The 1,122,338-nt window shown below is 43.7% G+C and overlaps 4 protein-coding genes across 7 annotated transcripts; all 4 read right to left on the bottom strand.

Annotated features, from left to right (window-relative positions):
* Positions 1-222,989: 222,989 nt before the first annotated feature.
* PTPRB (protein tyrosine phosphatase receptor type B) lies at positions 222,990-441,852 on the bottom strand. The gene is made up of 34 exons (XM_069764610.1): positions 441,780-441,852; positions 401,686-402,081; positions 384,332-384,561; positions 317,510-317,780; positions 307,345-307,623; positions 306,476-306,733; positions 306,119-306,382; positions 301,477-301,743; positions 300,923-301,183; positions 299,052-299,318; positions 293,882-294,145; positions 290,716-290,979; positions 290,366-290,629; positions 289,354-289,626; positions 288,998-289,267; positions 287,447-287,710; positions 286,609-286,872; positions 285,997-286,278; positions 285,473-285,751; positions 282,031-282,180; positions 279,466-279,709; positions 273,826-273,932; positions 269,258-269,363; positions 268,421-268,498; positions 268,323-268,340; positions 268,147-268,228; positions 264,191-264,281; positions 261,980-262,056; positions 259,857-259,991; positions 253,764-253,886; positions 251,302-251,465; positions 250,585-250,720; positions 229,532-229,652; positions 222,990-228,937 (listed from the first exon to the last, which is right to left on the bottom strand). The coding sequence occupies exons 1-34, from the start codon at positions 441,832-441,834 to the stop codon at positions 228,915-228,917; spliced, it is 6,627 nt and encodes a 2,208-aa protein (XP_069620711.1). The 5' UTR covers positions 441,835-441,852; the 3' UTR covers positions 222,990-228,914.
* Positions 441,853-445,482: 3,630 nt separating this feature from the next.
* PTPRR (protein tyrosine phosphatase receptor type R) lies at positions 445,483-865,354 on the bottom strand. Of its 4 annotated transcripts, XM_069764605.1 has the most exons (15): positions 865,211-865,354; positions 864,804-865,074; positions 735,310-735,614; positions 613,269-613,382; positions 611,782-611,937; positions 603,746-603,856; positions 572,719-572,978; positions 516,937-517,123; positions 516,377-516,461; positions 510,082-510,161; positions 506,631-506,768; positions 487,061-487,171; positions 485,348-485,505; positions 460,755-460,868; positions 445,483-446,380 (listed from the first exon to the last, which is right to left on the bottom strand). In XM_069764605.1, the coding sequence occupies exons 2-15, from the start codon at positions 864,859-864,861 to the stop codon at positions 446,287-446,289; spliced, it is 1,971 nt and encodes a 656-aa protein (XP_069620706.1). In that variant the 5' UTR covers positions 864,862-865,074; positions 865,211-865,354; the 3' UTR covers positions 445,483-446,286. The 4 variants fall into 4 exon arrangements, with proteins under 4 accessions (XP_069620706.1, XP_069620707.1, XP_069620708.1 ...); XM_069764606.1 differs by lacking the exons at positions 735,310-735,614; positions 864,804-865,074; positions 865,211-865,354 and adding an exon at positions 623,346-623,455; XM_069764607.1 differs by lacking the exons at positions 613,269-613,382; positions 735,310-735,614; positions 864,804-865,074; positions 865,211-865,354 and adding an exon at positions 612,032-612,190.
* LOC138675931 (uncharacterized) lies at positions 826,913-828,550 on the bottom strand. The gene is made up of 2 exons (XM_069764609.1): positions 828,206-828,550; positions 826,913-828,045 (listed from the first exon to the last, which is right to left on the bottom strand). Exons 1-2 carry the CDS (start codon positions 828,502-828,504, stop codon positions 827,166-827,168), a joined length of 1,179 nt encoding a protein of 392 aa, XP_069620710.1. The 5' UTR covers positions 828,505-828,550; the 3' UTR covers positions 826,913-827,165.
* Positions 865,355-969,871: 104,517 nt separating the features above from the next.
* TSPAN8 (tetraspanin 8) lies at positions 969,872-1,012,095 on the bottom strand. Its single transcript, XM_069764604.1, has 8 exons — positions 1,011,949-1,012,095; positions 999,941-1,000,003; positions 999,497-999,628; positions 977,841-977,915; positions 977,650-977,745; positions 975,551-975,667; positions 973,500-973,583; positions 969,872-970,405 (listed from the first exon to the last, which is right to left on the bottom strand). The coding sequence occupies exons 1-8, from the start codon at positions 1,012,006-1,012,008 to the stop codon at positions 970,352-970,354; spliced, it is 681 nt and encodes a 226-aa protein (XP_069620705.1). The 5' UTR covers positions 1,012,009-1,012,095; the 3' UTR covers positions 969,872-970,351.
* Positions 1,012,096-1,122,338: the final 110,243 nt, after the last annotated feature.

The raw sequence follows: 1,122,338 nt of genomic DNA, 5'->3' as shown, positions 1-1,122,338 counted from the left end.
AGTCTGTGTACTGATGTCCAGTCTGTTTCCTGATGTCCAGCCTGTGTCCAATATCTTGATGTCCAGCCTGTGTCTGATGTCCTGCCTGTGACCCGATGTTCCTCCGGTTCCCTGGGGTCCACCCTGTGATGACGTCTGTCCTGAGTCGGTGTCTGATGTTCTCCTGCTGAGCCTGTGCTATGCCTGAGGCCTGAGAGAGGCCGTCCTAGTAAGCCCGTGCCAGATGACCCTGGACTGCATCAACCCGTGATGACCCCTGCCATCGTCTGACGTCTGTCCAAGGTCGGGGTCTGATGTTCTCCTGCTGAGCCTATGCTGCACCTGAGGCCTGAGAGACCGTCCTAGTAAGCCCATGCCAGATGACCGTGGACTGCATCAAACCGTGATGACCCTTGCCATCGTCAGAAGTTCATCCGAGGTCGGTGTCTGATGTTCTCCTGCTGAGCCTGTGCTGCGCTTGAGGCCTGAGATAGAGGCCGTCCTAGCATGCCCGTGCCAGATAACACTGGACTTCATCAACCCGTGATGTCCTCCTGCCTTTGTCTGTTATCCTGGGACATGTACCCTACTCTGATGTGTGGAATCAGGATCCTGACATCATTATATTTTGTTATGTACTGTTTTCATTTAAGTAAACTTTGTTTCTTCATACCTGAAGTTGTGCAGTGTAATCTAGTTCTGCATATTGCCATCTTGTTCACATGCTCAGCTGCCACAGACTCTGCTCGCTGCCCTTCCCTAGTCTGGGTAGGTCCAGGTTACTCTATGTGGTCCAGTGGGTCCACATCGCGATTCCATTTGGGACACTCATCCACGTCGTCATGGTTTGGTGACGTGGGGGCATCGGCTTGGCCGCGTTTACGGCCGCAGCTGTAACACTCTCTACACTGACCATTTACTTTCCATCTAAATCTGAGTGACATGATTCTGATGAAACCCCTGAGGGATCCATTCACTGTAATGAGGCAGCAGATTTACCCTGGACTCCGTCTGGCCTCTGTTCAGCGGTGTCCTTCTTTTCAGAAGTGACCAAAACTGTGGCTGACAGCACTCTTATGCAATTCTTAAAAGATGGACACCACCGGATCACAGGTCAGACTGTGTCCACAGTGCCTCTATCTGCCTCGTATAGGGAATCTTCCACCGGGGTTTCTGTCTAAATGACGTATTTCAGAGATTTACATGGAAACCTCTGTGTAAGCGCTCAGCTCAGAGCACAGGATAAATGTGCTCTGAGCCTTACTGCAATCTTTGGGAGGCAGAATGAAAAAAATCAACCGCATGTGAAGAATTGGTTTTATTTATTTTTTTTACTCTGTTCCTTGTGCGATAGAAGTAATTAGGCGACTTTATTCTTCAGGTCGGTGCGATTACAGCCATACCAGATTTATATCTGGTTTTTATGTTTGGCTGCTGTCACACACTAAAAGACACTTTTTATTGCGAAAACTAATATTTGCATCACCATATTTTGAGAGCTATAATTTTTTCATAATCCAGCCGACAGTCATGTGAGGGCTTGTTTTTTGCAGGACGTATTGAAGTTTTTATTAGTACCATTTTCGGGGACATGACATTTTTTGATTGCTTTGTATTCTGAGTTTTGTGAGTTAGAATGAACAAAAAAACAGCAATTCAGAAATTGCTTTTTGTTTCTTTGTTTTTATACCATTCCGCATGTTGTAAAATTGGTAAGGCAGCTTTATTCTTCGGGTCAGTACGATTTTTTATGTTTTGGCGCTTTTACACAATAAAAACTATTTTATACAAAAAATAATTATTTTTGCATCGCTTTATTCTGAGAGCTATAACTTTTTTATTTTTTTTGCTGATGGAGCTGATTGGCAGCTTTGTTTTTTGCGTGACAAGATGACATTTTCAGTTGTACCATTTTTACTTACATCCGTCTTTTTGATCGCGTTTTATTCCACTTTTTGTTGATAAAGCATTATTTTTTGCCTCGTTTTTTTTTACGGTGTTCACTGAAGTGGTTAACTAGTGGTACAGTATTATTGAGTGCTATGGACACGGTGATACCAAATATGTGTACTGTTTTTTAATTTTTATTTACAACAATGTATTTATTGGAAAAATATTTATTTATTTATTTTTTCTATATTTAGGGATTTAAAAACATATATATTTTTACACTTAGTAATATATCTTTTTTCTAACTTTTTTAGTTAAACGCCCGCAATGGGTGCTATCACCAATCGTCTGCATTGCTATGGGATGTCAGCTGTCACATACAGCTGACACCCGCACCCGATCGCCACGGTGCTCAGTGTGAAGACGCACGATCAGTGCACTGTACTAGTACTGCTATTTGGGGGAACATATCTCCTGCAGAGCAGTGCTAGTACATTGCATGTCGGAAAAGGGTTAATTGAAAGAAGGACACAGACTCCTTTAATAAACCATACTTACGATCTTGCCCATTCCACCGACACCATTGTCATCTGCAAAAGAGATATTCCTCCCCTTTCCGCAAAGATGATGATGATATTCCATTTGTCCCATGACAGGTCTAGCTCTGCTACAGCTAGATGGCAGGCTGCATGGTTGCATGATGCGACCATATAGCCTGCCATCCAGCAGAGACACTGAGCAGCGTGTGCTCAGTGTCTGCCTATGAACTCCTATTCCCTGTTTGATGGCATCATGAGCGCAAGAAAGTTCTCCTGCTTGTGGTGCTGTCAGACAGGTCCTGCAAGTTCACAGCCAATGTTCTCACATCACCTTTCTGAAGCCAGTGAGAGCGCTGTTGGAAAATTTCCCACCATGCTTACTCTGACATCAGAAAGGTAAAGGTGTAGATGTAGCATAGCTAGATGTAGTAGAGCTAGGCCCATTGTGAGACAAATGGATTATGTCTGCGGAAAAGTGAGCAATATTATTGTTTTTTTTTTAACTCTTTTGCAGACGACAATGGTGTTGGTGGAATCGGTGAGGTAATAAGTATGGTTTAATTAAGATTTATTAAATGAGTCTGTGTCATTTTTTTTTTCAATTAAAGGACTTTTTTCTAGGTGTGTATATTTTTATATGATATGACTATGGGGTTAGTAATGGGGGTGTCTTATTGACGCCTCTCCATTATTATCCTCGGGGCTTAATGTCACCTGATAATACAAAGGTGACATCAACCCCTCACCCATCACCCCACTTGCCACCACTACAGGGCAAGTGGAAAGATCAAGGCTAAGTGCAAGAATTGGCACATCTTAGAGATGTGCCTTTACTTGGGTGGCTGAGAGATTATATTTTTAGCGTGGGTGGGGGGGGTCCAGTATCCATGGCCCCTTTCTAGGCTATTAATATTAACCCACAGCTTTCTGCATAGCCTTTGCTGGTTGTTATTAATAATATTAATAATAATAATATTTATTTATATAGCACCATTTATACCATGGTGCTGTACAGGAGAAGGGGTTACATACAAATTACAGATACCACTTACAGTAAGCCAACTAACAATTACAGACTGATACAGAGGGGCGAGGACCCTGCCCTTGCGAGCTTACATTCTACAGGATGGTGGGGAAGAAGACAATAGGTTAAGGGTTACAGCAGCTCCCGTGTTGTTGAGGCAGTAGCTCCAGTAGTGGTGAGGAGGCATCAGGGTAAGTGCATGCTGTAAGCTTTCCTGAAGAGGTGGGTTTTCAGGTTCCGTCTGAAGGATCGGAATGTGATTTATAGTCAAACGTGTTGGGGCAAAGAATTCCAGAGGATGGGGGATATTCGGGAAAAGTCTTGGTGGCGATTGGGTGAGGATCAAATAACTGTGGAGGAGAGAAGGAGGTTTTGGGAGGATCGGAGATTACGTGAGGAAAGATATCGGGAGATTAGTTCAGAGATATATGGAGTCCCCAAGTGGAGAATATGGGTATGGGCAGGTGCTGGTGCATTTAAATATTTTTCTGTTCCCTTAAAGTGATGTACACCTTTTTACTAAGTGTCTATGACTCTCGGTTGTTGACTTTATCACCCATTTGGGATTCTTTGCTCAACATTGCTACATATTTTACTACTCGTTGATACAAACTTTATACTAGTTGCGCATTAGAACAGGTGGGTGTTTTAGTCTGAATTCAGACTTATATCTAGTTAGGCATACCCATGGTTGGGTTGCACGTGCACTTTACTTTATCTGCTCCTATATTCTGCCATCCCTTCCACTACAATACAGGTGGACCCTGTGATTTATACCTGTGAGAATCACTATCTGGCTTTGTCTCCAATTTGATTGCTGCTATTTTTGATATGCTACATATGTGTTGTTTTGAATAAATTTGATACTATTTTATTTTGGGACTTTTGTGCTCTCCTTTTTCTCCTTCTGTGTGGTTTAGGCTCTATGAGAGCATCCTGGGTTATTATGGCCCCTTTATCACTTGTTATCGGGCATTATGGATTGTAATTATGGTTTCTGATCTGAGGATTGTAGGTAAAGTTAAGGATGAACTGGAGAGGTGCAAGGGTGTTAGCGGGGAGACCACAGAAAAGGATGTTGCAGTAGTCGAGGCGGGAGATGATGAGGGCATGCACAAGCATTTTAGTATATTGAAGGTTGAGGAAAGGATAGATTCTGGAGATATTTTTGAGCTGGAGGCGACAGGAGGTTGAAAGAGCTTGTATGTGTGGTTTGCAGGACAGAGCAGAGTCAAGGGTTACTCCGAGGCAGCAGACTTCCGGTATGGGGGAAAGCGTGATGTCGTTAATTGAGATAGATAGGTCAAGTAAGGAAGATCTATGAGATGGAGGAAAAATGATGAGTTCAGATTTGTCAACTGTGAGTTTGAGGAAGCGAGAGGAGAAGGAGGATATGGCTGATAGACACTCCGGGATTCTGGACAGCAGAGAGGTGACTGTTGTGAATTCTGTGGTCAAGCTCCCTCCTGTGGTCATGAGCGGTGCTTCGGCTGGTTCTGTCTATGAGCTTCCTCTGGTGGATGTGAGTGGGGCTGCGGCTTCTGAGTTTCCTTCCTCAGGTGACGAGGTTAAGTCGTTAGGTGCTGCTCTATTTAACTCCACCTAGTTCTTTGTTCCTGGCCTCCAGTCAATGTTCCAGTATTGGTTTTGCTCTCTCCTGGATCGTTCTTGTGGCCTGTCTGCCCTGCATAAGCTAAGTTCTGCTTGTGTTACTTTTGTTTGCTATTTTTTCTGTCCAGCTTGCTATTTTGGTTTGTCTTGCTTGCTGGAAGCTCTGGGACGCAGAGGAAGCACCTCCGTACCGTTAGTCGGTGCGGAGGGTCTTTTTGCGCCCTCTGCGTGGTTGTTTGTAGGTTTTTGTGCTGACCGCAAAGCTATCTTTCCTATCCTCGGTCTATTTAGTAAGTCGGGCCTCACTTTGCTAAAATCTATTTCATCTCTGTGTTTGTGTTTTCATCTTTGCTCACAGTCATTATATGTGGGGGGCTGCCTTTTCCTTTGGGGAATTTCTCTGAGGCAAGGTAGGCTTATTTTTCTATCTTCAGGGCTAGCTAGTTTCTCAGGCTGTGCCGAGTTGCATAGGGAGCGTTAGGAGCAATCCACGGCTACCTCTAGTGTGGTGTGATAGGATTAGGGATTGCGGTCAGCAGAGTTCCCACGTCTCAGAGCTCGTCCTATGTGATTAGCAACTATCAGGTCATTTTCTGTGCTCGTAACCACCAGGTCCATTGGGGTTCTGAATCACCTGTTCATAACAGTACTGGAGGCCCAAAGTACTAATGCTTCTCAATAGAGGGAAAAGAGAAGTTCTGAGACCATTTTTTTTTCTTTGCACTGTGTTTTGTCTTTCTTTTACCCTTTAAATCAGGGTGGTTCAGAACACAGGTGTAGACATGGACATTCAAGGTCTGTCCTCTTTGATGGATAATCTCGCTATAAGTGTACAGAACATTCAAGATTTAGTGGTTCAGAATCCTATGTTAGAACCTAAAATTCCTATTCCTGAGTTATTTTCTGGAGATAGAGCTAAGTTTCTGAATTTCAAAAATAATTGTAAACTATTTCTGGCTTTGAAACCCCGCTCCTCTGGTGACCCAGTTCAACAAGTAAAGATCATTATTTCTTTATTACGTGGCGACCCTCAAGACTGGGCATTTTCCCTTGCGCCAGGAGATCCTGCATTATGTGATATTGATGCGTTTTTTCTGGCGCTCGGGTTGCTTTATGATGAACCTAATTCAGTGGATCAGGCAGAGAAAATCTTGCTGGCTCTGTGTCAGGGTCAGGATGAGGTAGAGATATATTGTCAGAAATTTAGGAAGTGGTCTGTGCTCACTCAATGGAATGAATGTGCTCTGGCAGCAATTTTCAGAAAGAGTCTCTCTGAAGCCCTTAAGGATGTCATGGTGGGATTTCCTATGCCTGCTGGTCTGAATGAGTCTATGTCTTTGGCCATTCAGATCGATCGACGCTTGGGTGAGCGTAAAGCTGTGCACCATTAGGCGGTATTACCTGAGCATAAACCTGAGCCTATGCAATGTGATAGGACTTTGACCAGAGCTGAACGGCAAGAACACAGACGACGGAATGGGCTGTGTTTTTACTGTGGTGATTCCAATCATGCTATCTCTGATTGTCCTAAGCGCATTAAGCGTTTCGCTAGGTCTACCACCATTGGTACGGTACAGTCGAAATTTCTTTTGTCCGTTACTTTGATCTGCTCTTTGTCATCCTTTTCTGTAATGGCATTTGTGGATTCAGGCGCTGCCCTGAATTTGATGGACTTGGAGTTTGCTGGGCGCTGTGGGTTTTTCTTGGAGCCCTTGCAGCATCCTATTCCATTGAGAGGAATTGATGCTACGCCTTTGGCCAAGAATAAGCCTCAGTACTGGACCCAATTGACCATGTGCATGGCTCCTGCGCATCAGGAGGATATTCGCTTTTTGGTGTTGCAGAATCTGCATGATGTGGTCGTGTTGGGGTTGCCATGGCTACAAGTCCATAACCCAGTATTAGATTGGAAATCAATGTCTGTGTCCAGTTGGGGTTGTCAGGGAGTACATGGTAATGTTCCATTTCTGTCTATTTCATCATCCACCCCTTCTGAGGTCCCAGAGTTCTTGTCAGATTACCGGGATGTATTTGATGAGCCCAAGTCCAGTGCCCTACCTCCGCATAGGGATTGCGATTGTGCTATAGATTTGATTCCTGGTAGTAAGTTTCCTAAAGGTCGACTGTTTAATTTGTCTGTACCTGAGCACGCCGCTATGCGGAGTTACGTAAAGGAATCCTTGGAGAAGGGTCATATTCGCCCCTCGTCGTCGCCATTGGGGGCAGGGTTCTTTTTTGTGGCCAAGAAGGATGGTTCATTGAGACCTTGTATTGATTACCACCTTCTAAATAAAATCACAGTCAAATTTCAGTACCCCTTGCCGCTGCTGTCTGATTTGTTTGCTCGGATTAAGGGGGCTAGTTGGTTCACCAAGATAGATCTTCGTGGTGCGTATAATCTTGTGCGTATTAAACAGGGCGATGAATGGAAAACCGCATTTAATACGCCCGAGGGCCATTTTGAATACCTGGTTATGCCATTCGGGCTTTCTAATGCTCCATCAGTGTTTCAGTCCTTTATGCATGACATCTTCCGAGAGTACCTGGATAAATTCCTGATTATATACTTGGATGATATTTTGGTCTTCTCGGATGATTGGGAGTCTCACGTGAAGCAGGTCAGAATGGTGTTCCAGGTCCTGCGTGCGAATTCTTTGTTTGTGAAGGGGTCAAAGTGTCTCTTTGGTGTTCAGAAGGTTTCATTTTTGGGTTTCATTTTTTCCCCTTCTACTATCGAGATGGACCCTGTTAAAGTTCAGGCCATTTATGATTGGACTCAGCCGACATCTCTGAAGAGCCTGCAAAAGTTCCTGGGCTTTGCTAATTTTTATCGTCGCTTCATCAATAATTTTTCTAGTATTGCTAAACCGTTGACTGATTTAACCAAGAAGGGTGCTGATGTGGTCAATTGGTCTTCTGCTGCTGTGGAAGCTTTTCAAGAGTTGAAGCGTCGTTTTTCTTCTGCCCCTGTGTTGTGCCAACCAGATGTTTCGCTCCCGTTCCAGGTCGAGGTTGATGCTTCTGAGATTGGAGCAGGGGCTGTTTTGTCACAAAGAAGTTCTGATGGCTCGGTGATGAAACCATGCGCCTTCTTTTCCAGGAAGTTTTCGCCTGCTGAGTGTAATTATGATGTTGGCAATCGAGAGTTGCTGGCCATGAAGTGGGCATTCGAAGAGTGGCGTCATTGGCTTGAAGGAGCTAAGCATCGCGTGGTGGTCTTGACTGATCACAAGAACTTGACTTATCTCGAGTCTGCCAAACGGTTGAATCCTAGGCAGGCTCGTTGGTCGCTGTTTTTCTCCCGTTTTGACTTTGTGGTTTCGTACCTTCCGGGCTCTAAAAATGTGAAGGCGGATGCCCTGTCAAGGAGTTTTGTGCCCGACTCTCCGGGTTTGCCTGAGCCGGCGGGTATTCTCAAGGAGGGGGTAATTTTGTCTGCCATCTCCCCTGATTTGCGGCGGGTGCTGCAAAAATTTCAGGCTAATAGACCTGACCGTTGCCCAGCGGAGAAACTGTTTGTTCCTGATAAATGGACGAGTAGAGTTATCTCTGAGGTTCATTGTTCGGTGTTGGCTGGTCATCCTGGAATCTTTGGTACCAGAGATTTGGTGGCTAGATCCTTTTGGTGGCCGTCTCTGTCACGGGATGTGTGTTCGTTTGTGCAGTCCTGTGGGATTTGTGCTCGGGCTAAGCCCTGCTGTTCTCGTGCCAGTGGGTTGCTTTTGCCCTTGCCAGTCCCGAAGAGGCCCTGGACACATATCTCTATGGATTTTATTTCGGATTTCCCCGTCTCTCAAAAAATGTCGGTCATTTGGGTGGTTTGTGATCCCTTTTCTAAGATGGTCCATTTGGTACCCTTGTCTAAATTGCCTTCCTCCTCTGATTTGGTGCCATTGTTCTTCCAGCATGTGGTTCGTTTACATGGCATTCCGGAGAACATCGTTTCCGACAGAGGTTCCCAGTTTGTTTCGAGGTTTTGGCGAGCCTTTTGTGCTAGGATGGGCATTGATTTGTCTTTTTCCTCGGCTTTCCATCCTCAGACAAATGGCCAGACTGAACGAACCAATCAGACCTTGGAGACATATCTGAGATGTTTTGTTTCTGCTGATCAGGATGATTGGGTGTCCTTTTTGCCTTTGGCTGAGTTCGCCCTTAATAATCGGGCCAGCTCGGCTACTTTGGTTTCGCCGTTTTTCTGCAATTCTGGTTTCCATCCTCGTTTCTCTTCAGGGCAGGTTGAGTCTTCTTACTGTCCTGGTGTGGATACTGTGGTGGATAGGTTGCAGCAGATTTGGACTCATGTAGTGGACAATTTGACATTGTCTCAGGAGAAGGCTCAACGTTTCGCTAACCGCAGGGGCTGTGTGAGTCCCCGACTTCGTGTTGGGGATTTGGTTTGGTTGTCATCTCGTTATATTCCTATGAAAGTTTCCTCTCCTAAGTTTAAGCCTCGTTTCATTGGTCCGTATAGGATTTCTGAGGTTCTTAATCCTGTGTCTTTTCGTTTGACCCTTCCAGCTTCTTTTTCTATCCATAACGTATTCCATAGGTCATTGTTGCGGAGATACGTGGCACCTGTGGTTCCATCCGTTGATCCTCCTGCCCCGGTTTTGGTTGAGGGGGAGTTGGAGTATATAGTGGAGAAGATTTTGGATTCTCGTATTTCGAGACGGAAACTCCAGTACCTGGTTAAGTGGAAGGGTTATGGTCAGGAAGATAATTCCTGGGTTTTTGCCTCTGATGTTCATGCTGCCGATCTGGTTCGTGCCTTTCATTTGGCTCATCCTGGTCGGCCTGGGGGCTCTGGTGAGGGTTCGGTGACCCCTCCTCAAGGGGGGTACTGTTGTGAATTCTGTGGTCAAGCTCCCTCCTGTGGTCATGAGCGGTACTTCGGCTGGTTCTGTCTATGAGCTTCCTCTGGTGGATGTGAGTGGGGCTGCGGCTTCTGAGTTTCCTTCCTCAGGTGACAAGGTTAAGTCGTTAGGTGCTGCTCTATTTAACTCCACCTAGTTCTTTGTTCCTGGCCTCCAGTCAATGTTCCAGTATTGGTTTTGCTCTCTCCTGGATCGTTCTTGTGGCCTGTCTGCCCTGCATAAGCTAAGTTCTGCTTGTGTTACTTTTGTTTGCTATTTTTTCTGTCCAGCTTGCTATTTTGGTTTGTCCTGCTTGCTGGAAGCTCTGGGACGCAGAGGAAGCACCTCCGTACCGTTAGTCGGTGCGGAGGGTCTTTTTGCGCCCTCTGCGTGGTTGTTTGTAGGTTTTTGTGCTGACCGCAAAGCTATCTTTCCTATCCTCGGTCTATTTAGTAAGTCGGGCCTCACTTTGCTAAAATCTATTTCATCTCTGTGTTTGTGTTTTCATCTTTGCTCACAGTCATTATATGTGGGGGGCTGCCTTTTCCTTTGGGGAATTTCTCTGAGGCAAGGTAGGCTTATTTTTCTATCTTCAGGGCTAGCTAGTTTCTCAGGCTGTGCCGAGTTGCATAGGGAGCGTTAGGAGCAATCCACGGCTACCTCTAGTGTGGTGTGATAGGATTAGGGATTGCGGTCAGCAGAGTTCCCACGTCTCAGAGCTCGTCCTATGTGATTAGCAACTATCAGGTCATTTTCTGTGCTCGTAACCACCAGGTCCATTGGGGTTCTGAATCACCTGTTCATAACAGGTGACGTCTGGGCTAGAGAGGTAGATCTGAGTGTCATCAGCATAAAGGTGGTACTGGAATCCATGGGACATTATGAGTTGTGCCAGGCCAAGTGTATAGATTGAGAAGAGTAAGGGTCCAAGAGCAGAGCCTTGGGGGACTCCAACAGAGAGAGGGTGGGACGAGGACGTAGTGTGGGAGTGGGAAACGCTGAATGTGCAGTTGGAAAGGTATGAGGAGATCCAGGACAGGGCAAGGTCTTTGATGCCAAATGAGGTTAAGATCTGTAGTAGGAGGCGGTGGTCAACTGTGTCGAAAGCAGAGGACAGGTCTAGGAGGAGGAGTATAGAGTATTGTCCGTTAGCTTTGGCTGTAAGTAGGTCATTAGAAATTTTGGTCAGGGCTGTCTCATTTGAGTTATTAATTATAAGGGGACCCTACATCATTTTTTTAGGTTCCTCCATTTTAGTAGCCACTAGCCAGTAAAGGCTAAGTATACAGTTGTGAGCTGAAATTAATAGTCACATAGTATATTGTCAAGTCACATAGTATATTGCTCAGCCACGTAGTATATTGCCCAGCCACATAGTATATTGGCCAGCCATGTAGTATATTGTACAGCGACGTAGTATACAGCACAGAGCCATGTAGTATACAGCACAGACACACAGTATACTGCCCAGTCACGTAGTATATTGGCCAGTCATGTGGTATATTGCCCAGCCACGTAGTATATTGCCCAGCCACATATGTAACAGGTTAAAAAAGACTTAAAATAAAAAATAAACATATACTCACCTTCCGAGGGCCCCTTGTAGTCCTGGCGCCTGTGTGCGGTGCACGCGGCAGCTTCCGGTCCCAGGGTTGGTATGAGCGCAGGACCTGTGATGATGTCACGGTCACATGACCGTGACGTCATGACAGGTCCTTCTCGCATAGCATCCTTGGCACCAGAACCTGCCGCTTGCAGTGCCGAGCACAGGGCGCCACGTCGGAGGGTGAGAATAATATTTTTTTTATTATTATTATTATTATTTGTAACAATAGATATTTTTACTATTAGTTGGTCACACAGGGTTAATAGCTCAATTAATGGAGTGCGTTACACCGCGGTCCGATAACACTGGCATTATCCCTGTGTGAGGGCTGACTGGAGGGGAGTATGGAACGGGCACTGACTGTGGGGAGGAAGGAGCGGCCATTTTGCCACCGGACTGTGCCCGTCGCTGATTGGTCGTGGCAATGGTCATGGGCGTTTTTACCAATCAACGACTTGGATTTCCATGACAGACAGAGGCCGCAACCAATGAATATCCGTGACAGACAGACAGAAGGACAGACAGTAAGACAGAAGTGACCCTTAGACAATTATATAGAAGATATACATATATATATATACTGTACATACGTATATATACAGTTAGGTCCATATATATTTGGACAGAGACAACATTTTTCTAATTTTGGTTATAGACATTACCACAATGAATTTTAAACAAAACAATTCTGGTGCAGTTGAAGTTCAGACTTTCAGCTTTCATTTGAGGGTATCCACATTAAAATTGGATGAAGGGTTTAGGAGTTTCAGCTCCTTAACATGTGCCACCCTGTTTTAAAAGGGACCAAAAGTAATTGGACAGATTCAATAATTTTAAATAAAATATTCATTTTTAGTACTTAGTTGAATACCCTTTGTTGGCAATGACTGCCTGAAGTCTTGAACTCATGGACATCACCAGACGCTGTGTTTCCTCCTTTTTGATGCTCTGCCAGGCCTTCACTACGGTGGTTTTCAGTTGCTGTTTGTTTGTGGGCCTTTCTGTCTGAAGTTTAGTCTTTAACAAATGAAATGCATGCTCAATTGGGTTGAGATCAGATGACTGACTTGGCCATTCAAAAATATTCCACTTCTTTGCTTTAATAATCTCCTGGATTGCTTTGGCTTTATGTTTTGGGTCATTGTCCATCTGTAGTATGAAACGGCGACCAATCAGTTTGGCTGCATTTGGCTGGATCTGAGCACACAGTATGTCTCTGAAGACCTCAAAATTCATTTGGCTGCTTCTGTCCTGTGTCACATCATCAATAAACACTAGTGACCCAGTGCCACTTGCAGCCATGCATGCCCAAGCCATCACACTGATTCCGTCGTGTTTTACAGATGATGTGGTATGCTTTGGATTATGAGCTGTACCACGCCTTCGCCATACTTTTCTCTTTCCATCATTCTGGTAGAGGTTGATCTTGGCTTCATCTGTCCAAAGAATGTTCTTCCAGAACTGGGCTGGCTTTTTTAGATGCTTTTTAGCAAAGTCCAGTCTAGTCTTTTTATTCTTGATGCTTATGAGTGGCTTGCACCGTGCAGTGAACCCTTTGTATTTACTTTCATGCAGTCTTCTCTTTATGGTAGATTTGGATATTGATACGCCGACCTCCTGGAGAGTGTTGTTCACTTGGTTAGTTGTTGTGAAGGGGTTTCTCTTCACCATGGATATTATTCTGCGATCATCCACCACTGTTGTCTTCTGTGGGCGCCCAGGTCTTTTGCATTGATGAGTTCACCAGTGCTTTCTTTCTTTCTCAGGATGTACCAAACTGTAGATTTTGCCACTCCTAATATTGTAGCAATTTCTCGGAAGGGTTTTTTATGTTTTCGAAGCGTAAGGATGGCTTGTTTCACCTGCATGGAGAGCTCCTTTGACTGCATGTTTACTTCACAGTAAAACCTTCCAAATGCAAGCACCACACCTCAAATCAACTCCAGGCCTTTTATCTGCTTAATTGAGAATGACATAGCGAAGGGATTGCCCACACCTGTCCATGAAATAGCCTTGGAGTCAATTGTCCAATAACTTTTGGCCCTTTTAAAAACAGGGTGGCACATGTTAAGGAGCTGAAACTCCTAAACCCTTCATCCAATTTTAATGTGGATACCCTCAAATGAAAGCTGAAAGTCTGATCTTCAACTGCATCTGAATTGTTTTGTTTAAAATTCATTGTGGTAATGTCTATAACCAAAATTAGAAAAATGTTGTCTCTGTCCAAATATATATGGACCTAACTGTATATATATATATGTGTATATATATATATATATATATATATACAGAAAAAGAGGAACAGCACCAGAAAAAATACCTTAAAGCGTGCACACTTCCCTGACCAGCATTCCAATAGCCTTCCAGACACAAACAAAAAGGGAAACACCACAAAAAGATGTTAAAAAAAGGACTTTAACCCCTTCATGACCGGGGGATTTTTCGTTTTTCCGTGTTCGTTTTTCGCTCCCCTCCTTCCCAGAGCCATAACTTTTTTATTTTTCCGTCAATTTGGCCATGTGAGGGCTTATTTTTTGCGGGACGAGTTGTACTTTTGAACGACATCATTGGTTTTAGCATGTTCGTGTACTAGAAAACGGGAAAAAAATTCCAAGTGCGGTGAAATTGCAAAAAAAGTGCAATCCCACACTTGTTTTTTGTTTGGCTTTTTTGCTAGGTTCACTAAATGCTAAAACTGACCTGCCATTATGATTCTCCAGGTCATTACGAGTTCATAGACACCAAACATGACTAGGTTATTTTTTATCTAAGTGGTGAAAAAAAATTCCAAACTTTGCTAAAAAAAATTGCGCCATTTTCCGATACTCGTAGCGTCTCCATTTTTCGTGATCTGGGGTCGGTTGAGGGCTTATTTTTTGCGTGCCGAGATGACGTTTTTAATGATAGCATTTCGGTGCAGATACGTTCTTTTGATCGCCCGTTATTGCATTTTAATGCAATGTCGCGGCGACCAAAAAAACGTAATTCTGGCGTTTCTAATTTTTTTCCCGCTACGCTGTTTAGCGATCAGGTTAATACTTTTTTTTAATTGATAGATCGGGCGATTCTGAGCGCGGCGATACCAAATATGCGTAAATTTGATATTTTTTTTATTGATTTATTTTGATTGGGGCGAAAGGGGGGTGATTTAAACTTTTATGTTTTTTTTATTTTTTTTCACATTTTTTTAAACTTTTTTTTTTAACTTTTGCCATGCTTCAATAGCCTCCATGAGAGGCTAGAAGCAGGCATAGCACGATCAGCTCTGCTACATAGCAGCGATCTGCTGATCGCTGCTATGTAGCAGAATTGCACGTGTGCTGTGAGCGCCGACCACAGGGTGGCGCTCACAGCGACGGGCAATCAGTAACCATAGAGGTCTCAAGGACCTCTATGGTTACCATTCACAAGCATCGCCGACCCCCGATCATGTGACGGGGGTCGGCGATGACGTCATTTCCGGCCGCCCGGCCGGAAGCGGTAGTTAAATGCCGCTGTCTGCGTTTGACAGCGGCATTTAACTAGTTAATAGGTGCGGGCAGATCGCGATTCTGCCCGCGCCTATTACGGGCACATGTCAGCTGTTCAAAACAGCTGACATGTCCCGGCTTTGGTGCGGGCTCACCGCGGAGCCCTGCATCAAAGCAGGGGAGCCGGCATCGGACGGTATAGTACGTCCGATGCCGGTAAGGGGTTAATGCCCTGTGGCGTGGCAACGTTTCAGATAAAACAAGGCTTGAGAAAGGATTTGTTTTATCCGAAACATTGCCACGCCACAGGGCATTAAAGTCCTTTTTTTAACATCTTTTTGTGCTGTTTCCCTTTTTGCTTACTATACATATATACAGTAGGCATGTCCAAACTTTTGGTCTGTACAAAATATATATATATATATATATATATATATATATTGTAACTGACATCTATATAACTATGCATTATATATATATATATATATATACATATATTCTACACTAACCTGTAACCTGTCAGTGTGTGTGTTGAGAACAATGAAACCTAAAAATGATCAACGTAAATCACAACTAATATCCCATGGAGGTCTGGAGTTGGAATGATGCTCAAAATCATAGTGTAAAATGAAGTTACAGGCTGATCCAACTTCGATGGAAATGCCTCAAGACAAGGAAATGATGCTCAGTAGTGTGCGTGGCCTCCACGTGCCTGTATGACCTCCCTACAACTCCTGGGCATGCTCCTGATGAGGCACAGATGGTTTCCTGAGCGATCTCCTCCCAGACCTGGACTAGAGCATCTGCCAACTCTTGGACAGTCTGTGGTGCAACGTAATTTTGGTGGATGGTGCGAGACATGATGTCCCAGATGTGTTCAATCGGATTCAGGTCTGGGGAACGGGCGGGCCAGTCCATACCTTCAATGCCTTCATCTTGCAGGAACTGCTGACAAACTCCAGCTACATGAGGTCTGGCATTTTCCTGCATTAGGAGGAACCCAGGGTCAATCGCACCAGCATATGGTCTCACAAGGGGTCTGAGGATTTCATCTCGGTACCTAATGGCAGTCAGGCTACCTCTGGCGAGCACATGGAGGGCTGTGTGGCCCTCCAAATAAATGTCACCCCACACCACTACTGACCCACTGCTAAACCAGTCATGCTGAAGGATGTTGCAGGCAGCAGATCGCTCTCCATGGCGTCTCCAGACTCTGTCATGTCTGTCATATGTGCTCAGTGTGAACCTGCTTTCATCTGTGAAGAGCACAGGGCGCCAGTGGTGAATTTGTCAATCCTGGTGTTTATCCTTTAAACATGATTTTTAAAGTGGCAGTGCAAAATTAAAAAGTAGTTCCATATAAAATTCATCATATAACAGTGCTATTTATAATTAACCAGAGCCATATTTTTATATTAGCCAATATATACAATGTGTGTGTTTTGCTTCTTATACTTTATGTACAAAAGGAAGAACATACTGTAGGTCCATATACTGACAGGATGGCAAATACACCCATTATTACCTGGGTTGTCCATGGTCAGGGGTTCCGACCTGTGAGGGTTGGAATCCTTATCTGGGACACCACTGGTCCCTGAGGGATCTCCCTCACAAGGCATCTGCGTGGGGTACTGAGGTAAGAGTGATCCACCCTCATATAGATGTTCCCCAATTGAATTACCAAAATGCCCTGGTTTTCATGTGAGGCACTTAATAACTATACAGAGCAATTTTGCAAGGTCCGTAATCTGTTTTAGCCCAAAAAGAAACGTTTTCAGTTGATTAGAAACGAAGGGCAAATGTATACCACATCCAAGTTGGTGGCTGTGATACTGCATGTGCACTGAGCACGTGCGAGGGCACTTTGACCTCAGAGCCCTCTGATTGGCTAATAGATGATGACACTTACAGACATGTGCAGTAAGCATGTGAGGACGCCGAGAATGGCAAGGAAGGAGAGTTTTTTCTTTTTCTCCTATCCTACAGCAGTTTGCGTTTGGGTGAGCCCCTTATCTAAATACAGTCATGGTGCACTTTTGACCAGTCACTGGAAAGCAACAAAAAACGATAGAAATGTGAAATCTGCTCCAAATAAAAGAAAAACTCTCCCAGTTTCATAAATATTCAGTGTAGTTCGATGTGGGCTCCATTTGTTGCCCTACACACATCCAAACGATAGTGACGTTCTTGATACACACAGGTAAGGACGTCTGGTGTAACAGAGTGAATAACGTCTGTGATTCTCTGTTTTAAGTGATTAATGTTGTTGATACATTCAATGTACACATGTTGCTTCACATAACCCCAAAAGTAAAAAGTCTAAGGGCGTCAGAGCCGGGGATCGTGGTGGCCATGGCTTGACAGAACCCCTGCCAATCCACCGCCAGGTGATTGTTGTATCCAGAAACTCATGAACAATGGCGACGTAGTGTGGAGGAGCGCCGTCCTGTTGAAAGATGACACCTTCTGGAAATTGTGGCACTGCATACAGTTCCAACATGTCAAGATACATGTTTGCCGTCACAGACCGCTCCGCCAAAAAAAATGGGCCTATCACCTTATCATGCATCTGGCCACACCACACATTCACTTTCGGGGTGTTACATTCCTACTCAACGTAGGCATGAGGATGTTCAGCAGCCCATATTCGGACATTATGGCGATGAACATGTCCACAGATATGGAAGTTCGCCTCATCGCTAAACACATTCTTCTGCAAAAATCTTGCATCATTATCGATCTCATGAAGCATATCTGTAGCAAACACGCATCGTATGGGTCTATCTGCCGGATTGATTGTGTGCAACAGCAGCAATTTGAACCCCGTAAAACAGAGACATTTCTTTTACACCTTGTGAACTGTAGTCTTGCTTAGGTGTAATTGTCGAGCACATCGATAGATTTTTTTAGGGCTCCTTAGGTAGCTATCCCGTATAGCCTCTACAGACTTGTCACTGACTGTTGGTCTACCAGAATGGGGTTTCTCAAACTGCCGGTTTCCTGCAATTGCTTATCCCACTGTGTAATGTTATTCCTATGTGGTGGCGCTTCGTTATAAATGCGCAGATATTCATGTAGCACTTTGGTCACGGATTTGAATTTAGACAGCCATAGAACACACTGAACTTTCCTCTGTACCGTCCACATCTCGACTGGCATGGAAAACCACACAGTTGGCATAAGTTTGTTGTTGCATGATGTCACAGACCTGGCAGTGTATTAATCAGAGTTCAGTTTATCAGGGGTTAATCTGACTGGGGGCTCAGCAACAGCTTAAATGAGTTTGTGTTGTTTGATAGGTTCTTGTTATCTCTCCCCATGAACAGCTCTGATATGATTGGGCCAGAGAAAGGGCGCCAAAATGTAAACTATAAATGGATCCTGTGACTGGTCAAAAGTGCACCATGACTTTATAGACACACTGTATATATGTTTTGAAGAATATTTCCTTTGAAAACGATGTGTAAATGGCTTAGAGAATTGCTCTATATAAAAGCTCATGTTAAAATTGCATTGCAGTTGGATAGCAATCGCACTGCATTTGGATGTAAATCAGATGATACAGTAGGTGTGAAAAATTGTACTCGCATGACACTTGGGCGCCTCTCGGCAGGGAGACTCCGACCGATTTTTAATATGTTTAGTGTGACTCCAGCCTAATAAGTGCTATTCCCTGCAGAGGAAACATGTTGCAGTCTGATCCTGCTGCATAAGATACTTGTGTCCCTCAGATACATTTCTTATTATCTAAGAAAGTGAAACGAGTGTGCACATACATAGTAACATAGTTAGTAAGGCCGAAAAAAGACATTTGTCCATCCAGTTCAGCCTATAGAGTGTGCACATAGCCAGACAGAGATCATGGCAGCCCTCCACGGTGCCAGCGATGACCAATACTGATCTTCTATACCACAAATTATTCACTACACAGATTAGTATCAGTATTAAATATTATACTGACATGAAGTAGAATAGAAATGAAAGCCCCCAGGAATTATTTGTTTCTGAAGATGTCGATACAGTATTTATTGGTTTTTATTTTGCTGTGAATTAAAGCTCCAGATTTAATTGGATTACCTTTTGTATTGTAATCATTAGATTTGCTCTTGGGGCTGAAGTCTTATTACTACTTGCAGCAAACATTAAGGGGATCCTGTCACCTGAATTTGGCGGGACCAGTTTTCGGTCATATGGGCGGAGTTTTCAAGGCGCAGGCGTGTACTACGGAGGACATGAAATGAACTTCAATCCAATATTGCAGCCAGCATGCAGCCAGCGGGTAAGGAAAGGGTGAATCAAACACCTGAAAACTCCGCCCATATGACCGAAAACTGGTCCCGCCAAATTCAGGTGACAGGTTCCCTTTAATCTTGATGTAAAATACTGGTGTTTAAGCAGCATAACTTGGTGAATATTGCCATGCCAAGGTACCACACAAGGGCCCAAGAGGTAAGGGCATCACTTCTACCTCCAAAGCAGGTGAAATTGTGTGTTATGATGAGCTATTGAACTGCAAAGGGCCACACAGTATATTGTTCTTGGACAAGGGCACTATTCTGCCTGTGCCATGCGCCTTTCCTATAAAGACACAACCATTTTCTATAAAGCTATGGTCCTTGATGGGCAACCATTGGAAAGTGTTTAAATTATCTAAAAAATGTAGTGCAAGGCATGTAAACAGATTTTCCCTATTCATACAAATTGTGGCAAAATGTTGGCACATTTTTCACAGTAAATAAGCACATTAGAAGTCCCCTGAACGACCGCCATGTATTGCAGTGTGAGGCCGGAGTCACACAAGCGTATAATACGGACGAGTGCTATGCAAGAAAAAAAATCACATAGCACTCGGACCAGTGTTAATCTATGGGGCAGCTCCCATCACCGTTTTCTTTCTCGGCCGTATTACACGTGTGAGTGAAATCTCAGCATGCTGCGATTTTCACTGTATATCGGCCGTGAATCGCCAATGCAAGTCTATGGGTGCGAGAAAAATTCACAGACCACACGGATCATCAGTGTGACTTGCGAGAAATACGCACCGGTGTCCTTTGAAAAGCCGGCAATTCAGTGCGGTGTACAGTAAAATCACACGGACAGATTAGAATAAAATAGAATAGATATATACACATAGAATAGGTGTGTGTGTATATACACTACAGACCAGAAGTTTGGACACACCTTCTCATTTAAAGATTTTTCTGTATTTTCATGACTATGAAAATTGCACATTCACACTGAAGGCATCAAAACTATGAATTAACACATGTGGAATTACATACTTAACAAAAAAGTGTGAAACAACTGAAAATATGTCTCATATTCTAGGTTCTTCAAAGTAGCCACCTTTCTCTTTGATGACTGCTTTGCACACTCTTGGCATTCTCTTGATGAGCTTCAGGAGGTAGTCACCGGAAATGGTTTTCACTTCAAAGGTGTGCCCTGTCAGGTTTAATAAGTGGGATTTCTTGCCTTATAAAGGGGGACCAATGGGACCATCAGTTCTGCAGAGCAGAAGTCTGGTGGATACACAGCTGATAGTCCTACTGAATAGACTGTTAGAATTTGTATTATGGCAAGAAAAAAGCAGCTAATAAAGAAAAACGAGTGACCATCATTACTTTAAGAAATGAAGGTCAGTCAGTCCGAAAAATTGGGAAAACTTTGAAAGTGTCCCCAAGTGCAGTTGCAAAAATCATCAAGCGCTACAAAGAAAATGGCTCACATGAGGACGCCCCAGGAAAGGAAGACCAAGAGTCACCTCTGCTTCTGAGGATAAGTTTATCCGAGTCACCAGCCTCGGAAATTTCAGGTTAACAGCAGCTCAGATTAGAGACCAGGTCAATGCCACACAGAGTTCTAGCAGCAGACACATCTCTACAACAACTATTAAGAGGAGACTTTGTGCAGCTGGCCTCCATGGTAAAATAGCTGCTTGGAAACCACTGCTAAGGACAGGCAACAAGCAGAAGAGACTTGTTTGGGCTAAAGAACACAAGGAATGGACATGAGACCAGTGGAAATCTGTGCTTTGGTCTGATGAGTCCAAATTTGAGATCTTTGGTTCCAACCACCGTGTCTTTGTGCGACGCAGAAAAGGTGAACGGATGAACTCTACATGCCTGGTTCCCACCGTGAAGCATGGAGGAGGAGGTGTCATGGTGTGGGGGTGCTTTGCTGGTGACACTGTTGGGGATTTATTCAAAATTGAAGGCATACTGAACCAGCATGGCTACCACAGCATCTTGCAGCGGCATGTTGTTCCATCCGGTTTGCGTTTAGTTGGACCATCATTTATTTTTCAACAGGACAATGACCCCAAACACACCTCCAGGCTATGTAAGGGCTATTTGACCAAGAAAGAGAGTGATGGGATGCTACGCCAGAGGACCTGGCCTCCACAGTCACCAGACCTGAACCCAATTGAGATGGTTTAGGGTGAGCTGGACCGCAGAGTGAAGGCAAAAGGGCCAACAAGTGCTAAGCATCTCTGGGAACTCCTTGAAGATTGTTGGAAGACCATTTCCTACCTCTTGAAGCTCATCATGAGAATGCCAAGAGTGTGCAAAGCAGTCATCAAAGCAAAAGTTGGCTACTTTGAAGAACCTAGAATATAAGACATATTTTCAGTTGTTTCACACTTTTTTGTTAAGTATATAATTCCACATGTGTTAATTCATAGTTTTGATGCCTTCAGTGTGAATTTACAATTTTCATAGTCATGAAAATACAGAAAAATCTTTAAATGAGAAGGTGTGTCCAAACTTTTGGTCTGTACTGTATATGTATGTCAGTGACACCCATATATTTATATCTTTTTATTGCATACAGATATAGATAGAAGATTAGCTGTTAATTCATTTGTCAGCTTCTGTCAAATCACTGCAGGAGCCCACAGGATAGAAGACATGGTTTACATACAGTAAATCAATGCAGAATGGTAAGATATATAGATGTGTGTGATCAAAACAATTAGTACAGTGTGTGTGCAAATTAGGGTAGTAGCCAAGCCAGAATCTCAATTTGCAGACACTGTGCTTTGGGGTACTGCCCCTCGTCAGTGCAAAGCGGAGATCTGGTTTGGCTGTGTGAGACGCGTCAGACCATTATCCAAGAAGTATCGTTTCTCGTTGCGGAGATTGACATGCTAAGCATGCCGAGATGAGGAGCCTTAAAGCCGCAATGCTCCTCTGGGTAATATGCTAATTATGCAAATGACAAAGCTCGTTAAAGGGTCAACATTGACTTGTAGGATTGCTACCTTCCAATAGGTGGCACTAGAGTTCTAGCTCTCTTCCTCTCTGAAGAGACAATTTGCATAATTAGCATATTACCCAGAGGAGTATTGCTGCTTTAAGTCTCCTCATCTCGGCATGCTTAGCATGTCGATCTCCGCAAGGAGAAATGATACTTCTTGGATAATGGTCTTATGCCTCTCACACAGCCAAACCAGATCTCCACTTTGCACTGACAAGGGGCAGTACCCCGAAACACAGTGTCTGCAAATTGAGATTCTGTTTTGGTTCTTATCCTAAGTCATATGACAAGGCTCGTTAAAGGGTCAACATTGACTTGTAGGATTGCTACCTTCCAATAGGTAGCACTAGAGTTATAGCTCTCTTCCTCTCTGAAGAGATAATTTGCAAATTAGGGGACATGTATGTAATAAAAGATTATTTTGGGGGGAAAAAATGGTGTGTGCTCCTGCGCAATTTTCTGTGCCAGAGTGGGAAAGCCAGTGACTAGGGGCCAATGTTTATAGCTTAGGAAGGGGTTAATACCCATGTATCTTCTCAGGCTATGAATATCAGCCAGCAGCTGTATATTTAGCCTTTACTGGCTAATAAAATAGGGGGACCCCTCTAATTAATAGCCAGAAAAGGCTATGCAGACAGCTGCGGGCTGATATTCATAGCCTAGGAAGGGGCCATGGTTGTTTCCCCCCCCCCGGCTACAAACACTAGCTCACAGCCACCTCAGAAATGGCTCATCTGTAAGATGCACCAATTCTGTCACGTAGCCTCTCTCTTCCAACTGCGCTTTAGCTGTGGCATATGGGGCAGTAGTTGAGGGGTTGATGTCACCTAGTGTAAGGTGACATCAAGCCGACTTAGTAATGGAGAGGTGTCAATAAGACACCTATCCATTACTAATCCTATAGTTAGTAAAGGGTTAGAGAGAGCCTCTGAGAGTAATCGCAGTGATAACCCCCTTGGTTTTTCCTTGTTAATACAAGTATATATATATATATATATATTGAAGAATGTTTGGTTTAAAAGCGATGTGTACAGTTGTGTATTACAATGCGATTTTAACATGAGCTTTTACATAGAGAGAACTGCTCTATGTAAAACCTCATGTTAAAGTCGCATTTCATACGGATGTCATACGGATACCAGATGCGAGGAAATCGAATCCTTGCATTGCAAACGGATTACACACGGATCACCATACGGAGAACATTTGCGCGATTCTCGAACGTCGAAATCGGACCAATTTTTTTCTACATTAATTTTGACTCCGGCCTTAAGGTGAAAATGACAGCAGTATTTTGCTATGTAATCTGAGAGCAGCACAAGGTAGGGGCAAAGACCCTGATATCAGCGATATGTCACATCCTGGGCCGCTTTTTGTAGTTTTAATAAAATCAGTGTTTTATCAGCAGGAGATCATCACTAGAGGACTTGTGTCATGCCATGCAGTCCTTCTGCTCTGTATAACCCCGTCCCCACCAAGGATTAGTATCTATTTGCCAATGTAAAAAGCTGCCAATCGGTGGGGGTGGGGTTATAGAGAACTGCTAGATTTCCAGTAGAGAAAACAGGAATTATTTTAAAATGACTACAGTAAGTGACACATCACTGGAATCAGGGTCTCTGCTGTCAGATTACATGGCAAAAACATCCTGACAGTTTCCCTTTAAAAGCTCACAGATTTTTAATTACACTTATTTAATTCATCAAAGTTTCTAAAAAACAATCCAAGATTTCTATTTTGCCTTCCAACAACACGTCTTTTAGGGTCAGTAAAAACCGCTGTATTCCTTTTTCACATTGCTCGAGCACTCGATTTTATCTTAGGTTTGGAAATAGTTGCTAAGTAACCAGAAAAAAACCACGGCACAATGCTTTGCTGTCACTTCATATCTAGCGGAAATTGTCACCTTTGGGCTCCATTGTCTGGATAGAGTGAAAACGATATTTCAGCGTCGTGGTCAATACGGTATTAGCGCATCAAGCAAAGCCGGCTTAGGAAACAACATTGGGAATCTTCTACTCGATCACAACTAATTCATTTTGATTTCACGGCAATGTTAATATGAATATAGAACGACTTCTTACTAAAACCCGATTAACAAAATCCTTCCTGGGCTGGCAGCTGCATTCACAGTGAAGGGAATTGGGTTAACTACTTCACCACCATATGGCCTTGCCGCAAACAACAAATCTGGACTTGTTGGGCATCGAGTAGATTAAATGTGCACTGAGAGCTATATAATGAAATCATCGCATGGGTTCCAAAGCAGCGTCTGGCAATTCTGATGGTATCTATATCCCCTATATATCACAATACAATACACATGGGTTTATGGTTATATCTCTGACTCTCACGTGGGCAGAAGCATTGAGGTCACAAAATGTTCGAGTTCTGTGAAATGAGTGCTCTGCAGTATAAAGATTAGATCAGAAAGATAATCTGCTCCTTGTCACCTAATCTGATGCAGCATAATGTAAGGGTAGAGACCCTGATGCCAATCATGTATCATGTTGCTGGGCTGCTTGCTGCAGTTTTGATAAAATCACTGTATCACTAGAAGACTAGTATACCTACTGCTATGACGTCCTCTGTATTCATGAGCTCTTTATAAGCCTGCCCCCAATACTGATTGGCTGCTTCCTGCCTATGCACAGTGTACACAGAAAGCTGCCAATCAGTGGTGAGGGCGGGATTACACAGAGCTTGGCATTTAGAGAACTGCTAGATCTGCAGCAGATAAGAAATTTTATCAAAATGTTAGTAAGTGATGCATTGTTAAGATCAGGGTCTCTGCCCCTACATTATGCTGGTCTCTAATGAGTCAGAAAAAAATCTGCTGACGGATTCTCTTTAAAAGCTGCCATATTCTGCCTTTACATTTAATAAGTAGTAAGAATTGATACATCTGTAGTTTTGCTTCCCTTTGATCCAAAGAACAAGGTAAGTGGACACTAACGTGCGCTTCTTAATGGTTCTCTTTACTGTAAATGCAATGTATCAATTTACAGACATTTGGTGTAACACTATACAATCAATACACAAGCTGCGTGATCACCGTTCCTGCTCAACCGATCACCTCTGATCAATGGCAAATTTTTATTTCGTAGATATGGTTTACGCAATGTGTTTTTTATGCCGTTTTCTTATTGAAATGTATTATAATTAATAATAGTAAATATATTTCTCTTATTTACCCAACCACCTAACTACAAATAGTGCAATATCAGTGGCATCACAATGGCATATGGTTACATTGATAAAAGGTATATAATCTGTAGAATCAGAGTTTAGTAAAAAATAATCCCAGGTGTTCAATTTGGACAAATATTGAATACAATTTTCCTGATTATGGTCTTTTTAGATATATAAATGTACAATATGCTTTTCACAGTATCGAAAACAAAAAGAGATTTATTATTCCCTAATTATACTTAAATGGATGCTAAAAATCACAGAAAAGAGATTATAACATCTCTATATGCCATAATATTTGGTTTTATTACTACAGCGCCATCACAAGAGAGTGGAGAAGGGATTTTACCAGGAAAACAATGGAGGACTATGCAGGTTTCTTTACTTTATGCACAGCGCAGACTGTACTTTACCCAAAACATTTAACATTTGTTTTAGTAATGGAGCCTGCCTTATTCACCTAATGTGGAGATATCATAAACTATACAGATATTGGGTGGTTATTGCATATACCGTATATACTCGAGTATAAGCCGACCCGAGTATAAGCCGACCCCCCTAATTTTGCCACAAAAAACTGGGAAAACTTATTGACTCGAGTATAAGCCTAGGGTAGAAAATGCAGCATTTACCGGTGAATTTCAAAAATAAAAATAGATGCTCCATACCGTTCATTATTGCCCCATAGATGCTCCATATACAACTGTGCTATATAGAATGCTCTGCACCGTTGATTATGGCCCCATAGATGCTCCTTATAATGCTGTGCCATATATGCTCTGCACCTTTATGGCCCCATAGATGCTCCTTATAATGCTGTGCCATATATGCTCTGCACCTTTATGGCCCCATAGATGCTCCTTATAATGCTGTGCCCCATATATGCTCTGCACCTTTATGGCCCCATAGGTGCTCCTTATAATGCTGTGCCCCATATATGCTCTGCACCTTTATGGCCCCATAGGTGCTCCTTATAATGCTGTGCCCCATATATGCTCTGCACCTTTATGGCCCCATAGGTGCTCCTTATAATGCTGTGCCCCATATATGCTCTGCACCTTTATGGCCCCATAGGTGCTCCTTATAATGCTGTGCCCCATATATGCTCTGCACCTTTATGGCCCCATAGGTGCTCCTTATAATGCTGTGCCCCATATATGCTCTGCACCTTTATGGCCCCATAGGTGCTCCTTATAATGCTGTGCCCCATATATGCTCTGCACCTTTATGGCCCCATAGGTGCTCCTTATAATGCTGTGCCCCATATATGCTCTGCACCTTTATGGCCCCATAGATGCTCCTTATAATGCTGTGCCCCATATATGCTCTGCACCTTTATGGCCCCATAGGTGCTCCTTATAATGCTGTGCCCCTTATATGCTCTGCACCTTTATGGCCCCATAGGTGCTCCTTATAATGCTGTGCCCCATATATGCTCTGCACCTTTATGGCCCCATAGGTGCTCCTTATAATGCTGTGCCCCTTATATGCTCTGCACCTTTGATTATGGCCCCATAGGTGCTCCTTATAATGCTGTGCCATATATATGCTCTGCACCTTTATGGCCCCATAGGTGCTCCTTATAATGCTGTGCCCCATTTATGCTCTGCACCTTTATGGCCCCATAGGTGCTCCTTATAATGCTGTGCCCCATATATGCTCTGCACCTTTATGGCCCCATAGGTGCTCCTTATAATGCTGTGCCCCATATATGCTCTGCACCTTTATGGCCCCATAGGTGCTCCTTATAATGCTGTGCCCCATATATGCTCTGCACCTTTATGGCCCCATAGGTGCTCCTTATAATGCTGTGCCCCTTATATGCTCTGCACCTTTATGGCCCCATAGGTGCTCCTTATAATGCTGTGCCCCATATATGCTCTGCACCTTTATGGCCCCATAGGTGCTCCTTATAATGCTGTGCCCCATATATGCTCTGCACCTTTATGGCCCCATAGGTGCTCCTTATAATGCTGTGCCCCATTTATGCTCTGCACCTTTATGGCCCCATAGGTGCTCCTTATAATGCTGTGCCCCATATATGCTCTGCACCTTTATGGCCCCATAGGTGCTCCTTATAATGCTGTGCCCCATTTATGCTCTGCACCTTTATGGCCCCATAGGTGCTCCTTATAATGCTGTGCCCCTTATATGCTCTGCACCTTTATGGCCCCATAGGTGCTCCTTATAATGCTGTGCCCCATATATGCTCTGCACCTTTATGGCCCCATAGGTGCTCCTTATAATGCTGTGCCCCATTTATGCTCTGCACCTTTATGGCCCCATAGGTGCTCCTTATAATGCTGTGCCCCTTATATGCTCTGCACCTTTATGGCCCCATAGGTGCTCCTTATAATGCTGTGCCCCATATATGCTCTGCACCTTTATGGCCCCATAGGTGCTCCTTATAATGCTGTGCCCCATATATGCTCTGCACCTTTGATTATGGCCCCATAGGTGCTCCTTATAATGCTGTGCCATATATATGCTCTGCACCTTTATGGCCCCATAGGTGCTCCTTATAATGCTGTGCCCCATTTATGCTCTGCACCTTTATGGCCCCATAGGTGCTCCTTATAATGCTGTGCCCCATATATGCTCTGCACCTTTATGGCCCCATAGGTGCTCCTTATAATGCTGTGCCCCATATATGCTCTGCACCTTTATGGCCCCATAGGTGCTCCTTATAATGCTGTGCCCCATATATGCTCTGCACCTTTATGGCCCCATAGGTGCTCCTTATAATGCTGTGCCCCATTTATGCTCTGCACCTTTATGGCCCCATAGGTGCTCCTTATAATGCTGTGCCCCATATATGCTCTGCACCTTTATGGCCCCATAGGTGCTCCTTATAATGCTGTGCCCCATTTATGCTCTGCACCTTTATGGCCCCATAGGTGCTCCTTATAATGCTGTGCCCCTTATATGCTCTGCACCTTTATGGCCCCATAGGTGCTCCTTATAATGCTGTGCCCCATATATGCTCTGCACCTTTATGGCCCCATAGGTGCTCCTTATAATGCTGTGCCCCATATATGCTCTGCACCTTTGATTATGGCCCCATAGGTGCTCCTTATAATGCTGTGCCATATATATGCTCTGCACCTTTATGGCCCCATAGGTGCTCCTTATAATGCTGTGCCCCATTTATGCTCTGCACCTTTATGGCCCCATAGGTGCTCCTTATAATGCTGTGCCCCATATATGCTCTGCACCTTTATGGCCCCATAGGTGCTCCTTATAATGCTGTGCCCCATATATGCTCTGCACCTTTATGGCCCCATAGGTGCTCCTTATAATGCTGTGCCCCATATATGCTCTGCACCTTTATGGCCCCATAGGTGCTCCTTATAATGCTGTGCCCCATATATGCTCTGCACCTTTATGGCCCCATAGATGCTCCTTATAATGCTGTGCCCCATATATGCTCTGCACCTTTATGGCCCCATAGATGCTCCTTATAATGCTGTGCCCCTTATATGCTCTGCACCTTTATGGCCCCATAGGTGCTCCTTATAATGCTGTGCCCCATATATGCTCTGCACCTTTATGGCCCCATAGGTGCTCCTTATAATGCTGTGCCCCATATATGCTCTGCACCTTTATGGCCCCATAGGTGCTCCTTATAATGCTGTGCCCCATATATGCTCTGCACCTTTATGGCCCCATAGGTGCTCCTTATAATGCTGTGCCCCATATATGCTCTGCACCTTTATGGCCCCATAGGTGCTCCTTATAATGCTGTGCCCCATATATGCTCTGCACCTTTATGGCCCCATAGGTGCTCCTTATAATGCTGTGCCCCATATATGCTCTGCACCTTTATGGCCCCATAGATGCTCCTTATAATGCTGTGCCCCTTATATGCTCTGCACCTTTATGGCCCCATAGGTGCTCCTTATAATGCTGTGCCCCATATATGCTCTGCACCTTTATGGCCCCATAGGTGCTCCTTATAATGCTGTGCCCCTTATATGCTCTGCACCTTTATGGCCCCATAGATGCTCCTTATAATGCTGTGCCCCTTATATGCTCTGCACCTTTATGGCCCCATAGGTGCTCCTTATAATGCTGTGCCCCTTATATGCTCTGCACCTTTATGGCCCCATAGGTGCTCCTTATAATGCTGTGCCCCATATATGCTCTGCACCTTTATGGCCCCATAGGTGCTCCTTATAATGCTGTGCCCCATATATGCTCTGCACCTTTATGGCCCCATAGGTGCTCCTTATAATGCTGTGCCCCATATATGCTCTGCACCTTTATGGCCCCATAGGTGCTCCTTATAATGCTGTGCCCCATATATGCTCTGCACCTTTATGGCCCCATAGGTGCTCCTTATAATGCTGTGCCCCATATATGCTCTGCACCTTTATGGCCCCATAGGTGCTCCTTATAATGCTGTGCCCCTTATATGCTCTGCACCTTTATGGCCCCATAGGTGCTCCTTATAATGCTGTGCCCCATATATGCTCTGCACCTTTATGGCCCCATAGGTGCTCCTTATAATGCTGTGCCCCATATATGCTCTGCACCTTTGATTATGGCCCCATAGGTGCTCCTTATAATGCTGTGCCATATATATGCTCTGCACCTTTATGGCCCCATAGGTGCTCCTTATAATGCTGTGCCCCATTTATGCTCTGCACCTTTATGGCCCCATAGGTGCTCCTTATAATGCTGTGCCCCATATATGCTCTGCACCTTTATGGCCCCATAGGTGCTCCTTATAATGCTGTGCCCCATATATGCTCTGCACCTTTATGGCCCCATAGGTGCTCCTTATAATGCTGTGCCCCATATATGCTCTGCACCTTTATGGCCCCATAGGTGCTCCTTATAATGCTGTGCCCCATATATGCTCTGCACCTTTATGGCCCCATAGATGCTCCTTATAATGCTGTGCCCCATATATGCTCTGCACCTTTATGGCCCCATAGATGCTCCTTATAATGCTGTGCCCCTTATATGCTCTGCACCTTTATGGCCCCATAGGTGCTCCTTATAATGCTGTGCCCCATATATGCTCTGCACCTTTATGGCCCCATAGGTGCTCCTTATAATGCTGTGCCCCATATATGCTCTGCACCTTTATGGCCCCATAGGTGCTCCTTATAATGCTGTGCCCCATATATGCTCTGCACCTTTATGGCCCCATAGGTGCTCCTTATAATGCTGTGCCCCATATATGCTCTGCACCTTTATGGCCCCATAGGTGCTCCTTATAATGCTGTGCCCCATATATGCTCTGCACCTTTATGGCCCCATAGGTGCTCCTTATAATGCTGTGCCCCATATATGCTCTGCACCTTTATGGCCCCATAGATGCTCCTTATAATGCTGTGCCCCTTATATGCTCTGCACCTTTATGGCCCCATAGGTGCTCCTTATAATGCTGTGCCCCATATATGCTCTGCACCTTTATGGCCCCATAGGTGCTCCTTATAATGCTGTGCCCCTTATATGCTCTGCACCTTTATGGCCCCATAGATGCTCCTTATAATGCTGTGCCCCTTATATGCTCTGCACCTTTATGGCCCCATAGGTGCTCCTTATAATGCTGTGCCCCTTATATGCTCTGCACCTTTATGGCCCCATAGGTGCTCCTTATAATGCTGTGCCCCATATATGCTCTGCACCTTTATGGCCCCATAGGTGCTCCTTATAATGCTGTGCCCCATATATGCTCTGCACCTTTATGGCCCCATAGGTGCTCCTTATAATGCTGTGCCCCATATATGCTCTGCACCTTTATGGCCCCATAGGTGCTCCTTATAATGCTGTGCCCCATATATGCTCTGCACCTTTATGGCCCCATAGGTGCTCCTTATAATGCTGTGCCCCATATATGCTCTGCACCTTTATGGCCCCATAGGTGCTCCTTATAATGCTGTGCCCCTTATATGCTCTGCACCTTTATGGCCCCATAGGTGCTCTGCACCTTTATGGCCCCATAGGTGCTCCTTATAATGCTGTGCCCCATATATGCTCTGCACCTTTATGGCCCCATAGGTGCTCCTTATAATGCTGTGCCCCTTATATGCTCTGCACCTTTATGGCCCCATAGGTGCTCCTTATAATGCTGTGCCCCTTATATGCTCTGCACCTTTATGGCCCCATAGGTGCTCCTTAGAATGCTGCTGGTGCTGCCATAAAAAAAAAAAAAATCACATACTCACCTCTCTTCTCAGGACGCCGGCGCTTTCAATAATTACCTGCTCCTCTGCGGCTCCGTCTCCAGCACTGACGCTCAGCAGAGGGCGCGCACTGACTACGTCACAGCGCCCTCTGACCTGAGCGTCATTGCTAGAGGACGCTGCAGACGGAGCCGGAGCGAGGAGCAGGTAATTATAGCGCTGCGCTCCCCTTACCTGCTGCGGCGCGGTCCCTGCAGTCCCTGACTTCTCCGGCGCTGCAGCTTCTTCCTGTAATTGAGCGGTCACAGTTACCGATCATTTACAGCAATGAATATGCGGCTCCTCCTCTATGGGGGTGGAGCTGCCTATTCATTTCTGTAATGAGCGGTGCCATGTGACCGCTCAGTACAGGAAGAATCTGCAGCGCCGGAGAAGCCAGGGACTGCAGGGACCGCGCTGGGAGCAAGTAAGTATGATTACACGGCCCCCGCTCCCCCTCCCCTGCCGACACCCGGGTATATGACTCGAGTATAAGCCGAGAGGGGGACTTTCAGCCCCAAAAAATGGGCTGAAAATCTCAGCTTATACTCGAGTATATACGGTACTTTTTTTTCAACAGCTTACTAGAGTAAATGGGACAGCGGACAATGTTCGGATGATGGTATAATTAATTCATGGCATTGGTGTTTGGCCATTCGTTGTATGGAATAACTCTTGAGTTATACCATTGATTAGAAAGTCTTAAATCTGTGCTGCAGAACTGGTAATCTACATTCTGACCATCCTCTGCCATTCCACTTCACCGGACAGCAGTCTCTCCGTGGACGTAACTCAAGGGGCCCTATATACGGTAAGTCCAGATCTCTGTGTATGGGTGAAGGCCAGGATTCCGTTGGGAATTACTAGACACAGTGAACTGGGCAAAGCCTCTACAGGTCCTTCTCAAAAAATTAGCATATAGTGTTAAATTTCATTATTTACCATAATGTAATGATTACAATTAAACTTTCATATATTATAGATTCATTATCCACCAACTGAAATTTGTCAGGTCTTTTATTGTTTTAATACTGATGATTTTGGCATACAACTCCTGATAACCCAAAAAACCTGTCTCAATAAATTAGCATATTTCACCCATCCAATCAAATAAAAGTGTTTTTTAATAACAAACAAAAAAAACATCAAATAATAATGTTCAGTTATGCACTCAATACTTGGTCGGGAATCCTTTGGCAGAAATGACTGCTTCAATGCGGCGTGGCATGGAGGCAATCAGCCTGTGACACTGCTGAGATGTTATGGAGGCCCAGGATGCTTCAATAGCGGCCTTAAGCTCATCCAGAGTGTTGGGTCTTGCGTCTCTCAACTTTCTCTTCACAATATCCCACAGATTCTCTATGGGGTTCAGGTCAGGAGAGTTGGCAGGCCAATTGAGCACAGTAATACCATGGTCAGTAAACCATTTACCAGTGGTTTTGGCACTGTGAGCAGGTGCCAGGTCGTGCTGAAAAATGAAATCTTCATCTCCATAAAGCATTTCAGCCGATGGAAGCATGAAGTGCTCCAAAATCTCCTGATAGCTAGCTGCATTGACCCTGCCCTTGATGAAACACAGTGGACCAACACCAGCAGCTGACATGGCACCCCACACCATCACTGACTGTGGGTACTTGACACTGGACTTCAGGCATTTTGGCATTTTCTTCTCCCCAGTCTTCCTCCAGACTCTGGCACCTTGATTTCTGAATGACATGCAAAATTTGCTTTCATCAGAAAAAAGTACTTGGGACCACTTAGCAACAGTCCAGTGCTGCTTCTCTGTAGCCCAGGTCAGGCGCCTCTGCCGCTGTTTATGGTTCAAAAGTGGCTTTACCTGGGGAATGCGGCACCTGTAGCCCATTTCCTGCACACGCCTGTGCACGGTGGCTCTGGATGTTTCCACACCAGACTCAGTCCACTGCTTCCTCAGGTTCCCCAAGGTCTGGAATCGGTCCTTCTCCACAATCTTCCTCAGGATCCGGTCTCCTCTTCTCGTTGTACAGCGTTTTCTGCCACATTGTTTCCTTCCAACAGACTTACCATTGAGGTGCCTTGATACAGCACTCTGGGAACAGCCTATTTGTTGAGAAATTTCTTTCTGGGTCTTACCCTCTTGATAAGGGTGTCAATGATGGCCTTCTTGACATCTGTCAGGTCGCTAGTCTTACCCATGATGGGGGTTTTGAGTAAAGGTACTGTCACACTAGACGATATCGCTAGCGATCCGTGACGTTGCAGCGTCCTCGCTAGCGATATCGTCCAGTGTGACAGGCAGCAGCGATCAGGCCCCTGCTGGGAGATCGCTGGTCGGGGAAGAAAGTCCAGAACTTTATTTCGTCGCTGGACTCCCCGCAGACATCGCTGAATCGGTGTGTGTGACACCGATTCAGCGATGTCTTCACTGGTAACCAGGGTAAACATCGGGTAACTAAGCGCAGGGCCGCGCTTAGTAACCCGCTGTTTACCCTGGTTACCAGCGTAAAAAAACAAACAGTACATACTTACATTCAGCTGTCTGTCCCTTGCCGTCTGGTCCCTGCACTGACTGCTGGCCGTAAAGTGAAAGTGAAAGCACAGCACAGCGGTGAGTCACACAGCGGTGACTCACCACTGTGGCTGTGCTCTGCTTTCACTTTACGGCCAGCAGTCAAGGCAGGAACCAGACGGCAAGGGACAGACAGCTGAATGTAAGTATGTACTGTTTGTTTTTTTACGCTGGTAACCAGGGTAAACATCGGGTTACTAAGCGCGGCCCTGCGCTTAGTTACCCGATGTTTACCCTGGTTACCGGGGACCTCGGGATCGTTGGTCGCTGGAGAGCTGTCTGTGTGACAGCTCTCCAGCGACCAAACAGCGACGCTGCAGCGATCCGGATCGTTGTCGGTATCGCTGCAGCGTCGCTTAGTGTGACGGTACCTTAATGAACCAGGCAGGGAGTTTATAAAAGCCTCAGGTATCTTTTGCATGTGTTTAGAGTTAATTAGTTGATTCAGAAGATTAGGGTAATAGGTCGTTTAGAGAACCTTTTCTTGATATGCTAATTTATTGAGACAGGTTTTTTGGGTTATCAGGAGTTGTATGCCAAAATCATCAGTATTAAAAAAATTAAAAGACCTGACAAATTTCAGTTGGTGGATAATGAATCTATAATATATGAAAGTTTAATTGTAATCATTACATTATGGTAAATAATGAAATTTAACACTATATGCTAATTTTTTGAGAAGGACCTGTATGTGGAAGCTTACACTGACAGTGCTCGATTATAAGCTGTTACTGATCGGTATCTGCTGTGTACATTATTCCGCAGCGCTGTTTTAGCTAAAAGTGAGAGATTTTACAATAACAAACTGAATCTCATGCTTTGCCAGTGAGGACGGTTGCAGAGAATTGTTAAATTTTACAACCAGAATGTTGGGACACAGGATTTCTTTGAAGGTTATGCCCTCTATTGTAGCATTAGAGGCACTTTTGGGCATTATCTGGATTGTTATTTAATAATATCAGCTGTGTGTGGCTGCAAACTGTTTTCTCAAATAAAAGTGTCAAACTTGGCCTGGTGATAGGTAGCCTAAAGAGAAAGTGATGGCATATACATCTTTCCGATCCAGGGGCAGCATGTATCAGGCGCTTGGTGCGTCATTTCAGCCAAGTATGTTTGACTCTGAAACTCTGTAGCATTTCAGATTAAAGTTGGGTCCCCCGATCTTCTCCCTGCCTGCTCTCCCCAACGGCTCTCCTCCTTGCTCTCTCTCCTCCTCACCGACTCCTCCCTGCCCGCTCTCCTCCCTTGCCCGCTGTCCTCCCCGCTCGCTCTCCTCCCTGCCCGCTCTCCTCCCCGCTCGCTCTCCTCCCTGCCCGCTCTCCTCCCTGCCCACTCTCCTCCCCGCCCACTCTGCTCCCCACTCGCTCTTCTCCCTGCCTGCTCTCCTCCCTGCCCGCTCTCCTCCCTGCCCGCTCTCCTCCCTGCCTGCTCTCCTCCCTGCCTGCTCTCCTCCCCGCCCACTCTCTTCCCCGCCCACTCTCCTCCCTGCCCGCTCTCCTCCCCGCCCACTCTGCTCCCCGCCTGCTCTTCTCCCTGCCCGCTCTCCTCCCTGCCCTCTCTTCTCCCCCTCTCGCTCCTCCCTGCCTGCTGCCCTCCCCGCCCACTATCCTCTCTGCCTGCTCTCCTCCCTGCCCACTCTCTTCCTTGTCTGCTCTCCTCCCTGCCCGCTCTCCTCCTTGCCTGCTCTCCTCCCTGCCTACTCCCCTCCCCGCCAACTCTCCTCCCTCCCTGCTCTCCTCCCTGCCCACTCTCCTCCCTGCCTGCTCTTCTCCCCACCCGCTCTCTTCCTTGCCTGCTCTTCTCCCCGCTCGCTCTCCTCCCTGCCTGCTCTCCTCCCTGCCCGCTCTTCTCCCCACCCACTCTCCTCCCTGCCCTCTCTTCTCCGCACCCCCTCTCCTCCTTGCCTGCTCTTCTCCCTGCTCGCTCTCCTCCCTGCCCGCTCTCCTCCCTGCCCGCTCTTCACCCCGCCTGCTCTCCTTGCTGCCCTCTTCTCCCCACCCGCTCTCCTCCTTGCCTGCTCTTCTCCCCGCTCGCTCTCCTCCCTGCCCACTCTCCTCCCTGCCCTCTCTTCTCCCCACCCGCTCTCTTCCTTGCCTGCTCTTCTCCCCGCTCGCTCTCCTCCCTGCCTGCTCTCCTCCCTGCCCGCTCTTCTCCCCGCCCACTCTCCTCCCTGCCCTCTCTTCTCCGCACCCCCTCTCCTCCTTGCCTGCTCTTCTCCCTGCTCGCTCTCCTCCCTGCCCGCTCTCCTCCCTGCCCGCTCTTCACCCCGCCTGCTCTCCTTGCTGCCCTCTCTTCTCCCCACCCGCTCTCCTCCTTGCCTGCTCTTCTCCCCGCTCGCTCTCCTCCCTGCCCACTCTCCTCCCTGCCCTCTCTTCTCCCCACCCGCTCTCTTCCTTGCCTGCTCTTCTCCCCGCTCGCTCTCCTCCCTGCCTGCTCTCCTCCCTGCCCGCTCTTCTCCCCGCCCACTCTCCTCCCTGCCCTCTCTTCTCCGCACCCCCTCTCCTCCTTGCCTGCTCTTCTCCCTGCTCGCTCTCCTCCCTGCCCGCTCTTCACCCCGCCTGCTCTCCTTGCTGCCCTCTCTTCTCCCCACCCGCTCTCCTCCTTGTCTGCTCTTCTCCCCGATCGCTCTCCTCCCTGCCCGCTCTCCTCCCCGCCCGTTCTCCCTGCCCTCTCTTCTCCCCACCCGCACTCCTCCTTGCGTGCTCCTCTCCCCGCTCGCTCTCCTCCCTGCCCGCTCTTCTCCCCGACGGCTCTTCTGCCTGCTCTTCTCCCCGCTCCCTCTCCTCCCTGCCCACTCTACTTCTTGCCCGCTCTTCTCCCTGCCCACTCTTCTCCCTGCCCGCTCTCCTCCCTGCCCGCTCTCCTCCCTGCCCGCTCTCCTCCTTGCCCGCTCTCCTCCCTGCCCGCTCTCCTCCCTGCCCGCTCGTCTCCCCACCTGCTCTTCTCCTTGCCTGCTCTTCTCCCCGCCCACTCTCCCCGCTGCCCGCTATTCTCCCCACCCGCTCTTCTCCTTGCCCGCTCTTCTCCCCACCCGCTCTTCTTTCCGCCTGCTCTTCTCCCTGCCCGCTCTCCTCCCCACCCGCTCTCCTCCCCGTCCACTCTCCTCCCTGCCCGCTCTTCTCCCCGCCCGCTCTCCTCCCTGCCTGCTCTCCTCCCTGCCTGCTCTTCTCCCCGCTCGATTTCCTTCCTGCCCGCTCTTCTCCCAACCGCTCTTCTCCCTGCCCGCTTCCGTGGAGTGACAGGTCTCTCCCTATGTACACACGCAGGGAGTCTCATACCTGGCAGCACCTGATAAAGCATGTCCACGGAGTTGGCAGCATTTATCCCCCGTCAGGTTCCCTTTACAGCTACAGCCATATTATCCATACTGACAGCGAAGGGCGGCAGCACATACCCATCCACATTATCATGTATCACCCCACAGTAATATGAGCATCTACTTATCAGACATGAAGCATACAGTGATGAACATTAGCATCGTGAATTTGGTTCCCAGAGATGACCCATTATTAATAGTGATTTCCTAAGTGAAACGTCAGACAAGCTGCTCCAAACGGCGCTCCCTCCTCGGATCATTCTCTGTCTTTACAAATATCAGCTGACCCTGGAGCAACTGTTATGTGATCACAGCGTCACATTTCTTGAAGCCAATATTAGGACGTTCCTGCATCATAACCGCCGGTATCCTAGCAACCGCATGAAAAGAGACACATTTGGCGTCTGTACACCAGTGCTTAAGAAAATCACAGGAAACAATGGAAAATTAGTAAAGCACATAGATGATTAATTTACTTCCATGAATAAGGGTCCAAAATCAGCAAAAAGTGGATTTTGAATATAAAATAGGTCAATGAGATAAAAAAAATCTAAAGGGGCCGTTATTCTTATGTAAGAAGTGAATATCGAGGGTGGGCACACAATAGGTCCATTATGCAGAATAATAGCAGAGAGCGATCAGGCTGCGGGCAATATTCTCCACAAATACTCGCATCTGTTGTAGATCAAATCAAATAAGCCAAGGAGGAATGGAAGGATTTAGGAGTCACATTTGTCTGGCTTGATTACCTATGCAAGTGCACAGCCCCATTATACACTGCTCAAAAAATAAAGGGAACACTTAAACAACAGATTATAAGTAAATCAAACGTCTGTGAAATCAATCTGTCCACTTAGGAAGCAACAGTGTTTGACAATCAATTTCACATGCTGTTGTGCAAATGGAATAGACAACAGATGGAAATTATTGGCAATTATCAAGACACACTCAATAAAGGAGTGGTTCTGCAGGTGGGGACCACAGACCACATCTCAGTACCAATGCTTTCTGGCTGATGTTTTGGTCACTTTTGAATGTTGGTTGTGCTTTCACACTCGTGGTAGCATGAGGTAGCATGAGACGCACTCTTCAACCCACACAAGTGGCTCAGGTACTGCAGCTCATCCAGGATGGCAAATCAATGCGAGCTGTGGCAAGAAGGTTTGCTGTGTCTTTCAGTGTAGTGTCCAGAGGCTCTACCGGGAGACAGGCCAGTACACCAGGAGACGTGGAAGGGGCCGTAGGAGGGCAACAACTCAGTAGCAGGACCGCTACCTCAGCCTTTTTGCAAGGAAGGCAAGAGGAACACTGCCAGAGCCCTGCAAAAGGACCTCCAGCAGGCCACAAATGTGCATGTGCCTGCACAAATGGCTAGAAAACGACTCCATGAGGATGGCCTGAGTGCCCGACGTCCACAGATGGGGGTTGTGCTCACAGCCCAACACCGTGCAGGATGCTTGGCATTTGCCACAGAACACCAGGATTGGCAAATTAGCGACTGGCGCCCTGTGCTCTTCACAGATGAAAGCAGGTTCACACTGAGCATATGTGACAGACGTGACAGAGTCTGGAGATGCCGTGGAGAGTGATCTGCTGCCTGCAACATCCTTCAGCATGACCGGTTTAGCAGTGGATAAGTAATGGTGTGGGGTGGCATTTCTTTGGAGGGCCGCACAGCCCTCCATGTGCTCGTCAGAGGTAGCCTGACTGCTATTAGGTACCGAGAGGAGATTCTCAGACCCCTTGTGAGACCATATGCTGGTGCGGTTGGCCCTGGGTTCCTCCTAATGCAGGACAATGCCAGACCTCATGTGGCTGGAGTGTGTCAGCAGTTTCTGCAAGATAAAGGCATTGAAGCTATGGACTGGCCCACCAGTTCCCCAGACCTGAATCCGATTGAACACATCTGGGACATCATGTTTCGCAACATCTACCAATGTCATGTTGCACCACAGAATGTCCAGGAGTTGGTGGATGATTTAGTCCAGGTCTGGGAGGAGATCCCACAGGAGACCATCAGCCGCCTCATCAGGAGCATGCCCAGGCATGGTAGGGAGGCCATACAGGCACATGGAGGCCACACACACTACTGAGCATCATTTCCTTATCTTGAGGCATTTCCACTGAAGTTGGATCAGCCTGTAACTTCATTTTCCACTTTGATTTTGAGCATCATTCCAACTCCAGTCCTCCGTGTTATATTAGTTGTGATTTACGTTGATCATTTTTAGGTTTTATTGTTCTCAACACATTCCACTATGTAATGAATAAAGATTTACAACTGGAATGTTTCATTCAGTGATACCTAGGATGTGGGATTTTAGTGTTCCCTTTATATTTGTGAGCAGTGTATATGGATTATAATATCGTTTTAGGATAGATGTTTTAGAATAAGCATCAATGTAAATGACCCAACCTGAAATACTGCTGGGATGCGAGTCTATTGCTTGATCTTAAAGGGAACCTGTTGCATTGTATATGTAGTCCAATCTGTGGACAGCACAGTACAGACATTTAGAGAAGGATAGGGATGGAATTTGTTGGAAAAGATTTAGTATAATATGTATTTATTCATTGAACTCCCCAGTGTTTGTATGGATGAATCCATCTCTGCATCAACAGTCATACAGGGCAGACGGTCGAACACTAGTAGAACTGCCCACTGGACTCATGCATACAATTCAGTGAATAAAATTCACGTTTTGCTGAAACTTTCCCACAAAGATCAATCTGATCCTCCTGCCCTATAACATCCTGCCTGCAAATCAGGTACTAGTTTCAACATGACAGGTTCACTTTAATTCAGGTTACATATTCAAGCAGGATGGTTGTACACCATGTTCCAAATTATTATGCAAATTACATTTTTCTCGGATTTTCCTAATTGGTCGGTGCAAATGACAGTCAGGGTATGTGCACACATCAGGATTTCTTGCAGAAATTTTCCTGACAAAAACCGGAGATTTCTGCCAGAAATCCGCATGCGTTTTTACCACGATTTTGACGCGTTTTTGATGCGTTTTTTCCCAAATGCATAGAATTGCGGGCAAAACGCAGAAAATCCGCAAAAATAATGAACATGCTCATTTTTTTACCGCGATACGTTTTTTTTCGCGGAAAAAAATGCATCCATGTGCACAAAACATGCAGAATGCATTCTAAATGATAGAATGCATAATGTATGCATTTTTAATTAGTTTTTATAGCGTTTTTAGTGCGAAAAAACGCAAAAAACCTGTACGTGTGCACATAGCCCAAGTCTAATAAAAGTCATCACCAGTTAGAGTATACATCGAATTTTATTGAAGAAACCTCCCAATGATAACAGTATAATCTCCAAAATTAATAAAAACTCGAAATGCAGTGTTCCAAATTATTAGGCACAGTAGAATTTCTAAACATTTGATATGTTTTAAAGAACTGAAAATGCTCATTTGTTGAAACTGCAGCATTAGGAAGTCACATTCACTGAACAAAAAAGCTATTTAATTCCAAAACATCCTACCAGGCCAAGTTACATGTTAACATAGGACCCTTTCTTTGATATCACCTTCACAATTCGTGCATCCATTGAACTTGTGAGTTTTTGGAGAATTTCTGCTTGTATTTCTTTGCATGAAGTCAGACTAGCCTCCCAGAGCAGCTGTTTTGATGTGAACTGCCTCCCAACCTCATAGATCTTTTGCTTGATGATACTCCAAAAGTTCTCTATAGGGTTGAGGTCAGGGGAAGATGGTGGCCACACCATGAGTTTATTTCCTTTTATGCCCATAGCAGCCAATGACTCAGAGGTATTATTTGTCATGCATGAAGATGATTTTGCTCCTGAAGGCACGTTTCTGCTTTTTATACCATGGAAGAAAGTTGTCAGTCAGAAACTCTATATACTTTGCAGAGGTCATTTTCATACCTTCAGGAACCTTAAAGGGCCCTACCAGCTGTTTCCCCATGATTCCGGCCCAAAGCATGACTCCTCCACCTCCTTGCTGACGTCGTAGCCTTGTTGGGACATGGTGGCCATCCACCAACCATTCACTACTCCAATCATCTGGACCATCCAGGGTTTCTCGACACTCATCAGTAAACAAGACTGTTTGAAAATTAGTCTTCATGTATGTCTGGGCCCACTGCAACCGTTTCTGCTTGTGAACACTGTTTAGCAGTGGCCGAATAGTAGGTTTATGCACCACAGCAAGCTTTTGAAGGATCCTACACCTTGTGGTTCGAGGAACTCCAGAGGCACCAGCAGCTTCAAATAATTGTTTGCTGGTTTGTAATGGCTTTTTAGCAGCTGCTCTCTTAATCTGATGAACTTGGCTGGCAGAACCTTTCCTCATTATGCCTTTATCAGCACAAACACGTCTGTGCTCAGATTCAGCCACAAATCTCTTAACAGTACGGTGATCACGCTTAAGTTTTTGGGAAATATCTAATGTTTTCATCTCTTGATCAAGGCATTGCACTATTTGATGCTTTTCAGCAGCAGAGAGATCCTTTTTCTTTCCCATGTTACTTGAAAACTGTGGCCTGCTTAATAATGTGGAACATCATTTTTAAGTAGTTTTCCTTTAATTAGAATCACCTGTAAAACTAATTATCACATGTGTTTAAGATTGATTTCAGTGATCCATTGAGCCTTGAGACACAATACCATCCATGAGTTTATTTGAAAAACAAAACAATTAAATCTTTATGACACTTAAATCCAATTTGCATAATAATTTGAAACACGACAACTTTCATCAATGCAAACAAGAGGGATGACTTAAAATTAATCTATTAGAAACTTTTAAACACCCCAAACCGTTATTATGATTGGGTAGAACTTTAACAGATAAGCTAGTCAATCGATTTATGACCCAAAAGTTCTGCTTCAGCAGCGAGAAACCATGTTTTGGAGTTTAATCTTGAAGTCCACGGGGATGTGACGATGCACTTCTAGCTTCTCAGTCTCAAGTTGTATTCCTTAACTATCGACATCCTCGCCTGACTGATTGACAGGCCATTTGCTTTGGTACACTGGACACGAACCTGTCAATAATCAAGGGGAAGGTGCTGCTAGTTCTGGAACACCACGAAGGCTAAGGACCTGTAAGGGCATCATCACACCTCAATGAAGACACAACTTATGAAGGAGATTTCTCCATCACTTTAGGGACATAATGGGATCGATGGCTTGTCTTTTAAAGGGCTACACACCCATATTAATGGTTTGTGGGGGTTAAAGTTTGACAGTTTATTTTTAAGGAATAAATGTCTGAACAGTAAAGACAAAGAACAATAGGATGAACAAAATTACATGAAAGCTGCATATTCTTTGCAAATAGAAGCAACTATATGAGCAAAAATGGTTTAGTTAATTTTAAATTATTATTTTACATTAATTACCTGGTATGCTTAGCACCCATTGAGTTATCTATGAGCAGTAACTTGATGTGTAAGACCGGGGTCAGACTTGCGAGTGTGATGTGAGAAACCCACGCGAGTCTCTCGCATCAGTACCTGGCAGTGGCACTGCATGTATTTCTGCGCAACTAAATGATCTGGTCCAAACCGCCGACGGCAGTGTAGGGTATTGATGCGAGAGACTTGCGCTAGTTTTTCCCATCACAGTCACAAGTCTGACTCTGACCCCAGCCTTAGGCCGGCTTCACACTCAGCGTATGAAAATACGGTCCGTATATTACGGCCGTAATACGCTGAAAAGTCCCGAAAATAGTGGTCCGTAGCTCCTCCGTAGGCACGGTGTTTCAGAGTTTTTTGCGCATGGCATCCTCCGTATGTAATCCGTATGTCATCCGTACTGCGTGTTTTTATCGCAGGCTTGCAAAACCGACATACGGCTATACAAGGGATCCATGTGTAAAAAAAAAAAAAAACATATATACTGTCTCTATATATATATATATATGTCAGTAGACACATATATGTATATATATTAATATTTCATCCAGCGCGATCTAGCAGAAAGCCGGTAATTCAATTACCTGCTTTTGCTTTCTCCTTCCTAAAACCCGACATGATATGAGACCTGGTTTACATACAGTAAACCATCTCATATCCCCATTTTTTTGCATATTCCACTTTACTAATGTCAGTAGTGTGTATATGCAAAATTTGGCCGTTCTAGCTAGTAAATTAAGGGGTTAAATGGCGGAAAAAATTGGCGTGGGCTCCCGCACAATTTTCTCTGCCAGAGTAGCAAAGCCAGTGACTGAGGGCAGATATTAATAGCCTGGAGAGGGTCCACGGTTATTGGCCCCCCCCTGGCTAAAAATATCTGCCCCCAGCCACCCCAGAACAGGCACATCTGGAAGATGCGCCTATTCTGGCACTTGGCCACTCTCTTCCCATTCCCGTGTAGCGGTGGGATATGGGGTAATGAAGGGTTAATGCCACCTTGCTATTGTAAGGTGACATTAAGCCAAATTAATAATGGAGAGGCGTCAATTATGACACCTATCCGTTATTAATCCAATACTAGTAAAGGGTTAAAAAAACACAAACACATTATTAAAAATTATTTTATATGAAATAAAAACAAAGGTTGTTGTAATATTTTATTTAACGCCCAATCCAATCACTGAAGACCCTCGTTCTGTAACAAAAAAAACATAATAAACCAACAATATCCTTACCTTCCGCAGATCTGTAAAGTCCAACGATGTAAATCCATCTGAAGGGGTTAAAATATTTTGCAGCCACGAGCTTTGCTAATGCAGCAGCTCATGTCTGCAAAACCCCGGAAAATGTAGGTAAAGTAGGTCATTGACCTATATTTACCTGCATTTGCGGTGAGGCGCCCTCTGCTGGCTGTTCCTAGATCGTGGGAACTTTCCTGGAAAGCTCCCTGGCTCGAGTTCATATGAGGACAACCAGCAGAGGGCGCCCTCTTATGATCACGATTTCCTCACCGCAAATGCAGGTAAATATAGGTCATTGACCTACTTTACCTACATTCTCCGGGGTTTTGCAGACATGAGCAACGTTGCATTAGCAAAGCTCGTGCCTGCAAAATATTTTAACCCCTTCAGATGGATTTACATCGTTGGACTTTACAGATCTGCGGAAGGTAAGGATATTGTTGGTTTATTATGTTTTTTTTGTTACAGAACGAGGGTCTTCAGTGATTGGATTGGGCGTTAAATAAAATATTACAACAACCTTTGTTTTTATTTCATTAAAATAATTTTTAATAATGTGTTTGTATTTTTTTAACCCTTTACTAGTATTGGATTAATAATGGATAGGTGTCATAATTGACGCCTCTCCATTATTAATTTGGCTTAATGTCACCTTACAATAGCAAGGTGGCATTAACCCTTCATTACCCCATATCCCACCGCTACACGGGAATGGGAAGAGAGTGGCCAAGTGCCAGAATAGGCGCATCTTCCAGATGTGCCTTTTCTGGGGTGGCTGGGGGCAGGTGTTTTTAGCCAGGGGGGGGGGGGCAATAGCCGTGGACCCTCTCCAGGCTATTAATATCTGCCCTCAGTCACTGGCTTTACTACTCTGGCGGAGAAAATTGTGCGGGAGCCCTCGCCAATTTTTTCCGCCATTTAACCCCTTAATTTACTAGCTAGAATGGCCAAATTTTGCATAGACACACTACTGACATTAGTAGTGTGGAATATGCAAAAAAAATGGGGATATGAGATGGTTTACTGTATGTAAACCAGGTCTCATATCATGTCGGGTTTTAGGAAGGAGAAAGCAAAAGCCGGTAATTCAATTACCGGCTTTAATGCTGTCTAGCGCTGGATGAAATATTTATATATATATATGTGTCTCACTAACATATATATATATATATATATACCTATTCTATGTGTACACATTTATTCTACCTATTCTACTGGAAGCTGTCAGTGTGATTTTACTGTACACCGCAATGAATTGCCGGCTTTTCTCGCTAACACCGCTGCGTATTTCTCGCAAGTCACACTGCTGGTCCGTGTGTAATCCGTATTTTTGGGGCTTCCATAGACTTTCATTGACGTTTTATTTGCACAATACGGTGACAAACGCAGCATGCTGCGATTTTCTACGGCCGTAGAAAGCCGTATAATACTGATCAGTTTAATACGGCAGATAGGAGCAGGGGCATAGAGAATAATTGTGCCATATGTTTTGCGAGTTTTATGGACGTAGTTTCTGCACTTTTACGTCCGTAAAACTCGCAAGTGTGAAGCCGGCCTTAAAGTGAGACTTTACTCTTTTCTATTCAGATGCTTAGATGTGTTTTCAGGCCAGTGATTAAACAATGGGTGGTCAAATCAGACTGAAACCTAAGGTTGCATTACACATTATAGGCCCAATTCATTAAGACTGTCATTTTGCATGCCAGTGAAGGCACCAATGGAGTAAGATGTGTCTAATTCATTACCAGGTGCATGTGATTTAGGCGCATATAACAACTGTCGTGCACCCCCTCCTGAAATGTTAATATTGTCCAGTACCATCCAGTCCAGACTCTACGCTGCACGTTTGGCAGCACTGGTACATGGTATACTATTTCTTTCTGAATGCCTATGTCATGAAGGAGGGCTATTTCCCATGCAATGTATGTGGGTGCTTTCCCAGCACATATGGCAAATGGACACTGAAAACCAGTGTAAAATGCAGCCATATAGGACAAAACAGTAGCAGAGGCTAGAGTTGATGAACGACCTTGACCTTTTTAGAGTCGAGCCGGGTTTCGCGAAACCCGACTATCTCAAAAGTCGAGTCGAGTGGAATCAGCCGATTATCGCGAAAAGTCGGGGATCGACCGAAACACGAAACCCAATGCAAGTCAATGGGGGAGCATAGTCGGCAGTGAGTAAAGGCCAGGAAAACATGTACAGAGCCCATTGTATTGGCAAAAACATCCATTCTTGCTACTGAAGCTTGTCAATCGTAATTTAGCTTATAATAATTGTAAGGCATTTGAAATTGGGGGTCATTTGGCTAAAGTTGTGGGGGGTACGGCTGGTTCAAGCAATTAGTGGGCCAAGGACATCTGGACCACGTCACGGCAGTGGAGCAGGGAGAGGTATTTCAACTTTGCAAGTGCTGTGATCCTGAGCAAGCAGGGGGGGCCCACTCGTTGGCATTGGCACTGGCACAGGGCCCCTCAAAGTACAGCGGTGTGTTTGCACGGCGGGGGCGCCTCCCAACGGCAGCAACACTTTTGCGTACTATGAGAGGCCCTGTGCCAGTGACGTCGCCAACGAGTATTCCTCCCCCCACCTGATGAAGGAACCTGCACCTTCATCTGCACCTTCCTCTTTGTCCCCGTGTAATGTGGTATGGAATGCGGGAAGGGGGACCTGACTTTCAGCAGGGTCACAATCTTGCAGTGTAGCGTGCACGGGGAATGTTGCGTTATGGGTCAATGTACCAGCAGACTCATCTATCACTGGCTGGGCAATGGGCAGGATGAGGGGGAAACAGATATGGGCCCAAAGAATAAAGTGGGCTAAATGCAGTTCAAAATTGGTAACAGGACTAACCAGGGGGAATTGCTTTGTTCAGTGGAGGACAACTGGAATGAGAGGCTGACACAGAGAGTAGGCCCAAATCAGTAAGTATTCTAAATGCAGTTCAAAATTGGCAACAGTAGTAAACCGGCGGCACAGCTTTGTTCACTGGAGGAGAACAGCAAGGAGCGGCAGACACAGATAGAAGGCGCCAACCCAACTAGTAGGCCTAATGCATTGTTGTTTTCAACAACTACTAAATGAGAGTCGGAAGACTGAAGCAATGGAGAGGAAACCTGGGGAACACCTTGGAGTGGAACACACCGTCTCTACACCCCATACCCAATTTGTAGGCCTAATGCAGTGTAGTTTTCAACAACTACCAAACGAGAGTCGGAAGACCGAAGCAATGGAGAGGAAACCTGGGGAACACCTTGGAGTGGAACACACCGTCTCTACACCCCATACCCAATTTGTAGGCCTAATGCAGTGTAGTTTTCAACAACTAAACGAGAGTCGGAAGACCGAAGCAATGGAGAGGAAACCTGGGGAACACCTTGGAGTGGAACACACCGTCTCTACACCCCATACCCAATTTGTAGGCCTAATGCAGTGTAGTTTTCAACAACTACTAAACAAGAGTCGGAGGACCGAAGCAATGTAGACGAAACCTGGGGAACACCTTGGAGTGGAACACACCGTGTCTACACCCCATACCCAATTTGTAGGCCTAATGCAGTGTAGTTTTCAACAACTACTAAACGAGAGTCGGAAGACTGAAGCAATGGAGAGGAAACCTGGGGAACACCTTGGAGTGGAACACACCGACTCTACACCCCATACCCAATTTGTAGGCCTAATGCAGTGTAGTTTTCAACAACTACTAAATGAGAGTCGGAAGACCGAAGCAATGGAGAGGAAACCTGGGGAACACCTTGGAGTGGAACACACCGTCTCTACACCCCATACCCAATTTGTAGGCCTAATGCAGTGTAGTTTTCAACAACTAAACGAGAGTCGGAAGACCGAAGCAATGGAGAGGAAACCTGGGGAACACCTTGGAGTGGAACACACCGTCTCTACACCCCATACCCAATTTGTAGGCCTAATGCAGTGTAGTTTTCAACAACTACTAAACGAGAGTCGGAAGACCTAAGCAATGGAGAGGAAACCTGGGGAACACCTTGGAGTGGAACACACCGTCTCTACACCCCATACCCAATTTGTAGGCCTAATGCAGTGTTGTTTTCAACAACTACTAAACGAGAGTCGGAAGACCGAAGCAATGGAGAGGAAACCTGGGGAACACCTTGGAGTGGAACACACCGTCTCTACACCCCATACCCAATTTGTAGGCCTAATGCAGTGTAGTTTTCAACAACTACTAAACGAGAGTCAGAAGATCAAAGCAATGGCGAGGTAACCTGGGGAACACCTTGGAGCGGCAGACACCATTAGTAGGCCCTACCGAAGTAGTAGCCCCAATGCAGTTTTCAAATTCCTAGAGGCTGAAAACAAGACTATTGACGCTCTGCTTTTTTCAAAGGAGGACAGCTGTATTGAGTGGCGCAGACAGACACAGGTAGTAGGCCTTAAACCAAAAATGTGGCTCAATGCAGTTTAAAAAAGGTTACAGGGGTACACAGGCAGCATTGCTCTGGTCAGTGGAGGACAATTTCAATAGTGGACCGCAGACAGACTTTCTACGCCTACTATTAAAAAAAGGATGCTCTATGCAATTAAAAATAGGTTACAGGGGTCCACGGGCAGCAGTGGTGTGGTCAGTGGAGGAGTATTGGAAGGAGGGACCGCAGACAGGCGTAGTAGGCCTAACATAGCAAAATTAGGCTGTAGGCACTTTAAAATTGGTTCCAGGGGTACACGGGCAGCAGTGGTGTGGTCAGCGGAAGACAATTTGAATTAGGGACTGCAGACAGACTTTGTAGGCTGTCCCCTGTGGACCATGCATCCAACACATTAACCCAGTGCGCCGTAATGGACACGTAACTTTTTGTGGACATGCCTACTGGTCCATGCGTCTCTTGTCAGGTGCACCTTTCTACTGTTTGATTGCCTGAGTGCTATGACAATGCAGACTTTTTCATGCCGGTGGAGGGCTGGGATGGCTTTTCTCGCAAAAGAAATGTCGACTGGGTAGCTTGAACCGTGGTACAGCGTAGTTCATCTGGGCTTTCTAAATATAAAACAAAGAAAAAAAGTAGGCTCCATGCACATTCACCTGGATTCCAGGGGTACACGGCCAGCATTGGTCTGGTCAGTGGAGAACTATTGGAAGGAGGGACCGCAGACAGGCTTAGAAGGCCTAACATAATAAAATTGGGCTGTAGGCACTTTATAATTGTTTCCAGGGGTACACGGGCAGCAGTAGACAGGTCAGTAGAGGCCTAGTGGAAGGAGGGACCGCAGACAGGCTTCGAAGGCCTAACATAATAAAATTGGGCTGTGGGCACTTTAAAATTGGTTCCAGGGGTACACGGGCAGCAGTAGACAGGTCACTGGAGGCCTAGTGGAAGGAGGAACCGCAGACAGGCGTAGTAGGCCTAACATGATAAAATTTGGCTGTAGACACTTTGAATTCTCTTGCAGGGGTACACAGGCAGCATTGGTGTTGTCAGCGGAGGCCGATTGTAATGAGTGTCTGCCAGTTAGTAGTCCCAAACAATAAATACATGTTAATGTCTCGCATTACAACAAAACAAAAACACAAAAGGGTGCAATCATTAGGTACAGGGGTGTGCTCCTCTGCGTAGTTTCAGAGCTAGTAATTTGGCGCAAAGTATTTACTTGGGTAAATATAGGACACTGCCCCTGACTATGTTAAGTACCATCATACATGTCAACACAATGGTATTGTCAGTGGCAGGAATTTACGGATGTCAGCGCATAGACTAAACATTGGTGGAACTGTGAGAGATAATTGTGCAAGTGGTAGAGCAATGTTTGAGCTGGGGGTGGGGGAACTCTCTTGCGGCCGGTGGTACAGGCCCAGGGCCCCTCATGTTACAACAGTGTGTCTGACGTTGGGTGCGCACCACCACCGCCAGAGACACTTTATTGTACTATGAGGGACCCAGTGGCAGTGCCGTCGACCAAAAGCGGGCACACCCACCTCTTCAGACAAACAGCACTCTCACGGGTGCTTGCGCCAAGTGGCGATACCACGGCCCCGTGTGGGGAGTTTGGCCATTTAGGGAAGTGTAAACATGTCGTATGCTGGACAATCAGCTGCTGCAAATTACGAGATTGGTAAAGTCATTCAGAGTAGTCCACAGGCAATACCTTTTCATAGGAAAGCTAGGTGTCGGCCGGGCAAGGTGGGGCAAAAGAATTCGAAATCCAGTTGTGGTTCATTTTAATGAAGGTTAGATCATCAACATTTTGGGTAGCCAGACGAGTCCTTTTTTCGGTTAATATTGAACCTGCAGCACTGAATACTCTTTCTGATAGGACACTAGCTGCGGGCAAGCAAGCTCCTGCAATGCATATTCTGCCAATTCTGGCCAGGTGTCTAATTTGGATGCCCAGTAATCAAATGGGAATGACGGTTGAGGTAGAACATCGATAAGGGATGAAAAATAGTTAGTAACCATACTGGACAAATGTTGTCTCCTGTCACTTTTAATTGATGCAGCAGTACCTGTCCTGTCTGCGGTCATAGCAAAATCACTCCACAACCTGGTCAGAAAACCACTCTGTCCAACGCCACTTCTGATTTCTGCACCTCTAACACTTCTGGTCTGCTGCCCCCTGCAGCTCGTGTGAGAACGATCACGGGCGCTGTGTGCTGGGAATGCCAGAAGCAAACGGTCAACAAGAGTTGATTGTTTGGTTGCTAATATTAGTTCCAAGTTCTCATGTGGCATAATATTTTGCAATTTGCCTTTATAGCGAGGATCAAGGAGGCAGGCCAACCAGTAATCGTCATCGTTCATCATTTTCGTAATGCGTGTGTCCCTTTTGAGGATACGTAAGGCATAATCCGCCATGTGTGCCAAAGTTCCAGTTGTCAAATCTGCGGTTGTGCTTGGTTGAGGGGCAGTTTCAGGCAAATCTACGTCACTTGTGTCCCTCAAAAAACTAGAACCCAGCCTTGCCACGCCACCAATTTCCAGTGGCCCCGGAGAAGCTTCCTCATTAAAAAAATACTCATCCCCATCATCCTCCTCGTCCTCCTCCTCCTGTTCGCCCGCTACCTCGTCCTGTAGAACAAAATAGAAGAGAAAATCCAGCTTCCAAAAATATCCAATTTATTAAAGTTAAAATCCAAGGTCCAAAAACATGGTTCACAGGAGAGGAGATAGCAGCATGCTACGCGTTTCGAACACTAGGTTCTTTTTCAAAGCTTTTTCAGCTTTGAAAAAGAACCTAGTGTTCGAAACGCGTAGCATGCTGCTATCTCCTCTCCTGTGAACCATGTTTTTGGACCTTGGATTTTAACTTTAATAAATTGGATATTTTTGGAAGCTGGATTTTCTCTTCTATTTTGTTCTACAGGACGAGGTAGAAAAAGAACCTAGTGTTCGAAACGCGTAGCATGCTGCTATCTCCTCTCCTGTGAACCATGTTTTTGGACCTTGGATTTTAACTTTAATAAATTGGATATTTTTGGAAGCTGGATTTTCTCTTCTATTTTGTTCTATTGTTTCACGTGAAGACTGCACGGCATCCGGGCTTCCCCCACAACAAATGCCTAGTAGGTGAGCTGGTTTCTCTCCATTTTTTCTTTTTACCTCGTCCTGTACACTGCCCTGACCAGACAATGGCTGACTGTCATTAAGGCTTTCCTCTTCCTCGGCTGCAGATGCCTGCTCCTTTATGTGCGTCAAACTTTGCATCAGCAGACGCATTAGGTGGATGCTCATGCTTATTATGGCGTTGTCTGCACTAACCAGCCGTGTGCATTCCTCAAAACACTGAAGGACTTGACACATGTCTTGTATCTTCGACCACTGCACACCTGACAACTCCATGTCTGCCATCCTACTGCCTGCCCGTGTATGTGTATCCTCCCACAAAAACATAACAGCCTGCCTCTGTTCGCACAGTCTGCCTCTGTTCGCACAGTCTCTGAAGCATGTGCAGTGTTGAGTTCCACCTTGTTGCAACGTCTATGATTAGGTGATGCTGGGGAAGGTTCAAAGAACGCTGATAGGTCTGCATACGGCTGGAGTGTACGGGCGAACGGCGGATATGTGAGCAAAGTCCGCGCACTTTGAGGAGCAGGTCGGATAACCCCGGATAACTTTTCAGGAAGCACTGCACCACCAGTTTTAAGGTGTGAGCCAGGCAAGGAATGTGTTTCAGCTGGGAAAGGGAGATGGCAGCCATGAAATTCCTTCCGTTATCACTCACTACCTTGCCTGCCTCAAGATCTACTGTGCCCAGCCACGACTGCGTTTCTCTCTGCAAGAACTCGGATAGAACTTCCGCGGTGTGTCTGTTGTCGCCCAAACACTTCATAGCCAATACAGCCTGCTGACGCTTGCCAGTAGCTGGCCCATAATGGGACAACTGGTGTGCAACAGTGGCAGCTGCGGATGGAGTGGTTGGGCGACTGCAGTCTGTGGACGAGCTCTCGCTTCTGCAGAAGGACGAGGAGGAGGAGGAGGGGGTGCGAACACCTACAGCCAACTGTTTCCTAGACCATGGGCTAGGCAGAACTGTCCCGAAATTGATGTCCCCTGTGGACCCTACATCCACCACATTCACCCAGTGTGCCGTGATGGACACGTAACGTCCCTGTCCATGCCTACTGGTCCATGCATCTGTTGTCAGGTGCACCTTTGTACTCACAGATTGCCTGAGTGCATGGACGATGCGCTCTTTAACATGCTGGTGGAGGGCTGGGATGGCTTTTCTCGAAAAGAAGTGTCGACTGGGTAGCTCGTAGCGTGGTTCAGGGTAGTCCATCAGGGCTTTGAAAGCTTCGCTTTCAACTAACCGGTAGGGCATCATCTCTGACGAGATTAGTCTAGCTATGTGAGCGTTCAAACCCTGTGTACGCGGATGCAAGGATAAGTACTTCCTTTTTCTAACCAGAGTCTCATGTAGGGTGAGCTTGACTGGAGAGCTGGAGATCGTGGAACTAGCGGGTGTGCCGGTGGACATGGCAGAATGAGAAATGGTTGGAGACGGTATTGTTTCCGCCGGTGCCCTAGATGCAGTGTTTCCTACTACGAAACTGGTGATTCCCTGACCCTGACTGCTTTGGCCTGGCAAAGAAACCTGCACAGATACTGCAGGTGGTGCGGAAAATGGTGGCCTTACAGTGACGGCAGGGATGTAGCGTTGCTGACTAGCTTCATTGGCCGAGGGTGCTACAACCTTAAGGGACGTTTGTTAGTTAGTCCAGGCTTGCAAATGCATGGTGGTTAAATGTCTATGCATGCAACTTGTATTGAGACTTTTCAGATTCTGACCTCTGCTTAAGGTAGTTGAACATTTTTGACAGATGACTTTGCGCTGATCAATTGGATGTTGTTTAAAAAAATGACAGACTGCACTCTTTCGAGCATCGGATCCCTTTTCAGGCATTGCAGACTGAGCTTTAACCGGATGGCCATGCTGTCCTCCAACAGGTTTTGGCTTTGCCACGCATTTTGTCCCATCTACGGGCCAGGCAGATGGAACCTGTTGCGATGTTGATGCCTGCTGCGGCCCCTCCTCCTCCGCTTCAGAACTGCTGCCGGATGCACCCTGTTCCCCCAATGGTTGCCAATCGGGGTCAACAACTGGGTCATCTATAACCTCCTCTTCTAGTTCGTGCGCAACTTCGTCTGTGTCACCATGTAAGTCGGTGGTAGAGCGTTCGTGACGGGGCAACATAGTCTCATCAGGGTCTGATTCTGGATCAGTACCCTGCGAGGGCAATGTTGTGGTCTGAGTCAAAGGACCAGGATAGTAGTCTGGCTGTGGCTGTGCATGAGTGCACTCCATGTCAGATTCAACTTGTAATGGGCATGGCATGTTAACTGTTTCACTTTCTAAGCCAGGGACGGTGTTATATTTGCTAATGACAGGTGTTATGAAGGCAATCCAGAAACACAGTGTGCTTAGCGATCAGAGCGCACACAGTGATCTGACAAATACCCAAAAATACAAGAACGAGCTCTGAGACGTGGAAACTCTGTAGACTGCACACCTGATCCTATCCTAAACACAACTAAAAGCGGCTGTGGATTGCGCCTAACAACTACCTAGGCAACTCGGCACAGCCTAAGAAACTAGCTAGCCTGAAGATAGAAAAATAGGCCTGACTTGCCCCAGAGAAATTCCCCAAAGGAAAAGGCAGCCCCCCACATATAATGACTGTGAGTAAGATGAAAAGACAAAACGTAGGGATGAAATAGATTCAGCAAAGTGGGGCCCGATGTTCTAGGACAGAGCGAGGACAGTAAAGCGAACTTTGCAGTCTACAAAAAACCCTAAAGCAAAACCACGCAAAGGGGGCAAAAAAAAACCACCGTGCCGAACTAACGGCACGGCGGTACACCCTTTGCGTCTCAGAGCTTCCAGCAAAACAAAAGACAAGCTGGACAGAAAAAAAGCAACAAAAAAGCAAAAGGCACTTAGCTATACAGAGCAGCAGGTCACAGGAACAATCAGGAGAAGCTCAGATCCAACACTGAAACATTGACAAGGAGCAAGGATAGCAGCATCAGGCGGAGTTAAGTAATGAAGCAGTTAACGAGCTCACCAGAACACCTGAGGGAGGAAGCTCAGAAGCTGCAGTACCACTTGTGACCACAGGAGTGAATTCAGCCACAGAATTCACAACAGTACCCCCCCCTTGAGGAGGGGTCACCGAACCCTCACCAGAGCCCCCAGGCCGACCAGGATGAGCCGCATGAAAGGCACGAACAAGATCGGAAGCATGAACATCAGAGGCAAAAACCCAGGAATTATCTTCCTGAGCATAACCCTTCCATTTAACCAGATACTGGAGTTTCCGTCTAGAAACACGAGAATCCAAAATCTTCTCCACAATATACTCCAATTCCCCCTCCACCAAAACCGGGGCAGGAGGCTCAACAGATGGAACCATAGGTGCCACGTATCTCCGCAACAACGACCTATGGAACACATTATGTATGGAAAAGGAGTCTGGGAGGGTCAAACGAAAAGACACAGGATTGAGAACCTCAGAAATCCTATACGGACCAATAAAACGAGGTTTAAATTTAGGAGAGGAAACCTTCATAGGAATATGACGAGAAGATAACCAAACCAGATCCCCAACACGAAGTCGGGGACCCACACGGCGTCTGCGATTAGTGAAAAGTTGAGCTTTCTCCTGGGACAAGATCAAATTGTCCACTACCTGAGTCCAGATCTGCTGCAACCTATCCACCACAGAATCCACACCAGGACAGTCCGAAGACTCAACCTGTCCTGAAGAGAAACGAGGATGGAACCCAGAATTGCAAAAAAATGGAGAAACCAAGGTAGCCGAGCTGGCCCGATTATTAAGGGCGAACTCAGCCAACGGCAAAAAGGACACCCAATCATCCTGGTCTGCAGAAACAAAACATCTCAGATATGTTTCCAAGGTCTGATTGGTTCGTTCGGTCTGGCCATTAGTCTGAGGATGGAAAGCCGAGGAAAAGGATAGGTCAATGCCCATCCTACCACAAAAGGCTCGCCAAAACCTTGAAACAAACTGGGAACCTCTGTCAGAAACAATATTCTCAGGAATGCCATGCAACCGAACCACATGCTGAAAGAACAAAGGTACCAAATCAGAGGAGGAAGGCAATTTAGCCAAGGGCACCAGATGGACCATTTTAGAAAAGCGATCACAGACCACCCAAATGACTGACATCTTTTGAGAAACGGGAAGGTCAGAAATGAAATCCATCGAAATATGTGTCCAAGGCCTCTTTGGGACCGGCAAGGGCAAAAGCAACCCACTGGCACGAGAACAGCAGGGCTTAGCCCTAGCACAAATCCCACAGGACTGCACAAAAGTACGTACATCCCGTGACAGAGATGGCCACCAGAAGGATCTAGCCACTAACTCTCTGGTACCAAAGATTCCAGGATGACCAGCCAACACCGAACAATGAAGTTCAGAGATAAGTTTATTAGTCCACCTATCAGGGACGAACAGTTTCTCTGCTGGACAACGATCAGGTTTATTCGCCTGAAATTTTTGCAGCACCCGCCGCAAATCAGGGGAGATGGCAGACACAATGACTCCTTCCTTGAGGATACCCGCTGGCTCAGATAAACCCGGAGAGTCGGGCACAAAACTCCTAGACAGAGCATCCGCCTTCACATTTTTAGAGCCCGGAAGGTACGAAATCACAAAGTCGAAGCGGGCAAAAAATAACGACCAACGGGCCTGTCTAGGATTCAAGCGCTTGGCAGACTCGAGATAAGTCAAGTTCTTATGATCAGTCAATACCACCACGCGATGCTTAGCTCCTTCAAGCCAATGACGCCACTCCTCGAATGCCCACTTCATGGCCAGCAACTCTCGATTGCCCACATCATAATTACGCTCAGCGGGCGAAAACTTCCTGGAAAAGAAAGCACATGGTTTCATCACTGAGCAATCAGAACCTCTCTGTGACAAAACCGCCCCTGCTCCAATCTCAGAAGCATCAACCTCGACCTGGAACGGAAGAGAAACATCTGGCTGACACAACACAGGGGCAGAACAAAAACGACGCTTCAACTCCTGAAAAGCTTCCACAGCAGCAGAAGACCAATTAACCAAATCAGCACCCTTCTTGGTCAAATCGGTCAATGGTTTGGCAATGCTAGAAAAATTACAGATGAAGCGACGATAAAAATTAGCAAAGCCCAGGAACTTTTGCAGACTTTTCAGAAATGTCGGCTGAATCCAATCCTGGATGGCTTGGACCTTAACTGGATCCATCTCGATAGTAGAAGGGGTAAAGATGAACCCCAAAAATGAAACTTTCTGCACACCGAAGAGACACTTTGATCCCTTCACAAACAAAGAGTTAGCACGCAGGACCTGAAAAACCATTCTGACCTGCTTCACATGAGACTCCCAATCATCTGAGAAGATCAAAATGTCATCCAAGTAAACAATCAGGAATTTATCCAGATACTCACGGAAGATGTCATGCATAAAAGACTGAAACACAGATGGAGCATTGGCAAGTCCGAACGGCATCACTAGATACTCAAAATGACCCTCGGGCGTATTGAATGCAGTTTTCCATTCATCTCCTTGCCTGATTCTCACCAGATTATACGCACCACGAAGATCTATCTTAGTGAACCAACTAGCCCCCTTAATCCGAGCAAACAAGTCAGATAACAATGGCAAGGGATACTGAAATTTAACAGTGATCTTATTAAGAAGGCGGTAATCAATACAAGGTCTCAGCGAACCATCCTTCTTGGCTACAAAGAAGAACCCTGCTCCCAGTGGTGATGACGATGGGCGAATATGTCCCTTCTCCAGGGATTCCTTCACATAACTGCGCATAGCGGCGTGTTCGGGCACGGATAAATTAAATAATCGACCTTTAGGGAATTTACTACCAGGAATCAAATTGATAGCACAATCACAATCCCTATGCGGAGGTAGAGCATCGGACTTGGGCTCTTCAAATACATCCTGATAATCAGACAAGAACTCTGGGACCTCAGAAGGGGTGGATGACGAAATCGACAAAAATGGAACATCACCATGTACCCCCTGACAACCCCAGCTGGATACCGACATGGAATTCCAATCCAATACTGGATTATGGGTTTGTAGCCATGGCAACCCCAACACGACCACATCATGCAGATTATGCAACACCAGAAAGCGAATAACTTCCTGATGTGCAGGAGCCATGCACATGGTCAGCTGGGCCCAGTATTGAGGTTTATTCTTGGCCAAAGGTGTAGCATCAATTCCTCTCAATGGAATAGGACACCGCAAAGGCTCCAAGAAAAACCCACAACGTTTAGCATAATCCAAATCCATCAGATTCAGGGCAGCGCCCGAATCCACAAACGCCATGACAGAAAACGACGACAAAGAGCATATCAAGGTAATGGACAGAAGGAATTTGGACTGTACAGTACCAATGACGGCAGACCTAGCGGACCGCTTAGTGCGCTTAGGACAATCAGAAATAGCATGAGTGGAATCACCACAGTAGAAACACAGACCATTCAGACGTCTGTATTCCTGCCGTTCAACTCTAGTCATAGTCCTATCGCACTGCATAGGCTCAGGTTTAACCTCAGGCAGTACCGCCAAATGGTGCACAGATTTACGCTCGCGCAAGCGTCGACCAATCTGAATGGCCAAAGACAAAGACTCATTCAAACCAGCAGGCATAGGAAATCCCACCATGACATCCTTAAGAGCCTCAGAGAGACCCTTTCTGAACAAAGCTGCCAGCGCAGATTCATTCCACTGAGTGAGTACTGACCATTTCCTAAATTTCTGACAATATACTTCTATATCATCCTGACCCTGGCACAAAGCCAGCAAATTTTTCTCAGCCTGATCCACTGAATTAGGCTCATCGTACAGCAATCCGAGCGCCAGGAAAAACGCATCGACGCTACTCAATGCAGGGTCTCCTGGCGCAAGAGAAAATGCCCAGTCTTGAGGGTCGCCGCGCAAAAAAGAAATAATAATCAAAACCTGTTGAATAGGATTACCAGAAGAATGAGGTTTCAAGGCCAGAAATAGCTTACAATTATTTTTGAAACTTAGAAACTTAGTTCTATCTCCAAAAAACAAATCAGGAATAGGAATTCTTGGTTCTAACATAGATTTCTGATCAATAGTATCTTGAATTTTTTGTACATTTATAACGAGATTATCCATTGAAGAGCACAGACCCTGAATATCCATGTCCACACCTGTGTCCAGAATCACCCAAATGTCTAGGGGAAAGAAAAAAAAAGTGAACACAGAGCAGAAAAAAAAAAAAAAAATGATGTCAGAACTTTTTCTGTCCCTCTATTGAGAATCATTAGTTTGGCTCCTTGTACTGTTATGTTTGCTAATGACAGGTGTTATGAAGGCAATCCAGAAACACAGTGTGCTTAGCGATCAGAGCGCACACAGTGATCTGACAAATACCCAAAAATACAAGAACGAGCTCTGAGACGTGGAAACTCTGTAGACTGCACACCTGATCCTATCCTAAACACAACTAAAAGCGGCTGTGGATTGCGCCTAACAACTACCTAGGCAACTCGGCACAGCCTAAGAAACTAGCTAGCCTGAAGATAGAAAAATAGGCCTGACTTGCCCCAGAGAAATTCCCCAAAGGAAAAGGCAGCCCCCCACATATAATGACTGTGATTAAGATGAAAAGACAAAACGTAGGGATGAAATAGATTCAGCAAAGTGGGGCCCGATATTCTAGAACAGAGCGAGGACAGTAAAGCGAACTTTGCAGTCTACAAAAAACCCTAAAGCAAAACCACGCAAAGGGGGCAAAAAAAACCCACCGTGCCGAACTAACGGCACGGCGGTACACCCTTTGCGTCTCAGAGCTTCCAGCAAAACAAAAGACAAGCTGGACAGAAAAAAAGCAACAAAAAAGCAAAAAGCACTTAGCTATAAAGAGCAGCAGGTCACAGGAACAATCAGGAGAAGCTCAGATCCAACACTGAAACATTGACAAGGAGCAAGGATAGCAGCATCAGGCGGAGTTAAGTAATGAAGCAGTTAACGAGCTCACCAGAACACCTGAGGGAGGAAGCTCAGAAGCTGCAGTACCACTTGTGACCACAGGAGTGAATTCAGCCACAGAATTCACAACAGGACGGTATGTGTAAAGAGCTCCATGGAGTAACCCGTTGTGTCACCTGCTGCATCCTTCTCTGTTGTTGTTTTTGCTGAAGATGACAAGGAAGTGACTTGTCCCTGACCGTGAACATCCACTAACGACACGCTGCTTTTACATTTACCAGTTTCAAAAGAGGAGGCAAAAGAGCTTGAGGCTGAGTCAGCAAGGTAAGCCAAAACTTGCTCTTGCTGCTCCGGCTTTAAAAGCGGTTTTCCTACTCCCAGAAAAGGGAGCGTTCGAGGCCTTCTGTAGCCAGACGACGAACCTGGCTCCACAGCTCCAGACTTAGGTGCAATATTGCTCCACTACCACTCCCATCATTTCCAGCTGACAATGAACGCCCACGGCCACGACCTCTTCCACCAGACTTCCTCATTGTTTTAAAAACGTAACCAAAGTAACGGTATTTGTTGCTGTCAAACAACTTACACGGTGAGCTATAACTTCAGTATGATTTAGATATCCCTTTACAGGTGGGTGACACCGCAAGGAAAATCAGGCACAATGTTACACACTCTGTTTTCGGTGGCACCAAATGAGAGAGATGCCACACACGCAGGACTGTCACTCAATCACAAATGTCAATATTGATCTCCCACTTTTTTTCTTTTTTTTTTTTTCAGGGAGAATTTAGAAACCAAATAAAAAAAATTGATTTTTTCAGGGAGAATTTAGAAACCAAATAAAAAAAAAGTAATAGGCTTTCTATGGCCCACTATTTCAGAGACAGAGATGGCACACCCAGGAGTCAGGACTGGCACACAAGCTGAAAGGCCAATATTAATCTCCCACTGATTTTTTTTTATTTTTTCAGGGAGAATTTAGAAACCAAATAAAAAGAAAAAATTGGCTTTCTATGGCCCACTATTTGAGAAAGAGAGATGGCACACCCAGGAGTCAGGAATGGCACACAAGCAGAAAGGCCAATATTAATCTCCCACTGATTTTTTTTTTATTTTTTCAGTGAGAATTTAGAAACAAACAAAAAAAAAATAGGCTTTCTATGGCCCACTATTTGAGAGAGAGAGATGGCACACCCAGGAGTCAAGACTGGCACACAAGCAGAAAGGCCAATATTAATCTCCCACTGATTTTTTTTTATTTTTTCAGTGAGAATTTAGAAAAAAAAAAAAATAGGCTTTCTATGGCCCACTATTTGAGAGACAGAGATGGCACACCCAGGAGTCAGGAATGGCACACAAGCAGAAAGGCCAATATTAATCTCCCACTGATTTTTTTTGGGGAGACTTTAGAAACCAAATTAAAAAAAATGATTTTTTTCAGGGAGAATTTAGAAACCAAATAAAAAAAAATATAGGCTTTCTATGGGCCACTATTTGAGAGAGAGAGATGGCACACCCAGGAGTCAAGACTGGCACACAAGCAGAAAGGCCAATATTAATCTCCCACTGATTTTTTTTTATTTTTTCAGGGAGAATTTAGAAATCAAATAAAAAAAAAAAATAGGCTTTCTATGGCCCACTATTTGAGAGACAGAGATGGCACACCCAGGAGTCAGGAATGGCACACAAGCAGAAAGGCCAATATTAATCTCCCACTGATTTTTTTTTATTTTCTCAGGGAGAATTTAGAAGCCAAATAAAAAAAAATAGGCTTTCTATGGCCCACTATTTGAGAGAGAGAGATGGCACACCCAGGAGTCAGGAGTGGCACACAAGCAGAAAGGCCAATATTAATCTCCCACTGATTTTTTTTTATTTTTTCAGGGAGAATTTAGAAACCAAATAAAAAAATAAATAAATAGGCTTTCTATGGCCCACTATTTGAGAGAGAGATGGCACACTCAGGACTGGCACACAAGCCCAAAGGCCAATATTAATCTCCCACTGTTTTTTTTTTTTCAGGGAGAATTTATAAACTCCCCCCCAAAAAAACAGAAAAATAAAAAGGCTTTCTATGGCCCACTATGTGAGAGAGATGGCACACACAGGGATGGCACTCTAGCAGAAATGCCAATCTTAATCTCCCACAACTTATTTTTTTAGGGAGAATTAAAAAAAAAAACAGGGACTGTCCTACAATTACTATCCCCCTGCAGTAATCTCAGCCAGGTATGGCAGGCAGCAATAAGGAGTGGACTGATGCACAAATTAAATAAAAAGTGTGGACAAACAAAAAAGATAGCTGTGCAGAAAGGAAGGAACAACAGGATTTGTGCTTTGAAAAAAGCAGTTGGTTTGCACAGCGGCGTACACACAGCAATGCAGCTATCAGGGAGCCTTCTAGGGCAGCCCAATGAGCTACAGCGCTGAGGGAAAAAAAAAGTAGTTTCCACTGTCCCTGCAAACAAAAGGTGGTGTTGGACAGTGGAAATTGCTACAGCACAAGCGGTTTGGTGGTTAATGGACCCTGCCTAACGCTATCCCTGCTTCTGACGAAGCGGCAGCAACCTCTCCCTAGGCTCAGATCAGCAGCAGTAAGATGGCGGTCGGCGGGAACGCCTCTTTATAGCCCCTGTGACACCGCAGACAGCAAGCCAATCACTGCAATGCCCTTCTCTAAGATGGTGGGGACCAGGACCTATGTCATCACGCTGCCCACACTCTGCGTCCACCTTCATTGGCTGAGAAATGGCGCTTTTCGCGTAATTGAAACGCGACTTTGGCGCGAAAGTCGCGTACCGCATGGCCGACCCCACACAGGGGTCGGGTCGGGTTTCATGAAACCCGACTTTGCCAAAAGTTGGCGACTTTTGAAAATGAACGATCCGTTTCGCTCAACCCTAGCAGAGGCAAAAAAAACTTCAACTTATTTAAGAGGAAACATACCCTTATACCCTTTAGGCTGCATTGACATGTCCATCTGTTATGACCATGTACAGACAGACTTTAATTCCCTGCTTGACCTACCTGGCCTCTCTCCTGACCTGAAAAGCCAAATCGGCAATATGCAAATTTGAGGCTGTGAGATTAGGTTATGAGACCCACGGTTGGTTTGGATATATACAGTGGGTACGTAAAGTATTCAGACTCCTTTTAATCTTTCACTCATTGTTTCATTGCAGTCATTTGGTAAATTCAAAAAAGTTCACTTTTTTCTCATTAATGTACACTCTGCGCCCCATCTTGATTGAAAAAAAACAGAAATGTAGAAATTTTTGCAAATTTATTAAAAAAGAAAAACTGAAATATCACATGGTCAGAAGTATTCAGACCCTTTGTTCAGTATAGAGTAGAAGCACCTTTTGAGCTAGTACAGCCATGAGTCTTCTTGGGAATGATACAACAAGTTTTTCACACCTGGATTTGGGGCATCCTCTGCCATTCTTCCTTGCGGATCCTCGCCAGTGCCATCAGGTTGGATGGTGAACATTGGTGGACAGCCATTTACAGGTCTCTCCAGAGATGCTCAATTGGGTTTAGGTCAGGGCCTAAAAATAATGTATCAGGAGACGTCTACAAAAGAGAAAGAATCTCTGATAGATGAATTTTGCTTTAACACCGTTGACCCAGTGAATGCTGACCACTGGATGCGCATGATTAGTTTTTGATCATCTGTTGCAGGTTTGTACAAAGTTGGTAAGTTATAAATTAATAGAGGATATGTGATAATTTACTGATCAATGGGCATTTGACAATTAGGATCCGCTATGTTCCAGGGCACAGGAGAGCCCTATCTGAGGGGATAGGAGGAAAACATGCACACCACCACCTTACCCATTGTCTTTGGTATGCCAGAGATACAGTATTCTGAAGTTCTAAAGGAAGTGAATAGAGCGTTGGTGCACATGCTAAACTGTTGCTCCATTTAGACAGGTTCCTGCAGAGCGTCTGAATGACTGGGGTCCCAGAGGTCAGGCCCACGGGAGGTTAGTAAGTTGGTATAAACTTTTTACAATAATAATGCCAATGGAAACATAGTTTTTTGTGCTCTGTGTTTTTAGAATGCAACTTGTCAAATGTGACCTTGATGGTTAACATTTTTTCCCACTTGCATGGATACTTGGAGTTATCTGGCTATTTTTCAGAGATAGGATTCTAATAATCCTGCATTGAATCACATTATGTACCAAGCAGTCTTCTAAAAATAATATCTTTAAATTATCATAATGACTGAGTCAGTGCCAAAAATAATGGCTTGAACTTGAGAACAAATTGTATTAATGCCAGTTTTCAACATTTGCATTGTAATTATTCCAGCTATGTCAGTGAGCAATAATGGCCTCAATTAACAGGTTAACCCTGTGTCAGGGGCCCAATTTAACGGCACATTTCAATTTTTGATCTCTGACTTTGCGTGACAGTTTTGTTCTACATAAAGTCAGTTTTTTAAAGTTCAAGTTTAGTATTAACCTTTCTGAATTACAGATTGCTAAATGTGACAGTGAGGCAAAGACAAATATACCATCCTTTATAAAGGTCAGTGGTAATCTAGGTGCCATATTCAGTGTCACAATTTAACAAAGGGTTTGTCAGATACTGATGTAACAACCTGTACAGGCAATCTACATGTAAAATGTGTGAACCATACATGATTAATATTGTACCTTCAATACCCATAGTTAAGTCACAATTTTGATGTGCGAGTTTAGATGTTTCCATCTATTCTGTAAACTGTCAACTTATTTGATCTATAGTTATGTGCAAAATAATGGCAGTCTAACTTCACTACTGACTAGGTGTAGGCGAGTAATGAGCAACCAACAGTATTGACAGTCATGACATGCACGCTACTAATTGGGTGTAACTAACTTAATGAAAGCGGGGTATTCAACTTAATAAGGGTATTTTTCCACGGTCAGTATTCGGCCAGATGTTACAGCATAGTGGCCTGTGGCGTTCCAGCGTATACGCACATGCGGCACGTCTTTCTAGACCGCAGCATGTCAATTTATCTTGTGGAGATGCTCCATCTCCGCAAGATAAATATCACAGTCCAATGTATAGGATGCGGTGATTACGCATGGTTCAATTAACACATATGGAATCACTGTGCATACAAAATACGGTCCGTGGAAACATACCCTTACCCTTACTGTGCAGAGTTCAATTAATGAGGTCATTTATTCTGTGAAGAAATAGGTGTCAATTATGGCCCTTATATAAAGAAGGAGTGCAGCAAATACTGTACCTGCTGGTTACCCCTTGCTCAGTGAGTAAAACGGGTCATTCCAGACATTGTACCGAAAGAGAAAGAACTTTGATCAAGAAGTTGATTGGAGAGGGGAAAACATTTAAAGAAGTGCAGAAAACAATTGGCTGCTCAGCCTCATAAGATTTCCAATGCTTTAACATGGCAAACAAAACCTGAAACACGTGGTAGGAAAATAAATACTACCATCTGCATAAGTACCATATTTTTCAGACTATTAGACACTTTTTTCCTCCAAAAATGTAGACGAAAATGGGAGGTGTGTCTTATAGTCTGGATGTACTGGCTCTGGCTGTGGTGGGGAAGTGGGGGAGTGCCAGCAGATCACAGAAGCAGGAGCTGGCAACTGCAGCTAACTCTTGTGCCCCCTGCTAAAGAGAAATTAATATTCACTGCATTCCATGCCCATGGGCATGAAGGGCAATGAATATTCATTTTTCTTTAATAGGATCCTGGTATGATTGGCCTCCATCCCTGTCTTGGTATTCATGGCCCCATCCTTATCCTGGAATCATTGGCCCCCTCCTCCATCGTGGTATGCATGGTTCCATCAGAAAACATTAAAAAAATAAACCATTACACTTACCTTCCCAGCGCTCCCTCGCAGCGTGGTAATATATGGTAATAGAATCACAGGAATGGCAAAGAAGAATCCAATGATCAGCTCCAGGGAGATCAAAGAAGATCTTCAGTCACCAGTGAGTCATTCAACTATCAGAAAAGGCCTACATGAAGCTAAACTATTTGACAGAAACCCTCTTAAAGTACCAATGCTGAAAAAAGACGTGTTCAAAAGATTTGCTAAAGAACACATTGACAGGCCTAAAAAGAAGTGGCACAGTATTCTATGGACAGAGGTGAGCAAGATTGTTCTTATTGGGCCTAAAGGCTGGAGACAATTTGTGAGACGACCCATAAACACTAAATTCAGTCCAAAGTACACTGTGAAGACTTTAAGGCTATGTGCACATGTATTCTGGTCCACTGCGGATTTTTCCGCAGTGGATTTGATAAATCTGCAGTGCAAAACCACTACGGATTTATCGCAGATTTATTGTGGATTTACTGCGGTTTTTCTGCGGTTTTCACTGCGGTTTTCCATAGGGGCAGCTGTAAAACCGCTGTGGAAAGAAGTGACATGCTACGGAATGTAAACCCCTGCGTTTCCGCGCTTTTTGTCCGCAGAATGTGCACAGTGTTTTTTGGTTCCCATAGGTTTACATTGAACTGTAAACTTATGTGAAACTTCTGCGGACCCACAGCTGCGGAAACGCTGCGGATTCGCAGCGTTTTCCGCATTGTGTGCACATACCCTCAGGGTCTGTGCCCATGATCAGTAATTGCTGCGGGTTTGACACTGTGCATTTTTGCAGTGCCAAACCCGCTGCCACCAGCTTTGATAGCCTAGTGAATACGATTTCTAGAGCTCCCAAGTCCACATCCATGGTCGCATACGGATCACCCGCGGAGACGAACATGCAGCGCTAATCTCTGCAAAAAAATTAAATCAGTAGAAACATATTGAACGTGGTAAATCCGCATGGTTCAGTGAACACATGCAGATTTACCTGCGTTCAATAGAAGGGAGCACTTTGGACACAACCAACATGCGTTGCTTCCAAAGCATTGCTAGTTCCGGATCATGAGCACCCGGCCTAAAACATGGATGTCCAAGCAGTAATGATTTGGGATGCTTCTCATACTATGTAGTTGGGCCTGTTTATAGCATACCAGTCACCATGGACCAGTTTGAATATATCAAAATACTTGGAAAAGGTCATGTTGCCTTATGCTGATGAAGAAATAATCTTGAAATGGGTGTTTCAGCATGACATCGACCCAAAACACACCAGCAAGTAGGCAACATCTTGGTTCCAGGTCAACAAGACTGATGTTATGATTGGCCAGCCCTATCCCCAGACCTCAATCTGATTGAGAATTTGTGAAGTGAAATGAAACAAAATGTAAGAATGCAAAACAACCGTGAAGTGTAGTCCAGTCAATGTAGTCCAGTCACCCCCTCTTCTATGGCCGGCTGTTACAGCGGGGAGCTTCACACTGCTGTGTGACTTCATGTCTCATATGGGAGGAAGAGCAGTGAAGAGCAGCTCCCGTCACACTGAATTACAAGTGTTATAAACATGATAGAAATGCACAAGGCATCTAATCTTTATAGTTTGAGGGCTGGGACACTACGAACATTTTTTTTGTCTCCCAGAAGTACCCCTTTTAATCAGCAATCTCCATGCAGTTGTTTACTCAGCAAATATGTTCTGAAATGTCATTGCATAATAATATGTGGCCCGCTTTGACATTTTAAGTTAAATTAACCCCTTCATGGCAGGTGCCGTACTAGTACTGCGCATGTCATGTCTCCCTCTTTAATGTGGGCTCCGGCGCTGAGCCCACATCAAAGTCGCGACATGTCATCTGTCGGGGGTCAGCGATGCATCGCCATAACAACCAGAGGTCTCCTTGAGACCTCTATGGTTGTTGATGCCGGATTGCTATGAGCGCCACCCTGTGGTCGGCGCTCAAAGCAATGCAGTAATTCTGCTACATAGAGGCGATCTGAGCTTCGTCTCTATGTAGCAGAGCCGATCAGGCTATGCCAGCTTCTAGCCTCCCATGGAGGCTATTGAAGTATGGCAAAAGTAAAAAAAAAATGTTTAAAAAAATAATAAAAACAAACAAACAAATGAACGTTTAAATCACCGCCCTTTCGCCCCATTCAAAATAAAACAAAAAAAAAAATCAAACCTACACATATTTGGTATCGCAGTGTTCAGAAGCGCCTGATCTATCAATGAAAAAAAGGATTAACCTGATCCCAAAACGGCATAGCGAGAAAATAATTCAAAACGCCAGAATTACGTTTTTTTGGTCGCCGCAACATTGCATTAAAATGCAATAACGGGTGATCAAAAGAACGTATCTGGACACAAGTTGCATCATTAAAAACATCAGCTCAGCACACAAAAAATAAGCCCTCTCCCAACCCGAGATAATGAAAAATGGAAACGCTACAGGTATCGGAAAATGGCGCATTTTTTTTTTAGCAAAGTTTGGAATTTTGTTTACCACTTAGATAAAAATAACCTAGACATGTTTGGTGTCTATGAACTCGTAATGACCTAGAGAATCATAATGGCAGGTCAGTTTTAGCATTTAGTGAACCTAGCAAAAAAGCCAAACAAAAAACAAGTGTTGGATTGCACTTTTTTTGAAATTTCTTTCCGCTTTCTGATGGATTTACATAGTTGGACTTGACTGTAACGCCGGAGAGGTATGGGATATTGTTGTTTTTTTATTTTAACTTTGTTTCAGGTGACAAGGGTCTTCAATTGGATTGAGCGTTTAATAAACTATTACAACACCTTGTGTCTTTATTTCATTAACCCCTTTCTGCCATTAGACGTACTATTCTGTCCATGTGGGGTGGGCTTTACTTCCCAAGGACGGAATAGTACGTCATAGGCGATCGGCCGCGCTCACGGGGGGAGCGCGGCCGATCGCGGCCGGGTGTCAGCTGCTTATCGCAGCTGACATCCGGCACTATGTGCCAGGAGCGGTCACGGACCGCCCCCGGCACATTAACCCCCGGCACACCACGATCAAACATGATCGCGATGTGCCGGCGGTGCAGGGAAGCATCGCGCAGGGAGGGGGCTCCCTGCGTGCTTCCCTGAGACCCCCGCAGCAACGCGATGTGATCGCGTTGCTCCGGGGGTCTCCTACCTTCCTCCCTGCAGAAAGTCCCGGATCCAAGATGGCCGCGGATCCGGGTCCTGCAGGGAGGGAGGTGGCTTACCAAGTGCCTGCTCAGAGCAGGCATTTGGTAACGCTGCACTGCTCTCAGACAGATCGGTGATCTGCCAGAGTGCTGTGCAAACGGGCAGATCACCGATCTGTATTGTCCCCCCCTGGGACAAAGTAAAAAAGTAAAAAAAAAAATTTGCAAGTGTGTAAAAAAAAAGGGTTAGGGCTAGGGCTAGGGTTAGGGTTAGGGCTAGGGCTAGGGTTAGGGCTAGGGTTAGGGCTAGGGCTAGGGCTAGGGCTAGGGTTAGGGCTAGGGTTAGGGTTAGGGTTAGGGCTAGGGCTAGGGTTAGGGCTAGGGTTATGGCTAGGGTTAGGGCTAGGGTTAAGGCTACAGTTAGGGTTAAGGCTACAGTTAGGGTTGGGGCTAAAGTTAGGGTTAGGGTTTGGATTACATTTGCGGTTGGGAATAGGGTTGGGATTAGGGTTAGGGGTGTGTCTGGGTTAGAGGTGTGGTTAGGGTTACCGTTGGAATTAGGGTTAGGGGTGTGTTTGGATTAGGGTTTCAGTTATAATTGGGGGGTTTCCACTGTTTAGACACATCAGGGGCTCTCCAAACGCGACATGGCGTCCGATCTCATCTCCAGCCAATTCTGCGTTGAAAAAGTAAAACAGTGCTCCTTCCCTTCCGAGCTCTCCCGTGTGTCCAAACAGGAGTTTACCCCAACATATGGGGTATCAGCATACTCAGGACAAATTGGACAACAACTTTTGGGGTCCAATTTCTCCTGTTACCCTTGGGAAAATACAAAACTGGGGGCTAAAAAATAAGTTTTGTGGGAAAAAAAAGATTTTTTAATTTTCACGGCTCTGCGTTATAAACTGTAGTGAAACACTTGGGGGCTCAAAGTTCTCACAACACATCTAGATAAGTTTGTGGGGGGGTCTAGTTTCCAATATGGGGTCACTTGTGGGGGGTTTCTACTGTTTAGGTACATTAGGGGCTCTGCAAACGCAATGTGACGCCTGCAGACCATTCCATCTAAGTCTGCATTCCAAATGGCGCTCCTTCCCTTCCGAGCCCTCCCATGCGCCCAAATGGTGGATCCCCCCCACATATGGGGCATCAGCGCACTCAGGACAAATTGGACAACACCTTTTGGGGTCCAATTTCTCCTGTTACCCTCAAGAAAATACAAAACTGGGGGCTAAAAAATAATTTTGGGGGGAATTTTTTTTTTTTTTTTCACGGCTCTGCGTTAGAAACTGTAGTGAAACACTTGGGGGCTCAAAGTTCTCACAACACATCTAGATAAGTTCCTTGGGGGGTCTAGTTTCCAATATGCGGTCACTTGTGGGGGGTTTCTACTGTTTAGGTACATTAGGGGCTCTGCAAACGCAATGTGACGCCTGCAGACCATTCCATCTAAGTCTGTATTCCAAATGGCGCTCCTTCCCTTCCGAGCCCTCCCATGCGCCCAAACGGTGGTTCCCCCCCACATATGGGGTATCAGAGTACTCAGGACAAATTGTGCAACAACTTTTTGGTTCCATTTTCTTCTCTTACCATTGGGAAAATAAAACATTGGGGGCGAAAGGATAATTTTTGTGAAAAAAAATGATTTTTTATTTTTACGGTTCTGCATTATAAACTTCTGTGAAGCACTTGGTGGGTCAAAGTGCTCACCACACCTCTAGATAAGTTCCTTAGGGGGTCTACTTTCCAAAATGGTGTCACTTGTGGGGGGTTTCAATGTTTAGGCACATCAGTGGCTCTTCAAACGCAACATGGCGTCCCATCTCAATTCCTGTCAATTTTGCATTGAAAGGTCAAACGGCGCTCCTTCCCTTCCGAGCTCTCCCATGCGCCCAAACAGTGGTTTACCCCCACATATGGGGTATCAGAGTACTCAGGACAAATTGTGCAACAACTTTCTGGTTCCAATTTCTTCTCTTACCATTGGGAAAATGAAAAATTGGGGGCGAAAAGATAATTTTTGTGAAAAAAAATGATTTTTTATTTTTACGGTTCTGCATTATAAACTTCTGTGAAGCACTTGGTGGGTCAAAGTGCTCACCACACCTCTAGATAAGTTCCTTAGTGGGTCTACTTTCCAAAATGGTGTCACTTGTGGGGGGTTTCAATGTTTAGGCACATCAGTGGCTCTCCAAACGCAACATGGCGTCCCATCTCAATTGCAGTCAATTTTGCATTAAAAAGTCAAATGGCGCTCCTTCGCTTCCAAGCTCTGTCATGCGCCCAAACAGTGGTTTACCTCCACTTATGGGGTATTGGCGTACTCAGGACAAATTGTACAACAAGGTTTGGGGTCCATTTTCTCCTGTAACCCTTGGTAAAATAAAACAAATTGGAGCTGAAGTAAATTTTTTGTGAAAAAAAGTTAAATGTTAATTTTTATTTAAACATTCCAAAAATTCCTGTGAAACACCTGAAGGGTTAATAAACTTCTTGAATGTGGTTTTGAGAACCTTGAGGGGTGCAGTTTTTAGAATGGTGTCACACTTGGGTATTTTCTATCATATAGACCCCTCAAAATGACTTCAAATTAGATGTGGTCCCTAAAATAAAATGTTGTTGTAAAAATGAGAAATTGCTGGTCAACTTTTAACCCTTATAACTCCCTAACAAAAAAAATTTTGGTTCCAAAATTGTGCTGATGTAAAGTAGACATGTGAGAAATGTTACTTATTAAGTATTTTGTGTGACATATCTCTGTGATTTAATTGCATAAAAATTCAAAGTTGGAAAATTGCGAAATTTTCAAAATTTTTGCCATATTTCCGTTTTTTCACAAGTAATCGCAGGTAATATCAAAGAAATTTTACCACTATCATGAAGTACAATATGTCATGAGAAAACAATGTCAGAATCACCGGGATCCGTTGAAGCATTCCAGAGTTATAACCTCATAAAGGGACAGTGGTCAGAATTGTAAAAATTGGCCCGGTCCATAACATGCAAACCACCCTTGGGGGTAAAGGGGTTAAAATACTTTTTTCCTAATGTGTGTGCGTATTTTTAACCCTTTATGAACATAGGATTAATAATTGATTGGTATCTTATTGACACCTCTCCATTATTAACCTGGCTTAATGTCACCTTACAATAGCAAGGTGACATTAACCCTTTATTACCCCATAGCCCACCGCTACTCGGGAGTGGTAAGAGAGTGGCTAAGTGCCAGAATAGGCGCATCTTACAGATGTGTCTTTTCTGGGGAGGCTGGGGGCAGATGTTTTTAGCCAGGGGGGGGCCTATAACCATGGTCCCTCTCTAGGCTATTAATATCTGCCCTCAGTCACTGGCTTTACCACTCTGGCGGAGAAAATAGCACGGAAGCCCACGCCAGTTTTTTCCGTTATTTACCCCTTTATTTTAACAGCTAGAGCCCCCAGGTTTTGCACACAGACACTTCTAACATTAGTAGTGAGGAATATGTAAAAAAATAAGGGATATGAAATGATTTACTGTATGTAAACCATGTCTCATATGCTGTCGGGTTTGGGAAGGAGATAGCAAAAGCCGGCAAATGAATTACTGGCTTTTCTGCTATCTAGCGCTGGATGAAATATAAATTTATATATATATATATATATATATATATATATATGTGTATCAATGACATATATATATATATCTATACATATATATATATATATATATATATATATATAGATAGACTGTATATATGTTTTTACGAATATTTGAGGCCATGGATCCATTCTATGTCCGTTTTGCAAGCCGCTCGCCGTACGGATGCCATACGGATGACACACGGATAATTTTTGGAGAAACAATCGCATCCTCGCATTGAATGCGGATCACTGTTCAGGAAATTTTCTGTGTATCTCGGCCATCAAAAACGGACCGTATTTTTATACGTTGTGTGTGACTCCGGCCTAAGTCTATGAAATGGAATTTGGAGAGTTGTAATTATAAACAGTACTACAACAAAATGTAGTTTAAGCACTAGGGCCTGATTTATCTTTGACAGATTTTTGGCATGAATAACTCTTAATTAATGACTTTTTGATTTGAGACAAATTCATTAAATAATTTGCGATTTTTTTTAAAGTTATCTTTTGTTATATAGTTAATTTTCTGATTTATATGACAATGTGGCTTTTCCAGATGGTTTAAACTGACTCATCAAATGCAATTTATTCAAAAGTTTTAATGCAAGTAAACTCCAGTCTCCCCCCCTCAAACGCTTTGCCCTGGAGTGATATTTTTTGCAAGCCTGAATATTTTGCACTAATTTTAAAATATTTTGTGGGGCGCTAAAATACGATTAAAGGCTAATGTAAAGAACATTTTTAATTTTGCGCAAAACTCATTGTTTAGAAGAATTTATTGCAAAAAAATGTCAATGAATGTAAGACCGAAAAGGAAAGTGTCTACGAAAAAATCTGCAAATGATGAATCAAAGTCAATGCATAAATACAAAAAAATTGTACTAACCAACTCCAAAATAATTGTGCTCCACAGCATGGGACAGGCGAGGGGTGAGGAGGAGGTTTACAATACAAGGTACATGTTTTTAGAGCTTAGGAACTAAAGAAAGCAGTGATGTGAATCAGGTAGTGAAACCTTCTGTTTATCAATAAATATCTACAAAGGGTATCAGACCAAGACATAAAATGTAATAGTTTTTAGTTTTCCCCTATACTTTTCTGATTAAAATGAGCATGCACATTGGCCAAATCAATTTTCTAATAGAAATTCCATTTCTCTTGCAAGCTGAGCTTTAAAATGACAAAGCTTTAAATGGTCAGAACAATAGCGCAATATGTAATGAAAGCATCTGAAGGTTATCAGGACATGGATTTTATAGAGAGAAATTACAAAGCGATTGCCCAGAATTGAAAGGAAACATTTTGAGTAAAGGATCACTCTCAAAAGACTTTCATGGCAACGCAGCAAATTGTGTTTTCTACAATGTCATATTTTAATTCCTAATAGTAGGCTCAGGTGGCCATTGTATTATACTTCTAATAGAATAATGTTCTGCTTGTTTTATTTGTCATTAGATTGCGATTTTCCAAGCAGAAAATTATATTTACCTAGAAACACATGGTCCTGTTTTAATTTTTGTTTCAAGAATAGAAAGTGAAATGTTTGCATGGATGGAACATGTTCGAAAAATACTCAGGGTGAAGTCACACACAATGGAGTGATCCAACTTCTAGCTCATTTCTTTAAGTTTTTGCTTCATATTTCTACATTTTGTGCAAATAAGGGCATTGCCTCCCTTTGTAATAGTATGCAGGCAGGGGTGGATTAAGGGTAGCCAGGGCCCCGGGCTGTTCAGACACTGTGGGCCCCCCCGGTCATGTGACGGGGGTCATGTGACGGGGGTCATGATATACCCGAACCAGATTATTCCAGAAAAATGGCCGGGCCCTACTCTACTGTAACCTATTAAATATTTGTTAAAATCTGCAATACAATTTAGGTGTATTTTGACCAATAATATCATATACAAGGAACAAATACCACCGCACCATGACCAGACCACAAATTACCACCACAGTGATCGAATAATATCACATACAAGGAACAAATACCACCGCACCATGTCAAGACCACATATTACCACCACTTGGTGACCAAATAGCACATACAAGGGACAAATACCACAACACCATTTCCAGACCACATATTACCACCACATAGTGACTGAATACTACAATACTGATCAGTAATAAAAAAAAACAAAAAACACAATACTATCACCATAAGTGCCAGTATTCACAGGAGATCTGTACTTAGTATGCAGTGTCTGTGTAGAGGTAATACAGAGATCACTGGTGGTATTATACACAGGAGCTCTGTATATAATGTATAGGTAATACAGTGATCACTGGTGACATTGTACACAGGACCTCTGTATATAGTATACAGTGTCTAGTGTCAGTGTATAGGTAACACTGACTCACCAGTGACGTCTCTAGGTGAAGTCCTTCATCTTTCATCCAGCACAGACCGCCATCATTTCTGCCAGCCAGGACTCGTTTCTGCAGGAAATAACACAGTTATCTCAAGCTTTGCTTGCAGAACATTACTAAATTTTTCACAAGTTCTACATTACACCACATGAAGAAAAGAAGGCGATATAGTGTCAATCTGCACAATAACAGGACCGCCCCCCCATTTAAAACAGTATACTCAAAAAATAAAATAAATATATCACTGCAGTAATAATATCCCTTAATTAGCCCCTATGGTAATAATATTCCCCACACTGGCCCCATGTATCTCATTCCTCGCTCCAGCCATATGTTCTCCCATCCTGCACTCATGAGTATCCATTCTACACCATATGATCTCCCCATCCTGCCCCATCTGTCTCCATCGTATCAATCCTGCCCCATGATCCAATCCTGCCCCATGTCTTTCATTCTGCCCCGTGTCTACATTCTGCCCATGCCTCCAGTCCTGCCCCCAGTGTGTCCAGCAATCTATCCCAGTGTATCCAGCATATTACCCCCAGTGTGTCCAGCAATCTGCCCCAGTATGTCCAGCATATTGCCCCAGTGTCCAGCAATCTTCCCCCAGACAGTGTCTCCAGCAATCTGCCCCAGTGTCTGACTCCAGCATATTGCCCCCAGTGTGTCCAGCAATCTGCCCCAGTGTGTCCAGCATTGCCCCTAGACAGTGTGTCCAGCAATCTGCCCCAGTGTGTCCAGCATTGCCCCTAGACAGTGTGTCCAGCAATCTGCCCCAGTGTCTCCAGCATTGCTCCAGTGTCTCCAGCATTGCCCCAGTGTCTCCAGCAATCTGCCCCAGTGTGTCCTCCAGCATTGCCCCAGTGTGTCCAGCAATCTGCCCCAGTGTCTCCAGCATTGCCCCAGTGTCTCCAGCATTGCCCCAGTGTCTCCAGCATTGCCCCAGTGTGTCCTCCAGCAATCTGCCCCAGTGTGTCCTCCAGCGAGACAGAGAGCGACTGACAGAGAGCGACTGACAGACTGACAGAGAGCGACTGACAGAGAGGGACTGACTGACAGACTGACAGAGAGGGACTGACAGACAGACTCACAGAGAGGGACTGACAGACTGACAGAGAGGGACTGACTGACAGACTGACAGAGAGGGACTGACTGACAGAGAGGGACTGACAGACTGACAGAGAGGGACTGACTGACAGACTGACAGAGAGGGACTGACAGAGAGGGACTGACAGACTGACAGAGAGGGACTGACAGACAGACTGACAGAGAGGGACTGACAGACTGACAGAGAGGGACTGAGTGACAGACTGACAGAGAGGGACTGACTGACAGACTGACAGAGAGGGACTGACAGACTGACAGAGAGGGACTGACTGACAGAGAGGGACTGACTGACAGACTGACAGAGAGGGACTGACTGACAGACTGACAGAGAGGGACTGACAGACTGACAGAGAGTGACTGACAGACTGACAGAGAGGGACTGACAGACTGACAGAGAGGGACTGACAGAGAGGGACTGACTGACAGACTGACAGAGAGGGACTGACTGACAGACTGACAGAGAGGGACTGACAGAGAGGGACTGACAGACTGACAGAGAGGGACTGACAGACTGACAGAGGGGGACTGACAGACAGACTGACAGAGAGGGACTGACATACTGACAGAGAGGGACTGACAGACTGACAGAGAGGGACAGACTGACAGAGAGGGACTGACAGACTGACAGAGAGGGACTGACAGACTGACAGAGAGGGACTGACTGACAGACTGACAGAGAGGGACTGACTGACAGACTGACAGAGAGGGACTGAAAGACTGACAGAGAGGGACTGACAGACTGACAGAGAGCGACTGACAGACTGACAGAGAGGGACTGACAGACTGACAGAGAGGGACTGACAGACTGACAGAGAGCGACTGACAGAGAGGGAGGGAGACTGAAAGAGACCTCAGGGACTTGTCAGGAGGGGAACAGTGTCCTGCCTCCTCCTCACTGCACAGTGCAGTCACCTCCAGCCCCCAGCAGCCTGAGCTCCTCGTCGTCCTATCTCCTGTCCTGCTCCTGTATGCAGGGCTCAAGGAGGGAAGAAGCAGCGTCCTGACTTTCTCCTGCTCCTCTCAGCAGGAAGAAGCCGGTGCCCTGTGCTGTGAGGTCTCCCCTGCAGACACAGCGTGGCGTGCAATGTGGGCGTGTCTGCAGTTTGACCCCTGCAGCAGAGGTACAGTTTCGGCATTCAGCGTCCCGGTCTATAGAACAGACAGCTGTAGTGCAAGGAGATCATGTCTCTCTGCACTACAGTGGAGCTTACCTATATCGGCGTGTTGTGCTATGCTACTGGCCGGCGGGCATTCACAGACGATTATCAGAGGGTCAATCTGTGTGGTAGCCCAGGGCCCCCCCACACCACTGGGCCCTGGGCTACCGCCCATATTGACCCTCTGATAATCCGCCCCTGTATGCAGGTACTGAGTGTGTCACCACAGAACAGACAGACCAACAGTTGAGGGGTTTAATAACAGGAATCAGGTTCTCCTCGCAGGAAGGAAGCAATGGAATATAACTAGCAATAACACCGTGCAAAAATATGGGAGTCAAACAGTGTAACAGAAGTAAGCAGGATTTCTTGAGAAAAGAACACTTATCAGTCTGATGAGGACTTGCTTGAAGTGTCGTCTTCTCCAACGTAGGCGCCAAGAAACAGCGGCATTTGTCGTCCCTCTGTTGTCCGTGGGCTGAGTAGTCTCTAGGAGCCCACTGCCTGGGGTTTTGGGAGTTAATGTGATATGCACAGGCTCTGAGTCTTTATCTTTTACAGCATAGCCTATCCCGGGAAAACGATGGTCAGTCTATTATTAACCCCTTTACCCCCAAGGGTGGTTTGCACGTTATGGACCGGGCCAATTTTTACAATTCTGACCACTGTCCCTTTATGAGGTTATAACTCTGGAACGCTTCAACGGATCCCGGTGATTCTGACATTGTTTTCTCATGACATATTGTACTTCATGATAGTGGTAAAATTTCTTTGATATTACCTGCGTTTATTTGTGAAAAAAACAGAAATATGGCGAAAATTTTGTAAAATTTCGCAATTTTCCAATTTTGAATTTTTATGCAATTAAATTACAGAGATATGTCACACAAAATACTTAATAAGTAACATTTCCCACATGTCTACTTTACATCAGCACAATTTTTGGAAACAAAATTTTTTTTTGTTAGGGAGTTATAAGGGTTAAAAGTTGACCAGCAATTTCTCATTTTTACAACACCATTTTATTTTAGGGACCACATCTCATTTGAAGTCATTTTGAGGGGTCTATATGATAGAAAATACCCAAGTGTGACAACATTCTAAAAACTGCACCCCTCAAGGTTCTCAAAACCACATTCAAGAAGTTTATTAACCCTTCAGGTGTTTCACAGGAATTTTTGGAATGTTTAAATAAAAATTAACATTTAACTTTTTTTCACAAAAAATTTACTTCAGCTCCAATTTGTTTTATTTTACCAAGGGTTACAGGAGAAAATGGACCCCAAACCTTAATGTACAATTTGTCCTGAGTACGCCAATACCCCATAAGTGGAGGTAAACCACTGTTTGGGCGCATGACAGAGCTTGGAAGCGAAGGAGCGCCATTTGACTTTTTAATGCAAAATTGACTGCAATTGAGATGGGACGCCATGTTGCGTTTGGAGAGCCACTGATGTGCCTAAACATTGAAACCCCCCACAAGTGACACCATTTTGGAAAGTAGACCCCCTAAGGAACTTATCTAGAGGTGTGGTGAGCACTTTGACCCACCAAGTGCTTCACAGAAGTTTATAATGCAGAACCGTAAAAATAAAAAATCTTTTTTTTTTCACAAAAATTATCTTTTCGCCCCCAATTTTTTTATTTTCCCAATGGTAAGAGAAGAAATTGGAACCAAAAAGTTGTTGTACAATTTGTCCTGAGTACGCTGAGACCCCATATGTGGGGGTAAACCACTGTTTGGGCACATGGGAGAGCTTGGAAGGGAAGGAGCGCCGTTTGACTTTTCAATGCAAAATTCACAGGAATTGAGATGAGACGCCATGTTGCGTTTGGAGAGCCACTGATGTGCCTAAACATTGAAACACCCCACAAGTGACACCATTTTGGAAAGTAGACCCCCTAAGGAACTTATCTAGATGTGTGGTGAGCACTTTGACCCACCAAGAGCTTCACAGAAGTTTATAATGCAGAGCCGTAAAAATAAAACAAAATTTTTTTCCCACAAAAATTATTTTTTAGCCCACAGTTTTGTATTTTCCCGAGGGTAACAGGAGAAATTGGACACCAAAAGTTGTTGTCCAATTTGTCCTGAGTACGCTGATACCCCATATGTTGGGGTAAACTCCTGTTTGGGCACACGGGAGAGCTCGGAAGGGAAGGAGCACTGTTTTACCTTTTCAACGCAGAATTGGCTGGAATTGAGATCGGACGCCATGTCGCGTTTGGAGAGCCCCTGATGTGTCTAAACAGTGGAAACTCCCCAATTATAACTGTGTAACAACTCTGCTGGCATCACGGCATGGCCTCACATCTCTCACACAATCTTACCCACTGCTCCAGGCCATGATGTGGTTTCTGTTTCATGCCAGCTCCATGTTCTGTGTCTCTGCTCTGTGCATGCTTCTTGGCTATGTGCATAGGGGGCCGGCGCCTGAACTCTCTGGTTCTTAAAGGAATCAGGTGCATCTGTCTAATCTGTTCCTGACCAATTACCTAGAGGCCTCCTGTATATAGTGCAGCTCCACCCTGTGCTCTGGGCCTGTGCAACTTACTCCCTCAGTCAGTTCTTGTTGCTGAGGTGCCAGGTCCTGTCTCGGTTACTCTCCCTTGTCTGCCACCTAGGGGGGCGTTGTACCCTGGTCTTAGTCCTGTGTAGCCACCCAGTGGGGCTTAGTACCCTGGTCTCTGTCTTGTGTAGCCACCCAGCAGGGCTTCGTACCCTGGCCTTTGTCTATGTCTCTGTGTCTTGTCTCGTTCCTGACTCTGTCGTACTCTAGTCCTATTCCACTGTCTGTTTATATCTGTCTTGGTTTGCCTTTTCTGCTCTGTTCACCACTGTCTGTGGCTCTGCTTCTCTTTGCTCAGTTCTACCACAACCTGTGCTTCTGTGTCTCTCAGCTTTTCCCTCAGCTCTGCTCTCTGTAACTTTGCTCTGCACTCTGACCTTGCTTTACACTCTGTGGCTTTGCTCTCTGCTCTGCACTCTGACCTTGCTTCGCACTCTGTGGCTTTGCTCTGTGGCTCCGCCTCCAGCGTCTCCGCTCTTGGCTCCGCCTCCAGCGTCTCTGCTCTTGGCTCCGCCTCCAGCATCTCCGCTCTTGGCTCCGCCTCCAGCGTATCCGCTCTTGGCTCCGCCTCCAGCGTCTCCGCTCTTGGCTCCGCCTCCAGCGTCTCCGCTCTTGACTCCGCCTTCAGCGGCTCCGCCTCCAGCGGCTCCGCTCTTGGCTCCGCCTCCAGCGGCTCTGCTCCTGGCTCCGCCTCTTGCGGCTCCGTCCTTGGCTTTGCCTTCTCCTTCTCCTTCTCTTCTCTTAGTTCCACCTTCTACTCGTACTCAGCCTCCTGCATTTCTGTTCTTGGTTCTAGCTCTTGTGCTTTCGCTCTGCATCCGCTCTTGCGGTCTTTCTCTACTTGTTACTTAGTCCTCCTGTCTGAACAGGTTCCTACTTGTTTCACATACCTGCCTGCAGACCGGTCCCTACCAGTTCTTCCTATGTTCCAGCCGTACCTGCCTGCCTACCAGAGAGCCAGTCGTGTCCACCTGCCCGCCAGTGTCTGTTGTACCCGTCTGCCTGCCTGTGTCCCAGCCGTGCCCGCCTGTCAGCCAGTGTGCCAGCCGTGCCCGCTCCGTTCCTTAGTGGGATCAGCAGCCACAGCCAGACATCACCCTGGAGTGGCACCTGGTAGCTTCCTATTGCACAAGTCTGACCTCACCATCAGAGGCTCCAGCGAACACCTAGGAAGCTACTTAGTTACGCCCCTTCCAGGGAAGTTTGGTCTGTGGTCCAGTGGGGCCACACCCCCGTATGCCCGCGCCAACCAGTCTGGGCGCGTGCGTGACTGTTTGCACAGGCCATGGTCCCCGCTGAGTCCCATGTGCCTTCGCTCTCGGAGCAAGATGAACTCTCTTCTTGCCAGTATTGGCCTCCGAGGAAAATGTTTACCCAGTCTGAAAGCCAGTCCTTCACTGCTCCATCCCCTATTGTCATCTCTAATGAGCTGTTTGATCGACTTCAAGCCTGCGCTCCTAATGACGAATCCAAGCCAGCAGATCCTCCATGCTACTATGGGGACCCAAAGCAATGTTGTGTGTTCCTGGAGCGGTGCTTGCGTTATTTCAAGTGGCATGCCACCCAATTCCCCACTGACTGGTTGAAAGTAGGTTTCTTAATGGCCTACCTTAGAGGAGATGCTTTGATGTGGTGCTACCCCCTTTGGGAAGCAGGGGACCCCATCATCTCGAATCTGCCGGCCTTCCTGGTGGCCTTCTGTAAAGCCTTCGATGAGCCAAGTACTGCATCTCCTGAAAAGTCTTCCCCTTCAAGCTCACAGAGACGGTCCAGACGAAAGAAACCTGTAGGTAAACCGTCACTTCCGTCCATGACCGTCCAAGACTCATCTGTTCCACAACCCGCCAAAACGGCCACCCGAGCAAGATCCAAGAGGTCTAATAAAAGGGGTCTGGCAAATCTGCAGCCTGAATCTGGTGCTGAGATTGAAATACGGTATCCCTGTGGTTGTAAAGAACATTCAGATGGTCTTTGCCCTGTGAAGCCTGTACTCCAAAACCCTGGGCCAGTAGGAGAGGCTGCCCCTGGCGAGAGTACTTCCTCTCCGTCAAAGTTAATGACTGTTTCTCTGCCTTCTGGGAGCTTTGGTGTGTTTGAGCCGCCTATCATTCGGAGTCAGTGTATGGTCTCCGTTCTACAGCTCCAGAACCCGATGTGGGCGTTGCCTGATAATGGCCGAGCCCTGCTAAAGAGCAGTCTAGTCCTGCAAGGACAACTACAGCTCCAAGTTGGAGCCTTATACACGAAGAAGTTTGTTTTCCGTATGCTGTCTGTTATGCCCATGGGTCATTCTGAGCCAAGGACTCTACCACCCGCTCTGGTCAAGAGTTCCAGTAAAGTGCTTCGTTTGAACTTACCCAGTCTTGAGAAGTGTCTGGTTCCCATGCATCAAAGACTCTCAGCAGTGTCATCTTCTTCAGCTGGTCTGCTAGTCGTCGAGTCAAGATGTGCTAACGTCACTGAAGATGGGGAAGCGGTGACTATCTCTCCACACATCTCCCACGACTATTCCTGTAATCCGTTCCTAGGAACATCCCCGCCGTTTGGACGATTTTTTCTGGATAACGGGCAGAAGATGGTTCCTATGTGGATACCTTCAGCGTCCTTGTGGCCGGCTGGTGAAGATTTCAAAACAGAAGTTTGTTCACCTCAATTTTTCTCTGACCCAGTGGAGCTGTTGTTCTCCACTCTCATCTCTAATGACTTTTCTTGTGTTCCGTACCTAAGAATATCTCTGCTACCTGTCGGGCAAAAGTTGAATCCTATGAGAAGGCTTCCAGTTTCCATGTGTCCGGCTGGTGAAGATGTTAAGACAGCAGCACTCAATTCCCTGTTACCTGTCTACCTGAAGGAGGTGGTCCAGCTCATCGTGGAAGCTAAGCCTGTTGAGCACCAAGAGACTTTGTTTTATGAGATTCCTGGTGACCCGCCTGCCTTATTTTACCCTGTAGATATCATGTTGGCCTGGACTATGTGTGCTCCTATCCTTCTTCTACAAGTTATTCTGGCAGGCTTGAAGAAGAGGGGCCGTAAAGGGGGGGGGGGGTACTGTAACAACTCTGCTGGCATCACGGCATGGCCTCACATCTCTCACACAATCTTACCCACTGCTCCAGGCCATGATGTGGTTTCTGTTTCATGCCAGCTCCATGTTCTGTGTCTCTGCTCTGTGCATGCTTCTTGGCTATGTGTATAGGGGGCCGGCGCCTGAACTCTCTGGTTCTTAAAGGAATCAGGTGCATCTGTCTAATCTGTTCCTGACCAATTACCTAGAGGCCTCCTGTATATAGTGCAGCTCCACCCTGTGCTCTGGGCCTGTGCAACTTACTCCCTCAGTCAGTTCTTGCTGCTGAGGTGCCAGGTCCTGTCTCGGTTACTCTCTCTTGTCTGCCACCCAGGGGGGCGTTGTACCCTGGTCTTAGTCCTGTGTAGCCACCCAGTGGGGCTTAGTACCCTGGTCTCTGTCTTGTGTAGCCACCCAGCAGGGCTTCGTACCCTGGCCTTTGTCTATGTCTCTGTGTCTTGTCTCGTTCCTGACTCTGTCGTACTCTAGTCCTATTCCACTGTCTGTTTATATCTGTCTTGGTTTGCCTTTTCTGCTCTGTTCACCACTGTCTGTGGCTCTGCTTCTCTTTGCTCAGTTCTACCACAACCTGTGCTTCTGTGTCTCTCAGCTTTTCCCTCAGCTCTGCTCTCTGTAACTTTGCTCTGCACTCTGACCTTGCTTTGCTCTCTGCTCTGCACTCTGACCTTGCTTCGCACTCTGTGGCTTTGCTCTGTGGCTCCGCCTCCAGCGTCTCCACTCTTGGCTCCGCCTCCAGTGTCTCTGCTCTTGGCTCCGCCTCCAGCATCTCCGCTCTTGGCTCCGCCTCCAGCATATCCGCTCTTGGCTCCGCCTCCAGCGTCTCTGCTCTTGGCTCCGCCTCCAGCGTCTCCGCTCTTGGCTCCGCCTCCAGCGGCTCCGCTCTTGGCTCCGCCTCCAGCGGCTCCGCTCTTGGCTCCGCCTCCAGCGGCTCTGCTCCTGGCTCCGCCTCTTGCGGCTCCGTCCTTGGCTTTGCCTTCTCCTTCTCCTTCTCTTCTCTTAGTTCCACCTTCTACTCGTACTCAGCCTCCTGCATTTCTGTTCTTGGTTCTAGCTCTTGTGCTTTCGCTCTGCATCCGCTCTTGCGGTCTTTCTCTACTTGTTACTTAGTCCTCCTGTCTGAACAGGTTCCTACTTGTTTCACATACCTGCCTGCAGACCGGTCCCTACCAGTTCTTCCTATGTTCCAGCCGTACCTGCCTGCCTACCAGAGAGCCAGTCGTGTCCACCTGCCCGCCAGTGTCTGTTGTACCCGTCTGCCTGCCTGTGTCCCAGCCGTGCCCGCCTGTCAGCCAGTGTGCCAGCCGTGCCCGCTCCGTTCCTTAGTGGGATCAGCAGCCACAGCCAGACATCACCCTGGAGTGGCACCTGGTAGCTTCCTATTGCACAAGTCTGACCTCACCATCAGAGGCTCCAGCGAACACCTAGGAAGCTACTTAGTTACGCCCCTTCCAGGGAAGTTTGGTCTGTGATCCAGTGGGGCCACACCCCCGTATGCCCGCGCCAACCAGTCTGGGCGCGTGCGTGACAAACTGAAACCCTAATCCAAACACACCCCTAAACCTAATCCCAACCCTATTCCCAACCGCAAATGTAATCCAAACCCTAACCCTAACTTTAGCCCCAACCCTAACTGTAGCCTTAACCCTAACTGTAGCCTTAACCCTAACCCTAGCCCTAACCATAACTCTAGCACTAACCTTAGCCCTAACCCTAACCCTAACCCTAGCCCTAACCCTACCCTAACCCTAGCCCTAACCCTAGCCCTAACCCTAGCCCTAACCCTAACCTAGCCCTAACCCTAACCCTAGCCCTAACCCTAGCCCTAACCCTAGCCCTAACCCTAATGGGAAAATGGAAATAAATACATTTTTTTAATTTTTTTATTTTTCCCTAACTAAGGGGGTAATGAAGGGGGGTTTGATTTACTTTTATAGCGGGGTTTTTAGCGGATTTTTATGATTGGCAGCCGTCACACACTGAAAGACGCTTTTTATTGCAAAAAATATTTTTTGCGTTACCACATTTTGAGAGCTATAATTTTTCCATATTTGAGTCCACAGAGTCATGTGAGGTCTTGTTTTTTGCGGAACGAGTTGACAATTTTATTGGTAACATTTTTGGGCATGTGACATGTTTTGATTGAATTTTATTCAGATTTTTGTGAGGCAGAATTACCAAAAACCAGCTATTCATGAATTTCTTTTGGGGGAGGCGTTTATACCGTTCCGCGTTTGGTAAAATTGATTAAGCAGTTTTATTCTTTGGGTCAGAATGATTACAGCGACACCTCATTTATATCATTTTTTTTATGTTTTGGCGCTTTTATACGATAAAAACTATTTTATAGAAAAAATAATTATTTTTGCATCGCTTTATTCTGAGGACTATAACTTTTTTATTTTTTGCTGATGTTGCTGTATTTGATCGCGTGCTATTCCACTTTTTGTTCGGCAGTATGATAATAAAGCGTTGTTTTTTGTCTCGTTTTTTTTTTTCTTACGGTGTTTACTGAAGGGGTTAACTAGTGGGACAGTTTTATAGGTCGGGTCGTTACGGACGCGGCGATACTAAATATGTGTACTTTTATTGTTTTCTTTTATTATTTAGATAAAAAATGTATTTATGGGAATAATATATATATTTTTTTTCATTATTTAGGATTTTTTTTATTTTTATTTTTTTTACACACTTGTAAAAATTTTTTTTTAACTTTTTTACTTTGTCCCAGGGGGGGACAATACAGATTGGTGATCTGCCAGTTTGCACAGCACTCTGACAGATCACCAATCTGTCTCAGAGTGCTGCAGCGTTACCAAGTGCCTGCTCTGAGCATCTTGGCCATCTTGGATCCAGGACTTGCTGCAGGGAGGAAGGTAGGAGACCCCCGGAGCAAAGCGATCACATCGCGTTGCTGCGGGGGTCTCAGGGAAACCCGCAGGGAGCCCCCTCCCTGCGCGATGCTTCCCTGCACCGCCGGCACATTGCGATCATGTTTGATCGCGGTGTGCCGGGGGTTAATGTGCCTGGGCGGTCCGTGACCGCTCCTGGCACATAGTGCCGGATGTCAGCTGCGATAAGCAGCTGACACCCCGCCGCGATCGCCTATGACGTACTATTCCGTCCTTGGGAAGTAGGGCCCACTGTTATGATCTGGTGGCCTAGGAGCAGCATGAGACGGACTCTGGAGAAGGTGGTCCCTGTACTGACCGCAAACCCTGAACCTAGCAGCGCAACTAGAAGTAGCCGTGGAGGGTACCTGACACTCCCTAGACCCCTCGGCACAGCCTAAGATCTAACTTTCCCTAAAGACAGAAACAGGAAACCTATCTTGCCTCAGAGAAAATCCCCAAAGGATAGATAGCCCCCCACAAATATTGACTGTGAGAGGAGAGGGAAATAACATACGCAGACATGAAATCAGATTTAAGCATAGGAGGCTATACTAGCTAAAAAGAAAGAATAGAACAGAGTACTATGTGGTCAGTATTAAAACACTAGAAAATATCCACCACAGAAAATACAAATCACCACATCTGACTAAAGACATGGAGGGTATATCTGCATCTCCAGAGACACAGCTTGGCTGCAAAAAATCCTTCACAGACAAAGCTGGACAAGACAAAACATGAATATGCACAGAACTATAAGATCCACAGCAGGTGGACAGCAAAAACAAAGCCAGGACTTATCTTTGAAGAAAAGCACAGCAAACAGGAGAGACCAGCAGGGAAGTGAATCCTCCAAAAACAATGGACAACTGGCAGGGACTAAAGAGTCCTGCAAAGCTATATACCCCAGTCAGTTTTGCAATTAGTAGATACACCTGTCCAATCCTGCAGTCCAGGCACAACTGCATTACCCTCTACAACCACAGGAGGGAACCCAAAAGCTGAATTCACAACAGTACCCCCCCTTGAGGAGGGGTTACCGAACCCTCACCAGGGCCCCCAGGCCGATCAGGATGAGCCCGATGAAAGGTACGAACCAAATCAGCATGGACATCAGAGGCAGAAACCCAAGAAACCCAAGAATTATCTTCCTGGCCATAACCTTTCCATTTGACAAGGTACTGAAGCTTCCGCCTCGAAAAACAAGAATCCAAAATCTTCTCAACAACATATTCCAACTCCCCATCGACCAACACAGGGGCCGGAGGATCAACCGAGGCTCCACATATTTCCGCAACAAAGATCTATGGAAGATATTATGAATAGCAAAAGAGGCCGGAAGCGCCAGGCAAAAGGACACCGGATTAATAATCTCAGAAATCCTATAAGGACCAATAAATCGAGGCTTAAACTTAGGGGAAGAAACCTTCATAGGAACATGACGGGAAGATAACCAAACCAGATCCCCAACCCGAAGCTGGGAACCAACACACCGACGACGGTTAGCAAAACGTTGAGCCTCCTCCTGAGACAGCACCAAATTGTCCACCACATAAGCCCAAATCTGCTGCAACCTGTCGACCACAGAATCCACACCAGGAAGGTCAGAAGGCTCAACCTTCTCAACCTGCCCAGAAGAAAAACAAGGATGAAAACCAAAATTACAAAAAAAAGGCGAAACCAAAGTAGCCGAACTAGCCCGATTATTAAGGGGAAACTCGGCCAATGGCAAAAAAGCCACCCAATCATCCGGATCAGCAGACACAAAGCATCTCAAATAGGTCTCCAAGGTCTGATTAGTTCGCTCAGTATGGCCATTTGTCTGAGGATGAAATGCAGAAGAAAAATACAAATCAATGCCCAGCTTGGCACAAAAGGCCCGCCAAAACATAGAAACAAACTGGGAACCTCTGTCGGACACAATATTCTCCGGAATACCATGCAAACATACCACATGCTGAAAAAACAACAGAACCAAATCAGAAGAAGAAGGCAATTTAGGCAAAGGCACCAAATGAACCATCTTAGAAAATCGGTCACAGACAACCAAGATAACCGACATCCTTTGGGAAACAGGAAGATCGGAAATAAAATCCATAGAAATATGTGTCCAGGGCCTCTCGGGGACCGGTAATGGCAAAAGCAACCCACTAGCGTGGGAACAGCAAGGCTTAGCCCGCGCACAAATCCCACAGGACTGCACAAAAGAATGCACATCCCGCGACAAAGAAGGCCACCAAAAGGACCTACCAACCAAATCTCAGGTACCAAAAATCCCAGGATGGCCAGCCAACACAGAACAATGAACCTCAGAAATCACTTTACTAGTCCATCTATCAGGAACAAACAGTTTCCCCACTGGACAGCGGTCAGGTTTATTAGCCTGAATTTCCTGAAGAACCCGTCGTAAATCAGGGAAAATGGCAGAAAGGACCACCCTTTCCTTCAGAATGCCGACCGGCTCAAGAACCCCAGGGGAATCAGGAAAAAAACTCCTAGAGAGGGCATCCGCCTTAACATTCTTAGTACCAGGAATGTACGAGACCACAAAATTAAAACAGGAAAAAAACAGGGACCATCGAGCCTGTCTAGGATTCAGCCGTTTGGCAGACTCGAGGTAAATCAGATTCTTATGATCGGTCAGGACCACAATACGGTGCTTGGCCCCCTCAAGCCAATGTCGCCACTCCTCAAATGCCCACTTCATAGCCAACAACTCCCGATTGCCGACATCATAATTGCGTTCCGCAGGTGAAAACTTCCGAGAAAAGAAGGCACACGGTTTCATCAAGGAACCATCAGAATTCCTCTGAGACAAAACGGCCCCTGCCCCAATCTCAGACGCGTCAACCTCAACCTGAAATGGAAGAGAAACATCTGGCTGACGCAACACAGGGGCAGAAGTAAATCAACGTTTAAGCTCCTGAAAGGCAGAAACAGCCGCAGAGGACCAATTCATCACATCAGTGCCTTTCTTTGTCAAATCGGTCAGAGGTTTAACCACACTGGAGAAGTTGGCAATGAAACGACGATAAAAATTAGCAAAGCCCAAGAATTTCTGAAGGCTCTTCACAGATGTGGGCTGAATCCAAACATGAATGGCCTGAACCTTAACCGGATCCATTTCTATAGATGAGGGAGAAAAAATTAAACCCAAAAAAGAAACCTTCTGCACTCCAAAGAGGCACTTTGACCCATTCACAAATAAAGCATTATTATGGAGGATCTGAAATACCATCCTGACCTGTCTCACATGAGACTCCCAATCATTGGAAAAAATCAAAATATCATTCAAATATACAACCATGAATTTATCAAGATAACTCCGAAAGATATCATGCATGAAGGATTGGAACACAGATGGGGCATTAGAGAGTCCGAATGGCATCACAAGGTATTCAAAATGGCCTTCGGGCGTATTAAATGCAGTTTTCTATTCGTCACCCTGCTTAATACGAATAAGATTATATGCCCCTCGAAGGTCAATCTTAGTAAACCAGCTAGCCCCCTTAATCCTAGCAAACAAATCAGTAAGCAAAGGCAAAGGGTATTGAAATTTGACCGTGATCTTATTCAAGAGGCGATAATCAATACAGGGTCTCAAGGAGCCATCCTTCTTGGCAACAAAAAAGAACCCCGCTCCCAACGGTGAAGAAGATGGCCGAACTTGCCCCTTCTCCAAAGACTCCTTAATATAGCTCCGCATGGCGGCATGTTCTGGCACAGACAGGTTGAAAAGTCGGCCCTTAGGGAACTTACAACCTGGAATCAAGACAATAGCACAATCACAGTCCCTATGCGGTGGAAGGGAACTGGATTTGGGCTCATCGAATACATCCTGGAAATCTGACATAAACTCAGGAATTTCAGAAGAGGGGGAAGAGGAAATTGACATCAAAGGAACATGATCATGAACCCCCTGACAACCCCAACTAGTCACAGACATGGAATTTCAATCTAACACCGGATTATGTAGCTGCAACCATGGAAAACCCAGCACAATATCATCATGCAAATTATGCAACACCAGAAAACGACAATCTTCCTGATGGGCTGGCGCCATGCGCATGGTCAGCTGTGTCCAAAACTGAGGTTTATTTTTAGCCAACGGTGTAGCATCAATGCCCCTTAAAGGAATAGGGTTCTGCAAAGGCTGCAAGGGGAAACCACAACGTCTGGCAAATTCTAAGTCCATTAATTTCAGAGCGGCGCCTGAATCCACAAATACCATGACAGAAAATGATGATAATGAGCAGATCAAGGTCACAGATAACAGAAATTTAGGTTATATACTACTGATGGTAACAGAACTAGCCATTCTCTTTGTACGCTTAGGGCAATCAGAAATAACATGAGCAGAATCGCCGCAGTAAAAACACAACCTATTCTGACGCCTGAATCTTTGATGTTCAGCTCTTGACAAAATCCTATCACACTGCATAGGCTCAGGGCTCCGCTCAGAGGACAAAGCCACAGTGTGCACAACTCTGCGCTCGCGCAAGCGCCGATCAATCTGAATGGCCAGAGACATAGAATCACTCAGACCAGCAGGTGTGGGGAACCCCACCATAACATCTTTAACGGATTCAGAAAGACCTTTTCTGAAAATTGCCGCCAAGGCATCCTCATTCCAGTTAGTCAGTACAGACCATTTTCTAAATTTCTGGCAATACGATTCTGCCGCTTCTTGACCTTGACACAGGGCCAACAAAATTTTCTCAGCCTGATCCACAGAATTAGGCTCATCATACAACAACCCTAATGCCTGAAAGAAAGAATCAACATTAAGCAAAGCAGGATTGCCAGTTTCCAGGAAAAATGCCCAATCCTGTGGGTCACCACGCAGCAGAGATATGATGATTTTAACCTGCTGAATTGGATCACCAGAAGACCGGGGTCTCAATGCAAAAAACAGTTTACAGTTATTTTTGAAACTCAAAAATTTGGATCTGTCACCAAAGAATAAATCAGGAGTGGGAATCTTAGGTTCTAAGGCAGGAGTCTGAACAATATAATCTGAAATACCCTGTACCCTAGCAGCAAGCTGATCCACCCAAGAAACTAACTCCTGAACATTCATGTTAATACTAGATTCCGTAGCCACCCAGAGATTAAGAGGGAGGAAAATACCAAACAGGCTAAGGAAAAAAAAAATGGCTCAAAAGCTTCCCTCCCTTCTTCTGAGATGCAATTAACTCATTGTTGGCCAGTTGTACTGTTATGATCTGGTGGCCTAGGAGCAGCATGAAACGGACTCTGGAGAAGGTGGTCCCTGTACTGACCGCAAACCCTGAACCTAGCAGCGCAACTAGAAGTAGCCATGGGGGTACCTGACACTCCCTAGACCCCTCGGCACAGCCTAAGATCTAACTTTCCCTAAAGACAGAAACAGGAAACCTATCTTGCCTCAGAGAAAATCCCCAAAGGATAGATAGCCCCCCACAAATATTGACTGTGAGAGGAGAGGGAAATAACATACGCAGACATGAAATCAGAATTTAGCATAGGAGGCCATACTAGCTAAAAAGAAAGAATAGAACAGAGTACTATGTGGTCAGTATTAAAACACTAGAAAATATCCACCACAGAAAATACAAATCACCACATCTGACTAAAGACATGGAGGGTATATCTGCATCTCCAGAGACACAGCTTGGCTGCAAAAAATCCTTCACAGACAAAGCTGGACAAGACAAAACATGAATATGCACAGAACTATAAGATCCACAGCAGGTGGACAGCAAAAACAAAGCCAGGACTTATCTTTGAAGAAAAGCACAGCAAACAGGAGAGACTAGCAGGGAAGTGAATCCTCCAAAAACAATGGACAACTGGCAGGGACTAAAGAGTCCTGCAAAGCTATAAACCCCAGTCAGTTTTGCAATTAGTAGATACACCTGTCCAATCCTGCACTCCAGGCACAACTGCATTACCCTCTACAACCACCGTAGGGAGCCCAAAAGCTGAATTCACAACAGCCCACCCCACATGGATGGAATAGTACGTCTAATGGCAGAAAGGGGTTAAGTCTCTCACCAGGAATCAGGGGCTCTGCACTGTTAAGTCTCTCACCAGGAATCAGGGGCTCTGCACTGATACCGTGGATACCAGGGGTCACAGTCTCTGTACTGATACCGCGGGTACCAGGGGGTCGCAGTCTCTACATGGGCCAATGTCTCTACACGGGTCTCAAAGCACCCCTCTCCAGTCACAGCAGAGTCCGCTTTCACTCACAGGATGCAGTCTTTCTGGGCAGTCTCCCTGTATTTGTCCTCTGACCGGGAGCCCTCTCTCCCGGAGCGCAGCTGCACCCTGCTCTGACCGCTGCTCACGCTGCTCTGTTCCTTGTGCGTGTGCCTTTCTGTTATGTTTGCTAATGACAGGTGTTATGAACGCAATCCAGAAACACAGTGTGCTTAGCGATCAGAGCGCACACAGTGATCTGACAAATACCCAAAAATACAAGAACGAGCTCTGAGACGTGGAAACTCTGTAGACTGCACACCTGATCCTATCCTAAACACAACTAAAAGCGGCTGTGGATTGCGCCTAACAACTACCTAGGCAACTCGGCACAGCCTAAGAAACTAGCTAGCCTGAAGATAGAAAAATAGGCCTGACTTGCCCCAGAGAAATTCCCCAAAGGAAAAGGCAGCCCCCCACATATAATGACTGTGAGTAAGATGAAAAGACAAAACGTAGGGATGAAAAAGATTCAGCAAAGTGGGGCCCGATATTCTAGGACAGAGCGAGGACAGTAAAGCGAACTTTGCAGTCTACAAAAAACCCTAAAGCAAAACCACGCAAAGGGGGCAAAAAAAACCCACCGTGCCGAACTAACGGCACGGCGGTACACCCTTTGCGTCTCAGAGCTTCCAGCAAAACAAAAGACAAGCTGGACAGAAAAAAAGCAACAAAAAAGCAAAAAGCACTTAGCTATACAGAGCAGCAGGTCACAGGAACAATCAGGAGAAGCTCAGATCCAACACTGAAACATTGACAAGGAGCAAGGATAGCAGCATCAGGCGGAGTTAAGTAATGAAGCAGTTAACGAGCTCACCAGAACACCTGAGGGAGGAAGCTCAGAAGCTGCAGTACCACTTGTGACCACAGGAGTGAATTCAGCCACAGAATTCACAACAGTACCCCCCCTTGAGGAGGGGTCACCGAACCCTCACCAGAGCCCCCAGGCCGACCAGGATGAGCCGCATGAAAGGCACGAACAAGATCGGAAGCATGAACATCAGAGGCAAAAACCCAGGAATTATCTTCCTGAGCATAACCCTTCCATTTAACCAGATACTGGAGTTTCCGTCTAGAAACACGAGAATCCAAAATCTTCTCCACAATATACTCCAATTCCCCCTCCACCAAAACCGGGGCAGGAGGCTCAACAGATGGAACCATAGGTGCCACGTATCTCCGCAACAACGACCTATGGAATACATTATGTATGGAAAAGGAGTCTGGGAGGGTCAAACGAAAAGACACAGGATTGAGAACCTCAGAAATCCTATACGGACCAATAAAACGAGGTTTAAATTTAGGAGAGGAAACCTTCATAGGAATATGACGAGAAGATAACCAAACCAGATCCCCAACACGAAGTCGGGGACCCACACGGCGTCTGCGATTAGCGAAAAGTTGAGCTTTCTCCTGGGACAAGATCAAATTGTCCACTACCTGAGTCCAGATCTGCTGCAACTTATCCACCACAGAATCCACACCAGGACAGTCCGAAGACTCAACCTGTCCTGAAGAGAAACGAGGATGGAACCCAGAATTGCAAAAAAATGGAGAAACCAAGGTAGCCGAGCTGGCCCGATTATTAAGGGCGAACTCAGCCAACGGCAAAAAGGACACCCAATCATCCTGGTCTGCAGAAACAAAACATCTCAGATATGTTTCCAAGGTCTGATTGGTTCGTTCGGTCTGGCCATTAGTCTGAGGATGGAAAGCCGAGGAAAAGGATAGGTCAATGCCCATCCTACCACAAAAGGCTCGCCAGAACCTTGAAACAAACTGGGAACCTCTGTCAGAAAAAATATTCTCAGGAATGCCATGCAACCGAACCACATGCTGAAAGAACAAAGGTACCAAATCAGAGGAGGAAGGCAATTTAGCCAAGGGCACCAGATGGGCCATTTTAGAAAAGCGATCACAGACCACCCAAATGACTGACATCTTTTGAGAAACGGGAAGGTCAGAAATGAAATCCATCGAAATATGTGTCCAAGGCCTCTTTGGGACCGGCAAGGGCAAAAGCAACCCACTGGCACGAGAACAGCAGGGCTTAGCCCTAGCACAAATCCCACAGTACTGCACAAAAGTACGTACATCCCGTGACAGAGATGGCCACCAGAAGGATCTAGCCACTAACTCTCTGGTACCAAAGATTCCAGGATGACCAGCCAACACCGAACAATGAAGTTCAGAGATAAGTTTATTAGTCCACCTATCAGGGACGAACAGTTTCTCTGCTGGACAACGATCAGGTTTATTCGCCTGAAATTTTTGCAGCACCCGCCGCAAATCAGGGGAGATGGCAGACACAATGACTTCTTCCTTGAGGATACCCGCTGGCTCAGATAAACCCGGAGAGTCGGGCACAAAACTCCTAGACAGAGCATCCGCCTTCACATTTTTAGAGCCCGGAAGGTACGAAATCACAAAGTCGAAGCGGGCAAAAAATAACGACCAACGGGCCTGTCTAGGATTCAAGCGCTTGGCAGACTCGAAATAAGTCAAGTTCTTATGATCAGTCAATACCACCACGCGATGCTTAGCTCCTTCAAGCCAATGACGCCACTCCTCGAATGCCCACTTCATGGCCAGCAACTCTCGATTGCCCACATCATAATTACGCTCAGCGGGCGAAAACGTCCTGGAAAAGAAAGCACATGGTTTCATCACTGAGCAATCAGAACCTCTCTGTGACAAAACCGCCCCTGCTCCAATCTCAGAAGCATCAACCTCGACCTGGAACGGAAGAGAAACATCTGGCTGACACAACACAGGGGCAGAACAAAAACGACGCTTCAACTCCTGAAAAGCTTCCACAGCAGCAGAAGACCAATTAACCAAATCAGCACCCTTCTTGGTCAAATCGGTCAATGGTTTGGCAATGCTAGAAAAATTACAGATGAAGCGACGATAAAAATTAGCAAAGCCCAGGAACTTTTGCAGACTTTTCAGAGATGTCGGCTGAATCCAATCCTGGCTGGCTTGGACCTTAACTGGATCCATCTCGATAGTAGAAGGGGTAAAGATGAACCCCAAAAATGAAACTTTCTGCACACCGAAGAGACACTTTGATCCCTTCACAAACAAAGAGTTAGCACGCAGGACCTGAAAAACCATTCTGACCTGCTTCACATGAGACTCCCAATCATCTGAGAAGATCAAAATGTCATCCAAGTAAACAATCAGGAATTTATCCAGATACTCACGGAAGATGTCATGCATAAAAGACTGAAACACAGATGGAGCATTGGCAAGTCCGAACGGCATCACTAGATACTCAAAATGACCCTCGGGCGTATTGAATGCAGTTTTCCATTCATCTCCTTGCCTGATTCTCACCAGATTATACGCACCACGAAGATCTATCTTAGTGAACCAACTAGCCCCTTAATCCGAGCAAACAAGTCAGATAACAATGGCAAGGGATACTGAAATTTAACAGTGATCTTATTAAGAAGGCGGTAATCAATACACGGTCTCAGCGAACCATCCTTCTTGGCTACAAAGAAGAACCCTGCTCCCAGTGGTGATGACGATGGGTGAATATGTCCCTTCTCCAGGGATTCCTTCACATAACTGCGCATAGCGGCGTGTTCGGGCACGGATAAATTAAATAATCGACCTTTAGGGAATTTACTACCAGGAATCAAATTGATAGCACAATCACAATCCCTATGCGGAGGTAGAGCATCGGACTTGGGCTCTTCAAATACATCCTGATAATCAGACAAGAACTCTGGGACCTCAGAAGGGGTGGATGACGAAATCGACAAAAATGGAACATCACCATGTACCCCCTGACAACCCCAGCTGGATACCGACATGGAATTCCAATCCAATACTGGATTATGGGTTTGTAGCCATGGCAACCCCAACACGACCACATCATGCAGATTATGCAACACCAGAAAGCGAATAACTTCCTGATGTGCAGGAGCCATGCACATGGTCAGCTGGGCCCAGTATTGAGGTTTATTCTTGGCCAAAGGTGTAGCATCAATTCCTCTCAATGGAATAGGACACCGCAAAGGCTCCAAGAAAAACCCACAACGTTTAGCATAATCCAAATCCATCAGATTCAGGGCAGCGCCCGAATCCACAAACGCTATGACAGAAAACGACGACAAAGAGCATATCAAGGTAATGGACAGAAGGAATTTGGACTGTACAGTACCAATGACGGCAGACCTAGCGGACCGCTTAGTGCGCTTAGGACAATCAGAAATAGCATGAGTGGAATCACCACAGTAGAAACACAGACCATTCAGACGTCTGTATTCCTGCCGTTCAACTCTAGTCATAGTCCTATCGCACTGCATAGGCTCAGGTTTAACCTCAGGCAGTACCGCCAAATGGTGCACAGATTTACGCTCGCGCAAGCGTCGACCGATCTGAATGGCCAAAGACAAAGACTCATTCAAACCAGCAGGCATAGGAAATCCCACCATGACATCCTTAAGAGCCTCAGAGAGACCCTTTCTGAACAAAGCTGCCAGCGCAGATTCATTCCACTGAGTGAGTACTGACCATTTCCTAAATTTCTGACAATATACTTCTATATCATCCTGACCCTGGCACAAAGCCAGCAAATTTTTCTCAGCCTGATCCACTGAATTAGGCTCATCGTACAGCAATCCGAGCGCCAGGAAAAACGCATCGACACTACTCAATGCAGGGTCTCCTGGCGCAAGAGAAAATGCCCAGTCTTGAGGGTCGCCGCGCAAAAAAGAAATAATAATCAAAACCTGTTGAATAGGATTACCAGAAGAATGAGGTTTCAAGGCCAGAAATAGCTTACAATTATTTTTGAAACTTAGAAACTTAGTTCTATCTCCAAAAAACAAATCAGGAATAGGAATTCTTGGTTCTAACATAGATTTCTGATCAATAGTATCTTGAATTTTTTGTACATTTATAACGAGATTATCCATTGAAGAGCACAGACCCTGAATATCCATGTCCACACCTGTGTCCAGAATCACCCAAATGTCTAGGGGGAAAAAAAAAAAAAATGAACACAGAGCAGTAAAAAAAAAAAAATGATGTCAGAACTTTTTCTTTCCCTCTATTGAGAATCATTAGTTTGGCTCCTTGTACTGTTATGTTTGCTAATGACAGGTGTTATGAAGGCAATCCAGAAACACAGTGTGCTTAGCGATCAGAGCGCACACAGTGATCTGACAAATACCCAAAAATACAAGAACGAGCTCTGAGACGTGGAAACTCTGTAGACTGCACACCTGATCCTATCCTAAACACAACTAAAAGCGGCTGTGGATTGAGCCTAACAACTACCTAGGCAACTCGGCACAGCCTAAGAAACTAGCTAGCCTGAAGATAGAAAAATAGGCCTGACTTGCCCCAGAGAAATTCCCCAAAGGAAAAGGCAGCCCCCCACATATAATGACTGTGAGTAAGATGAAAAGACAAAACGTAGGGATGAAAAAGATTCAGCAAAGTGGGGCCCGATATTCTAGGACAGAGCGAGGATATTAAAGCGAACTTTGCAGTCTACAAAAAACCCTAAAGCAAAACCACGCAAAGGGGGCAAAAAAAACCCACCGTGCCGAACTAACGGCATGGCGGTACACCCTTTGCGTCTCAGAGCTTCCAGCAAAACAAAAGACAAGCTGGACAGAAAAAAAGCAACAAAAAAGCAAAAAGCACTTAGCTATACAGAGCAGCAGGTCACAGGAACAATCAGGAGAAGCTCAGATCCAACACTGAAACATTGACAAGGAGCAAGGATAGCAGCATCAGGCGGAGTTAAGTAATGAAGCAGTTAATGAGCTCACCAGAACACCTGAGGGAGGAAGCTCAGAAGCTGCAGTACCACTTGTGACCACAGGAGTGAATTCAGCCACAGAATTCACAACACCTTTCCCGCTCTCTGCCTGGCTTCCTTCCTGTCCCAGTCTCTAAGTCTGCCCCCTGGGGAACCTGTAGCACAGCTCAGTGGTTTCAGGTACAGAGCCGAGAAGGCAACCGCCCCCGGACTCTTCTTGTGCTTCACCTCCTTACACCTTTTTCTTGAGCTGGTTGTTATGTTTATATAACTCCACATTGCTGGGTGTCCTTTAGTCAGGGTCTCGGTCCTGCTCGGCCCTTATTCACATTTACGTCATTTGACACATTTTAAGGTTTTAATACCAGAAGCTAGAATAGGATCACTGTGATGTGGGGGGATGGCTTTTTACTTTTTTAATCTAAATTATATTAACCAAGTACTTTATGTGTCATGCTGTGAAAAAAATGAGAAAATCCAGCAATCGCAAAAGTCATAAAAAAATCACATTTATTAGTAGATTAAAACATGAAAAGGAAAGATTTAAAACATGATAACGGTCTATGCATTTCAAGCTGCACTAGCTCTTAAAGTGAACCTGTCACCAGGTTTGGCCGATATGAGATGCGGCCACCACCTTTCAGGGTTGGTTTACAGCATTCTATCATCATACAGGGAGCAGGGAAAGGGATTAGTGGTGCCTCACCGGAATCCAAATGAATACAGGGGCCAGGAACAAGTGGCTGGATACCACTCAATAGCAACAGCAAAAAGGAAAGGAAAAAGTTCCAGCACCAGGTGTCTCTTCATAAAATCTTCAGTACTTTACTCTCATGTCAAGAAAAAAAGCATCATATGGGGACGCAGCCCCTAAACACCTGACTTGTTTTGAACAAAGTTCTTAGTCATAGGCTAAGGGCAGTGATCTGCCGTTTAAGTTTACTGGGTCTTAAGCCCTTCTCAAACCCTGTCTGTAGGAATTCTAAGATCCTGGGGTTGTCAGGCTTAGAAGGTACTGTTGTCGCCATGGCATATTGTGAACCAATTTTTTTCCATACTTTTGTATATATCGCCGAAGTCACCGGTTTTCTACTGTTTTGAATAGTTGTTATGACCGCATCTGAGAGACCTCTCGACCTCAAAATCTCCCGCGCAGGATCCAGGCAGATAACTGTAGGAGGTTTACTTTGGGATGGTGTAGTGGTCCCTGGAATGGTAGATCATGCCTTCTGGAAGTATGATAGGATCGTCTATGGCCATCCTCCTGAGAAGGGGAAACCAAATCCTTCTGGGCCAAAATGGTAGTATCATGATGACCGTGGCCTGATCTTCTCGTATGTTCCTCAGCACTGCTGGGATTAGTGGAAAGGGGGGAAAAGCATATGCCAGGTGGCATATATGGGGCATAATATTCTATGGAGCATCTTATGGGGCCATCATTAACCTTTGTGCAGCGTGATATGGGGCATAATATTCTATGGAGCATCTTATGGGGCCATCAACCTTTGTGCAGCATTATATGGGGCATATTATTCTATGGAGTATCCTTTGGGGCCATCATTAACCTTTGTGCAGCATTATATGGGGCATAATATTCTATGGAGTATCTTATGGGGCCATCATTAACCTTTGTGCAGCGTTATATGGGGCATAATATTCTATGGAGCATCTTATGGGGCCATCATCCTTTGTACAGCATTATATGGGACATAATCTATGGAGCATCTTATGGGGCCATCAACCTTTGTGCAGCATTATATGGGCCATAATATTCTATGGAGCATCTTATGGGTCCATCATTAATCTTTTATGCAGCATTATATGGGGCATATTTTAATATGGAGCATCTTATGGGCTCATCATGAACTTTATGGAGCATTATATGGGGTGTATTTTATATGGAGCATCTTATGGGGCCCATCATGAACTGTATGGAGCATTATATGGGGCTCCTGATTCAATATGGATATTTAAAAACACTTAACCTACTGATGTCTCAATTAATTTTACTTTTATTGGTATCTATTTTTATTTTTGAAATTTACCAGTAGCTGCTGCATTTTCCACCCTAGGCTTATACTCGAGTCATTAAGTTTTCCCAGTTTTTTTGTGGTAAAATTAGGGGTCTCAGCTTACACTCGGGACGGCTTATACTCGAGTATGTATGGTATTTATATTTGCAGGTCTACATCTGTCTCATTTCTTCACTTTCTTCTTGCTATTGTTATTTTTACCTTAATACTTTATTTCCTTTCTTCAAAAAAATAAAAACGTCTTACAAAAATAGGTTTATAGAAAATGGTATTTTAACTGCTAAACATTTGTGAACAAACTTAAATATCACCTATTTTGGCAAACTTTACAAGATTGTATGATGCTATCAGCCCCCACAACTTAAGAAATGGACAGCATGATGCATGTGAATACAGTGGGACAGCACAAAGATCATTCTAATGATCTTTTTACCTCTTGCTTGTAATGACAACAAGGACCATCCTCTACAGCTAGAGGAAAGAAGGTTTAATCAATATCACAGGCAGCAAATCTTTACTGTGAGAAGAGTTAGATTCTCTGCTGCGTGATGTGGTTGATTCACTAAAAAAGGAGGGCCTGGATGGGGCCTTGGAAAATTGAATATTACAGATTAAGTAATGTATTCTTTGAGATGTTGATCCATGGAACTAGTTTGATGTTCTGCATGTGGAGTTGGGAAGGAATTGTTCCTGACATATAGAGCAATAGGCATCTGCCTCATGAGATTTTTACCTTCTTTTGGATCAACAAGGCTAGGTTGAACTTAATGGATTTCTGTCTTCTTTCAACCTTAAACCTATGAAGCTATGAGAACCCTATGTTTATGCAGTGAAAAAATCAGCACACAAAAAACAGCACAGATTATGGGTTTTCACATCTCTAGCATTTTCATTGTGTTACCGGTACTTATTATTTTGCAGATTTGTAGTAGATTTCCAGTATTATGCTGCAATGGTTAAAATCCTAAGTAAATTTGCTTCAAACCTCTTGTAACACTTTCACAATTTTCCAGAAATATCAGCCCATTGCACTGTTTGTGTCTGGTCAGTTATTATATCAGACACCAGATTCTGGCAGTGTTCCTGATATTATCCCGTCCCTCAAGGGCTGTAGCCTCCAGTTAACTAATATTATAGAGTTTTTCAAGCTGTAGCCTTCTTCAGATGTCACCAAAATTATTTTATTGGATTAAAGTCATCAATTGGGACGGCCACTTTAGAATCTTCCAGGACTTCTTCTGAAACCAAGTCATTGTGGACTTAGGGGTATGCTTGAAATCATAGTCCTGTTGGATGGTCCACACAAAAGACATGTTTTCTCCTAGGATTTCCTGAGACTTGATTGTATTTTTTTGTTCTTAAAATGCTGAAGGTTTCCAGTGGCAGAAAAAGCAAAGCAGGCTTAGACCCTCACCAAGTCACCATCATGCTTCACTGTAGGCAAGGTGCTCTTTTCAGTTTATGGTTCATTCTTCCTGTACCAGTATACATGGCTGATCTATAGGTCAGAAAAGCTCCAGTTATTATTTCATCCTTTCACAGAACATAATCTTAAAACTTTCTTGGCCTAGTTTCATATTTTTCAGCATTATGAAGCACGTCTTGTGCTTTTGGCTCAGTAGCAGTGGCGGACATACCATTGGTGCAACATATACAGTCTCAAATGGGCACAATACGCAAGGCGGGCCATTTCCACTTCCAAAACAGGTGGAATTTTGCATAATAATAATAATGAACTATTGGACTGCAGAGGGCCTACATATTGATCTTGCACTTGAGGGTTTTTAGCCTCCTACCTCATCAGACATCTGGTGGCAGCAGGTGACAGTTTCCTCTTTCTGCTACATCCAGGTAGTGTAGCAAGTGTGTAACTTTATCTCTAAGCACATTCAGTTCCTTTGCTATCTTTTTTTTCCTACACTTTTCCTTGTTTGTGCAAAATAATATATCTTCTCTTCACATTTTTTACTACTCTCTTGACAACCTAAGAATATTAGCAAACTGGAGGCCATTGCACATGAGGAATGGGGAATGGGCTAAGATTCCTCAAGAATGCTGCCAGAAGCTGATGTTTGGCTATGTATTATGCTTGTAGCAGGTCATAGCAACTAAGGGCTGAAGAATCTGAATAATTGGGAAACTAGCAGTCATTAAAAGTGACATTTTGTGATATATTTGGAGAAAAAACTTGCTACGATAGTTTTGTTAAGATAGTTAAAACGTTCTTGTTTGATTTATTTATTGAAAGCAGCGTAAAAGTTGTAAATGTTCTTAATAAACCGAAGATGCAATGTGGTTTGAATAATTTTGATTGCAAGTGATGTGGAAAAGGCAAAATAGACCAAAAAACATGCAAGCAGATTTATCATTTCAGAAAGAAGACTTGGATATAAGACTACAACCATAAAAATTGTTTTGAATAAATAGACATTTACTGAACTGGATACATTGTTCCGTTACTGTTTTGAACAATCTCACCTATTGATATGGGCATACAGGTTATAGACTGCAGAAAAAAAGTCCTACCTGTGTGTCTTATATCAGATGCCTTGTTGATATAAATCATCTTTCAACACTTTATTGAAATGAGTTCTTCCAGGTTATGGAGTGTACGGTGCCTGGAAGAAAACACTGCCTCCTCACTTCAGTATCCTATCTTTCTCCCTCCACATAGTCACTGTGACGTCAGGGACGTGTCCAGAATTCCCGCACCTGCACATTCTAACTGTGGTAACGTCTGCTCTCAGTGTTCTCCAGCACTTAGAAAAAGGGCATTTTCGGCTTCCTTTTTCCCGCCCTGCATAGTAAGCCTGTCATTTACACCTTTTCTGGGAAACTGAGTGGAAGATACAGTGACTCTTTGGCGCCTGCGCAGAACAAAAGTGGAGCCAACGCCCATAGAAGGGAGGAACATTGAAGAGGACCAATGGGAGTTGGAATGTGCAGGTGCGGGATTTCCAGCCACGCCCTATTGTCACAGGGATATAATGACGATGTGGAATGAGAAAGATAGAATAATGAAGTGAGGAGGCAGCATTATCTTCAGGGCAGTATATACCCTATAAACTGAAAGAAATCATATCCATAAAGCAATAAAAGATGATTTTTCACAAGGCATTTGATATGAGGCATACAGGAGTGACTTTTTCAGCAGTCTATAACCTCTATGCCCATATTAATAGGTAAGATCGCTCAAATGTGGTGACACATTCCCTTTAATAACATTTCTTTTTTTCCTTCACAGACTGCAAACCCCTCTGGTCTAATTTTGCTAATAAGGAAAAATTCTGAAACCAAGGCTTGAGTGCTTCCTGGCTTATGAAATGGACAAGTCATTTTTTTTAGACATAAGAATAATCTCCACATTCCAGAAATTTAAACACAACTGTCTTTCTTACCAAGTGTACGTGTTATTAAAAAAGTGTGTTTTTTTTAAATATTTGCTTGTTCTAATAGTCCTATATTAGACTTGTTTATGCCACCTGAATACATACAATGGCCTGTTGCAGGTACTTGCTTTTGGAAACCTACCTTGTCTTTATCCATTCTTTTTGGTAAAAAAAAGGGAGGTGGGTGTTTAGTTTTTTAAATCTTTTAGTAAAAGAACATATTTTAATTTTTGAATACCTGTTTTAATAGCCCAATTTAGCAACTGTACACCCCATAACCATACTGTATTAAGGATTTGCAACTGTTATACTAGTCCAGTTTAACAACTGTACATTCCACAACAATACTACTGGCTATTGCTGCAACTTACGGTACTTTTCATGTATCTATGTGATGACATAGTTCATAGGATCACAGAATTTCTGCTAATGATGGGGAGCATTCAAACCCCAAAATATTTCAAAAAAATATACACAGTTGCAAAGTTGCTATTTTGTGCAATTTTACAATAGTATGTGGCACAAAAAAAAACTCTTTTTTTTTTTTTTCTACCGATCAACATTACATTCTTGATTGTTTTTTTGTTGGGAGGAGTAAGAGTGTTTAATATTTCTATTAAACGTTTCAATGTTCCAACCCTACACTTCATAACCATACTGTGAGCTGTTGAAGCATTTTCTTGCTGTGTTTCCACTTTTTGGCATTTGTTGTTAACTGGTTCTTTTTGGCAGATGGAATTAATTTGCTTAACCCCTTCACCACCTTGTGATTTTTCGTATTTGCGCTTTATTACAAATTATTTCACTAAATCGAGACATTTAAATGAGCAGGTCTGTTTTGGCACACCTATACAGTATCACTGGCAGGCTGATGTAGCATTTTCCTTTTTGATCATTATGCAGGGGCAGATATATCGCTGGTGCTACTGCGTCGGGGTCCAAAGGTGCCCACCGACACCAGTGATTACTTCAGTTGGATGTGCATCCTGCGACGCACATTCAGCTGAGGTGTAATGTGGTGAAGGGGACCCGCTGTCTACGCTGCAATACATGCCGCCTGCCATTCAGAGGCTAGCAGCTTATGTTGGCCTGTCCCTGAATGGTTTTGCATGTCAGTGACATTATGCACCATGCCGAGGATGCCAAAGTCAGCTACTGGTTCCTGTCCCTGCTATAGAGGACGACTCCGCACAGCATGGAGCAAGGTGAGTTGTATCTTTGCTTCTTTTAAAATGTATTATTAGGGTACTTTCACACTAGCGTTTTTTTAAATCCGTCACAATGCGTCGTTTTGCAGAAAAAACGCATCCTGCAAAAGTGCTTGCAGGATGTGTTTTTTCCCCATAGACTTCTATTGACGACGCATTTGCGACGGATTGCCACACTTCGCATCCGTCTTGTGACGGACGCGTCGTGCTTTGGCGGACCGTCGGGAGAAAAAAACGCTACATGTAACGTTTTTTTCTCCTGACGGACCGCTTTTTCCGACCACGCATGCGCGGCCGGAACTCCGCCCCCACCTCCTCGCACCTTACAATGGGGCAGCGGATGCGCCGGAAAAATGCATCCGCTGCACCCATTGTGCAATGCAGCAAACGCTAGCGTCGGAATCTCTCCCCGACGCATTGCGACGGGGAGATTCCGACGCTAGTGTGAAAGAAGACTTATATCTGAAAATAGACCTTGATGGGGCTCATTATGTCTGGAAATGGACCAGAATGAGGCACATTACATTTCTTACAGTTGATTTATTGGAAGAGAAGGACAGTCAGCCTTTGCACACAGGTGACATAGGGTCAGAGATGTAGCACACGATTCTAATGTCAAGATGTATTGCTGGCCCGGTGAGCCATGGTGGTAGGGGCACTGGCAGTGGTAGTAGTAGCACTCTGAGACTTGACAACAGATATATAGGTGGTAATTAGACAGAGGGGGCTGAGGAGCGTAGCAAGGAGCTCTTGGATAATGCTGATGATGATTTGGAACCAAATTGGAGTGCTGATGAGGTGATATAATTAGAGGGGTGGAAGGTGGACTTGGCATTAACCCTTTAAGGACCTGGAGTATTTCCGTTTTTGCATTTCCATTTATTGCTCCCCTTGCTTCCCATGGCCATAACTGTTTTTATTTTTCAGTCATTATGGCTGTGTAAGGGCTTGTTTTTTGTAGGACGAATTGTACTTTTGGAAAACACCTTTGGTTTTACCATGTCATGTACTTGTAAATGGGAAAAATATTCAAAGTGCGGTGAAATTGCAAAAAAAGTGCAATCCAACACTAGTTTTATGTTTGGCGTTTTAACTAGGTTCAATAAATGCTAAAACTGACTTGCCATTATGATTCTCCATGTCATTACAAGTTCATAGACACCAAACTTTTCTATGTTCTTTTATATCTAAGTGGTGGAGAAAAATCCAAACTTTGTTAAAAAAATGTCTTATTTTCTGATACCTGTAGCATCTCCATTTTTCGTGATCGGGGGTTGGGTGAGGGCTTATTTTTTGTGTGCTGAGCTGATGTTTTTAATGAAACCATTTTGGTGCAAACACAATCTTTTGATCGCCTGTAATTGCATTTTAATACAATGTCGCGATGATGAAAAAATGTAATTCTGGCATTTTGACTTTTTTCTCGCTACGCCGTTTAATGATCAGGTTAATCTTTTTTTTTTATTGATAGCTCGGGCGATTCTGAATGCGGCGAAACCAAATGTAGAGGTCTCCAGGAGACCTCTGGTTGTCATGCCAACCCATCGGCGACCAGTGGTCATGTGACACGGGCCCTGATGGGAGGAGGTAAAGATCCACTTTCTGCGCGTGCATGTTAAATGCCGCTGTCAGACTTTGACAGTAGCATTTAACAAGTTAACAAACATGGGTGGATCACGATTCTACCCACGACTGTTAGGGGCACATGTCAACTGATCAGATTAGCTGTCATCTGTCCAGAAAAGGTGCGGGATCATCACCGGAGCTCTCACCAAACGGGGGGGCCTCCAATGACGGACTCTGTCCATCTGTAAGGAGGTGGTGGGGACCCTCATGTTCCTTCTCTCTTCTTAGCGCTGTTCACATGTGGCACCCTGATGTTTTATTAATGTTTCACTATTGCGTGCACTGTAATGTAAATGTATTTGTCATGTGCTGCGCATAGGCTTAAGCATAGATTAGGAAGTAGTGCAAAGTTATAGGGGATTTGGGGTCTAAGACCGGGGCGGGAGCAGCTGAGATGTGTTCCTGGCACCTTTCCCTAATGGAACCAGATGAGGAGCTGACAGGGAGCTGGTAACATGGAAAGTACAGATGGGACACAGATTGTCCAAAGAGGCTGCCCGAATGGCAGATAAAAGGAAGGCACAGATGGGACACGGATTGTCCAATGACACTGCCATGATTGCCAGACAGTGGGAGCTTCTGAAAGGAACAGGATCTGACTGGATGATAGGGAAAGCGCAGAATGTGAGACTCTGTGAGAATTGTGCTGCCAACATGCTGTGTGCCCATCTTATTAGATAAGTTGAACTGTTGGAAAAGAACTGTGACTCTTGTGTTAATTCCTGGAGCCTGTAAGTCAGAAGCTGGAGTGACAGACACCGAGAGGACTCCATCAACTGAAGTGAGTACTTTGCTGCACACACCACACACAGGAGAAAAGACTCTGGATTTAATCTGCAGGGTGCCAGGGTGTGGGCACAGAACAGACCGCTGCCACAACTACCACCCAAGCCGACTTACAGAATTGGCGTGTCAGCTGGATCCCGATACTGTGTGTGCAGAAAGCAGAGGAATTTTGAAGGTGACGGCCGTGAAAGAGTTAAAGATGGCAGCTAATAGTGACTTTAAGATGGTGCCGAACACCAGGAGACAAGGAGACAGTAGCATGAAAACTGAGGGTGGTGCTGCCCTTCATGGGTGTCCTAGGCCGAAAATGGCGCGAAAATGGCAGAGGTAGTGGTATGAGATGTGGCCACAACCCATTGTGACAGGTGTCCGCCCAAAATGGGCATGGCAGAAGAGGCCCCGACCCCTACAGCAGAGTCTTGAGGAATGGGTGAGGCAGCTGTAAGAAACTCCACCCACGAACGGGTGGAGCCCAGAAGAGCAAGACGGCGTGACAGGAAGAGAGACACCATTGCCAAGTGAATTAGCTGTCCATGTGCAGCAGCCGGCGAGGAAGATTGTTGGGAGCTGGAGCGCCACAAATGTGAAGGACCCTGAGCCAGAAGGAGCAGTCGAGAAAGTGGAAGCGGTGGAAAGAGGGAACGCCGCGGCCGTCATCCTGAGTTTGCGTGGCCACAGTGGAGGACCATCGCAGCTGGATGCAGTCACAGTGAGTGCGATGCTTACCCTCACCCCAGTCCCCACACCTGTTTTTGCCCTGGGGACCATATGCTGTGGTGGTCACAGTGGTCTCCAATATCGAGGAGAGACAGGCAGAGGAGGCATAGTTTGTCCAGCGATCGATTGCAGTGACCGCAGCTCCTGCACTGAGACAGAGGGCAGAGGGGCCCTTAAAGGAAACGGTGACCACAGGTGGGTCACAGAAGTAAGAGGCTCCAAGTTTGCTGAGTCGGCCATTGCTGAAGTAAAGAAGTCAGGAACAGTGATGAGTCGTCCTCCAGTGGGTCTTTGGGCCATACTTTTATTGTTATGCAGGGTCAGAATGTGTCCCACTACACTGCGGCCCTGTATTGATTTAAGTGACCTTTAAGTGAGTTGTGCCGGTTGCACCAATGTGAAAAATGTGAAAAGACTATTCCGCGTCTCTGGAAGGGCAGGGAGCCCTATACGGCATCGGGACTGAGTGTTGTGGGTGACCCGAGTGAAAGACTGTTGTTTTTGTTTTACCCCTTCCTCATCCAAGTATCATTTGTGCACGTTTGTGCATTTCCTGCTGGATTAGGGTACTGGAACCCTGAAAGGGTTAATCACCATGGACTGTGTGTACCATCTTACTATATAGGAACAGTGAGTGTTCCCACTGAACATGAAAAAGGCATCTGCTGAAACACGTAGTTTTAGGGAGGATTACATTTTTGTCTATACATGTAATATTTTTGGATTCATTAAATATTGAGAAGTTCTTTGCGTAAACATCTGTCACTGTTCCTTCTACGCTCGCTGGATACACTCCCTTTTTTTGTTTGGATACAGCTGTGCTTAGTCTAGACTGAACTACTTCCATGCTGGAGTGTCTGAAACGTCCGTCATAGTGGTGAGCTGAAATTATTTATATTTTTGCCATCATACTATATGGGGGTGTTTGGAGACCATCATACTAAATATGGGGCTGTTGGAGGACCCATCATACTATATTGGGGGCTGTGGTGGGACCGTCATATAGTATTGTGCTATGGTAGATCTCAATAGTGTATGACGGATCTATCATACTGTGTGGGGTGGCTGTGGGGAGGTCCAGCTTACTGTGTAGGGTGGTTGTGGACATCATACTGTGTGGGGTGGCTGTGGTGGACATTATACCTTCTGGAGGACTATGGGATACATTATACTATGTTAGGGGCTGTGGTGACCTTCATACTGTATGGGATGGTTATGGGGGACATCATACTGTATATAGGCTGCAGGGTCCTCATACTGTCTGGGGGGCTTTGGTAAACATCAGACTTTATATAGGGGCCTGTGGTGGACATCATACTATATATTGGGGTCTGCGGAGGATATCATACTGTGTAGAAGGCTGTGGTGACAATCTTACTGTGTGGTGTGCTGCGGGGCATCATACTTTGTGTAAGGTTTGTGGGAAAATCATACTATGTTGGGTCATGACAATTTGTGGGGACATAATACTCTACGGGCGTCATGAATGGGATATCATAGTGAGTGAGACCACTCAGGGGCTTCAGTAGGAGCAAAATAACTGTCTAACTGCTGCAATACACTTCCTTCTACGTTTCTTAAAATGTTGGGAGATGTGCTCTTCTTTTACTGTGACGTGATAGGACTTTTTATAAGGGGCGCCTGTTATTTATGTACGCCCCTGCTCGGGAGTATTATTACAATATAGAGGCACAGAGGGTCATTATTACAAAGAGGCACAATGGGGGAATCGCTATCATTATGGGGAAGCAAGGAGTCATTGTTGTTAATATAAGAAAGCACAGGGGATATTTTTATTATTATAGGGAGGTACAGGGTCATTATTATAAGAGGTCAAGAGGGGCATTATTAAAGGAGGTACAGGGGAATTATTATAAGGTATCACAAGTTGTGGTTTGTGTAGAGTTGGTAGAAGGTGGAGGGTCCTAGAAAATCATTTAAGTCAAGATGTCTTTGTATTACATTTTGCAGGGACGAATTATAGATGAAATAAGAGGACATGGTGGTCTGGACCGAATTCAAAGCAAAAGGGAAAATGATTGACAACAAACAGTGAGAACCTGCACAATATACACATATATGCTCTGCAGAGCACTGGTGCAATTACCATTATATGGGCACCGTATGGTGGTAATTAGGGTTGAGCGAAATGGGTCGGTCATTTTCATAAGTCGCCGACTTTTGGCAAAGTCGGGTTTCATGAAACCCGACCCGATCCCTGTGTGGGGTCGGCTATGCGGTACGCGACTTTCGCGCCAAAGTCGTGTTTCAATGACGCGAAAAGCGCCATTTCTCAGCCAATGAAGGTGGACGCAGAGTGTGGGCAGCGTGATGACATAGGTCTCAGTCCCCACCATCTTAGAGAAGGGCATTGCAGTGATTGGCTTGCTTTCTGCGGCGTCACAGGGGCTATAAAGGGGCGTTCCCGCCGACCGTCATCTTACTGCTGCTGATCTGAGCATAGGGAGAGGTTGCTGCCGTTTCGTCAGAAGCAGGGATAGCGTTAGTCAGGGTACATTAACCCCCAAACCGCTTGTGCTGTAGCGATTTCCACTGTCCAACACCACCTTTTCTTTGCAGGGACAGTGGAGGCTACATTTTTTTTCCTCAGCGCTGTAGCTCAATGGGCTGCCCTAGAAGGCTCCCTGATAGCTGCATTGCTGTTTGTACACCGCTGTGCAAACCAACTGCTTTTTTCAAAGCACAAATCCTGTTGCTCCTTCCTTTCTGCACAGCTATCTTGTTTGTTTGTCCACACTTTTGCCTTTTTGTGCAGCAGTCCACTCCTTGTTACTGCTGCCTGCCATACTTTGCTGAAATTACTGCAGGGAGATAGTAATTGTAGGACAGTCCCTTTTTTTTTGTCTCGTTATATCTCTTCAAGCCACTTTCTGCCACAGAAAATATACTCTAATACAGTGGCCCAGATTTATTCACTAGTCTCCCTGAAGAAAAAAAAAAAAAAAGGGTGCAGATTAAAATTGCCAAATCTGTATCAGTGGCAGTCCTGTGTGTGGCATCTGTGTCTCATTTTCTGGCACAGAAAACATATAGTCTAACAGTGGGCCTGATTTCTTGCCAATTCTCCCATAAATAAAAAAAAAATAGTGGGAGATTAAGATTGGCAATTTTGCCTCAGTGCCAGTGCTGTGTGTGGCATCTGTCTCTAATTTTGTGCCACATTAAACCTAGTGTGTAATACTGGGCCAGATTTTTTTAAATTCTCCCTGAAAAAAAAAAACAGTGGGAGATTAAGATTGGCATTTCTGCTTCAGTGCCAGTCCTGTGTGTGCCACCTGTCTCAAATTTTGTGCCACATTAAACCTAGTGTGTAATACTGGGCCAGATTTCTTTTCAATTCTCCCTGAAAAAAAAATTGTGGGAGATTAAGATTGGCATTTCTGCTTCAGTGCCAGTCCTGTGTGTGCCACCTGTCTCAAATTTTGTGCCACATTAAACCTAGTATGTAATACTGGGTCAGATTTCTTTTCAATTCTCCCTGAAAAAAAAAATAATGGGAGATTAAGATTGGCATTTCTGCTTCAGTGCCACTCCTGTGTGTGCCACCTGTCTCAAATTTTGTGCCACATTAAACCTAGTGTGTAATACTGGGCCAGATTTCTTTTAAATTCTCCCTGAAAAAAAAAATTGTGGGAGATTAAGATTGGCATTTCTGCTTCAGTGCCAGTCCTGTGTGTGCCACCTGTCTCAAATTTTGTGCCACATTAAACCTAGTGTGTAATACTGGGCCAGATTTCTTTCAAATTCTCCCTGAAAAAAATAAATAAATAGTGGGAGATTAAGATTGGCAATTCTGCCTCATTGCCAGTGCTGTGTGTGGCATCTTGTCTCTAATTTTGTGCCACAGTACATATACTGTATAAGAGTGGGCCACATTTCTTAAATATTCTGCCAGAAAAAATAAAAAGGGGGAGATTTTTATTGGTAGTGTCTGCATCAGCGTCAGTCCTGTTAGTGGCATATCTGTCTGCCACTTAAGCTGTGTACTGTTATACATTGGGCCTGATTTTCCCTGCAGTCTCACCCACCTATAAAGGGATATATAAATCCAACAGAAGTTTGAGTTCACCTTGTAACTGTTTTTACAGTAACAAATACCGTTAGTTTGGTTACGTTTTTCAAACAATGAGGAAGTCTGGTGGAAGAGGTCGTGGCCGTGGGCGGTCATTGCCAGTTGGTAATGATAGTAGTGGTGGTGGAGCATCAGGTGGTCATGGGAAAAGCAATATAGCACCTAATTCTCGAGTTGTTGAGCCAGGTTCGTCGTCTGGCTACACAAGGCCTCGAACGCTCCCTTTTCTGGGAGTAGGAAAACCGCTTTTAAAGCCGGAGCAGCAAGAACAAGTTTTGGCTTTCCTTGCTGACTCAGTCTCTAGCTCTTTCGCCTCCTCTTCTGAAACTGCTAAATGTAAAAGCAGCGCGTCGTTAGTGGATGTTCACGGTCAGGGACAAGTTGCTTCCTTGTCTTCTTCACCAAGAACAACAGAGAAGGATGCGTCAGGCGAGATAACGGGTTACTCCATGGAGCTCTTTACACATACCGTTCCTGGGTTAGAAAGTGAAACAGTTAACAGGCCATGCCCATTACAAGTTGAATCAGACATGGAGTGCCCAGATGCACAGCCACAGCCAGATTACTATGCTGTTCCTTTGACTCAGACCAGAACATTGCCCTCGCAGTGTACTGATCCAGAATCAGACCCTGATGAGACTATGGTGCCCCGTCACGAACGCTATACCACCGGCTTACACGGTGACACAGACGAAGTTGCACATGAGATAGAAGAGGAGGTCATAGATGACCCAATTGTTGACCCCGATTGGCAGCCATTGGGGGAACAGGGTGAAGGCGGCAGTAGCTCTGAAGCAGAGGAGGAGCCGCAGAAGGCATCAACATCGCAACAGGTTCCATCTGCCAGGCCCGTATCTGGCCAAAAACGCGTGGCAAAACCAAATCCAGTTGTAGGACAGCGTGAACATCTGGTTAAAGAAGCTCAGTCTGCAATGTAGAAAGAGTGCAGTCTGGCATTTTTTTAAACAACATCCAAATGATCAGCACAAAGTCATCTGTCAAAAATGTTCAACTACCTTAAGCAGAGGTCAGAATCTTAAAAGTCTAAATACAAGTTGCATGCATAGACATTTAACCACCATGCATTTGCAAGCCTGGACTCACTACCAAACGTCCCTTAAGGTTGTAGCACCCTCAGCCAATGAAGCTAGTCAGCAACGCTACATCCCTTCCCTCACTGTAAGCCCACCATTTCCTGCACCACCTGCAGTAAATGTGCAGGTTTCGTCGCCAGGCCAAAGCAGTCAGGGAATCACCAGTTTCGTAGTAGGAAACACTGCATGTAGCAAGAATACCATCTCCAACCCTCTCAGTCTGCCATGTCCTCCGACACCCCCGCTAGTTCCACGATCTGCAGCTATCCAGTCCAGCTCACCCTACATGAGACTCTCGTTAGAAAAAGGAAGTACTCATCCTCGCATCCGCGTACACAGGGTTTGAACGCCCACATTGCTAGACTAATCTCATTAGAGATGATGCCCTACCGGGTAGTTGAAAGCAAAGCTTTCAAAGCCCTGATGGACTACGCTGAACCACGCTACGAGCTACCCAGTCGACACTTCTTTTCGAGAAAAGCCATCCCAGCCCTCCACCAGCATGTAAAAGACCGCATCGTCCATGCACTCAGGCAATCTGTGAGTACAAAGGTGCACCTGACAACAGATGCATGGACCAGTAGGCATGGCCAGGGACGTTACGTGTCCATCACGGCACACTGGGTGAATGTGGTGGATGCAGGGTCCACAGGGGACAGCAATATTGGGACAGTTCTGCCTGTTGTGAATTCTGTTGTCGAACTCCCTCCTGTGGTTGTGAATGGTACTTCGGCGAGTTCTGTCTATGGGCTCCCTCTGGTGGCTGTGAGTGAAGCTGCTGCTTCTGAGGTTCCTTACACAGGTGACGTGGTTTATCCTTTGGTTGACTGCTCTATTTAACTCCTCTCAGATCGTTACTCCATGCCAGCTGTCAATGTTTTTGCATTGGTTCAGTTCGCTCCTGGATCTCTCTGGTGACCTGCCTTCTCCTGCAGAAGCTAAGTTCCTGATAGTCATTATTTGTTCATTGTTTTCTTGTCCAGCTGGTTTTCATGATTTTGTCTTGCTAGCTGGAAGCTCTGGGATGCAGAGTGGCCCCTCCGCACCGTGAGTCGGTGCGGAGGTCTTTTTTGCACACTCTGCATGGTCTTTTGTAGGTTTTTGTGCTGATCGCAAAGTTACCTTTCCTATCCTCTGTCTATTTAGTAAGTCTGGCCTCCCTTTGCTGAAACCTGTTTCATTTCTGCGTTTGTGACTTTCATCTTTACTCACAGTCAATATATGTGGGGGGCTTCCTTTACCTTTGGGGAATTTCTCTGAGGCAAGGTAGGCTTTATTTTCTATCTCTAGGGCTAGATAGTTCTTAGGCTGTGACGAGGCGCCTAGGTCTGGTCAGGAGCGCTCCACGGCTATTTCTAGTGTGTGTGATAGGATTAGGGCTTGCGGTCAGCAGAGCTCCCACATCCCAGAGCTCGTCCTGTATGAGGTTTAACTATCAGGTCATTCCGGGTGCTCCTAACCACCAGGTCATAACAGTACAGCTGGCCCAAAGTATTAATGCATCTCAATAGAGGGATAAGAGAACTTCTGAGACCATTTTTTTTCTTTGCACTGTGTTTTGTCTTTCTTTTCCCCTAGACCATTGGGTGGTTCAGGACACAGGTGTAGATATGGACATTCAAAGTCTGTCCTCTTGTATGGATCATCTCTCTGCAAGGGTAGAAAACATTCAAGATTTTGTGGTTCAGAATCCTATGTTAGAGCCTAAAATTCCTATTCCTGACTTATTTTCTGGGGATAGATCTAGGTTCTTGAATTTCAAAAATAATTGTAAACTGTTTCTGGCTTTGAAACCCCGCTCCTCTGGTGACCCCGTTCAATAGGTAAAAATCATTATTTCTTTGTTGCGTGGTGACCCTCAAGACTGGGCATTTTCCCTTGCACCAGGAGATCCGGCATTGCGTGATGTTGATGCATTTTTTCTGGCGCTTGGATTGCTTTATGATGAACCAAATTCAGTGGATCAGGCAGAGAAAATCTTGCTGGCTTTGTGTCAGGGTCAGGATGAAGCGGAGGTGTACTGTCAGAAGTTTAGAAAGTGGTCGGTGCTTACTCAGTGGAATGAATGTGCCCTGGCGGCAATTTTCAGAAAGGGTCTTTCTGAAGCCCTTAAGGATGCCATGGTGGGATTTCCCACGCCTGCTGGTCTGAATGAGTCTATGTCTTTGGCCATTCAGATCGATCGGCGCATGCGTGAGCGCAAAGCTGTGCACCATCTGGCGGTATTCTCTGAGCATAGGCCTGAGCCTATGCAGTGTGATAGGACTTTGACCAGAGCTGAACGGCAAGAACACAGACGTCGGAATGGGCTGTGTTTTTACTGTGGTGAATCCACTCATGCTATCTCCGATTGTTCTAAGCGCACTAAGCGGTTCGCTAGGTCTGCCACCATTGGCACGGTACAGTCTAAATTTCTTTTGTCCATTACTCTGATTTGCTCTCTGTCGTCCTATTCTGTAATGGCATTTGTGGATTCAGGCGCTGCCCTGAATTTGATGGACTTGGAGTTTGCCAGGCGCTGTGGTTTTTTCTTGGAGCCCTTGCAGTATCCTATTCCATTGAGAGGAATTGATGCTACGCCTTTGGCCAAGAATAAGCCTCAGTACTGGACTCAATTGACCATGTGCATGACTCCTGCACATCAGGAGGATATTCGCTTTTTGGTGTTGCATAATCTGCATGATGTGGTCGTTTTGGGGTTGCTATGGCTACAGGTCCATAATCCAGTGTTGGATTGGAAATCTATGTCTGTGTCCAGCTGGGGTTGTCAGGGGGTACATGGTGATGTTCCATTGCTCTCAATTTCACCTTCCACTCCTTCTGAAGTCCCTGAGTTTTTATCAGATTACCGGGATGTATTTGAAGAACCCAAATCTGGTGCCCTACCTCCTCATAGGGATTGCGACTGTGCTATTGATTTGATTCCTGGTAGTAAGTTTCCTAAGGGCCGTCTGTTTAATTTATCTGTGCCAGAGCACGCCGCTATGCGGAGTTATATAAAGGAATCCTTGGAGAAGGGTCATATTCGTCCGTCGTCGTCACCATTGGGAGCAGGGTTCTTTTTTGTGGCCAAGAAGGATGGTTCTTTGAGACCTTGTATTGATTACCGCCTTCTTAATAAGATCACAGTCAAATTTCAGTATCCTTTGTGCGAATTAAACAGGGTGATGAATGGAAGACGGCATTTAATACGCCCGAGGGCCATTTTGAGTACCTGGTTATGCCATTCGGGCTTTCTAATGCTCCATCTGTGTTTCAGTCCTTTATGCATGACATCTTCCGAGAGTACCTGAATAGATTCATGATTGTATATTTGTCTGACATTTTGGTCTTTTCGGATGATTGGGAATCTCATGTGAAGCAGGTCAGAATGGTGTTCCAGGTCCTTCGTGCGAATTCCTTGTTTGTGAAGGGGTCAAAGTGTCTCTTTGGAGTTCAGAAGGTTTCATTTTTGGGTTTCATTTTTTCCCCTTCTACTATCGAGATGGACCCTGTTAAAGTTCAGGCCATTTACGATTGGACTCAGCCGACATCTGTGAAGAGCTTGCAGAAGTTCCTGGGCTTTGCTAATTTTTATCGTCGCTTCATCGCTAACTTTTCCAGTGTTGCTAAGCCGTTGACTGATTTGACCAAGAAAGGTGCTGATGTGGTCAATTGGTCCTCTGCGGCTGTAGAGGCTTTTCAGGAGTTGAAGCATCGTTTTGCTTCTGCCCCTGTGTTGTGCCAGCCAGATGTTTCGCTCCCTTTTCAGGTGGAGGTTGATGCTTCTGAAATTGGAGCAGGGGCTGTTTTGTCGCAAAGAAGTTCTGATGGCTCGGTGATGAAACCCTGTGCCTTCTTTTCTAGAAAATTCTCGCCTGCTGAGCGCAATTATGATGTGGGCAATCGGGAGTTGTTGGCCATGAAGTGGGCATTCGAGGAGTGGCGACATTGGCTTGAAGGAGCTAAACATCGCATGGTGGTCTTGACGGATCACAAGAATTTAACTTATCTCGAGTCTGCCAAACGGTTGAATCCTAGACAGTCTCGATGGTCGCTCTTTTTCTCCCGTTTTGATTTTGTGGTTTCATACCTTCCAGGATCTAAGAATGTGAAGGCTGACGCCCTGTCAAGGAGTTTTGTGCCTGACTCTCCGGGTTTTCCGGAGCCGGCGGGTATTCTTAAAGAAGGGGTAATTTTGTCTGCCATTTCCCCTGATTTGCGGCGTGTGCTGCAAAAGTTTCAGGCTGATAGACCTGACCGTTGTCCTACGGAGAAACTGTTTGTCCCTGATAGATGGACTAGTAGAGTTATCTCGGAGATTCATTGTTCAGTATTGGCTGGTCATCCTGGAATCTTTGGTACCAGAGATTTGGTGGCTAGATCCTTTTGGTGGCCTTCTTTGTCACGGGATGTGCGTTCTTTTGTGCAGTCCTGTGGGATTTGTGCTCGGGCTAAGCCCTGCTGTTCTCGTGCCAGTGGGTTGCTTTTGCCCTTGCCGATCCCGAAGAGGCCCTGGACGCATATTTCCATGGATTTTATTTCTGATCTCCGTTTCTCAAAAGATGTCGGTCATTTGGGTGGTTTGTGATCGCTTCTCTAAGATGGTCCATTTGGTACCCTTATCTAAACTACCTTCCTCCTCTGATTTGGTGCCATTGTTTTTCCAGCATGTGGTTCGTTTGTATGGCATTCCAGAGAACATCGTCTCGGACAGAGGTTCCCAGTTTGTTTCGAGGTTTTGGCGGTCCTTTTGCGCTGAGATGGGCATTGATTTGTCTTTTTCTTTGGCTTTCCATCCTCCGACTAATGGCCAAACCGAACGAACTAATCAGACTTTGGAGACATATCTGAGATGCTTTGTTTCTGCTGATCAGGATGATTGGGTGTCTTTCTTGCCTTTGGCTGAGTTCGCCCTTAATAATCGGCCAGCTCGGCTACTTTAGTTTCTCCTTTTTTCTGTAATTCTGGTTTCCATCCTCGTTTCTCTTCAGGGCAGGTTGAGCCTTCGGACTGTCCTGGTGTGGATGCGGTGGTGGACAGGTTGCAGCAGATTTGGACTCATGTGGTGGACAATTTGACATTGTCCCAGGAGAAGGCTCAACGTTTCGCTAACCGCCGGCGTTGTGTTGGTCCCCGACTTCGTGTTGGGGATTTGGTTTGCTTGTCATCTCGTCACGTTCCTATGAAGGTTTCCTCTCCTAAGTTTAAGCCTCGTTTCATTGGACCATATAAGATTTCTGAAGTTCTTAATCCTGTATCATTTCGTTTGGATTTTCCAGCTTCTTTTGCCATCCATAATGTGTTCCATAGGTTGTTGTTGCGGAGATACGTGGCGCCTATGGTTCCCTCCGTTGATCCTCCTGCCCCGGTGTTGGTCGAGGGGGAGTTGGAGTATGTGGTGGAGAAGATTTTGGATTCTCGTGTTTCGAGACGGAAACTCCAGTACCTGGTCAAGTGGAAGGGTTATGGTCAGGAAGATAATTCCTGGGTTTTTGCATCTGATGTTCATGCTGCCGATCTTGTTCGTGCCTTTCATTTGGCTCATCCTGATCGGCCTGGGGGCTCTGGTGAGGGTTCGGTGACCCCTCCTCAAGGGGGGTTACTGTTGTGAATTCTGTTGTCGAACTCCCTCCTGTGGTCGTGAATGGTACTTCGGCGAGTTCTGTCTATGGGCTCCCTCTGGTGGCTGTGAGTGAAGCTGCTGCTTCTGAGGTTCCTTACACAGGTGACGTGGTTTATCCTTTGGTTGACTGCTCTATTTAACTCCTCTCAGATCGTTACTCCATGCCAGCTGTCAATGTTTTTGCATTGGTTCAGTTCGCTCCTGGATCTCTCTGGTGACCTGCCTTCTCCTGCAGAAGCTAAGTTCCTGATAGTCATTATTTGTTCATTGTTTTCTTGTCCAGCTGGTTTTCATGATTTTGTCTTGCTAGCTGGAAGCTCTGGGATGCAGATTGGCCCCTCCGCACCGTGAGTCGGTGCAGAGGTCTTTTTTGCACACTCTGCGTGGTCTTTTGTAGGTTTTTGTGCTGATCGCAAAGTTACCTTTCCTATCCTCTGTCTATTTAGTAAGTCTGGCCTCCCTTTGCTGAAACCTGTTTCATTTCTGCGTTTGTGACTTTCATCTTTACTCACAGTCAATATATGTGGGGGGCTTCCTTTACCTTTGGGGAATTTCTCTGAGGCAAGGTAGGCTTTATTTTCTATCTCTAGGGCTAGATAGTTCTTAGGCTGTGACGAGGCGCCTAGGTCTGGTCAGGAGCGCTCCACGGCTATTTCTAGTGTGTGTGATACGATTAGGGCTTGCGGTCAGCAGAGCTCCCACATCCCAGAGCTCATCCTGTATGAGGTTTAACTATCAGGTCATTCCGGGTGCTCCTAACCACCAGGTCATAACATCTGCCTAGCCCACGGTCTAGGAAACAGTTGGCTGTAGGCGTTCGCCCCCCCCTCCTCCTCGTCCTCCAGCAGAAGCGAGAGCTCGTCCACAGACGGCAGTCGCACGAGCACTCCATCCGCAGCTGCCACTGTTGCACACGAGGTGTCCCATTATGGGACAGCTAGTGGCAAGCGTCAGCAGGCTGTATTGGCAATGAAGTGTTTGGGCAACAACAGACACACCGCGGAAGTTCTGTCCGAGTTCTTGCAGCAAGAAACTCAGTCATGGCTAGGCACTGTACATCTTGAGGCAGGCAAGGTAGTGAGTGATAACGGAAGGAATTTTATGGCTGCCATAGCCCTTTCCCAACTGAAACACATTCCTTGCCTGGCTCACACCTGGTGGTGCAGTGCGTCTTGAAAGTTATCCTCAAAGTGCGCAGTCTTTGCACGCATATCCGCCGTTCGCCCGTACACTCCAGCCGTATGCAGAATCATCAGCGGTCTTTGAACCTTCCCCAGCATCGCCTAATCATCGACGTTGCAACAAGGTGGAACTCCACACTGCACATGCTTCAGAGACTGTGCAAACAGAGGCATGCTGTTATGTATTTGTGGGAGGATACACATACACGGACAGGCAGTTGGATGGCAGACATGGAGTTGTCAGGTGTGCAGTGGTCGAAGGTACAAGACCTGTGTCAAGTCCTTCAGTGTTTTGAGGAATGCACACGGCTGGTTAGTGCAGACAATGCCATAATAAGCATGAGCATCCCCCTAATGCGTCTGCTGATGCAAAGTTTGACACACATAAAGGAGCAGGCATCTGCAGCCGAGGAAGAGGAAAGCCTTGATGACAGTCAGCCATTGTCTGGTCAGGGCAATCTACAGGACGAGGTAGCGGGCGAAGAGGAGGAGGACGAGGAGGATGATGGGGATGAGTATTTTTTGGATGAGGAAGCTTCTCCGGGGCCAATAGAATCTGGTGGCATTGCAAGGCTGGGTTCAGGTTTTTTGAGGGAGACAAGTGACATAGATTTGCCTGAAACTGCCCCTCAACCCAGCACAACCGCAGATTTGACAACTGGAAGTTTGGCCCACATGGCGGATTATGCCTTACGTATCCTCAAAAGGGACCCACGCATTATTAAAATGATGACCGATGACGATTACTGGTTGGCCTGCCTCCTTGATCCTCGCTATAAAGTCAAATTGCAAAATATCATGCCACATGAGAACCTCGAACAAATATTAGCAACCAAACAAGCAACTCTTGTAGACCGTTTGATTCAGGCATTCCCAGCACACAGCGCCGGTGATGGTTCTCACACAAGCTGCAGGGGGCAACAGGGCAGAGGTGTTAGAGTTGCACAAATCAGAGGGGTTTTCTGACCAGGTTGTGGAGTGATTTCACAATGACCGCAGACAGGACAGGTACTGCAGCATCAATTCAAAGTGACAGGAGACAACATTTGTCCAGTATGGTTACTATTTTTCATCCCTTATCGATGTTCTCCCTCAACCGTCATTCCCATTTGATAACTGGGCATCCAAAATAGACACCTGGCCTGAATTGGCAGAATATGCATTGCAGGAGCTTGCTTGCCCAGCAGCTAGTGTGCTATCAGAAAGAGTATTCAGTGCTGCTGGTTCAATATTGACCGAAAAAAGGACTCGTCTGGCTACCCAAAATGTTGATGATCTAACCTTCATTAAAATGAACCACTCATGGATTTCGAATTATTTTGCCCCACCTTTCCTGGCTGACACCTAGTTTTCCTATAAAAAGGTCTCGCTTGTGGACTGGTCTTACTGACTGTTCCAATCTCTTAATTTGCAGCACCTGTTTGTCCAGCATACGACATGTTTACACCTCCCTAAATAGGCTAACTCCCCCCACGGGGCCGTGGTCTCGCCACTTGGCGCAAGCACCCGTGAGAGTGCCGTTTGTCTGAAGAGGTGGGTGTGCCCGCTTTTGGTCGACGGCACTGCCACTGGGTCCCTCATAGTACAATAAAGTGTCTCTGGCGGTGGTGGCGCGCAACCAACGTCAGACACACCGTTGTAACATGAAGGGCCCTGGGCCTGTACCACAGGCCACAAGAGAGTTCCCCCTCCCAGCTCAAACACTGTTCTACAACTTGCAAAATTATCTCTCACAGCTCCACCAATGTTTAGTCTATGCGCTGACATCCTTCAATGCCTGGCACTGACAATACCAATTTGTTGACATGTATGATGCTAGTGAAAATAGTCAGGGTCAGTGTCCTATATTGACACCAGTAAATACTTAGCGCCAAATTACTATGTCTGAAACTCAGCAGAGGAGCCCACCCCTGTACCTAAGTATGCCACCCTTTTGTTTTTTGGTTTTGTTGTTTTGCGAGACATTAACATCTATTTATTTTTTGGGAGTACTAACTGTCTCAGACACTCCTTCCAATCGTCCTCCGCTGACCACACCAATGCTGCCTGTGTACCCCTGCAAGATAATTCAAACTGCTTTGAGCCTAATTTTTTTTATTGTAGGCCTACTAAGTCTGTCTGCGGTCCCTCCTTCCAATTGTCCTCCGCTGACCACACCAATACTGCCAGTGTACCCCTGCAAGATAACTCCTCTAAAAAAAACCCAAAAGGCTGATTTTCAGCTTGTCAGAATTATAAAACTGCATTGGGGCCTCAAGTTTCGTTGTGGTCTACAAACTGAGTCTTCCGCTCCAAGGTGTTCTCTCTGTTGCCTCTCCCCCGCTTCTATCTTGAAGCTCTTGTTAAGTAGTTGTTGAAACAATACTGTATTAGGACTACAAGTTGGGTCTGGGTTGTAGAGACGGTGTCTGCCGCTCCAAGGTGTTCTCCTAGTTTCCTTTCCTGAGCTTCAATCTTCAGGCTCTTGTTAAATAGTTTTTTAATCATACAACTGCAGTGGGGCTACTGGTTTGGTTGGGGCCTACTAACAGTGTCTGCCGCTCCAAGGTGTTCTCCTGGTTGCCTTTCCTGAGCTTCAATCTTCAGGCTCTTGTTAAATAGTTTTTTAATCAAACAACTGCAGTGGGGTTACTAGTTTAGTTGGGGCCTACTAACAGTGTCTGCCGCTCCAAGGTGTTCTCCTGGTTGCCTTTCCTGAGCTTCAATCTTCAGGCTCTTGTTAAATAGTTTTTTAATCGAACAACTGCAGTGGGGCTACTAGTTTGGTTGGGGCGTACTAACGGTGTATGCCGCTCCGTGCTGTTCTCCAGGTTTCCTGTCCTGAAATTCCATTTTCAGGCTCTCGTTAAGTAGTTGTTGAAACAACACTGCATTAGGCCTACAAGTTGGGTCTGGGTTGTAGAGACGGTGTCTGCCGCTCCAAGGTGTTCTCCAGGGTGCTTCTCCCTAGCTTCTATATTCAAGCTCTTGTTAAGTAGTTGTTGAAACAACACTGCATTTGGCCTACAAGTTGGGTCTGGGTTGTAGGGACGGTGTCTGCCGCTCCAAGTTGTTCTCCAGGTTGCCTCTCCCTAGCTTCTATCTTCAAGCTCTTGTTAAGTTGTTGTTGAAACAACACTGCATTTGGCTAACAAGTTGGGTCTGGGTTGTAGGGAAGGTGTTCTCCAGGTTGCCTCTCCCTAGCTTCTATCTTTGAAGCTCTCGTTAAGTAGTTGTTGAAACAACACTGCATTAGGCCTACAAGTTGGGTCTGGGTTCTACAAACGGTGTCTTCCGCTCCAAGGTGTTCTCCAGGTTGCCTTTCCCTAGCTTCTATCTTCAGGCTCTCATTAAATTGTTTTTAATATAACACTGCTTTTGGCCTACTTGTTTTGTTGGCCCTACTAACGGTGTATGCCGCTCCTTGATGTTCTCCTCCACTGAACAAACCAGTGCCGCCTGTTTACTTCTGTTACCAATTTTGAACTGCATTTAGCCTACTTACTGATTTGGGCCTACTCACTGTGTCAGCCTCTCATTACAGTTGTACTCCACTGAACAAAGCAATGCCCCCTGGTTAGTCCTGTTACCAATTTTGAACTGCATTTAGCCCACTTTATTCTTTGGGCCTATATCTGTGTTTCCTCCTCATCCTGCCCATTGCCCAGCCAGTGATATATGAGTCTGCTGGTACATTGACCCATAACGCAACATTCCCCGTGCACGCTACACAGCAAGATTGTGACCCTGCTGAAAGTCAGGTTCCCCTTCCCGCATACCATACCACCTTACACGGGGACAAAGAGGAAGGTGCAGATGAAAGTGCAGGTTCCTTCATCAGGTGGGGGAGGAATACTCGTTGGCGACGTCACTGGCACAGGGTTCCTCATAGTACGCAAAAGTGTCGCTGCCGGTGGGAGGCGCCCCCGCCGTGCAAACACACCGCCGTACTTTGAGGGGCCCTGTGCCAGTGCCAATGCCAACGAGTGGCCCCCCCCTGCTTGGTCAGGATCACAGCACTTGCAAAGTTTAAATACTTACCTCTCCCTGCTCCACTGCTGTGACGTGGTCCACATTTCCTAGGCCCACTAATTACTTGAACCAGCCCTACCCCCCACAACTTTAGCCAAATGACCCCCAATTTCCAATGCCTTACTATTATTATAAGGTAAATTAAGATTGACAAGCTTCAGTAACAAGAATGGATGTTTTTGCCATTAAAATGGGCACTGTAGGTGTTTTCCTGGCCTCCACTCACTGCCGACTATGCCCCCCCCCCGTTGACTTGCATTGGGTTTTCTGTTTCGGTCGATCCCCGACTTTTCGCGATAATCGGCCGATTCCACTCGACTCGACTTTTGAGATAGTCGGGTTTCGCGAAACCCGACTCGACCCTAAAAAACTAAAAGTCGCTCAACCCTAGTGGTAATATCTGTCTTAGTACAGTGTTTTTGGTTAGAGTTGTTGCCCAAGCTTGAAGCTAAAGTCTGCAGTGACTCTATGTGACTTCGGACTTCTGAATCTTCACAGAGCTCGTTCACTGTGAGGATTCTCCGCTGCTGTCACTGGGAGTCGGTAATCATGTACAGTGTTGTAACTTGAACAGCATGGGCACCAAAGCAAAAGCTCTAATGAGGCCCTAATTATTGCAAGTCTTTAATAGCATTGGTCTTCTTATATAGGCCAAATGGATTTTTGGGGTCCTCTATGCTCCAGGGCCTGGGTGCGATTGCAACCTTTGCATCTACTGTAATTATGAAATTTGCATACGTACGGTCACGTGCTGACTGGACGTGCACGGCCTCGCTCAATACAAGTGAAACACACAAAGCCTAGTACAATTAGTTGGAATGTGGCCGGAGGTGTGAAAATCGCATACTTGCAGTCACATGATGGCTTCTCCCAATGCCGGCACTGGAGAATCCTCACAGTGTGCGCTATGAGGATTCAGAAGTCTGAAGTTACATAGATTTTAACCTGAATCTCTTTAACGATCAGTGCGGTGGTATTATCAATACTGTATATGTTGGTAATATTTGGCTATGGTTTGTTGGTATTTGACTGTAATATTGCAATATTATTATTTTGATATTATAATTATTTAATAGTGATGAGCGAACGTGCTCGCCGCTACTCGGTACACTTTTCAGTATCACTATGCTCGGTGTACTCGCCGAGCACCGAGTATTTCCGGGATTATTTGGCGGGAGCTCAGGTCTCCGCCTTGCAAATCTGGCGCTTTTTAGAGCACCAGTGACAATGCAGGGATTGTCAGCCATGCACTGTAATGCCGCAGCCATCTTTGTTGTTGTATTAGGCCGGGATCACACATATGCGAGATATGGCCGAGTCTCGCAGGTGAAAACCCAGCTCTGGCGCCGGCACTCCGGAGCAGAGCGTGCAGCTCCATGTATTGCTGTGCGGCTGCACGCTCTGCTCCGGAGTGCCGGCGCCAGAGCTGGGTTTTCACCTGCGAGACTCGGCGGTATCTAGCGTATGTGTGATCCCGGCCTTACAGTGATTGGCTGGCCACACAGCGTCATCAGGTCTATAAGAGACCTGGCGCCGCCTTGCTTGCCGCATTCTGCTCTGGACCTAGCGAGTGTAGGGAGAGCTACTGCTGAGATAGGGTTAGAATCGTCCTTTTAAGGCTGCCATCACACTAGCAGTATTTTGTCAGTATTTTACATCAGTATTTGTAAGCCAAAACCAGGAGTGGATGGTAAATGCAGAAGTTGTGCATATGTTTCTATTATACTTTTCCTCTATTTGTTCCAATCCTGGTTTTGGCTTACAAATACTGATGTAAAATACTGACCAAATACTGCTAGTGTGATGGCAGCCTTAAATAGTTAGTGTAGCTCTGCAACTGTTCAGTCCACAACTCCTGAGAAACCAACAGTCCTTTTTAGGGTTAATTCGGGGGTCCAGAGGTTGCAGTGCTAGGTAGGCAGGGGAGTCTATGTGCACATATCCAAATCAGTGTAAGGCCTGCAGGCACTCTATGTGAGTACATAGCTCTCACTGCATACCTCCAAAAGCTCCATTCCTGTCTGCTGCTGCTGCTTATTTAATATATACCTAGCTGCAGGTATCTGTGGCAATTTTTTTTCTTCACCTTATACCTGCTCCTTTTATTCTAAAGCGATCCATAGCCTCCTTATTTCTACATTTATTTGCTTGGTCACTCTGCAGATTACAGCCAGGTCATTCTAATGGAAGAGCATGCAAATCTAATAATTTTTTTTGTCCCAGGTATCATATGTGAGCGCGCCCCCCCAAAATTTTTTTGTATCATAGCCAACTTGTTGAACCAATTTAGTTGTGCCCAAAAAAATCAAGGCCACATTTAGCTCAGTCTCTTATCTCAGGCTGAGGCCTTGTGTATCTGTGGTGGAAAAATTGTAGCTTCGCCGGCATACGTACCATAGTTCTGTGTGCTAACCTTGCTCTACTTTAAAAAAAAAAAAAAAGATTCACCAAACCCCCCCAAAAAAATATTTCATACAGTCTGTTATGTCAGGTTGAGGCCTATTGTATATGTGGTGGAAAAATCGTAGCTTCGCAGGCATAAGTTGCATAGTTCTGTCTGCTAGCCTTGTTCCACTCATTTTTTTTTTATAAAAAAAATCATCAAAAATAAAAAAAAATGTATACAGTCTGTTATGTCAGGCTGAGGCCTTGTGTATATGTGGTGGAAAAATCGTAGCTTCGCAGGCATACGTACCATAGTTCTGTGTGCTAGCCTTGTTCTACTTTTTTTTGTTTCAAAAATTCACCAAACCCCCCAAAAAAATATTATAGTCTGTTATGTCAGGCTGAGGCCTGTTGTATCTGTGGTTGAAAAATTGTAGCTTCGCAGGCATAAGTTGCATAGTTCTGTCTGCTAGCCTTGTTCCAATTTTTTTTTTTAATCAAAAAATCACCCCCCCCAAAAAAAAAAGTTATACAGTCTATGTCAGCCGGCTGAGGCCTTGTGTATCTGTGGTGGAAAAATCGTAGCTTTGCAGGCATACGTACCATACTTCTGTGTCCTAGCCTTGTTCTACTTTTTTTTTTTTGTTTCAAAAATTCACCAGAAACAAAAATTTTTTTTATACAGTCTGTTATGTGAGGCTGAGGCCTGGTGCACCGGTGGTGGAAAAATCGTAGTCTTGCAGGCATACATAGCATAGTTCTGTGTGCTAGCCTTGTTCTACTCTTTTTTTTTTTCAAAATTTCACATACAACAGAACAAATAATTATACAGTCTGTTATCTGTGGCTTTTAGTATCTGTGGTGGAAAAATCATAGCTTTAAAGGCATACAAGATTCCAGACTCTCGGCCGGTCAACTTGAAGTGGGGCCAGATGTAACGATGCCCAAAGCTTTGACCAGCTAAGATCACACGAAGGTGATGGTGAGAAAGTGTCACAAGAGGTGGACGATGATGAGACACCATTGCCAGAAAGTCAGGAAGAGGAGCAGGGTGCGGATGTGGAAGATTAGGTGGTGGATGACATAGTGACTGGCCCAACCCAGTAGGAAGAAATGCAGAGTGAGGACAGCAGCACACATGGGGAAGGAGGCATATCACCCCAACACGCAGTAAGAAGCAGTCTGGTGGCCACAGACAGAAGGCGTGCATCCGTTCCCCGTAACACCAACATGAGGGAAGTTGCCATTCCAACTTTTAGATCTTCCCAAGTCTGGTTATATTTTAAAGATTCTGCTGATAACCCCTAACAGGCCATTTGCAGCACCTGCCATGCCTGCATCAGCAGGGGTAGCAAAACTACCAGCCTGACCACCACCAGCATGATCAGGCACATGGCAGCAAAGCACCTGACTTTGTGAGCCGAACCCCAGGCTCCATGAACACTGTCTGCAGCTGACACCACAGCTTCTTCCACTGTTTTGCATAGGAGCCAATCCCCAGTCCACCGTGCATTTGAAGATGCCTCTAGCCCAGCACCTGTTGTTGCCCACAGTCAAGCAGCACCATCGTCAAGCCCGTCCACATCCTTGTCCCAGCACAGCCTTCAGTTGTCTATATCCCAGTCATTGGAACGCATGTGGAAATACCCAGCCATCGCCCCACAGGCCACAGTACTAAATTCTAACATTTATCTTCTGCTTGCGATCAAAATGTGGCCTTTTAGGCTCATTGAGACAGAAGCTTTCTGCAACCTGATGACAGCAGCTGTCTCAAGGTACTCAGTCCCCAGTCACCACTATTTCCCCCGGTGTGCCATTCCGGCATTACACCAACATGTGTCCTACAACATTGCCCTCAACAATGCTGTTACTGGGAAAGTCCACCTAACCACAGACACGTGGACAAGTGCTTGTGGGCAGGGATGGTACATCTCACTGATGGCACACTGGATTAACATAGTGGAAGCCGGGACCCAGTCGGACCTTGGGATGGAACACATCCTCTCCATGCCAAGGATTGTGGGCCCTATGTCAATCAGGGTTGCCCCCACTGTCTATAGCTCCTGCACCTCCTCCTTCTCCTATTCAGCCTCCATCTCTGAAACCAACACATCAGTCAGAAGCTGGAAGCACTGCAGCACTGCCTCAGCTAAGTGGCTGAAGCTAATCTGCATAGGTGACAAACTGCACAATGCAGAAGAGTTGTGGACAGCACTGAAGGAGCAGTCAGATATTTGGATGACACCGCTGAGCCTACAGCCAGTCATGGTCATGTGCGACAATGGCCGGAACCTGGTGGTGGCTCTGAGGCAAGCTGAGCTCACACACGAACCTTGCCTGGCCCATGTGCTTATCCTCATGGTTCAACATTTTCTCAAAAGCTACCCGGAGCTGCCAGATCTGCTAGTGAAAGTACGCCATATGTCTGCCCATTTTAGAAAGTCAGCTACAGCTTCAGCCGCCCTTGCCGTGCTTCGGCAGCGTATGGAGCTTCTGGTTCACCGACTGGTGCGTGATGTCCCCACGCATTGGAACTCTACACTGCATATGTTGGAAAGGGTTTGTGAGCAGAAGAGGGCAGTTGTTGACTACCAACATCAACAAGGCCATTGATATTCAGTTCAGACTCCACAAGATATAATCTCCATACTCCATTCTCCATATACTCCATAAGACCTCAGGAGTGGACATGGATGTCAGACATATGTACCATCTTCAAAAACTTTGAGGACTGCACCAAGATGGTGAGCGGCGATGACGCCATAATTAGTGTCACCATCCCGCTTCTCTGCATTCTGAAAACTTCTCTGCTCACAATTACAGAGGATGCATTGCAGGCAGAGCATGAGGACATGGAGCAAGGAACCATACAGGGGGATTATACTCAGCCCAGCCTCATGTCTTCCCAACGTGGATTGGTAGGCAATAAGGAGGAGCAGGAGGAGGAAGAACAGGAACTACTTTCATGCACTATAGACGGTACTACAAGCACAGCTGTCATACTGTCTGTTCAGAGGGGATGGCCTGAGGACAGAGAGAAGGAGGATGAGGAGGAGGAGGACAGCATGGTCAGTCATTCTGTTGTTGAGGACACGGAAGTCTTGCCTGTTAGCAGTCTGGCACGCAGGGCTGACTTTATGTTGCGCTGCGTTTCACGTGATCGTCGCATTGCAAAAATTTTTGGTGACACTCATTACTCGTTAATGACACTTCTAGACTCATGCTACAAGGAGAACTTTCAATCTCTTCTGCCAGAGGCAGAGAGATGTACTAAAATGTTGCAGTACCAGAGGGCCCTTGTAGCAGAATTACTTAGAAAATTCCCATGTGAGAACGCTGGCAGCAGACGTCAGAGTTTGTTGTACAACCAAGGAGTCCAAACGAGAGAGACAGAAGTGCAATCCAGTTCAGGCAGGGGATCAATGGCAAAGTTCTGGGATAGTTTTCTCAGACCCTCCCATCGTGGCGGCACAGAGGCAAGGGGTGCTGTCACAAGAAGTGCAATGTTTGGGAAGATGCTGAGGGAGTACCTTGCTGATCGTACAAACGCCCTTCATGATTCTTCTGTGCCTTTTAATTATTGGGTATCCAAGCTGGACACGTGGCATGAACTGGCTCTCTAAGACTTGATGGTCCTGGCCTGCCCTGCTGATAGCGTTCTGTCAGAGCGGGTTTTTAGTGATGCTGGTGGAATTATAACAGATAAGCACATCCACCTGTCAACTGAAAATGCTGACAGGCTGACTCTTATAAAATGAACAAGGCCTGGATTGGGCAAAATTTCTGTACATCATCAAGTGAAAACAGAGAAACATAACCTCTAATACATTGTGTTTTTTGTGGAGGTGTATTGTCATGCACCTCTCCCCAACCACACATGGGTATCTGCTTCCAGATTTTGTCTATTTGGTGTTATCCTCCTCCTTATCCTCATCCTCATCATCCACAACCGTACAACACCAGGGTGAATATATTCCGTGATGCAAAAGTCACAAATTTTTTGTGCAAGGGTATTTTTCTGATGCCCGTTACTAATTAGAAACCAAAATAAACTCCCCCAAGGGGAACTGTCATCAAAAAGAGATATACATATATTTTTCCCATTTATTCTGATATATTCCAGTTTTAATATCTCTGCACCGTCCTTTTATGACCCAGTGTATACCTCTACAATATGAAAATACTGAAACACTATTACATTTTTTTTTTTTATATCCCTGTCTCTGAGCTGTTGCTAGGGACAAACATATCTCATTGGACACAAGCTGGCATTATATTTATATATGAACCTATGTTCGCCCCTCCCTTCTGTTATTTACTTTCATCGGTTGATTCACATCCTTTATTTTTTTTAATTTCAGTATGAATTAGCTTTATGTCTCCTCATTCTCCACTGCTAGATTACCAGGCTTAACGTCTTCTGTGCCGCTACAGGCAGTCCAGTTTTTGGCTAGGGTGTCTATAATGCCCATAGTATATTTTAAAAAAATGTATCCCCCTTGGTGAAATGTTTGTCAGCTCATACACTGCCTGTATGGGCATTACAAGTCTAGGAGACACACTCTGTTACATTGGGCCTAGTTTTTAATGAGGCCTTCAGCAATGTCTCCTCATTCTCCACCACTAGATCACCACTCTTGACATGTTCTGTCCTGCTGTAGGCAGTCCAATTTTTGGCAAGGGTGTCTATGATGCCCATAGTATTTTTTTTTTAAATGTATCCCCCTTGGGGAAATGTTTGTCAGCACTGTGTGTATGGGCATTACAAGTCTAGGAGACACGCTCCTTTACATTGGGCCTAGTTTTTAATGAGGCCTTCCTCCACCTCTCATCATTTTCCACCACTAGATCACCATACTTAACGTGTTCTGTCCTGCTATTGGATCGCCCCCACGTAAGGACAATGGGGTACTTGGTACTGGGTCCTTCAGTTCCCTCAGCGAGGATGTCACGGTGGCCCGACCCGGACCGTGGCCCTATGAGGGGCGCCCAATAAAAAGGCAGAGATCGTAGATAACTGTAGTGTTTGTGACGCCACCTGTGGTATTCGGTCAGGGTGACCGACGCTGCCTAGGGGTCCGCTGGGGTGATGGAATGGCAGCTAGATGGTATACCTTCCCACAGGTGAAGTATATCCCCAGGGCTTCCCAGAAGTGTAGATGTTGATGGTGGATGGTGCAAGGTGCGGTAAATAACGAGGACACAATGAGTGCAGTCTCTTTACCTTTACTGAAGGCTTCAGCCTCCACAGTCCAGGGTGCTGGATGACAGGGTAGGCAGAGTCTGGCCGGTCTGATGGCAATTCCAGAGTCCCCTTATCCAGGTGGAAATCAGTAGCCTTCCCCTTGCGCACAGTAACGTAGTAGGTCCCTACGTGCATTAGCTACCATAAGGTCCTCACTCTTGTTACTTCTCTCTCTCTGTCCCCCAGATGGATAGGACATAACCCGTATGACGGTGGTGGCCTGAGGCTATTTTATAGGGACCCTAGCGTCGCCCCTCCTCCGCGTTGCCACCTTGTCTGCTTATGTGTTTAGGTCGGACAGCCAACTTGGAATCGACTGCCCTGCCAGTCTCTGAAGTAAAGCGTAGAGTCTATTAATCCCTCGGTGTTCCGGCCACCGGATCTGCGCTCAGAGTGAGGCAGCCTGCTTCTAGCTGGACCCCCACTGATGTTTCACTCCTGTTGCTATGACTTCTGTGCTCACTCGCTACGGCACACTTCCTTTCTTGTCCGTTCTTAGGAGGCTGCCTCATGGGTTGCAGGCACAGCTCCGTGTCCTTCTTTCCCTTTCCTGGGCTGAGCCCAGTCTGCTCCTATCCTCTCCTCCTCCTGGCTCCGACTGCCTATCTCCTTCTCCCTCCAGTCAGCTTCTGCCTCACTTCCTAACCAACCCCCAGTTTTACCCAAGTGTGTGGAGTGGCCTAATAGATAGAACCTTTTGTTCCCCCTGGTGGCCGGCATGTGAAGTGTGTGTGTGGCTGTGATACCTGGCAGGGTGAACTCCTTTGGTACCATCAGACGTAACATCGCTCCCCCTGGTGGAAGAACGACATTACTGCAACGACCAAGACTCTGGGGCGCTGCACTATAGGCAGTCCAATTTTTGGGAAGGGCATCTATGATGCCCATAGTATATTTTTTAAAAATGTATCCCCCTTGGGGAAATGTTTGTCAGCCCATGCACTGCGTGTATGGCCATTACAAGTCTAGGAAACACACTCTGTTACATTGGGCCTAGTTTTTAATGAAGCCTTCCTCTACCTCTCATCATTTTCCACCACTAGTTCACCAGGGTTCACGTGTTCCATGCTGCTACAGTCAATATTTTGGCAAGGGTGTCTATGATCCCCATTAAATATTTTTTAAAAATGTACCCCCCATGGGGAAGTGTTTGTCAGCCCATACACTTAGTGTATGGACATTATGAGTCTAGGAGACCTGCTCCTTTGTAATGGGACAGTTTTTTTTATGAGGCATTCCTCCCTGTTTCTTCCAAGAGGGTATTGGGATGTGTGCAAATTTGGGTCAAGGCACGCCAAGGGTCCTTACGTATTGCCAGTCCTACTCTTTGGGCTGAAAGGTGGCAGATGAGGTTTAACAATGATAAATGTAAGGTTATACACATGGGAAGAGGGAATCAATATCACCATTACACACTGAACGGGAAACCACTGGGTAAATCTGACAGGGAGAAGGACTTGGGGATCCTAGTTAATGATAAACTTACCTGGAGCAGCCAGTGCCAGGCAGCAGCTGCCAAGGCAAACAGGATCATGGGGTGCATTAAAAGAGGTCTGGATACACATGATGAGAGCATTATACTGCCTCTGTACAAATCCCTAGTTAGACCGCACATGGAGTACTGTGTCCAGTTTTGGGCACCGGTGCTCAGGAAGGATATAATGGAACTAGAGAGAGTACAAAGGAGGGCAACAAAATTAATAAAGGGGATGGGAGAACTACAATACCCAGATAGATTAGCGAAATTAGGATTATTTAGTCTAGAAAAAAGACGACTGAGGGGCGATCTAATAACCATGTATAAGTATATAAGGGGACAATACAAATATCTCGCTGAGGATCTGTTTATACCAAGGAAGGTGACGGGCACAAGGGGGCATTCTTTGCGTCTGGAGGAGAGAAGATTTTTCCACCAACATAGAAGAGGATTCTTTACTGTTAGGGCAGTGAGAATCTGGAATTGCTTGCCTGAGGAGGTGGTGATGGCGAACTCAGTCGAGGGGTTCAAGAGAAGCCTGGATGTCTTCCTGGAGCAGAACAATATTGTATCATACAATTATTAGGTTCTGTAGAAGGACGTAGATCTGGGTATTTATTATGATGGAATATAGGCTGAACTGGATGGACAAATGTCTTTTTTCGGCCTTACTAACTATGTTACTATGTTACTATGACCCTTGGTGTGGGTTGCCAGCTTCCATATTATGGCCCTAATATCAACTAATACCTTACATATTTTTATATGTTTTTTTTGCACGTATATTTTTTGCAGGGTGCAGCTGGGCCCAAATTGTTCTGTACACTGTGGCCTCTGTTCACACGGGATGCGTTTTAGCACTGGGCAGCCCGCCATAGGGCGTTATTAATAGGCTGTAGCCAGATGCTTTGTATTCCTTGTGTGAACACGCCACAAACAGAATATTTTATCTTAGTGCATTGGTGTACCACACGGCCAAACCCTTATTGAAGGCTGGCTGTTTCATTAGGTATTGCACCTGTGCATTTGCTATTTTGTTTGGGTCCGCTGCACCCTGCTTGTGCATTTGTATTGAGGCCTATTTAGACAGGTAAGCATCTTTGCCTGTTTTTGGTGTTTTTTCTTGAATGTGTCCTTTTTTGGTGTTTTTTTGTAAATTATTTTGCCTTATATACAAGTCATTAGCCTCGAAAGGATGTACCTTAACATATTTCCCAGCAAAATCCATTTTTGGTTACGTTATTGTATGTTTGTTGGTGCACCTGTAAAAATGGTGTGAAACTCTGACAATATTGCTTACAGCTGTGACCTAGGAGTCAGAAATGAGCGATCCTCATGATGTTCCTGTTTCATTTGAGCAGTGTTTCATCATTTTCTGACGTTTTTAGACCTTAAAAGGACCCCCAGGGGGGATCACGGTAAAAATACTCGGGTTTCCCATAGGCTTACATTGGGCTCGTTGCTCGGGTCGAGTACCCGAGTATTCCAATTTGCTTGACCCGAGCAACGAGCACCGGAGCATTTTAGTGCTCGCTCATCACTATTATTTAATCTTATATAGCGATATTATTAGTATTATTAGAAATATTGATCTTGTAGTAAATCTTGATTTCTCCAGGCAGGGTTATATTAGTAACATATCCCCATCTGGTGCATGGGGGTGGGAACTTCATGGGCCTGTGTGATTTCAAATGCCCGGGCTGAATTTCAGTCCCAGTCAGTCCCTGCTGGCAAGTGTGGGGTGCATCACTTTCACCTGTAGACCGCACACCTCTGCTTTCTCTAGATCTCACTCCTCAGGAGACACTGCACATAACCCAGGGAACACGCAGTTCATTGTAACAAGCAAACATTTATTGGGCAGTTCAAGTTCATCAGACTGTGACATGCAGTTTTGGGCACTTCTTATTCCTTGCTCCTTTAGTACAGTACGTCTCCAGCTTTCTGTTCCTACTGGACTATCCTCACGTTAACTGGTTTTCCAGGAATATCCTGTCCAGTCCCGCAGTGCAACCTTTCCTTAATGCGGTTTCACTTCCACTTCCCCTGTAGAATAAAGGATAAGGCACACTTTGTAGTATCTGTACTGAGCCCTAGGCTCCGGATGTTGCAGGAATGTCCGCAAGAGAATCCAGTAAGGCCTCCCACTGCCTTGAATGATGGCTGCGCGCTATACTGTAATTCCCTATATGACTATCAGGAAGTAGTCCTGTTTAACTAGGGCTTTCCCCTCCCACTATGTGCCAGTCCCAAGCTTTAACTATGTCTGTCCCTACAGTATGTAACTGGGCAGATCACCACTACAAACACAAAGTATTACATTTACATGAATTACACATATTATACCCAGGCTTTGACTGGCCCACAGGAGAACAGGAAAATCCTCTGGTTGGTCACTTTGCAATAGTGAGCCACCACCCTTTGATGTGAGCAGTATTTGGAAATATATACTTGAATCACTATGTACAGATAAAGGCGGCATCTTATTCATGTAACAATATTCCCAGTTTATTGTTATATAAATTTGTGATTCAGAATAATGTCACATTATCAGCTGAAAAGTGGGGCCCTGGGGTTGGTTACTGGTGGGCCCTTGGCACCCCAATCCTACACTACTTGTGTCTCTTGTATTCTGCAGCGCTGTGTCCCTGTCTTGAGTCTTCTATCAAGTTGTTTGTTGTGTAGGACATACTGTATTTTTCAGATTATAGGACTCACTTTTTTCTCAAAAAATTTGGGGGGAAAATGGGGGTGCATCTTATAATGCGGATATACCTTACCAGTACCATTGCTGCAGGCCGCAGGCTAAGATGAGGTGGTGCCCGGCGGCGCTGTGAGGGTCTCCGGTGCTGCTGCGGGGGCTCTGCCGACATTTTGTGAAAGGCCAGAGCCCCCGCAGTTTCATGGTTTCTTGTGCGGTGAACTCTGTGAAAATGGTTGCTGGGGGCGGCACATGCACAGATGGAGATCTTGTCACAAAGATCTCGAGAGATGAGATCTCAGGGTTAAAATCTCATCTCCTGGGATCTTGGTGCCGAGATCTCCATCTGCACATGCGCTGCCCCCCGGCGGCCATTTTCCTGGAGTCTACCACACAGGAAACCATGGAACTGCGGGGGCTCTGGCCTTTCACAAAATGTCAGCAGGGCCCCCGCAGCACCCGACACCCGAAGCAGCACCGGGACATCAGCAGCAGAGTGCCGCACATGGGAACACCCCCTCATCCCAGCCTGCGGCCTGCAGCATCATCCCACTCCTGCCTCCTCCAGCACCGACCCTGAGACCCCCGTCACTACAGCCACCACCCCTGGTAAGCAATAAGACGCATGGATTATAAGAAGCTCCTCCGTTTTATTCCCAAAATTTTTTTTCCTATTTTTCTCCTCAAAATTTGGAGTTTGTCTTATAATTCGGAGTGTCTTATAATCCATAAAATACAGTACACTACTTTAGGGAACTGCCTCCATAACGCTTTTAATGTAACTTGGGACAGCAACTGACATTATAATACCACAATGGGTGGAGACATCTTTGGTCTGCCTTCTGGAAATGGCGCCACCCTATAATTCCTGGTTCAACTTGTAGACTATTGATGGTAGTAATGATCATTCCCATCATTGTAACTGTGTAAAAAGAAAGTGAATACAAAAAACTTCCATGACACTTATTTTTTCTTTTAATTTTTTTTTTTATTGGAATAGCAATAAGCAACACTGTAATAAAAATATTACTGGCCCTTAAAGAAATTAAACCATGATCACAATGACTGTCAAGTCAGGCCCTATACAGACCACAGAACTAGCTGTGGGCATTGAGGACCGGTTGAGAGCCACTGGACCGAAAGATCCCCAGAGAGTTCTGCCTCAGGGGGAAAAAAATTCCTTCCTGACCCCAGTTGTGGCGATCGGATATTTCCCTGGATCACATCTATCCTGCTGCATATTGCTGTATATCTACATGTATTATAAGCTCTGGATAGTCGATTTGGAATGGAAAAGATAAATACACCTTTACACTACAAGCTTACAATCTAATATACAATATATACCCTGCTCCTACAACCTTACAATCTAATATACAGTATACACCCTGCTCCTAAGAGCTTACAATCTAAAATACCATATACACCATGCTCCTAAGAGCTTACAATCTAATATGCAATATACACCCTGCTCCTAGGAGCTTATCATCTAATATACGTTATACACCCTGCTCCTACAAGCTTACAATCTAATATACAGTATACAGCCAGCTCCTAGGAGCTTAAAATCTAATACAATATACACCCTGCTCCTAGGAGCTTACAATCTAGTATACAATATACACCCAGTTGAAAGCATACAGAATAATGTATAGGTAAATGACGTTGATGGCTTGTAATCTTCAGTTGAAGCTGGAGACATGCTGGTGGGTGCCGCACCCTCTGGTCATTACAGCGATACCGAAATGAGGAGAGGGCATATGTCGGCACATCCAACCAGGAAATAAACGTTTAAATATTTATTCATGTAACACTAAAAGAGCTTACAATCTAATATACAATATACAGGCTGCCCCTGAGAGTTTATAGACTAATCTACACCCTGCTCTTAGTTTACAATATAATATTCTATATACATGCTGATGAAAGCATACAGACTGATCTACACCCTGCTCCTAGTTTACAATATAATATACAATATACATGCTGATGAAAGCATACAGACTAATCTACACCCTGCTCCTATTTTACAATATAATATACAATATACATGCTGATGGAAGCATACAGACTAATCTTCACCCTGCTCCTAGTTTATACTATAATATACAGTATACATGCTGATGAAAGCATACAGACTGATCTACACCCTGCTTCTAGGTTACACTATAATATACAGTATACATGCTGATGAAAGCATACAGACTAATCTACACCCTGCTCCTGGAAGTCTACAATCTAATTATATGACTACTTTGCTGATCTAATTAGCAATAGATATTCTGCTGCCAAAGGTGCATTTATACTGCACGATTACTGCGAACAAGAGTTTCTTAGGGACGCTCGTTCACGATAATTGTGACGTCTAAATAGACTGCCGATCATACAATGAATGAGCAAAATGCTTGTCAGGTGAAATTATCTTTTATGCCTCGCAAAAAGATCATCGTTCTTGGTGGCACATCATCCTGTGTAAATAGGACATGTGCTGGTGAGAATATTGCACACTTAGGCCTGTCTTACACGTCCATATGATTCTGGTACCGGAAAAATCGGTACCGGAGTTATTCGTGTCCGTATGTCCATGTGCTCACGTGGCACATCAGTGTGGCACATGTGCGGCAGCCGTGTGCCGTCCATTTGCCAACTGGGTACCACACAGACCGTGCAGGAGACAGCGCTACAGTAAGCGCTGTCCCCTGCTTTGGGTGCTGAATCCAGAATTCATTCCTTCTTCCCAGCAGCGTTCGCTGGAGAGGAGGAATGAAAAATCAGGCTTTTTTTTTGTGTGTGTGTTTAAAATAAAGTTCCCGGTCAGCTCCCGCCTCCCTCCCCCTGTGCGCCCGTCCGCTGGCATTAAAATACTTACCCAGCTCCCTCGATGCTTCCTCTCAGCGTCGCTGCTTGTCCTGTATGAGCGGTCACGTGGTGCCGCACATTACAGTGATGAATATGCGGCTCCACCTCCCAGCGTTGCGGGCGCACAGGGGAGGGAGGCGGGAGCTGACCGGGAACTTCATTATAAACACACACAAAAAAAACCCCTAATTTTTCATTCCTTCTCTCCAGCGAACGCTGCTGGGGAGAAGGAATGAATTCTGGATTCAGCACCACACGCTGGGGACAGCGCTTAAAGGGAACCTGTCACCCCAAAAATCGCGGGTGAGGTAAGCTCACCGGCATCAGGGGCTTATCTGCAGCATTCTGGAATGCTGTAGATAAGCCCCCGATGTTACCTGAAAGAGGAGAAAAAGACGTTATATTATACTCACCCAGGGGCGGTCCCGCTGCTGGTCAGGTCGGATGGGTGTCTCCGGTCCGCTGCGGCGCCTCCCATCTTCATTACAAGACGTCCTCTTCTGATCTTCAGCCACGGCTCCAGTGCAGGCGTACTTTGCTCTGCCCTGTTGAGGGCAGACAAAGTACTGCAGTGCGCAGGCGCCGGGCCTCTGACCTTTCCGGTGCCTGCGCACTGCAGTACTTTGTCTGCCCTCAACAGGGCAGAGCAAAGTACGCCTGCGCCGGAGCCGTGGCTGAAGATCAGAAGAGGACGTCTTGTAATGAAGATGGGAGGCGCCGCAGTCGACCGGAGACACCCATCGGAGCGGGACCGCCCCTGGGTGAGTATAATATAACGTCTTTTTCTCCTTTTTCAGGTAACATAGGGGGCTTATCTACAGCATTTCAGAATGCTGTAGATAAGCCCCTGATGCCGGTGGGCTTACCTCACCCGCGATTTTCGGGGTGACAGGTTCCCTTTAACTCTAGCGCTGTCTCCTGCACGGTGCGTGTGGTACCCAGTCGGCACACGGACGGCACATGGTCAGCATCCGTGTGCGGTACGTGTTTACACGGACCCATTGACTTTAATGGGTCCGTGTGATACGTGCGCTCCCACGAACACTGACATGTCTCTGTGTTTTTCAAATGGACACACGGTCCGTGAAAACACGCTGACATGTGCAGAGACACATTGATTTTAATGTGTCTACGTGAGTCAGTGTCTCCGGTACGTGAGGAAACTGTCACCTCACGTACCGGAGCCACTGACGTGTGATACCGGCCTTAATGATTTATTCCAGATCATTCATTGAACATCTGAAGTTGAGTCTACCAGTGGGAATAAGCCACACATTGGGAAATGTAATGCACCACAAGGCTTCTAAACATCTATGCAAGGCTGACGTTAAGGGTGCAAACTTGACACTTGTCCATACACAGGCTACTCCCTGCTTCTGCAGGCATACTGTATTTTTAGAATTATAAAACACACTTTTTTTCCCTCCAAATTTTGGAGGAAAATGAGGGTGCGTTTTATAATCTGATGGTAGCTTACCGAAGTGGTGACTGCGGTGGAGCAGGGTCATTGCTTCGGGAGGCTGACGGGGAATGTTATGAAAGGTAATTCAGTACCACAATGGACATAGAGGTCAGCGCACATACAGTGACCTGGCAATAACCCAAAAAACAAGAACGAGCTCTGAGACGTGGGAACTCTGTTGACCGCAATCCCTAATCCTCTCCAACCACACTAAAGGCAGCCGTGGATTATGCCTAACGCTGCCTATGCAACTCGGCATGGCCTGAGAAACTAGCTAGCCTGAAGATAGAAAATAAGCCTACCTTGCCTCAGAGAAATACCCCAAAGGAAAAGGCAGCCCCCACATATAATGACTGTGAGTTAAGATGAAAAGACAAACGTAGAGATGAAATAGATTTAGCAAAGTGAGGCCCAACTTTCTGAACAGAGCGAGGATAGGAAAGGTAACTTTGCGGTCAACACAAAACCCTACAAAAACCACGCAAAGGGGGCAAAAAGACCCTCCGTACCGAACTAACGGCACGGAGGTACACCCTCTGCGTCCCAGAGCTTCCAGCAAGCAGAAAAAAACAAATTGACAAGCTGGACAGAAAAAAACAGCAAACAATAGCAAAGAGGAACTTAGCTATGCAGAGCAGCAGGCCACAGGAACGATCCAGGAGGAAACAGGCCCAACACTAGAACATTGACTGGAAGCCAGGATCAAAGCACTAGGTGGAGTTAAATAGAGAAGCACCTAACGACTTCACCACATCACCTGAGGAAGGAAACTCAGAAGCCGCAGTACCACTTTCCTCCACCAACGGAAGCTCACAGAGAGAACCAGCCGAAGTACCACTTGTGACCACAGAAGGGAGCTCTGCCACAGAATTCACAACAGTACCCCCCCCCTTGAGGAGGGGTCACCGAACCCTCCCCAGAGCTCCCAGGACGACCAGGATGAGCCATATGAAAGGCACGAACAAGATCGGGAGCATGGACATCAGAGGCAAAGACCCAGGAATTATCTTCCTGAGCATAACCCTTCCACTTAACCAGATACTGGAGTTTCCGCCTTGAAACACGAGAATCCAAAATCTTCTCCACAATATACTCCAACTCCCCCTCCACCAAAACCGGGGCAGGAGGATCAACAGATGGAACCATAGGTGCCATGTATCTCCGCAACAATGACCTATGGAATACGTTATGTATGGAAAATGAATCTGGAAGGGTCAGACGAAAAGACACAGGATTAAGAACCTCAGAAATCCTATACGGACCAATAAAACGAGGTTTAAACTTAGGAGAGGAAACCTTCATAGGAATATGACGAGAAGATAACCAAACCAAGTCCCCAACCCGAAGTCAGGGACCCACACAGCGTCTGCGATTAGCGAAACGTTGAGCCTTCTCCTGGGACAAAGTCAAATTGTCCACCACATGAGTCCAAATCTGCTGCAACCTGTCCACCACAGTATCCACACCAGGGCAGTCCGAAGACTCAACCTGCCCTGAAGAGAAACGAGGATGGAACCCAGAGTTGCAGAAAAACAGTGAAACCAAGGTAGCCGAGCTGGCCCGATTATTAAGGGCGAACTCAGCCAAAGGCAAAAAGGACACCCAGTCATCCTGATCAGCAGAAACAAAGCATCTCAGATATGTTTCCAAGGTCTGATTGGTTCGTTCGGTCTGGCCATTAGTCTGAGGATGGAAAGCCGAGGAAAAAGACAAGTCAATGCCCATCCTACCACAAAAGGCTCGCCAAAACCTCGAAACAAACTGGGAACCTCTGCCAGAAACGATATTCTCCGAATGCCATGCAAACGAACCACATGCTGGAAAAACAATGGCACCAAATCAGAGGAGGAAGGCAATTTAGACAAGGGTACCAAATGGACCATCTTAGAGAAGCGATCACAGACCACCCAAATGACTGACATCTTTTGAGAGACGGGAAGATCTGAAATAAAATCCATAGAGATATGTGTCCAAGGCCTCTTCGGGATCGGCAAGGGCAAAAGCAACCCACTGGCACGAGAACAGCAGGGCTTAGCCCGAGCACAAATCCCACAGGACTGCACAAAAGTACGCACATCCCGCGACAGAGATGGCCACCAAAAGGATCTAGCCACCAACTCTCTGGTACCAAAGATTCCAGGATGACCAGCCAACACCGAACAATGAACCTCAGAGATAACTTTATTCGTCCACCTATCAGGGACAAACAGTTTCTCCGCTGGGCAACGATCAGGTTTATTAGCCTGAAATTTTTGCAGCACCCGCCGCAAATCAGGGGAGATGGCAGACACAATTACTCCCTCTTTGAGGATACCCGCCGGCTCAGATACACCCGGAGAGTTGGGCACAAAACTCCTAGACAGAGCATCCGTCTTCACATTTTTAGAGCCCGGAAGGTATGAAATCACAAAGTCAAAACGGGCAAAAAACAACGACCAACGAGCCTGTCTAGGATTCAACCGCTTGGCGGACTCGAGATAAGTCAAGTTCTTATGATCAGTCAAGACCACCACGCGATGCTTAGCTCCTTCAAGCCAATGACGCCACTCCTCGAATGCCCACTTCATGGCCAGCAACTCTCGATTGCCCACATCATAATTACGCTCAGCAGGCGAAAACTTCCTGGAAAAGAAGGCGCATGGTTTCATCACCGAGCAATCAGAACTTCTCTGCGACAAAACAGCCCCTGCTCCAATCTCAGAAGCATCAACCTCGACCTGGAACGGAAGCGAAACATCTGGTTGACACAACACAGGGGCAGAAGAAAAACGACGCTTCAACTCTTGAAAAGCTTCCACCGCAGCAGAAGACCAATTGACCAAATCAGCACCTTTCTTGGTCAAATCGGTCAATGGTTTAGCAACACTAGAAAAATTGCAGATGAAGCGACGATAAAAATTAGCAAAGCCCAGGAACTTTTGCAGACTTTTCAGAGATGTCGGCTAAGTCCAATTATGGATGGCTTGGACCTTAACAGGATCCATCTCGATAGTAGAAGGGGAAAAGATGAACCCCAAAAATGAAACCTTCTGAACACCAAAGAGACACTTTGATCCCTTCACAAACAAAGAATTAGCACGCAGGACCTGAAACACCATTCTGACCTGCTTCACATGAGACTCCCAATCATCCGAGAAGATCAAAATGTCATCTAAGTACACAATCAGGAATTTATCCAGGTACTCTCGGAAGATGTCATGCATAAAGGACTGAAACACTGATGGAGCATTGGCAAGTCCGAATGGCATTACTAGATACTCAAAATGGCCCTCGGGCGTATTAAATGCAGTTTTCCACTCATCGCCTCGCTTAATACGCACAAGATTATACGCACCATGAAGATCTATCTTGGTGAACCAACTAGCCCCCTTAATCCGAGCAAACAAATCAGATAACAATGGCAAGGGGTACTGAAATTTAACCGTGATCTTATTTAGAAGGCGGTAATCTATACAAGGTCTCAGTGAACCATCCTTCTTGGCTACAAAAAAGAACCCTGCTCCAATGGCGACGATGACGGGCGAATATGCCCCTTCTCCAAAGACTCCTTCACATAACTCCGCATAGCGGCGTGCTCAGGCACAGATAAATTAAACAGTCGACCTTTTGGGAATTTACTACCAGGAATCAAATCGATAGCACAATCACAATCCCTATGCGGAGGTAGGGTATCGGACTTGGGCTCATCAAATAAATGCCGGTAATCAGACAAGAACTCAGGAACCTCAGAAGGGGTGGATGACGAAATAGTCAGAAATGGGACATCACCATGTACCCCGTGACAACCCCAGCTGGACACAGACATGGATTTCCAATCTAAAACTGGATTATGGACTTGTAGCCATGGCAACCCCAACACGACCACATCATGCAGATTATGCAACACCAGAAAGCGAATAACCTCCTGATGTGCAGGAGCCATGCACATGGTCAGCTGGGTCCAGTACTGAGGCTTATTCTTGGCCAAAGGCGTAGCATCAATTCCTCTCAATGGAATAGGACACTGCAAGGACTCCAAGAAAAACCCACAACGCCTAGCATACTCCAAGTCCATCAAATTCAGAGCAGCGCCTGAGTCCACAAATGCCATGACAGAATACGATGACAAAGAGCAGATCAAGGTAACGGACAGAAGAAATTTTGACTGTACCGTACCAATGGTGGCAGACCTAGCGAACCGCTTAGTGTGCTTAGGACAATCAGAGATAGCATGAGTGGAATCACCACAGTAGAAACACAGCCCATTCAGACGTCTGGGTTCTTGCCGTTCAACTCTGGTCAAAGTCCTATCGCACTGCATAGGCTCAGGCTTAAGCTCAGGTAATACCGCCAAATGGTGCACAGATTTACGCTCGCGCAAGCGTCGACCGATCTGAATGGCCAAAGACATAGACTCATTCAGACCAGCAGGCATAGGAAATCCCACCATGACATCTTTAAGGGCTTCAGAGAGACCTTTTCTGAAAATAGCTGCGAGCGCACCTTCATTCCACTGAGTGAGTACGGACCACTTTCTAAATTTCTGACAATATACCTCTATTTCATCCTGACCCTGACACAGAGCCAGCAAATTCTTCTCTGCCTGATCCACAGAATTAGGCTCATCGTACAGCAATCCGAGCGCCAGGAAAAATGCATCGATATTACTTAATGCAGGATCCCCTGGCGCAAGGGAAAATGCCCAGTCCTGAGGATAGCCACGCAAAAAAGAAACTTGTTGAACTGGGTCACCAGAGGAGCGAGGTTTCAAAGCCAGAAATAGTTTACAATTATTTTGAAACTCAGAAATTTAGTTCTATCTCCAAAAAACAAATCAGGAATAGGGATTCTCGGTTCTAACATAGAATTCTGAACCACAAAGTCTTGAATACTTTGCACTCTTGCCGTGAGCTGATCCACACATGAAGACAGACCTTTAATGTCCATCACTACACCTGTGTCCTGAACCACCCAAATGTTTAGGGGAAAAAAAAGGCAAAACACAGTGCAAAGAAAAAAAAATGGTCTCAGAACTTCTTTTTTCCGTCTATTGAGAATCATTAGTACTTTGGCTTCCAGTACTGTTATGAAAGGTAATTCAGTACCACAATGGACATAGAGGTCAGCGCACATACAGTGACCTGGCAATAACTCAAAAAACAAGAACGAGCTCTGAGACGTGGGAACTCTGTTGACCGCAATCCCTAATCCTCTCCAACCACACTAAAAGCAACCGTGGATTGCGCCTAACGCTGCCTATGCAACTCGGCACGGCCTGAGAAACTAGCTAGCCTGAAGATAGAAAATAAGCCTACCTTGCCTCAGAGAAATACCCCAAAGGAAAAGGCAGCCCCCACATATAATGACTGTGAGTTAAGATGAAAAGACAAACGTAGAGATGAAATAGATTTAGCAAAGTGAGGCCCAACTTTCTGAACAGAGCGAGGATAGGAAAGGTAACTTTGCGGTCAACACAAAACCCTACAAAAACCACGCAAAGGGGGCAAAAAGACCCTCCGTACCGAACTAACGGCACGGAGGTACACCCTCTGCGTCCCAGAGCTTCCAGCAAGCAGAAAAAAACAAATTGACAAGCTGGACAGAAAAAAACAGCAAACAATAGCAAAGAGGAACTTAGCTATGCAGAGCAGCAGGCCACAGGAACGATCCAGGAGGAAACAGGCCCAACACTAGAACATTGACTGGAAGCCAGGATCAAAGCACTAGGTGGAGTTAAATAGAGAAGCACCTAACGACTTCACCACATCACCTGAGGAAGGAAACTCAGAAGCCGCAGTACCACTTTCCTCCACCAACGGAAGCTCACAGAGAGAACCAGCCGAAGTACCACTTGTGACCACAGGAGGGAGCTCTGCCACAGAATTCACAACAGGGGAAGCAGCAGGAGTGGGATGATGCTGCTGGCCCTGGGCTCTCATAAGATATTGGAACTGGTGAGTGGAGTCTCCTTTTCAATTGATTTCCCTGTGATGAGCTTCAGAAAAATGGCTGCCAAAGGTGGCGCATGCACAGATTGAGATCTTGGGAGATTAGATCTCGTCTTCCAAGAACTCGTCTCCCAAGATCTCAATCTGAAAATGCGTGGCCTCCGGCAGCGATTTTCTCAAAGCCCACCACAGGAAAATCAATGGGAAAGGTGACTCCACTCACCGGCGCAAACATCTTATGAGAGCCCAAAGCCACCAGCATTGGCCCACTCCTGCCGCCTTCTCCAGTCTCCTGAAGCAGTGACCTTGCCAACTGTAATGCCGCCCCCGGCAAACTACCGTTAAACCAGACTAGAAGACGCATCCCCATGTTATTTAAAAACATTTTTTTCCTATTTTCCACCCCAAAAATTAGGGTGCATCTTATGGTCAGGTGCATATTATAGTCCACAAATTACACACACACACATACATATATATATATATATATAAGGCAAAAAAAAAGGCTTGAGAAAGGCTCAGTCTGAGCCGAAACGTCGCCCTGAACAGTGGGTTGATTAAATCCTGCAAGACTAAATACTAACTACATGGAGTGCTGCCTCTTTTTTGCCTTATATTGAACTGCTTGGATACATGGACTGCTATCCTGGGGCCGAGCACCCGAAGATAAGTTTGCATTGTGCTGTTCCTTTTCTTCTTGTATATATATATATATATATATATATATATATATATATATATTACAGTTGCAGACTCCAGCTTTGATCAGAGTGCAATCAAAGTGACATCCATTTCTCTCACAGATGGAGAGGGGGGGAGTTTCTCCATTTTGACAGTCTGAAGAGCATATATTAAATATGTGTATAAATATATTTATTTATATATATAGTATGTATATATAGCGCTGTAGAATTAATGGCGTTATGTATGAAAGCAACATAAATAAATATCTATGTGTGTGTATTTGTGCAGTTCTATAAGCCTGTGCCCAGAGTAGAATTCAGAAAAATAGACTTTCTATCGAGCCTGTACATAGATTTGAGCCGGCTCAGGCAGAGCTCTGTGCTTCTGTCTGTTGAGCAGCATGCTATAGAATAGCTGTTTGGAGCGATCAGTGGCTTTCTCAGGACCCAGTCGCCCACTGATCAACTCCACATAAGGGCTCGTGCACACGACCAATTTTGTCATCTGGATGCCATCCGTGGTTTTGACGGATAGCACTCATACCTATGATATTCTATGGGGCTGTGCAAATGTCAGACTTTTTCCTTGGACCCAGTGGTCCACAGAAAAAAATTGGAGACAAGTCCGATTTTTATCCCAGTTTCAGATCAAAATCGACAATGCAAGTCTATGGGCTTGTGAAAACATTGGGCCCCACTTGGATGACATCTGAGTGCGATCCGATTTTCACAGACTGACATAATAAAAAAGGTGGAGAAACCTTTTTTTTCCCTCTCCAAGTCCGAGAAAAACTGATGCCACTCTGATCAAACTCTGATCTGAGTCTGTAACTCTATTACGCCAGTTGCCGTTTAATCAGTTCTCCTCATTATATCCTGTGGTTCCTGTTCTCGTCCTGGTGTCATCAAGCTACTTTGTTGTCCATTGTTTCTGCTCAGCCTTCCTGCTGCACCACCGTCATCTGTCCGTACTTCATTACAGCTGCTCATCTGAACTAGATTAAACATAACACCTATCATTAAAAAAAGAGGATTAAATGTAGGTAATATTTACCGAATCATTCTGATACACAAGAGAACACGTTTCTCAGAGATGTTTGCTGACATTTTTAGGGGTAAGGCTGCCGTCACACTAGCAGTAAATGGTCATTATTTTACATCAGTATGTGTAGCCAAAACCAGGAGTGGAACAAATAGAGGTAAAGTATAATAGAAACATATTCACCACTTCAGAATTTATCACCCACTCCTGGTTTTGGCTTACAAATACTGATGTAAAATACTGACCAAATACTGCTAGTGTGACGGCATCCTCAATGGTGCAGTTCTAAACTTCACCTCGAACACCCCACACCCACACAATGTGTGAATGGGGACTTAGTATTAAGTGAACAACTACCTACCGGGACTTGTGTTCCTCAATCTGCTGCTTCTGGGGACACAAGGTGGTTCTGGATAATAACTTTATACATTCTGTACCAATTGTGAGGTCATGTGATATCTATGATGTCATGTGCCCTGTGATGTCATGTCTCCTGTCATAATAACGGCCACTGGTGTGTTATGTATCAAGTTTCCAACACCAAGAGTAGAATTAATAAAACAATCACAGGCGGCAAATAACCATTAGCCTCATTTTTAATTGAGTCATGACGCGTGTTAAAACCTGAACAATTCCACCATTTTATTCTAATCCGTATCACCTACTGTTCTATGAACTAAAGGAAACCACAGGACGCCATACTGCAATTCCTGATCACGATAAACTGTCAGCTACCGGTCACCCCTGATCCGACAGGACCAAGAGAGCTGACAATGGAGAACTGTAGCAGTCTGCAAATAAATTTATGTTACGATAACGCTTCACAACAATAATGGCAAAGCTACCCAAAAATGGAACCAAATGGAGTTGTCTCACCTGGCCCACCCCTCTCTATATGCTTTTATTAGAGTACATGGGTGTCACAGAGGGCAAAACCAGCTGATTACTGAGGGTCTTCAAGACAAGTGACACATGATCAGCTGATCGCCAACAAGTCCTCATTTAGGGAAGGGGTTGTCCAGATTGGTAATCCCTGTTAGCCCGGGCTCACACTGGCTTAATAAATAACCAAAATGTTCATATTGGAATCTGGTCAATAACATTCTATTAAAATCATAGAATCATTATAACAATCACATGATACAGCGGGTCTTGCTAAGATTTTCAGGTGCAGGATGTAGTGCTGAATCCCACTACTAACCCCCATCTATACAATTTGTGAGTGAGGTCGTAAGTGAAGAGTTCCCTACCTGGACTGGTTTCCTTCAGGCTGTCAGGCTCTAATGAAGCAAGATGGCTCAGGTGTTGCACTTTGCACATTCTATGCCAGTTGTGATGTCATATGATGTCTATGATGTTTATGTGCTTTGTGATGTCATCCAAACTTCTTGTTTAACCCCTTGCCACCCAATGACATACTTTGATTTTGTGAACTGGTTATTGGGAAGCAACGGCGCAATCAATGAAGGGACAATGGTAATCACCCAAAACTATTTATCTTTCTACCACAGAAAGGAAATCTAACTATAGAGACGCACATATATACGTATTGATAGAAGCAGGTTATCAATGTTAGGAGTAATAACAATAAGAGCAGCACAGTACTGTATGACACTTACTAAACTAAATGCGATATCTTATTCAACGTTCTATTTGTATATTCATTATCCTTATGGTTCAAAAGTCAAACGAATATTTATGCCTTTCTGTCTTAGCTTAATGGGCGCCACTCTCAACACTGGACCTGTCACTGTCATATGCTCGACAAGCGATTTTGATTGTTACACTGGCAGGAATTAATGGGGTTCACCTGTATTTGCCACTAAGTCGCAAGACCTTCATAAGTGAGTCACTTAGTACCTTGCATGTGCTCGCCACTCTATCCACCCTCGTTCCTTTCCGAAGTGTGGCCACAGCCCACACCCTGTACCGTATGTCTGCCTGGAAGTAACGGCCCAGAGGAATGGTCCTCCTCTACAGCCGTGAACACGGTGACTTTGGCAGCAACACCAGTTGTGTAGCACAATCACAGCACAAGTATCGCATTGCAACCACGAGGGTGCCGACACAAACCAGTTGCAAAAAATCAACTGGATATGATTTTTGTGTCTTGTTTGTCATGGTCGCATTACCATTAGGGTTGCAGCGCGACCTGGTTCACTTCAAATATGCTGCTATGCAGCAGTAGCACCTAGCAATGTTTGGTCACCCGAAGTGTCACGACCAAAGTCACCAGGTAGCTCCAGCCTTAGGCCGGGGTCACACCAAGCGTAGTAAAATACGGTCCGTTTTTTACGTGCACAATATGCAGAAATCTTCCCAAAACAGTGTTCCGTATGCAATCCGTTGCTAAGGTGGGGCTCCGTATTTTGCGCAAATAAACCTGCGTATGTAATCCGTATGACATCCGTAATGCGTTTTTTTACGCAAACTTACAAAATGGACATTTAACGGTTTTCTGGCCTGCAATTCCTTTAAATAATCATCAGCGACACTATTTAAGGCCTGTACAACAGGTGTAACCTCCTATCTGGCCATTTTGCTGCTGTGCTTCTATTGTAGTGTTGTTGGTACTTTGGCAACATGTGTGACCTCCTGCATTTCATACCACCTGAGCGGGTGTTATTTAACTGGGTGTTGTCACGTCGCTTTGGCCAGCCATACCCCATGATAGTAGATTCGCGAAGGAGGAGAAGATTGTGGGTGCATCCACTTTTACAGCAACGCCTCACTAAAGGCCATTTCCACAGGCTCTATACAGGGCCGCCATCAGGGCATTACAGCCATTACATGTGTAAGGGGCCCGGTGAGGAGAGGCAAGGAGGGGGGGGCCGGACTGACCAGACACGCAGTCAGCATGTCTCATACACTTTGGGCCCCACCTCTTTTCCTGTTGGTCTGGAGGCATTATGAGGTGATTGCATCGCTCCTGCCTGATGTGGCCGCACTCACTGCAGCAGACGCTGCACAAGGGACCTGGGCTTTTTGCTCTGTCTGTGCAGAGCTCGGTGCCGCCTCCAGCAGAGGCTCCGCCTCCAACTTCTCTCACCCTCACCTACTCCAGAACATAACAGCAGCAGTGACCGGAGCTCTGCAGGAAGAGATTGAAGCCAGTAAAGGTCAGTAATCCTGTGGTGCTGCCTCCTAGTGGCTCCAGAACTAGGGCTTCACTGGGCTGCGGGAGGGACCCCGGGGCCCCACTATTCCTGTGGGATCAAGCTGCCGGCACTAGTGCACTAGGCTACACTTCTCTGTCCCTCCATAACACCAGTGCTAGGAAACTGCTGTGCAGGAAGTCTCCCTGTACTCGCATCACTTGCAGTCGGGACCGGGGGAGGGGGTGACCAAGAGTCTGCACTGGAAGAGACAGCAGCCGCTCTTATTATAGTCTCCTGCTGACTGCTGCCCTGGCTGTCTGCTGGCCTGGGATAATGGTGCAGGTGGTGAAGGCCCTACAGGATAGGTAAGTACAGTATATGATCCTTGTATCTGTAGTATATATTGTACGTAATGTATAGTGTACAGTGTGTGTATATGTGTATGTATATATATTATAGTTCTATCAGTGTAGAGATGCCATGTCTACAGAGGAGTGCTGCACCCTGTACCCTAATGCCAGCACACAATGCATGTGGGTATTTTTATGAATTATCTTTAATAACACACCTCACCTATAATGCATGAGAAGACGTCATATACTGGTATACTGTATGTATATATGTGAGCATTTTACAGGGCTGCCATCAGGGCATGACGGCCGTGACTGGCGTATGGGGCCCGGTGGCCGAGTGGGCCCGCATCGGGCCCCGTCTCATCTGCTCACCGGGCCCCTACCGGCAGCCGCAGGCTAACCAGGCCCTTAGCGCCGATGCTGCAGCTGTTCAAAGCTATTGACGTGCGGGTGCGGGCCCGCACGTCAATAGTTAACAGCCGCCAGCCAATCTGAGGCTGGCAGCTGACGTCAGCCGCAGCATGCGTGCATGTCGCCGGCGTCTGACGTCATTGTCAGTCGCCGGCGAGTGCACGCTGCAGCTGCGTGGAGACAGAGAACTTCGCCCACCGCAGGAGCACGGCCAGGTAAGAAGACTTTTTTTTTTTTTTTTCCTTGAGAGCAGCGATCCGGGGGGCCCAGGGAAGAACGCTGGACAGAGATGGGGCAGAGTGCTGGACAGATATGGGGCAGAGTGCTGGACAGAGATGGGGCAGAGTGCTGGACAGAGATGGGGCAGAGTGCTGGACAGAGATGGGGCAGAGTGCTGGACAGAGATGGGGCAGAGTGCTGGACAGAGATGGGGCAAAGTGCTGGACAGAGATGGGACAGAGATGGGGCAGAGTGCTGGACAGAGATGGGGCAGAGTGCTGGACAGAGATGGGGCAGAGTGCTGGACACAGATGGGGCAGGATTAGAAACAGATGGGGCAGAGTGCTGGACACAGATGGGGCAGAGTGCTGGACACAGATGGGGCAGAGTGCTGGACACAGATGGGGCAGGATTGGAAACAGATGGGGCAGAGTGCTGGACACAGATGGGGCAGGATTGGACACAGATGGGGCAGAGTGCTGGACACAGATGGGGCAGAGTGCTGGACACAGATGGGGCAGGATTGGAAGCAGATGGGGCAGAGTGCGGGACACAGATGGGGCAGGATTGGAAACAGATGGGGCAGAGTGCTGGACACAGATGGGGCAGAGTGCTGGACACAGATGGGGCAGAGTGCTGGACACAGATGGGGCAGAGTGCTGGACACAGATGGGGCAGAGTGCTGGACACAGATGGGGCAGGATTGGAAACAGATGGGGCAGAATGGAGACAGATGGGGCAGGATTGGAGACAGATGGGGCAGGATGGATATGATGGAGACAGATGGGGCAGGATGGGGAGATCATATGGGGCAGGATGGGAGAACATATGGCTGACGCCAGGAATGAGACACACGGGGGCTAGGATGGCGAATATTACCATAGGGGCTAATTGAGGAATATTATTATTGCAGTGATGCATTTTTTTTTTTTTGAGTATACTGTTTTAAATGGGGGGGGGGGCAGTCCTGTTACTGTGTAGAGTGATACTATGTTGCCTTCATCATGTGGTGTAATGTAGAAGTTGGGAAAATTAAGTAATGTGTTCTACAAGCAGAACTCGAGATAACTGTGTTATTTCCTGCAGAGACGAGTCCTGGCTGGATGAAGTGATGGCGGTCTGTGCTGGATGAAAGATGAAGGACTTCACCTAGAGACGTCACTGGTGAGTCAGTGTTACCTATACACTGACACTATACACTGTATACTATATACAGAGGTCCTATGTATAATGTCACCAGTGATCACTGTATTACCTATACATTATATACAGAGCTCCTGTGTACAATGTCACCGGTGATCACTGTATTACCTCTACACAGACACTGCATACTAAGTACAGATCTCCTGTGTATAATGGCACTGATGGTGATAGTATTGTGGGGTTTTTTTTTATTACTGATCAGTATTGTAGTATTCAGTCATTGGTGGTAATATGCGGTCTGGTCATGGTGTAGCGGTATTTGTTCCTTGTATTTTATATTATTCGATCACTGTGGTGGTAATATGTGGTCTGGTCATAGTGCTGTGGTATTTGTTCCTTGTATGTAGTATTATAGGTCATTTTAAAAATTGAAAAATAAATAAAAATATACCTAAATTGTATTGCATATTTTAACAAATATTTAATAGGTTACAGCAGAGTAGGGCCCGGCCAAAAGTGTCTACCGTGTTATGGTGGCGGCTTAAAAAATCTTTTGGCCAAAACAAAAGCTGCCGACTATATGTGTGATCTGGTGATGGGAACTGTCAATGTGTGATAGGTGAGAAGTGGAGATTTTCCAAGAGAGAACGGTGGGACTGTGGACAGTTCAAGGGGTGGAGCCTGGAGGCGGGGCTGGGGTGGAGCCTGGGCGGAGTTTCAAGGGGGCCCTGAAAATTTTGCCAGTATGGGGCCCCAAAATTTCTAGTGGCAGCCCTGGCTCTATACATCACTGCGGACACATCCCTCCAAATTCTACCATTACTGTCGCATGACCATACCCACCTTTGACATCTTGTTGGAGACAGTACGACCAGGCATTACCTACCAGGATACAAGGATGCGTAAAGCTATATCCGCAGAGGAGCGTCTTCTACTTACTTTACGGTATGTATTCACCATCCTCACATACTGTATGTTGATGATGTGTTAAAGAACGCCATTTTTTTTCCATGTTTCATACAACTTTAGTTGTTGTTACACAAAATAGATTGCTAAAGTCTAGCAAAAGAGCAGTAAAACAATATTTGGAAAGCCAAATTTCTGTATTCAGTGTATATTTTTAAAGGTACACTGTTAAGCAACCTTAGAAAATACAAGCATTACTAATTGTTAACCATATGATTTCACACAATCATTAATACATTGCTAATTAGTGTTTTTTTCATTGTTCTTTCAGGTTCCTGTCAACTAGCTTGTCTTATGCCTGACTCCATCTGGAGTTTCTTATTGGGAGGTCCACTATTTCTGGCATAGTGCAGGCTACGTGTATGGTAATTTGGTCCAGACTACAGCAACTTGTGATGCCAAAGCCCAAAATGGAGGATTGGCTTAAAATATCATGTGGATTTAAGGACAATTGCGATTTTCCCCACTGTATTGGAGCCCTTGATGGAAAACATATCAGGGTGCGTAAGCCGCCGAACTCTGGGTCCCAATTCTACAATTATAAGCAGTTTTTCTCTGTAGTTCTGTTAGTTGTAGTTGACAGTCACTACAGGTTTATAATTGTAGATATTGGGGCCTATAGGTGAACTGGAGACTCTAGAGTCTTCAATTTGTCCATTATCGGTAGGCAGCTGCGTGAAAACCAGTTGGACCTACCACCACCACAACAACTCCCAGTCTCCAATGTTGAAGCAGTGCCATATGTCCTTGTGGCACATGAAGCCTTCCAGTTGACAAGGCATGTCCTGAGGTCTTATCCCAGGCGCAACCTGGACCACCAGTGCCGGGTGTTTAATTTGAGGCTTTCACAGGCGCGGCGTCTGGTGGAGTGCGCCTTTGGAATTCTGTGTGCCAAATGGCGGGTCCTACAAACTGCCATTCAGCTGAGTGAGGCTAATGTAAATGAAGCAATGAAAGCTTGTGTTGTTTTACACAACTTCACAAGAATTCATGAGTGCTCCTCAGCTGATAACGCTGAAGGCATGTTGAGCAATGTTCGTAGGCCTACACCACATGGCCCTCCTTTGTGGCGTCCCCTTTCTGGATTAAAAGTGCGTAATATTTTTACCAATTATTTTGTTTCTCCTGAGGGAGCTACTCCGTGCAAGATAATGCTGTTTCTATGTTGTAATGTGTTTCTTGATGTATATTTTTGGTAATGTTAAATTTTCTTAACAAACGTTACAGTGTGTGTTTTATTTTCTAATGTTATGTTGTTTATGAACATAGTAATTGACTCTGAAGTAATAACGATTGTCCAAACCATAAAATGTTGGTTTTGTAATATAAATTTTACTTATAGCCAAACCTTTTTTTTTAATAAAAAAAAACATTTTTTTCATATTTTTTTTGTGCCAATGAAACTTGGCTTATTATTTTTTTGAAAAAATAATAACAAAACATGTGCAAACACAGCACAAGAACATTATTATTAAGAAATACAAGCAAAAATGTTCAAACAAAAAAAAACCATCACAGATTTCGATACGTTGGTGGAGGTGAAGGCGGCAGCTGGGTGTCTTGGTCAGGTGGCCTTTGTTGGCCCAAATGTCCTTCGCCCTGTGTGGCTGATCTGTCTGGCTGCTAAAAATAGTGGCCTTGCTCAGATTGGTCATATAGGTATTGAGTTTGGGCCTCATGATGTTGATAATAGGGCTGTGACTCATACCCTCCCCCAATATGGCCATGTCGTCCAAACCCAGGTTGGGACCAGCCTCCAGCACTGGGTCTGGACAAGTGGCCATATTGGGAAGGTTGGTTGTAGGCTGCCATATGGTATGGTGCTGGCCTTGGTGGGTTTTGGGTGGGAAGGGGTTGAGGTGTAGGCACACGTGGAGGAGGTGCTTCAAATCCTGATTGACCATGCACCTGTTGAGTTCGTGGAAGGCGCATGAGGTTATGTGGTGACACATGTAGCCTCACCTCACGGGGAAGGGGACGGAGGTACCGGGCCAGACTGCGAGCAAAGGCCTCCTCACCATCATCATGGGCTGCCCTGGCCAAATAATTAAGGACCCCAGCGTCAACATTCCTCCTACTCTCTTGCAGCTTGCTCCTTCTGTGGCCTCTGCCTAAAAGCCCAGCAGCCTGTGGGGAGGACACCAGTGGGACAGTAGGGCTGCTGCTGTGTCCATGATCTTCCTGGCTTATAGGATCTGGTGCTGATGTGGGTGGTGGTTCTGCATCTTGGCCAGTTGCTGGATCTTGGGATGCTGAAGGAGATGGTCCAGGAAGGATGGAGCTAGAAGAGGCCAAAGATGGGCCTGCCACCTCTTCTTCTACACCAACCGAATCAATGACAACCTCCGTGTCTGACGCGATCTCCCTCTCAGTGAGGTTGGACTGTGTTCTGTTATGAAATTATGAAAATTAATACCCCTAATTAAGAGTTTAGACAATTTCTAACACGTGTATTGTGTTGTGATGTTTTTACTTACGGTCTTAGATCCATACTGGGATCCAAAAAGGAAAGACGATCATAGTAGATGTACTTTCTCTTTTTTGAAGGAGCTGCTGACCCACTCCTTGCCCGCTGCTGCCTTTCCCTCCGATATTGGTCCCTGATGCTGCGCCATCATCTCATAACATCATCCAATGCAACGACATAGAATCAAATATTCTATATTGCTTAAAACAGTTGGCATTGATTGATCATATTTTAACGATGATACTATAATGCCTTTTTAAATGAAGTTCCTAAATCATAAATAGCTTTAAAAAAAAAGAGGATGCACAATAAAATGTAACCCCACAAGGACAGGGTCCACTCCCCTCTGTACCAGTCTGGCATTCAAAAAAATATTACCGTAAGCAACATCTATATCTCTGTATGTAACCCCTTTCTCATGTCCACCATCATTTTTTGTAAAACACGGCGGAGGCAGTGTGATGGCTTGGGCATGCATGGCTGCCAGTGGCACTGGGTCACTATTGTTTATTGATGATGTGACACAGGACAGAAGCAGCCGAATGAATTCTGAGGTATTCAGACACATACTGTGTGCTCAGATCCAGCCAAATGCAGCCAAACTGATTGGTCGTCGTTTCATACTACAGATGGACAATGACCCAAAACATAAAGCCATAGCAACCCAGGAGTTTATTAAAGCAAAGAGGTGGAATATTCTCGAATGGCCAAGTCAGTCACCTGATCTCAACCCAATTGAGCATGCATTTCACTTGTTAAAGACTAAACTTCAGACAGAAAGGCCCACAAACAAACAGCAACTGAAAACCACCGCAGTGAAGGCCTGGCAGAGCATCAAAAAGGAGGAAACACAGCGTCTGGTGATGTCCATGAGTTCAAGACTTCAGGCAGTCATTGCCAACAAAGGGTTTTCAACCAAGTACTAGAAATTAACATTTTATTTAAAATTATTTAATCTGTCCAATTACTTTTGGTCCCTTTAAAAACAGAGTGGCACATGTTAAGGAGCTGAAACTCCTAAACCCTTCATCCAATTTTAATGTGGATACCCTCAAATGAAAGCTGAATGTCTGAACTTCAACTGCATCTGAATTGTTTTGTTTAAAATTCATTGTGGTAATGTCTATAACCAAAACTAGAAAAATGTTGTCTCTGTCCAAATATATATGGACTTAACTGTATATACTGTGTATATATATACACAGCTCCAAAAAATAAAGATAACACTAAAATACCTCATCCTAAATGTAACAACCCTGCCGGCATCACTGCATGGCCTTCCATACCCCACCTGCTTGTTACATCAACTCACCCAGTGCCATGCTGTGAGATCTGTCTGCTGCCGGCTCCATGCCATGTGCTTCATGGCCGCTTGCTCTGTGTACACTTTCTGCCTGTGTGCATAGGGGGGCGGCGCCAGCAATTCCTGTTTCTTATTCAGTCTGTGTGCACCTCCCTAGTAACATAGTAACATAGTTAGTAAGGCCGAAAAAAGACATTTGTCCATCCAGTTCAGCCTATATTCCATCATAATAAATACCCAGATCTACGTCCTTCTACAGAACCTAATAATTGTATGATACAATATTGTTCTGCTCCAGGAAGACATCCAGGCCTCTCTTGAACCCCTCGACTGAGTTCGCCATCACCACCTCCTCAGGCAAGCAATTCCAGATTCTCACTGCCCTAACAGTAAAGAATCCTCTTCTATGTTGGTGGAAAAACCTTCTCTCCTCCAGACGCAAAGAATGCCCCCTTGTGCCCGTCACCTTCCTTGGTATAAACAGATCCTCAGCGAGATATTTGTATTGTCCCCTTATATACTTATACATGGTTATTAGATCGCCCCTCAGTCGTCTTTTTTCTAGACTAAATAATCCTAATTTCGCTAATCTATCTGGGTATTGTAGTTCTCCCATCCCCTTTATTAATTTTGTTGCCCTCCTTTGTACTCTCTCTAGTTCCATTATATCCTTCCTGAGCACCGGTGCCCAAAACTGGACACAGTACTCCATGTGCGGTCTAACTAGGGATTTGTACAGAGGCAGTATAATGCTCTCATCATGTGTATCCAGACCTCTTTTAATGCACCCCATGATCCTGTTTGCCTTGCCAGCTGCTGCCTGGCACTGGCTGCTCCAGGTAAGTTTATCATTAACTAGGATCCCCAAGTCCTTCTCCCTGTCAGATTTACCCAGTGGTTTCCCGTTCAGTGTGTAATGGTGATATTGATTCCCTCTTCCCATGTGTATAACCTTACATTTATCATTGTTAAACCTCATCTGCCACCTTTCAGCCCAAGTTTCCAACTTATCCAGATCCATCTGTAGCAGAATACTATCTTCTCTTGTATTAACTGCTTTACATAGTTTTGTATCATCTGCAAATATCGATATTTTACTGTGTAAACCTTCTACCAGATCATTAATGAATATGTTGAAGAGAACAGGTCCCAATACTGACCCCTGCGGTACCCCACTGGTCACAGCGACCCAGTTAGAGACTATACCATTTATAACCACCCTCTGCTTTCTATCACTAAGCCAGTTACTAACCCATTTACACACATTTTCCCCCAGACCAAGCATTCTCATTTTGTGTACCAACCTCTTGTGCGGCACGGTATCAAACGCTTTGGAAAAATCGAGATATACCACGTCCAATGACTCACCGTGGTCCAGTCTATAGCTTACCTCTTCATAAAAACTGATTAGATTGGTTTGACAGGAGCGATTTCTCATAAACCCATGCTGATATGGAGTTAAACAGTTATTCTCATTGAGATAATCCAGAATAACATCCCTCAGAAACCCTTCAAATATTTTACCAACAATAGAGGTTAGACTTACTGGCCTATAATTTCCAGGTTCACTTTTAGAGCCCTTTTTGAATATTGGCACCACATTTGCTATGCGCCAGTCCTGCGGAACAGACCCTGTCGCTATAGAGTCACTAAAAATAAGAAATAATGGTTTATCTATTACATTACTTAGTTCTCTTAGTACTCGTGGGTGTATGCCATCCGGACCCGGAGATTTATCTATTTTAATCTTATTTAGCCGGTTTCGCACCTCTTCTTGGGTTAGATTGGTGACCCTTAATATCGGGTTTTCATTGTTTCTTGGGATTTCACCTAGCATTTCATTTTCCACCGTGAATACCGTGGAGAAGAAGGTGTTTAATATGTTAGCTTTTTCCTCGTCATCTACAACCATTCTTTCCTCACTATTTTTTAAGGGGCCTACATTTTCAGTTTTTATTCTTTTACTATTGATATAGTTGAAGAACAGTTTGGGATTAGTTTTACTCTCCTTAGCAATGTGCTTCTCTGTTTCCTTTTTGGCAGCTTTAATTAGTTTTTTAGATAAAGTATTTTTCTCCCTATAGTTTTTTAGAGCTTCAATGGTGCCATCCTGCTTTAGTAGTGCAAATGCTTTCTTTTTACTGTTAATTGCCTGTCTTACTTCTTTGTTTAGCCACATTGGGTTTTTCCTATTTCTAGTCCTTTTATTCCCACAAGGTATAAACCGCTTACACTGCCTATTTAGGATGTTCTTAAACATTTCCCATTTATTATCTGTATTCTTATTTCTGAGGATATTGTCCCAGTCTACCAGATTAAGAGCATCTCTAAGCTGGTCAAACTTTGCCTTTCTAAAGTTCAATGTTTTTGTGACTCCCTGACAAGTCCCCCTAGTGAAAGACAGGTGAAACTGCACAATATTGTGGTCGCTATTTCCTAAATGCCCAACCACCTGCAGATTTGTTATTCTGTCAGGTCTATTAGATAGTATTAGGTCTAAAAGTGCTGCTCCTCTGGTTGGATTCTGCACCAATTGTGAAAGATAATTTTTCTTGGTTATTAGCAGAAACCTGTTGCCTTTATGGGTTTCACAGGTTTCTGTTTCCCAGTTAATATCCGGGTAGTTAAAGTCCCCCATAACCAGGACCTCATTATGGGTTGCAGCTTCATCTATCTGCTTTAGAAGTAGACTTTCCATGCTTTCTGTTATATTTGGGGGTTTGTAACAGACCCCAATGAGAATTTTGTTACCATTTTTCCCTCCATGAATTTCAACCCATATGGACTCGACATCCTCATTCCCTTCGCTAATATCCTCCCTTAAAGTGGACTTTAGACAAGACTTTACATAGAGACAAACCCCTCCTCCTCTCCGATTTTTACGATCCTTTCTAAACAGACTGTAACCCTGTAAGTTAACTGCCCAGTCATAGCTTTCATCTAACCATGTCTCGGTTATTCCCACTATGTCAAAGTTACCTGTAGATATTTCTGCTTCTAGTTCTTCCATCTTGTTTGTCAGGCTTCTGGCGTTTGCGAGCATGCAGTTTAGAGGATTTTGTTTTGTTCCAATCTCCTCACTGTGGATTGTTTTAGAAATGTTCTTACCTCCCTTCTGAGTATGTTTTCCTGGGTCGTCTTTGTTCGAGTCTAATGTTTTTCTTCCCGTCCCCTCTTCTTCTAGTTTAACGCCCTCCTGATGAGTGTAGCGAGTCTTCTGGCGAATGTGTGTTTCCCAGGTTTGTTGAGGTGTAGTCCGTCTCTGGCGAGGAGTCCATCATACCAGTAATTCACACCGTGGTCCAGGAATCCAAATCCTTGTTGTCTGCACCATCGTCTTAGCCAGTTGTTTGCATCAAGGATCCTGTTCCATCTCCTGGTGCCATGCCCGTCTACTGGAAGGATAGAAGAAAAAACTACCTGTGCATCCAGTTCCTTTACTTTCTTCCCCAACTCTTCAAAGTCCTTGCAGATTGTCGGTAGGTCCTTCCTTGCCGTGTCATTGGTGCCAACATGTATCAGAAGAAATGGGTGGACGTCCTTGGAGCTGAAGAGCTTTGGTATCCTATCGGTCACATCCTTGATCATCGCACCTGGAAGGCAGCATACTTCTCTTGCAGTTATGTCCGGTCTGCAGATGGCTGCTTCGGTGCCTCTCAGTAGTGAGTCTCCCACCACCACCACTCTTCGTTGCTTCTTGGCTGTACTTTTTGCTGTCGCTTGTTGCTGTGTGCCCTTTTCTTTTTTGCTTGCTGGTATTGCTTCATTCTTAGGTGTGCCATCTTCATCCTCTACAAAGATTTGATATCGGTTCTTCAGTTGTGTGGTTGGTGATTTCTCCATGGTCTTCTTGCTTCTTTTGGTCACATGCTTCCACTCATCTGCTTTTGGAGGTTCTCTGACACTTTTTGCACCTTCTGTGACCAGTAGAGATGCTTCTGTTCTGTCTAGAAAGTCTTCATTCTCTTTGATGAGTTTCAAAGTTGCTATTCTTTCTTCCAGACCCCGCACCTTTTCTTCTAAAAGGGCCACTAGTCTACACTTCTGACAGGTGAAATTGGATTCTTCTTCTGGTCGATCTGTGAACATGTAGCACATGCTGCAGCTCACCATGTAGGTTGTCACATCTGCCATGTTGCTCCTAGATCCTGCTGACTTGCTGTGTGTTTTCCTTCTTGTGTAATCTACTCAGCCAAGCTCTCTTGCAATAATGTCCTACAGGCAAAAATTCGCGCGCCGTAAGGCGCGCGGTTTGGTGATGCTTTCGAAGCAGCTGGTCCCGGCTGTACCCAACGATCTTCTAGCTTAGGGAGACTTCGCTTCTCCCAGAAGGCACCTGGAATATGCAAATTAGCCTCCTGAAGCTTGAATCCCTGGTTTGGTGATGCTTTCGAAGCAGCTGGTCCCGGCTGTACCCAACGATCTTCTAGCTTAGGGAGACTTCGCTTCTCCCAGAAGGCACCTGGAATATGCAAATTAGCCTCCTGAAGCTTGAATCCCTGGTTTGGTGATGCTTTCGAAGCAGCTGGTCCCGGCTGTACCCAACGATCTTCTAGCTTAGGGAGACTTCGCTTCTCCCAGAAGGCACCTGGAATATGCAAATTAGCCTCCTGAAGCTTGAATCCCTGGTTTGGTGATGCTTTCGAAGCAGCTGGTCCCGGCTGTACCCAACGATCTTCTAGCTTAGGGAGACTTCGCTTCTCCCAGAAGGCACCTGGAATATGCAAATTAGCCTCCTGAAGCTTGAATCCCTGGTTTGGTGATGCTTTCGAAGCAGCTGGTCCCGGCTGTACCCAACGATCTTCTAGCTTAGGGAGACTTCGCTTCTCCCAGAAGGCACCTGGAATATGCAAATTAGCCTCCTGAAGCTTGAATCCCTGGTTTGGTGATGCTTTCGAAGCAGCTGGTCCCGGCTGTACCCAACGATCTTCTAGCTTAGGGAGACTTCGCTTCTCCCAGAAGGCACCTGGAATATGCAAATTAGCCTCCTGAAGCTTGAATCCCTGGTTTGGTGATGCTTTCGAAGCAGCTGGTCCCGGCTGTACCCAACGATCTTCTAGCTTAGGGAGACTTCGCTTCTCCCAGAAGGCACCTGGAATATGCAAATTAGCCTCCTGAAGCTTGAATCCCTGGTTTGGTGATGCTTTCGAAGCAGCTGGTCCCGGCTGTACCCAACGATCTTCTAGCTTAGGGAGACTTCGCTTCTCCCAGAAGGCACCTGGAATATGCAAATTAGCCTCCTGAAGCTTGAATCCCTGGTTTGGTGATGCTTTCGAAGCAGCTGGTCCCGGCTGTACCCAACGATCTTCTAGCTTAGGGAGACTTCGCTTCTCCCAGAAGGCACCTGGAATATGCAAATTAGCCTCCTGAAGCTTGAATCCCTGGTTTGGTGATGCTTTCGAAGCAGCTGGTCCCGGCTGTACCCAACGATCTTCTAGCTTAGGGAGACTTCGCTTCTCCCAGAAGGCACCTGGAATATGCAAATTAGCCTCCTGAAGCTTGAATCCCTGGTTTGGTGATGCTTTCGAAGCAGCTGGTCCCGGCTGTACCCAACGATCTTCTAGCTTAGGGAGACTTCGCTTCTCCCAGAAGGCACCTGGAATATGCAAATTAGCCTCCTGAAGCTTGAATCCCTGGTTTGGTGATGCTTTCGAAGCAGCTGGTCCCGGCTGTACCCAACGATCTTCTAGCTTAGGGAGACTTCGCTTCTCCCAGAAGGCACCTGGAATATGCAAATTAGCCTCCTGAAGCTTGAATCCCTGGTTTGGTGATGCTTTCGAAGCAGCTGGTCCCGGCTGTACCCAACGATCTTCTAGCTTAGGGAGACTTCGCTTCTCCCAGAAGGCACCTGGAATATGCAAATTAGCCTCCTGAAGCTTGAATCCCTGGTTTGGTGATGCTTTCGAAGCAGCTGGTCCCGGCTGTACCCAACGATCTTCTAGCTTAGGGAGACTTCGCTTCTCCCAGAAGGCACCTGGAATATGCAAATTAGCCTCCTGAAGCTTGAATCCCTGGTTTGGTGATGCTTTCGAAGCAGCTGGTCCCGGCTGTACCCAACGATCTTCTAGCTTAGGGAGACTTCGCTTCTCCCAGAAGGCACCTGGAATATGCAAATTAGCCTCCTGAAGCTTGAATCCCTGGTTTGGTGATGCTTTCGAAGCAGCTGGTCCCGGCTGTACCCAACGATCTTCTAGCTTAGGGAGACTTCGCTTCTCCCAGAAGGCACCTGGAATATGCAAATTAGCCTCCTGAAGCTTGAATCCCTGGTTTGGTGATGCTTTCGAAGCAGCTGGTCCCGGCTGTACCCAACGATCTTCTAGCTTAGGGAGACTTCGCTTCTCCCAGAAGGCACCTGGAATATGCAAATTAGCCTCCTGAAGCTTGAATCCCTGGTTTGGTGATGCTTTCGAAGCAGCTGGTCCCGGCTGTACCCAACGATCTTCTAGCTTAGGGAGACTTCGCTTCTCCCAGAAGGCACCTGGAATATGCAAATTAGCCTCCTGAAGCTTGAATCCCTGGTTTGGTGATGCTTTCGAAGCAGCTGGTCCCGGCTGTACCCAACGATCTTCTAGCTTAGGGAGACTTCGCTTCTCCCAGAAGGCACCTGGAATATGCAAATTAGCCTCCTGAAGCTTGAATCCCTGGTTTGGTGATGCTTTCGAAGCAGCTGGTCCCGGCTGTACCCAACGATCTTCTAGCTTAGGGAGACTTCGCTTCTCCCAGAAGGCACCTGGAATATGCAAATTAGCCTCCTGAAGCTTGAATCCCTGGTTTGGTGATGCTTTCGAAGCAGCTGGTCCCGGCTGTACCCAACGATCTTCTAGCTTAGGGAGACTTCGCTTCTCCCAGAAGGCACCTGGAATATGCAAATTAGCCACCTGAAGCTTGAATCCCTGGTTTGGTGATGCTTTCGAAGCAGCTGGTCCCGGCTGTACCCAACGATCTTCTAGCTTAGGGAGACTTTGCTTCTCCCAGAAGGCACCTGGAATATGCAAATTAGCCTCCTGAAGCTTGAATCCCTGGTTTGGTGATGCTTTCGAAGCAGCTGGTCCCGGCTATACCCAACGATCTTCTAGCTTAGGGAGACTTCGCTTCTCCCAGAAGGCACCTGGAATATGCAAATTAGCCTCCTGAAGCTTGAATCCCTGGTTTGGTGATGCTTTCGAAGCAGCTGGTCCCGGCTGTACCCAACGATCTTCTAGCTTAGGGAGACTTCGCTTCTCCCAGAAGGCACCTGGAATATGCAAATTAGCCTCCTGAAGCTTGAATCCCTGGTTTTAAGTCCCTAAGGTGTCATTTTTAAGTATTAAGTGATACCAAATATGTTTTTTTTAATTTATTTCATTTTAATTTGAGAAAGGGAGGATAGTAACATAGTAACATAGTTAGTAAGGCCGAAAAAAGACATTTGTCCATCCAGTTCAGCCTATATTCCATCATAATAAATACCCAGATCTACGTCCTTCTACAGAACCTAATAATTGTATGATACAATATTGTTCTGCTCCAGGAAGACATCCAGGCCTCTCTTGAACCCCTCGAGGATGATATATTTATATCTATATTTATTAACAGCTTAAAGTTCCCACATTGAATATTTGGTGCACATTGATGCTGGACCACAAAAAGCACAGTTCCATAGAAATCTCATGTCCAAAGTGTTAATTTTTTCCACATGTTAATTTCTCTGGAGAGTACACTGAGTTTTATGTGCAGGTTTTTTTCATAGAATTGCATCAAATGTGTAAAATCCATAGGTAAAAAATACACATGCATATCTTGTGTGCACTAAATCACATAAGACTATCAATAAAGTTTTGTCACAGCCAAATACCAAATACAAAAACCGCAGCATCAAAATGATGATAAAAGCACATGTAAAAATAAACTCAAGAACGCAATTAAAAAATACAAGTAACCTAATGTATATCCCGTAATAGGTACAGAAGGGTTTTACAGAAGATCTACAACATCAAAGACTCACCAAATACTCAGGGAATGTATCATCGGAAAATCACAAACAAAACTTGCTTAAATCATTTTTTTGCATCTTTACTTATTTTTACCTTTTCTTTTGCTCGTCTTTTGTTCAGTCTTTTTAAAACATTTTTCTTCCACGACAAGTTGTGGAAAACACTTGATGGGAGAGTGTGTGTCAGAGATTGCTAGGTATTACATCTCCTGGTGAAAAACGCTCCAACCTAGGCACAGTACAATCAAAAGACTACAAAAATAAACAACTATTCAGGAAACAAAAAATCAAAATGGTTTAAGGAAACTCCTTAAATTAATCCTTAATGGAGGAGCATTTCCTTAAAGGGGTTTGTCCATTCCAAACTGATAAGTCTGCAGTCATCTGTGTGACTGTAGACTTATGAATCCCCCCAGCGCACTCACTGTGAGATGTGGGTAATCGCAAGTTCCTGACCTGGGACTGGCGGGTGCGTATGAGTTATACATACTCCCGGCCAGTGGTGAATACAGATTTATTGGTTTGGACTGGACATCCCCTTTAAGTGGTTTACGCTAGAAAACTTGTCATTTTTGAGCCCACTCAAAATCTAAAACTGGGAATACACGCTAAGACTTCATATATAGTCTCTTTAACCCCTTCACTCCCAGCCAATTTTTCATTTTTTTTACCTTTTCAGTTTCCCCCCTTGTCTTCCAAAAGCCATAATTTTTTTTTTGTGTTAACATGGCTATACGAGGTCTTGTTTCTTTGTGAGACAAATTATCGTTTAAATAACACATTCATTTTTCCATACAATTTACACAATAATGTGGACAAAATTTAAGGGATGAAATGGTGGAAAATCTGCAATTCCAACTTTATTTTTATGGTGTAGATTGTATGGTATAAGTAGCCTGGAAGGCTGACTCTCCAGGTCAGCAGGGCCGTATTTAGAGTTTCTGCTGCCCTAGGCACTTTTAGTGCTGCCTCCCCCATTGGTGAGTATGACACTATCGGCAGTGACTTTGGCAAAAATCGCTGATGTGAAAGTAGCCTTTTGCAGCAAATCCGGCAGTTTTTTCGCATCTGCCGCATAATGGATCACTTACAGCAACATTGCGTTCGGCCTCATTCATTCCCTATGGGACTTTCGGACATGTGCGGCACTTGTGTTTTTGCCGCAATCCGGCAGTGTTTTTGTCTCACCGCAAGTGCAAAACCGCAAGTGCCGCACATGTCCGCAAGTATCCATCACTACCCAAGGCCGGACTGGCCATCGGACAGTTCTGGCAAATGCCAGAAGGGCCGGTGCCAGTAGTGGGCCGCTGCATGCTGACTCACCCTTCCCCTCCCAGTGCCGCCGCCACATTCACCTATACCGGTGTCTATGAGGCCGGTACAGTTGAATGCAATGATGGAGGAGAGAGCGTCACCTGACGCTCCCTCTCCCATCATTCCCCGCTCTGCCTCTGACACTGCGGGTGTGCGCAGGCAGTGCAGCGGCAGCCGCCGAGACAGGAGCGGGGAGCAACGCGGGCTCGAGGTGAGGTTAGGAGTGTGTGGTTTTTTTACTCGACTGTGGGGCCATTCTAGGGGGGAGGAGAGATGTGGGCTCTGCTGTATACTACTATGTGGGCTGTGCTCTTTACTACTATGTGGGCTCTGCTGTGTGCTATGTGGGCTGTGCTATATACTACTGTGTGGGGTCTGCTGTGTGCTATGTGGGCTGTGCTATATACTACTCTGTGGGCTGTGCTATATACTACTATGTGGGCTCTGCTATATACTACTGTATGGGCTGTGCTGTATACTACTGTGTGGGCTCTGCTATATACTACTGTGTGGGCTGTGCTATATACTACTATGTGGGTTCTGCTATAAACTACTGTGGGGCTGTGCTGTATACTACTGTGTGGGCTCTGCTATATACTACTGTGTGGGCTCTGCTGTATACTACTGTGTGGGCAGTGCTGTATACTGCTATGTGGGCTCTGCTATAGACTACTGTATGGGCTGTGCTGTATACTACTGTGTGGGCTGTGCTGTATACTACTGTGTGGGCAGTGCTGTATACTACTGTGTGGGCAGTGCTGTATACTACTGTGTGGGCTCTGCTGTATACTACTGTGTGGGCAGTGCTGTATACTACTATGTGGGCTGTGCTATATACTACTGTGTGGGCTGTGCTGTATACTACTGTGTGGGCTGTGCTGTATACTACTGTGTGGGCAGTGCTTTATACTACTGTGTGGGCAGTGCTGTATACTACTGTGTGGGCTGTGCTGTATACTGCTAAGTGGGCTGTGCTGTATACTATGTTGGCTGTGCTGTATACTGCGTGGGCTGTGCTGTATACTGCTACGTGGGCTGTGCTGTATACTGCTATGTGGGCTGTGTTATCTGCTATGCGGGTTGTGCTATATACTATTGGGATAAACCACTAGATGGCAGCAGATCCCTGACATCTATAAAGAAGCCGACCAAAAAATCACGATAAAATCAGATATTTATTACAGAAAAAATAATACAGACAATACACAAACAAAAAAGAAAAAGCTACAACAAATCATCCTGGAAATACCCCATGGGAAGGCGGGGAGGATCACAAAAAGCAAATACCATACATAATAGGTACAACAGACCACCTCAATAGCTATGTAAACTACAGGTGCCAGAAGCATCCTTATAATATCAAGTTCTCTAACCAAAAGGCAGTCCTATCCACACTCCAGATCCCCTGCCTAATTAAACCTGTTCAGAAATACATGTAGGTAACCAGTAAGCAAGGAGAAAGGATATAAATAATTACCGATGGTATGCTAGATGAAAAGCGTCCTCCCACGTCACTGTCCCAGCGCCCCGACGCGCGTTTCGCCCTGGCTTCTTCCAGGGGTGGTCTGTTGTACCTATTATATATGGTATTTCCAGGATGATTTGTTGTAGCTTTTTCTTTTTTGTTTGTGTATTGTCTGTATTATTTTTTCTGTAATAAATATCTGATTTTATCGTGATTTTTTGGTCGGCTTCTTTATAGATGTCAGGGATCTGCTGCCATCTAGTGGTTTATGCATATGTGGTTAGGAAGTACCATTTGTTATCTAATTGGACTTTTCTGATATTACTATATACTATTGGGGTATATTATATTCTATGTGGGAGGCCGTGTTATATATTATGTGGCTGTGTTACTATGTGTGTTATGCGGGTTGTGCTATATACTATTGGGGTATATTATATTCTGTGTGGGAGGCCGTGTTATATACTATGTGGCTGTGTTATATACTATTGTGGGTGTATTGTATTCTATGGGGGGGGGCTGTGTTATATACTATGCGGGGCTGCTGTTGTGAATTCTGTGGCCAAGCTCCCTCCTGTGGTCGTGAGTGGTACTTCGGCTGGTTCTGTCTATGAGCTTCCTTTGGTGGATGAGAGTGGTACTGCGGCTTCTGAGTTTCCTTCCTCAGGTGATGAGGTTAAGTCGTTAGGTGCTGCTCTATTTAACTCCACCTGGTGCTTTGATCCTGGCCTCCAGTCTATGTTCTAGTATTGGTCTTGCTTCCTCCTGGATCGTTCCTGTGGCCTTTCTATCCTGCATAAGCTAAGTTCTGCTTGTGTTATTTTTGTGTGCTATATTTTCTGTCCAGCTTGCTATATTGGTTTTTCTTGCTTGCTGGAAGCTCTGAGACACAGAGGGAGCACCTCCGTACCGTTAGTCGGTGCGGAGGGTCTTTTTGCCCCTCTGCGTGGTTGTTTGTAGGTTTTTGTGTTGACCGCAAAGCTATCTTTCCTATCCTCGGTCTATTCAGTAATTCGGGCCTCACTTTGCTAAATCTATTTCATCTCTGTGTTTGTATTTTCATCTTACTCACAGTCATTATATGTGGGGGGCTGCCTTTTCCTTTGGGGAATTTCTCTGAGGCAAGGTAGGCTTATTTTTCTATCTTCAGGACTAGTTAGTTTCTCAGGCTGTGCCGAGTTGCATAGGGAGCGTTAGGCGCAATCCACGGCTACCTCTAGTGTGGTGTGATAGGATTAGGGATTGCGGTCAGCAGAGTTTCCACGTCTCAGAGCTCGTCCTATGTTTTTGGTAAATGTCAGGTCACTTTGTGTGCTCTGAACTTCAAGGTCCATTGTGGTTCTGAATTACCTGTTCATAACAGGCTGCATTATATTCTATGGGGGCTACATTATATTTTATGGGGAGGTGAGCTGTATTATATTCTATGGGGTGGCTGCATTATACTCTGGGGTGGCTGCATTATATTCTGTAGGGTGGTGGCTGCATTATACAGGTCCTTCTCAAAAAATTAGCATATAGTGTTAAATTTCATTATTTACCGTAATGTAATGATTACAATTAAACTTTCATATATTATAGATTCATTATCCACCAACTGAAATTTGTCAGGTCTTTTATTGTTTTAATACTGATGATTTTGGCATACAACTCCTGATAACCCAAAAAACCTGTCTCAATAAATTAGCATATCAAGAAAAGGTTCTCTAAACGACCTATTACCCTAATCTTCTGAATCAACTAATTAACTCTAAACACATGCAAAATATACCTGAGGCTTTTATAAACTCCCTGCCTGGTTCATTACTCAAAACCCCCATCATGGGTAAGACTAGCGACCTGACAGATGTCAAGAAGGCCATCATTGACACCCTCAAGCAAGAGGGTAAGACCCAGAAAGAAATTTCTCAACAAATAGGCTGTTCCCAGAGTGCTGTATCAAGGCACCTCAATGGTAAGTCTGTTGGAAGGAAACAATGTGGCAGAAAACGCTGTACAACGAGAAGAGGAGACCGGACCCTGAGGAAGATTGTGGAGAAGGACCGATTCCAGACCTTGGGGAACCTGAGGAAGCAGTGGACTGAGTCTGGTGTGGAAACATCCAGAGCCACCGTGCACAGGCGTGTGCAGGAAATGGGCTACAGGTGCCGCATTACCCAGGTAAAGCCACTTTTGAGCTACAGAGAAGCAGCACTGGACTGTTGCTAAGTGGTCCCAAGTACTTTTTTCTGATGAAAGCAAATTTTGCATGTCATTCGGAAATCAAGGTGCCAGAGTCTGGAGGAAGACTGGGGAGAAGGAAATGCCAAAATGCCTGAAGTCCAGTGTCAAGTACCCACAGTCAGTGATGGTGTGGGGTGCCATGTCAGCTGCTGGTGTTGGTCCACTGTGTTTCATCAAGGGCAGGGTCAATGCAGCTAGCTATCAGGAGATTTTGGAGCACTTCATGCTTCCATAGGCTGAAATGCTTTATGGAGATGAAGATTTCATTTTTCAGCACGACCTGGCACCTGCTCACAGTGCCAAAACCACTGGTAAATGGTTTACTGACCATGGTATTACTGTGCTCAATTGGCCTGCCAACTCTCCTGACCTGAACCCCATAGAGAATCTGTGGGATATTGTCAAGAGAAAGTTGAGAGACGCAAGACCCAACACTCTGGATGAGCTTAAGGCCGCTATTGAAGCATCCTGGGCCTCCATAACATCTCAGCAGTGTCACAGGCTGATTGCCTCCATGCCACGCCGCATTGAAGCAGTCATTTCTGCCAAAGGATTCCCGACCAAGTATTGAGTGCATAACTGAACATTATTATTTGTTGGTTTTTTTGTTTGTTATTAAAAAAACACTTTTATTTGATTGGATGGGTGAAATATGCTAATTTATTGAGACAGGTTTTTTGGGTTATCAGGAGTTGTATGCCAAAATCATCAGTATTAAAACAATAAAAGACCTGACAAATTTCAGTTGGTGGATAATGAATCTATAATATATGAAAGTTTAATTGTAATCATTACATTATGGTAAATAATGAAATTTAACACTATATGCTAATTTTTTGAGAAGGACCTGTACTATATGTGGGCTGCATTATACTGTATTGAGGACTATGGGGAATACGTTATACTATATGAAGAACTATGGGGTGCATTATACCATGGGAAGTGAATTGTACTACATGGATGACTATGGCGGTGCATTATACTTTATGGAGCACTATGAGGAGTGTATTATGCTATATGGAGGACTGAGCAGTGTATTTTAATATATGGAGGACTATAGGGAGTGTATTATACTATATGGAGGACTGAGGAGTGTATTATACTATATGGAGGACTGTGGTGCACATTATAATATATGGAGGACTATGTGGTGTATTTTACTAAACAAGTAAAATGCTGCATATTCAGATTGTTTTTGCTGGAACAAAAATTATTGTTCTCAGCAGCACATCGCCGGTGTAAACTGTAGATGTGCTGCTAATAACATGATACTGTATAGTGATCTATTAGTGATCATTCTGTCCCATCATTATTCCTCAGCTGGTGGAAAGAGGCCGGGAAACAAGTGTTGAACAGCTTCAGTATTGTCGATCACACTCATTTAGCGGCCTGAACTCAGCTCATGTAAATACAACCGAAATGCTTTTGTGTGATGTGCAATATGTTAGCATTTGGGGCCCATTTTAAACTTTGCCTAGGCGTAGGGCCCCACTTTGCCTAAAACCGGCCCTGCCTACAAGTGTACAAAGATATTATACAGAAACCATGTGACAAGTGGGCCTGTGTAACTTCAAATGCCAGGGCTGAATTTTAGCCCCAGTCCAGCCCTGTCACTACCTGTCCCTGCACCTTGCTAGCTCATCCCTAACCATCCCTCCCTGACCTAAAAGTACACTATAAAGCTTTAGAAAAACAATTTATTAAAGGGAATCTGTCACCCCAAAAATCGTATATGAGATAAGGCCACTGGCATCAGGGGCTTATCTTCAGCATTCTGTAATGCTGTAGATAAGCCCTCGATGTATCCTGAAAGGTAAGAAAAATAGGTTAGATTATACTCACCCAGGGGAGGTCCTGCTGGGGTCCGGTTCTGGTCCGATGGGCGTCGCAGTCCGGTCCAACGCCTCCTATCTTCTTACGATGACGTCCTCTTCTTGTCTTCCTGCCGTGACTCCGGAGCAGGCATACTTTGTCTGCCCTGTTGAGGGCAAAGCAAAGTACTGCAGTGCGCAGAGAAAGGTCAGAGAGGCCCGGCGCCTGCACACTGCAGTACTTTGCTCTGCCCTCAACAGGGCAGACAAAGTACGCCTGCGCCGGAGCAGGGGCAGAGGAAGACAAGAAGAACACGTGATAGTATGAAGATAGGAGGTGCTGGACCCGCACCACGACGCCCATCGGACCGGACCACCCCTGGGTGAGTATAATATCACCTGTTTTTCTTACCTTTCAGGATTCATCGGGGGCTTATCTACAGCATTACAGAATGCTGTAGATAAGCCCATGATGCTGGTGGCCTTATCTCATATACGATTTTTGGGGTGACAGACTCCCTTTAACTGGCATATTCCCATGATAATGAGGGCTCCATGCTACGGCGTAGACTGGGGCAGTCTCAGGGTCTCCATTCTCTCTCTGTGCACACCTTCAGTCCCTGCCTCACTGCCTGTGCTGCACTGTGCACAGACATCCCTCCACCGGACCCGGTAATCACCGCTCGCAGTAGCAAACCGGCAGAGGTGTATCTAGGTTTTCTGGCACCATGGGCAAGATTTCATTTTGGTGTCCCCCCCCACCAAGGACATATGCGATTTGCACTTAAACATGTACCAACGACCTCGTCTCCCTAATGCTCTCAATGAAAATCACATATGAGTGAAGTGTCCATGTGATGACTGGTGGAACCTGCAGAGCTAAATCCTGGCATTGCAGGCTTCTGAATTCTCACAACTAATGCACTGCACACTTTTAGGTTTCTCCCTTGCCGGTGGACAGTCATGTCAGCATAAGCATGCATTTTGTATACTTATGACCACATTCTGACTAGACGTGCCCGGCCTCGCTCAGTTCATTTTCATTGAGTGAGGCCACACATATCTAGTCAGCACGTGACCGAATGTATGTAAATCGCCAGCACGAGAGAATCCTGATAGCGTGCAGTGCGCACTGTGAGAATTCAGAAGTCTGCAGTCACAAAGAATGACTGCAGACTTATCACAAACCTGGACATTCCCTTTAATGCTCCTAATATAAATAAAAACATGAGACTTAGTATCACAAATAACATTTACATCCAGGTACCTTATAGATGACGTCGTCTCTGGAGTCGTTCTCCTTCTTTTCTTCATCTTGTCCAGACCCCATGATGAGTTTTCTCATCCACAGCTGTCTCTGCAGACTTCCATCTTCTCCGCTCTTTTGCAGAAAATCTCCACATGATGCCCTTAAAGATACAAGTGTCATTATAATGTTCCTGTATAAAAAAGTGCCCCTCACTATATTGTCTGCACAAAATATGACCCCCACATTGTCCCTCTTATGGTACATGCTCTTCACACTGACCTCTCCTTTCCATACCAGCCCCCTCTTCACACCGTCCTCTCACACTGTGTCCCCCCTATAGGGCCCAGTATTTATACTGTACTCTCTCATCACACTCCCCCTCCTTGGTATACTGTCCCCTTTGGCTGTGCCCCCATTCCCCAGTACTGTTTCCTCATCTCCCCCATTGCTCTTCATTTTGTGCCCTTAAATATCACCCCACACATTAAGCACCCCCATCCCCACTCCAATTCTCCCCACACATAATAAATCCCCCCATCCCCACTCAAATTATCCCCCCTCCCGTGCACTTAATCTTCGGTGTCTTCTGCTCCACTGTAGCACTTACCACCTTTGTTTGCCTCTGCAGCGTGAGTGAGTGACGTCAGCAGCGTGCTCACATGACCTGATCACGCTGCTCACGTCGCTCTGACCCGGCAGTCAGAGCCTCAATTGTACTCACTTCTGTAAGATGCGAGTACAATTGTTACCTGGGCAGGGTTGGACACTGACAGCTTGGGGCCCCTGTGCAAGAACTGTGTCTTGGCCCCCCTCGTTTTATGGCGACAAAGCTATATAGATATAGCCACACACACATACATGTGTATATATTACATACCGTATATACTCGAGTATAAGCAGACCCAAGTATAATCCGAGACACCTAATTTTGCCACAAAAACTGGGTAAGCTTATCGACTCGAGTACAAGCCAGGTATGTATTGTCCCCTCATCACTGTCCATCATGTGTGGCTCCCCCCTCTTGTCCTGCTCTGTGTGGCTCCCCCTGTTATATGCATGGCTCCCCCTCCCATCTTGTATGCGTGGCTCTGCTTCCTCCTCCCATCTTGTATATGTGGCTCTGCTCCCCCCTCCAATCTTGTATGCGTGGCTCTGCTCCCCCCTCCCATCTTGTGTGCTTGGCTCTGCTCCCCCTCCCATTCTTATATGCATGGCTCTGCTCCCCTCTCCCATCCTTATATGCATGGCTCTGCTCCCCCCTCCCATCCTTATATGCGTGGCTCTGCTCCCCTCTCCCATCATTATATGCGTGGCTCTGCTCCCCCCTCCAATCTTGTATGCGTGGCTCTGCTCCCCCCTCCCATCTTGTGTGCGTTGCTCTGCTCCCCCTCCCATCCTTATATGCATGGCTCTGCTCCCCTCTCCCATCCTTATATGCGTGGCTCTGCTCCCCCTCTCATCCTTATATGCTTGGCTCTGCTCCCCCCTCCCATCCTTATATACGTGGCTCTGCTCCCCCCTCCCATCCTTATATGCTTGGCTCCGCTCCTCCCTCCCATTCTTATATGCTTGGCTCTGTTCCCCCCTCCCATCCTTATATGCTTGGCTCTTCTCCCCCCTCCCATCCTTATATGCGTGGCTTTGCTCCCCCCTGCCATTCTTATATGCGTGGCTCTGCTCCCCCCTCCCATCCTTATATGTGTGGCTCCCCCATCCTCCTTCATCCTCCCCATCCTCCTTCACACTCCCCCGTCCTCCTTCACCCTCCCCCGTCCTCCTGCATCCTCCCCTGTCCTCCTTCATACTCATTAGTTCTCCTGCATACTCCCCTGTCCTCCTGCATCCTCCCCATCCTTCTTCATCCTCCCCCGTCCTCCTGCATCCTCACCTTGACCCCAGACTTTAAAAAAATAATAAAAAAAAAAAACATTGCTCAGGTGCCGCCCCCCACATCCTGGCGCCCTAGGCACGTGCCCTCACGTGCCTAGTGGCAAATACGGCCCTGCAGGTCAGTATAACCATACCAGTTTTCCTTTCATTTTTTGTTATTTTCTAAGACCTGTAACATTTTTCCTTTTCCCATGAGTTAGTGCTGTTGCCCTGTGCTGAGTGCTGAAAACAGCTCACATCATGCTATAAATAAATAAATAAATAAATAAATAAATAAATAAAAAAACAGCATGGGTCCCCCTGTATTTTTGATAACCAGCCAGACAAAACTGAAAGCTGGGGGCTGCCTTTTTGACAACCAAATAAGCTAAAGATGACAGCTGGGGGCTCGTATTCTCAGTCTGGTAATGGGCCATGAATCCCAGCCTAAAAATAACTAAAAATAGGAAATATTCCTTACCGTGTGTGCTGTGAGGATTCAGAAATATAAAGTTATATACACTTTAACCTCAACCTCTTTAACGATCAGTATGGTATTATAACTGTATATGCTGGTAATATTTGGTTATGGTTTGATGGTATTTGTCTGTAATATTACATTATTATTATTTTCATATTATAATTATTTAGTCTTAGATATCAGCATTATTGGTATTATTAGAAATATTGGTCTTGTAATAAATCTTGATTTCCTCCAGGCAGGGTAATGTTATAATATACCCCACCTTGTGATCAGACGTGGGGACACCATGGGCCTCTGTGATTTCAAATGCCAGGGCTGAATTTCAGTCCCAGTCCATCCCTGCACAGACACTCAAAGTCCATGTTACATGCAGCAGGATGTAGAGGAGGATGTGCAGCAGAAGATGAATGTTGAGGTGGACATTGGTTTGGTACAGGCAGGGGTCAAGGCTGACAAAATGAAAATGATGATAATGCTGGAAATGACAACCAATTCTTGCAATGGCTTGTTGAAAGTGAACCAATGGGTTCATAACCCCCTTGATTGTGCTGGCCAGCTTGGTAATCTTTATGCTGGAATGCTTGTGAATAGGGTTGAGCGAAACGGGTCGGCCATTTTCAGAAGTCGACGACTTTTGGCAAAGTCGGGTTTCATGAAACCCGACCCGACCCCTGTGTGGGGTCGGCCATGAGGTCGGCGATCTTCTGAATCTGGTATCGGAATTCCGATACCGAGTTCCGATATGTTTGCAATATCGGAAATCGGTATCGGAATCCATATTTAAGTGTAAAATAAAGAATTAAAATAAAAAATATTGCTATACTTACCCTCTGACGCGCCCTGGTACTAACCGGCAGCCTTCCTTCCTTAGAATCAGCACGTGAATGACCTTAGATGACGTCGCGGCTTGTGATTGATCACGCGACCGCCCATGTGACCGCTCACGCGACCAATCACAAGCCGCGACGTCACCGAAGGTCCTTCAAGCGCTGATTCTTAGGAAGGAAGGCTGCCGGAAAGAAGCAGGGCGCGTCCGAGGGTGAGTATTGTTGTGAATTCTGTGGCTGAGTTCACTTCTGTGGTCACAAGTGGTATTGCAGTCTCTGGGCTTCCTCCCTCAGGTGTTTTGGTGAGCTTGTTGGCTGCCTTGCTATTTAGCTCCACCTGAGTCTGTCTTCCTTGCTCCTTGTCAATGTTCCAGTGTTGGATCTGAGCTACTGCATCTTTCCTTGGGCCTGCTGCTCTGCTAGATAAGTGCTTCTAGTTTGTTTTTTGTTTTTTCTGTCCAGCTTGCTATTAACTTTTGCTGGAAGCTCTGAGAAGCAAAGGGGTGCACCGCCGTGCTGTTAGTTCGGCACGGTGGGTCTTTTTGCCCCTAAGCGTGGTTTTCGTTTTAGGGTTTTTTGTAGACTGCATAGTTCTCTTTGCTATCCTCGCTCTGTCTAGAATATCGGGCCTCACTTTGCTGAATCTATTTCATTCCTACGTTTGTCTTTTCATCTTGCTAACAGTCATTATATGTGGGGGGCTGCCTATTCCTTTGGGGTATTTCTCTGAGGTAAGTCAGGCTTGTATTTCTATCTTCAGGCTAGTCAGCTCCTCAGGCAGTGCCGAGTTGCATAGGTAGTGATAGGCGCAATCCACTGCTGCTTATAGTTGTGTGAGGATAGATCAGGTACTGCAGTCTACAGAGATTCCACGTCTCAGAGCTCGTCCTATTGTTTTTGGTTATTGCCAGATCTCTGTATGTGCGCTGATTACTGCACGCTGTGTTGCCTGATTGCCAGCCATAACAGTACAAGGAGCCACACCAATGATTCCCAATAGAGGGAAAAAAGAAATCCTGACATCATTTTTTTTTCTTAGCTCTGTCTTCAGTCTTTTTTTTCCCCTAGACATTAGAGTGCTTCAGGACACAGCTGTGGACATGGATATTCAGGCTCTGTGCTCCTCAATGGATAATCTCGTTGTAAATGTACAAAAGATTCAAGATACTATTGATCAGAAATCGATGCTAGAACCAAGAATTCCGATTCCTGATTTGTTTTTTGGTGACAGAACTAAGTTCCTGAGCTTCAGAAATAATTGTAAGCTATTTTTGGCCTTGAAACCTCATTCTTCTGGTAATCCTATTGTTGAAGTCGAGATTTTCTCTCAATTGGAAACCAACCTCAGGTATTGTTGATAGGTACCTATAGTTAGGAGAAATAAATCAGAGAGACAGACAGCAGTCGTCTTTCCAATATAATCTGTTTTAATCCCGCCCCAGCCTTCTTTTATAACCCAAAAGTCACAAGGTTACAAGGAGTATAGGTTACACAAGATTTGGCAAAAACAAACTTATTTACTTGATGGCTTGTCACCCATTCCCAAGATAGAATGCGGGAATGCTTTTTACATATTTCTTGTCAACAAGGGATTTGACTAAACTATGTAGGTTATTCTGTAAAAAGGGCATAACAGATGTACATCCTGGAAAGGATATCAACTCCCAACCTATTGACGTTCCTCCGAGAATAACTGACCTTCTACTGAAATGGAATGTCCGGGAGACTGGACGCAAGGAGACTTAGATGATAATACTTGACTCCTTGCATAGAAATACATTTTATTTATTTCAGATTAACCATTTCTTTCACAATTCCCCTCTTTTTATCATCTAATTTACCTTGCCCTATCTGATCCCTTCCTACCACTAGGTCTGCAGGATAGCCCTACTTCACGAGATACACAGCTGGTCTATTGTATGTCATGGGATGCCAGTCCTGCTGCGCATCCATTCAGACTATACCTGGGAATCAGACCCACTTTCCCTTGGTTGCCCTGGTTATTACAGGAGGTACTAAATATGGGGAATTGCTATAGGATGCATATATATATTGGGTTATTACTATATTAACGCGTATATGAGTATATAGAAATTGGATAAATAAATGTATATAGTTTTCAAAGCATAAATGCAAAGTTCATATTTGAAGAGAGTTCATTTGATAAAGAATTCTTGTTGAAATCTTGTGAGCTTCTTTCTTCCCGTTAGACCAACGGCTTTCCACATTGCATACAGTCCGATAGGTCCACGGAAGTTTGCTTGTTGCAGAAGATGCATTCACGCTGGAGTGAAGTTATGAAGGTAGTCATCATTACTTGAGTGGACTTTACTTCTGAATCAGTATCGATTTTTACTTCACGTTTACCTGGAAAACAGTTGCATTTAGAACTGAGAATTTTCTTAACCAATAGTACAAACAACTTTACAGCTATTGCCAGGATCAAAATAACGAACACAACTTGAATAAGAAAATGCATTATTCCTGACAGCCATCCGCCTATTCCCTTGAACCAATTTAAAGGATTTAGCCAGGAGAGCCACTCAGGGAAGGGCAAATTTTCCAGTGAATTAGCTTTTCGTACTCCTTCCTTGATTAACCTTGCTTGCTCTATGTCATGGCTAATTCTCATAAGTCCAGTGGGATCTATATAGTGACAGCATGCAGGTCCCACCACCTGACAGAATCCTCCCTGTGAGGCAGTGAGATAGTCAAGGACCATAGAGTGCTGGTTGGTAATTACTATGAGCTGTTTAGTATATGCGGATTCAACATTAAGAGCGTCAAACAAATATTCAGTTACATTATCAAAGATATCTCCCAGTTCTTCTATCATTTGAGCATTTCTTACGGTTCCAAACATAAGTCCAAGGGGACCAGTCATTATCATCCCTGTTTTAAGGTACCAGGGGGTCTGCATTTGGAATTGGTGTCTCTTGCACATTGGCAAGCGGTTGTGTTTCTGCATCCATAAGCTCAAAGCAATTATGCTGAGCTTCAATTTCTTGGTCATCATCTGTTTCTGGCAGCAAAGTGGCTGGGTTCAAAACAGTACACCTTTTTATTGTCACATTTGGAGGTGTCAGCAAAGCCACTTCATATTTTGTCAGCCTGTTCATTGACAAATGTTTTGTTCTGGCTTGGAGCAATAACTCCTGTACAGAGTGTGGTACTAGAATCTCCAAAGGATTGTCCAGCACCAAATCTGCAACTTTTTCTTTTAGTACTGCGCATGCAGCAACTGCTCTGATACATGTGGGTGCTCCCTTGGCCACTATATCCAGTTGGGCGGAATAGTATCCCAAAGGGCGATGTTTTCCTCCATGTTCCTGTGTTAATACACCTTTAGCATGTCCTCCCGATTCATGACAGTACAAACGAAAAGGGAGGTCATAATTTGGTATTCCCAGTGCTGGGGCAGAGAGAATGGCTCCCTTCAGGTCCCTGAACCCCTCTTTGGCTTCAGGGGTCAGCTGGTAAGGCTGCCCCTTGTTGCATGTGGATAGTACATCAAAGAGGGGCTGCATCAATTGAGATGCAGCAGGAATCCATTCTCGACAATAGCCTATCAACCCCAGGAATGTTCTGAGTGCAGGGATTGATGCGGGCTCAACTGCTTGGCTAATAGCCTTTTTCCTTTCTGGTGTTATGTGCTTCAACTGTGATGAGATGCAGTGTCCCAAAAACGTAACCTTTTCCTTTGCTATTTGCAATTTTTCTTTGGACACTTTGCATCCCTCATGATACAAAAAGATCAGTAGAGACACTGTTTCATTTAAGCAAACTTTTCTGTTGGGGGTACATAGTAGTAGATCATCCACATATTGCAGTAGCTGCACCTCACCATTTTCAGGGTGCCAGGAGAGCAGAATTCCCGCCATGGCCTCAGAAAACAAAGAGGGAGATGTTGCTCCTCCTTGAGGCAGGCGTGTCCAACAGTACTGTTTACCTGCATGGGTGAATGCAAACAGCAGTTGGCTTTCCTCATCAATAGGCACCGAGAAAAAGGCATTGCTTAGATCTATTACGGTGAAACATTTTGCATTGCTTGGAATTTGATTCAACAGAGTGTGTGGGTTTGGCACTATGGGTAGGTCAACAATCATTAGTTTGTTAATTTCTCTTAAATCATGTACCATGCGGTAAACCGCTGGTTGTCCCTCTGTCTGTTTCTTTTTTACCGGAAAAAGAGGTGTATTATATACGGATTTTCTCTCGGTCAATATTCCTGCTTTCAGATACGTTGATACCTGAGTGGAGATGGCCTCTGTCTGTTCTCTACTTAAAGGATACTGTCGGATACGTACCGGTACTGTTCCTGGTCTTAATTTTATTGATACAGGTGATATTCTCAACAATCCCACATCAGTTTTGTCTTTTACCCATAGTGCTGGTGGTACTTGTTCAAGCATCTGCTGGACTTCCGTATCTTGCTCAATCGGGGGTTTTTCGGAATCATCCAGCACAGTCATTGACATCATAGTAGAAAGTATTTCTTCTGACAACGGGCCTGCAACAGTAATACCTTTCTTTCCAAATTTAATAATTGCATTTACTGCATTTAGAATGTCTGCACCTATTAAATTTAGTGGGCATTTGTCTGAAACTAGCAATTGGGCACACAAATCAGTGGTGTGTGCTATTCGCACCTTCATAGGCTCAGTTTCATACAAAGGATGAGTCGTTCCTCCAGCTCCTAGCCCTGGAATCGTTTTGCCTGTCATGAATCGTTGTGGCATATCCTTTTTTCGTATAATAGTACGGCTCGCCCCCGTATCAATCAGGCAATCTAATTGCTTCCCATTAGGAAGTTGTAATTGTGTGATGGCCATTGGACCATCCCGCGGGGGAACCACTATTACAGAAGTATGCCGGGGGCTGCCAAATTCCTAGTCTGAAGTATTTCCGTCCTCCTCTGTCATTATCATTGCAACATGGGTTGGGTCTGGTTTGGTTGCCGTTCGTCGGGGACAATTTCTCTTAATATGCCCCCTTTGGCCACAACCAAAACAGAGCCCCTTCTTTCTACATTCCTCCGAGTCAGGTACCCCATATCTTTTCCCCTGAGCGCCCTGCCATGTTCCTCTATTTTGCAACCCTGCTGCCTGTACTGCGGTTTTGACAGCATTATTGAAAGCATCTGGGGGTATGTTGACCATAACTGGGGTTGGCTTCTGTTGTTTCTTTGCCTTTTTACTGTTAATCTGATCCTCTATCCCTCTAAACATGGGAAGGGATTGGTCAAGGGTGGCATAGATGCATTCTGGTCGTACACGCATTACTTCTGTCCGTATCTCTTCCCTGAGTCCTGTCATGAACATATTTTTGAGAAATCTAGCTTCTCTTGGATTCTTTAGGTCATAGTCATGGTCTGTAAATACGGCTGTACATCTAGCATAAAATCTGTCAATCGGTTCATCTGCCCCCTGAAATACCTCTGGTAACCCTGATGCTAGTTCCTCTGCCTGTTTTTTGGCAACCACAAGTAATCTAGCCAGGAACTGCAGTCCTGAGTCCCTAGTTTTCTTGTCCTCTGGTACAGCGTGTATTGCAGTATCTATTTGGACTGCCTTTACCTTTTCAACCAGTGGCACTCCGGCAGAAATACGACATAGTGGTTCTAAGTCATTCCATGCAGCATCGTAATTATCAGCTGCACTTTCCATAGCTTTGTAAAACCCAAGAGGATTTTTGTATGGGTCTGGGAAACTATTGGCCATAGTAAGTTGCTCGGATCTACTCCATGGCTTATACCAAGTAGTGGTATCTACCTTTGCATCCTCTCCCACTTCTGGTGGTCTGCTGGTTGTTTGTGTAATGACTGGGAGGGCTGTGGCCATGTCACTTCTCTCTGTCCTAGTACAGAAGTCACATTGGGAGTTCCCCTTGTCATTTTGTCTATGACACTTGTCACAGATCCAAGTACTGGATCTCATTGCCCTCCTTTCTTCTAGACCACCCTGTAGACTGCTTGCTGGGTGTGAGGGTGCAATTTCTTTGGATTTTTCTTCCCTCCCACCGGATTGCCCATTTTTCAAACATGTCCATCCTTGGTCACCCTTGGTCAGGACAATCTTTTCTACGACCTTATTATCATCAGGAGAAGCAGTTTCTCCTGGAGAGGGCGTAGGGGTAGTTAGTAGGCGGAAATGGTTGTGTCCTTGTTCAGGAGAGACCCCTGGATGACTTGGACTATTTATTGGAGTGGAAAAACTATCAGGGGACCCTTTCGGTAGTCCTGGGTAGTGATCTGTGGATGAGTATTGGGGAGGGGACAAGACATGGGCAGGATAGCTCAACTGTACCTGCCCCGGTGCCTGCATCCACCCTCCTTCCGGAAGTGACATCCATGGGGCCGTGGGCTGCTGGCAGATCACTGGTGTCTGCATGTTGCAAGGTCCTGGCCTTGCTATTCCCAAAGGAGATGGAAATGATGGGGAAGAAATAAAGCTCTCGGGCAAGTAAGGTATTGTACTAGCCCCTGAAGAATTATTATCTGGGGATTTAGAAGAGCCAGAAAGCATTTCTTTATTACACTCAGTCACACTTTTTGCCTGACTGCTGGAATCCCCCTTTGTTACAGGAGCGGAGGGAGCTGTCTGCTCCAGCTGGCCATGAGAGGGAGGGGCTGCCTTTCCCAGCTCTGATGAGCCCTGTGAGGGAGGGAGCCCTAGTGCCTGCGGGGGAAGCGAGGATCTGTTTACATACATTCTGCCTCTCATGTGGGCTTCATCACTTTCATCCTCATCATTCTTTTCAGCATTATAATACGGATCATGACGTTCAGAAGTTCTGATCCATGCAGCCACTTGCTCCTCATACCCATGCTTGTCAATCCACGCAGCATGCTCTCTGCTGAACCGCTTCCATCTCTCAGCATCCAAACATCCATTACTCGGCATTCCTGCCTTTTCTAAAATCCTTGCTGCATTCCTTACAGCCTTTTTGCCATGCTCTAGACCCACCAGGTCCTTCATTTTATATCTTGGATCCATATTTTGTCCTGACCTAGTAAATCTAGCACCCATAACAGCCGTCAAAGGGAGCGACCCCTGTCTTCGGTCCTGCTATGTACTCTCCGGAATCCACTGATCTATTAGAATAGTCAGTGATTCCTGTTCCCACGGCAATTAGCTATACTGCAGCTCTCTGTTCTTCCCTGATGCTGGAGTAAATTCTTTCAAACAAATAAATACATACCCACATGAATATTGCAATTCCAAAAACTAGCGCTAAATATTCATCATGCAACATCTGAGATCCTACTGAAATATGAGTATGTCAAATCAATTAAAGAATCTTACTTTATGAAGTATCAAAATTATAGTCATGAGTGACCATATCCTGCCACTGAGGCATATACCATCTAGTCCTTATAATGTATGCCCAACTTTTATTCAGTGCCTGAGGGTGTGGGACTACGTGACAAGAGAACACTCTATATAACTTATTTCTTCGGCTATATTGATGTGGAAATACAGGTGACAAATGCACTCTTTCCAAATACCAATCTTCCTCACCCCCTACTTTCTTTTTTACTATAGTGACAGAACACAGACAATGTGTACAAGGCATATAGTATTGAAAAAACTTTCCTAGGTCCTGCAACAACCAGATAGACACTAAATGCTTTTTCTAAAAATGCTCTAGATGTAATTTATAAACAGACCTAATATTCTTGATTATCCAAGCAGACAAAACTGCAGTAATAAACCATAATAATGTGATCGATCATCATATACAAAGCAAGGATAGCACAGACAATGCGATAAATAGAGCATATATAACAAGGCATAATATGATTTATACTACCAATCAGAAACTAATTTTAGCAGTACTGCACAATAAACAACAATTAAACAACAAGATATAACAGTAAAATCCGGAACCAGTTTGGATGTAAGGTATTTTGTGAATGCACAATCTGGACCACAGCATACAATTCAGACAGGACACAATGTTTTGACAATTGACAAAATTGACAATAGTTAGCAACGTTTAACGGGACAGATGGGTTTGCAGGTGAATTTAATTACTGTACCACAATTTAAACACACAAGCAAAATCAACAGTGACGGATAACGGATTATGAAGACTATCATTATAAGAGAATATGACGATAAAAAAATAAAAAAACAAAAATACAGATATTACAACAGATAACACAGAACACAGATGTTTTCTACCTGAAGGGATTCCCGTTAGAAAAACCCTGCAGACTGACCTTCTACCGGCCTCCCCGTCCGGAGAGACAGGAAAAGAAGTGCGAGCAATAGCTCACTTACCCGGGTTCTAATTTTCCCCCCTCTCTCGGACCAGGCGGTAGGCAGCCGTGTTCAGTCTGGAACGGTAGTCGAAGGGGAATGGAGTGGAAATCTCGCTGGGAAGCCTCCAAGTTGTTGAAGTCGAGATTTTCTCTCAATTGGAAACCAACCTCAGGTATTGTTGATAGGTACCTATAGTTAGGAGAAATAAATCAGAGAGACAGACAGCAGTCGTCTTTCCAATATAATCTGTTTTAATCCCGCCCCAGCCTTCTTTTATAACCCAAAAGTCACAAGGTTACAAGGAGTATAGGTTACACAAGATTTGGCAAAAACAAACTTATTTACTTGATGGCTTGTCACCCATTCCCAAGATAGAATGCGGGAATGCTTTTTACATATTTCTTGTCAACAAGGGATTTGACTAAACTATGTAGGTTATTCTGTAAAAAGGGCATAACAGATGTACATCCTGGAAAGGATATCAACTCCCAACCTATTGACGTTCCTCCGAGAATAACTGACCTTCTACTGAAATGGAATGTCCGGGAGACTGGACGCAAGGAGACTTAGATGATAATACTTGACTCCTTGCATAGAAATACATTTTATTTATTTCAGATTAACCATTTCTTTCACACTATTCAACAGGTTTTGATTATTATTTCTTTTTTGCGCGGCGACCCACAGGACTGGGCGTTTTCTCTTGCACCAGGAGATTCTGCATTGAGTAATGTTGATGCATTTTTCCAGGCGCTGGGATTGCTTTATGATGAGCCTAATTCAGTGGATCAGGCTGAGAAAAATCTGCTGGCTTTATGCCAGGGTCAGGATGATGTAGAAGTATATTGTCAGAAATTTAGGAAGTGGTCAGTACTCACTCTGTGGAATGAATCTGCACTAGCGGCTTTGTTCAGAAAGGGTCTCTCTGAAGCTCTTAAGGATGTAATGGTGGGATTTCCTATGCCTGCTGGTTTGAATGAGTCTATGTCCTTGGCCATTCAGATCGGTCGTCGCTTGCGCGAGCGTAAATCTGTGCACCATCTGGCGGTATTGTCTGAGAGTAAACCTGAGCCTATGCAGTGCGACAGGACTATGACTAAAGTAGAACGGCAAGAACACAGACGTCTTAACAGACTGTGTTTCTATTGTGGTGATTCTACTCATGCTATTTCTAATTGTCCTAAACGCACTAGGCGGTTCGATAGCTCTGCCGTTATTGGTACTGTACAGTCCAAATTCCTTTTGTCCATTACCTTAATGTGCTCTTTGTCATCGTATTCTGTCATGGCGTTTGTGGATTCAGGCGCTGCCCTGAATCTGATGGATTTGGATTATGCTAAACGTTGTGGATTTTTCTTGGAGCCTTTGCGGTGTCCTAGTCCGTTGAGAGGAATTGATGCTACACCTTTGGCCAAGAATAAGCCTCAGTACTGGGCCCAGCTGACCATGTGCATGGCTCCTGCACATCAGGAAGTTATTCGCTTTCTGGTACTGCATAATTTGCATGATGTGGTCGTGTTGGGGTTGCCATGGCTACAAACCCATAATCCAGTATTAGATTGGAACTCTATGTCGGTAACCAGCTGGGGTTGTCAGGGAGTACATGGTGATGTTCCATTTTTGTCTATTTCGTCATCCATTCCTTCTGACATCCCAGAGTTCTTGTCGGACTTTCAGGATGTATTTGAAGAGTCCAAGTCTGATGCCCTACCTCCGCATAGGAATTGTGATTGTGCTATCGATTTGATTCCTGGTAGTAAATTCCCTAAGGGTCGTTTATTTAATTTGTCCGTACCTGAACACACCGCTATGCGCAGTTATGTGAAGGAGTCCCTGGAGAAGGGACATATTCGCCCATCGTCGTCACCATTGGGAGCAGGGTTCTTTTTTGTAGCCAAGAAGGATGGTTCGCTAAGACCGTGTATTGATTACCGCCTTCTTAATAAGATCACTGTTAAGTTTCAGTATCCCTTGCCATTGATTTCTGACTTGTTTGCTCAGATTAAGGGGGCTAGTTGGTTTACTAAGATTGATCTTCGTGGTGCGTATAATCTGGTGAGAATCAGGCAGGGAGATGAATGGAAAACGGCATTTAATACGCCCGAGGGTCATTTTGAGTATCTGGTGATGCCGTTCGGACTTGCCAATGCTCCATCTGTTTTTTCAGTCTTTTATGCATGACATTTTCCGTGAGTATCTGGATAAATTCTTGATTGTTTACTTGGATGACATTTTGATCTTCTCAGATGATTGGGAGTCTCATGTGAAGCAAGTCAGAATGGTTTTCCAGGTACTGCGTGCTAATTCCTTGTTCGTGAAGGGATCAAAGTGTCTCTTCGGTGTGCAGAAAGTTTCATTTTTGGGGTTCATCTTTTCCCCTTCTACTATCGAGATGGATCCGGTTAAGGTTCAGGCCATCCAGGATTGGACTCAGCCGACATCTCTAAAAAGTCTGCAGAAATTCCTGGGCTTTGCTAATTTTTATCGTCGCTTCATCTGTAATTTTTCTAGCATTGCCAGACCATTGACCGATTTGACCAAGAAGGGTGCTGATTTGGTTAATTGGTCTTCTGCTGCCGTGGAAGCTTTTCAGGAGTTGAAGCGTCGTTTTTGCTGTGCCCCTGTGTTGTGTCAACCTGATGTTTCTCTTCCGTTCCAGGTCGAGGTTGATGCTTCTGAGATTGGTGCAGGGGCGGTTTTGTCACAGAGAGGTTCTGGTTGCTCAGTGTTCAAACCATGTGCTTTCTTTTCCAGGAAATTTTCTGCTGCTGAGCGTAATTATGATGTGGGCAACCGAGAGTTGCTGGCCATGAAGTGGGCATTCGAGGAGTGGCGTCATTGGCTTGAGGGTGCTAAGCATCGCGTGGTGGTTTTGACTGATCATAAGAACCTTACTTATCTTGAGTCTGCCAAGCGCTTGAATCCTAGACAGGCCCGTTGGTCGTTATTTTTTGCTCGTTTTGATTTTGTGATTTCATACCTTCCGGGCTCTAAAAATGTGAAGGCGGATGCTCTGTCTAGGAGTTTTGTGCCCGACTCTCCGGGGTTATCTGAGCCGGCGAGTATCCTCAAGGAAGGAGTCATTGTGTCTGCCATCTCCCCTGATTTGCGGAGAGTGTTGCAGAAATTTCAGGCTAATAAACCTGATCGTTGTCCGGCCGAGAAACTGTTCGTCCCTGATAGGTGGACTAGTAAAGTTATCTCTGAACTTCATTGTTCGGTGCTGGCCGGTCATCCAGGAATCTTTGGTACCAGGGAGTTGGTTGCTAGATCCTTCTGGTGGCCATCTCTGTCACGGGATGTGCGTGCTTTTGTGCAGTCCTGTGGAATTTGTGCTAGGGCTAAGCCCTGCTGTTCACGTGCCAGTGGGTTGCTTTTGCCCTTGCCGGTCCCGAAGAGGCCTTGGACACATATTTCGATGGATTTCATTTCTGACCTTCCCGTTTCTCAAAAAATGTCGGTCATTTGGGTGGTCTGTGATCGCTTTTCTAAAATGGTCCATCTGGTGCCCTTGGTTAAATTGCCTTCCTCCTCTGATTTGGTGCCTTTGTTCTTCCAGCATGTGGTTCGTTTACATGGCATTCCTGAGAATATTGTTTCTGACAGAGGTTCCCAGTTTGTCTCGAGGTTCTGGCGAGCCTTTTGTGGTAGGATGGGCATTGACCTATCTTTCTCCTCGGCCTTCCATCCTCAGACTAATGGCCAGACCGAACGAACCAATCAGACCTTGGAAACATATCTGAGATGTTTTGTTTCCGCTGACCAGGATGATTGGGTGTCATTTTTGCCGTTGGCTGAGTTCGCCCTTAATAATCGGGCCAGCTCGGCTACCTTGGTCTCTCCATTTTTCTGCAATTCTGGGTTCCATCCTCGTTTCTCTTCAGGACAGGTTGAGTCTTCGGACTGTCCTGGTGTGGATTCTGTGGTGGACAGGTTGCAGCAGATCTGGACTCAGGTAGTGGACAATTTGACCTTGTCCCAGGAGAAGGCTCAGCTTTTCGCTAATCGCAGACGCCGTGTGGGACCCCGACTTCGTGTTGGGGATCTGGTTTGGTTATCTTCTCGTCATATTCCTATGAAGGTTTCCTCTCCTAAATTTAAACCTCGTTTTATTGGTCCGTATAGGATTTCTGAGATTCTCAATCCGGTGTCTTTTCGTCTGATCCTCCCAGACTCCTTTTCCATACATAATGTATTCCATAGGTCGTTGTTGAGGAGATACGTGGCACCTATGGTTCCATCTGTGGAGCCTCCTGCCCCTGTTTTGGTGGAGGGGGAATTGGAGTATATTGTGGAGAAGATTTTGGATTCTCGTGTCTCTAGACGGAAACTCCAGTATCTGGTCAAATGGAAGGGTTATGCTCAGGAAGATAATTCCTGGGTTTTTGCCTCTGATGTCCATGCCCCAGATCTTGTTCGTGCCTTTCATGTGGCTCATCCTGGTCGGCCTGGGGGTTCTGGTGAGGGTTCGGTGACCCCTCCTCAAGGGGGGGGTACTGTTGTGAATTCTGTGGCTGAGTTCACTTCTGTGGTCACAAGTGGTATTGCAGTCTCTGGGCTTCCTCCCTCAGGTGTTTTGGTGAGCTCGTTGGCTGCCTTGCTATTTAGCTCCACCTGAGTCTGTCTTCCTTGCTCCTTGTCAATGTTCCAGTGTTGGATCTGAGCTACTGCATCTTTCCTTGGGCCTGCTGCTCTGCTAGATAAGTGCTTCTAGTTTGTTTTCTGTTTTTTCTGTCCAACTTGCTATTAACTTTTGCTGGAAGCTCTGAGAAGCAAAGGGGTGCACCGCCGTGCTGTTAGTTCGGCACGGTGGGTCTTTTTGCCCCTTTGCGTGGTTTTCGTTTTAGGGTTTTTTGTAGACTGCATAGTTCTCTTTGCTATCCTCGCTCTGTCTAGAATATCGGGCCTCACTTTGCTGAATCTATTTCATTCCTACGTTTGTCTTTTCATCTTGCTAACAGTCATTATATGTGGGGGGCTGCCTATTCCTTTGGGGTATTTCTCTGAGGTAAGTCAGGCTTGTATTTCTATCTTCAGGCTAGTCAGCTCCTCAGGCAGTGCCGAGTTGCATAGGTAGTGATAGGCGCAATCCACTGCTGCTTATAGTTGTGTGAGGATAGATCAGGTACTGCAGTCTACAGAGATTCCACGTCTCAGAGCTCGTCCTATTGTTTTTGGTTATTGCCAGATCTCTGTATGTGCGCTGATTACTGCACGCTGTGTTGCCTGATTGCCAGCCATAACAGAGTATATACCTAATATATATATCCGATACCAGATTCAGAAGATCGCCGACCTCATGGCCGACCCCACACAGGGGTCGGGTCGGGTTTCATGAAACCTGACCTTGCCAAAAGTCGGCGACTTCTGAAAATGGCCGACCCGTTTCGCTCAACCCTACTTATGAGTCTTTCAACTGGACCAGTGGCAAGAACTTCCCAGTTGGCGACACTTTCCAGTGTACTGTCAGAAGGGGGTTTCAGCTCTGTCAGGGGCTTTGTCACACACAGTCAAGCATCAACTCCTGGTCCATCATTTTATCTATACTTTACAGCTTCAGTTACAGAGGCAGTCTATTGGCTCTACATTGCCAAACATCTCCTTGCCTGCCCCCATCCCGTTTTTCTACTGTCTGGCTTGTGCCACTGCACCACCACACAGACCACAAATATCCTGGCTGCACATTTGTTTTACAGTTCTATTGTTTGCCTGTGCTTTGGGGGTCTGCCTTTACAGGCCCTAAACTACCATACATTTCCTTGCTTAACCAACCATTTTTTCTACTGTGTTGCTTCTGCCACTGCCACTGCACAGCCATGCCAGCTGCACATCTCCTGGATGCACATGAAGCGATGGTCGGGGGACCACCACGGTGCAGGGAGACTATCGTACACAAGGTGAGGTGCAAACAACAAAGGGTAAATTTATTGGAAGGCAAGGAATGAAGTGGATGAGGAAGGTGCAAACAGGGGTATGCAATGGCAAAAGATATTTTACAAGAAATGTATTCTTTAGCTAGGCTTTCAAATAGCACGGTGCTCCAACTATTACAGAATCAACACACAAGCAAATGCAAACAATAAATAAAGACTGATGCTACTCTATGTATAGCCTCCCTGGCCTCTACTAAGCAGGCCACATGGCTGCCGTGTTCTGTCTATTGAAGCCTACACTAGGCCCTGACATGTGCACAAAACAGGATCAAACCCACGGTGATGTTGGGGACTCAGATCCAGTCCCAGGGGTCCCCAATAGTCTAGTACGGTGGTGCGCACGGCTCTCTGCCAGCTCCGTGAAACGTGGTCTTCTCCTTGCTTCTGGGTCTTGGAGTTGCTCCTGGAAACTGTAAATCCCTTTCTCGGTATCTTCATGGCTTCTCAAACTAGCACAGAACAGCCACCTTTGCTACACCTGAAGAATCTCTCCAATTTCACGAGTCCACTCAGTCCCAGGCTGTGGGACCTCTTTTACGGGTACAAGCTTAGCACTGACGTTCTCTGCAGCAGCTTCTGATCTGCTCACACACTCCTAAGTCTCAACTACTCCCCCTAGCACAAGGCAGTTCATTTTACACAGTCTATTGCAGGGGAAGCCGAACATTCCATCATGCCAGAGAAGGAGGTGCTGTTTCTTAAAGTGGCAGCATGTTCCTACTGTCCATAGCAGCACCTCCCCCCTACACACATTGTGTTTTATAGTTTTATTCTCTGCTTCTGCTTTGAGGGCAGACATTTCTGTTCCTACAGTGCCCGAGATCTCCTTGGCTGATTCATTATTTTTCTCTAACTGCTGGCTTCAGTCACTGCACAGCCACACATCTTCCTGTCCACTCTGTTTTATATCTATAATATACTACTGCTGAGAAGTATACTCTCGTTGGGTAGACAAACATAAAACAGCCTTGAAAATAGGGCTACATTTTTGAACGGCTTATTGACAAACCATTGCTTCACTTTGAAAACAACTAACCTGTTTCTGTCCCCTAAATAGAGAAATAATTTTTGGACAGATTGATAAAAAGTCATTGTAATTGTTTAAACTGTTTACCATTGTAGTTTTTTTTATCTTGAAAAAGGATCCAGTGTAGCTCTGAAACACAACAAGCAGTAAAAATGCATGTAACTAGACCACTTGTTCCATATCTCTTATTTACAACGGGCAGCGCAGCTTTTTACCATGCACACTTCCTATTATTTAACGTATTTGCTGAGGACCATCCTTCAGAGCAAGAGCTGATATTTACAGGCTTTCAAAGGTTTGTGCTTTTCACAACCCCTCTATTATTATTATTATTTATTGTTATAGCGCCATTTATTCCATGGCGCTTTACATGTGAGGAGGGGTATACATAATAAAAACAAGTACAATAATCTTAAACAATACAAGTCATAACTGGTACAGGAGGAATGAGGACCCTGCCCGCGAAGGCTCACAATCTACAAGGGATGGGTGAGAATACAGTACGTGAGGGTAGAGATGGTCATGCAGCGGTTTGGTCGATCGGTGGTTACTGCAGGTTGTAGGCTTGTCTGAAGAGGTGGGTCTTCAGGTTCTTTTTGAAGGTTTCGATGGTAGGCGAGAGTCTGATGTGTTGTGGTAGAGGGTTCCAGAGTAGGGGTGATACGCGAGAGAAATCTTGTATACGATTGTGGGAAGAGGAGATAAGAGGGGAGTAGAGTAGGAGATCTTGTGAGGATCGGAGGTTGCGGGTAGGTAAGTACCGGGAGACGAGGCCACAGATGTATGGAGGAGACAGGTTGTGGATGGCTTTGTACGTCATGGTTAGGGTTTTGTAGTGGAGTCTCTGGGCAATGGGGAGCCAGTGAAGGGATTGACAGAGGGGAGAGGCCGGGGAATAGCGGGGGGACAGGTGGATTAGTCGGGCAGCAGAGTTTAGAATAGATTGGAGGGGTGCGAGAGTGTTAGAGGGGAGGCCACAGAGTAGGAGGTTGCAGTAGTCAAGGCGAGAGATGATGAGGGCCTATGTGAGCACGTTTCTTCTCTTTCATATGTTTGTATGATACCATCCTATATCTGTCATTGCTTAGTCATTTTGAGAATAGAAAACCTGTCTCATCCAAAAAAGGGATAATTTTTTAAATTCTTGTTCAGAAGCCACTGCAGAGCAAAGCTCTTGATGCTACCAAAACAGGGATCATCATGTGTCAGAGCCACGGTTCCTCCCATTTACACAGTCTATACATAAAAGCCGACAAGACAGGCATCTTCCCCTAGAAAGGAATAATTTTTGGATCGTTTCAAAAATGTAAAGGATCACTTTGGTGTTTTTTTTGGTAATTTTCCCTTTTGAAATCAATGATGTGTGTATGTGTAATGAGTGCTTGCATTTGTAACCAGCCTGATCACACTATCTTCTGTGTGTAATGGTGATTACTTTCTCAATGCAAGTCTATGAGACTCAGAATGAGGGAAAATATAAAAAGTGACTTTTGCTTCACACAGCAGATACTATTTGAGTCGACAGGTCACAAGTGCAGTCACATGGTGCCAGAGAATACTGTAGCGCCAATGAAAATGGCAGAAGACTGTGATTGGTGGATATGTTACTGCACCTATTACACATACTCATATCATTGCTATCAAAAGAAAATTTTTTAAATATCACCGGAGTATTTCTTTAAGTAGTCTAAAAATTCTGTTACTGAATTGTGTTGTTAAATAGGTTGTTGGTCACCATTAGTGAGTCGCCCGCCAGGGTCGTGGGGTACCCGGTACTGGGTCCGGTGTTCACAGGGCGATGTCACGGTGACGACCCGGTCCGTGGCCCTGAGCACCCATGTAAAAGGGGAAATTTGAGTCGAGTTTATGTTCGTGACGCCACCTGTGGTTTTCAATGGGGACCGATGCTGCTTTAAGGGGTCCTTTGGGGTGATGTTATGGCAGCTAGATGGTATACTTCCCACAGGTGAAGTGTATCCCCAGGGCTCCTGGTGTGTAGATGGAAGATGGTGAGGAGTGCAGTAAATTACAAGGACACAGGGCTGCAGTCTATTTATCTGGTTTACTAAAGACCTCAAAAGAGGTTCAATACACTCCTAGGAGTCTCGTAAGTGTTATGCATGTCTTTTCTGAAAAAGTAGTGACTTTACAATATTAGGATTCAAAGTGAATTTATAAATTTTTGGGGACCATTTGGCAAATGTAGTAAATTTGAATTTCAAACAATCTTCTCATCTCTATTTACAACATTTATTTTTTAATTAAGATGCTTAATCTACTTACCGTAATTTCATTAATTTTTTTAACTGATGTTATACTTTGTACTTGTCTCTTTGAAATTTCTAATTTATCAGTAAATAAAACAGTGCCAAATTCACAAGCTTTCATTCTTGCACATATATAATTGTAAATGTCTCACCTCATTTACTTTTGTCCTTACTCAAAAGTTTTATATACTTGACGTTCCGACTTTGAAGATCACTTTCTCGTTCATTTTAGATGGTGATATATTTGTGCACAGCATTGGTCAAAATTTTGATTTGTAACTTGCTGTACTACTTAAAGCATTACATTTTATGGTTTGCAATTATTTTTACTTGCACATATATTTAAAACATATTGCCAAGGTCATAACTGGCTTAATTTAGCTTTGCTTTGGCAGTTCCTTATCATATATTCCAATATGTATACAATGTTACATAATTACATAACTTCAATGATGTCTGGCACCAAAGGTTAGCACAGGGATCAAAATATTTATCCTAAATGTAAATTACTTACAGGCACATAAATGTCTTTATTGAATAAATTTCTTATAAATTCATACAGTGCTATTTAAAGGGAACCTGTCACCCCCAAAATCGAGGGTGAGCTAAGCCCACCAGCATCAGGGGCTTATCTACAGCATTCTGTAATGCTGTAGATAAGCCCCTGATGTATCCTGAAAGATAAGAAAAATAGGTTATATTATACTCACCCAGGGGCGGTCCCCGCTGCGGTCCGGTCCGTTGGATGTCACTGTCCGGTCCGGCGCCTCCCATCTTCATCAGATGATGTCCTCTACTGGTCTTCATGCTGCTGCCCTGTTGAGGGCAGAGCAAAGTACTGCAGTGTGCTGGCACCTGGCCTCTCTGACCTTTCCTGGCACCTGCTCACTGCAGTACTTTGCTCTGCCCTCAACAGGAGCTGCAGCGTGAAGACAACAGGAGGACGTCATCCTATGAAGATGGGAGGCCCCAGGCCAGACCGCGACACCCACCGGATCGGACAGCCCGCCCAGGTGATTATATACATATACCAGAACTGATAATATGTAAGGACCATATTAGGGGAAAACTCTAAAGAGCAATGCAGTAACCATAAGAAAAAAAGAGTTACAATTCCCAACTGCAAATCAAATAAATGATAAAAAATATCAAAAGGATAAACTGATCTAGAAAAAAGTACAAAACTTTATTACCACATAATACACAAATATAGAAACACACAATAAAATCCAAAATGATTGGACAGGTAATCTAAGCAATGATGCATATAGGCAGTGACAGGCTATCCAAAGTACAGGGGTACTCTAACCGTAACATCATCTGATAACAGTGTCTAACAATACATATATAAGTAACCCCAACTGTAAGAGTACATAAATGGGTGAGAGAAATATATAACCACCAGCCTGCTCTCAGGACAATCTAAGTAAATAGGTATAGTAACCGCACAATATGTCCCCATTATCCATACAGATCAAAAGTAAGTCAGGAGCAGATGCTGGATAAGGAATGTCTCACCCATAGGACAGCACTGAACACCGCACACACCCCAACACGTGTTTCGCTTCCGCTTCTTCAGGGAGCAGTGTGTAGTAAGTGCCCGACCACAGATTTATATATGCCGCTCAGAACCAAAAAAAAAAAAAGAAGCCAATTACCTAGAATCCCCATGAGCACATCCAGCCGCAGCTGCAGAACGCATGTGGGCGGGGCCGCCCCAATCCCTAGCATCCCGTGCGGCGCCACGAGGCAATGCACCCTGGGGAAAACCCGAAACCCGCCCAGGTGAGTATAATCTAACCTCTTTTTCTCATCTTTTAGGATGCATCGGGGGCTTATCTACAGCATTACAGAATGCTGTAGTTAAACCCCTGATGCCGGTGGGCTTAGCTCACCCTCAATTTTGTGGGTGACAGGTTCCCTTTAATAATTACCTGAAATGCACACAACAGTTATCTTGGAAATGCCTGATGTAGTCAGTCTAATAGAAATTATTTAAAGGGGTTTTCCAGGCTGAAAACATACAGAACTGTGAAAGTATGCATCGTATACACTGTCATGATTTCCATGTATCACCCCCTTCATGAGTTGGTGGTCAAATGACCACATATTCACCGACTTAACACTATATCAACAATAATCTTGGTCATGCAGATTTATCTTTGCCTTCCAGATTTTTTTCTGCTGCAATGAAAACTAAATATGTTCTCCTGATGGTTCATTGAGGGGAAAGGTGTCGATACTATGCATACATGGGTATTACTCTAATATTTAGAGGTGTGCATTTATTGACTGACTTATATATAGTATATCACAAAAGTGAGACAACCCCTCAGATTTTTGTAAATATGTTCTTTTCATGGGACAACACTGAAGATATGACACTTTCATACAATGTAAAGTAGTCAGTGAACAGCTTGTATAAAAGTGTGCTCTGCTAAATAACACAACAGCTTGTTGTGGTCTCTAAATAACTCAACACACAGCCATTAGTATCTAAACTGCTGGCAACAAAAATGAGTACACCCCTAAGTGAAAATGGCTAAATTATCAATATTTTGTGTGGCCACCGTTATTTTTAAGCACTGTCTTAACTTTTTTGAGTATGGAATTCACTAGAGCTTCACAGGTTGCCACAGGAATCCTCTTCCATTCCTCCATGACCGACATCAAAGAGCTGTTGGATGTTAGAAACCTTGCGCTCCACCTTCCATTTGACGATGCCCCCCAGATGCTCTATAGGGCTTAGGTCTGGAGACATGCTTGGCCAGTCCAGCTCACTTACCCTCAGTTTCTTTAGCAAGGCGATGCTGATCTTATAGGTGTGCTTGTGGTCATTATCATGTTGGAGTACTGCCCTGCAGCCCAGTTTCCAAAGGAAGAGGATCATGCTCTGCTTCAGTATGTCACAGTACATGTTGGCATTCATGGTTCCCTCAATAAATTGTAGCTCCGCACAGCCGGTAGCATTCATGCAGCCCAAAACCATGACACTCCTACCACCCTGCTTGACTATAGTCAAGATACACTTGTCTTTGTGCTCTTCACTTGGTTGCCACCACCCACACTTGACACCATCTAAACCAAATAGGTTTATCTTGGTCTGATCAGACCACAGGACATGGTTCCAGTAATTCATGTACTGAGTCTGCATGTCTTCAGCAACGTGCTTGGGGGTTTTCTTGTGCACCATCTTTAGAAGAGGCTTCCTTCTGGGATGACAGCCACTAATTTGATGCAGTGTGCGGCATATGGTCTGAGTACTGACAGGCTGACATGCCCCACACCTTTATCCTCTGCAGCAATGCTGGCAGCACTCATGTCTATTTTGAAAAGACAACCTCTGGATATGATGCCGAGCACTTGCACGCAACTTCTTTGGTTGACCATGGCAAGATCAGTTCTAAGTGGAATCTGTCTTGTTAAACCGTTGTATGGCCCTGGCCACCGTGCTGCAGATCAGTTGCAGGGTGACGGCAATCTTCTTATAGTCTAGGCCAATGGTGGTGAACCTATGGTACACAAGTCAGAGGTGGCACGCAGAGCCCACCCTGTGGGTATGCACATCATTGCCATTCTGCATCAGTAGACTGGGGCTGGCGGGTGAGGGGCCTTGCGATGCCAACCCTTTAGCTGGATGTGTCCTCGGCTCCACATCCAGCTGAAGTGTATTACAGCTTGCGAACTTACTTGGTTCATGCAGACACTATCCTGAGTGGGTTGACCTGCAATATTGTATTGACATTTTACTTTGTGTTTTCACTTTGTGCCAAAAAAGGCTTTTTTTTTTTTGGTTCCTTGAGCGGTTTATGCAGTCTTAATAAACCTGCCTGGACATTTTTTCATGAAACCACTTCACATGCCTACCTCAAACCGCAGCACAGTGAGGACGAAACCCTACAAGACATACAGTATATCACTTATAATCAGACATATATCACTTACATTGGGTACGGAAAGTATTCAGACCCCTTTAAATTGTTCACTCTTTGTTTCATTACAGCCATTTGGTAAATTCAAAAAAGTTCTTTTTTTCACATTAATGTACACTCTACACCCCATCTTGACTGAAAAAAATAGAAATGTAGAAATTTTTGCTAATTGAATAAAAACGTAAAACTGAAATGTCACCTGGTCATAAGTATTCACACCCTTTGCTCATACACTCATATTTAAGTCACATGCTGTCCATTTCCTTGTGATCCTACTTGAGATGGTTCTACTCCTTCTTTGGAGTCCAGATGTGTTTAATTAAACTGATAGGACTTGATTTGGAAAGGCACCCACCTGTCTATATAAGACATTACAGCTCACAATGCATGTCAGACCAAATGAGAATCATGAGGTCAAAGGAACTGGCCAAGAAACTCAGAGACAGAATTGTGGCAAGGCACATATCTGGCCAAGGTTACAACAGAATTTCTGCAGTACTCAAGGTTCCTAACAGCACAATGGCCTCCATAATCCTTAAATGGAAGAAGTTTGGGACCACCAGTAGTCTTCGTAGACCTGGCTGTCCAGCCAAACTGAGCAATTGTGGGAGAAAAGCCTTGGTGAGAGAGGTAAAGAAGAATCCCAAGACCACTGTGGCTGAGTTCCAGAGATGCAGCAGAGTGATGGGAGAAAGTTCCACAAAGTCAACTGATCACTGCAGCCCTCCACCAGTCAGGCTTTTATGGCAGAGTGGCCCGACGGAAGCCTCTCCTCAGTGCAAGACATATGAAAGCCTGCATAGAGTTTGCTAAAAAACACATGAAGGACTCCCATACTATGAGAAAAAAGATTCTCTGGTCTGATGAGACAAATATAGACCTTTTTGATGATAATTTTAAGTGGTATATGTGGAGAAAACCAGGCATTGCTCATCACCTGCCCAATATAATCCCAACAGTGAAACATGGTGGTGGTAGCATCATGATATGGGCGTGTTTTTCAGCTGCAGGGACAGGACGACTGGTTGTCATTGAAGGAAACATGAATGCGGCCAAGTACAGAGATATCCTGGATGATAACCTCTTCCAGAGTGCTCTGGACCTCAGACTTGGCCGAAGGTTCACCTTCCAACAAGACAATGACCCTAAGCACACAGCTAAAATAACAAAGGATTGGCTTCAGAACAATTATGTGACCATTCTTGACTGCCCCAGCCAGATCCCTGACATAAACCCAATTGAGCATCTCTGGAGAGACCTGAAAATGACTGTCCACCAAGGTTCACCATCCAGCCTGACGGAACTGGAGAGGATCTGCAAGGAAGAATGGCAGAGGATCCCCAAATCCAGGTGTGAAAAACTTGCATCATTCCCAAGAAGACTCATGATTGTACTAGCTCAAAAGGGTGCTTCTACTAAATACTGAGCAAAGGGTCTGAATACTTATGATTATATGATATTTCAGTTTTTCTTTTTTAATAAATTTTCAAAAATTACTACATTTCTGTTTTTCTCAGTCAAGATGGGGTGCAGAGTGTACATCAATGAGAAAAAAATGAACTTTTTTGAATTTACCAAATGGTTGCAATGAAACAAAGAGTGAAAAATGTAAAGGGGTCTGAATACTTTCCGTACCTACTGTATAATCTTAATGATTTATTATGGTCATTTCACGTGTCTGTAAGAAAAGTTAGCTCATCGTAATTATTTGAGATTCTGTCCAGAAAAAAAAAATTGGCATCCCTGGCTTGGACCGGTTATTCGCTGCCATTATCTGGTGTATTCAGCAGTGCATTGTTGCTGACATCACTTATGACATGCTGCTGGAAACACCTGGCCACATCAGCCAACCATAGGTCCCAGAGGTCCTGCTGACACTTTGAACGGTGGCATATTCCTATCTGGGTACATGCAACAACCTGTGCTTGATCTTGATAAGGTGAGTATAGCTGTTTTTTTAATTTACCAAGCCATCTGTAAAGTTTTAATTTTGCCTGGACAACCACTTTAAGTCTATCTATTAATTTTTATCAGTTGGGGAACCATGTAGAGAAAGAACTGCGTGACATTTTTACTATTGCTGCAGTGTCAGATGAGGTGAGTTTCAATTCTACTTAAGAACGCCAAACGAAAGCCTTAGAAAAGATGACAGGTGAAGCTCAGTGGTATTTAAACATTGTTATGATTGCAACATGAACTATAATCCCTTTAGCTAAGTTGTCACTGGATCTTACTAAAACCAGTGTTGATGATTTTCCATTGATTTCTGGAAAAATCACTCAACATCTGATGTTCTGTTCTCATAGGGACTCATAATAGACGTAATGTTCACTAGTTTACCCTTTTTCAAAAAGGCAATACACATGTGCAGTCATAAGAAAAAGTCAAAGTCAATAACTGTCTCCATATCTCATTTATACTGTACTTAAATGGAAAAAGCTGTGCTGATGCAGGTCTGCTTCTCCACTTGCTCTGCTTCTGTTTGTGGATGTTGCCCAAACAGGAGGTTTGCGGAACATAACTTAGGACACCTCTGGTCTCTTGAAATCTGCATCTCACAGAAGACACTATCTACCCTTTACTCATTTGAGTTGTCCCATTAACACCATTTATCACCTATACAGCTGCAGACTGCTTCTCATCCCAAAAAGGAGGGTCTCAAAGTCCACTGTGTGAATGAAGCGTAGCCATTATTGGCAACAGCCACTGCTTTAGACTGTTTATTTCAAGTCCATTTACACAGAGAAATTCAGGATCTCAATTCTCTTGATCGTTGGAGGTACCAAAAATTGGACCCCCGTGGTCATGGATTTATCCTCTATCCCAGGGGTGGGGAATCTTTTTTCTGCCTAGGGCCATTTGGATATTTATACCATCCTTCTGTGCCATACAAACTCCGCCCACAAAGTACATCCTGACTCTGGCACTGGTGTCAGGACGTAATCTTTCATTGCATGCCCTTCAATGTTCAGTGGTGAACACTGCATGTGTGTGTGCTAACAGAGCAAGAAGAAATTAATGAGCTGGTGGTAATCAAATTACACCTCCCTGCCCAAGAATGCGGTCCCTGAGAATTTGCTTGGGGGCCTGATAAAAGGCGATTCAGGGCCGTAAATGGCCCTGGAGCCTGAGGTTCCCCACCCCTGCTCTATCCCATAGATAGGTGAGATATGTTATTTTTGAGATAACCTCAAACTTCTCAATGGCAACCCACAAGATATAGCGAGTGATTCATCAAATTACATTGGTAGGACTTTTCTCATCTGGACAAAAATGGCAGCTAAAATAGCACAGCATGTTCCAGTATTCGGTCTGGTAGTATGGCAGACCCCAAGATCAAAACTAAAGACCCTATTATAGTCAGTTGGGTCCATCAGGTACACAGGTGATGATCATCCTGCAAGGAGCCTGGCACTTCCATATTATTTGTATTTTTGTTCTGGACCAGAAATACAGAACTAATAAACATATATTTGAACAGAGCCTAATTTGTTCCAATATGATCATTTTATGCTGAAAACATATTTTCAGAATATATCAATGGAAAACTAATAATTAGCTTTGAATCTCTGAAATGCAAACCAAACATAAGAAAAAGCGAGGTGAACTAAAAACAACAAATATAAGGAGACTCTACCTGTATAATAGAAGTCAGAAAGATCTGCTGGAAGATGTAAATCGCCTTCTATGTAGCAGAAATGATCCAGTACAAAACAAACAGTGGCCCCAATTCATCAACACAATTATGCAAAAATGTTGGTGTAAATCATTTTAAAGAGTCGCAAAATGTCTAGATGAAGTATGGCACTCATTATGACAGAAATCTTACTCCATTTTCTGACTGAAGACAGATTTGTAGCGTGGTGCACGCTGCTAATCAGACAAGCCGAATTCAATAAAAAGCACTCTCCCCTTAATGAGTCAGCTGTGTGTATTTGATATACCTCCTCATCAAGACCCGCAAGAAAATCAACAGCAAAGGTTCATGAATCAAGGCTAGAGCACCAGAAAACTTCATGTTCGAAGAGCTGCCCATATTGGCACAGCTTGAGTCGTTAAGAACATGCAGCACTGCACTATACTGTAGCGAGACGCTACTAGACAACCAAGCAGTTCAAGCACTTCAGTAACGCCTATGCTGATTGGTTGACCCTTCCATACATTGGCAGGTTCTCTAGCTTCAATTCACAAGGGACCAGGAATAATTATTGTAAGATAAAAATATTGAGAAGCGTTGGAGAGGGACAGAAGTACACACAAAATAGGGCAATACCGTCTAATAAGGGATAAGTGAAAGCGATGATAGTGCTAACCTTAAGGCATAATACTTATAAAAGTGTAAAAAGTGTGGACAATGACTATTGCGTTCCTATCCCTGAAGACACCAATCGCATTATATGAATAAGTGTTATGCGTCTTTTACACATATTGTGTTATACAGTGGGGAAAATTAGTACTGTGAGAATGTAAAAAAACAACAGAAAATCGCATTGTATGATTTTAAATAATTTTATTGCATTAAATAGATATTTGATCACCTACCAACAGCAAAAATTCTGGCTCTCAGAGACTTGTTAGTTGTTCTTTAAGAAGCCCTCCTACTCTGCACTCATTACCTGTATTAATTGCACCTGTTTGAACTCGTTACCTGTATAAGAGCTACATGTCCAAGCAATAAATCACACTCCAACCTCTCCACCATGGCCAGGACCAAAGAGCTATGTAAGGACACCAGGGACAAAATTGTAGACCTGCAGAAAGTTGGGATGGGCTACAGGACAATAGGCAAGCAGCTTGGTGAGAGGTGTAAGATGGCCGCCGGAATTGTCCTTGAGGGGAGATATGTGTCATCGCGGCTATTAGCTGCGGTGATGTGAGCTCGGAAGTATGTTCCAGCACATATAGTGCTAAGAGCTATTTGGGCTATTCCAGGGCCGGGTTTTACGAGCTGTCATAAGACATGGGTGGGAATGATGGCTCTCATATCCCAACCCCAGGGACTTGGTTTGTCTAATAAAATAGAGGCCAAATGTCTCATTCGATGACTGTAGCTGTAGGTGTGGAGAACCTCCAGTGTGTGTTGCTAAAGACACTGACCTTAGCAGGTGGCCCTGCAGTACTATATGGACTGTTTTTCTGTTTGTTTTTTCACTTTGTGCCAGAAAAAGCTGCTCATTTGTTTTTTCTATCCAGAGCAGTTTATGCAGTTTTAATAAAGTTACTGGGACATTTCAACAATACTGCTTCACGTGCCTACCTCAACTGCAGCATAGTGAGTACAGACTCCTACAGAGGGCAATAACTGTTGGCACAATTATTAGAAAACGGAAGAAAGACAAAACCTTCCTTGGTCTGGGGCTCCATGCAAAATCTCGCCCCGTGGGGTAAGAATGATTCTGAGAAAGGTCAGTAATCGGCCCAGGACTACATGGGAGGACTTGGTCAATGATCTGAAGATAGCTGGGTCCACAGTCTCAAATATTACCATTAGTAACACACTACACCATCATGAATTAAAATCCTGAATGGCACGAAAGGTGCCTCTGCTCACGCCAGCACATGTCTAGGCCCGTTGGAAGTTTGCCAATGACCAACTCGATGATCCAAAGGAGGCATGGAAGAAGATCATGTGGTCAGATGTGATCAAATTAGAACATTTTTGTATTAACTCCACTAGCCATGTTTGGAGGAAGAAGAAGGATGAGTATAACCCCAAGAACACAGTCCCAACCATGAAGCATGGTGGGGAAACACCATACTTTGGGTGTGATTTTCTGCAAGGGTGATAGGACAACTGCACCATATTGAAAGGAGGATGGATGGGCTCGCGTATAGCGAGATTTTGGCAAATAACCCCCTTCCCTAGTTAGAGCATTGAAGATGGGTTGTTGTGTCTTCTAGCATTACAATGACCCAAAACACACAGCCAAGGCAACTAAGCAGTGGCTCCATAAGATGCATTTTAAGGTCCCGGAGTGGCCTAGCCAATCTTCAGACCTGAACACTAGTGTTGAGCGACTTTTACTTTTATAGGATCGGGTCGGGTTTCACGAAACCCGACTTTTTCAAAAGTCGGGTCGAGTGAAATCGGCCGATCCTATAAAAAAGTCAGGGTCGGGGTCGGCCGAAACTCGAAACCCAATGCATTGCATTGGGTTTCCAGGGTTCCCAGGGTCTGAAGGAGAGGAAACTCTCCTTCAGGCCCTGCGATCCATATTTAGGTGTAAAATAAAGAATAAAAATAAAAAATATCGCTATACTTACCCTCTGACGCGCCCTGGTACTAACCGGGAACCTTCCTCCTTCGAATCAGCGCTTCCAGGACCTTGCTGTGACGTCGCGGTGACGTCGCGGCTTGTGATTGGTTGCGCGACCGCCCATGTGACCGCTCGCGCGACCAATCAGAAGCCGTGACGTCACCGAAGGTCCTTCAAGCGCTGATTCTTAGGAAGGAAGGCTGTCGGAAAGAAGCAGGGCGCGTCCGAGGGTGAGTATATTCCAGAATGCTGTAGATAAGCCCCTGATGCGGTGGGCTTAGCTCACCTTCCATTTTGGGGGTGACAGGTTCCCTTTAATGCATATTGTGTAATGTAAGTGCATTATGCCCAGCGACAGATAGCAGGGTCAGAAGTAGTTAAGTGTTGGGACAAGCCCACAAAGGAAGGTCTTAGTTCTAAGGAAAGGACTATGTTTCTTGGTTAGAGTGAGACTGGAGTTAAGAGCCTAAAGAAGTAACAAGTGTGCAGTGCTGCCAAGGGGTGATCCACAGCATAAAGAGATGTATGTTCAAGGATAGTGTGAGCTTGAAGAGAATTACTGATGAGACACAGTAGCCTTCCACATTATAGGGGTCCTTGGATAGGGCAATGTGCCACAAGAAACCTGAGAGCTTGCTAAGGCTGAAGGTAAAGGACTGAGAGTGTAGGACTAATGGAGGTCCTGATCAGTAGGTCCAGGGTGTCCATAGTAATAGAACAAGGAACTACTGAGTGAGTAGAGAAAAACTTGCTGATCAGGACTGTGGCTTTGAGGCTGGGTTGTGGCAAAGTAGGATGAAATAGTGTGCTTCACCGGCCCTGGAATTGACTACAGTGGAAGGAAATGCTTTTCAATGTGAAGGAAATATGCTTAAGACTGTGTACCCGCTATCCCTTGTACATAACCCTTATCAAGTTCATGAAAGTCCCCATTTTTAAACGTAAGTCTCCTATATTAATCTGTGGGATTCATGGTCCTGGTCATTGGCTAAAGATGGCCTGCACAGGCGCAAGGCCCTCACTTTACCAACACACCACCAGGACCCACAATTTTCTGTAAAGTGCCAGTGCATTATGAAGCAGCAGCTCAGTCATGGCTATCACTCTCCAACACTTTGCAAAAGCATGGAAAGCTGCTGCCCCGTGGCAGAAGGAAAGGGTTCTTCCAGACGTATAATGGCAAAAACGGAAATTGGCATGTTTCTGCTATTTTATGCTTTCAGAAAGGTGTCAGTCCGGTGCAGAAACACATTCGTGTTAATAAAACTTATTTGGCATCCCAAGGCTCTTCATATCCACAGCGCAGACCAGCTAAACGTGCCACTAGCCATTTTTGCCAAGATATAAATATAGTTGTGCTCAAAAGTTTACATACCCTGGCAGAATTTTTGCTTTCTTGGCTTTTCTTCAGGGAATATGAATGATAACACTAAAACTTTTTCTCCACTCATGGTTAGTGATTGGGTGAAGTCATTTATTTATTTTTTTATTTTTTTATTTTTTTTAATTCTTTATTTTCAGATTTAAACATATTACTTGAACACAACATTGTGTCATAGATGCATCATAAAAGGCATTGTTCAGGGGATGGTTTAGGACAGAAAGGGAGGGTAGAGAGGGGGAAAATAATAACTAGCGGGGGGCGAGAAAGTAAGGAAAGGGAAAACAGAGGGGATACACAATAATAAACAATATCACAACGTCTTTAAACTGTGACAGATGGCTTGGGCACCAGTATGTAATGGGTGTATTTAGAAAATGACGTAGGCTGTTCAGGGCATAGCAAAAAGACCAGATATAATAGCGTAAATGCTTCTAAGTGGGAGAAGGCGTCCAGGAACCACTAAATTCCTCTCAAGAAGTATTATCTTCAAGGTATTTAACCCAATGGGTCCAAGTCGACACATAGGAACTGTGACTAAAGATCTCCCAACTAGACAGCTCCTCCAGGCGGGAGATATGAGCTACCTTAACGTGCCATTCCTCTATTGTGGGGGGATCTGTATCCTTCCAATGCAACGCTATTAAATGTTTTGCAGCGCTTATCATCAATGGAAGGAGACCATGTTTTTCTGGAATAAAATCTTTTGACGGGCATGAGAGAACATCCGTGACCTTAAGGTTTGTTTTTATCAGGTGTAATTTTTTGAGAACAGACTCCACTCCATCCCCAAAATTTCTTAATTTAGGGCAGTCCCAGAATATATGTAAATAGTGGCCTCCAGGGCCAAGACATCTCCAACAAGTATCGTCATCTACAAGACCCATATGATGGAGTCTCGCCGGAGTCAAATGCCACCTGGTTAATATTTTATAGGAATTTTCCTGTAGGAGTATACATCTGGAGAAACCCCTGGCATTAGCCAACATTCTATGTATTTGGTCTTCCGTGAATGTGACGTTAAGCTCTATTTCCCATGAATAGATAAACGCGGGCTTAAAACCAATGCTCGGAGAAATAAGATGTGAGTATATACGAGACAGAATTTTTTGTCGCGGGGGTGGGAGTTTGGTCATAATATCCAGCCAGGACCAATTACATCTAGCTGGGAATCTTTGTTTAAATTGTAGGAGTGTACGTCTAATCTGCTGGCTTTGGAGGAAATTTGTAGGACGAGCTGTTGCACCCGATGGCCAAGTCCCTCCCTGTAATATTTTATCATTGTAGAAGCTGCTTAACGTTTCTCTTGGTAGAGTAGACCACAACTTATACGGATCTTGAAAATCTAAATCTATCAAGTAAGGTATTGCGCCAATTGGTGTTAATGCAGAAGGAAAAGTGTCCTCCGGGAGTTCCCCGATCACCATTCTTTTAATATGCAAAGTAGTTAAAGTTATCTCATCTAACCTGAGAGTGCTTGGTGGTGTAGCCTTGGTCCATAGGTACGGCAACCCCCCCGATCCCAATGAAGCCAGATCCAAACAATCACCCTCCCCTCTCTCAGCACAAGATACTAATTTTAACCATCTACTGAGATGTATTGCCTTATAATAAAGAAGGGGATCTGGGACCCCCAATCCTCCGGAGGAAACCGGGTTTGAGAGAAGCCTATATGTCAACCTAGCAGGTTTCAATTTCTAGATAAATTTCCTTTTTAGTGATTTTAACGATCCAAAAAAGGTCAGGGTTATATGAATCGGAACCATGTTCATGGCGTACAATACAATACCTAAATATTTAATAGAGTTGCCAGCCCAGGAAAATAGAGTCTGTGAGCGAATGGAGAAGACTTGAGAGTGGGGTAGAGTAATGTTCAACACTTCAGATTTGGATAGATTAATTTTAAAGTTAGAAAGGAGACCGAACTCGTGGAAAATTTGAAGGATAACCGGGAAAGCCCGGGACGGGTTGGTAATAAAAAAAAGCAAATCGTCTGCAAAAGCTAACGTTTTAAGAGACCCCCTACCCACTAGCAGCCCCTTTATATGCTGTTCCTGTCTAATGCTTTGTATCAAAGTTTCAATAACTAAGATGAACAAGTATGGTGACAACGGGCATCCCTTTCTAGTCCCGTTGTTATTCCCGAAGCTATCTGACAGGGTGCCATTAATCCTGACTTTGGCCGTCGGTTGAGAGTGGAGAGAGAGAACAGATGATATATACTGAGGGGGAAGCCAAATTTAACCATTTCCTGTTCCATAAATCGCCAGCTCACTCTGTCGAAGGCCTTCTCGGCATCTGTCGACAGGAGAACTAAGGGAATTTTTCGAGTCTTGGCGAATATTATAGACTGTATGGTCTTAGTAGAGTTGTCCTTCCCCTCCCTTCCCCTCACAAAGCCCGCCTGGTTATCATGAATCAATTTGGGTAAGAAGCCGCTTATTCTACCTGCTAGAATCTTAGCCCACAATTTGGTGTCTGCATTAAGCAGTGCAATCGGTCTATAGCTAGCACACAGATTGGGGTCTTTACCCTCCTTCGGAAGAACTGTGATGAAGGTTTCTAAGGATTGCTTGGGAGGGAGTTGATCCTCCAAATAGGAATTAAATAAAGACACCAGGTGGGGTAATAATGGTTTTGTAAACTTTTTGTAATATATAATGGGGAGGCCATCTGGACCTGGGGCCTTTCCGTTAGGAATGGTAGAGAGGGTTTCCAAAATTTCTTTAGGAGTAACTGGAGTGGTCAGTAGAGACTGGCCTTCAAGGGTAATTTTAGGGAGGTTCAATGGGGATAGGAATTCTTTGATTTTTTCTATAGCTGCTAATGGGTCTTGCATACTGTCTGGTATGTTTAAATTATATAAACTATCATAAAAGGATCTAAACTCCTCTGCAATATCTGCAATCTTAAAAACTGAAGAACCGTCTAAAGCTTTAAGTTGTCTAATGTACGTTTTGTCCTGCTGCTTCTTGAGCAGTGATGACATAAGTTTACTGCTTTTCTTGCCATGGAGATAGAACCTCTGTTTACTCCTCATGTAAGTCTTAGCCGATTGAACATTTAAAAGATTTTTTAATGAGTTTCTTAATTCAGTTAGTTCGGTTTGTATCTTGGTTATTTGGGATCTCTTATGTAAGCGTTCAAGGGAATTGATTTAATGTAATATAGACATGACCTGTTTTGTTCTTTCTTTTTTGAGATAGGAACTCAAGGCTATAAATTCCCCCCTCATTACTGCTTTATGTGATTCCCACACCATAGGTATGGGTGGGCCTGAGTGTAAATTGGTCTGGAAAAAGAAGTCAAGGGTGTTTGATAGTTTCATGACATGAGAGTCAGAGTCTAGGAAAGTCTCATTAAGGGACCAGGACTTGGCTGGCTGCGGTAGAGTAACTATGGCTATTTCGAGAAAAATAGGGGCATGGTCTGAGAGAGAAATAATGCCTATAGTTGCAGATTTGACTAATGGCAAATTTACTGATTATGTTAGCAAATAGTCGATTCTATGATAGCTATTACCAGGGTTGGAATAAAAGGTGTAATCCCTGCCTGAAGGAAAAATTACTCTCCAGGGATCTATCAAATGTAATCTCTGCAATGATAGGTGTAATCTTCTCAGAGCCCTCTGAGAGAGGACCGATCTACCCGTCGAAGTATCAATAGAAGGGTTAAGTGGAATATTGAAATCTTCCCCCATTATCAAAAGACCCACAGAAAATAGCTTTAAGGTACCTTCACACTGAGCGACGCTGCAGTGATCCAGACAACGATCCGGATCGCTGCAGCGTCGCTGTTTGGTCGCTGGAGAGCTGTCACACAGACAGCTCTCCAGCGACCAACGATGCCGGTAACCAGGGTAAACATCGGGTTACTAAGCGCAGGGCCGCGCTTAGTAACCCGATGTTTACCCTGGTTACCATCGTAAAAGTAAAAAAAAACAAACAGTACATACTTACCTTCCGCTGTCTGTCCCCGGCGCTGTGCTTTCCTGCACTGACTGTGAGCACAGCGGCCGGAAAGCAGAGCGGTGACGTCACCGCTGTGCTTTCCGGCTGGCCGGCGCTCACAGCCAGTGCAGAGAAGCACAGCGCCGGGGGACAGACAGCGGAAGGTAAGTATGTAGTGTTTGTTTTTTTTTACTTTTACGCTGGTAACCAGGGTAAACATCGGGTTACTAAGCGCGGCCCTGCGCTTAGTAACCCGATGTTTACCCTGGTTACCAGCCAAGACATCGCTGAATCGGCGTCACACACGCCGATTCAGCGATGTCTACGGGAAATCCAGCGACGAAAGAAAGTTCTGGCCTTCTAGCTCCGACCAACGACAGCACAGCAGGATCCTGATCGCTGCTGCCTGTCAAACTGAACGATATTGCTAGCCAGGATGCTGCAACGTCATGGATCACTAGCGATATCGTTCAGTGTGAAGGTACCTTTAGAGTATTCATTGTTTCACACATCCATCTAATTTGGTTCCTGTTTGGGGCATATAGATTACACATGGTAACCTTAGTATTAGCTAAGAGGCCTTTAATTATAATATATCTGCCTTCAGAGTCAGAGAGGCAATCACTTAAAACAAAAGGAACATTTTTTTTTATAGCAATGCTCACTCCTCTAGATGCCGAACCACCCGTGCTATGATACCAGGTCGGATAACGAGATCTAGACATGTGTGGTACTCTCCCTTTTCCAAAGTGTGTTTCTTGTAAGAAAACTATGCTAGATTGTTGTGAGTGCATAAGATTCATTACCTGGCTTCTCTTACACAGAGAATATAAGCCCTTTACATTATATGAAGCCACTACCATAGTGGCGAAATTAACATCATCACCCATTGATTAATAAAGGGAATAAGAAAAGAACTGTATACGTGAACCAAGCCATCAGACCACAAAAAATGGAAGAAACCTTATCAATTACAAAAATATAATATATATAGGGGCATCAGGGAGTCCGTGGGACTTACTTCATACCATGGGTAAGCATTTATAATTACTCCAGTGCACTTCGTGGCTGGCTATACTCTGACCTATTGTTAGGGGTCGAGTTCCTGCCTCTGCACAGGGGGAATCTCGGGCCATCTCCGCTGCGGTCTCCCATTCTTCTTCTGCCGCAGTGGAGCCTGCTCAGCGGAGACGTCGATCCCAGCGTCTCGCTCAGTCTGTGCTAAGAGTTACTGCTGTGTTTCCTGCTTCTCCCATTGAAGTCAGTGCTGGGCAGCGGCGAGCGGACGCTTCTGGGGCTAAGTCCTGCTTTTCACATTCTGAGCATGCCCAGAGTAAGATCTCTCAGTGGAGATCGAGGGTCACATGATCAGATACTGCAACTAAGGTCCTTGTAGCTGCTAGGACTAAATCCTGCTTTGCACTCTGAGCATGCCCAGGGCGAGATCTCTCAGTGGAGATCCAGGGTCACATGCTCAGGTGCTGCAGCACTCCATTGGTCCTTCTTTGAAAGGTCCTAAACATGCTGCAACTATTTAAGGCTCGCATGGCTGCACGGCCATGCGCTAGTATCAAGTCATATATGTGCTTTGCGCCAGTGTGGTTATGTATGAGTGTGTTCAGGGACCCGGCTGAAATAAGCCCCTAGAATACTGGCTCCTCCGGTGAGGAGATTGCATGTGTGTGTTCAGGGACCCGGCTGAAATAAGCCCCTAGAATACCGGCTTCTCTGGTGAGGAGATTGTCTGTTACATAACCACTGACTGCCATCAGCTAGGCAGTAAGCTTGTGCTCCTGTGAAGCTAACAGGGCGCAGTGCTTCCCTTTCATGGCTACTCTGTGGAGTAACAGAGCTAGCCTATACCGCCTAACAGTGCCGCCATTCGCTAGCAGCAAGTTCCTCCTGCACGGTGGACCCCGGGTTGCGAACGCACCTTTCTTAATAAACATCTCTATTTTCTCGGTGCGTTCCGCTAGCCCTAACACCTATAAGTAGGGTTGAGCGAAACGGGTCGAAAATTTTCAGAAGTCGCCGACTTTTGGCAAGGTCGGGTTTCATGACCTGTGTGGGGTCGGCCATGAAGTCGGCGATCTTCTGAATCTGGAATCAGAATTCCGATACCGATTCCCGATATGTTTAAGATATCGGGAATTGGTATCGGAATTCAGATTTAAATGTAAAATAAAGAATTAAAATAAAAAATATCGCTATACTCACCCTCTGACGCGCCCTGGTACTAACCGGGAACCTTCCTCCTTCGAATCAGCGCTTCCAGGACCTTGCGGTGACGTCGCGGTGACTTCGCGGCTTGTGATTGGTCGCGCGGCCGCCCATGTGACCGCTCGCACGACCATAAATATACAAAAAAGGTTGCACTCTATCGTGCAAAAGCATGTCTAATATGAAATATATGAAATATGAATAGCAAAAATTGCTTTTGAACATTAGGAAAATATTTAAGAGACGCTTTGCACAGAATTTGATATAATCAAATAGTGTGAGCCCATCAACCAGTCGTCAAGGTGGTCTCAGAACTGATGGGTCCCTGACCCCCCTGTCCAAATGTGAACACTTACCAAAGGCCAATGTCTGTATGCCTGGGTGAATGTGGACACCTCTGTTCAGTAAAGCCTACATATGAGTTGGCCGGGACCAAGTGTGATGAGATGCAATTAAAAACCACATGGTGATGGGAGGAGTGCGCAGTCAGTAAGCTAATATAGAAATGACTTGCACGACCAATCAGAAGCCGTGACGTCACCGAAGGTCCTGCAAGCGCTGATTCTTAGGAAGGGAGGCTGTCGGAAAGAAGCAGGGCGCGTCCGAGGGTGAGTATATACCTAATAGGACTATACTCACCTGTTGTGAATTCTGTGGCAGAGCTCCCTCCTGTGGTCACAAGTGGTACTTCGGCTGGTTCTCTCTGTGAGCTTCCGTTGGTGGAGGAAAGTGGTACTGCGGCTTCTGAGTTTCCTTCCTCAGGTGATGTGGTGAAGTCGTTAGGTGCTGCTCTATTTAACTCCACCTAGTGCTTTGATCCTGGCCTCCAGTCAATGTTCTAGTATTGGACCTGTTTCCTCCTGGATCATTCCTGTGGCCTGCTTCTCTGCATAGCTAAGTTACTCTTTGCTATTTGTTTGCTGTTTTTTTCTGTCCAGCTTGTCAATTTGTTTTTTACTGCTTGCTGGAAGCTCTGGGACGCAGAGGGTGTACCTCCGTGCCGTTAGTTCAGTACGGAGGGTCTTTTTGCCCCCTTTGCGTGGTTTTTGTAGGGTTTTGTGTTGACCGCAAAGTTACCTTTCCTATCCTCGCTCTGTTCAGTAAGTTGGGCCTAACTTTGCTAAATCTATTTCATCTCTACGTTTGTCTTTTCATCTTAACTCACAGTCATTATATGTGGGGGCTGCCTTTTCCTTTGGGGTATTTCTCTGAGGCAAGGTAGGCTTATTTTCTATCTTCAGGCTAGCTAGTTTCTCAGGCTGTGCATAGGGAGCGTTAGGCGCAATCCACGGCTGCCTTTAGTGTGGTTGGAGAGGATTAGGGATTGCGGTCAACAGAGTCCCACGTCTCAGAGCTCGTTCTTGTTTTTTGGGTTATTGCCAGGTCACTGTATGTGCGCTGACCTCTATGTCCATTGTGGTACTGAATTACCTTTCATAACACTCACCCTCGGACGCGCCCTGCTTCTTTCCGGCAGCCTTCCTTCCTAAGAATCAGCGCTTGCAGGACCTTCGGTGACGTCATGGCTTCTGATTGGTCGCGCGAGCGGTCACATGGGCGGCCGCACGACCAATCACAAGCCGCGACGTCACCGCAAGGTCCTGGAAGCGCTGATTCGAAGGAGGAAAGTTCCCGGTTAGTACCAGGGCGCGTCAGAGGGTAAGCATAGCGATATTTTTTATTTTAATTCTTTATTTTACACTAAAATATGGATCGCAGGGCCTGAAGGAGAGTTTCCTCTCCTTCAGACCCTGGGAACCATGGAAACCCAATGCACTGCATTTGGTTTCGGGTTTCGGCCGACCCCGACCCCGACTTTTTTATAGGATCGGCCGATTTCACTCAACCCGACTTTTGAAAAAGTCGGGTTTCGTGAAACCCAACCCGATCCTATAAAAGTAAAGGTCGCTCAACCCTACCTATAAGATGTGGCTATAGAATTTATGACAAGCTGTGCCTCTTGTAGTGTGTACATCGGTATATGGATTGGGCTTCTACCATGGTACTTTATACTTTTTCTGTTCCCATGAACTCTCTGTTATACCACTAGTCTGTTACTTGGATGGTTCCTGTGTACTATGTATTACTGTGGATATTATTATTCTTTTATATGTATCTAATAAAATTGTGTGTTTTTATAATGATTTGTGAGATTTTTTGTTTACTCCATTTTTTTGGTTCCGCTGACTGCGGCAGAGGTAGGGGGTCAAACGGTCCTCCCATAGCAGACAAGGAAGTACATTGAATATGCACGAGTGGTGTGGTGAAGCTATTAGAAGAAATAGAATAAAACAACAAGCAACTAAGTGAACATCAAATGAGATTAACCAAATTAGTTTAGAATATTATCAGAGGTCAATGAAATTCCAGAAAACATGGAATGGAATGTGGTGAGATATGAACAGAGGGGGACCTGCACAGTCTCAGGTAGGCATCTTTTTCTTCACTCCAGATCTCCCTTGTTTGGGAGGTGAGTGTTTCTTTACCAAATCCCAGTCACCCTGTCCTCCAGCATAGGCAATGATAGGAGAAGGCGTGCGAAGATCCATGTCTAGGGGTAGCCATGAGGTAATATCTATCGGGGTGATTTCAAAGGTGTCCCATACTTTAGTCAAATCTTCGGGGTTCTTTACTGATACTTGTTTGCCGTCCCCATATATGGATACTCCGAACGGGAACAGCCACCTGTAAAGGATCTTATGCGAGCGCAACACTTCTAAGAGGGGTCTTAGGATTCTTCTTTTTGCAAGGGTCGATGGTGCAACATCTTGGAAGAGTTGAATAGGAGATCCCTCATAAGAGAGACTTTTAGCGTCTCTCGCAGCAGACAGAATGATGTTGGTGTCTAAATAGCTCAACAAGCCGCAAATCACATCCCTCGGAGGTTCAGAAGGCTTAGGTCTGGGTCTGAGTGACCTGTGAACTCGCTCAATCACAATTTGGTCGCACTTTTCTCGATTTTTCTAGGACCTCTGCAGATACACTCTCCGGCAAATCCTTTATTCTTATATTCTTTCGGCGACTCAGATTTTCTTGGTCCTCCAAGGCAAGAAAAGAGTTATTAAGTTGTGTTCTGTGATATTCCAAGTGTTCCTTCATGACATTGGAGTGACCGATAAGAGTGGTCTGGGATGCTTCCAAGGACTCCACCCTGTTGTCGATATGCAACAAGTCTGATCTCATGCCAGATATCTCGGCAACCAGTGGTTTTATGGCTTGAGCTAATAGTTTTTTGAAGAATGAACGGGATAATTTCCCTGAGTCCGACTGGGTAATATCACTGCCTGAAGCTTCGTCGCTTGAATCTGATTCCTCGACATGATCCTCTGCGATGACATGTGTGTGTAGTTTTTTAGGTGTGGATCTAGCTGGCACAGATTTATGCTTCAGGAATTTCTCCATTTCACTTTGTTTGCTGTGATATACACCAGTAGCCAGAGTTTTTGCACGCTCTTTATTAGTTTGAACCATTCTTTCCAATTTTAGCGTGCGTTTGAATCACCACTCGTGCATTTAGTAAGTGCCTGTTAATGCATAATCACATGAAAGACTAGCCCCATGCGGTTTTGAGGAAGGAGTGCTGACATTTATAAGTAACTATGGGAGGTAGGGCGGTATCAGCGTTCATATATGATGCGTTGAGCAGAGGCCCCCTCTTCTATGGCCCAGGAAGAGTTAATAGTTAATAGTTGCTGCTGTGTGCGGCAATAACGGCAACCGCAGGTTTCTCAGGCAGCGTGGGGTTTTCTCCCAGCCACCCGCTTATCCACCGGGACAATGGGCCCCTCCGTTATCACTGCTGGCCTCCGGTACCCCTTCGGTGCCCCCTCCAGCACACGTGCGCCTTGCTCACCTCACCTTCTTCCTGCGGGCGAGTCTGCTCCACAGTCGGTGGCCGCTCCTCTACTTGGGGTCGCGGACTTCTTACCGCTGCAGGGGACCACCCGCGGTCCGTTGTCCGGGCACCGCACCGAGCTTCCCTCCAGGCAGAGCCGCGTCCCCCTCAAGTATGCAGGCTCCCGCGTCTCCCAGTCCGCCGTCTCCCTCTGCTGGTCACGGGTCAGCTCTCGGCCAGCGCAGGGACCCGGGATCCCGTATGAGCTCTCCCTCCACCGGAGGTTTCGATGGTTCTCCGGCGGCCCGCTCGTCAGGCACTCCCGGCAGGCTAGGCCCTGGGCGCAGCATGGCAAGATGGCGCGCACCCTCCAATGGCGCCAATTCCTCTACTCCCAGTCCTCTCTGCTTCTCCGTAGCAGGCCGGGTCCACTCCGCTCCTTCCCGTCGCCTCTGCACGCCGTGCCCCTGATGTAGAGCCTATTTTAGGTGTTTAGTCACTCTCTCAGGGGTCCAAAAGGGTGCATTTGTGGTCTGGCAGTGGGAGCTGCAGCGAACCGCGTCTTCCCCGCTTGAGATCCAGGCCACGCCCCTGGGTGAAGCCATTTATTTTCAAACTACTGTGCTTTCTCTTTTTAAGTAAGTGACACATCATTAAAACCAGTGTCTCAGCCCCTACCTCATGCTGCCCTCAGATTACGTAAAAGAACTTGCTGACAAATTCTCTTTAACCGCCAGGGTAATAGATACATGATGCATGAGAGGAGGCAGGATTCTGACTCTCTTTGCTTTTGGGTTATATTTCAGCATGCATCACTGAACACAATTTCAGTTGATATTGGAACTGGAATCCAAGTGTATATTACTTAGAGGGTCTGGCCAGTGTGGATTCACAGCTTGTTATTGCCCAGAACTTGCTGATAAATAAATCATATTGTACAGTAAATATTCATAAAGAAGAAAATGAAGTTCAATTATTGCTAGAGTAAAGGCTGACAGTATTATAGCTCTAATGAGAAGTCAACCTTATAAAAAATAAATGGAGTTTTCTTAACATATTTTGACTGAAGATTTCAATTCGAGGAATGTGTTATCTTCCCTAGGCAGATCCGTGACCTGGCTAATAGGATTATTTGATTGTTACAGCTGTTAAATAGGTCCAGTTATTTTCCATAATTAAGTGGAAGTCAGTGATAAACTCTATAGTCATATAAAAGCACATTCCTGTCTGATATTGAAGGGGTTGTGCGGTCTTGTGCTAAAAGTCTACTGTCCCTCTATGTAAGTCACATACTCTATGTAAATCACATATTTGCGTTCATGTGACCACTTGCTCTTACTGCCAATACCGGTGAATCCTGACAGTGTGCGCACCACACACTGTGAAGATTCAGGAGTCTGCAGTTACATAGAGTAAAGGTTCCTTCACGCATAATGATTTCTTTAACGATATCGTTGCAACGTCACGCTTTTTGTGACGTAGCAACGATCCTGCTAACGATCTCGTTATGTGTGACAGTGACCAACGATCAGGCCCCTGCTGGGAGATCGTTGGTCGTTGGGGAATGATCAGGACCTTTTTTTGGTCGCTGATCACCCGCTGTCATCGCTGGATCGGCGTGTGTGACGCCGATCCAGCGATGTGTTCACTTGTAACCAGGGTAAATATCGGGTTACTAAGCGCAGGGCCGCGCTTAGTAACCCGATATTTACATAGTTACATAGTTATTAAGGTTGAAGGAAGACTATATGTCCATCTAGTTCAACCCATAGCCTAACCTAACATGTTGATCCAGAGGAAGGCAAAAAAAAAACATGTGCAAAGAGTAAGCTCCACATTGGGGAAAAAAATTCCTTCCCGACTCCACATACGGCAATCAGACTAGTTCCCTGGATCAACGCCCTATCAAGGAATCTAGTGTATATACCCTGTAACATTATACTTTTCCAGAAAGGTATCCAGTCCCCTCTTAAATTTAAGTAATGAATCACTCATTACAACATCATACGGCAGAGAGTTCCATAGTCTCACTGCTCTTACAGTAAAGAATCCGCGTCTGTTATTATGCTTAAACCTTTTTTCCTCCAACCGCAGAGGATGCCCCCTTGTCCCTGTTTCAGGTCTATGATTAAAAAGATCATCAGAAAGGTCTTTGTACTGTCCCCTCATATATTTATACATTAAAATAAGATCACCCCTTAGTCTTCGTTTTTCCAAACTAAATAGCCCCAAGTGTAATAACCTATCTTGGTATTGCAGACCCCCCAGTCCTCTAATAACCTTGGTCGCTCTTCTCTGCACCCGCTCCAGTTCAGCTATGTCTTTCTTAAACACCGGAGACCAGAACTGTGCACAGTATTCTAAGTGTGGTCGAACTAGTGACTTGTATAGAGGTAAAATTATGTCCTCCTCATGAGCATCTATGCCTCTTTTAATGCATCCCATTATTTTATTTGCCTTTGTAGCAGCTGCCTGACACTGGCCACTGAATTTAAGTTTGTCATCCACCCATACACCCAGGTCTTTTTCATTGACAGTTTTGCCCAGAGTTTTAGAATTAAGCACATAATTATACATCTTATTACTTCTACCCAAGTGCATGACCTTACATTTATCCCCATTAAAGCTCATTTGCCATTTATCAGCCCAAGCTTCTAGTTTACATAAATCATCCTGTAATATAAAATTGTCCTCCTCTGTATTGATTACCCTGCAGAGTTTAGTGTCATCTGCAAATATTGAAATTCTACTCTGAATGCCCCCTAAAAGGTCATTAATAAATATGTTAAAAAGAAGAGGGCCCAATACTGACCCCTGTGGTACCCCACTGCTAACCGCTACCCAGTCCGAGTGTGCTCCATTAATAACCACCCTTTGTTTCCTATCCCTGAGCCAGCTCTCAACCCACTTGCACATATTTTCCCCTATCCCCATTATTCTCATTTTATGTATCAACCTTTTGTGTGGCACCGTATCAAAAGCTTTTGAAAAGTCCATATACACTACATCCACTGGGTTCCCTTGGTCCAATCTGGAACTTACCTCTTCATAGAAACTGATCAAATTAGTCTAACATGAACGGTCCCTAGTAAACCCGTGCTGATACTGGGTCATGAGGTTATTCCTCTTCAGATACTCCAGTATAGCATCCCTTAGAATGCCCTCCAGTATTTTACCCACAGTAGAGGTTAAGCTTACTGGCCTATAATTTCCGAGTTCAGTTTTTGTCCCCTTTTTGAATATTGGCACCACATTTGCTATACGCCAGTCCTGTGGCACAGACCCTGTTATTATGGAGTCTTTAAAGATTAAAAATAATGGTCTATCAATGACTGTACTTAATTCCTGCAGTACTCGAGGGTGTATCCCATCCGGGCCCGGAGATTTGTCAATTTTAGTGATTTTTAGACGCCGCCGCACTTCCTGCTGGGTTAAGCAGGTGACATTTAATTGGGAATTTTTATCACTAGACATTTTGTCTGCCATGGGATTTTCTTGTGTAAATACTGATGAAAAAAAGTCATTTAGCATATTGGCTTTTTCCTCATCCTCATCCACCATCTCACCCAGACTATTTTTAAGGGGGCCAACACTATCATTTTTTAGTTTCTTACTATTTATGTAGTTAAAGAATATTTTAGGATTATTTTTACTCTCTCTGGCAATGAGTCTCTCTGTCTCAATCTTTGCTGCCTTGATTTGCTTTTTACAGAATTTATTTAATTTTCTGTATTTATTTAATGCCTCCTCACTACCTACTTCCTTTAATTCTCTAAATGCTTTCTTTTTGTCACTTATTGCGCCCCTGGTTACCATTGTAAAAGTTAAAAAAAAACAGTACTTACTCACATTGCGATGTCTGTCACGTCCCCCGCCGTCAGCTTCCCTGCACTGACTGTCAGCACCGGCCATAAAGCAGAGCACAGCTCTGTGCGGGAAGCTGACGGCGGGGGACGTGACAGACATCGGAATGTGAGTATGTAGTGTTTTTTTTTTACTTTTACAATGGTAACAGGATAAATATCGGGTTACTAAGTGCGGCCCTGCACTTAGTAACCCGATGTTTACCCTGGTTACCCGGGGACTTCGGCATTGGTGAAGACAGTTTCAACGATGCCGAAGTCGTTCCCCTGATCGTTGGTCGCTGGAGAGAGCTGTCTGTGTGACAGCTCCCCAGCGACCACACAACGACTTACCAATGATTACGGCCAGGTCGTATCATTGGTCGTGATCGTTGGTAAATCGTTTAGTGTAACGGTACCTTAAGACTGGACAACCTTATGTAGTTGCTTTTCACTCCATAAATTTATTTTGAAGTAATAGTAATATGTTTTACAAGATTTTGCCTTACCCTGTGGTTGTCTTAATGTCCTCTGCCATTCATTCCACAGTTGCTACTAAACCTTTGTAAAAACAGGCAGGCTAACTTTATGATGGTCAGCAAGGACTGCTACAGAAGAGGGCTATACAGGCAAGTACCTTATGACAGACGGACCACCCATTCATACTTGTAATGAAATGAGTTGCCTGTTCATTTTATCAGGTGCAATGTAATGCTATGCTGATTTTGCAGCAGTACTGAACATTTGATCAAGGGAACAGTCCTAGAATAGGTAGGCACCTCTGCTTCAAGGAAAAAAAAGATTCCCTGTAACATAAAAATTAATTGGTATTGCACATAGCATTTGGTAGATTGGGTTCTGAGTTTGCAAGTTTACTTTGAGGTCCAGAACCAGAACTATAAGTTCTTGAAAGCAACAGAAAAAGGCTAAGTCCACATGAGCAATTATTTTGAGTTTTTTTTTTTTTTTTTTTTTACACGGCATTAGAGATGAGTGGAGGTTTTGAAATTCACAACATCCTCTCCAAAAATGTTATTCACAGCAAAAAAAATTAGCACGAATCTCAGTACTGAAAAGGTGGTAGGACGGGAGAGACCACAAGAATAGTACATCCAACCCACTTTTCTGATGAGTCTGAAGATAAAATCCATCTCTGACCACCACTGTACAAAGTATGAAAATCCACTTGATAAACTGTGGTGTGATGTTGTAGTTGCTGGACATTAACCCCTTCATGACCGGGGGATTTTTCGTTTTTCCGTGTTCGTTTTTCGCTCCCCTCCTTCCCAGAGCCATAACTTTTTTATTTTTCCGTCAATTTGGCCATGTGAGGGCTTATTTTTTGCGGGACGAGTTGTACTTTTGAATGACATCATTGGTTTTAGCATGTCGTGTACTAGAAAACGGGAAAAAAATTCCAAGTGCGGTGAAATTGCAAAAAAAGTGCAATCCCACATTGGTTTTTTGTTTGGCTTTTTTGCTAGGTTCACTAAATGCTAAAAATGACCTGCCATTACGATTCTCCAGGTCAGTATGAGTTCATAGACACCTAACATGACTAGGTTATTTTTTATCTAAGTGGTGAAAAAAAATTCCAAACTTTGCTAAAAAAAAAAAAAAAAAGTTGCGCCATTTTCCGATACTCGTAGTGTCTCCATTTTTCATCATCTGGGGTCGGTTGAGGGCTTATTTTTTGCGTGCGGAGATGACGTTTTTAATGATAGCATTTCGGTGCAGATACGTTCTTTTGATCGCCCGTTATTGCATTTTAATGCAATGTCGCGGCGACCAAAAAAACGTAATTCTGGCGTTTCGAATTTTTTTCCCGCTACGCTGTTTAGCGATCAGGTTAATACATTTTTTAATTGATAGATCGGGCGATTCTGAGCGCGGCGATACCAAATATGCGTAGATTTGATATTTTTTTTATTGATTTATTTTGATTGGGGCGAAAGGGGGGTGATTTAAACTTTTATGTTTTTTTTATTTTTTTCACATTTTTTTAAACTTTTTTTTTTAACTTTTGCCATGCTTCAATAGCCTCCATGAGAGGCTAGAAGCAGGCATAGCACGATCGGCTCTGCTACATAGCAGCAATCTGCTGATCGCTGCTATGTAGCAGAATTGCAGGTGTGCTGTGAGCGCCGACCACAGGGTGGCGCTCACAGCGACGGGCAATCAGTAACCATAGAGGTCTCAAGGACCTCTATGGTTACCATTCACAAGCATCGCCGACCCCCGATCATGTGACGGGGGTCGGCGATGACGTCATTTCCGGCCGCCCGGCCGGAAGCGGTAGTTAAATGCCGCTGTCTGCGTTTGACAGTGGCATTTAACTAGTTAATAGGTGCGGGCAGATCGCGATTCTGCCCGCGCCTATTACGGGCACATGTCAGCTGTTCAAAACAGCCGACATGTCCCGGCTTTGGTGCGGGCTCACCGCGGAGCCCTGCTTCAAAGCAGGGGAGCCGGCATCGGACGGTATAGTACGTCCGATGCCGGTAAGGGGTTAATGATAAGCCTGCTTGGTTGTACCAAACATTATTAGCCCACTCTCTGGTTCTTTATCGGTGTGGGAAAAAGTACTGTGCAACTTTTTTTTCGCTATTCGAGTCATGGAAATGTGAATGTCAGGAAATTTTATTCAAATTTGATCCTTCAATTTGATCTGCTCATCTCTATATGGAATGTAAATTGATATACAGTGGCTTGCGAAAGTATTCACCATCCTTGGCTTTTTACCTATTTTGCTACATTACAACCTGTGGTCAAATATTTTTGTAATCCATTTTTTGCGCGAGTAATCAAGTTGGTGAAAGGAGAAAAATATAGGCATGAATTAAATTTAAAAATAACTAAAAATTGACATGTGTATATGTATTTACCCCTTTTGCTAAGATGCCCCTAACAATTTCTGGTGAAAGCAATTATTTTCATAAGTCACATGCTTAGTGACAGGAAGTCCACAAGGGTCACGTGGTCGGTCACTATATACTGTACACACCTTTTCTGAAAGGCTACAGAGGCTGCAACACCATTAAGCAAGAGGCACCACTAACCAAACAACACCATGAAGACCAAGGAGATCTCCAAACAAGTCAGGGACAAAGTTGTTGAGAAGTACAAGTCAGAGTTGGGTTATAAAAAAAATCCCAGTCTCTGATGATCTCTCAGAGCAGCATCCAATCCATTATCAGCAAATGGAAAGAACATGGTACCTCAACAAACCTGCCAAGAGAGGGCTGCCCACCAAAACTCTGAACCAGGGCCAGGAGGTCATTATCAGAGAGGCAGCACAGAGACCACAGGGTAAGAGCTGCAGAGTTTCCAAGCAGAGACTGGGAGTATCTGTCCATACGACCACAATAACCCATACACTCCATAGAGGTGGTCTTTATGGAAGAGTGAATAAATATAGTAATCTATTTAATGTGTATTGGCTGTTACCAAGAACTGCAGATCAGCTCCTAATCATTAAACAGGCCCTGATCTGCAGTACCCAGCAGTCGCAGCTACACATTAAACAGAAATGTGCAGCTCAGTTCAGTTTTTATATCCGGCCACTGCAGAAGCTAATAACACCAGATCCGGGGGAGTGTCGGGTGTAAATCCCTCACTGATCTAATATTGATAGCTCATCAATATTTCATGCTGGAACAAACCCTTTAAATAGATACCGAAGAGCATCTGTGCAGTGTGACTCTTTGTGTCTGAGTCTTGTGAAAACACTTGATCTAAAAAGCTGGTAACCAAACTGACGCGGACTGATTCATTGGATTGGATTACAATCGGTTTTGTGGATTAATTGTAAAATAAAATTACAATGAGGAAATTCTGAGGCGAAAAATTGCTATTACCAACTACTTAACACAATATTTTTTTTAGATCACCCATGAGAAACATGGGCAGGTAAAGGAGAGTCATTCATTCCCCATCAGTACTATCTGCTATCACAAGAAGTGGACAGACAAGAAGATGGAAGCGCTTTTGTTTTTTATTTGCACTGAATGTGAAATGCTGACAGACGTAACAGGTTTATTACAGGGGGTAATATAAAAACATATTACATTTCTTATTACATTGTAACTGAAATAGCAAAACTGTCCAATAACGCAGTACTGAACTCCAATGTTATATACAAACCACTGAAAGCTTACAAATGGCAGGAAGTTATTTTCACAGTGTTTCCCTCCTTGTAAAATAAAGCTATTGCTACATTTGAAAATGAGGAGAAAACAAGATTTTAGAATACATCTTCCATAATCCCAGAGACGTGCCGGGTCAAACTGGTACAAATATATGAAGCAACCAATCACTTTAACTCTTCAATTTGTCTTACAAAATGCAGTCGGAGGTGCACTGGATATTTCAGGTAACTGCATTAGTTTCCCTTACACTATTTTTTATCACCTCCAATATAGATGGGTTCCTTCAGAAGTCCAATTTTCATGTAAAAGTGCTATATGTATTTTTCATAAATAGTACTCAGAACCTGCGCTAGGCTACGGGGCTATTCACATGGACTGAGAGGCCGCGGAAAATCACGTAGACATGTCCAATTATGATCCGATGGTCAGATCGAACTCGGCCATGCAAGTCATTCGAATGCGGTCCAGTTTTCACAGACTGTCAAAATGGAGAAGATGGAGAAACTTTCTTTTCTTCCCCATGTCCGAGAAAATTGTATCACACTTTGATCAAACTCTGATCAAAGTCTGTTCGGAATAATCAGTCCATTTTTCTCGTATATGGAAAAATTGGACGTGTAAATGAGCACCAAGGCAATTATTCAGATAAGAAAAAATAATAATGCCCCATACTTGTGCACTTATAGCTTATGTATATTTCTGATTATCACCTACTCTCAGTTTAAATTAGTGACCAGTCAGGATATAAGAATTTTTTATACGCATAGCCTACTGGCTAAGCTGTTTTTAGAGGTAATTCAATTATTAATATTGTGTTATTAAAAAAGGGCATCAATATTAGGCTAAGTGCACACGTTGCAGAATTGCCGCAGAAATTTCCGTGGCAATTCTGCGCCTCCTGCCGCGGGTATATCGCATGCGGAATTGGCATGCATATTCTCGCAGAAAACTAGCGTTTTGCAAGCATAATTAGCTTGCAGAATGCTAACGTTTTCCAAGCGATCTGTAGCATTGCTTGGAAAACTGATTGACAGGTTGGTCACACTTGTGAAACAGTGTTTGACAAGTGTGACCAACTTTTTACTATTGATGCAGCCTATGCTGCATCAATAGTAAAAGATAGAATGTTAAAAATAATAATAAAAAAATAAAAAATGGTTATACTCACCTACCGCAAACAGCCGATCTCCTCAGCGCTGAACGCGGCCGCTTCCGTTCCTATAGATGGTGTGTGTGCAAGACCTACGATGACGTCGCGGTCACGTGACTACGACATCATCGCGGTCATGTAATCGCGACGTCATCGCAGGTCCTTCACACACCATCTACAGGAACGGAAGCGGCCGCGTGCAGCGCTGAGAGGCGGGAAGACTCCGGGGCCATCAGAGGGTGAGTATATCACAATTTTTTTATTTTAATTCTTTTTTTTTAACAATTATATGGTGCCCAGTCCGTGGAGGAGAGTCTCCTCTCCTCCACCCTGGGTACCAACCGCACATGATCTGCTTACTTCCCGCATGGTGGACATAGCCCCATGCAGGAAGTAAGCAGATCAATGCATTCCTAGGTGTGCGGAATCCCCGCGATTCCGCAAATTTAATGAACATGCTGCGTTTTTTTTTGGAATGCAAATCCGCTCAGAAAAAAATGCAGCATGTGCACAAAAAATGCGGATTGCATTCTATTAAATAGGATGCTTAATGTGAGCATTTTTTTCACAGTTTTATAGCGTTTTGTATAGCTACGTGTGCACACAGCCTTAGTTGTCTCAGCAGTATGTGGCTAATCATTTCAAACATACTCATAAATATCCTTTCATAAAGAGATTTTCAATAGTATTTGATAGAGTCGAATAAACAATGCTTTGATAAAATTGAAGGAAGGGAGTGTGTATAACTACAGAAGATTATAACATCTCCACATCACAGACTAAAGGCAGTGGGACGCTATTACTTGGAGCACAAAGGTCTGGAGAACACCTAGGTGAGAGAGAATTTGAGATGACAGCCTGATGCACCCCAGGCAAAAAGTAAAACTGTCACCTTTAATAACAATAAATGTAGAAAATATAAAGGTGATGTCCTACCTTTTTTTCCTGAAACAATATGGTCTGTAAATGGAAAAAATAAAAAGTATACTCATGTCACCTTTTTGGCCAGTGTATCACATGTAGTCACATGTCAGTGAGATGACATGTGAACCCTGCAGCCAATCACTGGTTACAGCAGTGAACAATGCACTACCTCTGCAACCAGATCAGGTGGCTATATTTTTTTAAACCATGCTTGGACAACATCTATAACGTTTCTTTCACACGTCCGTGTCTCCCTCCGGTATGTGTGGTGACTGTTTTCACATGTACCGCAGACTCCGACATGTAGACTTATTCAAGTGAATGGGTCTGTGCACAAGTCAGTGTGTCTCCACGGACTGTGTGTCCGTGGGCAAAACACACTGACATCTCCGTTTTTACAGTCAGCATTGGCACCAAAACAGCCCGCACACGTGCACATGGAGAGAACACATAGATGTCATCTGTGTGACATGCACCGATGCCTGAAAAGCTGCGTACGGTAGGTGCTGTTCCTGGTGCCGGGTGGTAAAGACCATTCTCATCATTCTCCCCTGCTCTGCCGACTATCAGCGTGTGAAAAGCCAGTGATGAGGTCACCGCAGTTCAAGCTCAATGAGTTCACAGCAGATCACTGTGAGAATTTTTCATCATTCTCCCCTGTTCGCACCGATCGCCGGCAGAGCAGGGGAGAATGATGAGAGCCATCTCCAGCACCGGGGAACAGCGCTTACTGTAGCGCTTCTTCTTTGGCACCTGTCTGTGTGGTACTGATGCGGCACACGGTTGCCACATGTGAGACACAAGTATTACACACACGGACACTCACATCTCCAGTACCGTTTTTTGTACCGGAAAAAAATGGACATGTGAAACCGGCCTAAGACCAATTATCAATGACAATGTCATCTCTATACTTTACACGTATTATTATATATTTAGATTCTTCTAATGCTTTAAAAATATTTTGTTTCTTACAAAATGCAAAAATACTTAAAAACAATATTTACTGGACCTTTAACATATTGTGCTATGGTGCTTGGCAGTGAAGTAGGACGTCTGTCCAGCATTGGCAATAAATGTATTTTTAATACATAACAACAATATAGATAACATTTAAATAAATATGATTAAACATAAGTTAAAAGCAAATAATTGCTAAAGTATTGTAGTATAAGCTACATATCAAACTTTTTGAGTAGCATGAAAGTCTGAGTGCTCTGGTTTCATATACTGAATGAGGAGATCTTCATGCCGCCATTATATGATTGCACTGCATTATCCAACTGCAGCATGTAGCTCCTCTGCGGTTTCATGTAACCAAACATAGATCGCCAGAGAACCTGAAATTCTAGACATTTGGTTTGTAGAGCCCAAGAAGCCAAAATGTTTCAGCCATACTACGAAGGGTGAAATATGGCTGTAGTATGGTTGTACAAACTGACTTTGGAATAATGCCATTTACCTTGTTCAAAAGGGAACAGGAGTGGAGGTTCTTGATGCCCGAACTATGAGCAGCATTAATCAGGCACCATGTATGCCTCAATCTTTGAAATGCTGCAGCAGAGTAGTACAGTAATACTAAAACATTTTGTGATGGTTTATAGGTTACCATGAATTCGTAATACAAATGTTTCACTGAAGGCAGGTGCGGATGTGTGAATTTTCAGTGTGATTGCAATCCAGCAAAACACCGGATCGTATCTGGACCCATGTTAGTCTGTGCACATGTCAGAGTTTGATCTCATAATCTAACCAGACTCGGCCATGCAAACCATCGGACAGAATTCAAATGACATCTAAGTGCAGTCCGATTTCCACGGACTGACCCAATGGAGAAGATGGAGAAAAAATGTCTCCATCTTCTCTTCATCCAAGAGAATCAGATCACACTCTCATCAGAGTCTGATCAAAGTATGATTTTCTTGGATGAAGACCCATAAATAATCGGTAAAAGGAACCCAACCAAACTGACCATCCTTGGTGTCTAGACTCTAAGCTCTAAATCTAATGATCTACTTGGACAAGTCATTATTGAGAGGAGTTGGTCTCCCATGTATCCTCTTTAGCTTATGCACTTATACACTTCAATGAGTAGTTTAGTGAGTACAATTGTATAGATACATTGTTCCATTGTTCTGTTGAAAAAAACGACACATATCCATCAAGTTCAACCAAGGAATGGAAAAGGATAAAGGGACAGTGTATATGTACAACCATAACGTTGGAACCAATCTGCTCCAAAGAGTTTTTCCTTTCTGGTTCTGACTGTCGATAGGAGCATCCTAGGTGTTAGTATCTTATGGACTGGCCTTAATATGTGGATATTACCTATATATCTGTATTTCCAAATAATATTATACAGTAAAGCCCTTCTCATATATCTACCTGCTTCCATAAAGTAAAGCCAGTGTGAAATTTCACTTTAAGAATCATTGAGTCAGAATTCTAACTTACTAACGAATAATGTTCTGGCCATTTCCCAATGAACATTTTAATTACCATGGTAACCTGCAATTCGGAAAACAAACCTTTTCAGTTAATGCTTGTCAATGTGACCCAGATGCTATGTCTGCATTTCATGTTCCAGGGTGAGTGTATACCGGGTCACGAGATTAGCCTACCATTCTGCATCACTTGATTTGACACACAATATGATAAACCAGCTAATAAATGCATTCTGGTTCAGTAAGAATGTAATAACTCATGGCTGGGCTGAAACATCCAAGTGCTAATGTTTGGATGGAGCATTATCACAGCCTGCGCATTTTATATATTGTATATTGTAGTAAGAACATGCCTTTAAGATCTCATAGAAACACAATGCTCTTCCATATCACACCTATATACGCCCATGCCAGAAATCACAGTGGCGATAGTTTACCATAGCTGAGGTTCGGCCACTAAAGCACCACTTTATAAGTGCCACGGTTCTAAATAGCTTATATTGTATCATTCATCCATTACACAAGTGCCTCGGTTCTGGCTGAGTGCAAATTGCTGGGTGAGAGTGATACATTCTGATACATTCAGCACTTGATATACCAATGGACTGAGAATATGCATATATGTAACATTATCCGAATATTTGGGATCTTTTACAAATGGAAACCCTAGACTTTCCAGCCTATGTAAGTGCATAAAAGCTATACTTTTTATAGAAATTGCTTAGTACGAGGGAGTAATGCTTGGATTAGAGAATAGGCACGCAGCGACAAAAGCCACCATTCCGAACTATAAAGTGGGATCAATCTTGTGCTATTATATACAGCGTATTTCCATTTCAAGCATAAAAGCACAAGCCCAACCTCTACATGGTATATGAAGTAAGCTCCTGCTTTTTTATTCTACATGAAAATAACCAGATGCGGTTTGACGGAAGATGAAGAGGTCCCTGACACCGATGAGATTGGATAATATGTCATTGAGATGTCAATGCACTAATGCAAATGTGCTGGATACATTGACACAATGCAGATCGTCAGCTATTGCAGAGTGGTCAGAGTTCATCCAGGGTCTTCAATTTTACAGCAAGGAGTTAAGTAAACAGTCTGTAAATGCGAATATATTTACATATATCATGAGGCTTGATGTGATGTACAGGTATATTACATATACATTACAAGATGCAGAAGAAATACTGAAGATACGCGCAGTGTCTCATGCGTAGTCTTGATTGGAGTTATTGTCTGGCATACACATTTTCTGAAAAAAAATAGATTTCATTGTTAATTTGGACTACAAAAACATAAGTTAAAGGGAGTCCGTCACCCCCAAAATGCATTTTAAATGGGCTATACAATGGTGTAGGGGACTTAGCCCCTAGAACAACCAAAAAAGTAGTGTACCTGCAACTGGTACAGTGCCTGAGAAAATAACTTTTCATTTATAGGCAAATGAGGAGATGTTGGTGCACCGATATGCCTCCTCATTTGCATATTGGGTCTCTTCCTATGCTTCTGATTGGCAGTGCTCACTTCCCAGAGTGAGCACTGTCTAAATGCCACCAGCGTCTGCTATTGGCCTCTCTGTCTCCTTTCTTCTCATGCCACTCACTGGATTTCTGGGTGTATTAGTGCAGTGAGAAATGAGACAGGGAAAAGAATGCATGCGACCACTATATGCATCCGCGTACATACCGGCCCCATTCAGTCCGTCAGTAAAGTTGCACCATACCATACCCCAAGCCTACTCATTGCTATTTGCTAAATCCCCTATAACACTCTATAATCTGTATTGTGCATTTTGGTGGGGACGGACTCCCTTTAAAGGTATTTACAGAATAGCTGATGTTCTCACCTCTATGATATTCTGGATTCACATTTTCGTAAATTGGAAATACTGGATTATCTTGCTCATTTCGCAGTTTTCTTGCTCTTAAGACATCTCTAACACACTGATGCAAGTAAACATATTGACACTATAATAAGTCAAAAAAATGAAAAAAAAATATTTAAATATGAAATGAATTACATTATATTTATATTATAACAGATATAAACAATGAATCTGTCAGCAGGTTTTTGCTATGTAATCTGACAGCTGTACGATGAAGGGACAGAAACTCTGATTCAGCCATATATCACTTAATTTACTGGGTGCAGCAGTTGTGATAGAATTACAGCTTTCTCTGCTGCAGATTTAGCAGAGCTCAGATGTTGCTGCGTACAAGGTATATTGACCGAAAGCTACTAATCAGTGCTGGGGACATGGGCAGATTATCCTGTTATAATAATCTACCCTATTGTGTTGAAACAACACACAGCCCAGTAAGTGACACACAGGCTCACAGCCCCCACATCATGGTGCTCTCGAATTACATAACAAAAACCTGCTGACAGATTTTCTTTAAAACTTTACACCGCTGTTATAAAGGACCTGAAAAGACACATCTGGCTGAAGTATACTTTTTTGAAAGAAGGGTATGCACATAAAATATTTTCCTTTTCTAGGTAACATAGTAACATAGTAACATAGTTAGTAAGGCCGAAAAAAGACATTTGTCCATCCAGTTCAGCCTATATTCCATCATAATAAGTACCCAGATCTACGTCCTTCTACAGAACCTAATAATTGTATGATACAATATTGTTCTGCTCCAGGAAGACATCCAGGCCTCTCTTGAACCCCTCGACTGAGTTCGCCATCACCACCTCCTCAGGCAAGCAATTCCAGATTCTCACTGCCCTAACAGTAAAGAATCCTCTTCTATGTTGGTGGAAAAACCTTCTCTCCTCCAGACGCAAAGAATGCCCCCTTGTGCCCGTCACCTTCCTTGGTATAAACAGATCCTCAGCGAGATATTTGTATTGTCCCCTTATATACTTATACATGGTTATTAGATCGCCCCTCAGTCGTCTTTTTTCTAGACTAAATAATCCTAATTTCGCTAATCTATCTGGGTATTGTAGTTCTCCCATCCCCTTTATTAATTTTGTTGCCCTCCTTTGTACTCTCTCTAGTTCCATTATATCCTTCCTGAGCACCGGTGCCCAAAACTGGACACAGTACTCCATGTGCGGTCTAACTAGGGATTTGTACAGAGGCAGTATAATGCTCTCATCATGTGTATCCAGACCTCTTTTAATGCACCCCATGATCCTGTTTGCCTTGGCAGCTGCTGCCTGGCACTGGCTGCTCCAGGTAAGTTTATCATTAACTAGGATCCCCAAGTCCTTCTCCCTGTCAGATTTACCCAGTGGTTTCCCGTTCAGTGTGTAATGGTGATATTGATTCCCTCTTCCCATGTGTATAACCTTACATTTATCATTGTTAAACCTCATCTGCCACCTTTCAGCCCAAGTTTCCAACTTATCCAGATCCATCTGTAGCAGAATACTATCTTCTCTTGTATTAACTGCTTTACATAGTTTTGTATCATCTGCAAATATCGATATTTTACTGTGTAAACCTTCTACCAGATCATTAATGAATATGTTGAAGAGAACAGGTCCCAATACTGACCCCTGCGGTACCCCACTGGTCACAGCGACCCAGTTAGAGACTATACCATTTATAACCACCCTCTGCTTTCTATCACTAAGCCAGTTACTAACCCATTTACACACATTTTCCCCCAGACCAAGGTACATCAGTAGGAATCTGTTTTCTGTTAATTACCTGAACAAGTAAGTCCTCACATATTTTATGTATTAAGAACCAAGTTCTTTATCACACACACAGACACCTTTCCAAAGAAATGGAGATGCACCTCCAATATTTAGGCAAGGACTACATCTGCAAGGAGTCTGTATGTTCTCCCCGTGTTTGCTTGGGTTTCCTCCGGGTTCTCCGGTTTATTCCTACACTTCAAATACATACTGATAGGGAATCTAGATTGTGAGCCCCAACGAGGACAGTAAATACAATGTCCGTAAAACGCTGTGGAATAAGATAGCGCTATATAAGCACAGCATAATAAATAAATAATTTGTGTAATCAGACAATGAAATGTAGCAGCCATCATAAAAGGAAAATGTAAAGGAAATACTTTCCTAAGAATAGTACTTCAAAATCAGAACAGCTTCTGGACTTAATACACATAGATGTTTGTGGTCCAATAAGTACTAGTACTTCTGGAAAGAAGAGATATTTTCTCACATTTATAGATGATGATTCAAGAAATATAGTTGTCTATCTGCTTGACAGCAAAAATGAAATTCCAGAAAAAATTGATATATATATTGCTGAAATATATAACAAATTTAGGAGAATGGCAAAAATTCTGGGTGCAAATAATGGAACTGAATAAACGAGTAATGAGACACAAAACGTTTTAAGGAAAAATGTAATCGTATTTCAGACCACTGTAAAAAGCGAAAGTGGAGGATGTACGCTATTTGATGCAGATGTGCCAACAACATAATGGGGTGAAGCAATCATGACAGTATTTGTATATGTTCCCTAATAAAAATGTACCAAGTGGGAATCTTATGCAAAAGAGGGCATCCTGGTGGGCTGCACTGAAACCCAGAAAGGATATAGAATCCTGCACCCAGAAATGAGCAAGGTCACAATAAGCAGAGATGTAATGCTTGATAAGAATGTTGTGTCACTCAAGTTTCATGACATTATACCAGTAGTCCAGCTGAAGCAACAGCAATCTCAGTCTCAATTTAAAAATAACAAGAAAAGGGATGTGGAAATTTGGTTAGTTTCTTCAACCACTGAAGAGCAGCAGAAAAATCAGGTGAACCTGAAGTCAGGAGATGATCCAGATCAAACAAGGGTATACCAGCTAAGCATCTATCCTACTTTGTCAAAACACTACCTGAGTTGGAGCTGCAGTCATGGGATGAGATGCAACAACTACCTGTCCTTGAAAAACTTAAGTGGATTAATGCTGCTAATGAGGAAATTGAAGTCCATTCATCAAGTTCACACTTGGAAACTCACCAAACTACCACAAAGCAAGAAAGCCATCAAATGTAAATGGATTTTTAAGACCAAAAATGACCCTGAAGGCAAGGTTCACAGATTTAAAGCAAGATTAGTCACAAAAAGATATTCTCAGAAATATGGTGAAGATTATGATGCCACATTTTCTCCAGTTGCTAAGCAGATCATATTCAGGACTCTAATGGCTATAGCTGCTGTACAAAATATGTTTATCAGACACCTGGACATCAAAATTGCTTTTTTAAATGGTGAAATTGAAGAGGACTTGTACATGACTCAACCTGAGGGTTATATCAAAGAGGGTGAAGAGAATCTTGTTTGCAAACTCCAAAAATCTCTCTATGGTCTTAAGCAATCGGCAAGAGCGTGGAACACGAAAATTAACAAAGTCTTATTAACATAGTATTTGAAAGAAGTAAAACAGATCCGTGTTTATATTCAAAATGTACAGATGGAAAGTGGATGTATATTCTCTTATATGACGTGATTATCGTTCATCAAAAGGAAACAGAAACTGCAAAGATGACTAAAATTCTGATTCAGCATTTTGAAATTAAGCACATTGGAAATGTGACATATTATCTAGGAATTTAGGTCCAAAGAGAAGAAGATGGAAGCTTTCTTCTAGACCAAAGTGCAAGAATCAACTCAATTCTGAATCAGTTTGGAATGTCAGAAACCAGGGGTTTATCAATCTCAGTGGAACAATCCTCCTTAAAGTTGGGAGGAGGAGATGATCTGTTACCTAACAATAAGAAATACAGAGAGGCAGTGAGGTCACTTCTATGCATTGCAAATATGAGTTGACCGCAGCAACAACTGGAATTCTCTATTCACTGTGTGTGTAACTGGAGCACATTTTACTTTCACTTTGCAAGCTGACAGGCAATATGCTAAGATCCTAAGCTATAAGAAATACCAGTTGTAAGCTGTATTATCTTTGTTTCTGAATAAATATATATTCACCGTTGAACATCTGGACAATACAGAGATTAATCTGCTGCCAACAGGACCACTTGTAGGCCAAATTCTGTGAACCTTTGGAGGTGACTTTGACTGTACCAGTAGTCAGGATAATGTAAGGTGTCCATACACATTAGATAAATGCTGGCTAAACTCATATATCACAGCAGAACCAGATCATTATATTATCTGTATGGTAGTGTCATGAGTCCACCAACATCTGCAGAGAAGCATTGAGCTGTTGGATTGCAATATTACCATTTATTTTTTCAGGAGGATTAAACCATAGATATTTGACTGTTGCCTACTCCACAATCTTTATCAGAACACACATGTATGGGGGGTTGAGATAAATAGCTTTATGGCATTGGGCATTAAAGTGACATCTATTGAATGTTTCTGGACTATTCTATAGTAGAATCATTACATATGTGCTTCAGCACTTTATTGAAAATGCCATGCAATTAATTGGGAAAAATGTGGTTTTCTGCTTTGAAGTATATGAATAATGTTTGTTTGCAAAAAGAGTGTGAACTCTCTAGTGTATGGTCAGCTTTATTCTTTTGCACTTCCACATTAGTGGTGCATAGACTTCACCACTCCCTTGGTGATAAAGTGGGAGGTTCATTAGTTATCCCTTCATTTTGAGAAAGCAAGTGATAGATTGGAAGCATGCTTACTGTTTAGATGGAATGGTGGCATCCATCCTGGTAAATAAAAAGCTTTAGCTTTCTATAATCTGATTCTATCTCTGTTAGGGGAACTGATGATTTATAAATAGAGACAGAGAAACTATACAGAAAACTGTACTATCATTAGAAAAACTACATTGTGAAATGTAGTGTACAATTATATAGACATATGCTCAATTTTAATTGCACATACATGTGGTTTCCTTCAAAACTTTCCAAAAACAAATGTTTATAGAGCTGTTCTTTTATTGGTAAAATATATTTTCACGGATCACAGATCAAGAGGGGATGAAAAAAAATCCCACACATATAAATCTACACTATCTGTTTCCAGCCAGCTAACGCTCGACGCGCTCATTGCTATCTAATTAACGCTGCTGGTGATTAACCCCTTTCTGCCATTAGACGTACTATTCCGTCCATGTGGGGTGGGCTTTACTTCCCAAGGACGGAATAGTACGTCATAGGCGATCGTGGCCAGGTGTCAGCTGCTTATCGCAGCTGACATCCGGCACTATGTGCCAGGAGCGGTCACGGACCGCCCCCGGCACATTAACCCCCGGCACACCGCGATCAAACATGATCGCGATGTGCCGGCGGTGCAGGGAAGCATCGCGCAGGGAGGGGGCTCCCTGCGTGCTTCCCTGAGACCCCCGCAGCAACGCGATGTGATCGCGTTGCTCCGGGGGTCTCTTACCTCCTCCCTGCAGCAAGTCCCGGATCCAAGATGGCCGCTGATCCGGGTCCTGCAGGGAGGGAGGTGGCTTACCAAGTGCCTGCTCAGAGCAGGCACTTGGTAACGCTGCAGCGTTGTTTGACAGATCGGTGATCTGTCAGAGTGCTGTGCAAACTGGCAGATCACCGATCTGTATTGTCCCCCCCTGGGACAAAGTAAAAAAGTAAAAAAAAATTTTTACAAGTGTGTAAAAAAAAAAAAAAATCCTAAATAATGAAAAAAAAAAAAAATATTATTCCCATAAATACATTTCTTTATCTAAATAAAAAAAACAAAACAATAAAAGTACACATATTTAGTATCGCCGTGTCCGTAACGACCCGACCTATAAAACTGGCCCACTAGTTAACCCCTTCAGTAAACACCGTAAGAAAAAAAAACGAAGCAAAAAACAACGCTTTATTATCATACCACCGAACAAAAAGTGGAATAACACGCGATCAAAAAGACAGATATAAATAACCATGGTACCGCTGAAAGCGTCATCTTGTCCCGCAAAAAACGAGCCACCATACAGCAACATCAGCAAAAAAATAAAAAAGTTATAGTCCTCAGAATAAAGCGATGCAAAAATAATTATTTTTTCTATAAAATAGTTTTTATCGTATAAAAGCGCCAAAACATAAAAAAAATGATATAAATGAGATGTCGCTGTAATCGTACTGACCCAAAGAATAAAACTGCTTTATTAATTTTACCAAACGCGGAACGGTATAAACGCCTCCCCCAAAAGAAATTCATGAATAGCTAGTTTTTGCTAATTCTGCCTCACAAAAATCGGAATAAAAAGCGATCAAAAAATGTCACGTGCCCGAAAGTGTTACCAATAAAAACGTCAACTCGTCCCGCAAAAAACAGGACCTCACATGACTCTGTGGACTCAAATATGGAAAAATTATAGCTCTCAAAATGTGGTAACGCAAAAAATATTTTTTGCAATAAAAAGCGTCTTTCAGTGAGTGACGGCTGCCAATCATAAAAATCCGCTAAAAAAACCCGCTATAAAAGTAAATCAAACCCCCCTTCATTACCCCCTTAGTTAGGAAAAAATTTAAAAAATGTATTTATTTCCATTTTCCCATTAGGGTTAGGGCTAGGGCTAGGGTTAGGGTTAGGGCTAGTGTTAGGGTTAGGGTTAGGGCTAGGGTTAGGGCTAGGGTTAGGGTTATGGTTAGGGCTAGGGTTAGGGCTAGGGTAAAGGCTACAGTTAGGGTTAAATAACCAAAGAAAAATGGACACAAGAGCTCAAAATAACAAATATAACAACTTTATTAGAGACCAATTATAAACAACAATAAATAAATAAACATTAAAAACCATACATATAAGATGCAAAAGCTAAAAGCAGAGACGAGCCTAGTGCCACGCACAAAAACACAAGTATAAGTACAAATATGATGCCAGACACATCAGATGGTAGCTGTAAACTCATAGGGCCATATATCGATTAAATATATTTTCTATTTTATTATATTATAAATAGTAAATTTAATATGGTCACAATATAGGCTATAGTTCTAGATTCAAAAAAACACAGTGGCAGCTACATACAAAATAAAGTTCCAAAGTACTGGGCAGGCGGCAGAAACGTAACATGAATGTATGGCCAGATATAAGGGTGTCACATTAAGGGCATAGTGTATACAGTTAGGGTTAAGGCTACAGTTAGGATTAAGGCTACAGTTAGGGTTGGGGTTTAGATTACATTTGCGGTTGGAAATAGGGTTGGGATTAGGGTTAGGGCTGTATCTGGGTTAGAGGTGTGGTTAGGGTTACCGTTGGAATTAGGGTTAGGAGTGTGTTTGGATTAGGGTTTCAGTTATAATTGGGGGGTTTCCACTGTTTAGACACATCAGGGGCTCTCCAAACGCGACATGGCGTCCGATCTCAATTCCAGCGAATTCTGCGTTGAAAAAGTAAAACAGTGCTCCTTCCCTTCCGAGCTCTCCCGTGTGCCCAAACAGGAGTTTACTCCAACATATGGGGTATCAGCGTACTCAGGACAAATTGGACAACAACTTTTGGGGTGCAATTTCTCCTGTTACCTTTGGGAAAATACAAAACTGGGGGCTAAAATATAAGTTTTGTGGGAAAAAAAGATTTTTTAATTTTCACGGCTCTGCGTTATAAACTGTAGTGAAACACTTGGGGGCTCAAAGTTCTCACAACACATCTAGATAAGTTCGTGGGGGGGTCTAGTTTCCAATATGGGGTCACTTGTGGGGGGTTTCTACTGTTTAGGTACATTAGGGGCTCTGCAAACGCAATGTGACGCCTGCAGACCATTCCATCTAAGTCTGTATTTCAAATGGCGCTCCTTCCCTTCCGAGCCTTCCCATGCGCCCAAACGGTGGTCCCCCCCCCCACATATGGGGTATCAGCGCACTCAGGACAAATTGCACAACAAATTTTGGGGTCCAATTTCTCCTGTTACCCTCGGGAAAATACAAAACTGGGGGCTAAAAAATAAGTTTTGTGGGAAAAAAAAGATTTTTTAATTTTCACGGCTCTGCGTTATAAACTGTAGTGAAACACTTGGGGGCTCAAAGTTCTTACAACACATTTAGATAAGTTCGTGGGGGGGTCTAGTTTTCAATATGGGGTCACTTGTGGGGGGTTTCTACTGTTTAGGTACATTACATTAGGGGCTCTGCAAACGCAATGTGACGCCTGCAGACCATTCCATCTAAGTCTGCATTCCAAATGGCGCTCCTTCCCTTCCGAGCTCTCCCATGCGCCCAAACGGTGGTTCCCCCCACATATGGGGCATCAGCGCACTCAGGACAAATTGGACAACAAATTTTGGGGTCCAATTTCTCCTGTTACCCTCGAGAAAATACAAAACTGGGGGCTAAAAAATAATTTTGGGGGGAATGTTTTTTTTTATTTTCATGGCTCTGCGTTAGAAACTGTAGTGAAACACTTGGGGGCTCAAAGTTCTCACAACACATCTAGATAAGTTCCTTGGGGGGTCTAGTTTCCAATATGGGGTCACTTGTGGGGGGTTTCTACTGTTTAGGTACATTAGGGGCTCTGCAAACGCAATGTGACGCCTGCAGACCATTCCATCTAAGTCTGTATTTCAAATGGCGCTCCTTCCCTTCCGAGCCTTCCCATGAGCCCAAACGGTGGTTCCCCCCCACATATTGGGTATCAGCGCACTCAGGACAAATTGCACAACAAATTTTGGGGTCCAATTTCTCCTGTTACCCTCGGGAAAATACAAAACTGGGGGCTAAAAAATAATATTTGTGGGAAAAAATTTTTGTTTTATTTTTACGGCTCTGCATTATAAACTTCTGTGAAGCTCTTGGTGGGTCAAAGTGCTCACCACACATCTAGATAAGTTCCTTAGGGGGTCTACTTTCCAAAATGGTGTCACTTGTGGGGGGTTTCAATATTTAGGCACATCAGTGGCTCTCCAAACGCAACATAGCGTCTCATCTCAATTTCTGTGAATTTTGCATTGAAAAGTCAAACGGCGCTCCTTCCCTTCCGAGCTCTCCCATGCGCCCAAACAGTGGTTTACCCCCACATATGGGGTATCAGCGTACTCAGGACAAATTGTACAACTTTTTGGTTCCAATTTCTTCTCTTACCATTGGGAAAATAAAAAATTGGGGGCGAAAAGATCATTTTTTTTTTCACAAAAATTATTTTTTATTTTTACGGTTCTGCATTATAAACTTCTGTGAAGCACTTGGTGGGTCAAAGTGCTCACCACACCTCTAGATAAGTTCCTTAGGGGATCTACTTTCCAAAATGGTGTCACTTGTGGGGGGTTTCAATGTTTAGGCACATCAGTGGCTCTTCAAACGCAACATGGAGTCCCATCTCAATTCCTATCAATTTTGCATTGAAAGGTCAAACGGCGCTCCTTCCCTTCCGAGGTCTCCCATGCGCCCAAACAGTGGTTTACCCCCACATATGGGGTATCAGAGTACTCAGGACAAATTGTGCAACAACTTTTTGGTTCCAATTTCTTCTCTTACCATTGGGAAAATAAAAAATTGGGGCAAAAAGATAATTTTTGTGAAAAAAAAATATTTTTTATTTTTACGGTTCTGCATTATAAACTTCTGTGAAGCATTTGGTGGGTCAAAGTGCTCACCACACCTCTAGATAAGTTCCTTAGGGGGTCTACTTTCCAAAATGGTGTCACTTGTGGGGGGTTTCAATGTTTAGGCACATCAGTGGCTCTCCAAACGCAACATGGCGTCCCATCTCAATTCCAGTCAATTTTGCATTAAAAAGTCAAATGGCGCTCCTTCCCTTCCGAGCTCTGCCATGCGCCCAAACTGTGGTTTACCTCCACTTATGGGGTATCGGCGTACTCAGGACAAATTGTACAACAAGGTTTGGGGTCCATTTTCTCCTGTAACTCTTGACAAAATAAGACAAATTGGAGGTGAAGTAAATTTTTTGTAAAAAAAAGTTAAATGTTAATTTTTATTTAAACATTCCAAAAATTCCTGTGAAACACCTGAAGGGCTAATAAACTTCTTGAATGTGGTGTTGAGAACCTTGAGGGGTGCAGCTTTTAGAATGGTGTCACACTTGGGTATTTTCTATCATATAGACCCCTCAAAATGACTTCAAATGAGATGTGGTCCCTAAAATAAAATGGTGTTGTAAAAATGAGAAATTGCTGGTCAACTTTTAACCCTTATAACTCCCTAACAAAAAAAATTTTGGTTCCAAAATTGTGCTGATGTAAAGTAGACATGTGGGAAATGTTACTTATTAAGTATTTTGTGTGACATATCTCTGTGATTTAATTGCATAAAAATTCAAAGTTGGAAAATTGCGAAATTTTCAAAATTTTCGCCATGTTTCCATTTTTTTCACAAATAAACGCAGGTAATATCAAAGAAATTTTACCACTATCATGAAGTACAATATGTCACGAGAAAACATTGTCAGAATCACCGGGATCCGTTGAAGCGTTCCAGAGTTATAACCTCATAAATGGACAGTGGTCAGAATTGTAAAAATTGGCCCGGTCCATAACGTGCAAACCACCCTTGGGGGTAAAGGGGTTAAACAAAAGTAAATAATGACAACATTCAATAGCGCTTACACAAGTGGTAAATAAACTTTAAATGAAGTTAATAATAATAATAATCATTAAAACTCTGAATAATACTAATAATACATTTTATTCACAGTGTAAAATCAAAAACAAACTGGATTCAGTAAGATGTGCGTTTTTAATTCATTCCAGCATCTAAACAAATTTCATAACGAAACGTAATTAAGTTAAAATTTCTCTGTAAACACAATCACATGTGTGAGGATGGAGCCTCGTGTGGTAATGTGTGTGGACGGAGCCTCGTGTGGTAATGTGTGGGGACTGAGCCTCGTGTGGTAATGTGTGTGGACGGAGCCTCGTGTAGTAATGTGTGTGGATGGAGCCTCGTGTGGTAATGTGTGTGGATGGAGCCTCGTGTGGTAATGTGTAATGACGGAGCCTCGTGAGGTAATGTGCAGGGATGGAGCCTCGTGTGGTAATGTGTGGGGAAGGAACCTCGTGTGGTAATGTGTGGGGACGGAGCCTCGTGTGGTAATGTGTGTGGATGGAGCCTCGTGTAGTAATGTGTGTGGACAGAGCCTCGTGTGGTAATGTGTGGGGACAGAGCCTCATGTGGTAATGTGTAATGACGGAGCCTCGTAAGGTAATGTGTGTGGACAGAGCCTCGTGTGGTAATGTGTGTGGACGGAGCCTCGTGTGGTAATGTGTGTGGACGGAGCCTCGCTTGGTAATGGGTGGGGATGGAGCCTCATGTGGTAATGTGTGGGGAGGGAGCCTCGTATGGTAATGTGTGGGGATGGAACCTCATGTGGTAATGTGTGGGGACGGAGCCTCGTGTGTTAATGTGGGTGGGATTATGTGTGGTAATGTGGTGGGGGCGAGATTATCTGTGGTAATGTGGTGGGGGGGCGGGATTATGTGTGATGATGTGGTGGGGGGCGGGATTATGTGTGGTAATGTGGTGGGGGGGCAGGATTATGTGTGGTGAGATGGTGGAGGGGCAGGATTATGCGTGGTGAGATGGTGGAGGGGCGGGATTATGTGTGGTGATGTGGTGGGGGACGGGATTGTGTGGTGATGTGGTGGGGCGGGATTATGTGTGATAATGTGGTGAGGGGGATTATGTGTGGTGATGTGGTGGGGGGCGGGATTATGTGTGGTAATGGGGTGGGGGAGGGATTATGTGTGGTGGGGGAGGGATTGTGTGTGGTAATGTGGTGAGGCGGGATTGTGTGTGGTGATGTGGTGGGGGGTGGAGCTACTGTGCAGGGGGCGGGATTAGCGAGTAATCACAATGCCTCTTATATATATAGATTTTGTACAATTTCTGGAGCTAGCGTAGAGCATAGAGGTCAAACCCAGACCCCAGTGCATTTATAGTTTGTGCATGATAAAATACCAAATGTCTACTAGAGCTCACTCGCCAGTAGACAGCACATGCTACTGCTACAAATCATGTATATCTAATCTGGCATGCTCACTGATTACTACAAGGCTGTCTACAACATGCCCCATAGTAACGAGCTCCCCAACCATGACGCACTTCCTGACCAGCATTCCCCTGAGCCGGACATTCCCTCCTGTCCTCCCTACATCAGCGTGCACTCCCCTTGTGCTCTCCCATCCATCTCATCTCCTCCACAAGCTGGGCACAGGTATGATATTGAGCCGTGATTTATTTTATTGCTCTATTTGGTCATGTGTTCTTCATTTTGCTTTTCTGTACATTGTTATCCTCCTATTTGAGAGTCACCACAACCTTTGTATTCCCTTGTATACTGCTGTCTCCCATTCCCACAACCTCAACTTCTCCTGCAGTATTGGAGTTCTCCCTACCTTTGGCAGATTCCCCCAACCTATATTTTCCCCATCCTCCTCCCCTTTTTTTCTGTCATGATTAGTGTTATAAATACTGAATTAAGGTTGTCCTGCAACTTTGTCCAAGTTTTTAATTTTGGCTCACTGTATATTTGAGTTTGACAACCCTGTCATAGAGTAAATATTCTGCGCTTTTATGGATGGGTGCAGTAAATTCACTAATTTCCGATTAGGGATGTAAACATGTCCAGGGTTATAAATAAATGTTACTGATTTGCATTAAAGGGGAGGCCTGAAACAATAATTAATTTTAATCCTAAATGCCTATCTATTCAATGTCATAGTCTAATCTACTTTCAAATATACATTACTTAAAAAGTCCCTACCATTCCCTCTGTACTCTAACGACATTATTTTTTTTTTACTACTTCCTCTTTGATGACGTTTTGTTTAAGAATCCACAGTGCATGCTGTCACCAGGGGGCAGAGGCTGCACTTTCTGAAATGAAGTGTCATCGGTGATGTTCATTTCAGGGGCTGGACTAGTCCATGCCTTACTGAGCGTGCATCAGTTGTCAATTCTGATGTATATTCAGTAGATTGTCACTGTGTAATATGCACAGTGACATTGCACTCGCTCACCAGCTCTGATCAGAAGTAATGAGCTGGTAAGAGAGTGCACTGTCAGTGCATGTTGTAAGAAGAATACCTGGCATGCAGGAAAAGCAGAGACCAGCACTGGTCTCTGTTCACTCATTCTGTCCTTATAATGCACACTTACAGCACTCTCTCGTCAGCTCATTACTTCTGATCAGAGCCGGTAAGCAAGCGCACTGTCACTGTCCATCATTTCAGTGGAAGGGGCAGAGACTGCAGCACTCGAAAGAAACCATCCAGGATAGCGGTAGAGACAGTAAAGAGGTTTCTCTGACCTCCTGAACTAACTCGCTGGACAATTGGCAGGTTTGTTGATTATTAACCCCGGAAAGGTAGCACTAGCTAGAGTTTATGAATTTACGTTTCCCTAAAGACTTTTCCTTACCCCACTGGGTACATTAGAGCCGCATGCAGCTCACAGACCACTATTCAGGCATCACTGACCTAATACATATCTATATAATAGAGCATAATGGCATTATTGTGATTTTAAATTCCTCTCTAAAATCAGATAATGTTATATATAAGTACAGTTTCTTAAATATAAAAAGGCAATATTTTCTAAAAGATTAGAGTGATCTTCAGTTTGGATTGATGTTTATTATTCCATCATAAACCATAGTTATTGCATTGCTGGATGCTCAGAAATAGTCTTATGATTTTCAGTTTACTGTTTTGACATTAAGGCTATATTCACACTTAGCGGTTTTTACCGCGGAACCGCCGCGATTTTGATGCTGCGGGTCCGCAGCAGTTTCCATAGCGTTTACAGTAACATGTAAACCCTATGGAAACCGCAAACCGCTGTGCACATGCTGCGGGAAAAACCGCGCGGGAACGCAGCGGTTTACAACCCGCAGCATGTCACTTCTTTGTGCAGAATCGCTGCGATTCTGCACCCATAGGAATACATTGAACCGCTTACTTCCCGCATGGGGCTGTGCCCACGTTGCGGGAAGTAAGCGGATAATGTGCGGGTGGTACCCGGGGTGGAGGAGAGGAGACTCTCCTCCAGGCCCTGGGAACCATATTTGGGGTTAAAAAATAAAAAATCTGGTTATACTCACCCTCTGATGTCCGGAGCTCCTGGGCGCTGCACGCGGCCGTCCGGTCAGAGTTGCTGTGCGACCAGGACCTGCGGTGACGTCGCGGTCACATGACCGTGACGTCACGAAGGGTCCTTCTCCCACAGCATCTTAGGAACCGGACCGCCGGGTGCAGCGCCCAGGAGATCCGGACATCAGAGGGTGAGTATAACCAATTTTTATTATTTTTAACATTACTATTGATGCTGCATATTGCTGCATATGCAGCATCAATAGTATAGGCGGAAACCCGCAGCGGAAAACGCGGAACAAACCGCGATAAATCTGCAGGGAGAACCGCAGTTGTTTTGCCCTGCAGATTTATCAAATCCGCTGCGGGAGAACCCGCAGGGACCCGACGCAAGGTGTGAACATATGTAAATAGCAAAGTACGGGGACCTAAAACATAACATTTATTATACTAATTAAAATGACATAACCCAACATACATAGACAAACATGTAAAATACCAACAGTTGGTCAGACAGTTATCCAAGAAAAAATCACACACATAAACCGGTACTTAAAGCAGGAAAAAGAACAAAGTCATAAAAAAACTACTTTTCCTGCTAGCATGTCCCTACCCAGGACTCCAGAAACACAGCTGAAGGCGGGTATATACAATAATGCTGTTTTTGTACCTATGCGCTTTTGCTCAGAAGTATGACCTCAGAACAATATCATAAACTGCATCTGCAAAAGTCACAAAACATGCACCACATAACATGGAACAATCTCACCCGTTTCTGAAGAAGCCATACACAGGGTGCACGCCACCACTCAGTCATTCAGGAGGTTTCAATATAACCCTCCATAGACCATCTCTTGCTCAGGACCACCTCCCTACGCGTTTCGTTCCGAAAAAAGGGAACTCATCAGGGGATCTGAAGGTCAGGTAGCGGTCTGTACGATGGAATACTCAGCCATCAATATTTTCTCTCCTGGGTGGAAACTACAGCGACATCTCCCAGATCTCAAACTATTATGTCCTCTCATTAATGACCTGCTGAGCTCTCACCAATCAGCGAACAGCATCCGGCGCTCAGCAGGTGTGGATCAATTAGTTACTATTAACGCATGAGGCCCGAGGCTTGCCGCCCACAAGTGACACGTACACACTCAATGTCCACATGTTTCTGGCACTTACCTCTAAGCTACACGTGTGCTCATTGATGGCGTTTCAGTGGGGGATACCGCATGGCATCCTGTGGAACGCACGCTCCAGGCTTGCCGGCGCCAGATCCGATGACTTCCGGTTACAAAACTTCCGGTTACATCGTCATTGCGCCACTCCCCACCTGAACACAAGGCTACACTTCACAGAGTCCACTGCGCATGCGCGAGCGGTACGACACCGAAGCCCATACATATCGCAGGCTCCCATGCCCTATCACTCACATACAACGCACGGGCCACTGCGCATGCACCAGCGGCGTGAAAAGAATACCGCACATATAATCCGAGCCCCTCCCATCTGGGGGGCCGATACATATGCTCATATGGTGTGACAGTAAAAACACACCATATGAATAGTGTTACCTCACCCCCTACAGTGCTGTACGAAAACAGGACCACAATATTTGTGTCCCTCCTCCTGTAGCCCTCTGTACGCTCGCCATCCCTATTAAATGGGAACAACTCATTCTGTTACAATAAAACAAATTTTTGGCATCCAACCTAACACATTTAAACAAAAAGAGCATTCCAATATAACACTTATATGTATGGGCTTCGGTGTCGTACCGCTCGCGCATGCGCAGTGGACTCTGTGAAGTGTAGCCTTGTGTTCAGGTGGGGAGTGGCGCAATGACGATGTAACCGGAAGTTTTGTAACCGGAAGTCATCGGATCTGGCGCCGGCAAGCCTGGAGCGTGCGTTCCACAGGATGCCATGCGGTTTTCCCCACTGAAACGCCATCAATGAGCACACGTGTAGCTTAGAGGTAAGTGCCAGAAACATGTGGACATTGAGTGTGTACGTGTCACATGTGGGCGGCAAGCCTCGGGCCTCATGCGTTAATAGTAACTAATTGATCCACACCTGCTGAGCGCCGGATGCTGTTCGCTGATTGGTGAGAGCTCAGCAGGTCATTAATGAGAGGACATAATAGTTTGAGATCTGGGAGATGTCGCTGTAGTTTCCACCCAGGAGAGAAAATATTGATGGCTGAGTATTCCATCGTACAGACCGCTACCTGACCTTCAGATCCCCTGATGAGTTCCCTTTTTTCGGAACGAAACGCGTAGGGAGGTGGTCCTGAGCAAGAGATGGTCTATGGAGGGTTATATTGAAACCTCCTGAATGACTGAGTGGTGGCGTGCACCCTGTGTATGGCTTCTTCAGAAACGGGTGAGATTGTTCCATGTTATGTGGTGCATGTTTTGTGACTTTTGCAGATGCAGTTTATGATATTGTTCTGAGGTCATACTTCTGAGCAAAAGCGCATAGGTACAAAAACAGCATTATTGTATATACCCGCCTTCAGCTGTGTTTCTGGAGTCCTGGGTAGGGACATGCTAGCAGGAAAAGTAGTTTTTTTATGACTTTGTTCTTTTTCCTGCTTTAAGTACCGGTTTATGTGTGTGATTTTTTCTTGGATAACTGTCTGACCAACTGTTGGTATTTTACATGTTTGTCTATGTATGTTGGGTTATGTCATTTTAATTAGTATAATAAATGTTATGTTTTAGGTCCCCGTACTTTGCTATTTACATATATATATTTTGGGTACCCCTGGCTTGTATAAATATTGTGGTTGGCCTCCACTATTTTTGCTTATTATTTTAAGGTGTGAACATAGCCTTAAAGAATCATGAATCAAACGTGGAAAAGATAAGTATCAGACTTATATATTCAAAAGACATCCAAAAGAAGCAAAACAAGCTGAAATACCAGCACGTAGACAGTCTTGATTACTCTTGCACTGGTATAAGAGCCTATGATGCATTTGCTTTTATATAGTCTAGGTGTAATTTGCACTTATATACTCTATGCTATCATTTACTGAGAGCATGTACCAGCATTTCTTCAGGAGCCCTTCTGCACAATTTATGCAACGTGATGTTGGCCTAAGAGAGTTAAACAACCTGGGGGCAGATGTTTCACTGTTGTTCAGCTCCTAAAATATATTGTGACACAAGGGACTCGCTCTTATAGCTTATACTGGTAAACAGAATGCAAATGGATGAGCAGTTTCGTTCTGTCATTTTAAGCATCTAATTTTGCCAAATGATAATCATTGCATATTATATGACATCATAGAAAATATTTTGTGTTGGCAGGAAAATTATATTCATTTGTTTCCAGCTTAAAATATGTACATTTATTTAGAATTAGTGAAACATCAGTTCTAGCGTTTAAAGTGAATGTTTATGTTTTATTCCAAAAATCAATGTACTGCAGATTCTTCTAAAATGACTTGTACTCAGTGAAAGTGACTTTGTCATTATTATATGATAATGGAGAAAAACAAATATATGAAATGACTGATGGAAAAACTTAGCATATATTTGATGTACACTTAGCAATTCCCTGCATGACATCACAAGCTAACAGTTTCAATGTGTAATTTAAAGAAAAACACAGAAAATATTCTTGGATGTAAGATAAGTGTTTAGGAGAGACAAGAAAGATATATATCTTGGTACCGTGTTAGCCAGTGGATAGAAAAATATTTAGAATTGAGAGTCCTCAGTGGTTGATACCTTTTAATGGCTAACTGAAAAGATGGTAACAAATTGCAAGCTTTCGAGACTACACAGGTCTCTTCATCAGGCAAAGTCTTTGCCTGATGAAGAGACCTATGTAGTCTCGAAAGCTTGCAATTTGTTACCATCTTTTCAGTTAGCCATTCAGGGCCGGCTCCAGGTTTTTGAGGGCCCCGGGCAAAAGAGTCTCAGTGGGCCCCCCCTTTAACACATACGCCGATTCATGATCGCATATAAACACAGCCATGTAGTATATAACACTGCCCACGTAGTATATAGCAGCCCATGTAGTATATAGCAGCCCACGTAGCATATAGCAGCCCACGTAGTATATAGCACAGCCCACGTAGTATATAGCAGCGCAGCCCACGTAGTATATAGCAGCCCACGTAGTATATAGCAGCGCAGCCCACGTAGTATATAGCAGTGCCACTCACTCAGGCACTGGTAGGACTAGGAGCTCCTCCTGAATCTGCCTCATAACTTCAGCAGCACGGCAGCCAGCCAGGGGCGGAGATCAGAGCAGAGAGCTCTCTCTGTCCACAAACAATGTCACACTGGCTGCCTTCTCTTAACCCCTATGTGTGCCTGCCTGGCTGCACTGACTGAGTGAGAAGATGCTTGTGTCAGAGCTGGCACATAGGGGTTAAGAGAACGCAGCCAGCAGTGACTTTGTGGGCGGAGAGAGCATGTTATCTCCTGCTCTGCTCTCCCAGCTGTATCTATGACAGCGTGAGTGGGCCCCCCTCTCTCCCCAGGGCCCCGGCATTTGCCCGGTGCGCCGGGTGCTGACGCCGGCCCTGTAGCCATTAAAAGGTATCAACCACTGAGGACTCTCAATTCTAAATATTTTTTTAGGAGAGACAACACATTTTACATTAAGAAAAGAAATCTAGAGTACCGTAATTGAATTTCTACTATCTCAATGTAGACACTTTAATGAATAGCCATGGTGGAGGTCTGAATGCTGACACTCAAAAAAATGCTCACTAAGGGACTGCAGATCTTTGTTTCTGATCACAACCTAAGTGGGATTTACATTCTCTTCATGTACTCAATAGCAAAAATTAAGCCAGAGCTTATGTTGGTATAAGTGCAATGTATAGGTGTGCAATCACACTGTGGCCATTTAATAAGCAGAACCAAAGACAAAAACAAAATTATCAAATATCCTGCAGTAAGTAAATAACTAGTAATAGTACATGAAAATAACACAGGGTACTTAGTTAACACTGTTTTGATCAAAAAATGTAAAAGCCATCACACGGCAACAATGCAACAAGGTGTACCCCAATCGGGAAGGTATCTAACTCTTCACTGGGTGCAAGGCATCATGAAATCTGAAGATTACCACAGGATTTTGGATTGTAATGTAGTGCCCAGTGTCAGAAAGCTGGGGTTGAGTCCTACATCATGGGTCTACCAGCAGGACAAACATACTTCAAAACCGCTGGAGAGTTCTGCAGTGACCAGCAATGAGTCCGGATCTAAATCCCACTGAAAACCTGTGGAGAGATCTTAAAATTGCTGTTGGGAGCAGGCACCATTCAAATATGAGAGACTTGGAGCAGTTTGCAAAAGAAGAGTGGTCCAAAATTCCAACTGAGAGGCGTAAGAATCTTTTTGATGGTTGCAGGTAGCGTTTGATTGCAGTTATTTATTCCAAAGGGTGTGCAACCAAATATTAAGTTCAGAGTGCCAACAATTGTGTCTGGCCAATCTTTTGGGTTTTGCGTGAAAATATGTCCAATTTGCCTTTTTTGGTTTTATACAGTAGAATAGTGATGCAAGCTGTGCTTTCCTACACAGTTTAAGGGCTCACATGGCCGTCGATTCACTCATGAGAGAGATTCGGGACGATTACGCCAATGTCACTCATATCAAACTCTGTCAGAGTTTGATCTGAGTGCCACCATAGTGTGATCTGATTCTCTCACATGAGAGAATTGGAGCTCAGGTGCGGAGAGGACGGAGAAATTCAATTATTCATTTTCTCCATTCTCTGTATCCGCATTTTTCACATGCACCCATAGAATTGTATGGGCGCTCGTGATCTGATTGTCAGATGCTGCAATTGTTCTCTAATGGCTAATCAGCATGAGAAAAAAAATTACAGATTTGCACTGCCCCATAGTATAACACTGGTCCAAGTGCTTGGCAATCAAACATCGCATAGCACTCGACCATGTTATACGCTTATGTGAGCGGGCCTTTGGAGGCCAAAAAAACCCTATAGTCTATGGATACATTTGACATACAGCTCTGGCAAAAGTAAAGAGACCACTGCAAAATGTTCAGTTTGTCTGATTTTTCTCTTTACAGGTATATTTTTGAGTAAAATGCAAATTGTTCTTTTATTCTATAAACTTCTGACAGCATGTCTCCGAATTTCCAAGCAATAAATTTTGTATTTTTTTCTAAAAATGAGAAATGGTCAAAATTAAAAAAAAAAAACAGTGTCTTCAGACCTGAAATCATGCAAAGAAATCAAGTTCATAATCATTTATTTAGAAACAACAATACTAATGTTTTAACTCAGGAAGAGTTAGAAATCAATATTTTATGGAATAACCATGATTTTTAATCACAGCTTTCATGTGTCTTGGCATGCTTTCCACCAGTCTTTCACACTGCTCCTGGCGCAAAAATGTAAGCAGATCTTCTTTGTTTGTGGCTCATTTGAATAGCGAGGCCTTGCACAATGTCATTCTTCTAACGTGAAGCACAGATGGCATTGCACCAGCTCGACTAATCCAAAGCCACGCCGGGGATCTTGGAAGGTAAAAGGTTCATGAGCCTCCTGTCTACTGGAACTCCTAACCTGGCTGATAGACTGGAGACTGCCCATCTTTAGCCAGGAACTTTCCTAGCACAAATGGCGAGCAGAAACTGCAAATTCCATATAGCTTTGCATACAATTATGGCCGTACAATTTTATAATGTGTGCTTATAGATGCAAGCAACTCACTTGTGTACTCCTTTTCCCCCTAGAGTAACAAGAAATGAATGGGGTGTAATTGCTTGGCAGTAACAATTACCGTAACTGCAATTCTCCAGTTAACCACTCACTCTTTGAGTTACATGTATTGGTTACTAGTGTATTTCTTAGAACGAGACAACTTGGAGACACTTGCACATCCAAGCCTTAAAATAATAGCAATAGCCCAGCATCAACCGCCATGAAGCAATACGTCATCTCAGATACAATGAAGAATTAGGGTCTAATCATTAGGCACAGCTCCGTTGTCAGAGAAGCCTTCTCACCTCAGTTTGAACCATGTGCACACGATGAAATCGTAGATCGTGCACAGCTCCATAAATATCCACTGAGTCTTTGGTGTCCACTTGTTGGAGGATTCGGTCCAGAGCAATGAATGTCCCTGTTCGGCCAACTCCAGCACTGAAGACACATGAATATATGTTTTTAAGCATTTAAGTATGTATTTAAGTAATGACGTCTACATTAAAGATTCTAAACATCCTGTATGAATTATGATAACCATAAACAGACTTGGCCACAGGGGAATAGGTAAATCCCTCATGGGCTCTATGCATTAGTGGCCCCCAGCATCCTCCGTCCCACATGACCAGTGCATGGCATGGTACACTTGATGCACTTTGTATAGACAGGGCACCTGCTGCGGTAAGGACACACATCCTCAATGCTGTCATAAATGGCACCATTGGGATCCTCCCTTATGAGGTGAGTGGGGGATCACCTATTTCACCCCACTGCATCCTCCATGTACTTTACTGGAGATGTGGCTGCACACGGCCTTCTTTCCATTCAAATGTACACAGAATGTATTGGTGGGAGATATACGAAGGGTCAGGTAATAAAAGCTGATTATAGCTGTAGAATGGATCACAGAATCAATGTTACTTGTGGGCCCATGACACCCCAATCCTACACTGACCATAAATGATGAAAGAATTAAGATTGAATACTGAACATGTATATGAGAGGTATTATAGTAGTACCTGCAGTGGACCACAGTAGGGCCAGCTCCTGGTGTCCTGTTAATATAATCTCTGACAGTTCTTACAAACTGAATCAGAGACTGAGTGGTCTCCGGAACTCCATGATCAGGCCACACAGTATAGTGGAAATGACGGACCAGCCTGGCAGCATCTAGTTGATCTTCCTATAGAGAAAGGTAAACAATCGTGTCAAGTACTTTGTCAAAATCCTAAATCTTATTAGAGTTTTTATAATCACCTTTACTCATCATATATATAGTTATTAGCTATAGTTATTGGGTAATCATGATGCAGTCACCTTCTGTTGCAGATGATTTTAGTTTCCGTGTACATAAACCGACTAGATGGAAATGTATAATTGATGGAAATGTATAATTTACAACATAAGTCAATAAGCTGCCTTTAGAGAACAATATAGGCTCCAGGGTCAACACACAACATCAGCAAAATGAAATATTTAACTATACAGACTAAAATAGACTTATGTTAAGTTATTGCCTCTTAGCAAACATGTACTCAGTGCACTTTTATTAAATTTCTATTTAAGATTTTTCTCAACTCAAATGAAACATTTTATGTTTTTCCCCTAACACAATAAGGCTCTGTTCACATATTGCTTTTTTTATGCAGCCAAACCCTGATCTCTTAAAAGCAGTAAAAAAAGCTGCAAACAAAAAGCAGTTTTTGCTGGCTTTTTGCTGCTTTTCTTGCTGCGTTTTTGTTTTGTTTTTTGCTTTACTTTTTTGCTTCATTTTTCAGCATCCCAAAGATTAGCTTTGCTTCCACCATACAAGCATGATTAATGCATGGTGTTAGGCTACCAATGCAACACATTTGTGAAACTAAACTTTTTTGGGGATAAAAGGGCACTTTGATCAAATTATTTAGTAAAAAAAGTTTTATATATCTGAAAAATTAGTAACTATTTTGAACAAAAACGTTCATATGAGTTAATTGGGGGACTAGATTTGGCTAGGCATAGTTTATCTAAGACATTAGCAGTGTATTTTGTAAATCAGGCACTGTATACTTTCACACATTGGTCGGGCCATTGAGTTGGTCAGGCATTGTTCAGTTTCACACATTGGTCAGGCATTTGTTTACTTTTACACATATCACTAATTTAATTAAACTGTACTATTCCTAAGGCTGGGGTCACATTTAATGTACATAACAAAGCAGCAAAAAAAATGCAATGTGTGAACACAGCCTTAGTGGCAACTGTTGGTGTATCATTGTAAAGTGCCTGGCACTATAATTCATTTTATAGCTAACAATCTAGGAGCACATAACCAGCTCTTGTCCAGACTTCTGCTCTGCTCCTTCCTCTGGAAATGAAATGCATAGTTAATGCAAGGGTCTCCAACCTGTAGGTCAGGAGCCTTATGTGACTCGTGGGCCATTGATGTGTGGCTCATTACTGTGTGCCAACTGGGTATATTATCACCAAATCTAGCAAACCGCTATGAAGAGCAGGTTTCCAGATGGTGACTTTTGAAAGTAGCCCCACACAGAAGAGCAGATCTGAATGAACATATACTGGCCTTGGGATAGGACAATACAGCTAGTCAGAGGGAGTGATTGAAGCTGGATGCGATAGTGTGGTGGGAGTGCCTGATTCATTAAAAACTAAGGTAAGTAAGATGGGAACCCCTGGATCTAGGTATACTGCCTAGGTTTGATTTCTATGAGGAAGCTTTGGCTGTCATTATGCTTACAATGGGGGCTCTGGGCATCACTATTGTGGGGGGAAGGGAGAGCAGGAAGTGGATGTCAATACTTGTGGGTGTCCTGGATGTGATTCAGGAAATTCTATCAGAGTGGAATGGGGCTATAAAGGTAATAAAGTTGAGGACCATGGGTCTAATGATTCCACAGTACATTTGCTTTGGCGATAGTTTTCTTCCTTCTTCAGGAGATTTCATTTGCATGCTCGTTTTCGCATGTAGTATTGCTTATAGAACTGTGAATCTCTTCAATGATAACGAGTACCCCAAGAGCAGAAAGGAAAAAAATAATCCCAAAGGAAATGTTTTTCCAACCTTCACCTAGTATAAATTCCAATTTTTTATTGAAAGGTAGTGAAAATGAAATTGCGGTGTGGTTTATTTATGTGGGGCACCAGTGGTTATTGATCTCGAGTCACAGATGGGTTGTCAAGGCTAAATGCCAACATGCAAATCTGATTGCCACAACATCAATCAGACTTTTTTAATATGTTTTAAAGGTTTGCAGGTTTCACAAAACAAGAGGTTTTCGTTTGACCTTTTAGTATATAGAAGCTTCTTGCAGGTTACAACAAAGGGCGCAAATCAGAGTGATGAATTGCTGAAAAAAGTTTTGCAAAATAAGAATTACATATTGTGTACTCTGACATCGAACTCATGGAGTTGATAAATGAGGCCGAGCAGAAGTGGAAACTTTTGCATTGTTCAATATCAATGTGAAGGAAAAAATCTTACGCTGCAGATTTTGAACTCTCTTATTGTCCATTCGGGAAGCACAGACTCTGACAGCATCTGAACTATGAGGTCCCCGTAATACAATGAGTCTTGATCAAAAGGCCAGTAATGATCACATTTTACCTGTAAGAAGAAAATATAATTAGATATAGTGTGACTGATAGAACTGTCTGTCGTAGGAAACGCTGAGGCACAGTCAATGGCTGTAAAAGGGTTTTATCGCTAGAAGCTAGAAGTTCTATACTAACGAAATTCACCGATAACTTCAATTGTAATTCTATAAAGATGGTAATTGCAGAATAATGGCTATAACAAGATAAATGTGAGACACTTCTTTTAATATAATATGTAGAAGTAGTTTATATGCTGCATTAAGCTCATCACAAAATAATGCCAGAAAGCAAATAAATAATGGATCAAACAAAAGCATATTTCCTGAACATAAAGGGCATTAAAAAAGTCATAAAAATGCTGCATTACTGTTTACACTGTTCTTTTTAGTTTCTTTACAGCCTATGGAGCATTTTTTTCTCTAGACAGAGCACCTAAAAGATGAAACCCAAGTGTACAGTCTAAATGCAGGTCATGAAAGTTGTATATCTATTTTGTACTGTCTGTATATTTCTTTTTTGCCTTCTCCTTGTCTTCTTTTAAAGTGACTGATTTATAAATTTGTCATTTTATTGTAATCACAGTGAAGAGAACAATTAGAATAGTCATTCCAAGGCTGTGGCATAAAGGTCTTTGGAAGAAATGAGAAAATATATTCACAGGACCCTAGACTGGCATTCATGCTCTCTGGCATAAGCATCAGGGTATTGCAAGCTTACTTGGCCATGTCTCGAATGCTGGTATCCTGTGTTTATTAGGCCCCTGCAATCGCATGATCTGATTGTGTCTTCCATAGAGTCATAGTGTCATGACAGCTGAGTAACAACAAGAGGTGTCCAGAATGGTGGTATTCTAGTGCTGGCCAAGGAATTTTGCATTTCCCTCATCTGGCTGCCACAGAATACCTACATAGACACAGGACCAGTTTTTTTGCTCAACTCTTGTCTTTGATAATTATTTTATTTTTCCCAGGTTTTTGCATTTCCTGATTTTTCAATTCTGCCAATAACCTTTCAGTTTTGTAGGTGCAGAGGTTATTTCCCTTGAAAGTATTGCTTCTAGGGAAGAATATCTTTGTACATTTGGAATCCAATATTGTTGTATACTAAGGAGCCATACATGCTCTTTACATGCTCCAAGTGCAACTGCACCATGTGTTTGAGCCCTGAGACCAAGTTTATGATGTATGTAAAGTGATTTATAAGCTAAAACTTGCAACAGATTTCCACCAGTTGTTAGGACAATATACATTTGGATGAGCTAGCACTGTTTTTTCACTGGAGTCCAAGCACTGAGTTTGGCCATGATCAACATGTGCATGAAATACATAAGCAAAGGTGAAGGCACAAGGATCAGGCATTAAAACTCCAACAACACAATCCCTGTCACATCTGACATCATCGATCAAGAGGAGAGTTGGGGTTCGCATACATGACAGATGGAAACCCAAGCCGATTCCATCTCAATAAGCGGATTCAATCAACTATCATTCAATGTGTATGGAAGTCTCAAGTTTTGGTGCACTTTACTGTCTTTATTAAAGAGGTTGTCTCCACTTTTTAAATAAGTAAAATTACAAAAACTTGAAAAAACAAGTAACTTTTTCATTTATCGTTAGTTAAATTAATTATAGTTTAAAAATCATTGCTTATGTTGCTGGGGTGCATCAAAGGTGGTCAGTTTCCTAAGCAAGAAGCATGTATAGGCAAGCTATAGTGCTTGGAAGTGCTTCTCTGAAACTGGTGAGATCAGTAGCTCCTGCCAGCCTCATTGCCTCCACGCTAGCAGGAGAGTCCACCGTTCAGGGTAGCGGTGTGATCATGCCACTGGTCATCAGTCTTAAGGAGTGCACCGCCACCTGTTAAAGTGCAACCCAGGATGCATAAGAGCGATGTCCTCCTGAAATGGTGGGATGACACCTTTAAATATTATATTATTATCTTTTAAATAGTAATATTAAGAGTATGGTATACCTGACACTAAGTCAAACAAAATCCAACAACTGCTAATGCCATTGAACAGGACAAGTACATAAATCATAGACTAAATACTAGACACAGAAAACGTCTTGCTATTTCCTATTGTTTACCTTCCAGAAACAGTAATATAAAATCATTACTTTTAGATTATGTGTGCCCCTCCGCTTAAAAAAATCTCTATCATTTTTAGAAAAAGTTCATTCTCAAAAATGATGAGAATATATAAAGTTCACCGCGTGTTTTTGCATTACTGTCTTTCAATGATTTTGTAAAGGTTACCTTGGCCTTTAGAATATATTTTATCATTTACTTCCATCCTTCACTCGAAGTGAAATTATTCCCCTGAAAAATGTTTCTGGCCATTAAAATAACATGTAATGCCGTGTTTCTATTGTGTGCTGGTTTTATCTAGCAATTTTATATCTCATTAAAATGGGAATTACGAGGAACGTTGCTTCTCAGCAGCTGATATAATGCCGAAATAACGAAGGTATTGGATGCCTCAGAGGGAGGTTTTCCTCTCTTTTTCTTTTAATGAAAGTGTCTTGTTTGTCAATGCTGAGTTACTCTTATATTTATTAAATGGGAATAAGTTTCTCCTGCTAGGCTTTATTCAATATTTCCTCCTAATTCTCACCATGCTGACAATACTAATATTTATCTTACTAATTCTTTACATGCACTTTTCTCTTGTGGATACGTTCCTCTCGCTAGCACTTAATGAAAGCTTTTCCAGCTTCGATTGGTGAATTATGCTTATAAACTGCTGTCTTATGAACACGTTAAATCAGCGTCTTTTCTCGTGGCAGGTCATGTGACCATCCATTCTCTATGCCGAGCTTACTACAGGAATCCAATGTGCACCAATACAGAACTACGGTGGAGCCAATCACATAGTCAACATCAACATTTAAGCTCTTCAATATTCTTTCCTTTTCTTTATATTGAGCATTATAAATGCTATTAACTTATTTGAGTATACAACAGAAAATGCCAGCAAATCTTTCCTACAAAGGGCACTATGCAGCAATATGCTTATCAAACCTTAATATAAAGCTACACACCTTATTTTAATTATGTAAATTACCAGATGTCTAATTGGACTAAGTTTCTAAGAGCAGGGTATATTACTTCCTTGGACACTGCTCACATTTGAGACCTAGAAGACCTAAGAAGGTCGAAATGCATAGTCTGCATGCATAAAGCAGCAGTGTGCCCTTTTTTGATCAACCTGTGTATATTAAGGACTTCCGCCATATGGATTATTTTAAAAATGAAAGAATAAAATGGTATTTAATTGCCAAGTAGGAAAGATTCACTGGAATTTTCTGTTGTATACTGTGGCTATTGCATCATGGGTGTGCCTCTCCCATTTCAATTCCGTATGGCTTCATGGCAGTGAGCAGATCTCCAAAGGACGACAGACTGGGTGAGCTGGCTACAACTTTTATTATTTGGATAACTTATTTGAGGTTTCACTTTTGCTATATTCTGCCATTAACGTTGGGTTCATATGAAAAGATTTTGCGTTGTTGAACAACCGCTGATCAGCTGTCACTTAATAGGATGCTTAAACCAGCAGACCGGTCTTCAGATGCACACTGACTGATCCGCAATAGATCACTTAATGTTTTTGGCAGCACAAGTCATTTTTACGCAGGATGATGTGCTGCTGAGAACAATGATCTTTTTATCAAACCTGAAGATCATTTAATACAATGATTATATCATTTTTGTTCGGTGATCGGCAGCCTGTTTAAACATCAAGGTTATCGTGAAACAAGTGTAATAGAGTGCAGGGTTGAGTATGTCACCACGGAACAGACAGACCAACTGTTGAGGGGAATTTATTAACAGGAGTAAGATTCTACTCACAGGGAGTAAACAGGGGGTTAATAGAGATAAAGCAAACACTAAACAGTTAAGCAGAATTGAAACGTCTAACAAATGTTCTTCTAACTTATCAGTCCAGGGCGGTCCTGACTGGAGGGTCCTTATTCCTCTGTCTCCTGGGAACTGGAGACTCCAGGGTTAAGTCTTTGCAGTCTTTTCTCCCAGTGAAGCTGGAAGCAGGAAGTCACACAGCCACTCTGCTGCGAGTCTCTGTATATCAGGCTGGCAGTCTCTCTCTCTGCAGCAGCAATACTACACACATACTGAGCAGTTTACTTTGTCACACTAAGGGGTCCTGGCTTGTCAGTGCGGTCACTGGGGCTGTGCGCTCAGGTCACTGTAAGGGGATACGTCTTCTCTGATTACAGAGGCTTCCAAGTCCACACTCTCACATCCAGCCTTCACTATGGCCAGTATCAGCCTCGGGGCCCTCACGGGGAGCACTCTCTTTCGGGGAGCGCGGCGCTGCAGCCTGCTCTCTCTCTGGTGCGCTGTCCCCTCTGTCCCACGCACTCTGCTCTCCCGCTCTTTTCTGGCCACACCCCTCTCTCTTCCTCTTGCCCCCAGAAGTCACATGGTCCCTTCTGTGCAGGGCAGAAAGTCTTTCCCCCAACAAACCAGCTGTCTGACTAAGTGGTTCCAGGTAAGGAGCAGGGAAAGCAACCTCCTTACACAAGCTTTCCTAGGAAGACTCATTCATGAAAATCTTGCAGTGTACGTGGACTTTAACAGATACTTGCTAGAAAGGGGATGGTGCAAGGTTTACCCTCAATATCTTCCTTTATGTGTCACCTAAAAAAATTATTCCTGTCACAGATATCTAAAGCATAAATGTCTGATCTCTGTTTTAGACATGTTCAACAAATGCCCTGTTGATAAATAAATGCCTGAGTTTGGAACACCCTTTATTACAATGGACTTTATATTTGATGTTTCATGTCTACTATCCTCACTGGATGAATTAGAGGATGACAATGACTGCTGCACTTAGGTTTCCTATAAGTAACTAGGCTTTTGTAGACAAGGGTGAGCTTCATATTTCAGTATATTTGCATGATAATATTTTAAATTAAAACTCATGGATAAATAATTATATTGTCACCAAACACTTAAAATTACTTATATTATTTTACCATAAAATTACTTGTACTGTTTTCAAGAAAGTTTACAGCATAAAGAGAGCTCAGGCTATGTGCACATGACAGGGTTTAGATGTAGGCGAGTTTTTTTAAGTGAAAATGCTACAGAAAATGGTGGCAATTTATTTTTCTGAAGTGGCATCTTTAGGCCACGTGCACATGTTCCGTATTTGGTCAGTTTTGTTACCTCAGTATTTGTAAGATGAAACCAGGAGTGGAATAATCAGAGGAAAAGTATAATAGAAACAAGTCACCAGTTCTGCATTTATCAACAACTTCCTGGTTTTGGCTACAAATAATGAGGTAAAAAAACTGACCAGATACTCAACCTATGCACATGGCTTTAGTGTTTTTTTGTCCTTTACTAAATGTTTTTTTTCACTTTTTTTAATTTTTTCATCGGTTTTGTGGCGTCTTTTTATTAGTATTTCCAGACTGTTTTTTATCTCCACTCAATAATGAGGAAGCCAACGATGATTTTTAAAGCAAAATCGCTGGGTAAATACTCAAAAAGATGTCTGGGCATCTTCTGGGTGTCTTTTATTATAATGTATAAAGCGTCTTCAAAGCAGAAAACACCTGAAGAATGGTCTGCTCACTACTGTTAACCACATTGCGTCATCTGACGTGGTTGAAAGACACTGAAAAGACTGAACGGGTGAACAGCAAGTCATTTTTACATAGAAATGTATATGCTCATTCTTGTTGGGAGTTTAATTAGCACTTTTTTTTCAGGTAGCTTTTGGAGTGGAAGTGCCTGAAGAAGACTTGTGCACATATCCTTAAAATGATGGTTTAAAATGAATCCATCAATAATAAACAGTATCCTATAATCAATAGGACATCATGTTATGGTCACTCGGTGGGGTAAGTCTCATTTTATCCCTTATCTATTTTATACAAACCAGCCTTTTAACAATTTACGGATTCTCTCAAAAATAATTTATCCAGGTGTCTTATCTTTCACTTACCCGTCCTTTTTCCACACACTGAGTCACCATCACAATGTTGTGAACGTTTTGCTCCCACACCATTTTCCAGAAGTCATCTTTGGTACCTGGAAGAGGCCCTTGGGTTGCAATATATTCTCTGCGGAAGTTGTTGCCCTACAACAAAAAAAGTTGCATAAGAAAAAAACAGTAAGAGACGAGAGTGACTTTTCATTTACACAAACCGTACAGCCACAAGAAAGCTGGGCACTGTCCAAGCACCAAAGAAATATGGATTCTAACCAGTTCTTGCAATACTTTGCAGATATGGCTATTAGTTTTCCTGAATTTATGACCACTCATAGTTACTTTAGACATCCCATCGGTTGCTCACCACATCAGTCCAATGTTCGAACAGTTGTGAGAAATAAGACTAGCCAGATCATTAGGATACAGATTTAGCTTGTTGATGAGCACATGTTGCATGGATTTGACTAATAACACCTCTATGGACTGTTCCTGTATTATATGCATCTCTATTAATCAGCACCCCCGACCTTCTGTCTCTTCCCCATTATCCCGTAGAATGTAAGTCCACAAGGACAGGGTCCTCTCCCCTCTGTACCAGTCTGTCATTGTAAATGTGTTTACTGTAAATGATATCTATAACCCTGTATGTAACCCCTTTTCTCATGTACAGCACCATGGAATTAATGGTGCATAAAAAATAACTAATAATAATAATATCACTTACATACACTCCCACTTCTCATAAAATACATTAGCCTCGTAAGTCGACATGTTTCATTTTATATTACCATGAATGATACTTTACTTTTTACCATTGGCATAACTCAACTTAAGTGTTTAAATGGTGATTAATATTATGCTGCCAGGAATGGAGTACTTTAGCAAATTGATTAGTGTATTAGCATTAGGTTATATGTGACTTGCAGAAAGTATTACAAACATATTAGAACAATCAATATGTCCATAAAGTATGATAAAGATAATGGCTAACATGTACTGTACAGTATGTATAATGTTTTATCAATAATTATTGCCAGCATATTATAATGGAGTGTACTCAATTATGGGATACTCGTGGATAGTAAAATTGGGTAATTATACAACATTTACATTGCAACGTGTCTTATAGTATTATCATTAACTGTCATTTATCACAATTGCCCAGATTAGATTATTCCTGTTTATTCCATAATTGCTGTGCTAGGATTGCACAATATTTCCTATTACTGGCAGTAATAATAAAAGATTGTAAACAAATATTTTTCTTATCCCCGGAAGAAGGCACTGCTGCCGAAACGTGCATTGGGGTGGGTGTCTCCGCAGCCATACAGGTAATCCTTGGCTCCACATTAAATGGTACATTTATGCTTCCAGGCCTAGTACATTGCTGCCTTGTGTGCTGCATTTAGTGCTTCACCACTAGCGGTATATATATATATATATATAGTTTTTGCACTATGCTACACTTTACAGCACTATACAACTGCACTTTATGATCTATCTCTCCTATTAGCTTGGCCTGGGTTTCTTGCAATTTGCTAACCTGTTTAACTACTGCGGTTTCATCCTTCGGCGTATCATTGACCTGTCCCTGTTTGTAAAAATATTTGTTTACAATCTGTTATGCAATAATAAAGTTTATATATCTTTTTAGTATATTTTGGTTCATTTGGTGCCTTTTTTTCTTGGTATGATTTTCATGTTTGTGCACTGAACCCTGCCTTATACATCCTTGCACCTCTTGATACTCTTTCACTCTCTGCATTAAGCACATTGGTGTTGGCCTGGTATATAGGTGTTTGAATTTGGTAGTAATAATAGTAGCAATACAATATTCAATACAATATTTTCATTGTTACTATATCTAACAGCTTGACAACATACTCTCAATGTACAATACATTCCTGTTCGCTCAACAATGACTACTTCTATTCTGTCCTGTGGCTGTATGCCCTGAAAATACACATTATAATCAGTATGGACAAAGAATACGTTTTGTCAAGGAAGAGAATAATGTGTAGATGGTGGACCAGAAGCTGATCAGTAATTCTATTATATAATTTTCACATCTGAGCCAACAGTACATGGTATAAACTTACCGCAGGTATTTAAAAAATGCTGAAACTAACACCTACCGGGGTGTAACTGGCATTTATGTAGTCTGAGCATGGATCATCATCCACATTGGAGAGTTTTACACGCGTAAAATCATCTATAGACAAAAAGATCAAGATTTTGTGACTAATGTTGGAAAATTTAGCAGAAAACAATACAGTAATAACACATTACTAAAAGCAAACTGATAGGTACCAAAGGAATAATGTTGTCAATACAACATTCATTTACTTTTACTTCCCCATGTGTATGAATGATTGATTCGCCTGTGAATGTGGCCACATTCACACTGAAAGTTTGTTTCTTAAGAATGCTCATTTCACGATTATCTTTCAGTGTTAACAAGCTACTGATCACCCGATGAACAAGCAAAATGCTTGTACTCTGAGTGAAATTATCTTTTGCGCAGCACAAAATATCACCTTTCTCGGCAGCTGGGTATACAGGACTCACACTGCCGAGAACTATGGCGGCCTATGGCACTGAGCAATCGATTACAGATCGCTCAGTCTGCATTGTTAACTGTGGTCTGCCTGTGTAAACCAGCTACTAAATGGTAAACCTTCACTGACAGGCAGTGGTTTAAACCTGTTACGCAGGTCGTTTAGTGCTGTTTTTTGGTCCATGTAAACGGATCCTAAGTGTTGTCAATGAAAGTTCAAAAATTCAGCTGCCAGATACCTCTGCCAGTGGTTTACCTGCCTTTGCAGTAAAGAATTGTCATCTGTGATTATGATTACAGTGCAGGTGGGGGGCCACGCCAGAACAAACTTCAACTGGATGTACATCCTTGGTCTCACATTTATTGTGTGTATAAGTGTATTGCGGCGCAGAGACCCACTAGGTCCTTTCACTACAATACATGCTGCCGGCTATTCAGAGACCAGCAGCTGACATCATCATGTGATCAGGAGTAGCATGGCAGTGCCGTCATGTGCCACATGGCCAGGGAGCGGATGGGAGGTAAGTATAATTATTAATTTTTTTCTATGTATTAAAGAGCAGAATGGAGGACATATACCAGAATGGGGAACATGCATACCAGGATGGGGGTTATATATACCAGGATGCGCCCAGGATAAGGATCATATATACCAGAAGGTGGGTTATATATACACCAAGATTGGGCCCAGCATAAGGGTAATATATACCAGGATGGGCGATAGATAAACCGAGATGGAGCCCAAGATAGGGGACAAATTTACCAGGATGGGGGAAATATGTACCAGGAATGAGCCCAGGATAAGGGACAAAAATACCAGGATGGTGGATATATATACCAGGATGGGACCCAGGATTAGGGACATATATGCCAGGATGGGGGATATATATACCAGGATGGGGCCCAGGATTAGAAACATACAGTATATGCCAGGATGGGGGATATATATACCATGATGGGGCCCAGGATAAGGGACAGATATACCAGGATGAGGGATATATATACCAAGATGGGGCCTAGGATAAGAGACATATATACCAGGATGAGCCCAGGATGGAGGACATATATACCAGGAAGGGGAACATATATAACTGGAAGGGGAACACATATACCAGGAAGGGGAACATATATAACGGAATGGGGAACATATTTACAAGGATAGAGGTTATATATACCAGGATGGAGGACATATATATACCAGGATGTGGGACATATATAATTGGAATAGTCCAGGACGGCGTACATATATACCAGGAAGGAGCCCAAGTTAGAGGACATTACTACATAATTAGGGAGGGGGTGTACATCTTTGTAGGATTTTGAATGCTACAAAGGCCCATCATTTGATCAACATGCGTGGGAGAGGCAAGGTCAAAATTTAGCACTGGGGCCCTTTGAACTCTAGTTACGCCACTGTCTGTAAGTCAAACATTGTGCACTACCTGTGTGTGACCAGAGCCCTATGCAAGCCTTTTTTGTGTTCAATTTTAATAATAAGCAATAACCCCCTACATAAATGAGTGGGTTGTGAATGGTTGTCTGATCAGTATTTTGCACTTGTGTTGCTTCCATCTCTACTAAGTGGGTTTGCTGCATCCTGATAGTGTATTAGTTTCTGGGACCTGTGAGCCTTTAGAACAGCTCTGGTTCATACAGAGAGCATTTTCCAGGGTAAGTAAATATTAAATTCTTACTTTATTTCATGAAGGGAGTGATTATGAATATATGAACAAGTGCTTAGCAACTTTTTCCTTTGTAATGTGGTGTGTTTCTACATAAGAATACTCACAAGGCAGGATATTGTTATAACGATTTTTCCCTCTGTTCTCTGGTAAAAGTGCTATGTCAAAAGATTGGTTTCGTCCAACATCTTTAAGATCCTTAAAAACAAAAGTAACAAAAAGGCTTTAACTTCTCTTGAAGACACTGCTGCATTGCACTGGGTTATAGGGTCATTGATTCAACAGGACATGTCCTTTAGCAAAAGAATCATCAATTGATTGTAACTGGAAGTTCTTGAAACTGTAACTTGACATATTACTCTATAAATACTTACAGTGGGGCAAAAAAGTATTTAGTCAGTCAGCAATAGTGCAAGTTCCACCACTTAAAAAGATGAGAGGCGTCTGTAATTTACATCATAGGTAGACCTCAACTATGGGAGACAAACTGAGAAAAAAAAAATCCAGAAAATCACATTGTCTGTTTTTTTAACATTTTATTTGCATATTATGGTGGAAAATAAGTATTTGGTCAGAAACAAAATTTCATCTCAATACTTTGTAATATATCCTTTGTTGGCAATGACAGAGGTCAAACGTTTTCTGTAAGTCTTCACAAGGTTGCCACACACTGTTGTTGGTATGTTGGCCCATTCCTCCATGCAGATCTCCTCTAGAGCAGTGATGTTTTTGGCTTTTCGCTTGGCAACACGGACTTTCAACTCCCTCCAAAGGTTTTCTATAGGGTTGAGATCTGGAGACTGGCTAGGCCACTCCAGGACCTTGAAATGCTTCTTACGAAGCCACTCCTTCATTGCCCTGGTGGTGTGCTTTGGATCATTGTCATGTTGAAAGACCCAGCCACGTTTCATCTTCAATGCCCTTGCTGATGGAAGGAGGTTTGCACTCAAAAGCTCATGATACATGGCCCCATTCATTCTTTCATGTACCTGGATCAGTCGTCCTGGCCCCTTTGTAGAGAAACAGCCCCAAAGCATGATGTTTCCACCACCATGCTTTACAGTAGGTATGGTGTTTGATGGATGCAACTCAGTATTCTTTTTCCTCCAAACACGACAAGTTGTGTTTCTACCAAACAGTTCCAGTTTGGTTTCATCAGACCATAGGACATTCTCCCAAAACTCCTCTGGATCATCCAAATGCTCTCTAGCAAACTTCAGACGGGCCCGGACATGTACTGGCTTAAGCAGTGGGACACGTCTGGCACTGCAGGATCTGAGTCCATGGTGGCGTAGTGTGTTACTTATGGTAGGCCTTGTTACATTGGTCCCAGCTCTCTGCAGTTCATTCACTAGGTCCCCCCGCGTGGTTCTGGGATTTTTGCTCACCGTTCTTGTGATCATTCTGACCCCACGGGGTGGGATTTTGCGTGGAGCTCCAGATCGAGGGAGATTATCAGTGATCTTGTATGTCTTCCATTTTCTAATTATTGCTCCCACTGTTGATTTCTTCACTCCAAGCTGGTTGGCTATTGCAGATTCAGTCTTCCCAGCCTGGTGCAGGGCTACAATTTTGTTTCTGGTGTCCTTTGACAGCTCTTTGGTCTTCACCATAGTGGAGTTTGGAGTCAGACTGTTTGAGGGTGTGCACAGGTGTCTTTTTATACTGATAACAAGTTTAAACAGGTGCCATTACTACAGGTAATGAATGGAGGAAAGAGGAGACTCTTAAAGAAGAAGTTACAGGTCTGTGAGAGCCAGAAATCTTGATTGTTTGTTTCTGACCAAATACTTATTTTCCACCATAATATGCAAAAAAAATTATAAAAAAACAGACAATGTGATTTTCTGAATTTTTTTTTCTCAGTTTGTCTCCCATAGTTGAGGTCTACCTATGATGTAAATTACAGACACCTCTCATCTTTTTAAGTGGTGGAACTTGCACTATTGCTGACTGACTAAATACTTTTTTGCCCCACTGTAACTGTGAAAAATAAGGTTAGAGAAAGTGCTCTTCTGTCACTAGAAATAATACATGATCCCACATGTTAACATCTGCGGCAGGAAAACTACACAGTGCTTGATTTAGTGTGAAATCCCAAGTGTGGGATATTCTTTTTTCATTTAGCAGCTACATTTTCAAAATATAGAATATTCTAATCCATGCCTCATTGATTAACTATTATTTTGCTTGACATTCATAATTGAGCCAGAGTCAGGAAGGATTTTTCCTCAGCGTTCCTGTAACTTTCACACTTCAATGAGAGATAACAGCAGAAATGTGTGGGCATTGCTCTAGTCAATCTTCACATGGCAGCTATCCCACCTAGCATACATGGAGTCAGGTATTTATGACATCTACATAAAGGGAAATTTATACCAGCCCATGAAAATGTTGGCACTTATTATACACCAGGTGAAATAAGTATTGAACAAGTCACCAATTTTCGAACTAAATATACTTCTAAAGGTAGTATTGACATGCAATTCTCACCAGATGTCGGTAACATCCCATCCAGTCCACACAGGCAAAATAATAAAACCTTAGATGTCCACAAATTAAGTTATGTATTATAATGAGAAATGACACACAGAAATACTTGGTGAAAATAGTCTGGTCCGATAAGACCAAAATTGAACTTTATGGATACCATAATACATACCATGTTTGAAATCCAAAAGGCTCTGTATATCACCCCAAAAACACCATACCAAACAGTGAAATGAGAAGATGGGAACATCATGGTGTGGGGCTGATTTTGAGAATACGGCACTGGAAACTTATGGAAACATTTAATTTAAGGAAGGATGAATGGACAAATGAAACAAGATATTCAAGATTTGCGTCCATCTACCAAGATGATGAAGATGAAACGAGGGTGGTCATTTCTGCAAGACAATGATCCCAACACACAGCCAAGGAAACTCTCAATTGACTTCAGAGAAAGAAAATAAAGCTGCTAGAAAGGCCCAGCCAGTCACTTGACTCCAATCTAATATAACATTTATGAAAGGAAACAAAGCTGAGAAGGAGCCCACAGAACTTTCATGTTTTGAAGAGTGTTTGTGTGGAAAAATGGGCCAAAATCACACCAAAGCAATGCATGCGACTAGTTTCTCTATACAGGAGGCTTCTTGAAGCTGTCTTTACCAACAAAGACTTTTGTACGAAGCATTAAATACATTTCAGTAAGCATGTTCAATACTTTTTCCCTGTGTAATTCCTCATTATTAGACATAATTTATGGACATCTATGGTTTGGTTTCTTTGCCTGTGTGGAATGGATAGGTTGTTACTGACATCTAGTGAGAACTACATGTCAAAAGCACTATTAGAAACTTATTTACTTAGAAAATTGGTGACATGTTCAGTACTTATTTCACCTCCAGTATATTATATTGTAAACATGGACCCTGATTCATCAAAGATTTTACGCAAGAAAACTGGTGTAAAACGCTTTGAAAAATCTTAAAATTTTTGAGCTTTACTTTTAGATTATGTGCACACGTTCAGGATTTCTTGCAGAAATTTCCTGAACAAAACAGGACATTTTCTGCAAGAAATCCGCATGCGTTTTTTGTGCATTTTTCTCGCGTTTTTACTGCATTTTTGGTGCGTTTTTTTGCGGATTTTACCAGAGGTTCCCAATGCAATAATATAGTGAGAAATCCGCAAAAAACCCGCAAAATTAATGAACATGCTGCGTTTTTTACCGCGATGCATTTTTTTCGTGGAAAAAAACGCATCATGTGCACAAAAATTGCGGAATGCATTCTAAATCATGAGATGCATAATGTATGCATTTTTTTTGCGCTTTTATAGTGTTTTTATAGCAAAAAAACGTGAACAAAATGTGAAAAATCTGCAACGTGTGCACACAGCCTAAATATATCAGGCAGTTCTGACTCCACCACACCCCTTCATCAAAACTGGAGATGAAGAAAATAAAAAATTAAGAAAACCAGTCTTGATGAATCGAGTCCATAAGGTCTACAGCTATATTATGCTGCCTGAAAAAAAAAATCATACAATTATAGAAAATGGATATTTTTGGGCTCCGAACCTCATATTCTTGGGAGAGCAGGTAGTTTGAATCTGCTTGAAGTTTGCTGAAATGAACCTCAAACTGGTTGGCTTTGATTGGACTAAAATGTAAGCAAATAACTAAAATTAGAGATACATGCCAATCACATAGTAAGGTATTGAAGAGAGGTACAATATTAGAGAATGTTTGCTTACCTGGAAGATCGCTTGTTCCTATAAAGAAACAACAATATGTATAAATACTTGTTAACTTGAATATTATGGGAAGAGGTAAGTGTGTATTGTTTTCTTACCCTTTATGAGCGATGTTAAGATGTAAAGATGATGGCATTTCTCTTTGCGATTGAGCTCTGATCTGACCCTGATCGTAGCTGGAATATAAAGAACGCTTGGTACTTAGCCCACTCATGACACTGATGAGATCGGTGAGTGGTTTACAAAAGAAAGATACCAGGAATCACCTTTCATGCTTTACATGTATAGAAGTTTTACAAGTTACAAAGGCTTCTGGTTACAATATTTACAACATACGGTGATCTTTCCTGAGCCCCGGTAACTTACACATTGAACACACGATTCCACGGACACTCGTGATCAGCGGCACATGTGACTGACTGGGCCATCCAGCCGCTCGGAAAAGGCATTTCTCTGTTTAAACACCTGTATTGCTGTAACGCATGCTCTGATTGGCTGTCTAGTGGCACCTCTCTACAGTATAATGTAGTACTACATGTTCCATTGTGCTCACTATCTGGACCAGGATGACCTACACTTATGGACACCATGTGAGTTCAGCTCCACATACTTTTCTCTAATACGATGAGAGTACAGGAATCGAATGAAGTTCCTGTCCTCGAAATAGAAAGTCATTTACCTCTTCAAGCAGCTATTTCTGATTTTTGTATTGGCTATTCTATTTCTTCTATACACATATTTTTTTTAATTTTAGGTTGACAGTTTTGGAGCTTCAGAAACAGTTACGGTACTAGTTTTCCATAAAGTTATTTTCTCAAGTTATTTTTTTACATCATCCACTGTAATATTCCTTTCTTCTAAATCACAGGTTGAACCACAGATAACCTGACTGTCAGTTTCCAAAGATTTTGGTTATGTGATGCATGAATACTTACACTCTCCTGCATTTCTGGCGGCAAATCAGCAAAGATGTGACTCCAATCAGGACAACGATGAGGAATAAGCCGGCACTGACACCTTCAATCACTCCTACTAATGGCTCTGCCAATTCATAAGAGCAGCACAATGGTTATTATTAGACACAAACTAGCTTTATATCATATATTATATAATATTGTGTTATGTGGGCAGCACGGTGGCTCAGTGGTTAGCACAGCAGCGTTGCAGCGCTGGAGTCCTGGGTTCAAACCCCACCAAGGACAACATCTGCAAAGAGTTTGTATGTTCTCCCTGTGTTTCCGTGGGTTTCCTCCGGGTTCTCCGGTTTCCTCCCACATTCCAAAGACATACTGATAGGGAATTTAGATTGTGAGCCCCAACGGGGACAGTGATGATAATGTCTGTAAAGCACTGCGTAATATGTTAGTGCTATATAAAAATAAAGATTATTATTATGTATTCTAATTTATCCCAAATTGCATGAGTGTTATTTCACTTTTTGAATGTACCTTTGTCTTCATGGTTATGAGCAGGACAAGTTGAATATAAATATAACATACCGATATTTTTATCTGTTACTTGCTTTTTCTTTTTTTCTTATTTATAATATCTACAATATCCTACTGTTCATATCACCCAGTATTTAAATAATATACTTGCTTAAAATAATATTTAGCTCTATTATTATACATGTCCACTGTATTTTACAGATACAGGCTCCATCATTTATTAGCACTGGACAAGCTCTACAGCAACAATACCTTTCTTTTGTAATGCACTTCCAGTCAGGACAGACAAATAACATGAGACAAAATATTAAACTTAAAAACCAGTCTTTGTTCATAAAAATGTATGGGAGTAAGAGGGTTAACAGGCCATCGTGGCCCTATAGTCTTAGGCCATGTTCACACGTTCCTGATTTCCCTGCTGTTTTTTCTGCACTAAAAACCGCAGCTCTTGGTGCTTTTTGGTGCGTTTTTTGATGCGTTTTTTGATGCGTTTTTTGATGTGTTTTTTGATGCGGTTTTTAGTGCAGTTTCTGTGTGTTTTCTAGGAAGTTTTTTTAGGGTTAAAATGGCTGAAAATACCCTAACCCTACCCCTAACCCTACCCCTAACCCTACCCCTAACCCTAACCCTACCCCTAACCCTACCCTAACCCTAACCCTACCCCTAACCCTACCCCTAACCCTAACTCTACCCCTAGCCCTACCCCTAACCCTACCCATACCCCTAACCCTACCCCTAACCCTAACCCTAGTTCTAACTGTAGTGGGGAAAAAAAAATATTTTTATTTTATTATTGTTACTACCTATGGGGGTGATAAAGGGGGGGGGGGGCATTTACCTTTTTTTTATTTTGATCACTGTGAGGTTATCACAGTGACCAAAATGTGCCTGGAACGAATCTGCCGGACGGCAGATTCGGCGGGCGCACTGCGCATTTTGGAAGATGGCGGCGCCCAGGGAGAAGACGGCCGGACGGACACCGGGAGGCCCGGTAAGTATAAGGGGGGGAGATTAGGGCATGGGGGGGTGTCGGAGCACGGGGGGGTGGCATCGGAGCATGGGGGGGTGGGATTGGAGCACGGGGGGGCAGCCACACTGCAGCGATTCTGCACCACAAACCGCAGAAAACCCGCAGATATTTTTTTCGTCTGCAGGTTTTACTGCAGGTTTGACCTCACAATGGAGGTCAATGGGTGCAGAACCGCTGCAGTTCCGCAAAAAGAAGTGACATGGTACTTCTTTTTTACCGCAGCTATTCAGCGCGGCTTTTTTTGGGATTTTCCGCAATGTGGGCACAGCAGTTCCTGTTTTCCATAGGGTACATTGTAATGTACCCTGCATGGAAGACAGCTGTGGACCCGCAGCGGGAAAATCGCGGCGGTTCCGCATTAAAAAAAGGATGGTGTGAACATGGCCTTAGAGTCTGTTAAGCTCAAATTCAAATGTTTTTAATATTTATAAATATTTTAAAGTTGCCAAGATGCTTAAATTGTAACTAATACTTATTTTTTTTTTTTAAATATGTTGTAGCCACTTAAATGTCTCAGGACATTGACCACCATCAATCTACATCCCATAAACGTGGCTACAAGATAGCAAAAAACATTTAAAAGTTTAGTAATACTTTATTCGTATGTCCCATGTAAGGTTCCCCATATATGGAGCCGGCTCAGGAGCTGAGCCCGCATTTTATACTTGGCAGATGCTTGAATCTGCCTGTAACAGCAGCAAGCAGAGCTAGTGCCGCTAACAGATGTTTAGCCATGTTGAAGGACTCATGGTTGCCATGTCATACTTCTAATGAAGCTCAGCTTATGCTTTCATAGAATAATGCAATTTTGACTTTAGGTGATAAAAGAAGATAGCAAAAAAGAAAATATTGCTAAAATATTTGTAACAGAAATTAGGCATAAGACATATTATATCCTTTGCATCAGTAATAATATGGATTGAGTGAAGGTATTAAGCCTAATTTCAACAGGTGGAAAGAGGATTTGCTATGGAAAAGAAGATTTTTATTCTACAAATACTTTAAGGATCCTTCCACAGCTTCATGTCATAAATGGATATGCCATAAATGTCTAATGTGACAATTGCCCCTGAAGCTTAGGGGTCCGCAGTGTAGCAGAAAGCAATGTGACATTTCTACAGCCTGTCATATTTATTATTGGACTGTTCAGGTTTATGAGGAAATATTCAGAATATAATATAATATCAGGTAACTACTGGTAGTGCGATGCAGCTATTACTGTGAAGGGGTTCACAAATAAATATGAATTTGCTCTGTTACCATGTGCAGTGTACTACATGTTTTCAGTTAAAATTTTCCATGTCCTGATATATCTGCTACATACTAGTTGATCCCCTTATATGCCTACAATGGTGGTCTCACATGGCCAGTAGTTACGATATGAAAATACATGTCTAGTACTCTCAGTATTCTTCAAGGGGCTTGCCTTAGGCCATGTGCACACGTATTTGGTCATTTTTTTTACCTCAGTATCCGTAAGCCAAAATCTTGAGTGGAACAGTCAGAGGAAAAGTATAATGAAAGAAACACGTCACCACTTCTGAACACATTTTTCACCCACTCCTGGTTTTGGCTTACATGTACTGAGGTAAAAAACTCACCATATACTCAAGGTGTGACTGTGACCTTAAAATCTTCAACTCGCTGTGGGGGGCTTTACATTTGTAAAATCGGAGGACTGTAGTGTCAACTGAAGGCACCACTCCAGCATTTTTATTTATTTCAGCGTTGTAGTGTTGCCATTAATCTAAGCTTTCTAACCCCAGTAGTATACTAACCAGCTGCTCTTCCCGATATCGCTCGGGTCCTGCGCCACCATCCAAAAAGTCTTTGCCTGATGAAGAGACGTATGTAGTCTCGAAAGCTTGCAATTTGTTACCATCTTTTCAGTTAGCCATTAAAAAGGTATCAACCACTGAGGACTCTCAATTCTAAATATTTTTTATATTATATACAAGTTTTAATGCATACAAATAAAGATTTCTTTTAATAGTGTATAATCGGTGAATTCATAGTGTGATTTGATTCTCTCGGATGAGGAGAAGATAGAAAAATAATGTCTCCATCTTCTCTATTCTGTCAGTTTGTGAAAATCGCACCGCACTAAAATGTCATCCAAGTACAGTCCAATTTTTTCCACAGACTCATTTCTGGCATGGCTGTGGATGCAACTCATGCATGGTGCAATTTGCTCGGCCCCAGAGAATAACATTGGTCTGAGTGTGATCCGATATTTTGTCGGTTTGCACTCAGACTGAAAATATGGCCGTCCGTACAAACCCCTATATTGAGTAGTGAATTCCAGCACGTCCATCTACCACTGGAGCAATCTGGCAGGTCACAAACAGCAGAAGACAACAGGAGTCGCCGATAAAAAATGATGGCTAGTAAGTATGATACTGGGTGCAGGGAACTTAGATTAATGGCACCACTTCAGCAGTAAACCAATAAAAATGCTGGGATGATGCTTGAAGCAGACCGCTTATTAGTTCTATTGGAAAGAGATACTAAGCTAAGCTGCACTCCTTGTTAGAAGACCGGCCACATCTGATAGGAACAACACCGTATGTACTACCCGAAGAGGTGCCCAAGTAGGGTCCAACACCATACATCAAGAGAAAATAAACTTAGGCACTCAACTTTGTGGAATTTTATAATTTAATGTAGTCATCAAATTAAACATTTCGGCCACAACAGACGGCCTTCTTCAGTAACGGTCATTCACGCATATCTCTAACCCTGCACATTGTTACTGAAGAAGGCCGTCTATTGTGGCCGAAACGTTTAATTTGACGGCCACCTCTGATAGACTGCTAAAGTGACTGGTAAATTAACAATGAAAAGTAAACAATCAAATTAAAAGAACTTCAAGTAGAAAAGATTTTTCATAACAGGTAAATTGCAAAGTTTCTCATTTTTAAAAGCACTTTCCAATTTTAACAATGTCTGATGATGGAAATACCCCTTTAATGATGTAAACAATGAGAATTCACTGAGAAGGACGCTAGACACAACATTTTCTCACCTGCTTCTGTTGTGATTGGCAAGGAGAAAAAAGTGTCAGCGAACAATGGATCTGAGAATTCTTTTAGCTCTTCAGAAAACAACTGTGTGAAAGCTCGAATGCTAATCCTAAAAGAAAAACATCAAAGCACCAAGTTACACAGTTACATAGGTTGAAAAAAGACCTAGATCCATCAAGTTCTGCCTTTCTCCACCAGATGTACATACGTTGTGACTAAATTATCTAGAATCAGGGGCGTAACTATAGCGGTCGCAGAGGTCGCAGTTGCGACGGGGCCCGGACTTCCTAAGGGCCCGCATGTCCGTCCATGGACAATAGCGAAGAAGGAGAATGAATGACTCACGTGACCCAACCAATTGTGAGTGACCCGCAGCAGGGAGCCGTCACCGCAGGTCCTACAGTTACAAGGGGGAAGATGGAGTTAATGCAGTCACATGATCCAACCATGTGACCTGGAGAGGCGTGTCCACACAGGTCCTTCACTTCAGTGAGTCGCACCAAAGGAAAGCACTGGTCTGGTGCCTGGCACTGCTTGAGTGAGTGACCGAGTGCCGCAGCTTGCACTTTTTAAACCTAAAAAGCTGCTGTTGCTGGCACTGCTGCGTCCTCTTCCTCCTGCTGCCGAAGGGTCCCTCAAGCCGATCTTTATTTGTCCTCCTGCTGGTTTTTGCAGCCGCACCGCAGACATTGTGAGTTTCAGTTTCAGACATTCCCTGCTTTGCTGCCCTTATGAACTGTATGCATCTGTCAAATCACCTTTTTCAGCACAAATTAGTTCTATATTGATTGACCCTTTATCTTATCTACTCTATAATTGTCTAAGGGTCACTTCCGTCTGTCCTTCTTTCTGTCACGGATATTCATTAGTCGCGGCCTCTGTCTGTCAAGGAAATCCAAGTCGCTGATTGGTCGCGGCAAAACAGCCACGACCAGTCAGCGACGGGCACAGTCCGCAAGAAAATGGCCGCTCACTTACTTACGAGGTGTACGGAGCAGAGCCGCGTGTGTACGAGGTGTACGGAGCAGAGCCGCGTGTGTACGAGGTGTACGGAGCAGAGCCGCGTGTGTGCGAGGTGTACGGAGCAGAGCCGCGTGTGTACGAGGTGTACGGAGCAGAGCCGCATGTGTACGAGGTGTACGGAGCAGAGCCGCGTGTGTACGAGGTGTACGGAGCAGAGCCGCGTGTGTTCGAGGTGTACGGAGCAGAGCCACGTGTGTACGAGGTGTACGGAGCAGAGCCGCGTGTGTACGAGGTGTACGGAGCAGAGCCGCGTGTGTACGAGGTGTACGGAGCAGAGCCGCGTGTGTACGAGGTGTACGGAGCAGAGCCGCGTGTGTACGAGGTGTACGGAGCAGAGCCGCGTGTGTACGAGGTGTACGGAGCAGAGCCGCGTGTGTACGAGGTGTACGGAGCAGAGCCGCGTGTGTACGAGGTGTACGGAGCAGAGCCGCGTGTGTACGAGGTGTACGGAACAGAGCCGCGTGTGTACGAGGTGTACGGAACAGAGCCGCGTGTGTTCGAGGTGTACGGAGCAGAGCCGCGTGTGTACGGGCTGTACACGGCTGTGGGCAGAGCCCAGAATGTGCACTGTGGGGGAGTATTGCGTGTACTCGCCAGCATCAGAATGTGCAGTGCGCATGCTCCGGAGCCAACCAGTACACCCAATACATCCCCACTGCACAGGTCCGGAAATGACGCACTGCAGTATCATACCAGGAAGAAACAGCACACAGATTTCAAACGCCGGGAGTGCGCTTGGAATTAGAGCGAGTGAGGACATATTACTATAGGGACATGTTAGTTATAAAATCATTTTTCTCAGCGATTACAGGGCAGTATTAGGTCAGACTACACAACATTGCAACACAACTATAGTGTGCGAAATGAATAGGGAAAATGTGAATTTCGGTGGGAAATATTTTGGCGCAGGGGGGCCCCATTTGAAAGTTCGCATCGGGGACCCTCACTTTGTAGTTACGCCACTGTCTAGAATAAATATGTGATGACATACAAATATTGTATGCGCAAAGAGTTGAAAATATTAATGTAAATTTCCCATGAAGGGACCAACTAAAATGTCAGACAAGATAAAATACAACATTGTAGAGGTCCCCCAGGAGCTGTTCATGATCATGATGCTTGGATTCAATGGTGCGTGATGCATAGGATTTCACAACTGATTAATAAGCTTTAATATCAAAACCAAAAGTACAATGTAGATCTGTAAGGTCTGACCGTCTGAATAATGGAATATTATCATCCTTTCTGGAAAAACAGTGGCATATGCTGGAGAGCAGACAGAGGATATCAGAAAAAAAAGTGTAAATCTGAAGTTTCTGAGCACATGCACAACAACTTCAGCAACTCCCACGTGCCTTAATATACAAATAAGTCAGATGCCAACTACTTTGCTAAGAAATTAAAATGTTCCTAGCACCAGATGAAAGTTGTCGAAAGTCTGTCAACTTTCACTGCTTCTTTCTGTGCACAATTCTCTGAAAAAAACCTGAGGTTTTTACCTGTTTTAGGCTATGTTCCCATGATTGGTGAGTTTTTGAAGCTGCAGATTTTTTGCACCCGTTATTTAAATTAGGTTGGTTGTGATTTTTCTGTCATGTTTTAAATTAAACTGCTTTGATTTTGATACTTTTTACATTCTCAGGTGTAGATCACATGCGTCCTTGATTCGTTTCCACAATGGAAACGTACTAAAAACACATATGCATTTTTTACCTGTGGATTTGATGCAAGTTTATGGGGGAAATTGACATGTTTGGAATTTGGAACATGTACCGCAGGTCCGTTTACTCTGAGTAAAAAAAAAGGTACAGTTGGCATAAGATTACTATAAATTCCATCCACTTTACTGGAACTAATGAAGCAAAAATACGCAGCATCAAAAACTCGTGAAGAACCCATTGTGGGAACATAGCCTTAAACTATAAGAAATATTAGGTTTATTTTTGGTGATGAGCAAACGTGCTCGGATACCGTCTTATCTGAGTATGCTCGGGTGTTATCCGAGTATCTTGGGTGTGCTCGGTTACTATGTTCGAGTCCCTGCGGCTGCATGTTTTGTGGCTGTTAGACAACCGCTACACATGCAGGAATTGCCTAACAAACAGGAAATCCCCACATGTGCCGCAGCTGTCTAACAGCCATGAATCATGCAACCGCAGGGACTCAAATATAATATACGAGCATTCCAGAGAAATTCAGAAAAAAACACGAGCATGCTCAGATAACACGCTATCCAAGCACGGTCGCTCATCACTATTTATTTGAAATCAAGGTATATGAAAGGTACATGCAGTACAACATGAAGCCCTTTCAACTTGTTCTTTGGAGAATAACCTTGTAAAATTAAATTTATCATTGGACCTTTCTAGCCATTAGGGCTTATACTCACTTGCACGAAACTCGGATGAATCTCGCACAGCAATACCCGGCACTGCTGCCGGCACTGAGATCGGAGAATGCGGGCGCATAGTAATACATGCAGCCACATGCTCTGCTCCTCTGTGCCGGGTGCAGTGCCAGGTATTGCCGTGCGAGACTCATCCGAGTCTCGGGGAAGTGAGTATGAGCCCTAAAAGAAAGTATTATTGACCATTACCAACCAGTCCCAGCGCAGTTTAAGAAGAGAAAACTGATCTTTCTTTGGTTACTATACACAACATGAACAGATTTTATAAATGAATCTCATTTTATATACCGTATATACTCGAGTAGAAGCCGACATTTTCAGCCCACTTTTTGGGGCTGAAAGTCCCCCTCTCAGCTTATACTCGAGTCACACCCATGAGTCGGCAGGGGAGCGGGGGCTGTCTAATTATACTCACCTGCTCCTGGCACGGTCCCTGCAGGTCCCTGGCTCCCCAGCTTGTTCCTTTAGTGAGTGGTCACATGGTACCGCTCATTACAGTAATGAATATGCGGCTTCACCTCCCATAGGGGTGGAGCTGCATATTCATTACTGTAATGAGCGGTAATGGTAACCTCTCACTACAGGAAGAAAATGCGGTGCCTGGGAACAGACGTGCAGTGACGGCGCCAGGAGCAGGAAAGTATGACGGGGGCAGTAAGCGATATTCACCTGCTCCTCGATCCGTCGGCCCTACTGTGTCTTCTGCAGTGACGCTCAGGTCAGAGGGCGCGGTGACGCGATTAGTGCGCGCCGCCCTCTTCCTGAACGTCGGTGCAGAGGATGGGAAGACACAGTGGCAGTCAGCGGTGGAACGGAAAAGGTGAGTATAGCAAGTGCCGGGGGCCGGAGAGGTGAGTAAGTAATTTTTTTTATTTTTTTAATCGCAGCAACAGCATATGGGGCAAATATCTGTATGGAGCATCTTATGTGGCCATGTGCAGCATGATATGGGGGCAAGTATCTGTATGGAGCATCTTATGTGGCCATGTGCAGCATTATATGGAGGCAAGTATCTGTATGGAGCATCTTATGTGGCCATGTGCAGCATTATATGGGGCAAGTATCTGTATGGAGCATCTTATGTGGCCATGTGCAGCATTATATGGGGCAATTATCTGTATGGAGCATCTTATGTGGCCATGTGCAGCATTATAAGGGGGCAAGTATCTGTATGGAGCATCTTATGTGGCCATGTGCAGCATTATATGGGGCAATTATCTGTATGGAGCATCTTATGGGGCCATGTGCAGCATTATATGGGGGCAAATATCTTTATGGAGCATCTTATGTGGCCATGTGCAGCATTATATGGGGCAATTATCTGTATGGAGCATCTTATGTGGCCATGTGCAGCATTATATGGGGGCAAGTATCTGTATGGAGCATCTTATGTGGCCATGTGCAGCATTATATGGAGGCAAGTATCTGTATGGAGCATCTTATGGGGACATGTGCAGCATTATATGGGGGCAAGTATCTGTATGGAGCATCTTATGTGGCCATGTGCAGCATTATATGGGGGCAAGTATCTGTATGGAGCATCTTATGTGGCCATGTGCAGCATTATATGGGGCAATTATCTGTATGGAGCATCTTATGTGGCCATGTGCAGCATTATATGGGGGCAAGTATCTGTATGGAGCATCTTATGTGGCCATGTGCAGCATTATATGGGGCAATTATCTGTATGGAGCATCTTATGGGGCCATAATCAACGTTTGTGCAGCATTATATTGGGCATACTTTAATATGGAGCATCTTATGGAGCCCATCATAAACTGTATGAAGCATTATATGGGGCATATTTTAATATGGAGCATCTTATGGAGCCCATCATAAACTGTATGGAGTATTATACGGGGCTCCTGATTCAATATGGATATTCAAAAACACTTAAACTACTGATGTCTCAATTAATTTTACTTTTATTGGTATCTATTTTTATTTTTGAAATTTACCAGTAGCTTCTGCATTTTCCCCCCTAGGCTTATACTTGAGTCATTACGTTTTCCCAGTTTTTTGTGGCAAAATTAGGGGGGTCGGCTTATACTCGGGTCAGCTTATGCTCGAGTATATACGGTATGTTCATTATTATTTGACTGAAGAAGTGATGAGATGTATGAACTATTCTTATAGCCTTATGCACAAGTATCTCTCAGCAGGTAAAACATACTTTTTTTTCGTGTACTCACTCAACCTCATTGTGTCTAACCTGTATGACGTTCGTGGTTTCAAGGGGCCATCGCAGAATTTATTATGATTTAGATCACATTTTCCTCCCAAGTTTTCCATTTCACCGCCCAGCCGGATTTTGAACGTTTGAATATTGTAGTCAGAGGCTTCAGTACATCGGCTTGGAAAGTAGTCCGTCTGGTAGATTGTAATAGAGTTGTTCCGCTTGTAATCGGTATACGTTGGTAGAGGATGCATTGGTTCAGGCTTCTGATTGTCATTGCCTATGACAGGTGGAACACTTGTGAAGCAAAGCCACCAAAACATTCACGTGTAATATTTTTCAATTAACAAATAATTTGTAATGATTATACTGATATAAAGATCATTCTAATTCAGTGACACCTCAGTTTAGCACATAATTCATGTTTTCAGTGTATAATCCCAGTTTATTGAAACTGTGTCTATCCTAAATAGATGCGTCTTCTAGTATAGTCTGGAAAATAGTAAATGTCCATACATTTTGTAGGGGCTGTGACTGGTGCTTCTACAGTACTAGTATTGCATTTTATCTCTGAACTTTTTATGTCTATTTGTGTTTTTTCTTTACTTATGGTTTTTTATCCTTGTACCCCTAGATTTGAGTCTCAACTTATGGTCTCTCCTTTCTTTTGTGGCATTATACAAACCCGGAGAATATATTGTTTTCGATCCTTGAAGACGGCGTTTTGCACAAATGTTGGAGGATATATTGCTTTTGATTTTCGAAAATGTCATCTTGTGTAAAAGGAGGAACATGGAATTAGTTTCTTACACATACTTTGTTTGTATGTGTTCGGGACTCTTATGCACTATAGCACTTTATCACTTTTGCAATTTGTACTAGATATAGATGTGGTACACTCAATTAGGAGGTGTGCCAACATTGCAATATTCTGTTTATGATATCTTAGTGAATTGTAAACGGTCTTGTTAATTGGTATTATAATGCATTAATATTCACATGTATTAATAATGTTTTAAGCTGTATCACTTTTTCACATATTGGTTATACATATCCATCAGGAATTATATGTTGTGTGTATTTTTGTATTTTTTTATTTGTGTTTCTGACTTGCCATTTATTGTGGCATAATTTTTTATATTCATGCACATTATGGTTCTTTATCAGCACCGGTACTATTTGTGTACTGCGAGGACACTGTATTTATTTCACTTTATTGTACATTTAGTGTTCTGTACGCGTTCCTCCTTCTCTTATTTATTTTTCTTGATCCCCACTTTTGTTTATGTGATCTGTATCCATTGGATCGTATTCTGATCAGTATTACGAGCAGGGTTGAGCCACAATCTGTGTTTCTTTCTTTCATAATACTTACATCTGGCTGGAGCGTATTTACATATGTTCCGTCTTCTTGCCAGCATCCAATATGGCGGATCCTGTCCTGCGCGTGCGCCCTGCACCCGTGGGAGGGTCCCGCGCCTTCGGCTTCATTATTTCAAGTACGCATGTCCTCTGACGTCACGAGGGGATTTCCCTTGACATGCGTCCTTGATGAATGCCGGCGACGCGGGTATGTTACCTCCTGTGGTGGCGGTGGTGCGTACGCGCACTCCGGACAGGCCGCATGCAAACGCCCTCCGACGTCGGTAAAGAGATCTTCTCTGACGTGTCTATTTCGTCAGGGCCAGCTGTGTGAGTACGCCGCTTCCTGTGGTGGCGGTGGGACGCATGTGCACATGAGATGGGCCTCATATGGATGCCACTACTTAAGGGGGGAACTGTTCGTTAGAGGCTCACTTCACTACCCTCTTTGTGAACAAGCCTACGCGAAACGCGCGTCAGGGGGCTTGACTCGGTACCTCGGCACCTTACGTTTTTCCACCATGAGTAAGAAAACTTTTTTAGATTAAGTTAGACTGCTCAGTTTTTCTGTGTGCTGGTCACTATGACAATTATTAGGGCACACGTCTATATGTAGGCACTCAGTGATTTTCTATCAAAGCACTGTTTTACTTACTGGGTGCATGTTTATATGCATACATTCAGTGATTTTTTTGATACATACGCTGTTTTATTTACTGAGTGCCATATGATGATTACTGAGTAGCACATACTGTGTACCTGGGTGTGAATATACATGCATATTTATTATTGTGCCGAGGCTTTACTTGTTTTCCAACTAGGTTTCTGTGTCCCTTCTTCATTTATATCGTTGTATGTTTTTCATTTGTTTCAATAAAGTTTACTTTTTATCATATCTGTGTATGGAACTCCATTTCTCTCTGTGTTTATATCTCCATGTGAATAGGAATGACCTGTAGTACCAAGCACGGCCACTAGAAAATGTACAGAGCTGTGCCTGGTAAGCAATTAATAGGACATGGCGCACATTATAGCATATACCAGCATCCAGTGATTAATGTGAATGATGATTATATTAACAATGAACTAGAGACAACTATAATAGTTATGTCCAGATGTCCCTGATCAGGTATCTACATCAAGGTATACTGGATTGAAACTTTAGCGATGGATTTGGGCTTCGGATGAATAGTTTGCAGAAGGTGTAGTACCAAACATCTGGATTTAATATAGGCTTACCATCTGCTTGTGTCACAATCACAGTGAAGTATTTGACAGCTCCGTTGGTGTCGCTGAACCAGCTGCAATTAAAACTGAAGTGGATTGATGATTTGCTAATGAAAGTATCTTTTCTATTCACTCTGACATGAAGAGGTGGCTGAGGAGGGCCTGGAGGAAATACAATAATAATCATATGGTGCACGACATTTAGGAAAGCTATATGCGGATGCTAGTAGTATGATACAGCATATAGTTACCAGATTGGTGATGAAAAAAGTCCTCAACACCATGGCATGAACCACGAAATGAGGATGCATGCTTTGGCAACTATTTGGAGTCTTAATATATGTGGATCATGGATATGTTTTATACCAATCATTATCCCTCTGACAAAGGATTAATGTTTTCTGCTACCAGATTATATGTTCCACAGGACATGTGTATAGCAACGTAAAATCCTCACCATTTGACTAAAATAAACCATATTATTCCTCATGGGCGAGGAAGGCAATAATATAAATATATCTCTAATATATAAAGCTGAATGTGTGTGTGTGTGTGTGTATGTCCGGGATTGGCATCTGCACCGTCGCAGCTACAGCCACAAAATTTTGCCCAGTCACACATCTAGACCCCGAGAGCGTCATAGGCTATGTTGTGAGGTGAAATTTTAACCCTGCGCTTTCCAATTCACCAAACAATTTTGCCCCTAACTACATAATGGGTAAAAAGTGAAAGGAAAAGTGTTGGAGGCAAATTGACAGCTGCCAGATGTGAACAAGGAGGACTTGAAGAATGAGAGCGATGGCGCCAAAGAGTATATACCGTACAGTTGCTAAGGTGGGGCCCCGACATGGGATACTCACCACACACGGGGATATGAACACACACACTCAAAATGCGCCACACACTACCACGTGCTTGAACACATATACCACCCTCAGCACACATTTCACCACACATACACCAACCTCGCCACATAAAAGTCGAAACACAAAAGTCGCCGCTCAAAACTCGCCACGCGCAAAAATCGCCAGTATCAGTGCGCGGCAGACACAGGCCACATCTAGCTCCGTCATGTCTAAAATGGAGTTGCTCCTGTGAGGCATGATGTCAAGGGAAAGGGAGGAGCCTCAGTGGAAAATGAGAGGAGTGAGGGGAAAATAGTGGAGTGGAAAATGACAGGTGTGAGGTCAAAATGGGAAATGTGAGGGCGGAAAATGAGAGATGTGAGAGGGAAAATTACAGATGTGAGGGGGAAAATGAGAGGCATGATGAGAAAATGAGAGAAGTGAGGTGCTGCTGCAGTATGAGGCTGTGTATAACTTGTTATAATCACAGTTAGTTACTATGCCCAGGCAATGCCGGGCTCTTCAGCTAGTATATATATATATATATGTATATATATATATATATTCAGCCAGCTTAAACAAAGCTTGATATTGTTGTGATGAATGAGGTTGATCAAAATCATATTTATCTGGCTGTTTTACTGTTGAGACCCCCACCAATCAAAGGAATGAGGGCCCATTTGAATGGAACGGAGGTTACACATGTGTACTACCATTTTATTCATTTTCAAATTGGACTGAGTAGTAGTAATACCAGGGATCATACATTAATCATCCATCCTGTGAATTGTAAAATGGTGTTTTATGAGCCAACCCATTTAAAAAGGTTTTCTATTACAAGAATACCGATGACATTTTTAGAGAAAACGGGTATATCAAATTTTATCAACTGAATTTAGGACATCATATGGCCTTGTAAGAATTAAATCTGTGTAAGTTACAGTCCTCTAAGTGTTACTTTATATTAGTGGTATTATACATGCCACGATGTATGGAGATGTGTAATGGGACATAGTCTACATACAGTGACAATCAAAAGTTTTGCTTTTTTTTTTAAGTGTGATTACGTCTCTCTGGTTGTTGTGATGCCATTTTCCTGGTGATTTTAGCAAACCAGAAGCAAATAGTTGTCAGCTATAAGGATGAAAATTGTGTTTGACATTGTTTTATCCTTTTATTTGTTAGTTTTCAACATTTGCTGGGCCAAATGTTTTGCATATTTTGCCTATAATTTTTTTTCTGTTTCTGTGTTTTTCAGTTAAAACACGGTAAAGATAAAGCCAAATTTGTCATCAGATATCAGTAAGCTTATTATTCTGAGAGTGAAGTTGGGCAAAAGCCAAAAAAGGTAGGTATGGAATTCAACTGTTCTCAGACAAGTGTCACATATAATAAAGAAAGTAAAAGAAGGTTATGCAACAGCTCACAAACCTAGAAGCGGACGACCATGGAAAGCTTCCTCGACAGTTGATCACATTATTAAGATAAAGTCAGTATCTGACATACATAAAAGTGCTGTAGAGGTTTTGCACAAAATAAAAGAGGAATATAGGGTCAACGTGAGTTGCCAAACTGTGGAGCGACAGCTAAGAGCAGTAGGGTTGAATGCATGAGTTCCAGTCAAGAAGCCTTTCATCTGTGCACAGAAATTGGAAGGTCCAACTTGAGTTTGCCAAAGAAAACAGCCAATGGAAAGAGTCAAATTGGTCTAAGGTGTTGTGGTTGGATGAATCCAAGTTCAATATGTTTGGTAGTGATGGCAAGCACTATATATACCGCCCAATTGGAAAACGTAATGATGTAAAGTATCAAACACCTACAGTGAATCATGGTGGTGGCAATGTCATGGTTTGGGGCTGCTTTTCTGCATCTGTCATTGACCCTCTGCATAGAATTGATGGAAATATGAATGCTACCATGTACAAGGATATACTTAAGAATGTAATGCTGCCAGATGGACAAAACCAAAGTAGGCAGGGGCTGGAAAATCTAGCAAGACAATGATAGTAAGCACACATCTAATTTAGTAACAAATTACATAGCAAAGGAAAATGTTCACCTGTTGCAATGGACAAGCCAATCACCTAAATTAAACCATATAGAGCACCTTTAGGATGAGTTAGGGTGACGAACCCTACCCATAGCAATAAAGATTAATTGTTTTCAGATCTGCACATGGAATGGAGCAAGATCCCTCAAGATGTCTTGAATATTCTAGTGGCTTCAAAGCCCCGTTTGTGTGGTGCAGTAATTAAAGCTAGAAGCTATGCTACAAAATACTAAGTTTTGGAATTGTAAACAATTACTCTCTATGATGTGACCAATAAATAGTGTATACAAAACTTTTGGCAGGTACTTGTCTTTAATTAAATGATCATATTCTAAAGTACTTTGGTTAAAATTAAGGTCTTATATGATGATATGATGAGAACTTCATGCACTTTCAATTCTTCACCAGGAAAATGGCATCACAACAACCAGACAGAAGTAATCACACTTAAAAAAAACTCTTGGTCTCCACACTGTATTACACTATTAGCGTCCTGAGATGGTTCCAGCAAATCTATAAATTCTATGTTGTTGTGATTTCTTCAACTATCAGTACTTACGATCTATCATGGTTATGGTGCTCTCCTCTACCACCTGGCTTATCATGTCAGCAGAATGCACTTTGATAGATACAACATATCTTTTATGCGGCTCAAGCTGCATGATGGTAAGTACTGATTTGTGTTTCTCGGTTCTTTTGGAGTACTCCACAACATCAGATCCGTTCTTTTTATATTCAATGGTATATCCATCAAAGTCAGAATCTGGAGGTGTCCATGAACAAGAAATGGCAGTAGAATTCTGAGGTCGACAATGAAGATGTTGTATCTTGTCAGGTTCTGTAAAGAAGGATTCAAGAGTTTTGATTGAGTTTTTTCTAATGGCCTAAATGCCTTGCACATTATCTCATTCAACTAATAATACTGTATATATAGACAGAGGCAATGACATATCAATGGAGCAGTCTCGATTTTGAGCTGTAGGTCTTAAGTTATTACCCAGAAAATTGAAAAATACAATAACACAAGTTCAGTTTGACATAAAGTATTCCAAGAAAATATCCCAATTTAATGAAACATCTTACTTGTTCTCACTGATCCTGTAATAGGAAAACTCAGAGTCTTCTTAACATTGCCACTGACACTCTTTACACTGAATTTATAGAGACGTCCAGGTCGAAGGCCAGTGATGATTCTTCCATTTGACTTGCCAATGCTGTAAGGGTTAAACACCACAAGTGGGTCTGTAGGTATCCACTGCAGCTCAAAATCATCATAGTCTGTCCAGTCCGGAGGGCCCAGCCACGTTATGGACACAGAGGTATTCTTCACATCAGTAAATGACACTGAATTTGGGGGCTGTGGAGCTACAAAGGGCAACAGTTTAGTACTAAAAAAAATTCCTTGATTTTAGAGAATTTGCTTTTAAGTCTAGAGCTGGAGACGATTTCAGAGGTAGAAAATACAATTGATCAGTAATGTGGCTTGTGCTATTGTTACTTGTGGGACTCCAATACAAGTGGCAGAGGTTGAGTATCCGTCACCTGACTCCATTGTCCTCTCCCAAATGTATTGCAGTTCAACTGTTCTGAATTGCGTGGGGAATGTTTTCTTATGTTAAGTGAGTCCAAAGTTATGATCTAGCCTTTATCCAAGCAAAGGTAAAAGGGAAAGCGATCTTAGAAAGAACATCATACCTGTTCTGGCCTCTGCCGTCACTTTATTGATCAGGTCACCACTCTGTGTCACTATCACCAGCTTGTACAGGCGTCCAGGGATCAAATTTTGGAAATGATATTCTCCGAGGACATTGGCTTGCAACCGTTCTTTCTGCGTTCCGTTAGGGTTATAGAGAGTCAGTTCATACATATTCACATCTCCCAGCGCTGGCGTCCATGTAAACCACAAACTGTCAGAAGTATTTCGGTTCGATGCTTGCAGATTACTCACTGGGGCTGGAACTGGAATTGAAAACCCCAACAGCAATAATGAAAATTCATAGCCAACAAAATTGCTAATGTTCTACTCCCATTCCGGAAAGAAAGGGATGGGATCATTAGCATTCCGCGTATGTCAAAACCCCATTAACTAAGTGTTTTAGAAACTTCACTACTAAGCGGCTTGTATTAGCAATATATAAGTTGGAAAAGAAGAAAATGGAAGAAAGTACAATTCAGATATCAGTGTGAAACTAAGAGACTCATAAAGCTGAATTCTCACAATAGAACATTACATAGTTTTCATAAGTTACAAACTCCCACTGACTTGTTGCTGGAAAACACAGCTTTTCCATTTTCTTTGTCTATTATAATTTACATAGATTACCGGTACTTGCTTTATGCTGCATGCGCTGAATGTATTCAGCCATGAGAATAAGGCTTTAAGTCAACTGACACAGCCTTCACCCTAAAACATGAGATGTGAAATACCGTTCTTAGAAGTGATGTATTTGCTGCAATAGTTTCCTAGAATCCCTATGATACAGGGCACAATAACGTGGCGATGCCTCAGCAGTGTGATAGATCTCATCATTACCTGTCCTCCCGTGGACTGAGGACTCGTTTGTCAGCGATCCACTGTGAGTTACGATGACTATTTTATAAAGGCGACCTGGCAGCAACCCTTGAAATGAGCTTTGAGTGAGACTCTGCACCCCGGGCTTCCGGTCATGCAGAGTGTTGTCTGGATTGTAGAGGAAGATGTCATAGGATTCCAGCTCTCCCTCCGCACTTGTCCAGGTGAATGACAGACTGTCCGTGCTGTTCCCCGTGATTTTGAGACCAGTCACTGCAGCTGGGACTAAAGCATAGAACATGTTAAATAGAATATCATTAATTTGCTATTTTCATTGTTTTAATTGAGCAGTTTGTTTGCTATTAAGTTTCCATTAGGGTAGGTGCACACGACCGTTTTATCTCCATCAAAACAAAAAGGTCCAACTTTTTCTTATCAGAGTTTAATCACAGTTTGATCCGATCACTTTTTCTCGGAGGTGGGTGGAGAAAAAAAAATGATTCTCCCCCCTCTCCATTCTGTCAGTCCGTGAAAATCACAACATACTCATATGTGTTCCCAGTCCGAGGCTTGGCACGGACCCAATATTGATCTGACACTTGGATCAAAATTGGACATGTCTCAGATTTTTTACTTCGATCAAGTGGTGAAAAAATCAGACATGCGCACAGCCCCATAGAATATTATGGGCATGAGTGCTATCCGTGAAAACCATGGAGATAACTCGTCCGATATAATCGGTCGTGTGCATGAGCCCCTAGTGTTATAAATTAATCTTTGTATACTCTGATTATTCCAATCTCTGTTATTACTTTTAAAGGCAATCTGCCACAAGGTTTTTATTACCCTATCTGAGATAAGCATGGTGTAGAGGCAGAGACTCTGATTCCAGCAATATATCACTTACTGGGCTGCTTAGGGCAGTTTTGATAAAGTCACAGACTTATCTGCTGCAGACCTACCAGTTCCCTGAATGCTGAGCTCTGTATAATCCCGCCCACACCACTTATTGGCAGCTTTTTGTGTACACTGTGCATAGGCAGAAAGCTGCCAGTCAATGGTGGGGCTGGGTTTTACAGAGCTCATACACAGATATGGTGGACTACATGGCAGCAGGTTTACTAGTCCTCTATGACAGTGATTTTATAAAAACTATAGCAAGTAGCCCAATAAGCGACACATTGCTGGAATCAGGGTCTCTGTCTCTCAGATTAGATAGCAAAAACCTAGTGACAGATTCCTTCAAGGGATTGTTCCTTACACATCATAGCATCTATCTATGGGATAAAAGATAAATGTTTCATGTCTTTGAGTCCAAGCTTTGAGATACCCACGAATCACAAGATAGTTTTTTGTTTTAATGGAGCCATAGTGAGCTTGTGCAACCACTGCTCCTTCCAATCTCTACAGAAATAGATGTTCCACATGCTCACTACCACCACCTCCAGTATTCTGGATCGATTGTGATCTTAACAGCTGGATCCTTAGCAATCACACATAGAAAGGTGATAAATGTCATTTATGGGGCAACCCCTTTAAGCGCTTGACTTGCTTTCTGGCCATTTCTGATACCTGTTTGTCCTTCAGTCTGTGCAGCTTTGCTGAATAGACCACTGCTGACTGTTAACATCTGGATCTTGTATTTTTTTCCCGGAATGAGGTCTTCAAACTTGTGGGACTTTGCGGTTGCTAGCACAGACTTATTAGTTATTAGAGCTCCTTGATTAGTAAGTAGAAGAAGGTCATATCTGTCGGCGATGCCTGCTGCACCTTGCCAGTTGACCACCAATAGATGACTGTTGTATTCGTTATCGGCCCACAACTTCTGAACCATTGAAGGCACTGGAAGACAATCAACCATATCAGTTTAAGGACTCGAATATTCCACACTACTATAACATTTAGGACTCTCTATAATAAAGTCATACTTGTTCGTCCATAGGATGTGATGTTTTTGCTTAAACTGCCACTGTTTGTTTGTACTTCTATCTTGTACTGTTCTCCTGGAATCAGGTTGTTGAAGGTATGTTCATAATGGTCATAGATGTTCTTGGATATAGTCTGGGTTTCTACCTTGTAGTTCTGGCGGAAGATGGTCACCATGTACGAATCCACATCTCCGCCACCAGATGTCCACTTCACAATGAGACTGTTAGTCATTCCGTTCGGAGAAATGAAGACATTCTTAGCAGCGCTGGGAACTAAAGAAAAGAGATGACAGCTCAGCTCAATGCTTATGTCTATTTACATGATGGACGGTCTGTGTTTTCGGTTTTCTTTTTAATTATTCATTGACATGAGGTCTCTGCTCTCTTTGATCTCCTTTTATACCTATTGCTCCTGGAGTGGTTGAAACTGTTTCCTGTTACTTACAATATATGTAGCAAGCTTTTATTATTGTTAAATGGACTACCCATGAAAGCGTTAAGACTGTAAATAATGGTGTTATGGAATATGGATGTTGAAGGCCTTGTTCCTATATATCTCTGGGTAACGGCAGAGGGAAACGGATGCCAATGTTTTCTATGATATTGCTTATGGCATCTGGCATATCAATTTTTACACCCAACTGGTTCAGGTGCCAGCTACAAAAATGTAAGGACTCAGGACTGACGTGCAAAATGCCCTACTTTGGTATCAGTTTGCCCAACTCAGGAAACAACTGGCCAAACATAATGAATATAACATATGCAAACACAGACTTTGAGTGAGGTTCCCTGCCTGGTTTCGCACCGTCTGTTAGCTAAAGAGCTACATGAAACTGCTGTTCTGGAGGACTCAATGGTGACCACAAAAGCATGTGTGCCCACAGTTTCACCCCACATTTTGACTGATAGTGGAAGACTTTCCAGTAGGATATCTCCTCCAACGTATGGCCCTCATCTTCACCACATACCATTTAATGCTATACATCTCAATATGTTTAGAGTGGTTTCCTACCTGTTAACCCCTCTACAAATGTTGATCGCTGTGCATCCCCGCTAAATGTCAGCACGACTATCTTGTACAGACGACCAGGAGTTAGAGAGGTGAAGTGGTATTCGGAAGCCGTATTGCTCAATGTAATCAGTGGGAGGACACTCATGTCATTGTATAGCAGCTGAATCTCATAGCGATCAACATCTCCATCGGCTCTTGACCATGTAACATGAAGCTCCTCGCTGCCTCTTCTTGCCAGTGTCAGCTTCTTTACAGCTTCTGGGACTAGTAAGAGATTAAGAGATGGACATGTTTAAATTACAGAACATTAAAACAGGTGGAGAACGTAGCAAAAATCTTACGATACTTACAGGTTCTACCGCTGGTCATAGCACTAGTCTCGTATTTTCCACTCTCGGTGCTTACAGTTATACTGTACAGACGACCTGGCACCAGATTGGAGAATACACATTCGTTTTGCAACTTGCTGACTGCTGTGGTGTTAATGAAGTTATTGTTGTTTTTTATGGTGACTTTATACTGGTCAAAATCTCCAATAGCGTGAAGCCAGGACACTTTAAGGTAGTCACTTCTTCCCGCATTGCTCACTGTTAGCCCCTGAACAGCAGAGGGAACTAAAAAAAAAGGATAATGTTTAACACTCACAATGTACCAATAATGCAAAATAAATAGAACATTAATAGTGATTTCACTGCCTCAGTGTTAGTTATATATACAGGAGCAATCTCACAAAATTAGAATAGCATCAAAAAGTTAATTTATTTCAGTTCTTCAACACAAAAAGTGAAACTCATATATTATATAGAGTCATTACAAACAGAGTGATCTATTTCAAGTGTTTATTTCTGTTTATGTTGATGATTATGGCTTACAGCCAAGGAAAACCCAAAAGTCATTATCTCAGTAAATTAGAATACTTTATAACACCAGCTTTAAAAAATGATTTTAACATCCAAAAGATTGGCCTACTGAAATGTAGAGGGTGGGCCATGTACAGCGGGGCAAAAAAGTATTTAGTCAGTCAGCAATAGTGCAAGTTCCACCACTTAAAAAGATGAGAGGCGTCTGTAATTTACATCATAGGTAGACCTCAACTATGGGAGACAAACTGAGAAAAAAAAATCCAGAAAATCACATTGTCTGTTTTTTTAACATTTTATTTGCATATTATGGTGGAAAATAAGTATTTGGTCAGAAACAAAATTTCATCTCAATACTTTGTAATATATCCTTTGTTGGCAATGACAGAGGTCAAACGTTTTCTGTAAGTCTTCACAAGGTTGCCACACACTGTTGTTTGTATGTTGGCCCATTCCTCCATGCAGATCTCCTCTAGAGCAGTGATGTTTTTGGCTTTTCGCTTGGCAACACGGACTTTCAACTCCCTCCAAAGGTTTTCTATAGGGTTGAGATCTGGAGACTGGCTAGGCCACTCCAGGACCTTGAAATGCTTCTTACGAAGCCACTCCTTCGTTGCCCTGGCGGTGTGCTTTGGATCATTGTCATGTTGAAAGACCCAGCCACGTTTCATCTTCAATGCCCTTGCTGATGGAAGGAGGTTTGCACTCAAAATCTCACGATACATGGCCCCATTCATTCTTTCATGTACCCAGATCAGTCGTCCTGGCACCTTTGCAGAGAAACAGCCCCAAAGCATGATGTTTCCACCACCATGCTTTACAGTAGGTATGGTGTTTGATGGATGCAACTCAGTATTCTTTTTCCTCCAAACACGACAAGTTGTGTTTCTACCAAACAGTTCCAGTTTGGTTTCATCAGACCATAGGACATTCTCCCAAAACTCCTCTGGATCATCCAAATGCTCTCTAGCAAACTTCAGACGGGCCCGGACATGTACTGGCTTAAGCAGTGGGACACGTCTGGCACTGCAGGATCTGAGTCCATGGTGGCATAGTGTGTTACTTATGGTAGGCCTTGTTACATTGGTCCCAGCTCTCTGCAGTTCATTCACTAGGTCCCCCCACGTGGTTCTGGGATTTTTGCTCACCGTTCTTGTGATCATTCTGACCCCACGGGGTGGGATTTTGCGTGGAGCCCCAGATCGAGGGAGATTATCAGTGGTCTTGTATGTCTTCCATTTTCTAATTATTGCTCCCACTGTTGATTTCTTCACTCCAAGCTGGTTGGCTATTGCAGATTCAGTCTTCCCAGCCTGGTGCAGGGCTACAATTTTGTTTCTGGTGTCCTTTGACAGCTCTTTGGTCTTCCCCATAGTGGAGTTTGGAGTCAGACTGTTTGAGGGTGTGCACCGGTGTCTTTTTATACTGATAACAAGTTTAAACAGGTGCCATTACTACAGGTAATGAGTGGAGGAAAGAGGAGACTCTTAAAGAAGAAGTTACAGGTCTGTGAGAGCCAGAAATCTTGATTGTTTGTTTCTGACCAAATACTTATTTTCCACCATAATATGCAAATAAATTGTTAAAAAAAACAGACAATGTGATTTTCTGGATTTTTTTTCTCAGTTTGTCTCCCATAGTTGAGGTCTACCTATGATGTAAATTACAGACGCCTCTCATCTTTTTAAGTGGTGGAACTTGCACTATTGCTGACTGACTAAATACTTTTTTGCCCCACTGTATATGGATACACCTATATGAAATGGGAATGGTAGGTGATATCAACTTCCGGTTTCTGGCACATTAGTATATGGGAGGGTGAAAACTTTTCAAGATGGATGGTGACCATGGCGGCCATTTTGAAGTCGGATCCAATTTTATTTTTTCCAATGGGAAGAGGGTCATGTGACACATCAAACTTATTGAGATTTTCACAAGAAAAACAATGGTGTGCTTGGTTTTAATGTAACTTTATTCTTTCATGAGTTATGATTGACATGTCGCAGAGGTTAACACATGAGGAGCAGATAGAAATTGTGTTGGTCTAGTGAATGCAGTACCCGGGTCATTGCAGCAGATTTCAATGCAAGACACCCTACCCAAGAAACCTGTCACCATTCCCATTTTATCTAGGTGTATTCATAAAAATGGCCCACCCAAAAAAGTTTGCCTCATCACTGAACATAATGTTCTGTGTAAACTGAGGGTCCTGTTCCAATTTTTGTTTTGCCCATTCTGCAAATTCAGCGCGCCGATGTGGGTTGAATAAATCCTGCACGTTTTTCACCAAGGATGAATTTGTGTGCATTTGGGGCAGTCATTGGACAGGTTGCCTGGGGGCCTTGCACTCAAAGATAAGTAATTGTGCTATCCTCTTTCTTACTTCTAGATAGATATATAGATATGGGATAGATAGATAGATAGATAGATAGATAGATAGATAGATAGATATGGGATAGATAGATAGATATGGGATAGATAGATAGATAGATAGATAGATAGATAGATAGATAGATAGATAGATAGATAGATATGGGATAGATAGATAGATAGATAGATAGATAGATATGGGATAGATAGATAGATAGATAGATAGATAGATAGATAGATAGATAGATAGATAGATAGATAGATGATAGATAAATAGTGCATTTACCTGTCCACTCTTGGCTAAAGGAATAGTTTTCAAACTTTCCGCTCCGCGTTGTTACAGTCACATTATATAGTCGCCCAGGCGTTAACGCACTGAAGGAGCATTCGTGGATCGATTTGGAGAGTGTGAGTGGTGGGAGGATGTTACCATTATGGGATAAGGTTACTACATATGTATCTACATCTCCAAAAGCCTGCAGCCAGGAGATACGCAGGTAGTCACTCTGTCCATTGTTACTGACTGTAATCCCACTGACACTGGAGGGCACTGCAATATAAATTGATGAAACACATTCACAGTTTTAGCTTTGACTAAACAATAACAATACAAAATAATGACAATGTTAGAAAATCAGATGTGGATTTATTCACATGACTGAACCCCATCCATCCATGTACATCCATAACTCGGTTATATACCGGCCCCCAGGCTCACCCACCCACTTCCTGGACCACTTCTCAGCTTGGCTGCCACACTTCATGTCCTCAGAACTACCAACCCTTATCCTGGGAGACGTCAACATCCCCATAAACAGCCCCACTTCCACATCTGCATCCCAGCTTCTATCAGTAACCACTTCCCTAGGCCTCTCACAGCTCTCAACCTCTGAAACACACAAAGACGGTAACACCCTGGACCTGGTCTTTGTCCGGCTCTGTTCAATCTCTTACCTAGATAACTCACCACTTCCCCTCTCTGACCACAACATTCTCTCCTTCACATTCACAATTCCTCGCCCACCCCAGCACTCTCCTACCTACCACACATTCAGAAATCTACAAGCCATTAACCCTCATACACTTTCAGACTTCTTACACTCATCACTGTCCCCAATCTCTTCTTTTTCGTGTCCTGATCTGGCTGTACATCACTTCAATGACACTCTTAGAAGCACCCTAGACCAAGTAGCTCCCCTCACCCTCAGAACCTCCAAACACGGAGTGAAACAGCCCTGGCTCACATCGCAAACCCAATTTCTCCATCGATGCTCTACTAGGAGTGCTGAACGCTTATGGAGGAAAACTCGCACCCCAGAAGACTTCATACACTTCAAATTTATGTTAAGGACCTATAACTCTGCCCTTCACCTCGCCAAACAGTCCTACTACACCACCCTGATCTCCTCACTATCCAACAACCCCAAATAACTTTTTAACACCTTTCACTCCCTCCTCAGGCCAAAAGCACAAGACCCTATCACAGACATTTGTGCTGATGACCTGGCCTCCCACTTTGTAGAGAAAATAGACAACATCCGTCAGGAAATCCGCTCCCAGACACCAAGTGCAATTACTCCCATTCCTCCCTGCATCTCCCCTGGCTCACTCTCCACATTCGATCCCATCACAGAAGAAGAAGTCTCCAAGCTCCTCTCCTTTTCTCGTCCGACTACATGCACCACCGACCCCATTCCCTCACACCTCCTCCAGTCTCTCTCTCCAGTCGTCACAACTCACCTAACTACAATTTTTAATCTCTCCCTTTCCTCTGGCATTTTTCCCTCCTCCTTCAAACACTCTATCATTACTCCATTACTAAAAAAAACCCACCCTTGATCCATCATGCACAAATAACTACAGACCGGTCTCCAATCTCCCCTTCATCTCAAAACTCCTGGAGCGCCTAGTCTACTCCCGCCTTACCCGTTACCTCTCCACTCATTCCCTCCTAGACCCTTCACAGTTCGGGTTCCGCCCCCTACATTCGACAGAAACTGCACTCATCAAGGTAACCAATGACCTTCTGACAGCAAAATGTAATGGTGACCACACTCTGCTTATTCTCCTTGATCTTTCTGCAGCTTTTGACATGGTTGACCACCCTCTCCTACTCTCTAGGCTCCAGTCACTAGGCATTAAGGACACTGCTCTCTCCTGGTTCTCTTCCTATCTTTCTGAACACTCCTTCAGTGTTCTGTTCTCTGGCTCCACTTCATCTCCTCTTCCTCTCACTGTTGGGGTACCTCAGGGCTCAGTCCTTGGCCCCCTTCTCTTCTCCCTCTACATGGCCCCAATTGGACAGACCATCAGCAGATTTGGCTTTCAGTACCATCTTTATGCTGATGACACACAACTATACACGTCATCCCCTGACCTTACCCCCGCTGTACTACAGAACGCCACTGACTGTCCGCAGTCTCCAACATCATGTCTGCTCTCTATCTGAAACTCAACCTCTCCAAAACTGAACTTCTTCTGCTTCCGCCTTCTACTAATCTCCCTAAATCTGACATTTCCCTCTCCGTGGGTGGCACCATAATAACACCCCGGCAGCAGGCACGCTGTCTGGGTGTTATGTTTGACTCCGATCTCTCCTTCACCTCCCACATACAATCTCTTGCCCGCTCGTGCCGCTTACACCTAAATAACATCTCTAGAATCCGCCCTTTTCTCACCATGGAGACAACAAAAACCCTCACTGTTGCCCTAATCCACTCCCGTCTGGACTACTGCAATGCTCTACTAATTGGCCTCCCCCTCACTCGACTTTCCCCTCGCCAGTGTATCCTTAATGCAGCAGCCAGGGTCGTCCATCTGGCTAATCGTTACTCGGACGCGTCCGCTCTTTGCCAGTCGTTACACTGGCTACCCATTCATTACAGGATACAATTCAAAGTACTTGTTCTCACCCACAAAGCTCTCAACAGTGCGGCACCCCCTTACATCTCCTCCCTCATTTCTGTCTATCGGCCTAACCGACCGCTGCGCTCTGCAAACGACTTTCGACTAACCTCTGCACTATCTGTACCTCCCACTCCCGACTCCAAGACTTCTCCCGTGCTGCAACAATCCTCTGGAATGCTCTACCCCAAGATATTAGGACCTTCCACAATTTGCATAATTTTAGGTGCTCCCTCAAAACACATTTGTTCAGAGCGGCCCTAATCAGTCATTTTATGTTTGTGTGTGTGTGTGTAGCCCATTCACTATCTCCATCTATCCCCCACCCCCTGAAGATGGCTCGACCATCATTGTAAATACATCATTGTAAATACACACCTGTACTTTGTATCTCCCCCACCTCATTGTAGATTGTAAGCTCTCACGAGCAGGGTCGTCTTATTTTGCTTTATTATTGTATTGTTAACATTGTTACCTATGACTGTTGTGTTTGAAACTGATAAACTGTAAAGCGCTGCAGAATATGTTGGCGCTATATAAATAAAGATTATTATTATTATTATTATAACTCTGCATGCACCTTTTTAACAATGACTTCATTAGCTGTCTTATATACTCCATCTGTATAGAATATGGATACTTAACAAAAAGCGGAAATATTTATGTAATGATACAGTAGTTATTATAAAGTGTTGACTATTCCTATACCCATTACTAAGATTAATACACCAGATACCTTGCTTCTGACACAGTAATACATAATTATCTGCATGATATAAAAGATTTTATAACCATTTAGTGCTATGTAGACCTTGCAGAACGGACTCTGCATTTGCTCACACTGATATCTTGTATATAATTAGTGGTTAGTGTTAGTATTTACACCTACACTATACTTATTTTGTTCCATAATACTATGGTAATTATCTAGACATTTAATTGTGGCCATTATTGCTGTATGATGTAGAAAGTCAATCTCTTGCGCCCTCTGCTGGCTGTATGTGGAACACTGCTTGTGTGTAGACTGCACCTTATCACTGCTGAGTATGATGCGTTCACTTGTACAAGGCATTGTTTGAAAGTATTTCACTCTGTTCCTTAAGTACAGGACATAATCGCTCAAGGAAGGAAACTGCTTGATTAAGTTCACATAAGCATCAACCTTTTAAATTTGCTGATCTTGGATAATTAAACATTCATTCCTGCCTTAACGCTAATTTCCTGTACATAGCCTTTTTACGTAATCTGTATCCTTTCTCTTCCCTAAAGATTTTCAGTACAGTTTGTCATTTTTCTACGATATGTTTTCTTAATCTATGTTCTCTTGTTCTCGCTAATTGGCATTTCCGCTTTGTGTGATTCCATTGCCTTTTGGCTCGCCAGTTTGCCACACTCTTGTTTCCACATTTTGGTGGAAATTTGAAAAAGCTTTAAAAATGCTTTAAAGGGGTTTCTGCTTCTTGACTGCACCTCGCTAGATGGTTAATTGCCCCAGTGTGCTGCATAAACAAAAAATAATTCATACTTAACCTCAGCACAGGTGCCATTCATCTCCTCTCAGTCCGGAATCCCCCAAAAGTCTCCTGACATAGACAATGGCACATGACCAGTGCAGCCAATCAGTGGCCACTTATCGGCTACAGCCTTCATAATTGCGTCCAAGCGGAAGATCGGCATTTCTTTCACTCAGGCACTGTGACATTGTGTATGTCATGAGAAGGAAGGGAGGCACAGGGTTAAGTGGAGAGGAGTGGCACGCATGCAGGATTTTTATGGGGCAATCAAAAAAGGGTTGTACAGTAGTGGACAACCCCTTTAAATAGTAAGTCCAAATAAATTGTAAATTAAAAAGTATAATAACAGTCAATACTGATAGTAGTCTGAAAATAACAATTCTAAGGTACAATCTTATTTTTTTTCAAATGGGCCTTTAAAATAGCGTATTAAATTCCAAGAGGTTGATGCAAATATCTAGGAGAATCTGTAAGGCTATGATGTCCATATTTCATCCATAGTGACATAATATCCTACCGTTACGTTTCGATATCACGGTAATATGGCACATTACAACAGAAGACATATGACCACACCAAGAGGTGACATCGGAAAAATGGCATCAGTGATGGTCAGGTTGATTCTCCTGTTCTTCTCTTTATTATTTATAATAATATATAATGAATTATAATACATTACGTTATTATGATACAAGGGGCATTATAAAGTGGCACAGGCCATAAGCATGTTATTAGGGTGGCTTGGGCCATTATTACTTTATAAGAGGATACTTAGGGTATTATTATTTCACAAGGGGTTATTTGCAGCATTATTATTTTACAAACAGCACACAGGGGACATAGGACATGTCCTCACATAGATGGTGGCCCATGACCATCTCTCAAAGCTGAATGTGGCTCTGAAGGTAAGGAAGGTCAGAGACACCTAAAAAACTTTTATTTGACATTACAGATATTCTTTTCCCAAAACTTCAGTTACGGTCTATGATAAAGCTGAAGCGTTGTGTACAGTGTATGGACAAGCAGGTTTCATCTTACCTGTCCTGCCTTCAGCCAGAGATTGTCTAGAAGCAATGCCTCCGCTGAGTGTTGTTACCACCACTGAGTAGAGTCCTCCTGGCTTTAAGGAGTGGAACTGATATTTATTGGTGTCACTAGATACACTCTCATTCTTTATAACAATGTTTTCATGTATTAATAGAACTTGGAAAGAGTCCACATCTCCCCGACCTGTGGTCCATTCTGCATAGAGACTGGTTGATTTTCCTTGATTGACTAAATTTAAATTAGTGACCTGGAAGGGAACTGTAATGGTGACATATGAGAGACATATTCGAATGGAAGGCTGTACTATCAGTACATTATATTATTACATGCCTAGAATACAAAATATATGACAACACACTGTTTAACGCAAATTCGAAATACAGACATTTCACTAGACTTTTCTCTAACTTCATGATCACATATTACATTCATGTTTCGAATAATTTCCATAATAAGCAGGAACAATCAAAGTACAGCACATCAACAAAATCCAACATCACTTTGCCAAACCATTCCATGATGTAGTAGAAAAAGTTGTCAGAAAATAGGCTGTGCCTTCTAAAAAGGGAACTTTCTGGTCCCTGGGCGTTACTATTGTCTACCAGCCCAGATAAACAAACCTTAGAACATTGTTCTGTCTGGCTTCAATATGTTTTTAACTTGGCAATGCCCTATGTTATCCTGCGATTTTTACATATTATGATCTTTTTTCTCTTCAGTACTGATTGGTAATAGATCCTTATGCACACATAGACTGTCATTGTTGTCGGCAGCACATATCCTGCTTACACCAGACGATGTGCTTCTGACAACAGTGATTCCTAAGCTAGCTTAAACACCATTTCACCCTCATTCACGGAGTGATTGGCAACTTTTTTGCACTAAGAACGAGTGTTCCTAGGAATGCTCATACACGAAAACCAGCCAATGTAAATTCACCCTTTACTACATTTACTCAGCTCAACCACTCCAACACCACTCATTCTTACACAATCCTACACCCATTCAGAATATTGACAGGTACAGAAGAACACATTTTTAGTAGCATTGGCCCTTCCAGTTGACAACTTGTATTCATGACCCAGCCCTCTTGTACTAATTTGGAAATAACCTAAATAAACCAAAAACTTTTTTACCAAACAACCATCCAACACTTCTTCTTAAAAGCGACAACCAAGTTTCCAAGGTCCTAATCATCTGTAGGCTGCAAGAAATTTGACCTAGCCTACTAACTCGCTATATCTCTGCTTGATCTCATCAGCCTAAATTGTGCAACCTTTATTAAACAGAAGTTGCTCTCATTAAAGCTAAAGGCTAAATGTGACAACTTACTGCTTGACAACCTTGATCTTTCTTGTACCTTTAAAACTTGAAGACCACTGACAACCATTACAGATACGGACCACTTTAATTTGAGGAGCATTGCATTGCTTTACATTGATTCTCCTGAAAACTAATTTTTCTGGGGTCTGTAAACACATCTCAGTGCTTTGCCTCACTTCAGTATTTGGTATAATGTACATTACCCTACAAAGTACCAGATAGAGCATTACTCAGCGTCTACTTTGGCTTTACAATAATACAAGAATGTAGAAGTACGTATTCATGTTATCACCCATTTCCTTCCTGCTACTCTTGAGCCAAGTCCCCTGAGTTTTCCTTCCCACCCTTCCTTTTTTGATAATTTTTAAGTAGATGTGTTGAAATTCACATTGCAGATTTAGACTTTATCCCTTCGTCACTTGTATCAGTCAATGATTTTAACGGTATGTTTCCCGATAAGTGAGGGTCCCATACATCCTAACAAGGACCATGGTCAACGCTAAAAGTAAAAGGGTGTATCATAGAGCTACTGACTTTACCTGTTCTTCCATCCGTAGCGGCCCAGTTGTTAAGTTCCCCACTGATACTTGTAACTTTGGCTGTATATTTTCTTCCAGGTACTAGGTCACTAAAGGTAAATTCTTTAGCTTCTTTAGCAAGAACTTTATTGATAAGTATAAAATCCCTGTCCGCAAGTGAAACCACATAACTGTCCCATTCAGCAAGAGGTGTCACCCATGTGATGACGAATGAAGATTCATTGATGTGTTTAACCCTCAGTTGCTGGACAGATTGAGGAGCTACGTCAAAAGACAAGACAGATTATCATTCACACATACAGATTTATTTAATATTCATAGCAGTTATTCTATTATGTTACTTTGCATGTATCACTTGCTGTTTGTGAATGTGCACAATGCTAATAATGATGTCCTCCAATGTGTAATGCAAGTTACATGTTCTGAAAATGGGATCTAGACTATGGGCCGATATAAATAAATCTGGGGTCTACAATGGCTAGGTTTCCACTAGATAAAAGCTATTGCGTGACGTTTGTTAGAGCCAAGAATTAGACAAATAAGTAAGAGCTAACCTGTTCTGCCTTTGCAGTACGCAGTGTTTTTCAATCCGCCACTCTCCACCACCACAGCAACGTCATATTGCCTTCCAGGTATAAGTCCAACATCTTGAATGATGAACTCTCTAAAGTGTTCTTCTACACTGCTGTTCAGCAAAACGATGGACTGGTTGTAGAGCACAATATGATATTGGTCCCAGTCACCAGCAGGTGGCACCCAGCTTACTTGGAGAGATTTTACTCCATTGTTATTCGCTTTCAGATCTGTAACTTTCTCTGGAACTAGAAAATAAAAAGTCAAAACATAATATGTATGCCATCTTCTTTCACTACCGGTGATTATAAAGTGCCTTAACAGAAGATATCACAAAAGCTTCTTGAATGAGGTATTAAAGTAGACCTCTAATTACATATAGTGCCAATAAACTACCACCATAGCTTTTTGCAAGATGGTAATAAGTTTCTAAAGATATCACTTTCAAAATATCTTTGACACCGTAAAAGAAAAAAAAAGTATTAAAGTAGCACATGCAATATGTGGAGAGTCATGTTGGGGTGGTCTTGTTCTCATCAGGAGTCATACAGCCTTGACTTGATTGTTGTTCCAAAGGTCAGTGGCAAAAACTGTTGCATGCCATGCACACAGCATAGGCTGGTACACCTTGCTTCACTGTGCATGCCACTGGAGCTGGTTTGTAAAGACAAATCTAGCTTGTGAGACATCAATCAGAATTTTTTCTAGATATGAAAAAGAAAAAATTACCAATTGTTGCTTCTTTTTCTGATAAACATCTGGAGCATTATGCTTTTGTGGATTGTGGGGCTGAGAATTTTTTTTGGATGTTGCTGTAGCTAAAAAAAAACTGGGGGTTCCCCTAATCTCCTTAGATGCTTCTACAAAGCTATCCTCCTTGGATAATTCTCTTAGCCAGATTGTTGGGTTCCGTACTGCAGAGCCTGTGTCCCTCACCACTGGTTGTCTTTACAGGAAGGAGATATCCTTTTTCATCCTACAGGTCCACCCTACTGCAGTGGTTTTGGGTCTTCCATGGCTTTGTGCTCACAATCCCTTTATTAAATGGGAGGGAGGGGATATTGTCAGGTGGTCCTCAAGGTGTAGGTCTCACTGTATGTCCATGCTGTCCCGGGCGGTGGGATCTGCCTCGCGGGTCCCTTGGTACTTGACGAAGTTTCCACATGTGTTTTCTGAAGAAGCCACGTGGAGGCTGCCACGACATAGAACTTGTGATTGCTCCATCCAACTTAATAAGGGGAGAGAAATTGCCTAAAGGTAGAATTTTTTAATTTGTCAGAATCTGAGAGACTCGCCAAAAAAGATTATATTACAGAGAATTTGGCTAATGGGGTTATTCACCTCTACAAATATCCTGTGGGAGCAGGATTTTTTGTCGTTTTCAAAAAGGATGGGGTTTGCACCCATTTATTGATTGGGAGCTAAATTCCACTCATTCCTAATCTCTTTAACCAACTTATTGGGGCTAATTGGTTCAATAAGCTGAATCGCAGAGGAGCCTATATCCTCGTCCGCATCAAAAGGGGAGATGAGTGGAAAACAATATTCAATACCCCAGAAGGCCACTATGAATATTGTGCCATGACCTTTGGGCCAAGCTGTATTTCAGGCACTGGTCAATGAAGCTTTTTAGGATCTCCTGGGTATCTGTGTCAATGTTTGCATTGATGATATCCCCATCTTCTCCAAGGACCTTGCGACATATAGGGCCCATGTGCACACCATTCTGAAGAGATTAAAAGATCATCACTTATATGCCAAACTAGATAAATGTGTATTTGAAGTGCAAAAGTTGGGATTCATGGGGTTATCTTGTCCCCTGGGGCAGTTCAGATGGGCCCCGCAAAGGTAAAGATAAAGTGTTATCGTGGTTCTTGGGTTTTCCTAGTTATTACAGGAGGTTTATAAGGGGGTTCTCCAAGGTGGTGAAACCCCTTACTCATTTTACTCATAAAGGGGTAGATGTTTCTAACTGGGATCCTGCTGCTATTAAGACATTTAATACTCTGAAGATAGCCTTTTTCTCCTCTCCAGTTTTGGCTCAGCCAGATGTTGATTGGTCTTTTGTAGTGCAGGAGGATGCCTCTGAGGTAGGGGTGGGGGTGGTGCTCTCCCAGGGATCTCCTACCCTAACTAATTTAAGTCCACAAGCCTTTTTGCACATATGCATGGCCTGTTTGTTATCCTCAGATTTGGGCTGGCTATTTAAAGCCTGCTTCTAACAGTTCAGTGCTGTTTATGCAGTTCCCCTGCATAGGTGTATGGTGGTGAGTGCCTCCTGGTTCAGCTCTGGTTGCTTCTCAGTACTTGCTAATGGTCGTTATTTATTCTTCTTTATTAGCTATTGTCCTGGAGTTTCCCTTTGGTTTTCATTGAAGTTTTTTGCTAGCTTTGAATTTACTCTTGTACCTGACTCCACATCATCCACGTCACCAGATGCCAACTATCCTGAGGCAATCTGGGAAGGGCTCTGTAAAGCCCCCCTCTCCTTCAGGAGTGGGTGAACAATATTACGGCCCTTAAGGACTTGCTTAGTAATGGTGGCTTGCGCAAAATAGCTATTCCTGTGCATAACATCTCCCAGTTATCTTGGCATCCACAATATATGTACGACTGAAGTGGAAAGGAGTTGTAAGAAGAGGGCTCATCTACTGTGCCCGCTCCAAATTCAGCAGATTCTGGCTATTTTACACAGCTGACACCTGTCAGTCATTTGTATGAATGGAGCAAGTATAACACTTTAGATGCTGTGGTGAACAGCGTTCATTAGATCTATCAAAGTGGTTCGAAGTGGAGGAACTCTGTCACCCAAATTGGGTCCCCATATTTAGATAATTGTAATCACTAAGTAGCTATATATCTAAGTCAACACCATCGCTCAGATCATCATCAGTCCCTACAATCAAATTTGCCTTAATGGAGTCTTCTAGCAGCAAATAACAAAAGATGAGAAATCACTAATAAGCTTTTGATCGATATACCAAAAGATGAGAAATCACTAATAAGCTTTTGATCGATATACTAAAAGATGAGAAATCACTAATAAGCTTTTGATCGATATACCAAAAGATGAGAAATCACTAATAAGCTTTTGATCGATATAACAAAAGATGAGAAATCACTAATAAGCTTTTGATCGATATACCAAAAGATGAGAAATCACTAATAAGCTTTTGATCGATATACCAAAAGATGAGAAATCACTAATAAGCTTTTGATCGATATACCAAAAGATGAGAAATCACTAATAAGCTTTTGACCGATATACCAAAAGATGAGAAATCACTAATAAGCTTTTGACCGATATACCAAAAGATGAGAAATCACTAATAAGCTTTTGACCGATATACCAAAAGATGAGAAATCACTAATAAGCTTTTGATCGATATACCAAAAGATGAGAAATCACTAATAAGCTTTTGACCGATATACCAAAAGATGAGAAATCACTAATAAGCTTTTGATCGATATACCAAAAGATGAGAAATCACTAATAAGCTTTTGATCGATATACTAAAAGATGAGAAATCACTAATAAGCTTTTAATCAATATAACAAAAGATGAGAAATCACTAATAAGCTTTTGATCGATATACTAAAAGATGAGAAATCACTAATAAGCTTTTGATCGATATACCAAAAGATGAGAAATCACTAATAAGCTTTTGATCGATATAACAAAAGATGAGAAATCACTAATAAGCTTTTAATCAATATAACAAAAGATGAGAAATCACTAATAAGCTTTTGATCGATATACTAAAAGATGAGAAATCACTAATAAGCTTTTGATCGATATACTAAAAGATGAGAAATCACTAATAAGCTTTTAATCAATATAACAAAAGATGAGAAATCACTAATAAGCTTTTGATCGATATACTAAAAGATGAGAAATCACTAATAAGCTTTTGATCGATATACTAAAAGATGAGAAATCACTAATAAGCTTTTAATCAATATAACAAAAGATGAGAAATCACTAATAAGCTTTTGACCGATATAACAAAAGATGAGAAATCACTAATAAGCTTTTGACCGATATAACAAAAGATGAGAAATCACTAATAAGCTTTTGACCGATATAACAAAAGATGAGAAATCACTAATAAGCTTTTGACCGATATAACAAAAGATGAGAAATCACTAATAAGCTTTTGACCGATATAACAAAAGATGAGAAATCACTAATAAGCTTTTGACCGATATACCAAAAGATGAGAAATCACTAATAAGCTTTTAATCAATATAACAAAAGATGAGAAATCACTAATAAGCTTTTGATCGATATAACAAAAGATGAGAAATCACTAATAAGCTTTTGACCGATATACTAAAAGATGAGAAATCACTAATAAGCTTTTGACCGATATAACAAAAGATGAGAAATCACTAATAAGCTTTTGACCGATATAGTGTGCCATTGGCATCTTTTAAAAATGGCCGTTCATGTCTCACAACAGCTTCCTTTTATATTAATTGCTGTATAACTTAGAAACTGGCTAGAAAAAATAATCTACTATCTAGTATATCAGTAATGATGGTAACTTTTTGGTAACTCAAGAATGACATATGCTGTCACATATAATCATTAGCCAAACAACCCCACTGGTAAATACGTACCAGTCCTGCCAGCCGCCATTTTGTCCGCACTTAGGTCCCCAGCGATAGAAGTGACAACAACCTGATATAGACGTCCTGGTGTTAGATCATTAAAGGTAATTTCAGTGGAAGCAGAATTAAGAGTTCGGCTCTGCTTGATAGATCCTTTCTCAGATAGGGTAATATTGTAGGAATCCAGCTTGCCTCGAGGTGTTTTCCAGCGAACCTTTAGTTTTGTAGAACTTCCTTCATTCAGCACAGATAGATCAGACACTTCAGCAGGAGCTAGTCAATGAAGAACAACAAATGGGTAAGCTGAAGTGATAAGATGACCCCTGATGTTGGTAATAAGGTCAAGTGAAATTTCTCAGTCCTTACCTGTCCTTGCTAAGTTAGAGTTCCAGTTTTGCAGGCCGGCAGCATCAGTTATCACCGTGATATTATAGGTGTATCCAGGTAGGAGATCATTAAATGTATGTGTAGTTATTTGTTTAGCAAGATTAACTTTACTAATGATCTTTTGCTGATATAATAAAATAACCTTGTAATATTCTATATTGCCAGAACCAGGAATCCATGATACATGAATACTGTCTGATTTACTACTAACATCAATACTCTTCACAGGCATTGGAACTATATAAAAAAAGAAAAGTATATATTAATTATAAAATACATGTTGTGGAAAATAATGTATAGTACAACACTATGGCCCTGATTGATTCATGCAATTTCATTAGAATTCTGATGTAAATTGATTTGAAAATGTTGCCACTTTGGTGTTTTCACGTCAGTTTCTCTCAGCTCCACCAAAATTGGCAGAATTGGGGAGTGGTAGGGACCTGACACCACAGCTCGGCTAATGCATGACAGGCTGTGGCATCCACTATGCCAGAAATTTTACTCCAGTCAGTGACTGGAGTAAAATTTCTGCCGTAAAGTACAGAGGCTCACACCACTTGTAAGATGCTCCTGATTCATGAATCAAGAGCGTCTGACTCCACTATGTCCCCTCATCAAGAAAATCATCGGTCTTTATAAATTGGATACTTTTTTTCTAACATGATGACATTAATAGTGGAAATATTATGGTTATTTTGACGAATTGGGAATCATGAAGAAGGCAAACAGGCTTTGAGATAAAACATGCCAATAATTGGTTCAACATTGAACTGTGGTTTATTGTGAAAATGATGCTGTGTGGGGTGATATAGTGTAATAATGCTCAGTGGTTTATTTTCTGTTACCTGTGGAACCATTGATAGCAATGGAGGAGCTGCTCTTGCTACCAGAGATGGCGGTTATGGTGATTTCATATTCTGTGCCTGGATTTAGGGATGTAAACACAGCTTCTTTTTGGGGGACATTCCCAGGGACGTTATATTTTTGTAGACTTTCCCCTTTGTTGCTTAGCAATTGCAATTCATAATGATCTACCCATCCTGGAGATGGGGTCCAGGAAACCTGCAAACTTGAGGATGTGACTGTATTCCTTTTTACTGCAAACTGAGAAGGTGTAAGAGGATCTGAAAAAAATAGCCAAAGTATACAACATAAGTATTCGAAATGTTTGGGTGAGCTTTGTATGTGTGGCTGGAGTTTAGATTCTCTCATTTTACTTTTTAGATTCTGTTCACATTGGGTTTTTTTTTCAATTATGTATAAATTGCAAATTAGCATAAGCAAGTCAGTGGGATCCATTGGAACTTGCTGCGATCGATTTGTAACTGGATCCATCATACTGGTCAAAACTCTATGAAATGTTGAAGCGATAAGTGAGCAGTACCTTGGTACTAATTGGAACCAATTTACCATATGAACAAATCTTTTTTTCAGTATCCCTTGTTTATGCCCTGGTTGAATAGCTTGTATTAACGAGTGGAGTGTTTAGATCAATCACAACATATTCATAGAAAATTAAGCTGCTTCAATTAAAATCAAAACCGTTTAGTGCTTATTCCCAACTAGAAAAGCACAATTTAATCGCAAGTGATTTAGGACCATGAATACGATTTTTCCATTCCCCGTCATATCTTTTGACCGCTGTCTAATAACAAACGACCATTTAATTAGTTGTGTTCTATTAAAAGATGGGAAGGAGTGGCAGGAAGTCCGGCAAATTTCCTGTTAAGGTTCTAAAACTTTGTTCTCTTTGTGTGGTACTAAACTAATATTTTTTGTATTTTATTGCTACATTGCCAGTTTAAAAAAAATATATTTTTCTTTAGCTTAGAAAGTGCATCCAATTCCTAATATTACCTGACGAGACCTAGAATATTTAGTATTTAGTCTAACTAGCATTTTATAACCTCTGATTTGGGCCCCAGAATAGTCACCTCTTTCTTTCTGCATAATTTTATAGCCACGGTTGAAGTTGAAAGCTATAATAATGCATTATGGTTTTATTATATGCATTAAAGGACATCTTAGAAAGTGAATGATCCTATCATTTACATTTACACATCCATTCTGCTTGTATTAACCACAGTTTAATCTGCATCTTTTATTGTGATATATCACAGAAGTGGTTTGTCTTTTATACTCATCTCCTTCAGACTGTAGAAGGAGTTAGTGGACAATATTCCGCGCTGCCGACAGAATGGACACTTATATCCCAGTAAGGTACAATACTCATCTCCGTCACACATCACACTTTCCTAAGCAGGAATGGTAGACACAGTGAAGTGTTACATATGAGAACTCTTGTTAGCTGCACCTTCTAATACGTACTCATGAGCCAGTAACGCTGAACGTCCTCCTTGTGTTGATTATGGACTAACTAAAGGAGTTAGATAGGATTAAAAAAATTTATTTCTTTCCTATAAACAATGGCATTGCATTCATTGCAATAACATATCCAGTTAATAGATACTATTAGTTACTACTCTTAAAACCATGGCTCTTCCAAGAACCCGTACTCGAGCGACCTTATGAAAAAGTCCTTTTTTGAGGAACAGCTTGCATCAAGAGAAATGTTCTGTTTCCTACAACATAAATTCCTAAAGTCTTCGTACTTTGAACATTGTGTCTTTGGACTTGAACCACAGAAGGCGTTGAACATGGTTTGCGTGCCTAGAAGGTGAAGTTTAAAAAATCAGACTTTATCTAATCTATCTGGCCCAGAAAACAAAACACTTAGTCCCTTTAACATCCGCTAGAACAAAGGAACAATGAGGTTGGGAAGTGCCTGGGCTGAGAGAGTCCTGTCTGGAAACAAACACTTAAGCCATTGACATTGTTACAAGAATTCTTTGTTGGCAACCTGCCACCAATGCAATATTATGCATCGCTCTATGGGAATCTCACTGCCACACTGGATTTGTTACCAGCCTATGACCATACGTTAAACCGCCCTTACACCAAATACAGATCTACATTGACATTTTAAAGATGTGTGATATTTCTCTTCTTGTTCAAACTTTTCATGCTACATTTATATATCTATCATTCATTGAAGCCCACCCTATCACACTTACACCAGGACTAAGGTCTCCTTCAGTGTTCACTTGTGAGATCACTAAGGTCAAGTACAATAGTCTATTGGCAGATACGGATAATAACTTCCTCCCTGCCATTCTTAAAGTGAACTTCCACCTTTGTTTTAATCCAATTGTGTTGATAAATCTTTGTTCATTTCTTCACACACGCGGGAGCGCACGCACACATAGACACCACTGAATACTACATACAGACATATAATAATATATTTATAGTATAAATTTATATGTTATATGTATGGTACTGTGCAAAAGTTTTAAGCAGATATGGAAATAATGTTTGCAAAGTATGAATGCTATAAAAGAAGTGTAAATAGTTTATTTTTATCAATTAAGAAAATATAAATTGAATGAAAAGATCTAAATCAAATCATTACTTGGTGAGACAACACTTAAAGAGATCGTTCCAAACATCCTGGAGAGCTAACCACTGATCTTCTGTGGACATAGGCCTGTGCAAATCCTTCTGTCTCTTCATCTAATTCCAGAAAGTTTCTTTCATGTTAAGATCAGGACTCTGTTTAGGATAACTAATTACTTCCAGAACCCATTGTTTTTCTTTATGCTGAAGACACTTTTTAATGACATTGGTTACATGTTTGGGGTCATGGCCCTGCTGCAGAATAAATTTAGAGTCAATAAGACTCTTTCCTGATAGTGTTGCATGATGGATAAAGTATTTGCCTATATTTCTCGGCAATGATCACAACAAGAAATAAGCAAGATGGAGAGGTCAGTCATTGAAACCTGTTGAAGCAGATGAAAGATACATCATACTTCCATTCAAAATTGAAAGATACACCATCTGCTCAGAACTGGAAGCAACCAGTGAGACCCATCTACTGTTCGGAGAAGTCTGGCCAAATGGAAGAATTGCAGCCAAAAACCATTCCTTTGACATAGAAACAAGGCCAAGTGACTCAACTATGCACGGACACATAGGAACTGGGGTGCAGAAAAATGGCAGCAGGTGCTCTGGACTGATGAGTCAAAATGAGAATATTTGGCTGTAACAAAAGGAAGTTTAGTCACCAAAGGGCTGGAGAGTGGTCCAACAATCAGTGTCTGCAAACAACCGTGGCACATACTTGAGGTTCTTCGCAAGTTTGCGACTGCGTTTCAGCTGATGGAATTGCATCAAAATTACTGGTGTTCTTATTGCTGAGAAATAGAGGCACATACTTATCCATCGTGCAATACCATCTAGGGGTATCTGACTTAAAATTTATTCTGCAGCAGGACAAAGACTCTAAATGTACAGCCAACGTCAATATCTTCAGCGTATAGATGCACAAGTAGTCGTGGAAGTGATGATACGGCCATAATAATGCCCTGATCTCAACCTTGAGCCTATGTGGAATTAGATGAACAGATAGAATGATTTGCTCATGCCTACATTCACAGAAGAGATCAGTGGTTAGTTTTTCAAGATGTTTAGGACAACCTACATAAGGGTGGTCACACCAAACATTTATATGATTTAGATTTCTCTTTTGTTCATTTACTTTGCATTTTGTTAATTGATAAAAATAAATTATTACCACTTTTATTTTCTAAAGTATTCTTACTATGTGATATTTGTCTGTGGTTAGTTCTCCAAGATGTTTGGAAAAATCTTCTGCTGATTTCCTTCAAAAATTGTGTACAAGTATATCTAGAAGAATTGATGTGGTTTTGAAGACAAAAGGTGGTTAAACCATATATTGAATTGATTTAGATTAGATTTAGATGTCCATTAATTTTGCACTTTGTTAATTGATAAAGATAAATTATTATGGTAACTACTCTATTTTTAACATCATTCTTATTTCGTAGCCCTTTTTCTACAACTGCCTATGACAAATGATCTGCAAATGTTATCTCTTACTGTTTCTCTTATTCATTCCTGTCTGGATTATTGTAACTCTCTGCTATTCAGTCTACCTCTAACCAAACTCTCCCCTCTAAAATCTGTCTTGAATGCTGCAGCCAGGATTATATTCCTTACCAACCGTTACACCGATGCCTCAACCTTGAGCCAGTCATTACACTGGTTACCCATCCACTCCAGAATTTAGTATAAACTTATTACACTCACCCACAAAGCAATCCATACCTCAGCCCCACCCTACATCTCCTCCCTGGTCTCAGCCTACCACCCTACCCGTGCTCTCCATTCTGCTAATGACCTGAGGTTAACATCCTCAATAATCAGAACCTCCCACTCCCGTTTCCAAGATTTTTCACGTGCTGCGGCAGTTTTTTGGAATGCACTACCCAGGTTAATTCGATAAAATCCCCAACACTTACAGTTTTAAGCGTGCCCTAAAAATGCATTTGTTCAGACTGGCCTACTGTCTCGATGCATTAACCTAACTATCCCTGGGTGGCTTATTCAACATTTTTACGATAACCAGGTTCCTCGCATCATGTTCTCATACGCTTTATGCATTTATTAGTCCTCTGTGTCTGTACTGCTACATACTTAGGCTGATAACCGGTTCATGCAGCTTTACATGAACACCCAATTTCTTACATTATGGCTGGTCAGAACAATACAAGCAATTGTTACCATCCACCTTTCGTCTCCCCTATTTCCTCATAGATTGTAAGCTTGCGAGCAGGGTCCTCATTCCTCTTGTTATAAGTGGATTTATGTGATTATTGTTATGCTGTAATGTCTATTTATTGTAATAAAATTAATTTTATTTTTACGTCCAAACTTTTGCTTGGACCCATTATCACAGATAAATCAATGTAAACGTTGACACAATAGGTTGACGATAAGGGGTCCTGGCAATTTTCTGATGATATTGGCAGAAGTTAGCAAGTCGGCATTTTCTTTGCCTATAACTTGAAACATTGACCTGTACAAATTGGAAACAATGAACCAACCATCTTTGAATGCATGGAACAGTTGGGTCCTTTAGAGGAAGAATTGCTTTTTGCATTGTGCTTTTTCTGGAACAAGGCCATTTATGCATGTCAAGATGCCATAATAAAACTGATAATTACTACATTCATGGCTGTGTGAAGGAAAACAAGGGATTTAAGGCTGTATTGTAAAAAAAAAAAAATGTGACCAAAAGCTTGCATTTTGTCCATGCATGCACATGTCATGAAGACACCAACAGATCATGGAGGCCTATGGCACTAAGTGTTTTAGGAGATTACAGGGCTGCACAATTTATCTTTGGTAATAATGAAAAACTGACTGGCACTTCCATATCCGAAAACTGGTGTGTACAGGTGCGAACTAGGAATAGCCTTCTCTATATATAACAAACAAATAAAGTTGCACTCTGTAGTACTGAGGCATGTAAATATGAAATCTGTGAAATATGAATAGCATTACTGCTCTAGGTAAGACAAATCGGAGATACTTAGCACATAATTTGGCCAATTCATGCTTGCCCAACAGCCAATGACAAAGCGATCTCTGGTTTGCTTGGAATCTACGTGTCTGGTGTGAACACCTATCTCAGACTAAAGCCTGAATTTATGGGCAGGTAGGATCCTGCTGCAATTCAGGCTTTAGCCTGAGATAGGTGTTCACACCAGACACGTAGATTCCAAGCAAACCAGAGATCGCTTTGTCATTGGCTGTTGGGCAAGCATGAATTGGCCAAATTATGTGCTAAGTATCTCCAATTTTTCTTATTATCTAGAGCAATGCTATTCATATTTCATATATCTCATATTTACATGCTTTAGCACTACAGAGTGCAACTTTATTTGTTAATTTATTTTTGGTGTCAGCTTCTGTAAATAAAGGGCAACAAATGTGTTATCCCGTGTAGGTTATACTTAGTCCTCATCCTAACGTCATAACTGATCGAGTGTATACATTTTCTGCAATTTATTAGTCTAATTTTTAAAGAGGTTTGCAATCAACACTGTACTCTAAAGACAACTGTATTGATTAAGTAAACACCTAAAAAATTACTTCAGCAGAAAAAAATCTCACAATTGTCACTTATTAAGTTATGTTTTTGGCCAGTAGTCCTCCAAAGCTTGTAGTCCTCTTCTTTATATTTCATATATTTCACTAAAAGTCCTAACATTAAGACTCACCAGTTATCAAATATTTATTACTCATCCTACCAATGGCTCATGAAACATAATATTTCTCTTGGAAAAAATTCCTAGAGAGGCAGCCATGACACAAAACAAAGAAAGGCTATAATTCCATTACCCTCACACCTTCAGTAGCTGTTGAGTGTTAGGAAAGAATCCTATGCTTATGAAATCGAACTTGAAAAAGTTGAAACCACATATAATCTTGTGACAACCCTCCTGCCTATGCAAAATGTTTATGGCTGGTTTCACATTTGCATTTTTTTTTTGTGTTTTTGCGCTAAAAAACGCATGTGTTTTTTTCCCCTATACTTAACATTGAAAACGCATGCTTTTTTGCATGCATTTTGACGCGTTTTTGCAATGCATGCTTTTTTCTCTGCATGCGTTGTATTGCAGAAATGCAACATGTAGTAATTTTAGCGGTGTTTTTTTGCGGCAAAAAAAGCATGTGTTTTTTTGCGGCAAAAAAACGTATTGATGTCTATGTAAACGCATGCATTTTTAAGCACATGCGTTTGCATGCGTTTTTATAGAAAAACACAAGAAGACACACTGATAAGCCACCCCCAAACCCTAACCCTAACCCTAGGGATCCTAACCCTAACCCTAAGGGTTAGGGTTAGGATCCCTAGGGTTAGGGTTAGAGTTTGGATTAGGGTTAGAGTTTGTGTTAGGGTTAGAGTTTGTGTTTTAGGGTTAGGGTTAGGGTTAGAGTTTGTGTTTTAGGGTTAGGGTTAGGGTTAGAGTTTGTGTTAGAGTTTGTTTGAGTTTGTGTTAGGGTTAGAGTTTGGGTTAGGGTTAGGGTTAGAGTATGGGTTAGGGTTAGAGTTTGTGTTTTAGGGTTAGGGTTAGAGTTTGTGTTTTAGGGTAAGGGCTAGGGTTAGAGTTTGTGTTAGAGTTTGTGTTAGAGTTTGTGTTAGGGTTAGGGTTAGAGTTTGGGTTAGGGTTAGGGTTAGAGTTTGTGTTTTAGGGTTAGGGTTAGGGTCAGAGTTTGTGTTTTACGGTTAGGGTTAGGATGCCTAGGGTTACTAGGGATCCTAACCCTAACCCTAGGTATTTCTGTTTATAGTGGGTTTTCTAGTTGATTTTGATGATTGGCAGCTGTCACACACTTCTCATCATGCGTTTCAAAAACGCAAACGCAGGAAAAAACGCTTGTAAACGCATCAAAACGCCGCGTTTGCGTTAAAACATGCAAAAACGCATGTGCCAAAAAACAGCGTTTAAACGCGTTTAAACGCGTTTTTGCACCAAATGCGTTTGCGTTTAAAACGCTGCAGATCAAAACGCAAGTGTGAAAGCAGCCTAAGATGGTCCCAAAAGGAAATAAAGTTGATGATGTTCCTGACATTCATGCCTGCATGGATGAAGAGTGAATGGTGCATTTTTATAGACTAAATATACAAATAAAAGACAATTAAACTTCACTAATGTCTAAAACACATGCCAAGTTCCAATCGCTAAGGTAAAACCCATCACAAATACAAAGTTCAAAAACTAGCAAGCAGATTTTGTCATTTCATGTGTTATTTCAAAGAAAGATATTATAGAGCCCAAAATAAACTGCTGAATAACAAATTCAGCGAAAAAGAGAGCAATGCTTGCCGGCACTGCAAGCTTCAGATAACAGCTACTTAGTAGGACTTAGAGAGAAATGCCCAACCACGGATCTTAAAACACTCCCCAAGGCAGGTAGTAAATGAAACACAGGTAGTGGTGCCCAGCTCACAGTGAGAAATATGTTGTAATTCAGGTAAGAAAAAATAGCGGCACTCAATACCAAATAAAGTTCTGACTTTTTATTGAAGCGTAAAATTGCTAACCTGGGCAGATGAAAACTCAGTTGGCCAATGCCATTTCACGTGAACACATACTTTCTCAAGGCCAGAACTTCAGTTGGTATTGAATGTTGCTATTTTTTCTTACCTAGAAAATGACAAATTCAGCTTTTCTCCGTTTGCAACTTTGTAATTCAAGATAGTGATTATTGAATACATGATGTGAGATTTTGTGACCTGGCAATGCACTTGGGTCCTACATAATACAATTACACTTATGAATACAACTACGTATTCCAAAGGCAACACATTGATCAACAAATGCCTGTTTGGATGCATTTTCTAATAATACATTGTACTAATATTACAAAAAACAATAGGCACATTTCAAATTGGCATGTTAAAGCCACTAGAGAACAGTTACAGACAACTAATAAAACATCTGAGTGTAGATAAGAGCCTGCACAGCATCCTGGTCAGCACCTCTGGGCAGAAGTACTGAGTCACATCCCATGATTCATTTACAGTAGCACATGAGCCTTGTAAAATCCAATCTTGGCTATGGTTAACTAAAGCCAATTTTAGTCATCTAATACTAACATTAGAGCCACATTTACTGCCCCAACACAATGGGTAGGTTTACAATACATGATGGCATCTCAATTAGTAAATCAACCTAGGCCAATCTGACACCTCTGCAAGTACTTCCATATTATATTTGTTTTACCATTAAGAAAGGAAAAATTAGCCATTTGTTCTCTGCTTTGGTCTGCTGATCATACTCTAATGCTATATTTGTTTTTCTCTGCATTCATGTGTCAACTAAAGAATTTATTTTCCATTAGATGCCTAATAATTGGCCAATTACTTACAAACTGTGGACTTTTTTTCTGAGATGAGCTCAACTCAATACCTCTGCCCATAAGATTAAACACATACGTAGTACAAAACTTCACATTCTGAACCACTTCCAGCTAACATAGATATTTAAATTTTAGGAACATATATTATGTAACCTACGGCTAATATGTTAATTTTCAGAAAAAAATTGATTTATTTCAATTTTATAAGCATATAAAGTGACATAAGTGATGGGTATGTTCAAAAATGGAAAAAAAGGCCATTGCTGCTGGGTTTGAACTATTGGAAAACCCATCACACTGACTTGATCAGGACCCAAGTGACTTTTATTTATACCCAAAAACTGAAGTCATTTTTTGGGTCAAAAAACTTGCATCTGATTGTGAAGTGATATCAGCAATTGCAGTTAAAGGCAGTACTGGAAAAAGTATTTTAACATTCACAGGGTCTACGTTGAAAACTGATAAGGGGCTGGTGTCTGTCTTTATTTAATACCTGAGAATACAAACATTTTGGACAACTGTATAATGTAATGAACCAGCACTTGATAGGTTAAAACGAAACTGAGTCCTCATAATTATTAACATTTTTTCCAATCTTACTTTTCAGAAATGGTCAGATTCATCAATCACGCACAGACCGCTATGATGAGCTGGGCTATGTTCACGAGACGTGACATGACCTTATTTCCCCAAATAAGATTTCTACATATAGCACGGCTTGCTTTTTCAATATCAGTTAGGAAAATTGTGTGAACTCTTATATAACATACGTAGTTCCATAGGCAAAAGATGACTTTTTATTCATACAACCTATAGTATAACTCATAGTCAATAAAAGCATCAGCCTTCCTAATTTTGCAAAAATTATAGATACGGTAAATACCCCACCTTGATCAATTCAGGTGTTTCAAATGAAATCAACTAGAAGAACAAGAACTTGATAAGGCTCTTAGTCACATCCAGATTCACAAAGTAAAAAATATTCAAGATTTGAGGGTTTTCAATTTCTAACCTATCCAGTATCACAGTTCTTCACACTATTAAACTTCATTTACTAGTAGACACATGACTGTAAACCTTGATAGAATATGCAATACCTCTACGGCTTTTACCTGGATCACTCCACATTTATTAAATTAAAACAAATGAAATGAGATCTTCACAAATATGATGACATTGCAGATTGAAGTATAGTAATGTATGTATCTCTCGTACCTGTTTGTAAGGTAAGGTTCTTTGCCTCTCCATCCTGTAAAGCCACAATGCTTATATCGTACAGAGTTCCTGCCTCAAGTCCACTCTGTCTGCATTCATAGGAGTCATTGGTCTTTTGAATTGGGTTACAAGTGTTCTCCCAAAAATTACTTGACCTACATATCATGCTAAAGTTACAGAGACTTCCGGAACTGCTCCACTTCACGTAGACAGACTGCGAGAAAACTTTACTCTCTGTGATGTTGATGGTGCATTTTACTGGCTCCACATCCTAAATAAATGAAACAGAACCCATTAGAACTCAGATTTAGAATTGTAGGTAGGTAAAAGTGAAAAGTGCAGGTGATTCTCCTATTGGTCACAATCTCAGTCCTCAGAATAGAAAGTCTATTGGCTAACATACTTACAATCATAAATGACACTATGTATATTCAATTATAAAACTCCTGTAAAATATTCTTAGCATTTAATTGCTCAAGTGGCGATCAAAATCTTTTCTGAATTGTGAATTGGTACAAAACAGACGTCATGGTTCATAATTCGCCTAAGAGAGACAAGTTGATATCGTTTAATCTTCGTCCGGCTGAGTAGGTACAATTGTAACTATTCCGTTTTAAAATTGCAATAACTTTTTTTTTCGAAAAGCCGTAGAGGGCTGAAATTTCGTGACATCTCTGCAGTTTTGGTCCAGAATATATTGGCCCAATTTCAATAAAATATATATGAAGGTACAATTGTACCTCTGCAGCCTGTTAACGTTGTAAAATTATGCAGCCTGACGAAGGTTAAAGCACAGAAGTGGTCAGATGTTGTAGTGTTGAATGTAGCATATATCTGTATGTCGTCATTTTCATTTTGGCATTTGTCACAATTCTTTACCTCTCGCTGTGAGATCTGTCATGTTACAAAGGACTGCATATTAGCCTCCAACACAATCCTAACTCAGGGAGACATTTCAATGCACTAACACTACAGATCCACAGATCTGATTGATGATTTCAACCCTGCTATACCTGTACCATGACAAATCAAGCGTACTCACCTGAATGCAGCTAAGCATAATCCACAATGAGAATCCAAACACATATCTCAGCATTGCGAGAAACCTGATTTACTATAATCCTTCAGTGATAATATTTACATTGCCAATCCCCCAAACATGCAATCCATGGAGCACCCAATTTAACAAAAAAGCTTTTTCAAGAAATTCCAGAATAGAAGACTCCAGATGGCTTCCCAAGTCAATTACTTTATACAATTATCTTTATCCAGAAGTTGAGAAAACTACCATTCAAATCCAAGCATTTTTTTCCTGAAAGGTGGTGCAGTAAGACATAAAGGTACCAAGAGGACTTGATTTGGGGTAAAATTTAAGAAAAGAGTGTAGAAGGCAACGTCTTGCAATTTCCACATTGCCATTCTGACCCAGTCTAAACTTGTTCAGTCCTTTCCATCCACTTCCTTAATCAAGAGTCAATTTCCTCGCTAGTTCTAAAGCAACAATAATGAGCCGAAACCAGAATCCAACCCAAGCAGAGCACTCAAGAGCGCCTCCCCTTCTTGTGAGTTTGCAGAATGATCTAGATTGTCTTCTTGGCAGTACCTCTAAGATACCAGACCAGCCAATTTCCTCTGACTGCTGACCCTTCATTAACCTTCTCTCCTGGTGCCTGGATTCATCTGAAGAAAAGTTCCTTCTGTCTTTGCCCTGGATTGCGCCTGTCCTTTGGACACCACTGTCCCATGCCAGCACTTTCACTATTCTGCTCTGATCATTTTTGCCTGAAATCTTGTTTCTTTCTCCCTCTAACTTTCCTCTCCCCCACCCCTGCCTTCCTTCCTCCTATCTTTGCGCTCTCTCTCAGGCTAGTTTCCCGAAGCTATTTTTGGACCTTTTTATTTTCTTTTAATAAAATGTTTGGCCATTATAATTTCGCACAACCAGCCTCACCCAAAAGGTCTTGTTACTCTTTCACCAGATCATTTTGATGTGTGGACAGTAGCAAATTAGATTTGCAATGTAACTTTTACAGATTTTAATATGCTGTGGTCATGGTGCTGCGTATATTATCAGATCAGCTGCATGTATGCGTGGAACTTGTTCTCTTTGAAGTCCATTATCTGTTTAGATTCCCAGTAGTAGCAATCAGCTCCAAAAATCTCAATATCATGTTAGAATGAATACATTTCTCACATAATATAAGACGCTTAGGCTATACAGTTACATAATGAAATCTGATTCTCAGTGGTCCAATCTATAGCTTTGCAGCGCTGGGGTCTTAGTTTAAATCCCACCAAGGACAACATCTGCAAGGAGTTTGTATGTTCTCCCCGTGTTTGCGTGGGTTTCCTCCGGGTTCTCCGGTTTCCTCCCAAATTCCAAAGACATACTGATAGGGATTCTAGATTGTGAGCCCCATCGGGGACAGTACCAATAATGTCTGTAAAGCGCTGTGGAATTAATGGCGCTATATAACTGAGTAAAATAAATAAATAAAGTGCTGTGGCATTACATCTACTTTTTTATTTTGCCATCTCAGCCTATTAAACCAGACATATGGGATAATCTATAATCAGAATATCAACTAAGGGCAATTTTAGTAAAACTAGATATTAGGGTTTGTATTATGGCTTTAACACCTGGTATGGTGGATTTAAGGTGTTCACACTACAGAATAAAAGTGGTCAAAATAAAACAATTGATTTTTATTAACCTTATAGTTAGCAAAAGTAAATTCTAACATCTTTGTAAGTGGTATTTTATCCTTTTTTGATGCCTATTTGTCCGGTACTCTATTCTCTACAAATTTGCTTTTTCGCATTATCAGTGGTATGACTAAATTAACCTCAAGAAGCAAAATGATCTGAATTGCAAATGAATTATCATGAAGTTTACGGTACTTTGATGGAACATGCTACATCTTGCAGCAGATTTTGTAGAAGGCAATAACACATGAGCAGAAAAGATTACACCTATGCATGCATAAATAGAAGCATTTGCTGCAGTAACAGATTCTTGCTTTCATTAATGTAACTGGACTTTTAAACTGTTCTTTTTCACATTTCACAGCTGTAATGATTTAAAGTAGAATGGTGGGGACCCGGATCCTGAAACCCCTCTTCCAATTGTTCAAATCTCCTCCCGAAGAGGTGCACTCCTATTGAGACAAGAAGACACCGCTCATGGCTCAGCGCACGCAGTGGCGGGTATGGATTTAATAGAAAGCATTGGCTCTGTGAACTTACACAGGAGCTTTGCACCTCTCGGTGAGGGAATTTGAGCAATTGGTTGGAACCCCAGGGCCAGGACTGTCACCAATCTGATTGTTATCATTATGGGAAACAAAAAAAAAGGTTTTGGTTCCATGTTAGCCAGTTGAAAAAAGATTGATTGTTCTCAGTGGGAGCAATAAAATAATAATCTTGTAGTTATGATACCTTTTAACATTAGGGGAAGGAAATGTGATTTTTTTAAAGACTTAGTTACTTTCAAAAATAACCTGTCAGCAAGATTTTGTAATGTAAAGTAAAGACATGTCTGTAATTAGGCTGTAATACTGATTACATGTATACCTTTAGTGAAGAAATCGGCTTTGTGGTGCTTCTTTAATCACCATTTGGAGTTTTCTGCTAATTAGATCTCGGTGCACAGGGGTTGGACTGTACATTGGGCCTTCTGCTCCCTCTTTGTGATTCCCGCCTCCTCTGATGCTTCTGGCCTGTGAATGACCTGGCTCCTCTGTATGAAATCTCAGCAGTGACCTGTCATTCTTTGGCTAGAGGCAGGCGGAGGGGCCGGGGAACCACAGATTGGAGGCAGCAGAGGGGCCGGGGAATCACAGACAGGAACGACAAGACATTACACAGTCCAGCCCCTGTGCACCGAAATCTAATTAGCAGATTAAAGAAGAAAAGATCTCTTCACCAAAGGTATCAATGTAATCAGTCTTCACTTTACATTACAAAATTGTGCTGAAAAGTCCTTTTTAAAAGTAACTAAATCTTTTAAAAAAAAAACAACTAATTTTCTTCCCCTAATGTTAGCTATTAAAAGGTATCATAAGTTTCAACTACAAGATTATTATTTTGTTTTTCCCACTGAGAAAGGTCAATCTTTTTTCAAGCTGGCTAGCATAGTACCAAAACCTTTTTTATCTTCCCCTAATGATAGCAAGCAGCTTGGTGAGGGTCCTGACCCTGAGGTACCAAACCACTGCTCACATCTCCTGCCTGAGGTGCACAGGTCCAGTGTCAGCACACACACTACTTACAGTACAGATACAATGGAAAGCATAAGATTGAGAGCCTATGCTTTCTACTTAATCCATAACCCACACTGAGAAGACTCAGTGCACAGTCCGGCCCCTGTGCACTGGAAACCTCAAATGATGATTCACCAAAGGTATGAATGCAATCAGTATCACAGCGCCATTACAGCTATGGTTTTACTTTAGAAAATTGTGCTGACAGGTTCTCTTTAAGACTGAAAGTACGCTGCACGTCAGACCGTGAACCTATTGGAAGGTTATCATTGAAGAAAGCATCTGTATCCTGTGTTGTTTCACACTGTGTGTATGGTTAAGGTTGTAGAAAGGTGTCACAAAAGTGGTGAAAAATCAGAGACCAAATAAGTGACAAATGCAATGATGCAGAATTGTATTGGCTCCTGTACACTCCACAAGAGTCCGACTTAAAATATCATGTTGTGTCACACAGGCTATCTGCTTACTACAACCTCCATTGATTTTTCACACGACTACTACACCGACAAATTGGGTCATTACTTACTCATTTTTCCACCAATCCCAGTTGGAAAATATCATGTCACTAAAATAACTGATTTTCTGCAGTATGCCACAAAAAGAAATTAGATCAGTTCAACCACTTTTCTGGCTTCCAGGCAACCAATTATATGCTTTAGCTGTTCCTCAATGACCAGACTGGTTTAGCTCACATCTCAAACCCAACTTGGTATAACAATACCAATGTTACTCCCTGCTTGTTCTCTTCAGGTTCACATACGCCCCAGGGTTATGGTAGACACCAGAACTAACCCCACCAAGGCCAGGGATGCTCTCAGTCTGCACTGCTTCAATGGTGGTCTGCACAACAGGTTCGCCGACCCCTCTCCTGTTTAGCCTACCTAACCAACATTCTCTATACTGTCACAGCTCCACTTCAGAGATTTGTCTCAGTAATCACAGAAAATAACTGCATTGTTCCATATATAACAATACACTTTACTTTTTTTTCCACTCCCCCATCTAACTGTTGGAAGCCTGTGATGCCTTTGAACCATCATGTGTTTCCATGACAATCACCCAAATGCTAGATGACAGCTTCCTACATCCTAAAGAAGAGAGAGCAGCATCCATACCAGGTGATGTCAATCCAAAAAGTTCTATATTCCGCCATGATAAAAATACAATGTTTCGGCCTGGTTGGCCTTTGTCAAGTATACACATTGTCCAAAATAGCCATCTTAAATAGTGTGAAACCCACAAGGGCTCCAATCACCATCAAGGGGCGGCCTTTATTAAATATACATTTAATGTGCTTAAATGTATATTTAATAAAGGCCGCCCCTTGATGGTGATTGGAGCCCTTGTGGGTTTCACACTATTTAAGATGGCTATTTTGGACAATGTGTATACTTGACAAAGGCCAACCAGGCCGAAACGTTGTATTTTTATCATGGCGGAATAAAGAACTTTTTGGACTGACATCACCTGGTATGGATGCTGCTCTCTCTTCTTTACATATGTTTTTGTCCGATTGGATCCTTGGATTTTGGAGCGTGCATCCCTTGTCTGAGTGCTGATGGTTGACCTCGTTATACAGCTTCCTACATCATGTCCCATTGCAAACCATAGTCGTACCTGAGTGCTGTCTTTAGCATTTTTGTGATTTGATCTTTTGTGACTTGAATTTGATCATTTTGGCTCTCTGTTGCTTTAGGAGAGTTGGGCCGATACAGGATCAGTCCGTTTTCTTTCATGGCACAGAGCTGTGTGTAACGCTTGTGCCCAGACTGGATGGTGCGAGCGAGGATTGTGGCCCCACTGTGCCACAAACCAGACTAATCATGGAGGGGAGTGACTAAGCAGCTACCTTGGTGTTCACTGAAGCCTCTAGTGGTGAAGTCAGGCTTGTGCGGTAGGTAGCTGCCAGGTACCACTCCAGGGCTATATCTGCCAATGACAGCTTATCCCACAGGGGAACAGGACACTAAGGACAGGTGCTGGCGAGTACTGAGGATAGCTGAAGTTCAGACTGGCAAGTACTAGTGGGCACGAATGATGTACTGGCAGGCACGAATGATGTACAGGCAGGCACGGCTGGCACTCTAGCAGGCAGGCGGGCATGGCTGGCACTCTGGAAGGCAGGCGGGCACAGCTGGCACTCTGGCAGGCAGGCGCAGATGAGACTGAAGGGATTGTTTTGGGTAGGACAGGAACACTGGAAGGTACGAGTGGGATAAAGTTACGGGTAGGAACCAGTTCAGACTGGTAGGACAAAAACCCGCAGGGTGCGGAATGGGAGTAGAGCAGAGCCACAGAGTGCGGAACGGAAGCAGAGCAGCAGAGTGTGGAACGGGTGCAGAGCAGAGCTGCAGGGCGCGGAATGGGAGTAGAGCAGAGCCGCAGAGTGCGGAATGGAAGCAGAGCAGCAGAGTGTGGAACGGGAGCAGAGCAGAGCTGCAAAGTGCGGAATGGGAGCGGAGCAGAGCTGCAGGGTGCGGAATGGGAGCAGAGCAGAGCCACAGGGTGCAGAACATTAGCAGAGCAGAGCCACAGGGTGCGGAACGGGAGCAGAGCTGCAGGGTGCGAAATGGGAGCAGAGCAGAGCCGCAGGGTGTGGAACGGGAGCAGAGCAGAGCTACAGGGTTTGGGACAGGAGTAGGGCAGAGCCACAGAGGCAAAGAGGGAGCAGACACATAACAGACACAGCAGGGTAGGGAAGGCTTCAGACAAGGATACAAACAGGTTAAGGCAAGGACTTAGTTGAGACAAGGTCAGACACTGGAACAAGTTCAGGATGAAGGATTCAGGCCTGGTATACAGCCCCATGGTGGCAGAAACAAGACAAACAGGAACAGACCCGGGTATACAGCCCCCAGGGTTGCAGAAACAAGAGCAGGGAAAGGACAGGACCTGGCAACTGAGTAGCAGAACATAGACTGAGAGAGAATGTTGCTCAGGCATCTTTCTATTGGTGGAGATGCCTTAAGTACCCGGTACCTCTTGGCAATAGGCTGGGGACACATTAGGAATGTGCACACTGTCTCTTTAAGACTCTGTAAGTACCGCCACCCTAAGCATACAGCCAGGAAGAATGCACACACCAAGCAGACGACACATGGTATACAGCAGTGTTCCCCAACCCTGGTCCTCAAGAGTCACCAATAGGTCATGTTTTGAGGATTTCTTAGTATTGCACAGGTTATTGAATGCTTGCCTGTTCAGGTGATGCAATTATCACCTGTGCAAAACTAAGGAAATCCTGAAAACATGACCTGTCGGTAGCTCTTGAGGACTAGAGTTGGGGAACACTGTTATACAGCATGGAGCAGGCGGAGGGCAGAACTCACAGCATGGCCTGGAGTGGTGAGTAAGTCAGTCTATCAGCCTGATAGGAGATGGGAAGCCATGCAGTGATGGTGACAGGGTTGTGACACTGTGCCACTAAAATACCATCAAAAGGTCTATGTTGCAATGACATCAGAGACATTTTTTTGCATATTCATGTGGCATGACAGTGGACTAAGTGCAGATCCCACCTGTTTAAGCAGCTCCCATAGAAATGGCGATAGCTACCTCTTTATCCATTCCCTACTGGACACAGCAGCTGATGGGATAGGAGTCAGGGGCATAACCCTTTTATGTAAGCATTGTGTACTGTAACATTATTTTTTGCTTATCTAACTACTGTACTACTTGAGTATGCAGATTTTTGTAATAATTTTTGAGAATTCAGGAGCTAAACATGTGTGACTTTTTATACTTATTAAATTGAATATAACAACATAACATTACTTGCCTCTAGAAGCCCCTGGTGGTCTTTGTTGACATGGCTGTGCCAGAGATGCCCCATCTCTTCTGCCACTCTGGCTGCAATTGTCCTGTGTTGTAGGCAGGTCATCTAATGCTCAACATAGAATGGCAAGGAGCAGTGGATAGGCAAAATAGGCCTCGACAGGTGAGAAATGCTTTTTTTGTTTTTGAAAAGCATTTTCTGCCAGTGTCCGATTCTCAACAACACCTATAGCTAGTACTTTTACTAATAGATGAATAACCTGCATAACTTGAACAATTAAACAGGTTATCTGGACTTTGGAGTTTTTTGGCTATGGCTCTAAAAACGTAGCGGCAGATAGTTGCAAACTACCTGCCTGTTCTGCTCTGCGGCAATTTTTTCCACCTCAAAAAGGTCACGTTTGGTGGCAATTCTACTGCTTCCAGTGACATAACTTTGACAGAGCATCTCCTGTTATTCTGCTCTGCTCTGTCGATGGGGCGTCACTGGCATTGTCATGCTCATTGGCTATAGGCTCAATCAGCATGATGTTGGCAGCGACACCTCGTCAACAGAGCACAATAGAAGTAAAAGAGTTAGGCTGCCGTCACGCTATCAGTATTTGGTCAGTATTTTACATCAGTAAAGGTATCGTCACACTGAACGATATCGCTAGCGATCCGTGACGTTGCAGCATCCTGGCTAGCGATATCATTCAGTTTGACAGGCAGTAGCGATCTGGATCCTGCTGTGACATCGTTGGTCGGAGCAGAAAGTCCAGCACTTTATTTCGTCGCTGGATCTCCCGCAGACATCGCTGAATCGGCGTGTGTGACGCCGATTCAGCGATGTCTTCACTGGTAACCAGGGTAAACATTGGGTTACTAAGCGCAGGGCAGCACTTAGTAACCCGATGTTTACCCTGGTGTTGTGAATTCTGTGGCAGAGCTCCCTCCTGTGGTCACAAGTGGTACTTCGGCTGATTCTCTCTGTGAGCTTCCGTTGGTGGAGGAAAGTGGTACTGCGGCTTCTGAGTTTCCTTCCTCAGGTGATGTGGTGAAGTCGTTAGGTGCTGCTCTATTTAACTCCACCTAGTGCTTTGATCCTGGCCTCCAGTCAATGTTCTAGTATTGGACCTGTTTCCTCCTGGATCGTTCCTGTGGCTTGCTGCTCTGCATAGCTAAGTTCCGCTTTGCTATTTTGTTTGCTGTTTTTTCTGTCCAGCTTGGCTATTTGTTTTTTCCTGCTTGCTGGAAGCTCTGGGATGCAAAGGGTGTACCTCCGTGCCGTTAGTTCGGTACAGAGGGTCTTTTTGCCCCCTTTGCGTGGTTTTTGTAGGGTTTTGTGTTGACCGCAAAGTTACCTTTCCTATCCTCGCTCTGTTCAGAAAGTCGGGCCTCACTTTGCTAAATCTATTTCATCTCTACGTTTGTCTTTTCATCTTAACTCACAGTCATTATATGTGGGGGCTGCCTTTTCCTTTGGGGTATTTCTCTGAGGCAAGGTAGGCTTATTTTCTATCTTCAGGCTAGCTAGTTTCTCAGGTTGTGCCGAGTTGCATAGGGAGCGTTAGGCGCAATCCACGGCTGCCTCTAGTGTGGTTGGAGAGGATTAGGGATTGCGGTCAACAGAGTACCCACGTCTCAGAGCTCGTTCTATGTTTTTGGGTTATTGTCAGGTCACTGTATGTGCTCTGACCTCTATGTCCATTGTGGTACTGAATTACCTTATCATAACACCCTGGTTACCAGCGTAAACGTAAAAAAACAAACACTACATACTTACCTTCCGCTGTCTGTCCTCCGGCGCTGTTCTTCTCTGCACTGTGAGCGCCGGCCAGCCGGAAAGCAGAGCACAGCGGTGACGTCACCGCTGTGCTTTCCGGCTGGCGCTCACAGTCAGTGCAGAGAAGCACAGCGCCGGGGGACAGACACCAGCAGGTAAGTATGTAGAATTTTTTTTTTTATGTTTACGCTGGTAACCAGGGTAAACATCGGGTTACTAAGCGTGGCCCTGCGCTTAGTAACCCGATGTTTACCCTAGTTACCAGGGGACCGGCATCGTTGGTCGCTGGAGAGCTGTCTGTGTGACAGCTCTCCAGCGACCAAACAGTGACGCTGCAGCGATCGGGATCGTTGTCTGGATCGCTGCAGCGTCGCTAAATGTGACGGTACCTTTAGTGTAAGCCAAAACCAGGAGTGTGAGATAAATACAGAAGTGGTGCATATGTTTCTATTATACTTTTCCTCTAATTGTTCCACTCCTGGTTTTGGCTTACAAATACTGATGTACAATACTGACCAAATACTGCTAGTGTGACGGCAGCCTTACTCTGTTGATGTGAGATCAAATTAAGCCGGAGAATCACCGCCTGAGCCAGAACACATTGTCACAGCCAGACAAATGCTAATTACTTGCCGGTAAGTTCTTAGCCCCATAGCCAAAAAAAAAAATCCCAAAGTCCTTCGCCTTTAAATGTTTGAGTTTTTTTTTTTAAAGATACCAATATGGATGGCATTTTTCGCATTAGTAAAAAAAAACAAACAGACAGATTTATGTCTTGTATGCTAAGGACACATTTTATACAGATTTATACATGTACTATTGAAATTAATATTTCATACTTATTTTATATTTTTTATTGTTTAGTTCCCTTACCGGACTTGAACCTTCGTTTATTTGATCACTTGTTCTGTACACTGCAATACAACTATATTGCAGTTTGAAGAAAAAATGCTCTTCTTCTATATGGCATATCTGGTCATCAGTAGAGGATGAAGATGGAAGCAGTGAGGGAATTTAGCAGGCCCCTGACTGTCATGCCAAACCAATGGTGCCCTGTGAACATGTCGTAAGAAACCGCTGAAATCAGTGATTGACAGCAGCATTTACATGGTTAACCAGCAGCAATCGGAGATAGCTAGGGTTGCTGCTGGCCTACTTACACCAGCACCCGACATGTGAGGTAGTATTAAGTCTTATGGTACCGTACTGTATATGTCAGTGAGGGGTCAATGTTTACATATGAGGTAACAGTATTGAAAAATTAAGAAAAATGTTAAACTTCGTTTCCACACAGTCCTTTTTTGTTTTCCCTTCTGAAATAATCTGAACATGGCTTCTGAGATGTACAGTCATGGACAAAAATTTTGAGAATGAGACAAATATTAATTTTTACGTCTACTGCTTCATTTTTTCTAATGGCAATTGCATATACTCCTGAATGTCAGAGTGATCAGCTTAACAGCAATTACTGTACTTGCAAAGTCAACATTTGCCCAGAAAATGAACTTTAACCCCCAAAACACATTTCAACATCATTGCAGTCCTGCCTTAAAAGGAGCAGCTAACATCGTTTTAGTGATTGATCCATTAAGTGTGGGTGTTGATGAGGACAGGGTTGGCGATCAATCAGTCATGATTAAGTAACTGGACACTGGACACTTTAAAAGGAGGCTGGTGCTTGGTATCATTGTTTCTCTTCAGTTAACCATGGTTGTTATGTTTGCTAATGACAGGTGTTATGAAGGCAATCCAGAAACACAGTGTGCTTAGCGATCAGAGCGCACACAGTGATCTGACAAATACCCAAAAATACAAGAACGAGCTCTGAGACGTGGAAACTCTGTAGACTGCACACCTGATCCTATCCTAAACACAACTAAAAGCGGCTGTGGATTGCGCCTAACAACTACCTAGGCAACTCGGCACAGCCTAAGAAACTAGCTAGCCTGAAGATAGAAAAATAGGCCTGACTTGCCCCAGAGAAATGCCCCAAAGGAAAAGGCAGCCCCCCACATATAATGACTGTGAGTAAGATGAAAAGACAAAACGTAGGGATGAAATAGATTCAGCAAAGTGGGGCCCGATATTCTAGGACAGAGCGAGGACAGTAAAGCGAACTTTGCAGTCTACAAAAAACCCTAAATCAAAACCACGCAAAGGGGGCAAAAATAACCCACCGTGCCGAACTAACGGCACGGCGGTACACCCTTTGCGTCTCAGAGCTTCCAGCAAAACAAAAGACAAGCTGGACAGAAAAAAAGCAACAAAAAAGCAAAAAGCACTTAGCTATACAGAGCAGCAGGTCACAGGAACAATCAGGAGAAGCTCAGATCCAACACTGAAACATTGACAAGGAGCAAGGATAGCAGCATCAGGCGGAGTTAAGTAATGAAGCAGTTAACGAGCTCACCAGAACACCTGAGGGAGGAAGCTCAGAAGCTGCAGTACCACTTGTGACCACAGGAGTGAATTCAGCCACAGAATTCACAACAGTACCCCCCCCTTGAGGAGGGGTCACCGAACCCTCACCAGAGCCCCCAGGCCGTCCAGGATGAGCCGCATGAAAGGCACGAACAAGATCGGAAGCATGAACATCAGAGGCAAAAACCCAGGAATTATCTTCCTGAGCATAACCCTTCCATTTAACCAGATACTGGAGCTTCCGTCTAGAAACACGAGAATCCAAAATCTTCTCCACAATATACTACAATTTCCCCTCCACCAAAACCGGGGCAGGAGGCTCAACAGATGGAACCATAGGTGCCACGTATCTCCGCAACAACGACCTATGGAATACATTATGTATGGAAAAGGAGTCTGGGAGGGTCAAACGAAAAGACACAGGATTGAGAACCTCAGAAATCCTATACGGACCAATAAAACGAGGTTTAAATTTAGGAGAGGAAACCTTCATAGGAATATGACGAGAAGATAACCAAACCAGATCCCCAACACGAAGTCGGGGACCCACACGGCGTCTGCGATTAGCGAAAAGTTGAGCTTTCTCCTGGGACAAGATCAAATTGTCCACTACCTGAGTCCAGATCTGCTGCAACCTATCCACAACAGAATCCACACCAGGACAGTCCGAAGACTCAACCTGTCCTGAAGAGAAACGAGGATGGAACCCAGAATTGCAAAAAAATGGAGAAACCAAGGTAGCCGAGCTGGCCCGATTATTAAGGGCGAACTCAGCCAACGGCAAAAAGGACACCCAATCATCCTGGTCTGCAGAAACAAAACATCTCAGATATGTTTCCAAGGTCTGATTGGTTCGTTCGGTCTGGCCATTAGTCTGAGGATGGAAAGCCGAGGAAAAGGATAGGTCAATGCCCATCCTACCACAAAAGGCTCGCCAAAACCTTGAAACAAACTGGGAACCTCTGTCAGAAACAATATTCTCAGGAATGCCATGCAACCGAACCACATGCTGAAAGAACAAAGGTACCAAATCAGAGGAGGAAGGCAATTTAGCCAAGGGCACCAGATGGACCATTTTAGAAAAGCAATCACAGACCACCCAAATGACTGACATCTTTTGAGAAACGGGAAGGTCAGAAATGAAATCCATCGAAATATGTGTCCAAGGCCTCTTTGGGACCGGCAAGGGCAAAAGCAACCCACTGGCACGAGAACAGCAGGGCTTAGCCCTAGCACAAATCCCACAGGACTGCACAAAAGTACGTACATCCCGTGACAGAGATGGCCACCAGAAGGATCTAGCCACTAACTCTCTGGTACCAAAGATTCCAGGATGACCAGCCAACACCGAACAATGAAGTTCAGAGATAAGTTTATTAGTCCACCTATCAGGGACGAACAGTTTCTCTGCTGGACAACGATCAGGTTTATTCGCCTGAAATTTTTGCAGCACCCGCCGCAAATCAGGGGAGATGGCAGACACAATGACTCCTTCCTTGAGGATACCCGCTGGCTCAGATAAACCCGGAGAGTCGGGCACAAAACTCCTAGACAGAGCATCCGCCTTCACATTTTTAGAGCCCGGAAGGTACGAAATCACAAAGTCGAAGCGGGCAAAAAATAACGACCAACGGGCCTGTCTAGGATTCAAGCGCTTGGCAGACTCGAGATAAGTCAAGTTCTTATGATCAGTCAATACCACCACGCGATGCTTAGCTCCTTCAAGCCAATGACGCCACTCCTCGAATGCCCACTTCATGGCCAGCAACTCTCGATTGCCCACATCATAATTACGCTCAGCGGGCGAAAACTTCCTGGAAAAGAAAGCACATGGTTTCATCACTGAGCAATCAGAACCTCTCTGTGACAAAACCGCCCCTGCTCCAATCTCAGAAGCATCAACCTCGACCTGGAACGGAAGAGAAACATCTGGCTGACACAACACAGGGGCAGAACAAAAACGACGCTTCAACTCCTGAAAAGCTTCCACAGCAGCAGAAGACCAATTAACCAAATCAGCACCCTTCTTGGTCAAATCGGTCAATGGTTTGGCAATGCTAGAAAAATTACAGATGAAGCGACGATAAAAATTAGCAAAGCCCAGGAACTTTTGCAGACTTTTCAGAGATGTCGGCTGAATCCAATCCTGGATGGCTTGGACCTTAACTGGATCCATCTCGATAGTAGAAGGGGTAAAGATGAACCCCAAAAATGAAACTTTCTGCACACCGAAGAGACACTTTGATCCCTTCACAAACAAAGAGTTAGCACGCAGGACCTGAAAAACCATTCTGACCTGCTTCACATGAGACTCCCAATCATCTGAGAAGATCAAAATGTCATCCAAGTAAACAATCAGGAATTTATCCAGATACTCACGGAAGATGTCATGCATAAAAGACTGAAACACAGATGGAGCATTGGCAAGTCCGAACGGCATCACTAGATACTCAAAATGACCCTCGGGCGTATTGAATGCAGTTTTCCATTCATCTCCTTGCCTGATTCTCACCAGATTATACGCACCACGAAGATCTATCTTAGTGAACCAACTAGCCCCCTTAATCCGAGCAAACAAGTCAGATAACAATGGCAAGGGATACTGAAATTTAACAGTGATCTTATTAAAAGGCGGTAATCAATACACGGTCTCAGCGAACCATCCTTCTTGGCTACAAAGAAGAACCCTGCTCCCAGTGGTGATGACGATGGGCGAATATGTCCCTTCTCCAGGGATTCCTTCACATAACTGCGCATAGCGGCGTGTTCGGGCACGGATAAATTAAATAATCGACCTTTAGGGAATTTACTACCAGGAATCAAATTGATAGCACAATCACAATCCCTATGCGGAGGTAGAGCATCGGACTTGGGCTCTTCAAATACATCCTGATAATCAGACAAGAACTCTGGGACCTCAGAAGGGGTGGATGACGAAATCGACAAAAATGGAACATCACCATGTACCCCCTGACAACCCCAGCTGGATACCGACATGGAATTCCAATCCAATACTGGATTATGGGTTTGTAGCCATGGCAACCCCAACACGACCACATCATGCAGATTATGCAACACCAGAAAGCGAATAACTTCCTGATGTGCAGGAGCCATGCACATGGTCAGCTGGGCCCAGTATTGAGGTCTATTCTTGGCCAAAGGTGTAGCATCAATTCCTCTCAATGGAATAGGACACCGCAAAGGCTCCAAGAAAAACCCACAACGTTTAGCATAATCCAAATCCATCAGATTCAGGGCAGCGCCCGAATCCACAAACGCCATGACAGAAAACGACGACAAAGAGCATATCAAGGTAATGGACAGAAGGAATTTGGACTGTACAGTACCAATGACGGCAGACCTAGCGGACCGCTTAGTGCGCTTAGGACAATCAGAAATAGCATGAGTGGAATCACCACAGTAGAAACACAGACCATTCAGACGTCTGTATTCCTGCCGTTCAACTCTAGTCATAGTCCTATCGCACTGCATAGGCTCAGGTTTAACCTCAGGCAGTACCGCCAAATGGTGCACAGATTTACGCTCGCGCAAGCGTCGACCGATCTGAATGGCCAAAGACAAAGACTCATTCAAACCAGCAGGCATAGGAAATCCCACCATGACATCCTTAAGAGCCTCAGAGAGACCCTTTCTGAACAAAGCTGCCAGCGCAGATTCATTCCACTGAGTGAGTACTGACCATTTCCTAAATTTCTGACAATATACTTCTATATCATCCTGACCCTGGCACAAAGCCAGCAAATTTTTCTCAGCCTGATCCACTGAATTAGGCTCATCGTACAGCAATCCGAGCGCCAGGAAAAACGCATCGACACTACTCAATGCAGGGTCTCCTGGCGCAAGAGAAAATGCCCAGTCTTGAGGGTCGCCGCGCAAAAAAGAAATAATAATCAAAACCTGTTGAATAGGATTACCAGAAGAATGAGGTCTCAAGGCCAGAAATAGCTTACAATTATTTTTGAAACTTAGAAACTTAGTTCTATCTCCAAAAAACAAATCAGGAATAGGAATTCTTGGTTCTAACATAGATTTCTGATCAATAGTATCTTGAATTTTTTGTACATTTATAACGAGATTATCCATTGAAGAGCACAGACCCCGAATATCCATGTCCACACCTGTGTCCAGAATCACCCAAATGTCTAGGGGAAAAAAAAAAAAGTGAACACAGAGCAGAAAAAAAAAAAAAAAATGATGTCAGAACTTTTTCTTTCCCTCTATTGAGAATCATTAGTTTGGCTCCTTGTACTGTTATGTTTGCTAATGACAGGTGTTATGAAGGCAATCCAGAAACACAGTGTGCTTAGCGATCAGAGCGCACACAGTGATCTGACAAATACCCAAAAATACAAGAACGAGCTCTGAGACGTGGAAACTCTGTAGACTGCACACCTGATCCTATCCTAAACACAACTAAAAGCGGCTGTGGATTGCGCCTAACAACTACCTAGGCAACTCGGCACAGCCTAAGAAACTAGCTAGCCTGAAGATAGAAAAATAGGCCTGACTTGCCCCAGAGAAATTCCCCAAAGGAAAAGGCAGCCCCCCACATATAATGACTGTGAGTAAGATGAAAAGACAAAACGTAGGGATGAAATAGATTCAGCAAAGTGGGGCCCGATATTCTAGGACAGAGCGAGGACAGTAAAGCGAACTTTGCAGTCTACAAAAAACCCTAAATCAAAACCACGCAAAGGGGGCAAAAATAACCCACCGTGCCGAACTAATGGCACGGCGGTACACCCTTTGCGTCTCAGAGCTTCCAGCAAAACAAAAGACAAGCTGGACAGAAAAAAAGCAACAAAAAAGCAAAAAGCACTTAGCTATACAGAGCAGCAGGTCACAGGAACAATCAGGAGAAGCTCAGATCCAACACTGAAACATTGACAAGGAGCAAGGATAGCAGCATCAGGCGGAGTTAAGTAATGAAGCAGTTAACGAGCTCACCAGAACACCTGAGGGAGGAAGCTCAGAAGCTGCAGTACCACTTGTGACCACAGGAGTGAATTCAGCCACAGAATTCACAACACATGGTTATCTCTAAAGAAACACGTGCAGCCATCATTGCACTGCACAAAAATGGCCTAACAGGGAAGAGTATCGCAGCTACAAAGATTGCACCTCAGTCAACAATCTATCGCATCATCAAGAACTTCAAGGAGAGAGCTTCCATTGTTGTCAAAAAGGCTCCAGGGCACCCAAGAAAGACCAGCAAGCGCCAGGACCGTATCTGAAAACTGTTTCAGCTGCGGGATCGGACTACCAGCAGTGCCGAGCTTCCTCAGGAATGGCAGCAGGCTGGTGTGAGTGCTTCTGCACGCACTGTGAGGTGGAGACTCTTTGAGCAAGGCCTGGTTTCAAGGAGGGCAGCTAAGAAGACACTTCTCTCCAGAAAAAAACATCAGGGACCAACTGATATTCTGCAAAAGGTACAGGGAGTGGACTGCTGAGGACTGGGGCAAAGTCATTTTCTCTGATGAATCCCCTTTTCGATTGTTTGGGACATCTGGAAAACAAATAATTCGGAGGAGAAGAGGTGAGCGCTACCACCAGTCTTGTCTCCTGCCAACTGTAAAGCATCCTGAAACCATTCATGTGTGGGGTTGCTTCTCAGCCAAGGGAAACGGCTCACTCACAGTCTTGCCTAAAAACACAGCCATGAATAAAGAATGGTACCAGAATGCCCTCCAAGAGCAACTTCTCCCAACCGTCCAAGAGCAGTTTGGCGCCCAACAATGCCTTTTCCAGCATGATGGAGCACCTTGCCATAAAGCAAAGGTGATAACTAAATGGCTCATGGAACAAAACATAGAGATTTTGGGTCCATGGCCTGGAAACTCCCCAGATCTTAATCCCATTGAGAACTTGTCGTCAATCATCAAGAGACGGGTGGACAAATAAAAACCAACAAATTCTGGCAAAATGCAAGCATTGATTATGCAAGAATGGACTGCTATCAGTCAGGATTTGGTCCAGAAGTTGATTGAGAGCATGCCAGGGAGAATTGCAGAGGTCTTGAAGAAGAAGAGTCAACAATGCAAATATTGACTTGCTGCATTAACTCATTCTAACTGTCAATATAACCTATTGGTACTCATATTATGATTGCAATTATATTTCTGTATGTGATATAAACATCAGACAAACCCTAATAAAAACCAGAGGGCAGCAGATCATGTGAAAATATAATTTTGGTGTCATTCTCAAAAATTTTGGCCATGACTGTACAGGCAGCAGAGAAGCTCAAGACAGAGGAATGTTGTTCTACACTAGCACCAGTTAGAGCAGCGTCAGAGATCGGAAGGTGAGAATGAGTGCAGCAATGTAAGTGTAAGGCTATGTGCACACGTTCAGGAATTCATGCAGAAAATTCCTGACAATTCCAGACATTTTCTGCATGAAATCCGCAAGAAAACCGCGTGCGTTTTTGCCGCGGTTTTGATGCGGTTTTGCCGCGGTTTTTTCCGGACACTTCCCAATGCATTTTGGAGTGGGAAATCCGCAAAAAAAACGCAAAAAGATAGAGCATGTCCGGATTTTGTGCCTGATGCATCATGTGCACAAAACATGCGGAATTCATTCTTAATGATGGGATGCTTATTGTATGCGTTTTTTTTGCGGTTTTATAGCGTTTTTATCGGGAAAAACCGCGAAAAAAACGCGAAAAAACCGGAACGTGTGAACACAGCCTAAAGCTATGTGCACACGTCAGGATTTTATGCAGAAATTTCCTGAACAAAACCGGACTTTTTCCACAGGAAATCTGCATGCGTTTTTCTCACGTTTTTTTCGTTGTTTTCTCGCAGTTTTTGTGCGGATTTTTCTCGTTTTTTTCCAGAGCTTCAAAATGCAATAAATAACATAACATAACATCACCCCAGCGGACCCCTTAAAGCAGTGTCGGTCACCCTGACCAAATACCACAGGTGGCGTCACGAACATTCCCTTTAAAGACCTTTCCCCTTTAATACAGACGTCCTGAGGGCCACGGACCGGGTCAGCCACCGTGACATCCCCCTGAGAACTGAAGGACCCGAAACCGAGTACCCGACTGCCCTTGGGGGCGCTCCAACTGAAATATACCATTTCAGGGAGTAGTTATGTATCCAGCCTTTTTTTGACTTTTTTTGACTTTTGTTTGACTTTTTGTTGCATACAAATTCTAAAGTTTCTAATCTCTAGTTTTTGCTGCTGACAACCAGAATTCACAGTCCAATATTCAATTTTCATAAACCCTTTTCTACTATCATGTTGCCTCCTTGTGCTGTTCATCTATTCTAGTAAGAGCAGGCAATGGACATAATTATTCTTCTTCAACTTCTTCAACGTGTGGCTGCCAGAACGGGAAGAAGGTTGCTTCCTCTACACTGATAGGTCCAGGCTTTACTATAGTGATGGACCCAAAGGGTCCAGCAGACGACAGATATATTTAGAACTAGAGATTGGAGACAATCAGCACTATCATTTACTTCATATAAATTGATTATTTAATATATAACCTGTGTGACAAAGTCACAGTACTGGAGGGGAGATATGTATCACTGAGGTTATTACCTTCAGTGGTATGAACTTAGAAAAATGCTCCAGCACACTAAGGATTATCGGCCATATTTAGGGTTAGGTTTACTGAACGGCTTAAGAGTGGGTGGGAGGCTGTTTTCCATATCTCCATTGGTGGAGTACAGAGGATAAATACACAGACTTCAATATATCAGTGGGAAATTTAAAGAGACAGTGTTCCTGTGTCTATCTCTATGAGCAGTCAAGTGAGCCGATCTACCACACCTGTTAGACCGTAATGATGATATGCCCTATGTGTGCAATAACAAAGTTTACAATGAAATGAACATGTTACACACATCACCTTTAGAATATTATCATATAGTTGGGCCAAGGAACCCAGTTGCAGATGTAATCATAGTTGAGTTGGGTGTCATCTAGCTGTCTGGTGTAGGTACACCTCTAATACATACTAATAAACCTGTTAAAATTTCACAGAAATGGTCAGTTTAAAGATACCCTATCATCTGTAGGAAAACTTTAAGAAGTTAAAGTTGACAAAGATAGAAAAATAGAACGACAAATAGGGGCGCTAGTATGAGGAAGGATTCAGCTGCAAATAGGACAACACCACAGGGATGTCAAAGTTATAGGAATAAGTAATGAAAGTACCAATAATTTGCTATGACTGCCTCCCATAGAGAGGAAATGAGAGATGTCCGGTATAAAATGGTGTGCAAAGTGGGTGCCTCAGTCGTGTGACTGTGTCATAAAAAGGCTCTTAAGGGGTCAGAAGACATAGTACAGTAGGAGTTAACCACTGGATATAATGATACAGTGTTATAGGTTGTCAATTGGACCTGCTGTGATCCGCAATTACCAATAAGCAATTGAGGTCTAGGATATAGTCATGAGCTGTTCGTATTTAGATTGATACGTAAAACCACTTTTGCGTGATTAGCTGTGTGAAGGTCACAGTAATCGAGGAATGACAGAAAATTCTAGGAGCTAATGGTCTTAGAGATGTATTACCTTTTCCCTGGTTGACTGGGTAGCGGTTTGGTAGTCTGCAAGTGCAACACCCGCTAGGGTGGTGGGGTACTCGGAACCAGGTCACACGACTCTTAAAGGGATGGTCAAGGCAGCGGAAACACCAGTTTGTGGCCTTGGGTGCGGAATTAAAGGGATGGAGAATAGAAAATGGATGATGGTGGAAATAAAGTTTGTATAGGGTAAGGGTGATTGTTCATGACACCACCTGTGGTGTTCGGCTATAATTGGCCGATGCTGCTTAAGGAGACCGCTGGGGCCGATGGCAGCTGGGATGGTTCTGCTCCCCAGAGGTGGAGTGGGGCCCCAGGGCTACCGTTGCAGTTCTGTAAAGGACTTGTGGACGTTGGGGTGCAGGACTGAGGGTCCAGGACTGAGGGTGCAGGAATAACTAGAGGACACAAGGGTTGCATTTTCTTTACCTTTAATCCCAGGTTGGAGGTGCAGTCTGGGGCAAAAGTCACAGCTGGTGATGGAGATCCGGGCAGCCTGGAAGCAATTCAGAGTTCCCCTGGCCAGTTGGGGTTGGAGGCCTTCCTACTGCGCTGTTCTCTGGGTGCTTGGTGTTTTTAGTTCTCAAGTTCCTCTCTCAGTCTGTCCACTAAGTGAAACACTACCCACACCCACATGGCAGGCAGGTTGAGCCTGTTCCAGGTGTTACTCCCTCGTGGTGACTCCGGGCTCTCATATCCTGCTGTGCCTTTGGGTGTCAGCTGGGGCCAGGAGACCTGCAATCTCCTATCCTCCGGATTTCATTGCAGGGCCTGAAGTTCCCACACAAACATGGACTCTGGTGTCCAGTGTTCGACGTTTAGTCCTCGGGTGAGCTCAGTCGCAGCTCTTATCCCCCAGATTCTCCTCACTTGTTGCCTTTTCCTCCTTCACTGTCTGCTCTCTCACTCACACCGAAACTAAACTGACTAACCCTACTCACTACTGAGAGGCACAGAAGCAGCCATCTGCAGACCGGACATAACTGCAAGAGAAGTATGCTGCCTTCCAGGTGCGATGATCAAGGATGTGACCGATAGGATACCAAAGCTCTTTAGCTTCAAGGACGTCCACCCATTTCTTCTGATACATGTTGGCACCAATGACACGGCAAGGAAGGACCTACCGACAATCTGCAAAGACTTTGAAGAGTTGGGGAAGAAAGTAAAGGAACTGGATGCACAGGTAGTTTTTTCTTCTATCCTTCCAGTAGACGGGCATGGCACCAGGAGATGGAACAGGATCCTTGATGCAAACAACTGGCTAAGACGATGGTGCAGACAACAAGGATTCGGATTCCTGGGCCACGGTGTGAATTACTGGTACGATGGACTCCTCGCCAGAGACGGACTACACCTCAACAAACCTGGGAAACACACATTCGCCAGAAGACTCGCTACACTCATCAGGAGGGCGTTAAACTAGAAGAAGAGGGGACGGGAAGAAAAACATTAGACTTGAACAAAGAAGACCCAGGAAAACATACTCAGATGGGAGGTAAGAACATTTCTAAAACAATCCACAGCGAGGAGATTGGAACAAAACAAAATCCTCTAAACTGCATGCTCGCAAACGCCAGAAGCCTGACAAACAAGATGGAAGAACTAGAAGCAGAAATATCTACAGGTAACTTTGACATAGTGGGAATAACCGAGACATGTAGTGGGAATAACCGAGACATGGTTAGATGAAAGCTATGACTGGGCAGTTAACTTACAGGGTTACAGTCTGTTTAGAAAGGATTGTAAAAATCGGAGAGGAGGAGGGGTTTGTCTCTATGTAAAGTCTTGTCTAAAGTCCACTTTAAGGGAGGATATTAGTGAAGGAAATGAGGATGTCGAGTCCATATGGGTCGAAATTCATGGAGGGAAAAATGGTAACAAAATTCTCATTGGGGTCTGTTACAAACCCCCAAATATAACAGAAACCATGGAAAGTCTACTTCTAAAGCAGATAGATGAAGCTGCAACCCATAATGAGGTCCTGGTTATGGGGGACTTTAACTACCCAGATATTAACTGGGAAACAGAAACCTGTGAAACCCATAAAGGCAACAGGTTTCTGCTAATAACCAAGAAAAATTATCTTTCACAATTGGTGCAGAATCCAACCAGAGGAGCAGCACTTTTAGACCTAATACTATCTAATAGACCTGACAGAATAACAAATCTGCAGGTGGTTGGGCATCTAGGAAATAGCGACCACAATATTGTGCAGTTTCACCTGTCTTTCACTAGGGGGACTTGTCAGGGAGTCACAAAAACACTGAACTTTAGGAAGGCAAAGTTTGACCAGCTTAGAGATGCCCTTAATCTGGTAGACTGGGACAATATCCTCAGAAATAAGAATACAGATAATAAATGGGAAATGTTTAAGAACATCCTAAATAGGCAGTGTAAGCGGTTTATACCTTGTGGGAATAAAAGGACTAGAAATAGGAAAAACCCAATATGGCTAAACAAAGAAGACAGGCAATTAACAGTAAAAAAAAAGCATTTGCACTACTAAAGCAGGATGGCACCATTGAAGCTCTAAAAAACTATAGGGAGAAAAATACTTTATCTAAAAAACTAATTAAAGCTGCCAAAAAGGAAACAGAGAAGCACATTGCTAAGGAGAGTAAAACTAATCCCAAACTGTTCTTCAACTATATCAATAGTAAAAGAATAAAAACTGAAAATGTAGGCCCCTTAAAAAATAGGGAGGAAAGAATGGTTGTAGATGACGAGGAAAAAGCTAACATATTAAACACCTTCTTCTCCACGGTATTCACGGTGGAAAATGAAATGCTAGGTGAAATCCCAAGAAACAATGAAAACCCTATATTAAGGGTCACAAATCTAACCCAAGAAGAGGTGCGAAATCGGCTAAATAAGATTAAAATAGATAAATCTCCGGGTCCGGATGGCATACACCCACGAGTACTAAGAGAACTAAGTAATGTAATAGATAAACCATTATTTCTTATTTTTAGGGACTCTATAGCGACAGGGTCTGTTCCGCAGGACTGGCGCATAGCAAATGTGGTGCCAATATTCAAAAAGGGTTCTAAAAGTGAACCTGGAAATTATAGGCCAGTAAGTCTAACCTCTATTGTTGGTAAAATATTTGAAGGGTTTCTGAGGGATGTTATTCTGGTTTATCTCAATGAGAATAACTGTTTAACTCCATATCAGCATGGGTTTATGAGAAATCGCTCCTGTCAAACCAATCTAATCAGTTTTTATGAAGAGGTAAGCTATAGGCTGGATCACGGTGAGTCATTGGACGTGGTATATCTCGATTTTTCCAAAGCGTTTGATACCGTGCCGCACAAGAGGTTGGTACACAAAATGAGAATGCTTGGTCTGGGGGAAAATGTGTGTAAATGGGTTAGTAACTGGCTTAGTGATAGAAAGCAGAGGGTGGTTATAAATGGTATAGTCTCTAACTGGGTCGCTGTGACCAGTGAGGTACCGCAGGGGTCAGTATTGGGACCTGTTCTCTTCAACATATTCATTAATGATCTGGTAGAAGGTTTACACAGTAAAATATCGATATTTGCAGATGATACAAAACTATGTAAAGCAGTTAATACAAGAGAAGATAGTATTCTGCTACAGATGGATCTGGATAAGTTGGAAACTTGGGCTGAAAGGTGGCAGATGAGGTTTAACAATGATAAATGTAAGGTTATACACATGGGAAGAAGGAATCAATATCACCATTACACACTGAATGGGAAACCACTGGGTAAATCTGACAGGGAGAAGGACTTGGGGATCCTAGTTAATGATAAACTTACCTGGAGCAGCCAGTGCCAGGCAGCAGCTGCCAAGGCAAACAGGATCATAGCTTGCATTAAAAGAGGTCTGGATACACATGATGAGAGCATTATACTGCCTCTGTACAAATCCCTAGTTAGACCGCACATGGAGTACTGTGTCCAGTTTTGGGCACTGGTGCTCAGGAAGGATATAATGGAACTAGAGAGAGTACAAAGGAGGGCAAGAAAATTAATAAAGGGGATGGGAGAACTACAATACCCAGATAGATTAGCGAAATTAGGATTATTTAGTCTAGAAAAAAGACGATTGAGGGGCGATCTAATAACCATGTATAAGTATATAAGGGGACAATACAAATATCTCGCTGAGGATCTGTTTATACCAAGGAAGGTGACGGGCACAAGGGGGCATTCTTTGCGTCTGGAGGAGAGAAGGTTTTTCCACCAACATAGAAGAGGATTCATTACTGTTAGGGCAGTGAGAATCTGGAATTGCTTGCCTGAGGAGGTGGTCATGGCGAACTCAGTCGAGGGGTTCAAGAGAGGCCTGGATGTCTTCCTGGAGCAGAACAATATTGTATCATACAATTATTAGGTTCTGTAGAAGGACGTAGATCTGGGGATTTATTATGATGGAATATAGGCTGAACTGGATGGACAAATGTCTTTTTTCGGCCTTACTAACTATGTTACTATGTAACCCCACCTCCAAGCCAGAATTTATAGGGAAGTTCCCCTGAAAACAGGGTTAGAGCTCCCTCTTCTGGTCTGGAGTCAGGAAAGGTGTTGTATGCTGAAATTACCTGGAAAGGGGACCCCTCTTGCTTCCAGGCATGGCATCACGCCCCCTGAGGAAGGCAATGCCACTGTGGCAACCGGACTCCTGGAGTGTCACACAGGCAGGGGAGATAAAGTCTTCTGTAAGTATCCTCGAAGTCTGTGAGGGTGGCTGGCAGCAGCTAGGTATTTAATGCAAGCCGGAGTGCTGTCCCAGCCGGTGACAAGCACTCTGTGTGGCTCTTTTCCTGTGATGCACGGGCATGTAAGCACCGCATTAGAGTCCTTTGTGGTTGCAGCGTCTGAGAGCAGACAGGACCTGCATGACATAGGTGGTCACGTGAGATGCACTTGACTTCCCGGAATAAGAGGCGCTACAAGGACCAATCCCTGTGATCTATGCGCCCTCGTCCCTCCACACATCATGCTGTGATTTGGCGTTTCTTATTTATCACATGTATTTACAGGTTTTACATAGCTTTTTGCTCTCCTAGGTTCTCTTTTTGTCTGCCTATAGCCTGTGTTATATCTTTTCTATGTCTTTTCTATATAGGAAACCACTTGATTTAACCACCTTTTTTGTTTGGGGGTTTACATTTGGCTTTTGGGCTTTTTGGTATTGGACTATTTCTTTTTACTATTCAATTATACCCTTGCATCTTTTATGTGTTAGATCTACTATTATATCTCTTGAACAGTTTACTATACTCAGATTGCTCATTGTTGTGTAATACATTTTGTTATACCAGGTGCACACAGTGGAGGAATATGGTTGGTCCTTATCTGGCTTCCCAGGTGTTTTTCACACTAGCCCTAATAGCTTTTTAATTATTTTTTAATGTGTGTTTATCTGTACTGTTTGTATAGTTGTATCTAAATAAAGTTGATTTATTTTATTAATAGTGGTGATCCTTGCCATTCTATACACACTTCTTTTTTCTCTTGCACTCCAGTTTGTTTATAAGTGTGTGGCTAAGGATCCCATATATTATTATTTTGTAGTGCCCTCAGTATTCTTTCACATCTACAGGGGAGATCTGTGCTGCTGTCTTTATGTTGGATTTTGCTATATAGGAAGAAATGTAATATGGACTGCTCTGCATTATAGAGCAGCGAGAGAGGGCTAGAAAAAGAAACTGAGGTAAATATTTTTGCAGCCTTCACCTAAGTGTGTTGTGATCTCTAACTCTGTTCATTATGTAATGAGACACTTGTAAGAGGGTGGTGCTGTTATGGACAGTAAGGAACACGCTGTCACTTTAAGAGACTGCACCCCCTTGTCTGGTGTGATGGAATGTTCTGCTTTTCCCCTGCAATAAGCTGTGAATTAGTTGGACTGTGCAGAGGGTGGGGGTGGAGCCTGAACAGCGTGTGTGTGTGTGTGTGTGTGTGTGTGTGTGTGAGCTGAAGCTGCTGCAGAGAGAACTTTGTGCTGTTTTCTGCAAGAGAAGACCCACAGCCTGTAACGGAGTGGACTTGTGAAATTTGACAGACTTTTCCAGGTGCAGCGAGAGTGGCTGTCCTGTGTGAGTTTGAGAAGCCACGAAGATATCGAGACAGGGATTTGCAGTTTCCAGGAGCACCTCCAGGACCAGGGCCATACTGGGACTAAAATTCAGCCCTGGCATTTGAAGTTACATAGGCCCACTTGTCACATGGTGACTGTATAATATCTTTGTACACTTGTAGCTCCCATAGCATTTTAATGCAGCACAGCCCCCATAGAATGTAATGCAGCACAGCCCCCATAGAATGTAATACAGTACAGCCCCCATAGAATGTAATACAGCACAGCCCCCATTGAATGTAAGGCAGCACAGCCCCCATAGAATGTAATACAGCACAGCCCCCATAGAATGTAATGCAGCACAGCCCCATAGAATGTAATGCAGCACAGCCCCCATATAATGTAATACAGCACAGCCCCCATTGAATGTAATGCAGTATAGCCCCATAGAATGTAATGCAGCACAGCCCCATAGAATGTAATCCAGCCAGCCCCCATAGAATGTAATGCAGCACAGTCCCCCATAGAATGTAATACAGCACAGCCCCATAGAATGAAATGCAGCACAGCCCCCATAGAATGTAATACAGCACAGCCCCCATTGAATGTAATGCAGTACAGCCCCATAGAATGTAATGCAGCACAGCCCCATAGAATGTAATCCAGCCAGCCCCCATAGAATGTAATGCAGCACAGCCCCCCATAGAATGTAATACAGCACAGCCTCCATAGAATGTAATACAGCACAGCCCCCATAGAATGTAATACAGCACAGCCCCATATAATGTAATACAGCACAGCCTCCATAGAATGTAATGCAGCACTTCCCCATAGAATGTAATACAGCACAGCCCCCATAGAATGTAATGCAGCACTGCCCCCATAGAATGTAATCTAGCCAGCCACCATAGAATGTAATACAGCACAGCCCCCATAGAATGTAATACAGCACAGCCCCCATAGAATGTAATGCAGCACAGCTCCCATAGAATGTAATGCAGCACATCCCCCCATAGAATGTTATGCAGCACAGCCCCCATAGAATGTAATGCAGCACAGCTCCCATAGAATGTAATGCAGCACAGCCCCCATAGAATGTAATGCAGCACAGCCCTCATAGAATGTAATGCAGCCAGCCCCCATAGAATGTAATGCAGCACAGACCCCATAGAATGTAATGCAGCACAGCCCTCATAGAATGTAATGCAGCCAGCCCCATAGAACATAATAAATCCCCCCCATAGAATGTAATACAGCCCCCCCAATAGCCCCACAATCCAGTTATCACTCATTGATATATTTAAAAAAAAGAAAAAAAAACTCTCTCCTCACCTCTCCTCATGCCTGCGCTGCTCCCGGCTCCGGTCTCAGCAGCTGCAGTCTGCCTGCTCGACACACAGCAGGTGCGTGATGAAATTATGTCATCGCGCACCCATAGTGTCAGAGACAGAGCGAGGAATGATGGGAGAGGGAGCGACAGCAGACGCTCTCTCCTCCAACATTGCCTTCAGCTGTACCGGTGTCTAATGCGGCGGCGCTAGCGGGGGGGGGGGTGTGTGAATCGGCAGCTGGGGGTGAGTCGGCAGCGGGGGGGTGAGTCGGCACTGGCGAGCAGCCCACGGCTGCCACCGGCCCTTCTGGCATTTGCCAGAAATGCCCAATGACCAGTCCGGCCCTGTCCAGGACCCAGAAGCAAGGAGAAGAGCACGTTTCTCGGAGCTGGCAGAAAGCCGTTCGCACCACCGTACTGGACTTTTGGGGGCCCCCCGGGACTGGATCTGAGTCCCCAACATCACAGTGAGTTTGTTCCTGTTTTGTGCACATGTTAGGGCCTAGTGTAGGCTTCAATAGTCAGTACACAGGAGCCTTGTGGCCTGCTTAGTAAAGGCCAGGGAGGTTATACGTAGAGTAGCATTATTCTTTGTTTATTGTTTGCATTTACTTGTGGGACATATATTGACTCTGTAACAGTTGGAGCACTGTGCTATTTACGGACAAGCTTGTAAATTATATTTTTCCATTGCATACCCCTGTTTGCATCTTCCTCATTCCCTTCATTCCTTGCCTTCCAATAAATCTACCCTTTGTTGTTTGCACCTCATCTTGTGTACAGTAGTCTTCCTGCACCGTGGTGGTCCCCCGGCCATCGCTTCAAGGTCTGGGCTGATGTTATAAATCTTCAGGGTGCTTTGCAGCTGGGACACCCAGCCAGACAGTGGCATATTATTGCTGTCAAACTTTGGTAGAACACTAAATAAAATAGCAATATTCAGTAAGAAGTAAAGTTCAAGTATCTGATTGGAGGTGAGGTAAATTTTCAATTGATCTACGTTTCACTGATTTATTAAACATTGGTATGCATTGGTGACTAATTTCACTATGTTTATGACTCTCTTTTGGGGAACATAAGAGAAAGAGAATAGGTGAATCAATTTTCCTATTTTATTCTATGGAAAAGGGACTCAACAAATGTGAGAAATTGGTCAACTCTTGCCAGATTTCAGCACTAGAGTTGAGCGACCTTGACCTTTTTAGAGTCGAGCCGGGTTTCGCGAAACCCGACTATCTCAAAAGTCGGGTCGAGTGAAATCGGCCGATTATGACGTAAAGTCGGGATCGACCGAAACACGAAACCCAATGCAAGTCAATGGGGCAACATAGTCGGCAGTGAGTGGGGGCCAGGAAAACACCTAGAGTGCCCATTTTAATGTCAAAACCATCCATTCTTCTTAATGAAGCTTGTCAAGCGTAATTTACCTTATAATAATTGGAAGGCATTTGAAATTGGGGGTCATTTGGCTAAAGTTGTGGTGGGTAGGGCTGGTTCAAGTAATTAGTGGGCCCAGGAAATCTGGACCACGTCACGGCAGTGGAGCAGGGAGAGGTAAGTATTTCAACTTTGCAAGTGCTGTGAACCTGAGCAAGCAGGGGGGGCCCACTCGTTGGCATTGGCACTGGCACAGGGCCCCTCAAAGTACAGCGGTGTGTTTGCACGGCGGGGGCGCCTCCCACCGGCAGCAACACTTTTGCGTACTATGAGAGGCCCTGTGCCAGTGACGTCGCCAACTAGTATTCCTCCCCCCCACCTGATGAAGGAACCTGCACTTTCATCTGCACCTTCCTCTTTGTCCCCGTGTAAGGTGGTATGGTATGCGGGAAGAGCAACCTGACTTTCAGCAGGGTCACAATGTTGTTGTGTAGCGTGCACGGGGAATGTTGCGTTATGGGTCAATGTACCAGCAGACTCATCTATCACTGGCTGGGCAATGGGCAGGATGAGGAGGAAACACAGATATAGGCCCAAAGAATAAAGTTGGCTAAATGCAGTTCAAAATTGGTAACACAGGAATAACCAGGGGGCATTGCAGTGTAGGACAACTGGAATGAGAGGCTGACACAGAGAGTAGGCCCAAATCAGTAAGTAGTCGAAATGCAGTTCAAAATTGGCAACCGTAGTAAACAGGCGGCACAGCTTTGTTCAGTGGAGGAGAACAGCAAGGAGTGGCAGACACCGATAGTAGGCCCCAACCCAACTAGTAGGCAAAATGCAGTCTAACATTAACAACTACTTAACGAGCGCCTGAAAACGGAATTTCAGGACAGGAAACCAGGAGAACAGCAAGGAGTGGCAGACACCGATAGTAGGCCCCAAACCAACTAGTACGCCAAATGCAGTTGTTCCGTTTAACCACAATTTAATGAGAGCCTGAAGATAGAAGTTCAGGAAAGGCAACCTGGAGAACACCTTGGAGTGGAACACACCATCTCTCTACACCCCATACCCAATTTGTAGGCCTAATGCAGTGTAGTTTCCAAGAACTACTAAACGAGAGCCGGAAGATCGAAGCTCAGGAAAGGCAACCTGGAGAACACCTTGGAGTGGAACACACCATCTCTCTACACCCCATACCCAATTTGTAGGCCTAATGCAGTGTAATTTCCAACAACTACTAAACGAGAGCATGAAGATCGAAGCATTGGCGAGGAAACCTGGGGAACACCTTGGAGTGGAACACACCATCTCTCTACACCCCATACCCAATTTGTAGGCCTAATGCAGTGTAGTTTCCAAGAACTACTAAACGAGAGCCGGAAGATCGAAGCTCAGGAAAGGCAACCTGGAAAACACCTTGGAGTGGAACACACCATCTCTCTACACCCCATACCCAATTTGTAGGCCTAATGCAGCGTAGTCTCCAACAACTACTAAACGAGAGCATGATGATCGAAGCATTGGCGAGGAAACCTGGGGAACACCTTGGAGTGGAACACACCATCTCTCTACAGTGGAACACACCATCTCTCTACACCCCATACCCAATTTGTAGGCCTAATGCAGCGTAGTTTCCAACAACTACTAAACGAGAGCCGGAAGATCGAAGCTCAGGAAAGGCAACCTGGGGAACACCTTGGAGTGGAACACACCATCTCTCTACACCCCATACCCAATTTGTAGGCCCAATGCAGCGTAGTTTCCAACAACTACTAAACGAGAGCCGGAAGATCGAAGCTCAGGAAAGGCAACCTGGGGAACACCTTGGAGTGTAACAAACCCTCTCTCTACACCACGGAAGGGCTGATTCTTAGGAAGGAAGGCTGTCGGAAAGAAGCAGGGCGCGTCCGAGGGTGATTATATTCTTATTAGGTATATACTCACCCTCGGACGCGCCCTGCTTCTTTATTTGTAATGAATGTTTATTTGCAATGTGGTTTTGACTTACTCTATTTTTTTGGTAAATAATGATTTTATTATTTTCATTGTTTTGCATCTTCTTGGCAATAATATAAAGAAGACGCGACAGGACAACACTCGGTGGATGCCATATCTGTGTTTAAAATTGAAAAAACCTTTCAGTTAACTACTTGCAGGAGAAAGTTATTGTAGCTGGTGGCCATTTTTAGTACTGTACCAGATTTTTGTTGTATGTGTTTGTTTTTAATGTTAAAATGTCTGCATTTGATATCTCTCCAGTATTTTCTTTTTTATAAGCAAAATACTTATTTTTATATTTTCTGATGTTGGTTCCAGGGGTACACGGGCAGCAGTGGTGTGGTCAGTGGAGGCCTAGTGGAAGGAGTGACCGCAGACAGGCATCGAAGGCCTAAAATAATAACACATGGCTGTAGGCAATTTTAAATTGGTTCCAGGGGTACACGGGCAGCAGTGGTGTGGTCAGTGGAGGCCTAGTGGAAGGAGTGACCACAGACAGGCATCGAAGGCCTAAAATAATAACACATGGCTGTAGGCAATTTTAAATTGGTTCCAGGGGTACACGGGCAGCAGTGCCCTGGTCAGTGTAGTAGTAGTTGAAAGAATGGACCGCAGACAGGCATCGAAGGCCTAAAATAAAAAAATTGGGCTGGCTGTAGGCAATTTTAAATTAGTTCCAGGGGTACACGGGCAGCAGTGGTGTGGTCAGTGGAGGCCCAGTGGAAGGAGTGACCGCAGACAGGCATCGAAGGCCTAAAATAATAACACATGGCTGTAGGCAATTTTAAATTGGTTCCAGGGGTACACGGGCAGCAGTGGTGTGGTCAGTGGAGGCCTAGTGGAAGGAGTGACCACAGACAGGCATCGAAGGCCTAAAATAATAACACATGGCTGTAGGCAATTTTAAATTGGTTCCAGGGGTACACGGGCAGCAGTGCCCTGGTCAGTGTAGTAGTAGTTGAAAGAATGGACCGCAGACAGGCATCGAAGGCCTAAAATAAAAAAAATTGGGCTGGCTGTAGGCAATTTTAAATTGGTTCCAGGGGTACACGGGCAGCAGTGGTGTGGTCAGTGGAGGCCTAGTGGAAGGAGTGACCACAGACAGGCATCGAAGGCCTAACATAACAAAAATGTCAATACAATGGTATTGTCAGTGGCAGGCATTGAAGGATGTCAGCGCATAGACTAAACATTGGTGGAGCTGTGAGATAATTTTGCAAGTGGTAGAGCACTGTTTGAGCTGGGGTGGGGGGAAACTGTCTTGTGGCCGGCGGTACAGGCCCAGGGCCCCTCATATTACAACGGTGTGTCTGACGTTGGATGCGCACCACCACCGCCAGAGACACTTTATTGTACTAGGAGGGACCCAGTGGCAGTGCCGTCGACCAAAAGCGGGCTCACCCACCTCTTCAGACAAACTGCACTCTCACGGGTGCTGTCGCCAAGTGTCGATACCACGGCCCCGTGTGGGGAGTTTGGCCATTTAGTGAGGTGTAAACATGTCGTATGCTGGACAATCAGGTGCAGAAAATTACGAGATTGGAAAAGGCATTCAGAATAGTCCACAGGCAAGACCTTTTCATAGGAAAGCTAGGTGTCAGCCGGTCAAGGTGGGGCAAAAGATTTCGAAATCCAGTTGTGGTTCATTTTAATGAAGGTTAGATCATCTACATTTTGGGTAGCCAGACGAGTCCTTTTTTCTGTTAGTATTGAACCTGCAGCACTGAATACTCTTTCTGATAGGACACTAGCTGCCGGGCAAGCAAGCTCCTGCAATGCATATTCTGCCAATTCTGGCCAGGTGTCTAATTTTGATGCCCAGTAATCAAATGGGAATGACGGTTGAGGGAGAACATCGATAAGGGATGAAAAATAGTTTGTAACCATACTGGACAAATGTTGCCTCCTGTCACTTTGAATTGATGCTGCAGTACCTGTCCTGTCTGCGGTCATAGCAAAATCACTCCACAACCTGGTCAGAAAACCCCTCTGGCCAACGCCACTTCTGATTTCTGCCCCTCTAACTCCTCTGGTCTGCTGGCCCCTGCAGCTCGTGTGAGAACGATCACGGGCGCTGTGTGCAGGGAATGCCAGAAGCAAACGGTCAACAAGAGTTGATTGTTTGGTTGCTAATATTAGTTCCAAGTTCTCATGTGGCATTATATTTTGCAATTTGCCTTTATAGTGAGGATCAAGGAGGCAGGCCAACCAGTAATCGTCATCATTCATCATTTTAGTTATGCGTGTGTCCCTTTTGAGGATACGTAAGGCATAATCCGCCATGTGGGCCAAAGTTCCAGTTCTCAAATCTGCGGTTGTGCTTGGTTGAGGGGCAGTTTCAGGCAAATCAACGTCACTTGTGTCCCTCAAAAAACCAGAACCCGGCCTTGCCGCGCCACCAATTTCCAGTGGCCCCGGAAAAGCTTCCTCATTAAAAATATAATCATCCCCATCATCCTCCTCGTCCTCCTCCTCCTCTTCGCCCGCTACCTCGTCCTGTACACTGCCCTGGCCAGACAATGGCTGACTGTCATCAAGGCTTTCCTCTTCCTCAGCTGCAGACGCCTGATCCTTTATGTGCGTCAAACTTTGCATCAGCAGACGCATTAGGGGGATGCTCATGCTTATTATGGCGTTGTCTGCACTAAGCAGCCGTGTGCATTCCTCAAAACACTGAAGGACTTGACACATGTCTTGAATCTTCGACCACTGCACACCTGACAACTCCATGTCTGCCATCCTACTGCCTGCCCGTGTATGTGTATCCTCCCACAAAAACATAACAGCCCGCCTCTGTTCACACAGTCTCTGAAGCATGTGCAGTGTTGAGTTCCACCTTGTTGCAACGTCTATGATTAGGCGATGCTGGGGAAGGTTCAAAGAACGCTGATAGGTCTGCATACGGCTGGAGTGTACGGGCGAACGGCGGATATGTGAGCAAAGTCCACGCACTTTGAGGAGCAGGTCGGATAACCCCGGATAACTTTTCAGGAAGCACTGCACCACCAGGTTTAAGGTGTGAGCCAGGCAAGGAATGTGTTTCAGTTGGGAAAGGGAGATGGCAGCCATGAAATTCCTTCCGTTATCACTCACTACCTTGCCTGCCTCAAGATCTACTGTGCCCAGCCACGACTGCGTTTCTTGCTGCAAGAACTCGGACAGAACTTCCGCGGTGTGTCTGTTGTCGCCCAAACACTTCATAGCCAATACAGCCTGCTGACGTTTGCCAGTAGCTGCCCCATAATGGGAGACCTGGTGTGCAACAGTGGCAGCTGCGGATGGAGTGGTTGTGCGACTGCGGTCTGTGGACGATCTCTCGCTTCTGCAGGAGGACGAAGAGGAGGAGGAGGGGGTGCGAACGGCTACAGCCAATTGTTTCCTAGACCGTGGGCTAGGCAGAACTGTCCCAAACTTGCTGTCCCCTGTGGACCCTGCATCCACCACATTTACCCAGTGTGCCGTGATGGACACGTAACGTCCCTGGCCATGCCTACTGGTCCATGCATCTGTTGTCAGGTGCACCTTTGTGCTCACAGATTGCCTGAGTGCATGGACGATGCGCTCTTTAACATGCTGGTGGAGGGCTGGGATGGCTTTTCTGGAAAAAAAGTGTCGACTGGGTAGCTCGTAGCGTGGTACAGCGTAGTCCATCAGGGCTTTGAAAGCTTCGCTTTCAACTAACCGGTAGGGCATCATCTCTAACGAGATTAGTCTAGCTATGTGTGCGTTCAAACCCTGTGTACGCGGATGCGAGGCTAAGTACTTCCTTTTTCTAACCATAGTCTCATGTAGGGTGAGCTGGACTGGAGAGCTGGAGATCGTGGAACTAGCGGGGGTGCCGGTGGACATGGCAGACTGAGAGACGGTGGGAGATGGTATTGTTGCCACCGGTGCCCTAGATGCAGTGTTTCCTACTACGAAACTGGTGATTCCCTGACCCTGACGGCTTTGGCCTGGCAAAGAAACCTGCACAGATACTGCAGGTGGTGCGGAAAATGGTGGCCCTACACTGCCGGAAGGGATGTTGCGTTGCTGACTAGCTTCATTGGCCGAGGGTGCTACAACCTTAAGGGACGTTTGGTAGTTAGTCCAGGCTTGCAAATGCATGGTGGTTAAATGTCTATGCATGCAACTTGTATTGAGACTTTTCAGATTCTGTCCTCTGCTTAAGGTAGTTGAACATTTTTGACAGATGACTTTGCGCTGATCAATTGGATGTTGTTTAAAAAAATGCCAGACTGCACTCTTTCTAGCATCGGATACCTTTTCAGGCATTGCAGACTGAGCTTTAACCGGATGGCCACGCTGTCCTCCAACAGGTTTTAGCTTTGCCACGCGTTTTGGGCAAGATACGGGCCCGGCAGATGGAACCTGTTGCGATGTTGATGCCTGCTGCGGCCCCTCCTCCTCCGCTTCAGAACTGCTGCCGCCTGCACCCTGTTCCCCCAATGGCTGCCAATCGGGGTCAAGAACTGCGTCATCTATTACCTCTTCTTGTAGCTCGTGTGCAACTTCGTCTGTGTCACCGTGTCGGTCGGTGGTATAGCGTTCGTGATGGGGCAACATAGTCTCATCAGGGTCTGATTCTTGATCAGCACCCTGCGAGGGCAATGTTGTGGTCTGAGTCAAAGGACCAGCATAGTAGTCTGGCTGTGGCTGTGCATCAGTGCACTCCATGTCAGATTCAACTTGTAATGGGCATGGACTGTTAACTGCTTCACTTTCTAAGCCAGGGACGGTATGTGTAAAGAGCTCCATGGAGTAACCCGTTGTGTCGCCTGCTGCATTCTTCTCTGTTGTTGTTTTTGCTGAAGAGGACAAGGAAGCGACTTGTCCCTGACCGTGAACATCCACTAACGACGCGCTGCTTTGACATTTACCAGTTTCACGAGAGGAGGCAAAAGAGCTAGAGGCTGAGTCAGCAAGATAAGCCAAAACTTGCTCTTGCTGCTCCGGCTTTAAAAGCGGTTTTCCTACTCCCAGAAAAGGGAGCGTTCGAGGCCTTGTGTAGCCAGACGACGAACCTGGCTCCACAGCTCCAGACTTAGGTGCAATATTTTTTTTCCCACGACCAGCTGATGCTCCACCACTACCACTACCCTCATTACGAGCTGACAATGAACGCCCCCGGCCACGACCTCTTCCACCAGACTTCCTCATTGTTTTAAAAACGTTACCAAACAAACGGTATTTGTTGCTGTCACACAACTTACACGGTGAGCTATAACTTCAGTATGATTTAGCTACCCCTTTACAGGTGAGTGAGACCACAACGAAAATCAGGCACAATGTTACACACTCTGTTGTTGGTGGCAACAAATGAGAGAGATGCCACACACGCAGGACTGTCACTGAAGCACAAATGTAAATATTAATCTCCCACTGATTTGATTTTTTTTTTTTTTTCACGGAGACTTTAGGAAAAAAAAAATAGAATAAAATGATTTTTTCAGGAAGAATTTAGAAACCAAAGAAAATAAAATGATTTTTTCAGGGAGAATTTAGAAAACAAATAAAACAAAAAAAGGCTTTCTATGGCCCACTGAGTGAGAGATGACGCACACAGGAGTCAGGAGTGGCACACAAGCCCAGAGGCCAATATTTATCTCCCACTGATTGATGTAGTGATTTTTTCAGGTAGATTTTGGAACCCAAATCAAGCTAAAAAAATAATAGGCTTTCTATGGCCCACAATTGGAGAGAGAGAGAGAGATGGCACACCCAGGAGTCAAGACTGGCACACAAGCAGAAAGGGCTATATTAATCTCCCACTGATTTGTTTTTTTTTTTTTTTTTTTCAGGGAGACTTTAGGAAAAAAAAAATAGAATAAAATGATTTTTTCAGGAAGAATTTAGAAACCAAATAAAATAAAATGATTTTTTCAGGGAGAATTTAGAAAACAAATAAAACAAAAAAAGGCTTTCTATGGCCCACTGAGTGAGAGATGACGCACACAGGAGTCAGGAGTGGCACACAAGCCCAGAGGCCAATATTTATCTCCCACTGATTGATGTAGTGATTTTTTCAGGTAGATTTTGGAACCCAAATCAAGCTAAAAAAATAATAGGCTTTCTATGGCCCACAATTGGAGAGAGACAGAGAGATGGCACACCCAGGAGTCAAGACTGGCACACAAGCAGAAAGGGCAATATTAATCTCCCACTGATTTGTTTTTTTTTTGTTTTTTTTTCAGGGAGACTTTAGGAAAAAAAAATAGAATAAAATGATTTTTTCAGGAAGAATTTAGAAACCAAATAAAATAAAATGATTTTTTCAGGGAGAATTTAGAAAACAAATAAAACAAAAAAAGGCTTTCTATGGCCCACTGAGTGAGAGATGACGCACACAGGAGTCAGGAGTGGCACACAAGCCCAGAGGCCAATATTTATCTCCCACTGATTGATGTAGTGATTTTTTCAGGTAGATTTTGGAACCCAAATCAAGCTAAAAAAATAATAGGCTTTCTATGGCCCACAATTGGAGAGAGAGAGAGAGATGGCACACCCAGGAGTCAAGACTGGCACATAAGCAGAAAGGGCTATATTAATCTCCCACTGATTTGTTTTTTTTTTGTTTTTTTTCAGGGAGACTTTAGGAAAAAAAAATAGAATAAAATGATTTTTTCAGGAAGAATTTAGAAACCAAATAAAATAAAATGATTTTTTCAGGGAGAATTTAGAAAACAAATAAAACAAAAAAAGGCTCTCTATGGCCCACTGAGTGAGAGATGACGCACACAGGAGTCAGGAGTGGCACACAAGCCCAGAGGCCAATATTTATCTCCCACTGATTGATGTAGTGATTTTTTCAGGTAGATTTTGGAACCCAAATCAAGCTAAAAAAATAATAGGCTTTCTATGGCCCACAATTGGAGAGAGAGAGAGAGATGGCACACCCAGGAGTCAAGACTGGCACACAAGCAGAAAGGGCAATATTAATCTCCCACTGATTTGTTTTTTTTTTTTTTTTTTTTCAGGGAGACTTTAGGAAAAAAAAAAATAGAATAAAATGATTTTTTCAGGAAGAATTTAGAAACCAAAGAAAATAAAATGATTTTTTCAGGGAGAATTTAGAAAACAAATAAAACAAAAAAAGGCTTTCTATGGCCCACTGAGTGAGAGATGACGCACACAGGAGTCAGGAGTGGCACACAAGCCCAGAGGCCAATATTTATCTCCCACTTTTTTTTTTTTGTTCCAGGGAAAATTTATAAACCCAATAAAAAAAATAATAAATAGGCTTTCTATGGTCCACTATCTGAGAGACAGAGAGAGATGGCACGCTTAGGACTGGCACACAAACCCAAAGGCCAATATTAATCTCCCTTTTTTTTGTAAGGGAGAATTTATAAAACCAAAAAAAAAAAAATAAATAGGCTTTCTATGGCCCACTATTTGTGAGAGAGATGGCACGCTCAGGACTGGCACACAAGCCCAGAGGCCAATATTAATCTCCCACTTTTTTTTTTTTTTCCAGGGAAAATTTATAAACCCAATAAAAAAAATAAAAAATAAATAGGCTTTCTATGGCCCACTATCTGAGAGAGAGAGATGGCACGCTTAGGACTGGCACACAAGCCCAAAGGCCAATATTAATCTCCCACTGATTGATTTATTGATTTTTTCAGGTAGAATTTAGAACCCAAATGAAGCAAAAAAAAAAAAAAATGGGCTTTCTATGGCCCACTGAGTGAGTGATGATGCACACAGGAGTCAGGAGTGGCACACAAGCCCTGAGGCCAATATTTTTCTCCCACTGATTGATGTAGTGATTTTTTCAGGTAGATTTTAGAACCAAAATCAAGCAAAAAAATAAATAGGCTTTCTATGGCCCACTGAGTGAGTGATGATGCACACAGGAGTCAAGAGTGGCACACAAGCCCTGAGGCCAATATTTTTCTCCCACTGATTGATGTAGTGATTTTTTCAGGTAGATTTTATAACCCAAATCAAGCAAAAAAATAAATAGGCTTTCTATGGCCCACTGAGTGAGAGTTGACACAGACAGGGATGGCACTCTAGCAGAAATGTCAATCTTAATCTCCCACAAAAAAAAAAAAAAACAGGGAGTGTCCTTCAATTACTATCTCCCTGCAGTAATCTCAGCCAGGTATGGCAGGCAGCAATAAGGAGTGGACTGATGCACAAATTAAATAAAAAGTGCGTACAAACCAAAAAGATAGCTGTGCAGAAAGGAAGGAACAAGAGGATTTGTGCTTTGAAAAAAGCAGTTGGTTTGCACAGCGGCGTACACACAGCAATGCAGCTATCAGGGAGCCTTCTAGGGCAGCCCAATGAGCTACAGCGCTGAGGGGGAAAAAAAAAAATGTAGCTTCCACTGTCCCTGCACACCGAAGGTGGTGTTGGGCAGTGGAAATCGCTACAGCACAAGCGGTTTGGTGGTTAATGGACCCTGCCTAACGCTATCCCTGCTTCTGACGAAGCGGCAGCAACCTCTCCCTAAGCTCAGATCAGCAGCAGTAACATGGCGGTCGGCGGGAACTCCCCTTTATAGCCCCTGTGACGCCGCAGACAGCAAGCCAATCACTGCAATGCCCTTCTCTAAGATGGTGGGGACCAGGACCTATGTCATCACGCTGCCCACACTCTGAGTTTACCTTCATTGGCTGAGAAATGGCGCTTTTCGCGTCATTGAAACGCGACTTTGGCGCGAAAGTCGCGTACCGCATGGCCGACCCCGCACAGGGGTCGGATCGGGTTTCATGAAACCCGACTTTGCCAAAAGTCGGCGACTTTTGAAAATGAACGACCCGTTTCGCTCAACCCTATTCAGCACCATTTTGCTGTTCAGATGCTGTGCAGAATCAGCTCCACCGTCACTGTTGGTACCTCCGAAATGTCACTACATTTTGAGCTCCCCCAGTAATACTGATTGAAATAATCACATTTGCTAATGGCATACGTTTCAGGAATGTCTTAAAATATCATTAACTGACACTATTTATGTTTTCTCATAACTAGTGATGAGCGAGTATACTCATTACTCGAGATTTCACAAGCATGCTCGTTTGGTCTCCAAGTATTTTGGCGTGCTGCGAGATTTAGTTTATGTTGACGCAGATGCACAATTTGCAGCTGCTAGCCAGCCTGAGTGCATGTGGGGGTTGCCTGTCTGTTAGGGAATCCCTACATGTATTCAGGCTGTCCAACAGCCGCAAATTGTCCAAAAAGTCCAAAGTATATATTATTTTATTAATTACATATGTTTAAAAGAATCAGAGCAATTAACATTGGGACATAAATACACAAGCACAATAACCAGGTATGGTTAAAATAGTCTAAAAAAGGTAGAAAAAATTAGTAGAAATCACATGAACACACATCCACATAAGGTGAATACCAAAGTCCTAAACCACCCCCTGACGAAGGCTACAAGCAGAAATGCGCGTCGGGCTGATGCGCTATCCACCGGTGTGAGGGACTATATTACAATTGTAAGTATATTATTGATCGTTTTTATACTACTCATATACCTTGGAATTATTTCCATTGAATTAGTCCCCCTTCTTGTTCTTACCATATTGCTTTTGCACTTAGGCACTTTTTTCACTTTTCTTACCTTTTATTGATATTTGGCACTGATTGCTGCATCAAGCATTTTTTCATTACTTGCACTATTAATAAAAATATGTATTGCAACTTGTACATTTTTAATTTTTAAACTTTTTAATTCTTGATGTTTTGGTTTCATTCACCTTGTTGCATATTGGTTTAGGACTTTGGTTTTCACCTTATGTGGATGTGCGTCCATGTGATTTCTACTGATTTTTTTCTACTTTTTTAGACTATTTTTACCATACCTGGTTATTGTGCTTGTGTATTTATGTCCCAATGTTAATTGCTCTGATCCTTTTAAACGTATGTAATTAATAAAATAATATATACTTTGGACTTTTTGGTAGGTTTTCTTTCTTTTTTATTTGGCAATTTCCGATTGTCCTCTTTTTTATGACTATCCGATACATATGGTAGCTTTTATTCATTGATTGTATTTATTTGCAAATTTGCTCTTACAATCCAGCTTCCATTTTGTATACCTTTGTTTTTATTAATAGCCGCAAATTGTGCAGCTGCGTCGACATAAACTAAATCTCCGAGCACGCCAAAATTCTTGGAGACCACCCGAGCATGCTATTGAAATCTCCAGTAATGAGTATACTCGCTCATCACTAGGGTTGAGCGACCTTGACCTTTTTAGAGTCGAGCCGTGTTTCGCGAAACCCGACTATCTTAGAAGTCGAGTCGAGTGGAATCGGCCGATTATCGCGAAAAGTCGGGTATCGCCCGAAACACGAAACCCAATGCAAGTCAATGGGGGAGCATAGTCGGCAGTGAGTGGAGGCCACGAAAACACCTACACTGCCCATTTTAATGGCAAAAACATCCATTCTTGTTACAGAAGCTTGTCAATCGTAATTTACCTTATAATAATTGGAAGGCATTTGAAATTGGGGGTCATTTGGCTAAAGTTGTGGGGGGTAGGGCTGGTTCAAGTAATTAGTGGGCCCAGGAAATCTGGAACACGTCACGGCAGTGGAGCAGGGAGAGGTAAGTATTTAAACTTTGCAAGTGCTGTGATCCTGAGCAAGCAGGGGGGGCCCACTCGTTGGCATTGGCACTGGCACAGGGCCCCTCAAAGTACAGCGATGTGTTTGCACGGCAGGGGCGCCTCCCACCAGCAGCAACACTTTTGCGTACTATGAGAGGCCCTGTGCCAGTGACGTCGCCAACTAGTATTCCTCACCCCACCTGATGAAGGAACCTGCACTTTCATCTGCACCTTCCTCTTTGTCCCCGTGTAAGGTGGTATGATATGCGGGAAGAGGAACCTGACTTTCAGCAGGGTCATAATCTTGCTGTGTAGCGTGCACGGGGAATGTTGCGTTATGGGTCAATGTACCAGCAGACTCATCTATCACTGGCTGGGCAATGGGCAGGATGAGGAGGAAACACAGATATAGGCCCAAAGAATAAAGTTGGCTAAATGCAGTTCAAAATTGGTAACACAGGACTAACCAGGGGGCATTGCAGTGGAAGACAACTGGAATGAGAGGCTGACACAGAGAGTAGGCCCAAATCAGTAAGTAGTCGAAATGCAGTTCAAAATTGGCAACCGTAGTAAACAGGCGGCACAGCTTTGTTCAGTGGAGGAGAACAGCAAGGAGTGGCAGACACCGATAGTAGGCCCCAACCCAACTAGTAGGCCAAATGCAGTCTAACATTAACAACTACTTAACGAGAGCCTGAAAATGGAATTTCAGGACAGGAAACCAGGAGAACAGCAAGGAGCGGCAGACACTGTTAGTAGGCCCCAAACCAACTAGTACGCCAAATGCAGTTGTTCCATTTAACCACTATTTAACAAGAGCCTGAAGATAGAAGCTCAGGAAAGGCAACCTGGAGAACACCTTGGAGAGGAAGACACCGTCTCTACACCCCATACCCAATTTGTAGGCCTAATGCAGTGTAGTTTCCAACAACTACTAAACGAGAGCATTAAGATCGAAGCAATGGCGAGGAAACCTGGGGAACACCTTGGAGTGGAACACACCGTCTCTACACCCCATACCCAATTTGTAGGCCTAATGCAGTGTAGTTTCCAACAACTAATAAAAGAGAGCATTAAGATTGAAGCAATGGCGAGGAAACCTGGGGAACACCTTGGAGTGGAACACACCGTCTCTACACCCCATACCCAATTTGTAGGCCTAATGCAGTGTAGTTTCCAACAACTACTAAACGAGAACATTAAGATCGAAGCAATGGCGAGGAAACCTGGGGAACACCTTGGAGTGGAACACATCGTCTCTACACCCCATACCCAATTTGTAGGCCTAATGCAGTGTAGTTTCCAACAACTACTAAACGAGAGCATTAAGATTGAAGCAATGGAGAGGAAACCTGGGGAACACCTTGGAATGGAACACACCGTCTCTACACCCCATACCCAATTTGTAGGCCTAATGCAGTGTAGTTTCCAACAACTACTAAACGAGAGCATTAAGATTGAAGCAATGGAGAGGAAACCTGGGGAACACCTTGAAGTGGAACACACCGTCTCTACACCCCATACCCAATTTGTAGGCCTAATGCAGTGTAGTTTCCAACAACTACTAAACGAGAGCATTAAGATTGAAGCAATGGCGAGGAAACCTGGGGAACACCTTGGAGTTGAACACACCGTCTCTACACCCCATACCCAATTTGTAGGCCTTATGCAGTGTAGTTTTCACCAACTACTAAACGAGAGTAGGAAGATCGAAGCAATGTGGACGAAACCTGGGGCACACCTTGTGGCGGCAGACACCGTTAGTAGGCCCTACCAAAGTTGTAGCCCCAATGCAGTTTTAAAATTCCTAGAGGCTGAAAACAAGACTATTGACGCTCAGCTTTTTTCAAAGGAACACAGCTGAATTGAGTGGCACAGACAGACACAGGTAGTAGGCCTTAAACCAAAAATGTGGCTCACTGCAGCTTAAAAAAGGTTACAGGGGTACACAGGCAGCATTGCTCTGGGCAGTGGAGGACAATTTCAATAGTGGACCGCAGACAGACTTTGTACGCCTACTATTAAAAAAAGGATGCTCTATGCAATAAAAAATAGGTTCCAGGGGTACACGGGCAGCAGTGGTCTGGTCAGTGTAGGAGTAGTCGAAAGAACGGGCCGCAGACAGGCTTCGAAGGCCTAACATAAAAAAATATTGGACTGTAGGCACTTTAACATTGGTTCCAGGGGTACACGGGCAGCAGTAGACTGGTCAGTGTAGTAGTAGTAGTAGAAAGAACGGGCCGCAGACAGGCTTCGAAGGCCTAACATAAAAAAATATTGGGCTGTAGGCACTTTTAAATAGGTTCCAGGGGTACACAGGCAGCAGTAGACTGGTCAGTGTAGTAGTAGTAGAAAGAACGGGCCGCAGACAGGCTTCGAAGGCCTAACATAATAAAATTGGGCTGGCTGTAGGCAATTTAAAATTGGTTCCAGGGGTACACGGGCAGCAGTAGACAGGTCAGTGGAGGCCTAGTGGAAGGAGGGACCGCAGACAGGCTTCGAAGGCCTAACATAATAAAATGGGCTGGCTGTAGGCAATTTATGATTGGTTCCAGGGGTACACGGGCAGCAGTGGTCTGGTCAGTGGAGGCCTAGTGGAAGGAGGGACCGCAGACAGGCTTAGAAGGCCTAACATAATAAAATTGGACATGCTGTAGGCACTTTATAATTGGTTCCAGGGGTACACGGGCAGCAGTAGACAGGTCAGTGTAGTAGTAGTTGAAAGAACGGGCCGCAGACAGGCTTCGAAGGCCTAACATAATAAAATGGGCTGGCTGTAGGCAATTTATGATTGGTTCCAGGGGTACACGGGCAGCAGTGGTCTGGTCAGTGGAGGCCTAGTGGAAGGAGGGACCGCAGACAGGCTTAGAAGGCCTAACATAATAAAATTGGACATGCTGTAGGCACTTTATAATTGGTTCCAGGGGTACACGGGCAGCAGTAGACAGGTCAGTGTAGTAGTAGTTGAAAGAACGGGCCGCAGACAGGCTTCGAAGGCCTAACATAATAAAATGGGCTGGCTGTAGGCAATTTATGATTGGTTCCAGGGGTACACGGGCAGCAGTGGTCTGGTCAGTGGAGGCCTAGTGGAAGGAGGGACCGCAGACAGGCTTCGAAGCCCTAACATAATAAAATGGGCTGGCTGTAGGCAATTTATGATTGGTTCCAGGGGTACACGGGCAGCAGTGGTCTGGTCAGTGGAGGCCTAGTGGAAGGAGGGACCGCAGACAGGCTTCGAAGGCCTAACATAATAAAATGGGCTGGCTGTAGTCAATTTATGATTGGTTCCAGGGATACACGGGCAGCAGTGGTCTGGTCAGTGGAGGCCTAGTGGAAGGAGGGACCGCAGACAGGCTTCGAAGGCCTAACATAATAAAATGGGCTGGCTGTAGGCAATTTATGATTGGTTCCAGGGGTACACGGGCAGCAGTGGTCTGGTCAGTGGAGGCCTAGTGGAAGGAGGGACCGCAGACAGGCTTAGAAGGCCTAACATAATAAAATTGGACATGCTGTAGGCACTTTATAATTGGTTCCAGGGGTACACGGGCAGCAGTAGACAGGTCAGTGTAGTAGTAGTTGAAAGAACGGGCCGCAGACAGGCTTCGAAGGCCTAACATAATAAAATGGGCTGGCTGTAGGCAATTTATGATTGGTTCCAGGGGTACACGGGCAGCAGTGGTCTGGTCAGTGGAGGCCTAGTGGAAGGAGGGACCGCAGACAGGCTTAGAAGGCCTAACATAATAAAATTGGACATGCTGTAGGCACTTTATAATTGGTTCCAGGGGTACACGGGCAGCAGTAGACAGGTCAGTGTAGTAGTAGTTGAAAGAACGGGCCGCAGACAGGCTTCGAAGGCCTAACATAATAAAATGGGCTGGCTGTAGGCAATTTATGATTGGTTCCAGGGGTACACGGGCAGCAGTGGTCTGGTCAGTGGAGGCCTAGTGGAAGGAGGGACCGCAGACAGGCTTCGAAGCCCTAACATAATAAAATGGGCTGGCTGTAGGCAATTTATGATTGGTTCCAGGGGTACACGGGCAGCAGTGGTCTGGTCAGTGGAGGCCTAGTGGAAGGAGGGACCGCAGACAGGCTTCGAAGGCCTAACATAATAAAATGGGCTGGCTGTAGTCAATTTATGATTGGTTCCAGGGATACACGGGCAGCAGTGGTCTGGTCAGTGGAGGCCTAGTGGAAGGAGGGACCGCAGACAGGCTTTGAAGGCCTAACATAATAAAATTGGACATGCTGTAGGCACTTTATAATTGGTTCCAGGGGTACACGGGCAACAGTAGACAGGTCAGTGTAGTAGTAGTTGAAAGAACGGGCCGCAGACAGGCTTCGAAGGCCTAACATAATAAAATGGGCTGGCTGTAGGCAATTTATGATTGGTTCCAGGGGTACACGGGCAGCAGTGGTCTGGTCAGTGGAGGCCTAGTGGAAGGAGGGACCGCAGACAGGCTTCGAAGGCCTAACATAATAAAATGGGCTGGCTGTAGGCAATTTAAAATTGGTTCCAGGGATACACGGGCAGCAGTGGTCTGGTCAGTGGAGGCCGATTGTAATGAGTGTCTGCCAGTTAGTAGTCCAAAACAATAAATAAATGTGAATGTCTCGCATTAAAACAAAACGAAAACACTAAAGGGTGCAATCATTAGGTACAGGGGTGGGATCCTCTGCGTAGTTTCAGACCTACTAATTTAGCGCAAAGTATTTACTGTGGTAAATAGAGGACACTGCCCCTGACTATGTTAAGTACCATCATACATGTCAACACAATGGTATTGTCAGTGGCAGGAATGGAAGGATGTCAGCGCATAGACTAAACATTGGTGGAAGTATGAGAGATAACTGTGGAAGTGGTAGAGCAATGTTTGACCTGGGGTTGGGTGAACTCTCTTGTGGCCGGCGGTACAGGCCCAGGGCCCCTCATGTTACAAAAGTGTGTCTGACGTTGGGTGCGCACCACCACCGCCAGAGACACTTTATTGTACTATGAGGGACCCAGTGGCAGTGCCGTCGACCAAAAGCGGGCACACCCACCTCTTCAGACAAACAGCACTCTCACGGGTGCTTGCGCCAAGTCGCGATACCACGGCCCCGTGTGGGGAGTTTGGCCATTTAGGGAGGTGTAAACATGTCGTATGCTGGACAATCAGCTGCAGCAAATTAGACATTAGAAAAGTAATTCACAGTAGTCCACAGGCAAGAGCTTTTCATAGGAAAGCTAGTTGTCGGCCGGGCAAGGTGGGGCAAAAGAATTCGAAATCCAGTTGTGGTTCATTTTAATGAATGTTAGATCATCAACATTTTGGGTAGCCAGACGAGTCCTTTTTTCGGTTAATATTGAACCTGCAGCACTGAATACTCTTTCTGATAGGACACTAGCTGCCGGGCAAGCAAGCTCCTGCAATGCATATTCTGCCAATTCTGGCCAGGTGTCTAATTTTGATGCCCAGTAATCAAATGGGAATGACGGTTGAGGGAGAACATCGATAAGGGATGAAAAATAGTTTGTAACCATACTGGACAAATGTTGTCTCTTGTCACTTTCAATTGATGCAGCAGTACCTGTCCTGTCATAGCAAAATCACTCCACAACCTGGTCAGAAAACCCCTTTGTCCAACGCCACTTCTGATGTGTGCACCCCTAACACTCCTGGTCTGCTGCTCCCTGGAGCTCGTGTGAGAACGATCACGTGCGCTGTGTGCTGGGAATGCCTGAAGCAAACGGTCAACAAGAGTTGATTGTTTGGTTGCTAATATTAGTTCCAAGTTCTCATGTGGCATAATATTTTGCAATTTGCCTTTATAGCGTGGATCAAGGAGGCAAGCCAACCAGTAATCGTCATCGTTCATCATTTTAGTAATGCGTGTGTCCCTTTTGAGGATACGTAAGGCATAATCCGCCATGTGGGCCAAAGTTCCAGTTGTCAAATCTGCGGTTGTGATTGGTTGAGGGGCAGTTTCAGGCAAATCTACGTCACTTGTGTCCCTCAAAAAACCAGAACCCGGCCTTGCCACGCAACCAATTTCCAGTGCCCCCGGGAAAGCTTCCTCATTAAAAATATACTCATCCCCATCATCCTCCTCATCCTCCACCTCCTCTTCGCCCGCTACCTCGTCCTGTACACTGCCCTGACCAGACAATGGCTGACTGTCATCAAGGCTTTCCTCTTCCTCTGGCGTGGACGCCTGATCCTTTATGTGCGTCAAACTTTGCATCAGCAGACACATTAGGGGGATGCTCATGCTTATTATGGCGTTGTCTGCACTAACCAGCCGTGTGCATTCCTCAAAACACTGAAGGACTTGACACATGTCTTGTATCTTCGACCACTGCACACCTGACAACTCCATGTCTGCCATCCTACTGCCTGCCCGTGTATGTGTATCCTCCCACAAAAACATAACAGCCCGCCTCTGTTGGCACAGTCTCTGAAGCATGTGCAGTGTTGAGTTCCACCTTGTTGCAACGTCTATGATTAGGCGATGCTGGGGAAGGTTCAAAGACCGCTGATAGGTCTGCATACGGCTGGAGTGTACAGGCGAACGTCGGATATGTGAGCAAAGTCCACGCACTTTGAGGAGCAGGTCGGAGAACCCAGGATAAGTTTTCAATAAGCACTGCACCACCAGGTTTAAGGTGTGAGCCAGGCAAGGAATGTGTTTCAGTTGGGAAAGGGAGATGGCAGCCATGAAATTCCTTCCGTTATCACTCACTACCTTGCCTGCCTCAAGATCTACTGTGCCCAGCCACGACTGCGTTTCTTGCTGCAAGAACTCGGACAGAACTTCCGCGGTGTGTCTGTTGTCGCCCAAACACTTCATAGCCAATACAGCCTGCTGATGCTTGCCAGTAGCTGGCCCATAATGGGACAACTGGTGTGCAACAGTGTCAGCTGCCGATGGAGTGGTTGGCCGACTGCGGTCTGTGGAAGAGCTGTCGCTTCTGCAGGAGGACGAGGAGGAGGAGGAGGGGGTGCGAACGCCTACAGCCAACTGTTTCCTAGACCATGGGCTAGGCACAACTGTCCCGAAATTGATGTTCCCTGTGGACCCTGCATCCACCACATTCACCCAGTGTGCCGTGATGGACACGTAACGTCCCTGGCCATGCCTACTGGTCCATGCATCTGTAGTCAGGTGCACCTTTGTACTCACAGATTGCCTGAGTGCATGGACGATGCGCTGTTTAACATGCTGGTGCAGGGCTGGGATGGCTTTTCTGGAAAAAAAGTGTCGACTGGGTAGCTCGTAGCGTGGTTCAGCGTACTCCATCAGGGCTTTGAAAGCTTCGCTTTCAACTAACCGGTAGGGCATCATCTCTAACGAGATTAGTCGAGCTATGTGGGCGTTAAAACTCTGTGTACGCGGATGCGAGGATAAGTACTTCCTTTTTCTAACCAGAGTCTCATGAAGGGTGAGCTGGACTGGAGAGCTGGAGATCGTGGAACTAGCGGGTGTGCCGGTGGACATGGCAGACTGTGAGACGGTTGGAGACGGTATTGTTTCCGCCGGTGCCCTAGATGCAATATTTCCTCCTACAAAACTGGTGATTCCCTGACCCTGACTGCTTTTGGCTGGCAAAGAAACCTGCACAGATACTGCCGGTGGTGCGGAAAATGGTGGCCTTACAGTGACGGAAGGGATGTTGCGTTGCTGACTAGCTTCATTGGCCGAGGGTGCTACAACCTTAAGGGACGTTTGGTAGTTAGTCCAGGCTTGAAAATGCATGGTGGTTAAATGTCTATGCATGCAACTTGTATTGAGACTTTTCAGATTCTGACCTCTGCTTAAAAAGTTGAACATTTTTGACAGATGACTTTGCGCTGATCAATTGTATGTTGTTTCAAAAAATGCCAGACTGCACTCTTCCTAGCATCGGATCCCTTTTCAGGGATTGCAGACTGAGCTTTAACCGGATGGCCACGCTGTCCTCCAACAGGTTTTGGCTTTGCCACGCGTTTTGGGCCAGATACGGGCCCGGCAGATGGAACCTGTTGCGATGTTGATGCCTGCTGCGGCCCCTCCTCCACCTCCGCTTCTGAACTACTGCTGCCTGCACCCTGTTCCCCCAATGGCTGCCAATCGGGGTCAACAACTGGGTCATCTATTACCTCCTCTTCTAGCTCGTGTGCAACTTCGTCTGTGTCACCGTGTCGGTCGGTGGTATAGCGTTCATGACGGGGCAACATAGTCTCATCAGGGTCTGATTGTGGATCAGTACCCTGAGAGGGCAATGTTGTGGTCTGAGTCAAAGGACCAGCATAGTAGTCTGGCTGTGGCTGTGCATCAGTGCACTCCATGTCAGAATCTACTTGTAATGGGCATGGCCGGTTAAGTGTTTCACTTTCTAAGCCAGGGACGGTATGTGTAAAGAGCTCCATGGAGTAACCCGTTGTGTCGCCTGCTGCATCCTTCTCTCTTGTTGTTGTTTTTGCTGAAGAGGACAAGGAAGCGACTTGTCCCTGACCGTGAACATCCACAAGCGACGCGCTGCTTTTACATTTACCAGTTTCAGAAGAGGAGGCAAAAGAGCTAGAGGCTGAGTCTGCAAGGTAAGCCAAAACTTGCTGTTGCTGCTCCGGCTTTAAAAGCGGTTTTCCTACTCCCAGAAAAGAGAGTGTTCGAGGCCTTGTGTAGCCAGACGACGAACCTGGCTCCACAGCTCCAGACTTAGTTGGAATATTTTTTTTCCCACGACCACCTGATGCTCCACTACCACTACCATCATTACCAGCTGACAATGAACGCCCACGGCCACGACCTCTTGCACCAGACTTCCTCATTGTTTTAAAAACTTAACCAAAGTAACTTTATTTGTTGCTGTCAAACAACTTACACGGTAAGCTATAACTTCAGTATGATTTCAATATCCCTTTACAGGTTGGTGAGACCACAAGGAAAATCAGGCACAATGTTACACACTCTGTTTTCTGTGGCACCAAATCACAGAGATGCCACACACGCAGGACTGTCACTCAAGCACAAATGTCAATATTAATCTCCCACTGATTTTTTTTTTTTTTTTTTCAGGGAGACTTTAGAAACAAAATAAAATAAAATGATTTTTTCAGGAAGAATTTAGAAACCAAATAAAATAAATTGATTTTTTCAGGGAGAATTTAGAAACCAAAAAAAAAAAAAATAGGCTTTCTATGGCCCACTGAGTGAGAGATGGCACACACAGGAGTCAGGAGTGGCACACAAGCCCAGAGGCCAATATTTATCTCCCACTGATTGATTTATTGATTTTTTCAGGTAGAATTTAGAACCCAAATCAAGCAAAAAAATAAATAGGCTTTCTATGGCCCACAATTTGAGAGAGAGAGAGATGGCACACCCAGGAGTCAAGACTGGCACACAAGCAGAAAGGGCAATATTAATCTCCCACTGTTTTATTTATTTATTTATTTTTTCAGGGAGACTTTAGAAATAAAATAAAATGATTTTTTCAGGGACAATTTAGAAACCAAATAAAAAAAAAAGGCTTTCTATGGCCCACTGAGTGAGAGATGGCACACACAGGAGTCAGGAGTGGCACACAAGCCCAGAGGCCAATATTTATCTCCCACTGATTGATTTATTGATTTTTTCAGGTAGAATTTAGAACCCAAATCAAGCAAAAAAATAAATAGGCTTTCTATGGCCCACAATTTGAGAGAGAGAGAGAGAGATGGCACACCCAGGAGTCAAGACTGGCACACAAGCAGAAAGGGCAATATTAATCTCCCACTGTTTTTTTTTTTTTTTTTTTTTTCAGGGAGACATTAGAAACAAAATAAAATAAAATGATTTTTTCAGGAATAATTTAGAAACCAAATAAAATAAAATGATTTTTTCAGGGAGAATTTAGAAACCAAATAAAAAAAAAAAAAAAGGCTTTCTATGGCCCACTGAGTGAGAGATGGCACACACAGGAGTCAGGAGTGGCACACAAGCCCAGAGGCCAATATTTTTCTCCCACTGATTGATTTATTGATTTTTTTCAGGTAGGATTTAGAACCCAAATCAAGCAAAAAAATAAATAGGCTTTCTATGGCCCACAATTTGAGAGAGAGAGAGAGAGATGGCACACCCAGGAGTCAAGACTGGCACACAAGCAGAAAGGGCAATATTAATCTCCCAGTTTTTTTTTTTTGTTTTTTTTTTTCAGGGAGACTTTAGAAACAAAATAAAATAAAATGATTTTTTCAGGAAGAATTTAGAAACCAAATAAAATAAAATGATTTTTTCAGGGAGAATTTAGAAACCAAATAAAAAAAAATAAATAGGCTTTCTATGGCCCACTGAGTGAGAGATGGCACACACAGGAGTCAGGAGTGGCACACAAGCCCAGAGGCCAATATTTTTCTCCCACTGATTGATGTAGTGATTTTTTCAGGTAGATTTTAGAACCCAAATCAAGCAAAAAAATATATAGGCTTTCTATGGCCCACTGAGTGAGAGATGGCACACACAGGGATGGCACTCTAGCAGAAATGCCAATCTTAATCTCCAACAAAAAAAACATAAAAACATGGACTGTCCTACAATTACTATCTCCCTGCAGTAATCTCAGCCAGGTATGGCAGGCAGCAATAAGGAGTGGACTGATGCACAAATTAAATAAAAAGTGTGGACAAACAAAAAAGATAGCTGTGCAGAAAGGAAGGAACAAGAGGATTTGTGCTTTGAAAAAAGCAGTTGGTTTGCACAGCGGCGTACACACAGCAATGCAGCTATCAGGGAGCCTTCTAGGGCAGCCCAATGAGCTACAGCGCTGAGGAAAAAAAAAAAATGTAGCTTCCACTGTCCCTGCACACCGAAGGTGGTGTTGGACAGTGGAAATCGCTACAGCACAAGCGGTTTGGTGGTTAATGGACCCTGCCTAACGCTATCCCTGCTTCTGACGAAGCAGTAGCAACCTCTCCCTAAGCTCAGATCAGCAGCAGTAAGATGGCGGTCGGCGGGAATGCCCCTTTATAGCCCCTGTGACGCCGCAGACAGCAAGCCAATCACTGCAATGCCCTTCTCTAAGATGGTAGGGACCAGGACCCATGTCATCACGCTGCCCACACTCTGCGTTCACCTTCATTGGCTGAGAAATGGCGCTTTTCGCGTCATTGAAACGCGACTTTGGCGCAAAAGTCGCGTACCGCATGGCCGACCCCGCATAGGGGTCGGATCGGGTTTCATGAAACCCGACTTTGCCAAAAGTCGGCGACTTTTGAAAATGAACGACCCGTTTCGCTCAACCCTACTCATCACTGCTCGTCATAACCACTAGGACCTCTTTAAGTATTTACTTTATGAGTAAAGTGCTTTTTTTTAAGTACTTGCTTAAATATTGACTTAGGATTTAGTATGAGTGAAATTAATATTCAAATATAATTGAAAATGTGCCCAATTCTTCCTTTTTATACCAGAAAGCCACTTAGATACCCGTATTATAGGCATTATATATCAAGCAGGTGGTTCTTGGACTGTCATGTGGTTTACATTCTTTATCTCAAACTGGTGTAACTCGGTGACCTTGGGAAATAATTAAATCTCAGACTTCCTGTGACACTAAAAATATAAAGTACAGATGCTTTGGGGAAGTTTTTCATTGTTGCTTGCATTGTTCTAAAATGAATAAAGATTCTCACTTTTGTATAAAGGACGTGTTATATATGGCTCTTAATAAAATCCATAGAGCAGGTAATCCATTAGTTAACATGGCTTCCTGAGCTCGATTATTTTACTGTACAGGCTGCGGAAGTTTAGGGAGTGCCCGGATATGTGGCTAATAGCAGGCTCCAGGGTCTTTTGCTGCAGACACTTTCCCAAGGTTTCCTGACATTTTTTTTATGAATACCAACTTCACTCCCTTATTATCAGGAGGAAATGGGTTTTGAACAAACTTTGTCCGTGTGGCTTTTAAAGCACAAGCGTTAAGTTTACTCACAGCTGAATGTTGCTGGATAAGCTAAACTTTCATGTGAATTGTCAAGATGAAGGACTTTTTCTTAAACCACAACAAAAATGTGATTTGCTTTGATGATAGGCTGCAAATAAGAGCACATGACAAATTAACCCCTTCATGACCCAGCCTATTTTGACCTTAAAGACCTTGCCGTTTTTTGCAATTCTGACCAGTGTCCCTTTATGAGGTAATAACTCAGGAACGCTTCAACGGATCCTAGCGGTTCTGAGATTGTTTTTTCGTGACATATTGGGCTTCATGTTAGTGGTAAATTTAGGTCAATAAATTCTGCGTTTATTTGTGATAAAAACGGAAATTTGGCGAAAATTTTGAAAATTTCGCAATTTTCACATTTTGAATTTTTATTCTGTTAAACCAGAGAGATATGTGACACAAAATAGTTAATAAATAACATTTCCCACATGTTTACTTTACATCAGCACAATTTTGGAAACAAAATTTTTTTTTGTTAGGAAGTTATAAGGGTTAAAATTTGACCAGCGATTTGTCATTTTTACAACGAAATTTACAAAACCATTTTTTTTAGGGACCACCTCACATTTGAAGTCAGTTTGAGGGGTCTATATGGCTGAAAATACCCAAAAGTGACACCATTCTAAAAACTGCACCCCTCAAGGTACTCAAAACCACATTCAAGAAGTTTATTAACCCTTCAGGTGCTTCACAGCAGCAGAAGCAACATGGAAGGAAAAAATGAACATTTAACTTTTTAGTCACAAAAATTATCTTTTAGCAACAATTTTTTTATTTTCCCAATGGTAAAAGGAGAAACTGAACCACGAAAGTTGTTGTCCAATTTGTCCTGAGTACGCTGATACCTCATAGGTGGGAGTAAACCACTGTTTGGGCGCACGGCAGGGCTTGGAAGGGAAGGAGCGCCATTTGACTTTTTGAATCAAAAATTGGCTCCACTCTTTAGCGGACACCATGTCACGTTTGGAGAGCCCCCGTGTGCCTAAAAATTGGAGCTCCCCCACAAGTGACCCCATTTTGGAAACTAGACGCCCCAAGGAACTTATCTAGATGCATAGTGAGCACTTTGAACCCCCAGGTGCTTCACAAATTGATCCGTAAAAATGAAAAAGTACTTTTTTTTCACAAAAAAATTCTTTTAGCCTCAATTTTTTCATTTTCACATGGGCAACAGGATAAAATGGATCCTAAAATGTGTTGGGCAACTTCTCCTGAGTACGCCGATACCTCATATGTGGGGGTAAACCACTGTTTGGGCACATGGTAAGGCTCGGAAGGGAAGGAGCGCCATTTGACTTTTTGAATGAAAAATTATTTCCATCGTTAGCGGACACCATGTCGCGTTTGGAGAGCTCCTGTGTGCCTAAACATTGGCGCTCCCCCACAAGTGACCCCATTTTGGAAACTAGACCCCCCAAGGAACTTATTTAGATGCCTAGTGAGCACTTTAAACCCTCAGGTGCTTCACAAATTGATCTGTAAAAATGAAAAAGTACTTTTTTTTCACAAAAAAATTCTTTTCGCCTCAATTTTTTCATTTTCACATGGGCAGTAGGATAAAATGGATCATAAAATTTGTTGGGCAATTTCTCCTGAGTACGCCGATACCTCATATGTGGGGGTAAACCACTGTTTAGGCACACGGCAGGGCTCGGAAGGGAAGGCGCGCCATTTGACTTTTTGAATGGAAAATTAGCTCCAATTGTTAGCGGACACCATGTCGCGTTTGGAGAGCCCCTGTGTGCCTATGCATTGGAGCTCCCCCACAAGTGACCCCATTTTGGAAACTAGACCCCCCAAGGAACTTATCTAGATGCATATTGAGCACTTTTAACCCCCAGGTGCTTCACAGAAGTTTATAACGCAGAGCCATGAAAATAAAAAATAATTTTTCTTTCCTCAAAAATGATTTTTTAGCCTGGAATTTCCTATTTTGCCAAGGATAATAGGAGAAATTGGACCCCAAATATTGTTGTCCAGTTTGTCCTGAGTACGCTGATACCCCATATGTGGGGGTAAACCACTGTTTGGGCGCACGGCAGGGCTCGGAAGGGATGGCACGCCATTTGGCTTTTTAAATGGAAAATTAGCTCCAATCATTAGCGGACACCATGTCACGTTTGGAGAGCCCCTGTGTGCCTAAACATTGGAGATCCCCCAGAAATGACCCCATTTTGGAAACTAGACCCCGAAAGGAACAAATCTAGATGTGTCGTGAGGACTTTGAACCCCCAAGTGCTTCACAGAAGTTTATAACGCAGAGCCATGAAATCAAAATAAAAAAATTATTTTCTCAAAAATGATCTTTTAGCCTGCAATTTTTTATTTTACAAAGGGTAACAGGAGAAATTTGACCCCAAAAGTTCTTGTCCAGTTTCTCCTGAGTACGCTGATACCCCATATGTGGGGGTAAACCACTGTTTGGGCACATGCCGGGGCTCGGAAGTGAAGTAGTGACATTTTGAAATGCAGACTTTGATGGAATGCTCTGTGGGCGTCACGTTGCGTTTGCAGAGCCCCTGATGTGGCTTAACAGTAGAAACCCCCCACAAGTGACCCCATTTTGGAAACTAGATCCCGAAAGGAACTTATCTAGATGTGTGGTGAGCACTTTGAACCCCCAAGTGCTTCATAGAAGTTTATAATGCAGAGCCGTGAAAATAATAAATACGTTTTCTTTCCTCAAAAATAATTATTTAGCCCAGAATTTTTTATTTTCCCAAGGGTAACAGGAGAAATTGGATCCCAAAAGTTGTTGTCCAGTTTCTCCTGAGTACGCTGATACCCCATATGTGGGGGTAAACCACTGTTTGGGCACATGCCGAGGCTCGGAAGTGAAGTAGTGACGTTTTGAAATGCAGACTTTGATGGAATGCTCTGTGGGCGTCACGTTGCGTTTGCAGAGCCCCTGATGTGGCTTAACAGTAGAAACCCCCCACAAGTGACCCCATTTTGGAAACTAGACCCCGAAAGGAACTTATCTAGATGTGTGGTGAGCACTTTGAACCCCCAAGTGCTTCACAGAAGTTTATAATGCAGAGCCGTGAAAATAATAAATATGTTTTCTTTCCTCAAAAATAATAATTTAGCCCAGATTTTTTTATTTTCCCAAGGGTTACAGGAGAAATTGGACCCCAAAAGTTGTTGTCCAGTTTCTCCTGAGTACGCTGATACCCCATGTGTGGGGGTAAACCACTGTTTGGGCACACGTCGGGGCTCAGAAGGGAAGTAGTGACTTTTGAAATGCAGACTTTGATGGAATGGTCTGCGGGCGTCACATTGCGTTTGCAGAGCCCCTGGTGTGCCTAAACAGTAGAATCCCCCCACAAGTGACCCCATTTTAGAAACTAGACCCCTCAAGGAACTTATCTAGATATGTGGTGAGCACTTTGAACCCCCAAGTGCTTCACAGACGTTTACAACGCAGAGCCGTGAAAATAAAAAATCATTTTTCTTTCCTCAAAAATGATGTTTTAGCAAGCATTTCTTTATTTTCACAAGGGTAACAGGAGAAATTGGACCCCAGTAATTGTTGCGCAGTTTGTCCTGAGTATGCTGGTACCCCATATGTGGGGGTAAACCACTGTTTGGGCACACGTCGGGGCTCGGAAGTGAGGAAGCACCATTTGACTTTTTGAATACAAGATTGGCTGGAATCAATGGTGGCGCCATGTTGCGTTTGGAGACCCCCTGATGTGCCTAAACAGTGGAAACCCCTCAATTCTACCTCCAACACTAACCCCAACACACCCCTAACCCTTATCCCAACTGTAGCCGTAACCCTAATCACAACCCTAACCCCAACACACCCGTAACCCCAACACACCCCTAACCCTAACCACAACCCTAATTCCAACCCAACCCTAGCCCTAAGGCTATGTGCCAACGTTGCGGATTCGTATAAGTTTTTTCAGCACCATTTTTGAAAAATCCGCGGGTAAAAGGCACTGTGTTTTACCTGCGGATTTACCGTGGATTTCCAGTGTTTTTTGTCCGGATTGCACCTGCGGATTCCTATTGAAGAACAGGTGTAAAACGCTGCGGAATCCGCACAAAGAATTGACATGCTGCGGAAAATACAACGCAGCGTTCCCGCGCGGTATTTTCCGCACCATGGGCACAGAGGATTTGGCTTTCCATATGTTTACATGGTACTGTAAACCTGATGGAACTCTGCTGCGGATCCGCAGCGGCCAATCCGCACCGTGTGCACATAGCCTAATTCTAAAGGTATGTGCACACGCTGCGGAAAACGCTGGGGATCCGCAGCAGTTTCCCATGAGTTTACAGTTCAATGCAAACCTATGGAAAACAAAAATCGCTGTACACATGCTGCAGAAAAACTGCACGGAAACGCAGCGGTTTACATTCCGCAGCATGTCACTTCTTTCTGCGGATTCCGCAGCGGTTTTACAACTGCTGTTGTAAAACCGCATTGAAATGCGCAGAAAAAACATGGTAAATCCGCCATAAATCCGCAGAGGTTTAGCACTGCGGATTTATCAAATCCGCAGCTGGAAAATCCGCAGAGGACCAGAATACGTGTGCACATACCGAAACCCTAACCCAAACCCTAACCCTACCCCTAACCCTAACCCTACCCCTAACCCTACCCCTAACCCTACCCCTAACCCTAACCCTACCCCTAACCCTACCCCTAACCCTACCCCTAACCCTAACCCTACCCCTAACCCTACCCCTAACCCTAACCCTAGTTCTTACCCCAACCTTAGTGGGAAAAAAAAAATATATTTTTTTTTAATTGTCCCTACCTATGGGGGTGACAAAGGGGGGGGGGTCATTTACTTTTTTTTTTATTTTGATCACTGAGATATAACCTATCTCAGTGATCAAAATTCACTCTGGAACGAATCTGCCGGCCGGCAGATTCGGCGGGCGCACTGCACATGCGCCCGCCATTTTGGAAGATGGCGGCGCCCAGGATAGAAGACGGACGGTCCCCGGGGAGGCCAGGTAAGTATAAGGGGGGGAGATCAGGGCACGGGGGGGCGTCGGAGCACGGGGGGGTGGATCGGAACACGGGGGGTGGATTGGAGCACGGAGTGGGGGATCGCTGTGCGGGCGGGTGGATCGGAGCATGGGGGGGGGAATCGCTGTGCGGGGGGGGGAATCGCTGTGCGGGGGGGGATCGGAGTGCGGGGGGGTTTGATTGGAGCACGGGGGTGTGATTGGAGCACGGGGGGAGCGGGCAGGAGGACGGGGGAGCGGAGCACAGGACGGAGGGGAGCAGACCGCAGATCGGGGGGCTGGGGGGGCGATCGGAGGAGTGGGGTGGGTGCACATTAGTGTGTCCAGCCATGGCCGATGATATTGCAGCATCGGCCATGGCTGGATTGTAATATTTCACCATTTTTTTAGGTGAAATATTACAAATCGCTCTGATTGGCAGTTTCACTTTCAACAGCCAATAAGAGCGATCGTAGCCACGAGGGGGTGAAGCCACCCCTCCTGGGCTAAACTACCACTCCCCCTGTCCCTGCAGATCGGGTGAAATGGGAGTTAACCCTTTCACCCGGCCTGCAGGGACGCGATCTTTCCATGACGCATATGCTGCGTCATGGGTCGGAATGGCACCGACTTTCATGACGCAGCGTATGCGTCAAAGGTCGGGAAGGGGTTAAGACAGCATTAGGGTATTCTGAAAAGCGCTTGGGGTTTCCCATCGCTTTGCTCAGTACCTTCTTGTTAGGCGGACCTTTGATATAATCATCTCACTTTTGTGCTGTGTTCAGTTCCCGTGTAGCGCCATCACATGGGAACTGAAACATTACATAATTTCTTCTGAACTCAATGTAATACAGAAACATCGGAGGTAGAGGTACCACTTGTAGCCATACTCTACTGCAGGGGTGGGGAATCTTTTTTTCTGCCAAGGACCATTTATATATTTATACTATCCTTCGGGGGCCGTATAAACTCCGCCCACAAAGTACATCCTGACTATGTCACTGGTGTCAGGACGTAATCTTTCATTGCATGCCTTTCAATGTTCAGTAGTGAACACTGCATGTGTGTGCTAACAGAGCAAGAAGAAATTAATGAGCTGGTTATAATCAAAATACAAGAATGCGGTCCCTGAAAATCTGCTCGGAGGCCTGATATAAGGTCTTCGCGGGCCGTAAATGGACTGGGGCCTAAGGTTCCCCGCCCTTGCTCTACTGTGATAGACAACAGGCACAATTATGTCATTAGAATTTCCTTTTAGTATATTATATTGAGGTCTATAAACCAGGTGACCACTTTAAATCACTCCACCTTCTTATGACCGTAGAAAATAGTTGTTTGCAAGCTGTGAACAACTACAACTCCCAGCTAGTAGCTGTCAGAACATGCTGTGATTTATAATTGTACCACAGCTGATCTAATCTATAAATTGAAAGCCGCTGTCATAAAGTCTTCTGTTTTTATTAGCAAAGACTGATTTATGTACAATACATCTGTCATACAGAGGTCTGGGTGAGATATTTAACCTGATGGTACATTATTCTAAAAAGCTTATTCTTCAAGCTCGTTTTTTTTAATGGGAGATTAAAATGACCGAGGAGTTTATGTAGTCATTCTAGGATGCAGACCTGCAGATGGAGCAGGAATTCTTTTAAATGATGCACTTTTACTTATTTTTTGTGGTCTAAAACATTGCAGATGGCGCCCCCTACTGTTTTATATTGGGTACAACATGTCTGTCAGATGACTGCAGCATCTCCAGCCAGCCACTTTACAAACAGTCACTCAGGACCTGTGTATATTTGTATTTTTTATTTATTTTTTGTGCCGCTGATCTAAATTGAGTGGAAACTAAAGTATAAAATGATAGCAATTAGCATCAGTTTTTAAAGCGGTGTTTTTCATGTGATTCTCTTTTCTGCATCAAAATAACCAAATTTCTTCTTCTACATTTTCATACATCTAAATGGGCAGGAACGGACAAAGACAGAACCCTGTGCAAGAAGAATATATGGGCCCTTTTCAGTCCAATAGCTCATCAAAATGCTCAATTCCATCTGCTTTGGAGGTAGAAGTGGCCCCCTTACCTTTTGGGCCCCTGTGTGGTGGCATAGACTGTAACAATGGTATGTTTGCCCCTGTAAAGAGGGTTTATAAACCATAATAACCTCATTCAGAAACATTGAACAGATTTTCAGTAGAAATATTGAAGTGATGTAAGGTAGGAATCTTCAAGACTGAAGTTTTACACCCTGAAGTAAGAGGCGCCAAATTCAACACGAATTTTGTGTATCTTTTTGGTTGCCTATGTGCCAATATCAGAAAATGGACTCCAGTCATGGGCTACAGCACATTTCCCAGGAATGTATGCCATTTTACAGGGGTCTGCATGGGCATTCTTACCTGTCTGCGACTACACAACCTCATATGGAGCAAGTCAGGATTCACTGTGTATTCTGACAACTTTCTAGCATTAACTTTTCTAGCATTTTTTTAAATAGGAGCTCTTCTGTGGCATGAGACAAATGGAAACTGACTAGCTTTTACTTCCCACAACAATCAATCAGCATTGGTTGCCCACGACACTGCAACACTCCTATGAGGTCTTTTTTCTAGTACTTTCTGAAATGTTTGGAACATAAGGGGAGGGTGAATATGTATTTTTACATCTTTCCAGGGAATATTAAAGCATCTATAATTGGGGTTCTACCCAAGTTTTTGTGGTTTTCCATTGAGAACGCTAAACAGTGGTGTGAACATAGTCATCAATGTAATGTAAGCAACAGACAATATCTACGTTGTATTAAATCTAGGCTCTATCCAAAAGTCTACACTTCTCGGGTTAAATCGAAACAGTCCAATTTGGCCACAGACAAAGATATTTATCATTGTTGCGTTGACTTGTTAATGCTATTGTCACGGGGGTAATGGGTAGACTAAGGCTGGTTACCCGGGTCCCTGCGTTATCCCTCAGACTAGGGGAAACCCTGTCTGTCCCTCTCCCAGAATTTAAACTGATGGTGTGCTTGTCTGGGCCTCCAGGCCTGGCCCTAACTCCTGTTTCAGCCCTATGCTGAAACCACCACCCGCCACCCAGTGAAGAGACCACACACCAATCCCCCACAGAAAGTACAGACAGGGAAAACTAAAAGCGCACCACGCCGCAAGCACACAGGAAAATATGATAATGTGCACAGGGCAAAACAAATACAAATATAGGAAGGAGAAATCTAACAACGGATCATACACCACCAGATACGATATTACTTCTCCAAGACCACCACTCCAGACCGGAAACACTATGCACGAGGCACAAGCTATAATCGGCGACGCCCAAAGTTCAGCAAGACTATTTAAAGGCCACGGGCGTAACTCAACCTCCAACCCGAATACCAACTAAATTAACCCCGAGAAACCTGGATAAAGTCTAGCCGATGCCACTGAGCGTATAGTGGACGTAAATGGAATTACCGCTGTCTGACGGACGCCCTAGTGTGAATAGCGTCCGACATGACAGCTATTTTACAGAATATTTTTTTAAACTGAATTTTTTCAACCAGTATTGTCGTAGTGAAATGGTTATGAAACTTAAATATGAAAAATAAACTTTCTCTTTCATTGAAAACAGTTTTGAGGCAATAAATATTAGGAATCTGGATCTGGGTGAGGACAAGCAAAGGAAAAAAGACGCACATGCAAACAGAAAAGCCTGGAAGCAATATTTGGATTTAACATTTGCAACAAAATTCTGTCAATCTAGTAAACATAATCCTTCCAATTTTGCATCATTCCCTTATGTTATCTCTTTCAACAACTTTTTTTTTGACAACCTGCGATGGCCCAGACTAGAAGTTTACCATTAAACACAAACAGAAAATCAAAATGAATGATAACAAATACATGGACCTGCCCAGTGGGAATATTACCGGTGTCTAATGTATTGTAAGAATTCTATCAGCATCATTTGCTCATCAATTCATGTCATTACATAGAACGCCCTGACCAGAGAAGAAGGCAGGTAAGAATGATGGCTGGCAAAATCCTACTGCTGTCTCAGTAGTGATGATGAAGAATAGAAATGATGATTTTATGGCTGACTGAACGTTTCGGGAATTTATTACTGCGCTCTATTGCAGAAGGTCATCTATCAAAAGTGAAGTATGTCACACTGTAAACTCACTTAAGTCTATACTGTCAGAGAGAGAATAATCTGCGGATAGATGTCCGGCTGAAGCTCATTACATCTATTGTTAACTGTGTGTATCATACCGCTGCATATTACAGAAATCCATAATTGTGGTCTTTTCTGACCTTCAAAGATTTCTTATTAAGGAGAGAAATAAAAATACAGTTAGGATACGCATAAAGTAGTAGTGTGAAAAGTTTTTAAGTGCATTAAGAGATGACCTGCAGAAATATATTGTAGAGAGCAGATTCATGAATGATAGGTCGTGTCTAACCAACATGTTGGGTTTCTTTGAGGAGGTGAGTGCAAATCTGGATGTAGGTAATGCAGCTGATGTGATTTATCTGGACTTTGAAAAGGCATTTGATACTGTACCACATAACAGCCTTATACCGAAGCTACAGAGGCAAGGACTGGGGGAAACTACATGCAGATGGGTAAGGAATTAGCTAAATGACCGGAAACAAAGAATCGTCATAAATGGTACGTTCTCTAAATGGGATATAGTCAGCAGTGGGGTGCTGCATGGATCTGTACTGGGAGCAGCGGGGACCGCAGGGATCTGTACTAGGAGCAGTGGGGACCACAGGGATCTTTACTGGGAGCAGTGGTGACTGCAGGGATCTGTTCTTTTTAACCTCTTTATTAGTGACCTTGTGGATGGGATTGAGAGTAAAGTGTCAGTCTTTTCTGACGGCACCAAACTATATGGGATACTAAAATCTGACAGTACAATATTGCAAAATAATATGAATAAGATGACCAAATGGGCAAACATTTGGCAAATGAGATTTCATAATAGACAAATGTAGAGTAATGCACGTAGGATGGAGTAATCATATAGCTGCATACACATTTAATGGGAGTATACTCGGGACTACAGACCAGGAGAAGGACTTGAGCATTCTGCTTACAAGTAGGCTGAGCAGCAGTACTCAATGTCCGGCAGCAGCCGCAAAAGCAAAGAAGATATTGGGGTGTATAAAAAGAGAGATAAAATCCCGCGATCCCACCATATTATTACCCCTTTATAACACACTGATGAGGCCACATCTAGAATGTAGGATCCAGTTTTGGGCTCAACATTTTTAAAAGGATATTAAGAAATTAAAATCAGTTCAAAGATGGGCAACTAGATTATAACAAGGAATGGAAGGCCTCTCATATGATGAAAGGTTGGTAAAGTTGGGCTTGTTTAGCTTTGAAAAAAGACGCCTCAGAGGGGATCTCATTTACATGTATAAATATATGTGTGGCCAGTACAGAACACTGGCACAGGACTTATTCCTTCCAAAGACCATACTAAGGATCATGGGGGCACTCATTAGAGATGGATTAAAGGTGATTCCTGCAGCTAAATAGGAAAGGGTTCTTTACAGTTAGAGCAGTCGGGCTGGGCTCGGAGTTACAGGCAGGACTGGATTTGGAACCAGCATGATTCGGAATCACTAGACAGCTGCGGCTTTAGGGTTCAGATACCGCAGGTGCAGCTTCAGGGATCATGTACCGCCAGTGCAGCTACACAGTTCATGTACCACAGGAGCGGCTTCAGGGTAGTGTACACACTATACCGGAATACAGGAACAGGTTCAGGATAACAAACTAACTTCACTAGATTAGGACAGGAGGCCTAGCAACATACAGTTGCACACATAAGAGATGTAGGGAAAGTGCAGGGGTTGCTTAGACACCTTCCCCCTGGGGAGGTTGCCTTTTATACTAGCTACTGGCTGGGGAGCATTTTCAAGCTGGGCACGCTGTATCTTTAAGAACAGGCGAGTGCGCACTCACCAGTTGCACCATCGGGAAGCCTGTGCGGTGTGCACAAGAAGCAAGGAGCAGGATACATGTCAGGAGATGGTGAGGTCAGCGCGCTGCCGGGGCAGTAAGTATGTCAGCATCCCCGCATGGAGGGGGAGGAGGAACCATGCAGAGGCGCCGGCATTAGTGTTACACAAATGATGTTTAAGCTGGTGTACTGGACAATCACAATTCTTTTTAAAAGTGCAAGGTGTTCTATTTTGAGTAAGGTGAAGGAGGCATGGCAGTCACTATAACACCAGAGGAGCGAACCAAGGCATTTTGTCTGGTGAAACAAGTGGCCCTTAGCTTGTGCTGTGTAAGAAAAAAATACCAGATGACCCAGGAGTCCAATAATTTGACACCAGTTACCCACTCCTCCCCAATGCCTTAAACATATTGGAGATGAGATGTCACAGAGGGAAGTATGTTTCAGTTATAGGGAGGTATAAAATGTAGTAAACCACTATGGGACAATTTTTTTCAACATACTCTAAAATCAGTGGTGATCTATTGAAGCTATCATTAAAATTAGGTTGCTACCTATTTTGCCTTTACGTCAATCATATAAGATGTACTGTGGCAGCAAGGGTTGTAAACACTATGCATTGGAAAACAGTGTTTTTAGGAGCTGAACCACATTATGCTCATAGAAGAGCTGGTCTCCTATGACCAAGGTGCCTCAGGAAAGTGTGAAAAAATCTGACGACCATTGATTCTTCTTTAGGATTCCCCTGATTTTCAAAATCTATGAACGTAATCCTCCAAAACGCACATGGTCCTTGCTTTGTAGAGGAGTGAACAATTTTAGAGTTTCTACCCATCTCCCAAGCTCACCCTTCCCCTTTTTTTCTCTTCTCTTTCCTGTCTCCTTTCTATCTGTCTTTCCTTTTTTCTTTCGGCTACTGTTTTTCCTCTTCCTTTCTCCAACTGTATAGTCCTTGTTTCTTATAGTCGATAGATGACTATAGAAGTCCAGAACATAGGTTATACATAACGTTTTGTCCTACTAAATCTCAAGCACTTAGGTGCGCTGACTTTGTCAGTGAAACCCTCATTCTAATGTTTTATTCTTGCATCTGTTTGCATGTTTGCATTCTTTTTCAATAAAATCAATAAAAATAGATGGAACCTAACTGTTTTACAAGCACACTTTCATTGTCCTGCTACATAAAAATATTTTTTTTTCATGAGCTCAATATAGAAGTTCATTAAACTTAGTAATATACTTTTGTTATGAAACTCCACTAATGTCTAGACATTAACACTGGTCCTGTGTTCCAGGACGTTTAGAAAAGGGTTTGGAGCTCTTTCCATCATAAAACGACTGGCCTGCTATAAGGATCAGGTTGTGTGCTATGCCAGCCTCCATCTCGGCACCAGTCATGATGGTGTAGACCGTCAACTGTTAGCATTTCACCAATATCAGGGTTGGCTTTTAGAGATAGCATATAGTGCATGTGCCCTTGGGCATCCACCACCCAACCTTCCTGATGGGTGTTTGGTAAACCAATCCAGCTGAGGATTATAACTATCTTTTTTGAAGTCCAAGCCCAGCTGTTGGTTCTGTTGTCTCCATAACGCACATAGACTTGTGTGGCTACATCTTTTACCTCTGGCCGTGACAGATGATAAGGTGGATTTCAGGTTACAGAGGGCTTCACTTCTGTAACCAGAATTACCGAGTCCCCACCACTTTTTTGCCCAACCAAAGTTACTCCATTCCTGAATTAATGCATACATACTATCTAATTTCACTCATTTGTATTATCTACATTATTAGCGGTATTTAATGCAAAATATAATGCAGCTTACCTCTTTTATTGAATTGGGGGAGGCCAGTGTTGTTACTATCCAGACTTGTGTGGTAGCAGTAGACAGCAGACTGTCATTATTGGACTGGCTTACGGTATCAGTGTCTTGGTCTACATGTGTAGCATTCACATGGTTTGTCTCAGTTATGTTGGCAGTTACCGTCCATTGGGTAATGGCAGTGGTTGAAGTAAAAGTCTTTGTTGTTGGGCTGACTGTGGTCAGATCATAATCTGAGGATCAAAAAGAATTTGTTACAAGTTTTGCTTTACTTAAAAGGCATGAGTGAGACAGTGCAACAAATTTATCAATTTACACAAAATTTATCAATATAGTTCAGATGACCTGATAAATTTGGCATAGTTTGTTGGGTATACTAGCTGGACATGCTTCTCTTCCTTGAACTATCTCATGGCCTTCATATGTGCACACCAATAACTAAGCAGAAAATGACATACATATAATTAATCTGGCAAATTTTCTGACTGTTTATATCCACAATCATCCAAAATTATATGATACTTTTCTTCCTAATATTTGATATTTTTGATAATAGAATAGAAACAGCTAGACTCTATATTATATAATCTATAGTAGATTCTAGATTGACAAAACTCTGCTCTACTACTTCTACCTTTTTACTTTTGGACAAAACATATATCCAAAAAAGGAATAACCAGAAGTAGTTTTGCAAGGGTCCTAAAAGCATGGTTACACTGATGGGTAGTAAGTTATTTTAAAACTTTAGACAAAAGGGGGAGTTGATGAAACCATTGCATTACATTGCTCTCAGTATAATGTTTTGTACTGTATCCAGACTAGGAGTTTTCCTGGAGCTCCACTGCTGACAATACAGAATAGCAGTGCAGCTCCCTTCACCTCTGCAATGACACCATCAGCTGCTATGTGCAGGCTCATACTGTTTATATGAGGCTATGTGGGGCTCATACTGCATATAGAAAGCTATGTGTGGGTTCATATTGTATATAGGAGGCTAGATGGGGCTCATAGTGTATATAGGAGGTGATGTGGGGGCTCATACTGTATATAGCAGGCTATGTGAGTGCTCATACTGTATATAGCAGGCTATGTGGGTGCTCAAACTGTATATAGGGAGCTATGTACGGGCCCATACTGTAGGCGGCTATATGCCGGCTCATATTGTATATAGGAGGCTATATGGGGGCTCACACTGCATATAGGTAGCTATGTGGGGCTCATACTGTATATAGGAGGCTATATGGGGCTCATACTGTATAAAGGCAGCTATGTACAGACTCATACTGTATATAGGAGGCTATGTATGGGCTCATTCCTTATATACTAGGCTATGTGCGGCTCATACTGTATATAGGCAGCTATGTGGGTGCTTACACTGTATATAGGCAGCTATTTGGGGCTCATACTGTATATAGCAGGCTATGTGGGTGCTCATACTGTATATAGCAGGCTATGTGGGTGCTCATACTGTATATAGCAGGCTATGTGGGTGCTCAAACTGTATATAGAGAGCTACGGGCCCATACTGTGTATATGCAGCTATATGCCGGCTCATATTGTATATAGGAGGCTATATGGGGCTCACACTGCATATAGGTAGCTATGTGGGGGCTCATACTGTATATAGGAGGCTATATGGGGCTCATACTGTATATAGGCAGCTATGTACAGACTCATACTGTATATAGGAGGCTATGTATGGGCTCATTCCTTATATAGTATGCTATGTGGTGGCTCATACTGTATATAGGCAGCTATGTGGGTGCTCACACTGTATATAGGCAGCTATTTGGGGCTCATACTATATATAGGATGTATGTAGGAGGCTATACGGGGCTCATACTGAATATAGGCAGCTATATGGCACCTCACACTGTATAGCAGGCTATATGGGGTTCATAATGTATATAGGCAGCTATGTGGGGGCTCATACACTATAAATAGGCAGCTAGGTAGGGGCTCATATTGTGTATAGGAGGCTATATGGGGATTCATACTGTACATAGAGAGCTATGTTCAGTCTCATACTGTGTATAGGAGGCTATATGGGAAGTCATACTGTATCTAATGGGCTATGTAGGGGCTCATACTGTATATTGGTGGCAATGTGATGAATCTTACTGTATGCAGAAGACTGTGTGGGCTCATACTGAATGTAGGGGCTGAGTGTGGGCTCATACTGTATATAGGGGAGCTGTGTGGGGGCTTATACTGTATGTAGGGGCTTTGAGGGGCATATTGCCTTTCAGCTGTTATTCTAATTGCCTCATTGCAGTACAGTTTATGGTCTCCTTTTCTTGTCCTGATTGAATGAATTCCCTGATGAACCCCTGAGTGACCAAAAGAGGGGAGAAACACATCGGAAAAAGATGCCATTAAGCAAAGAAGTACACAGCCGTTCAGGTCATATAGCATATATCTATAGTGTGAAAAAGTGTTTGCCCCCTTCCTGATATCCTATTTTATTACATGTTTGTCTCGATTAAATGCCACACCTCAATCAAGAAATCACTTAAATAGGACCTGTCTGACAAAGTGAAGTAGACCAAAACATCTTCAAAAGCTAGACATCATGCTGCAATCCAAAGAAATTCTGGAACAAATGAGAAATAACGTACTTGAGATCTATCAGTCTGGAAAAAGTTACAAAGCCATTTCTAAAGCTTTTGGACCCCAATGAACAACAGTGATAGCCATTATTCATAAATGGCAAAAAACATGGAACAGTGGTGAACGTTCCCAGGAATGGCCAAAATTACCCCAAGAATACAGCGACGACTCATCAAAGAGATCACAAAAGACCCCACAACAACATCCAAAGAACTACAGTTCTCACTTGTCTCACATTAAGATCAGTGTTCATGACGTCACCATAAGAAAGAGACTGAGCAAAAGTGACCTGCATGGTGAGTTCCAAGATGAAAACCACTGCTGAGCAATAAGGACATAAAGGCTCTTCTAAGTTTTGCCAGAAAATATCTTTATAGTCCCCAAGACTTTTGGGAGAATACTCTGTGGACTGACGGGACAAAAATTGAACTTTTTTGAAGGTGTATGTCCCATTACAATTGGCGTAGAACAGCATTTCAGAAAAGGAACATCATACCAACAGTGAAGCATTATGGTGTTAGCGTGGGGAAGACTTGCTATGGTAAGTGAAACCATGAATTCTGCCATCTACCAAAAAATCCTGAAGGAGAATGTCCGGCCATCTATTAGTGACCTCAAGCTGAAGGGCACTTAAGTTATGCAGCAGGAAAATGATCGAAAACAAACCAACAAGTCCACATGTGAATGGCTTAAGAAAAACATAATTAAGAGTTTGGAGTAGCCTAGTCAAAGTCCTGACATTAATCCAATCGAGATGCTGTGGCATGACCCTAAAAAGGCGGTTCATTCTCAGAAACTCTCCAATGTGACTGAATTACAACAATTCTGCAAAGATAAGTGGGCCAAAATTCCTCCAGAGCGTTGTAAAAGACTCATTGCAAGTTATCCCAAATGCTTGATTGCAGCTGTTGCTGCTAAGGGTGGCCCAACCAGTTATTAGGGTTATCACTTTTCACACCTTTAGGTTTGGATTTCTTTTTCCCTTAATAATAAAAACTTTCATTTAAAAACTGCATTTTGTGGTTACTTGCATTATCTTTGTCTAATATTTAAATTTGTTAGGTGATCTGAAACATTTAATTATTGCAAACGTGCAATAGAATAGGAAATATGCAGGAAGTCCATGTCCATAGAATCGTGACTATGTGACTATGAGATATGTTGGCTTTTAAACTAGCTAAATAAAGAGATACTTTTTTGTTATTGTTTGCATACATAGGTTGATCACTTTGGTTGTTGATTGAGGTGGCTATGTGGGGGCCCATATTGCATATAGAGGCTATGCGGGGGCTCATATAGGGGGTGTGACAAAGTCACTGGCAAAGTACTAGAGGGAGGATATGCATCAATGAGTTTATTATCTTCAGTGATATGAACCTAGAAAAATGCTCCATAACACTAGGTGCTGAGAGGAGTTAATCGGCCATGTTTAAGGCTAGGTTTAGGGAACAGGTGAAGAGTGCATGAGAGATTGTACACCATTTCTCGAATGGGATCACTGCATCTACATGCACTGTGCTCCTTTGTTTTCTTTTTCCTGTTAGAGCAGAAAGGCCATGCTTATTTTGCTAACTCTACAGTGCTCCTGTGTCTACCTCTATATGCAGCCAAGTGAGCCGCTCTACCACAAAAATCTAATTATTATGTTAATATTAATATTGAGCAGAATTAATTTTAGTCTTATGGTGCAGCCTCCACAACAGTCACTGTCTCTTATGTGGCCCCATGGTAAAAATTTATCTCCCACACCTGCTCTATTATGTATAGCACTATGTTATGTAAAGTCCTGTACATAAGAGAAAAATTTGCGCGATGCGCTACGAGCGCTATTGTCTTTGTCATTTTCCCTCTACAGATGTAATAAATAATAATAATCTTTATTTTTATATAGCGCTAACATATTCCGCAGCGCTTTACATTTTGCACACATTATCATCACTGTCCCTGATGGGGCTCACAATCTAGATTCCCTATCAGTATGTCTTTGGAATGTGGGAGGAAACCGGAGTGCCCGGAGGAAACCCACGCAAACACGGAGAGAACAGACAAACTCTTTGCAGATGTTGTCCTGGGTGGGATTAGAACCCAGGACCCCAGCGCTGCAAGGCTGCTGTGCTATCCACTGCGCCACCGTGCTGCCCACGGTGGCGCAGATGTGCATCAGAGCACCTGTGTGCTACTCACATGACCTATCACATGATCTATCAAATAGGTTAATTTGATATGTTACATGATACATCGGGTAATTGGGGGGGAACACTTTCTAAAGTGCCCGGGCACTAGCTACTCTTAATCTGCCCCTGTATTACACTAAGAGCCTCTTCTCAGTGCTGTGGGTGGCAAATTCATCAGCAAGTCAGACCATGTTTCCTGACAGTTTTCTAATATACACTTTCCTATTTTTCATAGGGTATGTGCACACAACATCTATAAAACACTGGCAAAATCATAGAGTTTGTCAAGCAGTAGGCACTACAGGAAGTGCTGGTTTTTTTTTCCTGAAGCATCATTTCTGTAATTTTTTGTTGTTTCCTTAGCATTTTTCCAACATTTTTGTCCAACTGCTTTGTAATAGAAAACTTCAACAGGTTTGCATTCAGATTAAAAACATCATATACAGGGGATTCTTACAAAATTAGAATATCATCATAACTTTAATTTATTTCTGTTCGTCAATACAAAAAGTGAAACTAATATATAATATGGAGTCATTACAAACAGTGATCTATTTCAAGTGTTTATTTCTGTTAATGTTGATGATTATGGCTTACAGCCAAATGCTTGGTGTTTATAGAAACCTAAATCTGTTAGATATTCAAAATTATTATTATTATATTATTAATATATTAATTATTAATAATATAATATAATTATTAATGGAAAGTCATTTTTGCATATCAATGTATACGTTCATTCTTTTGACCATTTTCTGTTTATCCTGATGTATGTGATTTATACTTTATCTCACATTTTTCAATCATTTTTATTTTGAATTAATAACGTTATTAATATATATTTCAAAACCCCCCCATCTCACGTATCCCCCCTACCTGACCTATCCATTATGGTAAACGGCATCACGCTCTCTCCCGCACCTGAAATCCGCTGCCTCGGGGTAACTCTCGATTCTTCTCTGTCCTTCAAACCGCACGTCCAAACTCTTGCCACCTCCTGTTGCCTCCAACTCAAAAATATTGCCAGAATCCGTTCCTTCCTCAGCCCACAATCTACCAAAACTCTTGTGCATGCCCTCATCATCTCCCGCCTCGACTACTGCAACACCCTCCTCTGTGGCCTCCCTGCTAACTCTCTTGCACCACTCCAGTCTGTTCTCAGCTAATCCACCTCTCTCCTCGCTACTCGCCTGCTTCTTCCCTCTGCAAATCCCTCCACTGGCTCCCAATTCCCCAACGAATCCAGTTCAAACTTCTATCACTGATCTACAAAGCCATCCACAACCTGTCCCCTCCCTATATCTCTGAACTAATCTCCCAATATCTTCCCTCACGTAATCTCCGATCCTCCCAAGACCTCCTACTCTCCTCCACACTTATTCGTTCCTCACACAACCGCCTCCAAGATTTCTCCTGAATATCCCCCATCCTCTGGAATTCCATGCCTCAACACGTCCAACTATCCACCACCCTAGGCTCCTTCAGATGGAACCTGAAAACCCATCTCTTCAAGAAAGCCTACAGCCTGCAATAACCTTTCTGCCGCCTCACCATCACCAGAGCTGCCGCCTCGCCATCGCCAGAGCTGCCGCCTCGCCCTTACCTTCTGTCTCTTCCCCACTTTCCCATAGAATGTAAGTCCACAAGGACTCTGTACCAGTCTGTACCAGTCTGTCTGTCTGTCCCCTCTGTACCAGTCTGTCACTGTAAACCTGCTTACTGTAATCGATATCTATAACCCTGTATGTAACCCCTTTCTCATGTACAGCACCATGGAATTAATTGTGCTATATAAATTAATAATAATAATAACCTCTATACACCGTCTTTTACCATACAGACAATTGCCATGTAAGCTCAGAGAAAACATGCATATACATTCCTACTAGTGATGAGCGAATATACTCGTTACTTGAGATTTTTCGACCACGCTCGGGTGACCTCCGAGTATTTTTAGTGCTCGGAGGTTTAGTTTTTCTTGCCACAGCTGAATGATTTACATCTGTTAGCCAGCATAAGTACATGTGGGGGTTGCCTGGTTGCTAGGGAATCCCCACATGTACTTATGCTGTCTAATAGCTGTAAATCATTCAGCTGCGGCAATAAAAACTAAATCTCCAACCACTAAAAAATACTCGGAGGTCACCCGATCGTCCTCGTGAAATCTTGAGTATATTCGCTCATCACTAATTCCTACCAAGCTCAACTTAGTGGTTCATAACACACTTGTGCCTAGGGATGGGCGAACCCGAACTGTAAAGTTTGGGGTCCGTACACCTAATGTCCATGCATGGACTCCAAACAAGAACTTCTCACTGAAGTCTGCGTTACTGTCCGGGTTCGGCAGCCCAAACTAAGCTTCTTAAAAGGCTGAAGCACAGTCAATCAACAGGCTTTTCTGGTATGGCTACTTTCCGCACATGGGTGTGATTGGCCGGCACGATATGCAGAAAAAAAAAAGTGGGGTCCCCTCTATTTTTGATGACAAGTGCAGGTAAAACAAACAGCTGCAGGCTGCAGCCTTCAACTGTCTGGTTTATCTTGGCTGGTTATCAAAAATAGAGGGGCCCTCATGCCATTTTTATTAAATTATTTAAATACATTTTTTTTTTAAATGGTGTGGTGTCCCCCATAGTTTTGATAAGCAGCCAAGATAAAGCAGATAGCTGGGGTCTAGTATTCTCAAGCTGCGAAGGTCCACATTTATTTGGCCCTCCTCAGCCTAAAAATAGCAGTCCGCAGCCACCCCAGAAAAGGTGCACCATTAAATTCTGGTGCATTTCCTGGCTTTTCCTGCTTGCTCTGGTGCATTGGCAAGTGAGGTAATCGTTTTGGGGTTGATGTCAGTTGCGTAATGTTCGCTGACATCAAGCTCAGAGGTTAGTAATTGGGCGGCATCTATAAGACACCCCCATTACTAATCCAGCTGCTGTAATGAGTGCTAACGTCAGTAAGGTTATTGCAGTTCAAAGCCGATGAACTGCAGTAACCTTACTCACGTCACCATTCGCAGCGTGAGAATGTTCTCACTCTGTGAGCGGTGATGTCAGTAAGTTACTGCATTTCATTGGCTGTGAACTGCAATAACCTTACTGACAACACCATTCGTTGCATGAGAAATTTCTTAGCCTTTACTGGTTATTCCCTCAGCTGGTTATTAAAAATATGGGGGACCCCACTCTATTTTTTTCTTTTATTTGTTCATTTATTAGCTAAATATATGTACAGTAAGCTACCCATGCACTGCACTAATTATACATCTCACTGATATATTTCTTACTATCGACAGGCACCAGCTGGTGAATACTCTCATCAGCATTGCGTGTTCTCGCTAGTATAAGCAAGAGTAGGCAACGCTGATGACAGTAGTAGTCATCAGCCATTGCCTGACTGGCGGTAACCTGACCGGTGATGACTTCAGTAAAGTTACCACCGGTCACAACCAGTGTTTCCTGCGCTGTCACTCAGATGACAGCGTGGGAGGGAACCTCAGGATATTCGAGCCCCTTCATTCACCTGAATAGGGTTTTCTAGTACCTGAACCAAAACTTTTCATAAGTCTTGGCAGAATCCAACAGACCTGAACATCCATGGGTCCGCCCGTCCCTTCTCGTGACATTTGTTTTTGCTGTGCATTATTTAATGTTACAATGGCAATGTTTTTGAAAAGACTAAATAAAAATGTTATTTTTTATGGTAATTAGTTGATTTAATGTTATTTCTGTGCTTGACAACCATCTATTTCTGCTCTAAATTGATGGTAATTACTATTATTGTGATTAATTTATTTTAGCACTTGTTCATTGTAGGCAAAGAACTTTCCTTGAAAATTACAAATCCGAGTATAGAACTGTCTCTCTAAGCAAGTGTGCAGAAAAAGGACCAGCCTTTCCTTCCACAGGAAATGATACGTGCCAAATGTTGGAAGACCTTTTGGCAAACTTTGAAACTAAATTTTGAAAGTCTTGGTGAAAAGAAAGACCTGACTTATTTATTTAAATATTTATTTAAATTTATTAGAAATGCACAATAAGTACCGTACTTAGCTGCAGAAAAGTTGACAATGAAAAAAATAATGCTTACATTTTAAATTATTGCAGCCTCAATCTATGTTGAAAAAAACATGTTTCAATGTGAGTGATTAAATAATTTACATAGCTAGAAAAATCTGTATTGCAGCTCAATCCTATTCCCATATGTGGAGCCAACCTGCAATACTATACAGGGACATATGTAGTGGGGGGGCAGGCAACCACAGGAGGTGGCGCCATCAGGCCTTCAGTCTGTGGTGTCTCCACATTGGCTGCATTTTGCTTCCCAGCATAATGCGAGTCAGTCATTCTCTGAGCCATTCTCTGAGTCGGCTGTCAACGGCCAGCTCAGAGAAGGTGCAGCACACCGGCTTCCAGTGATCAACTGTACTCACATCTTTCAGGGAGGATGGGTTCTGACACAGAACAATAAACAATATTAGAAAGGTTGGAAGTTTAACTACACGGTACAGTCAAGGATAATTACCTCAGACCTGCGATGCCACAACCCCATTGTGGGACCACAGGTCTGAGGTAATTATGCTTGACTGTGCCCTGTAGTTACCCTTCCAATCGTTATAATATTGCTTATTTGATGTTATTCACCAGCGGAGCTTCCTTGTCTCACTATGGTTTGATATGGCTATGCACATGATTAATGGTTGGTGGAGGGTGCTGGAAAGACAATTACATGGCTTTGTTTTCTCTATCTTAGAATCCCTAAATATTGTTACAGTTTATGAATTTTAATGTCAAGGTGTTTAATAAAATCACCTATCCTGGTAAATATGGTCCCCTCATCCCAATCCTGGTATGCATGGCCCCATCCTTATTCTGGTATGATTGGCCCCATATCAGTCCTGGTATGCATGGTCCCATTCTTATTCTGATATGATTGATTGGCCCCATCCAGTTCCTGGTATGATTGATTAACCCCCATCCCCTTGCTGGTATGATTGATTGGCCCCATCCAGGTCCTGATATGATTGATTGGCCCCATCCCCTTGCTGGTATGATTGGCCCCATCCCAGTCCTGGTATCCATGGCCCCATCAGAAAATATTTTAAAAAACAAACCTTTACTCTTACCTTCCTCCGCTCCCTCACAGTCGCAGCTTCCTGCTCCGGTGCCAGCAGCTGCTTAATGCTTGTAAGCAGCGCATGGAAGGGACATCATGCACTGCTCACAAGCAGAACACAGTTATCAGAATACTCACCGGGTGTTCATCAGAGATCATGGTGAGTATCCATTCCTCTTCAGTAGGTTGCACTGTCAGCCGCCTGCTTCCTGCTGGGGTCGGTGGTCATGTGTGCCGATACTTATTCATTTCTCTTAAATATCGGCACACGTGACCGCCGGCAGCAGCAGGAAGCAGGCAGCTGACAGTGTGAGCTACTAAAGAGGAATGGATACTCACTGCGATTTCTGATGAACACCCGGTGAGTATTCCGGCAGCTGTGCTCTGCTTGTGAGCAGCGCATGATGTCTCTGCCATGCGCTGCTTACAAGCATTAAGCAGCTGCTGGCACCAGAGCAGGACGCTGCTACTGCGAGGGAGCGAAGGAAGGTAAGAGTAAAAGTTAATTTTTTTAATCTTTTCTGATGGGTCCATTGATACCAGGACTGAGATGGGGCCAATCATACCAGTAAGGGGATGGGGCCAATCATAACAGCAAGGGGATGGGTCAATCAATCATACCAGGATGTCAGGAAGAAATGAATATTCATTGCCCTCCATGCCCATGGGCATGGAATGCAGTACATATTCATTTCACTTTAGCAGTGGGCACAGGAGTTATCTGGAGCCACCAGCTCCTGCATTTGTGACCCGCTGCTCCTCCGATACCGCTCCCCCACCTCCTCACCACAGCTAGAGCCAATATATCCAGACTATAAAACGCACCCCCCATGTTCCTCCACATTCTGGGAGGAAAAAAGTGCATCTTATAGTCCGAAAAATACGGTATGTATTCACCCCTTTTGCAATGAAGAAACTAAAAAATGTCTTGTGTAAGCAATTATCTTCATAAGTCACATGATTAGTGAAAGGAAGTCCACTTCTGAGCAATCCAAGTGTCACATAGTCTGTCAGTATATCCACACCTTTTCTAAAAGGCAACAGAGGCTACAACATTATTAAGCAAGAGGCACCACTAACCAGACAACATCAGGAAGATCAAGGAGATCTCCAAACAAGTCAGGAACAAAGTTATTGAGAAGTACAAGTCCGGTTTGGGTTATAAAAAAATATACAAATTTATGATGGTCCCCAGAGCACCATTAAATTCATTATCCGTCAATGGAAAGAACATGGTACCACAACAAACCTGCCGAGAGGGCCACCCACCAAAGTTCTCAGCCAGAGCATAGAGGGCATTAATCAGAGAGGCAGCAGAGATACCAAAGGTAACCCTGAAGGAGCTGCAGAGTACCCAAGCAGAGACTGAATATCTGTCCAAACGACCACAATAAGGAGTACACTCCATAGAGGTGGCCTTTATGGAAGAGTGGGCAGAAAAGAACCTTTACTTACACAAATTGGAAGGCTCATTTTAAGTTTTCCAAAAGATATGTGAGAGACTCCCCAAGTATATGGAAGAAGGTGCTGTGGTCAGATGAGACCAAGATTGAACTTTTTGGCCACCAGTGTTCAGCTGTAATTGACGCAATAGGAGGCTCTACAAAGTAATGCATTTAGGAGAATGACTAGTTAAGCACAGTGAAATTTTCAGTTATTTTGTCGTATTTGTTGTCTGCTTCACAAAAAAAGGAAACCAAATGCTCACAGTTGTAGGCATGTTCTTTACATGAATTGATTTCAAACCCTAAAAAAAAAAACCTGTGAAATTTCATGTTATGAAGTAGCAAAGTACAAAAATTGTCAAGGGGTGAATAGTTTCACAAGCAAGTTTCATTTTGATACTGACTAATTGTCATCAGTACTGTGATTCCTGTATGGTCCACAGTCTGATGATAACTGACGGCAACAACTCTCAGTAACACCTTGCGATACAAATGAATATGGCTCTGACTTTTAATTACAATTTATGTATCATGTACTGATGGCAGTTTTGGTGCTGAATTCATGCACTGATGGTGGTTCTGGTGACACATTCATATACTGATTGTGGTTTTGGTGATTTATTCCTGCACTGATGATGGTCCCTGTGATGTATTCCTGCACTGATGGCGGTCCTGGTGATTCATTCTTGTACCGATGAGGGATTTGATGCTGTGTTTCTGTACTGATGGGGGTTATATGAATTTATTTCTGTACTGCTGGTGGTTTTGATGATGAATTTCTGTGCTGAAGAGGGTTGTGATGCTGTGTTTCTGCTCAGGGTTCTAGTGATGAATTTTTGTACTGCAGTTGGTTCTGGTGGTAGATTCTTATGCTCGTATTGGTTCTGATCCTGTATATATGTATCAATCCCTAACTTGTAGGAATTACGTTTTACCGTAGAATTACGTTTTTTTATTGTTTTACCATCTGACAAATAAAGGGTTTCTGTGTTTTTATTTATGTTAGGCGCATTAAAGAGGTTGTCCAGTTTGTGATGAGTCTGCAATCATTCTATGTGACTGCAGACTTCTGAATACTCACTGCATGCTGTCAGAATTCTCTGGTGTCAGTGGTGAAAGTGTACCGTAATTTGCATACATGCAGTCAGATGCCGACTATAATATGCTTGACCTCGCTCAATGAAAATAAATTGATCTAGGCCCGACACACCCAGTCGGAATATGGCTAGAAGTATACAAACCACATACTTGTGCTCATATAACCATCCACTCTTGCCATTGGCAAGGGAGAACTCTAAAAGTGTGCAGTGGATGTGCTGTGAGAATCCAGAATCCTACAGTCACTTTAAGTGACTTTCATGTCAAATCTGAACAAGCCCTTTAATCATAAAATGAAACCCTGTAGCATGCCAATCCTAATAGTGTGTATTATACTCACTGTCAGGATTAAGTGCTCCTTGTTAGTTCCATCAGTCATAACATGACCACTTAAGTGACTCATGTGATTTTCATACTTATAGTCACGTGACAACCAGCTTTACTTCCTGCTTCTATCAGTTTCTCACTGAACACTGAGAAAATTAGGAAGAGCAGCTAGTTGGCAGTATTGTGCAAATTGCATATGAAAAATTGGTCACATGACGACATCTCAAACTGCTTGTGGTGAGGGGCTAACTGAATTCTTGCCCTGGGTGCCAGAAAACCTAGAAACACCTCAACTGTGGCTCTTTTTTTAGAAAAAAGTTTTCTTTCTGATTTTCTTATCCTATGCAATCCTTTTAACCCCTTTCTGCCATCGGATGGAATAGTACGTCCAATGGCAGAACCCCCGCTTTGATGTGGGATCCTGGAATCGTGATCCACCCGCGCCTATTAACTAGTTAACTGCCGCTGTCAAACTCTGACAGCGGCATTTAACTAGAGCTTCCTGCCATCCCGCCGGAAATGCGCGCATCGCTGACCCCCGTCACGTGATCTGAGGTCAGCAATGCGTCGTCATGACAACCAGAGGTCTAATGAAGACCTCTCTGGTTGTTGATGCCAGATTGCTGCGAGCGCCACCCTGTGGTTGACACTCACAGCAATGCTGTAATTCAGCTACATAAGAGCGATCTGAGCATCGCTCCTATGTACCAGGGCTGATCAGGCTATGCCATCTTTTAGCCTACCATGGAGTCCATTGAAGCATGGTAAAAGTTAAAAAAAAGTTTTTTAAAATGTGAAAAAATAAAATAAAATAAAAGTTCAAATCACCCCCCTTTCGCCCCATTCAAAATAAAACAGTAAAAAAAATCAAACCTACACATATTTGGTATCGCCACATTCAGAATTACCCAATCTATCAATTAAAAAAAAGAATTAACCTGATTGCTAAATGGCATAGCGAGAAAAACCTGTCAGAATTCCGTTTTTTTGGTCGCCGTGACATTGCATTAAAATGCATTGCATTATCAAAAGAACTTATCTGCATCAAAATGGTATCATTAAAAACGTCAGATCGACACGCAAAAAATAGGCCCTCACTCGACCCAAGATCATGAAAAATGGAGACGGGTCTCGGAAAATTGCGCTTTTTTTTTTTTTAGCAAAGTTTGGAATTTTTTTTTACCACTTACCTAAAAAAGAACCTACACATGTTTCTTGTCTATGAACTTGTAATGACCTGGAGAATGAAAATGGCAGGTCAGTTTTACCATTTAGTGAACCTAGCAAAAAAGCCAAACAAAAAAACTGGAATTTTTTTTCCTGTTTTCTAGTACACGACATGGTAAAACCAATGGTGTCATTGAAATTTAAAACTTGTCCTGCAAAAAATAAGCCCTCACATGACCATAATGATGGAAAAACAAAAAAGTTATGGCTCTGGGAAGCAGGTTAGCGAAAAACTAAAACGCAAAACTGAAAACAGCTCCGGTCATTAAGGAGTTAAAATTAGCTATTGATATGAAAAAGAGGCTAGTAATAAAAACGTGATGACTCTTTAATTTGTTGGGTAAGTGTATATTTTGCAGCCAAGGCCTGTAAATGGGGTCCCCTCTATCAGACAGAACGAAGATCCACATCGAGTCATCCAGTGCCTTTTGAGGACGTCTGGATACTCATTTACGTCAATGGGCATTCGTTAATGCTCTATTTTCCTTACAGCAGATCACTCGGGAAGCCAACAGGCAGCAGTTGTATTAAATTGGTTTCCTGAGGTTTGTTCAGACATATTAAATTTGTTATTTCTTTTCAATGCATAGTTCTCAAATTCCACATTTAGTGTGTGCAGCTTTTGACATGGATTCACAGTTCATTTGCTCTGTCCATAAGCCTCCTCCATTTAAAGAACATTGCAGTTGGGAAAGTGTTTTTTTTAAATGGAGAAGGCTGATGTACAGATCTGGTCACATGCAACTGTAATTATGAAAACCACAGGATCAATAGGCATGTTAATGATATGCAAATGATTAGAAAAAGGAAACACAATCTTCAAAACATCTAATTTCTTTAGTATGAGTACGAAGTGCAGAAATACACGCACTTACACATCGTGGCATGATGTCAATGATGCTACTAATAGTTGTGTGAGGAAGATTCTGCCACACTGAATGCAGGCGGGCATACAAATCATCAAGATGCACTACTGGCAGCTTCATTTGTAGTTGCTGATAAAAGATGTCCCAGATGTGCTTGATAGGAGACAAAACCAGACATGTTGTAGGTCATGGTAGCACATTTAGGCCAAGCAGGCTGCTCATAGTAGCATGCTTAACATGTAGTATAGGGTCGTCATGTTGAAAAATGGCTCACCCCTTCAGATGGATTTACATCGTGGGACATGACTGTAGGGCGGACAGGTATGGGATATTCTTGCTTTTTTATTTTCTTTTTTTCAGAAGAACGAGGGTCTTCAGATGGATTGAGCGTACAATAAAGATATTAAAACCCATGTGTTTATTTATTTCATTAAAATACTTCATTGATAATGTGTGTGTGTATTTTTAACCCTTTACTACTATTGGATTAATAATGGATAGGTGTCTTATTGACATCTCTCCATTGTTAACCAGGCTTAATGTCACCTTACATTAGAAAGGTGACATTAACCCCTTATTACCCCATACAGATAACTGTTGAGGAACTTTTCTGTGTATATCGGCCATAAAAACGGACCGTATTTTTATACGTTAGGTCTGACCCCGGCCTTAGAATGCTGATTCCCAGTAACATAGGTGTCGGACTTCTTTTGAAAAGCTCTCTCAGTGGAGTGAAATTAATATAGATGCACAAGTTGACCTAACTCCATATTAACACCCATGATTATCTGTTGCATTATTTCTGTGCTGTGTTGTGTGTAAATATGTGATTCTTCAGATTTTGTATTAGTCTATGCCTGATGAAGAGACCTGAGTAGTCTTGAAAGCTTGCAATTTGTTACCATCTTTTCAGTTAGCCATTAAAAGGTCTCAACCACTGGCGACTCTCAATTCTAACTATTTTTCTATTTATTGGCTAACACTGTGCAAATATATTTATCTTTCCTAAAGCTATGATAGTGAGGTTTCCACATATTTTTGTCCATATAGTTTAGCTGGTATAGATTTAAAGGTTTTTTTGAGTACTTTTATATCAATGACCTATCCTATTAGCATTTCCAGTTGTGGCCAGATGTACACACAAAGTGGAATACTGTAGCTCTGGACACTGTTTAGAGTCTGTTTCTGGGTACAGCAGATACCCTTTTCAATAAAAGCTGAACTTCAATACCCAGCTGAGGCCTCAAAAATGTGTAGGGAGCTGAGGCATTTTATCCCATACACTGTTTATATCTGGCCACCACCCAAGGAGAATAACAGCTGACGGGTGGATCAAGGTGTCAGTACATTGAATCTTAAAGTGATGACCTATTTTAATAGGTCATCAATATCACAATAGTGGAAAACAGGCATCTCTTATAGTGTATTACCATTTATTGAAACTAAAATTTATTTAGTACACATTAGAAACACAGCATAAAATTTTGCATGTCACATGTTCTTTGATCAACCAATCACATGCATCCAGTGAGTTGTGTCAACACAACTTCATCCCACCTGACCAGTTTCGTTACTTTCGAATATTTTAGGCAGATGTGGCAAAATGCTGTAAACTAAGAATGCTTTAACCCCTTAGTGACCGAGCCAATTTTGACCTTAATGACCAAGCCAATTTTTGCAATACTGACCACTGTCACTTTACGAGGTTGTAGCTGTGGAACACTTCAACGTATCCCACTGATTTTGAGATTGTTTTTTCGTGACATATTGTACTTCATGTTAGTTCTAACATTTCTTCGATATGACTTGCGTTTATTCATGAACTTTTTTTGCAAGTTTCAAACTTTTAATTTTTGTGCCCTTATATAAGAGAGTCGTGTCACACAAAATAGTTAATAAATAACATTTCCCACATGTCTACTTTACATCAGCACAATTTTGGAAACATAATTTTTTTTTGTTAGGATGTTCAAATGGTTAAAAGTTGACCAGCAATTTCTCATTTTTCCAACAAAATTTATAAAACCATTTTTTTTAGGGACCACCTCACATTTGAATTGACTTTGGGGGGTCAATATGACAGAAAATACTCAAAAGTGACACCATTCTAAAAACTGCACCGCTCAAGGTGCGCAATACTACATTCAAGAAATTTATTAAATCTTTAGGTGCTTAGAAGAATTTATGCTATTGTGAAGGCAAAAGGTGGTCGCACAAAATATTGATTTGATTTAGGTTTCTCTTTTGTTCATTCAATTTGCATTTTATTATTTGAAAACGTAAACTATTAACACTTGTATCTTTCAAAACATTATTACTTTACAGCATTGTTTCCACATCTTCCTAAAACATTTGCACATTCCAATATACAGTAGATTGATACCGGTTGTAGATAAATAATATTGTGATGATACTACCATAACCATTTTAAGCCTTATTTAGAGAAAATAAATTATCTCATGCGGCTTGTGAATGGTTTTGCATATATTTACACTACTAACCTTCATCTAAACATATGTTTTCAAATGCACTTTTTCCTGTTTCATCCATTTCTAGTCTTTTCCAGGTATTCGGGTATTTTGTTCCCTTTTTGACAACAACCCTTGAAGCTTGTTTCCTCAAGAACAGAGAAGAATTTGCAACTTCAAGAAGTCCTTCATTTTTATGACATGTCCACGTTGGAGCCTTATCACAGTCAACAAGAATGGCTGGGCGAAAGTGTGATGCGGAAGCGAAAGAAATGCCCAGACACATGGAGGACTTGACATTATGTAGTTTTCCATCTTCTGTCCATTTCCAGTGCTGACTGCGATATGTCACATTACATCTGGTAACGGTCACGTACTTGCCATGGTTCATACAAACATTCTTTTGGTCATGGTATATAAGAAAGGTCTCTACAACACAAATGGAGAGAGCACATTTTAAAGCATTCTATACAACTCAAAATGAATGGTATTTGTAGCTTTAAGTAATATCCATGTTGTCTCTAATGTCCTTAAAAGGGTTGTCCGACCTCGGACTACAAGTCTGCAGTCACATTGTACCCTAGGGCTAGACAATCCCTTTAATGTTAATTTAACAAGCACTTCCACCTAAGCTCAAAAGGTACATACACACATGGTCAAAATTGTTGGTACCCCTCATTTAATAACAGAAAAACCCACAATGGTCACATAAATAACTTAAATCTGACAAAAGTAATAATAAATAAAAATCTATGAAAATGAACAAATACTAGTCAGACATTGCTTTTCAACCATGCTTCCACGGAATTTTTTAAAACATAAAACTCATGAAATAGTCCTGCACAGAAATGATGGTACTCTTAACTTAATATTCTGTTGCACAACATTTTGAGGCAATCACTGCAATCAAATGATTCCTGTAACTGTCAATGAGACTTCTGCACCTCTCAACAAGCATTTTGGCCCACTCCTCAAGAGAAAACTGCTCCAATTGTCTGGTGTTTAAAGGTCGCCTTTTCCAGACGGCATGTTTCAGCTCTTTCCAAAGATGCTCAATAGGATTTAGGTCAGGGCTCATAGATGGCCACTTTAGAATAGTCCATTATTTCCTCTTAGCCATTCTTGGGTGTTTTTAGCTGTGTGTTTTGGGTCATTATCTTGTTGCAAGACTCATGACCTGCGACTAAGACCAAGCTTTCTGACACTGTACAGCACATTTCTCTCTAGAATCCCTTGATAGTCTTGAGATTTCATTGTACCCTGCAGAGATTCTAAACACCCTGTGCCAGATTAAGCAAAGCAGCCCCAGAACATAGCAGAGCCTCCTCCATGTTTCACAGTAAGGACAGTGTTCTTTTCCTGATATGCTTCATTTTTCCATCTTTGAACATAGAGCTAATGAGCCTTGCCAAAAAGTTCAATTTTTGTCTCATCTGTCCATAGGGAATTCTCCCAGAAGCTTTGTGGCTTGCCAACAAGTAGTTTGGCAAATTTCAGTCTGGCTTTTTTATATATTTTTTTTAACAATGGTGTCCTCCTTGGTAGTCTCCCATGAAGTCCACTTTGGCTCATACAACGACGGATGGTGCGATCTGATACTGATGTTCCTTGAGCTTGAAGTTCACCTTTAATCTGTTTAGATGTTTTTCTGGGCTCTTATGTTACCATTCGTATTATCCGTCTTTTTGATTTGTCATCAATTTTCCTCCTCCACGTGCAGGGAGGTTGGCTACAGTCCCATGGATCTTAAATTTCTGAATAATATGTGCAACTGTAGCCACAGGAACATTAAGCTGCTTGGAGATGATCTTATAGCTTTTACCTTTAACATGTTTGTCTATAATTTTCTTTCTAATCTCCTTCCTCTGGTCCATGTTGAGTGTGATACACACCATGTCACCAAACAGAGTATCTGTAGCCCTATATACAGGCCCACTCACTGATTCCAAGATTGTAGACCCATGTGATGCTAGTTAGTGGACACATCTTGACACATCTTGATTTAACTTGTCCCTTTTCTCACATTATTTTCAGGGTTACCATCATTCCTGTCCTGGTCTATTTTATGAGTTTTATTTATTTATTTTTATTCTGTGGAAGCATGGTTGAAAAGCAATGTCTGACTTTCATTTGCTCATTTTCATAGATCTTTTATTCATTATTACTTTTGTCAGATTCAAGTTATTTCTGTGACCATTGTGGGATTTTTGTCATTAAATGAGGGGTACCAACAATTTTGACCACTTGTAAGTCTTTAAGTTAAATACCTCAGCCAACTATTAAAAATGTATTTTTTAGTTATATCAGTTTATGGAAACGTAGGATGATAGCCCAAATGGCAGCTGGAAAATTACAGGAAAATTCACACAGTTTCAAAGAGGCCATAAAACCACTAGGAAATCTGACCTATCCATTAACCCTAAGGATAAGGCAAAGCTAAATAGTTTTGTTATAATTAGACTGAACAGAAAATCAAAGAACTTATACATACATAGTTTTTCATATCAGTACTAGTGACAAGCGAGTGTGCTCATTATTCGGGTTTTCTGAGTATGCTCGGGTGTTCTCCAAGTATTTTGGGCCTGATCAGAGATTATGTTTGAGTCACTGCAGCTGCATGATTTGCAGCTGCTAGACAGCCTGAATACATGTGGGAATTCCCTATCAGGCAACCCCCACGTGTATTCAGGATGTCTAACAGCCACAAATCATGCAGCTGCGACAACTCTAACATAATCTCTGAACACGCCCAAAATACTCAGAGACCACCCGAGCATGCTCGGAAAACCCAAGTGACGAGCATACTCGCTCATCACTAATCAGCACTAAAACTAGTCATTTAGTATGATCATCATTGCACCTACAGTTGTACTCAAAAGTTTACTTACCCCAGCAGAATTTTTGCTTTCTTGGTCTGTTTTCAGAGAATATGAATGATAACACCAAAACTTTTTCTCCACTCATGGTTAGTGGTTGGGTGAAGCCATTTAGTTTCAAACTACTGTGTTTTCTTTTTTTAAATCATAATGACAACCCAAAACATCCAAATGACCCTGATCAAGAGTTCACATACCCTGGTGATTTTGGCCTGATAGCATGCACAGCAGTTGACACGAATAGGTTTGAATGGCTACTAAGGGTAACATCCTCACCTGTGACCTGTTTGCAAGTAATCAGTGTGTGTGCATAAAAGCTGAGTGAGTTTCTGGGATCCAGACAGACTCTTGCATCTGTCATCCAGCCACTGACATTTCTGGATTGTGAGTCAAAAGAATTGTTAATGAATCTACGGGAAAAGGGAGTTGAACTGTATAAAACAGGAAAGGGATACAAAAAGATATCCAAGGAATTGATAATGCCAGTTAGCAGCATTCAAACTGTGATTAGCAAATGGAAAATCAGCGGCTCTGTAAAAACAAAACCACGGTCAGGTAGAACAACAAAATTTTGTCCACAACTGCCAGAAAAATTGTTCGGGATGCAAAGAAAAACCTACAAATAACATAATCTGAAATACAGGACTCTTTGAAAACTAGCGGTGTGGCTGTTTCAAGATGCACAATAAGGAGGCACTTGAAGAAAAATAGGCTGCATGGTCGAGTCGCCAGAAGAAAGCAATTACAAAGTATCTATCCTACAATACGCAAAACAGCACAGAGACAAGCCTCAAAACTTCTGCACAAAGGTAATTTGGAGTGATGAGACAAAAATTGAACTTTTTGGCCACAACTATAAACGTTACATTTGGAGAGAGGTCAACAAGGCCTATGATGAAATGAACACCTTTCCTACTGTAAAGCACTGAGGTGGATCGCTGATGTTTTGGGATGGGTGAGCTACAAAGGCACAGGAAATTTGGTCAAAGTTGAAGGAAAGATGAATGCAGCACATTATCAGCAAATACAGGAGGCAAATTTGCACTCATCAGCCCGGAAGCTGCGCATGGGATGTACTTGGACGTTCCAACATGACAATGATCCAAAACACAAGGCCAAGTCGACCTGTCATTGGCTACAGCAGAACAAAGTGAAGGTTCTGGAGTGGCCATCTCAGTTTCCTGACCTCAATATCATTGAGCCACTCTGGGGAGATCTCAAGAACACAGTTCATGCTAGACAGCCAAGGAAATTAAAGGAACTGGAGGCTTTTTGCCAAGAAGAGTGGGCAGCTTTACCATCTGAGAAAATAAAGAACCTCATCCAGAACATTGATGTTAGAGGGGACAATACACTGTATTAAGAAATGGGGTATGTGAATTTTTGATCAGGGTCATTTGGATGTATTGGGTTGTCATTATGATTTAAAAAGAGAAAACACAGTAATTTGACAATAAATGGTTTCACCCAACCACTAACCATGAGTGTAGAAAAGGTTTTGGTGTACCATTCATATTCTCTGAAAAAAGGCCAAGAAAGCAAAAATTCTGCCTGGGTATGTAAACTTTTGAGTACAACTGTAGGTGCAATGATGATCATACTAAATGACTAGTTTTAGTGCTGATTAGTGATGAGCGAGTATGCTCGTCACTTGGGTTTTCCGAGCATGCACAACTGTATTTAAAGAAAATTGGCCATTTTTCTTAGGCCTCACTGTTGTTTAAATCCGTATATTAAAAAAATGGTACCGATGTAATCAGCGCTTGGTCCATGTGTCCGTTTTTACCATCAGTGTATCATCCGTGTTTTTCTCAGAATGATAATTGAATAAATACATTACAAAGCTTCTCCTATACCTGACAATGTTAAATAAGGACATCATACGGACTGTACATTGATGTCATCCATGTGCTGCACGTGTTTTTCACGGACCCATAGACTTAGATTGGCATGTTTCATCCATGATACTAGAAAAAATGGATGTCTCTGTGAGTTTTTCATGGTCACATGGTTCATGGGAAAACACAAGCATATGAATAGCACCATAGATTACATTGGGTACCTGCTGTATCTGTGAAAAAAAAAACCTGAATGAGGCCTTAAAATGTCTATTTTAGTAAGTACATGCTGTCATGGCCGAAAGTGTCGGCACCCTTGAAAATGTTCCAGAAAGTGAAATATTTATCCCAGAAAATTATTAAATTACTAGATGGTGGCCCGGTTCTAACGCATCGGGTATTCTAGAATATGCATGTCCACGTAGTATATTGCCCAGCCACGTAGTATATTGCCAAGTCACGTAGTATATTGCCCAGTCACATAGTATATTGCCCAGCCACGTAGTATATTGCCCAGCCACGTAGTATATTGCTCAGTCACGTAGTATATTTCCCAGCCACGTAGTATATTGCCCAGCCATGTAGTATATTGCCCAGTCACGTAGTATATTGCTCAGCCACGTAGTATATTGCCCAGCCACGTAGTATATTGCCCAGCCACGTAATATATTGCCCAGCCATGTAGTATATTGCCCAGTTATGTAGTGTATTGCCCAGCCTAGTAGTATATTCCACAGCGACGGAGTATACAGCACAGAGCCATGTAGTATACAGACTTAAAATAAAAAATAAACATATACTCACCCTCCGTTGAAGCCCTGGCCCTGTGTGCGGTGCACGCGGCAGCTTCCGGTCCCAGGGTTGGTATGGGCGCAGGACCTATGTTGATGTTGCGGTCACATGACCATGACGTCATGGCATGTCTTTCTCGCAGGACCTGTGATGACGTCGCGGTCACATGACCGTGACGTCATGGCAGGTCCTTGTCGCATACCATCCTTGCCACTGGAACCTGCCACTTGCATGGAGCGGTCACCGGAGCGTCGCGAGGAGCGGGAAAGGCGCCGGAATGTGAGTATATGATGATTTTTTTTTTAAATTATTTTTAAGATTAGATCTTTTTACTATTGAGGCTGCATAGGCAGCCTCAAAAGTAAAAAAGTTGGTCACACAGGGTTAATAGCAGCGTTAATGGAGTGTGTTACACCGCGGCATAACGCGGTCCATTAGCGCTGCCATTAACCCTGTGTGAGCGCTGACTGGAGGGGAGTACGGAGCTGGCACTGAATGCGGGGAGAAAGGAGCAGCCATGTTGCCGCCGGACTGTGCCCATCACTGATTGGTCGTGGCAATGGTCATGGGCGTTTTGCCATGACCAATCAGCGACTTGGATTTCCATGACAGACAGACGCCGCGACCAATGAATATCCGTGACAGAAAGAAGGAAAGACAGAAGGACAGACAGAAAGACGGAAGTGACCCTTAGACAATTATATAGTAGATTGCAATTACACATGTTTTTCTATACACATGTTTATTTCCTTTGTGTGTATTGGAGCAACACAAAAATAAACAGAAAAAAAGGCAAATTGAACATAATTTCACACAAAAACTTAATGTTTGGCTGCACAGCCTTTGGAATAAACAACTGCAATCAATACTTTTCTATATACCGTATATACTCGAGTATAAGCCGAGATTTTCAGCCCAAATTTTTGGGCTGAAAGTGCCCCCCTCGGCTTATACTCGAGTCACGGTAGCGGTGGGGTCGGCGGGTGAGGGGGTGAGGGCGCTGAGATATACTTACCTAGTCCCAGCGATCCTCGCGCTGTCCCTGCCATCCCACGGGCTTCGGCGCTGCAGCTTCTTCCTCTCTTCAGCGGTCACGTGGGACCGCTCATTACAGAAATGAATAAGCGGCTCCACCTCCCATAGGGGCGGAGCCGCTTATTCATTTCTCTAATCAGCGGTGCCGGTGACCGCTGATAGAGAAAGAAGCTGCGGCACCGAAGACCAGGCAGAGGGACAGCGCGAGGATCGCCAGGACTAGGTGAGTATGTTATATTCACCTGTCCACGTTCCAGCCGCCGGGCGTCGCTCCATCTTCCCGGCGTCTCCATCTTCCCGGCGTCTGCACTCTGACTGTTCAGGTCAAAGGGCGCGATGACGCATACAGTGTGCGCGGCGCCCTCTGCCTGATCAGTCAGAGCAGAGACGCCGGGAAGATGGAGGCGCCGGAACGAGACGCCGGGAGCTGCAATCAAGGGAGGTGAGTATGTGTTTTTTTTTTTTTATTGCAGCAGTAGCAGCGGCAGAACAGATTAATGTGGAGCATCTATGGGGCACAATGAACGGTGCAGAGCACCGTATATGGAGTACATCTATGGGGCACAGTGAACGGTGCAGAGCACCGTATATGGAGCACATCTATGGGGCACAGTGAACGGTGCAGAGCACCGTATATGGAGCACATCTATGGGGCACAGTGAACGGTGCAGAGCACCGTATATGGAGTACATCTGTGGGGCACAGTGAACGGTGCAGAGCACCGTATATGGAGCACATCTATGGGGCACAGTGAACGGTGCAGAGCACCGTATATGGAGCACATCTATGGGGCACAGTGAACGGTGCAGAGCACCGTATATGGCACATCTATGGGGCACAGTGAACGGTGCAGAGCACCGTATATGGAGCACATCTATGGGGCACAGTGAACGGTGCAGAGCACCGTATATGGAGTACATCTATGGGGCACAGTGAACGGTGCAGAGCACCGTATATGGAGCACATCTATGGGGCACAGTGAACGGTGCAGAGCATCGTATATGGCACACCTATGGGGCACAGTGAACGGTGCAGAGCATCGTATATGGCACACCTATGGGGCACAGTGAACGGTGCAGAGCATCGTATATGGCACACCTATGGGGCACAGTGAACGGTGCAGAGCATCGTATATGGCACACCTATGGGGCACAGTGAACGGTGCAGAGCACCGTATATGGCACAGCTAGGGGGCACAATGCACAGTGAACGGTGCAGAGCACTATATGGGGCACAGCTATGGGGAAATATGAACGGTGTAGAGCACTATATGGCACAGCTATGGGGAAATAATTATCTATTTTTATTTTTGAAATTCACCGGTAAATGCTGCATTTCCACCCTAGGCTTATACTCGAGTCAATAAGTTTTCCCAGTTTTTTGTGGCAAAATTAGGGGGGTCGGCTTATACTCGGGTCGGCTTATACTCGAGTATATACGGTACATCAACAAGCTTCTTACATGTCTGAACTGGAATTTTGGACCACTCTTCTTTTGTAAAGTGTTCCAGGTCTCCCATATTTGAAGGGTGCCTTCTCCAAACAGAAATTTTAAGATCTCTCCACAGGTGTTCAATTGGATTTAGATCAAGAGTCATTGCTGGCCACTTCAGAACTCTCCAGCACTTTGTTTTCATATATTTCTGGGTGCTTCCTGCAGTATTTTTGGGGTCATTGTCCTGCTGGAAGAACCATGACCAATGATGCATACCCAGCTTTCTGACACTGGGCACTACAATGCGATCCAAAATCCTTTGGTAATCTTTAGATTTCATAATGCCTTGCACACAGTCAAGGCACTCAGTGCCAGAGGCAGCAAGACAACCCAAAAATATCTTTGAACCTCCATCATATTTGACTGTAGGTACTGTATTATTTTCTTTGTAGGTCTCATTACATTTTTGTTAAACAGTAGAATGATGTGCTTTACGACAAAGCTCTATCTTGGTCTCATCTGTCCACAAGGCACTTTCCCAGAAGGATTTTAGCTTACTTGAGTACATTTTGGCAAACTTTAGTGCAGCTTTTTATGTCTCTGTGTCAGCAGTGGAGTCATCCTGGATTAATCATATGTCAACAAATAGTTTGCACTGACACTGATTGTCATACCGGCCTCCTCTGATGCTGCGGCCGCTTCTCCTGTCGGCTCCGCTCTCTCCATTCCTACTCGCCGCTCTCAGCGTTGCGTTTCCCTGGTTCCTCTTCCTGCTGCTCGGGGATTCCGGCGTGGTGTCCGCGCTCCTCCCTCCTCCCGTCCTGTGCCTCCTTCGCTCATGCGCCCTAGGATGCGGGCGCGCACTCCTTCCTCCACTTAACCCTTCCAGATCCTCTCTGCTCCAGACTTCTCCAATCAGGTACTTCCTAGGGCTATATCAGGCGTCTCCTCCATAATGGAGGCGCCTGATTGTTGTGTGCAGTTTGTACCCTCTTTGGGCCTTGTCTGGTTCAGATCCTCTTCTGCTCCAGTCTGGTCTGTCATCGCAGGCTACTGCTCCTCTTGTTTTCCCTCCGTTTTCCAGCCCTGTCTCCTGTAGTCCGTTCCTTGCTCCCCGCTACCTTTTCCATACATTCCCAGGATCTTTCCTCTCCGCTTCCGTCTACCCTCTCCTATCCCGTCCAGAGCCGTCCCTCTTGGTACCGGCTGTTGCGGTATTGTTCCCCTCGGGCCTGCTCCCAACTATCCCTGTATAGGGGTTGTCATCCCGGGTTCGCTCGCCCCTGGGAGTGTCAGTACCGTGAACCAGAGGGTCCACTCTCTTTTCGTCATTCTCAGATGTCACACTGATGCACCCTGACCCTGCAGGACAGCTTGAATTTCTTTGCAACTTGATTGGGACTGCGTATCCACCATCCAGACTATCCTGTGTTGCAACCTTTCATCAATCTTTTTATGCCGTCCACGTACATGGAAATTAGCTACAGTGTCATTGGTTGAAAACTTCTTGATTATGATGTGCACTTTGGACAAAGGAACATCAAGATCTCTGGAGATGAATTTGTAACCTTGATATTGTTCAACACTGTTGCTTCTCAAGTTCTCAGATAGTTCCCTTCTCTTCTTTCTGTTCTCCAATGCTTAGTGTGGCACATACAGACGCATAATGCAAAAATTGAGTCAACTTCTCCCATTTTTATCTGGTTTCAGGTGTGATTTTCATATTGACCACAACTGTTACTTTCCGCAGGTGAGTTTGAACGAGCATCACATGCTTGAAACAAAGTTGTTTACCCACAATTTTGGAAAGATGTCAACAGTTTTGTCTGGACAATATTTGGGGTTTTGTGTGTTGTAACTCTGTTATTCCTACTAGAAATTTATAAATAAAGTGAAAGTTATGGGCGTATGCCTACATAGACTGGCAGGGCCCAATCAGTGATTAAAGAGTTAGCCTGTGCAGGGATACACCTATATGACAATGGGAATGGTAGCACCTAATTGACTATTTGTTTCTAACAGTATAACCTACAAAAAATCTAGGATTAAAGCAATCACAAATAAAATTCAGCAAACTTTGATGAATACTTTACAAAAGGTGTTAATGTTCAAAAACCATAATTGCCATAAGCAAATTTTACATGTTCAAAAGTTATGTCTCATAAATAGATATTAATACAATACACCTGCACTAATAGAGCTCAGAAGAGAAACGACTGACCAGTGGGAAAATAATGCACACCTGCTAAAAGGTTTACACACACTATGTCAAATGTGTGCTGAGTAAAAAGGATTTCACTGTTAACCACAGACAGGTTCAACAAAGTCCAGCAGAGTCCAGGGTTTTCAGTTAGTAAAGTGTTGACTAGGACTCGTGGACCTCATCAGCTCCCGTACTCCTAGGACAGTATGACGTCACACACTGCTCTTTGGCAGGATCTCCTTGTTATTACTTTAAGGCACACCACCGGCCGGCTGCCTGATCACCACTGCTCCAAGTGGTTCTCTGTTTTCCTCTAAGACCTTTTATACGCCCGCCGGACACAGGGCCTTTGGATATTGCAATTTACTGTCTGAAAACCTGGGACTCTGCTGGACTTTGTTGCGGTGAGTGGGCTTATCACCTACTCTGTAATTGTTATGTTATTTATTCTATATGTATGCATGGGAATTTTTACTAAGTATTTGTTGTGCACACTACAGTGTTACAGTAAGTTGTATTGGATTGGATTGGATCAGACTTATTCCCACTCTTTACCCAACCCTAAAGTTGCCCATTTGCAGCCTTGTTTGATGTGTAACCCAGGGCTTGCAACCTATTGATAATTTCACATACATTCTTACTATCGGGACAGCTGTTCTTTATATTTTCCTTTATTTGCATAATCTTTATTATAACTAGCATTTATACTGTTTTTCTTTAAATACATTTCCATTCTCTTCTATCCTGAGGTTTAAATTGTAGGCATATGTTTCATCATTGCACCCATTCTTCTCAGTTGTTCTATTATTTTATATATAAATTCTTGTAGTTTTAAACATTTGCTGTATTTTTTATGTTGATTCTTTCAACACCTGTCCTGGGAACTGCATGTTACCGCAAAGGTATATACCTACCTATGGTTTCCAGTGTAATCCTTTTATGTCTTAGAAATAATAAATAAAAAAAATAATATCACCAAGTGTTAGGACTGGCGGAACGCACCAAGTATAAGGTGAAATAATATTGGTGCGTTCGCAGTCCGGGGTCCACCATGCTGGTGAAAACCTGCTGCTAGTAAATGGCAGTGCTATATGGCGGTGGAAGCGAACCCTGTTAAGCCACAGGACCGCAATACCGCACTAATGAGTGCAAGCAAGGAGTCAGCGAACTCAATCCCAAGACACAGGGTTGAAGTCCGTTCAGACTACTTGCGCACAACACCGCAACTGGGTGTATTAGGTAACTGATAGAAATAGTTAGAGCACCGAAGTGCGAACTGTGCCGTGCTGGCAGACACCACCAAGCACCCGGACGTGGGTTAGGAAGCGCACTACTGGCACGTGGCGCCGTAGTGGCGGTCACAGCAATAGACGCTGATTCGTGTGTAACACGTTGAGAGGATAGTCGGGCGCTAGACAGCAGCCATACACCTTACACGAAGTCATACAATAGGGTAGGGGTATTTAAAGAACGACTTGCACTCATCAACAAACACACGTATACAATTGTACCCTAGCGCATGGCCGTGCGGTCATACGAAGCTTATATAGCTGCAGCACGTTCAGGACCTTCCAATAAAGGACCAATGGGAAGCTGCCACAGAAGTTAGCACCTTCAGGACCTTCCAGAAGGACCAATGGGAACCGCTGCAGCATCTGAGCATGTGACTCTCGATCTCCAACGGGAGATCTCACCCTGGGCATGCTCAGAAGGGAAAAAGCAGGACTTAGTCCCAAAAGCATCCGCTCACTGCTGCCCAGCACTGGCTTTAATGGCAAAAGCTGGAAAAGCAACAGCAAGCCTAAGCACAGAGTGAGACTGAGCCAGACGCAAGGACCGATGTCTCCGCTGAGCAGGTTCCACTGCGGCAGGAGAGGAATGGGAGACCGCAGCAGAAACGGCCCGAGATTCCCCCTGTGCAGAAGCGGGAACTCGACCCCTAACACCAAGTTGATAAATTACATAAGAAGAAATACTGGGAAACAAATTAGATAATATTATGCATTTTATATACAATAGTTCTCATTTCACAATACCATTGTTAAACCCAGGGTTGAATATTCCCAAAATACCCCTTATTAATTCTGAGGGGAATGAGCTGTATATTCCAGTAGCTTATAGAATCAATCCAATGGAAAAAGAGTTGCAGACAAAAAAGACAGGAATCCAAGTGTATTGTATATGAGACACACTTTGTGTAACACACTGATTGTAAGGCATAATGCATACAGTGGGGCAAAAAAGTATTTAGTCAGTCAGCAATAGTGCAAGTTCCACCACTTAAAAAGATGAGAGGTGTCTGTAATTTACATCATAGGTAGACCTCAACTATGGGAGACAAACTGAGAAAAAAAAATCCAGAAAATCACTTTGTCTGTTTTTTTAACATTTTATTTGCATATTATGAGGGAAAATAAGTATTTGGTCAGAAACAAAATTTCATCTCAATACTTTGTAATATATCCTTTGTTGCCAATGACAGAGGTCAAACGTTTTCTGTAAGTCTTCACAAGGTTGCCACACACTGTTGTTGGTATGTTGGCCCATTCCTCCATGCAGATCTCCTCTAGAGCAGTGATGTTTTTGGCTTTTCGCTTGGCAACACGGACTTTCAACTCCCTCCAAAGGTTTTTTATAGGGTTGAGATCTGGAGACTGGCTAGGCCACTCCAGGACCTTGAAATGCTTCTTACGAAGCCACTCCTTCGTTGCCGTGGCGATGTGCTTTGGATCATTGTCATGTTGAAAGACCCAGCCACCTTTCATCTTCAATGCCCTTGCTGATGGAAGGAGGTTTGCACTCAAAATCTCACGATACATGGCCCCATTCATTCTTTCATGTACCCGGATCAGTCGTCCTGGCCCCTTTGCAGAGAAACAGCCCCAAAGCATGATGTTTCCACCACCATGCTTTACAGTAGGTATGGTGTTTGATGGATGCAACTCAGTATTCTTTTTCCTCCAAACACGACAAGTTGTGTTTCTACCAAACAGTTCCAGTTTGGTTTCATCAGACCATAGGACATTCTCCCAAAACTCCTCTGGATCATCCAAATACTCTCTAGCAAACTTCAGACGGGCCCGGACATGTACTGGCTTAAGCAGTGGGACACGTCTGGCACTGCAGGATCTGAGTCCATGGTGGCGTAGTGTGTTACTTATGGTAGGCCTTGTTACATTGGTCCCAGCTCTCTGCAGTTCATTCACTAGGTCCCCCCGCGTGGTTCTGGGATTTTTGCTCACCGTTCTTGTGATCATTCTGACCCCACGGGGTGGGATTTTGCGTGGAGCCCCAGATCGAGGGAGATTATCAGTGGTCTTGTATGTCTTCCATTTTCTAATTATTGCTCCCACTGTTGATTTCTTCACTCCAAGCTGGTTGGCTATTACAGATTTAGTCTTCCCAGCCTGGTGCAGGGCTACAATTTTGTTTCTGGTGTCCTTTGACAGCTCTTTGGTCTTCACCATAGTGGAGTTTGGAGTCAGACTGTTTGAGGGTGTGGACAGGTGTCTTTTTATACTGATAACAAGTTTAAACAGGTGCCATTACTACAGGTAATGAGTGAAGGAAAGAGGAGACTCTTAAAGAAGAAGTTACAGGTCTGTGAGAGCCAGAAATCTTGATTGTTTGTTTCTGACCAAATACTTATTTTCCACCATAATATGCAAATAAAATGTTAAAAAAACAGACAATGTGATTTTCTGGATTTTTTTTTCTCAGTTTGTCTCCCATAGTTGAGGTCTACCTATGATGTAAATTACAGACGCCTCTCATCTTTTTAAGTGGTGGAACTTGCACTATTGCTGACTGACTAAATACTTTTTTGCCCCACTGTATATGCAGGATCTCTTGGAAGAAGCCATATGCAAAACGTGCATCAGGGGTGTTCTTCTGTTTTAACATCTCCGTTTAACCCCTTAGTGACAGAGCCAATTTGGTACTTAATGACCGAGCCAATTTTTGCAATTCTGACCACTGTCACTTTATGAGGTTATAACTCTGGAACGCTTCAACGGATCCCGCTGATTCTGAGATTGTTTTTTCATGACATATTGTACTTCATGTTAGTGGTAACATTTCTTCGATATTACTTGCGATTATTTATGAAAAAAACGGAAATATGGCGAAAATTTTTAAAATTTTGCAATTTTCAAACTTTGTATTTTTATGCCCTTAAATCAGAGAGATATGTCATGAAAAATAGTTAATAAATAACATTTCCCACATGTCTACTTTACATCAGCACAATTTTGGAAACAAAATTTTTTTTTGTTAGGGAGTTATAAGGGTTAAAAGTTGACCAGCAATTTCTCATTTTTACAACACCATTTTTTTTTTAGGGACCACATCACATTTGAAGTCATTTTGAGGGGTCTATATGATAGAAAATAATGAAGTGTGACACCATTCTAAAAACTACACCCCTCAAGGTTCTCAAAACCACATTCAAGAAGTTTATTAACCCTTTACGTGCTTCACAGGAACTGAAACAATGTGGAAAGAAAAAATGAACATTTAACTTTTTTTTGCAAACATCTTAATTCAGAACCATTTTTTTTATTTTCACAAGTGTAAAAACAGAAATGTAACCATAAATTTTGTTATGCAATTTCTCCTGAATACGCCAATACCCCATATGTGGGGGTAAACCACTGTTAGGGCGCACCGCAGAACTTAGAAGTGAAGGAGCGCCGTTTGACTTTTTCAATGCAGAATTGGCTGGAATTGAGATCGGACACCATGTCACATTTAGAGAGCCCCTGATGTACCTAAACAGTGGAAACTCCCCACAAGTGACACCATTTTGGAAACTAGACCCCTTAAGGAACTTATCTAGATGTGTGGTGAGTACTTTGAACCCCCAAGTGCTTCACAGAAGTTTATAACGTAGAGCCGTGAAAATAAAAAATCGCTTTTGTTTACACAAAAATGATCTTTTCGCCCACAAATTCTTATTTTCACAAGGGTAACAGGAGAAATTAGACCACAAAAGTTGTTGAGCAATTTCTCCTGAGTACGCTGATACCCAATATGTGGGGGTAAACAACTGTTAGGGCGCACCGCAGAGCTTGGAAGAGAAGGAGTGCCGTTTTACTTTTTCAATGTAGAATTGGCTGGAATTGAGATTGGACGCCATGTCGCGTTTGGAGAGCCCCTGATGTGCCTAAACAGTGGAAACCCCCCACAAGTGACACCATTTTGGAAACTAGACCCCTTAAGGAACTTATCTAGATGTGTGGCGAGCACTTTGAACCCCCATGTGCTTCACAGAAGTTTATAACGTAGAGCCGTGAAAAAAAAAATTGCATTTTTTCTACAAAAATGATCTTTTTGCCCACAAATTTTTATTTTCACAAGGGTAACAGGAGAAATTAGACCACTAAAGTTGTTGTGCAATTTCTCATGAGTACGTCGATACCCAATATGTGGGGGTAAACCACTGTTTGGGCGCACCGCAGAGCTTGGAAGAGAAAGAGTGCCGTTTTACTTTTTCAATGTAGAATTGGCTGGAATTGAGATCGGACGCCATGTCGCGTTTGGAGAGCCCCTGATGTGCCTAAACAGTAGAAATCCCCCACAAGTGACCCCATTTTGGAAACTAGACCCCCCATGGAACTTATCTAGATGTGTGGTGAGAACCTTGAATGCCCAAGTGCTTCACAGAAGTTTATAATGCAGAGCCGTGAAAATAAAAAATATTTTTTTTTTCCACAAAAAAGATTTTTTAGCCACCAAATTTTTATTTTCACAAGGGTAACAAGAGAAATTGGACCCCAAAAGTTGTTGTCCAATTTATCCTGAGTATGCTGGTACCCCATATGTGGGGGTAAACCACTGTTTGGGCGCACGGCAGAGCTCGGAAGGAAGGAGCGCCGTTTTGGAATGCAGACTTTGATAGAATGGTCTGCGGGTATTATGTTGCGTTTGCAGAGCCCCTGATGTACCTAACCAGTAGAAACCCTCCACAAGTGACCCCATTTTGGAAACTAGACCCCCCAAGGAACTTATCTAGATGTGTGGTGAGAACTTTGAATGCCCAAGTGCTTCACAGAAGTTTAGAATGCAGAGTCGTGAAAATAAAAAACATTATTTTTTTCCACAAAAAAGATATTGTAGCCCCCAAGTTTTTATTTTCACAAGGGTAACAGGAGAAATTGGACTGCAATAGTTGTTGTCCAATTTATCCCGAGTACGCTGATGCGCCATATGTGGGGGTAAACCACTGTTTGGGCGCACGGCAGAGCTCGGAAGGGAAGGAGCGCCTTTTTGGAATGCAGACTTTGATAGAATGGTCTGTGGGCATTATGTTGCGATTGCAGAGCCCCTGATGTACCTAAACTGTAGTAACCCCCCACAAGTGACCCCATTTTGGAAACTAGACCCCCCAAGGAACTTATCTAGATGTGTGGTGAGAACTCTGAATGCCCAAGTGCTTCACAGAAGTTTAGAATGCAGAGTCGTGAAAATAAAAAATATTATTTTTTTCACAAAAAAGATTTTGTAGCCCCCAAGTTTTTATTTTCACAAGGGTAACAAGAGAAATTGGACCCCAGAAGTTGTTGTCCAATTTATCCCGAGTACGCTGATGCCCCATATGTGGGGGTAACCCACTGTTTGGGCGCACGGCAGAGCTCAGAAGGGAGGGAGCACCATTTGACTTTTTGAGCGCAAAATTGGCTGTCGTATTTGGAGACCCCCTGATGTACCTAAACAGTGGAAACCCCCCAATTCTAGCTCCAACCCTAACCCCAACACACCCCTAACCCTAATCCCAACCTCATCCATAATCCTAATCACTAACCCTAACCATAATCACAACCCTTACCCCAAAACAACCCTAATGTCAACCCTAACCATAACCCTAATCAAAACCCTAAATCCAACACACCCCTAATCCTAATCTCAACCCTAACCTCAAACCTAACCCTAATCCCAATACACCCCTAATCACAACCCTAACCTTAAACCTAATCCCAAACCTAACCCTAATCCCAAGCGTAACCCTAATGCCAACCCTAATCCAAACCCTAACCCTAATACGAACCCTAATCCAAACCCTAACCCTAATCCCAGCTCTAACCCTAACTTTAGCCCCAACCCTAGCCCTAACTTTAGCCCCAACCCTAACCCTAGCCCTAGGGCTACTTTCACACTTGCGTTGTTTGGCATTCCGTCGCAATCCGTCGTTTTGGACAAGAAACGGATCCTGCAAATGTGCCCGCAGGATGCGTTTTTTGCCCATAGACTTGTATTGCCGACGGATCGTGACGGATGGCCACACGTCGCGTCCGTCGTGCACTGGATCAGTTGTGTTTTGGCGGAGCGTCGGCACAAAAAAAGTTCAATGAAACGTTTTTTTGTACGTCGCATCCATCATTTCTGACCGCGCATGCGTGGCCGTAACTCCGCCCCCTCCTCCCCAGGACATAGATTGGGCAGCGGATGTGTTGAAAAACTACAGCTGCTGCCCACGTTGTGCACAATTTTCACAACGTGCATCGGTATGTCGGGCCAACGCATTGCGACGGCCCCGTACCGACGTAAGTGTGAAAGAAGCCTAACCCTAAGTTTAGCCCCAACCCTAACCCTAAATTTAGCCCCAACCCTAACCCTAAATTTAGCCCCAACCCTAACCCTAAATTTAGCCCCAACCCTAGCCCTATCCCTAGCCATACCCCTAACCTAACCCTACCCCTAACCTAACCCTACCCCTAACCTAACCCTAACCTACCCCTAACCCTACCCCTAACCTAACCCTACCCCTAACCCTACCCCTAACCTAACCCTAACCTAACCCTACCCCTAACCCTACCCCTACCCCTAACCTAACCCTACCCCTAACCCTACCCCTAACCTAACCCTACCCCTAACCCTACTCCTAACCCTACCCCTAACCCTACCCCTAACCCTAATTTTAGCCCCAACTGCTGTTCTCCTGCCGGCCGGCAGATGGAGACAGATGGCGGGCGCACTGGGCATGCGTCCGCCATGTTCTGCTGCCGGCGGCCAGGAGGAGCAGCAAGAGGATCCAGGGACCTAGGTGAGTATGCTAGGGTCCCCGAATCCCCCTATTTCTCTGTCCTCTGATGTGCGATCACATCAGAGGACAGAGAATTACACTTTACTTTTTTTTTTTTGCGGTCGCCGGTAAACAGTTAATTACCGGCGATCGCAAAACAGGGGTCGGTAATACCGACCCCGATCGTGCTCTTTGGGGTCTCGGCTACCTCCGGCAGCCGAGACCCCAAAGATTCTTCCGGTGCCGGCCGGCGGGCGCACTGCGCATGCGCCCGCCATTTTGAAGATGGCGGCGCCCACCGGGAGACACGAGGAGCATCGGGGGAGCTAGGTGAGTATTGGGGGGCCACCTGGGACCCCTTTTCTCTGTCCTCCGATGTGCGATCACATCGGAGGACAGAGAAATTAAAAAGAGATCGCTTTTTTTTTTTTTTTTTTTGCGATCGCCGGTAAACGGTTAATTACCGGCGATCGCAAATGCGGGGTGGGTTAAAAACCCCCCGAATCATGTTCTCTGGGGTCTCGGCTACCCTCGGCAGCCGAGACCCCGGAGAAAATCGGCCTCTGGGGGGCGCTATGGACTTTTTCCACAGCGCCGTTAATTAACGGCGCTGTGGTTTAAGTACCCTTAGCGGCCGCCGTTAAAAGGCGTATCGGCGGTCGCTAAGGGGTTAAACATGCCTGATATATTCTGTTTTTATACATCTTCAATAAAGTTTATGAATATTATTTGTGGCTGATTTACTTGTAGTCTTCTTGAAGTTTATATACAGTGGTGTGAAAAAGTGTTTGACCCCTTTCTGATTTCCTATTCTTTTTGCATGTTTGTCACACTTAAATGTTTTAAATCACCAAACAAATTTAAATATTAGACAGATAATACAAGTAAACGCAAAATGAAGTTTTTAAATGAAGGTCTTTATTATTAAGGGAGAAAGAAATCCAAACCTACCGGGCCCTGTGTGAAAAAGTGATTGCCCCTAAACCTAATAACTGGTTGGACCACCGCAAGCAGCAACAACTGCAATCAAGCATTTGCAATAACTGGCAATGAGTCTTTTACAATGCTCTGGAGGAATTTTGGCCCACTCATCTTTGCAGAACTGTTGTAGTTCAGCCACATTGTAGGGTTTCAAGCATGAACCGCCTTTTTAAGGTAATGCCGCATCTCAATTAGATTAAGGTCAGGACTTTGGCTAGGCCACTCTAAAGTCTTAATTTTGTTTTTCTTAAGCCATTCAGAGATGGACTTACTGGTGTATTTTGGATCCTTGTCCTGTTGTATAACCGAAGTGCCCTTCAGCTTGAGGTCAAGAACACCGAAGACACAAAAGAGAATAGTAAAACCAAAAACACTCAGTTTGAAAAAATGTTGCAGTAATCCGCAAGTGCTAGTAAAAGATGTAAAAAACAGGGTATTTGGTTGATACATTTTTTGCAAAAAATGTATACTAAGCTGCTCTACCAATCTTCACGGTATACCCTTATCAGAGCAGTCCTAACTAATGTATGCAATCCCTATCTGATGTATTTAAAAACCTGATCATCTGTATATAACCTGTGTGAACAGGGTTCAGAGAGGAAAAATCCATGTGTGCATACAGGGTAGAACAGCTTTTGTGCAGATAGCCCAAGAGGAGTGGTGGAACTCCCCAGTCTTGTAGACACAAGAGAACAGTGTTCCTGTTTCCATTGAGGTCAAGAACAGATGGCTGGACATTCGCCTTCATGATTTTTTGGTAGACAGCAGAATTCATGGTTAAATTTATCACAGCAAGTCTTCCAGGTTTTGAAGCAGAAAAACCGCCCCAGACCATCACACTACCACCACCATATTTTAGCAATGATATGATGTTCCTCTTCTGAAATTTTCATGAGGCACGAGGGTGTCACATCCCCCTGGAAGACCTAGAGTTAGACGGTCATGTTGGGTAATGAATTGCAGGTCTCCTTTAGAGATGGTGTGATTTGTGTCTCATATTAGATTTAGTTTTTCAAGTGCTGAAGAGGTTAATGGCCCTTTCTATGCTGGCCAGAAACATGCAGCTCCATTTCAGCTGCTTCTAATCAGCTCATTACCTCTTCCTATATATACTGGTCAGACTCTCTTGTCCCTGCCAGTGAAAGAGTTACCATCCTGTGCTGTGTGATAAAGCTATGCGATTGGAGTAGAATTGTTATAGAAGTGTACTGTGGTTTTCTGTAGTACGTGTGTGTTTACCTCCTGGTCCTTGTTCCCATTCAGCTTATTCCTCCCTGTCCCTACCCTCCTCCCTATTGTGGAATAATGCTTTTATATGAGAGGTTTTCTGTTATCCCTGTTTTGTCTATGTGTCTTGTTTACAATACATTCCTGTCCCATGCCTCATGTGGTGATGGAGGAGACAGATCAGGGTTTAACAGTAGCACAGTAAGGTAGAAGACCAGGGCCTCTCTACCTTCAAGAGTACCCCTGGGACAGGGACAGTTAGGATCCCAGTTCCAGGGTCAGCTTGAGGCCCCCCTTCTTTACCGAAGACTGTCACAGCGCAACAAAAATACTGTGTCACTTCTATGCCAGATGTAATGGGACATACACCTTACAAAAAGTTCAAGTTTTGTCTCATTAGCCCAAAGAATATTCTCCCAAAAGTCTTTGGGATTACCAAGATGTTTTCTGGCAAAACTGAGATAAGCCTTCATGTTCTTATTGCTCAGCAGTGGCTTTTGTCTTGGAACTCTGCAATGCAGGCCATATTTGCCCAGTCTCTTTCTTATGCTGGAGTCATAAACACTGACCTTAAGTTAAGCAAGTGAAGCATGCAGTTCTTTGGATGTTGTTGTGGGGTCTTTTGTGACTTCTTGAATGAGTTGTCGCTGCGCTCTTGAGGTAATTTTCCTCGGCCGGCCACTCCTGGGAAGGTTTACCACTGTTCCAAGTTTTTGCTATTTGTGGATAATGGCTCTCACTGTGGTTGGCTGCAGTCTCAAAGCATTAGAAATGGATTCATAACCTTTTCCAGACAAATAGATCTCAATTACTTTGTTTCTCAGTTGTTCCAGAATTTTTTTTTATCACAGCATGATGTCTAACTTTTGAGGATCTTTTGGCCTACTTCACTGTGTCAGGCAGGTCCTGTTTAATTGATTTCTTGATTGAGAACAGGTGTCGCAGTCATCAGGCCAGCGTGCAGCTAGGGAATTCAACTCTGCTTCCCAAAGATGTGATAAACCACAGTTAATTTATGTTTTAAGTGTGACAAACATGCAAAAGAATAGGACCACTGTATATGTTTCTTTAGGAGGGCCTTCACTTAATTGGTCTAAATATAAGTTTTTATTTCAACAATTTTGTATAAATAACACAGAAACGGTAGAAGTTGTAAGAATGCAGTTGGAAGAAAACAAACGTTATTATTATGATTTATTTTGGTTTCCTCTCCATACAGAATAGGATTTTTTTTATTAATACATAATGAATTTAGAGCTGAATTGAAATTATACGTTTCTCTTCCTATATCAGCTCAAAGCCCTCTCTTTACAAGCAAGAATTGACCTCTTCAGCTTACAGCCCTGGCCTATCTCTAAGGAGAACATCTGTTTTACCAAAATTCTCTAGATGACATTAAAAACTAAAAAAAAAGAAAAAAAACTGGAATGAAGAGAAAGTCTTACTGGTATAATACAAACCCTAAGGCCACGTGCACATGATGAGTTTTTGGTGAGTTTTTAATGCTGTTTTTCTAAAAAATTTAAGCAATCTGAATTATTTAATGGGTGCAGAAAATCTTCAACATCAAAAGCTCACAAAATGTATTTGCTGCCACTGAGAATTGTGTTTTAATTATACCGTTGCAATCAATATTAGCCAAATACAATTGCAAATATAGGTTTATTAACAAAATGAACAAACTTTCAATTAGTCAAACACAAACAATTTAAATAACTCAACATCACTAATCTAACAATTGGTTTTTCCAATTGCAACACAAAATGACAATTTTAATGGCCACTACAGTCTAAGAATTGTTCACTCCTTGAATAGAATTCCTGCAGGACAATATTTTCAAATCAGATGTTGTCTCATGCATATCTGATACAACTAATCAAAAGACTAACCAGTCATGAGTAGTGTTGAGCATTCCGATACCGCAAGTATCGGGTATCGGCCGATACTTGCGGTATCGGAATTCCGATACCGAGATCCGATACTTTTGTGGTATCGGGTATCGGTATTGGATACATAGAGATGTGTAAAATAAAGAATTAAAATAAAAAATATTGATATATTTACCTCTCCGGCGGCCCCTGGACTCAGCGCGGGTAACCGGCAGGCTTCGTTGTTCAAAATCAGCGCTTTTAGGACCTGAGAATCACGTCCCGGCTTCTGATTGGTCGCGGGCCGCCCATGTGACCGCCACGCGACCAATCACAAGCCGCGACGTCACCGCAAGCTATTAGCGCGCTCATTTTTGAAAAATGAGCGCGTTAATGACTTTCAAAGACGTAGCGGCTTGTGATTGGTCGCGGCCACGCGACCAATCACAAGCCGCGACGTCACCGCAAGCTATTAACGCGCTCATTTTTAAAAATGAGCGCGTTAATGGCTTTCAAAGACGTAGCGGCTTGTGATTGGTCGCGTGGCCGCGACCAATCACAAGCCGCGACGTCACCGCAAGCTATTAACGCGCTCATTTTTAAAAATGAGCGCGTTAATGGCTTTCAATGACGTCGCGGCTTGTGATTGGTCGCGGCCACGCGACCAATCACAAGCCGCTACGTCTTTGAAAGTCATTAACGCGCTCATTTTTAAAAATGAACGCGTTAATAGCTTGCGGTGACGTCGCGGCTTGTGATTGGTCGCGGCCACGCGACCAATCACAAGCCGCTACGTTTTTGAAAGTCATTAACGCGCTCATTTTTAAAAATGAGCGCGTTAATAGCTTGCGGTGACGTCGCGGCTTGTGATTGGTCGCGTGGCGGTCACATGGGCGGCCCGCGACCAATCAGAAGCCGGGACGTGATTCTCAGGTCCTAAAAGCGCTGATTTTGAACAAAGAAGCCTGCCGGTTACCCGCGCTGAGTTCAGGGGCCGCCGGAGAGGTAAATATATCAATATTTTTTATTTTAATTCTTTATTTTACACATCCCTATGGATCCCAGGGCCTGAAGGAGAGTTTCCTCTCCTTCAGACCCTGGGAACCATGAGAATACCTTCCGATACTTGATGTCCCATTGACTTGTATTGGTATCGGATATCGGTATCGGCGATATCCGATATTTTTCGGGTATCGGCCGATACTATCCGATACCGATACTTTCAAGTATCGGACGGTATCGCTCAACACTAGTCATGAGAAAATGGGTTTATTGACTGTTATGTTTGATTGCTGTAATATCTGTATACTCTTTTGCCCCTGGTCAGGAGCTTTGGTACATTTGTTTAATGGCACCAGGTGGTGGCCTCGCATGGGTGAGGTACATGTGCTTCACTCCCCTGGACAATACATGAAAATGGGGTCCTGGCTGGATCATTCCTGCTAACACTTTTACTTGTCTCCACTTTGGATCACGCTATTCATTGCTTCGGTCTCTACTCACCTTAGGGACACCAAATTCATGCGGCTCTACAGACTAATCAGACCAAGGGTCCGCTCTAGTGGGAAGCTAGGCTCCATCTGCCTTTCTGACAGGAAACTCCCTCTGTCTCTTCACTTTATCCGCTCCCATCTTGGGTTAGTCCTAACTATTAACTCTACCTGTCCTTATCAACTATCTGTGGCTGGGCAGAACACAACTCTATTGCTAATAACGAACATAACTAAAGACATTACACATTCAAATACATTGTAATAATCAGCATGTCTTCAAGGGGAAAGTGGGCAACACCTCCACCTACTTACATGTTCATGTTCATACCATGTTCCTGCACGGTCAGACACAGCCATTACACAGTACACAGCAGGGGCACATTTATAAGATTATCCCAGCACAGGAACATTTTTTTAGCACATCCAATTGTGAAAATTATTATTGTTCCAAGATCTATTAATTAAAATGAACTTTTCTTCTTGGGATAACCCTCAAGGGAACACTTTCTACACTACATGGAGGTGGCATGGCAGACAGGTGAACAAATACTGTCAAGTGACTACAAACACCTGCAGCAAGATTTGGTGGCAGCCAAAGGTGCATATTAAATACTAAAGCTCTTTAAGCCTGACATATACCTCTAATCCAAAAGTACAAGTTAAGTCAGCTACAATATGCTAAAAAAAACATATAAAAATGTCTCATACGTTTTGCAATTCTGTTTTGTGACGCAATGAAACAAAACTGTAACTGGTCTATGGATCAGTGGTACATCTGGAGGAGGAAGAATGAAAGCATACACTGATACATCCTTTATACCAGTGATTTTCAACCAGTGTTCCGCGGCACACTAGTGTGCCGGGACACATGGTCGGGTGTGCCACGGGGAACGGGAGTCAGCTGTTCTCTGTGCCGACTGTCAAGCTGACAGCCGGCACAGAGAAGCTGCAGCGCGCCAGCTCCTGAGATCAATTGTACTCGCAGACATCTACCAGCTGCGAGTACAATTGAGGCTCTGACCGCTGTGTCAGAGCGACGCCAGCAGCGTGATCAAGTCATGTGATCCGGCGCGCAGGAGAAAGAAGAGACTTGGTGGTAAGTGCTCCTGTACTTCTGGAGCTGAAGACACCGAAGATTCAGCGCGGGGTGGGTTTATGGGGAATATTTATTCAGTGTTTGGGGGAGTCAGGATTTAATCAGTGTGTTGGGGGGGGGATTTATTCAGTGGGGGGGATTTATTCAGTGTGTGTGGGGATTTATTCAGAGTGTGGGGGGGATTTATTCAGTGGGGGGGATTTATTCAGTGTGTGGGGGGGATTTATTCAGTGGGGGGGATTTATTCAGTGTGTGGGGGGGATTTATTAAGTGTGTGAGGGGGATTTATTCAGTGGGGGGATTTATTCAGTGGGGGGGATTTATTCAGTGTGTGGGGGGATTTATTAAGTGTGTGAGGGGGGATTTATTCAGAGTGTGTGGGGGATTTATTCAGTGGGGGGGATTTATTCAGTGTGTGGGGGGATTTATTCAGTGGGGGGGATTTATTCAGTGTGTGGGGGGGATTTATTCAGTGTGTGGGGGGGGATTTATTAAGTGTGTGAGGGGGGATTTATTCAGTGTGTGTGGGGGGATTTATTCAGTGGGGGGATTTATTCAGTGGGGGGGGATTTATTCAGTGGGGGGGATTTATTCAGTGTGTGGGGGGGATTTATTCAGTGTGTGGGGGGGATTTATTCAGTGGGGGGATCTATTCAGTGTGTGTGGGGGATTTATTAAGTGTGTGAGGGGGGATTTATTCAGTGTGTGTGGGGGGATTTATTCAGTGTGTGGGGGGGATTTATTCAGTGGGGGGGATTTATTCAGTGTGTGGGGGGGATTTATTAAGTGTGTGAGGGGGGATTTATTCAGTGTGTGTGGGGGGATTTATTCAGTGGGGGGGATTTATTCAGTGGGGGGGGATTTATTCAGTGTGTGGGGGGATTTATTAAGTGTGTGAGGGGGGATTTATTCATAGTGTGGGGGGGATTTATTCAGTGGGGGGGATTTATTCAGTGTGTGGGGGGGATTTATTCAGTGTGTGGGGGGGATTTATTCAGTGGGGGGGATCTATTCAGTGTGTGGGGGGGATTTATTAAGTGTGTGAGGGGGGATTTATTCAGTGTGTGTGGGGGGATTTATTCAGTGTGTGGGGGGGATTTATTCAGTGGGGGGATTTATTCAGTGTGTGGGGGGGATTTATTAAGTGTGTGAGGGGGGATTTATTCAGTGTGGGGGGGGGATTTATTCAGTGTGTTTGGGGGGGATTTATTCAGTGTGTTTGGGGGGGATTTATTCAGTGTGTGGGATTTATTAAGTGTGTACGTGGGGGGGCTGGAATTTATTTAGCATGTGTGGGGCAGGGTGCATTTATTCTGTGGAAGGGGATGGATTTATTCTATCGGAAGGGGAGTGGATATATTCTGTGGGGGTGAGTGGGGAGATGGGGGTGGACACAGTAGCGAGGGGAAAAATGTGTGCTGACACAGTATTGGGAGCAACGGTGATGGGATGTGTGAGGACAGTATGGGGAGTCGGGGGAATGTGTGAGGGGGGAATGTGTGAGGAGGAAATATGGAGAGAGCAAAGGGGTATGTTAGGGGGGATGTACATGAGGAGGCTATTAGAAATGTGTGCAGACAGTATGGGGGGATGAAAGTGTGAGTGGATACAGAATAGATACGGAGAAGTGTGAGGGTAACAGCCAGGAGGAGACAGTATGCCAAGTAGGAGGATTGTAATGAAGGGGCACAGTAAAGAGACTGGGCTCTCTATGAGGGACACAGTATGAGAAGGCAGTGTGAAGTATGGAAAAGAGAGAGAGGGTAGTGTGGATGGCATGTACCATAAGAGAGACAGTGAGGGTCATATTATGTGCTGGGAATAAAGTGAGGGGCAATTATTTACCCAGGGGCTTAGCCTAGGGCAGATATTTTTATTCCGGAGCATTATAATAACACTGCTATCTTTGAGGGTGTTGTGTCGGGATGTGCTGCAGAAGACAGGAGAAGATGGAAGTCTGCAGAAACGAGCTCTGCCGGTGGATGAGAAGAGTCATCATGGCATCTGGACAAGGTGAAGATGAAAAGAAAGAGGCGACTCCACAAACAACGTCATCTATCAGGTACCTGGATGTAAATGTGTTTTTTTTGTGATACTAATTCTCATATTTTTATTTATGTTAGGAACATTAAAGGGGATGTCCAAGGTTGTGATGAGTCTGCAGTCATACTATGTGACTGCAGACTTCTGAATTCTCACAGTGCACACTGCTATCATAATTCTCTGATGTTGGTGATTTACATACATGTGGTCACGTGCTGACTAGACATGTGTGGCCTCATTCAATGAAAATGAATTGACTGAGGCCGGACACGTCTAGTTAGAATGTGGCCAGAAGTATCCAAATCACATACTTGTGCTGTCATGACCGTCCACTCTGGCCACCGGCAAGGGAGAATCCTAAAAGTATGCAGTGCTTGCGCTGTGAGAATTCAGAAGCCTGCAGTCACATAGAATGACTGCAGACTTTCATCTCAAACCTGGACGCACCATTTTGTACCATTTTGGTTGGTGGTGTGCCCCGGGATTTTTTAAGTATAAAAAGTGTGCCGCGGCTCAAAAAAGGTTGAAAATCACTGCTTTATACAGTAGTTGCAGGAATCCAAGCTGCATATCAAATGTCAGGGTGGTGACATAAATCATGGCCCACCCCGTAAAAAACAGCACCAACTCCAATAGTCATAGAAACCACAGGAGAAATAGAAACCACACTTGAAATAAAGTAAAATCTAATATAAACTGTATTAAATATCAAAAAGTAAGAAATATATATGAAAGTTACAAAACACCAAGACACTACAGAAAAACCAAAGTCACCCTCTAGATATAACAGGCAATCAGATTTAAGAGGCCATAGACCATAAGGTGAGCTCAGGTGAAAACCATCCAACAAGGGCATGCAACAGCTAGTAACATCGGATGGCAGAGCTTACTAATGGTGTAGAGGGCAGCCAAGGACCAGGTGAAAGAGCCCTGATGCGTGTTTAGGGGGTGCTAGACGCTGCTTTTGGCTCAGTTGATGCTCTGGTGCTGTTTTGCTTGTTTTGGAAGCCGGCAGAACGTGCCATTTGTGTGCAATCCGTTTTTTTTTTAAGGAAACAGCTATTAATCACTTATAGGACCATTTACAGTTTCCTATGTTACAGAATTGCAGCGTACCGTAAAAATCGGATACTCTGCTGCTTTTTTTTTTCTCGCGCCCAAAGACTTGTATGGGTGAGTCTCACTCAATTTTCAGAGGAAATTAGTGAATGCTGCAATTTTTTTTACATTTAGATTCAGTCTGTGAAAAAAATCATTCATTTGCACTGCCTCATTGAATATCTTTTTTTGTAGTGTGATCTGATTTTTGCACTCCAACCGAAAATACGGTCATGTGTACAGGCCCTAAGTCAGACTTGTTTGGACGTATCCATACATGTAAAGTAAGTTGTTTTTGAACCAAGCATGTGGATTTTTGCAAACCCCATGCCGATTTATTGGACATTTGCAAAAACGTCTGCAACAACAGCATGAAAATTGGTCAAGGAATCCCCATTAATGAAAACTATCGAAAAACGTGTTGGTATAAAAAGTCCACTTTTCTTTGTTATACAACATTAGCTCAAATAAACTTCATGTCAGCTAGACACACTTTTCTAATATGGAATATGTTCTAGGACTCAATTGTTATTATCCTTCACATATTTTAGCCTTGTCTGGTAAGTATTATCTTCATACAGACCATCTAGTCACATTAAAACTGCAATTTGCAGTATAAAGTGAAACACTTGAACCTTTTGCTCACTCAGGACGAGCAACATTCTCTACAACCTTGATTTTATGTTAACCCCTTCATGACCCAGCCTATTTTGACCTTAAAGACCTTGCCGTTTTTTGCAATTCTGACCAGTGTCCCTTTATGAGGTAATAACTCAGGAACGCTTCAACGGATCCTAGCGGTTCTGAGATTGTTTTTTCGTGACATATTGGGCTTCATGTTAGTGGTAAATTTAGGTCAATAAATTCTGCGTTTATTTGTGATAAAAACGGAAATTTGGCGAAAATTTTGAAAATTTCGCAATTTTCACATTTTGAATTTTTATTCTGTTAAACCAGAGAGATATGTGACACAAAATAGTTAATAAATAACATTTCCCACATGTTTACTTTACATCAGCACAATTTTGGAAACAAAATTTTTTTTTGTTAGGAAGTTATAAGGGTTAAAATTTGACCAGCGATTTGTCATTTTTACAATGAAATTTACAAAACCATTTTTTTTTAGGGACCACCTCACATTTGAAGTCAGTTTGAGGGGTCTATATGGCTGAAAATACCCAAAAGTGACACCATTCTAAAAACTGCACCCCTCAAGGTACTCAAAACCACATTCAAGAAGTTTATTAACCCTTCAGGTGCTTCACAGCAGCAGAAGCAACATGGAAGGAAAAAATGAACATTTAACTTTTTAGTCACAAAAATTATCTTTTATCAACAATTTTTTTATTTTCCCAATGGTAAAAAGAGAAACTGAACCACGAAAGTTGTTGTCCAATTTGTCCTGAGTACGCTGATACCTCATATGTGGGGGTAAACCACTGTTTGGGCGCACGGCAGGGCTTGGAAGGGAAGGAGCGCCATTTGACTTTTTGAATCAAAAATTGGCTCCACTCTTTAGCGGACACCATGTCACGTTTGGAGAGCCCCCGTGTGCCTAAAAATTGGAGCTCCCCCACAAGTGACCCCATTTTGGAAACTAGACGCCCCAAGAAACTTATCTAGATGCATAGTGAGCACTTTGAACCCCCAGGTGCTTCACAAATTGATCCGTAAAAATGAAAAAGTACTTTTTTTTCACAAAAAAATTCTTTTAGCCTCAATTTTTTCATTTTCACATGGGCAACAGGATAAAATGGATCCTAAAATGTGTTGGGCAATTTCTCCTGAGTACACCAATACCTCACATGTGGGGGTAAACCACTGTTTGGGCACATGGTAAGGCTCGGAAGGGAAGGAGCGCCATTTGACTTTTTGAATGAAAAATTATTTCCATCGTTAGCGGACACCATGTCGCGTTTGGATAGCTCCTGTGTGCCTAAAAATTGGAGCTCCCCCACAAGTGACCCCATTTTGGAAACTAGACCCCCCAAGGAACTTATTTAGATGCCTAGTGAGCACTTTAAACCCTCAGGTGCTTCACAAATTGATCTGTAAAAATGAAAAAGTACTTTTTTTTCACAAAAAAATTCTTTTCGCCTCAATTTTTTCATTTTCACATGGGCAGTAGGATAAAATGGATCATAAAATTTGTTGGGCAATTTCTCCCGAGTACGTCGATACCTCATATGTGGGGGTAAACCACTGTTTGGGCGCACGGCAGGGCTCAGAAGGGAAGGCGCGCCATTTGACTTTTTGAATGGAAAATTAGCTCCAATTGTTAGCGGACACCATGTCGCGTTTGGAGAGCCCCTGTGTGCCTAAACATTGGAGCTCCCCCACAAGTGACCCCATTTTGGAAACTAGACCCCCCAAGGAACTTATCTAGATGCATATTGAGCACTTTAAACCCCCAGGTGCTTCACAGAAGTTTATAATGCAGAGCCATGAAAATAAAAAATAATTTTTAGCCTGGAATTTCCTATTTCGCCAAGGATAATAGGAGAAATTGGACCCCAAATATTGTTGTCCAGTTTGTCCTGAGTACGCTGATACCCCATATGTGGGGGTAAACCACTGTTTGGGCGCACGGCAGGGCTCGGAAGGGATGGCACGCCATTTGGCTTTTTAAATGGAAAATTAGCTCCAATCATTAGCGGACACCATGTCACGTTTGGAGAGCCCCTGTGTGCATAAACATTGGAGATCCCCCAAAAATGACACCATTTTGGAAACTAGACCCCCAAAGGAACTAATCTAGATGTGTGGTGAGGACTTTGAACCCCCAAGTGCTTCACAGAAGTTTATAACGCAGAGCCATGAAAATAAAATAAAAAAATTATTTTCTCAAAAATGATCTTTTAGCCTGCAATTTTTTATTTTCCCAAGGGTAACAGGAGAAATTTGACCCCAAAAGTTGTTGTCCAGTTTCTCCTGAGTACGCTGATACCCCATATGTGGGGGCAAATCACTGTTTGGGCACATGCCGGGGCTCGGAAGTGAAGTAGTGACGTTTTGAAATGCAGACTTTGATGGAATGCTCTGTGGGCGTCACGTTGCGTTTGCAGAGCCCCTGATGTGGCTTAACAGTAGAAACCCCCCACAAGTGACCCCATTTTGGAAACTAGACCCCCAAAGGAACTTATCTAGATGTGTGGTGAGCACTTTGAACCCCCAAGCGCTTCATAGAAGTTTATAATGCAGAGCCGTGAAAATAATAAATACGTTTTCTTTCCTCAAAAATAATTATTTAGCCCAGAATTTTTTAATTTTCCCAAGGGTAACAGGAGAAATTTGACCCCAATATTTGTTGTCCAGTTTCTCCTGAGTACGGTGATACCCCATATGTGGGGGTTAACTACTGTTTGGGCACATGCCGGGGCTTGGAATTGAAGTAGTGACGTTTTGAAATGCAGACTTTGATGGAATGCTCTGCGGGCGTCACGTTGCGTTTGCAGAGCCCCTGATGTTCCTAAACAGTAGAAACCCCCCACAAGTGACCCCATTTTGGAAACTAGACCCCGAAAGGAACTTATCTAGATGTGTGGTGAGCACTTTGATCCCCCAAGTGCTTCATAGAAGTTTATAATGCAGAGCCGTGAAAATAATAAATACGTTTTCTTTCCTCAAAAATAATTATTTAGCCCAGAATTTTTTATTTTCCCAAGGGTTACAGGAGAAATTGGACCCCAAAAGTTGTTGTCCAGTTTCTCCTGAGTACGCTGATACCCCATGAGTGGGGGTAAACCACTGTTTGGGCACACGTCGGGGCTCAGAAGGGAAGTAGTGACTTTTGAAATGCAGACTTTGATGGAATGGTCTGCGGGTGTCACGTTGCGTTTGCAGAGCCCCTGGTGTGCCTAAACAGTAGAAACCCCCACAAGTGACCCCATTTTAGAAACTAGACCCCCCAAGGAACTTATCTAGATATGTGGTGAGCACTTTGAACCCCCAAGTGCTTCACAGACGTTTACAACGCAGAGCCGTGAAAATAAAAAATCATTTTTCTTTCCTCAAAAATTATGTATTAGCAAGCATTTTTTTAGATTCACAAGGGTAACAGGAGAAATTGGACCCCAGTAATTGTTGCACAGTTTGTCCTGAGTATGCTGGTACCCCATATGTGGGGGTAAACCACTGTTTGGGCACATGTCGGGGCTCGGAAGTGAGGGAGCACCATTTGACTTTTTGAATACGAGATTGGCTGGAATCAATGGTGGCGCCATGTTGCGTTTGGAGACCCCTGATGTGCCTAAACAGTGGTAACCCCTCAATTCTAACTCCAACACTAACCCCCCACACCCCTAACCCTAATCCCAACTGTAGCCATAACCCTAATCACAACCCTAACCACAACCCTAATTCCAACCCTAACCCTAAGGCTATGTGCCCACGTTGCGGATTCGTGTGAGATATTTCCGCACCATTTTTGAAAAATCCGCGGGTAAAAGGCACTGCGTTTTACCTGCGGATTTTCCGCGGATTTCCAGTGTTTTTTGTGCGGATTTCACCTGCGGATTCCTATTGAGGAACAGGTGTAAAACGCTGCGGAATCCGCACAAAGAATTGACATGCTGCGGAAAATACAACGCAGCGTTTCCGCGCGGTATTTTCCGCACCATGGGCACAGCGGATTTGGTTTTTCATATGTTTACATGGTACTGTAAACCTGATGGAACACTGCTGCGAATCCGCAGCGGCCAATCCGCAGCCAAATCCGCACAGTGTGCACATAGCCTAATTCTAAAGGTATGTGCACACGCTGCGGAAAACGCTGCGGATCCGCAGCAGTTTCCCATGAGTTTACAGTTCAATGTAAACCTACGGGAAACAAAAATCGCTGTACACATGCTGCAGAAAAACTGCACGGAAACGCAGCGGTTTACATTCCACAACATGTCACTTCTTTGTGCGGATTCCGCAGCGGTTTTACAACTGCTCCAATAGAAAATCGCAATTGTAAAACCGCAGTGAAATGCGCAGAAAAACCGCGGTAAATCCGCGATAAATCCACAGCGGTTTAGCACTGCGGATTTATCAAATCCGCAGCGGAAAAATCCGCAGAGGACCAGAATACGTGTGCACATACCGAAACCCTAACCCTAGCCCTAACCGTAACCCTACCCCTAACCCTAGCCCTAACCCTAGCCCTACCCCTAACCCTACCCCTAACCCTACCCCTAACCCTAACCCTACCCCTAACCCTACCCCTAACCCTAACCCTATTCTAACATTAGTGGAAAAAAAAAAATTTCTTTATTTTTTTATTGTCCCTACCTATGGGGGTGACAAAGGGGGGGGGTCATTTATTATTTTTTTTATTTTGATCACTGAGATAGATTATATCTCAGTGATCAAAATGCACTTTGGAACGAATCTGCCGGCCGGCAGATTCGGCGGGCGCATTGCGCATGCGCCCGCCATTTTGGAAGATGGCGGCGCCCAGGGAGAAGACGGACGGGACCCCGGCTGGATCGGTAAGTATGATGGGGTGGGGGGGACCACGGGAGGGGATCGGAGCACGGGGGGGGAATCGGAGCGCGGGAGGGGTGGAACGGAGCACGGGGGGCGTGGAACGGAGCACGGGGGGGCTGGAATGGAGCACGGGGGGGTGGAACGGAGCACCGGGGGGGTGGATCGGAGTGCAGGGGGGGTGATTGGAGCACGGGGGGGTGATTGGAGCACGGGGGAGCGGACAAGAGCACGGGGGGGAGCGGAGCACTGGACGGAGGGGAGCCGGAGCAGTGTACCGGCCAGATCGGGGGGCTGGGGGGGCGATCGGTGGGGTGGGGTGGGGGCACATTAGTATTTCCAGCCATGGCCGATGATATTTCAGCATCGGCCATGGCTGGATTGTAATATTTCACCCGTTATAATAGGTGAAATATTACAAATCGCTGATTGGCAGTTTCACTTTCAACAGCCAATCAGAGCGATCGTAGCCACGAGGGGGTGAAGCCACCCCCCCTGGGCTAAACTACCACTCCCCCTGTCCCTGCAGATCGGGTGAAATGGGAGTTAACCCTTTCACCGGATCTGCAGGGACGCGATCTTTCCATGACGCCACATAGGCGTCATGGGTCGGATTGGCACCGACTTTCATGACGCCTACGTGGCGTCAAAGGTCGGGAAGGGGTTAAAGAGCCCTTTGGGTTTTTTCTTCCTCCATTCCACCACTGTTGGATAGGAATAACAGGTCACAGCACAATTATTGGGAAGACAACCATCTCATATACCACTAGTTGCAAATTCCTCCCAGGCTAATAGCTTCAAAAACCTGAGCTGTCTCATCTAAAACTCTCTCCAGGATTACAAGTCTACAGATCCGTCATCCTACCCAGAGTTCATTTGTTGACTTCCAACTGGGATTAAATTATCATGGAGCCAACATTGTTTTTCTTAGGTTATTCCCAGAACTGAAATCTCCTACAACCCACAGAACCAAATCTGACATTTCCAAGGCTGAAGGCATCCTCAGCCTACACCACTGTAGGACCAGTTTATACATCCCTTCCCAAACTCTGAAGATACTCTCAGTCCATTGGTGACAACCAGTGGCGTAGCTAGAGTTTTGGTTAAGGGGGGGCGAAGCTTCTGAGTTGGCCCCTAACCAGGTAACCTTGATTACAACTCAGTGATGCACCCTAATAGTGGAGGAGAACCTCAGCAGATGACAGCGATGTTACTGAAGATAATCTCTATATAACGACCAACATGGCTATTACCGCCATATGGTCAGTGGCAGATACCTGTCCTACAGAACATACAGTACAGACCAAAAGTTTATACACACCTTCTCATTTAAAGATTTTTCTGTAATTTCATGACTATGAAAATTGTACATTCACACTGAAGGCATCAAAACTATGAATTAACACATGTGGAATTATATACTTAACAAAAAAGTGTGAAAGAACTGAAATTATGTCTTATATTCTAGGTTCTTCAAAGTAGCCACCTTTTTGCTTTGATGACTGCTTTGCACACTCTTGGCATTCTCTTGATGAGCTTCAAGAGGTAGTCACCAGGAATGGTTTTCACTTCACAGGTGTGCTTTGTCAAGTTTAATAAGTGGGATTTCCTGCCTTATAAATGGGATTGGGACCATCAGTTCTATAATCCCCACACTGTATGATGCCCCTCTAGATAGCCTCCATATAGTATAATGCACCAGATAATCCTCAATATATTATAATGCACCAGATAGTCCTCAATATAGTATAATGTACCAGATAGTCCTCAACATAGTATAATGCACTCCCCATAGGCCTACTCTATATTGTATAATGCACTATATTGTATATTGACTAAATGGGTTGCTAAGGCTACGTTTACACTAGCGTTGTGCGCCGCTGCGTCGGCGACGCGACGCACAACGCACCGAAAAACGCGTGCAAACGCACGCAAAAACGCTGCGTTTTTCGACGCGTGCGTCGTTTTTTGACGAAAATCGGACGCAAGAAAAATGCAACTTGTTGCGTTTTCTTGGTCCGACGCTAGCGTAAAAAAAGACGCACGTGTCGGAAAACGCAACAAGCAAAAACGCATGCGTCCCCCATGTTAAACATAGGGGCGCATGACGCGTGCGTCGCCGCTGCGTCGCCCGACGCTAGCGCGACGCACACTAGCCGAACGCTAGTGTGAACGTAGACTAACCTGAATTTTTCTTTGTTTTTTTTTGGGACAGCGTAGTCAAAAAGCAGAAAGTCAACATATTTTTAAATTTGAAATCATAATTAATCATAAATTCCATAAGTAATATCTTTTTTAGCGCATAATACAGATATTAACTAAGTATTGCTAGCATTAACTGTGTTATGTAAAATAATTACAATGACCAGCACTATAATCACCAGCTTAATCACATGAAAGGCGCAGTTTTTTTCATGGACATTAGAAAAAGTCTCCTATTTTTAAAAAATGACCAAAAATGGGTGGATGGTTGGCTAGCTTGCAGGCTGCGCTCTCCCACCTGGTGTCAAAACACAGCACTGTGCACTTTACTTTTTGCCCTTTTTTATCTGTCACTCATAATGAAGGTTTGATGATAAGTAAGGAATTCTTAGGGAAACACTGGTTTTATGTGTACAGCTTATTCATTACAAAGTCTGCTGTATTTTCTTAATGTTTATTATTTCATAAATTTGTGTTATCTACTATATAATTGTCTAAGGGTCACTTCCGTCTGTCTTTCTGTCTGTCTGTCACGGATATTCATTGGTCGTGGCCTCTGTCTGTCATGGAATCCAAGTCGCTGATTGGTCGTGGCAAAGAGCCCAAGACCATTGCCACGACCAATCAGCGACAGGCACAGTCCGGCGGTAACATGGCCGCTCCTTCCTCCCCACAGTCAGTGCCCGGCGCCTGCTCCGTACTCCCCTCTAGTCAGCACTCACACAGGGTTAATGGTAGCGCTAATGGACCGCGGTGTAACGCACTCCATTAACGCTGCTATTAACCCTGTGTGACCAACTTTTTTTTTACTATTGATGCTGCCTATGCAGCCTCAATAGTAAAAAGATCTAATGCTAAAAATAATTAAAAAAAATAAAAAATCATCATATACTCACCCTCCGGCGCCTTTCCCGCTCCTCGCGACGCTCTGGTGACCGCTCCATGCAAGCGGCAGGTTCTGGTGCCAAGGATAGAATGTGACAAGGACCTGCCATGACGTCACGGTCATGTGACCGCGACATCATCACAGGTCCTGCGCTCATCCAACGATGGGACCGGAAGCTGCCGCCTGCACCGCACACAGGTGACAGGACTACAAGGGCTACCTCGGAAGGTGAGTATATGTTTATTTTTTATTTTAAGTCTTTTTTAACCTGTTGCATACGTGTCTGGGCAATATACTATGTGACTGGCCAATATACTACGTGACTAGGCAGTACACTACGTGGCTGTGCTGTATACTACGTGGCTCTGCTGTATACTATGTGACTCTGTGCTGTATACTACGTCGCTCTGCAATATACTATGTGGCTTTGTGCTGTATACTACATCACTGTGCAATATACGACGTGGCTGGGCATTATACTACATGACTGGGCAATATACTACGTGACTGGGCAATATACTACGTGGCTCTGTGCTGTATACTACGTCGCTGGGCAATATACTACGTGACAGGGTAATATACTACGTCACTGGGCAATATACTACGTGACTGGGCAATATACTACGTGGCTGGGCAATATACTACGTGACTGGGCAATATACTACGTGGCTGGGCAATATACTACGTGACTGGGCAATATACTATGTGACTGGGCAATATACTACATGACTGGGCAATATACTATGTGGCTGGGCAATATACTACATGACTGGGCAATATACTACGTGGCTGGGCAATATAATACGTGGCTGGGCAATATACTACGTGGTTGGGCAATATACTACGTGGCTGGGCAATATACTACGTGTGCTGTGCAATATACTAGGTGAACATGCATATTCTAGAATCTCCGATGCGTTAGAATCGGGCCACCATCTAGTTTGGTATAATCATTTTGGGCCTAGCATTTTATTACGATTCCCTCAATGTACAAATGCGATCAAAAGACATCTGCATTGAGCAGAGGCTAATCTGCCACTACATTGAAAATCTGTGGGACTGAAGAATTTTGTATCTGTCCAATATACTGTCCGTCCCGATTTGGGGTACACCTTGTCACGGTGGGATGGCTTTTATCCTTTTTTAAAAAATAAAAAACAGTGTTTGCCAAGTGACCTATGATATTTATATATACTATTACTATTTACTTACAGCAGGATATACAGTATGTTCATTTTGTTTCTATCTTACGTTTTATCTGTTAAATGGCCATAATGTGAGCACCAACTTATGGGCCAACTCATTTTTTTTTGTTTTCCTGTAGTTTTTTTTGTATTTTGTACAATTGGTGATGTGACTCCCCTTTTTTGAGCTAGCCATTTCATTTATATAGCTTCCCGTGGCCAGGTATCTGACCAGTCGGATCCCAGTCCTGCTCTGCCACATCTACATTGAGGTCTTCTGACACAAGGTGAGATTTTAATAATAGAGGATGGATCATTCCAATTGGCGTATCCCTTGTCGTGGTGGAATGTCTTTTACGCTTTTTTATATAAAAAAAATGTATACTAATTACTATATATTATTTATATGCACTATTATTATGTACTTACAGCAGGGTATATGCTCATTTTATTTTTACCTTTGAAAGAAAAGCCCTGGGGCAGATATACCATTGATGCTACCTGTGCAGCTGCACAGAGGCCCAGCAGGCAAGGGGGTCCACTTCCACCCCCAAAGCATGTGGAGTTGTGCATTATGATGATATATTGGACTGCAAAAGGCTCATGTACTGTTTTTGCGCAGGGGCTCTTTTCTGTTTTGTACCTGACACTGGAAAGTCTTTCTAAGGCGAATTTCACACGTTAGACATTCATGATGAGTACAGACATGATGTCTGGACTAGCCACAGTTCTCCTGAATTGAAGAGAGAGAGAGAGAGAGAGAGAGAAAAAAAAAATATATATTCCCATTGGCTTTGCATTGGGTTTCGTGTTTCGGTCGATCCTCGACTTTTCGCCATAATCGGCCGATTTCACTCGACTCGACTTTTGAGATAGTCGGGTTTCGCGAAACCCGGCTCGACCCTAAAAAAGTCAAGGTCGCTCAACCCTAGTGATGAGACATTTCTAACTTCCATTTTATGTTTTCTTGGCATTTTATTTAAGTCTTTCATTAGCAAGGGGTTCATCTGCTACATTATTCTATAAACCTTTTTTGCACTGACACAGTTTTTGTAGATAACGTTATATCACAAATGAAAATTCATCTACAAAAGGAATGCAAGTAGAATATATCAATGGATTTTTTATATTAAATCATTTATTATACTATCTGAATCCCATGGTCATGAGAGAATAAAAACCAGAAACTATTAATCTCCAGGTTTGACAATTTCTCATTGTCTCAAGAAAGGACTTTTATTGTTCTATTTCACGGGTATGATTCCTGGAGAAGCTTGATAACAAGAACTATGATAGACAAGTCTTGGTACGTGGTTAACTGTTTGGGCAGACATTAAAAATTGGTTTACTAAATTGAACTATTGAATTGCTTATCAATCAAATTGTTTCTAAAATGGCCTTAAAATAAATAATACCAAAATAAAAAAATATTTATGAGTATTTTAATTTAGACCCAAATAATTAAGAATAACACTACAGATGGTATTACACAAACAAAATACAGACCTGCATTTTCTTGGCCTACAAAGACCAAGAGGATCCCATTGGGAATGAAGGCCAGTGGATTTTACAGCATTACTGTCCATCTATAATCAGCCTTATTTTACTTCTTCCAAATGGAAAACAGTACATAAAGATCAGCAAATCTACCTGTAGCTCTTGTTGTAAAATATCTGATAGAGATCAGATTATACAAGGACATTTGTCCCAGGTTTGGCTTTCATACACATGTCCTGATTTCCTGATGACATCTGATTTGTTCTAAATTCATTTACAACCCATTGAATACGTTAGGTTTGTAGATCAGCTCTTTTCCTATCGACAGATACCTCACTAAAACCCTAACATGTATCATCTGAGCATGTATGTGCCTCTTACAAAGTGCAATAAAGGTGCACTATGGATGAGGGCATTGTTGAAAGTAATAATGCAAAATAGTGAAAGGGAACCGATCAGGTCACGACTCCCAACCACAGGTGAAGGTTAGAATAAATGAATCCATTATACTATATTATTTCAACGCCTGAATGTTGCTTGCATTTCAAATATATTATTCTACTATTTTTTTTCTAAAATTAATCAACCATGGTTCCAGAAAATGAAAAATACTATTTACTGTTTGGTTCTTGCAAAGAAAGATTGTGTTACCTCTTGGTTCACAAGGCCTAACCAGCAACCTGAGTGCCGGAATAAAACGGTACAATTTTATTATACCACAGATTGTATTATTGCGTATTCAGGAGTTGCTGCTTTGACACGTAGTGTACAGTGTCAGATTATGAGATACATCGAACTAACTGTAGATGAATCATTTCTATATACATGTTCCTTGATCAAACCTCCCCTTCTGTATGTGTACCCCCACCTGGATCCTTCACTTACCTGTGATCCCGTAGGACAAGCAGATCACCAGCAGACCACGTAAAAATGCATCCATTTTCCACCTAGCAGTCACTCCATGCTTCTGTCCAACAACGTAGATAAGTGAAGCTAACTTTAGGAAGGAAATGAGCCTTCACAGAGGGAAAAAGTCAGTGACGAGGACTTCCTTCTATTCAATTGTTTTGGGGACTCTACACCAGATTGCATGAGTCTTCAGCACTGATTTAATATCTATGTATATGTTTGTGTCTGGACCTGGTACAGAGGTCTCGGAGCAGAGCAAGTAAGACTGCAAAACAAGCAAAATCGTATGACCCAGCAACCTGCTCCAGAGGGGGTGCAATGTGTTCTTAGCTGCCTATCAGGGACAGATCAGGAGCTTTGCTACAAAAGAGGAAATTGTTAATTTGTTAGATTTATGCTGTGGTTGTGAGAGCCATTGCTGTGAATGGTAATGCTGTAGTATATGGAGAACCACTCTGTAAAATAGAATAGTAAATTGTACAGAGGAACACAGTGTGCACAAATTGTACAGTAGGGATTTATTCATATACTTATATCGTATTAATGTGTCATTGGTTTTACTCTCTACGTAACATTTAGTGATATACTATGTATATTTAGTGTATTTCTCAATGCTTTCATATTCTATTAGATTAAGTGATAAAGGGCCATGCAAAATAGGGCCAATTAAACTTAGTCTTAAAATGCTCCAAATTTACCAAAGTGGCTCATGCTGAATAATAAATCTAACATCTTTATACTCACTTACTTAAACATACACCACCTTTTTTATTATATAGTTTATTGTAATATTTTGTACGAAATAGAACCCCTGGCAAAAATTATGGAATCACCGGCCTTGGAGGATGTTCATTCAGTTGTTTAGTTTTGTGCCATGTCTGTGATCTGCTTTTTTTCTACAAAATTAAAGTAATTTTAAATGGCAACTTTCTAGCTTTAAGAAACACTAAAAGAAATCAAGAACAAAAAATGTGGTAGTCAGTAATGGTTACTTTTTTTTAACCAAGCATAGGGGGAAAATGATGGAATCACTCAATTCTGAGGAAAAAATTATGGAATCACCCTGTAAATTTTCATATACAAAACTAACACCTGTATCAAATTAGATCTGCTCCTTAGTCTGCATCTAAAAAGGAGTGATCACACCTTGGAGAGCTGTTGCACCAAGTGGACTGACATGAAGCATGGCTCCAATACTAGAGATGTCAATTGAAACAAAGGAGAGGATTATCAAACTCTTAAAAGAGGGTAAATCATCACGCAATGTTGCAAAAGAAGTTGGTTGTTCACAGTCAGCTGTGTCTAAAATAAGGACCAAATACAAACAACATGGGAAGGTTGTTAAAGGCAAACATACTGGTAGACCAAAGAAGACATCAAAGCATCAAGACCGGAAACTTAAAGCAATATGTCTCCAAAACAGGAAATGCACAACAAAACAAATGAGGAACAAATGGGTGGAAACTGGAGTCAACGTCTGTGACCAATCTGTAAGAAAAGGAAATGGGATTTACATACAGAAAAGCTAAGAAAAGCTAAACAGAAAAAAACAAGGTTACAATGGGCTAAGGGAAAGCAGTCGTGGACTGTGGATGACTGGATGAAAGTTATATTCAGTGATGAATCGCGAATCTGCATTGGGCAAAGTGATGATGCTGGAACTTTTGTTTGGTGCTGTTCCGATAAGATTTAGAAAGATGACTGCCTGAAGAGAACATGCACATTTCCACAGTCATTGATGATATGGGGCTTCATGTCAGGTAAAGGCACTGGGGAGATGGCTGTCATTACATCTTCAATAAATGCACAAGTTTATGTTGATATTTTGGACGCTTTTCTTATCCCATCAATTGAAAGGATGTTTGGGGATGATGAAATAATTTTTCAAGATGATAATGCATCCTGCCATAGAGCAAAATCTGTGCAAACATTCCTTGAATAAAGACACATAAGGTCAATGTCATGGCCTGCAAATAGTCCGGATCTCAGTGCAATTGAAAATCGTTAGTGGAAGTTGAAGAAAATGGTCCATGACAAAGCTCCAACCTGCAAAGCTGATCTGGCAACAGCAATCAGAGACAGATGGAGCCAGATTGATGAAGAGTACTGTTTGACACTCATTAAGTCCATGCCTCAGAGACGGCAAGCTGTTATAAAAGCCAGGGGTGGTGCAACAAAATACTAGCGATGTTTTGAAGTGGGTTTTTGTTTGCTTGTTTTTAATATTTCCATAATTTTTTCCTCAGAATTGAGTGATTCCATAATTTTGTCCCTATGTTTGGTTAAAAAAAAGTAACCATTACTGACTACCACATTTTTTGTTCTTGATTTCCTGTTTAGTGTTTCTTAAAGACAGAAAGTTGCCATTTGAAATGACTTTAGTTTTGTGCCATGTCTGTGATCTGCTTTTTTTCTACAACATTAAACAACTGAATGAACATCCTCCAAGGCCGGTGATTCCATAATTTTTGCCAGGGGTTTTATATGCACCAATATATTTATTTTCAATATTTTGCACCAACATTTTGGCCCACCCCTTTCCCATTAAGCCACTCCCCTTTCTTGAGTGGTATTCATAAAAGTCCCAGTTACTCAAAGCTTTCGAACTACAATTCTGCCAGTCTTCATTAATAGGACCCAAAGTGTCCTAAACACATAAATATGGTACATGTAGCATAGTGTGTTAGCGCAAATTGAGCCAGAATTCTGATGCATTTAACTTAATAACTCCCCTTAAATGTTGAAGCAACCAATACTCCATAATTTAATGGCAGGCTTATTAACAGATTGTTTTATAAGGAGGTTAGATAGAGAAGTAACAACCTACTTGGTGCATTTGTGTAATTGTCGTCTTGGCAGAATTGTACTGAGGCTCAGGCTACATAGAGGTTCCTACTAACAGTTTGTGCGTGGCTTGAGACATCTTGAGATTATTAGCACCAGGTATGAGACTTCATGTGAAAGCAACACCATTGACTACAACTTGACAGCACTGGAGTCAGTTGGGCCGAAATTAAGATATAGATGAATCAACAATAACCCTGCTTCCAAAGCCACAGCCAACGCTAAATACACAGCTCAGGTCTTTAGGGTATGGGCACATGTTTTTTTTTTCAGTTGGGTGAATATGCCAGGTTTTTCAAGAGAAAGCTGGCATTTTTTTTTCCTTAAGTGTCTTTGTTGTGTTTTTTTGGTAATTTGATTAACTCTTATTTATCCTTTTTGGCCATCAGAGTTTTTTTGAGCCACTCCATTGCCTTGTATGGTAAAGTATAGCGTGTCTTCAGAGCTGAAAACGCCAGAAAGTGGTCAGGTCACTTCTGTTAACCACTTGGCGTCTTTGGAAACATGAAGCAGTTAAAAGTTTCTCAAAAGAGTGAATATATGAACAACAGCAAGCCTTATTTACACAGAAATCATATGTTCAATCTTTTGAGTGTTTTCTGGGCGCTTCCTTAGTTTTGGGGTGGATTTGTCTGATAAAAAACGTTGTGTGCACACACCCTTAGAATTGCTGGACAAATATTACCAATACAAAAGATCAATTCATGATATTAAATGGATCTCTCGAACCAATTCTCAGCACGTCATGACAAGCCATGGATTGGAGATCACTGATGAAACGAGATATTCTTACACAATTTTACTTGAATAATTGCAAAATGACTATTGCACCAAGTCATTGTTCCTCAGACAACAGTTTTATTTCTTGCAGTTTCGGATATATGCTATAAAGTTGTCAGGTAAAATTACTCACAGGATTTACAAATACACTGTATTCAGATTTGGAGAAGAGGCGCAGCAAGTAGTACAACCGACAGTATACAGCAAATGCATGTCCAATGATTAAAGTACATTGTGCTCTGTTATATATCCTGCTGGAAAGTCACAATTGCTAATAGAACAAAGACACATCTCCATATAAAATGTTCACTGGTTCTGAACAGTTTAGATAAAAACAAAGAAACGTTATTTAATTAAAAATAAACTAATTATAGTACTCAGAACACTAGCAGCAAAAGATTTATGTGGGCAGGAAACAAACTCACCACATAATAAGTAATAGCACTTAACAGAGTGACAACTGACAGTCCATTTACAAGACACAAAGTTTGCAAACGTTTATTTCTTATACACCGAATAATTGTAAGACCCCCAGATGCTGTGTCTGGGGCAGTGGTACGTACATTCTGTGCGGTAGATTATCCTAGATCACAGGTATATCCACCTTCCAGTTACATATGGAAAATCCATGTACATCTTCTACGCCATCCGTTGCTTCTGCTGAAACTTGCAGTGCAGATACATTCAATGACACGCTATTGTCCATCCAACGGTGTCAGACCTTCCAACATTCCCGCAAAAGGTTCACTCTACAGTCTTTTCCATGGAGTCTACGTTACTCCTTCAAAAAACTGCTGGTCGGTAATTCAGGCAATTACCTAAAAAGATCTCTATTGCTTGGACTTGGACTCTCAGATTTTCACTGAACTGTTTCTGCACAGAGTCGACTTTCATACAGGCCCAGGGCATGGTGCACAAACTGGTACTGCTCACTGGTCTGGACCATTCCACCCCTGTTATGGACAAGAAGATACACCAGAATAAGTAATGATACCCGAACAACAGGTTCTTCTCAGAGTCACTAGTATGTGTGGCCATGGACCATCACATTAGAAAAATGTTTTCTAGGCCATAAAGTGAACTTACAGTGGGTACGGAAAGTATTCAGGCCCCTTTACATTTTTCACTCTTTTATTCATTGCAGCCATTTGGCAAATTCAAAAAAGTTCATTGTTTTCTTATTAATGTACACTCTGCACCCCATCTTGACCGAAAAAAAATGAAATGTAGTAATTTTTGCAAATTTATTAAAAAAGAAAAACTGAAATATCACATGGTCATAAGTATTCAGACCCTTTGCTCAGTATTGAGTATTAACATCCTTTTGAGCTAGTACAGCCATGAGTCTTCTTGGGAATGATGCAACAAGTCCTTCACACCTGGATTTGGGAATCATCTGCCATTCTTCCTTGCAGATCCTCTCCAGTTCCATCAGGTTGGATGGTGGACGTTGGTGGACAGCCATTTTCAGGTCTCTCCAGAAATGCTCAATTAGGTTTAGGTCAGGGCTCTGGCTGGGCCAGTCAACAATGGTCACAGAGTTGTTCTGAAGCCACTCCTTTGTTATTTTAGCTATGTGCTTAGGGTCATTGTCTTGTTGGAAGGTGAACCTTCGGCCAAGTCTGAGGTCCAGAGCACTCTGGAAGAGGTTTTCATCCAAGATATCTCTGTACTTGGCTGCATTCATGTTTCCTTCAATGACAACCAGTCTTTCTGTCCCTGCAGCTGAAAAACACCCCCATAGCATGATACTGCCACCACCATGTTTCACTGTCGGGATTGTATTGGACAGGTGATAAGCAGTGCCTGGTTTTCTCTACACATACCGCTTAGAATTATCACCAAAAAGATCTATCTTCATCTCATCAGACCAGAGAATCTTATTTCTCATAGTCTAGGAGACCTTCATGTGTTTTTTTTTAGCAAACTCTATGTCTTGCACTGAGGAGAGGCTTCCGTCGGGCCACTCTGCCATAAAGGCCCGATTGGTGGAGGGCTGCAGTGATAGTTGACTTTGTGGAACTTTCTCCCATCTCCCTACTGCACCTGTGGAGCTCAGCCACAGTGATCTTGGGGTTCTTCTTTACCTCTCTCACCAAGGCTCTTCTCCCACGATTCCTCAGTTTGGCTGGACGGCCAGGTCTAGGAAGACTTCTGGCGGTCCCAAACTTCTTCCAAACTTAAGGATTATGGAGGCCACTGTGCTCTTAGGAACCTTGAGTACTGCAGAAATTCTGTTGTAACCTTGGTCAGATCTGTGCCTTGCCACAATTCTGTCTCTGAGCTCCTTGGCCAGTTCCTTTGACCTCATGATTCCCATTTGGTCTGGCATGCACTGTGAGCTGTGAGGTCTTATATAGACAGATGTGTGCCTTTCAAATCAAGTCCTATCAGTTTATTTAACCCCTTCATGACCTTGGGATTTTTCATTTTTTCGTGTTCGTTTTTCACTCCCCTCCTTCCCAGAGCCATAACTTTTTTATTTTTCCGTCAATTTGGCCATGTCAGGGCTTATTTTTTGCGGGACGAGTTGTACTTTTGAACGACATCATTGGTTTTAGCATGTCGTGTACTAGAAAACGGGAAAAAAAATCCAAGTGCGGTGAAATTGCAAAAAAAGTGCAGTCCCACACTTGTTTTTTGTTTGGCTTTTTTTGCTAGGTTCACTAAATGGTAAGACTGACCTGACATTATGATTCTCCAGGTCAGTTCGAGTTCATAGACACCTAACATGACTAGGTTATTTTTTACCTAAGTAATGAAAAAAAATCCAAACTTTGCTAAAAAAAAAAAAAAAAAAAATTTGCGCCATTTTCCGATACTCGTAGCGTCTCCATTTTTCATGATCTGGGGTCGGTTAAGGGCTTATTTTTTGCATGCCGAGATGACGTTTTTAATGATAGCATTTTGGTGCAGATATGTTCTTTTGATCGCCCGTTATTGCATTTTAATGCAATGTTGCAGCGACCAAAAAAATGTAATTCTGGCGTTTCTAATTTTTTTCTCGCTACGCCGTTTAGCGATCAGGTTAATGCTTTTTTTTAATTGATAGATCGGGCGATTCTGAACGCGGTGATACCAAATATGTGTAGATTTGATTTTTTTTCATTGATTTATTTTGATTGGGGGCAAAAGGGGGATGATTTAAACTTTTATTTTTTTTTATTTTTTTCACTTTTTTTTAACTTTTTTTTTTAACTTTTGCTATGCTTCAATAGCCTCCATGGGAGGCTAGAAGCAGGCACAACGCGATCGCCTCTGCTACATAGCAGCGATCTTATGTTCGCTGCTATGTAGCAGAAAATCAGGTGTGCTGTGAGCGCCGACCACAGGGTGGCGCTCACAGGTACCGGCAATCAGTAACCATAGAGGTCTCAAGGACCTCTATGGTTACAATGTACAAGCATCGCCGACCTCCGATCATCTGACGGGGGTCGGCGACGCCGTCATTTCCGGCCGCCCGGCGTTTGACAGCGGCATTTAACTAGTTAATAGGTGCGGGCAGATCGCGATTCTGCCCGCGCCTATTATGGGCACATGTCAGCTGTTCAAAACAGCTGACATGTCCCGGCTTTGATGCGGGCTCACCGCCGGAGCCCGCATCAAAGCAGGGGATCTGACCTCGGACGTACTATCCCGTCCGAGGTCAGAAAGGGGTTAAATACAGCTGGACTCCAGTGAAGGAGTAGAACCATCTCAAGGAGGATCACAAGGAAATGGACAGCATGTGACTTAAATATGAGTGTCTGAGCAAAGGGTCTGAATACTTCTGACCATGTGATATTTCAGTTTTTCCTTTTTTATTAAATTTGCAAAAATTTCTACATTTCTGCTTTTTTCAGTCAAGATGGGGTGCAGAGTGTACATTAATGAGAAAAAAATGTGATTTTTTTTTAATTTACCAAATGGCTGCAATGAAACAAAGAGTAAAAATTTTAAAGGGGTCTGAATACTTTCCGAACCCACTGTACATATTGCTTCCAAAAATCCACCTTTGGAATCCATGCAGGGTGGGGGAAAGCTGATCAGTGGGTAGAAAGGAGCACAGAGTCCACTGGCTGGTATCATTAGAGAAAAAAGAGACAGTATACTTCACCCCCTTCACTTACCAGCACCATGGACCAGGATAGCTTGATGTCATTATTTTTCTTAAGGGCATGTTCAATCATTTTTACAATCTGGCTGCATTAAAACATTTTTACACACTTTTGTTTTAAAGGGAACCTGTCATGTAAAAAAAAACCCTGGAGATATGGGGTTAACACCATTATCTGCAATTTAATAGCATTTTTTTTTACATAACAGGTTTACTTTGTTTCCCTGCACATTAAACTCTGATACATGGCTATAAATCAATCAGCAGATAGGAGCTCAGTAATAAAGCAGATAAAAGAGTTACACATGCACCCATTGGATTGTCAGAATCAGCTCACTGACCAATTCTCAGTTAATCCATTTTACAACCAGTAATAGACAGTGTAAAACGGGCTGCAGAAGGCAAAGGGTAAAATGTTAAAACCCAATTACAAAAACTACTTCCAGCCAAAAAAATACATGTACAGTGGGGCAAAAAAGTATTTAGTCAGTCAGCAATAGTGCAAGTTCCACCACTTAAAAAGATGAGAGGCGTCTGTAATTTACATCATAGGTAGACCTCAACTATGGGAGACAAACTGAGAAAAAAAAATCCAGAAAATCATATTGTCTGTTTTTTTAACATTTTATTTGCATATTATGGTGGAAAATAAGTATTTGGTCAGAAACAAAATTTCATCTCAATACTTTCTAATATATCCTTTGTGGGCAATGACAGAGGTCAAACGTTTTCTGTAAGTCTTCACAAGGTTGCCACACACTGTTGTTGGTATGTTGGCCCATTCCTCCATGCAGATCTCCTCTAGAGCAGTGATGTTTTTGGCTTTTCGCTTGGCAACACGGACTTTTAACTCCCTCCAAAGGTTTTCTATAGGGTTGAGATCTGGAGACTGGCTAGGCCACTCCAGGACCTTGAAATGCTTCTTACGAAGCCACTCCTTCGTTGCCCTGGCGGTGTGCTTTGGATCATTGTCATGTTGAAAGACCCAGCCACGTTTCATCTTCAATGCCCTTGCTGATGGAAGGAGGTTTGCACTCAAAATCTCACGATACATGGCCCCATTCATTCTTTCATATACCCGGATCAGTCGTCCTGGCCCCTTTGCAGAGAAACAGCCCCAAAGCATGATGTTTCCACCACCATGCTTTACAGTAGGTATGGTGTTTGATGGATGCAACTCAGTATTCTTTTTCCTCCAAACACGACAAGTTGTGTTTCTACCAAACAGTTCCAGTTTGGTTTCATCAGACCATAGGACATTCTCCCAAAACTCCTCTGGATCATCCAAATGCTCTCTAGCAAACTTCAGACGGGCCCGGACATGTACTGGCTTAAGCAGTGGGACACGTCTGGCACTGCAGGATCTGAGTCCATGGTGGCGTAGTGTGTTACTTATGGTAGGCCTTGTTACATTGGTCCCAGCTCTCTGCAGTTCATTCACTAGGTCCCCCCGCGTGGTTCTGGGATTTTTGCTCACCGTTCTTGTGATCATTCTGACCCCACGGGGTGGGATTTTGCATGGAGCCCCAGATCGAGGGAGATTATCAGTGGTCTTGTATGTCTTCCATTTTCTAATTATTGCTCCCACTGTTGATTTCTTCACTCCAAGCTGGTTGGCTATTGCAGATTCAGTCTTCCCAGCCTGGTGCAGGGCTACAATTTTGTTTCTGGTGTCCTTTGACAGCTCTTTGGTCTTCACCATAGTGGAGTTTGGAGTCGGACTGTTTGAGGGTGTGCACAGGTGTCTTTTTATACTGATAACAAGTTTAAACAGGTGCCATTACTACAGGTAATGAGTGGAGGAAAGAGGAGACTCTTAAAGAAGAAGTTACAGGTCTGTGAGAGCCAGAAATCTTGATTGTTTGTTTCTGACCAAATACTTATTTTCCACCATAATATGCAAATAAAATGTTAAAAAAACAGACAATGTGATTTTCTGGATTTTTTTTTCACAGTTTGTCTCCCATAGTTGAGGTCTACCTATGATGTAAATTACAGACGCCTCTCATCTTTTTAAGTGGTGGAACTTGCACTATTGCTGACTGACTAAATACTTTTTTGCCCCACTGTATTTATGTAAGAAAAGAAAATTGTCTCCAAAGGTGGACAACCCACCTGGCCAGAAGATATTAATGACTGAACATAATAATGCATTATTAATATCAGAACGGTGGGGTTTCAACATCGCCAGACTGTGTAATACCGCAAGAGGTATCAATGGTATATACTATATCAGCATTTAAAGGGAACCTGTCCTGTGAAAAAATGCTATTAACCTGCAGATATGGGGTTAATCTGCTTTCTAGCATTCTGAAGCCATGTGGGTGCTGCACTGAAAGCCTCTATGCCAGGAGAAAATGAGCTTTCAGTCATAGAGGCGCAGCTTCTGTAACCGCGCAGTACATAGTGAGCGGCAGGTGTAACACACCCCGGCACTGACTGACAGCCGGCGCAGCACTGATGGACTGTAGAGTCAGCTGTCAGTCAGTACTGGGGCAGCGGCAGGTGTAACACACCCCGGCACTGACTGACAGCCGGCGCAGCACTGATTGACTGTAGAGTCAGCTGTCAGTCAGTACTGGGGCAGCGGCAGGTGTAACTCACCCTGGCACTGACTGACAGCCGGCGCAGCACTGATTGACTGTAGAGTCAGCTGTCAGTCAGTACTGGGGCAGCGGCAGGTGTAACACACCCCGGCACTGACTGACAGCCGGCGCAGCACTGATTGACTGTAGAGTCAGTTGTCAGTCAGTACTGGGGCAGCGGCAGGTGTAACACACCCATCACTGACTGACAGCCGGCGCAGCACTGATGGACTGTAGAGTCAGCTGTCAGTCAGTACTGGGGCAGCGGCAGGTGTAACACACCCCGGCACTGACTGACAGCCGGCGCAGCACTGATTGACTGTAGAGTCAGTTGTCAGTCAGTACTGGGGCAGCGGCAGGTGTAACACACCCATCACTGACTGACAGCCGGCGCAGCACTGATGGACTGTAGAGTCAGCTGTCAGTCAGTACTGGGGGCACGGTTACAGAAGTGTGTACTAAGCAGTGACTGAAGCCGTGCCTCTACGACTGAAATTAAATTAATTAAATTTAATTTTCTCCTTGCAGCCAGGCTTCGAGTGTAATAGCCGCATGGCTTTAGAGCGCTATTACCTGCAGATTAATAGTGTTTTTTCACACAACAGTTTCCCTTTTGGGATAGATGCTTTTATCACAAAAAATGGCATTTGGGATTACAAATAATCTAGCGATAGTGAATGTATAACTGGTGGACAAATGCTGACTTTGATGGATCTGTCTTTTTCCAATTTATAGAACTATGTATGTTTCAATCAGCACCCCCATTGATCACCGGGTATAAGCTCTGATGGCAGCCGGACGTCAACTCATCAAATGGAGGTGCAATGCTGATGCCGCTTAGTTGGAGTATGAATCAGATCCCCACTGATATATTGATGATATATCTCCAGGGTACGTCATCCCCATCTTCCGTCCGCACAATCCCTTTAATTATATAAAGAGGAATCGCATATATTGCCTTTCTGTAATATATGCTATGAGTTATTTGACAATAATTGAGCATGTCAGGCTAGAATTAAAAATTCTAGGAGTATCTCAAGGCAATACTGTCACTTGTCTTAGGCTACTTTCACACTAGCGTCGTGCACTGCATGTTGCTATGCGTCGTTTTGTAGAAAAAACGCATCCTGCAAAAGTGCTTGCAGGATGCGTTTTTTCTCCATTGACTTGCATTAGCGTCGCATTGCGATGCTTTGCCACACGTCGCAACCGTTGTGCGATGGTTGCGCCGTGTTGTGGCGGACCGTCGGCTGCAAAAAACGTTACATGTAACGTTTTTTGCTGCCGACGGTCTGCCATTTCTGACCGCGCATGCGTGGCCGGAACTCCGCCCCCACCTCCCCGCACCTCACAATGGGGCAGCGGATGCGCTTGCAAAATGCATCCGCTGCCCCCGTTGTGTGGCGCTTGCACAGTATGCGTCGGTACGTCGGGCCAACGCAGCGCGACTGCCCCGTACCGACGCTAATGTGAAAGTAGCCTTAGTGTCTGATCCCAGTCATACCTTCCCATTTGAAAAAAAGATTTTGCTCTTAACCTCAGAAGTTTTAAAAGGCTATGAGCTTTGCAAAATCCCTACTAGTCAGAGTGGTTTATAATCTGGTCACAACATTGGGATTGGCAGCGATCAGCTGAAATCTGTGGGAATCCTGGCAGTATGTGTATGATTTCCTATTACACATCTATTCCAATGACTGGGTTGTCTGGATAAAGCAAGAAAAGTCCCCTAAAGAGATACTATTGCTCTTTTTTATGGTTTTCCATTTTATCCAAGAGACGATCTTATGTTCCCCTACGAATTTCCCCAAAAGGCATATAACATGAGTTTTCTAAGGCTACGTTCAGATTTGCGTTGTGTGCCGCTGCGTCGGCGACGCAATGCACAACGCAAATAAAAACGCACCAAAACGCACGCAAAAACGCTGCGTTTTGCGACGCATGTGTCCTTTTTTGCCGAAATTTGAACGCAAGAAAAATGCAACTTGTTGCATTTTCCGCGCCCGACGCTTGCGGCCAAAAAAACGCATGCGTCGCACAACGCAGCACAACGCATGTCCATGCGCCCCCCATGTTAAATATAGGGGCACATGACGCATGCGTTGCCGCAGCGTTTCCCGACGCAGCGTCAGGAAACGCTAATGTGAACGTTGCTTAACCTACCTTTATATGTTATGACTAAATGGTAACCAAACCAGAGGTCCATTTCCATTTCACATATTCAGCTTTAATACTAGCAGAAATGTGTCCTTTGACCATCATTTGGACAGGATACATATCAGTGTGCCGGGGAAATGACAGGAAAAGCTGCCTAGCGTCTGTGTGAACCCCTGGTCACGTACGGTGTGCACTACTTACATGTGAGCACATAGCAGACTATATATATGTATACATTTCCTCTATTTTATATATCTCGTATAAAATAATACGTAACAATATCATATATATTCTGACATATAATTAGCTGATATAAACCCTCCCAAAAGATTTTACATCCTAGAAATCCAGTAAAGCGCGGCTATTTTACACTCCACCATATCAGATCCTACAATGCACGGCACGTACGGTACATACTGTACACTAAGGCGCACACTGTGTTTTATGATGTGAAAAGAATTTGATATCTTTTTTTTTCTGGCAGGTCATTACAGGTAAGAAGAGGCTCTCCAGCCGCGTCTCTTTGATAAAATTCACTCTGCTTTTTCTAGATCAAGTAAGAAGATGAAGAGATTTGACAGGTAGCTATAATAATGAGCAGTGTAAGGTTGGGTTCACACCATATTTGCTCCCTCCAAGTATAGACTTTGTCAGGTCTATAAAAAGGTGTAAAGGTGCATACTGCAGGCATGCGCTAAGGAAGGATGGGAACAAATGTAAATGTATGAAAGCATATACAGCACTCTGATGTTGGGATATGTCCGCCATTAACTCCCACTGTTGAAATCATGTATCGCTTAACATATATGCTTTTTTGCAGCTTCTTTTTGCTTTGAAAAGTGCAGCTGATGACTACAGTCAAAAAAGAACCCAGATGTACCCCTGACAGACTTACAGGAGAGTTATCACCAGAATTGTGTTGCGTTTCATGTACGGTATTTAAAGACAAAATGTATGTTTTTCACTCTTTATTAAAGGGAATCTATCACCAGGTTATTTCAATGTAATCTGAGAACACCATAATGTAGGAGCAGAGACCCTGATTATAGTGATGTCACTTACTGGGCTATGTTCTGCTGTTTCCATACAATCAGTCTTTTACCAGCAGGAGATAATCCTTACAGGACAACTGGGCACGTGCAGGGTAGTCCAGCCACGCTGCATTGATTAACAGCTCTCTATCACTATAAATGTACAGAAAGCTGTTTAGGCACCTGCCAATGGGAAGACCCAAAAAAGACCAAAACTAATAAAATTGAACAAGAGCAGGAGTTGGTATAAAAGCAACGCACAGGTGTGCATAAAGACAGAATGAGCGAATATCCTATAGAAAGCAAATAGGTAGAAACAGTACATGTAAATAACACAGGGTACTTACAGAAAACTTACAGTACCCTATGCTATTTACATGAACTATAACTATTTACTTACTACAGGGTATTTGCTCATTTAGAGAAAAATGTGACTATCATAACTGCTGCAGCCAGTATACCAAGTGATACATCGCTGGAATCAGGGTCTCTGGCCCACCTCATGGTGCAGTCAGATTACAACAAATGCTTGTTGACATATTTGACATATTTCCATTAAAAAAAAAATAGTTATCTTGCAATTTTCACACTCTCCGCTGGTTTAGACTTTTCGTCCTTTCAGGAAAGGTTTACAGCAAGTTTCAATATTCTCACAGGCATGGTTACAATGTCAGATGACCTCTCTTTACAGAGCTGCGGAAACAGGATCCACCAATCACAATAGAGGATGTCACACCTGACCCTCCTCCACCTCCCTTCACAATGACCTTTGCACATGATCATGAGATGCTTTAATGCAAAAGATATAGTCAGGATCTTTCCTAAAACATTAGGAAGTTAGAGTGTAATAAAGTCCCCAGTGACCAGGGTGATAAATGCAAGATTTAGATTTTATATTTTTAATACAGATTGTACTATGTTAAAAATAATTAAATAATAATAAAAAATTACCAAACATTTTTTTAAAAATACAAAAAAAACTATTTTAATCAATAGGTCATATTTTGATTATGGCTTTCATTTAAAGGGAACTTGCCACCATGAAATGCAGTCTTATCTGAAGACACCATTGTATAGAGAAAAGGGTGCGGAGTGGGATTTCTGACTAGTGGGCTGTCCTTTCAGTGACTGACAGCTACACTGTATACAAACTTAGGCTGCCGTCACACTAGCAGTATTTGGTCAGGTTCTCTTTAATCCAAAAAGCTGCACTTTTGAGACAAAATGAGTGTGGATTAGGATATGTAAAACGCTTAAACAGGTGATCAATGACTGATCCATTGTGGTCCCACTTCTAGAAACCCTGCTGATCTGCATATAATGGGCCGTGGTGCTCATTGTTTACACAGGCACAGTCAGTCTTCACCACATATGGGAAGTTGTACCTGGCACTACAGCTCAGCCCCATGATTTTCCATTGTTCATTATGCTAATCAGAAGGCATTGGACCCTAACCGAACATTGATAGTCTAATCTACTAAATAGTAAATTCCTGTAAATTAGTTTAAAGCGCTGAAGGTAAAGGTACCGTCACACTTAGCGACGCTGCAGCGATACCGACAACGATCCGGATCGCTGCAGCGTCGCTGTTTGGTCGCTGGAGAACTGTCACACAGACAGCTCTCCAGCGACCAACAATGCCGGTAACCAGGGTAAACATCGGGTAACTAAGCGCAGGGCCGCGCTTAGTAACCCGATGTTTACCCTGGTTACCATCCTAAAAGTAAAAAAAAACAAACACTACATACTTACCTACCGCAGTCTGTCCTCCAGCGCTGTGCTCTGCACTCCTCCTGTACTGGCTGCGTGAGCACAGCGGCCGGAAAGCAGAGCGGTGACGTCACCGCTCTGCTTTCCGGCTGACCGACACTCACAGCCAGTACAGGAGGAGTGCAGAGCACAGCGCCGGGGACAGACAGCGGTAGGTAAGTATGTAGTGTTTTTTTTTTTTACTTTTAGGATGGTAACCAGGGTAAACATCGGGTTACTAAGCGCGGCCCTGCGCTTAGTTACCCGATGTTTACCCTGGTTACCAGTGAAGACATCGCTGAATCGGTGTCACACACGCCGATTCAGCGATGTCTGCGGGGAGTCCAGGGACGAAATAAAGTTCTGGACTTTCTTCCCCGACCAGCGACAGCACAGCAGGGGCCTGATCGCTGCTGCCTGTCACACTGGACGATATCGCTAGTGAGGACGCTGCAACGTCACGGATCGCTAGCGATATCGTCTAGTGTGACGGTACCTTAACTTGTTCTCTGCCATTTTGAATTAATCACTGTTCATGGTAAACTCTTGTAATATTCTTATCTAGAACTGCTCCCCCAATGTTTGCCTCTGCACTTAGGAATTGCTGTATTTTCGGAGCTGTCACCTAAGAATACAGTGACTTGTGGTGCCACCCAACCAGGGTAATTGTCTGCTGTCCAACTGATCGGCAGATGTAATATGTTTCTTGCTGTGGATGATGGTGCAGTACCACACCCAATTTAAACTCCTAGGAGTCGTTGTGGAGTTTCCAGTTATTTGGTTTACCTTATACATCTCTAGTGCTATTTATTTGCAGATCTCCTGTTCCTCATCTAGCTTGATCTGGACCTTGTTTGCTCCATAATCCCATCTGACATTCACCCTGGCTTGTCTGACTCTGACTTTCACTGATCTCCTGGTATATGACCCTGGCTATTTGTCTGATTATGGTTTTGTTTCCTGATTCTGTTTCTGCTATTGTCCCTCCAGATAGTGCCTGGCTAGTCTTGCCACTGTCTACATCGTCACAACTAAAGATGCATGAACCCCTGGATGTTCGAGTTTTTTGGATTCAGTGAACAGTTGAAAAAAGGTTTGGTTCAGGTACCAGAGCCGTACCCCAGCGCAAACCTCATTCAGTTAAATAGGGGGGCTAGAACATCCAGTGTTTGCAGGCTTTATCAAGGTTGACTCTCAAGAATTCAGGAGTCCCCATGCCATTTTTTAAATTTAAATATTTTTTTTTTAAACGACGTGGGGTTCCCCCCATTTTTGAAAACCAGCCAAGCTAAAGCAAACGGTTGGGGGCTGGTAATTTCAGGCTGGTAAGGGACCATGGATGTTGGCCCCCCCCCAGCCTAAAAACAGCAGCCCGCAGCCATCCAGAAATGGCGCATCTATTAGATGCAAGAATTCTGGCACTTTGCCAGGCTCTTCATACTTGCCCTGTAGCGGTGGCAAGTGGGGTTCAAATTTGTGGGGAGGATGTCACTTTTGTATTGTCTGCTGACATCAAGCCCACAGTTCATAATGGAGAGGCATCTATAAGACACCTATCCATTACTAATCATATAGCTGTATTGTAATAAAACACACAACAAGAATAACAAATAAAAAAAAACAAAAAACAAAACATACTTTTTCTTTTTTATTTAAAAATAACAAACACAGTTAAACACACCTAACGCCCATTCCATTGAAGCCCTTGTCTCCTGTAATAAAACAAAAATGAAAAAAACAACAATATCCCTCACCTGTCTGACACCATAAGCCATGTCTGGGGTTAAACAGTTTTCAACCTGAACAGGGCCAAGATGCAACTGTCCAGGCTGAGAACCAGTGATGAATGAGCTGCTGCAAGCACAGCATCAGTGAACAGCGATGACCTCAGCATTAGTGAGCAGCCGGGCTGAACTGCAGTGATGTCAGCGCCGTGAGAAAAAGTCGGTGAGTTCACCGCAGTTCAGCTCAGTGAGTTCACCGCAGATCACCATGGGAACACAGCCTCAGTGACACATGGTAACCTTGATGACGTCACTGCTAGTCACTGATTCTGAGCTCACAGCAACTCATTCCTCAGTGGTTCTCAGCCTGGATGTTCACATCTTGGCACCGTCCAGAATGAAAAGTATTTATCCCCAGACATGGATTATGGCATGGGACAGAATCCATCGACAGACAGGTGAGGGATATGGTTGTTTTTTATTTTCTATTTATTACATGAGATGAGGGCTTCAATGGTGAGTATAACTGTGTTTGTTATTTTTAAATTAAAATGGAAAATTGTGTTTTGCTGTTATTTCAAATAAAGGACTTAAATACTTTCTGTATATTTATTTACAATATAACTATAGGATAAGTAATGGATAGGTGTCTTGTAGATGCCTCTCCATTACTAAGCCATGGGCTTGATGTCTCCGGACAATACAATGGTGACATAAAGCCCACAAATATGAACTCTACTTGCTGCTGACACAGGGCAAGTGGGAAGAGCTGGGCAAAACGCCATAATTGGTGTACCTAATAGATGCACCTTTTCTGGGTGGCTGCGGGCTACTGTTTTTAGGTTGCCCCTTAACAGACTGAGAATACCAGCCCCCAGCTGTCTGCTTTAGCTTGGCTGATTGTCAAAAATGGAGGGGACCCCAGACCAGTTTTTTAAATTATTTAAAAGCAGCCCACAGTTGTCAGTATTGCCTGGCTGGTTATCATAAATACAGAGGAACCTATGTATTTTTTAACTATTTATTAAGAGCGCAGGCGGTGGCTGATGAGTACTCTCATCAGCAGCCACCTGCTCTCGCTGTTATTAGTGGCAGCAGTCATCGGCTAATGGAAGTAGTTGTCCCATCAACTGACGCCAGTGACTGGAGGTAAACTTTTTACCTCCGATCACAGCTGTGGGCTCACACTGTCATTTGACATTGCGGGAACCACAGCTCTCTGACCGGCAATAATGATTTACAGTACTGCTGGTCACAGTCACAGCTGCGTGGTCACGCTAACATCTGACAGCATGTCCCCACAGCATTCTGACCAACGGTAATGATCTTACCGCGATCATAAGAGCCGGTAAGATCACTGCCTCAGTCGAAACTCGTACATTTACTGACTTTTGCAGAAAATGCTCGGGAATCCAAACATGAATCCGAATGTGCAATGTTCGTGCCGACTTTGAGATTGGTGAATGTTTTCCAAACAAGTTCGCTCATCTCTAGTCACAACCCAGGAAGTCTGTGATAAGGCTAGATTCCAGTGTAGAAGGTTAAAGGTATAGGCTGGGATTCCTTTGGGACCTACTAGACAGAATGGTTTGTGCCAAGTCTGTGCAAGTTTGCCTTTTAAGTTGACGGCCTCTGAGATACTTTACAACTATATTATGCTATTGAAGCAGTAAACACAGACTGTGAAAAAGTAAAACATGCAAAAAATGTATTATTTTGAAATCATTTGAGAAAATAATATCATTTTTGGAACCTTCTAACATATTTTCTTTAAAATGTTGTATTGTAGTATAGATTTGTACATACAGTTGCAACAATGAAATTATTATATAGCATTCAGTATGTCTATTTATACAGACTGTTGTATAAATGCAATATTAAGAAAACAAATTATCAAATTATGTTTCATTCATCTAAATGTTATACCTTATAGAGCATTTCACTTTTTTCTCTACTTAATAAGCATTTTCCTTGTGATCTGGATTTACCTGTCCATTCTTAGCTGGCAGACAATGCTTAATACATCTACATTTCCTTCTTCCCTCAGCTGACAGCAGCCAATGGATGTAGCAATGAAACAGCCGGTTCTTCCAATTCCAGCACTGAAAACACACAGATAATAGTTTAGCAATCATATAATCAGTTATATGGGACATTATTACAGATATAGTTCAACTCATTTCTAATCTACAATTAGGTCCAGAATTATTTGGATGGTTACAAAATTTGTATAATTTATCAGTGTCCATCCATTGTGTTAATAATTCTATAGACCACAATCTGAGGATTGTCACTTACATCATAATGATGTTCCAAATCCATTGCATATATCCAGCTCTGGCAAAAAATTAAGAGACCACCACATCAAAACCCTGTCATGAGCAGCCCAATCTCCAGACCTGAACCCTATTGAAAACCTCTGGAATATAATCGAGAGGATGATGGATAGTCACAAGCCATCAAACAAAGAAGAACTGCTTACATTTTTGCGCCAGAAGCAGTGTGAAAAACTGGTGGAAAGCATGCCAAGACGCATGAAAGCTGTGATTAAAAATCACGGTTATTCCACAAAATATTGATTTCTGAACTCTTCCTGAGGTAAAACATTAGTATTGTTGTTTCTAAATGATTATGAACTCGTTTTCTTTGCATTAGTTGAGGTCTGAAAGCTCTGTTTGTTTTCTTTAATTTTGACCATTTTTCTTTGTCAGAAAAAAAATACAAAAATTATTGCTTGGAAATTCAGAGACAAATTGTCAGAAGTTTATAGAATAAATGAATAAATTACATTTTACTCCAAAAATATACCTATAAAGAGAAAAATCAGACAAACTGAACATTTTGCAGTGGTCTCTTAATTTTTGCTAGAGCTGTATATACAGAGGTAAAAAGATGAAGATTCTGTCTCTGTCCAAATATTTCCCATATTTATGACACCATGACCCTATTTTTTTTTTTCTATCTGACCTGTCACAAAATCTGCAGCTGGCGAAAAAATAATTATGGTAACTACTCATTTCCATGAGCTGCACCTGGTAATAAAGCTCATCCTTTTTCAGGAAGGTAGCTACAATTCCAGACAATGATTTTTCACTTTAGATATGGATAAAGAAGAATGCATTATGTAACGGATCAAAAGTTAAGGTTAACGTTATTGTCAAAAGTTAAGATAACTTACTAGATTTCTAACTGCTTTTTTTTTTTAAATTCGATTATTAAGCAACAACAATAACAAAAAAAGAACAAATAGACATACATGCTATACATATATCCAAGTCCGCACTAATACACTCATCGTAATAATCATAAGAATGCAGTAAAAGAATGTAACGAGTTTTCATTGATGTAAATCTCAAAGCATAGACTGGTTCATATAAACTCAAGTATTACAGTATGTCTAAAGTACTTATAACCCTAAAACTATTTTACTGCTAAAACAATCCCCATCACATTAATAAAGTAATATTGAAGTACAGCGTGAACAATGCATATTTTATTTTGCAGTGAGATCTATCATATTGGAGCTAGGCCATCAGCTACGTAAGGATATAGTAAGGTACGACGAATTCCATGTATCCCAAATTTTATTACATTTTTCTAAACAGCCCCTATTCTGGTATAAGGTTCGCATGGTATGATTGAATTTACCAGCTCAATCCAGGCCTTGAGAGATGGATGCGTATTGCCCATCCAGCGTAAGGCTTTCAGTTTCCTTGCCAAGAAAAGTGTCTCTCTCAACAGGATTTGAGTATGGTGTCCCCACAGCTCTTCTTCTAGTACCCCAAATAAACACACTAATGGATTTAGAGGGACGGGAACATGCACAAAAGAGGTCAACAATGAAGTTACCTCTTTCCAAAAAGAGAAAATAACTGGCCATCCCCATATCATGTGTATAAAATCTGCCTCCCCTGTATGGCATCTGAGGCATTCTGAAGATTGAGACCACCCAATTTTGAATAATCGTAATGGGGTTAAATATGACTGATGTAATATATACATTTGTATCATTTTATTGTTAGCCAAAGGGGATACTTTAGTTGGGGACTCAAGAGCCATCTCCCAATCCTCATTCCGAAGATCAGGTATCAGGAGTTTCCACTTTTCTCTAACTGGCAATAGAGCAGAGTCAGCGCCCACGGATAGCATATATGTGTATAGTGCAGAGATAAGACCACGGGGTCCCTATGATTTAAAGATCCCTATCAGTGGAAAGGATGATATTATTTGCATCATGTTCATGCTACGCATATGTGATGATTTAAAGATCCCTATCAGTGGAAAGGATGATATTATTTGCATCATGTTCATGCTACGCATATGTGATTGAATCGCTGATCTGAGCTGCAAATATCGAAAGAATTGAGGTCTTGGGATATCATACCTTAGTTGCAATTGTTCAAAAGACATTAAGGTTCCTTGTTCATAAAGATCATTAACCGACAAGACACCATGTGATATCCAGAATTGAGCAGATGAATGATTCATTATTCCATAGAGGCATTTCGGCTATAATACCATCAAAGTGGATTACCTTTTTTACTTGCTTCCAAGTCTATCTCGCCAACTGAAGTAATGGTAATAGTCTAGGGGTATTAGGCCTATTTGCTTCCAGAAAACCCACCGGGCAATCAATCTTGTGGCATGAGCCAGATGACTCTCTGAGTTTGGCAAACAGCCCCCAGGCATCCACTGTCCCAAAGCTCTAAGTTGTCCAGCCAAATAATACAGAAAAAAATCTGGTAACACCACAACCCCAATTTGTTTAGACCTATACAAGGTAGTCAATTTAAGTTTAGGTCTAGCCTTCCCCCATATAAAGGACGAAGCTAGTGAGTTTAAACTTTAGAAAAAAAGATCTAGGGATCGGTACTGCACTATGTTGAAGGGAGTAATTAAGCTTCGGAAGTAATATCATTTTAATCAGATTTATACGACCAGAAACAGACAATGGTAATTTACCCCATATAGCAAATTTGTGTTTGACTAGGTCCAGCAACGGGAGAATATTAAATTGTAGATCAAGTCTGCTGCATTTTGGTACAATTATTCCTAAGTACTTAAATTTAGACACGACTGGTAGTGGGGATAACATTTCAAGGTGATCTGTGGAGTCATGGGAAAGAGGCATTAAGGCAGACTTATACCAGTTAATGTATAGTCCCGAGTGTTTACCAAATCCCTCTACAATGGTGATCACACGAGGTAAGGTCTCCTCAACTTCATCCATAAATATTACCATGTCATCCGCGTATAAATCAATAATATCCGTGCGGTCCGCTATTCTAATCCCCCTAATAGCTGGAGTGGATCTCATACATCTTGCTAGTGCTTCTATCGCAAGAGCAAAGAGGGTCGGGGAGAGAGGGCATCCCTGGCGGGTACTGCCACCTGATGAAGATGGAGCTGTTCCGTCAAAACGCGTTGTGGATTTCAATAAACAAAGAAATAATCCTTTCATCTGTGTCCTGGGCGCTCCCATGTGACTGGAGTATCCTGCAACTCACTGATAGATAGTTTAGGCATTCCAGAGTATCAGAATCCCCCTTGGAGCTATATACAGTGGGGCAAAAAAGTATTTAGTCAGTCAGCAATAGTGCAAGTTCCACCACTTAAAAAGATGAGAGGCGTCTGTAATTTACATCATAGGTAGACCTCAACTATGGGAGACAAACTGAGAAAAAAAAATCCAGAAAATCACATTGTCTGTTTTTTTAACATTTTATTTGCATATTATGGTGGAAAATAAGTATTTGGTCAGAAACAAACAATCAAGATTTCTGGCTCTCACAGACCTGTAACTTCTTCTTTAAGAGTCTCCTCTTTCCTCCACTCATTACCTGTAGTAATGGCACCTGTTTAAACTTGTTATCAGTATAAAACGACACCTGTGCACACCCTCAAACAGTCTGACTCCAAACTCCACTATGGTGAAGACCAAAGAGCTGTCAAAGGACACCAGAAACAAAAGAGAATGTTCTTTTCTCTGAGCTGTTTCTTTTTCTTCATGAATTGAGCCCGATGCTTTTGAAGTTCCATAGAAAAATCTGGGAATATTGAAATAGCATTATCAAATTTGATAGGACTCTTCAGTCTTGCCATGCGAAGTATCGCATCCTTGTCTCTGTAATTTAGTGTTCTAGTGTTAAAGTGGATCACCAGTTGATTCAGCCCCGATCCACTTAGTGGGAGCAGAGGGAGAGGCTCCAGCCCTGGTGCAGGTATTAGGGGCCGGGCGGCGTTTTATGTAGTTAATGAGAGGGGAGAACAGGGCCTGTCTCTCAGAGCTCACACCGCGCGGTCCCCCTCTCGTACCTCCAGGAGTTCCACACGCTGTCAGGCCGGCTCTTCCCGCTTCGCTCCGTGTCCTCCACTGTCAGTGCGCACGGCAAAGAAAATGGTTCCTTCAGACGCCGTCCTCCACCTGTGTTTCCCCGGACCTCGCCCGACCGAAGCTGCGCTTTGCACCTCCTCAGGAGCCAGACGCCTCCAGGTACCCAGGGGAGCTCAGCAACACCCGTGGAGTTCCACTTGGGTATGTAAAATTGCCGGGATTTGTTCAGGATTCTAGGAGCTCCAGCCAGGCATGTCCTTCCTGCTCCACTACATAGCCACACCCCAGATTTCTAACTGCTTTTCTTTTATTCCACTCCTTTTTTGATGACGCTTTGTGTGAGAATCCCAGTGCATGCCGGGATACTTAAACAGAATGTCATCAGGAGGCAGAGGTTGCGGTCACTGTCATAGTCACTGCTTCTTTCCTGAAACAAAGCGTCATCAGTGATGCCCATTTCCGGGTCTGGGCTAGTCCCTGCTCTACTGAGCATGTGTCGATTGTCCATTCCAATGGATGTTCAGTAGATTCTTGTCACTGTGCAATATGCACACTGATGGAGAGTTTTCTCACCGGCTCTGACCAGAAGTAAGAAGTTGGCTGGAGAGCGCACAGTCAGTGCGCATGGTAAGGATACCCAGTGCGCAGAGACCAGTGCCGCCCCTGCAAGTGACGTCACTTTAAGTATGTATCATTACTAGTCATGGTTTTGTATAAGAAGTGTGGTTGTGATAGCTGATTTTAGAATTGATGCTACTGCTTGCATGCAGATCAATGACTTACTAGAGTGAATGGTGAGACAGGGAGCTGAAAATGTCCCTGCTCTACCATAGTATTTTACTATATCTGTCTCGCAAGGGTGACAATATAATTTAATATGTTGGTCACTTCAAAGGTCTGCAGCGTGCTCATGAGATGCCTGAAATCTGCAGCACCATTATCAGTATATTAAAATTGTGATGCTAACTTATGTCATATTATACCATTTTCTCTCTATCTTCTTGTATACTTTGTCCAAACAGTATATGATGTTGTGAGTCATATCACTTAAAAGGCTAACACTGAGTACTGCAGAATAACTCATATTCACAAGAAAAGCAGCTGTTCTGCAGTACCCAGCAGCAGCAGTTACCGATTGAATGGAGCTGTGCAGTGCAGCCTCGTTCTAAGTGTCGATGTGATGCCTGAGCACCTAACAGCAGATTGGTGGTGGTGCTGGGAGTTGGACTCCCAACAATTTGATATTAATCCAAACATAGAAAATGACAGCTCAACACTCCTGCATCACTTGCATCTTGGGTGCACGTCAGCCTGAGCAGGCAGATAGGTATGTCAGCAGAAGGGTTGTGCATGTGGATTTCCAATAAAGTATTGAACCAAGGAAAACAGAGTGCTGACTTTCTTCTGCTAATCTGATATTAATGACCTATCCAACAAATTGGTCAGGAATATGATGTGACAGGACAACCCCTTTCAGAGATCTGTTTCATTGCTGTTCTGCACTCACTATTTACACTATGTCCGCAAGACATCCTACAAGACCCCATACAAGCCTGTTTCTTGCTCTTTTGTCTATATAGGATTTTAAAATTTTCCTTATTTTTTGTTGTTATTACTGTAGCAAACTGTCATAGTAAGTGCATTCTGCTGTGGTGGCTGATACAGCAGAGTATCACTAGTAATGACCGAAAGTTACAATGCGGCCAAAATAACCCCCCAATAAACAACATGTTGGCAAATATAAAAGAAGGTGAATTCAAGGTGGATGTAAAAGGCTGCATATGCGGCTTTCATCTTCTTGAAAAGACATTTCTCTGGACATTTCATATTTCCTCGCCACATTCCAATCTACCTCCTGCACAGGAAGTGTGTCCTGCAGAGGAAAACATCTTGTGTGTAGTCAGGATATGGAGATACTTAGACGTGGACTGTATGAGAACGAAGTACAACTTCTAAAAGTGATCAGAGGTCATAGTCGTGGAATGTGCTCCTGGAGGAATCATTATTGTACACTTGTTAGTACACAGGCTGTTCCCAGCGTTCTGAGCCAAATCAAAAGCAGTTACGGTACACAATAGGCTAGTAATAGTCACGAGCAATTGGTCAGAAACATTCATTTTATCAGTTTAAGTCAACAGGGGCAGCAGTTGCTCAAAAGTGTTCTGTTTAGGGCCAAGCAAGTATAAAATTGGACTTCAATGAGAAAACAGTTTTAATTGTAAAAATATGTCTATTTATTTCTCTTTACATTCTGGAGCCTTTGAATAACAGAGTAAGGGAGAAACAAGTCTCTCTGCCATAATCCTGGGAATATAGCAGAGCACTGCTTATGATGGCACCATGTACGGGCTCCTATCAGGTTTTTATAATAATAATATAATAAGAATTCCCAAGGTGCTCACACCAACGTCACATAAATGAAGTGAGTTCATTGGCCATGAGCTTGCATGACCTGTCAGACGGCACCGCGAGCAGGAGAACTTTCTCAAGCTCGCGGTGCCCTCAGACAGGGAATAGCAGTTCACGTACATGGTGATCAGTGTCTACTGGATGACAGGCTGCATGGTTGCATCATGCAACAATGCAGCCTGCCATCTAGATGTAGCAGAGCTAGACCCGTCGTGGGACAAATGGATTAAAAGCATCTCTGCGGAAAGGTGAGGAATATTGTTGTTTGCTTTTTTTTTACCTCTTTTGCAGATGACAAGGGCATCGGGGGAATGGGCAAGGTTGTAAGTATGGTTTCATTAAGATTATTAAAGGAGTTTGTGTCTGTCTTTCAATTAAAGGACTTTTTTCTGTCGGTGTTTTCTTACAATGTGACTTATTGATGCCTCTTCATTACTAACCTCGGGGCTTGATGTCACCTGACAATACCTGACAATACAAAGGTGACATCAACCCCACCAACTACCACCTCACTTGCCACCACTACAGGGCAAGTGGGAAGAGCAAGGCTAAGTGCTAAAATTGGTGCATCTTAGAGATGCATCTTTTCTGGGGCATCTGAGAGCTGATGTTTTTAGCCTGGGGGGCCAGCATTCATGACACCTTCCTAGACTATTAATATCAGACTGCAGCTGTGTGCATAGCCTTTTCTGGTTATTAATTGAAGGGGACCCACCACATTTTTTTGGGGGGGTCCCCATTTAAATAGCTAGTAAAGGCTAATTATACAGCTGTGAGCTGATATTAATAGCCTGGGAAGCTCCATGGGTATTACCCCCTTCCCAGGCTTTAAACATTGGCCCGCAGCCATCGGCTTTCCCTCTGCTGGTAACAAAAATTGTGCGGGAGGCCACGCCATTTTTTTCTAAAAAATAATCTTTTATTAATTAAATACATGTTCAGTACGCGGCACACACACTGTACTAATTGTTTTTGTCACTGACATCTGTATAACTATCTATTCTATTTATATATACTGTATGTAATCCATCTCTTCTATTCCGTCAGCTCATGCAGTGATTTTATAGTACACGGCAGATGAATTGCCGGCTTTTCTTCCATCTATGTAACATGAATACATACAGTTACGTCCATATATATTTGGACAGAGACAACATTTTTCTAATTTTGGTTATAGACACTACCACAATGAATTTTAACTCCTAAACCCTTCATCCAATTTTAATGTGGATACCCTCAGATGAAAGCTGAAAGTCTGAACTTCAACTGCATCTGAATTGTTTTGTTTAAAATTCATTGTGGTAATGTCTATAACCAAAATTAGAAAAATGTTGTCTCTGTCCAAATACAGTTAGGGCCAGAAATATTTGAACAGTGACACAAGTTTTGTTATTTTAGCTGTTTACAAAAACATGTTCAGAAATACAATTATATATATAATATGGGCTGAAAGTGCACACTCCCAGCTGCAATATGATAGTTTCCACATCCAAATCGGAGAAAGGGTTTAGGAATCATAGCTCTGTAATGCATAGCGTCCTCTTTTTCAAGGGACCAAAAGTAATTGGACAATGGACTCTAAGGGCTGCAATTAACTCTGAAGGCGTCTCCCTCGTTAACCTGTAATCAATGAAGTAGTTAAAAGTATAAATCAAGTGTAGATGACGGACAGCACTCCCTTACTTGGGCGCTCGTTCCATATCCAGGGAACCCACCTGGGTAACACGTCACAGTCTGCACAAAGGAACAGCGCTCCACCGGGTGTATCGATAAAAATAAATCCTTTATTTAGCCATAGAACAAAAGCGACGTTTCGACCATATGCTGGTCTTTTTCAAGTATGCTTGAAAAAGACCAGCATATGGTCGAAACGTCGCTTTTGTTCTATGGCTAAATAAAGGATTTATTTTTATCGATACACCCGGTGGAGCGCTGTTCCTTTGTGCAGACTGTGAAGTAGTTAAAAGGTCAGGGGTGGATTCCAGGTGTGTGGTTTTGCATTTGGAAGCTGTTGCTGTGAGCAGACAACATGCGGTCAAAGGAACTCTCAATTGAGGTGAAGCAGAACATCCTGAGGCTGAAAAAAAAGAAAAAATCCATCAGAGAGATAGCAGACATGCTTGGAGTAGCAAAATCAACAGTTGGGTACATTCTGAGAAAAAAGGAATTGACTGGTGAGCTTGGGAACTCAAAAAGGCCTGGGCGTCCACGGATGACAACAGTGGTGGATGATCGCCGCATACTTAATTTGGTGAAGAAGAACCCGTTCACAACATCAACTGAAGTCCAGAACACTCTCAGTGAAGTAGGTGTATCTGTCTCTAAGTCAACAGTAAAGAGAAGACTCCATGACAGTAAATACAAAGGGTTCACATCTAGATGCAAACCATTCATCAATACCAAAAATAGACAGGCCAGAGTTAAATTTGCAGAAAAACACCTCAAGAAGCCAGCTCAGTTCTGGAAAAGTATTCTATGGACAGATGAGACAAAGATCAACCTGTACCAGAATGATGGGAAGAAAAAAGTTTGGAGAAGAAAGGGAACGGCACATGATCCAAGGCACACCACATCCTCTGTAAAACATGGTGGAGGCAACGTGATGGCATGGGCATGCATGGCTTTCAATGGCACTGGGTCACTTGTGTTTATTGATGACATAAGAGCAGACAAGAGTAGCCGGATGAATTCTGAAGTGTACCGGGATATACTTTCAGCCCAGATTCAGCCAAATGCTGCAAAGTTGATTGGACGGCGCTTCATAGTACAGATGGACAATGACCCCAAGCATACATCCAAAGCTACCCAGGAGTTCATGAGTGCCAAAAAGTGGAACATTCTGCAATGGCCAAGTCAATCTCCAGATCTAAACCCAATTGAGCATGCATTTCACTTGCTCAAATCCAGACTTAAGACGGAAAGACCCACAAACAAGCAAGACCTGAAGGCTGCGGCTGTAAAGGCCTGGCAAAGCATTAAGAAGGAGGAAACCCAGCGTTTGGTGATGTCCATGGGTTCCAGACTTAAGGCAGTGATTGCCTCCAAAGGATTTGCAACAAAATATTGAAAATAAAAATATTTTGTTTGGGTTATGTTTATTTGTCCAATTACTTTTGACCTCCTAAAATGTGGAGTGTTTGTAAAGAAATGTGTACAATTCCTACATTTTCTATCAGATATTTTTGTTCAACCCTTCAAATTAAACGTTACAATCTGCACTTGAATTCTGTTGTAGAGGTTTCATTTCAAATCCAATGTGGTGGCATGCAGAGCCCAACTCGCGAAAATTGTGTCACTGTCCAAATATTTCTGGCCCTAACTGTATATATGGACTTAACCGTATATATATGTGTGTGTATCACTGACATTTATATATCTATGTATTCTATGTGTATATATATATATATATATATATATCTATCCTACCTATTCTATTCTAACCTCAGCCAGAGGTGTAGTACTCTGCTTTCAGGTAAGGTGGGGGACACTACCCAGTACCCACACACTAGCACCCAACACTAGACCTCTCCAGGCCTGGGAGGGGCTAGGTAGAAGGTGTGGGTGGAGAAAGGAGAGAAGGGGAGGAGCTTAGGGGAGAGTGTGGAGTTGGTGAAGGGAACTGGACCAGTGAGGAACTCGTCCCAAGACTAGAGAAAAGTGAGAAGAGAAAGAAGGGGTCCTAGGGGCATGGTAAGTGAAGAATCCACCCATGGCGCCCGAATTCACACCGACTGTAGTTGGGTGGAGGGACCAGGTTGCAGTAGGGGACCGGTCCCAGAATAGTGGAGAGACTGCAGGACTCAACTAGCAAACCGAAGGCTGTGGTGACTGTATTTGCGACAGCAAAATCTACACACATTTGCTGAAAGGTAGCCACATAGGATCAAGGGGACCAGGAGGACGTCGCCTGACAGGATCTGAGGCTGCTGGCTTGGGACAGTGCAGGGCAGGAGAGGCGGGAGCCAACGCAGTGGGACAGCCAGAGAAGGAACATAAAAAGGGGGTTCTGGCAACGTGTACTGTTGTGAATTCTGTTGTCGGGCTCCCTCCTGTGGTCATGAATGGTACTTCGGCTGGTTCTGTCCATGGACTTCCTCTGGTGGGTGTTTCTGAGTTTCCTTCCACAGGTGATGAGGTTTATTCGTTAGCTGGCTGATCAATTAAACTCCACTTAGATCTTTGCTCCATGCCACCTGTCAATGTTCCAGTATTGGTCTTGTTCACTCCTGGATCGTTCTTGTGACCTGTCTTCCTAGCAGAAGCTATGTTCCAGCTTGTATTTCTTTTGTTTGCTATTTTTCTGTCCAGCTTGCTATTTTTATTGTTCTCTTGCTTGCTGGAAGCTCTGGGACACAGAGGGAGCGCCTCCGCACCGTGAGTCGGTGCGGAGGGTCTTTTTGCGCCCTCTGCGTGGTCTTTTTGTAGGTTTTTGTGCTGACCGCAAAGTAACCTTTCCTATCCACGGTCTGTTCAGTAAGTCGGGCCTCACTTTGCTAAATCTATTTCATCTCTGTGTTTGTATTTTCATCTTTACTCACAGTCATTATATGTGGGGGGCTGCCTTTTCCTTTGGGGAATTTCTCAGAGGCAAGGTAGGCTTTATTTTTCTATCTTCAGGGCTAGCTAGTTCCTTAGGCTGTGCCGAGTTGCATAGGGAGCGTTAGGCGCAATCCACGGCTATTTCTAGTGTGTTTGATAGGATTAGGGATTGCGGTCAGCAGAGTTCCCACGTCCCAGAGCTCGTCCTTATTATCAGTAACTATCAGGTCATTCCGTGTGCTCTTAACCACCAGGTCCATTATTGTCCTGACCACCAGGTCATAACAGTGTACTCCAAATTACTTGAGAGCTGGCTGGACCACTAACCCGGAGGACACAGCACCCCGGCTAGGGATTGTACTTGAAAGACCGTGAGGAAATGTGTGAAAACTGCGCCTTGTTGTGTCCTCAGATTTATTTATTGCGTCACCTGTCCTGCACTACAACCATTACCATCACTTTTAACCCTATAGCTGCCCTGGGGCTTAGCTCTACCCGTGGAGAGCTGTACCAACTCTGATGTGTCACCAACTGCCCAGATGGATTTGAACTGCAGCGGTGGCCATCTTCTTATTGACGAACACCACGGGTGGCATCACGAACAAATCCCCTATAAACTTTATTCACCTTTAATTGACTTTTATTGGATGCCCAGGGCCACGGACAGGGTCGCTGCTGCCGTAACCACCCCCTTAAGAACCATCAGACCCGGCCCGAGTACTCCACGGCTCTAGCGGGCGCTCCACTGCGATTTTACTCGCACACTGAATATGCCCAAAAAAATAAACACTGATGTGACTGCCCAATAGAGTAACACTGGGCCAAGTGCTATGTGATTTTTTCTCGCATAGCACTCGCCCGTATTCTACGATAGTGTGACATCAGCCTTACAACCAGTACCAGTGATTCTGTGATTGAGGAACACTAACATCCACTCCCTAGAACCTTTGCAGGTGATTCTGTGATTCAGGAGAACTAATTCAAACAATTAGAACGTGGGCCAGTAATTACAGTACGTGATTTAGAAGCAATAATTTGCACTAGTAGAATAAGTGCCAGTAATACGAAGCTCTCATTCCCACAATTAGAACCGGTGCCAGTTTATGTTATTCAGCAACAATAACTTCCACTAGGAGAACCTGTGCCAGTGATTCTGTAGCACTAATTCCCACCAACAGAACCTGTGCCAGTGATTCTGTGATTCTGGAGCACTAATTCCCACCACTAGGAGAACCCGTGCCAGTGATTCTGTTATTCTGAAGCACTATTTCCCACGAGCAGAACCCGTGTAAATGATTCTTTGAATCAGGAACACTAAATTTCACCACTAGTACCAGTGTCAGTGATTCTGTTATTTTGGAGCAATAACTACCATCACTAAAATTAGTACTACGGTACTTTGTATATAGTATCTCTGGACTTTTTGGTGCTGCATGTGGATTTTCAAGGTGACAGAACACTAATTTCAATGATCAGCAGACATCTCCAGGAGTATCTTGTTTATAAAGGTCCCATGCTCATGAATAAATCACATGCATAAAGCCTATAGATGTAGACATGGAGTCTCTGTAGTTCAACATTACAGGTCCAAAGGCACTCAGTTTGCTGCCACAAGATTCTCTGTGAGGCAATGATTCTTGTGCAAACTATTTTGGACTGTAGCATGCAATGAAATATGCCATCATTTTTTTTTCTTTTGTGTTGTGGTCCCATAGTAGTCTTTAAACCTCATTACACAAATCTATAGCATATACATCTGTATTTTGTCTCTCTGACTGGGCCATATACAAAAGAGGAGACTCATTTGCATACAATCTTCTTAGTTATATCAACTTAATCTTGTTTTACTATACATTTAAGTGAGATGTAACAGTACACATACATTTTATGCTCCCTAACTTTGCATTTTCTACATATACAGGGCTCCTTCTGCACAATAAAGCATTGATTTTCAGGCAAGCATATTGACAGCATTTAGGGAATTGCTACAGCAACTTAGAACACATGATATGATCCTACAATCAAATGCTTAAAGTGAATTGTACTGTATGTATTGCAGAATTATACTTGTCTGCATGAATGCTTTCTCATTGATCATCATTTAATATCAATGATAAAACAACAATACATTTAAAAACATGTGACTTAGGGCTTGCTCAGATGAATATTATAAGTCTATGTGCTGTCCGTATGCAGAGCAAACAGAACACTGACCAATCAAAGTCAATGGTGTAACTTACATGAATATTTCTACACAAGGACTGATGGTCTGCATGCAAAGAAAAATAGAGAGAAGAACCCAGACAACCGAACCATGGACAGCCAGGCAGAAACCAAAGCCAGGAATTTATATCAAAAGATGCCTTTATTATTATTTATTATTTCCTTCGTCCCTGACGAATTTCCCCTGACGAAGGAAATTGTCCGAAACGCGCGTCGGGGTGCGCTATTACAGGACGAGGTGACCCTTAAAGGTATATACCAGTATTTTTCTTGAGTCCCTTCCTGCACATGCACTTTTTGGAACATACAAACATATGGTTTGTTTGTTCATTTATTGCACTGGATACAATTGATTTTGAAATGGATATATGCAATTGGTTTTTTTTGGCACACCGCACTTTATATAATAGATTTTGGTGTGAATTCAGGAAATCTTGTGCACAGCACAATGCACTTTATAGGTTTTAAGGTGAAGATATGTATTTTTTGTGCACAGCACATTGTTTTATAAAGATTTTTTTTATAAGTTATGACACTTTGTTTTTACCTCGTAAGGGACTTTTTTTGTTATTGGGTCTGCCATTAGGATGTTATGAAATGTCCTGTTTTGCGTACAGATTTATTGTTTTTAGATTATTTTTTTTTAAATTGTTGCCACAAGGATTATATAATAAAGGCATATTTTGATATAAATTCCTGGCTTTGGTTTCTGCCTGGCTGTCCATGGTTCGGTTGTTTGGGTTCTTCTCTCTGTCCGGTGGTGATAGCCACCAACTTACATAGAGCACCGTGAATAGTTGATAAATTTTGACTACGGTATATATAAAAGGATTTTCTTCAGTGATTTGTGGTGTTTTTGTGTTTTAATATTATATGCAAAGAAAAATGCAGCATGCACTAGTCTTATCTGATCTGCTTTTTGGATCAGATTCATTAATTTAACTCATTGGATGCATTTAAAAAATGTATAACGGATTTTTTTTAATGAATTGAGCGCAATTATTGACATAGAAAACTGTATTTTGCCTATTATATTTTAAGTTGTTGTATAAGGCCGGCGTCACACTTGCGAGTTTTACGGACGTAAGAGCGCAGAATCTACGTCCGTAAAACTCGCAAAAAATACGGCACAATTATTCTCTATGCCCCTGCTCCTATTTGCCGTATTTTACTGATCAGTATTATACGGCTTTCTACGGCCGTACAAAATCGCAGCATGCTGCGTTTGTCACCGTACTGCGCAAGAAATACGCCAATGAAAGTCTATAGAAGCGTGAAAAATACGGATTACACACGGACAAGCAGTGTGACTTGCGAGAAATACGCAGCGCTGTTAGAGAGAAAAGCCGGCAATTCAGTGCGGTGTACAGTAAAATCACACTGACAGCTTACAGTAGAATAGGTAGAATAAATGTGTACACATAGAATAGGTATATATATATATATATGTCAGTGAGACACATATATGTATATATATTAATATTTATTCCAGCGCTAGACAGCTTGAAAGCCGGTAATTCAATTACCGGCTTTTTCCTTCTCCTTCCTAAAACCCGACATGATTTGAGACATGGTTTACATACAGTAAACCATGTCTTCTCTCCATTTTTTTTGCAGATTCCACACTACTAATGTCAGTAGTGTGTATCTGCAAAATTTGGCTGTTCTAGCTCTTAAAATAAAGGGTTAAATGGCGGAAAAAATTGGCGTGGGCTCCCGCGCAATTTTCTCCGCCAGAGTAGTAAAGCCAGTGACTGAGGGAAGATATATTAATAGCCTGGAGAGGGTCCACGGTTATTGGCCCCCCCCTGGCTAAAAATATCTGCCCCCAGCCACCCCAGAAAAGGCACATCTGGAAGATGCGCCTATTCTGGCACTTGGCCACTCTCTTCCCATTTCCGTGTAGCGGTGGGATATGGGGTAATGAAGGGTTAATGCCACCTTGCTATTGTAAGGTGACATTAAGCCTAATTAATAATGGAGAGGCGTCAATTATGACACCTATCCATTATTAATCCAATACTAGTAAAGGGTTAAATAAAACACAAACACATTTTTTAAAATTATTTTAATGAAATAAAAACAATGGTTGTTGCAGTATTTTATTCAACGCCCAATCAAGTCACTGAAGACCCTCGTTCTGTGAGTAAAAAAACATAATAAACCAACAATATACTTACCCTCCGCAGATCTGTAACGTCCAACGATGTAAATCCTTCTGAAGGGGTTAAAACATTTTGCAGCAAGGAGCTGTGCTAATGCAGGCTGCTCCTCGCTGCAAAACCCCAGGGAATGAGGCTAAAAGTAGATCAATGATCTATATTTAGCTTCATTTGCGGTGAGGCGCCCTCTGCTGGCTGTTCATAGATCGTGGGAAATTACCTAGAAAGCCAGGGAGCTTTCTAGGTAATTTCCCACGATCTATGAACAGCCAGCAGAGGGCGCCTCACCGCAAATTAAGCTAAATATAGATCATTGATCTATTTTTAGCCTCATTCCCTGGGGTTTTGCAGCGAGGAGCAGCCTGCATTAGCACAGCTCCTTGCTGCAAAATGTTTTAACCCCTTCAGAAGGATTTACATCGTTGGACGTTACAGATCTGCGGAGGGTAAGTATATTGTTGGTTTATTATGTTTTTTTACTCACAGAACGAGGGTCTTCAGTGACTGGATTGGGCGTTGAATAAAATACTGCAACAACCATTGTTTTTATTTCATTAAAATAATTTTAAAAAATGTGTTTGTGTTTTATTTAACCCTTTACTAGTATTGGATTAATAATGGATAGGTGTCATAATTGACGCCTCTCCATTATTAATTAGGCTTAATGTCACCTTACAATAGCAAGGTGGCATTAACCCTTCATTACCCCATATCCCACCGCTACACGGGAATGGGAAGAGAGTGGCCAAGTGCCAGAATAGGCGCATCTTCCAGATGTGCCTTTTCTGGGGTGGCTGGGGGCAGATATTTTTAGCCAGGGGGGGGCCAATAACCGTGGACCCTCTCCAGGCTATTAATATCTTCCCTCAGTCACTGGCTTTACTACTCTGGCGGAGAAAATTTGGGAGCCAGGGAGCTTTCTAGGTAATTTCCCACGATCTATGAACAGCCAGCAGAGGGCGCCTCACCGCAAATGAAGCTAAATATAGATCATTGATCTATTTTTAGCCTCATTCCCTGGGGTTTTGCAGCGAGGAGCAGCCTGCATTAGCACAGCTCCTTGCTGCAAAATGTTTTAACCCCTTCAGAAGGATTTACATCGTTGGACGTTACAGATCTGCGGAGGGTAAGTATATTGTTGGTTTATTATGTTTTTTTACTCACAGAACGAGGGTCTTCAGTGACTGGATTGGGCGTTGAATAAAATACTGCAACAACCATTGTTTTTATTTCATTAAAATAATTTTAAAAAATGTGTTTGTGTTTTATTTAACCCTTTACTAGTATTGGATTAATAATGGATAGGTGTCATAATTGACGCCTCTCCATTATTAATTAGGCTTAATGTCACCTTACAATAGCAAGGTGGCATTAACCCTTCATTACCCCATATCCCACCGCTACACGGGAATGGGAAGAGAGTGGCCAAGTGCCAGAATAGGCGCATCTTCCAGATGTGCCTTTTCTGGGGTGGCTGGGGGCAGATATTTTTAGCCAGGGGGGGGCCAATAACCGTGGACCCTCTCCAGGCTATTAATATCTTCCCTCAGTCACTGGCTTTACTACTCTGGCGGAGAAAATTTGGGAGCCAGGGAGCTTTCTAGGTAATTTCCCACGATCTATGAACAGCCAGCAGAGGGCGCCTCACCGCAAATGAAGCTAAATATAGATCATTGATCTATTTTTAGCCTCATTCCCTGGGGTTTTGCAGCGAGGAGCAGCCTGCATTAGCACAGCTCCTTGCTGCAAAATGTTTTAACCCCTTCAGAAGGATTTACATCGTTGGACGTTACAGATCTGCGGAGGGTAAGTATATTGTTGGTTTATTATGTTTTTTTACTCACAGAACGAGGGTCTTCAGTGACTGGATTGGGCGTTGAATAAAATACTGCAACAACCATTGTTTTTATTTCATTAAAATAATTTTAAAAAATGTGTTTGTGTTTTATTTAACCCTTTACTAGTATTGGATTAATAATGGATAGGTGTCATAATTGACGCCTCTCCATTATTAATTAGGCTTAATGTCACCTTACAATAGCAAGGTGGCATTAACCCTTCATTACCCCATATCCCACCGCTACACGGGAATGGGAAGAGAGTGGCCAAGTGCCAGAATAGGCGCATCTTCCAGATGTGCCTTTTCTGGGGTGGCTGGGGGCAGATATTTTTAGCCAGGGGGGGGCCAATAACCGTGGACCCTCTCCAGGCTATTAATATCTTCCCTCAGTCACTGGCTTTACTACTCTGGCGGAGAAAATTGCGCGGGAGCCCACGCCAATTTTTTCCGCCATTTAACCCTTTATTTTAAGAGCTAGAACGGCCAAATTTTGCAGATACACACTACTGACATTAGTAGTGTGGAATCTGCAAAAAAAATGGAGAGAAGACATGGTTTACTGTATGTAAACCATGTCTCAAATCATGTCGGGTTTTAGGAAGGAGAAGGAAAAAGCCGGTAATTGAATTACCGGCTTTCAAGCTGTCTAGCGCTGGAATAAATATTAATATATATACATATATGTGTCTCACTGACATATATATATATATATACCTATTCTATGTGTACACATTTATTCTACCTATTCTACTGTAAGCTGTCAGTGTGATTTTACTGTACACCGCACTGAATTACCGGCTCTTCTCTCTAATATATGTGTCTACTGACACACATATATATATATATATATATATATATACATATATATATATATATATATATATATATATATAGACAGTATATATATATTTTCTTTTCTTTTTGGGACACATGGATCACTTCTATAGCGGTATGTTGGTTTTGCAAGCCTGCGAGAAAACCACGCAGTACGGATGCCATACGGATTACATACGGAGGATGCCATGCGCAAAAAACGCTGACACACCCTGCCTACGGAGGAGCTACGGACCACTTTTTTCGGGACTTTTCAGCGTATTACGGCCGTAATATACGGACCGTATTGTTTTACGCTGTGTGTGACGCCGGCCTAAAACAGATCCCATACAGATGTAAAAACTGACATAAGAATGGCATATGGATGACACACTGACAGATGAATGACAACACAGATGAAAAATCATCCATAATTTTCTTTTCATGAAGCATCATCCATATTTTTCATGTGCTCATCTGAGCTTAGCCATAGGCTACATTGACGCATCCTTTTCAGTTTTTATGTCAATTGTCAAATGTTTTTCTTTCATGTGTCATCTGTGTTTCATCTGTATTGCATCCGTTTTTATAGCACCCTTTAGAAATAACTGAAGAGGAGGTAAACTGCCCGAACGTGACTTAGCATTAAATCAGTTAAAACCGGAAAAAACATGGATGGAAATCTCAGGTAAGGAAATGTCTTCCGTTTTTCATTGGCTTTTGCAAGTCCCCAGGAAACATAAATCCATTCCTAAAGGGAATCTGTCACCAGTTTCTCTCTACCCCATCTGAGAGCAGAATGATGTAGGGACAGAAATCCTGATTCCTCCGATGTGTCACTTACTGGTCTACTCGCTGCAATTTTGATAAATTCACTGTTTTCTCTGCAACAAGTCCAGCTGTTCTCTAATGCCGAGCTCTCTATAACCCCACACACACCACTGATTGCACTGATTGGCATCTTTCTGTGCACACTGTACAATGGCAGCAAGTTTCTAATGACTACGTGACATGAGACAACTAGTCCTCTAGTGATAATCACTTTCTGATAAAACACCGATTTTATTGAAAGTACAGAAAGCAGCCCAGTAAGTGACACATCTCGGGAAACAGGTTCTATGTTTCTACAATATGCTGCTCCCAGATTAAATAGCAACAATCTGATGACAGATGTATTTTAAGGCTGTGCAACTACAATGTGTTCTTTGCTGCAAAGTTCCAAAAATGGAGAGACAATTGTGCTGCGCTGTGAATGGAATACACCCTATGTGTGTATGGTTCAAATAAAATGTATGGGTTTAAAAAACAGACAGCACATTGATGTGTATTCACTGTTTTAAGGCTGGTTTCACACTTACGCTTGGCTGGTCTGCATATGGCTGTGCACATCCTCCCTTAAGCTCTGCCTACTTCCGCATGTGTCTTGCATCGTCCTGCGTACCTATCTTTAACATTGGGTACGGCGGACATGTCACAACGCTGCATGCGGACGCACTCACATACAACGCATGCCCCTGCGTACCCAATGTTAACGATAGGTACGCAGGACGACACAAGACGCATGCGGAAGTAGGCGGAGCTTAAGGGAGGATGTGCGCAGCCATACGCAGACCAGCCAAGCGCAAGTGTGTACTTAGCCTAATACAGCTCTATCTTTCACAAACTGTACATCATACCATATTAGTATAGCACACAAATCACATAAAATAGTACTAACACATGGCCACACATACTGAAGCTGTTGCTTGTAATAATTTTGGCTATGAGTAATTTGGGCACATGGAAACTCTTTTTGCCCCTCTGCCACAATTACAATGGCCTTTCTAGAAATAGAATTAGAACTAGACTATAAAACAGAAAATGCCAATGTACAGTCTTTATACACGTGTATTAATTTATTTTAGATCACACCTAAACAAGTCAAATGCATCTATTTGTGTACATACAGGCAATATCTAAGAATACATAGTAACATTAAACAAAACATAAAATATATACTAAAATCTAAAGTAGTTTTCACCTCTGGACAGCATTTTAATATAGAAACCATCATAAAAAATTGAGTAACTTAAGGTAACTTTGGAAATACTGTGTCAAAGTCACTGGTGTAAGGTAGTAGAGGGGAGATATGTGTCACTGCACTTAATGTCTTCAGTGATATGAAACCAGAGTATTTTCCTCCAGCACACTACGTGATGTGAGGGTTAAGTTAAAGTTGCATAATGGGCTGGTTTCATGTGGACCTTCATAGAGCGGGTGGGAGGAGGTCCACTTTATCTCCACTTGTAGAGCTGCCATAATCTGTGTGATGTCATGATCATATGGTCAGTCACATGATGGAAAGAGTCACATGGTTTGGGATTTAAGTAAATGGGCTCTACAGGCCGTCTGGGGTCAGCAAGACTGGAGAGAGGAGTCTTTAGTGGCATTGTGGCTTGTCGAGCACAGACTGAACCTGTGTTGCTCTAGAGTGCCACCAGCAACGTATGGACTGAGTTGCTGCATTTAGTTTTCTTTCGTGTTGGTGGAGAGCCCGCTAGGACCGTGGGGTACTCCGTACCGGGCCTGTTCTTAAAGGGGACGTGTCCCGGTCCGTGGCCCTGGGCGTCCAATAAAATGTGAATGGGGAATAAAGTTTATGAAAGTTATTATTCATGACGCCACCTGTGGTACTCAGCAAATGTAAGTTGTTAGCCGACGCTGCTTGAGGAGACCGCTGGGGCTGATGATGATTCAGCAGAGTTGGTACAGCTCTCCACAGGCAGAGCTTTAGTCTAGGGCACTTAGATTGTAATATGGTGGTGATGGCAGTTGTGGTGGCTGTGGTGCAGGTTGAATGGCGCAGTAAATAAGTGAGGACAAAGTGGGGTGCAGTTTCCAATGCTTTACTCACAGTTCTTAGTTGCCCCAGCCGGTGTGCTGTGTCCTCCAGGTTTGTGGTTCAGCCAGCTCTCTAGCAATTTCGGTGCACTTTCCAGAACCCTCTTTCTATGTTCCTTTCTCGTGCGTTCTCTCTGTGCTGGCTTCGCCTCTCCTGCCCTGTGCCTGCCACACAGTGACCCAAGCCAACGGTCTTGTTGGGCGGTTTGCACTGAATCCCCCTGGATCCTATATGGCTGCCTTTTCAGCGAATATGTGCAGATGTGGCTGTGGCACATACAGATACCACAGCCTCCAGTTAGCTAGCTGAGTCCTCAGTATCTCCAATAGAATGGGGCCGGTCCCCTAACTGTGACCTGGCCCCTCCACCGACCATGCCGATGGATATGTGCCCCACAGATGGATCTCTCACTATCCGTGCCCTTAGGACCCCTTCTGTCCTTCTGGGAGCTTCCTTCTGCTTCTCCCTCTCACTTCTCTCTGTCAGGAGCTACAAACCCTCACATCTGCTCTACTACCCTGCTCTCTCAATCTCCCTAGCTTTCCCTCCTAATTATCTCCTCCCCTACCCTACCTACCCAACCCACTCCTCCAACAACCTTTCCTATCCAGCCTGGGATGAGGCCTTCCTCCCTTAGAGTATGCCCTGGTGCCCTGACTGAATTGTCTAATGTTGGATGCAGGTGTAGGGTTCTGTGCAGTGCCCCCTCCTTACTTAAGAGCGGAATACCATACCTCTGGGTGAGGTGCAGTACTCTGTAGTGACTGGACCCTCAAGGGCACCACATTGGTTTATGCCGCCTTAAAGTAAACCAACGAGGATTTAGAGACAGTGTTCCCATTTTTCTACCTCCGTATACCGCCACGAGAGTTGAACTACCACAATACATTACATTTAGTCCTGAGGTATACAGCTTATATTAAAATCCAGGGCTGCATTCACAATTTTCCTACCAGGACTGAGAAGAGGCCTGTAGGTCCTGCTACCACTGTCGTCATAGCCTCATTTTCCGTTTCCTGATATGCATAAACAGATGCTTCTCACAAAATTAGAATATCATCAAAAAATTAATTAATTTCAGTTCTTAAATACAAAAAAGTGAAAGTAATATATTATATAGAGTCATTACAAACAGAGTGATCTATTTCAAGTGTTTATTTCTGTTAATGTTGATGATTATGGCTTACAGGTAATGAAAACCCAAAAGTCATTATCTCAGTAAATTGGAATACTTTATAACACCAGCTTGAAAAATGACTTTAACATCTGAAAAGTTGTCCTACTGAAATGTATGCTCAGTAAGTGCACTCAATACTTGGTCAGGGCTTTGCATCAATTACTGCATCAATGCAGCGTGACATGGTGTCAATGAGCCTGTGGCACTGCTGAGTTGTTATGGAAGCCCAGGTTGCTTTGATAGCAGCCTTCAGCTCATCTGCATTGTTGGGTCTGGTGTCTCTCATCTTCCTCTTAACAATACCCCAAAGATTCTCTATGGTGTTAAGGTCAGGCGAGTTTGCTGGCCAATCAAGCACAGTGATACTGTTGTTTTTAAAGCCGGTATTGGTAATTTTGGCAGTGTGGACAGGTGCCAAGTCCTACTGAAGAATTAAATTTCCTTCTCCAAAAAGATTGTCAGCAGAGGGAAGCATGAAGTGCTCTAAAATTTCCTGGTAGACGGCTGTGCTGACTTTGGTCTTGATAAAACACAGTGGACTTACAGCAACAGATGACATGGCTCCCCAAACCATCACTGACTGTGGAAACTTTACACTAGACCTCAAGCAGCTTGGAATGTGTGCCTCTCCCTTCTTCCTCTAGACTCTTTGACCTTGATTTCCAAATGAAATGCAAAATTTATTTTTCATCTGAAAACAACACCTTGGACCACTGAGCAACAGTCCAGTTCTTTTTCTCTTTGGCCCAGGTAAGACACTTCTGGCATTGTCTATTAGTCATGAGTGGCTTGACACAAGGAATGCGACACTTGTAGTCCATGTCCTGGATACGTCTGTGTGTGTGGTGGCTCTTGAAGCAATGACTCCAGCAGCAATCCACTCCTTGTGAATCTCCCCAAAATTTTTGAATGGCCTTTTCTTAACAAATATGTCTAAAAATGAACCATACGGCGCTGCTTAGTTGCTCCAGGTGAATAAGCAGCAAATATATGAACGAAATCACTCCCAATCGTCCCAGAAGTGGTTAATTAAAGAAAACTATATGTGATATTTGCGCTAAGTTCACCTATATGAAGCCATAAATAGTTAAATTACTAAGAAATGATGAAGGAGTCAGTGACTCTGAAACGCGTAGGATTAGTTGGTCCTGTGTGCTATTCGTAGCTCCGTAGCTTTGCAGCTGGTCACGTGTACACATCACGTGACTGTGACGTCACACAAGGTCCTGCACCTTGTCGGCTTCAGCTCCATACTAGCGGCCGCCACTGCCTGTGCACGGCAGTTACCAAGCTCTGGGGGAGTACGCTAGTCACCGGCCGGGACAGCGTCTCCTATACTACTTTTTGCTCTGCAACATATTGGATATTTTTGGAACAGAGATTCAGAGAAGGCTTCAGATACCAACCTTTCAGCACATGAGTGAAGGACCTTCCCGCATGTCAGCACTGGACACAGATTTCCTATTCTTTGATATTAAGGTAAACACATTTTGTTAATCAAAGTCCTGTATGGGGAACCTTGTTTATGACATTTCTTAGTATTTTAACTATTTATGGCTTCATATAGGTGAACTTAGCGCAAATATCACATATAGTTTCCTTTTCTTAACAATCCTTTCAAGGCTGTGGTTATCCCGGTTGCTTGTGCACCTTTTTCTACCACATTTTCCTTCCACTTCTTTCCATTAATATGCTTGGATATAGCACTCTGTGAACAGCCAGCTCCTTTAGCAATGAACTTTCCCTCCTTGTGGAGTGTGTCAATTACTGCCTTCTGGACATCTGTCAAGTGAGCGGTCTTCCCCATGATTGTGGAGCCTACTGAAACAGACTAAGGGACCTTTTTAAATGCTTAGGAAGCATTTTTAGGTGTTTTTGTCAATTATTTTAATTTACCAAGATAATGACTTTTGAGTTTTCATTGGCTGTAAGCCATAATCATCAACATTAATAGAAATAAACACTGGAAATAAATTACGCTATTTGTAATGACTCTACATAATATATGAGTTTCATTTTGTATTGAAGAACTGAAATAAATTAACTTTTTGATGATATTCTAATTTTGTGAGAACCACCTGCATATGAATAAAAAGAGGCACCCAGCTTTTGAGGGTGTGGATGCAGTACCCAAAGGCTCATGTAGAATGGGCATTATAGAGACACTGACATAATTACTTAATGAATTGATATAGATCAATACCTGCAGTGTACGACCACCGGACCTCTGCCATTAAAAGTTTTACTGTCATCTTCCACATCCAGCATGAGTTGAAGGAGAGGCTGAGCACTGTCTGGAGTCTTATGGTCAGGCCATGAAGTGTACCAGTAATGTTTCACAATGCGTGACTGGCTTCCTTGCTGAAAAAAATAGCAACAGAACCTTTAGAAGTCTTGAAAAAAGGGGTAAAAAATTAATGATGTGACATATATTCTATATCGTCCTCTGCTACCTACCCACTAGTATGCTTGCCGGTGGCAAAGGTGGAAAATTGTAACCTCCATTTGGTAGTACTAATGCCTGGACGGGGAGTAGCAGTGGTGGATATAATATTGGTGTATCCTGCGCTGCTGCACACGCAGCTCAGCAAGTAAGGGGGCCCATTTCCAACCCCAAAGCAGGTAGAATCATGCATTATGATATACAAGAGCATATCAGGGACATAAAAAATGCGGCAGACTGTTTGGAACCACACCTTCTAAAAACCATCCCGAAACATTTCCTTGAGGTCCGTCAATGTAACCAAAGGGATTTATTGTTCGGGGTATAGACCTTGTTTATATGGGTATCCGTGGTGGTAATCTTAAAAAAAACTTTTACAGAAAGAAACACGTTGGATGGTCACACTGGACACTCTAACACCTAACGACCTTAATGAAGCCATCAGTTTCAAGTCTTTTCTCTATTCTTTATATGTGCTATTTTATATGGGTCACGGGTTCTATTTTTAGTTGTTTTTTTGTGTGATTAATTCATTTTTCCCAAATTTTGTAGATATGTTCTACCCCTATTACTCCCATGATGAATCATCATCGCATCATAACTCCGGATCAATCATCAATGCTAACCACAAGTAATGAAAAATTTCAGGAAAACTGTTTGGGACCTCAACATTTCAACACATGTTGTGCCGACCAATGACGGATCATTATATGTTCTCTGGACTATAGAGTTACAATTATTATTATTATACTTCTTTTTATTTTTTATAATCTTTATCTTATTATATGTTAAGAGCTATATAATATTTGCTATGTGCATGCTGACTTTTGTCTATTTGTGCACTGGAGGTATAATTCAAGAACAAACAGACCAACATTAATATTTTTACAATGTTTTCTTATTTTAATATGTATTCTATGGACACTTACACAATGTCTATTTAATATAGTAGCATTATAGCATTTATCTGCCATGCACTCATTGTGCTACTAAAGGTTTATTTGATTACAATCATGCTTATTCTAGATTTTGATTTTCAGTCACTGTAATTTTTTGATTAATCTTTTGATTTTTTTTATGATTATACTTCTGAAGATTGACCTATATCGTATGCTGTCATAGGTGTTATTACTTTAATTTTATCTTTTTGCTTTTTTATTATTTATATTTTTTGTCAGCTTAGAGGGGCTTCTAGCTGACAAAAAATATATATTAAATAGATACTTGAGTTAAAAGTTCTTTGTTTTTTGGTGATACTACACTCATCTTTTTCATCGTTGTAGTTATTCAACACACTACTGTCTGGATAATTTGTCTAATGATTTAGGTTGTTCTCACTATTATAAATCGCCCTAAAATGGCTGCTTTAAGTGCAATTCAAGAAATCTCCACAATAAAAGAATTTCCCATTAAAAATTATGCTACATTCAAGTAACAGCCAATTGCGATTCCTTTTAGCAGAAAAAGTGTTACCTTTAATGTGAGACTCCGGATCGTATAATAGTCATGGTCGTCGACACTATTAACAAGCACCTCAACATTTCCATATATTCCTCTCTTTTCTGGCCAGTAGAGGACACATTTCTGTAGGAAAGAATATTGTCATTTACATAAATACAAATCTAAAACCATGGAACCAGGAAAGTTCATCATTGCAATTTTTTTTAATAGTAATTTTTATTGAAAGATTTTCATGTTTGACAAGAAACAGACTTGAAAAAAGAATACAGATTAACAGATTACAATGAAAACAGAGTAAATCAGTTTTGTTTTGTGGTATAGATATAACATATCATAGAGATATTCAAATCTCTAATATATATATATATATATATATATATTTATTTATATATTTATATATATATATATATATATATATATATATATATATATATATATATATATATAGTGGTGCGGTGACCCACGTTACAGCCGGGGGGCGCTGTGTGTGCGCTTCAAGATGCGCTTGGAGGCATAAATGTGATGAAACAAAGTCCGGCAGGAGTGTAAGTGGCCGGTGTGTGTGTTGCAGAGGAAGACACTCTGTGCTGTCAGTCTAAAGTTTGGTTGGTGTGCTGGGACCTGTAGTCCCACAAGTAGTTGTGTAATGCTAAAGGGAGATTGGCAGGGCTAGTTATGAGAGATGGGAGGGTCTAACTAGCCACAAACACCCACACTCCCACCCAGGGGAGTGGTTACAGGTAGATAATGTGACCAGGTTGTGGGTCACATGGTTCCTGTGTATGGATCCGTTTGGTCCATGTGCAAGGTCCTGGACGGTCGGTGTTGGAAGCTCCTGTGAGTGGAGTCTTCCTGGAAGCACCTGAGACCGTGGACCTGATGGACGAGGGTGTTGGGAGTCTCCTGGTATTGGAGAAGTCCTGCAAGCACCTGAGACCATGGACCTGATGAACGATCAGTGTTGGATTGTCCTGGTATGGGCTGGAGTCCTGGAAACACTGAGATCCATGAGTCCTGCAATAGCCTGAGTGTTGGATTGTTCTGGTATGGGCTGGAGTCCTGCAAGCACCTGGTAAAAGTGTGAGTCCTGGAATGGTCAGAGTGTTGGATTGTCCACGGATGGACTGGAGTCCTGGAAGCACTGCTGAGGCTATGGACTGAGTGCTCGAGGGTGTTGGATTGTCCTTGGATGGACTGGAGTCCTGAAAGCACCTGGTAAAAGTGTGAGTCCTGGAATGGTCAGAGTGTTGGATTGTCCGCTGATGGACTGGAGTCCTGTAAGCACTTGGTTAGACCATGGACTGAGAGCCTGTGTGTTGGAAGTGCCTGTGATTGGACTTCCTGGAAGCGCCTGGAAAGGCTGCATCTACAAAGCCTGAGACGGTTTCTGTGTTGGGGAAACTAGAGTTCCTACTGCGGGACTGGACTATCCGTGGTGCCCTGGTCACAATGACGGTGATCCCAGTGAGGCAGTTTCCCTGTGAACTAACACCGGCAGGAGTCAGTGTGTAGAGCCGAAGCTCCTGAGGTAATCCTTGATATGGGATAAAAACCTGTAATATTCGGCAGAGACGTATCTGCCATTGGAACAGAATGCTGTTGGTTAATATGTTCCGTTGATGCATGAAATGAACTGTAATATAATGAAGAGAAAAGACGTGACTACCGAATGTTTTTGTAAAGCCACACGTGTAAAAGTAACAGACTATGTGTAACCTGGCTTACGGTGCGGTTTATGATGCTTTAATAAACCAGCACGGACTTAATTTGTGTGAGAAATCATGCCTGTATGCGTTATTCCCGTGCAAAGCGAGTGTCCCCCAAGACCCGAAGTAAGGGAAACGCTACAATATATATATATATATATATATATATACACACAGTGGGGCAAAAAAGTATTTAGTCAGTCAGCAATAGTGCAAGTTCCACCACTTAAAAAGATGAGAGGCATCTGTAATTTACATCATAGGTAGACCTCAACTATGGGAGACAAACTGAGAAAAAAAAATCCAGAAAATCACATTGTCTGTTTTTTTCATTTTATTTGCATATTATGGTGGAAAATAAGTATTTGGTCAGAAACAAAATTTCATCTCAATACTTTGTAATATATCCTTTATTGGCAATGACAGAGGTCAAACGTTTTCTGTAAGTCTTCACAAGGTTGCCACACACTGTTGGTATGTTGGCCCATTCCTCCATGCAGATCTCCTCTAGAGTAGTGATGTTTTTGGCTTTTCGCTTGGCAACACGGACTTTCAACTCCCTCCAAAGGATTTCTATAGGGTTGAGATCTGGAGACTGGCTAGGCCACTCCAGGACCTTGAAATGCTTCTTACGAAGCCACTCCTTCGTTGCCCTGGTGGTGTGCTTTGGATCATTGTCATGTTGAAAGACCCAGCCACGTTTCATCTTCAATGCCCTTGCTGATGGAAGGAGGTTTGCACTCAAAATCTCACGATACATGGCCCCATTCATTCTTTCATGTACCCGGATCAGTCATCCTGGCCCCTTTGCAGAGAAACAGCCCCAAAGCATGATGTTTCCACCACCATGCTTTACAGTAGGTATGGTGTTTGATGGATGCAACTCGGTATTCTTTTTCCTCCAAACACGACAAGTTGTGTTTCTACCAAACAGTTCCAGTTTGGTTTCATCAGACTATAGGACATTCTCCCAAAACTCCTCTGGATCATCCAAATGCTCTCTAGCAAACTTCAGACGGGCCCGGACATGTACTGGCTTAAGCAGTGGGACACGTCTGGCACTGCAGGATCTGAGTCCATGGTGGCTTAGTGTGTTACTTATGGTAGGCCTTGTTACATTGGTCCCAGCTCTCTGCAGTTCATTCACTAGGCCCCCCCGCGTGGTTCTGGGATTTTTGCTCACCGTTCTTGTGATCATTCTGACCCCACGGGGTGGGATTTTGCGTGGAGCCCCAGATCGAGGGAGATTATCAGTGGTCTTGTATGTCTTCCATTTTCTAATTATTGCTCCCACTGTTGATTTCTTCACTCCAAGCTGGTTGGCTATTGCAGATTCAGTCTTCCCAGCCTGGTGCAGGGCTACAATTTTGTTTCTGGTGTCCTTTGACAGCTCTTTGGTCTTCACCATAGTGGAGTTTGGAGTCAGACTGTTTGAGGGTGTGCACAGGTGTCTTTTTATACTGATAACAAGTTTAAACAGGTGCCATTACTACAGGTAATGAGTGGAGGAAAGAGGAGACTCTTAAAGAAGAAGTTACAGGTCTGTGAGAGCCAGAAATCTTGATTGTTTGTTTCTGACCAAATACTTATTTTCCACCATAATATGCAAATAAAATGATAAAAAAACAGACAATGTGATTTTCTGGATTTTTTTTTCTCAGTTTGTCTCCCATAGTTGAGGTCTACCTATGATGTAAATTACAGACGCCTCTCATCTTTTTAAGTGGTGAAACTTGCACTATTGCTGACTGACTAAATACTTTTTTGCCCCACTGTATATATATATATGTATTGTAAGATTGCTCTTACTAACGGGTAGGGGATTACTCGCTTGGCACGGGATTGACGTACTCGGGCACGATTTTTTCAAACAAAACAGTCCATACGGTTTATTTTGTACAGCATAAACCGCATCGTAAGCCAAGTTGCATATCACTGTCTTACATGTAGTCCATTCGTTAACACATTATCTTCACATTAAGTCTCAGAACCTTAGTCTGTGGCAACTAAACACGCTGGTCCTCCTGACCAGTTGCCGTGGGTTACCACACAGTTCATATCACACAGGTTGCAGCAACTAATCACGCTGGTCCTCCTCTGACCAGTTGCCGTGGGTTACCACACAGTTCATAGAACACAGGTTGCAGCAACTAAACACGATGGTCCTCCTGACCAGTTGCCGTGGGTTACCACACAGTTCACAGAACACAATAAGGACCAACAGTCTATGAAGGTACCTTACGGGAGCTCCTGCTCCACCAGCTGACTCCTTGTCAGTCCTCTCTTCTGGAGAAGCTGCCAAACGGGGATCACCAACTTGCCTTTGCAGCATATCTCAGTCAGTCCAGACCCACCGAGGACTGTAGCTTCCCCAAGTTCCACTGCGCTGCTCAGGGATCCAGTCCTACTCCCAGGACCTCCCACGCTAGCATGTGCTTTCCAGGAAGCAACACAGGCTTCCACAGGTCACTCATACACAGGGCCCATGTGACCCACACCCTGGTCACATTATATACCTTGAACAACTTCCCCTGGGTGGGAGTGTGGGTGTGTGTGGCTAGTCTGACCCGCCCATCTCTCATGACTAGCCCTGCCAATCTCCCATTAGAACTTCACATTTACTTGTGGGACTACAGGTCCCAGCACACCAACCAAACTTCAGACTGGCAGCGCAGAGTCCCCTCCTCTGCGACACATATATCGGCCATTCACCACAATGCCGGATTTTGTCACATCATCACATCCATGCCTGTGATTCCCAAGCACTCTCACGGCCTCAATGCACCTCTGTGCGCATACTTGAGAAACCATGCAGCGCCCCCTACCTGTTACAGGGGTCACTGCATCACAGTATATATATATATATATGTATATATGTATATATATATATATATATATATATATATATATATATGTATATATGTATATATATATATATATATATATATATATATATATATACACACACTAGATGGTGGCCCGATTCTAACGCATCGTGTATTCTAGAATATGTATGTAGTTTATTTATGAAGATTTTTAGAATAATACAATGAATACACAGAATTCAGCTGGCCGGGCGCGACCAATTAGCGAAGCGTGGTTCAAATCCTGCGCCAATTCGCTGATTGTTCCACATAGTATATAGCACAGCCACGTAGTATATGACAGCCCACATAGCATATATCACAGCCACGTAGTATATAACACAGCTCACGTAGTATATAACAGCCCACGCAGTATATAACACAGCCCACGTAGTGTATAACACAGCCCACATAGTGTATAACACAGCCACGTAGTATATAACACAGCCAACTTAGTATATTGCACAGCCACATAGTATGTAGCACAGCCCACGTAGTATATTGCACAGCCACATAGTATATTGCACAGCCACGTAGTATATTGCACAGCCACATAGTATATAGCACAGCCCACATAGTAACTAGCACAGCAACGTAGTATATAACACAGCCCACTTAGTATATTGCACAGCCACATAGTATGTAGCACAGCCCATGTAGTATATTGCACAGCCACGTAGTATATTGCACAGCCACGTAGTATATTGCACAGCCCACGCAGTATTTTACACAGCCCATGTAGTATATAGCACAGCGACGTAGTATATAACACAGCCCATGCAGTATATAACACAGCCACGTAGTCCCACATAGTATATAGCAGCCAAGTAGTATATAGCACAGCCATGTAGTACATTGCACAGCCACGAAGTATATTGCACAGCCACGTAGTATATTGCACAGCCGACGCAGTATATAACACAGCCACGTAGTATATTACACAACCCATGTAGTATAAAGCACAGCCCATGTAGTATATAGCACAGCCCACATAGTATGTTGCACAGCCCACACAGTATATAGCACAGCCCACGCAGTATATTACAGCCACGTAATATATTACACAAGTTACAAGCAGGGCGGCACAGTCTCTAGTACAGAGGTCGTGACCAGACTGCTACCTCATACTAGGTGCCTGGCAGTGGTTAAAACAGCCATAACATTTCTGACCTCGGGTGCTCCTCAAAAAAGGAAAAGCAGCTGTATAGTCCAAATATAAGAAAAAGATGAGGGCACTCACCGGTCTTCATGAAATGCAAAACTTTATTGGCAACACATCCAGATAAAACTCATGGCCGGGGACGACGGAGCCGAAGCTCGTGTGAGCAGGGGAGAGCAAAGACGACGGCCGTTTCGCGCTGTGCTTGCGCTTCTACGGGACCCGGGATGAGTTTTATCTGGATGTGTTGCTGATAAAGTTTTGCATTTCATGAAGACCGGTGAGTGCCCTCATCTTTTTTTTATATTTGTAATATATTACACAGCCCACGTAGTATATTACACAGCTGACTTATTATATAGCACAGCGACGTAGTATATAACACAGCCCATGCAGTATATAACACAGCCCACGAAGTCCCACATAGTATATTGCACAACCAAGTAGTATATTGCACAGCCACGAAGTATATTGCACAGCCATGTAGTATATTGCACAGCCATGTAGTATATTGCGCAGCCACGTAGTATATTGCGCAGCCACATAGTATATAGCACAGCCCACATAGTATATAGCACAGCCACATAGTATGTAGCACAGCCCATGTAGTATATTGCACAACCATGTAGTATATTGCACAGCCGATGCAGTATATTGCAGAGCCGACACAGTATATAACACAGCCCACGCAGTATATAGCACAGGCTACACAGTATATCACACAGCCATGTAGTATATTACACAGCCACGTAGTATATAGCACAGCCATGTATTATATTGCACAGCCGACATACTATATTACACAGCCAACACAGTATATAACACAGCCCAAGTAGTATATAACACAGCCCATGCAGTATATAACACTGCCCACATAGTATGTAACACAGCTCACGCAGTATATAGCAATGTGGGCACCATATCCCTGTTAAAAAAAGAATTAAAATAAAAAATAGTTATATACTCACCCTCTGACGGCCCCCGGATCCCTCCCAGGCCTTTCCCGCTCCTCGCGCGCCGCTCCGATCCCAAGCGGCAATAACACGTGATGATATAGCGGTCTCGCAAAACCGCGACGTCATCTCCGTTCATTGCCGCAATGCATTATTGCGACCGAAGCGGCGCGAGAGGAGCGGGAAAGGCCTGGTCTGGATCCGGGGGCCGTCGGAGGGTGAGTATATAATGATTTTTTAATTTTTTAAAATTATTTTTAACCCCTTCATGACCCAGCCTATTTTGACCTTAAAGACCTTGCCGTTTTTTGCAATTCTGACCAGTGTCCCTTTATGAGGTAATAACTCAGGAACGCTTCAATGGATCCTAGCGGTTCTGAGATTGTTTTTTCGTGACATATTGGGCTTCATGTTAGTGGTAAATTTAGGTCAATAAATTCTGTGTTTATTTGTGATAAAAATGGAAATTTGGCGAAAATTTTGAAAATTTCGCAATTTTCACATTTTGAATTTTTATTCTGTTAAACCAGAGAGTTATGTGACACAAAATAGTTAATAAATAACATTTCCCACATGTCTACTTTACATCAGCACAATTTTGGAAACAAAATTTTTTGTTGCTAGGAAGTTATAAGGGTTAAAATTTGACCAGCGATTTCTCATTTTTACAACGAAATTTACAAAACCATTTTTTTTAGGGACATTTGAAGTCAGTTTGAGGGGTCTATATGGCTGAAAATACCCAAAAGTGACACCATTCTAAAAACTGCACCCCTCAAGGTGCACAAAACCACATTCAAGAAGTTTATTAACCCTTCAGGTGCTTCACAGCAGCAGAAGCAAAATGGAAGGAAAAAATGAACATTTAACTTTTTAGTCACAAAAATGATTTTTCAGCAACAATTTTTTTATTTTCCCAATGGTAAAAGGAGAAACTGAACCACGAAAGTTGTTGTCCAATTTGTCCTGAGTACGCTGATACCTCATATGTGGGGGTAAACCACTGTTTGGGCGCACGGCAGGGCTTGGAAGGGAAGGAGCGCCATTTGACTTTTTGAATGAAAAATTGGCTGCACTCTTTAGCGGACACCATGTCACGTTTGGAGAGCCCCCGTGTGCCTAAAAATTGGAGCTCCCCCACAAGTGACCCCATTTTGGAAACTAGACGCCCCAAGGAACTTATCTACATGCATAGTGAGCCCTTTGAACCCCCAGGTGCTTCACAAATTTATCCGTAAAAATGAAAAAGTACTTTTTTTTCACAAAAAAATTCTTTTAGCCTCAATTTTTTCATTTTCACATGGACAACAGGATAAAATGGATCCTAAAATTTGTTGGGCAATTTCTCCTGAGTACATTGATACCTCACATGTGGAGGTAAACCACTGTTTGGGCACATGGTAAGGCTCGGAAGGGAAGGAGCGCCATTTGACTTTTTGAATGAAAAATTATCTCCATCGTTAGCGGACACCATGTCGCATTTGGAGAGACCCTGTGTGCCTAAACATTGGAGCTCCCCCACAAGTGACCCCATTTTGGAAACTGGACCCCCCAAGGAACTTATCTAGATGCCTAGTGAGCACTTTAAACCCTCAGGTGCTTCACAAATTGATCCGTAAAAATGAAAAAGTACTTTTTTTTCACAAAAAATTTATTTTCGCCTCAATTTTTTCATTTTCACATGGGCAATAGGATAAAATGGATCCTAAAATTTGTTGAGCAATTTCTCCCGAGTACGCCGATACCTCATATGTGGGGGTAAACCACTGTTTGGGCACACGGCAGGGCTCGGAAGGGAAGGCGCGCCTTTTGACTTTTTGAATGGAAAATTAGCTCCAATTGTTAGCGGACACCATGTCGCGTTTGGAGAGCCCCTGTGTGCCTATGCATTGGAGCTCCCCCACAAGTGACCCCATTTTGGAAACTAGACCCCCCAAGGAACTTATCTAGATGCATACTGAGCACTTTAAACCCCTAGGTGCTTCACAGAAGTTTATAATGCAGAGCCATGAAAATAAAAAATAATTTTTCTTTCCTCAAAAATGATTTTTTAGCCTGGAATTTCCTATTTTGCCAATGGTAATAGGAGAAATTGGACCACAAATGTTGTTGTCCAGTTTGTCCTGAGTACGCAGATACCCCATATGTGGGGGTAAACCACTGTTTGGGCGCACGGCAGGGCTCAGAAGGGAAGGCACGCCATTTGGCTTTTTAAATGGAAAATTAGCTCCAATCATTAGCGGACACCATGTCGCGTTTGGAGAGCCCCTGTGTGCCTAAACATTGGAGATCCCCCACAAATGACCCCATTTTGGAAACTAGACCCCCAAAGGAACTAATCTAGATGTGTGGTGAGCACTTTGAACCCTCAAGTGCTTCACAGAAGTTTATAACGCAGAGCCATGAAAATTTAAAAAAAAAAATTCTTTTCTCAAAAATGATTTTTTAGCCCGCTATTTTTTATTTTCCCAAGGGTAACAGGAGAAATTTGACCCCAAAAGTTGTTGTCCAGTTTCTCCTGAGTACGCTGATACCCCATATGTGGGGGTAAACCACTGTTTAGGCACATGCTGGGGCTCGGAAGTGAAGTATTGACATTTTGAAATGCAGACTTTGATGGAATGGTCTGCGGGCGTCACGTTGCGTTTGCAGAGCCCCTGGTGTGCCTAAACAGTAGAAACCCCCCACAAATGACCCCATTTTGGAAACTAGACCCCCAAAGGAACTTATCTAGATATGTGGTGAGCACTTTCAACCCCCAAGTGCTTTACAGAAGTTTATAACACAGAGCCGTGAAAATAATAAATACGTTTTCTTTCCTCAAAAATAATTTTTTAGCCCAGAATTTTTTATTTTCCCAAGGGTTACAGGAGAAATTGGACCACAAAAGTTGTTGTCCAGTTTCTCCTGAGTACGCTGATACCCCATGTGTGGGGGTAAACCACTGTTTGGGCACACGTCGGGGCTCCGAAGGGAAGTAGTGACTTTTGAAATGCAGACTTTGATGGAATGGTCTGCGGGCGTCACGTTGCGTTTGCAGAGCCCCTGGTGTGCCTAAACAGTAGAAACCCCCCACAAATGACCCCATTTTGGAAACTAGACCCCCAAAGGAACTTATCTAGATATGTGGTGAGCACTTTCAACCCCCAAGTGCTTTACAGAAGTTTATAAGACAGAGCCGTGAAAATAATAAATACATTTTCTTTCCTCAAAATTAATTTTTTAGCCCAGAATTTTTTATTTTCCCAAGGGTTACAGGAGAAATTGGATCACAAAAGTTGTTGTCCAGTTTGTCCTGAGTACGCTGATACCCCATGTGTGGGGGTAAACCACTGTTTGGGCACACGTCGGGGCTCCGAAGGGAAGTAGTGACTTTTGAAATGCAGACTTTGATGGAATGGTCTGCGGACGTCACGTTGCGTTTGCAGAGCCCCTGGTGTGCCTAAACAGTAGAAACCCCCCACAAGTGACCCCATTTTAGAAACTAGACCCCGCAAGGAACTTATCTAGATATGTGGTGAGCACTTTGAACTCCCAAGTGTTTCACAGACGTTTACAACGCAGAGCCGTGAAAATAAAAAATAATTTTTCTTTCCTCAAAAATTATGTTTTAGCAAGCATTTTTTTATTTTCACAAGGGTAACAGGAGAAATTGGACCCCAGTAATTGTTGCGCAGTTTGTCCTGAGTATGCTGGTACCCCATATGTGGGGGTAAACCACTGTTTGGGCGCACGTCGGGGCTCGGAATTGAGGGAGCACCATTTGACTTTATGAATACAAGATTGGCTGGTATCAATGGTGGCGCCATGTTGCGTTTGGAGACCCCTGATGTGCCTAAACAGTGGAAACCCCTCAATTCTAACTCCAACACTAACCCCAACACACCCCTAACCCTAATCCCAACTGTAGCCATAACCCTAATCACACCCCTAACCACAACCCTAATTCCAACCCTAACCCTAAGGCTATGTGCCCACGTTGCGGATTCGTGTGAGATATTTCCGCACCATTTTTGAAAAATCCGCGGGTAAAAGGCACTGCGTTTTACCTGCGGATTTACCGTGGATTTCCAGTGTTTTTTGTGCGGATTTCACCTGTGGATTCCTATTGAGGAACAGGTGTAAAATGCTGCGGAATCCGCACAAAGAATTGACATGCTGCGGAAAATACAACGCAGCATTTCCGCGTGGTATTTTCCGCACCATGGGCACAGCGGATTTGGTTTTCCATATGTTTACATGGAACTGCAAACCTGATGGAACACTGCTGCGAATCTGCAGCGGCCAATCCGCTGCAGATCCGCAGCAAAATCCGCACCGTGTGCACATAGCCTAATTCTAAAGGTATGTGCACACGCTGCGGAAAACGCTGCAGATCCACAGCAGTTTCCCATGAGTTTACAGTTCAATGTAAACCTATGGTAAACAAAAATCGCTGTACACATGCTGCGGAAAAACTGCACGGAAACGCAGCGGTTTATATTCCACAGCATGTCACTTCTTTCTGCGGATTCCGCAGCGGTTTTACAACTGCTCCAATAGAAAATCGCAGTTGTAAAACCGCAGTGAAATGCGCAGAAAAACCGCGGTAAATCCACGATAAATCCACAGCGGTTTAGCACTGCGGATTTATCAAATCCGCAGCGGAAAAATCCGCAGAGGAACAGAATACGTGTGCACATACCGAAACCCTAACCCTAACCCTAGCCCTACCCCTAACCCTACCCCTAACCCTACCCCTACCCCTACCCCTAACCCTACCCCTAACCCTAACCCTATTATTACCTTAGTGTAAAAAAAAAAAATTCTTTATTTTTTTATTGTCCCTACCTATGGGGGTGACAAAGGGGGGGGGGGGGGGAGGGAGGTCATTTACTATTTTTTTTATTTTGACCACTGAGATAGGATATATCTCAGTGATCAAAACTCACTTTGGAACGAATCTGCTGGCCGGCAGATTCGGCGGGCGCACTGCACATGCGCCCGCCATTTTGGAAGATGGCGGCGCCCAGGAAAGAAGTCGGACGGATCCCGGGAGGTAAGTATAAGGGGGGGGGAGATCAGGGCACGGGGGGAGCGTCGGAGCACGGGGGGGGGGGGGTGGATCGGAGCATGGGGGGGTGGATCGGAACACGGGGGGTGGATTGGAGCACGGGGTGGGGGATCGCTGTGCAGGGGGGTGGATCGGAGCATGGGGGGGGAATCAGAGCACGGGGGGGATCGCTGTGCGGGGGGGGTGATCGGAGTGCGGGGGGGTTTGATTGGAGCACGGGGGTGTGATTGGAGCACGGGGGGAGTGGACAGGAGGACGGGGGAGCGGAGCACAGGACGGAGGGGAGCGGACCACAGATCGGGGGGTGGGGGGGGGGCGATCGGTGGGGTGGGGTGGGGGCACATCAGTGTTTCCAGCCATGGCCGATGATATTGCAGCATCGGCCATGGCTGGATTGTAATATTTCACCAGTTTTTTAGGTGAAATATTACAAATCGCTCTGATTGGCAGTTTCACTTTCAACAGCCAATCAGAGCGATCGTAGCCACGGGGGGGTGAAGCCACCCCCCCTGGGCTAAACTACCACTCCCCCTGTCCCTGCAGATCGGGTGAAATGGGAGTTAACCCTTTCACCCGGCCTGCAGGGACGCGATCTTTCTGTGACACAGCATATGCGTCACAGGTCGGATTGGCACCGACTTTCATGACGCATACGCTGTGTCACAGGTCGGGAAGGGGTTAACATTATATGTTTTTACTATTGGTATCAATAGTAAAAAGTTGGTCACACAGAGGGTTAATGGCAGCGTTAACGGACTGCCTTACACCGCATTATGCCACGGTATAAGGCAGTCCTTTTAACGCTATGTGGGCGCTGACTGGGGGGGGGGGAGTATGGAGGGGCACTGACTGCAGGGGAATAGGGAGCGGCCATTTCGCAGCCGGACTGTGCCCATTGCTGAGTGGTTGCGGCCAGCTGGCCGTGACCAATAAGCGACGCGGGATTTCCATGACAGACAGAAAGACAGACAGAAAGACGGAAGTGACCCTTAGACAATTGTATAGTAGATATATATCTATATAACAAAATAAAGAATAAGAGGAATACATGTGAGACATGCAAATAGACAGAAGAGTAAGAGGATGAAGAAGGGTGTTAGGCGTTAAAGGATTAGAGGATATGACCTAGTGAATAAGGTTCCTAAACACTGAGACGTACCCAAAAGGTGTCCCATGGAGACTAAATGAAGTTGAATCTCTTGACCTTTTATTGATTCAGAGCAGTGCAACATTACAAATTTCTAATATCTTTGATCTTAGTGTTGAAGTCATATATAGACGCAGGGAAGTATGTTTCCAATGAGAAGCTATCAAACATCTTGCAGCTGTCAATATGTGTACGAGAAGCCTAACGGTTCTTTTAGATATATTGTGTGGGAAAATATTAAGTAAAAAGTGTTGAGGATCTAACGATATGTCTTGATCACAGAACTGTTTAATCAAAGTTTGCACATTTGTCCAGAATGGTCTTATAACGAAGCAGACCCAGAATAGGTGGAATATAGATCCTGCCAACAAGGTACATCTGCACACGGGGAAATAGTTGGAGCCAATTTATGTAGAAGATCAGGAGTGTGGTACTAGAAGTGAAGGATCTTGAATTGAATCTATTAATAAGTCATACAAGATGTCAAAATGGCTGCTCTCGACCATACAAATCTCCAATCGGCATCACTTAGGGCTCTACCCCTTTGAGCATATATGGATGCCTAGTCAAGGAATTTCCATCAGGGTTCTGTATAATAATATAGACATCAGAGATCTAGCTCTTCGTTGAGGGACCATTTCTAGAGTCTTTCAAAGTGTGTTGGGATAGAAACCTGTAAGCTACGAAATAGGGATGACTCAAAATGCCTGAACTTAATGTATTGCAATAACAAGAGCATAGGAACGGCTAATTTAGATTTCATCTCATGACTGTAATTTATATAATTTTCTATCGCATTTAAGACATAATAGAAAAAACAAAGAACAGCGTAGGAAGAACAGCAGGAAAGCGAGTCATTATGTATGTTGTTTAGTTTTAGAACATCTTGACCTTTCCTGGATCAGTTTATTGTTGTCATATATATTACTGCTACATCCATTAAGGTGATATACTAATTTATATATTTCATTCTATACATGTTACCCACTTTAGACCAATGAGAGCATGACTACACCTCGCCCACTGTGGAATTAATAAGACTGATCCCCGGCATGTACAGTACAGTAGAGATAAAACACTTGCTATGCAAAAATACATCCTAGTGTATTGTGAGTATTATATGGATAATCACACACACAGACCTATCCACTTATTACGGAAGAGTTTCCAAATGTTCCTTGCACACAAACTTTTTGATGTATGTGACAAACCATGTAATCACAAGTATTTATCCTGAAGAAACTATTGCATAACACACAATTAACACAAAGTCTACATACAAATAGACGTGATGGTAAATGTATATACATCTATGAATCTGTTTATCCAACTAACCTGTTCAGCATTTCTACAAGATGAACTATCAAGAGTCCGTGGAGCTTGTAACACGCATGGGCTCAGCTAAATCACTGCCTGAAATATTGTGACAAGCTCCCTTATAAGATGATTAGGGGAAAGAAAAACATTTAAAAGTTCAGCAGCCACCCATTGTGGAAATGTTCACATTGTCACATTATCTGATCTGCAGCCCCTACTCCTCCCCTATGAATCCGAGGGAAATTCTAAACATGAGAAAACAAAGGTCTAAAAATACAGTTGTACCTGGACCAGTCCAATAAACCATCTGTAGATGGCTTAGATTAAATCAGACTATACTAGGTAAAATATACACTTTACTTAGATGTAGCCACTCGCCAGTGGTGTAACTACAAAGTTATGGGCCCCGATACGAACTTTCAAATGGGGCCCCCCTCAAGCCAAAATATTTTCCACCCAAATTCACATTTTCCCTATTCATTTCGCACACTATACTGTAGCTTTGTTGCAATGTTGTATAGTCTGACCTCAGTGGCGTAACTATCCGGGGCCCCATCCTGGTATATATTTGTCTCCTGTACTGCCATTGTTCTGTAATGTATAAAAGAAAATAAACCTTTATACTCATCAGGGGCTTACATAGAAGCCATGGGGATCCATATAAGAACCATAATGCACCCCCATTGGCCTGTATAGTATAATGCACTCCCCATTGGCCTGTATAGTATAATGCACTCCCCATAGGCCTGCATAGTATAATGCACTCCCCATTGGCCTGTATAGTATAATGCACTCCCATTAGGCAGTCTGTATAGTATAATGCACCCCCATTAGGCAGCCTGTATAGTATAATGCACTCCCATTAGGCAGCCTGTATAGTATAATGCACTCCCATTAGGCAGCCTGTATAGTATAATGCACTCCCATTAGGCAGCCTGTATAGTATAATGCACCCCCATTAGGCAGTCTGTATGGTATATTTCACCCCCATTAGGCAGCCTGTATAGTATAATGCACCCCCAAAGACCTGTATAGTATACTGCTCTCCCCATTAGCCTGTATAGTATAATGCACTTCCCATTGTCCTGTATACTATAATGCACTCCCCATAGGCCTTTAGAGTATAATGCACCCCCATTAGGCAGCCTGTATAGTATAATGCACTCCCCATAAGCCTGTATAGTATAATGCTGCCCCATTAGGCAGTCTGTATAGTATAATGCACCCCCATTAGGCAGCCTGTATAGTATAATGCACCCCCATTAGGTAGTCTGTATAGTATATTGCACCCCCATTAGGCAGCCTGTATAGTATAATGCACCCCCATAGGCCTGTATAGTATCCTGCACTCCCCATTGGCCTGTATAGTATAATGCACTCCCCATTGGCCTGCATAGTATAATGCACTGTCCATAGGCCTGTATAGTATAATGCACCCCCATTAGGCAGCCTGTATAGTATAATGCACTCCCATTAGGCAGCCTGTATAGTACAATGCACTCCCATTAGGCAGCCTGTATAGTATATTGCACCCCCATTAGGCAGCCTGTATAGTATAATGCACCCCCATAGGCCTGTATAGTATACTGCTCTCCCCATTGGCCTGTATAGTATAATGCACTCCCCATAGGCCTGTATAGTATAATGCACCCCCATTAGGCAGCCTGTATAGTACAATGCACTCTCCATAGGCCTGTATTGTATAATGCACCCCCATTAGGCAGTCTGTATAGTATAATGCCCCCCCATTAGGCAGCCTGTATAGTATAATGCACCCCCATTAGGCAGCCTGTATAGTATAATGCACTCCCGTTAGGCAGCCTGTATAGTATAATGCACCCACATTAGACAGTCTGTATAGTATATTGCACCCCCATTAGGCTGCCTGTATAGTATAATGCACCCCCATAGGCCTGTATAGTATACTGCACTCCCCATTGGCTTGTATAGTATAATATACTCCCCATTGGCCTGTATAGTATAATGCAGTCCCATTAGGCAGCCTGTATAGTATAATGCACTCCCATTAGGCAGCCTGTAAAGTATAATAGTACCCCATTAGGCAGCCTGTGCAATATAATGCACCCCCATTAAGAAGTCTGTATAGTATATTGCACCCCTATTAGGCAGACTGTACATATAATGCACCCCCATTAGGCAGTCAACATAGTATAATGCACCCCATTAGTCAGCCAGTACAGTATAATGCAACCCTATTAGGCAGCCTGTATAGTATATTGGACCCCCATTAGGCAGCCTGTATAGTGTAATGCACTCGATAAAAAAAGCAATACTCACCTTTCCTCCTCTTTGTTCCCGCGGTGCCCTAAGCGCCCGCTCATCTCCTGACAGCGGGCGCCAGGTACTGACATCATCGCACCCTGTCAGTGTCAGCGTCGGTGACGTCAGACGCTGACAGGGGGATGATGGGAGAAGGAGCGTAATGCTCCCTCTCTCATCAAGCTGACCCTACAATGACAGGTGGGGGGCCCACTGCTGGCACAGGGCCCCCCACCGCCTCCTCAGGGGCCACACAGCGGCCGGTGGCAGAGCAGGGAGATCATGTCTCCCTGCTCTGCCAAAGAATGTAACTGTATCGGCGCGCTGTGCACGCCGATACAGTTACAGTAGCGTAGTTCCGGATGGGCCCCCTCAGAGCGCGGGGTCCTGGGCCACCGGCCCTCATGTAGGCCAAACTACCTTGGCACTCCCCCGGATAATATAAATATGTACAAAACACTGATAGTAGATTAGAAGATATATGTAGCAGTAGCAAACTGTGAAGCTCACACCAATATATCAATCCCTGCGCTCTAGGTAGGTTCAAAATAAAGAACCGAACCTACATGTACCACATTATGGCCAGGTTGGTTTGTGTGATAACATATTGTATATGTAGCTACAGTCATGGACAAAAATTTTGAGAAAGAGACAAATATTAATTTTTCCAAAGTCTACTGCTTCATTTTTTCTAATGGCAATTTGCATATACTCCTGAATGTCAGAGTGATCAGCTTAACAGCAATTACTGTACTTGCAAAGTCAATATTTGCCCAGAAAATGAACTTTAACCCCCAAAACACATTTGAACATCATTGCAGTCCTGCCTTAAAAGGAGCAGCTAACATAGTTTTAGTGATTGATCCATTAACACAGGTGTGGGTGTTGATGAGGAAAGGGCTGGCGATCAATCAGTCATGATTAAGTAAGAATGACATCACTGGACACTTTAAAAGGAGGCTGGTGCTTGGTATCATTGTTTCTCTTCAGTTAACCATGGTTATCTCTAAAGAAACACGTGCAGCCATCATTGCACTGCACAAAAATGGCCTAACAGGGAAGAGTATCGCAGCTACAAAGATTGCACCTCAGTCAACAATCTATCACATCATCAAGAACTTCAAGGAGAGAGCTTCCATTGTTGTCAAAAAGGCTCCAGGGCGCCCAAGAAAGACCAGCAAGCGCCAGGACCGTATCTTAAAACTGTTTCAGCTGCGGGATCGGACTACCAGCATTGCCGAGCTTGCTCAGGAATGGCAGCAGGCTGGTGTGAGGGCTTCTGCACGCACTGTGAGGCGGAGAGTCTTTGAGCAAGGCCTGGTTTCAAGGAGGGCAGCAAAGAAGCCACTTCTCTCCAGAAAAAACATCAGGGACCGACTGATATTCTGCAAAAGGTACAGGGAGCGGACTGCTGAGGACTGGGGCAAAGTCATTTTCTCTGATGAATCCCCTTTTCGATTGTTTGGGACATCTGGAAAACAGCTTATTCGGTGAAGAAGAGGAGAGCGCTACCACCAGTCTTGTCTCATGCCAACTGTAAAGCATCCTGAAACCATTCATGTGTGGGGTTGCTTCTCAGCCAAGGGAATCGGCTCACTCACAGTCTTGCCTAAAAACACAGCCATGAATAAAGAATGGTACCAGAATGTCCTCCAAGAGCAACTTCTCCCAACCGTCTAAGAGCAGTTTGGCACCCAACAATGCCTTTTCCAGCATGATGGAGCACCTTGCCATAAAGCAAAGGTGATAACTAAATGGGTCATGGAACAAAACATAGAGATTTGGGGTCCATGGCCTGGAAACTCCCCAGATCTTAATCCCATTGAGAACTTGTGGTCAATCATCAAGAGACGAGTGGACAAACAAAAACCAACAAATTCTGGCAAAATGCAAGCATTGATTATGCAAGAATGGACTACTATCAGTCAGGATTTGGTCCAGAAGTTGATTGAGAGCATGCCAGGGAGAATTGCAGAGGTCTTGAAGAAGAAGGGTCAACACTGCAAATATTGACTTGCTGCATTAACTCATTCTAACTGTCAATATAACCTATTGGTACTCATAATATGATTGCAATTATATTTCTGTATGTGATATAAACATCAGACAAACACTAATAAAAACCAGAGGGCAGCAGATCATGTGAAAATATAATTTTGGTGTCATTCTCAAAACTTTTGGCCATGACTGTATATTGTTTGAGTCCAATGTGGGTTACGGCCGTACTAGGGGCTGTTGTGTATAGCATTATTATGCTTTTTAAATGTTTTTAAATGTAAATGTGTTTGTCACCCCTTTTTTGTGTGTATTTCAATAAAGCTGTGTTTATACCTTTGCCATATACATATTGTGGTGATCCCCTTCTTATAGGACCTAGTCTGTTTTTTCTTTGTGCATGTTCATTACTGTGCAGGTCCTGGTGTTATCCCACGGTCCGTGGTGCCCCCTTATTACTAATTATAATACTAAAGAAGAACATTCCTGCAATGTGGTGCTTACAGGTAGCTTCATATAGCAGTACACAGAGCGCCTAAAACTTCAAACTATGGATCTGTAGGGGCTCCATGAAGATAAATCTAAGAATCAATGCATACCAAAGCATTATCTAATGGCACAAGGGAAGTACTACACAATGATCAACGCTCTGCTACATACAATAACTCATGAACGGATTTATCTTTTCTTACTGTGTATGTACAATTCTTAAGATGTGCTTGCGCTTTCAAGTAGCTTTTCACAATATTCTGACATGAGTGAAGAAAAACACTATTTCTGGACATTCAATGACTCATATCTACATTATTAAGCAGTTTTTGTGTCTTTTCTGCTTGTGTATCCCTCTATCCTCTCAATGCTCCAATCTCCATAGACTTCTATAGGCAGCAGTTGTATTTTTATCCCTCACTGAATACAGATCTGAAGACAGATTTGGGCAGTTTTCACTGACCGATCAGTGTAGGGAATGGAGTGGGAAGAAGTGGTGACTGATAATTGGAGAAATATAGTATATAGCAACATTTATGCTTATACTCTACTTAAAAGACGTGTTACTATTTCACATATAGAGCAAGTTTCTGATTTCTGGATCATTGTACATCGATACCTCATTTTTTTCCTTGAGCTTGGTGATCATAACAATAACAGGGACATCTTCTTGCCAAACCATCTGCCAGAAGTCATTGACTGTGTTAATCATTGGTCCTTGAGTTGCGATGAACTTCCTCTCTTTACCACTGTAACCCTATCATAGATAAGAAAATTAATAAGTAAATGTGAATATTTAATAGTTATCATGTAAATATTCATAAAGCCATCATTCATCGACATGCAGTATGGTGTTAAAGAGTTTTAATCAATTTGCCTATATATCTATCCTGCAGACAAAATGATCTTGTATGCAAGCTTCACTTCTTTTTGATACATTTGTTGAGTGCCTTCATGAACTATAATAGAACAAATAAATCAATAAAAAGTAAGTTTATTAAAAGAGAAGTGAGAAATCTGCATGGAAATCTTACAAAAGCTGGTACTGAAGCCCTCACTAAGAGTTTGTGTGCAGTTCCTGCCTTATTATAGAAGGTTATAGGAGTTATGGAAGATATTATATTAATCATTGACTAGAAGGGAAAATGCCTCGTAGGAAAACTTTGCTTCTAACCCCTTCTATCTAAGAGTACCAGGGGTGGACAACCTGCTCTGGTCCGAGGGACATAAGACTGCTCAGATCCAAGGGCAGTAATAAATCTCAGAGTTATCATATGAGACATTTATGGTGTATTGGTGGTATATGTCATAAATGTCTAATAGGTGGCCGTGTAGCTTTCAGGGGTCCTTTCTGCATTGTTTAAACTATGCACCTCTCTCCTTTTGTAATTAATTAGTGGTGGAGATGCTGAAATAGCCAGTGTCTCACTACTTTAAAAAATCAATAATGAAGAGAACCACATGAATGAATAGAAATCTCTCTATGTCACCTACTCCTATTGGAGTGCCGCAAAGGATCAGGAAATCTCGATTTTGCAGATATATTGGGGTCTCAGAGATACCCATAAATAGCAACTTATCGTCTTTTCCTTGGCACCACTCTATCTGACATGGAAAATACATGAGCAAACACTAGACTAAGACAAACATGTTTGCGATCCAACTGCTAGGGACCGCACAGACAGGGTCATAGTACGTGCACCCTTGCTCTAGATCCAGGTATACAAGGTGTTGTGTTACTTGGACTTCCAGGAAACAGCTGTAAGGGGAACCTGACAACAAGTCTTCAATATTCATATAGCACCCCCACAGCAAGAATGAAGCATTGCACAAATCTTATTTTATTCATATAGTCTGTCAGTGTAATGTTATGTCCTGCTGAGTTCTCCAGAGTGACTGACACTATGTGATCTACATAATACATAAGGGACATAGTTTAGGGACTTTGGATTCTTAATTCCTTAGCAAGATATTACAAATTGGATCTTATTAATCAAACAGCCCCTTTCAGTTTGGCAGGAAAACTTTTGGTGATAATAGGAGCCTGCTGCAATATGTACTTGTGTTAGAGCATATTCTTGTCTCTCAAGGTCTGGGAAAAAAAGTGTGTCAACTACAACATACAACATATGTGACTAAGCAATGGCCTAATCATACACAGCATTTATTATTAACTGTTTGCATATTATAATGTAATACTGATCTTGGAATATGAAAGACTTTCTAATGCAGGGGTGGGCAATTCATTTTCCCTGGAGGCCTCATGAGAGACCATAACTGTTGTGGTGGTCCAAACCAACATGCCAAACTTAATTCTGATTAATTCTGATTATTATTTTGCTATTATTTTACCCCTGGATGTGCCCTGCCCCGACTCGTGTTTCGGAGTCTGCCTTCGACCCCCCCTGACGAAGGCAGATGCCGAAATGCGCGTCGGGGCAGGGCGAATCCACATTAGTAACAGGCAATTATCATGCGGCCTTATTTGGGACTTATCATAAGTCCGCAGCACACAATTCTGTCCACTTCTGTGTAATTATGAAGTGGCTGCTTTGGCCATTAGCATGTCTGCCCTAGCACTTTATTTATCTATCTACCTCTACATATGAATACAGCTATTGCATTACCATTCCATTGATTTTTATTTCGGCTGTGGTATTAATATATGTGAATAATTATTTGGCTATATGAATTTGCCATTTGATCAAACATTTCATATAATTCTCATGTGTTAGCACATTATTTTGTAATTAACTTAGTTGTCCCCTGGCAGAGTGCCCTTTCTTTGGTATTTTGTTCCCCCTCTACCCCATGTTGTTGCATATCCTTAATAAATATTATTAATAAGTAAATTGAGTATACCTGTGTGTAATTATTTCTCAGTATGACTACATCTGTTCTGTCAAGGACTCAGAGGTTGTTTGAGAACAATAGGGATCAAACAGCATCACGAAAACCAAGAAACACACCAGAGAGGTCAAGGATAAAGTTATGGAGAAGAGTAAAGCAGGGTTAGGTTACAAAAAATAACCCAAGTTCTGAACATCTTATGGAGCACTGTTCCATCCATCATCTAAAAAGGAGTGTGGCACTACAATAAACCTAAACCTACCAAGACATGTATACCCACCTATACTGACATCCCAAGCAAGGAGAGAACTGAAGCAGCCAAGAGGCCTATGGTAACTCTGGAGGAGCTGCAGAGATCCACAGTTCAGGGGGGAGAATATGCCCACAGAACAACTATTAGTTGTGTACTCCACAAATCTAGCTTTTATGGAAGATTGGCCAGAATGAAGCCATTTTTGAAAGGTGCTCTGGTCAGATGTGACCAAAGTAGAACTTTTTGTGCTAAATGCAAAACACTATGTGTGACAGAAAATTCGAATCCCCACTGTCAAACATGATGATGGCAGCATCATGCTGTGGGGAAGCTTTTCTTCAACAGGAACAGTGAAGCTGGTCAGAGTTGATGGGAAGATGGATGGACCTAAATACAGCGAAAACCTGTTTGAGGCTGCAAAGACTTGAGACTATGGCGTAGGTTCACCTTCCAGCAGGACAAAAACCCTAACCATACTGACAGAGCTGCAATAGAATGATTTAGATCTAATCATATTCATGTGTTTGAATGGCCAAGTAAAATTCAAGACCTAAATCCCATTGAGAATCTTTGGCAAGACTTGAAAATTGCTGCCCCATCCAATCTCACTGAGCTAGAGCTAGTTTGCAAAGATGAATGGGCAAAATATTCAGCCTCTAGATATGTAAAGCTGGTAGAGACATACCCCAAAAGACATGCAGCAGTAATTACAGTGAAAGTTGGTCCTACAAAGTATTGACTCAGAGCGGCTAAATACAAATGCTTCTTACAATTTTCAGATTTATATTTTTAAAATATGTAGAAAACCATGTATCATTTCCTTTATACTTTACAAATACTTACTACTTTATATTGCATATCACATACAATCCCAATAAAAAAAAACCCATTTAAGTCTGTAGGTGTAACATGAAAAAATGTGGAAAAGTTCACATGGCATAAATCATCATGACCAAATCATACTCACCCTGATAAAATTTGCATTTATATAGGTGCTCAAAGCATCTTTTGGGTTCTTTGGTTTTAAGCACACTCTGCTTACTGGATCTAATGAAACAGGAATATTGAAGAAACTCTGAGAATAGGGCACATTATTACCAAACATTGCTAGCTATAATCTTACTTCAGTATATACATTAGCAATATATATATACCGGTAGTTCTTATCAAAATTATTCACCACCATTGCAAATTCATACTATTTGGTAAATGTACAAACTTTCTGCTGTTTGCAATAAAACAATTTAACAAGAACAATTTAAATAATTCAATGTAACTAATATAACAAGTTTTTCTTTAAATTCAACACTAAATGCCACTTTTAATGTATATTGCATTCCCAGAATTATTCAACCTCTTCAAGACAAGTGTCTTTATTACTTAGTAGAGCACTTCTGGCTCTCAAAATCTGCTGCAATTTTGATGCATAGCCAGAAACCAGGTTCTGCCTGAGTTCCTGAGGAATCTTATTCCTCATGGTCAATGGCCTCTGTCAATAGAGTGGTTCAGAATGTTACGAGATCATTGCCTCGCACAAACAAGGAAAAGGATATGAAAAGACAGCAAGGCATTGAATGTCCCTAGAGATACAGTTGGAGGCAGAGTTCACAAGTTCAAAGTTATAGGAGCACTGGTTACTCTACTGGGAAGTAGCAGAAAGAGGAAGCTATCGCTGGCTGACCCCAGATTTCTGAGGAGGCAGGTAGTCCAAACCCCTCAAGTGATGGCAAAAAATCTGAAGCACAATTTGGTGACAACAGCCACTGAGTTTTCAGTTTGCACAGTATTGCACACAATATACACTGAAAGTCTTAATGACTGAACTCCAAGACATGCACCTTTACAGACACAAAGCCCAAGAATAGTCAGATCCAATATATGTTTGCAGCAGGACATAACAGCCAAACTTGCTCTACTAAGTACTAAAGACTTGTCACAAGGTGTTTCTACTTGTGGAGAGTGCAAATCTGGCGTAAGGAGACTTATAGGATATGTGAAGCTCCTCTAAAATATGCAAATATCCTCTTCAGAGAAGAAGATGACTAGAAATCTAATGTCATCTATTAGGGGTAGCAATCCTAAAAGTCAATACTGACCTTTTAATAAACGTCGTCACATGACTTATGATTAAAAGCCAAACCATCCACTCCATTTGCAGACACGTTTCACGTCCCTCACCAGTCCAAAGCAGAAGGTCTGATTTGGCTAAGTCAGAGGCCTCTGACAAGAGTGTGTAATATTTCTCCTTGTGGAGCGGGCCAAGACAGCGTAAGGAGACTTAAAGGAAATCTGTCACCAGGATTTTGCTACCTCACCTGAGTGCAAAGAGACCCTGAATCCAAGGATGTATCACTTAGTTTACTGTGTGCAGCCATTCTGACACAGAGCTTTTAGATTTAGCAATGCAGCAGAGCTGAGAAAGCTAACGCCGCCCACATCAGGCTCTCTCTATATACAGTAAGGTGCTTATGAGGTAAAATCCTGCAAAGCAAGAATGCTTTAAAAAAAATCGAAGTGGTAATACTTTATTTTTTATCAATTAACAAAATTCAAAATGAATGAACAAAGGAAAAATATAAGTTACATCAATATTTGCTGTGGCCTGTAAAATAGCATCAATTCTTCTAGTACCCTCGCATACAGTTTTAGAAGAAACTTGGCAGGGAGATTGTTCCGATCATCTTGGAACCCCACATCTTCTGTGGATATAGGTTGCACAAATCCTTTAGTCTCTTCCCACAATACTAGAAATCTTGGTGAGATTGAGATCTGGGCTATGAGGGGGCTATATCATCACTTCCAGGACTCTTTGTTGTTCTTTCATGTCATAGGTCATAAAATGTGGAAAGACTGAACACAGGTAGTTCTACTGCATCGGCCAGGTGTTTTCCAGACAGAGATTTCAAAACAGACTGAGGTTTCCAGATGTGCTGCTCCAGCGCTTTTGAAAAAGCACCAAGAAATACACTACAGAGAGGACTGTTTGCAATGGTCAGCAAAGGAAACTTAGTACAGCAGATGAAAGCTATATCATGCACACTTCATATCGAAAACGAAAATGTACAGCAGTGCCATCAACTCAGGACTGACAGTAACTAGTGGCAGATACGTCTGATCAGAACTGGACGTTATGGAATTGAGGCCACAAAACATACCTTCCACATGGAAACAAGGTCATGTGACTCAAAAAGACAGGAACTGGGGTACAGAAAAATGTGGAATATTTGGCTGAAGCATAAAAAACTTTGTGCTCCGAAGGACTGGAAAGCATAACAATAATGAGTGTCTACACGCAACAGTGGAGCATGCTGGAAGTTCTATGAAGTTTGGGGCAGTAAGTCATCATATGAGTTGGGAATTTGGCCTGGATTAAGGATGCCCTCAATGCTAAAAACTACAGGCAGATACTTATCCATCATGCATGAACATCTGATTGGGTCCACATTTATACTGAAGCAGGACGCCAAAAATACAGCCATTATCATTAAAAATTATCCTCTGTGTAAATAAGAACAATGAGTCCTGAAAGTGATGACATGGCCCCCACAGAGCCCCGATCTCAACATCATTGAGTCTGTCTGGGATTGACAGTACTGCTGTATCCTCATCTATCCCTTATAGACTGTGAGCCCTCGCGGGCAGGGTCCTCTCTCCTCCTGTACCAGTCGTGACTTGTATTGTTTAAGATTATTGTACTTGTTTTTCTTATGTATACCCCTCCTCACATGTAAAGCGCCATGGAATAAATGGCGCAATAATAATAAATAATAATAATAAGAGACAGAAGTATTTGCCAATTCAACATCCACATAAGCTCTGTGGTTAGTTCTCCAAGATGTTTAGGGCAACCTCCCTGCCAAGTTTCTTCAAACACTGATATGAATTGATGCTGCATTAGGCTATGTTCACACCCTGTGGGATTTTGCTGCGGATCCGCAGCGTGTCCGCAGCAGTTTCCCATGCGTTTACAGTACAATGTAAACCTATGGGAAACGCAATCCGCAGTGCACATGCTGCGGAAAAAAACGCGCGGAAACGCAGCAGTTTACATTCCGCAGCATGTCAATTCTTTGTGCGGAATCTGCAGTGGGTTTACACCTGCTCCATAATAGAAAACCGCAGGTGTAAAACCGCAGTGGAATCCGCACGAAAGCTGCGGTAAATCCGCAGAAAAAACGCAGAGTTTTTGTCCTGCAGATTTATCAAATCCGCTGCGGAAAAATCCGCAGTGGACCATTCTACCCTTAAAGGCAAAAAGTGGTAACACCAAATAACATTTTGGTTTGATTTAGATTTCTCTTTTGTTCTATACCTTTATATGCATTTTGTTAATTGCCAAAAAATAAACTATTAACACCAGTGATGGGGAAATTGACTTGCAGGTCCCCGATTCGGCAGCAAGGTCAGTATTCTATGACCTCAGGATGAGAGCCCTGCAGATCGCTGTCTACCAAATCCACATTCATCAATGAGAAGTTATGCACACAAGTTGTCAGCTAAGTGGCAATTTGCAGGTCTCCCGTCCAGCAGACAAAAATACTGATCTTGCTGTTAGACCAGGGTCCTGCAAATAAATTCTCCTATCTCTAGCTAACATTTCTATTTTTTAAAGCATCCAACTTCTCTCTCAACCCCTTTTTGATTCACTGCCTTGATAGTGGTCCCATAGTCTTATTTCCCTCTTTCCCATACTTTATTTCATTAAATAAGGGGAGTATTATAGCTGTATGCTCCTTACTGATACATGATTTCAGAAGATATGCGACATTGAATTCTTTCTAAATATTAAATATTAAAATTTGAGAGTCTTCAGTGGTTGATACCTTTTAAAGGTTAACTGAAAAAATGGTAACAAATAACAAACTGTCAAGACTACTTGGGTCTCTTCATCACCTGAGTAGTCTCGAAAGCTTGCAATTTATTACCATCAGTTAGCCATTAAAAGGTATCAACCACAGAATAATATTTTTCTACCTACTAACACAGTATAAAGATATATATGCCTTTTTAGGAACTACAGATTTATATATGTAGAATTGCGACCTCTAGTGGACATACCTTAACAATACTGCATATCCATCTAGTAATAAATAGAACAAAGGCAAGCAGTACTCAACTTCCCGTGCGCATATACATATATACATATATAGATAGGGGCAGCACGGTGGCTCAGTGGATAGCACTGCAGCCTTGCAGCGCTGGAGTCCTGGGTTCTAATCCCACCTTGGACAACATCTGCAAAGAGTTTGTATGTTCTCTCCGTGTTTGCGTGGGTTTCCTCCGGGCACTCCGGTTTCCTCCCACATTCCAAAGACATACTGATAGGGAATTTAGATTGTGAGCCCCATCGGGGACAGTGATGATAATGTGTGCAAAAATTGTAAAGCGCTGCGGAATATGTTAGCGCTATATAAAAATAAAGATTATTATTATTATTATATATATACATTTTTCTAATTTTGGTTATAGACATGACCACAATGAATTTTAAACAAAACAATTCAGATGCAGTTGAAGTTCAGACTTTCAGCTTTCATTTGAGGGTGGCACATGTTAAGGAGCTGAAACTCCTAAACCCTTCATCCAATTTTAATGTGAATACCCTCAAATGAAAGCTGAAAGACTGAACTTCAACTGAATCTGAATTGTTTTGTTTAAAATTCATTGTGGTAATGTCTATAACCAAAATTAGAAAAATGTTGTCTCTGTCCAAATATATATGGACGTAACTATATATATATATATATATATATATATATATATATATATATATATATATACACACACACACACACGCTTTTCAAAAGTGCTTTGGATCTTTCTGAAACAAGAGCTTTTTGGGAAGACCAATAACAGGACCACCCCAGATCTAGACCAGATTTATATGCATTATATTTTCACGCCCCCTTGTTCCAATGTATTTTGGACTTCTTCTTTGAATAGAACACCCCTTTAGAAACTTTGCATGGTCATCTTAAAGAGGTTTGAATGTACTGTATGTATTCATATCAGTACAGTGAACTTTAAAATGGGTTTTAAGGGGTTTTCTTATTATGGATTTTTAGTAACGCAGTGCTTACATGTCTCCCGACTTCCTGCTTGTCAGGGGGCGTTGCACTTATGATGATAAAGTTTGGGCCAGTAACTGGTGGCCTGAACTGTGTCATCTCAGATGCTGCAAGCAGAAGCAGCTTTGCCTCTACACTCTACAGCATTAGAGGAGCGAAGGGACACTGAAGATAGCCAGCTTCAGAGCAGTGCTTACAAGCTCTACTGGAAAGTGCTCCTAGCCAAGGAAATGAGCCACCATTGATAGACTGTAATGATGAATGAAAAACCTTAACAATTAGCAGCAAACAGTAGCATTAAAAACCCTTCCATTCCTGAGAATAGAGAGGGATTTTAATAACAAGTAAGCTTTGCCTCTGCAGCATCAAAACATCAAAGGAGCGCAGGTCACTGAAGCTGGCTGGGTCTAGAGATCCAGCCAGCTTCAGAGCAGAAGTATAACAATGAGCTTGCAAGTCTTCGCCTAGGAAACCGGCTATATCAGATAGACTGTAGAGGTGGCCAATAATCTTGGCTACGAGCTGTAGAGCATAAAAAGTTCCTGGTTCTTGAGAAGGGAGAAGATTTGTTATGAGAGGAAAATTGCAAAGTTGCACTTTGCACGTTTACCTGTTTAATAAGGTGTCGCAATTCTTTTAAGATTTTAGACTTGATATAGCCCAATAGGCAATGGGTGACATGGGTAAAATCCACCAGCTTAAACAATTTTAGCAAGTTAAAGGAGCGAACCCTGGTCTAAGACATTGATCCACAGGATAGGTAATTAATAGCAGACTTGTGGGGGTCCAAAGAATGTACATATGTGTATTTGTATAGAACTATAAAAAAAAAAAAATATATATATATATGTATATATATATATACACACAGTATATATATATATATATATATATATATATATATACACACACATACATATACACAGTATCTAAGGTTTTTTTTTGTGCAGGTACAGAGATATTTCATCCTTTGTATCGTAGTACCTTTGTCATCGTAAAAAGGTAACAAAGGTACAAGAATTATATTTCAAGAAGAAGAATTATAACTTGATACTTCTATACTACAAACTAACATAGTGATCATGGTTGGGCAGTGTAGAGTGGGGTGAAACGAGAAGTGAACGATTTAAAATATACCTAGATACTTACAGTATGATCATTGCCTTATTACTGCCAACCATTCACACAACTTACTTGGCAAAATAGTTTTGTAGCGGTTTTTGGTTCCATGACTTGGAATATCAATTTCTTTGGGATCCATGAAATTCATTGGTATTTCCTGATAAAAACACAAAACAATGCCATGAAGTGACCACTACTTACACCATCCTGTGAACATTGCTTATTACCAGTGATGTAATGTGATATTTCTCAGTTATTGTCTGGATCATTCTTGTGGAAATGTCTCGATTTCTATGACTATTGTTGACTGAAAATACCAATTTTACTGTTTAAAGTGCTCAATAATCTGATTCCAAATGATCTCCCCAGAAAAATATATAAACAACATAAAAAAGTCATAACTTGATAAAACCGGAGATATTCCCCATTGTGCTAGCATTCCTCCTGACTGTTCACGTAGCTTTAACATTATGTATTATTGTATCTCAAACTTTAGCATTTTACTAAATTGCTAAAGAGTCATAAATCTAAGAAATGTTGCAGCAGACAAGTTTTAAAAATATTAATTTAATAGGATAAAACTATGGTTATTCCAACATAACAGGTCAAAACTCCATGACAGTTACTCATACCATAAATTCTGTATGAAGCAAATGGGAGCTTTGAACAACATCGTGCAGCTTTTGTCTGGTCAGAACACGGCTGGCTGTTTGAAGGTATTCTATGGCTACTTTCTCTCTTGGTGTTGGAGCCACATTGAAAGGTTCTACAATTCCTAATCCACTCATATCCAACGTAAGTGAGACATTTGATCCTCTCCTGGAATAGAACAAAATATGGTATTGGAAATTATAATATCTGTAAACAACATTTTGCTTTATATAAACCCACTTAAGCATTACACAATGCTATGCAGTAGTTGTGTGTCTATCTACCTGAACATGACTATGGAGAGTCATCAACATGCTGTGAAAAGTGATAAGACTACAGATTAGGAAAATGTACATATAGAGGCTGTATCAATATCTCCCAAAACTTCCCAAGTCCCACCATGAGCTGTTTTTACCTTTAATTGGTGTGTTTTGAACACAACATCTAATTAAGCCTCCAGAAATGAAGTGGAAGTTGCCTTTGGCATCTTCTCTGCCGACACAAATCTGGTCCATATAGGAAATCCAATTCGAAAATGGTAAAAACAGAATGATAGTTGTCGGGTTACAGCCACTTGCATGTACTCCATTGGAACATTCATGTTGTGCCCAATTTATCGAAGCTTTTACCATAGAATTCTGGCTTAAAAAGCATTCAAAAGTCACAAAATTTTGGTGCAACTCGAGGTTGCCCTAAAATTTGGCTGCATTTGGCACTCATGGTATTTATGCTCAGGGAGGGGTGGAGGCATGGCAAGTCACTCATCAAATTCTTGACAAGGGGCATAATTTCTTACAAAACAAATCTTACACCAGTTGAAAATTGCACACACAGGTGTATAGTGCTTCTTTTTTTTTTTAGATTCATTCGGATTCATTCATTCATGCGCTTCTTAGAGAATCAGGATCATCCCCAGCAGCACCTTCCCAACAAGATCGTCATGAACAATGCTAGTATTGATGAATCGGAGCCATGGTGTCTTTATTGCCTATTTATTTGGGGGTTGGCACCAACCTCTTCATTAGCCCATAAATATATAATACATATTTGGAATTGTCCTGACAAAGGGGGTGCGACCCTGACACATGTAGACACTTCAATAAAGAGACTATATCAATGTTTCAGTGCAGTTAATTTGCGTGGATGTAGTGCGGCAGCTCTCACATAGATTTTACCATCTTTGATTTGAATATTTTATTAGGGTCACTTTGCAAGTATGTCATGTTACTTAGAAGTACATAATACTACCTCACAATAGTCAGAAGATTTAATATAGTGAATTTAGATTATATGTACAGTATTTACACAATGTAACATATCAAGAGAGAAGATGGCTGCTCTTTGCCGACTATAGGTCAATCAATTACTTCAAATCTGATAAACACAAATTTATTAAGGAAATGTACATCTTGTAATTATTAGCTATAATGGACGGTATTGCTCTATATGTGCTAAACCTGTTCTCTGGTGCTTGGGTTTCAGGTCCCAAATAATGCACTAAAAATAAAAATAGAGAAAACATTGTTGTAGGCCCTGTAATAGTTTTTATTCCTTAACAAATATAATAATAATAATAATAATTTTATTTATATAGCGCCAACATATTCCGCAGCGCTTTACAAATTATAGAGGGGACTTGTACAGACAATAGACATTACAGCATAACAGAAATACAGTTCAAAACAGATACCAGGAGGAGTGAGGGCCCTGCTCGCAAACTTACAAACTATGAGGAAAAGGGGAGACACGAGAGGTGGATGGTAACAATTGCTTTAGTTATTCGGACCAGCTATAGTGTAAGGCTCAGGTGTTCATGTAAAGCTGCATGAACCAGTTACCTGCCTAAGTATGTAGCAGTACAGACACAGAGGGCTAATACTGCATAAAGTGTATGAGAACATGATGCGAGGAACCTTTTTTTTTTTTTTTTTTTATTATAAATAGGCCACACAGGGATCGTTAGGTTAATGCATTGAGGCGGTAGGCCAGTCTGAACAAATGAGTTTTTAGGGCACGCTTAAAACTGTGGGGATTGGGGATTAATCGTATTAACCTAGGTAGTGCATTCCAAAGAATCGGCGCAGCACGTGTAAAGTCTTGGAGACGGGAGTGGGAGGTTCTGATTATTGAGGATGCTAACCTGAGGTCATTAGCAAATATCATTACATCAATATTCCATCAGCTATCTAAGTGTCAGACACCCAAAGTGTTGTACTCAGAACTGTGTGTGTGCCTATTGCTGCTTTGATAAAATGCCCTTTTAAGTTTGGAATGTCAGAACAGGGAGTAACTTCCTCCATATGATGTCACCCTATAGTCCAGTTGCTCCTTCTCTGATGGCTGGGCAGTGATGAGTTTCAAATGCAAATGTCCGGATGGGTGGGAGACATTAGATGTAGGTTAACACTTCCAAATGAAAGAATCATTTCCATTTATGAGTGTTTATAGATACAATAATTTAGTCTTGTCCTCATATACAGCATGTTTATCTATAAACTTGCTCCTCGATCTTTTTATGGTTTCCTACATTGCTATAGCAGATTGCATTCTGTTGTATGCAGACAATGATCCAGGAATACCATCATATTATGAATAACGAAATTATTATACACTTATTATATTACATTTTTTTTCGGATAGACAATGATAGATATACATGGTCCTGGAATCTAAGGAGGCCCAAAAGGTCTTTGCTAAGTTAAAGGGAGCCCTTACTATAAATGAAGCCCAATAATTGGGAGAGTTTTTGGTTTGGAGCTTTATGCTATGCCTCTGTGTGTCTAGATTAGCAGTTTTGCTGCCAAGTTCGTGCCCTGTTCCTAATGTAGCGCAATAGCAGGTCAGCAGTAGATGCAAGACTAGGTTTCCGGGATCATACTTCCAATGCCTACATAGATTTCCTTGCAATAATCAACTGCATATGGAATCAGCATCAACAATGGAGAAAAGTCTTGGGTCTAATAAAGTGGTATACCGGATCTGGTAGAAGTTTCAGAAAGGACATGTTATTCATGATATTTTCATGCCTCCTCTAGCGTCATAAATTCTCACGCAACCGTAAAATGTATATCCTGTGAGGCCCATAATGACAGATCTTAGCTACACCCAATATAGGAAACCTATGTTATAAATCAGCCCAGTTTATGATAAAAAAAAGTTTCTAAAGAGCTAATATAGAAAAAAAGAAAATCCTTAACTTCTACATTAGCTATGGATACAGTTACATTCTTATATAAAGGGAGCTAAATAAATAATATTTAGATGCCTTAACCCTCCTTACGTTACAACACTCAGCAGGTCACCACCAGCTAAGGAAACTGTCTTGACAAGTATTTCTAGACTAAGATTCAAGCAATCAGTATCTCGGGAGGACAGGAATCGCTTTATATCCTGTGGCGGAAAGCAGCTGACATAAGAGCAATTTCAGCTTTCCCTCTTTTAATCACACTTTCTTATGTATTGCCAACTAGTTCCTGTTTCTACTCTATGTAACTCGTTATGACACCGCCAGGGAAACAGGGTGTTTAACATCTTGATGCTTAGTCAACCTCATCATTTCCTGAAGATTAATCCACTGATCAAACCAAATTTTATCTCAATTGCCATCAACATCTCAGTGATCTAAATCCTCTTCATTCTTTATGCAGTTCTTAACCCTTTATATTCCGTTGTTGTACAGAATACATGCCAAGTGAACAGCTTTTAAGCTTAAGAATCTACTTAATAAAACTATTGTACGCAATGTGAACATTTTGTGACGGGTAAATTTAGTTACATTTTTTTTACTAAAATTGTATTTGTATTAAAATTATATATATATATATATATATATATATATATATTAACTTATTGGTCTTGAGCATGTAGGGAAATTACAGGTCAATACAACCCTCAAATGGGTGACACTTTAATATGACAACCGTACACATTTGTGGGTCTCTATGCTATTTCCACTTGACCCATGTGGAGTTAGGATTCTGTAGGAGTCAGGCAGAAAGAAAAGGAACCATCTAATATATAATTGCCTAGAATACTACTTCCTGCAATTTGTGCCAACTTCCGTGGCTTTGTCCGGAGCTAATGTCTGGAGCTAATGTCCGGAGCTAATGTCCGGAGCTAATGTCCGGAGATAAGTGACGTCAACAGTTTCCAGTGTCTGATTGGTTGCCGCCTGCTGCGAGCGACCAATCAGAAACGTGCCGTACTGTGACACACTCCGCCCGCCATTTTGGTGTGATTTTTGAATTTTTACCTCACAGCAAGTTTCTACTGCGTGGAGGCGGGCCCAGTGACGTTGCTCTTCAAGCTCCTGCCGAATTTCGTCAAAAAAATGATAATACCATTTACCAAAACTATATATATTTAGTTGTGAAGTGGTTCAGTGACATTTTCACACCAATTTTGAACTTTTGTTTGGTGTTTTCTCCATATACTGCCTATTATTTTTGTTCTTTCTTACTATTATTTATTAATTGTATTATTCTTACATTTGAATAAATAAAGTATATATGGATTCTAGACTCCCGATTCTTTAGAATCGGGCTGCCATCTAGTTATATATATTCATATAATGATTACGCAGCACCATATTCTCTTTTCTATACAATGTAGAGGGTTGTAGTATGCAGGGTTTTAGCTAAAGTTGCCCATACATATTATAAAAAGGTTGGTATATGGATGATAATTTTTACATAAAATCCTTATAGTGGATTGTCTCTAAATTCCATAATTGACCATATTTAAAGACTATTAGTTATTGTTTCAATGTATTCCATCTATTGACTGAAAAGTTAACCCCTTCCCGACCTTGAGATTTTCCGTTTTATTTTTTTTGCTCCCTTTCTTCCCAGAGCCATAACTTTTTTTATATTTATTGGTTATTATGGCCATGTGAGGGCTTGTTTTTTTGCGCGACTAGTTGTACTTTTGAGCAACGCCATTGGTTTTACCATATCGTGTACTGGAAAACGAAAAAAAAAATTCAAATCGCGGTGAAATTGCAAAAAAACGTGCAATTTCACATTTTCTTTTTTACCATGTTTACTAAATGCTAAAACTGACCTGCAATTATGATTCTCCAGGTCGATAGGAGTTTGCAGATACCAAACATGTATAAGTTCTTTTTTTACTTAACCCCTTAAGCCCCGAGGGTGGTTTGCACGTTAATGACCGGGCCAATTTTTACAATTCTGACCACTGTCCCTTTATGAGGTTATAACTCTGGAACGCTTCAACGGATCTTGGCGATTCTGACATTGTTTTCTCGTGACATATTGTACTTCATTTTAGTAGTAACATTTATTCGATATAACTTGCGTTTATTTGTGAAAAAAATGGAAATTTGGCGAAAATTTTGAAAATTTCGCAATTTTCCAACTTTAAATTTTTATGCCCTTAAATCACAGAGATATGTCACGCAAAATACTTAATAAGTAACATTTCCCACATGTCTCCTTTACATCAGCACAATTTTGGAACCAAAATTTTTTTTTGTTAGGGAGTTATAAGGGTTCAAAGTTGACCAGCAATTTCTCATTTTTACAACACCATTTTTTTTTAGGGACCACATCTCATTTGATGTCATTTTGAGGGGTCTATATGATAGAAAATACCCAAGTGTGACACCATTCTAAAAACTGCACCCCTCAAGGTGCTCAAAACCACATTCAAGAAGTTTATTAACCCTTCAGGGGTTTCACAGGAATTTTTGGAATGTTTAAATAAAAATGAATATTTAACTTTTTTTCACACAAAATTTATTTCAGCTCCAATTTGTTTTATTTTACCAAGGGTAACAGGATAAAATGGATGCCAAACATTGTTGTACAATCTGTACTGAGTACGCTGATACCCCATATGTGGGGGTAAACCACTGTTTGGGCGCATGGCAGAGCTCGGAAGGGAAGGAGCGCCATTTGACTTTTAAATGCAAAATTGACAGGAATTGAGATGGGACACCATGTTGCGTTTGGAGAGCCACTGATGTGCCTAAACATTGAAACCCCCCACAAGTGACACCATTTTGGAAAGTAGACACCCTAAGGAACTTATCTAGATGTGTGGTGACCACTTTGACCCACCAATTGCTTCACAGAAGTTTATAATGCAGAGCCGTAAAAATAAAAAATCATATTTTTTCACAAAAATGATCTTTTCGCCCCCAATTTTTTATTTTCCCAAGAGTAAGAGAAGAAATTGAACCTCAAAAATTGTTGGCCAATTTGTCCTGAGTACGCTGATACCCCGTATATGGGTGTAAACCATTGTTTGGGCGTATGGCAGAGCTCGGAAGGGAAGGAGCGCCATTTTACTTTTCAATGCAAAATTGACTGGAATTGAGATGGGATGCCATGTTGCGTTTGGAGAGCCCCTGATGTGCCTAAACATTGAAATCCCCACAAGTGACACCATTTTGGAAAGTAGACCCCTTAAGGAACTTATCTAGAGGTGTGGTGAGCACTTTGACCCAACAAGTGCTTCACAGAAGTTTATAATGCAGAGCCGTAAAAATAAAAAATCATATTTTTTCACAAAAATAATCTTTTCGCCACCAATTTTTTATTTTCCCAAGGGTAAGAGAAGAAATTAGACCACAAAAGTTGTTGTGCAATTTGTCCTGAGTGCGACGATACCCCATATGTGGGGGTAAACCACTGTTTGGGCGCATGGCAGAGCTCGGAAGGAAAGGAGCGCCATTTGACTTTTCAATGCAAAATTGACTGGAATTGAGATGGGACGCCATGTTGCGTTTGGAGAGCCCCTGATGTGCCTAAACATTGGAACCCCTCACAAGTGACACCATTTTGAAAAGTAGACCCCTTAAGGAACTTATCTAGATGTGTGGTGAGCACTTTGACCCAACAAGTGCTTCACAGAAGTTTATAATGCAGAGCCGTAAAAATAAAAAATCTTATTTTTTCACAAAAATGATCTTTTCGCCCCCAATTTTTTATTTTCCCAAGGGTAAGAGAAGAAATTAGACCACAAAAGTTGTTGTGCAATTTGTCCTGAGTGCGACGATACCCCATATGTGGGGGTAAACCACTTTTTGGGTGCATAGCAGAGCTCGGAAGGGAAGGAGCGCCATTTGACTTTTCAATGCAAAATTGACTGGAATTAAGATGGGACGCCATGTTGGTTTGGAGAGCCCCTGATGTGCCTAAACATTAAAAACCCCCACAAGTGACACCATTTTGGAAACTAGACCCTCTAAGGAACTTATCTAGATGTGTTTTGAGAGCTTTGAACCCCCAAGTGTTTCACTACAGTTTATAACGCAGAGCCGTTAAAATAAATTTATTTTTTTTTCGCAAAAATTTTTTAGCCCCCAGTTTTGTATTTTCACAAGGGTAACATAATAAATTGGACCCCAAAAGTTGTTGTCCAATTTGTCCTGAGTACGCTGATACCCCATATGTGGGGGGAACCACTGTTTGGGCGCATGGCAGAGCTCGGAAGGGAAGGAGCGCCATTTGGAATGCAGACTTAGATGGATTGGTCTGCAGGAGTCACGTTGCATTTGCAGAGCCCCTGATGTACCCAAACAGTACAAACCCCCCACAAGTGACCCCATATTAGAAACTAGACCTCCCATGGAACTTATCTAGATGTGTTGTGAGAACTTTGAACCCCTAAGTGTTTCACTACAGTTTATAACGCAGACCCGTGAAAATAAAAATTCTTTTTTTTTTCACAAAAATGATTTTTTAGCCCCCAGCTTTGTATTTTTACAAGGGTAACAGAATAAATTGGACCCCAAAAGTTGTTGTTCAATTTGTCCTGAGTACGCTGATACCCCATATGTGGGGGGGAACCACTGTTTGGGCTCATGGCAGAGCTCGGAAGGGAAGGAGCGCCATTTGGAATGCAGACTTAGATGGATTGGTCTGCAGGCGTCACGTTGCATTTGCAGAGCCCCTGATGTACCCAAACAGTAGAAACCACCCACAAGTGACCCCATATTGGAAACTAGACCTCCCATGGAACTTATCTAGATGTGTTGTGAAAACTTTGAACCCCCAAGTGTTTCACTACAGTTTACAATGCAGAGCCGTGAAAATAAAAATCCTTTTTTTTCCCACAAAAATGATTTTTAGCCCCCCAAATTTTTATTTTCCCAAGGATAACAAGAGAACTTGGACCCAAAAAGTTGTTGTCCAATTTGTCTCGAGTACGCTGATACCCCATATGTTGGGGTAAACCCCTGTTTGGGCGCACGGGAGAGCTCGGAAGTGAAGGAGCACTGTTTTACTTTTTCAATGCAGAATTGGCTGGAATTGAGATCGGACGCCATGTCGCGTTTGGAGAGCCCCTGATGTGTCTAAACAGTGGAAACCCCCCAATTATAAATGAAACCCTAATCCAAACGCACCACTAACCCTAATCCCAACTGTAACCCTAACCACACACCTAACCCAGACACACCCCTAATTCTAATCCCAACCCTAATCCCAACCGTAAATGTAATCCAAACCCTAACCCTAGCCCCAACCCTAGCCCTAACCCTAACCCTAACCCTAACCGGAAAATGGAAATAAATACATTTTTTTTTATTTTATTATTTTTCCCTAAGGCTAGGTTCACATTGCGTTAGGGAAATCCGTTTAGCACTAGCGGATTGCGCTAACACAATGTCTTTTTAGGTGTCGTGTTTAGTGGTCGCGTTAACGTCCCCGCTCTGGAAGATCGGGGATCGGACCTCGGGCGCGCCGCGGACGCTGCAAGCAGCGTCTGAGGCGCGCCACAAAAGAATGGCACCTTGCTAGCGCGAGCCGAAAATGGCACGCTCTAGCGATGCGCTACACCTGAAAATCACATTGCTGTCAATGGTTGTGCTAACGGACCCGTTGCACGGCGTTAATTGTGACATTTTCGCCGTGCAACGCTGTCCGTTAGCGTTAACCCATTAACGCAATGTGAACCTAGCCTAACTAAGGGGGTGATGAAGGGGGGTTTGATTTACTTTTATAGCGAGTTTTTTAGCGGATTTTTATGATTGGCAGCCGTCACACACTAAAAGACGCTTTTTATAGCAAAAAAGTTTTTGCGTCTCCACATTTTGAGACCTATAATTTTTCCATATTTTGGTCCACAGAGTCATGTGAGGTCTTGTTTTTTGCGGGACGAGTTGACGTTTTTATCGGTTACATTTTCGGACACGTGACAGTTTTTGATCGCTTTTTATTCCGATTTTTTTGTGAGGCAGAATGACCAAAAACCAGCTATTCATGAATTTCTTTTGGGGGAGGCGTTTATACCGTTCCGCGTTTGGTAAAATTGATGAAGCAGTTTTATTCTTCGGGTCAGTACGATTACAGCGACACCTCATTTATATCATTTTTTTTATGTTTTGGCGCTTTTATACGATAAAAGCTATTTTATAGAAAAAATAATTATTTTGGCATCGCTTTATTCAGAGGACTATAACTTTTTTATTTTTTTGGTTATGATGCTATATGGCGGCTCGTTTTTTGCGGGACAAGATGACGTTTTCAGAGGTAACATGGTTATTTATATCCGTCTTTTTGATCGCGTGTTATTCCACTTTTTGTTCAGCGTTATGATAATAAAGCGTTGTTTTTTGGCTCGTTTTTTTTTTTTTTTTCTTACGGTGTTCACTGAAGGGGTTAACTAGTGGGCCAGTTTTATAGGTCGGGTCGTTACGGACGCGGCGATACTAAATATGTGTACTTTTATTGTTTTTTTGTTTTTTTTTTATGTAAAGTAATGTATTTATGGGAATAATATTTTTTTTTTTCTGCTTTATTTAGGAATTTTTTTTTTATTTTTTTTTTTACAAGTGTGGAAATTTTTTTTTTTACTTTTTCACTTTGTCCCAGGGGGGGACATCACAGATCACCGATCTGACAGTGTGCACAGCACTCTATCAGATCGGTGATCTGACATACAGCCGGGCAGGATTAGAGCTGCAGCTGCAGCCTGATCCTGACCCGGAAGTGCTCCCTGCAGGACCCGGATGCAGCCCGGCGGCCATTTTGGATCCGGGGACTGCAGGGAGAAGACGCTCGGTACACGGTGAGCACATCACCGTGTACCGATCGTCTCAGGGAAGCCCGCAGGGAGCCCCCTCCCTGCGCGATGCTTCCCTGCACCGCCGGCACACCGCGATCATCTTTGATCGCGGTGTGCAGGGGGTTAATGTGCCGGGAGCGGTCCGTGACCGCTCCTGGCACATAGTGCCGGATGTCAGCTGCGATAGGCAGCTGACACCCGGCCGCGATCGGCCGCGCTCCCCCCGTGAGCGCGGCCGATCGCATATGACGTACTATCCCGTCCATGGGAATTAAGTCCCAGGTCACCTGGACGGGATAGTACGTCATATGGGATTAAGGGGTTAATTGGTGAAAAAAATCCAAAAGTTTGTAAAAAAAAGAAAAAAAAAGGCGCAATATTTCAAGACTCGTAGAGTCTCTATTTTTCGTGATCTGGGTTTGAGTAAGAGCTTATTTTTTGCTCGCTGAGCTAACATTTTATTGGTAGGATTTGGGTGTAGATATGATCTTTTGATTGCCTGTTATTGCAATTAATTACAATGTTGCGATGACCGAGAAAATTTAATTCTGACATTTTGATTTTTTTCTCGTTACGCCGTTTACCTATGAGATTATCTTTAATTTTTTTTTACTAGATCAGAAGTTTCTGAACGCGGTGATACCAAAAATGTGTATTTTTGAATTTTTTCATTGTTTTATTTTGAATGGTGCACTTGCTTCAATAGTCTCCTTAGGAGATTTGAAGCTGCGATCATCCGACCTCTTATGCTACACATAGCAGGGCTTCAGCTATGTGTACCAGAATTGATCACCTGCTATGAATGCCGGCCAAGGGGCGAAACGCAGAGAAGAACAGCAATGTCAACTACAGGGGTCTCCCGCAGACTCCGGGTTGTGATGCCAACCCACTGATGCCCCGCGGTAATGTGATGGGCGCAACCATATTAAATGCCACTGTCAGAGATTGACAGTGGTATTTAACATGATAACAGGTGCGGGTGGACCACGATTCCACCCGCGGCTGTTAGGGGCATATGGCAAGTGATGAAATCAGCTAACATGCTGGAAAACATGTGGGTTCAGGGCCAGAGCCTGCATGGAATGCAGAAACACGACCTATGATATCTGTGTGTATAAATAAGTCAAAGGTCATGAAGGGGTTTGCACCCTTAAAATTATAACAAATTCCTTCAGGGAAAAAAATCTTGAGGAAAGATGAGAGCAAGATTAAAGCAGCCCTCAACCCTGGCACTAAAAAATGAATATATATACTGTATATATTCCTCCACTCAGTTCCTCCTGCTTCCAAGATTATTTACTCTTCAGTATAAGGATGGAAGGTTACTTTAAAGGGGTATTCCGGTTGAAGAGAATAAAATTTATTTATTGTATGATGAAATAATAATTAAATAATTTGTAATGATCATGATTTCTCACAATGTTTTAGATCACAGCTTGCAGTGAATGAATGAACACCTTTACTGCTTATATTAAGAGGGCGAAAACCAGTTCTGCCTGGGCTTTGGTTCACAATGAAGGTTCTCATTCAATCATTGCAAGCTGCGATCAAGACAATCCAAGAGAAAAATTGCACAACTTTCCATCATAATTAATAAGCATTATTTCTTGAAAACAGATAGACCCTTTAAAGGGGTTGTGAAAAAAACAGCAACCAGCAGCACTCAATCAGCCAGGATGCACGCTCCAACGTCCATGGATCCACTGGACCAATACTCACAAAATAGAAAAAGGAGCAGCATCCATTCCAGGTGAAAGATATAAAGTCTTTATTCCACCACCATCATACCAACATACCTTTAAAGGGGTTGTCCACTACTTAGACAACCACTTCTTGTTCACTATATTTTTCCCATGTAAAATAATATCAGCTATGTTCACCGTTCCAGCAATGTCGACACTGGTTTGTCTGACAGTTATGCCACATGAGTCTTGCAGCCAGCTTGCGTCTGACATAACTGACATTCGGAAGAAGTCGGAGAGCAGCACATGATCTCACTTTTTCCGGGTGTCAGTTTTGTCCAAAGGAAGTAAGAAGGAAGCAGCCGCTGACTGGCTGCAGTGCTCACGTGACAAAATAATGTTATGCAAACCTCACGAGAGCGGGCTTTGACATTGTGGGACCGATGCCTGCAGTGGAGGTGGTGAAACCTGTTATAATATTACGTGCAGGAAATGTAGTGATCAAGAAGGGGGGGGGGTTTCTGAGATGTTGACAACCCCTTTAAGGACTTAGTAATTTGTGATGTATCAGCCTGATTTTGCAATAAATATGCATTAATGAAAATTAAATTAATACCTTTTTTGAAGATATCTGTGTTCTCATTGTTCAGTAATCTCCTATTTATGTTATATGCTAATGAGGAGCAAGTGGACCAAGTGGACCATGCACTTGGTATTCTCCGACTTGTCTGAATATTATCTGCCCTCCACCTGCCGCTGGTCTTTGAATGATAGGTCATTTCTTTTTTCAGGCAGAAAGACTTCTCTGCCCAATGACTGGCGTCATCTAGAAGTGACTGTGAGTGCACTGCCCCGGAAATGACAGCACCTATGCAAGATTTCAGCCAGAGGAGGCAGGTCCTTAAAAAAGCAGTGACCTGTCAAAGAGTGGAGGCAGGTGGAGGGTGGATAATACTCAGACAGGCAGAAGACAACCTAGTACAGTGCCCGGCCCCGCTGCGCTTGTGCCTCATTAGCATCTGACTTCAACGGCTGATTACTGAACAACGAGAACAAGGATTTCTTAGTAAAAAAAGGTATCTGCATTAAAGAACCATTATTACCTTATGATCCAAAATCATGCTGACATGTCTTTTTTTAAGTTTAATAAGGGATTGGAAATCTGGGCGATTTGTTAGCATACTAAATACGTTATGAAAAAGGGCAGCTCAGGTAGTCAATGTGGAACGTGCATACATGACACAAGACAATGGCTTCCTCTTTCTGTACAGCATGTGGTTATGGTTCACAGCATCGCTTGAAAATGCTACTGAATATAGTTGCGGACTACTGAAAGTCAATGCCAAGTAATGAAAGAATGTGCATTGTGTTCTAAAATACACTGAAATATGACATGGAAAAAGCGCATTGTGTTTAAAAATATTGCATTGTTAGAAGGTTTCCTAGGTTCCAGACAGAAAACAATTCAGTAAACACACAAATATGCCTGGAACCTATAGTGCTCGAATATTGCCTGCAGCAAAAATCTACAAACCCATGGACTGCAGGCAAAGAGTGCATGCCCTGACATAAAAATGATTTGAGCCTTTCTGCTAATGGATTTGACAACCTGTATCAGGGCTTATGCACATTGGCATGGAGCCTGAATCTCAGGGAAAATACCTCTGTGCACATGGAGTCTGGTGGAGCATGCCAAAAACATTTTGTATGTGTCACACACAGTGCAGGACAGACTAAGTGCAACAGAAAGGGATAAGGGGAAGGGGGTCCCGACACTAGGGAAGCGGGGAGTGGAGACCCCTAGGCAGATCTAACATCACCCTCTCTGACCTAAGAGACTCTAAATAGGTTCCGCACCTATCGCAGAGCAGGATACCTAGTCCCTGTCAGACCATAGCGGTAACCCCTGCTTAGAGAAGGAAGGGGTCCACTGGTCGGACCCCACTAACACTAAAGACTGCTAGGATACACAAAACAAGGGGAAACCTAGCTCGAGTAGACGCAGCGAGAAACACCGGTGTCCTTCAAACTCCAAAGAGGACGCTAGCTAACTGCTGCAGCTTCAAGCCTCAACAGGGAGGTGCAAATAGAAAGTATCACCAGCCACTGCCAACAGCAAGTTGGGAGTTATAAACACCCAGATCTAGGTGTGACCATTAGAGCCAGGGGAGTTGGCCACTGGGTTCTAGTGTCAGAAGGACAAGGCAGAAGTCTGCATGAGACCTTCTGCAGACAGATGCAGTACAATGGTCTGCCACATCCGTGATGGTACCCTCCTTCTACGAGTGGCCTCTGGACACTCAAAACCAGGTTTCTCAGGATAAGAGGTGTGGAACGAACGAAGCAGCATGGGGGCATTCACCTTTGATGCAGAAACCCACATCCTTTCCTCTGGACCATAACCCCTCCAATGCACCAAATTTTGTAAGGAATGACATCAGAGGCATGAATCTACAATCCTCAAAAATTTGAAACTCGAGGTTACCATTAACTGTTATTGGGGAGGTGGTAGGGGTGAGCGCTCAATAGGTTCCACATATCTCTTGAGCAAAGACCTGTGAAAAACATTGTAGCCTGAGGTAGCTGAAGACGAAACGCTGCTGGACCAATGACGACAGTTATCTTAGAGGGACCAATGAATCTAGGTCCCAACTTCCAGGAAGGAACCCTCAACCTGAAATTCCTGTAGATAACCACACAAAGTTATTCACATTCAGGTCCAGACCTGGCACGCGTTTACTGATAGTCATATGTAGATATACCTGTCTCCCCTAACCCTGTTAGGAACAGGTGGTAGTGAAACAGGACTAGATGGACGGGTATGCGGTACCTTAGAACGTGCGCAAAAAACTGCAGGAAGCCACTTGTTCAACCACATCCCGATGCAACCCACCAAAAACAACAAGAAAGGAAGGTCTCCGGTTGACTTACCACCTGGGTGGCCAGCAAATGCAGAGTTATGAAATTCTCTAGTTACCTTGTGGCGCAATTTAGAATGGCACAAATAACCTCCCAAAGGGCAGGAGGCAAGGGCGTCCCCCTAAGACTCCAACACCTTTCCCTCCAGGTAAGTGTACAAGGCCGAGATGTCTACCCCCTTCTGCAAAGTTGAGGCAGGGTTCTCCAAGTCAGACAAAAATGCCGGTAAGGACCCCATAAATACAGCAGAAGGGAAAACGTTTAGGCAGTTACCATGACCGTAATCTACACACTTTACAATCTCTCTGAATTGCCAATCCACAGTTGGATTATGCGTCACCAACCAGGGCAAACTCAGAACCATTGGAGTGTGGAGACCTTTCAGGATATAACAAGGGATTACTTCATAATGAAAAGACCCCACCTTCAGTCTTATTCTATGAACAATTTGAGCCAGTGTTCTCTGTGCAAGTGGTGCTGAGTCGATGGCGCAAATAGGAATAGGTTTAGCCAAGTTAGGGTATGTGCACACGTTGCAGATTTGCCTGTGGATTTTTTTGCATACATCCGCAGCTCTTGGCAGAAAACGCAGGTGCGTTTTTTATGTGTTTTTTGCGCATTTTTGATGCGTTTTTGCATGGTTTTGATGCATTTTTATGCTTTTTTAAGGCGTTTTTGTATGCGTTTTTGAAAGCTAAATAAAGAAGTATTATTGAGCAAAAAAAAAATTGTGATGTAATTTCTTGTCCAACCTCCTCTTTTACATTTGTCCAATCCAAACTCCATTACGCACAGATAGATAGATAAAAATATAGACAGATAGATTTATCTAGACCTATCTATAGATATACAAATCAGTAAGAAAAATATGAATGGCACTGAGAAAAAACGCTCTTAGTACTCACTGTTAAAGGATGAATAAACTCTGAATCACGGACACATTCCAGAAACCTTCACCTTGCTGGAGGTGCTTGCCGTGAAAAAAGTGCATGAAAAGTCCAAAGAAACAAGAAAAACAGCAGCAATATTATGCAATAAAGGACTAAGGTTGCTTTTTCACCAATATTTGGATTGCTGCTGCTGTTTTTCTTGTTTTTTTGGACTATCTATAGATATATCAATGGATAGATGTAGACAGATATATGGATAGAATTTTTGAAAAAACGGATCCATTGCAAATAGTGAAAAACTAATGCAACTGATCCGTTTTTTTGAGAGTGAGAGAACAGAAAATGTGCATGATTTGAATGGAAAAATGCATGAAAAACTGGATTCAGAGTCCGGATACATCATTTCACATCTCAGTTTCATACGTTTTTCGCCAGATCAGTCGCTGGGCGTTTTTCACCGAACAGAAAAAACACCTTCCTCTGTACGTTTCTCCATCTGCCGGAAACAGCTTTTATGACGGATCCGGCAAAAAACTGATGAAACGTGTGGTGATCAGGCACAATCCAGCGCTAATACAACTCTACAACTCTATGAGAAAAAAGCGTATCTGGCGGAAAAAAAACGGATCAGTTTTTTTCAAAACTCGCTGGATTGTGCCTGATGGCATCAACCTGATGTGTGAAAGTAGCCATATAGACATATGGATAGATATATCTATGTATCTATAGATATATCAATCTATAAATATATCTATAGATATAGCCATAGTTATAGATATGTCCATAGTTATATCTATAGATATATCTATAAATATATCCATAGATATCCATCTATAGATATATAGATATATCTATAGATATATCCATATATATGTAATAGCAAGGCAAATGTTGATTAATGAACATGTTTAATTAAAAAAAAAGGAAAAAAAATGGCTTGGGCTTCCGTGCACTTTTCTGCACCAGAGGGGGAAAGCCGATGGCCGGGGGCCAATATTTGTAGCCTGGGAAGGGGGTAATACCCATGGCCCCTTCCCAGGCTGTGAATGTCAGCCCGCAGCTGTCTGCGTAGCCTTTACTAGCTATTTAAATAGGGGGACCCCCCCAGAAAAATGAAGTGGAGTCCCTCTATATATTATAGCCAGAAAGGCTACGCAGACAGCTGCGGGCTGCTATTCATAGCCTAGAGAGAGGCCATGGATATTTGCCCCCCCCGGCTACAAATACCAGCTCGCAGCCATCCCAGAAATGACGCATCTGTAAGATGCGCCAATTCCGGCACTTAGCCCCTCTCTTCCCACTCCCCTGTAGCGGTGGGATATGGGGTAATACGGGGTTAATGTCACATTGCTAATGTAAGGTGACATTAAGCCCGGTTAATAATGGAGACATGTCAATAAGACGCCTATCCATTACTAATCCTATAGTAGTGAAAGGGTTAAAAAAAGACAGCCAGAAAAAAGAATTTTAATATTTTTAATTTCACCATATTTACCATACTCGATCGCCTGCAAAAAATAAAAAATAATAAACCAACCGTATACTCACTTTCCGCCATACTCCAATTAATAACGAGTGTCCCATGACAATCTCCCCTATAGAACAGTGACATCGGGTGATGTCACTGCTCTATAGCGCCTCCAGTGACACACTGACAGGACACAATGGCTCCTGCAGTGCATCACTGAAAAGGTTACCTGAGTTCATGGTCTCACTTTATGGCAAAGCTGCGTGGGAATTTTCCCACACAGCAGTGCCACAAGTGAGAATAGGGACTATTTTTCACAGCGGCGGAGGAATACAGTGCGGAAGGATACCTTCCGTCATTGTATTCCTGGAGCCCCTGTAGCGCTATCACATCAGCTGATGTGTATGCTCTCCACGGGAGATCGTCGTGGGACACTCGTATTAATTGGATATCTGCGTATCAGGGAGTATATTGTTTTTTATTATTTTAACATTTTTTACAGGTGCCAATGGCTTCGAGGATCAAGTTGATGGTGAGTATGTACTCTATGACTATATGTATGTACTGTATGTATGTTGTATGTACTGCATACGTATTATATGTCTATATGTATGTGTTGTATGTCATATGTTGTATGTACTGTTTTATGTGCTGTATGTTATATGTTGCATGTACTATTGTATGTTGTATGTACTGTATGTCACATGTAGTATGTACTGTTGTATGTTGAATGCACTGTTGTATGTTGTATGTACTGTTGTATGTACTGTATGTCATATTTTGTATGTACTGTTGTATGTTATATGTTCTGTTGTATGTTCTGTATGTATGTTGTATGTACTGTATGTCATATTTTGTATGTACTGTTGTATGTTGCATGTTATATGTTCTGTTGTATGTACTGTTGTATGTTCTGTATGTCATATGTTGTATGTACTGTGTCATATGTTGTATGTACTGTTGTATGTGCTGTATTTTATATGTTGTATGTTCTGTTGTATGTTGTATGTACTGTATGTCATATGTTGTATGTACTGTTGTATGTATTGTTGTATGTAATGTTTTATGTTGTATGCACTATTGTATTTTATATGTTGTATGTACTGTTGTATGTTATGTTGTATGTACTGTATGTATGTTGTATGTACTGTTGTATGTTCTGTATGTCATATGTTGTATGTACTTATGTATGTATTGTTGTATGTAATGTTTTATGTTGTATGCACTGTTGTATTTTATATGTTGTATGTACTGTTGTATGTTACATGTTGTATGTACTGTATGCATGTTGGATGTACTGTTGTATGTTCTGTGTGTCATATGTTGTGTGTTGTATGTACTGTATGTTGTATGTACTTGTCATATGTTGTATGTACTGTGTGTATGTGTTTTTTTTTTTACATTCAGCACATTAGCCGGATGATGGGACTACTACTGACCCATCATTAGCTAATGTGTCAATCACTGTCACTGTAACAGGACTACAAGTCCCATCGGACGATGCCTGCATGCACACACACACCCAAAGACCCCCCCGCAGACCCCTGGACATTCCACAGACCCCCGACAGCCCCGCACAGACCCCGACAGCCCCGGCAGCCCCGCACAGACCCCCGACAGCCCCGCACAGACCCCCAACAGCCCCGGCAGAACCGCACACACCCCCGACAGCCCCGCACAGACCCCTGACAGTCCCGCACAGACCCCCAACAGCCCCAGCAGGCTCCCGACAGCCCCGCACGACCCCCCGACAGCTCCGGCAGACCCCTGACAGCCCCAGCAGACCCCCAACAGCCCCGCACAGATCCCCGACAGCCCCGGCAGACCTACAGGGGACAACAATGGGTGCGGTATGTGCTCCATCTTATTCAAACCTATTTTTAGGGTACTGGGAGAGATCTATTTTCCAGGGCGACAGAGCACATGCTGCGGACCCAGTAGTGGGCTGGTTTCGTTACATTAATAACGTGCTAATGACTTGGAGCGGTGACGAGACCAGCCTATCAAAATTTATGCAGGATTTGAACAACAATCCCTTTAATTTGAGATTTACTTGTTCTTGGGACAAGACCAGAATCAATTTTCTTGATATCACTCTTTGTGTTGCTGAGGATGGCTCTATTGAGACGGATTTATATTGCATGGAGAAATAGGTTAACTCTTTGCTTCACGCCTCCTCGGCACACAATAATTCTGTTGTCAAGGCTATCCCAGTTGGCCAATTCTTGAGGAATAGGCGGGTTTGCTCTACTGAGGCCCACTTTGAGGAAGAGTCTGCGGTTCTTGCTGATCGGTTTAAGGCCAGGGGGTACAGTCGTCGGTGCATTAGTGCGGGTTATAGACGGGCCAGGTCTACTCGGAGAGAGGATCTATTGACACAATCTAGGAGGACCTATCGGTAAGGAGATTCAGAGATTAGATTTATCTCCACCTCCAACTGTCGCTGGGATCGGATCCGTGAAATTCTGACCAAACATTGGCCGGTTTTGTGTACTGATGGCGTTCTAGCGAATCATCTGCCTCCACTCCCACGCATGACACAACGTAGGGGGAGGAACCTTAGAGACAGTCTTGTGAAGAGCCATTATGTGGCCAAACAAAAAACCTTTTTCACTAAGGGGGGTCCGAAACTCGGCTGCTTCCCTTGCGGTTCGTGTGTTCCGTGTCCTAATATCCTAAGATGTGAGACCTTCAAATCATCTGATGGGAGCAGGGAATATAAAATCCGAGAATACATCTCATGTAATACGACACATGTGGTATATTATGCTACCTGTCCCTGCTCTCTCATTTATGTTGGTCTGACTTCTAGGGAATTAAAAGTAAGGACACGTGAACACATACGAGACATTATAGCCGCCAGGGAGGCATCTGACATATCTATGTTAAAAACTCTACCAAGACATTTTTGGATGTACCACGGATCAGATCCTAGTGGCTTGAAGGTGAGGAGCATTGATAAAATCTATGGGGGCATCAGGGGTGGCAATCTAAACCAATTATTGGCACAATGCGAGTGCAGGTGGATTGTCACCCTTGATACTGTAGCTCCCAAGGGACTTAACGAAAAATTTAGTTTTGTCCCCTTTTTGTGACATACCATGCTTACTCCTTGCCCGTGTCTGCAGATTGGTCCTAGGACATAATATACACCCTTTCACCACTTGTTCATCCTCTATAATAATAATAATAATTGGATATATGTTTACACACCTATTTATTACGTGTGTGTAGTATTGTTAAATCTTGTCTTCGGTTTCTTTCCTATCTCCTAGAGAGTTCTCCCCATTTTGTTTTTAATTATTGCTTATGTCTTTTTTAAGAATTTGCAGTTTCGTTAGCTGCACTATTGGGCTCCACTTCCCGGAGATCATTTTTTCGGTTGCCTTGGACTATTTTCGTTCATCCAGTTGCTCCCATAGACGAAAAGCATGTCCTTTTCTCATGATGTGCTATGATGTCCTTTCCAATCTTATTATTATGTATACTTTCACTGTTTGTCCTATTTATCGGAATCATGAACAACACTGCACTATATTCACTTTACTGTCCTTGTCACATTATGCACTTTTGCACTTCTGATCTGCATTGTACATTATGCACTTTAATGAGTATGATGTATATTGAAATTACTTTGTGGCTTGTTTTTCACTGGCCCAGTAACACTTCACTTATTGCTATTTCTTAACATGTATGCACTCCTTTATACAGCTCTTTGGGGCATTGAATAAGCTTGTATTTGTTATCTTCTGTTTAATGGCGACGTCCATGGTCTTCATTAAGGTGGTCGTTAACGTGGCGCACGCGCGCCTTGGACCTACTAGGTTTCTGGCTCCCCAGCGGTTATCAGTAGCTGCTGTCTACACATGTCACATGACGTCACTTGGCGGATTTCCGCCTCATGCGAGCACAGCTGTGACGGCCGAGAGGGGAGGTGGAGCCCGGTCTCAGGTGCGCGTGCGCCGTGAGCGTGAGTCAGCTATACTTCCGGTATGGGCAATATTTAAACATATGAGATCGGTCAGTAATTAACCCCTTTTGAGAAAGCTAGACCGCAAAACATGAGTCAGGGGGCTGCTGGGTGAGCCAGGGGAACCATCCGTCTGTATATGGGTAAGCACTTGGGACTCACTGCCTGATTAGGATTATTTATGGGGTATTGTGCCTTTGCACCTATGTATTTTCCTGGTTCTATTTGGACTATGGGACTTTTTCTGGTCGTTGTTTATTGTTACTATTACTTCCCACGTGGCTTGCTCTGGATGTATCTTGTTTCCCCTGCATAACCCAGCTTACCTACATGTCTCCTCCATATTTCCTCTCTACCACAATAGCATTTTATTATATAACTTGGTGTTATCAGTGACAATAATATAGTAAAATATTTTTTCTAACTACTATTATGACTTGTGGGATGTTTTTACTCCGTCTTTTGTTCTTTATGTATGTACTGTATGTCTATATGTATGTACCGTATGTATGTTGTATGTACTGTATACGTATTGTATGTCTATATGTACAGTATGTGTTGTATGTACTGTATGTATGTACTGTATGTCATATGTTGTATGTACTGTTGTATGTGCTGTATGTTATATATTGTATGTACTGTTGTATGTTGTATGTTCTGTTGTATGTCCTGTTGTATGTTGTATGTACTGTATGTCATATGTTGTATGTACTGTTGTATGTTAAATGTACTGTTGTATATACTGTTGTATGTTGTATGTACTGTATGTCATATGTTGTATGTACTGTTGTATGTTATATGCTGTATGTTCTGTTGTATGTTCTGTATGTATGTTGTATGTACTGTATGTCATATGTTGTATGTACTGTTGTATGTTGTATGTTATATGTTTTGTTGCATGTTGTATGTTCTGTATGTTGTATGTACTATGGTATGTTCTGTATGTCATATGTTGTATGTTCTGTTGTATGTTGTAGGTACTGTATGTCATATGTTGTATGTACTGTTGTATATGTTGTATGTATTGTTGCATGTTGTATGTACTGTATGTTGTATGTTCTGTTGTATGTTGTATGTACTGTATGTCATTTGTTGTATGTTGTATGTACTGTTGTATGTACTGTAGTATGTTGTATGTAATGTTGTATGCACTGTTGTATGTTATATGTTGTATGTTATATGTTGTATGTACTGTATGTATGTTGTATGTACTATTGTATGTTCTGTATGTCATATGTTGTATGTATGGTATGTTGTATGTACTTGTCATATTTTGTATGTACTGTGTGTGTATGTGTTTTTTTTACATTCAACACATTAGCCGGATGATGGGACTACTACTGACCCATCATTGGTTAATGTGTCAATCACTGCCACTGTAACAGGATTTGCCGGATGGGACTTGTAGCCCCATCGAACGATGCCTGCACACACGCACACACACACCCAAAGACCTCCCCCCGCACAGCCCCGTAGACCCCTGGACAGCCTGCAGACCCCCGACAGCCCTGCACAGACCCCCGACAGCCCCACACAGACCCCCGACAGCCCCACACAGACCCCCGACAACCCAGGCAGACCCGCACAGACCCCCGACAGCCCCGAATAGACCACCGACAGCCCTGGCAGACTCCCAACAACCCCGCACAGACCCACGACAGCTCCGGCAGACCCCCGACAGCCCCAGCAGACCCCTGACAGCCCCGCACAGACCCTCGACAGCCCTGGCAGACCCCCGACAGCCCCATACAGACCCCCAACAGCCCCGCACAGACCCTCGCAGACCCACTGACAGCCCGCAGATCCTGCACATACATACACGCACACAGTCACCGCCCACACTCCACCCACACACTTACCTCCTACCGATCTGCAGCATTTCATCCGCAGCTAAACCGCAGATCTTTTTGACATCTGCGTTTTTTGCTGCGGATGTGCTCAACTCAATGCAAGTCTATAGGTGCAGAAACGCTGCAGATCCGCACAAAGAATTGACATGCTGCGGAAAAAACAACGCTGCATTTCCACGCATTTTTTTCCGCAGCATGTGCACAGGGATTGGGTTTTCCATAGGTTTACATGGTACTGTAAACCGCATGGGAAACTGCTGCAGATTCGCAGTAAAATCCGCAATGTGTGCACATGGCCTTAGAGCAGACAAAACCATGAGTTCTAGCAATCTCAGCATTTACCATACTGACTCCAGCTACATTGTCTACAAACAGAATTTTTTCAGACCTGCTCTCTAGCACCACCTCTGCTGTCAGGACAAAACGAGAATTGCAGGTTGAAGATGAACACACCCCTTGATTATCAAGCTCAAGGCTCCCAAGGGTTAATCGAGTATCTTTTAGCTTTGGGATTGCAGGACATGCCCAAATAAAATGTCCCTCCCACAAAAAAACACACCCTTTTTCTTGCATGTGTCAGGAGGAACATGCAACATAAATGCACCTCCCAACTGCATGGGTTCCTCAAACTGTGCAAGTATAGGTTGATCCTTGGACCTTTCCTCCAACACCATAATTTTGTCCCAGAAAGAGAGCTCAGAAGCAGGTGCTCTATCCACTTGACTAGCCAAGGACATGGCAGCCTCCAAAGACATAAGAGTCTCATACACTGCTAATGCATCCATTAACCTTTCAGTGAGGCCCTGAAGGAATTTGCTTCTGAGAGCCGGGTCATTCCATTTGGTATCAGTTGACCACCTGCGGAATTCAAAGCTATACGTCTCTACTTAACGATTCCCTTGCTGAATGCGATGAGACTGGATTCAGCCAAGGAAATATGGCCAGGATCATCATAGATCAGGGCAAGGGCCCTGAAAAACTTTTCCACAGACTGGAAACACATAGTATCCTGTGGTACAATTCCTTCTCGCTGCTCCTCATCCACAGATGAGTAAGGACACAGTTTAAAGTACAATTTACATGACTCTTTAAACACAAAAAACTCGTCCCTACCCCCAGAAAACCTGTCCGGTAGGGCAATTTTGGGTTATAGCTGGACCCGCCTACCTGCAGCGCCCCCCACAATAGGAACATCCAGCCGCTGCCATTGCTGCTGAACCTCAGAACGACCATTAGTCACCTCCAGTGCCAACCTCTGCAGCTGCTCTGCTAGCATAGAAACGGGATCCATGAATCCAGCAAAATAATAATAATAATAATCTTTATTTATATAGCGCCAACATATTCCGCAGAAAAAAAAACCCACACAGGTAAAACACACACAAAAAAAAACGTGTCAGTTTTCTTTTTTTTTTCTTTTACAAACGTGAATGGCGAGTGATAATGTTACACACACACAGTGTAGGACAGACTAAGTACAACACAAAGGGATAAGGGGAAGGGGGGCCCAACACTAGGGAAGTGGGGAGTGGAGACCCCTAGGCAGATCTAACGTCACCCTGTCTACCCTAAGAGACTCTAAATAGGTTCCGCACCTATCGCCGAGCAGGATACCTAGTCCCTGTCAGACCATAGCAGTAAGCCCTGCATAGGGAAAAATGGGGTAACACTAGACGAACCCCACTAACACTAAAGAGTGGATAGGATACACAAAACAAGAGGAAACTTAGCTTGAGTAGACTCAGAGAGAAACGGCAGCACCCTTCAAACTTCAAAGGGGATACTAGCTGACTGCTGCAGCTCCAAGCCTCAACAGGGAAGTGCGCATAGAAAATATCAACCACAACTCCAAACAGCAAGTTGGGAGTTATAAACACCCAGATCCAGGTGTGACCATTAGAGCCAGGGGAGTGCTATTGGGCCCTAGCCTTAGAAGGACCAGGCAGAAGTCTGCAAAGCAAACTGCTGAGACCTTCTGCAGACAGATGCAGTGCAATGGGCTGCAGCCTCTGACACATCCATGACTGAATGCCTCAATTTGAAATGGGAGGCCGATGGAGGTACAGAAGAGGTCCCACACACACCTGTATTGAAGCCTTATTACAGCTCACTGTGAAATAGCGCTGTAATATAGTCATGTATATGAGCGCTAAATGGTGTGTAAGCTACTGTGGTAATCATAGCAATGCACAGTACTGTGATTATATTTTCTGCTAAGGCCAACAGAACACACTTAGATAGGAGAAAAAAGGATCATCCCCGCGCTGCCGCAAGAAGAATTTCAAAAATTGTAGAGGTTTTCAACGTGGTTTATTCTACGCGTTTCAGTGTTCAGGTGACCCCTTCATCAGGACATACCACAAATATTGTCAATGACAATGAAATATTGTTATTGACAATATTTGTGGTATGTCCTGATGAAGGGGTCACCTGAGCCCTGAAATGCGTAGAATAAACCACGTTGAAAACCTCTACAATTGTTGAAATTCTTCTTGCGGCAGCGTGGGGATGATCCTTTTTTCTCCTATCTAAGTGTGTGCTTCAATCAGGTCCTGCACTGACCTATGGATCTGCAGCAGCCGCCATTAATATATGTCCTTCCTTCAATCTCACCAGGTGAGTATTTCTCTTGGTGGGCAACTTTGTGTAACGTTTGATAAGACCCTATTTGCGCTTTTGTGTCTCCCTCTTTTCACTGACAAGGCCAACAGAAGAAATGCCTACTAATGGACTCATACTACAGTCTGTATAGTGCTTTATGGAATATGCAAATTGTCTCTTCAGAGATGAAGAGGACTAGAACTCTAGTGCCACCTAATGGAAGTAGCAATCCTAACAGTCAATATCGACCCTTAAACGAGCCTTGCCACATGACTTAGGATAAAAGCCAAACCAGACTCTAAATTTGCAGACACGTGTTTCAAGGTGGTGACCCTCCTCAGTAGAAAGCAAGAGATCTGATTTGGCTGTATGAGATGCTTCTCACTGGGATCTAATGAGTAACGTTTTTCCTTATGGCGAGTGAAATGCCAAGGGTAAGGAGACTTAAAGGCCATCAGATGCTCCTCTGGGAAATTAAATATGCAAATAGTCTCTTCAGAGAAGAAGACGACTTGAACTCTAGCGCCACCTATTGGCATGGAATACACAATAACCTTTAATAAATCTCATGTAACATGAAAATCAGAACTTTTTCAGCACAAATACTTCATTCTATCTAGAGTTGTGTTACATGTATACATTCCTTATGTCTTGAATTGCTGTTCCATTTTCTCAGTTCCTGGAATAGCATCTTTAAAAAGCTGTTATAAAACACCCAGGCTTTCTTATCACAAGCTGTCTTCCATGTATTACATTGCTTACACAGCAGATAGTGGAGCTTGTTTAAAGCATAGCCAAAAAGGAAGAGTAGAAGAAGGGTGGAGCCAGATATGGACAATCAGCAGGGGACTGAGCAGGGCTTCCTCTCACCTTGGGAACTGCATTGATTGGTACTGCTATTTCCTGTGTGTAGAAAACACAACCAACAGCAACAGAAATAACAGGACAAAGTGCACGATAAGCAGCCTAGAAGCAACATGCATGCTGTACCTTTGCTTTACGTAACAGCCACTAATTCTGCGCAAACATCATTGTACGTGCTATTACGCTCCTAATAACATGTTTTCTTTTCTTAGCTCTTAGCTGGAAGGTTGAGCGTTTTCTCTCACATATCATTTTGTTTCTGCATTTTTTTTTGTTTGCCCAGAACACTGCAGCAAGATGTTACATGAAAATCAATAGTGATATGTAAAACACACTATAAAAATTGTTTTTTTGTTTGTGGCATTGTTTTGGGGTCAGTTTTTTTTTTTTTTCGAAAACCCTTATGCTCTTTGTATAATATTTTTTCTTGGGCTCTTTCTCTAGGCTTTATAAAAACTGCTTTTTATAAATGTTTCAAGGAGAAAAACACACTTGGTCTCCAATGTAGAATGAAAACAATAACGCTTCTTAAAACAACCAGAAAAATGATAAAACTTCACACATTTAAAAACAGAACACCCAAATATGTGTGATCCTGTCCAACACGTTTCGAACTAATGTGTGTACACGGTTTTTATTCATGGCATGCTGACCCAAGCGATTGCCTATTTAAATACCTGCCCATAAGCCTAGTGCATCTCTGAAAGCTTAGTGTGTATACTTCCCAAGGATTCGGCATTTTTTGTCGTGAGAGATGAGCTGAACACTATGTTGACTGTAAAGTGAATTTTACAAATATTCCAAAGTAAAAAAAAGATGCTTGTAAAAATGCATTAAAAAGTTCAGCAAGCCTCTATCTCCCCCCTGAAAAATAAATTCTGACAGAAGGGTGTACAGCAGGAGTTTACTCAAGTAAGAAATGTTTTACAAAACTAGAACTGGATTACTACAAGAAATGAGTTAGGTCTATTACATATAGTGGGGTGGAACCTAAGCATACAAAAGTATAATGGAAAGCATTATACCCTTGGCTTCTCGCTTGCTAGGAGTGGTGCACTCCTTCTTGATTGACAGTTGGAACCAGCCACATGGTTGTACGGCTGACCCAAACTGTACCCTGCAAGCAGAGGTAGATTTGACTCTGCAGCATCACAAGAGTATAGGGACACTGAAGCTGGTCAGATTCCGCCAGCTTTAGGACAGTGCTTACAAGCTCTTTTGGAAAATCTTGCAACTACACTCTTTGCCTACAAGACAAGCCACCATTGATAGACTGCAAATGTGGCCACAAACTTTAGCACTGAGCAGTAGTGGTGAGCGAGTGTACTCGTTGCTCGGGTTTTCCTGAGCACGCTCGGGTGACCTCCGAGTATTTATGACGGCTCAGAGATTTAGTTTTCATTGTGGCAGCTGAATGATTTACAGCTACTAGTCTGCTTGATTACATGTGGGGATTCCTTAGCAACCAGGCAACCCCCACATGTACTCAGGCTGGCTAGTAGCTGTAAATCATTCAGCTGCCACAATGAAAACTAAATCTCCGAGCAGTCATAAATACTCGGAGGTCACCCGAGAATGCTCGGGAAAACCCAAGCAACGAGTATATTCGCTCATCACTACTGAGCAGTAAACAATAAAAGTAAAAATCCATCCATACTAGAGAAGATTGAAGATTTTTATTTAAAAGTTGCTAAGTTGCATGCTTTTAAAAACAATTAACTGTTTTAACCATTATTATTATTATTATTATGATAATATCCCTTCAAGAATACAATTTTTTAAATTTTTAGCCAAGTTTGAACATGCAATCTTGACAAAAGCTATAAATTTGGGCGCTCACATTGTGGTTTAGCAATGTGGGTCAAAAGACCTCTAGGCCAAATAAAGAGTAACCAGATGAAGTATCATCAGTGATGAGAAACAGGTGCTATGCTATGCCAGGAGAAGAGTGCCCACTTCTGTCCTATTTTGTGTTGCTTCCTTTTGGACTAATATATAGAAGCACTAATGTTTGGTGGGCACCGTGACTACTTTTATTTTTTTTTCTCGTTACATCACAAAAGAAACCACCAGTATCATACATCTTTCTATATAATCTTCTAACGGTCACTTCCATCTGTTTGTCTGTTTGTCTGTCACGGAAATCCCGCATCGCTGATTGGTCGTGGCCAGAAGGCCACGACCAATCAGCGACGGGCACAGTCCAGCCGCGAATTCGCCACTTCCTACTCTCCGTCAGTGCCCCTTCCATACTCCCCTCCAGTCAGAGCTCACACAGGGTAATTAGCTGCGTTACACCGTGTTATGCCGCGGTGCAACGCAGTCCGTTAACGCTGCTATTAACCCTGTGTGACCAACTTTTTACTATTGATGCTGCCTATGCAGCATCAATAGTAAAAAGATCTAATGTTAAAAATAATAATACAAAAAAAAATCACTATATTCTCACCTTCCAGCGCCTTTCTCGCTCCTTGCGATGCTCCGGTCCCAAAAATGCATTGCGGTCTCGCAAGATGATGACGTAGCGGTCTCACGAAACTGCTACGTCATTATCTCGCAAGACCGCAATGCATTCTTGGGACTGGAGCGTCGCGAGGAGCATTGCTAAACACCTGGCCTGGATCCGGGGGCCGCCGGAAGGTGAGTATATAACTATTTTTTATTTTCATTCTTTTTTAAACAGGGATATGGTGCCCACATTGCTACATACTATGTGGGCTGTGTTATATACTGCATGGGCTGTGCTATATACTACGTGCCTGTGCAATATACTACGTGGGCTGTGCTATATACTACATGGCTGTGCAATATATTATGTGGCTGTGCAATATACTACGTGGCTGTGTTATATACTGCGTGAGCTGTGCTATATACTACGTGGGATGTGCTATATACTACGTGGGCTGTGCTATATACTACGTGGCTGTGTTATATACTATGTGGGCGGTGCTATATACTACGTAGCTGTGCAATATACATGGCTGGGCAATATACTACATGGCTGTGCTATATACTACGTGGCTGTGTTATATACTACGTGGGCTGTGTTATATACTACATGGCCTATGTTATATACTACGTGGGCTGTGTTATATTCTGCGTGGGCTGTGCTATATACTATGTGGGCTGTGCTATATACTATGTGGGCTGTGTTATTTACTGTGTGGGCTGTGCTATATACTATGTGGGCTGTGCTATAAATTACGTGGATGTGCAATATACTACATGGATGTGCTATATACTATGTGGCTGTGCTATATACTGCATGGCTGTATTATATATTACGTGGGCTGTGCTATATACTATGTGGCTGTGTTATATACTACATGGGCTTTGTTATATACTGCGTGGGCTGTGCCATATACTACGTGGGCTGTGCTATACACTGTGTGGGCTGTGTTATATACTACATGGCTGTGTTATATACTATGTGGCCTGTGCTATATACTACATGGGCTGTGCTATATACATAGTTAGTAACATAGTTAGTAAGGCCGAAAAAAAGACATTTGTCCATCCAGTTCAGCCTATATTCCGTCATAATAAATCCCCAGATCTACGTCCTTCTACAGAACCTAATAATTGTATGATACAATATTGTTCTGCTCCAGGAAGACATCCAGGCCTCTCTTGAACCCCTCGACTGAGTTCGCCATCACCACCTCCTCAGGCAAGCAATTCCAGATTCTCACTGCCCTAACCGTAAAGAATCCTCTTCTATGTTGGTGGAAAAACCTTCTCTCCTCCAGACGCAAAGAATGCCCCCTTGCGCCCGTCACCTTCCTTGGTATAAACAGATCCTCAGCGAGATATTTGTATTGTCCCCTTATATACTTATACATGGTTATTAGATCGCCCCTCAGTCGTCTTTTTTCTAGACTAAATAATCCTAATTTCACTAATCTATTTGGGTATTGTAGTTCTCCCATCCCCTTTATTAATTTTGTTGCCCTCCTTTGTACTCTCTCTAGTTCCATTATATCCTTCCTGAGCACCGGGCTGTGGGCTGTGCTATAAACTATGTGGATGTGCAATATACTACGTGGCTGTTCTATATACTACGTGGCTGTGCTATATACTATGTGGCTGTGCTATATACTACGTGGCTGTGCTATATACTACGTGACTGTTATATACTGTGTGAGCTGTGCTATATACTACGTGGGCTGTGCTATATACTACATGGCTGTGTTATATACTATGTGGGCTGTGCTATATACTACATAGCTGTGCAATATACATGGCTGGGCAATATACTACGTGGCTGTGTTATATACTGCGTGGGCTGTGTTATATACTACATGGCCTGTGTTATATACTACGTGGGCTGTGTTATATACTGCATGGGCTGTGCTATATACTATGTGGGCTGTGCAATATACTACGTGGGCTGTGTTATATACTGCGTGGGCTGTGCTATAAACTATGTGGATGTGCAATATACTATGTGGCTCTGCTATATACTATGTGGCTGTGCTATATACTACGTGGCTGCATTATATATTACGTGGGCTGTGCTATATACTACGTGGCTGTGCAATATACGTGGCTGGGCAATATACTATGTGGCTGTGCTGTACACTACGTGGCTGTGCTATATACTACGTGGCTGTGTTATATACTACGTGGCATGTGCTATATACTACGTGGGCTGTGCTATATACTACATGGGCTGTGCTATAAACTATATGGATGTGCAATATACTACGTGGCTGTGCTATAAACTACGTGGCTGTGCTATATACTACGTGGCTGTGCTATATAATACGTGTGCTGTGTTATATGCTATGTGGCTGTGCTATATGCTACATGGGCTGTTCTATATGCTACATGGGCTGTTATATACTACGCGACCTGTGCTATATGCTACGTGGCTGTGCTATATACTACGTGGGCTGTGTTATATACTACATGCGCTGTGTTATATGCTACGTGGCTGTGCTATATTTCTCTGCTGTATCTGTGCATCATGAATCGTGGTATGTGTTAAAGAGGGGGGCCCACTGAGACTCTTTCACCCGGGGCCCTCAAAAACCTGGAGCACGCCCTGGCTTCACTGATTGGTCATGCCCGGCTGGCCGCAAACAATCAGTGACAGGCGCAGCCGGCCGCGAATAGGCACGGAATTTGAACCACACTTTGCTAATTGGTGGCACTCGGCCGGCCAAATCCTGTGTATAAATTGCATTATTCTGAAAACTTCATAAATAAACTACATACATATTCTACAGGGCCACCATCAGGGCACTGCTACCCCAACTGTTGTATGAGGCCAGGTGAGCTGCAGTGCATAGAGGGGCCCGCAGGTCTTGTGCTTCTGCTCACTGGGCCCCATCATGCACTAAAGTGTTGTGTGCTGCAGCACACCTGTCGGCACTGGGGCCCAGGAGCTTTCATGGAGCTGTGCATGCCCATCTACACTATGTTCCAAATTATTATGCAGATTACATTTTTCTCGGATTTTACTAAATGGTCGGTGCAAATAACAGCAGTCTAATAAAAGTCATCATCCGTTAGAGTATACATCAAATTTTATTGAAGAAACCTCCTAATGATAACAGTATAATCTCCAAAATTAATAAAAACTCAAAATGCACTGTTCCAAATTATTAGGCTCAGTAGAATTCCTAAACATTTGATATGTTTTAAAGAACTGAAAATGCTCATTTGTGGAATTTGCAGCATTAGGAGGTCACATTCACTGAACAAAAAATCTATTGAACTCCAAAACATCCTAACAGGCCAAGTTACATGTTAACATAGGAACCCTTCTTTGATATCACCTTCACAATTCTTGCATTCTTGAGTTTTTGGAGAGTTTCTGCTTGTATTTCTTTGCATGAAGTCAGACTTGCTTCCCAGAGCTGCTGTTTTGATGTGAACTGCCTCCCACTCTCATAGATCTTGTGCTGGATGATACTCCAAAGGTTTTCTATAGGGTTGAGGTCAGGGGAAGATGGTGGCCACACCATGAGTTTATCTCCTTTTATGCCCATAGCAGCCAATGACTCAGAGGTATTATTTGCACATTGAGATGGGGCATTGTCATGTCATGCATGAAGATGATTTTGCTCCTGAAGGCACGTTTCTGCTTTTAGACCATGGAAGAAAGTTGTCAGTCAGAAATGCTATTTACTTTACACAGGTCATTTTCACATCTTCAGGAACCTTAATGGGCCCCACCAGCTGTTTCCCCATGATTCCAGCCCAAAGCATGATTTCTCCACCTCCTTGCTGACGTCGCAGCCTTGTTGCGACATGGTGGCCATCCATCAACCATCCACTACTCCATCCATCTGGACCATCCAGGGTTGCTTGACACTCATCAGTAAACAAGACTGTTTGAAAATTAGTCTTCATGTATGTCTGGGCCCACTGCAACCATTTATGCTCATGAATACTGTTTAGGGGTGGCCGAATAGTAGGTTTATGCACCACAGCAAGCCTTTGAAGGATCATACACCTTGAGGTTCGAGGGACTCCAGAGGCACCAGCAGCTTCAAATAACTGTTTGCTGCTTTGTAATGGTATTTTGACAGCTGCTCTCTTAATCCAATGAATTTGTCTGGCAGAAACCTTCCTCATTATGCCTTTATCTGCATGAACTCTGTCTGTGCTCTGTTTCAGTCACAAATCTCTTCACAGTATGATGATCACAAAGTTTCTGTGAAGTATCTAATTTTTTCATACCTTATCCAAGGCATTGCACTATTTAACGCTTTTCAGCAGCAGAGAGATCCTTTTTATTTCTCATATTGCTTGAAACCTGTGGCCTGCTTAATAATGTGGAACATCATTTTTAAGTAGTTTTCCTTTAATTAGAATCACCTGGAAAACTAATTATCACATGTGTTTAAGATTGATTTCAGTTATCTATTGAGCCCTGAGACACAATACCATCCACAAGTTTATTTGAAAAACAAAGCAATTAAATCTTTATGACACTTAAATCCAATTTGCATAATAATTTGAAACACTGAGGGCTACGCAGTTCCAACTCCCTCCGTCTTCTCTGTACTTCTGGTCAAGTGATGGCGCATGCACGATGACCTCATCGCGTACGAGCCAACATGTACCGGATGCTAGAAGCGGAGCTGTGCCTGCAGGGGATCGTCAATGAGGTAAGTATGAAAAACATTTTTGTTTTCTTTATAAAATGAATTAAATGGGTGAGGAGGATGGGGAATGCATATGATGAAGTGGGGGAAGGCAAACTGCACATGCTGAAGTGGGGGGTGAGGGTGATTGCACATGAAGAAGTGGAAGGGAGTGAGACTGCACGTGATGAAGGGGGAGGGAGTGAGACTGCACATGATGAAGTGTGTCTGAGAGGGGACTGCACATGATGAAGTGTGAGGGTGAGGGTGATTGCACATGAAGAAGTGGGAGGGAGTGAGACTGCACATGATGAAGTGTTTCTGAGGGGGACTGCACATGATGAAGTAGGGGGAGTGAGACTGCACATGATGAAGTGAGGGGAGGGAGGCTGCACATGATGAAGTGTGTCTGGGGGGGGACTGCACATAATGAAGGGGGGGTGGGCCTGCAAATGATGAAGTGGGGGAGGGGGACTGCACATGATGAAGTGTGGGAGTAGGGGGCTGCAAATGATGACGTAAGGAGGAGTGCAGATGAAGTGAGGGGGATGAGGGACTGCAAATGATGAATTGAGGGGGGAAAGAGGGATCCCTGAAGGTAGTGGAGACAGCAGAAAAAGGGATGCTCTATTGGGAACGAGTGCTAGTGCTGAAGTTAGGCTACGTTCACATTTGCGGCTTTGGACGCAGCGGCGTCGCCGCAAAACAACGCACGCGTCATGCTTCCCTATCTTTAATATTGGGGACGCATGTGCGTTCGTTTTCATGCGTTTCGGTGCGTTTTGCGACGCATGCGTCCTTTCGACGCACCTGGCAGTGCGTTGCAAACGCAACATGTTGCATTTTTTCTGCGTCCAAAATTTTTAAAAAACGCTTGCGTCGCACTTGTGTTGTATTTGCGTCGTCGAAGCTTCAAAACCTCCATTGAAGTATATTGGCAACGCAGAAGATGCAAGTACTTGCGTTGTTGTGCGTTGTAGGACGCATGCGTTCTTTACTTTAAAAATAGAGACAGGGTTGAACGCATGCGTCAAAAATGTATGTGTTCTACTTGCGTCTTTCGTGCGTCGTGCGTTGCGTCCACGACGCTGCGTCCAAAGCCGCAAATGTGAACGTAGCCTTATGTCCACTACCTGAGGGAAAGACTGTAACCTGTTGTGCCCTATGACACATGTTCCACTGTAATCACTGTGAACTGTTCAGTAAACGTTTTACTGTTGAAAAGCACTTGGTGTCCCCTGGATTGTGTCTGGCGGTTCCTGAAAATGGAAGCCTAGAGTAGTAGTAGTTAAACCTCGACACTCACACAGATGTGAATTTATTTACAGTGGATCAGTCTATAGATCAACAGCTAGAAGATAACGTTTCAGCCCGCATAGAACTTCATCAGATAAATGTTGACTGACGATAGTAAGAGGTAAGTCTGTGATGAGGTATAGTTAAATTCACCTTGTTTTGCAACACATCTGTGTGAGTGCTGACTTTTACTACTACAACTGGTATAGACTGGAACCCTGCTCAGGCAACCTCATCCATTTATTCTGGAGAGATGTTTATGTTTTTTCTACTTTCTATGGAAGCCTGGAGTCAGTGGAGCCCTATGATCCACAAGTGACTGTGACGCACCCCACACTTAGCAGTACATCGTGACTGTGACACGATTTTCCTGTAGGGTGCCAAAGCATTCACGACTACCTCGCTCGGGCACCTTAAATTCCGATACCTGAAAGAACCACAGTCCTCTGATTGGATCCCAGTGCCCTAGTTACTCATCAGAGGTGTATATTATAACATTTGATAAAGAGTTAACCTGTTATATGTTTTTCAAGTACGGGAAGAACATTAGGCCATGATCTCTGAAGTTTTAATGACATCCTAGAGGAATATTCACTCTTGAAGCCACAAACCCCCAAAGTAATCTAAAACCCAGATGATTACCGTATGAACACACAATCTAGGCCATATGAAAAGGTAAGGAAAACACTATAACACTAAAGGGAATTGCATATGCAGTAATTATTGCCTTGAAGTGTATCATAAATGGGACAAATTTATGAATTATTTTTGTTGAAAGGATATGTTAATTGTGAAATAATAACTTACGTACAGAAAAATGCAGGCTGTTTTTACATGTAATGCACAACCCATTTAGGTACGTTTAGGCTATGTCCACACGATGCAGATTTGCTGCGGATCCGCAGCGGATTTTTCCATGCAGAAACGCTGCAGATCCGCACTGTGATGTACAGTGTAATGTTATTCAATGGGGAAAAAAAAGCTGTGCAGATGGTGCAGAAAAATCAGTGCAGAACTGCTGCGGATTTCAAAGAAGTGCATGTCACTTCTTTTGTACGGATCTGCAGCGTTTCACCCCTCCATGTTAAAATTCCGCAGTGACAAAAAACGCAGAAAATCCGCATCAATTCCGCATAAAAACTGCACAAAATCCGCATAAAAACCACGGCAAATCCGCGGCTGCGGATTCTGCCAGGAGATGCGGATTTTGTGCAGAAAATTCTGCACCTCTTTTCTTACGTGTGCACATACCCTAGACAGTGGCGCTTATTATCACCACAATATTTAGACTGTGGCGATTATTATCACCAGAATATTTCTGGTAACAAAGATTGTATTGCATTTTATTGCAGTGATATTTTACAAACCAACATAAAAATCTTTGTAGTTTCATAAAATAAGAGAATTGTGTCTGTGTATGTTTAGCATGCCAGAAGTCTAGCAAATTGGGATATATATATATTTTTAAAATTTATGAAATGTATCATAAAGAGCTCCTGTCTAATGGGAGACCTTTCATTTCCCTGGCATGTCTGTTTTGGTAAATATTTGTATTTCCCATAAAATACCAATTCCGCAATGTATTTTCTTGGAAGCGCGTGCAATGATGTTCCTATGTGATTCCTCCTGGAAACTTATGAATAAATTGACAACTGGGTGTCTTTACCAATTTTCTAAAACCTCCATAATGGATTTTCACATAGCAAATGTCGTGTGTGCCTAAATCTGTTTCTCTATAGGATGAACAGCAGTTAATATACTTTCGGCACACAAAACCATTGAAAATCTGGAAGTTTTTCTTAAACTTGTCATTCAGTGAAAAATGACCTGTCTTACCAGTGAGAAATTACCCTATCCGAGGGACCGATTTCTGGATTATGAATGGTAGGCACACCTGTATGGGCCGCTCTGCTTGAAGCATTCTGGTATAGACAGTCACACTATATTTCCTGACAGTAGGAGCTTTTCCAGCACTGATATCTGTTAGCAGTGACTGATGCAGAACAAGAACTTCTGCATCAGTCAGGATGATACTAGTCATATTGAGCTAGTGAACAGGTAAGGTAAAGTTCTTCTGTGACTTCTGGGAGAAGAGAGGCCCTACTGTAGCTATTGGACAAGAGGGTACTGGTAGAAGGCAGAAGCCCTGCAATGACTGCTGGGGGAGAGAGGCTGAGGCACTACTTGGACTATTAAGCATCAGAGGAACTATTGTAACTAATATACTAATATAAAACTGCTTCTTTAAACCTTTTGTATGCTGCTGCAAGTAACACTACACTGCATTTTTGGCCTCTGATTAACTCCAGATGTACAGTATAGCATATGTTAAACAGAGGCTTATATAAATGACTTTAACAGTTAGTCACATATTTAAACTGGTGTCTATGATGGTAGCCTAAAATTTCACTCAGTAAAGGGCTTCTTTAGGGAACAGATTTTTTTTCCTGTCCTCTATTGGATAGAATAGCATCGTCTAACTATGCGATTCCATGCATTTTTTTTGCAATATACAGAGTTATACCAACTGAATGTAGGGTTCAATGGATAATATTTGGTCTCTGGCTAAAAAGCTAACGGACACATTTAGCTTGTACTTTAACCCGTTAGTGATGGAGCTAATTTTGATTAACCAGGCCAAAGTGTCCCTTTAGGTGGTAATAAGTTTGGAATGCTTGAGCGGATACCACTGACTTTGAAAATGTTTTTTTCATGACTTATTATACTTCATGTTAGTGGTAAATTTTGATCAATATGATTTGTTTATATTCATGAAAATATTGTTAATTATTATTACTATTATTATTATATTATACATTTTTATAGCGCCAAACAAGGCAAACAGGTACATAAGGAGGGAGGACCCTGCCCGCAAGGGCTCACAGTCTGCAGGGGATGGGTGAGGGTACACTAGGAGAGGGTAGAGCTGGTTGTATGGCGGTTCAGTAGGTTGAGGATCACTGCAAGCTGTAGGCTTGTCAGAAGAGGGGAGTCTTCAGGATCTTTTTGAAGGTTTTTATGGTAGGCGAGAGTCTGATGTGTTGGGGTAGAGAGTTCGAGAGCATGGGGGAAGCACGGGAGAAGTCTTGGATGCAGTTGTAGGAAGAAGAGATGAGAGGGGAGTAGAGAAGGTCTTGAGAGGATCGGACGTTGCTTGTAGGTACGTACCGGGAGACCATGTCACAGATGTATGGAGGAGATAGGTTGTGGATGGCTTTGTATGTCATTGTGAGGGTTTTGAACTGGAGTCTCTGGGTGATAGGAAGCCAGTGAAGGGCTTGGCATAGGGGAGAGGGTGGGGAATAGCGGGGAGACAGGTAGATGAGTCGGGCAGCAGAGTGTAGGATGGAATGGAGTGGTGCCAGAGTGCTACAGGGAAGTCCAGAGAGTAGGAGGTTGCAGTAGTCAAGGCGAGAGATGATAAGAGCATGCACTTGTGTTTTTGTGGTGTCGAGGTCAAGGAATGCGCGAATCCAGGAAATATTTTTGAGTTTGAGGCTGCAGGAGGAGGCAAAGGCTTGGATATGTGGCTTGAAAGAGAGGGCAGAGTCGAGGATTACCCCGAGGCATCGGGCGTGTGGGACTGGGGAAAGAGAGCAGCCATTGACATTGATGGATAGGTCTGGTGGAGGGGTAGAGTGAGATGGGGGAAAGATGATGCATTCTGTTTTGTCCATGTTCAGTTTTAGAAAACGAGCAGAAAAGAAGGCTGAAATAGCAGACAGACAGTGCGGGATTTTGGTAAGTAAAGAAGTTAGGTCAGGTCCAGACAGGTATATCTGCATGTCATTGGCGTAGAGATGGTACTGCATACCGTGAGATTCTATGAGCTGTCCAAAGCCGAAGGTGTAGATGGAGAAGAGTAGGGGTCCTAGAACAGAGCCTTGAGGAACACCAACTGACAAGGGGCAAAGTGAGGAGGTGGTGTGGGGGAGGGAGACACTGAATGTTCAGTCTGTCAGATATGATGAGATCCAGGATAGGGCCAAGTCTGTGATGCCGAGAGATAAGAGGATCTGTAGCAGAAGGGAGTGGTCCACAGTGTCGAAGGCAGAAGACAAGTCCAGGAGAAGGAGGACAGAGTAATGTTGCGTGCTCTTGGCAGTTAGTAGATCATTGGTCACTTTAGTTAGGGCAGTTTCAGTTGAATGATGGGGTCGGAAGCCAGATTGTAACCGATCAAAGAGGGAGCAGGAAGAGAGGTGCGAAGACAGTTCAAGATGGACGTGTTGCTCCAGTAATTTGGAGGCATAAGGGAGAAGGGATATTGGGTGATAGCTACAGTATATCCTTAAATCAGATAGTTATACCACACAAAATAATTAATAAATAACATTTCCCATATGTCTACCTTACATTTGCATCGTTTTTTAAACATATTTTTTTTGTTAAGAAGTTAGAAGGATTCAAATTTGATCAGCAATTTCTCATGTTTCTAACAACATTTACAAAACTACTATTTTAGGGACCACATCACTTTGGAAGTGACTCTGGGGGGCCCATATGACAGAAAATACCAAAAAGTGACAATAATCTAAAAACTGCACCCCTCAAAACCACATTCAAGAAGTTTATTATCCCTTCAGGTCCTTCACAGAAAATAATGAAATGTGGAAGGAAAAAATTAACATTTTAATTTTTTTCACAAGTATTTTACTTTCACAAGGTAACAGGAAAAAATATAGGGTCTAGGGCAGAGGTCCCCAACTCCAGTCCTCAAGGCCCACCAACAGGTCATGTTTTCAGGATTTCCTTAGTCTTGCCCAGGTAATAATTGCATCACCTGTGCAATGCAAAGGAAATCCTGAAAACATGACCTGTTGGTGGGCCTTGAGGACTGGAGTTGGGGACCTCTGGTCTAGGGTATCGGCAATTTCTCCTGAGTATGTCGATACCCTATATGTGGGGGAGAACTACTATTTGGGCACACACTAGGGCTCGGAATGGAAGCAGCACCATTTTACTTTTTTAACACAAAAATGGCTGGAATTGAGAGTGGACACTATGTCATATCTGGAAAGTGACCCCATTTTTTAATTTAGACCCATCAAGGAATGTATCTAGATGTGTGGTGAGCACTTTGTGAGATGAGCAACCAAAGGTGCGTCACAGATGTTTATAACTTTAAACTGTGAAAATGAAAAAATACATTTTTCCTGCGAAAATGTTGGTTTTGACCCAAATTTTTCATTTCCACAATGGTCACGGAGCAAAATTGACTATACAATTTGTCATGAAATTTCTTCTGAGATTTTGCTGAAGTGGTTTGAGGGTGCCATGTCCCATTGGCAGAGCCTATGAAGTGCCAGAACAGCAGGAACCTCTCAGAAGTGACGTAATTTTACAAACTACACACCCAAAGTTTAAAGGGGCACAGTGAGCATGTTAACGCCACATGTGCCTCACAGAAATTTATACCATTTGGCAGTGAAGAAAGAATAATTACATTTTTGCCACTAAAATGTTGTTTTAGCCCCCCCAAAATTGACCTCTGTTTGCTGTGAAATTTCTCCTGAGTACCCCAATACCCTACACGTAATCAGGAACTACTTTTGAAGCACAGTGCAAAATTCAGTAGGGAAGCAGCATCATAATTTAGTTCAGATATGGTTTGCAGGCACCATGGCCCACTGGGAGAGTGGACTTTGAGGGACCTATGTATTGTAAACTTCCCAAAAGTGATACTATTTTAAAAACCGAACTCCTCATATACTTTAAAACTGTTGTCTGGAAATTTTGTAACTCTTTAGTGGCTACACTGGAATTAATGCAAATAAAAAATATATATTTTTACCGCTAAAATCTTGCTTTAGCCCCAAATTTATCACTTTTGCAAGCGGTAACACAAAAAAGAGACCTCACAGTTTGTTACCCACTTTCTTACGAGTGCAGCGATACCCCCACATGTAACCAAAAAGTTCTGTTTGGACAAATGGCAAGGCTCAGAGCAGAAGGAGCAATATTTGAATTTTGGAACAGAAATTTGGCTGAAAGAGATGGTGGGCACCATGTCACATTCGTAGGGCCCCTATGGTGCGGTGCCTAAACAGTAGAAGCCTCCTACAAGTGACCTCATTTTGGAAACTACATCTCCTAAAAGATTTTATCCAGGGGTATAGTGAACAGTTTCATCCCACAGGTACGACATTAGGTCGTCGTATTGAAATAGTTTATTTTTTTCACTAAAATCTTGCTTGAGACACAAATTTCTGACTTTTGCAAGAGGTAACACCAAAAAGTGGACCCCCGAGTTTGTTACTCATTTTATGAGTGTGGTGATGCTCCACATGTAGTCAAAAAGTTCTGTTTGGACAAACGGCAGGGCTAGGAAAGGAAAGAGCGATGTTAGAATTTTGAAACACAAATTGGCTGAAATAGGAGCCAATAGGAAAAATACTTGCTGTTGCCTTTTGTCACTTGACAGCGTGGGAACCACATCTTTCTGACCGGCGGTAATGATTTTACCGCTGATCAGAAGCAGTGTTTGCTGCGTTGTCATGCACATGATAGGGCGACAAACACCCGGTGTTCGGGGGCTGAACCCGAACAGTAACATGGACTTCCAGGTAAAGCTTGTGTTCGGTGTCTGTGCCTGAACAGTAGGTGTTTTCACAGCTGAAGTGTACCTACGATACAAATTACAGACCTGTCCATTCTTTGTAGGTGGTGTAGTGCAGCGGTGTCCTCACTGTGCAGTAAAGAGGCAGTGACACAGGAGAGTTCAAAGTGTCACTAAACACAGGTTTAATGTCCAAAATTTTCAAACAAAACAAACTGTATCCTCTGGATTACAGCCGGGAAACAAGACAGTCCGCAAATGCGGCTGTTGCTGAGGGCAACTGCACCACCGTATAATGTTGCAGGGTGCCAGGAGTTCGCAATGCTTGGTGCTGTGTTCCATCACACAGGCTGAGCTTTTGCAGAGCCATCTGCTCTGCACCTTGCAGACTCCACACTGACACACCCAAACCCTTTACTGCAGAGTTTTTAACTGGAACCTGTGTCCATGGGCCACATGGAACACCCAGGCCGGGGGAGGAAATGGACCGCCCCACTACCTTCCTGTAGTCCGTTTCAAAATTAAAAGCCCATGGCAGGTTTTTTTTAATCTGGCTCGTACAAATAACTTGTCCAAGACCAACACTCACTTTTATACTGCATTGAAATCACAGATATGTCTGTGACTGCTATGGACTCCCACAGCCTCAATATGCTTTTTTGGGAATCCTGGAGGACACATAGTGACCCTCGCATGAGACCCCAATCACTGCCTCACACCCCCCCTCTGTTCAAACTTGTGGGGTTGAACATGGGGTTCTCTCCATTTGATATATTGTATGGCAGGCACCCAAGGGGACTGCTGGACGTAGCCAAGGAGACGTGTCATCGAGCATGTGGCAAGCTGGATTGCGGCAGTACAGCCCATAGTAAAGAGCATCTGGTGGATGCCCAGGCCGTTCAGAGTGGTGTGTGTAATAAAAGAACCACGGTCAGGACCTTTAAAGAAGGAGACCGGGTGTTGGTTCTAGTGCCCACCACAGAGAGTAAGCTCATGGCTGAGTGACAGGGGCCATATGAGATACAGGGGAAGGTGGGAGAGGTAAATTATAGAGTTTACCAGCCCAGGAAAAGAAAACCTGAACAACTGTATCACGTCAACTTGTTGAAAGCGTGGAAAGACCTGGAATGTCTGGTCACATAGGCGACCCCAGTTGTACCAATTTTTACCTCTAACGAGGCCGAGTTAGAGGTAAAAATAGTTGACACTCTCTCGAAACAGCAGCGTGGAGAGGTTCAGAAATTAGTCCAAGAGAATGTAGACTTATTCTCGGAATTACTCGGTTGTACCTCCATCATCCAGCATGGTATTGTCACCGAGCCTCATGTAATGGTATGATTGGCCTCAGCAAATATAAGTGATGAGACAAAATATAATGCACAGAGGATAGTCACTGATGGAAATACCTTACCTGGAGATTTCAGAATTATTACCCATTTGCATCTCACTGATAAAAATGATCTTCTAAATATATAACAGTTTCTGCTGCTGATAAACCATTATTGTGATAGGTATAGAAATATTATTTGCCTTGCATTATAATCTCTTCCCCATCTAAATAACCGGGTTGTTAACACTTGGATTAAAGTAAATTTAACTGTAATCTTACAAGGTTTTTTTTTTTTTATAGAAATATGTTATTGTTTTTTATTTGACTAATCTATCACTTTTCATATTCCACTTTCACTATTACAATATTACAACACAGGTGTGTCACAATTACATAGCGTTTATAGTAGGTGTGTGTGTCAACAGGTGTGTAACAATCTGAAAAATGTTTGGAGCCAAGTAAACAGAATAAAGTCCATGTGTCAGATACTTTTTGTACTTTTTTTCTCTCTTTTGTAACAGAAATCAATTAATCAAATCCCTTTTGTGCAGGTTTACCTTAAATTGTTATTGAACCATATTTTTTGGACTATAAGACGCACCGGACCATAAGATGCACCTAGGTTTTAAAGGTGGAAAATAGAAAAAAATTGAAGCAAAAAAATGTGACCAATTCTCTAAGAATATCTCCTATCCTGGTATACATGGTCCCCTCATCCCCATCCTGGTATACATGGTCTCCTCATCCCCATCCTGATGTGCATGTCCCCCTCATTCCTATCCTAGTATGAAGGGCCGCCCCATCCTCGTTCTGGTATGCATGGCCCCCTCATCCCTATGCTGGTATGCATGGTCCCCCTCATCACTATTCTGGTATACCTGACCCCCTCATACCTATCCTGGTGTATATGGCTCGCTCATCCCTATCCTGATATGCATGGTCCCCTCGTCCCCATTATGGTATGCATGGTCTCCTCATCCCCACTCTGGTATGCATGGCCCCCTCATCCCCATTTCTGGTCTGCATGGCCCCCTTCCCAACCCAGGTCTGCATGGCCCGATCTCTATCCTGGTTTACATGGCCCTCATAATAAAAACATTGAAAAAAAACACAAAACATTCTACTTACCTTTCCTGCGTGCCCTCGCTGACTAGCTGAGTCCTTCTAAGCTCTATGCATAAATAGGAGGTCACTTTTGCCTGTATGAGTCATGAGTCATTGCAAAATTCCCTGTTGTAGGGGAAGATGGAAAGGAGGGAACAGCTGGGTCAGGGTGTTGAAGAAAGGAATGATAAATGCAGAGAAAAGAAAAGAGACTTACTGTTTCTACATAAGATTACAATTGTCTGGGTAGAAAGGCAAAATGAGCAATTGTAATTACACAGTGCTATATATTATGATGATTAAAATATATTAAGAGGATTCAATATATTAAGAGGATAAAAACACTGATGGAAGTGTTTCTATAATAGGCAACAAGTGACCACTTGATTAAAGGAAAGAGAAAAGACACTGCTACAAAATTGCACACCACCCAATATATGAACAAATAACAAAAAACACTTTATTGGCAAACGATAAAAACAATTAAAAACACTATATCACCACAGACCACCTGGATACAAAATACATGTTCATATATTATAACAGTAATACAGCCTGTCACCAAACCCATAGGATATACTAGGCATATATAACAATATTGTCCTACCTAATGGCTCATGGGGAATCTAAGAGTCACCAAAGGGTAACTCACACACCCTCAGATGAATAAGGCCAAACACCCATACGAACCGATGGAGACAGAAAATCCCAAACATGGGTCAAAAGAGCATAATACCTGTAATCGAACACAAGCCAAACTATATGCTGGCAAGCCAAAGTATCCAGGGGACTGGGTGGACCATAGCCCCACGCGTATCGCCTCCCAAATGAGGCTTCATCAGGGGTCATTTGGGAGGCGATACGCGTGGGGCTATGGTCCACCCAGTCCCCTGCATATAGTTTGGCTTGTGTTCGTGATGAAATATGCTAAATATATGAACATCTCAGAAAGTTTAAAGTGCAAAGTGGCATAAGTGCAAAAATGGCATATACGGTAGGTATAAGATCATACAAATAACATTTCTCCATTACTAATCCGTGAGCTTGATGTTATCGGCCATAAAACAGCTGACATCAACACTACAAATATTTGCCACCGCCACAAGGCAATTGGTAAGAGTCGGGCAAAGCGACAGTTTTACTTTTCTGGGGTAACAATGGGCTGTTATTTTTAGTCTGGGGGGGAAATATTCATGGCCCCTTACTAGCCTGAGAATACCAACCCCAGCTGTCTGCTTCAGCTTGGCAGGTTGTCAAAAATGGGGGGGACCCCATGCCGTTTTTTAAATTGTTTATTGATTTGATAGCCAGCCATGATAAAGCTGACAGATGAGGGTTGCAGCTCCCTGCTGTCACTTTTGACTGGCTGGTTAACAAAACTACAGGGAAACCCATGCCGGGTTTTTTTACATTATTTATTTATTTGAAGTGCAGGAGCAGGCTGAAGACTCCTATCAGCCACTCCTGCTCTCGCTGTTATTAGTGGCAGCAGGCATGGGCTCATTGGAACATTAGTCTCATCAGCCCACGCCAATGACCAGAGGTAAACTTTATACCTCCGCACTGTCATTTGACAGCTATGTCTGATTTTAATTTGTTCATTTTCATAGTTCTTTCATTTATTACTTTTGTCAGATTCAAGTTATTTCTGTGACCATTGTGGGTTTTTCTGTTATTAAACGAGGGCTACCAACAATTTTGACCACGTGTGTACATAAATTTACATCTATCTATCTATATAATCGTCTAAGGGGTACTTCCGTCTGTCTGTCTGTCTGTCTGTAACGGAAATCCCGGGTCGCTGATTGGTTGCGGCCGGCAGGCCGTGACCAATCAGCGACAGGCACAGTGCCCCCTCCCTACTCTCCAGTCAATGCCCACTGCATGCGTCACTGCTGACACATGACCCGCACACGGTGCACGAGGTTATAATGGGGAGGAAGCAGCGAGCGCTCACAATGCGGGACACGGAAATACAACTGGGAGATCACAGCAGCCGCCATCATCTGATCTGTGCCTGGGGCTCTGCACACTCCCAAGAGCAGCCACGATGTCCTCCGCCAGCAGCGGCCTCCGTGCTGCACTACAGGAAGGGCGGACTATCACCCCGCACATGAACAGCTCTTCGGAGCCAGTCCATGTGCCGGCACTGTGAAGTCCCGCAGGGCGCTCCATGTGAGCCACACTCCCGGCCGGGCCCTTGGCTTCTCCGTCATCTACACACGTGTCCTGTTATTGTTATGCGCGGACCGTGTGCTGTTCCTGCACTGCCGAAGATGGCGCCTCCGCCGCTCTCACCACCGCCCGTACATCTGCTCCTCTCATGGATGGACGGCCAGGGACGGTCTCCAGAAATCTGCCGCCACCACCACCCTCCACACTCCCCTCCAGTGTTATATACATCTCTGCTGTGCTATATACTTTGTGGGCTGTGTTATCTACTACATGGGCTGTGCTATATACTACGTGGCCTGTGCTATATACTACGTGGCCTGTGCTATATACTATGCGAGCTATTATATACTACGTGGGCTGTGCTATATACTGCGTGGGCTGTGTTATATACTACGTGGCTGTGCTATATACTATGTGTGCTGTGCTATATACTACGTGGGCTGTGTTATCTATTACATGGGCTGTGTTATCTACTACGTTTCCTGTGCTATATACTGCATGGGCTGTGCTATATACTGGGTTGCCTGTGTTATATCCTTTGTGGGCTGTGTTATATACTACATGGGCTGTGTTATATACTACGTGGGCTGTGTTATATACTGCGTGGGCTGTGTTATATACTGCGTGGGCTGTGTTATATACTGTGTGGGCTGTGTTATATACTACATGGTTGGGCTATATACTACGTGGCTGTTATATACTATGTGGGCTGTACTATATACTATGTGGCTGTGTTATATGCTACGTGGGCTGTGCTATATGCTATGTGGGCTGTGTTATATGCAACGTGGGCGGTGTTATATACTGTGTGGGCTGTGCTATATACTGCATAGGCTGTGTTATATACTGCGTGGCCTGTTTTATACTGTGTGGGCTGTGTTATATACTGCGTGGGCTGTGTGATATACTACGTGGCTGTGCTATATACTACGTGGCTGTGTTATATACTACGTGGGCTGTGTTATATACTACATGGGCTGTGCTATATACTGCGTGGGCTGTGCTATATACTGCATAGGCTGTGTTATATACTGCGTGGGCTGTGTTATATACTGCGTGGGCTGTGCTATATACTGCGTGGGCTGTGTTCTATACTATGTGGCTGTGCTATATACTATGTGTGCTGTGCTATATACTACGTGGCTGTGTTACATACTGTGTGGGCTGTGTTATATACTACGTGGGCTGTGCTATATACTGAGTGGGCTGTGTTACATACTGCGTGGGCTGTGTTATATACTGCGTGGGCTGTGCTATATACTACGTGGGCCGTGCTATATACTACTATACATATTCTAGAATACCCGATGCATTAGAATGGGGCCACCATCTAGTATATACATATATACTTAAACTAGCTACTGAACCCGTTCTACGCCCGGGTGGCGAGCATTTATATTGGTATATGGTCTCCATCCTGTCATGTGCTGCTCCATCCTGCGTCCCCATCCTGTCATGTGCTGCTCCATCCTGCGTCCCCATCCTGTCATGTGCTGCTCCATCCTGCGCCCCCATTCTGTCATGTGCTGCTCCATCCTGCATCCCCATCCTGTCATGTGCTGCTCCCATCCTGCGCCCCCGTTCTGTCATGTGCTGCTCCCATCCTGCGCCCCCGTTCTGTCATGTGCTGCTCCCATCCTGGGCCCCCGTTCTGTCATGTGCTGCTCCCATCCTGCTCCTCCATTCTGTCATTTGCTGCTCCCATCCTGTCATGTGCTGCTCCCATCCTGCGCCCCCGTTCTGTCATGTGCTGCTCCCATCCTGCGCCCCCGTTCTGTCATGTGCTGCTCCCATCCTGCGCCACCGTTCTGTCATGTGCTGCTCCCATCCTGCGCCCCCGTTCTGTCATGTGCTGCTCCCATCCTGCGCCCCCGTTCTGTCATGTGCTGCTCCCATCCTGCACCTCCATTCTGTCATTTGCTGCTCCCATCCTGTCATGTGCTGCTCCCATCCTGCACCCCCGTTCTGTCATGTGCTGCTCCCATCCTGCGCCCCCGTTCTGTCATGTGCTGCTCCCATCCTGCGCCCCGGTTCTGTCATGTGCTGCTCCCATCCTGCGCCCCCATTCTGTCATGTGCTGCTCCCATCCTGCACCCCCGTTCTGTCATTTGCTGCTCCCATCCTGTCATGTGCTGCTCCCATCCTGCGCCCCCGTTCTGTCATGTGCTGCTGCCATCCTGCACCCCCATTCTTTCATGTGCTGCTCCCATCCTGCGCCCCCGTTCTGTCATGTGCTGCTCCCATCCTGCGCCCCCGTTCTGTCATGTGCTGCTCCCATCCTGCGCCCCCGTTCTGTCATGTGCTGCTCCCTTCCTGCGCCCCCGTTCTGTCATGTGCTGCTCCCATCCTGCGCCCCCGTTCTGTCATTTGCTGCTCCCATCCTGTCATGTGCTGCTCCCATCCTGTGCCCCCATTCTGTCATGTGCTGCTGCCATCCTGCACCCCGTTCTGTCATGTGCTGCTCCCATCCTGCGCCCCCGTTCTGTCATGTGCTGCTCCCATCCTGCGGCACCGTTCTTTCTTTCTTTCTTTCAATTTTCTTTTTATTGAAGAAAAAGGAATCACAATTGAACAGGAATTGAAAAATAGCCAGAGGAAGTTTCAAACAACATTAGGTATCCAATGGGACAATAACAAAAGTCCAACAAGATGTAGGGATACGATAAATTTGAAGAACTGGAAAAGGATTCTGGATCAAACTTTGACATAGATTCAGAAGAAAGGGAAACTAGCAAAGGTGATTAGAGAAACAGTGGAAACATTAGAAACATGAGTAAAGTTTTAAGATAGGAATAGAAAGATTGAGACGGTTATAGGAAAGAGGGGGGGTGAGGTAAGAAAGGGGAGGGAGAGGGAGCTGAAGGGGGGGGGGCTTGGAGGAGGGAGGGGGAGGAGGAAGAAAGGACCGATGGTGGAGATGAAATTAAAAGATGAAGTCGAGAGTGATAATGAGGGGGGGCTCGGCATATAGGATCTGATGGGTTGAGGTGGATTCAGGTATCCTCCGGTAATGTTGATAAGAAGTCAGGACTGGAGCGGAAGGTAATCCACGGTTTCCAGGTAAGTCTAAACGAGGTGAGGGATTCTTGTGTATTGGCAACTAACTCAGCAGTGTGCGGCACCGTTCTTTAATTTACTGCTCCCATCCATAAGCCCCATACGCTGCTCCATAAGATGCTCCATAGTATATGCCCCGTATCAGGTGGCGTAAGTAACAAATAGCTGTGGCATGAAGTGCCACAGCCTCATGCCACAGCAATTTGTTACTTGCGCCACCTGATTCCTTTCGCCGCCATTTTTTTGGTCCTCCTGCTGGCGGAATCGGCGCCTGCGCAGTCCGCGCTTTCCGGCGCCATTTTCTTGAAGACACACTGCAGTGTGTCTTCAAGAAAATGGCGCCGGAAAGCGCGGATTGCGCAGGCAGCGATTCCGGCAGCAGGACCAAGAAAATGGCGGCGGAAAGGAATCAGGTGGCGTAAATAACAAATTGCTGTGGCATGAAGTGCCACAGCTTCATGCCACAGCAATTTGTTACTTACGCCATTCCTTTCCGCCCATTTTCTTCGTCCTCCTGCTGCCGGAATCGGCGCCTGTGCAGTCCGCGCTTTCCGGAAGCCGGCAGTGTGTCTTCATGAAAATGTCGCCGGAAAGTGCGGACTGCGCAGGCGCCGATTCCGGCAGCAGGACCAAGAAAATGTTGGCGGAAATGAATCTGTTGGCGTAAATAACAAATTGCTGTGGCATGAAGTGCCACAGCTTCATGCCACAGCAATTTGTTACTTACGCCATTCCTTTCCACCCATTTTCTTCATCCTCCAGCTGCCGGAATCGGCGCCTGCGCAGTCCGCGCTTTTCGGCAGCAGGAATCGGCGCCTGCGCACTCCGCGCTTTCCGGCGCCATTTTCTTAAAGACACACTCCGGCTCCTCTGCCTGTGACTGGTAAGTCAGAGGGCGGCGCCGGCGCGCATTAAGCGCGTCATCGCGCCCTCTGAACTGTCACAGCAGAGGACCCGGGAGATGGAGCCGCACGCAGCGCTGGAACGGGGAAAGGTGAATATACTTACACTCCTGGCGGTCCCTGACTCTCCGGTGGAGATCGCGGTATGCGTTCAGTGCTTACGCATACCACGATCTCCTGGGAGCGTCACTCTGTGGGGGCCAGACTGCGCCGGCACTTGTGCTTGCGCAGTCTATAAAGGCTTCGGACAGAGTGACGCTCCCAGCGTTATATTATAGATATATGTATGTGTACCTATGTAGATATATAAGAAGATCCAATGAAAGCAACTTACCAGCTCAATTAATTTTCTGACATCAATCCCTATTTGCCGATACCAGGACATGTTGATAGAACACTTGTTGTACTCTCCTGCAAGCTCTCTGCTGTTTGTAACAAAATGGTGGAGTTTCTTCTTCTTCATACTCCTGGTGAAATCACATCCTTTGCCTTACATTATTCCTCAGCAAAAACGCTACAAAAAACCTCAAATACAAAGCAAGTACGCAATCATTTTGATACCTGTATTTTTTGTAGCATTTTCTACTGACTTCATTGCAGTCAATAGGTGAAAAACGCTAAAAGAATTGATATGCTGTAGATTTGAATCTGCACAAAATCTGAAAGTCACAAATAAGCAATGTGTACATGAGATTTCAAGATTCTCATTCACTTTGCTGGCATCAGGAATCCCTTTAGATTTTATGACAAATTTGGCTGCAAAAATACAATGTGTGCACATGGCCTTAAGGGTTTGAAAATTCAGTAACTTTGCGACGTCTCCACAGGCACCTACAGCTCGATTATAGCTTCATTAACACAAGGCTTCAAACTAGATGATTAACCCCTTAGCGACCGCCGATACGCCTTTTAACGGCGGCCGCTAAGGGTACTTAAACCACAGCGCCGTTAATTAACGGCGCTGTGGAAAAAGTAAATAGCGCCCCCCAGAGTCGGATTTTCTCCGGGGTCTCGGCTGCCGGGGGTAGCCGAGACCCCAGAGAACATGATTCGGGGGGTTTTTAACCCACCCCGCATTTGCGATCGCCGGTAATTAACCGTTTACCGGCGATCGCAAAAAAAAAAAAAAGCGATCTCTTTTTAATTTCTCTATCCTCCGATGTGATCGCACATCGGAGGATAGAGAAAAGGGGTCCCAGGTAGCCCCCCAATACTTACCTATCTCCCCCGATACTCCTCGTGGCTCCCGGTGGGCGCCGCCATCTTGAAAATGGTGGCCGGCCCCGCGAGAATCTTTGGGGTCTCGGCTGCCGGGGGTAGCCGAGACCCCAAAGAGCATGATCAGGGGTCGGTTTTAGCGACCCCTGTTTTGCGATCGCCGGTAATTAACTGTTTACCGGCGACCGCAAAAAAAAAAGAAAAAGCTAAGTGTAATTCTATGTCCTCTGATGTGATCGCATAGGGGGAAATAGGGGGATTCGGGGACCCTATCATACTCACCTGTGTTCCTGGATCCTCCTGCTGCTCCTCCTGGCCACCGGCATCTTCTGGGCAAAAGAAAATGGCGGGCGCATGCGCAGTGCGCCCGCCATCTGTCTCCATCTGCCGGCCGGCAGGAGAAGAGCAGTTGGGGCTAAAATTAGGGTTAGGGGTAGGGTTAGGGGTAGGGTTAGGGGTAGGGCTAAGGTTAGGGTTAGGGGTAGGGTTAGGGGTAGGGTTAGGGGTAGGGTTAGGGTTAGGGCTAGGGGTAGGGTTAGGGCTAGGGTTAGGGGTAGGGTTAGGGTTAGGGCTAGGGTTAGGGGTAGGGCTAGGGTTAGGGCTAGGGTTAGGGCTAAATTTAGGGTTAGGGTTGGGGCTATATTTAGAGTTAGGGTTGGCGCTAAATTTAGGGTTAGGCTTCTTTCACACTTACTTCGGTACGGGGCCGTCGCAATGCATCGGCCCGACATACCGACGCACGTTGTGAAAATTGTGCACAACGTGGGCAGCGGATGTAGTTTTTCAACGCATCCGCTGCCCAATCTATGTCCTGGGGAGGAGGGGGCGGAGTTACGGCCACGCATGCACGGTCAGAAATGGCGGATGCGACGTACAAAAAAAGTTACATTGAACGTTTTTTTGTGCTGACGGTCCGCCAAAACACTGATCCAGTGCACTACGGATGCGACGTGTGGCCATCCGTCACGATCCGTCGGCAATACAAGTCTATGGGCAAAAAACGCATCCTGCGGGCAAATTTGCAGGATCCGTTTCTTGTCCAAAATGACCGATTGCGACGGATGCCAAACGACGCAAGTGTGAAAGTAGCCTTAGGGCTAGGGTTAGGGTTGGGGCTAAAGTTAGGGTTAGAGTTGGGATTAGGGTTAGGGTTTGGATTAGGGTTGGTATTAGGGTTAGGGTTGGCATTAGGGTTACGCTTGGGATTAGGGTTAGGTTTGGGATTAGGGTTAAGGTTAGGGTTGTGATTAGGGGTGCATTGGGATTAGGGTTAGGTTTGAGGTTAGTGTTGAGATTAGGATTAGGGGTGTGTTGGATTTAGGGTTTTGATTAGGGTTATGGTTAGGGTTGACATTAGGGTTGTTTTGGGGTTAGGGTTGTGATTATCGTTAGGGATAGTGATTAGGATTATGGATCAGGTTGGGATTAGGGTTAGGGGTGTGTTGGGGTTAGGGTTGGAGCTAGAATTGGGGGGTTTCCACTGTTTAGGTACATCAGGGGGTCTCCAAACACGACAGCCAATTTTGCGCTCAAAAAGTCAAATGGTGCTCCCTCCCTTCTGAGCTCTGCCGTGCGCCCAAACAGTGGGTTACCCCCACATATGGGGCATCAGCATACTCAGGATAAATTGGACAACAACTTTAGTGGTCCAATTTCTCCTGTTACCCTTGTGAAAATAAAAACTTGGGGGCTACAATATCTTTTTTGTGAGAAAAAAAAATATTTTTTATTTTCACGACTCTGCATTCTAAACTTCTGTGAAGCACTTGGGCATTCAAAGTTCTCACCACACATATAGATAAGTTCCTTGGGGGGTCTAGTTTCCAAAATGGGGTCACTTGTGGGGGGTTACTACAGTTTAGGTACATCAGGGGCTCTGCAATCGCAACATAATGCCCACAGACCATTCTATCAAAGTCTGCATTCCAAAAAGGCGCTCCTTCCCTTCCGAGCTCTGCCGTGCGCCCAAACAGTGGTTTACCCCCACATATGGTGCATCAGCGTACTCGGGATAAATTGTGCAACAACTATTGCAGTCCAATTTCTCCTGTTACCCTTGTGAAAATAAAAACTTGAGGGCTACAATATCTTTTTTGTGGGAAAAAAAATATTTTATGTTTTCACGACTCTGCATTCTAAACTTCTGTGAAGCACTTGGGCATTCAAAGTTCTCACCACACATCTAGATAAGTTACTTGGGGGGTCTAGTTTCCAAAATGGGGTCACTTGTGGAGGGTTTCTACTGGTTAGGTACATCAGGGGCTCTGCAAACGCAACATAATGCCCGCAGACCATTCTATCAAAGTCTGCATTCCAAAACGGCGCTCCTTCCTTCCGAGCTCTGCCGTGCGCCCAAACAGTGGTTTACCCCCACATATGGGGTACCAGCATACTCAGGACAAATTGTACAACAACTTTTGGGGTCCAATTTCTCTTGTTACCCTTGTGAAAATAAAAACTTGGGGGCTAAAAAATCTTTTTTGTGGAAAAAAAAATATTTTTTATTTTCACGACTCTGCATTATAAACTTCTGTGAAGCACTTGGGCATTCAAAGTTCTCACCACACATCTAGATAAGTTCCATGGGGGGTCTAGTCTCCAAAATGGGGTCACTTGTGGGGGATTTCTACTGTTTAGGCACATCAGGGGCTCTCCAAACGCGACATGGCGTCCGATCTCAATTCCAGCCAATTCTACATTGAAAAAGTAAAACGGCGCTCCTTCTCTTCCAAGCTCTGCGGTGCACCCAAACAGTGGTTTACCCCCACATATTGGGTATCAGCGTACTCAGGAGAAATTGCACAACAACGTTTGTGGTCTAATTTCTCCTGTTACCCTTGTGAAAATAAAAATTTGTGGGCGAAAAGATCATTTTTGTGTAAACAAAAGCGATTTTTTATTTTCACGGCTCTACGTTATAAACTTCTGTGAAGCACTTGGGGGTTCAAAGTGCTCACCACACATCTAGATAAGTTCCTTAAGGGGTCTAGTTTCCAAAATGGTGTCACTTGTGGGGGGTTTCCACTGTTTAGGCACATCAGGGGCTCTCTAAACGTGACATGGTGTCCGATCTCAATTCCAGCCAATTCTGCATTGAAAAAGTAAAACGGCGCTCCTTCACTTCTAAGTTCTGCGGTGTGCCCAAAAAGTGGTTTACCCCCACATATGGGGTATTGGCGTATTCAGGAGAAATTGCATAACAAAATTTATGGTTACATTTCTGTTTTTACACTTGTGAAAATAAAAAAAATGGTTCTGAATTAAGATGTTTGCAAAAAAAAGTTAAATGTTCATTTTTTCCTTCCACATTGTTTCAGTTCCTGTGAAGCACGTAAAGGGTTAATAAACTTCTTGAATGTGGTTTTGAGAACCTTGAGGGGTGTAGTTTTTAGAATGGTGTCACACTTCATTATTTTCTATCATATAGACCACTCAAAATGACTTCAAATGTGATGTGGTCCCTAAAAAAAAATGGTGTTGTAAAAATGAGAAATTGCTGGTCAACTTTTAACCCTTATAACTCCCTAATAAAAAAAAAAAATTGTTTCCAAAATTGTGCTCATGTAAAGTAGACATGTGGGAAATGTTATTTTTCGTGACATATCTCTCTGATTTAAGGGCATAAAAATACAAAGTTTGAAAATTGCAAAATTTTAAAAATTTTCGCCATATTTCCGTTTTTTTCATAAATAATCGCAAGTAATATCGAAGAAATGTTACCACTAACATGAAGTACAATATGTCACGAAAAAACAATCTCAGAATCAGCGGGATCCATTGAAGCGTTCCAGAGTTATAACCTCATAAAGTGACAGTGGTCAGAATTGCAAAAATTGGCCCGGTCATTAAGTACCAAATTGGCTCTGTCACTAAGGGGTTAAACAAAAATCACAATAAAAATACTTCACCATCGTTTCTGTAAAAAGGAAAAACTATTTTGCTTTACATCTTAAATCCAGCAGTGCTATTCTGAACAAATGACTCTATAAGCAAGGTTTATAATCTCTTCACTGCTAGTTTACCATAAATGTAACTTTATTTTTTCTCTAGATTACATTAACTTTTATTTAAAATGTCAAAATGTACAAAATGCATATATGCAAACCCACAATTTTGTTAACAAAAATAATTTGCTTTAAAATCTGAGATCTCTTGTGCAGAAAGATGGAATTCCTGAATGGTTGATCGTGACACGGAGGTTTCTAACTGATAAGAGGCCTAACCGAATAAACAAGTACAAGTAGTATCATCTTTGGGATACAAGGTTGTTTTAGATAAACTTGAGATCACCTGGAGCATCAACTACATGTCCTGGAAGTTTAGTAACTTTCACTTGTAGAGTTTGCATGCCCTTCTAAAGCTTGTATTTGTGCCCATTTCTTGCCAACACACAGGCAAAAACATACTTCACATGAATGTGACCGATGCTTATAACACAGCCATTCCTATGTGGAAATGGACCACTTGGGTTGAAACCTACATGAATTAGCATCATCAGTGTGAAACTTTATAGAATACAATAGTTTTAATGACTTGCATGCTAGATTATGGAAAATAAAGCAGAATCATAATAATGATACACTAGTCAGAGAAGAAGAACAAGGGAAGAATATTGGTGAGTGGATAACATATTTTACAATGGAATATGTAAAACCTATATGATAATTATAATGACTCATGACAATGACTCATTAAAAAGCCAAGCATGCATTAAAGATTCCGTTCATTTAGGAGTAATGAAAGGCTTACCTTTCTTGTAGGCCCACAGGCTTCATCTTAAATGGGGAGGGTCCTGCAGAAACTGGAAGTTTAAGCTCAAAGGTGCCTGGGCACTGTGGGTCCACAACAACATTCACAGCTTTGGGAATAGGATCAGGATGAACCATACTGCTCGAACGATTTGCCTCTGACTGTGAAGGCTGAACCGAAAGCGGCGACAGGTGTATCTCTTGTTTTTTTTTGTCCTGACTCAATGAAAACTGGATCTTTTCTTTTAATCTGTAGAGTACCTACAGAGATAGAAACTAAAGAGTATCAACAATTTTCTCCTCCTACTGTATAAACAAAGCCTGAGCAAACACACAAAAACCAAAGCTGTGCATTCAGAAAAAGCTCCATAATTTGTCCTGTGGGAGGCTTGCTTTCTACATTATAAGGTTTATTTATTGTTTCTGTTTATACAAACTGATCATGGCCATAAAGTTGGCAATACAGAATGCCTTCATAAGAAGGAAAATACATATAACGATAAAATTAAATTGTACTGCTAACAAAATACAGAAAATATTATTATTATTCTATGTTTAGTTATTGTTTTTGCCACTTAAAATGTGCATCTCCATAACAAATAATAGACATGTCTTATACTGGATATTACAATAGCGTGCATTTACAAGTAAGTCCAACACAACAGTAATGGAGCATTTATACAGACCAAGAAGGTAAGTGTTCATAAGAACACTCGTTCCCAATTATGGGCTTTTGTGAACATGCGTTAATCATTGTTCATCCGGTGATGGAATCATTTATGCCAGCATTATTCCTGTCTACTCTACGAGCGATAATTACTGCAAGAATCATCTGTGTTCAGCTTTGTTTGCAACCAAACTAAAGGGACTAGCAAATAAATTCTGGATCTATAATCTGACAATGGGACAATCGGAGTGTCCGCATACACATTAGATGGTCAGCCGGTTCCACCGAAATCGGCACAAGTGAACAATGTACAGTTAAAACATTTGTCAACACTTTGCAAAACAAGCTGTTAAGATTTGATCTAATAATTAAACTGTAAAAAAATATAATCTAATCCTGTCCATTCTAACCTGAGTTGTCATCAATTTGACCTGTCCTTGCTCAAAATTGCAGAGGACCTCAGAATTGTTGCTGCTCATGAGCTTTGAAGCACAACTCCAGGGTTTTTTTTTTTAATTTTTACAGCTGGAGTGGTGTCACTAATCTACAGTGGGGAAAATAAGTATTTGCAAATTTTCTCACTACAAAGAATGGACATGTCTGTAATTTGTATTACATGAACACTACAGCTGTGAGAGACAGAATATAAAAAAACAACCCATAAAATCCCATTGTATGATTTCACAATAATCACATTGAATTTTATTGGATGAAATAAGTATTTGATCACCTACCAAACAGCAAGAATTCTGGCTCTCACAGACCTGTTAGTTTTTCTTTTAGGAGCCCTCCTATTCTGCACTCATTACCTGTATTAATTGCACCGCTTTGAAACTCATTACCTGAATAAAAGACACCTATCCATATATTCAATCATACTCCAACCTCTCCACCAAGTCGAAGACCAAAGAGCTAAGGACAAAATTGTAAACCTGTGCAAGGCTGGGATAAGCTACAGGACAATAGGCAATCAGCTTGGTGAGAAGGAAACAACTGTTGACACAATTATTAGAAAATGAAGGAAACACAAGATGACTGTCAATCTTCCTCGGTCTGGGGCTCCATACAAGATCTCTACTCGTGGGGTAAGGATGATTCAGAGAAAGGTCATGAAACAGCCCAGAATTACATGGGAGGACCTGGTCAATGACCTGAAGAGAAATTGGACCACAGTCTCAAACATTACAGTTAGTAACACACTACACCATCACAGATTAAAATCCCGCAGAGCATGCAAGGTTCCCCTGCTCATGCCAGCACATGTGAAGGCACATTTGACATTCACCAATGATGATCTGGATGGAGAGATGGATGGAGAGATGGATTCAGAGGAGGTCTCGGAAAAAGTCATGTGGCTAGATGAGACCAAAATAGAACTTTTTGGTATCACCACCACTTGCCGTGTTTGGACAAAGAAGAAGGATGAGTACAACCCCAAGAACACTGTTCCAAAGTGTGAAGCATACTTTGGGGGTGCTTTTCTGCAAAGTGGACTGGATGACAGCACCGTATTGAAAGGAGGATGGATGGGGTCATGTATCGCAAGATTTTGGCCAACAACCTCCTTCACTCAGTAAGAGCATTGAAGATGGGTCGTGGCTGGGCCTTCCAGCATGACAATGACCTGAAAAACACAGACAGGGCAACTAAAGAGTAGCTCCGTAAGAGGCATTTCAAGGTCCTGGAATGGCCTAGCCAGTCTCCAGACCTGAACCCAATACAAAATCAATGTTGCCCATTGACAGCCCCGAATATCTGTATGGAGGAGTGGGCCAAAATCTCTGCTGCAGTGTGTGCAAACTTGATCAAGAACTATATCAGATGCTTGACCTCTGTAATCGCAAAGGTTTTTTCACCAAATATTAAGTTGTTTTTCTATTGTAACAAACAATTATTTTATGGAATAAAATGAAAACAAATTATGTCAAAATCAGACAATGTGATTTTGTGAATCTTTTTTAAGATTCTGTCTCTCATAGTAGTATTGAAGTGTACCTACAATAAATGTTACAGACCTCTACATTCTTTGTAGGTGAGAAAACTTGCAAAATCTGCAGTGAATGAAATACTTATTTTCACCACTGTAAGTTCCCTGCCTCTAGTAGTATACATTCAAGCCACCGCCTTCTTCTGTTCTTGACGCCACTCCAGTCGTCTTCTGTAGTTTGTGATCTGTTATATCGCGTCAATGTTTGCTCAGCGGACCGGAAGTCAGTTGTCAATGTAAATCCAGAGCCAGAAAAAAGACTTTTATTGAGACCATTTGACTGCTACTTTCTGGTCAGACGTCCGAAAATGCTTTCACAATGTGGCGATTGGCGAGCGGTTCAGAAGACTGTGGCTGGTAAGCATATTATAGGGGCAGGGAACGTGGATTAGTGTTACCACTCAGGTGGTGAAATAAAAAAAAACACTGGAGTTTTGCTTTGTAGTGACTTTATCATCCATATTTTTTTACCAATTAAAAGGAAGCAGTCAATTATTTCAAATCACAGACAGTATGAACCAGAGCCTGGATGCATGATTGCTGCCAGATATAGTTTTCTATTATACCCTCCTGCATTTCAGAGAAACTATAGTTTGGTGCTGGGCTAGTCGCATCTCTGCTTACGGTATGGTCAGCTCAAATTATAATTTCTCTGAAATACCAAAGATTTTCAGAGAAAAACATACCTGATTGCAATCATGGAGCCAGAATCTGATTAATGCTTCAAGTGGCTTAGACAGCATGAATCAAGTCACAGGTTCCCTTTAAAACTCAACGACCGATGACGGACATAGCACATCATGGAAGGGTGTCAGTTTAGTGCCGACAGTTGTTAGTGACAGCTGAGTGGCACAGGAAGAGGTGCAGGGAACCATGTCACTGGTCTCCACACCCAGATCGCTGTGATCGGTCATGTTCTTTCCATTTGATGATAAAGATTTTGATGATTTTTCGAGGAATCATCAGAGATTGGGATAAAACATTTATAATCCAACTTGTACTTCTAACCAACTTTGTCCCTGATGTGTTTGGAGATCTCCTTTGTCTTCATGGTGTTGTTTGGTTATTGGTGCATCTTGCTTAGTGGTGTTGCAGTTGCTGCCTTTGTGTACTTTCAGAAAAGGTGTGTATATACTGACAAACCATGTGACACTTAGATTGCACATAGGTGGACTTCATGTCACTAAGCATGTGACCTATGAAGGTAATTGCTTGCACTAGAATTTTTTGGAGCTTCATCTCAAAAGAGGTGAATACATAAGCACATGCCAATTTTTAGTTATTTGATCCCATAAATTTAACTTATGCCTATATTTTTCTCACTTCCCCAACTTAGACTATTTAGTGCTGATGCATCACACACAAATCGGATTCCAAAAATATTTAAACCCAGGTTATAATGTAACAAAATAGGTGAATACTTTTGGAGGCAACTGTACATGTATACAGAATGATCGTTAGAATAATTGTTCTGTGCACATAAAATATCATGTTTGCATGTTCGGTGGGTGATTGCTGACCTGTCTAATCAGGAAACAAGCATTTATAGGAACACACCCTCACTAAAGAAAAACTCCCATTAAAGTTTTATCCTCTTAATATATTGCAATCATCATATTATATAACACTGTGTACTTATAATTGCCATCTTCAACTCCTGACCCAGCTGCTCCATTCCCCCCTACACCCCGCCAGGGACTTTTGCAGTGACTTATGACTCATGCAGGGAAAACTGACCTCCTGTTTCTACAAAGAGCTTAGAAAGATTCAGCTAGTCAGTTTTTAATCACATAATGCCATAGACCTAATGGAAAAGAGAAGATTTATCTGGGTAAAAAGAAAAAATGAGCAATTATAAGTATGTAAGGATGAAGACAGGGCTGCAGGTGCCTGCATCATGCTGCATCCGGAACTGCTGAGGCTGCGTCTCATGTTGCCCCTGGGTAAAGAATAAGGGACAGGACAGGCCCCATGACCAGGGAAGAGGGGGCGTGACTAATACAGGCAGTGAGGAGAAAGCGCGCGAAGAAACAGTTTTTCCAGCCAGCAGGGCGAGCAGAAGTAGGCGTGCGTCATGCTCCGCAAAGTGACAGGCCGCGCAGCAGAGATAAGAACCGCAGAGCACAGAACCAAAACGGCTGCGTGAGAGACTTAGTGCATGAGAGACTTTCTGGTAGTGGGGGACGCGCAGAGCAGTGCGCAGCCAGGTGAGCAGTGTGCTCCATTGTTTGGTCCCTGCCGCCTCCAACGGGACTGCTGAAGAGAGAAGTGCCGTGCACTCAGTAGCTGCCAGAGCCAGAAGTGCCGTGCGCCCAGTGACTGTGAGTACCGCGCACGTGCAGAGAACAGAAGGCCGAATATCGGACAGACTTTTGCGGCCTAACCTGCCACTTGCTTCCCACCCATTTACGTTTGACTCTGAGAGTGCTGCGACCTTGTTTGCTTCCACAGCACGTGCTTATGGACAAGGGGCTCAGCGGAAGGTACCGGAGACCGACCGCTGCGGGCAGAAGACGGACCATCACTTAAAGGACCCCATCTGAGGACATCACCCACCCATTGCTACCCCTATTACCCCTCCTTTAACCATTAACTTCCCTGTGAGGAGTGAATACCTTGTTTTATTAAATTGTTACATCTTGTTAATCCTTGCTCTGCCTCCTGTTTGTCACTGAATCCCGCAACCTGCTTAAAAGTAGACAGTGCTATATAATATGATGAATGCAATATATTAGGAGGTGTTGATGTGAGGAGGAGTGCTTCTTTAGTGGCCTGTTTAAATGGGCCCTAAGTCGTAGTGAGCTAATGCAAGTCTGGGAAGTTGGAGTCTATTTTGTAACTGAAAAGAGTGGTGTTACTCTGGGTGAAGTTCCAGGCATCTTGCCTTCACCCTATATGTACATTTACTAAATCTACATTTAGGGTGAAGGCAAGATGTCTGGAACTTCACCCAGAGTAACACCACTCTTTTCAGTTAAGGTACCTTCACACATAACGATATTGTTAACGATATCGTTGCTATTTGTGACGTAGCAACGATATCGTTAATGAAATCGTTATGTGTGACAGCGACCAACGATCAGGCCCCTGCTGGGAGATCGTTGGTCGCTGAATAAAGTCCAGAACTTTATTTCGTCGCTGGACTCCCTGGAGACATCGCTGGATCGGCGTGTGTGACACCGATCCAGCGATGTCTTCACTGGTAACCAGGGTAAACATCGGGTAACTAAGCGCAGGGCCGCGCTTAGTAACCCGATGTTTACCCTGGTTACCATGCTAAAAGTAAAAAAAAAACAAACAGTACATACTTACCTACAGCCGTCTGTCCTCCAGCGCTGTGCTCTGCACTCCTCCTGTACTGGCTGTGAGCCGGAAAGCAGAGCGGTTACGTCACCGCTCTGCTTTCCGGCTCCCAGACAGTACAGGAGGAGAGCAGAGAAGCAGAGCGCAGCGCTGGAGGACAGACGGCTGTAAGTAAGTATGTACTGTTTGTTTTTTTTACTTTTAGGATGGTAACCAGGGTAAACATCGGGTTACTAAGCGCGGCCCTGCGCTTAGTTACCCGATGTTTACCCTGGTTACCGGCATCGTTGGTCGCTGGAGAGCTGTCTGTGTGACAGCTCTCCAGCGACCAAACAGCGACGCTGCAGCGATTCGGATCGTTGTCGGTATCGCTGCAGCGTCGCTAAATGTGAAGGGGCCTTTACAAAATGTCTACAGGATAATACTAAACAGTTTGTTTGCTGCCTGAGACCATGGAGACAATTAGGAGTTGTAAACCTAAAACAGTAACATCTTGTTATTTTCTAAAAAAAAAAAAAAAAAAAAAGATTATTTATCCTTTGCTAGCCATGTCCCCTAAATCTCACTGCTGGCTTACTATTTTATTTTTCTAATTTTATTGTGTCGTTAGCACTAATTTTATCAGTACTAATGATTTAATATCGTAACTAAAATTGGTTATGTTCAAAATGTACACATAAAAACATAACTTTGTCCATCACAGCTACAGAAAAAGAAATCTGAAAACTATTGTTCATCTTTAAAACTATACACAACGGATTTAATTAATTTAATGAACAATACAAGTCTTCAGTGTTTTGTCCAAGGTAAACCTTTATTGTCTTTATTGCCTTTGATGATAAAGAAGGACTATGCATGCTGTGCTTTGCGCAATGTTTTCAGTTTACTTGTGTATGTAGGTGGAAGGTACGCCTTGCAAACTGGATTTATTATGTACCATTTGAAAGCAATCGCCCACTGCATGGCAATGGCTGTGTTGTTCATTCAATACACCCAAGTCATCCTCTAACTAGACATCATGCAGCTCAGCATCCTCTATTTTTAGACCTCTGTCTTTAACCTTTTCAGGTACTTTGTTTTTCTGTACAACAGATGACTGCTGAAGCAGAACTTATAAAAACTTTAGAAACTTTAGATCAGATTTTCACACTAGTCCTAAAAGAGAAACAAATCAAACAAATGAGTCAAAAATACAAGACCGTGATTTTTTTAATTGAAGTAAATGATCCAATATCACGTGTTTAAGTGGCAAAGTTATGTGAACTATCGCTTTCAGTATCTGGTTTATCCCCTTTGTGCAGCAATAAATGCATCTAAACATTTCTGTTTTTTTCCGTTTCTGATTAGTCCTTCACAGTGGTTTGAAGAAATTTTAGCCCATTACTCCCTACAAAATAGCATCAATTCTGTTTTATGAGTGGGTCAGCTCTATGAACTGCTCGCTTCAGGTCCTTCCACAACATTTCCAATACCTGCAGGCTAGTATTATTTTACATGACAGATTCCTTTTAAATTCTGCTATCAATTTCTGACAGTGGCATTTACAACATGCCGCCTAGGAGTGAGCCAGCCATTCCACTTGCCCATAGCACCCTCCTTGATATAATTGAGGTGTTGATGGCTTGCCATGCTGTACTCCGGTGAAGGCAAGCCTATAATAAGCATCATTGCTTCAGTAAAAATCCAATCTATTAAAATATAAGATTAATTAACTTGATCTCTAAACCCTATAAAGATAAGAAAAGTCAAAACATGAGAAGTGCATTTATTGGTCACTGCAACGTTGCAGAAAACTGCAATGCAAACCGATCAAAACATTTTAGCTACTCCAAAATGGTATTAATAAAAACGTGAACTGGTTATGCAAAAAAAAAGCCTTCACACATTTTTATATCAGCTGAAAATTGAAATTCCTATAGGTCTCAGAATATGGCTAAAATCACGACTTAAATAAACAAAAATGCAAGTTTCGTATCTCTGCATCAGTACAGACTTGGAGAATTATATTGCCAGGTTATTTTTACAACACAATGAAAACCCTCAAAACACCACAAAACCCAAAAAGAAACTGCAGAATTACGCTTGTTTGTGTAATTTCACCACACCTGAAATTTTTCTTGCTTTCCAGTACACTGAAAAGTGAAATAAATGGTGTCACAACTACAAGGTGTCCTGAAAAAAACACGCTTTTATATGGCTGTGTCCACATGAAAATAGAAAAAGTTATGGTTCTTGGAAGAAAGAGTTTCAAAAACAAAATACCGTATATACTCGAGTATAAGCCGACCCGAGTATAAGCCGACTCCCCTAATTTTGCCACAAAAAACTGGGAAAACTTATTGACTCGAGTATAAGCCTAGGGTGGAAATGCAGCATTTACCGGTGAATTTCAAAAATAAAAATAGATCATTATTTCCCCATAGCTGTGCCATATAGTGCTCTACACCGTTCATTATTTCCCCATAGCTGTGCCCCATATAGTGCTCTGCACCGTTCATTGTGCCCCATAGCTGTGCCATATACGGTGCTCTGCACCGTTCATTGTGCCCCATAGCTGTGCCATATACGGTGCTCTGCACCGTTCATTGTGCCCCATTGCTGTGCCATATACGGTGCTCTGCACCGTTCATTGTGCCCCATTGCTGTGCCATATACAGTGCTCTGCACCGTTCATTGTGCCCCATTGCTGTGCCATATACGGTGCTCTGCACCGTTCATTGTGCCCCATTGCTGTGCCATATACGGTGCTCTGCACCGTTCATTGTGCCCCATTGCTGTGCCATATACAGTGCTCTGCACCGTTCATTGTGCCCCATATCTGTGCCCATATACGGTGCTCTGCTCCGTTCATTGTGCCCCATTGCTGTGCCATATACGGTGCTCTGCACCGTTCATTGTGCCCCATATCTGTGCCCATATACGGTGCTCTGCACCGTTCATTGTGCCCCATTGCTGTGCCATATACGGTGCTCTGCACCGTTCATTGTGCCCCATTGCTGTGCCATATACGGTGCTCTGCACCGTTCATTGTGCCCCATAGAAATCTCTGCCGCCGCTGCTGCAATAAAAAAAAAAACCACATACTCACCTCCCTTGATTGCAGCTCCCGGCGTCTCGTTCCGGCGCCTCCATCTTCCCGGCGTCTCTGCTCTGACTGATCAGGCAGAGGGCGCCGCGCACACTGTATGCGTCATCGCGCCCTCTGCCTGAACAGTCAGAGCGCAGACGCCGGGAAGATGGAGGCGCCGGCCGGGAAGATGGAGAGGCGCCCGGCGGCTGGAACGAGGACAGGTGAATATGCTATACTTACCTAGTCCTGGCGATCCTCGCGCTGTCCCTCTGCCTGGTCTTCGGTGCCGCAGCTCTTCCGGTCAGCGGTCACCGGCACCGCTGATTAGAGGAATGAATAGGCGGCTCCGCCCCTATGGGAGGTGGAGCCGCTTATTCATATCTCTAATGAGCGGTCCCACGTGACCGCTGAAGAGGGGAAGAAGCTGCAGCACAGAAGCCCGTGGGACGGCAGGGACAGCGCGAGGATCGCTGGGACTAGGTAAGTATACCTCAGCGCCCTCACCCCCTCACCCGCCGACCCTGCCACCCACATTGACTCGAGTATAAGCCGAGAGGGGCACTTTCAGCCCAAAAATTTGGGCTGAAAATCTCGGCTTATACTCGAGTATATACGGTAATTAAAAAAAATGGAAAATCACCAGGTCGGAAAGAGGTTAATGATTCTTTTGTAGAATTACTTTTCTGCTTTTGGTTGTTGTCCTGCTGTATGTCTTACTTTCAAGATCAAGATTCAGTTCATGTACAGATGTCCTGAGATTTTGAAGGATCAATGATATAAGACGTCCTAGCCTAGATGCAAGCCCAAACCATGAGACTACTACCAAATTATTTCACAGATGGCATGATTTTTTTATGCTGTAATGCATTTTTTTTCTCCAAACTTTATGCTTCTAATTTATACCCAAAAACTTTATTTTGGATTCATTCATTTACAAAACGTTGTTCTGATAGATTTCTGGCTTGTTCACATGAATCTTTAGCAAACTGCAGATGCACAGCAAATTTCTTGTTAGAAAAAAAGTGGCTTTCTTCTTGGAATCTTGCCATGCATACCACCGCTATTCAGTATTCTGATGATGGTAGACTCACGAACATTAACATTAGCTTATGTGGGAGATGCCTTTAGTTGCTTAGACATTATCTTGGGTTCTTTTGTGTCCTCTGGACTAATATAAGCATTGCTGTTGGAGTTATCTTTCTTGGTCGAAATAAATAAATAATATAATAATTAATGGTTTTTAATAACCTCTATTTGTACATAATCTGTCTTGAGTGTGGACTGGTGGCGTTCAAACTCTTTAGAGATTGTTTTGTAAATTTTTCCAGCCTTATTAGCATTAGCAACCTTTAGGCTGCCGTCACACTAGCAGTATTTGGTCAGTATTTTACATCAGTATCTGTAAGCCAAAACCAGGAGTGGAACAATTAGAGGAAAAGTATAATAGAAACATATGCACCACTGCATTTATCACCCACTCCTGGTTTTGGCTTACAAATACTGATGTAAAATACTGACCAAATACTGGTAGTGTGACGGCAGCCTAATTCTGAGGTCCTCAGAAGTCTACATTTGTTCCTACTGTGATACACTTCCACAAACATGTTGTGAAGATCAAAATTTGATAGATCCTTGTTCTTTAAATGAAACAGGTTGCCCACTCACACCTTATCTCATTGACTGAAGACACCAACTTTATTTACACCTTTAAATTTTCTGCCAATAATAATGGTTAAAATACTTTTGCCATTCACAAACTGGTGATATTAGATCATTTTCACCAAAGAAAAAAATTACAAAGTCTAATATTTTTACTTATTTGTTTTTTTTTAGTTAATTTTATCTACTTTTAGGATTTGTGTGAAAATCTGATGCCATCTTAGGTCAAATGTATGCAGAAATAAGAAAAATTATGAAGGATTCACAAACTTTCAAGCACAATTGTAATGTATCTTTTAATGGAAAAGTTTGTAAAAAGCATTTCAAATTGAATTTTATAATTTACGAGTACACACAAGTTACTAATTAATATTGTTTATGTTAGATATTTTCTTATGCACAGACCAAATATGGTAAAACTTTGTAACAAATGTCATAAATATAATATATCTAAAACATCTATATACCCTACTCAACATTGAAATTGCAACAAGAAGGAAAAGTCATGGAATTATGGAAATCACAGGAGCGATAAGCATGTTATTGCTGAAAATGGAAACAACATTTTCAAATCTTGATTTATTTGGTATTTCCTCAATTCAAGCCTCTTTCCTTGGTATTGAGACTATATTGGCAATGCCATGAAGAGAACTTCATGAAAATGTTTCACCGCTCTTACTCCTACGATTATTGTGCAGGGTGGCATAATGTACAACAGCCTTAACACTCCAATCTTCATTTCAAGTATACTGACAGCTCTGTGCTATATTGATATGTTGGTGAAACCAGTCGTACGACTATTTCTCCAAAGTGCCATTTTCCAACATGACTACTGCTGCTACTACTGTGAACAGCTTGCATGTCCTACATGTGCTACTTTGGCCTACAGCATTTCTGGACTTGTCTGCCATCGAGCACATCTGGGGCATCATTGGTTGGCAATTGCTGTCTCCTGCAATATATTCAAATGGTACAACTTCCCAACTCTGATTGCTGTCTCATCTGCTGCAATAGACTCTAATGGTAAAAATTCCCTCTGCTTGCTGTCTCCTGCAATATATTCAAATGGTAAAAATTCCCTCTGCTTGCTGTCTGCTGTCTGTCATCTGCCATTTTACCATCTAGCAACATATTTTAATGTGCCTGCTTAATGATTGGTATAATTCATTTGTTGCATTGCATGTTTTACTCACTGTTTGATGTATATGCATGACTGTGGTCACTCCAGATATTATCTGGTTGAAGGTGTTATAGCATATAGATGTTGCCAGCCACAATGTGTTTGATCATTTAATCACCCCCTGGTGTGCTGGCCCCAGCTGCCAAGTTATCCCCAACCAGTGCCCACAATCCATCTCTTCTGACCCAGCAATCTGGACTATAAATTTAGAAACATCCTTAGGGGTGCACACATGTCGGGGTGCACGCAAGCATCCCGAAGTAAAGCATCACGAAGATAAGCATCGTGATACAGCAGTTATTCCATGGTAGTTAGTCAGTGCAGGAGTCAGGTAACCAACACTCTGCACTCCCTTCTATCCATGTGCTTTATTCCTATCCTCCTATGTTCCCTTGCAGTCCACATTCACCGCCCAATTTCCCCTCCATCACGACTCATATACATCAGCTCCTCTCTCCTTCCCTCTCCCATGTACAGCTCCCATGCACTTCTCACCTTCTTGAAAAACCTCAGCCCATCTTGCCCAAACACACTGCACACAAAAAACTTCAGACAATTCTAAAAACTACTTGCTCTTTATCTTCCTACTCCTACTGATTTCAGGGGACATCTCCCCAACCCTGGTCCACCATCCCCCTACCCCTACCCTGTTGTGAATTCTGTTGCGAACTCCCTCCTGTGGTCGTGAATGGTACTTCGGCGAGTTCTGTCCATGGACTCCCTCTGGTGGCTATGAGTGAAGCTGCTGCTTCTGAGGTTCCTTACACAGGTGACGTGGTTTATCCTTTGGTTGGCTGCTCTATTTAACTCCACTCAGATTGTTTCTCCATGCCTGCTGTCAATGTTCCTGCATTAGTTCAGTTCGCTCTTGGATCTTTCTGGTGACCTGTCTTCTCCAGCAGAAGCTAAGTTCCTGATAGTTATCATTTGTTCATTGTTTCCTTGTCCAGCTGGTTATCATGATTTTGTCTTGCTAGCTGGAAGCTTTGGGATGCAGAGTGGCATCTCCGCACCGTTAGTCGGTGCGGAGGTCTTTTTGCACACTCTGCGTGGTCTTTTGTAGTTTTTTGTGCTGACCGCAAAGATACCTTTCCTATCCTCTGTCTGTTTAGTAAGTCTGGCCTCCCTTTGCTGAAACCTGTTTCATTTCTGCGTTTGTGACTTTCATCTTTACTCACAGTCAATATATGTGGGGGGCTGCCTTTTCCTTTGGGGAATTTCTCTGAGGCAAGGTAGGCTTTATTTTCTATCTCTAGGGTTAGCTAGCTCTTAGGCTGTGAAGAGGCGTCTAGGGAGTGTCAGGAAAGCTCCACGACTATTTCTAGTTGTTGTGATAGGATTAGGGCCTGCGGTCAGCAGAGCTCCCACATCCCAGAGCTTGTCCTGTGTGATTTTAACTATCAGGTCGTGCTGGGTGCTCCTAACCACCAGGTCCATAACACTACCCTACCTCACATCAAAACCTTAACAATCTTACTAATATTAATTTCACTCCTTCATCTCCTTTTAATTGTGCCCTTTGGAATCCACGGTCTGTATGTAACAAGCTTCCTTTCATAAACAATTACTTTCTGAAAAACTCTCTTAATCTGTTGGCCCTCACGGAAACCTGGATTCAAGATTCTGACACTGTCTCTCCTGCTGCCATTTCCCCATGGTGGCTTACAATTCACACATTCCCCGAGACCCACAAACAGACATGGTGGTGGAGTCTGCATACTCTTGTCCCCACAATGCACTTTCCAGGTCATCCTCCCAGCTCCATCACACTCATTCCCTTTTGAGGTCCACACCATCAGGCTCTTTTGTCCCCTCTTCCTCATAGCATCGGTCATATACTGGCCCCCAGGCTCACCCACCCACTTCCTGGACCATTTCTCTGCCTGGCTGCCGCACTTTATATCCTCAGAACTCCCAACCCTTATCCTGGGAGACTTCAACATCCCCATTAACAGCCTCACTTCCACATCTGCATCGCAGCTTCCTTCACTAAACACTTCTCTAGGCCTCTCACAGCTCTCAACCTCTGAAACACACAAAGACGGTAACACCCTTGACCTGGTCTTCGTCCGGCTCTGTTCAATCTCCTACCTAGATAATTCACCGCTTCCCCTCTCTGACCACAAAATTCTCTCCTTCACACTCACAATTCCTTACCCACCCCAGCACCTCCTTACCTACCACACAGATATCTACACACTATCAACCCTCACACACTTTCAGGCAACCTACACTCATCATTGTCCCCGATCTCCTCTTTCTCCTGTCCTGATCTGGCTGTACATTACTACAATGACACTCTTAGAAGCACCCTGGACCAAGTTGCGCCCCTCACCCTCAGAACCTCCAAGCACAGAGTAAAACAGCCCTGGCTCACATTGGAAACCCGATTTCTCCAGCGATGCTCTAGGAGTGCTGAACGCTTATGGAGGAAAACTCGCACACCAGACGACTTCATACACTTCAAATTTATGTTAAAAACCTATAACTCTGCCCTTCACCTCGCCAAACAGACCTACTTCATCACACTGATCTCCTCACGATCCAACAACCCCAAGAAACTTTTTGACACCTTTCACTCCCTCCTCAGGCTAAAAGCACAAGACCCTATCACAGACATTTGTGCTGATGATCTGGCCTCCCACTTTAAAGAGAAAATAGATAACACCCGTCAGGAAATCCGCTCACAGACACCAAGCGCAGCAACTCCCATTACTCCCTGCATTTCCCCTGGCTCACTCTCCACATTCGATCCCATCACAGAAGAAGTATCCAGGCTCCTCTTTTCTTCTCGTCCGACTACATGCACTACCGACCCCATTCCCTCACGTCTCCTCCAGTCTCTCTCCAGTTGTCACAACTCATCTAACTACAATCTTTAATCTCTCCCTCTTCTCTGGCATTTTCCCCTCCTTCAAACACTCTATCATTACTCCATTACTAAAGAAACCCGCCCTCGACCCATCCTGCACAAACAAATACAGACCAGTTTCCAATCTCCCCTTCATCTCTAAACTCTTGGAGCACCTGGTCTACTCCCGTCTTACCCATTACCTCACCACTTATTCCCTTCTAGACCTTTCACAGTCCGGTTTCTGCCCCCTACATTCGACAGAAACGGCACTCATCAAGGTGACCAATGACCTTCTGACAGCAAAATGTAACGGTGACCACTCTCTACTCATTCTTCTTGACCTTTCTGCAGCTTTCGACACTGCTGACCACCCTCTCATACTCTCTAGGCTCCAGTCACTAGGCATTAAGGACACTACTCTCTCCTGGTTCTCCTCCTATCTTTCTGACCGCTCCTTCAGTGTTCTGTTCTCTGGCTCCACTTCATCTCCTCTTCCTTTCTCTGTCGGGGTACCTCAGGGCTCAGTCCTTGGCCCCCTTCTCTTCTCCCTCTACACGGCCCTAATTGGACAGACCATCAGCAGATTTGGCCTTCAGTAACATCTTTATGCTGATGACACAACTATACAAGTCATCCCCTGACCTTACTCCCGCTGAACTACAGAACGCCAGTGACTGTCTGTCCACAGTCTCCAACATCATGTCCGCTCTCTATCTGAAACTCAACCTCTCCAAAACTGAACTTCTTCTGCTCCCGCCATCTACTAACCTCCCTAAATCTGTCATTTCCCTCTCCATAGGTGGCATCATAATAACACCCCGGCAGCAGGCAGCAGACGCGCTGTCTGAGTGTTATGTTTGACTCCAATCTGACATCCCATATACAATCTCTTGCCCGGTCATGCCGCTTACACCTAAAGAACACCTCTAGAATCCGTCCTTTTCTCACCATGGAAACAACAAAAACCCTCACTGTCGCCTTGATCCAGTCCCGCTTGGACTACTGCAATGCTCTACTAATTGGCCTCCCCCTCACTCGCCAGTCTATCCTTAATGCAGCAGCCAGGGTTGTCCATCTAGCTAATCGTTACGCATCCGCTCTTTGCCAGTCGTTACACTGGCTGCCTATTCATTACAGGATACAATTCAAAGTACTTGTTCTCACTCACAAAGCTCTCCACAGTGCGGCACCCCCTTACATCTCCTCCCTCATTTCGGTCTATTGGCCTAACCGACCGCTGCGCTCTGCAAACAACTTTCGACTAACCTCTGCACTAATCCGTACCTCCTACTCCCGACTTCAAGACTTCTCCCATGCTGCGCCAATCCTCTGGAATGTTCTACCCCAAGATATTAGGACCATGCACAATTTACATAGTTTTAGGCGCTCCCTCAAAACACATTTGTTCAGAGCGGCCTATCATGTTCACTAATCAGTCATTTTATATTTGTGTGTGTGTGTAGCCCATTCACTATCCCCATCTATCCCCACCCCCTGAAGATGGCTGGACCATCATTGTAAATACATCATTGTAAATACACACCTGTACTTTGAATCTCCCCCACCTCATTGTAGATTGTAAGCTCTCACGAGCAGGGTCATCTTATTTTGCTTTAATTATTGTATTGCTAATGTTATTACTTATGACTGTTGTGTTTGAAACTGTTAAGCTGTAAAGCGCTGCGGAATATGTTGGCGCTATATAAGTAAAGATTATTATTATTATTATTATTAATTGCTAAGGGAGCTGATAGCAGTGGATTTTGATGATTTGCGTGCTCAAGAGCATTCAGCGTAGTAAAAAATTCCTCAAAAAGTTAAGATATTTGGAAAATTTTATATACAGTATATCAAAAATTTTGCTTCCACTTTTCTCATTATTTGCAAATACTTTTGTCTATAGAGTCCATAATTTCCATAATTTCATGACTTTTCCTTAATGATGTTGCCATTTTCAATGTTGAGTAGTGTATATTCAAATTTTAATGTCTTTGTTCTAAACTGTATTAAAAGCAGAACATTATACAAAATTATAAAATAATATATACCAGTAATAACACTTTTCTAATAAATCCTTTGTTGCTCCAGTACCATTTTACTGTTGCTCTTTTACATATCAGTGTGAGGGCTGAGAGCAGTGACTGGCTGCAGTGGTCCTATAAATGATGGGCATGACATAATTGATGCAGAACTGGTGGGGACCACTGGAGTGATGATATGCTGAAGGGCCAAAGAATAAATAGGTAAGTAATAGTGATGAGTGAACATGCTTGGATACGGTGTTATCTGAGTATGCTAGTGTGTTAACCAAATGTCTTCAGCGTGCTCAAATAATATGTTGGCGTTCCCTTGGCTGCATGTCTTGCACTGTTAAACAGCCACAAAACACGTAGGGATTGCCCGTTTGCTAGGCGATCTCTGCATGTGTTGAGGCTGTCGAACAGCTGCAAGATATCCAAGCACAGGGACTCGTACATTGTATTTGAGCACGTCGAAGACACTTGGGTAGCACTCGAGCATGCTTGACTAACACCTTGTCTGAGCAAGTTCGCGCATCACTATTAACCCCTTAATCCCATATGACGTACTATCCCATCAAGGTGACCTGGGACTTAATTCCCAGTAACGGGATAGTACGTCATATGCAAACGGCCGCGCTCACGGGGGGAGCGCGGCCGATCGTGGCCGGGTGTCAGCTGACTATCGCAGCTGACATCCGGCACTATGTGCCAGGAGCGGTCACGGACCGCTAACAGCACATTAACCCCTGGCACACCGCCCCTGATCGCACTGTGTCAGGGGCATAATGATGCATCATGCAGGGAGGGGGCTCCCTGCGGTCTTCCCTGAGACGATCAGCACAAGGCCATGTGCTCACCTTGTAACGTGTATCTACTCCCTGCAGGCCCCGGATCCAAAATGGCCACGGGGCTACTTTCGGGTCCTGTAGGGAGTACATCCAGGTCCAGAGCAGGCGCTGGTAACCAAGGAGCAGGGCATGCCAGATCGCTGATCTGACACAGTGCTCTGCAAAGTGTCAGATCAGCGATCTGTCAATATACAGTGATGTCCCCCCTGGGACAAAGTTAAAAAAAAAATTTTTAGATGTGTAAAAAAAAAAAATCCTAAATAAAGGAAAAAATAAATATTGTTCCCATAAATACATTTCTTTATCTAAATATAAAAAAAACAATAAAAGTACACATATTTAGTATCGCCGCGTCCGTAACGACCCGACCTATAAAATTGTCCCACTAGTTAACCCCTTCAGTTAACACCGTAAAAAAAAAAAAAAAACGAGGCAAAAAACAATGCTTTATTATCATACCACCGAACAAAAAGTGGAATTACACGCGACCAAAAAGACGGATATAAATAACCATAGTGCCACTGAAAATATCATCTTGTCCTGCAAAAAACGAGCAGCCAAACAGCATCATTAGCGAAAAAATAAAAAAGTTACAGTCCTCAGAATAAAGCGATGCAAAAATAAGAATTTTTTCTATAAAATAGTTTTTATCGTATAAAAGCGCCAAAACATAAAAAAATAATATAAATGAGGTATCGCTGTAATCGTACTGACCCGAAGAATAAAACTGCTTTATCCATTTTACCAAACGCGGAACAGTATAAACAACCCCCCCCCCCCCCCAAAAGAAATTCATGAGTAGTTGGTTTTTGGTCATTCTGCCTCACAAAAATCAGAAAAAAAAACGATCAAAAAATGTCACATGCCCGAAAATGTTACCAATAAAAACGTCAACTCGTCCCGCAAAAAAACAAGACCTCACATGACTCTGTGGATCAAACTATGGAAAAATTATAGGTCTCAAAATGTGGTAACGCAAAAAAATATTTTTTGCAATAAAAAGCGTCTTTTAGTGTGTGACGGCTGCCAATCATAAAAATCCGCTAGAAAACCCGCTATAAAAATAAATCAAACCCCCCTTCATCACCTTCTTAGTTAGGGAAACATAAAAAATTAAAAAAATGTATTTATTTCCATTTTCCTATTAGGGTTAGGGTTGGGACTAGGGTTGGGGCTAGGGTTAGGGCTAGGGTTGGGGCTAGGGTTAGGGCTAAGGTTGGGGCTAGGGTTAGGGCTACAGTTAGGTTTGGGGCTAAAGTTAGGGTTAGGGTTGGGGCTAAAGTTAGGGTTGGGGCTAAAGTTAGAGTTAGGGTTGGGGCTAAAGTTAGGGTTGGGGCTAAAGTTAGAGTTTGGGCTAAAGTTAGGGTTAGGGTTGGGGCTAAAGTTAGGGTTGAGGCTAAAGTTAGGGTTAGGGTTGGGGCTAAAGTTAGGGTTGGGGCTAAAGTTAGGGTTAGGGTTTCGATTACATTTACGGTTGGGATTAGGGTTAGGGGTGTGTCAGGGTTAGGGGTGTGCTTAGGGCTATGGTTGGGATTAGGGTTAGGGGTGTGTTTGGGATAGGGTTTCAGTTAGAATTGGGGGTTTCCACTGTTTAGGCACATCAGGGCTCTCCAAACGCGACATGGCGTCCGATCTCAATTCCAGCAAATTCTGCATTGAAAAAGTAAAACAGTGGTCCTTCCCTTCCGAGCTCTCCCGTGCGCCCCAAACAGGGGTTTACCCCAACATATGGGGTATCAGCATACTCAGGACAAATTGGACAACAACTATTGGGGTCCAATTTCTCTTGTTACCCTTGGGAAAATTAAAATTTGGAAGGGCTAAAAAACATTTTTTTGGGAAAAAAATTAATTTTTATTTTCACGACTCTGGGTTATAAACTGTAGTGAAACACTTGTGGGTTCAAAGCTGTCAAAACACAACTAGATAAGTTCCCTGGGGGGTCTAGTCTCCAAAATGGTGTCACTTGTGGGGGGTTTCTACTGTTTAGGTGCATCAGGGGCTCTGCAAATGCAACGTGACTCCTGCAGACCAATCCATCTAAGTCTGCATTCCAAATGGCGCTCCTTCCCTTCCGAGCTCTGCCATGCGCCCAAACGGTGGTTCCCCCCCACGTATGGGGTATCAGCGTACTCAGGACAAATTGGACAACACCTTTTGGCGTCCAGTTTCTCTTGTTACCCTTGGGAAAATAAAAATTTGGGGGGCTAAAAAAACATTTTTGTGGGAAAAAAATTAATTTTTATTTTCACGACTCTGCGTTATAAACTGTAGTGAAACACTTGGGGGTTCAAAGCTGTCAAAACACAGCTAGATAAGTTCCTTAGCGGGTCTACTTCCCAAAATGGTGTCACTTGTGGGGGTTTCAATGTTTAGGCCCATCAGGGGCTCTCCAAACGTGACATGGTGTCCCATCTCAATTCCAATCAATTTTGCATTGAAAAGTCAAACAGCGCTCCTTCCCTTCCGAGCTCTGCCATGCGCCCAAACAGTGGTTTACCCCCACATGTGGGGTATCGGCGTACTCAGAACAAATGGCACAACAACTTTTGGGGTCCAATTTCTTCTCTTACCTTTGGGAAAATAAAAAATTGGGGGCGAAGAGATCATATTTGTGAAAAAATATGATTTTTTATTTTTATGGCTCTGCATTATAAACTTCTGTGAAGCACTTGGTGGGTTAAAGTGCTCACCACACATCTAGATAAGTTCCTTAGGGGGTCTACTTTCCAAAATGGTGTCACTTGTGGGGGGTTTCAATGTTTAGGCACATTATGGGCTCTCCAAACGCAACATGGCATCCCATCTCAATTCCAGTCAATTTTGCATTGAAAAGTCAAACGGAGCTCCTTCCCTTCCGAGCTCTGCCGTGCACCCAAACAGTGGTTTACCCCAACATGTGGGGTATCGGCATACTCAGTACAAATGGCACAACAACTTTTGGGGTCCAATTTCTTCTCTTACCCTTGGGAATATAAAAAATTGGGGGTGAAAAGATCATATTTGTGAAAAATATGATTTTTTATTTTTACGGCTCTGCATTATAAAGTTCTGTGAAGCACTTGGTGGGTTTAAGTGCTCACCACACATCTACATTAGTTCCTTACGGGGTCTACTTTTCAAAATGGTGTCACTTGTGGGGGGTTTCAATGTTTAGGCCCATCAGGGGCTCTCCAAACGTGACATGGTGTCCCATCTCAATTCCAGTCAATTTTGCATTGAAAAGTCAAACAGCGCTCCTTCCCTTCCGAGCTCTGCCATACGCCCAAACAGTGGTTTACCCCCACATGTGGGGTATCAGCGTATTCAGAACAAATGGCACAACAACTTTTGGAGTCCAATTTCTTCTCTTACCTTTGGGAAAATAAAAAATTGGGGGCGAAAATATAATATTTGTGAAAAAATATGATTTTTTATTTTTACGGCTCTGCATTATAAACTTCTGTGGAGCACTTGGTGGGTTGAAGTGCTCACCACACAGCTAGATAAGTTCCTTAGGGGGTCTACTTTCCAAAATGGTGTCACTTGTGGGGGGTTTCAATGTTTAGGCCCATCAGGGGCTCTCCAAACGCAACATGGCGTCCCATCTCAATTCCAGTCAATTCTGCATTGAAAAGTCAAACGGCGCTCCTTCCTTTCCGAGCTCTGCCATGCACCAAAACAGTGGTTTATCCCCAAATATGGGGTATCGGCGTACTCAGAACAAATGGCATAACAACATTTGGGGTCCAATATCTTCTCTTACCCTTGGGAAAATAAAACAAATTGGAGCTGAAGTAAATTTTTTGTGAAAAAAAGTTAAATGTTAATGTTTTTTTAAACATTGCAAATATTCCTATTAATAAACTTCTTGAATGTGGTTTTGAGCACCTTGAGAGGTGCAGTTTTTAGAATGGTGTCACACTTGGTTATTTTCTATCATATAGACCCCTCAAAATGACTTCAAATGTGATGTGGTCACTAAAAAATATTAGTGTTGTAAAAATGAGAAATTGCTGGTCAACTTTTAACCCTTATAACTCCCTAACAAAAAAAATTTTTGGTTCCAAAACTGTGCTGATGTAAAGTAGACATGTGGGAAATGTTACTTATTAATTATCTTATATGACATATCTCTGTGATTTAAGAGCATAAAAATTCAAAGTTGGAAAACTGCAAAATGTTCCCAAATTTTCGCCAAATTTCCATTTTTTTACAAATAAACGCAAGTTACATCGAAGAAATGTTACCACTATCATGAAGTACAATATATCACGAGAAAACATTGTCAGAATCGCCAAGATCCGTTGAAGCGTTCCAGAGTTATAACCTCATAAAGGGACAGTGGTCAGAATTGTAAAAATTCGCCCGGTCATTAACGTGCAAACCACCCTTGGGGCTTAAGGGGTTAAGTAAGGTTTATTTTATCACATTATTTCCTGTCCCAATTCCATTTATGGTAAAAAACCAGAAAACAGTCAAAACACCTTTAAAAGGGACTACAGGTTGATTCAATTTTTGAATCTACATATTTGAATCATAGAATGTTGAGTTGGAAGAAACTCAATGGTCATCGTGTCCAAGCCCCTGCACAATGCAGCGTAGGATTCACTAAGCCATTTTAGACAGATGTCTGTTTTTGGAAGACTTCCATTGAAGGATAACTCCTCACCTCTCATGGCAGCCATTTCCAACTCATTGATCAACCTCACTGTCAAAAAGTTTTTTCTAATATCTAATCTGTATCTTCTCCCTTTGTTTCAGCCCATTGCTTCTCGTGTTTCTATGAGCAAATGAGAATAAGGGTGACCCTCTACAGTGTAAAGTCACTTCAGATATTTGTAGACAGCTATTAAGTCTACTCGTAGCCTTCTTTTTTGCAAGCTAAATATTCCCAGATCCTTTAACATTTTCTCATAGGACATACTTTGCTGTCTGCTCTCCATCCTGGTAGCTCTTCTCTGTACTTGCTCCAGTTTATCAGTATCTTTTCTTTAAATGTGGTGCCCAGAACTGGACACAATATTCCAGATGAGGCCTGTGTTTGCCTTTTTTGCTGCTGCATCACACTATAGACTCATGTGCAGTGTGTAATCTACTAGTATACCTTAGTCTTTTTCACACGTACCGTTGCTTAGTTCTATTCCTCCCATCTGTAGATGTAATCTTCATTTTTTTTTTCCCAGATGTAGAATATTGCATTTATCTGTGTTAAATGCCATTCTATTAGTCACTGCCCATTGTTCAAGCTTACCTAAATCCATCTGAATTATTTATCTGTCTTCTCTAGTGTTATCTTTCCCTCCAGGGTTATATCACCTGCATATTTGATTAGTTACCTTCAGTTCCTTTATCTAGATAATTTATAAAAATGGTGAATAACACTGGGGCCAGGACAGAGCATTGTGGTACCACACTTGAAACATTCTTCTTACTGAATGTGCAACCATTTATTACCACTCTTTGAGTACGATCACTGAGCCACTTATGAATCGACCTAACCCTAGTCTTGTCAGTTCCATCCTTGGTCATTTTTTTAGTAAGGATAGTATGATAGTGTTAGGACTGGCGGAACGCACCAAGTATAAGGTGAAATAATATTGGTGCGATCGCAGTCCGGGGTCCACCGTGCAGGTGAAAACCTGCTGCTAGTAAATGGCAGCGCTATATATGGTGGTGGAAGCGTACCCTGTAAAGCCACTGGTCCGCAATACCGCACTAATGAGTGCAAGCAAGGAGTCAGCGAACTCAATCCCAAGACTCAGGGTTGAAGTCCGTTCAGACTACTTGCACACAACACCGCAACTGGGTGTGTAAGGTAACTGATAGAAATAGTTAGAGCACCGAAGTGCGAACTGTGTCGTGCTGGCAGACACCACTAAGCACCCGAACGTGGGTTAGGAAGCGCACTATTGGCGCGTGGCGCCGCACTGGCGGTCAAGGCAACAGACGCTGATTCGTGTGTAACACGTTGAGAGGATAGTCGGGCGCTAGATAGCAGACATACACCTTACGCCTTGCACTCATCAACAAACACACGTATACAATTGTACATTAGCGCATGGCCGTGCGATCATGCAAAGCTTATATAGCTGCAGCACGTTCAGGACCTTCCAATAAAGGACCAATGGGAAGCTGCCACAGAAGTTAGCACCTTCAGGACCTTTCAGGAGGACCAATGGGAACCGCTGCAGCATCTGAGCATGTGACCCTCGATCTCCAACAGGAGATCTCACCCTGGGCATGCTCAGAAGGGAAAAAGCAGGACTTAGTCCCAAAAGCGTCCGCTCGCTGCTGCCCAGCACTGGCTTTAATGGCAAAAGCTGGAAAAGCAACAGCAAGCCTAAGCACAGAGTGAGACTGAGCCAGACGAAAGGACCGGCGTCTCCGCTGAGCAGGTTCCACTGCGGCAGGAGAAGAATGGGAGACCGCAGCAGAAACGGCCTGAGATTCCCCCTGTGCAGAAGCAGGAACTCGACCCCTAACATATAGTTTATCAAATGCCTTGTTGAAGTCAAGATATACTATATCTACTGCATTTCCCTGATCCACCCAGTCAGTGATTGCATCATAGAATGAAATTAAGGAAATTAGATTAGTCTGACATGACTTGCTTGCTACAAACCCATGCTGGCTCTATGGATACCTATTTTTAGTTACTCAGTATAAATCTAATGTTTCTCTTGCAGGCTCATCTGTTATCTGGCATGAAAAATAAAATCAGACACCATATGCAGACACACATGTCCTTTTATCACCTTTTTCTGGTTATTTCATTTTTGAAATTACTTCTTATTACTACAACTAGGAAACTGCAGTGTAAATTCTTTCCTAATAACATTTTCCAGTCAGCTATGTTGACAACCCTAACTCAAAAATATAAGTAGCAGGTTTACTGAGACATGTCATCTGTGTTTTTCCCTCTGCACAGATTGCAAGGGGCTTTCTGAAATTTTATTTAAAGGGAAGGTGTCACCAGGTTTTTGCCATATGAAGTAGGGCCAGCACCTGTATGCCCTAATATACAGCATTCTAGAGTGCTGTATATATGTCCTCAATAAGTTTTGCATAGCACAAAAAAGACCTTTTATTATATTCACCTATGTGGCAGTCTTGATCTGGTGCCTCCTCTTTTTCTTTTTTTGTGTGGATGACGAGTCCTATGTCAGCCACACAGTGTCCTCCATTGTGCTCTTGTGCAGGTGTACTGCTCTCTGCGCATTACAGTACTTTGCTCTGCCCTTGGCAGGGAATAGAGAAGTGCGAGAGTAGACGTTCCAGCTCCTAAAACGATTTCTTTATTCTTCCAAAAATATAAAACATAGTGAACGGCAGAGTCCTCTATACATGTGGATCAGCACACCAGGCACTGGCGGCCGAGCAACGCGTTTCGATCCTAATGTGGATCTTTGTCACAGCTTGATTAGGAGCCAGAACTCTTAATGGTTGGTAGGGGATCAAATACTTATTTCTCACTGCAATATGCAAATACATTTTTATAATTTATACAATGTGATTTTCTGGATTTTATTTTTGATATTCTATCTCTCAATGTTAAAATTAACCTACCCTTAAAATTATAGACTGTTCATGTCTTTGTTAGTGGGCAAACTTACAAAATCAGCAAGGGATCAAATACTTATTTCCTCCACTGTATGCCAAGGCTATTGGTGACATATATATGTATAGTATTTGAGAATGCTGTATATGAAGGCTTACGGGTGCTGGCCCTGCTACGCATGGGAAAAATCTGGTGACAGGTTACATTTAAGGCATTTCTTTAGGTATGTTAGTTGGTGGGCTAACCTCTAAGATGTTTGTCCATACATACAAGTGTGGCTGTGCCTGGTATCACAAATCAGTCTTAGTTACAAGAACAGGGTTGAGAGAAGCCAAACTGGGGTATCAGACACAGCCCCACAGAACTACTATATGTTAATAGTAGGTGTCCCAGTGCTCTCACCCACCCTGATCATACACTAGTGACCTACCCTAAGGATAGGCTAACTATATAAATTCGCAGAAAACCCCTAGTAATCTGTGGACAAGGCATAGACTGTCAGAAATCACTTCTTTTTACAACGTCTGTTACACCAAGATAATTCATACATAATTGAATACAATATTAGAAGATCCATGACAGCTGACAGATACGTGGACAGCTCATAGATTTATATATTTCCAGTAACTATTTCATTTTAGGGAAAATACTGGTAAAAGAGCACTTTACAGCAAAAAAATAACAATTCAAAAGCTTCATTAACAAATTATGATTTAGATCAGGGGTGGGGAACCTCAGGCCCCAGGGCCATTTACGGCCCTCGATGACCATTTATCAGGCCCCCGAGCAGATTCTCAGGGACCACATTCTTGGGCAGGGAGGTGTATTTTGATTACAACCAGCTCATTAATTTCTTCTTGCTCTATTAGCACACACACACACACACACACACACGCAGTGTTCACTACTGAACACTGAAGGGCATGCAAGGGCGGAGTTTGTACGGCCCCCGAAGGATGGTATCCAAATGGCCCTTGGCATTAAATAGATTCCCCACCCCTAATTTAGATAAACTGCTTTCACACTCTATTTTGTTTTATCAACTATTTTGGGGGAAATATTTTTTATTTGTAACTAGATGATGAAAACATGGGTCCAAGGCTCATTTTGACACATAATCGGACGACAAACACCTTATTGAGACATTGTTAAATATCTAGCCTGATTTTGAGAAACACATTAATAGGTTTACAGTACACGTCACCACAGATCTGCTATAAGGAGAGGTAGAGGAGAAGCATTTCAAGCTGTTCTCCTTCAGACACCTGGGTAAATATTGTGGTGAAAGCTTCCGCCTGTGCGTCTGTCTCAACATATATTCTAGTGTGTAGACCGGCCTCCTGCTTTATATTCTGCTATCTGTATTTACATGGTTTACTGCTCACTATAGCAAAATCTTTAAATACAAGTAGTCACTAAATGAAACGTGTGCTCTGATGATATAACATGCACTTCCATCAGCTCATCTCGCTATTCTCTAGAAATGACCATGTTTTCACAGACCGAAGACTGTTTGCAATAGACTGTGGCTTCCAATCATAAAAGAGCCATGGAACCTATGCAGGATACTTTTCAGATTAGATCCCTCGTGCCCACTGGTACTATATAATTATATCATTAAAGGTAATATGTCACCATGTTTTTGCCGCCTAACCTGGGAGAAGCATGGTGTGGAAACAAATGTCCTGATTCCAGCAATGTGTCAATTACTGGGCTTCTTGCTGTAAAAATCAAATCACTGTTTTATTAGCAGGAGAGAAAGCAAACTTGCTGCCATGTAGTCCTCCATATTCAGCACTGTATAACACCACCCTTTTTGCCTATGCACAGTATAAACTGAAAACTGCCAATCAGTGATGTGGGCGGGGCTATCCATAGCTCAGTATTCAGAAAATTGGTAGGTCTACAAATTAAACAGTGATTTCATTAAAACTGCAGCAATCAACACAGCAATTGATACATTATTGGAATCAAGGTCGCTGCCTCGCATCATGTTATTCTTACAGCAATACCCTGATGGTAGATTCCCTATAATTAAATTCTAAAGTGAATTCATCACCAGCACTAGGAATCTGAGTTTTAACCATTTCAACTTGTGCTCTAAATGTGCCCACGTGATTCCACTTTGAGAAAAGAGAATCATAGGGCTGCCCGAAATGTGTAGAAATGTATTTCTTGTGGTATGTCACATATAAAAGGTTTCCTCCTTTGGCAAACTGCCCTTAAATGGGTTGTTCAGGTTTGGCATGTGGTTGCAGACTTGTGAATCCTTACAGTGTGCACATAGCTTGCTGTCAGGATTCTCCTTTGCTAGTGGTGAGTGGTCATGTGACAATGAGTATGCGATATGCATACTTTTGGTCACATTCCAACTAGACGTACGTGGCCTTGGACAATTCACTTGTACTGAGAGAGGCAGCACATGTCTATTCACAATGTGACCGTGCTAATAATGCATAATATGAAATGTCAATGTGAACAAAACATTATTGAACCATGTAAAGTTAAAAAAAGGCAAAAGGGGTAATGTGGAATCTCCAATAAAACATTAGTAGCCAAGCCAGGCGTATGAGTTCCAAGAATTCAACGTTATAATTTACAGTGGGTTTGACACAGTACTCGGCTCCAGGCACAATTTTTTTTTTATTTTGTTGACACAGATTCTAAGCTTGACATGTTCTGCATGTTCTGACATATGATTTGTTGGCATCAGACCAAATTAACTCAAGCGACTACGTCAGGTTCACATGTATATAACTAATAATACAGAAATATAATATATCACGAGAAATAGAAAATATATGACAATATATGAAGAAATAGTCCATCCAATAGGAACAGAGCTATTGTGCAGAAAAACAAAAAAGGAATTTTTCCAATCAGTTTTGCGTAATGCTGACGAGAGTCTGGAATGGCCTTCATTATCCTATAGCAACTTGATTTCTGCATTTACATATGAGGATTGATAAATCCAAAGTAAAGGATATCAGTTGTGTGCAATAAATCAGTATATTGTCGGTTATACAGCTTTTTATCACTTTGACTTTTATAAGTTTGTAATCAGTAACAACTGGAATTAGATAACCCTACATCAATAACCCTACATCAATAACACATATCTTATAATAACCCTACATCAATAAAGCTATATCAATAACTCTACATCAATAACACATATCTTATAATAACCCTACATCAATAAATCAATAACACATATCTTATAATAACCCTACATCAATAACCCAACATCAATAACACATATCTTATAATAACCCTACATCAATAACCCTACATCAATAACACATATCTTATAATAACCCTACATCAATAACCCTACATCAATAACACATATCTTATAATAACCATACATCAATAACGCTATATCAATAACTCTACATCAATAACACATATCTTATAATAACCCTACATCAATAAATCAATAACACATATCTTATAATAACCCTACATCAATAAATCAATAACACATATCTTATAATAACCCTACATCAATAACCCAACATCAATAACACATATCTTATAATAACCCTACATCAATAACCCTACATCAATAACACATATCTTATAATAACCCTACATCAATAACCCTACATCAATAACACATATCTTATAATAACCCTACATCAATAAAGCTATATCAATAACTCTACATCAATAACACATATCTTATAATAACCCTACATCAATAAATCAATAACACATATCTTATAATAACCCTACATCAATAACCCAACATCAATAACACATATCTTATAATAACCCTACATCAATAACGCTATATCAATAACTCTACATCAATAACACATATTTTATAATAACCCTACATCAATAACACATATCTTATAACAACCCAACATCAATAACCCAACATCAATAACACATATCTTATAATAACCCTACATCAATAACCCAGCATCAATAACACATATCTTATAATAACCCTACATCAATAACCCTACATCAATAACACATATCTTATAATAACCCTACATCAATAACCCTACATCAATAACACATATCTTATAATAACCCTACATCAATAACGCTATATCAATAACTCTACATCAATAACACATATTTTATAATAACCCTACATCAATAACACATATCTTATAACAACCCAACATCAATAACCCAACATCAATAACACATATCTTATAATAACCCTACATCAATAACCCAGCATCAATAACACATATCTTATAATAACCCTACATCAATAACCCTACATCAATAACACATATCTTATAATAACCATACATCAATAACGCTATATCAATAACTCTACATCAATAACACATATCTTATAATAACCCTACATCAATAAATCAATAACACATATCTTATAATAACCCTACATCAATAACCCAACATCAATAACACATATCTTATAATAACCCTACATCAATAACCCTACATCAATAACACATATCTTATAATAACCCTACATCAATAACCCTACATCAATAACACATATCTTATAATAACCCTACATCAATAAAGCTATATCAATAACTCTACATCAATAACACATATCTTATAATAACCCTACATCAATAAATCAATAACACATATCTTATAATAACCCTACATCAATAACCCAACATCAATAACACATATCTTATAATAACCCTACATCAATAACGCTATATCAATAACTCTACATCAATAACACATATTTTATAATAACCCTACATCAATAACACATATCTTATAACAACCCAACATCAATAACCCAACATCAATAACACATATCTTATAATAACCCTACATCAATAACCCAGCATCAATAACACATATCTTATAATAACCCTACATCAATAACCCTACATCAATAACACATATCTTATAATAACCCTACATCAATAACCCTACATCAATAACACATATCTTATAATAACCCTACATCAATAACACATATCTTATAATAACCCTACATCAATAACACATATCTTATAATAACCCTACATCAATAACACATATCTTATAATAACCCTACATCAATAACGCTATATCAATAACTCTACATCAATAACTCATATCTTAAAATAACCCTATATCAATAACACATATCTTATAATAACCCTACATCAATAACACATCTTATAATAACCCTACATCAATAACACATATCTTATAATAACCCTACATCAATAACACATCTTATAATAACCCTACATCAATAACACATATCTTATAAAACTTATTTGTCCATATTTGCGTGTGTTTTGTAAGAATCCATACTAGCGAGACGAAAATTTACAGGAAAAAAAATCCAAAACGAATGTGCAGTAAAATTTGTATTTGTTATGGATTTTACTCTGAAGCATAAATTGACAGTTTGTGGATTTGAAACCTCATGGGTTTTTTAATGCATCATGTTTGACAATATCTCATCCCCTTTTCTAGTGCTCGGTGGCTCAGTGGTTAGCACTGTAACTTTTCAGCACTGGGGTTCTGGATTCAAATCCAACCAAGGACGACATCTGCAAGAAGTGTGCATGTTCTCCCCTTATTTGCGGGGGTCTCCTCCGGATTCTTCAGTGTCCTCCCACACTCCAAAGTTGCTGTGGCATATGATGGCGCTATACAAGTAAGTATAATACATAAATACTGTACTATTCTGCTTGCAAATCTGCAGTATATCGCTAAACATTTACTTAATTTTGCCTGTGCTGTAAATTAAAAAAAGGTCTTTGAATATTATACAAATACTATATTACACAAATGTCTCCAGCTTATCACATGGCCCATTGCTAACAGGCATCTGCCATTTATAGTAATCCTAAAATGATCCAATAAACCAACTCATATAAGACTTTGCAATACATCACAGCAGTTTTTCAGAGTTTTTAGAGGGTAAGTAAACGTGTACACTCACCATTAGGCATGTGACGATTATGATAAATGTGCTGAGGAAGATAACAATAGTGTACAATCCTTCTTTGGTCCATATTTTATCAGCCTCGTGTTGTCCCTGCAGAACATTTTTCTTCGAATTAAAAGAAAGGAAACATTTATTGGAGAACCTGAGACATGTTTCTGGCACTCACTGAAATACATAGGACAGAATGCAGAGCGCAGGAGCAGGGGCTGAGGTCTACTAGGTAGACGAAAGGGTCAAATTCTCTTTAAGCTAAAATATTCTTCCCACACATGTATTCGGTCTAACTAAAGCAAACACTGGAAGCGCTTTTCTTAGAAATCACCTGTCCCGTAATAGGAGGAGGGTGGCGTATTTACCTGTGTGCAGAGGAAAGTGATAAATATAATCTTTCATTCGGCTTCTCTGCCCCTCCCCGGTACTCCCACACACTTCATGTGACCCTTCCCATCTCCCTGCAGGTGGAAACACTTTCTCAGAATGAATTATTAAGCACAAAGGTTACGCTGAAGGTGTTACACATGGTGTTACCTGTGGCTCATCAGCACCCCGACTGCTGTTCATTCTGCAGTGCTAGGGAAATATGAATGGGAGAAGTGCCCGCCATGTAACATGGCGCACAGTGTATGGACAGACCACCAAGTATATGTTATAATCCACCACTTATGGCAAAGTTCCAAGACTTCAAAGATCTATCAGTATAATAAACCTATATACAGCACTAACTGTGCAAATACAATGTTACACACTTGGCTCACTTGTTACCAGTAGCATAGCTACTGGGGGGCAGTTGCCCTGAGCCCCACGCTCTGAGGGGGTGCGCCCACAACTAGTTTACAGTAACTGTTTCGGTGTGCGCATCTCCCTGCTCTGCCACTCAGCTGCTATTGGGTTCCTGAGCAAGCAGAGGGACCCGGTGCTAGCAGTAGGCCTGCCGTGCCAGCAGTGGACCCCCGCCTGTCATTACAGTGGATGCCAATACAGCTGACTGCATTGATGAGAGAAGGAGCATTACACTTCCTCTCCCATCATCCTCCTGTCTGATGTCCCTGACGCAGACACTGACAGGGGTCGGGATGACATCACTACTCAGCCCTCGCTGTCCGGAGATGTGCGGAGCTCGGAGAAGCGCAGGAGGAAGAGAGATGAGTATTGTATTTATTTATTGTTTTATGGAGCTGCATTATACTATAGAGGCCTAAGGGGGTACATTATATTAGAGTCTGCCTTTGGAGGTGCATTATACTATATAAAGTCTGCCTATGGGGGGCTGCATTATACTATATAGAGCTTGCCTATGGGGATTGCATTATAATATGGAGTCTGCCTATGGGGAGTGCATTATAATATGGAGTCTGCCTATGGGGATTGCATTATAATATGGAGTCTGCCTATGGGGAGTGCATTATACTATACAGAGTCTACCTATGGGGAGTGCATTATACTATATGGAGGCCTATGGGGAGTGAAATATACTATATCGAGAACTATCTGGTGCATTATACTATATGGAGGCTATCTAGGGGGTCATCATACAGTGTGGAGATTACATTGACGGGGCAATCATACAGTGTTGAAGCCATTAAATAGTTTGGGGGATATTAAAGGGTCAGTATATATACAGTGAGGGGGCACTATACTGTGTATAAAAGATATTGTGTACAGGGGAGCTGTACATGGGGGAGACTTGGGACATTATTAAATGTAAAGTGGGCACTTATTGTTATAGGGGAACTCAGGTTACTGTGACTATCAAAGTGGCACACAGGGCATTATTACTTTCTAAGGGACAAAATGTGGGCCCTGTTTTCTAGGGCATTACTATATTATAGAGGGGTGCTTTAGAATTTAGAGGGCATGAGAACCATACAGTAGATGCAGTAATAGGGACATATACAGCAGCGGCTCAGCATTGGGGTATCAGCAGTATGAGGAGTTTGTGCAGGTTGAGAATAGATGGTGATGGGGCTGAAAATATGAGATGTGAAACGTGTCTTTGTTGTAATCTCTGCAGCCGAGTCTTGGCTAGAAGAAGTTGTCATGTCGGTCTGGGCCAGATGGAAAAGATGGGAACAAAATGAATGATTCCATGAGAAAGAATGTCAGCTCTAAGTCACCATCTGTAACTGTGTTGTGATCTCTAATATGTTCCGTAGGACCGGTATCTATACCTGACCATATGGCGGTAATATCGGTGCTTGCCTTTATATAGAGATTATTTTCAGCAACAGTGCTCTTAGGGGCCAACTCAGAAGTTTCACCCCCCGAACCAAAACCCTAGCTATGCCTCGGCTTGTTACATACTGTTCTATTACTATTACTGATATACAGCATCAATAACAGGGGTGCACAACTTGCAGCCTGGTGGTCACATTGGTCCTCAATGCCATTCTGTGCAGGTCTCAACAATATGGACAGTAAAATGCCTGATTGACAGGATAAACTTATGTGAGCAGCCGCAAACAGAAGAGCAGTGGCAGCAGCTGAGGAGCAAGAACGGGCTAGTACTAATGGCGTGTGAAGACCTCTCTGGATGCCTCATAATCAGGAGAATGGGGTCTCTTAACTCATTTGGAACTCTAGAAAGGAGTATGTGAATATGACTTGTGGTCTTCCATGTCTGCTACTCTCTCTCTGCAGGTTATAGGAGTTCTGAAACATTACGAAGTAAGCAAAAACTCATGACCTATTGTAGAGAGGAATGTGCGTGCATCACCTCTTCCTATATACGGCCTATTTATACAAGTTTATAAGATGATTTTACTGCAAATCCACATAAAAAATGCTTCCTACAATTGACACTTGGAAACTGAATCCAGAGTAACAAACGAACAATGGAAGAGATGGCCTTGATTACTCAGGTGATGTTCATAAAGCAAACGTGTTACAATGTCACCATTATTACCAAAGACAATTTTTTTTTTTTTTTTTTCTGTATTAAGAATATTTTGTGAATCATCTCTGATTGTGTAAAATTAGATTATTTCACAGTTTAACCAACATTTACAAACTACCTGTCATGCATTATGTTATTTTTGTCAACAATAGAGAAAATGTTGCAATGAATCAGGGTATCAGTTTGTTTGCTTGACTGTGGTTATTATGGCCAAATCACTCAAAATAGAATTATTTGCATTATAAATTGTCAGTGATCTATATGGTGAAAGAAGAGGTTGCTAGAATGAAAGCATGACTGGTTCGCATTCACTCACTGATTTCCCTGGGGCCTCTCATGCTGGTCGGCCTCTAAAATTATCACTTGAAAAATAAAGTAGCAGAAAATTGGTAGAAACTCTAAAGAATTACACTTACTGAGTGTACTTGAGAGATTAGAGACCGTTTCATGAACAGCTTTCAGGAGGACTTTAAATAATTCCATTAGTCTGAGCTGAGCACTGAATTTCAGTCTCATTAAATGGATTTTATAGGATTTTATAAGTTTTCTGAATATTCTAAAACAGTAAGTAATATAAACATTTTGTGATACTTATTCACTAGCAGTGTTATCGTATCAAAGTTGATATAAACTTTACATTTTATTCTCAGAATATGCTATTCTGAAATAAATACATAAACTGGTCTAATTTGGCTGTGTATCTGTGACCTTCTCCACTTTTGCCATCATACAGTATATGATGGGAAGAATACTGAAATTGTGCAATACTATTCTGTTTGGTTAAACAAAGCACAGACATGATGGAACCAGACAGAGCATATCAGACTGTGCACCCACAATTAGTTTTTTGGTGGGTTTTTGAAGATGCGTATTTCTGTTGCATCGAAATTCAGCATATTAAGGTTCCAGCAAAGTGGAAGGGATTTATAGAAATGACAAAATTGGTGTTTGTCAGTTTTTTACCTGCACACTTTCTGCTTTTAATAGACAGTTAGGTCCTGGAATATTTGGACGGTGACACAAGATGTAGCATTTTAGCTGTTTACCAAAACATATTCAAAGTAGATACTCTCAGCTTTAGGCTGGCATCCCACTAGCGTATGGCATCCAATGCGAGAGCATCAGATGTGATATGCTAATGACCTTCGGTTCCTGCTCTGTTGCGATCGGGAGCCAAGTGTTATGCTACTGTGCTCCGATCCTCTTGCACAGCTGCAGAGGAGGCAGAGAAATGAATTTCTACATCACCTCCACTACCAGTGTTGGCGTATACGGCACCACACTCGGATGATATCTGAGTGCTGTGCGTTGTGTCACTCACACCCATAGACTTATATGGGTGCGAGTGAGCTGAGACTCGGCCGAGCCTTGATGCCAATCCCAGCATGCTGCGATTATTCTCTATTTTATCACATAGCACTTAGCCGTACTGAACGGTAGAGTGACTCCAGCCTTAGTTTGATAGTATTCACATCCTAATAGGAGTAAGGATTTAGGAACTACATCTCTTTAATATGTAGCTGCCTATTTTTAAAATGACCAAAAGTAATTGGACAGTTATCTCAAAATCTCTTTGCATTGGCTATTTTCTCATTAATCCACCATCAATCAAGCTAGTAGAAGGTCTGAATCGGATTCCAGATGTGACATTTGCATTGGGAAGTTGTTACTGGGAATCCACAACATGTAGTCAAAGGAGGTCTCAATGGAAGAGAAACAGACCATCATTAGACTGAAAAAACAGAATAAATTCATCAGAGAGATAACAGAAATGTTAGGAGTGGTCAAATATGGTTTGGTACATTCCAAAAAAAAAAAGAAGAGCAAACTGAAGAGCTTTGGAACTCAAAAAGACCTGGATGTCTGAGAAAGACAACAATGGTGGATGATCGCTGAATCTTTTCCATGCTGAAGAAAAACCCCTTCACAACATCCACCCAAGTAAAGACCACTCTCAGAAGAGAAGACGTCATGAGTGCAAATACAGAGGGTTCACCACAAAAAGCAAACTTAGCCTTAAAAAAGAAAGCCCTGATTAAACTTTGGCATACAATATCTAAAGAAGTCAGCCTAGTTCTGGAAAAGCATTCTTCAGACAGATGAAACTAATATCAACCTGTACTAGAATGATGGGAAGAAGAAAGTGTGGAGAAGGCTTGGAATGGCTCATAATCCAAAGCACACCATATCCTCTGTAAAACATGGTGGAGGCACTGTGATGGTATGGGCTTGCATGGCTTCCAATTACACTGGGTCACTAGTGTTTATTGATGATGTGACTGAAGACAGAAGCTATACAGAGCTATACTGTCTACTCAAATTCAACCAATGCGGTAAGGTTGATTGGACGGCACTTCACAGTACAGATGGACAATGACTCAAAACACACTGCAAAAGCAACTCAAGAATTTTTTAAGGCAAAGAAGTGGAATATTCTTCAATGGCCGAGTCAATCACCAGATCTCAACCTCATGGAGTATGCATTTCACATGCTTTAGACAAAACCTAAGGAAGAAAGACTCACAAACAATCAACAACTGATATCAGCTTAAGAAAAGACCTGGCAAGCATCACAGAGAAGGAAACCCAGGATTTGGTGACATCCATGGCTTTCAGGCATTATTAAGTCTTTGGGAAAATCTGCACATCAAACTAAGGGAGCGGTTACAGCTGCTGCTCTCTATACACTGAGCAGTGAATTAACCCGCACCGACGCTACACTCATGACCGAATGCTGAACGCTGCCAGGAGGAATAAAGTTCATTTCCTCCTGGCAGAGGGGCTCTGAGTGATACTCCCACAGATTAACCACATATCTGAATGTTAATAGTGTTTTTTTCCATATGGAAGGTTCCTGTTAAATGCATCAGAAAAGTAACAGAATATAAATTAGGTAAACAGAACAAAAACAAACAAAAAATGTAAACAAGAGACAAAGGAGCATAGCTAACAACATATAGTTACCCCTAATTTATTTTGGGCTAGCATACATGCAATGAGGTGACATAACTGTGCCAAGCTATGCTTGAGTTGCTGCAATATGATGAGTTGGGTGCAGTCTTATGGGCCTTATGTACCCTGTAATTATTTTATTAAAACCAATATCAATAATGGACACCCCATCTTAAAGGGGCTGTCCAGATTTACAAAAGAATCTCAGACATTTTTCTTTCAAGAAACAGTACCACTCTTGTCATTATATTATGTACTGAAACTCGGGTCCATTCATTAAAAGGGACAGTAGAGAATGACAGTTCAAACCAAGTGCAGGCACTCGGTTCATCCTTGGCATAGCCAAACATGTAAGTGCCCCTTCTCACCTGCTTGTTTTCCCTCTATCTCCATCCTTCTCTGGCTCTTTAAAGCCAGAGCTGTCAATCAAGGAAGAAGAGGACAGGTGGAGATAGAGGGAAAGCAATGGATGATCAGAGAAAGGAGTACATACCGTAAGACTCTATGGCGTTGTCTGTGGGAAAGACATTTTTTTTTTCTAATTTTGGACATCACCTTTAACAATAGTGGTTCTCAGCATTAAAAAATGAGAAAAATCAGAAAAGAAAGTGTCGGTGTTTTGATTTTGAACGAATGTCTTCTGACTATGATAACCACAGTGTGATGAGCACAGTACTGTAAAGGCTCAGCATTATCTCTCAGTATTTGCCCCAGTCACTAAGTCACGGTGACAGAAAGGTCAATGTAACCTGTTCATCAATTTCAACCTGATATAATAAATACTGCAAAATAATAGCAAAAAAACATTTTTTTCTTGCCATTTGCAATGTTACTCTAATGTACTGTTACTGTTACAACCTGTCGCTATCATTGCCATAGGGATAAGCCATTATATAACTGCTTTATGCATTCCACAATGTATAAGGCTACCAAGTAAACTGCATCTTGGATTGTAAGTATATTTAAAGGGAACCTGTTACATTGGCTAATGCTTTTAATCTGCAGTTATAGGAATAAATGAACTTTATTCCCCTTGGGAACTACCAGCTTTCAGTCATAAATATATGCCGGAGTGGCTACATTCACTGCTCACTATACTAGTGACCGGCAGCTATAAGCACACCCCACCACCTTGACTGACAGCCAACTCTGCACTAATACCTTGCAAAGCTGTCAGTCAAAGGGTGTACTTACAGCTACCATTCACAGCTGTGAGCGGTTGTTGTAGCTGCTCCAACACATCTGTATGACTGATGAGGAGGAATAATCTTCATTTTCTCCAGGGTATCGCATTTTCAGTAAAGCAGACAGGCATCTTCTTACCACTATTAACTTGCAGGTTAATTCCATATCTGTAGGTTAATTGCATTATCCAACCAAACAGGTTCCCTTTAAGCAACCAATGTACTAAGTTTTGTAAATCCATGTTAGTATTGGATCATTTCCAATATATTATTTTTTGATTGTAAGCTCTTATGGGCAAGGATGCTTTTGGACTATTTGCTTAATCACTTGTTATGATTACTTGTCATTGTAAGCCGGAGTCACTCATCAATCTTTTCTAATGTGTGGATCCCGTTTAGATCCATGTGTCGGTTTTTACAGTCGTTATTGCACCTATTTTTCTTGTATGAAGAAAAAAATTCTTTGCTTCTTCTACCCGTTAAACAGTAAAATACAAAAAGCACATGGCAAGTTTGATCAGCCACACAGATCAAAGTTGGACAGGTCTCCTCTACTGTATCTACGAAAGTAATGGATGACAACCGTACCCCCAAAAAATAGTTTGAAAGGGCCCTTATTGTGTTTTTTATGCAATTGTAAATTGCTGCAGAATGTAACCGCTATATAAATAATAAGCTGAACCAGCGTGTGTGTATGGGAGTAATAGCTACTGCCCAATTATGTGCTAAGTGTAAATGGGTGAAGGTGACAATTTATGCCCCAAAATTAAGGAATAAATATATGATAATGCAAGTTTATTAATAATTAATCAAAAATGTGTTTTTATGGAATATAAAAAGTGGTTTAGAAGTTGTATATAGATTATTTGTACACTTGTGCAGTGCAAACAAAATCAATCATTTTTAACCCTTTCACCTATTTTTTCATTTAACCTCATGTATAAAGTAACAGTTATCCATGCAGTAAGCACACAGACAATACTACAGTATACGAGACTTACCTCTGGAGAAACCTCAGTTATTCCAAAATGGGACAATCTTTGGTGCAGTGTGTGCAGGTTCAGTGAACGTAGGACCTCTGCGGAGGGCAAAGTGTCTGGAACACCTATTTTTCTGTTTAGTGGAGAAATAAACAGCTCAACACAGTTCTTCTTTCCCTATGTAAGAGAAATATGACTTAGCTTCCTTTTTGTCTTAAGCAACTGTTCTTAAGACACAGCAATTACAACATATATAAGTGATAAATCATACATAATATCATAGTCCTTTAGAATCTCAGATGCGGTTGGTTTGCAGTCAGGAAGTATTTATTAATTAGTAAATGTCAATTAATCATAATTATAAAAAAAAACATTTTAGTACTATTAAAGAAGTATGTCCTTCCAGATTGACAACTACAAGGAACTAAGTACAACGCCAAGACCGCAGCATGTCACTTTCCAATAGAAAGAGGAAGTTAAGGGAATTATCACACGGTCTTTGTATGAATTTACTGCAATGAGGAAACAGTAGAAAACAAAATTCTCTTCTCGCTCTGTATATTTACTCTACATACAATATATGGCAGATATTCAAAATGATTTGCTCAATATTATATTATTAATGTCCTTCTCCACTGGAGGACTTAGTACCGTAACAACTACTATATCACGTGAGGTTTGATCACATAAATAGAAATAAAGTGACCTAGACCATGGTACTGGTAAAAACTAACAATTTATTGAGAAAATAACTCTTAAAAACACAATATATACATGGAAAAAAGGGGTACTGGACCATAAAAATGAGGGACAAAAAATGCCATAGGCTACATCCCATCAGTGGACTGACACAGCATACCGGCATGAAAACACACCGGTACAATATATGTATAGGCACTATGTTTTATGCAGACAAAGGTGGATTACCTGAAGGTCAGTCACACGGGTGAAGTCCTCGGCACGTCCCTCTGCCCCGACGCGTGTTTCGCACTGCTTCTTCGGGAGACGCCTCCGAGGACACGTGCCGAGGACTTCACCCGTGTGACTGACCTTCAGGTAATTCACCTTTGTCTGCATAAAACATAGTGCCTATTGTTTAGAACCATGTGCCACATCAGAGGATGAGTATAGCCCACCTCAAAACAGTATGGATACATGAGCACGTTTTATCAGCTGATTTTTACATCACTTGTACCACACATATTGGTTGCTTTGTGCATGTAACATATATTGTACCGGTGTGTTTTCATGCCGGTATGCTGTGTCAGTCCACTGATGGGATGTAGCCTATGGCATTTTTTGTCCCTCATTTTTATGGTCCAGTACCCCTTTTTTCCATGTATATATTGTGTTTTTAAGAGTTATTTTCTCAATAAATTGTTAGTTTTTACCAGTACCATGGTCTAGGTCACTTTATTTCTATTTATGTGATCAAACCTCACGTGATATAATATATGGCAGATGCAACAAATCTCTTCCCAGTAATAAATAATGTATACTGCTCTTACATTTAGGCGATTGATGTGAACTTGTTGTGGCATGAGGCCTAAAGCTGCAGCAACTCCTTGCCGAAACTTCCGGAGCAATGTTGTATTTAGCTTGTTAACGTCCATTTTTAACATCTGAAAAAGAAACAGATAGACTTACTTAAAATCATATGTATTAATACACATTCATATATTATAATGCTTTTCAGACGTTTCACTAGGCATCACACATTCAGTGTCATCATCATGAATAGATTGCCAGGAATTATGTAGAAAAGCAAATATTTAGGGCATAAGTATTCCAAAAGGTCCAATGGAATTGGTAAGAAAAGGTAAGGTAACACAAACACTACTACATTTTGGCCCTGATTGTACAAACCATTTATTGTAATATCTTGGATTTCTGTGAATACTATATGTAAAAAGAAAACCAAAGAGTAAAGCTGTATTTATTCACATCTTTTGGGGTAAATTAACGTGTGAATTTTGACAGCGATTTTATATGCATTGCAAAGGGTGAAATCTGGAAGAAACGTTCACAGAAAGAAAAGACATGCTGTGAAATTTAAAATCCGCACAGCAAGTATATTTTTTGCACAAAATTTTCACGATGTGTAGATACAATTTTTAAAACTATATCTACTTTGTTTTAATTGTATTATGCTGCAGAAATTAGAGTGGAAAATGCCCACCAAATGACCCTCATATGCACTGACCCTTAAACAAATTAGTAAAGAATTACATCTGTGCAACAACTAGGTTTCTATTGAATAATTACGTGCCTAAATTCATAAGCTCTAACATATACAGTCAGAGCCGCCATTAGGGAATTACTGCTCTTACTGGCGTATGGGGCCCGGTGAGCAGAGCGGTCCCGGACCTCTTCTGCTCACCGGACCCCAGTGACAGGATTCTACTGGTTCAGTAACTGAACGTACGTCCTCAGACACATGTTCAGTTAAAATCTACGTCGCTGTGTGGGAAGCCTTCCAATCACAAGCCGGCAGCTGACATCAGTACGCACATCGCCAGTAAATCCACACCTCAGAAGAATCAGGAAGAGGATGCCTCTGGACCATGACCAGGTAAGGAGAAACTTTTTCTTCTACTTTTTTTTGTAAAGTCGCACTATGAGGGCACTATGGCGTGACATGGGGGCAGAGTGGAGAGACATGGGGGCAGTATGAAGGGACATGGGGCAAAGAATGGGAAAACATATGAGGTCAGGAATGGGAGAACATATGGGGCCAGGAATGGGAGAATATATGGGGCCAAGAATGGAAAAACATATGGGGCCAGGAATGGGAGAACATTTGGGGTCAGCCAGGAATGGGAAAAGATATGGGGCCAGCCAGGAATGGGAGAACATATGGGGCCAGCCAGAAATAAGAAAACATATGGGGCCAGCCAGGAATGGGGAAACATATGGGGCCAGGAATGGGAAAACATATGGGGTCAGGAATGGGAGAACACATGGGGCCAGCAAGGAATGATACATGTGCGGTCCAGAATGGAGGACCAGGATGTGGGACATTACTGTAGGGGCTAATTAAGGGATATAATTACTGCTGTGATGTGTTTTATGTTTGAGGATAGTGTTTTCAGTAAGAGGGGGGTCCTCTTACTGTGCAGGACGGCACTGACTTTTTTCTTCATCTGGCATAGTGAAGAAGTTGAAGAAAAATTAGGGAATATGCTCTAGATAACTGTATTTTTCTTAAAAAATGAGTCCTGTCTGGAAGAAGTAACGGTGATCTGTGCTGGATGATGAAAAGCGATTATGAAGGACTTTAACTGGAGACGTCACCAATGAGTCAGTGTGTTACCTGTACACTGACAGTATACATTTTATACTACAGTAGCGACCAATTGCCATGTTTTAAGCTAAAAACACACAAACAAGAAATAAAATATCGACTTCCCATGACTTCCCAAAAATTCGACTACCCATGACAAAATATGCAAAACAGACTATCGGGAGGCGGAGCCAAGTAATGGCTGTATTTTAACAGAGTTCCTTGGCTGTGGAGGAAAATCCATCTCCATCCCCTTAACTGGGGCATCAAAATGCCGGGAAAAGGACCAGACAAGGGCCTCCATTAAAAGACCCAGCTCTCTGGAGACCCCGGAGTCTATAGGCGCAGGCAGCGTCATGTAAAGCAGCAGAACTCTAGAAGAGGGAGCGAGAATGCTGAGGGCTATGCTATTCACCGGGTCTTGAGAAGAGCACAGGGACTGCAGACCATATCGGTGTCCATCTGTGGGTGCCTGGCGGCGGCATGAAAGATGGGAGGAAATCAGAGGCCGGGATGACCAGGTGAACGGTGGTGTGTGCTGGAGGCGAGTCGGCATTGTGAAGGCACCATTCCCCCTCCTAAAAAGTGAGGGAGCAGTACTGGAATTGATAAAGGCTGGATGATTCAGGATGAATGATCCCTGAGTCTCCTCTAATTAAAGATAGTTCGGGACACTTGTGAGACAGGCTGGTCCCGTGAGCTGGCACATGAGTATGTGAGAGTGCGCTTGAGACTGGGAGAGACTCTGTGACCCTGGAACACCACTACCCCCGAGGTGGGGAATGCAATATAACACCATCTATAACTCAGAGGTGATAGTAAGACAACACTTAATACCTCTGACACCCCCTTATCAAGTGCCTTCTCCAGTGAGACATACCAAGGGACAGGATATATGAACATTGAATCATCTGCATAACTTCTCTGCCAGGCACTGCAGAGTGGCTGTGAAATGTTTAATACATCCAGTTCATTGAAGTCTCTATTTCTTTAAGCCTACCATTACTGCAGCAGGAGCCAAAGTGGAATACATACATACACACTTTGTCCTAGTGCTGCTCCAACCAGTCATTCTGCGGAATCAGCAAATACTACTCTATGTAGCTCACAACTACCAGCATTTAGCTGAACTGCCTTACAAAGCTATATGTGATTACTAAGTCATCAGTGACATCACTGCCTTCTATACAGGAATACAATAGTGACTCTATACAACATGGATAAATTTATGGGCAAAAATAGCAAGGGAGAAAGACCCCCGACACACACGGAAACCGCAAATTCCCCCACAAAGCTGGCAAGTGATAACACCAGAGACAACTCACAGCCCATAGCCCAAGCTATAATGGACCGTCTAATGCCAGAGATTGATAACCAGCTGGCGGCTTTCCAGGCCTCACTGGAGGTGATAGTGTCCCAAGTCAATACACAGGGGTCACGTCTCGAGGAGGCGGAGCAAAGAGTTTTTGAACTGGAGGACGCTGTAAAGGACAATACAGGAAGACTAGAGGCCACAGAAAAAGAAACTTCTTTTCTATTGGACAAGGTCAATGACCTAGAAAATAGATCTCGCCGCAATAATTTAAGGCTGGTGGGCCTCCCGAGTTGGTCCCATCATCTGATCTCATTAACATCGCATCAGAATGGCTTCCGAAAGCGTTGCATTTAAACCCAGCTTCAGGGGAAATCAGGATTGACAGAGCCCACCGTGTGGGTCCACCAAGGAATGGCGAGAAAGACAGATCGCAACCGGTTATCTTTAGGGTCCTGGACTTTCATGACAAGCTTAATACTATCAGCCTTCAGGAAGAAATGGAAGTTATCCAATAACAACAACGAGCTCCTTCTTTTTCAGGACTACTCTGAGGCCCTAGCGGCGAAACGTAAAGCCTTCCGCCCAGCATGCAAAATCCTGGTGGATAACAACATTCGGTTCCAACTATAATACCCAGTTGTCCTACGTTTTACCATATCCGGAAAGAACTGGGCTTTTGATGATCCAACAAAGGCCCTAAACTATCTATCTTCCGAGATCCAGTCATCACCTTGAGATCTGGGTGACACTTGAACACGCGGGGTCACCATTCTTACTCATTTCTGTGACATCACTGAATTTTAATGTCAGTGGTTATTTTCACAAATGTTTTACATTACTGTTATGCTATGGTTGTTTTTCTTTTTCTCAAGTTATGATAGTTTGTGGGAAGAATTATTGTTGACAAGGGAGGGGGAGGGTCTCTTCATGCTCCTATACAGCTTACAGGTTTCAGCAGCTCCAACATTTACTTGCTGTGATGAGAGGGGAGCTGGAATACAAATATTGATAATTTCATGGCTGTTTCCACGCTCAGGAATAGGTTAATGGCGGATACAGCTAACTCAGAGGTATCCATAACACAATCTGTTTATTGGTGTTCTTGGAACGTAAATGGTCTTAACTCCCCTGTAAAGAGGAAGAAAGTCCTGAATTATTTAAAATGTGCAAACTTCCATATTATTTTCTTGCAGGAAATGCATTGGGTAAAGAATAACCGTCCTTCTTTCCTTAGCAAAAAAAATACCGTATGAGCGGAGGTCTCTTATGTCAAAACACAAAGGGGAGTAGCTATACTCGTTAACAAAGGTATTAATCATGAGATTCTAGATGTTGTGGCAGATCCTCAAGGAAGATTTCTGCTGGTTAAAGCTAACAAAGACGAGGTAACTTACTGTTTTGTCAATGTGTATGCACCTAATGTTTTTGATCCTCAATTTCAGGCACAATTAATGGAAAGCATAACCGGCTGGGAAACGTCCAATTTAATAGTAGAGGGAGACTTCAATGAGGCCCATGATGTGCTATTGGATAGATCCAACCCCCACACCTTACACCAGTCATCACAGAGCTGTTATATACAGTCACTATTGGATCATCTGGGATTGATTGACATATGGAGACTGTATCACCCCATAGAGAGGGATTATTCATATTACTCTCACGTATACGACTCCGATGCTAGGTTGGACTGCTGGTTGCTGGGCACATCTATGCTGCCATTGGTGTTCCAATCAGATATTTTGAATATCCATATATCAGATCATGCCCCTGGGACTTTTAGATCCCGCTTAGTGAGCCCAATGAAGAGAGATAAAATTTGGAGATTTCCCACATATTTATATAAATCAGATGACTTCAGAGCATTCCTGCAAACCTCTTGGGACACTTATAAGAATGACAATCGGGAGCAGAGCCAAAATACTCCCTTATTTTGGTCAGCCTTCAAGGCTATGATAAGGTGACAAATTATCTCTTATATAAGTAATAAAAGGAAGAAATTAATGGAAAACACCATAGAAACACAAATGTTGCTGGCACAAGTATATAAGAACTTTAAATCCAACAATACTCCTATTAACAAACAAAAATTATTGGGGGCAAAAGAAGTAGCGGACACATTGGCACAAGAAAGGGCAATGCATAATTTAGACTACCAAAAGCATAAGTATTTTAAATGGGCTAACAAACCAGGACAGATGCTAGCATCCCTTACTAAACCCTTCAGAACATAAACTAGAATAAATAGGATTCACAAAAAAAGTGGCCTGACAACATTTAAAAATGAGGAGATAGTGGATGAGTTCCGGACTTTTTTTTAGCTCCTTATATGAGGAGGGTGTAGGGGGACTCGACGGTGGCTCGTGCTTTTTCGGAGCGACGTTACCCCTACACTCACAGAAGAAAAAAGACTAGCTCTTAACACACTCATCTCTCCAATGGAGGTTGTGCAAAACCATTAATACTCTAAGTATCTAAAGCTCCTTGACCAGATGGGTTTGGTAATGAGCATTACAAAATATTAGGAGCTGCAGTAAGCCCACACCTATGCAAGGTGTTCAATGGAATAGTGAGAGATGGTCAATTACCCGAACGGTTTAATGAGGCTAATATTATTATGTTGCCCAAAATGGGTAAAGACCTCCTACAGGTCGATGAGACCAATCTCGTTACTCAACTCCGATTTTAAAATCTTTACAAAAATGTTGGCAAATAGAGTCTAACAGATGATTCATGATCTAATATCACTGCATCAAACAGGATTGATCCACTAAAAATCTAACTATCACGTATAATATCAGGACAGGGATAGGGGCGATATCCTCTAGCAGAAAGCATGGACACAAGAAAAGCATTGTGGTCAGCCTTGATGCAAACAAGGCCTTTGACCGAGTATCTTGGCTCTACTTGCATAAATTGCTAGAAACTCGCAATTTTGGTCCATGGTTCTGCGAGGCTGTCAGGATAACATACAGTATAAAAACCCAACATCCCGACTCTACATAAACAATACATTGTCCAAACCCTTTCAAATACAACGGGGTACGAGAAAGGGCTGCCCACTATCCTTATTATTATTCAACCTAGCATTGTTAAATTACTAGCCTTTGCTGATGACATATTGTTGTTTATTGCCAACCCGGCTCAAGCCATTCCAGCCATAATGAGGACCCTGGACTCATTTGGAGGAAATTGTGGCTTCAAGGTGAACTACAGTAAGTCGGATGCTCTAGTGTTGTTCCAATTGGGCAGGATAAAAGATGCAGCATTCCCATTCCACTGAAATGAGGAATCCATTAAGTATGTGGCCATTTGACTCCTGGCAGACCCTTCAAAGTTATATAAAACTAATTTTAGACCACATATAGCATTGATAATTGGTCTTTTAATCTCATGGAGACATTTTGCACTTTCCTTTTCAGGTGGATGCTATTTGATTAAAATGGACATCTTTCCAAAGTTGCTATACTTATTCCAAGCTCTTCCACTGCTATTGTCAAAACCAGATATTAAACAATTAAATGCAGCATTTAGGAGGTTTATATGCTGTGAGAAGGGAAGAATGTGTATAGGATTCCTCAAGCTACAATTGCCCAGAATTGAGGGAGGAATTAATTTTCTGGATACTCGAAGATACAATCTGTCAGCTAACTTTAGGTACATTGTGGATTGGATTTGCCAACGTACAACTGGAGCAGCAGTTGAGCCCTTGGGTATCACTAACTGCTCTGATCCATCTGGGTAACGATGAGCTCCCTGATGATATTAGAGTGCACTTGGTTTTGTGGTAAACTATTTTGACATGGAGGAGAGGGAGAAAAATTTGTGGAGGGACAGGTGATCTGTCTCCCTTTCAGTCATTTCTAGGCAACCCTAAATTTATGAATAATTTACCACCTGTACATTATGTAACCTTGATAAAACAGAGATGCACCATGATGGCTCACATGCTGGATCAGAATATCTCCATACTATCTTTTGAAACAATAACACAACGCTTTCCTTTTTTTTAGACACAGGCCATTCCTCTTCCTTCAGGCACGTAGCATAGCCCAAAAATATATTAGTGTTAGGAAAGGTACAGCTCAGATGAATAACATGGAGGTTTTTCTTAAAACCTCAAGGTTGCAGAATGCTTCAATGATCAAAATACACTCCATACTACATCAGCGTAGGTCTTGGGAGGGGAGAGACACCAGGCCTTCTAGATGGGTGACAGATATCCCAGAGTTGGGGACTTTTTGGACGATACGTTGTCACGGAAGAAATTTATTCCCTATAGTAGTTACATGGACATGGCTTTATTGATTCTCCATAGGGTGTACATCACTCCGTCAATGCAGACCAAAATGACACCTACAACATTGTATACATGCTCAAAATGTGAAACACACAACACAGACATCCTCAATCACCAGTGGAGTTGTCCAAGAATACAAGATCTGTGGGATAGGATACATGTAGAACTACAAACTACATTTCATATTACATTCCCACTTACACCGCAATGGGCAATCTTCAATATGCTGGGGGAATCTCAGCAATCTCTGACCAAGCATATAAAAGCAATTTTGGTAATATTGGCTTCGGCAGTTAGGAAGAGCATATTTCACCATTGGTTGAACCCTAATATACCATCCCAATCACTAATACAGACAAAAATAATGTTCCTATTCAAAATGGATTATGTCATATTGAACAGAATGGAAAAGACAACTTGACATGGATTCTATGACATGTTACTGGTTTGATATGTATTGTTTTAAACTAATAAAAAGAGTTTGAAAAAAAAAAGCAAAACATTTGGCTAAGCAAATGTTGAAAACTAACACATAAAGGGATAAAGCAATATCAAACACAATTTTCACCCTTATAGTTGTTGACAATCATTTGCTTCTGGTTTACTAAAATCGCCAGAAAAATGTCATCACAACAACCAGACAGAAGTAATCACACTTAAAAAGCAAAACTTTTGGCTGCTATTATTTATACAGAGCTCCTATGTATAATGTCACCTGTGATCACTGTATTACCTGTACACTATACACTATATACCTAGCTCCTCTGTATAATGTCACCGGTGATCACTGTATGGCCTGTACACTATACACTACATACAGAGCTCCTGTGTATAATGTCACTGGTGATCAATGCATTACCTGTACACTGACATTATATACAGAGCTACTGTGTATAATGTCACTGGTGATCACTGTATTGCCTGTACACTGACACCTGACACTATATACAGATCTCCTGTGCATAATGTCACCAGTGATCACTGTATTACCTGTACACTGACACTATATACAGAGTTCCTGTGTATAATGTCACTGATCAATGCATTACCTATACACTGACACTATATACAGACCTCCTGTATGTCACTGGTGATCACAGCATTACCTTTACACTGGCACTATATAAAGAGCTAGTGTGTATAATGTCACCAGTGATCACTGTATTACCTGTACACTATACACTACATACAGAGCTCCTGTGTATAATGTAACTGGTGATCACTGTATTACCTGTACACTGACACTATATACAGAGCTCCTATGTATAATGTCACAGGTGATCCTTGTATTGCCTGTACACTGGCACTATATACAGAACTCAGAACTGTGTATAATGTCACCGATGATCACTGTATTACCTGTACACTGACACTATACCCTGTATACTATGTACAGAGTTCCTGTGTATACTGGCACTTATGCTAATATTAGTATTGGGTTTTTTATTAATGATCACAGTATTGTAGCATTCGATCATTATGTGGTAGTAATATATGGTCTGGTCATGGTGTGGCAGTATTTGTCCCTTGTATGTGGTATTATTCTGTCACTATGTGGTGGTAATATGTGGTCTGGTCATGGTGTAGTGCTATTTGTCCCTTGTATATGGTATTATTCATTCAATATGTGGTGGTGAAATGTGGTTGTCTGTTGGTGTGGCGATATTTGCTCCTTGTGTGTGGTATTATTCATTCACTATCTTTCGCTCAGGTCGGGACAGCCATGGCTAGTCCGTACATTGAATTCCAATCTCAGACCGACTTGCACTGACATCTAAATGAGCCTTTAGACAGAAGGAAGGAGAGCTCAGACAAATTTAGAAGCAGTCACTACCATCAAATGTATACTGCAAAAGAAAACTGATCAGCACCTCCCGACAGATAAGAGATGCTGGTCTGTTTTTTTCTTGTATTCTTGGTCTAGGAGAGATAAGTTTAAGTTTGATAGAGTAGTTTCCTATCTAAGGCCTTGTTGTAGCTGATGGGCACATGCAATTTGGCCAATTTCTGTGCTTGTTAGTACAATTTTTTAAGTTTTGTCTATATAGAAGTAACACAGCTTAATATTAATATATCCAATGTTCTCATGTGTTGCTGCACGTTTGACACAGAATCTAACACCTGTTTACATTTGAATCATTGGTCAGATTTAGATTTTTGTAGTACATATAGACAGATATACAGGTAGCAGCTATTTCCATTATTTCCGTTCATTAAATTAAATGTCAAACATTTGACATTGGAAAACACCACTTGCATTTACTACTTTTACCAATGGATATCAGTGTCCGGGTAATGAGACTATGAAATAAAAATTCTTTATAAATACGTGTGGTAAATATGCTAAAATCTTTTACAACTGAAATTTTCAGAAATCAACGTACGATGGGTAGAAGGAGTTATTACTCATTACTGTGAAATGTACCAGATATAATTAGGATGTCTGACAAGTATAAGGGCGATGCTAACTTTTAGAATCAACAATAAATAGAAAAAATAGGAAACAACACAACCACGGGAAGAAATAATAATTCCTACTCAGAGAACATAGACATTAGACAGACATGACTGCCATGTTCTCATGCCAGACACATCCTGCTAATTGCTTACTGCCAACAGTTTTTTAAGATTCACCAAAAATATAAACATTTCTGACAATTACTGTAGGAAAAGCAAGATGTTCTTACCTTTAAACTCGAATCTTCATTTATTCTCATTATACTGTTATATAATCAAGGTGAAACGCTAAGCCTTCCTGTGCGATCTGCTTTTACTCCTGGTGCTTCTACAATACTCTGAACACCTGGCTTTAGAAGATGATGACACTTTCTATAAATTCTCCCTCTAATTAGCCGTACAATTTCCAAGAGGTTCTTTCTGCCTCTTTGGTAGTGGCTGAATGTTACAGCACCAGCTAGCTATATTGTGATCCTTATAGGATATATAAAATGATAATTGCATAATAAGATGGTTATAGAATATACCAGATAGATCTCATGATGGCGCAAATTCATTATGAGCAAATTGTATAAGGCACCTGGTAATTAAACTGATGCCACTCATTTGTCTCATTTGTGGGATTGGCTATGTATTTGTGCATGTTTTATATTATTTTGTTGTCATTGATACGACGTAGCGGGAAATACTACACAGCATTAGTTGACAGATGAGATGCTGCCTGCTTTTGTTTCCAGAGAGATGGCAGCTTCCATATTTGCACTGACTTGTTCCCTTGGGTAGCCTATCTATTGTTTGATTATAGCTGTGCTTCATACAAGTGTAAATTTCTTTCTTTCCGCCCAACCATTGTTTTTGAACCTGTGCTTGCGGTAAATAAATGAGTGGTTTGGATGAGTTGAAATTTCTTATTGCTTAGCTATTATTTTTTCTAAATAGGGCATCTTTTCATTGTTTCTTGGTATCCAACATGCCTTTTTTTAGTGCACTTACTCTAAAACAATGTCTAAAAAAGTGTAAAAAATGGCTATGGATCACTGCCTGGACAGGATTTAAACATATTTTTGAGGCAAAATCAAAAGAATGCATGAGAGGAATCTGTGAAATCAGTCTTGATGCTTGATAAAGTTAGTGCATTTTCAGGCTTCATTTAGATGTTAATGATTCATTTGGGTAAGAAAAAAGGTTTGACATTTATCAGTACTTTTTAACTGATTTTCATCAGTGTTTTTATTTTTTTTATTTTCTCGAATGAAAAAAGTAAGCTGCAAAGCTTAATTACAACATTAAAGGTTTTTTCCAGCATTAACCCCTTTGAGACGAAGCTTGTTTTCACCTAAATGACAGGGCCAATTTTTGCAATTCTGACCACTGCCACTTTATGAGGTTAAGACTCTGGAACGCTTTAACGGATCCCAGTGATTCTGACAATATTTTCTGTACTTTATGATAGTGGTAAAATTTATTCGATGTGACTTGCGTTTATTTGTGAAAAAAATGGAAATTTTGCCAAAATTTCAAAAATTTTGCAATTTTCAAACTTTGAGTTTTTATTGCCTTAAATTAGAGAGGCAAATTACACAAAATAGTTAATAAATAACATTTCCCATAAATTTTGGAAACATAATTTTTTTTGTTAGGAAGTTATAGGGCATGTGCACACGCTGCAGATTTTGCTGCGGATGCTTAGCAGATTGGCCGCTGCGGATTCGCAGCAGTTTTCCATGCATTTACAGTACCATATAAACCTATGGAAAACAAAATCCGCAGTGCACATGCTGTTCATTCCGCCGCATGTCAATTCTTTGTTCGGATTCCGCAGCGGTTTACACTTGCTCCATAATAGGAATCCGCAGGTGTAAAACCACATGTGAAATCCGCACAAAATCCACAGAAAAAATGCGGTAAATCAACGGTAATTCTGCAGGTAATCCGCAGTGCGGTTTATCTGCGGATTTACCAAAATCAGGAAACAGGAACACATGGGCTACCTGCACAGTGAACAAGTCTGTAGGAACATGCTCACACACTACCATGAAACTTGAGGACACAAAAGAGCATGGTAAAACCAAAAACACTCAGTTTTAAAAATCACAGTAATCTGTGTGTTAGGAGTCGAGTTTCCTCTGCTGCACAGGGGGAATCTCGATTCCTGTCTGCTGCGGTCTCCCATTCTGTACCGGCCGCAGTGGGGCCTGCTCAGCGGAGGCGTCGCTCCCAGCGTCTTGCTGGGACTGATTCTGTGCAAAGGGTTACTGTTGCCTTTTCTGGCTCTCCTGTTGTACCCTGCACTGATCTGCGGCGAGCGGGCTTCTCTGGGACTAAGTCCTTATTTGCACACACTGAGCATGCCCAGGGCAAGATCTCCCGTTGGAGATCGAGGGTCACATGCTCAGGTACTGCAGCACATTCCATTGGTCCTCCAGGAAGGTCCTGAAAGGGCAAAACTTCAGTAGCAGCTTCCTGTGCTGCAACTATATAAACTGCGCATGACCGCACGGCCATGCGCTAGTATTGTCTTGATAATATGTGTGTGTGTTGTGTGTGAAAGTCGCTCTTTAAAATACCCTCCCTATTGGATGATTGTTCGCGGAAGGTGTATGTTTGCTATCTAGCGCCCGACTTATCCAACAGCACGTTACACACATAACAGCATCTAGTTGCTATGACCGCCTGTACGGCGCCGTGCGCTTCCTCTGCGCTTTCCTTACCCAAGCCTGGGTGGTTAGTGGCGTTCGTCAGTGCGACACTGCATGCACTCTCGTGCCTTTATATACTATTTTAATAGTTTCCTTACACACCCAGTTGCGGTGTTGTGCCAGCAAGTGGTCTAATCGGACTTCAATCCTGTGTTGGGGTTGTGTTCGCTGACTTCTTGTTCACGCTCTATGTGCGGTACCGCGGTCCTGTGACTCAACAGGATCGCTTCCTTCACGCAGGGTGAAGTTAACCCGTGCGTGTATACTTTTAGTACCGCCATATAGTCCGTCTTACTAGCGGCAGGTTCTTCCTGCACGGTGGACCCCGGGCAGCGAACGCACCATTTATAATAAATATCTATTTCTACTCGGTGCGTTCCGCTAGCCCTAACACTGTGTTCTCTTGTGTCTACAAGACTAGGGAGTTACCCACCACTCCTCTTGGGTTATCTGCACAAAAGCTGTTCCACTCAGCATGTCCACATGGACTTTTCCTCTCTGAACCCTGTTCACACAGGTAATATACAAATGATCAGGTTTTTAAATACATCAGATAGGGATTGCATACATCAGTTAGGACTGATCTGATATGGGTATACCTTGACGTTTGGTGGAGCAGCTTAGTATACATTTTTTGCAAAAAAAGTATCAACCAAATACCCTGTTTTTTACATCTTTTTACTAGCACTTGCGGATTACTGTGATTTTTTAAACTGAGTGTTTTTGGTTTTACCATGCTCTTTTGTGTCCTCAAGTTTCTTGGTGGTGTGTGAGCATGTTCCTACAGACTTGTTCACTGTGCAGGTAGCCCATGTGTTCCTGTTTCCATAATTGTTCTCTTGTGTCTACAAGACTAGGGAGTTACCCACCACTCCTCTTGGGTTATCTGCACAAAAGCTGTTCCACTCAGCATGTCCACATGGACTTTTCTTCTCTGAACCCTGTTCACACAGGTAATATACAAATGATCAGATTTTTAAATACATCAGATAGGGATTGCATACATCAGTTAGGACTGCTCTGATATGGGTATACCTTGACGTTTGGTGGAGCAGCTTAGTATACATTTTTTGCAAAAAACGTATCAACCAAATACCCTGTTTTTTACATCTTTTACTAGCACTTGCGGATGTTAGGAGTCGAGTTTCCTCTGCTGCACAGGGGGAATCTCGATCCGTCTCCGCTGCGGTCTCCCATTCTCCTCCAGCCGCAGTGGAGCCTGCTCAGCAGGGACGTTGATCCCAGCGTCTCGCTCAGTCTGACTCTGTGAGAAGAGTTACTGCTGCTTCTCCAGCTTCTGCCTGTAAAGCCTATACATCAGATAGGGATTGCATACATCAGTTAGGACTGCTCTGATATGGGTATACCTTGACGTTTGGTGGAGCAGCTTAGTATACATTTTTTTGCAAAAAACGTATCAACCAAATACCCTGTTTTTTACATCTTTTACTAGCACTTGCGGATGTTAGGAGTCGAGTTTCCTCTGCTGCACAGGGGGAATCTCGATCCGTCTCCGCTGCGGTCTCCCATTCTCCTCCAGCCGCAGTGGAGCCTGCTCAGCAGGGACGTCGATCCCAGCGTCTCGCTCAGTCTGACTCTGTGAGAAGAGTTACTGCTGCTTCTCCAGCTTCTGCCTGTAAAGCCTATACTGGTCAGCAGCGAGTGGACTTCTCTGGGACTAAGTCCTTGTCTGCGCACACTGAGCATGCCCAGGGCAAGATCTCCCGTTGGAGATCGAGGGTCATGTGCTCAGACTCTGCAGCGCATTCTATTGGTCCTCTTGGCAGGTCTTGGAAGGGCAAAGTTTCTGTGGCCGCTTCCTGTCCTGCAACTATATAAACTGCGCATGACCGCACGGCCATGCGCTAGTGTACAATTTAATACGTGTGTTTGTTGTGAGTGCAAGTCGTTCTTTAAATACCCCTACCCTATTGTATGATTGTTCGCATATGGAGTATGGCTGCTATCTAGCGCCCGACTTATCACTCAACGTGTCACACACGTGTCAGCGTCTACTGCTGTGACTGCCAGTGCGGTGCCACGCGCCAGTGTGCGCTTCCTGACCCACGTCTGGGTGCTTAGTGGTGCCTGCCAGCACGGCACAGTTCGCACTTCGGTGCCTTAATTATATAATTCCTTACACACCCAGTAGCGGTGTAGTGCCAGCAAGGGTCTAATCGGACTACAATCCCTGTTGGGGTTTAGTTCGCTGACCACTTGCTCGCGCTCTATGTGCGGTACCGCGGTCCTGTGACGCAACAGGATCGCTTTCTTCACGCTGGGTGGGGTTTAACCCACGCGTGTATACTTTTGAATACCGCCATATTGTCTGTCAGTTCCTAGCAGCAGGTTTCACCTGCACGGTGGACCCCGGACTGCGAAGGCATCTATATCATCTCTCTTGGTGCGTTCCGCCAGTCCTAACATTACACTAGCGCGAGGGTCTGGCTAGTGATGACAGACAAACAGCAATCTCTGCGGCATATCCAGCAGCTGGAGGGTAGGTTGGCGGCTCTCGAGAGCGCGACCTCAGCTGTGGATGTTACTGCAGTAGCTGTACAGGCTGCCAGCGTGGCTGCGGCTACTATGTCCATTGCCACCCCTGTTCCGACATTATCTCGCCTCCCGCTGCCAGAAAAATTTTCTGGTGATAGCAAGTTTTGTCGGGGATTTGTAAGTCAGTGCTCTATTCACCTCAAGCTCCTGGCTACACGTTTTCCCACAGAGCGGGCTAAGGTGGGATTTATTCTGTCTCTATTGTCGGACAGGGCGTTGGAATGGGCTACGCCGCTGTGGGAGCGTGGCGATCATGTGGTGCAGAGTGCTCCGCTGTTTCTGAGCGCTCTGAAACAGGTCTTTTTAGGACCTCAAGTCACCCATGATACTGCGCTCCAATTGCTGGCATTAACTCAGGGTGAGTCCTTGGTCAGTCATTTTGCCGTCCAATTCCGCACCTTAGCATCTGAGCTGGATTGGTCGGATAAAGCTCTTATCCCCATATTTTGGAGGGGCTTGGCTGACCACGTAAAGGACGCTCTGGCCACTAGGGAGATTCCTGCCACACTGGAGGAGTTAATAACTGTCTCCACTCGAATTGACCTCCGTTTTAACGAGCGGAGGTTAGAGCGAGCCCAGTGTAGGCAGAGGTTTCGGCTGGCTCCTACTTTCGCCAAACCTCTGGAATTTCCGGTCCTGGTTCCTGAGTCACATGAGGCCAGGGAAGTGTCACAAGCAGGATCTAAGTCCCGGACCGCTTGTGCACTCAGGGTCTGTCATGTTTGCCAGCAGTCAGGACATCTAGCCACCAGATGCCCTCAGCGGTCGAGGAAACGTCAGCGTCTAGTGGTAGTATGTGGAGGTACACTAGACACGGCGACGTTTGCCTCTAAGTTGTCCTTTAAGGGGACAATTACTATTGGCTCATTCTCCCACTCGGTAGAGCTCTGCGTGGATTCTGGGGCGGAGGGCAATTTTATGTCTTCTGCCTTTGCCCAACGTCACGCAATACCCCTGGTTATGCTTGCTCAAGCAGTAACGGTGCGAGTGGTGAATGGGTCAACATTGCCCTCACAGATAACACACCAGACCATCCCTTTTACTCTGTCCATGTCGCCATCTCATCAGGAGATAATTTCTCTGCTCGTCATTCCGGAAGGAATTGATGAGGTCCTGTTGGGAGTACCTTGGCTACGGTACCACTCTCCTCATATCGAGTGGTCCTCAGGCAGAATTCTGGGTTGGGGTGAATCTTGTGGGGGTAGGTGTCAGAGGGAGTGCGTTCAGGTTGCTACTACTGAGGTACCCGCAGATCTATCCTCTCTCCCCAAGCAGTATTGGTCTTATGCAGACGTGTTCTCCAAAAAGGCGGCGGAGGTCCTTCCGCCTCATCGCCCCTATGACTGTCCTATTGATCTCTTGCCTGGTGCTGAGCCTCCCCGGGGTCGAGTTTATCCGCTATCTCTCCCGGAGACGGAGGCAATGTCACAGTACATCCAGGAAAATCTGGCAAGAGGATTCATTAGGAAGTCAGTGTCACCTGCTGGGGCAGGGTTCTTCTTCGTGCAGAAGAAGAATGGGGAATTGCGCCCATGCATAGACTACAGGGGTCTTAACGCCATCACCGTTAAGAATAAGTATCCTTTGCCCTTGATATCTGAGTTATTCGATAGACTTCGGGGAGCAAGGGTATTTACTAAATTAGATTTGCGGGGTGCTTACAACCTGATTCGCATCCGTGAGGGGGACGAATGGAAGATGGCCTTTAACACCAGGGATGGGCACTATGAATATCTGGTGATGCCCTTCGGTCTCTGTAATGCCCCAGCCGTTTTCCAAGACTTTGTGAACGATATCTTCCGGGATATGCTTTCCACCTCGGTCGTAGTCTATCTGGATGATATTCTTATCTACTCTCCAGATATTGACTCCCACCGGAGAGATGTTTGCAAAGTCTTCGACCTCCTACGGGCAAACTTCCTCTATGCCAAATTGGAGAAGTGTATGTTTGAGCAGGAGTCTTTACCTTTCCTGGGCTACATCATCTCGGCCCAGGGATTGGCTATGGATCCTGCCAAACTACAGGCAGTGATGGACTGGCAGGAACCCCATTCTCTGAAAGCGGTGCAGCGCTTTATGGGGTTCATAAATTACTATCGTCAGTTCATCCCCCACTTCTCAACCCTGGTAGCTCCCTTGGTATCCCTCACCAAGAAGGGAGCAAATCCTAAATCGTGGTCCGAAGAGGTCTCCAAGGCCTTCACTTCTATTAAGTCCCACTTTGCTAGCGCTCCCATCTTACATCGTCCCGATGTGGATAAGCCATTCCTAATGGAGGTGGATGCCTCTTCCGTTGGTGCAGGAGCAGTCCTCTATCAAAAGGATGCTCAAGGTCGGAAGCATCCATGCTTCTTCTTCTCAAAAACCTTCTCACCAGCGGAGAGAAATTACTCCATTGGGGATAGGGAGTTGCTGGCAATGAAGTTGGCCTTTTCGGAATGGAGACATCTCTTGGAGGGTGCTCGGTTCCCATTCCAAGTCTTCACGGACCACAAGAATTTGGTCTATTTACAGACAGCCCAGCGGCTGAATTCTCGTCAGGCCAGATGGTCCTTGTTTTTCTCCCGGTTCCACTTCACTCTACATTATCTCGCCGGGGAGAAGAACATTCGTGCTGACGCTCTCTCTCGCTCCCTGGTGTCAACTGTGGAGGAGGAGGACGAGCCTCGGCTCATTGTCCCTTCAGAGAGTCTGAGAACCGTAGCTCCGGTTTCGCTTGAGTCTGTGCCTCCGGGCAAGACTTTTGTCCCCATCAATTTGCGTCCGGAGGTTCTCTCGTGGGCTCATTCGTCCAGAGTGGGTGGACACTTTGGGGCAAAGAGGACATCTGAGTTGTTGGCGAGAATGTATTGGTGGCCACATATGGTTTGTGACGTTGGAGACTACGTTCGGGCATGTGTCTCTTGTGCCAAAAATAAGTCTCTCCGTCAACGGCCAGCTAGGTTGTTATACCCTCTGCCAGTGGCAGACAGGCCCTGGGAGATGGTCGGGATGGACTTTGTGGTGGGTTTGCCCAAGTCACGTGGCTGTACTGTCATTTGGGTTATCACCGACCATTTTTCTAAAATGGTGCATTTGGTGCCGCTTCCCCGGCTACCTTCTGCACGGGCCTTGGCAGCATTGTTTGTTAAACACATCTTCCGTCTTCACGGTATGCCAGACAAAATTGTCAGTGACCGGGGTCCCCAGTTTGCGTCTCGGTTCTGGAGAGAGCTTTGTCGCCTTCTCAGTATCGAGTTGAATCTCTCTTCGGCATATCATCCCGAGACGAATGGGTTGGTGGAGAGAGCCAACCAGACCTTGGTCACATATCTGCAACATTTTGTCTCTGCTAAACAAGATGACTGGGCATCTTTGCTACCGTGGGCGGAGTTTGCTCTTAACAATGCTGTAGCTGACTCCACTGGACAGACCCCATTCCTCCTTAACTATGGTCAGCATCCGCGGGTACCTGTGCCCATGCCCGTGTCTTCCGCCGATTCCAGAGTGGCAGACTGGGCTGTGGAGGCACGGGACATTTGGGATCGCACTCAGGATGCCATTCGGGCTTCCAAGGAGAGAATGAGGTCCTCCGCCGATGTTCATCGGCGCCCCGCTCCGAACTTTGCTCCTGGCGACTTGGTGTGGCTCTCCGCCCGTAACATCAGGCTGCGAGTTGAGTCCACTAAGTTTGCGCCTCGCTACTTGGGTCCCTTCAAGGTTCTCGAACAGGTTAATCCTGTGGTCTACTGCCTGGCTCTTCCTCCAAGCTTGGGTATCACCGACACCTTTCATGTGTCCCTCTTGAAACCCGTATACATGTCCCGGTTTTCCGAGTCATCTGCCGGGACATCGGGTTCGTCTACGGACGATTACGAGGTGAACGCTATTTTGGGGTGTAAGGTGGTACGCGGCAAAATGTTCTATCTGGTGGATTGGAAGGGTTATGGTCCATAGAACAGGTCATGGGAGCCTGCTGAAAACATTCGGGCCCCACAGCTCATTGCTGCCTTCGAACGTAGCGAGGCCCAAGGTGGGGGGGCCCTAGGAGGGGGGGTAATGTTAGGAGTCGAGTTTCCTCTGCTGCACAGGGGGAATCTCGATCCGTCTCCGCTGCGGTCTCCCATTCTCCTCCAGCCGCAGTGGAGCCTGCTCAGCAGGGACGTCGATCCCAGCGTCTCGCTCAGTCTGACTCTGTGAGAAGAGTTACTGCTGCTTCTCCAGCTTCTGCCTGTAAAGCCTATACTGGTCAGCAGCGAGTGGACTTCTCTGGGACTAAGTCCTTGTCTGCGCACACTGAGCATGCCCAGGGCAAGATCTCCCATTGGAGATCGAGGGTCATGTGCTCAGACTCTGCAGGGCATTCTATTGGTCCTCTTGGCAGGTCTTGGAAGGGCAAAGTTTCTGTGGCCGCTTCCTGTCCTGCAACTATATAAACTGCGCATGACCGCACGGCCATGCGCCAGTGTACAATTTAATACGTGTGTTTGTTGTGAGTGCAAGTCGTTCTTTAAATACCCCTACCCTATTGTATGATTGTTCGCGTATGGAGTATGGCTGCTATCTAGCGCCCGACTTATCACTCAATGTGTCACACACGTGTCAGCGTCTACTGCTGTGACCGCCAGTGCGGTGCCACGCGCCAGTGTGCGCTTCCTGACCCAGGTCTGGGTGCTTAGTGGTGCCTGCCAGCACGGCACAGTTCGCACTTCGGTGCCTTAATTATATAATTCCTTACACACCCAGTAGCGGTGTAGTGCCAGCAAGGGTCTAATCGGACTACAATCCCTGTTGGGGTTTAGTTCGCTGACCACTTGCTCGCGCTCTATGTGCGGTACCGCGGTCCTGTGACGCAACAGGATCGCTTTCTTCACGCTGCGTGAGGTTTAACCCACGCGTGTATACTTTTGAATACCGCCATATTGTCTGTCAGTTCCTAGCAGCAGGTTTCACCTGCACGGTGGACCCCGGACTGCGAACGCATCTATATCATCTCTCTTGGTGCGTTCCGCCAGTCCTAACAGCGGATTACTGTGATTTTTTAAACTGAGTGTTTTTGGTTTTACCATGCTCTTTTGTGTCCTCAAGTTTCTTGGTGGTGTGTGAACATGTTCCTACAGACTTGTTCACTGTGCAGGTAGCCCATGTGTTCCTGTTTTCATAATTGTTCTCTTGTGTCTACAAGACTAGGGAGTAACCCACCACTCCTCTTGGGTTATCTGCACAAAAGCTGTTCCACTCAGCATGTCCACATGGACTTTTCCTCTCTGAACCCTGTTCACACAGGTAATATACAAATGATCAGGTTTTTAAATACATCAGATAGGGATTGCATACATCAGTTAGGACTGCTCTGATATGGGTATACCTTGACGTTTGGTGGAGCAGCTTAGTATACATTTTTTGCAAAAAAAGTATCAACCAAATACCCTGTTTTTTACATCTTTTACTAGCACTTGCGGATTACTGTGATTTTTTAACCCCTTCATGACCCAGCCTATTTTGACCTTAAAGACCTTGCCGTTTTTTGCAATTCTGACCAGTGTCCCTTTATGAGGTAATAACTCAGGAACGCTTCAACGGATCCTAGCGGTTCTGAGATTGTTTTTTCGTGACATATTGGGCTTCATGTTAGTGGTAAATTTAGGTCAATAAATTCTGCATTTATTTGTGATAAAAACGGAAATTTGGCGAAAATTTTGAAAATTTCGCAATTTTCACATTTTGAATTTTTATTCTGTTAAACCAGAGAGTTATGTGTCACAAAATAGTTAATAAATAACATTTCCCACATGTATACTTTACATCAGCACAATTTTGGAAACTAATTTTTTTTTTGCTAGGAAGTTATAAGGGTTAAAATTTGACGAGCGATTTCTCATTTTTACAACGAAATTTACAAAACCATTTTTTTTAGGGACCACCTCACATTTGAAGTCAGTTTGAGGGGTCCACATGGCTGAAAATACCCAAAAGTGACACCATTCTAAAAACTGCACCCCTCAAGGTACTCAAAACCACATTCAAGAAGTTTATTAACCCTTCAGGTGCTTCACAGCAGCAGAAGCAACATAGAAGGAAAAAATGAACATTTAACTTTTTAGTCACAAAAATTATCTTTTAGCAACAATTTTTTTATTTTCCCAATGGTAGAAGGAGAAACTGAACCACGAAAGTTGTTGTCCAATTTGTCCTGAGTACGCTGATACCTCATATGTGGGGGTAAACCACTGTTTGGGCGCACGGCAGGGCTTGGAAGGGAAGGAGCGCCATTTGACTTTTTGAATCAAAAATTGGCTCCACTCTTTAGCGGACACCATGTCACGTTTGGAGAGCCCCCGTGTGCCTAAAAATTGGAGCTCCCCCACAAGTGACCTTATTTTGGAAACTAGACGCCCCAAGGAACTTATCTAGATGCATAGTGAGCACTTTGAACCCCCAGGTGCTTCACAACTTGATCCGTAAAAATGAAAAAGTACTTTTTTTTCACAAAAAAATTCTTTTAGCCTCAATTTTTTTCATTTTCACATGGGCAACAGGATAAAATGGATCCTAAAATTTGTTGGGCAATTTCTCCCGAGTACGCCGATACCTCATATGTGGGGGTAAACCACTGTTTGGGCACTCGGCAGGGCTCGGAAGGGAAGGCGCGCCATTTGACTTTTTAAATGGAAAATTAGCTCCAATTGTTAGCGGACACCATGTCGCGTTTGGAGAGCCCCTGTGTGCCTAAACATTGGATCTTCCCCACAAGTGACCCCATTTTGGAAACTAGACCCCCCAAGGAACTTATCTAGATGCATATTGAGCACTTTAAACCCCCAGATGCTTCACAGAAGTTTATAACGCAGAGCCATGAAAATAAAAAATAATTTTTCTTTCCTCAAAAATGATTTTTTAGCCTGGAATTTCCTATTTTGCCAAGGGTAATAAGAGAAATTGGACCCCAAATGTTGTTGTCCAGTTTGTCCTGAGTACGCTGATACCCCATATGTGGGGGTAAACCACTGTTTGGGCGCACGGCAGGGCTCGGAAGGGAAGGCACACCATTTGGCTTTTTAAATGGAAAATTAGCTCCAATCATTAGCGGACACCATGTCACGTTTGGAGAGCCCCTGTGTGCCTAAACATTGGAGATCCCCCAGAAATGACCCCATTTTGGAAACTAGACCCCCAAAGGAACTAATCTAGATGTGTGGTGAGGACTTTGAACCCCCAAGTGCTTCACAGAAGTTTATAACGCAGAGCCATGAAAAAAAAAATTATTTTCTCAAAAATGACCTTTTAGCCTGCAATTTTTTATTTTCCCAAGGGTAACAGGAGAAATTTGACCCCAAAAGTTGTTGTCCAGTTTCTCCTGAGTACGCTGATACCCCATATGTAGGGGTAAACCACTGTTTGGGCACATGCCGGGGCTCGGAAGTGAAGTAGTGACGTTTTGAAATGCAGACTTTGATGGAATGCTCTGCGGGCGTCACGTTGCGTTTGCAGAGCCCCTGATGTGGCTAAACAGTAGAAACCCCCCACAAGTGACCCCATTTTGGAAACTAGACCCCGAAAGGAACTTATCTAGATGTGTGGTGAGCACTTTGAACCCCCAAGTGCTTCACAGAAGTTTATAATGCAGAGCCGTGAAAATAATAAATATGTTTTCTTTCCTCAAAAATAATTATTTAGCCCAGAATTTTTTAATTTTCCCAAGGGTTACAGGAGAAATTTGACCCCAATATTTGTTGTCCAGTGTCTCCTGAGTACAGTGATACCCCATATGTGGGGGTAAACTACTGTTTGGGCACATGCCGGGGCTCGGAATTGAAGTAGTGACGTTTTGAAATGCAGACTTTGATGGAATGCTCTGCGGCCGTCATGTTGCGTTTTCAGAGCCCCTGATGTGGCTAAACAGTAGAAACCCCCCACAAGTGACCCCATTTTGGAAACTAGACCCCGAAAGGAACTTTTTTTATACATATTAGTCCAAAAAAGGTGAATCCGGAACACATTCACAACATCAATATCTCAAAGAACCCAGTAGATATATAAACCAGGCTCCAGAATGTTTATGTTCAAAACTAGAAACTTTTATTGACAAAAATACAATAAAATACACACATTGTAATAAAAACAGGATGCCTCCAAACCAACCACCGGCACAGTGGGTGTTAACAGGTATGTAGCCAATAATAATTTCACTTTGAAACAGAATATGCAAGAAACTATTCCATTGTAGTCATATGACTAATATTTTGTGGCTACAAAAGATATATATATATGTCTATGGTCGAGTAGGGTGCTGGAAAGAGATAATTCTATAGAGGTAATGGGGCTGTGATGAAATCACTAAGAAAAGCCTATTACATCTGCATATACAGTTAGGGCCAGAAATATTTGGACAGTGACACAATTTTCGCGAGTTGGGCTCTGCATGCCACCACATTGGATTTGAAATGAAACCTCTACAACAGAATTCAAGTGCAGATTGTAACGTTTAATTTGAAGGGTTGAACAAAAATATCTGATAGAAAATGTAGGAATTGTACACATTTCTTTACAAACACTCCACATTTTAGGAGGTCAAAAGTAATTGGACAAATAAACATAACCAAAACAAAATATTTTTCTTTTCAATATTTTGTTGCAAATCCTTTGGAGGCAATCAATGCCTTAAGTCTGGAACCCATGGACATCACCAAACGCTGGGTTTCCTCCTTCTTAATGCTTTGCCAGGCCTTTACAGCCGCAGCCTTCAGGTCTTGCTTGTTTGTGGGTCTTTCCGTCTTAAGTCTGGATTTGAGCAAGTGAAATGCATGCTCAATTGGGTTTAGATCTGGAGATTGACTTGGCCATTGCAGAATGTTCCACTTTTTGGCACTCATGAACTCCTGGGTAGCTTTGGCTGTATGCTTGGGGTCATTGTCCATCTGTACTATGAAGCGCCGTCCAATCAACTTTGCAGCATTTGGCTGAATCTGGGCTGAAAGTATATCCCGGTACACTTCAGAATTCATCCGGCTACTCTTGTCTGCTCTTATGTCATCAATAAACACAAGTGACCCAGTGCCATTGAAAGCCATGCATGCCCATGCCATCACGTTGCCTCCACCATGTTTTACAGAGGATGTGGTGTGCCTTGGATCATGTGCCGTTCCCTTTCTTCTCCAAACTTTTTTCTTCCCATCATTCTGGTACAGGTTGATCTTTGTCTCATCTGTCCATAGAATACTTTTCCAGAACTGAGCTGGCTTCTTGAGGTGTTTTTCTGCAAATTTAACTCTGGCCTGTCTATTTTTGGTATTGATGAATGGTTTGCATCTAGATGTGAACCCTTTGTATTTACTGTCATGGAGTCTTCTCTTTACTGTTAACTTAGAGACAGATACACCTACTTCACTGAGAGTGTTCTGGACTTCAGTTGATGTTGTGAACGGGTTCTTCTTCACCAAATTAAGTATGCGGCGATCATCCACCACTGTTGTCATCCGTGGACGCCCAGGCCTTTTTGAGTTCCCAAGCTCACCAGTCAATTCCTTTTTTCTCAGAATGTACCCAACTGTTGATTTTGCTACTCCAAGCATGTCTGCTATCTCTCTGATGGATTTTTTCTTTTTTTTCAGCCTCAGGATGTTCTGCTTCACCTCAATTGAGAGTTCCTTTGACCGCATGTTGTCTGCTCACAGCAACAGCTTCCAAATGCAAAACCACACACCTGGAATCCACCCCTGACCTTTTAACTACTTCATTGATTACAGGTTAACGAGGGAGACGCCTTCAGAGTTGATTGCAGCCCTTAGAGTCCATTGTCCAATTACTTTTGGTCCCTTGAAAAAGAGGACGCTATGCATTACAGAGCTATGATTCCTAAACCCTTTCTCCGATTTGGATGTGGAAACTATCATATTGCAGCTGGGAGTGTGCACTTTCAGCCCATATTATATATATAATTGTATTTCTGAACATGTTTTTGTAAACAGCTAAAATAACAAAACTTGTGTCACTGTCCAAATATTTCTGGCCCTAACTGTATTGTTAACTTATAGTTCTAACTAATATGCCTTGTATTGCACATATTCCCAGAGCGTATACACCACACCACCAGGGTATAACCGTATGCAGGTAACGCTAGCGCTAGCTACTAAACCTTATATAACACATATACCACAGAGTATACACCTCACTACCAGGGTATGACTGTGTGCAGGTAACAGTAGCGCTAACTACTAAGCCTTGTATAACACATATTCCCAGAGAGTATATACCTCACCACCAGGGTATAGCCATGTGTAGGTAAAGATAGTGCAACATCATGCAGATAAATAGTCATGGAAACCTATGACCGCTATAATTAAAGTAATTTAACCCCAGTAAATGAAACTAAACCTCAGCAGCATCCTAATCAAAATACATAGTTACCTGCCAGACACTCACTGGACCGGGAAATACCACTTTGAACCCCCAAGTGCTTCACAGACGTTTACAACGCAGAGCCGTGAAAATAAAAAATCATTTTTCTTTCCTCAAAAATGATGTTTTAGCAAGCATTTTTTTATTTTCACAAGGGTAACAGGAGAAATTGGACCCCAGTAATTGTTGCGCAGTTTATCCTGAGTATGCTGGTACCCCATATGTGGGGGTAAAGCACTGTTTGGGCACACGTCGGGGCTCGGAATTGAGGGAGCACCATTTGACTTTTTGAATACAAGATTGGCTGGAATCAATGGTGGCGCCATGTTGCGTTTGGAGACCCCTGATGTGCCTAAACAGTGGTAACCCCTCAATTCTAACTCCAACACTAACCCCAACACACCCCTAACTCTAACCCCAACTGTAGCCATAACCCTAATCACAACCCTAACCACAACCCTAATTCCAACCCTAACCCTAAGGCTATGTGCCCACGTTGCGGATTCGTGTGAGATTTTTCAGCACCATTTTTGAAAAATCCGCGGGTAAAAGGCACTACGTTTTACCTGCGGATTTTCCGCGGATTTCCAGTGTTTTTTGTGCGGATTTCACCTGCGGATTCCTATTGAGGAACAGGTGTAAAACGCTGCGGAATCCGCACAAAGAATTGACATGCTGTGGAAAATACAACGCAGCGTTACCGCACCATGGGCACAGCGGATTTGGCTTTCCATGGTACTGTAAACCTGATGGAACACTGGTGCGAATCCGCAGCGGCCAATCCGCTGCGGATCCGCAGCCAAATCCGCACCGTGTGCATATAGCCTAATTCTAAAGGTATGTGCACACGCTGCGGAAAACGCTGCGGATCCGCAGCAGTTTCCCATGAGTTTACAGTTCAATGTAAACCTATGGGAAACAAAAATCGCTGTACACATGCTGCGGAAAAACTGCACGGAAACGCAGCGGTTTACATTCCGCAGCATGTCACTTCTTTGTGCGGATTCTGCAGCGGTTTTACAACTGCTCAAATAGAAAATCGCAGTTGTAAAACCGCAGTGAAATGCGCAGAAAAAACGCGGTAAATCCGCCATAAATCCGCAGCGGTTTAGCACTGCGGATTTATCAAATCCGCAGCGGAAAAATCCGCAGAGGACCAGAATACGTGTGCACATAACGAAACCCTAACCCTAGCCCTACCCCTAGCCCTACCCCTAACCCTACCCCTAACCCTACCCCTACCCTAATTATATATCAGTGGTCAAAATGTACTTTGGAACGAATCTGCCGGCCGGCAGATTCGGCGAGCACATTGCGCATGCGCCCGCCATTTTGGAAGATGGCGGCGCCCAGGGAGAAGACGGACGGACCCAGGCAGGATCGGTAAGTATGATGGGGTGGGGGGGAGCATGGGGGGGGATCGGAGCATGGGGGGGTGGATCGGAGCGCGGGAGGGGTGGAACAGAGCACGGGGGGTGGAACGGTGCACGGGTGGGGTGGAACGGAGCACGGGGGGGTGGAACGGAGCACGGGGGAGTGGATCGGAGTGCAGGGGGGTGATTGGAGCACGGGGAGGGTGATTGGAGCACGGGGGGAGCGGACAAGAGCTCGGTGGGGAGCGGAGCACAGGACGGAGGGGAGCCGGAGCAGTGTACCGGACAGATCGGAGGGCTGGGGGGCGATCGGTGGGGTGGGGGCACATTAGTGCTTCCAGCCATGGCCGATGATATTGCAGCATCGGCCATGGCTGGATTGTAATATTTCACCAGTTATAATAAGTGAAATATTACAAATCGCTCTGATTGGCAGTTTCACTTTCAACAGCCAATCAGAGCGATCGTAGCCACGGGGGGGTGAAGCCACCCCCCCTGGGCTAAACTACCACTCCCCCTGTCCCTGCAGATCGGGTGAAATGGGAGTTAACCCTTTCACCCGATCTGCAGGGACGCGATCTTTCCATGACGCCACATAGGCGTCATGGGTCGGATTGGCACCGACTTTCATGACGCCTACGTGGCGTCATGGGTCGGGAAGGGGTTAAACTGAGTGTTTTTGGTTTTACCATGCTCTTTTGTGTCCTCAAGTTTCTTGGTGTGTGAGAATGTTCCTACAGACTTGTTCACTGTGCAGGTAGCCCATGTGTTCCTGTTTCCATAATTGTTCTCTTGTGTCTACAAGACTAGGGAGTTACCCACCACTCCTCTTGGGTTATCTGCACAAAAGCTGTTCCACTCAGCATGTCCACATGGACTTTTCCTCTCTGAACCCTGTTCACACAGGTAATATACAAATGATCAGGTTTTTAAATACATCAGATAGGGATTGCATACATCAGTGTTGTGAATTCTGTGATCAAGCTCCCTCCTGTGGTCACGAGTGGTACTGCGGCTTCTGAGTTTCCTTCCTCAGGTGATGAGGTTAAGTCGTTAGGTGCTGCTCTATTTAACTCCACCTAGTGCTTTGATCCTGGCCTCCAGTTAATGTTCTAGTATTGGTCTTGCTTCCTCCTGGATCGTTCCTGTGGCCTGTCTGCTCAGCATAAGCTAAGTTCTGCTTGTGTTACTTTTGTTGCTATATTTTCTGGCCAGCTTGCTTTTTTGGTTTCGCTTGCTTGCTGGAAGCTCTGAGACGCAGAGGGAGCACCTCCGTACCGTTAGTCGGTGCGGAGGGTCTTTTTGCCCCTCTGCGTGGTTGTTTGTAGGTTTTTGTGTTGACCGCAAAGCTATCTTTCCTATCCTCGGTCTATTCAGTAAGTCGGGCCTCACTTTGCTAAATCTATTTCATCTCTGTGTTTGTACTTTCATCTTAACTCACAGTCATTATATGTGGGGGGCTGCCTTTTCCTTTGGGGAATTTCTCTGAGGCAAGGTAGGCTTATTTTTCTATCTTCAGGACTAGCTAGTTTCTCAGGCTGTGCCGAGTTGCATAGGGAGCGTTAGGCGCAATCCACCGCTTCCTCTAGTGTGGTTTGATGGGTTTAGGGATTGCGGTCAACAGAGTTTCCACGTCTCAGAGCTCATCCTATGTTTTGTGGTTTTTGTCAGGTCACTTGTGTGCTCTGAACTTCAAGGTCCATTGTGGTTCTGAATTACCTATTCATAACACATCAGTTAGGACTGCTCTGATATGGGTATACCTTGACGTTTGGTGGAGCAGCTTAGTATACATTTTTTTGCAAAAAACATATCAACCAAATACCCTGTTTTTTACATCTTTTTACTAGCACTTGTGGATTACTGTGATTTTTTAAACTGGGTGTTTTTGGCTTTACCATGCTCTTTTGTGTCCTCAAGTTTCTTGGTGGTGTGTGAGCATGTTCCTACAGACTTGTTCACTGTGCAGGTAGCCCATGTGTTCCTGTTTCCATAATTGTTCTCTTGTGTCTACAAGACTAGGGAGTTACCCACCACTCCTCTTGGGTTATCTGCACAAAAGCTGTTCCACTCAGCATGTCCACATGGACTTTTCCTCTCTGAACCCTGTTCACACAGGTAATATACAAATGATCAGGTTTTTAAATACATCAGATAGGGATTGCATACATCAGTTAGGACTGCTCTGATATGGGTATACCTTGACGTTTGGTGGAGCAGCTTAGTATACATTTTTTGCAAAAAACGTATCAACCAAATACCCTGTTTTTTACATCTTTTTACTAGCACTTGCGGATTACTGTGATTTTTTAAACTGAGTGTTTTTGGTTTTACCATGCTCTTTTGTGTCCTCAAGTTTCTTGGTGGTGTGTGAACATGTTCCTACAGACTTGTTCACTGTGCAGGTAGCCCATGTGTTCCTGTTTCCATAATTGTTCTTTTATGTCTACAACACTAGAGAGTTACCCACCACTCCTCTTGGGTTATCTGCACAAAAGCTGTTCCACTCAGCATGTCCACATGGACTTTTCCTCTCTGAACCCTGTTCACACAGGTAATATACAAATGATCAGGTTTTTAAATACATCAGATAGGGATTGCATACATCAGTTAGGACTGCTCTGATATGGGTATACCTTGACGTTTGGTGGAGCAGCTTAGTATACATTTTTTGCAAAAAACGTATCAACCAAATACCCTGTTTTTTACATCTTTTTACTAGCACTTGCGGATTACTGTGATTTTTTAAACTGAGTGTTTTTGGTTTTACCATGCTCTTTTGTGTCCTCAAGTTTCTTGGTGTGTGAGCATGTTCCTACAGACTTGTTCACTGTGCAGGTAGCCCATGTGTTCCTGTTTCCATAATTGTTATCTTGTGTCTACAAGACTAGGGAGTAACCCACCACTCCTCTTGGGTTATCTGCACAAAAGCTGTTCCACTCAGCATGTCCACATGGACTTTTCCTCTCTGAATCCTGTTCACACAGGTAATATACAAATGATCAGGTTTTTAAATACATCAGATAGGGATTGCATACATCAGTTAGGACTGCTCTGATATGGGTATACCTTGACGTTTGGTGGAGCATCTTAGTATACATTTTTTGCAAAAAATGTATCAACCAAATACCCTGTTTTTTACATCTTTTCAATAGCACTTGCGGATTACTGTGATTTTTTAAACTGAGTGTTTTTGGTTTTACCATGATCTTTTGTGTCCTCAAGTTTCTTGGTGTGTGAGCATGTTCCTACAGACTTGTTCACTGTGCAGGTAGCCCATGTGTTCCTGTTTCCATAATTGTTCTCTTGTGTCTACAAGACTAGGGAGTAACCCACCACTCCTCTTGGGTTATCTGCACAAAAGCTGTTCCACTCAGCATGTCCACATGGACTTTTCCTCTCTGAACCCTGTTCACACAGGTAATATACAAATGATCAGGTTTTTAAATACATCAGATAGGGATTGCATACATCAGTTAGGACTGCTCTGATATGGGTATACCTTGACGTTTGGTGGAGCAGCTTAGTATACATTTTTTGCAAAAAACGTATCAACCAAATACCCTGTTTTTTACATCTTTTTACTAGCACTTGCGGATTACTGTGATTTTTTAAACTGTGTTTTTGGCTTTACCATGCTCTTTTGTGTCCTCAGGATTTACCAAAATCAGTCTGGAAAAATTCACAGGACTTTCCACCACGTGTGCACGTAGCCATAAGGGTTAAAATTGACCAGGGATTTCTCATTTTTACAACAAAATTTGAAAAACCATTTGTTTAGGGACCACTTCACACTTGAAGTGACTTTGAGGGGCCTATATGACAGAAAATGCCCAAAAGTGACACCATTCTAAAGACTGCACCCCTCAAAGTACTCAAAATCACATTCAAGAAGCTTATTAACCTTTCAGGTGTGTCATAGGAATTTTTGGAATGTTTAAAAAAAATTAACATTTAACTTTTTTTCACAATAAAAATTACTTCAGATCCAATTTGTTTTATTTCACCAAGGGTAACAGGAGAGATTGGACCCGAAAAGTTGTTGTGCAATTTGTCCTGAGTACGCTGATACCCCATATGTGGGGGTAAACCACTGTTTGGGCACACAGCAGAACTCAGAAGGGAAGGAGTGCTGTTTGACTTTTCAATGCAAAATTGGCTGGAATTGAGATCAGACGCCATGTTGCGTTTGGAGAGCCCCTGATGCGCCTAAACAGTGGAAACCCGCCACAAGTGATAGCATTTTGGAAAGTACACCCCCTAAGGAACTTATCTAGTTGTGTAGTGAGCACTATGAACCCCCAAGGGCTTCACAGAAGTTTTATAATGTAGCGCCGTAAAAATAAAAAATCATACTTTTTTCACGAAAATGAACTTTTCTCCCCAAATTTTTATTTTGCAAAGGGTAACAGGAGGAATTGGACCCCAAAAGTTGTTGTGCAATTTGTCCCGAGTATGTTGATACCCCATATTTGGGGGTAAATCACTGTTTGGGCGCATGGAAGAGATCGGAAGGGAAGGCGCGCCGTTTGACTTTTCAATGCAAAATTGGATGGAATTGAGATCAGACACCATGTCGCGTTTGGAGAGCCTCTGATGTGCCTAAACAGTGGAAACCCCCCAATTCTAACTCCAACCCTAACCCCAACACACCCCTAACCCTAATCCCAACCCTAATTGCAACCCTAACCTTAATTCCAACCCTAGCTTTAATTCCAACCCTAACCCTAATTCCAACCCTAATCCCAACCCTAACCCTAACTTTAGCCCCAACCCTAACCTTAACCTAACCCCAACCCTAACCCTAACCTTAATAGAAAAATGGAAATAAATACTTTTTTTTATTTTATTATTTTTCCCTAACTAAATGGGTGATAAAAGGGGGTTTGATATACTATTTATGGCGGGTTTTTATAGTGGGTTTTTATGTTTGGCAGCTGTCACACACTAAAAGACGCTTTTTTTTGCAAAGAAAATTGTTTTTGCATCACCACATTTTGAGAGCTATAATTTTTCAATATTTTGGCCCACTGAGTCATGTGAGGTCATGTGTTTTGCGGGACGAGTTGATGTTTTTATCAGTACCATGTTTGGGCACTTGACATTTTTTGATCGCTTTTTATTCCGATTTTTGTAACGCAGAATGAACAACAACCAGCAATTCCTGAATTTCTTTTGGGGGGAGCATTTACACCGCTCCGTATGTGGTAAAATTGATAAAGAAGCAGAAACACATGGGCTACTTGCACATTGAACAAGTCTGTAGGAACCTGTTCACACACCACCAAGAAACTTGAAGACACAAAAGAGCACAGTGAGGTTAAAAATACTCTGTTGTATAGAGGACTGCTCTATATGGGTATACCTTGACAATTGGTGGAGCAGCGTAGTATACTTTTTTTTGCAAAAAAAGTATCAACTAAATACCCTGTTTTTCCATCTTTTGACTTGCACTTGCTTATTACTGTGATTTTTTTACAACAGATTATTTTTGACCTCACTGTGCTCTTTTGTGTCTTCAAGTTTCTTGGTGGTGTGTGAACAGGTTCCTACAGACTTCTTCAATATGCAAGTAGCCCATGTGTTTCTGGTTCTATAATTGTTCTCTTGTTTCTACAAGACTAGGGAGTCCACCACTCCTTATGGGTCATTTGCATCAAAGCTGTTCCATCCAGCATGTCTGTCATGATATGTACTTTTGCCCTGTCCTGTATTTGAATAATATGCCATTTGATGTATGTAACTGTTCTCTGGTTTCTATTAGCTGTAATTTATGTATTTTCTTGTGCTTTGAGTTCACCTGTAACAATATGTCTCCTTCCCCCAATACTTGCAGCCCTAAGCTATAATGTAATTAAGCTTTGTCAACATCACTAGTGGAGGAATAGCAGGTGGCTAGTCAAATGTACATACTACATAGACTACGTGGAGCCCACCAGTCTAGAATCTTCTGGTGGACCCAACCATTGAATAGAAGGTGTGACCCCTACCCCCCTTCATGGGCGGATCCCAGGAGCTCAGACAATCCATTCTTATTTTGAGATCAGATGTGAGTTGATCCTTAAAGGAGAAGGAGTGGGGATTCTTAGCTGAGGCAAGACCCCATGTCCATCTGGGACTGCGGAAGCGAACGGGGCGAGACTTGAGCTGAGGACATATCTCGTCGTTCGTGGGATTGTTTTGGGATCCCTTGGACTCGTGTGGACTATTGCTTTGTTAGCTGGCACAAGGATTATCGGGAGGTGCCCCCGAATCTGTTCCGTTGGACTAATTGTGGACTCTGTAGATTTACCTGCATGTGTTGTTCCAGTGTTCTTGATAATAAATCTGTTGAATCATCCCTCGGCCCGTACTTGCTCTGCCGTACACCCCGTCACAATGTCCACATGGATATTCTGTCTCTAAACCCTGCTTATACAGGTACTATACAGATGATCAGGTTTTTAAATACATCAGCTAGGGATTATATACATTAGGTAGGACTGCTCTATATGGGTATACCTTGATGATTGGTGGAGCAGCTTAATATACATTTTTTTTTGCAAAAAAACGTATCAACTAAATACCCTGTTTTTTCCATCTTTTGACTAGCACTTGCTTATTACTGTGATTTTTTTTACAAGAGTATTTTTTACCTCACTGTGCTCTTTTGTGTCTTCAAGTTTCTTGGTGGTGTGTGTTGTGAATTCTGTGGCTGAATTCACTCCTGTGGTCACAAGTGGTACTGCAGCTTCTGAGCTTCCTCCCTCAGGTGTTCTGGTGAGCTCGTTAACTGCTTCATTACTTAACTCCGCCTGATGCTGCTATCCTTGCTCCTTGTCAATGTTTCAGTGTTGGACCTGAGCTTCTCCTGATTGTTCCTGTGACCTGCTGCTCTGTATAGCTAAGTGCCTTTTGCTTTTTTGTTGCTTTTTTTCTGTCCAGCTTGTCTTTTGTTTTGCTGGAAGCTCTGAGACGCAAAGGGTGTACCGCCGTGCCGTTAGTTCGGCACGGTGGGTTTTTTTTGCCCCCTTTGCGTGGTTTTGCTTTAGGGTTTTTTGTAGACTGCAAAGTTCGCTTTACTGTCCTCGCTCTGTCCTAGAATATCGGGCCCCACTTTGCTGAATCTATTTCATCCCTACGTTTTGTCTTTTCATCTTACTCACAGTCATTATATGTGGGGGGCTTACCCCTTCTACTATCGAGATGGATCCAGTTAAGGTCCAAGCCATCCAGGATTGGATTCAGCCGACATCTCTGAAAAGTCTGCAAAAGTTCCTGGGCTTTGCTAATTTTTATCGTCGCTTCATCTGTAATTTTTCTAGCATTGCCAAACCATTGACCGATTTGACCAAGAAGGGTGCTGATTTGGTTAATTGGTCTTCTGCTGCTGTGGAAGCTTTTCAGGAGTTGAAGCGTCGTTTTTGTTCTGCCCCTGTGTTGTGTCAGCCAGATGCTTCTCTTCCGTTCCAGGTCGAGGTTGATGCTTCTGAGATTGGAGCAGGGGCGGTTTTGTCACAGAGAGGTTCTGATTGCTCAGTGATGAAACCATGTGATTTCTTTTCCAGGAAGTTTTCGCCCGCTGAGCGTAATTATGATGTGTGCAATCGAGAGTTGCTGGCCATGAAGTGGGCATTCGAGGAGTGGCGTCATTGGCTTGAAGGAGCTAAGCATCGCGTGGTGGTATTGACTGATCATAAGAACTTGACTTATCTCGAGTCTGCCAAGCGCTTGAATCCTAGACAGGCCCGTTGGTCGTGATTTTTTGCCCGCTTCGACTTTGTGATTTCGTACCTTCCGGGCTCTAAAAATGTGAAGGCGGATGCTCTGTCTAGGAGTTTTGTGCCCGACTCTCCGGGTTTATCTGAGCCAGCGGGTATCCTCAAGGAAGGAGTCATTGTGTCTGCCATCTCCCCTGATTTGCGGCGGGTGCTGCAAAAATTTCAGGCGAATAAACCTGATCGTTGTCCAGCAGAGAAACTGTTCGTCCCTGATAGGTGGACTAATAAACTTATCTCTGAACTTCATTGTTCGGTGTTGGCTGGTCACCCTGGAATCTTTGGTACCAGAGAGTTAGTGGCTAGATCCTTCTGGTGGCCATCTCTGTCACGGGATGTACGTACTTTTGTGCAGTCCTGTGGGATTTGTGCTAGGGCTAAGCCCTGCTGTTCTCGTGCCAGTGGGTTGCTTTTGCCCTTGCCGGTCCCAAAGAGGCCTTGGACACATATTTCGATGGATTTCATTTCTGACCTTCCCGTTTCTCAAAAGATGTCAGTCATTTGGGTGGTCTGTGATCGCTTTTCTAAAATGGTCCATCTGGTGCCCTTGGCTAAATTGCCTTCCTCCTCTGATTTGGTACCTTTGTTCTTTCAGCATGTGGTTCGGTTGCATGGCATTCCTGAGAATATTGTTTCTGACAGAGGTTCCCAGTTTGTTTCAAGGTTTTGGCGAGCCTTTTGTGGTAGGATGGGCATTGACCTATCCTTTTCCTCGGCTTTCCATCCTCAGACTAATGGCCAGACCGAACTAACCAATCAGACCTTGGAAACATATCTGAGATGTTTTGTTTCTGCAGACCAGGATGATTGGGTGTCCTTTTTGCCGTTGGCTGAGTTCGCCCTTAATAATCGGGCCAGCTCGGCTACCTTGGTTTCTCCATTTTTTTGCAATTCTGGGTTCCATCCTCGTTTCTCTTCAGGACAGGTTGAGTCTTCGGACTGTCCTGGTGTGGATTCTGTGGTGGATAGGTTGCAGCAGATCTGGACTCAGGTAGTGGACAATTTGATCTTGTCCCAGGAGAAAGCTCAACTTTTCGCTAATCGCAGACGCCGTGTGGGTCCCCGACTTCGTGTTGGGGATCTGGTTTGGTTATCTTCTCGTCATATTCCTATGAAGGTTTCCTCTCCTAAATTTAAACCTCGTTTTATTGGTCCGTATAGGATTTCTGAGGTTCTCAATCCTGTGTCTTTTCGTTTGACCCTCCCAGACTCCTTTTCCATACATAATGTATTCCATAGGTCGTTGTTGCGGAGATACGTGGCACCTATGGTTCCATCTGTTGAGCCTCCTGCCCCGGTTTTGGTGGAGGGGGAATTGGAGTATATTGTGGAGAAGATTTTGGATTCTCGTGTTTCTAGACGGAAACTCCAGTATCTGGTTAAATGGAAGGGTTATGCTCAGGAAGATAATTCCTGGGTTTTTGCCTCTGATGTTCATGCTTCCGATCTTGTTCGTGCCTTTCATGCGGCTCATCCTGGTCGGCCTGGGGGCTCTGGTGAGGGTTCGGTGACCCCTCCTCAAGGGGGGGGTACTGTTGTGAATTCTGTGGCTGAATTCACTCCTGTGGTCACAAGTGGTACTGCAGCTTCTGAGCTTCCTCCCTCAGGTGTTCTGGTGAGCTCGTTAACTGCTTCATTACTTAACTCCGCCTGATGCTGCTATCCTTGCTCCTTGTCAATGTTTCAGTGTTGGATCTGAGCTTCTCCTGATTGTTCCTGTGACCTGCTGCTCTGTATAGCTAAGTGCTTTTTGCTTTTTTGTTGCTTTTTTTCTGTCCAGCTTGTCTTTTGTTTTGCTGGAAGCTCTGAGACGCAAAGGGTGTACCGCCGTGCCGTTAGTTCGGCACGGTGGTTTTTTTTTGCCCCCTTTGCGTGGTTTTGCTTTAGGGTTTTTTGTAGACTACAAAGTTCGCTTTACTGTCCTCGCTCTGTCCTAGAATATCGGGCCCCACTTTGCTGAATCTATTTCATCCCTACGTTTTGTCTTTTCATCTTACTCACAGTCATTATATGTGGGGGGCTGCCTTTTCCTTTGGGGAATTTCTCTGGGGCAAGTCAGGCCTATTTTTCTATCTTCAGGCTAGCTAGTTTCTTAGGCTGTGCCGAGTTGCCTAGGTAGTTGTTAGGCGCAATCCACAGCCGCTTTTAGTTGTGTTTAGGATAGGATCAGGTGTGCAGTCTACAGAGTTTCCACGTCTCAGAGCTCGTTCTTGTATTTTTGGGTATTTGTCAGATCACTGTGTGCGCTCTGATCGCTATGTACACTGTGTTTCTGGATTGCCTTCATAACACCTGTCATTAGCAAACATAACAGGTGTGTGAACAGGTTCCTACAGACTTGTTCAATGTGCAAGTAGCCCATGTGTTTCTGGTTCTATAATTGTTCTCTTGTTTCTACGAGACATTTGCATCAAAGCTGTTCCATCCAGCATGTCCACATGGATATTCCGTCTCTGACACTGCACAGTGTCAGATCAGCGATCTGACAGGCATTTAAGGAGGCTTGCCAGCGCCTGTTCTCAGCAGGACCCGGAAGGACCCCGCGCCATCTTGGGGCTGGGGGTCTCCATGGAGATCATTAGAATAACGCTATCACATCGCGCTACTCTGATGGAAGCATGTAGGGAGCCCCCATCCCTGCGCAATGCCCCTCTATGTCGCTGTCACTACTGACAGCGGCATCAGAGGGGTTAAATGCCTGCGATCGGTGCTAGCACCAATCGTGGGCATTGCTGCAGGGTGTCAGCTGTCACAGTCTAGTTAGAATGTGGTTAGAAGTATGCACCCTTGCGGTTGTAAGGAGATGGACCAGACCTCAGGTACCTGCATGCCGGGGACGGAACTAGAAAGGCTGCATCCTATGTTCCCGGGGGAAGCCTGAGTGGGGCGGACCTTCCCCTGCTGTATGAAAGAAGCTCGAGAGGTGGACCTTCCTGCAGTCCCAAGAGGCTGGGGAGAGACTGGAGAAAAGGGCGCGCAGGAGCAGAGCAATTTGGCGCCGGGGGAGAGCAGCGCGCAGAGCGGTGAGTGGCGCGCCCTGCTTCCCTTGTACCCTACATGGAGTACTGATGCTGCGAGTGCTCGCATAGAAAGAGCCCAGTCTCCTGCAGAGCTAAGCAAGTACAGTAGCACGCCAGACAGAGAGACCACTGCAGAGCAGTGCAAAGCAGAGCCGAGCTGTGTACATAGAGCTGAGACATGCACACAGAGTAGAGCTGAGCTAGCTGTGCAGCAGCCAGAGAGAGAAGTGCCAAGCCCTGAGAACATTGGCAGGGTGCAAGCTAGTGCCAGACATCACCCGTCGACAACAGCGGGGGACCAGAGAGAAAGGGACATACAGCGTGAGTCTGTTGACTGTCAGAAAGCAAGGCACAGAACGCTCTGTGTCTGTGAGTATAACACGCCTTCCCCATACGAGTGACCGAGTACAGGACAGACCTTTGTACCCTGACTGTGCCATTAAAGAACTTCTGAGCCACGTGGCGCCCGTACCAGATCGTGACCCCTTTTACCATCAGCCACTTTGGGCTCGCTTGACCGAGACTGTGAGGAGAGTTCTGCAGGAGTCTCATTGAGCTTAGGCAGTAGTCGTGTTCCTTACTTTTGTAGAAAGCTACAGTATATGGACTAGGGGCAGTGGAAGGTACCGGGGACCGACCACTGTCACCAGAAGACGGGGGTATTGTTGTCTGCTTGACCCCATTAATGAGGACACTGCATCGGCCGTTGCCAGCACCATAGAGTTTGCAGCAGGAGCTGCAGTATTGATTTCCTTATATGCTTGCTAATATTTGAACCGTTGAATTGTACTGTGCCTTTATACTGTTTCCTTTAATACTGTTTTACTCTTTACCTCCCTGCGTGGAGTATCTCCTCTGTAAATAAACCTGTTAACCCTTGCTCTGCCTCCCATCCATCACTGCATCCTGCATTCCTGCTAGAATCCTACACAGTCACATAACTGTCGCTCTCAATGCTGGTACCGGAAAACTTTCACAGCATGCAGTGAATGTGATGTGAGCATTCACAAGTCTGTGGTCACATAGAGTGACTGTAGACTTGTAGCCTAAGAGTGAATAACCCATTAAATAATGGACTGCACATGAATAGCACACTGATACTATCTGTGTGGTTGCTGTCATTTTCAGAGACGTACAGACTTGTATGGGTAATTTTGATCCATGGCTCAGATCTAAAACTGTAGTCTTGTCAAAAAATGACATATTTATTGAGAAAGTCAACTCGAGACAGAATTTGAGATCAACATTTCGGCCCACTGGCCTTTATCAAGGTTATCTGTCAGAAGTAATTGACTGAATCAGTGATCTGTGTGATGATCGATCCATGTGAAGGGGGGTAGCACGGGTTGAAACGTTCGTCGCAAATTCTGTCTCGAGTTGACCTCAATAAATATTCACTGCTCAAAAAAATAAAGGGAACACTAAAATACCACATCCTAGATATCACAGAATGAAATATTCCAGTTGTAAATCTTTATTCATTACATAGTGTAATGTGTTGAGAACAATCATAAAATTATCAACATAAATCACAACTAATATCCCACGGAGGTATGGAGTTGGAATGATGCTCAAAATCAAAGTGGAAAATGAAGTTACAGGCTGATCCAACTTCAGTGGAATGCCTCAAGACAAGGAAATGATGCTCAGTAGTTTGTGTGGTCTCCATGTGCCTGTATGACCTCCCTACAACACTTGGGCATGCTCCTGATGAGGCGGCGGATGGTCTCCTGAGGTATCTCCTTCCAGACCTGAACTAAAGCATATGCCAACTCCTGGACAGTCTGTGGTGCAACGTGACGTTGGTGGATGTTGTGAGACATGATGTCCCAGATTTGTTAAATCGGATTCAGGTCTGGGGAACAGGCGGGCCAGTCCATAGCTTCAATGCATTTATCTTGCAGGAACTGCTGACACACTCCAGCCACATTAGGTCAGGCATTGTCCTGCATTAGGAGGAACCCAGGGCCAAACGCACCAGCATATGGTCTCTCAAGGAGTCTGAGGATCTCATCTCAGTACCTAATGGCAGTAAGGCTACCTCTGGGGAGCACATGGAGGGCTGTGTGGCCCTCCAAAGAAATGCCACCCCACACCATTACGGACCCACTGCCAAACCAGTCATGCTGAAGGATGTTGAAGGCAACAGATCGCTGTCCACGGAGTCTCCAGACTCTGTCACGTCTGTCACATATGCTCAGTGTGAACCTGCTTTCATCTGTGAAGAGCACAGGGCACCAGTGGCGAATTTGTCAATTCTACTGTTCTGTGGCAAATGCCAAGCGTCATGCATGGCATTGGGCTGTGAGCACAACCCCCATCTGTGGGCGTTGGGCACTCAGACCATTCTCATGGAGTCAGTTTCTAACCGTTTGTGCAGACACATGTACATTTGTGGCCTGCTGGAGGTCATTTTGCAGGGCTCTGGCAGTGCTCCTCCTGTTCCTCCTTGCACAAAGGCTGAGTTAGCGGTCCTGCTGCTGGGTTGTTGCCCTCCTATGACCCCTCGTAGTGCCTCCAGCATCTGGACACTACGCTGACAGACACAGCAGACCTTCTTGCCACAGTCCACATTGATGTGCCATCCTGGATGAACTGCACTACCTGAGCCACTTGTCTGGGTTGTAGAGTCCGTCTCATGCTACCACGAGTGTGAAAGCACAACCAACGTTCAAATGTGACCAAAACATCATCCAGAAAGCATTGGTACTGAGATGTGATCTGTGGTCCCCACCTGCAGAACCACTCCTTTATTGAGTGTGTCTTGATAATTGCCAATAATTTCCATCTGTCGTCTATTCCACTTGCACAACAGCATGTGAAATTAATTGTCAAACAGTGTTGCTTCCTAAGTGGAAAGTTTGATTTCACAGAAGTTTGATTTACTTGGAGTTATATTCTGTTGTTCCCTTTATTTTTTTTAAGCAGTGTATTATTTTTCAGCAAGACTACATGTTGTCCCAAAGGTTTTCTTCAACAATTTAGATTTCATGTTTGCCGTGCGGCACCTAATTTTTGATTGCGGATCCCTTGATCTATAATATATGTTTATTTTTGAGGACACATAGTCCACAAAAAAACACAGACTTGTGAATAGCTCCATAGGTCATCTTCAGTACTGTCAATAAGACTTCTGTCTGGAATTGATTCTTTGCTTTTTTAACCCCTTTCTGACCTCGGACGGGATAGTACATCCGAGGTCAGAAGCCCCTCTTTGATGCGGGCTCTGGCAGTGAGCCTACATCAAAGCCGGGACATGTCAGCTGTTTTGAACAGCTGACATGTGCCCGTAATAGGCGCGGGCAGAATCGTGATCTGCCCGCACCTATTAACTAGTTAAATGTCGCAGTCAAACTCAGACAGCGACATTTAACTACCGCATCCGGCCGGGCGGCCGGAAATGACGGCATCACCGACCCCCGTCACATGATCGGAGGTCGGCGATGCTTGTACATTGTAACCATAGAGGTCTTTGAGACCACCCTGTGGTCGGCGCTCACAGCACACCTGATTTTCTGCTACATAGCAGCGAACATCAGATCGCTGCTATGTAGCAGAGGCAATCGTGCTGTGCCTGCTTCTAGCCTCCCATGGAGGCTATTGAAGCATGGCAAAAGTAAAAAAAAAAGTAAAAAAAAATGTGAAAAAAATAAAAAAAATATAAAAGTTTAAATCACCCCCCTTTCGCCCCAATCAAAATAAATCAATAAAAAAAAAATCAAATCTACACATATTTGGTAACAACGCGTTCAGAATCGCCCAATCTATCAATTAAAAAAAAGCATTAACCTGATCGCTAAACGGCGTAGCGAGAAAAAAATTAAAAACACCAGAATTACGTTTTTTTGGTCGCCGCGACACTGCATTAAAATGCAATAACAGGCGATCAAAAGAACGTATCTGCACCAAAATGCTATCATTAAAAACGTCATCTCGGCACACAAAAAATAAGCCCTCAGCCGACCCCAGATCATGAAAAATGGAGATGCTACGAGTATCGGAAAATGGCGCAATTTTTTTAGCAAAGTTTGGCATTTTTTTTCACCACTTAGGTAAAAATAACCGAGTCATGTTAGGTGTCTATGAACTCGTACTGACCTGGAGAATCATAATGTCAGGTCAGTTTTAGCATTTAGTGAACCTAGCATAAAAGCCAAAAAAAAAACAAGTGTGGGACTGCACTTTTTTTGCAATTTCACCGCACTTGGAATTTTTTTCCCGTTTTCTAGTACACGAGATGCTAAAACCAATGATGTCTTTCAAAAGTACAACTCGTCCCGCAAAAAATAAGCCCTCACATGGCCAAATTGACGGAAAAATAAAAAAGTTATGGCTCTGGGAAGGAGGGGAGTGAAAAACGATCACAGAAAAATGAAAAATCCCAAGGTCATGAAGGGGTTAAGCAAACCCCTTACTTTAGTGATTTTGTGATGTTTTAAGCAAATTTTTTTTAAAAATCGCATGTCATGGAAATGGCTAAAACTATGAAAATACTGGGAAGCCTGTCTCTTTTGACAAGCTCAAAATAAAAATGATGGACTATAATAACATGTAAAGTTCCCCACATTTTTTTTTTAAGAAAGAAAGGTGCACCTTTATGGTACATAGGGTCCGGCTTAGGAAAAATTGAGTCATTTTACTCCATGTGCTCAATGGTAGGGATATTTTTTAATGACAGAATTATCAAATAAGGAAAATACAGTTGTGTGTAAATACTATATGTTACCTAGCTTTAACATAAAAATTGGCTAAATTACACCACTTCTGATAAATGTGAGCCACATTGATAGCTTTTAAGTTTAGTAAAAAAAAACACATTTAGCACAGTGTTCCATTCATTTCCCATGCAGGGACTAAGTCAGGTAAAATGGCTTTCCAATGTAAGGTGCTATCAACAACTCCCCATATCTCAACTTCATGCACCTTTGTAACCATTACATAGGGGGTTTGGTATTATTGGACCTAGCTCTTTTCACTACAAAACTAGGTTTTTTATACCGTTCCACCATTATCTATGAATACTAGATACTAGTAGTTACAGAACAAGCTCTGTTGGCAGTAATTTCAGAATGTCCTCCATCACTGGAGAGTGACATGAAGTCAGTTGGGTGGACAATAATGTAATTGTTCCCAGTTTCCCCTTTTCACTATCATCATTGAAATTCTTAAATTTATAGGGTAAACCTGATTGTTAATAATATAAAGACAGAATATTTTTTAAACTCAATAAAAGACCCCGACCACTCACTGGTGCACTAACACCATTCTGTTTACAGTACCTTTCTCATTCCACCTCTGTATACTGCTGAAGATTTTTTATAGAGAGTAAAATAGATTTCGGCAACTTAATGTTTTATGAATGCACCATGACTAGTGTTGAGCATTCCGATACCGCAAGTATCGGGTATCGGCCGATATTTGCGGTATCGGAATTCCGATACTGAATTCCGATACTTCCCGCGTATCGGATACCGGAATCGGAAGTTCCCAGAATTCAAATTGAACGCAGCAGCCAATGAGGAATGAATGAAAGTGTGGGCACATCCTGTTTAGCATGGTGGGCATGTAAGTACTGGCAAGGCTTGGATTGGCTGCTGAAATGATGTCACTCTGCACTATAAAAAAGCGCTGCCGCCATTTTGCGCTCACTCTGCTGTGATTTCAGTTAGGGACAGGACGCTGTGTTCTAACTGAGGGCCAGTTGAGCTAGCTAATTGCTTTATTTTCCTTTCCAAAGGCTAATTTAGCAAAACGCTGTGTGTTCTTCACTGTTCACCTTGCTCTTGCCTTGCAGCGCTGTTTTAACAGCGTTCTGCAAGGTCTCTGTGTGTGTGTGTGTGTGCAGCTCACTCTGTAGTCTGTGTGCAGCCATATACCCGGTTGTATTCAGCTCAGGGGGGGTTCACACTGCCTCACACAGTTGTTCTTTTTTGCTCTTAGTGCAGCCTGCTGCACATTTTTTCTCAAATTTCCTATTAGTGTTTTTCCACCAGTCTCCAGCTCTATTGTGGAAAAACACTACATAGGATAACCTAGAGGGGGGTTTTTGGGCCTTGCAGCGCCGTTTACGGCTGTCTGCACGGTCTCCGTGTGAGCCCAGCTCGCCCTGTAGTCTGTGTGCAGCCATAGCCGGTTGGATTCAGCTCAGGGTTCGTTACTGGCTCATACCTTGAGAAAAATTTTCCTTTTTTTCAAATAGTGCAGCCTGTTTAAAATTTGAAAAAAAAAATTCCTATTAGTGTCTTTCCACTCGTATCCAGCTAAATAGTGGAAAAACACTATATAGGATAACCTAGAGGAGGGTTTTTTGGCCTTGCAGCGCCGTTTACGGCTGTCTGCACGGTCTCCGTGTGAGCCCAGCTCGCCCTGTAGTCTGTGTGCAGCCATAGCCGGTTGGATTCAGCTCAGGGTTCGTTACTGGCTCATACCTTGAGAAAAATTTTCCTTTTTTTCAAATAGTGCAGCCTGTTTAAAATTTGAAAAAAAAAATTCCTATTAGTGTCTTTCCACTCGTATCCAGCTAAATAGTGGAAAAACACTATATAGGATAACCTAGAGGAGGGTTTTTTGGCCTTGCAGCGCCGTTTACGGCTGTCTGCACGGTCTCCGTGTGAGCGCAGCTCGCCCTGTAGTCTGTGTGCAGCCATAGCCGGTTGGATTCAGCTCAGGGTGCGTTACTGCCTCATACCTTGAAAAACAATTTCCTTTTTTTCAAATAGTGCAGCCAGTTTAAAATTTGAAAAAAAAAATTCCTATTAGTGTCTTTCCACTTGTATCCAGCTAAATAGTGGAAAAACACTATATAGGATAACCTAGAGGAGGGTTTCTTGGCCTTGCAGCGCCGTTTACGGCTGTCTGCACGGTCTCCGTGTGATTTAAACTAGCTCTGTAGCCCGATCTGCACCAAAAAAAAGGTTAAGTTCACCAAACACAACTTACACTTGTGTAGGCCACATTTGAAAAATAATAAAGTTTAGTCCACAATTTACAACATTAGTGTTTCTTACACCTGTTAGGAGGAGCATTACAGGAATAAGCACACTAAGGCCTTAGTACTTTTCTGCTTATCTTTATCTGTCAACCAAGATGAAGAGGGCAGGGAGTAAGGCACGTGGGCGTGGGCGCGGAGCAGGGAGAGGAGCAGGGAGAGGACGTGGTGATTCTGTGCCTGCTGCGGGCGCCGGTGACTCGTCGTCACTCAGTTTCAGCAGGGAACAGTCCTTCATGCGCAGCTTTGTCGGAGAGCGCCGTGCACCGCTGCTGCGTGAAGACCAAATTGAAGCCGTTGTCGGGTGGATGGCAGCTAACGCCTCGGCATCGACTTCAGTTAGTGCCACATCCTCTCAGGCACAGAGCACTGGAGAGCAGCCATCTGTCTCTTCACCACCTGCCAAATTGGCCAGGCAGTCAGAGAGCCCAGGACAGGAGCCGTCTCTACTTCTGTTCTCTGAATCTCTTGGCTTGGAAACAGGGGGCCAGCCAAGCAGCATTGGAGAAATGGAAGAAGAGGCAGTGTGCAGTGATGCCCAACACCTTTTTCTCTCTGACTCTGAAGAGGCAGGTGGGCCAGTGCCTCCGGTGACCACAGCGCAGTACGCATCTGATGATGAAACTCAGGTGCCGCTTTCTCGTGCGTACTGTGCTGCTGAGACTACCCAGGAGGAGCAGTTGGTGGCAGAGGGTAGTGGAGATGATGAGGTCCTTGACCCATCGTGGCGTGAGGAACAGGAAGGTGGTGGGAGCAGCTCAGAGGAAGAGCTTCCTCTTACGGGCCAAAGAGGGAGAGGGAGGGGGAAGACTGCGGAGCCTGTAGCCTCCACTTTGGCACCCGTTAGGAGCCTGTCTCTTTCCAAAGCCAAAAAGGGCGCTCCCAAGACTTGCAGTGCCTGGTCCTTTTTTGACACAGTTGCAGATGACATTTGTTTTGTCAAATGCAAGCTGTGTCATCATAAAGTAAAAAGAGGGAAAAATGTCAGCAACCTCAATACCACAAATATGTGGAAACATGTGCGGACCAGGCACGCGGTGGAGTTACAGAAACACACTGAAGATGTAGGCCAACCAACAGCGGCAGCTACCACCTCTTCAGCTCGTGTTGCCTCTTCCTCCAGCTCACGCACAGCTGGTTTGGCTTCCTCCCAGAGACCTTGTGTAATTCCACCCACAGCACCACCTTCCCAGTCATCCTCACACTCCCAGTCTACTCTACAGCCATCGGTAGTACAGGCATGGGAGAAAAGGCGGGCATTCTCGGCCAACCACCCCCGAGCACAGGCTCTGAATGCAGGCATTGCCAAACTGTTGTCCCTGGAAATGCTCTCGTTCAGGCTGGTGGAGACTGACAGCTTCCGTGACTTGATGGCATTGGCAGTCCCACAGTACAAGGTGCCCAGCCGCTTTTACTTCAGCAGGCAGGCTGTCCCTGCCCTGCACAGGCATGTTGAGGCAAACATAAAACATGCGCTACTGAACGCCGTCAGTAGCAAGGTCCACCTCACCACCGATGCGTGGACCAGTCAGCATGGACAGGGGCGATATGTTTCCCTCACTGCCCATTGGGTTAATGTTGTTGAGCCAGGTACAGATCGTGCGAGTGGCGCAGGACGTGTCCTGCCCACTCCAAGGATTGCAGGAATCCAGTCTGTACGCATCGACTCCTCCTCTTACACCAGTTCCTCTGATTCCTCTCTGCAGGATCCGTCACAGTCCACCTCCACATGGACCCGTGAACGTTTACCTATGACCGACATGAGCACAGCCGTGGCCAAACGTCAGCAGGCCGTCTTGAAACTAGTTTCATTGGGGCATCGAAGCCACACAGCGCAGGAGCTCTGGAATGCCATCAAGCAGGAGAGCGATGTGTGGTTACTGCCAGCGAATCTCCAGCCAGGCATGGTAGTGTGTGACAATGGCCGAAATCTGGTGGCAGCTTTGGCCCTTGGCAACCTCACTCACATCCCATGTCTGGCACATGTGCTCAATTTGGTTGTGCAGAGTTTTCTGAGGGACTATCCGGATCTTGATGCCCTGCTGCACAAGGTCCGCCTAGAGTGTGCTCACTTGCGGCGTTCCAGCTTGGCCAGATCCCGCATTGCTGCTCTGCAGCGCCGATTCCGCCTTCCGGAACACCGCATCATATGTGACCTACCTACCCGGTGGAATTCCACGTTACATATGTTGGAGCGGTTGTGTGAGCAGCAGCAAGCAGTTATGGAGTACCAGCTGCATCAGGCGCAAAGAAGTCGCAGTCAGCGCCGATCAGACTTCACAACCACAGAGTGGGCCACTATGAAGGACGTCTGCCAGGTTTTGCGTCCTTTTGATTATTCCACGCGGATGGCAAGTGCAGATGATGCACTAGTCAGCATGACTGTCCCCCTTATCTGCCTGCTTCAGCAAACTTTGCAAGGGTTAAGGGATGATGTGGTGGAAGAGGTGGAGGATGAGGAGTCACCTTTTCCATCAGCTTCTGGAGAGTCAGCGCCACGTGGTTCCTCACAAAGGGGTACGCAGGGGCCAATTTGTGAGGAGGATGAGGAGGAGTCAATGGAGGAGGAAGAGCTCCGTCCAGAGGAGGGAGCGACACAATTGTCCAGTGGTCAGTGTGTACAGCGAGGGTGGGGTGATGACGAGCGGGCAGAGATCATGTCTCAAGCAGGGGACAGCGTTTCTGGGCCGGTTGGCACTCTGCAGCACATGGTGGATTTCATGCTGCAGTGCCTGAGAAACGACCGCCGCATCGACCACATTCTCAACATGCCTGATTATTGGGTGTTCACCCTCCTCGATCCTCGCTACCGGGACAACGTCCAAAACCTCATCCCTGCGTTGACCCGGGAGCGTAAATTGCGGGAGTACCACGACACACTGGTGAATTCCATCATCTTCTCCTGTCCAACTGAGAGGAGTGCTGCTAGTGCTTTACAAAGCAGCTCAGTGCGTCGAGGCAGTGGGGGAGGCTCTGCCCAAAGAGGGAGCAGAAGCAGTGCCTCTGCCCAAGGCAAGCCCAGTATGGCACAACTCTGGCACACTTTTGTGTGCCCGCCCCAAATGTCTACACCATCACCGGCGGCTCCAGTCAGCAGGAGGCAACGGTTCCGTCAGATGGTGACAGACTACATGGCTTGCCCTCTTACTGTACTCCCAGACGGCTCTTCCCCGTTCAAGTTTTGGGTCTCTAAGCTGGATACATGGCCAGAGCTAAGCCAGTATGCATTGGAGGTGCTGGCTTGCCCTGCGGCTAGTGTCTTATCGGAACGTGTCTTTAGTGCCGCAGGTGGTGTACTAACAGACCGTCGCATGCGACTATCCTCCGATAACGTTGACCGGCTTACTTTCCTGAAAATGAACCAGGCCTGGATCTCGCAGGAATTTGCCACTCCTCTGCCTGATTAAGTAATTGGGTGTCATCCAGGTCTCCTGCTGTGTTCATCTTTCTACCACCTGAACTGCTATTCCTGGGCTCCAACACCGCCAGTTGCGGCTCAGAAGTGCAGGCTGCACAGTAAAAACATACGACCCAGTGTTATTGGGTTTCAGTAACGTCAGCTGATCCCCAGCTGTGTAGCCGGCAATGTGTCCTGCGACCGCCACGCTGGCACAACAACCTAAATGTAAGGGAACCTGTCCCCCCCCCCCCCCCCGTCGTTTGTTACTGAAAGAGCCATCTTGTGCAGCAGTAATGCTGCACAAGGAAAAGGTAGCTCTTTTTTTTTAGCTCTTTGCACACGCAGAACTTAACACTTATAAAATGTGTTCACTGATACCGTTATACCGTCCCGGAGCTGGGACTTTCCTTCGTAATGTGACGCAGCACAGCCGTCATTCCTACCCCCTTGGTGCCATGCGCTGCCTCCTCAGCGTTGTTTTAAGCTGTCACGGAGCCTGCGCTGTTCTGTTATCCCTTGGGCATGCCCTATTTGCGCTGCCTGTCTTCTGACATAATTTGGTGTCAGGCTGGCTGCGCCTGTGCGGCCGCGGTGCCCGAGATCCCGCCTCGCAGTGTCTTCTGATTGAGTCACACTGCGGGCCTGGGATCCATGGGCATGCGCAGTGCATATCTTCCCCTCGGGCTCTCGCTCATTTCCCTCCGCCTTCTTTAGACTGTGCGCCGTCAGCTGATCCCTAGCATGCCACGGCCGTGACACCGCACAGTCTGAAGAAGAGGGAAGGAGGGGAGTGAGAGTCGAGGTTATGCACTGTGCATGCCCATGGTTCCAAGGCCCGCAGTGGGATTACGTTAGATGAGACTGCGAGGTGGGATCTGGAGCAGCGTGGACGCACAGGCACTGACAGCCTGACACCAAATTATGTCAGAAGACAGGCAGCGCTAATTGGGCATGGCCAAGGGCTAACAGAACAGCGCAGGCTCCGTGGCAGCTTAAAACAACGCTGAGGAGGCAGCGCACGGCATCAAGGGGATAGGAATGACAGCTGTGCTGTGTCCCATTACGAAGGAAATTCGCACCTCCGGAACGGTTTAACGGTATAAAGGGACACATTTTTAGTGTTTACTTCGGTGTTTGCAAGGAGCATAATTAAAAGAGCAACCTTTTCCTTTTGCATCCTTAGTGCTGCACAACATGGCTCTTTCAGCTACAAACGTCTTGGGGGGGGGGGTTAAAGGTTTCCTTTCAACTTGCTCCAATCAGGCTTCGGCCTACACTCTGTTCCTCTGCTCCTCCTGCTGTCCCTGGGCTCTAACACCGCCAGTTGGTGCCTGGAAGTGCTGTGTGCACAGTCAACAGTCGCTCCTCTGTTATTGGGGTTCAGTAACGTCAGCTGATCCCCAGCTGTGTGTGCGGCAATACCTCCAATCTGCTCCTCCTGCTGTCCCTGGGCTCTAACACCGCCAGTTGGTGCCTGGAAGTGCTGTGTGCACAGTCAACAGTCGCTCCTCTGTTATTGGGGTTCAGTAACGTCAGCTGATCCCCAGCTGTGTATCCGGCAACGTGTCATGCGACCGCCACGCTGGCACAACTAAAATGTAAGGGGACCTGTCCCCCCCCCCCCCTAGGCGTTTGTTACTGAAAGAGCCACCATGTGCAGCACTAATACTGCACAAGGGAAAGGTCGCTCTTGAAATTATGCTCCTTGCAAACGCTGAACTACACACTCATGTAATGTGTCCCCTCACACCGTCCAACCGTCCCGGAGGTGGGACTTTCCTTTGTAATGTGACACAGCACAGCCGTCATTGCTACCCCCTTGGCACCGTGCGCTGCCTCCTTAGCGTTGTTTGATTCCGTCATGGACCCTGCGCTGTTATGTTATCCCTTGGCCATGCACAGTTTGCGCTGCCCGTCCTCTGACATCATTTGTTGTCGTCCTGGCTGCGCCTGTGCGTCCACGCTGCCCGAAATCACACCTCGCAGTGTCGTCTAATGTGATCCCACAGTGGGCCTGGTATCCATGGCCATGCGCAGTGCATATACTAGCCTCTCACTCCCCTTCTTCACGCTTCTTCAGACTAGGCGGCGTCAGCTGATCCCTAATAGCATGCCACGGCCGTGACGCCGCACAGTCTGAAGAAGCAGGAAGGAGGTGAGTGAGAGGCGATGATATGCACTGCGCATGCCCATGGATCCCTGGCCCGCAGTGGGACTACATTAGATGACACTGCAAGGTTGGATCTCGGGCAGCTTGGACGCACAGGCACTGCCAGCCTGACACCTACATGATGTCAGAAGACGGGCACCGCTAACTGTGCATGGCCAAGGGATAACATTACAGTGCGGGCTCCGTGACAGAACCAAACAACGTTGAGGAGGTGGTGCCCGGCACCAAGGGGGTTGGAATGACGGCTGTGCTGTGTCACATTACAAAGGAAAGTCCCACTTCCGGGATGGTTTGACGGTGTGAGGGGACACATTATATGAGTGTGTACTTCAGCGTTTGCAAGGAGCATAATTTTCGGAGCCACCATTTTCCATGTGCAGTATTACTGCTGTACAAGATGGCTCTTTCAGCAACAAATGCCTGGGGGGGGGGGTTAAAGGTTCCCTTTCAACTTGCTCCACTGCAGGCTTCGGCCTACACTCTGCTCCTCTTTGATTCCCTGGGTTTCAACACTGTCAGTTGCCACCTGGAAGTGTTGTCTACACAGAAAAAAACACTAGGTGATGTGTCAGTGGGGTTCAGCACCGCCAGCTGTTCCCCTGCTGTGTAGTCGGCAACGTGTCCAGCACAAGCCACGCTGGCACAACAGAACAAAAGCTGCCACCAGTGCAGGCTTCGGCCTACACTCTGCTCCTCTCCTCCTCCTGCTGACCCTGGGCTCAAACACCGCTAGTTTTTGCCCGGAAGTGCTAGCTGCACAGAGAAAAACACCAGCCAATGTGTTAGTGGGGTTCAGCAACGCCAGCTGTTCCCCTGCTGTGTAGCCGGCAACGTGACCTGCAAACGCCATGCAGGCACAGGAACTGAAATTAAAAGGGAACCTGGCCCCACCCCCCCAGGTGTTTCTATGTATAACAGCCACCTAGTACAGCAGTACTGCTGCATTTGTACAAGGTGGCTGACTTTTTCTCCTTGCCCACGTGGAACTCAACACGTACAAAATGTGTCTCATTGAGACCATTCCACTGTCCCTGAGGTGTGACTTTCCTTTGTAATGATACGCAGCACCCCCCTTGGTAGCGTTTCCCGTCTTTTGTCATCATGGTTAGCTGGCTGCGCCTGTGCATCCGCCCTGCTAGAAACAACGCCCCTCGTTGTCATATTTATTTTGTCAGCGAGGGTGTGGTTTATGGGCACGAGCAGTGCATATGTTCGCCTGTCTTAACTCATCTCCTTCCGCCTTCTTCAGACTGTGCGGCCTCCTGGCCGTGGTAGGCGATAAGGGATCAGCTGAGGCCGCCCAGTCTGGAGCCGGTGTAAGGACATGTGTAAGCGGCAAACCTATTTACTGCACAAGGCCACGAATCCCAGCCACGTAGTGTGATTGTTTGAAAACACACTGTGGGTCTGGGATTCATGTCCATCGCTAACCGCAACGGCCGACATGAAATGAGGTCAGAAGACAGGAAGCGCTCACAGCGCATGGCCAAGGGATCACAATAGCGCAGACTCCTGTACAGCAAATAACAACGCTCAGGAATCTGCGCCCAGTACCTAGGTGCAAATTTTGACACCTGTGCTGCGTCTCGTTAAAAAGACAAGTCACGCCTCCACAACTGTTTGACAGTATAATGGGCTAAATAGTGTACGTGTTTTAGTCAGCGTGTGCAAGGAGCAAAACAAATAGAGCAACCTTTTACTTGTGCAGCATTAATGCTGCACAAGGTGTGGCTCTTGTACCTTGCAACACCTGAGGGGGGGGTTAAAGGTAACCTTTGAAATTGGTTCAACTAGGCTTCGGCCTACACTCTGCTCCTCTACTCCTCCTGCTGACCCTGGGCTCAAACAGCGCTAGTTTTTGCCCGGAAATGCTAGCTGCACAGAGAAAAACACCAGCCAATGTGTTAGTGGGGTTCAGCACCGCCAGCTGTTCCCCCGCTGTGTAGCCGGCATCGTGTCCAGCAAAAGCCACGCTGGCACAACCGACCAAAAGCTGCCACCAGTGCAGGCTTCGGCCTACACTTTGCTCCTCTCCTCCTCCTGCTGACCCTGGGCTCAAACAACGCCAGTTTCTGCCCGGACATGCTAGCTGCACAGAGAAAAACACCAGCCAATGTGTTAGTGGGGTTCAGCACCGCCTGCTGTTCCCCCGCTGTGTAGCCGGCATCGTGTCCAGCACAAGCCACGCTGGCACAACCGACCAAAAGCTGCCACCAGTGCAGGCTTCGGCCTACACTTTGCTCCTCTCCTCCTCCTGCTGACCCTGGGCTCAAACAACGCCAGTTTCTGCCCGGACATGCAATCTGCACAGAGAAAAACACCAGTCAATGTGTCAGTGGGGTTCAGCAACGCCAGCTGTTCCCCTGCTGTGTAGCTTGCAACGTGACCTGCAAACGCCACGCAGGCACATGAACTGAAATTGAAGGGAGCCTGCCCCCCACCCACAGGTGTTTCTATGTATATCAGCCACCTTGTACAGCAGTACTGCTGCATTTGTACGAGGTGGCTGACTTTTTCTCCTTGCCCACGTGGAACTCAACACGTACAAAATGTGTCTCATTAGAGACCATTACAATGTCCCTGAGGTGTGACTTTCCTTTGTAATGACACGCAGCACCACCCTTGTTAGCGCTGCCCGTCTTTTGACATCATTGGTTAGCTGGCTGCGCCTGTGCATCTCCCCTGCTCGAAACAACGGCCCTCGGTGTCTTATTTTTTTGGACAGCGAGGGTGTGATTGATGGGCATGTGCAGTGCATATGTTTGCCTGTGTTCACTCATCTCCTTCCGCCTTCTTCAGACTGGGTGTCCTCATGGCCGCGGCAGGCGATAAGGGATCAGATGAGGCCGCCCAGTCTGAAGCAGGTGTAAGGACATGTGTGAGCGGCAAACATATTTAGTGCACCAGGGCACGAATCCCAGCACCGCAGTGTGATTTTTTAAAAACACACTGTGGGTCTGGGATTCATGTCCATCGCTAACCGCAACGGCCGACATGAAATGAGGTCAGAAGACAGGAAGCGCTCACAGCGCATGGCCAAGGGATCACAATAGCGCAGACTCCTGTACAGCAAATAACAACGCTCAGGAATCTGCGCCCAGTACCTAGGTGCAAATTTTGACACCTGTGCTGCGTCTCGTTAAAAAGACAAGTCACGCCTCCACAACTGTTTGACAGTATAATGGGCTAAATAGTGTACGTGTTTTAGTCAGCGTGTGCAAGGAGCAAAACAAATAGAGCAACCTTTTACTTGTGCAGCATTAATGCTGCACAAGGTGTGGCTCTTGTACCTTGCAACACCTGAGGGGGGGGTTAAAGGTAACCTTTGAAATTGGTTCAACTAGGCTTCGGCCTACACTCTGCTCCTCTACTCCTCCTGCTGACCCTGGGCTCAAACACCGCTAGTTTTTGCCCGGAAATGCTAGCTGCACAGAGAAAAACACCAGCCAATGTGTTAGTGGGGTTCAGCACCGCCAGCTGTTCCCCTGCTGTGTAGTCGGCAACGTGTCCAGCACAAGCCACGCTGGCACAACCGACCAAAAGCTGCCACCAGTGCAGGCTTCGGCCTACACTTTGCTCCTCTCCTCCTCCTGCTGACCCTGGGCTCAAACAACGCCAGTTTCTGCCCGGACATGCTAGCTGCACAGAGAAAAACACCAGCCAATGTGTTAGTGGGGTTCAGCACCGCCTGCTGTTCCCCCGCTGTGTAGCCGGCATCGTGTCCAGCACAAGCCACGCTGGCACAACCGACCAAAAGCTGCCACCAGTGCAGGCTTCGGCCTACACTTTGCTCCTCTCCTCCTCCTGCTGACCCTGGGCTCAAACAACGCCAGTTTCTGCCCGGACATGCTAGCTGCACAGAGAAAAACACCAGCCAATGTGTTAGTGGGGTTCAGCAACGCCAGCTGTTCCCCTGCTGTGTAGCTTGCAACGTGACCTGCAAACGCCACGCAGGCACATGAACTGAAATTGAAGGGAGCCTGCCCCCCACCCCCCCAGGTGTTTCTATGTATATCAGCCACCTTGTACAGCAGTACTGCTGCATTTGTACGAGGTGGCTGACTTTTTCTCCTTGCCCACGTGGAACTCAACACGTACAAAATGTGTCTCATTAGAGACCATTACAATGTCCCTGAGGTGTGACTTTCCTTTGTAATGACACGCAGCACCCCCATTGTTAGCGCTGCCCGTCTCCTGACATCATTGGTTGGCTGGCTGTGCCTGTGCGTCCCCCCTGCCCGACACAACGCCCCCCGTTGTCTCATATATTTTGACTGCGAGGGTGTGATTGATGGGCACGAGCAGTGCATATGTTCCCCTGTTTTCACTCCCCTCCTTCCGCCTTCTTCTGACTGTGCGGCCTCATGGCCGCGGCATGCGATAAGGGATCAGCTGAGGCCGCCCAGTCTGAAGCAGGTGTAAGGACATGTGTGAGCGGCGAACATATTTACTGCACAAGGCCACGAATCCCAGCACCGCAGTGTGACTTTAGGAAAAGCCACTGTGGGTCTGGGATTTATGGCCATCGTTAACCGCACCGGCCAACATGAAATGAGGTCATGAGACGGCCTGCACTAACAGGGTATTGCCAAGGGATAACACAAGAGCGCAGACTCCTGTACAGCAAATAACAACGCTCAGGAATCTGCGCCCAGTACCTAGGTGCAAATTTTGACACCTGTGCTGCGTCTCGTTAAAAAGACAAGTCACGCCTCCACAACTGTTTGACAGTATAATGGGCTAAATAGTGTACGTGTTTAATTCAGCGTGTGCAAGGAGCAAAATTAAATAGAGCAACCTTTGACTTGTGCATCATTAATGCTGTTCAAGGTGTGGCTCTTGTACCTTGCAACACCTGAGGGGGGGGTTAAAGGTAACCTTTGAAATTGGTTCAACTAGGCTTCGGCCTACACTCTGCTCCTCTACTCCTCCTGCTGACCCTGGGCTCAAACACCGCTAGTTTTTGCCCGGAAATGCTAGCTGCACAGAGAAAAACACCAGCCAATGTGTTAGTGGGGTTCAGCACCGCCAGCTGTTCCCCTGCTGTGTAGTCGGCAACGTGTCCAGCACAAGCCACGCTGGCACAACAGAACAAAAGCTGCCACCAGTGCAGGCTTCGGCCTACACTTTGCTCCTCTCCTCCTCCTCCTGCTGACCCTGGGCTCTAACACCGCTAGTTTTTGCCCGGACATGCAATCTGCACAGAGAAAAACACCAGTCAATGTGTCAGTGGGGTTCAGCAACGCCAGCTGTTCCCCTGCTGTGTAGCTTGCAACGTGACCTGCAAACGCCACGCAGGCACATGAACTGAAATTGAAGGGAGCCTGCCCCCCACCCCCCCAGGTGTTTCTATGTATATCAGCCACCTTGTACAGCAGTACTGCTGCATTTGTACGAGGTGGCTGACTTTTTCTCCTTGCCCACGTGGAACTCAACACGTACAAAATGTGTCTCATTAGAGACCATTACAATGTCCCTGAGGTGTGACTTTCCTTTGTAATGACACGCAGCACCCCCATTGTTAGCGCTGCCCGTCTCCTGACATCATTGGTTGGCTGGCTGTGCCTGTGCGTCCCCCCTGCCCGACACAACGCCCCCCGTTGTCTCATATATTTTGACTGCGAGGGTGTGATTGATGGGCACGAGCAGTGCATATGTTCCCCTGTTTTCACTCCCCTCCTTCCGCCTTCTTCTGACTGTGCGGCCTCATGGCCGCGGCATGCGATAAGGGATCAGCTGAGGCCGCCCAGTCTGAAGCAGGTGTAAGGACATGTGTGAGCGGCGAACATATTTACTGCACAAGGCCACGAATCCCAGCACCGCAGTGTGACTTTAGGAAAAGCCACTGTGGGTCTGGGATTTATGGCCATCGTTAACCGCACCGGCCAACATGAAATGAGGTCATGAGACGGCCTGCACTAACAGGGTATTGCCAAGGGATAACACAAGAGCGCAGACTCCTGTACAGCAAATAACAACGCTCAGGAATCTGCGCCCAGTACCTAGGTGCAAATTTTGACACCTGTGCTGCGTCTCGTTAAAAAGACAAGTCACGCCTCCACAACTGTTTGACAGTATAATGGGCTAAATAGTGTACGTGTTTAATTCAGCGTGTGCAAGGAGCAAAATTAAATAGAGCAACCTTTGACTTGTGCATCATTAATGCTGTTCAAGGTGTGGCTCTTGTACCTTGCAACACCTGAGGGGGGGGGTTAAAGGTAACCTTGGAAATTGGTTCAACTAGGCTTCGGCCTACACTCTGCTCCTCTACTCCTCCTGCTGACCCTGGGCTCAAACACCGCTAGTTTTTGCCCGGAAATGCTAGCTGCACAGAGAAAAACACCAGCCAATGTGTTAGTGGGGTTCAGCACCGCCAGCTGTTCCCCTGCTGTGCAGCTTGCAACGTGACCTGCAAACGCCACGCAGGCACATGAACTGAAATTGAAGGGAGCCTGGCCCCCACCCCCAGGTGTTTCTATGTATAACAGCCACCTTGTACAGCAGTACTGCTGCATTTGTACAAGGTGGCTGATGTTTTCTCCTTGCCCACGTGGAACTCAACACGTACAAAATGTGTCTCTTTGAGACCATTCCACTGTCCCTGAGGTGTGACTTTCCTTTCTAATGATACGCAGCACCCCCCTTGGTAGCGCTTCCCGTCTTCTGACATCATTGGTTGGCTACTTGCGCCTGTTCGTCCGCCCTGCCTGAATAAAATGCTCCTCGTTGTCTTAATTATTTTGACTGCGAGGGTGTGATTGATGGGCACGAGCAGTGCATATCTTCGCCTGTCTTAACTCATCTCCTTCAGCCTTCTTCAGACTGTGCAGCCTCATGGCCGCGGCATGCAAGAAGGGATCAGCAGAGGCCGCCCAGTCTGAAGCAGGTGTAAGGACGTGTGTGAGCGGCCAAAATATTTACTGCTCAAGGCCACGAATCCCAGCACCGCAGTGTGGCTTTATGAAAAGACACTGTGGGTCTGGGATTTATGGCCATCGTTAACCGCACCGGCCAACATGAAATGATGTCATAAGATGGGCAGCGCTAACAGGGCATTGCCAAGGGATAACACAAGAGCGCAGACTCCTGTACAGCAAATAACAACGCTCAGGAAGCTGCTCCAAGCACCAAGGCGTTATTTTGGACACCTGTGCTGCGTCTCATCAAAAAACCAAGTCACGCATCCACTACAGTTTGACTGTAGAATGGGGTAAATTGTGTATGTCTTTCATTCAGCGTGTGCAAGTAGACAAATTAATAGAGCAACCTTTCACTTGTGCAGCATTAATACTGCACAAGGTGTGTCTCTTGTACTTTGTAACACCTGAGGGGGGGGTTAAAGGTTTCCTTTGAAATTGGTTCAACTAAGCTTCGGCCTACACTCTGCTCCTCTCCTCCTCCTCCTGCTTCAACACGGGCTCTAACATCGCTAGTTTTTGCCCGCAAGTGCTAGCTGCACAGAGAAAAACACACGCCATTGTGTTAGTGGGGTTCAGCAACGCCAGCTGTTCCCCCAGTGTGTAGCCGGCAAAGTGTCCTGCAAACGCAACGCAGACACAAAGCTGCCTCCAGTGCAGGCTTCGGCCTACACTCATCTCCCCCTGCTTACCCTTTGCTCCAACACCACTAGTTGGGGCTCTAGGAAGACAATCTTTAATAGGCAAGGCAACGCATCCGGGTTCCAGCACCGCCAGCTGGTTCTCGGCAGTGTTTTTGTCACAGGTACTCCCTCGTGCCAAGCCTGGTTTCAGCACCGTCAGCTGTTTCCGGGTTGTGTCAAGCTCACTGAGACACCTATGCTTGCCTCGTCGTGGTGCGGTCGGGTTAGCCAACTCCAGGGTGCCTCCAGTTTAGGAGCTTCCTATGTGGGCTGCGTGAACTGGTAGTCAAGGCTGGTTCTGTAGTGCCAGTAGGCCCAGCTCCCCCTGTAGGACTGTTGGGGTTCGGTAACTGCGGCTGCCTCGCGGCCTAGCTGTTCTCTCCTCTCCTGTGGACCTTCGGGTCCACCACCTGGTTCCAGCACCGTCAGCTGGTTCCGGGCCGAGCCTTTGGCTTAGGTGCCTCCTCCTGGGTATCCGAGTTCCGCCAACGCCAGGCGGTCCTTGGTAGTGCTTTTAAGCGCGGGCACCTACAGCTTAGTAACCGGGTTCCAGCACCGTCAGCTGGTCCTCGGTCGTGCCATTGGCTCTTGCACACTGGGGCAACGCATCCGGGTTCCAGCACCGCCAGCTGGTTCTCGGCAGTGTTCTTGTCACAGGTACTCCCTCGTGCCAAGCCTGGTTTCAGCACCGTCAGCTGTTTCCGGGTTGTGTCAACTTCACTGAGACACCTATGCTTGCCTCGTCGTGGTGCGGTCGGGTTAGCCAACTCCAGGGTGCCTCCAGTTTAGGAGCTTCCTATGTGGGCTGCGTGAACTGGTAGTCAAGGCTGGTTCTGTAGTGCCAGTAGGCCCAGCTCCCCCTGTAGGACTGTTGGGGTTCGGTAACTGCGGCTGCCTCGCGGCCTAGCTGTTCTCTCCTCTCCTGTGGACCTTCGGGTCCACCACCTGGTTCCAGCACCGTCAGCTGGTTCCGGGCCGAGCCTTTGGCTTAGGTGCCTCCTCCTGGGTATCCGAGTTCCGCCAACGCCAGGCGGTCCTTGGTAGTGCTTTTAAGCGCGGGCACCTACAGCTTAGTAACCGGGTTCCAGCACCGTCAGCTGGTCCTCGGTCGTGCCATTGGCTCTTGCACACTGGGGCAACGCATCCGGGTTCCAGCACCGCCAGCTGGTTCTCGGCAGTGTTCTTGTCACAGGTACTCCCTCGTGCCAAGCCTGGTTTCAGCACCGTCAGCTGTTTCCGGGTTGTGTCAACTTCACTGAGACACCTATGCTTGCCTCGTCGTGGTGCGGTCGGGTTAGCCAACTCCAGGGTGCCTCCAGTTTAGGAGCTTCCTATGTGGGCTGCGTGAACTGGTAGTCAAGGCTTGTTCTGTAGTGCCAGTAGGCCCAGCTCCCCCTGTAGGACTGTTGGGGTTCGGTAACTGCGGCTGCCTCGCGGCCTAGCTGTTCTCTCCTCTCCTGTGGACCTTCGGGTCCACCACCTGGTTCCAGCACCGTCAGCTGGTTCCGGGCCGAGCCTTTGGCTTAGGTGCCTCCTCCTGGGTATCCGAGTTCCGCCAACGCCAGGCGGTCCTTGGTAGTGCTTTTAAGCGCGGGCACCTACAGCTTAGTAACCGGGTTCCAGCACCGTCAGCTGGTCCTCGGTCGTGCCATTGGCTCTTGCACACTGGGGCAACGCATCCGGGTTCCAGCACCGCCAGCTGGTTCTCGGCAGTGTTCTTGTCACAGGTACTCCCTCGTGCCAAGCCTGGTTTCAGCACCGTCAGCTGTTTCCGGGTTGTGTCAACTTCACTGAGACACCTATGCTTGCCTCGTCGTGGTGCGGTCGGGTTAGCCAACTCCAGGGTGCCTCCAGTTTAGGAGCTTCCTATGTGGGCTGCGTGAACTGGTAGTCAAGGCTGGTTCTGTAGTGCCAGTAGGCCCAGCTCCCCCTGTAGGACTGTTGGGGTTCGGTAACTGCGGCTGCCTCGCGGCCTAGCTGTTCTCTCCTCTCCTGTGGACCTTCGGGTCCACCACCTGGTTCCAGCACCGTCAGCTGGTTCCGGGCCGAGCCTTTGGCTTAGGTGCCTCCTCCTGGGTATCCGAGTTCCGCCAACGCCAGGCGGTCCTTGGTAGTGCTTTTAAGCGCGGGCACCTACAGCTTAGTAACCGGGTTCCAGCACCGTCAGCTGGTCCTCGGTCGTGCCATTGGCTCTTGCACACTGGGGCAACGCATCCGGGTTCCAGCACCGCCAGCTGGTTCTCGGCAGTGTTCTTGTCACAGGTACTCCCTCGTGCCAAGCCTGGTTTCAGCACCGTCAGCTGTTTCCGGGTTGTGTCAACTTCACTGAGACACCTATGCTTGCCTCGTCGTGGTGCGGTCGGGTTAGCCAACTCCAGGGTGCCTCCAGTTTAGGAGCTTCCTATGTGGGCTGCGTGAACTGGTAGTCAAGGCTGGTTCTGTAGTGCCAGTAGGCCCAGCTCCCCCTGTAGGACTGTTGGGGTTCGGTAACTGCGGCTGCCTCGCGGCCTAGCTGTTCTCTCCTCTCCTGTGGACCTTCGGGTCCACCACCTGGTTCCAGCACCGTCAGCTGGTTCCGGGCCGAGCCTTTGGCTTAGGTGCCTCCTCCTGGGTATCCGAGTTCCGCCAACGCCAGGCGGTCCTTGGTAGTGCTTTTAAGCGCGGGCACCTACAGCTTAGTAACCGGGTTCCAGCACCGTCAGCTGGTCCTCGGTCGTGCCATTGGCTCTTGCACACTGGGGCAACGCATCCGGGTTCCAGCACCGCCAGCTGGTTCTCGGCAGTGTTCTTGTCACAGGTACTCCCTCGTGCCAAGCCTGGTTTCAGCACCGTCAGCTGTTTCCGGGTTGTGTCAACTTCACTGAGACACCTATGCTTGCCTCGTCGTGGTGCGGTCGGGTTAGCCAACTCCAGGGTGCCTCCAGTTTAGGAGCTTCCTATGTGGGCTGCGTGAACTGGTAGTCAAGGCTGGTTCTGTAGTGCCAGTAGGCCCAGCTCCCCCTGTAGGACTGTTGGGGTTCGGTAACTGCGGCTGCCTCGCGGCCTAGCTGTTCTCTCCTCTCCTGTGGACCTTCGGGTCCACCACCTGGTTCCAGCACCGTCAGCTGGTTCCGGGCCGAGCCTTTGGCTTAGGTGCCTCCTCCTGGGTATCCGAGTTCCGCCAACGCCAGGCGGTCCTTGGTAGTGCTTTTAAGCGCGGGCACCTACAGCTTAGTAACCGGGTTCCAGCACCGTCAGCTGGTCCTCGGTCGTGCCATTGGCTCTTGCACACTGGGGCAACGCATCCGGGTTCCAGCACCGCCAGCTGGTTCTCGGCAGTGTTCTTGTCACAGGTACTCCCTCGTGCCAAGCCTGGTTTCAGCACCGTCAGCTGTTTCCGGGTTGTGTCAACTTCACTGAGACACCTATGCTTGCCTCGTCGTGGTGCGGTCGGGTTAGCCAACTCCAGGGTGCCTCCAGTTTAGGAGCTTCCTATGTGGGCTGCGTGAACTGGTAGTCAAGGCTGGTTCTGTAGTGCCAGTAGGCCCAGCTCCCCCTGTAGGACTGTTGGGGTTCGGTAACTGCGGCTGCCTCGCGGCCTAGCTGTTCTCTCCTCTCCTGTGGACCTTCGGGTCCACCACCTGGTTCCAGCACCGTCAGCTGGTTCCGGGCCGAGCCTTTGGCTTAGGTGCCTCCTCCTGGGTATCCGAGTTCCGCCAACGCCAGGCGGTCCTTGGTAGTGCTTTTAAGCGCGGGCACCTACAGCTTAGTAACCGGGTTCCAGCACCGTCAGCTGGTCCTCGGTCGTGCCATTGGCTCTTGCACACTGGGGCAACGCATCCGGGTTCCAGCACCGCCAGCTGGTTCTCGGCAGTGTTCTTGTCACAGGTACTCCCTCGTGCCAAGCCTGGTTTCAGCACCGTCAGCTGTTTCCGGGTTGTGTCAACTTCACTGAGACACCTATGCTTGCCTCGTCGTGGTGCGGTCGGGTTAGCCAACTCCAGGGTGCCTCCAGTTTAGGAGCTTCCTATGTGGGCTGCGTGAACTGGTAGTCAAGGCTGGTTCTGTAGTGCCAGTAGGCCCAGCTCCCCCTGTAGGACTGTTGGGGTTCGGTAACTGCGGCTGCCTCGCGGCCTAGCTGTTCTCTCCTCTCCTGTGGACCTTCGGGTCCACCACCTGGTTCCAGCACCGTCAGCTGGTTCCGGGCCGAGCCTTTGGCTTAGGTGCCTCCTCCTGGGTATCCGAGTTCCGCCAACGCCAGGCGGTCCTTGGTAGTGCTTTTAAGCGCGGGCACCTACAGCTTAGTAACCGGGTTCCAGCACCGTCAGCTGGTCCTCGGTCGTGCCATTGGCTCTTGCACACTGGGGCAACGCATCCGGGTTCCAGCACCGCCAGCTGGTTCTCGGCAGTGTTCTTGTCACAGGTACTCCCTCGTGCCAAGCCTGGTTTCAGCACCGTCAGCTGTTTCCGGGTTGTGTCAAGCTCACTGAGACACCTATGCTTGCCTCGTCGTGGTGCGGTCGGGTTAGCCAACTCCAGGGTGCCTCCAGTTTAGGAGCTTCCTATGTGGGCTGCGTGAACTGGTAGTCAAGGCTGGTTCTGTAGTGCCAGTAGGCCCAGCTCCCCCTGTAGGACTGTTGGGGTTCGGTAACTGCGGCTGCCTCGCGGCCTAGCTGTTCTCTCCTCTCCTGTGGACCTTCGGGTCCACCACCTGGTTCCAGCACCGTCAGCTGGTTCCGGGCCGAGCCTTTGGCTTAGGTGCCTCCTCCTGGGTATCCGAGTTCCGCCAACGCCAGGCGGTCCTTGGTAGTGCTTTTAAGCGCGGGCACCTACAGCTTAGTAACCGGGTTCCAGCACCGTCAGCTGGTCCTCGGTCGTGCCATTGGCTCTTGCACACTGGGGCAACGCATCCGGGTTCCAGCACCGCCAGCTGGTTCTCGGCAGTGTTCTTGTCACAGGTACTCCCTCGTGCCAAGCCTGGTTTCAGCACCGTCAGCTGTTTCCGGGTTGTGTCAACTTCACTGAGACACCTATGCTTGCCTCGTCGTGGTGCGGTCGGGTTAGCCAACTCCAGGGTGCCTCCAGTTTAGGAGCTTCCTATGTGGGCTGCGTGAACTGGTAGTCAAGGCTGGTTCTGTAGTGCCAGTAGGCCCAGCTCCCCCTGTAGGACTGTTGGGGTTCGGTAACTGCGGCTGCCTCGCGGCCTAGCTGTTCTCTCCTCTCCTGTGGACCTTCGGGTCCACCACCTGGTTCCAGCACCGTCAGCTGGTTCCGGGCCGAGCCTTTGGCTTAGGTGCCTCCTCCTGGGTATCCGAGTTCCGCCAACGCCAGGCGGTCCTTGGTAGTGCTTTTAAGCGCGGGCACCTACAGCTTAGTAACCGGGTTCCAGCACCGTCAGCTGGTCCTCGGTCGTGCCATTGGCTCTTGCACACTGGGGCAACGCATCCGGGTTCCAGCACCGCCAGCTGGTTCTCGGCAGTGTTTTTGTCACAGGTACTCCCTCGTGCCAAGCCTGGTTTCAGCACCGTCAGCTGTTTCCGGGTTGTGTCAAGCTCACTGAGACACCTATGCTTGCCTCGTCGTGGTGCGGTCGGGTTAGCCAACTCCAGGGTGCCTCCAGTTTAGGAGCTTCCTATGTGGGCTGCGTGAACTGGTAGTCAAGGCTGGTTCTGTAGTGCCAGTAGGCCCAGCTCCCCCTGTAGGACTGTTGGGGTTCGGTAACTGCGGCTGCCTCGCGGCCTAGCTGTTCTCTCCTCTCCTGTGGGCCTTCGGGTCCACCACCTGGTTCCAGCACCGTCAGCTGGTTCTCGGCAGTGTCTTTTGCTCTTGTACCTTCTGCTCCCCATCCTGGTTCCAGTACCGTCAGCTGGTTCCGGGCAGAGCCTTTGGCTTAGGTGCCTCCTTCTGGGTATCCAAGTTCCACCAACGTCAGGTGGTCCTTGGTAGTGCTTTCAGGCACGGGTACCTCCTGCTTAGTAACCGGGTTCCAGTAACGTCAGCTGGTCCTCGGTAGTTCCATTGGCTCTTGGACCTTCGGCTACCCATCCGGGTTCCAGTACCGTCAGCTGGTTCTCGGCAGTGTCTTTTGCTCTTGTACCTTCTGCTCCCCATCCTGGTTCCAGTAACGTCAGCTGGTTCCGGGCAGAGCCTTTGGCTTAGGTGCCTCCTTCTGGGTATCCGAGTTCCGTCAACGTCAGGCGGTCCTTGGTAGTGCTTTTTAGCACGGGTACCTCCTGCTTAGTAACCGGGTTCCAGTAACGTCAGCTGGTCCTCGGTAGTTCCATAGGCTCTTGAACCTTCGGGTAGCCATCCGAGTTCCAGTTCCATCAGCTGGTTCTTGGCATTTTCTCAGCCTTCTTGTACCTTCTGCTACATTTCCAAGTTGAAGACCCTAACGTCGACGACCCGGAAGACCACCACGATGACGACGACACGGAAGACCACCCCGATGACGACGACGACGACGATGGCGGAGATGACGACACTGGAGACGACGACCCTGGAGACGACAACATGGAAGACCGAGAAGCAGAAGAACAAGAGGCTGCAGAACAAAGAGCAGAAGAACATTAAGCATAAGACTTAATATCAGAGCAAAAGATATTATCTAAATTATATGCAGAAGAAGACTAAGCAGTGTATGGGGGTGAGTCCGTTCCTCCTCGTGGTGCCCCTGGATAAAGCCTGATGCTGCAGGCCAAACTGAACGCGGACAAATGTAACTTTTGTGACTGGCAGAACGGAAGGTGTAATCTTCAAACTTTTATAGATAACAACTACGGGAATGCCTGTCACAAATGAGAATATGATGAAGAAGTAGAATAGGAAGAATAATAACAGTGGAATAAAAAGAATATGTAGAATAAGAAGAATAATAATAGTTGAATAAAATGAATATGAAGAATGTAATAAAAAAAAAAAAATAGGTAGAAGATGAAGAAGAAGATGAATAAGGTGAAGAAGTTGATGTCAAAGATGCTGATGATGATGAAGATGAAAGTGTGGGAAAAGAAAAAAAAAAAGAAAAAAAAGAAGGGGAAGGGCGTGGAATAGTGAAACATCAATATCTGACAAAATAAAAAAAAAATTTACATAGTCAATATCTTTGTCACTCCGAACGTCTTAAAAAAAAACAAAAAACATGCTATTCTATTTGATTGGGATAAACCTCTATGACTTTAATGTCTCCGCCACCTCCCCAAATACATCCGGCATTATTCTTAGTTGTTTTCCTTCATGTAGAATGAACCTACAAGGAAAGAAAGGGTTTATTTTAATTCCGATATTTTGGTCCCATTGACTTGCATTGGGATCGGGTATCGGTATCGGCGATATCCGATATTTTTTGAATATCGGCCGATCCAAACCGATACCGATACTTTCCGATATCGGAAGGTATCGCTCAACACTAACCATGACACTTAATTCAGATTCCTTATGTCAAACACACTCATGTAATCTACTATATAAAGCTGAATGTGTGTATGTGTGTGTGTGTATGTGTGTGTATGTGTGTGTGTGTGTGTATGTCCGGGATTGGCATCTGCACCGTCGCAGCTACAGCCACAAAATTTTGCACAGTCACACGTCTGGACCCCGAGAGCGTCATAGGCTATATTGTGAGGCGAAATTTTAAGCCCGCGCGTTCCAATTCACCAAACAATTTTGCCCCTATCTACATAATGGGGAAAAAAGTGAAAGGAAAAGTGTTGGAAGCGTCGCAGCTACAGCAACAAAATTTTGCACAGTCACACGTCTGGACCCTGAGAGCGTCATAGGCTATGTTGTGAGGTGAAATTTTAACTCCGCGCTTTCCAATTCACCAAACTATTTTTCCCCATCTACATAATGGGGAAAAGTGAAAGGAAAAGTGTTGGAGGCAAATTGACAGCTGCCAGATGTGAACAAGGGGGACTTAAAGAGTGAGAGCGATGGCGCCAAAGAGTATATACCGTACAGTTGCTAAGGTGGGACCCCGACATGGGATACTCACCACACACGGGGATATGAACACACACACAAAATGCGCCACACACTACCATGTGCTTGAACACATATACCACCCTCAGCACACATTTCACCACACATACACCAACCTCGCCACATAAAAGTCAAAACACAAAAGTCGCCGCTCAAAACTCGCCACGCGCAAAACTCGCCACATGCAAAAAATAGGCTCACGCAAAACTCGCCACAAGTGCAAAACTCACCTCATGGAAAACTCGCCACACGCAAAACTTGCACATGCACAAAAATTGCCACATGCACAAAATTTGCAACACATGCAAAAGTTGCCTCACACAAAACTTGCACATACTCAAAAGGCACCAGACATAAAACTCACCACGCGCAAAACTCGCCATGCGCAAAACTTGCTGCACACAACTTGCTACACTAATCTGTCACATGCAACTCGACACACAAAAAGTTGCTACATTCATGTTGCCACACAAAACTCATCTCACAAAAGTCGCTACATGCATGTCGCCACACACAACTCAACACACGCAACTTGACAAACGAAACTCGCCCTAAAACACACACAAGTCTGGTATTAGCCTTCAAAAATAAAAATCTGATTAATAAGCAGACAAACTACAAGAGCAACAAATGTACCATATTGGAAATACGGCAGCTGTCAGTCACATGACCTGTCTATTATGTGTATGTGTGAGCTAATATATACTGCCAGGGGGAGGGCTTCCTGTTGGCTGGGGATTTATCAGGCTGCCAATTTATCTTACAAATACTGAGGCAAAAATACTGAGCAAATAACGTGTTAACGAGGTCTAATACAGGAGATCACACAGGTATATACTATATACAGGGGAGATGACACACAGATATATACTATATACAGGAGAGATGACACACAGGTATATACTATATAAAGGAGGAGATGACATACAGGTACATACTATATACAGGAGGAGATGACATACAGGTATATACTATAAACAGAAGGAGATGACACACAGGTATATACTATATACAGGAGCAGATTACCTACAGGTATATACTATATACAGGAGGAGATGACATACAGGTATATGCTATATATAGAAGATGACATACAGGTATATACTATATACAGGAGGAGATGACACACAGATATATACTATATACAGGGGAGATGACACACAGGTATATACTATATACAGGAAGAGATGACATACAGGTATATACTATATATAGAAGGAGATGACATACAGGTATATACTATATATAGGAGGAGATGACATACAGGTATATACTATATATAGGAGGAGATGACATACAGGTATATACTATATATAGGAGGAGATGGCATACAGGTATATACTATATACAGGGGAGATGACACACAGCAGGTATATACTATATACAGGGGAGATGACATACAGGTATATACTATATACAGGAGATGACATACAGGTGTATACTATATATAAGGGAGATGACAAACATGTGTATACTGAGGTGAAAATGAGAGGTGTGAGGTGAAAATGAAAAGGTGTGAGTGCAAAATGAGAGGAGTGAGGGAAAATAGTGTAGTGATTGGAAAATGACAGATGTGAGGTAGAAATGACAAGTGTTGGGGGGAATGAGAGGAGTGAGGGAGAAAATGAGAGGTGTGAGGGAGAAAATGAGAGATGTGAGGGGGAAAATGAGAGGCGTGATGGGAAAATAAGAGAAGTGACGTGCTATAACTAACCACAGATATTTACTATGCCCAGGAAACGCCGGGCTCTTCAGCTAGTTCAATCTAATTACGGTAAATAAAAAGAGATAAATGTGCCGTAATACTTCTCTAGTCAATGAAATGCAGCAGAGAGATGCATAACACATTTCTTTCTTCAAGGCAATTTACAGAAATGTTTTTAATTTGTTAACGGTATTCCCCTTTGAGTAGTGCTCTGGTTCCTCATATTGAAATGTAAATCAACTAACTTCCTAGAAGAATTTAGTATAGTTAATTGAGTTAAAGGGAATTTGTTAGCAGGATTGTGCACAGTAACCTACAGACACTGTCAAGTCGGCGCCGTTATACTGATTACAATGATGCCTTGGTTGATGAAATCCGTCTTGTGGTTGTTGTGTAATCTTTATTTTTAGTATTGAGTTAATGATATGTTTGTGCTCCGGAGCGACCTGTGGGGGTCTTCATGTGATGCTCTGATTAGGTATTCAGAATAGTAGCACAGGTGAAGAGATGGAGAAAAAAATTTCTCTGTCTTCTCCATTCTGTGCATCGATAGAAATCAGACTGTACACAGATGTCATCCAAGTGCAGTCCGATGTTTTTCATGTACACACAAACTTTAAAGGCCAATAGCAATCTGATTTGCACTGCAAATCAAAGCATGCTTCAATTTTTTTCTCATGCCAAAACAGTTTAAAAAAAATAAATGACACACTTTATTGCTTTACATGCTCTCCCTGATGCCAAGACACTGGCTCAGGTGTTTGTCACTGAGATCATGAAGCTTCATGGGGTTCCCTCCGATGTGGTGTCTGATCGGGGGACTCAGTTTGTATCTAAATTTTGGAGGGCGTTTTGTTCCCATTTAAGGAAGCATCTATCCTTTTCTTCAGCATTCCACCCTCAAACGAATGGTCAGACTGAATGCCTAAACCAAAGTTTGTTTCGAGACCTACCTCAGATGTTTTGTGTCAGACAACTTGGGGATTGGTCTTTTTTACCACTGGCTGAGTTTGCTGTAAACAATTGTCGAAGCAAGTCCACTGGTAAGTCACCATTTTTTTTGCGCATATGGCTTCCATCCTCAGTTCTGCACCTTCAGTAAAGATGAGTTTTTGGGTGTTCCTGGAGAGGAACAATTCTCATCCTCGCTCTCATCTATGTGGGAAGGGATTCAGAATAATTTAAAGATCTTGAGAGACAAATACAAACTTATGGCTGATGAAAAAATAAATGTCAGGTCCATACCTGGGGTGAACAAGTTGGTATGGCTGTCCACCAAAAAATATTAAACTGAAAGTTCTTAGAAACTAGATCCTAGGTTTATTGGTCCTTAAAAGGTGGTGGCCGTAATCAACCCTGTAACTTTTTGTCTCATGCTTCCTCTGACTCTCAAGGTCCATAATGTTTTCCACAGGTCTTTACTTAAAAGATATGTTGCGCCTGTGGTACTGTCACCTTTACCACCACCACCAGTTATTATTGATAGCAATTTAGAATTTCTGGTAGTGAAAATCGTTGATCCTCATAAGGTTCAATGCTCTGTACAGTACCTGGTGCATTGGAAGGGGTATGGTCCTGAGGAGAGGATGTAGGTGCTGAGGTTAATGCGGGTGCATTAATACCATCCTTTCATTTGGTCCATATGGATAAACCCTGCCCCCTGTGGCCCCTCTTAGAAGAGGGGGTACTGTCACAAGTGTCTTTCCATTTAGCCTGTGTGTTTTGTTCCTCATATTAAATGGATTTTGTTTTCTTATGGCACTGAAGAGGTTAACAACTCTTTGCATGCTGGTTAGAGACATGCAGCTCCATCTCACAGCTGCTCCTGACCTGCTTGTTTTCTCTCTCTATGAAACCTGGCCAGACCTTCCCATCCCTGCCTGTGAAAGTTTTGCTTCCTAGCTTGCTGAAATTGGTGTGCTGAAGTTGAAGTTTGCAGTTGCTTCTGGAGATTGTTGTCTTCAGTTTTTGGGTGTATGTTTTCCTCCATTATCCTATTCCCATTTGGGTTGTACCTGCCCTTTATTAATGTCTACCCTTGGTGAGTTTTTTGTATAAGTTGCTTTTTGTTATCCCTTTTCGTCATACACTAACAATTCTATCCAAGGCCTCGTGGCGGAGGGGACAGCTTAAGACATTAACAGAAGCATAGTAAGACCAGAGACTCAGGCCTCTCTACCTTTAAGAGTACCCCCGGGACAGGGATAGTTTGGGTCCCAGTTCTAGGGACAGTTTGAGGTTCCCCCTTCCTTACTGAAGACCATAACATTGTACAGGTACTTACAGTAGCTGTCAATATAATTGAAACAATGCAATCATTGATACTACGGGCATCTTTTAAAAGAAATCTATTTCTGTGACTGAAAACATGGATTAAAGTCATAACTAAAACACCCAAACTACAAAAATATGTTTCATGTTTCAATTTTATTTATCTACTGTTATTTTTATGTCATCTATGTATAATGTTGTATGTAATGCACACACTTATTAAAAATAACTAATATCAATTCATAAGTACTCTAGTTGAAGTCTCAGAGGCGTTTCCATTAAAATAAGACTTCATAAAGTGTTTAGCCTTATTACACAGACATAATAACTGACACGAATCCTCTGACCGGAGAACACTTCTGTGCCTTTTGTGAATACTAATATTCCATTCTGCCACTTCAGAAATACCCAGCAGGGAATAAATACCAGGACTTAATGGAGGAAACAAAGCATCAGAAGGGAAGGAAGGAAATTTCTGGAATAACTAGTCTAAACACAAGGAAATGGAACATATGATTCCCTTGGTAATGGATGGGATCCCTGGACAAACGGTAACCTTCCATTTTATGCAGCACTCATTTAAAAGGGAATCTATCACCTTGTAAAACACTATTTACCTGCAGATGCTGACTTACTGAAAGTGCGGCTACCGGAAGAAACTAAAGCGTAGCCATTGTTTTAATTTTTATTTTATAAACCAGTATTACACCTGAAAATTAGCAACTTTGATATATACTTATCTTATAAGAGAAATCTGCTTCTTTCTTCTCCTGAACTGATTTTTAATTTTCAAAATTCTAATTTTTCGGGTAAAATCTGTATTCAGTGAAGACAGATTATTACATTGCTGAGATAGGAGATGGCAGTTACTATTAATAAGATTCTATGCAAAGGGAAGAAGATGAGAGGAGAGACAAAGAGAGGAGCACGAGGCAGAGCTCCCCTTGGTCTTCATAGAATCTTATCAGTAGCAGCTGCCATCTCCTATCTTAGTAATGTAACATTATGTCTTCACTGAATACGAATTTTACCCAAGAATTGAGATTTTTGGAAATAAAAGATCAGTCCCGAAGGAGAAAGAAGCAGATTTATCTGATCAGATATATTACAAAGTTGCTTATTTTCATGTGTACTAATGATTTATAAAATAAAAATTAAAACACCAGTTATTCTTTAACTTATTTAATCCCTCAAGCAGCTGGCTTTCAGTCACTGAGGCATGCACAGAGTGGCTATGGTCACCACTCACTATAATATACTGTGCATGGTGGGTGTAAGCACGCTTCGGGACTTTGATTGAAAGCTCACTCTGAAACACTTGTGAGCAAAGCCTATTGCCAATCAAAGTGCGATGACTGCTTACAGGCCCAACTCACAGTATAATATAGAGTATAGTAAGCAACTTCAGCCACTTTTTGCATGACTCCTTGACTGAAAGTTTCCAGGACCAAATAAATTCATTGTCTCCTGCTAGTTGCATTATCACAAAAGTGGCCAGGCAGCATTGTACCCCATTTACCTGCAGGTTAACCCCACATATGCAGATAAATAGCAGTTTTGGAGGTGACAGGTTCCCTTTAAGTTATAGTTTTAGACTGTGCTCATATCCCATTCTGATATTTGTGGCAGTGAACACATCTCTATTTCATTGTGCTGTCTTACTCAACACACCCACTCACCATCTGTTTCTGGCCGTTTTATTGCAAATTATTATAACTAACCACATGACTTGCAAAAGCTGATTGTAAATGATTAATATTTAGTACCTGTCAAGGAAAAGTCTGCAGAAAATGGATAGTTAAAATAAAGGCTTTGCTCAACACAACAACGCATCAAATGCAAAATCTGAACTTTATAGATTTGAAAACTGATGTAAAACTAGAAAAAGTCCTAACTTTCTATATTATGGCATAATTAATGCAGCTACTGTGTTTCATCCTATTTGAAAGTCAAACATCATTCCTTTGAATGAAGAAGCACCATAGTCACCCTGGGGCCACTTACACAGTGAGACTACCAATTTCAATTTTTGTAGGCTACAGGTGACTTTAGGCTTGCGGCCGATTGGTCAGCAAGGACACGCATCGGACATCAATGTTGCACCCCAATCCTGACTTTGCTGGGATGACTTGTTTGGATCTGGTGTTAAGTGAATTTATATAGAAAATAAATGAAAAAATAATTAAAAATACTTATTTTTACATGTTTTTTTTCTTTAAAAATTCGAGCACACAATGTGTTTGTGGGGTTGACCTTGGGAACATTATTATTACTACAAGTTGGGGAACTGACAGAGCATTATTACTTTGTGGGGCACTTATGGGCCATTCATACTCTTTGGGGCACTTGGAACATTATTAAAAGTCAAATGTGCCTGTGTTGTTATTTCTGCTAATGTATCAGGTAGGAAGAAGTTATCATGTCGGTCTGGGCCAGATGGAAAGTAAACCATCCCACCAGAAAAAATGTAAACTACAAGTCACTATATGAGTTTAAAAGATAGTGAGTTAAACATTAGAATTGTTTCCATGTGTTACATCATGGCTTTTTTAATACCCTACAAAGCCTCAAAGAGTTTTAAAAGCCCTCTGAAGATCAGGGAGACATATTAGTAAATGAATGCTATATTATGGCATTCTGTGTAGTGATGAGCGAGTATACTCGTTGCTTGGGTTTTCCCGAGCACGCTCAGGTGACCTCCGAGTATTTATGACTGCTCGGAGATTTAGTTTTCATCGGGAAGCTGAATGATTTACAGCTACTAGCCAGCTTGATTACATGTGGGGATTCCCTAGCAACCAGGCAACCCCCACATGTACTCAGCATGGCTAGTATCTGTAAATCATTCAGCTGCCCCAATCAAAACTAAATATCCGAGCAGTCATAAATACTTGGAGGTCACCCGAGAGTCATCGGGAAAACCCGAGCAACGAGTACACTCGCTTATCACTAATTCTGTGTACTAAGTCTATTGGTAGAATACAGGATATGGTACCAAAGATTCCAGGATTACCAGCCAACACGGAACAATGAACCTCAGAGATAACTCTACTAGTCCATCTATCAGGGACAAACAGTTTCTCCGCTGGACAACGGTCAGGTCTATCAGCCTGAAACTTCTGCAGCACCCGCCGCAAATCAGGGGAGATGGCAGACAAAATTACCCCCTCTTTGAGAATACCCGCCGGCTCAGGAACACCCGGAGAGTCAGGCACAAAACTCTTTGAAAGGGCATCAGCCTTCACATTCTTAGAGCCCGGAAGGTACGAAACCACAAAATCAAAACCGGAGAAAAATAGCGACCATCGATCCTGTCTAGGATTCAACCGTTTGGCAGACTCGAGATAAGTCAAATTCTTGCGATCCGTCAAGACCACCACGCGATGCTTGGCTCCTTCAAGCCAATGTCGCCACTCCTCGAACGCCCACTTCATGGCCAACAAATCTCGATTGCCAACATCATAATTGCGCTCAGCAGGCGAGAACTTTCTAGAAAAGAAGGCACATGGTTTCATCACCGAGCCATCAGAACTTCTTTGAGACAAAACAGCCCTGCTCCAATCTCAGAAGCATCAACCTCGACCTGAAACGGGAGCGAAACATCTGGCTGGCACAACACAGGGGCAGAAGAAAAACGACGCTTCAACTCCTGAAAAGCCTCTCTGGCCGCAGAGGACCAATTGACCACATCAGCACCTTTCTTGGTCAAATCAGTCAACGGTTTAGCAACACTAGAAAAATTAGCGATGAAGCGACGGTAAAAATTAGCAAAGCCCAGGAACTTCTGCAGGCTCTTCACAGATGTCGGTTGAGTCCAATCATAAATGGCCTGAACTTTAACAGGGTTCATCTCGATAGTAGAAGGGGAAAAAATGAAACCCAAAAATGAAACCTTCTGAACTCCAAAGAGACATTTTGACCCCTTCACAAACAAGGAATTCGCACGAAGGACCTGGAACACCATTCTGACCTGCTTCACATGAGACTCCCAATCATCCGAAAAGACCAAAATATCATCCAAATATACAATCATGAATCTATCCAGGTACCTTCGGAAGATGTCATGCATAAAGAACTGAAACACAGATGGAGCATTAGAAAGCCCGAATGGCATCACCAGGTACTCAAAATGGCCCTCGGGCGTATTAAATGCTGTTTTCCATTCATCGCCCTGTTTAATACGCACAAGATTATACGCCCCTCGAAGATCTATCTTGGTGAACCAACTAGCCCCCTTAATCCGAGCAAACAAATCAGACAGCAGCGGCAAAGGGTACTGAAATTTGACCGTGATCTTATTAAGAAGGCGGTAATCAATACAAGGTCTCAAAGAACCATCCTTCTTGGCCACAAAAAAGAACCCTGCTCCCAACGGTGATGACGACGGGCGAATATGCCCTTTCTCCAAGGATTCCTTTATATAACTCCGCATAGCGGCGTGCTCTGACACAGATAAATTGAACAGTCGGCCCTTAGGAAACTTACTACCAGGAATCAAATTAATAGCACAATCGCAATCCCTATGAGGAGGTAGGGCACTGGATTTGGGCTCATCAAATACATCCTGGTAATCCGACAAAAACTCAGGGACTTCAGAAGGAGTGGAAGACGAAATTGACAGCAATGGAACATCACCATGTACCCCTTGACAACCCCAGCTGGACACAGACATTGATTTCCAATCCAATACTGGATTATGGACCTGTAGCCATGGCAACCCCAAAACGACCACATCATGCAGATTATGCAACATCAAAAAGCGAATATCCTCCTGATGTGCAGGAGCCATGCACATGGTCAATTGAGTCCAGTACTGAGGCTTATTCTTGGCCAAAGGCGTAGCATCAATTCCTCTCAATGGAATAGGATACTGCAAGGGCTCCAAGAAAAAACCACAGCGCCTGGCAAACTCCAAGTCCATTAAATTCAGGGCAGCGACTGATTCCACAAATGCCATAACAGAATAGGACGACAAAGAGCAAATCAGAGTAACGGACAAAAGAAATTTAGACTGTACCGTACCAATGGTGGCAGACCTAGCGAACCGCTTAGTGCGCTTAGGACAATCGGAGATAGCATGAGTGGAATCACCACAGTAAAAACACAGCCCATTCGACGTCTGTGTTCTTGCCGTTCAGCTCTGGTCAAAGTCCTATCACATTGCATAGGCTCAGGCCTATGCTCAGAGAATACCGCCAAATGGTGCACAGCTTTGCGCTAACGCAAGCGCCGATCAATCTGAATGGCCAAGGACATAGACTCATTCAGACCAGCAGGCGTGGGAAATCCCACCATGACATCCTTAAGGGCTTCAGAAAGACCCTCTCTGAAAATTGCCGCCAGGGCACACTCATTCCACTGAGTAAGCACAGACCACTTTCTAGACTTCTGACAATATACCTCCGCTTCATCCTGACCCTGACACAAAGCCAGCAAGATTTTCTCTGCCTGATCCACTGAATTTGGTTCATCATAAAGCAATCCAAGCGCCAGAAAAAACGCATCTACATCACGCAATGCAGGATCTCCTGGCGCAAGGGAAAATGCCCAGTCTTGAGGGTCACCACGCAACAAAGAAATAATGATCTTTACTTGTTGAACGGGGTCACCAGAGGAGCGGGGTTTCAAAGCAAGAAACAGTTTACAATTATTTTTGAAATTCAGGAACTTAGATCTATCCCCGGAAAACAAATCAGGAATTGGAATTCTAGGCTCTAACATCGGATTCTGAACCACAAAATCTTGAATGTTTTGTACCCTTGCAGTGAGATGATCCACACAAGAGGACAGACCTTGAATGTCCATCTCTACATCTGTGTCCTGAACCACCCAGAGGTTAAGGGGAAAAGAAAGACAAAACACACTGCAGAGAAAAAAAAATGGTCTCAGAACTTCTCTTATCCCTCTATTGAGATGCATTAACACTTTGGGCCAGCTGTACTGTTATGGACCTGGTGGTTAGGAGCACCCGGAACGACCTGATGGTGAAACTATCACAGGACAAGCTCTGGAAAGTGGGAGCTCTGCTGACCGCAACCCCTAATCCTATCACACACACTAGAAATAGCCGTGGAGCGTACCTAACTCTGCCTAGACGCCTCTTCACAGCCTAAGAGCTAACTAGCCCTAGAGATAGAAAATAAAGCTTACCTTGCCTCAGAGAAATTCCCCAAAGGAAAAGGCAGCCCCCCACATATATTGTCTGTGAGTTAAGATGAAAGTCACAAACACAGAAATGAAACAGGTTTCAGCAAAGGAGGCCAGACTTACTAATCAGACTGAGGATAGGAAAGGTATCTTTGCGGTCAGCACAAAAACTACAAAAAGACCATGCAGAGTGTGCAAAAAGACCCCCGCACCGACTCACGGTGCGGAGGTGCCACTCTGCATCCCAGAGCTTCCAGCTAGCAAGGCAAAATCATGATAGCAAGCTGGACAAGAAAACAATGAACAAATAATTAACTAGCAGGGACTTAGCTTCTGCTGGAGTAGACAGGTCACCAGAAAGATCCAAGAATGAACTGAACCAGTACAAGAACATTGACAGCTGGCATGGAGTAACGATCTGAGTGGAGTTAAATAGAGCAGCCAGCCAAAGAATAAACTAAGTCACCTGTGGAAGGAACCTCAGAACCAGCAGCTCCACTCACAGCCACCAGAGGGAGTCCATGGACAGAACTCGCCGAAGTACCATTCATGACCACAGGAGGGAGTTTGATAACAGAATTCACAACAGAAGACGTAGTGGTACCCCCGTTGGGAGTTGTGCCAAAAACATGAACCCAATACATTCAGACGAATCCACCATTTGTCATATCCAAGGGGCAGGTCAGTAAACGACAACATTGACGCGGAACCAACTAAAGTACTATGTACTGTACCTCCTTTGAAGAGGCAATCAGGCGGGTCAAGAAGTTGGTAAGGGGCACCCTAATGGCCAAAACAGACATTGAGGGGGCGTTCCGGTTACTACTAGTGTTGAGCCACCTCCCTAGTGTTCGGGTTCGGTTCGTTGACCAGGGAGGTGTGCACTACCTGTGCCTCCGAATAGTGTCCTCCCATTGGGCTGCTTCTGTCAAGGAGCATACTACATAGATCGCTGTTTGCCCACGGGGTGTGTTATGAACAGGTAATTCAGAACCACAATGGACCTTGAAGTTCAGAGCACACAAGGTGACCTGACATTTACCAAAAACATAGGACAAGCTCTGAGACGTGGAAACTCTGCTGACCGCAATCCCTAATCCTATCACACACACTAGAAATAGCCGTGGATTGCTCCTAACACTCCCTATGCAACTCGACACAGCCTGAGAAACTAACTAGCCCTGAAGATAGAAAAATAAGCCTACCTTGCCTCAGAGAAATTCCCCAAAGGAAAAGGCAGCCCCCCACATATAATGACTGTGAGTAAAGATGAAATACAAACACAGAGATGAAATAGATTTAGCAAAGTGAGGCCCGACTTACTGAATAGACCGAGGATAGGAAAGATAGCTTTGCGGTCAACACAAAAACCTACAAACAACCACGCAGAGGGGCAAAAAGACCCTCCGCACCGACTAACGGTACAGAGGTGCTCCCTCTGCGTCTCAGAGCTTCCAGCAAGCAAAAAAAAACCAATATAGCAAGCTGGAAAGAAAATATAGCAAACAAAAATAACACAAGCAGAACTTAGCTTATGCAGGATAGAGAGGCCACAGGAACGATCCAGGAGGAAGCAAGACCAATACTAGAACATTGACTGGAGGCCAGGATCAAAGCACCAGGTGGAGTTAAATAGAGCAGCACCTAACGACGTAACCTCATCACCTGAGGAAGGAAACTCAGAAGCCGCAGTACCACTCTCATCCACCAAAGGAAGCTCATAGACAGAACCAGCCGCAGTACCACTCACGACCACAGGTGGGAGCTTGGCCACAGAATTCACAACAGGGGTGCTCCATATCCTGCTCACTATTTGAGGCGTTTAGTTGCTTCCTCGAATGTATCATCATGGACGTTTGTAAGGCGGCACATATTATCCATTACCTCGACGACTTCTTATGCTTGGGCCCAAAAGATTCACCACAGTGTGAAAACATGCGGTAGTCCACCTGTGAGAAGGAGAGAGCTGGAGGGAGAGTGGACACCCCAGAGCCGAGGGGTTAGATTGAGAAAGAAAGAAGGCGGTGTAGCTTGCTTCATGGGTGGGGTACTCTGCTGAGTAGCAGAAATTCCTACTAGGCCCAAAAGGATTTCCTGGGCCAGATGCCGTTAAAAAATATTACTTAGGTAAACAGACGGTGTAGCTTGCTTCGTGGGTGGGGTACACTGCTGAGTAGCACTAAATTCTACTAGGCCCAAATTGATTTCTCGGACTAGATGCCATTACAAAATAGTACTTAGGTAAACAGGCGGTGTAGCTTGCTTCATGGGTGGTGTACGCTGCTGAGTAGCACTGAATTCTACTAGGCCCAAAAGGATTTTCTGGGCCAGATGCCGTTAAAAATAGTACTTAGGTAAACAGGCGGTGCGTGGCTGGGCTACTCTGCTGACTAGCAGACACTGAACCTTTGGAGCAGATCTCTGAAATCCAGACCACAGTATGAGTAAACAACTCTGCAGACGACCACACCCACCTGGAGTTGATCATGGCAACGTCATGTAAAACTCAGCAAGGGGACTAAATAGTCTCCATTTTTTCCAAAAAGTCGGCCACAGACACCACTTAAGTGGCATCAATTTCGCCAGAGTTTTTTAAAACGGTTGGTGAGGTGATTTTCAAAAATCATCAAGCTTTTAGTCTCCCCAAGATGACAGAGGGGTAAAAAAGTCCTTGCAGATCCAGGATTTGTTCATCTTGATGAACGTTAGTCTGTCTACATTGTCACTGGACAGCCGCGTGCGCTTATCTGTCATCAGCAGCGCTGAACACACATTCAAAGAGAACACTGGCTGCGGGGCACGACAAGATCTCCAAGGGGTGAGTGGCGAGCTCAGGACATTTTTCAAGATTGGAAGCCAAAAATGAGCAAGGGTCCAGTTCCACAGTCATGGCATCGATGTTAACTTTGAGATACTCTTGCACCATCCTCTCTAGGCGTTGGCTGTGCGTCAGACTTCTTGTCTCCTGTGGTCTTGCAAAGGATGGTCTAAAAAAATCTTGAAACGATTGGAAAAAATTGCTGTTACCACCAGATATGATTTCTGTTACGGCTTGAGTGATAACTCGATAGTCCCACGGTTGGCAAGTTAGAACTCGATTCACTACGTGCACCACTGGTGTTTTGTGGAAAAGCAGATGTTAGATTCTGTAACAGTCGCCGCTGATAATCCTGCATGCGTGAATCCCTTTCTAGAAGGCACATGTGTGACATTGCCCCGGCGAAGGGCCGCACCCAGGTTTGCAGCATTGTTGCACACAGCCTTCCCTGCCTGAAGGTTGAGTGGAGACAACCAATGATGGAACTCGGTCTCCAGAGCTGACCACAACTCCTCAGCTGTGGGATTCACATTTCCCAGACATTTCAATGTAAACACTGTCTGATGCCGTTGAGCCCTGGTGACAGCATAGTGAGGAGGTGTGCAGGATTCCTTCTGCGCAGTTACAACGCGGGTGGCATTATCAGACAGGCTTTGGGTGCAGGTGGAGGACCGAGAGGAGGTTGAGGAGGCAGAAGCAATGGAGGAACTTCTAGATACAGAGGATCGATGAGCAACTTGTGGGGACGGCAAGACTTGGACAGCAGCCCCTTCTCCTGATGTCGCCGTAGTTACCCAGTGCCCAGTCACCGACATGTAACGCCCCTGTCCATGTCTACTCATCCAAGTGTCTGTGGTGAAATGCACCCTATCACACACAGAGATTCTCAAGGAAGCGGGGATGTTGTGTGCGACATTCTGGTGTAGCGCAGGCACAGCTTTCTTTGAGAAGTAGTGGCGACTGGGCTTCTGGTACTGGGGCACTGCGACGGACATAAGGTCTCGAAAATCCTCTGTGTCCACCAGGTGGAAAGGCAGCATTTCTGTAGCCAACAGCTTGCAGATGGAGAAATTCAACCTCTTAGCTTTGTCATGGCTAGGAGGAAATGGTCTTTTACTTGTCCACATCTGAGGGACTGAGGGCTGGCTGCCGTGCTTAGACAGAATTGAGTAGGGTGTCCCCGGCAAACTGCTGGTCTGTGAGGAAGGTGCAGGCGGAGATGTTATGTTGCCTTGATCTAAAGGTGGTGTCGATGTCGGAGAGCGCTCAGCAACAGCAGGTGTTTCCATTTGCAAATGTCCTGACGACCTGCCAATTACACTGGCTGTTGCGGGTAAAAAGGTGTAGGGTCTGCGTCCAAAACCATGTGTGACTGCTGTCCCCACAGTCACAGATGATGAAGAGGACGTGGATGCACTTGATGGGGCAGACGGTGGTTGAACCAGCCCACTAGGCCGCATTGTAGCACAGTGAGCTTCCCACTGCAACTTATGCCTCATATCCATGTGACGGTTCATGCATGAAGTACTCAAACTAGTCATTTTTTGTCCTCTACTGAGATTTTGTTGACAAATCTTACAGACAACATGAGCTGGGTCATCCTTTGCAATGTCAAAAAATGCACAGGCTATGCAAAGCTTAGAGCCGGTGCGACCTGAAGAGTCACCAGTCACCACGACTTCTGGTCTGAGGCATAGTTGGGGTTGAGGATGCAGTTGTTGACGTGCTACCAGTACTCCATCTCTGTCCAGGAAGGCACAACGTAACCTCATCGTCAGACTCGTCACTAGCATCCTCCTCCACCTCCTCTGCTGACCTCATGGACTGGCGGACTGGGGGTTGACAGTAAGTGGGGTCTACAACCTCGTCATCATCATCCTGTGTGTTCTCACACCCGTCGTCCTCAGAGCCAACCTCTTCCTGCCCTGACCAAAAAGTAAAGTTTTCGTTCAAATCAGGTATCTAAGTCTCATCATCATCTTCCTCATTGTCTCCACCAACAGGAGTTACAGTTTGGGAACAAGGGTCTACATTATGCTCAGAACCTTCTCCATCTGGGCCTGGATCCGACTCACAAAGATTCTGGGCATCAGTGCAGATCATTTCCTCATCTGGATTCACAGAAGCTCTGGAGCAGACCTCTGATTCCCAGGCTATAGTATGCGTAAACAGCTCTACAGACTCAATCATGTGTGTTACCCCATGCTCAGACGGGCGGCTGGAGACTTGGGAGCTGTGAGGAAGCAAGTGCGATTGGGGTGACAACTCTGAGGACTGGAGTAGTTGTGATGTTGAAGTTGACATGGAGGAGAGCCCATTTGAACGAGCACTTGATATCCGTTCAAGCACCTACTGTTTTTGTGCCTCATCTGGAATTTTTGGCGATGCTTGTAGCGATGGTCGTAAGAAAGGGATCATATATGATTGTCCATGAAAAGAAGTAGACATCTTACTTTGGCTGGAAGATAGTCTTTCTTCTGCAGATGTTACTGTTGCTTTACCACCTACCCCAAGGACACAACCTTTTTTTCCCTTTCCAACACGCCTATTCCCCTTTCCACCAGCAGCAGCAGGCCTTTTGCCACTCATTTTAGTGCTTAACTAATTGGAAACTCTGTATCAGTAGTTGTTGGCACAGCAACCGATGGATGAAAACCGAGCAGAACTGAGTGGCCAAACTGTGGTACTAGGCCTAAAACTATTAACTGGATTAGATGCAGTAAAAATTTAGATACACAGGCAGTGTAGGTAGTTTCACAGGCGGGCTACTCTGCTGACGTGCAGACACTGCTCCTAGGCCCAAAACTATTAACTGGATTAGATGCAGTAAAAATAGAGATACACAGGCGGTAAAGTTAGTTTCACAGGCGGGCTACTCTGCTGACGTGCAGACACTGCTCCTAGGCCCAAAACTATTAACTGGATTAGATGCAGTAAAAATAGAGATACACAGGCGGTAAAGTTAGTTTCACAGGCGGGCTACTCTGCTGACGAGAAGACACTGCTCCAAGGCCCAAAACTATTAACTGGGTTAGATGCAGTAAAAATTGAGATACACAGGCAGTGTAGCTAGCTTCACAGGTGGGCTACTCAGATGACTATCAGACAATGCTATTAGCCCAAAAGGATTGGCTGAGCTACATTACACCAAATGCTGTGACAAACACGCTTGGCATTTCTGAAGCGTTGAGAGCCCGCCTAACCTAACAGGTGCATGCCTTCAGAAGCATTGGCTGGACATAACATACTGGTGACTGCAATGCACTGGTCACTATAGCATACTTTTCAGTACAACAACAGTTTGCAATTTTCACTTGGCAACATTCATTGCTGCTTGTTTCTGGAAAACACCCATGGAGTCAAAATCAGCACTACACCTGCAGATAAATTCCCCAAGGGGTATAATTTCCAAAATGGGGTCACTTGAGGGGGGGATTCTCCTCTTCTAGCAATCAGGGGTGTTGTGAGTTCCATTCTGGAGCTCCCTCCTGTGGTTGCTAATGGTATTTTTGCGAGTTCTGCCTTGGGCTCCCTCTGGTGGTCTCGAGTGGAACTGCTGCTCCGTTAGGTGGCTGTAGCAGCTGCCTTCACTAATCGCCTTGCCTGGGTTTGTTATTTAAACCTGCTCTGGGCTTTAGTCCATGCCTACTGTCAATGTTCTTGGTTGGATTTGATTTTTCCCTTGGATTTCTCATATGGCCGGTCCTTGTCTGCAAAAGATAAGCTTTGCTAGTTTTCTTTGTCCATTTGTTTGGACTCTATTGCTTGCATTTTGTCTCTTTTGTCCAGCTTGTCACTATGTCTTATTCAGACTAGCTGGAAGCTCTGGGAAAGCAGATTTGCCCCTCCACACCGTGAGTCGGTGTGGAGTTCATTTTTGTATACTCTGCGTGGATTTTGTAGTTTTTAATACTGACCGCACAGTATCCTTTGCTCTCTGTCTATCTAGTTTAGTTTTGGCCTCCCTTTGCTGAATTCTAATTTCATTTCGGAGTTCGTCATTTCCCTCTCCTTTCACAGTCAATATTTGTGGGGGGCTATCTTTCCTTTTGGGGGTTTCTCTGAGGCAAGATAGCTTTCTATTTCCTTCTTTAGGGGTAGCTATATCTGAGGCTGTGACGAGGTGTCTAGGGAGTGTCAGGAACATCCCACGGCTATTTCTAGTTGTGTTGTTAGGATTAGGGACTGCGGTCAGTAGAGATACCACCTTCTCAGAGCTCGTTCCATGTTGCGTTTTAGCCACCAGGTCATATCAGTGTGGCCTCTTAACCACCAGGTCATAACACAGGGGCTCTGTATATGGAGTCCACACACTCTTCTAGGGAAATCTGAGCTCCAGGAGGCAAATAGCGCTCCTTTCCTCCTGAATCTCTCCGTATGGCAAAGTGGTATTTCCACTTTCAGTACAAATTGTGGGACAAATTTCTTGTGCGAAAATGTAAAACCTGTGGCTAAAACTAAATTTTGATGGTAAAAATGTAGTTATTTATTCTTTACTGCTCAATGGTATGAAACTCTGTGACACACCCGTGGTGTCAATATGATCACTGCACTCCTAGAGGTGTAATTTGTAAAATGGGGTCACTCATGGGGGGGTTCTGCTGTTTTGACACCTCATGGCCTCTCCCAGTGAGTCATGGCACCTGTAAACCATAACAGTAAAATCTCTTGCCTTCTGAGCTTTGCACTGTGCCTGAAAAATATTTCCCGATTACATGTAGGGTAGTGGCGCACTCAAGAAAAACTGGACCTCAGTTTGTTGTAAAAATTCCTATTAGCCCTTAGAAAAATTAAAAACTTGGAGCTAAAATAACATTTGTCATGAGAACAGGATGGGCTTTTTTCTACCTTCCTGGTCAGGTAGGGGTTTGGCCTGTCTTTAGTTCTGCGAGAGTTATTTAGGTCTGCTGCTGGCCTGATCCTATGTTAGTGATACTTTTGCTTACCCGGCTTGAGTTGTTGACCCAGGTTATCGTTCAGATATCTTTGTGCCTCTGTACGCTTGTGTCTCCTCCTGTGTATGACCCAGCTTAGACCACTCTTTGTCTTGCTCTTTTGTCCTGTGCTGCCGTCTGGCTACTGACCTCGGCTAGTCCACCACCATCCTTCTGTCTCATCCCTGGCTTCTGTTCGTCTTCCTGGCTTCTGACCTCGGCTTGCCTGACTACGTACCCAGCGTTCACCCAGCTGTCGGCTCTCGTCCATTCTCGGAGCTTGGTTCTGTCCCCCCGATGCCTTCCCAGACGTCACGTGATCAGCCAGGTCCTGCTCCACTTTTCCTTGCACACTGTGGTGTCCGTGCATCTCCTGGATGTCCTGCATTTCATGTGCAACGACCCATAGAACACACACAGTGTGTGTGTCTTTACAACATTTTTGTAAGGAAAATGTGATTTTATTATTTTCACGGATCAACGTTATAAATGTCTGTGAAGCACCTGGGGGTTCAAGATGCTTACCATGCATCTAAATATATTTTTAAGGGGTCTATTTTCCAAAGTGGTGTCAGTTGTGGGGCATTTTCACTGTTTAGCACATCAGAGGTTCTACAAACGCGACATTGCGTCCGCCAATTGTTCCAGCAAAATTTGCATTCAATAAGTCAAATGGTGCTCCTTCTCTTCTGAGCTCTGGAGTGGGACTCAGGAGAAATTGCGCAACAAAATGTATGGTGCAATTTCTCCTGTTACCATTATGAAAATGCAATATTTTGTGCTGAAAACTTATTTGTGGGGAATTTTTGTTTTTTACGGCTCAATGTAATGAACTTCTGTGAAGTACCTGAGGGTTCCATGTGCTCACCACACATGTAGATCAGTTCCCTGTGGGGTCTAGTTTCCAAAATGGTGTCACTTTTGGGGGATTTTCACTGTTTAGGCACATCAGAGGCTCTCCAAATGTGACATGGCTTCCACCAATTGTTCCATCAAATTTTGCATTCAAAAAGTAAAATGGCGCTCCTTCCCTTCCGAGCTCTGCCGTGCACCCAAACAGTGGTTTTCTCCCTTATATGGGGTATCAGTGTGCTCAGGAGATATTGCACAACACATTTTGGGGTCTATTTTTTCCTGCTACCTGTGTCAAAATAAAAAAAAACTGGATCTGAAGTCAATTTTTTGTTTAAAAAGTTAAATGTTAAATTTGTTTTTCAAAAAATTCCCGTGAAGCACCTGAAGGGTTAATAAACTTCTTGAATATGGTTTTGAGCACCTTGAGGTGTGCAGTTTTTATAATGGTGTCACTTTTGGGTGTCTTCTTTCATATAGACCCCTCAAAAAGTCTTCAAATGTGAGGTAGTCCCTAAAAAAATGGTTTTGTAAATCTTGTTGGAAAAATGAAAAATCATTTTTCAAATTTGAACCCTTATAACTTCCTAACAAAAAAATTGTTCAAAAATTGTGCTGATGTAAATTAGACTTGTGGGAAATGTTATTTATTAACTATTTTGTGTGACATATCTCTGTGATTTAAGGGCATGAAAATTAAAAGTTTGAAAATAGCAACATTTTCCAAATTTTTGCCAAATTTCCTTTTTTTTCACAAATAAACTCAAGTCATACCAAGGAAATTTTACCATTACTATGAAGTACGATATGTCATTAAAAAACAGTCTCAGAATTACCACGATCCATTGAAGGGTTCCAGAGTTATAACCTCATAAAGTGACAGTGGTCAGAATTGCAAAAATGGTCCCTGTCATTAATATTCAAACCACCCTTGGGGATAAAAGGGTTAAAGCTCTATGGAGTCAATGGTGCCAAATAAGCTAAAACGATTTATAAACCTTCACATATTTGGATTGATTTGTCTATATGAGAGGAAGGATTTATGTTGGGTCTAATGCCAATTTCAGGGTTTGTTTTAACTAGTTGATATGACCTTTTGAAAGTGTGAAATTTTGTGATGTTTGCTCCCAGACTGGTTTGTTTTTGGAATTATGGCGAGGGACACAAGGATTGAGTGGATGGAATTTAATCACCTGATCCTTTTGATCAGCGGAGAGTTAAGGTGCTGCCTAGTCAATCTCATAGTGGTTCCCTCATAAACAACACAGAAGGACTCAGCTCAGCCAAGTGTTCCTGTGTCTGAAGGAGGCAGGAGAGATAGCTGGGTCAGCTAAATAATCATTCACTCGACAGCTATCTAATCTGTATGGCCAGCTTGAATTTGCTATCACATTACCTTTCCTCATTGCTCAAGAGTTTTTGCTGGTATTATTGCTCATGGTTCTCAAGTCTTTTGCAAATAATTGTCATGCATTGTGCATGGACTTGGACGAAACAAAGAAAACAAGATTGTAAATATTTTTAAATACATTTAACGAAAACTTGGGATATCTAGAGTGTTGTGTCCCACTGAATCAATAAATGTCCTATTGAATTACTATAGAGAATATTGCATTGTCTTATGCTATTGTCATTTGTATGTTTTCTTTAGAAGTGCACATTCATCAGTCAAATTACATTTTAAATATTTTTTATACATGGAAACATATCAGACATACTGTATACCATTTTAATAGATTTACCCTAGCCTGTCTCATATAAAGAGCTTTATGTTGAAATGTTGCCTTCCTTTAATATAATATGCAAACAATCTATTTTTATCATCGATTGGTATTAATGTCATGATGTTTTCCCAGAGGTTCAATGGTTGATACTTGCATTACTGAAAACTGTACTCTGAAATAATCCATTAGTAGGGAAGGGGAGACATAGCCTGTACATTATTTTGGTTATTACAAAAGAGGCTTCAGAAATCATCCATCTAGTAGCGTTAGTACACAAGTACATTTGTTATTACAATAGGACAAGGAGCCTTGATAAGTGAATAACTTGATATAAAAAGACATTTTATCTAATAGTCTCTCAACCAGCTGTCACATATGTTTTCTACCACATGGGCTACTAACCAAATCCCAACATAACTTTCTTTTCTACAGCCTTCTCTAGTTGCTGGGGGATATATAAATTGCATTTAGCCTCTTAGATAAAGCATCCAAGCATCATGATCATGAACGGGTATCGTTAAAAACACCTGATTCACGTTTTTCTAAATAGGCTGCCAATCGCTCGATGAATGACCAAAACGTTCATTCACCAGGAATGATCTTTTGAGCAGCTTATAAAATCATGGTTTTTGGCGGTGCAATGTCCTGTACATACAGGACTCACCACACCAACAATCACAGCAGTTTATGTGTTCTAAGTGACTAATATACATTGCCTAGAGTGCATCATTTGCTTTACACAGGCAGTCAAATGGCCACTGATTGGTAAAAGTTTACCAGTCGGAGGTTAGGCCGGTTTCACACGTCAGTGGCTCCGGTACGTGAGGTGACAGTTTCCTCACGTACCGGAGCCACTGACACATGTAGACACATTCAAATCAATGCATCTGTGCAGATGTCATTGATTTTTTGCGGACCGTGTCTCCGTGTGCCAAACACAGAGACATGTCAGTGTTCGTGGGAGCGCACGGATTACATGGACCCATTAAAGTCAATGGGTCCATGTAAAACACGTACCGCACACGGACGTTGTCCATGTGCAGTCCGTGTGCCGTGCAGGAGACAGCGCTACAGTAAGCGCTGTCCCCTGCATCTGGTGCTGAAGTCGCGATTCATATCTTCTCTGCAGTAGCGTTTGCTGTAAAGAAGATATGATAAATCCTTTTTTTTTTGTTTCTCGTGTTTAAAATAAAGGTCCATGTCCCCCTATGGGAGGTGGAGCCACATATTCATGACTGTAATCGGCGGCCCCACGTGACTGCTCATACAGTAGAAGGTACGGCCAGGACAGGAAGCAGCGCCAGCCAGCGAGGGAGCCGGGTGAGAATTTTAAGAACAGCGGGCGGGCGCACAGGGGGTAGGAGGGGGGTGGGGACATGGACCTTTATTTTAAACATGAGAAACAAAAAAAAAAGGATTTATCATATCTTCTTTACAGGAAATGCTGCTGCAGAGAAGATATGAATCGCGGCTTCAGCACCAGATGCAGGGGACAGCGCTAAACTTTAGCACTGTCTCCTGCACGGTGCGTGCGGTACCCAGTGGGCACACGTGTGCCGCACGTGTGCCACACTGATGTGCCACACTGATGTGCCACAGAAACGCACGGGCACACGGACACGGATAATTCCGGTACCGATTTTTCCGGTACCGGAATTATCTGGACGTGTGGGACTGCCCTTATACAGTATTGTGTCGCCGGTCGGTTCGTGTAAATAGATCATAAGATGCAATTGTTGTACACCACTAGGATAGGGTAATCGTCATGCCCAACAATTGGTTTGCCATTTTGCCCTATATGCCAATGACAAGTAAATGAGCATATTTTTTGAATTGAGATCACTTCTAGGGGTCTTTACAGTATCAATGCAGTTCAGCACCTTAAAAAATCATTATATATTTTTGTCTTTTATGGTCTTCATTGATCATTTCAAAAGTATGTACACTTTAACACAACTTGTTTAATATTTTTAAAGCACTTTACATGCCTGGTGGAAGTCCAAGTCATAAGATGCCACACCGTAGGGTGAAGTATGGATAAAATATACATAGGCACCAATTCATCAACACCGGCGTGAGATGCGCCTCCGTGAGCTATGCCAGAAATCTTACTCCAGTCAGAGACTATGCTGAAATTTCTAGCATATGGAGCACAACAACATCATGCCCCAGCGCCACACATTTCTGTGAAGCTAAGAGAAACTGGCGTGAGTGCCAAAAGTCGTTATCTTGCAATTTTTCAAAACTTTTAAGCCACTTTTTTGGCGTAAAGGCAGTGATGAATCAGAGCCATAGGCTTTGTATTTGATGCATACTCTGCTCTGTGTGCATACTCAGACAGGAGCTGCACACTTCTCAGGACCAGGACCCCCACCACTCCGAGGCATGTAAAGCGCCTGACAAATATAATAAAAAATGCATAAAAGTTTAGTTACTCATTAATAGATCATGAATCACTCAGACTAGGCTATCACTATTGGAATCTGCAGGGTAGGAAATTGTACTTTACTATACCAATATGCAGCCTATATTACAGTGAACTGCAACAAGGAGTTAAATACCTAATTCTCAGTTGATGGCTTAGGTAGAAGCAGGGTATGAATTATATTAACCATGTACACGATTAAATACTCATGTTTAAAGGGCCACTGTCACCCCCTCCAGCCGTTATAAACTAAAAGAACCACCTTGTGCAGCAGTAATGCTGCATTCTAACAAGGTGGCTCTTAGTTTTTGGTGCAGTTACTGCCAAAATAAAGCGTTTTATAAATTTGCCAAAATACCTTTCTTTAGACCTGGAGGCAGGTCTTAACCCCCCTGCTGGAAACGCCACACTGCCGTCACTCAAATCTTCTGGGGCGCAGGGCGCCGCCCCCTGCGAGCTGTTTTGCTATGAAATCCGGTGCCTGCACTGTTCTCTTCTGCCTGGAGCAGGCGCAGTGAGCACTGGCCGTCTGACCTCACCTGCTGTGTTGCAGACTGCACCTGGGTGGCCACCCAGCTAGTGAATCCCAGCCCCGCACTGTGCATAATGCATAACACACTGCGGGGCTGGGATTCACTTACGTCAGTGTGCACAGCGTCCTCCTATACACGTCAGGATGCACAGCCTTTTCCATCTCTATACTGCACAGGACTACATGGCTGCCATACACGCAGCCCTAGCAGGTGTCACACATGCCCTGCACAGATGCACGCTGCACACGTATGAGAAGCCATCTTCCAGATGCCCAGCGCTCACCTTTATAAGGTCTAGCGGGTGGGTACAGCATGCTGCCCCGCAGGACACCAGGCCCCCGAAGTACCAGCGGGAGATCCTCCGCTCCGCCATCCCTCAGTCTTCTCCTCCCCCAGATCCAGCCGCTCCGGACAGTCCAAGGGCCAGGGGCAGGGCCTTGTCTACTGCGCCAGGACCAATAGGAGAAATTTTGGTACAAGGCTCCGCCCACATTACTGTCAAACCACAAGACTCAGCATGTTAAAGTGGCGCTGCCACTGGGAGGTGGGGCCCACCGGGGAACAACACATGGTGTGGGAATTGGTGAAAGGTCACCGAGTACGTGCATTGGTCTGGTTCTAAAGACGTCTCTTAATTGGGATGGTTCGTGCTGTGGATGATGGGGGCCACCCAGCTAGTGAATCCCTGCCCAGCAGTGTGCATAATGCATAACACACTGCGGGGCAGGGATTCATTGGCTGGGTGGCCGCACAGGGGCATTCTGCAACACAGCAGGTGAGGTCAGACGGCCAGTGCTCACTGTGCCTGCCCCAGGCAGAAGAGAACAGCGCAGGCGCCAGATTTCAGAGAAAAACAGCGTTGAGGGGGCGGCGACCAGCGCCCCAGAAGATATGAGTGACGGCAGTGTGGCGTTTCTAGCAGGGGGTTAAGACTTGCCTCCAGGTCTAAGGAAAGGTATTTTGGCAAATTTATAAAACGCTTTATTTTGGCAATAACTGCACCAAAAACTAAAAGAGCCACCTTGTTAGAATGCAGCATTGCTGCTGCACAAGGGGGATATTTTAGTTTATAACGGCTAGTGGGGGTGACAGTGGCCCTTTAAGATGGAAATCAGAGGAGCCTTAAATAAAATATGAGATTATAGTCATTAGTGATGAGTGAGTATACTCGTTACTCGAGATTTCCCGAGCACGCTCGGGTGTCCGCCGAGTATTTTTTAGTGCTCGGAGATGTAGTTTTCTTCGCCGCAGCTGAATGATTTACATCTGCTAGACAGCTTGATTATATGTGGGGATTTTCTAGCAAACAGGCAACCCCCACATATACTTATGCTAGCTAGCAGCTGCATCAACAAAAACAAAATCTCCGAGCACTTACAAATACTCAGAGACCCCCCGGGCATGCTTGGGAAATCTCGAGCAACAAGTATACTCGCTCATAACTAATAGTCATAAGTTAAAGTAATATTTATGTTGTATCAGTGTAAGGGTAGTAACTAGTGATGAGCGAGTATACTCGTTGCTCGGGTGATCTCCGAGTATTTGTTAGTACTCGGAGATTTAGTTTTTGTCGCCCCAGCTGCCTGCATGATTTGCGGCTGCTGGACAGCTTGAATACATGTGGGGATTCCCTAGCAACCAGGCAACCCCTACATGTACTCAGGCTAACTAGCAGCCATAAATCATGCAGCTGAGTCAACAAAAACTAACTCTCTGAGCACTCACAAATACTCGGAGAACACCCGAGCAACGAGTATACTCGCTCATCACTAGCAGTAACACCTAATTTCTCAACCATAATTGAGATATCCTCATAAAGATACAGTATTTGAAGGGAGTCTGCTAGCAGTTTTGATCCTCCTAGGCTCTCCCCTCTGCTCCTGCACAAGCAGTCTCCTGATTGTATATTAGAGCCATCACTCAGAGAAAATAGACTGCACCCTGGGTGGTCAAAAATCAGTAAAAAATGCAGACACACTCACTTTATTTCTCTGCGAAGATATTATGTTTGGATTTGATACTAATTCATTTTAAGGGTTTTTCACAGTTATCTGAGAGCTATACTCTACCCTTTAAGTGGAAGTAACAGTGGTCACTGAGTAGTATAAAAAATGAAAGAATCGCTTCCGACACTATATTATTGCAGATTGCTAAGAAGTTTATCTAGTGAGGTGGCACTCACTGTAGTGTGGCGATACGATTCAGTACCAGTGTATATGGGATGTTAGACATGTACTATCTAAGGGATATTTCTGATACTTTAGATGGTTGGGAGTGAGTATGTATGGTGATCCTCATGATGGTGGGTACTTCCCTCAGTTGGCTGAAACTATACCATAACTTCCTAAGTAGTGTGGAAAGCCAACTAGAAGTGGTGACTGGAGAGTCATCGTGCATGATCATTGTGAGTTAAGGAGTTTGGAGAAGTGAATCTCCCTGAATGTTAGAGAAGGTGAGAGGATTAAGTATGAGAACTGATCCCAGTAATGTGAAGATACAGTGTTAAGAGAGCACAAGATTATTAAAGGGGAAGACACAATTAATAGTCCATCTAAGCTATGGTGTTCCAGCCAGTGGCTATTGTTCTTGAGATCAGAAGTGGTCAGTTTTTGCTCTTAAAATATTATTCCTGCTGATCCCCTACTCCATTCTTTTTAGATATACCATACAGCTTCAGAAATATGTGCCTTTTTATAAAGTGCTAATTTTTAGGGTCTTTACCAAGGGGGCATGGTTCAAAAGGTAATAATGCGTACCAGTCTAAAGGTAATCCAAAAAATCCTGTGAACAAATGTCGCCCCCTTGGTAAAGACCATAAGGCACTAAATTAAAACAGCCCTATCTATGGAATCGTATGGGGGATTAACACCAAAACAAATATCAAATTGACAAAAAGAGGTATACTAATGAAGGAACCTGGAATAAAATAGGTGGAAAAACAACCCACTTCTGACCTGGTGGCAGGTCCTCCTTAAGCTTTGTTCCTCTCCTTGAAAATCAAAATAACTAGAGAGAAGTATGCACGGAAAAGGGCAGTTTCCCACCAATCAAGACTTGTGTAACTCCAACACACGGAAGAAAGTAAACCAATTATTTTGAATTGCTTTATCCCAAAGTTTCGACCCACAGATCTTTTCAAGTAAAATCTCTATACAATACATGTGATACGTAAAATATGTGATCAAAATTATCACATCCTTGTCTCTATACCAATATTCCAATAAGAATTGAGTTTGTGAGTCCTTATGTTTTCCTGAACATTAACTCAGTGTTCTAGTGCCGCCTAGTGATAATAAATAACATTTTCCTTAAACCAGCCAACAAAATAACATACAAATCAAACAAAGCTAGTGGTGCTGGCATTAACATTTTCTTTCTGTTTTAGTTTACTGCATCTCACTTATAATCACAACCCTTTCAGCAAACTGAACAGCAGTAATATGATCTTTTAGAGATCTGATTAGTTTTGTTACGAAAAACATTTTAATTACTGTTAATTGATTGACCAAGCTTACATCAACGTATGGAAGAATGCTAAAGCCTCCTGCACCCTCACGGATGCACATTCCAAGTTCCACAAGTCCAAATTGGTTGACCATCAAAAGACTTTCCTCGCTAATAAACAGGCTGACTAATAACCAGAGCTTCTCTCTGCTTACTGGCCAGGTGAATCTGATGTTGATTCTGGCCACAAGGAGCATGGAAGTCTGGATCAGGCTTGCAGGAGTGGGCGGACGTCTACCAATGGCATGGTCATTCAGCACCAACAATTCACGGGCCCACAGCAGTTGTGTATTCGGATTGCCAATGTTTCCACAGGAGATACACTGTCCAAGGCTAAGGCTCTATTACAGGAATCATAAGGATTCTAGTGCTGCCGGGCTCAGAACACATGACTCTTAAAACTGAAGCTTGATATTGACAAAGCTATCAAAAGCTGAAGCATGATAGAAAACCAGAAATAGCAGTCAATTTCACATATTGACGTTTGCACACTGAATTATACAAATTAATATAAATTATATATTTCCAAATCAAATCAATGTAATTTGTCTGGCTCCAAAGTGTTCAGCAAAGTGATACATCTCAAGTATTAAGTTACATAAATGGAATGGCTCCATTTATAGTAGATAAAACAGCTTCATATTATTCTGGACTAAACATTCTCATGCACATAAGGATGTTATGTCCTACGGGAGTCTCATCCTTGGCCTTCAATGGAAAACATTTAATGGCGAGTAGGAGAAAATCTGGATACATTACGCACACAAATCCCTACCTTGTAATCAATCCAGACGACCATTGACTAATGCAGGAAGCATTAACATGCCGAGCTATATTATTTATAATGGGTGAGGAATGGCTTACAGACCTTTTAAAAGCATATCAGCCATGTCTGGATGAACCTTACCATTGATTTGCCACTTATAACAGAAAGCTTATGGGAAATGTAATTATTTTATAAATATGCTACATTCAAATAGGTTCTGTTGCCTCACTTTTGTCTAGAAACGAGAATGATAAAACGGTTATTAAATTATGTTTAGCCTTATAGCTATTTCAGTTCAAAATTACAATTTGAAAAGTCAATTTTAATGATTTAGCAGTCTAACTGTGACAATAACGTTTTTGTCATTGCAGGTAATTTGCCAGTAATTTCAAGGGCAAAGGAAAGCAATAGTTTAACTAATCAGTGGATACGACCATGTGCAAATTCATTTTTTTTCTCTGTCCATTAAAATCTTAAACATTTAGAATATTTTACCTAATAATCCAAAGAATACTTTAAAAATGACATTATACTTTAGATCACAATTGTAGAATACAAAATTAGTAAATATAACCTTCATAATCTTGTGTTTCATTTCTTTAATACTTAGGGGTTTCCTATTACTTTGAGTTTCTCCACATAGCAGATTAATTTAGACAAGAAGCATATAGTCCTTAATAAGGCCATATACATTAGATTAATGTTGAATGAACCTGATGATTTCAGTTGGAGCAGATGAAATCCAACTGTACACGGGGGGCTCCTGGTTCTCCATCAACAGATAGTATTAAAGGGAAAAAAGATTTTAAGATATTTAGAATGTCAGTGCAAATCCTTTTGTTTCAAGTGGAGAAAATTGTATCCAAGGGTGTAGGCCAGTGGCTTATTCCCATCTACCCAATCAGATCACATGAATGCTTGGCCGAGCCAAGAGTTAATTTGTATTGGAAGGGCGAGAGATAGCAATTGACTTACAGCTCTATAGCATGTATGGCCAGCCTAATTTGGGTGTAAATTATGGACTGTGATAAGACTTTAGTGTCAAATTTCATGTTATTCTTTATATCATTGATCGACAATGTTACAAGTAGCTGCTGACTAATATGGCACCAAGTACAAGATGCTTCAAATACTCAAATTGGGGTGAAATCTTAAAATCCAAAAGGATTTTAGACCATCTGTTGGTGGAACATAAGTTTACATAATTTTAATGGGGCACCATCTTCCATTAATACACTATGGGGCAGAGTCATTATTTGCATTTTTTTTAAAGTCACTTTTTTTTGCCTTGCTAGATTCTTAAAAATGTTGAATGCGGCTCATGATTTTTTTGTGCAAAATTTGAACTGCTGTTCAGTTTTGTCCTTAACCTTTTCTTCCAACTTGTGCTGGAGTACACAATGTTTTTTGATTGGGTGAATCAGTGGAAAGTATTTGGGAACCCCAAATTCTATCCGCAATGAAGAACATAAAAAACAGGCTTTAAAAAGGTGCAAATTAAAAGAAGGATAAAGTGCCAAGTGAAAACAAGTGAAAAACATCAAGATGTAGACAGGATAAAGGTGCAAATGTATTAGTGATTTGGGCCCTATGGCTCAAATACATAGAATAGTATTCAATTTACATCATAGAATACAATAAAAGCTGCTACTTATTTTCAGATTAAAGATATTTGAAGAGACATAGTATCAAAGCATCGAGTTCAGTTGTATATCTACTTTTATTTTATAGTACAGTATGCATTGACATGGAAGGGTTTCTTCATTTCCTTCCACTGTTATAGAAGTAAATAAATACTCATCCAAAAATCATAACTATATAAAATAAATTATTTTTGACAACATCTGCAAGGAGTTTTTATGTTTTCCCCATGTTTGCGTTGGTTTCCTCTGGGTACTCCGGTTTCCTCCCACACTCCAAAGTCATACTGATAGGGAATCTAGATTGTGAGCTCCGTCGTGGACAGTGATGATAATGTCTGTAAAGCGCTGCGGAATTAATGGCGCCAAATAAAAATAAGTAAAATAAATTTGTAGCGCAGGAAAAATTTACTTGTTTAAGATGACTTTACTTTCTGCTTAGTTTGCATATATGTCTACTTTACACATCATATTGTCAATATTTTGGCAAAGCAGAGACCTCTGGGGTCGTTCTGTAAGGATGAATGGGTTTGTGTACACACACATCCAAATTCTGAGTTTTTGAGTTATTCATTCTCACTGCATGGACACACATGGGTAAACATTCAGTGATCCATACAATAAGGATCATGGGCTTTACTGTTTAAGAGACTGCATCGTAAAGGTACCTTCACACTCAGCGACGATACCGACAACGATGTCGATCGCTGCAGCGTCGCTGTTTGGTCGCTGGAGAGCTGTCACACAGACAGCTCTCCAGCGACCAACGATACCGGTAACCAGGGTAAACATCGGGTTACTAAGCGCAGGGCCACGCTTAGTAACCTGATGTTTACCCTGGTTACCATCGTAAAAGTAAAAAAAACAAACACCACATACTTACCTTCCGCTGTCTGTCCCCGGCGCTGTGCTTTCCTGCACTGACTGTGAGCACAGCGGCCGGAAAGCAGAGCGGTGATGTCACCGCTCTGCTTTCCGGCTGGCCGGCGCTCACGGCCAGTGCAGAGAAGCAGAGAAGCACAGCGCCGGGGACAGACAGCGGAAGGTAAGTATGTAGTGTTTGTTTTTTTTAACTTTAACGCTGGTAACCAGGGTAAACATCGGGTTACTAAGCGCGGCCCTGCGCTTAGTAACCCGATATTTACCCTGGTTACCAGTGAAGACATGGCTGAATCGGCGTCACACACGCCGATTCAGCGATGTCTGCAGGGAGTCCAGCGACGAAATAAAGTGCTGGACTTTCTGCTCCGACCAACGATGGCACAGCAGGATCCTGATTGCTGCTGCTTGTCAAACTGAACGATATCGCTAGCTAGGACGCTGCAACGTCACAGATCGCTAGCGATATCGTTCAGTGTGACGGTACCTTAAAGCCTTATCACTCTAAAAAATTGCAGTAAGAACCCCTTTAGAGGAAATAAATCTGATAAATAGCATAGTCTCATATCCATCAGTTTCCATTGCAGCAAGGCCATATTTGGCCTTCATGCTGCCCTAGGCACTTTTTGTGGTCGCACCCCTTATTGACATCACACACTTAGTCTGTGCACACGACATCTATTTAAGGCAGATGCACTCTGTAAAACGGTTCTGTAGAAGGACGTAGATCTGGGTATTTATTATGATGGAATATAGGCTGAACTGGATGGACAAATGTCTTTTTTCGGCCTTACTAACTATGTTACTATGTTACTATGTTACTATGCTTTAAAAAGCGCTAATTAAACACTAAAAGAATGAACGCCTGCACTTGCTGTGCATAGGTTCAGTCTTTTGAGCGTTTCTTGACACCTTCAGATTTTCAAAGTCATCTATAGGAATATGCCCCCTAATCTCTATTCTAAAATGCCAGCCACCCCCAAATCGCCAGCCTGCATAGCACCAGTCTGCCTCCCCTGTTCGCCAGTATACAACAGCTCCAGCCTCCCCAGTATATAGCAGCACCAGCCTCCCCTGTTCCCCAGTATATAGCAGCACTAGCCTCTCCTGTTCCCCAGTATATAGCAGCACCAGCCTCCCCTGTTCCCCAGTATATAGCAGCACCAGCCTCCCATGTTCCCCAGTATATAGCAGCTCCTGCCTTCCCTGTTCCCCAGTATATAGCAGCACCAGCCTCCCCTGTTCCCCAGTATATAGCAGCACAAGACTCCCCTGTTCCCCAGTATATAGCAGCAGCCTCCCCTGTTCCCCAGTATATAGCAGCTCCTGCCTCCCCTGTTCCCCAGTATATAGCAGCTCCTGCCTTCCCTGTTCCCCAGTATATAGCAGCACCAGCCTCCCTTGTTCCCCAGTATATAGCAGCTCCTGCCTTCCCTGTTCCCCAGTATATAGCAGCACCAGCCTCCCCTGTTCCCCAGTATATAGCAGCACCAGACTCCCCTGTTCCCCAGTATATAGCAGCACCAGCCTCCCCTGTTCCCCAGTATATAGCAGCTCCTGCCTCCCCTGTTCCCCAGTATATAGCAGCACCAGCCTCCCCTGTTCCCCAGTATATAGCAGCTCCTGCCTCCCGTGTTCCCTAGTATATAGCAGCACCAGCCTCCCCTGTTCGCCAGTATACAACAGCTCCAGCCTCCCCAGTATATAGCAGCACCAGCTTCCCCTGTTCCCCAGTATATAGCAGCACCAGCCTCCCCTGTTCCCCAGTATATAGCAGCTCCTGCCTCCCCTGTTCCCCAGTATATAGCAGCACCAGCCTACCCTGTTCCCCAGTATATAGCAGCTCCTGCCTCCCCTGTTTCCCAGTATATAGCAGCACCAGCCTCCCCTGTTCCCCAGTATATAGCAGCACCAGCCTCCCCTGTTCCCCAGTATATAGCAGCTCCAGCCTCCCCTGTTCCCCAGTATATAGCAGCACCAGCCTCCCCTGTTCCCCAATATATAGCAGCTCCTGCCTCCCCTGTTCCCCGGTATATAGCAGCTCCAGCCTCCCCTGTTCCCCAGTATATAGCAGCTCCAGCCTCTCCTGTTCCCCAGTATATAGCAGGTCCAGCCTCCAGTTCCCCAGTATATAGCAGCTCCAGCCTCCCCTGTTCCCCAGTATACAGCACAGCCTTCCCTGTCACCAATATATAGCACCAGCCTCCTCTGTTCACCAGTAAATAGCAGCACCAGCCTCCCTTGTCACCAATATATAGCACCAGCCTCCCTTGTCACCAGTATATTACACCAGCCTCCCTTGTCACCAGTATATAGCATCAGCCTTCCTTGTCACCAGTGTAGAGAACCAGCCTCCCTTGTCACCAGTATAGAGCACCAGCCTCCCTTGTCACCAGTATATAGCACCAGCCTCCCTTGTCACCAGTATATAGCACCAGCCTCCTTGTCACCAGTATAGAGCACCAGCGTCCCTTGTCACCAGTATATAGCACCAGCCTCCCTTGTCACCAGTATATAGCTCCAGACTCTCCCCTGTCACCAGTATATAGCTCCAGACTCTCCCCTGTCACCAGTATATAGCTCCAGACTCTCCCCTGTCACCAGCCTCCCCCCCATCTTCAGCTCTATGAGCAGTGTAGTTTATCAATGCAGTTTGGCACTTTTTTTTTTCAACCTAAATAACACTTTATTGAATTCAAAACAAAGCTCAAACAGTTACAAATAATAATTCAAATAAGAGTATGTTTGCTCAGGCACGTAATCCAGTGACAAGGGATATGCCTTATATATAACAGCAGTTTGGCACTTTTGAAGAGAAGACTGTAGTTAAAAAAAACAACAACTTTGGGTTTTCTTAGTAATGTGCTCCTTCCTTATTTAGCATTGGTGATGCAGTGTATAAATAGAAACAACGTAGTAACTTTGGTTACTATACCTTTAAGAAGCTTCAAGATTGTGCACACAATGCCGTGGATAGCTGTAATCTGAGAAGGGGGGGTGTGAAGCAGCACGGAGCCAGGAAGGATGACAGGATGATGAGGTGAAAGTACCGCATGTACAGAGCCAGGGATGCTCTGGCTGGTAGCGTCCCTGGAAACCAGGGAAATCCAAGATGGACGGCGGCTACTGGAAGGAGTGTGACCTCACAAGGTACAGAGGCCTGGAAATACCAAAATTCCAACCCATTTCATGGGTTGTCTAACGGAGGGAGAGAAGGGGAGGTTAAAAAAAAAAAGTTCTTCTCTATCTTGGTGCCGCCCCTTGCAGCCTGCCACCCCTAGGCACGTGCCCTCCAGTGCTTAGTGGCAAATACGGCCCTGCATTGCAGTAATTTGTGAAAAAAAGAAAAAAGTATTCAGCTCACCCAACAGGAGTCCAAATGCAATAGGAAAATCTGAGCAAAGATAAAACGTCCAGCCAGCGACGTCATGGATACAAGAAAAACTAGAAAATCCAGCTCCAGGAAAGAGAAATAGTCTGTATATAAAATCCGAGATAGCTTTATTGAAATAATAAAATTAAAAATGTGGACTCCGATAACAAGTGGCTGACAAAAGAATCACATATCAGCTCTCGCTGATATGTAAATTTTAAATTAAATGGGTTATTGTTGATATAGGTAATAAAAGTAATAACCGAAGAATAACCCTTCAGTGGCAAATTTGGTCAGGTCTTGGTGGGAGGAAAACTATATATTCAATGTAGATAATCCATTTTTCACACAAATTCAATGGTATTCTAGATTTATTGATGACCTATTATTAGTTTGGAGGGGGGACATGTCTTCGGTTATTACTTTTATTACCTATATCAACAATAACCCATTTAATTTAAACTTTACATATCACTGGCATTCCCAATATATTAACTTTCTCGATTTAACTCTTTCAGGTATACCACAACAGGTAATTAAAACACAGACTTTTCGCAAATCCACCGCAGGTAACACAATATTACATGCAAAAAGTTTTCATCCTTTTCATACTATTAAATCTGTCCCCGTGGGAGAAGCTATAAGAGCCAGACGAAACTGCAGTGATGAGATCTCTTTGCAAAAAGAAACAAATGACATCCGACAAAGATTCAGTAAGCGTAAATATCCTGTCTGGGCTATTGATAGAGCTTTTAATTTGGCTACCAAAAAAACCAGATCGGAACTTGTGGGTTTTCCGGCTCTGAAAACTGATATTTCTAAAAATAATAAACAATCAATTGTAAAAAACACCTATCAGAAACAGCCAGTATTAATACTTACCTACAGCGCACATTTTAATTTAATCTCTGACATTGTGCGCCGTTACTTAAGCCCTTCATGACCTTGGGATTTTTCTTTTATCCGTGTTCGTTTTTCACTCCCCTCCTTCCCAGAGCCATAACTTTTTTATTTTTCCGTGAATTTGGCCATGTGAGGGCTTATTTTTCGCGGGACGAGTTGTACTTTTGAACGACATCATTGGTTTTAGCATGTCGTGTACTAGAAAACGGGAAAAAATTCCAAGTGCGGTGAAATTGCAAAAAAAAGTGCAATCCCACACTTGTTTTTTGTTTGGCTTTTTTGCTAGGTTCACTAAATGCTAAAACTGACCTGACATTACGATTCTCCAGGTCAGCACGAGTTCACAGACACCTAACATGACTAGGTTATTTTTTATCTAAGTGGTGAAAAAAAATTTCCAAACTTTGCTAAAAAAAAAAAATTGTGCCATTTTCCGATACTCGTAGCGTCTCCATTTTTCGTGATCTGGAGTCGGTTGAGGGCTTATTTTTTGCGTGCCGAGATGACGTTTTTAACGATAGCATTTTGGTGCAGATACGTTCTTTTGATCGCCTGTTATTGCATTTTTATGCAATGTCGCGGCGACCTAAAAAACGTAATTCTGGCGTTTCTAATTTTTTTCTCGCTACGCCGTTTAGCGATCAGGTTAATGCTTTTTTTTAATTGATAGATCGGGCGATTTTGAGGGCGGCGATACCAAATATGTGTAGATTTGATTTTTTTTTACTGATTTATTTTGATTGGGGCAAAAGGGGGGTGATTTAAACTTTTATTTTTTTTTATTTTTTTCACATTTTTTTTTACTTTTTTTTTTTACTTTTGCCATGCTTCAATAGCCTCCATGGGAGGCTAGAAGCAGGCACAACTCGATCGCCTCTGCTACATAGCAGCGATCTGCTGTTCGCTGCTATGTAGTAGAAAATCAGGTGTGCTGTGAGCGCCGACCACAGGGTGGCGCTCACAGCCACCGGTGATCAGTAACCATAGAGGTCTCTAGGACCTCTATGGTTACCATCCTGACGCATCGCCGACCCCCGATCATGTGACGGGGGTCGGCGATGACGTCATTTCCGGCCGCCCGGCCGGAAGCGGTAGTTAAATGACGCTGTCTGCGTTTGACAGCGGCATTTAACTAGTTAATAGGTGCGGGCAGATCGCGATTCTGCCTGCGCCTATTACGGGCACATGTCAGCTGTTCAAAACAGCTGACGTGTCCCGGCTTTGATGCGGGCTCACCGCGGAGCCCTGCATCAAAGCAGGGCTTCTGACCTCGGACGTACTATCCCGTCCGAGGTCAGAAAGGGGTTAAATATCCTTTGAGATGATCCCACGATAGATCTCATTTTACAGAATGGCATAAAAATCGTTTCAAGGAAAGCCCCCACCCTAGGCACTTTACTTGCTCCCAGCTTCATTCAGTCAGAAGTTTCTAAAAATAAAGCCAGTTGGCTATTTACCAAAGGTTTTTTCAAATGCGATTCTTTCCCGTGCAAAACGTGTCTATACACAAAAAAAACGCAACTTTCGTTGGTGCAAATAAACATAAAATATACAACATAAAAGATTTTATCAACTGTAACTCAGACAATGTAATTTATGTCATAGAATGTGTATCTTGCAATTTGCGTTATGTTGGATCCACCATACGCAGTTTAAAAGACAGATTTTGTGAACATTTATATGATGTTGTGCACCCTACTATTAGACATGTTTCTGGTGCCTCTAACCATTTTATTCAATTTCATGACAGAAATATTTCATCTCTGAAAGTTTATGCAATTGAACGTATTCACAGGAACATACGGGGTGGCAACAGAGAAAGAGTCTTACGCGATAGAGAAGCTTACTGGATTTTATGTCTTAATAATCGAGCACATTGCGGTTTAAACCTCAGAAAAGAGATGATGTTGCAGTACTAATTTTTACCATCTATTGTATTACATTGGAAATATCATTGTTTTTATTGTAAATTATTTCATCGTCTTTCTATATTGTTTTTTTTTTTTGTATTTTTCATACAATTTATTGTATTTATAGTATTTTGTTGTATTTTTTCACCTGGTTTGTTTTTATTGGTGTGATCCTTTTGTTCCAATGTGTTAATCATCCACTCACCTGTTTTACTCCCTTTATAATGATCTGTTGAACTTCGCTCTGCATACTGAAGTTTAAGAACACAGTTGTGTTCGAAACGCGTTCAGTGCAGTGATATGTGATTCTTTTGTCAGCCACTTGTTATCGGAGTCCACATTTTTAAATTTAATTTTATTATTTCAATAAAGCTATCTTGGATTTTATATACAGACTATTTCTCTTTCCTGGAGCTGGATTTTCTAGTTTTTATTGCAGTAATTTACAAGTTCTTTTGTAATATTTTCTACTGAAGTTGAAGTAGGGTAGCCGCTAGTGGACACCACAAACAGTGTAACCAAATTACTGGCCTTAGAAACAATTTTATTTTTATAGACGGAGCATTTTTATTTTTCATCAATGTTTTGTAATTGAGTTGACTAGAAAACTCCCCATACATATTAAACTGATGTTGGCTGAACCCCCCTATATCGACGAGTTCGTCTGACAGTCTAATAAGTATTGGGGTCTTTGATAATTTATTGTGGGAGTAAATATTGTAACATTGTAACATTGTTAGTAAGGCCGAAAAAAGACATTTGTCCATCCAGTTCAGCCTATATTCCATCATAATAAATCCCCAGATCTACGTCCTTCTACAGAACCTAATAATTGTATGATACAATATTGTTCTGCTCCAGGAAGACATCCAGGCCTCTCTTGAACCCCTCGACTGAGTTCGCCATCACCACCTCCTCAGGCAAGCAATTCCAGATTCTCACTGCCCTAACAGTAAAGAATCCTCTTCTATGTTGGTGGAAAAACTTTCTCTCCTCCAGACGCAAAGAATGCCCCCTTGTGCCCGTCACCTTCCTTGGTATAAACAGATCCTCAGCGAGATATTTGTATTGTCCCCTTATATACTTATACATGGTTATTAGATCGCCCCTCAGTCGTCTTTTTTCTAGACTAAATAATCCTAATTTCGCTAATCTATCTGGGTATTGTAGTTCTCCCATCCCCTTTATTAATTTTGTTGCCCTCCTTTGTACTCTCTCTAGTTCCATTATATCCTTCCTGAGCACCGGTGCCCAAAACTGGACACAGTACTCCATGTGCGGTCTAACTAGGGATTTGTACAGAGGCAGTATAATGCTCTCATCATGTGTATCCAGACCTCTTTTAATGCACCCCATGATCCTGTTTGCCTTGGCAGCTGCTGCCTGGCACTGGCTGCTCCAGGTAAGTTTATCATTAACTAGGATCCCCAAGTCCTTCTCCCTGTCAGATTTACCCAGTGGTTTCCCATTCAGTGTGTAATGGTGATATTGATTCCTTCTTCCCATGTGTATAACCTTACATTTATCATTGTTAAACCTCATCTGCCACCTTTCAGCCCAAGTTTCCAACTTATCCAGATCCATCTGTAGCAGAATACTATCTTCTCTTGTATTAACTGCTTTACATAGTTTTGTATCATCTGCAAATATCGATATTTTACTGTGTAAACCTTCTACCAGATCATTAATGAATATGTTGAAGAGAACAGGTCCCAATACTGACCCCTGCGGTACCCCACTGGTCACAGCAACCCAGTTAGAGACTATACCATTTATAACCACCCTTTGCTTTCTATCACTAAGCCAGTTACTAACCCATATTGATCTGGCATGTTCGATTTTTAGATTGCTGATTGTATTTTCTCTTGGAAATAAGCCACCACCAGACATGTCTGATGACAGCTCTCTTATAAAGAGCATAAGAGTGCTCTTATGTATGGGGGATCTAGCTGAAATTGCTGCTGGCCAAACCATGTGTTGAACCACTGGTTGACCGGCAGCCATCTAATGTGTATGGCAGGTTTTAGTCCTGGTAATAACACTGGCTTTAAGTACTTACAGAGAATAAATGGCAGAAATGATATATTTCTAATAGAAGTCACAATGTAGAACAATTACTTTAAGAGGTAATAGTTGTCAACAGTTTTGATGATATGTAATTACATCAACTGTATATGCCATCATGAAGTGTGACAAATATACGCATGTTTCTTATTTCATTTGAAAAAGAATGTATTCTCTGTACATTAAAATAGCTTTTACCCTCAGTCAACCTTAATGGTGTAGCTGGCACGTTATAAGGACACCCATAACTGGCACTAGGGCAAACACTCTGAGAATAAGACATTATACTTGTGTACTTTGTCATTGGCTCAAGATATCCCAAAATGAAAGACCAGTTTAACCCCTTCCCGACCTGCGACGCCACATAGGCGTCATGAAAGTCGGTGCCAATCCGACCTGTGACACCTATGTGGCGTCATGGAGGGATCGCGTCCCTGCAGATCAGGTGAAACGGTTAACTCCAATTTCACCTGATCTGCAGGGACAGGGGGAGTGGTACTTCGGCCCAGGGGGGGTGGCTTCACCCCCCCCCATGGCTACGAGCACTCTGATTGGCTGTTGAAAGTGAAACAGCCAATCAGGGCGATTTGTAATATTTCACCTATGAAAACTGGTGAAATATTACAATTCAGCCATGGCCGATGCTGCAATATCATCGGCCATGGCTGGAAACCCTGATTGCCCCACCACCACCACCACCGATCTCCTCCCCAGTCCTCCGTCCTGTGCTCCGCTCCCCCGTCCTCCTGTCCGCTCCCCCGGTGCTCCGATCCCACCCCCCGTGCTCCAATCCCCCCCATGCTCTGATCTCCCCCTCATACTTATCGAGCCTCCTGGTGTCCATCCGTCTTCTCCATGGGTGCCGCCATCTTCCAAAATGGCGGGCGCATGCACAGTGCACCCGCCGAATCTGCTGGCCAGCAGATTCGTTCCAGATACATTTTGATCACTGTGATAAAAGCTATCAAAGTGATCAAAATAAAACAAATAGTAAATAAACCCCCCCTTTATCACCCCCATAGGTAGGGACAATAATAAAATAAAGAAAATATATTTACTTTTATTTTTCCACTAGGGTTAGGGTCAGAGCTAGGGTTAGGGTTAGAACTAGAGTTAGGGTTAGGGCTAGGGATAGAGTTAGGGCTAGGGATAGGGTTAGGGCTAGGGATAGAATTAGGGTTAGAATTAGGGTTAGAACTAGGGTTAGGGTTAGAATTAGGCTATGTGCATACGGTGCAGATTTGGCTGCGGATCCGCAGTGGATTGGCCGCTGCGGATTCGTAGCAGTTTTCCATCAGGTTTACAGTACCATGTAAACCTATGGAAAACCAAATCCGCTGTGCCCATGGTGCGGAAAATACCGCACGGAAACGCTGCGTTGTATTTTCCGCAGCATATCAATTCTTTGTGCGGATTCCGCAGCATTTTACACCTGTTCCTCAATAGGAATCCGCAGGTGAAATCTGCAAAAAAAATAATGGAAATCCCCGGTAAATCCGCAGATAAACGCAGTGCCTTTTACCTGTGGATTTTTCAAAAATGTTGCGGAAAAATCTCACACGAATCCGCAATGTGGGCACATAGCCTTAGGGTTAGGGATGGAATTAGAGTCAGGGCTGGAATTAGGGCTAGGGTTGGAAATAGGGTTAAGATTAGGCTTGTGGCTAGGGTTATGGTTAGGGGTGTGTTGGGGTTAAAGTTGTGGTTAGGGTTGGGATTAGGGTTAGGGTTGGGATTAGGGTTAGGGGTGTGTTGGGGTTAGGGTTGTGGTTAGGGGTGTGTTGGGGTTAGGGGTGTGATTAGGGTTATGGCTACAAATGAGATTAGGGTTGGGGGTGTGTTGGGGTTAGTGTTGGAGTTCGAATTGAGGGGTTTCCACTGTTTAGGCACATCAGGGGTCTCCAAATGCAACATGGCGCCACCATTGATTCCAGACAATCTTGCGTTCAAAAAGTCAAATGGTGCTCCCTCCCTTCCAAGCCCTGACGTGCGCCCAAACATATGGGGTACCAGCATACTCAGGACAAACTGGGCAGCAACTATTGGGGTCCAATTTCTCCTGTTACCCTTGTGAAAATAAAAAATTGCTTGCTAAAACATAATTTTTGAGGAAAGAAAAATGATTTTTTATTTTCACGGCTCTGCGTTATAAACTTCTGTGAAGCACTTGGGGGTTTAAAGTGGTCACTGCACATCTAGATTAGTTCCATGGGAGGTCTAGTTTCCTAAATGGGGTCACATGTGGGGGAGCTCCAATGTTTAGGCACACAGGGGCTCTCCAAACGTGACATGGTGTCCACTAACGATTGGAGCTAATTTTTCATTCAAAAAGTGAAATGGCGCTCCTTCCCTTTCGAGCCCTGCCATGTGCCCAAACAGTGGTTTACCCCCCACATGTGAGGTATCAGTGTACTCAGGAGAAATTGCCCAATACATTTTAGGATCCATTTTATCCTGCTGCCCATGTGGAAATGAACAAATTGATTCCAAAAGAAATTTTTTGTGAAAAAAAAGTACTTTTTCATTTTTACGGATCAATTTGTGAAGCACCTGGGGGTTTAAAGTGCTTACTATGCATCTAGATAAGTTCCTTGGGGGGTCTAATTTCTAAAATGGGGTCACTTGTTGGGGAACTCCAATCTTTAGGTACATAGGGGCTCTCCAAACGCAACATGGTGTCCCCTAACAATTGGAGCTAATTTTTCATTCAAAAGTCAAATGGCGATCCTTCCCTTCCGAGCCTTGCCGTGTGCACAAACAGTGGTTTATGACCACATATGAGATATCGGTGTACTCAGGAGAAATTGCACAACACACTTTAGGATCCATTTTATCCTGTTGCATATGTGAAAATGAAAAAATTGAGGCTAAAAAATTTTTTTGTGAAAAAAAAGTACATTTTCATTTTTACGGATCAATTTGTGAAGCACCTGGGGGTTCAGAGTGCTCACTATACATCTAGATAAGCTCTTTGGGGGGTCTAGTTTCCAAAATGGAGTCACTTGTGGGGGAGCTCCAATGTTAAGGCACAGGGGCTCTCCAAACGCGACATGGTGTCCGCTAAAGATTGGAGCCAATTTTTCATTGAAAAAGTCAAATCACGCGCCTTCCCTTCCAAGCCCTGTCGTGCACCAAACAGTGGTTCCCCCCACATATTGGGTATCGGCGTACTCAGGACAAATTGTACAATAACTTTTGGGGTCCAGTTTCTCTTTTCACCCTTGGAAAAATAAAAACATTGTTGCTAAAAGATCATTTTTGTCACTAAAAAGTTAAATGTTCATTTTTTCCTTTCATGTTGCTTCTGCCGCTGTGAAGCACCTGAAGGGTTAATAAACTTTTTGAATGTGGTTTTGAGCACCTTGAGGGGTGCAGTTTTTAGAATGGTGTCACATTTGGGTATTTTCAGCCATATAGACCCCTCAAACTGACTTCAAATGTGAGGTGGTGCGTAAAAAAAATGGTTTTCTAAATTTCGTTGTAAAAATGAGAAATCGCTGGTCAAATTTTAACACTTACAACTTCCTAGCAAAAAAAATGTTGTTTCCAAAATTGTGCTGATCTAAAGTAAACATGTGGGTAATGTTATTTATTAACTATTTTGTGTCACATAACTCTCTCGTTTAACAGAATAAAAATTCAAAATTTGAAAATTGCGAAATTTTCAAAAATTTCACCAAATTTCCATTTTTTCACAAATGAACGCAAAAATTATCGACCTAAATTTACCACTATCATGAAGCCCAATATGTCACAAAAAACAATCTCAGAACCGCTAGGATCCGTTAAAGCGTTCCTGAGTTATTACCTCATAAAAGGACACTGGTCAGAATTGCAAAAAACGGCTAGGTCATTAAGGTCAAAATAGGCTGGGTCATGAAAGGGTTAAACAATCTGCTAACATTTATACATTATATGTCTACATGTTGCCAAACAGTGGTCTTACCTTGAGTTAAATATTGGTAATAATATTGAGACTTACACTACAGCTATACAGAATATTTTAACTGTTGAGTACACTCTTCTATTGTCATTGCATATAAAGGTACCTTCACACATAACGATATTGTTAAGGATATCGTTGCAACGTCACGCTTTTTGTGACGTAGCAACGATCCCGCTAACGATCTTTATGTGTGACAACGACCAACGATCAGGCCCCTGCTGTGAGATCGTTGGTCGCTGGGGAATGATCAGGACCTTTTTTTGGTCGCTGATCACCCGCTGTCATCGCTAGATCTGCGTGTGTGACGCCGATCTAGCGATGTGTTCACCTGTAACCAGGGTAAACATTGGGTTACTAAGTGCAGGGTCGCGCTTAGTAACCCGATATTTACCCTGGTTACCATTGTAAAAGTAAAAAAAAAAAACACTACATACTCACATTCCGATGTCTGTCATGTCCCTCGCCGTCAGTTTCCCTGCACTGTGTCAGCGCCGGCCGTAAAGCAGAGCACAGCGTTGCGTCACCGCTCTGCTTTACCGCCGGCGCTTACACAGTGCAGGGAAGCTGACGCCGGGGGACGTGACAGACATCGGAATGTGAGTATGTAGTGTTTTTTTTTTTACTCTTACAATGGTAACCAGGGTAAATATCGAGTTACTAAGCGCGGCCCTGCACTTAGTAACCCGATGTTTACCCTGGTTACCCGGGGACTTCGGCATCGTTGAAGACAGTTTCAACGATGCCGAAGTTGTTCCCCTGATCTTTGGTCGCTGGAGAGAGCTGTCTGTGTGACAGCTCCCCAGCGACCACACAACGACTTACCAACGATCACGGCCAGGTCGTATCACTGGTCGTGATTGTTGGTAAGTCGTTTAGTGTAACGGTACCTTAAGTGTCATGCCATCAGTAAGAACTAATAGATACATTACCATGCTATCTAGTACAATGTCTGGTTCAGGTTGGGTCAATGCTCATGTTAGAAACTAATCACATTGGAGGATCTTTCAGCTTTCTACTGGACTATTCTACTATTCTTCCAACTGTGACCTATTTTAGCATACCAACAATTACAATTACTATGAATATATCATACATCTAATCCATGAAATTTTAAGCAAACATAGCAGAAAAAGGTTTCATATGCCAGTTAATTAATCGTTGTTTGGAAATGGCTTAAATTCATTTTTAATGAATAATAATGGTAAATTGTGATATTCAAGGCTGACGTTTTAATTAAATATCCAGCAAACTGCTAAATAGATATTCTAATTAACTCATGATACATCCACTTTATTCCATTACTCCTTATGTTCATTTATGACAGCTGTAGTACACTCCACTTTGTAATTATTCTGCATGTATAATCATGCCACATGCAGAAAAAGATATGCTGTAGCATATGCAATGTTGGGGAGGAGGAACCAAAGAAATCTCCTTATCTAAGCTCTTAGATCTCAACATAATATTGAAGACACTTTCAGAATCTATAATATGACTATGGATTGAACAAAACCTTTTGGACTTATTTTATTCTCGTTATTCCTCTGAGAATTCTTATTTTTCTTCAATCTGCCTTATGTTATTCTCGCTATTCCTCTGAGAATTCTTATTTTTCTTCAATCTGCCTTATGGTTCCAAAGATATCACCGTTTTTATTTGATGATAATTTTTATGGTCTTTACCAAGTGTGTTTGGTTCACAGGAATCCTCAGGTGCATGTATTTAGGCTGTTCTGCATTATTACCCTATGAACAACACTCTTGATGAAAAAAAAAATGATAAAAATTAGAACTAATTAAGAGGACCAATATCTCTGGAACAGTATTACAAATTTTTTAAAAAGTGGAATACAAAGGAAAGCAGCGGGAATACAATTTTTGATCCGGTAACAGGTACTTCTTAAAAGCAGTCAATCCTGAATTTTTAGGTTTCCGTTTGAATAATACTTAGAAGAAAAAAATGAAACAATGTAGCAATGTGGTATAATGATTTGTGTGCATCTTATCAACATGTACTATAAGGCTATGTGCACACGTAGGAAGGTTCCCTGCGGGTTCACCCGCAGCGGATTTGATAAATCTGCAGGGCAAAACCGCTGTGGTTATCCCTGCAGATTTATCACGGTTTGTCTTGCGGTTTCTGCTGCGGGTTTTACTCCTGCACTTGTTTTACTATTGATGCTGCATATGCAGCATCAATAGTAATGTTAAAAATAATTTAAAAAATGGTTATACTCACCCTCTGACGTCCCGATCTCCTTGGGGCTGCACGCGGCGGTCCGGTTCCAAAGATGCTATGTCGAGAAGGACCTTCGTGACGTCACGGTCATGTGACCGCGACGTCATCGCAGGCCCTGCTCGCATAGCAACCATGAGACCGGACGGCCGCGTGCAGCGCTGAAAGGTGAGTATATCATTATTTTTTATTTTAATTCTTTTTTTTTAACAAATATGGTTCCCAGGGCCTTGAGGAGAGTCTCCTCTCCTCCACCCCGGGTAGCAATCGCACATTATCTGCTTACTTCCCACATGGTGGGCATAGTCCCATGCGGGAAGTAAGCGGATCAATGCATTTCTATGTGTGCAGAATCACTGCGATTCTGCACAGAAGAAGTGACATGCTGCGGATTGTAAACCGCTGTGTTTCTGCGCGTTTTTTCCCGCAGCATGTGCACAGCGGTTTGCGGTTTCCCATAGGTTTACATGTTTATTGTAAACGCAATGGAAACTGCTGTGGACCCGCAGCATCAAAATTGCTGCGGTTCCGCGGTAAAAACCGCAACGTGTGCACATAGCCTAAAAGTCATAATACAGATCCTTTCACAAAACATGCTCAATGAATTTGTTAATGCTGATTATAAGTACTGTATTTTGTCATTAAATTAAATCTACAGAGGTCTCACGACACTCTCTGCACTAAGGGTACAGTCTGGAAAAAAAGCATTTAGTCAGCCACCAATTGTGCAAGTTCTCCCACTTAAAAAGATGAGAGAGAACTGTAATTCACATCACAGGTAGACCACAACTATGAGAGTCAAAATTGAGAAAACAAATCCAGAAAATCACCTTGTCTGATTTGGTAAGATTTATTTTGCATATTACAATGGAAAATAAGTGTTTGGTCACATAAAAACATGCAAGATTTCTGGCTCTCACAGAACTGTAACTTCTTTTTTAAGAGGCTCCTCTGTCCTCCACTGATTACCTGTAGTAATGGCACCTGTTTGAACTTGTTAGCAGTATAAAATACACCTGTCCACAACCTCAAACAGTCACACTCCAAACTCCACTATGGTGAAGACCAAAGACAGAGCTGTCGATGGACACCAGAAACAAAATTGTAGCCCTACATGAGGCTGGGAAGACTGAATCTGCAATAGGCAAGCAGCTTGGTGTGATGGAATCAACTGTGGGAGCAATAATAAGAAAATAGAAGACATACAAGACCACTAATAATCTCTCTCGATCTGGGGCTCCAAGCAAGAACTCACCTTGTGTGGTCAAAATGGTCACAAGAATGGTGAGCAAAAACCGCACCAAAGGCTACCATCAGTAACACACTATGCCACCAGGGACTCTTATCCTGCAGTGCCAGATGTGTCCCCCTGCATAAGCCAGTACATGTCTGGGCCCGTCTGAAGTTTGCTAGAGAGCATTTGGATTATCCAGATGAGTATTGGGAGAATGTCATATCGTCTGATGAAACCAAAGAAGAACTCTTTGGTAGAAACAAAACTCATCGTGTTTGGAGGAGACAGAATGCTGAGTTGCATCCAAAGGAAACCATACCTACTGTAAAGCATGGGGGTTGTAACATCATGCTTTAGGGCTGTGTCTCTGCAAAAGGACCTGGACGACTGATCCGTGTACATGAAAGAATGAATGGGGCCATATATCGTGACATTTTTAGTGCAAACCTCCTTCCATCAGCAAGGGCATTGAAGATGAAATGTGGATGGGTCTTTCAGCATGATAATAATCCCAAGCACACCACCAGGACAATGAAGGAGTGGCTTTGTAAGAAGGATATGAAGGTCCTGGAGTGGCCTAGCCAGTCTCCAGATCTCAACCCCATAGAAAACCTTTGGAGGGAGTTGAAAGTCTGTGTTGCCCAGCAACAGGCCAAAAACATCACTGCTCTAGAGGAGATCTGCATGGAGGAATGGGCCAACATACCACCAACAGTGTGTGCCAACCATGTGAAGACTTACAGAAAAGGTCTGACCTCTGCTATTGCCAACAAAGGACATATAACAAAAAATACTGAGATGAACTTTTGTTATTGACCAAATACTTATTTTCCACCATAATTTGAAAACTAAATCTTGCCAAATCAGACAAGGTGATTTTCTGGATTTGTTTTCTCAATTTTTACTCTCATAGTTGTGGTCTACCTATGATGTCAATTAAAGGCCTCTCTCATCATTTTAAGTGGGAGAACTTGCACAATTGGTGGCTGACTAAATACTTTTTTCCCCACTGTATGTGCACATATTAAGTGTTTTCTGCTAGCATCAAAAATGTATCTCTAGACAGGAAAAATGCTACATAAAAAAGGCGTTTTTCCATGCATCAGAATGGGTGAAAAACATTGCAAAATTCTGAAAGAATTGACATGCTGCAGATTTGAAAAAGCATCAACAGGGCAGCATGGTGGCGCAGTGGTTAGCACAGCAGCCTTGCAGCGCTGGAGTCCTGGGTTCAAACAACATCTGCAAAGAGTTTGTATGTTCTCTCCGTGTTTGCGTGGGTTTCCTCCGGGTACTCCGGTTTCCTCCCACATTCCAAAGACATACTGATAGGGAGTTTAGAATGTGAGCCCCAACGGGGACAGTGATGATAATGTGTGCAACTTGTAGAGCGCTGCGGAATATGTTAGCGCTATATAAAAATAAAGATTATTATTATTATTATTATCAACTCTGGAAAGAAAAAATAATAACTTGTGTAAGAGATTTAAAAAATTTAAATTAATTTCACTGGGAAAGTAAAATGCATAGTTTAAAGTGAAGCGTTAAGATACCCTAAGACCACGTATGTCAGTATTATTTAAATAACATAGTAACATAGTAGCATAGTTATTAAGGTTGAAGGAAGACTTTAAGTCCATCTAGTTCAACCCATAGCCTAACCTAACATGCCCTAACATGTTGATCCAGAGGAAGGCAAAAAAAAACCCATGGGGCAAAGAGTAAGTTCCACATTGGGGAAAAAAATTCCTTCCCGACTCCACATACGGCAATCAGACTAGTTCCCTGGATCAACGCCCTATCCAGGAATCTAGTATATATAACCTGTAACATTATACTTTTCAAGAAAGGCATCCAGTCCCCTCTTAAATTTAAGTAATGAATCACTCATTACAACATCATATGGCAGAGAGTTCCATAGTCTCACTGCTCTTACAGTCAAGAATCTGCGTCTGTTCTTATGCTTAAACCTTCTTTCCTCCAGACGTAGAGGATGCCCCCTTGTCCCTGTCTCAGGTCTATGATTAAAAAGATAATCAGAAAGGTCTTTGTACTGTCCCCTCATATATTTATACATTAAAATAAGATCACCCCTTAGCCTTCGTTTTTCCAAACTAAATAGCCCCAAGTGTAATAACCTATCTTGGTACTGCAGACCACCCAGTCCTCTAATAACCTTGGTCGCTCTTCTCTGCACCCGCTCCAGTTCAGCTATGTCTTTCTTATACACCGGAGACCAGAAGTGTACACAGTATTCTAAGTGTGGTCGAACTAGTGACTTGTATAGAGGTAAAATTATGTTCTCCTCATGAGCATCTATGCCTCTTTTAATGCATCCCATTATTTTATTTGCCTTTATAGCAGCTGCCTCACACTGACCACTAAATGTGAGTTTGTCATCCACCCATACACCATACACCCATAAGTGACAGTTTTTCCCAGTGTTTTACAATTAAGAACATAATTATACATCCTATTTTTTCTGCCCAAGTGAATGACCTTACATTTATCCCCATTAAAGCTCATTTGCCATTTATCAGCCCAAGCTTCTACCTTACATAAATCATCCTGTAATATAAACTTGTCCTCCTCTGTATTGATTACCCTGCAGAGTTTAGTGCCATCTGCAAATATTGAAATTGTGCTCTAAATGCCCCCTAGAAGGTCATTAATATGTTAAAAAGAAGAGGGCCCAATACTGACCCTTGTGGTACCCCACTGCTAACCACGACCGAGTCCGAGTGTGCTCCATTAATATCCACCCTTTGTTTCCTATCCCTGAGCCAGCTATTAACCCACTTACACATATTTTCCCTTATCCCCATTATTCTCATTTTATGTAGAAATCTTTTGTGTGGCACCGTTTCAAAAGCTTTTGAAAAGTCCATATACACTATGTCCACTGCGTTCCCTTGGTCCGGTCTGGAGCTTACCTCTTCATAGAAATTGATCAGATTAGTCTGACATGAACGGTCCCTAGTAAACCCGTGCTGATATTGGGTCATGAGGTTATTCCTCCTCAGATACTCCAGTATAGCATCCCTTAGAATGTCCTCCAGGATTTTACCCACAGTAGAGGTTAAGCTTACTGGCCTATAATTTCTGAGTTCAGTTTTTGTCCCCTTTTTGAATATTGGCACCACATTTGCTATACGCCAGTCCTGTGGTACAGACCCTGTTATTATGGAGTCTTTAAAGATTAAAAATAATGGTCTATCAATGACTGTACTTAATTCCTGCAATACTCGGGGGTGTATTCCATCTGGGCCCGGAGATTTGTCAATTTTAGTGATTTTTAGACGACGCCGTACTACCTGCTGGGTTAAGCAGGTGACATTTAATGGGGAATTTTTGTTATCACTGATCATATTGTCTGCCATGGGATTTTCTTGTGTAAATACTGATGAAAATGTCATTTAGCATATTGGCATTTTCCTCATCTTCATCCACCATTTCACCCAGACTATTTTTAAGGGGGCCAACACTATCATTTTTTAGTTTCTTACTATTTACGTAGTGAAAGAATAATTTGGGATTATTTTTACTCTCTCTGGCAATGAGTCTCTCTGTCTCAATCTTTGCTGCCTTGATTTGCTATTTACAGAATTTATTTAAATTTCTGTATTTATTTAATTCCTCATCAATACCTACTTCCTTTAATTCTCTAAACGCTTTCTTTTTGTCACTTATTGTGCCCCTTACAGCTCTATTTAGCCATATTGGTTTCCTCCTATTTCTAGTATGTTTATTCCCATACGGTATATACTGTGCACAGGTCCTATCCAGGATCCTAATAAACGTCTCCCATTTTCTTTGTGTATTTTTATGTCTCAGGATATCGCCCCAGTTAATTGCACCAAGATCCTCTCTCATCCATTGGAAATTTGCCCTCCTGAAGTTTAGTGTCCTTGTAACCCCTCTACTACACATCTTATTAAAGGATACATTAAAACTTATTATTTTGTGATCACTATTCCCAAAGTGACCCCCAACCCTTATATTTGATATCAGAATTTAAAAGCCAAAACCAGGAGTGGAATACACACAAAAAAAGAACAATTGAAAAATGTGTTCTTCTTGTGCGTTTCAGACCCACTCACACTGGCTGAAATACCATCATGTAAAAGAATCTTCATGATACAAAAACATTGATTAGATTTTGGTAAGGAAAAATTAGAGATGCTAGAATATGGGGTAGCATTTACGTCTCAGCAGTAAGAAAAAACTCTTTATCTTTTCTTTTTTTTTGTCATAAAAACCTTTAAGCCTGATGGGTTATTGATTCTACATAATATATATTGCTATAATTGGAGACGTGAAGTTTTTTTCTTATAATGATATAATTGGTTCCATTTTGGCATCTATTATAGCAATTTTGCCACAGGACAGTCACTCTATGGATGGCTTTCTTTTCCCAAACATTCTAACAGCAGTTACACATATATACAAATGTATGACCATGTTTTGACCATTTTTATGATGATATGTATGATTAAACATGTTGCTCACAGCTGTTAGTGGTAGTAGTGGTGGTGAGGGATAGTGAATCATCCAATCAGCATGGCTTCATGAAAATTAAAGAATCTGTCCCAATCCTTCAGAGATGAACTTTGCACTAGATCTCTGCATCTCTGGCTAATTGATGGTTTAGGATTCCCACTATTACCTCCAATTAGAAAATTAGAGATGCTAGAATATGGGGTAGCATTTACGTCTCAGCAGTAAGAAACAACTCTTTATCTTTTCTTTTCTGTGTCATAAAAACCTTTGAGCCTGATGGGTTATTGATTCTACATAACATATATTGCTATAATTGGAGACGTGAAGTTTTTTTCTTATAATGATATAATTGGTTCCATTTTGGCATCTATTATAGCAATTTTGCCACAGGACAGTCACTCTATGGATGGCTTTCTTTTCCCAAACATTCTAACAGCAGTTACACATATATACAAATGTATGACCATGTTTTCACCATTTTTATGATGATATGTATGATTAAACATGTTGCTCACAGCTGTTAGTGGTAGTAGTGGTGGTGAGGGATAGTGAATCATCCAATCAGCATGGCTTCATGAAAATTAAAGAATCTGTCCCAATCCTTCAGAGACGAACTTTGCACTAGATCTCTGCATCTCTGGATAATTGATGGTTTAGGATTCCCACTATTACCTCCAAAAATTGAGCAAGCCACCTCTGTACAGGGGCATAACCGACACAGCCAAAGATGTCACAAGTGGGCCCGTGAGAGTGAGGGACCAGCCGAAGCCCACACAAATTTCAACTAGATGTACGTCCTTGGACGCGTATTTAGCTGAAGAGTAGTGCGGCACAGAGACCAGCCGGGTCTATGCACCGCCATAAATGATGCCACCAATCAGAGGCCAGCAGCTGACGTCGGCGTCCACATAACTGGGGAAGCATGGCAGTGACATCATGTTCTCCCATTGCTTGCCCACTGAAGCCAGCTGCCAGCCTCAGAATAGGAGTGGCGGGAGAGTGGAGGGGAGTATAATTGTTTAATTTTTTCTATACATTAAAGAACAGCAGCAGATAGGGGTACATATACAGGAATGGGGGTATCATGGTCTAAGTTTCTGGGATTAGGTGGTTTTAGGGTTAACATGGATGGGCCTCACTCTGGGATTCTGAGAGGTTTCTTATAGCCTTATTGTGGGGCCATTCCCTGTCGTTTATACTCTGACCCTTGGCTGAGTGTGTCTGACCCTGTTGCACACGTGCCAGTGCTTTGTGCCTGTGCTACGTTTCGTCTGTCTGATTCTGATTTGGCTGTGTCCCTGTTATGGGTTTTGCCTGCCCCTTTTGTACTGCACTGACCTCTCTGTGCATGACCTCTTGGCTACGTCCTGACTACACTCTGCCTGATTCTCTTGTACTGCGCTGCCCTCTCTGTGTATGACCTCTTGGCTACGTTCTGACTATCCATTCTGTATTTGCCCCTTTATAACTTTGTCCCGTAGTTATCCTTCTAGGAGTTTTCCTTCACCTCCTTGCTCTCCTGAGTTAGGCCACACCCGCAGAAGTCACGTGCTTCAGGTCCTGTTTGTCTGAAGCACGCATCTTCATCCCTGCTGCCCTGCTCCACAGGTATCTTTGGGCACAGTTTGGTTACTCAGAACACACGCACTGGCTCAGTTAGGAAGTGTAGTGTGGTGTTCCTGACTGTGGATATATATACCAGTGTGGGGCCCAGGATAAAGGGCATATATACCAGGATGTGGGATATATATCAGGTTGTGGCCCAGGATAAGGGAAATAAATACCAGGATCGAGGAGAGATATATATATATATATATATATATATATATATATATATATATATATATACTAGCTGAAGAGCCCGGCATTGCCTGGGCATAGTAAATATCTGTGGTAAGTTATAGCACCTCACTTCTCTTATTTTCCCATCATGCCTCTCATTTAGCACCTCACTTCTCTCATTTTCCCATCACGCCTCATTTTCCCCCTCTCATCTCTCATTTTCTCCCTCACACCTCTCATTTTCCCCCTCACTCCTCTTATTTTCTCCCTCCTCTCATTCCCCCTTCACTCCTCTCATTCCCCCTAGCACTTGTCATTTCGACCTCACATCTGTCATTTTCAGATCACTCCACTATTTTCCCTCACTCCTCTCATTTTGCACTCACACCTTTTCATTTTCACCTCACACCTCTCATTTACACCTCACACCTCTCATTTTCACCTCACACCTCTCATTTTCTCCTCGGTATATACATGTTTGTCATCTCCCTTATATGTAGCATACACCTGTATGTCATCTCCTGTATATAGTATATACCTGTATGTCATCTCCCCTGTATATAGTATATACCTGTATGTCGTCTCCACTGTAAATAGTATATACCTGCTGTATGTCATCTCCTCCTGTATATTGTATATACCTATGTGTCAACTCCTCCTGTATATAGTTTATACCTGTATGTCATCTCTTCTGTATATAGTATATACCTGTATGTCATCTCCTGTATATAGTATATACCTGTATGTCATCTCTCCTGTATATAGTATATACCTGCTGTATGTCATCTCCTCCTGTATATAGTATATACCTGTATGTCATCTCCTTCTGTATATAGTATATACCTGTGTGTCATCTCCTCCTGTATATAGTATATATGTCATGCGGTTAACGGCGATAAAGGGGCAGGACGGCTTACTGGGATCCGCACCTGTCCCTGCCACTATAATGGGGCCCTGCCTTTCCCTTATCTCAGGGGTACCTATAAAGGTTAGGAGGCCTGAGCCGCCAGCGTATCCGTCTCCTGTGCAGGCCCTATCAGTGGCCCCCTCTCCCCCCAAGGGAGGTGGACTGCACCAGTGTATAAATACAGCAATTAAACAGGGTATACATACAAGGTAACTAAAAATCTCAAACTCACCAAATGCTCACACAACCACAGAGGAAACACAGAGAAGGGAAGAGAAGGAAAAAACTAGGAAGGAAAACAGGTATAACATGCAACCAAAACAGCAGACACCAATCTCTGTAAATAAACCTCCAAGCTACTAATACCACGCTCCTTCTCACTCCAAACCAGGCAGCAGAACTGATCACTGACAACAGTTGTAGACAAAGCTGAGTCTATATAGGAGCGGAGATTACCAAAACCAAATCAGCTGAGAGACATAGCTCTCAGTAACTTCAGTAACAAGGTTTAACTCCTGCTCTGCTGGCACAAGACAGCCAGGTCAGAATTCTGGAGAAGAGCTTCTGTTCATCGTGTGTGAGCGAGGCCCAGAGCGCTGCAGTTCTCTGGAACCTCTCTGTCGCAGTAGCCCCGTGACAATATACATATAAGTCATCTCCTCCTGTGTATAGTATATACCTATAAGTCATCTCCTCCTGTATATAGTATATACCTGTGTGCCATCTGCTCCTGTATATAGTATATACCTGTATGTCATCTCCTCCTGTATATAGTATATACCTGTAAGTCATCTCCCCCTGTATGTAATATATACCTGTGTGTCATCTGCTCCTGTATATAGTATATACCTGTGTGTCATCTCCCCTGTATATAGTATGTACCTGTATGTCATCTACTCCTGTATACAGTATGTGTGTGTCATCTCCTCCTGTATTAGACCTCATTCACACATTATTTGGTCAGTATTTTTACCTCAGTATTTGTAAGCTAAATTGGCCGCCTGATAAATCCCCAGGCAACAGGAAGCCCTCCCCCCTGGCAGTATACATTAGCTCACACATACACATAATAGACAGGTCATGTGACTCACAGCTGCCGTATCTCCTATATGGTACATTTGTTGCTCTTGTAGTTTGTCTGCTTATTAATCAGATTTTTATTTTTGAAGGATAAGACCAGACTCTTGTGTGTTTTAGGGCGAGTTTCATGTGTCAAGTTGTGTGTGTTGAGTTGCGTGTGGCAACATGCATGTAGCGACTTTTGTGAGATGAGTTTTGTGTGGCGACATTCGTGTAGCAACTCTTTGTATGTCGAGTTGCATGTGACAGGTTAGTGTAGCAAGTTGTGTGCAGCAAGTTTTGCGCATGGCGAGTTTTGCGCGTGGCAAGTTTTATGTGTGGTGTGTGGTGCGTTTTGAGTAGGTGCAAGTTTTGTGTGAGGCAACTTTTGCATGTGTTGCAACTTTTGTGCATGTGGCAATTTTTCCACGCGTGCAAGTTTTGCATGTGGCGAGTTTTCCATGAGGTGAGTTTTGCACGTGTGGCGAGTTTTGCATGAGCCTAGTTTTGCATGTGGCGAGTTCTGCGCGTGGCGAGTTTTGAGCGGCGACTTTTGTGTTTCGACTTTTATGTGGCGAGGTTGGAGAATGTGTGGTAAAATGTGTGCTGAGGGTGGTATATGTGTTCAAGCACGTGGTAGTGTGTGGCGCATTTTTTGTGTGTGTTCATATCCCCATGTGTGGTGAGTATCCCATGTTGGGGCCCCACCTTAGCAACTGTACGGTATATACTCTTTGGCGCCATCGCTCTCATTCTTTAAGTCCCCCTTATTCACATCTGGCAGCTGTCAATTTGCCTCCAACACTTTTCCTTTCACTTTTTCCCCATTTTTGTATGTAACGGGGTCTACCAAGCTGGGGTACCTCTTTCAGTACCACCCCGTGTTTCAGGAGGTCCACTCTGCTTTTGCTAGATTCTGAATGAAGGACGCTGGCTGGAATTCCTTGATTACGTGAGAGCATATAAAAGCTGACTGCTACTCCACGTATTTCCAGTCTAAAAGAACCCACTTTATTCACAGCACACAGAATATATAACACAGATACACAGGGCAGGCCAATAGAAAAAGCAGGCCAGACATACATTACAATAGCCGCAGGGGGCAGGAGCCTGCTGATATTTACTGTGGGAATTACAAAGGTGGGGGAGGTCAGAAGGAGAATATCTTGTCCCCTCTGACCAGGGGCGCAGCCTGTGGACTGATGCATTTCACATGGAACCTATTATACATAATATGTACTGCATAACATATTCTTGGTGCTGGGGGTTCTGTAACAATGTAGATAGGGGCAAAATTGTTTGGTGAATTGGAATGTGCGGGGTTAAAATTTCGCCTCACAACATAGCCTATGATGCTCTCGGGGTCCAGACGTGTGACTGTGCAAAATTTTGTGGCTGCAGCTGCGACGGTGCAATGTCAATTCTGACATACACACATACATACACACACACAGACACACACACATTCAGCTTTACATAATAGATATATATACACACATATATATACACATACACACACACACCAGGATGGGACCAGGACAAGGGGCACACACACACACACACACATATGGATGATGTATAGTCACAAGCCATCAGACAAAGTAGAAAAGAAAAATTTTTGCGCCAGGAGCAGTGTGAAAGACTGATGGAAAGCATGCCAAGACGCATGAAAGCTGTAAATAAAAATCATGGTTATTCCACAAAATATTGATTTCTGAACTCTTCCTGAGTTAAAACATTAGTTTTGTTGTTTCTAAATGATTATGAACTTGTTTTCTTTGCATTATTTGAGGACTGAAAGCACTGGGATTTTTTATTTTGACCATTTTTCATTTAAAAAAAAAAAATATATATATATATATATATATATATATATATATATATATATATATATATTGCTTGGAAATTCGGAGACATGTTGTTTAAGTTTATAGACTAAAAGAACAATTTATATTTTACTCAAAAATATGCCCATAAAGAGAAAAATCAGAAAACTGAACATCTTGCATTGGTCTCTTAATTTTTGTGAGAGCTGCATATACATACACCAGGATGGGGGCACGGTCCAAATCTTGCACCTGCGCTTATGCCACTGTCTCTGTAAATATCCAATTTTAATATATTTGACTAGTTTTTAGATTTTCTAAGTCAGTCAAATATTACAGTCAAATATAAATCACTTACCACTAAAATTACACTTGACTGTGGAACAGGAATGTTTTCCACTTCAACATCTGTATCGTCTGAGGCCAACAGATTAAGTGGCTGGTCATGAGATGATCGAGGGAAAGCTGATTTTACAAACATGGGATGAATATATTTACTGATTTTCAAGTGGGATGAAGAATGAAAACTGTGTTCAGGCATCTTCTCTCTTTCTAGGGCTAAACTCTTTGCAATACTTTGTACATGACTGTAAACAAATCTGGGTTTCCCGGTCCTTTTCTCCCGGACTGACAATAGATGATCATTGTCTCCAGAGAAGCACTCTGTTGGGATAGATAAGAAATCAATGAAAGATTATGTATAAACATACATGTAATTAGAGAGCAGAAGTAAAAAGACTAAGCTATATACTAAACAAGTTGTCTGCCATATTATCAAGCCTGTATACACTGTTATCTCAGATATTTGAAAAATAATCCCGATTTTGTCTGTTCCTGGAGATGGAAAGTCATTTACTCAAAATCTTCCAATACTAGTATGGAAACAGTTTGGAGAATGTCACAGATTTAGTATACACTAACTGTAGTCATGAGCAGGATCTCAGTTTAGGAGGTGGTTACATTGTAACATTTTAATAATTACTGAATTTTCTAATCATTCATCTGAAAACATTTGTTAGTTATAATATTCAAATTAAGACAGAAATTACATTCACTGCACACTTATTAGGTGTTTTAGACATTTTTGAGCATTGCTAGACAAGGGATCGTAGCTTTCTAGAGAAAGGACTTTTTTGCAGAGAAAGGATGTGACCTAAAATATACAAATTTAAAGGGCCACTGTCACCCCCTCCAGCCGTTATAAACTAAAAGAGCCACCTTGTGCAGCAGTAATGCGCCAAAAGCCCCTGAAGATGTGAGTGACGGCAGAGTGCCGGTTCAAGCTGGGGAGTGAGGACCCGCCTCCATGGACAAAGAGAGGTATTTTGGATAAGTTTCAAAGCGCTTTATTTTGGGAATACATGAACAAAAAACTAAAAGAGCCACCTTGTTAGAATGCAGCATTACTGCTGCACAAGGTGGCTCTTTTAGTTCATAACGGCTGGAGGGGGTGACAGTGGCCCTTTAAGGAACAATTTTGGAGCAAAATGAATCTAAAATAAACCAACCTAGAGGTGGTATAAAGTCAAAGTTGTCTGAAGATGCTTTACAATTCAGGGAGAACCACTGTGGTAAGTTTAGTGCATCTACAATAATTCTAAGATATGTGTATGTAAAGTAAATGTGTCGACTCATTCTACCCTTTCCAATCTGATTACATGTGTTTAGATTAGAAGTAATATGAAAATGATGATAGAAATGCTCTAGTTAACTTGGGATGCACTCACACTGCCTTGATTTCTGTCTCAATTCTCAGTCTAACTCTGCCCTTCTTACATTGGTAACTAACTGGATGGCGGCTTAAGACTGAGAATAGAGCCCAAGCCGAGACCATGGAAGTGCTCCGTCCTGCCCAGAGCACTTCCATCTTCATTTGCATATTACTTCTAAAGTTTATTAAGGTGTTTGTACCAGAATTTTAAAACACCGTAATAAGTTGCAATATTTTTGTTCAACTCAAAAGATGAGCAAAAATGTTGACACTTGGCATTACACACCAGTCCTGACTAGGTACACCAATATAGATATAGCCTCTTAAATTCATGATAATTTATGTCACTTTAGTGGCATAATTTACTACAGAATTGTACTCCAATCCCTAGGTAACAGAGGCACCTAATTCATTAAGTGGTCCACTTAAAGGGGTTGCTGTTTAGGTTTGGCACAAAAGTCTGCAGTCACTTTTTGTGACTGCAGACTTGTGAATTCTCAAATCATGTGCTACTAGGGTACTGCGGTGCCAGAAGCAGGAGGTCATGTCAGGTCAAGTATGCGACATGCATGCTCCTAGCCACATTTTGACTAGACAAGTACGGTCTCCCTTATTTGATTTCTATTAATCAAGGCCGCACACATAGTCAAAATGTGGCCAGGAGTATGTGTAACAAGGTGGCACTGAGTGATAGTCACAGCCGAGTCCACTAGGTCACAGTCAGCTAGCACCCAGGCCCCCCGCCCACGAAAAGACAGTACTAGTTCCAGTCCCAGCCCCAGTCCACAGCAGGCCACCCCAGCATCACGGCTGCTCTTCAGATGCACAACACGTCACATTCTTTAGGGCCCAACAGTGGCAAGCTGTTCAATGAAGATAACAAATAGAATAAGGTAGCAATTCCTAAACTGTCCCTGTTCAAAGATGCTGCTTCTCCGGCAGCAGCAGCACAAGCATCAGCTTCCAATGGCTCCTGGAAGCTCACAGTCACCTGAAGGGCACTATCATGGTTCCCGTGCCCTGTTCCACTGCCTGGCAATACTTGGCAGCTTGAAGTCCCCAGATGGGGATCCACATATAACCAAAACGGGGGTCCTCACTGTTCCAGATGGGAACATACTTATGCCCCAGACAGGGGCCTCTTGGGTAACTCCCAGGCAGATCCCAGGAGCTGCAAGACTCTTGTGGAGCACACACACAGTCCCTGTGCCCGCTACCTGACTGCCCACTGGCAGCTTTGTTCCCCTCCAGGGGTATGGCTAGCTCCCAGCAGGGGAGCACACCCAGCCACAGGCAAGCTGGCCTGGGCACTACCACTGAAGCAGGAACTAACTGCTTTTTTAAGGCTGCTAATCCAGCCCCTTTCATTAACTCTTTCTATCCCTGCACTAATCATGTCTAATACAGTGAAATAGCAATATACATTGACATGACAGATATAAAACATTTCACATTACACAGTACATATGAGACATGGCACATTAATACAATTAAACATAAGGGAACCATTCAGGTGCTGCACTGGATACATGTGCCTGGAATGAAGGAAGGCACATGAGGTTCCTGCCACCTCCTTAGATATGCATAGAGCGAGGTTGTGCAAGTCTATTCAGAATATGGCAGGGAATATGCATATCGCATACTTATGGTCACATGACCACCCGCGGCACTAGAGAATCCTGACAGCACATGCTGTTCACGATGTGAGGTCTACAGTCACATAGTAGACTTCCGAGTCAAAACTGGACAACCCATTTAAAGAATAAGAAAGAACACACTGGGTAAAGCAATAGTATATACTGTATGTCTAGTAGATAAAGGCCAAAAGGCAAAAGTGAAAACATATATACTTGCTATTGGACATACAGTGGGGCAAAAAAGTATTTAGTCAGTCAGCAATAGTGCAAGTTCCACCACTTAAAAAGATGAGAGGCGTCTGTAATTTACATCATAGGTAGACCTCAACTATGGGAGACAAACGAAGAAAAAAAAATCCAGAAAATCACATTGTCTGTTTTTTTAACATTTTATTTGCATATTATGGTGGAAAATAAGTATTTGGTCAGAAACAAACAATCAAGTTTTCTGGCTCTCACAGACCTGTAACTTCTTCTTTAAGAGTCTCCTCTTTCCTCCACTCATTACCTGTAGTAATGGCACCTGTTTAAACTTGTTATCAGTATAAAAAGACACCTGTGCACACCCTCAAACAGTCTGACTCCAAACTCCACTATGGTGAAGACCAAAGAGCTGTCAAAGGACACCAGAAACAAAATTGTAGCCCTGCACCAGGCTGGGAAGACTGAATCTGCAATAGCCAACCAGCTTGGAGTGAAGAAATCAACAGTGGGAGCAATAATTAGAAAATGGAAGACATACAAGACCACTGATAATCTCCCTCGATCTGGGGCTCCACGCAAAATCCCACCCCGTGGGGTCAGAATGATCACAAGAACGGTGAGCAAAGATCACAGAACCACGCGGGGGGACCTAGTGAATGAACTGCAGAGAGCTGGGACCAATGTAACAAGGCCTACCATAAGTAACACACTACGCCACCATGGACTCAGATCCTGCAGTGCCAGACGTGTCCTACCGCTTAAGCCAGTACATGTCCGGGCCCGTCTGAAGTTTGCTAGAGAGCATTTGTATGATCCAGAGGAGTTTTGGGAGAATGTCCTATGGTCTGATGAAACCAAACTGGAACTGTTTGGTAGAAACACAACTTGTCGTGTTTGGAGGAAAAAGAATACTGAGTTGCATCCATCAAACACCATACCTACTGTAAAGCATGGTGGTGGAAACATCATGCTTTGGGGCTGTTTCTCTGCAAAGGGGCCAGGACGACTGATCCGGGTACATGAAAGAATGAATGGGGCCATGTATCGTGAGATTTTGAGTGCAAACCTCCTTCCATCAGCAAGGGCATTGAAGATGAAACGTGGCTGGGTCTTTCAACATGACAATGATCCAAAGCACACCGCCAGGGCAACGAAGGAGTGGCTTCGTAAGAAGCATTTCAAGGTCCTGGAGTGGCCTAGCCAGTCTCCAGATCTCAACCCTATAGAAAACCTTTGGAGGGAGTTGAAAGTCCGTGTTGCCAAGCGAAAAGCCAAAAACATCACTGCTCTAGAGGAGATCTGCATGGAGGAATGGGCCAACATACCAACAACAGTGTGTGGCAACCTTGTGAAGACTTACAGAAAACGTTTGACCTCTGTCATTGCCAACAAAGGATATATTACAAAGTATTGAGATGATATTTTGTTTCTGACCAAATACTTATTTTCCACCATAATATGCAAATAAAATGTTAAAAAAACAGACAATGTGATTTTCTGGATTTTTTTTTCTCAGTTTGTCTCCCATAGTTGAGGTCTACCTATGATGTAAATTACAGACGCCTCTCATCTTTTTAAGTGGTGGAACTTGCACTATTGCTGACTGACTAAATACTTTTTTGCCCCACTGTATAAATGGCAGAGCATTTGGATCAAAATGGATAGATGAGGAAAATACCGAACACAGGGTCCAAGAAAATTAGCAAAAAGGCACTGGTTTGCAAAATAAAAAATAATTTATTTAGACATATTTAGACCTTGTGTTTGGTATTTTCTAATAAATGAATAAGGTAGACAGATTCCCCTTATCTGGCCCATTGTGTACATCATAGATTTTTATAGTTGGGAAATGCTGTAGGGTAATTTTTTTGCTATATAGTAGACAATACGCCAAGTCAATAAACAATGGAGAGCACAAAGCCTTTACAATATAAAATAAAGAAACAATGAGAAACATTTTTCAAACCTAGTACAAAGAAAAAGTGATGCTAGTATCCGTAGTAATGAATCAGGTTTGAGCTTTTCTTTTTCAGAAGCTCTTTGTATAATTAAAGCAGCTAAATGTATAGCCTTCCAACTGCTTGGGTAACAGATAGACTTATAGAGTTCTTGAATAAACCATGGATGTAAATATCTAGGATTAAGTCCATCCCAAGAGATACAGATTTTCTATTCTTTTATGGCAACAAACCTGTATGACTTTTTTTTCTATGAGTACCAAACTTTATTGGCACCAATTTCTATAAGGTCAAATACACTATATGGTCAAACGTATTGGGAAACCTACACATTACACATACTGAAGCTTTTATGGCATTCCACTTCAAAGCCATAGGCTGTAAATGTATATGGAGTCAGTCTCCATTTAGCACCTAGAACAGCTATTACTCTTCTTGGAAAGCTTTAGAAGATTTTGGAATATCTCGAAATCTTTCCCCAGTCATACATATGAGCATTTATAAGGTTAGACATTTATGTTGGACAATCTCTGTTCTAGTTCATCCGAAAGGTGTTTGATGGGGTTGAGGTCAGTGCTCTGTGTGGACCATTGTAAGGGGTGCACAAGGACTAGCTGTGCCCACTTTCCCTGCCTGTGTTTTATGTCCCTGACGAACTGATGTGTTTAACATGCACTGCTGCTATATTGTATGTAACTGTTGAATGTTATGTGTATTATAAAAATATTAATGCCGTGTACATATGTTATTGACTAGGGAAAGTGTAGTATTCAAAGTAGCCCACCAGAGGAGGGAAAAATAGTAAAAGACAGCAATAGGATAGGATGAGAGGCACGAGTTAAATTAGGATGCGCCAACTGCATAAGGGATAGAGAGCTTCCTGCTTTTGGTCAGAAGAACAAGGGAGCCCAGGCAGCCCAAAAGGGCCTTAGAGCCCATGCAGGGCAGTTGAGCCACAAAACGTTTTACAAATAAAGGAGCTCAGCTCGTCCAGAGCCTAAAGATAATGTTTGCTAAGAAGCAGAGGAATGCAGGACAGCTGTGTCATGATGGCAGTCAGTTACTTAGGAAGACGCCTGCGTGTCTGGGGCGAAATGGACAGGGAACTCCTACAGTCAGACTGGTCAGACAAAGTGCTGTGTTACCGAGGACAACGGTGTGACCCAGAGGTATTCCTAAAGAAGAGAGGGATAGCACAGAGACAGAAAATGACGTGTCTTGTGAAGTAACCTGTGCTGTACCTAATTGTGAACTGGACGAGTTGAGAATGGAATTAAGTAAAATCGTTTGCTTGAAGTTGGAACCTGACTCTGTCTCTATCTGGAATCTAAAGCAAGAAATTCCCAGCAAATCAGAGAACACCCAGAGGGACAGGAAAGCGGACAAAAAGAACCGCTACTGATGGGACATTGCATGCATGTGATGGAGGGCCAGGGTGCGCTGAAGCAGCCACCCATGAGAGCCACGACTACAGCCCTCGCTCCCCTCACACCAGTAATGTTCTTCCACCCTAAACTATATCTTTATGGACCTGAGGCTCAGTCTTGATGGTACAGAAAAGGCCTTCCCCATGTAAGAGTATAAGAGGGATGCCTAGCACTTTCCCTATGTATTCATGCTGATCTGACACTGACGTGGGATGGAATTATATCCATGTAAATCTTCATGGCAAATTCTATTATTCTGTATAACTGGTCCAGACCTACACCAAGTGTACTCTGATCTCCCATGATGACAAAGAGAATGTTGAGCATATTGTTCATTGACAAAATGTGTTGTATATGAAAATTAGTGCTGGATCTTCCAAGGGTTAACTATGGACTAACTGAAGAGGAGCACATGGCATGTTGTGGAGCAAAACTGAGTACTTGGCACCAATTCACATGACAATCTAATAAACAACAGAAAAGGATTTTTTGGCCAAGAGACATGTACTGTAGTAGTAGAGAAGATGCTAGTTCCCTGAAGAGATAGGGAGGGCCATAGGACTACGTTCTGCTGAAACACAATTATTAAAATAAGAGTTCTTGCTGTACACCCACGCAGGGAGGGATAGTGAGAAGCTACAGTGAATATGGTACAGAAAAGCAGGATGGAGTGGCTTAGGTCTGACCAGAAATTATTGAACTGAAATCAAGTTGTCAGAAAAATGTGGACAGTGATGTCTCAAATAGGATAGCCAGGTAGTCTGCCTACGTCTAGTGGGAGACAGAAACCCAGGAGAGAAATGACATTCTAGTGGAGTAAGAAGATCATCACTAGAGAAGTAATGGATGTGAGAATAGCACAGAATACAGGTGGTGGCTCAAGTCCAGGCGCACCAGAGATCACAGATCGGGAGAAGGCTACTTATTATGAAGTTCCAGTTTTGAAATGTTGTCAAGTAATACACCTCCAGATTGGAAAATTTAGAAATAAATTAAGCTTTTTTTAAGAACCCTGAATTTGAAAAGTGTTTTGACAGTGAGACCTCTATATAACTGACTAAAATTCACCCCTACAACCTTGCACTTAAATTATTCCCATAAAGTTAGAAGTACTAAATTGTCAAAACTGTCTTGCAATGCCAAAACATTAGGATATTTCTTCACTGTTACTAAGGGAATCAAGACAATCCAAGCAAAAACCCTAACATTATCCCTCATCCACCAAACTTTACAGCTGGCACAACTCAGTCAGACAAGTAACATTCTTTAAGCTTTCGTGAAACCCAAACTTGGCCATCAGACTCCAAAATTGCATGATTTGTCAGTCCAGACTTTCCACTGCTCCAGAGTCCAGTGGCGGCATGCTTTACACCACTCCATTTGATGCTTGACATTGTGCTAGGTAATGTCAGGCCGGAGTAAAGTTGCTTGCTATGGAAATCCATGTCATGAAGCTCCCAGCACACAGTTTTTGTGCTGATGTTAAAGGATATCCACTATTAGGACAACCCCTTCTAGAACTAAATGTTTGTTGACGATAATATAAAAAAACCTATACTCACCTCCCGTGCCAGCGCTGTTCCAGGTGTCAGCACTCGCAGTCCCGGAGCTCTCAAGCGGTGTTGTGACACATGGTGCCCAGCGCCCAATCAACGATGGTGTCTCTTTCTCTGTCTTCGTACGGATTGAACATGTGCCAGCACAAAAGGTGAGTATAGCTTTGTTTTTTACATCAGGGCCAAACATTTAGTTCATGAAGGGGTTGTCCTAGAGAACCTGTCAGAAGGATTTTGCCGACTAAAGTACACACATGGCCATATTGCCGCTGTGATTTTTCATTTTTTATTTACCATGTTCACCATCTATTAGAACTCATCTGGTGATATGATTCTCCAGGTCAGTATGATTAAGAAGATATCAAACATGTATAGTTTTTTTTATTTAAGTTGTTAAAAAAAAATTTGGTAATTTGTAAGAAATTTATTTTTTGTTTTTGTTGCCATTTTCTGGAGCTGTGCAAGGGTTTATTTCATGAACCCTGAGCTGACATCTTTTTGACACCATTTGGGGATATAAGCGATAAGTTTTGATTGCCTCTTATTGCAAATTATTGCAATGTTGCGGCGGCTAGAAAACGTAATTCTGGCATTTTGATTTTATTTGTTAAGCCAAATTGGATTCATTTTTTTTTTTATTTTTAAAGATTGGACTTTTACGAGTGCAGCGATGCCAAATATGTGTATCTTTTATTTTTATTGTTTTATTTTTACTGGGGCACGGGGGGTGGGGGGGATGATTTGAACTTGTGTTTTCTATTTTCTTTTTGTTCATATTTTTAAAAACACCTTTTTACTTTTTGCTACATTTAATAGTCCCCTAAGGGAACTTGAAGCTGTGATCATTTGATTGCTTGTGCTATACAGGTGCTTCTCACAAAATTAGAATATCATCAAAAAGTTAATTTATTTCAGTTCTTCAACACAAAACGTGAATCTCATCTATAATATAACGCTGGGAGCGTCACTCTGTCCGAAGCCTTTATAGACTGCGCAAGCGCAGTCTGGCCCCCCACAGAGTGACGCTCCAAGGAGATCGCGGTATACGTAAACACTGAACGCACACCGCGATCTCCACCGGAGAGTCAGGAACCGCCAGGAGGGTAAGTAAATTCACCTGTCCCCCGTTCCAGCGCTGCGTGCGGCTCCGTCTACCGGGTCCTCTGCTGTGACGTACACAGTTCAGAGGGCGCGATGACGCGCTTAATGCGTGCCGGCGCCGCCCTCTGACTGAACAGTCACAGCCAGAGGAGCCGGAAGATGGCGGCGCGCAGCGGTGGAACGGGACAGACAGGTGAGTATAGCAAGTGCTGGGGGGTCTGAGCTAGCGGTGACTCTGGCACCTGACCCCCACAGCGCGCCGGTGTCCCCGCCTGCTCAGGCCCCCCAGCACTCGGCGCCCAGCGACGATAGGTGAGTATGATATTTTTTTTTATATATGGCAGCAGCATACGGGGCATATACAATGGAGCATCTTATGGGGCCATCAACCATAATGGAGCATCTTATGGGGGGCATATAATACAATGGAGCATCTTATGGGGGGCATATAATACAATGGAGCATCTTATGGGGGGCATATAATACAGTGGAGCATCTTATGGGGCCATCAACCATAATGGAGCAGTGTATGGGGGCATATATTATGGAGCATCTTATGGGGGCCATACACCTTTATGGAGCAGTGTACGGGGGCATACAAACTGGAGCATCTTATGGGGGCCATAAACCTTTATGGAGCAGTGTACGGGGGGCATACACACTGGAGCGTCTTATGGGGGTTATAAACCTTTATGGAGCAGTGTATGGGGGCAAACACTATGGAGCATCTTATGGGGGCCATAAACCATAATGGAGCAGTGTACGGGGGCATACACTATGGAGCATCTTATGGGGGCCATAAACCATAATGGAGCAGTGTACGGGGGCATATACTATGGAGCATTTTATGGGGGCCATCAACCATAATGGAGCAGCGTATGGGGCATATGGATGGGAGAAGCAAATTAAAGAATGGTGGCGCAGGATGGGAGCAGCACATGACAGAATGGGGGCGCAGGATGGGAGCAGCACATGACAGAATAGGGCAGCAAATGACAGAACGGGGGTGCAGGATGGAAGCAGCACATGACAGAACGGGGGTGCAGGATGGGACCAGCACATGACAGAACAGGGGCACAGGATGGGAGCAGCACATGACAGAACAGGGGTACAGGATGGGAGCAGCACATGACAGAACAGGGGCACAGGATGGGAGCAGCACATGACAGAACAGGGGCGCAGGATGGGAGCAGCACATGACAGAACGGGGGCACAGGATGGGAGCAGCACATGACAGGATGGGAGCAGCAAATGACAGAATGGAGGCGCAGGATGGGTGCAGAACATGTCAGAACGGAGGCGCAGGATGGGTGCAGCACATGTCAGAATGGGGGCGCAGGATGGGAGCAGCACATGTCACAATGGGGCCGCAGGATGGGAGCAGCACATGACAGAATGGGGGCACAGGATGGGTGCAACACATGACAGAATGGGGGCGCAATATGGGTGCAACACATGGCAGGATGGGGGCGCAGGATGGGTGCAGCACATGACAGGATGGGGACGCAGGATGGAGCAGCACATGTCAGAATGGGGGTGCAGGATCCGAGTAGCACATGTCAGAATGGGGGTGCAGGATGGGTGCAGCACATGACAGGATGGGGACGCAGGATGGAGCAGCTCATGACAGGATGGGGACTCAGGATGGAGCAGCACATACCAGGATGCAGACCATATACCAATATAGATGCTCGCCACCCGGGCGTAGAACGGGTTCAATAGCTAGTATATTATATAAAGTCAATACAAACAGAGTGATCTATTTAAGTGCTTATTTCTGTTAATGTTGATGATTATGGCTTACGGCCAATGAAAACCCAAAAGTCATTATATCAGTAAATTAGAATACTTTAAAACACCAGCTTGAAAAATGATTTTAATATCTGAAATGTTGGCCTCCTGAAATGTAGGTTCAGTAAATGCACTCAATACTTGGTCAGGGCTCCTTTTGCATCAATTACTGCATCAATGTGGTGTGGCATGGGGGCGATCAGCCTGTGTCACTGCTGAGGTATTTTGGAAGTCCAGGTTGCTTTGATAGCAGTCTTCAGCTCGTCTGCATTGTTGGGTCTGGTGTCTCTCATCTTCCTCTTGTCAATACCCCATAGGTTCACTATGGTGATAAGGTCAGGTGAGTTTGCTCGCCAATAAAGCACAGTGATACTTTTGTTTTTAACCCCATCATGACCCAGCCTATTTTGACCTTAATGACCTGGCCATTTTTTGCAATTCTGAACAGTGTCCCTTTATGAGGTAATAACTCGGGAAAGCTTCAACGGATCCTAGTGGTTCTGAGACGGGTTTTTTTTTACATATTGGGCTTCATGTTAGTGGTAAATTTAGGTTGATAATTTTTGCGTTTATTTGAGAAAAAAATGGAAATTTGGTGAAAATTTTGAAAATTTAGCAATTTTCAAATTTTGAGGTTTCAGATTAAGTTAGATCCTGGCACAGTGAAATGGCCATCGGCGCCATTTTACTGAAGTCATTTTTTACGGGAAGTCATTTTGCGCATGTTTCACCACTGGCATCATTTTCCTGAAGGCTACCAGGTGATCGATAGGCACAAGTGAGTTGCCCGCCAGGGCCGTGGGGTATTTTGTACACAATTCAATAATTGGTACAGTTTCTGGTACACAATTCAATAAAGTCTCTCTAGTTTCTCAATAAAGCACAGTCTCTTAGGCACACAAGACCTGTTTGCTGGGTCGGTCCATCCTATTCGTGATGCCAAAATGAGTCGCCTGCCAGGGCGGTGGTGTACTCAGTACCGGGTCCGGTACTCAAAGGGATGTGTCACGGCGGTGGCGACCCGGTCCGTGGCCCTGGACGCCCATGTTAAAGGGATGGTCTTTAAAGGGGTTGTGGAAATAATGAAAGTTCGTGATGCCACCTGTGGTATTCGGTCACGGATGACCAACGCTGCTTAAAGGGGTCCTATGGGGTGATATTATGGCAGCCAGATGGTATAACTTTCCACAGGTGAAGTAGGTCCCCAGGGCTCCCGGTGAACAGATGGAAGATGGTGAGTGGTGCAGTAAAGAACAAAGGACGCAGTTGTGCAGTCTTTTTACCTGGTTTACTGATGGTAGCAGGCAGCCACAGTCTAGGGCACCAGATCACAGGTACAGGCAGGGTCTGGCCGGCTTGGAAGCGAGTTCAGAGTCCAGCTTTACCAGGTGGAGTAAAAGCCTTCCTCTTAGTGCGGTGGTATTATAGTCCCTTATTGCCTATGGCTTCTTAGCAAGGTGCTCAGTTATCTCTGTTCTTTAATGAAGTGGGACACAAACCCGTATGACAGGTGACTTGAGCCCTTTCACAGGGTCTCTATCATGACCCAGGCTCTATACATCACTGTGTCTCCTGGGCTCTAGGGCGGACAGGTTACGTGTAATCTAGCTGTCCTACCAGTTTCTGCTGTTCCTCCTAGAGTATGACACAACCTCAGTCTTCCGGTTACCGGTATCTGCGCTCTATCAGGGAGGTAGCCCAGTCGCTGCTATTCTCCCTTGTTGTCACTCTCCTGAGCTTCGCTCTCTGGCACATTAGCTAAAAGCTGTTCTTCCTTCTGTATCTCGCCATCTAGGAGCTACAGCACTTCAGGTTGTACGGGCCCTCACTCGTCCTTCTGCCTCAGACTGCTTCAGTCTGCTGTCCGGCACCAACTGTCTAAATCTTCCCAACTGCCTAGCAACTGCCTAGCAACTAACTCCTCCTCCCGACCAGAGAGAGCAGCTCCCCTGAAGTCGGGTGTAGAGCTTCCCTTCTGGCCTGGAGTCTGAACGGTGTTGTATGTGCTAATTACCTGTTAAGAGGAATCTTCCATCTCTTCCAAGCGTGACATCACTCTCCCCCTGTGAGGAAATGAGGAAAGCAATGCCAAAGTGACAACCAGTACCCTGGGGCATCACACTCCCCCCCCCCCCCCCTGTTAAATCCAGTACTCCAGGACTGGGAAAACAAAAACAACAATAAATTGGTTAAAGACATACAAGATTTTTTAGATGTATATAACTGGTATAAACTTTTTCTTCCCTTTATGGGAGGCTGTTTTCTTGAACGTTACAGGAATATATTTACTTTAATAACATTTTTGCTTCTTCTTCTAGGGCAGGTCCTCAAGCCTGCATCCTCCTGGACTGGAGGCCAGCTGGATCTTCTCCTTTGGGGGCAATTGCATAGACTGCACAATTTTGGTTAAGGGCATAGTCTCGTATACTGTCCTGGACCTGTTTACATCCAAAGAATATCATTTTTACTATTGCTGCAGTGCAAGTGTCAAAAGTGTCTTTCAGTTTGGCTAATATTTTCTCAACAGTTCCTTTTTCAATATCCAGCCTGGATTTCACTTCTCTTTGTGCTGCACCAACCAATTCGCCAGCTAGGATGCTGACCCCTGGGTACACCTGAAATAAGCTGCAGAGTCTTTCTTCAAAGTCACTGAGGGTGTGGGACTCCCCTGAATATAGTGGCAGCTAGGCCGTTCCAGGTATGTAGGGCATGGAGAGCGGCATTATGGGAGCTGTTACTGCGGCGGGGTCTGGTCTATTTGCAGGAGCTGTGGGTACTGCGGGGCCTGGTGGCATTACTGGACCCGCGGCTGCTACCACCACGGGGTCTGGGGGCATCATGGGGCCTGCGGCTGCGACTACAGCGGGGTCTGGGGGCATCATGAGGCCTGCAGCTGCGAACGTCGCCAATTCTCCTCCCGGGTCAGACATGTCCCTTGCTAAATTTTTAGAGGCCTGGCGTCTCTCCTGTGCAGTCTGCGGCGGTTCCCCCTCTGCACAGCCGGGCGCTTCTCCCGGTCCTCCGAACAGCACTTTATGGCATCCTCACTTGCGGCTCTGCTGCACGGCATCTTCACTTTTGGTTCCACTCGCAGCACGGCATCCGTTTCCTCTTAGCGCTCTCTCTTCAGGCTCTGCCCACAATGACACACCCCTCTTTTCCTGCGCTCCTCATGGCACTCCTTCTGGTAGCTGTTGGCGGTTATTTTTAAAACAAAGTGCACACACCGTGTGACGCAGTGATGGCAGCAGTTATTGTGTGACTCAGTTATTGCGATAGTTTGATGGCGATGTTTTAAAAGCTCATTTAAGTCTCTGGTACACAATTCAATAAAGTCTCTCTAGTTTCTCAATAAAGCACAATCTCTTAGGCGCAGAAGACCTGTTTGCTGGGTTGGTCCATCCTGTTCATGACGCCAAAATGAGTCAACTGCCAGGGCGGTGGGGTACTCGGTACCGGGTCCGGTACTCAAATGGATGTGTCACGGCGGCGGTGACCCAGTCCGTGGCCCTGGGCACTCATCTTAAAGAGACGGTCTTTTAAGGGGATGTGGAAATAATGAAAGTTTGTGATGCCACCTGTGGTATTCAGTCAGGGATGGCCAACGCTGCTTAAAGGGGTCCTCTAGGGTGATGTTATGGCAGCCAGATGGTATAACTTCCCACAGGTGAAGTAGGTTCCCAGGGCTCCAGGGAACCTAAGTGTAGTCCAGCTGTCCTACCAGTTTCTCCTGTGCCTCCTAGAGTATGACACAACCTCGGGCTTCCGGTTATCGGTATCTGCGCTCTATCAGGGAGGTAGCCCAGTCGCTGCTATTCTCCCCTGTTGTCACTCTCCTGTGCTTCGCTCTCTGGCTCATTAGCTAAAAGCTGTTCTTCCTTCTGTATCTTACCATTTGGGAGCTACAGTACTTCAGGCTGTACGGGCCCTCACTCGTCCTTCTGCCTCAGACTGCTCCAGTCTGCTGTCCGGCACCAACTGTCTAAATCTTATCAACTGCCTAGCAACTGCCTAGCAACTAACTCCTCCTCCTGACCAGCTCCCCTGAAGTAGGGTGTAGAGCTCCCCCTTCTGGCCTGGAGTCAGAATGGTGTTGCATGTGCTAATTACCTGTTAAGAGGAATCTTCCATCTCTACCAAGCATTACATCACTCTCCCCGTGAGGAAAGCAATGGCACTTTGACAACCAGGACCTTGGGGCGTCACACAAGCACCACTCACATTTGACCCTACCCAGAGTCCAGCCCCGACGCACAAAGCTATGATTATAAGAAAACTTCAAACCCCGATTACACAAAACCACGAAACCAATTTCTTAACCACAGGTATTGTTGGCGACTTTTGTGCACTTTGTGCTTCAAAACTTGGCAACCCTGATCTTTATATTAACGTGGTCTACAACTTTGTGACTGAGTTGCTTACATTTTTGAACACTTCCACTTTTCAATTATCCCACTCCCAGCTGATTGACGAATATTTGGAAGAGAAGATAGAAATTTCACAAACTGACTTTCTACAGCATTGACAGTACCACTTTCACTTTCAGTGAGCTCTTTCATATGAGCCATTATTCCAGGACAGGTTGCAGGATTTAATGCACGTTTATGGAATATATATATATATATATATATGTATATATATATATATATATATATATATATATATATATATATATACATACCGTATATACTCGAGTATAAGCCGACCTGAGTATAAGCCAACCCCCCTAATTTTGCCACAAAAAACTGGGAAACTTAATGACTCGAGTATAAGCCTAGGGTGGGAAATGCAGCAGCTACCGATAAATGTCAAACGTAAAAATAGATACTAATAAAAATAAAATTAATTGAGACGTCAGTAGGTTAAGTGTTTTTGAATATCCATATTGAAACAGGAGCCCCATATAATGATCCATACAGTTAATGATGGCCCTATAAGATGCTCCATATTAAAATATGCCCCATATAATCCTGCATAAAGGTTAATAATGGCCCCATAAGATGCTCCATAAAGATATTTGCCCCATATAGTGCTGCACAAACCTTGATTATGGCCCCATAAGATGCTCCATACAGACACTTGCCCCATATAATGCTCCACAAACGTTAATTATGGCCCCATAAGATGCTCCATAAAGATATTTGCCCCATATAGTGCTGCACAAACGTTATGGTCCCATAAGATGCTCCATACAGACATTTGCCCCAAACAATGCTGCACAAACATTGATTATGGCCCCATATAGACACTTGCCCCATATAGTGCTGCACAAACGTTGATTATGGCCCCATATGATGCTCCATACAGACACTTGCCCCATTTGCTGTTGCTGCGATAAAAAAAAATCACATACTCACCTCTCCGTCGCTCAGGCCCCCGGCACTTTCAATATTCACCTGACTTCATTCCAGCACCGCTCCATCTTCAACGTCTTCTGCACTGACGTTCAGGCAGAGGGCGCGCACTAACACGTCGCCCTCTGACTTGAGCGTCACTGCATTAGACGCTGAAGATGGAGCGGTGCCGGAACGAGGAGCAGGTGAATATCGCGCAGCGCTCCCCTCCCCGTCATGCTCACCTGCTCCGGCGCGGTCCCTGCAGGTCCTTGCTTCCACGGCGCTGGCAGCTTCTTCCTGTATTGAGCGGTCACCATTACAGCTAATTACAGTAATGAATATGCGGCCCCATCCCTATGGGAGGTGGAGCCGTATATTCATTGCTGTAATGAGCGGTACCATGTGACCGCTCAGTACAGGAAGAAGCTGGGGTGCCGGGAAGCCAGGGACCTGCAGGGACCGCGCCAGGAGTAGGTGAGTATAATTAGACAGCCCCCGCTCCCCATCCCCTGCCAACCCCTGGGTATGACTCGAGTATAAGCCGAGAGGGGGACTTTCAGCCCCAAAAAATGGGCTGAAAATCTCGGCTTATACTCGAGTACATACGGTATATATATACTAGATGGTGGCCCGATTCTAACGCATCGGGTATTCTAGAATATGTATGTAGTTTATTTATGAAGTTTTCAGAATACAATTTATACACAGGATTCGGCCGGCCGGCTGCGACCAATTAGCGAAGCGTGGTTCAAATTCCATGCCAATTCTTGGGTGGATTGCACCTGTCGCTGATTGTTCGTGGCTGGGCGTGACCAATCAGTGCAGCACGGTGGCGCAGTGGATAGCACAGCAGCCTTGCAGCGCTGGAGTCCTGGGTTCAAACCCCACTAAGGACATCATCTGCAAAGAGTTTGCATGTTCTCTCCATGTTTGCGTGGGTTTCCTCCGGGTACTCCGGTTTCCTCCCACATTCCAAAGACATACTGATAGGGAATTTAGATTGTGAGCCGCAATAGGGACAGCGATGATAATGTGTTCAAAACTGTAAAGCGCTGCGGAATATGTTAGCGCTATATAAAAATAAAGATTATTATTACTATTATTATTAAGCCAGGGCCGGCTCCAGGTTTTTTAGGGCAAAAAAAGTCTCAGTGGGCCCCCTCTTTAACACATACCACGATTCATGATGCACATGTATAACACAGCCCACATAGTATATGGCAAAGCCACGCAGTATATTGCACAGCCACGTAGTACATAACACAACCACGTAGTATATAGCACAGCTACATAGTAAATAGCACAGCCACATAGTATATAACACAGCCACATAGTATATAGTACAGCCACGTAGTATATTGCGCAGCCACGTAGTATATAGCACAGCCCACGTAGTATATTGCCCAACCACGTTGTATATTGCCCAGCCACATAGTATATTGCCCAGCCACGTAGTATATTGCCCAGTCACATAGTATATAGCACACACGTTTTGTTTTGGCCAAAAGATATTTTAAGCCGCCACCACGACAAGGTAGACTCTTTTGGCCGAGCTCTACTCTACTCTAGCCTATTAATCATTTGTTAAAATATCCAATACAAATTAGGTATATTTGTATTTATTTTTCAATTTTTTTAAATGACCAATAATATCATATACAAGGGACAAATACCACTGCACCATGACCATACACCATATTACCACCACATACAGACCTAAACCACATACAAGGAACAAATACCACCACACCATGTCCAGACCACATATTACCACCACAGTGACCGAATAATATCACATACAAGGGACAAATACCACCTAACCATGTCCAGATCACATATTACCACCACACAGTGATCAATAATACAACATACAAGGAACAAATACCACCACACCATGGCCCGAACAACATATTACCACCACATAGTGACTGAATACTATAATACTGATCATTAATAAAAAAAAAAACGCAATACTAATATCACCATAAGTGCCTTTATACACAGGAGATTGGTACTTAATATGCAGTGTCTGTGTAGAGGTAATACAATGATTACCGGTGACATTATACACAGCAGCTCTGTAATATAGTGACAGTGTACAGGTAATACAATGATCACCGGTGACATTATACACAGGAGCTCTGTATACAATGTACAGTGACAGGTAATATAGTGATCCAGGTGACATTATACACAGGAGCTCTGTATACAGTATTAGTGTACAGGTAATACAGTGATCAACAGTGTCATTATACACACGAGAACTGTATATATTGTACAAGTTATACTGTGATCAATGACATTATACAAAGGAGCTCTGTATATAGTGTCAGTGTAAAGGTAATACAGTGATCACTGGTGACATTGTACATAGGACCGCTGTATATAGTATACAATGTATAGTGTCAGTGTACAGGTAACACACTGACTCACCAGTGACGTCTCTAGGTAAAGTCTTTCATCTTTGCTTTTCATCTTCTTCCAGCACAGATCACCATCACTTCCAGCCAGGGCTTGTCTCTGCAGGAAATAACACAGTTAGCTAGAGCACCGCTTGCAGAACACATTACTTAATTTTTTCCCAACTTCTAAACTACACCAGATGAAGAAAAATAGGCAACATAGTGTCGCTCTGCAGGACCGCCTCCTGCATTTAAAACTGTATCCTCAAAAAATAAAATAAATATATCTCTGCAGTAATAATATCCCTTAATTAGCCCTTATGGTAATAATATCCCACATCCTGGCCCCCATTTGTCTCATTCCTGGCTCCAGCCATAGGTACTCCCATCCTGGCCCCATATGTTCTCCCATTATGCCTTCATGAGTATCCATTCTGCCTCATGTGATGTCCGATCCTGCCCCATCTGTCCCATGATCCTGTCCTATCTGTCCCGTGATCCTGCCTCATCTGCCCCGTGATCCTGCCCCATGATCCTGCCCCATCTGTCACCATTGTATCCATGCTACCTATGATCCTGCACCATGTGTCTCCACCCTGCCCCATGTCTCCATCCTGCCCCATGATCCTGCCCCATCTGTCTCCATCCTGCTCCATGATTCTGCCTCATCTGTCTCCATCCTGACCCATGATCCTGCCCCATCGGTCTCCATCCTGCCCCATGATCCTGCCCCATCGGTCTCCATCCTGCCCCATGATCCTGCCCCATCTGTCACCATCCTGCCCCATGATCTTGCCCCATCTGCCTCCATCCTGCCCCATGATCCTGCCCCATCTGTCACCATCCTGCCCCATGATCTTGCCCCATCTGCCTCCATCCTGCCCCATGATCCTGCCCCATCTGTCACCATCCTGCCCCATGATCTTGCCCCATCTGCCTCCATCCTGCCCCATGATCCTGCCTCATCTGTTTCCATCCTGCCCCATGATCCCGCCCCATTTGTCTCCATCCTGCCCCATGATCCAGCCTCATCTGTCTCCATTCTACCCCCTGTGTCTCCATCCTGCTCCCTGTCTCCATCCTGCCATTGAAACATATTGCGGCTTGCCGCTTTCAATAAAAATGAAAAAAAACCTTTCTCCTTACCTGACCACACATCTGTCTCCATCGTGCCCCATCTGTCTCCATCCTGCCCCCTGCGTCTCCCATCCTACCCCTGTGTCTCCCATCCTGTCCCGTGTCTCCCATCCTGCCCCCTGTGTCTCCCATCCTGCCCTGCCCCTGTGTCTCCATTCTTCCCCCTGTGTCTCCATTCTTTCCCTGGATCTCCATTCTTCCCTGCATCTCCATTCTACCCAGTGTATCTCCATTCTTTCCCCTGTATCTCCATTCTACCCTGTGTCTCCATTCTTCCCCGTGTCTATATCCTTCCCCCTGTGTCTTCATTCTACCCCGTGTCTCCATTCTTCCCCTGTATCTCCATTCTACCCTGTGTCTCCATTCTTCCCTGTGTCTCCATTCTTCCCCGTGTCTATATCCTTCCCCCTGTGTCTCCATTCTTCCCTGTGTCTCCATTCTTCCCCGTGTCTCCATCCTTCCCCCTGTGTCTCCATTCTTCCCCGTCTCTCCATTCTTCCCCGTGTCTCCATTCTTCCCCGTGTCTCCATCCTTCCCCCTGTGTCTCCATTCTTCCCCGTGTCTCCATTCTTCCCCGTGTCTCCATCCTTCCCCCTGTGTCTCCATTCTTCCCCCAGTGTCTCCATTCTTCCCCGTGTCTCCATTCTTCCCCGTGTCTCCATTTTTCCCCGTGTCTCCATTTTTCCCCGTGTCTCCATTCTTCCCCGTGTCTATATCCTTCCCCCTGTGTCTCCATTCTTCCCTGTGTCTCCATTCTTCCCCCTGTGTCTCCATTCTTTCCCTGGATCTCCATTCTTCCCTGCATCTCCATTCTACCCCCTGTATCTCCATTCTTTCCCCTGTATCTCCATTCTTTCCCCTGTATCTCCATTCTACCCCGTGTCTCCATTCTTCCCCTGTATCTCCATTCTACCCTGTGTCTCCATTCTTCCCTGTGTCTCCATTCTTCCCCGTGTCTATATCCTTCCCCCTGTGTCTCCATTCTTCCGTGTGTCTCCATTCTTCCCTGTGTCTCCATCCTTCCCCCTGTGTCTCCATTCTTCCCCGTGTCTCCATTCTTCCCCGTGTCTCCATTCTTCCCCGTGTCTCCATTCTTCCCCGTGTCTCCATCCTTCCCCCTGTGTCTCCATTCTTCCCTGTGTCTCCATTCTTCCCCGTGTCTCCATTCTTCCCCGTGTCTCCATCCTTCCCCCTGTGTCTCCATTCTTCCCTGTGTCTCCATTCTTCCCTGTGTCTCCATTCTTCCCCGTGTCTCCATTCTTCCCATTGTATCTCCATTCTTCCCCCTGTACCTCCATTCTTTCCCATGTCTCCATACTTCCTTTGTGTCTCCATTCTTCCCCGTGTCTCCATTCTTCCCCCTGTGTCTCCATACTTCCCCATGTCTCCATTCTTCCCACTGTCTCCATTCTTCCCTGTGTCTTAATTCTTCCCTGTGTCTCCATTCTTGCCCTGTGTCTCCATTCTTCCCCCTGTATTTCTATTCTGCCCCCTGTGTCTCCATATTTCCCTGTGTCTCCATTCTTCCCCCTGTATCTCCATTGTTCCCCCCTGTCTCCCATCCTGCCCCCATGTCTCCCATTGTGCCCCGGGCTTGCCGCTCCCAATAAAAATGAAAAAAAATCTTTCTTCTTACCTGGCCATGCTCCTGTGGCAAAGTTCCATCAATGCAGTCCAGGCGCGCACTCGCACACAATGACATCAAACGCCAGCGACGTGCGCGCTGACGTCAACTGCCAGCCTCCAATTGGCTGGCAGCTTGTATCTTTTGCCGGGCCCGCACGGCAATAGAGTTTAACTGAATCTGCATCTGGGATGCAGGTTCAGTTACTGCCGCTGGGGCCCGATGACTAGAAGAGGCAGGGCCTGATGTGGGCCCCCTCTGGTCATCGGACCCCATATGTCAGTCAGGGCAGTAATGCCCTGATGGCAGCCCTGACACCACACACTCACAATCCTTTCTATGTATGTGTATAGACTCTTGGATAATTTTGAAAAACACATTTATTCATTTATGGTGCATAGCTCGGGCATCATGTATTATTGCTCTATTAAAAGACAAGCATTTTAAGGTAAATGATCTGCTTAATGCATAATCTCATTACTGGAATATGGCACATGCATGCAGTGTTCTGTAATTTCATCTGATTTATGTTTTTCATTTATTTATAAATAATCTATAATTTAGCAATCTTGTTATCTTTTTTATGACATAGAATGCAATATCTATAATTAAAGGGTATTATCAGCAAATAACATAGACTTTGTAAATGGTAGCTGAAGAGCTAACGACTATAAGTATAACAAACTGCCTTAATAAACGGCTGTACTGTAACGTAATCATAAAATGTATATACTTACTAGCTACAATTAGAAAATCGCTGTATGTGATTTTATAAGTGCCCATAAACTAAAATAGGATACATCTAAAGGGAAACATTCTATAGAATTCTATAACTAGCGTTCAGTTGCACTGCAATAATAATATTAGCAAATACATCCAATTAGAAATGCAATATAGTTTTTCTGATTCACCATGTCTCTTTCCTCATGTGCAGGCATTGCAGGACCTTAGGTATCCATGGTTACAACCACTAGCAACTAGCTAACTGTCACTATATGAGTGGTCATGACCATGGATAACTAAGGTCCTGGAATGCCTGCACATGTAGTAAGTGACATAACGAATCAGAAAAACTATAATACATTTCTAATTGGAGATATTTGCTAATATTATTATTATTATTATTATTATTACTACTACACCTACTACATATTGGGATAGGATCTTGAAGATGGGAATACCCCTTTAAGTATTGCACAGTACCCAATGGAATGCATAGACATGTTGGGTCCAAAGATGGAGACGTTCTCTTTGGGTTTACAACCTATTTTTGCTAAGTATCAGAATATAACAATTTAATAGCCACTTAAAGGGGTTTTCTCATTTTAAAAATGTAATCCCCAAATGATAGAGCTCATGTAAAACAAATAAATCAGATGATACTTACCCTCCCTGGGACCACACTTACTCTTCCCCACTGCTTCTCTCTTACTGTTTTGTGTGCAGCGGTGATAACCGCTGCAGCCGATCACTAAGCTCAGCGGTTTGTGCAACCTACGTTAGTGAGCTGTCCATACGATGTCACCACTGCAGCCAAAACACTGAGATAGAAGCAGAAGTAGAGAGTAGGTGATGGAACCAGGAGGGTATTTTACGTTTTACTTCAGTAAGGTAACATTTCTCAGACACTTAAAGTGGCTATATGATATTGATGGCATCCTTAGGATAGATCATCAATATCAGATGGAGATCTTGAAGAGAGACGGAGCTGCAGTTCTCAGCAGCAGCCACTACACAATAAATGGAGATGCGATGGTCAGCTTCATTAATTGTTTTCAAATAATTTTTATTAACAATTTTTTTAAACAAAACCAATATAATGCATTTGTGAAATATTAGTATGCATCTACATCAAAGAAAAGGAAGTGGTTGGGAGAAGGGGGGAAGGGGAATAGAGGAACAGGAGGGGAAGAGGAAGGGGCAGGGGAAACATAATAACAAAACAAGAAAGAACAAAACAGATAAGCAATAACCTTGCTTTTTGGGCCACTGACCTAGTTAGGCCAGAAACAAATTGCCCTAATAAAGAAAGAAAACTTTTAACTTAGTTACTCGTCTTAATTTGATCGTCAACAACACCACAATCCACCGAAAAGATCACTGATTTTGGAATCTGAGGTTCCATTTATTCCATTTTTTTTCATATTTTTGTAAACATCCATTAGCTATAGCGAATTTAAGATCTAAGGAATTGTGAAGATTAAGATTGTCCACAACATCAGGGAAACTCGGAGCCTCAGAGCTCTTCCACATCGCTGCAATTTTGTTTTTAACTATCAACAAGATATGGATTATTACAAACCTCATTGAGTAATGTAATTTTTCGATGTCCACTGATAGGAGAGCCGTCTGGGGAGTCAAGACAAAGTCCTCATTGAGCAGAGTACTAATGTATTTGGAGACCTGCTTCCACAGGTTTGTTAATTTTGGACATGACCAAAATATGTGAAGTAAGTCCCCCTTGTTTCCACATCCCCTCCAACACAACGGTGAAGAGCTTCCGCCGAAATGAGTAATTCTATCTGGTGTAAGATACCACCTTGTAACTAATTTGTAATATGTCTCGTGGAGTGGAAGCGAGATATTAGAGGCATAAGTGTTTTTTAATGCTTCTTCCCACTGCTCGTCATCTATTTGTAGGCCTAATGTTTTCCCCCATTTTTTCATGTATTTGTTCTTTTTAAATGTATAGTCTTTATTGAAAATATTATATAGGAACTTAGTGCTCCAGAAAACTTTATGATCAAGATTTCTAAGCAATAAATATATTGGTTCGAATTTAGGAGAAGCCTTAGAAATGAAGATCTGAAGGCATTCTTTCACAATGAGGTACTGATTAAATTCTGACGAAGGGATATTAAATTTTTGTTTGATTTCTGAGAAATTTAGTAGTTTATTGTTTGCCAACAAGTCTCCTAAATTTTTTACTCCCTTTTGTTCCCATAATGTTGGAAATTTTTGTCCGAATAGAGAGGTTATTAATGAAATTGGTAGAATTTCCCCAATTGTTGTTTTATTTTTTTCCCCCGGGATTTTAGCTAATTTATCCCATGCTTGAAGAATGGCTGAGATAATCGGATGACTACGTTTATATTTGTCTAAATTTAGGGTATGTTTAATGAGAAGGTTTCCCAAAGAATCAGATTTATTTAAAGACAACTCCATATCGAGCCACACCGGGTTATCTTTTTTATTGAACCATCCCTGGCTATGTTTTATTAAATTCATTTTGTGGTATGCTTGTAAGTTCGGGAGACCTAATCCACCATTTCTTTTACTTTTGTAAAGGATGTCCCTAGATATTCTGGCTTTTTTCCCACTCCACACAAAAGACAGTATTTTTTTTTGACAGTTTTTGAAAAATTCTGAAGAAAACATCAAAGGTAATGTTCTAAAGATGTACATTGATTTGACCGCTAGAACCCTACCCATCAACGATAACCCCACTTTACCCCATGATTGAAAATCTTTATTAATTACTGAAAGAATGTTCTCCCCATTAGTCTTGGCCAATTCGCTAACCCTTTTTGTAAAAGTAATTCCTAAATATGAAATCTGTTCCTCCTCCCAGGTAAAATCTACCATTTGTTTTATTGAATTAATGGTTTCTTCTTGTAAGTTGAGTTGGAGTATCTTTGATTTAATATTGTTTATCTTAAATAGAGAAATTTTAGAAAATTCCTCAAGTATTTCCAGGAGGTTTTTAATGGAATTGTGGGGGTCTGTTAGAGATAGTAACATATCGTCTGCAAACAGGGATATTTTATATTTGTTGTTACCGATGTCCACTCCTAGAACATTCTTGTTAATACGAATCATTTCTGCTAAGGGTTCAATTGCCAGGGCAAACAACAGGGGGGACAGTGGGCAACCCTGTCTAGTTCCATTACTTATTGGGAAAGATTTTGATAAGTTGTTGTTAATGTAAATTTTTGCACTGGGTATCGAGTAAAGCGCAAATACCGATGTGAGCCATTTATCATCAAAACCGAATTTCTCCATCACCATTTTAAGATACTGCCAATTTATTCGATCAAACGCCTTTTCGGCATCAAGTGTCAACAGTACAGATGAAGTACCATTGGCGTTAATTTTGCTGAGAATGTTGAGTAATCTCCTGGTGGCATCGGAGGTTTGTCTCCCCTCGATAAACCCAGATTGGTCATGTTTTATCACTTTTGGTAAGATTTCTTTTAACCTATTAGCTAAGATTTTCGAATAAACTTTAACGTCTGTGTTTATAAGTGAAATAGGCCTATAGTTTGTTATTTCGTCAATGTTGCTCTGTGGTTTTGGGATCATTATCAAAGTTGCCTCCAGCATTTCTTTGGGAAGAACACCTAAACTTGATGCAGTGTTAAAAATATTAGTCATGTGAGGAGCCAATAGATCTGAGAAGATCCTGTAATATTCATTAACCAACCCATCTGGTCCTGGTGATTTTTGGAGTTTCAGGGATTTTATTGTATCTCTGACTTCAGATACTGTGATGGCCTTTGTTAATTTATCTAGATCTGATGATTCCACTGTTGGAAGGTGTAATTTACTAAGAAATGACCTAATTTCTTTTGGATCTGGAATGGGGGTTAAAGGATCATCCTTTAAGTTATATAATTTGTGGTAGAATTTAGCAAATTCTTCTGCTATGTTTGTTGGATGGTGGATCATATCCCCCAAACTATTTTTTATTTTATTTACTCTTTTATTTACCCTGTCTCTTTTAAGTTTGGCTAGCATGTATTTCGTCGGTTTATTAGTCTCGGAATAGTTCTTAAATTTTGATGCCTTAATTATTTTTTCATAGTCCTCCATAATTGCTTTATTCAATTGTTGTCTCAGTGCGAGTATGTCTTTGTAAACGCTTTGCGCGTCATTATTTGGGTTATTAAGATTATTTTCTTTTTCTCTGATTTTTTTCTGAATATTCATAATTTTTTCTCTTTGTTTTGCGTTATGTCTAGCTGAGATCTGAATTAATTTTCCCCTAATTACTGCTTTGTGGGCGTTCCATATCACAAATGGGTGTGTTTCACCATTTATGTTTTCTTTGAAATAATTTTGCAATGAGGTTTTAATTTCCTCTCTGTATTCTGGAACGTTGAGCAGGTAACTATTGCATTTCCACAAAGCAGAATTTTTAAGATATGGTCCAATCATAACTTCAGTTACTATGGGTGAGTGATCAGATATTGACCTGTCCAGAATAGTGGCTTTTTTTATTTTAGTTATAGTATATATTTCTGTTAGAAACAGGTCAATCCTGGACTCAGTTTTATGTACCAGTGAGAAGAAGGAAAACTCCCTCGAGGTAGAGTTTAAACATCTGAAAGTGTCAAATAACTCGTTACTGGTAATCCATTTGTCGAGACTAATAGAGGAACTACGTGAGGCAGAAGTAGAGTCAAGTTTCCCATCGGGGACCATATTAAAATCTCCCATAATGTATAATTCTCCTTGTTTACATTTATGGATTTTCCTCATAACCTTATTTAGGAAGCATAGTTGTTTTGTATTAGGGGCATATATATTTACGATGGTACAAATTACCGCGTTAATTTGACAAATTAAAATATGAAATCTGCCATTTGTGTCTTTAACCTCTTCTATAAGTTGGAATGGAACAGTGTTTTTAACCAATGTAATCACTCCTGCCTTCCTTCCTTTGTTCAATGAAGAAAAGCAGTGTGAGAAGTTTTTATTTGAGAATGTGGGGTGATTACCTTCTCGGAGCTTTGTTTAGCTTCATTAATTGTATAACTAATAACAGCTGATTGGTGGTCATGTTAGGTGCCGGACTCCACTGACCTGATATTTATGACTTATCCTAAGGTTGGGCTCTCAATATTATATCACTCTACAATCCGGTGAAGATACTTGTGACATATCCCTCTACTTTATCTGAGAAACAGACTTTTAACCCCTTCATGACCCAGCCTATTTTGACCTTAGAGACCTTGCCGTTTTTTGCAATTCTGACCAGTGTCCCTTTATGAGGTAATAACTCAGGAACGCTTCAATGGATCTTAGCGGTTCTGAGATTGTTTTTTCGTGACATATTGTGCTTCATGTTAGTGGTAAATTTAGGTCAATAAATTCTGTGTTTATTTGTGATAAAAACGGAAATTTGGCGAAAATTTTGAAAATTTCGCAATTTTCACATTTTTAATTTTTATTCTGTTAAATCAGAGAGTTATGTGACACAAAATAGTTAATAAATAACATTTCCCACACGTCTACTTTACATCAGCACAATTTTGGAAACAAAATTTTTTTTTGCTAGGAAGTTATAAGGGTTAAAATTTGACCAGCGATTTCTCATTTTTACAACGAAATTTACAAAACCATTTTTTTTAGGGACCACCTCACATTTGAAGTCAGTTTGAGGGGTCTATATGGCTGAAAATACCCAAAAGTGACACCATTCTAAAAACTGCACCCCTCAAGGTACACAAAACCACATTCCAGAAGTTTATTAACCCTTCAGGTGCTTCACAGCAGCAGAAGCAACATGGAAGGAAAAAATGAACATTTAACTTTTTAGTCACAAAAATGATATTTTAGCAACAATTTTTTTATTTTCCCAATGGTAAAAGGAGAAACTGAACCACGAAAGTTGTTGTCCAATTTGTCCTGAGTACGCTGATACCTCATATGTGGGGGTAAACCACTGTTTGGGCGCACGGCAGGGCTTGGAAGGGAAGGAGCGCCATTTGACTTTTTGAATGAAAAATTGGCTGCACTCTTTAGCGGACACCATGTCACATTTGGAGAGCCCCCGTGTGCCTAAAAATTGGAGCTCCCCCACAAGTGACCCCATTTTGGAAACTAGACGCCCCAAGGAACTTATCTAGATGCATAGTGAGCCCTTTAAACCCCCAGGTGCTTCACAAATTGATCCAAAAAAATGAAAAAGTACTTTTTTTTCACACAAAAAAATTTTTCGCCTCAATTTTTTCATTTTCACATGGGCAATAGGATAAAATGGATCCTAAAATTTGTTGAGCAATTTCTCCCGAGTACGCCGATACCTCATATGTGGGGGTAAACCACTGTTTGGGCACACGGCAGGGCTCGGAAGGGAAGGCGCGCCATTTGACTTTTTTAATGGAAAATTAGCTCCAATTGTTAGCGGACACCATGTCACGTTTGGAGAGCCACTGTGTGCCTATGCATTGGAGCTCCCCCACAAGTGACCCCATTTTGGAAACTAGACCCCCCAAGGAACTTATCTAGATGCATACTGAGCACTTTAAACCCCCAGGTGCTTCACAGAAGTTTATAACGCAGAGCCATGAAAATAAAAAAAAAAATTTCTTCTCTCAAAAATGATTTTTTAGCCCGCAATTTTTTATTTTCCCAAGGGTAACAGGAGAAATTTGACCCCAATATTTGTTGTCCAGTTTCTCCTGAGTACGGTGATACCCCATATGTGGGGGTAAACTACTGTTTGGGCACATGCCGGGGCTCGGAAGTGAAGTAGTGACGTTTTGAAATGCAGACTTTGATGGAATGCTCTACGGGCATCACGTTGCGTTTGCAGAGCCCCTGATGTGGCTAAACAGTAGAAACCCCCCACAAGTGACCCCATTTTGGAAAATAAACCCCGAAATGAACTTATCTAGATATGTGGTGAGCACTTTCAACCCCCAAGTGCTTCACAGAAGTTTATAACGCAGAGCCGTGAAAATAATAAATACGTTTTCTTTCCTCAAAAATAATTTTTAGCCCAGAATTTTTTATTTTCCCAAGGGTTACAGGAGAAATTGGACCCCAAAAGTTGTTGTCCAGTTTCTCCTGAGTACGGTGATACCCCATATGTGGGGGTAAACCACTGTTTGGGCACACGTCGGGGCTCAGAAGGGAAGTAGTGACTTTTGAAATGCAGACTTTGATGGAATGGTCTGCTGACGTCACGTTGCGTTTGCAGAGCCCCTGGTGTGCCTAAACAGTAGAAACCCCCCACAAGTGACCCCATTTTGTAAACTAGACCCCCCAAGGAACTTATCTAGATATGTGGTGAGCACTTTGAACCCCCAAGTGCTTCACAGACGTTTACAACGCAGAGCCGTGAAAATAAAAAATCATTTTTCTTTCCTCAAAAATTATGTTTTAGCAAGCAATTTTTTATTTTCTCAAGGGTAACAGGAGAAATTGGAACCCAGTAATTGTTGCGCAGTTTGTCCTGAGTATGCTGGTACCCCATATGTGGGGGTAAACCACTATTTGGGCACACGTCAGGGCTCGGAAGTGAGGGAGCACCATTTGACTTTTTGAATACAAGATTGGCTGGAATCAATGGTGGCGCCATGTTGCGTTTGGAGACCCCTGATGTGCCTAAACAGTGGAAACCCCTCAATTCTAACTCCAACACACCCCTAACCCTTATCCCAACTGTAGCCGTAACCCTAATTACAACCCTAACCCAAACACACCTCTAACCACAACCCTAACCCCAACACACCCCTAACCCTAACCACAACCCTAATTCCAACCCAACCCTAACCCTAAGGCTATGTGCCAACGATGCGGATTCGTATGAGATTTTTCAGCACCATTTTTGAAAAATCCGCGGGTAAAAGGCACTGCGGATTTCACCTGCGGATTCCTATTGAGGAATAGGTGTAAACCGCTGCGGAATCCGCACAAAGAATTAACATGCTGCGGAAAATACAACGCTGCGTTTCCGCGTGGTATTCTCCGCACCATGGGCACAGCGGATTTGATTTTCCATATATTTACATGGTACTGTAAATGTGATGGAACACTGCTGCAGATCCGCAGCCAAATCCGCACCGTGTGCACATAGCCTAATTCTAAAGGTATGTGCACACGCTTCGGAAAACGCTGCGGATCCGCAGCAGTTTCCCATGAGTTTACAGTTCAATGTAAACCTATGGGAAACAAAAATCGCTGTACACATGCTGCAGAAAAACTGCACGGAAACGCAGCGGTTTACATTACGCAGCATGTCACTTCTTTCTGCGGATTCCGCAGCGGTTTTACAACTGCTCCAATAGAAAATCGCAGTTGTAAAACCGCAGTGAAATGCGCAGAAAAACCGCGGTAAATCCACGATAAATCCACAGCGGTTTAGCACTGCGGATTTATCAAATCCGCTGCGGAAAAATCCGCAGAGGACCAGAATACGTGTGCACATACCGAAACCCTAACCCTACCCCTAACCCTACCCCTAACCCTAGCCCTAACCCTACCCCTAACACTAAACCTACCCCTAACCCTACCCCTAACCCTACCCCTAACCCTAGTTCTTACCCCAACCTTAGTGGGGAAAAAAAATTATTTATTTTATTATTGTCCCTACCTATGGGGGTGACAAAGGGGGGGGGTTATTTACTGTTTTTTTTATTTTGATCACTGTGATAGGTTTTATCACAGTGATCAAAATTCACTTTGGAACGAATCTGCCAGCTGGCATATTCTGCGGGCGCACTGCGCATGCGCCCGCCATTTTGGAAGATGGCGGCGCCCAGGAAAGAAGATGGACGACCCCGGGAGGCTAGGTAAGTATAAGGGGGGGGAGATCAGGGCACGGGGGGGCGTCGGAGCACGGGGGGGTGGATCGGAGCATGGGGGGTGGATCGGAACACGGGGTGGGGGATCGCTGTGCGGGGGGATCGGAGTGCAGGGGGGTGGGATTGGAGCACGGGGGGTGGGATTGGAGCACGGGGGGGAGCGGACAGGAGGACGGGGGAGCGGAGCACAGGACAGAGGGGAGCGGACCACCGATCGGAGGGCTGGGGGGGAGATCGGTGGGGTGGGGTGGGGGCACATAAGTGTTTCCAGCCATGGCCGATGATATTGCAGCATCGGCCATGGCTGGATTGTAATATTTCACCAGTTTTTTGGGTGAAATATTACAAATCGCTCTGATTGGCAGTTTCACTTTCAACAGCCAATCAGAGCGATCGTAGCCACGGGGGGGGGTGAAGCCACCCCCCCTGGGCTAAACTACCACTCCCCCTGTCCCTGCAGATCGGGTGAAATGGGAGTTAACCCTTTCACCCGATCTGCAGGGACGCGATCTTTCTGTGACACAGCATATGCGTCACAGGTCGGATTGGCACCGACTTTCATGACGCATACGCTATGTCACAGGTCGGGAAGGGGTTAATCATGAGAGATTGACTGCAGAGCTGTGTGATTGAGAACACAACAGGTTTTTTTTCCTAACCCCTAAACATACAGTCAGTTATGAGACAGAAACTATGAACTGAACATGTACAACTGATGTAAAGATGCATTATGCTTCATGCACTTTGTCACTTTGGTGAATTTAAGCCTAAATATAAAAGACTAGATGGTGGCCCAATTCGTATCGGGTATTCTAGAGTATGCATGTCCACGTAGTATATTGCCCAGCCACGTAGTATATTGCCCAGCCACGTAGTATATTGCCCAGCCATGTAGTACATTGCCCAGTCACGTACTATATTGCCCAGCTACGTAGTATATTGCCCAGCCACGTAGTATATTGCCCAGCCACATAGTATATTGCCCAGCCATGTAGTACATTGCCCAGTCACGTACTATATTGCCCAGCTACGTAATATATTGCCCAGCCACGTAGTATATTGCCCAGTCACATAGTATATTGCACAGCCACATAATATATTGCCCAGCTACGTAGTATATTGCCCAGCTACGTAGTATATTTCCCAGTCACGTAGTATATTGCCCAGTCACGTAGTATATTGCACAGCCACGTAGTATATTGCCCAGTCACATAGTATATTGCCCAGTCACGTAGTATATTGCCCAGTCACGTAGTATATTGCCCAGCCACATAGTATATTACCCACCCACGTAGTATATTGCCCAGTCATGTAGTATATTGCCCAGTCACGTAGTATATTGCCCAGTCACGTAGTATATTGCCCAGTCACGTAGTATATTGTCCAGTCATGTAGTATATTGCCCAGCCACGTAGTATATTGCACAGCGACGTAGTATACAGCACAGAGCCACGTAGTATACAGCACAGACACGTAGTATACTGCCCAGTCATAGTATATTGACCCGTCATGTAGTATATTGCCCAGCCACATAGTATATTGCACAGCGACGTAGTATATTGCCCAGCCACGTAGTATACAGCACAGACACGTAGTATACTGCCCAGTCACGTAGTATATTGGCCAGTCATGTAGTATATTGCCCAGCCACATAGTATATTGTACAGCGCCGTAGTATACAGCACAGAGCCATGTAGTATACAGCACAGACACGTAGAATACTGCCCAGTCACGTAGTATATTGCACAGGCACGTAGTATATTGCACAGCCACGTAGTATATAACACAGTTACGTAGTGTAAAAAATAAACATATACTCACCTTCCGAGGTCCCCTTGTAGTGCTGGCGCTTGTATGCGGTGCATGCGGCAGCTTCCGGTCCCAGGGTTGGTATGAGCGCAGGACCTGTGATCACTCCACTGACCTGATATTTATGACTTATCCTAAGGTTGGGCCCTCAATATTATATCAGTCTACAATCCGTTGAAGATACTTGTGACATATCCCTCTACTTTATCTGAGAAACAGACTTTTAATCATGAGAGATTGACTGCAGAGCTGTGTGACTGAGAACACAACAGTTTTTTTTCCTAATCCCTAAACATACAGTCAGTTATGAGACAGAAAATATGAACTGAACATGTACAACTGATATAAAGATGCATTGTGCTTCAGGCACGTTGTCACCCTCGGGTGAATTTAAGCCTAAATATAAAAGACTAGATGGTGGCCCGATTCTAACGCATCGGGTATTCTAGAATATGCATGTCCACGTAGTATATTGCCCAGCCACGTAGTATATTGCCAGGCCATGTAGTATATTGCCCAGCCATGTAGTATATTGCCGAGTCACATACTATATTGCCCAGCTACATAGTATATTGCACAGTCACGTAGTGTATTGCCCAGTCACGTAGTATATTGCCCAGCCACATAGTATATTGCCCAGGCACATAGTATATTGCCCAGCCACGTATATTGCCCAGCCACGTAATATATTGCCCAGCCACATAGTATTTTGCACAGCCACGTAGTATATTGCCCAGCCATGTAGTATATTGCCCAGCCACGTAGTATATTGCCCAGCCATGTACTATATTGCCCAGCCACGTAGTATATTGCACAGCAACGGAGTATACAGCACAGAGCCATGTAGTATACAGACTTAAAATAAAAAATAAACTTATACTCACCCTCCGTTGAAGTCCTTGCCCTTTGTGCTGTGCACACGGCAGCTTCCAGTCCCAGGGTTGGTATGGGCACAGGACCTGCGATGATGTCGCGGTCACATGACCGTGATGTCATGGCAGGTCTTTCATGCAGGACCTGTGATGATGTTGCAGTCACAAGACCGTGACATCATGGCAGGTCCTTGTCGCATACCATCCTTGCCACCGGAAACTGCCGCTTGCATGGAGCGGTCACCGGAGCGTCGCGAGGAGTGGGAAAGGCGCTGGAATGTGAGTATATGATGATTTTTTTATTTTTTATTATTTTTAACATTAGATCTTTTTACTATTGAGGCTGCCTCAATAGTAAAAAAATTGGTCACACAGGGTTAATAGCAGCGTTAATGGAGTGCGGCATAACGCGATCCATTAACGCTGCTATTAACCCTGTGTGAGCGCTGACTGGAGGGGAGTACGGAGCGGGCACTGACTGCGGGGAGGAAGGAGCGGCCATGTTGCCGCCGGACTGCGCCTGTCGCTGATTGGTCGTGGCAATGGTCATGGGAGTTTTGCCACGACCAATCAACGACTTGGATTCCATGACAGACAGAGGCCGCGACCAATGAATATCCGTGACAGACAGAAGGAAGTGACCCATAGACAATTATATAGTAGATAGGCAAGGTAACTGAACAGTTGGAATCACTTCAGGAAGTTTTTCCTGCATGGCCTTTAACTCTGCTGTTTAGAGTAAAGTTTTTCATTAAATGGAGCCATGGTTAATAATCACTTATTGCATGAACCTTGCATTATTATAGGGAATTTGCCACTAGGCTTTTATCCCAAAAACTTGTTATATGTCCATGTAGATCTTTCAAAGACAAGTCCAGCAATACATGGCCACTCTGTGACACCATTCCTGAGAAATCAGCATTTTAATTGTATGCAAATAATGCTAAAGATCTATTGAAGATCTGAAGCCATTGTCACTTGAGTTCTCTTTCTACAGCTCTGGCAAAAATTAAGAGACCACCACATCAAAGCCCTGTCATGGGCAGCCCAATCTCCAGACCTGAACCCCATTGAAAATCTCTGGAATGTAATCAGGAGGATGATGGATAGTCACAAGCCATCAAACAACGAAGATCTGCTTACATTTTTGCGCCAGATGCAGTGTGAAAGACTGGTGGAAAGCATGCCAAGACGCATGAAAGCTGTGATTAAAAATCATGGTTATTCCACAAAATATTGATTTCTGAACTCTTCCTGAGTTAAAACATTAGTATTGTTGTTGCTAAATGATTATGAACTTGTTTTCTTTGCATTACTTGAGGTCTGAAAGCACTGGTGTTTTTTTTTTCATTTTGACCATTTTTCTTTTTCAGAAAAAAAATACAAAAATTAATGCTTGGAAATTCAGAGACATGTTGTCAGAAGTTTATAGAATAAAAGAATGATTTACATTTTACTCAAAAATATACCTATAAAGAGAAAAATCAGACAAACTGAACATTTTGCAGTGGTCTCTTAATTTTTGCCATTGCTGTATATATAAAATGATTAATCCCTTAATCCCCTATGACGTACTATCCCGTCAAGGTGACCTGTGACTTAATTCCCAGTGATGGGATAGTACGTCATATGCGATCGGCCGTGCTCACGGGGGGAGCGCGGCCGATCGAGGCCAGATGTCAGCTGACTATCGCAGCTGACATCCGGCACTATGTGATCGCAGTGTTCCAGGGGCATAGGGAAGCATCGCACAGGGAGGGGGCTCCTTGCGGGCTTCCCTGAGACGATCGGTAAAAGGCGATGTGCTCACCTTGTACCAAGCGTCTCCTTCCTGCAGGCCCCGGATCCAAAATGGCCACGGGGCTACTTCCGGGTCCTGCAGTGAGTACTTTCGGGTCCAGAGCTGGCTCTGGTAACCAAGAAGCAGGGCACGCCAGATCGCTGATCTGACACAGTGCTCTGCAAAGTGTCAGATCAGCGATCTGTCACTATACAGTGATGTCCCCCCTTGGACAAAGTAAAAAAATATATTTTAGATGTGTAAAAAAAATTTAAAAAAAAAATCCTAAATAAAGAAAAAAATATATATATATTGTTCCCATTAATAAATTTCTTTATCTAAATAAAAAAAAACAATAAAAGTACACATATTTAGTATCGCTGCGTCCGTAACGACCCGACCTATAAAACTGTCCCACTAGTTAACCCCTTCAGTGAACACTGTAAAAAAAAAAAAAACCGAGGCAAAAAAAACCCAACACTTTATCATACCACCGAACAAAAAGTGGAATAACACGCTATCAAAAAAGCGGATATAAATAACCATGGTACCGCTGAAAACGACATCTTGTCCCGCAAAAAAACGAGCCGCCACACAGCATCAACAGCGAAAAAATAAAAAAGTTACAGTCCTCAGAATAAAGCGATGCAAAAATATATTTTTTTTTCCTATAAAATAGTTTTTATCGTATAAAAAGCGCCAAAACATAAAAATATGATATAAATGAGGTATCGCTCTAAATGTACTGACCCGAAGAATAAAACAGCTTTATCCATTTTACCAAACGTGGAACGGTATAAACGCCCCCCCCCCCAAAAGAAATTCATGAATATCTGGTTTTTGGTCATTCTGCCTCACAAAAATCAGAATAAAAAGCGATCAAAAAATGTCACATGCCCGAAAATGTTACCAATAAAAACGTCAACTCGTCCCGCAAAAAACAAGACCTCACATGACTCTGTGGACCAAAATATGGAATAATTATAGGTCTCAAAATGTGGTAACGCAAAAAATATTTTTTGCAAAAAAAAGCGTCTTTTAGTGTGTGACGGCTGCCAACCATAAAAATCTGCTAGAAAACCCGTTATAAAAGTAAATCAAACCCCCCTTCATCACCCCCTTAGTTAGGGAAACATAAAAAAATTAAAAAAATGTATTTATTTCCATTTTCCCATTAGGGTTAGGGCTAGGGTTAGGGCTAGGGTTGGGGTTAGGGTTGGGGCTAGGGTTGGGGCTAGGGTTGGGGTTAGGGTTGGGGCTAGGGTTGGGGCTAAAGTTAGGGTTGGGGCTAAAGTTAGAGTTTGGGTTGGGGCTAAAGTTAGGGTTGGGGCTAAAGTTAGGGTTAGGGTTGGGGCTAAAGTTAGGGTTGTGGCTAAAGTTAGGGTTGGGGCTAAAGTTAGGGTTAGGGTTACATTTACGGTTGGGATTAGGGTTAGAGGTGTGTCAGGGTTAGGGGTGTGGTTAGGGTTATGGTTGGGATTAGGGTTAAGGGTGTGTTAGGGTTAGGGTTTCAGTTAGAATTGGGTGTTTCCACTGTTTAGGCACATCAGGGCTCTCCAAACGAGACATGCCTTCCGATCTCAATTCCAGCCAATTCTGTGTTGAAAAAGTAAAACAGTGGTCCTTCCCTTCAGAGCTCTCCCGTGCGCCCAAACAGGGGTTTACCCCAACATATGGGGTATCAACATACTCAGGACAAATTGGACAACAACTATTGCGGTCCAATTTCTCTTGTTACCCTTGGGAAAATAAAAATTTGGGGGTCTAAAAAAAACATTTTTGTGGGAAAAAAATTAATTTTTATTTTCACGACTCTGCGTTATAAACTGTAGTGAAACACTTGGGGGTTCAAAGCTGTCAAATCACATCTAGATAAGTTCCTTAGGGGGTCTACTTTCCAAAATGGTGTCACTTCTGTTTAGGTGCATCAAGGGCTCTGCCAATGCAACGTGACACCTGCAGACCAATCCATCTAAGTCTGCACTCCAAATGGCGCTCCTTCCCTTTCGAGCTCAAACGCGCCCAAACGGTGGTTCTTCCCCACATATGGGGTATTAGCGTACTCAGGACAAATTGGACAACAAGTTTTGGGGTCCAATTTCTATTGTTACCCTTGGGAAAATTAAAATTTGGGGGACTAAAAAACATTTCTGTGGGAAAAAAATTAATTTTTATTTTCACGACTCTGCGTTAAAAACTTCTGTGAAGCACTTGGTTGGTTAAAGTGCTCACCACACATCTATATAAGTTCCTTAGGGGGTCTAGTTTCCAAAATGGAGTCACTTGTGGGGGGTTTCAATGCTTAGGCCCATCAGGGGCTCTCCAAACATGACATGGTGTACCATCTCAATTCCAGTCAATTTTGCATTGAAAAGTCAGATGGCGCTCCTTCCCTTCCGAGCTCTGCCGTGCGCCCAAACAGTGGTTTACCCCCACATGTGGGGTATCGGCGTACTTAGAACAAATGGCACAACAACTTTTGGGGTCCAATTTCTTCTCTTACCCTTGGGAAAATAAAACAAATTGGAGCTGAAGTTAATTTTTTGTGAAAAAAAGTTAAATGTTAATTTTTTTTAAAACATTCCAAAAATTCCTGTAAAACACCTGAAGGGTTAATAAACTTCTTGAATGTGGTTTTGAGCACCTTGAGGGGTGCAGTTTTTAGAATGGTGTCACACTTGGTTATTTTCTATCATTTAGACCCCTCAAAATGACTTCAAATGTGATGTGGTCCCTAAATAATATTGGTGTTGTAAAAATGAGAAATTGCTGTTCAACTTTTAACCCTTATAACTCCCTAACAAAAAAATTTTGGGTTCCAAAAGTGTGCTGATGTAAAGTAGACATGTTGTAAATGTTACTTATTAATTATTTTACATGACATATCTCTGTGATTTAAGGGCATAAAAATTCAAAGTTGGAAAAGCAAAATTTTCAAAATAGTCGCCAAATTTCTGTTTTTTTTTCACAAATAAACGCAAGTTATATCGAAGAAATTTTACCACTAACATGAAGTACAATATGTCACGAGAAAACAATGTCAGAGTCGCCAAGATCCGTTGAAGCGTTCCAGAGTTATAACCTCATAAAGGGACAGTGGTCAGAATTGTAAAAATTGGCCCGGTCATTAACGTGCAAACCACCCTTGGGGCTTAACGGGTTAAATTACACATGTGAGACATAAATCTCATATAAAGATAATTATAGTAAGACTAAGGGGAAGGTGTTTATGCAGTAACTATGTTTATTGATGGTGCCAAAACTTTCTTATATGTATCCACTGTTTCAGTTATCATATTACAAAATGTAAGATGTAGCATTTCTTAATATGATGCATATACCACAATGCAGCAAGATATAATGATGCAAAAAAGTTAACTTGGCAGTTGGCACCTAATCTGACATGTGTAATTTCTCTTGCTGTTTTTAGTGTTTGTCTGAGTACAACATATTGACGACCTATCAGCGGGATGGGATCGGTGGGGGTGCGATACCTAGCACCCACACACACACACCGATCAGCTGATATTTGTAAACACTTTGGATGGATTTATCATGTGCGATTTTATTTTCAAGTCACAACTTTTTTTATGTCTTGTGGTATTCACTGACATTTTGTAGACAAATTCTTCAAAAATGCCCATATGGTTCATACATTTTGCACAAGGTAAAAAATTAACTTTATTTTTCACTTTAACCATTTCACAAAATGTTGTAAAAATTGAAACACATTTTGCGACTGTTAGGAGTCAAGTTTCCTCTGCTGCACAGGGGGAATCTCGATCCGTCTCCGCTGCGGTCTCCCATTCTTCTCCAGCCGCAGTGGAGTCTGCTCAGCAGGGACATCGATCCCAGCGTCTCGCTCAGTCTGACTCTGTGCGAAGAGTTACTGCTGCTTTTCCTGCTTCTGCCATTGAAGCCAGTGCTGGGCAGCGGCGAGTGGACGTTTCTGGATCTAAGTCCTGCTTTTCTCTGTCTGAGCATGCCCAGGGCAGGATCTCCCGTTGGAGATCGAGGGTCACATGCTCAGGTACTGCAGCACATCCCATTGGTCCTTTTGGCAGGTCCTGAAAGGGCAAAACTTCTGTAGCTGTTTCCTGTGCTGCAGCTATATAAACTGCGCATGACCGCACGGCCATGCGCTAGTATTGTCTTGTAAATATGTGTGTGTGTTGTGAGTGAAAGTCGCTCTTTAAATAACCCTCCCTATTGAATGTCTGTTCGTGGAAGGTGTATGTTTGCTATCTAGCGCCCGACTTATCCAACAGCACGAAACACACATTACAGCTACCAGTTGCTGTGTCCGCCAGTACGGCGCTGTGCGCTTGCTCTGCGCTTTCCTGACCCAAGCCTGGGTGGTTAGTGGCGTCCGTCAGTGCGGCACCGCACGCACTCTTGTGCCTTAATATTATTATTTATGTTGCTCTGACACACCCAGTTGCGGTGTTGTGCCAGCAAGTGTCTAATCGGACTTCAATCCTGTGTAGGGGTTGAGTCCGCTGACTTCTTGCTCGCGCTTTATGTGCGGTACTGCGGTCCTGTGACGCAACAGGATCGCTTCCTTCACGCAGGGTGAAGTTAACCCATGTGTGTATACTTAGTACCGCCATATAGTCCGTCTTACTAGCAGCAGGGTCTTTTACCTGCACGGTGGACCTCGGACTGCGAACGCACCTAATACCATAACATCTGATTCTTGGTGCGTTCCGCCAGTCCCTAACAGAATACTAGCGCCAAGGTCTGGCTAGTAATGACGGACGATCAGCGTTCACAGCAGTACATCCAACAGCTGGAGGGTAGGTTGGCGGCTCTAGAGCGTGCAACCTCAGCTGTGGACGTTACTGCTGTCGCTGTTCAGGCTGCAAGTGCAGTTGCAGCCAGTTTGTCCGCTGCCACCCCTGCTCCGACCTTATCCCATCTCCCGCTTCCAGACAAGTTTGCTGGTGACAGTAAGCTATGTCGAGGATTCGTGAGCCAGCTCCATACATCTCGAGCTGCTGGCTGCACGTTTTCCTACGGAATGGGCGAGGGTGGGATTCATCTTGTCTCTTTTGTCGGGCAGGGCGTTGGAGTGGGCAACGCCGCTTTGGGAACGTGGTGATCGTGTGGTACAGAGTGCTCCTATCTTCCTGGACGCTCTGAGGCAGGTCTTTTTGGGACCCCGTGTCACCCACGATACCGCGCTCCAATTGTTGGCAATTACTCAGGCTTCGTCCATGGTCAGCCAGTTCGCCATCCTATTCCGGACTCTAGCTTCTGAGCTGGAATGGCCGGATAAAGTCCTTATTCCGGTGTTCTGGAAAGGACTGGCAGATCATGTAAAGGACGCCTTGGCCACCAGGGAGATTTCCACCACACTGGAGGAGCTTATTACTATAGCTACCCGCATCAATCTCCGTTTTAACGAGCGGAGGTTGGAGCGGACCCAGTGTAGGCAGAGGTTTCGGCTGGCTCCCACCTTTGCTAAACCTCTAGAATCTCCTGTTATGGCGTCTGACTCCCATGAGGCCATGGAGGTTTCTCGAGCAGGACCTAGGTCTCAGACCGCTCGAGTACCTGTGGTGTGTAAAAATTGCCAGCAACCGGGACATTACGCTAATAAATGTCCACGGCGGTCGGGAAAACGATCGCGTCTAGTGACCATTGGAGGAGGTTCACTGGACACAGTGGCATTTTCCTCCAAATTGTCCTTTAAAGGGACAATCCTGTTAGGCACATCCACTCTTACAGTAGAGCTTTGTGTGGATTCAGGAGCAGAAGGAAATTTTATGGCTTTTGCTCTGCGTCACGCAGTACCTCTGGTTATGCTTGCCAAACCAGTAACCGTTAGAGTGGTGAATGGGTCGACACTTCCGCTACAGATCACACATCAGACTGTCCCTTTCACGTTAGCCATGTCCCCATCCCACCAGGAGATTATTTCCCTTCTTGTCCTTCCCGAGGGAATGGATGAGTGTTATGCTAGGCAATTCAGTCACACAATATACATAGCGATCAGAGCACATACAGTGATCTGACAATAACCCAAAATAATAGAACGAGCTCTGAGACGTGGAAACTCTGTAGACCGCAATTCCTGATCCTCTCCAAACACAACTAGAGGCAGCTGTGGATTGCGCCTAAGGCTCCCTATGCAACTCGGCACAGCCTGAGAAACTAACTAGCCTGAAGATAGAAAAATAAGCCTACCTTGCCTCAGAGAAATACCCCAAAGGAAAAGGCAGCCCCCCACATATAATGACTGTGAGTAAGATGAAAAGACAAACGTAGGGATGAAATAGATTCAGCAAAGTGAGGCCCGATATTCTAGACAGAACGAGGATAGGAAAGATAACTTTGCGGTCTACACAAAACCCTAAAGAAAACCACGCAAAGGGGGCAAAAAGACCCTCCGTACCGAACTAACGGCACGGAGGTACACCCTTTGCGTCCCAGAGCTTCCAGCAAAACAAATAGACAAGCTGGACAGAAAAAATAGCAACAAATAGCAAAGAAGCACTTAGCTATGCAGAGCAGCAGGCCACAGGAATGATCCAGAGAAACACAAGTCCAACACTGGAACATTGACAGGAAGCATGGATCAAAGCATCAGGTGGAGTTAAGTAGAGAAGCAGCTAACGACCTCACCAGATCACCTGAGGGAGGAAACTCAGAAGCTGCAGTACCACTTTCCTCCACAAACGGAAGCTCCCAGAGAGAATCAGCCGAAGTACCACTTGTGACCACAGGAGTGAACTCTGCCACAGAATTCACAACAGTACCCCCCCCCCTTGAGGAGGGGTCACCGAACCCTCACCAGAGCCCCCAGGCCGACCAGGATGAGCCACATGAAAGGCACGAACAAGATCGGGAGCATGGACATCAGAGGCAAAAACCCAGGAATTATCTTCCTGAGCATAACCCTTCCATTTAACCAGATACTGGAGTTTCCGTCTTGAAAGACGAGAATCCAAAATCTTCTCCACAATATACTCCAATTCCCCCTCCACCAAAACCGGGGCAGGATGCTCAACAGATGGGACCATAGGTGCCACGTATCTCCGCAACAATGACCTATGGAATACGTTATGTATGGAAAAAGAATCTGGAAGGGTCAGACGAAAAGACACAGGATTAAGAACCTCAGAAATCCTATACGGACCAATAAAACGAGGTTTAAACTTAGGAGAGGAAACCTTCAAAGGAATATGACGAGAAGATAACCAAACCAAGTCGGGGACCCACACGGCGTCTGCGATTAGCGAAAAGTTGAGCCTTCTCCTGGGACAAGGTGAAATTGTCCACTACCTGAGTCCAAATCTGCTGCAACCTGTCCACCACAGTATCCACACCAGGACAGTCCGAAGACTCAACCTGTCCTGAAGAGAAACGAGGATGGAACCCAGAATTGCAGAAAAACGGTGAAACCAAGGTAGCCGAGCTGGCCCGATTATTAAGGGCGAACTCAGCCAAAGGCAAAAAGGACACCCAGTCATCCTGATCAGCAGAAACAAAGCATCTCAGATATGTTTCCAAGGTCTGATTGGTTCGTTCGGTCTGGCCATTTGTCTGAGGATGGAAAGCCGAGGAAAAAGACAAATCAATGCCCATCCAACACAAAAGGCTCGCCAAAACCTCGAAACAAACTGGGAACCTCTGTCAGAAACAATATTCTCTGGAATGCCATGCAAACGAACCACATGCTGGAAGAACAAAGGCACCAAATCAGAAGAGGAAGGCAATTTAGACAAGGGTACCAGATGGACCATCTTAGAAAAGCGATCACAGACCACCCAAATGACTGACATCTTTTGAGAAACGGGAAGGTCAGAAATAAAATCCATAGAGATATGTGTCCAAGGCCTCTTCGGGACCGGCAAGGGCAAAAGCAACCCACTGGCACGAGAACAGCAGGGCTTAGCCCGAGCACAAATCCCACAGGACTGCACAAAAGTACGCACATCCCGCGACAGAGAGGGCCACCAAAAGGATCTAGCCACTAACTCTCTGGTACCAAAGATTCCAGGATGACCAGCCAACACCGAACAATGAAGTTCAGAGATAACTCTATTCGTCCACCTATCAGGGACAAACAGTCTCTCCGCTGGGCAACGATCAGGTTTATTAGCCTGAAATTTTTGCAGCACCCGCCGCAAATCAGGGGAGATGGTAGACACAATTACTCCTTCCTTGAGGATACCCGCCGGCTCAGATAAACCCGGAGAGTCGGGCACAAAACTCCTAGACAGAGCATCCGCCTTCACATTTTTAGAGCCCGGAAGGTACGAAATCACAAAGTCAAAACGGGCAAAAAACAACGACCAACGAGCTTGTCTAGGATTCAAGCGCTTGGCAGACTCGAGATAAGTCAAGTTCTTATGATCAGTCAATACCACCACGCGATGCTTAGCTCCTTCAAGCCAATGACGCCACTCCTCGAATGCCCACTTCATGGCCAGCAACTCTCGGTTGCCCACATCATAATTTCGCTCAGCAGGCGAAAACTTCCTGGAAAAGAAAGCGCATGGTTTCATCACTGAGCAACCAGAACCTCTCTGTGACAAAACAGCCCCTGCTCCAATCTCAGAAGCATCAACCTCGACCTGGAACGGAAGAGAAACATCTGGTTGACACAACACAGGGGCAGAAGAAAAACGACGCTTCAACTCTTGAAAAGCCTCCACAGCAGCAGAAGACCAATTGACCAAATCAGCACCCTTCTTGGTCAAATCGGTCAATGGTTTGGCAACACTAGAAAAATTGCAGATGAAGCGACGATAAAAATTAGCAAAGCCCAGAAACTTTTGCAGACTTTTCAGAGATGTCGGCTGAGTCCAATCATGGATGGCTTGGACCTTAACCGGATCCATCTCGATAGTAGAAGGGGAAAAGATGAACCCCAAAAATGAAACCTTCTGCACACCAAAGAGACACTTTGATCCCTTCACAAACAAAGAATTAGCACGCAGGACCTGAAAAACCGTTCTGACCTGCTTCACATGAGACTCCCAATCATCCGAGAAGATCAAAATGTCATCCAAGTACACAATCAGGAATTTATCCAGGTACTCACGGAAGATGTCATGCATAAAGGATTGAAACACTGATGGAGCATTGGCAAGTCCGAACGGCATCACTAGATACTCAAAATGACCCTCGGGCGTATTAAATGCAGTTTTCCATTCATCGCCTTGCCTGATTCTCACCAGATTATACGCACCACGAAGATCTATCTTAGTGAACCAACTAGCCCCCTTAATCCGAGCAAACAAATCAGATAACAATGGCAAGGGGTACTGAAATTTAACAGTGATCTTATTAAGAAGGCGGTAATCTATACACGGTCTCAACGAACCATCCTTCTTGGCCACAAAAAAGAACCCTGCTCCCAATGGCGACGACGACGGGCGAATATGCCCCTTCACCAGGGATTCCTTCACATAACTGCGCATAGCGGTGTGCTAAGGCACGGATAAATTAAACAGTCGACCTTTTGGGAATTTACTACCAGGAATCAAATTGATAGCACAATCACAATCCCTATGCGGAGGCAGGGCATCGGACTTGGGCTCATCAAATACATCCCGGTAATCAGACAAGAACTCTGGAACCTCAGAAGGGGTGGATGACGAAATTGACAGAAATGGAACATCACCATGTACCCCCTGACAACCCCAGCTGGACACCAACATGGAATTCCAATCCAATACTGGATTATGGGCTTGTAGCCATGGCAACCCCAACACGACCACATCATGCAGATTATGCAACACCAGAAAGCGAATATCCTCCTGATGTGCAGGAGCCATGCACATGGTCAGCTGGGTCCAGTACTGAGGCTTATTCTTGGCCAAAGGTGTAGCATCAATTCCTCTCAATGGAATAGGACACTGCAAGGGCTCCAATAAAAACCCACAACGTTTAGCATAATCCAAGTCCATCAAATTCAGGGCAGCGCCTGAATCCACAAACGCCATGACAGAATACGACGACAAGGAGCATATCAAGGTAACGGACAGAAGAAATTTTGACTCTACAGTACCAATGGCGGCAGACCTAGCGAACCGCTTAGTGCGCTTATGACAATCAGAGATAGCATGAGCGGAATCACCACAGTAGAAACACAGCCCATTCAGACGTCTGTGTTCTTGCCGTTCAACTCTGGTCATAGTCCTATCGCACTGCATAGGCTCAGGTTTAATCTCAGGTAATACCGCCAAATGGAACACAGATTTACGCTTACGCAAGCGTCGACCGATCTGAATGGCCAAAGACATAGACTCATTCAAACCAGCGGGCATAGGAAATCCCACCATGACATCCTTAATGGCTTCAGAGAGACCCTTTCTGAAAATGGCTGCAAGCGCAGATTCATTCCATTGAGTGAGCACGGACCATTTTCTAAATTTCTGGCAATATAGCTCTATCTCATCCTGAGCCTGACAAAGAGCCAGCAAATTTTTTTCTGCCTGATCTACTGAATTAGGCTCATCGTACAGCAATCCAAGCGCCAGGAAAAACGCATTGATATCACTCAATGCAGGATCTCCTGACGCAAGAGAAAATGCCCAGTCCTGAGGGTCGCCACGCAAAAAAGAAATGACGATCCTAACCTGTTGCGCTGGGTCACCTGAGGAACGAGGTTTCAAAGCCAGAAACAGTTTACAATTATTCTTGAAACTCAGAAATTTAGTTCTATCTCCAAAAAACAAATCTGGAATAGGAATTCTCGGTTCTAACAAAGAATTCTGAACCACAAAATTTTGAATATCTTGAACTCTTGCCGTGAGCTGATCTACACATGAAGACAGACCTTTAATGTCCATTGTAACACCTGTGTCCTGAACCACCCAAATGTCTAGGGGGAAAAAAAGACAAATCACAGTGCAAAGGAAAAAAAATGGTCTCAGAACTTCTTTTTTCCCTCTATTGAGAATCATTAGTACTTTTGGCTTCCTGTACTGTTATGCTAGGCAATTCAGTCACACAATGTACATAGCGATCAGAGCACATACAGTGATCTGACAATAACCCAAAATAATAGAACGCGCTCTGAGATGTGGAAACTCTGTAGACCGCAATTCCTGATCCTCTCCAAACACAACTAGAGGCAGCTGTGGATTGCGCCTAAGGCTCCCTATGCAACTCGGCACAGCCTGAGAAACTAACTAGCCTGAAGATAGAAAAATAAGCCTACCTTGCCTCAGAGAAATACCCCAAAGGAAAAGGCAGCCACCCACATATAATGACTGTGAGTAAGATGAAAAGACAAACGTAGGGATGAAATAGATTCAGCAAAGTGAGGCCCGATATTCTAGACAGAACGAGGATAGGAAAGATAACTTTGCGGTCTACACAAAACCCTAAAGAAAACCACGCAAAGGGGGCAAAAAGACCCTCCGTACCGAACTAACGGCACGGAGGTACACCCTTTGCGTCCCAGAGCTTCCAGCAAAACAAATAGACAGGCTGGACAGAAAAAATAGCAACAAATAGCAAAGAAGCACTTAGCTATGCAGAGCAGCAGGCCACAGGAATGATCCAGAGAAACACAAGTCCAACACTGGAACATTGACAGGAAGCATGGATCAAAGCATCAGGTGGAGTTAAGTAGAGAAGCAGCTAACGACCTCACCAGATCACCTGAGGGAGGAAACTCAGAAGCTGCAGTACCACTTTCCTCCACAAACGGAAGCTCCCAGAGAGAATCAGCCGAAGTACCACTTGTGACCACAGGAGTGAACTCTGCCACAGAATTCACAACAGATGAGATTCTGCTGGGAATACCCTGGCTCCGTTTCCACTCCCCACATATTGAGTGGACCTCTGGGAGGATATTGGGTTGGAGTGAATCCTGTAAGGGCAGATGTGTGAATGAGTGCGTTCAGGTTTCCACCACTGAGATGCCCGCAGATCTCTCTACTCTCCCCAAATACTATTGGTCTTCTGCAGACGTCTTCTCCAAAAAGGCCGCGGAGACCCTTCCTCCTCACCGTCCCTATGACTGTCCTATAGATCTCTTGCCTGGAGCAGAACCTCCTCGGGGACGTGTCTATCCCCTCTCTCTCCCGGAAACGGAGGCTATGTTCCAGTACATCCAGGAGAATTTGGCAAGAGGGTTTATTAGGAAGTCAGTGTCACCAGCAGGGGCAGGGTTCTTATTCGTACAGAAGAAGAATGGAGAGTTGCGTCCTTACATAGACTACAGGGGTCTTAACGCCATCACCGTTAAGAATAAGTACCCGCTGCCCCTGATTTCTGAGCTTTTTGATAGGCTACGGGGAGCTAAGGTATTTACCAAATTAGACATGCGGGGAGCTTATAACCTGATTCGCATTCGTGAGGGGGACGAATGGAAGACGGCGTTTAACACCAGAGATGGGCACTATGAGTATCTGGTGATGACCTTCGGGCTCTGTAATGCCACAGCCGTTTTCCAAGACTTTGTCAACGACATCTTCCGGGATATGCTTTCCACCTCGGTCGTAGTCTATCTGGATGATATTCTCATCTTCTCTCCAGATATTGACTCCTGTTGTGAGTTCTGTTTTTGGGCTCCCTCTGGTGGTTACTGATGGTACTGGGTGATTTGTGTTCTGCTGTCTCTGGTGTCCACCTGTTCTATTAGGATTTGGGAGTTTCCTATTTAACCGGGCTTTCTTGTCATTTCCCCGCCGGCTATCAAGGTTATCAGAGTGTTTTGTTACCTCAGCTTCTGGCTTCAGTAATCTTCAGGACAAGCTAAGTTTTTGATTTTCTTGTTCCACGTTTTGCTTTATTTTTGTCTTGTCCAGCTTGCATATAATTGTTTCTTTGCTGCTGGTTGCTCTAGTGGGCTGTAATTGCTCCTCTTGTTCCATGAGTTGGAACATGAGTTCAAGTAATTGCAGGATGTTTTTTTTGAAGGGTTTTTTGCTGACCGCGCAGTTTACTTTTGTATCCTCTGCTATCTAGTTTTAGCGGGCCTCATTTTGCTGAATCTGTTTTCATACTGTGTATGTGCCTTCCTCTCATTTCACCGTCATTATATGTGGGGGGCTGCTATTTCTGTGGGGTATTTCTCTGGAGGCAAGAGAGGTCTGTGTTTCTTCTAATAGGGGAAGTTAGATCTTCGGCTGGTGCGAGACGTCTAGGATCAACGTAGGCACATTCCCCGGCTATTGTTATTTGTGTGTTCAGGTTTAGGGTCGCGGTCAGCTCAGGTTCCATCACCCTAGAGCTCGTTGGTGCTTGTCCTTTTGTGATTCCCTGCCATTGGAATCATGACAGTATAGCCGGACCAAAATGTTTGGGCTGAAGTAGGAGGAAAAGTAGTCTGAGGAAGTTTTTTTGTTTTTTTTTTCTCTCCTCTGAGGTTGCTGCCTAGCCTTAATTGCAGCCTGGCTGATTTTTTTTTTTTTTTTTTCCTCCTCTTAAACCTTGAATGGCTCTGACCTTAGCTGTTTATCATGGACGTCCAGAGTTTAGCTTCCAGCTTGAATAATCTTGCTGCTAAGGTTCAAAATATACAAGATTTTGTTGTACATGCTCCTATGTCTGAACCTAGAATTCCTATTTCCAGAGTTCTTTGCTGGAGATAGATCTAGTTTTCTGAATTTTAGGAACAATTGCAAGCTGTTCCTTTTTTTGAAATCTCGCTCTTCTGGAGACCCTGCTCAGCAGGTTAAGATTATTATATCTTTCCTGCGGGGGAACCCTCAAAATTGGGCATTTGCATTGGTACCAGGGGATCCTGCGTTGCTTAATGTGGATGCGTTTTTTCTGGCATTGGGTTTGCTCTATGAGGAACCTAACCAGGAGATTCAGGCTGAAAAAGCTTTATTGGCTCTCTCTCAGGGGCAAGATGAAGCAGAAATATATTGTCAAAAATTTCGGAAATGGTCAGTGCTTACTCAGTGGAATGAGTGCGCCCTGGCTGCAAAGTTCAGAGATGGCCTTTCTGAGGCCATTAAAGATGTTATGGTGGGGTTCCCTGCGCCTACGGGTCTGAATGAGTCTATGACTATGGCTATTCAGATTGATCGGCGTTTACGGGAGCGCAAACCTGTGCACCATTTGGCGGTGTCTTCAACAGGCACTTGAGACAATGCAATGTGATAGAGTTCAGTCTAGAAGTGAACGGCAAAACTATAGGCGGAAAAATGGGTTGTGCTTTTATTGTGGTGATTCAGCTCATGTTATATCAGCATGCTCTAAACGCACAAAAAAGGTTGATAAGTCTGTTGCCATTAGTACGTTACAGTCTAAGTTCATTCTGTCTGTGACTCTGATTTGCTCATTATCATCCATTTCCGTCGATGCCTATGTAGATTCAGGCGCTGCCCTGAGTCTTATGGATTGGTCATTTGCCAAGCGATGTGGGTTTAGTCTTGAGCCTCTGGAAGTCCCTATTCCTTTGAAGGGAATTGACTCTACACCTTTAGCTATGAATAAACCTCAGTACTGGACACAAGTGACCATGCGTATGACTCCCGTTCATCAGGAGGTGATTCGCTTCCTGGTATTGTATAATTTACATGATGTTCTAGTACTTGGTCTGCCATGGTTATAAACTCATAATCCAGTCCTTGACTGGAAAACAATGTCTGTGTTAAGCTGGGGATGTCAGGGGGTTCATGATGATGCACCTCCGATTTCTATCGCTTCATCTACTCCTTCTGAGGTTCCTGTATTTTTGTCTGATTATCGGGATGTTTTTGAGGAGCCTAAGCTCAGTTCGCTTCCTCCTCACAGGGATTGCGATTGTGCTATAGATTTAATTCCTGGTAGTAAATTTCCTAAAGGTCGTTTGTTCAATCTGTCAGTGCCAGAGCATACTGCTATGCGGGATTATGTTAAGGAGTCCTTGGAAAAGGGACATATCCGTCCATCTTCGTCCCCTTTGGGAGCAGGTTTTTTTTTCGTGGCCAAAAAAGATGGGTCCTTGAGGCCTTGTATAGATTATCGTCTTTTGAATAAGATTACAGTCAAATATCAGTATCCTTTGCCTTTGTTGACTGATTTGTTTGCTCGCATTAAGGGGGCTAAATGGTTCACTAAGATTGATCTTCGGGGTGCGTATAATCTTATACGATTATACATCGTTGGGTACAGCCGGGACCAGCTGCTTCGAAAGCATCACCAAACCGCGCGCCGTAATTTTTGCCTGTAGGACATTATTGCAAGAGAGCTTGGCTGAGTAGATTACACAAGAAGGAAAACACACAGCAAGTCAGCAGGATCTAGGAGCAACATGGCAGATGTGACAACCTACATGGTGAGCTGCAGCATGTGCTACATGTTCACAGATCGACCAGAAGAAGAATCCAATTTCACCTGTCAGAAGTGTAGACTAGTGGCCCTTTTAGAAGAAAAGGTGCGGGGTCTGGAAGAAAGAATAGCAACTTTGAAACTCATCAAAGAGAATGAAGACTTTCTAGACAGAACAGAAGCATCTCTACTGGTCACAGAAGGTGCAAAAAGTGTCAGAGAACCTCCAAAAGCAGATGAGTGGAAGCATGTGACCAAAAGAAGCAAGAAGACCATGGAGAAATCACCAACCACACAACTGAAGAACCGATATCAAATCTTTGTAGAGGATGAAGATGGCACACCTAAGAATGAAGCAATACCAGCAAGCAAAAAAGAAAAGGGCACACAGCAACAAGTGACAGCAAAAAGTACAGCCAAGAAGCAACGAAGAGTGGTGGTGGTGGGAGACTCACTACTGAGAGGCACCGAAGCAGCCATCTGCAGACCGGACATAACTGCAAGAGAAGTATGCTGCCTTCCAGGTGCGATGATCAAGGATGTGACCGATAGGATACCAAAGCTCTTCAGCTCCAAGGACGTCCACCCATTTCTTCTGATACATGTTGGCACCAATGACACGGCAAGGAAGGACCTACCGACAATCTGCAAGGACTTTGAAGAGTTGGGGAAGAAAGTAAAGGAACTGGATGCACAGGTAGTTTTTTCTTCTATCCTTCCAGTAGACGGGCATGGCACCAGGAGATGGAACAGGATCCTTGATGCAAACAACTGGCTAAGACGATGGTGCAGACAACAAGGATTTGGATTCCTGGACCACGGTGTGAATTACTGGTATGATGGACTCCTCGCCAGAGACAGACTACACCTCAACAAACCTGGGAAACACACATTCGCCAGAAGACTCGCTACACTCATCAGGAGGGCGTTAAACTAGAAGAAGAGGGGACGGGAAGAAAAACATTAGACTCGAACAAAGACGACCCAGGAAAACATACTCAGAAGGGAGGTAAGAACATTTCTAAAACAATCCACAGTGAGGAGATTGGAACAAAACAAAATCCTCTAAACTGCATGCTCGCAAACGCCAGAAGCCTGACAAACAAGATGGAAGAACTAGAAGCAGAAATATCTACAGGTAACTTTGACATAGTGGGAATAACCGAGACATGGTTAGATGAAAGCTATGACTGGGCAGTTAACTTACAGGGTTACAGTCTGTTTAGAAAGGATCGTAAAAATCGGAGAGGAGGAGGGGTTTGTCTCTATGTAAAGTCTTGTCTAAAGTCCACTTTAAGGGAGGATATTAGCGAAGGGAATGAGGATGTCGAGTCCATATGGGTTGAAATTCATGGAGGGAAAAATGGTAACAAAATTCTCATTGGGGTCTGTTACAAACCCCCAAATATAACAGAAAGCATGGAAAGTCTACTTCTAAAGCAGATAGATGAAGCTGCAACCCATAATGAGGTCCTGGTTATGGGGGACTTTAACTACCCGGATATTAACTGGGAAACAGAAACCTGTGAAACCCATAAAGGCAACAGGTTTCTGCTAATAACCAAGAAAAATTATCTTTCACAATTGGTGCAGAATCCAACCAGAGGAGCAGCACTTTTAGACCTAATACTATCTAATAGACCTGACAGAATAACAAATCTGCAGGTGGTTGGGCATTTAGGAAATAGCGACCACAATATTGTGCAGTTTCACCTGTCTTTCACTAGGGGGACTTGTCAGGGAGTCACAAAAACATTGAACTTTAGGAAGGCAAAGTTTGAACAGCTTAGAGATGCCCTTAATCTGGTAGACTGGGACAATATCCTCAGAAATGAGAATACAGATAATAAATGGGAAATGTTTAAGAACATCCTAAATAGGCAGTGTAAGCAGTTTATACCTTGTGGGAATAAAAGGACTAGAAATAGGAAAAACCCAATGTGGCTAAACAAAGAAGTAAGACAGGCAATTAACAGTAAAAAGAAAGCATTTGCACTACTAAAGCAGGATGGCACCATTGAAGCTCTAAAAAACTATAGGGAGAAAAATACTTTATCTAAAAAACTAATTAAAGCTGCCAAAAAGGAAACAGAGAAGCACATTGCTAAGGAGAGTAAAACTAATCCCAAACTGTTCTTCAACTATATCAATAGTAAAAGAATAAAAACTGAAAATGTAGGCCCCTTAAAAAATAGTGAGGAAAGAATGGTTGTAGATGACGAGGAAAAAGCTAACATATTAAACACCTTCTTCTCCACGGTATTCACGGTGGAAAATGAAATGCTAGGTGAAATCCCAAGAAACAATGAAAACCCTATATTAAGGGTCACCAATCTAACCCAAGAAGAGGTGCGAAACCGGCTAAATAAGATTAAAATAGATAAATCTCCGGGTCCGGATGGCATACACCCACGAGTACTAAGAGAACTAAGTAATGTAATAGATAAACCATTATTTCTTATTTTTAGTGACTCTATAGCGACAGGGTCTGTTCCGCAGGACTGGCGCATAGCAAATGTGGTGCCAATATTCAAAAAGGGCTCTAAAAGTGAACCTGGAAATTATAGGCCAGTAAGTCTAACCTCTATTGTTGGTAAAATATTTGAAGGGTTTCTGAGGGATGTTATTCTGGATTATCTCAATGAGAATAACTGTTTAACTCCATATCAGCATGGGTTTATGAGAAATCGCTCCTGTCAAACCAATCTAATCAGTTTTTATGAAGAGGTAAGCTATAGACTGGACCACGGTGAGTCATTGGACGTGGTATATCTCGATTTTTCCAAAGCGTTTGATACCGTGCCGCACAAGAGGTTGCTACACAAAATGAGAATGCTTGGTCTGGGGGAAAATGTGTGTAAATGGGTTAGTAACTGGCTTAGTGATAGAAAGCAGAGGGTGGTAATAAATGGTATAGTCTCTAACTGGGTCGCTGTGACCAGTGGGGTACCGCAGGGGTCAGTATTGGGACCTGTTCTCTTCAACATATTCATTAATGATCTGGTAGAAGGTTTACACAGTAAAATATCGATATTTGCAGATGATACAAAACTATGTAAAGCAGTTAATACAAGAGAAGATAGTATTCTGCTACAGATGGATCTGGATAAGTTGGAAACTTGGGCTGAAAGGTGGCAGATGAGGTTTAACAATGATAAATGTAAGGTTATACACATGGGAAGAGGGAATCAATATCACCATTACACACTGAACGGGAAACCACTGGGTAAATCTGACAGGGAGAAGGACTTGGGGATCCTAGTTAATGATAAACTTACCTGGAGCAGCCAGTGCCAGGCAGCAGCTGCCAAGGCAAACAGGATCATGGGGTGCATTAAAAGAGGTCTGGATACACATGATGAGAGCATTATACTGCCTCTGTACAAATCCCTAGTTAGACCGCACATGGAGTACTGTGTCCAGTTTTGGGCACCGGTGCTCAGGAAGGATATAATGGAACTAGAGAGAGTACAAAGGAGGGCAACAAAATTAATAAAGGGGATGGGAGAACTACAATACCCAGATAGATTAGCGAAATTAGGATTATTTAGTCTAGAAAAAAGACGACTGAGGGGCGATCTAATAACCATGTATAAGTATATAAGGGGACAATACAAATATCTCGCTGAGGATCTGTTTATACCAAGGAAGGTGACGGGCACAAGGGGGCATTCTTTGCGTCTGGAGGAGAGAAGGTTTTTCCACCAACATAGAAGAGGATTCTTTACTGTTAGGGCAGTGAGAATCTGGAATTGCTTGCCTGAGGAGGTGGTGATGGCGAACTCAGTCGAGGGGTTCAAGAGAGGCCTGGATGTCTTCCTGGAGCAGAACAATATTGTATCATACAATTATTAGGTTCTGTAGAAGGACGTAGATCTGGGTATTTATTATGATGGAATATAGGCTGAACTGGATGGACAAATGTCTTTTTTCGGCCTTACTAACTATGTTACTATGTTACTATGTTACTATGAATAAAGCAAGGTGATGAGTGGAAAACCGCATTTAATACGCCTGAGGGCCATTTTGAGTATTTGGTAATGCCTTTCGGACTTTCTAATGCTCCTTCAGTCTTCCAGTCCTTTATGCACGATATTTTCCGTGAATATCTGGATAAATTTATGATTGTGTATTTGGATGATATTTTGTTTTTTTCTGATGACTGGGAGTCTCATGTTCAGCAGGTCAGGAAGGTGTTTCAGGTCCTGCGGGCTAATTCCTTGTTTGTAAAGGGCTCAAAGTGTCTCTTTGGAGTCCAGAAGATTTCTTTCTTGGGGTATATTTTTTCCCCTTCTACTATTGAGATGGATCCCGTCAAGGTTCGGGCTATTTGTGACTGGACGCAGCCTGCATCTCTTAAGAGTCTGCAGAAGTTCTTGGGCTTTGCTAATTTCTATCGTCGTTTTATAACTAATTTTTCTAGTGTTGTTAAGCCTTTGACGGATTTGACTAAGAAGGGTGCTGATGTTGCTGATTGGTCTCCTGCGGCTGTGGAGGCCTTTCAGGAACTTAAACGCCGGTTTTCTTCTGCTCCTGTGTTGCTTCAGCCTGATGTTTCGCTTCCATTCCAAGTTGAGGTTGATGCTTCCGAGATTGGAGCGGGGGCGGTTTTGTCACAGAAAAGCTCCGATTGCTCGGTGATGAAGCCATGTGCGTTCTTTTCTAGAAAATTTTCGCCCGCTGAGCGGAATTATGATGTGGGTAATCGGGAATTTTTGGCCATGAAGTGGGCATTTGAGGAGTGGCGTCATTGGCTGGAGGGTGCTAGACATCGTGTGGTGGTCTTGACTGATCACAAAAATCTGATTTACCTTGAGTCTGCCAGGCGTCTGAATCCTAGACAGGCTCGTTGGTCACTGTTTTTCTCTCGTTTCAATTTTGTGGTTTCATACCTGCCAGGTTCAAAGAATGTGAAGGCGGATGCTCTTTCTAGGAGTTTTGTGCCTGACTCCCCTGGAAATTCTGAGCCCACTGGTATCCTTAGGGATGGGGTGATTTTGTCGGCCGTCTTCCCAGACTTGCGACGTGCTTTGCAGGAGTTTCAGGCGGGTAAACCTGATCGTTGTCCGCCTGAGAGACTGTTTGTTCCGGATAGTTGGACCAGTAGAGTCATCTCCGAGGTCCATTCTTCTGCGTTGGCAGGTCATCCTGGAATATTTGGTACTAGAGACTTGGTGGCCAGGTCTTTTTGGTGGCCTTCCTTGTCGAGGGATGTGCGTTCTTTTGTGCAGTCTTGTGAGGTTTGTGCTCGGGTTAAGCCTTGCTGTTCTCGAGCCAGTGGATTGTTGTCACCTTTGCCTATCCCGAAGAGGCCTTGGACGCACATTTCCATGGACTTTATTTCGGATCTCCCTGTCTCTCAAAAAATGTCTGTCATCTGGGTTGTGTGTGACCGCTTTTCTAAAATGGTTCATCTGGTACCCTTGCCTAAGTTGGCTTCCTCCTCTGAGTTGGTCCCTCTGTTTTTCCAGAACGTGGTTCGTTTGCATGGGATTCCGGAGAACATCGTTTCTGACAGGGGATCCCAGTTTGTGTCTAGATTTTGGCGGACGTTCTGTGCTAAGATGGGCATTGATTTGTCCTTTTCGTCTGCATTCCATCCTCAGACGAATGGCCAGACGGAGCGAACTAATCAGACCTTGGAAACTTATTTGAGGTGTTTTGTTTCTGCTGATCAGGATGACTGGGTTACCTTTTTGCCGCTGGCCGAGTTTGCCCTTAATAATCGGGCTAGTTCTGCTACCTTGGTTTCTCCTTTCTTTTGTAATTCGGGGTTTCATCCTCGTTTTTCCTCTGGTCAGGTGGAGCCTTCTGATTGTCCTGGAGTGGACATGGTGGTGGATGGGTTGCATCGGATTTGGAGTCATGTGGTGGACAATTTGAAGTTGTCCCAGGAGAAGGCTCAGCAGTTTGCTAATCGCCGTCGCCGCGTGGGTCCTCGACTTCGTGTTGGGGACTTGGTGTGGTTGTCTTCTCGTTTTGTTCCTATGAAGGTCTCTTCTCCTAAGTTCAAGCCTCGGTTCATCGGTCCTTATAGGATCTTGGAAATTTTTAACCCTGTGTCGTTTCGTTTGGATCTCCCGGCATCGTTTGCTATTCATAATGTGTTCCATCGGTCGTTGTTGCGGAGGTATGAGGTACCTGTTGTTCCTTCGCTTGAGCCTCCTGCTCCGGTGCTGGTGGAGTGAGAATTGGAGTATGTTGTAGAGAAGATCTTGGATTCTCGTGTTTCCAGACGGAAACTCCAATATTTGGTCAAGTGGAAAGGTTATGGTCAGGAGGATAATTCTTGGGTGGTTGCCTCTGATGTTCATGCTGATGATTTGGTCCGCGCTTTTCATAGGGCTCATCCTGGTCGCCCTGGTGGTTCTCGTGAGGGTTCGGTGACCCCTCCTCAAGGGGGGGGTACTGTTGTGAGTTCTGTTTTTGGGCTCCCTCTGGTGGTTACTGATGGTACTGGGTGATTTGTGTTCTGCTGTCTCTGGTGTCCACCTGTTCTATTAGGATTTGGGAGTTTCCTATTTAACCGGGCTTTCTTGTCATTTCCCCGCCGGCTATCAAGGTTATCAGAGTGTTTTGTTACCTCAGCTTCTGGCTTCAGCAATCTTCAGGACAAGCTAAGTTTTTGATTTTCTTGTTCCCCGTTTTGCTTTATTTTTGTCTTGTCCAGCTTGCATATAATTGTTTCTTTGCTGCTGGTTGCTCTAGTGGGCTGTAATTGCTCCTCTTGTTCCATGAGTTGGAACATGAGTTCAAGTAATTGCAGGATGTTTTTTTTGAAGGGTTTTTTGCTGACCGCGCAGTTTACTTTTGTATCCTCTGCTATCTAGTTTTAGCGGGCCTCATTTTGCTGAATCTGTTTTCATACTGTGTATGTGCCTTCCTCTCATTTCACCGTCATTATATGTGGGGGGCTGCTATTTCTGTGGGGTATTTCTCTGGAGGCAAGAGAGGTCTGTGTTTCTTCTAATAGGGGAAGTTAGATCTTCGGCTGGTGCGAGACGTCTAGGATCAACGTAGGCACGTTCCCCGGCTATTGTTATTTGTGTGTTCAGGTTTAGGGTCGCGGTCAGCTCAGGTTCCATCACCCTAGAGCTCGTTGGTGCTTGTCCTTTTGTGATTCCCTGCCATTGGAATCATGACAGACTCCCACCGGAGAGATGTTGGCAGAGTCTTCGACCTCTTACGGGCAAACTCTCTTTACGCAAAGTTGGAGAAGTGTGTGTTTGAGCAAGAGTCCTTACCTTTCCTGGGCTATATCATCTCTGCCCAGGGATTGGCTATGGATCCTGCCAAACTACAGGCTGTGATGGACTGGCAAGAACCCCATTCACTTAAAGCGGTGCAGCGCTTTATGGGGTTCATTAATTATTACCGCCAGTTCATTCCCCATTTCTCAACTTTGGTAGCTCCCTTGGTAGCCCTCACCAAGAAGGGAGTAAATCCCAAAGTGTGGTCTGAAGAGGTCTCCAAGGCCTTTTCTTCTACTAAGTCTCATTTTGCTAGCGCTCCCATCCTACATCGTCCCGATGTCGATAAGCCGTTTATAATGGAGGTGGATGCCTCTTCCGTTGGTGCTGGAGCAGTCCTCTTCCAAAAGGATGCTCAAGGTCGGAAGCATCCGTGCTTCTTCTTCTCCAAGACCTTCACACCAGCGGAGAGGAATTATTCCATCGGGGACAGGGAGTTGCTAGCGATGAAATTGGCTTTCTCAGAGTGGAGACATCTCTTGGAGGGGGCTCGTTTTCCCTTTCAAGTTTTTACAGACCACAAAAATTTGCTCTATTTGCAAACAGCCCAGCGGCTAAATTCTCGCCAGGCCAGATGGTCCTTATTCTTCTCCCGATTCCACTTCACCCTCCATTATCTCGCTGGGGAGAAGAATATTCGAGCTGATGCTCTTTCTCGCTCTGTTGTGTCATCTGAGGAGGAGGAAGGAGAGCCTCGGCTTATTGTTCCTTCTGAGAGCTTGAGAACCGTGGCTCCGGTGTCGCTTGAGTCTGTGCCTCCGGGCAAGACTTTTGTGCCCATAAATTTGCGACCGGAGGTTCTCTCTTGGGCTCACTCCTCCAGGGTGGGTGGACACTTGGGGACAAAAAGGACATCTGAGCTGCTGGCGAGGACGAACTGGTGGCCGCATATGCTCCGAGATGTCAGAGATTACGTTCTGGCATGTGTCTCATGCGCCAAAAATAAGTCTCCTCGACAACGGCCATCTGGGTTACTCTATCCCTTGCCGGTGGCAGACAGGCCCTGGGAGATGGTCGGGATGGACTTTGTAGTGGGTTTGCCCAAGTCTCGTGGCTGTACCATCATTTGGGTTATTACCGATCATTTCTTGAAAATGGTGCATTTGGTGCCGCTCCCACGGTTACTTTCTGCACGGGCCTTGGCAGCGTTGTTCATAAGACACATCTTCCGCATACACGGCATGCCAGACAAAATTGTCAGTGACCGGGGTCCCCAGTTTGCGTCTCGGTTCTGGAGAGAGCTTTGTCGTCTTCTCAGCATTGAGTTAAATCTCTCTTCCGCATATCATCCCGAGACGAATGGGTTGGTAGAGAGGGCCAATCAGACTCTGGTCACATATCTACGACATTTTGTTTCTGCCAGGCAGGATGACTGGGCATCTTTATTACCATGGGCAGAGTTCGCCCTTAATAATGCTGTAGCCGACTTCACCGGTCAGACTCCTTTCCTCCTTAATTACGGCCAGCATCCGCGGGTTCCTGTGCCTATGCCCGTGTCCTCTGCTGACTCCAGGGTGGCAGACTGGGCAGTGGAGGCACGGGACATTTGGGACCGCACTCAGGATGCCATTCGGGCCTCGAAGGAGAGAATGAGGTCCTCCGCCGATGCACATCGGCGCCCTGCCCTGACCTTTGCTCCTGGCGATTTAGTGTGGCTCTCCGCCCGTAACATCAGGCTGCGAGTTGAGTCCACTAAATTTGCTCCTCGCTACTTGGGCCCATTCAAGGTCCTCGAGCAGGTTAATCCTGTGGTCTATCATTTGGCCCTTCCGCCACGCCTGGGTATCACCGACACCTTTCATGTGTCCCTCTTGAAACCCGTGTATATGTCCCGTTTTTTTTCAAGTCATCTGCTGGGACATCGGGTTCGTCTACGGACGATTATGAGGTGAACGCTATTTTGGGGTTCAAGGTGGTACGTGGCAAAAAATTTTATTTGGTGGACTGGAAGGGTTATGGCCCCGAGGACAGGTCCTGGGAGCCTGTTGAGCACATTCGGGCCCCGCAGCTCATTGCTGCCTTCGAACGTAGCGAGGCCCAAGGAGGGGGGGCCCTAGGAGGGGGGGTAATGTTAGGAGTCGAGTTTCCTCTGCTGCACAGGGGGAATCTCGATCCGTCTCCGCTGCGATCTCCCATTCTTCTCCAGCCGCAGTGGAGTCTGCTCAGCAGGGACGTCGATCCCAGCGTCTCGCTCAGTCTGACTCTGTGCGAAGAGTTACTGCTGCTTTTCCTGCTTCTGCCATTGAAGCCAGTGCTGGGCAGCGGCGAGTGGACGTTTCTGGATCTAAGTCCTGCTTTTCTCTGTCTGAGCATGCCCAGGGCAGGATCTCCCGTTGGAGATCGAGGGTCACATGCTCAGGTACTGCAGCACATCCCATTGGTCCTTTTGGCAGGTCCTGAAAGGGCAAAACTTCTGTAGCTGTTTCCTGTGCTGCAGCTATATAAACTGCGCATGACCGCACGGCCATGCGCTGGTATTGTCTTGTAAATATGTGTGTGTGTTGTGAGTGAAAGTGGCTCTTTAAATAACCCTCCCTATTGAATGTCTGTTCGTGGAAGGTGTATGTTTGCTATCTAGCGCCCGACTTATCCAACAGCACGAAACACACATTACAACTACCAGTTGCTGTGTCCGCCAGTACGGCGCTGTGCGCTTGCTCTGCGCTTTCCTGACCCAAGCCTGGGTGGTTAGTGGCGTCCGTCAGTGCGGCACTGCACGCACTCTTGTGCCTTAATATTATTATTTATGTTGCTCTGACACACCCAGTTGCGGTGTTGTGCCAGCAAGTGTCTAATCGGACTTCAATCCTGTGTAGGGGTTGAGTCCGCTGACTTCTTGCTCGCGCTTTATGTGCGGTACTGCGGTCCTGTGACGCAACAGGATCGCTTCCTTCACGCAGGGTGAAGTTAACCCATGTGTGTATACTTAGTACCGCCATATAGTCCGTCTTACTAGCAGCAGGGTCTTTTACCTGCACGGTGGACCTCGGACTGCGAACACACCTAATACCATAGAATCTGATTCTTGGTGCGTTCCGCCAGTCCCTAACAGCGACTTTTCAAAAACATACAAATTGATGAACCCAGTGAAACAAGTCTGACAACCTTTAACTTCGCCCTGAGCAGCAAACATAAAACAGTCGAACAAATACTTTGCCTAATTCATTAGGTGGTGTCCAGAGCAAATAACAGCGGATCGGTGGTGGTGATGTGTTTCGGAAACCCACCTCTCTCGTATTGATCACCTATTCCATGAATAGTAGAAGTAGCAGTAGAATTTAAAAAAATTGTGTGCTTGAGGAAGGGACTCGTGGTCCTGACTTTTAGATGTAGGAACATCAGCACCACAAAAGAAAATTAGACTGTAGGTCTTGCTGTAATGTAAATTTATTTTGATCCAACAAGGAGTCAAAAACAGACAGGGCCTGTACGGTGTGGCTACAGTCACTGCTCACTATACTGTGTGTGGTGGCTGTGCAGAGCAGACTGTCAATCAAAGTATCTGGGAGTAATTACACCTGCCTAATTAACAGATCCGTGCACACCCCTATAACTGAAAGTGATCGGCCACAGATGGGATATAAGTTCATCTTCTCCCGACAGTTGCACTTTCAGTAAGGTGGCCATGTAACATTTTAATGTTTTTTACTTATATTATTATTTATTATTATTAACGCACCATTTATTCCATGGCGCTTTACATACGAGGAGGGGTATACATAATAAAAACTATTACAGTAATCTTAACAGTCACGACTGCTACAGGAGGAGAGAGGACCCTGCCCGTGAGGGCTCACAATCTACATTCAGAAAAATAGCATTTTTGCATATGACAGGTTCCATTTGAGCTAAATTAGGGCACGATATCCAAGTATATCACACTGTTTGTAAAAGAGCAATAACATACTAATTACTGAGTATGAGGGAAAATATTTTTTTTAAAAATCAAGCAAAAACATGAGTTGAAATAAATAAAGTCAAATAAAACAGCACAACACAGGGCATATGGTACATCCCACTCAGAGCAAACTGGCATCCTAACCTAATATTAATGTTATCAAACAATTTAAGATAGAAAAATAAAAATTTACAACTACAAATAAATCCACACTTATATATGTGAATTCATTAGAGTCCATATATCCTTGATGCTTTGAGAGTCTGAAAAAAATCAATAGCACAATGGTAAGCGATAAGTATATAAATATAACATGGCAATAAGCTAAAGGATAAATAAAAATTTACATCGCAACTTTTTATATAGATTGCTTGTATGCAACCTTTCTTTTTATGAGGTTTTCACCACCCTATTTCCTACTAGGTGGAGTAAAAAGGAAAAACCATCTGGGTGACAAAACTTGCCATTATAATAATGGGCATGTTTTATATTCACTATTAACCCCTTCACCCCAAAGCCTGTTTTCACCTAAGTGACAGGGCCAATTTTTACAATTCTGACCACTGTCACTTTATGAGGTCATAACTCTGAAACGCTTCAACGGATCCTGGTGATTCTGACACTGTTTTCTCATGACATATTGTACTTCATGATAGTGGTAAAACTTCTTCGATATGACTTGCATTTATTTGTGAAAAAAACAAAAATTTGTCGGAAATTATGAAAATTTAGCAATTTTCAAACTCTTAGTTTTTATGCCCTTAAATTAGAGAGTTATATCACATAATATAGTTAATAAACAACATTTCCCACATGTCTGCTTTACATCAGCACAATTTTGGAAACATAACTTTTTTTTGTTAGGACGTTATAAGGGTTAAAAGTTGACCAGCGATTTCTCATTTTTGCAACAAAATTTGCAAAACCATTTTTTTACGGACCACCTCACACTTGAAGTGACTTTGAGGGGTCTATATGACAGAAAATGCCCAAAAGTGACACCATTCTAAAAACTGCACCCCTCAAGGTACTCAAAACCACATTCAAAAAGTTTATTAACCCTTCAGGTGCTTCACAGGAATTTTTTGAATGTTTAAAAAAATTGAACATTTAACTTTTTTTTCACAAAATTTTTACTTCAGGTCCAATTTGTTTCATTTTACCAAGGGTAACAGGAGAAATTGGACCACAAAATTCGTTGTACAATTTGTCCTGAGTACGCCGATACCCCATATGTGGGGGTAAACCACTGTTTGGGCACATGGCAGAGCTCGGAAGGGAAGGAGCGCCATTTGACTTTTCAATGCAAGATTTGCTGGAATTGAGATCGGAGCCCATGTCACGATTGGAGAGCCCCTGATGTGCCTAAACAGTGGAAACCCCCACAAGTGACACCATTTTGGAAAGTAGACCCCCTAAGGAACTAATCTAGATGTGTGGTGAGCACTTTGAACCTCCAAGTGCTTCACAGAAGTTTATAATGTAGAGCCGTAAAAAAAATTTTTTTATTAATTTTCACAAAAAATGATCTTTTTGCCCCAAATGTTTTATTTTCCCAAGGGTAAAAGGATAAATTGGACCCCAAAAGTTGTTGTGCAATTTGTCCTGAGTACGTCGATACTTCATATATGGGGATAAACCACTGTTTGAGCGCATGGCAGAGCTCGGAAGGGAAGGAGTGCCATTTGACTTTTCAATGCAAAATTGGCTGGAATTGAGATCGGATGCCATGTCGCATTTGGAGAGCCCCTGACGTGCCTTAACAGTGGAAACCCCCCACAAGTGACCCCATTTTGGAAAGAAGACCCCCTAAGGAACTTATCTAGATGTGTGGTGAGCACTTTTAACCCCCAATTGTTTCACTAAAGTTTAGAATGTAGCATTGTGAAAATTAAAAAATCATTATTTCTTTCCACAAAATGATGTTTTAGCCCGCAATTTTTTTTCCCAAGGGTAACAGGAGAAATTGGACCACAAATGTTATTGTCCAATTTGTCCTGAGTACGCTGATACCCCACATGTGGGGGGGAACCACCGTTTAAGTGCATGGCAGAGCTCGGAAGGGAAGGAGCACCGTTTGAAATGCAGACTTAGATGGAATGGACTGCAGGTGTCATGTTGCATTTGCAGAGCCCCTGATGTACCTAAACAGTAGAAACCCACCACAAGTGACCCCATATTGGAAACTAGACCCCCCAAGGAACTTATCTAGATGTGTTGTGAGAGCTTTGAACCAACAAGTGTTTCACTACAGTTTATAACGCAGAGCCGTGAAAATAAAAAATATTTTTTTTTCCACGAAAATGATATTTTATCCCCTATGTTTTTGTTTTCCCAAGGGTAACAGGTCAAATTGGACCCCAAAAGTTGTTGTCCAACTTGTCCTGAGAACGCTGATACCCCATATGTTGGGGGGAACCACTGTTTGGGTGCACGGCAGAGCTCGGAAGGGAAGGAGCGCCATTTGAAATGCAGACTTAGATGGATTGGTCTGTAGGCGTCATGTTGCATTTGCAGAGCCCCTGATGTACCTAAACAGTAGAAACCCCCCACAAGTGACCCCATATTGGAAACTAGACCCCCAAAGGAACTTATCTAGATGTGTTGTGAGAGCTTTGAACCAACAAGTGTTTCACTACAGTTTATAACGCAGAGCTGTGAAAATAAAAAATAATTTTTTTTCCACGAAAATGATATTTTATCCATGTTTTTATTTTCCCAAGGGTAACAGGACAAATTGGACCCCAAAAGTTGTTGTCCAACTTGTCCTGAGAACGCTGATACCCCATATGTTGGGGGGAACCACTGTTTGGGCACACAGGAGAACTCGGAAGGGAAGGAGCCCTGTTTTACTTTTTCAAAGCAGAATTGGCTGGAATTGAGATCGGACGCCATGTCGCGTTTGGAGAGCCCCTGATGTGCCTAAACAGTGGAAACCCCCAATTATAACTGAAACCCTAACCCCAACCCTAACCCTAGCCCTAACCCTAACCCTAGCCCTAACCCTAGCCCTAACCCTAGCCCTAGCCCTAACCCTAGCCCTAACCCTAGCACTAATGGGAAAATGGAAATAAATACATTTTTTTACATTTTATTATTTTTCCCTAACTAAGGGGGTGATGAAGGGGGGTTTGATTTACTTTTATAGCGTTTTTTTGGCGGATTTTTATGATTGGCAGCTGTCACACACTAAAAGACGCTTTTTATTGCAAAAAATAGTTTTTGCATCACCACATTTTGAGAGCTATAATTTATCCATATTTTGGCCCACAGAGTCATATGAGGTCTTGTTTTTTGCGGGACGAGTTGACGTTTTTATTGGTAACATTTTCGGGCAGATGACATTTTTTGATCGCTTTTTATTCCGATTTTTGGGAGGCGGAATGAACAAAAACCAGCAATTCCTGAATTTCTTTTAGGGGGGGCGTTTATACCGTTCCACGTGTGGTAAAATGGATAAAGCAGTTTTATTCTTCGGGTCAGTACGATTACAGCGATACCTCATTTATGTAATTTTTTTATGTTTTGGCGCTTTTACACAATAAAAACTATTTTATATAAAAAAATAATTGTTTTTGCATCGCATTATTCTGAGAGCTATAACTTTTTTATTTTTCTGCTGATGATGCTGTATGGCGGCTTTTTTTTTGCGGGACAAGATGACGTTTTCAGCGGTACCATGGTTATTTATATCCGTCGTTTTGATCGCGTGTTATTCCATTTTTTGTTCGCCTGTATGATAATAAAGCGTTGTTTTTTGCCTTGTTTTTTTTTTTTTTTTTTTGCGGTGTTCACTGAAGGGGTTAACTAGTGGGACAGTTTTATAGAGCGGGTCGTTACGGACGCGGCGATACCAACTATGTGTACATTTATTGTTTTTTTTTTTTTTTACATAAATAAATGGATTTATTGGGAAATGTTTTTTTTTTTTGGGAGGGGATTTTTTTTTTATTTTTTTTTACACATTCTATTTTTTTTTTTTTTAACTTTCTAACATTGTCCCAGGGTGGGACATCACTGTATTAGATGAGATCGTTGATCTGACACTGTGCATAGCACACTGTCAGATCAACGATCTGACATGCAGTTTAGCTGGCTTTCCAGCGCCTGCTCTCAGCAGGCGCCGGCTAGCCAGGTCACTTCATGACCCGGAAGGAGTCCGGCGGCCATCTTGGATCCGGGGACTCCTTCCGGGTCACCGGAGCAACGCGATCTCATTGCGTTGCTCCGGTGGGAGAGCGCAGGGAGCCCCCGTCCCTGCGCGATCCCCCTCTATGCCGCTGTCACTACTGACAGCCGCATCAGAGGGGTTAAATGCCCGCGATCGGCGATAGCGCCGATCGTGGGCATTGCTGCGGGGTGTCAGCTGTCGTATACAGCTGACCCCCGCACCCGATCACCGCGGCGCTCAGCGCGAGACCGCGGTGATCGGTGCGCCGTACTAGTACTGCTGCTGGCACTAATGCAGTGCCGGCAGCGCAGTACTAGTACGGCGCATGTCGCAAAGGGGTTAAAGAGGACCTTTAGTCAAATTTTTCATGTTGAACTGGACACAAATTGTAATAATGGCTGCAGAGCAGAATAAAACATTTTTTTAACTTTGCTACTCCTTTACGGGGATATTAGTAATCAAAGTATTTAACCCCTAATGAGTTAATTTTTTAAAAGCGAACCTGACGGTTGACTCAGCGAGGTATGTTTGACTTTGAAACGTTGTGCAGTTTCATAGAAAAACGTACTTTAACCCCTTTCTATCCTCGGATGGAATAGTACGTCCGAGGACAGAACCCCGATTTTGATGAGGGCTCCGGCAGTGAGCCCGCATCAAAGCCAGGACATGTCAGCTGTTTTGAACAGCTGACATGTGCCCGCGATAGGCGCAGGTGGAATCGCGATCCACACATGCCTATTAACTTGTTAAATGCTGCTGTCTAACTCTGACAGTGGCAGAGCCGATCAGGCTATGCCAGCTTCTAGCCTCCCATGTAGGCAATTGAAGCATGGCAAAAGTTAAAAAAATGTTTTAAAAAATATGAAAAAATATATATATATACAGCTGTGGCCAAAAGTATTGACACCCCTGCAATTCTGTCAGATAATACTCAGTTTCTTCCTGAACATGATTGCAAACACAAATTCTTTGTTATTATTATCTTCATTTAATTTGTCTTAAATGAAAAAACACAAAAAGACTTGTCCTAAATCCAAATTGGATATAATTCCACACCAAACATAAAAAAGGGGGTGGACAAAAGTATTGGCACTGTTTGAAAAATCATGTGATGCTTCTCTAATTTGTGTAATTAACAGCACCTGTAACTTACCTGTGGCAACTAACAGGTGTTGGCAATAACTAAATCACACTTGCAGCCAGTTGACATGGATTAAAGTTGAGCATGGAGAAAAGAATGAAAACCAAAGAACTGTCTGAGGACTTGAGAAACCAAATTGTGAGGAAGCATGAGCAATCTCAAGGCTACAAGTCCATCTCCAAAGACCTGAAAGTTCCTGTGTCTATCGTGCGCAGAGTCATCAAAAAGTTTAAAGCCCATGGCACTGTGGCTAACCTCCCTAGATGTGGACGGAAAAGAAAAATTGACAAGAGATTTCAACGCAAGATTGTGCGGATGTTAGATAAAGAAACTCGACTAACATCCAAACAAGTTCAAGCTGCCCTGCAGTCCGAGGGTACAACAGTGTCAACCCGTAATATCCGTCGACGTCTGAATGAAAAGGGACTGTATGATAGGAGACCCAGGAAGACCCCACTTCTTACCCCGAGATATAAAAAAGCCAGGCTTGAGTTTGCCAAAACTTACCTGAAAAAGCCTGAAACGTTTTGGAAGAATGTTCTCTGGTCATATGAGACAAAAGTAGAGCTTTTTGGGCAAAGGCACCAACATAGAGTTTACAGGAGAAAAAAAGAGGCATTCAAAGAAAAGAACACGGTCCCTACAGTCAAACATAGCGGAGGTTCCCTGATGTTTTGGGGTTGCTTTGCTGCCTCTGGCACTGGACTGCTTGACCGTGTGCATGGCATTATGAAGTCTGAAGACTACCAACAAATTTTGCAGCATAATGTAGGGCCCAATGTGAGAAACCTGGGTCTCCCTCAGAGGTCATGGGTCTTCCAGCAGGACAATGACCCAAAACACACTTCAAAAAGCACTAGAAAATGGTTTGAGAGAAAGCACTGGAGACTTCTAAGGTGGCCAGCAATGAGTCCAGACCTGAATCCCATAGAACACCTGTGGAGAGATCTAAAAATGGCAGTTTGGAGAAGGCACCCTTCAAATATCAGGGACCTGGAGCAGTTTGCCAAAGAAGAATGGTCTAAAATTCCAGCAGAGCATTGTAAGAAACTCATTGATGGTTACTGGAAGCGGTTGGTCGCAGTTATTTTGGCTAAAGGTTGTGCAACCAAGTATTAGGCTGAGGGTGCCAATACTTTTGTCTGGCCCATTTTTGGAGTTTTGTGTGAAATGATCAATGTTTTGCTTTTTGCTTCATTCTCTTTTGTGTTTTTTCATTTAAGACAAATTAAATGAAGATAATAGTACCAAAGAATTTGTGATTGCAATCATTTTCAGAAAGAAACTGAGTATTATCTGACAGAATTGCATGGGTGTCAATACTTTTGGCCACAACTGTAAAAGTTCAAATCACCCCCCTTTCGCCCCATTCAAAATAAAACAATAAAAAAAAAGTCAAACCTACACATATTTGGTATCACCGCGTTCAGAATCGCCAGATCTATCAATAAAAAAAAAGGATTAACCTGATCACTAAATGGCGTAGTGAGAAAAAAATTAAAAACGCCAGAATCACATTTTTTTGGTCGCCGCGACATTGCATTAAAATGCAATAACAGGCGATCAAAAGAATGTATCTGCACCAAAATGGTATCATTAAAAACAACAGCTTGGCACGCAAAAAATAAGCCATGGGGAGCCATATCATCTGCTGGTGTAGGTCCGCTGTGTTTTATCAAGACCAAAGTCAAGCGCAGCTGTCTACCTGGAAATTTTAGAGCACTTCATGCTTCCCTCTGTCGACAAGCTTTTTGGTGATAGAAATTTAATTCTACAGCAGGACTTGGCACCTGTCCACACTGCCAAAAGTACCAATACGTGGTTTAACCCCTTAGTGACAGAGCCAATTTGGTACTTAATGACCGAGCCAATTTTTGCAATTCTGACCACTGTCACTTTATGAGGTTTTAACTCTGGAACGCTTCAACGGATCCCGCTGATTCTGAGATTGTTTTTTCGTGACATATTGTACTTCATGTTAGTGGTAAAAAATTTTTGATATTACTTGCTTTTATTTATTAAAAAAACGAAATATGGCGAAAATTTTGAAAATTTCGCAATTTTCAACATTTGAATTTTTATTCCCTTACATCAAAGAGATATGTCACACAAAATGGTCAATAAATAACATTTCCCATATGTCTACTTTACATCAGCACAATTTTGGAAAAAAAAAAAAATTATTATGGAGTTATAAGGGTTAAAATTTGACCAGCAATTTCTTATTTTTACAGCAAAATTTACAAAACCATTTTTTTTAGGGACCACCTCACATTTGAAGTCAGTTTGAGGGGTCTATGTAGCAGAAAATGCCCAAAATTGACACCATTCTAAAAACTGCACCCCTCAAGGTGCGCAAAACCACATTCAAGAAGTTAATTAACCCTTCAGTTGCTGCACAGGAACTGAAGCAATGTGGAAGGAAAAAATGAACATTTTACTTTTTTTCACAAATATTTTACTTCAGAACCAATTTTTTTTATTTTCACATGTGTAAAAAAAGAAAATGAACCACATAATTTGTTGTGCAATTTGTCCGGAGAATGCCGATACCCCATACATGGGGAGGGACCACTGTTTGGGTGCACAGTAGAGCTCAGGAGGGAAGGAGCGCCATTTGGCTTTTTCAACATAGAATTCCCTGGAATTGAGATCGGACACCATGTCGCGTTTGGAGAGCCGCTGATGTGCCTAAACAGTGGAAACCCCCCACAAGTGACACCATTTTGGAAACTAGACCCCCTAAGGAACTTATCTAGGTGTGTGGTCAACACTTTGAACCCCCAAGTGCTTCACACAAGTTTATAACGTAGAGCCGAAAAAATTAAAAATCATTTTTTTTTCACAAAAATGATCTTTTCACCCCCAATTTTTTATTTTCCCAAGGGTAGCAAGACAAAATGGACCCCAAAAGTTGTTGTGCAATTTGTCCTGAGTATGTCGATACCCCGTATGTGGGGGTAAACCTCTGTTTGGGTGCACAGTAGAGCTCAGAAGGGAAGGAGCGCCATTTGACTTTTTCAACATAGAATTCTCTGGAATTGAGATCGGACACCATGTCGCGTTTGGAGAGCCCCTGATGTGCCTAAACAGTGGAAACCCCCCACAAGTGACAATATTTTGGAAACTAGACCCCCTAAGGAACTTATCTAGGTGTGTGGTCAACACTTTGAACCCCCAAGTGCTTCACACAAGTTTATAACGTAGAGCCGAAAAAATTAAAAATCATTTTTTTTTCACAAAAATTATCTTTTCACCCCCAATTTTTTATTTTCCCAAGGGTAGCAAGACAAAATGGACCCCAAAAGTTGTTGTGCAATTTGTCCTGAGTATGTCGATACCCCGTATGTGGGGGTAAACCTCTGTTTGGGTGCACAGTAGAGCTCAGAAGGGAAGGAGCGCCATTTGACTTTTTCAACATAGAATTCGCTGGAATTGAGATCGGACACCATGTCGCGTTTGGAGAGCCCCTGATGTGCCTAAACAGTGGAAACCCCCCACAAGTGACACCATTTTGGAAACTAGACCCCCTAAGGAACTTATCTAGGTGTGTGGTCAACACTTTGAACCCCCAAGTGCTTCACACAAGTTTATAACGTAGAGCCGAAAAAATTAAAAATCATTTTTTTTTCACAAAAATGATCTTTTCACCCCCAATTTTTTATTTTCCCAAGGGTAGCAAGACAAAATGGACCCGAAAAGTTGTTGTGCAATTTGTCCTGAGTATGTCGATACCCCGTATGTGGGGGTAAACCTCTGTTTGGGTGCACAGTAGAGCTCAGAAGGGAAGGAGCGCCATTTGACTTTTTCAACATAGAATTCTCTGGAATTGAGATCGGACACCATGTCGCGTTTGGAGAGCCCCTGATGTGCCTAAACAGTGGAAACCCCCCACAAGTGACACCATTTTGGAAACTAGACCCCCTAAGGATCTTATCTAGGTGTGTGGTCAACACTTTGAACCCCCAAGTGCTTCACACAAGTTTATAACGTAGAGCCGAAAAAATTAAAAATCATTTTTTTTCACAAAAATGATCTTTTCACCCCCAATTTTTTATTTTCCCAAGGGTAGCAAGACAAAATGGACCCCAAAAGTTATTGTGCAATTTGTCCTGAGTATGTCGATACCCCGTATGTGGGGGTAAACCTCTGTTTGGGTGCACAGTAGAGCTCAGAAGGGAAGGAGCGCCATTTGACTTTTTCAACATAGAATTCTCTGGAATTGAGATCGGACACCATGTCGCGTTTGGAGAGCCCCTGATGTGCCTAAACAGTGGAAACCCCCCACAAGTGACACCATTTTGGAAACTAGACCCCCTAAGGAACTTATCTAGGTGTGTGGTCAACACTTTGAACCCCCAAGTGCTTCACACAAGTTTATAACGTAGAGCCGAAAAAATTAAAAATCATTTTTTTTTCACAAAAATGATCTTTTCACCCCCAATTTTTTATTTTCCCAAGGGTAGCAAGACAAAATGGACCCCAAAAGTTGTTGTGCAATTTGTCCTGAGTATGTCGATACCCCGTATGTGGGGGTAAACCTCTGTTTGGGTGCACAGTAGAGCTCAGAAGGGAAGGAGCGCCATTTGACTTTTTCAACATAGAATTCTCTGGAATTGAGATCGGACACCATGTCGTGTTTGGAGACCCCCTGATGTGCCTAAACAGTGGAAACCCCCCACAATTGACACCATTTTGGAAACTAGACCCCCTAAGGAACTTATCTAGGTGTGTGGTCAACACTTTGAACCCCCAAGTGCTTCACACAAGTTTATAACGTAGAGCCGAAAAAATTAAAAATCATTTTTTTTCACAAAAATGATCTTTTCACCCCCAATTTTTTATTTTCCCAAGGGTAGCAAGACAAAATGGACCCCAAAAGTTGTTGTGCAATTTGTCCTGAGTATGTCGATACCCCGTATGTGGGGGTAAACCTCTGTTTGAGCGCACTGCGGAGCTTGGAAGGGAAGGTGCGCCGTTTGACTTTTTAATCTCTTAATTGTGAGAGCGGACGCCATTTTGGGTTTGTAGATGTGCCTAACAGCAGAAACCCCCCACAACTGACCCCGTTTTGGAAACTACACCCCTCAAAGATTTTAATCAGGGGTATATTGAGCAATTTGAACCCACATGTATGACACAGAGTTTGATAACATTAGGTCGTCATATTGAAAAAATTCATTTTTTTCCACGAGAATCTTGTTTTAGACCTGAATGTCTCACTTTTTCAGAAATAACATCAAAAAGTGGACCCCACAATTCGTTACCCACTTTATTATGAGTGCAGCGATATCCCATATGTAGTAAAAAAGTTCTATTTGGACAAATGGCAGGGCTTGGACAGAAAGGGGCACAATGTGAAAAATTTGGCTTTATTTGAAATTGAAGATCCAAGACCCATTCAAAGCTTCTAGAGACACTGAGCAAAAAAGAAAATCCTTCCAGGAATTATTACTCACAGAGGGAGGCATGCTCCTAAAACACAATGGCTGACTATAAAATTGGTCTTGCTAACAAAACAGTTGTCCCGCATTTGCGTATATTGTAGCAGGAAGAATAAACTGTACTGGAATGAAGGGCAAAATGTGTAGGAAAATGCAGCCAACTATGTGGCAAAGCGGAGTTTGTTCCAAAGATGAAAGAACACCATCAGGGCTAGAATGGCAGACACTTTCAGAGACTGGTCGTACAACGTCCTTTTAGCTCCATCAATCCCTATATGAGAGACGAATGTGCCAATAGACGTGGTACACCATAGCAAGCTCCCACCCGCCAAGGTCAGAACCGCTATATGCACAAAACAACCAGTTCTCTATAGAAAGTATTGTCTGGTACCAGAGGTTCGGCAAGAACCATAAAGTAAAGCCCATAGTGTATAAGTACGGAACTTCCTCATTTTTTAGAAACCCTACAATAAAATGATCATGCCCGTATCATCAACATAAATATAAGTAATATAAATGGAAGCCAAAGTTTTGTGTAGCAAGACAGTTATAAAAACAGTCAAAGTTAGATAAATGGTCAAAAATGTTTGTGAGTAATCAAGTCCTAGAATTCATTTTCAGATAATCTCACTTTTCATGATCATTTCTGGGGTCCACATTCTAACGCTTATTGACATAGGTACGTGGAAGAGAATTTGTTGGAATAGTAGTTTGGTATGGGATTGATCGAGTCGTAGAATTTTCAGATGACCTGACTTTACAAGAACATTTGTGGGGTCCACACTCTAGAGCGTACAGACGTGGGTACGTGGACGAGAATTTGTTTGGATAGTAGTTTGGTATGGGATTGATCAAGTTCTGGAATTGTGAAATGGGGTAAAATGGGATCTACTAATTAAAATATTATTTATCAATTGTTCCAAATTGTACTACTGGGGCCACTAAGCAGAAAATAAAAATTATTGAAAAAAAGCAAACTAATAATTGTAGGTGGTGTGGTAGGTCTCAAAACAGGGGGAGATACAAAGGCCTGGTTGGGATGGGCATGTGGGGCAATAGAATCGGGAATCACTCCGCCTGCCATGCTTTCTGCAAACTCGGCACCTTTTTTGAGGATACCTTTGGGTGGGAGTGACAGGGACAGGGTGAGGAAAATGGCGTTCTGACAGTCTCCGGGAATCCTCAGAGTCGAAGGCTTCCCCCGGTGCCATGAACTCAAATATGAGGCTCTCTACTACTTTTTCCTGAAAGTGCAGGAAAGTTAGCGGTCCTTGAGATTTTTTATATAGGACAAAGCTGTTGTAGGTGGCAGTCTGAATTAGATAGATTCCCACCTTTTTATACCACGCCCTGGTCTTCCTCTTGACCAGGTATGGTTGCAGAACCTGGTCTGACAGGTCTACGCCACCCATATGGTTGTTATAGTCTGTGACGCAGACAGGTTTTTCTTTGTCCCTGGTGGCACCCCTCTCTCTGACCGTCACAGTGGTGTCCGTATGCAGTGTGGAAAGCATATAGACGTCCTTCCTGTCTTTCCACTTCACTGCAAGTAGTTGGTCGCTTGCAAGTGAAAATGACGCCCCCCTCTCCAAACGTCTGGACACCAACTGTGACGGAAACCCCACTGTTTTTCCTCACTGTCCCACAGGCCCCTGTACTTGCAGCATGGAGGGATTTGTATAGGGGGATACTCGTGTAATAATTATCTGTGTACACGTGGTACCCTTGATTGAGAAAGGGCGTCATTAGCTCCCAGACAATTTTGCCTGGGATACCAATTGTCTGGGGGCAGTTTGGGGGGTTTATTTGGCGGTCCCTACCTTCGTAAATTAGGAAGGTGGACGTGTACCCTGATGAGCTCTCGCAAGCTTTATACAATTTTACGCCGTATTTGGCTCTCTTGGAGGGAATAAATTGGCGGAATGAAAGACGGCCCTTGTAGCTCATCAAGGACTCGTCGACTGCCATATTTTGCTCTGGGGTATAGGAATTTAGAAAGGAAGTTTTTAGGAGGGAAATTAGGGGTCTTAATTTATTTAGCCGATCGTAGTTGGGGTCAGTTCTTGGGAGAGCTTGGGAATTGTCACTGAAGTGGAGGAATCTCATCAGGGCTTCGTAACGGGCTCGGGACATGATGGCTGCAAATACAGGGGTGCAGTGGACAGCTTTTGTTGCCCAGTAAGAGCGGAGAGTGGGTTTTTTTCCTATACCCATATTCAGGGTGAGGCCTAAGAATTTTTTAATTTCGGGGACATTTGTGGGGATCCAGGAACGGGAATGAAAGGCAGTGGGTTTTTGGGAAATATATTGCCGGGCATATAGGTTAGTTTGGTGGACGATTAATTGCAGGACTTCGGGGCTAATGAAAATTTCAAAAAAATCAATGGGGGTAAAATTGGCGACATCTACTTTTATTCCAGGGACTGCAGAAAAAGGGGGAATTTGAGGGGAAAATGAGGTGTCATTATACCACAGCGGGGGGGGGACTGCGGTACTTGGTCCTGCCTCTGAAGCTTCAGCAGTGACGACCGACTCCGCTACCACCGGGCTGGGGGATCCCGTGGGGGAAGAGTCGTCATCACTGTCTGAAAACTGCTCAGCTTCAGGGGCAGAATCTGTTTCGCTGCCGGAGCTGCCGGAGCAAAGCAGGCTGTAAGCTTGCTCCGCGCTAAAAGTTCTGCGGGCCATTTTATCTAATTCCTCCCCTAACCCTAACCCTAACCCTACCCCTACCCCTAACCCTAACCCTAAAAAAAATTTAAAAAAAAAATTATAATTTTTTTTTTCTTTTTTTTATAATCCTCTGCTGATGATGCAGGGATTACGGAGAACGGGGGTGGGTAAATGGGATGCTGGCGGAGGCAGATATTATGTTTTGTGAATAACTGACAGGGCAGCACTTGAACTGTAGTCTCTCTCTCTTCTCTCCTAGAACAACTACAAGGAGAGAAGAGAGAGGTACAGCCCAAGTGCTGCCATATTTATTAAATATTAGGGGTTTTGATCACTGTAATTGGACATGTTACAGTAATCAAAACCCAGCAGCCAATGAGAAAATTCTCATAGGTTGCTGGGTCTCTGCTGGCAGATCATGGCAGGCGCACTGCGCATGCGCCCGCCATTTTCTTCCAGCAGAGAAGAAGAAGGGGGGCCAGGAGCAGTGGGCTGGGGACCGGGGACCATGGGCTGTGGACCGGGGACAGGGGGACATCAGGAGGAGGTATGGTGGGGGGCTCGGGGGCTCTATTTCTCTCCCCTCTGATGTGCGATCACATCAGAGGGGAGAGAAATCCAAAGCATTTTTTTTTTTTTTTACAAACTATTTGCAGCGATCGCAATCCCGGGGGTCTGTAAAGACCCCCGGGATTGCGATCGCTCCAGGGGGTCTGCGATCGCTCCAGGGGGTCTGTAAAAACAGACCCCAATACACCGGGGGAAGCTAGGCTTTGGCGGGCGCATCTGCACATGCGCCCGCCATTTTGGAGCCCGGACAGCTAGGAGGAGGGTCGGGGACCGGGGGGGCACCTTCTCCGGTACATAAGGTACCGTGGGGGGCTCGGGGGACCCTATTTCTCTCCCCTCTAATGTCCGATCACATTAGAGGGGAGAGAAACACAATACTAATGCGTTTTTTTTTTTTTTTTTTTTGCGATCGCCGGTAAACGGTTAATTACCGGCGATCGCAAAAGCGGGGTCGGTGAAAACCGACCCGAATCATGTTCTCTGGGGTCTCGGCTACCCCCGGCAGCCGAGACCCCGGAGAAAATCGGCCTCTGGGGGGCGCTATGTACTTTTTCCACAGCGCCGTTAATTAACGGCGCTGTGGCTTAAGTACCCTTAGCGGCCGCCGTTAAAAGGCGTATCGGCGGTCGCTAAGGGGTTAACAAACAGCAGTATCACTGTGCTTGATTGGCCAGCAAACTCGTCTAACCTTAACCCCATATCTATGGGGTATTGTCAAGACAAAGATGAGAGACACCAGACCCAACAATGCAGACGAGCTGAAGGCTGCTATCAAAGCAGCCTGGGCTTCCATAATACCTCAGCAGCGCCACAGACTGATCGCCTCCATGCCATGCCGCATTGATGCAGTAATTGATGCAAAAGGAGCCCCGACCAAGTATTAAGTGCATTTACTGAACATACATTTTAGTAGGCCAACATTTCAAATGTTAAAATTATTTTTTCAAGATAGTGTTATAAATTATTCTAATTTACTGAGATAATGACTTTTGGGTTTTCATTGGCTGTAAGCCATAATCATCAACATTAACAGAAATAAACACTTGAAATACATCAATCTATCTGTAATGACTATCTAATAGACGAGTTTCACTTTTTGTATTGAAGAACTGAAATAAATTAGATTTTTGATATTCTAATTCTGTGAGATGCACCTGTATATATCATGTATATATATATATATATATATATATAGATACAGTGGGGCAAAAAAGTATTTAGTCAGTCAGCAATAGTGCAAGTTCCACCACTTAAAAAGATGAGAGGCGTCTGTAATTTACATCATAAGTAGACCTCAACTATGGGAGACAAACTGAGAAAAAAAATCCAGAAAATCACATTGTCTGTTTTTTTAACAATTTATTTGCATATTATGGTGGAAAATAAGTATTTGGTCAGAAACAAACAATCAAGATTTCTGGCTCTCACAGACCTGTAACTTCTTCTTTAAGAGTCTCCTCTTTCCTCCACTCATTACCTGTAGTAATGGCACCTGTTTAAACTTGTTATCAGTATAAAAAGACACCTGTGCACACCACCAAACAGTCTGACTCCAAACTCCACTATGGTGAAGACCAAAGAGCTGTCAAAGGACACCAGAAACAAAATTGTAGCCCTGCACCAGGCTGGGAAGACTGAATCTGCAATAGCCAACCAGCTTGGAGTGAAGAAATCAACAGTGGGAGCAATAATTAGAAAATGGAAGACATACAAGACCACTGATAATCTCCCTCGATCTGGGGCTCCACGCAAAATCCCACCCCGTGGGGTCAGAATGATCACAAGAACGGTGAGCAAAAATCCCAGAACCACGCGGGGGAACCTAGTGAATGAACTGCAGAGAGCTGGGACCAATGTAACAAGGCCTACCATAACTAACACACTATGCCACCAGGGACTCAGATCCTGCAGTGCCAGACGTGTCCCACTGCTTAAGCCAGTACATGTCCGGGCCCGTCTGAAGTTTGCTAGAGAGCATTTGGATGATCCAGAGGAGTTTTGGGAGAATGTCCTATGGTCTGATGAAACCAAACTGGAACTGTTTGGTAGAAACACAACTTGTCGTGTTTGGAGGAAAAAGAATACTGAGTTGCATCCATCAAACACCATACCTACTGTAAAGCATGGTGGTGGAAACATCATGCTTTGGGGCTGTTTCTCTGCAAAGGGGCCAGGACGACTGATCCGGGTACATGAAAGAATGAATGGGGCCATGTATCGTGAGATTTTGAGTGCAAACCTCCTTCCATCAGCAAGGGCATTGAAGATGAAACGTGGCTGGGTCTTTCAACATGACAATGATCCAAAGCACACCGCCAGGGCAACGAAGGAGTGGCTTCGTAAGAAGCATTTCAAGGTCCTGGAGTGGCCTAGCCAGTCTCCAGATCTCAACCCTATAGAAAACCTTTGGAGGGAGTTGAAAGTCCGTGTTGCCAAGCGAAAAGCCAAAAACATCACTGCTCTAGAGGAGATCTGCATGGAGGAATGGGCCAACATACCAACAACAGTGTGTGGCAACCTTGTGAAGACTTACAAAAAAACGTTTGACCTCTGTCATTGCCAACAAAGGATATATTACAAAGTATTGAGATGAAATTTTGTTTCTGACCAAATACTTATTTTCCACCATAATATGCAAAAAAAATGATAAAAAAACAGACAATGTGATTTTCTGGATTTTTTTTTCTCAGTTTGTCTCCCATAGTTGAGGTCTACCTATGATGTAAATTACAGACGCCTCTCATCTTTTTAAGTGGTGGAACTTGCACTATTGCTGACTGACTAAATACTTTTTTGCCCCACTGTATATAAAGCTGCGTGTATGTGTGTGTGCATGTATCAAGCCACGCCAACTTGACATAGCCACACTCACTCCACACGCAAAGCCCTGTTCAAACGGCCCACATTGTTAGCGTACACGGGTAGAGACACATTCACCTCGAAAGCCACCCTGCAAAACTCACCAGCTGTGACGTCCCAGTCGCTGCAATCTACAATCAGGGCCACCGCCTTCAGAGTATCAGTGTGCGGCAGGCACATGCCACATCTAGCTTTGTCCTGTCTAGAATGGAGTTGCTCCTGTGAGGCATGACGTCAAGGGAAAGAGAGGAGCCTCATGGATTACAACGCTGTGCTCATAACAATACGTTGCTGTGCACATGTGAGGGGAAGAGAGGAGTGAGGTGAAAATGAGAGGAGTGAGGTGAAAATGAGAGGAGTGAGGGGAAAATAGTGGAGTGAGGGGAAAATAGTGGAGTGAGGGGAAAATGAGAAGTGTGAGGTGAAAGAGAGGTGTGAGGTGAAAATGAAGAGGTGTGAGTGGAAAATGAGAGGAGTGAGGAGAAAATAGTGGAGTGATCGGAAAATGACAGGTGTGAGGTCAAAATGACAGCTGTGAGGGGGGAAACAGTGCTCATAACAGTACGTTACTGTGCACATGTGAGGGGAAGAGAGGAGTGAGGTGAAAATGAGAGGAGTGAGGTGAAAATGAGAGGAGTGAGGGGAAAATAGTGGAGTGAGGGGAAAATGAGAAGTGTGAGGTGAAAGAGAGGTGTGAGTTGAAAATGAAGAGGTGTAAGTGGAAAATGAGAGGAGTGAGGGGGAAAATGAGAGGTGTGAGGGGAAAACAGTGGAGTGAGGGCAAAATGAGAGGAGAAAGAGGAAAATAGTGGAGTGAGGGGAAAATAGTGTCGTGATCGGAAAATGACGGGTGAGGTCAAAATGCCAGGTGTGAGGGGGAAAATGAGAGGTGTGAGAGGGAAAATGAGAGGAGTCAGGGGAAAATGAGAGATGTGAGGGGAAAAATTAGAGATGTGAGGGGGAAAATGAGATACGTGATGGGAAAATGAGAGAAGTGAGGTGCTGCTGCAGTATGAGGCTGTGTATAGAGAAGAGTGAGGTGCTGCAGGTGGAGGCTGCGTATAAGGCCCCATTCACACATTCAGTATTTGGTCAGTATTTTACCTCAGTATTTATAAGCCAAAACCACGAGTGGGAGAAAAATACAGAAGTGGTGACGTGTTTCTAATATACTTTTCCTCTGATTGTTTTACTCCAAGTTTTGGCTTACAAATACTGAGGTAAAAACACTGACCAAATAACGTGTGAACAAGGTCTAAAGGAGAAAAGTGTGGTGCTGCAGAAGAAGTAGGCTGTGCATATGATACGTTTTATTGCAATTAGTGCAATTTCTCTTGGAATCACGTGTTTCCAATTGTATATGGAAGAGGAGTGTGAGGTGCTGCCAGAGGAGGCGATTATAAAGGAGAAAGGCTGTGCTGCAGAAAAATGCTGTGTAAAAAGGAGCATGAGGTGCAGGAGGTATAAGGCCCTTTAATTGCCTCTGTTAAAAGTTATATTGGCAGTCGTTAAGGGGCTAATATTGTGTTAAAAATACCTTTTTGCTTCGACAAAGAGTTTTTATGTGCAATATAATCATTATAATTTGTTATAACTAACCACAGTTAGTTACTATGCCCGGGCAACGCCACACATTGCCCGCTATTAAATTGAAATGAATATTCACTGCCCTTCACACTCATGGGCGTGGGAAGCAGTGAATATTCATTTCTCTTTAGCAGTGGGCACAGGCTTTAGAAGGGATGTAAGATAAGGTACCGTCACACTGAACGATATCGCTAGCGATCCGTGACGTTGCAGCGTCCTGGCTAGCGATATCGTTCAGTTTGACACGCAGCAGCGATCAGGATCCTGCTGCGATGTCGTTGGTTGCTGCAGAAAGTCCAGCACTTTATTTGGTCGCTGGACTTCCTGCTGACATCGCTGAATCGGCGTGTGTGACGCCGATCCAGCGATGTCTTCACTAGTAACCAGGGTAAACATCGGGTTACTAAGCGCAGGGCCGCGCTTAGTAACCCGATGTTTACCCTGGTTACCAGCGTAAAAGTAAAAAAAAAAAACACTTCATACTTACCTTCCGCTGTCTGTCCCTCGGCGCTGTGCTTCTCTGCCCTGTGTAAGCCCAGTGGCCGGAAAGCAGAGTGGTGACGTCACCACGGTGCTTTCCGGCCGCTGTGCTTACACAAGGCAGAGAAGCAGAGCGCCGAGGGACAGACAGCGGAAGGTAAGTATGAAGTGTTTTTTTTTTTTACTTTTACGCTGGTAACCAGGGTAAACATCGGGTTACTAAGCGCGGCCCTGCGCTTAGTAACCCGATGTTTACCCTGGTTACCAGCATCGTTGGTCGCTGGAGAGCTGTCTGTGTGACAGCTCTCCAGCGACCAAACAGCGACGCTGCAGCGATCCGGATCATTGTCGGTATCGCTGCAGCGTCGCTCAGTGTGACGGTACCTTTAGATTATTGCACTACAGATGAGGACACAGAATCACTGCTCGGTCACTTCCAATGCTGGAATGAGAGGGCAGGGCTAGACACTGAGGCGGGGCTAACTCTGGCTATGAACTTAAAAAAAAAAAAAAGCTCAGTTTTTTCAGGTCTGGAGAGCCAGTTGTAACCAAACTGTGTGCAGGAATGAGGTGAGATTCAGAAGACAAGAAAGGTAGAATTAAAAAATATATATATATCTATAGGGTCGTTATATATTACAATACAGCACAGATTTTGGGGTTGTACAACCTCTTTAAGTCTGCACCGTTTCTTTTCACCTTATGTTTCATGCTGCTGAAAATATTAAATCTATTCCATCTTACGTGATAACCAGGGCTCTCCTTCAGAGAAGTAGTCAAGTAAGTTCGATGAAGAATTTGGGGAACATAATGATGATATGTCGATGTGTCACCACTACTTTCCCCAGGATGGAAGCTGTCCTCTGGGGAAATAGCTGCTGGTCCTTAGTGCTGGACAGAGAATAAAATGTATAGAATACTATATTTTGGTACCTTTTAACCAGTTTTTGCAGCCCTGTGAATGTGGAGACTGGATGGATTTAACTTCAATAAAAGTAGAATGTAAAATATAGAAGATGAATAATAATCATACTAATTTCATTTAACATTGTTTTGCTTATAAAATGTAAAATCCCCTCAGAGCTTTGGCAACCGCCAACGCAAGGTACCTGTGACAGACCACCACATCTAAGGATCTCTATTAAGGCGGTATTGAGAAGAGCTGTGACATCTGAGTCATCCCAAGCTATTACGGGCTTCCCCACAACACCGCAGCTCTGTGAAATCTATATATAGCAGTGCAGATACCTAGGGAATGGTGTCAACTTGGAGATAGAATTCATAGATATGAAATATAGATTTTTCCAGTTGTATGTAGGTTACTTGCAGAAAGGATGCAGAAACTGAGATAAACATAAAGCAGTAAACGATATGTTGTCAAAAATAAAAATGTGCCTGCTGCTGTGCTTTTATCATCCAGCTCCTATTGTGTAACCCAAACATAATACGTCCTAATGTAAAGTACAGACACAAAGATTTATTTCATATCATTTATCCCGTTGAATGATATAGTTAAAATGAGAAACACTACATAGTAATTGTTGGAAGTGGATCATACAAATCAGTGTTCACAGCCTAATAGAAGATTCTTGAATACAGGCTTCATTTTCATTTCAGTGATAAATAGATCTAGAGCAGAGGTCCCCAACGTTTCTGGGCTTGAGAGCCACAGTCAGCTCTGAGAGAAGGTCGCGAGCCACATCCAGCCTTGAGAGAGGGTCACGAGCCACATTCAGCTCCCGCCCCCCTCACAATAGTGGCAACCAAAGCCCCCATTACAGGCATAATGGTAACCAACGGTTTTCCACAAAAATCAATCACCCCAAAGCAGTATACAAAGATCCAAGGGTTCCTACAATACCCCCATTCACTATTCTCCTATAAAGCACTCCCAAGACACTGTCACATCCAGCTTCAAACATCTCCTCTGACAGGTGGTGTCATCTTGTCTCCAGCGTACCATACTTAAATCATCTCAAAACCCTAAGACCAGTTCATGTGCATCCAGATCTGCTCTTCTGTGCAGGGCTGCTCACAAAATTCAGATGTGCTCTTCATACCTGTTTGCTAGAACTAGAGCTAATGCACCAAGCTGAAAGACAGCCGCGAGCCACAATTAATGGGGCCGCGAGCCACACGTGGCTCCCGAGCTACAGGTTGGGGACCCCTGATCTAGAGAGATAATGATGAACATCAGAAGCATAAGGAAAAAAATAACCTTTGTTCAGCGGTGGCATATTTTTGGAAATGCAGTAATATAGATAGAATGTCACCATGGTAACCAAGATTCAGTCCAATAGAATTGATATACCCATCGTTGATTAAGCTCTATAATAATATTCACAGGATAAGGCAATCAATGACCTTGTCTATATTTCATATATGCTGTGCACTAGAAAGCATTTCTGGAACCGTAAAGAGCTAGGCATGCAGATATACACTCAATAAAAAGGTCAGAGCCAGAAAGGCTTCCTGTCGTTAGATCACTTTCATTCTGTCCTGGATTACAAGGTCAATTTAGAAAACAAGGCGCACTACCATAACCAAATTTATCATATAGGTGCTAAATCCAGTAGTAAATAAATATAACATGAAAGATATCAGAAAAAAACTTTATTAGCAATAATAAATAAAATGCTAATTTAGTTTTTTCTGATATTATTATTCAACTGGTAGTGTGCATATCGTATAGTAATGCTTTTTTCTCTTTTCTTCGTGGATTACAATGTCAAACTAACTGAGAAAATAACAAAATTCTGGATAATCCAACAAGTACTAATAATATATTCATGACGAATATGCAGCTTAAATGTAACAGTATTAGCAAACAGAAGCAAATGATTAACACTGTGAATTGTTATGTAAGCTTTGCCATGCACAATATTGAAGTGATGTAAGATGGATATCTTGTGCATCTCTATTAAATGCCACAGTATGCACCTGATCAGATTTAAAGGGAATCTGTCACCCCCTGGACGAACTTAAGCTATTACTATTTAAAGGGACACTGTCACCTGAATTTGGAGGGAACAATTTTCAGCCATAGGGGTGGGGTTTTCGGGTGTTTGATTCACCCTTTCCTTACCTGCTGGCTGCATGCTGGCTGCAATCTTGCCTTGCGCAGGCGTGTACTATGGAGGACAGAGAATGAACTTCAATCCAATATTGCAGCCAGCATGCAGCCAGCGGGTAAGGAAAGGGTGAATCAAACACCCAAAAACCCCACCTCCATGGCTGAAGATTGTTCCCTCCAAATTCAGGTGACAGTGTCCCTTTAAGCACCATACTGTGTGAGAACCAGTATCGGGTTGTGGAGGGGCCATCATACTGTGTGGGTAGCTGTGGTGGACATCATAATGTGTAGGGGGCTGTGGTGACCATCATAATGTGTGGGGGGCTGGAGTGACCATCTGATTTTGTGAGGTTTGTGGGGCCATTATGCTGTGCTTATGGAAGGACATGCGAACATCATTCTGTATGGGGAAATTTTTTTGGCATCATACTCTATGGGGATCATGGAACGGGTATCATAGTAGGTGAGAAAACTAAGATGCTTCAGTAGGGGCGAAATAACTGTGTAAGTCTAGTAACACATACCCCTCTCTTAAGTCTTCTTCACTTCCGATAATGTGAATTGTGCCTCACTGAAATCGGGACACGTACACCCGGCTTCAGAGTATCAAGGCAGGCAGGTAAAGAAGCCGTGCACATGAGCGAGGTATGTGATAACATGCTTGTTACGTGTTACGGAACCACTCAGCACCCAGAATATGTTGTGCAGTTATATGTATGTATAATAGGTTCCATGTGAGATGCATGTCCCTAATGCATCAGCCCACAGGCTGCGCCCCTGGGCAGAGGGGACACAATATTCCCCTTTTGTCTGCCCCCCCACCTTTGTAATTCCCACAGTAAATATCGGCAGGCTCCGGCCACCTGTGGCTATTGTAATGTATGTCTGGCCTGCCGCTTTTCTATTGGCCTGCCCTCTGTATCTGTGTGATATATTCTGTGTCCTGTGAGTAAAGTGTTGTCAGACTGGAAATACGTGGAGAAGCAGTGATCTTTTATATGCGCCCATGTAACCAAGGAATTCCAGCCAGCGTCCTTCATTCAGACTCCAGCCAAAGCAGAGTGGACCTCCTGAAACATGGGGTGGTACTGAAAGAGGTACCCCAGCTTGGTAGACCCTGTTACAATGGTAAGTGAGCCGGCTTGTCTGGGGACACGAATGCCCAATCGACTAGTCAAAAATCTTATTTACATATCATAAACGCACTTTAGACATACTTTTTCTAAAGATCTGTTTAAGTGTGTAATGTAATAAAATGACTGTTAGTCAGGGAGTTTAGCTATGTAGACACAACAGCTGGTGGTTCTGGGGTTTCTGGGGTCCTGACAGGTTCCCTTTCAGTTCTTCTCTTCTAGCCCTCAGGAATAAAGCTCAGTTTCGCTTGTAAAGAGCACTAAATCACTTAACCACTTAGCATTGTACAATATAAAATTCTGGCATTACATAGCCACAGCTTTAGAGGACATGCTAAATTTAATTTGTGTATATGTGTATCTACAAATTGAGCAAAGCTAGGTCTGTGACTATTTTGACCTCAGTTTGTGATTTCATCATGAAGTGATAATATTGGGGGTACACATACCAAATATATGGCTTGTACAGTTGCCCAGGGGTCCAGTAGATTAGATGGATCGTTGCCACCACCAAATAAACTTCCTACTGTCTCTTAGATTGCATTTAAGGGACTGAGCTAATGAATTTAATTAGCGCTACTATACATAGGGATGCACTATGATGAGAAATTGAGTAGAAAGAGGCCACTATTACGTTTTTGCACAAGGAGCATCTGTTGTGTCTGCCCCAGGATATGGTCATAGCTAGCAACATTTGTAACTTAAGGACATTTTAATACATCCAATGGAAGGAGCAATGGAATGAAACTGAAAGGGAGATGATACAGATTACAAAATAGGGTGACTAATGAGTGTAACAGGCTGCGACGAGAGGTGTGGTGAGTTCTCCTTGAATGGAAGTCTTCAAGCAGGATGGGCAGACATCTGTCTGAGATGGTTTAGTGAATCCTGCATTGACCAGGGGGTTAAATAGGATGACCCTGGAGGTCCCTTTCAACTCTAACATAATATGATTAAATGATCCCTGCTCTGTCTGAACCCTGCCCTCGACCACCTGTTTGTGGGCAAAGTTTAACCTCATTCCTTTGGTCTGGGATACCTCACATTTGTCATGATTGTTTCTGATAACTTGGGACAGTGTTAGAGATTCAGGACAGTTGGCATATATGTATGACGTAACAATGTATTATCTGTGATTACCCATAAAACAACAGACGTGCAAGTAACAATACTGTGTAAGGAGAGGGCTAAAAGAAGCAACAGAAACATCCCTGGGAAATGTCAATGTACATATATTTTTGAGCTCTCTAATAAACCAAATAACTAGACATTGAGTACTAAAACTATATCACAAAAAAAACAAAGTTTTTGTCTCTCTTTCACCAGGAATTGTGCCAGGACCTGTTTGGCCTGCATGTCTAATGGGAAATATTGAAGCCTTTTTTGAACAAACAAGTAGTGTAGGACTGGTAATGGCCCAGCACAGTAATGAACTGGTATAGGACAATTGTTTAATATACAGGTGCTTCTAAGACAATTAGAACATCTCAAAAAGTTAATTTATTTCAGTTCTTCAATACAAAAAGTGAAACTCATACAGTAAATTATATGGAGTCATTACAAACAGAGTGATCTATTTCAAGTGTTTTCACTGAGCTATAAGGCAAAAAGACGGATTGCACCACCAATGCTGCTGATTCCTGTGCTGTCAATGTCATACCATACTTCAGGCTTAGCCTTATGACCCCGGGTGCCAGTCCAGGAAAACACAGTGTCATAAATCCTCCAAAGAAAAGCAGATAGCACTCACCGGTCTTTTGTAGAAATTCCACTCTTTATTTGTAGTAAAAAAAACATGGTGGCTGGGGGAGTGAGGACAGGAGTGGGCAGAAGCTTGACGACGGCCGTTTCGTGCCTTCTAGCACTTCCACGGGTCAATTCAAGTGTTTATTTCTGTTAATGTTGATGATTATGGCTTACAGCCAATGAAAAGTTTACAAAAGAAAAAAAACCCACATACTCCCTCATTATCATCTATCCTCTCCTGATGAACCCATGTCTGGGGGAAATGCGTCGAGAGTTTTGCTTTGATCTATGCGAGGACTCACTCTATTAGGACCCGCAACTGCCTATACATCATAAATCCAACAGATGAGTATAAGACTGCATAATGAGGGTATCTTTGCTACAGGGGCAAACGGTGCACCTGTTGGTTTGTGGGTGGTAGTTGGTGGGTGTAGTGACACAATATGACATCTGTATTGTGTTATCTATCTATATACATGTTGTTTACAAACACTTTTATTGTAGTAGTGCCAGCTAATTTATAATGACTTTTGGTGTTTTGTTTATTGAGGTCATGATGATGTTGCAGAGTACCTAGACCCTTCTTTTCCATGTATGTATACATTTATTTGCATAGGATATGTTTGATAGTATATGTCTCTTTACTTACATCACATTGTTGGTGGGCCCCATGTTTGCTATTTAGCACGATAATGCCATTACATGATATTACAGCCATCTGGCCTTCTATTTCTGACTATCTCCTTATAGGGTGTAGCTAGGAGATTAGGGACAGCCATCGTACGAGCGGGGGTGCCATTCTCATATTCCTTAGGGTGCCAACCTCCGCATCTAGGTAGGCATTTATATATACAGGTCTTTTGCAGTGTCTAGGGAAATTTCACCTATATCTGCACATCTGTAGAATTAAGTGAATGGCAACACTGTTGTATCACGGGTACTACTATTTGTAGGTGGGTTTACCTCTCTATTAGTCAATTGAGGTTTTCTGTGACTGGATTTTTATCAGTCTAGTCTTATCTTGGGAGATCTCCCGTGAATTTTTGAGTTACCTACCATTTAAGGTACCTTCACATTTAGCGACGCTGCAGCGATCCAGACAACGATCCCGATCGCTGCAGCGTCGCTGTGTGGTCGCTGGAGAGCTGTCACATAGACAGCTCTCCAGCGACCAACGATGCCGGTCCCCGGATAACCAGGGTAAACATTGGGTTCCTAAGCGCAGGGCCGCGCTTAGTAACCCGATGTTTACCCTGGTTACCAGCGTAAACGTAAAAAAAAAAAACACTACATACTTACCTTCCGCTGTCTGTCCTCCGGCGCTGTGCTTCTCTGCACTGACTGTGAGCGCCAGCCGGAAAGCACAGCGGTGACATCACCGCTGTGCTCTGCTTTCCGGCTGGCCGGCGCTCACAGTGCAGAGAAGCACAGCGCCGGAGGACAGACAGCGGAAAGTAAGTATGTAGTGTTTCTTTTTTTTTACGTTTACGCTGGTAACCAGGGTAAACATTGGGTTACTAAGCGTGGCCCTGCGCTTAGTAACCCGATGTTTACCCTGGTTACCAGTGAAGACATCGCAGAATCGGCGTCACACAAGCCGATTCAGCGATGTCTGCGTAGATCCAGCGACGAAATAAAGTTCTGGCCTTCTAGCTCCGACCAACGATGGCACAGCAGGATCCAGACAGCGTGTCAAACTCAACGATATCGCTAGCCAGGATGCTGCAACGTCACTGATCGCTAGCGATATCGTTGAGTGTGAAGGTACCTTAAGTCTATTGCTTTTTTTGGGTATCTTTTGCTTGTTATTTAAATAAAGTATATTCTTTTACGGGGGGGGGGTTCTTTTGTAAACTTTTTTTTTCCCTTGTTGGATATTTAGCTTGTGAGTCAATTACAGCCAATGAAAACCCAAAAGTCATTATTTCAGTAACTTAGATTAATTAGCAAAAAACACCTGCAAAGGCTTCCTAAGCGCTTAAAAAGGTCCCTCAGTCTGTGTCAGTAGTCTCCACAGATGTCCAGAAGGCAGTCAATTACACACTCCACAAGGAGAGTAAGGCTGGGTTCACATTGCGCTAGGTGTGTCCGTCTAACGGACTCGTTTTTAAGTAGTAAAAACGCAATGTAACGCACATACTAACGCGCCCATAGACTTGCATTGTCTGACGCATCGTGACGCATCCCTAAATTGGTATGCGTTTGTCACATAACGTTTTTTTTCTGACGGACCTTCAACGCGGCTTGCAGCGTTCTCGGGTCCGGCCAAGCTAACGCACTACTAACGGAAGCGTTCATTCTGCCATAGAAGGCTATGGCAAATGCAGTCAGACGCAAATCATGAAAAATTTCCAAATAGGACCACACATTTCAATAGCGTTTGAGTGTGGTCACATGTGGTCATGTGACAGGAAATGTGATTTCGGCCATTAAAGGAGGAATATCCCACTCACACAAAGTCTCCTGCACGTGACAGTGTTTTGCCGTAGCTCTTCTAAAATGTAAGTACATTTCTATATATATATCTCAGTATACATCATAGGAGTCTGTAATGTCCGTCGGATGTGTGTGTACTAAAAATGTATTGCTTTGTTGCACACAAATGTCGGATACAGATGTCAGCAGCAGCAGCAGCGTGTCTGCGATTTTTTCTTCTGAGTCGGTAGGCTTGCACTTTAAAAAACCATGTTGTGTGAAACTCCATTGTATTGAGCTAGGCATAACAATCCTGTTTATTGTTTTATTGTGAATAGGAGTCTTCTGAGCCCATGGCTGCTAGACCTCCTCCCAAAAAACACGCAAAAACAACAAAGGTACATAGCACACATGTTGAATTTTTCAGGCATAAATTTATTGATCCAATGAATGTTAACATTATTTAATGTTAAAATATTTTTTTTTACATTTTACATACACAATAGGTTGTGGCACACGGAGGACAAAAAAGAAAAAAGGTCCCTAGACGTCTGTCGTCGCCACAACTGCCAGAGGTAAATATAAAACTAGAAATATTCTATCCAATATTTACCAACAATCTATCTATTCACTTTCTATCTACTATACCTATAAACTATCTATCAACTATCTATCGCTCCATCTATTAGTCTATCTATATCTATGTATCTATCTATCAATATCTATGTATCTATCTATATCTATCTATATCTATGTATCTATCAATATCTATGTATCTATCTATCTATATCTATCTATCAATATCTATGTATCTATCTATCTATCTATCAATCTATATCTATGTATCTATATCTATGTATCTATATCTATGTATCTATCTATCTATCTATATATCTATCTATTGCTATATCTATGTATCTATCTATCTCTGTATGTATGAATATGGCCATCCAGTGAAATTGACACTATCAACATAACGTTTTGTGTTTACATAGTCCAAGTCAGCGACTAAAAAAAAAAAAGATTGTCGTTGACGAAGAGCCATTGACTATCCACAATGAGACACTTATTAACCTTGTGGAAGCCAACCCCTCCATATGGGACCAGAGCGACAGCTCCCACCATGACATTGTGAAGAACCGCAAGTTGTGGGATCAAATAATCTGTCACTTTGATCCCCGATACATGGAGAAGTCGACAACCTCAAAGAAAAAAATTGGTAAATATTGGTGACGTAACATCTGAAAATGTTTAAAAAAAAAAAAAAATTCTATCCTATCAACCTATCCACTTGTTGTCTGCTATCTATCTCTCAATTATCAACTATCTGTACACTATATATATATCTATCTATACACTATTTCTACACTATTTCTTATCTAACAACTATCTATCTACTATTTATATATCAACTATCGTAGCAAACTATGAACAATTTTTCCTATATCTTAAAACTATCTATCTACTATTTTTATATTTTTTTTTTTTAATTTAAAGCCGATGCTGTCCATACCCGTTGGAAGTCCATCCGCGATCGCTTTGTCCGTGACTACCGGAACAGTCAGAATGCACCAAGCGGATCAAGTGGCAAACGGGTGACACCGTATGTGCATTATGACCAACTGCTCTTTCTTCAGAAAACATTGTCTCAGCGCTCGTAAGTACAAAAAGATCTGTGTGCGAGACTAAATTGTTTAAAGGAAAATAATTAATTTTTGTTTTTGGGTTACAGCACGATATGCAGTACCGCTGCTCCTAGACCAGCAGAGGAACTTGAGCCTTCTCCAGTGGAACCAACGCAACCTGAAGATGTGTCTGGCATCAGCGAGCCACGATCTGCGGATAGAAGCACTGTTGCTGCAGGTGTGAGTGCCCGGTTGCAATCACAACGTGGACGCAAGCGAGCATCTCAAAAAGATGAAGCAGATGCAATTATCGTGGATGGACTCCAACGGGTAGAGGACATGTGTCGCAGTGAGCTCAAAGACCTGAGACGAGAAATTACCGAGCTGCAAGCACGCGAGTCTGTATACTCTGCTAATGAGTGGAAGCTACTTTTCTTATCCTATGTGCCTGTAGCACAAAATATCCCGGCACATAGAAACCTTATATTTCGACAAAGACTGAACGAGCTTCTAGAGGAATTTGTGGGCCCCCTGGAACCCGCTCCATCGGGAAGAAGAAGACTGGACATGCCGGCCTACAACCCTCAATATAGAGGCCGGGGTGAAACGAGCGTGGAACCTGAAAGACAATGTAGCAGTCCATCATATAGTTGGGCAGACAATACTCCCGTGCAGTACCAAAGTCTTTAGTACCGTTCACTGTCCCCAGCCAGGTGCAATTACCGCGTTGCAAGTTTTTTTTAATTTTTTGGGGGTTTTTTGTTGTTAAGTTCTATTTTCGTTTTTTTTTCATCCCTATGGGATATCATATGTTACACCTGTGTACCAACAGTTTGTTGGAAAAATACAAAAACATTTAGTAAACTGTTTCAAAGTTCAGATTCTTGTATGACTTTAACTTTTACTTTTTACACGACATAAGGTAACTTTTTACACGACATCAGGTTAAACAACATAACTTTTTACACGACATCAGGTTAAACAACATAACTTTTTACACTACGTAACTTTTTACACGACATCAGGAAGACTTTAAATTATTTTCACACGTGTCTGTCTTGCCATGGAACCTGGCCTTCATGTGTGAAGTAGTGTGCAAATTGATCACGAATCCTCATTATTTGTGATGCAGAACGAACTGCAGTCGATTCAATGCTACTGAGGTTCGACTCACAATCATTGGGGTCTACCAACAGGGGTCCATGTCTCGCCACAAAATTATGTAGACAGATGCACGCCTTCACAACACGGTCCACATTGTCTGGTTGCAGTTGCATGCAGGTTAGTAAAATACGCCATTTTAAGGTCAAAATCCCAAAGGCACACTCCACATAACGTCTAGCCCGGCTCAAGCGATAATTAAAAATGCGCCTGCTGGAGTCTAGACTATGGCTTGAGTAGGGCTTGAGGAGATTTTGTCCTAGTTGGAAGGCCTCATCACCAACTAAAACATAGGGCAAACTTGGGCCTTCGGTCCCCGGAAGAGGCCGTGATGACGGTATATTTAAACTTTGGCTGTACAAACATTGGCCCATGTTGGAGTCTCTGAATACTCTGGAATCGTTAGTCCGGCCATAAGCTCCAATATCCACAGCAACAAAACGGTACCTGGCATCCGCAATCGCCATCAATACTATAGAAAAGTATTTCTTATAGTTATAGTAGAGGGAACCACTATGCGCAGGTTTCTGAATCCGAATGTGCTTTCCGTCCACGGCACCAATACAATTGGGGAAATTAGCCACATCCTCGAACTGTTGGGAAATTGCTAGCCACATTTCTGATGTTGGTGTTGGTAGCACAAGTGGTTGCAAGTTGTTCCAAATGGCATCACAAGTTTCCCGAACCAGTTGACAAACTGTTGACTTCCCAAGTCGAAACTGGTAATGCAGTGACGCAAAAGTTTCTCCGGTAGCCAGATATCTGTCGACATTCAAAACCAAAAAAAAAAAAAATTAGGATTTTAATGATCATCTAAAGGCTAGTTTACAATAGAATATACAATTGCTAAATGAACGTTAGGCAACACGATACCGAGATCTAGTCTTTGTCAATAGAATGATAAAAAAAAATGTATAATTACCTCACAGTCACTACTAAACGTTGCTCCGCACTGATGCTTTCACGAAAAGTGCTGCGATGATGATGTATCTCATCCTTCACATGTGTGAGCAGAACATCAAAGGTCTCAATGGACATCCGTAGATAGCGTTGGAATTTGAAGGGATGATCCCGAAGCTGCACATACAGGGTGTGAAAGGCACCATATGTACTCCGCAAGAAATTCACTTCGTGGATCCAATATCTCCTTTGCGAACTACGCTTTCTCTGCCGAAGTCGCAACCGCATCAAGCGAAATCTGACGAGCTCAGACACAAACATCTTGCTAGCAGAAGTTCACTCAATGCTTTCAAAATGGAGAATGAGTCTGTGCCCACACCCGACAATGACAAAAGGGAAAAAAAAAAAATGAACAACTTTATTGACAGTGACAAACGCAGACAAACGGATACTTCGTAAACGGACATCAAAATGAAAAAACGCGATCACATGCGTTAACGCTAGCGTTACCGTGACGACGAATTTCACATATTTTTGCTCCGTTTCTGTACATGCGTTTAACGCATCCGTTTAACGCCATGTACTTGACGCAATGTGAACCTAGCCTAAGCCACACAAGGTCATTGCTAAAGAAAATGACTGTTCACAGAGTGCTGTATCCAAGCATATTGATGGAAAGTTGAGTGGAAGGAAACAGTGTCGTTGAAAAAGGTGCACAAGCACCACCACTTATAACAGACCTGGTCATGTGCTGGTATGAGCAGGGTAACCTTGCGTGCTCTGGAGGATTTTAATCTATGATGATAGAGTTTGTTACTAATGGTACTTCTTGAGACTGTGGTCCTAGTTCTCTTCAGGTCATTGACCAGGTCCTCCCCTGTACGTACTTCAGGATTGATTCTCTACCTTTTTCAGAATCGTCCATTCTTTACGAGGCAAGATCTTGCATGGAGCCCCAGACCGAGGAAGATTGACAGTCATCTTGTGTTTCTTCTATATTCTAATAATTGTGCCAACGGTTGTTGCCTTCTTACCAAGCTGCTTATCTATTGTCCTGTAGCACATCCCAGCTTTCTGCAGGTCTACAATTTTGTCCCTGGCGTCTTTAGACATCTCTTTGGTCTTGGCCATGGTGGAGAGGTTGGAGTGTGATTGATAGTGTTGACAGGTGTCCTTTATACAGGTAACAAGTTCAAACAGGTGCAATTAATACACAGGCAATGAGTGCAGAATAGGAGGACTTTTCAAAGAAAAACTAACAGGTCTGTGAGAGACTGAATTCTTGCTGGTTAGTGGTGATCAAATACTTATTTCATGCAATAAAATGCGATTTAATTATTTAAAAATCATACAATGTGATTTTCTGGTTTTATTTTTAGATTCTGTCTCTCACAGTTGAAGTGTATCTATGTTAAAAATTACAGACCTCTCCATACTTTGCAGGTGGGAAAACCTGCAAATTTGAAAGTCTATCAAATACTTTTTCCCCACTGTATTATCAGAATGGGAAGGTCCCTGGTTAGTCGTTCTTGTTTGTTTTTTTAATAAAATATTTGTGCATATGTGTGTTTTTTTCTTTTAATTTACTGGGTTTGTAATGGGGGTGCCTTATAGACACCTCTCCATTACAGACACCAGGGCTTGATGCCAGATGACATTGCACAGCTGATAAACAAAACTTGGCACTCAACTTAGGATAAACTTAAGAAGAGCTTTAATGCAGTCCAATGTACGGTACAGACGTTTCGGTCACTACATAGACCTTCATCAGACTGCTTTATCTGAGGACAGTTTATGTGGGTCGCACGGTTTGTGATGATAGTATAAACTAAATCCTAAGTATATAGTAGAAGGGATATGCTGATATGGAGTTGGTGAAGGGGCCAATAGCCAGTGACCTTGCCAGCCTGCTATAAATGTGCTCATAAGTGCCCTGCACTTGTTTCTATTATACTTTTCCTCTGATTGTTGCACTCCAGATTTTGGCTTACAAATACTGATGTAAATACTGACCAAATACTGAGCGTGTAAATGTCGCCTTCTACTCAAACTAAAACCACCTGTAGCCTTGTAGTAAACTGGAACCACCTGTAGGTTTGTAGTTGAACACGAACCACCTGTAGCATTAGGCCACGTCCACATGGTCAGTATTTTACATCAGTATTTGTAAGCCAAAACCAGAAGCGGGTGAAAAAGCAGAAGTGGTGCACATTTTTCTATTATACTTTCCTCTTATTGTTTCTCTGCCGATTTTGGCTTACAAATACTGATGTATAACACAGACCAAATACTGAACATGTGAACGTGGCCTAAGACACTGAAAGTAAAACCACCCGTAGCCTCATACTGCAAATGGAGCAAGCAGTATCCTTATACTGAATCTGGAACAACCAGTAGCTTTTTATTAAACTGGAATCACATTTAGCCTTATACTCAAAATGGAACCACCCATACCTTTACACTGAATTTGGAACCACCAGAAGCCTAAGGCCGGGGTCACACTAGCGTATTGCATCCGATGCGAAAGCATCGGATGCGATATGCTAATGACACTCGGCTCCTGCTAGCAGCAGAGCAGGAGCCGAGTGTCATGCGTCTGTGCTCCGATTCTATCGCACAGGGAGAATCGGAGCACAGCTGCGGAGGAGGCGGAGAAATGAATTTCTCCATCTCCTCCATTGCTGGGGTCCGCTTATAGCGCACATCACTTGGATGATATCCGAGTGGTGTGCGCTGTCTCACTCGCACCCATAGGCTTATATGGGTGCGAGAGAGCCGAGAGTTTTCCTCGGTCCGAGACAATCGCAGCATGCTGCGATTGTCTCGGACCGAGGAAAACGGCCGACAAAAAGTCGGCTGGTGGGAGCGGCCCCATATGGTAACATTGGTCCGAGTGCAATGCGATTTTTTATCGCATTGCACTCGGCCGTATTACGGTCTAGTGTGACCCCGGCCTTACACTCAAACTGGAACCACACATAGATTATCACTAGCAACCTTATAATGAAACTGGAACATGTAAATGTATACTTTAACTAGAACCAACAGCAGCATTAGGCGGGAGTCACACTAGACCGTAATATGGATGAGTGCTATGCGATAAAAAATGTTAATCTATGAGGCAGCTCCCATCATCCGTTGTTTTCTCGGCCGTATTATACGTGCGAGAGAAATCGCAGCATGCTGCGAATTGCACCATACTACGGCCGAGAATTGCCAATGAAAGTCTATAGATGCGAGAAAAACTCACACACCACACGGACCATGAGTGTGACTTGCGAGAAATATGCACCGGTGTCCTTTAGAAAAGCCGGGAATTCAGTGCGGTGTACAGTAAAATCACACTGACAGGTTAAAAAAGAATAGATAAAATAAATGTCTACACATAGTATAGGTAGATATATATATATATATATATATATATATATATGTCATTGACATACATATATATATATATATATATATCTTTATATTTCATAGAGCGTTAGATAGCAGAATAGCCAATAATTCAATTGTCGGGTTCTGTAAAATCATTGCAGAAACAGACAAGATATGAGACATGGTTTACATACAGTAAACGATTGCAGAACAGTTAGATTTTTATATATCCCTCACTAATAATGTTGGTAGTGTTTGTGTCAAAATTTTGGAGCTGTAAGTGTTAAATTAAAGGATTAATTCACAGAAAAAACTTGAGTGGGCTCCCGTGCAATTTTCTCTGCTAGAGAGGGAAAGCCAGTGACTGAGGGCAGATATTAATAGCCTAGAGAGGGACCATGGTTATTGGCCCCCACCTGGCTAAAAACATCTGCCCCCAGACACCCCAGAAAAGGCACATCTGGAAGATGCGCCTATTCTGGCACTTAGCCTCTCTCTTCCCACTGCTGTGTAGCATACTGGCTGGACTGTGTAATGAATGAAAAGCTGTCTGCGCAGCCTCCCCGCCAGACCGATCATGAACTTATTAGCGTGGGAAAGTTTCTGAATATTTTCCCACGCTGTCAAGTTCACCTCAGGTCAGGCAGGACCGACTACCGTTGACGTCACTGAGCATGCGCCGACTCCCCTCCTGATCCGCGGTGAACTGACAGTGTGGGAAAATATTCAGAAACTTTCCCACGCTACAGTGTTCATGTCTGGTCAGTCAGGGAGGCTGTGCAGGCAGCTTTTCATTCATTGCTCCATGGTTCACAGCCCGGACAGTAACATTAGCACCGCTCCAGGTTGTAAACTAATATTCACCTTCAGGTGGTTTTACAGCGTGGGACTTGACTGCACAGCGGACAGGTATGGGATATTGTTGTTTTTTTATTTTGGAATTTTTTTACAGGAGAACGAGGGCTTCACTTGGATTGAGAGTGTAATAAAGATGTTAAAAAGTGTGTTCAATTATTTCATTAAAAAACTTGATTTTTAATTTGTGTGTGTATTTTTAACCTTTTCATACTATTGGATTACCATATATACTCGAGTATAAGCCGAGATTTTCAGCCCACTTTTTTGGGCTGAAAGTCCCCCTCTCGGCTTATACTCGAGTCATATACACGGGGTCGGCAGGTGAGGGGGAGCGGGGGCTGTGTAGATATACTTACCTGCTGCGGCGCGGTCCCTGCAGTCCCTGGCTTCCCCGGCGCTGCAGATTCTTCCTGTACTGAGTGGTCACATGGTACCGCTCATTACAGAAATGAATATGCGGCTCCACCTCCCATAGGGCAGGAGCCGCATATTCATTGCTGTAAATGATCGGTAACTGTGACCGCTCAATTACAGGAAGAAGCTGCAGCGCCGGGGAAGCCAGGGACTGCAGGGACCGCGCCAGGAGCAGGTAAGTATACGGGGAGCGCAGCGCTGCGCGATATTTACCTGCTCCTCGCTCCGGTGCGGCTCCGTCTGCAGCATCCTCTAGCAGTGACGCTCAGGTTAGAGGGCGCGGTGACGTAGTCAGTGCGCGCCCTCTGCTGAGCGTCAGTGCTGCAGACGGAGCCGCATGAGGAGCAGTTAAATATTGAAAGCGCTGGCGTCCTGAGCAAGAGAGGTGAGTATGTGATTTTTTTTTTTTATGGCAGCACCAGCAGCATTCTATATGGCACAGCATTATATAAGGAGCATCTATGGGGCCATATAGAACGGTGCAGAGCATTATATATGGCACAGCATTATATAAGGAGCATCTATGGGGCCAAAAAGTACGGTGCAGAGCATTATATATGGCACAGCTTTATATGGCACATCTATGGGGCCATAAAGAACGGTGCAGAGCATTATATATGGCACAGCATTATATAAGGAGCATCTATGGGGCCAAAAAGTACGGTGCAGAGCATTATATATGGCACAGCTTTATATGGCACATCTATGGGGCCATAAAGAACGGTGCAGAGCATTATATATGGCACAGCATTATATAAGGAGCATCTATGGGGCCAAAAAGTACGGTGCAGAGCATTATATATGGCACAGCTTTATATGGAGCATCTATGGGGCCATAAAGAACGGTGCAGAGCATTATATATGGCACAGCTTTATATGGCACATCTATGGGGCCATAAAGAACGGTGCAGAGCATTATATATGGCACAGCATTATATAAGGAGCATCTATGGGGCCAAAAAGTACGGTGCAGAGCATTATATATGGCACAGCTTTATATGGCACATCTATGGGGCCATAAAGAACGGTGCAGACTGCAGAGCATTATATATGGCATAGCTTTATAAGGAGCATCTATGGGGAAATAATGAACGGTGCAGAGCAATATACCGTATATGGGGCACAGCTTTATAAGGAGCATCTATGGGGCCATAATCAATGGTGCAGAGCAATATACCGTATATGGGGCACAGCTTTATAAGCAGCATCTATGGGGCCATAATCAACGGTGCAGAGCAATATATATGGGGCACAGCTTTATAAGGAGCATCTATGGGGCCATAATCAACGGTGCAGAGCAATATATGGGGCACAGCTTTATAAGGAGCATCTATGGGGCCATAATCAACGGTGCAGAGCAATATATGTGGCACAGCTTTATATGGAGCATCTATGGGGCCATAATGAACGGTATAGAGCATTCTATATAGCACAGTTGTATATGGAGCATCTATGGGGCAATAATGAACGGTGCAGAGCATTATATGTGGCACAGCTTTATATGGAGCATCTATGGGGCCATAATGAACGGTATAGAGCATTCTATATAGCACAGTTGTATATAGAGCATCTATGGGGCAATAATGAATGGTATGGAGCATCTATTTTTATTTTTGAAATTTACGAGTAGCTGCTGCATTTTCCACCCTAGGCTTATACTCGAGTCAATAAGTTTTCCCAGTTTTTTGTGGCAAAATTAGGGGGGTCGGCTTATACTCGGGTCGGCTTATACTTGAGTATATACGGTAATTATGGATAGGTGTCTTATTGACACCTTTCCATTATCAACCAGGCTTAATGTCACCTTACAATAGCAAGGTGACATTAACCCCTTATTACCCCATATGCCAATGCTACACGGCAGTGGTAAGAGAGAGGCTAAGTGCCGGAATAGGCGCATCTTACAGGGGGTTCTTTTCTGGGGTGGCTGGGGGCAGATGTTTTTAGCCGGGGGGGGGGGGGATGGGCAATAACCATGGTTCCTCTCTGGGCTATTAATATTTGCCCTCAGTCACTGGCTTTCCCTCTCCGGTGGAGAAGAATAATCCTTTATGATTTATTTTAACACCTACAGCTTCAAAATTTTACACACACAAACTACTAACATTATTAGGGAGGGATATATCAAAATATAATGGATAAGCAATGGTTTACTGTATGTAAGTTTTTTATACGTTGTGTGTGACGCCGGCCTTATACTGAAACTGGAACCACCAGAAGCCTTATATTCAAACTGAAACCACTAGGAGCCTTAGATTAATACTGGAACCACTAGTACCCTTTCTCAAACTGGAACCACCAGTAGCTTATTCTCAAACTGAAACCACTAGGAGCCTTAGATTAATACTGGAACCACCAGTAGCTGTACACTAAAACTGGCCCCACACGTATCCTCAAACTGAAACCACCAATAGCCTTATATGCAACGGAAGCCACCAGTATACACAGTAGCCTAAGATTAATACTGGAATCTCCAGAAACATTCGACCAATACTAGAGCCACTGGTAGCCTAAAACTGGAACCAACAGTAGGCTTATACTCAAACTCCTGACAATTTAGCTAAAGCTTCTGTTGCAAATGGAAAAAGTCTGCTGTCTCTGTTTTTCACATCAAAGACCTTTAACCTTTTGTTACATTTTATAAAAATCATTTTAGGTTCCAAAAACATACTATAAGCTAACAATGCAGAATAAATAAATGGGCAGGAGACCATGAAAAGCCTCATATCTGTACAAATGTTACACAAGTCTGGAGAAAGAATAACATTTTGTCTATGTGATTTTGCATTTAATGATTTATAGTGCACATTATTAGACCTATAATGATGTTACATACATTATTATGCTGCATTACCAGAAAGTAATTATTATTACCTTGGTCCTACTACTAATTTAACATTATCCACACAGGAAAGTAGATTAAGGATCTGGAACCTGCCTGTAATGATGGGCAATTACTGGTCTGATCCCAATGCATTACCAGGTTTAAAGACTTATGCAATTACAAAAAAGCCAGATCCTATCTTTCCACCATTTATAGTACACAGGGACGCCTTATGGATAAACAGATTATCCCAGATGCCTCTTCCTTATGATTAATAATTGCACCCACCTATATAAACATATAGGATACAGTGCTCTATCAAATCTGAGCTTCTCATACATAGCGTAAAATAGTCTTATATGTGATCAATTGCTGAAGTCAAGGCTCATACAGTGCTGTCGATAATATAGGAGACGTTATGGAGGCAGTAAGAGGAGCTCAGTATATTTGTGGTATATCTGTAGGTGTTTAATATGCACTGGATGTGACTACAGTGTATCTATAGGTGATCTGGAAGCATCCAAGATACTTATATTTTGTACTAGATGGTGGCCCGATTCTAATGCATCGGGTATTCTAGAATATGCATGTCCACTTAGTATATTGCCCAGTCACGTAGTATTTTGCCCAGTCACGTAGTATAATGGTCCATGCAGTTATGGCCCCATAGATGCCCCATATAATGCTCCATGCAGTTATGGCCCCATAGATGCCCCATATAATGCTCCATGCAGTTATGGCCCCATAGATGTCCCATATAATGCTCCATGCAGTTCATTATGGCCCCATAGATGCCCCATATAATGCTCCATGCAGTTATGGCCCCATAGATGTCCCATATAATGCCCCATGCAGTTATGGCCCCATAGATGCCCCATATAATGCTCCATGCAGTTCATTATGGCCCCATAGATGCCCCATATAATGCTCCATGCAGTTATGGCCCCATAGATGTCCCATATAATGCTCCATGCAGTTCATTATGGCCCCATAGATGCCCCATATAATGCTCCATGCAGTTATGGCCCCATAGATGCCCCATATAATGCTCCATGCAGTTATGGCCCCATAGATGCCCCATATAATGCTCCATGCAGTCATACCATCATTGGCACCGGAACCTGCCGCTTCCATGGAGAGGTCACCGGAGCATCGCGAGGAGCGGGAGAGGTGAGTATATAATAATTTTTTTTATTATTTTTAACATTAGATCCTTTTACTATTGACGCTGCATAGGCAGTAAAAACTTGGTCACACAGGGTTAATAGCGGTGGTAACGGAGTGAGTTACCCACGGCATAACGCGGTCCGTTACCGCTGGCAATAACCCTGTGTGAGCAGTGACTGCGGGGAGTATGGAGCAGGCACTGACTGCAGGGGAGTAGGGCGGGACTTATCGAACTGTGGCCGTCGCTGATTGGTCGCGGCAGCCATGACAGGCAGCTGCCGAGACCAATCAGCGAATGAATATCCGTGACAGAAAGAATGAAAGAAGGACGGAAGTGACCCTTAGACAAATATATACAGTGGGGCAAAAAAGTATTTAGTCAGTCAGCAATAGTGCAAGTTCCACCACTTAAAAAGATGAGAGGCGTCTGTAATTTACATCATAGGTAGACCTCAACTATGGGAGACAAACTGAGAAAAAAAAATCCAGAAAATCACATTGTCTGTTTTTTTAACATTTTATTTGCATATTATGGTGGAAAATAAGTATTTGGTCAGAAACAAACAATCAAGATTTCTGGCTCTCACAGACCTGTAACTTCTTCTTTAAGAGTCTCCTCTTTCCTCCACTCATTACCTGTAGTAATGGCACCTGTTTAAACTTGTTATCAGTATAAAAAGACACCTGTGCACACCCTCAAACAGTCTGACTCCAAACTCCACTATGGTGAAGACCAAAGATCTGTCAAAGGACACCAGAAACAAAATTGTAGCCCTGCACCAGGCTGGGAAGACTGAATCTGCAATAGCCAACCAGCTTGGAGTGAAGAAATCAACAGTGGGAGCAATAATTAGAAAATGGAAGACATATAAGACCACTGATAATCTCCCTCGATCTGGGGCTCCACGCAAAATCCCACCCCATGGGGTCAGAATGATCACAAGAACGGTGAGCAAAAATCCCAGAACCACGCAGGGGGAACTAGTGAATGAACTGCAGAGAGCTGGGACCAATGTAAAAAGGCCTACCATAAGTAACACACTACGCCACCATGGACTCAGATCCTGCAGTGCCAGACGTGTCCCACTGCTTAAGCCAGTACATGTCCGGGCCCGTCTGAAGTTTGCTAGAGAGCATTTGGATGATCCAGAGGAGTTTTGGGAGAATGTCCTATGGTCTGATGAAACCAAACTGGAACTGTTTGGTAGAAACACAACTTGTCGTGTTTGGAGGAAAAAGAATACTGAGTTGCATCCATCAAACACCATACCTACTGTAAAGCATGGTGGTGTAAACATCATGCTTTGGGGCTGTTGCTCTGCAAAGGGGCCAGCACGACTGATCCGGGTACATGAAAGAATGAATGGGGCCATGTATCGTGAGATTTTGAGTGCAAACCTCCTTCCATCAGCAAGGGCATTGAAGATGAAACGTGGCTGGGTCTTTCAACATGACAATGATCCAAAGCACACCGCCAGGGCAACGAAGGAGTGGCTTCGTAAGAAGCATTTCAAGGTCTTGGAGTGGCCTAGCCAGTCTCCAGGTCTCAACCCTATAGAAAACCTTTGGAGGGAGTTGAAAGTCCGTGTTGCCAAGTGAAAAGCCAAAAACATCACTGCTCTAGAGGAGATCTGCATGGAGGAATGGGCCAACATACCAACAACAGTGTGTGGCAACCTTGTGAAGACTTACAGAAAACGTTTGACCTCTGTCATTGCCAACAAAGGATATATTACAAAGTATTGAGATGAAATTTTGTTTCTGACCAAATACTTATTTTCCACCATAATATGCAAATAAAATGTTAAAAAAACAGACAATGTGATTTTCTGGATTTTTTTTTCTCAGTTTGTCTCCCATAGTTGAGGTCTACGTATGATGTAAATTACAGACGCCTCTCATCTTTTTAAGTGGTGGAACTTGCACTATTGCTGACTGACTAAATACTTTTTTGCCCCACTGTAGTAGATACATATATGTGTATGCAGGGTAGCAGTGTGTACAGGAGGTGTGTAGTATACTTAAAGATGTTAGTCATGCACTGGGTGTGAAAGCTATACACATATGTGTGCAGGGCGAGAATATATATAGTATATCTATAGGTAAGGTGAATATATCCTATATACATATAATACCAGGCTCGGACTGGCCCACCGGGGAACCGGAGGATCCTCCGGTGGGCCCTGGCACTGACACCTGCTGGACACAGTGGGGCAGAATGGTGGACACACATGGACAGAAATGCTGGACACAGTGGGACAGAATGGTAGACACACAGGGGCAGAAATGCTGGACACAGTGGGGCAGAATGCTGGACACAGTGGGGCAGAATGCTGGACACACAGGGGCAGAAATGCTGGACACAGTGGGACAGAATGGTGGACACACACAGGGGCAGAAATGCTGGACACAGTGGGGCAGAATGCTGGACACAGTGGGGCAGAATGCTGGACACACAGGGGCAGAAATGCTGGACACAGTGGGGCAGAATGCTGGAGACACAGGGGCAGAAATGCTGGACACAGTGGGGCAGAATTCTGGACACAGTGGGGCAGAATGCTGGACACACAGGGGCAGAAATGCTGGACACAGTGGGGCAGAATGCTGGACACACAGGGGCAGAAATGCTGGACACAGTGGGACAGAAGGGTGGACACAGTGGGGCAGAATGCTGGACACAGGGGCAGAAATGCTGGACACAGTGGGACAGAAGGGTGGACACAGTGGGGCAGAATGCTGGACACACAGGGGCAGAAATGCTGGACACAGTGGAACAGAATGGTGGACACACAGGGGCAGAAATGCTGGACACAGTGGGACAGAATGGTGGACACAGTGGGGCAGAATGCTGGACACAGTGGGGCAGAAATGCTGGACACAGTGGGACAGAATGGTGGACACACAGGGGCAGAAATGCAGGACACAGTGGGGCAGAATGCTGGACACACAGGGGCAGAAATGCTGGACACAGGGGCAGAAATGCTGGACACAGTGGGGCAGAATAGTGGACACACAGGGGCAGAAATGCTGGACACAGTGGGGCAGAATGATGGACACAGTGGGGCAGAATGCTGGACACAGTGGGGCAGAATGCTGGACACACAGTGGGGCAGAATGCTGGACACACAGTGGGGCAGAATGCTGGACACACAGTGGGGCAGAATGCTGGACACAGTGGGGCAGAATGCTGGACACACAGTGGGGCAGAATGCTGGACACACAGTGGGGCAGAATGCTGGACACACAGTGGGGCAGAATGCTGGACACACAGTGTGGCAGAATGTTGGAAACAGTGGGGCAGAATGCTAGAGACAGTGGGGCAGAATGCTGGACACAGTGACAGGGGCAGAAATGCTGGACACAGTGGGGCAGAATGCTGGACACAGGGGCAGAATGCTGGACATTGGGGCAGAATGCGAGACACAGTGGGGCAGAATGCTGGACACAGTGGGGCAGAATGCTGGACACAGGGGCAGAATGCTGGACATTGGGGCAGAATGCGAGACACAGTGGGGCAGAATGCTGGACACAGTGGGGCAGAAATGCTGGACACAGTGGGGCAGAATGGTGGACACACAGGGGCAGAAATGCTGGACACACAGGGTTAGAAATGCTGGACACAGTGGGACAGAATGGTGGACACACAGTGGGGCAGAATGCTGGACACACAGGGGCAGAATGGTGGACACAGTGGGGCAGAATGCTGGACACAGTGGGGCAGAAATGCTGGACACAGTGGGGCAGAATGGTGGACACACATGGGCAGAAATGTTGGACACAGCGGGACAGAATGGTAGACACACAGGGGCAGAAATGCTGGACACAGTGGGGCAGAATGCTGGACACAGTGGGGCAGAATGCTGGTCACACAGGGGCAGAAATGCTGGACACAGTGGGACAGAATGGTGGACACACACAGGGGCAGAAATGCTGGACACAGTGGGGCAGAATGCTGGACACAGTGGGGCAGAATGCTGGACACACAGGGGCAGAAATGCTGGACACAGTGGGGCAGAATGCTGGAGACACAGGGGCAGAAATGCTGGACACAGTGGGGCAGAATTCTGGACACAGTGGGGCAGAATGCTGGACACACAGGGGCAGAAATGCTGGACACAGTAGGGCAGAATGCTGGACACACAGGGGCAGAAATGCTGGACACAGTGGGACAGAATGCTGGACACACAGGGGCAGAAATGCTGGACACAGTGGGACAGAAGGGTGGACACAGTGGGGCAGAATGCTGGACACACAGGGGCAGAAATGCTGGACACAGTGGGACAGAAGGGTGGACACAGTGGGGCAGAATGCTGGACACACAGGGGCAGAAATGCTGGACACAGTGGGACAGAATGGTGGACACACAGGGGCAGAAATGCTGGACACAGTGGGACAGAATGGTGGACACAGTGGGGCAGAATGCTGGACACAGTGGGGCAGAAATGCTGGACACAGTGGGACAGAATGGTGGACACACAGGGGCAGAAATGCTGGACACAGTGGGGCAGAATGCTGGACACACAGGGGCAGAAATGCTGGACACAGGGGCAGAAATGCTGGACACAGTGGGGCAGAATAGTGGACACACAGGGGCAGAAATGCTGGACACAGTGGGGCAGAATGATGGACACAGTGGGGCAGAATGCTGGACACAGTGGGGCAGAATGCTGGACACACAGTGGGGCAGAATGCTGGACACACAGTGGGGCAGAATGCTGGACACACAGTGGGGCAGAATGCTGGACACAGTGGGGCAGAATGCTGGACACACAGTGGGGCAGAATGTTGGAAAAAGTGGGGCAGAATGCTAGAGACAGTGGGGCAGAATGCTGGACACAGTGACAGGGGCAGAAATGCTGGACACAGTGGGGCAGAATGCTGGACACAGGGGCAGAATGCTGGACATTGGGGCAGAATGCGAGACACAGTGGGGCAGAATGCTGGACACAGTGGGGCAGAATGCTGGACACAGTGGGGCAGAATGCTGGACACACAGTGGGGCAGAATGTTGGAGACAGTGGGGCAGAATGCTGGAGACAGTGGGGCAGAATGCTGGACACAGTGGGGCAGAAATGCTGGACACAGTGACAGGGGCAGAATGCTGGACACAGTGACAGGGGTAGAATGCTGGACACAGGGGCAGACTGTGAGACCCAGGGGCAGAATGCTGGACATTGGGGCAGAATGCGAGACACGGGGCAGAATGGAGATACGGGGCATGATTGGAGACACGGGGCAGGATTGCAGACATGGGGGCATGGTTGGAGACATAGGGGGCAGAATGGAGACATGGGGCATGATTGGAGACACTGGGGGCAGAATTGGAGACAGATCGTGCAGGATCATGGGGCAGGATGGATATGATGGAGACAGATGGGGCAGGATGGAGAGATCACATGGGGCGATCATATGGGGCAGGATGGGGAGATCATATGGGGCAGAATGGATACTCATGAGGGCAGGATGGGAGAACATCTGGCTGACGCCAGGAATGAGACACACGACACGGGGCCAGGCTGGGGGATATTATTAATACCATAGGGGCTAATTTAGGGATATTATTACTGCAGTGATGTATTTATTTTATTTTTTGAGTATACTGTTTTAAATGGGGGGCGGTCCTGTTACTGTGTAGAGTGATACTATGTCGCCTTCTTCATGTGGTGTAATGTAGAGGCTGTGAAAAATTAAGTAATGTGTTCTGCAAGCGGAGCTCGAGATAACTGTGTTATTTCCTGCAGAGAGAAGTCCTGGCTGGATGAAATGATGGCGGTCTGTGCTGGATGAAAGATGAAGGACTTCACCTAGAGATGTCACTGGTGAGTCAGTGTGTTACCTATACACTGACACTATACACTGTATACAGAGCTCCTGTGTATAATTTCACTAGTGATCACTATATTATCTGTATACTAAGTACAGATCTCCTGTGTATAATGGCACTTATGGTGATAGTATGGTGCTTTTTTTTTTAATTACTGATCAGAATTGTAGTATTCAGTCACTATGTGGTGGTAATATGTGGTCTGGACATGGTGTTGTGGTATTTGTTCCTTGTATGTGATATTATTCGATCACTGTGGTGGTAATATGTCATCTGGTCATGGTGTTGTGGTATTTGTTCCTTCTATGTGATATTATTGGGCATTTTAAAAATTGAAAAATAAATAAAAATATACCTAAATTGTATTGCATATTTTAACAAATATTTAATAGGTTACAGTAGAGTAGGGCCTGGCCAAAAGTGTTTACCGTGTTATGGTGGCGGCTTAAAAAATCTTTTGGCCAAAACAAAAGCTGCCTGCTATGTAAGTGATCTGGTGATGGGAACTGTTAATGTGTGATTGGTGAGAAGTGGAGTTTTTCCAAGAGAGAGCGGTGGGACTGTGGACAGTTCGAGGGGTGGAGCCTGGAGGCGGGGCTGGGGTGGAGCCTGGGCGGAGTCTCAAGGGGGCCCCGAAAATTTTGCCAGTATGGGGCCCCGAAATTTCTAGTGGCAGCCCTGGTGGCCGTTATACAGTATGGAGCATCATTTGTCGCCATTATACAGTATTGAGCATTATGTGGGATCATTATACAGTATGGAGAACTGTGTGGCCGTTATACACTATGGAGCACTATGTGTGTGTGGCCATTATACAGTATGGAACACTGTCTGGCCATTATACAGTATGGAGCAATGTGTGGCCATTATACACTATGGAGCATCATGTGTGGCCATTATACAGTATGAAGAACTGTGTGTGGCCATTATACAGTATGCAGCATCATGTATGGCCATTATACAGTATGGAGCATCATGTGTGGTGGCCGTTATACAGTATTGAGCATCATGTGTGGCCATTATACAGTATGGAGCACTGCGTGGCCATATTTTTGTTTGCTTATAATTATTGTATATAAAACAGTGTGATCAGCAGTGCTAAATGGCTGCGGTTGGGACGTGGATATGGGTGTGACTAGTTGTGAAATGGGTCTGGTCAGAGGCGTGGCCTAAAATTTGCCGCGGCGCACTGCGCGCGCCGCAAACTTTATGCCTCCTTCCCTTCTTCAAAAGTTGGGAGGTATGGTACCGCATTTGCCAGATCACGGCAAGTGCCGCAAATCCCATAGGGAATGAATGAGGCCGAACGCAGTGTTGCCGTAAGTGATCCGTTACGCGGCAGATGCAGAAAAACTGCCCGATCTGCTGCAAAAGGTGACTTTCACATCAGCGATTCTTGCCAAAGTCACTGCTGATAGTGTCATACTCAGGGGGAGGCAGCACTAAAAGTGCCTAGGGCAGCAGAAACTCTAAATACGGCCCTGGGGGGCTACATTATATTCTGTGGGGGGACTGCATTATACTTAAGGTACTACATTATATTATGGGGAGCTACATCATACTATATGAGGGGTTACAGTATACTCTATGGGGGGCTGCATTATATTCTGTGGTGGGGCTGCATTATTCTCTCAGGGGACTACATAATATTATGGGGGCTACAGTATACTCTGTGGGGGGGCTGCATTATATTCTGTGGTGGAACTGCATTCTCTCGGGACTACATTATATTCTATGGTGGGTGGCATTATACTATATGGGGGGGGGCTGCATTATACCCTATGGGGTGCTACATTATATTCTATGGTGGGGACTGCGTCATACCTGAGAGGGTTGCATTATATTTTGTGGGGTGCTGCATTATATTCTATGAGAGGGGACTGCATTATATTTTATGAGGGGGCTACATTATATTCTGTGAGGGGGCTACCCCAACCCTTGCTACATTATTAAGATGTGAACTACCTTATATTATACCCTGATATTAGCGCTTTTTACCGCACAATTGGTGGTCTTGTATCTATTTCTATGTAGCTACATAGTGGGCCCCAAGAATGATTTTCTCTGGTGGGCCCAAGGTGCTCCAGTCCGACGCTGTATAATACTGTATATACATATACGTGTATGCAGGGTAGCAGTGTACAGTAGGTGTGTAGTATACCTATAGATGTTAGCCGTGCACTGGGTGTGAATATATCTTTATGTACATATAATATTTACATCTATGTGTATGCAGGGTGCAGGACAGCAGTGTGTAGTTTACCTATAGACGATAACTATGCACTGGCTGTAAATACATCCATAGATACATATAATTCATCCTTATACGTGTATGCAGGGCAGCAGTTTGTAGTATACATATAGACGATAACTATGCACTGGCTGTGAATACTTCCATATATACATATAATTCATTCTTATACTTTTATGCAGGGTGCAGGGCAGCAGTTTGTAGTTTACCTATCTACTACATAATTGTTTAAGGCTATGTGCTCATGTTGCGGATTAGGCTTAGGAATTTCTGGTGCGGATTCTGCCTCTCCTGGCAGAAAACGCACCTGCGGATTTGTCGCGTTTTTTGTGCGGCTCCGCAGCGTTTTTTGTGCGTTTTTGCTGCTGTTTTCTTGCGGATTTGCTGCGTTTTTTACCCCTGCGGTTTTCTATAATGGAATGGGTACAAAAACGCTGCAGATTCACAAAAAATAAGTCACATGCTACTTCTTTTAAACCGCAGCGTTTCCGCAGCGGAATTTCCGCAAAGTGTGCACAGCATTTTTTTTTTTCATTGGTTTATATTGTACTGTAAATCAATTGCGGATCTGCAGCGTTTCTGCACCTCAAAAAACGCTGAGGATCCACAGAGAATCCGCAACATGTGCACATAGCATAGGGTCACTTCCGTCTGTCTTTCTGTCTGTCTGTCACGGATATTCATTGGTCGCGGCCTCTGTCTGTCAAGTAAATCCAAGCTGCTGATTGGTTGTGGCAAAACGCACTGTCACGGATATTCATTGGTCGCGGCCTCTGTCTGTCAAGTAAATCCAAGCTGCTGATTGGTTGTGGCAAAACGCCCACGACCATTGCCACGACCAATCAGCGATGGCCATAGTCTGGCAGCGAAATGGCCGCTGCTTTACTGCCCTGCAGTCATCGCTGAGTGCTCACACAGGGTTAATGCCAGTGTTAACAGAAAGGGCCCGCTCCATACTCCCCTCCAGTCAGCCCTCCCACAGGGTTAATGGCAGCGTTAATGGACCGCGTTATGCCGCGGTGTAACGCACTCCATTAACGCTGCTATTAACCCTGTGTGACCAACTTTTTACTATGGATGCAGCGTATGCAGCATCAATAGTAAAACGATCTAATGTTACAAATAATAATAATAATAGTAAAAAAAAGGTTATTCTCACCCTCCGACGTCGATGACTGTCCTCGGCAGTGCAAGCGGCAGGTTCCAGTGCCAAGGATGCTATGTGAGAAGGACCTTCCATGACGTCACGGTCATGTGATCGCGACGTCATCACAGGTCCTGTGCTGATACCAACCCTGGGACCAGAAGCTACCGCGTGCATCGCACACAGGCGCAAGGACTTCAAAGGGGTCTTCGGAAGGTGAGTATATGTTTATTTTTTATTTTAAGTCTTTTTTAACCACGCATATAGTGCCCACATTGCTATATACTACGTGGGCTGTGTTACATACTGCGTGGGCTCTGTTATATACTACATCTCTATGCTATATACGATGTAGCTGGGCAATATACAACGTGGCTGTGCAATATACAACGTAACTGTCCAATATACTACGTGGCTGTGCAATATACTACGTGCTCTGTGCTATATACTACGTGCTCTGTGCTATATACTACGTAGCTGTGCAATATACTATGTGGCTGTGTCGGTTTTGTTATATACTACGTCGACTGTGCAATATACTACGTGGCTCTGTTATATACTACATGGCACTGCAATATACTACGATATACGACATGGCTATGTTATATACTACGTGGCTCTGCTATATACTACGTGGCTGACCAATATACTACGTGCCTGTGCAATACACTACGCAGCTGTGCAATACACTACGTGGCTATGTTATATACTACGTGGCTGTGTTATATACTACGTAGCTCTACTATATATACTACGTAGCTCTACTATATACTACGTCGATTGTGTTATATACTACATCACTGTGCAATATAGTACATAGCCTGTGCTATACACTACCTATATATTCTAGAATACCCGATACGTTAGAATCGAGCCCCATCTAGTAGAATATAACCAGGCACTGGCTGTGAATACATCCATAGATACGTGTATGCAGGGTGCAGGGCAGCAGTGTGTAGTTTACCTATAGACTATAACCAGGCACTGGGTGTATATACATCCATAGATACGTGTATGCAGGGTGCAGGGCAGCAGTGTGTAGTATACCTATAGACTATAACCAGACACTGGATGTGAATACATCCATAGATACGTGTATGCAGGGTGCAGGGCAGCAGTGGGTAGTATACCTGTAGACTATAACCAGGCACTGGCTGTGAATACATCCATAGATACGTGTATGCAGGGTGCAGGGCAGCAGTGTGTAGTTTACCTATAGACTGTAACCAGGCTCTGGGTGTATATACATCCATAGATACGTGTATGCAGGGCACAGGGCAGCAGTGTGTAGTTTACCTTTAGACTATAACCAGGCACTGGGTGTATATACATCCATAGATACGTGTATGCAGGGCGCAGGGCAGCAGTGTGTAGTTTACCTATAGACTATAACCAGGCACTGGATGTGAATACATCCATAGATACGTGTATGCAGGGTGCAGGGCAGCAGTGTGTACTTTACCTATAGACTATAACCAGGCACTGGGTGTATATACATCCATAGATACGTGTACGCAGGGCACAGGGCAGCAGTGTGTAGTTTACCTATAGACTATAACCAGGCACTGGCTGTGACTACATCCATAGATACGTGTATGCAGGGCACAGGGCAGCAGTGTGTAGTTTACCTATAGACTATAACCAGGCACTGGCTGTGAATACATCCATAGATACGTGTATGCAGGGTGCAGGGCAGCAGTGTGTAGTATACCTATTGCCTATAACCAGGCACTGGCTGTGACTACATCCATAGATACGTGTATGCAGGGTGCAGGGCAGCAGTTTGTAGTATACCTATAGACTATAGCCAGGCACTGGCTGTGAATACATCCATAGATACGTGTATGCAGGGTGCAGGGCAGCAGTGTGTAGTTTACCTATAGACTATAACCAGGCACTGGGTGTATATACATCCATAGATACGTGTATGCAGGGTACAGGGCAGCAGTGTGTAGTTTACCTATAGACTATAACCAGGCACTGGGTGTATATACATCCATAGATACTTGCATACAGGGCGCAGGGCAGCAGTGTGTAGTTTACCTATAGACTATAACCAGGCACTGGGTGTATATACATCCATAGATACGTGTATGCAGGGCACAGGGCAGCAGTGTGTAGTATACCTATAGACTATAACCAGGCACTGGCTGTGAATACATCCATAGATACGTGTATGCAGGGTGCAGGGCAGCAGTGTGTAGTATACCTATAGACTATAACCAGGCACTGGCTGTGAATACATCCATAGATACGTGTATGCAGGGTGCAGGGCAGCAGTGTGTAGTTTACCTATAGACTATAACCAGGCACTGGGTGTATATACATCCATAGATACGTGTATGCAGGGTGCAGGGCAGCAGTGTGTAGTTTACCTATAGACTATAACCAGGCACTGGGTGTATATACATCCATAGATACTTGCATGCAGGGCGCAGGGCAGCAGTGTGTAGTTTACCTATAGACTATAACCAGGCACTGGCTGTGAATACATCCATAGATACGTGTATGCAGGGTGCAGGGCAGCAGTGTGTAGTTTACCTATAGACTATAACCAGGCACTGGCTGTGAATACATCCATAGATACGTGTATGCAGAGTGCAGGGCAGCAGTGTGTAGTTTACCTGTAGACTATAACCAGGCACTGGCTGTGAATACATCCATAGATACTTGCATGCAGGGCGCAGGGCAGCAGTGTGTAGTTTACCTATAGACTATAACCAGGCACTGGCTGTGAATACATCCATAGATACGTGTATGCAGGGTGCAGGGCAGCAGTGTGTAGTTTACCTATAGACTATAACCAGGCACTGGCTGTGAATACATCCATAGATACTTAGAGAACAAAAAGAAAGATGATCAAAAGGCCAAAATATGAAAAAATGCCAAACTTTATTAAATAACAACCATATAAAAGCATATGATCACAGTGTAAAATACAGGGAAAGCACACCCACCCATAAGATACCATCATACATAAAACGCACACCCACAGGATATATATGACAACACACGATCATATATTGGGACAATGTAGGCACCCAGACTAACCAAATAGAACTAATACAGATCTATAATGACCCCTAGCCCAATCACTGCCCACGGGGAAACCTCGCTTAGTCATATGGAATTTACATCTGCACAACAGACCTCATATCCAGTATATCCTACTACCCAAAGTATCCCCATGCCCCCATAGTCTGTAGCATACACGGCTCCAAAGCCCTATAGTACCTAAATGATATCTGCATAATCACCTGCTCCAGACGGTGGGGGGAGTGTTGTCAGTCCTGCGGTAGCGCGTCCGCCCCGACGCGCGTTTCGGTCACCTTTATCAAGGGGCCGCACATGCACACACATCCCTAATCTTCCTGTTATATAGTCACCGGCCGCCGCATGAGACGCGCGACCGGATGTGACGTCCACACCCCCCTGGATGTGACGCGTACTGTTGCCCAGTCAACGGGCGACGCTGGCCGGCGTCGGCGTCACATGAGAGGCGGGGCCGGGGCGGGCCCAGCACTCATGTAGAGACGCCGAAAGCAGGCAAGCGCAGCGGTGAATGGACACAGCACGCGTCAGGGGGAGGACTTAAGATAAGCCACTTACGCCCAGATACAACACGTAAACATATGAATACCCTACCATAACAACCAGTGCCGGACTGTGGTGGAACAAAGAGATATTATCTACATAACGTATGCAATATATGGGAACATTTACAAACACCTGGAACAATATATTAAACAATAGTCATCACATCTCGAATCCTCCAATGAGAACATCGCAGCCACCAAAATATTCAGTATGACTTGAGTATTGTGTTCATAGTGCTATCGACGCTATTGCTCCAGTATGCGTGTCCAATCCTTTATTGCTCCCACTTTCGAATACATCACCACGGTGTGCATGAACGATCAAAACTGAAATATATTAAAATGAAATAATCAACCCATCATATAAAAACACAATATAATTAAAAGAAAATATGTAATGACAGTACCAAATACATATCGGCGGTACCGTGGTTATAAGAAGGGGGCATAACTAATATTGTCGTTGAGTCCAGATGGATGGACCGTATCCAAGGTCCATATCCACCTGGACTCTAGTTGGGCCAGCCTCCTAGTCATATTACCACCACGGATGTTCATATCCAACATATCGATCCCCCTACATCTCAACAGGTCCCCATTACAATCATGGTACCGTCTGAAATGACGGGGGATCGTTTTAAGTGCCGTGATGTCCTCGGCATTAGCCGCCGCCGTAATCCCTAAGATGTGCTCACGGATCCTCTGTCCGGTGGGAACTGACTGGATCATGTGACCCGGGTGGGAGGAGGAAGTGTGCAACAACATGTTTGTAGAGGTGGGCTTACGGTATATACTTGTTTGCACCTCCCCCTTCTCATCTTTTGAGAGTAAGACATCCAGAAATTCAATGGTTTTAGAATCATACTTATAAGTGATAAATATGTTCAACTGATTGTCATTTAATGATGACATAAAACTTTCCAGGTCGTCACTAGACCCCTGCCAGATCAGCAAAATGTCATCGATGTACCGCGTCCACGAAAGGACACGGCACATCGGCGACGACTGATCTGGCAGGGAGAGGTCCCTTTCCCACAGCCCCAGGAACAGGTTGGCATAAGCCGGGGCAAAGGACGCCCCCATCGCTGTTCCCTGGAGCTGCAGGAAAAAGGACCCCTTAAACACAAAAAAATTATGTGTCAACGTAAACCTTAACAATTCAACCACCAATTTCTGGATGTCTATCGGAAGATTGGACATACTAAGAAAGACCTCCGTGGCATGGATCCCATCCACATGCTTAATGCTCGTATACAAGGATTCCACATCCCCAGTCACAAACACCATATCGTCATCGAGCTGTAGGCCGTCTACTCTCCTCAACAGTTCACCCGTATCTTTCAAAAATGATGGCAACCCCTCCACAATAGGTTGCAGTTTGGAATCTATCCAACGGTTTACGTGTTCAAGATAATTGCCCCTTCCAGAAATAATAGAGCGTCCAGGGGGAGTCTGCGCGTCCTTATGGATTTTCGGTAGTAAATAAAGCGTAGGGATGGTCGGTTCAGGTACCACCAATGCAGTAGCCAATTCCTTGGTTATGGTACCCTGCTCCCTCGCTTGGTTGATAATCAGATGTAGCTGTGTGGTAAAGGAGGACAATGGGTTGAATGTTAGTTTTTTATAACATGTGGTATTATTTAGTTGGCGAAAGGCCTCCTTTTCATAGAGTACCTTTGGCCAAATCACCACATTGCCCCCCTTATCAGCTGGTTTATATACCACATCCTCTACCTCCTGAAGGACGCGCAGACGCCCCCTCTCTTCCCTGGTCAGGTTATCTTTATACACATACCGTGGAATACTCATAAACTCCTTGGAAACAATTTGAACGAACAAGTCTACATTAGAACAAGTTGATAGAGGAGGAAATATATGTGGGTATGACCACTAGACCATTGAAGATAAGGATCCGTGAGCACATCTTAGGGATTACGTCGGCGGCTAATGCCGAGGACATCACGGCACTTAAAACGATCCCCCGTCATTTCAGACGGTACCATGATTGTAATGGGGACCTGTTGAGATGTAGGGGGATCGATATGTTGGATATGAACATCCGTGGTGGTAATATGACTAGGAGGCTGGCCCAACTAGAGTCCAGGTGGATATGGACCTTGGATACGGTCCATCCATCTGGACTCAACGACAATATTAGTTATGCCCCCTTCTTATAACCACGGTACCGCCGATATGTATTTGGTACTGTCATTACATATTTTCTTTTAATTATATGGTGTTTTTATATGATGGGTTGATTATTTCATTTTAATATATTTCAGTTTTGATCGTTCATGCACACCGTGGTGATGTATTCGAAAGTGGGAGCAATAAAGGATTGGACACGCATACTGGAGCAATAGCGTCGATAGCACTATGAACACAATACTCAAGTCATACTGAATATTTTGGTGGCTGCGATGTTCTCATTGGAGGATTCGAGATGATATGACTATTGTTTAATATATTGTTCCAGGTGTTTGTAAATGTTCCCATATATTGCATACGTTATGTAGATAATATCTCTTTGTTCCACCACAGTCCGGCACTGGTTGTTATGGTAGGGTATTCATATGTTTACGTGTTGTATCTGGGCGTAAGTGGCTTATCTTAAGTCCTCCCCCTGACGCGTGCTGTGTCCATTCACCGCTGCGCTTGCCTGCTTTCGGCGTCTCTACATGAGTGCTGGGCCCGCCCCGGCCCCGCCTCTCATGTGACGCCGATGCCGGCCAGCGTCGCCCGTTGACTGGGCAACAGTACGCGTCACATCCAGGGGGGTGTGGACGTCACATCCGGTCGCGCGTCTCATGCGGCGGCCGGTGACTATATAACAGGAAGATTAGGGATGTGTGTGCATGTGCGGCCCCTTGATAAAGGTGACCGAAACGCGCGTCGGGGCGGACGCGCTACCGCAGGACTGACAACACTCCCCCCACCGTCTGGAGCAGGTGATTATGCAGATATCATTTAGGTACTATAGGGCTTTGGAGCCGTGTATGCTACAGACTATGGGGGCATGGGGATACTTTGGGTAGTAGGATATACTGGATATGAGGTCTGTTGTGCAGATGTAAATTCCATATGACTAAGCGAGGTTTCCCCGTGGGCAGTGATTGGGCTAGGGGTCATTATAGATCTGTATTAGTTCTATTTGGTTAGTCTGGGTGCCTACATTGTCCCAATATATGATCGTGTGTTGTCATATATATCCTGTGGGTGTGCGTTTTATGTATGATGGTATCTTATGGGTGGGTGTGCTTTCCCTGTATTTTACACTGTGATCATATGCTTTTATATGGTTGTTATTTAATAAAGTTTGGCATTTTTTCATATTTTGGCCTTTTGATCATCTTTCTTTTTGTTCTCTATGTAGTAATTGATGATAGGCTCTATTGTCCTATTGTTTCTAGCATGGTATATGATTTGATATTTAGTGATTGATTTTCAATTATTATATTACCATGTTTTTGTGTCATATTCACCTTTACATAGATACTTGCATACAGGGCGCAGGGCAGCAGTGTGTAGTTTACCTATAGACTATAACCAGGCACTGGCTGTGAATACATCCATAGATACGTGTATGCAGGGTGCAGGGCAGCAGTGTGTAGTTTACCTATAGACTATAACCAGGCACTGGGTGTATATACATCCATAGATACGTGTATGCAGGGTGCAGGGCAGTAGTGTGTAGTTTACCTATAGACTATAACCAGGCACTGGGTGTATATACATCCATAAATACGTGTATGCAGGGTGCAGGGCAGCAGTGTATAGTTTACCTTTAGACTATAACCAGGCACTGGGTGTATATACATCCATAGATACGTGTATGCAGGGTGCAGGGCAGTAGTGTGTAGTTTACCTATAGACTATAACCAGGCACTGGGTGTATATACATCCATAGATACGTGTATGCAGGGTGCAGGGCAGCAGTGTGTAGTTTACCTATAGACTATAACCAGGCACTGGCTGTGAATACATCCATAGATACGTGTATGCAGGGCGCAGGGCAGCAGTGTATAGTTTACCTATAGACTATAACCAGGCACTGGGTGTATATACATCCATAGATACGTGTATGCAGGGCGCAGGGCAGCAGTGTGTAGTTTACCTATAGACTATAACCAGGCACTGGGTGTATATACATCCATAGATACGTGTATGCAGGGTGCAGGGCAGCAGTGTGTAGTTTACCTATAGACTATAACCAGGCACTGGGTGTATATACATCCATAGATACGTGTATGCAGGGTGCAGGGCAGCAGTGTATAGTTTACCTATAGACTATAACCAGGCACTGGGTGTATATACATCCATAGATACGTGTATGCAGGGTGCAGGGCAGCAGTGTGTAGTTTACCTATAGACTATAACCAGGCACTGGGTGTATATACATCCATAGATACTTGCATGCAGGGTGCAGGGCAGCAGTGTATAGTTTACCTATAGACTATAACCAGGCACTGGCTGTGAATACATCCATAGATACGTGTATGCAGGGTGCAGGGCAGCAGTTTGTAGTTTACCTATAGACTATAACCAGGCACTGGGTGTATATACATCCATAGATACGTGTATGCAGGGTGCAGGGCAGCAGTGTGTAGTTTACCTATAGACTATAACCAGGCACTGGGTGTATATACATCCATAGATACGTGTATGCAGGGTGCAGGGCAGCAGTGTATAGTTTACCTTTAGACTATAACCAGGCACTGGGTGTATATACATCCATAGATACGTGTATGCAGGGTGCAGGGCAGCAGTGTGTAGTTTACCTATAGACTATAACCAGGCACTGGGTGTATATACATCCATAGATACGTGTATGCAGGGTGCAGGGCAGCAGTGTGTAGTATACCTATAGACTATAACCAGGCACTGGGTGTATATACATCCATAGATACTTGCATGCAGGGCGCAGGGCAGCAGTGTGTAGTTTACCTATAGACTATAACCAGGCACTGGCTGTGAATACATCCATAGATACGTGTATGCAGGGTGCAGGGCAGCAGTGTATAGTTTACCTATAGACTATAACCAGGCACTGGCTGTGAATACATCCATAGATACGTGTATGCAGAGTGCAGGGCAGCAGTGTGTAGTTTACCTATAGACTATAACCAGGCACTGGGTGTATATACATCCATAGATACGTGTATGCAGGGTGCAGGGCAGCAGTGTGTAGTTTACCTATAGACTATAACCAGGCACTGGGTGTATATACATCCATAGATACGTGTATGCAGGGTGCAGGGCAGCAGTGTGTAGTTTACCTATAGACTATAACCAGGCACTGGCTGTGAATACATCCATAGATACGTGTATGCAGGGCGCAGGGCAGCAGTGTGTAGTTTACCTATAGACTATAACCAGGCACTGGGTGTATATACATCCATAGATACGTGTATGCAGGGTGCAGGGCAGCAGTGTGTAGTTTACCTATAGACTATAACCAGGCACTGGGTGTATATACATCCATAGATACGTGTATGCAGGGTGCAGGGCAGCAGTGTATAGTTTACCTTTAGACTATAACCAGGCACTGGGTGTATATACATCCATAGATACGTGTATGCAGGGTGCAGGGCAGCAGTGTGTAGTTTACCTATAGACTATAACCAGGCACTGGGTGTATATACATCCATAGATACGTGTATGCAGGGTGCAGGGCAGCAGTGTGTAGTTTACCTATAGACTATAACCAGGCACTGGGTGTATATACATCCATAGATACGTGTATGCAGGGTGCAGGGCAGTAGTGTGTAGTTTACCTATAGACTATAACCAGGCACTGGGTGTATATACATCCATAGATACGTGTATGCAGGGTGCAGGGCAGCAGTGTGTAGTTTACCTATAGACTATAACCAGGCACTGGCTGTGAATACATCCATAGATACGTGTATGCAGGGTGCAGGGCAGCAGTGTGTAGTTTACCTATAGACTATAACCAGGCACTGGGTGTATATACATCCATAGATACTTGCATGCAGGGCGCAGGGCAGCAGTGTGTAGTTTACCTATAGACTATAACCAGGCACTGGGTGTATATACATCCATAGATACGTGTATGCAGGGTGCAGGGCAGCAGTGTATAGTTTACCTTTAGACTATAACCAGGCACTGGGTGTATATACATCCATAGATACGTGTATGCAGGGTGCAGGGCAGCAGTGTGTAGTTTACCTATAGACTATAACCAGGCACTGGGTGTATATACATCCATAGATACTTGCATGCAGGGCGCAGGGCAGCAGTGTGTAGTTTACCTATAGACTATAACCAGGCACTGGGTGTATATACATCCATAGATACGTGTATGCAGGGCACAGGGCAGCAGTGTGTAGTATACCTATAGACTATAACCAGGCACTGGGTGTATATACATCCATAGATACTTGCATGCAGGGCGCAGGGCAGCAGTGTGTAGTTTACCTATAGACTATAACCAGGCACTGGCTGTGAATACATCCATAGATACGTGTATGCAGGGTGCAGGGCAGCAGTGTATAGTTTACCTATAGACTATAACCAGGCACTGGGTGTATATACATCCATAGATACGTGTATGCAGGGTGCAGGGCAGCAGTGTATAGTTTACCTATAGACTATAACCAGGCACTGGCTGTGAATACATCCATAGATACGTGTATGCAGAGTGCAGGGCAGCAGTGTGTAGTTTACCTATAGACTATAACCAGGCACTGGGTGTATATACATCCATAGATACGTGTATGCAGGGTGCAGGGCAGCAGTGTGTAGTTTACCTATAGACTATAACCAGGCACTGGGTGTATATACATCCATAGATACGTGTATGCAGGGCGCAGGGCAGCAGTGTATAGTTTACCTTTAGACTATAACCAGGCACTGGGTGTATATACATCCATAGATACGTGTATGCAGGGCGCAGGGCAGCAGTGTATAGTTTACCTATAGACTATAACCAGGCACTGGGTGTATATACATCCATAGATACGTGTATGCAGGGTGCAGGGCAGCAGTGTGTAGTTTACCTATAGACTATAACCAGGCACTGGGTGTATATACATCCATAGATATGTGTATGCAGGGTGCAGGGCAGCAGTGTATAGTTTACCTTTAGACTATAACCAGGCACTGGGTGTATATACATCCATAGATACGTGTATGCAGGGTGCAGGGCAGCAGTGTGTAGTTTACCTATAGACTATAACCAGGCACTGGGTGTATATACATCCATAGATACGTGTATGCAGGGTGCAGGGCAGTAGTGTGTAGTTTACCTATAGACTATAACCAGGCACTGGGTGTATATACATCCATAGATACGTGTATGCAGGGTGCAGGGCAGCAGTGTGTAGTTTACCTATAGACTATAACCAGACACTGGCTGTGAATACATCCATAGATACGTGTATGCAGGGTGCAGGGCAGCAGTGTGTAGTTTACCTTTAGACTATAACCAGGCATTGGGTGTATATACATCCATAGATACGTGTATGCAGGGTGCAGGGCAGCAGTGTATAGTTTACCTATAGACTATAACCAGGCACTGGGTGTATATACATCCATAGATACGTGTATGCAGGGTGCAGGGCAGCAGTGTGTAGTTTACCTATAGACTATAACCAGGCACTGGGTGTATATACATCCATAGATACTTGCAAGCAGGGCGCAGGGCAGCAGTGTGTAGTTTACCTATAGACTATAACCAGGCACTGGGTGTATATACATCCATAGATACGTGTATGCAGGGCGCAGGGCAGCAGTGTGTAGTTTACCTATAGGCTATAACCAGGCACTGGGTGTATATACATCCATAGATACTTGCATGCAGGGTGCAGGGCAGCAGTGTGTAGTTTACCTATAGACTATAACCAGGCACTGGGTGTATATACATCCATAGATACGTGTATGCAGGGTGCAGGGCAGCAGTGTATAGTTTACCTTTAGACTATAACCAGGCACTGGGTGTATATACATCCATAGATACGTGTATGCAGGGTGCAGGGCAGCAGTGTGTAGTTTACCTATAGACTATAACCAGGCACTGGGTGTATATACATCCATAGATACGTGTATGCAGGGCACAGGGCAGCAGTGTGTAGTTTACCTATAGACTATAACCAGGCACTGGGTGTATATACATCCATAGATATGTGTATGCAGGGCGCAGGGCAGCAGTGTGTAGTTTACCTATAGACTATAACCAGGCACTGGGTGTATATACATCCATAGATACGTGTATGCAGGGCACAGGGCAGCAGTGTGTAGTATACCTATAGACTATAACCAGGCACTGGGTGTATATACATCCATAGATACTTGCATGCAGGGCGCAGGGCAGCAGTGTGTAGTTTACCTATAGACTATAACCAGGCACTGGCTGTGAATACATCCATAGATACGTGTATGCAGGGTGCAGGGCAGCAGTGTATAGTTTACCTATAGACTATAACCAGGCACTGGCTGTGAATACATCCATAGATACGTGTATGCAGAGTGCAGGGCAGCAGTGTGTAGTTTACCTATAGACTATAACCAGGCACTGGGTGTATATACATCCATAGATACGTGTATGCAGGGTGCAGGGCAGCAGTGTGTAGTTTACCTATAGACTATAACCAGGCACTGGGTGTATATACATCCATAGATACGTGTATGCAGGGCGCAGGGCAGCAGTGTATAGTTTACCTTTAGACTATAACCAGGCACTGGGTGTATATACATCCATAGATACGTGTATGCAGGGCGCAGGGCAGCAGTGTATAGTTTACCTATAGACTATAACCAGGCACTGGGTGTATATACATCCATAGATACGTGTATGCAGGGTGCAGGGCAGCAGTGTGTAGTTTACCTATAGACTATAACCAGGCACTGGGTGTATATACATCCATAGATATGTGTATGCAGGGTGCAGGGCAGCAGTGTATAGTTTACCTTTAGACTATAACCAGGCACTGGGTGTATATACATCCATAGATACGTGTATGCAGGGTGCAGGGCAGCAGTGTGTAGTTTACCTATAGACTATAACCAGGCACTGGGTGTATATACATCCATAGATACGTGTATGCAGGGTGCAGGGCAGCAGTGTGTAGTTTACCTATAGACTATAACCAGGCACTGGCTGTGAATACATCCATAGATACGTGTATGCAGGGTGCAGGGCAGCAGTGTGTAGTTTACCTATAGACTATAACCAGGCACTGGCTGTGAATACATCCATAGATACGTGTATGCAGGGTGCAGGGCAGCAGTGTGTAGTTTACCTTTAGACTATAACCAGGCACTGGGTGTATATACATCCATAGATACGTGTATGCAGGGTGCAGGGCAGCAGTGTATAGTTTACCTATAGACTATAACCAGGCACTGGGTGTATATACATCCATAGATACGTGTATGCAGGGTGCAGGGCAGCAGTGTGTAGTTTACCTATAGACTATAACCAGGCACTGGGTGTATATACATCCATAGATACATGTATGCAGGGTGCAGGGCAGCAGTGTGTATTTTACTTATAGACTATAACCAGGCACTGGGTGTATATACATCCATAGATACGTGTATGCAGGGTGCAGGGCAGCAGTGTATAGTTTACCTATAGACTATAACCAGGCACTGGGTGTATATACATCCATAGATACGTGTATGCAGGGTGCAGGGCAGCAGTGTGTAGTTTACCTATAGACTATAACCAGGCACTGGGTGTATATACATCCATAGATACGTGTATGCAGGGTGCAGGGCAGCAGTGTATAGTTTACCTATAGACTATAACCAGGCACTGGGTGTATATACATCCATAGATACGTGTATGCAGGGTGCAGGGCAGCAGTGTGTAGTTTACCTATAGACTATAACCAGGCACTGGGTGTATATACATCCATAGATACGTGTATGCAGGGTGCAGGGCAGCAGTGTGTAGTTTACCTATAGACTATAACCAGGCACTGGCTGTGAATACATCCATAGATACGTGTATGCAGGGTGCAGGGCAGCAGTGTGTAGTTTACCTATAGACTATAACCAGGCACTGGGTGTATATACATCCATAGATACTTGCATGCAGGGCGCAGGGCAGCAGTGTGTAGTTTACCTATAGACTATAACCAGGCACTGGGTGTATATACATCCATAGATACGTGTATGCAGGGTGCAGGGCAGCAGTGTATAGTTTACCTTTAGACTATAACCAGGCACTGGGTGTATATACATCCATAGATACGTGTATGCAGGGTGCAGGGCAGCAGTGTGTAGTTTACCTATAGACTATAACCAGGCACTGGGTGTATATACATCCATAGATACTTGCATGCAGGGCGCAGGGCAGCAGTGTGTAGTTTACCTATAGACTATAACCAGGCACTGGGTGTATATACATCCATAGATACGTGTATGCAGGGCACAGGGCAGCAGTGTGTAGTATACCTATAGACTATAACCAGGCACTGGGTGTATATACATCCATAGATACTTGCATGCAGGGCGCAGGGCAGCAGTGTGTAGTTTACCTATAGACTATAACCAGGCACTGGCTGTGAATACATCCATAGATACGTGTATGCAGGGTGCAGGGCAGCAGTGTATAGTTTACCTATAGACTATAACCAGGCACTGGGTGTATATACATCCATAGATACGTGTATGCAGGGTGCAGGGCAGCAGTGTATAGTTTACCTATAGACTATAACCAGGCACTGGCTGTGAATACATCCATAGATACGTGTATGCAGAGTGCAGGGCAGCAGTGTGTAGTTTACCTATAGACTATAACCAGGCACTGGGTGTATATACATCCATAGATACGTGTATGCAGGGTGCAGGGCAGCAGTGTGTAGTTTACCTATAGACTATAACCAGGCACTGGGTGTATATACATCCATAGATACGTGTATGCAGGGCGCAGGGCAGCAGTGTATAGTTTACCTTTAGACTATAACCAGGCACTGGGTGTATATACATCCATAGATACGTGTATGCAGGGCGCAGGGCAGCAGTGTATAGTTTACCTATAGACTATAACCAGGCACTGGGTGTATATACATCCATAGATACGTGTATGCAGGGTGCAGGGCAGCAGTGTGTAGTTTACCTATAGACTATAACCAGGCACTGGGTGTATATACATCCATAGATATGTGTATGCAGGGTGCAGGGCAGCAGTGTATAGTTTACCTTTAGACTATAACCAGGCACTGGGTGTATATACATCCATAGATACGTGTATGCAGGGTGCAGGGCAGCAGTGTGTAGTTTACCTATAGACTATAACCAGGCACTGGGTGTATATACATCCATAGATACGTGTATGCAGGGTGCAGGGCAGTAGTGTGTAGTTTACCTATAGACTATAACCAGGCACTGGGTGTATATACATCCATAGATACGTGTATGCAGGGTGCAGGGCAGCAGTGTGTAGTTTACCTATAGACTATAACCAGACACTGGCTGTGAATACATCCATAGATACGTGTATGCAGGGTGCAGGGCAGCAGTGTGTAGTTTACCTTTAGACTATAACCAGGCATTGGGTGTATATACATCCATAGATACGTGTATGCAGGGTGCAGGGCAGCAGTGTATAGTTTACCTATAGACTATAACCAGGCACTGGGTGTATATACATCCATAGATACGTGTATGCAGGGTGCAGGGCAGCAGTGTGTAGTTTACCTATAGACTATAACCAGGCACTGGGTGTATATACATCCATAGATACGTGTATGCAGGGCGCAGGGCAGCAGTGTGTAGTATACCTATAGACTATAACCAGGCACTGGGTGTATATACATCCATAGATACTTGCAAGCAGGGCGCAGGGCAGCAGTGTGTAGTTTACCTATAGACTATAACCAGGCACTGGGTGTATATACATCCATAGATACGTGTATGCAGGGCGCAGGGCAGCAGTGTGTAGTTTACCTATAGGCTATAACCAGGCACTGGGTGTATATACATCCATAGATACTTGCATGCAGGGTGCAGGGCAGCAGTGTGTAGTTTACCTATAGACTATAACCAGGCACTGGGTGTATATACATCCATAGATACGTGTATGCAGGGTGCAGGGCAGCAGTGTATAGTTTACCTTTAGACTATAACCAGGCACTGGGTGTATATACATCCATAGATACGTGTATGCAGGGTGCAGGGCAGCAGTGTGTAGTTTACCTATAGACTATAACCAGGCACTGGGTGTATATACATCCATAGATACGTGTATGCAGGGCACAGGGCAGCAGTGTGTAGTTTACCTATAGACTATAACCAGGCACTGGGTGTATATACATCCATAGATATGTGTATGCAGGGCGCAGGGCAGCAGTGTGTAGTTTACCTATAGACTATAACCAGGCACTGGGTGTATATACATCCATAGATACGTGTATGCAGGGCACAGGGCAGCAGTGTGTAGTATACCTATAGACTATAACCAGGCACTGGGTGTATATACATACATAGATACTTGCATGCAGGGCGCAGGGCAGCAGTGTGTAGTTTACCTATAGACTATAACCAGGCACTGGCTGTGAATACATCCATAGATACGTGTATGCAGGGTGCAGGGCAGCAGTGTATAGTTTACCTATAGACTATAACCAGGCACTGGGTGTATATACATCCATAGATACGTGTATGCAGGGCGCAGGGCAGCAGTGTATAGTTTACCTATAGACTATAACCAGGCACTGGCTGTGAATACATCCATAGATACGTGTATGCAGAGTGCAGGGCAGCAGTGTGTAGTTTACCTATAGACTATAACCAGGCACTGGGTGTATATACATCCATAGATACGTGTATGCAGGGTGCAGGGCAGCAGTGTGTAGTTTACCTATAGACTATAACCAGGCACTGGGTGTATATACATCCATAGATACGTGTATGCAGGGCGCAGGGCAGCAGTGTATAGTTTACCTTTAGACTATAACCAGGCACTGGGTGTATATACATCCATAGATACGTGTATGCAGGGCGCAGGGCAGCAGTGTATAGTTTACCTATAGACTATAACCAGGCACTGGGTGTATATACATCCATAGATACGTGTATGCAGGGTGCAGGGCAGCAGTGTGTAGTTTACCTGTAGACTATAACCAGGCACTGGGTGTATATACATCCATAGATATGTGTATGCAGGGTGCAGGGCAGCAGTGTATAGTTTACCTTTAGACTATAACCAGGCACTGGGTGTATATACATCCATAGATACGTGTATGCAGGGTGCAGGGCAGCAGTGTGTAGTTTACCTATAGACTATAACCAGGCACTGGGTGTATATACATCCATAGATACGTGTATGCAGGGTGCAGGGCAGTAGTGTGTAGTTTACCTATAGACTATAACCAGGCACTGGGTGTATATACATCCATAGATACGTGTATGCAGGGTGCAGGGCAGCAGTGTGTAGTTTACCTATAGACTATAACCAGGCACTGGCTGTGAATACATCCATAGATACGTGTATGCAGGGTGCAGGGCAGCAGTGTGTAGTTTACCTATAGACTATAACCAGGCACTGGCTGTGAATACATCCATAGATACGTGTATGCAGGGTGCAGGGCAGCAGTGTGTAGTTTACCTTTAGACTATAACCAGGCACTGGGTGTATATACATCCATAGATACGTGTATGCAGGGTGCAGGGCAGCAGTGTATAGTTTACCTATAGACTATAACCAGGCACTGGGTGTATATACATCCATAGATACGTGTATGCAGGGTGCAGGGCAGCAGTGTGTAGTTTACCTATAGACTATAACCAGGCACTGGGTGTATATACATCCATAGATACATGTATGCAGGGTGCAGGGCAGCAGTGTGTATTTTACTTATAGACTATAACCAGGCACTGGGTGTATATACATCCATAGATACGTGTATGCAGGGTGCAGGGCAGCAGTGTATAGTTTACCTATAGACTATAACCAGGCACTGGGTGTATATACATCCATAGATACGTGTATGCAGGGTGCAGGGCAGCAGTGTGTAGTTTACCTATAGACTATAACCAGGCACTGGGTGTATATACATCCATAGATACGTGTATGCAGGGTGCAGGGCAGCAGTGTATAGTTTACCTATAGACTATAACCAGGCACTGGGTGTATATACATCCATAGATACGTGTATGCAGGGTGCAGGGCAGCAGTGTGTAGTTTACCTATAGACTATAACCAGGCACTGGCTGTGAATACATCCATAGATACGTGTATGCAGGGTGCAGGGCAGCAGTGTGTAGTTTACCTATAGACTATAACCAGGCACTGGGTGTATATACATCCATAGATACGTGTATGCAGGGTGCAGGGCAGCAGTGTGTAGTTTACCTATAGACTATAACCAGGCACTGGGTGTATATACATCCATAGATACGTGTATGCAGGGTGCAGGGCAGCAGTGTGTAGTTTACCTATAGACTATAACCAGGCACTGGGTGTATATACATCCATAGATACGTGTATGCAGGGTGCAGGGCAGCAGTGTATAGTTTACCTTTAGACTATAACCAGGCACTGGGTGTATATACATCCATAGATACGTGTATGCAGGGCACAGGGCAGCAGTGTATAGTTTACCTTTAGACTATAACCAGGCACTGGGTGTATATACATCCATAGATACGTGTATGCAGGGCACAGGGCAGCAGTGTATAGTTTACCTATAGACTATAACCAGGCACTGGGTGTATATACATCCATAGATACGTGTATGCAGGGCACAGGGCAGCAGTGTGTAGTTTACCTATAGACTATAACCAGGCACTGGGTGTATATACATCCATAGATACGTGTATGCAGGGCGCAGGGCAGCAGTGTGTAGTTTACCTATAGACTATAACCAGGCACTGGGTGTATATACATCCATAGATATGTGTATGCAGGGCGCAGGGCCGCAGTGTGTAGTTTACCTATAGACTATAACCAGGCACTGGCTGTATATACATCCATAGATATGTGTATGCAGGGCGCAGGGCAGCAGTGTGTGGCTGCAGTAGGTGCTGTCCCTGGTGCTGAAGCTCAGCCCGGCACCACACACAGCAGGACCCATAGGTAGTTATATGACTATAACCCCCATCAGGTAGATGCCCGCCTCTGTACACATGTCGGTGATGATATGCCATCCTGCCATGCTGCCCTCATCACCTCCATGGCTCTGCAGGCTCCTTACCGGCGGCTGTGACGAGCAGGAGGCAGATGACGGGGCAGTGGCGGCCGCTCCTCGGCATGGTGACGCTGGCTGCACCCTCACAGCGGCATCTTGCAGGGCGCTGGAGCTGTAGGTATGGCACCGTCCGTGCTCCGGGCACTGCTCAGCAGTGTGCCAGGCTCCGGGCAGCTGCTCTCTGCCTGCACTACCACGTGTGCCCCAGCGACCACTCACAGGCAGCAGAGCCGAGGAAGCTTCTCCTCACCACAGAGCTGCTCTCAGCGTATTCCTCCTGCAGGGAAAGAGCAGCATTAACCCTCTCCTGCCCTGCCAGGAGCCCCGGGCACCCAGCACAGCCCGCATTCCATTCCCCCTGCTATACGACTAGAGGAAACCAGCACTCCCTAACTAAGTGCAGCAAGCAGTACCTGTGCTCTCTCCTTAACTCCTTCAGTCCTCCTGGGCAACCAACAGTAGATGTAGTAACTAGAGATGAGCGAATGTGCTGGGATAAGGTGTTACTGGCGCATGCCCGGGTGCTAACGAGTGACTTCAGCGTGCACGAATACTCTGATTCCCCGTGCCCGCCTGCAATCCCTGCATGTGTTGCAGCTGTCGAACAGCGCGAGTCATGCAGCCGAGCAACTCGAGCATATTAGGCTACTTTCACACTAGCGTTAACTGTAATCCGTCACAATGCGTCGTTTTGCAGAAAAAACGCATCCTGCAAAAGTTCTTGCAGGATGCGTTTTTTCCCCATAGACTTGTATTGACGGATTGCCACACGTCGCATCTGTCGTGCAACGAATGTGTCGTGCTTTGGCGGACCGTCGGGAGCAAAAAAACGCTACATGTAACGTTTTTTGCTGCTGATGGACCGCTTTTTCCGAACTCCTCTCCCACCTCCCCGCACCTCCCAATGGGGCAGCGGATGCGATGAAAATCTGCATCCGCTGCACCCTTTGTGCGGCTCAAACAACGCTAGCGTCGGAAACCTCCGAGCCCGACGCTAGTGTGAAAGTAGCCTAATTACTCGAGCACGCCGAAGTCACTCAGCACCCGAGCATGCTCAGATAACACCATATCTGAGCCCGTTCGCTCATCACTACTAGTACCTAGTTTCCTACCACAACAGGAAATGAGCACTGAGAACATCAAACCCCTATTGTGTTTTAACCCTGTGTTTGTCACTTTAACTCCCATCTTAGCGTTCCCTTATTCCCACAATTCTCCCTCCCATGAAGGCCACTTCCGGCCAGACTTCTCCAAACAGTAAGGGTATGTGCACACGCTGCGGATTTTGCTGCAGGTCCGCAGCAGTATTCCATGAGTTTACATTACAATGTAAACCTATGAGAAACAGAAAACGCTGTGCCCATGCTGCGGAAAAAAACGCGCGGAAACGCAGCGGTTTACATTCCGCAGCATGTCACTTCTTTCTGCGGATTCCGCAGCAGCTTTAGACCTGCTCCAATAGAAAATCACAGGTGTAAAACCACAGTGATATCCGCAGAAAAACCATGGTAAATCCGCAATAAATCTGCAGCAAAAACGCGTTTTTGCCCTGCAGATTTATCAATTCCATTGCGGAAAAATCCGCAGAGGACCATTATACGTGTACACATAGCCTTAATGGATGTAGCGCTGGCCAACTGCTTACTATCGGCAGTGAGCTGATGGACAACTTCTGGTTTCAAAGGAAAGCAAGCATGATGTGTCTTTCATCTGCTGCACCAAGTTTCCTTGACAAACCACTGATTCTACCAGGAGCAGACACAGACAATTGAGGGCCCCTGTGAGCAATATATGGGTCCTATGCAGTCTTGTAGCTCATCAGGGGTGTAGCATTCGTGGTCGCAGAGGGTGCAACCGGGCCTGTGCAGAAGGAGGGCCCATCAATACCAGCCACTATTTCCGGTGCATGTGCATCCGAGGACACATATTCGGTTGAAATGTGTTGCAGCACAAAGACCCACCAGGTCCCTTCACCACCGTACACGCTGCTGACCAATCAGAGTCCAGCAGCTTACGTCAGTGTGCCAATCACAGGCGACACATAGCACTAATGTCATTCACCCATAGCAGGCATCCCGAAGTCCCCTTACGGTCTCCGCACTGGCTACTGAAGAGGACAACAGGTGTCATAGGAGCGTGGGAAGGTGAAAAAAAATAGAACAGTGACAGAACAAGGGGCATTATTGCAGAATGGAAGTGGCCATGACGGGGACATTATTACTTGAAGGGAGCCAGGATTTGGGACATTATACCACGAAAGGGCCCAGGATATTGGACATTATTACTGGAAGGGGCACTGAATAGGGAACATTCTTACTAGATGAGGCACAGGATGGTGGATATCATTACTGGAAGGGGTCCAGGATGGAGGACAGTATATATCAGTAAGGGGCCCAGAATGGGTGACACTAGTACATGGTGGGGGGTAATAATTACAGTATGGGAGGGAGGTAATGCATCAGACCAACATGTAGGTTGGGGCCCAGGTCCAAACTTTGCACCAGGGCCCATCGGACACTAGTTATGCCACTGCTCATCATAATACACAATTCCACCTGCTTTGGAGATGGAAGAGAGCAACCTTACCTCTTGGCACCTTTGTGGCAAAGCTTGCACCTAAGGTACATTTTTCTGGATTTTACAGTCCTCAGTTTTGCCCAGTCCTTGGTGTTCTCAGTGCTCAGAAATACAGCCATGTACTCATCCATCATGCAATACCAAATTTATTTAGCATCAGGACCACAACCCCCAAACGTAAAGCCAATGTCATTAAGAACTTTCTTCTGCATAAAGCTGAACAATGAGTCGTAAAAGTGATGGTATGGCCCTCACAGAGCCTTGGTCTAAACATCAAGTCTGTATGGGATTACACGAAGAGACAAAATGAATTGAACAACCATCATTTTAATTTGTATTTCATAAATCAAAATACACATGAAAATAAGCGACTTTATAATATATATTATCAGAGAAATCTGCTTCTTTCTCTGACAGTTATTCTCAAAATTCTCAGATAAAATCTGGTAAGACACTCTCCCGTTACAGAGATAGAAGATGGCAGATGCTACTGATAGGATCCTATGTAGATAGAAAGGAGACGAGGAGGGAGGAGCTCTGTCTCTATATTCCGTTCATATAGTTTGCCATGGCTGGGTGTCTATTAACCGGGTCTCAGTCCTTCTCGGCAGGGCCGGCGTCAGCACCCGGTGCACCTGGGCAAATGCCGGGGCCCTGGGGAGAGAGGGGGGCCCACTCACACTGTCATAGATACAGCTGGGAGAGCAGAGCAGGAGAACTCTCCGCCCACAAAGTCACTGCTGGCTGCGTTCTCTTAACCCCTATGTGCCAGCTCTGACACAAGCATCTTCTCACTCAGTCAGTGCAGCCAGGCAGGCACACATAGGGGTTAAGAGAAGGCAGCCAGTGTGACATTGTGTGTGGAGAGAGCACTTTCTCCTGCTCTGGCCCCTGGCTGGCTGCAGTGCTGAAGTTTATCAGGCAGATTCCGGAGCTCCTACCAGTGACTGAGTGAGTGCTATGGTATCCAGCAGTGGTTGTAGTTGTGGCTCAGTCTGCTGCTGTCTGTCTCCGCTGCCTAAAAATGTGGGTGATGTCTGGAGGAGCAGCTGGTGGGGTGCAGCCTGCAACCTGCAGCCACCCAGCTCTCCCAGAATACATGCATGCTGCACCAAACCTGCACCAGTGGGGTAGGAAGAAGCTTAACCCTTTCCCATCTGTATGAAGGTTATTGCTGAACCTTAAAGATAACAATCGGCCCGCATAAATGGGGTTAACCAGATGCCAGGAGGAAGGGGAGCTGCTGCCATGGATAAAACTGAGCTGTGGGCTGTACGTTAGGGCCCCGTGGCCCCAGGCTGGTGACTGGAGGGACTCTGCCCAGTGCTGGCATGTGGGTGATTTCTGCTCCGGAGTCTCAGCTTCTCTCCTCCAGGTCACACTGTGCAGTCACAGCAACATTGGTTGTGTCTGTCCAGGTCCAAGCAGCTGCCACTGCTCCCACCAAGGACATGGCATCACTTAACCCTTCCCCTGCAGCCACCGGCAACAAATCCACATTATTCCTTGATTAAATCAGATTTCAACCCAATAGAGGAGCAGACATTTCCTGCTGCCATTAGGGTCCGGGAGGGGGTGACATTGGCTGCCCTGCTACTCTGTAGTGGGGGGCGACAAGTGTAACATGGGGTAATGATGACGGAGAAATGCACAGAATAATAGTGAGAGCGACAGAGGGCAGTGTATGGTATGGAGCAGTCAGGGGGTGGGCTGCAGGATCCCCCCATACTGTACATGACTACTCAGGACAGGGAGGTGTTTAATGAGGTTCTAATGACGGGGCACTAATTGGGTCATTAGGGTTTGTGGAAAGGATTCAGCATCAGGTCCCTCATTAATGCCCGAGCCACCTGTTACTTTGTAGCACAGATCTGTTGGGGCCGCAAAACCAAACAAAGTTGTTTATGTAGAAAAGTCTTTGTTTCATAGAAAAACTCAAAACAAAAAAGATTTTCTGATACAACAACGCCCTGCTCACGACACTGCACAGCACCTCTCCCCCTGTATATATACACTGCACAGCACCTCTCCCCCTGTATATATACACTGCACAGCACCTCTCCCCCTGTATATAGACACTGCACAGCACCTCTCCCCCTGTATATATACACTGCACAGCACCTCTCCCCCTGTATATATACACTGCACAGCACCTTTCCTCCTGTATATATACACTGCACAGCACCTTTCCTCCTATATATATACACTGCACAGTACCACTCCTCCTGTCCTGTATATATACACTGCAGAATTTACAATAGCTGTCACTCATGTAAGAAGTGAAATCTGGCATTGTACTATACATTTCTCTGCCGTATCTGTGCATCATAAATCGGGGTATGTGTTAAAGGGGGGGGGGCCCACTGAGACTCTTTCGCCCGGGGCCCTCGAAAACCTGGAGCCGGCCCTGCTTCTCGGCCTTTATTCAAATTACATCACTTGACACAAGGTAAGGTTTTAATACTAGAGATTAGGACCATTCCGAGTAGGGTTGACTTGGTGGGATGGCTTTTACGTTTTTTTTATTAAAATTATGCTAACTAAGTAACCAATGCTATTTTCATTTACCATTGCTATTTATTTATTTACTTCAGGGTATTTGCTTCTTTTTACAAGAATGTAGAGTTGACAAGCTGGAATCACTATGCCCCCATCCAGCCCAAGCTCTGCTCACTTCCTCAGATCTGGGCAAAAATGGTGTGAAAACACCAAAAGTTGAAATATACATCTAAAACAGAAACACAATCACATTAATATCAAAACAATCATTCCCATAAAAATCTGATAATTCATTAATGACATGAAAAAAAAGTTTAACTAACAACAATGAAACCTTAACACCTGTAAATTAATATCCTCAGTAAAAATGGTTCCAAGTGTAAGCATCCCAAATACCTCCATATTCAAAATGTATTTTTTTTATTTCCCAATTTCCTAGTGAATCCTGGTTGCTTTCAATACCAAAAACCCTTAGGCCGGCAATACACGTTAAATATTTGTCGGCCAAACTTTGGCTGACAGCCCTCTCAGCTAGCTCTCCGTCTGTGAGAAAGCCTCCGGCTGGTGGCTAATCTCAGAGAGAACGCGATTGGCAGTCCATTATTAGACATGCATGATTGAGTCCCCCAATGCTCCAATATATGAGAGTCTTTATGCTTTGTCCCCACAATGAATATTTGATATTGCTAAATTTTTGCAGCATTTCTGCACCTATTAGGTACGTAAGCAAAGGTTTCTTGCTTTTTTCGTTGTTCTTTTAAAAGCATTTTTTACACAAGATTTTATTGCATTTTTGATACAAACAAATAAAAAAGAAAGCAGCATGTCATGCTTTAACCCCTTAACGACCGCCGATGCGCCTTTTAACAGCGGCAGTTAAGGGTACTTAAAACACAGCGCCGTTAATTAACGGCGCTGTGGAAAAAGTGAATAGCACCCCCCAGAGTCGGATTTTCTCTGGGGTCTCGGTTGCCGGGGGTAGCCGAGACCACAGAGAACATGATTCGGGGTTTTTTTTACCGACCCACGAGTTGTGTTCGCCGGTAATTAACCGTTTACCGGTGATCGCAAAAAAAACAAAACGCGATTTCCCTTTTAATTTCTCTGTCCTCCGATGTGATCGCACATCAGAGGACAGAGAAATGGGGTCCCCGATAGCCCCCAGATACTCACCTGTCTCCCCCGGTGCTCCTCGTGGCTCCCAATGGGCGCCGCCATCTTTTTCCGGCATCAAAAATGGTGGGCACATATGCAGTGCGCCCGCCGGCCGGCACCAGGAGAATCTTTGGGGTCTCGGCTGCCGGGGGTAGCCGAGACCCCAAAGAACATGATCGGGGTCGGTTTTTACCGACCCTGTTTTGCGATCGCCAGTAATTAACTGTTTACCGGCGGTCGCAAAAAAAAGCGATGTGTAATTCTCTGTCCTCTGATGTGATCGCACATCAGAGGACAGAGAAATAGGGGGGATTCGGGGACCCTATTATACTTACCAGTGTCCCTGGGTCCTCCTGCGTCCTCTCCTGCCCGCCGGCTTTTTCTTTGGGAAAGAAAATCTGTTGCCATCTGCCGGCTGGCAGGAGAGAGCAGTTGGGGCAAAAATTAGGGTAAGGGTTAGGGTTGGGGCTAAATTTAGGGTTAGGGTTGGGGCTAAATTTAGGGTTAGGGTTAGGATTGGGGCTAAATTTAGGGTTAGGGTTGGGGCTAAATTTAGGGTTAGGGTTGGGGCTAAATATAGGGTTAGGGGTGGGGCTAAATATAGGGTTAGACTTTTTTTCACACTTGCGTCGGTACGGGGCCGTCGCAATGCGTCGGCCCGACATACCGACGCACGTTGTGAAAATTGTGCACAACGTGGGCAGCGGATGCAGTTTTTCAACGCATCCGCTGCCCAATCTATGTCCTGGGGAGGAGGGGGCGGAGTTATGGCCACGCATGCGCGGTCGGAAATGGAGGCCGTGACGTACAAAAAAATTACATTGAACGTTTTTTTGTGCTGACAGTCCGCCAAAACACAACTGATCCAGTGCACGACAGATGCAACGTGTGGCCATCCGTCGCGATCCGTCAGCAATACAAGTCTATGGGCACATTGGCAGGATCCGTTTTTTTTGTCCAAAATGACGGATTGCGACGGATGCCAAACGACGCAAGTGTAAAAGTAGCCTTAGGGCTTGGTTTAGGGTTGGGGCTAAAGTTAGGGCTAGGGTTAGGGTTGGAGCTAAAGTAAGGGCTAGGGTTAGGGTTGGGGCTAAATTTAGGGTTAGGGCTAGGGTTGGGGCTAAAGTTAGGGCTAGGGTTGCGGCTAAAGTTAGGGTTAGAGTTGGGATTAGGGTTAGGGTTTGGATTAGGGTTAGGGTTGGCATTAGGGTTATGCTTGGGATTAGGGTTAGTTTGGGGATTAGGGTTAAGGTTAAGGTTGGGATTAGGGGTGTATTGGGATTAGGGTTAGGTTTGAGGTTAGGGTTGAGATTAGGATTAGGGGTGTGTTGGATTTAGGGTTTTGATTAGGGTTATGGTTAGGGTTGACATTAGGGTTGTTTTGGGGTTAGGGTTGTGATTATCGTTAGGGTTGTTATTACGATTATGGATCGGGTTGGGATTAGAGTTAAGGGTGTGTTGGGATTAGGGTTGGAGTTAGAATTGTGGGGTTTCCACTGTTTAGGTACATCAGTGGGTCTCCAAACACGACAGCCAATTTTGCGCTCAAAAAGTCAAATGGTGCTCTCTCCCTTCTGAGCTCTTCCATGCGCCCAAACAGTGAGTTACCCCCACATATGGGGCATCAACGTACTCGGGATAATTTTGACAACAACTTTTGGGGTCCAATTTCTCCTGTTACCCTTGTGAAAATAAAAACTTGGGGGCTACAAAATCTTTTTTGTGGAAAAAAATATTTTTTATTTTCACGAATCTGCATTATAAACTACTGTGAAGCACTTGGGCATTCAAAGTTCTCACCACAAATCTAGATAAGTTCCTTGGGGGGTCTAGTTTCCAAAATGGGGTCACTTGTGAGGGGTTACTACTGTTTAGGTACATCAGGGGCTCTGCAAACGCAACATAATGTCCACAGACCATTCTATCAAAGTCTGCACTCCAAAACTGCGCTCCTTCCCTTCCGAGCTCTGCCGTGCGCCCAAACAGTGGTTTACCCCCACATATGGGGCATCAGTGTACTCGGTCTAAATTGGACAACAACTTTAGCAGTCCAATTTCTCCTGTTACCCTTGTGAAAATAAAAACTTGGGGGCTACAATATCTTTTTTGTGGAAATTGTTTTTTTTTATTTTCACGACTCTGCATTATAAACTTCTGTGAAGCACTTGGGCATTCAAAGTTCTCACCACATATCCAGATAAGTTCCTTGGGGCATCTAGTTTCCAAAATGGGGTCACTTGTGGGGGGTTTCTACTGTTTAGGTACATCAGGGGCTCTAAAAACGCAACATAATGCCCGCAGACCATTCTATGAAAGTCTGCATTCCAAAACAGCGCTCCTTCCTTCTGAGCTCTGCCATGCGCCCAAACAGTGGTTAACCCCCACATATGGGGTACCGGCATACTCAGGACAAATTGGCCAACAACTTTCAGAGTCTAATTTCTCTTGATACCCTTGTGGAAATAAAAACTTGGGGGCTAAAAAATCTTTTTTGTTGAAAAAAAAAATATTTTTTATTTTCACGACTCTGCATTATAAACTTCTGTGAAGCACTTGGGCATTCAAAGTTCTCACCACACATCTAGATAAGTTCCCTGGGGGTTCTAGTTTCCAAAATTGGGTCAATTGTGGGGGGTTTCTACTGTTTAGGCACATCAGGGGCTCTCCAAACGCGACATGGCGTCCGATCTCAATTCCAGTCAATTCTATATTGAAAAAGTAAAACGGCACTCCTTCTCTTCCAAGCTCTGCGGTGTGCCCAAACAGTGGTTTACCCCCACATATGAGGTATTGACGTACTCAGGAGAAATTGTACAACAAGTTTTGTGGTCTAATTTCTCCTGTTACCCTTGTAAAAATAAAAATTTGGGGGCAAAAAATCATTTTTGTAGATAAAATGCGATTTTTTATTTTCACAGCTCTACGTTATAAACTTCTGTGAAGCACCTGGGGGTTTAAAGTGCTCACCACACATCTAGATAAGTTCCTTAAGGGGTCTAGTTTCCAAAATGGTGTCACTTGTGTGGGGGCTTCCACTGTTTAGGCACATCAGGGGCTCTCCAAACATGACATGGCATCCGATTTCAATTCCAGCCAATTCTACATTGAAAAAGTAAAACGACACTCCTTCTCTTCCAAGCTCTGCGGTGCGCCCAAACAGTGGTTTACCCCCACATGTGGGGTATTGACGTACTCAGCAGAAATTGCAAAACATCTTTTGTGGTCTAATTTCTCCTGTTACCCTTGTGAAAATAAAAATTTGGGGGCAAAAAGATAATTTTTGGAGAAAAAATGCTATTTTTTCTATTTTTTATTTTCACGGCTCTACGTTATAAACTTCTGTGAAGCACCTGGGGGTTTAAAGTGCTCACCACACATCTAGATAAGTTTCTTAAGGGGTCTAGTTTCCAAAATGGTGTCACTTGTGGGGGGTTTCCACTGTTTAGGCACATCAGGGGCTCTCCAAACGCGACATGGCATCCGATCTCAATTCCAGCCAATTCTATATTGAAAAAGTAAAACGACACTCCTTCTGTTCCAAGCTCTGCGGTGCGCCCAAACAGTAGTTTACCCCCACATATGGGGTATTCACGTATTCAGGAGAAATTGCACAACAACTTTTGTGGTCTAATTTCTCCTGTTACCCTTGTGAAAATAAGAATTTGTGGGCGAAAAGATCATTTTTGTGTAAACAAATGCGATTTTTTATTTTCACGGCTCTACGTTATAAACTTCTGTGAAGCACTTGGGGGCTCAAAGTGCTCACCACACATCTAGATAAGTTCCTTAAGGGGTCTAGTTTCCAAAATGGTGTCACTTGTTGGGGGTTTCCACTGTTTAGGCACATCAGGGGCTCTCTAAACGTGACATGGCATCCAATCTCAATTCCAGCCAATTCTGCATTGAAAAAGTCAAACGGCGCTCCTTCACTTCCAAGCTCTGCGGTGCACCGAAACAGTGGTTTACCCCCACATATTTGGTATCGGCGTATTCAGGAGAAATTGCACAACAAAATTTATGGTTTAATTTCTGTTTTTACACTTGAGAAAATAAAAAAATGGTTCTGAAGTAAAATGTTTGCAAAAAAAGTTAAATGTTCATTTTTTCCTTCCACATTGTTTCAGTTCCTGTGAAGCACGTAAAGGGTTAATAAACTTGTTGAATGTGGTTTTGAGAACCTTGAGGGGTGCAGTTTTTAGAATGGTGTCACACTTGGTTATTTTCTATCATATAGACCCCTCAAAATGACTTCAAATGTGATGTGGTCCCTAAAAAAAATGTTGTTGTAAAAACTTTTAACCCTTATAACTCCCTAACAAAAAAAATTGTTTTCAAAATTGTGCTGATGTAAAGTAGACATGTGGGAAATGTTATTTATTAACTTTTTTTCGTGACATATCTCTCTGATTTAAGGGCATAAAAATACAAAGTTTGAAAATTACAAAATTTTAAAAATTTTCGCCATATTTCCATTTTTTTTCATAAATAATCGCAAGTAATATCGAAGAAATGTTACCACTAACAAGAAGTACAATATGTCACGAAAAAAGAATCTCAGAATCAGCGGGATCCGATAAAGGGTTCCAGAGTTATAACCTCACAAAGTGACAGTGGTCAGAATTGTAAAAATTGGCTCGGTCATTAAGTACCAAATTGGCTCTGTCACTAAGGGGTTAAATAAAGCTGCTTTGTTTTTTATACTCCCGGTATTTGGCAAAACTTTATTGATACAATTATGTGCAAATTACAGGCATTGTAACTGCAGAGGAAATGCCCTATAAACGCCTCCTTTTTACGGGGTAGGGTGTTATGATCTGGTGGCCTAGGAGCAGCATGAGACTTACTCTGACTGCAAACCCTGAACCTAGCAGCGCAACTAGAAGTAGCCATGGGGGGTACCTAACACTCCCTAGACCCCTCGACACAGCCTAAGAACTAACTTCCCCTAAAGACAGAAACAGGAAACCTATCTTGCCTCAGAGAAAATCCCCAAAGGATAGATAGCCCCCTATTGTGAATTCTGTTGTCGAACTCCCTCCTGTGGTCGTGAATGGTACTTTGGCGAGTTCTGTCTATGGGCTCCCTCTGGTGGCTATGAGTGAAGCTGCTGCTTCTGAGGTTCCTTACACAGGTGACGTGGTTTATCCTTTGGTTGGCTGCTCTATTTAACTCCTCTCAGATCGTTACTCCATGCCAGCTGTCAATGTTTTTGCATTTGTTCAGTTCGCTCCTGGATCTCTCTGGTGACCTGCCTTCTCCTGCAGAAGCTAAGTTCCTGATAGTCATTATTTGTTCACTGTTTTCTTGTCCAGCTGGTTATCATGATTTTGTCTTGCTAGCTGGAAGCTCTGGGATGCAGAGTGGCCCCTCCGCACCGTGAGTCGGTGCGGAGGTCTTTTTTGAACACTCTGCGTGGTCTTTTGTAGGTTTTTGTGCTGATCGCAAAGTTACCTTTCCTATCCTCTGTCTATTTAGTAAGTCTGGCCTCCCTTTGCTGAAACCTGTTTCATTTCTGCGTTTGTGACTTTCATCTTTACTCACAGTCAATATATGTGGGGGGCTTCCTTTACCTTTGGGGAATTTCTCTGAGGCAAGGTAGGCTTTATTTTCTATCTCTAGGGCTAGATAGCTCTTAGGCTGTGACGAGGCGCCTAATTTTTCCAGTATTGCTAAACCGTTGACTGATTTGACCAAGAAAGGTGCTGATGTGGTCAATTGGTCCTCTGCGGCTGTAGAGGCTTTTCAGGAGTTGAAGCATCGTTTTGCTTCTGCCCCTGTGTTGTGCCAGCCAGATGTTTCGCTTCCTTTTCAGGTTGAGGTTGATGCTTCTGAAATTGGAGCAGGGGCTGTTTTGTCGCAAAGAAGTTCTGATGGCTCGGTGATGAAACCCTGTGCCTTCTTTTCTAGAAAATTCTCGCCTGCTGAGCGCAATTATGATGTGGGCAATCGGGAATTGTTGGCCATGAAGTGGGCATTCGAGGAGTGGCGACATTGGCTTGAGGGAGCTAAACATCGCGTGGTGGTCTTGACGGATCACAAGAATTTGACTTATCTCGAGTCTGCCAAACGGTTGAATCCTAGACAGGCTCGATGGTCGCTCTTTTTCTCCCGTTTTGATTTTGTGGTTTCATACCTTCCGGGATCTAAGAATGTGAAGGCTGACGCCCTATCAAGGAGTTTTGTGCCTGACTCTCCGGGTGTTCCGGAGCCGGCGGGTATTCTTAAAGAAGGGGTAATTTTGTCTGCCATTTCCCCTGATTTGCGGCGTGTGCTGCAAAAGTTTCAGGCTGATAGACCTGACCGTTGTCCTACGGAGAAACTGTTTGTCCCTGATAGATGGACTAGTAGAGTTATCTCTGAGATTCATTGTTCAGTGTTGGCTGGTCATCCTGGAATCTTTGGTACCAGAGATTTGGTGGCTAGATCCTTTTGGTGGCCCTCTTTGTCACGGGATGTGCATTCTTTTGTGCAGTCCTGTGGGACTTGTGCTCGGGCTAAGCCCTGCTGTTCTCGTGCCAGTGGGTTGCTTTTGCCCTTGCCGATCCCGAAGAGGCCCTGTACGCATATTTCCATGGATTTTATTTCTGATCTCCCTGTTTCTCAAAGGATGTCGGTCATTTGGGTGGTTTGTGATCGCTTCTCTAAGATGGTCCATTTGGTACCCTTATCTAAATTGCCTTCCTCCTCTGATTTGGTGCCATTGTTTTTCCAGCATGTGGTTCGTTTGCATGGCATTCCAGAGAACATCATCTCGGACAGAGGTTCCCAGTTTGTTTCGAGGTTTTGGCGGTCCTTTTGCGCTAAGATGGGCATTGATTTGTCTTTTTCTTCGGCTTTCCATCCTCAGACTAATGGCCAAACCGAACGAACTAATCAGACTTTGGAGACATATCTGAGATGCTTTGTTTCTGCTGATCAGGATGATTGGGTGTCCTTCTTGCCTTTGGCTGAGTTCGCCCTTAATAATCGGGCCAGCTCGGCTACTTTAGTTTCTCCTTTTTTCTGTAATTATGGTTTCCATCCTCGTTTCTCTTCAGGGCAGGTTGAGCCTTCGGACTGTCCTGGTGTGGATGCGGTGGTGGACAGGTTGCAGCAGATTTGGACTCCTGTGGTGGACAATTTGACATTGTCCCAGGAGAAGGCTCAACGTTTCGCTAACCGCCGGCGTTGTGTTGGTCCCCGACTTCGTGTTGGGGATTTGGTTTGGTTGTCATCTCGTCACGTTCCTATGAAGGTTTCCTCTCCTAAGTTTAAGCCTCGTTTCATTGGGCCTTATAAGATTTCTGAAGTTCTTAATCCTGTGTCATTTCGTTTGGACCTTCCAGCTTCTTTTGTCATCCATAATGTGTTCCATAGGTCGTTGTTGCGGAGATACGTGGCGCCTATGGTTCCCTCCGTTGATCCCCCTGCCCCGGTGTTGGTTGAGGGGGAGTTGGAGTATGTGGTGGAGAAGATTTTGGATTCTCGTGTTTCGAGACGGAAACTTCAGTACCTGGTCAAGTGGAAGGGTTATGGTCAGGAAGATAATTCCTGGGTTTTTGCCTCTGATGTTCATGCTGCCGATCTTGTTTGTGCCTTTCATCTGGCTCATCCTGATCGGCCTGGGGGCTCTGGTGAGGGTTCGGTGACCCCTCCTCAAGGGGGGGGTACTGTTGTGAATTCTGTTGTCGAACTCCCTCCTGTGGTCGTGAATGGTACTTCGGCGAGTTCTGTCTATAGGCTCCCTCTGGTGGCTATGAGTGAAGCTGCTGCTTCTGAGGTTCCTTACACAGGTGACGTGGTTTATCCTTTGGTTGGCTGCTCTATTTAACTCCTCTCAGATCGTTACTCCATGCCAGCTGTCAATGTTTACTCACAGTCAATATATGTGTGGGGCTTCCTTTACCTTTGTGGAATTTCTCTGAGGCAAGGTAGGCTTTATTTTCTATCTCTAGGGCTAGATAGCTCTTAGGCTGTGACGAGGCGCCTAGGTCTGGTCAGGAGCGCTCCACGGCTATTTCTAGTGTGTGTGATAGGATTAGGGCTTGCGGTCAGCAGAGCTCCCACATTCCAGAGCTCGTCCTGTATGAGGTTTAACTATCAGGTCATTCCGGGAGCTCCTAACCACCAGGTCATAACAGCCCCCCACAAATATTGACTGTGAGAGGAGAGGGAAATAACATACGCAGACATGAAATCAGAATTTAGCATAGGAGGCCATACTAGCTAAAAAGAAAGAATAGAACAGAGTACTTTGCGGTCAGTATTAAAACACTAGAAAATATCCACCACAGAAAATACAAATCACCACATCTGACTAAAGACATGGAGGGTATATCTGCATCTCCAGATACACAGCTTGGCTGCAAAAAATCCTTCACAGACAAAGCTGGACAAGACAAAACATGAAAATGCACAGAACTATAGGGTCCACAGCAGGTGGACAGCAAAAACAAAGCCAGGACTTATCTTTGTAGAAAAGCACAGCAAACAGGAGAGACCAGAAGGGAAGTGAATCCTCCAAAAACAATGGACAACTGGCACTGACTAAAGGATCAAGCAGGACTAAATAGCTGAGTCCAAATTGAACACACCTGATGAATGTTGCGATCCACAGACAGCAGCACTACCACTCATAACCATCGGAGGGAGCCCAAGAGCAGAATTCACAACAGTAGGGTTCGAAAATCTGTGGAAAGAGCTGAAAACTGCTGTTCACAAACGATCTCCATCAAACCTCACTGAGCTCGAGCTGTTTGCCAAGGAAGAATGGGCAAGAATTTCAGTCTCTCAATGTACAAAACTGATAGAGACATACTCCAATTGACTTGCAGCTGTAATCACAGCAAAAGGTGGCGCAACAAAGTATTAAGTTAAAGGGGCCGAATAATATTGCACGCCCCACTTTTCAGTTTTTGAATTTCCACAAAAATTTAAAATAACCAATAAATTTCGTTCAACTTCACAATTGTGTTCCACTTGATGTTGATTCTTCACCAAAAATTTACATTTGGTATCTTTATGTTTGAAGCATGATATGTGGGAAAAGGTTGACAAGTTCCAGGGAGGCAAATACTTTCGCAAGGCACTGTAAGCTTATTTGTGGATCAGACCAATCTAGCAACTCGGAGCGTTCGTAAAGAAGTAGATTGTAACAGCATTATACCCGTAACAAGTTGCCATCTCCCAGCAGAACTATTGAACATCCCTGAGGGTCAATTCATCCATATCCTATTTGCACTGACATAGTCAACTACATTGGGGAAGCCGAATTCCAAAAGGATCAATTTATCAGCAAAGGGTATAACGCAAATTACTAGGAGCTTCACTGAAGGAAATACAAGATACCCCAAGAATTAACTTGATCGACAAAAAAAATATCTAAAGCATACAGGAACAGATTGGCCCGGCTCCAATTATCACACAGTACCATAACAACTATTGGACCTAAGAAAATAATCTGTATATATTGGCATATCATAAAACAGAATAAGATCAATGGGGGAGTTTTCACCAACCTATCCCAATATAAATTGCATCAATCACCATGTGGCTACTAGAGATGAGTGAACCTTTGGTTCAGTCTGGTTCGGATTGGTGAAGATTCCGATGTACGCCGAATATTTAGTCAAACATATCTGAACCCCATTGAAATCAATGGGAGGCAAAGCCAAATGCATAGACAATGCCTTCAGATGGGCCAAAAGCTTCTCAAACAGCTCAAATTAGGGGCAGACACTAGGAAAAGTGGCATCAATTCAGTACAAATAGTATAATCACGCAGCATGGATGCATGGGACAGGGCATGGGACAGTGCTTGAACCAGCATTTGTAGCTGAAACTTTGATCAGTAACAGGTAGATGAGTGACAGGTGTAGGCCTGGTGCTCTGAGAGGCCTGCTAAATTAAGTGAAGGCACATGATGGAGACACAACCTGGAGACCAAAAATTTCAAAAAATTAGGGGCAGACATGAGAAAAGGTGGAGTAATTTGACCCTCAGTAGAAATTTGATAATGGCATAGCAGCAGTCATGAATGAGGTATCAGGGTCTGGGCCAGCATTTAGAGCTTTGAATTGAAGTTTCAATTAAGACTAGATGGGTGAGGGACCGGTGTAAGCCTGCTGTGCTGGGAGCCCTGATACCTCATGCAAAAGCTAAAACTGCTTTTCTGTTCAACCACATTCCGGTGGGGCAAATATCAGCTTAGTATACCACTAATATTAGAAAAATTTAAAGATAGTAAAACATGTAGCTGCCTTAAAGTAAGTGAAGGCCTGCTGGTCTGGGAGCCCTACTGACACAGGCAACAAACATGGAGACCCAACTTAGAGTCTCCACATTTAAAAAAAAAATTGCCCCACACTACTAAAGTGGCATTGATTTTCCCAGAGTAAAAATAGTATAGTGGGTCTCTGACACCCCTTACATTACAGTCAACCCACCAGATGGAGGCCCAACTTGGAGTCTCCACATTTCAATAAATTGTTTGTAACATCAGAAGCAGTAGCAACAGCAGGCACAGAAGCCACGACAAAGGTGCCACAGACTGCAATAGCACAAAATCAATGCATCACACTAAAAACTACACCATAGCCTAGTCTGACCAGTGTGCGCCTGGAGTGCAAAAGTCATTGGAGATCCATGACTTGTTCATTTTGTTGAAAATTAGATGGTCTACACTTTCAAGGGTCAGCTGGATGCGCTTATCCATCAGGACACCACCAGCAGCACTGAAGGCACATTCTGAGAGAATGCTGGCTGCCGGACATGACAAAACATCAAAGGAATGACAAACGAGCTCAGGCCACTCTTCCATTTTTAAAGGCAAAAATGCAAAAGGGATCAAATTCTCCCTGATGGCATTGATATTGAGCTCGAGATATTCCTGCACCATTCTCTCTAGTAGTTCACAATGTTTCAAACTTGGACTCTGTTCTGCTGGTGTAATATATGTGTGAAACGACAGAAATTGCTTATGCCACTTATACTGCTGCTGGTAATGTTTTTATGTTGAAGCCTCAACATTCCATGGGTTGGAAGTCTACAACTACGATGCACTCTGTGTGCATCACTGCTGCCTTGGGGAATAACACTCCTATGGTTGTCTACAAATGTGTTTCGATACTCCAGCATGCGTGCGTCCCTTTCCAGGTGGGGAGGAAGCATCTGGCAAAATGTACTCTTCTACCGTGGATCTAACTCAGTAGTCAGCACTGTTTCTAATCCTAACAATACGGGCCTCATGCTGCAGATGCAACAAGAAAGCACTCGCGCGTCAGGCGCTTCCATGAAGTCCAAGTCCATGGTGTTTTGGGGGCAAGTGTTCTCAAGCTTGCTTCCTCTGATCCCTCCTGCCTACCATGGACAACGAGAGGGGTCATTATCCTCTTCATCTCCTGACTGTTCCGCTCTCATCACCTCTCCCTCCTCATCCTCCTCCATTTGTTCCTCAGCTCCTGCACCTTCACTAACTAATTTGTCCGATAACATGAGCCACCCTCAATCGCTGTAATCGACCTTCAAAAGGCTAATGCCTGTGTGACAACAATATGGAACTTCAAGATATTGTTATCCTTTAAACATACTCCTCTTCTTCCACCTCTTCCTCTGGGACCTCCACCTCCTCCCGCAAACTCTTCAGAGTGTGCTCCATTGGGGCTTTTTCGGAGAGGGCTGTTGTGAATTCTGTTGTCGGGCTCCCTCCTGTGGTCATGAATGGTACTTCGGCTGGTTCTGTCCATGGACTTCCTCTGGTGGGTGTTTCTGAGTTTCCTTCCACAGGTGACGAGGTTAATTCGTTAGCTGGCTGCTCTATTTAGCTCCACTTGGATCTTTGCTCCATGCCACCTGTCAATGTTCCAGTATTGGTCTAGTTCTCTCCTGGATCGTTCTTGTGACCTGTCTTCCCAGCAGAAGTTAAGTTCCTGCTTGTTTTTCTTTGGTTTGCTATTTTTCTGTCCAGCTTGCTATTTTTATTGTTGTCTTGCTTGCTGGAAGCTCTGGGACGCAGAGGGAGCGCCTCCGCACCGTGAGTCGGTGCGGAGGGTCTTTTTGCACCCTCTGCGTGGTCTTTTTATAGGTTTTTGTGCTGACCGCAAAGCAACCTTTCCTATCCTCAGTCTGTTCAGTAAGTCGGGCCTCACTTTGCTAAATCTATTTCATCTCTGTGTTTGTATTTTCATCTTTACTCACAGTCATTATATGTGGGGGGCTGCCTTTTCCTTTGGGGAATTTCTCTGAGGCAAGGTAGGCTTTATTTTTCTATCTTCAGGGCTAGCTAGTTCCTTAGGCTGTGCCGAGTTAAATAGGGAGCGTTAGGAACAATCCACGGCTATTTCTAGTGTGTGTGATAGGATTAGGGATTGCGGTCAGCAGAGTTCCCACGTCTCAGAGCTCGTCCTATATTATCAGTAACTATCAGGTCATTCCGTGTGCTCTTAACCACCAGGTCCATTATTGTCCTGACCACCAGGTCATAACAGAGGGCCCAGATGAAGGACCTCTGCACAGTCTCAAAATGGCTACTAAGATGAATAGGGCTGACAATGCCGTCATCATTATCACTATTCCGGCTATGTAGGTGTTAACGTGAATGAAAGAACAACTGAACAAACACAGTCTCGTCCTATCCAAAGACCACTGAAAACTAAATCTAAAACTTAGAGTAAAACAATCAGAGGAAAAGTATATTAGAAAAATGTCACCACTTCTGTATTTTCCTCCCACTCGTGGTTTTGGCTTATAAATACTGAGGTAAATTACTGACCAAATACTGAACGTGTGAATGTGTCCTTATACACATCCTCCACCTACAGCACCTCACTCTTTTCTTTACACAGGTTCATATTGCAGCAGCATCTCACTTCTCTCATTTTCCCATCACGAGACAGTAAAATGTAAATTGTTCTTTTATTCTGTAAACTACTGACAACATGTCTCCGAAGTTCCAAGCAATAAATGTTGTATTTATTTTCTGAAAATGAGAAATGGTCAAAATAACAAAAAAATGCATTGCTTGCAGACCTCAAATAATGCAAAAAAAACAAGTTCATAATCGTTTAGAAGCAACAATACTAATGTTTTAACTCAGGAAGAGTTCAGAAATCAATATTTTGTGGAATAACTATGATTTTTAATCACACTGCTTTTGGGTGACCTTATGCCACTCCTGGTACAAAAATTTAAGCAGTTCTTCTTTGTTTGATGGCTTGTGACTATCCATATTCCTCTTGATTACATTCCAGAGGTTTTCAATGGGGTTCAGGTCTGGAGATTGGGCTGGGCATGACAGAGATTTGATGTGGTGGTCCTTGATCTACACCTTGATTGACCTATCTGTGTGGCATGGTGCATTGTCCTGCTGGAAAAAACAGTCCTCAGAGTTGGGGAACATTGCCTGAGCAGAAGGAATCAACTGTTTTTTCCAGGATAACCTTGTATGTGGCTTGATTCATACGTCCTTCACAAAGATTAACCTTCCCAATTCCAGCCTTGCTGAAGCATCCCCAGATCATCACCGGTCCTCCACCAAATTTCACAATGGGTGCAAGACACTGTGGCTTGTACGCCTTTCCAGGTCACCGTCTAACCATTAGATGACCAGGTGTTGGGCAAAGCTGAAAATAAGACTCATCAGAGAAGACAACCTTACTCCAGTCCTCTATGATCCAATTTTTTTGGTCTTTGGCAAACTTCAGCCTGGCTCTCCTTTGTTTCTCATTGATGAAATGCTTTTTTCTAGACTTACATGACTTGAGTCCTGCCTCTAGGAGCCTGTCATGAACTGTTCTTGCTGTGCACTGCACTCCAGCTGCCATTTGCCATTCCTTTTGTAGGTCACTTGATGTCATCCTGCAGTTGCTGAGGGACATTCGAATAAGATAACAGTCATCCCGGTCAGTGGAAAGTCGTTTTTGCCCTCTGGTGGTCTGTAGCTTTGTTGTCCCCAACATCTGCTTCTTGACCTTGTTGTAATGGATAGAGGCATGACATGACACTTGCTGTGTCCCTCTGCTAGTAAAGCCAGAATTGAGCCCTTCTTTTCCTCACTCAAGACTTTTCTTTTCAACTCCTTTGGATTGGTTAAAAATTATTTTTTTTCATTCCTATTACTTTTCGGATATTACTAGCACTTGTTTTCCCATCCAGCTTGTCCTATTGCAAGAGGATTGTGAACACCACAGCAGTGCTTTTTATACTTTCCTTTGTTAATTAAGATTTGGTTCAGGTGATCACCTAATCAGAAGCACATTAAGTAGAATGAGGGTGCTCTGGTTGGAATTCAACTGACACTGGAATGGAATGGCTGTCAGACATGTAGAGAAGCTGATTTTTATAAAACTGTGCAGTGGTCTCTTAATTTTTGCTAGAGCTGTACATATAGGAACATTATAATGCCAAACATAGCACATACAACGGGGGAATACAGGAACATTACAATTTAACACAGATACACAAGGCAATAAAAATACAGACATTGCTACTAAACGGGTACACCGTCCGGGTACCGCACCAAGTGCACGGGACCACCACGTAGGAGAGTGGGAGAGCAATGTGGTTCTCTGCCACCTTACACCTGCACAGACCTGTCATCTGAGCACAATATGGCCACTTTTTTGGGGGGGTATAATTGGTTACATTAGTATATACTCATCTCTGACCAAAGTACAAGTTTATATCTGTATATCTCTTGACCATGTAATTAGAAAGTTTGTCCCATCAGAGATATTTATGACATATTGATGGGATATATCATTTATATTCCATACATAAAGATCCCACCAGGGTCATTCAGAAATTTTTGGAGTTCCTATAGAAATTAATCGAAAGAGCTGAACATGTGCTCTCACTATTCCTTTTCTGGAAGCCACTGCTAGGTGTCACAGGTGTGTCACGTGTGACAGTCATCCTGGATCTGGCTGTAGAAGGTTATTGGGATTAGCTCAAGCACTTTCTTGATTTTTGCATTTCTGTTATGGAGTGATATCCTTTTCCTTCTACGGCGCAACATTTACCTCCGCCTTTACACACTTTTGCTGAAGGTTTAAATACATTCCGTTTTTGCAGCATGGTGCTGGTGTTGGCTCATATTTGCCTCTGTCTGGTTGGAAGTACTAGCAGTCGGTTAGCGTCTTCTCCGAGGACTCTTGGAGGATTTCTGGCGTGACATTTCAGCAGTCTTCTCAAGCTAAGTGTATCCCCTCATTTGTCCACCCACTCGGTCTTTAATTGTAGTGGGGGATAACTAGTGCTTACCCCGTCCCCTCCCTATCCAGGGCCTATCGCTAGACTCAGGCAGGAATTAGGCTCCTGCTCGGCGATAGGTGCAGAACCTATTTAGGGATGTTTAGGGCAGACAGGGTGTTATTAGATCTGCTTAGGGGTCTCCACTCCTCCCTTCCCTACTGTATGTGCTTCCCCCTCCCTCTCCCCGTTGTTGTGCACTTTACTTCTCTCTCACCCAGAACTGACACTTGTTTTTTTCAATGTGTTTTTTTTTTTCTTTTTCCGGGTTCATGGATCCTGTTTCTGTGCTGGCAAAGCAGCTGCAGAGGTTGTCGCTGGAAGTTACTGACCTTCAATCTGAGGTTCAGCAGAAACAGCAGTGGCTGCAGACTCCTACTGTGCGGGACCAGCTTGACCTATTAGGCCGGTCCAGCTTGAACCCAAAATTGCCCTCCTGGACAGATTTTCAGGAGGTAAGGACAAGTTATTTGTATTTAAAGAAGCATGAAAATTGTATTTTATACTTCGTCCTTACTAGTAATGAGTGAGTATACTCGTTGCTCGGGTTTTCCCGAGCACGCTCGGGTGGTCTCCGAGTATTTGTTAGTGCTCGGAGATTTAGTTTTTGTTGACGCAGCTGCATGATTTATGGCTGCTAGACAGGCTGAATACATGTGGAGATTCCCTAGCAACCAGGCAACCCCACATGTACTCAGGCTGGCTAGCGCCGTAAATCATGCAGCTGCGTTAACAATAACGAAATCTCCGAGAACTAGCAAATACTCGGAGATCACCCAAGTGTTCTCAGGAAAACCCGAGCAATGAGTATACTCGCTCATCACTAGTCTTTACTCCTCTGGAGATAAGGAGCAACAAGTGGGAATTGTGATTTCACAGTTGCAAGGGATCCTCAATCTTGGGCTTTTTTTCCTTGCCACAGGGATCTATTTGTCTTTAGTCCGTATAAGGGGTTTCCAGGGCTTTAGCCCTTATCTATGATGATCCTGAACATATTTCCTTGGCTGAATCCAGGCTGCATTGCCTTTAACAAGGGAATCGTTCAGTGCAGACTTATAGCTCTGAATTCCGTAGGTGGGCAACCGATACCAAGTGGAAAGACCCAGCTCTTAGAAGCAAATTTTGTCAAGGTCTTACTGGAAGGTTAAACGATGCTTTGGCAATGTATGAAACCCCAGCATCATTGGAGCCTGCCATGTCATTAGCTATATGGGTAAATAGACGCCAGTGGGATAGATGGGTAAGACCACCTTCTCATGAGCCCTCTTTCCTGGACAATACCCCTGTGCCGGCAGTGCGGTTAGTGGGTGAACCTATACTTGTGGACTTAGAGGAACCTATGCAGTTAGGAGTTGCTTCCATGTCGTATGTCTCCCCTGATATTTGCAATAAAAGGGACTTGTGCTTTTTTTTATGGGAGGAAGGGATATTTTATTTGGGCCTGTCCTTTGATTCCTAAACAAAAAGAGACTCGATTAACCCTTGGGAGTCTGGAGTTTGATAATAAAGGGTTATGTTCATCTTCAACCTGTTATTCTCGTTGTGTCCTGACAGCAGAAGTGGTGCTAGAGAGGAGGACTGAGAGAATTTCTGTGTTTCTAGACAGTGGAGCTGGAGTCAGCATGGTTGATGCTGAGTTTGCTAGAACTCATGGGCTTACTAAGCCTATTCCTATTTACGCCATCGACTAAGCACCACTTGCACAGAGAGCACTGACGCAGATTGTACATAACATAAGACTGAGGGGTGGGGTCTTTTCATTATGATGTAATTCCTTGTTATGGCCTAGAAAATCTCCCCACTCCAATTGTACTGGGTTTACCCTTGTTGGTGAGACATAATCCGACTGTGGATTGGCAATCCAGAGAAATTGTGGAGTTGGGAGATTACTGTCATGATAGCTGCCTTAACATTTCCTTTTCTGCAGTAACTATAGGGACCTTACCTGCGTTTTTGACTGACTTTGAGGACATATTCTCTGAAAAGGGGTGTCAGGATTTGCTCCCCCCCATCGTGCATATGATGGTCCTATTAACCTGACTCCCAGATCTAAACTACCCAAGCCCATACTGTACAATCTGTGCGGTCTTGAGAAACAAGCCATGAAATATTTTATTGCTGAGAGTCTTGAGAAGGGACATCTCAGACCTTCATCTTCACCCATAGTGGTAGAGTTCTTTTTGTAAAAGAAAGATGGTGGTCTCCGTCCCTGTTTAGATTTCTGGGAATTGAATCGAATTACTATACGAGATCCATATCCTTTTCTTCTGATTCCAGATTTATTCAACCAGGTGGTGGGAGCAAAGGTTTTCTCCAAATTAGATTTAAGTGGGGCCTATAATCTGGTTAGAACCAAGGAAGGGGATTGATGGAAAATGGCATTCAATACCTCTGAAGGACATTTCGAGAGTCTGTTTATGCCTTTTGGTCTGACCAATGCACTGACGGTGTTCCAGCATTTCATAAATTATATTTTCCATGATTTGGTGGTCTCTCTGGGTGATATTTTGGTTAATTTACCTGATTTGGAGCCACACCGGGGCATATTATACAGGTGCTTCAGATATTAAGGGATAACAAGCTTTATGCTAAACTGGAAAAATGTGTTTTCACCGTCCAGGAGGTGCAGTTTTTGGGGTACCTGTTGGAACTTGTCATCTTTGGGTTTTCGGATGGATATGGGGAAGGTTCTGGCTGTACTCGATTGGGGCCATCCCGAGAATCTAAAGGCATTACATTGTTTTCTGGGTTATTCTAATTTTTACCAGAAGTTTATTCAAAATTATTTGGTAATGGTGAAACCCCTTACTGACATGACAAGGAAGGGGTCTGATTTTTCTAAATGGTCGGCTGCTGCTCCGCAAGCTTTTTTCTCCTTAAAAGATTGTTTTGATATTGCACCTATACTCAGTCAAAATGTTTCCCAACCATTTATCATAGAAGTGGATGTGTCGGAGGTGGGGGTTGGGGCTGTGTTGTCTCAGGGTCCGTTCTCGGGTAAATGGCGTCTGTGCGCCTTCTTTTCCCAAAAAGTATCCTCAGCTGAGGGAAATTATGATGAGGGGAATAGGGAGCGTTTGGCGAATAAATTGGCGTTCGAGGAGTAGCGACATTGGTTGGAGGGGGCAGTACCTCCTATTACTGTTATGATGGACCACAAGAATCTGTTATATCTTCAATTGGTTAAACATCTCAACCCTAGACAAGGTAGGTGGCCCTGTTCTTTACTAGATTCAATTTTCTGGTCTCTTTCTGTGCAGGAGTTAAAAATACCAAGGCGGATGCTTTTCCCAGGAGCTTACCTGGTGGTGGTGACAAAGAGAACCTTGCCCCAATTTTGCAGAAGGGGATAGTCATATTGACCTTATACCCTAACCTAGAGGGTGAGATGTTGGAGGCTCAGGGGGCCGCCCCTGCCTCCTGGGAGGTTATTTGTACCATCTGACTTGCGCTGTAAAGTACTGTATATATTCGTGTATAAACCGAGTTTTTCAGCACATTTTTTGTGCTGAAAACGTTCCCCTAGGCTTATACACAAGTCACGGTAAGAGAAAGCCAGCGGGGGAGGGGGAGCGGCAAAGCTGCGGGTGTCAGGAGCTGATGCACACATCATACTCACCTACCTGTGCGCCCTTGATGCTGGCACTGCATCTCATTCCAGCCACCGGCGCCTGCAGCTCTTCCTGTGCTCAGTGGTCACGTGGTACCGCTCATTAAGGTGATGAATATGGACGCTTCTCCACTCCCATAGGGGTTGAACGCATATTCATCACCTTAATGAGCAGTACCATGTGACCGCTGAGCACAGGTAGAGATGCAGGCAGGCACCGGCGGCCGGAACGAGATGCAATGCCAGCACCCAGAGCGTGCAGGTAGGTATGATATTTTTTTTTTTTTCAATAGGAAACATGCACAGGGGTATAGGTAATAAGGAGGCATGCATACAGGGACTGAACGGGAGAGTCAGGCATACAGGGACTGAACGGGGGGAGGCATGCATACAGGGATGGAACGGGGGAGGCATGCATACAGGGATGGAACGGGGGAGGCATGCATACAGGGAAGGGACGGGGAGACATGCAGACAGGAACAGGGATGGGGAGGCATTCATACCAGGACAGGGAAAAGGAATGCATGCATACAATGACAGGGATGGGGAGGCATTCATACCAGGACAGGGAAGGAGGAGGCATGCATACAATGACAGGGACAGGGGAGGCATGCAGATAGGGATGGGGAGGCATTCATACCAGGACAGGGAAGGGGGAGGCATGCATACAATGAGAGGGACAGGGGAGGCATGCAAACAGGGGCAGGGATGGGGAAGCATTTATACCAGGAAAGGGAAGGGGTAGCCATGCATAGCAGGACAGGGATGAGGGGACAATGCATACCCAGCTTATACTGAAGTCAGTACACTTACCCAGTTTTCCGTGGCAAAAGTAGGTGCCTTGGCTTATACTTGGGTCGGCTTATACTCGAGTATATACGGTAATTAGAGAACATCACAACTTTGCACTTGCTGGTCATCCAGGTGGTAAGGCAACCGCGGACCTCCTTTCTCGTCATTTTTGGTGGCCGGGGTTGCATCGGGATGTGGTTGAACAGGTGTCTGCTTGCAGTGTTTGCGTGCATTCTAAAGTATCGCATACTCATCCATATGGTCCTCTTCTTCCACTACCCATTCCAAGCAGACCATGGAAACCTGTCAAGGGAGGTTATTACTGACCTACTTGTATCGACAGGCAAGACTGTGGTTCTAGTGGTTGTGGATAGGTTCAGTAAAATGGTGCATTTCATCACTTTACTGGCACTTCCGAATGCCAGGACTGTTGCTCAGGTTTTTGTTAATAAGATTGTGAAGCTTCATGGGGTTCCGTCTGATGTCATGTCAGATCAGGGGACCCAGTTTGTTTCTAAGTTCTGAAAAGCATTTTGTACTCAACTCAGTGTGCAGCTGTCCTTTTCCTCTGCTTTCCATGCTCAGTCGAATGAACAGACAAGAGTGCGTTAATCAGAATTTGGAGACTTACCTCGGGTGTTTTGTCTCTGAAAACGAGGAGCATTGGGCATCTAACTTATCATTGGCCGAGTTTGCTATTAATAATTATCACCAAAAATCTACCTGCAGGCCACCGTTCTTTGGTGCATACGGTTTCCATTCACAGTTTGGTTCTTTTAGTGGTGGAGGGGCTTCGGGAGTCCCTGAGGAGGAACGTTGTGCTTTGTTGCTCTCTTCAGTGTGGCGGGGCATTCAGAGTAATTTGAAGGTCATGGGAGACAAGTACAAACGTATGGCTGACAGAAAACACTCGCCAGGTCAGGACCTAAGTGTGAATGACTTTGTGTGGTTGTCTACCAGAAAGTTGAAGATTCCTTCCTGGAAACTAGGACCTAAGTTTATTGGCCCCTATAAAATAACTGATGTCAGACTCATTAACCCTGCAACTTTTTATCTTGAGTTACCTGAGGCTCTTAAAATTCACAATGTGTTCCACAGGTCTCTGCTCAAGCAGTACTTGTATATTGAACCTCTTGAGTCCTCTTCCCTACTGCTGCCCCCAATCATTGTTCATGGTAATTTGGAGTTCCAGATTTCGAGGATTGTTGATTTTCATCTTCAGCATCGTTCCCTGCAGTACTTGGTGCACTGGTGGGGTTATGGTCCAGAAGAGAGGATGTGGGTTTCAGCATCAGAGGTAAATGCCCCTAGACTGGTTAGTTTGTTCTGGGTCCTGAGTGTCCGGAGACCACTCGTTGAAAGGGGGTATCACGGGTGTGGCAGGTGTGACAGACAGTCATCCTGGATTCGGCTGTAGAAGATCATTGCAATTAGCTCAAGCATCGTCTTGATTTTTCCATCTCTGTTATGGAGCAATATGCTTCTACCTCCACCTTCTGCTGCCAATTTCACACCTTTGCTGAAGGTTTAAATACATTCATTTTCTGCACCTATTGAGGGGCGTTTAGGGCAGACAGGGTGTTGTTAGACCTGCTTAGGGGTCTCCACTTCCCCCTTCCCTAGTGTTTGGGCTTCCTCCCACCTCTCCCCATTTTGCACATTATTTCTCCCTCCCACAGCATGACACTAAGTCCCTATTTCTTCTGTTCAGCAGTGGAACATTAATTAGACCTACACTATATGGCAGAGCTTTTCAGTTTGTCACTATTATTCAGTCACTACATGGTGACAATATGTGGACTGGTCATGGTGTGGTGTTATTTGTCCCTTGTGTGTGGTATTCGGTCACTATGTGGAGGTATTATGGGGTCTGGTCATGTTGTGGTGGTATTTGTCTCTTGAATGTGGTATTATTCGGTCACTATTGGTTGGCAATATGTGGTCTAGTTATAGTGTGGCGTTTTTGTCCCTTGTATTGGTATTTGTCACTATGTGGTGGTAATATTTTGTCTAGTCATGGTGTGGTGGTATTTGTTCTTTGTATGTTGTATTATTCGGTCACTATGTGGTGGTAATATGTGGTCTAGTCATGATGTTTCAGTATTTGTCCCTTGTATGTGGTATTATTCCGTTACTTTGTGGTGGTAGTATGTAATTTGGTCATGGTGTAGTGGTATTTGTTCCTTGTATGTGGTATTATTTGGCAGTAATATGGTGACTGTTCATGGTGTGTCAGTATTTGAATAATACCACATACAAGAGACAGTCACTATGGTGGTGGTAATATGTGGTCATGGTATGTCAGTATTTGTCTCTTGTATGTTTTATTATTTTGTCACTATGTGGTGCTAATATGTGGTCTGGTCATGGTGTGTCAGTATTTGTTCCTTCTATGTGGTATTTTTTAGTCACTATGTGATGGCAATATGTGGTCCAGCCATTTTGTGATGGTATTTGTCCAAGGATGTGGTATTATTGTTCATTTTAAAAAATGTATGTGACACATTTTCTTGAAGAAAAATAAATAACAATATGCCTAAAAAAGTATTGGATATTTAAAGAAATGTTTAATAGGTTTGAGCAGAGTAGGACCCTGTCAAAAGAGACTACCTTGTACTTTTGGCAGCTTAAAAAATCTTTTGGCCAAAACAAAAGCTGATGGCAATGTATGTGATATGGTGTTCGATGGGAACTGTTAATAATGTATGATTGGTGAGGATGTGATGGAGAAATGGAGTTTTTCCAAGAGTGGGCGGTGGGACTGTGATAGATTCGAGGGGTGGAGGTGAAGATGGAGCGGAGCCTGGGTGGAGTCTCAAAGGGGCCCAAAAATGTTGCCAGTATGGGGCCCTGAAATTCCTTGTGGCGACCCTGCCTTAATGTGTGTTGTCTGCAGTATTAGGGCTCCCAGACCAGCAGACCTGTTCTTTATTTCAGACAACTACCTGTGTTACTATCCTTAAGGCTATGTGCACATGTTGTGGATTCTCTGCGGATCCGCAGCGTTTTTTGCAGTGCAGAAACGCTGCAGATCCGCAATTAATTTACAGTACAATGTAAATCAATAAGAAAAAAAAGCTGCACACGTTGCGGAAAATCTGCTGCGGAAACGCTGTGGTTTAAAAGAAGTAGCATGTCACTTCTTTTTTGCGGATCTGCAGCTCTTTTGTACCCATTCCATTATAGAAATCCGCAGAGGTAAAAAACACAGCAAATCCGCAAAAAGAACACAGCAAAAATGCACAGAAAGCGCTGCGGGTCCGCACAAAAAACGCGACAAATCCGCAGCTGCGTTTTCTGCCAGGAGAGGCAGAATCCGCACCAGAAATTCCTAAGGCTAATCCGCAACGTGTGCACATAGCCTAAATGTTTCTAACATTAGTGGTCTGTCAAGCTGATATTTGTGACACCTGAGTGCAGGGTCGGACTGGCCCATCGGGATACCGGTGAAATGCCCGGTGGGCCCTGACCCAGAGAGGAGGAGGATTTTTCGTTTTTCCGTGTTCGTTATTTACTCCCCTCCTTCCCAGTGCCATAACTTTTTTATTTTTCCGTCAATTTGGCCTTGTGAGGGCTTATTTTTTGCGGGACGAGTTGTACTTTTGAAAGACATCATTGGTTTTAGCATGTCGTGTACTAGAAAACAGGAAAAAAATTCCAAGTGCAGTGAAATTGCAAAAAAAGTGCAGTCCCACACTTGTTTTTTGTTTGGCTTCTTTGCTAGGTTCACTAAATGCTAAAACTGACCTGACATTATGATTCTCCAGGTCAGTACGAGCTCAAAGACACCTAACATGACTCGGTTATTTTTTACCTAAGTGGTGAAAATTTTTTCCAAACTTTGCTAAAAAAAAAAAAACAAAAACTGTGCCATCTTCCAATACTCGTAGCGTCTCCATTTTTCATGATCTGGGGTCGTTTGAGGGCTTATTTTTTGCGTGCCAAGATGACGTCTTTAATGATAGCATTTTGATGCAGATATGTTCTTTTGATCGCCCGTTATTGCATTTTAATGCAATGTCGTGGCGACAAAAAAAAAATGTAATTCTGGTGTTTCAAATTTTTTTCTCGCTACGCTGTTTAGCGATCAGGTTAATGCTTTTTTTAATTGATAGATCGGGCGATTCTGAACGCGGCGATACCAAATATGTGTAGATTAGATTTTTTTTAATTGATTTATTTTGATTGGGGCGAAAGGGGAGGTGATTTAAACTTATTTTTTTTTATTTTTTCACATTTTTTTAAACTTTTTTTTAACTTTTGCCATGCTTCAATAGCCTCCATTGGAGGCTAGAAGCAGGCACAGCACGATCGGCTCTGCTACATAGCAGCGATCTGATGTTCGCTGCTATGTATCAGAAATGCGGGTGTGCTGTGAGCGCCGACCACAGGGTGGCACTCACAGCTACCGGCGATCAGTAACCATAGAGGTCTCAAGGACCTCTATGGTTACAATACTGAAGCATCGCCGACCTCCGATCATGTGACGGGGGTCGGCGATGCTGTCATTTCCGGCCGCCTGGACAGCGGCATTTAACTAGTTAATAGGCACGGGCAGATCGCGATTCTGCCCGCACCTATTACGGGCACATGTCAGCTGTTCAAAACAGCTGACATATCCCCGCTTTGATGCGGGCTCACCGCCGGAGCCCGCATCAAAGAGGGGCTTCTGACCTCGGACGTACTATCCCGTCCGAGGTCACAAAGGGGTTAAATCTTCGGGCGGCGCCGACCGCTATCACGACCAGGACCCCCCCCCCCCCCCGGTGCCAGCGCTGGCATCGGGCCCCTGTTCTAATACCTCTCCTGGTTACTGCGGCAGATGCAGCGTCTGCAGCGCCCTCTGACTCTGCGACGTCTCAGGGCAGAGGGCGTGATGACGTCATCACTGTGTGCTCAGCCTCTCTGTCCTGAGCGTTGCAGAGCCAGAGAGACGCTGAGTGCACCGGACCTGCGCTGGGAACGGGAGAGGTGAGGATTTTTTTTCTTTATGTCTATTCTATGGGGGCTGTGCTGTATTACATTCTATGGGGGCTGTGCTGCATTACATTCTATGGGGCCTGTGCTGTATTACATTCTATGGGGGCTGTGCTGCATTACATTCTATGGGGGCTGTGCTGCATTACATTCTATGGGGGCTGTGCTGCATTACATTCTATGGGGGCTGTGCTGCATTACATTCTATGGGGTCAGGCTGTATTACATTCTATGGGGGCTGTGCTGCATTACATTCTATGGGGGCTGTGCTGCATTACAGTCTATGGGGGCTGTGCTGCATTACATTCTATGGGGCTGTGCTGCATTACATTCTATGGGTGCTGTGCTGCATTACATTCTATGGGGGCTGTGCTGCTTTACATTCTATGGGGCCTGTACTGTATTACATTCTATGGGGTCTGTGCTACATTACATTCTATGGGGGCTGTGCTGCATTACATTCTATGGGGGCTGTGCTGCATTACATTCTATGGGGGCTGTGCTACATTACATTCTATGGGGGCTGGCTGCATTACATTATATGGGGGCTGTGCTGCATTACATTTTATGGGGGCTGTGCTGCATTACATTCTATGGGGGCTGTGCTGCATTACATTCTATGGGGGCTGCACTGTATTACATTCTATGGGGCTGTGCTGCATTACATTCTATGGGGGCTGTGCTGCATTACATTTTATGGGGCTGTGCTGCATTACATTCTATGGGGGCTATGCTGCATTACATTTTATGGGGGCTGTGCTGCATTACATTCTATGGGGGCTGGCTGCATTACATTCTTGGGGGCTGTGCTGCATTACATTCTAGGGGGCTGTGCTGCATTACATTCTATGGGGGCTGTGCTGCATTACATTCTATGGGGGCTGCCTGCATTACATTCTATGAGGGGGCTGTATTACATTCTATTGGAGAGGGCTGTATTACATTCTATGGGGGAGGGCTGTATTACATTCTATCGGGGGCTGTATTACATTCTATGGGGGGGTGTATTATATTCTATGGAGGGGCTACATTATATTCTATGGGTGCTGCATTATGCTCTATCAGGGGCTACCATATATTATATATGCAGGGGCTGCATTATACTATATGAGGGGGCTGCATTATATTCTCTGGGGGGTTACATTATACTCGGGGGGCTGCAATATATTCTGTGGGGTAGCTGCATTATACTCTGGCGTGGCATGATTATGCTATATGTGGGCTGCATTATACTGTATCGAAGACTATGGGGAATACATTACACTATATGGAGAACTATGGGTGCATTATACTATGTGAAGTGAATTCTACTACATGGATGATGGAGGTCTATGTGATTGACCATAATACTGTCTGGAGGACTATGAGGTGCCCGTAATACTGTATGACGCACTGTGTGGTGCCTATATTTTGTACTATATCTGTTTTTTTATCTGTGCATCAGGAATTGTGGAATGTGTTAAAGGGGCCCATGAAAACCTGGAGCCGACCCTGGCGACAACGCACATCAAGATGAATGCTGGTTGCAGCTGTGACGGGGCGCTCTGCTCTGTGACAGGCCATGTGTTGAAGTCACATAGCAGTTTTGTTAAATGACTCCTGCAGCTTTTGATAGGCCGGCGGCCTTTCAATGTTACTGCTATGTGACATCAGCGCGCGGCCTGTCACAGAGCAGAGCACCCTGTCACAGCTGCAGTCGGCAGCCATTGTAACGACCACGCCGAATATGAAGCCAAAAGAGGATACCGCGGAGCGCAAGAAGGTGAGAAGAATCCCCCCCTCTGTAGTTGGGCAAGGTAGTGGCCATAGGGACGGACATAGGGGCCCAGGATAGGGACCTTATTCAGGGGGACATTGGGGTCCAAGATGGAGACATTAAATAAAGGGGCCAGGGATCTGGCACCTTATTAAATAAATGGGTGACATAATTACTGTATTGAGGTCAGGATGAGGAACATACATTATTGCTTTATGGTGGCAAATGGGGACATAATTGCTGTAGGGGCCAATCAGGGGATATTATTACTGCTGTAATTTACTTTTGATCTTACTGTCTTCCATGGAGAGAACAAAAGGGTCCTGCTACTGAGCAGGGTGGCACTATGTCTTTTTTTTCTTCATCTGACATAGTATAGAAGTCGAGGAAAATAGTGGGGAATGTGCTCTGGAAGCGATCAGCTATAGCGGTGTTATTTTCTGCAGAGACGAGTCTTTGCTGGAAGAAGTATGTTGTCCCTTGTATGTGGTAATATTGGTCTTGGTATAGTGGATTGTGTTGTGTATGGCAGTCATTTGTTCTCTCTGATATTAATTAGGAGAAGATTCTTTATTTCCATTAGAGTTTTAAATGCTTTGTACACAGCGGCAGAGATGCATTTACAGGGGGTTTCCTGTGGAAAAAAGTAATCACCTCTCCACAGGATAAGTGATAACGTATTGATTGGTGGGGGTCTGACTGCTTAGACCCATTCAGCAAAATGTGGAACTTTTTATCCCCATTAGACTGGAGTGGCATGTCTGACTAGATCACTGATCCATTCATTCTTTCAGTGGCTGCACTTGTTTTTTTCTGGAAGCCCCAAAGAGAATGAATGGAGCTGCCGTTAGACATCCCACCTGCTGCTGCGTTTTAAAATAGTGATAAAAGTGTCCTGTCAGGGATAAAACTTCCCCATTCTTCCGATCGGTGCAGTTTCTATTGGTCGGACCAAAGCGATCACCTATCCTGTGGAGCCCATGGATCGGTGATAACTTGTTTTAAGCAAGAACCCCATTGATGTAAACTACCGTAATTATACATCCCAGTTATTGGGGCACACGGTAGATGTGCAGCAGCCGCCGGTGTTTTACAGCTGATGCTCCGCTATAATGACAGATACAGTTAGGTCCATATATATTTGGACAGAGACAACATTTTTCTAATTTTGGTTATAGACATTACCACAATGAATTTTAAACAAAACAATTCAGATGCAGTTGAAGTTCAGACTTTCAGCTTTCATTTGAGGGTATCCACATTAAAATTGGATGAAGGGTTTAGGAGTTTCAGCTCCTTAACATGTGCCACCCTGTTTTTAAAGGGACCAAAAGTAATTGGACAATTGATTCCAAGGCTATTTCATGGACACGTGTGGGCAATCCCTTTATTATTTCATTCTCAATTAAGCAGATAAAAGGTTTGGAGTTGATTTGAGGTGTGGTGCTTGCATTTAGAAGGTTTTGCTGTGAAGTAAACATGAGGTCAAAGGAGCTCTTCGTGCAGGTGAATCAAGCCATCCTTAAGCTGCGAAAACAGAAAAAAGCCATCCGAGAAATTGCTACAATATTAGGAGTGGCAAAATCTACAGTTTGGTACATCCTGAGAAAGAAAGAAAGCACTGGTGAACTCATCAATGCAAAAAGACCTGGGCGCCCACGGAAGGCAACAGTGGTGGATGATCGCAGAATAATCTCCATGGTGAAGAGAAACCCCTTCACAACAGCCAACCAAGTGACCAACACTCTCCAGGAGGTAGGCGTATCAATATCCAAATCTACCATAAAGAGAAGACTGCATGAAAGTAAATACAGAGGGTTCACTGCATGGTGCAAGCCACTCATAAGCATCAAGATTAAAAAGCTTAGACTGGACTTTGCTAAAAACATCTAAAAAAGCCAGCACAGTTCTGGAACGACATTCTTTGGACAGATGAAACCAAGATCAACCTCTACCAGAATGATAGAAAGAGAAAAGTATGGCGAAGGCGTGGTACAGCTCATGATCCAAAGCATACCACATCATCTGTAAAACACGGCGGAGGCAGTGGGATGGCTTGGGCATGCATGGCTGCCAGTGGCACTGGGTCACTACTGTTTATTGATGACATAACACAGGACAGAAGCAGCCGAATGAATTCTGAGGTATTCAGAGACATACTGTGTGCTCAGAACCAGCCAAATGCAGCCAAACAGATTGGTCGTCGTTTTACACTACAGATGGACAATGACCCAAAACATAAAGCCAAAGCAACCCAGGAGTTTATTAAAGCAAAGAAGTGCAATATTCTTGATTGGCCAAGTTAGTCACCTGATCTCAACCCAATTGAGCATGCATTTCACTTGTTAAAGACTAAACTTCAGACAGAAAGGCCCACAAACAAACAGCAACTGAAAACCACCACAGTGAAGGCCTGGCAGAGCATCAAAAAGGAGGAAACACAGCGTCTGGTGATGTCCATGAGCTCAAGACTTCAGGCAGTCATTGCCAACAAAGGGTTTTCAACCAAGTACTAGAAATGAACATTTTATTTAAAATTATTGAATCTGTCCAATTACTTTTGGTTCCTTTAAAAACAGGGTGGCACATGTTAAAGAGATGAAACTCCTAAACCCTTCATCCAACTTTAATGTGGATACCCTCAAATGAAAGCTAAAAGTCTGAACTTCAACTGCATCTGAATTGTTTTGTTTAAAATTCATTGTGGTAATGTCTATAACCAAAATTAGAAAAATGTTGTCTCTGTCCAAATATATATGGACCTAACTGTATTTGCATATAGCTGTAGGGTGGGCCCCTAGAGTCCAATTCCCCTGGTGAGCCCGAGACACCCCAGTCCGACGCTGCCTGAGTGTGGCTGAGCAGAAAAGCAGTTTGAGCTGATGCATGAGGTATGAGAGCTCCTAGCCCAGCAGGCTTACACTTACACTGGTCCCTCACCCACCTTGTCTTAATTTAAACTGTAGTTCAAAGCTCTAAATGATGGCCAATGTCTGACTGCTGCTGTGCCATTTTCAAATTTCTACTGTGAGTCAATTAATACCACTTTTACTGTTGTCTGTCGCTAATTTTCGGAAATGCTTGGACTCCAAGTTGGGTCTCCTTCATGTTTGTTGCCTCAATTTGGCAGGCCTCGCAGAGCATTAGGCATACACCTGTCACTCATCCATCTGTTCCTGATCAATGTTTCAGCTAGAAATGCTGGTCCAAGTCCTGTAAAATGCATCCATACTGAACAATTATATAATTTGTACACTGGGTCAATGGATGCCACTTTTCCTGGTTTCTGCCCCCAATTTGAGCTACTTTGGTAGTCCTTTGAAGCCCCCCCCCCAGGGTGTTGTCTATGTATTTGGTTTTGCCTCCCATAGAATTCAATAGGGTTCAAGTTTGTTTGATGAAATGTTTAGTGAACATATTCGGAAAACATCGGGACCTTTGCCGAACTGATCCTTGAAATCAATAGTCTTGATATTGTATACTGAATTGTTATTATTTCACTTTCCTTGAACCAAGGTGATAACTAGAGTCATTTGCTCACTGATTTGGTAACGTTTGGACCTGGGTCCCCCTACCATCATCAATTTGTATCTCTGATGTGTGCACCCATGTGACTCTGCTTGGGTCAAGAAAGATATATTCTGCCTGTCTCAAAAAAAACCAAAATAACAAACATTTAGAGACAATTTTACATTTAGCTGAAACTATAATACTACTATGTAAATAAACAAGATAGAAAGCTTTATGCATTACAACCTATACTACCAACAATACGCTATTTCAAAAGCAAATAATGCTACACTATGACAACACATGAACACCACATTATGACTGAATACCACCATACTGATCATTAACAAAACATATTGTACCAAGACCAATATTACAACTGTACAAGTGACCATATGGTGGTAGATACCAGTTGCACATTGACACTGTGTTTGCCCTATAGGTGTATACCACTTACATTCTCTCCAATTGTACTCATTCATTTCCCCTGTTTTCTCCATCTTGCCCAGAACGCTATGACAAATTCTTCTTGTTTATTCAGTATGTAACACACAGAAATCTTTGGCTCATTAATCATCACTTTACTTTTACCACCTTCACTTTTACCATATTCTAATTCAAAAAAGCTCCCTAGTGCCCTAAATAAAAAATAATTCCACCCCCTTTGACCTACACCAGTTTTGTGTCTCACAAATGCAGTAGTTCACATCTTGTAACTCCTCGGTTAGAAATAGTGCCCCCTATATGCTAGAGCAGCGGTGTTTCCGCCAGTGAATTTACTGATAGTCATCCAGGCAAGTTAAGTAAAATGTCTTTTATTGTCCAAATACTGCTCACCTCTGGCTCGCAGCCGTGAATATGTAACTAAAGAACAGTGCCGCTTTTGCACCTCTGCAAGATTCTCGTGCTCTACCGTGTTTATGCACGTCGCTGGCTCTGGCCAGTTAGATTCACACAGCCACCACAGCAACTTCAGCTCTGCTACATTTGAAATCCAAACACAAAACTAAAACACCCAACCTTAACTGCAGGTTTAAATGAAAACTGCCACTTATTAGACCCAGACTGGAGGGTGAGATCTGTCCCACTAGTATCCTACTGATCTTTCCAAAATTAAAAGCTCAAGACAGGTTTTCATAAACTGACTTATACATGCTGTAGTGCTGGTGTCCTTGCACATTACTCCCCTCTCCCAGCATGGATGCCAACTCACTCACCGCATGCGCTCCCACCTTCTTAAAGAAACAGCACACCTTCCTAAAGTGTCCCTGGCAAATGGCTGGGAGACACTTATTATTTTAGGAACCTCCATCTTATAGGAGGTGTGTGAGCAATGTGTAGTGTCAGTGTCTGTGCTCTTACTAGTTCGCAAGTCCTCTGTACTCACCAGTCAGTTTACCTGTCCTGTACCTGTCTGCCCTTACTTGCCTTGTGTTCATCTATTTCAGGTGTGCTCGCCTTCACCTGCCTGCCTATATATCAGCTGTGCCTGCCAGGACCTGCCTGCATATCATTCCTGTCTGCCAGCACCTGCTTACCAGTATATCAGACATGACTGCTTGCATCTGCCTGCCTGTATATTAGCCATGCCCACCTCAACTTGAGTGCCTGAATATCAGCCATGCCCGCCAGCACCTGCCTGCCTGATTACCAGCTGTGTCCATCAGCATTTGTACATGCCCTGCCAGTCTGTATACCTACTATACCCGCCGTGCCGGTCTGTATACCAGCCGTACCTGACTGCACCTGCCATGCCGGTCTGTATACCAGCCATACCTGCCTTCACCTGCCATGCAAGTCTGCATACCAGCCATATCTACCTGCAGCTGCTGTGACAGTCTGTATACCAGCTGTACCTGTCTACACCTAATGTGTCTCCCAATATTCCTGCCGTGCCTGCCTGTACTTGTCAAGTCCATCTTGTCATGAAAGTTTCATCTTCCTGCTGTCACATCTCCACTGTTGGGTGATTTGGAACCAGGGGCTCCTTCCCTGTCCCTAACTCTAGGGGGTGCCCTAGCTTGCCATATTCCCTGGACTACTTCTGAAGGTGAAGATGCCGGGGCCACCACCCTTGCCTTATCTTGGGAATCAGTCCTCCAACTGTTCCCTTCCGCCACCCAGGGAAGGGGGGAGCTGGGGGAGCTGCCATGCACTGCATTACACCATCCCGATGAACAAGGCAACACGAACAAGGGGCAACTGAAAATACCATGCATACAAATATTCACTCACATATAACATAGGAATGCATCGTGGAGTGGAGGATGAGGGAAAACCTAAATAAGAGGAGGGAAGAGATTTATCACACTTAAAAACCCACGCAACAGTCTCAGATAACTCCTCCAAATTTCTTCTCATGTAAACGCCCAAAACACCTCTCCTCCAAGCCATGCAGCATAAGCGAGCTCTGACATGTGTTTCAATAGAGACCCAGATTACATATGGGATAGGAGTGGCTAACCAAGCTCAGCTCAGACTCCCAGAGCTTCCAACATGGCTGATTAATCACTGTTCTGACAAAAGAAAAAAACACCATTTAAAAAGAAGCTGAAGTGCTTCTTTTCAACGCAGTAGAAGGAGCAATCAAACGCTGGGGCCTTTTGGCTACTCTTTGTTGCGGTAACCCTGTGACAGTCCCCCATTCTACAAGGGACCTCTGGAACCTCAGGACCGTGTTTATTTTGGTGTGCCACGTGAAAAGACCTGATCAGTCTGACCGCATGGATGTCAGATGCTGGTACCCACATCCTCTCCTCAGGACTGTACCCCCTCCAATGTACCAGATACTGAAGCAACCGACGTACTAAGCAATAATCGATTGACGATGCCTATGATCTTATAAGACCCGATAAACCTGGGACCTAGTTTCCAAGATGGAACCTTCAACTTATTGTTCCTAGAGGACAACCACATCAAGTCACAAACACACAGGTACAGACCCACCAAATGTCTCTGATCAGCTACACTATTATATTTGGATCCCATCTTCTCAAAATTATTAGTAACCCCCTGCAATACAGATGTAATAGATGATGAAAAACGTTTCTCTTCAGATAATCCAGAAGAACGATTCTTCTTAAATGAGCTGAAGTGAGGATGAATCCTATACTCCCTGAAAAACAGGTACTTACCAGTAGATTGATGTTGATTATTTACTGCAAATTTAGCTAATGGTAAGTAGGTAAACCAATCCTCCTCATTCTCAGACATAAAACACCTAAGATAAGTCTCCAGATTCTGGTTAACCTGTTCAGACTGCCCATTAGACTGCAGTCGAAATCAGAAGAAAATGACAGATGGATCCCCAAACGGCTGCAAAATGTCCTACAAAACTTGAAAACAAACTGTATGTTGCATAGTTTGGTCACAAAAGAAACTTGTGATTGTAGATAATGTGGGGTAATTCATCTTTTATCTTCACATAACATGAGGTACATGCATCAGCTTCTTAATACAGCATAACAGGAAGTCTGAAGAACCTTTTACCAGGGAGAAAGTGAAAACAAAGAACAAAGTACAAGTATATGCATTAAATTCAACTAAGCATATAACAGTAACAACATCACCATGTCAGAAAAGTACTGTCAGAAAAGTGTAGACTCCTCCTGCACACAAATAATTCTGTATCTGTTGCATATCTGCCAACACCCTTTCTCAACAGTGTTGAGGACTTATTCAGTTAAGCCTAATTTCGTCATCAGTCTCTGATGTCTTTCAGCATTCAATGCTTTTGTGAAAATATCTGATGTCATATCTTCAGTTGGGCAGTACTCTAAATGTAGGATTCCTTGTCCCTGGTGATCTCTCAAGAAGTGAAACTTCACATCAATGTGTTTAATTCTTGGATTAACTCTTTCCATCTGAGCAAGAACTAGACATCCTTGATTGTCCTCATACATCTTTGTAGTTCCTAATTGTTGTTGTCCTAAGTCTGTCAGCAGTTGTCATAACCATAGAACTTCTTGACTGGCACGTGCTGTGGCAAAATATTCTGCTTCTGTCAACGACAGTGCTACTATAAATTGTTTCCTACTAGTCCAACTAATTGGTCCACCTGAGAGCAAGAAAAAGCCACTGATAGATTTCCTGTCAATGGGATCTCCAGCCCAGTCTGCATCAACGTATCCTGCTCAAATGCATTTCTGACAGAAATGATAAGTGTAACGGGGTCTACTGTGTTGTAGTACCTCTTTCAGCACCCCCCGTGTTTCAGGAGGTCCACTCTGCTTTTGCTGGATTCTGAATGAAGGACGCTGGCTGGAATTCCTTGATTACGTGAGAGCATATAAAAGCTGACTGCTACTCCATGTATTTCCAGTCTAAAAGAACACACTTTATTCACAGCACACAGAATATATAACACAGATACACAGGGCAGGCCAATAGAAAAAGCATGCCAGACATACATTACAATAGCCGCAGGTGGCCGGAGCCTGCTGATATTTACTGTGGGAATTACAAAGGTGGGGGAGGTCAGGAGGAGAATATCTTGTCCCCTCTGACCAGGGGCGCACCCTGTGGACTGATGCAGTTCACATGGAACCTATTATACATAATATATACTGCATAACATATTCTTGGTGCTGGGGGTTCTGTAACACGGCTCCCCTTTTCAACGACGCGATCGGCATACACAGTCTGATCCTTAACGGATCGGTTTGGGGATGACCGAAGTTTATAGGGTTGGCACAAGTTCCGTTTGTCAACTTAGTCCATCGGCATTACCGTTTTGTTTGCCGGGTCTGTAGTGGATGGTGAAGTCCAGAGGTTGTAGGGCTAAACTCCACCGCAGTAATCTGGCGTTGTCTCCGGAGACCCGATTAAGCCAGACTAGGGGATTATGGTCCGTTAGGAGGGAAAACTGTCGTCCATACGAATTTGGTTGTAGCTTTTTAAGTGCCCATACTATTGCCAGGCACTCATAGTAACATAGTTACATAGTAACATAGTAACATAGTTACTATAGTTAGTTCTCGATGGCCGCATAGCTCACTTCACGGGGCAGTAGTTTCCGACTCAGGTAAGCTACCGGGTGTTCTTGGCCGTCCGGCCCGACTTGGCTTAGTACTGCCCCCAATCCAAACATAGAAGCATATGTGTGAGCAAGGAAACATTTAGTTGGATCGGGTGCGGCCAATACAGGGGTATTGGTGAGGACGTCCTTTAGCTGGCGGAAGGCTTCCTCACACTCTGGGGTCCAGGTTACCTGGCGGGGTTGGATCTTACGGGTCAGATCAGTAAGGGGCTTGGCCACGCTGCTGTAATTGGGAAAGAATTTCCTATAATACCCCGCTGTCCCTAGAAACGCCATGACCTGGGTTTTAGTGCGTGGGGTGGGCCATTTGGCTATGGCCTCAATCTTGGCTGGTTCTGGTCTCTGTTTCCCACTTCCCACCCAATTCCCTAAATACTGAACCTCTGCTTTGCGCACGTGACACTTGTTTGGGTTCAGGGTGATTCCGGCCTTGTGGATCCTGTCTAGTACTGTCTCTAGGTGATTTAGATGCTCTTCCCATGTCGCGCTGTAGATGGCGATGTCATCCAGGTAGGCACACGCATAGTCCTGGAGACCATCCAGACGCCGGTCAGCCAGCCTCTGGAAGGTCGCCGGGGCAGTCTTCATCCCCAATGGCATAACTCGAAACTGGAATAAGCCAAACGGGGTGACAAATGCCGACTTGGGAATAGCATCAGGACTAAGGGGAATCTGCCAGTAGCCTTTGCATAGATCGATGGTGGTCAAATACTTTGCCCCTGCCAGCCGGTCTAACAAGTCATCCACACGCGGCATGGGATACGCATCTGTCACTGTTTTCCCATTGAGCTTACGATAGTCTACACAAAACCGTGTAGTCCCATCCTTCTTGGGCACTAACACTACGGGGGATGCCCAGGGACTATCTGACTTTTCAATGACCCCTAAACGCAACATCTCTTGTATCTCTTGTCGCATCCCTTCTCGTACAGACTCAGGGACGCGGAGGGGGGGTTGTCGCAGGGGGGTCTGATCCTGGGTCTCAACCTTGTGTTGTGCCAGGTGAGTGTACCCGAGTTTCCCCGAAAACATCCTCTGTCGCTGCCTCAACAACTCCTCCGCCTGCTGTCTCTCCCAGGGACCTAAGTCTTCACCCCAGTGTACCTGGTCCCATGTTTTAGACTGAGTCCTCTCCCCTAAGACATCAGGCAAGGGAAGTCCGGCTAAATCCTCTGCTTCAGGTGCACAGATGGCCACTACCTCTTCAGGGCGCTCCCGATAGGGCTTCAGCATATTCACGTGGAACATGCGGATAACCCTGGGGTCGTCACAATCGGAGACATTATAGGTGGTGTCGGCTATTTTCCCCACTACCTGGTAGGGCCCCTGCCATGCAGCTTGGAACTTGTTCTGCCTAGTGGGCTCTAACACCAGGACCTTCTGCCCTATTTCCAAGGTGCGCTCTCTGGCCCTCCGATCGTACCATACGCGCTGGTGCTGCTGGGCCACCTGCATGTTCCCACGTACAGCCTGGGTCAGCTCCTGTAGGCGGTCCCGGAATTCCAGCACATAGGGTACAATAGGTACCCCTTCTATGATGCCCTCCCCTTCCCAGTGTTCTAGCACTAAGTCTAGGGGTCCCCTTACCCGTCTCCCGTATACCAGTTTGAATGGGGAGAACCCCGTGGATTCTTGGGGCACCTCTTGATAGGCAAACAGGAGGTGAGGCAAGAATTTCTCCCAGTCCCTGTAGGTCCTGGTAAAAGTCCCAATGAGTTGTTTTAACATCCCGTTAAAGCGTTCACACAACCCATTGGTTTGCGGGTGGTACGGGGTGCTTCTAATGGACTTCACACCGCACAGCTTCCACAGTTGGTTGGTCACCTCTGCTGTAAACTGGGTACCCTGGTCTGAGATAATCTCCCGGGGAAATCCAACCCGTGACAAAACCTGGAGCAGGGCAGCCGCCACTGTCTTTGCCAGTATGTTAGGTAACGCAACAGACTCTGGATACCGTGTGGCATAAACTACCACTGTCAATATATACCTTTTCCCTGACAGACTGGGTTTGGCTAACGGCCCTATCAGATCGACCGCTACTCGGCTGAATGGTTCCTCCACAATGGGGAGGGGACGTAATTTGGCCATGCATCGATCTCCCCTCTTGCCAACGCGCTGGCAACTGTCACAGGTCTGGCAGTATTGACGAACATCATAGGTTACCCCCGGCCAAAAGAAGTTTTGTGTCAGACGATGCCTGGTGCAACTGACGCCGAAGTGCCCGGCCAAGGGTATGTCATGAGAGATTCGCAGTAACTCCTGCCTATACTTCTTGGGAACTACCAGCTGTCGTTTTATAGTGGGGCTCGTCCCTGTGTGGTGCTGCTCTGTGATCCGGTAGAGGAGTCCCTGCTTCCATATAAACTGTTCCCCTTCCAGTACCCCTCTCCCCTCCTGTGCCTTCCCACGATATCCCTCCAATGAAGGATCCTCAAGTAACTCCCTCTTAAATTCATCTGGGGTGGCCCAAGAAATGTGTCTGGCTATGGGAATACATGTAGGGCTGAGATGTCTTACCTGGGCCTCCTCTGAGTGTGATTCCGCCTCCGCAGCTCGAGCTTGTCTCCGGGTGGTCACAGGACATGTCTCAGCCAGAGGGGCAACTGAGAAGGCAGACAACATGGGCCCCAAGTTATTTCCCAGCAAAACGTCTGCAGGCAAATCCTCCATCAAGCCGACCTCAACAAGGCCATCCCCAACTCCCCAGTTCAGGTGAATCCTGGCAGTGGGCAGTCGATGTATGGCTCCCCCTGCTACACGGACTGCCACTGTCCGGTCCGTCTTCTCTTGGTCCCAGACGAGATGAGGCTTCACAAGGGTCAAAGTTGCTCCGGAATCTCTTAGTCCCTGCATGCGTTTCCCATTAACCCACATGACCTGTCGATGCTGTTGTCGATTATCTGCCCGGGCTGCCTGCACGGGGTCTACTTTATGCAGCACTTCCTCCATGTCTTCCACCCTTTGGTTAGTTGTAGCCCCCAATGCCGGGTCAGCTTCGCCTTGGTAGCAGTGTACAGCGGCCCGGTGGAAAGTAGCTGTTCCCGCCTTTGGCCACTGGGTATGCTGAGTTTGGTTGGGACATTGTCTTTGCAGGTGACCCAGCTGACGGCAGGTGTGGCATCGTGCCCCAGGGGAACTGTGGTAGGCCGGGTTTCTAGCTGGTCCCCCTACAATCTTCGGTGGTTTGGGGCCCTCCAGGTCCATGGGCGGACCCCTAGTGACCATCTTTGATCCGGACAACTGAGGCCTCCTGGCGTCATGATGTTCATCGGCCAGACAAGCGGCTTCCTCAAGAGTCATTGGCCGCCTGTCCCGAAGCCATTCCTGTGTCTCAGGGTTTAGTCCATTAAAGAATCGATCTAACAAGAAGAGCTGGAGGACATCCTCCTTAGTGGTTGCTTGGCTCCCTTGTACCCACTGTAGCAGCGACCGCCGTAATTTACAGGCCCATTCAGCGTGGGTATCGGTTACTCATTTTATAAGTCCGCGGAACTTTTGGCGGTATGCCTCTGGTGTCAGCGCATACCGGGCCAAGATCACTTCTTTGATCCGCTCATAGTCCATACAGTCCTCATCAGGTACCATGCGATAGGCGTCCGCTGCCCGGCCTGTCAGCTTGCTGGCCAGAATCTGAACCCGTTCCTCTGGCTTCACTTGATGAAGGGCACACTGTCGCTCAAAGTCCTGCAGAAAGCCATCAATGTCTTCCTCTACCTCCCCCAACTGTCGGAAGGCATTATACTGGATCTTTTTGTGGCTTACTGTTGAAGGTACCTGGGCGGAGGCCAGAGCTCCCCTTGCTCGCTGACTCTCCTCTCTCTGCTCTGCCATCTCCATCTTGGCCAGCTCCACTTTGGTTCGCTCTGCCATCTCCATCTTGGCTAGCTCTATCCTGGTCCGCTCGGCCATCTCTTCCTTCAGATCAGTATGCACATCAGCCATCACCTCTCGTATGATCTCTACTGCAGGGTTTGGGCCATAGAACACCAGTCTGTTCTTTACCTCCCTCTGGAATTCAGTCTCCTCCACGTTCACATTGGGGGGCACTGCACTGTCGTGTTCCATGATGGCTGCTATCAAATCCGCTTTTGTTTTGTTGCTGGCGATTAACCCTCGGGCTTCCACCAGATCTTTTAATGTAGTCCTCTTTAACTTCTGGTAGTTGTCTTCCATTCATTCCTTTCCTCCTGTAGGAGGGGTATCACATCCCGCTGTCTGCGACCAGTGTAACGGGGTCTACTGTATTGTAGTACCTCTTTCAGCACCCCCCGTGTTTCAGGAGGTCCACTCTGCTTTTGCTGGATTCTGAATGAAGGACGCTGGCTGGAATTCCTTGATTACGTGAGAGCATATAAAAGCTGACTGCTACTCCACGTATTTCCAGTCTAAAAGAACACACTTTATTCACAGCACACAGAATATATAACACAGATACACAGGGCAGGCCAATAGAAAAAGCAGGCCAGACATACATTAAAATAGCCGCAGGGGGCCGGAGCCTGCTGATATTTACTGTGGGAATTACAAAGGTGGAGGAGGTTAGAAGGAGATTATCTTGTCCCATCTGACCAGGGGCGCAGCCTGTGAACTGATGCATTTCACATGGAACCTATTATACATAATATATACTGCATAACATATTCTTGGTGCTGGGGGTTCTGTAACAATAGGATGTATGCTAAAAGACTCCAAATTACCACATAAATTCTGGGGTGAAGCAGCAATGACAGCTACTTATCTGCAAAACATACTTTTTTCAAGAAAACTGAAAAAAAGCCATATAAACTGTGGCAATGTAAGAAACCAAGTGCAAATCATTTAAGAGTTTTTGATTGCAAAGTTTTTGTGTTTATTGTTGCATAGTTTGGTCGCAGAAGAAACTTGTGAGAGTAGATTATATGGGGTAAATCAACTTTTATCTTCACACAACATGAGTTACATGCATCAGCTTCTTAATACAGCATAACAGAAAGTCTGAAGGACCTTTTGCAAGAGAGAAAGTGAAACCAAAGTACAAGTATATGCATTACATTCAACTAAGCATATAACAATAACAACATCGTCATCTACTGTCAGAAAAGTGTACACTCCATCTTCACACAAATTAGTCTGTATCTGTTGCATATTTCCAACACTGTACCCCCGGTCAGAAACAATATCGGTCAGGATCCCAGATAATTTTACAATTTACCTGATGAAAATTTGCGCCAAGGACTTGGTAAAGCTGGTAATGCAATAAAATGAGACATCTTACCGAATCTATTCACGACCAATAAAATGACTGTATTCCCTGCCGACACGGGTAGATCCGTGATAAAATAAGAGAGTCCAAGGTCTACTGTGAATCTTCAATGGTTGGAGAGCCCCCGACAGACAAGTATGAGAGGTCTTAGAATGCGCTCAGACATTGCAGGCAGCTACATATTCCCAGACATCCCGATGAACCCCTGGCCACCAAAAATGCAGAGAAAGAAGATCAGTGATGGCGTTATTACCAGGATGTCCAGCCAAGACCAATTCGTGAAGTTCACTAAGTACTCTTAGATGAAGAATCACAGGAACAAACAGTTTACCTGATGGACAGGCAGCGTCAGCAACCTCTCTTTCAAAATTGGAGTATATAGATGCTATAACCTCCCCTTTTTGCAGAATAGGTACCCGTTCACAATTATTTCTTCCCCCAGGAAAACAACGAGATAAGGCATCTGCCTTAATGTTTTTGATCTCTGGCCTATAGGTGACAAAAAAAGTTAAAACTGGTGAGGAACAATGCCCTTCTTGTCTGTCGAGACATCAGACGTTTCAAATATACAAGATTGTTATTATCCGTGATCTCCATAAACAGATGAACTGCTCCCTCCAAAAAATGACGCCACTCTTTAAAAGCCCACTTGATTTCCAAGAGTTTCCTGTTACCGATGACGTCTGCAGACGACATTTAAAAAAAAAAAGGGGAAATGGATGCCATTTACCAGGAGACGCACCCTGCAACAACACAGTCCCCACTCCCACCTCAGACGTGTCAAACTTGATAAAAGGCTGAGAGATGTCAGGCTGTATGAAGATCGATGCAGATGAAAAATGCCTCTTCAAAGTAACAAATGTCTACCTGGCTGGACTGGACCACTTGGAAAAATCCGTTCCCTTCCTAGTCATATCCGTCAAAGGTTTGGCTGCTACCGAAATATTGTTGATGAACTTATGGTAGTAGTTGGCGAAAACTAAAACCTTTGTAACACCTTCAAATCCTCAAGACGATCCTAATCCAATATCTCCTGGTCTTTTGCTAGATCCATGCAAAAAACGGTGGATGACAACCAGTACGGTAGCTACCGGGAGGGCAGAGGGTGCGAGCACCCTGGGCCCGAAGCTCTGAGGGGGCCCACACGGAATTGATCTCCCTGCTCTGCTGCCCGACTGCTATGGGGCCCTGAAGCAGATGGGGGTCCGGTGCCAGCAGGGGGCCCCCTGCTCATCACCGCAAGGTCAGCTGTATTGGCATTTAGCTGCTACAGCTGACCGTATTGTTGAGGGAAGGAGCGCATAGCACTACTTCTCCCGTCACCCAACTGTCAGCATCTGACGTCACCGACGCCGACCCTGACAGTGGGCACGGTGACATCACCACCCGGCGCTCGTGGTCCGGAGGTGAACGGGAGCTCGGAGCACCACTGGAACAAGAGGGAAGAGAGGTGAGTATTTATTTTTTTTAGTGGGGCTGCATTATACTACAGGGTCTGCCTATAGGGATACTGCCTTTTATTACAGGATCTGCATATGGGGGTGCTGCCTTATACTACAGGGTCTGCCTATGGGGTGCTGCCTTATACTACAGGGTCAGCCTATGGGGTGCTGCCTTATACTACAGGATCTGCCTATGGGGGTGCAGCCTTATACTACAGGATCTGCCTATGGGGTGCTGCCTTATACTACAGGATCTGCCTGTGGGGTGCTGCCTTATACTATAGGGTCTGCCTATAGGGGTACTGCCTTATATTACATGATCTGCATATTGGGGTGCTGCCTTATACTACAGGATCTGCCTATGTGGGTGCTGCCTTATACTACAGGATCTGCCTGTGCGGGTGCTGCTTTATACTACAGGATCTGTCTATGTTGGTGCTGCTTTATATTACAGGATCTGCCTATGGGGTGCTGCCTTATTCTACAGGGTCTCTCTATGGAGGTGTTGCCTTATATTACAGGGTCTGCCTATGGGGTTATTGTCTTATACTATAGGATCTGCTTATGGGGTTGCTGCCTTATACTGCAGGGTCTGCCTATGGGGTGCTGCCTTATACTACAGGGTTAGCCTATGGGGTGCTGTCTTATACTACAGCATCTGCCTATAGGGTGCTGCCTTATACTACAGGGTCCACTTATGGGGTTCTGCCTTATACTACAGGATCTGCCTATGGGGTGCTGCCTTATACTACAGGATCTGCCTATGGGAGGCTGCCTTATACTACAGGGTCCACTTATGGGGTGCTGCCTTATACTACAGGATCTGCATATGGGGTGCTGCCTTATACTACATGATCTGCCTATGGGGGTGCTGCTTTATACTACAGGATCTGCCAATGGGGGTGCTGCCTTATACTACAGGATCTGCCTATGGGGTGCTTCCTTACACTACAGGGTCTGCCTATGGGGGTGCAGCCTTATACTACAGGGTCTGCCTATGAGGTGCTGCCTTATACTACAGTGTCTGCCTATGGGGGCTGCCTTATACTACAGTGTCTGCCTATGGGGTACTCTCTTATACTTACAGGGTCTGCCTGTAGAGTTACTGTCTTATACTACAGGATCTGCCTATGGGAGTGCTGCCTTATACTACAGAGTCTGCCTATGGGGTGCTACCTTATACTACAGGGTCAGCCTATGGGGTGCTGCCTTATACTACAGGATCTGCCTATGGGGTGCTGCCTTATACTACAGGGTCTTCCTATGAGGGTGCAGCCTTATACTACAGGATCTGCCTATGGAGTGCTGTCTCATACTACAGGGTCTGCCTATAGGGGTACTGCCTTATATTACATGATCTGCATATCGGGGTGCTGCCTTATACTACAGGATCTGCATATGTGGGTGCTGCTTTATACTACAGGATCTGCCTATGGGGGTGCTGCCTTATATATTGCAGGATCTACCTATGGGGTGCTGCCTTAATCTACAGGGTCTGCCTATGGGGGTGCTGCCTTATACTACAGGGTCTGCCTCTGGGGTTATTGTCTTATACTACAGGGTTCGCCAATGGGGGTGCTGCCTTATACCACAGGATCTGCCTATGGGGGTGCTGCCTTATACTACAGGGTCTGCCTCTGGGGTTATTGTCTTATACTACAGGGTCCACCAATGGGGGTGCTGCCTTATACCACAGGATCTGCCTATGGGGGTGCTGCCTTATAGTGCAGGATCTGCCTATAGGGATACTGCCTTATATTACAGGATCTGCATATGGGGGTGCTGCCTTATACTACAGGATCTGCCTATGGGGGTGCTGCCTTATACTACATGATCTGCCTATGGGGGTGCTGCTTTATACTGCAGGATCTGCCTATGGGGGTGCTGCCTTATACTACAGGATCTGCCTATCGGGTGCTGCCTTATACTACAGGGTCTACCTATATGGGTGCTGCCTTATACTACAGTGGCTGCCTTTTGGGTAACCTCACCATCAGGGGCTTTAGCGAAGGGTCAGGTGTTCATCTAGTCATGCCCTTCTAGGCTCTCTTCGGATCATGGCACAGTTATTCCACCACTCCCTTTACAGTTTGCTCAGGTCATGGAATCAGCTGGCTCCCAAGCTTCCGCTATCGCAGGCCTATATCAGGAAGTCTACCACCACAAAGACCAGCATTACAAGATCTTCTCCTAGCTGCAAACACTGATCACCCAATTAAGGACTAGTTTGCTGGTTGTGATATGCTCACCTCTTTGGATGACCTGGTATCCCTAGGTACACGAATTGTCATCAGTTTTCAGGAGCTTTCCAAGGAGATTGAAGATCTTTTCTCTTAGCTCCAACCTTTCATAGGCCGATCAAGCTGCAGACCCCAACTTTGACACTTTCCTCAGAATCCATGCAGATTGATGGGGGGAAGCTGGCCAAGCACCATCTGGAGGATTGTTGTGCCAAATGGAGGTGTTTCTTTTGTGGCAGTCCCAAAAATTCAATCCGTTCCTGTCCCGAAAAAAGATGGAAACTCCAAAGCCATGAGAGGTGCCTAGTCCCCATTCGTCCTGCTCAACCTCCGGCTACTCCATCAAATTTACCTGGCTTGCCATCTGCTTATTGGACGTATGCTGATGCCTTAGACAAAAAGGAGGCAGAAATGCTACCACCTCATAGGCCATATGACTTCCCTATTCACTTTCTTCCTGGCTCTTCACCTTCTTGAGGTCGTATCTACCCCATGTCCCAGGCTGAGACCCAAGCCATGTTCTAATATATCAACGAGAACCTTGCCATGGGATTTATCCAGAAGTTATCCCCCCGGCTGGAGCAAGAATCTTCTTTGCAAAGAAAAAAGGTGGCTCACTTTGGCCTTGCATCCATTATAGGAGTCTCAAGCAGATAGTGATCAAGAATAAATACCCCCTGCCTTTCATTTCAGAGTTATTTGATCACCTCAAATTCCAGAGTCTTTACGAAACTCATCCTACGGGGGGTGTATAACCTGATCCCAATACTCCAGGGGGGCATATGGAAAACTGCCTTTAACATGGCCATTATGAGTATTGCAGTAGGTTTGGGCTCTGGAAAGCCCTGCAAACTTCCAAGAACTGGTGAACGATGTCGTCCTGGACCTACTCTTCTTGTGTGTGGTAGTTTACCTGGACGACATATTGATGTTCTCTCCCCATCTGGCCACATACAGGAGGTATGTTTGATAGGTTTTGAACAGATTAAGGAAGAAACATCTGCATGCCGAGTTTGAGAAGTGCAGGTTTGAGCAAAAGTCTCTTCCGTTTCTAGGGTATATCATCTCTAAGACCAGTCTGAGAATCTATCCTGAGAAGGTGTCCACCGTATTGAAGTGGCCACATCCTGATAGCCTGAAAGCTATCCAGCAGTTTCTCGAATTGACTATTACCTCCAGTTCATTTTGCGTTTCTCCTCTTGGACTTCCCCTATTTCTGCCCTGACCCGCAAGGGGATTAGCCCTAAGGTATGGACTTCGGAGGCAGAAGATGCATTTGTCGCCTTAAAACAGGCCTTCTCCTTTGCTGCATCAACCAGACAATAATAAGCAATTCTTTTTGGAAGTAGATGCTTCCTCCTCAGGGGCTGTAACCGTTCTTACCCAGAAGTCTCCTGCTGTCCGTATGGTGGCCTGTGGTTTCTTTTCCAAATTTTTCTCAGCTTCATAACGCAACTACTTGATAAGTGATTGAGAACTGTTGGTGAAAAATGCCTCTGTAGGAGTGGCAATTTTAGCTTGAAGTAGCGATGCATCCGGTGGTTGTTTACACTGACCACAAGAACTTTGCCTATCTGCAGTTATATCTGTGTTAAGCCAGGTGGTCTCTGTTCTTCGCCCGTTTCAATTTTATTCTCAATTTCCAGCTGACGGATGAAAACGTCAAGGCGGATGCAGTTGCTAGGTAATTTCTGTCTTCCAACCAGTAGGAAGAGCATCAAAACATCATTGGGCCCTCCAAAATAGTTACAGTCACTCTGCTGGTTTTGTCTCGGGCCCCATCCAGAAAATGTTCATTGTAGAACCAGACAGGAAGCTGGTTCTTCTCTGGGTTCACTCGTCTAGATTGACTGGTCATGCCGGAAAAAACAAAATTACTTTACTCATTTCCTTTTTAAAGTCATCAAAAAGCGGTCACAGGGGAGCGCTCAGGAAGCAGCCAAATAAATGCCAGATCCCACCATAGCTCCAGCCGAAAATCTCCGTGAGAGGATAGAGGCAGTAGTAGATAGATGGTCACAGGAGCGCTGGAAGAAGACTCAGACACAGGAATGGGGTTAATCCTCAATAGATAATCCGTCTTCATCAGGAGGAAATCTGGCCTGTAAAAGGCCAAGGTGTTTTTAAAAATGTTAAACAACCGTCATTTTGCACAAAGCACAATAAACTGTATGGATGACTACCATATATACTCGAGTATAAGCCAACCAGAGTATAAGCCGAGGCACCTACTTTTGCCATGGAAAACTGGGTAAGCTTATTGTCTCAAGTATAAGCCGGGCATGAATTGTCCCCTCATCCCTGTCCTGCTAGGCGTGGCTCCCCCTGTCCTGTCCTGCTATGTGTAGCTTCCCCTGTCCTGGTATGTGTGGCTCCTCCTGTCCTGTCCTGGTACAGTGCCTTGCGAAAGTATTCGGCCCCCTTGAACTTTTCAACCTTTTCCCACATATCATGCTTCAAACATAAAGATACCAAATGTAAATTTTTGGTGAAGAATCAACAACAAGTGGAACACAATTGTGAAGTAGAACGAAATGTATTGGTTATTTAAAATTTTTGTGGAAATTCAAAAACTGTAAAGTGGGGTGTGCAATATTATTCGGCCCTTTTACTTTCAGTGCAGCAAACTCACTCCAGAAGTTCATTGTGGATCTCTGAATGATCCAATGTTGTCCTAAATGCCTAATGATGATAAATATTATCCACCTGTGTGTAATCAAGTCTCCGTATAAATGCACCTGCTCTGTGATAATCTCAGGGTTCTATTTGAAGCACAGAAAGCATCATGAAGACCAAGGAACACAACAGGCTGGTCTGTGATACTGTTGTGGAGAAGTTTAAAGCTGGATTTGGAAACAAAATGATTTCCAAAACATCCCAAGGAGCACTATGCAAGCGATCATATTGAAATGAAAGGAGTATCATACCACTGCAAATCTACCAAGACCCAGCCGTCCCTCTAAATTTTCATCTCAAACAAGGAGAAGACTGATCAGAGATGCAGCCAAGAGACCCATGATCACTCTGGATGAACTGCAGAGATCTACAGCTGAGGTGGGACAGTGTGTCCATAGGACAACAATCAGTCGTACACTGCACAAATCTGGCCTTTATGGAAGAGTGGCAAGAAGAAAGCCATTTCTCAAAGATATCCATTAAAAGTGTTGTTTAATGTTTGCAACAAGTCACCTGGGAGACACACCAAACATGTGGAAGAAGGTGCTCTGGTCAGATGAAACCAAAGTCAAACTTTTTGGCAACAATGCCAAATGATGTTTGGCATAAAGGCAACACAGCTCATCACCCTGAACATACCATCCCCACTGTCAAACATGGTGGTGGCAGCATCATGGTTTGGGCCTGCTTTTCTTCAGCAGGGACAGGGAAGATGGTTAAAATTGATGGGAAGATGGATGGAACCAAATACAGGACCATTCTTGAAGAAAACCTGTTGGAGTCTGCAAAAGACCTGAGACTGAGACGGAGATTTGTCTCCCAACAAGACAATGATCCCAAACATAAAGCAAAATCCACAAATAAACATATCCAGGCGTTAGAATGGCCAAGTCAAAGTCCAGACCTCAATCCAATTGAGAATCTGTGGAAAGAGCTGAAAACTACTATTCATATACGATCTCCATCAAACCTCACTGAGCTCGAGCTGTTTACCAAGGAACCAAGGAAGAATGGTCAAGAATTTCAGTCTCTCAATGTACAAAACTGATAGAGACATACCCCAAGTGACTTGCAGCTTTAATCGCAGCAAAAGGTGGCGCAACAAAATATTAAGTTAAAGGGGCCAAATAACATTGTACGCCTCACTTTTAAGTTTTTGAATTTCCACAAAAATTTAAAATAACCAATAAATTTCGTTCAACTTCACAATTGTGTTCCACTTGATGTTGATTCTTCCCCAAAAATTTACATTTGGTATCTTTATGTTTGAAGCATGATATATGGGAAAAGGTTGAAAAGTTCAAGGGGGCCGAATACTTTCGCAAGGCACTGTATGTGTGGCTCCCCCTGTTGTATGCATGGCTCCCCCTGTCCCGCATTGCTCAGCTCCCCCAGTCCTGCATTGTTTAGCTCACCCAATCCCGCATTGCTCAGCTCCCCCGATCCCGCATTGCTCAGCTCCCCCGATCCCACATTGCTCAGCTCCCCCGGTCCGCATGGCTCAGCTCCCCCGTCCCCCATGGCTCGGCTCCCCCCCTTCCCCTGGCTGTATGCATGGCTCACATTGCCTCTCCCTCTCCCCGTTATACTCACCCTCCTCATGCCTGCATTTCCGTCCCTGCATCTCCGTTGTCACGGCGCCGTCGGCTCTCCTCTCCTCTTCTCAGTGGTCAAAGGGTGCCGCTCATTAAGGTATTGAATATGCGCTCTATGCCTATGGGAGTGTGGAGACACGTCCATATTCATTACCTTAATGAGCGGTACCACGTGACCGCTCAGCACAGCAGAGGAGAGCTGCCGACACCATGACAACGGAGATGCAGGGATGGAGATGCAATGACGGAGGGTATGATCTCTTCTGTTAGTCGGCAGCTGCAGCTGTCACTGTGCCACAGCCGCCGACTCCTGCCGCTGCTACGCCGCTCCCCCTCCCTCACCAGCATTCTTGTTAATTGACTTGTGTATAAACAGAGGGGGCGTTTTCAGCACAAAAAATTGTGTTGAAAATCTCAGCTTAAACAAGAGTATATACGGTAATTGAATGCAGAAAAAAATGCTTAATTTTTCTTTCTTTAGTTTTAGATACCACTGCATTCTAACACAAAGCACATAATACTATATGGATGACAAATTCAATCCAGAAATTTTTTTAAACGTAAATATTTTGAAAGTGTAGTTGATATACTCCTACACTCATTAAGGCTTTGCACAAAGTGCAATGCAAGGAAACAATTAAAGGATACAATACAATAATCCTTTTCAGGTGTCTGCCTCTTCTCCTTCCTCAGGAGTCTGGGTTGACTGCCTCCACCTGCTTACTGTAGCCTGATTCAGTGGTATTTGGGCTAAAAGTGACCGTTCTTTGGATAGTGCCAGAGATCTTGACATATAGAAATAGGTCACCTGCACCATCGCCTCCTCCCATGTTGATGGTGGAGATGGTAGCCCCATCTCAAGTCGCCTTGAGGTGCCTCTCCCAGGAAGAATGGTCAAGAATTTCAGTCTCTCAATGTACAAAACTGATAGAGACATACCCCAAGTGACTTGCAGCTTTAATCGCAGCAAAAGGTGGCGCAACAAAATATTAAGTTAAAGGGGCCAAATAACATTGTACGCCTCACTTTTAAGTTTTTGAATTTCCACAAAAATTTAAAATAACCAATAAATTTCGTTCAACTTCACAATTGTGTTCCACTTGATGTTGATTCTTCCCCAAAAATTTACATTTGGTATCTTTATGTTTGAAGCATGATATATGGGAAAAGGTTGAAAAGTTCAAGGGGGCCGAATACTTTCGCAAGGCACTGTATGTGTGGCTCCCCCTATTGTATGCATGGCTCCCCCTGTCCCGCATTGCTCAGCTCCCCCAGTCCTGCATTGTTTAGCTCACCCAATCCCGCATTGCTCAGCTCCCCCGATCCCGCATTGCTCAGCTCCCCCGATCCCACATTGCTCAGCTCCCCCGGTCCGCATGGCTCAGCTCCCCCGTCCCCCATGGCTCGGCTCCCCCCCTTCCCCTGGCTGTATGCATGGCTCACATTGCCTCTCCCTCTCCCCGTTATACTCACCCTCCTCATGCCTGCATTTCCGTCCCTGCATCTCCGTTGTCACGGCGCCGTCGGCTCTCCTCTCCTCTTCTCAGTGGTCAAAGGGTGCCGCTCATTAAGGTATTGAATATGCGCTCTATGCCTATGGGAGTGTGGAGACACGTCCATATTCATTACCTTAATGAGCGGTACCATGTGACCGCTCAGCACAGCAGAGGAGAGCTGCCGACACCATGACAACGGAGATGCAGGGATGGAGATGCAATGACGGAGGGTATGATCTCTTCTGTTAGTCGGCAGCTGCAGCTGTCACTGTGCCACAGCCGCCGACTCCTGCCGCTGCTACGCCGCTCCCCCTCCCTCACCAGCATTCTTGTTAATTGACTTGTGTATAAACAGAGGGGGCGTTTTCAGCACAATAAATTGTGTTGAAAATCTCAGCTTAAACAAGAGTATATACGGTAATTGAATGCAGAAAAAAATACTTAATTTTTCTTTCTTTAGTTTTAGATACCACTGCATTCTAACACAAAGCACATAATACTATATGGATGACAAATTCAATCCAGAAATTTTTTTAAACGTAAATATTTTGAAAGTGTAGTTGATATACTCCTACACTCATTAAGGCTTTGCACAAAGTGCAATGCAAGGAAACAATTAAAGGATACAATACAATAATCCTTTTCAGGTGTCTGCCTCTTCTCCTTCCTCAGGAGTCTGGGTTGACTGCCTCCACCTGCTTACTGTAGCCTGATTCAGTGGTATTTGGGCTAAAAGTGACCGTTCTTTGGATAGTGCCAGAGATCTTGACATATAGAAATAGGTCACCTGCACCATCGCCTCCTCCCATGTTGATGGTGGAGATGGTAGCCCCATCTCAAGTCGCCTTGAGGTGCCTCTCCCAGGCCTGTTGATTTCTCAAGAAGGATTCATCCTGCTCCTTCCTTCTTAGATCACACTCACTGCATATTGTTGCCCCTCCATTTTGAGGAACGTGACCATGATTCCATCCACCTTCTCTTACAGCCTTTGAGGCAAGTGTTCCATCTCTGCTGGTTGAACGAGATGTGATGATGGGTCCCAAACTCTTCTTTGGACCACCATCTCTACTGCAGATCGTATGTAAATACAAAACTATGTAAAACAGTTAATACAAGAGAAGATAGTATTCTGCTACAGATGGATCTGGATAAGTTGGAAACTTGGGCTGAAAGGTGGCAGATGAGGTTTAACAATGATAAATGTAAGGTTATACACATGGGAAGAGGGAATCAATATCACCATTACACACTGAACGGGAAACCACTGGGTAAATCTGACAGGGAGAAGGACTTGGGGATCCTAGTTAATGATAAACTTACCTGGAGCAGCCAGTGCCAGGCAGCAGCTGCCAAGGCAAACAGGATCATGGGGTGCATTAAAAGAGGTCTGGATACACATGATGAGAGCATTATACTGCCTCTGTACAAATCCCTAGTTAGACCGCACATGGAGTACTGTGTCCAGTTTTGGGCACCGGTGCTCAGGAAGGATATAATGGAACTAGAGAGAGTACAAAGGAGGGCAACAAAATTAATAAAGGGGATGGGAGAACTACAATACCCAGATAGATTAGCGAAATTAGGATTATTTAGTCTAGAAAAAAGACGACTGAGGGGCGATCTAATAACCATGTATAAGTATATAAGGGGACAATACAAATATCTCGCTGAGGATCTGTTTATACCAAGGAAGGTGACGGGCACAAGGGGGCATTCTTTGCGTCTGGAGGAGAGAAGGTTTTTCCACCAACATAGAAGAGGATTCTTTACTGTTAGGGCAGTGAGAATCTGGAATTGCTTGCCTGAGGAGGTGGTGATGGCGAACTCAGTCGAGGGGTTCAAGAGAGGCCTGGATGTCTTCCTGGAGCAGAACAATATTGTATCATACAATTATTAGGTTCTGTAGAAGGACGTAGATCTGGGTATTTATTATGATGGAATATAGGCTGAACTGGATGGACAAATGTCTTTTTTCGGCCTTACTAACTATGTTACTATGTTACTATGTTACTTCCCCCTGGGATGTCAACTGTCATGCCTTGTGGCTAGATAGCCTGCTAGCATATCTCCAGCCCCAGTACTGGTTTGCATTCTTGTCTTTTGATCAGCCTAGGCCCAACAGTCTGTTCAATTGTTCCTGGATCCTGGCTATGCCATCTGCGTTCCTCAAGAACTGTTGTGAATTCTGCTCTTGGGCTCCCTCCGGTGGTTGTTGATGGTAATGCAGTTATTCCTGAGCAGCAGTCTTGGACAGGTGTTTCGGCTAATTGCAATTCTGACTGGGGTATTTAGCTGTGCAGGATTCATTAGTCCTTGCCAGTAGTCAATGTTCCTTTGGAAGTGTTGGTCCTCTGCCTGGCCTCTCCTGCTTGCTGCCATCTCAGCAAAGATAAGTGTTTGCTTCATTTTTTAGACACACGGCTGTGTGTTTATTTTTTGTGCTGATCTTGTTTCTATTTTGTTCCTGCTAGACTGTGCCTGATGTTTTTCTCAGTCTAGTTGGATTCGCTGGAGTCGCAGATATACTCTCCACATCTTTAGTTAGGTGGTGGAGTTTTTGTATTTTTCTGCTGTGGATATTTTGTAGTGTTTTATGCTGACCGCATAGTATCCTGTACTATCCTTTTCTATCTAGGTAGTAGTGGCCTCCTTTGCTTATCCCTGTTTTCTGTCTGTGTGTGTCTTTTCCTCTCCTACTCACAGACATTATTTGTGGGGGGCTACCTATCCTTTGGGGGTCTACTCTGAGGCAAGAGAGTTTTTCTATTTCCATCTTTAGGGATATTTAGTTCTCCGGCTGTGTCGAGGTGTGAAGGTCTGGTTAGGCACACCCCACAGCTACTTCTAGTTGCGGTGATAGGTTCAGGGTTTGCGGTCAGTAAAGTTACCACTGCTCCAGCGAAGTTCATTTCATGCTGCTCCAAGGCCACCTGATCATAACAAGAACCCCAGCAGCAAAGGCTGTGGCCTGGGTTCAGGCCTTGGTTGCTCTGGGAAAGCAGACTGTTCTGGACCACAGGCTCCTTCCACCTCCGCTGTCTTTCCAGCTTGGTCTGACTCCAATATTCTTCTGGTCGTTCCCTCAGCAGTCTCGCAGGATTCTGCCATCTTTGTCACCTTGTCACCCACTAAGCACTTTACACTGTATGGATTACTAATTCAATCCTGAAAAAATTTTGAACGCTTTTTTGAGTTTTAAATACCACTGTAATGTAACAGAAAGCGCGTAATACTCTATAGATGACAAATTGAATTCAGAAATATCTTGAATTTTTTTGGGAGAGTTATATACCATCGAAATGTAACCCAAAGCATGTAATACTTATTGGATGACTAATTGAATCCAGAAAAAAAATTGAATGATTTTTTGCAGGGTTATATATCACAAAAATTTAACACAAAGAATGTAATTCTCTGTGGATGACAATGTAGTAATATTTTTTCACCCAAAAATAAAAGAATGTGGTCACATGCAGCAGATATATATTTAGCAATGGACTGCAATGCCCTAAGACCTGCCTAGAGGCTGTACTCTGCCATTCTCTCTGCTCCTCTAACTGTCCCTCCCTAGATTAAATGCAGAATGTATCTGATACAAACAGCAAATAACAAGATTAGACCTTAGAAAGACTGTTAGTATGATGGTTCAGCACCAGCATCAGCACTAGAGGACTCTGATTCATTAAAATATGCAAACAAAGGCCTGAAAAATCACTCTCTCCCTCCAATCAGAACTGTCCCTGGGCTGTGAAACGGTATCAGTGTACAGATCCTGGCGGCACCTGTTCTTTTATAACCCCTTAAGATGTAATATGGACAGCCAATCACAGTAATGCCACTACCAAGATGTCTACAGCATTACAGTGACTGGCAGGCAATTCCGCATGTTTATTGGCTGTGTAACAGGTGCCAAACCTGGGGCGGAGATTCAAGCTTCAAATCCGAGCACCACCTAATGCTCGCCATGCGCCGAGCACATACTTGAGTGATATCTGAGTATCACTGAGTACTTTTGCTCATCCCTAATTATAATGTATGCTAAAAATTATTGATTTTTTTTTTTTAATTCTGTCTTTTGCAGGACAGTGGTGGTTATTGGTTCATCTTGTTCACCATCACATATATGTTTGCTGGGATGCAGGAAGTGAACCTTTCATGCATGTGAAATGGTTAATTGTAATACAAATTTTCTATTTGTTTCCATAAAATGCATATAATTAATTACACATATAAATAGCTTTTGAGATTTAATAACAAATCTTCTTTCTGCAGGTTAGCCTGCCAAATCCAACTCATCTCATTATTCTGTATATTACTCATCTGTTGGAAATGTGTTTTCTCTGAACATATGGGCATTGTCTTTCATGTAATTTAATACTTCTTGTTAAACCTCATGTGACCCGTATCATTTAAGTTATTGGTATTGCCTGGAGAATGTAATTGTCACAATTCTTACACCTAATGGGTTACCATAAAGAAACAGATTTTATCTATTTTTTTTACATAATTACTGAAATAGAAGAAAATATGTTTAAAGAAATTTGGTATTGATAATATTTTCATTATGTTTTTGTTAGAAATTTGTAAATTTTGTCTTTTGGAGGCTCTGAAGATAGACATGTCGACCATGTAAATTTTTTCTTTTGTATGCACTATTTTCTTTTGAAAAAGAAAAAGAAAAGGGAAATCCAGTCCTGTTGAGCTGGACTCGAATTTTTCTATTTTCCTTGATGTGAGACCAGTGTCTGAGGATGAGCACAGAGCTACTAGGTGAGCTGGAATCAAGTTTTTATAAACATTATAGCTGTCAGGTGATAATATAGCTGACACTGCTTCCCCTTCCTTCACAGTGACCCCTCACATGGTCATTATAATTCATTACAAAATATAGAGTTGGGGGTCTGACCTTTGTGGCTATGTACCGTATATGCCATTTCTTGAAACAACAGACAATTAGATTTTAAGAATCCCCAGCGGTAAATATGAAAACCACAAGATTTCTATTTTTAATTTTTTTTTTATGTATGGATTTTGTTATGGAAAACAAAAAACATTGACATAAAATTACTTTATAACAAAAATCTGATTTATTCAATGGGTCATTTTATGATAATAGTTTCCCTTTAAACCCAAAGGAACACAATGATTTATAAAAATTCTTATGATTTTCACAAGTATGTTTGTGTATGAACCGTGCACCCCAGATCCTTCAAAATATGAAAAATAAAAGTGTTCTGGTCTGACCCACAATACCGTTAAAATTATTGAACCCCTTCGCGACATTCGCCATACATGTACACCATAGCGGGAAATGCGGTGCCTCAAACCGCCCTACATATATGACACTTTGATCGTGCTGGCTCACAAGCAGATACGGCAATATTATCAAAAGGTTATACCCTGCGCTAACCCGGCTGATGCCGCTGCGACATCTTCATTGATCAACTTAGCAGAGAGACGGGCTCCCTCTTTCCTCCGATTAGAGTTGAGCGACCTTGACCTTTTTAGAGTCGAGCCGGGTTTCGCGAAACCCGACTATCTCAAAAGTCGGGTCGAGTGAAATCGGCCGATTATGACGTAAAGTCGGGATCGACCGAAACACGAAACCCAATGCAAGTCAATGGGGCAGCATAGTCGGCAGTGAGTGGGGGCCAGGAAAACACCTAGAGTGCCCATTTTAATGTCAAAACCATCCATTCTTCTTAATGAAGCTTGTCAAGCGTAATTTACCTTATAATAATTGGAAGGCATTTGAAATTGGGGTTCATTTGGCTAAAGTTGTGGTGGGTAGGGCTGGTTCAAGTAATTAGTGGGCCCAGGAAATCTGGACCACGTCACGGCAGTGGAGCAGGGAGAGGTAAGTATTTCAACTTTGCAAGTGCTGTGAACCTGAGCAAGCAGGGGGGGCCCACTCGTTGGCATTGGCACTGGCACAGGGCCCCTCAAAGTACAGCGGTGTGTTTGCACGGCGGGGGCGCCTCCCACCGGCAGCAACACTTTTGCGTACTATGAGAGGCCCTGTGCCAGTGACGTCGCCAACTAGTATTCCTCCCCCCCACCTGATGAAGGAACCTGCACTTTCATCTGCACCTTCCTGTTTGTCCCCGTGTAAGGTGGTATGGTATGCGGGAAGGGGGACCTGACTTTCAGCAGGGTCACAATCTTGCAGTGTAGCGTGCACGGGAAATGTTGCGTTATGGGTCAATGTACCAGCAGACTCATCTATCACTGGCTGGGCAATGGGCAGGATGAGGAGGAAACACAGATATAGGCCCAAAGAATAAAGTGGGCTAAATGCAGTTCAAAATTGGTAACACAGGACTAATCAGGGGGCATTGCAGTGGAGGACAACTGGAATGAGAGGCTGACACAGAGAGTAGGCCCAAATCAGTAAGTAGTCGAAATGCAGTTCAAAATTGGCAACAGTAGTAAACAGGCGGCACAGCTTTGTTCAGTGGAGGAGAACAGCAAGGAGTGGCAGACACCGATAGTAGGCCCCAACCCAACTAGTAGGCCAAATGCAGTCTAACATTAACAACTACTTAACGAGCGCCTGAAAACGGAATTTCAGGACAGGAAACCAGCAGAACAGCAAGGAGTGGCAGACACCGATAGTAGGCCCCAAACCAACTAGTACGCCAAATGCAGTTGTTCCGTTTAACCACAATTTAATGAGAGCCTGAAGATAGAAGTTCAGGAAAGGCAACCTGGAGAACACCTTGGAGTGGAACACACCATCTCTCTACACCCCATACCCAATTTGTAGGTCTAATGCAGCGTAGTTTCCAACAACTACTAAACGAGAGCCGGAAGATCGAAGCTCAGGAAAGGCAACCTGGAGAACACCTTGGAGTGGAACACACCATCTCTCTACACCCCATACCCAATTTGTAGGCCTAATGCAGTGTAGTTTCCAAGAACTACTAAACGAGAGCCGGAAGATCGAAGCTCAGGAAAGGCAACCTGGAGAACACCTTGGAGTGGAACACACCATCTCTCTACACCCCATACCCAATTTGTAGGCCTAATGCAGTGTAGTTTCCAACAACTACTAAACGAGAGCCGGAAGATCGAAGCTCAGGAAAGGCAACCTGGAGAACACCTTGGAGTGGAACACACCATCTCTCTACACCCCATACCCAATTTGTAGGCCTAATGCAGTGTAGTTTCCAAGAACTACTAAACGAGAGCCGGAAGATCGAAGCTCAGGAAAGGCAACCTGGAGAACACCTTGGAGTGGAACACACCATCTCTCTACACCCCATACCCAATTTGTAGGCCCAATGCAGCGTAGTTTCCAACAACTACTAAACGAGAGCATGATGATCGAAGCATTGGCGAGGAAACCTGGGGAACACCTTGGAGTGGAACACACCATCTCTCTACACCCCATACCCAATTTGTAGGCCTAATGCAGCGTAGTTTCCAACAACTGCTAAACGAGAGCCGGAAGATCGAAGCTCAGGAAAGGCAACCTGGGGAACACCTTGGAGTGGAACATACCATCTCTCTACACCCCATACCCAATTTGTAGGCCCAATGCAGCGTAGTTTCCAACAACTACTAAACGAGAGCATGATGATCGAAGCATTGGCGAGGAAACCTGGGGAACACCTTGGAGTCGAACACACCATCTCTCTACACCCCATACCCAATTTGTAGGCCTAATGCAGCGTAGTTTCCAACAACTACTAAACGAGAGCATGATGATCGAAGCATTGGCGAGGAAACCTGGGGAACACCTTGGAGTCGAACACACCATCTCTCTACACCCCATACCCAATTTGTAGGCCTAATGCAGCGTAGTTTCCAACAACTACTAAACGAGAGCCGGAAGATCGAAGCTCAGGAAAGGCAACCTGGGGAACACCTTGGAGTGGAACACACCATCTCTCTACACCCCATACCCAATTTGTAGGCTCAATGCAGCGTAGTTTCCAACAACTACTAAACGAGAGCATGATGATCGAAGCATTGGCGAGGAAACCTGGGGAACACCTTGGAGTGGAACACACCATCTCTCTACACCCCATACCCAATTTGTAGGTCTAATGCAGCGTAGTTTCCAACAACTACTAAACGAGAGCCGGAAGATCGAAGCTCAGGAAAGGCAACCTGGAGAACACCTTGGAGTGGAACACACCATCTCTCTACACCCCATACCCAATTTGTTGGCCTAATGCAGCGTAGTTTCCAACAACTACTAAACGAGAGCCGGAAGATCGAAGCTCAGGAAAGGCAACCTGGGGAACACCTTGGAGTGTAACAAACCCTCTCTCTACACCACGGAAGGGCTGATTCTTACTTAGGAAGGAAGGCTGTCGGAAAGAAGCAGGGCGCGTCCGAGGGTGATTATATTCTTATTAGGTATATACTCACCCTCGGACGCGCCCTGCTTCTTTATTTGTAATGAATGTTTATTTGCAATGTGGTTTTGACTTACTCTATTTTTTTGGTAAACAATGATTTTATTATTTTCATTGTTTTGCATCTTCTTGGCAATAATATAAAGAAGACGCGACAGGACAACACTCGGTGGATGCCATATCTGTGTTTAAAATTGAAAAAACCTTTCAGTTAACTACTTGTAGGAGAAAGTTATTGTAGCTGGTGGCCATTTTTAGTACTGTACCAGATTTTTGTTGTATGTGTTTGTTTTTAATGTTAAAATGTCTGCATTTGATATCTCTCCAGTATTTTCTTTTTTATAAGCAAAATACTTATTTTTATATTTTCTGATGTTGGTTCCAGGGGTACACGGGCAGCAGTGGTGTGGTCAGTGGAGGCCTAGTGGAAGGAGTGACCGCAGACAGGCATCGAAGGCCTAAAATAATAACACATGGCTGTAGGCAATTTTAAATTGGTTCCAGGGGTACACGGGCAGCAGTGGTGTGGTCAGTGGAGGCCTAGTGGAAGGAGTGACCGCAGACAGGCATCGAAGGCCTAAAATAATAACACATGACTGTAGGCAATTTTAAATTGGTTCCAGGGGTACACGGGCAGCAGTGGTGTGGTCAGTGGAGGCCTAGTGGAAGGAGTGACCGCAGACAGGCATCGAAGGCCTAAAATAATAACACATGGCTGTAGGCAATTTTAAATTGGTTCCAGGGGTACACGGGCAGCAGTGGTGTGGTCAGTGGAGGCCTAGTGGAAGGAGTGACCGCAGACAGGCATCGAAGGCCTAAAATAATAACACATGGCTGTAGGCAATTTTAAATTGGTTCCAGGGGTACACAGGCAGCAGTGGTGTGGTCAGTGGAGGCCTAGTGGAAGGAGTGACCGCAGACAGGCATCGAAGGCCTAAAATAATAACACATGGCTGTAGGCAATTTTAAATTGGTTCCAGGGGTACACGGGCAGCAGTGGTGTGGTCAGTGGAGGCCTAGTGGAAGGAGTGACCGCAGACAGGCATCGAAGGCCTAAAATAATAATACATGGCTGTAGGCAATTTTAAATTGGTTCCAGGGGTACACGGGCAGCAGTGGTGTGGTCAGTGGAGGCCTAGTGGAAGGAGTGACCGCAGACAGGCATCGAAGGCCTAAAATAATAACACATGGCTGTAGGCAATTTTAAATTGGTTCCAGGGGTACACGGGCAGCAGTGGTGTGGTCAGTGGAGGCCTAGTGGAAGGAGTGACCGCAGACAGGCATCGAAGGCCTAAAATAATAACACATGGCTGTAGGCAATTTTAAATTGGTTCCAGGGGTACACGGGCAGCAGTGGTGTGGTCAGTGGAGGCCTAGTGGAAGGAGTGACCGCAGACAGGCATCGAAGGCCTAAAATAATAACACATGGCTGTAGGCAATTTTAAATTGGTTCCAGGGGTACACGGGCAGCAGTGGTGTGGTCAGTGGAGGCCTAGTGGAAGGAGTGACCGCAGACAGGCATCGAAGGCCTAAAATAATAACACATGGCTGTAGGCAATTTTAAATTGGTTCCAGGGGTACACGGGCAGCAGTGGTGTGGTCAGTGGAGGCCTAGTGGAAGGAGTGACCGCAGACAGGCATCGAAGGCCTAAAATAATAACACATGGCTGTAGGCAATTTTAAATTGGTTCCAGGGGTACACGGGCAGCAGTGGTGTGGTCAGTGGAGGCCTAGTGGAAGGAGTGACCGCAGACAGGCATCGAAGGCCTAAAATAATAACACATGGCTGTAGGCAATTTTAAATTGGTTCCAGGGGTACACGGGCAGCAGTGGTGTGGTCAGTGGAGGCCTAGTGGAAGGAGTGACCGCAGACAGGCATCGAAGGCCTAAAATAATAACACATGGCTGTAGGCAATTTTAAATTGGTTCCAGGGGTACACGGGCAGCAGTGGTGTGGTCAGTGGAGGCCTAGTGGAAGGAGTGACCGCAGACAGGCATCGAAGGCCTAAAATAATAACACATGGCTGTAGGCAATTTTAAATTGGTTCCAGGGGTACACGGGCAGCAGTGGTGTGGTCAGTGGAGGCCTAGTGGAAGGAGTGACCGCAGACAGGCATCGAAGGCCTAAAATAATAACACATGGCTGTAGGCAATTTTAAATTGGTTCCAGGGGTACACGGGCAGCAGTGGTGTGGTCAGTGGAGGCCTAGTGGAAGGAGTGACCGCAGACAGGCATCGAAGGCCTAAAATAATAACACATGGCTGTAGGCAATTTTAAATTGGTTCCAGGGGTACACGGGCAGCAGTGGTGTGGTCAGTGGAGGCCTAGTGGAAGGAGTGACCGCAGACAGGCATCGAAGGCCTAAAATAATAACACATGGCTGTAGGCAATTTTAAATTGGTTCCAGGGGTACACGGGCAGCAGTGGTGTGGTCAGTGGAGGCCTAGTGGAAGGAGTGACCGCAGACAGGCATCGAAGGCCTAAAATAATAACACATGGCTGTAGGCAATTTTAAATTGGTTCCAGGGGTACACGGGCAGCAGTGGTGTGGTCAGTGGAGGCCTAGTGGAAGGAGTGACCGCAGACAGGCATCGAAGGCCTAAAATAATAACACATGGCTGTAGGCAATTTTAAATTGGTTCCAGGGGTACACGGGCAGCAGTGGTGTGGTCAGTGGAGGCCGAGTGGAAGGAGTGACCACAGACAGGCATCGAAGGCCTAAAATAATAACACATGGCTGTAGGCAATTTTAAATTGGTTACAGGGGTACACGGGCAGCAGTGGTGTGGTCAGTGGAGGCCTAGTGGAAGGAGTGACCACAGACAGGCATCAAAGGCCTAACATAACAAAAATGTCAATACAATGGTATTGTCAGTGGCAGGCATTGAAGGATGTCAGCGCACAGACTAAACATTGGTGGAGCTGTGAGATAATTTTGCAAGTGGTAGAGCACTGTTTGAGCTGGGGGGGGAACTGTCTTGTGGCCGGCGGTACAGGCCCAGGGCCCCTCATATTACAACGGTGTGTCTGACGTTGGGTGCGCACCACCACCGCCAGAGACACTTTATTGTACTAGGAGGGACCCAGTGGCAGTGCCGTCGACCAAAAGCGGGCACACCCACCTCTTCAGACAAACTGCACTCTCACGGGTGCTGTCGCCAAGTGTCGATACCACGGCCCCGTGTGGGGAGTTTGGCCATTTAGTGAGGTGTAAACATGTCGTATGCTGGACAATCAGGTGCAGAAAATTACGAGATTGGAAAAGGCATTCAGAATAGTTCACAGGCAAGACCTTTTCATAGGAAAGCTAGGTGTCAGCCGGGCAAGGTGTGGCAAAAGATTTCGAAATCCAGTTGTGGTTCATTTTAATGAAGGTTAGATCATCTACATTTTGGGTAGCCAGACGAGTCCTTTTTTCTGTTAGTATTGAACCTGCAGCACTGAATACTCTTTCTGATAGGACACTAGCTGCCGGGCAAGCAAGCTCCTGCAATGCATATTCTGCCAATTCTGGCCAGGTGTCTAATTTTGATGACCAGTAATCAAATGGGAATGACGGTTGAGGGAGAACATCGATAAGGGATGAAAAATAGTTTGTAACCATACTGGACAAATGTTGTCTCCTGTCACTTTGAATTGATGCTGCAGTACCTGTCCTGTCTGCGGTCATAGCAAAATCACTCCACAACCTGGTCAGAAAACCCCTCTGGCCAACGCCACTTCTGATTTCTGCCCCTCTAACTCCTCTGGTCTGCTGGCCCCTGCAGCTCGTGTGAGAACGATCACGGGCGCTGTGTGCAGGGAATGCCAGAAGCAAACGGTCAACAAGAGTTGATTGTTTGGTTGCTAATATTAGTTCCAAGTTCTCATGTGGCATTATATTTTGCAATTTGCCTTTATAGCGAGGATCAAGGAGGCAGGCCAACCAGTAATCGTCATCATTCATCATTTTAGTTATGCGTGTGTCCCTTTTGAGGATACGTAAGGCATAATCCGCCATGTGGGCCAAAGTTCCAGTTCTCAAATCTGCGGTTGTGCTTGGTTGAGGGGCAGTTTCAGGCAAATCCACGTCACTTGTGTCCCTCAAAAAACCAGAACCCGGCCTTGCCGCGCCACCAATTTCCAGTGGCCCCGGAAAAGCTTCCTCATTAAAAATATAATCATCCCCATCATCCTCCTCGTCCTCCTCCTCCTCTTCGCCCGCTACCTCGTCCTGTACACTGCCCTGGCCAGACAATGGCTGACTGTCATCAAGGCTTTCCTCTTCCTCAGCTGCAGACGCCTGATCCTTTATGTGCGTCAAACTTTGCATCAGCAGACGCATTAGGGGGATGCTCATGCTTATTATGGCGTTGTCTGCACTAACCAGCCGTGTGCATTCCTCAAAACACTGAAGGACTTGACACATGTCTTGAATCTTCGACCACTGCACACCTGACAACTCCATGTCTGCCATCCTACTGCCTGCCCGTGTATGTGTATCCTCCCACAAAAACATAACAGCCCGCCTCTGTTCACACAGTCTCTGAAGCATGTGCAGTGTTGAGTTCCACCTTGTTGCAACGTCTATGATTAGGCGATGCTGGGGAAGGTTCAAAGAACGCTGATAGGTCTGCATACGGCTGGAGTGTACGGGCGAACGGCGGATATGTGAGCAAAGTCCACGCACTTTGAGGAGCAGGTCGGATAACCCCGGATAACTTTTCAGGAAGCACTGCACCACCAGGTTTAAGGTGTGAGCCAGGCAAGGAATGTGTTTCAGTTGGGAAAGGGAGATGGCAGCCATGAAATTCCTTCCGTTATCACTCACTACCTTGCCTGCCTCAAGATCTACAGTGCCCAGCCACGACTGCGTTTCTCTCTGCAAGAACTCGGACAGAACTTCCGCGGTGTGTCTGTTGTCGCCCAAACACTTCATAGCCAATACAGCCTGCTGACGTTTGCCAGTAGCTGCCCCATAATGGGAGACCTGGTGTGCAACAGTGGCAGCTGCGGATGGAGTGGTTGTGCGACTGCGGTCTGTGGACGAGCTCTCGCTTCTGCAGGAGGACAAAGAGGAGGAGGAGGGGGTGCGAACGGCTACAGCCAATTGTTTCCTAGACCGTGGGCTAGGCAGAACTGTCCCAAACTTGCTGTCCCCTGTGGACCCTGCATCCACCACATTTACCCAGTGTGCCGTGATGGACACGTAACGTCCCTGGCCATGCCTACTGGTCCATGCATCTGTTGTCAGGTGCACCTTTGTGCTCACAGATTGCCTGAGTGCATGGACGATGCGCTCTTTAACATGCTGGTGGAGGGCTGGGATGGCTTTTCTGGAAAAAAAGTGTCGACTGGGTAGCTCGTAGCGTGGTACAGCGTAGTCCATCAGGGCTTTGAAAGCTTCGCTTTCAACTAACCGGTAGGGCATCATCTCTAACGAGATTAGTCTAGCTATGTGTGCGTTCAAACCCTGTGTACGCGGATGCGAGGCTAAGTACTTCCTTTTTCTAACCATAGTCTCATGTAGGGTGAGCTGGACTGGAGAGCTGGAGATCGTGGAACTAGCGGGGGTGCCGGTGGACATGGCAGACTGAGAGACGGTGGGAGATGGTATTGTTGCCGCCGGTGCCCTAGATGCAGTGTTTCCTACTACGAAACTGGTGATTCCCTGACCCTGACTGCTTTGGCCTGGCAAAGAAACCTGCACAGATACTGCAGGTGGTGCGGAAAATGGTGGCCCTACACTGCCGGAAGGGATGTTGCGTTGCTGACTAGCTTCATTGGCCGAGGGTGCTACAACCTTAAGGGACGTTTGGTAGTTAGTCCAGGCTTGCAAATGCATGGTGGTTAAATGTCTATGCATGCAACTTGTATTGAGACTTTTCAGATTCTGTCCTCTGCTTAAGGTAGTTGAACATTTTTGACAGATGACTTTGCGCTGATCAATTGGATGTTGTTTAAAAAAATGCCAGACTGCACTCTTTCTAGCATTGGATACCTTTTCAGGCATTGCAGACTGAGCTTTAACCGGATGGCCACGCTGTCCTCCAACAGGTTTTGGCTTTGCCACGCGTTTTGGGCAAGATACGGGCCCGGCAGATGGAACCTGTTGCGATGTTGATGCCTGCTGCGGCCCCTCCTCCTCCGCTTCAGAACTGCTGCCGCCTGCACCCTGTTCCCCCAATGGCTGCCAATCGGGGTCAAGAACTGGGTCATCTATTACCTCTTCTTGTAGCTCGTGTGCAACTTCGTCTGTGTCACCGTGTCGGTCGGTGGTATAGCGTTCGTGATGGGGCAACATAGTCTCATCAGGGTCTGATTCTTGATCATTACCCTGCGAGGGCAATGTTGTGGTCTGAGTCAAAGGACCAGCATAGTAGTCTGGCTGTGGCTGTGCATCAGTGCAATCCATGTCAGATTCAACTTGTAATGGGCATGGACTGTTAACTGCTTCACTTTCTAAGCCAGGGACGGTATGTGTAAAGAGCTCCATGGAGTAACCCGTTGTGTCGCCTGCTGCATTCTTCTCTGTTGTTGTTTTTGCTGAAGAGGACAAGGAAGCGACTTGTCCCTGACCGTGAACATCCACTAACGACGCGCTGCTTTGACATTTACCAGTTTCACGAGAGGAGGCAAAAGAGCTAGAGGCTGAGTCAGCAAGATAAGCCAAAACTTGCTCTTGCTGCTCCGGCTTTAAAAGCGGTTTTCCTACTCCCAGAAAAGGGAGCGTTCGAGGCCTTGTGTAGCCTGACGACGAACCTGGCTCCACAGCTCCAGACTTAGGTGCAATATTTTTTTTCCCACGACCAGCTGATGCTCCACCACTACCACTACCCTCATTACCAGCTGACAATGAACGCCCCCGGCCACGACCTCTTCCACCATACTTCCTCATTGTTTTAAAAACGTAAACAAACTAACAGTATTTGTTGCTCTCACACAAATTACACGGTGAGCTATAACTTCAGTATGATTTAGCTACCCCTTTACAGGTGAGTGAGACCACAACGAAAATCAGGCACAATGTTACACACTCTGTTGTTGGTGGCAACAAATGAGAGAGATGCCACACACGCAGGACTGTCACTGAAGCACAAATGTAAATATTAATCTCCCACTGATTTGTTTTTTTTGTTTTTTTTTCAGGGAGACTTTAGGAAAAAAAAATAATAGAATAAAATGATTTTTTCAGGAAGAATTTAGAAACCAAATAAAATAAAATGATTTTTTCAGGGAGAATTTAGAAAACAAATAAAACAAAAAAAGGCTTTCTATGGCCCACTGAGTGAGAGATGACGCACACAGGAGTCAGGAGTGGCACACAAGCCCAGAGGCCAATATTTATCTCCCACTGATTGATGTAGTGATTTTTTCAGGTAGATTTTGGAACCCAAATCAAGCTAAAAAAATAATAGGCTTTCTATGGCCCACAATTGGAGAGAGAGAGAGAGATGGCACACCCAGGAGTCAAGACTGGCACACAAGCAGAAAGGGCAATATTAATCTCCCACTGATTTGTTTTTTTTTGTTTTTTTTCAGGGAGACTTTAGGGAAAAAAAATAGAATAAAATGATTTTTTCAGGAAGAATTTAGAAACCAAATAAAATAAAATGATTTTTTCAGGGAGAATTTAGAAAACAAATAATACAAAAAAAAGGCTTTCTATGGCCCACTGAGTGAGAGATGACGCACACAGGAGTGGCACACAAGCCCAGAGGCCAATATTTATCTCCCACTGATTGATGTAGTGATTTTTTCAGGTAGATTTTGGAACCCAAATCAAGCTAAAAAAATAATAGGCTTTCTATGGCCCACAATTGGAGAGAGAGTGAGAGATGGCACACCCAGGAGTCAAGACTGGCACACAAGCAGAAAGGGCAATATTAATCTCCCACTGATTTGTTTGTTTTTTTTTTTTTCAGGGAGACTTTAGGAAAAAAAAATAATAGAATAAAATGATTTTTTCAGGAAGAATTTAGAAACCAAATAAAATAAAATGATTTTTTCAGGGAGAATTTAGAAAACAAATAAAACAAAAAAAGGCTTTCTATGGCCCACTGAGTGAGAGATGACGCACACAGGAGTCAGGAGTGGCACACAAGCCCAGAGGCCAATATTTATCTCCCACTGATTGATGTAGTGATTTTTTCAGGTAGATTTTGGAACCCAAATCAAGCTAAAAAAATAATAGGCTTTCTATGGCCCACAATTGGAGAGAGAGAGAGAGATGGCACACCCAGGAGTCAAGACTGGCACACAAGCAGAAAGGGCAATATTAATCTCCCACTGATTTGTTTTTTTTTGTTTTTTTTCAGGGAGACTTTAGGAAAAAAAAAATAGAATAAAATGATTTTTTCAGGAAGAATTTAGAAACCAAATAAAATAAAATGATTTTTTCAGGGAGAATTTAGAAAACAAATAAAACAAAAAAAGGCTTTCTATGGCCCACTGAGTGAGAGATGACGCACACAGGAGTCAGGAGTGGCACACAAGCCCAGAGGCCAATATTTATCTCCCACTGATTGATGTAGTGATTTTTTCAGGTAGATTTTGGAACCCAAATCAAGCTAAAAAAATAATAGGCTTTCTATGGCCCACAATTGGAGAGAGAGAGAGAGATGGCACACCCAGGAGTCAAGACTGGCACACAAGCAGAAAAGGCAATATTAATCTCCCACTGATTTGTTTTTTTTTTGTTTTTTTTCAGGGAGACTTTAGGAAAAAAAAATAATAGAATAAAATGATTTTTTCAGGAAGAATTTAGAAACCAAATAAAATAAAATGATTTTTTCAGGGAGAATTTAGAAAACAAATAAAACAAAAAAAGGCTTTCTATGGCCCACTGAGTGAGAGATGACGCACACAGGAGTCAGGAGTGGCATACAAGCCCAAAGGCCAATATTAATCTCCCTTTTCTTTTTAAGGGAGAATTTATAAAACCGAAAAAAATAAAAATAAATAGGCTTTCTATCACCCACTATTTGTGAGAGAGATGGCACGCTCTGGACTGGCACACAAGCCCAGAGGCCAATATTAATCTCCCACTTTTTTTTTTTTTTTCCAGGGAAAATTTATAAACCCAATAAAAAAAAAATAAAATAAAAAGGCTTTCTATGGCCCACTATCTGAGAGAGAGAGATGGCACGCTTAGGACTGGCACACAAGCCCAAAGGCCAATATTAATCTCCCACTGATTGATTTATTGATTTTTTCAGGTAGAATTTAGAACCCAAATAAAGCAAAAAAAAAAAAATGGGCTTTCTATGGCCCACTGAGTGAGTGATGATGCACACAGGAGTCAGGAGTGGCACACAAGCCCTGAGGGCAATATTTTTCTCCCACTGATTGATGTAGTGATTTTTTCAGGTACATTTTAGAACCCAAATCAAGCAAAAAAATAAATAGGCTTTCTATGGCCCACTATTTGTGAGAGAGATGGCACGCTCAGGAATGGCACACAAGCCCAGAGGCCAATATTAATCTCCCACTTTTTTTTTTTTGGTTCCAGGGAAAATTTATAAACCCAATAAAAAAATAAATAAACAGGCTTTCTATGGCCCACTATCTGAGAGAGAGAGATGGCACGCTTAGGACTGGCACACAAGCCCAAAGGCCAATATTAATCTCCCACTGATTGATTTATTGATTTTTTCAGGTAGAATTTAGAACCCAAATAAAGCAAAAAAAAAAAAAAATGGGCTTTCTATGGCCCACTGAGTGAGTGATGATGCACACAGGAGTCAGGAGTGGCACACAAGCCCTGAGGCCAATATTTTTCTCCCACTGATTGATGTAGTGATTTTTTTCAGGTAGATTTTAGAACCAAAATCAAGCAAAAAAATAAATAGGCTTTCTATGGCCCACTGAGTGAGAGATGACACAGACAGGGATGGCACTCTAGCAGAAATGTCAATCTTAATCTCCCACAAAAAAAAAAAAAAAAAACAGGGAGTGTCCTTCAATTACTATCTCCCTGCTGTAATCTCAGCCAGGTATGGCAGGCAGCAATAAGGAGTGGACTGATGCACAAATTAAATAAAAAGTGTGTACAAACAAAAAAGATAGCTGTGCAGAAAGGAAGGAACAAGAGGATTTGTGCTTTGAAAAAAGCAGTTGGTTTGCACAGCGGTGTACACACAGCAATGCAGCTATCAGGGAGCCTTCTAGGGCAGCCCAATGAGCTACAGCGCTGAGGGGAAAAAAAAAAAAATGTAGCTTCCACTGTCCCTGCACACCGAAGGTGGTGTTGGGCAGTGGAAATCGCTACAGCACAAGCGGTTTGGTGGTTAATGGACCCTGCCTAACGCTATCCCTGCTTCTGACGAAGCGGCAGCAACCTCTCCCTAAGCTCAGATCAGCAGCAGTAACATGGCGGTCGGCGGGAACGCCCCTTTATAGCCCCTGTGACGCCGCAGACAGCAAGCCAATCACTGCAATGCCCTTCTCTAAGATGGTGGGGACCAGGACCTATGTCATCACGCTGCCCACACTCTGCGTTTACCTTCATTGGCTGAGAAATGGCGCTTTTCGCGTCATTGAAACGCGACTTTGGCGCGAAAGTCGCGTACCGCATGGCCGACCCCGGGGGTCGGATCGGGTTTCATGAAACCCGACTTTGCCAAAAGTCGGCGACTTTTGAAAATGAACGACCCGTTTCGCTCAACCCTACCTCCGATCAGTACAGCGCAATTGTAAGCGCTTTGTGCTTATGGTTCCAATGGCAACCCCCAGGATAAATAATGACATGCCTCCTTCCTATGCGTGATTGATACATCTAAGACCCTGCAACCCAAAAGCAATCAGAACAGGAATTTCCCATACAGGGACTACGGCTGCCGTCACACTATCAGTATTTGGTCAGCATTTTACATCAGTATCTGTAAGCCAAAACCAGGAGTGGAACAATTAGAGGAAAAGTATAATAGAAATATATGCACCACTTCTGCATTTATCACCCACTCCTGGTTTTGGCTTCCAAATACTGATGTAAAATACAGACCAAACACTGCTAGTGTGACGGCAGCCTAAGTAAAAAAACATTTTTTTTAAATGTATTATAACATTTTGAAAAAATCTAAAAACTAAAGGGAAAGTACAAATAAAATAGAAAAATGTCTTGCAAGTAAAAACACAGTTTTTCTGTAAAAACAAACGGGCGAACAAACCAGTATATAAAACTGTCATAATAATTAACCTTTTAAGTAAACACATTAAGAAACAAATAAAAAACAATAAAAAATAGAACTTTTTTGTTATACTGACACATAGAACATAGAATGACAAGTCATAAAAAAATGTATGGTACCAATAAAAACAATCTCGTCATGCAAAAAAAACAAGCCCTTAGGCTACGTTCACATTTGCGTTGTACGGGACTGCGTCGGCGATGCACCGCACAACGCAAACAAAAACGCAACAAAACGCATGCTAAAACGCTGCGTTTTGCAACGCATGCGTCCTTTTTTGCCGAAAAATGGACGCAAAAAAAATGCAACTTGCTGCGTCCTCTGCGCCCTACGCTTGCGGCAAAAAAACCTCATGCGTCGCAAAACGCAGCACAACGCATGTCCATGCGCCCCCCATGTTAAATATAGGGGCGCATGACCCATGCGTCGCCGCAGCGTTGCCGGACGCTGCGTCGGGAAACGCTAATGTGAACGTAGCCTTATATAGCTTTGTTGACAAAAAGCAGAAAAAGTTACAGCCATCAGAATATGACGATGTAAAAACAAAGATGCAAAACATAAAAAACCTATGTAAATGTGGTATCACTGTGATCATAATGGCAAGAAGAATAAAGTCATCTGATAAATTTTACCGGCTAGTGAATTGTGGGAAAAAATAATAAAAAACATTTATGATTTGCTAGTTTTTGGTCAACAAAACAAGAGATCAGAAGATGTTATGTAGTTCAGAATGGTACAAATAAAAACGTAAGCTCCTCCTGCCGAAAACAAGTCCCCATACAGCTCGTTCAGTGAAAAAATAAAAAAGTTATAGAAAATGGTGTTGTAGTAACAAATGCTTTTACTATAAATGAGTGTTTTAGCATGTGCAGCGCCCCAGAGACCTGGTCGTTGCAGTAATGTCGCTCTGCCACTAAGGGGAGTGATGGTATGTCTCATGGCACTAAGGAGTTCACCTGATCAGGTATCACAGTCACACACTACATTTCACACTCCGGCCACCAGGGGGAGCAAAAGGTTCTATCTACTAGGCTACTCCTCACACTTTGGTAAAACTGGGGGTTGGATAGGAAGTTAGTGAGAAGCTGGCTGGGCTGGGTTTTGTCCAACATCCCGTGGCAGGGGGTGTTGCGGGGAAGATTCAGAGGGGTCCCTGTCAGGCGTGGGAACCTGGCAGTGACTTAGCAACAAGGACAGATCGTTACAGAGCCACGCCTGCACTACCTTGCGGCGGCATCTAAAGAAAGGACACGAAGCGAAGTATATTGTGGAGAAGTGAGAAACGAGATCAAAGCACAAAGGAGAGCCAGTATGAGTCGTGCCCCGAGATCGGCAACATCCTACTGAGGCGCGTAGCCGGTGGCCAGAACGCCGAGGAAGTAACTGACTCCAAGCATTACTTCAAACAGAGGCAGGACAGTTGATTATAGGTTGGCTGTCTAACATACATCACCTAAGAAGACATTGGGGGCAAGCGTGGAGAGGGGCGTCTCTAGGGTCCCAGAATAGCTCTGAGCCTACCCGTCATATGGTTGCGTCCTAGCCATAACAAACTGGGGGACGAAGCAGAACATCAGAATAGAAACGACAGTTGTGAGGACTATCCCGAATGCTCAGCAGGGAAGGACTACAACACACAGGCGCTAGTTGGTAGGCACTGATTTCCACCTGCAAAGGGAACTCTGGATGTGCCTTCGGACCGGCCGGTCTCAGCCAGCCCTGTTAACAGTGCTCCGGATTGAGGATCCTGAAGTCACCAGTAAAGAGGTAAAGAGACTGCAACCCTGTGCCTCGTTATTAACTGTGCCTCACACCATCGCCACCTACACCACTGGGAAGCCCTGGGGATCTACTTCACCTGTGGGAAGGTATACCATCTAGCTGCCATCACATCACCCCAGCGGACCCCAAGCAGCGTCGGTCACCCTGACCAAACACCACAGGTGGCTGTTGTGAATTCTGTGGCAGAGCTCCCTCCTGTGGTCACAAGTGGTACTTCGGCTGATTCTCTCTGTAAGCTTCCGTTGGTGGAGGGAAGTGGTACTGCGGCTTCTGAGTTTCCTCCCTCAGGTGATGTGGTGAGGTCGTTAGGTGCTGCTCTACTTAACTCTACCTAGTGCTTTGATCCTGGCTTCCTGTCAATGTTCCAGTATTGGACTTGTTTTCCTCCTGGATCGTTCCTGTGGCCTGCTGCTCTGCATAGCTAAGTTTTCCTTTGCTATTTTGTTTGCTTTTCTTCTGTCCAGCTTATCTATTTGTTTGCTGTAAGCTCTGGGACGCAGAGGGTGTACCTCCGTGCCGTTAGTTCGGTACGGAGGGTCTTTTTGCCCCCTTTGCATGGTTTTTAGGGTTTTGTGTTGACCGCAAAGTTATCTTTCCTATCCTCGCTCTGTTCAGAAAGTCGGGCCTCACTTTGCTAAATCTATTTCATCTCTACGTTTGTCTTTTCATCTTACTCACAGTCATTATATGTGGGGGGCTGCCTTTTCCTTTGGGGTATTTCTCTGAGGCAAGGTAGGCTTATTTTCTATCTTCAGGCTAGCTAGTTTCTCAGGCTGTGCCGAGTTGCATAGGTAGCATTAGGCGCAATCCACGGCTGCCTCTAGTGTTGTTGGATAGGATTAGGGATTGCGGTCAACAGAGTTCCCACGTCTCAGAGCTCGTTCTATGTTTTTGGATTATTGTCAGATCACTGTATGTGCTCTGACCTCTATGTTCACTGTGGTACTGAATTGCCTAATCACAACAGTACAGGAAGCCAAAGTACTATTGATTCTCAATAGAGGGAAAAAAGAAGTTCTGAGACCATTTTTTTTTCTCTGCACTGTGTTTTGCCTTTTTTTTCCCCTAGACATTTGGGTTGTTCAGGACACAGGTGTAGCGATGGACATTAAAGGTCTGTCTTCATGTGTGGATCATCTCACTGCAAGAGTACAAAATATTCAAGACTTTGTGGTTCAGAATTCTATGTTAGAGCCTAGAATTCCTATTCCTGATTTGTTTTTTGGTGACCGAACTAAGTTTCTGAGTTTCAAAAATAATTGTAAACTATTTCTGGCCTTGAAACCTCACTCCTCTGGTGACACAGTTCAACAAGTTAGGATCATTATTTCCTTATTACGTGGCGACCCTCAGGACTGGGCATTTTCTCTTGCGCCAGGAGATCCTGCATTAAGTAATATCGATGTGTTTTTCCTGGCGCTCGGATTGCTGTACGATGAGCCTAATTCTGTGGATGAGGCAGAAAAAAATTTGCTGGCTCTTTGTCAGGGTCAGGATGAGATAGAGTTAGATTGTCAGAAATTTAGAAAGTGGTCCGTCTCACTCAATGGAATGAATCTGCGCTGGCAGCTATTTTCAGAAAGGGTCTCTCTGAAGCCCTTAAGGATGTCATGGTGGGATTTCCTATGCCTGCTGGTCTGAATGAGTCTATGTCTTTGGCCATTCAGATCGGTCGACGCTTGCGCGAGTGTAAATCTGTGCACCATTTGGCGGTATTACCTGAGCTTAAACCTGAGCCTATGCAGTGCGTTAGGACTTTGACCAGAGTTGAACGGCAAGAACACAGACGTCTGAATGGGCTGTGTTTCTACTGTGGTGATTCCACTCATGCTATCTCTGATTGTCCTAAGCGCACTAAGCGGTTCGCTAGGTTTGCCACCATTGGTACAGTACAGTCAAAATTTCTTCTGTCCGTTACCTTGATCTGCTCTTTGTCATCATATTCTGTCATGGCATTTGTGGATTCAGGCGCTGCCCTGAATTTGATGGACTTGGAGTATGCTAAGCATTGTGGGTTTTTCTTGGAGCCCTTGCAGTGTCCTATTCCATTGAGAGGAATTGATGCTACGCCTTTGGCCAAGAATAAGCCTCAGTACTGGACCCAGCTGACCATGTGCATGGCTCCTGCACATCAGGAGGTTATTCGCTTTCTGGTGTTGCATAATCTGCATGATGTGGTCGTGTTAGGGTTGCCATGGCTACAAGTCCATAATCCAGTATTAGATTGGAAATCCATGTCGGTGTCCAGCTTGGGTTGTCAGGGGGTACATGGTGATGTTCCATTTCTGTCAATTTCGTCATCCACCCCTTCTGAGGTTCCAGAGTTCTTGTCTGATTCCCGGGATGTATTTGATGAGCCCAAGTCCGATGCCCTACCTCCGCGTAGGGATTGTGATTGTGCTATCAATTTGATTCCTGGTAGTAAGTTCCCAAAAGGCCGATTGTTTAATTTATCTGTGCCTGAGCACGCCGCTATGCGCAGTTATGTGAAGGAGTCCCTAGAGAAGGGGCATATTCGCCCGTCATCGTCGCCATTAGGAGCAGGGTTCTTTTTTGTAGCCAAGAAGGATGGTTCGCTGAGACCTTGTATAGATTACCGCCTTCTAAATAAGATCACGGTTAAATTTCAGTACCCCTTGCCGTTGTTATCTGATTTGTTTGCTCGGATTAAGGGGGCTAGTTGGTTCACCAAGATAGATCTTCGTGGTGCGTATAATCTTGTGCGAATTAAGCGAGGCGATGAATGGAAAACTGCATTTAATACGCACGAGGGTCATTTTGAGTATCTAGTAATGCCATTCGTATTTGCCAATGCTCCATCAGTGTTTCAGTCCTTTATGCATGACATCTTCCGAGAGTACCTGGATAAATTCCTGATTGTGTACTTGGATGACATTTTGATCTTCTCGGATGATTGGGAGTCTCATGTGAAGCAGGTCAGAACGGTTTTTCAGGTCCTGCGTGCTAATTCTTTGTTTGTGAAGGGATCAAAGTGTCTCTTTGGTGTGCAGAAGGTTTCATTTTTGGGGTTCATCTTTTCCCCTTCTACTATCGAGATGGATCCTGTTAAGGTCCAAGCCATCCATGATTGGACTCAGCCGACATCTCTGAAAAGTCTGCAAAAGTTCCTGGGCTTTGCTAATTTTTATCGTCGCTTCATCTGCAATTTTTCTAGTATTGCTAAACCATTGACCGATTTGACCAAGAGGGGTGCTGATGTGGTCAATTGGTCTTCTGCTGCTGTGGAAGCTTTTCAAGAGTTGAAGCGTCGTTTTTCTTCTGCCCCTGTGTTGTGTCAACCAGATGTTTCGCTTCCGTTCCAGGTCGAGGTTGATGCTTCTGAGATTGGAGCAGGGGCTGTTTTGTCACAGAGAGGTTCTGATTGCTCAGTGATGAAACCGTGCGCCTTTTTTTCCAGGAAGTTTTCGCCTGCTGAGCGAAATTATGATGTGGGCAACCGAGAGTTGCTGGCCATGAAGTGGGCATTCGAGGAGTGGCATCATTGGCTTGAAGGAGCTAAGCATCGCGTGGTGGTCTTGACTGATCATAAGAACTTGACTTATCTCGAGTCTGCCAAGCGGTTGAATCCTAGACAAGCTCGTTGGTCGTTGTTTATTGCCCATTTTGACTTTGTGATTTCATACCTTCCGGGCTCTAAAAATGTGAAGGCGGATGCTCTGTCTAGGAGTTTTGTGCCCGACTCTCCGGGTGTATCTGAGCCGGCGGGTATCCTCAAAGAGGGAGTAATTGTGTCTGCCATCTCCCCTGATTTGCGGCGGGTGCTGCAAAAATTTTAGGCTAATAAACCTGATCGTTGCCCAGCGGAGAAACTGTTTGTCCCTGATAGGTGGACGAATAAAGTTATCTCTGAGGTTCATTGTTCGGTGTTGGCTGGTCATCCTGGAATCTTTGGTACCAGAGAGTTAGTGGCTAGATCCTTTTGGTGGCCATCTCTGTCGCGGGATGTGCGTACTTTTGTGCAGTCCTGTGGGATTTGTGCTCGGGCTAAGCCCTGCTGTTCTCGTGCCAGTGGGTTGCTTTTACCCTTGCCGGTCCCGAAGAGGCCTTGGACACATATCTCTATGGATTTTATTTCAGATCTTCCCGTCTCTCAAAAGATGTCAGTCATTTGGGTGGTCTGTGATCGCTTCTCTAAGATGGTCCATTTGGTACCCTTGTCTAAATTGCCTTCCTCCTCTGATTTGGTGCTATTGTTTTTCCAGCATGTGGTTCGTTTACATGGCATTCCAGAGAATATCGTTTCTGACAGAGGTTCCCAGTTTGTTTCGAGGTTTTGACGAGCCTTTTGTGGTAGGATGGGCATTGACTTGTCTTTTTCCTCGGCTTTCCATCCTCAGACTAATGGCCAGACCGAACGAACCAATCAGACCTTGGAAACATATCTGAGATGCTTTGTTTCTGCTGATCAGGATGACTGGGTGTCCTTTTTGCCTTTGGCTGAGTTCGCCCTTAATAATCAGGCCAGCTCGGCTACCTTGGTTTCACCGTTTTTCTGCAACTCTGGGTTCCATCCTCATTTCTCTTCAGGGCAGGTTGAGTCTTCGGACTGTCCTGGTGTGGATACTGTGGTGGACAGGTTGCAGCAGATTTGGACTCATGTAGTGGACAATTTGACTTTGTCCCAGGAGAAGGCTCAACGTTTCGCTAATCGCAGACGCTGTGTGGGTCCCCGACTTCGGGTTGGGGACTTGGTTTGGTTATCTTCTCGTCATATTCCTATGAAGGTTTCCTCTCCTAAGTTTAAACCTCGTTTTATTGGTCCGTATAGGATTTCTGAGGTTCTTAATCCTGTGTCTTTTCGTCTGACCCTTCCAGATTCTTTTTCCATACATAACGTATTCCATAGGTCATTGTTGCGGAGATACGTGGCACCTATGGTTCCATCTATTGATCCTCCTGCCCTGGTTTTGGTGGAGGGGGAGTTGGAGTATATTGTGGAGAAGATTTTTGATTCTCGTGTTTCAAGGCGGAAACTCCAGTATCTGGTTAAGTGGAAGGGTTATGCTCAGGAAGATAATTCCTGGGTCTTTGCTTCTGATGTCCATGCTCCCGATCTTGTTCGTGCCTTTCATATGGCTCATCCTGGTCGTCCTGGGAGCTCTGGTGAGGGTTCGGTGACCCCTCCTCAAGGGGGGGTACTGTTGTGAATTCTGTGGCAGAGCTCCCTCCTGTGGTCACAAGCGGTACTTCGGCTGGTTCTCTCTGTGAGCTTCCGTTGGTGGAGGAAAGTGGTACTGCGGCTTCTGAGTTTCCTTCCTCAGGTGATGTGGTGAAGTCGTTAGGTGCTGCTCTATTTAACTCCACCTAGTGCTTTGATCCTGGCCTCCAGTCAATGTTCTAGTATTGGACCTGTTTCCTCCTGGATCGTTCCTGTGGCCTGCTGCTCTGCATAGCTAAGTTCCTCTTTGCTATTTGTTTGCTGTTTTTTTCTGTCCAGCTTGTCAATTTGTTTTTTACTGCTTGCTGGAAGCTCTGGGACGCAGAGGGTGTACCTCCGTGCCGTTAGTTCGGTACGGAGGGTCTTTTTGCCCCCTTTGCGTGGTTTTTGTAGGGTTTTGTGTTGACCGCAAAGTTACCTTTCCTATCCTCGCTCTGTTCAGAAAGTTGGGCCTCACTTTGCTAAATCTATTTCATCTCTACGTTTGTCTTTTCATCTTAACTCACAGTCATTATATGTGGGGGCTGCCTTTTCCTTTGGGGTATTTCTCTGAGGCAAGGTAGGCTTATTTTCTATCTTCAGGCTATCTAGTTTCTCAGGCCATGCCGAGTTGCATAGGGAGCGTTAGGCGCAATCCACGGCTGCCTTTAGTGTGGTTGGAGAGGATTAGGGATTGCGGTCAACAGAGTTCCCACATCTCAGAGCTCGTTCTTGTTTTTTGGGTTATTGCCAGGTCACTGTATGTGCGCTGACCTCTATGTCCATTGTGGTACTGAATTACCTTTCATAACAGCTGCTATTAACTCTGTGTGTCCCCAACGTTTTACTATTGATGCTGCCTATGCAGCGTCAATAGTAAAAAAATCTAATGTTAAAAATAATAATAATAAAAAAACCTGCTATACTCACCCTCTGTAGTCCGACGATGCGCTCGATCCTTCCGCCAGCTTCCGGTCCCAGAGATGCATTGTGAAATTACCCAGAAGACTTAGCGGTCTCGCGAGAAAGTCTTCTGGGTAATTGCGCAATGCATCCTGGGAACGGAAGATGGCGGCAGCCGTGTGCCCATCACCACAGTGCCGTTGGATCCCAGGGGGTGAGTATGTAACTATTTTTTAATTTCAATTCTTTTTTTTTAACAGGGATATGTGCCCACACTGCTAAATACTGCGTGGGCTACATGGCTGCTACATACTACGTGGGCAGTACTATATACTACATGGCTGCTATATACTACGTGGACAGTACTATATACTACATGGCTGCTATATACTACGTGGGCAGTACTATATACTACATGGCTGCTATATACTATGTGGACAGTACTATATACTACATGGCTGCTATATACTACGTGGGCAGTACTATATACTACATGGCTGCTATATACTACGTGGGCAGTGTAATATACTACATGGCTACTGTATACTACGTGGCCTGTGTTAGATACTGCGTGGGCTGTGTTATATACAATGCATCGGGTATTCTACAATATGTATGTATGTATATAGCAACCACATACTATATAGCACAGGCCACGTACTATTTGTATGCTATATACTACATGGCTCCTATATACTACGTGGCCTGTGCTATATAGTATGTGGCTGCTATATACATTCATACATATTCTAGAATACCCAATGCGTTAGAATCGGGCCATCATCTAGTATATACAGTTAGGTCCATATATATTTGGACAGAGACAACATTTTTCTAATTTTGGTTATAGACATTACCACAATGAATTTTAAACAAAACAATTCAGATGCCGTTGAAGTTCAGACTTTCAGCTTTCATTTGAGGATATCCACATTAAAATTGGATGAAGGGTTTAGGAGTTTCAGCTCCTCAACATGTGTCACCCTGTTTTTAAAGGGGCCAAAAGTGATTGGACAAATTAAATAATTTTAAATAAAATGTTCATTTCTAGTACTTGGTTGAAAACCCTTTGTTGGCAATGACTGCCTGAAGTCTTGAAATCATGGACATCACCAGACGCTGTGTTTCCTCCATTTTGATGCACTGCCAGGCCTTCACTGCGGTGGTTTTCAGTTGCTGTTTGTTTGTAGGCCTTTCTGTCTGAAGTTTAGTCTTTAACAAGTGAAATGCATGCTCAATTGGGTTGAGATCAGGTGACTGACTTGGCCATTCAAGAAATATTCCACTTCTTTGCTTTAATAAACTCCTAGGTTGCTTTGGCTTTGTGTTTTGGGTCATTGTCCATCTGTAGTATGAAACGACGACCAATCAGTTTGGCTGCATTTTGCTGGATCTGTGCACACAGTATGTGTCTGAATACCTCAGAATTCATTCGGCTGCTTCTGTCCTGTGTCACATCATCAATAAACACTAGTAACCAGTGCCACTGGCAGCCATGCATGCCCAAACTATCACACTGCCTCCGCCGTGTTTTACAGATGATGTGGTATGCTTTGGATCATGAGCTGTACCACGCCTTCACCATACTTTTCTCTTTCCATCATTCTGGTAGAGGTTGATCTTGGTTTCATCTGTCCAAAGAATGTTCTTCCAGAACTGTGCTGGCTTTTTTAGATTTTTTTTTAGCAAAGTCCAGTCTAGCCTTTTTATTCTTGATGCTTATGAGTGGCTCGCACCGTGCAGTGAACCCTCTGTATTTACTTTCATGCAGTCTTCTCTTTATGGTAGATTTGGATATTGATACGCCGACCTCCTGGAGAGTGTTGTTCACTTGGTTGGCTGTTGTGAAGGGGTTTCTCTTCACCATGGAGATTATTCTGCGATCATCCACCACTTTTGTCTTCTGTGGGCGCTCAGGTCTTTTTACATTGATGAGTTCACCAGTGCTTTCTTTTTTTCTCAGGATGTACCAAACTGTAGATTTTGCCACTCCTAATATTGTAGCAATTTCTCGGATGGGTTTTTTCTGTTTTCGCAGCTTAAGGATGGCTTGTTTCACCTGCATGGAGAGCTCCTTTGACCGCGTGTTTACTTCACAGCAAAACCTTCCAAATGCAAGCACCACACCTCAAATCAACTCCAGGCCTTTTATCTGCTTAATTGAGAATGACATAACGAAGGGATTGCCCACACCGGTCCATGAAATAGTCTTGGAGTCAATTGTCCAATTACTTTTGGATTTTTTTTAAAACAGGGTGGCACATGTTAAGGAGCTGGAACTCCTAAACCCTTCATCCAATTTTAATGTAGGTACCCTCAAATGAAAGCTGAAAGTCTGAACTTCAACTGCATCTGATATATTTTGCTTAAAATTCATTGTAGTAATGTCTATAAGCAAAATTAGAAAAATGTTGTCTCTGTCCAAATATATATGGACCTAACTGTATATATATACACGGTGCCTTGCAAAAGTATTCGGCTCCCTGGAACTTTTCAACCTTTTCCCACATATCATGCTTCAAACATAAAGCTACCAAATGTAAAATTTTTGGTGAAGAATCAACAAAAAGTGGAACACAATTGTGAAGTTGAACGACATTTATTGCTTATTTGAAATTTTTAATGGAAATTCAAAAACTGAAAAGTGGGGTGCACAATATTATTCGGCCCCTTTACTTTCAGTGCAGCAATCTCACTACAGAAGTTAATTGTGGATCTCTGAATGATCCAATGTTGTCCTAAATGCCTAATGATGATAAATATAATCCACCTGTGTGTAATCAAGTCTCCGTATAAATGCACCTGCTCTGTGATAGTCTCAGGGTTCTGCTTGAAGCACAGAGAGCATCATGAAGACAAAGGAACACAACAGGCAGGTTCATGATACTGTTGTGGAGAAGTTTAAAGCCGGATTTGGATGCAAAATGATTTCCAAAACTTGAAACATCCCAAGGAGCACTGTTCAAGCGATCATATTGAAATGGAATGACTATCATACCACTGCAAATCAACCAAGACCCAGCCGTCCAGGCTCGGACTGGCCCACCGGAGAACTGGAGGATTCTCCGGTGGGCCCTGGCACTGACACCTGCTGGCATACTGACCAGCAGCTGCCTAGGGCCCCCACTGCTCCAGGGGCCCCTTGCCAGTGGCTATAGGGCCCCTGAGTCAAGGGGGCCCGCTCTGTGCCAGTAGCAGCAGCCAGAGACAGGATCCTGTCCCCGCTGCTAAAGCAGAATGAATATTCACCCTTCCCCACGCCCCTATGGGCGTGGAGAGGAGTGAATACCATTAACAGCACACATACACACACGCAGGCACACAGACTCACACAGAGCAGCTCACCGGCTCCCAGCATCCTGCTTCCTGTCTGAGGCAGCCCAGCTGGATGACGTCATCATCCAGCGTGCTGCTCTCTCAGTCAGAAAGCTTCCAGGAATCCAGCGAGGAAGAGGCTGCTGGGGTGAGCGGCTGCTGCAGGGAGGTGAGCCGTGCTGTGTGTGTGGTGTGTGTGTGTGTGTTTGTGCATGTGTGCTGCTGCAGGGAGGTGTGGTGTGTGTGTGTTCTGCTGCAGGGAGGTGTGGTGTGTGTGTGTGCTGCTGCAGGGAGGTGAGCTGTGCTGTGTGTGTGGTGTGTGTGTGTGTGTTTGTGCATGTGTGCTGCTGCAGGGAGGTGGTGTGTGTGTGTGTGTGCTGCTGCAGGGAGGTGTGGTGTGTGTGTGCTGCTGCAGGGAGGTGTGGCGTGTGTGTGTGCTGCTGCAGGGAGGTGAGTTGTGCTGTGTGTGTGGTGTGTGTGTGTTTGTGCATGTGTGCTGCTGCAGGGAAGTGTGGTGTGTGTGTGTGCTGCTGCAGGGAGGTGTGGTGTGTGTGTGCTGCTGCAGGGAGGTGTGGTATGTGTGTGTGCTGCTGCAGGGAGGTGTGGTGTGTGTGTGTGCTGCTGCAGGGAGGTGAGCTGTGCTGTGTGTGTGTGTGTTTGTGCATGTGTGCTGCTGCAGGGAGGTGTGTGTGTGTGCTGCTGCAGGGAGGTTAGCTGTGTGTGTGTGTGTGCTGCTGCTGCTGCTGCTGCAGGGAGGTGAGCTGTGCTATGTGCCTGTGTGTGTGGGTGCTGGCTCATCATCCCCCCCCTGGTGTCGTGATATAGATCCTGGAGACGTGTGCATAGAGGGGCCCCATGTGTGAGGTGACGGGGAAGAGACAGGGGCCCCTTGTGTGGTGAGGTTTTGGGGCAGAGAGGGGCCCCCTGTGTGAGGTGGCGGGGCAGAGAGGGGCGCTCCCTCTGAGGTGGCAGGGCAGAGATGGGCCCCCCTGTGTGGTGCTAAGATGTGGGCAGAGAGGGGCAAACCCTCTGTGAGGTGGCAAAGCAGAAAGAGGCGTCCCATGTGTGGTACTGAGACGTGGGCAGAGAGGGGCGCCCCCTGCGTGTGTGGTGGCGGGGCAAAGAAGGGTGCCCCCTGCATGTGCGGTGCGAGGCAGAGACTAGCCCCCTGTAAGTAATACCAGCTACAGAGCCTCACATTTAGTGTGCGCCAGTGAGGAGTTCCCCTTATACCAAATGCCCCTATGCACCATGTGAACTAGAAAAAAATGCCACCATACATAGTACCTGATAGTGACTGCCCTCATAGTTTGCACCAGTCCATAGTGCTCTTATAAACATTGGCAGCCATCATGTTCCTCTGTGCCCCAATGTGATAGTGGAATCATCCAGCCTGGACTTCAGTGACTCCAGATTCTTGCCCTGTTCATCACATCAGGAGATGTGTCCTAGCGCAGCACTCGGTCTCCTCTTAGTCCGGGGCAACACCTGTGCATATTGTCTCTTCTAATAGAATCGGCTCAGTTATGGAAATGCTCCAATCACACTTCTCTCAGAGAAGATGGAAAAGTAAATGTCTCCATTTTGTCAGTCTGCGGAAATCTGACTGCACTTAAATGTCATCCAAGTGCAGATCAATTTTATACACGCACCCATAGACTTGAATAAGTCGGTGTGTGCCATTCGATTTGGGCAGCAATTTGCGTTATGCATGAAAAAAAGAGTTGCAGATCTACAATTCCCCATAGTGTAACATTAAAACACCACATAGCACTCGGCCATGTTATACACTTGTGTGAGTGAGCCTTTTATAGTGTGTGGCAGTGTTGTACTCTGTGTGTGTGTGTGTGGCAGTGTTGTACTGTGTGTGTATATGTGTGTGGCAGTGTTGTACTGTGTGTGTGGCAGTGTTGTACTGTGTGTGGCAGTGTTGTACTCTGTGTGTGCGTGTGGCAGTGTTGTACTGTGTGTGTGTGTGTGGAAGTGTTGTACTGTGTGTGTGGCAGTGTTGTACTGTGTGTGTGTGTATGTGTGTGGCAGTATTGTACTTTGTGTGCATGTGTGGGTGGCATTGTTACACTGTGTGTGTGGAAGTGTTGTACTGTGTGTGGCAGTGTTGTACTCTGTGTGTGCGTGTGGCAGTGTTGTACTGTGTGTGTGTGTGGCAGTGTTGTACTGTGTGTGTGTGTGGAAATGTTGTACTGTGTGTGTGGCAGTGTTGTACTGTGTGTGTGGCAGTGTTGTACTGTGTGTGTGGCAGTGTTGTACTGTGTGTGTTGCAGTGTTGTACTGTGTGTGTGTCAGTGTTGTACTGTGTACGTGGCAGTGTTGTACTGTATGTGTGTGTGTCAGTGTTATACTGTGTGTGGCAGTGTTGTACTGTGTGTATGTGTGTGTGTCAGTGTTGTACTGTGTGTGTGGCAGTGTTGTACTGTGTGTGTGTCAGTGTTGTACTGTGTGTGTGTGTCAGTGTTGTACTGTGTGTGTCAGTGTTGTACTGTGTGTGTGTGTCAGTGTTATACTGTGTGTTGCAGTGTTGTACTGTGTGTGTGGCAGTGTTGTACTGTGTGTGTGGCAGTGTTGTACTGTGTGTGTCAGTGTTGTACTTTGTGTGCATGTGTGGGTGGCAGTGTTACACTGTGTGTGTGTGGCAGTGTTGTACTGTGTGTGTGGCAGTGTTACACTGTGTGTGTCAGTGTTGTACTTTGTGTGCAAGTGTGGGTGGCATTGTTACACTGTGTGTGTGTGTGTGGCAGTGTTGTATTGTGTGTATGTGTGTGTGGCAGTGTCCCTTTTTGTACGGATCCGCTTTGCAGTGGTATGCAGTGACGTTGGCTGTGACAGCCAAGTCAGTGCATTTCACATTTCTGCAATCACACACTGTGCTTTTTACAGATTTGTTCTTGGGCTCAAGAACGGATCCGTAAAAAGAATGAGCATTTAAATTCTTTTTGTGATTTTTGGATGTGCTTTTACTCACCTTCCCTGCGCTCCCACGGTGATCTCGCAGGTCCGGAGGCTGCAGGACCTTTGAGATGACCTGGAACAACACTTTGTGACTAAGCAGGGACCTAGAGGCACAGAATGCTGCAGCCTCCGAGACGAGGGGACATCGCTGGACATCACCGTGGGGGTGCGGGGAAGGTGAGTAATTAGCATAGCAGCATTCACACACACAAGACTGTGCTTTGTGAGGATGCAGTCAAAATGCTGTGTGTGAACGTAGCCTTAGGCGTTTTTTACGGATCATTTTTTTGTAGTGCACTGCACTGACCTCCCAACATCCCAACAAAGTCAATGAGTTTCCCAGAATTGCTATTCAGACATGACCTTTTGTGAGAATCCGTATTTTTTGGTAGAACACTGATCCATACAAAAAAAGAGCATGTCAATTCATGTTGCATTTTTCAGATTAATATATATATATATATATACAGTGGGGCAAAAAAGTATTTAGTCAGTCAGCAATAGTGCAAGTTCCACCACTTAAAAAGATGAGAGGCGTCTGTAATTTACATCATAGGTAGACCTCAACTATGGGAGACAAACTGAGAAAAAAAATTCAGAAAATCACATTGTCTGTTTTTTTATCATTTTTTTTGCATATTATGGTGGAAAATAAGTATTTGGTCAGAAACAAGCAATCTAGATTTCTGGCTCTCACAGACCTGTAACTTCTTCTTTAAGAGTCTCCTCTTTCCTCCACTCATTACCTGTAGTAATGGCACCTGTTTAAACTTGTTATCAGTATGAAAAGACACCTGTGCACACCCTCAAACAGTCTGACTCCAAACTCCACTATGGTGAAGACCAAAGAGCTGTCAAAGGACACCAGAAACAAAATTGTAGCCCTGCACCAGGCTGGGAAGACTGAATCTGCAATAGCCAACCAGCTTGGAGTGAAGAAATCAACAGTGGGAGCAATAATTAGAAAATGGAAGACATACAAGACCACTGATAATCTCCCTCGATCTGGGGCTCCACGCAAAATCCCACCCCGTGGGGTTAGAATGATCACAAGAACGGTGAGCAAAAATCCCAGAACCACGCGGGGGGACCTAGTGAATGAACTGCAGAGAGCTGGGACCAATGTAACAAGGCCTACCATAAGTAATACACTATGCCACCATGGACTCAGATCCTGCAGTGCCAGACGTGTCCCACTGCTTAAGCCAGTACATGTCCGGGCCCATCTGAAGTTTGCAAGAGAGCATTTGGATGATCCAGAGGAGTTTTGGGAGAATGTCCTATGGTCTGATGAAACCAAACTGGAACTGTTTGGTAGAAACACAACTTGTCGTGTTTGGAGGAAAAAGAATACTGAGTTGCATCCATCAAACACCATACCTACTGTAAAGCATGGTGGTGGAAACATCATGTTTTGGGGCTGTTTCTCTGCAAAGGGGCCAGGACGACTGATCCGAGTACATGAAAGAATGAATGGGGCCATGTATCGTGAGATTTTGAGTGCAAACCTCCTTCCATCAGCAAGGGCATTGAAGATGAAACGTGGCTGGGTCTTTTAACATGACAATGATCCAAAGCACACCGCCAGGGCAACGAAGGAGTGGCTTCGTAAGAAGCATTTCAAGGTCTTGGAGTGGCCTAGCCAGTCTCCAGATCTCAACCCTATAGAAAACCTTTGGAGGGAGTTGAAAGTCCGTGTTGCCAAGCGAAAAGCCAAAAACATCACTGCTCTAGAGGAGATCTGCATGGAGGAATGGGCCAACATACCAACAACAGTGTGTGGCAACCTTGTGAAGACTTACAGAAAACGTTTGACCTCTGTCATTGCCAACAAAGGATATATTACAAAGTATTGAGATGAAATTTTGCTTCTGACCAAATACTTATTTTCCACCATAATATGCAAATAAAATGTTAAAAAAACAGACAATGTGATTTTCTGGATTTTTTTTTCTCAGTTTGTCTCCCATAGTTGAGGTCTATCTATGATGTAAATTACAGACGCCTCTCATCTTTTTAAGTGGTGGAACTTGCACTATTGCTGATTGACTAAATACTTTTTTGCCCCACTGTATATATACAGGTCCTTCTCAAAAAATTAGCATATAGTGTTAAATTTCATTATTTACCATAATGTAATGATTACAATTAAACTTTCATATATTATAGATTCATTATCCACCAACTGAAATTTGTCAGGTCTTTTATTGTTTTAATACTGATGATTTTGGCATACAACTCCTGATAACCCAAAAAACCTGTCTCAATAAATTAGCATATCAAGAAAAGGTTCTCTAAACGACCTATTACCCTAATCTTCTGAATCAACTAATTAACTCTAAACACATGCAAAAGATACCTGAGGCTTTTATAAACTCCCTGCCTGGTTCATTACTCAAAACCCCCATCATGGGTAAGACTAGCGACCTGACAGATGTCAAGAAGGCCATCATTGACACCCTCAAGCAAGAGGGTAAGACCCAGAAAGAAATTTCTCAACAAATAGGCTGTTCCCAGAGTGCTGTATCAAGGCACCTCAATGGTAAGTCTGTTGGAAGGAAACAATGTGGCAGAAAACGCTGTACAACGAGAAGAGGAGACCGGACCCTGAGGAAGATTGTGGAGAAGGACCGATTCCAGACCTTGGGGAACCTGAGGAAGCAGTGGACTGAGTCTGGTGTGGAAACATCCAGAGCCACCGTGCACAGGCGTGTGCAGGAAATGGGCTACAGGTGCCGCATTCCCCAGGTAAAGCCACTTTTGAGCTACAGAGAAGCAGCACTGGACTGTTGCTAAGTGGTCCCAAGTACTTTTTTCTGATGAAAGCAAATTTTGCATGTCATTCGGAAATCAAGGTGCCAGAGTCTGGAGGAAGACTGGGGAGAAGGAAATGCCAAAATGCCTGAAGTCCAGTGTCAAGTACCCACAGTCAGTGATGGTGTGGGGTGCCATGTCAGCTGCTGGTGTTGGTCCACTGTGTTTCATCAAGGGCAGGGTCAATGCAGCTAGCTATCAGGAGATTTTGGAGCACTTCATGCTTCCATCGGCTGAAATGCTTTATGGAGATGAAGATTTCATTTTTCAGCACGACCTAGCACCTGCTCACAGTGCCAAAACCACTGGTAAATGGTTTACTGACCATGGTATTACTGTGCTCAATTGGCCTGCCAACTCTCCTGACCTGAACCCCATAGAGAATCTGTGGGATATTGTGAAGAGAAAGTTGAGAGACGCAAGACCCAACACTCTGGATGAGCTTAAGGCCGCTATTGAAGCATCCTGGGCCTCCATAACATCTTAGCAGTGTCACAGGCTGATTGCCTCCATGCCACGCCGCATTGAAGCAGTCATTTCTGCCAAAGGATTCCCGACCAAGTATTGAGTGCATAACTGAACATTATTATTTGTTGGTTTTTTTGTTTGTTATTAAAAAACACTTTTATTTGATTGGATGGGTGAAATATGCTAATTTATTGAGACAGGTTTTTTGGGTTATCAGGAGTTGTATGCCAAAATCATCAGTATTAAAACAATAAAAGACCTGACAAATTTCAGTTGGTGGATAATGAATCTATAATATATGAAAGTTTAATTGTAATCATTACATTATGGTAAATAATGAAATTTAACACTATATGCTAATTTTTTGAGAAGGACCTGTATATATATATATATATATATATATATATATATATATACTTTTCCCCCTTTTTTTACTGTAATTTTTCAATTCTAAGAAATTAAACATAGGAGCCTATACTTATTAAATATTGCACTGTAAAAAATTGCAACAAAACTATAATGTGTGAAATGAATAGGGAAAATGTGAATTTGGGTGGAATATATTTTTGCATGGGGGGCCCATTTGAAAGTTCGCATCGGGGTCCATAACTTTGTAGTTACGCCTCTGGATGGAGGTTATGGGCAGGCAATGATGGAAGCGATGGGCAATTATGGTGAGGGAGGGAATGATGGAGGTGATGGGCAATGAGGGTGAGGGGAGGCAATGATGAAAGTGAGGTGCAATGATGGTGGGGGCGGCAATGATGGAGGTGATAGGTAATGATGGTATGGGAGGCAATGATGGAGGTGATGGGCAATGATGGTGGTGGGGGAGGCAATGATGGAGATGATGGGCAATGATGGTGGTGGGAGAGACAATGATGGAGGTGATGGGCAATGATGGTGGGGGAAGACAATGATGGAGGTGATGGGCAATGATGGTGGTGGTGGGGAGGCAATGATGGAGGTGAGGGGAGGCAATGATGGAAGTGATGGGCAATGATGGTGGGGAGACAATGATGGAGGTGATGGGCAATCATGGTGAGGGAGGGAATGATGGAGGTGATGGGCAATGATGGTGGGGAGGCAATGATGGAGGTGATGGGCAATGATGGTGGTGGGGGGAGGCAATGATGGAGGTAATGGGCAATGGTGGAGGTGGGAGGCAATGGTGGTGGGGGAGGCAATGATGGAGGTGATGATGGAGGTGATGAAATGGACAATGATGGTGGGGGAGGAGGCAATGATGCAGGTGGTGGAATGGGCAGTGATGGAGGTGGTGGGGAGAAGGCAATAATGGAGGTGGTGATGAGGACAATGATGGGGAGGAGAGGGGCTGCATTATACTTTATGAGGGGGCTACATTATATTCTGTGGGGGGACTGCATTATTCTCAGGGGACTACATTATATTATGGGGGGCTACATCATACTGTGTGAGGGGGCTACAGTATACTCTATGGGGGGCTGCATTATATTCTGTGGTGGGGCTGCATTCTCTCAGTTGACTACATTATATTCTGTGGTGGCTGCATTAAACTATATGAGGGGGGCTGCATTATACCCTTTGAGGGAGCTACATTATATTCTATGGTGGCGACTGCCTGAGGGGGTTGCATTATACTGTATTTTGTGGGGTGCTGCATTATATTCTATGAGAGGGGACTGCGTTATATTTTATGAGGGGGCTAAATTATATTCTATGAGGGGGCTACCCCAACCCCTGCTACATAATTAAGATGTGAACTACCTTATATTATACCCCGATATTAGCACTTTTTCACTGCACAATTGGTAGTCTTGTATCTATTTCTATGTAGCTACATAGTGGGCCCCAAGAATGATTTTCTCTGGTGGGCCCAAGGTGCTCCAGTTCGACGCTGCGGCCGTCCCTCTAAAATTTCATCTCAAACAAGGAGAAGACTAATCAGAGATGCAGCCAAGAGGCCCATGATAACTCTGGATGAACTGCAGAGATCTACAGCTGAGGTGGGACAGTCTGTGCATAGGATAAGAATCAGTAGTACACTGCACAAATCTGGCCTTTATGGAAGAGTGACAAGAAGAAAGCCATTTCTCAAAGATATCCATAAAAAGTGTCATTTAACCCCTTCCCGACCAGTGACGCCATGTAGGTGTCATGAAAGTCGGTGCCAATTCGACCTCTGATGCCTATGTGGCGTCATGGAGAGATCGCGTTCCTGCAGATCGGGTGAAAGGGTTATCTCAAATTTCACCCAACCTGCAGGGACAGGGGGAGTGGTACTCCAACCCAGGGGGGGTGGCTTTGCCCCCCCTTCCCCCGTGGCTACGATCGCTCTGATTGGCTGTTGAAAGTGAAACAGCCAATCAGAGCAATTTGTAATATTTCACCAATGAAACTTGGTGAAATATTACAATCCAGCCATGACCGATGCTGCAATATCGGCTGGAGTCCCCAATCTGACCCCCCACCGACTGACAGCGGCGATCTGCCGCCGCCGTCAGTCTTTCCTCCCCTCCTATCACAGTGATCAAAATAAAAAAATAGTAAATAAACCCCCTGTTAGGGTTGGCGGAACGCACCAAATATATAATTTATTAAATGGAATTGGTGCGTTCGCAACCCGGGATCCACCGTGCAGGAAAGCACCTGCTGCTAAATAATGGCGGCTCTATATGGCGGTATATATCAACTCTGTTAGCTTCACAGAGTAACCGCGAGTGGAAAGCTCTGAACCCTGTTAGACTTTCACAGAGGCACAGGCCAACTACCCAGATGTGAGCAGTGAGTGGTCATGCATGCATACAAAACTCCTCGCCGGAGATGCCAGCATTCTAGGGGCTTATTTCAGCCGAGTCCCTGAACACACTTAAACACAATCTCCTGGCCGGAGGTGCCAGCATTCTAGGGGCTTATTTCAGCCGGGTCCCTGAACACATTCAAACACATGACCACATTGGCGCAAAGTAAATAGCAGAAGACGATACTAGTGCATGGCCGTGCGGTCATGCGCAGTTTATATAGTTGCAGCACAGGAAGCTGCTACTGAAGTTTTTGCCCTTTCAGGACCTTCCAGAAGGACCAATGGAAAGTGCTGCAGTACCTGAGCATGTTTTGCCCTTTCAGGACCTTCCAGAAGGACCAATGGAATGTACTGCAGCACCTGAGCATGTGACCGAACATGTGGCCCTCGACCTCCAATGGGAGACCCTGCCCTGGGCATGCTTAGTGTGAGTAAACAAGGACTTAGTCCCAGAGAGGCTCGCTCGCCACAGATGAGTGCAGGGTACCATAGGAAAGCCAGAAAAGACAGTAGTGACCTTATGCACCGAATCGGCCCCAGCGAGACGCTGGGAGCGACGTCTCCGCTGAGCAGAGCCCACTGCGGCCGATACCGAATGGGAGACCGCAGCAGACACGGATCGAGATTCCCCCTGTGCAGCAGAGGAAACTCGACTCCTAACACCCCCCTTTACCAGCCCCATAGGTAGGGAACATAATAAACTAAAGAAAATATATTATTTTTCTACTAGGGTTATGGTTAGAATTAGGGTTAGGGTTGCAATTAGAGTTAGGGTTAAAATACGGTTAGAGTTGCAATTAGGGTTAGAATTAGGGTTAGGGTTAGAATTAGGGTTAGAAATAGGCTATGTGCTCACGGTGCGTATTTGGCTGTAGATCCACAACGGATTGGCTGCTGTGGATTCATAGCAGTTTTCTATCACAATTACAGTACCACGTAAATCTATGGAAAACCAAATCCGCTGTGCCCATGGTGCGGAAAATACCAAAAATGTCAATTCTTTGTGTGGATTCCGCAGTGTTTTACACCTGTTCCTGTATAGGAATCCACTGGTGAAATCCGCACAAAAAACACTGGATATCCGCAGTGCGTTTTACCTGCGGATTTTTCAAAAACTAAAAAATCCGCACACAAATCCGCAATGTGGGCACATAGCCTTAGGGTTAGGGTTGGAATTAGAGTTAGGGTTGGAATTAGGGATAGGGTTGGAATTAGTGTTAAGATTAGGGTTAGGCTTGCGGTTAGGGTTATGGTTAGGGTTGGGATTAGGGTTAGGGGTGTGTTGGGGTAAGGGTTGTGGTTAGGGTTGGGATTAGGGTTAGGGGTGTGTTGGGGTTAGGATTGGGATTAGGGTTAGGGGTGCGTTGGGGTTAGGGTTGTGATTAGGGTTAGGAGTGTGTTGGGGTTAGTGTTGGAGTTAGAATTGAGGGGTTTCCACTGTTTAGGCACATCAGGGGGTCTCCAAATGCGACATGGCACCACCATTGATTCCAGCCAATCTTGTGTTGAAAAAGTCAAATGGTGCACCCTCCCTGCCGAGCCTCGACGTGTGCCCAAACAGTGGTTTACCCCCACATATGGAGTACCAGCATACTCAGGACAAACTGGACAACAACTTTTTGGGTCCAATTTCACCTGTTACCCTTGTGAAAATAAAAAATTGCAGGCTAAAAAAATATTTTTGAGGAAAGAAAAATGACTTTATTTTCACGGCTCTGGGTTATAAACTTCTGTGAAGCACTTCGGGGTTCAAAGTGCTCACTACAGAGCTAGATAAGTTCCTTAGGGGGTCTAGTTTCCAAAATGGGTCACTTGTTAGGGGTTTCTACTGTTTAGGCACATCAGGGGCTCTGCAAACGCAACGTGATGGCCACAGACCATTCCATCAAAGTCTGTATTTTGCAACGTCAATTCTTCCCTTCTGAGCCCCGACGTATGTTGTCTGCTAACGATTGGAGCTAATTTTCCATTCAAAAAGTCAAATGGCGCTCCTTTCCTTCCGAGCCCTGCCGGGCGCCCAAACAGTGGTTTACCCCCACATTTGAGGTATTGGTGTACTCAGGAGAATTTGCTCAACAAATTTTAGGATCCATTTTATCCTGTTGCCCATATTAAAATGAAAAAATTGAAACTAAAAGAAATTTTTTTGTGAAAAAAAAGTACTTTTTCATTTTTATGGATTAATTTGTGAAGCACCTGAGGGTTTAAAGTGCTCACTATGCATTTAGATAAGTTCCTTGGGGGGTCTAGTTTCCAAAATGGGGTCACTTGTGAGGGAGCTCTAATGTTTAGGCATATCAGGGGCTCTCCAAACGCGACATGGTGTCCGCTAACAATTGGAGCTAATTTTTCATTCAAAGAGTCAAATGACGCTCCTTCCCTTCCGAGCCTTGCCGTGTGCCCAAACAGTGGTTTACCCCCACATGTGAGGTATCGGTGTACTCAGAAGAAATTGCCCAACAAACTTTATGATCCATTTTATCCTGTTACCCATGTGAAAATGAAAAAATTAAGGCTAAAAGAACTTTTTTTTGAAAAAAAGTACTTTTTCATTTTTACGGAACAATTTGTGAAGCACCCGGGGGTTTAAAATGCTCACTATGCATCTAAGTAAGTTCCCTGGGGGGTCTAGTTTCCAAAATGGGGTAACTTGTGGGGAAGCTCCAATGTTTAGGCACACAGGAGCTCTCCAAACGTGACATGGTGTCCGCTAAAGATGGTAGCCAATTTTTTATTCAAAAAAATCAAATGGCGCTCCTTTCCTTCCGAGCCCTACTGTGTGCCCAAAGAGTGGTTCACCCCCACATATAGGGTATCGGCGTACTCAGGACAAATTGGACAACAACCTTCAGGGTTCATTTTCTCCTTTTGCCCTTGGGAAAATAAAAAAAATTGTTGTTAAAAGATCATTTTTGTGACTAAAAAGTTAAATGTTCATTTTTTCTTTCCATGTTGTTTCTGCTGCTGTGAAACACCTGAAGGGTTGATAAACTTCTTGAAAGTGGTTTTGAGCACCTTGATGGGTGCAGTTTTTAGAATGGTGGGTATTTTCAGCCATACAGACCCCTCAAACTGACTTCAAATGTGATGTGGTCCCTAAAAAAAATGGTTTTGTAAATTTTGTTGTAAAAATGAGAAATCGCTGGTCAAATTTTAATCATTATAACTTCCTAGCAAAAAAAAAAAATTGTTTCCAAAAGTGTGCGGATGTAAAGTAGACATGTGGGAAATGTAATTTATTAACTATATTGTGTCACATAACTCTCTGGTTTAACAGAATAAAAATTCAAAATTTGAAAATTGCTAAATTTTCACCAAATTTCTGATTTTTTCACAAATAAATGCAAAATTTATCGACCTAAATTTACTACTAACATGAAGCCCAATATGTCATGAAAAAAACAGTCTCAGAATCGCTAGGATCCGTTGAAGAGATCCTGAGTTATTACCTCATAAAGGGACACTGGTCTGAATTGCAAAAAATGGCCAGGTCATTCAGATCAAAATAGGCTGGGTCATGAAGGGGTTAAAGTTTACAAAAAGCCACCTTGGAGAAACACCAAACATGTGGAAGAAGGTGCTCTGGTCAGATGAAATCAAAATGAAACTTTTTGGCAACATTGTCAAATGATATTTTTGGCGTAAAGGCAACACAGCTCATCACCCTGAACATACCATCCCCACTGTCAAACATGGTGGTGGCAGCATCATGGTTTGGACCTGATTTTCTTCAGCAGGGATAGGGAAGATGGTTAAAATTGATGGGAAGATGGATGGAGCCAAATACACGACCATTCTTGAAGAAAACCTGTTGGAGTCTGCAAAAGACCTGAGACTGGGACGGAGATTTGTCTTCCAACAAGACAATGATCCCAAACATAAAGCAAAATCTACAATGGAATGATTCACAAACAAACGTATCCAGGTGTTAGAATGGCCAAGTCAAAGTCCAGACCTCAATCCAATCGAGAATCTTTGGAAAGAGCTGAAAACTGCTATTCACAAACGATCTCCATCAAACCTCACTGAGCTCGAGCTGTTTGCCAAGGAAGAATGGGCAAGAATTTCAGTCTCTCAATGTACAAAACTGATAGAGACATACCCCAAGCGACTTGCAGCTGTAATCACAGCAAAAGGTAGTGCAATAAAATATTAAGTTAAAGGGGCCGAATAATATTGCACGCCACACTTTTCAGTTTTTGAATTTCCACAAAATTTTAAAATAACCAACAAATTTTGTTTAACTTCACAATTGTGTTCCACTTGTTGATTCTTCACCAAAAAGTTACATTTGTTATCTTTATGGTTGAAGCATGATATGTGGGAAAAGGTTGAAAGGTTCCTGGGAGATGAATATTTTTGCAAGGCACTGTGTATATATATATATATATATATATATATATATATCACCTTGTTGAAAATATGGGGCTGAAATATCGGCTGGTTGTATAAGCACTACTACAACCACCACCGATAATTTTGTAAAATTACGGTAGTATTAGCATGTACTGACTGTGGTGGTGTAGCATGCTGAGGGTTCAGAGAGCTGGACCTGCAGCACGGCAGGATTTATGCTGATATCAATGTTATGGTATGCTGTGGACCCCTGGCTGACACGCTGATATGAAGCAAATGAGAAAAATACATTTGTTAATTGAGCACTTGTGTTTTCGGTGGTGATACACTAATATAGCCTTTTTTCTATTGATAAGTATTTATTGTTCCTCAACCATTTTTATGAAATGGGTTGTTACAAGGTGTACCTCTGTCGCACATGTGCTATACTCAAGTGCTACTACAGGAGACCCAAGCCTTAAGATGGGCCGTGGCCCGCGTCACTGTGGGCCGCTGCATTGTGCTTGCCCCCATGCTAAAATTTGACAGCCAACCCCTGTACATACACTATATGAAAAGACACATATGCATGTTTTTCTCAATATCTGACATGAAATCAAATATTTCACATTTTAGGTCATTCAGGATTACCATAATTATTAATATTTGCCAAATGGCACAATACTGAGAGAGAATGTTTTAAGGCATTTTTATTATTTACTGCAAAGTCAAAAGTTTACATTCACTAAGATTACTATGCTTTTAAACAATTATGGATTGCACATATCATGATGTCATGTGTTTGGAAGCTTTTAATAAGTTTTTTGCACCATCTGAGTTAATTAGGGACACACCTGTGGATGTATTTTAATGCACACCTGAAATACACTGCTTCTTTGTGTAGCATCATGGGAAAGTCTAAACGAATCAGCCAAGGTATCAGAAAGAGAATTGTGGACTTGCTCAAGTCTGGCTCATCCTTGGGTAGAAATTCAAGATACCTGAAGGTGCCTCGTTCATCTGTACAAACAATTATATGCAAATACAAACAAAATGGGAATGTCCAGCCATCATACTGCTCAGGATTGAGACATGTTCTTGTTCCAGAGATTAACGTACTTTGGTCCGAGATGTGCATATCAACCCAGGGACAAAAGCAAAAGACCTTGTCAAGATGATGGTAAGATTGTGTCAATATCCACAGTGAAATTGTCATGCTGGCTGAGGGAGAAGTAAGGTGCACAACAACGGAGCGAGGGATGGGGAAACCCCAGCACTAGGGAAGGGGGATTGGAGAATCCTAAGCAGATCTAACAACACCCTGTCTGCCCTAAACGTCCCTAAATAGGTTTGCCGAGCAGGAACCTAATCCCTGCCTTATTCTAGCGGTAGGCCCTGGATAGGAAGAGGATGGGAGATGCTAGTCAGCCACCACTACAACTAAAGACAGAGAGAGTGGACAAATGTGGGGATACACTTAGCTTGAGAAAACCACCGAGATATCACTCCAGCAATCCTTCAAGAGGCACCAAGAAGACACTAGCTGACGGCTTGTATTTCCACCGAGACAGAGGGAAATTGAGCTAACACCGGCACCATGCTGCAGAAACTGAATGTATTTAAACCTTTAGCAAAGGGGTGTTAATTAGCAGCAGAATGTGGCTGTAACTGCTGGGTCCTAGAGGGAGAAGGATATCACTCCATAACATGCAAAATCAAACAGGTCCTTGTAAAGCTAATTGCAATGACCATCTACAGCTGGATATAGGATGACTGTGTCATACTTTACGCACCCGTAACAGAAACTAATACTGTATCAACATGGGTTGAAAGGCCAGGTTGCCAGGAAGAAGTCATTACTCCAAAAGAAACATAAAAAAGCCAGATTAATGTTTGCAAATGCACACAGGAACAAATACCTTATTTTTTGGAGCCATGTCCTGTGGGCCGATAAAACTAAAATTGGAATTTTTGGGCATAATGACCATCGTTATGTTTAGAGGAAAAAGGGAGAAGGTTGTGTGATGTGCTGCTGCAGTGCAGTATGGAGCAATCTCCACCAGGGGGTGCTGGATAAGGAAAGGAGGCTGCACACACAGCACAGCTACACTGAACAACAACACAGGTGTCACAGGTAATGAAAGGGACATGAAACAAGCCAAGGTCATACACGGAGATAGCAGCACGGTACAGAAGGGGCGAGCAGAGAATCGTCGGGGGCAAGCAAGATGTCAGAACCTACCGGGAACGTGGTAACCAAAACGTGAGGCGTAAGACAGAGTCGGGGTACAGGCCAAAGGTCAGAACAAGTAACAAACGGGTGCAGTCAGTCAGAGGCAAAGAGGAACACTTAGAACAGGGATCCAGGTCAGGAGCTCAAACAGTGCAGGATGAACTTATAGCTGACACTGGCCCCCAGGCTGCAGAGGACTTAAATAGCACAGCCAGCTCCAGGGTGAGGCAGAGAGGATTAACTCCCACATGACCAGTCCAGAGACAAGAGAGCTGAACATAATCTCAGAACTGGATCATGACAGGTTGGACATCTAAGAACACCATCCTAATTGTGAAACATGGGGGTGGCAGCCTCATGTTGTGGGGTTGTTTTGCTGCAGGTGGGACTGGTGCACTTCACAAAATAGATGGTATCATAAGAAAAGAAGATTATGTGGCAATACTGAAGCAACATCTCAAGACATCAGTCAGGAAGTTAAAGCTTGGGCGGAAATGGGTCTTCCAAATGGACAATGACCCAAAGCATACTGCCTAAATGGTAACAAAGTGGCTTAAGGATAACAAAGTCAATGTTTTGGAGTGGCCATCACAAAACCCTGACCTCTTTCCTATTGAAAATTTATGTGCAAAGCTGAAAAGGCAGGTGTGAGCAAGGCGACCTACAAGCCAGGATCAGTTACACCAGTTTTGTCAGGAAGAATAGGCTCAAATTCTGACCAATTATTGTGAGAAGCTTGTGGAAGGATATCCGAAATGTTTGACCCAAGTCATTCAGTTTAAGGGTGATAGTACCAAATACTCTTGAAATGTATGTAAACTTTTGACTTTGCATTATTCTGGCATTTGGCAAACATTAAAAGTTATAGTAATCCTAACTGACCTAAAGCAGGAAAGGTTTATTCTGATTCCATGTCAGATATTGAGAAAAACATGCATATGTGTCTTTTTATATAGTGTACGTATTTTTCTAAAAATAAGTGTATACTACATGGTATATTTTTTATTCATTTATTTTTTGCTGTGTAGCTTTGTATGGATTAGCATACTGCCCACATATGACTGAATTAAACTTTTTTAGCATATGAAGGATTAACGGGGTGCTAATATATACATTCAGCATATACAGTGAAGAAAATAAATATTTGATCCCTTGCAGATTTTTGTAAGTTTGCACACTGACAAAGACGTGAACAGTCTGTAATATTAAAATTGAGAGATAGAATATCAAAAATAAAATCCAGAAAATCACATTGTATAAATTATATAAATGTATTTGCATTTTGCAGTGAGAAAAAACTATTTGATCCCTCTGGCAAACAAGACTTAATACTTGGTGGCAAAACCCTTGTTGGCAAACACAGCAGTCAGACGTTTTTTGTAGTTGATGATGAGGTTTGCGCACATGTCAGGAGGAATTTTGGTCCTCTACTCTTTGCTGATCATCTCTAAATCATTACGATTTTGAGGCTGTCGCTTGGCAACTCGGAGCTTCAACTCTCTCCATAAGTTTTCTATGGGATTAAGATTTGGAGACTGGCTAGGCCACTCCATGACATTAATGTGCTTCTTTTTGAGCCACTCCTTTGTTGCCTTGGCTGTATGTTTTGGGTCATTGTCTTGCTGGAAGATCCAGCCACGACCCATTTTTAATGGCCTGGCGGAGGGAAGGAAGTTGTCACTCAGGATTTTACGGTACATGGCTCCATCCATTCTCCCATTGATGCGGTGAAGTAGACCTGTGTCCTTAGCAGAGAAACACCCTGAAAACATAATGTTTCCACCTCCATGCTTGACAGTAGGGACGGTGTTCTTTGGGTCATAGGCAGCATTTCTCCTCCTCCAAACAGGGCGAGTTAAGTTAATGCAAAAGATCTCAATTTTTGTCTCATCTGACCACAGCACCTTCTACTAATCACTCATAGAATCATCCAGGTGTTCATTGGCAAACTTCAGTGGGGCCTGCACATGTGCCTTCTTGAGCATGGGGCCATTGCGGGCACTGCAGGATTTTAAACCTTTACGGCATAATGTGTTAGCAATGGTTTTCTTGGTGACTGTGGTCCCAGCTGCCTTGAGATCATTAAAAATTTCTCCCCGTGTAGTTTTAGGCTGATCTCTCATCTTCCTCATGATCAAGGATACCACACGAGGTGAGATTTTGCATGGTGCCCCAGATCGATGTCAATTGACAGTCTTTTTGTATTTCTTCCAATTTCACCAACAGTTGTCTCCTTCTCACCCACTGTCTTACTTATGATTTTGTAGCCCATTCCAGCTTTGTGCAGGACCAAAATTCCTCCTGACTTGTGCGCAACCCTCATCATCAACTATAAAAAAAAGTCTGACTGCTGTGCTTGCCAACAAGGGTTATGCCACCAAGTATTAAGTCTTGTTTGCCAGAGTGTTCAAATACTTATTTCTCACTGAAAAATGCAAATAAATGTATATAATTTACATAATGTGATTTTCTGGATTTTATTTTTGATATTCTATCTCTCAATGTTAAAATTAACCTACCCTTAAAATTATAGACTGTTCATGTCTTTGTCAGTGGGCAAACTTACAAAATCAGCAAGGGATCAAATAATTATTTCCTTCACTGTACACTGGGAGCTTTTGGAACATAGGGCAAGAACTTGATATGAACAGGCACTTCGAAATGAATAATTCCATCTTAGTGAGTTGAAATTGCTGAAGCCAGGCAATATTTTTGTTGACAAGTTATTATGTGCTTTAGAGAGGTTTGCATCTTATATTCAGTACCCCCCAGTACATCATATGTATCATTTCCATAGTATGCCACTACTCATTAGACTGAATGCAAAATAGAAAGTTCAGTACATAGTTTTATAAATACATAATCATTTTCAGGGTCCATTTGTTTAGTCATAACTTCAAATTGAATTAAACATTGAGATAAAAAATGACGTCTGCATACATTGAATAAAGTATAAGCATTTTTTATTATAACATATTGTATACAAAGCATTGTAATTTATGCAAACTTTCTTAAAGTATCCATTTATTTTGAAATATTTTATCAATAGAATTGGTTTACTGAATTCATAAATCTGTAAGAATAATTCTATAAAAAAACAATGTAAGGAACTGAACTTTGGCAAAGCAAAGTGGATATTCTGCATCCAACATTACATTTTATCTAAGAGGAACATTTTCAGACAATCATTTCCAATATAATACATGGATATGTGAAATCTAGATATTGGAGTATCTGCACAGATAAAATGAATACATGTAGGATTACAACATTATATGTACTGTATGTGTGGGTGTATGGGTGTATGTGTCCCCTAGTATAATACAATAACGAGTTCTAGGACAAAACAAAAGTGATTTTCCCTAGTTCAATTGCTGGCATATAGAAGTGGATTGCTTTGTTTTGCTTGATGTAATCCAGGTCTTCTTATTTCTTTTTTATCTGGCAATACAAAGTCATGGAGAAACCAAGGCCAAAGAGCTGTAGAAAAAAGAATATATAAAGATTTTACCAACATACTCATTACTGAAGTGCTCACAACCGGTGAAAAGCATCTGCCTTTTGAAGACATTTCAGCTTGCTAAAATGCATAAAGAAGAGGGTTTATTTTCATGTAACTAATGGAGTGATTTATTGTAAATAGGCCTGAGCTACTTGGATAGCGTTGGATGTCATGTAATGCAATGGCTGCAGCCTGTGAATTGCATAATGCGTGTAACTTAATGCAGATATGAAACAATACCCACCAGAAATAGGCGGGTGGATTCATGGGACTCCGGTCCATCGGCCAGGTCTGTGCGCTTTGACCACTGGGTGGGAGCTCTGCTAATCTCTTACCATCCAAGATCCCTTGCATGGTTTTGATTTGCCAGGCTGGCATAATGTCATCTATTCATCAAGCCGCAAATATGACGTTGTGTCAGCCATTCAATCAAAAGCTACGTCGGGAATCACAGATAGTAAGAAATTCACAATACTCCCGCCCAGTGGCCAGAGACTACTAACCTGGCTAATGGACTGGAGTCCCATGAATCGATCAGCTTATCCCTCATAACCCAAATGTGCAGTTAATATGACTATTCCGGCTTATACCACAAAACAATATCTATGGAGGATGATTATCTGCTATTATGCTACAGTTAAATGGTGCAGCATCAGTGGGGCCAAAGCTTCACCCACCAAAGGCCACACCATTGTGAAACAAAATCATGCTGCTATTGGCCATCATGATAGATGGAGTTTTGGCCACATGCTGCCGGCTGCACTATCTGTCCCTATCCTTACGGTTACTTAGTGTCAGCTGTGCGGCAGCTTTTGAAATCATCTCATTAGAGTAGATCTGTGATTACAATAAAGTTTAAACTGGCCCTCAGTTGGCACCTGAGCAGGAGCGGGCTCTCTGCCCCACTATATGAGTCATAACTGGCACAATACAATTAAAGAGAACCTGTTACCAGTTTTTTTCCGATGTAATCTACGGCCACCACCTTTTAGCCCCATGTGACAGCATTCTATAACGCCGCACATGTGACTCCAATTTCCCTTTAATACTCTATGCACAGACAACAGCAGCATCTCATCACTTACTTAACAAACTACCCAGTTGATAGAAGGAGATAGAGATGCTATGGGTCTTGTGAAATGGCTCCATTTAATTTTTTTTTCAAGCATTGTATTTTTTTCACCACTTAAATAAAAGAGAACCTATACATGTTTGGTGTGTATGAACTCGTAATGACCTGGAGAATCATAATGGCAGGTCAGTTTTAGCATTTAGAGAACATAGTATACAAAAACCACATTAAACTATTGTGGAATTGCATTTTTTTGTTTCAATGTCACCGCATTTTTACATTTTCCAGTGCATTATATGGTAAAATCAATGGTGTCATATGGATGGAAAAAAGGTATGGCTCTGGGAAGAAGGAGAGCAAAAAACAAAAACGTAAAAACTTAAAATCCCAAGGTCATGAAGGGGTTAAAATTTAAATTGCATAACAATACATTAGAAGTATGATTATCTAAAACTGTGCAGGTGAATCTTGAATTGCATAACAAGGAATGCAATTGTGAAGTGTTTTTTGTTCCTTTTGTTGGTCATGAATGACCATTATCCATTTAAAAAAAATTTTTTATCCAGATATTCAACACACAAAATAGTGGTTGGAACACAATCTCTCGGTCCTGGAGGCACCTGTGGTTGTATTGAAAGGACCTTTCTTGGTTCCATTTGCTTTTACAGTTGTATTGACTCTTCACAATAACCAAAATCTGAGGACACCTATATTATTAAACTCTTTGTGAAAAAAGCATTACGCCATGTGCCAAGTTCTAGTTTTCCTGAATGACTATTAGGAAAGTAAGGTCAGAGACAGACTGCCGTATTTATGGCGAAAATGGCTGTCGGCTCTCCTGACCTGAGCTTGGCAGCTGCACAGAAATACATCATACAGTCTTGCTCAGGTCAGGAGAGGTGCCAGGCAAGTCCATGCACTGCGATGCGATCATCTCAGGAGTTATACTGCAGTCTGGCTCAGCCCTTACAAGAAATTGCTAGACCTTTCAGTTCCCAAGGTTACACTTTGTTGTAACCCAATTTTAAATAAGTGTAAAAACCCTTTAACTGTTTCTTTAATGAACCATACAGCCATGAAAATTAATGTTGAGTTGTGACATAAAGCAAATCCAACTCAACTATACAGCAGCTTGGTGGCTCAGTGGTTAGCACTAGGGATGGGCAAACCCGAACTGTAAAGTTCTGGACCCGTACCGAACTCATAGTGTTCGGCCACAAGGTCCCGAACACGGGTTTCCATAGGAAACCCGTGTTACAGTTTGGGTCCAGATCGGGCCCAGGGCCTGTAAAAGAAAGCATAAAATTAATAATAAACATTATAAATATTATACTTACCTGTCCAGCGACGCATCCTCCCATCCTGCTGTCTCCCAGCCGCTTCTGCTTCCGGGGCCGCTCAGTACCATCCGGCAGTATTCACTGCACTCGGCAGTCTTCGGCTTTTTCCGGTAGTGTTTGTGTGGTGACATCACCACACGAACACTGCCGGAAAAAGCCGAAGACTGCCGAGTACAGTGAATACCGCTGGAAGGTAATAAGCTGCCCTGGAAGCAGATGCGGCCGGGAGACAGCGGGACAGGAGGACGCGTCGCTGGACAGGTAAACATAATTACAACTCTTATTATTAATTTTATGCATTCTTTTACAGCTCCCCCGCCCCATCCCATATTTGTAATGTCGAAGTTCGGGGTTCGGATGCAAGTTCGCGTCATCTCCGGCCCCGAAGTCGAACTTTACAAAAAGCTAGGGTGAACCCGCCGATCCCCGATCATCGGGGGGTTCGCCCATCACTAGTTAGCACTGTTGCTTTGCAGTGCTGGGGTCCTGTGTTCAAATCCTACCAAGGATGACATGTGAATGGATTTTGTATGTTTTATCCTTGTGTTTGCATGGGTTTCCTCTGGGTTCCTGGTTTCCTCCAGAGAACAATATATAAAAGCATTGTAATAAAACAATACTATAGTGATGATGTAATAATTTCAGATCCTCTAACATTACCTCTACAGCCGCCAGCCCAAAAGCAATTCCAATTATGATTATCAGATGGCTTTTGTAATAGTCAACAAATACGGAAGCACATGTCTGAAAGAAAACAAGTGTAACAAATGAATTGTTCATTAAAGGCTAGCAATAAAAATAATGTATACTTTTTAGTATTCTTCTCTATTGAAAAATACAAATATGTGACATGCATCATATATTGAAGCAATGCTACTGACTAAATGTACTAGAAGTATTCATAATCTCTTTAAGATAACAGAATTTGCTATTTTTAAGCTGCTATTAACATTTTTTTCTGAAACATATTATTTCCACTAAAAGAAGCTGTCACAAAGTATAAAATATATAAAACCGCAGCATTTGATAAATTAGGGACCAAAGTCATTTGTTGTCAACTGTTTCATGATGACTGCACATGAAGATATCTTAGCTTTAACTAGGACCAGGCTGTTAAAGACATGGCATAATGTCTTTAGTTGTATATCACACCTTAAATCATTGTAATTTCCTTACTCCCAACACCAAAATAACCAGCCTTTTTCAACAGATTTATAACAACAATTAGTCAAATTAGTTGGGATGAGCAAAAATGTTCATGTCGGTACGACCATAGCCCTTCTATAGAACCTTCCACTATCTGTGCCATCCATTAGTAGGCTTAGTGTGGTGCAAATAAGAGGTGCCAGGTATGTTGTAGATCAAAGGATATGGGAATGCCACAGGCTTTGATTCAACAAATAAAGGTAGCGTGGGGGAGCTGGAAGTATAGCTTATGAAGCTTTTTGCTCTTACAACATATACTCATTCCTCATACATATACCGTATTTTTCTGATGATAAATGCACCTTTTCACTCACAAATTTGGGAGGAAAAGGGGCGTGCGGCTTATAATCCGTATGTAGCTTGTCAGCGGTGGTGTCACAGGAGGCCGGCAGTGGCAGGAGTGTGGTGATGCTATAAGCCCAAGGCAGCAGGCTGGGAGGAGGGGGTGTCCCTGCAGTGGGCTTCAGGAAAATGTCCCTCGGAGATGAAGCATGCGCAGATTGAGATAGGAGCCGAGATAGCAATCTGCACAGGCATCGCCTCCAGTGGCAACTTTGTCAAAGCACACTGTAGGGAAATCAATGGAAAGTGCTTTGCACAAAAAGGAAAAAAAAAGGCATGAACCGCACCTCCAAAAATCTAAAGCCGCTAGGCAAAACTTTATATAACTGAATAAGAGGTTTTCAGTTTAACATTCTGATCAAACTGTCTAGCCCATTTTGGCTCTCACTGAAGAGCTGGAGGAAGGTGAGTTTCAGTGCTCCTTTCATTTTGGTGTTGGTGCTGTGTGGTGGCTATTGTTGCTGTGGCTTTGTGCTGGTGGGTCGGCACCGTCTGGAGTCATGGGGGCTCAGTCTTGCAGCATGGGTGCTGTGGGGCAACAGGCCATCTGCCCTGCTGGTGCATGGCCGCTGTGATGGTGGTCGCCGCTGTGATGGTGGTCGCCGCAAGGCTCCGCTCCATTAGGGCGGTAGGACCCACTACGAGGTTTGCCATGACATGGCAGTGGGCTTCATACAGTCTGATCAGAATGTTAAACTGAAAACCTCATATTCAGTTATATAAGTTTTTGCCTAGCGGCTTAAGATCAACTTATGATTTTTGGAGGTGCGGTTCATGCCTTTTTTTTCCTTTTTGTGCAAATCAATGGAAAGGGTAATCTGCTCACCACCAACATTATATAAAAGCACAGAGTATGCAGCCTCAAACCGCCGAGCTCGGTATCGGCAGCATCGCCCCACTTCTTCCACCGCCCTCCTTCAGCAGCGACCTTGCCACCTGGGACCCCTCCCCACCCACCGAAGCAGGCTTCCCTGTCAGCAAATTATCATAAAATTGGAATAGAAGATGCAGCACTATTTTATTTAAAAACATCTTTTTCTTATTTTCCTCCTCCAAATTTGAGGTGCGTATTATAGTCCAGTGCGTCTTATAGTCCGCAAATTACGGTATTTAAGGATTCTTTACATTCTTGTGCAGCTAGTGCATAAAAGAAACACTCTTACCTGCTTATAGAACCCCAAATTACATTTGTCTCCTTCAGTTGTTGGATTACATTTACAAGATTTTGGAGGAGTGTTTCCCCAGTCCTTAGGGCCATTAATAATACCACAGCATTTGCTCTAAGAAATAAAAAGATGGAAACATTTAACGGACTCTCACATAAATAAAACTGAAATTCTAAACAGATTTGTGACAGCAAATTTGTAAGTGCTGATTTCCAAGGCCAATAATTTATCGAAATGAGATGTCTAAAATTACAACTTAATGGCTGCTTACTTCCAAACACAGTGCCACACATATAATCTAACAATCATAGCAGCAAAGGGTGCAACTTCCACAGAGCCTGTTAATGCCAGACCTATTTTCAACTGGATATGTGTTCTCAGGCGTACCTCCAGTTGAAAACTGTAGAGACACAGAGGGTCACTGGTGCCCTGCCCTGCACATACCCTACAGCTGCAGGCCTATTACAGGCCCATAGCTTCACAGTCTGATGGCATGCTGGTAGCACGGTGACATCCCTGCAGTTCACCATTTACACCAGCAAAAGGATAAAGATGGAGATGCTCAGCATGGAGGCAGGGAAGGGGGAAGGTTTGGCTGGTTTTTATTATATTGTGTTCACTATTAGGGCAGATCACAACGACACAAAGGGGGCATAACATTATTAGTCCATTGGAGCCATATAGGTGAACATTGTTAATTTATGAGGGCCAGATAGAGGGATATTATTAATGCATGGGGTCCACATAGGGAAATCTTGTTAATGTTCGGACTATAAAAGAAAAACTTACACGTGTATGGGGCCATAATAGATGGAATATACTATTATATTGCTGCCATGGTGAGGGCAATACTACTTTGAGCACAAAGGAGACATATCCATTACTCCTGTATGGGGACACATGGGGGAACATCATTACTGCATTGTGTTTTATTTTTTGGGGATACTGTTACTATTACTGTAGAATTGCGGTAACAATGGAACGAGTTCTATAGAACACTCCCATACAGAGGTCTGCATATTACATTTTGCAGAGACGAGCCATAGAACACATTGATTACTTCACTTGGGATGTCATTGATGAGTGATTGGAGTTATTTGTACTGTACATACTGATACCTTCCACTATATTGTCATTACATTGAAATAATATTAATGTTAGTACCGTGGTTTTTCTTAATGACCAGTATGGGACATTATTTGGTTACTATGTGGTAGTAATGTACTGTATGGTCATGGTGTGGCGGTTTTTGTCTCTTGTATGTGGTATTTTTGCTATACGTGTCTTGGTATAGTGGGTTTTGTTAAGCAGCAAGATGGTGGTAATACTCAGATACTACAGTACGTGTGGTATTATATGTCATAGTGTAGCGACATTATTTATAGTGATATTACTGTTAGTATTGCTTGTGTTTGTATAGCGGACCTTGATCAGTAACAGTATAATGTTATTATTTACTCGGCAACTATTTGACTATATATTTCTATAAGTATTATTTAGAAAATCTGAGTATCATGCTGATGAGTATAATCCCACAGAGAATGATCAGATGCCTGCTGAACTAGGTCATCTATCCTGTGGTTAGGTTGTATTTTCCTTCTACTGGAATTCCTCTTTAGCTGTTTAGCTGTTCAATCTCAAATAATCTAAGGCCCTTATCTTAAAGGAGTTGTCTAGGTATTATACAATCAAACAACCCCTTTAGAGAAACTATTAATGCAATAATGAGACCTAATGCTATAATGTAGCAGGCCATGCACCCTCTTATGTAACAGCTTTAAGTAAATAATGTACTGATCTGATATATGATTCTACATTTCATACTTGATAATAACATGTAGGTAATGGAGTAACATTGTAGCTTAGGTGGAACAATTATGGACATGACTCAAAGACCTCCATGTTCATGATCCTGAGAGAATACTTTCTATAATATATACTTTTCTTTATCCTTTGGAGTGCTGCTTCTTCTACACATTCATTATAGCTACACTTATATAAGAATATGATTCTACTTTTCTAGATTGTGGAGTATTGTACCTTTACAATAGTCAGTGTATGTGTATACAAAGGAAGATTTCTCGGACTTCACTTACCTCTTCTTGGATCTTTTCTAATGCTTGTTGCAAATCTTCACTTTGTTTACTTAATGGTAGAAGCTCCTGCAATGTCTTGTTCACTTTTTCTTCCAACTTGTAAGGAAAGCAAAGCACTTATTCTGTTAAAAAAATGTTGGTCTAATTTAAACCTGACAGCAGACAATTTTTTTATGTGCGGTTCATCCTACCTGCGGTTTGTAAACAATCCCCAAAATCCCTGCTGTTAACTGAAGTGCCAGGATCAAAAACAATCCAATGAAGAACTAAATGGAGACACAAAGGGAAAGGGAACATTTGGTGAAGAAAAAACAAAACAATAATGAAATAAATAATTTCTAAATGCATGTCCAGTTGGCTCACAATGTAATTTCATCATTTTCACTTGTTTTGTGACTTATTCATCTATTTGCCATTTATTGTATACATTACAGAAACATTTTCCAAACTGCAATTATTCTAATAAGCTCCTGGGAGATTAATTTCTTAATCACTTACACTTAGGTCAAATTTCATGATTAGGTGGGAAACCTATTAGCTGTGGCATATCAGTAATAGTGGCAGACCACTTGGCCGCTGTCCTTGATGCAGATACAGTTCAAAGCAATGATGGAAGAGGGAGCTGTCAGCTGATGCTCCATTCTCCATCATTCTCTCTGTGTGTCTGGTGGTGGGCATCATATTATTTGGAGGGCTATGTGGAGGCCATAATACTATTTGGAGTGCTATATGTAGCCATCATACTATTTTGGGGACATCATACTATTTGCAAACCTATGTGAGGGTCTATCATACTATTTGGTATGTTATGCTGAAGATTAGGTGAGGGCCATTATATTGTATAGAGGGCTGTGTGGGTGACAATTACACTATTAGGTGGGTTGTCTGGGGTTCATTATATTGTGTGGATGGTTGTTACGAGGCCATTTTACTGACAGGAGGGCTATATGGGGTGTAATACTGTTTGTAGGGCTAGTAAGAGCCATTATAATGTGATCAGGCCATTATACAGTGTGGGGGGTTGTGTCGGGCCACTATACTGTATGGAATGCCATTAAACTATATGGAGGGCCACTATACTGTATGAAGAGTCATCATACTGTATGGAGGGCTGTGTGGGGGCCATCATATAATGTAGCGGGCTGTGTTGGGATCATCATACTGTATGTAGTGGATTATGGGGGTCGTCATACTGTGCTGAGATCATGGTGGGGGTATCATACTTTGCAGGGGTATACTGTAGTGTTATCATATTGTGCATGTGGAGAGAACTGTGGAGGAATTCACTTTGGGGGTATCTTACTGAATCTGAGGAGTGCCTTTGTTGGAATTATACTTTCTGGAAGCCAAAAAAGGGATTTGTTAGTGTGTTGGTTATGTTCCTATGTGACTCTGTGACCTCGACAAATATTATTATTTTTTTTTTTGGGGGGGGCAGGCCTAATTTGTTTGGACTTCTGCTATGGGGCGCCATGATTTATATGTACAGGTCCTTCTCAAAAAATTAGCATATAGTGTTAAATTTCATTATTTACCATAATGTAATGATTACAATTAAACTTTCATATATTATAGATTCATTATCCACCAACTGAAATTTGTCAGGTCTTTTATTGTTTTAATACTGATGATTTTGGCATACAACTCCTGATAACCCAAAAAACCTGTCTCAATAAATTAGCATATCAAGAAAAGGTTCTCTAAACGACCTATTACCCTAATCTTCTGAATCAACTAATTAACTCTAAACACATGCAAAAGATACCTGAGGCTTTTATAAACTCCCTGCCTGGTTCATTACTCAAAACCCCCATCATGGGTAAGACTAGCGACCTGACAGATGTCAAGAAGGCCATCATTGACACCCTCAAGCAAGAGGGTAAGACCCAGAAAGAAATTTCTCAACAAATAGGCTGTTCCCAGAGTGCTGTATCAAGGCACCTCAATGGTAAGTCTGTTGGAAGGAAACAATGTGGCAGAAAACGCTGTACAACGAGAAGAGGAGACCGGACCCTGAGGAAGATTGTGGAGAAGGACCGATTCCAGACCTTGGGGAACCTGAGGAAGCAGTGGACTGAGTCTGGTGTGGAAACATCCAGAGCCACCGTGCACAGGCGTGTGCAGGAAATGGGCTACAGGTGCCGCATTCCCCAGGTAAAGCCACTTTTGAACCATAAACAGCGGCAGAGGCGCCTGACCTGGGCTACAGAGAAGCAGCACTGGACTGTTGCTAAGTGGTCCCAAGTACTTTTTTCTGATGAAAGCAAATTTTGCATGTCATTCGGAAATCAAGGTGCCAGAGTCTGGAGGAAGACTGGGGAGAAGGAAATGCCAAAATGCCTGAAGTCCAGTGTCAAGTACCCACAGTCAGTGATGGTGTGGGGTGCCATGTCAGCTGCTGGTGTTGGTCCACTGTGTTTCATCAAGGGCAGGGTCAATGCAGCTAGCTATCAGGAGATTTTGGAGCACTTCATGCTTCCATCGGCTGAAATGCTTTATGGAGATGAAGATTTCATTTTTCAGCACGACCTGGCACCTGCTCACAGTGCCAAAACCACTGGTAAATGGTTTACTGACCATGGTATTACTGTGCTCAATTGGCCTGCCAACTCTCCTGACCTGAACCCCATAGAGAATCTGTGGGATATTGTGAAGAGAAAGTTGAGAGACGCAAGACCCAACACTCTGGATGAGCTTAAGGCCGCTATTGAAGCATCCTGGGCCTCCATAACATCTCAGCAGTGTCACAGGCTGATTGCCTCCATGCCACGCCGCATTGAAGCAGTCATTTCTGCCAAAGGATTCCCGACCAAGTATTGAGTGCATAACTGAACATTATTATTTGATGGTTTTTTTGTTTGTTATTAAAAAACACTTTTATTTGATTGGATGGGTGAAATATGCTAATTTATTGAGACAGGTTTTTTGGGTTATCAGGAGTTGTATGCCAAAATCATCAGTATTAAAACAATAAAAGACCTGACAAATTTCAGTTGGTGGATAATGAATCTATAATATATGAAAGTTTAATTGTAATCATTACATTATGGTAAATAATGAAATTTAACACTGTATGCTAATTTTTTGAGAAGGACCTGTATGTCCCTGCCTATTAGTGTGTATTTAGATTTTCTATAATTAGTATACTGACTCTGAGCCTCCCTGAGCAATGTATCAAGAACAGATTATCCAGAGAATTATAGCTAGCTAAATATGGCGATGCACAATAAAATTTAGTGTGTGAGAGCAGCCAAACAAAAAACAATAAATCTACAATCCCTGTAATCGCACTGACCTGAACAATAAAGTCGCTTTGTCACTTATACCACATGAGTAATGGCATAAAAAGTAAATAAAACCAATTCTTCACCTACTGTTGATTTGTTCATTCTGCCTCTCACAGACTGCAGTAAGTCTCTGCTCACATTTATCATGCGCTCTACGTTGTGCACTTACACTGGGGTTTCCATGTAAATCTCCGTGATTCAGACGGAACTCCCGATGGAAGATTCCCTATGATGAGGCAGATGAGGCACTGTGGACACTGTTCAGCCACCTGTGGTCTGGCGGCGTCCATCTTTTTGGGCATGCATAAAAGTGCGGTCCACCACAGTTTTGGGCACTTCTGAAAAGAAGGACACTTCTGAACAGCGGCCAGACAGAGTCCAGAGTAACTCTGCTGCCTCATTAAAGTAAATGTGGTTTTCATCTGAATCACATCACTTGGAGATTTAGATAGAAACCCCAATGTAAGTGCTCAGCGTCAAGCGCCCGATAAATGTGATTCCAAAACGTTATGTAAAATGTTCACAATAAATCTTCAACTCAACCCACAAAAAAAGCAAGTCTCTCTCAGGTCCATCATCTGTCAATGAAAATATAGGGACCTTCCAAGTTACTGAGAGCACAAAGGCTCTGGAAGAGAGCTATGGCTCCTTGCACTCCAAAAGAAATCTAGCATTTAGCATCCACATGTTTGGTATTTCTGTAGTGATGAGAGCCTGCCTAATTTAAAGGTGTGTGTCTCCAGAAGTGTCAGCTACTATGCATAATATGCTGGTCACTACAAACTAGTTCTCACTACAACTTACTGGGCACTAGAATGACAGTTTGCAATTTACTCTAACTTCCACTGCTGATTGTTCCTGGAAAATACCCATGAAGTCAAAATAGTCACTACACCTGTAGATAATTTCCCAAAGGGATATAATTTCCTAAATGTGGTCACTTGAGAGGCAATTTTGGACTGCATCAGTCTGCTGAAGGTCTCAGTAGTTTGCTTTGCAGATTAGTGGTCACCTCCCCCGATGCTAATGGCCACATCTGGACCTGGGCTTTTATAAAGTTCCTGTTAAGAGTTGCGGGTGATATTTTATATTTGCACTTCCCTGATGAGATTTGGAGCTGCAGCAGTTGGCTAGCATCCTCTTTGGAGTTTGAAGAACAACGGTGTTCCTCTCTGAGTCTACTCAAGCTAAGTGTTCCCTTGTTTAGTGTACCCTAGTTGTCTTTAGCGGTAGTGGGGATTGACTACCGCTCATCCTGTCCTTCAAGATGCAGGATTTATCACCAGGGTCAGGCAGTTATTAGGCATCCTGCTCGGCGATAGGCACGGAACATGTATAGGGACGATAGGGCAGACAGGGTGATGTTAGATCTGTCTAGGGTTCTCCACTCCCCTCTTCCCTAGTATTTGTTTCCCTTATCCCTTTTTGTTGCACTTAGTCTGTCCTACACTGTGCGTGACAACTATACAGCCACATATGAGGTATTTCCACATTCCGCGAAATTGTAGGACAAATTTTAGTGCCATTTTCACCCACTTTTCCTTATGAAAATGTAAAATCTATGGCTAAAACAAAATTTTTGTCAAAACAATGTAATTATTTTTTCTTTACTTTCTGTGGTGTCAATATGATCACTGCAACCCTAGATTAATTCATCAAGAGGTGTATTTTGTAAAAAGGGAGTCGCTTATTGGGGGTTCTGCTGTTCTGGCACCTCAGGGCATTTCCTATTGGGTCATGGTACAGGCAAACCATAGCTGTAAAATCTGCACTATAATATGGCGCTCCTTCCCTTTTGAGCATTGCAATGTGTCTGAAAAGTATTTTCCATTTATATGTAGGGTATTAGCACACTCAGGGTAATTTTTTGAACAGACTGAGGTCCACTTTTTTCCTATTAGCCCTTAGAAAAATGTAAAACTTGGGGCTAAAAGAGCATTTTAGTGGAAAAAAATGTAATCATTCTTTCTCCACTGCCCAATAGTATAAAAATCTGTGAGTCACATATGATCACTGTACCCCTAGATGAAATCATTGAGGAGTGTAGCTTGTAAAACGAGGTCATACATGGGGCGTTTCTGCTGTTCTGGCACCTTAGGGACTCTCAAACTATTCCAGCATAATCTCAACTCCAATATGTCAGTTCTTCCCTTCTGAGCTCTGAAAAGTCTCAAAAGTAGTTTTTAACTACATATGGGGTATTGTTATACTCAGAAGAAATTGCACAACAAATTTTGTGGTTCATTTTCTCCTGCTTTTTCCTTGTGAAAATGAAAAAATGTGGGGCTAAAACAACAGTTTTGTGGGAAAAAAAATGTTCACAGAATTTTATAACATTTATCTGTGAAAATGAAGGAAGTCCCTAAGGTTCATTTTGCTCACCAACTAGTTTCCAAAATGGGGTCACTTGTGGGGGATTTCTACTGTTTAGGCACATCAAGGATTCTCCAAATGGGACATGGCATTCACTAATGATTACAGCAAATTTTCGGTTCAAACAGTCAAATTATTATTATTATTATTTATTGTTATATCGCCATTTATTCCATGGCGCTTTACATGTAAGGAGGGGTATACATAATAAAAACAAGTACAATAGTCTTAAACAATACAAGTCATAACTGATACAGAAGGAGAGAGGACAAATGATGCTCCTTCCCTTTCAAGGTCTGCCATGAGCCCAAACAGTAGTTCCCCCCATATAGGGTAGCGGCATACTCAGGAGAAATTGCTCAACAATTTGTATGGTGCAATTTCTCCTGTTACCCCTGTAAAACTAAAAAAATGTGGCTAAAATAACATTTTTGTAGGCAAAATGTGATTTTTTTTTATTTCACTGCTCTACATTATAAACTCTGTGAAGCAACTGGGGGTTGAAGGTGCTCAGCACTTATCCAAGAAGGTTTCCTGAGGGTTCTATGTGGTGACAGAGCATTGTATCTTAATTAACCAGATGTCTATTTTTAGCAAACCAGAAAGAATAGACTTTTGTTGGTTTTTGAATTTATATGTGTCTTTCTGGTTGGTTAAGAAAACACAGACTTTTCTTCGTACAAGCCTGTAATGTTGTCTTGTAAGTTGACATTTGGTGTAACATACTGTGCTGCAATCCTCAATAACTAGTGATGTTTGCTGATATGCTGCTTACACATTGCCAGGCCATTTAGTTTGTTCACTTTTAAAACAGAGGTGGAAAATTTATGCAAATAGTTCACATAATCAAACAATGCGAGCTGGTCTTATCATTCTTCCCCTTTATCTGTGAATACTGGATGAAGGACAGTTAACTATAAAAAGATGTTATATGCCTCTGTGACATGAGCAAGACAGAGATTCAGCCAAGACATCCAAACATCTAACGAACCAGAGACAGGACAGCAGACAAGACATCATGGCTGCATCACGAGGGACACAGATTTATCATTCTACAGGATGCCAGCTAATGGGACCACAGTGCAGCTGGAAGAATACAGATCTGCTCCATTGACCACCGTTGAACCATGGATACATTTGTGAAAACCAGGTTAGAACTATCTGGTCACCTGGAATCTATGGATATGTTTGGAGAAAGCCAGGATTGGGACCTGCCAGTCGCCTGGCTCCAGGGAGATGTTTGGAGAAGCCAGGTTGTGATACTTCGGTCAACAGGCCCTGTACCTGAATGGACTGTCATCTTCTTAAGGTTGTTGTTACCTCCTCTCTGTGCGTGCCACAGGTGGGGTAGTCGGCCCTGGAAGTCACAGATGAAGGCACAGCTGCTCTTATTCCAGTAAATCAATGAAAGGATGAGACTATGTAATGTGCACCATCCTAGGTATTTTGCTGGGACTGTTCTACGTGTTCTCTGCCTGTTTTGTGGTTCGATAAAGTATTGCCACACTATTTTACCCTTACTCTGTGTTGTCTGAGTAGCATTACACCCACGGTAAAAGGAGAGCAGGCATTTGGTGGGACGTTCCCTGATCCCATGCGGTTTTGGCTAGTGGACCGGGGTGCCCGCTGACACTCCATGTCTCCACAGTCTAGTTTCCAAAATGTTGTTGCTTTTGGAGGGCTTCCACTGTTTAGGCACTTGAGGGGCTCTACAAAAGCAACATGGCTTCCTCTAATTATTTCACCAAGTTTTGCTTTAAAATGGCAAATGGCGCTTCTTCACTTCCAAGCCCTGTGTACACCCAAACAGTAGTTATCCTTAATATATTTGGTATCAGCGTACTGAGGAGAAACTGTGCAACAAATTTTATGGTGAAAGTTTTCCTGTTACCTTTAGGAAAATGCTAAATTTGGTGCTAAAAATCATTTTTGGGAGAAAAATTTGATTATTTTTTACTTTCACGGCTCAATGTTATAAATTTCTGAGTAGCACCTGGAGGTTCAAGGTGCTCACCACACATCCAGGAAAGTTTCTTGAGGGGTCTAGTTTCCAAAATGTTGTCACTTTTGCGGGGTTTCCACTGTTTAGGTACATCAGAGGCTCTCAAAACGCAGCATGGCGTCTGGTAATTATTCCAACAAATTTTGTATTCAAAAAGTCAAAGAGCATTCCTTCCCTTCCGAGCACTGCCATACACAAAAACAGTAGTTTTACCCCACATATCGGGTATCGGTATGCTTAGGAGAAATTGCACAACAAATTGCATGGTGAAATTTCTCCTGTTACCCTTGAGAAAATAAAACAATTTGGGTCTAAAAAAATAAAAAAAATTAAAAAAAACTAAATATTCATTTTTTCCTTCCACATTCCAAAAATTCCTGTGAAGCACCTGAAAGGTTAATAAACTATTTAATGTGGTTTTCAGAACATTGAGGGGTGCAGATTTTAGAATGGTGTCACTTTTGGGTATTTTCTGTCATATAGACCCCTCAAAGTCACTTCAAATGTAATGTGGTCCCTAAAAAAATTGATTTTGTTGAAAGAATGAGAAATTGCTGGTCATCTTTCTTATAACTTTCTAACAAAAAAATGATGTTTCAAAAATTGTGTTGATGTAATGTAGACATGTAGGAAATATTATTTATTAACTATTTTGTGTGGTATTTAAGGACATTAACATTAAAATTTATAAAATTGCAAACTTTTCAAAATTTTTGCCAAATTTCCATTTTTTTTTTTTTTTTACAAATTAACGCAAGTCATATGGAATAATGTGTATCACTATCATGAAGTACAATATGTCACGGAAAAACATTCTCAGAATCAGTGGGATCCATTGAAGCGTACCAGAGTTATTACCACATAAAGTGACACTGATGAGTAATTTAAAATTTGGTCTGGTCATGAAAGTGCAAAGAGGCTTAGGGGGGCAATGGGGTTAAAAAAGCTTAGAAACCGCACAAGGAATATCGCATGAAAAAATAGATGTATGAACATACCCTCCGTCTGCTCTATTCCTTGAAGAAGGTAAAAACAGCTCAATTGTTTTTGTGTAATTTCTTTTTGTATCTGATTAGACCTGGATTGACAGACTTAGATTAGATATCTTGTGTTGGCAGAAATACTTATTTTCTTAGCACATACATAGATTTCTGTGTGCATTGTCGTTTTTGGAACTGCCCTTATGTTATTTTTCTCTGTGAGCTTTTCTTAGAATGTGGTTTCAGCTGGAAATGTTCAAGGTAGACCTAGTAAAAACATTACTTTCATGTCTAGTCTATAAACATTTTAAGAACAGCACTTTACAGCATATTTTATGTCTTATTACCCTGTGATATGACATTTTCCAGATTTATTTATATGTATATTAATTTAGTTAAGCGAGTGTTGGAACAATATTATATGAGTCATACTAGAATATTTTAATATAGCGCATTTATGCGCTTTTGAATATTTTTCCATATGCATAACTGGTAAAGTTAATCCATTGAAAGCACAGGAAAACAGTTAAAGGATTAAAAATTCACTGAACACTAAATGAATACAAGTTTTGGAATTAGACATGGGACAAAAAAAATATGTAGAATTTTGTTTGTCAAGCTCCAAAATTTCTTTTTTGCATTGGTAAGTCACGCAATACTGGACAGCCTATGGGAAATATTTTTTTAGTATGTGAAGAAAGAGTTAAGATTGTGCTCAAACAATGGTTGGATACATATGTTCTTTCCATAGAAAATTACCAAACAATGCTCTAGGTTTTTGTGGGATGAACAGATGCCAAAGGAGAGACCTTTATTTTTATACACTGCTCAACAAAATAAATGGAACACTTAAATAACACAATGTAACTCCAAGTCAATCACACTTCTGTGAAATCAACCTGTCAAGTTAAGAGGCAACACCAATTGTGAATCAATTTCTCCTGCTGTTGTGCAAATGGAACAGACAACAGGTAGAAATGACAGGCAATTAGCAAGACAACCCCTATAAATTAGTGGTTCTGCAGGTGGTGACCGCAGAACATTTCTGTTCTCATTCTTTTTGCCTGTTATTTTGGTCACTTTTTGCATTTTGTCATTGCTCTCACCCCAGGGGGTACAGTAGGAACTCACAATAGTGGCATACGTAGTGCAGCTCATCCAGGATTGCACATCAATGTGAGCTGTGGCAAGAAGGGTAGCAGTGTCTGTCCGCACATTATCCAGAGCATGGAGCAGATACCAGGAGACAGGTCAGATCAGGAGACATGGAGGGGGACATAGGAGGAAAACAACCCAGCAGCAGGACCACTACCTCCTCCTTTGTGCAAGAAGGAACAGGAGGAGCAGTGCTAGAGCCCTGCAAAATGACCTCCAGCAGGCCATTAACATCCATGTGTCTGCTCAAACTGTCAGAAACAGACTCCATGATGTTGCTATGATGGCCTGATATTCACAAGTGGGTGTTGTGCTTACAGCCCAACACTGTGCATGGCAATTGGCATCGGCCAGAGAACACCACAATAGGCAGATTCGACATTGGCACCCTATGCTCTTCACGGATTAGATCAGGTTCACACTGAGCCCATGTGACAGGCATGACAGAGTCTGGAGATGCTGTGGAGAATGTTTTCTGCCAACAACATCCTCCAGCATGACCAGTTTGGAAGTGGGTCAGTAATAGTGTGGTGAGGCATTTCTTTGGAGGGCCCCACAGCCCTCCATGTGCTAGACAGAGGTACTCTGACTGGCATTAGGTGTCGGGATGAGATCCTAAGACCCATTGTGAGACCATATGCAGGTGCACTGTGCCCTGGGTTCATTCCCATGCATGACAATGCTAGGCCTTATGTGGCTAAAGTGTGTCAGTAGTTCCTCCATGAATAAGGAATTGATGCTGTTGACTGGCCTGTCCATTGACCAGACCTGGATCCAATCGAGCATATCTGGGACATCATTTCTCGCTCCATCCTCTAACATCACATTGCACCACAGACTTATTCAGGAGTTGACTGATGCTTTAGTCCACGTCTGAAAGCAGATCCCTCAGGAGAACATCTGCCGTCTCATTAGAACCATGCCGAGGCACTGTAGGAAGTTCATACAGGTACGTGGAGGCTACACACAATACTGAGCCTCATTTCCTTGTATTGAAGCATTTTCACTGAAGTTAGATCAGCCTTTCATTTGATTTTCCACTTTGATTTGGAGTATCATTCCAAATCCAGGCCTCCATGGTATATTAATTTTGATTTACTTAGGTAATTGTTATATTTTATTGTGCTCAACACATTCCATTATGTAATGAATAAAATTTGCAACTGGAATATCTCATTCAGTGATATGTATAATGTGATATTTTAGTGTCCCCTTTATATTTTGATTCAGTGTGTTTTATGCCACAAATAGCATGAAGACATGTGATCTACGGGTGCTTGGTAAGAGTTTGATCATATTAGCGTTTCTGTGTTTTTATGTTTCTTTGTTTCTACAGAAAGAAGTAGAGAACTATCATTGTTACCCGCCCTATTTTATTCTGCTAGACTGCAGCTAGTATCACTAAGTCTAAATTCCACTGAAAATTGTCTATTTTATTCTGCCAAGTAAATATTTACAAAACCTTCCCTTTTCTTATTTCTATCATAGAAGTAAATAAAAAATGTTTGCATTGTTCTTATAGTATATCCAGGGCCGGACTGGCCATCTGGCAATTCTGGCAAATGCCAGAAGGGCCTGTCTGGTTGTGGGCTGCCTTGTCTGCTATGATGTTAACAGAATCGGTGTTCTCAAGATACCCATACTGTTAACAGTTGTGATGTAGCACAAAGTTGCTGACTCTGTCACTTACTCCAGCAGGCCATGGGTATCATTACGAATATTGGTCTTGTAGTAAATCTTCCTTTCCTCCATTCAAGGTAATATTAGTAATATATCCCATCTGGTTCTTGGGGACGGGGACAATATGGGCCTTTGTGATTTCAAATGCCAGGACTGAATTTCATCCCCAGTCCGTACCTGAGTATATCTGTAGGACCAGTGACGGATAAATTATTTCTGCATTGTGCCTCTTGTTATCTTGAACACAGTTTTCTAATTCTCAATTAGATTAATTAAAAGGGTGTGATCTAATACATTTCATAGGTCACAATTATTGGTTGATTGTTATAAATAAATAATTACAGTAGTTGGTATATGATGCGCTATGATCGGGGTCCACAACATTTTTTCGTCCAAGGACCACATTGCCATACTGAACTAATCCCAAAGACAGCAAAAATTTTTTAAATGGGTACATCCATGAACACATCACTAGAACCACCATCAGTACATTAATACATCCCTAGAACCAAGGTTTGAGTATTTAACCCATTACTTGCCAAATTATCAATTTTCTTTTTTTTTTAATGACAGATTTTTAATGATTTGAGACCTAATGAATCTGAAACATAATTTGCAAATTTTTTTCAAGTACGGATTTTTCAGAAAAGGGCGTCCCAATATTCAATTAAAAATGACAATGACATGATTTCCTATTTTGAAAACATTCATTTTACAAACACAACACAAAAAATTGGACCTAATTATAAAAATTACAAAATCTTAGCTGCTAGAAGCTAAAGATTAGGCGTTCCAAAATAAGGACATTTGTAGATAATGGGTTAAGGAGCATTTGGAGCGTTTCTGCTCTCCAAAAAAATCAGTATGAACACACGCAAACTGATTGTTTGCTTCAGAAACTCATCAAATCCTCCTCACAATCTCAAATCTCTAAGTTTTGGGGATTTGAAATTTTTACATAGCAATGAAGTACCTTATGGATTGTTACATGTGTACAAGATTAGAACCACCATAAACACGTGTATGTGGCGCCAGAACAACCATCAGTAGATGAATCCAGAGCCAGCACCACTGTCAGTACATGAATGCAGCAGCAGAATCACCATCAGTACATGAATTCAGCACCAGAGCCACATTCAGTACATGTATATAGCACCAAGATTAGTACAGTGATCAATTGTAATGTCAAGTCACTCTCATATACACTGCTCAAAAAATAATGGGAACACTTAAACAACACAAAGTCAATCACACTTCTTTTAAATCAACCTGTCTAGTTAAGAAGCAACACCGATTGTGAATCAATTTCTCCTGCTGTTGTGCAAATGGGACAGACAGCAGGTAAAAATGATTAGCAATTAGCAAGACAGCCCCTATAAAGGAGTGGTTCCACAGAACATTTCTTAGTTCTCATAATTTTTGTCTGTTTCTGTCACTTTTACATTTTGTTATTTCTATCACCTGTAGAGGTACTGTACAGTAGCATGAGGTAACATAGTAACATAGTAACATAGTTAGTAAGGCCGAAAAAAGACATTTGTCCATCCAGTTCAGCCTATATTCCATCATAATAAATCCCCAGATCTACGTCCTTCTACAGAACCTAATAATTGTATGATACAATATTGTTCTGCTCCAGGAAGACATCCAGGCCTCTCTTGAACCCCTCGACTGAGTTCGCCATCACCACCTCCTCAGGCAAGCAATTCCAGATTCTCACTGCCCTAACAGTAAAGAATCCTCTTCTATGTTGGTGGAAAAACCTTCTCTCCTCCAGACGCAAAGAATGCCCCCTTGTGCCCGTCACCTTCCTTGGTATAAACAGATCCTCAGCGAGATATTTGTATTGTCCCCTTATATACTTATACATGGTTATTAGATCGCCCCTCAGTCGTCTTTTTTCTAGACTAAATAATCCTAATTTCGCTAATCTATCTGGGTATTGTAGTTCTCCCATCCCCTTTATTAATTTTGTTGCCCTCCTTTGTACTCTCTCTAGTTCCATTATATCCTTCCTGAGCACCGGTGCCCAAAACTGGACACAGTACTCCATGTGCGGTCTAACTAGGGATTTGTACAGAGGCAGTATAATGCTCTCATCATGTGTATCCAGACCTCTTTTAATGCACCCCATGATCCTGTTTGCCTTGGCAGCTGCTGCCTGGCACTGGCTGCTCCAGGTAAGTTTATCATTAACTAGGATCCCCAAGTCCTTCTCCCTGTCAGATTTACCCAGTGGTTTCCCATTCAGTGTGTAATGGTGATATTGATTCCCTCTTCCCATGTGTATAACCTTACATTTATCATTGTTAAACCTCATCTGCCACCTTTCAGCCCAAGTTTCCAACTTATCCAGATCCATCTGTAGCAGAATACTATCTTCTCTTGTATTAACTGCTTTACATAGTTTTGTATCATCTGCAAATATCGATATTTTACTGTGTAAACCTTCTACCAGATCATTAATGAATATGTTGAAGAGAACAGGTCCCAATACTGACCCCTGCGGTACCCCACTGGTCACAGCGACCCAGTTAGAGACTATACCATTTATAACCACCCTCTGCTTTCTATCACTAAGCCAGTTACTAACCCATTTACACACATTTTCCCCCAGACCAAGCATTCTCATTTTCTGTACCAACCTCTTGTGCGGCACGGTATCAAACGCTTTGGAAAAATCGAGATATACCACGTCCAATGACTCACCGTGGTCCAGTCTATAGCTTACCTCTTCATAAAAACTGATTAGATTGGTTTGACAGGAGCGATTTCTCATAAACCCATGCTGATATGGAGTTAAACAGTTCTCATTGAGATAATCCAGAATAACATCCCTCAGAAACCCTTCAAATATTTTACCAACAATAGAGGTTAGACTTACTGGCCTATAATTTCCAGGTTCACTTTTAGAGCCCTTTTTGAATATTGGCACCACATTTGCTATGCGCCAGTCCTGCGGAACAGACCCTGTCGCTATAGAGTCACTAAAAATAAGAAATAATGGTTTATCTATTACATTACTTAGTTCTCTTAGTACTCGTGGGTGTATGCCATCCGGACCCGGAGATTTATCTATTTTAATCTTATTTAGCCGGTTTCGCACCTCTTCTTGGGTTAGATTGGTGACCCTTAATATAGGGTTTTCATTGATTCTTGGGATTTCACCTAGCATTTCATTTTCCACCGTGAATACCGTGGAGAAGAAGGTGTTTAATATGTTAGCTTTTTCCTCGTCATCTACAACCATTCTTTCCTCACTATTTTTTAAGGGGCCTACATTTTCAGTTTTTATTCTTTTACTATTGATATAGTTGAAGAACAGTTTGGGATTAGTTTTACTCTCCTTAGCAATGTGCTTCTCTGTTTCCTTTTTGGCAGCTTTAATTAGTTTTTTAGATAAAGTATTTTTCTCCCTATAGTTTTTTAGAGCTTCAATGGTGCCATCCTGCTTTAGTAGTGCAAATGCTTTCTTTTTACTGTTAATTGCCTGTCTTACTTCTTTGTTTAGCCACATTGGGTTTTTCCTATTTCTAGTCCTTTTATTCCCACAAGGTATAAACCGCTTACACTGCCTATTTAGGATGTTCTTAAACATTTCCCATTTATTATCTGTATTCTCATTTCTGAGGATATTGTCCCAGTCTACCAGATTAAGGGCATCTCTAAGCTGTTCAAACTTTGCCTTCCTAAAGTTCAATGTTTTTGTGACTCCCTGACAAGTCCCCCTAGTGAAAGACAGGTGAAACTGCACAATATTGTGGTCGCTATTTCCTAAATGCCCAACCACCTGCAGATTTGTTATTCTGTCAGGTCTATTAGATAGTATTAGGTCTAAAAGTGCTGCTCCTCTGGTTGGATTCTGCACCAATTGTGAAAGATAATTTTTCTTGGTTATTAGCAGAAACCTGTTGCCTTTATGGGTTTCACAGGTTTCTGTTTCCCAGTTAATATCCGGGTAGTTAAAGTCCCCCATAACCAGGACCTCATTATGGGTTGCAGCTTCATCTATCTGCTTTAGAAGTAGACTTTCCATGCTTTCTGTTATATTTGGGGGTTTGTAACAGACCCCAATGAGAATTTTGTTACCATTTTTCCCTCCATGAATTTCAACCCATATGGACTCGACATCCTCATTCCCTTCGCTAATATCCTCCCTTAAAGTGGACTTTAGACAAGACTTTACATAGAGACAAACCCCTCCTCCTCTCCGATTTTTACGATCCTTTCTAAACAGACTGTAACCCTGTAAGTTAACTGCCCAGTCATAGCTTTCATCTAACCATGTCTCGGTTATTCCCACTATGTCAAAGTTACCTGTAGATATTTCTGCTTCTAGTTCTTCCATCTTGTTTGTCAGGCTTCTGGCGTTTGCGAGCATGCAGTTTAGAGGATTTTGTTTTGTTCCAATCTCCTCACTGTGGATTGTTTTAGAAATGTTCTTACCTCCCTTCTGAGTATGTTTTCCTGGGTCGTCTTTGTTCGAGTCTAATGTTTTTCTTCCCGTCCCCTCTTCTTCTAGTTTAACGCCCTCCTGATGAGTGTAGCGAGTCTTCTAGCGAATGTGTGTTTCCCAGGTTTGTTGAGGTGTAGTCCATCTCTGGCGAGGAGTCCATCATACCAGTAATTCACACCGTGGTCCAGGAATCCAAATCCTTGTTGTCTGCACCATCGTCTTAGCCAGTTGTTTGCATCAAGGATCCTGTTCCATCTCCTGGTGCCATGCCCGTCTACTGGAAGGATAGAAGAAAAAACTACCTGTGCATCCAGTTCCTTTACTTTCTTCCCCAACTCTTCAAAGTCTTTGCAGATTGTCGGTAGGTCCTTCCTTGCCGTGTCATTGGTGCCAACATGTATCAGAAGAAATGGGTGGACGTCCTTGGAGCTGAAGAGCTTTGGTATCCTATCGGTCACATCCTTGATCATCGCACCTGGAAGGCAGCATACTTCTCTTGCAGTTATGTCCGGTCTGCAGATGGCTGCTTCGGTGCCTCTCAGTAGTGAGTCTCCCACCACCACCACTCTTCGTTGCTTCTTGGCTGTACTTTTTGCTGTCACTTGTTGCTGTGTGCCCTTTTCTTTTTTGCTTGCTGGTATTGCTTCATTCTTAGGTGTGCCATCTTCATCCTCTACAAAGATTTGATATCGGTTCTTCAGTTGTGTGGTTGGTGATTTCTCCATGGTCTTCTTGCTTCTTTTGGTCACATGCTTCCACTCATCTGCTTTTGGAGGTTCTCTGACACTTTTTGCACCTTCTGTGACCAGTAGAGATGCTTCTGTTCTGTCTAGAAAGTCTTCATTCATGAGGTGGTGTCTATAACCCACAGAAGTTGCTCAGGGATTGCAGCTCATCCATGATGGTATTTCAATGTGAACTGTGGCAAGAAGGGTAGCTGTGCCTGTCAACACAGTGTCCAGAACAGGGAAATACCAGGAGACAGACCAGTTCACTGGGAGAAGTGGAGAGGGCTGTAGGAGGGCAACAACCCAGCAGCAGGACCACTACCTTCTCCTTTGTGCAAGGAGGAACAAGAGGAGCAGTGCAGAGCTCTACAAAATTACCTCCGGCAGGCCACTAACATCCATGTGTCTGCTCAAACTGTCAGTAACAGACTCCATGATGGTGGTGTGAGGACCCGACGTCCACAAGTGGGTGTTAGGTGTTGAGTTCCCGCCTCTGCACAGGGGGAATCTCGAACCATCTCCGCTGCGGTCTCCCATTCTTCTCCAGCTGCAGTGGAGTCTGCTCAGCGGAGACGTCGGTCCCAGCGTCTAGCTCAGGCTAATACTGGACGACTGGTTACTACTGCCCTTCCAGGCTCTGTTCTTGTAGCCAGCAATGTTCAGCAGCGAGCAGGTCTTTCTGGGACTAAGTCCAGATTTTCCTTTTCTGAGCATGCCCACGGGATGACCTCCCATTGGAGGTCGGGGGTCACATGCTTAGATACTGCAGCTAATCCCATTGGTCCTCTAGGAAGGTCCTAAAGGTGTTCTTCTTCTGTGGCAGACTCCTATTGGTCCTTCTCGGAAGGTCTTGTACTTGCTGCAGCTATAAAAGGTTTGCATGACCGCACGGCCATGCGCTAGTATACAATTGTAATTGTGTGTGTTGATGAGTGCAAGTCGTTCCTTAAAAAACCCATCCCTTGTGTATGGCTGTTCGCGTAAGGTGTATGGCTGCAATCTAGTGCCCGGCTGAACTCACAGCTTTAACACACGAAACAGCGTCTAACTGCTGTGACCGCCAGTGCAGCGCCATGCGCTATTAGAGCGCTTACCTTACCCAAATCTGGGTGGTTAGTGGCGTCCGCTAGTGTGGCACAGCATGCACTTCTGTGCATATTAGTTTCCTCTGATACCCCAATTGTGGTGTCAATTGCAAGAGGTCTACACTAACTCTAATCCTGTGTCCTGGGATAGAGTTCTGTGGTTCCCTGCTTGCGCTCTCTGTGCAGTACCGCGACCCTGTGACTTAACAGGGATCGCTTTCTTCATACAGGGTGAAGTTAACCCATGTGTGTATCCTCATTGTACCGCCATTTAGTCCGTCATTACTTAGCAGCAGGTTCCATCTCTGCACGGTGGACCCCGGGCTGCGAACGCACCTTATTATATCTATTTAATTATTTGGTGCGTTCCGCTAGCCCTAACAGTGGGTGTTGTGCTTAAAGCCCAACACCGTGCTATTTCCAGGGAACACTAAGATTGGCAGATTCGACATCAGTGCCCTGTGCTCTTCACGGATGAGAGCCGGTTCACATCTCTGTGACAAAATCTGGAGATGCTGTGGAGAACGTTCTGCTGCCTGAAACATCCTCCAGCATGACTGGTTGGCAGTAGGTCATTAATGGTGTGGAGAGGCATTTCTTTGGATGGCCGTACAGCCCTTCAAGTGCTAGCCAGAGGTACCCTGACTGCCATTAAGTACCAGGATGAGATTCTCAGACCCATTGTGAGACCATATCCATGTGCACTGGACCCTGGGTTCCTTCTGATGCATGACAATGCTAGGCCTCACATGTCTGAAGTGTGTCAGCAGTTCATGCATGATTAAGGCATTGATGCTAAGGAGTAGCCTGCCCATTCCCCAGACCTGAATCCAATCGACCACATCTTGGACATCATGTCTTGTTCTATCCATCAAAGCCATGTTGCACCACAGACTGTCCAGGAGTTTACTGATGCTTTAATCCAGGTCTGGGAGGAGATCCATCAGGAGAACATCTGCAGCCTCATCAAGAGCATGCCCAGGTGTGGTAGGGAGGTTTTATAGGCACGTGGAGGCCACACACACTACTGAGCCTTATTTCCTTGTCTTTAGGCGTTTCCACTGAAGTTGGATCAGGCTTTCATTTGGTTTTCCACTTTGATTTTGAGTATTGTTCCAAATCCAGACCTCCATGGGATATTAATTTTGATTTACAGTGATCATTTTTATAACATAGTAACATAGTTAGCAAGGCTGAAAAAAAGACATTTGTCCATCTAGTTCAGCTGATATTCCATCAGAATAAATCCCCAGATCTACATCCTTCTAAAGAACCTAATAACTATAAGATACAATATTGTTCTGCTCCAGGAAGACATCCAGGCCTCTCTTGAACCCCTCGACTGAGTTCGCTATTACCACCTCCTCGGGCAAGAAATTCCAGATTTTCACTGCCCTAACAGTTAAGAATCCTCTTGTATGTTGGTGGAAAAACCTTCTCTCCTCCAGACGCAGAGAATGCCCCCTTGTGACCTTCACCTACCTTGGTATAAACAGATCCTTAGAGAGATATTTGTATTGTCCCCTTATATACTTATACATGGTTATTAGATCACCCCTCAGTCATCTTTTTTCTAGACTAAATAATCCTAATTTTGCTAATGTCTCTGGGTATTGTAGTTTCCCCATTCCCTTTATTAATTTTGTTGCTCTCCTTTGCACTCACTCTAGTTCCATTATATCCTTTCTGAGCACTGGTGCCCAAAGCTGTACACAATGCTCCATGTGCGGTCTAACCAGGGATTTGTACAGAGGCAGTATAATGTCCTCATCATGTGTATGCATGCACCTCTTTTAATGCACCCCATGATCCTGTTTGCCTTGGCAGCCGCTGCCTAGCACTTGGCTGCTCAAGGTAAGCTTATCATTAACTAGGATCCCCAAGTCCTTCTCCATGTCAGATTTACCCAGCGGTTTCCCATTCTTTGTGTAATGGTGATATTGATTCCTTCTTCCCATGTGCATAACCTTACATTTATCATTGTTAAACCACATCTGCCACCTTTCGGCCCAAGTTTCCAACTTATCCAGATCCATCTGTAGCAGAATACTATCTTGTATTAACTGCTTTACATAGTTTTGTATCATCTGCAAATATCAATATTTTACTGTGTAAACATTCTACCAGATAGTTAATAGATATATTGAAGAGAATAGGTCCCAATACCGACCTCTGCGGTAGCCCACTGGTCACAGCGACCCAGTTAGAGAATATATCATTTCTAACCACCCTCTGCTTTCTATCACTAAGCCAGTTACTTACCCATTTACACATATTTTCCCCCAAACTCAGCATTCTCATTTTGTCTACCAAGCTCTTGTGTACGGTATCAAACGCTTTGGAAAAATCAAGATATACCACGTCCAATGACTCACCTTGGTCCAGTCTATAGCTTACCTCTTCATAAAAACTGATTAGATTGGTTAGACAGGAGCGATTCCTCATAAACCCATTCTGATATAGAGTTAGACAGTTATTCTCATTAAGATAATCCAGAATAACATCCCTCAGAAACCCTTCAAATATTTTACCAACAATAGAGGTTAAGCTTACTGCCTATAATTTCCAGGTTCACTTTTAGAGTCCTTTTTGAATATTGGTACCACATTTGCTATGTTTTATTGTTCTCGAAATATTTCAATATGTAATGAATAAAGGTTTGCAACTCAAATATTTAGTTCAGTAATATCTAGGATGTGGTGTTTAAGTGTTCCCTTTATTTTTTGAGCAGTGTATGGAGTAATGTATTGTATTGCTGGAACCTACAATTCCCAGTATGTCCTTAGCAATGGTAAGGAGATGCTGGGAGTTGTTGTAACCAGCCATCATCAGACTGTGGACCTTACAGGAACCACAGCACTGATGAGGTACAGGCTGTATTACAAATAAACAGACTCCACAATGAAATTTCATGCTCAGAGCTAATCGCTGCAGACTTCCCCTTTCTCAGTCTTCAGCAGCACTTCCCAACATGGTATCATTAGAAATAAAAGTATCACTATACTGCCCCATAAATATAAATATCTGCCATGCTGCACCCCTGAATAAATAATTGCCACTAACTGTGCTTCATGTGCAAAATATCCCCTTCTCACTGTCCCTCTCCACAGTATCCCCCTTTCCTATCCCTATTCACAATGTCAATCACCTCACTTTCCCTCTCCATAATCTCCCAACACTGCCCCTCCCCATAATGTCCCCTCTCCATAATATCCCCTCAAACTGCCTATCTCTGTAATGTCCCCCAAACTGCCCCTCTCTATAACATCTCCCACACTTCTGCTCTCCATAATATCTCCACCACATTGTCCCTCTCCATAATATCTTGCCCACATTGCTCTTCTCCATAATATCTCCCCTAAAATGTCCCTCCACCATAGTATCAGCCATTGCCCCATAATGTTCCCCATTGCCTCATAATGGCTCTCATTGTTTCATAATGTCCCCCATAATGTCCCAATTGCTCCATAATGTCTACCATTACCCCATAATGTTCCCCATAGGGGCCCCCATAGTGTCCCCCATTGTTCCATAATTTAGCTTGGAAAGTATCATCAAAACATCAAACACAAAAGAAACACATTTCATCTTCAGTTCCTCCTGGAGTGCTTACATCTGCGGCCCAGCGCCAGCAGCGGTATGATGACATCATCAGCGTGGGGACCTCATCACGCCATTGCAGTTCAGGGACTAACAAGCACTGCACTGCTCCTGTTCTGCTGCCACAGTGTTCAACTGTATTTGCATTTGAAAGACATGAATACTTTTGAATTTAGGAAGGAGGGTGCGGCATCTCCCGGTCAGCTCCATGGACTCAATAACAAATTCAAAATAACATGGATTTGTTTGGAATGAGGCAGTGAATCGTAGATATCAATGTATAATTTTATTCAGCGTCCTATGACCTGTGTGCCCATGTGGACAATTTAGGAGGGTTGATCATAATGACAGATTCTCTTTAAGAAATATATTACTACCATAACATTGTGTTTTAGTGACCGATATTTTATCACTTCTGACCTCAAGATGAAATAGCATTTTGGATTGTTAACATATAGCTACCGATGCTATATGTTTAAACTGATAACCAGACACACGTACCAGAAGAAGAAGGCAACGACTTTCTTTTATAGCACCGCAGCATCCAAAAAATCCAAGTACCATAATAATGGCTCCCACTGCTATCATGACATCAATTGCCGTAAGCACACCACTTCCTTGTATGTTAAATTTCTAGAATAAAGTAGAAAGTTGGGAGAGAAAGCATTAATAAAGAAAAAAAGGTATTCTAGAGAGTAAAAGGGATTTTCTCATCATGGCATATGGACATCATAGAGAAGGGCCCCCTGCTTGGGACATGAAATCTTTTAGTTAGAACAGAAAGCCCCTGCAATAGCAATGCCGGGGCAGCAGCAGAAAGGGCGCCTTGTGGTGCTATATGCCGCCACAAATTTTTCAGAAGTGCATAAGGTTTCAGTGGTTTTTAGCTTCATTTTATAATAGAATTATTACGTTACATATTCAGTCTCATTCAGTGCTACTTACTTGCTGAGCATCTGAACTGACACGAAGCCATATGGAGACTCCCAAAATCACACAACCACAAACCTGCGAAATAAAGCATAGATCATTCTCCTGTTACATCTTTTAAAATGCTGTTACATAAATAAACATGTCGAATTACCAAATGTTGTGAGCCACCCTTCTAATGGATTGTCTGCCTTGGACATCAACTGTACATGCTCCATAAGCCAAACAGAGGACCGGTCTGGTCTGTTCATTTCTGGGGTCGCCATTGATTTTATTGTCTGTTGTGTTTCTCCAGAGTACCAATGACGATATTATTGTGTTTGCTTATGTGTCATTGTCGTATAGATACCTGAGCTCATAAAAACACCCAAGTCATAAAAACTCAACTGATCTGTGTGTTTTAGCATGCCACTGATATTGTCTTGTAAATGTTGGAGGATACGTAGGAATGAGTGGGTGAGGGTGTAGGGAGCATAGTACAGAAATTACACCCAGATCACTGGGGAAACAAGTATGGAGTAGAAGAGCACCTGTTTCCTTTTTCAAATACCCTGCACAAAAGCTATGTTAGTAACATTTAGTGGTACATGTTTTTGCAAAGTATGATATTGTTCTAATTTCATAAACCGCTTCCACCGAGGCCAATTTTTGTTTTTAACCTTTTGTTCTTCCCTCCTCTTTCTTCTAAGGCCCGTGAAGTTTGTATTTTTCCATTGACATTACTGTTTGACAATTTGTTTTTTGGGGGGATGAATAGTGGTTGTGAACTGATACCATTCATTTAATCATACAATGTACTGAAAAATGGAAAGTGCAATAAAATTATGAAAAGAAGCCTTTCAGCCACAGTTTTTGGGATTATGTTAATGTTGCAGTTAGTGTTCAGTAAATAATAACTGCCAATATGGTTCTTTAGGTCAGTACAATTATGGTAATACCAAATGTAAGGTTTTTATTATGATTCAAGTAATGAAAAAAAAATCTGAAATTTGTAAAAAGAATTTGGTTTGTGTCGCTATTTTCTGAGACCAGTAACTTTTTATTTTTTTTATCTACAGAGCTGTTTGAGGTTTTTTTTTGTGTGTGGCAATGTGACATTTATTGGTCTTATTTTTAGGGACATATACAATTTTGATCTATTTTTATGACATCTTAGGGGGAGTACATCAAGTTAAACATTATTATTTTCTTGAACCAAACCTTCTTGTTTAAATAAATATTGCAAAATAAAAATGAATGGAACTAACACATGCCAAAGTCAAAGTGAGTGCCATGGCTATCTAGAGTTTACGATGGAAAAGTTCAGAAAGCTTGTTTTCAGTGGAGCTGGCTTGGATTATGAGGCTGTCAAACATCTTTATTGTAAAGTTAACAGTTTATTGGATATCACATAAGGCCAGGCGTTCCTATTTGGTTGCATGTCAAAGTTGACAATATCTTTCACACAGTTCATCTTGTAGATCATGTTTTTCATGTTTTTCATTTTCTGGTGGAAAATGTTGACAACTTATGACCATCACAATGATAGCTTCAAATACATAAGTGTATATGGCATCCATATTTAATGGATCCCAAATGCATAGGCCACAATACCCCAAAAGCCTGTGCTGAAAATCTGGGAATCTCTATAAAATCATGTTTTTTTGTTTGCCCCATGAATACCTACTCCTATGAATACCCTGAAACACAGTGTCTACAAATTGAGATACTGATTTGGCTTTTATCCTAAGGCCAGGTGCTCATGATCAGGAATTGTCAGCGCTTTGCACACAGCACATGTCCGCTGCATCCAAAGCGCTGCTGGCTATTGAACGCAGGTGATTCCGCATGTGTTCACTGAACCTTGAGAATTCACTGCGTCCAATGCATTGTATGGATGAAATTTTTCTTGTGGAGACTCAAGTCTCTGCAAGAGAAATTGACAAGCTTCGGTCTGGAGAGACGTGCCACATGTCTGTCTCCATGGGTGAGCCGTGAGCGTCTCTGGACACAGAGTGGGCATGAGATTTCCTGAAATCCCATCCATTATGCAGAAACAACTGGACGCTGCAGATTGGACCCTGCGGATGTACACAACGTCCAACCCACAGTATTTTCAAGGCTCTTTAAGGAGTCAATATTGACTTATAGGATTGCTACTTCTAATAGGTGAAACTAGAGTCCAAGTCCTCTACCTCTCAGAAGAGACAATTTGCATATTTAATTTCCCAGAGGAGCATGCAAGGCGTTTAAGCCGCCTCATGCTGGCATGCCAGACTTGGTACGTCATTTTCTACAAGGAGTACCCTTACCCCTTAGATCCCAGTCTTAGCCTCTCACCCAGCCAAATCAGATCTCATACTTTGACTAGTGGCAGTACCCAGAAACACCGGGTATGCAAATTGAGATTCTGATTTGGCTTTTATCCAAAGTCATATTTCAAAGGATCAATATTGAATTTTCGATCCCAATAGGTGGTGCTAGAGTTCTAGTCCTCTTCCTCTTTGAACAGACAATTTGCATATGGACTCCTTAAGAAAACATTGGTGTTTGCTCCTTTCCATGTTGCATTATTCTCCTTGCACAGGAGAAAGTACTGAAACATCTTGATGGGCATAGAAGTACCACACAGGGATATACTGACCGCAATATGGGACCACGTGTAAACCAAAATTACAGTCCATGTATCTGCCCCATATATTGTGGAGTAAAAATTCATGTCTGCAATGACTGGGATGATTTGTAGAAATGTTATGTTCATTTGTTTTGGGATTTCTGAACGAAGCAATGCAAATATCTTTTTATGTTCATGGTAGATTTCCAGTTTACAACTTTCTGGTTCTTTATAGTGAACCTTTACTATCTTTATTTTCGGTTTCTTCATTAACCTTTGCTTTATGAACCCTGGTTTGTATAGTTCTAATGTGGATTAAGGTAATTATCAAGATTAGAAAAACAAGCTGCGCTTTTTTTCCCCTTCCCAGTATTCAGTCTCGGCAGTTACTCCTGTTGCCTGTTATTGCCTACAGCATTGACGTCACAGCGCAGCAGCCAATAGGTGAGCTCAGCGAAAAAACGGCACAAGACACTGGGCACTTTGGAGGACACAGTGCTGGACCCGGGGATGGTCAGTGAAGCTCAGTTTGATTTTTTTTTTTAAATAAACTGCAGCCAGGGGACAGAATTTTTTATTAATTGGAAAATCCGTTTAATAATTCCAGAGTTTAAGTACAAGGCTCTATAGTAAAATAATACTGTAAACCATCTGAATACTGCCACCGGACCCCCAAATGTTAAATCATGGGCAACAATCTTGACTGCAAATCCAGCCACATTGAAAAAAAATGAACTGGCTTATAGTCTCTAGTTTCTTCACTCCATTGCTGCTATTTATTATCAGAGGATCTATTAGCTAACCAATAACGTAACTACTGAAAGCTGTAAAATCACAGAGCGTGGTTGACCAGAACCATTTTGAGCTGCATGTTAATATCTTACCTTTAGGCAACTAAGGCTGGGTTCACATTGCGTTAACAGCAGCCCATTCAACACATACGTTAATGGCCTGCTGTTAACGCAAGTGCTGGTATGGCATTTTGTCCAACATCTATTCATATATCAGATCCTTCCTATCTAGATTCCCGCTGGAGAGATTGTGGAAGAAGGCACTCACTATTCCATCCTTGATGGCTATGTCCTAAGACTCGTTCATTTTGGAGTCATGTTTTCCAACTCATGTCTCAATTCTTCTTGATCCAGCTATGGCATTATGGCTTCTGAAATGTTCCTACGCTGCCATACGAGGGCTGCATACTCGCCAACCATTTTTTGTTTTTGTTTCTCCTTCCATTCTTCCAAGAGCCATAACTGTTTTATTTTTCTGTCCACATAGCTGTATGAGGGCTTGCTTTTTTGCGGGACAAGTTGTACATTTAAATGACACCATTTATTTTTTCATGTAATGCACTAGAAAATGAGAAAAAAATCAAGTGCGTTAAAATTGCAAAAAAAGTGCAATTCCATAATTTTTTTTTAGTTTTTTATTCACCACGTTCACTATATGGTAAGACTGACCTGGCAATATGATTCTTCAGGTCAGTATGATTACACAGATATCAAACATGTAAAGTTCTCTTGAAGTTTCATTTACGTGTTGAAAAAAAATTCAGACATTTGGAAAAAAAAATTATTTAATCCGTGTTTCTGAGACCCGTAACGTTTTCAGGATGTGGGACCTGGGAGGGCTTATTTTTTGCGCTGTGAGTTGATGTTGTTACTGATACCATTTTGGGGTAGATACAATGATTAGATCGCTTCTTATTGCATTTTATTGCAATGTTGCAGAGGCCCAAAAAAACGTAATTCTGTTGTTTTTTTTCTTGTTACGCCATTTCAGATTAATTTATTTAACAATTTGATAGATCAGACTTTTCTTAATGCTGTGATACCAATTATGTCTATTTATTTTTAATGGAGCAAAAAAGGGGTGAATTGAACTTTTGTTATTTTTTGGGGGGGTTTCTTCAGATTTTTACAAACATTTTTTCTCACTTTTGAATGCCCTTGTTATTCCCCTTAGGGAACTTGAAGCTGCAATTATTCAATTGTTTGTGCTATGTATAATAAAGAAAATCACAGTATCTTATAAACACCAGCTAAATGCTAGCTTTCACAGGAGGAACGGCATCACAGGCACGAGGGTCTTCAGTGGCCCTCCGCTGTCATGGCAACCCATCGGTGCCCCACGATAAGCAACTAATTACTCTCTATATTATTTTTATTTGCTATAGTTGTTTATTTATTTACTGCAAGGTATTTGCCTATTATGTTTCTATCTTGGGTTTTGTCTGTTTAGTGGCCAATGTAAACATACACTTACACACATGGTCAAAATTGTTGGTTCCCCTCGTTTAATCACAGAAAACTCCACAATGGTCACAGAAATAACTTGAATCTGACAAAAGTAATAATAAATAAAAAATCTAAGAAAATTTCAAATGAAAGTCAGACATTGCTTTTCAACCACGCTCCCACAGAATTTTTGAAAGATAAAACTCATGAAATAGGCCTGGACAGAAATGATGGTACCCTTAACTTAATATTTTGTTGCACAACCTTTTGAGGCAATCACTGCAATCAAACGATTCCTGTAACTGTCATTGAGACTTATGCACCTCTCGACAGGTATTTTGGCCCACTCCTCAAGGGCAAACTGCTCCAGCTGTCTCGTGTTTGAAGGTCGCCTTTTCCAGTCGCCATGTTTCAGATCTTTCCAAAGATGCTCAATAGGATATAGGTCAGGGCTCATAGAAGATCACTTCAGAATAGTCCAATGTTTTCCACTTAGCCATTCTTGGGTGTTTTTAGCTGTGTGTTTTGGGTCATTACCCTGTTGCAATACCCATGACCTGCGACTGAGACCAAGCTTTCTGACTCTGAGCAGCACATTTCTCTCTAGAATCCCTTGATAGTCTTGAAATTCATTGTACCCTGCACAGATTCTAGACACCCTGTGCCAGATGCAGGAAAGCAGGCAGAGCCTCCTCCATGTTTCATAGTAGGGACAGTGTTCTTTTCTTGATATTCTTCATTTTTCCGTCTGTGAACATACAGCTGATATTCCTTGCTAAAAAGTTGCATTTTTGTCTCATCTGTCCACAGACAAGAAAAAGAAGCGCACATAGAGTAATACCTTCAGGTGTCGCAATCACGTGGACCCCCACAAAACAGACTCACCTGGTCTGGTTGTGACAGGTCACAACTCCCTTGGATCAGCACGTATGGTCGCAGCAAGCTCCCGGCAAGCAGAACAAATCCACATGGAGAGAAGTAGAACCGGAGAATAGAAGCCGCGCAGACCACAATAAAGGTATCAGAGTTACACACACACTCTGTTTATTAGCCTACGCGTTTCGTGGCCAACAGGCCACTTTATCAGGGCATCAGTGGCCCTGATGAAGTGGCCTGTTGGCCACGAAACGCGTAGGCTAATAAACAGAGTGTGTGTGTAACTCTGATACCTTTATTGTGGTCTGCGCGGCTTCTATTCTCCGGTTCTACTTCTCTCCATGTGGATTTAATCTGTCCACAGGACATTCTCCCAGAAGCATTGTGGCTTGTCATCATGTAGTTTGGCAAATTCCAGTCTGGCTTTTTATAATTTTTTTTTTTCAACAATGGTGTCCTCCTTGGTCATCTCCCATGAAGTCCATTTTGGCTCATACACCGACAGATGGTGCGATATGACACTTATGTTCCTTGAGCTTGAAGTTCACCTTCAATCTGTATAGATGTTTTTCTGGACTCTTTTGTTACTATTCGTATTATCCATCTCTTTGATTTGTCATCAATAGTGTTGAGCATTCCGATACCGCAAGTATCGGGTATCGGCCGATACTTGCGGTATCGGAATTCCGATACCGAGATCCGATATTTTTGTGATATCGGGTATCGGTATCGGAAGTGTAAAATAAAGAATTAAAATAAAAAATATTGTTATATTCACCTCTCCGGCGGCCCCTGGACATCAGCGGGAGGATCCGGCGTCCGGCACGGCTTCTTTCTTCAAAATGCGCGCCTTTAGGACCTGTGGTATGACGTCCCGGCTTCTGATTGGTCGCGTGCCGCCCATGTGACCGCCACGCGACCAATCAGAAGCCGCGACGTCATTCCTCAGCTAAAGTCCTAGAATGAGCGCCTTTTAGGACCTGAGGAATGACGTCGCGGCTTCTGATTGGTCGCGTGGCGGTCACATGGGCGGCACGCGACCAATCAGAAGCCGGGACGTCATTCCACAGGTCCTAAAGGCGCGCATTTTGAAGAAAGAAGCCGTGCCGGACGCCGGATCCTCCCGCTGATGTCCAGGGGCCGCCGGAGAGGTGAATATAACAATATTTTTTATTTTAATTCTTTATTTTACACTTTAATATGGATCCCAGGGCCTGAAGGAGAGTTTCCTCTCCTTCAGACCCTGGGATCCATGAGGATACATTCCGATACTTGATGTCCCATTGACTTGTATTGGTATCGGATATCGGTATCGGCGATATCCGATATTTTTCGGGTATCGGCCGATACTATCCGATACCGATACTTTCAAGTATCGGACGGTATCGCTCAACACTAGTCATCAATTTTCCTCCTGCGGCCACGTCCAGGGAGGTTGTCTATAGTCCCATGGATCTTACATTTCTGAATAATATTTGCAACTGTAGTCACAGGAACATCAAGCTGCTTGGAGATGGTCTTATAACTTTTACATGTTTGACTATAATTTTCTTTCTCATCTCCTGAGACAACTCTTTCCTTCGCTTCCTCTGGTCCATGTTGAGTGTGATACACACCATGTCACCAAACAGCACAGTGAGTATCTGTAGCCCTATATACAGGCCCACTCACAGATTACAAGATTGTGGACACCTGTGATGCTGGTTAGTGGACAAACCTTGATTTAACATGTCCCTTTTATCACATTATTTTCAGGGTTACCATCATTTCTGTCCAGGCCTATTTCATGAGTTATATATCTTCTCAAATTCTGTGGAAGCATAGTTGAAAAGCAATGTCTGACTTTCATTTGCTCATTTTCATAGATCTTTTATTTATTATTACTTTTGTCAGATTCAAGTTATTTCTGTGACCATTGTGGGTTTTTCTGACATTAAAAGAGGGGGACCAACAATTTTGACCACATGTGTACATGCTTCATGCAAATGAACTTATGTTCCAGTTCATTTCTTTAGGGGTTTTTTTTTTTACCATCGGTGCACCATACTAACATCACAGGTGCACTAATGGGCGCATGGAATGCAGCACTCCTGCTGATGCCTGGTAAATGTTGCTTTCGGAGATTTACAGCCACATTTAACGTGTAAGCAGCTGCTGGCGGAGCACCGCTCCACCTGTGGGTGTTAGAGTCAGATGATGGCTGAAAAAATCAGCCATCATCTGGCAGGAAAGATATGGGTTTTGCTTGCGAGCAAACATAATTATTCGTGTTGAGCAAATATGGTTGGATAAGGTGCTATCTGAGCATGCTCTTGTGATAACCAAGTGTCTTCGGCAAGCTCAAAAAATATGTTTGAGTCCCCGCTGTTGCGTGTCTCACGGCTGTTAGGCAATCCCTGTGTCACGCACGCGCCGAGATTGGTTGGGGCGGCATGCGGGGGTGTGTCCCCATTGGACCACAGACCAAGCTACCCTGGAAGGGGCGTAACTAAGTAGCTTCCTAGGTGTTCGCTGGAGCCTCTGATGGTGAGGTCTGACTTGTGCAATAGGAAGCTACCAGGTACCACTCCAGGGTGGTGTCTGGCTGTGGCTGCTGATCCCACCGGGGAATGGAACATAGACAGGCAAGCGGGCACGGCTGGCACTCTGGCAGACAGGCGGGTATCGCTGGGACACAGGCAGGCAGACGGGTACAACAGAGACACTGGCAGGCAGGCGGGCATGGCTGGCTCTCTGGTAGACAGGCAGGTACGGCTGGCTCTCTCGCAGGACAGGCGGACAAGACTGGTACACTGGAAGAACCGGTAGGGACCGGTTAGCAGGCAGGTATGTAAAACAGGTAAGAACCTGTTCAGACAGGAGGACTTAAGAATAGGTAGAGAAAGACCGCAAGAGCAGATGCAGAGCGAAAGCACAGGAGCTAGAGCCAAGAACAGAAATGCCGGAGGCGGAGCCAAGAGCTGGAGGCGGAGCCAAGTGCAAAAACGCAGGAGACGGAGCCAAGAGCTGGAGGTAGCGCCAAGTACAGAAACGCAGGAGACGGGGCCAAGAGCTGGAGGTGGAGCCAAGTGCAGAAATGCAGGAGGCGGAGCCAAGAGCGGGAGAAGTAGAACCGCAAGGAGTGGAGCCAAGTAGAACCGCAAGAAGTGGAGCAAAGTAGAACCACAAGAAGCGGAGCTGCAGAGCGAGAGCTGAGCGGAGCCGCAGAGCAGGGCCACAGAGTGCAGAACAAAGTGCAGGGCAAAGCTACAGAGAGCTGAGCTGAGAGCAAAGCCACAGAGTGCAGAGCTGAGAGCAGAGCAAAGTCAGAGTGCAGAGCAAGACACAGAGTGCAGAGCTGAGAGCAGAGCAAAGTCAGAGTGCAGAGCAAGACACAGAGTGCAGAGCAAGGTACCAGAATGCAAAGCAAGCTCGCAGAGAGCGGAGCCGAAAGCAAGGCAAAGCAAGACACAGAGGGCAGAGCAGAGCAAAGTTAGATACAGAGTGTAAAGCAGAGCAAAGCAAGACACAGAGTACGCACAACAGAAAAAGCAAACCAAGACAGGGATATAAACGGACACGGGAACAGGGCTAGACTAAGACAGAATAGAGGAAAACCGCGTGCACTATCCAGAAATGGCACCTTAGTAAGGTCCAAAGCCATATATAGTGAAAGATAAACAATTTCCATAAGGAAGAAATAGAATCGTCCCTTGGACGTGATGTGGGATGTACGGCACTAGTGCAGTATGAGCTGCTCGAGGTAATGAAGTCCGGGTTATAGTGTCCACAGTTAGTTATCAAGAGGCCGGTGCCGGCTTGTGCTAGTGCGATGCGGTATCCGCCGCTAGTCTGCCATACCTTGAGCAGCTCATACTGCACTAGTCTCGTACATCCCACATCACGTCCAAGGGATGCTTCCTTATGGAAATTGTTACTGAAGAAGGCCAAGCATTGAGGCCAAAACATTTATTTTGATGACTGCAATAAATTACAAAAAACTCCACTTAAGTTGAGTGCCTAAGTTTATCTTTCACTAGACTAAGACAGAGTCAGGAACAAGACAAGGCACAGAGACATGGACACAAGCCAGGGTACGACGCCCCACTGGGTGGCGGACATAAGCCAGGGTACGAAGCCCTGCTGGGTGGCTACACAGGAAACAGACCAGGGTACAACGCCCCCCTGGGAGGTGGAACACAAGAGTCACAGAGACAAGGCCTGGCACCTCAGCAGCTAAGAACTGACTGAGGGCATAAGTTGCACAGACCCCCACCAATGGGTGGGGATGTCTTAAATACAGGAAGCCTCATGGCGATTGGCCAGGGACACCTTAGCAAGGTGCACACAGTCTCAATAAGAAACAGGAGTTACCGGCGCCGCCCCCGATACACACAGACAGAGCATGCACAGAGCAAGCAGCAGACATAAGGCACACAGCATGGAGCTGGCAGCAGAGAGAAGTCACAACAAGGCCCAGAGAAATAAGTGAGGTTGAGTGTAATGCAGGTGGGGGATGGGAGGCCATGCAGTGATGCTAGCAGAGTAGTTACACCCTGCATGTGTTTGCTCTGTCTAATAGCGGCAAGACATGCATTCGCAGGAACTCGAACATATTTTTAGAGCTCACTATGGGCACTTGGTTAGCACAAGAGCATGCTCAGATAACTCCTTATCCCAGCACATTCTCTCATCACTAGTATCTATATGTCATGTTGTGAAGGGGTTAAGAGAGGCTGCATGGTTGATATGATAAGCTGATCAGAAAAGGTAGCATCATGAGAGCTGATATGGTTGACAGTGGTAGCTAACATACAACTAATATTTGAAGAATATGATGTCTCACATGGACCCTTTATGGCAGTTCACAACATGTCTATCAGTATTAAACCATAAGAACAACTCTGCACATGAGTCTTAAATAAAATAAAAATATAATACTAAATAAATCTCTGAAGGAGCAACAATAACTTTGTTATGGTGGACTTACATGTTATCCTACTATGGGTGAAAGAAATGAATAAAGCTTTTTATGACACTTGTGAGTTCAGTCACCACCATGACTAGTACAGTATGTGACACAATAGCCATGTTTTTATTGACCATCGTTTAGAAGCAAAGGGATCTGAGATTCAGATAAAGTTTGTTTGCCAGGAATGTCTGACATCCTTATCTTACTAGTAAAAAGAAATGATCTGTTATGAATGTGTGATAAATACAAGGTGTAGTTCTTTAGTCTGTTAAATATTAGTTAAAACAACCTTTGCGAATTAATCTATTGTTCCTGTTCAGCCCCTCTCAGAAAGACAGGAGATTTTGTTCTGAATAGGTAAATTTACTTTCGTTTAGGCCATGTTCACAAGCTCAGTATTTGGTCAGTATTTTACATCAGTATTTGTAGGCCAAAACCAGGAGTGGGTGATAAATACAGAAGTGGTGACGTGTTTCTATTATACTTTTCCTCTGATTGTTCCACTCCTGGTTTTGGCTTACAAATACTGATGTAAAATACTGACCGAATACTGAACGTGTGAACATGGTCTTAATCTGCTGTCAGCAATAAAAGGTGTTGGGGGAAAGCCAAGTTCATTGCTACTGGACTCTACAATACTGTGTCATTCTGCCTTTCATTTTTCTCCCATTTGAAAAAGATTCGTCTTTGCTCACTGGATCCATTTCAAGTAGATGATCACTTGAAAAGTCACATGTTTAGTAGTATATGGCAAATATGTATTTTATAAATGGGAGAAAAATTGATGGCTAATTAACGGATCTGTTTCCCATAGACTTCAATGTTAAAAAATTGGATCCAGTTGAAATTATTTTTTTTTTCAGGTGGACAAAAACATTTTTTCTGCTCAACTTTTTTGTTAACGGATTGCTGCTGGATCCGTTCTAATGGATGATTACTGGACATGTGAACATAGCCTGACTGTGAAAGTAATAGCATTGTCGATAGAACTGAACTCCGATTGACACTGATGACTTTATAGGCAATAACAGTATATTGGGAGGATTCCATCATGTATTAGACCAATATAGCAATTCATTGTCATTAGGTGTACGGGTGTATAAAGTCGGCAGAATAGCTACAATCCAAAATAGAACAATACTATACAAAAATAGCCATTAAAGAAAAGTAAAATACAAGCGTAGAAGAGCCCAATTGTTTTTTCAGTGTTTCTTTTGGGCACAGTAAAGAAGTAGGTGTGCCAGGCATGTCTTTTAGTAATACCACTACACTCGCTACATTGACAGATACAGATTTTCTACAACCGGATATTATTTTGACATTTTTATATAGAAAGAAATATATACTTTGTTAAATAGTAACTTACCCAGAATAAAAAGTTAAATACGAACATAGAGTACTTCAAACATTTGTTCACTCCTGCCATTTTCAGGGGCTGTTATGAAGCCGTGCCTTGCAGCGAAATAAGGGAAACGACGTTCGTGCTGTATAAAAAGGCGGATATGCAGCTATAGCACCGAGCTAAATATTAACCATGGTGCTTAAAGCATGCCACTCTGTGCCGTCTCCACCTGCCTTAGCTAACTTACTCACTAATAAAATATTAGGTGATGTGCATCGCCTTTGCTGATATATAGCACATTATATGCAACCTTAGATCTTATCAATGGTAAAAATGAAAGTGCAGACATTGGGAATCTATCACTTTTCATATGATATGAATAGTTTTACCAGTTAACATAGGAGAAAAGTGAGCTACAATTATCTATATATATATATATATATATATATATATATATATATACAGTGGGGCAAAAAAGTATTTAGTCAGTCAGCAATAGTGCAAGTTCCACCACTTAAAAAGATGAGAGGCGTCTGTAATTTACATCATAGGTAGACCTCAACTATGGGAGACAAACTGAGAAAAAAAAATCCCGAAAATCACATTGTCTGTTTTTTTAACAATTTATTTGCATATTATGGTGGAAAATAAGTATTTGGTCAGAAACAAAATTTCATCTCAATACTTTGTAATATATCCTTTGTTGGCAATGACAGAGGTCAAACGTTTTCTGTAAGTCTTCACAAGGTTGCCACACACTGTTGTTGGTATGTTGGCCCATTCCTCCATGCAGATCTCCTCTAGAGCAGTGATGTTTTTGGCTTTTCGCTTGGCAACACGGACTTTCAACTCCCTCCAAAGGTTTTCTATAGGGTTGAGATCTGGAGACTGGCTAGGCCACTCCTGTACCTTGAAATGCTTCTTACGAAGCCAATCCTTCGTTGCCCTGGCGGTGTGCTTTGGATCATTGTCATGTTGAAAGACCCAGCCACGTTTCATCTTTAATGCCCTTGCTGATGGAAGGAGGTTTGCACTCAAAATCTCACGATACATGGCCCCATTCATTCTTTCATGTACCCGGATCAGTCGTCCTGGCCCCTTTGCAGAGAAACAGCCCCAAAGCATGATGTTTCCACCACCATGCTGTACAGTAGGTATGGTGTTTGATGGATGCAACTCAGTATTCTTTTTCCTCCAAACACGACAAGTTGTGTTTCTACCAAACAGTTCCAGTTTGGTTTCATCAGACCATAGGACATTCTCCCAAAACTCCTCTGGATCATCCAAATGCTCTCTAGCAAACTTCAGACGGGCCCGGACATGTACTGGCTTAAGCAGTGGGACACGTCTGGCACTGCAGGATCTGAGTCCATGGTGGCGTAGTGTGTTACTTATGGTAGGCCTTATTACATTGGTCCCAGCTCTCTGCAGTTCATTCACTAGGTCCCCCCGCGTGGTTCTGGGATTTTTGCTCACCGTTCTTGTGATCATTCTGACCCCACGGGGTGGGATTTTGCGTGGAGCCCCAGATCGAGGGAGATTATCAGTGGTCTTGTATGTCTTCCATTTTCTAATTATTGCTCCCACTGTTGATTTCTTCACTCCAAGCTGGTTGGCTATTGCAGATTCAGTCTTCCCAGCCTGGTGCAGGGCTACAATTTTGTTTCTGGTGTCCTTTGACAGCTCTTTGGTCTTCACCATAGTGGAGTTTGGAGTCAGACTGTTTGAGGGTGTGCACAGGTGTCTTTTTATACTGATAACAAGTTTAAACAGGTGCCATTACTACAGGTAATGAGTGGAGGAAAGAGGAGACTCTTAACCCTTATCCGGCTGAATAGGTACAATTGTAACTATTCCGTTTTAAAATTGCAATAACTTTTTTTTGAAAAGACGTAGAGGGCTGAAATTTCATGACATCTCTACATTTTTGGTCCAGAATATATTGGCCAAATTTCAATAAAATATCTCCACCTGCTTCCGAGATAAGGGGTCGAGATCTTTTTGCATCCATAACAAGCTGCATAGGTACAAATGTACCTCATATATTTTGAATGAAGATAATGCAAGGGAAAAAGCATAAATTTTTTTTTAATGATAATGCTATTTAACTATTATAAACAAGTAAAAAACTGTTCATTTACATTATAAAAGAAAATGTAAGAAACTTTTTTTTATTGATTTTCTTTGCAAGTAATGCATGTTGGCTTTGCTACAGAGTGTTCATCGCAAATGGGTTTCACACAAACCACACAAGACTTTCTAGTCTTGCGTTGTTTTCGCCTCAGGTCTCTGCAGACATAGCAACTACCAACAACAGGGGAGGGTCCACGACTACCATGAGGTATTTTGGGGCCAGCTGCTGGCTGCGATGCTACCACAATGCATCGTCCAAGCACCATTTCTACTGCACCTCGAAGAAAATGGTTTCTCATTATCATTTTGTTTGTACTACGATCTTCAATTGCAATCATACACAGCTGATTTGCGAGATCTTTCAGGAACTTTCTTCGTTGATCCTTTGCCCTGAAGCTTGGATTGTGTTCTCTGTAGATGATGTAGGATGCTAACCCACTGACATCAATCATATTGTAGAAAAATGCCAAAGTCCAACGTGATGTTCGTCGTTTCACAGTGTACTCTCCCAACATTTTATCCATAACATCAACGCCACCTTTTGTTATGTTGTAGTATTTTATTATCTCTGGCTTGGCTGCTAGTGTCTCTTCAACTTCTCCCGTCATGTGCATAGATGATAGAAGCACGACTGATTTGTTCTTCTTTGGTACATATGAACAGACTGTTGCATCATGATTGTAGGCAAAATTTGTCGAGTATACAGGCCTTTCTTTGGCAGGCTGCATGTTGTTAGGTAGGAACCTTTTGTTTTTTCTCATTGTACCAACTAGTGTCATGTTCCAGGAGTTCAATACCTTAGCTAGTTCCATGGTTGTAAAGAAGTTATCGGTGGTGACATTTCTTCCAGAGCCTTTATACGAGCTCACTAGGTCCAATACTGTTCGTTCTCCAATGTTTACTTGTCGAGGACCATCAGTTGGTTTCCCAGTGTAGAGCTGACCTTGTAAAGGGTAGGCATTTGATGAGTCACAAGCCCAGAAAATCTTTATGCCATATTTAGCTGGTTTTGAAGGTATATACTGGGTAAATTTAGTATGACCTCTAAATGGAAATAATTGCTCGTCGACGGTGATACAATGATATGGCTTGTAGGCTCTCTCCAGATTACTGTTCAGCATTGTCCAGATGTCCCGTATTGGTGCAGCTTTATCTGTTTGCACACGTTCTGCACGTGTATTTTCGTTGTCAAACCTGATAAATCTGAGTATCATCTTGAAGCGGTCACGAGACATGGCTGCACGTATAAGAGGCAGAGCAGCAACATTCCACATTTCCTCCAGATTCTCTTTGTTGGCTCTGTGCACACCAGCAGCAATCAGTATGCCCAAAAATGCATGAAGTTCAGTTTCAGTAAATTGCTTGAATGTTTTTTGTGGTGGCCGTTTGGAAGAATCAGGAAAACGTTGTACCAGTTCGTTGTTGTAAGCATCACAAACTCTCTTGGCCTTTCGATTCGTTTCCCGTAATATGATGTCACACATCTCGGGAGTCATGATGGACTTGAATAGCTCTTTTGCTGTATATAGGTTGCTGATTGCTGCAGGGCCACCTCTTTGTCGTAGGACATTACGAGATTTTGTTTGTGCATTTGGCAGTGGATTACTGCACCATTGAGTTTCATCCTTAGCAGTCCAAATGTCGCCTGCACTTTGAGGCACAGAATCATCCTCAACACTTTCGTCTGATTCGTATTCATTTTCATGCTCTATGACCATTTCTTGTTCAATGTCTGAATCTTCTTCAGTAACATCCACTTGTGGTACATAGTTTTCATCATCAGATGGAACATATGGTTCATCCTCATGCTCAGAATCAGATTCTTCTAGCATTCGCATTATTTCGTCAGACGTAAATCTGTAAATATGAAAAAATGTAAAATAAATAATTTTCCGAAATACTACATTATTGGCTTTTCACAAAATTATACTAACCTGCAAACACGTTTTCTTGGATTATGGCGGAAACTAGATCCAGCATTACTATCACTCATGATGACTTGCTAGATGAATTTTGGCTTCGTATTTTGTGCTGAATATAAATAAAACATCGTAAAACAATATGTAGATACTAATTATTATCCATTTTTCATATAAAAATTATACCTATAGTGATAAGTTTCATACAAAATATATGTAAGCCAAGTCCAGGCTGAAAGACAATTTGACTGTTCTGTCCCCACATAATGAGAATAAAGGTATAACTGGCTGTTAGATGCTGTGAGACTTTCCTACCTTCGTTTCCAAGAAATTGAAGACTTCACAAGCCTAGAAATGTGTGCTCACAGCAATGAGATGAACAGCAAAATGGCTAATGAGAGGAGGGAGGCAGGAAGACAAGTAGAAGCCACTCCCAGTTTGAATTAACTTAATTGACAGCAACATAAGTGACCAGTAACAACACTGAACAATAGATATCAGCATAACATTTGTAGCTGAATGAACTTTAGTTTCTGAAACCAAGTAAAGTCTTCCCACAGTGGAGGTATATGTGAAGGTACAATTGTACCTATGCAGCCTGTTAAGGTTGTAAAATTATGCAGCCTGACAAGGGTTAAAGAAGAAGTTACAGGTCTGTGAGAGCCAGAAATCTTGATTGTTTGTTTCTGACCAAATACTTATTTTCCACCATAACATGCAAATAAATTGTTAAAAAAACAGACAATGTGATTTTCTGGATTTTTTTTTCTCAGTTTGTCTCCCATAGTTGAGGTCTACCTATGATGTAAATTACAGACGCCTCTCATCTTTTTAAGTGGTGGAACTTGCACTATTGCTGACTGACTAAATACTTTTTTGCCCCACTGTATTTGATTGTCTTTTCATACCCCAGACCACAATCCTAAAATAATTAAAACCCCTGACCACAAGTTCTAAGCTAACTAAAACTCAAGACCACCGTCCCCTTATTAATTCAGACCCCACACTAGAAGCCCTAATTTAATCAGGTCTCGGTCCTTTAAATTAATTAGACCCTAGACCAGACCTCTAAATTTATCTACCGCCCTGACAAGAGAACTTACATTTATTGTACACCAGGCACCAAAATTAATTCAGACCCAATGTAGACAAACGGTAGTATAGAATCTGGATCGTTTTTTTTATCTAAATCTGTAATAGTTAAACAAAACTAATTAACTTTTATGTAAGTCTTGAGTATAAGAATGATTGCTTTGCTCATTTTAATTATATTTTTTGCTGTTTAAAGAAGTTGTTTAAAATTCAATAATTGTTAAAATTGCTAAGTTTTTCTAAAAGCACTATCAAGCAATTATCTAATTCCAATCTTATTAAAAATCCTCTTTGGCCACAAAAATGGAGGTTTTTTTTTAATATTGTTATTTATTGCTCTTTGTCTATGTTACCAGCTACCGATTCAATCGAACAGCATTGACAAGCATGTGCAGAGGTTACATGCTCTTTTAAATAAAGCATATAAGCACAGATCTAAAGTGAACTGTGTTGCTGTAGCACTGGTGGACTAACTAGAGTCCGATGAGACCCAGTGCAAAATTTGGACTTGAAATCTCCTATGCTCCTCAATCTATTATACTAGGTTACTGTATATTATATCAACTAGTTATACCCACTACAACGATTTATAATTGTTCCAGATGAAGATCCCTCCAAATTACCTGTCTATGGAATGAGTTATTGTTTTTTTTATTACCATTTTATTTACTATTGCTTACTCATGCTACTTAGCAGCTATGACTACTACATGAAACTGGTGTGGAGTGTAATTTGATCACTGAAATAAAATGACTAAATATTATTCACTTCCTCTGCCCAACCTCCCTTTTTGATTAAGTTCAATAAGTAACATGTATTTTTGCATATATTATCTCTAATTCCTAGGCATTTCAACTTTAAAATAATAATTTTAGTGACTCATTACATCATATTCACATAGACGCTGAAAAACTAACTCCTCTAACTATTTTCTGACTAGTGCTTATTTGACTTTGTAAAAGGGAACCTGTCACCCCCCCATGCGTTTTTAACTAAAAGCCACCTTGTGCAGCACTAATGCTGCATTCTGTGAAGGTGGCTCTTTTTTTGGGGGTCCCTTCCAACGCTGCAATATCACTTTTTATAATTTGCCCGTCATACCTTTAGCCTGTCCGGGGGGCACGTCTTTCCCCCGGACACAAATGCCCCCCAGCCATCACTCGGCCACTCCATGCTCTGGGCGCAGCTTCCTCTGCCTTCATTAACCCCTTCATGACCCAGCCTATTTTGACATTAATGACCTGGCCGTTTTTTGCAATTCTGACCAGTGTCCTTTTATGAGGTAATAACTCAGGAATGCTTCAACGGATCCTAGCGGTTCTGAGATTTTTTTTCATGACATATTGGGCTTCATGTTAGTGGTAAATTTAGGTCGATAATTTTTGTGTTTATTTGTGAAAAAATGGAAATTTGGCAAAAATTTTGAAAATTTCTCAATTTTCAAATTTTTAATTTTTATTCTGTTAAACGAGATAGTTATGTGACACAAAATAGTTAATAAATAACATTACCCACATGTCTACTTTACCTCAGCACAATTTGGGAAACAAAATTTACAAAACCATTTTTTTTAGGCACCACCTCACATTTGAAGTCCGTTTGAGGAGTCTATATGGCTGAAAATACCCAAAAGTGACACCATTCTAAAAACTGCACCCCTCAAGGTGCTCAAAACCACATTCAAAAAGTTTATTAACCCTTCAGGTGCTTCACAGCAGCAGAAGCAACATGGAAGGAAAAAATGAACATTTAAGTTTTTAGTCACAAAAATGATCTTTTAGCAACAATTTTCTTATTTTCCCAAGGTTAAAAACAGAAACTGGACCACAAAAGTTATTGTACAATTTGTCCTGAGTACGCCGATACCCCATGTGTGGGAGGGAACCACTGTTTGGGCGCACGACAGGGCTCGGAAGGGAAGGAGCGCCATTTGACTTTTTCAATGAAAAATTGGCTCCAATCGTTAGCTGACACCATGATGCATTTGGAGAGCCCCTGTGTGCCTAAACATTGGAGCTCCCCCACAAGTGACCCCATTGTGGAAACTAGACCCCCCAAGGAGCTTATCTAGATGTGTAGTGAGCACTTTGAACCCCCATGTGCTTCACAAATTGATCCGTAAAAATGAAAAAGTATGTTTTTTTCACAAAAAATTTATTTAGCCTCAATTTTTTCATTTTCACATGGGCAACAGGATAAAATTAATCCTAAACTGTGTTGGGAAATTTCTCCTTCTATCCTATGCACAGAGTGAGACTGAGCAAGACGCTGGGAACAACGTCTCCGCTGAGCAGACTCCACTGCGGCTGGAGAAGAATGGGAGACCGCAGCAGAGATGGTTCGAGATTCCCCCTGTACAGAGGCGGGAACTCGACACCTAATATTACCCCCCCTCCTAGGGCCCCCCTCCCTGGACCTCGCTACGCTCAAAGGCAGCAATGAGCTGTGGAGCTCGAATGTGTTCAGCAGGCTCCCAGGACCTGTCCTCTGGGCCACAACCCTTCCAATCCACCAAATAGAATTTTTTGCCACGTACCACCTTGCACCCCAAAATAGCGTTCACCTCGTAATCGTCCGTAGATGAACCCGATGTCCCGGCAGATGACTCGGAAAACCGGGGCATGTATACGGGTTTCAAGAGGGATACATGAAAGGTGTCGGTGATACCCAAGCGTGGAGGAAGGGCAAGACGGTAGACCACAGGGTTAACCTGTTCGAGGACCTTGAAGGGACCCAAGTAGCGAGGTGCAAACTTAGTGGACTCAACACGCAGCTTGATGTTATGGGCGGAGAGCCACTCTAAGTCGCCAGGAGCAAAGGTCGGAACGTGGCGCCGATGAGCATCGGCGGAGAACCTCATTCTCTCCTTGGAGGCCCGAATGGCATCCTGAGTGCGGTCCCAAATGTCCCGTGCCTCCACAGCCCAGTCTGCCACCCTGGAATCGGCGGAAGACACAGGCATGGGCACAGGAACACGTGGATGCTGGCCGTAATTTAGGAGGAATGGAGTCTGACCGGTGGAGACAGCTACGGCGCTGTTAAGCGCAAACTCTGCCCACGGTAGCAAGGATGCCCAGTCATCCTGCCTGGCAGAGACAAAATGTCGTAAATATGTGACCAAGGTCTGGTTGGCCCTCTCTACCAACCCATTCGTCTCGGGATGATATGCCGAAGAGAGATTCAACTCAATACTGAGTAGACGACAAAGCTCTCTCCAGAATCAAGACGCAAACTGGGGACCCCGGTCACTAACAATTTTGTCTGGCATACCGTGTAGGCGAAAGATGTGTTTGATGAACAACACAGCCAGAGCCCGTGCAGAAGGTAGCCGTGGAAGAGGCACCAAGTGCAGCATTTTGGAAAAATGGTCGGTGATCACCCAGATAATGGTGTGTCATGATATGTACTTTTGCCCTGTCCTGTATTTGAATAATATGCCATTTGATGTATGTAACTGTTCTCTGGTTTCTATTAGCTGTAATTTATGTATTTTCTTGTGCTGGGAGATCACCTGTAACAATATGTCTCCTTCCCCCAATACTTGCAGCCCTCAGCTCTAATGTAATTAAGCTTTGTCAACAGTGCACCACTAGTGAAAGAATAGCCATTCTTCCTCACAGCAGGTGGCTAGTCAAATGTACATACTACATAGACTACCTGGAGCCCACCAGTCTAGAATCTTCTGGTGGACCTAACCATTGAATAGAAGGTGTGACCCCTACCCCCCTTCATGGGCGGATCCCAGGAGCTCAGACAATCCATTCTTATTTTGAGATCAGATGTGAGTTGATCCTTAAAGGAGAAGGAGTGGGGATTCTTAACTGAGGCAAGACCCCATGTCCATCTGTGACTGCGGAAGCGAACGGGGCGAGACTTGAGCTGAGGACATATCTCGTCGTTCGTGGGATTGTTTTGGGATCCCTTGGACTCGTGTGGACTATTGCTTTGTTACCTGGCACAAGGATTATCGGGAGGTGCCCCCGAACCTGTTCCGTTGGACTAATTGTGGACTCTGTAGATATACCTGCATGTGTTGTTCCAGCGTTCTTGATAATAAATCTGTGGAATCATTCCTTGGCCTGTTGCCCCTTCTTGCTCTGCCGTACACCCCGTCACATGGTGCAGTTACGAGACTTGGGTAAGCCCACTACAAAGTCCATCCCGACCATCTCCCAGGGCCTGTCCGCCACCAGCAGAGGGTAAAGCAAACCAGCTGGCCGTTGCCGAGGGGACTTGTTCTTGGCGCAAGAGACACATGCCCAAACATATTCTGTGACATCACGAGCCATATGCGGCCACCAGTATGTCCTCGCCAGTAACTCAGATGTCCTTTTGGAACCAAAATGTCCACCCACCCTGGATGAGTGTGCCCAAGAGAGAACCTCCAGTCGGAAACTAGATGGTACAAAAGTCTTGCCCAGAGGCACAGACTCTAGCGAAACCGGGCCCACAGTTCTCAAGCTCTCGGTGGAGACAATAAGCCGAGGCTCCTCTTCCTCCTCCACAGATGACACAGCGGAGTGAGAGAGAGCGTCGGCCCGAATGTTCTTCTGCCCAGAAAGAAAATTGAGGGTCAAATGAAACTGGGAGAAGAACAAGGACCATCTGACCTGGCGAGAATTTAACCGCTGGGCTGTCTGCAGGTACACCAAGTTCTTGTGGTCGGTGAACACTTGGAAGGGAAAGCGAGCTCCCTCCAAGAGGTGTATCCACTCTGAAAAAGCTAACTTCATGGCTAGCAACTCCCTGTCCCCAATGGAAAAATTCCTCTCCGCTGGTGTGAAGGTCTTGGAGAAGAAGAAGCAAGGATGCTTCCGACCTTGAGCATCCTTTTGGAAAAGGACTGCTCCAGCACCAACGGAAGAGGCATCCACCTCCATGACAAATGGTGGCTTATGTACATCGGGGCTATGTAGGATGGGAGCGCTAGCGAAGTGTGACTTAATCAAGAGAAAGGCCTTGGAGAACTCCTCTGACCACAACTTGGAATTTGCTCCCTTCTTGGTGAGGGCAACCAAGGGAGCTACCAAAGTTGAGAAGTGTGGGATGAACTGACGATAGTAGTTAATGAACCCCATAAAGCGCTGCACCGCTTTAAGCGAATGGGGTTCCTGCCAGTCCATCACAGCCTGTAGTTTGGCAGGATCCATAGCCAATCCCTGGGCGGAGATGATATAGCCCAGGAAAGGTAAGGACTCCTGCTCGAACATACACTTCTCCAACTTAGCATAGAGGGAGTTTGCCCGTAGGAGGTCGAAGACTTTGCAAACATCTCTCCGGTGGGAGTCAATATCTGGAGAGTAGATGAGAATATCATCCAGATAGACTACGACTGAGGTGGAGAGCATATCCCGGAAGATGTCATTCACAAAATCTTGGAAGACGGCATTACAGAGCCCGAAGGGCATCACCAGATATTCATAGTGCCCATCCCTGGTGTTAAAAGCCGTCTTCCATTCGTCCCCCTCACGGATGCGAATCAGGTTGTAAGCACCCCGCAGATCTAATTTAGTAAATACCCTTGCTCCCCGAAGCCTATCGAAGAGCTCAGATATCAGGGGCAAAGGATACTTATTTTTAACGGTGATGGCGTTAGGACCCCTGTAGTCTATGCATGGACGCAATTCCCCATTCTTCTTCTGCACGAAGAAGAACCGTGCCCCAGCAGGTGATACTGACTTCCTAATGAATCCTCTTGCCAGATTTTCCGGGATGTACTGTGACATTGCCTCCGTCTCCGGGAGAGATAACGGATAGACTCGACCCCGGGGAGGCTCAGCACCAGGCAAGAGATCAATAGGACAGTCATAGGGGCGATGGGGTGGAAGGGTCTCTGCCGCCTTTTTGGAGAACACGTCTGCATAAGACCAGTATTGCTTGGGGAGAGAGGAAAGATCTGCGGGTACCTCTGTAGTAGCAACCTGAACGCACTCCCTCTAACATCTACCCCAACAAGATTCACCCCTTGCCAGAATTCTGCCTGAGGACCACTCGATGTGAGGAGAGTGGTACCGCAGCCAAGGTATTCCCAACAGGACCTCAACAATTCCCTCAGGAATGACGAGCAGAGATATAATCTCCTGATGGGATGGCGACATGGACAGAGTAAAAGAGATGGTCTGGTGTGTTATCTGTGAGGGCAGTGTCGACCCATTCACCACTCGTACCGTTACTGGTTGAGCTAGCATAACCAGGGGTATTGCGTGTCGTTGGGCGAAGGCAGAAGACATAAAATTGCCCTCCGCCCCAGAATCCACGCAGAGCTCTACCGAGTGGGAGGATGAGCCTATAATAATTGTCCCCTTAAAGGACAATTTGGAGGCAAACGTCGCCGTGTCTAGTGTACCTCCACCCACTACCACTAGATGCTGACGTCTCCTCGACCGCTGGGGACATCTGGTGGCAAGATGTCCTGACTGCTGGCAAACATGACAGACCTTGAGTGCACAAGCGGTCCAGGACTTAGATCCCGCTCGTGACACTTCCATGGCCTCATGTGACTCAGGAACCAGGACCGGAGATTCCAGAGGCTTGGCGAAGGTAGGAGCCAGCCGAAACCTCTGCCTACACTGGGCTCGTTCTAACCTCCGCTCGTTAAAACGGAGGTCAATACGAGTAGAGATAGTTATTAACTCCTCCAGTGTGCCAGGAATCTCCCTAGTGGCCAGAGCGTCCTTCACGTGATCAGCCAGCCCCTTCCAAAATATGGGGATAAGGGCTTTATCCGACCACTCCAGCTCAGAAGCTAAAGTGCGGAAGTGGACGGCAAAATGGCTGACCAAGGACTCACCCTGAGTTAATGCCAGCAGTTGGAGCGCAGTATCATGGGTGACTTGAGGTCCTAAAAAGACCTGCTTCAGAGTGCTCAGTAACAGCGGAGCACTCTGCACCACATGATCGCCATGCTCCCACAGCGGCGTAGCCCATTCCAACGCCCTGTCCGACAAGAGAGAGACAATAAATCCCACCTTAGCCCGCTCTGTGGGAAAACGTGCAGCCAGGACCTCGAGGTGAATAGAGCACTGACTCACGAATCCCCTACAAGATTTGCTATCTCCAGAAAAATTTTTCTGGCAGCAGGAGGTGAGATAATGTCGGAACAGGGGTGGCAGTGGACAAGGTTGCTGCAGCCACGCTAGCAGCCTGTACAGCAACTGCGGTAACATCCACAGCTGAGGTTGAGCTCTCGAGAGCCGTCAACCTACCCTCCAGCTGCTGGATATTCCGCAAGGATTCCTATATGTCCATCATTACTAGCCAGACCCTGGCGCTAGTGTAATGTTAGGGCTAGCGGAACGCACCAAATAATAAGATAGATTAAGGTGCGTTCGCAGCCCGGGGTCCACCGGGCAGAGATGGAACCTGCTGACAAGTATTGACGGACTATATGGCGGTATAATGTGAATACACACATGGGTTAACTTCACCCTGTGTAAAAGGAGGCGAACCCTGTTAAGTCACAGGGCCGCGGTACCGCACACAAGAGCACAAGCAAGGAGTCACCAAGCTCAGTCCCAAGACTTGGGATCCGAGTCCGACTACACTACTTGCGCTAGACACCGCTAAGGGGGTGTCAGCATAACCAAAGTAATAATAACAGATGCACGAGAGTGCATGCGGTGCCGCACTGGCGGACGCCACTAACCACACAGGCTTGGGTCAGGAAAGCGCTGTGAAAGCGCACGACGCCGCTCTGGCGGTCACAGCAATTAGACGCTGTATGGTGTGTAACCTGCTGGTAGCTAAGTCGGGCGCTAGATAGCAATCACCCACAGTCATCCAATAGGGAGAGGATTTTAATGAACGACTTTCACTCACAACACACACACGTTTACAAATGTACACAAGCGCATGGCCGTGTGGTCATGCGCAGCTTATATAGCTGCAGCACGTTCAGGACCTTCCAATAAAGGACCAATGGGAACCACTGCAGCATCTGAGCATGTGACCCTCGATCTCCAATGGGAGATCTCATCCTGGGCATGCTCAGAAGGGAAAAAGCAGGACTTAGATCCCAAAAGCGTCTGCTCGCCGCTGCCGGGGGGGGGACGGGAAGAAAAACATTAGACTCGAACAAAGACGACCCAGGAAAACATACTCAGAAGGGAGGTAAGAACATTTCTAAAACAATCCACAGTGAGGAGATTGGAACAAAACAAAATCCTCTAAACTGCATGCTCGCAAACGCCAGAAGCCTGACAAACAAGATAGAAGAACTAGAAGCAGAAATATCTACAGGTAACTTTGACATAGTGGGAATAACCGAGACATGGTTAGATGAAAGCTATGACTGGGCAGTTAACTTACAGGGTTACAGTCTGTTTAGAAAGGATCGTAAAAATCGGAAAGAGGAGGAGGGGTTTGTCTCTATGTAAAGTCTTGTCTAAAGTCCACTTTAAGGGAGGATATTAGCGAAGGGAATGAGAATGTCGAGTCCATATGGGTTGAAATTCATGGAGGGAAAAATGGTAACAAAATTCTCATTGGGGTCTGTTACAAACCCCCAAATATAACAGAAAGCATGGAAAGTCTACTTCTAAAGCAGATAGATGAAGCTGCAACCCATAATGAGGTCCTGGTTATGGGGGACTTTAACTACCCGGATATTAACTGGGAAACAGAAACCTGTGAAACCCATAAAGGCAACAGGTTTCTGCTAATAACCAAGAAAAATTATCTTTCACAATTGGTGCAGAATCCAACCAGAGGAGCAGCACTTTTAGACCTAATACTATCTAATAGACCTGACAGAATAACAAATCTGCAGGTGGTTGGGCATTTAGGAAATAGTGACCACAATATTGTGCAGTTTCACCTGTCTTTCACTAGGGGGACTTGTCAGGGAGTCACAAAAACATTGAACTTTAGGAAGGCAAAGTTTGAACAGCTTAGAGATGCCCTTAATCTGGTAGACTGGGACAATATCCTCAGAAATGAGAATACAGATAATAAATGGGAAATGTTTAAGAACATCCTAAATAGGCAGTGTAAGCGGTTTATACCTTGTGGGAATAAAAGGACTAGAAATAGGAAAAACCCAATGTGGCTAAACAAAGAAGTAAGACAGGCAATTAACAGTAAAAAGAAAGCATTTGCACTACTAAAGCAGGATGGCACCATTGAAGCTCTAAAAAACTATAGGGAGAAAAATACTTTATCTAAAAAACTAATTAAAGCTGCCAAAAAGGAAACAGAGAAGCACATTGCTAAGGAGAGTAAAACTAATCCCAAACTGTTCTTCAACTATATCAATAGTAAAAGAATAAAAACTGAAAATGTAGGCCCCTTAAAAAATAGTGAGGAAAGAATGGTTGTAGATGACGAGGAAAAAGCTAACATATTAAACACCTTCTTCTCCACGGTATTCACGGTGGAAAATGAAATGCTAGGTGAAATCCCAAGAAACAATGAAAACCCTATATTAAGGGTCACCAATCTAACCCAAGAAGAGGTGCGAAACCGGCTAAATAAGATTAAAATAGATAAATCTCCGGGTCCGGATGGCATACACCCACGAGTACTAAGAGAACTAAGTAATGTAATAGATAAACCATTATTTCTTATTTTTAGTGACTCTATAGCGACAGGGTCTGTTCCGCAGGACTGGCGCATAGCAAATGTGGTGCCAATATTCAAAAAGGGCTCTAAAAGTGAACCTGGAAATTATAGGCCAGTAAGTCTAACCTCTATTGTTGGTAAAATATTTGAAGGGTTTCTGAGGGATGTTATTCTGGATTATCTCAATGAGAATAACTGTTTAACTCCATATCAGCATGGGTTTATGAGAAATCGCTCCTGTCAAACCAATCTAATCAGTTTTTATGAAGAGGTAAGCTATAGACTGGACCACGGTGAGTCATTGGACGTGGTATATCTCGATTTTTCCAAAGCGTTTGATACCGTGCCGCACAAGAGGTTGGTACACAAAATGAGAATGCTTGGTCTGGGGGAAAATGTGTGTAAATGGGTTAGTAACTGGCTTAGTGATAGAAAGCAGAGGGTGGTTATAAATGGTATAGTCTCTAACTGGGTCGCTGTGACCAGTGGGGTACCGCAGGGGTCAGTATTGGGACCTGTTCTCTTCAACATATTCATTAATGATCTGGTAGAAGGTTTACACAGTAAAATATCGATATTTGCAGATGATACAAAACTATGTAAAGCAGTTAATACAAGAGAAGATAGTATTCTGCTACAGATGGATCTGGATAAGTTGGAAACTTGGGCTGAAAGGTGGCAGATGAGGTTTAACAATGATAAATGTAAGGTTATACACATGGGAAGAGGGAATCAATATCACCATTACACACTGAACGGGAAACCACTGGGTAAATCTGACAGGGAGAAGGACTTGGGGATCCTAGTTAATGATAAACTTACCTGGAGCAGCCAGTGCCAGGCAGCAGCTGCCAAGGCAAACAGGATCATGGGGTGCATTAAAAGAGGTCTGGATACACATGATGAGAGCATTATACTGCCTCTGTACAAATCCCTAGTTAGACCGCACATGGAGTACTGTGTCCAGTTTTGGGCACCGGTGCTCAGGAAGGATATAATGGAACTAGAGAGAGTACAAAGGAGGGCAACAAAATTAATAAAGGGGATGGGAGAACTACAATACCCAGATAGATTAGCGAAATTAGGATTATTTAGTCTAGAAAAAAGACGACTGAGGGGCGATCTAATAACCATGTATAAGTATATAAGGGGACAATACAAATATCTCGCTGAGGATCTGTTTATACCAAGGAAGGTGACGGGCACAAGGGGGCATTCTTTGCGTCTGGAGGAGAGAAGGTTTTTCCACCAACATAGAAGAGGATTCTTTACTGTTAGGGCAGTGAGAATCTGGAATTGCTTGCCTGAGGAGGTGGTGATGGCGAACTCAGTCGAGGGGTTCAAGAGAGGCCTGGATGTCTTCCTGGAGCAGAACAATACTGTATCATACAATTATTAGGTTCTGTAGAAGGACGTAGATCTGGGTATTTATTATGATGGAATATAGGCTGAACTGGATGGACAAATGTCTTTTTTCGGCCTTACTAACTATGTTACTATGTTACTATGCCCAGCACTGGCTTCAATGGCAGAAGCAGGCAAAGCAGCAGTAATCCTATGCACAGAGTGAGACTGAGCAAGACGCTGGGAACGACGTCTCCGCTGAGCAGACTCCACTGCGGCTGGAGAAGAATGGGAGACTGCAGCAGAGATGGTTCGAGATTCCCCCTGTACAGAGGCGGGAACTCGACAACTAACAATGTCTTTGTTTTGTTGTCAATGGTTCTGCGTTCAAGGTGTTTATCCAGGACCGTGTTGATTTTATTGCGTATGGAGTTGGTGGGATCAGTGTGGACCTTTTTATATGTGGTTGTGTCGGAGAGTTGTCTCCTAACCTCAGCTACATAGTAACTCCTATTCATGACTACGATGGCTCCCCCCTTGTCCGCTGGTTTTATTATAATGTTTCTGTTATCCTTAAGGGATTCGAGAGCCTGTTCCTCCGAGGGATTCAAGTTGTGGCAGATGAGGAGGAAGCCAAGGCATTGGTCATGGATAGTTTGTCTGATATCTCTGTCAAGTAGATCGATAAAAGTTTCAACCGCATGGTTGGTCTTGGGTGGCATAAAATTACTGGGATTTCTCAAACCCAGGGTGTCAACTGTGATCTTGGGGCCCCCATCACGGTCAGGTACTGTGCCTAGTGTGTTGATATTGGAATAAGATTTATCCTCAAAATGGACTTTAAGTCTAATACTCCGATAGAAGAGAAGGAGGTCTTTTTCTAGTTGAAAAGAATCCCATCTCAGTGTAGGGCTAAAAGATAGGCCCATATTTAAGATATTTCATTCAGTAGGAGAAAGAGAATAGTCAGATATATTCACTACTACGTTTGGACTCCTAACTGTGATCGTAGAATCATCTGGCGGTGCCCGCATCTTTTCTTCCTTGATCTCCTTGTTGGCGTACGTTTGGTCCTAAAAAAAGCGGTCTTGTAGTCTGAGCCCCACCAGTTTCGCTGCCGAAGCTTGGGGAAGAACCCTCTACAGGCAAGGAGCCCCCTGATGGGTAATTACCTCTTGATAGTTGGCGAAATGTCAAGCGCTGTCGTCGGGGGTTGGGCTCTTCCCATCTGTAGACTTATTTGGTCAGATAGTCTTCTTTTTTTACAGTTTGGGCTCCTACTTTGATTTACCCTTGCATTCTGTTTATTCATCCATTTATTCATTTATTTTTTATGTTACAATAGGATTTATCACTTTTGATTTATTTTATTTATTTATTCATTGATCTATTTATTTATTTAATTTTCTGCTCGGTATGTACTGATTTACTGTACAACATCCCCATTATTTATCCGCTCACCTACCTATGTATTCACATATAATGCTTTGTATTTATGTATTAATTTATTATGTGAAAATTCCATTATCCCCTCTATCACACACAACAATGATCTGACCATTCCTTACACTAAGGTCCTCATTGTTCCATCTTCATCCGCATGTTATATTAGACCCGCGTTCCTATGGCAACACAAACACTTCACTATGAGGACACACATCGTCAGGTAAAACTTTCTCCCTAACTGTGCATGCGCCGGCGTTGTCCGTCACTTCCGGTCACCTGACGGCCAGCGCTTCACTTAGCTGCAGGAACCGGCCAATGCAGCTCCTCCCAGCATAGGCACGGATGTGCCAGCTCTCCCACTCAACCACCAACGTCGGCTTGTGCAGCCACTTACCTCCAGACACCGCTGAGCGTGACGATACCTCCACCGGATGTAAGCCCACACTCAGATAATTACCTGTTCACGCATTTTTTTAAGCCCATTGTCTAAGCCCTTATCTATATAAATCTCTCCTCTTGCAGCAACTACAGCACTTAAACACATCTCTGGCATCATTGCAGCCCTAGTGTATACTCCATTCAGTGTAGTAAATATATATTACCCTATTTCCATCATAAGCACTTGCCTGTACATTTCTTAATAACGTCTATCTTTATAAACTCTTTCCTTGCAGTAAAAACAGCGCTTTTACATTTCTGCAGCCCCAGTGCATACCTCACCCAATGTGATTGACATAGATTCATCCAGAGTGATAAACATGGATGCCCCATTGTTTTGTCATTTTTTTTTACTTTGTCCACTTTATTTGACCCTTAGACACGCATACCCATTCCAGCACACACCCCAGTATTGGTAACCTATAACAGTATTTCCTATATTTATGACACCTGCCTCGTTACAATATCCAATATCTCCTATCAACAAAACTATCTATATGGAGATGCTCATTGCCTCTTGTCATTGCCAACAGGACATACTTTCCAATACATTATTTTCCCTGAGGAGTGTACAAGTACGACTTGTTGATGCATCTTCAAAAGGGTATGTTCTGATCTTTTACTCCAGTTTTCCGTGTTTATTCTCCAACATCTCTTCCAGGTTCCATCTCAGTATGATAGCTCTTCCATCTAGTAGTCTTGATGACCTTTTGCCTAGCCTCTGATTTAGATGTCTTTATACCCGCCGTAGGTGTGTACCTATACTTATTAACCATGAAATGACTTATGTCAGCCTGACATGTTTTCTCGACTCTTGTGTAAATATGTAAACATGTATTATGTATTATATATACTGTATGTTACATCTATAATTTTTCAATTTTACAGCGACATTGTGATCAAGGCCATATTGTAGCCGAAACGTCAAAATTGCATGTCGCCCATCACCTACAAATATATTATTCACTTTAAGCAAACTTTCTCACTTGTATGAGTGCTGTGATTATAGACTTTACCTCTCTATGGGATCATTGGTTCCATTCACTAGCACCATCAAATCAACTATAAGTCGTGTGCTAGCCTCTCATTTCTTCTGCAACTTTTTTCTAACATAGATGGAATTGCCTGTACGTTTGTGCCTCAAACACCAACACACACACACAGACACACACATAATACTTACAATACGATGATACTGTGCTAGGCACATAGCAGTGTTGTTAAAATAGACCATTTTGGCTGATCACTTATTATTGCTTTGTAAATAGATCCCTTTTTAAAAATATTCATTAACCACTTCATGACATTTGATGTATCTATACTTCATGTAAGGGAAGAACTTCCCGACCAGTGAATTATAGATACGTCATGGCAGCTAATGTGCTCACACGATAACCACCGGGTGTTTGGCTAACATGATAACTGACACCAGGTCCTCACTGCCAGGAGCGGTGCTCCCTCAAACCTCCAATCAGCGCACCCTGTGATATTATCGCGATGGCCCGATCGTTGCAATGGTGACTTGAGGTCATCATGATGACGTCCAGGTCACAAGGCTATGGCAAAATCTTGTTTTTTTTTTAAAAAAGCGTCTTTTAGTGTGTGATAGCAGCCAAGCATAAAAAACGATATAAATACGGAATCGCTGTAATCGCACAGACCTAAATAAAATTGTCTAATCACTTATAATTATAACGCATGAGGAACAGCGTAAAAAATAAACAAAAACAATTCGTGACCTGCTGTTGATTTGTTCATTCTGCCTCTCAAAGACTGCAGTAAGGCTCGGCGCACATTTATCTTGCGCTCTACACTGAGCACTTACACCAGGTTTTACAAGTAAATCTCTGAAATATGTGATTTAGGCAGAACCCCAATGGAAGATTCCCTATTATGAGGCAGATGGAGTCACTTTGGATGTTGTCTAGGCTATGATCTGGCAGTGTCTGTCTCTTTAGGTGTGCATAAAAGTGGGGTCTGACACAGTTTCATGCACTTCTTAAAAGGACCCCCACTGAACAGAGGCCAGTCGGCGTCCAAAGTAACTCTGCTGCCTCATTATGGTGAATGGACCCATTGTGCGTGTTATCTAAAGTACATTATTTAGAGATTTATATTTACAGATTTAGATGAAAACCCCAATGTAAGTGCTTGGCATCGAGCGCAGGTTAAACGTGATTCCAAATGTTATGTAAGATGTTCTCAATAAGAGCCTCAACTCAATCCACAAAAAAAGCAAGTCCCCAATCAGGTCCGTCATCTGGTAACAAAAATATAGGAGGTTTCCATGTTACTGGTAGCAAAAAGGATCTGAAAAAGCACTAAAGCTCCTCCCCCGTCAAAAGAAATTTAGCAAATTCTCAACTCCCAAATCAAAATGCCCCTTTCACTTCTGAGCTCCAGTGTGCCTAAACCACATTTAGCATCCACATGCTTGGCATTTCTGTAGTGATGAGAGCCCGGCTAATTTACTGGTGCATGTCTCCAGAAGTACGAGCTGGGCACTACAATGTACTGGGCACTACAATGCATGGGCACTACAATTGCAGATTTGCAATTCTCACTCAGCACCATCCACTGCTGGAAAACATCCATGGAGCCAAATCATCACTGCACCTGTAGATAAATTCCCAAAGGGGTTTAATTTCCAAAATGATGTCACTAGATGGCAGTATTCTGTTATGCTAGCACTAGGGTGCTCTGTATATGGAGTTTGCAAACCATTCTAAGCAAATCTGGGCTCCAGGAGGCAAATAGCACTCTGTCCTTCTGTCTCACCAGGGGCCAAGCAGTACGGTACAGCCACATATGAGGCATTTCTACATTCAGCAGAAATTGTGTGACACATTTTGGTTCCATTTTTACCCATTTCTCCGTGTGAAATTATTTATGGTAAAAATGTGATTATTTTTTCTTTACTGCCCAATGGTAAAAAATTCTGTGACACATTTCTGTAAAGCACATGTGGTGTTAACATGATCACTGAACCTCTAGATAAATTTATTGAGAGGTGTAGCTTGCTAAATGAGGTCATTTATGGGGGATTCTGCCATTCTTGCACCTCAGGGGCGCTCCCAGTGTGCCATGGCACCCGCAAACCATAACAGTGAAATCTTCACTACAAAATGACACTCCTTCCCTTCTGAGATTTGCACTGTGCTTGAAAAGTAATTTCCAATTACATGTAGGGTATTGGTGCACCGAGGAGAACTTTCACAACAAACTGGGGGGTTATTTTTTTTCCTATTAGCCCTTGAAAAAAATTAAACGCTTGTGGTTAAAGCAACATTTTAGTGGTAAAAGCGTAATTATTCTTCACCTCCCAATGTTATAAAATTCTTTGAGGCACATGTGGTGTCAACATGATCATTGCACCCCTAGATGAGTTCATTTGGGGTGTAGTTTGGAAAATGAGGCCACTTATGGGGGTTACTGTTGTTCAGGCACTTTAGACACTCTGCCAATGTGACATGGCACCATGAGAACAGTTCAGGAAAATCTGAACTCCAATATGGCACTCCTTCCGTTTTGAGCTTTGCACTGTGCCTCAAAAGTAGTTTTCGACCACATATGGAGCATTGGGGTACTTAAAAGAAACTCCACAACAAATTTTTGGATCTATTTTTTCCTTCGACCCTTGCGAAAATTAGAGGCAATAACAACATTTTTGTGGGAAAAAATATATATTTTTAATTTTCACAGATCAACATTGTAAAATTCTGTGAAGCACCAGTGGGTGCAAAGTGCTCACCATACACCTAGATAAAATACTTGAGGGGTCCAGTTTCCAAAAGGGGTCACATCAATGTCTGTGTTCCAAAACGTCATTCCTTACTTTCTGTGCCCTGCCGTGTACCCAAAAGTAGATTTCCCCCACATATGGTGTACCGTCAAACTCAGGAGAGAGTGCACAATATATTTTTGGCATCCATTTTATCCTGGTACCTTTGTGAAAAAAAATTGGGGCTAAAAGAACATTTTTGTGGGAAAAATGTGAATTTTTATTTTCATGGCTCTACGCTTTAAACTTCTGTGACACACCTGGGGGTTCAAGGTGCTCACCACACATCTAGGTAAATTCCTTGAGCGGTATAGTTTCCAAAATGGGGTCACTTGTGAGGGTTTTCCACTGTTTAGGCACATCAGGGGATCTGCAAGCACGACATGGCGTCCGCTCTCAATTCCAGAAATTTTGCGCTCTAAAATTCAAATAGCTCTCTTTCCTTTTTGAGCACTGTTGTGTGCCCAAGTAGTGGATTTCCCCCCGCATGTGGGGTATTGGTATATTCAGGAGAAATTGCACAACAAATTGCATGGTGCATTTCCTCCTCTTACCCTTGTGAAATTGCTAAATTTGGGACTAAAACAACATTTTTTGCAGGAAAAATATGACTTTTCATTTTCACAGCTCAACGTTATAAACTTCAGTGAAGCACCTGGGGGTTCAAAGTGCTTATACCTAGTGATGAGCGAGTGTACTCGTTGCTCGTGTTTTCTGAGCACGCTCGGGTGACCTCCGAGTATTTATGACTGCTCGGAGACTTAGTTTTCTGAATGATTTACAGCTACTAGCCTGCTTGATTCCCTATCAACCAGGCAATCCCCACATGTACTCAGCCTGGCTAGTAGCTGTAAATCATTCAGCTGCCGCGATGAAAACTAAATCTCTGAGCAGTCATAAATACTCGGAGGTCACCAGAGTGTGCTCGGGAAAACCTGAGCAACGAGTACACTCGTTCATCACCACTTACCACACATCTTACAATCACAAGTTTCTTGAGGGGTCTAGTTTCCAAAATGGCATCAGCTCTCAATTCAAGCCAATTTTGCATTCAAAAAGTCAAACGGTGCTCCTTTTCTTCTGAGCTCTGCCATGTGTTCAAGGGTCATTCCATATCAAGTGATCCAAATATGAATATTTTTTTTACCTGACGTCTTTAGATTTTTTTTATTATGAAGTACAACTTTAGTTAATTACAACTTTTGAATTTTTTTCTTCATCAGTTCATTTTTTACAGACTTCTAAAGTTTTGAAAAAGCGCAAATGTTGGCATGGTATGTCTTTACATTTTTTATCATATCTCAGGCTAGAATTAAGATAAAGAGGTGGGAGAGGCATCATTTTTCTCAGAATCGAACCGGCTTTCATTTGATATGTCACAAGACTATGTTCGTTTATATTTTGTTTTGGAGAAATCTAATTCAATATTTTGATGCAATTGTGAAAAAAACGTATGTTTTAAAATTGTGAAAAAATGCATGTGTGTTACTTCTGTTCTTGTTTATATTTGTACTTGGGACCTGTCAAATTTTATATTTTTAAGCCTTAAATCATCTGATTTTATGTTTGTGTGAGTTTCTTCCTTTTTTCTTTTCAAATTACAACCTATTGAATTCAATATTTATATGCAACAATAAAGAAACACAAAAAAACAAATACCGAAGTGCCAGAATAAATACATCTTAATCATCATAACAACTTGCTCAGCTTTTCTACCTGAATGCATTGAACAAACCAAAAGAAAAAAGGTGATCATATCCTCAAATGTGATTTTCTAAATACATTCTCATCCTAATAACTGAATATACTCAAGTATAAGCCGACCCGAGTATAAGCCGAGACCCCTAATTTTGCCACAAAAAACTGGGAAAACTTAATGACTCGAGTATAAGCCTAGGGTGGAAAATGCAGCAGCTACCGGTAACTGTCAAAAATAAAAATAGATATCAATACAAGTAAAATTAATTGAGACATCAGTAGGTTAAGTGTTTTTGAATATCCATATTGAATCAGGAGCCCCATATAATGCTCCATAGAGTTCATGATGGGCCCCATAAGATGCTCCATATTAAAATATGCCCCATACAATGCTGCACAAATTGTGATTATGACCCCATAAGATGCTCCATACAGACATTTGCCCCATACAATGCTGCTAAAATGCAGATTATGGCCCCATAAGATGCTCCATAGAGATATTTGCCCCATATAATGCTGCACAAATGCTGATTATGGCCCCATAAGATGCTCCATACAGACATTTGCCCCATACAATGCTGCACAAATGCGGATTATGGCCCCATAAGATGCTCCATACAGACATTTGCCCCATATAATGCTGCACAAATGCTGATTATGGCCCCATAAGATGCTCCATACAGACATTTGCCCCATATAATGCTGCACAAATGCTGATTATGGCCCCATAAGATGCTCCATACAGACATTTGCCCCATATAATGCTGCACAAATGCTGATTATGATCCCATTAGATGCTCCATACAGAGATTTGCCCCATATAATGCTGCACAAATGCTGATTATGGCCCCATAAGATGCTACATAGAGATATTTGCCCCATATAATGCTGCACAAATGCTGATTATGACCCCATTAGATGCTTCATACAGACATTTGCCCCATATAATGCTGCACAAATGCTGATTATGGCCCCAAAAGATGCTCCATAGACATATTTGCCCCATATAATGCTGCACAAATGCTGATTTTGGCCCCATAAGATGCTCCATACAGACATTTGCCCCATATAATGCTGCATAAATGCTGATTATGGCCCCATAAGATGCTCCATACAGACATTTGCCCCATACAATGCTGCACAAATGCGGATTATGGCCCCATAAGATGCTCCATACAGACATTTGCCCCATATAATGCTGCACAAATGCTGATTATGATCCCATTAGATGCTCCATACAGAGATTTGCCCCATATAATGCTGCACAAATGCTGATTATGGCCCCATAAGATGCTACATAGAGATATTTGCCCCATATAATGCTGCACAAATGCAGATTATGACCCCATTAGATGCTCCATACAGACATTTGCCCCATATAATGCTGCACAAATGCTGATTATGGCCCAATAAGATGCTCCATTCAGACATTTGCCCCATTTAATGATACACATATGCTGACTATGGCCCCAAAAGATGCTCCATAAACACATTTGTGCCATATAATGCTCCACAAATGCTGGTTATGGTCCCATAAGATGCTCCATAGAGACATTTGCCCATATGCTGTTGTTGCGATTAAAAAAAAGTCACATACTCACCTTTCGTCGCTTGTCGCTCAGGCCCCCGGCACTTGCTATAGTCACCTCTCCCCGTTCCACCGCTGGCCGCCGCTCCGTCTTCTGCATTGAAGTTCAGGCAGAGGATGGTGCGCACACTAATTGCGTCATCGCGCCCTCTGACCTGAGCGTCACTGCAGAGGACGCGGAAGACGGAGCCCGGCGGTGGAATGCGGACAGGTGAATATCACGCAATGCCCCGTTATACTCACCTGCTCCTGGCGCGGTCCCTGCATGGCGCCCGGAGAACCAGGAACGTGCAGGGACTGCGCCAGGAGCAGGTGAGTATGGTTAGACAGCTGCTGTTCCCACCCTGCTGACCCCTGGCAATGACTCGAGTATAAGCCGAGAGGGGCAATTTCAGCCTAAGAAATGGGCTGAAATTCTCAGCTTATACTCAAGTTTATACAGTATATGTTAAAAACAAGATTAAAAGAACCAATATTTTTATTACCTATTTATAAATGTAACAATTTTTTTTCTACTATATCACTAAACATGTCATTTATGAAGTGTTTAAGAAGAATAGTACAGTAGTTACAACCTTGTTCTATAAAATATGAACTAGTCAATCAATTAATACGTTTTTAAACTGGCCTTTTATCACCAATGTGTCCCTTCTAGTGGGTGAAACGTAATCTTGTCCATTAGCGCTTACTAGCAATGGCCTTTTCCTTCTGTGTCAGAGTATGCATGGCCTGTCATGGTGTTCGGTTCCACCTGAGTTAATATCTAATTTTTGTTAACTTTTAAAATGTCTGATTTTCTTGGATACACAAAGGATGGCGTGGGACCAGAAGGTGCAAAAAAGTCACTTCAACATCTTCGTTTTCACAATCTTTGGAGATTACAGTAGCTGACTAGCCACCACCAGCGCCAATCATATTCACAGGTCACATAACCAGTTATGCCATCCATTGTCAATCTTGTGCCGCCTTCTACCACACTTCATGGACTTCACTGTCTTTGCTGAATGACAAAATCCTTGTTTTTATTTCTGTCTCACTACATGGGATGACAGTCCTGTATTGCTGAGTCCCTGTGATGGGTTCTGCTTCCTGTAACTGATGTTATAACAAACTCTCCTCCTCTTCGTAGTCCTGGTTTGTACAATACATGAATTGGATGTTAAGAGCATTTTTCTCCCTCCATTTGAAAAGTTGCATGGGTGTTAAGATTTGGTGTGAATATAGCCTCTGGAGGCTCGAGCTGCCGGCGCATCATCTGCTCTGCAGTCACTGTCTACCCCTGTTCATTCTCAGGCTGAACCCTAACAAAGCTTTCTCCTCTGTTCTCTCCTGCTTCTAAGCTGCAACATAATAAAATAATACAGTAATATCTAAAAATCATGGATTATTTGGTAAATATAGACCCCACACTTTTAGACCACAGGCTGAACAAATCTGAATTCAAGATTTTCAAATTGACACTGTAATAGTTTTATTTTTTAAAATATGATCCCATCATGATCCCAACTTGAATTTTGGTACAGATATTGATAGGAGCATAGCAAGCAGATGTGCAGTTTTTGACTTTTAACCCCTTTCTGACCTCGGATGGGATAGTACGTCCGAGGTCAGAAGCCCCTCTTTGATGCGGGCTCCGGCGGTGAGCCCGTATCAAAACCGGGACATGTCAGCTGTTTTGAACAGCTGACATGTGCCCGTAATAGGCGCGGGCAGAATCACGATCTGCCCGCACCTATTAACTAGTTAAATGCAGCTGTCAAACGCAGACAACGGCATTTAACTACCACATCCGGCCGGGCGGCCGGAAATGACGGCATTGCCGACCCCCGTCACAAGATCGGAGGTCGGCGATGCTTCTCCATTGTAACCATAGAGGTCCTTCAGACCTCTATGGTTACTGATCGCCGGTAGCTGTGAGCGCCACCTTGTGGTCGGCGCTCACAGCACACCTGATTTTCTGCTACATAGCAGCGAACATCAGATCGCTGCTATGTAGCAGAGCCGATCGCGTTGTGCCTGCTTCTAGCATCCCATGGAGGCTATTGAAGCATGGCAAAAGTAAAAAAAAAAAGTAAAAAAAAATGTGAAAAAAATAAAAAAATATAAAAGTTTAAATCACCCGATCTATCAATTAAAAAAAGCATTAACTTGATCGCTAAACGGTGTAGCGAGAAAAAAATTCGAAACGCCAGAATTACGTTTTTTTGGTCACTGCGACATTACATTAAAATGCAATAACGGGCGATCAAAGGAACGTATCTGCACCAAAATGCAATCATTAAAAACGTTATTTCGGCACGCAAAAAATAAGCCCTCAACTGACCCCAGATCATGAAAAACGGAGACGCTACGAGTATCGGAAAATGGCGCAAATTTGGTTCGGTTCTTTTTAGCAAAGTTTGGAATTTTTTTTCACCACTTAGGTAAAAAATAACGTAGTCATGTTAGGTGTTTATGAACTCGTACTGACATGGAGAATCATAATGTCAGGTCAGTTTTAGCATTTAGTGAGCCAAACAAAAAACAAGTGTGGGATTGCACTTTTTTTGCAATTTCACCGCACTTGGAATTTTTTTCCGTTTTTTAGTACATGACATGCTAAAACCAATGATGTTGTTCAAAAGTACAACTCGTCCCGCAAAAAATAAGCCCTCACATGGCCAAATTGACGGAAAAATAAAAAAGTTATGGCTCTGGGAAGGAGGGGAGCAAATAACGAACACGGAAAAACGAAAAATCCCAAGGTCATGAAGGGGTTAAATTAAACGCTTTTTTTTCGGAAATGCGTTTTAAAATTTTGCATTTGCGTTTGCATGGGTAAAATATTAACAAAGATACTGTTGTGACATATCTGGTGAAAGCCTGTACAGTTCTGAGTAGAATGGTGTTTATTTTGTTTCACTATCTTTTTCTAGCCTGAGTTATGAGGGCAAATGTAAAGGCAGGCAACACCGAAATTCGCAATTTTCCCGAATATCTAGAATTTTTTTTTCTTCACATTTTGCATTCTCTGACACACTAATACCAAATAACAAAATCTCAAAAGAATTAAAAATATAGAGGTAAAAATCATTGGTTCACTTGACATGGAATGACCCTCAAACAGTAGTTTTCCACCACATATGGGATATCTGTATATTCAGAAGAAATTGAACAACAATTTTTTTAAATTTTCTCTTGATACCCTTGTGAAAATAAATAAAAAATTGGGACTGAAAACATTTTAGCCTTTGTGTGGTTTTTTTTTATGGCTCAAAATTATAAACTTCTGTGAAGCACCTGGGAGTTCAAAGTGCTCACCACACAACTAGATACATTCCATGAGGCATCTAGTTTCTAAAATGGGGTCACTTGTGGGGGGTTTCCATTGTTTTGTTTTTTTAACTTCAATAAATTTTTATTGCATATTTTCAAAAAAGAAAACATAACCAACAACACCCCCAACGTAGGGGTTTAAACAAAGGAAACCTAAGCATAAATGCGCATACTCATAGATTGACATAATGTATAAAGCAGAAAACATATCGACCCTTGCATTAAAAAGCATATGAAAAGACATATATCTTCAATGCAAAAGGGCAGACCTCTGACTAAGTAACCACGGTTTCCATATTCGATCAACCTTTTTCTTGGTAACTGATGAGTGCACCATAGTTTGTTCAGATTGACAATGTATATTGTGTTTGTCCACCACTTCTCTCATGGTGGGAAGAGACATCCCCTTCCATTTAGCTGCAAAGGTGAGCCTAGCCGCAATCAGAATGTGATCCTATACCCCTGATATCTAAAAGAAAATCCCTATATGCAACAGTCCCATTGATGGTGTCAAGTTTACCTGAATGCCACTCACCTCTCTTAACAACATATTTATAGTATTCCAAAAACTGATCGCCACTGGACAGGACCACCACATGTGGCTCAACGATCCCAAACCTCTGCAATCTCTCCAGCAAGCCGAAGTCTGGTTTGGCCCATAATGTACCAGTTGTCTTGGACACCTATACCACCAAAGATGCATCTTTTTAGCTGTTCTAGGTGACCAATACAAGATGTTACTCTATGTATTTCTCTTAAACTATCCATCCATTCCTCTGGATCCCACGTTGTCCCCAATTTCTTCTCCTATATCTTTATAAACTGAATAGAGATGCAAGTGTCAATCATCACATTAGAATGCACAATAGTCAAGAAAAAAGAAAAGTAAGAGTCATGTCATAAAAAATGAAAAAATAGAAAAAATAGAAAAAACAGCAGTACTCAAAACATAATCCAAACAACTGGATGCACACATAAAATATGCACATCCTCAAGTACCATCCAAAGAATGCAGAAAAATGACTGCAATTGGGTTGGTGAGCTCTTCCAACTCTACTGAGATCCTCAGCAGAGTTGCCCACAGTTACAGGTTGCTAGGAACAGTGAGAACAGGATAAAAGTCTGAGCAATCTTCCACTAGCTCCAGCAGACGGACCTTTCCAGTCTTCCACCTTATGTTTGAAACCATTCTGGGTCCAACTTTTCCACTCTAGGTGCTTGTTGCTGTGCAAAAGGGATATTCCAATCCTTAAATCTGTCTTCAGCTTGTTTACGGGTATGACAAGCAATTATTCTCCCCTCATGCATAATCAACAGTTTCACTGGGTTAAAGCCCCATCTATATTTGGTGCCCACATCACGCAGAGCTTTTCATACATGTGCGTATTTGCAGTGCCCCAGAGACCTGGTCGTTGCAGTATGGCACTCTGCCGCTAAGGGTAGTAGCGGTACATCTGATGGCACTAAGGAGTTCTCCTGACCAGGTATCAACATCCCGTGGCAGGGGGTGTTGCAGGGAGAAGGCACAGGGGGGCCCCTGTCGGGCGTGGGAACCTGGCAGGTGCCTAGTGAACAGAACAGAACGTAACAGAACCGCGCCTGCACACCCTGCGGCGGTATCCTAAGAAAGAGACACGAAGGGAAGGATATTGTGGAACCGTGTCAACGAGATCAAGCACAAAGGAGAGCCAGTAGGAGTCGTGCCGAGAGAGAGAGAGGCAACATCTTACTGAGGCGCGTAGTCGGTGGCCGGAACACCGTAGGAGTAACTGACTTTAGCCTTACTTCAAACTCTGCTGGACAGCTAGTCATAGGTTGGCTGTCTACCTTACTACACCTACAAAGACATAGGGGGCAACATTGGGAGAGGGGCGTCTCTAGGGTCCCGGAAGACCACCAAGCCTTCCCGTCATACGGGTGGTGTCCTAGCCATAACATACCTGGGGGACGTTAGAAACTAGTAACATCTGGAACCAAAGAACGAGAGAGAGAGCTGTAGAGAACGAACGAACGAGAACAGCAGTTGTGAGGACTATTCCGAATGCTCAGCAGGATAGGACTACAACACACAGGCGCTATTGGTAGGCAACAATTTCCATCTGTGAAGGAAACTCTGGATGTGCCCATCGGACCGGCCGGTCTCTGAGAGCCCTGTTAAACGTACTCTGGATAGAGGATCCTGAAGCCTTCAGTAAAGAGGTAAAGAGACTGCAACCTTGTGTCCTCATTATTGACTGCACCTCACACCATCACCATCCACCTTACTGGGAAGCCCTGGGGACATACTTCACCTGTGGGAAGGTATACCATCCAGCTGCCATTCCATCACCCCAGTGGACCCCATAGCAGCGTCGGTCACCCTGACCGAACACCACAGGTGGCGTCACGAACCCTTGACAGACTGTTTTACTACTTTTATTGGACGCCCCTTAGCAGGGTCGCGGACAGGGTCTAGCCACCGTGACAGCCTCAGAACCGAACCAGAGAGGCCCGGTACCGAAACGTGTGGCCCTGTGTCTGAGGGCGATCCATATTCACGCCTCTTGGCCAGAGTCACTGCAGATAAGTCTGGGAAAACTTGTAGGGATTGCATCTCCTGGGGCAGAGTCAGATTTTTCCTCATTCTTTGCATGAATACATCCTTGAGGGTAAAAAAGTGTATTCTTGCCAGCGTCTCTCTAAGCAGATCTTGATCCACGCGTTTTGGATTGGGGGTTCTATGGACCCTATCAACCATTAAGTCTCTAATGGACATTTCAGGGAGAACAGCCTTTAAAAATTTATACAGGAAAGCAGGCAAGTCCTTATCCAAGACCTCCTCAGGTAACCTTCTCACCCGAACGTCGTTCCTACGCTATCTATCCTCCAAGTCGTATGTTTTATCACTGATACGAGCCAATTCTTCCTTAAGGCTTCATTTTCATTGACTAGTGCATTGAAAGAAGTGGCATATTCAGCCATTTTATTCTCTAAATGAGAGGTGCGCTCTCCAAGAGCTGAGATTTCTCCTTTCAGCTCTCTAAGCATATTATGCATGTCCTCTTTTAAAGAATCCCTCAAACGGGAAAGAAACTCCTCCATATCCTCCTTAGTGAGTGGGGCAGAGTGGTATTGATGAATCCCCTCTGTGCCGCCACCTCTCCCAGAGTCCCCAGAGGAGCGTGAGGAGGCTGAAAGGGATGCAGGCATCATTTTACCTGTTGCTTTGGTGGACTTCCCCCTCACAAAGAAGTTGGGTAATCTGGGTGGGGATTCCCTCTTCTGTGATCTGCCATGTGTCATCATGTGCCTGGGCGGTTGTAGGAGCTGCGGTGAGTAGCTGGAGGAAGCTGGGTGCTGAGTTGAGCCGGGATGGGCTGCTTAAGGTCCTGGGCTGCAGGAGCTCTGCAACTATGCAGCTGCCACACTTGCTAGCAGGCCACACAGGGATTTCCATTGTTTATGCACTTCAGGGGCTCTCCAAACGTGACAAGGTATCTGCTCTCGATTCCAGTAATTTTTGCAAAAAGTCATATGGGACTGAGCACTGCCATGGTCCCAAACAGTAGTTTCCCTCCATATGGGGTATTGGCGTACTCAGGAGAAATTACCCAACAAATTTTGTGTTACACTTGTGAAAATAAAAAATTTGGGGCTAGAGTAAAAATTTTGTGAAAAAAAGTAAAATGTTCATTTTTTCCTTCCACGGTGCAATAATTTCTGTAAAGCATCTAAAGTGTTAATAAGCTTCTTTGATGTAGTTTTGAGAGCAGCTTGAGGGGTGCAGTTTTTCGAATCCTGTCACTTTTGGGTATTTTCTGTCATATAGGTACCCCAAAGTTACTTCAAATGTGATGTGGTCCTTAAAAAAATGGTTTTGTACATTTTATTGGAAAAACGAGAAGTTGCTGATCAACTTTGAACCTTTCTAACTACCTAACAAAAAAATTATGTTTAAAAAATGGTGCATATGTAAAGTAGACGTGCTAAAATGTGCCTATTAACTTTTTTTTGTGACATAACTGTGGTTTAAGGGACAAAGAATTAAAAGTTTGAAAATTGTGACATTTTCAACTTTTTGCCAAATTTCTGATATTATTACAAATTAACTAAAGTCATATCGAACAAATATTACCACTGTCATGAAGTACAGTATATCACAAAAAAACAGTATCAGAATCACTGGGATCCGTTGAAACGTTCAAAAGTTATTACCAAATCAACTGACACTCGTCAGAATTGCAAAAGTTGGCCTTCATGAAGGTGAAAACAGGCTCAGGGATGAAGGGGTCAATTTCTGCTGACGTATGTCCCTTTTGAAAAAAAGATGATCAGTAAACAGAGGGTCAATTTTTATTTTATTTTAAGGGAATCTGCTGATATTGTTTACCACCTAATCTGAGAGCAGCATAATGTCGGATTCTAGTGATGTGTCATGATCCCAATGGCAGGGGATCACAAAAGGACAAGCACACAAAAAACAGAACAAGCTCTAGGGTGATGGAAACTGAGCTGACCGCGATCCTGAACCTAATTCACAACACTAGCAGTAGCCGGGGAACGTGCCTACGATGATTCTAGACGTCTCGCGCCAGCCGAAGGACTAGCTTCCCCTATTAGAAGAAACAAAGACCTCTCTTGCCTCCAGAGAAACACCCCACAGAAATAGCAGCCCCCCACATGTAATGACGGTGAAATGAGAGGAAAGCACATACGTAGTAATGAAAACAGATTCAGCAAAATGAGGCCCGCTAAAACTAGATAGCAGAGGATACAAAAGTGAACTGCGCGGTCAGCGAAAAACCCTACAAAAAACCATCCTGAAATTACCTGAACTCATGTGCCAACTCATGGAACATGAGGAGTAATATCAGCCCACTAGAGCAACCAGCAACAAGGAATCACATAACTGCAAGCTGGACTAAAACAAAAATAAAGCAAAACGTGGAACAGGAAAATCAAAAACTTAGCTTGTCCTGAAGATTACTGAAGCGGAAAGCAGAGGTAACAAGACACACTGATTACATTGATCGCCGGCGAGGAAATGACAAGAAAGCCAGGTTAAATAGGAAACTCCCATATCCTGATAGAACAGGTGGACACCAGAGACTGCAGAGAACACAAGTCACCCAGTACCATCTGTAACCACCAGAGGGAGCCCAAAAACAGAATCCACAACAGTACCCCCCCCCTTGAGGGGGGGTCACCGAACCCTCACGAGAACCACCAGGGCGACCAGGATGAGCCCTATGAAATGCACGGACCAAATCAGCAGCATGAACATCAGAGGCAACCACCCAAGAATTATCCTCCTGACCATAACCCTTCCACTTGACCAAATACTGAAGTTTCCGTCTGGAAACACGAGAATCCAAGATCTTCTCCACAACATACTCCAATTCTCCCTCCACCAGCACCGGAGCAGGAGGCTCAAGCGAAGGAACAACAGGTACCTCATACTTCCGCAACAACGACCGATGGAACACATTATGAATAGCAAACGATGCCGGGAGATCCAAATGAAACAACACAGGGTTAAGAATTTCCAAGATCCTATAGGGACCGATGAACCGAGGCTTGAACTTAGGAGAAGAGACCTTCATAGGAACAAAACGAGAAGACAACCACACCAAGTCCCCAACACGAAGTCGAGGACCCACGCGGCGACGGCGATTAGCAAACTGCTGAGCCCTCTCCTGGGACAACTTCAAATTGTCCACCACATGACTCCAAATCTGATGCAACCTATCCACCACCATGTCCACTCCAGGACAATCAGAAGGCTCCACCTGACCAGAGGAAAAACGAGGATGAAACCCCGAATTACAAAAGAAAGGAGAAACCAAGGTAGCAGAACTAGCCCGATTATTAAGGGCAAATTCGGCAAGCGGCAAAAAGGTAACCCAGTCATCTTGATCAGCAGAAACAAAACACCTTAAATAAGTTTCCAAGGTCTGATTAGTTCGTTCCGTCTGGCCATTCGTCTGAGGATGGAATGCAGACGAAAAGGACAAATCAATGCCCATCTTAGCACAGAACGTCCGCCAAAATCTAGACACAAACTGGGATCCCCTGTCAGAAACAATGTTCTCCGGAATCCCATGCAAACGAACCACGTTCTGAAAAAACAGAGGGACCAACTCAGAGGAGGAAGGTAACTTAGGCAAGGGTACCAGATGAACCATCTTAGAAAAGCGGTCACACACAACCCAGATGACGGACATTTTTTGAGAGACAGGGAGATCCGAAATAAAGTCCATGGAAATGTGAGTCCAAGGCCTCTTCGGGATAGGCAAAGGTGACAACAATCCACTGGCCCGAGAACAGCAAGGCTTAGCCCGAGCGCAAACTTCACAAGACTGCACAAAAGAACGCACATCCCTCGACAAGGAAGGCCACCAAAAAGACCTGGCCACCAAGTCTCTAGTACCAAATATTCCAGGATGACCTGCCAACGCAGAAGAATGGACCTCGGAGATGACTCTACTGGTCCAATTATCCGGAACAAACAGTCTTTCAGGCGGACAACGATCAGGTTTATCCGCCTGAAACTCCTGCAAAGCACGTCGCAAGTCTGGGAAGACAGCCGACAAAATCACCCCATCCCTAAGGATACCAGTGGGCTCAGAATTTCCAGGGGAATCAGGCACAAAACTCCTAGAAAGAGCATCCGCCTTCACATTCTTTGAACCTGGCAGGTATGAAACCACAAAATCGAAACGGGAGAAAAACAGTGACCAACGAGCCTGTCTAGGATTCAGACGCTTGGCAGACTCAAGGTAAATCAGATTTTTGTGATCAGTCAAGACCACCACACGATGTCTAGCACCCTCAAGCCAATGACGCCACTCCTGAAATGCCCACTTCATGGCCAAAAGCTCCCGATTACCAACATCATAATTCCGCTCAGTGGGCAAAAACTTTCTAGAAAAGAACGCACATGGCTTCATCACCGAGCAATCGGAGCTTCTCTGTGACAAAACCGCCCCCGCTCCAATCTCAGAAGCATCAACCTCAACCTGAAAAGGAAGCAAAACATCTGGCTGACGCAACACAGGAGCAGAAGAAAACCAGCGCTTAAGTTCCTGAAAGGCCTCCACAGCCGCAGAGGACCAATCAGCAACATCTGCACCCTTCTTAGTCAGATCCGTCAAAGGCTTAACAACACTAGAAAAATTAGTTATGAAACGACGATAGAAATTAGCAAAGCCCAAGAACTTCTCTAGACTCTTAAGAGATGTAGGCTGCGTCCAGTCACAAATAGCTTGAACCTTGACGGGATCCATCTCAATAGTAGAAGGGGAAAAAATATACCCCAAAAAAGAAATCTTCTGGACTCCAAAGAGACACGTTGAACCTTTTACAAACAAAGAATTGGCCCGCAGGACCTGAAACACCTTCCTGACCTGCTGAACATGGGACTCCCAGTCATCCAAATACACAATCATAAATTTATCCAGATATTCACGGAAAATATCGTGCATAAAGGACTGGAAGACAGAAGGAGCATTAGAAAGTCCAAAAGGCATCACCAAATACTCAAAATGGCCCTCAGGCGTATTAAATGCGGTTTTCCACTCATCACCCTGCTTAATCCGCACAAGATTATACGCACCCCGAAGATCAATCTTAGTGAACCATTTAGCCCCCTTAATGCGAGCGAACAAATCAGTCAACAATGGCAAAGGATACTGATATTTGACCGTAATCTTATTCAAAAGACGGTAATCTATACAAGGCCTCAAGGAACCTTTTTTGGCCACGAAAAAAAAACCTGCTCCCAAAGGAGACGAAGATGGACGGATATGTCCCTTTTCCAAGGACTCCTTAACATAATCCCGCATAGCAGTATGCTCTGGCACTGACAGATTGAACAAACGACCTTTAGGAAATTTACTGCCAGGAATCAAATCTATAGCACAATCGCAATCCCTGTGAGGAGGAAGCGAATTGAGCTTAGGCTCCTCAAAAACATCCCGATAATCAGACAAAAATACAGGAACCTCAGAAGGAGTAGATGAAGCGATAGAAATCGTAGGTGCATCATCATGAACCCCCTGACATCCCCAGCTTAACACAGACATCGTTTTCCAGTCCAAGACTGGGTTATGAGTTTGTAACCATGGCAGACCAAGCACTAAGACATCATGTAAATTATACAGTACCAGGAAGCGAATCACCTCCTGATGAACGGGAGTCATATGCATGGTCACGTGTGTCCAGTACTGAGGTTTATTCATAGCCAAAGGTGTAGAGTCAATTCCTTTCAAAGGAATAGGGACTTCCAGAGGCTCCAGACTAAACCCACAGCGGTTGGCAAATGACCAATCCATAAGACTCAGGGCAGCGCCTGAATCCACATAGGCATCGACGGAAATGGCTGATAATGAACAAATCAGAGTCACAGACAGAATGAACTTAGACTGTAAAGTACTAATGGCAACAGACTTATCAACCTTTTTTGTGCGTTTAGAGCATGCTGATATAACATGAGCTGAATCACCACAATAAAAACACAACCCATTTTTCCGCCTATAGTTTTGCCGTTCACTTCTGGACTGAATTCTATCACATTGCATTGTCTCAGGTGCCTGTTCAGAGGACACCGCCAAATGGTGCACAGGTTTGCGCTCCCGTAAACGCCGATCAATCTGAATAGCCATAGTCATAGACTCATTCAGACCTGTAGGCGCAGGGAACCCCACCATAACATCTTTAATGGCCTCAGAAAGGCCATCTCTGAATCTTGCAGCCAGGGCGCACTCATTCCACTGAGTAAGCACCGACCATTTCCGAAATTTCTGACAATATAATTCTGCTTCATCTTGCCCCTGAGAGAGAGCCAATAAAGCTTTTTCAGCCTGAATCTCTAGGTTAGGTTCCTCATAGAGCAAACCCAATGCCAGAAAAAACGCATCCACATTGAGCAACGCAGGATCCCCTGGTGCCAATGCAAATGCCCAATTCTGAGGGTCACCCCGCAGGAAAGATATTACAATCTTGACTTGCTGAGCAGGGTCTCCAGAGGAGCGAGATTTCAAAGAAAGAAACAACTTGCAATTGTTCCTAAAATTCAGAAAACTAGATCTATCTCCAGAAAAAAAACTCTGGGATAGGAATTCTAGGTTCAGACATAGGAGCATGTACAACAAAATCTTGTATATTTTGAACCTTAGCAGCAAGATTATTCAGGCTGGAAGCCAAACTCTGGACGTCCATGATAAACAGCTGAGGTCAGAGCCATTCAAGGATTAAGAGGAGGTAAGATGCAGCAAACTCTGAGGGAAGGAAAAAAAAAAAAAAAAAAAACTTCCTCAGACTACTTTTCCTCCTACTTCAGCCAATATGATTACCACTTTTCGGGCCGGCGATACTGTCATGATCCCAATGGCAGGGGATCACAAAAGGACAAGCACACAAAAAACAGAACAAGCTCTAGGGTGATGGAAACTGAGCTGACCGCGATCCTGAACCTAATTCACAACACTAGCAGTAGCCGGGGAATGTGCCTACGATGATTCTAGACGTCTCGCGCCAGCCGAAGGACTAGCTTCCCCTATTAGAAGAAACAAAGACCTCTCTTGCCTCCAGAGAAACACCCCACAGAAATAGCAGCCCCCCACATGTAATGACGGTGAAATGAGAGGAAAGCACATACTGTTATGTTTGCTAATGACAGGTGTTATGAAGGCAATCCAGAAACACTGTGCTTAGCGATCAGAGCGCACACAGTGATCTGACAAATACCCAAAAATACAAGAACGAGCTCTGAGACGTGGAAAACTCTGTAGACTGCACACCTGATCCTATCCTAAACACAACTAAAAGCGGCTGTGGATTGCGCCTAACAACTACCTAGGCAACTCGGCACAGCCTAAGAAACTAGCTAGCCTGAAGATAGAAAAATAGGCCTGACTTGCCCCAGAGAAATTCCCCAAAGGAAAAGGCAGCCCCCCACATATAATGACTGTGAGTAAGATGAAAAGACAAAACGTAGGGATGAAATAGATTCAGCAAAGTGGGGCCCGATATTCTAGGACAGAGCGAGGACAGTAAAGCGAACTTTGCAGTCTACAAAAAACCCTAAAGCAAAACCACGCAAAGGGGGCAAAAAAAACCCACCGTGCCGAACTAACGGCACGGCGGTACACCCTTTGCGTCTCAGAGCTTCCAGCAAAACAAAAGACAAGCTGGACAGAAAAAAAGCAACAAAAAAGCAAAAAGCACTTAGCTATACAGAGCAGCAGGTCACAGGAACAATCAGGAGAAGCTCAGAACCAACACTGAAACATTGACAAGGAGCAAGGATAGCAGCATCAGGCGGAGTTAAGTAATGAAGCAGTTAACGAGCTCACCAGAACACCTGAGGGAGGAAGCTCAGAAGCTGCAGTACCACTTGTGACCACAGGAGTGAATTCAGCCACAGAATTCACAACAGTACCCCCCCCTTGAGGAGGGGTCACCGAACCCTCACCAGAGCCCCCAGGCCGACCAGGATGAGCCGCATGAAAGGCACGAACAAGATCGGAAGCATGAACATCAGAGGCAAAAACCCAGGAATTATCTTCCTGAGCATAACCCTTCCATTTAACCAGATACTGGAGTTTCCGTCTAGAAACACGAGAATCCAAAATCTTCTCCACAATATACTCCAATTCCCCCTCCACCAAAACCGGGGCAGGAGGCTCAACAGATGGAACCATAGGTGCCACGTATCTCCGCAACAACGACCTATGGAATACATTATGTATGGAAAAGGAGTCTGGGAGGGTCAAACGAAAAGACACAGGATTGAGAACCTCAGAAATCCTATACGGACCAATAAAACGAGGTTTAAATTTAGGAGAGGAAACCTTCATAGGAATATGACGAGAAGATAACCAAACCAGATCCCCAACACGAAGTCGGGGACCCACACGGCGTCTGCGATTAGCGAAAAGTTGAGCTTTCTCCTGGGACAAGATCAAATTGTCCACTACCTGAGTCCAGATCTGCTGCAACCTATCCACCACAGAATCCACACCAGGACAGTCCGAAGACTCAACCTGTCCTGAAGAGAAACGAGGATGGAACCCAGAATTGCAAAAAAATGGAGAAACCAAGGTAGCCGAGCTGGCCCGATTATTAAGGGCGAACTCAGCCAACGGCAAAAAGGACACCCAATCATCCTGGTCTGCAGAAACAAAACATCTCAGATATGTTTCCAAGGTCTGATTGGTTCGTTCGGTCTGGCCATTAGTCTGAGGATGGAAAGCCGAGGAAAAGGATAGGTCAATGCCCATCCTACCACAAAAGGCTCGCCAAAACCTTGAAACAAACTGGGAACCTCTGTCAGAAACAATATTCTCAGGAATGCCATGCAACCGAACCACATGCTGAAAGAACAAAGGTACCAAATCAGAGGAGGAAGGCAATTTAGCCAAGGGCACCAGATGGACCATTTTAGAAAAGCGATCACAGACCACCCAAATGACTGACATCTTTTGAGAAACGGGAAGGTCAGAAATGAAATCCATCGAAATATGTGTCCAAGGCCTCTTTGGGACCGGCAAGGGCAAAAGCAACCCACTGGCACGAGAACAGCAGGGCTTAGCCCTAGCACAAATCCCACAAGACTGCACAAAAGTACGTACATCCCGTGACAGAGATGGCCACCAGAAGGATCTAGCCACTAACTCTCTGGTACCAAAGATTCCAGGATGACCAGCCAACACCGAACAATGAAGTTCAGAGATAAGTTTATTAGTCCACCTATCATGGACGAACAGTTTCTCTGCTGGACAACGATCAGGTTTATTCGCCTGAAATTTTTGCAGCACCCGCCGCAAATCAGGGGAGATGGCAGACACAATGACTCCTTCCTTGAGGATACCCGCTGGCTCAGATAAACCCGGAGAGTCGGGCACAAAACTCCTAGACAGAGCATCCGCCTTCACATTTTTAGAGCCCGGAAGGTACGAAATCACAAAGTCGAAGCGGGCAAAAAATAACGACCAACGGGCCTGTCTAGGATTCAAGCGCTTGGCAGACTCGAGATAAGTCAAGTTCTTATGATCAGTCAATACCACCACGCGATGCTTAGCTCCTTCAAGCCAATGACGCCACTCCTCGAATGCCCACTTCATGGCCAGCAACTCTCGATTGCCCACATCATAATTACGCTCAGCGGGCGAAAACTTCCTGGAAAAGAAAGCACATGGTTTCATCACTGAGCAATCAGAACCTCTCTGTGACAAAACCGCCCCTGCTCCAATCTCAGAAGCATCAACCTCCACCTGGAACGGAAGAGAAACATCTGGCTGACACAACACAGGGGCAGAACAAAAACGACGCTTCAACTCCTGAAAAGCTTCCACAGCAGCAGAAGACCAATTAACCAAATCAGCACCCTTCTTGGTCAAATCGGTCAATGGTTTGGCAATGCTAGAAAAATTACAGATGAAGCGACGATAAAAATTAGCAAAGCCCAGGAACTTTTGCAGACTTTTCAGAGATGTCGGCTGAATCCAATCCTGGATGGCTTGGACCTTAACTGGATCCATCTCGATAGTAGAAGGGGTAAAGATGAACCCCAAAAATGAAACTTTCTGCACACCGAAGAGACACTTTGATCCCTTCACAAACAAAGAGTTAGCACGCAGGACCTGAAAAACCATTCTGACCTGCTTCACATGAGACTCCCAATCATCTGAGAAGATCAAAATGTCATCCAAGTAAACAATCAGGAATTTATCCAGATACTCACGGAAGATGTCATGCATAAAAGACTGAAACACAGTTGGAGCATTGGCAAGTCCGAACGGCATCACTAGATACTCAAAATGACCCTCGGGCGTATTGAATGCAGTTTTCCATTCATCTCCTTGCCTGATTCTCACCAGATTATACGCACCACGAAGATCTATCTTAGTGAACCAACTAGCCCCCTTAATCCGAGCAAACAAGTCAGATAACAATGGCAAGGGATACTGAAATTTAACAGTGATCTTATTAAGAAGGCGGTAATCAATACACGGTCTCAGCGAACCATCCTTCTTGGCTACAAAGAAGAACCCTGCTCCCAGTGGTGATGACGATGGGCGAATATGTCCCTTCTCCAGGGATTCCTTCACATAACTGCGCATAGCGGCGTGTTCGGGCACGGATAAATTAAATAATCGACCTTTAGGGAATTTACTACCAGGAATCAAATTGATAGCACAATCACAATCCCTATGCGGAGGTAGAGCATCGGACTTGGGCTCTTCAAATACATCCTGATAATCAGACAAGAACTCTGGGACCTCAGAAGGGGTGGATGACAAAATCGACAAAAATGGAACATCACCATGTACCCCCTGACAACACCAGCTGGATACCGACATGGAATTCCAATCCAATACTGGATTATGGGTTTGTAGCCATGGCAACCCCAACACGACCACATCATGCAGATTATGCAACACCAGAAAGCGAATAACTTCCTGATGTGCAGGAGCCATGCACATGGTCAGCTGGGCCCAGTATTGAGGTTTATTCTTGGCCAAAGGTGTAGCATCAATTCCTCTCAATGGAATAGGACACCGCAAAGGCTCCAAGAAAAACCCACAACGTTTAGCATAATCCAAATCCATCAGATTCAGGGCAGCGCCCGAATCCACAAACGCCATGACAGGAAACGACGACAAAGAGCATATCAAGGTAATGGACAGAAGGAATTTGGACTGTACAGTACCAATGACGGCAGACCTAGCGGACCGCTTAGTGCGCTTAGGACAATCAGAAATAGCATGAGTGGAATCACCACAGTAGAAACACAGACCATTCAGACGTCTGTATTCCTGCCGTTCAACTCTAGTCATAGTCCTATCGCACTGCATAGGCTCAGGTTTAACCTCAGGCAGTACCGCCAAATGGTGCACAGATTTACGCTCGCGCAAGCGTCGACCGATCTGAATGGCCAAAGACAAAGACTCATTCAAACCAGCAGGCATAGGAAATCCCACCATGACATCCTTAAGAGCCTCAGAGAGACCCTTTCTGAACAAAGCTGCCAGCGCAGATTCATTCCACTGAGTGAGTACTGACCATTTCCTAAATTTCTGACAATATACTTCTATATCATCCTGACCCTGGCACAAAGCCAGCAAATTTTTCTCAGCCTGATCCACTGAATTAGGCTCATCGTACAGCAATCCGAGCGCCAGGAAAAACGCATCGACACTACTCAATGCAGGGTCTCCTGGCGCAAGAGAAAATGCCCAGTCTTGAGGGTAGCCGCGCAAAAAAGAAATAATAATCAAAACCTGTTGAATAGGATTACCAGAAGAATGAGGTTTCAAGGCCAGAAATAGCTTACAATTATTTTTGAAACTTAGAAACTTAGTTCTATCTCCAAAAAACAAATCAGGAATAGGAATTCTTGGTTCTAACATAGATTTCTGATCAATAGTATCTTGAATTTTTTGTACATTTATAACGAGATTATCCATTGAAGAGCACAGACCCTGAATATCCATGTCCACACCTGTGTCCAGAATCACCCAAATGTCTAGGGGAAAAAAAAAAAGTGAACACAGAGCAGAAAAAAAAAAAAAATGATGTCAGAACTTTTTCTTTCCCTCTATTGAGAATCATTAGTTTGGGCTCCTTGTACTGTTATGTTTGCTAATGACAGGTGTTATGAAGGCAATCCAGAAACACAGTGTGCTTAGCGATCAGAGCGCACACAGTGATCTGACAAATACCCAAAAATACAAGAACGAGCTCTGAGACGTGGAAAACTCTGTAGACTGCACACCTGATCCTATCCTAAACACAACTAAAAGCGGCTGTGGATTGCGCCTAACAACTACCTAGGCAACTCGGCACAGCCTAAGAAACTAGCTAGCCTGAAGATAGAAAAATAGGCCTGACTTGCCCCAGAGAAATTCCCCAAAGGAAAAGGCAGCCCCCCACATATAATGACTGTGAGTAAGATGAAAAGACAAAACGTAGGGATGAAATAGATTCAGCAAAGTGGGGCCCGATATTCTAGGACAGAGCGAGGACAGTAAAGCGAACTTTGCAGTCTACAAAAAACCCTAAAGCAAAACCACGCAAACGGGGCAAAAAAAACCCACCGTGCCGAACTAACGGCACGGCGGTACACCCTTTGCGTCTCAGAGCTTCCAGCAAAACAAAAGACAAGCTGGACAGAAAAAAAGCAACAAAAAAGCAAAAAGCACTTAGCTATACAGAGCAGCAGGTCACAGGAACAATCAGGAGAAGCTCAGATCCAACACTGAAACATTGACAAGGAGCAAGGATAGCAGCATCAGGCGGAGTTAAGTAATGAAGCAGTTAACGAGCTCACCAGAACACCTGAGGGAGGAAGCTCAGAAGCTGCAGTACCACTTGTGACCACAGGAGTGAAGTCAGCCACAGAATTCACAACAACATACGTAGTAATGAAAACAGATTCAGCAAAATGAGGCCCGCTAAAACTAGATAGCAGAGGATACAAAAGTGAACTGCGCGGTCAGCGAAAAACCCTACAAATAACCATCCTGAAATTACCTGAACTCATGTGCCAACTCATGGAACATGAGGAGTAATATCAGCCCACTAGAGCAACCAGCAACAAGGAATCACATAACTGCAAGCTGGACTAAAACAAAAATAAAGCAAAACGTGGAACAGGAAAATCACAAACTTAGCTTGTCCTGAAGATTACTGAAGCGGAAAGCAGAGGTAACAAGACACACTGATTACATTGATCGCCGGCGAGGAAATGACAAGAAAGCCAGGTTAAATAGGAAACTCCCATATCCTGATAGAACAGGTGGACACCAGAGACCGCAGAGAACACAAGTCACCCAGTACCATCTGTAACCACCAGAGGGAGCCCAAAAACAGAATCCACAACAGTGATGTGTCAGTTACTAGTCTGCTTGATAAAAATCACTGCTTAGAGAGCTGTAGATTATCGCTAGAGGACTAGTAAAGCTGCTTCCAGCTAGTCAAGAATATTCATGAGCTATGTTTAATCTTGCCTGACCACAGATTGGCAGCTTTCTGTGTAGATTGGCAGAATGCTACCAATCAGTGGTGGGGGTGGGGTTGTACAGAGCTCCACATTCAGAAATTGGTAAATCTGCAGCAGAGAAAACAGGGATTTTAGCAAAATGACAGCATGCAGCTCAGTAAGTGATACATCTCTGGAATTGGCGTACCTTCTCTTCCATCATGCTGCTCTCAGATTGGGTACCAAAAACCTGGTGACAAATTCCCTTTAAAGATGCAGCAGACAAAATGTTTTGGCTGAAATAGTGAAGCAATGTGATCTCCACATGCTGAGTAATGAACAGAACGAACTTATTGTGTACCCAGTAAAAGTACAGGAGGCTCTATGTGAACTGATTGTTATTTTTACAAGTGTGAAGGGAGCAGTAACATGTTACTAATTGAAAGTTTTTTATTTCTTTTCTGTTTGAGGTGCATAACCCAAGCATGTTTAGGAAGTTCTTTATACAGTATATAATCATATAGCAGTTTTTATTTTCATAGTTCTCAACTCTGTAGACCAATTAAGTTTTTGGCTTTCCTGGAGTATTGCAGCAGATGTTGGTTGCTGTATATTAAGACTAGGCTTCAGTAATAATAATTATATGCGAGGCGGCGTTTTCAATGAATGTTTACTGTAAAGATCAGGTGTCCGGTTCTTAACTAATAAAATTTAAATGGAAATATACTCTATAAATTTCCACGGTTTATTTTTACTTTAATTGAGCTGTGTAACATATGGGCATAATTTATTATGAGGAAGATTGAACAAAATGTAAAGGGGAAAGCATCTGGTCCTCAGGCAGATACAATTTCTTCCCTAGAGTCTTCTGGTAGCAACACAAGCGCCATCAGTGAGGCATACAATAGAAGAGTATATTAGCCATATTCTTTGAAGAATGGCATTGGAATTCATATTATTCTGTAGCCTATCTAGGTTCATGTTCTAAAGGAAGCTTAACCCTTTCCCTCTGAAGCCAATTTTGATTTTTGCACTTTTGTTTTTTCCTTCCCTTCTACCAAGTTCAAAAGTTTTTTTTTTTCCAACAACATGAGTGCTAAATGAGGGCTTGTTTTTTTCCAGGAGGAATTGGAGTTTTGAATTACAACATACGGTATGTTTTAATATTCAATATACTGGAAAACAGGAAAAAATATTTCAAGTACGATGAAATTGTGATGAAAATTACAATTCCGACATGGTTTTTCACCTTTTGTTTTTATGGTGTACATTCTGTGGCAAAAAAATTACTCTGAATGATAATTCTCAATTTCAATATTATTACAGATTTTTTTTTTTTTAGATTAGTGGAGGAATAAAATTCAGAAATGAATCAAAATTAATTTTTGGAAGACCCATAACAATTTTGTTTTTCAGCTGCTGAGTTGTGTGAAAGCTTGTTTTTTGCGTGATGAGCTGACTGTTTTATGGACACTACTTTGGGGTAGATACGTTTTGATTAGTGTTGAGCCACCCCCCTAGTTTTCGAATTCGGTTCGGTTCGTCGAACTGGAGCGTTTTCGACGAATGTTCGTTGAACGTTCGACGAACACCGTCGGACCCCATTGAAACCAATGGCAGGCAAACACAAACACATACAAACACATAGAAAACACATAGAAAACACCTTAAAAGGTGTCCAAAAGCAGACAAACTGCTCAGAAGACACAACAAACACATGGAAAAGTCACAACTACAGTGGGGCAAAAAAGTATTTAGTCAGTCAGCAATAGTGCAAGTTCCACTACTTAAAAAGATGAGAGGCGTCTATAATTTACATCATAGGTAGACCTCAACTATGGGAGACAAACTGAGAAAAAAAAATCCAGAAAATCACATTGTCTGTTTTTTTATCATTTTATTTGCATATTATGGTGGAAAATAAGTATTTGGTCAGAAACAAACAGTCAAGATTTCTGGCTCTCACAGACCTGTAACTTCTTCTTTAAGAGTCTCCTCTTTCCTCCACTCATTACCCGTAGTAATGGCACCTGTTTAAACTTGTTATCAGTATAAAAAGACACCTGTGCACACCCTCCAACAGTCTGACTCCAAACTCCACTATGGTGAAGACCAAAGAGCTGTCAAAGGACACCAGAAACAAAATTGTAGCCCTGCACCAGGCTGGGAAGACCGAATCTGCAATAGCCAACCAGCTTGGAGTGAAGAAATCAACAGTGGGAGCAATAATTAGAAAATGGAAGACATACAAGGCCACTGATAATCTCCCTCGATCTGGGGCTCCACGCAAAATCCCACCCCGTGGGGTCAGAATGATCACAAGAACGGTGAGCAAAAATCCCAGAACCACGCGGGGGACCTAGTGAATGAACTGCAGAGAGCTGGGACCAATGTAACAAGGCCTACCATAAGTAACACACTATGCCACCATGGACTCAGATCCTGCAGTGCCAGACGTGTCCCATTGCTTAAGCCAGTACATGTCCGGGCCCATCTGAAGTTTGCTAGAGAGCATTTGGATGATCCAGAGGAGTTTTGGGAGAGTGTCCTATGGTCTGATGAAACCAAACTGGAACTGTTTGGTAGAAACACAACTTGTCGTGTTTGGAGGAAAAAGAATACTTAGTTGAATCCATCAAACACCATACCTACTGTAAAGCATGGTGGTGGAAACATCATGCTTTGGGGCTGTTTCTCTGCAAAGGGGTCAGGACGACTGATCCGGGTACATGAAAGAATGAATGGGGCCATGTATCGTGAGATTTTGAGTGCAAACCTCCTTCCATCAGCAAGGGCATTGAAGATGAAACGTGGCTGGGTCTTTCAACATGACAATGATCCAAAGCACACCGCCAGGGCAACGAAGGAGTGGCTTCGTAAGAAGCATTTCAAGGTCCTGGAGTGGCCTAGCCAGTCTCCAGATCTCAACCCTTTAGAAAACCTTTGGAGGGAGTTGAAAGTCCGTGTTGCCAAGCGAAAAGCCAAAAACATCACTGCTCTAGAGGAGATCTGCATGGAGGAATGGGCCAACATACCAACAACAGTGTGTGTCAACCTTGTGAAGACTTACAGAAAACGTTTGACCTCTGTCATTGCCAACAAAGGATATATTACAAAGTATTGAGATGAAATTTTGTTTCTGACCAAATACTTATTTTCCACCATAATATGCAAATAAAATGTTAAAAAAACAGACAATGTGATTTTCTGGATTTTTTTTTCTCAGTTTGTCTCCCATAGTTGAGGTCTACCTATGATGTAAATTACAGACGCCTCTCATCTTTTTAAGTGGTGGAACTTGCACTATTGCTGACTGACTAAATACTTTTTTGCCCCACTGTACATATAGTCATGCGAAAAGTAAAGATGTGGAGGAGTAAAAGGAGGAGGAGACACAGATATAGGCATGTCATGCCCTTCTAAAATCAAGAAAGGCAGGAGTAAAAATCTAAAATCACTCTACCAACACCCAGACGTCGTAAAAAAAAAAAAGTAAAAAAGAAATATCTTTAGGTAGATTAGCGGCGGGTCCATTCAGAACACTTTCCTTAGATGATGTAATGGTACCCTCGTTGGGATTTCCTGGGCTAGATGCCGTTAAAAAATAGTACTTGGGTAAACAGGCGGTGTAGCTTGCTTCATGGGTGGGGTACTCTGCTAAGTAGCACAAAAAGCTACTAGGTACAAAATGATTTCCTGGGCTAGATGCAGTTAAAAATTAATAATTAGATTAACAGGCGGTGTAGCTTGCTTCATGGGTGGGGTATTCTGCTGAGTAGCAGAAATTGCTACTTGGCCCAAAAGGATTTCCTGGGTTAGATGCCGTTAAAAAATAGTACTTAGGTAAACAGTCGGTGTAGCTTGCTTCATGGGTGGTGTACTCTGCTGAGTAGCACCAAATTCTACTAGGCCCAAAAGGATTTCCTAGGCTAGATGCCGTTAAAAAATAGTACTTAGGTAAGCAGGCGGTGCAGCTTGCTTCATGGGTGGGGTACTCTGCTGAGTAGCAGAAATTGGTACTAGGTCCAAAAGGATTTCCTGGGCTAGATGCCGTTAAAAAATAATAATTAGATCAACAGGCGGTGTAGCTTGCTTCATGGGTGGGGTACTCTGCTGAGTAGCACCAAATTCTACTAGGCCCAAAAGGATTTCCTGGGCTAGATGCAGTTAAAAAATAGTACTTAGGTAAACAGGCGATGGGTGGGTGGGCTACTCTGCTGACTAGGAGAAACTGAAGCTTTGGGGCAGACCTCTGAATCCCAGGCCATAGTATGAGTAAGCAACTCTGCAGACGACCCCACCCACCTAGAATTGACGATGGCAACATCATGTAAAACACAGCAAGGGGACTCAATAAAGAGTCTCCATTTTTTCCAAAAATTCAGCCACAGACACCACTTAAGTGGCATCAATTTCGCCAGTTTTTTAAAATGGTTGGTGAGGTGATTTTCAAAAATCATCAAGCTTTTAGTCTCCCCAGGATGACACAGGGGTAGAAAAGTCCTTGCAGATCCAGGATTTGTTCATCTTGATGAACGTTAGTCTGTCTACATTGTCACTGGACAGCCGCGTGCGCTTTTCTGTCAGCACACCACCAGCAGCGCTGAATACACGTTCAGAGAGAACGCTGGCTGCGGGGCACGACAAGACCTCCAAGGCATGAGTGCTGAGCTCAGGCCATTTTTCAAGATTGGAAGCCCAAAATGAGCAAGGGTCCAGTTCCACAGTCATGGCATCGATGTTAACTTGGAGATACTCTTGTACCATCCTCTCTAGGCATTGGCTGTGCGTCAGACTTCTTGTCTCCTTTGGCCTTGCAAAGGATGGTCTAAAAAAATCTTGAAACGATTGAAAAAAATTGCTGTTACCTCCAGATACGATGTTACTGTTACGGTTTGAGTGATGACTCGATAGACCCACGGTTGTCAAGTTAGAACTCAGAGATTCACTACGAGCACCACTGGTGTTTTGTGGAAAAGCAGATGTAAGATTCTGTAACAGTCTCTGCTGATACTCCTGCATGCGTGAATCCCTTTCTATGGCAGGAATTATTTCGCCAAATTTACTTTTGCATCGGGGATCTAAGAGTGTGGCAAACCAGTAGTCAGCATTACTTCGGATTCTGACAATCCGAGGGTCATGTTGCAGGTAATGCAACAAGAAGGCACTCATGTGTCTTGCACATTCAGGACCAAGTCCTTGTTGTCTTGGTGGCAGCGAGGTGAGAATCATGCTTCCTTGCTCTGCCCTCTCCCCCAACCTCGCACAACAGAAATTTGATCAAGGTCTCCCTCATCTGATGAGTTTTCCATGCCCAGCGCCAGTTTGTCCTCCACTTCATCCTCATCTCCTGCACCTTCCTCAACAGTTTGGCTGCTACCATGTGCCCTCGGTAATCCCTCTCCCCCAGCCTCCAATGCCAGCCGCCTTGGTGCTGCCGACCGTCTGGACCTTGGAGATATTATCCCTTCCGCATACGACTCCTCCTGTTCCTCCTCCTCCTCTTGTTCCACCACCTGACTCCAAATACTGTTTAAGGTGTGCTCCAGGATGTAAATGACCGGAATAGACATGCTGATAATGGCAATCGTCAGCACTAAACATCTTCGTCGCTATTTCAAAACTGTGCAGAAGGGTGCATAGGTCCCTGATCTGAGACCACTCCTGCAGTGTGATTTGTACCACCTCTGGATCTTGTTGGCCCAGGCTATATGTCATAACGTATTGCACCAGGGCTCATCGGTGCTGCCACAGTCACTGCAACATGTGCAGAGTTAAATTCCACCATGTGGGCACATCGCATTTCAGCCGGTGAACTGGCAGGCCCAACGACTTCTCAAGAGATGTAAGTCATTCAGCTGCGGGAAGCGAACGGCGGAAGTGCACACACAGCGACCGTGCCCTCTGCAGAAGCCCATTTAGTCTGGGATAGTGGGATAAAAATTGCTGGACAATCAGGTTCAAAGCGTGAGCCATACAAGGCACGTGTGTGACATTGCCCCGGCGAAGGGCTGCACCCAGGTTTGCAACATTGTCGCACACAGCCTTCCCTGGCTGCAGGTTGAGTGGAGACAACCATTGATGGAACTCGTTCTCCAGAGCTGATCACAACTCCTCAGCTGTATGACTCACATTTCCCAGACATTTCAATGTAAACACCGCCTGATGCCATTGAGCCCTGGTGACAGCATAGTAAGGAGGTGTGCAGGATTCCTTCTGCGCAGTTAGAACGCGGGTGGCATTACCAGACAGGCTTTGGGTGCAGGTGGAGGACCAAGAGGAGGTTGAGGAGGAAGAAGCAGTGGAGGAACTTCTAGATACAGAGGATCGACGAGCAACTTGTGGGGATGGCAAGACTTGGACAGCAGCCCCCTCTCCTGATGTCACCATAGTTACCCAATGCCCAGTCACCAACATGTAACGCCCCTGTCCATGTCTACTCGTCCAAGTGTCTGTGGTGAAATGCACCCTGTCATACACAGAGAGTTTCTCAAGAAAGTGGTGATGTGTGCGATATGCTGTAGCGCAGGCACAGCTTTCTTTGAGAAGTAGTGGCGACTGGGCATCTGGTACTGGGGCACTGCGACGGACATAAGGTCTCAAAAATCCTCTGTGTCCACCAGGCGGAAAGGCAGCATTTCTGTAGCCAACAGCTTCCAGATGGTGAAATTCAACCTCTTAGCATTGTCATGGCTAGGAGGAAATGGTCTTTTACTTGTCCACATCTGAGGGACTGAGGGCTGGCTGCCGTGCTTAGACGGAGTTGAGTAGGGTGTCCCCGGCAAACTGCTGGTCTGTGAGGAAGGTGCAGGTGGAGATGTTATGTTGCCTTGATCAAAATGTGGTGTCGATGTCGGAGAGGCTCAACACCAGCAGGTGTTTCCACTAGCAAATGTCCTGACGACCTGCCAATCACACTGGCTGTTGCGGGTAAAGAGGTGGAAGGTCTGCGTCCAAAACCATGTGCGACTGCTGTCCCTACAGTCATAGAGGATGAAGAGGACGTGGATGCACTTGATGGGGCAGACGGTGGTTGACCCGGCCCACTAGGCCACATTGTAGCACAGTGAGCTTCCAACTGCAACTTATGCCTCATATCCATGTGACGGTTCATGCATGAAGTACTCAAGCTAGTGATTTTTTTGGCCTCTACTGAGATTTTGTTGACAAATCTTACAGACAACATGAGTTGGGACATACTTTGCGATGTCAAAAAATGCCCAGGCTATGCAAGGCTTAGAGCCCGTGCGACCTGAAGAGCCACCACGACTTCTGCTCAGAGGCACAGTTGGGGTTGAGGATGCAGTTGTTGATGTGCTTCCAGTACTCCATCTCTGTCCAGTAAGGCACAACCTAACCTCATCATCAGACTCATCACTAGCATCCTCCTCCACCTCCTCTGCTGACCTCATGGACTGGCAAACTGTGGGTTGACAGTAAGTGGGGTCTCCAGCCTCATCATCATCATCCTTTGTATTCTCACACCCGTCATCCTCAGAGCTAACCTCTTCCTGCCCTGACAAACTAGTCAAGTTTTCGTTCCAATCAGGTATCTCAGTCTCATCATCTTCCTCATTGTCTCCACCAACAGGAGTTACAGTTTGGGAACAAGGGTCTACATTATGCTCAGAACCTTCTTCATCTGGGCCTGGATCCGACTCACAAAGATTCTGGGCATCAGTTCAGATCATTTCCTCATCTTGATTCACAGAAGCTCTGAAGCAGACCTCTGATTTCCAGGCTATATTATGAGTAAACAGCTCTGCAGACTCAACCATCTGTGTTACCCCATGCTCAGATGGGCGGCTGGAGACTTTGGAGCTGTGAGGAAGCACATGCAATTGGAGTGACAACTCTGAGGACTAGAATAGTTGTGATGTTGAAGTTGACATGAAGGAGAGCCCACTTGAACGAACACAATGATATCCGTTCAAGCACCTGCTCTTTTTGTGCCTCATCTGGAATTTTTGGTGATGCTCGGAGCGATGGTCTTAAGAAAGAGATTATATCAGATTGTCCATGAAAAGAAGTAGACATCTTACTTTGGATGGAAGATGGTCTTTCTTCTGCAGATGTTACTGTTGCTTTACCACCTACCCCCCCACGGACACAACTTTTTTTTCCCTTTCCAACATGCCTATTCCCCTTTCCATCAGCAGCAGGCCTTTTGCCACTCATTTTGGTGCTTAACTAATTGGCAACTCTGTATCTGTAGTTGTTGGCACAACAACCGATGGATGAAAACCGAGCAGAACTGAGTGGCCAAACTGTGGTACTAGGCCCAAAAGGATTTACTGAGTTAGATGCAGTAAAGATTTAGATACACAGGCGGTGTAGTTAGCTTCACAGGCGGGCTACTCCACTGACATGCAGACACTGCTCCAAGGCCCAAAATGATTTACTGGGTTAGATGCAGTAAAAATTTAGATACACAGGCGTTGTAGTTAGCTTCACAGGTGGGCTACTCTGCTGACGTGCAGACACTGCTCCTAGGCCCAAAAGAATTTACTGGGTTAGATGCTGTTAAAATTTAGATACACAGGCGGTGTAGCTAGCTTCACAGGCGGGCTACTCTGCTAAGGTGCAGACACTGGTAATAAGCCCAAAACAATTTCCTGGGCTACTCAGATGACTATCACATAATGCTACTAGCCCAAAAGGATTGGCTGAGCTAGATTACACCAAATGCTGTGACAAACACTTGCACAGCACTGGCACAGACCTGCCTGGCAAAAAGTGCTAGGATCTGCTGTATTCTACCCTGAAAAGGGCTGATATTACAAATAGTCCCGATTCCTCCCAACTCCCTAAACCTATCTCTCTGATAATTCGCTAAAAAAAAACACTCTTAGACTGTATATCGCCCACAGCAGCAGTGGTGCCGTCTAACACTAAGCTACAGCAGTGAGGAAATGGTGGCGACGGGGCAAATGGCTAGTTCTTATAGGGCAAGGGCATGTGACATACACAGCCAATGACACATGCCCTTGCTTGTGTGCATCACACGCACATTGCTGTGTGTGTGTGTGTGTGTGTGTGTGCACTGCTGATAGGCTGAGAGACTGCACCGCCCCACTATAAATGCGGGAAAGAAAAAAAATGGAGATCGGCATTATTTCAGCACATATCTATCCCCCGCCCACTATACACTGAAACAGTCTATTAACAATGATAAACAGTTTTAATGTGCAAATCAAGTTAGGCTTTTGGTGAACGAGCAGTTATCGAACAGAAACTCGAACAGCCGAATTTTAAGCAAATTGTTAGAGTTCGACGAACGACTCGAACACCGCCCAAAACAGCTCGAATTTTAAATTGGCGAACAGTTCGACTCGAACACCCCTCATCTCTAGTTTTGATCTGTTTTTATTGCATTTTTCTAACGGAGGAGTGGTGACTGAAAAACCACAATTCTGGTATTTTGATTTTGGGTTATTTTTTTTGTTTTTAAACCAGGTATTGGTATTTTTGGCAGTGTGGACATGTGCTAAGTAGGGTTGAGCGACTTTTCATTTTTTGAGGTCGAGTCGGGTTTTGCGAAACCCGACTTTCTCAAAAGTCGGGTCGAGTGAAATCAGCCGATCTTATTGAAAAGTCGGGGTTGGGGATCGGCCGAAACACGAAACCCAATGCAAGTCAATGGGAAATTTTTTTTTTAATATATTTACTTCAGCGCGATATAGCAGAAAAGCCGGTAATTCAATTGCCGGCTTTTCATTTCTCCTGCCTAAACTCGACATGATATGAGACATGGTTTACATACAGTAAACCATGTCATATCCCCATATTTTTGCATATTACACACTACTAATGTTAGTAGTGTGTATGTGCAAAATATGGGCGCTGTTGCTATTAAATTTAAGGGTTAAATCGTGGAAACAATTGGCGTGGGCTCCCGCGCAATTTTCTCCGCCAGAGTAGTGAAGCCAGTGACTGAGGGCAGATATTAATAGCCTGGAGAGGGTCCATGGTTATTGGCCCCCCCCTGGCTAAAAACATCTGCCCCCAGCCACTTAAGAAAAGGCACATCTGGAAGATGCACCTATCCTCATATGAACTTGAGCCTGGGAGCTTTCCAGGAAAGTTCCTACACTCGAGGTCATTTGAGGACATCCAGCAGAGGGCGCATCACCGCGACTAAAGGTAACTACAGGTCATTGACCTACATTACCTTCATTCCCCGGGGTTTTACAGGCACGAGCACAGCTGCATTATAGCAGAGCTCCTGCCTGTAAAATATTTTAACCCCTTCAGATGGATTTACATCGTGGGATGTTACAGATCAACGGAAGGTATGTATTTTGTTGGTTTATTATTTTTAATTTTTTACCGGTCGAGGGTCTTCAGGTGGATTGAGAGAGCAATAAAATATTAAAACAACCTGTGTGTTTATTTCATTAAAATACTTTTTAATAATGTGTGTGTGTTTTTTTAACCCTTTCATACAATTGGATTAATAATGGATAGGTGTCAGAATTGACACCTCTCCATTATTAATCTGGCTTAATGTCACCTTACAATAGCAAGGTGACATTAACCCTTCATTACCCCATATCCCACCGCTACACGGGAGTGGGAAGAGAGTGGCCAAGTGCCAGAATAGGTGCATCTTCCAGATGTGCCTTTTCTGGGGTGGCTGGGGGCAGATGTTTTTAGCCAGGGGGGGGCCAATAACCGTGGACCCTCTCCAGGCTATTAATATCTGCCCTCAGTCACTGGCTTTACCACTCTGGTGGAGAAAATTGCGCAGGAGCCCACGCCAATTTTTTCCGCGATTTAACCCTTAAATTGCCTTTAACCCTTAAATTTAATAGCTACAGGCAATTTAATGGTTAAATCGCGGAAAAAATTGGTGTGGGCTCCCGCACAATTTTCTCCACCAGAGTGGTAAAGCCAGTGACTGAGGGCAGAACATTAATAGCCTAGAGAGGGTCCACGGTTTTTGGCCCCCCAGCTAAAAACATCTGCCCCCAGCCACCCCAGAAAAGGCACATCTGGAAGATGCGCCTATTCTGCCACTTGGCCACTCTTTTCCCACTCCTGTGTAGCGGTGGGATATGGGGTAATGAAGGGTTAATGTCACCTTGCTATTGTAAGGTGACATTAAGCCAGATTAATAATGGAGAGGCGTCAATTATGACACCTATCCATTATTAATCCAATAGCATGAAATGGTTAAAAAAACACACACACAATATTGCAAAGTATTTTAATGAAATAAACACACAGGTTGTTGTAATATTTATTGTACTCTCAATCCACCTGAAGACCCTCGCTCTGTAAAAAAGGAAAAATAAAAAAACAACAATATCTCATACCTTCCGATGATCTGTCACATCACACGATGTAAATCCATCTGAAGGGGTTAAAATATTTTACAGGCAGGAGCTCTGCTATAATGCAGCTGTGCTCGTGCCTGTAAAACCCCGGGGAATGAAGGTAATGTAGGTCAATGACCTGTAGTTACCTTCATTTTCGGTGATGCGCCCTCTGCTGGATGTCCTCAAATGACCTTGAGCCTAGGAACTTTTCTGAATATTTTCCCACGCTCGAGGGACATCCAGCAGAGGGCGCATCACCACGAATGAAGGTAACTACAGGTCATTGAACTACATTACCTTCATTCGCTGGGGTTTTACAGCCACGAGCACAGCTGCATTAGCAGAGCTCCTGGGTGTAAAATTATTTAACCCCTTCAGATGGATTTACAGCGTGGGATGTGACAGATCATCGGAAGGTATGGGATACTGTTGTTTTTTTATTTTTCCTTTGTTACAGAGCGAGGGTCTTCAGGTGGATTAAGAGTCTAATAAAATATTACAACAACCTGTGTCTTTATTTCATTAAAAGACTTTGTAATAATGTGTGTGTGTGTGTGTTTTTTAACCATTTCATACAATTGGATTAATAATGGATAGGTGTCATAATTGACGCCTCTCCATTATTAATCTGGCTTAATGTCACCTTACAATAGCAAGGTGACATTAACCCCTCATTACCCCATATCCCACCACTACACGGGAATGGGAAGAGAGTGGCCAATTGCCAGAATAGGCGCATCTTACAGATGTGCCTTTTCTGGGGTGGCTGGGGGCAGATGTTTTTAGCCGGGGGGGGGGCAATAACCATGGACCCTCACCAGGCTATTAATATCTGCCCTCAGTCACTGGCTTCACTACTCTGGCGGAGAAAATTGCGCGGGAGCCCACGCCAATTTTTTCCACGATTTAACCCTTAAATTTAATAGCTACAGCACCCATATTTTGCACATACACACTACTAACATTAGTAGTGTGGAATATGCAAAAAAATGGGGACATGACATGGTTTACTGTATGTAAACCATGTCTCATATCATGTCAGGTTTAGGGAGGAGAAATGAAAAGCCGGCAATTGAATTACCGGCTTTTTAACATTATCGCGCTGAAGTAAATATATATATATATATATATATATATATATATATAACGAAACCCGACTTTGGAGAAAAGATCGCCGACCGCCGACCTGATCCCACAGTGGAATGGGAAGAGAGTGGCCACAGTGGGATCGAATCGGGTTTCACGAAACCCGACTTTGCCGAAAGTCGGCGACTTTTGAAACTGGCCGATCTGTTTCGCTGAACCCTAGTGCCAAGTCCTGCTGGAGAATTAAATTTCTTTCTCCAAAAAGCTTATCAGCAGAGGGAAGCATGAAGTCCTCTAAAATTTCCTGGTAGACGGCTGCGCTGACTTTGGTCTTGATAAAACACAGTGGACCTACACAAGCAGATGACATTGCTCCTCAAGCCATCATTTATGGTGGAAACTTCACACTAGACCGCAAGCAGCTTGGGTTGTGTGCCTCTCCACTTTTCCTCCAAACTCTGGGACCTTGATTTCCAAATGAAATGCAAAATTTACTTTCATCTGAAAACAATTTATTAGACCACTGAGCAACAGTCCAGTTCTTTTTCTCCATGGTCCAGGTAAGACGCTTCTGGCGTTGTCTATTGGTGATGAGTAGCTTAACACAAGGAATGCGACACTTGTAGCCCATGTCCTGGATACGTCTGTGTGTGGTGGCTCTTGAAGCAATGACTCCAGCAGCAGTCCACTCCTTGTGAATCTCCCCCCAAATGTTTGAATGGCCTTTTCCTAACTTTTCAAGGCTGTGGTTATCCCGGTTGCTTTTGCACCTTTTTTTACCACACTTTTTCTTTCCACTCAACTTTCCATTAATATGCCTGGATACAGCACTCTGAACAGCCAGCTTCTTTAGCAGTGACCTTTTATGGCTTACCATCCTTATAGAGTGTGTCAATGACTGCTTTCTGGACATCTGTCAAGTCAGCAGTCTTCCCCATGATTGTGGAGCCTACTGAAACAGACTAAGGGAACTTTTTAAATGCTTAGGAAGCCTTTGGAGGTGTTTTTTGTTAATTATTCTAATTTCCTGAAATAATGACTTTTGGGTTTTCATTGGCTGTAAGCCATAATCATCAACATTAACAGAAACAAACACTTGAAATTGTTAGCTCTATTTGTAATGACTCTAAAATTTATGAGTTTTACTTTTTGCATTGAAGAACTGAAATAAATTAATTTAAGTTAGCGCTTGTATATGCTGACTCTTGAATTTATGTGTTTCTTTCTTGTTGGTCAAGAAAACACAGACTTCTGTTCGTATAAGCCTGTAATATTGACTTGCAAGTTGACATATTATGTAACATATTGATCTGTTATCCTGGATGACTACTGATACAGGGTCATTGAACAATGATCTTTGCTGATATGTTGATTACACATTGTCCAGGCCAGCGAGTTTGTTGACTTGCAAAACATTGCAGGAAAAAACTATGCAAATACAGTTGTGCTCAAAAGATTACATACCCCTGCAAAATGTTTGCTTTCTTGGCCTTTTTTCTGAGAATATGTATGATACCACCAAAACTTTTTCTCCACTCATGGTTAGTGGTTGAGTGAAGCCATTTATTGTCAATCTACTGTGTTTTCTCTTTTTAAATCATAATGACAGCCCAAAACATCCAAATGATCCTTATAAAAGTTCACATATCCTGGTGATTTTGGCCTGATAGCATGCACAGAACTTGACACAAATGCGTTTGAATGGCTACTACAGGTAACATCTTCACCTGTGACCTATTTACTTGTAATCTGTGTGTGTGCATAAAAGCTGAGTGAGTATCTGGGATCCAGACAGACTCTTGCATCTTTCATCCAGCCACTGATATTTCTGGATTGTGAGTCCTGGGGAAAGCAAAAGAATTGTTAATGGATCTACGTGAAAAGACAGTTGAACTGTATAAAACAGGATAGGAATACTAAAAAGATATCCAAGGAATTGATAATGCCAGTCAACAGCGTTAAAATCAGGGGCTCTGTAAAAACAAAACCATGGTCAGGTAGACCAACAAAAGTGTCATCCACAACTGCCAGGAAAATTGTTTGGGATGCAAAGAAAAACCCACAAATAACCTGGCCTGCATAGTTGAGTCTCCAGAAGAAAGCCATTACGGCACAAATGCCACAAAGTATCTTGCATACAATATGCAAAACAGCACAGAGACAAGTCTCAAACCTTCTGGAACAAGGTAATTTGGAGTGATGAGACCAAAGTTGAAATTTTTGGCCACAACCATAAACATTACATTTGGAGAGAGGTCAACAAGGCCTATGATGAAAGGAACACCATTCCTACTGTAAAGCACAGAGTTGGATCGCTGATGTTTTGGCAATGTGTGAGCTACAGAGGCACAGGAAACTTGGTCAAAGTTGAAGGAAAGATAAATGCAGAACGTTATCAGCAAATACTGGAGGCAAATTTGCAATCATCAGCCCAGAAGTTGCGCATGTGACGTACTTGGACATTCCAATATGACAACGATCCAAAACACAAAGCCAAATCGACCTGTCATTCGCTACAGCAGAACAACCTGAAGGTTCTGGAGTGGCCATCTCAGTCTCCTGACCTCAATATCATTGAGCCTCTCTGGGGAGAACTCAAGTGCACAGTTCATGCTAGGCAGCCCAGGAACTTACAGGAAGTGGAGGCTTTTTGCCAAGAAGAGTGGGCAGCTTTTCCATCTGAGAAAATGAAGAACCTCATCCACAACTATCACAAAAGACTTCAAGCTGTCATTGATGTTAGCGGGGGCATTACACGGTATTAAGAATCAGGGTGATTTGGATTTTTTGGGTTGTCACTATGATTTAAAAAGAGAAAACACAGTAGTTTGACAAAAATAGCTTCACCCAACCACTAACCATGAGTGGAGAAAAGGTTTTGATGTTATCATTCATATTCCCTGAAAAAGGCCAAGAATGCAAAAATTCTGCTGGGGTATGTAAGCCTTTGAGCACAACTGTAGATTAAATAATGCGAGTTGATCTCGTCACCATTCTTCCCTTTCACCTGTAAATGCTGGCGTAAAGGATAGTTGTTAACTCTAAAAAGAGGTCATATACCTCTGTAACATGAGGCAGATATTCGGCCAAGACATCCAAACATCGAAAGAACCATAGACACTCTACAGGACAGCAGGCAAGGCATCATAGCTCCATCATGAAGGACACACATTTTTCATTCTAAAGGATGACAGCTTAGGGGACCACAGAACTTGCTGAAGGAATGCAGATCTGCTCCATTGACCATCACTGAACCCATGGATAAGTTTGAAGTAGCCAGGATTTGGACCCACCGGTCACCTGAGCCCCATGGATATATTTGTGAAATTCAGGAAATGAACACTTGAAATAGATCACTCTGTTTGGAATTACACTATATAATTTAGGACTTTCACTTTTTGCATTGAAGAACTGATATAAATTAACTTTTTAATATTCTAATTTTGGAAGAAGCACCTGTAGATAACAGTTTATTCCTCCTGGCTTACTGAAAATAGACGTCTGGTTAATTAAGATAAAATGCTGTTTTGTCACATTGCTCCCGCATCTTAATGAGCCAGTCATGATAGGACTCCAATTATCCTCCACTTATCGAGGTCAGTTCACCATCATGTCTTTAAGCATAGTCACAAATGTAAGAGGCCTCACCTTCATGACAGCAAAACTTTGTATCATCTAGTTTCCTCAGAGCATATTCCATGTCTTCTTTGCAAAAAAGCTCCACATGTAATTGAGGACAAATGAATTGTATCCATTGTTTCAACACATGACATCCTCGCCATCCTGTAGTTCCTGGATTAAACCCCATTCAATCTGTTGAAGCTGGCACAGCTTCTTTAGCTGCTGTTTTTGGTTGAGGATATACATCCACTCTGGTCTTCTTCCCAAGGCAGAAATGGTGGAGTTGAAACCTGCTGTGTATGCCTCACCAATGGTCTGCTGGGTCTGTCTGTATGCCTCTCTGGTTTTGGAAGCCTGGGCGATGTCTGAGAACACCAGTTCCCTGCAGCTCTCCCAGATCTGCCAAAATGAGTAGTATCCCACTAATGCCACCATAATGTAGAGACACAGAGGGTGTTACAGGGTTACCACGACAGAGAGGAGTCACAAGACGGCAGCGTCGGATTTCTCCTACTCCTGTGCTGAAAAGAAGCACTTCTCCTTCTTCGTTAATCTGCCATGTTGAGATCTCTGGGAGCTAGGGCTCTCAGCTGAGCATGGTTAGCCACTCCTATCGCATATTTAATAGTCAGAGCTAGCTTATGCTGCATGGCTGGGGGGACAGTAGTTGATGGTTGTAAGAGTAGGCATTTGATGGATTTCTCCGTTACTGTTGTTTGGGTTGGTGAGTGTTATAGTTCCCTTTCTTCTCCTACTTTGATTTTACCCCATCCTCCACTCCCTGGTGCATTTGTCTGTTATATGTGAGTGTATATTTGTATACCTGGTATTTTCCATTCCCCTGTTCATTTTACCTTGTTCAACTTGGTGTACTACGGTGCACTGCTACTCCTCTCTTCCCTGGGTGGGGGTAGGGTACAGATAGAGGGCGGATTCAAGAGATAAGACAAGGTGCGTGGCCCTGGGGGAAGTAACCTGGGGAACAGGGCAAGCTAGAGGGCCCCCTAGCATTAGGGACAGGGAGGGAGCCCCTTGTCCTGTGACACCCGACAACAAAGTCGTGACGGAGTCAGCGGGTGCCCTGGTAAGCTAGCCAAAACTGCATGGACCAGGGTTCATCCCACCAAATGCCCGCTTTCCTTTTACCATTGGAGTAATACTCAGACAACACAGGGTGAGGGTAAAACAGTGTGCCAATACTTTATTGAACCAAAAAACAGGCAAATAACACATGAACCAGTCCCAGCAAAATACCCAAGAAGGTGCAAATTACTTGCCAGGATAAGAGTAGCTGTGACTTCAGAGCATCCAGGGCTGACTCACTTATGGAATGCACAAACTGGAGGTAATAATAAGCTTAGGAAGATGACAGTCAATTGAGCTACATGGCTAGTTGACCGGATGTTCACAACCTGCCTTCTCTGGACAACTCCATGGAGCCAGGTGACCAGTAGGATCCATTCCTGGCTTTCACAAACATATCCATGGGATTCAGGTGACTGGAGTGTCCAAATCCCGACTACCCCAAACGTATCCATGGGTTCAGTCATGGTCAATGGAGCAGATCTGTATTCCTTCAGCTGGGTCCATGGTCCCATAAGCTGGCACCCTGTAGAATGACAAATCTGTGTCACTCGTGATTGAGCCATGATATTTTGGCGGCTGTCCTGTAGAAAGTCTATCGTTCTTTGGATGTTTGGATTACTGGATGTCTAGGCTGAATATCTGAATATCAGTCTCATATTACAGAGGCATATAACCTCTTATAGTTAATAACAATCATTCAAGCCAGCATTCACAGATAAAGGAGACGAATTATGATGAGATCAACTCAGATTATTTGATTATTTAATCTATTTGCATAGTTTTTCCTCATCAGTTGTGCAAGTCAACAAACTTTGTCTCATATTACAGAGGCATATAACTTTTTTTACAGTTAATAACTATCCTTCATGCTAGCATTCACAGGTAAAGGAGACGAATGATGATGAGATCAACTTGGATTATTTGATTATTTAATCTATTTGCATAGTTTTCCCTCATCTGTTGTGCAAGTCAACAATCTCACTGGCCTGGACAATGTGTAATTAATATATCAGCAAACATAATTGTTCAATGACACTGTATTAGTAGTCATCCAGGTTAAAAGCCCAATAGGTTACAACAAATGTCAACGTACAATTCGATATTACAGGCTTATATGATCAAAAGTCTGTGTTTTCTTGACTAACACAAAAGAAACACATAAATTCAATTCCTCATTCACCATACACCCTTGCACGTGCCCGCAGCCTATGGAATGATGTCATTAACCCCTTCGCGCCACGCGCCGTACTAGTACTGCGCTGCCGGCACTGCATTTGTGCCAGCAGCAGTACTAGTACGGCGCACCGATCACCGCGGTCTCGCGCTGAGCACCGCGGTGATCGGGTGCGGGTGTCAGCTGTATATGACAGCTGACACCATGCAGCAATGCCCACGATCGGCGCTATCGCCGATCGTGGGCATTTAACCCCTCTGATGCCGCTGTCAGTAGTGACAGTGGCATAGAGGGGGATCGCGCAGGGACGGGGGCTCCCTGCGCTCTCCCACCGGAGCAACGCAATGAGATCGCGTTGCTCCGGTGACCCGGAAGGAGTCCCCGGATCCAAGATGGTCGCCGGACTCCTTCCGGGTCATGAAATGACCTGGCTAGCCGGCGCCTGCTGAGAGCAGGCGCTGGAAAGCCAGCTAAACTGCCTGTCAGATCGTTGATCTGACAGTGTGCTATGCACAGTGTCAGATCAACGATCTGATCTAATACAGAGATGTCCCACCCTGGGACAATGTTAGAAAGTTAAAAAAAAAAATAGAATGTGTAAAAAAAAAAAAAAAAAATCCCCAAATAAAAAAAAAAAAAACATTTCCCAATAAATCCATTTATTTATGTAAATAAAAAAAAACAAAAAATGTACACATATTTGGTATCGCCGCATCCGTAACGACCCGCTCTATAAAACCATCCCACTAGTTAACCCCTTCAGTGAACACCGCAAAAAAATAAATAAAAAACAAGGCAAAAAACATTGCTTTATTATCATACAGGCGAACAAAAAGTGGAGTAACACGCGATCAAAACGACGGATATAAATAACCATGGTACCGCTGAAAACGTCATCTTGTCCCGCAAAAAAAAAGCCGCCATACAGCATCATCAGCAGAAAAATAAAAAAGTTATAGCTCTCAGAATAATGCGATGCAAAACCAATTATTTTTTTATATAAAATAGTTTTTATTGTGTAAAAGCGCCAAAACATAAAAAAATTACATAAATGAGGTATCGCTGTAATCATACTGACCTGAAGAATAAAGCTGCTTTATCAATTTTCCCAAAGCGGAACGGTATAAACGCCCCCCCTAAAAGAAATTCAGGAATTGCTGGTTTTTGTTCATTCCGCCTCCCAAAAATCGGAATAAAAAGCGATCAAAAAATGTCATCTGCCCGAAAATGTTACCAATAAAAACGTCAACTCGTCCCGCAAAAAACAAGATCTCACATGACTCTGTGGGCCAAAATATGGATAAATTATAGCTCTCAAAATGTGGTGATGCAAAAACTATTTTTTGCAATAAAAAGCGTCTTTTAGTGTGTGACAGCTGCCAATCATAAAAATCCGCCAAAAAAACGCTATAAAAGTAAATCAAACCCCCCTTCATCACCCCCTTACTTAGGGAAAAATAATAAAATGTAAAAAAATGTATTTCCATTTTCCCATTAGGGCTAGGGTTAGGGCTAGGGTTAGGGCTAGGGTTAGGGCTAGGGTTAGGGTTAAGGTTAGGGCTAGGGTTAGGGTTGGGGTTAGGGTTTCAGTTATAATTGGGGGTTTCCACTGTTTCGGCACATCAGGGGCTCTCCAAACGCGACATGGCGTCCGATCTCAATTCCAGCCAATTCTGCTTTGAAAAAGTAAAACAGTGCTTCTTCCCTTCCGAGTTCTCCTGTGTGCCCAAACAGTGGTTCCCCCCAACATATGGGGTATCAGCGTTCTCAGGACAAGTTGGACAACAACTTTTGGGGTCCAATTTGTCCTGTTACCCTTGGGAAAATAAAAACATAGGGGATAAAATATCATTTTCACGGCTCTGCGTTATAAACTGTAGTGAAACACTTGTTGGTTCAAAGCTCTCACAACACATCTAGATAAGTTCCTTGGGGGATCTAGTTTCCAATATGGGGTCACTTGTGGGGGGTTTCTACTGTTTAGGTACATCAGGGGCTCTGCAAATGCAACATGACACCTGCAGTCCATTCCATCTAAGTCTGCATTTCAAACGGTGCTCCTTCCCTTCCGAGCTCTGCCATGCACTCAAACGGTGGTTCCCGCCCACATGTGGGGAATCAGCGTACTCAGGACAAATTGGACAATAACATTTGTGGTCCAATTTCTCCTGTTACCCTTGGGAAAAAAAAATTGCGGGCTAAAACATCATTTTGTGGAAAGAAAAAATGATTTTTTAATTTTCACAATGCTACATTCTAAACTTTAGTGAAACAATTGGGGGTTAAAAGTGCTCACCACACATCTAGATAAGTTCCTTAGGGGGTCTTCTTTCCAAAATGGGGTCACTTGTGGGGGTTTTCCACTGTTAAGGCACGTCAGGGGCTCTCCAAGTGCGACATGGCGTCCGATCTCAATTCCAGCCAATTTTGCATCGAAAAGTCAAATGGCACTCCTTCCCTTCCGAGCTCTGCCATGCGCTCAAACAGTGGTTTATCCCCATATATGAAGTATCGGCGTTCTCAGGACAAATTGCACAACAACTTTTGGGGTCCAATTTATCCTGTTACCCTTGGGAAAATAAAAAATTTGGGGCAAAAAGATAATTTTTTGTGAAAATTAATATAAAATTTTTTTTACGGCTCTACATTATAAACTTCTGTGAAGCACTTGGAGGTTCAAAGTGCTCACCAAACATCTAGATTAGTTCCTTAGGGGGTCTACTTTCCAAAATGGTGTCACTTGTGGGGGTTTCCACTGTTTAGGCACATCAGGGGCTCTCCAATCGTGACATGGGCTCCGATCTCAATTCCAGCAAATCTTGCATTGAAAAGTCAAATGACGCTCCTTCCCTTCCGAGCTCTGCCATGTGCCCAAACAGTGGTTTACCCCCACATATGGGGTATCGGCGTACTCAGGACAAATTGTACAACGACTTTCTCCTGTTACCCTTGGTAAAATGAAACAAATTGGACCTGAAGTAAAAATTTTGTGAAAAAAAAGTTAAATGTTCAATTTTTTTAAACATTCAAAAAATTCCTGTGAAGCACCTGAAGGGTTAATAAACTTTTTGAATGTGGTTTTGAGTACCTTGAGGGGTGCAGTTTTTAGAATGGTGTCACTTTTGGGCATTTTCTGTCATATAGACCCCTCAAAGTCACTTCAAGTGTGAGGTGGTCCGTAAAAAAATGGTTTTGCAAATTTTGTTGCAAAAATGAGAAATCGCTGGTCAACTTTTAACCCTTATAACGTCCTAACAAAAAAAAATTATGTTTCCAAAATTGTGCTGATGTAAAGCAGACATGTGGGAAATGTTGTTTATTAACTATATTATGTGATATAACTCTCTAATTTAAGGGCATAAAAACTAAGAGTTTGAAAATTGCTAAATTTTCATAATTTCCGACAAATTTTTGTTTTTTTCACAAATAAATGCAAGTTATATCGAAGTTTTACCACTATCATGAAGTACAATATGTCACGAGAAAACAGTGTCAGAATCACCAGGATCCGTTGAAGCGTTTACGAGTTATGACCTCATAAAATGACAGTGGTCAGAATTGTAAAAATTGGCCCTGTCACTTAGGTGAAAACAGGCTTTGGGGTGAAGGGGTTAATCCATACGATGGTGTAATAAAGGACTTTTATTGCAAACACGATTTGGTGAGTGCCACATCTCCTCTTTTTTCTCGTCTATATGTTGCCTATAGATTGGTATATGATGTTGAGCACCTCAAGGAGCATGTAAAAACACCACTTTTTTCATTGGAAATCGGATTTAGCTTCATGTATTCTTTGCCATTGGAATTATATATATTTTGCCATTGGATCTAGTGCCGTTATTCTTATTTCTTCTTGAGTTTAACATAAATTCAAAAGTCAACATATAGATAATAGTCTATTCATCCTGGCTTACTGAAAATAGATGTCTGGTTAATTAAGATAAAATGCTGTGTTGTCCCACTGGCAATGAGTCTTTTACAACACTCTGAAGGAATTTTGTCCCGCTCATATTTGCAGAATTGTTGTAATTTAGCCACATTGAAGGGTATCTGAGCATGAACCGCCTTTTAAAGGCCATGCCACCACATCTCAATTGGACTAAGGTAATGACTTTGACTAGGTCACTCCAAAGACTTAATTTTTGTTTTTCTTAAGCCATTCAAATGTGGACTTGCCGTTGTGTTTTGGATCATTGTCCTGCTGCATAACCCAAGTGCGCTTCAGTTTGAGGTCACTAACAGATCTCCGGACATTCTCTTTCAAGATTTTTTTGTCGACAGCAAAATTCATGGTTCCATTTACCACAGCAAAACAGCTCCAGACCATCACACTACCACCACTGTCTTTTATTGTTGGTATGATGTTTCTTTTCTGAAATACTGTGTTACTTCTACACCAGATGTAATGGGACATACACCTTCCAACTGCTGTCTCATCGGGCCACAGAGTATTTTCCCAAAATTCTTGGGGATCATGAAGAGGTTTTCTGGCAAAAGTGAGACAAGCTTTTAAGTTCTTATTTCTTAGCAGTGGTTTTCATCTTAAAACTCTGCCATAAAGGCCATTTTTGCCCAGTTTCTTTCTTATGGTAGAGCCATGAATACGGACCTTAACTAAGGCAAGTGAGGCCTGCAGTTCTTTGAATGTTGTTGTGGGGTCTTTGTGACCTCTTGGATGAGTTGTCGCTGCACTCTTGGGGTAATTTTGTTCAGCCAGCCACTCCTGGGAAGGTTCACCACTGTTCCATGCTTTCACTATTTGTGGATAATGGCTCTCACTGTGGTTTGTTGGAGTCCCAAAGCTTTATACATGGCTTTATTACCATTTCCAGACTGATAGATCTGAATCACTTTGTTTCTCATTTGTTCCAGAATTTCTCTGGATCGCGGCTGGATGTCTAGCTTTTTGAGGAGCTTTTGGTCTACTTTACTTTGTCAGGTACGTCCTATTTAAGTGATTTCTTAATTGACAGCAAGTTGTGGCAGAAATCAGGTCTGGGTGTGGCTAGCTTACCAAAGATGTTATAAACCGCAACTTCCGTAATGGAAATCCCGCGTCGCTGATTGGTCTCGCCAGCTGCCTGTCATGGCTGCCGTGACCAATCAGTGATGGGCACAATCCGATTAGTCCCTCCCCTACTCCCCTGCAGTCAGTGCCCGGCGCCCACTCCGTAATCCCCTCCAGTCACCGCTCACACAGGGCTAATGCCAACGGTAACGGGCCACGGGTACCGCACTCCGTTACCGCTGCTATTAACCCTGTGTATCCCCAACTTTTTTACTATTGATGCTACCTATGCAGCATCAATAGTAAAAAGATGTAATGTTAAAAATAATAAAAAAACAAAAAACCTGCTATTCTCACCTTCAGTTCCCGGAGATGCATTGCGAAATTAAAAAACCAAAAAGAAAACACAGGATTCATAAAAAATAACCTTTAATAATATATACTAACCAAAACCAAAAGACCAAAAAGAAAAAAGACCAAAAGACCAAAAGAAAAAAAAAAAAGACCAAAAGAAGCAAGAAGACCATGGAGAAATCACCAACCACACAACTGAAGAACCGATATCAAATCTTTGTAGAGGATGAAGATGGCACACCTAAGGATGAAGCAATACCAGCAAGCAAAAAAGAAAAGGGCACACAGCAACAAGTGACAGCAAAAAGTACAGCCAAGAAGCAAAGAAGAGTGGTGGTGGTGGGAGACTCACTACTGAGAGGCACAGAAGCAGCCATCTGCAGACCGGACATAACTGTAAGAGAAGTATGCTGCCTTCCAGGTGCGATGATCAAGGATGTGACCGATAGGATACCAAAGCTCTTCAACTCCAAGGACGTCCACCCATTTCTTCTGATACATGTTGGCACCAATGACACGGCAAGGAAGGACCTACCGACAATCTGCAAAGACTTTGAAGAGTTGGGGAAGAAAGTAAAGGAACTGGATGCACAGGTAGTTTTTTCTTCTATCCTTCCAGTAGACGGGCATGGCACCAGGAGATGGAACAGGATCCTTGATGCAAACAACTGGCTAAGACGATGGTGCAGACAACAAGGATTCGGATTCCTGGACCACGGTGTGAATTACTTGTACGATGGACTCCTCGCCAGAGACGGACTACACCTCAACAAACCTGGGAAACACACATTCGCCAGAAGACTCGCTACACTCATCAGGAGGGCGTTAAACTAGAAGAAGAGGGGACGGGAAGAAAAACATTAGACTTGAACAAAGAAGATCCAGGAAAACATACTCAGAAGGGAGGTAAGAACATTTCTAAAACAATCCACAGCGAGGAGATTGGAACAAATCAAAATCCTCTAAACTGCATGCTCGCAAACGCCAGAAGCCTGACAAACAAGATGGAAGAACTAGAAGCAGAAATATCTACAGGTAACTTTGACATAGTGGGAATAACCGAGACATGGTTAGATGAAAGCTATGACTGGGCAGTTAACTTACAGGGTTACAGTCTGTTTAGAAAGGATCGTAAAAATCGGAGAGGAGGAGGGGTTTGTCTCTATGTAAAGTCTTGTCTAAAGTCCACTTTAAGGGAGGATATTAGCGAAGGGAATGAGGATGTCGAGTCCATATGGGTCGAAATTCATGGAGGGAAAAATGGTAACAAAATTCTCATTGGGGTCTGTTACAAACCCCCAAATATAACAGAAACCATGGAAAGTCTACTTCTAAAGCAGATAGATGAAGCTGCAACCCATAATGAGGTCCTGGTTATGGGGGACTTTAACTACCCGGATATTAACTGGGAAACAGAAACCTGTGAAACCCATAAAGGCAACAGGTTTCTGCTAATAACCAAGAAAAATTATCTTTCACAATTGGTGCAGAATCCAACCAGAGGAGCAGCACTTTTAGACCTAATACTATCTAATAGACCTGACAGAATAACAAATCTGCAGGTGGTCGGGCATCTAGGAAATAGCGACCACAATATTGTACAGTTTCACCTGTCTTTCACTAGGGGGACTTGTCAGGGAGTCACAAAAACACTGAACTTTAGGAAGGCAAAGTTTGACCAGCTTAGAGATGCCCTTAATCTGGTAGACTGGGACCATATCCTCAGAAATAAGAATACAGATAATAAATGGGAAATGTTTAAGAACATCCTAAATAGGCAGTGTAAGCGGTTTATACCTTGTGGGAATAAAAGGACTAGAAATAGGAAAAACCCAATGTGGTTAAACAAAGAAGTAAGACAGGCAATTAACAGTAAAAAGAAAGCATTTGCACTACTAAAGAAGGATGGCACCATTGAAGCTCTAAAAAACTATAGGGAGAAAAATACTTTATCTAAAAAACTAATTAAAGCTGCCAAAAAGGAAACAGAGAAGCACATTGCTAAGGAGAGTAAAACTAATCCCAAACTGTTCTTCAACTATATCAATAGTAAAAGAATAAAAACTGAAAATGTAGGCCCCTTAAAAAATAGTGAGGAAAGAATGGTTGTAGATGACGAGGAAAAAGCTAACATATTAAACACCTTCTTCTCCACGGTATTCACGGTGGAAAATGAAATGCTAGGTGAAATCCCAAGAAACAATGAAAACCCTATATTAAGGGTCACCAATCTAACCCAAGAAGAGGTGCGAAACCGGCTAAATAAGATTAAAATAGATAAATCTCCGGGTCCGGATGGCATACACCCACGAGTACTAAGAGAACTAAGTAATGTAATAGATAAACCATTATTTCTTATTTTTAGGGACTCTATAGCGACAGGGTCTGTTCCGCAGGATTGGCGCATAGCAAATGTGGTGCCAATATTCAAAAAGGGCTCTAAAAGTGAACCTGGAAATTATAGGCCAGTAAGTCTAACCTCTATTGTTGGTAAAATATTTGAAGGGTTTCTGAGGGATGTTATTCTGGATTATCTCAATGAGAATAACTGTTTAACTCCATATCAGCATGGGTTTATGAGAAATCGCTCCTGTCAAACCAATCTAATCAGTTTTTATGAAGAGGTAAGCTATAGGCTGGACCACGGTGAGTCATTGGACGTGGTATATCTCGATTTTTCCAAAGCGTTTGATACCGTGCCGCACAAGAGGTTGGTACACAAAATGAGAATGCTTGGTCTGGGGGAAAATGTGTGTAAATGGGTTAGTAACTGGCTTAGTGATAGAAAGCAGAGGGTGGTTATAAATGGTATAGTCTCTAACTGGGTCGCTGTGACCAGTGGGGTACCGCAGGGGTCAGTATTGGGACCTGTTCTCTTCAACATATTCATTAATGATCTGGTAGAAGGTTTACACAGTAAAATATCGATATTTGCAGATGATACAAAACTATGTAAAGCAGTTAATACAAGAGAAGATAGTATTCTGCTACAGATGGATCTGGATAAGTTGGAAACTTGGGCTGAAAGGTGGCAGATGAGGTTTAACAATGATAAATGTAAGGTTATACACATGGGAAGAAGGAATCAATGTCACCATTACACACTGAATGGGAAACCACTGGGTAAATCTGACAGGGAGAAGGACTTGGGGATCCTAGTTAATGATAAACTTACCTGGAGCAGCCAGTGCCAGGCAGCAGCTGCCAAGGCAAACAGGATCATGGGGTGCATTAAAAGAGGTCTGGATACACATGATGAGAGCATTATACTGCCTCTGTACAAATCCCTAGTTAGACCGCACATGGAGTACTGTGTCCAGTTTTGGGCACCGGTGCTCAGGAAGGATATAATGGAACTAGAGAGAGTACAAAGGAGGGCAACAAAATTAATAAAGGGGATGGGAGAACTACAATACCCAGATAGATTAGCGAAATTAGGATTATTTAGTCTAGAAAAAAGACGACTGAGGGGCGATCTAATAACCATGTATAAGTATATAAGGGGACAATACAAATATCTCGCTGAGGATCTGTTTATACCAAGGAAGGTGACGGGCACAAGGGGGCATTCTTTGCGTCTGGAGGAGAGAAGGTTTTTCCACCAACAGAGAAGAGGATTCTTTACTGTTAGGGCAGTGAGAATCTGGAATTGCTTGCCTGAGGAGGTGGTGATGGCGAACTCAGTCGAGGGGTTCAAGAGAGGCCTGGATGTCTTCCTGGAGCAGAACAATATTGTATCATACAATTAGGTTCTGTAGAAGGACGTAGATCTGGGGATTTATTATGATGGAATATAGGCTGAACTGGATGGACAAATGTCTTTTTTCGGCCTTACTAACTATGTTACTATGTTACTACTAAAATCTCTAATCATGAAAACACAGCAGCAGAAATGTGCCTATGTAATCCTAGAGCGACACTAAGCTTTGTCCTACCTGGCAGCGGGGGTTGGCACCCTAAATTATGCTTGGCGCCCCCACTCCACGGCGGCTCGCCCTCAGAGTCCCTAAAAATCCCTATAATGCAGGAAACCTGGAGCGACCTAGTATATGCCTATCGGACAAATCCTACCTGTCAGTGGAGGTTGGCACCCTACTTTGAAACGGTTGGCGCCCCCACTCGACGTCGACTCACCCTAGGATCCCTCAAACATCCCTACAATGGAGATAAAGGATAGAAAAATGTCCCAATACACCCTGATAACCACAGAAAGAATTTAAAAAAAAAAAATGTGAAAACAAAAATATAGAAAAAATAAACCAACAAAATAGTGTAATGCAGTATTTCACAGATTGGGCTTCAATCAGCAGAGTAAGATATACCCAGCTGATAGGAGTCGGATGTGCCCAGCTCATAAAGGTATATCAGGATGCAATAAATAAATCTCATATCATCAAGATAAGAAAAGATGATAGCAAGTATCCAGAAGGGGGACCCACTTATATCTCAAAGTCAAATAGATAAATGACTACATAACCGAGACACGATCGTCTCTAACAGATAGGCAATTTATAGATATTTAGACCAATTGCCCTTAAAAGCCCCCTTGTATGGACACAAACATAGGCTATTGTATCAGTCTCCAATCATACAGATACCAACGGTTAATAATAAAGTGCAAAGTGCCAAACTGATCCTACACCCCTTAGCAGGGGGCACGGGACCGACAATTAAGCAGCGTTGTTATCACAAAATGCACCGTACTGACTAAAGCTCAGTCCTCAATAATAGAGGTTACAGCAGCATAGTAATCCAGTGATTAACATAATAAGATCAGGGATACTCATCTGTGAGCTGCGGCACAAAATCCCGACATCCGGGTAATGTTGAAGGAAATGATGATAAGGAGATGAAAATAACAGCACTCGATAAATATCTTATCCCCAAAACAATGCCCGACGCGTTTCCCCCCCCATCGTTACAAGGGGGTTCATCAGGGGTCAGCAGCACGTGTAGTCGCAAGACCGCTAAGTCATCTGGGTAATTTCGCAATGCATCCTGGGAATGGAAGCTGACGGTCGCACATCGGGACAGCATCGCCAGAGTTTCGCTGGATTGGATCCCGGCAAGTGAGTATATAACTATTTTTTATTTTAATTATTTTTATTAACAGGGATATGGTGCCCACACTGCTAAATACTGCGTGGGCTGTGTTAGATACTGCGTGGGCTGCGTTATATACTACATGGCTGCTATATACTGCGTGGGCTGTGTGATATACTGCGTGGCTGCTATATACTAAATGGGCAGTGTTATATACTACGTGGGCTGTGTGATATACTGCGTGGCTGTTATCTACTACATGGGCAGTGTTATATACTGTGTGGCTGCTATATACTACATGGGCAGTGTTATATACTGCGTGGCTGCTATATACTACATGGGCAGTGTTATATACTGCGTGGCTGCTATATACTACATGGGCAGTGTTATATGCTGTGAGGGCTGTGTGATATACTGCGTGGGCTGTGCGATATACTACGTACCCTGTGTTATATACTGCATGGCCTGTGTTATATACTACGTCACCTGTGTTATATACTGCGTGGCTGCTATATACTGCGTGGGCTGTGTTATATAGTATGTGGGCTGTGTTATATACTGTTTGGGCTGTGTTATATACTGCGTGGCCCCTGTTATATACTGCGTGGCCTGTATTAACGCGTCGGGTATTCTACAATATGTATGTATGTATATAGCAGCCACATAGTATATAGCACAGGCCATGTAGTATTTGCTATATAGTACATGGCTCCTATATACTACGTGGCCTGTGCTATATACTATGTGGCTGCTATATACATACATACATACATACATATTCTAGAATACCCGATGCGTTAGAATCGGGCCACCATCTAGTATGCAATAATTGCTGTAGCTTAATACGGATCACACACAGGATAACTGCATAAGTCACCGACTTAAGCTCTCTCTATATAGTGTAATAACTTGATTAAAACTTCTCTTTTAATAAGAATACATTAAAAGATCAAATCACTAATATACAACCAGATAGACATTTAGCATCAAAGGCCAACACATTTCTGCATATCTGATATTTGGAAGGGAGTGTAAAATAACCCTATTAAGACACTAATGTCTCCCTACCTTGCTGCACATTGTTGGCATCCTAACACCTGTGCTGATGGCACTCGCACTCACAGTAGGATCTCCCTATTAAGCACTATTAGGCCCTAAAATGGAAAGAAGGGGAAGACAGTGTATATACGACAGACAGCACACTAAAAAAACAGTAATAGGGTTTGGAATATATCTCAAAATCTTGAAAATATTAATGGGGCTGTCACAAGAGTACAGTGTGGTCCAATCATGTTTTATGATTGTGATGATACAACACTATGTAAAGCAGTTAATACAAGAGAAGATAGTATTCTGCTACAGATGGATCTGGATAAGTTGGAAACTTGGGCTGAAAGGTGGCAGATGAGGTTTAACAATGATAAATGTAAGGTTATACACATGGGAAGAAGGAATCAATATCACCATTACACACTGAACGGGAAACCACTGGGTAAATCTGACAGGGAGAAGGACTTGGGGATCCTAGTTAATGATAAACTTACCTGGAGCAGCCAGTGCCAGGCAGCAGCTGCCAAGGCAAACAGGATCATGGTGTGCATTAAGAGAGGTCTGGATACACATGATGAGAGCATTATACTGCCTCTGTACAAATCCCTAGTTAGACCGCACATGGAGTACTGTGTCCAGTTTTGGGCACCGGTGCTCAGGAAGGATATAATGGAACTAGAGAGAGTACAAAGGAGGGCAACAAAATTAATAAAGGGGATGGGAGAACTACAATACCCAGATAGATTAGCGAAATTAGGATTATTTAGTCTAGAAAAAAGACGACTGAGGGGCGATCTAATAACCATGTATAAGTATATAAGGGGACAATACAAATATCTCGCTGAGGATCTGTTTATACCAAGGAAGGTGACGGGCACAAGAGGGCATTCTTTGCGTCTGGAGGAGAGAAGGTTTTTCCACCAACATAGAAGAGGATTCTTTACTGTTAGGGCGGTAAGAATCTGGAATTGCTTGCCTGAGGAGGTGGTGATGGCGAACTCAGTCGAGGGGTTCAAGAGAGGCCTGGATGTCTTCCTGGAGCAGAACAATATTGTATCATACAATTATTAGGTTCTGTAGAAGGACGTAGATCTGGGGATTTATTATGATGGAATATAGGCTGAACTGGATGGCAAATGTCTTTTTTCGGCCTTACTAACTATGTTACTATGTTACTATGATAATATATATAAAAAAGGCCCCAATAGCACCGGGTGATACATATATTATAAAGAAAAAGCATCTAAACAAAAGTAGTAAGCAATAACACAATGTAGATATTGCACCTATTCCCGAATTTGTAATATAGTCAGTAATATGTTACATCCACATCCATCAGTAGTTTTCAATTGGATATGGGACCAGAATAGAGGTTTATTCAATAAGTATCACCAGGCTACATAATATAGGGGTCAAAAGCATTCCTCTACTCAGGAGGATGACAGTATACTCAAGTACCCTTAAGTAACTATAACCAAACCATGACTATTGCACCAATACCCAATATTGAATGACCGCCCCAATATTCAATAATACAGTAGAGAATATAAAAAACCCAATAGAGCATGTATTTCTTGACACGCTTCTCCTCTAAATGGTTCCTGAGGAGACATACTCAACTTTTTTATAATATAATATGAGTTATCAAATATCTTAGCTCAATCAAATGACTTAAATGCTCAGCGAATCCAATATGCATTCTGGGGAAAAGTCTCCATCCATCCATGCCAGGCAACTGTCAGCCATGTGTGTGTCTTGAACCAGCCCTCTATTTATATCTAAGACATCCCCATTAACATTCATTTCCTGGTCAGGGAGCCGCCATATACCGTCGGAGCATAATGTGTCTCGCAATGTGCCCACACTGTCCAAAAAGCTGACCCAACGCGTGTATATATAGAGACCAACAGCAGCATTTCTCTGTGAAATTACCACAATGTTGTGGTGGAACGTGATGCGTCTCATTCTGTGCAAGTGCCATCAGGTATACGTGGCGCACAGTCATTCAGTCCCGCCACATGACTTGATGTACTTCCTGGATGGTGGAAAGCAATGATCATCCCATCTTGCACAGGGATATTACGGGTTTGTATTCATAACATACATAGGTTCAATTAAGAGGGATGGAGGGGTAGATCGGAGTGGTTCTTGTTAGGTCTCCAGGGGTGGGGGTGAGGGGGGGGAGGGAGGTTGGTTTGGGGCTGAAAGTTTATTGAAAATGCAAAACATAGATGTGTACTGTTTGCAGTAATGTAATCTGCATATATTTTTCTCACTGTTTAATAAAAACATTTGATTAAAAAAAAGAGGGATGGAGGGGTGACATAACCCTAAAAGGACATTCCCTAAACAAAAACAGTACTAAAAAGGTCATGTCATGATTCAAATATGTGACTACGATACCGTCTCAAGAAAAAGATATTGGCCAAATCCTATTGGGGGCTGTGATGGCATAGCATTTTATCTTAATTAACCAGACTTCTTTTTTCACCTAGACAGAAGGAATAGACTGTTATCTATATGTGCTACAGGCGGACAGGACCTGAAGCACCTGACTGCCAGGGGGAGTGGCCGGGGGCAGAGACCACTGCTGGAGCTCCAGAGAGCTAGGCTCTGACGGGGAAAGAAAGAGAACTGTCAGACAGGTGGAGCTAACAACCAGAGGATGACACCGTTACTGGGGGAACAGTCAGGGACGTAATCAGGGCCAGGCCGAGGTCAGAACCAGAGATAATGTAGCAGTACCAGAGGGGAAAGACAGAGCAGGTAGTCAAAAAGCCAGGCAAGAGTCTATATTCAAAACGGGCAAAAGAACAGTACTGAGACAGAATACCAAATCACAATCAAAGGGACAAACCAGGCCAGAGCCAAAAGATCAAGCACAAGAGCAGGCACAAAAAACAGGCACACGAGGGTCAACACACTCAGCTGAGGACATAAGTATAACTGACAGGGAACCTGAGCCTGGTGTGGGTATATATGTCTCTCTCAGATCCAAAAGGAGGCCAAAGACAATTAATCTCATGAGGACCAGGAGAGAACCCAGACCACAACCATAACAATAGAGGAGGAAAAACTATGCAAATAGATTACATAATCAAACAATGTGAGTTGGTCTTATCACCATTCTTCCCCTTTACCTGAGAATACTGAATGAAGGGCAATTGTTAACTATAAAAATATGTTATATGAATCTGTAACACGAGGAGACAGATATCCAGCCAAGACATCCTGAAATCCAAAGAACCAGAGACTCTCTACAAGACAGCAGCCAAGACATCATATCTCCATTACAAAGGACACAGATTTGGCATTCTAAAGGATGCCACCTTAGGGAACCTCAGCCCCAGCTGGAAGAATACAGATCTGCTCCATTGACCATCACTGACCCAGTGGTCAGTGGTTAGTTACATTTGTGAAAGCCAGAAATGAGACCAACTGGTTGTCTGGCTCTATGGAGATGTTCAGAGAAGCCAGGTTGTGTCCCTCCGGTCAACTGGCCTCATACCTGAATGGACTGTCATCTTCCTAAGCTTATCGTTACCTTCTCTCTGTGCATACCACAGGTGGGGTAGTTGGCCCTGGAAGCTGAATCCAGGTTGTGACCCACCAGTAAACTTGTCTTGTACCTGAATGGACTGTCATCTTCCTATGTTTGTCGTTATCTCCTCTCTGTGCGTACCACAGGTTGGGTAGTCGGCCCTGGAAGCTCTGAAGAAACAGCTGCTCTTAAATCAGCAAGTCAGCGAAAGGGTGAGACTCTGTAATGTGTACTATCTTGAGTATTTTGCTGGGACTGTTCTACGTGTTATTATAACAACAAATGGTATAGTTGCACCTTAATATACAAGGAAGGATAATTCTTAATTATTAGTTAATAGGAAAAAATGGAAAAAAGTGCTATCTAATGTACAAACGAAATATTTATCTGCAAAAATTGCTATGAAAAAATGTGTTATGATGTCTGTTTTGTGTTTCAGTAAAGCATTGCCACACTGTTTTACCCTCACTCTGTGTTGTTTGAATAGCATTATGCACATTTTTAAAGGAGAGCTCGCATTCAGTGATATGATCCCTGGTCCATGCGGTTTCGGCTAGCGGACCAAGGCGCCCACTGACCCTCTGTGTCTCCACAGGGGTAATGGGCAAGAAAGGGCAAGTCCTGTCTGGGGGACACAATATACAAAAAAGGTTGCACTCTATCATGGTAAAGCATGTCAATTTGGAATATGTGAAATTTGAATAGCAATACGGCTTTGGAGGATTAGGAAAAAATATGAGACGCTTAGCATAAAATTTGGCAAAAAATTACGTGCCCATCAACCATCATCAAGGTGGTCTCAGCATGATGGACCCTGAACTGTGTGAATACCTCTCTAAAGCTGATGACTGAATTCCTGGGTGAATGTGGACACCTCTGTCAGCAATGCCTGTATTTATGGGTAAGTTGGGACCTACTATAATTAAAATCACCACCTGGTGGAGGGCGGAGTGCTCAGTCAGTAAGCTAACATTACAAAAGGCAAACAAATGACTGGCACATCCTGACCTGACTCCTATCCATTAGTAATCCTATCACTGTTAATATTAACAAACACAGATATACTCATCTAACGCCCATTCCACTGAAGCCCTCATCTTCTGTAATAAAACAAAAATAAAAGACAATATCCTTCACCTGTCCATTGTTCTGCCCCACACTGTAATCCATATCTGGGGGATAAACAGTTTTCGACCTGGACGGTGCCAACGTGCAACCATCCAGGCTGAGAATTACTGGGAAATGAGCTGCTGCAAGTGCAGCATCAGTGACTAGCGGTGACATCATCGAGGCTACTATCGTTCACTGAGGCTGTGATCCCAGTCGGGCCAATGAACTGAGGCGTGGGACCGAACGACAGACAGGTGAGAGATATGGTTGTTAGGTGAGTATAACTGTGTTTCTTATTTTTAAATAAAAAAGTAAAAGCGTGTTTGGTTTAATTTCAAATAAAGGACTTTATTCTTGCTGTGTCTTTATTTACCATACAACCATAGTATTACTAGTGAATAGGCATCTTATAGACACCTCTCCATTGGGCTTGATGTCATCGGACAATACATGCCTTTTCTGGGAGACTGAGGACTGCTATATTTAGGCTGGGGAGAGCCAATATCCATGTCCCCTTAGCAGCCTGAGAATACCAGCCTCTAGCTGTCTGCTTTAGCTTGGCTGTTTTTTTTTTTTTTTCTAATTATTTGTTTAAATAAGTAAAAAAATACAGCATGGGTACCTTTCAATTCTTGATAACCAGCCTTGCTGAAGCTGACAGCTGAGGGTTGCAGCCCCCAGCTGTGAGTTTTGCATCTTTGTTTATCAAAGATACAGGTGAATCCATGCTGTTTTTTAAAAAAAATATTTATTTATCGTGCAGGTGCCGGCTGATGAATACTGCAACCAGCTGCCGCCTGCTGTTGCTGTTATTTATTAGAAGCAGGCATCTGCTGATGGGAGTAGTAGTCCCTTCAGTTGACACCAATGACCAGAACTAAACTTTATACCTCTGATCACAGCTGCAGGCTCACGCTGTCATTTGTGATTTTACCACCGATCAGAAGCAGTGCTTGCTGTGCTGTCATGTACATGAAGCATGACAGCGCAACAAACATCCGAAGTTCGGTGCCGAACCAGAACAGTAACATGGACTTACTGGTGAAGTCTGTGTTCGGTATCTGTATCAGAATAGTAGGTGTTTGGTACGGACATCAAAATTTACTGTTCCGGTTCTCCCATCTCTGGTCTCTAGTAAATTGTTTATGCTTTCTCTCTTTAGTTTCCCTCTGAAACTGTTCTATGGTGGTTTGTAAGTTCACCTCTCTGCTGGGAAAATCCATATGTGCCTTGTGTTTAAGGACCTCCACCACAAGATCTGTTAGTTTCTTACAAGTTGCCTCTAGAAATACCCTCTCTTCCTCTATCATGATGTTCATAAAGTGTAATGAACTTTCTGTAAGTTCTCTCTCCCACTTTTTAAGAAGCTCAGTAGTTCTTGCTCTCCATGATGGTGTAATTGAGATCCTCTACCCCTTCGAAACTATTTTATTTTTTATATAATTTTCCAGTGATTGTGTCTACCACTAAGACTTAATATTATCCATATAACAAGTCATTAGATTGTTAAAAAGTTTTCTAAGGTCCGTGGCTTTTCTTCCACAATCCTCCTCGGCTTCAGAAAAGGCGTCCAAAGCACTGGCCACCCACTGGTCCCGGTTAATTGTGAAAAAAGCAAATCTAGAAAAATCCACAGTAATAGAAATAAAACAACAAATCCCACCAAAATTAGGGGAACATAGCTATAGTAGGAATATAAAACATAACCTTTAATATGTATAAGGTAAAAATAAATGAAGAAATATCACCCCACAACAATATATAATGGTACTAAATGGTGTAGCCTAAATGAAGAAACACCATTAATATATGATACCAAAACATGTTTATGAGAACAGCCTAAACACGTACAATGTGCTGTCCCACACTACCAAGATACCACTAGTTGTAAACATAAGCACACATGGGTGCAAAAAATGTTTAGCCGGGTAAGCTTGTATGTACAAATATTGGCAGGTATCAAAGACAAACAAATAAAGCGGGCAGGAGGGGATAAGGCAAAAGAAAAGAGATATCATATAACAACAAAGGTAGTTAAAACAGGAATGATCTCACCAATTGCCATAAACGAAGTAGGTGAAGCCCGCAATGCACTGAAGAAAAGTCCATATAGCAGCAATGCCGGGAGACAATACCCTGTCAATCCCTAGGGGGCTATACATACACCTACAAACCCAGACTCCCGCCCTTACAAGGGCAGTCCACAGCTACCCCTGGACAATATCATGCCCTGCACTCTCCCTATTGAGATGTCCCGACGCGTTTCTTCGCAGGCTGATTCATCAGGGGACTTGCCTGCCTGGGAGATAAAGTGCACGAGTGCTTAGAAAAAGGACATAAGGACCTGTCACCCTCCAAGTAACACTGAGGAGAGTGGAAACAATCACATGGTCCACTTAAGTAGTATAATGACGGGCATAGTTAACCTATCACACGCCAGATACAAATCATGTGATAGGCAGCAGTGAGTAAATGCTACATGCAGCAATATTGATAGCCAAAATAATCGGCCAAGAATGTACAAAAAACGTTCAAAGACCGCAAATTGTTGCAATCGTACAATACCTGTAAGGTCATGACAGAAAAACAGACCGCCATAAATCAGATGAATAAACACGAGGACAGCACTTCCGGTAATAGCGGAGCCTAATGTTGCTAGGATACCGAGACGCCGAAGCGCGCTAAGACCTGGAAGCTTCCTGTCATGGCGGAAGTGACGATTAGATCCGATAAGGGAGCACGAGGACAGCGCTGCCGAGAGAGCCTAATGTTGCTAGGATACCGGAACGCAAAAGCGCGCCCAGACCTAAAAGCTTCCTATCATAGCAAAAGTAACGATTACTAGGACGCTCCGACGTTACCATGGCAGCGAAGTGCCTACTACTCAAAAGAATCGCCCAACGGGCGTGAGATATAAAAAACGAAAAGTGAACGCTATAGCGTAACTATAATAGCAAATTACCTCCTGCCAATATAGTTGGTATAACCTGTGCAAACACAAGCCCCGCGCTATGACAAAGATGACCACTCCATAATAAAGCTGTCCCAATAAATCAAGGTACTTATAAAGAACTAGGACACTCAAACGTCACTAAAATGACACCACTACATGATGTTAAACAAAACGCTGAAGCGCCAAAACGATCAAGAATGCTGTGTCACGGATTAAAGCGGTACCAATATACCCTGGTTAGTGGGACCTTAAAGTACCACAGCTGCATTATAGTCTTCCAAACGACAGCCCAACGTCTGTAGGCAAAGGGGTAGGGATATACCTTTAGTGAGAAAAAATATGTCAATCTATGTTTCCCATACTCTATCAAAAAAAGGGGGGCACATACTCAAAAGGAAACCCCACTGGAGACTTCACATAAACTCACTTAGATGACCCCACATAAGAGTGGGGGATAATGATGATAACAAACAATACTCATACAAAAAAACAAAAAACAGGGGAGGGGCAAGGAAGGATTTACAAAAGAGCACATAAAATATGAAACGGCAACCTAGCTATCAAAAAGGAGAGAAGAAGGTGGGCCTTATCAGAGAAAAGATCCATAATTAATTTGGTCATTAAGAAAATCCATTTTGCCTCTTTCTGTAACAGCAACTGATCCCAGTTGCCTCCTCGAACAGGCATGGTCACTCTCTCGATTGCTACAAACCGTAGGTTGTTGACTTGACCGTTATGCAGCTGATTGACATGTCGAGAAACAGACGTGTCCCTATTGTGCAACACATCGCCCACATGTTCCCCAATTCTCTTCTTAAATTCCCTGATCGTCTTACCTATATACTCCATACCACAGGTGCAAAAGACCCTATAAATGACCCCTTTGGTACTGCAGTTAATGAACTGCTTGATGGAGTACTCCTTACCAGTTACGTTACTCACAAAAGACTTACTGATGTCAACGAATTGGCATACCGTACAGTGCCCACACTTATAGCAGCCCGTGGTGTTACTTTTTAGCCACGTGTCCCTAGAGACGTTGGTAAAGTGACTGTGGACAATTCTATCCTGTAACGATCTCGATTTTTTATAGGTAATTGTAGGGACTTCCCCCAGGTGGTCAGCAATATCTGGGTCCATTTGGAGAATGGACCAGTGTCTTCTGAGAATGTCTCTTACTCGATTGGCCCCATTATCATAGGTGGTGACGAAACGGACCGAGCTATCATCTTGTCTTCTAGGGGCAGGGTTCAACAGCTCACCACGGTCTCTCCTCTTTGCCTCATGATATGCCTTACTAAGGACACCCTGGGGGTAACCCCTCGCCAGAAAACGCTCTCTCAATTCACGGGACTGTATCTCGAAGACATGGTTGTCAGAGCAATTTCTCCGAACCCGAAGGTATTGTCCCTTCGGGATCCCCCTTTTAAGGTGCGCCGGATGATGACTGTCCCAATGTAGGAGCGAATTAGTGGCTGTGGGTTTTCGAAAAGTGGAAGTAAGTAGCCACCACAGGAAGCTTCCAGGTCTTAGCGCGCTTCGGCGTCTCGGTATCCTAGCAACATTAGGCTCCGCTATTACCGGAAGTGCTGTCCTCGTGTTTCTTCATCTGATTTATGGCGGTCTGTTTTTCTGTCATGACCTTACAGGTATTGTACGATTGCAACAATTTGCGGTCTTTGAACGTTTTTTGTACATTCTTGGCCGATTATTTTGGCTATCAATATTGCTGCATGTAGCATTTACTCACTGCTGCCTATCACATGATTTGTATCTGGCGTGTGATAGGTTAACTATGCCCGTCATTATACTACTTAAGTGGACCATGTGATTGTTTCCACTCTCCTCAGTGTTACTTGGAGGGTGGCAGGTCCTTATGTCCTTTTTCTAAGCACTCGTGCACTTTATCTCCCAGGCAGGCAAGTCCCCTGATGAATCAGCCTGCGAAGAAACGCGTCGGGACATCTCAATAGGGAGAGTGCAGGGCATGATATTGTCCAGGGGTAGCTGTGGACTGCCCTTGTAAGGGCGGGAGTCTGGGTTTGTAGGTGTATGTATAGCCCCCTAGGGATTGACAGGGTATTGTCTCCCGGCATTGCTGCTATATGGACTTTTCTTCAGTGCATTGCGGGCTTCACCTACTTCGTTTATGGCAATTGGTGAGATCATTCCTGTTTTAACTACCTTTGTTGTTATATGATATCTCTTTTCTTTTGCCTTATCCCCTCCTGCCCGCTTTATTTGTTTGTCTTTGATACCTGCCAATATTTGTACATACAAGCTTACCCGGCTAAACATTTTTTGCACCCATGTGTGCTTATGTTTACAACTAGTGGTATCTTGGTAGTGTGGGACAGCACATTGTACGTGTTTAGGCTGTTCTCATAAACATGTTTTGGTATCATATATTAATGGTGTTTCTTCATTTAGGCTACACCATTTAGTACCATTATATATTGTTGTGGGGTGATATTTCTTCATTTATTTTTACCTTATACATATTAAAGGTTATGTTTTATATTCCTACTATAGCTATGTTCCCCTAATTTTGGTGGGATTTGTTGTTTTATTTCTATTACTGTGGATTTTTCTAGATTTGCTTTTTTCGCGTTCTCTATTAAAGGATATGGCAGGTTTTTTATCTGTTGGGCTCAATACGGACACTTGGCTATCAGAGGTAAAGGAGGTCTTCTCAGAGCAGACTTTTACACAGAAAAAATATCTTCCCTCTTTCAATACAGCTTTCAGGGAACTTCAACAGGTATATAGAGATCAGATCACCTCCTGGTGGGAGGTACAGAGCCTAGAGAGTTACCTGAAGGCTAAAATTGTTCCACGGGTTTTAAGGATAAACTTGTCGGCTGGCAGTAGACACAAAAACTCCGCATTCATTCACAGGTGGGAAAGAGAGGCGACTGAGAGTTCCCTTCGTTTCATGCAATTATTATTAGAGGAAGAAAAGGTTACATTAGCCACCCTTAACGATAAGCTTAAGGAACACATAGAGATCACAAAAAAATTCTCTACAGAAACGGATTTTGCCGTTAAGGAAACTAAACTCCAGACACATATTGAGCGTTTTCAATACCATCTAAAAGAGAGGAAGCATCGTCAATACCTGAGAGACATCCAGGATTTTAAAGACAATAAGGCATACTTGGTCTTGGCTCCTAGAGCTACCCCACCCGATAGAGAAACAGAAGCATCTTCTACAGACACTGATTTCTCAGAATCTGAAAACAGATCTAGATCCTATAGAGGGAAAAATCGAGGAAGGGGTAGAGGTCGTGGAGCTCGAGGGGCCTCAGATAGAGGGGATAATACACAAAGTGGGGGTTTTTTAGATCAGGTTTACCCCCTACGAAACCGACAACCCCAAGGGAGGAAACAATAAATATTCCCCAACAGTGTTCAGCTCTGACCAGTGATCCTCCGTCTATTCAGTCTGGTACCAGTATACAAGTTATCAATTTGTCTGATCAACATATTGATAACTGGGAAATGGCAGTCCTGAGTAAAGGACTCTCTTTTGTTCCTAGCACTGATTTTGATCTATTTAGGGCGGTGAAAGATTTAAACCTTTTTCTGCGCAAACTAAGATGGAAGAAATTCTTTCATAAACAGGAATCCCGTTTATGTTCAGATCTTGGCATCCCGGTGGATATGTTGTCTGATGTGAGACTTCTAAACAGTATTGGTGATATTGAACCTAACTCCCAGGGTTTGGGACCCTTCACACAGCTAAAAGAAAAAAGCACCAAGATGCCACCTAGCACGGGTGACCTTTCATCTATTGATATTTTTTCAAATCTCGTTACCACGGAACTAAGGGAGCTTGCTCATAGCCATATACAGTGCGATTTCAACTGCTCGAAGCAGGAAATGGAAGCTATCAAACGGTTAGAACAGAACACTAACATAGTGATAAAGCCCTCCGATAAGGGGGGCAATGTTGTTATACTTGGGATCAAGGACTATTTGAGTATGTGCCAATCGATTTTGGCTGATAGAACCACATACGAGATCCTTCCGCACAATCCCACAAAGGACTATTGTATGGAGTTAAGATCAATTCTACAGGAAGGTTTGAATGATGGGATCATCAATAAAACAGAGTTTGACTATATTTTTCCTAACTGTCCAGTGATCGCTACATTTTACAGCCTGCCTAAGGTACATAAGGGCCTACACCCTCTCAGGGGTAGACCTATTGTATCAGGGGTAGGCAGTCTCTGCCAGAATGCAGGTATTTACCTGGATCGCATCCTGTCACCCTTTGTCTCAGCATTACAATCATTCGTTAAAGATACTCCAGATCTTCTACGACGACTGGAGGGCCTCACTATCGGTCAGGAATCATCTCTTGCAAGTATCGATGTGGAGGCCCTCTACTCCTCTATTCCCCATGATAGAGGTCTGGAGGCTGTACGGTATTTCCTCAATACCAGGGGTCAACAGTATCACCAACACAATTGCTTTGTGCTAAGGCTTCTGCGTTTCTGCTTGACGCATAATTATTTTGTCTTTGATGAGAGGACCTACCACCAGCTGAGGGGGACCGCCATGGGCAGTCCCTGTGCCCCGGCCTACGCGAATCTCTTCCTCGGCTGGTGGGAGGAGACCCTGGTCCTGGGTGATGAACCTGAGGAGAGTGATTCGTCTTTGTATCGTGTATCCGAACTATGGACACGATACATTGACGACATTCTGATTGTCTGGCGGGGTACGAAGGAGGAATTCACCACATTTGTGAATTCTTTGAATCACAACGATATTGGTCTCTTCTTTACATCTGTTTTTGACACTCTTTCTTTGCCATTTCTGGACATCCTGATTAAAAAGGGGAGAGGTGGTGAGCTACTTACTTCCACTTTTCGAAAACCCACAGCCACTAATTCGCTCCTACATTGGGACAGTCATCATCCGGCGCACCTTAAAAGGGGGATCCCGAAGGGACAATACCTTCGGGTTCGGAGAAATTGCTCTGACAACCATGTCTTTGAGATACAGTCCCGTGAATTGAGAGAGCGTTTTCTGGCGAGGGGTTACCCCCAGGGTGTCCTTAGTAAGGCATATCATGAGGCAAAGAGGAGAGACCGTGGTGAGCTGTTGAACCCTGCCCCTAGAAGACAAGATGATAGCTCGGTCCGTTTCGTCACCACCTATGATAATGGGGCCAATCGAGTAAGAGACATTCTCAAAAGACACTGGTCCATTCTCCAAATGGACCCAGATATTGCTGACCACCTGGGGGAAGTCCCTACAATTACCTATAAAAAATCGAGATCGTTACAGGATAGAATTGTCCACAGTCACTTTACCAACGTCTCTAGGGACACGTGGCTAAAAAGTAACACCACGGGCTGCTATAAGTGTGGGCACTGTACTTTATGCCAATTCGTTGACATCAGTAAGTCTTTTGTGAGTAACGTAACTGGTAAGGAGTACTCCATCAAGCAGTTCATTAACTGCAGTACCAAAGGGGTCATTTATAGGGTCTTTTGCACCTGTGGTATGGAGTATATAGGTAAGACGATCAGGGAATTTAAGAAGAGAATTGGGGAACATGTGGGCGATGTGTTGCACAATAGGGACACATCTGTTTCTCGACATGTCAATCAGCTGCATAACGGTCAAGTCAACAACCTACGGTTTGTAGCAATCGAGAGAGTGACCATGCCTGTTCGAGGAGGCAACTGGGATCAGTTGCTGTTACAGAAAGAGGCAAAATGGATTTTCTATTTGAATACCGTCTCACCCCTTGGTCTTAATGACCAAATTAATTATGGATCTTTTCTCTGATAAGGCCCACCTTCTTCTCTCCTTTTTGATAGCTAGGTTGCCGTTTCATATTTTATGTGCTCTTTTGTAAATCCTTCCTTGCCCCTCCCCTGTTTTTTGTTTTTTTGTATGAGTATTGTTTGTTATCATCATTATCCCCCACTCTTATGTGTGGTCATCTAAGTGAGTTTATGTGAAGTCTCCAGTGGGGTTTCCTTTTGAGTATGTGCCCCCCTTTTTTTGATAGAGTATGGGAAACATAGATTGACATATTTTTTCTCACTAAAGGTATATCCCTACCCCTTTGCCTACAGACGTTGGGCTGTCGTTTGGAAGACTATAATGCAGCTGTGGTACTTTAAGGTCCCACTAACCAGGGTATATTGGTACCGCTTTAATCCGTGACACAGCATTCTTGATCGTTTTGGCGCTTCAGCGTTTTGTTTAACATCATGTAGTGGTGTCATTTTAGTGACGTTTGAGTGTCCTAGTTCTTTATAAGTACCTTGATTTATTGGGACAGCTTTATTATGGAGTGGTCATCTTTGTCATAGCGCGGGGCTTGTGTTTGCACAGGTTATACCAACTATATTGGCAGGAGGTAATTTGCTATTATAGTTACGCTATAGCGTTCACTTTTCGTTTTTTATATCTCACGCCCGTTGGGCGATTCTTTTCAGTAGTAGGCACTTCGCTGCCATGGTAACGTTGGAGCATCCTAGTAATCGTTACTTTTGCTATGATAGGAAGCTTTTAGGTCTGGGCGCGCTTTTGCGTTCCGGTATCCTAGCAACATTAGGCTCTCTCGGCAGCGCTGTCCTCGTGCTCCCTTATCGGATCTAATCGTCACTTCCGCCACGACAGGAAGCTTCCAGGTCTTAGCGCGCTTCGGCGTCTCGGTATCCTAGCAACATTAGGCTCCGCTATTACCGGAAGTGCTGTCCTCGTGTTTCTTCATCTGATTTATGGCGGTCTGTTTTTCTGTCATGACCTTACAGGTATTGTACGATTGCAACAATTTGCAGTCTTTGAACGTTTTTTGTACATTCTTGGCCGATTATTTTGGCTATCAATATTGCTGCATGTAGCATTTACTCACTGCTGCCTATCACATGATTTGTATCTGGCGTGTGATAGGTTAACTATGCCCGTCATTATACTACTTAAGTGGACCATGTGATTGTTTCCACTCTCCTCAGTGTTACTTGGAGGGTGACAGGTCCTTATGTCCTTTTTCTAAGCACTCGTGCACTTTATCTCCCAGGCAGGCAAGTCCCCTGATGAATCAGCCTGCGAAGAAACGCGTCGGGACATCTCAATAGGGAGAGTGCAGGGCATGATATTGTCCAGGGGTAGCTGTGGACTGCCCTTGTAAGGGCGGGAGTCTGGGTTTGTAGGTGTATGTATAGCCCCCTAGGGATTGACAGGGTATTGTCTCCCGGCATTGCTGCTATATGGACTTTTCTTCAGTGCATTGCGGGCTTCACCTACTTCGTTTATGGCAATTGGTGAGATCATTCCTGTTTTAACTACCTTTGTTGTTATATGATATCTCTTTTCTTTTGCCTTATCCCCTCCTGCCCGCTTTATTTGTTTGTCTTTGATACCTGCCAATATTTGTACATACAAGCTTACCCGGCTAAACATTTTTTGCACCCATGTGTGCTTATGTTTACAACTAGTGGTATCTTGGTAGTGTGGGACAGCACATTGTACGTGTTTAGGCTGTTCTCATAAACATGTTTTGGTATCATATATTAATGGTGTTTCTTCATTTAGGCTACACCATTTAGTACCATTATATATTGTTGTGGGGTGATATTTCTTCATTTATTTTTACCTTATACATATTAGAGGTTATGTTTTATATTCCTACTATTGCTATGTCCTCCCGGTTAATTGTCCCTGAAAGAAAAGCCGCCATTTTTTATACTAAAAAATTTCACGGAATAATCAATAATGAGTGCAAGAAAAACGTAGTAAATCATCGACTTAAGCCGGCCGCCATCTTCCGTTCCCGGGATGCGTTGCAAAATTACCCAGAAGACTTAGCGGCCTCGCGAGACCGCTAAGTCATCTGGGTAATTTCGCAATGCATCCTGGGAGCAGAAGATGGCGGCAGCCGCGCGCTCATCGCCTGCGCCAGATCCAAAGGTGAGTATGTTACAACTACAAGGGGCCCTCGGATCCGCAGGTGAGTATGTTTATTTTTTAATCTGTGACATAGCTGGGAAATATACTATGTGACTGGGCAATATACTACGTCGCTGGGCAATATACTACGTGGCTGGGCAATATACTATGTGGCTCTGTGCTTTATACTACGTCGCTGTGCAATATACTACGTCACTGGGCAATATACTACGTGGCTGGGCAATATACTATGTGGCTGGGCAATATACTACGTCACTGGGCAATATACTACGTCATTAGGCAATATACTACGTCATTAGGCAATATACTACGTCGCTGGGCAATATACTACGTGGCTGGGCAATATACTACGTGGCTCTGTGCTGTATACTACATCGCTGTGCAATATACTACATCACTGGGCAATATACTACGTAGCTGGGCAATATACTACGTGGCTGGACAATATACTTCATGGCTGGGCAATATACTACATCACTGGGCAATATACTACGTCACTGGGCAATATACTACGTGGCTGGGCAATATACTTCATGGCTGGGCAATATACTACGTGGCTGGGCAATATACTATGTGGCTGGGCAATATACTACGTGTCTGGGCAATATACTACGTGACTGGGCAATATACTACATGGCTGGGCAATATACTACGTGGCTGGGCAATATACTACGTGGCTGGGCAATATACTACGTGGACATGCATATTCTAGAATGCCTGATGCGTTGGAATCGGGCCACCATGTAGTTTAGCATAAGAGGCCAACACATTAATGCTTTTCTGATATTCAGAAGGGAGTATAAAATAACCCTTTTAAGACACTGATGTCTTCCTACCTTGCTGCAGAGCTTGGCACCCTAATACCTGCACTAATGGTGCCTACGCTCGCCATTGATTCTCAATATTAAGCCCTATTATGAAATGGACTTGAGAGTGTGAACATGATGACAGATGTTCGCATCTAGAGTAGTGTTCCCACTCACCAGTTTACGATACTTGGAATAATGTATTTTCTTGGTAGTAGCATTACCTTCAAGAGTTATATCTAAAAAATGGATTTTATTGTTTGGACCATCAAGGCTAAACTCCAAATTCATGTAATTGCAATTTAGATATAGTGGAAATGTAGACGTTACAATTTTGTCATCTGACCAAATTATAAGTATGTCATCCACATAACGTCTGTACCATGCAATACATGGACTAAAGGGATTGTCTTTTAAAAAGAAAATAAAAATTTCCTGCCACCAAGCAACATATGATATTGCCAGTGAAGGGGAAAACCATGATTTCATGGGAGCTTCCTTAACTTGCTAAAAAAAACTCTGAGTTAAACGTGAAAAGATTATGCTTTAATAAATATTTTGTGCCTCTAAGAATAATTTATTTTAAAGGAAACCTGTCACCAGGTTTGTCCCATATGAGACAAGGTCATCAAATTTTAGCCCTGCTATACAGAAATCTAATATGTTATATATATGCCCCTGATCTGGTCTTCAAGGCAAGAAAAAGACATTTTACAATACTCACCTATGGAACAGGTAGTCCCTAATATCTCTACCATCCTACCTGTGTCTTTATTGTGCTAATGATTTGAAACTAACATTCTCAATTTACGAACCACTCACTCCCATTCCACAAGTTTTTGAGTACTACACTAGCTCTCTGGAATGTGCTACCTAGATAGGTTCATTACTAGAATCCACAGTGCAAGATAAACACATATACTGTACTTGGCAGGCCTATCACACCTAACACAGTAATCTGGATATTCTCAGTTTTTTGCCTTTCGAAATACGCATTATGCAACTACGCATATTTAATTATAATTTTTTAACTATTTTGCCCCTTAAAAGGTGTATGCCACCCCTAAACTGCAAATTAAACTAATTAAACTTTTATTTAAGTGACTTAGCCCTTATAAAAATTATACCAAAATTATATAAATTAGTGTTTTATTAGTAGAGAAATTTACTTTATTTGATATTCAACTGAATGAGCTGCTGTGCACCCTAAGCATGGCTCAGTGCACTGTTATGCCTTCTAATTAGCATATAAAGCACATTCCCTCATCTTGATTAACAATGCTCACTAGCCTAGAGGGAGTGTTGCAACTCAATCCTCGTTCCTGCATGTGTGCACAAACACTGGCTGAGCCCAGTGGCATGCACACAGTGTAGGTTTGGGTGCAATCTGATCTTTTGCTCCTTTTGTTCTGGTTTTAAAGGGAACCTGTCAGCAGGATTGCACACAGTAAACTACAGACAAAGTCAGGTGGAGGCCATTATACTGATTAAAATTATACCTTGCTTGATGAAATCCGTCTTGTGGTTGTTCTTTAATCTTTATTTTCAGTTTTGAGTTAATGATATGCTTGTGCTCCCCGACAGCCTGTGGGTTGTCTTCATGTGGTGCTCTGATAAGGTATTCAACAGTATGGTTTCTGGTAGATCACTGATTCCTCACTGACCTGCCCCCTAGTTTATGATGCGCCCACCAGGGCAATGAGGATACTCAGCATCAGGTCCAGTCGTTCTTAAAGGGGATGTCACGGTGGCTGCGACCCGGTCTGTGGCCCTGGGCGCTCACTTAAAAGGGGAAAAGTCTTTAAAGGGAATTTGGTAATAAAGTCTATTCGTGGCACCACCTGTGGTTCTAGGTCAGAGGGACCGACGCTGCTTAAAGGGGTCCTCTGGGGTGATGTTGTTGCAGCAAGATGGTGATGCTTCCCACAGATGAAGCGGGGTCCCCAGGGCTCCCAAGGTGAATGGCAAGGATCGTGGGTTGCCGGTAAATAAGTGGAGGACACAGAGTTGTAAAGTCTTTACCTGGGTAACTGGTAGAAGCAGTCCACAGTCCAGGATACATGGCATGGGTGGTGATGTGGTTCGGCCGGCTTGGAGACTAAGGTGATCCCTCTCCCAGGTGAGGTCCATAAGCCTTCCTACTCACGCTAGTATGTGAGGTCCCTGCTGCCTATAGCTTGCTGGCAAAGTCCTCTCACTCCTGTCCCAGAACAGGTACCCGTATGATGGGCAGCTTGAGCCAATTTACAGGATCTCTATCACAACCAAGGCTCTTCAGGTGCTGCTTCACCTCCAGGCGTGGTATGGGCAAATCACGTGCAGTTCCATGCCATCCGGTTCTGCTATGTGTCCTAGAGTACAACAAAGCCTCGGGCTCCCGGTGCCCGGTTCCTGCACTTCAGCTCTGAGGGTGCCTGATTACAGCTCCACTCTGAGCCCCTTGCTTTCTCTGCTGTGCTCCTTTCCTCAATTGCTCCACCACTCTCAACCCCTCGGGTTCACGTCCATCCCTGGAGCTGCAGCCTCGTCCTGGCTGCACAGCTCTGCTGTCTGCTCTCTATTCCAGACTTCCTTCTCTGTTCACTGTCTCTCACCAACTAACTTTACTCCTCCTCCAGACCAGAACTCTTAAAGCTGGGGAAGCTCCACTGAATCTGGGTCCTGAGCTCCCCCTTCTGGCCTGAATTCAGAATGTGTTGAATGTGGGTGCGTTACCTGGTAAAGGGAATCCTCCTTGCCTCCAAGTATGATATCGCCCTCCCCGAAAGGAAGGCAACATCACTGTAACAACTGGTTACCTGGGCTGTTACTCTCCCCCCCATTAACTCCAGTACTCCCGGACTAGGAAAAGAAAAAGCAAATTGTACAGGTTAAACACATTAAAGTGTTTTTGGACATGCATTCTAACAGGTTAACAGGTGAAAAACTTAAGCATCAATATCAATGAGGGGCACCTATTTACAGAGCAAAAATTCTCAGGTAATTATTGTCCATTACCCTATTGTCCTTTTCAACTGAAAGAGAACATCAACAAAACACAATTAACAACATTACTTTCACACAGGTGAATGTCTCTTTACTTTTTCTTCCAGGGCAGGTCCTGGTGTGCACAGCCTCCTGACTGGGGAAGTCCTTTGGGGGGGGTGTCACAACTGCTGACTCGAGAGGAGAATAATGGTATGCACTCAGGTCGAAATAATGCAGGTGCTGGTAAAACGGACAGTGTGGCCCAAAAAGTCATGTACCAAAAAATACCGCACACTCAAACTTGATATGATGCAAAAGTGTTCAACAGATTTATTGCCATAACAAAAAGAAAAAAAAGTTGCCACAGGGTAATAAGAGCAGTACGTGTACAACAAAACCAACCCAATGTTTGTAGGTCGTAGGATATCAGCTTCCGTCACTCCTTTTCATAGTCCCTTCACCCAAGTACGCTATATCCTACTTGGCACATTTGTGCCACTATTCCAGGACACAGCAGGTATCCCATTTATCTGTTTACGCCGTACCACCTCTGGCTCCCTTTGCCTTCTTACGTTACACAGCTATTGTTCTGCAGGCCCGGCAATCTTGGTACAACTCTATTTCTGGCAGCATTTAAATCCGCCATCTCCCCTCAACATAGAACACTGCATCCTACTGGACACGGGACCGCTGCTTATATATGTTTTCAAGGATACTACAGGTAACCCAGCCACCTATCTACACTATGCCACACATGTTTCTCCTATCCCATTTAAATTCATGGTCTTTTACCTCTAGGCACATCACAGATAAAACGGCCATCTCCTTTGATTTTCTCCTACCAGTTAGGATTTTCGTGTCCTCTCCATTCCTTATACCAAGGTATACAACTCATTATATTGCTGTATGGTTACCTATACCCGGGACTCCTAGGCGCATACCTCTTCATTCTTTTTACTAATACTACTTTATCTATCACTGTGACAGGATTTATGATAAAGAGATTGTCCTCCTGCTTTCCTCCTTTGCCACTTGTGTACGCATTTCTGGAAACCAAGGTAATCAGCCTACACTACACCTGTCGTCTCCTACATTATCCCTTTCTACCTTCTAGACATTATCTATTAGTGTACATATATGACCCTTGAAAGTATTTTGTGACTACTTTTGGCTCTATATTGTTTATATTATCTATTGTTTTTTATTGTTTTATTGTGGGTTCATTTTATTTGTGCTTATTCTCTCTCTAACTTGGTGATTATGTATAATTACCATCTGTTTCTTCACTGTTAATTTGCCTCTTCTTGAAATTGTTGCTATGACTAGTTATTTATACTGTTTCTTTATCTCCTCAGTAACCCCATGAATAAGACTCTGGTGGGTCGAAACGTTGGGTTGGTTTCGTTGTACACGTACTGCTCTTATTACCCTGTGGCAACTTTTTTTCTTTTTGTTATGGCAATAAATCTGTTGAAAACTTTTGCATCATATCAAGTTTGAGTGTGCGGTATTTTTTGGTACATGACAACTGCTGACTCTGCTGAAAACAGTCCATCACCAGGGGTCTGTGTAGCCTAGGTTTGCATTCCACTTTCAGTGGCTACACGGGTGTGAATATGCTGTGCTGGGCACCTTTTTACATGCAGGGCATAGTATCCCCTTTCTCCATGGTGCCGGGTAAAGGTTACTTTGTCACCGGGGTACAGATCACGGTCAGGGTGTCCACTTAAGAGATGTGACTCAACATCTCTGCGGTTGACAAATAGTTCCTTATGTCATCCTTGCTCTCTAGTAAATCCCCATCCTCTGTCCAGGTTGAAAGTAACATCAGTTCCTGCTCTTATTGGTCCTCTGTCGGTGAGGTTACTATCACGAGATCTGGCTTTAGCTAGCATGTTACATTCCTCCATAGCTTCCCATCTAGCTCTGCAATGTTTCTCCTCTACGGCTAGTTTTAATATTTGTTGTCTGCAATACTCTTCTTTTTCTGTTACCCTTACAATATTGGCTGCTGCTTGGGAATCCCATTAGATCTGTCTTAGAGTGCCTCCAATATATAGTTTCCTTTGGCCTGCATGCCTTCATAGGCAAGGATTCTGGTATCATTGGGTCAGTTAAATCGTGTCTTGAGTCTGTCATGTTATCCCAGGTTACAGTAACTGTGACTGACTAACCAGGTGGTAAAGTCGACGGGGTTGCTAAGGGTCCCACTAGGGTTTCTTCAGCTACTGGGGCAGATTGCGTACCTGTCTCGCCGGTGCGGGTGTCATTTTCCATCTCGGCTGGAGTCAGGATCGCTGGGTGCAAGGCCTGGTGCTGCGGCATTGTCATCTCCATTGGCAGCGTCTCACTTTCTGGCTCTGCCAGGGTCACAGGAGCAGGCTCCGGGTTCTCCATTGGTGTTGTCATCTTTCTCGGCAGTGCCTTACTTTCTGGCTCCACCGGGGTCAAAGGCACAGGCTCCGGATCTCCTGTCAGTGCATTTCCTGCTGTAGCATTGCTCCCTCCGGCTCCACTGGGACTGTGAACGCTGACAGCGTGGTCCGAGGCTGTGCGGTCATCATCCTCCGGATCAGGGACTCCTTCCAGGCAGCCACCACTGTCATCTGGGTCCGCAGGAGTCGTCGGGCCAGCTCCTCCATCTCAGCACCGAGGAGCTCCGGGTCTAGGGTAGGCTTCAGGTCCGTGTCTTCTTGGTGTTGCGGACCGGGGACATCTCCACTGCTGTCCGCCAATGTCTTTACCAGGTCACGTGCAACCATGCTGTGGCCACGCTTTTCTGCATCTTCCTTCTGCTCTATCTCTCGACTTCCTAGGTGGTGTCTTTTCCACTTTCCCATAGGCCATCTCCGGGGGCGGATCTGTCCTGGTGATGGACACCTTTGGCTGGCATTAGAGTCTCTGTAGGGGGTGGATCTTGCTTTCACGCTGGTTCTTGAACTCCACTCATGGTAACACATCTTCCTCCTTTATCCGCCTTGTGGTGCAGCAATGGCGGCCATTAAACAATTTCACACAGTCCATTATAGTCCATGGCACACAGGACCCATTCCTATGGGTCGGTCCATCTTGTTCGTGACACAAAAAGAAGATGATGCACCCACCAGGGCAATGGGGATACTCAGCACCAGGTCTGGTCACTCTTAAAGGGGATGTCACAGTGGCTGCAACCCGGTCCGTGGCCCTGGGCGCTCGCTTAAAAGGGGAAAAGTCTTTAAAGGGAGTTTGGTAATAAAGTCTGTTCATGATGCCACCTGTGGTTAATGGTCAGAGGGACCGACGCTGCTTAAAGGGGTCCTCTGGGGTGATTTTGTTGCAGCAAGATGGTGACACTTCCCACAGGTGAAGCGGGGTCCCCAGGGCTCCCAAGGTGAATGGCAAGGATGGTGGGTTGCCGGTAAATAAGTGGAGGACACAGAGTTGTAAAGTCTTTACCTGGTTTACTAGTAGAAGCAGTCCACAGTCCAGGATACCTGGCATGGGTGGTGATGTGGTCTGGCTGGCTTGGAGACTAAGATGATCCCTCTCCCAGGTGAGGTCCAAGCCTTTTTACTCACGCTAGTGTGCGAGGTCCCTGCTGCCTATAGCTTGCTGACAAGGTCCTCTCGCTCCTGTCCCAGAACAGGTACCTGTATGATGGGCAGCTTGAGCCGTTTTACAGGGTCTCTATCACGAGACAGGTGTGGCTTCACCTCCAGGTGTGGTGTGGGCAAATCACATGCAGTTCCATGCCCTCTGATTCTGCTATGTGTCCTAGAGTACAACAAAGCCTCAGGCTCCCGGTGCCCGGTTCCTACGCTTCGGCTCTGAGGGTGCCCGATCACAGTTTATCTCTGAGCCCCTTGCTTTCTCTGCTGTGCTCCTTTCCTCAATTGCTCCACCACTCTCAACCCCTCGGGTTCACCTCCTTCCCTGGAGCTGCAGCTCCATCCTGGCTGCACAGCTCCGCTGTCTGCTCTCTGTTCCAGACTTCCTTCTCTGTCCACTGTCTCTCACCAACTAACTTTACTCCTCCTCCAGACCAGAACACTTAACGCTGGGGATGCTCCCCTGAATCCGAGTCCTGAGCTCACCCTTCAGGCTTGGATTCAGAATGTGTTGAATGTGGGTGCGTTACCGAGTAAAGGGAATCCTCCTTGCCTCCAAGCATGATATCGCTCGCCCCGAAAGGAAGGCAACATAACTGTAATGACCAGTTACCTGGAGTATTACATTTACATAATGAATATATACTGAATACATACTGAAGATAAATAAAAAAAAGCTTCTGCAGGTAGGAGATCACAGACAGCTGCTAATGCGCAGGCACAGGTGGTGCTTTTTCAAATTGATTTTTTTTTTGTACTAGCTCAATACATCAAGAATACTTATTAACTGGACACTAAACATGCAATTATGCTGTAGCATAGGTGCCACGGCTACCACCTGCCTGCAGAAGTTTTTTTTCTTCAATATGTGCAGGTATTCATTATGTAAACTAGGAGGCAGGTCAGTGAGGGATCAGTGACCTGTCAGCAGTCTGCATTATGAAGACCTGATCAGAGCACCACATGAAGACCCCCCACAGGCCAGCCCGGAGCATGAGCATATCATTAACTCAAAATTGAAGATAAAGATTAAACAACGACCACAAGACAGATTTCATCAACCAAGGTATCATTGTAATCAGTATAACAGCGCTGACCTGACACTATTTGTAGGTTACTGTGCACATCCTGCTAACAGATTCCCTTTAAGAATAAATGAGCATCATCTTCAGCATACAAATTTGTGGTTTGGAAGGCATCTGTTATTATTTTGGCTGGGCCTAGATGGTAGGTAGGACAGCCCCAATGCATAAGTTTTGAGGTATCTATCTTCACAACCTAAAGTAGTGACTTCTGTCATGGACAATATACCCAAAATACTTCATAGCTTAATGCACTAAATCACATTTTTTCTAATTTGGAAAAACTGATAATGTTTAGCTAAGTATGTCGTAACCAGGGAAACCCCAACATCAATCCTGGAGGAAGATTGTCCAGCACAAAACATGTAATACGTTCTTGATGACGGGACCCCACCTTGAGGATAAACTCCTCGGAGACCAACTTAATCACATTCTTAGCAAGAGGAGTTTTATCAATGGCCACTATATTGATGGGGGTTCCCAACCTGACTGCCCCTAGCTTACATTTGGCCACCAAGTCAGAGTCACTCAAGTTCAGAGATGACCCACTGTCCACAAAAGCTGAATTGGGAGTATAACAGTTCTCAACATAAAGTTCCACTTCCAGCTATAACTTAAGCAATGATGAAAAAGGTACCTGAGAGTCTGGGCAACCTCCTCGATAGCTACCCAGACTTAGGCATTTCCCGACACCTTGGGAATCAGAGGACAGGAGGCACAGTCCTTCTTCCAGTGTCCCATACTACCACAGTAGAAGCAGAGTCTCCCTTCCATCATCGTCTCCTCGCCTTTTCCTTGAAGGTGGTGGTCCCCACCTCCATGGGCATGGAATGTGGTGTAGCGTTGGGATTACTCGGAAGTAGAGTAACATCTCACTGCATAATACCCCTCTCCCGTAGTCTACTATCCATCCAGATGGCCTGAGTCATAGCCTCCTCCAAGGAACTACGTTGTGGAAGGAGAGCCAGAGCATCCTTCAGATGATCAGACAGTTCCCTCCGGAACTGGTAACTGAGCGCAGAGTCATTCCAGGACACCTCCAGAGACCACTCAGCTGAGGGCATTCCCCTGAACAAGACCCATGATAGTGTCCTCTGCCAACGTGACACAGTCTGGTTCATCATAGGTAAGTCCTAAGGCCTCAAAAAACCTATCCACCGACATCTGTTCAGGGGCAGTAGGGGGCAGTGAAAAAGCCCTCCCGGAGTAAGGAAATAATTATCCCCACCCGCTGACTCTCATCCCCAGATGATGGAGGTCTAAGCAAAAATAATAATTTACAACTCTGCCTGAACATACAAAACTTATCCTTCTCATCAGAAAAGGTGTCAGGAAGCTTAACTGAGGGTTCGGGAGAGTGCAAGGCAACATGAACAGAATCACCAGACCTACTAACAACCTGAGGGGTGGCACCCTCCCCCATCTTAACAGCCTCCGTCAACTCTTTCTGCAACTGAGTATGGGACGTGGCCAGGGAACTATGTTTCACTGACAATTCCCGCATCATCTGTGTCAAACTGGACACCTGATCCGCCAGGTTACGAAGCGGATCTATGACCAGAGAAAAAAAATGAAAAAACCCCTTTAAATGTAAGGTCAGCTATAATGTAATGCTTCCGCAGCGCAGTATCTTGCCACCTTCACCAGGGGGTGTTGGCGAGGGAAGAAAGGTTGCACTCACAGCATAACACCACAGTGCGGCAACGCAGGCGCCACTAGGTGGCGAGAGAGTGGTCAGACAAGCCGGGTCAGGAACGAACAGGAAACGCAGTACCAGAGGAAACGGCAATATACATGGCCAGATGCAAGCCAAAGAAGTTGCAGCCAGTCGGGAGCAGAGATGCCAAAGACGTGAGACAGTAAAACAGGTCAGATAACAAGCCGGGCCAGGTACCAAAGTCACAGCACGGGGAGCACATGCCAAGACGAGCAGGGAAGCAGGAATAAGAAGGCAGGGGAACTGAGTAAACAGGCAGAGGACAAATCAGGGTGTAACGGGGTCAGTCGCTCATGCCAGGGGCAGGAACTATAGCTGACTTTGCCTGCAGGCAGCCGTGGACTGAAATAGCCAATAAGATCCCAAAACGAGGCAAAGAAGGTTAACCCCTGCATGACCAGACTGGGGAGAGAATAGCAGGAAACAAACCCCGACCCAGATCATAACACCTGTGTAGTGTTAAAAAAGCAGAAATCAGCATTATAGCAGTCACAAAAAGCCTCTAAATTGACAAACTGGTACAAAAACATGATGGAATGGCTTCAAAATTTAATTACTTTCCAAAACAAAAGGTCAACTTGATTATTGGAAATATAAGAGACATAATCTAACAATTAAACCATGCAGTTTAAATGACATTAGGTACCATATAAGGCTGTAATGTTGCTGTTACTTTGCATGACACCATTACCAAACAGTGAAAATGACTTCCCTAATAATATTCCCAGCACATTACACTTTGCAAGTTAATGATTAATTCTTCATTAATAGGTCTGTCACCTCTGATCTGCTCTGCAGGTAGGTGCCGGAATATAAACAGACTGAATATTTAACTGAACCTTAGTAGCTAAAGGTCCATTGCAACGTTGTACATAATAATGTTTAGGAGGTGAATGAAGTAACAGAAAACATACTGCAGTGAGGAACACATCTGCTCTTCATACCTAATTGCAGAAACATCTGCACTGTGAGTCTATGAATGTTCCGTTTTGATCCTTACTATTATATTATTAGGTGGCGCACAGACAGACACCTGCAAGCAATTATAGGTAAAAGGGCTGAAAATGTATTCTATTGATTCAATGTGCATGACCGCTTATGTACAGCATATTTAAAGAACTCTTTGTGAACATTACTATTTAATCATTAACTCCATGGAGGATATTTCTTTTGAATGGCAAGCAGTTTAACAAAGAGTGAAAGAAAAAAAATTGTATCGCTACAATCAAATCAATAAAGTACAACTGTTTCATTAACAATCATAAAGGGTTGTTTTAGCTCTATCAGTATCGTTTTGCATACCCATGATATGTATGTACTATTTCTTGTGCCTCCACATACTGTACTTCAATGGTAAGGTTAGCACAGTATTCCTAATTGGAATAGCTCAGAAATCTTGCAATAAACGCTGTCTCTAATTCATACACATAGCAAAATAAATACTAGAAAAATGCACAAACCTTTTTAAATTCAGTTTTAAGCACTTGCTCCAAAAGCAACAGTCCCTGATCTTCTAAGGTTAGAATCGTGAATCATAGGTGTTTGTGACAAATAAATCTGCTTCAGTTTAACGGCTTGTTATAGACAAGTGGTCATACTCTTCCCACCAGCAGGGAGACTCAAGACGTACAGGCTCTTCAATATTCAAATAGTTGTCTTATTGGACATTTTGCTTTACTTTCTTCGGTACACATATCTACAGTATAGACATTGTAATTTTGTCACACATATGGTTAGGTTCACACGAACATATAAACATTAGTGATGAGCGAGCATGCTCATCACTACTCGGTACTCTCCAGAGCATCTCACTGCTCGAGATGCTCGGAGAGCGTCAAGTATTTCTGGGGTTGCTCGGCGGGAGCTTGGGTCACCTCCCTGCATGTTTGGTGCTCTTTAGAGAGCCAATGAACATGCAGGGATTGTCTGCCACACACTGTAATGCTGCAGCCATGTTGGTTGTGGCATTACAGTAATTGGCTGGCTGCACAGCGTCATTAGTTCTATATCAGACCTGGCACCGCAATGCTCGTTACAGTCTACTCCGGAATCAGGCAGTGTGTGGACAAGTGCTACTGAGCTAGGGAGAGATTTGCTTGTTTCCTAGTTAGTGTAGGTATACCACAATATATTATACACATATCCAAATATCCATTTGTTGCAGTGTGTTAGCAAAGTTATTGACACCAGTTTGCTGTTAAAAATATTTCCTACAGACCAGCTATTTAAAACTGTGGTTTGTCCGTCACACGGATCACATATAAGTGCACTCAAAATTTTGCAATTTCTGGCCTCCATTTAAATTTTGTTGCAGTTTCTTAGCGAAGTTATTGACACCAGCTTGTTGTTAAAAATAATTACCTACAGGCCAGCTATTTAAAACTGTGGTTTGTCCTTCCCATGGATCATATATAAGTGTGCTCAAAATTCTGCCATTTCTGGCCTCCATTTAAATTTGTTGCAGTGTGTTAACGAAATTATTGACACCAGTTTGCTGTTAAAATAGTTACCTACAGACCAGCTATTTAAAACTGTGGTTTGTCTGTCACACTGATCACATATGAGTTCACTCCAAAATCAGCCATTTGTAGTGAACGTAGATAATATTGTTCTCCATTTAAAATGGGCTTGGCACCTTACAAGGAACAGGGAACTGGACATGATGGTGATGGTGATGGTGCATGTAGTGGCCAAGGCCATGGGCAAGCTGAAAATGTGCCACAACAAACACCCACATCTTCTTGCTTGACCTTCCTGTCCCAATTACTAGGGGACCACAGCACACCACTATTGAACCCAGAGCAGTGTCAAAAGGTTGTTGGTTGGATAGCAGATAATGCTTCCAGTCACTTTGCCACCAACACCACCACCCTGTCTTCCACACGGTCAAGTCTCAGTAGCCTTGAGTCTGGACCGCATAATCCTCAACCTGATCCTCCTTCTTCCCACCATGCCCAGTGCCTGGAGACAACTGATCCCACACTTGGACACTCCAAAGAGCTGTTCACTTTTCCATTTATAGATTTGGGCCTCTCACCTGGTCCACTTGAAGGAGAGTAAGAGGAGAATGCATGTAGCGATGCCCAAATATTTGAGCAGCCATGGTCACATGAAGGTGATGGTGGGAAAGTTTCGCAAGAGGTGGACGATGATGAGACAATTGCCAGAAAGTCAGGAGAAGGACCAGGGTGCGGAAATGGAAGACAAGGTGGTGGATAATATAGTAACTGATCCAACCTGGCAGGAGGACATGCAGAGTGAGAACAGCAGTACACAGGGGGAGGGAGGCATAGCACCCCAACAGGCAGGAAGAAGCAGTGTGGTGGCCTCAGACAGAAGGCAGGGAACCATTTCCCGTAACACCTACACGACTGAAAGTTGCCAATACAACTGTTAGGTCTTCCGGAGTCTAGTTGCTTTTTAAAGACTGCAGAAAACCCCAAAAAGGCCATTTGCAGCACCTGCCAGGCCAGCATCAGCAGGAGTAGCAAAACTACTAGCCTGACCACCACCAGCATGATCAGGCACATGGCAGCAAAGCACCCGACTTTGTGGGCCTAATGCTAGGCTCCAGGAACAGTGTCTGTGGGTGACACCACTGCTTCTTCTACTGTTGTGTGTGCAAGCCAATCCCCTGTCCATGGTGCATGCGAAGATGCCTTCTGCCCTGCACCTGTTGTTGCGCACACTCAACTAGCACCATCAGCAAGCATGGCCACGTACCAGCGCAGCGTTCAGTTGTCCATACCCAAGTCCTTGCAACGCAAGCACAAATATGCAGCCAATGCCCCACAGGCCACACTACTAAATTCCCACATTTTGCTACTGCTTGCGCTCGAAATGTTGTCTTTTAGACGGAAGCTTACTGCAACCTGATGGTGTGCCATCCTGCATTACACAAGCATGTGTCCCATAAAATTAGACATGCCCGCAACAATGCAGTTACTGAGAGAGTCCACCTAACCACGGACACGTGGACAAGTGCTTGTGGGCAGGGATGGTAGATCTCGCTGATGGCTCACTGGGTTAACATAGTGGAAGCAGGGACCCAGTTGGACCTTGGGATGGAAAATGTCCTCTCGACGCCGAGGATTGTGGGCCCAAGGGTTGCCTCCACAGTCTACAGCTCCTGCGCCTCATGCTCCTCCTCATCTTCAGCCTCCATCTCTGAAATGACCACATCAGTCAGAAGCTGGGAGCACTGTAGCACTGCCTCAGCCAAGTGGCAACAGGCTGTGCTGAAGCAAATCTGCGTAGGTGACAAGCCACACAACGCTGAAGAGTTGTGAACAGCTCTGAAAGAGCAGGCAGATCTGTGGCTGACATTGCTGAACCTACAGCCAGGCATGGTCGTGTGTGACAATGGCCTGAACCTGGTGGCAGCTCTGAGGTGAGGCAAGCTCACACACATACCATTCCTGGCTCATGTGCTTAACCTCGTGGTTTAGTAGTTTCTTAACACCTACCCGGAGCTGCCGGATCTGCTTGTCAAATTACACCACCTGTGTGCCCATGTTAGAAAGTCAGCTACAGCTTCAGCCACCATTGCCATGCTTCAGCAGTGTTTGCAGCTTCCGGCTCACCAACTGGTGTGTGATGTCCCCACTCATTGGAAATCTACACTGCAGATGTTGGGAAGGATTTGTGAGTAGCAGTTGTTGACTACCAGCATCAACAAGGCAATCAGTATTCAGTTCAGACTCGACAAATAAGACCTCAGGAGTGGACATGGATGTCAGACATACAGTGGGGCAAAAAAATATTTAGTCAGTCAGCAATAGTGCAAGTTCCACCACTTAAAAAGATGAGAGGCGTCTGTAATTTACATCATAGGTAGACCTCAACTATGGGAGACAAACTGAGAAAAAAAAATCCAGAAAATCACATTGTCTGTTTTTTTAACATTTTATTTGCATATTATGGTGGAAAATAAGTATTTGGTCAGAAACAAAATTTCATCTCAATACTTTGTAATATATCCTTTGTTGGCAATGACAGAGGTCAAACGTTTTCTGTAAGTCTTCACAAGGTTGCGACACACTGTTGTTGGTATGTTGGCCCATTCCTCCATGCAGATCTCCTCTAGAGCAGTGATGTTTTTGGCTTTTCGCTTGGCAACACGGACTTTCAACTCCCTCCAAAGGTTTTCTATAGGGTTGAGATCTGGAGACTGGCTAGGCCACTCCAGGACCTTGAAATGCTTCTTACGAAGCCACTCCTTCGTTGCCCTGGCGGTGTGCTTTGGATCATTGTCATGTTGAAAGACCGAGCCACGTTTCATCTTCAATGCCCTTGCTGATGGAAGGAGGTTTGCACTCAAAATCTCACGATACATGGCCCCATTCATTCTTTCATGTACCCGGATCAGTCGTCCTGGCCCCTTTGCAGAGAAACAGCCCCAAAGCATGATGTTTCCACCACCATGCTTTACAGTAGGTATGATGTTTGATGGATGCAACTCAGTATTCTTTTTCCTCCAAACACAACAAGTTGTGTTTCTACCAAACAGTTTCAGTTTGGTTTCATCAGACCATAGGACATTCTCCCAAAACTCCTCTGGATCATCCAAATGCTCTCTAGCAAACTTCAGACGGGCCCGGACATGTACTGGCTTAAGCAGTGGGACACGTCTGGCACTGCAGGATCTGAGTCCATGGTGGCGTAGTGTGTTACTTATGGTAGGCCTTGTTACATTGGTCCCAGCTCTCTGCAGTTCATTCACTAGGTCCCCCCACGTGGTTCTGGGATTTTTGCTCACCGTTCTTGTGATCATTCTGACCCCACGGGGTGGGATTTTGCGTGGAGCCCCAGATCGAGGGAGATTATCAGTGGTCTTGTATGTCTTCCATTTTCTAATTATTGCTCCCACTGTTGATTTCTTCACTCCAAGCTGGTTGGCTATTGCAGATTCAGTCTTCCCAGCCTGGTGCAGGGCTACAATTTTGTTTCTGGTGTCCTTTGACAGCTCTTTGGTCTTCACCATAGTGGAGTTTGGAGTCAGACTGTTTGAGGGTGTGCACAGGTGTCTTTTTATACTGATAACAAGTTTAAACAGGTGCCATTACTACAGGTAATGAGTGGAGGAAAGAGGAGACTCTTAAAGAAGAAGTTACAGGTCTGTGAGAGCCAGAAATCTTGATTGTTTGTTTCTGACCAAATACTTATTTTCCACCATAATATGCAAATAAAATGTTAAAAAACAGACAATGTGATTTTCTGGATTTTTTTTTTCTCAGTTTGTCTCCCATAGTTGAGGTCTAGCTATGATGTAAATTACAGACGCCTCTCATCTTTTTAAGTGGTGGAACTTGCACTATTGCTGACTGACTAAATACTTTTTTGCCCCACTGTATCTACCATCCTCCAAAACTTTAAGGACTCCACCATGATGGCGAGTGGCGATGATGCCATAATTTGTGTCACCATCCCGCTTCTCTGTGTTCTGAAACACTCTTTGCTCACAATAAAAGAGGATGCATTGGAGGCAGAGCACGATGAGATGGAGCAAGGTACCATACAGGGTGATTACACACAGCCCAACCTCATCTCATCCCAATGTGGATTGGGTGACAATGAGTAAGAGGAGGAGGAAGAACAGGAGCTAATTTCATGCACTATAGACGATACTACCTGCAGAACTATCATACGGTCTGTTCAGCATGGATGGCCTAAAGACGGAGGAGGAGGAGAATGACGACGCTGAGGAAAGCATGGTCAGTCATCCTCTTGGTGAGGACACGGAAGTCTTGTCTGTTAGCAGTCTGGCATGCATGGCTGAGTTTATGTTACGCTGCCTTTCCCGTGACCCTCATGTTCTCAAAATTTGGAGTGACAGTCATTACCGGTTGGTGACACTTCTAGACCCATGCTACAAGGAGAACTTTCTATCTCTTATTCCAGAGGCGGACAGGTCTACTAAAATGGGAAAGTATCAGAAGGCCCTTGTTGCGGAATTATTAAAAAAACACCCATTTGAAAATGCTGGTGGCAGAGGTCACAAATTGGACAACCAAGGAGTACAGGAAAGAGAGACAACTCCAATACAGCAGAGGCAGGGTAACACTGTCAAAGTTCTGGGAGAGTTTTCTCAGACCCTCCCATTGCACAGGCCCCGAGATGCAGGGAACTCTCACAAGGAGTGCAACGTTTGGGAAGATGCTGAGGGGAGTACCTTGCTGACCATACCAACATCCTCCTTTATTCCTCTGTGCCTTATAATTATTGGGTATCCAAGCTGGACACGTGGCATGAATTGGCTCTCTATGCCTTGGAGGTCCTGGCCTGCCCTGCTGCTAGCATTTTGTCAGAGCGGATTTTTAGTGCCGCTGGTGGAATTATAACTGATAAGCACATCTGCCTGTCAATTGAAAATTCTGACAGGCTGACTCTTATAAAAGTGAACAAAGGCTAGATTGAGCCTGACTTCTCAACACCACCGAATGATAGCAGCATAGCATAAACTCAAATCCACTGTCTTTTTTTGGGAAGTCTATTCCCATGCACCTCTTCACACCTTCACATGGGTATATGCTTCATTATTTTGGCTATTTGCTGTTGTCCTCCTCATCCTCATCCTCCGCCACCATATCTCCAGGGTGACCGCGGTCCGTGATGCAACACCCACATAATTTTTTTTAAAGAGTATTTATGATGCCTGTACAAAACTATTTGTTATACAGTATGTTCATGTATACCCCGCAGGGGTAAATATTTGACAGCCCATACACTTAGTGCATGGACATTACAAGTATAAGAGACCCATTCCTTTCTAATGGAAGATTTTTATTTTAATGAGGCCCTCCTCCATGTCTCTTCCAAGGGTCATTTTTGGTAGCACTTGCATTCACTGCATAGGCAAACTCTATGGGAGACAACTTCCTAATAATGGGAACATTTTTTCATGAGGCCCTCCTCTACGTCTCTTCATAGGGGCACTGGAGTGCCTCCAAATTTTTGTCAGCACTTGCATTCACTGTATAGGAAAACACTATGGGAGACCCACTTCCTAATAATGGGAACATTGTTTTCATGAGGCCCTTTGACCTCTACATCTCTTCCAAGGGGTATTCGAGTAGGTCCAAATTATTGTCAACTCTTGCATTCACTGCATAGGGAAACAGTATGGGAGGCCCACTTCCTAATAATGGGAACATTGTTTTCAGGAGGCCCTCCTGTACATCTCTTCAAAGGGGTATTGGGGTGCATTCAAATGCCATCAATTTCCGCAATTTCTAGTCCCTCTGTAGACCTCCAAGGGGGCCGCCGGAAAAATGCTCGAGTTTCCCACAGACTTACAATGGGCTCGTTGCTCGGGTCGAGCACCCGAGCATTCCAATTTGTTGACCTGAGCAACGAGCACATGAGCATCTCAGTGCATGCCCATCACTAATAAACATTGTTCACGGTGTCATGCAGAAAACTCAGAAGATTTCTCTACCTTGCACTCTGTGTGCAGTCTGTATGCAATGTTTTTAATGAACGCAGTTATTATCATTTTTAAGACCATTTACAGTTTCCTATATTACAGAATTGCACTCTATCTGTAAAAATTGGATGCTATGTTGTGGCTACGTTAAGCATGCATTTTTTTTGCGCACCCACAGACTTGGATGGGCGAGTTTCATCTGATTTACATAAAAAAATTACTGCATGCTCTGATTTTTTTCACATGAAGATTCGGGCAGAGAAAAAAAATTGCTCATCTGTATTTCCGCATTGAATAACATTGGCCTGAATGCTGTCCATTTTTTTTCACGGACAACAATTGGACCAAACATAGGGTCGTGGGCACAAGCCCTTAAAGAGAAATTGGTATGTCAAGTAATGTTAGTTAATCCAATAATCCTTGGCTAAACAGTTACAATCAAAGTAATTCAACACCTTCATTATCAAAATTTCAATGCAGTCTCAAACATTTAATATACTCATGACAGCATCTTAAGTGCTTAGTACTGGATCCTTTGGCTGTTATGACAAATGTGATCCAAAGCCAGACATCAGCTTCTGGCAGTGTTCTTGAGGATTCTTTCCATTCCTCATGGGTTATGGCCTCCTGTTCACTAATATTCTTATACTGTCAAGAGAGTGGTCCCAAAAAAATTAGAGACGAAATCATTGCCTGACACAATCAAAGAAAAGGATACAAAAAGGCACAAATGCGGTGAATGTATGGTTTGTAAAATGGAAGCTTTACTCACTCAATATTAAAATAATAATTTATTTTTTGTGTGTTTTATTGTGTTTGCACATAAAATCTTATGTACATAAAAACTGATAAACAAAAAGGTTCCTATACAATCATAAAATAACACACAAAACAAATAATTTTTTATATAATGTGAATGAAAAGTTAAATTTAAAAAACAATAGATTCACATCTTTTGACACCTGATGTTCTATCCTTTACTTTTTTGCCACCAGATTCTTGAGCACACAGATGGTCAACAGCCCTCAAGCGATTGCAAAATATCTGCTGATTTGGTGGCGGCAAGCACTGATTTTTCAGTTCATACACCAAGGAGCATGTTAAACATTGATAGTCTCATATATTAATTCAAAGATATACATCTCTACTGACTTAACAGCATAAAAAGTCAGTTCCAATGTGCTGAAAACCATACAAAGAAGGAACAAAAGCTTTGGTAATTTGCTTTGTGGAACGATGATACAAGTGTACGCTGAAACACCTTGCCAACAGTGAAGCATGGCGGTGGCTCAGTGATGCTCTCGGAATCTTTTGCTACTTTTGGCACTGAAAACCTGCAGTATATGGAGGGCAAGGTGAATTCAACATGGGATATCCTAAAAGAAAACAACATAACTTCTGTAAGGATGCTGATGATTCTGTGTCATTAGACCTTCCAACAGGACAATGACCCAAAAGGCACCTCAAAGTCCACCAATGCTTGGTTTCAGAAGAAGTCCTGAAAGATTCCAGCGTTGCCGTCACTGTGGCTTGAGCCACATATAAAATCTGTGTTTGAATTTGAAGGTGGTTCAGCATGGAAAACCAAGAATATTAGTTAACTGGAGACTATTGCCAATGCTGAATGAGCTAAGATCCATTTCAAAATCTTGTTCTTTACCCTGTTATTTTATTGGTTTCTCGTTTGTTGCCATGTAAGGGTGGTTTCACATTTGCGGTTTTTTTTTGCGTTTTTGCGGCAAAAAACACAAAAAAACTTCCCCCTATATTTAACATTAAAAACGCATGCGTTTTTTGTATGCGTTTTGATGCGTTTTTGCAACGCATGCATTTTTTTTCTGCATGTGTTGTGTTGCAGAAATGCAACATGTAGTATTTTTAGCGGCATTTTTTTTTGCCACGAAAAAACGCATGCGTTTTTTTGCGGCAAAAAATGCATTGCTGTCTATGTAAACGTATGCGTTTTTAACCACATGCGTTTGCATGCGTTAAAAACGCATGCGTTTTAAAAAAAAAAAAACATAAAAACACACTGATAAACCACCCCACACCATAAAATTGATAAAGGGATCCTACCCCTAACCCTAACCCTACCCCTAACCCTGACCCTACCCCTAACCCTAACCCTAACCCTACCCCTAACCCTACCCCTAACCCTAACCCTACCCCTAACCCTAACCCTAATCCCTTTAAGGGTAGGGTTAGGGTTAGGGTTAGGGGTAGGGTTAGGGTTAGGGGTAGGGTTAGGATCCCTTTAGGGTTAAGGTTAGGG

The sequence above is a fragment of the Ranitomeya imitator genome, chromosome 4, assembly GCF_032444005.1.
Source record: "Ranitomeya imitator isolate aRanImi1 chromosome 4, aRanImi1.pri, whole genome shotgun sequence".
Taxonomy (NCBI): Eukaryota; Metazoa; Chordata; class Amphibia; order Anura; family Dendrobatidae; genus Ranitomeya; species Ranitomeya imitator.
This window is presented reverse-complemented; position numbering and strand designations above follow the sequence as displayed.

Bases quoted from the DNA above. Each gene is read 5' to 3' on its own strand.
- PTPRB (XM_069764610.1), bottom strand. From the start codon at position 441,834: ATGGATGCATTTTTACGTGGTCTGCTGGTGATCTGCTTGTCCTACGGG. The intron at 279,710-282,030 runs GTAAGCCTATAT...CACCTGTCATAG, and splicing joins GATTGTGACACAAGCAGATG to GCAATGACAATCAGAAGCCT. The intron at 259,992-261,979 runs GTAGGTGTTAGT...TTTTTGTTGTAG, and splicing joins TAAATGCCAGTTACACCCCG to GGCAACAACTTCCGCAGAGA.
- LOC138675931 (XM_069764609.1), bottom strand. From the start codon at position 828,504: ATGTTTGTGTCTGAGCTCGTCAGATTTCGCTTGATGCGGTTGCGACTT. The intron at 828,046-828,205 runs GTAATTATACAT...GAATGTCGACAG, and splicing joins CGTTTAGTAGTGACTGTGAG to ATATCTGGCTACCGGAGAAA.
- PTPRR (XM_069764605.1), bottom strand. From the start codon at position 864,861: ATGCCGAGGAGCGGCCGCCACTGCCCCGTCATCTGCCTCCTGCTCGTC. The intron at 572,979-603,745 runs GTGAGTGTACAC...CTATCTCTGTAG, and splicing joins TAATCGTCACATGCCTAATG to GTACTCTACAGATTAAAAGA. The intron at 516,462-516,936 runs GTATGAGTAACT...TGTTTTTATCAG, and splicing joins TGCTTCATACAGAATTTATG to GAAATACCAATGAATTTCAT.
- TSPAN8 (XM_069764604.1), bottom strand. From the start codon at position 1,012,008: ATGGCAGGAGTGAACAAATGTTTGAAGTACTCTATGTTCGTATTTAAC. The intron at 977,746-977,840 runs GTAGGATGAACC...TTTCCTTACAAG, and splicing joins GGATTGTTTACAAACCGCAG to TTGGAAGAAAAAGTGAACAA. The intron at 975,668-977,649 runs GTAAGTGAAGTC...TTTATTTCTTAG, and splicing joins TAGAAAAGATCCAAGAAGAG to AGCAAATGCTGTGGTATTAT.